At 45.2% G+C, this 1,153,433-nt stretch overlaps 3 protein-coding genes and 1 long non-coding RNA gene across 5 annotated transcripts; 3 read left to right on the forward strand and 1 right to left on the reverse strand.

Moving 5' to 3' along the window:
• Nucleotides 1-12,056: 12,056 nt before the first annotated feature.
• Nucleotides 12,057-628,235, reverse strand: CSMD2 (CUB and Sushi multiple domains 2). The gene is made up of 71 exons (XM_059136925.1): nt 627,913-628,235; nt 567,880-568,096; nt 522,492-522,604; nt 429,770-429,964; nt 409,246-409,453; nt 331,708-331,820; nt 316,501-316,578; nt 311,340-311,427; nt 310,510-310,634; nt 301,136-301,257; nt 283,859-283,962; nt 280,368-280,480; nt 265,366-265,548; nt 239,525-239,851; nt 235,543-235,737; nt 224,183-224,321; nt 222,945-223,132; nt 222,007-222,195; nt 221,662-221,778; nt 214,776-214,991; nt 213,168-213,356; nt 208,051-208,220; nt 198,197-198,353; nt 196,274-196,465; nt 191,185-191,311; nt 169,048-169,250; nt 163,967-164,158; nt 158,743-158,881; nt 154,898-155,085; nt 145,500-145,694; nt 144,486-144,602; nt 142,201-142,314; nt 135,762-135,857; nt 134,380-134,583; nt 133,899-134,023; nt 132,883-132,979; nt 131,432-131,536; nt 126,363-126,481; nt 125,774-125,843; nt 123,766-123,882; nt 120,706-120,915; nt 115,065-115,253; nt 112,418-112,595; nt 110,897-111,042; nt 103,533-103,613; nt 102,951-103,064; nt 96,387-96,575; nt 93,828-93,974; nt 91,250-91,438; nt 86,408-86,593; nt 85,241-85,435; nt 83,197-83,370; nt 81,794-81,967; nt 75,533-75,706; nt 72,684-72,872; nt 61,462-61,635; nt 57,227-57,409; nt 53,117-53,293; nt 51,790-51,969; nt 51,177-51,350; nt 44,588-44,761; nt 44,244-44,317; nt 41,523-41,634; nt 40,786-40,965; nt 23,810-23,872; nt 22,001-22,162; nt 19,979-20,091; nt 18,715-18,802; nt 17,141-17,279; nt 16,776-16,991; nt 12,057-14,498 (listed from the first exon to the last, which is right to left on the reverse strand). The coding sequence occupies exons 1-70, from the start codon at nt 628,100-628,102 to the stop codon at nt 16,832-16,834; spliced, it is 10,824 nt and encodes a 3,607-aa protein (XP_058992908.1). The 5' UTR covers nt 628,103-628,235; the 3' UTR covers nt 12,057-14,498; nt 16,776-16,831.
• On the forward strand, nt 357,388-358,123 carry HMGB4 (high mobility group box 4). The gene has a single exon (XM_059136924.1). It carries the CDS (start codon nt 357,515-357,517, stop codon nt 358,094-358,096), a length of 582 nt encoding a protein of 193 aa, XP_058992907.1. The 5' UTR covers nt 357,388-357,514; the 3' UTR covers nt 358,097-358,123.
• Nucleotides 628,236-628,627: 392 nt separating the features above from the next.
• LOC131810130 (uncharacterized) lies at nt 628,628-638,152 on the forward strand. The gene is made up of 4 exons (XR_009345427.1): nt 628,628-628,697; nt 636,001-636,098; nt 636,704-636,878; nt 637,762-638,152. It is a non-coding gene; the product is annotated as an uncharacterized LOC131810130 (long non-coding RNA).
• Nucleotides 638,153-640,119: 1,967 nt separating this feature from the next.
• On the forward strand, nt 640,120-680,306 carry C10H1orf94 (chromosome 10 C1orf94 homolog). Of its 2 annotated transcripts, XM_059136691.1 has the most exons (8): nt 640,120-641,277; nt 660,878-661,563; nt 664,523-664,783; nt 666,014-666,189; nt 670,310-670,387; nt 671,654-671,719; nt 673,619-673,815; nt 679,872-680,306. In XM_059136691.1, the coding sequence occupies exons 1-8, from the start codon at nt 640,949-640,951 to the stop codon at nt 679,945-679,947; spliced, it is 1,869 nt and encodes a 622-aa protein (XP_058992674.1). In that variant the 5' UTR covers nt 640,120-640,948; the 3' UTR covers nt 679,948-680,306. The 2 variants fall into 2 exon arrangements, with proteins under 2 accessions (XP_058992674.1, XP_058992675.1); XM_059136692.1 differs by lacking the exon at nt 671,654-671,719.
• The last annotated feature ends 473,127 nt before the right edge of the window (nt 680,307-1,153,433 follow it).

Below are 1,153,433 nucleotides of genomic sequence, written 5' to 3' on the forward strand. Positions count from 1 at the left end.
GTAGCCAGTATTTATTGAGCATTTGCTCTTTGGCAGGCTCTGTGCTAAGCATTTTGTACACATCCTCACACTCCTCATGGCAGCCTTGGGAGGAAGGTACTAATCTCCCCATTTCCCGGAGGAGAAACTGAGGCTTGGGAAAACTAAGTAACCTGCTTGGGTGGCATGGCTGAAGATGGCAGTGGCAGACTTTGTCCAGATCTATCTGTCTCTGGAGCCTGAGGTGCCCCTGACCATTGTACTGAGTTCCCTTCTGCCATAGCGCGGGTAACTCAGACCCCAAAGCACTTTGTGGGCCATGTTTCCTACTAAAATTCTTTTAGGAATTCTCCTTTTAGCAAATTCAGAAACCAGGAATCCCTAAACTTGGAAGGGTCTGGAATGGCCCGAATTGGCGATGCTTGGAGCAAGGCTGAGCTAGTATTTAAGTGCTTGATGTGGATTTCCTTTGGGAGAACAGGCCCATGTACCTCTTCCCATGGGATACAGCTTCCACGAAGAAAATGGGGTTTAAGAATTATCCCCTTTCTCAAGGAGTCTGTCCTCTTTGAGTTAGACTTGGCTGAGTTGAAAATGTTAAACCTTAAAGAAACCCAGGCCGGTGTTTTCGTCTCCCCAGCCCTTTTCCTCTTGGTGGTAGCTGAGCAGAGGGTAGGTAGGAAGAGTTGCTGTGCCTACTGAGAGGGCTTTGACCACTGCCCTGCATCTCAGGTGTGTGGCACAGTTTTATCCTGAGCGAGCTTGTGCCAGGCCTGCCCGGTGCTTCCTGAATGTTGGCCCTCCCACAAAGACCAGTCAGAAGGGCTCACCCACGATGGTTTTCTAATTTGCATACTTTGGCCTTCAGAGTTTCTCCTTAGGAGGGTTTAAAAATATTGACCATAGTCTTCCATTTCCAGAGGATTTTAAAAGAAAATCCTTGTCCTGACATCTCTGCTTGTGACATCGAGAAGCCATTATGCCCTGGGTATTTCACGGACTGGGGAAGTACCTAGCAGATGGTGGATATGATGTGAAGGGTGGAAGTTTCTATGCACACACGAGGGAGCCGTCGGACAGTTCTGCGCCCCACAGAGCGAGATCACTCCCAGCCCTTCCTCTGCTTCCTGAGAACCAGCTCACCTGGGGCCACTGCCTGGCAACTCCTTCCCTGTTTACCTCTCCTGGCTCACATGGTCTCTGAGGGGCAGGGTCGTGGGTGAGCCTTGGGTTGGCACCAGCAGGTATCTGCAGTAACAAGATGAGGCACAGGGAGCCGTGCGAGCTGCGGGGGAGGGAGTTCCGGGCAGGGGCATGGTGGTGTGACGGCACGATTCGGGTGTGGATGGGCGCCAGAGCAGCTTAGGACCAGCAGCGTGTAAAGTGAGAGGTGGGCAGTGGTGTGAGCTGAGATGGGAGGGTGCGGGGGCAGCTTCCTGGACCTCATGCCCGAGTGGAGCTTGGACATCGGGCCGAGGGTGACATGGGCGCGCGTGGTCTGAGTGGAGCTTGGCTGTGCCGCGGTAGGAACGCTACTGCAATATTCCAGCTAAACACGAGGATTTGAACTGGAGCAGTGGGTACCCGGAAGGGGAGCGGATGGATCTGAGCAGTTTCAGAGGCAGCGCTGGGGACACCAGAGGAGAGCTAGATGCCTTGGGTGATGGGTGGGGCATGTCACCAGAACTGGGAACACAAGAAGGAGATGCAGGAGGGCAGAAGATGACAGTTAGTTCGGGACATTTGAACTTCAGGTGCCTGAAGGATAGCTGAGGGGCACTGCAGCAGGCATTTGGATATGTGGCCTGAAGCTAGGGGACAGCTTAGGACCAGGGAGTCACCTGCGTGTGTGGGAGTTAAACCACAGATAAGAGAGAATGTTCAAGTCCTGGAAATACCGGGCCTAGGACAGAGCTTGGGAAGCACCAAAGGGAGAGCAAGACACTCCTCCAGGGAGCTCTAGACCGCTCTCCACTCCTACTCCCCCCACCCCTGCACACTCCTGTCGTCTTTTGAACGCTTTCCATTGTTGCTGATGCCTGAATTCTCAGTGTAGTCCCAAGTCTTCTGGAACCTTCACTGTGGAAGCCAAGCTGCGCCCTCTCCCTCGAGTGTCACCCGCGCCCCTGTTCTGGGAGGTGGGCTAGTGTCTCACGCTTCCAGTGAACGCTTGGATGTTCACTACGCCCCGGTCCTTTGGCGGACCAGAGGCTCATCCTGAGAGCACAGGCGGCGTGGGCCCTCCTCCCTGCATGACTGACATTTTGGAGGAAGTTCTTGTTCAGGTGGCTCCTGTGTCTGGGTCCTGCCCCCCACCCCCGCTTTGCTGAGGCACCCAGACCTCCTCCAACAGGTCTTTGCTGCTCCCTGAGCTTTGTTAACGCGAGTCTGCCCTTGAGAAGCAGATTCACTCTGCAACCTGGGCCTCAGGCTGTGTGCCCGCGGGACAGACCCTGGTGAAGGGAAACCGAGGCAGCGATTGCGACTGTGGCATGTGAGCTGCGCCTTCTTACTTGAGCTCTGCACCTTCCCTCAAGGAGGGCCGAGGCTCTTCTGAGGTGACAGACACTGAGAATCTTCAGGAGGCAGCAGACCCGAGGGTGAGGGCAGGGAATGGGGCTGAGGGTGCCTTTAGGTATCTGCTCTCTTTAGCCTTGACTCCAGCAGTGATCTCCTGGTCCTGGCTGCCTCAGCCTCATTGTCCCCCACAGCCTCTAGCCAGGAGGAGCAGAAGGCAGCTTGGGTCCTCACCTGCTGAGAAACGTAGTAGTCGGGACCTCGGGGAATCCTGGCCTCTCTGCCTCATCTGTTCCGGAGCCACACTGGGGACCTCGTTGCCCTGGAGCGCCTTTCCCTGGTCCCGGAAGGAACCCTAGGCGTAGCCTGTGCTCGGTGAGCCTGCCCTGGGCTGCCTGGAGGAAGAGGCAGAGTGCTAAGGAGGCCCCTGTTCTCAGTGTGGGTCTGTCCTCTCGCATCTCAAAGCAGAGAGCTGCTTTCGTCTGAGAGTCACCTAGTAAAGTCAGGAGCCTCAGAACGGTCAAGGGCAGGATCCAGTTAAACACCTTTGCCCAGACACACTGAACAGGCTGAATAAGGATTTTCTAATCCCAGCTTGGTGCAGGAATCTCTTGGGTTGTGCGGATGATTCTGATCCTGGCTGCCATCCGCCATCACATAACACTTTCTGAGGTCACATTTGTTTTTCACATTTTCATTGTTGGAAAATGCCCCATAATTGTGCCATCTAGAGGGTGAGGTCCCCACAAAGGAACAGTGAGAAAACACATGGACCTGCAAGGCTGGTTTGAGATCACGTGAACCTAAGCTGGAGAGGAGCCACGGGCAGCGGCTAACGGAGCCATTGTCTCTAGAATCTCTGGAGAGTCACCGGAGCTCAGAGAGCCCCACTGTGGTGCCAGGTGACAATTGGGACACACAGGGGAAAGGACTCCTCTTCTTCCTTCATTAGAACATGGCTTGGCTTCCGTGCTTTGGGGGATTCACAGGGCACAGAGGAGTTTCTGTATATTTAGAGGAGTGGAAATGAGCATGAAGGCCAAGGGCGGGGGCTGTGGTGGTGGTGGTGGTGGTGGTGGTGGTGGTGGTGGTGGTGGTCGTGACCTGCTGCTCTGAAACCCTCCTGGCACACTTCACTGGGAAGGCTGGCAGGCAGGGCAGGAAAAGGCCTACCCCCTCTAGACAGCATCTGGTAAGGAAAGGCTTGTTCCTGACCATACATGTGGTCCCCGACGCAACCCTATTCCTGAAGTGGCCGGGAAGGAGATGGAGATGGAGGAGGTGGGACTAGCCAGGCCGGGGGTCAGGCTAAGCCCCTCTGGCACAGCCTGCGCCTGCTCTCTCCAGGGACTCCTTTGAGCAACTAATAGCTTATGAAAACCAGGAGCTTGGGATCGATCTGAGCGACTCGGAAATAAAAATGGAATGAAGTTTGACCACCAGGAGGCTCAGAGGTTCAAGATCCAATTCTAAAAACCGAGCAGGCCTTTTTGGTTCACAGTTTGCTCATCAGTGCCTGACTTCACTCTGTCTGGCTTTGTTTTCACTTCCTTATCCTTTATTATTTTCATTTTGTTTCATTTTCATATTTTCCTTTTTTGGTGATTATTTCATGTTTTGGCTAGTTAAATCCTATTTTGGGATGAAGTGGCCTGATAAATTAATAAATTCTACTGATTAAACTGAAAGAAAAAACAAACTTGTTTTGGGCTCCTCTGGTATCTCTCTCGTGACCCTCAAAGCGTGGAGGACAGGGCGAGGGGGAATCAGGGGATCCACAATGAGCCTGCGTGATCTCACGGCCCTTGTGCTGGGCTGACATCTTTCTCTCACTGTTCACTGTTTCACACTTTGAATGCAAGGAAGGGAGAGCTGGAGGGTCTTTATGGGTATTCTTTCTCCTTTTTTCTCCACCCACCTCTTCTGGTAACGTCCAGGAGACGCTGTGGCTCAAGACTGAAGTTTCACTCTCTATTTTTATTGAGTGAGACATAGGCAACTTTTTTTCTTTTCAACTCTGCTGTCCTTGAATGCTGGTTGTAAACTGGTAGGGGCAGGGAGAGAGTGATACTTCAGATTTCTCCACGGCTTTGGTTGGAATCCACTGGAAACTGTTTCTTCCTGTAGGAGTCAGAATCTTGAGTGTTAGGTCATAGCAGCAGCTGGGAAGCCCTGATATTCTGCGTATCTTGGGACAAGATCTAAGGGAGAATTAGTCATTGTCGCCCTGGAAGAGAAGTTCTAGGTCTTGTGGACATGCTTTCATGTGACTTCTTTCTGGCAGTTGCTCCAACCGTGACCAGATCCACAGGGCTTGTCTTCTTGGAAGACAGGACAGAGGGTACAGACATCTTATTGTTGTGCTCTTGCTATTCGCATAGCCCAGAGGTCAGTTACAAATGTCAGTTGCAACCTGGGCTCAGGTTCATGACTCACCCCAGGCCACTCTGCTAGTTCCATAGGAAAGCCCAGATCCCAGCCCCACAGTCTGGCTCCAGGGCTTGCACTCTTGGCCATGCTCCACCAGCAGGTCCTTCAAAGGCCTGTTCCTGTTGTGCCTGAGCCATTCACCCATATCATCCCACAGCCCCTCCCTGCCTGCAACAGCCCCCACCTCCTGGGTGTGCCCCTGCAATCACGAGGACCTCTACCCCTGGCTGGCCGCAGTCCCGTTGTCTCCCCGGGGGGGGGGGGGGGCTCGGACGACCGCAAGATGGGCGTGCTGTCTTTGACCGCTCTAGCTCAGCCACGTTTGTCCTTGAACCCGCCACCTCTGATATCATGAATGCAACTAATCTCTCTTCGGAGCTCAGATCTGCACAACTAGTTACTTGGCATCTCCTCTGCGATCAGCAGGTCCACACTCATTCCCCCTGAACTTGCTGTAGCCTCTAGCCTCCTTTTCCATTGCAGTCAAGATGGCATCTTCCATGCAAGGTGCTCAAGTCGGACAAGGTTTGCAAGCATCTGCTGTGTGAGAGGCTCTGGAAGGGAGGCCTGGCGGGAGGGGGCCTGGCTGTAGGAGGACACGGCGGTGGGGCGTGCTGTTAGCAAGATAGGTAGTGAGAACTGGTGCAGTGCTGGTTCCCACAGGCGGTTGGGTGATTACGTTGTGGTGCAAGGGAGAGAAATGGTGTTCAACAGATCTTTTGTTCCGGGAGGAGTCAGGATCCCTGTCCCTCTGAGACACACTCTGCGATTCGTAATCAAATCTCTCTCTCCTATGTCCCAGGAGTTTTTCAAACCGCTGCTTCTATGCTGTATCTCTGTGCGCTGTTTGTGTGCAGTATCTTTAAGGGGAGGGACTCCGTTTCCCCTCACCCTCCTGGCTTTGCTAGAGATTTTTAAAGTTCGGGCGTTAAGTCCTGCTGATTATAAGAACTTGTGAAATTTGGCCCCCCTGGTTTTCAAAGCCAAGTGTTACGAGGATTCATCTTCCCTGCGTGTTCTCCGCGGTGGGATTGCCTGGTTCTTTCCCCTCGCCATGCCTGCAGGTCCCTACGTCCCCTGGACAGGCCCCGGGGTCTGGTTGGCTCCGGACTGCCTCTCCTCCCTTCCTGCCCTCTTCCCTGTGGCCTCTCCTCTGCATGCAGACGTCGAGAGTCTGCTCTGCCTGTCTTCGGGTCGTTGTCTGGGTTGTTTACACTGATGTGCTTTCTCGTGCCCACGGGATGAGAGGAGTCCAGGAGCCTCCTACCCCATCATCTTCCCTGGCAGTCCTCTCTCAGGTCTCAATTTAAAAACCGCAAACTCCCAGCCCACGCTCCCTCAGAACACGCACCCTGTCTTTTATTACAGGGTTATTTCTTAGTGTCTGTGGCGGACGCTGCGGGTTGCTTCCCTCCCTCGTAAGAGAACAGAGAGCGGCCGTCTTTGTCTAGGGAACTTTTCCTTTGAAAAGTTCAGGGCTTCCCCGGCTTCCCCGGCTTCGGGCTGCAGACGGGGCTTGCTTAGTGCGAGGATAATTCCATTCTCCCTGCCCTGTTCTCTGTCTGAGAACACAAGCAGCGACGCAGTGATGACATTCCTGTGGTAACAGGGGTTGGATGACCAGAAACGGGTGACCCAATTCGTGCCAGTGAAATAGAAGGTGGAGGGGCGGGACTAGAGAACTAGTTTTTGAACTCGACTGCCTCAAGAAGGCTGGCCTGGAGCCACAAGCCCAGAGCTGAGGGAATCCCAGAGAAATGGAGCTGGAGATACTAGTTAAGTCGTGGCCCACTCAGCTACTGGACTTTGTCACATGAGCCAATGCCTTTGGCAAATCCAGTTTGAGCTGGGTTCCCTCTTTCTGAGGTGGAGAGAAATGCACCCACGATCTTTCGTGTCCAGGCCCCCCTCTTCTCTCTGTCACCTCCTTCCCATCTTCATATCCCTTCCGACCCAGTTTGGCGCCATATTTGTAATTTCAACCACTCTTGCCAATAGCTTGGCACTCTTACTGCTGTCTCCTATTACATCTGCCTGGCATGACTTCAATCATTGAAGAACCCAACAATGCAACCTCTCTATTACCTGCATTCATGCTATTATCTTTTGCTGTAAGAAAATAAAAGCATTATCAATAAGAAAGATTGGTGCCACAGTGAGTTCATGGTCAGTTAGGTCCTAAACACTGTCCAGTAATCGTCCTATGAGGTTGTTCCTGGTAGCAATTGGATGACAAAACATTTTATAATCAATATAAGTGCCCAATAGAGGGGATTGGGGTACAAATGACATACCAGCAGGCAATAGAAAACTTAGCAGCCATTTAAGATGATGACAAAGGTACACACCCATAACTGTGTGTAAAAATGCCCACGATGAGCCATGAGCAACAATGTTACAAAAGTGGGTGTAGGCACAAGAACATTCCGAAAAGATCCATAGTAAAATGCTACCATGGTAATCTCAGGCTGCCGGAATTATAGACTTTTCTGGTGTTTTTGTTTGTGATTTTTATACAATGTTCAGTATTAATAAAATACCAGTGCTATTACCACCACAATTTTTGAAAATAGTTCATTTTCTTGCAGTTCTTTTTTCATAAAATTCATAAAAACTTCCCTATGATTATTTTGTTTAGGTCTTTTGCAACCTTCCTTTTTTTTTCTTTCGTTACCTCAATATACGGTGGCGTCAGGGGAGTGACTTCCAGCTCCTGTTACTGGTATGTTTCGACTTCTCTTTGCATCTCTTCTTTTCTGCTCTGTGAAAGTGGCTGCTTCTTATCGAGTGAGTAGTTAACATAGGCTACATCTTCTTCATGAGTCGTGTCCTTTAGCTTTGTAAAATGAGCTTCTATGAGCTCGTTCTGACTTGTCTGATGCCAAGACGTTCTTGTCATGGGTTCTTGTTTGCGGATGTCTGCTGTTCCTTTGGTTATCCCTTTGTTGTCCCCCGCCCCCTTCTCCCTTTGAAACACTAACAGTCAAAACTGTAGCAACTACATTTTTTTACTTTAGCTCTAAGCCCTGCATCCATGTACTTTAGGACTCCTGGTGTGGCTATGAGAGCTCCTTCCCCTCCCCGGCGCTACTATAGGTCCAGTTTACAGAATGTATAATTGTCTTGAACAATGCAGAAGACATGCTTATTCCTTTGGTTTTAGCTGTTTTGATTTATTTTATTTCGGATATGCCTCTTCTTATAGCACTGAGTTTTACTTGTGAACTAATCTGAAGCCATTTAACAAGTAAGTGCATTAAACCTAATTACATTTAGTGATACAATGGCTCTTTGTTTTCAGATCTGTCATAGTATATCATGTTGTATTTACTTTGTGTATTTATCATATTTTCTGGTTCTTTCAAAATGTGGTATTTTGGGGCCTTTTAAAATGTGTATTAATATTTAGCACATTTTGTATTTTTATTCTAATAATTTCCTTTAGACTGATACATTTATGGAATGCCCTTAGTCCTCTTTTTCACTACTGAGGTTCTTATTATTTTATTAGTTTTATATTAGTGGTTCTCAATGGAGGGGAGGGAAGGGGTGTGTGTGTGTGTGTGTGTGTGTGTGTGTGTGTTTGTGTGTGTTTGTGTGTTGTGTATCATTTTTCTTCCCAGAAGATACGTGGCAATATCTGAAAACATTTTTGTTGTCACTGCTGGAGGAGGAGTGCTACTGGCATCTAGTGGGGAGAAGTCAGGGATGTTTCTAAACGTTCTATAACGCACAGCATGGCCAATTGCTACAGCAAGAAGTATCCAGGCCCCAATGTCAATGGTGCCAAATTTGAGAAATCCTTCTTTAGGTGGTCTTTTGACTCCCACCAATTCTCTCTGTGGCCAGCAATGGGTTCATTTTACTTCCCCCTTTCCTCTCCTTTCTCTTCTCATTAAAAAACTTTTCTCTTCGTCAGACACATGACATTCACATACTATTCTTCCATCTTTGTCTTCCTCTTCATCTTCGATTTCAATAGAATCCGTTCTCAATACCAGTCTTTTTGCTGAAGTTCCCAATGGGTTGGATTGAACCTGTTGTTTTATCAGTAGTAGATATTTCAGGAGTGGCTCCCGAGTAAAATATTCCTGAGTTCGTCAATATTTAATCCTGTGTTTCATAGTCTTGATGCTTAACAATTACTGCATATGTAACGGTTGGCTTATATTTTCCCTTCAGTTTGTTGAAAATATTGCATCACTCTTGTTTGGCTTTGTGTGTTGCTATTAGGAAATCTGATGATTTCTTTTCTTGCAGTGGACTTGATTTTTAACTTAGAGGCCCAAAGAATGTTTTCTTTTTCTTTAAAATATAGTTTTACAGGGGTATGTCCCAGATTTGGCCATTCCAAGATAATTTTCCCAGGAACACAGAATTTCTTTTAGTTCTAGAAATTTTTCTGAAAGTATAACTTTAAATATTAATTCGATACCATTCATTTAGGTTTCCTTCTTCAGGGAATTTACTGCCCATTAATCAATTTATCTTTGCCTGTTCTGTGTCTCACTTTCTTATCCTTTTTACTCCTTTATTTGATTTTTGTTTCCTTAAATGTCTTTGTTTTCTTCCTACATGCCCTTGCAATATAATTTTTTCCTGAATCTGTTGTCCCCTGGATACTTTGCAGTTTGGTCTTAATTTCTAAGATATGTCTGTCCTTTTTTTTGAAAGCTCTCACTTCACATCTTCCTTTTGGATGTCAATTTGTATTCCATGTTTTGGAACCCCAATGTATGTTGTACTTTAATATTTACAGTTGCTTCTTTAATTGTATTTAGTTAATGTTTGAATGTTTTTTTAAAAATTAATTAAATTTAAATTTTATTTTATTTATTTATCTGACAGAGATCACAAGTAGGCAGAGAAGCAGGCAGAGAGAGAGGCAGAAGCAGGCTCCCCACTGAGCAGAGAGCCCGATGTGGGGCTTGATCCCAGGACCCTGAGATCATGACCTGAGCTGAAGGCAGAAGCTTAACCCACTGAGCCACCCAGGTGCCCCTTAATTTATTTTTTTGATTTGAGGCTAAATACTCAAGCTTGTTTGTTTGTTTGTTTATGTCATCTCTACACACATTGTGGAGCTTGAACTCACCACCCCAAGCTGAAGAGTCACGTGCTCTTCTGACTGAGCCAGCCAGGTGCTTAGTTTGGAATGCTTTTTAAAAAAATTTTCCTCTCCTTTGCTTATTTTTTTTGGGGGGGGTTGGTAGTATTTTCATTAGCTAAGTATTTTACTACTTATTTTCTGTTTTATTCTGTTTTCCTCCTAGTTTTATTGAGATATAATTAATGTATAACATTGTATTAATTTAAAGCATAGAACATTTGATAAATGTATATATTGTGACATATCACATAGGTTTAGTTAACATCTATTACCTCACATAATTACACTTTTTTTTTCTTGTGATGAGAACTTTTTTTTTTTTTAAAGATTTTATTTATTTACTTGACAGACAGAGATCTCAAGTGGGTGGAGAGGCAGGCAGAGAGAGAGGGGGAAGCAGGCTCCCTGATGAGCAGAGAGCCTGATGTGGGGCTCGATCCCAGGACCCTGGGGCCATGACCTGGGTGAAAGGCAGAGGCTTTAACCCCCTGAGCCACCCAAGTGCCCATGATGAGAACCTTTAAGATCTTTTCTTTTAGAAACTTTTAAAAAATGTGTATATAATACGGTATTGTGAATTATAGACACCATGCTGTGTGCTAAATCTCTAGAACTTATTTCTCTTACAACTTGATGTTTACATCTTTTGCCCACCTTTACCCACTTCTCTTGCCCATCACCCTTGCCTCTGGCAACCACCAATCTATTCTGTGTACCTGTGAGTTCTGTTTTGTAAGATTTCACATGTAAATGAGAACTCACAGTACTTGTCTTTCTCTGCGTGACTTATTTCACTTCATATAACGTCCTCAAAGGCCCATCCATGTTGTTGCAAATGTGAGGATTTCCTTCTCTCTCTCTCTCTCTCTGTGGCTCAATACTATTACCGTGTGTGTGTGTGTGTGTCTTTATCCAGTCATCCTTCGGTGGACACTTAGATTGCTTCCGTGTCTTGACTGTTACAAACAATGCTGCGATGAACATGCGGCCTCAGTTATCTCTTTAAAATAGTGATTTTGTTCCCTCTATGAATTTGACACCTTATATGAGTGGAATCGTACTGTATTTGTCCTGGAATGGGTTCGTTTCACTTAGCACAATGGTCTCAAGTTTCCTCTACGTGGCAGCATGTGGCAAGATTTCCTTTTAAGGCTACTACTCCACTGTACACATACAGCACACCTTGCGCACCCACTCACCTGTCAGTTGGCATTTGGGCTGTTCCCACCACCAGGCTGGTACCATATGCTGCTGTGAACACGCGTGTACATATATCTCTTTGTGACCTGCTCTCCATCCTTTTGCATATACACTCAGAAGAGGAGGAATGGCCAGATCATACAGCAGCCCGTTTCCCCGGGAACCTCCATGCTGTTTCCCACAGCGGCTGTACTATTTCACATACACAGACATTCCAGTTTCTCTGCATTCTCGCCAACACTTGGTATTTTCTGGGTTTTTCACTGAACCTATGCTAATGGTTGTGAGGTGGCATCTCACTGTGGTTTTGATTGTATGCTTGATTGGATGAGGGACGTTTTGCAACTTTTCATGTGCTTTTTGGCCACCTGTATGTCTTCTTTAGAGAACTGTTTGTTCAAGTCCTTTGACTGTTTTATTTTTTTTTTTTTTTAAGATTTTATTTATTTATTTGAGAGAGAGAGAGAGTGACAGAGAGCGTGAGAGGGGAGAAGGTCAGAGGGAGAAACAGACTCCCCATGGAGTTGGGAGCCCGATATGGGACTCGATCTAGGGACTCTGGATCATTACCTGAGCTGAAGGCAGTTGCCTAACCAACTGAGCCACCCAGGTGCCCCCTTTGACTGTTTTAAAATTAAGTTTTGAGGGGCGCCTGGGTGGCTCAGTCAACATGAGCTATATACTCCATTTTGTGTTAATTTTTGTCTATGGCAGATTTCCACATTTCCACTCTCGGCTTCTGGCCCCAAATATGTCTCTCCTCCCCATCCCCAAGAAACATTTGCCCTTAGCCATGAAAAAGGCCATTAAAATGTAAGAAACCAATGCAAAAATTTATATTTTATTTGAATTCAAAAAATTTAAAATTGCTTTCAAATTCAGGAAAGTACCATAATGCAGGACCCCAGGGGAAGCCTCATATACAGAGACAGATAAATTAAATGTATATACTGCAGACAAGCCAAGAAGGTGTGTAGATTACATATTTACAGTACTTGATGTTTTCTGAAAACCATATTTATACATTTTATTACATTTACAAAAAGGCTTCCACTACCGTTTACCTACAATAATGAAAAAAAAAATTTACACCTTTTTTTCTTTTATTTTTTTGGTACTGTACAAACTTTGTATAATAAAAATATATCTCTGTACAAAAGATTTTTTTTGTTTTTGTTTTACTTTTTTTTTTCCCCTCATGGGATGACGGTGGGTATATGGTGTGGACGGAGAGTGAAAGGCCTAGTTTGCCCCGGTTCCTTCCAAGCCTCTGGAGGTGGTGTGGAAATGCCAGAGGTGGGCACAGGTGATGCATGGCAGACTGGGCGCCCCACCGGCATAGGCTCCTTGGGTGTCTCCTGGGACCCCACAAGGGGACACAGGGGAGGCGACGGAGGCAGGGCTGCAGGAGGAGTCCACTGTGTGGTCTGAGAGGAGCAAAGGATGGGGGAGGGAAGCAGCCAGAGAGCTTCCTGCATTTGTTTCCAGGGAAAAAGAGATGCACATGTGAGTGTGTGCGTGTCTGGGTGGGTCCTCTCCCGCCAAACCCAGGGATGCGGTGACCCAGAGCAGAGGTGGGCGGCCGTGGGCTCCTGCCACTGGCGGTCCCAGTCCCATCTGCTGGAAACTGACCACCTGTCACTGTACTCTAGCCCCTCTTAACATCTGGCAGATCACTTCGTTTGCTTAAGAACCGGGTGTCCCTGCCACTCCACTCCCTTACGTTTCTATTCGTTATTTCACTTATGTGATATGACTATCTTAGGCCAGCATGTCACACGTGCACAGGTGCTTAAGCCCAGGGGGGCCTTCCCAAGGACAGAGAAAATGGCTCTAAATGCCACCGTTTGATCCCTAAACTTGTTAATGTCCCAACGATATGTATATGGAATTCAGTAATGACCCAAGCACGATGGAACTCAAAATGAATCGAGCCTACTTGCAAGCAACTGGAGAGCAGGTGACTTTCATTCTGTGCATTCTTTTGGTTCAGGAGCGCTCAGGTCCTCTGTCTGCTGCAGCGAGGGGCTTTGGGGGGCCAGGGGCCAGCACTGGCTCCAGGAGGCCTGGGTTCCGGTTCCTTTCCCTGATGCTGCCCAGCTGGAGGGAAGAGAGCCCAGCAAGGACACACAGGTCCCCTCCCTGGCCCACCAGCCCTGGCCACAGTTCTGCCACGGAGATGTACCTACTCCCCCTGTATCTGATGCCCTGTTAGACCTGGGCATCCCGCGGCTGGGGTCGTGGACTTTGGAGTCAGACCCACCTGGGCTGGCATCCTGACCGTCTGCTTACTGAGTGGCTTATGTCTCTTCAACCTTTCCAGGCTTCTGTTTTCTCATTTCTAAGACAAGAATAATAATCCTATATTTTGGGTGTTGTAAGGTCTAGAAATGATACACCGAAAGTGTCAGGCACAGAGAAGAAACTCGACACGTGGCAGCAGTTACATTTTTGGACATGGGGCTTGGCTTGCTCTCCTGTACCGGCCGGCCCCTTCCAGACGTCTGCAGACTTGGCTGCCTCCATCCAGGCCACTGACTTCCTTCTTTTCTCCTTGTCAGTCGACAGCCGACTTGACCTTGGAATCAAGGCCAGATTCCTGCCATCCCTCCCCCAACTCACCCTTCGTTCCCACTGCTGCCCTGGATCCAAACTGACTTTTAAACTCACTGGGATTAGAACTCAATAAAATTCTGTTGGAAAAAATAAGCTACTTTCTAATGTACTTCTTCAGATGTTTTTCTGCCCTTGGGGTCCCCCTTGCTGTCACGCTGCCGAGGAGAACGTCCATGGGCAGACAGCTGGTTTCTGCATGCTGGCCACCGGCTAACACCGTGACTGGGTCCTCACACACGGGGCAGGCAGGGTGTGTTGGTTTCGGTGTGGACGGAGCGTCCCCCCTGGACCTCTTCTCCATGTTTGTGGGGAGCAGGACATGGGGTATCTTTCATACACGTTTCTCTTTCTTAAGCTTCTGTGTTCTCTTCCATAGGACCCAAATGAAGGACAGGAGTGCGTGTTCGTGTGCGCTCAGGCCTGGACACACACGGGCACGCCCACAGGCCGCTTCGCTATTTTAAATCCGTAAGCTTCCTTCATCCGTCTGCAGCCCCCCTGTCGGGGCCCAGTGGGAGTCTGCTCCGGGGTGGCGGGTGCAGATGGTGGCGGGGCGAGGGCCCGAGTCCAGCAGTAGCAGACACAGGCAGAGAGACAGACGAAGATGGGCACCGGGCACTGTGCTCAGGGGGTGACTGCCTGTCCCCTGGAGAGTGGGGGACAGCCAGATCACACCCCAGATTGTAGACAGGAGAGGCAGGGAAGGGTGGGACAGGGAGCAGAAGCAAGTGACAGAAAAGAGACAAAGCAAAAAGGGATAAAGGGGAAAGAAGTAAATCAGCAGACTCGATCTCTGATCTTCCCGAGCTGAGGACAGGGTGTAGTGGGGAACATACACCGCAAGACACACATTCTCCCAATATTCTTTTTTTTCCTTGGCAGTATCGACTTCCGCATTAGGCACAAGAGACCCAGGGCTCAGGGGCCACCATGCTTTCAGGGGTGCAGGAAAATGGTTTAATTTTAATTTCTTTCAAAATCAGGAGGAAAAAATATGAATACAATAATAATGGGCATACAGTAATGTGTCCAGACTGGATTAGAATCATCTTTATAACAACACAGTTGTCAACCAGCATGTTTAATGTTATTATTATTTTTTTTAATGGAGGAAAAGGCCCATGAGAGCCATACCATGGACCTGCCCCCTGACTCCCTGACCCCACAGGTCTCCATGATTTTCCTACTTCGGGTTCAGCTGTTCTTGTTAGGCCTCATTTGAATTCATCACCTTATTATTCATTTTAAACGTGTGTGTGTGTTCAGGTGGTTCTTCACACATGCCCTCACGGAGCCAAGAAACACTTACTCTGTGTTTTCGCTTTGCTCCTGCTCTAGGCAGAGCACGGTGGGCCCTTCTACAGAAAAGCCGCGCTGGGGAGCTGAGGCATGGTTGGAATATTCCAGAGCCCTGATGAGGGACGACACTGGGAGCTACTTAGATTTGGAGCCACCAGCGACATGTGACCTGGAGCTGCTACATTGTGCACAGGTGTGGGGACCCACTGGAGCCTGAGATGGGGAGCGGGGGCTGGGGAGGGGGGTTTACACAGATCAGGGGACATTCTGATTTCTCTCTTACACTGTTCAGTAACTCAGGAACTCCAGGTTCAGAGTCATTATGGATCACCCGTAAAGCCTGATTTATGTCATCAGAAGGGATTATCATTTTTCCTTTTTGCTTTCTATTTGTAGGAGTTCTGAGTAGGAAAAAGTACAGAGGGCTCATAAAGATGGAAACCTCTGAACTAAGTATGGAATTCTGGAATAATTTCTCCTTCTTTAAATGTTTGTTTCAGATGGGTGTCAAAGGATGTAGGAAAACTCAGTAAGTTAATTATTTGTGTTCAGTGGTTGCCTTTGTATATTCTGAAAATAATTTTTATCTCTTTACGTATAATTTATCTTAATGCCTACAACTTTAAGCTCAGATTTAAGCCAGGGAAATAATTTAGAGGAGAAACTGGACTCAAAGAAGGGCAGGGAGAACTGGAAACAGGCAGGGGTTGTGTCAACCATCCATTATGCTCTAGGTGATGGCTAATTCAACATGTCAACTCAACAAGGCTTTGGTCAAACACTAGTTTTTTGGTCAAACACAGGTCTAGATGTTGTTGTGAAGGAATTTTTTAGGGGTGTTAACACTTAAGTCAGTAGATTTTGAGTAAAGCAGATTATCCTCCCCATAGAGGTGGGCCTCATCCAATCAGTTGAATGGATAAAAGATTGAGGTCCCTGAAGAGAAAGGAATTCTGCCTCCAGATGGCCTTTGGATCCAGAAAAAATCAACCCCTGATGGAATATCTAACTTGCAGGCCTGCCTTGTGGGCTAAAGACTTTCTAGCCCCACAATCATGTGAACCAATTCCTTAAACAAAATCTCTACCCCCACGCCTGTCTCTATGTATACATACAATACATACATACACATATGTGTCCATCTATGGATGGGTATATGCACATTTGCACACATCCTTCTGTGTGGATGTAGGTATGCAGACGTCTGTGTGGAGATGTCTATGTGTGTATCGTGTGTCTATGTGATGCATGTTTTGTGTATCCACACAGGCACCTCTCTCCAGCGAGCCCTGGCTGGCATGTTCTACTCGGGTATTTTGCCATGCCCAAAGGCTAAGAAGAGCACCGCCTCTGGAGTCAGCCTGCCTGGGACTGGGACTAGATTCCACCCCTGCTACTTACCAGCTGTGTGATCTTGGTCAGGTTCATTCCTTTTCCTATACCTCAGTTTTCCCATGAATGGGGACAACAGCAGGAGACGCCTTACAGGGGGGGCTGTCCCCAGCCTGGCATCTGGCACACAGCCCTATGGGTACTCGGCCCTGCTCCCCCACCCCTCACCCTCAGGTTGGTAGGCGAGGGTGTCCCTGTGCACATGTGTGTCTGCCACCCACACTCTCCTCACCGGCTGCCGGAGGCGGGGCTCTCGGTGGCGGTGGCGGTGGCAGCCAGGCCTGGAGGCTATACCGCGGTACACACTGTGCTGACTGTGAACTCCGCCTCAGTGGCCATGATGTCTGTGGGCTGGATGTTGCGGTCGTACATCGGGTTCTCGAAGGTGGCCCGAACGTTTGTGTTCTCATGGCCAGCATAGCCATTGAACGGAACTTTGGGTCTTCTCCTGGGAATGAGAGAGTGAGTGAACCAAGACAGACAGAGAGACAAAGTCAGGGTCTGAAGGGGGTTGAGCGGGGCCATGGGAGGTTGCGTCCTCCATGCAGAAGGCCCCAGGAAGGCTGTGGGCTGGGGGCCCCACCCTCCCTCAGGTACCTGTGCTTGTACAGATACAGAACGAAGCCCGCGATGATGAGCGCGATGAAAGGCACCAGGATTGCGGCTGCCACCGAACTGCTGTTGGAAGCAAAGTGGCGGCCAATGGACTCGGGGTCGGACTCCAGCAGCCTGAGGTCTGCAAAGTTGCAGAGTAGAAAGCTTACGTCACAGAGGCACAGATATGTGAGGGGACAGCCCCCAGGGCCAGTGTGGCAGTGGGTAGGGAGGTGGCAGTGGGTAGGGAGGTCATCCCCTGTGGCCCAGACACGCCGGCTGCCTCCCGGCACACGCTGCCTGTCCAGCAGAAGATGCCCCACACATGCTGGTCAGTTAACACGCAGAGGACCGTGTTCCGTCCCAGGGAGGCCAGTCCGTGGGAGAACCTAAAACCACGTCACAAGATAAAATCCTCAAAGGGTGCTGCCTTCACAAGTTTTGAAACTTATTTTGGCCACAGAAGCCTCTTGTTGGGTGAGACCTTACCAGAAAGCCAAAATACAGAACAGGCCGGGGGGTGGTGGGGTGGGCCTGCGTGGGTGGTATGGAGGAAGAGGTGGGAGCCACCTCGGGTGGGTCTCCCCCCTCTGCTGCAGCCCTCCTGGCACAAGGCTGGGGGTGTTCCGAGGGGCACAGGGACGAATGCGAAGTGGCCCCCCTCCCGGGGTGGAGGCTCCAAGAGGGGACAGTTGTGACCCGGGGGACAGGGAGTCAGTTGGGAAGCCAGAAGGAGAACTCCAGCTTCTGAGTTCTCGCTGGGGTGTCAGGCTGAGGGGCAGGGGAACTGTCTGCAGGAACTTGAAGGGCTGCTCTAGGGAAGAGATCTCACTCCTTGCTCCTCACAAGGGCGAGCTAAGAGCTCCCCTAGTGGAGGAGAGTGGGAATGACAGGGAAGCGGATTTCTGCTAAGACAAGGAGAAGCTTCCGGAAGGTCCGAGCTGCGAGGAAGTGCAGGCAGGGCCTGTGGGCATGGTGGTGTCAGCACCTGGGTACATAAAGCTGGCTCTTGAGCGCCCATGGCTGCCTCCTGTCTCCCCTCCCACCACCTCGGAGAAACCAGCCCCCCTCTCCCCCCCTCCCCACTAGGGTCTGAGGCTCTGGGTCAGGGGAATCTCTGAAAGAAGGAGACGAAATGTCAATGACGGTAGCAGACTGGGTAAAGATGCCAGGGGAGAACCAGCTTTCCAGACTGCGAGGGGAGGGAAGCCACTGTGAGTAAAGGCACCCCAGAGAACCCCACATCTGCATGCTTCCGGGTGTCTGGGTGGTGCCCAAGGGCTGGCTGGCTGGTGTTGCTGGGGGCTGTATTTGAGACCTAGTGTCCCTTAAGCTGGGGCTCTCAACTCCAGGCCTGGCCAGGAGACTGTGTGGCAAAGGTTGAGGCTATTATGCGTATGTGCTTGTTTCCAGGGACATACTCCACAGTATTTATCAGAATCTCAAGGGCGGCCACGACCCCCAAATGGTTAAGAACCCCTGGATTTGGCTGTTGAACTTCGCTCTTCTACCTAACTCCTCCCCCAACCCCAACCCAGGATACAAGTGTTTCCCTTCCTGGGGCAGATGCTAGTTACCAAGTCTTTGAAAGCCGAACTGCCCAAAGCCTTGGCCCTTGACTGAGCCTTGGTAGATGAACGTGCCTCCGGGGGACTCTGAGGAGACCTGCAAAGGTGAGAGCAGAGGCTGTGAGATGGGGGCACATCAGGCCGAGCTACATGTCCTCTTGGCATGCACTGTCAGACTCTGGTGTCGCCGGGACTGCAGTATGGAGGTGGGGTGGGTTTGTAGGAGGTAGGAAGAGGCTTCCTCAGCTACTGGTCCCATCACTTAATCCATGTGGGCCTCTCATTTGTCAGGCAGGAGTAACAACGGTGCCTGTGCACGGGGTGGCGGCGAGGCCTGCGCCCATTCACACACAGAAGGCACTTAGACCACTTCTGGGCCCAGAGAACTGCCTGCCGTTATCACTGTGATGAAAATGACTGCCAAGAGCCCCTGGAACCACTGAGCCATGTTTAAAGCATACCTGACAGACTTAACGAACTTTGGATGGTTCATCACAGTTCCAATAGCTACTAATTTCAGAAGGTAGCTGGGGATCTGAGTCTTCTCGGCTCATCTGTCTTGTCCCTGCAGATGCACCCTGACTTCTCAGCTCTCTGCTACTCTGGCCCCACAACCTCTCCTTCCTTCCTACCCTTCCATGTCCAGCATCAACAATCCGAGACTGGGAGCCACAGGTGTGACATGTGACATGATGCTGAAATCCATCTCCCCCCCATATGAGATTGGAAGATACTGGAAGAGTACATCATTGTAGATCTGCCTTCTGCCTTAAGAATGCCCTAGAATGCAGCAAGGCTTTCCTGCAAGGGAAGGCAAGAAAGCCACATCTCCTCCCCATGTTCTGGTCTCACAGCTGTGCTAAGTCGTCTGGAACCCACATCCTCCATTGTGAGTGGCTATTTGAAGTAGTCATCTGGGACGTTCTCCCATACCCCAGCACCACACCATTACTTCCTGCTTGCTTGAATTCACTCTTACACTGCTGTTCCGTTCCTTGCTTTCGGCTCAAACACCAGACCCTACTCCATATCACTCAGATGTGTTGGCCCTCTGGACACTCAGGCTCCTGGCCTCCTATCTTTTCCTTTATCTATTTCACTAGCAGATGAGGACTCCCTTGATTCCAGTCCTGGCCCCCAAAACACCCTCCCAAGTTTCCATGTTGATCCTACGCTTCTCCATCTCTCTCCTCGATTCCCCGCCAGTGATCTGGGACTCAGGGATGGAGCAAGGGGATGGGAAGGTCCAGGACTGAGATTCTGCAGCACTTACATGCCCATCTAAAGCCCAGTGATCATCTTTGAACTTGTTCACAAAGATTTCCACAGGCCCTGTAATCTGGTAAACCTGGAGCAGGAGATGGAAATCTTCTTTCTTGTAAATTCCTGGGAAAAGGAAATTCAGAGAGTACAGGAAAGATCTGGAAAAACACCCAAGTTCAAATCTGCGTGTACATGGGATTTCACGTGTTGATGTTGATGTAAACGTGGCATGCACAACCGCCAGGAGGTAAGTATAGTGTTGCCTGTGAGTTTGTTTGGGCTGATCGTGAGGGCACACAGAGTGTGCGCATGTGTGTTATCGACAACTGGATTGCTGACCTGGGTTTGTGACCCTACTAACACATGCACATGTCAGAATAAAGTGAATATGATTTTGCATGTTAATGTGTCCGTGAATGCAGGAATATGCCTTCCGATTTCATGCGTGCAGGATTGCATGAGGCAAGTATGTGGTCTTCTGTGAATGTCTTCACGACTCAGCCTTCCAGCAAATGAGTGAACCCGACTGTTCAGTGGTATGTGTGCACACGCTCACACGAATGCGTGGCTATGATTGTGTGTGGGCTGTGTGTTAATGTCCACATCCATTAACTCATGCATTCCTTTACCTGTCCATCTTTTCCAGAAATGTTTTTCTGAGAGATTTAGTTTTTCTGATTATAAAAAGATTGAAAATCAAAGAAATTGTGGAAAATGCAGAGATGCAGGGAGAAAAAACAGATCATTTCTGGTATCACTAAGAAATATTCCCTGTTAACCTTTTGGTGGGATTATTTCCAATTTTCTTTCTTTTTTTAAGATTTTATTTATATGAGAGGGAGAGAGCAAGAGAGAGTGCACATGTGGGAGATGCTGCAGAGGGAGAGGGAGAAGCAGACGCACCGCAGAGCAGGGTGCCAGTGGGATCTTGACCTGAGCGGAAGGCAGACACTTAACTGACTACCCAGGTGCCCCCGTGTTTTCTTTCTTATGAATACAATTTTTCCTTTAAAAACTGGAGTCATGGGGTATGTGTGCAGTGGTATGTGTGCACACGCTCACACGAATGCAACAGCAAGGTCAACGCTGGGTGGTTCAGAGGGTTAAAGCCTCTGCCTTCGGCTCAGGTCATGATCCCAAGGTCCTGGGATCGAGCCCCGCATCCGGCTCTCTGCTCAGCAGGGAGCCTGCTTCCCTTCCTCTCTCCCTGCCTGCCTCTCTGCCTACTTGTGATCTCTGTGTGTCAAATAAATAAATAAAGTCTTTAAAAATTTTTTTAAAAAAACTGGAGTCACATTATAAACGTGCCAGGGTAGGTCCATTTGCCCCCAAATTGGCACACTATTTTATCTATCAGATGTATTACAAGTAAATGTCCAGTTTGTTATTTTTGGACAATTTTCTCTTTGTGGTTTTTATGTAATACAGATAGCCCTTTAATGTGAACATCCTTTATTTAGGAATATTTGACTCTCTCCATAGCTATGTTTTATGATAAAAATTCTTAGAAAAATAATTAACAGGTTCGGTAATTTTCAAAGATCTTAACACAAACTGTATCAGTGTCTTTATTGGACCTTGACCAGCACTAATGTTTACCACTTAAAAAAAAAAATCTTAGTTGGATAAGTGGAAAATGACATTTTCTGTTTACTTTTAGGGTTTTTTTTTATTACTACTTAAAAATATTTTTTCTTTCATTTATTGACTGTATTTTGTTTTCTGGGAATTCTCTGTCCCTATTTTTGGTTCAGTTTCAGAGATTTTGGTCTCTTTTCTCTTAAGAGTCCTCTTCAAGTTATTAATGTTTGTCATCTAACTATTTCCTTTTAGTCCCTGGTGATTTTGTCATGCTGACAAAGATGAACAGACAGTTTCTCCTTCTCCTGCCCATCAGACTAGTCCCCCCAGGACATGAGGATGCAATGACAGTAGACTTGTCCTTGTAGAGAATGTGTGCCCCCCCTACCCACCACCCCTACCGCCCACCCCTGTAAAAGCAAGGATTTTACAGGGATGGCCTACTCCTTACCAGCCAAGTGCACCTCCACACCACTGTGGTCAATCATGGTAGCGTTGACCTTGCTGTTGACAACCTGGAAGCCAGTCACTCTGAGCATGGCTGGCTGCTTCTTCCCCTGGTACTCATAGGCCCCTTTCCATAGGGAGTTCTTGGCAAAAACATCCCCAGGAACTGGAGGAATTGAGAAACAGATGTGAGAGAGACTGAGGCCACCTGGTGGCTGATCCCAGTTCACTCACTGAGATTGTTTTCTCCAAAGCCTAACAGGGGAGAGGTTGGTGGAGTGCTCTGGTCCTCTTGTGATCCAGAATGGAACTTGAGCAGAGTATGATGCCAACTCTGGTTTCCTTCTTATATAACACACATGCTAATGTGGTAAGTAAAAGTATAAAATTCAAAAAAGTATGTCATACTCTAACTTCTCCAAAGAAGACATACAAATGGCTAACAGACACATGAAAAAATGTTCATCATTAGCCATCAGGGGAATTCAAATAAAACCCACATTGAGATACTAACTTACACTAGTTAGAATGGCCCAAATCAACAAGACAGTACACAACAGGTATTGGAGAGGATGTGGAAAAAGGGGAACCCTCTTATACTGTTGGTGGGGATGCAAGTTGGTGAAGCCACTTTGGAAAACAGTGTGGAGATTCCTCAAAAAATTAAAAATAGAGCTACCCTATGACCCTAAAATTACACTACTGGTAAATACTGGGTATTTACCCCAAAGATACAGATGTAGTGAAAAGAAGGGTCATCTGTACCCTAATAGCAGCAATGGCCACAATTGCCAAACTGTGGAAAGAGCCAAGATGCCCTTCAGCAGACGAATGGATAAAGAAGATATGGTCCATATATACAATGGAGTATTACGCCTCCATCAGAAAGGATGAATACCCAACTTTTGTATCAATGTGGATGGGACTGGAGGAGATTATGCTGAGTGAAATAAGTCAAGCAGAGAAAGTCAATTATCATATGGTTTCACTTACTTGTGGAGCATAAGGAATAACATGGAGGACTTTAGGAGAAGGAAAGGAAAAGTGAATTGGGAGAAATCGGAGGGGGAGATGAACCATGAGAGACTGGGGACTCCAGGAAACAAACTGAGGGTTTTGGCGGGAAGTGGAGGTGGGGGGATGAGTGAGCCTGGTGTTGGGTATTAAGGAGGGCACATATTGCATGGAGCACTGGGTGTGGTGCATAAACAATGAATCTTGGAACACTAAAAAAAAATAATAATAAAAAAAGAAAAATTGTGTATTGATACATGGTACAATGTGGATGAACTTTGAAAATATTCTGTTCAATAAAATAAGCCAGACCAAAAAAAAAAAAAAGATACGATAGTCTATAATAATTTTTCATTAGTCGGGCCACACCTATAGTTATGTGTCCAGTTCTGGACATCGCCCTTTGAAAGAAACAATACCTGTGTTAAAAAAGGAACCATTTCCAGGAAGTTCCCTGGGCAGGACTTGGATCTCTGTATCTGACTACATATGGGCCAGTCCTGTGTTGAGGTGGTGGGGGAGTGGTTTGTGGTAATCAATGGTTCCAGAGCTCAGAGCTCTGGTTGTGTTTCTGGAAGGCTTTGGCCTCTTCTGGATGAGGTTTCTGTTTCCTTCAGGCTCACTTCCTCCTGAAGTTTGTCAGGGGAGGGTAGTGGGTGGGGGAATCTGTTTGGCTCTGTAGACAGTTTTCACACCCTTTCACTGAGTACTCGGAAAGTCATATGCATGTTTCTGGGTGACTAGGTAAAGGAATCAACACCAGTTTCTTGTTCATCTGGAAGATCTGGACCATACCTACCGGAAGCCTGGGTGAGTGGTGGCTCCCGGGCAGTATTGATGGGTCTCCCACTAGGCCGGACCTCTGCTGGGAAAAGAGAATAGAACAACATGGGTTTAACCTCTGGTCTACACTCCACTGGAAAAATAATGGCCACCTCTCTGACACTAGGTCAGTGGGCTCTCTGAGATCTTGTTTTGCATTTATCCTGTTAGATGGGGGAGTAGATACTTTGATGGTCTGATAGATGCTATGGACCCCTTTAGGGAAAATAAAGCATAATGAGTTAAAAGGAAATCCATTTTATCAATTATAGTCATTGATATTTTAAACAAAGAATTAGAATGCAGGTAGATATGTGATCCTTTATCACTGCATTAAATAACAGAATATAGAAGCAGGTCCAGTCACTACCATATCCTTGAAGTAGTCAGAAATATAAGCAATATTTCATGTCAGAAACAACTGTAATATAATATGAAAATCTTTGCAATTTTTTACTGGTGATAAAGCCACAAGTATCATTAACACTACTATGGGTTTTGGTCTACATTTTAAATTAAAGCAAGTGTTAAATTTCATCAAGAGGTAAAGGGAAATAAAGCTATTTTGCTAACATTGTACCTAGATCTGCAGAATATCCTCTATTGATGACCCTAGGTTGAAAAGCTCTGTCCTGGACTCTGTTTTCCTCCCAGATGCCTGGCATGAAGGAGGACCTTCCACCAATCAAAAGCGAACTCTTTGAGGTCTGGTGGGGCTTTGAGTGGTATGCTCCCTTCCCTCGGTGTGATGATATTAAGACTGAAGCCCGAAACAATTGCTCTGTCTTGCACCATGAACCAGAATTCCCAGTGCTGCTTCTCTGGCCATCCACACCAGCATAGCTCCCAGCATAAGAGATGCTCAAGGAGGAGCACGAAGGGGCTGCACTTGGGGTGCCCCAGGGCTTGGCTCCTCTGGCGATCCCCACGATCAACACCCACAGCAAGACCTCCATGTCGGATCACATCACCCAGTCCCCGCTCAACACAGTCTGGGATTCCTTGCATTCGCCTAGTCTGTGAAGCCTAGGGAGCGAAGGTGGCAGGTGACATGACTGGGGCCCTGGCCTATGTCTCTGCCATGAAGAGCCTGAACATCTGGTCCCTGGCCTTGGGCCTCCTTCTAATCAGTACTTCCACCATTACTTTCACCCCTGGCTCACTGATAATTCTCTAAGCAATTTCTGAGATCATAAAAGGTTATGGAAACTACTAGTAGCTGCCCATGCCCGAGGCTGTCACCCCTTTCACAGCAGTTTCTATACGCATCAGTCTATAGCTGAATTCAGTAGTGCACTTGTATGTGGGGATCAAAAAAGATGAGAAGCCCTCACAGGCAAAGTCAGAGGCCCTGGGCCTGAGTCAGACACTGCAGGTTCGGGTCCCAGCAGCTACTTCATGATGTGTGACCTTGACTGGTCACTTTACCCCTCAGAGTCTCCATCTCCTCACTGGAAATGTGGGAAAATACTGAAACATACCTCACATGTCTACACTGAATAAATGAGGTTATGAACACGAAGGTCACAGTTAGCCAGTGTTAATGTCTTTTCTTCTTTAGCACAGAAACAACAGAAATATCTGCCTCAAGGAATGGCAGACTCTCCCTACTATCTCCTTGAGGAGGCTTGATTTTGAGCACAGTCCTTCTGACTCCACAGGGCAGCCACTATACAGAAGGCTGTGGAGAAATTTCCCACAGTGGCTCAAAGTACTTTTATGAAGTAAATGTCTTTATTGTCTTAGGTTTTATAACATAAAGGGAGTAGGACGGAGAAAGCTTACAGGCCAGAAGCTGTGCCAGGCCATGTTATTCACATTATTTCACTTACTTTTGCTCTCAAAACTGTGAGGTACAATCAACAGATGAATGGATCAAGAAGATGTGGTATATATACACAATGGAATACTATGCAGCCATCAAAAGAAATGAAATCTTGCCATTTGCAACAACGTGGATGGAACTAGAGCGTATCATGCTTAGCGAAATAAGTCAAGCAGAGAAAGACAACTATCATATGATCTCCCTGATATGAGGAAGTGGTGATGCAACATGGAGGCTTAAGTGGGTAGAAGAATAAATGAAACAAGATGGGATTGGGAGGGAGACAAACCATAAGTGACTCTTAATCTCACAAAACAAACTGAGGGTTGCCGGGGGGAGGGGGTTGGGGAGAAGGGGGTGGGATTATGGACATTGGGGAGGGTATGTGATTTGGTGAGTGCTGTGAAGTGTGTAAACCTGGTGATTCACAGACCTGGGGATAAAAATATATGTATATAAAAAATATATGATTATAAAAAATAAAAAATTTAAAAAAAAAAACCTGTGAGGTACAGAGTACTATCTCCATTTTATAGAAGAGAAACTCGTTAAGAGGCAGAGAAATGAAGAGGCTTGCCAAAGATCACACAGTAAGGGGTTGAATTGAAATTCAACTGCATCTAAAGCATTTTGTACTTTTATATACAGTTATATAATAGCATCGAAAACAATAAAATACTTAAGACTAAATGTAACCAAGGAAGCGCAAGACATGTATAATGAAAATGATAAACCATTGTTAGAAGGAATTAAAGATCTAAATAGATGGAAAGACATCCCATGCTCATGAATTGGAAGACTTAATACTGTTCAGATGGCAACACTCCCCAATCTGACCTACACATTTACCGCAATCCCTGTCAAAATCCCAGCTGTCTGTTTTGCAGAATTTCATAATCCAATCCTAAAATCCATATAGAATTAAAAGGGGATCAGAAGAGCCAAAACAATCTTGAAAAAGAAGAACAAAACTGAGGATGTACACTTCTCAACTTCAAAACTTATTACAAAGCTATTATAATCAGAATGGTGTGATGTCATAGAGGCAGTTATACAGATCAATGGATAAAACTGAGGATCCAGAAAAAGAGGGGGAGGAGTCAAGATGGCGGAGAAGTAGCAAGCTGAGACTGCTTCAGCTAGCCGGAGATCAGCTAGATAGCTTATCTAAAGATTGCAAACACCTGAAAATCCATCGGCAGATCGAAGAGAAGAAGAACAGCAATTCTGGAAACAGAAAAACAACCACTTTCTGAAAGGTAGGACCGGCGGAGAAGTGAATCCAAAGCGACGGGAAGATAGACCCCGGGGGGAGGGGCCGGCTCCCGGCAAGCGGCGGAGCAACCGCGCACAAAATCAGGACTTTTGAAAGTCTGTTCCGCTGAGGGACATCGCTCCAGAGGCTAAACCGGGGCGAAGCCCACGCGGGGTCAGCGTGGCCTCAGGTCCCGCAGGGTCACAGAAGGATCGGGGGTGTCTGAGTGTCGCAGAGCTTGCGGGTATTGGAACGGGAAAGCCGGCTGCAGAGACAGAGCTGACAGTAAGCTCGCAGCTCCGTGTTACCTTGAACCGGTCGCAGGCTCGGTGAGCTCGGAGCGCGGCCGGAGGTCAGGCAGACGGGAGTAACTGGGCGCGGTTCTCTGAGGGCGCACTGAGGAGTGGGGCCCTGGGCTCTCGGCTCCTCCGGGCCGGAGACCAGGAGGCCGCCATTTGTATTCCCGTCCTCTGGAACTCTACGGAAAGCGCTCAGGGAACAAAAGCTCCTGAAAGCAAACCTGAGCGGATTACTCACCCCGGCCCCGGGTAAGGGCGGTGTAATTCCGCCTGGGGCAAAGACACTTGAGAATCACTACAACAGGCCCCTCCCCCAGAAGATCAACAAGAAATCCAGCCGAGACCAAGTTCACCTACCAAGGAGTGCGGTTTCAATACCAAGGAGAGCAGCAGAATTCCAGAGGAGGAGAAAGCCAAGCACGGAACTCATGGCTTTTTTCCTGTGATTTTTTTTAGTCTTGCAGTTAATTTAATTTTTTCTTTTTCATTTTTTTTTTTTTCTCGCCTTCGGGTAAAATTTTTTTTTTAACTGTTACCTTTTTCTTTTTTAACGACTTTTTACTAGTTTATCTAATATATATATATATATTTTTACATTTTTCTTAGGTGTTTTCTTTTTTTAAAAATTCTTTTCTTTTCTTTTCTTTTTTTTTTTCTTTCTTCCTTTTTGAACCTCTTTTTATCCCCTTTCTCCCCACTCACGATTTTGGATCTCTTCTAATTTGGTTAAAGCATATTTTCCTGGGGTTGTTGCCACCCTTTTAGTATTTTACTTGCCCCTTCATTTACTCTTATCTGGACAAAATGACAAGACGTAAAAATTCAACACAAAAAAAAGAACAAGAGGCAGTACCGAAGGCTAGGGACCTAATCAATACAGACATCGGTAATATGTCAGATCTAGAGTTCAGAATGACAATTCTCAAGGTTCTAGCCGGGCTCGAAAAAGGCATGGAAGATATTAGAGAAACCCTCTCGAGAGATATAAAAGCCCTTTCTGGAGAAATAAAAGAACTAAAATCTAACCAAGGTGAAATCAAAAAAGCTATTAATGAGGTGCAATCAAAAATGGAGGCTCTAACTGCTAGGATAAATGAGGCAGAAGAAAGAATTAGTGATATAGAAGACCAAATGACAGAGAATAAAGAAGCTGAGCAAAAGAGGGACAAACAGCTACTGGACCACGAGGGGAGAATTCGAGAGATAAGTGACACCATAAGACGAAACAACATTAGAATAATTGGGATTCCAGAAGAAGAAGAAAGTGAGAGGGGAGCAGAAGGTATACTGGAGAGAATTATTGGGGAGAATTTCCCCAATATGGCAAAGGGAACGAGCATCAAAATTCAGGAGGTTCAGAGAATGCCCCTCAAAATCAATAAGAATAGGCCCACACCCCGTCACCTAATAGTAAAATTTACAAGTCTCAATGACAAAGAGAAAATCCTGAAAGCAGCCCGGGAAAAGAAGTCTGTAACATACAATGGTAAAAATATTAGATTGGCAGCTGACTTATCCACAGAGACCTGGCAGGCCAGAAAGAGCTGGCATGATATTTTCAGAGCACTAAACGAGAAAAACATGCAGCCAAGAATACTATATCCAGCTAGGCTATCATTGAAAATAGAAGGAGAGATTAAAAGCTTCCAGGACAAACAACAACTGAAAGAATTTGCAAATACCAAACCAGCTCTACAGGAAATCTTGAAAGGGGTCCTCTAAGCAAAGAGAGAGCCTACAAGTGGTAGATCAGAAAGGAACAGAGACCATATACAGTAACAGTCACCTTACAGGCAATACAATGGCACTAAATTCATATCTCTCAATAGTTACCCTGAATGTGAATGGGCTAAATGCCCCTGTCAAAAGACACAGGGTATCAGAATGGATAAAAAAACAAAACCCATCTATATGTTGCCTCCAAGAAACACATTTTAAGCCCGAAGACACCTCCAGATTTAAAGTGAGGGGGTGGAAAAGAATTTACCATGCTAATGGACATCAGAAGAAAGCAGGAGTGGCAATCCTTATATCAGATCAATTAGATTTTAAGCCAAAGACTATAATAAGAGATGAGGAAGGACACTATATCATACTCAAAGGGTCTGTCCAACAAGAAGATTTAACAATTTTAAATATCTATGCCCCCAATGTGGGAGCAGCCAACTATATAAACCAATTAATAACAAAATCAAAGAAACACATCAACAATAATACAATAATAGTAGGGGACTTTAACACTCCCCTCACTGAAATGGACAGGTCATCCAAGCAAAAGATCAGCAAGGAAATAAAGGCCTTAAACGACACACTGGACCAGATGGACATCACAGATATATTCAGAATATTTCATCCCAAAGCAACAGAATACACATTCTTCTCTAGTGCACATGGAACATTCTCCAGAATAGATCACATCCTCGGTCCTAAATCAGGACTCAACCGGTATCAAAAGATTGGGATCATTCCCTGCATATTTTCAGACCACAATGCTCTAAAGCTAGAACTCAACCACAAAAGGAAGTTTGGAAAGAACCCAAATACATGGAGACTAAACAGTGTCCTTCTAAAGAATGAATGGGTCAACCGGGAAATTAAAGAAGAATTGAAAAAAATCATGGAAACAAATGATAATGAAAATACAACGGTTCAAAATCTGCGGGACACAACAAAGGCAGTCCTGAGAGGAAAATATATAGCGGTACAAGCCTTTCTCAAGAAACAAGAAAGGTCTCAGGTACACAACCTAACCCTACACCTAAAGGAGCTGGAGAAAGAACAAGAAAGAAACCCTAAGCCCAGCAGGAGAAGAGAAATCATAAAGATCAGAGCAGAAATCAATGAAATAGAAACCAAAAAAACAATAGAACAAATCAACGAAACTAGGAGCTGGTTCTTTGAAAGAATTAATAAAATTGATAAACCCCTGGCCCGACTTATCAAAAAGAAAAGAGAAAGGACCCAAATAAATAAAATCATGAATGAAAGAGGAGAGATCACAACTAACACCAAAGAAATACAAACTATTATAAGAACATACTATGAGCAACTCTACGGCAATAAATTTGACAATCTGGAAGAAATGGATGCATTCCTAGAAACATATAAACTACCACAACTGAACCAGGAAGAAATAGAAAGCCTGAACAGACCCATAACCAGTAAGGAGATTGAAACAGTCATTAAAAATCTCCAAACAAACAAAAGCCCAGGGCCAGATGGCTTCCCGGGGGAATTCTACCAAAAAAATAGAAATGGAAGGAAAACTTCCAAACTCATTTTATGAGGCCAGCATCACCTTGATCCCAAAACCAGACAAGGATCTCACCAAAAAAGAGAGCTATAGACCGATATCCTTGATGAACACAGATGCGAAAATACTCAACAAAATACTAGCCAATAGGATTCAACAGTACATTAAAAAGATTATTCACCACGACCAAGTGGGATTTATTCCAGGGCTGCAAGGTTGGTTCAACATCCGCAAATCAGTCAATGTGATACAACACATCAATAAAAGAAAGAACAAGAACCATATGATACTCTCAATAGATGCTGAAAAAGCATTTGACAAAGTACAACATCCCTTCCTGATCAAAACTCTTCAAAGTGTAGGGATAGAGGGCACATACCTCAATATCATCAAAGCCATCTATGAAAAACCCACCGCAAATATCATTCTCAATGGAGAAAAACTGAAAGCTTTTCCGCTAAGGTCAGGAACACGGCAGGGATGTCCATTATCACCACTGCTATTCAACATCGTACTAGAGGTCCTAGCCTCAGCAATCAGACAACAAAAGGAAATTAAAGGCATCCAAATCGGCAAAGAAGAAGTCAAATTATCACTCTTCGCAGATGATATGATACTATATGTGGAAAACCCAAAAGACTCCACTCCAAAACTGCTAGAACTTATACAGGAATTCAGTAAAGTGTCAGGATATAAAATCAATGCACAGAAATCAGTTGCATTTCTCTACACCAACAGCAAGACAGAAGAAAGAGATATCAAGGAGTCAATCCCATTTACAATTGCATCCAAAACCATAAGATACCTAGGAATAAACCTAACCAAAGAGACACAGAATCTATACTCAGAAAACTATAAAGTACTCATGAAAGAAATTGAGGAAGACACAAAGAAATGGAAAAATGTTCCATGCTCCTGGATTGGAAGAATAAATATTGTGAAAATGTCTATGCTACCTAAAGCAATCTACACATTTAATGCAATTCCTATCAAAGTACCATCCATCTTTTTCAAAGAAATGGAACAAATAATTCTAAAATTTATATGGAACCAGAAAAGACCTCGAATAGCCAAAGGGATATTGAAAAAGAAAGCCAACGTTGGTGGCATCACAATTCCGGACTTCAAGCTCTATTACAAAGCTGTCATCATCAAGACAGCATGGTACTGGCACAAAAACAGACACATAGATCAATGGAGCAGAATAGAGAGCCCAGAAATAGACCCTCAAATCTATGGTCAACTAATCTTCGACAAAGCAGGAAAGAATGTCCAATGGAAAAAAGACAGCCTTTTCAATAAATGGTGCTGGGAAAATTGGACAGCCACATGCAGAAAAATGAAATTGGACCATTTCCTTACACCACACACAAAAATAGACTCAAAATGGATGAAGGACCTCAATGTACGAAAGGAATCCATCAAAATCCTTGAGGAGAACACGGGCAGCAACCTCTTCGACCTCTGCCGCAGCAACATCTTCCTAGGAACAACGCAAAAGGCAAGGGAAGCAAGGGAAAAAATGAACTACTGGGATTTCATCAAGATCAAAAGCTTTTGCACAGCAAAGGAAACAGTTAACAAAATCAAAAGACAACTGACAGAATGGGAGAAGATATTTGCAAACGACATATCAGATAAAGGACTAGTGTCCAGAATCTATAAAGAACTTAGCAAACTCAACACCCAAAGAACAAATAATCCAATCAAGAAATGGGCAGAAGACATGAACAGACATTTCTGCAAAGAAGACATCCAGATGGCCAACAGACACATGAAAAAGTGCTCCATATCACTCGGCATCAGGGAAATACAAATCAAAACCACAATGAGATATCACCTCACACCAGTCAGAATGGCTAAAATCAACAAGTCAGGAAATGACAGATGCTGGCGAGGATGCGGAGAAAGGGGAACCCTCCTACACTGTTGGTGGGAATGCAAGCTGGTGCAGCCACTCTGGAAAACAGCATGGAGGTTCCTCAAAATGTTGAAAATAGAACTGCCCTATGACCCAGCAATTGCACTATTGGGTATTTACCCTAAAGATACAAATGTAGTGATCCAAAGGGACACATGCACCCGAATGTTTATAGCAGCAATGTCCACAATAGCCAAACTATGGAAAGAACCTAGATGTCCATCAACAGATGAATGGATCAAGAAGATGTGGTATATATACACAATGGAGTACTATGCAGCCATCAAAAGAAATGAAATCTTGCCATTTGCAACAACATGGATGGAACTAGAGCGTATCATGCTTAGCGAAATAAGTCAAGCAGAGAAAGACAACTATCATATGATCTCCCTGATATGAGGAAGTGGTGATGCAACATGGAGGCTTAAGTGGGTAGAAGAAGAATAAATGAAACAAGATGGGATTGGGAGGGAGACAAACCATAAGTGACTCTTAATCTCACAAAACAAACTGAGGGTTGCCGGGGGGAGGGGGTTTGGGAGAAGGGGGTGGGATTATGGACATTGGGGAGGGTATGTGATTTAGTGAGTGCTGTGAAGTGTGTAAACCTGGTGATTCACAGACCTGTACCCCTGGGGATAAAAATATATGTTTATAAAAAATAAAAAATTAAAAAAAAAAAAACCACTGAGGATCCAGATATAAGCTCACATATTTATGGTCAAATGATCTTTGACAAGGGTGCCAAGACAATTCAAAGAAGAAGAGCGAAGAATAGTCTTTCCAACAAATGGAGCTGGGGCATGCAAAGGAATGAATTTGGATCCCAAACGACTACTCCCCCACCAACAAAAAACCCCACAAAATAAACAAAAGACCTAAATATAAGAGCTAAAACTATAAAACTCTTAGAAAAAAAAATAGACATGTTTTCATGACCTTGGATTTGGCAATGGTTTCTTAGGTATGATATGAAATCATGAACAAAGAAAATATAGATAAATTGGAGTTCATTAAAATTAAAGACATTTGTGCTTAAAAGGATACCAAAAGAAGGTGAAAAGATCCAAACTCATCAAGTTGTATATATAAAATATGTGCATTTTTATGTATTAATTATATCTCAATAAGGCTGTTAAAAAAAAAAACTCCATTTAAAAAAAAAAAAGAAAAAGAATTTAACACAGGGCTGTGTTAAAATGGAGCTTGAAATGTGACAGTCTAATTTCATTTCCAGTGATGAGTGAAGTAAAGGAGAAAGTACTTGTAAATTTTAAGAAAAGAAAGTGAAAGACAACTCATAAAATGGGAGAAAATATGTACAAATCTTGTATCTGATAAGAGTCTTATATTCTAGATATATAAAGGACTCTTGAAGAGACTCTGGACCAAGATGGTGAAATAGGAGGCTCCTAAATTCCCCTCCTGCTATGGACACACTGAATGTACAGCTACACATGGTTCAATGGCAGGAGTTCAAATAGAAGAAAGGATCTAAATATAAAAGCGTAGGAAACTATAAAACTCACTGATATAGATAAATAGATGGTTAAATTCAGAATACTCTAATATTGTAACTGTGGTGGGTGAATAAGTTATAACTCTAGTTTAAAGATTAAAAGACAAAAGTGTTAAAAATAACTACAACTGCAGGGGCACCTGTGTGGCTCAGTTGGTTAAACATCTGACTCTTGATCTCAGCTCAGGTCTTGATCTTAGGGTGATGAGTTCAAGCCTCAAATTGGGGTCCATGCTGGGTGTGAAGCTTACTTAAAAAAAATCCAAAAAACTCAAAACTAGAACTGTAATAATTTGTTAATGAATATATGTATAAAAAGATGTCCACTGTGATATCAAAAACAAAAAAATGTAGGAGGGGAGTCTAAAAATGTAGGGCTTTTGTATGTATTCAAATTAAATTGTTATTTGCTTTATTCGTTTGCTTATACATTTATTTAATTTACTTACTTTTAAATAAGCTCCATGTAAAGACCCCATCAAAAAGGAGAATTTCAGGGGCGCCTGGGTGGCTCAGTGGGTTAAAACCTCTGCCTTCAGCTCAGGTCATGATCCTGGGGTCCTGGGATCAAGCCCCACATTGGGCTCTCTGCTTCCCTTCCTCTCTCTCTCTGCCTACTTGTGATCTTTGTCTGTCAAATAAATAAATAAATAAAATCTAAAAAAAAAAAATTCAAGCATGCATTAAAAAAAAAAAAAAAAAAAGGAGAATTTCAGACCAATATCTGTGATGCATATGGATGACAAGATTCTCAACAAGATCCTAGCTAATAGGATCCAACAGTAGAATAAAAAGATTATCCACCATGAGCAGGTGGATTTATCCCTGGGATGTAAGTGTAGTTCAACATTCACAAATCAATCAATGTGACAGAACAAATCAATAAGAGAAGAGAGAAGAACCACATAGTGCTCTCAATTGATGCAGAAAAAGCATTTGACAAAACACAGCATCCGTTCCTGATTAAAACTCTTCAAAGTACAGGGATTGAGGGAACATTCCTCAACTTCATAAAATCTACCTATGAAAAACCCACATCAAATATCATTCTTAATGGGGAAAAGCTGACAGCCTTCCCTTTGAGATCAGGAACATGACAAGGATGCCCACTTTTGCCACTGTTGTTCAACATAGTACTTGAAGTCCTAGCAACAGCAATCAGAAAACAAAAGAAAATAAAAGGTATTCAAAGAAGAAGTCGAACTCTTTCCCTTTGCAGATGACATGATACTTTATATGGAAAACCCAAATGACCCTACTCCGAAACTACTGGAACTCATACAGCAATTCAGTAATGTGGCAGGAAAATCGAGGCACAGAAATCAGTTGCTTTCTTATACACTAACAATGAAAACATAGAAAGAGAAATTAGAGAATCCATTCCATCTATTATAGCACCAAGAACCAAAAGATACCTGGGAATAAACCTAACCAAAGAGGTAAAGGATCTGTACTCAAGGAACTATAGAACACTTATGAAAGAAATTGAAGAAGACACAAAAAGATGGAAAAGCATTCTATGCTCATGAATTAGAAGAAGAAACATTGTTAAAATGTCTATACTGCCCAGAGAAATCTATACTTTCAATGCCATCCCGATAAAAATTCCACTGGCGTTTTTCAAAGTGCTAGAACAAACAATCCTAGAATTTGTATGGAACCAGAAAAGACCCTGAATTGCTAAGGAAATACTGAAAAAGAAAAGCATCATGTTGCCTGATTTTAAGCTTTACAACAAAGCTGTGATCACCAAGACAGCATGGTACTGGTACAAAAACAAACACATAGACCAGTGGAACAGAGTAGAGTCCAGATATAGACCCTCAACTCTATGGTCAACTAATCTTTGACAAAACAGGAAAAAATATCCAGTGGAAAAAAGACAGTGTCGGGGCGCCTGGGTGGCTCAGTGGGTTAGAGCCTCTGCCTTCGGCTCAGGTCATGATCCCGGGGTCCTGGGATCGAGCCCCGCATCGGGCTCTCTGCTCAGCGGGGAGCCTGCTTCCTCCTCCCTCTCTCTCTGCCTACTTGTGATCTCTGTCTGTCAGATAAATAAAATCTTAAAAAAAAAAAAAAGACAGTGTCTTCAATAAATGGTGCTGGGAAAATTGAACAGCTGTGTATAGAAGAATGAAACTTGACCATTCTCTTATACCATACACAAAGACAAATTCAAAATGGATAAAAGACCTCAACTTGAGGCAGGAATCTATCAAAATCCTAGAAGAGAACATAGGCAGTAACCTCTTCGACATTGGCCACAGCAACTTATTTCAAGACATGTCTCCAAAGGCAAAGGAAACAAAAGTGAAAATGAACTTTTGGGACATCATCAAGATCAAAACTTCTGCACAGCAAAGGAAACAATCAACAAAACAAAGAGGCAATGCACAGAATGGGAGAAGATATTTGCAAATGACAGTACAGACAAAGGACTGATATCCAAGATCTATAAAGAACTTCTCAAACTCAACACACACAAAACAGATAATCATGTCAAAAAATGGGCAGAAGACATGACCAGACACTTCTCCAAAGAAGACATACAAATGACTAACAGACACATGAAAAAATGTTCATCATCATTAGCCATCAGGGAAATTCAAATCAAACCCATATTGAGATACCATCTTATACCAGTTAGAATGGCCAAAATTAACAGGACAGGAAACTACAAATGTTGGAGAGGATGTGGAGAAAGGGGAACCCTCTTACACTGTTGGTGGGAATGCAAGTTGGTGCAACCACTTTGAAGAACAGTGTCGAGATTCCTTAAGAAATTAAAAATAGAGCTACCCTATGACCCTGCAATTGCACTACTGGGTATTTACCCCAAAGATACAGATGTAGTGAAAAGAAGGGCCATCTGTACCCCAATGTTCATAGCAGCAATGACCACAATTGCCAAACTGTGGAAAGAGCCAAGATGCCCTTCAACAGATGAATGGATAAAGAAGATATGGTCCATATACAAAATGGAGTATGATGCCTCCATCAGAAAGGATGAATACCCAACTTTTGTATGAACATGGATGGGACTGGAGGAGATTATGCTGAGTGAAATAAGTCAAGCAGAGAAAGTCAATTATCATATGGTTTCACTTACTTGTGGAACATAAGGAATAACATGGAGGACATTAGGAGAAGGAAAGGAAAAGTGAATTGGGGGAAATTGTAAGGGGAGATGAATCATGAGAGACTTTGGATTCTGAGAAATAAACAGAGGGTTTTGGAGGGGAGAGGGGTGGGGAGTTAGGTGAGCCTGGTGTTGGGTATTAAGGAGGGCACGTATTGCATGGAGCACGGGGTGTGGTGCATAAACAATGAATCTTGGAACACTGAAAAAATAAAATAAAATTAAACAAACAAACATAAATAGGGTCCATGCCCAGTGCAGAGCCCTGTGTGGGGCTTGAACTCATGACTCTGAGATCGAGACCTGAGCCAAGATCTGAGCTGAGACTAAGAGTCAGATGCTTAACTGACTGACCTACCTAGGCCCCAAGTTGTTACTTGCTTTAAAAAGACTGTTGTAAGTATAAGATGTTTTAGGTAGGCCTCATGGTAAACACAAAACCTTTAGTGGATACACTAAAGGTAAAGAGAAAGGAATCAAAACAAACCACTACAGAAACTTGCCAAATTCCAAAGGAAGAGAATAAGGAAAGAAGAAAGGAACTAGGAACTACAAAGCAGCCAGAAAAAAAAAAAAATTAAGAAAATGGCAACAGGAAGTCCATACTTATAAAAAATTACTTTAAATGTAAATGGACTAAATTCTTTAATACAAACACAGAGAGTGGCTGAATGGACAAAAGAAAAAAAAAACCCCAAAAAACCAAGAAATAGCAACACAGTAACAGCAGGGGACTTTAATACTTTCCTATCAACCACAGATTGATCATCCAGGCAGCCAATAAATAAGGAAACACTGGGCCTAACTTACACAGTAGATCAGATGAATTCTACTCAAGTGCACATAGAACATTCTCCAGGACAGATCATATGTTAGGCTACAAAAAATTATTTTTTTTTCCAAGTAATCCCATTTTTTATTTCTCAAAATCATTTAAAATGCCAGTTAAGGAATAGATGCATGGCTATTTCTTCTGTTCTCTGTTTCTCTTTTTCATTTAAATATTCCTTTCTGTTCTGTAGACTGAATTAAGGAAGCCAAAAACTATTACTTATAAACAGTGTCAACAATTGCTTTATTTTATTTTATTTTTCAGTCTTTATTTTTTTATTTTATTTTTTAAAGGATATTGTGTATTTGTTTATTTATTTATTTTTAATTTATTTTCAGCATAACAGTATTCATTATTTTTGCACCACACCCAGTGCTCCATGCAATCTGTGCCCTCTATAATACCCACCACCTGGTACCCCAACCTCCCACTCCCTGCCCCTTCAAAACCCTCAGATTGTTTTTCAGAGTCCATAGTCTCTCATGGTTCATCTCCCCTTCCAATTTCCCCAAACCCCCTTCTCCTCTCTAACTCCCCATGTCCTCCATGCTATTTGTTATGCTCCACAAATAAGTGAAACCATATGAGAATTAACTCTCTCTGCTTGACATTCCTGAACTTCATCAAAACTATCTATGAAAGACCCACAGCAAATATCATCCTCAATGGGAAAAAGCTTGCAGCCTTCCCGTTGAGATCAGGAATACGACAAGGATGCCCACTCTCACCACTCTTGTTCAACATAGTATTAGAAGTCCTAGCAACAGCAATCAGACAACAAAGAGAAATAAAAGGTATCCAAATTGGCAATGAAGAAGTCAAACTCTCTCTCTTCGCAGATGACATGATTCTATATACGGAAAACCCAAAAGACTCCACCCCCAAACTACTAGAACTCATATAGCAATTCAGCAACGTGGCAGGATACAAAGTCAATGTAAGAAATCAGTGGCTTTCTTATACACTAACAATGAAAATACAGAAAGGGAAATTAGAGAATCAATTCTGATTCCATTTACTATAGCACCAAGAACCATAAGATACTTGGGAATAAACCTAACCAAAGAGGTAAAGGATCTGTATTTGAGGAACTACAGAACACTCGTGAAAGAAATTGAAGACACAAAAAGATCGAAGACCATTCCATGCTCTTGGATCGGAAGAATAAACATTGTTAAAATGTCTATACTGCCTAGAGCAATCTATACTTTTAATGCCATTCTGATCAAAATTCCACTGGTGTTTTTCAAACAGCTGGAGCAAATAATCTAAAAATTTGTATGGAATCAGAAGAGACCCCGAATCGCTAAGGAAATGTTGAAAAACAAAAATAAAACAGGGGGCATCACGCTACATGGTTTCAAGCTTTACTACAAAGCTGCGATCACCAAGACAGCATGGTGCTGGCATAAAAACAGACACATAGACCAGTGGAACAGAGTAGAGAGCCCAGATATGGGCCTCAACTCTATGGGCAAATAATCTTCGACAAAACGGGAAAAAATATACAGTAGAAAAAAGACAGTCTCTTCAATAAATGGTGCTGTGAAAACTGGGCAGCTATATGTAGAAGAATGAAACTCGACCATTCTCTTACACCATACACAAAGATAAACTCAAAATGGATAAAAGACCTCAACGTGAGACAGGAATCCATCAGAATCCTAAAGGAGAACATAGGCAGTAATCTCTTTGATATCAGCCACAGCAACTTCTTTTCAAGATATGTCTCCAAAGGCAAAGGAAACAAAAGCCAAAATAAACTTTTGGGACTTCATCAAAATCAAAAGCTTCTGCACAGCAAAGGAAACAGTCAAAAAAACAAAGAGGCAACCCATGGAATGGGAGAAGATATTTGCAAATGACAGTACAGACAAAAGGTTGATATCCAGGATCTATAATGAACTCCTCAAACTCAACACACACAAAACAGACAATCATATCAAAAAATGGGCAGAAGATATGAACAGGCACTTCTCCAATGAAGACATACAAATGACTATCAGACACATGAAAAAATGTTCATCATCACTAGCCCTCAGGGAGATTCAAATTAAAACCACATTGAGATATCACCTTACACCAGAGGATGGCCAAAATTAGCAAGACAGGAAACAACATGTGTTGGAGGGGATGTGGAGAATGGGGAACCCTCTTACACTGTTGGTGGGAATGTAAGTTGGTGCAGCCACTTTGGAGAACAGTGTGGAGATTCCTCAAGAAATGAAAAATAGAGCTTCCCTATGACCCTGCAATCGCACTACTGGGTATTTACCCCAAAGATACAGATGTAGTGAAAAGAAAGGCCATCTGTACCCCAATGTTTATAATAGCAATGGCCACGGTCGCCAAACTGGGGAAAGAACCAAGATGCCCTTCAACGGACGAATGGATAAGGAAGATGTGGTCCATATACACTATGGAGTATTATGCCTCCATCAGAAAGGACGAATATCCAACTTTTGTAGCACCATGGATGGGACTGGAAGAGATTATGCTGAGTGAAACAATTATTTTTTTAAGGTAAGTCTACCTTTTTTTTTTTTTTTTTTTTTTTTTTTAGAGAAAGAGAGAAAGAGATAGACTGTGCATTCACACGCACACACACACACACACACACACACTCTCTCTCTCTCTCTCTCTCAAATCAACCAACCAACCAACCAACCACCAACCAATCAATCTTTATACCCAGGCAGAAGGTAGCAAAATAAAACTTGTGATGGCCTCACTATGTGTCTCTCTTGACTGCTCTGGTTTCATCTCCTAGAGGTGTAATACCTCAGAAACTCAGAAGCAGGATCCAGCTCCTGGACATCATATTCCTTCCTTCTCTTTTGCTGACTTCCACTCAAGCTCAGCTGTCACCTTTGGCCTCCCACCCTGGAAAGGTTTGCCAGGGGGCACACTCACCCAGGCAGATAGGTGGTTTGCCTGTCCAGCTGCCGTCTGCTTTGCAGGTGCGGTGCTCAGAGCCACCCTTGAGGGAGAAACCCTCCTGGCAGGAATAGAGGAGTGTGTAGCCCATAGAGGGTAAGTCCAGGGCTCCAACATTGGCATGGGATGGCGTCTCTGGCTGCTTGCAGTGGTGGGCTGGGTGAGAGAAAAGACAGTGTTGGACCTGGGAGATTAGGGTCTTTAGGAAGCTTTTTGATTATTCCTGTTCCTACATGGAACATCCCCTTCCTTTCCCCTCTAGGCCCCTTTCATGTATCCCATCCCCTCCCCAAAACTACCCCCCAACCCCAGCCTTGAGGTCTAGACTTATGACCGGGATGGGGATGACATGGATTCTGGTTTAGTCATCCTTGGGGGGCCTGTAGCACTCTTCCTAGGGAAAGAACAGTAATTATGGTCAAAAGCCTGAAATCCTTAATGAGGGGCAACCTTGTAGCAGTGAGTTTTTGCTGCCACTGGAAAGTTCTTTCTTTTTTGCTAAGGCATAGGAATTGCCTTCAAATATCAGAAAGGCTTTTGTGTGGAAATGTCTTCCATGAGTCCCCAAGGGATAAGGACTACAAAGAAAGCAATATCGGTCCCAGTCATGAGCTCCCTGTCATTCAGAGCATTTGAGCATCTGGGTGCCCAGCTGGGGGAGGTAATGTGTTGCTGAGAGGAACTGTCAAGGTGCAGGGGAAGTCTGCACTCACGGACACAGTCGGGCGGGGTTCCGCTCCACGTGAGGTTGGGGAGGCAGGTCCTGGTGGTGGAACCCTGAAGCAGGTAACCTTTCTGACAACGGAAGAGCACTGTGCTTCCAACCTGTGGGGAGGATGGAAGCTTCCTTCATCCCCTCCTAGTGAGTGATGCTTCATACCCTGCCACTTGACTACTTAGTTTCCCATCACCCAGCTCCTGCCCACACCCTTGCCTCCACCTGAAACTTCCTTCCACTTCTCTGCCTGGTTAAATATTATTTACCCTTTGAGGCAGCTGTTGTACCTCTTCCACTGGCCCTTACCCAAGCCCCGAGCCAGAGCAGTGCTCTTCTCAGATGGAGCATGCTCTGCTGCAGCGGACAGATGCCTGACTCAGAATCAGAAGACCCTGGTATGACTTCTGGCTTTGATATTTGCTCATGGAATGACAAGTTGCTGGGAACTCAATGCCCAAGTCTTCCTGTGCAGAATGAGGGACTACTGGCCCCACCATGCATACAGCACAGTGTCATGACAGTCAAATGCAGTGTTGGATTTGAAAGCCTTTTATAAAATGGGACACACTTCCCAACACAGAATCATGACTTGTGTGTGTCTCTTCCATGAGTCTACACATTAAGGGAGACTTGTCTTCTTATAGAGAGCTTCCACAAAGATCCTGGCACTTGCTTAATGAGTATCTGTTGGGCAGATTCACCACCCTGCTACCATCTCTACCTCTGATCATTTGTCCCTTCCCCCAGACCCGCGTCCACCAGCCCTCATTGTCCCATATGACACCCCTGCAACCACCAGCTCCATCTCTCCCTCTGCCCTCTGCATGGCGGCTTCCTAAGCGGCAACTCTGATGTCCCAGTTTCCCAGCTGGAAATACTCGCATGTCCCTTTTACCTATGGGAGCAAAATTCCAATGCCAAGTGAAACACTTGACTTCCACTCCTTTCCTCCAGGCCCTTCCACTTCTGGAATGTCATCCTCTCTTTCAGCAATGGCCCCTCTGTCCATCCAGGTGTGCCGATCAAAACCTTCAAGGAAGTCTTGATTCCTGCCTTTACTTCGACCCCTCACTCCAATCCATCAGCATGTTGTCTTGGTTCTGCCTCTGTCTGTTGGTTCTGCCTCCACAGTCCATCCTGACCCCTTCATTTCTCTTTGTGTCACTGTCACTACCTCGCCCTTCTCCCAGAGCCACAGCAGCAATGCCCTACTTGTTCAGGTTCCTTTGTTCTAACCCATTATTCACTCTCTCTGCAGCATTCAAATGATGGATCACAGTCCCCTTCAAATGGTTTCCTGTGACATTTAGAATAAAATCCAAAATGTTTACCATGGCCTCAAGGGCCCTAGGTGACCTGACCTGTGGCTTTTTCTTTTATTAAAAATTATTACTTGCTATTTGATGCATGCAAAAGAATATATGGAATGTACATGGAAAGGAATTATTATAAAGAAATTGGACACATTAACATTAGCAACGCACTTGTTACTCTCTGCAACTTTCCCTGCCCCGTTGTTCCTCGCTCCTCGGCTCCCCATCATCAGTAAAGACTATCTTGAATTTTGTGTTTTTAATTTCCTTGCTTTGTTAGAAAATAATTCTATCACACACATGCACATATATCTCTAATCAGAGATATATGTAGTTTAAACTATATTCGTAGTTTTAATCTTTATAGAAATAGCATCATTCCACCTTATCTTCTGATACAATGTTTCTAAGATTCACCCATTTAGTGTAGATCTGTATTCATTGCAGGCATGTAGTCCTGCATTCCTTATCATCTGATCATCTGATCAATGTCATCTTATCATCTGATTCAATGTTTCTAAGATTCATCCATGTAGTGTAGATCTGTATTCAATGCAGGAATGTAGTCCTGCATTCATTGTCACTGTGGTGACTTCACAGTTTTTCTCAGATCTCGGTAATATACGCAAGGGTTTCTCTGGGGTTAGTTTCCAGGAATGGAGCTTCTGGGTTGCAGACTGTGTGACTATTTAACTTTAACAGACGGTGCCCAGTTGTTTTCAAACAGATAGAGATCACAAGTAGGCAGAGAGGCAGGCAGAGAGAGAGGGAGGAGGAAGCAGGCTCCCCGCCGAGCAGAGAGCCCAACGCGGGGCTTGATCCCAGTACCCCGGGATCATGACCTGAGCCCAAGGCAGAGACTTTAACCGACTGAGCCACCCAGGCGCCCCTAATTGTCCTGTCTTGAACACACCTTTCGGGCTTCCTGTTCTCTGTTCCAAGTGTCCCATCCCAGGCTGTCCAAATCCCTGCCTCCTCCTGAAGCTCTTTCTGAGATGTTCCCATGGAGCCTGCCTGCTGTGTGGCACTTGCTCCTTCCTACCACTCTGAGCCCTGTATCTGTAGGGAGTGTATTGGTGCCATGCAGACAGAAGGTTGTCTGTCTCACTCATTTCTGTCTTCCCACAACTGCCTGTGCCAACTGCAGGGGGCTGCTGGGAAGTGTTTGCATCACTATGTGAGAATCTCTTCTGTGTCTGTTTCTCGGATTGCTGTCAGTGCCTCTGTTTCTGCAGGCTGCTCCCACGTGGCATGGTTCAAAGACACAGAACACTTTCTGCCTCTAGCTTCCAAGGTCTTGTTTCCACCCATGCTGTTTCGGGGAAGATCCCTGAGCCCCTGAGGCTGACAATGATAGACAGGGGCAGGGGGCAGGAAGGCCAGATCCTGGCTGACTTCATTACCTGGTATCCCTGGGAATTGTTCTGTATCCCGAACTGCGGCACACCGGGGTCTGCACACATGGTCAGCGTTGGGTCTAGGTTGCAAAACAGAGAAACAGACCCCATGGTCAGTGAGGCTCTCATTGCGTCCACTCACTCTGAGACACAGGTGTAGGAGGGAAAAATGGAGCCACATCCTGCCTCCCACACCTGTTATGGCTCCTCCCGAGTCATACCCTTGCACCATCTATGTGATTCCTGGAAGCACACTCACTCTGGGTATTTTCAACTTCACTTTAAGAAGTTTTAAGAAGCTCAGGAGGACGCCCACCAGCTTGCCCACTCTTTCCCAGACCATCTCTCACCTATGCAGCTGGGCTGGGTGCCACTCCATGTCCCATCTGACTGGCAAAACCTCCGTGGAGAGCCCACCAGCACCAGAGGGGGCTGGCAGGAGAAGGAGACGGATGACCTGTAGGAGAAGCCTCGGTCCTCTCTCCTGCCACGGGCTGGGACGCCAGGATCTCCGCAGAACACAGCTGGGAAGACGAAGGGAGAAAGGCCGGTCCGAGATGCTTTCTAGAGCCCTGTCTGTCACCCTAGGCTGGCTCTCCTCCAAGTGCCAGTTGGACTCTGCCAACAGGGGCAGCCTCGAGTCAATAGTCACCGTTCCCTCACACACCTGCTGTTCTGTGCATCCTCTCCTTCCCATATTCAAGATGCTTGTTAATAATCACCCAAGAAATGAAGCAACATTATAGGAAGTTAAATTGAGAGGAAGTCAACTACAACTCATTTCCCACAACTTTTTCCCATTTTCATGCTCACTCCCTTCTAGTCTTCGCTGAGTCATATGTAAACTTGTGTGTGGCTGTGAACCCCACTTCCCAGTGGTGTGAACCTTGCTTTGTTCACTTACTAGCCTGTGAACAGTTTCCACATTTATGACACCATTATCACTTATTGGCTACATCATTTTGCCATGAGAGGTTGTGCCGTAATTGCTATTCATTGTAGCCGTTATATTAGGCATTTTCTATTACTATACCATTAGATGTGGCTCTTCTTTCCCTGCTAATGTTTTCTTGTGGGGATCCTCTAGAAGTGGACTTAGTATGTTTGAGTGAGTTTGCAGCTCCTGGTGTATAAGCCGAATGTCTTTCCAAAGGGTTTGCATTTACACTGCTGTGGGTATGCACGTGCCCATTTCACTGAGATCTGCAGAGAGATTGCCTAAAGAATGATCATGTGACAGCAAACAGAATAAACACAGGTCCCTCTTCTGTCCCTTCTGTTCAGCGTCTTATTTGCACATATGGTTTACTAAAAATGCTTAGTTCCTTAGGACACTGCAGAGACAGGCCTGTGTTCTAAAGGGGGCTGACAGCAAATGTGATTTTGATGCCTTGAAAATAAGCATCTATAAATAAATAAAGGGATTCTATCTGTGTTTTTATTCTTAGAAACAATATACTTTTCTACAGCTCTCAAGACCAGAGATGCCACATAACAAAGAGCCAGTGGTGTCTGGTGTGGCGGGAGCAGGCCATGGGACAACCAGTACGCTTGGGTTGTGCCAGTTGGAAAGCACAGGGAGTTTGCACTTCTTTCCCATAAACACTCCTGCAGCAGTTCTCGTAGCTGCCACGAGGAGTGGCCAGATGTGTCCCCCGCACTCTGTGAATGTGCTCTACTTAAAAGAAAGAGCCTTGTGCCGATTATATGTGGCTTTGGGGTTCCATTGACTGAAGCACTCTAAAATGCAAAATTAAATTTTATGTCTATCTTTTTTCCTGTTTTAAAAGTTCTCATGGTGATAATACAGGCTGTAAATTTGAGTAGAAATTTTAGAGAAAATTGTGTGGAGAAATGACTGTTTTCACACTAGACTTTGTCACTAACACACTAGGTCAGGTCCTTTTCCTAAGTCTTATCTTCCCCACTAGCCACCTGAGAAGGGACTTCTGCCTGCCTCTCAGGATATCTTGTTGTGAGAATCAGATGTGACCATGTGTGCAAACATCCCCTGAGGAGGCAGCACAAAGCCTGTGAAATGTAAAATGTTATCTCTGTGAATGGACTGACATGCTGTGACCTCTCAGTGGAGGAGTTCACATGTGGGTAATCAGAGCAAACCTAACAGCACAATGTAACTCCTCTTCCTCATCCCCATTTTGCCTTGAATTAAATTCACTTTCTTCTCTATTAATTTTCAAAGAGCATTTAACAAACCTCTTCAGGTCCTGATTTTCTGCTGCTTCTGGCACCAAATAAGTCTATAGATATGAGCCCTGCCTCTTGAGATCTTAGAATCTAAGCTGGTTAAACCAGGAGGGTATAAAAGGTGAAAGATACAGATAAATAACATGGCTTGAGCATCAATAAAATTTGTTGAAAGTACACAGGTGCATTAGGGACTCAGGGGAAGAAGTAGAAGTTGTACATTTGGAAATGGTGGGATCCAGGGAAGAAGTCAACTTGAAGCTGCTTTACTTAAGACAGGGGAGCTGTCCAGCCAAATGGGAGGTGGCATGGAAAGAGCTGAGTGGGTCTGGGGAAGCACGTAGGAAGTGGTGAGGCTGAAAATGAACTTGATCCTGATGTGTTACAGTATGGGGACAAAATCCCTGCCCACGTTTAGGGAGTTACATAAGACGAAAAAGTGATGTTATGAGGGATATGTTTGCAGCAATACAGCAAGAAAGTGACTAGGTCCAAAAGAAGATCTATGGAGGAAGAGATGCAGTCTGGAGGAGGGAAGTGAGAGTACCAAGCACTGCAGAAGGCCCAGTTGCAAAGTTGGGAAACAGTGATAAGAATTTGAAAGGTTACTGCACATCTCAATGGTCAGGCGCCTGGCCATAGAAAATATGTGTGGAGCACAGCAAGTTAGAAATAAATATATTGTTGGAGAGGATGTGGAGAAAGGGGAAGCCTCTTACACTGTTGGTGGGAATGCAAGTTGGTGCAACCACTTTGAAGAACAGTGTCGAGATTCCTTAAGAAATTAAAAATAGAGCTACCCTATGACCCTGTAATTGCACTACTGGGTATTTACCCTAAAGATACAGATGTAGTGAAAAGAAGGGCCATATGCACCCCAATGTTCATAGCAGCAATGGCCATAGTCACCAAACTGTGGAAAGAGCTAAGATGCCTTTCAACAGACAAATGGTTAAAGAAGATATGGTCCATATTTACAATGGAGTATTATGCCTCCATCAGAAAGAGTGATTACCCAACGTTTGTATGAACATGGATGGGACTGGAGGAGATTATGCTGAGTGAAATAAGTCAAGCAGAGAAAGTCAATTGTCATATGGTTTCACTTACTTGTGGAGCATAAGGAATAACATGGAGGACTTTAGGAGAAGGAAAGGAAAAGTGAATTGGGGGAAATTGGAGGGGGAGATGAACCATGAGAGACTGTGGATTCTGAGAAACAAACTGCGGGTTTTAGGGGGAGAGGGGTGGGGAGTTAGGTGAGCCTGGTGGTGGGTATTAAGGAGGGCATGTATTGCATGGAGCACGGGGTGTGGTGCATAAACAATGAATCTTGGAACACTGAAAAAATAAAATAAAATTAAAAATATATATATTTGACTTCTTTATAGCACACTACAAGAACACTGACTAGCAGAGTTACAGTTCCCCAAGACGTCACTTCAAGCGTGAAGAACAACCTTCATGCTATAATGTGAATGTATGTGTGTACACAGAGTCAAGAGGTTCATAATCATATACAAAATAAAATGGAAGCAGGCTAGTATCTAAAATCTTGAAAGAACTTATCAGATCAACACCCAAAAACAAAAAATCCCACCAAGAAATGGGCAGAAGACATGCACAAACATTTCTCCAAAGAACAGACATGTGAAAAAATGCTCAACATCACTCGACATCAGGGAAATACAAATCAAAAGCACAGTGAGAAACTACCTCACACCGGCCAGAATGCCTAAAATTAACATGGGGAAACAACAGATGTTGGCGAGGATGCGGAGAAAGGGGAACTCTCTTGGTGGGAATGCAAGCTGGTGCAGCCACTCTGGAAAACAGTATGGAGATTTTCCTCCAAAAATTAAAAGTAGAGCTACCCTACAGCCAGCCCTGCAATTGCACTACTAGGTATTTATCCAAAGGATACAAACACAGTGATTTGAAGGGACACTTGCACCTCAGTGTTTATGGCAGCAATGTCCACAATGGCCAAACTATGGAAAGAGCCCTGATGTCCATCAACAGATGAATGGATAAAGAAGATGTAGTATATATATACACACAATGGAATATTACTCAAGTCCCCCCTCCCACCCCCAAAATCTTGCCATTTGCAATGATGTGGATGGAACTAGAGGGTACTTGCTAAGAGAAATAAGTTAGTTGGAGAAAGACAAATACTATATGATTTCACTCATATGTGGAATTTATGAATTGAAACAGATGAACATAGGGGAAGGGAAGGAAAAATAAAATAGGATGAAAAGAGGGAGGCAAACCAAAAGAGACTCTTAATCACAGGAAACAAACTGGGGGTTGCTAGAGGGGAGGGAGATGGGAGAATGGGGTAACTGGGTGATGGACATTAAGGAGGGCATGTGATGTAATGAACACTGATGTAATGAACATCAGAAGGCTGATGAATCACTAAATTCTATGAAACTAGTAAAGAAGTACGAAAAAAAAAAAAAGATGCATTCTAGAAAAAAAAAAAGAAAACAGGACCAGCAGCCTATGCTAATAGAAGCCTCTATGAGAGCTGGGGAGTCTAGACTAACCAATCAGAAGTTAGTTAAAGACTGACTTGATAAGAAGTTACCAAATCTAGGAAGAGGCAGCTCAATGAATAAGAAGCACAAATAGATGACAAAGAAAAAGGAGCTCCGTCTTGCTGATAAGAAACTTGATACCACCAGGGAAATACAAATCAAAACCACAATGAGATACCACTTCACACCAGTCAGAATGGCTAAAATTAACAAGCCAGGAAACGACAGATGTTGGAGAGAATGCGGAAAAAGGGGAACCCTCCTACACTGTTGGTGGGAATGCAAGCTGGTGAGGTCACTCTGGAAAACAGTATGGAGTTTCCTCCAAAAGTTGAAAATAGAGCTACCCTATGATTCAGCAATCGCACTACTGGATATTTAACCTAAAGATGCAAATGTAGTGATCCAAAGGGGCACGTGCACCTGAAGGTTTATAGCACCAATGTCCACAATAGCCAAACTATGAAAAGAACCTAGATGTCCATCAACAGATGAATGGATCAAGAAGATGTGGTATATATACATGATGGAATACTATGCAGCCATCAAAAGAAATGAAATCTTGCCATTTGCAACGACATGGATGGAACTAAAGGATATTATGCTGAGCGAAATAAGTCAATCAGAGAAAGTCAATGATCATATGACTTCCCTGATATGAGGAATTTGAGAGGCAGAGTGGGGGATTTTGGGGGTAGGGAAGGAAAAAAATGAAACAAGATGGGATCGGGAGGAAGACAAACCATAAGGGACTCTTAATCTCACAAAACAAACTGAGGGGTGCTGGGGAGAGGTGGGGTGTGGAGAGGGTGGTGGGGTTATGGACATTTGGGAGGGTATGTGAAATGGTGAGTGCTGTGAAGTGTGTAAGCCTGACAATTCACAAACCTGTACCCCTGGGGCAAATAATACATTATATGTTAATAAAAGTAATTAATAAAAAAAGAAACATGATGCTAATGAAAACAATGAGATACCTTTTTAAACTTCTTGGGCTGGTAATTATTAAAAAATATTGTCAAAATTCATTGTTAATGAGGCTGTGAGTCAAGGAATATTTTCAGAAACTGCTGGTGGGAGAGTAGTTGGGACTCTTTTTCTAGAAGACAGTTTGGCAACATGTGTCAAGACATATTGAATGCAGCATTTTCTCTCTCCTAGGACTTTACCACAAGAGTAAAGAAAGGTTATCCTCAAGAACATTGGTGGCAGAACTGCTTCTCATGTGATTAAACTGGAGAGACCTAAATTTATGACCAGTAGGAGAAGATTAAACCACTTGTGGATTAAAAAAGGTGGTGATGGCCTATCCATGAAGGCAAGTCACAAACTAGCTTGCACAGCATGATTTAATACCATTTGCAGAAAACTGTACTGCTCTCTGTCCAAAGCATTGTGGTTGGGGTGGAAGCACAGTCAAGAACTCTTCGGGCATCCAGAGTTCACAGGACTGCTATGTTCTTCTTTGTATTTTCAGATACATTTACATTTTTTTTTTAATGATGACCATACTTCCTTGTTCAGAGGCAATTTAGCTTTTTCTCAAGAAGAAAAGCAGGGTTTCCGAGTCCAGACTCAACTCTGGGACTTGCTACCTTCCTAATGTTTCTCTGAAGGTGTACACTGGGCAACACACCCAGTGTTGCCTTTCCTGTGTCCACATTTGAACTACTGCTCCCAGTTCCTGCTGAAATTTCCCAAACTGAAGCAAATTTTCAGAAGTACCAATACAATGTCATGAGTATGTTGATAGTTTTCTACAGGATTAGATAAATGACTAGAAAAAAAAAAAACTCTTTCATCAAAAAATCATGTATGCTCCAGGAACCTTTTCTTTGCAGGCTATTTTTCATAAAGACAGGCACATTTCCAGCATGAGTGCCTTCCAGATCTTTGGGAACTATCCTATCCAGTAAACAACCTTTCATGTTAAGAAACACCACCCTTTTCTCTGGCTTAATTTCCTTTCATTGTGACTCCACATGGTGTCCAGGGCTCAGTGGGATATTCTCATTGTTTTCTTTTAAACTCCCTTTAAGAGTGTCTTTGGCAAAGCCGCTCCCTGATTTTGGTGGGGGGATAGTTATTACCTACTCTAGGCCTACCAATAGCAGAGCTCTGAGGAGGGAAGGGAAAGGAGCCAGCAGATAAGATGCACAAAGGCCCTGTTCATAAGCAAACTTACGGAAACACTGAGGCAACTCTCCAGTCCAGGATCCATTCCCTTCACAGGTGAGCACCGCAGGCAGGGACAGCTGGTACCCCTCCAGGCAGGCATATGTCACGCTTGAGCCCCACATGAAGTCAGATCCCACCACTTTCCCATTGGGGATGAGCTGAGGTGGCTTGCATATGATTGCTGGGGAGAGGGGGAAACCAAAGCACGCTGAGTTCCAGTGCTATCCTAGGGCAGGCCCTAGGCCCAACTCCCCAGCACCAATGTCACTGGCTACCTTGTACCTACTGAGAGTCTAGGCTAAGCAGGGAGAATCAGGAATGCTCCCTCTTAGTTTGGAAGCCAGGGGTTCTTTTGTATTTTACAATGCCCTCAAGTGTGACAACCCTCTCCTTTGTCTGCATAATCCTTCCCTTGATGTTCAGAGCCCAGGACTTACCTTGGTACCTCTGTTTCCCTCCTTGCAGATGTTCAGGGATTAGTCCTCACCTCACACCCCCCATGACAAGATGGTACTAGGGCTCTGCCTCCTCTGTTCCCACCCTGCTACATGTTCAAGGCCCATGTCTCACTTTTGTATCTTCTTTGGCCCTGTGTCCACATGAGCAGCCCTCAGACACACCTTTGCAGACTGGCTTGGTACCATTCCATGTCCGGTCCTTGGTGCAGCTCAGCACAGACACCCTATGTGACTCCATCATGTAGCCAGGGACGCACTGAAATGTCACGGTTTTGTTGTACCTGAAGTCATTGCCCAGCCGGAGGCCATTGGCTGGAATCCCAGGGTCACCACAGTTTATGACTAGGAGAAGGGAGATAAAGCGTGGTTTACTCTAGGTACAGACCTCATTTCTCCCCAGCATTCCAATGCCATCCCTAGTATTCCCTGCACAAGTCCAGGAGGGAAGAATCAGATCAGAGATGTCCTGACTTCCCAGGTTCCTGGCTGGGCGCTGCCCTTTCTAAAGTCCCTCTGGCCACATCTCTCTGCGAAGGCCCTCCCACATCCGTACTGTCCTCGCCCCCACCATCCTTCAGCACCCCAGCAACTTGGGCTATGAGGACCATCCTTATTCAAAGCCCACTCCTCTCAGAGGAAGTACCAGAGAGCCTAGTTCCCAAATGAGGCTGGGGCTCAGAGAGGAGGTTTTCAGATTGAAGAGCCTGTGTTATTGGACCTCGGCAGACAATTTGTCCACTGAGGGGCGCATGCTATTACCTGTTGTTCTGCCTAGGAGGCCTCTGTAGGGCCAGCAGCTTAGAAGCAGGGTCTTATAACCTTGCAATGGTCATATCTTTGCTATGGTATTGAGTGAGCTCTGGCCTCGAAACAGAAGTGAACTTAACATGGGATTTAGGGAGAGACCTGAAATCATAGGCTAGGGCTTAGAAAGGGCTGGTGTTCTCAGATACCTTTATCTTACTACTTCCCTCTGTCTGGGACCCACAGTGACTTACTTCCCAAGGAAAAAGTTCTGGGGCTGCCCCAGAGAAGAGCAGGGAATGGGACCTATGGGGCTATATGAGGCTTGAGAGCGAGGCGGGGGGATTGGTGGGGGATGGGTCCAAGGCTGAGAGAAACCCTCGAAGATGGTGGAAGGCAATAGCTGTAGGAGTTTGCCACAGAAGAGAACAAGGAAGCCTAAGGAACTATTGAGAGCCTGAGGAATAGCAGATACATACACCCTTCCCCTCCCTGAGCCTCAGTCATCTTATATGTCAAGTGGGCTGTGATGGGAACCAAATGACATGATGCAAATCAAATCAGACTCTTAGCTCAGTGGTGGTTACACAATATGTGCTCAGTAAATAGACCCCGTCATTTGGGAGTGAGACCCCACACTGTGGCCAGCCTTCCCAGTCTCCCACAGACAGCCTTCATTGGCATGGAGGAGCCCAATCGCCTTGGCCACCACTTGCCACGGAGCCCAGAGGGCCTGGGCTCTCACCTATGCACTCCGGGTCACTGCCTGTCCAGGTGCCATTGACCGAGCAGTGTCGGCTGAGCAGGCCTGTGGCGTAGTAGCCTTCCCGGCACTCGTAGACGATGGAGCTGGAGAAGCCCAGGCCGTCACTGAACAGGACGTGGGCATTGCTTGGAGTCCCGGGGTTCCCACAAGAGATCACTAGGAAGCCAGAGAAGTGCATTATTCACCAGAACCAGGGTGGGGGTCAGCCGGGGGGCTGAGAGCGGCCCAGATGGCATACATCAGGACACTGTGGATTGAAATGCCTCTCAGGCTGCTTTTGTGTCTGATCATCTCGCCCCCGTAGGGGAAGGAGAGATCTGAATTCTTCTTCTTCTTCTTCTTTTTTTTTTTTTTTGTTAATTTTCTGAGAAGTGAAAACTTTACCTGTTTTATTATCCCACCTAAAATTTTAGACAATTCTTTAATATCGCCAAATAGCCAACCGTGCCTAACTGACGGCAATTGTAATCTCTCCCGCCTTTTTTTTTTTTTTTTACAGTTGATTTGTTTGAATCATGATCCAATATGACTTTGAAAAGGCATGCATCCCAGCCTCTTTGAATTCCGAGATCCCTGTTCCCTCTCCCAGAATTTATCTGTAAATTCTCCAGTGCAATTTCCCATTTCCCAGATGTTGCTAAGTGCACCAGTGAGGTGCTCTTCCCCATGTAGCTCTGTCCCCTGCAGTTCCTTTGAGTCAAGTTCAGTTCTTAGCAAGGGTGTTTCATAGGTGGTCCTGTCTTTCCTACTGCACCTCATCAGGAGGCACAGGATGTCTGGCTGTTTCTTTGCTCGTGATGTTGAGGCTGATCTAATGGATTCAGGTAAGCCTGCCTCTCCTGGTGTTACAGAGTCCCCCTTTGTGGTTCACTCAATGGTTTAAGAAGCACTGATTGTTGACTAGATTTGTTATTTCATTAGGGGACAGAAAATGGTGATATCTAATTTGATAATTCTTTCTGCATTAGCTAGAGTATTTTTTTTAATATTTGAATTTCAGATAATCTTTTTTAAAGATTTTATTTTATTTTTTTGCTAGAGTTCTTTAATAAATAAATAGAGTTCTTTAATAAAGAACTTACCCATCATCAAACATTTGTTTTTCCTGAAATACAATTCATAAAGGAAGGCTGGATAGTGTTTGGTTTTCTTTCTTATCCGATGTTAGAATAATGATTTGGTTTCCTAGAGAGCTCCAAAGTAGTCATCTTTGACGTGGATTTAAACTGATTTTATTATGTTGCCATCCATTGCCACTATTCTTCTTTTTAAAAAAATTTATTTAAACCCAATTAGCCAAGGTATAGCCACAATTATTCTTTTTTTTCTTTTTGCCACAATTATTCTTATTGATGCTTAAATTATCCCATCTTTGGATAAGGGGAGCCTCTCCATGCTGGCTTCTGTGTTCCTCTGACACAATCCCACTTGTCTATGCTAGATTCCTTGATGGAGGGACAAGATGTTCCATGTTCATCTTGTATATTCTGCCCCAGTCCTGGAATCAGTCATTTCTCTAAAGAGTTCTGGTTTCTTTTAATGGAGAATGGATTTAAAAAATGTAATCTGAAAATTAAGGGTGCTCATTGATACTGAGCTGGTCATTGATACAGATTTCTAGAATGGATAGAGCTGGGAAAAAAACTTTTTAAGTTGAAAATCCATTATGAGTTTATGCTGATGTTACCAATCCAAATTTAGGATTATGAGTCTTCTTAACTTCTTTATTTTTATATCTCTTTAATGCTGAAAATCTTGGTTCTTAATGGCAGATAATTTTAATTTGTTTTCAAAAAGTTTCAGGATAGTAATGTCAATATTATTACTAATAATATGATTGCTGAAAAACAATTGAAGATTTTATTGTCATTCTCTTTGTCCTCAGGGCACATATGCCATGGTCAACTTCCACTTTTTTCAAGTCATTTGAAATAATTCTCTGGATTGTTAAGTGACTAGTTTGATAAGTAGTTAAGTTCATTTGTTTTCATTTTGATTTTGCTATTTAGAGATTGCTTGTTTCTAATCTTTGATTTAATTTTACTTTGCTTAGTGTATACAACATTTATGTTATGTGGTCCCAAAGTCAAATCTACAAATGATTCCTATATAATGAGCACAACAGGTAGTGTTTAACACCCACAGATTCAACAATATTTGTGCTGCCTAGGTGCTGGAAACATAATTAGGGAGTCATGTCCCCTGCCCTTCAGGAGCCTAGTCCATCTTAAGGACCTACTTATAAACAGTAGAATTAAAATATGATGTAATAATTGTTATTCATGAAGGGGAAAAAAAAACACTAAGAAGGGAGGAGCTTATTGGGGCTGAAGGTAGGAATCTGAGTAGTCCCTTAAAAGGTAAGTGGGAACTCACCAAGGAAAGTCATGAAGAATGTGTCCATATCATGCACACACTCATCTAACAAACATTCACTTCCAGGTCCATACTCTAAGCCACCCACTTTCTATTCCCGAACACTCCTGGCATGGTGACTGACTCCAGGCTGGGATACCTACTATAGTATTTGGCACGAAAGGGGACCCGAGTCACAGTGGATATTTGAGAATGCACTAAATTCTCCCCTTGCCAACATACTCTCCCACTACCATAGACCTCTTAACTATGCCTACAAAATCCTATGGAAACAGGGGTGCCTGGGGGGCTCAGTTAAGCGTCTGACTCTTGATCTCAGCTCAAGTATAGATCTCAGGGTCCTGAGTTCAGGCTCCTGCTGGGTGTGGAGCCTACTTGAAAAAAAGTCCCGTGGAAACTAACTTTGCCAAAGCACTCTCCACAAGGCAGGACTTCAGGCAGACAAGTGGGAGAGGGCACTGGCTCCATCTGTAGCCTTTCCTCCATCTGTAGCCCCCTGATCAGGGGCCAGAACATCTCCCCGCACTCTGTAGGACTTACACTGCAACCTTAATTTCAAGGTCCATTCCCTCACCACTGCCCCTTATCTCTTCAGCTCATACCCTCTGGGATTCATTCTCTGGGGATATTTTGGTTCCAGTGGCACTGATAATCCACGGATCCCACCACTTTTCATTGTCTTTTACTCCACTCATAAACCTGCTCCCTACTTACCCAGCATAAATCCATCGTAATCCCTCTCCCTTGCATATAACCTCTCCTCACTTGCTACTTACTGCCAGTGTCTTAGCTGCCTGATAAAACCCCCAACTGTACACCCACAGCTTCACCTACCCTATGTCTGCACCTCTGGAGCAAAATGCGGCTTGAACAAAAACACAGGCCAGTGCTGACTACTCTCACTTAGGGGAGCCCTTGGTGCTGTCTGGCAATGATACGGTTCCCTATTCGACTCCCAGGCCCCCCTTGCTAGGTGACTGTTTCATATGGTTTCCTTCCTCTTCCAGCACCTTCTCACACACCCTTATCTCAGCGGCTACACAGATTCCTCATTAAGAGAGTGCTATGCAGGCTGTATTTTAGAGAGAGATAGAGAGATCCTGGGAGCAGGTACAAAAAGTTGGACTCTGAATAAATAAAATCTTAAAAAAAAAAAAGTTGGACTCTGGGGAGAGAGGTTTTAAAATAAAGTTATTTTCAGAAATTCAAGATTGTGTGGAGAAATCTAATTTCTCCCCCTGGAGCTACCTCAGGAAACATCAGTAGGGAATTCTATTACCTTTAAAGGGTCTTTTAAAAATGAGATTTGTATTTCTTTGGCACCTTGGATATCTGTGTAACAGTCTCTTCCCTTAAACTAAACTCCAAGAGGGTGAGGTGGTCCGTCTCGGCACTACTGTGTCCCCAGCACCTAATACAGTATTTGGCACATGGTTGTTGTGCTGTATGGGAAATAAATGAATAAATGGGGCTAAACTTTGTTGCTTCTGGTTTCTTCCCCTCTTAGGTGAGGGTGGGGATTATGTTTATTTTTGGATTACTAGTGAGCATGACTGAGAACTCTCTGTTGACTACTATCCTCCAGGCCAAGGGTTCCAACGGGGCCGTGGATTTTGTCTGCGAGTGTGGGGGCAGGTGCTCAGGAGCAGGCAACTTGGGGGAAGAGCAGCTGGGGTGGGCAAAAGGGAAAAGCAGAATGGTCACATACATTACCTCCACACTCAGGCTGTGTGCCGCTCCATGAGCCGTTGGCTTGACAAGTCCGCTCAGACGATCCCCGGAGCATGTGGCCAGCTTCACAGCTGAAACGCATCAGACTGCCTGGGGCAAAGCTATCACCTAAACGGATGCCATGGGCTGGGATCCCTGGGTCACCACAGGTTCCCGTGCTGGTTCCTACGGATCAGAATCAAACAAACCCTCTTGTTTTAGCATGGAAGAGCTGGAAGTGGGGAACTGAGAAAGACCCTGGGCCAGTGCTAAGGGGAGGCATTGGGCCTCAGGAATAAGGGGGGTGAAAACTGACTGTCTTGCCCCAGTTAGTTGGACCTTACTTCCTGCCTTACTTCATGACTTACTACTCAGAGGTCAGAGAATACCAAGGTCTGAGCTCATGGGTAAGTCCCAGGGACCACATAGCAAAGGAAGAAAGCAGAGGGGAGGTTTTGTGGTGGAGATTGGCCTTTGCTCTCTGGCCAGTGACAGTGTGGAATGTCACTGGTCCAAGCTGGCCACATCACTTCCTTCTTCCTTTTACCTCTTCTCCACAATATCTGTGATTCTGCACCCTCTCTGTCCCCAGTTCCAGCATCTTAGCTTACCTGCCCAGCTATTGTGAGAGTCTCCTTATGTCCCCACCTCCTAAACTCTCCCTGTAACCCATTTTCCACTTTATCCTCAAACCTTGACAATGAACAATCACCAACCATCTGATCTTAATTCCTACTGAGACATCTCCACATGGGTTAAAGTCTAAACTCCTTAGTGTAGTTTTGTCTTCCCAACAGCTTGGCTTGAATCTGGGTCCTGGGGCATTCATTGAGGATTCCCTATTCACCAACTATGTAACACAGGTGAATTCTAGATGAAATGTTCTGGACTCTCACATTCCATTCTTTCTTTGCTCTTTGCCTCCTGCTACATTTCTGTATTCATCTGGGTCCTGGTATTGTACAGACCCACCCAAGAGGTGGAGGAGGGTAAAGAACAGGAGACAAAGCCACCAGGTTGAGGCTTGTGGGAACCAGCACCCCTCATTATACAGAGTTGTATAGGAGCCATCATAAGATCAGACTAGGCCATGGGAAGCATGAAGAAGGAAGAGGAAAATGAAGGAAAAAATGGCAACTTCATGAGAAGACAGAGTGCCATCTGATGTGGCATGTATCACCTCAGGAACCAACATGTACGGGCATCAAATGGTAATGTCTGAGTAAGCACGTTTAGTTTGTTGGAGTAAATAAATGTTTAAGTCATTTATACCCCACCATCTACCATTTATGTCTCTTCTTCTCGATCGTGGAATTATTTCCTTTTCTCATTCAGTTTCAGACAGTGAGAATACTCTATGATCCCATGTTGCTCTCTACCAAGGAAGGAGGATTCATTCAACCTTCAACTCAAACATTTGGGAAGAGAAGGCCCATCACATGTGGCTAGGTTTTCTTCTCTCTTGGGGTTTTCCAGAGTGCCGCTAAGGCAACAGGCTGCACAGAGTCCCCCTGAAGGCAGCTCTGATGATGAGAACACAAACTCCCACAATGGCTAGGTGACCTCAGCTGGAGCCTGAACAACAGGCCTGAGGGTGGAGGTCTCTGGTTCTGGGAGCTTATTCTGACAGAATAGTCCTCACCATAATGTTTGGGCTTTTTTGGTGACATAAGGGGGTCTGAGACAGAATATCGTACCATAGGGGCACATGGTAACTGTTGATCCTCTATGAGGTATATCAGTAAACAGTGACATTGCAGAGGTGGACAATGAACAACCTGAAGCATGTCTCAAATGCTAGAAATTTCTATATGTTCTGATAGCCCACACACTTATATTCTGTTATGCATCATCAATGCACAGGCCATACAGAATGAGGCTCAGAAATGTGACCTTGGATTTCTGAATACATATTTCTTAGGACTGGTGGGAGCTAGTGCTGCAAAAGATGATATCTGTAAGTTTCAGGAAGGGAGGAATTATATTCTACTCACAAGTGCACATCTAGTGTTACTTCCTAATCTTTTATTCTTCACACCTCTCAGTTTCTTATCTAAAGCATTTAAGATTCATTCATTTCTCAGCCTTAGCATTAATATAATCCCTTCTAATCCTGTGCTTAGAGGTCACCAGGAAAACTCTGCCCATGATTCTGGTCTCCGAAGTGTTTGTCATTCTTGATGGATACATGGGAGAAGTGACTGCAAAGTATTCTTCAGAATACTCATCATCAGCTATAAAACAGCTGAATGCAACATATGCCATAATGGGTGGGGTCCATGCCCTCTGAAGAGTCCTTTCTTGCTTTTTACTTTTTCATGTTCCCAGAGAGTCAGCTTGTTTCTAGTCTCCCTTGACCTTTGGGAGTGTGACTAAGGGAGTGTCCCTTTTTGCACATGCAGAACTGGTATTTAGGAAGTCACAAAATTAGGAAAGCTCGGGGTTATAAGGGTTTTGGAGGTTTTCTAGCTTAGTTCTCTGTCCCAGAATTGTTTCTGGGGCAGGTCATTTTTCAAGTAGGTCATTTTTCAGTATCTGTTAACACAACTCCAGAGAAGGGAAATTACATTGAGAAAAGATTTTGGATTCCATAACTTGGACCAGCAGAATGGCTGTGTGGTTGGGTTATATACGTTAATAAGAAAGAGAGGTTCAAGGCTTTCTTTCTGGCTTCTTTCTCCTGCACTTCCATTTCCCATGGAGAACAAAGATCCCCAAGATAGATAAAATAGGCTTTAAGAACACGATTGGCCCAATACCTTAGAGAAATGTCTAGAGGGAGAATCTACATAAAGGGACAATTCACAGAAGAGACTGGGGCATTTGCATTTGGATGGGAAATGAAAGTCTTTCCTCTTTGGAATCTCTTTTCCTCTTGGAACTTGCTCTGTGGATAATTCGGGAGACAGGACTCTGTCTTCTCCATTCCAACCTCCCCAAGTCACTTCCACCAAAAGTCCAAACAGAATGAAGTTAGGGGCCTGGTTCATAGGCTTTCCTCTAGTCCAGGCTAAAGGGTCTCCATGGCTAATACATAGTTCCACCCAATTCATGAAGTGAGTGATTTATGAGATTAATAAAGGTGAGGGGCTGAAGTCCTGGGTGGTAATATAGAGTGATGTATCTAGAACTGTCCTAGGCAGCCAGCAGCCCTTTGAAACAGTGGCCAGTACTTGAGGAATTTCTTCTTTCTGGGGAGACCCAATCAATATTTGATTCAATATTCTGGAAGTGTCCTGAATTTTGGGAGTCAGATAATCTGGGAACTCAGATTGCAGGAAAAGCTACATGTCTTGTGGGTGAGGTCCCAAGCCAAGGAGAAGGAGGTTGTCTGTAAGAGAAGGAGGTTGGGATTCTCACCTCTAGAGGGGGTCTGGCATGGGAAGGGATGGGGGTTAATATCAATGCCAAGGTGGACCCCTGAGGAACCTAACGTTACATAAGAAGTTGACTTCTTGGGGTTAACACACCTTATGGGATCCCTTCTGGGGCCAGGCAGGCTCATCTCAAAGGAGACCAAGTTCAAGGGTACTAATTTTGGGGTTAGTGATTTCTGTCATTGGTGGGATAATTCAATTTCAAATATTTTGTTCCGTTAAGACATTATAGATGAACTTCTGGTTTGTATAATATGGACGCAAGAGCTTTGTCACATTCTTAAATCTGCTCTTTGGATAACATCTGTCAGTATCCTCATAGAGATTAATACTAAAACAAATTTATTAATAGGAAAAGTCTGAGATTGATGTATAAGGGCAGTAGGGGAAACTAGGCAGCCTAGACACAAGACAAGTTGGGGAGGAGGCAGTGATAAGAAAGAAAGGGAAACAGGTTCGGGCCTTGGAGTTCCAAACAGGGAAGAAAGAACATGGGGGTGGATTTGGACCTGGGCCCAACAACAGGGAGGCTTGGACTCTTCTCAGAAACGTATGGAAACAAGTGTCTGGACAGGATTCTGACCACAGGGGACCTCACAAATTTTCATTCTTCCTAGTTTTGCTACACTGTGTTGTATGGGCTTGGCCAGAGCAGACCAAAGGGAAGAAGCTGGGCTCAGACCACCAAAGGCTGAAGTCCAATTGGGACCTCTGATAGCTGTGCTCTCTGCCTATGAGATGGGGATCTAAAAGGTTGGCTTCCCTCCTGCCCACCTGTCACACTCACATCTTGGGAGTTTGTCCACCTCCCCCAAGCCAAGGGTTCCACAGGACCCTGCCCCCTCATGCCAATCTCCATACCTGAGCAGTGGGGGAGGGAGCCAGTCCAGTGTCCATCCAGCCCACACATACGGGTGGCATTTCCGACCAGAGTCCTCTTGCCGGTGCAACTGTAACGCACGACTGCTCCCACGGTAAAGCTGTCCCCAGACATCTGGGCATGGGGTGGGGAACCCGGATGGCCACAGGACACCACTGTGGGAAGAACAAACATATCAGCAACTCTGCAAAGGGATGGCTTGTCATCACAGGACACGTGCTAGCTTGCCATAGTGACAGGTAGAGAAGAAAAGAAAGCCTGCATTATCTACTGAAGTTTGTTTCCTGTTGGCACAACTACCTGACATTAGCAGACAATGCCTACCCACCTTGCTGTACATTTTCAGTATCTGTGAAATGAAGAGTAATACCTGTTGTTTTAAGAGTTAAATGAGATAATACCTGGGAAACTGCTCAGCATGTAGCAGGTATGCAATAATACCTGTTTTCTTTCTTCTTTGCCTCTTGTGCACACCTCTCCCTATTTCTTCACTGCCTTAGGACATACCCAAGGTGTCTCTGGCAGAAAGGTGGTACACATAGCAAACATAACACAGAACAGACAACCTGTCATCCTAGGACTGTCTGCACTGGCTACAGGTTCCCAAATAAGGGCCAGTTCTAGTCTTTTCCCAGCTGCATCTTATTTATAGATGCCCACAGCAATTGTCCCCAACTTGTCCCCTTCAGTCTGCAAGTTCCCTCTTCTGAAACACCAAATTGTAACTGAACACCACTGATAAGATTAGAATGCCAGATTATCTTAAGAAAATGAAAGCCCTAGCTTGAAAAGAACCCTATGTTCACTGCAGCATTAGTTATAGTAGCCAAAACAAGGAAGCTACCTAAGTGCCCATTGCCAAATGAATGGATAAAGAAGATGTAGTGTATATATACAGTGGAATGTTACTCAGGCATAAAAGAATGAAATCTTGCCATTTGTGGTAACATAAATGGACCTCGAGGGCACTATACTAAGTGAAATAAGCCATTCAGAGAAAGACAAATGCTATGTGATCTCAATTATATGTGGGATCTTAAAAAAAAAAAACAACAACAACAACAAAAACCCAAACCCAAACAATGGAACCTTTAGATACAGAGAATAGATTTATGGTTGCCAGAGGCAGGGGATGGGAGGTGGGCTAAATGGGTGAAGGAGGTCAAAAGGAACAAACATTAATAAGTCAGAGAATGTAATGTACAGCACAGTGACTATGGTTCCTAAAACTGTGTTACTAATACTAATACTTTGAAAGTTCCAAAATGTGAGCCAAGATGCCCTTCAACAGATGAATGAATAAAGAAGATGTGGTCCATATACACAATGGAGTATTACATAGCCATCAGAAAGGATGACTACCCAACTTTTGCATCAACATGGATGGGACTGGAAGAGATTATGTTAAGTGAAATAAGTCAAACAGAGAAAGTTGGGGCACCTGGGTGGATCAGTGGTTTAAACCTCTGCCTTCAGCTCAGGTCATGGTCTCAGGGTCCTGAGATCAAGCCCCGCATTGGGCTTTCCGCTCGGTGGGGAGCCTGCTTCCCCCCTCTCTCTGCCTGCCTCTCTGCCTACTTGTGATCTCTCTCTCTCTCTGTCAAATAAATAAATAATCTTTTAAAAAAACCAGAGAAAGTCAATTATCATATGTTTTCACTTATTTGTGGAACATAAGGAATAGCATGGAGGACATTAGGAGAAGGAAAAAATGAAGGGGGAGAAATCAGAGTGGGAGACAAACCATGAGAGACTACGGACTCTAGGAAACAAAGAGAGGGTTTTAGAAGGGAGGGGGTTGGGGGAATGGGTGAGCCTGGTGATGGGTATTAAGGAGGACATGGATTGCATGGAGTATTGGGTATTATAAGCAAACAATGAATCATGGAACACTATATCAAAAACTGATGATGTACTGTACTAACATAATACAATAAAAATGTACATCAAAAATGTACATCAAAGCAAAAGTGTACATCAAAAACTAATGGTGCACTGTACTAACATAATACAATTAAAAAAAAGAAAGTTCCTAAGAGACTAGATCTTAAAAATTCTCAGAAATAAAATTCTAAAGCTGTGTATGGTGATGAATGTTAATTAGATTTATTGTGGTGAACATTTCACAATGCATACAAATACCAAATCATTATGTTGTATACCCAAAACTTATGTTGCATGTCAATTATATTTCAATTAAAAAAGGAAGATGAGAATACCAGAATTGAGATGTACAAGATAGAGCAGGGCAATGCTCAACGTCACTGGGTTTGCTTCACATTGTTTTTGTCATAGCTGATCCCAGTTTCTTTCATTTACTCAACACATATTTATTGAGTATCTGTTATATGTTAGGCACTGTTTTATATGTTTGGGAGGAGAATCTATGCTCTTATGGAAATTATACTCTAGTGGAGAAGAGAGACTATAAACAAAAAACGTAGGTAATTCTAAGGGGCGTTTTGAAGAAAAATAAAGCTCCATCAGGAAAAAGGTATTTAAGGGTGGGCTGTGAGTGCTATTTTTGAGTAGGGTGGTTAAGGAAGAGCTCTCTGAGGAGGTTTCATCTGACCAGTGACTTGAATGATCTAAAGAGACCAGTCATGTAAGCTTTACAAAAGAACATTCTGAGGGAAGGAAAGGCCCCAGAGGGACAATGCGCTTGGTGTGTTTGAGGAAGAACAAGAAGGCCAAGCCTGCTGGAATGAACTGAGCAAGGAAAGAATGGAGGAGGACATGGAAGGACAGGTTGCCTGGAACCAGATCATGGTATAGAATTAAGATTTTATTATGAGCACACCTACTGGAGTGAGGTGATTTGATTTATTCTTTAACAAGATCTTTCTGGCTACAGTATAGAGAATGTTCCAGAGGCAAGAAAGAGGGTGGACTCTGTTTTGCCTCCTCTTGAATATGGGCTGACTTTGTGACCTGCTTTGACTATTGGAATGTGGTGGAAATGACATTGGGTGGGTTTTGGATTAAGAGACCAAGCCTCTTAATCTTCTGCCCTCATTTTCTTGGAATACGACTGCTACCATGTACGCAAGTCTGTCTTAGACTACTGAAATTACATGGAGACAGGAGCCATGTGGAGAGTAATCATGATGTCCTGGGCAATAGCTGGGACCAAGTTCCCTGACATGTTAGTGAGACCATCTTGGATCTAGCTCTAGATATAAAATAAAGATATAAAAACTTATCTCTATACCTATACCTATTTCTGTATCTATACAATCTCCAATTGGCAATTGTTTCTTTGGAGAACTCAGATTAATACACCTGCTAAGCCTTGAATTCTAGACTTACATCATTGTTAGAGAATACAAACAGTTGCTATTTTAAGTTTTGAGATGTTTGTTACACAGCAATAGATAACTAACTGGCTTCCCCCAGAGTGACTGATCCAGGAGAGCAAGGTGGAGGAAATATGTTTTATGACCTACTTTGTAAGTCACACACCACCACTTGACATAGACCAACCCTGGTACAGTACAGGAGATACTACATGAAAGCATGAATACCAATAGGTGGGGTAATCGGGACTATCTTCAAGACTGACTGTCCTATCACTGTGTGAATATACCACATTTTTTCATCCATTTCCTGTTGAGGGATTTTTGGATTGTTTTCTGTTTTGGGCGCACTGGGTGGCTCAGTGGGTTAAGCCTCTGCCTTTGGCTCAGGTCATGATCTCAGGGTCCTGGGATCGAGTCCTGCATCGGGCTCTGCTCAGCAGGGAGCCTGCTTCTCCCTCTCTCTCTCTGCCTGACTCTCTGCCTACTTGTGATCTCACTCTCAAATAAACAAAGAAAATCTTTAAAGAAAATAAAATAAAATTTGTCTTTGGCTAGTTTGAGGACAGTGTTAAATTATGATATTGTCTAATGGTCTCTGAAAATGTATATGCAATGCCTGAAATTATTTATTTGTCACTGGTTTGATCTAGACCACTTGGGTATTTGTAAAATTAGCAGCCAGAGTATACTCTATTGTTGTATTCTTTTCCTGTGTTTTTTTTTTTTTTTTCTTTTAAAGGAGAAAAAAGTCAACAATAAAAATGTTTGTGAGAAAAGATAAAACAGTGTCAATACCTTTTGGCTGCTGTGGGTAAGGAACAACAAGAAAAGGATGTAAGAGAATAATAAAGAGGAACAACTTATATTCAGTGTGCATTTGCATACAAATCAGGGAGGTGATGAACACAGAGAAGGTGAAATTCTACTGCATTTCTCAATTTGTCAATATAAAAACATTTAAAAAATGTTTTTAATGTTCATGCCCACGTCCAAATGGGATCTCCAGATCCTGCAGTGGCTGTTTAGTTTCTAACTGTAAATTAGTTACTGCAAATAAATTTAAATATGTACATAAAAATAGGCAAGCTAGATATTTAGCACTGCAAGTAATAGCAGACTTTCTTGCCTTACACAGAATACATATATAACAGGGGATGGAGGAAAAAGTATAAAATTACAATTAAGCAAAAAACAATAACACAAATTAGAATTTATGGTTGGGTGTAGGCTATGCTGAGTCCCACAGTAAAAGGAAAAGAACCCCATGCTGGCTCCTAGACCCCAAATATGGAGACTTGTACCAATGGCTGGCCAGCCTCCAGGGCTTCCACTGTTTTCTAAAGCACTTTATCAGGGAAATAGCGTATGATATAGACCTGAGTCATGCATTTTCCTTGGTCCCTGCACATCTGTGCCAATTAAAACAGTTTGCTTTTACCTGGAAGGAACAGCTGATTTTCACTGACTGATTTGATCAGGGGATATGTAAAGTACTCTACAATTTTCTATAAGCCCATTCACAGGTATTTTTGCCTTCCAGAAGTAAAAATTCAAGTTAGCCTACACTAAAATAATGTCAAGATAATCATGAAACATCAGTGAAAATGGTTTTACTGAGAGTCACTTGGGATCTTATAGGCAGTGAAAGTTCCTCAGGGTCTTGTGTTTTTGAAATGTTCTCATCAAATCAAGGGAAAAACTTCTTTACTTTTCCCCCATCAACAAATGAATAATCTAATTGGGTCCTGGTGTTGGCATATCATCTTTCTGGAAGTCCTGCTGAAGCTCATATTCAGAGTGAGTAACAAACATTACTGTCCTGGGGAAATCTGCTCTAAAAAGAAGAGCAGATCTGCCTCTTAGTTTTGGTTTTTATGTCCCCAATAATGATAGAATGCAGTGGTCTCAGTAATTAGTGAAGGCAGAGTTTAGCACCTTGTAAGTCCCAAATGAGAAAAAGAAGTTATAATTGGTTTTTTGGAGCAAAAAGTATCAGCAACTACTGAGCATTAGTCTTTTTTAAAAAAAAAAAAATTTTTTTTTAAAGATTTTATTTATTTGACAGAGAGAGAGAGAGAAATCTCTGTCAAGTAGGCAGAGAGGCAGGCAGAGAGAGAGAGGGGAGGAAGCAGGCTCCCTGCGGAGCAGAGAGCCCAACGTGGGGCTAGATCCCAGGACCCTGGGATCATGACCTGAGCCGAAGGCAGAGGCTTTAACCCACTGAGCCACCCAGGCGCCCCCATTAGTCTTTTTTTTTTTTTTTTTTTTTAGAGATAATGGCTAGCTTGTTTCTAGGCTTTGGCTAGACTCAGACTTCTGCAAGACTGAAAGCCTAGTTCATGGCTCTGGCAGATTAAGATCAGTCCAATAAGAAATCACAATGGAAACATAATAAAACATATGAGAAATAAGTCATAGTAAGTGAAAATCAGCAGGAACAATGATAGCAGAATTAGTCATAAAGATGATGATATTGTAATGATCAGATATAGAAGGCATTATATGTATATTTAATATGTAAAAGACATAAAAAGACATGTTTATAGAAGAACAGTACACTATAAATAATCAAGCAAATTTAAACAACAAATAAAACATTTCAAATACAAAAGAAATAAGTGAAAATACAAACTCAATGAATGGTTAAACCTCACCTAAGACATAAGTAAAATGAATAATTAGCAAATGGTAGGACAGACAAGCTACTATGAACAATTTTTAAAGAACAAACTTATCTGTATAGCAAAATAATGAGAAGATTTGTAGGAAGAGGTGAAAAGCCCACCAAGCCTACTGATAGCTGATTATCTAGAACAGAATTTTAGTTCAACTTTAAATTAGGAGAAACAAACAGGGTTTTGGAGAGAAGGGGTGTTGGGATATGGGTGAGCCTGGTGGTGGGTATTAAGGAGGACACGGATTGCATGGAGCACTGGGTGTGGTGCATAAACAATGAATCTTGGGACACTAAAAAAATAAAATAAAATTTAAAAAACTTAGTTCAACCTAAAAGACTCCCAATAATATTAATGTAAATTACTAACAGGGAGAGAACCGGGGAAATCTATCAGAGATGGGAAATATGAATAAGAGTTTCAGACAGAGAATTGCAGAAGAAAGTCTAATGTTGGAGTCCCAGAAGTAGTGAAGGAAGAAAATAAGGAGGGACAATATTTATAGAAATACATAGCTGAGAATTCCCCAGATGTCAAAAAAGCCAGGAAGCTTAATGAATCCTAAGAAGGATACATAAAATATTTAAACACAATGTAAAAGAATTCAGAATGCCAACAAGAAAGAGAGGATTTTAAAGTCAGTGAAGTCAAAACAAAATAACCAAACTACCTAAAAGGTATAATGACTAGATTGAAAGCAGACTTCTCATTAATAATAAATGCCAGCAGAATCCACCAAATATGTCTACTTGGAATTCTGATCCAGCTAAATTATCACTTAATAACTACAGAAAATGCAGAAAACCAAAGACAGTGACAGACTTTATAAAGGAGTGAAAGACTGATAGCTGGCTTTTCCATAGCAATAAAAGAGGTGAGAAGATATTAAAAAGATTTCTTTAATGGGTTGAGAGAAAATAACTGTCCACCTGGATTTCTTAACCCCCCCCAAAATATCCTTAAAAAACGAGAGACAAATAAACATATCATAGCCAAACAAAAACTGAATGCTTGCCACCTGCAGATCTTCATTAAGTAGGATTCTAAAGGATGCCCTTCAAATAGCAGGAAAATGTTCCACGAGGAAGGACAAGGCATAAGAAGAAACAAAAAAACAAAGAAAGTGGCAAATATGTCAATAAATCTAAGCAAAAAATAATTGCATAAAACAACAGCAATAATATATTGTGAATTAAAAAATAAGGCAAAATTGAGATATAAGAAAACAATAATGTAAAAGTCAGAAAAGGGTAAATGAAGTTAAAGTGTTCTAATGTTCTTGTATGATAAAGGAGGAAGAAAGATTAACTCCAGATTTTGATAAGTGAAATGTTCCTGCTATAATTCCTAATGTAGCCATTAAAATGTAGAGCATATAACTTACTTATTGGTAGAGAAGAAAAAAATGAATTATAAAAATAGTTAAGCCAGTAAAAAAAGAGAAAAAAAGAAACTGAATGGGTAGAACAACAGAAAATACAAAATAGGATGGTAGACTTAAAATTTAAATATGTCAGTAGTTTGACATGTTTAAAGTGACCAAAAAAAAAAAAAAAAAAGACTTTTAACCAAGAATTCTATAGCTAGCAAAACTATCCTTCAAACATGAAGGGGAAAATATTAAGACATTCCCAGACAAATAAAGACTGAAAGAATGCACCATTAGCAAACGTAGAAAAAAATTCTAAATTATAAAGAAATTCTACAGGAAGTCTTTCAGGCTGAACTGAAAGGACTTGAAGGCACATGAAGAACTAAAAAACCCTGGTAAAGGTAACTACATAGGTAAATATAAACTACAGTATAAGTTTATTTTTTTTGTTTGTAATTTTTCTTCTCTTAGCTGAGAAATGGCCTGAAGCAGTAATTGGAAATCTGTGTTGGTCGGCCTGCAATGTCTAAAGATGTAATTGGTATAATAGTAACAGCACAAAGGACAGGGGAGGGAATGAAATTATGTAGGAGCAAAGCTTCTGTATACAACTGAAATTAAATTAGTATTAATACAAACCATGTTGTTATAAGTTAAAATGTTGATTGTAATTTTCAGAGTAACCACTATGAAAATAACTTAAAAATCCCACAGTGAAATAATAAAGAAATTAAAATGTTACATTAGAAAAGATCTATTTAATGAAAAATAAAACAGCAATAGGAGAATGGAGAACCAAAAAAACCTCACCAAGCCCAAAAACTAAAAAACACAAGGCCATAAAATACATAGAAAACAAATAGCAAAATGGCAGATGTAAAACCTACCTTATCAATAATTACATTAAATGTTGATTAAACACCATAAGACAGATATCACCAAAATAGAAAAAAAAAACATGATCCAACCGTATGCAGTCTAAAAGAGACACACTTTAGATTCAAAGATACAAATAGACTGAGAATAAGATATGGGAATAGATATACCATGTGTACAGCAACCCAACAGAGGCTGGCATGGCTATCCTAATATTAGACAGGATAGACTCTGAGAAACAAACTGAGGGTTGTAGAAAGGGAAATGGATTGGGGATTGGGGTAAAAGGTGATGGGCATTAAGGAGGTCAAGTGATGTAATGAGCACTGGGTATTATATGCAACTAATGAATCATTGAACAAGGCATCAAAAATAATGATGTACTATATGTTGGCTAATTGAGTTTAAAGAAAAAAATAGTCATTAAACACCAAAAGTATATTTTCTAGAGATTAGAAGGTTCGATCCATCAATAAGATATAAAATTATAAATATATATGTACCTAACAACAGAGATCCCAAATACATGAAACAAAAACTAACAGAATTGAAGGGAGAAATAGACAAATCAACAATAATAGTATGAGATTTCACTACCCCATAGAACAACATGACAAAAGACCTACAAGAAAATATAGTGACCATGCTATAAACCAGCTAGACCTCACAATCATCTGGAGAATACTCCACCCAATAATAGCAGAAAATACTCTCTTCTCAAGCACACATGGAATATTCCCTAGGATAGGCCATGTGTTAATTCCTAAAATAAGTCTCCATAAATTTAAAAAGATTGAAGTTATGAAAAGTATGTTCAACTACAATGCAATGAAATTAAATGTAACAGAGAAAAGTTTGAAAAATTTACAAATATTATAGAAATTAACCAACCACTCCTAAATAATCAATACATTAAAGAAGATATTGGAAGAATAATTAGAAAATACTTTGAAGTGAACAAAAATGAAAACAAAACATACCAAAACTAATGAGATGCAGCGAGAGCAGTGCTCAGAGAGAAATTTATAGCTGTAAATGTCTACATTAAAAAGAAGAAAGATCTCAAACCAACAGCCCAACATTTCCCCTTAATGAACTAGGGAAAAAAAGACCAAATTAAACCCAAAGCAAATAGAAGAAAGGAAATAACAAAGTTAATGGCAGAGATAAAGAGAAAAACAATAGAGAAGAGAAGCAAAACCAAAAATTGGTTCTTTTAAAATATCAGTAAAATTGACAGGGATGCCTGGGTGGCTCAGTGGGTTAAAGCCTCTGCCTTCAGCTCAGGTCATGATCCCAGGGTTCTGGGATTGAGCCCCGCATCAGGCTCTCTGCTCAGCAGGGAGCCTGCTTCCTCCTCTCTCTCTGCCCGCCTCTCTGTCTATTTGTGATCTCTCTCAAATAAGTAAATAAAATCTTTAAAAAAAGAAAAATCAACAAATGTGGGGTTGCCTGGTGGTTAAGTCAGCGAACTGTCCCACTCTTGATTATGGCTCAGGTCCTGATCTCAGAATTGTGAATAGTCCCGTTTTGGGCTCCATGCTCAGCAAGGAGCTGGCCAGAGAATCTTTCCCTCTTCCTCTGCCCTTACCCCAGCTCTCTCTTTTAAATAAATAGATAGATAGATAGATAATTTTTAGAGAGAAGAGAGAGGAGAGAGAATGATTCAAATTATTAAATAAAAAATGAAAATAGGGACATTACTACCAACAAAGCTTCTAGAAATAAAAAGGATTATTGAACATTATGAACATGAACAGTTATATACAAACAGATTAGATAATCCAGATGAAATGGACAAATTCTTAGATGTACACAGACTACCAAAACTTACTCAAGAAAAAGTGGACTATCTGAATAGAATTATAGCAAAAAAAAAAAAAATAGAATCAATCAATAATAAAAAAACTTTCAAAGAAAAGCCTAGAACTAGATGACTTCGCTGCTGAGTTCTATCCAGGTTTTAAAGAAGTAATACCAATCTTCCTATTCCTAAAAATAGAAGAGAAGAAGAGGGACATTTCCCAACTCATTTTAGGAAGGCAGCATCACCCTGACACTAGAGCCAAAGACATCACAAAGAAAGGAGACCACAGGCCAATATCCCTTACGAACATAGCTGCAGAAATCCGTAACAAAATACTAGCACATGAAGTCCAGCAGCAGATTAAAGGGATTATACCATGACCAAGTGTGATTTGTTCCCCGAGCACAAGAGTGGTTCAACAGAGGAACATCAATCAATGTAATACACCATATATTGACAGAATGAGTGGGGCACAGGGTCATTTCAATGGATGCAGAAAATGCATTTGACAAAATCCAATACCATTTCATGGTAAAAATGTTCAACAAACTAGAAATAGAAGGGAATTTTTTCCACTAGAAATAGAAGGGAAATTTCTAGTTAGGAAGGGAAATTACTCACTCATAAAGGAATTTACATAAACTTTCCAGCTAACATCATACTTAATGGTGAAAAATTGAAAGCTTTTCTCCAAAGACTAGGAACAAGAGATGGATGTCTGTTTTGCCACTTAAAAAAAATATTATTAAGTAGGCTCCATACCCAGCCTCCAGAGTCTGTGGCATTTCTGCCTCCATCCTTCAAAAGAAAGGGGGTCATGGGTTGTTTTTCTGGAAAAGCAAGGAAGGGGTAAGGTGGGAGAGAGTGTTGTGCCAGACAGCCTGTCGCAAAGGAAGGGACCCCTGAGAGCTGAAGAGGAGACTAACTACCAGAGAGGAAGGAGAATAGGCTTCTGGCCCAGAAGAAAGACAATACATGAACTGGTGTTGGAAGTAATCCTACAGGGCCCAAGGAACAGCCAGAGTGACTGCCATTGTGATCTCTCTCTCTCTCTCTCTCTCACATACACACACACACACACACACACACACACACTCAAGGAAGACTGTTCTTGGACATGGGCCACCCCATCAGTCTGCACGGGGGTCACTTAGAGTAGATGACCCCTACTTACAGAGGCACTGGGGGCGGGGACGATCCCACGTGCCATCACCCTGGCAGCTGAGCACAGGGGTACCCAGGAGGTAGAAGCCGTGGTTGCACTGGTAAGACACGGTGGTGCCATAGCTGAACCTGTGCGGGCCGCTGGCGTGGACTTGACGAACACTGTTTTCTTGGTGCCCAGGATCTGTGCAGTTGATGACTGTAACGGAATGGGACCATCAGACCCAGAAATACTTATGTGAAGATTTTCTTACGGTTTTAAATGAGAATTCCTAAGTCCCAACAGGCATGCATTCCCAGTAGGGCCATATTTCCAGATCGAAACTGGTAGCACAGAGCCGATCCCACCTGGGAAAACGAGCTGGTCCTCAGGCAGTTGTATGTTCTGATCACTGACCTTGATCACCTGGTTAAGGGATAGGTTTTTTCACATCTGGCTAAACTCCACCTCCCTGGAGAAGCCTTCCCACCTCCTCCCAGTCTGGTTAGCCTCTCCCTCCACAGTGCTCCCCTGCACAGACCTCTACTGCTAACTTTATCAGGCCTAATGAGGAGTTGTTGAATACAGGAGTCCCTGGATGGTGTGACTCCCTCATCTCTGGGCGCCCCATCCCTGACCCAGCAAAGCTCATCAGCTGAGAAACAGATACATCTGAGCTGACTCCAGCAGGGGCTGATCTTTTTCTGGAACATGTTTTAACCACTTTGAAGAGTATTTCAGGGAAAGATTGATATCCTGGGGATAAATTTGACTGCTACATGCTGAAGTGTTTCCAAAGCAGCTTAACTCAAAACCAGAGGGGTATTTTAGGATAATGACAGTACATTTATAACCCATGATGTGTGCTTTTGCTTTCAAAATGCTTACTGTGGTCTCCTACTCGTCATATAAGGTGGCGGGACAGGTATTTTTTTCTAAATTGGATAAGTTTTTAGAGTATAAGTTACTTTTACCTCTGATGAGCCTCTCTGAGGCTCAGAGAAGTTGGCATCACAAAATGAATACTTAGCATGTACTGACTGACACTCTTTACGGCCTGTGCTGTAAATCCAGTGCACCGAACACCAAGGGGTGTCCTGAGCAGTAAAGACACCCAGGAATTTTCAGGGGAGAGTAGGCTTTTCCCACCTTGGCACTATGCACATTTTGGCTGATAATTCTTTGTTGTTGGGGCAGTCCTGTGTATTACAGGATGTCTAACAGCACCCTTGGCCTCTACCCACTAGATGCCAAGAGATGCCCTCCACCTGTGACAATGAATAATGTCTCTAGACCTCTGTCCCCTGTTGGGGTGGGGAGATGGATAAAATCATTCCCATTTGGGAACTGCTGGTCTAGAGAGAAAGGACAAACCAGCAATTATTTTATTTAATAAGCACTCTGAAAGGTCTAGCAGAGAAGTTTCCAGAGGCACAAAGCTGTTTATCTTGCCCAGTGGAGGGGGGTGAAGCAGGAAGAGCTTCCAAGGCAAGGCCATGTTCAAGCTGGTTCTTGATTGTTGGGTAAAAGTCAAGAGGGACAGAGAAGAACCCATTCGACCGCCAGGGACTGCCCGGGGGTTATGCATGGTGTGGGAGAGGACACTGCAGAGGTTCAGTGCAGCCAGACCCCAGTACAGAGGTCAGGCCATGGCAAAGAACAGAACGGATGTGAGGGCAATGGTGAGTCTGGGAAGGTGTTTTAAACAGGGAACAATCCAATCAGATTTGCATTTGAGACAAGTCATTCTGTCAGCAGAAAAAATGGGCTGGCGGGAGCAGGACCAGAGGCCACAACTTCTAAGATTTTAGCCCATCCCTCGGATTCTGAGACCAGTTGCTGAGCTTGTTACTCTGGGAAGGGACCGTCACGGGTGGGAGCTGGAATTACAGGGGAATTTGCATCTCGTGTTGTGGAGATGGAGCACAGTTCTCGAGAAGGGGTGGGGGATAACGACACCCCCCAGCAGTCAAGTTCTAAACTCTTTCCTGCCTCAACACATGATCATAGGAAGGCACAACACCAGGTCATGGCAGTTGTTCCTGTGTTTTCTGGAATGCTCTTTCCCTCAAAATGGCATCTTCAAAGGTTACCAGACGGATGTTACTTTAGGGTTAGTTGTGATGCCTCTTGATTTATTTGAAAATCTGAGTCCTGTAACACCAGTTACAAATGACCTATGACACACTGCCAATCACCGTGCTCCTGCACATACTACAATGAGGAGCCATTGTCCCAGGGACTCTGTGTTCTCACAACAATAAAGACAATCCACCTCCAGGTCAGGGCTGGACTCATTCATGTTCTGCCCGAGTTGACGCTCCACTCAGACATCACTGAGTCTGCCAGGCCCTTCCTGGGATGAGGCAGCTCCATTCATCCCTACTGCTGTGACCAGCCTCGAAAATCTTTAGAGACTATTTCCTAAGTAGCCCAGATGGGGCCAGAATACCCTCTGCCCAGGGTCTTCCTTGGGTTCTGTTCTTCTTCCTGCTTCCTCTCAACCCCTATGCTCTCAGTTTTGTATTTTTCATTCTAACTTTCCTGCTTTTTTCTTTCTTCAGGAATGGGGCTTCATCGGATAATGATGAGTATTTGTCCTGTGCAATGTAAACAAGAAGACTGCTTCTCATTTCTATTTTGAAAGGCACACCCTGTTTGCTGTGCTTATGTAACCAGTGATGAAATCTTCACACAGATAGACATGGCTGTGTCTAGGGGTTGAGAAAATCCTCATTTATGACCCTTCTCTGCTCTCAGTCTTCCCCATCTGTGTCAAAATCACGCTAGGACTGAATCTGCTGGCTTTTGCTACTGGGTCACAGAGTCCCAAATGGCAGCAGTACTGGGGGCCAAGTGCAAGAAGAAGGGGGACTCACTTCTGCAGGTGGGCAGCATGTCGCTCCACTGCCCGCTGGCCAGGCACTGGGACCTAGCGGCCCCCTCAGCCACATACCCGGGATTGCAGACAAACTTGACCACATCGTTGAGGTTAAACTGGTTGCCCTGAGTGAGGCCGTTGACCGGGTTGCCTGGGTGTCCACAGGTAATTGCTGCAACCAAAACAGACAAGAGGTAAGTCCTCCTATTATTCTGAAGCCCCAGAAGCTCATCCTTTTCTCGCCTGGTATTTCTCATGAGCACAGGGGAAGTTCAGCCCTACGTCTAACTATGGTCTCTTTAGCAGAAAAACCTTTATCTCCTGAAATCAACATGTGGATACACCTTCTTCTGGGAAGGTGTATCTGTAGCTTGGACAACCCTAGAGAAATCCTTCTGTGACTCCCCATGGGGCCTCTGGCCTGGGTTGTAGGTCTGTTGTCTGGGTAGTCAGCCCTCCCTCCTTTTCTTGGTCTCTGTCCCCATGGCTCCCCCTCTCCACTCTCCATCCCGGATGTGATGGCCACCCCTTGGCTGGATTCAGACCCAGCCCATCTCCGGGCTGTGCTTGACAGAGCCAGAGTCGACACTCACCCAGCCTGAACAGAGGAACTGCTTCCCTGCCCGACCTGTGGGCTCCCCTTGCCCCACCCATGGTGCAGGCCAGCCTCGGGAAGCCGAAGCTGTTGTTGAGAGCACAACATTTCCCCTCTCCTCCTTCCAGATGAAGGAGTGATTTCTGGCCTTTCTCTGGGCTCTTTTGCTGATTCTGGCCTAGGTCATGTGGAGCAGCCGATCTGTGCTATTTGGGTAGAATGAATAGTCATGCTTGACCCGATTGGGCCCCTTCCTCTCAGGACCTAGTGCCCGTGGGCAGCAGTGCTCTCTGGTGCTCCTCTGAAGACGGCGCTCCCTCCTAACAATGGAGGGGTGCTGCCCCTGCAGTGTGTCTCTGATGGTGGCACTCCACCCCACCCTGGGTTTTTTCAGCAGACCCCACTGGGCTCTCATGTGAAGCTATGGCTTCTGACTTAAGCTTTATTAGTAATGATGGTAATATTTCAGCACCTATGCAGGATTTTTTAATTTCTTCAGCCATAGGCTGGGTGGCGACAGTGGCCCCAGTGCTGGCAGGCCTGGCCCCAGAGTGCTTGGGTTACCCTCTGTACCAGCTTTCTTCCTTCCTCCTCAAACTGGAGTTCATCCCTCCACCCAGGCACTGGTTTCTCTGAGGTTTCTCCAGTATAGGGGCCTGCCCCAGAGCCTTGGCCCCTGCTTTCCTCTCTGCCAGAACATCCTTTGGCTCCGGCCCTCATATCCTCAGATTTCCCCTCAAATGTCACCGAGTTAGTGAAGCTGTCCCTTATGACCCAACAAACAACCTCCCAGCACTGCCCAGGCCCTATGCCTTCTCCATTTTTCTCCACAGTAACTGACACACTCTACATGTAGTTCTCTGTCTGTTCATTCCTTATTTCCCTCCACCTGAGGGTAAGGTGCACGAGGGCAGGGTCTTTGGTTTGTTCCTCGCTACACACTTGGGGTCTGTACCAGAGCCTGACATGTAGGAAGAGCTTGAGCAATGTCTGCCGAGTGAAGGAACATGTGAGGTACAAACAGATGGATGACGGGCCTTCTGCTTTGCTCCTTAGTCCTTAGATCTCTCTAGAACTTGCTTGGTACCCAGTCTCTTTGGACTGAATTCTCAGGTAATGGTCTTGCCAGGACTTTCCCTTTGTTCTGGATCTTGAGGCTGAGAAACCTTGAGGAATGTTTTCTTACCCCAACAACTGGATCCACAAAGAACCTACCCCAAACCCAGCTCGTGTGAATGTGGATGGTGGGGCAAGAGCGGATAGAGCTGTTTCTGCTGTGGCCAACTCTGGCATCAGTCTGGGTCTATTCTCTTGTGTAAATCCCAAAAGTAGCATCTCTGACTCTAGCGGACAGAGCTGGGCAGAGCGGAACACACATGGCTAGCAGTCTGTGGGGTTTGAGTCTGCCTCATTAGCTAGGATGAGAAGGGGTTTTAGGGGCCAGCTGACCAGGATTCAGCACTCAGTGCTGCTCTTTCCTTCCTTCAGACAATTCTCTCTGGGTTCACTTTCTTTATCTTTAAAGTAAGGTTTTGGATTTCATAAGCAGAATTGCTTTGAAAATAGATTTGTGTATTTACTTCTCAATCTTGCTGAGTTTCTTCTCTGTGCTAGGTACCCTGCTCTGCCCTGATGCTACACAAGGAGGGATATGAGATGGTCTGTACCATCAGGGAGCTCACTTCCCAGTCCAGCGGAAGAGTGGTTGGGGAAGCAGACTGTTGCAGGACAGCGTGCTTGTGTGGGACAGGCACACACGCAGCAGTGACATCTATCCTCCACAGCGGAGAAAGAGGGTTGAGGAGGGTTCCCGGAGGAAAGAGCAGGCCATCTAAGCTGGGTCGCACAGATGGTGAGGACCCTGCCAGATCAGCAAGGCAGTGGGAGAGTGGAGATAAGCTTCATAGGGTCTGTGAACCCCCAGAAATGACATGCCAAATGCTGGCTGAAGGCAGAGGGCTCAGGAGAGGATCCGTTGCTCTTACAGATTCACAGAGGGTCATAAGCCCCTCCCCAAAGGCTAAAAACCACTGGTGTCCAGTGAGGGAAGTGTGCTGAGTAGAAAACCTTTGGGGGTGCTGCCTCTTAAAGGACAGGTCACCAAGGTGCCTGCAAGGGAAATGGAGGTATGGTCAGCGAGGCAGTAAAAGAAAATTCGATGGGGGTGGGGAGACGGGGGAGGTGTCCCCAAAGCCACAGGGAGAGCCTCAAGAAATGTCAGATACCCCAGGGAGCTCTGTTTCTCTGGGGACCCTCACTGGTACAAGCTGCAAAAAAGAGGTGGAGAACACCCCACCAGGAAGGAAAATCGAGGTCTTCGTGAAGCTTGTGTGCTTCCTCAGGGCTTGAAGGAAATTAACAGAAAGGAAAGGTAAGCAGTACAGAGGAGAAAGTTAAAAGCAGATTAGGGTCATTAAGGAAGTAGGAGGGAGGAGATCTGGAGATCAAGAGAGGGCATAGCCTTGGGCCTGGAGAGACTCTTCTACAGAGGTAGGAGGGAAGGGAGAAGGACAGATGAGTCGATGGGAAGCAGGAGCTAAAAGGAGTTACTGTCTGCTGGCTTCCTTCATCTCTGCAAAATAGAAAATGAGGTTATCTAATCAGCTAATCATTACTGGGGTCCATCTGCATTATTTCATTGCCTCGCCACCATCCTGTGAGGCAGGCACCACTGTCCTCCTCAGAGCCGGGAATCTCATGTGGGGACAGTTTCTCAGCGGTTCATCTGAGTCCTCAACCCAGCTTCTGTGTCTCCATGCTGCGTTCGCTACCTGCCTTAGCCCTTGCTGAGAAGGCAGGTGGAGGAGGTGGAGGAGGTGGAGGGCAGGTCTTCAGGAAAGCGGTGGAATCACGCAGGATGTGTGGGAACGGGCAGGAGAGCTACCGGGAGAGGTGGGATTGCCGGGGAGTTCTGAGGGTGATGGCTGCAGAAACCCTGGACTGACACGGGGTGACGGCTCACACAGCCCCGACCACAGAGTTGTCACTTATAAATGTTTCTTCTTTTCCTCCTGCCTTCCTCCTCCAGATGCCCCCCACAGCTCTGGGCTCTGGGACACAACAGGGATAGGTCCGAGAGGTCCTGGGTTCTGTCATGTGGCAGCGTCGACACCGCCACCGTCATAGCAACAGCAAGAGCTGGCTTCACGCCTCTCTTGGGTCCTGTTTGCACTGCTTTGGGTCCAAAAGAGCATTTATTTAATCCCCATTATACCCCGAAGTATCTGCTTTTTGGAGAGAAGGAAGCAGACTTAGCCAGGTCAATGAACCCATCTGAAGTCAGAGAGCCACAGGATAGGTGGTGGGAGGTCTGGGTATGCCCCAGGCAACCATGGTCAGGGGCCAAGTGTCCAGATGCTTTACTACCCTGCTTTTCTGTGCGTGCTGGTTTTAAAATCAAACATCTTTAGGCTTAGGCAGACATTCTCCACTTACTCTCAGACCCCAGCATTCCCTATTATTTATAACCTGAATCTCTACATGCATAGTCTGTGCCAATTACTTGGAGGCATCTGAATTTGCATCTTCTGGAGAAAACCAAATGTTTTGTTCAGGCCCATCTGGAAGAGTGACTGAATATAGATGGGTCTTGCTTTGTTTAAACCTAATACTGAAACAGCTATTAAAGCTAATTTTTCACGCATTGTTTATTCAGTGCGTCTCATTATTTTATTGCCCCATCTCATCTATGAAGAACCAGATGAAGTAGAAGAATTCCAAACAAAAACCTGCCTTAAAAAATTAAACAACAAAACTAGCCCTGCATGTTACATAAAGGCTCACTTTGGGGAACTTTAAAAAGTGAAGAATTTTCCAAATTATTTCTAGGCAACTGAGAATAATGGTGGTCATCTAAATTTAAAAAAAAAAATTGCAGATGAAGAAGAAGAACAAATAAAACTATAGAAAGCCCAGGCTTGCAACATAACCAAAACAGAGAATGCTATAAACTTTAAATTATGTGTAAATTGAAAACAAACATGACACCCGGGAAGAACTTGCTCACACTTCTATCGTGAGCCTTTGTGGAGAGCAAGACTGTACGGAAAAGGAAGAGCGGGGCAGGGAGCAGCCCAAATTGATCTGAAGTCACTGTTGCAAGAGAAAGTCCATCTTAAATGTGAACAAACTTAAAAAAAAAAATCCTAATAGGTCAGTGCAATGACTGTAGGAAAGGGGCATAAAACTCTACAAAATTTCCTAAATACCAATAGAAATGGGAAAAAAAATAGTAAGGAAAACATCATAAGGGGTGTCTGGGTTGCTCAGTTAGTTAAGCATCTGCCTTCAGCTCAGGTCATGATGGCTGGGTCTTGGGACTGAGTCCCTGGAGCTCCCTGCTCAGTGGGGAGTCTGCTTCTTCCTCTGCCCCCACCCTGCTCATGCCTCCCCCATTCCCCTCTGCTGCTCCCCATGCTTGTGCTCTCTGTTAAATAAATAAAATCTTAAAAAAAGAGAAAACATCGAAAACATCACACAGAGAAAGAAATAGCCGAGTATGATATCTTGCCCATAACAGTTACATAAAACAGGACATATGTAAGACCAAGCGTATGTCATAGAGATAAATGTAAATGAGTATAACTAACCTATTAAAAGAGAAATGTTTCAAATTGTCTCACAAGGCAAGGCCCAACTCTCTGTGGTACATAGGAGTTGGAAAGGGTAAAATATAGGGATAGGTCAAAGTATACCAGGCAAACATTAAAAGGATGAAAGTAGGGGTTATAAGCTTAATATCAGGCTGGGGGCCAGTCAAGTTACAAAATACTAAGAATGACAAAGAAGACATTTTAAAGGCTAAAATAACAATCTGCAATGTAGATATAATAGTTCTGAACAAGTATGTACCAAATAACACCAACTACCTTTATGTAGCAGAAACTAGAGGAAATGCAAGGAAAAATAGGTAGAAGAACACTAAGAATAGAAAGCTTTAGGACACACCTCTCAGGGCAAAACAGGTCAAGTGACAAAAGGTCAGTAAGATACAGAAGGCACAGAATACAATCAAGGCACATCTTAGGATTATACACCAAAATTTACACCCTACCCCCCTTTCTTCTCAAATGCCCATGGAACATTCAGAACGACTGATCAAATATGAGGTCAAGAGAGCATTGATAAATTCCATGGGATAGAAATATTACACACAGCGTGATAATATTAGAAATGAATAACAAAATAAAAGTAGAATGGCCCTTCTTGTCTGGAAATGAAAAGAACATAACTATTAAGAAACTTCTTGGTGAAAGAAGAAATTTATACCCATATTACAGAATTTCTAATAAACAATTAAGCATTAATTATTATCAACTTTGGGATCTGCTTAGAGCAGTTATTGGAAGACATTTCACAGCCTTAAGCTCTTATATCAGTAACAGTAAAAAAAAAAAAAAAATGAAAATAAATGAATTGGATTCCCAACTCAAAAGCTAGAAATGAACAAACAAGTTAACCAAAGGGAATACCAAGGAGGGTGATGGTGAAGGCAAAAACAGTAATGAAGGATGCCAAAAACTGAAAATGAGATGCAATGATGCGTCTTTCAAAAAAAAATTAATAAAGCGTTCAGAACATCCAGCAAACCTAATCAAGAGCACAAGGGAGCAAGTCCATGTTGAGTCTGAGCCCGTGACTAGGGAGAGTGGATAACATACTTACGCACACAGAAAGGGGTCTTGCCCGACCAGAGGTGATCCTGCTGGCAGATGCGCACGGACATGCCGATCAGGCGGAAGCCAGCGTCACACTGGTATACCACGCTGCCCCGGTAGCTGTAGTTCTCCCCATTGATGTGTCCATTGACGATGGGCTCAGGGGTTCCACAGTGCCCAGCTTTGGTGGGAGATGAGGAAAGAGTGTAAATCAAGGAGGAGCTTATAGAAGAGGAGTAGGAGCTTGGTTAGGGTGGGGGAGTCAGGGATGGTGAGGAAAAGGACCAAGGACCCAGCCACCCATCCAGGATAGCCATTCAGGAGTAGCCATCTAGGAATGGCTTTAGGGATCCTAGATGTGATGGAAGAGGCAAGCCCAAATCCCAGGGTTGAATTCCAAAAGGCTGTCCACCTCTGGACTATAGTTTCAGAAATGATCACTGTCACTTCCCTGCCTCTGGGATTGGCTCCCTCTTTTTTTTTTTTTTTCCATCAACCAGCATTGACCAAGCATCTACTGGAAGAAGGGCACCTTGGTCTACATTAAAGCCATCAAAGCCTAGTGGAATTGAAAATAACTGTGCACAAATAGGTGGTTTGGTTAAATCCATTCTTCCTCCTCCTTGAGTGGCAGGAGACACAGATAGTGTAACCTAGGTGTTATTTTATTGAATGGGGTTTGGGTAGAGTATATTCCTAGCATTTCCACTGGTATTCTTGGCTCTTTGTGGAAATAACTCATGACTGTATCCCTAACAGGGGCCTGGGACAATGGGAGGGCAGCGCTGTTCACTCTGGAGATCATCCTCCAATCTAGGTCTGTGTAGCTTGAGACCCTCCTTTGGACTTGAGGGATCTGAGAAAGAAGTGAAAAGAAAGAATACCTTAGAATCTAAGGTTTGGTAGAGAATGGATTGGCCATGGGGAAAATGAAAAATTTTGTCCTTTGTAAGCCAGGTTGTTTTTGTGTTTTTGTCATTTGCTTATTATATACATATATGTATGTGCACATATATACACATGTGCATACACACATGTAAATACATATGCACACACACGTATATACACATGTATGTATATATGTATATGGATGTATGTTTGTATTTATGTATTCCTTCTATACACATGTGTATCTATGTATGTACATATGTATAAGTATGTGTGTGTATATATTTATAAATAGAACTTTGTCTCATCAGACTTGAAGTTTTTCTCATCCTTTTGGGTGTCCCAAGAGAAGAAAGTTCAAGGTCTTAGTCATGGTGGATGTCCAAGAGCTGGTGTTTGGTTTAAGCACTTTATGCCATAGATAAAATGATACTGTTTGAAGACTGGGATCCAGCTTTAGAAAGCTCCAACTTGTCTTATGGAAGGAAACATGGGCAGGGTAGGTCTGGGGAGATCACTCACCAAGGCAGCGAACCTCGGAGCCACTCCAAAGTCCATTGGCCATGCACTCCCGCACCCTAGAGCCAACCAGCGTGTAGCCAGAATTGCAGGAGAAGATGGCTGTCGCCCCGTAGACGGACAGTGTTCCAATGCGGTGTCCGCTGGGCGGGATGGGGAGCTCTCCACAGGAGATGACTGAAATGGATCACAAAGTGCTCAGTGAAAAGTCAGCCCCATGAGGAGGGACCATGCTGCTTCTGAGTAGCAAGAATAATGACAAAAATAGGACCTGTTTAACTTTACTGGGTCTCATGAGCAGAATATGGGGGCACGAGAGTGACTTGCACAGTGTTAGCCTGGTGCAGTAATTCTCAACTGGAATTATTGCCAGAAGGAGCCAAGGAGCTTTCAAAATGCTCAGGCAGTATTCTGGACCTACGACTCACGATCTCTTGAGATAAGGCCCAGACATGTGCATATTTAAGAAAAGCTCATCAGGTGGTTCAGGTGGTACCCTGGTTAGGAACCACCACACTAGAGGTGGAGATTCTGTGGTGCCCTGGGTGTCCAGCGCAGACACTGCCCGTTGATTCCCTTGTCCTTTCTGCTGAGAGCAGTGGCCACCTCCCATTCCTTCCCAACAGAGCCCTGCATATAGCCAGTGGCTGGTGTGGGAGGTGAGGCCTGATGGTCAAGGCTGCACTCAAATGTGAGAGCCTCCATTGTGATGAAGCTGTTACATGCTCATGACTTCGGCTCTGCCACATACATGGTTACATTCCATGGTGGGGTCTAAACTTGGATGCATAAAGACAATAGTGACTTAAATCATGGGAGTAGGGAGGATATCACTTCTTCTCCCATTTAGTCTCAAACTTTCCACTCCTCACTGACATGTTATTCCCTTTTACCCCATTACAGACACCCACCATCTCTATCACATCCTTATTGATTAAGTAAATACCATGAGTATATCCCATTGTAGTGGGTGTTGTGATGGGCCACTCACACCCCCATTTAGGATGGGAGGACATTTATCCCCAGATGTTGGCAAATGACCCTCAGCTGCTTGCCCTCTTCAGACTGCTTTGGCTGAAGAGTCCTCCCATCTAGATCATGCTTCTTCCTGGGGTATTCTGTACTCAATGTTTGGTAAGTGTGCAGGTATAAAGGCCTTTAACCCCAACCTGTGGCAGTTCTGATGGACCATCCCAGCTTCAGAGCTCCCTGTGGGGTCAGTGGAAGGCCATCCTGATACTGCATCAGAGGTCATCTGTGCCATCTTCCCAATACTGCTTCCTCCCCTTCCCTTACATAAGATGGTGGAGAGCTTAAGGGTACTCCCTAATAAACCTCTGTCTCAGAGTTGCTTCCAAGGGACCCTGACCTTGGAAACTATCTTGAAAAACAAAAATAATTAATAATATAGAGGGAGAGGCAGACACTTAGGTGTCTAACCCCTTGTGCTGTACATGCTCCCATTACACACACCCCATTATCATTGCTTCCTTACTTGGTCTGCCTCTCCTGCAGATTATAAGATTCATTGGGGGCAGGAACCATAGCCTTTGATCTTCATACTCTATAATACCTGGCATGAATGTTGAACACATGGATGAGGGGATACTCACCTGGACAAAGGCAGTTTTTTTTTTTAAAGATTAATTAATTTATTTGACACAGAGAGAGAGAGAGACAGAACAGTAAGGGGAGCAGCAGAAGGAGAAAGAGAGAGAGAGAAGCAGACTCCCTGCTGAGCAGGGAGCCACATGTGGGGCTTTCATCCCAGGACACTGGGATCATGACCTGAGCTGAAGGCAGTTGCTTAACTGACTGAGCCATCCAGGTGCCCCCAAAAGCAACTTGTAAATAAGATGAAAAGATGCTGAAAAGTACTTCCTTGAAGGAGTAAGACATATCCACAACTCCTGATTCTAGGTGAATGTTCAAAAGGAGGAACATTGCCATCCCTGGTGATACCCCTCCTCTCTCCCTCCCCAGGTATGGAATAGCTCAGGTGGGAGGCACTGTGCCAAACTTTCCCGCCTTCCCCTCCTGGGCTTACTTTGGCAGGTGGGCATAGAGTTCCCGAGGCTCCACTTGCCGTTGGCCTGACAGCGGATGACCCTTTGCCCAGTGTAGTAGTAACCAGGGTCACAGATGAGCATCAGCTGGGCCTGGAATTGGTACTGAGTCTCAAAGATGAGCCTCCATCGGCCGTGCTCCACGCTGATGCTGCTGACGTCAGGACAGGTCACAGCTGGGGGGACAAGGAGCAGCGAGGAGGATTAATTAATTAATTAATTAATTATGGAGGACACTGGAGAGAATCCAGAGCTAGGGCCTGGGAGACTGTAATGCAGTAGTAAGAATCTTGAGTTGCCAGGTAGGTTTGTTAAATGAATGAAGTGGCTGGGGGCTGGTGGCATGAAGCAAACTGAAATGGCCAGATTCACAAAAAAAAAAAAAAAAAAGAAAAAAAAGAAAAAAAGAAAATAAAAGAAAAGAAAAAAGGAGAGGATTGTAATCAGTGCTGATTGTTAGAAGTGAACTTTGTAATTTCTCTTTGGTCAGATCTTTATTTTTCAAGGTGAGCTAGAAATATGGATTTTTATGTAAACTCTCACAATTTTAAAATGTTGGGAAGCAATTCAGAAATTTCATAAAGCACACCATAGGCCAAAGAAACAAACACACAAAAAACAAATCAAAAGTACAAAACTTCTATGTCTTTAGACTCAATATGGCCCCATAGGCTGCAAGTTTGTGATTCTGGCCTTAAAGTGAACTGTACCTCTGTCATTTTAGAGGTAGGCTTTTGTTTTTTTTCCAAACTAACACCCTTTTTTCTTTTAAATTCCATTAGCCAACATAAAGTACATCATCAGTTTCTGATGGAGAGTTCAGGAGTTCATCAGTTGCATATAAAACATTTTTGACTTTTGTGATCGAAGGACATTTGTGCAAATGTTCTGGTAGTTTTTCCTTCTAAAAGGAACTTATTCTTAAGTTCTGTGATGTTTTATTGAAACATCTCAGGGTGCAATGGTCTATTAATGCTTTGAGAGCAATTTCAAATAAAAGCCCAACTTGGTAGATGACACTCTCCACCTGTCTGTTTTCCGAATCCCCAACCTCCATGTACCCGCTTTTTAGCTCACTCCTTGCAAGAATCTTTTCAGCTGCATTCCCAGCCCCTCCTTATACCCATCTCCATTGCCCAAGGACTCACGGACACACTTCGGGGGGACATTGTGGTTGCTCCAAAGCCCTGTCTCCAGACACTCTGCTGTGGCCTCGGCACCTGCCTGGAGGTGGTAGCCTTCGCTGCAGCTGTACACAGCCTTGGTCCCCACTGTGTACTCTTTGCCAAACACCATTCCATTCTTAGGGGCTTCAGGAAGCCCACAGGAAAGAGCTAGCAAAGAGAAAAAAATATTATGGGCATGTTTGCTTCAAGATGGTATTCTGAGAACATTTTTTAATCTTTCTTCTCCCCCAAGGCCCTAATAAATTTATAGTAAAGACCAGTAAAGTAGAAATGCCTCATAACAATAAACAAAATGGGAGGATCAGCAGCAGCGGAGACTTCAAAAAACTTAGGGAGATGGAATGCAGATCGAAGTGTGTTGATAGATTAAGTGGCGCCGAGAAGCTGCATCTTAAAATATGAGGGAGCTATAGTGTGACACCAATTCTCCTCCATCTTTTCTTACAAATACAGTGTAGAGGTATCCAGGAATCTAGTCTCCAAATAAAATAGAGAGGGTTTTCTTTCCCACCTAAGAAAAAAAAAATAGAAATCCCTTGAGAGAATCAGGGTTGCTCAGGTGTGAGATGGCATCTCAAAGTAAAGCTGTTCTAATTCTAGGATTTAAGAGCTCTCGGCCTAAAGGCTGCCCCTCTGCCTGCTCATCTCTGCTACATACTCACAACTCAACTTCTTATTCACAAGGGAGACCTAGTGGGCAAAGATACCTGTATGTAATCACAATAAAGGTAACCCACATCTGCCACCTGGAAAAATCAGCTTTGCCTTTCCTTTAAAATAGGATTAACCAGGGATAACTGTACATATGAAGACAACCAGTAGCATGAGAGACATAAACAAAGATAAGATTAGAAAGAGAAACAAATAGAAATAAAATTCTCTTTTAGAAAACAGAGCTAACTCAGGAAATAGAAGATACATAAGCTTTAAGCTTTTGATTGGGAGGTATCTGAGAAAGTCAAGGTGACATATTGTATTCATAAAATGAGAACAAAGGGCTTTGAAAAAAGAACAATGACAACAGAACAAGGAAAAGCTCTTTTAAGTTAAAAATATGATTGCTAAAGTAAGTATTAAGATAGAAGGGCTGGAGATTAAAAGGAAAGGGAATTTCCCAGAATATAGACCAAAAAGACAGAAACCGAAAATGAGAAAAAAGGACTGAAAACATAGGAGGTCAACATCCAGGAGGTCCAACTTCCAACAGGTCGGATTTCCAGAGAGAACAGAGATCACAGATGAAAATTTCCTAGAGCTGGAAAGACACAAGTTTTCAGATTGCAAGGGAGCCAAATGGATGCAAAGAGAGCCATTCTTAGATATAGCATCATGGAATTTCAGAAGATGAAAGACAAGTTCCTACAAGTTCCCAGAGAGAGAAAAAAAATAGGACATCCCTGCAAAGGAATGAGAATCAGACTGGCATCACATTTCCCATCAGCAACAATGAATGTCTAAAGATAATGGAACAAATTACTTAAGGAAATGATCTGTAATCTAGAATTTTACCTGGTTAACCTACCAAGCACTTATGAGGGCAAAAGTAAAGACATTTTCAGACATTTAAAGACTCAGAGAATTTCCTTCTTGTGAACGCTTTATGAGGAATTTACTTAAGGCTATGCTCCATCAATAAGGAGGTAAAAACCAAGAAAGGTATGATATGGGATATAAAAATATTAAAAAGTGGTAGTGCTAACACAGGAGTACAAAGAAAAGGAATTTCAAGGTGACAGCTCAGGAAACACAGATATGCAGCACATGGTCGTGGTCATTATAAGGAGTAGGATCAACACTATGTTTATTGGAGGAACACATATTACTTAAGTAGGAGTAGCTTGGGTTGCCTTTGAAAGAAATCAACACAAATCATGTTTCCCCTTCGATAGTTCAGGAGCTAGTACAGATGGAGGGGAATTAATCAGGGTACCCACTGTTGTCCCTCAACTACCCCCTCCTCTATAAGTTGTCTAGAGCTCAGACCTCCCTCATTCAGAGCCAGCACAAGCAGAGGAAGTCCGCATGCACATTGGCGAACAGTGATCCTCAATGCTACTAGAATTCAGAAGAGACACAGGGCCAGGGCTTCATTATGATACAGGGAAGGATGGACTCTTCAAGGGGACAGGGATTGGGATATCAAGATGGAAGAAGGTTTCAAAGACTGGAAAACAGAAGGAATGAGTAAATAGGGAGGAACTGAAGAGAAAATGTGGAATGAAGAAATGAGAAGCATTTGAATAGGATGCTCTTTTAAAGTCTAAGTGGCAAGACTGTAAGCTCCTTTGGTGGTACTAGAGTAGTCAAACTGTGATCAATGAACAGCATTTGTTTCTTGAACTTTTCTGAAGAAATACTTAGGTTCGTACTGATATTTTGCATGAAGGGGTCAGTCAATCTGGAGATAGCAGATGAAGGAAGTTGACAGCAGTCACTTCTTACTGCTCTTGGCCCAGCTCTTCCCGTGCAGATAACTAAGAGGACAGAGGATACCTTCCCAGTCTGAGACACTAAAATCATGTCTCCTGATCTCCATGCCAAAACAGTCCCTACACCCTGAGGTATGAAGGGCACTTCTTGTGGGTAGGAGAGGAAGGGACAGAACCCAAGAGGAAGGGACAGAATTGAAGTAGGAGAGGAAGGGACAGAGGAAGCTTATGGTGGAATGAGATCTCTGAGGGAGAGAATATGTAGTGAAAGAATGGGTTGGGGAATGAGAGCAAAAGCACTAGAAGGCACAAGATCTCTAATGAGATATATTTGTTGGTGGAAAGTCATGGTTTGGAAGAAGCAATATGGAATTGGAAGAATGCTGGGCCTTTCCTGGCCCTGGGTTATGGGGACCCTTTACTTGAAAGGGCCCCAGCATTCATGTTCTTAGAGGAGAATCAGTCTTTGTGGAGGGAAGAAGTGAAGACAGCTTTCTGGATAGTGACCAAGGGTATATGCTGGTTGGCCAGGGAACTGGGATTCCAGAGAGCTCAGGAGGAATGGCTGAGTGCAATGGCATCAGTGGGAAGCTTGGGGCTGGGTCTGGGTACAAAATAGTATGGAGATGAGTACAAAAAAGCCTAGAGGGGCTTAGTTTTGGGAAGTTACAAAAGGAAACAGAGATGAGAGGCATGGTGGTTTTCAACTAGCGCTTCAGAAGAAAGACTTGTCTGTGTTGATACAGTTAGAGACACGGAGACCAAAGCCAAATGACATTTGCCATTTGTGATCAGTCTGTTCTCTGGGACCTTTTCTTAGGGCATCAAACAGAATGCTAATGACACATTGTTTGAGGAATCTCAGGCAGAGGCGAGAAGGTTGTGAGGGTCAGAGATGACAGATGTCACTAAAGAGTCTGTCACCACACTAGGAATCAAAAGAACAAGAAAGAGTGTCATTTCTTGTTTTGTCTGTGTCATTAGCAAAATTTTCCTTTCCTTTTTATTTATTTTTTTAATGCAGTACACAATGTTGTGAATGTGGGAGAAAAGAGGACTTTCCCGTGCTGGTAGAAGTTAGGTGAAGGCAAATGTCCTCGAGGGCAGTGAGTGTCAAAAGCTGTAGATTTTGCATAGATTATGGTTCAACGATCTCATTTCTGGGAACTTATTTTAAGAAATAAATGTGGATGTTCATAATGATGGAATTATGAAGATCTTAATAGCAGTGCTGTTTACAGTATCAAAAATTGAAAGATTCAAATGACCATTAGGATGATACTTAAATACATGACATTTTTCCGTACCACTATGCCACCACTGAAAATAGTGACAAGGAAGTATATTTAATTATGTGACAGATGTTAAGAAAATATTAAGAGCTTTGTACACCGAGGATGCCATTTTTATAAACAATACATAAAAGATCAAAGGAAATGTGCTGAAATGTTACACTGTGATCTCAGTTAATGGGATAATACGTCATTTTTCTTCTGCCAAGTTTTTATTCAAATTCTGGTTTGTTAACATACAGTGTAATATTAATTTCAGCTGTAGGATTTACCGATTCATCACTTACATGCAACACCTGGGACTCATCATAACATCTGCCCTCCTTAATCCCATCACCCATTTAACCCATTCAACCCATTCAACCCCCCCCACCCTGCCCACCTCCCCTCCAGCAGCCCTTTGCATTATCTATAGATTCCTTTCCCCCCCAGATCTCTCGTCTGAATTATATTACTTTAAGGGAAAACAAATCCCATCAATTATGAAAGGCAATGCATGCAAACACCTGGTACAGATCATGGGCTTGATTGTGGGTAATGATTATGGTGAGCCTCTGTTGCTTCCTGGTCACCTCTGCCCCTCACCTCTTCTGATCTAATGCTTCCGCCAGCCCAAGCTGCTCTGCATATCTTGTGATCTCTCTCCGGTTCGGGGTTCTGCAAATGCTCTTGCTGTTGCCTAGAATGTTACCTTGCCAATGCCTGGCCCCAAACACCCCACTTGCTCTATAAGCTCGAGCCCAGAAGAGGGGAGCCCTCCCTAGGGAGAAGTAGGTCCCATCTTACTTCTGGGCTCCCACAACACTGTCTGTATTCCTGATACAGCACTTCCTTCCTCTGCCATTTTGCATTTATGTGGCTACATATCCATCTCCCGCCTTGCTTTGAAAACATAGATACTGTTTTATGCATATGTATATCCCCAGGGCTTGAGATCTTACAGATCCTCAATATATGTTCATTGAAAGAATGAATTAATTATCAATGAGGACACCCACATTTGGAAGTGATGGTCCTGGGATGAGCCCAAGAGATGAGGAGGATCCAAGCCACGTGTCACCCTCTTTCCACATGCTCCTCACCTTGACAGAGAGGAATGGCCTCGCTCCACAGATAGTAGCCCTGGGGGTGCCGGGTACAAATGGCCATGCTGTGTCCCACCAAGCGGTAGCCGGCGTTGCAGCCGAAGTGGACGGAGCCTCCGGGCTGGGTGCTGGGCTGGCCCAGAAGGAAGCCATGGAGTGGAGCCCTGGGCAGGCTGCAGTAGGGAGCTGGACGACAAAATGAGGCTCAGGGGACCACACGCAAGCAGGAAGACGGATGTGTGCTTCCCTGCATGCCCCAGCTCCTTTTTCCCCCTCCCCGTCCCATTTCCTTGTCTTTGCTACTGCTGGGTCCTCTGGTATTTAGGGAGGTCTGAGCAGTTGATATTGAAAATGGTTGATCAGTGTAGTAAAAGCCAAAGAAAAGGAAAGAAGAGAAGAAGCCATGAAGCCCTGGATCTCTTTCGTGGCCCAGACGCAGTGCGGCCCATGCTGCTGAGCTCAGGCTCTTGAAACCCATCAGCTCCCGAAGAGGCGCGGGATCTAGATCCGGGCAGTGAGGGGCTGGCTCCACGACAGTGTGACTGGAGGGGTGTGGACTCTGGGGTCCTAGTTCTGACCTTTCCAGGTTTGTGACATGGGACACAGCCCTGAAGCTCATTGAGGTCTCCTCTCCTCCTCTGTGTATTGGGATGGGAAATGGCCACCTCCTAGGCTTTTGGACAATTTAAATGGGATTGTGTTTGTAAAGCCCCCGCCCTCGTGCAGGGCATCTGGTGCTCAGTAAGTGGCCCTTCTCCTTTCTGTTGTAGGGGGCCAGGGGAGAGGGAGCATGGCAATCCAGGACACACATCCACAGCCCTACTTCCTCCTTGGCACATGGCTTCAGCCAATTTAATTCGTTTATTCGACAAACGGATGTGGAGGGTTTATTACATGCCAGGAGATATTCTAAGTGCTGGGAGTACCACAGTAAAGAACACAGGCAAAAATCCCAGCCTCAAAAACAAAACAAAACAAAAAAATCCCAGCCTCAGGGGGCTGACCCTAAAGATTCCTGCCGAGGATCCCCAGGGGATGTTCTGTGAGGCCGGGAATGGGGGTGACTGGGGAACACTCTGACCACGTACTTCTGTTGGCTCGAAGACTCCCCGCCTCGGTCTGCCAGGCAGGCATGCAACAGGGGAGGATGAGACCCCAAGGTGAGGTCCTCTGGACTCTTATTTGGCGATCACATCGCTCTGCTGGTGAAATGGGGTTTGAAAGCCCTCCGTTCCAGGCCAGACGTGTTTCCTGGCTCCTGCTTTGCCACCTGCGTCGATCAACCTATGTGTTTACCTCAATCAGAACAGAGTCTCAGGTATAAAATATCCTGAGTCATGGCAACTGATGTGTGGGCAAAGTACGCAAGTCTACTGTATTTTCATTAAGTTCTAATGGTTTCACCATGTAGTGAATCAACTTTCTATGAACAGGTATTCCAGTTACGCCTGACACATTACCCCCAGATGTGATCAGTCTTTCAGAACATCAAGGAAAGGGCACCTCCTGGTCACTTTCAATTCTCCATGTAGTGACCATCACACTGTTGTATCTCCCCTGTGAGAGCTGCCAGGAACCCCTGGAAGCTGCCTGAATGTCCCTGACAGCTGCTGTAAGGTTTCTCTTTCATCCCAAGGACACTGAAGCCTGGAGAGGGTAAGTGACTTGTCTAATAATCATTTGGCTAGTTGGTGACACAGCTGATCACTTCCCTTGGGGCTCATGAAGCTACCCTTCCTTTAATGTGCATGGGGGAAAGGATTTCCGGTTCAGTTTGTAGAGAACATGGACTCTGAGGTAGAAAATGTCCTTCTCTTTCTAGGCGCCCCTCAGCCTCATCTCCCAGAATGCCTCGGGGTCTTTAGTTAATTCCTCTCTGCCTCCATGCTGGCGGAGCCCAGCCAGTTTATGGACACACTCCCCTTCAAAATGGGCACTGGGATGCTTATCAAGTTTTCTTTCCAACCACAGACAGTAAATGTCATTTCAGATAAATGTCATTTCTTCCCCCCATCTTCTTACATTTCCAGCGATCTTTCTGTGCTCCTTATAGACCATGGCGCTGGTCAGCCGCCTGCCTGGTGTGACCCTGGGTTTGCCTCTGCCCGACAGTTGTGGTGGACAGAGCAGAAGAGAGGCCCTTGGACTTAAAATATAGGCCATCTTTTGCTGCCTGGCTAACACTTCCCAGTTGGAGACCCATGTCTTAGGGTTCCTCAATTGTAAGGAACTTGTGTTAACATGTCAACAACGTTGGGCATGGGATCACCTTAGAGATATTATCAGATGATATGTAATAAACTTATCCAAAAGACCAATATAGGCTGTCCATAGGAGCAGAGGAGATGGAAGAGCTTATAGTGGGGAAAGGAGCAGAAGAGGGTAGGTGGAGACTGTTGGGGACACTTGTAGAGCTGTAGCGAGAGAGGTTCAGAGGAGAGAAGCTATTAGTTCCTGTGGAGGGCCTCTGTCATTGATGGGGATATGGCCCATGGCTTCCTTGGGTGTTTTGTGTAAGCAACTTCAGGGGATCAGGGGCTGTGGCTCTTCCTATGTGTCCTTATGTTTTACTCACCTGAATACCTAATCTTAAAGCCCTTCCGGTTGTAGGCGTGGTCAGATGACCAGCGCAGGTACACAGAGTTGCTTGAGCTGGTGACAATCAGGGGAGCTGAGTAATTCCCACTGAGGGCTTTCAGCAGAGGACTTTGTCCGGAAGGACCTGGGCAAGAGTACAGGACACAGGATGACAGACACGCACAGTTGCAAGTGAGTAGGTACCTTGATCCGATACCTCAAATGCAACCACCTCTTGTTTCTACTCCTCAAGAAATGAGACTAGGCTGAGACAGTCAGGGTCAGTGCAATGGTCTGTTCTTCTGTCCTTTCTTTGGATCCCCAGGTACTACGCTGGGTGGTCTCTTCTCCGGAGCCCTAAAGCAGTGCTCCAGGATGTCACTGCCAACCTACAGGAGTCGGCAGGTAAGATGAAATCTATTTGCCATCTTGGGACTTGCCAACATCAAGCAGCTGGTTAATGTAAGAACTGGTTTGCAAACTGGGAACTTCTACTTTGCCACCTACTTCTCACATGCACACTTAAAATAGCTCAGTGCTTGTCATAGAGAAAAGCTACAGTCAAACATCGTGTCTCAATGTCATACATAAAAGAGCTCCTCAATATTCCCTTCCAAGGTTCTTCCAGAAAGCCCTCCCTCTTCTTTTTTCCTACATTTAATGCCTGGGAGTGTGTCTTAAGGTGGCTAGTACAAGGAAGGCAGAGTGTAAAGCTCGATAATCCATAACAGGATTTATTGCCCTGGAAATAGCCCTGAGTGATGGTTCTGATATCTGCCAAGACAGCTTGTGGAAGCTTGGCAAAGATAATGGGACACATTAAACAAAATAGAGCCATCAGAGCCGCTGTGACAAACTGTGAAGGAAGGGGTCAGAAGGCTCAGAAAAGTGGCATGCCAGAATAGGTCTATCACATCAGACCAAAATGCCCACTAGCTGACCGTGTCCCTCAGAAGGACCTGGGGGAATACTCCAGTTCCTAAAGCAACGAGGAACACACTGATGGAGGGGGTGAGCACCAGCACCATCGACAACCTGAGTAACAGCTGTCCTCTATCACCTAAACTGATGGAAGGAGATGCTGTCACAGAATTGGGCTTCCTAGTATTAATGGGGATGAGAAGATTCTAGAATACAGGAGCCAGGCGGAGGCACTTAACAGTCTAAGTGAGGCTAGTGTAATTGCTAAAATGGGAAGCAAGGTTGGAATGGTAGTGGGGAGGGTCTAACCTGTAGGATCTATGGTGGTGTCTCACAGAACATGATATTCTTAAGGGCAAGATAGATGGAAAGCCCCCCGATATATGAATATATGAACAAAACATCATGAACATATAGTCAAAACAGTGAGGAAAGCTGACCCCAATGGAAAGTTGCAACCTGTCACTCAGTTTGGAGACCTGAGCCAGGTTCCATTTCATTCCAGAACACTTTGGCTGAAGGAGAAACTGGGTTCCCATGAAAAAGGACCCAACAAAATGGCATCAACTTATATAGTAGTGATTCTCTCAGTTTTTGCCCAAGAAAAACTTACTGCTATTTCCTCAGGCAACTGAATACTGGAGAAAAAGGAATGTTCAGGTATTCCAAAGATTTTGGATACAGAATGTGAACTGATGCTGATACCTGGGAACCCAAAACACTATCATGGCCCCTCTGTTAGAAGTGTCTGAGGGTTGGAGCTGGTAATGAATGGAGTCCTGGCCCAGGTCCATCTCACAGTACCAACTTAACCAAGTGGTAGTCCTCAATTGTAGTAGCTATGCCAGATGTTGTATCTTCATTAGAGCAGATTAACACTGCCTGGGTTGCATGAAATGCAGTTATTGATCTAACAAGACGCTCTTTCCAGACCCATCAGAAAGGAGGATCATAAGCAATTTGCATTCACAAGATAGACAACAGTATACATTCATGGTCTTGCCCCAGAGCTATGTTAATTCTCCTGCTCACTGTCAGAATATAGTATGAAAAGATGTGGACCATCTGGACATCCTGCAGGATATGACATATTGACTCTCTCTAGGAGGAGATCGTATTAATTGCCTCTGAGGAGCCAGAAGGGACAATTAGTGTAGATGCTTTTGTAAGACACAGGGCTCCAGAGGGTAAGAGATAAGTCCTACAAAGAGGCAGGTGAAATTTCCCCAGTGGTTTAAGGACACCTGAAACATTCTGTCCAAATTAAAGAGGAAGTGTGCCTTTTCCCTTCTACTACAAAGACAAAAGCATAATACTTGGTAGACCCCTTTGAGTTCAGAGGCGGCATACTCTTCATGTGGGAATACTGCTGTGATCCATTTATTGGGTGACATGCAAGGTGCTAATGTTGAGTAGGAAAGCATTCTGTAGCAGTACTAGGTGGCAACAAAGCATCCCTGCCCCATGGGCCATACAATCCACTGGAGCCCATGGTATTGGGGTTTCTGTGGTAGAGAAAGATGTTGCATGGGGCTTTAGGAAAGCTCTAATGGGGAGGTAATGGCACAGATCCCTAGGGTTCAGAAGCAAATCTGCCATCTGCAGCAGGCAACTATTCAACATTTGACTGACTTACCATCAAAGATCTCAAACTCATCATACTGCTTCTCACTGAGAAAGTACTCCACTGTGAGGGAGATGTTGTAGTCGGGTTGCACTCTCACCAGCCAGGAGCAGGTCTGGAACTGGGGATAGCTTCCTGGGTAGCTCTGACTCAGGATCACACCTGTGGAGTCTGTCAGAAGCTCATTTGTTGGGCAGTGTACTTGGAAGAAAGAAAGAGAAATATCAGGTATATGGGATGGAAAGGGAACCAGGGCCAACACATTTCCCTGGTACAAAAGACAACCACTGGAACACGAGTATTTGAGCACATTCAAACAAGACCCCAAGGCCCATCATTACACTGCTCCATGGCATGAAGTGACCTCAGATTCTGTGTCAATGTTACTATGTTGCCGGGGTTCAGGCCTGGTCAGTTGGTTGGCATTACTTCCTAGCTCAGATATGGTCTTTGGAGTAAAACTGACAATAATACAGACAGGCAGACAAGAGAAAGTGTCCCCAAATCCAAGAGTTATTCTATTAAATGGGACTTATGTGTACAAAAAGAGTATAGGGCAGATGTAAGTATATGGAGCTTTGAGTCAAACACATCTGGATTTATAGCCCACCTTGGTCTCTTACTAGCTGTGTGGTCTTGAACAAATTATTTCCTCTCTGTGCAATGGCATCTCTACCTCTGATGCAGAACGGTAACACCTGCCTTACAAGGCTATTGCATTATATAACATATTATACCATTGTAAATTAATATTATAATATCTATGATATTATAGGGAACAATATATCTATGGCATGCAACACAATGTCTTCATAAACTGTAGAGATGATAATGATAATGATGTAATTATACCAGGAACAGAAGGAACCAGCAGAGCTTGGCTGTGGCCTGATTAGTAGTATTAAGATAACTTAAGAAAACATGGCAGCCTAAGGAAGATAGTCAATGTAGAATTTGGGAAAGGAGTTGCTGGAGGGGCTAGATTGGATTTCCTGTGTCTGTCACCAGGGAGGTGAGAGAAGATGCTGGTTCTGAGGAGCCTTGCACACCCCGGCTGCCAGAGGGGTGCTCTCTCCTGCAGTACAGGGACCTGTCACTACTTCCTATGTGAAGCCAACTTCAGGATGATCTCCCTCCCTTTGTTCGGGCTGAGGACGTCACAGTTAAGTTCTGAGGACTGAATCATCTTCTTCAGGCATGAAAGAGGCATGGCCTGGGCAGCAGTGGCAAGTGTCCCAGTCACTACAAATGGAGAAATTGGGATTTTGCTGTGTATGTGCCTTTAACAGACTTCCTGAATGTACTGGATTCTAAGACACTGACAAAGGAGAGCGTCTGGAACTGCACAGCCAAGGGCAATCCTGAATCATAATCTGAGATGAGGCTGTTCTGGGGAGGAGATTGAGCCACTCAGTCTCCACCTGTCTCCACTGCTTCCTTCAAACCTTCTGCCTTCACAGAAACGGGACTTGCTAATCAGCACGGGGTCTGGGCTAACAGGCAAAAGTGCTTGCTGTGACCCCAAATTCACACAGCTCATCTGGGACACCTTTGAGTAGCTTTGCAACACACACACATTTTTTTTTTAAAGTACTCTCTATGCCCAACATGGGGTTCAAACTCATAACCCCGAGGTCAAGGGTCACATGCTCTACTGAGACAGTCAGGCACCCCACCCTCCCCGCCCCTTTTGAATAGCTTTGAAAGGTACTAACTAGCTTCTCCAGAGAGAACTTCCTTCTTATTTTGCAAATGGGGAAGAAAAACAAATGGAGGAAAACAGACTTGATTTTGAAATGCTCCTCATTTTACAAAACTGATACCTCCAGGTCGCTGAAGTGTGATGATGTTTACATCCCCCCAAGCTTCGTGGTACCCTCCAGCTGTTACCAGGGCTGCTCTTGTAGCTCTCCCCTAACTGAAACTCCCCCACTGAGGGGAAATAGGCATGATTTCTCAAATGAGATTGGTCCACAGGTTTGCCTTTTTGTGCGCAACTTTATCAGATCTGAGCATTAGTGTTGACAAGTTTTTCTTTCCCTGTATGCTCAAGATGTCTGGCCTTTGATGGTTTAGTAGTTTATTTAGAAGTTTATTCTTCCATGAAACCATCCAGTCTTGATGTCTTTGATGGGGTTTCCTCTGATAACATTCTCTATTTCTTTTAAAGAATTAGGAAAGTATAAACTTTCTATCCACTGAGCTCCATTTTATTAAATTACACCTTTCTAGAAAATATTTTGTATCAAATCATTAATTTATTGGCATAGGTTTGTACAAGGTGGTCTCATAATTTAAAATTTTCTCTTGCTTCAATGGTTATATTCCATTTTCCCTTTCTTATTTTTTGTATATTGCTGCTTTCTCCCATTGTTTAACTCACCTAATGGTTAGATTATTTTGCCACTCTTTGTTCCAGGTACTTCTTTTTATTGATCAGTAAGGATGTTTTTCTGTTTTATAACTCATTAACTTCTCTTTAAAGTTCAAAATTTTTGAGATATAATTTATGTACAATAAATGAACAGATTTTAGGTGTGCAGTAATCAGGATAGATTATTATCATCACTCCAGAATGTTCTCTCAGGCCCCTCTGTAATTAATTAGTATGATCTGCCCCAGCCTCCAGGAAATCACTGATACTATTTCTATAACAACAGATTAGTTTTGATTGTACTAGAATTTCATACAATTGGAATCAGACGTGTTATTTTTGTGTCTGGTTTCTTTTGCTAAACATAATGTTTCTAAGATTCAATCCATGGTGTTCCGTGTATTACTACTTCATTTATTTTTATTGCTCTGTAGCAATCACAGTATTCTGGTTTTTCATTCTTTCTATTTATTATTAATGAACATTTAGGCTGCTTCCAGTTTGGGATTATTATGGAATTCATATACAAGTCCTTTTGTGGATATGGGTTTTCATTTCTCTTGGGAAAATAACAAGGAGTGTAATTGCTGGGCAGTAGGGCAGGTGTATGTTTAACTTTGAGAGAAACTACCAGTCAGTCTTCCAAAGTAACTGTATAATTTTACATCCCAACCAGCAATGTATAAAAATTCTACTTCCTCCACATTCTTGTCAACACTTGGTATTTTCAGTCTTAAATTTGAGGTATTCTAGTGGGTGTGTAGTAGTAGTATTTCATTAGGGTTTTAATTTGCATTTTCCTGATGACTAACGATGTTTTAGCATTTTTTCGTATACTTATAAGCTATTCATATATCTTATTTTACAAAGTGTCTAGTCAAGTCTTTTGTCCATATTTTTTTAAAATTTATTTTTTGAATTTCTTTTCAGTGTTCCAGAATTCATTGTTTATGCATCACACCCAGTGCTCCATGCAATACATGTCCATATTTTTATTGTACTGTCTTATTATTGAGTTGTTAAATTTCTCAACATAGCCTAGATACAAGTCCTTTGAACAAATATATGTATGATGAATATCTTCTTTTATTCTGTAGTTTGCCTTTTCTTTTTCACATTTAATTCTGTCCATTTTTCCTTCATGTGTTTTGAAGCTCTTTTATCATCTCCATATAACATATATATCCTTCATAATGGAATTAACTCAATTGTCATTATAAAATCTATTTCTGATAATACTCCTTGCTTGCAATATTATCCAAAATTTCTTTATGTTTCTTATGTTTATTTGCATGATATATCTTTTTCTTTTCTTTTCTTGCAAGCTATCTGGTACTTATATTTAAACTGTGTCTTTTGTAGGAAATAAGTGGTTATTATTTAAAACCTCTAAATTTTGGCATGGTTTTTATGTAGCAAAAACTTACCAACTGACATAACTATATCATTCAAATATTATATGTACCTACTTATTTTTGGTGTGTCATTGGATGAGGTGTGTGAAAATCTCCAACTGTAATTATGAATTTATCCTCTTCTCCCTAAAATTCTGTCAATGTTCCTTATATATTTCAAACCTATATTATTAGGTACATAGAAGTTTATGACTGTTATTTATTTTTGATGGATTTTTGCGACCTTAGATTTTAGAGGTTCGTACTTGTTACTTTTTCAAAGTTTTTTTTCATACCAGGGATGAGTGACCCTTCTAGTTATGTCTTTAGGGAGGCAGATGAAGATATTCAAGTCTAAGTTTATGGAAAGCCTACAATTAAATTTTTTTACTTAACTAATCTGAAAATCTCTTTTTTTTGATTAGCAGTTTTACTGAGTTAACTTACTATGGTTACACATATATTTGCATTTGGTTTTTCTACCTTATTTTGTGTTTTCAGTTTACCATGATTTTTTCTCTTCTTTAATGTTTCTATTGGATTAATTTTAAGAGTTCTCTTTATCCTTATTTTTGATTATGGTTTTAGAACTTACGCATAGTAACTTGCATTCCCACAATCACCAAACTGGAAAAAGCCAAGATGCCTTTCAACAGACTAATGGATAAAGAAGATATGGTCCATATATACAATGTAATATTACGCCTCCATCAGAAAGGATGAATATTCAACCTTTGTATCAACACGGATGGGACTGGAGAAGATTATGCTGAGTGAAATCAGTCAAGCAGAGAAAGTCAATTATATGGTTTCACTTACTTGTGGAGTATAAGGAATAACATGGAGGACATTAAGAGAAGGAAAGGAAAAGTGAACTGGGGGAATTGGAGGGGGAGATGAAGCATGAGAGACTGTGGACTCTGAGAAACAAACTGAGGGTTTTGGAGGGGAAAGAGGTGGGGGGTTAGGTGAGCCTGGTGGTAGGTATTAAGGAGGGCACGTATTGGTGGGAGCACTGGGTGTGATGCATAAATAATGAATCTTGGAACACTTAAAACATAAAATAAAATAAAATTAGAAAAAGAACTTACACCTACTATGGCTATCCATAATTTTAAAAACTATCCATAAAATTAAGCTTTATTTTTAATTTATATATTTAACTAACATAGTGGGTTAATCAATATCAAACCTTCTCCTCAACAAGTGAGGGTCCTGAGCTTACTTACTCTTTTTTTCTTTCAGTGTCATTTATTTGTCCAGTTGTGTGTATATTTTTAAATCTACTATGGTCAGTATTGCTTACTTAGATTTACTACCCTATTTTACTGATTCCTTAGCTCATTGCTACTTTTTGCATCTGAACCCTTCTACCTGTATTCATCCTTTTTCTTAATGAATATGGTAGATATTTCCATTCTTTACCAATATTAGGTTTTATTTTTATTTCTTGAGCATACAAAAAAATTCTTGTGGTATTTTATTAACATGAAATATCCAGAATAGTCAATTTCATGAGACATGAACTAGATTGGTGGTTGTCTAGAATTCTTTGGGGAGGGGCAAGGGGGCTGGAAAGAAATGGAAGCTGACTGCTCATCAGTACAGTGTTTCATTTTGAGGTGACAAAAATCTAATAAATGGCTACAAAGCTCTGAATATACTAGAAATCACTGAAGTGATTTAAATGGATGAGTTGCATGGTACATGAAGTTTATCCCAATAAAGCTGATATTATAACAAAGCCAGTGAAGGGTCACATCTTGAGAAGCCAAGTATAACACCAAGTCCCAGAGGAAAGCATGAGGTTGAGGATAGGAGTAGAGCCAAGAAGGCTGGAGCCATGTAGACACAGAAACAAAGCCAGAGATGAGAAACTAAGGCTGGAACAAAGCAGGGAAGCTCTGGAGCAGGATCAAAGCTAAAGTCCACTTTTATAGGGGGGCTGGTTGTTTGGTGTATGGGTAGGTCAGCTCAACTTAGAGATAATGAATTTCTCAGTGTATTGGGGCAGCCCAATTCTAGGGCTGCGGCTTCTTTCTTTCTCACTAATGAACCATATTGTGGATTCTCTTCTCTTGCCTTATGAAAAGTGGTGGAAAAGCTGACATGTTTCTCCACACACTGCTGAATATTTGCTGGTAGCATTAGTACCAGAAGCAGTAATACTACTAATAACAATAATAATAACCCGCACTGGGCAGTGACTATGTGCCAGGCATAGTTCTAAAGTGTTTTACATTATTAACCCATTTAATTCCTCACAGTAAGTCCATGGCATAAATAATATCATAATCTTCATTTTATAGATGAGACAATTGAGGCACAGGACAGTTAAATATCTAGTCCTAGGTCAGAAGTCTTTTGAGTAGAGAGTTTGTTTTTGGTTTTAGTAAGGATCACTTGGTGAAGTTAATTCATTTTCTGTCAAGGCGTCACACTGGAGTGAAGTTCAGCACATAGGACCTTGAGTACATCTGCACTCCAATAGCGCTAGGTTGGTGTGCAAGCCCACCTCTCCCTGAGGTCCCAGAACTTCTTCCTTCCAATGATTAGTAGGCCATTTCCACAGAATGCCAGTTAGAAAAAAGGAAGACAGAGATAAAAGTGGTTATATGGCAATCTGTAGCCCCACTTAAGAGTAGGACCTAAGAATTTCTCTAGAGCAATCATTCATTCATATAAACAAACATTCACCAAATGCCCTCTTACTTTATGGGCAGGGACTGGGAAGATAAAGAGGAGTAAGATAAAGAATACATTTTGGAGGAACTTGAGACCCACAAAGGCATGGCTCTGTGCAATTACCTTCACATACTGGGGGTGGTCCTTCAAACTGTAGGTAAGTTCCAAGTCTGCAGGTCAGGATTTCACTCCCGACTAAGGTAAAGCCAGGGAGGCACCTGTAGCGGACAGTGTCACCTGCCAAAGAGAGACCCATGTGGGGATTTGCTGGCAAAGTCTGGGCGAGGCACCCCTTAGTACTTAAAAACCCACTTCCAGGCAGGTCAATCAGTAGTGGGTTGTGCTCTGCTCAGGTCAACTCCAATCAAATGACCCAGAAAAACTGCTACCTCCTTCTCACAGCTCAGCCTTGAGCTTCCACATTCCAGGAACTTTTTGTAGGGAGCTGCATGGATTCATTTCTCAAAACCATACTGACTTGAATCACAGAAGAAAACTGCCTTCCTGTCTCCTCTGCCTAGTGATGGCTAAAAGGAATTGTTTGTATTTTTGGAGCAGACTCAGTTGACAGAACATCAGCCATCTTGCACTTGGCCTACTGTTTCTCTCCACGGATGGGAGGGAGAGATGCACCTTGCTGGCCAGCCCCAACCCAACCCGGCGCCTCTTCGACTGCTCAGTCCTTGCTGGTTTGGGAGGGAGTACCTATGTTGAATTCTTCATTCTCTGTGACGACTTCGGCGTTGGGGAGGATGGTGGGAGGAGGGCATTTGGTGAGTGGATAAGCTGAAAAGACAGAAGTAGACAAATTGGTGTAAGAGCATCATTCTTGGGGCACGTTGTCATTCACTCGTTCAATTCTTCACCTTCTCATTCCTCATTCACCCACACAGATGCAAGTGACTTTTGATCTGTACACAGGGCAAGTTTAGCCAAGTACTATTTAGCAAATCTGCTGTCATTCTTTGTTTGTTTCTGATGCAAAAACCAGGAGCTATATAGTAACACCAACAATAAAGGAGAGGCTTAGTGACAGTCACCAGCACTGAAGGGAAGGGGAGAGAAGCATTTCCTGAGCACCTACTACATGAGACTCTTTCACGCATTGTCACCTTTAATTCTCATGGTGGCTGATCCCTCTGCGAGGTGTTCTTCCTCTCTTTATGAGAAAGCTGAGATTCAGAAAGCTTTGGTTACTTTGCCAAGGTCACACAGGAAGTGAGTGCCATAGGACTTGAATCTAGGTCTGGCTGCTCTCAAATCCCATATTCTTCCCACTGCTTGACATCCAAGTACCGAGTGTAGCTCATGTGAGTGCCCACTAAAGCCAGCTGGTTTCCCTTCGGACAATTGGCCAGACATCTTCGGCTACAGTGGGTTTTCTACACTGGACACCACCCTTCTGGACAGAGACTGGACTGTTTGTGGATGGTTTTGCTGAGACAAAGCTCAGCGTGGGCTCACGGCTTGCCTTCCCTTCGCTATGTGGCATGCAGTTGGTGCTATGTAAGTGAGAGCGGCTGTTGCCATTGCTACTGCTGTGATTATTTCCAAAGTCCCCCCAAACTCCATTATGCTTTTTCACAAAGAACATTATCTCAAAAAAATTACAAATGTAATACACTGTCCTGAGAGAAAATAGGAGATTTTCTATGACAACAGTAGGAAGAAAATTAAACTCATCCACAGTGCAGGAGGGTTTCCCTTTCCCTGTGTCCTTACCAACATCTGTGGTTTCCTGTGTTGCCTATTTTAGCCATTCTGACAGGTCTGAGGTGGTATCTTATTGTATTTTTGACTTGTATTTCCCTGATAATGAGTGATGTTGATCATCTTTTCATGTGTCTGCTGGTTAGCTGGATGTCTTCTTGAAAAATGTCTTTTCATGTCTTCCCATTTTTAAACAGGATTATTTGTTTTTTAGGTGTTGAGTTTTATAAGTTCTTTGCATATTTTTGGATCTAGAAAGTGCACTACCAGGTATTTACCCAAAGGATACAAAAATACTAATTTGAAAGGATATATGCACCCCAATGTTTATAGTAGCATTATCAACAATAGCCAAATTATGGATATGGCCCAAATATTCATCAACTGATGAATGGATAAAGAAGATGTGATATATTTTATGTATATATATGTATATACATACACACACATATATACACATATATATGTATATATTTTTATTTCATTTATATACACACATATATATGTGTATATATATATATATGTATATATATAATACTCTACTACAACCATATTACTAAGCCATTAAAAAGAATGAAATCTTGCCATTTGCAATGACATGGATGGAGGTAGAGAGTATTATGCTAAGCAAAATAAATCAGTAAGAGAAAGGCAAATACCATATGAATTCACTCATATATTGAATATAAGAAACAAGACAAACAAATATAGAGAAAAGGAAGAGTAAAACCAAGAAAAAGACTCTTAAGTGTAAAGAACAAACTGATGGTTACCAGAGGGGAGGTGGGGGGGTGTGGGTTAAACAGGTGATGGGGATTAAGGCTTGCACTTGTGATGAACACCAGGTGATATGTGGAAGTGTTGTATCACTAAATTCTACACTTGAAACTAATATTACACTGAAGGTCAACTAACTGGCATTTAAATAGAAATATGAAAAAAACCTAGAAATGATTAAATTGTATGACCTTTTAAAAGTATAAGCATCTCCTACTGAATGTCAGTGACCCACTATCAGAAATCAGATGTTCCGTGTAAAGATGCTAACTAGGAGCCTATTTACAACCACTTCAAGTGGGAAAAAATTACAGTGCATAATCCCAAACTCAGAAAGTGTTTAAAATAAGATGTGTGTGTGTGTGTGTGTGTGTGTGTGTGTGTGTGTATGCAAGAAACCATAATGCTGGAAGTTCAATACTTGAAACATTACTGCACAACCACCCAAGAATGACTAGTGTTGTAACAAAACAGCGGCTCTGTTCATTCTAGCACATACACTTTGCATACCATAGAGCACCACAAGAACCTTCCCAGCGGGACACATTGTGAAACCCTAGCCTGAAAACAAGGGTAATGTGGGTGCGTGTCCAGGATGGTGCTGTGGGTGGTACAGCACGGCTGTACATCAGTGAACATCACATCATCACAACCTCTCAGAACCAGCAGCAACACAGATACACATTCTAAATGTTTGCCTGGGATCCCAGTGTTTTACCAATTGCAATTGGAAAGTAACCTGAGACTTTTCCTATATATAGTTTTGTTGAAAATGTTGTATTATATTTTGATGATTTAAATAATTTTCTTTCTGTAGATATATTGGCTGAAAAATGTATTGAGAGACATAGAAGCTTTAGAAAATGTGAGTATTAAAACCAAGAGGCACTCGTGGGGTAACCACGAAGGTTTAACCATGACTTAACATAAACCAGGGAGGACCGTGCCTGTATTGGATGTATGCTTCCATTTTTCTCTCCAGGAAAATGGCTGTAACTGATATCAGCAACAGAGTGGCTGTTTCTCTGACACTGGATGCTACCATTCTTCCATCCGACTCATTTAATGATTGTGGAGGGCTTAGCCTGGGTCAGGCACTGTGTTAGGCACTGAAGATGCAAGAGTAAACAAAACAGACAGTCCTTGCCCTCATGGAACTCAGATAAACAAAAAGGTAGCATTTTTTTTTTAAATTGACATTTGATAACGAGTTAAACATTTTTTTCATAGATGAATAGACTAGGTTTTTCTTCTTAACATTCTGTTAGTCCTTTACTCCTATTTTTCTTACAAATTTGAAGAACCTGGTGCATATTTAAGATCGATTTCTGGGAGCACCTGGGTGGGTCAGTTGGTTAAGCATCTGATTTTTGATTTTGGCTCAGGTCCTGATCTCAGGGTTGTGAGGTAGGGCCTAGCACTGGACATGGAGCCTGCTTAAGGTTCTCCATCTCTCCCTTTGCCCCTGCCCCCTCCCTCTCTTAAAAAAAAAAAAAAAAGACTTACTTCTGCCTGTTAAATATTTTTTCAGTTTATCCTCTGCTTATATTTTTCTAGGACACTCTTTGAATTTGTAGATGCGTGAAGTTTCTGCTTATTCTGTTTAGCCAATTCTTTCTTTCTTTCTTTTTTTTTTTTTAAAGATTTTATTTATTTGTGTGTGAGAGAGAGAGAGAGAGAGCAAGCGAGCACGAGTTGGGGGAGGGGCAGAAGGAGAGCCTGACATAGGGCTCAATCCCAGGACCCCAGGATCATGACCTGAACTGAAGGCAGATGCATAACTGATTGAGCCACCAAGGAGTCCCCCTGCTTAACCAATTCTTAATATTTTCTTTTATAAAGCTTTTAAAAAAATTTGATATCTTTCAATCTCAGCCACATGCTTATCTTTAAAGTAGACTTTCTGGGTAGGGAATTGGATAAAGAGGATCAAAGTGTACAAACTTCTAGTTATGAGATGAATAAGTACTGGGGATATCATGTGTTACATGATGGTAACACTGCTGTTTGACATATTTGAATGTTGTTAATGGAGAGCAGATCCTAAGAGTTCTTATTTTTGGGTATCTATATGAGATGATAGCTATTAACTGAATTTATTGCCGTGATTATTTCACAATATACATAAGTCATGCCATTATGTTGTATGCCTAGACTTACACAGTGCCATATGCCAATTGTATCCCAATAAAACTGAAAAAAAAAAAGTCTCTCAAATTCTGAAAAAAATATTTTCTAACACATACTTAACTTCCAGGAAAAAAATCAGGAAAAAAAAATCAGTAAAAAGGGATCTGCACTTAAATACAGCCTGAGTTTTTAACATATAGTGGTTACTAGTTTGACTGCAGTAGATTAGTCATTATATTTTTAAAAAGTTATACCTTTCTGCTCAATGCAGAAAGCAGGTAGAATACTAAAAAACAAGACAATGAAAATCCCCCAAGTCACACCACCACCTAGGCACAACCACTGTCAGCCTTGGGTTTCTTATAGAAAAATCCCTCCCCTCCCAGAGCACATACTGCATCTACCATGTTATTGCCGAAGAACTCAAAAGACGGGAGGTGGGGGGGAAATTCAGGACTCCACCACTTCACCTTTGTCCCCACTCCCCTTGCTCCCCTTGGGGGTGAGGCTTAATCAGACTCCAGTACTGGTTAACACACTAACTGGTGGGCTGGGCTCCTTGTGTGCTGTCAAGCAGCAGCCAGCTTGGCATCAGCCATTATAGGCCACTGTTTCACTGTTTTATTCTGTGCTGTCTGCATTTTTGTTCCTATAGTTTCCTTTTCTTTAAGGAGTCCTGGTCCATTTTAGTGGAAGATGGCATTAGAAACTGGTATCTGGAGCTAGACGTCTTTATTGCTATCGAGGAGCCATTGCTTCCAAGTCCTCTTTGTGGAAAGAGGTAAGGAATACATGTATGTATACACACCCACATTTACACCCATTTCTCAGTCTACATCTAGGTGCACATACTGAAAACGATAGCTCAAACTCATATCACCAATTCCAATCCAATTCTCTGGGTATATACTAACTTTTGCTCTTGCCACATTTCTTTTTTAAAAATATTAATTTATTTATTTTCAGCATAACAGTATTCATTATTTTTTCACCGCACCCAGTGCTCTATGCAATCCGTGCCCTCTATAATACCCACCACCTGGTACCCCAACCTCCCATCCCCCGCCACTTCAAACCCCTCAGATTGTTTTTCTAACCCTCTTCTCTTATGGTGAGATACCTACCCTCTATTGTCCTTAATCTATTCACTTATTTGATCAGTCATCCATAGGGAACCATGTTCTCATCTCTACTGCCACTCCTCCCTTATGTGAATGCCCTGCTCTCCCATCTTGGAGTCTGATGGATCATCTGTGTGGATGCCCTCCCCACTCTTCTGGGGCTCCTACCCTACTCAGGTGTTTCCTCAGTTTGCTCAGAGCCTTGATACCCCATGCCAGCTCTCTCTGTACAGATGTTGCCTTCAGTGTGGACTCCCTCTTTATTCTTATGCTCACTTTGTTTTATCCAGTTTAACAGCTTCAGGACTGAATTGTTCAGGAAGGGAAGACATTCAGCTCTCCTTTTATTTATTTCTTATTTGGAGTCTGTGTAGTCTAGACTTTTTTTTTTTGTAGTCTAGACTTTTATCCTGGAAGCAGATGCTATCCAAAATTTATTTCTATTTCCTAAACTACATGTTTCCAAGGGCATTTTCCTCTGTAATTCAAATCTGATTATCTCATTAAAAAATACTGCAGAATCTTGTTCATAGCTCTTCTTAAGGTACTTTTCTACCTATTAGTCCTTAAATTTATTTAAAGATAATGTTTGCCTATAGAAAGGCGGACGTTCTTTCCCCCACACCAGTCCCACTCCCCAGTCTCTGCAAATGTACCTTCTTTTTCTTTAGTTCTTGTTACAAATATTGTCTTTTGACAGGTCTTCCACAATTATTCTACATGAAGCAGAGTTCCCCACCTTTTTTGTTTGCCATCTTATTTGTTTCCTTCATAGCAACTTATTACAAATTGCAAAGATTTCAGTTGCCTGTTTGTTTGCTATTTCTCTCTCCTCAGAAGAAGAAAGCTCTATGGGAAGCAGGCATTTCATAGAGCAGGAAAGCATGAATGGTCAATGAAGACATGAAAGGATGCTCACCTCATCATTAACATGGTAAGAGTGAGATGCTATTGCAGGGTTATAGGGTAGCTCTATTTTTAATTTAAGGAATCTCCATACTGTTTTCCAAAGTGCCTGTACCAACTTGCATTCCCACCAACACCCAAAGATACTGATGTAGTGAAAAGAAGTGCCATCTCTACCCCAATGTTCATAGCAGCAATGGCCACAGTCACCAAACTGTGGAAAGAGCCAAGATGCCTTTCAATGGACAAATGGATAAAGAAGATGTGGTTCATATATACTATGGAGTATTATGCCTCTGTCAGAAATGATGAATACCCAACTTTTGTATCAGCATGGACGGGACTGGAAGAGATTATGCTGAATGAAATAAGTCAAGCAGAGAGAGTCAATTATCATATGGTTTCGCTTATTTGTGGAGCATAAGGAATAACATGGAGGACATGGGGAGATGGAGAGGAGAAGGGAGTTGGGGGAAATTGGAGAGGGAGACAAACCATGAGAGACTGTGGACTCTGAGAAACAAACTGAGGGTTTTGGAGGGGAGGAGGGTAGGAGGTTGGGTGAGCCTGGTGGTGGGTATTAAGGAGGGCATGTATTGCATGGAGCCCTTTATGTGGTGCATAAACAGTTAATTTTGGAACACTGAAAAAAAAAAAAGAGTGAGATGCTATTTCGTATATCTACCATATTGGCAAAAATTTAAAAATGTGATAAAATCCAGTGTTTGTAAGATGGATCCAGGAATAAAGTCAAGCTTTCCCAATTCCAGCTCAAATATATGTAATGCTCTGCAAACTCTAATAGGAGGATTATTCTAAAGGTGAGCACAAGCTCACAGAGAACTTTAAGTTTTTCAATCCTGCTCCCACTATAACAAAAACGTAAAAGTATTCAGATCTGTAACTTTGGACTCTTAGAAGAAAATTAGTTGTTGATAAGGACAAATCTACCCTGAATTGTTCATGCTCCTCCTGCTTCAATTCTCCAAAAATTCACTTGGGCACAGTACTTCCTGTGAGGTCAACAGAGGTCCTGGATTCCTTTGGAGTGGGACAATCCTCTAGAATGTGCTACAGGACAAGCTAGAGAACCCAAGTAAGTGGGTAACCAGTGGGTTGATGTGAAAGAATAGAATGAGAAGCCTTATTCTCTTGCTTCTAAGCTTGGACTGGGCACCAAGGATCAGTGCCATGTGCCTCTCTTCCAGTGTGGAAGAGGAGGAAAATTTACATGTATGGAGGTTTGTGTTGGGGGATATTGCATAGGTTAACATATTTAACTCTTATAATTCTGAGGACACTGAGGCTGAGAAGCTATGTCACTCATTCAGAATCACACAACTGGGAATGGTAGAACCAGGGATCAAGCATGGCCCTGATTTGAGAGTACAGTGCTTCCCTCCCTTGCCAGGCTTCCATACTGACCAGAGAAGGCTATGGCGAAGATCCCACCCATGGCTGCATCACGGTGGAACTTGAGCAGAATCTGGTTGGATGAGCTGTGCAATGTTTTCTTGGCCAAGCTCCGGCTGAAGACTCCAAGCTGTGGAGCTGTCTGCTGTGCCCCATCCCTGCAGGTAGGAAAGAAGGTTCTGGTATGTCACAAGTCACCATAGCTGCCTGCTTTGACTTTACCATCAGTCATAAGTCACCATAGCTGCCTGCTTTGCCTCTACCAACAGGGGCCTTAACAAAGGCCTGGAGTGGGAGGCTGTGACTCTTCTTGTCCCAACACTGTCTTTCTCCAATGCCCTGTGCACCTCCCTCTGTTCTCTCCCAACTCAGTCTGCCAACAGAGCCAACAGAGTTGGCAAAGTACACACTGACTCCTCGTTCACCTGATTCTTCACCAGCTTCTGTAATGGGCTCCCGGGGGTAACAGTCTCAGCTGAGAAGCAGGAGCCACTGGGCAGGTTCTCTCAGTCTGAGCAGCAGTAGGATGGGGTGAGGAAGACGGGCAGGAAGCTCATGCTGCTATCCAGGCCAGCCCCACTTCCTTGTCTCCACACAGAGACATACCCAGGTTGCCTTTCTAGGCAAAGTCTTTCTTTCCTGGAGATGTATCTAGTCCCTTCTATCTGTTTTTAATTACAGTCTTGTAAAGGAAACTAGAAATTAACCCAGGATAGTCTGATTACACTTATTCAGCCCTTGTAGTTTTGGGAAAAGATGCCCACTATCCCCTGCTGATTCCTAGAACAGCAATAACCCTTAAACAAAAGAATCCTTTAATTATACATTTGTCCAAAGATTCAGTGGTTTGGGAGGAGCTGTTTAGGAGACTACACTTACTGACTCGTAATTCATACTCCCATTGTAAAGTCACCCAAGATACTCTATCACTCAGAGCAGAACTGTCAGCTGGTAACCACTAGGCCCCATGTGGCTCTTTACCTGAATTAAAATTAAATAAAGTTTAAAAACCAGTTCCTCAGTCCCTCCAGTCACATTTAAGTACTCAGTGGCCACTTGTAGCCACGGGCTACTGTACTGGACAGCAGTTTGTTTCCATTACTGCACAACATTGTGTTGGACAATACTGGTTCAGAATGAGATGACCAGTGGGACTTCACAGAATTCTACCCCAAAACTCTTTCATTAGTCTGGGTAGCATATCTTAGGTAACTGTAGAATTTTGGTTTGGACTCTTGAAAAAATGAGAAAAGTTTATATCTACAACCATTCCTATTCACATACCCACCCACTGGTGCTCTGACCCCTAGTAGCACTCCGGGTTGGACCACTGTCCTCCCATCCCTCTCCCTTCAAGGAGCCACAGAGGGTAATTGAAACTGAGCCTTCATTTACTATGTTTATTCAAAAGTCAGGAAGCTGACCACCATTTACAACCATTCAGCTCTTGGTTTTCTGACAAAAAACTGAATAACCCAGTTTAGAACCCAGCTAATGCCCCTAATTGGCTGTCGATGTGGCAGCTGGCCCTACCAGACGGTGATGAAGTCTCCAGAGGGCTCTGTCTGCAGCAGGCTGAGGTTGAGGCGGATGCCATGACCAATGGGCACGGTGATCAGCCAGACACAGTCCTGAGAGCTGGAGTATGGACTGGGGAAGCCAGGGGAGTACACAGTGCCATTGGAAGAGGTGATATTCCCGCCACAGGGGACTGCCAGGGAGGGGACACAAACACAGATGAGTGTGGGAGATCGACCCCCCCACCCCAGAAAAAATTCCCTTATGACTCCCTTATGAAGTGCCAGCGCCCAGGACAAATTACCCTGTCCGAGGAGGTCAGGCGGGATCGGGAGAGGCGATGGGGCTGACGACTGTTCATTAGTTTCCTGCACCAGACCCAGCACACTCCCCATCTGGCCCCTGATCTTCAGTGCAGGTGACTCTGTTGGCCAGCCTCAACCCCCTGGCCCCCCTATTCTTCCTGTGGATGAGACCTGCCCAGAAGGAAGGATGCACTAAAGCTCTCCTCTCACCCTTCCTAGGAATGGGGTGGAGGACAGATATCACAGTCAGGGCTGTAGTACTATTGCTGGGATAAGCTATGAAATTATGAAACTATTTCTTTCTCTCATTTTATTTGCTCTAAGATTCTTAGCGTGGTAATTTTTTTTTTAACTTTCTTTTTTTAAAAAGATTTTTAAGAAATTTTTTATTTATTTGACCAAGAACAAGAGCACACGAGAGAGAGCACACAAGCAGTGGGGAGGAGAGGGAGAGGGAGAGGGAGAAGCAGATTCCCCACTGAGCAGGGAGCCTGATGCGGGACTCGATCCCAAGACCTTGGGATCATGACCTGAGCTGAAGGCAGATGTTTAACCAACTGAGCCACCCAGGGCCCAGACTGGTACCTTTGGTATTAACCTAAGAGATAAGGATTCTGGTGATGAAGCTAAGGTTGGGTTCAAATCACGGCTAAATCATTTATTAACTAGATGACCTTAGACAAGAGTTTATTCTCTTCCTGCACCTGTAAAATGGAACTAAGAGCATCCCCCTTGAGAACTGTGGGGGGCCGTTAGGTGAACTGATGCATATAAAATGTCCAGCCTGGCATTTAGCTCACAAAGAAGGCATTTGTGGCCTAGATCTTATCCTCTCTCCCTATTTCTCTGTCCCCCAAAAGTGACACCCAATTTTAGGCTCACTCTGATCTAGGCTTTGGGTAAGGGGATGGAGAGGCCTTGAAGTCTCCATAATGTTACAATTTAGTCATCAGGGAGGGAAAAAAAAAGGACAAACAAATAAACAAACAAAAAACCAACTCCGGTCCAGAATAATGAGTGCATTTGGCGGGCACAGGCAACAAGCAGTCATCTGGATGGGTGGCAGACCAGAGTGAAGAGAAAGAATCCAAATGCCTCCAGGCAGAAGGTAGGGTTCCCACGAATGCATATGCATCCTGAGAGGGGTCTGCAGGGACACACCATCCCTCCTATAAATACTGAATATCCACTCTGTGTCAGGGTCAGGCACAGCCTGGGGAGACCAAGGGGAGCAAGGGTACCAAGGCACGTGGTTTTGTTCACATCCCACTCACTGGGATACAGGTAAGTCAACTGGCCTCCGTAGATGCCAGAGCAGGGGGGACATGTTGTCAACATGGAATGCCACAGGAGCGACGGGGGAGCCCCTCACCTGGTCTTTTGAGGGTAGGGAAGGATTCTTGGTGTTGGTCCCATTTAGACAAGGCTAAGTAGACAAGGCAAGAGAGAAGAGCGATGTTCCATAAGGGAGGGACAGTGTGTGCTAAGAACTAGACGCAAGAGAACATGGTGCCCTGGGACAGCTAAAGCACTTCAGCTTAGCTGGACCTAAAAATCTATGGAGTGGAGAATACCCGGAGGTATGCAGGCCTGGAGGGACATGGAGCGCTACACGAAGGGGTATGGAATTTGCCCCAAGGGAAATGGGGATGCCTTGCTGGCATCTGAGCAGGGGAGGGTCTGGAGTGTGTTGATGGCTTAAAGTCTCACACTGCCTACGCTGGGAAAAATGGATTGAGTAGCGCATGACCAAAGGCTGGGAGACCGGCGAGGAGCCTTGTCCAAGTGGTGGTGGGGATAAAGGCAGAGGCAGTGGATGGAGAGAAGTGGTTGCATCTGAAAGGTAATCAGGGTGTAGAATTATCAAGACTCGGTGAGTAAATCAGATAAACGAGAAGGAGGGGTGCCAAATAAGGGCCGAGTTACCAGGTGACTAGAGGTGCCCTTCACTAATGAGGACTTCCCATGCGCAAAGATGATGACTTTAATTTTGAGTATATTAGGATTTAGATGCCTCTGGATAAGTGAAGCTCTTTAGTAAGTATTGGATATACAGGTGCAGATCTCAGGAAAGAGATTAAGATTACAGCGTCTTCCCTTCTGATGGGTTGGCTCTTTCCAAGGGCTGAGTAGGTATTCCCTTGGCTGTGGCCAACTTCTCCTCCAGGTTCTCCCCAGCTTGGGCCCAGAGGTCTGTCCCCAGGACTCTTTCCCTGCATAGGGTGGGTCCCTTCCATATGAAAACAGGATGGACAAGGTTTGCCTAGACTCCCCGGCATGGGTGATTCCAGGGAGCATGGGAGTACTCTGAATCAGTCTCCTTAGGAAGAATCACCAGGGATGAGGGAGGGACATACCTTCACACCTGGGTAGAGGGTGGTCCCAGTTCCGGTTGGTGCCATGTTGACATGTGAGAACAGGGTGGCCAGTCAGTTGATATCCTGGGAGGCACTCAAAGGTCACTGATTGTCCAACATTATAGCCAGCTCCCCTCACAATGCCATTGGCAAAGGGCTCTGGGTCTGGGCACTCTTGAAGTTCATAGGCTGGAAGAGATCAGGAGAGAAGGTCACTTTATTCTCTCTGGACATTTTCTCCTCAATCAGACTAGAGAAGCATCAGAGTCCACATAGTGTGAAGCACCAAGACTTGGACTCAGATGGACCCTTGTTATTTACCAGTTGTTGGCTCTGGGCTAGACATTTAACATTTCTATGCCTCAGGTTTCTTATTTAGAAAATTGTTACTGGGAGAATTAAGTGGGCCAATATATGCATAGCTCTTTGCGGAATCCTGGCACACAGTAAGAGCTCAATAAATGTTCCCTGTTATTACTGTCTCCGTGGGAAAAGGAGGCTCAAGGAAGACAAGGCTACGTTGAACCCTTGTTCGCTGAGCACCTGCTTGGGGCTGGGCAGTGACCTCAGTTCTTTCACATGGATCATCTCATTTAACCATAACAACCAGGTTCTAGATCACAGACACAGAAAGCAGTCAGGGAAGAACCTGAGTGGGGTCTTTCTGACTCTGAGAAATGATAGCCTTTCAAGACAGAGGAACTTGGTGGGAGTAAGCCAAGCCTGTGGCTGGGAGAGAAACTTTCCAGAGGGAATCAATGGATGAAAAAGAATGTGTGTGCCTGTAAGACAAGGAAGCCTCTCTAAAGGGCAAGAAAGCTGTTTCCGTGAGAATAGGTGAGCCCAGCTCAAAAAGGAGACGCCTTCATTGAAGTACTTGACGTGTCTGACAGAGAGAGGTCACCGAGGGGTTTGCTGAGCACGTGTACAGAGCACAGACTCTGATTAATCGGATCCACAGAAAAAAGAACAGCTGTGTAGCCAGAGTCGGGCCCATCCTACACAGGAAATTGGCAGTGGGGTAGACGGAGCATTCCGAGAGTGGAAATTCTCAGTGGGAGTTGAGATCAAATGAACGCTCCATGGAAGTGGATGCATTCATTATGTGTAATAACAATATAAATAACAGTGATCACGAAGCCGACATTTCCCAAGCCCGCCCTCTGGGACTGTGCCTGTGACTGTGTTGTGTATTTCCATTCACTGTCTCACTGCGGGAGGCCTCAGCAGGAGGAACCAGGCAGGTATCACTGGGAAATCAACAAGGTCACTGGGTGTGTCAAAAAAATCAAGCAGCTATGGCGTGAGCGGGCAGGCTGGTTGGCCAACGGAGACACGTGGCCCTTTCAGCAGCAGCGGTTTAGGCAATCTGGCAAATTAAGGTCTTAGTAGAAAAGCAGGGAACTGCCCAGGGAGCTGACTGAATGGATGGCCTAGGCCTCTAATGAGAAGCCTGGGGTGGGGGAAGCTGCGGACCCAGTGATGGTGAGTAGCCAGGAAAGAGTGGCTGCACATCAGAAGCCAGGAGCAGCCTGATGGAGAGTCCCTTATAGGACCCGTCTCATACAGAAGGAGCTGAGCTTTTAAGAAAAAGAGACATTTAAGGGAGAGTACCTGGACTGTTTTCAAACTGAGAAAAATCTCAGAGCCTGTTTACCGGAAGAAGCTTCGAAGGGAAAAGGTGGGCCTATTGGCAGAGATGAACTCTAAAGGGCAGAATCCTAAAGAAGGGCTCCTGGGTTTGTCCCAGACGGAGATGCTATGGTGGGAACAGATACAATTTTTAACAAAGTGCCACAATTGCAAATATTAATATTATTAAAATTATTAAAATATTCATATTATTAAAATACGAAAAATGATGCCTAACATTTTGGAACAATTATGTGTCTCATTTTGCTAAAAGTTCTTTATAATCATGATCTGAAAAGTTTTTTTTTTTTTTAAGATTTTATTTATTTATTTGACAGAGAGAGATCACAAGTAGGCAGAGAGGCAGGCAGAGAGAGAGAGGGGGAAGCAGACTCCCTGCTGAGCAGAGAGCCCGATGCGGGACTCGATTCCAGGACCCTGAGATCATGACCTGAGCCGAAGGCAGCAGCTTAACACACTGAGCCACCCAGGCGCCCATGATCTGAAAAGTTTTAATGGTATAAAGTTAAGCCTATCCAACTGAGAGGCCCGGTAAGAGTGGCTTAAGCTGTTAGTAACAATTTTATGGGAATGTCTACCTGGGAAAAGAGAAGAGAACTCCATCCTAGGAAGTTCAGAGTGTCTAACGGAGGAATTCTGAGAAAAAGTAAGGAGTTGGATTTCCTCAGAGAAAGTTGTGGGACTGCATGGAGATGGGCCTGCTCAATAGAAATGTCTCAGTGGGGACAGGTGGCCCTTTTGGAAACAGGTCTTTTCATAAAGGAAAACCTGGGGTGAGTGGTCAGAGCTTGTGTACAAGGTACAGCTCCGTAGGGCTAAGGAGGGTGTAAGTAGGCAAGTTGGGCAGGGAGAACTATTTGGGTCTGTCATACATTAGGAGGCCTCTGTGGGAGGATCTGGGTCTCTCACATTAGAGACAACCCAGTCCCAGGGGCGGGGACCACCACAGACGGAGAAGCCTAATGGAAGTCCAGGTCAAGCCTGAAGGGGAGCAGCTGCCCTGACACCAAGTGTGGGCTGATAGGCATCATTATGTCTGTGGAGCTCCAGCAGGCACCGAGGGAGCAGCTGGGCCAGTGACCTGAGGGAAACCTCAAGGGGAACACCTACCAAGTCATGAAGGTAAAATGTGAGTGGAAGGAGGTGGGCCCACCATAGAGTAGACACCTCTGGGCCTATTATATAGTTGGACCAACTCCTAATGTAGGTGTTGGGCATCTAAAGGCATACCTAGAACTCTGCTGCCCTTGGGCCTAGCTTCCCCCATCAAGGGAACATCCTCAAAGGAGGAGTGGGCCTCTGAACATGTGAAGCTCCAGCGTGAGTAATGGGCATGTCACAGAGAGGATGGCTGGCCCATGGTGTTGGCCTGTGTCTTGGAAGCCTCAGTGAGTGTGAGAGGGGCTGAGCTCAAGACCAGGGCTCTGTGGAAGTAGGTAGGTCGCTTCTACAGGGAGAAGTCAGTGAAGTCCAAGGGACTCAGGGGGACAATTCTTATAGGGACAAGTTGGCATATCACATGGGAACACCATGAGTTTCTGTTCCCATCACATGGACTCAGGGGGCAGGGCTGTGCCCATCATAGAGGTGAGGGCACAGTGTATGTGGGTAGGCCCCCAAGAAGCTGCCTCTGCCACTATGGTGGTGTCATCAGTACTTGGATTTATCCAATAGGAGAAGCCATGGGGAGAGCATGTGGGCCTGTCAGAGGTGCTGTGAGTTGAATTGTGGCCCCTGCCCAAATTCATACGTTGAAGTCCTAACTCCTAGTACCTCAGAATGTGACCTTATTTAGAGAGAGGATCTTTGTCATTTCACCTTAATTTAAATGAGGTCATTAGGGAGGGCCTTAATCCAATTCGACTGGTGTCCTTATAAAAAGGGCAAACTTGGAGACATAACAAGGATTTGAAGCCAGAGATGGGGGTGATGTTTCTATAAGCCAAGGAAATCCAGACTGCCAGTAAACTGCCAGAAGTGAGAACAGACTCTCCCTCACAGCCCTCAGAAGGAGGTCAACCCTACTGACACCCTGATTTTGGGACTTCAGCCTCCAGAACGGTGAGAGAAGAAATGTGTGCTGTTTAAGCCCTCCAGTCCATGGTACTTGGTTACCACAGCCCTAGCAAACTAAGATACAGGAGAAGCCTGAGAGAGGCTTGCATCTGCCTCAGCAGGAAATGTTGACCACATATGTGGGCCTGAGTCTCTCCTGTGACAAAACATGGCCGTCTGACATATCATGATGCATCTGACAGCCCACACCACCCGCTGAAACTGTGTGTGCTTAATAGGCACGAACACTTTTGGTTAGGGCTGGCCTCTGTGACAAGCCCACAGACTGCATCACTGGGTGAGGCAGCTTTGTTACTATCAGGAAGGAGCCAGCACTCTCTGGTAAAAGCACTGCTTCTCCCTGCCGCTTCACTGGCGTGAGAGGCCCAGCTCCTCCTCCTGAGGTGACCCAGGTCAGGGCAAGCCCAGCCAGACCGGCCGAAGCTCCTTCTGAGGAGGCAGTGCCCGTGTAACTGGTCCAACGGTGCCTACCTCGTAGAATAACCCTTGAAGGCTTTCCCTAAATGACAAACCAAAATCCAGTATTCATCTCTGACAAGGGATGAAAAAGCCAAGTATCAGAGCATTATGTAAATAGAGCATTCTATAGATTTATATAGGAAACACAACCAAAAATTTCATGAAACATTATATATCCTCACAGATACCTATAACATATGTATATTAACATGTGGAAAAAGACCGGAAAGATCATGTTAAAGCAACAGTGTTTACTTCTGGGAAATAAGCCTGGTTTGGAAGCTGTAGACAGAGAAAGCTTGGCCTTACCTGTAATGCTTTGATTTCTTCCTTCCCTTTGTCCTTCCTCCCTCCTTCCCTCCCCCTCTCTCTTTCTTTTTAACAAGGTGAGTGTGTTTGTGAATATAATCAAAACTTCACTTTAAAAAAGAAAATTGCAAAAGCAGTATTTTTAGCATGATACAATTTTGGTTAACATATAATAATAGAGTTACATTAACATACATACAGAAAAAAATGGGGAAAACAAACTTAGAAGTTGGTCATCTCTGCATAAGGTGGGGTTGGAGATATGGGATTATGGGAAAATTTTGACTTTCTATGATGTACTCACAAAAACATCTATAATGATTTAATTTTTTATTAGCATGTATTAGATTGGAAAAAAGTCCAAAATTATGAAAAAAAAAGTTGGTGGAAGAATCTGGAAAAAGAGTTTAGCATAAATGGTTCAGTCAGTCACAGTAGGGAGGCATCCGAGGGAGTTGTTGGGCCTACCTAGGGCCACGGCATATAGTGGCACAGATCGGGAATAATCTGCATAGCCCCAGGTGATGGCCCATCACACAGGAGAAGGGAATGGATTGGGCTTGTTCCAGGGAAAGTGTGCCAGGAGGAGGGGGTCCTATCACAGGATTTCACCTCAGCAAGGCAGAGCCCCAGTGAGCATAGTCAGGAAACCCTGTGTGGGAGTTAATGGACTTATCTCATTGTGAAGGCTCAAGGGACACTCCTGGGTTGTTACCAGAATCCTCCATCATGAGATAAAAGGAGCTTTGCTGAGGATAATTTGGGCCTGACACTTAGAGGAGGATTCAGAGAGACTAAGTAAGCCTATCAAGGCTGAGGGGAAGTGGCCATCTGGCCACTCAGGGATGTCCTATGGGAACGTTCAGGGAAAATTGTTGGCAGCTGGATCTGGACAGAAGGCCAATGGTGCTGTCGGGCCTTAATCCTGGAAAAACCTTGTCAAGGGGGTTAGATATCTTCATGGGGCCGGAGAGATATGCCACCAAAGGGGAGCCTGCATCTATAGGCCTGCCCACCACCCCTCAGCCCTCCCTGTGTTCTCTCTCCCCCTAAGTAGAAGGCTGGGAATACGGTGGATGTGGGTAAGAGAAGGGGATGGGCAGGAGGGGATGTGCAGAAGGCTACGGGCACTCTAGGTCCTTACCCTGATACTCCAGCTTGAATCCTGGCCTGTTCTGGGAGTGGTCGCTGTGGAAATACAGAGTGGTCTCGTGGGATGTAGAGAGTAGGGAGCCTGGAAGCTCGCTACCACTGAATCTGCCCATCATGCGGCTGGTCTCGTAGGGGCCATTCCGGATCTCTATGAAGTCATGGTTGGGCTCGGTGGAGAAGTTCAGGAACTGGATGTGAGCCCCTGGGAGCAAGATAGAGGCAGACAGTGCCCAAAGCAATAGAGTCCTGCTTCAAACATGTGGCCTCATGGAAGCCTTTCCTGCCAGACCTCACGCATCCCTACTACTGGCTTCCCCCTCAACCGAGATTGCCAGAACATAGTTTGGGGAGACACCATCCAGTCCAGTCTTTTGTCTTGATGCAGGATTGAACTTAAAAATACATTATTCGCTCAGAATGAAGGGCATCGATCATTCCAGAGCTCTGTTCCGAGTCCATTTTATTTTACTGAAAACAAAGCTCAGGGCTAACAATTGATTTGTAGTTCCTAGCCCTACTAGCAATACAAAGATAACTTTGCTAAAATAAACTTTTTACTTAAAAATATCACCACTTAAAAATAACTATACCTAATCAAAAGACATGAACTTCAGTACTGGTATCTTCTAGAATACTTACGATAATTCAGAAATTAGAAAAATACATTGTCAGTGAAGTTTATGCTTTGGGATCTTACTGGATTAATCAAGATCTCCTAACAACCCAATAGGTTAAATGGATCTGATTAAGCCCTTAACTTACATAGTGATATACTCTGCAGAATGGAGATGGGAAGATTGATATTTGTTTATAGCTGAGATGTCCCTAAATTATATTGAGGAAATGTATTTATTGTGCATAGGAAAATATCCATTATGTTGATTGTGAAAACCTAGTTGCAAAGTAGTATGTACTATATAATTCTAATTTTGGTACTAAAAACCCAGAAGAATGTTCATTGATATGAATATCAGATTCACTAATAATATTTACTGAGGATTTGCCGTGCATCAGGGCTGTGATAGGCACTGCTCAGGGATGAACAATATCTATTAGGCCCTTGTCTTCACAAGGGGTTACATTTGATTGGTGACGACTAAGCTATAAGTATTATCTCTGCATAGTGGGGTTACAGATGGACTTTAACCTTTTAAACATTTATCACCTGTAGTTTCTAATTTACATAAATGGAGACATAGGTGTGATTTTTTTTGCATCTAATTAAATAAATTTTTATTTAAAATTATTAAAAATTAAAGATTTGATTTACAACGTTGAAGACCCTTCATATCTCCTGCTCTCTCCCATTTGAGGGTCACTCATGGATCGGGAAGATACCTTTCCAGTTCATGGTTTTAGATTCTTAAATATATGTTTGATTTGTTTGTCTCAAACATGTACATGCATGTTGTTATACTGCACAGGAGGTTTTATAAGCTTTTTTATTCAATATTGTGCTTTTCAAGGTCTATAATTTTATTTTATGAATTATCCAACCACACTATTCACTACCCTATTAATGAAAATGCAGATCACATTTCCAAATCACTGATAATTGTGCAGTGAACACTTTAGGACGTGCGGTCTACAGCCTACGCATCATCCCAGCACTGTGGGCAGCGTGTTCATCAAAGGGGCTCTTCCCGGATGCCAGATTTCTGAATTGAATGGGTGGGGAAAGGCGTGGGCTTCACTACTGCCATCTGGTGGTAACATCTTGTAAATGCAGAGGTTCTGTACACACTGAAACCAGGTGCCATGCTCAGGTCCTCACTGGAGTCCAACATTCACTTGAAAGCAAGGACTTCTGTGATTGCACCCTGCAGAGGGCTTGTTCTCCAGAGGCTGAATAAGCACACAGGCCTTAGAGTTAGAGAGCTCTGGTGGCTGAACATCAGGACTAACAAGAACAGTGATGTACCTCCCACTTAAACTTCTGATTTCCTTTGGATGTTGTGCTCCCTCCAACTCTCCATCTCTATCTGTCTCTCTCTATCTCTATTGCTCTATCATCTGATAATCTTGTGGTCCATGCCTGGGTGCAGGGCTATGGGGTCTCCTAGCTCCTCTTCCCTCAATCTCTAAAATCTGGAGTTCCCCAAGGCTGCCAAAGCGCTCATCATTTTGTACCCTGATTACGTACCCCCAGGTTCCTCCAGAAGATGGTACAAAGTATGAGACTCCATCCTCTGAAAGGTCACCAACTCCTCTCCTTCCCTCAGAACAGATTTAAAGCAGGCCAGTTCAGTCCCTTTCTCCTGAAAGCCCCTTCTCTATCAGAAGACCCAGTCTTGGTTGAATAGTTCAGAATAAAAAGAGGTGGTTTTCATTCCTGAGGTCATAGACTGGGAGACCACAGGCCTGTGCAGGAGCCATCCCCACAGGACGTTCTGTCCCTGGGAGCAGGGAGGTGACTCAGGCAAGATGACCCATCAGCTCCACATCACCACAGAGCTTTTATCTCTTCAACAGAGATGTTGGGGTTAAATTATATCCCCAGTCAGGAATGAATCATCAGCAATTAAATTTTGTACCCAGACTGATGTCCTCCACACCCCACCAACCCCCATGCCTGGCATACTCCATCTATACACACACACACACACACACACACACACACACACACACGCCAAAACTCCCACTCTTTAATACCAGCCAGAATGTGCATATAAAGAATGCAAAGTCTATATCATATTGACCTTGGCTATATAATTTAATTAGTATGAGAAATTGGATATTGAAGTTAAAAGCACAATTTGAGGTCCAGTCTCTGTTAAAGACTTTTTAAATTCTTTTTCAGCCACTCCTGAGTAATTTCTCATTCTGCAGTCCTGAATTTTAGCTCATTACTCAGATAATAATAATAATAATGGCAATCTTTCAGATTTTCCCTATATTTTATGTTCCCAAAGTGTTCATTCCTAGCATTCTTAACTGGTCTTCACAATTGTACCAGAGGTCAACAGATGAGGAAGTAGAGAGGTGGGGTGCTCTACTACCTTGGTCAAAGTCATAATGAAGGGTCACCAAGGGCCTGGGTGTGCAGACTTACCAAAGCCCACGGGGAGTGCTATCTTCCAGGAACAGTCCATGTTGCTGGGGTAGTTGCCGGGGAAGCCGGGGCTCAGGATCACCCCCTCCATCTCTTCCACTGTGCCCCCACACTGCGCTGTGACAATGAGACCAGACAGAGGGTTAGGACAGCATGGAGGAGGGTATGGGGTCATGCCAGTGTTTGGGTGCTCCCTTACAGCAGCAGTTTCTGATCCCTTCCCAAGTCATGAACCCCTCTGAGAATCCAAAGGAAGCAACAGTAATCTCCCCTAAATGACTACACACACAGGCAAGATTGAACAAATTTAAGTTCAGGAAGGCACTGCCCAGCCGGCCACAAACCCGGGTTAGGACTCTTGACCTAGAGCTGGCCCTCTGCAGGTCAGTCCCCTTAGTAAGGTCATGCAGCAGCACTGGTCTGCTCCAAGAGGAGTGTGACCATTCTTACGCTATGCCTCAAATCTCTATCACTGTCCAATCAATTCTTCCAAGACTCAAAAGAAAGGCTGAAGGGAGGGGACTGTCATGCACAGAGTCCCCACTTTGTGCCAGGCTCCATGCCGGGCTCTGTGCAAACACTCATCCCATAGGGTTGGTTGGCTCACAGATGAGCCTACCAGGGGCCCACACTTGCTCTCTGTTCGTCCTCAGCCAAAGTGACTGTGATTAGTGTTCCATGGGGAGCCAACCATGAGGGGTTAGGGCCACTGACACTCCAGCTGAGGTGATGTCAGAGTCACCTAAGATACAGGGCTAGAGCATGAATACAGCCTGGTCAGTGGACATCAATTATTTTTTTCTTTTGCAGGAAATGGTTGTGGGAGCTGCAAGGGATTAGCTAGTTAAGGAAACCAGAGAAGGAGGGGGAGGGGGGATCTGCAGGGTCCAAATGAAGGCCTCTAGGGAGAGGGCGACAAACAGAACCATGCCTGGGTTCAGAGTGGCGGGGGGAGGGTGCTCTGGCACTGACTGTCAAGGTCACCATCCCAACTCTTTCACTTCCTATGTGACTTTGGGCCAGTCTAAACCCCTCCAAACCTCAGTTTCCCCCACCTATAAAATGGAGCTGACCGCAGGACCTACATCATGGGGTGGTCCTTACATTACAGCAGAAGGGCCTTCAAGTCACTTAGAACAGGGGCTGATGCACACAGTAATTGGGTGACAGGCACTCTATTAGCGGTAGCTGCTGTTAACAGGAGTGGTTTCCTCCGCAAGAACTTCGTAATATGGAGTGGGAATGGGCGGAGTGCTTCAGTCTGCCCAGACACATTTCTGGCCACAGAGCAGGCAACCACACCTTGCCCAGTGGTGAGATCCCAGCAGGGAAATGCCATTATGACTAAGGGATGCTCCCTCCCCGCTCATTTTGCTTCTTATCCCAAGGTCAGTCTTGATTTGTACTTTACAGTTGGCGGGGCATCAGAGAAAAGTATGGTTCCATCCCCGATGGTGCCAATCACTTTTTAATCCTTAAAAGCCTTAGTTTTCCCATTTGCAAAAATGAGGGCAACGATACCTCCCCTGAAGAGCTGCTGTGAAGAAACAGGTAGGCCATCACTTGCATACAGTAGACACTCAATAAGTGTTATGTCCTCCCTCCCCAACCCAACCAAGCTAGGCCCTTGTTTCACCAGTAACCCGCCCCCTTTTCTCTAGTGGCAGATTTTATCCACCTGTCCCATGAAAAGCCACAGGGGAAGGCTTCAATTGCCCAGAGTTTCCATCGGGGCTTTGGTCAATTATCTGGAATCAGGATGGTCATCGTAATGTTTTCAAACAGGTAAGCCTCTTGTGATACCTCATTTGATGGGCGAAGGTCTGCAGAAGTCACGACCAGCTTGTGTGACAACCACAAGGCAGCCTACAACGACTCCCTTTCCAAGAGATCCGGGACACCAAACTGTCCTTTGATCTGAGCTTGATCTCCATGAGATGTCACTGAACCCAGATCTCTGGCAGGAACAGGTATTATGAATGGACTGAGAAGATTGGGGCTCTCTTACCAATACAGAGCGGCGGAGGGTAGTTCCAGCGGCGCACAGTTCCGGGCATGCAGGAGATGTGGGCGTGGCCCTGGAGGGATCAGGAACAGGGGTGGGCTCATTGCCCCCAGGGGCACAATTGCATGTAATGTGCAGAACAGGGGGTTTGTTCAGGGGCCTTGTGTTGAGCAACAAGATACACAAAGATCCACGAACCCTCTGTGGGGTGGGATGAGGCAGAGGGAGAGAGACTTTGGGGAAGGATGCTTATTAACAGCCATTACTAAGGAATTCTCATTACTAAAGTTTCCTTGTGAGACTTCTTTAATTACTAGATTCCCTCCTGGCCTTCAAAGAAAGATTTAATTTTCCTGGAGTCTAATCAAACTGAAACTTTGCAGGAGCCCATTCTGAGGCTGGCTGATGCAAACGCGCCCAAGTCAGCAAAGCTTGTCTTTTGCATGAACAGCTCTGGGAAAGGACAGTGGTCCCTGGGGAACCCGAGGGGCTGCTCCCTGTTCTTCAGTGACTGCAGCTCAACTGGCGAGTGGCTGGTCAAGCACATCTCAGGGGCCTCCTGCTTCCTGCCCGCGGTGTCGAGGGGAGGTACCTGGAGGGCATATCCTGGCTCGCACTGGAAAGAGACCACATCGTTCACCAGGTAGCGCTCGCCAGTCTTCACCCCGTTACTGGGCACAGCCGGTTCTGGACAGCTGCTCAGGCCCACCGCTAGATGAGACAGAGACAAAGAGAAAGGAGGAGGGACAAGCCCAGCAGGTCAGTGCACCAGTAGGCAGAGGATAATGCTGGCAGCGGGGAGGAGATGGGGCTCCAATCTGTACTTTCTTTGCCCTCTGCCTAGAGACCAGTGCTTCCTAATCCTCTTGCCCTCCGAGCACACAGAAAGTCAGAATATTTGTCCAGCACAGAGGATCAATAGACCAATGCTCCCTGGGGTGGGTGGCCATCAGGCAGGTCATGTACCTGCCCCCTGAGGTCAGCAGAAGGACTCTGGAGCTAGGGGGATGCCCAGCTCCAAACACCCAGACCTCTCTACTCAGCTTCTCCTGCACCATTCCCAGACCCTCAACTTCCCTTCATTTTCCTTGTCTTAAGAGGACAATTCTTGGGGGGCAAAGAAGCTGGGGGAGGGGAAGGAAAGGCAAGGAGGAAGGAGAGCAGTTATCAGAGAGAGGCCTCTCAGTGTCACTCAGAAGGCTCTGAGAGGCCCACTCTCGGGGACAGACTGTCCAGAAAAAAATTTGCCAGTGGGTGAGACTCTCTGCTGCCTTATTTCTCCTGTTCTGCTTTTAAGGTGAGGCCAGTTCCTTTCTAGGAGTACTACTGGGGGTTCCCCATGCCTAGCCCCCCACGGTCAACTCTGGTCCTTGCTCACTGCCGGACCTCTTACCACCTCCCTCTCTTTCCCTGCCCCCGGGCCATCCTGTGCTCAGAGGCAACTGACATTTCTGAATCTCTCTCCTTGAATCATGGACAGCCTTCCTCAGCAGTCCGAAGTGGGTCCCCATCAAGTGTTATTCAGAATCTCATCCTCTCACTGGATATTCTAGGACTGTCATGATCTTGGCCCAATCACTTTCCAAGATCACCTCTAAGGGCTCTCAAACACTCCTTCATGATCCTTTCTTGAGTTTCAAAGTTAATCTGTACTTATTCACTCCTTACTCTATAACCAGCATTGTACACCGTCTACGCTCGGACATCCATCCTAATCTTCCTCATCGGAGTCTTCCTGCTCTCTGCCCATCCACCATCATCACTGGAGGAGCACTTACTGAGACTTCCCACCAGCAAGGCTGGGGCAAAAGGGGCCCATGCATCATCTTCTGCTCTTCCCACCTCCCTTCCTGAAATCATCCTCATCCAGCTTTGAATTCCCTGTTGGTGGAAACTCACAGCAAGTGGGAGTGGAGCATCTCCTGACTGTGGGATGTGCCCCACAGCGGTCCCTCTGCAGCTGTGGGCACTTAAGGTGCACCAACTAAGATGAGATAAGGTGCACTAAAGAGATCTCTGTGTACTGAGGCATGAGACTGGCGGTGCCGTTTTCCAGGAACAAGGGTGGACAGACTTTATGGTTTGGTCTGATCCTAGGCACCTGCACAGCTCAGAGAGTTTGGGAGCAGGCATCCTCAGCCCTCCTGGTTGATTCCTGGTGGATACCTTCTGATAGCCCTCCTAGTAGATCCCAGATCCCTCGGGAGATACAGGCTCCCCGGGGAAGCCACATGTTATGTAGCAGAAAAGGGATGGGAAGGGCTGGCCAGCCTAGGACACCACCAGCCCCATCTCCTTGTGGAACTGGTGATATGTCCTTGTTCCACATTCAGAGCTGACAGTCGACATGCACATCAGATAACTACATGTGCTTTTTTCCTTCAAAGGAAAATTCACATATAACAAAATCGTAACAAAATACATACATCTTATGCGTACATTTACTGAGTTTTGACAAATGCCTGCATCTGTATAACTCCAACCCCTATCAAAACTACAGAAAATTGCTAACTCCAGAAAGTTCCTTTGTGCCCTTCCCAGGCAATTCCTGTCCTACATGTGCCTTTGTGTGTGTGTGTGTGTGTGTGTGTGTGTGTGTTTTAAAGAGAGAGAGAGAGAGAGAGAGAGAGAGAATATGCATGTGCAAGTGGGGGCAGGGAGGGGTAGAGGGAGAGAGAGAATCTGAAGCAGGCTCCATACTCAGCATGGAGCCAGAGGCAGGGCTCAATCTCAAGACGCTGAGATTATGACCTGAGCCAAAATCAAGAGTCAGACACTTAACCCCCTGCATGTGCTTTTAAGAAGTGAACATGATTCTTGCAAATGAAGGCTGTTTCGGCCTATGTCCAGCTGGGCAAAAGAACCCAAGGACAAGATTAAAATAATATCAAACTGAATTTGAAGTACTACACCTTGGCTGTCTTCTTGTCTCTTTCTCCCCACTCCTCCTGGCACTCTAAGTAAAATGTAACACAACTCAACTCGGTATTTAGTGGGGTGACCACAGCTTAGTGACTGAAACCTACTTAACCACTCGGCAGTGATAGGATAAGGAGAAGCAGAGAGAAAGAAAGGGAAAGGCAAGAGCAGAAAAAAAAAAAAAAAAAAAAAAAAGGAATGAGGAGAAAAGTGAAATCCAAGAGAGAAAGAAGGAGACAGAGAAAAGTCCATTCTAATTTCTCCTACAGTGCACAGCCCTGACTTTATTTAAGCCATATATGCAACAATGGTGGAATTATTTTTTATCATATGCAATTTATCGCTTTCAAAAGCATATTGTTCCATTTCCATTTCAATTAAATCAACATTAAGTGAGTCATAGCAGCAGCTATGACTTTTCAGTACCCTTCAAAACCATTTGCCTCTACAGTTAATTCTTCCCCTCTGCACCCTCTTTGTAGACTATCAAATATTAAGAGAACAGTAGCTTAACAAAACAAAAATGATTTTGGCTCCTACGAATTTCAGTCGCTTCTGTTTTCCCTCAGCCCTTTCCGCTGTAAGAGGACAGTGCTTGATAAACATCAGCTACAAAGAAAACTACCAGTTCCCTTGAACAACAACAACAACAAACTGAGGAGAGGTGAATTTTTTTCTGGGAATGAGACAGCAGAATGAAAAGATATTTATGAAGAAAGTGTATCTTTGGAAGAGGAAAGAAATGAAAATATTTAAGGGAACATTTAAGGACTCCTTAATGAAATGAAATGAAAATACTGGATAAGAAAACAAAATTGGCTAGAACAGAGCAATAGGATAAAAGGAAAAATGTGAACTTTTCAAGAAACCTAGCATACTTCAGTTTACCAGGAGAGTGAAGACTTTGAGGTCTGCAGGGGGAAGGTTGTTAGAGGTCCCTGTCCTATCCTCTGGCCCTCAGGGTCTTTGCTTCAAGATGTCCCAGGTCTTTCCTGCCAAGTGCACACTTCAGTTCTTTCAGGTTACAACCAACCCAGGATCCAACCAATCCTCTCCTAACCATCTGAATAAAGATCATGTGCTTGGAGACCAGTGGATCATCTGTAGAACATCCAATGCTGACCTTATCAGGCCTCTGGCACCAACTGGGGCTCTCATCTGGAAGGCCCATGCTGTCCAAGATGGTCAAGCCAACTCTGCCTTCCCGTATTCTCACTTCTCATTCCAGCTTAGCTCAGGCATCTGCTTCTGTAAGGTCTCACCTGGCCAGGTTTAGTTCCCCTCTTCTGTACTTCCTTAGCTGCTTCAGTTGCACTAAAATTATTGCTCTCTTGTCCCCCTATCTCCCTGGACTTCGTGTGTGTGAGGGCAGGAACCCATATATTATTTATCTTTGTTCTGTGGGTATCTAGCACAGGCTTGCCACATTGTGGACAGTCAGTGTTTCTTCACGACATTGACCTCTCCATCTGTCCCAGGGAGAAGTGACCATGCTTTTCTTTGAATTACTGCTCTACCATCTGGGGACATCCATGAGAGCACCTGGAATCCTGTAATGTGCTTCTCGGTCCCAGTGTCTGCCTCTCTTTAATTGACTTGGAGGGGACTTAATCATCTCGATCTCACCCAGTCCTAGCAACCCCCAGCACAGCACCTGGCATATTATAAACACTCAATAACTATTTGTTGGATGAATGAATAACAGATGCCTCTGCCTACCTATTCTTTTTTAAATTAATTTTTTAACTTTTTAAAAATAAACATATAATGTATTATTAGCCCCAGGGGTACAGGTCTATGAATTGCCAGGTTTACACACTTCACAGAACTTGCCATAGCACATATCCTCCCCAATGTCCATAGCCCCATCACCCTCTCCCAACCACCTCCCCCTGGTCCCCTTCAGTTTGTTTTGTGACATTAAGAGTCTCTTATGGTTTGTCTCCCTCCCGATCCCATCTTGTTTCATTTATTCTTGTCCTACCCCCCAAGCCCCCCACATTGCATCTCCATTTCCTCATATCAGGGAGATCATATGATAGTTGTCTTTCTCCGATTGACTTATTTCACTAAGTATAATACCTAATCACGAAGCATAATATTCTGCCTACCTATTCTTTCCTCTACCCAGAGGGGAAGGGAATGGCAGGATGTCCCTGGATGAAAACAGTCTCCCCAGTAACCTCTGTCTTTGTTGCCCCACCAGGCACATCCACAGCCTTATTTTTCTAAGAGTTTTTCACTGTGACTACTTCAAGATATTGGAAGCCAAGATGGAAGGTTCTGAGAATGGAGTGAGAAATCTGGTGCAAGAGGAGTGAAGTTTCTCATGAGGACAAGAACTTCAAAGACGGTTACATCATAGAAGCCAGGCTTGGAGAGGACAGGTTTCAGGAGCAGAGGAGAGCACCTGAATTTTCCCTACATCCCACATTCCATACAGGACCTAAGTCAATGATGGGGCTACCTTCCCATTCCTGGAGTGGACACTGGGGAAGTGCACAGGTGTCTGGGTAACAGATACTGGAGTGAGAGTCCTGGCTCCACTACTTACTGGCTGTGCAGTCTTAAGGAGTTACAGGCCTTCTCTAAGCTTTAGCATCTTCCTCTAGGTCTGTGGTAAGGTTTACACGGCATAGAGAATATACAGCCCCAGTGGGCCCCCTGCTCATTGTGTGGGTCCTTAATGCCTGTCAGTTCCCACCCCGAGCCCCGTACACAGCTGAAACTTTGGATCCTCACTTTTGTACTCCAAGTGGAAGCCGGCTGCTGACACGCTGATATCTGAGTAGAAATGAAGGTAGAGCTGGTTGGAGGTGCTGTTCAGAAGGGCAGGCACGGTTGTTCCTATGGCAAGGAAACAGGGACCATTCATGCTTAACCATCTCCAGCCCCCGAGCTCCTTCCCATTTCTCTTGCGTTTGCTACCTGCTGACATTCTGCTCCCAAGATCCTCAAAGGTCACCAGTTATTATACTTGCTACATGACAAATTAGCACTTCCCGCCCGCACCCCCCACCCCAGCCAGGAGTGCTGGGTCTTCTTCAGTGGCCGAGGGAGACAAGACCTCAAACTCTGTGTAAAGTGAGCAGTGGTAGAACCATATGCCAGCAGAAGGGGATGTTCCAAAGGTAGTCGAAGAATTTGGTCTCTTTCCCAGCCATCTTCAAAAAATCCTAAAAGCTATACTACTCTGGATATTCCAGGCAGTGTAGACCATATATATGGTGCATACAACCCTTTTTTGTATCTTGGCAACATGGAATTCTGAAGTCTGAAGGACACGGATGATTACCCGGGACATAGGACAAAAACACACACCACACTCAGTGAAGTCTGCCATTGGAATGGAAAACCGTGTAGCCATTTTGGAAAACAGTTTGTCAGTTCCTCAAAAAGTTTAAATATAGAGTTATCATATGACCTAGAAATTCCACTGTTAGGTATATACCCAGGAGAATTGAAATCATGTTCCACAGAAACTTCTCCAAGAATGTTGATAGTAGCATTATTCATAATGAGCCAACAAGTGGAAACAACCAAATGTCCATCAGCTGATGGATGGGTAAGTGAAATCTGGTCTATCCACATGGCAGAATGTTGGTGCATGTTACAACATGGTGAGACTTGAAAAAATGATGCTAAGTGAAAGAAGCCAGACCCAGAAGGCCACATATTGTAGGATTCCATTTATATGAAATTTCTAGAACAAGCAAATCTATAAAGATGGCAAGTAGGTTGCCAAGTTGTGGTTGCCAAGGGATGGGGGAGGGGGAACTATGGGGAGTGCATGCAAATGAGTTCCTCGTTTATTTTTGGCGTAATGCAAATGTTCTGGGATTAGAGAGCAGTGATAGTTTTAGAATCTTGTGAATATACTAAAAACCTCTGAATTGTATACTCTCTTTTCATTGTAGCATTATTACAGTTTTATTATTGAGCTACAATTGACATGTAACATTATATTAGTTTTGGGTGTGTGACATAGTGATTCAATATTTGTATATAGCATAACACGATCACCAAAATGAGTCTAGGTAACATCTGTGAACTGTACACTTTAAATTGGTGAATTTTATGGCATGTGAATTACATGTCAGAAATAATAATGATGGTGATGATGGTGATGATGATGACGATGATGAAGTCCACCCCTGCCCTCTGAGCTGAGGCCCCTGGAAGGCCCACCTCACCTGAGAAACTCCCCAGCATGGTTACAGTGTTGTCTGCACCATCAAACACCTCCAGAGAGTCCCAGTTTTGTTCTGTGACAAAACTGATGACTTGAATCTGGGAAGGCAGAGGGATTGAACTGTTGGTTAGGCAGCCTGTGTCCATCTGTGTCCCTCCCTCCTCTCTTCTCCATTCATGTAGTTAATTTCAGTACTTAGCACCCACTCTGGGGCTGACATTGTGCTAGGTGCTTCCAATAAAAATGAGATACTGTCCCTATCCGCCCCACCAGGACCTCATATGCCCAGTGGGGAAGACAGTTGTAAAATGAAGGGTCATAAGACAGTGGGGGTACTTTGTTAGGCAGATAATGGGGAAAGGGAATTTCAGGAAGTGAGACTACTTCAGTCTGAATGGACCCCTCCCCATCTCTCACATGTTCCTTGGGTTCCCCACCTTCCTGCCTGGATGACATCAGACATCCTGCAGCGAGAGTCCAGGAACCCACTCCTGGCCCTGCTTGCTGCCTCTCTCGTGGCCTTGCTGCCATAACCAGTTCCAGGGCCTTCTCCACTTGACTCTTACCACTGGGGGAACAGTTTGGCCCCCGCTATTCTCCTGTAACTTGGGCTTCAGGTGTGACACTGAGGTGTGTGCCTGGGGCTTCTCCATGCCTCATCTGCTCGCTTTCCCTCTCCTGCAATGTGCCCTTTTCTATCCCCCATCATCTTGAGAAAAGAACCCTTTAAGCAATCAGAAAAATACCTTCTATGACTCTTCTTCAGTCTCTGTATTTCTTTCAGTCCAGGCCCATTTCCTCTTCTGGCTTTTCGCGATGGCCTGAGCTGCTGCCACCCCTTCTCTTTCCTGAGGTACCTGGCTCTCTCTCTCCACACCCCCTAAAGCTTCTGGACCTCGAACTGCTTTGTTTCTCTGCTTGTGGACCTCACCTCCACATCTGGCCTGAGGGGCAGGGACAGGGCTGAAATGTTTCCTCCAGGCCACCTGCCACATTGAGGCCTCCCCTCACCCCTACCTGGATACCAGCACCTTCGGGGACCATGATCTTCCACACACAGTTGAGGCTGTTGAGGTAGGGCTCTGGGAAGCCAGGGGACAGGATGGTGCCCCTGCGCTCTGTGAGGTTGCCTCCACATGGCACTGGGAAGGAGGCAGTTCTGGTTAGAGGTTTCTCCAGCTTGTTTTTAGGTTTCCTAAGGGATCCTTCCCCCAACACTCCTCCCAGGGCCTCCCAGCCTCTCTTGCTGACTGTTGGCTTCTCCCACAGGCCCCCATTTGTGCTCCTTCCATGGCTCCTGTCCCTACAATCCTCCTTCCCATGCATCCAGTTCCCAGCCACCCCAGCTCCACCCCCTTGCTGTCTTTACGCCCAATCCCCAGGACTAGCAATTTGGCCTGAATAGGACACTCTACTTAAGTTATGCTGGTGGGCTGGGGCTGCTGTTGGGTCTCCCTGGCCACCCGCTCCCCAGAGTCTCGGTTGTCTAGGTACTCACCCACACAGGTGGGCGCTGATACATTCCACTGGGCCAAGGCCCCTGGTACAGGAAGGCACTCGATTTCTGGGGACCCCTGCAGGGCATAGCCGGAGTTGCAATCGAAGCGGACGATGGCCCCCACGGAGAAGTCACTGCCCAGCCTCTTGCCATAGCGGGGTTCCGGCACAGAGCTGCACTGTGTGGCACTGGTTCGGGGTACCGCTGCAGGGGACAAGGGCACTGAGGGGCAGGCCTCATCCCTCTGGAAACTGGCCCAGGGATGGACACACAATGGTACTAGAGCTGAGACCATCTGGATGAGACCCTGAGAGGCTCTGGGCACTTTCTCCCAGGACAGGGTAGGAGTTTTCCAGAACAAGGCCATTTTACTGAAATATATTTGCAGCACAGTTTCTGGAAACCATAGGAGGCAGACTTTAGACCCAGCTGTGTTTGGTGGCTCCTCCATGATGCCCTTTGACTATACTATCAGGGGCCCACGTCCCCTTACAGGGAGAATGGCCCTTCTTCTTCCCTTTGTCCTGCCTTTGGCCTCTTTCCCCAGGTGCCTTAAGACTCTGTCCAGGACTCTACTCTCATGGCCTGAATCTGAACCTCCCCTCACCCTGCCCACATGGCACAGAGTATGCTTTAACCCAGGCCCCAGATATGGCCTGCTCCTGTGGCAGGGGAATGCAGCTTCTCCTGGGTAGTGGGATGAATGGGACATGCCTAGAATGGGCCCTAAAGAAGCAGGCATGCTTCTGGACAAGCAGAGGTTGGGGTCTGCAATGAAAGCCAGGGCACTATAAGACTTTGCCTTTCAAGACCAGAGAGGAAGGGAACAGACATTGATCACCTGCCCAGTGCCAACTACTCGGAACTCTCTTAACTCATCAGTAAGGTAACATGCTTACCCTCATCTCATAGGTGAGCAAACTGGAGCTCTGAGGGGTGGAGAGGCTGGTGCCCAGTTAGAAAGTGGCAGAGCTGGGATTTAAAACCATGTCCACCTTGATTCCAAGTCTGTGTTTTCTCCACACTTTTACTATGCTTTGCAGAGAAAACCAAACTCCATGGGAGAAAGCCTAGGTATAAGCCAACGTCCCAATGCCAACAGGACTGTGCCAGACAATGGGGAAAGGAGAGGGCAGGAGTCAGCTTCCCATGTCTGATTTCTTCCTCATTTGACATGGAGTTTGGTCCAAAGCTTGTCTGTTGGGCAAATGGGTACCTAAATTCAACTGAATTTCAAGGAACTGCCTTAAAAATCAATAGCTGCCCTTCAGCACCCTAAGACTAAGGCCCAGACTAAGATCAAAAGTTCCCATTCCTTTGGTCAGGGAGTCACTAAACAACTGAGATTGCCTTCACACCTCTCACAGCTACTTCCTGCATACCTTGGTAGACAAAGTGGAAACCTCTGGCTGGTACTTGGCCTTTGGCACTGAACTTAATGAGAACTTGATTGGAGGTGGCCAGGGGCAGCGATTCTCCTGCCGAGATAAGGGGCGAGGAGGAGAGGAAGACGGTGAGTTCATTGGCCCAGTAGAGAAGATCCTGGCCAGGAACGAGGTGCTGGCCATACCCCCCACAGAATTTCTTTCCATATCCCAGGTTTTCCTGAAATATAACCTTCCATTTTTACTGTTCAAGATTTGCAGAAGGCTTTAGCATACATGGTCTTACCTTGATCCATGTTCATTGCGAGGTTGGCATGACAAAATTTCAGTGACCCATTTAATAGGTCAAGAGAGAGGATCAGAAAGATTAAATGACCTTCCCAGAAAGGAGAAAGCTTCTAGACATATGTTGACTTACAAGGATGGGAAGAATGGCCGTTACCAAACTGACTGGTGGTTTTACTTGGAAAACGGACATTAAAAAGAAAAATGACACCAGCTTCTGGGAAGGAGGGTGATGTGAATATGTGAGAGTAACTGACCTTTCCTAGATGCTGTAAAATGATAGATAACCACAGCAATTGTATAATTTAATGCTTATACTAGGACACTTGTGAGAGCCAATGGGTATGTTATTAATTGGGACAACCAAGTGAAAGCTGGGACTGTCACAAGCAAAGCAAGATGTATTGCCACCCAACTGAAAACACACAAATTGGGGAAAATCTGCATGGGTGTAGGATGCCTTTATATCAGAAGATAAAGTTTTAGCTTCTTGTTGATGTGGTACAGATGGACAGAAGTAAAGATAATACCAACTGGACCGACAGCTGTGAAGTGTTGTCCTGTTTAGTCACTCTCTTGAGATGGCTGCAGGACTATGGCTTGGCAGTGTAACAGCTGCTCTGTATGTGGCCCCATACAGCCTTAAGAATACCTGAGATAGCTCCTGCCCACTCCCCCACCCCCCACCATCAGAAGGGAAGCTGAGGTTGCAGACAGCCAGGCTAAGTCTCCACTGCCGTGAAGGTGGGAGCTGGGACCTTCCAAGGAGCAACTGGGAAACACATTTGGGGTCCAACCAGTGCTTCCAGAAAGCCCATGTGATGCTACCAGCCACAGAGAGCAGAAAATTTTATATAGCACGCTATTTACATGTGACCCAGATGGCTGAGCCTGGCTAGGAGTCATTGCCCCAGATAATTTCTGGATGCCAAAGCAAAAAGAAAACTCATGAAGCAAAAGCCTCTCTTTATTATCACCACTGTCCCTGGCTCTTTAACAGATGTGAGTAGAACAAAACTCAAATCTTTCATCCTCCCATCCTCTGGCCTGATATGTGGATTAGGACTCCTTTGATCTCTCACGAACCCATTCAACTTCCAACCCTGGATGTACACAGACCTCCCTCTTCATGGATAAGCACATAGTAAAATCCCTGTACAAAACATAAGCTACCAAAGGGTGAAGACCACCTAGAAATCAATGCAAATATTTTTATGTGAACTACAAAAAAGAACAGGGAAAGAAATCTCAGAAGATTTTCAATTGTGATTGTCATGAGATTAGATCTCATACTGCATCTGTAAAGTCATAGAGGACAGGTGTGCCAAAGAAAGTTCTGAGATCAATAAAGCCTGCAAAACTGAGAAGCACTAGTACATGGTGGCTGTATTCTGTAGAAATTGAACAAAGAAGTGGAGATTAAATTTGGGAAATTCTTCCAGAATGCACAGGAAAAGGATAAAGAAATGAAAATAATGATAGAAATCAAAAGTGATATGGAAGATATATCAAAGGAACTCCAATATGCATATATTAAGAATTCTAGAGAGAGAGAGAGAGAGAAGACAGGAGAAATGGAAGGAGAAGAAATGGTTTACATAAGAAGATAACTTTCCTAAGCTTAAAAAAGACTTGAGCCTCAGACTAAAATTGTTCTCAAAGTGCCAGATGTAATTAATGAAAAGAGATTTCCACTGCAACATATCCTAGTGGGCTTTTAAATTTTAAGTATAAAACACAAAAATATAAAAAGGCATCCAGAGAGAAAAGAATGGGTTACCTACAAGGATAAAGAATCAGATTGGAGTCCACTTTTGTGACATTAACTGTTGGAATGAAGTGGAACAGCAGCTGCGGTTTTGAAAGAAGCTTGTGACCCGTAATTTGGTTTACAATCAAGTTGTCATTTATATGATACATCAAAGGAAAGACATACTCATACATGCAAGGTGACAGAAAGAACTGCAGTGATGAGGCTGTTAAAAAATAAATGAATGGAAATAGGGAAATCAGAAACTTAGGGATAAAGCCAATGAAGAAAATATAGTTAAATCAAAATAATTATTGTCAATGAGAAAGCAAAACTAAATAAAAATGTAAACACTTGTTCTTGGGGAAGAAGTCCATAATTTACAAATAATTACTAATAACATTAATATGAAATATATATATATTTAGAAATATCTAAATATATATGAGAAAAACCTTGGAAGTTAGAGATGGGTCAGATATGAATGAAAAAGCAAGGAAGCAAAAGTAAAACAGAAGAAACAAAACCCCACAAAGAACAAAACCAGATGACAGGTATCAGACCAAATGTAAAATGAGTAAGTAAACATCCTCTTTAAAGAAAAGGACTCTCAGAGAAAATGAGGAAAGATCTATCAGGTGAGCACAGATACAAAAATGGTTGGAAACACAAGAAGACAACAAAATATCATAGTTGTAGTGGGATCTTTAAATGCACAGCATTCTCAATCACTGATATATCAAATAGAAAAACAAAATGAAAATTATTGAGTGGTGGTCCTCAAACTTCCCTTCCCCCACTCAATACCACTTAGGGACCGGGGCACACCACTCCCATCACCTCATCAGTGTTTCTTCGAACAAGGAATAACAGATGATTTGAGAATATTGATATTTATACCTATGGGTTCTCTCTACCTACCTATTCATCCATCCATCCATGATATCTATTTCTTTCTATCCATTGGTCTTTTACATCTGTATCTATACCTGTATCTATACCCACATTTATGTATACAGGTCCTAAATGTACCTCTCTCTCTCTGCCTATGTCTATATTTCTATAACTAAACTCATATCTCTATCTATCTTGAAAATCAAGAGATTTTGAAAAAGCATCCTACCCCAAGAGATCCTGACTTACATTCCTGGCTGGGTGTACATATGTGGGGTGTTAATATAAAAAACTCATTTCATTGAGAACCACTGATAGAATGGAATTGAATAATAAAATTGAGTAAGATTGGTCTAATGGCTATTACAAAGTTAATTTAATCCTAACAATAGCTCTAGGAGGCAGAAGTTTTCCTCTCAGCATTTTACACTGAGGGAACAGCAGCTAGAGTGGTCAAGGTCTGGCCCCTGCAGCCACCTAGCTGGCAGGGGGCAGGGCTGAGATTAGGGGCCAGGCAGTGAGTGCTGGGCCTGGGCTCCCAGTCTCTCTGTGGCTTCTCAGTCCTGCAGAGACCACAGTCTCTTCTGAGATACTTAAGGAATTTAAGAAAATGTCTTTGGCTACTGAGTGGACCTCATTTCATCCCCAGAGCAGAAATGGTTCAGGATATATTCTTTCACCATGTGGCAATAAAACAAGAAATTAACACAAATATTTAAATGTAACAAGAACAAAACCCAAGTTCCTGGAGAAAAAGAAGAGGCAAGCTTGAATGACTTGGGCAAAAGGAGCAAAACAGGATGACAGATTATCTAGAAAGTACAGAGGAAGACAATAATACATGTCAATACTCATAGCATGAAGCCTGAACTATGCTTAGAAGGGAGTGTACTGCTATCCATGTGCTCTTCATTACACAGGGAAAGTAACAAACAAAGCTCTTAGTTCAAGGAGTTAGCACAAGAAGAATAGCATAAACTGAAGAAAACAGGAGGAGAGACATTATGAAATAAACCCAGAAGTTAATTAATTAAAAAATAACAAAGTCCAAAGTAGAAGCAATAAAAAACACAATGATGGGCAAAGAGGGGCACTAAGAATATAGCCCTTGGTGCATAAAGGCAGGGGTTTATAACTGCGAACACAAAGGAGATCCAACAGCATCGGAGTCTATGATATAACCTATGCTGCTGAATTTAAAATAATTACAAAATGGGCTTTTTACTAAAATATAGAATATCCACATTGATATTGAGGTAATATACTTGAATAGTGCAATAACCATGGAAGAAAATAAAAAAGAAAAAACACTGAAAAGGAAGAGATAAAATAATGAGACAAATTTATTTGCACAAGATATTGCTTCTTGCCTTAAGGGCCCAGGAGAAATCAGTTGGCAGTGTTAGCATTATTACAGAGGGCTCATTGACTTTACAAAATGACTATACCAAAAATACCAGTCTTTTAATATAGTAGCAGAGCCCAGCTAGAAAATATAGCAGAAGGAAGAGAAGACCCATTCACAGCAGCAACAAAAACAAAAACAAAGCTGCCATGAAATATTTAGGAGTGAAGATAACAGAAAAGAAATATGGCTGAAGTGAAAATTAGAGCCCCTTCCCCAAGGTTATGAAAGATACATCAATGGAGAGACATGTCATGTTCTTGGAAGGGAAGAGGGGTAGCTGTCATAAAGATGTGAGTTCTACCTCAATGAATCAGTAGGTTTAATGGAAGTTCAATGGGAATTCTGATGTCAATTTTTTCAACTTGACAAGATATTTCTAGGAGTTATTTGGAGGCAAAAAGGAACAAGAACAGTCAATAAAAATTTCAAAAGAAAGTGAGTTTGGGGACTTATAGTATCCTATGTTTAAAATGATCATAATATTAAACGTTTTCATAATCTTACATTAAACTTTTGGGCACTGACACATAAATAAACAGACACTTAAAGACATGGATAAAAACTCTAGAAACATATCCTTAACTTCATAAAAATTTAATAGATGTAAATCTGGCATTTTGAAAGTTTTGTTAGGACAACTGATCAACTAAATTTGAAAGGATATGGTTAGATTCTTCATTACAAATAACAAATCAAAATAAATTCCAAAGGTATTAAAGCAAAACAAACTGTAAAGAAGCAAAAGAAAACACAGAATATTTACTTAATCAGCATAAAAGTAAAGGAGAAAACTGTAAAAGAGAATATTGATAGATCTGATATCATGGGAAATTTAAATGGTCTGACATTAAAACACACCCTGAAGAAAATTAAATAGCAAATGACAAACTGTAAGGGAAGGCTTTTTATAGCATATAATGCAGACATGAAGTTTTTATGGTATGTGATATGTATAGCTTGTAATAATATGGAGCTTTCCTAAGTCAATAAGAAGATAAATGCTAATAGAAAAACCAACAGCAATTTACAATTAAATTCACAGATAAAAAAATGCATGAGCCAATAATTACATTATAAAAAGGATAACCCAACTAGTAATAAAAAAGGCAAATTAAGAAACAAGATGCCATTTTCACTTTTCAAGCTGATGATGTTTTATTTCCTCAATTAGCTAGTTTTTGTGAGAATAAAACATGCCCTCTAATTCATTAGTGGTGAACAAAGTGGCAAGAACTTTCTAGAGGGATGTCTGACATTTTGGTATATCTCAAAATCTGGGATTTTTGAGAATTCCGTTGAAACAACTGATTGGCTAAATTTGAAAGAATATAGTTAGGGTCCCATAAAAAGCCTTAAAAATCACACATACCCTTTAACTTGACAATTCTACTTGTAGATAATCTAAGGTAATTGTCAGAAATGTATTTAAAGACATATGCATAATACAGAGTTACTACTATTCATGAGAGTGAAAAATTAGAAACAATCTCAATGTTCAATAACAGGGAATTCATTACATAAATTTTTTTACATAAATTTTAAGTAACTATATGATAGACTATTTTGCATAATTTAAAAATCCTGTTATAGAAGAAAATAATGACAAATGCTCACAATGAACATTTCAATAAAAATATGTATATTGTTTTATTCAATAAAATATGCAAAAGATTAAATCTCAGTAGATATAAAGGCTGGGGGGAAATACACTCCATCTTTCAGTGGTTCTTTGTGGGTGGTTTGTATTTTAATTCCCCATACAATAATTTTGTCTTGCCTCTAAGTTTTCTACATTGAAAATGCAGTATGTTTATGATTAGAGAAACATGATGGGTCAAGAATAAATCAACAGGGGAATACTAACCACTTGGGGGCAGCGGTGTAAACACAGCTCTGGGTGAGGGTAGCTTCTGAAGCTCCCTTCCATGTTTGGGCTCCTAGCAGCTGACTGTCATGTTGAAGAGATAGCACCAGCGCACAATAGAAACAAAGTTGTGTGGTTCCACCTGTGGCCAGGCTTACAGGGCCTGTTTCCCTTCAGTTGGCCCATGATGCCCTCAGCCCACCACCATCCCCAACGCCGGCTTAGCCCTGGGTACCTGTGTGGGAGCCCGAGAGGGAGCTGAGGAGCCGGGAGTGCTGGCTGTGGCCATCATGCACCTCCACCACGTCGTTGAGGGCTGTGTGGAAGAAGGCGAACTGTCCAAACACCACTGTGGAGGAGACATGGTGTGGAGACCTCAGCATGGAATACTGGCCGCCATGTTGGGGGCAAGGAACTGGAGGTGTGGGGGCTGCAGGCCAGGAGCAGGGAAGCCTTGGAGGAAGTTGTTGGCTCCTGGGGCTAACTGCTTGCTGAGGCTTTCTACTGGCTGATCAGCACACTGGCCAGATGCCAGCCACAGGGTTGTTTGGAAGTGGAGAGGGCCACCTGGCATTCTCCCTCATGGGTCAAGGTAACAGTGAAGACTGAACTCAATGGTCAGGGGTGGTGGAAATGGTGCTGAGCTAACCCTATTCCTTTCTCAGATGGCAGTGGGCAGCTACTCATGGACATGGAAGGGCTTTTGGCAATGCCCCCTCCCATTTTTCATATGATCTCAGGAACCCTGTATTTTCCTTTATTTTTTCTTCAGAAATCCAGCTGACCAGGGCAGCCCTCGATGCAAGATCCCCCCCAGTTAAGAGGAATAAGGGTGGTGACTAAGCAACTGCTCCTGGGGAAGGAGCAACTGTCTGAAGAATGGGCAAACATCTTTAGCTTATTTCCCTCTGGCCAAGCCAAGGGAAGAGGCAAAATGGCATTTATTAAGCACCTACTGTGTGCCAGGTACTCACTAGAATGCACACTCTGTGAAAGCAGGAATATTTATTATCCTGTTCACCTAACTCAGTACCCATTTTCAGGGCTCCAAAATGTGCTCTCCCTCTTGCTCCTCCCTCCAACCCCTATGACTCCTTCTCCTTTCTCTCCTCCCCTGGTTCTTGCCCTCAGATGCACCTGATGAACTGGGAGGCCAGTGCAGGTCTTACAGAGAGCTGAATTGGAGCTGTGCCTGCTATGGAGCCACTGACACAGCCCTTCTGGCAGTGACTGGAAGAAAGGAGGTAGCTGAGGAAAGCCCCTGTGATCACTGCCCTTCCTCCAACCAACTCTCTGCATGGAGGTTTCAGCCCAGTGAAACTAACCTGCCTTGAGGTTGGTTCTTTTAAAGGCCTCAGCTCTTTATCATGGGAGGAATCCAAGTACAAACACACCACTTATCGAGGATTTTCCTCTGTGTGATTGGACAACTTTTAGGACTTTACTACTGGTGAGCCTGCAGGTCAAAAGCTCCTACCACTTAAGTATATTGGGGAGCATGTACCCATGCACCTAACTGTACAGGTGCTGGGGTGGGAGTGGTCCATGATGGCTGGAGCTGTAGGTCAAGATGAGAGTGGGAGTTTATAGAGGGCAGGGAACATGTCTCGCTCATGTCTGTAGCAGAGTGCATGGACACTGAGAGATGCTTCACAAATGTTTGGTGACATCAGGCCTTGCCCTACACCCACGCCAGCCTATCTCAGGAATCAGTGCCAGCTCTCTGCAGGTTGCCCCATCCGTCCCTCTCCTAGATGGTCAGGATGGATCAATGTCCTTTATCCCACCCAACACCAGTCCTGCTTAGAAATAGTTGTTACTCTTCCTATGAAGAGGTGATCCAGGGAGAAAGCATCAAGGTGGGTCACCTGATTGATTGCCCAGGTACAACCAGGCTGGTTGTCCCTTAGAATTTCCTGAATCCTCCAGGGATAGCAGGACTCTTTGATGTCCCCACTGCCAGGTGGCAAGTCTGGCTTCTTTTTGCCTGTGTCTCTTGGAATCTCGAGGTTTTTCTGCTGTCTCAGGACACTGACCTGCTCCTCACTTTTCTTCTTGGCCCTACCCATAGTTGCTGGACCAGGTTCCCAGTCTCAGATGGAACACTGAAGCATGGTGGTTCCCAGCTCTGTCCCGCTCCTTCCTTCTTCCTGCCCTTTGGCCATCATCGCCTGGCTTCCCAATCAGCCTGGAACTGCAATCCGTCTATTGAGTCTTAGGCTGTGTTAGCCTCTGGTGTCCCTGCCTTCCCTCTGTCCTGGACAGTTCCTCCCTAGCCATATCCCCTGGTTCTGCTGGCCTCCCCAGGGCCCCTCCTCCCACGTGTGTCAGGAGTGTGCCTACAGTGTATCCTACTTCCACTTCATGGCATCTGCACCCACGTGACCTGCATAAGAGACTATTCTTTCCATTCCCATAATAGGAGTACAATTGAGAGTGGGATTGGGATATAACTGAGAAGGGCCAGAGACCTTGGAAGAGGTCCAAAAACATACAAACAGACATGCAACACCTCCATACCATAGTCCTTGGGCACGGTGACAAAATAGAGGCAGATCTGTCCACTGGTGTAGTTCTGGGGGTAGTTGGGAGACAAGACTACTCCATCTGAACCCACATACTGTCCCCCACAGGGGGCTGAAAGAGAAACAAGAGAGGGTCAGGTAACCTTGCAGACCTCTCATCAACAGTTGTCTTCTGTTCTGCCCACCCCTAGCCTGAGCCACTGGTCCTGGTGGGGCTGCCTGAGGGTTGCAGCCACTAGGGTGGAGGAAGGGAGTTCTGAAGACATCCCTGGCTGGCATATGGCTCAAAACCCACCCTGATGCCATCCAAGGCCCTCCAGGCCACAAGTTAGATCTTGCCCCTCTAACTAGTAATACTCTTATCAATCCCTAGAGGCACAGGGGCCTGGGATTGATCTTCTGTCCCTGGCTGAGGCTTCCCCCAGGCAGTTAGTGTCTCATGAGTAGACAGCTGAAGATCCCAGAGTAGCCCCACTGGGAGCAACATGCAACCCAGCCACCTTCTGTTCCCTTCCATGGTGCCCAGTTCCACAAGGGGTGGCCCTGAGTGTCAGCTCCTCTCCCCTGGGTAAAGGGGCCTCCTTGCTTTCCAACTTGGATGGCCACCAAGCTCCTGAAGTTCTGAGACTCTATCCCATGCCTCTTGCATGGGCCCCATGGCTGAGCCAGACCCCACTGGCCTTAGTTTTACACATCCAACCTCTCAGTGACTCTTCCTAGGCTCAGAAACATGTCCAGGTCACCTTTAAACTCCCATCTCCCTTATACGAGCTGGTGGCACGTCTGGGGGCCCCTGTAAGTGGGTGTGGGAACACTGTGATCTGAGAGTGAGGGCATGTTGATAGGGACTGTACAGCTGGTAAAATTACCAGCCTCTCTCATTCACAGTGAACACAAGGGGCCCACTCTGAGGGCCATTTCTCACCTCTCCCTCCCCCCAGCCAATAGCCCCTTCTGCCACTGGCATGCTCTCACTCCCTCCAACCCCTTCCCGTCCCCGCTCCGCCACCTGTGCACACTGGTCGGGGATTGTTCCATGCAGGCTTCCCATCAGGTCCCAGGACACAGCTGAGGGTAGAGGCACCCTCAACCTCATAACCCCCGTGGCAGTAGTAGGTGATGGAGGAGCCCAGCTTCAGGTCGGACCCCACTCGTGTGCCATTCTTGATGGAACCAGGATCAAAACATGACTCCCGTGGGTTTTCTAGAAAGAAGAAACACACACACACACACACACACACACACAGGACTCATTAGCGACCTAAGTCCATGGTGCACCCAAGAAAAGACTCTGACTCGAATTAGCCACAGAGCATATGGAGATTTGGGATTGGTGGTCCTTCCTTTAGGTGAAGAATTAAATTTTCCTTTTTCTCCCACATTCTTGCCCTGACCCACAAAGGAGCAAGTCACAGCCAAACACTGGGGGCCTTTTGTCATTCCTTGACTCACTCCTCTCCAAGAGAGGCTGCCTGCTCTCATACCCATACCTGGGAGGGACTTCTGAGAGCATGGGTACCAATACATAGATTTAGGAAGGAAGTAGGAAACCCCACTTCAAGCCCTCAGCTTTCTAGGGTTAAATAGTTTTCCAGGATTATGCACTGGGGTATTGGGTGCTTGCTACTTTATTAAAACAGTAGTGTTTTTCCACTTGATTTTCATTGCATATATGTCTTCCCAATTAAGCATTCTATGAGGTGCCTAACAGACCCCTTCTCTGCCCCTCTATGTTGGATGAGACTGAACTTGGTGCTGCCTGAGCAGTTGAGTGCACTAGTTGGGACCCCACATCTCTGGAGAAGGGTACTCTGCAGCCTCCCTCACCATTAGCTGGAGATCCTGAGCAGATCCTGGGAGCCAGTGTTCACATGCACCCATTGCTCCTTTTCCTCATCCAAAAGACCGCTCATCTAAATACCATCGGTGGTGTCATGGCTGGGCAACATCAGGACACAACTAAGGCTGGGCAGGGTGAGGGATATGCCCCTGGGTGTCAGGGCTCCATTTGGCTGCTGGAGGCTACCCTACAGGAAGGTCTAGAGATTGGGGCTCACAAAAAAGTGCCAGCAGCCCTTTCAGGAGGACTCAGAAGTTCAAATAGCAGATTTAAGAAGAAAGAGACAGAATAGAAAGGATCAGAGTTCAGAGATGAATAGCTGAAGAATTTTGCTGAGGCTGTCACTGTCACTTGGACATATTTTAGGCCACTTTTCTGAGGCAGCCACTGCTTGGGGGTGCTACTCAGCTGCTAGTCAGCTCACTGACTGATTGGATGGGGCTCTGAGAGTCCAGGGTCCTGCCAAGTCCGGCCGCTCTTGCACTGGAGCCCTTATGATGGTCCTGCTCTTTGTCTTTGATGATAGCTAAGGGTGCAGTGGTCCCAGATATACTACTGCATTTAAATTCGGCTGGGACCCAGAAAATGGTCCCTCGTCTAGCAGACGTTCCCTCAGTGGCTTCCTTATGCACCCTGTGCTGTGTCACCTTTAACCCCTCATCAAATCTGTCTTCTCTTGAAGCCTACTGGCTCTGGCCAGAATACAACTGGTCCATTCGTTGACCCATCTGAGAATCACAGAGACACAAGGAACTGTCACCATCTTCTATTTCATCTCTCCTTTTAACAAGTGATAGCAGGTCAAACCTAATTTGAAGTTCCAAGAAATTAGGTAACTTAGGACTAGGTTGACACAGCTTATAAGGGGATGATGACTAGCTGTGGCACCCAATATCCATTTCCCCTCTTTGTCCTTAAATAATAGAAACCAGATTTTGTCAGAGTATCAAGATACCAGCTAAAATCCATACATTCTGACCTCCAAGCAGCTACATCTGGCCAAAGAGACACAAACACAGTTAAGTCAGAGAGTTTCCTGTCCTACTCAGAGTATAAGCCCAAATCCTTACAGGCCTACAAGCCCTGCAACTTCTACTCCTAATCCTTACCCCTCTATGATCTTGATCTCAACTCCTATCATCCCTTTGATAACTTTGCTCCAACCACATTGGCCTCTGTGCATGGAATATTCCTCCATCCACATGCTCTCACTCTCTCTCATCTCTTTCAGGATTTAATACAGTGTCTTCTTCTCAGAGACACTTCCTTGACCAGCTACTTAAATTTTTGATATTCCTCTCCCCACCACTCTCGGTCACCTTTCTCTGTACTGGCATTAATACTATCTCATGTACTATATATTTACCCAGTTTTTTTCCTATCTCCCTACAAGAGAATGTAGGTTCCATGAAGCAGTTATCCAGTTTTTATCTACTGTTCTAGTCCAGTGCCTGGTACATGGTAGGCACTCAATAAATATTTCTTAAATGGATAAATTTGGGACATCAAGAAAGACTGCTTAAGAGAAAGTGACTCAGAAGAGAGAATGCTGGGCGCCTGGGTGGCTCAGTGGGTTGAGCCGCTGCCTTCGGCTCAGGTCATGATCTCAGGGTCCTGGGATCGAGTCCCGCATCGGGCTCTCTGCTCGGCAGGGAGCCTGCTTCCTCCTCTCTCTGCCTGCCTCTCTGCCTACTTGTGATCTCTCTCTGTCAAATAAATAAATAAAATCTTTAAAAAAAAAAAAAAAAAAAAAAAGAAGAGAGAATGCTCATTGGCCCTTTATTCCTTCTTTCCTCCTTCCCCCAGTCTGAACTCAGACATGATGGCTGAAACTCCAGTCACCATCTTAGATCCTGAGATAGCCATGAAAATGGGAGCCATGTCTCAGCATGGTAGGACAGAAAGACAAGAGCATTGGGGATGGGGGTCACCTCATCATCCCAGGATGACAATCTCTATATTTCTTTTATGGGAAGGAGAACAAACTTCTACCTCATAGAAGAAGCTGTGATTTTGGGTAACAGCTGGGCATGTCTGTCCCAGAACTTCACACCATCAGAAAGTCCTTTCTTCCCTTCTCTGTATGGCAAAAACTCCTATAATTTTTAATGCCGCTGTCTTTTGAACAAGTTTCCTGAACTTTGCCTTCTGTCTGGCAAAATTCTGTTTTTATTTCCTGAATTATAGCATGTGTGACATTAACTTGGTAGGTTGGTTAAGTGTATTTCTTTCCAGTGGATTCTGGACTCCTAAAGGACAGGACCATCACCTATTCTCTTCATAACCCTGGCAATTATCACAGTACTTGATATTAGAGCCTGCTCTGTTTGGCACATAATGGATGCTTAACAAATGAATGCTGAATTGATTGGCTGAACACCTCAGGACTTGGCAAATCCACAATCACATCAGCAATTCCAAATACAGACTGTATTTTATAGTTTCTCACATGTCAGAGCAAGAAGAGCTCATCATTCCAAACATTATCCCATTAATGAAAATGACAAGGATAATGATAATGATGATAGCCCCTTACAGAGGGATATCACGTTATAATTTTCAAAGTACCTTCCAATCTGTTATCTCATTTCTGCCTCACAAAGGCCTCTGAAGCAGACAGGGCCAGGTGTGTTCCTATTCAGGTTACAGATGAGAAATGTGGTGATCAGAGAGGCTAAATGAGTTTCCTAGGCCATTCAGCTGGGAAGAAGTAGAATTAAGACAAAAATCAGGTATTTAGTCAGCCAGACCAGAGCTCAGATGTGAATGATAAAACTATAATGACTGAAACATCATTGGGATAATAATAAATAAAAACCATGCCCTCTAAAACAAGAATAATAAAAGAACCAGCTTCTTTTTGTCTAATAGATAAGGAACATTTCTAAACACTGTAATAGCAAGACATTGAAAATAGCAATCCACACACCCAAGCAGTAAGGAACTGGTTAACAAGGCTGGATTACAGCCATCCACTGAAATACAAGCAGGCTTTAAAAAGAATTGCAAAAGTCTTTGAATACAAATATGGAAAGACGACCAAGATCGATCATTGGACAAAAACCAAAACAAAGTAAAAACAAACCCATGTGACATATTAGTACAGATGGTATGATCTCTATTCACATGGAACAGAGATCAGCAAACTACAGCCCACAGTCTCACTGACTGTTTTTTTTATAAAGTTTTAAAAAAGTTTTATTGGAACACAGCCATACCTATCTGTTTAAATACTGCCTATGGCTGTTATAGCATCACAAGAGCAGAGTTGAGCAGATGTAACAGAGAGCTCTGGCCTGCCCAGCTTAACTATTGTCTGGTCCCTTACAGAAAAAGTTTGCTAACCCTTGTTCTAGAATTCACGCTACCTTTTATTTACATAAAATATCTGGAATGAGATAAAAAATCATTAATAATGATACTTCAGGGAATGGTAGTAGTGGGAGGTGTTACATTTTTAGAGTACATCTTATGTGCTTCTATATTGCTTGAATTTTTCCAACAAACACATGCTACTTTTAAAATAGGCAACCATGAATATATTTCTAATTTCAATTTAAGGAAGAAAGACCCATGGAAGTGGTGGGTGGTGGTAGTGTGGTAGGGAAAGCAGGTGTGGAATTCTGGTTGTAACTCCTTGGCCCATAATGTTACATCCAAGGGTTTGAAAGAGAAAATAGGTACTGTTTAGTACCTTCTGTAGAAGCTGACCTGGGCCTTTCCTGAGTTATTTCAGATATTCTACCGTAGGTTTCAAACTCTTCTTCTGAACTTCTTCAAAATCCCTCTGTCTGCAACACTCCCCAGGCCTGTTCTCACATATTGGGGTTCTTCTCAACCTTGAGGTCTCTGTTTAAATATCACCCACTGGGCGAGGTCCTCACCTTCACCAACTGCCATTCTATGGTTGACTTCCCATTTCTCTTCCTCATAGCAGCTTTCTCTTTCCTAATATCTGCTTCTAACTCCTTGTTGGTCTACTTATGTACTGTCTATTTCCCTCACTCACCTTGAAGGTACCTTAGGGTGGGGGCCATGACCATTGTGCTCACCACTGCAGCCTCCATATTCAGGATAGGGCATGGCAGGAAGTGGGAGCTCAATAGCATTTGTTGAATGGATGAATGGTCTCTACACTCATGCATGGATGTCCTAGCCTGTCTCAGGAGGAGGAGGCCACCACACCTGATGGAAGATGACAAGAAAGTCTCCCCCCACCCACACACCCATTCTTCTGATGTTTTTGGCTTGGAGAAAGACACTAAGTCTCTCTGGGTCTCATTTTTAGTAATTATATAAAAAACCAGGATCCTTCTTATTTCCTATTTTTCCTTCCAGTAAAGGGTAAAGCTAACCAGGTAGCTGAATTCAGATGAGAATGCCTCAGAGCATGGTCCTATAGAAGTCCACAAATAACACGACTGCATTCAGAATCATCTAGAAGACCTATCTAGAATGACTTAGACAACACAACCTCCTTCCAGGTGCAACTGGACAGAGACACCTACAACCTTGCCCATCACTGTCTTCTAAGTAGGTGAATATCCAAGACTTATAGGTAACAGAAATGTCTATCCATCTGATTGTCCTGAGGATGTAAAGTCCATGGAGGCAGGAACTTTGTTTTTTTCCCCGCTTTGTTCTCAGCCCCTATATCAGTGTCTGGCATACAGAAGGTGCTAAGTAAATATTTATTGAGTGAACAAAAGAGTAAAACTGCATGACTTGCCCTTGGCCCTAATGAAAAAGCTTAATTCCATGGCACTGTTCAGTGGATGCTTGCCTGAATCCTGGTCAGTCTTAAGGTCCTTTGGGATTTGGAATTGCGACCTAGACTAGGAAGTGATTCAGGATCAAAAATGAGGCCACCATACTTGTCCTAGAAGAAGCAATGAACATGCATCTATAGAGAGAAGAGAATGTAGCAGATGCTCAGGAAAAAGCAGGGAGGAGACCAAGTGGTCCTGGAGATAGGAGGTAATCTCAGCCTTTGACTCTTCCTTCCTGATTCCAGTCCCTTGGATGTTTATGCTTCCTGCCCTTGAGCTCTTGTCCTTTAAAAATATGTTCCCTTTTTGTGTTAAGAGAAAGGGAGTTTTGTTATGTGTACTGTTAAGATATAGAACCTCTCTTATCTTAAATTATTTTGGCCATTAATTTTCTTATAAGACAGTTTTGTCTCAAGTTTGTTTGAACATGTTTTTTTTTTTTTTTTTTGCATTTTTATAATAAATTATGAGTGGATCTCGATTTGAAACTAAATGACCCCTGAGTCAGCTGCAACCACACTGTTTCTGATTCCCACTTGGGAATTTGGCAGGATGTGGGGAAAGGTCCTAGTCTATATATGTCTCCAGTCAGAGGAGGGGTTGACCTCAGACCGTGGTCTTCACTAGACTAAGCCCAGCAGAATCTGGCAACATCTCTCTACATCACTCCCCTCATCTCCCAAACCAGGACACTTGAAGCCACAGCTCCTGGGAGACCCAGATACTCAACATTCGAGGAGATTCAGGGCTCCTGGACAAAAGACAAGACAGCATTCTGCCTCTGAACACAGGATGGCATATACATGGATGAGGCCAATGCTTCTCTTCCTGAGGATCCAGACCTCCCTCAGTGTGCTGGTCCTGATGAGCTGCATCTCAGTGTATGGTGCTCTGTGGACTCACACAGCATATTTGCCATGGGTTGGAGACATATATAGGACGCACACACACACCATACATATTCATGCTATGAACATTTCACATTCAGGTGTGTGCAAAACATCATCTCATACTTTGTATCTTCAGTAAACAGAAAATGTACTGCATTTGACGGGGCTAGCCCCATGAGGAGGGTTCCAAACTCTTCTCTCTTCCAAACGAGAGCAGAACACATGAAATATCCATTTCTCAGGAAAGAAGGCAACAGATGGAGAATGTGGATCAATGTGTGCGCCAAGTAGCTCCTGGTGTTGGGCCCTGTGCTGGGGGTTGTGTCTGTTTCCTATCCCACACCAGCTCTTTCACCCAGTGCTCTGTCCTTCTTTGATGGGTGAGGCAGGGATGCTCAGAGAATGTAAAGGGCTTGCTTAACACAGTTCATAAGTGATGAAGGCCACCCCATAAAGATACTGAGTATGGCAGGGATATCACTGAGGCCATGGGATCCGGTAGCAGAGTGGGTCCATTCCAGGAATCCAGGGATCCTGCGATGGGGAGAAGACCACCGTGGGGGCAAGGCAGAGGGTCCCTGGGTCCCATAAAATGGGCTGCCTGACCAGAGGCTAGGGCCATAGCAGTGAGATGGCTGATATTAGGGAGTATGCTATCTGAGAAGGAAGGAAGGAAGGCTGCCTCAGGCCTCACCAGGCACCTCCCACCCCAGACAGGCACATTTGTCTTGGGGCTTGAACAACAGATGCCAACAAGGTGGCCGAGGGTGCATTGGCTGGCATCCCCTTTCCTCTTCCCTTGTAACTGGTCTCCTTCAGCCTCTTGGCTGGCTCAGATGGCTGCCTGGAAGGTCTTACTGAGGCTGTGTTTTAGAGCTGGGGACCCCTCCAGGTGCAGTCTTGGGCCAACAGCTGGAAGTGGGAAGGGCTTTGGGAAAGGGGGCCTGGAAGTGTGGCTCTAGCCTGTGTTTTCAGTGAAGGGGACTGGGGAAGAGGTGGCTGCAGCCAGGATGCCGTGAACCCATGAACTTATTGCATCCAGGGACAATGAGCTTAAGTCCTTTTGTGAAGAAGCTGGAAGGGGTGACTTCTGGGGTGACATTTTGGAATCTCCACCCAGGAGAAGTCCCCAGCTAGGACATGCTGGAGGTGGCTAAGGCCAGGGTTAAAAGCCATCACTTGTGGTGGATCCAAGTGCCATGCTTGTGTGACCCTTTCTGGTCATTCTCAGTCACTTGAGTGTGGGTGTGACATAGGGTGTTGTTTTGCAAGGCTGCAACAGAATGGCCAGGGGGCAGGGAGCTTAGGGTACTTCTGTGCGTGCAATGGAAGAAAAATGAAGATGATAATATAGCAGTGGGGATGGCAGTGGCAGAGTGATGGTCCTGGGCGGAGTCTAAGTCATGCCTCCCCTAGAATTCCACACTATGTAACCATATTTGTTCTGACACCAGTGCATGCAGAAGGGTTTGGGAACAGCAGGTTTACTGATAGACAGCCGGTGTCTGGAGGAAGAGAGGTTGGCAAAATATCCATTATCCAGGCCAGCCCCATGAGGAGAGAAGACCACGGCAAGACATTCTCTATTTTGTGCACTAAGTATCTTCTAGAACTTTATCTGACAAAAGAGCAGTGATTTCGAAGATCTCGATGTGTTGATGGATGTGAAGTACTTAGGACCGTGCTGGCAGTGGATGGATGCTAAGTTAGCTCTTGTTATGATTGGTATTATTTGTGAGTGTATGTGAGACATTCCCAGCAGTTGCCAGAAATATTTAATTAAGGAACCCTTTAAAAGGTTGCTGAGGTCCGACACTATGCAAGTGGGGGCCATGAGCCAGAAACTTTTTAATTTTAACGGGTAATATGACCCCATTTGTCCACACAGGCTGATGAGGCCCGGGTGAACTTGGGTTAGCGCACCAATAACAAAATCAATCATCTCTAGAGTATCTGTAGAGTGTTTAGCACCTACTGGGCATTGTACTCCTACATATAATATGTAGGTATAAAATATCTTTTAATTTTAACCTTCTGCAGCATAATTATTATTACCACCACTTTATAGATGTAGGGACGGGTTCCAAGAGATAATAATTTGCCAAGTGCACAAATCAAGCAAGAAGTGGGGCTAGGATTTGCATTATGGTGTCTGGGATAATTAGTGAAGAAGAAAAGGTCACCCAGAGAATAACAGGGTAGAAGCAGTCGGAGCAGCTGGGAGCCTGGAGCCTCTCTTATTCTTGCTGTTGGAAAATTACAGAGCACCTGCTATGTGCCAGGTGCCAGACCAAGGGCTCTGAAGCTCAGGGTCATGGATCCTCACGTGTCTGTGAGGCAGGGATCAGCCTACCAGCATTTTGTGATGAGAGAATGGAGGCTTTGAGAGGTTCAGGAACCTGCCCAAGGCCACATGGCTGCGAAGTAGAGAATGTGAGCCTGGGACGCAGTTCACTGGTCATCTAGACTGTGTGTGTCTAGAGGGAGATGTTTATGGGAGCGTGGCTGTACCCATTCCTTCACAGTCTGTCTTGGGCCACCTGAGTGCTGCAGTGGCAGCCCTGCGTGGTGGGGACAGAGGCCAGATGCCTCAGAAGCCTAAAATATGAAGAAACCCATGCTGATCCCTGCTTTGACTGCTTTGCTTCAGCTTGCGAGGACTGACCGTCACAGGAAAAGGACAGAAGAGGAGCAGGGATGTGGCAATAGAAATGAGGTGCAAGCAGAGTGCCGGGCCCGCTGTCTCCCCGGCCTGGGGCACATGGGAAGGAAAGACTAGGCCACCTGGAGGGCCACAGGGCTGGGAGGGGCTCTGCCGGTGACCCCGCCTTTGCCCTCCTCGAGGTCCCTCCCCTCCGCCAGGTCTGCCTGGCCCTGCCCTCCCTACGCTCGGGTGCCAGGGTCCTACCTGTGTAGTCGATAGCGAAGCCTGCGCTGCTCACGGATGCATCACTGCGGAAGGCCAGGAAGAGGCTGTTGCTGCTGCTTTCAATGCGGCCGGGAAGCTGAGAGCCATAGAAGCTTCCTATGAGAGGGCTGAGAGAGTCCCGTCCGTCGTAGATATGGAGGAAGTCATAGCCAGGCTCCAAGTTAAAGCTGGGGAACAAAAACATCCCGCCCCCACCCCACTAAGGTCAGAAAAGGCTCTTGTTGGGCCTTAGGCTCAACCGGGGGAGGGGGCCTCCCAGACAGCGAGCCCTCCACCCCATTGGTGCCTGGCTCCTGACTCTTCCTGGTGGGAGGGAGAGCCGGAAGCCCCGATGGTCTCCCAGTCAGGCAAGGACGTGGATAAGCCAGGCCTGGGGACAGAGAAGACTGGTCTTCTTCTGGGCACTAAAGCCAATGCCCAGAAAGCTAGAGCTGAAAACCCAACATCCCTCTTTCTGAAAAAAAGTATTTTTAATTGAGATACATTTGACATAGAATATTGTGTAGATTTAAGGTGTGCAACTTGTTGATCGGATACATTTTATCCTGTAATAGGATTGCTATAGTGGTGAAAAGTAGTCCCTCTATCACATCTCACATAGTTATCACTTCTTTATAGTGGTTGGAATAACTAAGATCTAGTCTCTTAGCAAGTTTGAAGATTGTAATGCAATACTGTTGTCTGAATTCACTGCACTCTGCACAAAAGGAAAAACGAGTTACCAATTCTATATACTGAAGAGTCGGTCAGAGCAGGTAAGCTCTCTTATCTGCTTGCACTGGTCTTTAGACTGTGTTAGTCTGCACCTCCTTTTCCAAGAGGGAAAGAGTCACCCAGGGGGCCATTCCCAGGTGGGGAGGGGTCTGTTTTCATGAAGAAGCTGGCTCTGTCCCCTCATCTCCGTGCCAGTTCCCAGCTCTTCTCAGATTCTGCTATCACCCCACTCCTGGCACCTACAGGTGTGCCTCTTTCTTAGTTATCTTGACGCTCATGTGAAAAAAAAACTGAATAAAGAAATTAGCAAATTGAGTAGTAGAGTCCTTGAATATCATCAATCCCACTGGTTTGGCTAGAGTGAAAATGATGGAAAATGCCAAGACTGGCAAGAATGTGGAGTCCCTGGAGCTCTCAGAGCCTGCTGGCAGGATGGTAAAGTTGCTTGGCCCCTTTGGAAAGCTGTTCACCTACTAGATCTGAACATATGCTGGCCCTATGAGGCAGCGACTCCATTCTTAGGTATACATCCAGCAAAGCCATGGATACTGGTCAAGGGTACAAACACGAAAACAATAGAATGTGAGCTGAGAACAGATCTGGGACGCTAACTTGTTCAGAGCTGAGCCATGCGCTGGCATCCTCAGATACTCCACCTGGACTAAGAATGGGACAGCAGTTCCACTCTTTAGCTGAGACACGTGGCAGAGAGAGGGGGCTGTGACATCTCTAGGACAAAGTGGGTAGGGCTGGCAGGGAGATGGGATGGGGATCTGGGGGAGGGATCTGGTAGGGGAGCCGGATATATACTGGTCTCCTTCCTCCATGGTACCCTCACAATAGGGTCACCTGCTGAGGCACTTCCTAACTGCCTTGTCTATCCCTGTCTTCCTTCAGTCATCACATTTTGTCTGAGTGTGCTCAATGTACCAGGTGCTTGCACGGTGCTCGGGACACAGGACTATGTCCGCCGTTACACCTTCAAGATGGCAATGGGGCTGAAGGCAGCGACGGGTATGACAACAGCAAAGCAAAGTACAAAGCCTGTGCGGGCACATGGGATCACAGCACAAAGTTCCTCGGGGAGGAGGAAATGAGACTTTCGTGGAGGCCAAGTTGGTGTCAAGTTTTGGGAAGTGCAGAGACCCCAGATGGTTGGACAAGGACGGAAAAGGAAGTCTCCATGAAGGGAGCAGCAGAGGCAAGATCACAAGGGCAAGGAATCGTCTTGAAGCTGTGAGCAGCTCAGGCTGGCTGGAGCTCAGGGGTTAGGATGGGGTCGGGGGGACTGGGTGGAGAGGGAGGCAGCAGCCAGATTGCTTGGACTGAAAAACCAAAGTTCTGAGTTTATAGGAAGAGGAAGCCACGACAGGACTTTAAAATAAGAGATCCATTTGTTTGTGTGTTTGTTTTCAAATAGAGGTATGACTTACACACCATGAAATGATCAGCTCATAAATGCATCACCTATGGGTTTTGACACATGCCTAGCAAAACCCAGGCCATTCCCACCATCCCCAAATTCTCCCCTTCCCAGTCAGTCTTCCCCAGAAGCCACTACTGAACAGATTTTTATCACCATGGATTCATTTAGCGAACTGAATCCCAAAATTTCATGTAAGTGGGATCCTACATAATGGGCTCTTTTGGGGCCATCTTCTTCCGCTCAGTGTGATATCTTTGAGAGTCAGCCGTGTTGCCTCTATCAGTTGTTCACCCCTTTTTGTGGCTGAGTAGCATGTTACTGCATGTTCCCATGGAAGCCGAGGTGGTTGTTTTAGCATTTTCACATGACAAGATCACCGCTACAGCTAACTCAAGAAGAGGCTGGCATGGGGGGGAAGATGGGGGCTGAGGAACCAGTCAGGAGACTATGGGAGTAGTTTGGAGGGTAAGTAGTGAGAGTTTCAACAGCACAGTAGCTCGGATGCTGGAGGAGAGAGGCAGATGTGAGGTTCCAGGCCTTGCTCACTAATGGAAGCAGCAGCTGCAGGAAGGTGGCACTCCCCGGGGGTCAGGAGAGAGCTCTTCTGGGGCGGGGGCAAGTCATAGGCTCAGTTTTGTACGTGCTGCATCAGAGGCACCGTCAGTCACCAGACCCCCAACAGCTGGACAGGAGAGCCCGCAGCTCAGAAGGCAGTCTGGGCTGTGGTAGCACGGAGTCCCCTGTTTCTAAGACTGAGGTGAAGCCATCGGAGCAGAGGAGCGGGCCCAGGAAGGGAGTGTGGATGCGAAGAGAAAAGGCTCCCGATAGAGCCTGGCCAAGGAAGGCAGGGCATAACAATGCAGCTGTGAAGTCACAGAAGAAGTTGGAGAACTGGAGGAGAATAACTTCATGGAAACCAAGGAGAAAAATCAGGGTAAGGATGGAGGGAGTGATCGAGAGGTACAGTGGGATAAAACATGGGAAGTGCCATTTTGTGTAGCAACCAGGAGTTTGCTGGGGTCTCTGGCGGAAGCCCGCAGGCAGAACCCAGGTATCCGTGGTCTGAGTGTGAACAGGAGGCAAGGAAGTAGACACAAGCAGAGATGATTCTTTTGAAGAGTTTGCCTCTAAAGGGATAAAGGAGGCAGTGTGGGAGGCAGGCCAGGAGCTGGATGGGGGAGGACCTGAGACAAACCCGAGCCTGTTTGCACACTAGGGAGTGTGAGGAAGGGAGCCAGGTGAGAGCAAAGGGGGAAACAGAGAGGAGTGGGGCGTGGAAAGGATCCAGCAAGGGCCTGCTTTCTGAATCTCAACATCTTCAGAGGAAAGAAGAAAGAAAGAAAGACAGGAAGGAAGGAGAAAGAAAGAAAGAAAGAAAGAAAAAAAGAAAGAAAGAAAGAACGAGAGAAAAAAGGAAAAGAAAAGAAAGAAAGAAAGAAAGAAAGAGGAAGGAAGGAAGAAAGAATAATAGTTACTTCAGTAATTATAAGGATAAAATAATAATGTATGAAGTCGATGAGCACAGCACAGGGCACACAGGAAACATCCAATAAATGCTAGTTTCCCTCCTTTGGATTCCCTCGTCTGCTCCTAGCAGACCTGTGTGCACTCACCTGGAGACCCTGGTCTAAACCCCCCAGCTGCTCTGAGCCCCTCATCTCCCACCTGGGGGAAAGGTACATACATGTTAAATACCAGGGCGATGACGTAGTCCGGAGAGACAGTCACTTTCCAGTCACACTCCTTGCCTGGTGGGTAAGGTTCTGGGTAATTTGGCGACAGAATGACTCCTGATGGTCCTGTCAGGTCTCCACCGCAGGGAGCTGGGGAGAGAGGAAGACAAGGGTCAGGTCTGGGGGCTGGGGAGGCAAAGTGGAGGAGGGACTGAGTCTGGCAGATCTGAGTGAAAACCGAGGAGAGGACGGGATGTAATGGGTGCAGGGTTTTACTTCCAAGTGATGGGAATGTTTTGGAACAGAGGTGGTGGTTGTGTAACATCAAGAATGTACCAAATGCCACTGAATCATTCATTTTAAAAAGTGAGTTTTATGTTATGTGAATTTCACCTCAAGAAATTATTAAAATCAAAACTGAACGACCTAGTTCTGCCACTTCCTGGCCATGAGGCCTTAGGGAATTACCCTAACCTCTGTGGACCTCAGCAACCTTTCCCTATTGCAGGAAGAGGTACTATTTCCCTCATGGATGGAGCTAAAGATGTTGGAGAGGTCTGTTAAAGCACCTGGAATACAGTAAATAATTCTTATTTGGAGGCAGTTGATACTCCTCTTTTAGACATTTGAAATACATGGTCTCCTGCCACTGCCTCCTGTCCAGTTTCCAGGTGAGCTTTGTGGGTGTTGATCCTAGATGTAGTGCGCTCGCCGTCAGAGGGGTGGAGAATACAGTCATGCTCACCTGCCAAGCATGGCTGGCCCCCTCCCTGTCAATGCTTTTGGCCTCTGCCTGGAGCTCCAGATACTTTCCAAGTTTCCTGAAGACCTTGTCTGAGAGTGGGGGCACCTCACTTGGATGGAGATACGACAGAGCTCCATACTTCCATGGTGGTTCCCCACCCCACCCCCCTGAGATGATGGGCCTTTTAACAGGCAGGGAGGGGGCAAGTGGCTGGTGAGGCAGCAAGCAGCTTACGTGGAGCCCACTGGGGCATTTCCCAGATCTGCAGTCAGGGTCTCCCCTAGATGGCTGTCTGAGTCACTGCCCTGAAGCAGTGGGGTCTGATAAGATGGGGGCTGGTAAGTGTATGGGGTCATCCAGGAAATATGGTAGAGACTATTAGTATGGTTTGGTCTGAGAAACCCCACAGGGTGCCACTGGAGGTTGACGTCAAGTACATCAGCTGGGAGCCCACAGGAGTAGGAAAGCCATTTAAGGAGAAGCCAGAAAGTCTGAGACTGGACACAGGAGGTGGGAGCCAAGGGTGTGTCCAAGACCCAGCTCAAGGGCAGCCACAGTCTTGTCGCTGAGCTGAGCTTTACAGATGCATGCTGTAGCTTTCGCTCAGGGCAAGCCTTCGAAGGCTCAGTCAATGACCACAGGGTCTTTTTTTAAAAAACAGTAGGCTTCAGGCTGGGCCATAAAAGCCCTAAGGTGGCTGAACAAAGAGCCTGAGTGATCCCAAGAGTAGTGGTTCCCCTCCACCCCTGTGGAGAATATATCCCAAATCCCAACTGGAACAAACACTCAAGGCGGCACTTACTCTACGTCTGACGTGACGCATAGCATTCTAGAAACCTCATCTCACTTCCCTCTCGCAACAACTCAGTGAGCTATGGATTCTTCTTTCTGGTTTAGAACCGAGAAGCCTGGGGCTCAGCAAGTTGAAAGACCTGCCCAGAGTCACTGAGACTCAACCTTCTGCCTCGAAAGGGCAACCCTTTCGCACTCTTCCTTTCTGCTCAGAATCTCCGGTGGCGGGGCAGGGGAGCAGCCCCTGCTGGGAGAGCTTCTCTGAGCAAGGATGGTTCCCTGCACCAGGCTTGCTTCTCTGCACCTCTGGCTTGCTTCTCCCCTGTGCCCTCTTGGAGAAGGTTACATGAATGCGACATGCCGGAGGCCTGTACGATCCAGATAAAACCCTGGACTTAGCACAGTAGGACCCATTGTCCCGTGCTCTGAGGGCCCAACCCTAGCAGCTGTCTGATGCAGCCTGGGTGGTCCCAGCTCCCTGGGGACCTTCCTAAAGGGGCACAGTGATGCCTCCATGAGGGAAAAGGCCACTGGGTGTGAGCTTCCTCTGTGGCTTGGGGGTCTCTTCCCCTCAGTTAGCCAGGGATGGGGGTGACCTGGCTGTTTCTGAAATTGCCCCCATGATTCTTCCGCCCACTCCCAAAGTGTTTGTGGTTTGTTTGGGTTCTAGGCCTCTGCCCTGGCGCAGTTCCCTTCCAGATGGCTCCCTGGCATTGGGCATTCAGACATCTGCTTCCCACTCAGGACCCCAGCCTGGGCATCATTGCCCTCTGCCATTTGTGCGTCAAGGCCTGGCCGCACTCCTAGCTGCTTGGCCAGCAGAAGTGTTCCCGCTGCTCACGGCTGGTGGAGAGGTACGCAGAGGAAGGAAGTCCCTTCCCTTTCTAGGCCTCAGAACTAACCAGCAGGTCAGTCGAGCTGCAGGAGACCAAATGAGGTCTTGGCAACATCCCAGCATCACCTGGTCCTTTCAGCAGGTATTCACAGGGGTGGGAAGCCAGGTGGGAACTAGAAGCCAGGTGTTGCTTCCATTCCAGGATGTTTGTCGCACACCCACGGTCACGCCCTGTCCCTCCCTACTGTGAGTCAGAAACAGAGGCTGGAGCCTATAAACCATGGAAGACCAGGAGGGGGTGGTAGTAGATAGCTGGTCACCCCAGATGCCCCAAAAGTGGGCAGGCAGTCCTGTGGGGTGAGAGGTGTGAGAAACACCGTCAAACTCAAAGTTACACAGTCATGGGTTCCAATTCTGACTGTGCCACTTACTAGCTATGAGTTTGGGCAAGATATCCCATCTCTTTGAGCCTCCACTTTCCCATATATAAAGTAAATAAAAATAACAAAAAGAGTAAGGACAATAATAACTTCTAAGGCACACTGGGTTCGCTGTGAGTCAGACGTGGTCTTATGGCTCTACAGCATGAGCTTCTTTCCTCCTCAGAACAGGGTGATGATCTAGGTCCTCCTAATGCTCCTATTTTACAGGGGAGGAAAATGAGGCCCAGGGAGAGTCAGAAATTTGCCCAAGGCCACACAGCTTATTGGGGTGAAGGCACCAGAGTCGGTCGATAGTTGAAATCCAGAACCTGAGCTCCAAACTTACCATCTGACGATTCCATTTGCAAGAATGCAGCTAAAACTTCTAGCCGAGTGCCTATCATGGGGATGGCGCTCAATAAATACTTGTTTTCTCCCTTTGCTTCCTCCCTATAATGAAGGGATATCAAGGCCAGCCAGACCAGTCATGGCAGACTGCCAAGGGAGCTGGAAATTAGGGGCTTGTCACTGGGATTTCCAGACTGTTTGAGAGAAGAGACAAAGACATTCATTTTGTTGCCCGAGGAACGTTTCCCCAAGCTGAGTACAGAAGAATGGGTAATGAAAGCTGAATTAACCTCTTTGCCCTGCTCGCTGCACATTTATTGCTCTCAACAGCTTAACACCGTGCAGCCCCCCCTCCCTTCTCCACCTGGGACAGTCTTGTCTCAGGACCTGCTTTTCTGTAAAAGAAGCTAAGGAATCACAGTCCCAGAGAATGCTAAATTTGGACGGGGCCTCAGAGTTCATCTAACTCGCTCTTGGGACTCACCAGAATTCCAATGCCCTGTTGGGATTCATGCTCAGGGAAGGGAGGTAATTCCAAAAACCCAAGAGACGAAAACAAAGAAGGGAATAATGGGAGGGAGGGAAGGAGAGAGGAAGGAAGAAGTGAGAAAAGGAAGGAGGGAAATCAGTATTTCTTGAGATTTGGGTTAGTTGTGTCCTTACTCCATGATGCCATGAAAGTGTATTTAGTCTCACTTTATAGAATAGGAAACTAAGGCTCAGAGAGATGGAGGAGTTCTTCCAAGGCCACTGAACTAGTTAATGGCAGAGCCAGGATCTGAACCCAGATCTGTCTACTTCAGTACTCCACAATCTTTTGCACATAATATTCCATGTAGCTGAGATCTGACCTGTTTTTGGAAGCCAGGAGTCAACCTCCTGTCTGCTATGTATTCATTCACCATGCTCCTACTGCATAACCCGGGTGACTCCTAATCTCCTTTGAGAGACAGGATTTAGTGTCTCACCTTCAGCACCAGGCCTCAGAGCTTGGCCTGCAAAGGCCAGTCCTCGGATGCCTGGACAGAGCCTCCCACTGAAACTGAGTGGAAAGCCATGTAGGGCATCGCCTGGGGCATCGGCTGCTGGGCTGTGTCTTGGGAAGTCCCTGGAACCCATCCCCAGCACAGGAGCTAGTGTGGGAAGTAGGAAATTGAAAGGCTCTCCTTTCAGACTGATGTGGGTGTGAATCTTGGCTCTGCCATGTCCCAGCTCTGTGATTTGGGCAAGATATCCAAGTTTATCTAAGTTTCAGTTCCTGAACTCTAAAGTGAGGGAATGGTGCTCATTTCAGAGAGCTGTAGGGAAAGTTAAGTGAGGTTGGGTAAGAAGATGTCCAGTGTGGGGCTAGCACACAGTAAGGGGACCTGGGGACTACTGCTTCTCTTCTAACACCCATCGTTGATCCGGGACATAAATGCATTCAGGACTTTGCCTGAGAAAAAGGGCCATGCAGCAATGAATACCTGGAATGTTTCTATTTCTTTCTTCCTTCAACTTCCTGCCTCCTCCCAGGCTCAAGGAGCTGGGGAGCAGTATTATTACCCTCTAACCCTTACAAGCTCTCTGACCATGGGCAAGTCGCAGAGCTTCCATTTCTGCATGGGCCAAAGGGGGAGATTTTTAAGAGTAAGAACAGATCAAGAGATCTAACACCCAGGTAACCAATAATTTCCTTGAGAAAAGAAAGGCAAGGTTCTTCCCTTTGCACCTGAGCCTGTGGATGCCTTTCTAGTGCTTTGGATATTAGAAAGGGCATTTTGGAACCTGCTGACCTTCCTCCCGAGCTGATCCATCATCCTCCTTTCCACCTAAATAGCCTGAGTCAGGGAGAAAAGAGGTAGACATGCCTGGCTTAGAAATTTTGGGGACCACTTTGGAGAGTGAAGACTTTGTCATATGTAGACAGTAACTGTGAGTGTGTGAATGTGAGGGGGCATTTGTGTGCACATATTCACACAAAGCAGCATAAACTTTGGGTTTTCCGATGCTACTGGCCAGCCTCTAGATGCAGCTGCCACTTGGGCCATGGGGTCTGGCACACACAAGCGGTGGGACCAGAGGGCAGGATTCAGCCTGTGGCTGCTTTGTACCGATGCACGTGGGCGGACTGGGCTGCCAGAAGAATCTGTTCTCGATCTTCACACAGCTGATCTCTGCGCTCCCCTGCAGCGCATAGCCAGGGTCACACTGGAACACTGTGGAGTCTCCAGCTTCCCAACTGTCGCCACTCCGGCTCCCGTTCTGTGGGACCCCAGGGTCGTTGCAGGACGTGGCTGTAGACACTGAGAGAACAGAAGAACAAGTGGGGTTGCCTAGAAGTCTGCCAGCCAATGAGGGTCTCAGCCCATCACCCTCGTTGTCATCACCGTGCCCACTGCCAGGGCCACAGCCACAATCTCTGTCACCTCCCACTATGTCACTGGCAATAGGGCCACCGTTTCATTTCTGTTCTCACCCTCATCTCTGTCACCACTGGGGACCACCATCAGAACCATTACCAGAACCTTCACCACCGCTGGCATCCACCTGTCACGAGGTACCATGAGTTAGGTGTGATTGCACAGCTATGATTGTAAAAGAAGTGAGCTAGGATCAATACCCGCCTTGTTGCAGAGATCAGCAGACAAGCAGGGTCTGCCAGTGGGTTGGGAGCTGGTCTCCCTGTAGGCCGAGCAGCGGGTGTTAACAAGCATAGGGAGAACTGCAGTCAGGTGAAGGCAAATGTCCAACACCACATCGGCCTAGAACCGGAGGAAAGTCAGAAGACTTTCACCTCCTCAGATAGGCCTCTATCTGAGGTGTGTAGCAAGGGGAAAAATAGAGTTCAAAGTAAACATTCATAGCTGAGATGTAGTCAACATTAAAAAACCTCAGGAATGTGGTCTGATACCTAACTTAGTGTCGGATAGACCACGTGCTTTAAAAGTGAATGTCAAATGATGGAGGGAAGGAGTAAATGAACAAAAGAATGAATGAGTAGATGCATCATGAGAAAAGGAAATGATAGAAGAGAACGTCCAGACAAAGAATCGGGACAGCTGCAACCAAGGTCATTCTCCAGATTCTGGGCGGCAGGCTCCAGGGATGGGAGCCCCTGGAGGCTACAGGATCTGTAATATTCATTGGCTTGGAGGGCCAGATTCCCCCACCCCCAAATTTTAGGGAAAAATAGCATGCACAAAACTAAATGAATTTATTGTGGAGTAGAATGTAAAAGTCATATGTGTTCTTCAGCAAAAACATGAAGCCTCAAAGAGACTGTAGCCTCCTACAGCTTTCAGATCAACAGATGGATAGACATTCACTCTCTTCTGCTTTGAGGAGGATGTCAGTGGAAAAACTCGAGAAGCCCGAGCCCAGGGCAACTGTACACACTAATATCACCAACTGTAAGATCTAGGATTGTGGGAACAAGTCTGGAGTTATAGCATCTGATACCTCATACCCAGTAACGATACATACGAGAAACTAGGGCTCATAGTCAGATCTGTTTCTATGCCTGCTCGTATAAATAAGTTTTATTAGAATATAGCCGTGCTCATCTGTTTATATATGCTATACTATACCCAGCTACATCTGTAAAATCTTCCAACGCAGCAAGCTCAGGTCCCTCGCTGCTTTTCCCACTCCCCAGGGCCTTTGCACCTGCTGGTCTTTCTACCTGAAGCGATGGTGCCGCAGACCTTCCTAAGTCAGCTCCATATTGTCATTCAGTTTTCAGCTCTTGAATCACCTCCTCAGACAGGCCTCTCTAACCACCTTCTTCTGGGCTCATCCCTTGACCCCTCCTGCTACTAATTTGGTCACATTCTCCTCTTTTGTTCTTTTCATTGCACAGTCTGTAATACTCTTGCTAATTCATTTGTCTCTTTATTGTAATATCACTTGTGCATCTCTGTGGGAACAGAGACCTCGGCTGTTTTGCTTCCAACTGTATCCCCGGGGCCTAGAACATTACCCAGCACACAGCCGTGCTCAGTAAATATTTGTTGAATGAATAAATAAATGAACAAATCATCACCATCTGACACTTACTGAATTTATTTATAACGTCAAAGAAGAATCAATCTTCTTCCTTCCCAATTAAAAACAGACTTAGCTTTCATCTCTAGCTTTACAGTGCACTGTACACATGTAAATGATTCCCTGAAAGAAAAATAGCTCCCTGCTCTGACCATACTCAGAAAGATTATTTATGTAGGAGGTGACAGAGTGCAATGATGAAGAGCCTGGGTCTGGGAATCAGACATGGGGGTTCTGATCCAGTCTCTGCTGCTTATTAACTAGATGACCTTGTATGAGAAACGTCCCTGGACCTCAGAGCCACGTCTGCAGCATGGATTAAATAATGGCCACCATACTCTAAGGCTTCTGTGAAAATTGCTAGCAGAGTGCTTAGGGTGGTGCCGGCTCAGCGGGTGGCAGTCCCTCTCCTTCAGTGTCCCCCTAACCCTCTTTGTTCCCACTTTCCCTCTTTAATGCTCCTGAATTTGAGCTGCTTGGCAAAGCCCCGGGAAAAGGCTAGATCCGCGTGGTTCAGACAGGATGTTAGATGTTACACAGTCATGTTTACTCAATAAAGCCAAGCCTGCACTAATCGTCTCTGGCATTTCTGTACAATCCTCCGTCAAACACACACTATAAAGTTAACCTGGGGCGAGCCACGCGGCCTTCCCTAGAGGAGTCCTGGTATTTGCTAACTGAGGACAGCAAAAGGGAAGGTGACCTTTCCTGAACCTCGGTTATACCCGGACCCTGGGCCAGGTCGTCTCGGCCTTTCTGGAGTCCAGGCTAGGTAGCTTTGCCCATGCCCCTCTCCACGGACCTAAGCGATGGTCAGGGCAGCTTGTGTCCGGGCATCCACGCATTAGAGAAAACCATGCGCTCATGTGCACACGTGTCCATGTGCCTGCTTTCCCAGTAAGCAGTGAGTAAGCTGCTGCTGCACGCATGGGCTGTGGAGGAGTCTGAGCGGCAGGACGGGGCAAGGGTCGGCTACCTCCAGCACAAGGCAGGGTGTCTGGGATTGACAACGCACTGAAGAAATCGAAGTAAAGTGCTCGCTGTGCCACAGGCCACAGCAATTTATTCTGAATGGGGAGGAAGTGGCATCTGACACGCACCCCGAAGGATGAATAGTCCTTCTATGGGCTGGACAACGCGTGAAGAAGCAGCCGGAGCTGCTGGGCGAAGGTGCGGCTCGTGACAGTGCCCAGGGATGCTGTCCCACGTGGCCAAGCTGACAGTGCACAGGAGGTCAGATAGCGCAAACCCACAGAGGAATTTGCCAGAGCAATTAAGAGGGTTTTTCTTTTTCTTTTCTTTCTTTCTTTCTTTTTTTTTTTTTAAAGCCATAACCATTAGCTTGGGCACAGTCAGAGAAAATACATGTCTGATTTAATTATTCATAACACTCCTTTCCCCAGAGAGTGGACTGAGCTGTCTCTTTAGCATTCCACTCTCCTCACTGCTTACAGATCCTTTATGGCTTATCCCAGCAGTCTCTGAAGTTTGTTCCATAAAATGCTAGTCTCTTGAGATGGTCTGGGAAAAAGTCCTCCATGGTCAAATATATTTGGGAACTGTGACCTACTAGATAGACACCTTCTGAATTCACCCGCTAAATTAGCATACCAAAAGTTCTCAGAGGTCCCAAGTTACCGATAGCCTCTTTAGGTTTGCCTTGACCTAAGACCGTGCAGCTTTCTTTCTCCAGCAACATCAGCCAAGAGTCTGTGGAACTCCAGGGAACAGATGTAGGGAAATGCTTATCTAAAAATGACTCCCTTGTTGCCCTGTGGACCTAATCTTAGATGAGCTCACCGTTACCCTGTGGTCCCCAGAGACTCTCCATGGGCAAACGGGTACCAGGATTCCATGGAAGAAGACTCCCAGTGAACCCTGCAAGGAGTTCTTCCTCACCAGGCTAGAAGCTTCTGTGAGTATTAATTGGGCAAGTTAATGGGTATAAAGGAATATAATCCTGGAGGCTTTCATCTGCCCTACAGACTACTGAATGCTCATCTCCACAGAGAAAACAGATGTGCACAAGAGCTAGAAGCAGGGTCTGTAGCCCCATTCCAGTCTACCTGGTACCAGAAATACATTCAACCACCCTTAGCTAATAAACCAGCAAGGGGAGACTGTGGAGGCAAAGCCGTGGCATGGGTGCCACATGGGCTCGCTTTGCAATCACCATGGCAACCCCCCCACACACTCTGGAGTAAGGACATGGTAATGAAGACAGCTGCTGTATAATAAACATAAGCATAAACCAAGGCAGAGTCACTTGTGCAGGGAGATGAGTGATGGAAGAGGCACTTCAGAGGAGATGAGATGATGCATCACAGGGAGAGGCAGGACCAACACATGAATTATCTAATACCGGGACTCAGATATGTGAACATTGCCCATTTTTGGTAGCTCTATGTCATGCTCCTCCATAATTGGCTACTAGAGTGCATAATTAATTGAATTTAGATCATTTGTATTTGGCTCCCGGTCCTTCCTGGGACCCGCACTAGACTAAGAACCAGAGTGTGCGGCATATCAGAGCGGCTGTTCCATAAAAGAGCCCCATACCACCATCCACAGGGGCCTGCGTGCCTTCTTCTGTGCTCCCTGTGTTTCAAATTGCACATTCTGGAACCTCTCATCCTGCCTCTGCACTTGTGCACATGCTCTTCACACCTAGGGTGCCCCTTTCTTTCTTTTTCTCTAACAGGGATCCACAGACTCCACCCCCACCCAAGTCCTACTATGTGGCCCTTCCCACCCCACGGAATCATCAGCTGCTCCCTGCTTGAAACACAGTCTTTCCCTCTGTTACTGCTGCTTCTCCTGCAGGTCTGAGTGTGGGCTCTGTGTTTTCTGGAATATCTTTTCTTCCTGGTGCTCCAAGGTGAGCACGGTAGTTTATATCCACCCCTGCCCCCCAGGTACTCATCAATCTGCATGTTAGTGTCTCTGAAGCTGCTTGTCTTTCCCTGCAGAGTAAGCCCAGCACAGATATTTGAACACAAGTGCTAACCAGGTGCCGGGCACACAGCCCCTGCTCAGTGGCTCTCTCTACAAGAGCGGAGGGCTGGAGGAAGGGAGGGCAAGGAGGGGTGGGGGCTGCTGTCATGCCCCAGGACAGATGGACAGAGGCAGGCAGGAAGTGAGCACAGACCTGAGAAGTGAATGGCAAATCCCTGCTTGCTGGTGAAGAAGTCGGTGCTGAACTGCAGAACGACCGAGTTGAAGGTGCTGTGCAGGTCCTTGGGCAGGGCCGCGCCGCTGAGCTCCTTCAGCAGGACCCCACTCTCCACAGGCCCATCCCAGATGCGCAGCACGTCGTGGACCTCCTCTGTGTCAAACACCAGGAAGTGGAGCCTGAACAGAGAGAAGAGGAAGGTGGTCATCCTGGGCTCAGCGCTTTCCTCCCAGGGGCTTCAGGTCAGAGGAGGTCGGAAACCCAAGAGACTTGCCAGAAGGAAGAGAGCAGCGTCTAGCGGCACCTTCTCTCATGGCTTCCAGCCGGCCTGCCCCTCCTACTGGGGGTTCCTAACAGCCGGGACAGGGGTGGGAGGGGGGTGTAGGTTTTGTGCACTTTGTTGATCATCCTGAGTTTTATGTTGTCACTGTTGAACCCCACCCATCTCTTCACTGTCCACCATGGTCCCCAGACTTCCTCCTGAGTCCACTATCATTCTAGATTGTGAGGGAGACGCCAAGAAGGCATACACCCAGGCAAAAATCCCAGAAAGCCATTTTGTGGCTATTGACAAACTGATTCCAAAGTTCATATGGAGGGGAGAAAGCCCCAGAACAGCTACATGATACAGAAGGAGGACAAGACTGGAGATTGATTGTACCCGATGTCAAGATGTAATGACAAAGCTGCAGTAACCAAGGTGGTGGGTATTGGCGAAAGAACAAAGAGATCCATGGAACAGGATAGAGAACACAGAGACAGACCCAAGAAATACAGTCAATTGATCTTTGACGAGGTAGCAAAGATGGTCTTTCCAACAAATGGCACTGAAGCTGCTGGACACACACATGCAAAAAATGAATCTAGCTGTAGACTGAGGTCCTTCATAAAAGTTAACTCCAACTGGGTCACAGACTTAAATGTAAACATAAAACTATAAACTCCTAGAAGACGTGGGAGAAACCCTACACGACCTTGGGTGTGGGAAGACATCTAGATACGCCAAAGGCATGATCCGTGAAAAAACCCTACTGATCAGCTGGGCTTTATTGAGATTAAAAATTTCAGTTCTGCAAAAGACCATGTCAAGAAAATGAGACAAGCCATGGACTGGGAGGAAATATTTTCAAAAGACATAATTTGATAATGGACTGTTACCCCAAATATACAAAGAATTCTTAAAACTCAACAATAGGAAAACAAGTAAGTCTGCTTAAAAAGTGGACCAAAGACCTTGCCAGACGCCTCATCAAAGATAGACAAATAGGGAATAATCACATGAAAAGACGCTCCACATCCTGTCATCGGGGAAATGCAAATGAAAGCAGCAATGAGATACCGCTACATGCCTATGAGAATGGCCAAAATCCAGAGCATTGACACTACCAAGTGCTGATGGGGAGGGAAACAGGAAGTCTCACACACTACTGGTGGGAATACAAAATGGTAAGGCCACTTTGGAAGACAGTTTGGCCATTTGTGGCCAAAGTAAATCTATAGAATGTATACCATCAGAGCAAACCCTGATGGAAATTATGGACTTTGAGCAATAGCGATGTGTCAGTGTAGGCTCACCACTTGTAACAAATGTCCCACCCTGGTGGGGGGTGTGGTTCTTGGGGAAGCTGTGCATGTGGCGGGGCAGGGGGCAAATGGGAAGGTTTTGCATCTTTGTCTCAATTTTACTCTGAACCTAAATTTGCTCTAAGAAACTCGGCCTTAGAAAAAGGGGCGTGGGGATAAAGGTAAGGGGTGTGTTGTGGGGTTTGAGAGGCTGATCCAGTTGTGGAGGGGGGTGGTGAGCCTACATCTTGGTTTCCAAGAACAGAACTTGGGACACTGGCTACACATAGGCTTGGCTTAGATAATCCTTGGGGATCTGAGGAGGCCAGGCAGGGTTTCCACATGAGCGGGCAGGCTGCCTGCAGGCCACAGACAGAGCTCTCAGGGCAAAGTAGCTGAGTAGGAATGCTGAATTCTCCCAGAGCAAAGAGGTTCTGGCTGCCAAAGCTATTTGACTACCAGCCTTTCTCTCCTAATCAAATTTTTATTTTGGAACAATTTTAGACTTACAGAAAAGTTGCAAAGTTAATATGGAGAATTCCCATAGACCCCTCACCATTTCTCCCACTGTTAATGTCTTATGTTTCCCAGGTGCATTTGTCACAACTGATGAACCAACTTGGATGCATGAACTCAGCGCCAGGCTTCATTTGAATCTCACCAGTTTTTCCACTGATACCCTTTTTCTGTTCCAGAAGCCAATCCATTTATCACTATCTCCTTTTAAAAATATCTTTTTAGGGGCACCTGAGCGGCTCAATCGGTTGAGCATCTAACTCTCGGTTTTAACTGAGGTTGTGCTCTCGGGTTCTGGGGTTGAGCCCCACAGTGGCTGGCTTGGTGTGCTCAGCGGGAGTGTGCTTCCCCTCTTCCTCGCCTTCTGCCCCTCCCCTCTCAAATAAATAAAATAAAATCCCTAAAAAGTATATTTTTAAATTATAAAAATAAGACACGCTCAAGGCAGAAAAAGACAAACAATATATAGATGTACTGAATTTTTTAAAAAGTCTCTTACACAAACCAATCTGTTCTCCAAAGCTTTTCACTTGATATTAGTCTTGCTGCATATCGTTCCAGACTTTCTTTCCGTGTGCACACAGTGTGCACTCCCCAAATGGGACCATATTTTACGTTACTTTTTTTGCTTAAGACTGTTAGGGACATAATACATATATTTCTTTTTTTTTTCCTACAAAAAATGGACACTGTTGTATTTCATTATCTCACATAAGACTGCAAGGAATATTCCCATCTTTACATAGCTTTGCCCATTTCTGTTAACATCTCAGTCGACTGTTGGAGGAATTCTGGAGGGGATGAGTATACACTTAAAAATCTTTTATAAATGCTGTTAAATTATTCTCTTAAGTGATTGCATCAATTTACATTCTCACTAAACAGTATCAGTGTGACTCCTCTCTCTAAACTTCACCTCATCAACATCAGGTATTTAAAATACTTGCCCATCTGCTAAACCAAAATGGAATCTCACTGGTGTTCTGGATAATTTAAGTTACGTGCATATTAAACGTGTATCTTTGTTATATTTTGTTATAAGCATATCTTTGCATATATTTATTGCCAACTTACATATCTTCATAACCTTTAGCCATCTTAACAGAGTTATTTGTCTTTTAAAATTCTATTTACAATTAACTATAATTTTTATTCATTATTTTTATATATTTTTATTTCTCTCTTAAATATTGCTAATATTTTCTCCTAGCAGCTGGTGTCTTTTTGCCCTTTAAATTTTGTATAGGGTGCCTATTTTGGTGTAGGACTTATTTATTTTTTTAAGACTTATTTATTTATTTATTTAAAAGATTTATTTATTATATTGAGAGAGAGTAAGTGGGAGGAGGGGCAGCAGGAGAAGAAGGAAAATCCTCAAGGAAGGAAAAAATCCTTTTCCTTGGTGAGTGCAGAGCCTGACAGGGGCTGGATCCCAGGCCCTGAGATCATGACCTGAGCCAAAATCAAGAGTTAGATGCTTAACCAACTGAGCCACCCAGGTGTGTCTGGACTTAAGTCATTTTATGTAACAAATCTGCTATTCTTTTCCCTTAAGGATACTGATGACAGGGCGCCTGGGTGGCTCAGTTGGTTAAGCATCTGTCTTCAGCTCAGGTCATGATCCCAGGGTCCTGAGATCGAGCCCCACATTGGGCTCCCTGCAGTGGGGAGCTGGCTTCTCCCTCCACTTGCTGCTCTCCCTGCTTGTGCTCTCTTTTTCAAATATATAAAATGTATTTTTTTTAAAAAAAGAGATAACTTAAAAAAAATAAAAGATACTGAGTGATGTGTTATGCTTGGGCAAACCCTCTTCTTCCCACAAGATTAAAAAGCCAAACTTGAGTATTTCCCCAGATCTTGTTAGTTCTATTTTTTGAGGTTTATAGGTTCATTATGTTTCCAGATGGACACTCAACTCTCCTACCACTGGTCTAAAATAGCCTTGTCCATGTTTTGACTATCAAAATGCTCTGTTTACTTCCTCCTGAGCATTTATTGCAGTCTATACTTACTCATTTGTTTACTACCTGTCTCCCCAACTAGAAGATAATTTTCATGAATGGGGGACCAGGGGCTATTCACTCTGGTGGCCTCAGAGCCTATGACGTGCCTGACACTTTGGATGGTGCCCACGAATGTCTGGGGAATGAAGACAGTTGTCACTGTATAATCCAGGCTCCCTTCATGGATATGAAACATCATTTTGGTCATGACTCTGATTCTAGACACCCTCCTTAGCTCCAGGACTCCCTCCTTGGTCTCTCCAGATGCTACTTATTGTACCACAAGCACACCTACCCAACTTACTTCTGTTTTCATATTTCATATTCTTCCATGGCAAATCCCCCTTCATTTTTCTCCCCCAAATTTCTTAGCTATTTTCCCAAATTTATCCTTTGAGATGAACTTTATAGTTATCAAGTTCCAAAAAAACCTCACTGATACTTTGATTGGAATTGCACACATGTATTGATTCATTTGGGCAAACTGATAGCTTTACGTTATTTTTCCCCAGCCAGGAACACTGTAGGTATCTTAATCTATTTAGGGCTTTGTTTGTGTGTCTTGGTAACATTTCATGGTTTTCTTCTTTGTTATGTTTTTCTTTGCATACTTCTTATTAATTTTTTATTCTATTATGAATGAGATCTAATTTTTATTTGTGTATTTGTTGTTGGGTATGTGTGCATGTTTTTTCTTTTCAGTTACCAGGTAGTTTTACTAGGATTCAAGTGAATCTCCTGGATTTGGTGAGTGCTGTGAAGTGTGGATTTCCCAAACAAACCCTTTTATAGATAGAGGTGCAGGTCCGCCACACCAGAAGCTGTGTGGGTGCTAGTTCCCCTGGCAGGCATCCCCTCCCGGGGGGTTCCGGCAGAGTAAAGACAGATGGGCTTCCCTTCCATGCATTCAGCAGGAAACAGACTGCAGTCTGGGGCCCCACACTTGATTGGAAAGAGGAAGTGGGAGCTTCCCAGGAAGCAGAGCCAACAGGCATACTCACTCTGTGCCAAACTGCACCCTTCCTTTTCTTTCTCTGAGATACTCAGTCGATGCAAAATTGGCCTTAACCACAGGAGCAGACCAGGAAGTAAGCTGTGTGGTGTGGCCAGATGTATTCTCAAAAAAGAGAGGCTCTCGGGGGCTGGACTTGTCAGGGAGGGAGGGAGGGAGGAGATGAGACTTGAAGTTTGCAGGTATGAAAGGGAATAGGTTTTCTTTGCATTAATAACATGAGACAAGGGGCACCTTGGTGGCTCAGTTGGTTAAGCATCTGCCTTTGGCTTGGGTCTGTGATCCCAGGGTCCTGGGATCGAACCCTGCATTGGGCTCCCTGATGAGCTTCTCGTTCTCTCCACCCCTGCTCATGCTCTCTGTCACTCTCTCTCTTTCTCTCTCTATGTCAGATGAATAAAAAAAATCTTAAAGAAAAATAACATGAGACAAGACCCAGAAATGGAGCAAGGTGAAGGGGCCAGGAAGAAATGTGATTCCCACACTGGAGTCCAAGTGGCGTCAGGAGGTCACAGACAGTAGAGCTGGGCTGAGAGTGGGAAGATGATGAGGCCCCAGAATTAGCTAGAGGAATCTGGGTTTTGTCCCCTTTTAGTTAAGAGACCCACTGAGATCCCAGAGGTTAAATAACTGAAGGAGTGAGTGAATGAATCCATGAATGAATGAATGAAATTCCAGGAGGAACATCTGATAGGAAGAGAGAATATGGAGATGGAGCAGGGATGAAACATATTTATATGACAACCACCAAGTACAAAGCACTTCCACGTGGTCTCACTTAGTCCCCGTGAGTATCTTTATTTTGTAAGTGGCATCCTTTCCGTCTTTAAAAATGAGAATACAGAGGTTCAGAGAGGTTGAATAACTTGCCCAAGGTCAAGGGCTGGTTTGAGAGCGAGCCAGAATTACATTATATAATTATAGTCTGGGTCCAACCTTGGTGCTCCCACTCTTTCCCCTGAGAATGCCGCCTGTGCCTCCAGAAGGAAGAGGCTGTGGCGGGGAGGCAGGTGTGTGCGGGGAGGCCCTATCAGTAATCAATAGCTTACATGAGAATCATAACAAGGTGAAAGGGCTGAACTTTGAGACCATGAATTAAAAATTCCAGCTCCTTGCATTCGGCTCCACTGATCTGATAATCAGACAAAAGTCAAAGGCTTGGCGTTGAACAGGTCTAGAGAATGGCAGGGGGAGAGGCAGAGGAGGGAGCCCTAGGTCCTCTGCAGGCAGAAACAATGCAGCTCAGCAGCCAGAAGGAATGAGGCTGAAGGGCCAGACCTCTTACTGCATTCATTTGTTTCAACACCTCCCTGCGCTGGGTGCAGAGAGATAATGGTGACAAGGACAGGGCGTCCTTTTCCAGTTGTTTCTGGACATGGGCAATATTCTCTTACACACAAATCCCTGTAAAGATGATCAGCTGTGGTGGCACTTGCGTGGAAGGAAGCAGGATGCTGAGACAGAGGACCCGCTTTCCAGAGAGCGCCCTGGCAGGGAGGCCCTCTGGAAGGAGGGGACAGGGAGGCAATGGGAGAGGCTCCCAGGTACCAGCCCAGAATGGAGCAAGAGGTAGGAGGGCACTTCCTGTGGTAGCGAGCAGCAGGTGCAAAGGCCTGCAAACAGAAAGGCTGTTGCAGGACTGAGATGGGCAGGTGGACGCCAGGTCAGGTGGGGGACCGAAGGTGCGGGTGCAGGGTTGGGGGAGGGGGAGTTTGGGTTTCATCGAGGAATCTTCTTGCTGAGGTCTGGCAGGATCCAATTTCCATTTTACAGTCACTCCTGCTGCCCAGATGGGAGTAGCGGCAGGGGCTGGAGTGGGTGCACGGCAGGTAGCTGGGGTGGGGGGACTGGCTGCAGGGAGGGGTGTGGTGACCCCTTGTATTAGAAATCCTTGAAGAGAGCCAGGGAAGACTTCCTTTGTCAAATGGACCACCCTGATTAAGACTCTTATTGAAGACTTGTTTTCATCTTTGAGAAATCAAAGTCTGTAAAATGCTAATCAGAGGTTCTGATCGATAGGGCTCATTCCAGGCCTGGCAGACAGCAGGCTTGCCTGAGCAGCTCTTCTGCAGGTGAGCATAAGTCTTCTTTGGCTTTTGAAAAACTGGGAGCAGTTTTGAGGACCCTGCTCCCCCCTGACCCCAGGTGGGGAGGCACTGAAGGGAGAGGAAGAGGTAAAAGGTACTGCTTCACAGAGAAGCCTTCCTCCCAAGGGTGTCTGCTTCTTTGGGCCACAGACATGACACAGGCCAGGGAAGAGGGCTGAAGTGTGTTGGGCGTCACACTCTGTCTCTGCCCTGGAGGCTGCTACTGCTGAGTGAAAAACACACAGTAATATGTGTGGGATCCCTGTGAAAACGCTTCGATTTGCAGGTTACTTTTGCCACTTGCTCATGGGGGGACTGAAGTCTCTGGGGTTTAACACAGACCCCTGCGGGGTGGGGAGTGGGGAGTGGATATCAAACAGCTAGTAAGGCTCAGGGCCAGCATTCAGTGCATGTCTCTCTAGTACCAAAGGTATTCCTTTCACATTGTCTTCTACCTGAGCGAAGCAAGGAAAATTCCAAGGAGGAGGTGTCTTTGCAGTAGTTTTGAAGACCGAAAAGAAAAGCAGGAGGGGACTGCATGGAGCACTGGGTGTGGTGAAAAAATAATGAATACTGTTTTTCTGAAAATAAATTAATTAATTTAAAAAAAAAAAAAAGAAAAGCAGGAGGAGATGGAGAGAGGAAGATCATAAGAGAGGGAACAGCACACACAGAGGCTTATAAAACGTGGGGCTAGCCTTCCTGAATCCAGACTCCCTCCCACCCTTTTGATTCACCTTCTCTGTGCGGGGTACAGGGTTTGTTCTGAACCACACTGTTCTTTCCTTCACCAAGTCCTTTAGGAGCCCCAGCTGCCATCCTCCAATCCTCTCTGTTCTAGCCGTTTCCTTCTTGTCTTCTTGCTTCAGGGACTTCTCTCTGCCTGGAACATTCCTACCCTCCCATACACTCCCGTACCTGCCACCTGCAGTGGGCTGAGTTCAACCCCTTCAGTGTCACCTTAACTGGAATCGTCAGTGTGCCCTTAATGGGAAATCAATGCATTGTTGCAGATGTAATCAAGTTCAGATGAGGTCATCCTGGGTTAGGGTGGTCCCTAAACCCAAAGGTTGATGTCTTCATCAGAGAAAGGAGAGGGAGACTGGGATACAGAGAAGCAGAGGGGTCAGCGGGGAACAGACCATGTGAACACAGAGGTAGAGACTGGAGGATGTATCTATGAGCCCAGGGTGGCTGGCAACTACCAGAAGCCAGAAGAAGGTCACAGATTTTTCCACAGAGTCTTCAGGGGGAGCACCGACACCTTGACTTTGAATTGTGAGAAAGTATATTTCTGTTCTCGTTTCAAGCTATTCTGTTTGTTACTGCAGCCCCACAAACTCATATACCACCTGACTAGCATGTACCAGCTGATACCCCACACTCAGTGGGGACTTTTCCCTGGGTGTCTCCATATTGTGCACTGCCTCCCCATCCCCCACCGACCCCATGAACCTCATCTGGACAGATGGTCCCTCCAAGTGCTCCCACAGCTTTGGACCCATCGGTGACATACCTATCTTACCAAGCTCCTTAACTGCTGTGTTTCTGACTGATTCATCTCTGTATCTTTGGTACCCAGCACCAGGCCTGGCCCATGCTAAGCTCTTGGTCTGGTTGAACTATGAATGAATGAACTGCTCACCACCTTGCAGGAATACCATAGTTCAGCCAAACTCACCTACTCTCCTTGTCAAGTATGTACCACATGGTGAGAGGAAATGAAATCCTTTGTGCTAAGGAAGATACGTCCTATTTTGCCAGAGGTTCTAACATCTCTCTTTATGGCCCACATCCAGCTCCTTGCATCTTCCCACTGAATTTTTGGTGCTCTATCACTACCAAAGAAATAGGAGCTAGTGGCACCGACCCCAAGCCAGAGCTAGCAGCCTCGTCCAAACCCAGGAGACATGGGGAGGATGCAGTCATGGTCGCACACTGGCTAAGCCCAGCCTGGTAGGTTCTTTGAGTCTAGATACAGATACCAAGAGTCACACATCCAATCAAGAGAGAACAGGTATTGGATGCAGACAGCACTGATGGGAATATGGCATGTCTCTGACACTAAGTGTGGTGTGATGGGTTCTATGGTCAAGGCATGCACAGAGCAGACCCCTACCTGGGTGGAGGGGGTGAGGCAGGCCCCCTGGAGGAGGTGACAACTGAGCTGAGAGTCTTGTCAGATGCACAGGCTGTGTGCAGATGAAGGGGGTGGATGAGGAACATGGGAAGAAGAGGGAATGCCAGGGAGAGAACAGAGACAGCATAAAGACATGGGTGGTCTAGAGAGAGAAAAGTTCCAGTTCTTTGGGAGGACACAAGCATGGGGTGCAGGTGGTGGATTTGGACAAGCATGTCCAATGAGTTTACAGCATGAAAGGCACATAAGGAAGGAAGTTTCTAGAGGATTCTGACTTTAGGGATGAATGGGGAAGGAGAAGCCCATGGAGACTAAGACTAAGAGGTAGAAGGAAAAGCAGGAGAAGGTACAGTCCTAGAAGCCAAGACGGGGGAGAGTCTCAGAGGGACAGCAATAATGCCCAAGCTGCTGTGGAGAAGGCAATAATCCTACATCCTATATCTATATATAGGTAATCTATATATAGGTATATCAATAATAGGATATATATATATATATATATATATATATATATATATATATATATCCTGTATCTATAATCCTAGTGACAGTGGTTTGTGCGGTGATGGGGCAGGGCTGGGGACAGGGGCGGAAGACCAGTGCCCACCAAACACCAAAGGAGGGGCTGGAGTTGGTTACACTGTCCTAAGTCTGGTGTCTGTTTTGCCTCGGATATAACATGGGTGCTCATGGGGACCAACAAATATACTGCTCAGCTCCTCAGCCCCACTGGTCTCTAGTTCTCTCTCTCTGGCTCCCTGGGGACTGTCCTGAGACTCTGCTCTCTCCAGGGCTGGGTCATCAAAGCTCAGCTGGTTGCCACCTGCTTCAACCTCAGGGCACCCTGGATGGTGGGGCTGACCCTGTTCCAGGATCTCCAGACACCTTGTTTTACAGTGTCTCTGTAGAGTCCCACCTTCTTCCACAATCTCCTGGCAGCAGGTGCCCCAGGGAGGGCACTCCCACCTGGCCCTTGCTCCTCTACCACCCCCTACCAGCCTGCCACGGAAACTCCGCCGGACTTTGCTGATAAGGGAGTAAGGCTCATGACACTCAGCTTCAAGGGCACGAAGAGATTTTTCACCAGAGTCTCAATCTAAAAAGCTAGGGGAACAGTGGATTCTCGCTGTAGGTGCCCGTACCTCTCAAGAGCTGTCCAGGCAAAACCTGCTTCTGAGATCTGGTCCTCAGTCCCCTCAGTCCCAAGGAAACTTGGACACCTTGGATGCTCTTTGGATTCTGCCAACCCCACTGCTTATAGGGAGCTCATCTGGATCCATTACATGTCAGACAGATACACAAAAGCAAGAAAAAAAAAAATCCACAGCATCTTGACATGTTGACTTCATTTGATTTCACTTGCGGCCCCCAAATGTGAAAGGGCCTTCGGTCCTCCAGGGCAACTGTTGCCACTCCATGAACCCAAAGGATGGTGCAGAGGCACAAGTCCTAATGGTGGATCTTTATATCAGGGGAAAATGGCCCGCGAACAGACAGTTGCTGCCGGGGGGAGAGGGTTGGAAATCACCCCTGCCCCCAAATGAGAAGGAAGCCCAAATTATCCTCAGTGACACTGGCAACTACAATAAGAAAATACTTGTTTTATAAAATGCCCCCTTCTGAGCCACGGAGCTGCAAACTGACAATTAAACCATGATCATAATAGCAGACAATAATAATTAAAGCATCCTGCCATCCAAAGAGCAAAAACGGAGAAGACAGACCAAAGCCCAAAGCAAGCATTGGCGTCTAGAGCAAAATGAGAGGCTCTTATTTCCTGGGGCCAGCTGGTATCTGACAGAAAAAAGATTCTTTTGTTACTTCCATGAGGGAAAAAATGAACCTGAGCTTGGGGTCACTGCAGTGGCTGCGGTGATGGCGTTGTGAGAGGCTGGGGCAGTGCACAAATGCAGGATTTAGGCTACTGCTGTGTCTTTCAGCTTTCCTCACCAGTGGCCTTGGACTGGTTTCCTTCTTGTCATGGGCACCTTGTATGTGAAGGCTGTGTGACCGCCTGTCATGGACCAGAACCTGTCCTGGAGGTGTCAGGGATTTTGTGAGGACAGGTGTGTCTTTATTCTTCCCAGAAGAAAATGTTGTCCATAAATGAAAGGTTCACGCCTCCTGAAGTGCATAATCCAGAGGGAAAAAAACAGTGGCTATGGAATCAAAGACACAGCTTCACATCTTGTTCTGGGATTGCTCATCAGGTGACCTTGTGGAGTCTTGGTTTACTTCTCTGTCGAATGGTGGTAACGGCCTCCATCCAGCAGTGTTGCTGGGAGGATTATTGTAAATGAAATCACATATAAAGTACCTGGCACCAAGCCTGATACATAGTGCAAAAATCAATAAATGGTAAAATCACCTAAAGCAAAGTCTATTTCTGTTCTCTTTATTTTTATTGAAGTGTAACTAATATACAGTGTTATATTCATTTCAGGTGTATGACTCTTTTTCCCCTTTTACTTGACTAAGAAAGATGTGTTAAGGTCCTTCTATGACTGTCAATTTCTTGTATTTATGACAGATTTAACTCTACATTTTCTTGGTCGGTTATTCGTTATGTAAAGATCCATGACTGTTAGCATTATCATAGCACAGGCACCTTTCCATGAAATAATTCCCTCTGTCCCTGTGGCTGTTGACTCTCCTTAGCTTGCTGCTGCATCACTCCAATCTCTGTATCTTGCCCTCTTGTGTATAAAATCTCCCTCTGCTTCCCTCTTACAAGGATTCATGTGGCTGCATTTAGGGCCCACCCAGAGAATCCAGGAAAATCTCCTCATCTCAAGAGCCTTGATTTAATCACTGCTGCAAAGATTGTTTTTCCAAATAAGCTAATGTTTACAGGCTCCGGTCATTAAAACCTGAAGTCTTTTGGGGCCATAACTCAGCCTACTACAATTTGCGAGTTTTTCAAGAAGCCCCAGTGGCAATTTTCTGTGGCTTTTGTGCACATTAGATCTTGGCTGAATCAATGATTCTTTGTTCTTACAGCACCACTGTTCTTGGCCAATGATGTGAAAGAGGGGAGATTTTAGGAGGATTGGGTTTGGTGTAGGGGTGGTTTCTCATAAATGACCATTTTATTTGAGGAGGACTGGTTGTGTGCTTACCTGTGTGAGTGTGTTTTGTGAAAAGCTTTCAAGAATCTTTTATTATCCTTGGAACTGATCCATTTTTCATCAAGTTCTATCTAATTCGTTTTGGCTGAAACTCAGTGAGTCTGTTCAATTCACCAAGGACACTTCAGTCCAGTCCCCTCCCTCTGTCCCTTCTCAGAGGAGTCTGCTCACAGTTTGTATTTTATTATTATACTCTTCTCCATCTGTGCTGCCTGGTTGGTCCTCTGTCTTCCACACTGGGTAACTTCTCTTTCATTATTTCCACATCCTTGCACTTTGTCTCTGCAGTCTCAGACAGACCCTCCAGATTGTCTCTTTCTTCAGTGCTTTTGTTTCTTACAAGGCAAGTGCTACTCTTGTAGATTTTAGCTTGTAGATTTTAGCTACTGTGTCATTAGCTTCTTTTCATTCTTTACTCGTGGTTATCAAGGTCACTCTTTCTCAGGATCTCCCCTCCCGCATTCCATTATCCATCCTTCTGCTACCGATCATCCCTATTTCTTATATTTAAATGAGAATAGCATACATCTATCCATTTAGATCTTCTTTTGTTTACTATAATACAATCTTTTCAGAAAATATCTTCTTATTTCTTTAGGGAAATGATTCCCTTTTTTAAAGAATGGTATGTGTTATGTGGTATCACAAAAGTTTCTTATATTTCTTTTTTGCTTGTTTACTTAGTCTTTTGAGAGGGTGAGCTCTCTCCTGGTCCAGTGTGGCCAGGAATGCAGGTACTCATTTCTTTTGTTGAATGAATGGAATCCCCCTCTAAGAAATACTGGAGTCCATTTTTGGCATGGTAAACTCAGAGTCAAGTTCACATCTGCTGGCCAATTCGACTATTAAGCGTAGCTCAGATGGGTTATTATTCTTGGATGATTTGAAGTAATTTGTGTTCTTTTTCTAGAGGTGATCCATGAAAACTAAATTGCTAGAGACCACCACCACTCTTACACTGACACCCAGGGAGTATCCATATCCTCTCCTTCAAAAAACTTCTGAGCTCCTTTTGACGATTTCCCAATTTGTTGAAATCTCAAGTCTGACAAAGGGACGCCCCGCCGTGTATATGCTTATCTGCTCAGTTCCTGCAGGAGGTCAGCTCTCGCAGTGCAAGTACATGGACCTTCTCTGTTTAAGGTTTAACTCACTGTCACTGCTCAAAAACAAACCTTCTGGAAGCTGCTAAACCTGCAGCCGGGATTCCTGGCAAGAGCTACAAACAGAAGCTTCACTTCTGGTGCCTTCTGCCTCCTCTGGGCCAGCTGCCCACTTGCTGTCTAAGGGAAGCAACGCTGACCGCAGTGGGGGATGGTGGCCCTATGATTGATGGGAAACTGCAGGTGGGGACTCTGGGTCTCAGGCGTAGCCAGATGTTTTGTCTGGTCCAGGCTCCTCCCAGGAAGACAACCTCCACTAGGCAGGGGTTCTGGTTCATCAAAACTACAGGCTGCTATCTCCCAGTAATCCTACAGCTGTGTGACCAACAACCAAGAAGGGAGCTTTCAGGTCACCCTTTGCATTAATCATTAAAGAGCATCCCTACAGTTAAAAATCGATAAACTAGGACCATAAGCCAAACATGAGCATTGGGAATGGAAATCAAAGCTTCCAGAACAAGTTTTCCCAGCCTCCATGGGCCCCAGATCTCCCTAGGAAAGGCACACCTGGAAGAGACCGTGTCTTCTCCCTTCGCCCCATTTCCCAGTCACATGAAGCTCTCCAGCCTAGTCAGATCTGTACTCAGAAACAAGCCTCAGTTCTTCTGAATATAACCAGGACCCCTCAGTTATCCTAGACTCCTTCCCTGGTTTCCCAGCCAATTTCTCTGCGTTGCCAACAATGATCTCCTTTTAGAAATGGAGATATCATTACATCACACCAGATGATGGGTTCTTCCAGAAAAAGCCCTTCCTCTCTTCCACATGCCTGCAAGGCTCTGACCTCCACCCAGCCTGGTAAGCTCCTACTGTGCTTTCAAATGTAGCTACCATAATCCCTCTTCTCCAGAACACCTTGCCCCTACCCCTGGCACCACCTGGAATTAGGAACCATCCTTGCACGTGCTCTTTGATTGTGTTTCACACGTAACTTCCACTATTGCATTTATCACATCATATTAGAATCTGTAGCAGGCCCTGTAGGATGGTCTGTCTGCACTCCATTTCCAAAAACTCTCATCTATCTCTACTACTGAAACTGTAAAAGCAAAACAAAATTGATTTCCCACTTTCCCAGCCAGGCATTCACGGCAAGTTCTGACTAATCAGATGTAGGAAGATGCCTGTAAAGATGGTGATTCTCACCGAATAAATACACAAACCCTCAGCATGGGGAAGCTCTGTGCCTTGGCTTCTCCCCTTTGAGACCGAAGTGCAGTGGGGTAAGCCAGAGGACAGCGTCCAGGGACAGCAGTGCAAGAAGAAAGATGCTATCCTCCTGAGTGGCTACCCTGGGTCTGGATGGGACCTTCGCATCCTTGTTCCAAGAGAAAAGTGAACCTCCATCTGTTGAAGCCAGCTTTAGTCAGTTTTTCAGCTTCTATTCCTAACTGATAAAATGTCTATCTATAAGACTGAGACTTTCAAGGGAAAAGACTGTTTCTTATTTATATTTATACCCTCAGTACCTGGCAGAACGCCTGGCACTGAGTAAATGCTCCAAGTATTTTAATTGAACTGAATGTGGTTACTGTCTTCAAAATATTCCAATGGCTCCTCATTATACTGAGAAATCCATCTTGAGTTCTCGTCTTGGCACACAGGGTCCTGCAGAGAGCCCTTGTTCCCCACGCAACCTCATCTTCCCCGCGCAGTCCTCAGCCACATCAAGGAAGCAAGCAGTCTTTCGTGGACAGACCCTACATTTTGCCCTCTGTTTGTCCCTTTGCTCTTTCCCCCTCATTTGGAATGTTTGCCTCGATGCCTGCAGGCAGGCCTTCTCTCTCTTCTCCATTACTGAACTTGGCTTACACTCACTTACAGTAACTACTTTGTCTTGGAGGGACCTGTTTGTTTGAATATTTTCCTCATAGAATGTGAGCCCCTGGAAGACAAAGACCGGCCTTAGTCCAATTCTTGTGTTTGCCACTGCACAGTCTCGGATACAGAGGAAGTGTTCAATGAGTGTTTTGTTAAATGGAACTACACTGGGGTCAGAATGACAGGCGAGAGAAAAGTCTGGAGCTAAATGGAATGGGTCTGAAGCCCACATCCCTGGGTAACTGGGAGACATTCCCCTTCTGAGCCTCACTGGTGTCATCTGTAAAATGGGGACAGTAATAACCGATCAAGAATGTGGTACACTGTATGTGTTTGATAAATGTTAGGTAGAGGGGAGGACCAAGAGCAGAAAGCTTTGCCTCCCTCTCATCTCCAGTTTTCCTCTGAGCTGGTCCACTGATTATAATAGGGAAAATGCTAGGCCAACATTGGAAACTGAGAAGAGGTCTCACCCAAAGGGGATCAAACGTCCATGTTCTACGTCCTGACCACAGAGGAAAGAGCGACATGGAGGGTGCAGCTCACGGTCTGCTTTCCTGCTATTAGCTGCCAGGACTGGATAGAGTTCACTGGCCAACCTGTCCCATTCCTGGCACTCAGGGGAAAAGCACCTGCCAAATGCTGCAGATACCCACCGTGTTCAAGGGCAGAATCTGACTGCCAGCCCAAGTTCGTCACACACACCCAAGAAGGGCCCATTTTCCTGCCTGCACCCCACCCAAGGCTGAGTGTGATCTCTGCAACTCCTCACCATCCCTCCTGGGCACGTTCGGCAAGGGATTATCCTTGCCTGGCTCGATGGGGTGAGGTTGACCACAGAGTCCTCTGATCACCTCCAGTGCTTGGCTGGGGTTGGGGGTGGTGGTGAGGAGAGACATCTGCAAGACTTGTCCTGTCTGTGCGCCTGGGAAGGGTCTCATGGAGGCCTGTGGACTTTCCCACATCTCATCCTATCTGGCACACCAAGGGGCATCTTGACACCTACTCCCACTACCTGTGATTTTCAGGGATGACTTACAGCCTGCTGTGCTTAGGGTATGCCCCATCTGGGTAAAATGAGCAACCACCAACCCAGCCCCAGGAAGGAGTTCTCATTACTTGGGAATTTCATGCCAGACACTGTTCTGAGTGTTTAGATAGGATAACTCACATCCTCATAACAACCTTAGATCGCAGGGACCACCTTAAATCACCATTTTACAGATAAGAGAATAGAGGCCCAGAGCACCTGTTTAAAGATCTTCCCAAGCTGCACAGCTCATCACAGTGGTTGGCAATCTGGTGCCAGAGTCCAACTCTGAGCTACAACTTGATCCTGAATGAACAAAACCCCTGGGATGGAAAGAGAAGCTGCCCCTCAGAGGAAATGAGCTGACAGATCAGACAAAATGGCCCAGCTGCAAAATGCAGTAAATGCAGGAAAAAACAGGCGACATTGTAAAACACAAAACATAAGCTCAAAACATAAATCGTATTCTCAGGGAGATGCAAGATGATAATACATTGAAAAAACAAAAGTAGGCTGTCAAGAACAATCTGAAAACAACAACAACAAAAATAGTTTCCTTGAAATAAAAATGAAAACAACAAGATTTCCAAAATAAAGGAGAACAAGATAAATGTTGTTGAAAACAGAATTAATGAAAACACAAGATCCCTGGCAGAGTTAAAAAAAAAGGATAAAAAATCCTCTCAGATTACTGGGGGTTAAACAAAGCTAATTAAATCAAATCAGCTAACAACAACAAGAGTTAAAAATGAAAGAAAGCAATAAAGAAGCATCGCCTGTTTCGGTTGAAAAAAGGCATAACACGTTCGATGAAAAAGAAATATACAAAACCCTGTGCTCTTTTCACTTTCTTCAAATATACACAGAACGTGAAGAAGACAAAAATTCCAAAGGTAAAAAGGGCACAGTGTGATAAAAATAACAAAGATCATGTGAAATATATATAGTCAATTAGTACATTAAAAAAATTTTAAATCTAAACTGAAACGAGAGACCATCTAAAATTCAACCTAGTTGAGCACTCTGTAAGGAAAAAAAAAACAAAAAACTCCCCCAAAGGAAAATATACTAAGAACTGAAAGCAGCAAAGACAATTAAATATCATTTTGTCCATCAAACTGATAGACACTGACAGGGTTGACAGCAGCTCATGATTCCGTGTGGGGAGCCAGGCTTTTGGTGGATGTATAAATTGCTGCAGTCACAAGAAGGAAATCGAGGTCATATATTAAAATTTGCCTTCTAAGAATATATTCTAAGGAAATAATTGGACAACAGTTCAAAGGTTCACGTATAAGGCTGTTCACTGGAGTGAGAAACTGAAAATATTTACTTTATTAATAGGGGAGTGGAAAAATAAATGATAGTTGCGCCTACAACAGAATCCTCTGTCACCATCGAACAGGATGAAGCTGATCTATATATTGACATCTTAATATGATGATAGAGGATTAAACAATACATCAAAAGCAGGCCACTAAGCCATGCATAGAGATGATCTTGTTTTAGAAACCGTGTTTACTGCAACAGCTTGATGTATATATCGCTACACAAAATATCTAGAAGAGCAAGTGGAACCAATGGTTATCTTCTGTGAGGTGTGCGGAGGAGACCAGAGTAAGATTAAGGGGGCTTATGATCTCTACAGATTTCTTTATTTTTTACATTTTGAGTTTTTAATTTTTTTTAAAGATTTTATTTATTTATTTGACAGACAGAGATCACAAGTCGGCAGAGAGGCAGGCTGAAAGAGAGGAGGAAGCAGGCTCCCTGCCAAGCAGAGAACTCAATGTGGGGCTCGATCCCAGGACCCTGAGACCATGACCTGAACCAAAGGCAGAGGCTTAACCCACTGAGCCACGCAGGCACCCCCATTTTGAGCTTTTTAAAACAGGTGTATTTTTTTAAAATATAGAAACGTTCTATAAAGATATTCCCAATTAAAAAATAATAATTACATCTTACTCTGAATAAGGACTCAAACATAAAAGGGGCTTTACGTGTTTGTCTTAATTAGGCCTAATCATGAATTCCCTTAACTTTGCTGCTGGTTATAAGAGCGAGGGGGGTGGGGGACCATAGGGGAGGAGGAGAGAGAGAAACAGGGAAGGAGGGAGAAGGAGGGAGAGAGAGGAGAGAGAACAGGCATGAGCACAGATGTGTGTGTGGACACTGCACACACTGTCCGGGAGCATCAGCTGGGCTGGGGGACTGAACAAGAAAGGGAAAGGATCCTGTGGCTCGTCTCCATCCCAGGAGTTCTGTTGTTCATTCAGGATCTTGTTGTAGCCCAGCGTAGCTGGAAGCGCCCTCTGCTCCCTTGGCATCAGCTCCCTGAGGCTGCGAGGCCGCCAGAGGGAGGGCGGAAGCTACCTTCACCTTCTCACTGCTGTTCCCTGTCGCGGAGGCCTTGCACACACATTCAGCCCCACTACTTTATTGTCCTCACTGTGTCACCCTGCAGAGGATAGCTGGTGACTCTGTCTCGATCTTCTCTTCCTGAGGGCCATGAAGAGGTCCTCCTGGCTCCCAACCGGCTCACCCCACGCTCACCATTCCCCTCAGTGACAGCGGTCCTCACCCCTGCCCAAAAATTCCATCACTGATTCCTTGTGCTCGCCTGTCAGCTGCTCCTACATCCCTCTGTGCTCCTCTGGTCCTTGTTCTAAACCTTCCCTCCTGGGGATGAGGCTGTCTCGGGAATGCTAACATCGCTCGGTCGTGGATGAGCAAATCTGCTTTAGAAAGTGCTTGCCCGAGGATTTACAACTGGAACACCATGAGGTCCACAATGGGCTCTTGAGTGATTCAGCAAAAAAGGATAGAAGAGAGAATGCATATATGGCGAAATATTCATAATGGTTGAGTCTAGGGGGCAGGTGTGCAGGTGCTCGTGTGCTGTTCTTTCAACTTTTCTGTGTATGTTACCTACTCTGTGCTATGCAGCAAAACCTAGGGAGACAGAAGAAACTACACTTTCCCTGTCCACTGAGGAGAGTGAGACCATCTATGATCTGGGCCTGGGGCCTGACCACACCCAGTCACTTCCCTTCCCAGCAGGCTTCCTCCCCTGCTACCCGCAACTTCCTCTCCATCCTTCAGCTCTTGTGTCCCCTTTTCCAGGACAGCATCTCTGGTCTCCTGGCTGCCTTTTGTTCCCCACCCCTCCCTACTGTATATGCACATGTCATCCCTTTGCCAGTCTGGGTGTCCGGGTCTTGATTGTGCATGTGACACCAGCACCTTGCTCAGCCAATACCATGTGTTAGACAGACAGGTGGTTGTTACAAGAATCAGTGAACAAGTGAGTAAGAGATGCTCCAAGGTAGGGAAGCAGGAAAGCCTCCTGATTTGCATATATGCACATTACCGTAAAAGAGTCATTATACCCCTGATTCCATCATTGCTCATTTAACACTTATTGAGGGACTATCATGGATCTGCTAGTCATATAACCTCCTTTTGGACCCAAGTCCTGCTTGCTTCAGTTATTCATTCATTCATTCATTCAATTCATCCATCACTGGACACTTTGTGGGGCCAGGTGCTAGGGGCACTGTGCTGAGAGCTGGGAGACTTGCAGAGATGAATCAGGCAGAGACCATGGCTCTGGCCGGGCAGATAAGACAGGAGCACAAAGAGAGGATGAAAGTGGTCAGTGTCATAAGGGAAATGCACATCATGGGCAAAGGGAGTTCAGAAGAGGGGGGCAGACTCCTAGGAGTCCAAGAGAGGGAACCAGAAGACTTCCTGGGTGAGCTGACACACACACTTGGCTTTGAGGGATGTGGAATTTCAGACATAAGCCTCTGAAGGGAGGAGAGTATTGCAGGGAAAGCAGAGTGGAAACAGAGGCACAGAGCGAGGCCACGAGCCTGGGTATGTACAGGAGCCACCAGCTGCTTGGCTTTGTTGGAGTGCCCCTGGAGAGAAGGGGTGGGAAATGAGGTTGGGCAGATAGGTTGAGGTCATGAGGACCTTGAAATCCAGGATATGTTTAGCTTCTGTGAGCTTGGGTGTCATGGAAGATTTCTAATTAGCAGGTGAGCTGGTCAGGTGTGCTTCCAGAAGCTTATTCCAACAGAAATGTGCAGGATGAATTTGTATATTTAACTTGTCCCCCTAACAGTGCACAACCCCTAAGAGTGCTGCTGACCTCATTTTGCACAGGGCTTAGTTCAAAAACGTGCACAGAGCAATCACTCAATGCATTTCTTTAACTGTAATTGAACTGAGTCTAAGGACCTGTGTACATCAGCAAATACACAAATGTCTATATCTCTTCCAGCAACATATCCATTCTGCCAATTCCTTTTAACTGAAATCTCTCTGGGGCATAATCTTCTCTAGCTACACTTCTTGCCTTGGCTCCCCACTATTGCAAATCCTCCACATTTCATTCCTGGGTCACTGCGGTAGACTCCTGACTGGTTTTTTTCACATGAGCTCTCTCCACTTTAAATGACCCTGATGGGAATGACCCTGCTCAAGAACTACCATGGCTCCCTCTTGTCTGCTGGCATTCACAGTCCCCCATGACCACACCGTACTTCACCCTCTCTACCTCCCTTTCCTTGTTCATATGCCTCCCCCTCTCTAGCCAGACTCTGTTTCCTCTCCAATTGCCTTTCGATCCTCCTTCAAGACCTCTGCTCATCCTGCCACCCAACCTAATCCTTTCCTCACAGCTCATCTGAACCACAGCTCAAGCAGGCCCAGCTTTGCCAACAGTGTGAATAATACGAAGATTCAGATAAACTCGCTTTATCTGTGGGACTCACTGTGCAAACTGAGACACACTATGCATTCCCTTGGGATCTCAGTGTTCTCATCTATTAAATGGGACTGAGAACAATGTCTATTTTTTATTAGGACTTACTATTAGTAAAGAACTGATAAGAGGATAGACATGCCAGGCTCTGGGATGGGTAAAATGGTGATGTTCCTTTCTTCTCTGACTTTTTGGAACTCCCGTAAATAATTCCTGCCGGTCAGACGCTTGTATGGAAGGAAGTTATATTTTGAGGGAGTATGTATGCAATATCAGACACTGCTGGGATTTTGTAATTACTCCCTCTGCAACTCTCAAACACTAGCATTTCTGCCCTCACTTTACAGATGAGGAAACTCAGACTGAGAAGAGGAAACAATCTGGGATCACACCACTCTGAGCTGACACTATTATATGAGAAATTACCACAGAAGTATTCCTAGATATTTACTGTGTTCCCAGTACGATGCTGGGCACCTTGCACTAACTGTCCCATTTAAGTCTTTCCCCCGAGATGCTGCTACTACAATAGCAAATAAGGGCTGTGCCCCAAGTCCTGCAAACAGCAGGTAGCAGGGTTGGGATTCCTGCTGGAGTCCATATGACCTCCAGCTCTGCTCTCAGCTACTCTGCCGTGACTGTGCCATTGAGGCCAGAGAGTTGTCTGAACTTGGACAGCAGTCCTGTGAGGCCGAGACTGGCCTCTCCAGGTTTTCCATGGGCCCCAACCTGAGCCTGGGGTCACAGCAACCACTGCTGATCACAAGGGCCTCCAGGAGAGGTGGGCAGGTCAGCCACTAGTGAGGGGCCCAGCAATGATGCTGGTGATGACTATCCTGAATGGCAAGCAACGGGGACTTTGCCAGCCGTGACACTTACCCGATGGTGCAACCAGCATCAGCCTCGATGGTCCAGATGCAGTTGAGATTGTGTTCGTAGGGAGCCGGATACCCGGGTGACAGCACCTGTCCCGCCACCTCTCCTTTCACTGTCCCTCCACACTCAGCTGAAAGAAATCCCAAAAAAGTGAGCTTTATGGGGTGGCCTGCATGGCCAGCAGGGACTCAGTGTCTCCTCCTGTCAGTATACCCAAGTTCCCTCCAGGTGACTGAGCACAGCACATAGAAAGGCCCCTGGATGCAACTTGTATTCACAATCTACAAAGAACCCCTACAACTTAATCATGAAAAGATAAACAGCCTGATTAAACAACGGGCAAAGCATCTGAACAGACATTTCTTCAAAGAAGGTATGCAAATGGTCAGCAAGCACATGAAAAGCTGCTCAACATCATTAGTCATCAGGGAAATGCAAATGAAAACCACAGTGAGATGTGCCTCACGTCCACAAGGGTGGCTGCGATCAAAAAGCCAGACAAGGGCAAGTGTCGGTAAGGATATGGGGGAACAAGAACCCGTACACATTTGCTGGTAGGAAGGCAACACAGGGCAGTTGCTTTGGGAAACTGTTTCATAGGTCCTTAAATGGTGGCATGTAGTCACCGTAGGACCCTGCAATTCCACCAGTAGGCACAGACCTAGGAGAATGAAAGCATTCGTTCACACAAAAATGCTCACAGCAGCCTGATGCATAACAGCCCAAAGATGGAAACAACTCAAATGTCCATCAGCCAATGGACGGATAGACAAATAGGCTGTAATCTGTATGATGGAATAGTATTTGATCATAATAAAGGATGAAGGACTGCTACCTGCTGTAACAGGAATAGACTTGAAAACATGATGCTAAGTTAAAGAAGCCAGGCTCCAAAGGCCACATAGTCTATGATTTGGTGTGTATAAAATGTCCAAAACAGAATAATCTGTAGAGACAGAAAGTACAGTGGAGGGTGCCAGGACCTGGAGGGGGTGGGCAGGTGGGAGGGACTGCTAATGGGTGCAGGGCTTCTTTTGGACAGAGGCGATGTTCAAAAATCTGATTGTGGTGACGGTTGCAAATAGACTGGGAATAGACTAAAAAGCACTAAATGGTATACTTTAAAAGGATATGAATTGTATCTCAATAAAGCCATTTCTAAAAAGGTCCCAGGGTAGAGGGCTGACCGCCTACTCTGCGTCTAAACTCCTTGAAGCCCCCCTGGCCATGTGCAGACACGTGCACCTGTGCTGTCAGCCCCGGGGCTTGGGCAGGGTGCCACGAATATGGAGGCAAGCAAGACGCGGCATCCTTCCTCCTGAGAGCTAATGTTCTAGGAGAGGAGATAGCCACTGTGGGCCCCAAAAGAGGCACATTGGTGGTAGATGACAGCTTAGAGAAGTGGCTACTTCCCCTCGCATGGGGCAGGGGGAGTCGTGAAGGAGGAACAGGAGTGGATTGCGCTGGCTGGGTGGCAGGGGTGGTGTTGGGGGCACAGCAGGAGAGAGGAGAAAGGGCAGATGTCCTGGCGGTTGGCAACAGCGTGGCAGATGGGGGCCAGGGGAGGAGATGGGGGTGGGAGACAGGGCTGTGATATTGGCCCAGCGACGGACAGGCAAGGGAGCAGTGCATGAGGCTAGTGTCTATGTACTCTGTTGGGGAAGAACTGGTCACCTTACATGCTAGTGAACTTTACATGCTAGGAAGTGCGCTCTGGGAGAAACCTAAAGGGCATGAGGAGTGGAACTGGAGGCAGGGGACCAGTGCAGAGATCTACACTCCCCACTGGAGCACCTAGTCACCCAGGTCAGAAGCTGGTGATCTGGCTTTCTTTCTCCTCACATCGGATCTGCCTCCGAGACCCAGCCCCTGAACCTCTGGGGCGTCTGTCACATCAGTGCCCTATGGCCCCACTGCTAGAGCCCTGTCCTAGGCCCTGGCCATCTCTGGGGTGGCACAATTGCCCACTCTCCCCCCAACGGTGCCACCAGATGGACCTTTCTAGAATACAAACTGAGTCATTGCTTGCTTCAAACCCTCCTTCCCAGAATGAAGTCCAAGCTCCTGAGGGGTTCCCTTTGCCCTCTTGAGTCCCCGTCTGACACCCTTCGGTCCAGTCAAGCCTCATGAATGCTATCGGCAGGAACACAAGGCCTCTTCATGCCTCCACAGGGCCTGACAGCCTGAAAACATCTTCCTTGGGGGACATTTTGTGGGCCCTCCCCTCCCAGGGGGAGTTGCCTGTGTCCTCCCTTTGTCTCCGTTTTAACACAGGCAAGTTTTTAATCACAACACGAGTACCGTGTTACAGTCATGTCTATCTCCTTCTCAAGACTCCAGACACCTTGGCAGTGGGGACCCTGTCCTATTCCTATTTGCACAACCGATGCTGCTGTAGTGCATCACACGTTACAGACATCTTAGTAAGTGTTTACAGAAGGGGGGATACATGGATGATCAGATGAACAAGCGGCACTTACTACTTCCTGGGGAAACTACTATAAGGACTTACGTCAAGGAAGCACGAGTGAAAATGAAGAGCAGGAGGTTTACTACAGTGTTTTTTAGGAGACGGGATGATTGAGCAAAATCCTAGAAGAAACTGAAGAAGATGGGATCACGGTCGCAGGTGGAAGATGGGCCTTCATCTTCCTTAAGCGTCTCAAGATCCTCATGGCCCCACAGAGGGGCACCATGGCAGTGTTAGGAAGGAGGCACTCTGTCAGTAGGCCTGCTCCTGAGACCGGATCCTTGGCTCGCGCTTGTTACCATAGGGTGCTGCTGGGCCAGGAGGTGCCTACAGGACGCAAGGCTGAGTAGGCCATGTTGGGGAGTTGGTGAGGGCAAGAGGACGGACTGTGAGCTGGGGAAAGGAAGTCTGTCTGGCCCCACAAAAGAGGAGGGTAGTGGAGAGGTGGCGGGACATTATCCATGCCCTGGGCCAGAGCTTCCTTCCCTATTCTAGGTGGAGAAGCCCCTCCTTCCCCCCTCAAGGTGAGTGTTTGGAGGCAGCAGCATGGAGGCGGGGGGCTCTTCCTTATAGACACTACTGCTCTTTTCCCCATGGTCCCAACATCTGGAGGCTGGCACGTGGGTGGGAGGAGTCCAGAGGCCAGCAAGCTGCAGATGTACTGATAAGACCAGAAGGCTCTCCTCTTTCTGCTCTTTGCCCTTCTTCCCATCCTTAGAGCTTTGGCTGCCTCCTTTGGGCTGAAGGGTCTAATCATCAATAAAGAAAGCCACAGTGGTCATTTCTGCTCGACTGTGATAGAGTCCACCACAGCATGACATATGTAAAACTATACACCCGCCACCCCAGATACACAGCTTCCCTCCTCTATGTAGGGTCTGTGGGAGTCTCAGTGGGGAAACCTCCGAGGTTCAAAATAAGTACCCTTACTAGCACCACTTGAATGGATCTGCTAAGTTCAGCCCAGCTGGCACAGCTGATATTCAAAAGAGCCTTACAGTGCATCCTTCCGGCAAAGCACGCCACTGTTTTGTACTGTGCATCATCTCCTTCCTATTTCACTTGCTCTGGCTTGCCTGTGATATTGTGCTGTCATCCGCTGACGCACATGTCCTCCTCGCTGGCCTGGGATCTGCCCTAGTCAAGGTTCCTTGTGCCCAGCATAGGGCCTGGCACGTGAATGAAAGCAGGGGACACAAACAGAGATGCGGGGAGAAAGGGACGGAGCGTGCCTGCTAGCTGGGGCGATCTTAAGCACAGAGGGAGGGGAAGACTCTCTAGGCTACTTAGAGGTCGCATGCTAGTCTGTCCACTGTCACGCTTAAAATCCTTTCCTTCAGGCCCTCTGTTGTGTAACAGTGTTGAGCATCCTGTTAACATGGAGCTGTCTAGGGAAAAGAATATTGGCCATTACCAACACTCACCATGCAGGTTCACCTCTCCAGCCCTCATGCAGGCTCAGGCTAGAAGCCCAGCCCCCATCCACCTCCTGCTGGTGAATTTTTACCCATCCTTTCAAGTCTGCAAAACTTCCCCGTATTTTCCCAACACTTTGTCCGTAACTCTTTGCATAGTGCTTATCTTGTATTATAATTATCTGTTTATGTGTCTATTTGCCTTGCTAGGCTATAGGCTCCCCCAAAGCAGGGGAAAATGCTTCATTCTCCTTTTTTAAATTTCTCTGCTTCTGTACATACCCAAACATACAACTGCATCAATTCTGTGGCACTTGGTAGGAACTTAAATGTTTTCCCAGTGGACGTTTTGTTCTTATAAGATTAGCCAGTGCTGTACAATAGACATGCTGAAGTTGTAGCACCAGGGGAAGGGGACAGAGGGAACAGCCTGGGGTCCAGGGATGGGGAAGCGGGACAAAGCAGTATGATGGGAACCTTGATCTGCAGGGAGGTAACAGTGAGGTGGGGAGGTGCAGTGAGGTGGGTGGCGACAGAGGAAGAGACCAACAGAATGACAGGTTCTGCCTACTTCATACTCCTGCCTTGGACCAGGCTTCTCTCATCCTATGACACATGGAGAAAGCTTAGAGAGAGCCTCTGCTGACATTCTGGAAGCAGCACAGGCTTAAGAAGGTGGCCACTCATTATTACATTCTTTCTCAAGAATGAGATAGACACTAGCTCATTATCTTACTCTTTCATCCGACTTCCCCCAGAAAAGGGAGCATAAGCCCCATTTTGCCTATGGGGAAACTGAGGCTCAGAGTGAGTGGGAGGCTTGCTTGAGTCTGGGTGTTGCAGGAACCCTTGGAACCCAGGACAGTGCTCCACCTCTTCCTACTTCACACTCCTCCCTTTCCTTTGTCGCCAGCATTATAGTTCTGAGGGCACGACTTGGCTGTGGTCCCACCTGGCTCAACGTGTGACACTGGCAAGCTCCCTGCCTGAGTGTGCTGCTGCACAGGGGGGAATGAGGTATGAAAGTGAGGGAACGGAGAAGGGGGACAGGGCGAGGGTTGGCTCCTGTGACAGCACTCAGTCCAATTAGGCAGCTCCAAGGCACTGGTATGCAGGGTCCAATGGGAGAGCCTTCACAAGACCAGAGCTGGGAACCTGGGACTCGGGGGGGCCCAAGTGGTCACTTGAAGAGCAAGAGGCCTCCTACCGACACAGGTGGGGAGAGGCCGGTCCCAGGTCCTGCGCTCCCCACTCAGACACAGCAGTTCCTCACTGCCCCGCAGGCTGTATCCTGGGTCACAGCTGAAGGACACAGAGCTTCCAGCAAAATGGCCTCCATCGTGAACCTTGTAGCCAAACTGGGGGGTTCCTGGATCCTCACACTTGATGAGTTCAAAACCTACCGAAGAGAGGAGAGAGAGAGAGTAAGCAAGACCTGCCATGGCAGAAGCTATATGCCCTTTCCTCCCTCAGTGTGAGGCCCATGTCCTCATGGAAGCCACCAGGCACCTGCCCCTGGCTTCCGCCAGCCTCACTGCTCAGGGGGCCCACACAGCTGTGCTCAGGAAAGGAGCTGCATGCAGGATTCACTCCTGGCTGCTGCGTGGAAATGGCTTTCTCCCAGGGCAGCTTTTAATAGTTTCCAGACATAGGGTCTGGGTTTTCTATTTCCTTTGTTTGACCCCCAGAGCATTTTGTTAGCAGGGCTGCTCTTTTCGTTTTGCTCGCTGGGACATTCTGATGGGATCATGTAATAGGGAAACATCACTACAAATGCATGTTTCAAAGTTCAAATTACGTCCTGTTTAAATAGTCTATTGAGAAGGGCTGCGGAAGGCTTATGCAGGATGTCTACAGAGCCTTGCTACATGGCGCTTCATGTTCCTTATCCACAGGGGTCTTGTCGGGAAGGGTAATGAGTGAGGACACTGGCCTTGTTCAGTGAATCCTTCCAAGTCACACATTCCCAGATGATGGAGATGGAATTCGCATGCAACTTTATTCAATCCTCTTCCCCCAGGCACGGACCCCTGGGCCAGATGGCCTGGGGCCCAGGCAAGAGGAATTGTGGGTGGATTCACTGGTTTTCTAACAGCTTTATTGAGATATAATTCACATAGTGAACACCCACCCATCTGAAGTGTTTGATGCAGTGTCTTTTAGTATATTTGTAAAGGTGTGCAACTATCATCACAATCAACCTCAGGGCCTTTTCATCACTTCTAGAAAAACCCTATATACATTACCCACCCTGCCCTTGGCAACCACCGATTTCCTCTCTTTCTCTATGAATTTGACTACTTCGGACAGTTCATATAAATAAATCATAGAAAGTGTGGCCTTTGTGACTGGCACCCTTCACTTAGCAGTGTTTTCAAGGTCCATCCATGGTGTAGTGTGGATTAGTGCTTACTTTCTTTTTGACAGCTGAATAACATTCCATTGTATGGATGGGTACATCATGCTTTGTTTATTCATTTATCAGCTGATGGATACTCACTGGATTTTAAAATAACCTAGAAAAGCAAATTTTTTTGGCATCTCCTGGGCGAGTACAGGAGCTTAAACCAATGAACACAGGGCCTCCAAGCCGCAGTGTGGAGATGTAATCCCAAATACCCCGGGGCCATGTACAAACCTGGTGCTTTCTGTTTTTGAAATCGCGGAAATAAAAGTCAAAGCTAAGAGCACGAAAGAGGGGAAGAATCAAGACTGAAGTCTTTAGGGAGTAGTGCAAAAGAACATAATCACACATCAGTGTTTGCATGTTTTATATGCATGTTTTACATCTGGCTGTAGCTGAACCTTATATTATAAATGCTGTGATTAGGAAAGGCTTTGTTTGGTTGCCTTAAATAAAAGTCTCGATGTTTGTATTTTGGAAGTATTAGTAACAGGTATGCCGTGACTCTCAGTTAACCATAGATGCAAACCTTAGAGCAGATGCTAAGTGGCTGCTTACCCAGAGCACAGGCACAAGGTTTCAGAGGAAACAGTCCACTCAGCATACGCCAGTCCAAGAAAACCAAACCTTCTAAATGAGGGGTGACGTCCCGGAGCCTGACCTCCCTGTTTGGGGGACCAGGGAAGGACTGAATTCATTGTCCACTCCAATGCAAGAGAGACTTACTGGAAAACTGCAGCTCAAAGCCCTTGCTGGTGTTCTCGGTGTCAGTGATGAAATCAAGCCACAGACTGCTAGATGTGCTGTTCAGAGTCACCCCCATCATCTCCGAACGGCTGAACACCCCCAGCAAACGGGCGGAGTTGTTGTTGCCGTCATAGACCTGGATGTACGAGAGACCCCCGACCCAATGTCAGTATGGCCTTATTTTGAACAACAGTTTCTCATCTCATAGCCTATATTTCCAGAGTTTAGCACCAGTGCTGACCGTTGGAGGGGCCATGAGCCTCAGATGCAGGGAAGATGGCACAGAGAGCTAGCAATGGAGCAAGTGATCTGCCCCTCATGTCTCTACTCCGTGCCCTTCTGTGCCCAGCCCGTCTCAGTGTGAATCCAGTCTCTAGGAACTCCTTGTTGTTCTAACCTTTCCAGTGGAGCTCTGCTCTGTCTCCCAACCCCCAGATGGCACCAGCTTACTCTTCAGCAGCCTGGGCAGGCCAGGATGGGGCCGCCTGAAGGCCCAAGCCATCTGTTTCTGCAGACAGGCACACTGAAAGCATTCGACAGCTCTGCATTGCTAAACAGTTCTGTCCTTCCAGATGAGACAACTGTCCTTCTGCCTAACCCTACCCCACTGGGGCAGTGGCCTATCTTGATGACCTATCTAGACATGGGCCATCATGATCCAGCAGCACAGAGTAAAAATGACCAGTGTGTTATCATGTCTTTCCTCTCCCCAAGCTCAGCCTCTGTCCCTGCCCTCCTAAAATGAGGGCTCCAGCAAGGGCCTGCTGGGCTTGCCAGGGGTGGAATTGTGCAGGCATCTGGCTTCCCCGACACCCATCTGTCCCCTGAACTTCTGAGCACTAGCAAAGACAACAGTCATCAGAATAATGAACTGGCTCCCCAGGTTCTGAGGTTGCTGCTCCTTTCCAGATAATTGTACAAATAACAACAGAAGTTGTGATTGAGTGAAGGACCCCCCTAGTGCTCTGGTAAATATCAAAGATGGGATCTATGGGTGGGTGATGAATATTTGTGCATGGCTCGGGATGTGGTGCCAGCTGCCAGCAAATTGGAACAATATTTCCATTCTACTATTTATGAAGCAAAGCCTTCTAAAAGAAGCCATCCTTCAAGCTAACAGTGCTATATATTATAGAGATTTGTTCAGACCCCTGGGAGCCTCAAGTCTGTTTCCAGATTCCATGTACAATATCACTGAGAGTTTGAGAGAATTCTGGACTTCCAACAGACAGAGAGATGACACCAGCTCAAAGAGTTTAGCCCACTGAGACATCCAAGTTGCTAAATAAAAATATTTATGGTGCATAAACAATGAATTTTAGAACTCTGAAAAAAAATAAAATTAAAAAACGTTTTAAAGTTTTTTCTAAATATAATATCTTTATCTATAAATGTCAATTTGAAAATGACTTTAGCTAATCTGCCCTGCTGTATGTGACTACAATGAATTTATTCACCTTTAAAAAAATATTTGTACCCATGAACACATACTGGAATTAATTGATCAAGTCATTAGTTATCAACACTTGCTGACATCACAATAGGAAAAACAGAAGAGAATCAACCATATATCATGTACACCACTATTTATGGAGTCATTATGCTAAAAAAAAAAAAAGAAAAAGAAAAAAAAATCAATCCTGAATTGTATCGAGTCACTGGATCCAATTTTAACTTATAGGAACTACAGAAGATGGAGGGATCTATGAAATGATACTCTGGGACTATGTTCGGCAAAACCCAGAATATGAAAAATTCCACTGGGCAAGTTACCTGACTTCCTCAACAAATAAATTACAAGGGATGGAGGAAAAAAAAAGATAGAGGCAAAAATCTATAGATTAAAAACCATATGAGACAACCAATGCAATGCATGGGTCTTATTTGGATCCTGATTCAAATAAAGTGTAAATTTAAAAAAATATTAGGACATTTATGAGATAATTGGAAACTTGAACATTCATTGGATATATGATGATGTTAAGAGAGTGTTGTTAATTAATAAAAGTATAATGGGAACAGGATTATTTCCTTAATTTCCAAGCATTATTCATTCTAACTCATTAAGGACAAAAATGTTCATAATGTGTCATTATGATAAAATATTCATTGCGGAAAACTTATAAAACAGAAGAACACATAGAAGATAAAAACAACTTTCATAGCATGGAGAGTAAGGAATAACATGGAAGACATTAGGAGAGGGAAATGAAAAGTGAATTGGGGTAAATTGGAAGGGGAGAGGAAGCATGAGACTGTGGACTCTGAGAAACAAACTGAGGGTTTTAGAGGGAAGGGGAAGGGGCATGGGTGAGCCTGGTGGTGGGTATTAAGGAGGGCACGTACTGCATGGAGCACTGCACATTTTGCATAAACAATGAATCTTGGAACATTGAAAACATAAAATTAAATTTTAAACAAAAAAAATTAAAAATGAAACAAAACAAAAAAACAACTTTCAGCACTCACAACATTTTGGTGACTATCTTTCCAGGCTTTGTTCTATGCATATTTTTCCTTATATTTATTTATTTATTTATTTTTTTATATAAAAACAAGATCCAACTATAGATACTATATGATGACCTGCTCTTTCACTTAATATAATGTGCATATTTTTTGAAGCATTAAATATTTTCCCCAACGGCATTTAAATAACTGCAGGAATTTCCATCATAAAATTAAACCAACCCACACTGTACTTATTCACACATCATTGTCCAGAATGTGTGCCCAGGCAGATAAGGGACATTCAATAAAAGTATGATAATTAAATAAGCCAACGTTTTCTTCTAGAGTACTTTTGTCTTTAAGTCCACCTGGAGTTTATTTAGGCATGATAGGAGATACAAGCCTACTTTTTTCTCCTTGGTTGACTAGCCATTTAACCAAACCCTATAAACATTCCATCCACTGCCAATATTAAATTGACTTTTATCACATATACAGTTATACATTTGGTTTTGTCTGTCAACTTTCTAGTCTATTCTATTTCTATTTGGTACCTATTTGTCTTTTCCTGTGTATGATCCATATCATTTAAGTTATTATGGCTTTATAATATACTTAAATATTTAGTAGGGCAAGTCCTCTTTCATTTGTCCATCTTTTAACTTAAAAAATTTTATTCCCCCTTGTTTATTTTTCTAGACAAACTCAAGATGAACTTTCTTAAACACACACACACACACACACACACACACATACACCTCTTGCTCCCCCCTTCCAAAAAAACCCCCCAAATAACTTGTATAATTCTGACTGATTAACATCATAGGTATGAGTTAGTAAGAGAAAAAGTCCATCTACATGATACTGAATCTTCTAACTCACATAATATCATCTGGCTCCATTTAATCAAGTTGTTTTGCAAGTCTCTTGGTAAAATTCTCTATTTATTTTTGGGTATTTTTTATTTATATTTTTGCAGTTGGAATTGAGCCTTTCTCTGTATTTACTTTAACAGAATACAGCTTGTCTATAAGAATACTTTGATGGTCCAGATGGGCCTTTGTCTACATTTATTTTCTAACAGAATATTGCTTGTCTATAAGAATGCTTTGATGGTCCAATTCTTCATTATATACTGGGGATGGTCTGGTTTCTGAGAAATCCAAGAGAATCCATACACATACGTTAACAACTAAACTTCTTCCTTTTTTTCTTTCTCTAGTAGATGTTTTTATTTTCTTCATCTTCATTGCAGTATAATTGACAAATAAAAATTGTATATAATTAAGGTGTACAGTTTGATATTTTGATGCACATGACCATTACATCTGATATGACAGTTCAGCAAGATGGCTGGCTTCAAAGTAACTACACTACAGGGACAGCTTTGTCCACACAGTTACAAACAAGCAACATTCCCATGGACACATGTCTGCTTGTACACATGCTTGAGTTACTTCAGGGCATATGCCTGGAATGGAGAAGCTGGTTGCTGGGAAGATCCATCCTTAGCTTTGTTAGATATTGCCAGATTGCTCTCCAAGAGTAATATAAATTTAATCTCTCACTGACACTGTATGACAGCTTTCATTGCTTTGTATCTTTGCCAACACTTGGTATTTTCAGACATCTTAATTTTTCCCAATTTGATGGCTGTGAAATGGTATCTTGTTTTAACCTGTATGTCTTTGATTATCACTGAGCTTAAGCATCTTTTCATGTGTTTATCCATACTTCTACTTTCCTCTTATGTGAATTTCTTGTTCATATCATTTGTTTATCCATGAATCTGAAACCTTCCTGCATTTCAGTTTCAAGTCCTTCATACTTTTCTCAGTAAAGATTATGCATGTTTTTAAGACTTATTCCTAGGTGTTTTATAGGTTTCTCTTCTATTATGAATGAGATCTTTTTTTCCCCCTGAGTATATTTTAGTTGGCTGCAGACACATCAGCCACTTTGCTGAATTGTCTTATTGGTTCTGATAGTTAATCTGTCAATTATTCTATATATTCTAAATAAAGACAATTTTATATATTCCTCTCTAATTTTTATAGTTTCTTTGTTCTTTCTCTGATCTTATTGTGATGGCTTGGATTTGCAGCACAATGTTAAATACTCCTGGAGATAGCACAACTCTGGTCTTGCTCCTGACTTTACTGGAAATCCTTAGGAAGTTCTATCATTAGAATAATGTTTGTTATAGGTGTTGGTAGGAACTTTTTTAAAAAAATAAGTTTAATACAGTTCTCTTCATAGTTTTGAGATATCTTAAAATCATGAATGAGTACTGAATTTCATCATGTGATTTTTCGGGGTGTACTGGGAGGATGATGTATTTTTGACTTCTAATGTTTATAGGATATTAGGTTAAATCACATGAAGTTGCCAATATGTGACCAGCTTTGACCTACAGGAATGTGTTTCATAGGGTTTGCCTACTATTGTAACACTGTGAGCTTTTCTAAGATTGACACGTCCTCACATACCTAGAATCAGTTCTGCTCGGTCATTTTTGCTTTCATACACAGCTAGATTCAATATGACACTGTATGTAAGGTGCTTAGATCTATGATCATATATGACTGATCTGATAGTTTGTTCTTCTATGTCTCTTATTCAGTCCACTATCAATATTTCTACTTGCTTCATTTAAATAAAACGATTGAGGAGATAGATGTCAATTTTTCTCTTTTCTGAGCCAGTTTAATCGTCACAGTATTAATTATTCCTTGAATTTTTTTTTTTTTTTTAGTTTACCTGTAAAATAGTCTATGTCTGGGTCCTTGAGACAGGATATGGGGGAGAAGTCAAAATTTTTAAGTTAACTATTGGTTTATTCACATTTTTATCTTTTCTTGATGTTAGTACTTCTTAATCTGTCAAAATGTCCATTTTACCTAAGCATTTAGATATCTTAGCTTACAGTTGTTCCTAAGTATTTTCTGATTGTTTCACAATCTTGAGATCATCTTTAACTATGTTCCTTTTTCCATTTCTAAAATTATATGTTGGTGGCTTCTTTATTCCTTGATCAGTCCTGCAAGGTTTGTATTTTTTATCTATTTTTTCAAGGAACCAGTTGGTTTTATTAACAGTAGCTATTGTTCTTTGGTTGTATTTTTTTTCAGTCATTTTTGACTTTACCTTTAAAAAAACCTCTTTCTCCTACTTCCTTCAGATTTATTGTTATATAATTCATGCTACCCAAGTCCTTATTTATTTTTAACCTAGGTGATGCATCAGAGACTAACAGAGGTATATTGAAAACTTCCACCATGACTGCAACTTTATTAAAAAAATTTTTTTATATTTCTAGCAGTTTTTATTTAATCTATTCATGCTATGTTATTTGGCACATAAAGTTTGTGGATTGATTGTACATTTTATTAACATAGAAGAATCCTCATTTTAATTTCCTTATGAGGTGTGAGAGAAGTTCTCAAAGTCATCTCATAATAAACTGATTTCATTTTTCTGTGCTTTACCCTCTTTCGTTCATTGCCTCCATCCCATTTTTTAATTGGGTGATCATGTTTCTCATCTTTATTTAATCCTTCCTCATCTTGGATCGCTCTATTTTCATTAATGCCTATTTTTGTGTTATATTTAAGATTCTCCCAAATCCTGTTAAGAATACAAAGTACCCCTGGGGATAAAAATATATGTTTATAAAAAATAAAAAAATTAAAAAAAAAAAAAGAATACAAAGTAGGAGCTGCTTTTAAAGTCTTTTTTCTTCATCGCTTACAGAGGGGCAATTAGCTCTCACTCTTCAGACAGGTTCCCTTATTCTGATCTATGGAATATTTACACACTTTCAGTTAATTTTCTTGTTAGCACACCACTGCAGAGGGAGCATAAAAGAAGGTAATGGAAATGCCCAGTGGTCTCTGGAGGGAAGCAGAGGGATTTCGTGAGAAAAGGCAAGAGGTTTCCCTGTTCCTGGTGCTGAAGTGTGTGTGTGTGTGTGTGTGTGTGTGTGTACCTCTTTTCTAATGCACCTGACCACTCTTGTTAGGCACCAACCAAGATGTTGCCCTACTTCATCTGGCTTGCCAACAAAAGCCACATGAAACCCAGAATGTTCCACCAAGAGGGAATGGTGGCTCTGTGTGGTCTCTCAGACTTAGTACTCTTGCAGAGGAGCCAATGGTGTGGACGTCTGGTCCCTGCCAACAGTGCCATGGCCTGTCCTCGGCTCCGGGCTCTGCTGCTGCTCTGAGCTAGGTGGCTGGAGATGCGTTTTTCCCTCTGGTTTCTGGCACTCCATCCACAGTCAGGATATCACTTCGCTTACGTGAATAAAAAGTTTGATTAGGACTCTTTTGATATTTTATTTGGTAAAAATTCCTTTAAGTGATACGTGAATGGTACCCTTGCCTAATTTTCAGTGCTGAGCCACAATCCTCTGTTCTTCTGTCCTTTTAAACATTCCGGCGGGGCCCCGCAGAGGATGCCATTATACATGTAGCCATATGCTTCATTTGCCATCTTGAGCTGGAAGTCGTCTTTCCATTCTATTGTAATTTAAAGGCCCTTCCTGTCTTGCTGATGACAGGTCAAAATTTTGGTAGGAGCCAAAATAAAAGCAATCAGTTCTGGGAGAGAAGCTGAAGTAGAGTAGGGGTATGATTTAAAGAATTTTCACTTATTAAAGGTAAGAAACAGATCAGGGGTCACAAATGTGAGCAGAGTTATCTTGTGGGTCAGAAGAACAAGACTACACAGACAGTGTGGAGAACTGGTCAGATACATGGAATATTACATCCTAGGCAATAAATAAGGTGTGGAGGAGGTGACAGGTCCTCCTTGGTTAGGAGCTCAGGTGTGCATTGGGGTTTCTCTGGAGAGACAAGAAAGTCCTCAGGATTAGGAATCCACCAGTGCTTTGGGTGAGTTCCAGTTGGGCAAGGGCGAGATATTCTGGGACCTGACTACCGCTCTGGGTAGCTCTTGCACACATTCCTGTCAAGGTAGACTAGAGTGACACGCTGGTCCAGCAGTGCCATGGCCGCTGATGTGGCTATAGGGCCATTCTGAATCCTATTTGGAAAACCATAACTGTGGGTGTGTCTTCATTCTGAAATAGTTCTGTACCTGTTCATGTTCCAGGTTCTCCACCCTGAGGAGAAGACTTAGAAGAGGAAGGGGTTCTAGGAAACAATCTCATCTCCCTGGGTGCTTTGCCCTCCCTTTCCCAGGCCTTGTTCTATAGAAGTTCTAGGGGTCCTGGGGTCCTACAAGTGGTCTTTCAGCCAGGTCAGAGATACAGCCTTCTGAGGAGGATACACCAGAGGCCTGGCCACAGGAGGAAGAGGGCATTCTTCAACAAGAAGGCAGAACCCACTATTAGGAAGGTGGGGGGTAGGGGAAGCTTGGCAGGAAAGTCTGGAACATCCCCCTAAAACACAGGCATACATCCCCCTCTCTCCACAACCCTGCAGGACTACCTGGGGTCCTGCCTCCTAAACAAGTCCTCCCTGATCTCTGACCTGGGTTTTACCGCCTAAGTCTCTCCCTTCTTACCCCAAATGCCTCAGAAAGTCTCGCTTCTGTCTGTTAAGCTGCTCACCTAATCCCTAACCCCTGCTCACCTGGATGGGGCAGTTGTGTGTTCTCACCTGTTAACTGCGTGTTAGCTGTGTCTCTGAATCTAGGCCACCGTGGGGAAGAGGCTCAGGCACCAGCCATTACTCCATGTGACCTCTGGCAGCCAAGGAGCCCCCTGGTCTCATCAGGCCAGACACATAGAACTGTGGCTATGTACTCCCTTCAAAACCTGGAACTTAGATGTCTCCAAAAATCCTTTCTCTGTAGGCCTGACAACAGCCTTCATGCAAGAAGGACTCTGCATTTCATCAACTCCATCTGCAGCCCCGGAGAGAGGAAGTCACTCTGGCCTTGCTGGGACCGACTATACCCTCTGAGGCTCTAGTGTGGACGATGAACTCATGGATGGAGAGAGGCGAGGTCTGGGGGCTGCCTGAAGACACAGCCCTTGGAAATTATAAAATCTTGTCTATTGTTCACTTAAAAGGAGATGCACTGCTTTTCTGTCTGGGGAGCTAAGAGGTTGCAAAGTAGAGCTTAAGAAGCCAAAAATTGGGCCCAAACCCCGCTTGACCACTTAGCATATTCTCTTCTATGTCAGGTGTATCTGGTCCCAACCAATCATCTCATGGGCCAAGGATAATTAGGTAAAAGTGAGAAACACTTTCCAAACGCTTACACACATGCATGCACGCGCGTGTGCATACACACACACACACACACACACACACACACACACACACACACATTCTTCATTGAACACATGCTCCAGAGAGTGAGTCAAGAATAGCATCTTTGCATAAAAAGCACAGTTCACTCATCATATCTAGAGAGAATCCTAAGGGATGGGATTATTTAATGCTTTCTCTTCGGGTTCTTCAGAGTAGTGACCTCTCATTGTTTTAATGTCAAGACTTCTTGGGCTGCAGGCAATAAAACTGTATTAGGATAAGCTGAAAAAGGCTTTGGAAAAAGTTTCTTGGCATAGGATGAAAATGGACACACTCTGTGAGATTTTCCTTATAATCCATTTCAATAAGGCAGCTCTTAGAGAAACTCTCCAGAGTCTACTCTTTGATTACACGCATACTCACACATCATATATGACTGGAGATACACACGGATCACATACATACAAGGACATGCAAATCATTATGTGTGCTCAGTGTTGTAACAATCCCTTTTCTATAATCAAGTCCCGACACCTCTTTGTCTGACATGTAGCTTGAATCCACTTTCTTTAACCCTGCTGCCACACATGGGCTGTCACCATGGCACAATGAATTACTAGTCTTCCAAAACATATACTCAAAAATGTCCTCAGGTGCACACACACATAAGATACAGTGAGACACGTATGCACACACACAGGTCCCTCAAACCAAGCTAGTACGTAGACTCAGATTCACATACATGCAGAGATGTACACATAAAAGGATTTCCATAAGCAAGTATCTACACAAATGCACATGCATATTCTATGAGCTCTTCACTGTCCAGCTTGATGGTCAGAGTTCATGATGAAAAACCTGACCCACTGGCCCCTCAAGCTGAATTTATGATTATTTATCATGCAGTCAGCCTGTTCTCTACCATATATGTATTTGAGAACAGTCAGCTCCGAAGCAAACTCGAAAGCCACATTCTTAGACTCTCACAGACCTTTCTCCTTTGAGTTCCCACTTTCTTCCAGATGAATGAGGACAATATCCTGGAACTCAGAAGGGAAGATGAAAGTGTGGGCCAATCCCACAGAAGTAAATGAGGAGGTGCTCAGCACACTGCTGCCTACTGCCACTTACATCTCCTATGAGATCTATTGGTTTTACCTTGAGGACATCTCCTTCTGACAGTTCGAATGTCCTGGCTTTAAGCTGAATGCCCTTTCCCGGCTGGGTCTGGATGGAGTAGATGCATTCGTGGTTGTTATTGTAGTTCACAGGAAAGTTGGGGGACAGCAATGTGCCCTGAGTGCCCGTGACTGAGTTCCCACACTCAGCTGCAAAGAGAATCACAATAATCACCAATTAACCCCCATCAGCTAAATCCAGAAAAGAACTCACAGTGCTGGAGGACCTTACAAGGATGACACATTGTTTGCCTTTCTGCCTGCCCAAATGCCTGGTTATCTGTCCATTTGCCTGCCTGTCTGGAGGACTGCTTATCAAAGTTTTTTTTTTTTTTTTTTTTTTTTAACATATCTGCCCACCTGTAGTTTTGCCCTGTTTCTTTATCTCTCTTGTTCTATGGGTCTGTCTCTCTTCTGCAGGAATAGAAATGAACCCACCAGGCATCCTTTACTTTCTTAGTGGCATGAGGCAGACCTTCTCCATACCTGTTCATCTAGTATCATAGCAACACAATGACTGAGGAGGATGTCAGTGGCAGTTGGGGGTGGTCAAGTGAGGAGAGATGAATCCTTTCAGTATCAGAGGCTTAGAAACTCAGAAGGGGTCAATGTTGAATAATTATTGCTAGCATCTTCCAAACTTCAGTATTAGTCACAAGGACCAATCCCATAAGGTAGGCATAATTATCATCCCTGTTTTATTTTTTTTTTATTTTTTTTTTTTTTTAGACTTACTGTGTTTTTTTTTTTTTTTTTTTTTAAAGATTTTATTTATTTATTTGTCAGAGAGAGAGAGAGTGAAAGCGAGCACAGGCAGACAGAGTGGAAGGCAGAGGCAGAGGGAGAAGCAGGCTCCCTGCGGAGCAAGGAGCCCGATGTGGGACTCGATCCCAGGACGCTGGGATCATGACCTGAGCCGAAGGTAGCTGCTTAACCAACTGAGCCACCCAGGCGTCCCATCATCCCTGTTTTAAAAGTCAAGAATCTGGTACTTAGAAGTTCAGATCAAGTCTCTCCATTTACCAAGAGGAGGGGGCTGAGAATTCAACCCTCCTGGTCCTGGACTTTAAGGCCACTGAAGCTTTGGAGAAAGTTTTAGCATAGACCCACTGAAACCCTGTTTCATTCAATAGCTAATGAATTCATAGCTTCCTCTCAACATCTTTTTCTCCTCCTCCAGAATTAGTCCTTCTTTCCCCATTGTTCCCGTACTTTTGTTTATAGCTGTCATCACATTTTATTTCCCCATTTGTAAACATTTCTGTTTCTTCCTGTTGATCCTTTGGGGCTGGGTCCTAGTTCTGTCTCTCTGCCTCCATTCAGTGCCTGGGCGGGGCGGGCATGAGAAGGTGAAAGGGGAGGGAGCTCAGTGGCAGGGCATGGTTGCAGAGCCCCTCAGCTGTCTCTCTAGGGTCTTTAATAGTTGTAAAGTCCTCCCTCCTCACACTTCCCTGGATCAGAGCATCTGTTGTATTGCACCCTGGCTGCTTGTTACTTGCCTAAAGCCCCCACTCGAAATGTAAGTTACTTGAGGACTAGGGTCATGCTTAATGAATCTAAACTTCCAAGGCTTAGCCCAGATTGTCTGTAAAATAAATATTTGTGAAATGAGTGAATGAATGAATATGGAGGACACAGACCTCAGAAGATGTACAGTCCTAAAAATAATTAGGTTCCAGAAGGATGAAAATACAAGTCCAGATGGCAGGCACATTACTTGTCTGGACATATGGGGAATTGGGAGCACATCTTGAATCTCTGAGGTTGATGGTAGCAAGTCTGCTTTCTTGAAACCATCCCTTGGTGTCCCTATTCTGGGCGCAGTCATTGGTAGAAGGTTGTCCCTGAGGTCAACCAATGGGCTATACAGTTAACCCTAATTGTCCTAAGTCTGATATATGCTAGGCCAAGGCAATATAGATGGAGATTGTGACACAGGGACATTCAGAGCTGAGCCTCTTGTGGTCTTGGTTACACCTATGTGTGTGTCCTCTTGTCTCCAAGGCTGTTCTTAGACCTCTGAAGACAGTGTCCGTGTCCCACAAGTCCTTACTTTTTCAGTGGGCCCTACTCCCTGAGCTCTGGCCAATTCAGGACAGCTTCACTTTCCTAGGAGTTTATATAAGCCATTCCCATGCACTGAATGTTTGTGGCCTCAGGCCAAATCCATACACTGAAGCCCTAATCTTCAGTGCGATGGTATCCCGAGGTGGGCCCTTCACAGGTGATTGGGGTTAGTGACCACATAAGCTGAGGAAATGACCAGAGCCCTCTCTCTGCCTTGTAAGGACAGCTGCTATCTGCAGGCTGGAAGAGGAACTCAACTAGACACAGAATCTGCTGGTACTTTGATCTTAGGCTGCTTGGGCTCTAGAAACATAAGAGGTATCTGGTGTTTAAGCCACCCATGATATTTTCCTAGAGGGGACTGATCATTTGTGTTAGAGACTGTCTGCAAAGTGTCCAAATGCACATAATGAATGTGGTGAGCTGGGGCATAAGACTAAAGTGATAGCTGTGGACAGGCACCATGCGGACATTTTCTGGGGGCCTGGAGATGAGGGTGGGGATTTGGGGAGTGGGTGCTGAGGACTGTGCCCCTGTATTACTCAGTCTTGTCACGTGGGCAGCACCCTGAAGCAGTTTTCCGTTATTTCTGGAGTCACACACTATTGCTACTCAGCAATCCCTCCAACTAGGGAGAGGCATGGGGAGCAGTGGGATAAGATGGACTTTGGAGACAGACAGCTGAGTTATATCAACACTCTGAACCTCAGTCTCTTCATCTCCTCATCTGGGCATTAATAGCATCTGTGTAAGACTACAGAGAATAAATGCATGAGATTTTATGATTAAACAAGTGAGCATGTGGGGACTGGTTAGCATACAGTAGGCTCCCAATAAGTGTGATTCCTCCTCTTTTTCCCCATTAATCCCAGGTGAAACTACTCGGCTTACCTGATTCAGAGCCCTAAGTGCCTGTGTTCTGGGGCAGGCAGAAAGCCCGAGAAGCTTCTTAGGAAGTGCGTTCACAGCATCCTCACTAGTCCTGATGCCTCTTGCCCTCTGCCTAGTTCTTAAATTTGGCTTCCCGTAAACATGGGCTTTGGCATGTTATTGGACACCTTCCCTGGCCTTGGCTTCCTGCACGATAGCTCTGGGGCTCCTGCTGCCCCAACATGCTCGTCTCCTCTCCCCCACAGCCCAACACCTTGATGAGGAGAGACACAGAGCTGATAGCTTCAGATGGGGCCAGTCCTTGGCCTATCACCAGGGCCGGACTCCCTGACAGGACCTTTGCCTCAGGCACCAGGGAAGGTACAGGAAGGTAGAGGGACATGACACTTGCTTCTGGGAGAGTTTCCAAAGTAACAGGGGAGGTGGGCAGATGCACTGAAAAGCTAAACACAGGCATCAGTGGAAACAAATAAATGTTCCGGAGAAACAAACAGTCATATGCACAGGAAAGTCCTGCCACTGACTGAGACATCTGTGACTTCTGTCATCCTCATCAGAAGAGGTCTCATTAAGGAAAGGGACTGTGCCTTATCCATCAGTCTGGGGCTCTGGAGGCAGAGGGTTCACTCTTCTCTATCATACCGGGACTCCCAAGGACAGGGCCATGTCTCCTGCTGCAGACCAGGACCCTTGGAGCAGGGCTGTCTCTTCCGCATGGAGTCCAGGGGCCCCTAAGGTCAAGGGCTGTGTCAACCCATCACACCATGAATTAGAGCCCAGGGCTGTTCATCTCCTTCGCAGCCAAGAATGTTTCCTGGTAACACTGTATGGGCTAAGTCATCCAATTTACACCCACAGTGCCTGTAGCAACTGGGAGCATCCCCAGGGTGGGCATTCCCATGAAATCTCCAGCCCGAGGCTCTGTTGCAGGGCTGGTGGTAATTAGAGGTGATTATAATTGCTGTGCATTATTAATAACACATGAAACAGAAGACAAATGTAATAATGAAAATGTTGTGAGGTGTCATGAACACACAGTAATTGGAATAATAAGTTAAAGAATGAGTTTATGTAATGAGATCAATGAGGCAAGAGTTTAAGGAGTGTGTGCATCTGTGGTCCCGGATAATCCCATTCAAGAAAATTTTCCCCCAGACCTACTTAGCTGAAGATGTTTTCCTGGAGAAGGAAAGAGCTGCTGGTGGCCAGACAGACACTGAACGTGGGGGAATGTGTAGGTCTGTATGTGTGTCTCAGTCAGGGTGGGTGGAGGCTCAGGGGTTGGTTATGGGAGAAAGGATAAACTTTGGGATGACTTAACTGGCCAAAATGGAAATCTGCATCTATTGTTTTAATGTTTGCCCTTTGGGACTGTAAAAGGTTATTGGTTATTGATAAATAACAATAAAAAGGTTATTGGGAAAATGGTGATAATTACATGGCCCCCCACTGGCTTATGCAAATTATGTCAACTACTCTGGAATGAAGCCTGTGAATTGCCTATTATTATCTCTGTTTTATAAGCCAGGAAGCTGTGGTGGAGGGGGTTTGGTGGCCTGCCCAAGATCTAACAGCTGGTAAGTGACTGAGCGGAGACCTGACCCTGGTGACTGTGCAGCCCCAGCCCTGTCCATCTTGCCAGCCTGTTTATGACTGTCCTTCGCTGAGCCCCAGGCTCCACAGAGAGGTCTCTGGCTGGGCTGACCTCACGGCCCCTGTTGCAATCAGCACACTGCAGCTTCTAGCTCTCTGGCATATTGGGGTTTTACGCAAGATTTCACTGTAATGCTAACGGTGAGCATTCATCCAGGCTGTGTTCCATCCGGCCCTGTGTGAAGTCCTTAGCGAGCAGAGCCATCAGCCTTACAAATGAGGACCAGCAACTGTCCCTGCTCCCTGGATATCACTCTACCTCCCCACCCCCCGGGGCCCGGAGCTCGGAAGAGTCTTCTTCAGAGCCTGGCAAGGAGGTTAGGCCTCCCATCCGAGGCCCCACTGCAAACAAGTGTGTGCTAAGGCAGTCCCCAAACCCAAGCCTGTTGGCCTCTGGGCCCGCGTGTGTTTCACCACCTCACAGCAATTGACTAACTTTTGGCCCACCCCATTAGTGAAGCAAAATGAAAGCACGTGACCACCTACCAACACACCTTGGCAGAGGCGAACTCCACAAGCGCCGTCTGCCCCCCAGGCACGTGATGCGGGCCGTGCCCTCCAGACGGTACCCGGGGAAGCAGGAGAAGATCAAGGTGTCGCCTACGCCAAACTGCAAGCCCTTCCGGATGCTGTAGGCTGGGACCTCAGGCTCCTCACAAGGCTCCAAGTCATATTCTGGAAAAGGAGCAGGAATGCTGGGGTCAGAGACAGAATATGGAAATATATAGACACAAACACCAGGGAGAAAAGGGCCAGAGATAATGACAGACAGAGGTCAGAATACATACACACTGGCCCACAAAAGGTAAAGAGAAAAAAAAATGATTATAAGAAGAATAGAGGCAGAGAGACACACAGTGAGGTAACACCATGCTTCTGGTACTGGGGATGGCTCCCCACTGCAAGCAAAGAGAGGACACCGAGTTTCCTGGAAGCATCCTTCCTGGAAGTATTTATGAGGGTCCCTGTGACTTGACCTTTCCCTCCTCTGACCCTTCATCCCCATATTAACTCCAAGCCTCAGGGCTCAAAGACTTTCCTGCCTCTCTCTCCCTAGGCATTGACCCAGATAAATTCAATCAGCTTGGTTCTAGAGGGTCAGAATGTATGACCCAGCCGAGGGCAACTTATATTGGGAGAAAGAATCCGAATGCTTCACTCAAACTCTGTCCCAGCAATGCTGGTGCTGGAGGCAGATGGCAAGCATGATGGAATGGCACTTATCACCCAGGGATCAGCCCAGTACCTCTAGTGAGGGCACAGAAGTGACAATTTCCATTGTCCCCAAAGGTATCTCCCTTCTGAGGCACAGTGCCCCAGGGCTCTATGTAGTAAAGAGAAGGAGGTTTCCTTAGATGAGGGGAGGCATAGTGGCTAGATATGTCCCTGGCCATGACCTGGCCAGGCCCATGGCAGATGGCTTCTGTTGGAGGGACAGCGTGGGGTTGAGCTGGGCCACATCCCAGTTCCTAGAGGCCAGATATCTCTTGCCCATCCTGGGAGATCCCATGGGATGAGTAGAGACACTCTGGGAAGCAGTGGGACAAGAGTGGTGGGGTACTTGGGACCAGAGCAGTGAAAGGGTCTGCTTTTCTTCCGGAATGCCAAATTAAAGAGCTTTCTGCATAGGATTCTTAAACACAGGGATAAATATTTTTTACTACTAAATAAGCATTGGTGAAGAAGTCCCCAAATAAGACTCTAATATGTTCATTTCAAATCCCTTTCTTCTTCTTCCTCTTCTTTTTTAATTGCTGGGGTCATGAAACAGTGGAAGTGAAATCAGCAGAAGAATTATGTATTCCTAGGACAGGAGGGGATGTCCTAGTCCAACCAGTTATACTGGTGATTTTCAGAGTGGATCTAAAACACCTTCAGGGAAGATTCCCCCAAACACCTGCTTCCCAGCCCATCACAGGGAGGCCTCATTGTATCTAACCCAACAATCTTTTGCTGCAGCAAAAGTGAGGTCATTCTCCCAGGGACTGGAAAGTGGATCAATGTCCATCTGCTGGGAAGACCAGAGGCTGGCAGCAGAGGGAGAGGCAGAATATTCTGCCATCTCCTCCCCCAGGGGACCCCAACGTGCTTTACCTGCGAAGGTGATGTTGAATCCTTCGTAGGACATGGAGAAATCAGAAATGAAGCGGACCTGGGCAGTGAAGTTGCCATAGAGTCCAGCGCTGATGGGGGCCGGCAACCGTGAGCCGGTCAGCTGTCTCAGGGGCTGCGAGAAGCTGCCGTTCTCGGTGATGAGGAGGTAGTCGTGGCCACTCTCCAGGTGGAAGGTGTGGAATGTAAAGAACACACCTGTCAAGAGACCGGAAGGGTCCGGGTGACAAACTGAGATGGCTGCAACAGCCGTAGTGCGAGACAGGATTGGCACAAATATTTCCAGTCCATGGACGTCTACCAGTGGGTTGGGGTATGAGCATGCACTGATAGTCACATACAGGGGAACCAGAATGAATGCGTCTGAATGATCCAGAATATGCCATTTGCCCACAGGTCAGGGAGAAGGACACCGCCTTATGGTTGTCAAATTTGAAAGATTTATGGCTAGGTCTGTGAGAATGCTTCATAGCCTTTCACTCATTCACAGATTCTCTCATTCATTTCTCAACAAGTATTTGTATATCTGACAAGTGCTTCCTCTGGGCTAGGATCCAGGGCCAGGGAGGAGCAAGGGGATATACAAGACATTCAACAAAGAGCTACAGTACAGAGTGACAAAAGCGCTATCAAACATCATTCAGAATGTTCCGGGGGCAGAATGGCAAGCACTAAACAAAAGCGATAATATTCACTAACATTTCGGCACTAAGTATCTGCGTGGCACTATGCTATGTGTTTTATTGCCCTGTAGTTGGCCCCTATCAATTGGAAGAGAAGATCTGAAAACCCAGTTAACCCCACCAATAACTCATCTCCATTTTACACCCAAGGAAACTGAGGCACAAAGAGGAAAGGCACGTGTCCAGGGTCACCCATCTAGCAGGTGGCAGAGCTGGGATCTGGGTGCAGTCTGATTACAGGGTTGCGTAAAACAGCTCCATGACACTGCTTCTCCCACTACAGAGAGAGAACAGGCAGGAGGGGTGGCCAGGTACTGAGATGGGTCTGGTGGTGAGAAAGATGGGGTGGTAGGATCTCAACACCCGAAGCAGCTCTTGGACCAGATCCAGATGGCCGTCTGTGTTTGGGTGGGCCTGTGTGTAAATGCATGCCCACTCACACATCAGCACGCCCATGGGAATGTATGCTGTGGGCGTGCTAAGGGCAGGTGCTTGGCTAGACTAGGGGGGCTGGATTCACTTGCTATTCAAAGTCCACGGACCAGCAGTATGGGCCTCGCCTGCAAGCTTGTTAGAAATGCAGAATCTCAGCCTCTGTCATAGACCTTCCAAATCAGAATCTGCATGCTAACAAGGTCCCTAGGAGATCTGTAGGAACATTAAAGTTTGAGGAATACTTCTCTAGATAATTAGCGACAAGTTTTTGATAAATCATGTTTGGGTCCAAGCTCTCAATGCTAAAATATTTAAAATGTTTTCATAGTCTTGCTTCTCTATGGATGGGACCTGGTAAGCCCAGAGTTTTGGGGATTCTATGGGTGGGGGCAGGGGAAAGAGAAGCCCATAGAGGTGGTGGAACTAGGCATGCAGCTTGTAAATGCCCTGTGCCCAAGCGACTATGTTACATCTATGGACCTATTTCCTCAAGGGAACAAATCCTAAGCACCTACTAAGTGCCAGGGCTGGGCTAAGCAGTGAGAAAGATCTCTCAGTTTAGTGGAGGAGACTGACACATCCATAGTGAGAGCCCAGAATGGCGGCACAGAATAAGAGTGCTAACTAAGCCCAGAGGGTTGGGAAGACTTCACGGGGTCACAGTCTTTGACAGGATGGGTATGAGCATTTTGGGGATGTACAGGTATGTGTGCCCACATGTATCCTATCCTCCTCCCAACACATCAACACAGGTGCACACGAGAAACTGTTCTCAGTCTACAGTGCTTGGGAAAAGGCTCGGTGGAAATGTCTTTCCCTCCTGGTAAAACAAGGGTTGGGTAGCGATTGGATCAGACACAGTACAGGGAATTGGAGCTGATGAAGCGCTAAGCCTCGCACTCTATTCTTCAGCGTGCAAACACAGTCCCTCCATAGGAGTAAACATTTGGCTGGCATTCTAGGGATGAGTAAACAACTGAGATGAAGCCCCTGGGTTTCCCAGCTGTGCTGATTGCTTGAGGCTCTTTTGGTCATTGTGAGAAAATGAAGACATTGTCACAGAGGCCCCATGTTGGAGTCTGAATCCAGATTTGGTGTGACAGATGCACACACAAACTGATACTTCACTGGCGTGATCATGTCGAATCCTATGAAGGATGAGTACCATGCCAGGCAGACATTCAGAGCTGTGGAAAAAGCGTGGGCTTTGGGAGGGGACCCAGACCTGGGTCAACGGCCCATCTACCAGCTGAAGGGTGTGGGCCGAAGTTGCTCAAGTGTGTCCTGAGTTCTAGTTTCTTCCACCATAACATGGGGATGATAGCATCTCCTCATAGGTAACATTTAATTATTGGAGTGAGGAACAATTAGCATAGCAGATGCAGAACCCACAGCATGGTGTCTGACACATAGTAGGTTTTCTTTTTGCTCAGCTTGTCTAACTCCTAGACAGCCTTATGGATTGAAAAAAATTTCACTTCTGGGGTCTCAGCAAGGGCCCATTCTTTGGACTCCTGAATTAGCCATTCCCTTTGGCTGGGAAGTTGAATAATTCTGAATTTCATAGAGTTCAAGTTTCTCCAGCTGTTCCTCTGCCTCCTGGGGATCAATCAGAGTCAGTAGCCTAATGGATTTGTTAACCTGAGATACTCTTACAGGCATTGCCCTCTGCAGAAGGGTCTGAGTTCAATTTAATTCTATTCATATAAATATTTCTTGAGTTCCTCATGTGTCAGGCATAGAGCCAGAACCTAGGGAAGCTGCAGGAAACAAGGCAGACATGTCTCCCAAAGGGCTTGGAGTCTGTGTGCGGGGAGCAGGAAGGCACAAAATCATGTGGGAGCCCACGGAGGGGAGCCCAGCTCACACCCAGGCCTCGGAAGAAAGGGTCCGGAAGGCTCATTATAGGAAGTGAGTTCAGAAGATGAAGAGCTGGCCACACAAGAGGGGTGGTGGAGATGGTGCAGGAGGGAAAGTGTTCCAGGGAGAAGAACAGCATCCCAAGACACAAAGCTCTAGAGGACAACAAAAGTCTGGGAAGTTCTAGGAACTGAGAGAGCTTCAATGTAGCTAGGACTTAGTATTTACAGAACTCAGAAGGAGGCTGAGAAAGGTGAGCAAGGGCTATAGGCTCACACCAGCTATTTTATAACTTCAAGCTTTATACTAAGGGTCTGGTAAAGCCTTTAAATGGTCCTAAGGAAGAAGTGACCGGGTCATACATCAGTGACCCTGTATCGATTCTCTGCCTGGAACACCTCTTGTCCTGGCTAATACTTGTTCATCCCTGAAGACTGGCCCAAGTTTCAACTTCAGGACACCACCTAACCAAGCCCTAGGGTGGTCACTGGATGTTTGCTACCCTTATCCACTCTTGGCCATGGTACGTTAGATGGACTCTAATCTTCCTGAAGGCAGGCAATGCCAAAGTGGTTCAATGCCAGGTTCATGCCACTGGGTTTTCCTAGCACCAAGTTTAAGTGCAAGTATGACATAAGCATTTGCTCAATATTTGAATCGCATTGACTTCTAGACAAAGACACATATAGAAAGGCATAGAGAAACATACCCTGCCCCCCCATGATTACAGATGCCAGACAGAAAGAAAATCATGACTACTGGGGGATGTTCCTTTAAGGATTATGAGGGGGCTACCTTTCTTGCCCTCTTGATGCCACAGAGGAGCTTCTGGCTCCCCTACTGGCCCACTCTGGCCAAGACTTGCTGGAAACAGCTCTGCAGGATGAACAAGGATGCTGCCCTAATCCCTCCTCTCCTCAAGGAGAAGGGGACAACCAGGCCTCACCCTGACTGCCTGCAGGGTCCTTTCTCCCCAAGAAGCTGCATGCCACCCTAATCCCAGTTAGGTCAGGCCTATTAGAGGCAAAAGTGAAGTCCTTAAGCACACGTGGGGAGACTTTGAGTGACTTTTCTTATAATTTTTTTTTTTTACACAAATACTATAGTTTACATGTAATATTTTTATTTCTCAAAATTAGAAAAAATGGAGAAGATAAAAATAAGAGAGTAGTGGCACTAATGTCTTGAGGTATAACTTTTCAGATAATTTTCTGTACACATATCCTGGTTTAGTTTTTATAAACTATGTTCTTTTGGCAAACATCTCTTTAGGCTTAACAATGTAATACAACTACACCTGTAGGTCTTTATTTTTTAAACTTTTTTTTATTTTTTATTTTTTTATTTTTTATTTTTTTTTTTTTTTAAAGATTTTATTTATTTATCAGAGAGAGAGAGAGGGGGAGAGAGCAAACACAGGCAGACAGAATGGCAGGCAGAGGCAGAGGGAGAAGCAGGCTCCCTGCTGAGCAAGGAGCCCGATGTGGGACTCGATCCCAGGACGCTGGGATCATGACCTGAGCCGAAGGCAGCTGCTTAACCAACTGAGCCACCCAGGCGTCCCGACTTTTTTTTATTTTTAAAAAATATTTTATTACTTTTATTTTAGAGAGAAAGAAAGAAAGAAAGAGAGGAACGTGGGCCAGTGGGAGAGGGAGAAAAGAATCTTAGGAAGATTCCATGCTCAGCACGGAACCCAACATGGCCCTTGATCCCCCAATCCTGAGATCATGACCTAAGTTCAAATCAAGGGTTGGTCACTTAACCAACTAGGCCACCCAGGCACCCCTACCCTGTAGGTTTTTAAATATTCTCTCACATTATGGCTTTTCATAGCTGCACAGTGTTGCATTATATATAGGTATCATATCTTTATTTAACATTTCTTCATTGATGGACAATTCAGTAGCTAACTAATCCTCCAATTAGTAAAGTATTTTAGGAAGCACCCTTGCAGCTAAATCTTGATGTACAGTTGTACATATTTTTTTCAGATATATTCCAAGGAGTGGAATTGTTGGGTCCAAAAGCACATATATTTTGAAAACTTTTGAATCATATCATGGAACCATCATCCAGAGAATTTCAACCATTTTATACAATGTCAGTGCTGAAGAAGAATATTCATGTCTGCACACTGTCTCCCATACTGTTATGATATTCTCTGCTGACTTGAAAAAAGAAATGGTATTTCATTACTGGTTAAATTTGCATGTCTTTAATTATGAGTGGGGTCAATGTCCTTTCATCTCTATTTCTTCTACTCTGAAGCATTTATAGCTTTGCTCATTTTACAGGCCTAGAGACCAGGTGCGTCTTTCTTTAGGATTTTTAAGAGCTCTCCATGCATCAGGTTGGTAATCTTTAGTTGATTATTTATGTTGAAAGTAATTTTGTCCACTTACTGTCTGAATTTTTTATGGCCCCCCCCTTTTTTTTTACGTAAATCCACTCAAAGTTTTATTTAATCAAATCTTAAAGTCTTTGCCTTTATGGATTCTGCTTTTAGTATTACTCTGTATAGTACATCCGCACCTGGGGTTAGATTTTTATGTTCTTCTAGTATTGGAATTTATGTGGTTAAATGTATGAGGTCTGTTTGGTTCTTTTCTTTTATTCCCAAGTGTTTAAGTCTAGTGTTTAAAAAGCATTTATTAAATAATCAATCCTCTCTTCAATGGATTGGAAATGACACTTTAATTATATACTACAAACTGTCTCTCTCACACACATACACAAGTGTGCATGTGTGTGCATGCACAGTCTCACACACATACACACACATAGGACTCTACGTCTGGACCTTCATATGCCTGCATTGGTTTGTGTGTCCATTCCAATACTCATACCACATTGTTAAAATTATTTTAGCCAAAAACATTTTACTATCTGAAAGAGTTACTCTTTTAAAAATTTTTCATGGCTTTTCTACATGTTAATTCTTCTAGATGAGAGGTTCTTATTCGAGGGCATGCATCAGATTTACTAGTGAAATCTTCAGAAATCAAAGATGCCTGTTTTCCATCTCCAACATGGAAAATCAAAACATCTACAGTGCAGTCTAAGCATTAACATATTTGCTACAGTGCAGAGGGGTTAAGAACTGTGACCCTGGATGAACTTCAGAATAAGCTTCTGAGGATAGAAGCCATATGTGCCTGGTTACTGTTTATTCCCAGCCCGAGTCTGCCACATGGGTGGCATTATTCAATTAATATTTGCTGAATCAAAGACTATATTATTTCCTGTTTATTTCTAACCAGCACTCTTCCTTTGAACTTGTGAGGGAAGATTATTCATGTGAGGGAAGTTGAGGTAACAGTCCAGACTGGTGAGGAATATGAAAACATGGCATCTGAGGAACAGCTGAGCTATGTAAGAAGAGGTTCACGGGTCCAGTGTCTGAAGGGTGAACATGAGGAGAGGGGGCAGATGGATCCTATTTTCCTCCAGCACACAGAACAAGGAAAAAAGTTTCAGAAACATCTAATAGGCTATTAGGAGGGGTCAGATCTATCAAAAAATGACACCAGGTGCCTATTTGCTGAATGTGTTGGCCACCTTCCCACTGCTGGGGCTGTTTAGGCAGGTGTGGTGCCATCTTGTCGGGAGCAATTAGAGAAGATTTCTGCATTATGTAGGGTTTCATAGCTGGTAATTTCTACAGTACCTTCTAGCATGAAGATTTTAGATTCTTAAAAATATTTGTGGAATGTATTCTGTGATTCAAAGAGATGGGAAGTTTATGGGAGTATTCCAGTTGAGAAAAATTCAGACCAAATGCTGAGGTCACTACATAGGGAGATCCCCACTGAGGCCACCTTGACCTGGAGAACATGGGGTTCTGACCATGTCACAGTCCAATACTTGCTCCAGGCCTAACCACTCACCCTTGCCATGGGATGTTTCAATAATCCAGGTACAGTTCAAGTTGTTGGGGTAGAAGTCAGGAAACCCTGGTGATAAGATAGTCCCACTGGAGCCTTGAATGAAGCCACCACAGAGTGCTACAGGAGTAAAGACAGTGTTGAAAGATTGGAGTGGCCCAGGGAGCTCCCTCACACCACCCTATATCCCCATCCCCAACCAATCCTCCTGGGAGCTGGGGAGCCATCTTCTCTCAACCCTCAACCCTCACTAATGGGTGGGAGAGTCAATGCCCCTTCTAGCTCCTGGTCTTCCACAGCAGGAAAGGAATCCACTACCTTAGCACTCCTTTGCAAGGTGTGTCTCACCTTCACAGCTGGGCAGGGCCCGGCTCCACTGGAAGTTAGGCTCACACTCCAGGGGCTCTCCGTCACTTAACGTGTAGCCTGAGTCACAGCTGAAGGTCACTAGAGCGCCCACATAGAAGTCATTTCCATGGCGCTGCCCATTTACAGGGATCCCTGGATCCAGACAGTGGTCTGACTGCAGTGTTATAGCTGGAAAAGAGAGCCCACAGCTGGAATAGACAGCTAACCATCACCACAGAAGGACCCTAGCTGGCCCACAAAGGGAGGGAGGAGAGAACCCTGATTTACAGAAAGCTGAGGTTGTCATTTACCCATGTGTCAAGTGTGGCTGTCGACATCTGCTAAGACATCTGAAGACCTGTTTCTCAAAGAAAATAAGCTGATTCTAGTATTTGTCCATCCGTCCATTCATTCAATTAACATAAGTTGAGTGTCCACTATGGTTTAGACACCATGCTAAGTCTTGGGGATACAGACATGATTAAGAACATGGGGCTGCCCTCATAGCGCTCTCGACCAGCACTTTCTCTACTGGTCTACAAAGAGTAGAAGGGACATCCATCTTGTTCAACTGAGGCAGCAGAGATGGATGCAGAAGGTGATGGGGGAGTGAGGGTGAGTGAGAGATGCTATCACATTTCAGCCTCACCATCCTCAAACACTGTCCCCAGATAGCCCAGCATGGTGGTTCCCAGTCACCTGCAGGTAGAAGAGGCTTTGTGGTATGTGGGTCATCAGACTTCACTCTTTCCAAAGGCTCCCCTCTGAGCTCCTATGGGCTCTGACAGATGCTGAGAGTAGGCGAGTGCCCCCCAGGAGCACAGGCTGAGGAAGCCCCTGGGATGGGGCCAAGTTGGGGACCCACTGCTGGAATAGTCCGTGGTCCCTGCACCCTCCTCCCAGCCCACCTTGTCATCTGCCTCCCTGCCAATACTCACTCTCATAGCGGAGCTGGAAGCCGATGTCTGAGTGACTCTTATCGGTCGAGAAGAGGAGGTAGAGGTAGTTGCTGGTGCTGATGAGGAACTGGGGGACCTGGGTCCCATGGTAAACCCCGATCAAGGGTGATGAGTATGTCCGCCCATCTCGAACTTCCAGAGTATCATAGTTGACCTCGGTTTTAAATCTGCCAAAGATGGGAATGTAGACTTCTTGAGAAACCTGAGGCTTATTAACTTGCAAATGAAAAAAGGCCCTATCTGGCCCAGGACTTCAGAACAACCAGATTTTGGCAGGCTGGGACATTTTAATATAATCTGCACACATTCATTAGTGATAGGAAAGGGCCTTCTCCACTACATTTAGCCTCTCCCCCACCTCCGATGGCTCAGCACTCTCTCAGTCCTCCCTGTGGCTTGAGCCAAGACACATCTTCAGACTTAAAGGCACGACTAGTCTCATGGCAGGGGGGGGGGGTCAGAATGTTCTAGGCCAGAATTCAGTAAACTATAGCCCAGGGCCAAATCTATTCTATAGCCTGTTTTTGTATGGCCTAAGAGCTAAGAATGGTTTTTAACATTTATAAAGGGGTATGTTTTAAAGAAAACAGAAAATATGCAACATATAACCACAGGTGGCTTACAAAACCTAGAATATTTACTATTGGACTCTCATGGAAAGGTTTGAGCACTGCTATTCTAGGCCATGGATGCTTTGTCTGGAAGAAGTTTCTGCTCATATTTGGGTGGCTACTTTCCCCACTGAAGGGGCATGCCTGGGGTGGGAACAGGAAATGCAGCATATGAGCAGGATTTGGGTCAAAGGTCAGGAAGCTGCCTTCGTATGCTGCCAATTTTAGAGTTATACTCCTCAGATGCCAATGCCTGCTTCAACATCTGATGGTGTCTATCTGCCCACTCTCTGTCACTGGGTGTGAGGGGGACAGAAGGGCTCTGATATCCCAAGTGATACCCTACCCACCCTTCTGTTCACTCCTCCAGTCATGAACAACACAAACCTCACTACTGAGGTGAAACCAAGGCCAAGCGCAAAGCCCATGTGGCCTGTCTCCACCCAGGGCAATTTGTTCCAAAGTTCTCTGACTTTGCTAACATTTCAGCGAGCATGCTGGTCCTCCGCCCTCAACCCCAGGCTCCCCTCCACCACCACTCCTAAGAAATCTACCACCCCACCCCACCCCTGGCTCTGTTCCCTCCAAGGCTGTGGTTGCAGGCACCTGTCGAAGGTGATTTTGATGGGGTAGCCTGGCTGGGCTTCAATCACCCAGGCACAGCTGAGGGCATCCTTGTAGAAGCCAGGCCAGCCCGGGGACAGGATGGTGCCACTGGGCGAAGTCAGATGACCACCACAGGGAGCTGGGGAACAGAAGGGAGAGAAACAACTTTCTTGTGTTGGGGGGGACAAATGAACAAACAAATAAAAACTCTCTCTATAAAATGTTATCTGCCAACAAGTATTGTTTTTGTTTTTATGGAAAATTACATAAACTATATAAACTGTGAGTTCTGTCTTTTGGGACCTTTATAGACATGCTCAGTTACATCATTTGAACTTTTATTAAAGGCCAGAGGGGAGAAATAAAAATAATCCTTTAGGGCACCTGGGTGGCTCAGTGGGTTAGGCCGCTGCCTTCAGCTCAGGTCATGATCTCAGGGTCCTGGGATCGAGTCCCGCATCGGGCTCTCTGCTCAGCAGGGAGTCTGCTTCCTTCTCTCTCTCTCTGCCTGCCTCTCTGCCTACTTGTGATCTCTCTCTGTCAAATAAATAAATAAAATCTTAAAAAAAAATAATAATCCTTTAAACAAAGTCTTCTGTCATTCTAGGAGGGCTGAAGTACAGCTAATATTTGGGTTGCACTGGTTTTTCCTTTCCTCTTTGCTCCTTGCATCAGGCTTGCGGCAAAAGCAGAGATCCCGCCACCTCTGGCACGGGCAGTGGGCAGATCCCCAAGCTCAGCTCGGAGCTCGGCTGTGACCTACTCCACTGTAAGTTCCTTGAGGGCAGGGGCCTTGTTCATGGTCTTTCCAAATTTGGAGTCCCCAGCATTTAGCCTAGAGCTTGGCACACAATCATCCCTTCATGGCAGGAATCAGTAATCATTGCTTGAATGAATGCATGAATGCATGGAAGGATGAATGAATGTGGTTCATGGCAGGTGATTCCACAAGACACTGGGTAGTGCAGACATGTTTCTGATCCTGCTCCGCCTGTCCTCTCAGTCCCTTGGTCGGTCGGTGTCACTCTTCCCATCCCTCAGCTTCCTTTTCCCACCAGCACCCTTCCTTCACCATCGCCTCCTCCTACAGCTGGACCCTTGGCCCTTGCGGTGCTCAGCAGAGGGAGCCCCGTCCTTCTTCTGGTAGGTGGTCAGATTTCACCGTGCATGCCTTTTAAGTTATCTTAGGTCACGTGACCACTTTGACCAATCACACGAGAGTGGTAGTGGCGCAGGTTCCGCCCATAGGAAAAGTTGAGGAGCTGGCGCCAGATTTGCCATTTTCTGCCTCGTTGATGGTGAGAGCAAGTGTCAGGATGGAAGTCCCCTCGGGCTGGGCCTTTGAGTGACAAAGGGGCAGGGCCCCTTGATGGCCAGTGTTAAACATGCAGCTCAGGCAGCCTATGTGAGTACCAATTCCTGCTTTTAAGCCACTGAGATTGGGGGCTTGTTTGTTAACGCACTCTAACCTTACCCACCTGGTACCTCCCCAGGACCGATGAGGAGGATGCCGGCACCAACCACCACCCACACTGTGGCCATCGTCGCCACCACGGCCATTCATGGACTCACAGGGACAGTTATGCTCACTCTTCACAGAACACAAATCCTGCAAGGGTGGTGCTATTAATCTCCCCCATTTTACAGCTAGGACAGGTTTATGGAGGTGCAGCAACCAGCTCTGCTTTAGTTGGTGATAGAGCCTGGACTCGGACCTAGGAAGACACCATAAATCCAGAGATCCAAAACTAAGCAGCCTTCCACTTTTCGAAGAACCCCTGTGTCCTTTGGAATTCCTTACTATGGAGCTATCAGATGCCAAAAATGTCCTAAACAAGACGAGGAAGAAAATGAAGAGCTACTCAGTAGCTGTTTTTTTCTGCAGGTTTTTTTTGTTTTGTTTTGTTTTTGTTTTTGTTTTTGCATGCTTCCCTAGTTAATCAGTTTCATAAAACAGGATCAAATATACTGCACCCTTCCTCTCTCAATTCTATGAACTTCTTGGAAAGACTGAAAATAATTGTCAACATTCTTTTTTAAAAGACTTATTTATTTATTTTAGAGAGCGAGGGGGGAGATTGCCGGGGGGGGGGGGAGGGAGAGAGAATCCCAAGCAGACTCCCACTGAGCACAGAGCCTGACAGTGGGCTAATCTCACCATACTGAGATCATGACCTGAGCTGAAATTAAGAATTAGAGGCTCAACTGACTAAACCACCAAGGTACTCTGATTGTCAAGCATTCTTAACAGAGTGTTACATTAGGAAGTTTAATTAACCTAAGAACAGTAATACAAATGATATGAGTAGAAACTCATATCAATGACTTACAATGCTACGTTATGTGTATTATTTCATTTAAAACCACATAACATTTATGCAGTTATTATGCCCATTTTATAGATGAGAAAACTTAGGCTAAGTAGGCTAAGAGACTAGATCAAGAAGTAATGAAGTGAGAGCTGGGATTTCACTTCAGGACCTCTGTCTCCAAATCCACCTGCAGTGCATAATGGTACTACAGCCACGGCTGGCAGCAATCAGCTCACTGGGATTGAGAGTTCACTGTGCATCAGGACTTGACGAGGATTATCTTTGTGACAACTGCAACACTAAAAGACAGGTACTATTGTTATTCTCGTTTTGTAGGTAGGGATTATCACCCCATTTTCAGTAAGTTAAGACATGGAGAAATTAAGTAATAACACAGCATTTATAAAAACATTGAGGGAGTAAATTGCACAAGGGTATTGTCACTTCCTGGGTAACCCCAGTTTTTAAGACCCATCTCTGCTCTCACTGAACCTGCTAGTACATTCCTCTCTTTGTCCAATGGACAGGTGAGACCTTGGAGGTGTGTGTTTGTAGGGGGCTACTACTCAGTCCTTGGATTCCCATGCATAGCCTCAGTAGGAAAAGGGACTCTCTCGGATTCAATTCAGCACAGGCCCAGCCTCTTGGATCATGGACTGTGATCTCCTTACTTACTTTCCAGAAAACTGTAGATCACATGGTCACTTTCTGTCTAGGCTACCCTCCATTCAGTGCACAAATCAATTTTGTATAGTTTATTTCAACTTAAATAAAATGTGAATTTTGTTATAAAAAAATAACAAAACCCTATCTAAAATCTCCAGATACGGAAACCCAAATCCTGCCTTTGGTCACCACTTTGCTTTTCTCTGGTGTATTGTTTTACTGCCTTGCTGGTTCTTCTTTTCTCCTGCTCATGTGCTGCTCAAACGACCACTCTATGCATTCAGTCCTTCATATTCTCTGGTTCATCTTCAAACGGTGACAGGTGTCAGGCCGGGAGGAGTAGGCAAGGATCCTAAATGCAATGTCTCCTTAACGATTGAAAAGATGCTCAACCTCATTCTAAGGGAATATATATATTAAAACTGCAATGAGAGAATACTTCTCATCCATCACATAGACAAAATCTGAGTTCAAGGACACATGAGACTCAGGGAAAGCAGGTATTCTAGCACCTTGCTGGTGGAAAATGTTCTGCAAAATGGCACAACTCCTGTGAAAAGAAATTTGGTAATATATAGCAAAATTCCTATGCATTCACTCTCTGACCCTGCTTCTAGAACTCTATCCCAAAGATATTCTTGCAAATCTATGAAAAGACATATATATGTACAAGGCTATACAAAGCGGCATGATTTATAGTAGCAAAAGAATGGAAAGAGCCCAAATGGGAGGCAGCAATAGGGAGCGGACTGAATGAACTGGAGTAATCAACAAGATGGATGGGCAGCTGTAAACAAAAATGAGGGATAGTCTATATAATGTCATGGAGTGGTCCCCAGAATATATTAGTAAGTGAATAGAATAAAAACCAAGGAAACGAGGTAAAAAATAATCCTATGATTTCATTTATTGTAGAGAGGGGTGGGAGACACACACACACACACACACATTGACTCATATTATAACAACTGATGAAAGAATGAGGCCCAAACTCAAGATTATCTATGGAAAGAAGGAGGGAACAGGGTGGAGAGTAAAGGAATAAAAGCTAGACTTTCTCAGAATATATCTTCTTTCAGAGGTTTAAATTTGGAACTATGTAAATATTTTTCACAACTAAAGAGAAAGATTTAAATTTGATAAGCAAGCTCTCAAAACTCAAAAGCAGAGTGAAATAAATGAATACAGTACTGTGTCAGTTGGTGGCATAATCGCACATGAAGAAACTAGCGAAAGAGATTTTAAAACACAGCCATCCCTAGTTGGGTCTAGGAATGAGAGGAATTGAAAGTAAAACAACTTAAACCATTTTCAGTAATCACACTGATGTTGTAGTGGCTGTGTCATTCTGTGAGTCTTGGGTGTGCAGTAGGGAATGGGAAATCATGCTGATGTTGTAGGGAACTGGAATTTTCAGCAGGAATGAAAACAGGTACAGATATGACATCAAGAAAGTAAAAAAGGAAGTATTCTTACATCTGAAATGAAATAAACCCATTATGCATTTTTATCTTAAAAAAAAAAAGAAAGATTCTTTAGCTCTGTTCATTGGAATGCCTTAGAGACAAGGGCCAACTCAATAGGAATAATTATCCCCAGCGCCCAGATTGTCAGTATCACTTTCCACCGAAAAGGGATTAGGGCTCCTTGGAGAAATGGCTGCTTCCAGGTCAGGGAAAGAAAATGTTCAAAATGAGGTTGGGCCACTTTCAGAAAGATACCCACTGGCCAATGGGACAGTTGGAATGTCGGTTAGAGTGATAACTGCAATGGATTTAATTATATAAAATATGTTTAAACACCCTGAACCATAATGGTATTTAAAAATGTTCAACTTTATGTCAGGGAATCAACTCATTGAATAAAAACCGGTAAATAAAGGAAAATAATTAAGTTTTTCTCTGCCTTTCCTTCATGAACTGTACCTCAGGGTAACCAAATAGTTGATGAGGGCGAGTTTTCTTTAAATACTCCAGCTTATAAAAGAAGATGAAATGATAGCATGTGGGCATTTTGCAATCCCATCGCTGGCTCCTAACATCCTCAAATGAGAGACAACCAGACATTATGCGTCTCTGATGGTGGCACAGAGCCCTGCCCGTAGAACATTCTGGTTGAAAAATGGAAACTAAATCTGATTAGGTTTTTAGATCCTACTTCCAATTAAAGGAAATATAAGAGAGAGAGTGGATCATGTTAAACAACCTCCCAGGGACATAATGGTCAAAATTCAGAGTGCAGGAGACACCTCAGAATAAACGACCTGGCTTCTTCCACAAAATATCAGAGGCGTGGGCACAGAGGTCCACAGGTTAAATGAGCTGACACATATGTGCTACCTGTAATGAGTGAACCTAAGCAGGATTCTGACTTTTTAAAAAAATCTTTAAAATAAAGTGTTAAACAATCATGGAAATTTGATTGTATTAAGTAACTCTTTTTACTTTTTTAGGATGATGGTATTGCTGTTATGTTATAAAGGGCTCTTTTTATCTGTTAGAGATACACACTAAAATGTTGTGGATGGGCTATTTTGCCTGAAATTTGCTTCCCAATAATCCTAGAGTGGGGGAGTGGCAGGGGCAGCAGGTAGGGGTATGAATGCAATGGAACAGGCTATGACTTTGTAACTGGTGAAACTGGGCGGTGGGCACATAGGTGCATCAATTGTTTGAAATTTTCCACTCAGAATGTGGGGCAAAAAAAGGAAATGCACACACTCACATTCAGACCTCTCAAACTCACACAGCATACACACTCACACGCACAATGAAAGAAAAGAGGGGGAGGTTTCCTGCCTTGACTAGAGATAAGAGTGCAGGGATAAGACAAAGGGACCCAGTGCTTGGCACACAGCAGGTGCTCCATAAATACTTTGTCAAAGGAATGAAACACTGGTTGAAAGGTAGAAGACCAGGTATTATGACTGAATTGTGTCCCCCCAAATTCACAGGTTGAAGCCTTAGCCCCAGTATGACTGTTTGGAAATAGGGCTCTTACAGAGGTAGGGATGAAGGTTAAATAAGATCATTAGGGTGTGACCCTGACAGGACTGGTATCCTTCTAAGAAGAGACACCAGGGATAAGCACACAGAGAAAAGGACATGTGAGGACACGGCGAGAAGTTGGCCATCTATAAGCCAAGGAAAAAGTGGCTTCAGGAGAAAGCAAACCTGCTGGCACTTTGACCTTGGATTTCCAGCTTCCAGAATGGAGAGAAAACAAATTTCTATTGTCCAAGCTACCCAGTCTGCAGTATTTTGTTACAATGGCACGAGATGACTAAAACACCAAGCTTCTCCATGACGGACACTAACATCATGCCAGGCCAGGAGCAACTGGGCACAGTGATGGAACACAAGAATATGAAGAACTAGTCTTCTTTGAGCCTTACGGGTGCCGGACACTGATTTATGTGCCCTTTTTCTTTTCCTGTATGTTCATCTTCACAACAACCATGAGGGGGGGTACTGGTATTAGCCTCATTTCAGAGAGGAGGAAACAGGAACAGAGAGCTAATGGGTCCAGAAACACACAGCTAGGAAGTGGCAGAGCCAGGATTTAAACCCAGCAGGCTGGCTCCAGAGCTTGTGTTGCTAGCCATTGTGGGTGTGGACATGGGAATGCCCAGCCGTCGGAGGGGTTTTAGGTGAGGACATGTCTAGCGTGAACAACCAGAACTCATGAAAGCCTTTTCTGGTGGCCTGCTACTCCACTGTTTGTGGCAGCATGAAAGGTGAGTGAACTTTGGAGTCAGACAGACCTCACTAGAGGATTCAAAGTGATGGTCTGGAATCAGAGTACTTGGATTGGAATCCTGACTCTCCCATTCATTTAGCTGTGTGACCTTGGGCAAGTTATGTAACTACTCTGTGTTTCAGTTTCCTCCTCTGTGAAATGAGGACAATACAGTACTTACCTCCAAGGTTGTCATGAGGATTCAGTAGGGCAACATATGCAAAGCACTTGGCCTCGTATTTAGCATGTAGTAAATGCTTAACTCTTATCAGCTGCGGGATCTCAGGCTGGTCAATTCACCTGGCTGGTTTGCAGCTTTCTTGTGCTTGGAGCCTAACAACATCTTTCTCCTGAGAGTGGCCAGAAGATTCAGTGAGATAATGTTAGAAACTCAATTAACTACCCTTACTTCTTCCTTGGAGGTCTAAATGAGCTACAACTATCACTTGGATTCCTCTTGTGGGAATGGGGAGAACTGGCCTTCTGTCTTTTTTATAGGACTTTTTAATTTTCTGATTATAAAAGTAACACATCTGGTATATACAGCAGAGAAAAACAATGTGGACATGTTTACACCAAACAGTCAAAACATTTTCCTCTAGGGAGCGGGATGGGGAAAATGAGAATTTTCACTTTGAACTTTATCTCACTTATGTATTGCTTAAATTTTTTGCAACTACCAAATATTACTATAAACATGAGAATACACACTCACTGTAGATAATTTATCTCCTTTCCCCCTCTGTGTATTTTTTCCCCTCTGTGTATTTCTTATATAAGCAGCATTTTTTTTTAAAACCCCGTTTGAGGTTCTTTGTCTTTTAATAGGGAGTTTAATTACCTTTACCGTCATAACTGATACGTTTGTTTTACTGCTGTCATTTTGTTTTATGCTGTCAATTTCTGATACTTCTCTGTCTTCTCTGTCTCTTCCAATAGGCACTATGTTTCATTTTGTTTTAATTTTCTTCTGGGATAGGAAAAGGTGAAACTTGCTTTTTATCCTACTTGTGCATACTTAGAAGTATTTCATAAACAGGGTTGAAATTATATTCTCTGTAGTGAAATAATCCCAGAAAAATACAGAAACAGTGTAGCCAAGAGTCTGGGTCTGAATTGTGGCTCCACTACTGACAAGCTGGGAGGACTGTGGGCAAGTGACTTAACCACTCTGGGCTCCAGTGGGGACTGCAACTATACCTGCTTCCTACCGGGTGGAGGCTAACATGAAAGGACACCTGTAAAATACTGATCCTAGTGTGGTATGCTTACATGGTTCTTTCTGGAAAAAAATAAAAATAAAAAAGAAGACGACGACGACAAGGAAGAGGTGGATGGGGGAGAGGGATAATCACGCGCACCTGTGTAGATGCCTTCACTGCCTGGCTTTTTAAAATATATTGCTGACTTTAAACATATGGATCCCCTATGTCCCTCTGTTCTCTAGACAAGATGTCAACAAACTACAGCTCGGGGGTCAAATCCAGCCCATCCACTTAAGTGGTGTCTATGGCTGTGTTTGCGTCACGGTACCAGAGTTGAGAACCACATGGCCCGGAAAGCCAAAGCTACCTCCCAGCTGGCCCTTTAAGGAAAAGTTTGCCGGCTTGTGCCTTAGAGCCACCAGATGATCATCCTTCTTTCTAAATTTAGGAGAAGATGCCATTCTCTCCCTTGTCCCATTATAGCCTCTCAAAAGCTAAGTGGCTCTTGGCATATATTAAAAGATTTTTTAAAAGACCATTAGCTTTTGCATTTAATTGTCCACAAGGTGGGGATACTTAATCAAAAACAAAACTAGAAAAATGGAAAAGACAAAAGATGCTGATTACAAAGCCGGGTTCTCCCGATGCTGGGATACAGGGGAAAGGAGCCACAGAGGGGCCAATCCCAGGGGCTTCTCTACCCCATCTACTCCACTGTTTTCAGTCTGGGTTTGGCCAGCCGAGGTAGGCTCTGACTTTGGCTCTTGGATATACAGCTTCCCAGATTCCTAAAAACCAGCTTGGCAGCAAATACCCACCCCTTTGAGGAAACTGAGCAGACTCTCCCCTGTGCCAAGTTCATGGTCTCTCCAATGGGTTGCTCCCTATGCCTGGTTGCCTGTGGTCCTCCAACCTCAGCGTTCCCATCCTCCCAAGGGAATGGATGGGATAGTTTTAGTTACAAAATTAGGACTTTGCCCATGTAACAGTGGATCTAATCCTCTCATGCACTTATACGTGGTCTCAAGTATCTCACTGCGCTGATGGAAGTAGGGTCTAGGGGTCCCTGATTCAGGAGGGCGGCCCATGCCAAGAAGTGGGGTCTGCAGTTACCAAGCCCTAGTGTCTCCCAGTGTCTCCTAGTGTCTCCACGTCCACTGGAACTGAGCCCCTACAGGCTTGGGGCACGGGGAGCCTGGGCTTCTGTCCTGGAAGAGAATCTTGGTGGGGAGACAGGACCAAAGGTCAGGGAACTGGTAAAGAAAAATGAAATGGTGGTGAGACCAAGCATCCAACAGCATGGTCCAGTAGCGGCCCCCGAAGAACAAAAGGAATTAGGAGAAGGGAGAGATCCAGAGAGCGAGAGACAGCAGGGAAGATGTCTTGGATGAGATGGACCAAGACAAGGACAACCAAAGAGGTCAAGGGAGAGAATAAGGGAGAATGAAGGGCAGCCTGAAGGATAAGTGGACAATCCTCCAGACCCTGGGCTCTGCACAGTGGCTTTGCAGGGTCATCGGCTTCACCCATAAATGATTCCATCACACATACATGATGACCCCACTGTTGTCAGCGATGGCATGATTTCACCTGCTAGTTCCATGGCTGAGAATGGCATTTCCAATAAAGCTCATTTCACTGGGGAAAATGGCTGTGATGTTGTGTGGACCTCATTGTGGGAACTTGGGAGGGCAGAAAATAGTCTGTTCATGACATGATTGGGGCAGGCGCCTGCAAGGATGGAAAGATACCACTTGAACCCCCCAAAGTGGAGTGATATTCATCTGATTGGCCTCATGAAGAAATGGTTAAAATCATGCTCACGGCCAACACTAATCGATCGTTCCCTCTCTGCCAGACATAGGTCCAAGGTCAGTGGGTGCTCACAACAACCTGTGAGGAGGTTGCTGTATATGGCACCGTATAGATGGGGTTACAGAGGCACGAAGGGGTCAAGTCATTTGCTCAGGGTGCCTCAGACTGTAAATTTCAGGATGAAGGCCAAGGGCAGTCTGGTGGGAGTCAGGCTCTGGAGGCCATTAGGGAGAGACTAACCTAATTAAAAGGACTTTCCTTCATTCATCCATTCAGTAATTTATCAACCAGTATTGGCTGAGCATCTAAGAGTCTAACAATTTGCCGGTTATGTGGCTGTGAGGCAAGGTAGATCTCCTAACCTCATGGAGCTTACAATCCAGGGACAGCAAAGCCAACCGTTTTGAGTACTTTACACCAGGAACTGCCCTATATAATGTACCTTGCTCTCATCCCCTCCCTTCTGTGTTCAGCTGGAAAATACAGAGGCGCAGAAGGAAAAGGTGACTTGCCAGGATTCCGTGGACTTGAAAGCCTACCTTAACTGCAGACCCTCTGCCATGTGCACTGAGCAGTCAGTGGTCTCTCCTCTCCCTTCCCCCACCGTCAGCTCTGGGGCAGTGCTTGCTCTAACGCTCCCCTCTTCTTCTCCCATCCTTCCCACCTGCTGGCTGGGGTGCACGGATTTGGGTTTGGGGACTGGGTATGGAGAGAGGTCATTTAGGTCTCCATCTCTGTCCATCACGTGAAAAGAGAGGAAGCAGATTTCTGGCTCCCCAAAGTGGAGAAGTACAAGCCCCTGCCTCCATGTCCATGGTCACTGCCTCCTAGGGGCTGGTGGATGCTCACCTTTCATCTGTCAGTCATAAATTTTACTGAGGACTTGCTCTGTGGCAGGCACAGTGCTTGGGATGCAGATGTGGCCTGATTCCTGGCCTCTAGAAGCTTTCATCTGTATTTTAAGTGCCTGCAGTTTGGGGGAGCAGATGGCTGGTCTCTAAGCCTGAATCAAACCTACTTTGTGTGGCCAGGCTGGACTAAGGAGACACCATAATAACCCTCATTTGCTTCAAGCTGTGTTTCTCACACAGAAACTGGTGTTTCTGTGTGAGACTGGTCTGCTTTCAGCCTCCTGAAGACTGACAGCAAGGATATGGAGGCAGCCTTTAATAGGAGCGTGAAGGCCAAGGCAGGGAGACGTCCCAGGGAACCGGGGAAAATGAGCACATGGAGAAGTGAGTGCCAGGTGGCCTGAAAGACTTCAAACCATGGCGCTGCCGAGGCTTTGGGCTCCTGGCGCTCCCCTGGGCAGGAGCTGGAAGAAGTGCTCCTAATGGCTTTGATACTGAGAGAGTTCTCAGTGGAAGCAAGAGGTGTTTTTGGTGCTTGACTATCTAAAACCAGCATTTCTCCAGGTTAATCTCTGGTTACAATTCAAATTTCTGTGCTATAGAAATTGTAAATTTTTGTCATCTTATAGAGCCCCTGCTGTCCCAGTGTGAGGGTGAGAGGGTGACCTGGGTCCTGGGAAAAGAGGAAGGACCACATGGATAAGTGTCACTTGGCCCCCTCCGCCTCCTCTCCAGCTGAAGGTCCCCAGTCCCCCGCCCTGGCAGGCACTTACCTTCACACCGCAGCACAGCGCTATTCCAGACCACGCTACCCTCCTTTAGGATGCAGGTGATGGTCTCCGAGCCCTGAGTCCCGAGGAAACCTTCGTCACAGAGGAAGGAGATAGAGCTTCCCAGCTGAAGGCTGTCACCAAACCGTTTGCCATTCACCGGAACGCCAGGATCTGGGCACTCGTTGTGTCGGAAGGCTGTGTGGATGGGGATCAAGGACAGGATTAGGCAGAGCTGGTGAGCAGATGGGGCCCCCCCACCGCAGAGAAAACAAGCTTCATTATGTTAGGCAATCCTAGACCCCCGTCGCTTCCACAAGAACCTGCCATGTTGGAGACCGAGCCAGATGCCCCAGAACCAGTGAGCCACAGTGGGCAGAAAGCAGGTGATTGTTAAACTTGATCTCCTGCCTTCCTGAGCACCTAATCCAATTTCGTGCTAATGAACATATATGAGTCAGGCAACGGACTAAGTATTTCTCATGTCAGCTCATTTCCATCATATAATGGTTCCACGAGGTAGACCTGGTTACCAAGGTTACAAATGAGGAAACTGAGGCCCAGCATGGCTTAGGAGCAGAGCTCCGTCCTACTGCCACAACCATTCCACACTTCCCTAACTTCAGACAGTTACGGGATCATTTATACTGCAGATGAGCTGGGCTCCAAGTCCTGTGACACTAATAGACACTAAGCATCATAAAGTAGGTGCCCTGGACTCAACCCTGTCTGAAGCCATCTCCCTCATTTCCTTGTGTATTGTCAGGCAGCCTCTCGCTCCGTCATCCAGGCAATGATAATGCAGTGGGAATGGGGCAGAGGAAAGAGAGTGCTTGCGGGTTTAATTGAGCTTTGCCTCTTGTTAGTTACATGGTTCTGGGCAACTTACGTAATCTTGCTGAGTCTCTGTTTCCTGACCTATAAAATGGAGACCATATTTCCCTGGCAGGGTCATTTCAGGATAGAAATAAAAGGAAAGTTGATATGAATTTGAAAGTGGAGATGTTTGGGACGCGCCTGACAGATGGCAAGTACTCCCTGAGTATGAGTCTGCTGCCTTCTTCCCATTCCTTCTCCGTCTCCCCGGAGCACGTTCCTAGCCTGCCTCCACCAGGGTGCCACAGTTCTGGAGCTCAAATCTCTGAGCCACACCCTCTCTGCAACCCTGCTATTGCGCGGATGGTGCTTTCCAGGAGGCCAGGCTCCCTGGCTATGTGGGTTTGTGCCACTTTAAATTAAGAACTCAATTTGCAACCCTCTGAAACACTTGTACAACCAGGAACAGAAGGATGGATCATGCTGGAGGCAAGAGACCTGCAAAACTGGGGATACTTCCTACCAAAGGCAAGTCATGGGAGCATCTGACGTGGGGATGATTGGGACGATCCCTTGTGGTGCCTCGGCAGACACCCCAACGCACTTCCCGCTGAAATGCAAAGCCCAGGTCATTCCAGACTTTAGGCTTCTCACCTTCCTTCATGAGGAATGATGACTATGAGGGTGCCCTGACATTTAGAAAGATGCCCTGGGAAGAAAAGTGGTGCTTGGGGCCCAGAAGTCCATACATGTCTCCTAAAAATCTCAGTTGCACATGCACGCATACAGGCAGGACTCCAAAGCTACTTCCAATGTCAGGGTGCAAAAGCTCTAAGTCAAGAGCCTTTTCAGACCTCAGTTTCCTGGCATGTGGAAGGGGTAGACAGAGCTTAGCTACTGATGTTTTTGCTGAGCACTGGCAGTGGGAAGCACAGAGGTGCTCAAACGGCAGGTGCCCTGGGGACAGCACCTGCCATCATCATTGGTCCAAGTGCCCCATGTGGAAGAAGGATTAGCTTTACTCTAAGGAGCACTAGGGGTGAAGCTGTCTGTGAGGTGAGCTCCTCACGCTGGGCAGGTGCAGGCTCATCCTAGATGATCACTGGCTGCATGTGACCGAGAAGCTTTGTGTCCCAGTTCCCGGACACTTGTTGGTGGGATAGTGCTGTACCAGCTACATCAGAATCACCTGTGAAGCCTGTAAACATGTAGATTACGGGGCCTTATCCCTTTAGGGATTACGATTTTGCAACAGGGCCCAAATATAAAACAATTAGGTCTACGTATCCCCCCAAATTATCTCTATAAGTGCATAGAGAAATATCTGATGTTTGCAGCAGTGTTCAGCAAAGGCTGGCAAGAATCATTTCTGGGTGGGGGATTCTGGGGTAGTAGTTAGTACTTCTTTGACCTGCTCTATTTTGTTGAGTATATATGTGTTGGCCGTGTGTCATTTTTATGGTGGTGGAGAAGCTTTGAAGAGGAATGTTAGGCAAAATCTGGATTCTCACTTAGGTCCGGCCCCTCCCTGCCTTTTGCCTTCCTTTTCCCCTCCCCACCAAGAACTCGGCACTTGCTGCTTTTTGGAACGTGGGCACTCCCTGGGATTTGGTTTTGCCAGGAGTCTCAGTAGCCGGTTTTGTCCCAGGCTTCCTATTGATATTCATACCTACACTGAACCTGCAGAGTTCCTAGCCCTGACCATCATGGAAGGGGGGCCTCCCTGGGATACCTCTCACCCCTCTTCCTACTCCCACCAGGGAGAAAAAGGGTATGAGTCACTCTTGGATCTTTCCATCCAATACTGATCCTTACCAGGTCCAGACTCTGTGCTGGGCAGAAGGGATAAGAAGATAAGCACACATACCCGTACCTTTCCAGAGCTCATGATCTCATGGTAAAGCAAGGATAGAGGTTGATCATCTAGAAGCTAGAGCGCTGTGCTAGACTGGGAAGACTAGGGAAGATGGACTGGGTTCTGCTTCCTCCTAACTGTGGATGGTGGGAATAGGTACACCCTGGAAGAGGCAGGCCTGAGAAGACCGATGGTTTCTAGCAAGTTTGCTGTCCTGAAGAAGGTGCTGAAGAGAGTGTTGGGAGAGAGCTTTAGCTTGGGTGGTTCCTTGGAATCTGAGGTCCCCAATAGTCCCAGCTCAGTTAGACTCCAGGGACAGGTGGGACAAGGAAGCAAGGCCTTTATGCCAAGGGAGTGGGGTGAGGGCTGGGAGGAGATCAGTTCTGTCAAAAAGAACCAGACTATGTGAGTGTCTGCATGCATGGGTGGGGCAGGAACCAGGGGCTTGCATTTCACAAGTAGCCCCTGGAAGAGGAACAGGCAGACCCAACTTCAGCCCCATTTGACTATTTGCCACTGGCTGAGTTCACTGGGTCTACAGCTTATTATGACCCAATAAGCTCTTCTTGCTACCTTTGGCAGCTTGCTATTTCTGGTCTCCAAGCTCTGCTCCCCTACCCCTCCTCACTATAGCCCCAGGAGACACAGAAATGCAGAGAACTACCACTTAGCTTCAGGCTGCTTCTAAAGAAGGGGCCCAGGGTTAAAACCAGAGGTGATAGATTTTAGATTGTGGCCCTGAGAGGGACAATGAGGAACTGCCCCAACAACAAGGCTATAAGCCTCAGATCCATGCAGAAACACTGCTCCGGACCTTTGTTTCTGATTCAGCTGCAGGGGTGGGAAGTAGGCAAAGTGAAGTGTGAAAGCCACTTGGGAGTACCTGAAGTCAACAGTTAGCAGGTGTTTGAGGACTGTGGGGGGAAGTGGGGGAGCACCTTGAGAGGGACGGGTAACAATGAGAGGATGACACAGGCTTGCTCTCTCAGGGGCCTTCCTGGTGCTCACTGGGCCTTCTAGGAGAGGGAGGGTGGGTAGGAGAAATAAGGTTCCAGGCTCCTCTTACGTTACATATTGCACTTCTAGGAAAGAAATGCTCAAGAGAGCAACTCCACTGAAAAGAGCACCCTGGCCAGCAGCCCAGACTTTCTGCTTTTCTGATCATGGTGGAGCCCCATGCTGAGGCCCTGCAACCCCACCAAGCCCTTGGAACTGGCCCACCCACATCAGTGCTCCTCTCTTCGGGCACCCCCCACAATACTCAGGGGCCAGCACTCTGAGGGATGGTCCTCTGGAGACAGAGTGGGGACTCACTGGTAAAGGTGATGTTGAAGCCCCTCTTTCCGGTGGAGTGGTCGGTCTGGAATTCGAGACGGGCCACGTGGCCACTGCTTGTGATGGAGGAAGGGAGCTGGTTTCCTGAAAAGGTGCCCAGGACGGGGGCCTCAGCCGTGGCCCCATCCTTGATGACCAGGAAGTCAAACTGAGGCTCCACATCGATGTCGTTGAAAGCCAGGTGGATGCGGCTCTCAGGCCGGGCCAGGATGAGCCAGACGCAGTGGAGGTGGTTGCCATAGTCCTCTGGGTAGTTGGGCGACAGGACGACCCCAGAGGGGCTGGTGAAGTTGAAAAAGCAGGAAACTGCAAGAGAAGAGCCACGGAGGTCAGGGTTGCGTCCTGGCGTTCTGCCTGGGCTACAGAGGGTTGGCACGGGGTGTATTTCCTTAGCCTAAAGAGCAATGGAAAGAAACGTAAAACCAGGGTTGGGTTGGACCTACTGGGCTCTGAGATCTTGGAGGGAAACATGCTGGGCTCCATGTTGGGCACGGTGCTGGGAAGGGTCCCTCTGGCAAACTACAGACATGGAGGAGTTGGTCCTCTTAACTGCTGTTGATCCCCTGGGTATTAACCAGGGTCAAGGCATGCCAAGTCCATTTCCCCTCTTTAATCATAGGTATGTCCTGAGGATTTGGGCAACCTCAAAGCTACAAAACTACGCTAAGGAGGTGCTGGTTAAACACTCTCTTGCAGAAACCAAAGCTTTGGAAGAATCCTAGGGAAGAGGTGATGGTGCCTTATCTCCATGCCCTATCTACTTCCTGCTCTCTCTCCTACTTTATCCTAAGGACACACTCTTCTGGAATTCCTTATTTTAAACACTTTTCATACCAGTGACTAACAGACCCTGGAACAAGGTTGAGGCAAGGGAAGTGCTATAAATGGAAAAACAAACAAATAAGCAAACACTAAACCAAAATTAAGAGGGAAAATAATAGAATGAAAAAAATTGTAACAAATATGCCAAAGGGTGAATATCAATATTAAATTAGAGCTTTTAATAACTACATAAGAATATCACCAAGATAAGCAAAGAGTATGCTCACAGGATTCACAGAAAGGAAAACTGAATTAATATGAAAACAGTCCATTTCACTAGTAAAAAAAATAAAGAAAAAATATACAGCCCAATATTGTTGAGGTGTCTTGGAAACTCATATGTATTTATTGCCGGTTGCACTGTAAAGTTGATATAATCCTTTTGGAAGGGAATATATGAATTCTTATCAACAACCACAAAACTACTCAAATATTCTGACTCACTAATCTCTAGGAATTAATTCAAAAGAAAAAGAGCTGCATGGACAAAGATGTTTATAGTGACATAATTTTATTACAGAGAAAAAAATGTGAACAACCTATATGCCAGCCTAATAATATGAGGTAAATTATAGCTTTTAATGTGATGCTGTTTGAACGAAATCATTAAAGTGATAAATATGACCCTGCAGAAAGAAGAACGTTAAGCATCATTTTAAGTAAAACAGTAGATCATAAAATTATATGTATATCTCTGATTATAGCTATTACATATTTACACGTGGATGAAGACCGGACATGAGCCCCTGAATAAAAATTGTTTTCGAGTAATAGGTTTGGGGGGTAATACTTTTTCAAAATGAAAACAATATTTAATTTTTCTGACTGCAAAAATGATATAGGCTCATAATAAACACTTTTAAATGTAAAAGTATAAAGAGGGTAGAAACTAATGTGGACAAACATTTAAATCCCTTTATAACATTTATATTGATGTTTGGTGTTAATAATATTGAAACTTAAGTTAGCATAATATCTGGCTTATTAATTATAATGAAGCTAAGGTAAAAAACAATAATGAAATCATGCTTGCAAAACAAACATACATACAAAACAAAGGAATTGGTGACTCTTTATGTTGAGCTTCTCCTTCCTTCCCCTGACTCTACCCATCCTTCCCTTTTCTACATTATGCATCTCTTTTCCAACCTGCTACTCAAAGCCCTCCCATCCAATTCCGCAAAGCGAACCATGCCCCTAAGACATATTCAGTCTTATCGCTGTAGTCTCTTGTGTTTTAGAGATATAGAAAGAGTCTGAGTCAAGGGGAGAGATGGACATGAAAAAGCTTTTGGGCAACACAATATAGAGTCAATAGTGATTATTATAACATATTAGTGGTGGTTACTAAGTGCAGGCACTATCTGAGCACTGTCATCCATTAGTCAATTTAGCTGTCCCAATAGTACAATTTGCTGGTAGCCCATTTTAAAGATGAAGACACTGAGGCACACAGAGATTAAGTAATATGCCAGGGTTGCTTGGTCAGTAAATGGTAACAGCAAGTTCAAATCCAACTGACTCCAGGGGCCAAGCTCTTAGCCACCCCTCAACATCCTCTTATGAGAACAGAACTGCCCACTGGGCCCAAAAGTGGAGTCCATGGGGGTGTCCTTAGAATTTGCTGAATATTGACCTCTCAACTCCTAACCATTATATTAGCATTAAAGTGGGACAGCCAGGCTGTCTTCAGCTGCAAGCCCTAACACAGATCATGAGGAATCCAAAGCCAACAGAGATAATAACCTTGAAGCCAAGGGTCAAAATCACAAGGTCTGCCTTCCAGTAGAACACACCAGGGCAGACCGAAGGCAAAAAGAAGTGCCATGATTTCAGAGGGAAGATCACCAGAAGCACTGTGAGCATGTGCACAAGTGCATTAGCAGCAGAGGAGAATTTAATTAACATCACCTGAGTCCCCACCCCTACTTCATGACTCTATCACATTATTCTTTTTTCTTTATACCCTTCGTAGTAGGTTGCCATCTTGCAAAGCTCCGGGGGCACCATTTTGAGCAGCTGTATATGGTAACTTTACTTATCACTCTCTAAAATTATCTTGTTCACTTGGTTGTTTATGATCTGTTCCTCTCTTGCCCCAAAACATACACATACGCTCCATGAGAGTAGAAATCTTGTCTGTTTTATTCCTCTCAGTCCCTAGTGGCTCCCACAATGCTTAGTGCATTCATTGTAGGTGCTCAATCAGAAAATCAATATTTGCTGAATGAATCAATGAGTATAGTCGACCCTTCAACAGCCAGGTTTGAACCACACATGCCCACTAACACATGAATTTTTTTTTTGATAAATATAGCACCGTACTGTAAATGCATTTTCTCTTCCTTATGGTTTTCCTAATAACATCATCTTTTCTCTAGCTTACTTTATTGTAAGAATACAATATATAATACTGATAACATACAAGATATCTGTTTATGTTATCAGTAAGGTTTTTGGTCAGCAGTGGGCTATTAGTAGTTCAGTTCTATGTGGATTTTTTGACTGAATAGGGTTTGGGGGGGAGAGGTTGGCACCGCTACTTCTGTGTTGTTCAAGGGTTAACTGTATTTAATGGTTGATACCATCTGAAAACATAGGGACGTGAATACATGTGCCTCACGTTCCCATCCTATTCCAACTCCCAAGCAACAGAATTGACCAAAGTTTGAAAAACAGGTGGATACCTGAATCAGCTCTGGAAAACTAGGAAAACATACTGGGCCATGACCTTCAATGCATTTCTCTTAGATATAGTACAGATCCATTCCTAATAATTTAGAGTAGAAAATAGAATGACCCAGCCAAGTTGCTAGACAATGAAATTGTTCCCAGTGTTAAAGAACCTTGAAAAATATATAATTCATATAACATTCATTAAAAAAAAAAAACACTCAAAGATGTTTTCTACCAAAACAAGAGATGAATCAAAATGAACTCAAATGTGGGAAAGTTACGTTTAATAAAACAAAACAAAAACAAAAACAAAAAGAAAACCAATGTGGAGATTCCTTAAGAAATTAAAATTAGAACTTCCCTATGACCTTGCAATTGCACTACTGGATATTTACCCCAAAGATACAGATGTAGTGAAAAGAAGGGGCATCTGTACCCCAATGTTCATATCAGCAATGGCCACAGTTGTCAAACTGTGGAAAGAACAAAGATGCCCTTCATTGAACGAATGGATAAAGAAGATGTGGTCCATATATACTATGGAATATTATACTTCTATCAGAAAGGATGAATACCTAACTTTTGTATCAGCATGGATGGGACTGAAAGAGATTATGCTGAGTGAAATAAGTCAAGCAGAGAGAGTCAATTATCTTATGGTTTCGCTTATTTGTGGAGCACAGGGAATGACATGGAGGACATGGGGAGATGGAGAGGAGAAGGGAGTTGGGGGAAATTGGAGGGGGAGATGAACCATGAGAGACTGTGGACTTTGAGAAACAAACTGAGGACTTTGGAGGGGTGGTGGGTAGGAGGTTGGGTGAGCCTGGTGGTGGGTATTATGGAAGGCACGGATTGCATGGAGCACTGGGTGTGGTGCATAAACAATTGGAACGCTGGATAGAAATTAAAAAAATAAATAAAAACTAAAAAAAAAAAAAGATTAGGAACAAGCAAATAAACGATAGAGTAAAGAATCTAAATAATTGCTGTAAACATAGCTATAAACCAGAATGCAAGCGTAACAAATATTCCTTCGAAGAGAGGATAAAAGATATCATTCCTGTCCAAACCCCAGGGTAAAACTCTGCAGATGACACTGATAGAAAGCATAAAGTTAGAGCAAGGAGATATGCTAATTTCCTCATCTTGCAAGAAATTCTGTTATATAGTTTCTGTGGTTAATTAGAGAAATATAGGTTAGAGCATGTTTTTAAAGATGTTTAGAGTAATTAGTAATAGACTATAAAGTAGCTTATCTTCAAAATTACCAAAGGGGAAAAAGGAAAGCAGTCAATTTAGCAAAAAATGGAATTCAAAGGACACAACAAGGAGGCATAAAGAGGGGAAATGGAAAGTAAATGCTAAAAAAATAAAAAAGACAAGAGACAAAACGTTATTTATGACAATACATGTATACGGGCTAACCTAGCTGAGTAAAGTATAACCCTCATTTTGGAACAAGACTTACACAACTTACATTAGTGACTTACACAAAGTAACTTGGAATAGTTAAAAACAAGGGAAGGGGCCAAGATAGCTCAGGCTTCACATTAGAAGAGTATTAAAGTTCACCAATGCCAAGGCTCCAGAGATTCCTATGTATATGGTGGAGTGGGTCCAGAGCATCCACAGGTTCTAAAAGCTTCTCCAGGTGATCCTAAATGTGCAATCAAGGTTTCCGAAGGACTGGTGGAAGCAAATGCAAACCACCCAAAAAGGGGGTTTTAATATTAATATCAGAACCTTGGATGTTACAATGTCACACCAGGCTCTTGGACAATCCTTGTTTTTGGTCAAGGGTCTTACAGACACTACCAACAGACATTTCTTCTTGAACTTGGAAAGAGAGGAAGCTCATAAACCGACACTCATAGAACAAGAGTGTGGTCCTACAGAGATCAGGCTAGCACCCTAAGAGACGACTTACACTTGTTGCAGGGGAAGGGAATATGCATTGTCTTACAGAGGTCCGATCTTTCTCACCCTGGAAAATTATGTTTGCATGGTACTTTGGAATGTTTCTGCTGGAGAGCAGAGTTTGCTTCTCAGTGTCCAAACAGAGGAAAACATCAAATGCTGTTATTGGATCTCATTATTATCCATCATCCAGGTTAAAAGAGGGATAGAAAGTGCCTAGCCCCTCTGGAAGTAGTTATACTTACAGATATCAACCTTGGATAAACCTTTAAATCAGAGGGCTCTGCCATTGCTCAGACTTTTGAAAACTGACAAAGGTGGGAAACTCATTAACAGGTGTGTGCATAATTACTGTCTGTAATATTAGATCATTATTTGATACAGTCTTGAGTAGGAAACACAAGGGGCTTGTTGGAAAACCCTCTCTTACTATCTTCTCTTTTGGCATTGTCCTTGATGGCTTCACTGCTTTCAAAATGATAATTCAATTATGGGAAGGCGGTCCTGACAAAGAAAACCAAAATCCAAAGATGATATTTAAATAATGGATGATGCATAGATTACAAAATGAAGATATGATGTTTATGATACTTTATGGCCCAAAGCATTGACACAGATCAAATAAACTATTTTTAAAAAGTACAAGAGTTGACTATGGACTCTGAAAAACAATCTGAGGGTTTTGAAGGGGCAGGGGGTGGGAGGCTGGGGTACCAGATGGTGGGTATTATAGAGGGCACGGATTGCATGGAGCACTGGGTGTGGTGCAAAAATAATGAATACTGTTATGCTGAAAATAAAAGAAAAGTACAAGAGTTGGAGAAAAATATACTAATCTGAAATCAGAAGCAATGAAGACATACAAATGGCTATCAGACACATGAAAAAATGTTCATCATCACGAACCATCAGGGAGATTCAAATTAAAACCACATTGAGATACCACCTTACACCAGTTAGAATGGCCAAAATTAGCAAAATAGGAAACAATGTGTGTTAGAGAGGATGTGGAGAAGGGGGAACCCTCTTACACTGTTGGTGGGAATGCAAGTTGGTGCAGCCACTTTGGAGAACAGTGTGGAGATTCCTCAAGAAATTAAAAATAGAACTTCCCTATGACCCTGCCATTGCACTACTGGATATTTACCCCAAAGATACAGATGTAGTAAAAAGAAGGGCCATCTGTACCCCAATTTTTATAGCAGCAATGGCCACGGTCGCCAAACTGTGGAAAGAACCAAGATGCCCTTCAATGGACAAATGGATAAGGAAGATGTGGTCCATATACACTATGAAGTATTAAGCCTCCATCAGAAAGGATGAATACCCAACCTTTGTATCAACATGGATGGGACTGGAAGAGATGATGCTGAGTGAAATAAGTCAAGCAGAGAGATTCAATTATCATATGGTTTCACTTATTTGTGAAGCATAAGAAATAACATGGATGACATGGGGAGATGGAGAGGAGAACGGAGTTGGGAGAAATTGGAGAGGGAGATGAACCATGAGAGACTATGGACTCTGAAAAATAATCTGAGAGTTTTGAAGGAGTGGGGAGTGGGAGGTTGGGGGAGCCTGGTGGTGGGTATTATGGAGGGCATGGATTGCATGGTGGTGCATAAACAATGAATTCTGTTACACTGAAAAGAAATTAAATTTAAAAAAGAGAAGTAAGTAAAGATTAAGAGGATCTATAAAATAATATGAGTGTATGTGTGTATGTGTTATATGAAACTATGTGGCCTTCAAATGGGAGCATCACCCTCTTTACAAACACCCATGGAATATTACAGAAATGGACTTTATCTTAGACTACAAGGAAATCTCCAAAAACCTCTCCACAAAGCAAAAACAGTGGGGTCATACTCTCTGTTCACAGTGCAAATGAACTAGAAATCAATACTAAAAGAATACAGGAAAATCCCTAAATCACTTGAAAATTCATAGAACACTTTCTTAAACAAGTTCTTGAGTTAAAAAAGGAAATGAAACCTGTCAATACAGACTAGTTATAATAATGAGGAAGATATCAGGTCAAAGCTATATTTCACAGAAAATTCATAGCCTTATTCATTATTAAATTGTTGAGAAATAAGTGAAATGAATGTTGAAACACAAAAGTTACAGAGAGAATAACTGAACAAGATGAAGGAGAGAAGGGAGAATAAACTTAGTGAAGATAAAAATAGAAAAAAATAATGGGAAAGACCCATAAATAAGAAACTTCTCGTGAAATAAAAAGAGAGAAGCCACATATACATAAATAAAGGATAGTAAAATTAAGGAGATATGTTAATTATTAGAGAATAGTATGTATAACATAATAATAAATTTGAAATCTTGACAAAACAGAATTTCCTAGGAAATTCTGAATTACCAAACTTGTGTAAAAATGCAAGAAAGCTGGAATGTACTTAAGGAGTAGGTGGTTTTGTGGCTAGAGCTTTAAAATTTTAAACACACCATAATAGCCATGCTGTTTAAATTAATTTTGATACAAATACTCCCATAAAACAGTATATATGATATACATACTCACACCCACCTACTCACATACCAACATACCCACAGTGTAAAAAGAAATCCCATATGCAAAGTGTTAGCAAATCAAATTCAGCCCTACAACAATGAACAAACACAGCTTATACAATGAAAACAACAAAACTTTACTGATAGGCAGAAAAGAAAATATAAAAATGAGAGACGCATTATTTTTCCGGATGACAGTTCATATTATTAAAATGACAATTGTCCTCAAATCATTGTATACATTGAACATAATTTCAGGCACAACCCACACAAATATTTTTTTTTTCTGAAACTTGAAACAATTGTAAGATCCATCTGTTGCAAGAAGGCGAAAAGAGCCAGTGTCTCCTAAAAGAGATGAGAGTAATACATATGGGATGCCCATCAGCAATCTCTTACAACAACCTTCTGAAGCGTATACTATTGTCCACATTTTATAGGTGCAGAAGTTGAGTCCAGGTAGTCAAGTAACCTGTCCCCAGTCATAATGCAAGGGGTGATGGGCTGGGATATGAACCCAGTCATATGGGTTCCAGAATCCGAGCTCTTAGCTATGACACCTACTTTTTCCCAGTAAGGAGGCCTTACCCACTCAGATATTGAAACATATTCTAAAGCTGTAATAGTAAAATCTGTATTGTATTAGCTCCAAATGAGAGAGAAATGGGGCCAAAAAAGAAAATTTCAGAAACAGACATGGACATCTAAAAATTTAGTATATGAAAATGTGGGCTTTTCACATTGGCAGGGCAGAAGTGGATGGATCAATAAAGAATGCTGGGACAAATGGCTAACCAGTTGTGGAAAAATTAGATTCATATCTCACTCAAGGCACCACAGAACTACTCGGGAAAAAAAAAAAAAAAAGCACTATTCATATAATCTCAGAGATGGAGAAGGACTTTCTCAGCATTACACCAAAGCAAGAAATCATATGGGAAATGGTATTTTTTAACTACAGAAATAAGAAACTTTTGGATTTTAAAAAGTCACCATAAACAAAACCTCAATACTGAGGAGCAAAGGGAGAGAGAAATATTTGCAGGTTACTACAGTTAAATATTTGCTATATATTTAATATTTAGTATATATATTCTAAATAAATTTACTATGCTTACCATATATGGAACAACAATTCAATAAAAAGGTAACACTCAAAATAGAAATATGGGCCAAGGAAATTAAGAGGCCACTAACAGAAGAATAAAGCTGGTCAACAGAGATGCAGGAAACGTACAATATTATTGGAAAACAGAAACGTCAAGCGACAGAGCTCTCAAGTTGGCAAAGGAAAAACAGACAGCATGGAACTTTGCAAGAGAATGGAGAAAAGCTGGCAAGGCAGATGGAGACCAAGCATCTGAGGGAGGAGGAAAAACAGGAGAGTGGTTTCTAGAAGGAGGGACACTCTGTTCTGAAACACAGCGGAGCATCTGAGGAGGACAGAAAGCCACCCTTTGGGTTTTAATGACAAGAGGTCGTTGGCAACTTTGGTGAGAGCAGTCTCTGGGTGTGGGGGACACAAAGGTCAGAAAGGGCAGGTGACAAGGGAGCGGGAGCCGAGGAATGGATGCAGCAGGGAGGACATCCTGTCAAGGAAGTCTGGGTGTAAAAAGGAGCATTAGAGAACGGGCAGAGTGGTGCAGGGTGTGAAGGAAGAGCTTTACTTCTAAGTTAAGAGAGACCAAGGGACATTTAAATGGTGACGGGCAGCACTCGGCAGATGGGGAGAGGCTGGAGAGACAGAACAAGGACAGATTCCACATAAGGCAAAAGATTCCTAAGAAAGTGGGAGGTGAGGAGGACTATAGCAAGATTTTTGAAACAGTCTATTAATTACTGGTTGTGAAAGTGATGTGGTGGGTACTGAGTTGTTGGATGCTAAGAGAAAAAAAAAAAGAGAGAAAAAAGGAAAAAAGGAAGAGAATGGAAATTATCTGAGCACACTGTAAGTAGTGAAGGTAAGTACTGTTTGTAAATCGTCTGCTTCACTTAGTGCAAGTGTGTATACAGCGTTGTATTTCTTACTGAGCTCAAAGGTGTTTGCATATCCCTGATTTAAAGCCTAAAGGGGATGTACAATCTACAGGGGGGACTGCTTTTTGATGGGAGAGAAAAGTGAACATCTCTGCTATAAAGCAGAGAAGGATGGGAAGGAGTCTCATCTATAGGCTGGGTGTCTTTGATATTTGCAATTTGAACATGGTTGTCTGCCTGCCATGTGGGAGGCAAGGTCACTCTCCAGTGCCAGGTGCAGGCAGGAGTTGCTCATGGGTTTGAGGGGAGCAGTGAGGGGACAGCTTCCATGGAGAAGAGAACAACAGGCTGCCTTGAGAAGCACAGATGGATGGGCTGATGCTGCTGCAGGCTCCAGCGAGCCGGGCACCCAGGGAATCTGCAGCAGCAACCACTGGCCTGGTTGGGCGATTTTCTCTAGCAGTGCTCAGCCAAGCAGGAGAAGCCCAATCAGGTTGTTCTTGCTTCATTGTGGATCTCTGGACTGGTGAACTAAGGCAGCTCTGCTGATGAATGCTTTAGCTGAGCTGGAAGCAGAGGCTTCACAAACCCACTCTTGAATGTCTTTGGCTTGCTCAGAAGCTCAGTGTGTTTGTGTTCATCAGAGTTATCTTAACATCATCTCTGGCACTGGAGCCTGGCGAAAGTTCTCATTGAACTTCACTGGGGCTGTGGAAGTGGTGAGAGGTTCTCAAAGTCACATGCTGGAGGGGTGAAACTACACCCTTGCATGGCTCACCCTTATCCTTAGGTTAAGGTGTTGTTCTCTTTGAGGACGTCTTGCAGAAACTCCCACATTCCAAAGGGAGCATTAGGATCAGTGGGCGATGCTGGCCACATGTTTCTGGTGCACACGGTATGTCCTCTTAAATTCATACTGGATTTAATTCCAACCATGAATAATTGTGCTCATGGTTTTCTGTTCCTTTTTTTTGTTTGTTTGTTTGGTCCCAGGCGAGCAAGATTGGGACGCTGGTGTCCTGAATTAGACAGGCAGGGTCTTCAACAGAGCTGATCTCCCCCTAATTCCTGAACCATGTCCATTCTGTCCTTCATCACATCCACTCACTTTTCCCACCTCTGGTTCTGGCGTCCCTTCACAGTCATCCACAAGCTTTCCTCCTCTACCTGACATTCACACTGTGGAACATGAAGGGATCGATTTCAGGGTCGTCTACCCCTAGCTCACATCCTCTCTAGGGCACCCCACCCCACACATGACCCCTCAATGTATGCCCCCTGGAAAGATAACCCTTCTGAGCCCCAGAGCTGTATATTCTGTGGTCTTGGCAATGTCTCCACCTCGCCCAAGGATCCCTGGAGTACCGGCCATGTGCCAAACACTGCTCCGGGTATGAGGGATATGGGTTGGCAACCAACAAAGCAGAGAAGCAAGCCCTCAGCTCTCGTGAGGTTGATACTGTAACAGAACGTAAGCCTGGGCGAAGGGAAAAAGTGAATGTAGTGGGAGTGACCTACTTCCAATGAGGAGGGGAGAGATGGCCTGTGTGAGCAAGGAGCCAGACATCGAACGGAAGGCCACTGCAGATGGGGGGAATGAGCTTGGTACATGTGAGGGACAGAAGGGGGAGCTCTGTGGCAGAAGCAAGGTGAACCCTGAAGTGACAAGGAACGGGAGATGACATGAAGAGGATGGCAAAGGACTTTCAGACCATGAGAAGGAGTTTGGATTATGTCACAGCAGATTAAACTAAATATTTCAATACTGAACTCTGAAGTCTTCTTTCCCAAAACTGGTTCTTCTGGATTCTAGGGTCTGGAATGTTCCCTGGTGTCAGCCAATGTTTCAGCCTTGTCATCACTCAGTGATTGGCTTTTTTCTTACCACCATCCAGCCACTCCTGCTTTATGCCACTGCTTCCCAAGTAAATTCCATTCGCTGGGGTCCTCCTGCACGTGGCAGACTGGGGAGGGAACCGTTTGACGTACAATCTCTACTGAGGATCCCACTGGGATCTCAAATGCATGTCCAAAATTGAATTCTTTATCTATTTTTCTAAGCCTCCCTCATTCCTTATCTCCATGAATGACAATACCCAGTTACCTAAGCAAAATATATCAACTCCTCCCTCATTCCCATATCTAATCAGTAACTAACTTCAGTTCATTCTATCTCTTCAATATCTCTTGTACTTGTCACATCCCCATCATGGCCCTATTAAGTTAAGGCCCTCTTCCTGCTGCAATAGTCTACCTGGTTTCCTGGCTTCAAAGCTCACTCCCTTTGAATCCATCCTCTGTAGTGGCTCCAGAGTGATTTTCATAAATCACAAATTCTCATGATGTTACATCCTTTCCTAGACCTCTTTAAATACTCCCTACTGCACAGAGGATAAACCCAAACTCCTCAAAAGGGCACAAAAGACCCTCAAAGACCTAAGATAAGACCCTCCCACTCCCCCACCCCATCCTACATCCCAGCTGTATTAGATGACTCACAGCCCTACAAATGTGCAAGGCTAACTCCATGTCTTGCCCAGGTCTTTTTTCCTTTCTAGAAAGTTCTCTCTTCCTGTCTACCTGGAAAGCTCTGTTAGGCATCATATCTCTTGAGTGGTGTGGGTGCCTCCCACCATTCATTTATTCTTCCTGGTTGCAGTCACAGAGTCTGTACACCAGGTTCAACTCACTCAGTGCCTGCGATGGCTTTGCCCTATCTGCTTGACTTTCTACCTTCTGCCACAAGAACAGAATGTTCTATGTATGGACTGGTCCTTCAGCCTAGATGGCAGAATGAGAGGCTATGTAGAACCTAGCCAAGCCCCACAGAGCTGTAACTGACCCACAGCCCTCATGGGATATGAATGAGAAATAAATGTCTGTTCTTACAGTCCACTGAGATTTTTGGACTGTTGATAACAGAGCAAAAGTCGACTAATACACTATAAAGAGGGATGTGAAGAACTCAGAAAGTGAAGGACTACCTTTTGGATAAGGCGGTTAGAGAAAGCTTCTCTAGGGAGGTGGCAGCTAACAGGTGATTAGAAGGACCCAGACACCCAATGAACATTCCAACATGGTAAACTGCAAAGTGCGAGGGCACCGGGGTAGGAAGGAGTTTAGAGACTCTGAAGATCTGAAAGAGGCCCAGCGAGTCTGGACAGAGTAAGCGAGGAGGCAAGTAGTATGGGATGAATGTAGAGGTAGGAAGGGGTCAGTCACATAGTGGTTCATAGGCCTTTGGCTCAGAGAATTCCCTCAGCATCCAAAATATTCAACTGAGGATCAAAACCTTTCTTGGCATAAAGTCTCTTGGGTCATGGTTAGGGTAGCCACATAATACATTGCCCAAATTGGGACACTTTTGAGAATACTAATAATTACTTTAGGACACAAGATACAAACTGGAATAGTCTCCCAAACAAATCTAAATGTATAGTCACCCCACCATGGTCCTTTTATTTCCCTTATACAAGAACATTCTCTCACTTGAGGGGGTAGCTTCTGCCTCAAGCTCCCCATTTACAATCCAATCCCCTTCGGGAGCTGGAATCTTAAACTGAAGCTCTTAAACTGTGGTTCTGATAAGTGCTAAAGTTCTTGCCTCCCACAACCAGAACCTGTTCCCTGTACCTCTTGAGAGGCTGGCTAAGTTCTTGGCCTAAACAGGCAGTGCCACTCCTGTTCAGCTTTTACAATGACCCGCCTGCAGCCATGATTGCTTCTTGCCCCACCTCTGGAATAATGCCTGCCCAAACCATTCCTGGTGCTTACACTAACCTTTAGACCCTATTCAAAGCCAGGCTCTGATCTGGGGTCTGATGTGCTCTTTAGCTGTTGGCTGAGGACTCCTGTCACCAGCTCTTATGGAACAAAGCCTGGCAGAGTCCCTGCTCTGCACTCATGGGAAGAGGCTGAGTTTATACTCTTGGGGCTCATCTTTTACCTTGAAAACAGACCATAAATTCTTTGAAAAATAGACATAGCCAAGCCAAGCCAGTATCCCCAAACTGGAAGAAATGAGAATCCTTAAAAATTTGGGTTTGCCTGATTTCTCTCTCTTACTAGTTATATGCCTTTTGGTGGGGGGGATGGGAGGCTACTTCTTCACTGACTTTATTTCCACATGCATAAAAAAATGGGACTAATAACTTCTAAATCACAACTCTGTGTGAAGATTCATTTTGATGATGCTTCTCAAGGTGTTGAGTGTACTACCTGGGCATGTAGAAGGTATAAAATCAATTTTTCTTGAATTTGAAATAAGGCATTTCCCCGCTCTGCTGCTGATGGTTGTTTCTCCACACATGCTCCTGGTTAGCCTATCTCTGAGTCTCAGCCAGCCCACTGAGGTGGCAGGAGAGGCATCTCCCCACTCCTCCCCTAGCATAGCCCATTGCTCAACTAAGCAAGACTCCAGACCAAGGTTTGCTCTTTGGTCCTTAGTCCCTCTTTTCCTCAATGGGTGAGTGAGAGGGTAACTCCAAATCCAGAAGATCCTGACAGAAGTCATTTGCAGGAATGGTTGAGGGCTTGGTCACTACCTTCTACGCTTGGTGTTACCTTCTATGGGAAGACCAACTTATAAAGGGAGACATAGTCTATCAGCTACAAGGGGGCACCTGGTGCTGAAGAGATCTATACCTAAGTAGTATACATGCTGTCAGTCTTGAGTTTTGTCTGGGACTCTGATGAGCTATGCCATGAGAGATGAAGAGTGGGTGCCTCAGTGACCCAGTCTTCCTTGAGGGCTAAGGAAACGTGCATCTCATTGTTGTGAGGTCCCTCAGCTGCCCATGCCCAGACCCTGGGATCCCTGAGTGATACTTATAGGATTCTTTCTTTGCCACAGGAGCAGATCTCAGTCAACTAAGGGATCAACTCCCGCAGGTTACTATCCTGGTGGTCAAATACAGGTATTAACTGCGGAAAAAAAATTGTGTTGGAGTGACACAGCCCAAGAGCCTAAGTCTTCCCTAATGGGGAAGGGGAATTCAAGAAATAGGTAGAATATATCTTCAATGGCTCAGAGGTGCTCCTGGGATTGTACTTTGGGGCGTGCAGCACCTGTCCTCTTCACCTGAGTCCTTTCAGAGAGCCTTACCATAATTTCTAAGGCTGTTCAATAAAGTATCTTCACACAGAGTATGGAACCAGCCATGGTCCTAGCCACTCAAAGCCCAGTCATACCTCAGACTATCACCCACTGAAGACTGAAACACCTGGTGGCTGTTTTCCATGATCATAAGGAAGTATGTTTGAATTTCCCTCCATAGGAATCCACAAGGATCCAGGGGACTTTACAGCTGACCTGAGAGAGCTGCCTTTAGGACTATGGGAGAGTCTTCCTAACTCCAAGGGCAAGATGGGAATTAATCAGCTTATGGTAGCAGCCCTGTTCTTGTCCCGCCTTCCCTGGGGTCATTAGAATACTGCTTTTGTACAAAATGACTGGAGGAAGACCTATAAATCCAAGAGGGGTAGTCCAAGACTCTCCTAGAAAGCCAAGCTCCAGAAGAAGTGAGTGGTAACTTCCCCACTAACCACAGAGCCCAGTGACACCCAGGGCCAATGGCAATGTAATTATGACCAAGTTAGATGACAAACTTGGCCAAAGGGTCACAGAATGGAGGAGGGATACAAGTAGAGAGAGCTTCAAGCCCCAAGTCTTGAGCCAGCAGCTATGAAAACAGACCCTCCTTGGTGAAACTGTTTCCTCCATAGTTCTCTTAGTCAAACATGGCAGAGCACAGTGGAGAAAGCATGGTCTGCGGTGAGAACACACTTAGGACACACATAACTTTGGAAATCTTACAGAGAAAAGAACCTATTAGCCACAATCCCACAGATGAAAACCGAGGTGAGAATGGCAGATAGATGCCATCCCCACTTACAAGCAGAGGTCGCAGTCCAGGATTAGACCCCTAAGGCTTGGTCAGTTTTCCCAGCCTTGTTTCACCCAGGTAGCTACGGTCCCAAGATACCTTGGACTAAGACTCCTAGTTGTAAGACCATAGCATTTGGACTGGGCCCTATACTCAGCTGTGTTTGCAGTTTGGTTCTAGACAGATTCCTGAATTGGGCTGAAATTTTGCCTGTGCTATGGTCCTCCAAGAAGTCTTCTGAGAATCTTTCGGTTGGGATAAATTCTTTTTCCTTTACATTCTGGGGGCACTTTGTGGCCACCTCTATTATTGTAATAATTCGAAGACTGCTTTATAACACAAGTAGTGCTCATCACATTCACTAGAGTATGAGCACTTAGAGGGCAAGAGCCATGCTAGAATCATCCCCATTCCTCTCCTAGTGCGAAGCACAACGCTCGGCGTGCAGTAGCTCCTCCCAATTCACATTTTGCTGTGTTCAAACGAAATGAGAGGCAGGCAACAACAGCACCAAGTAGTAATGTTCAGAGGACTGGACCTTGCAACCCTAGGGCATATCAACGTGGAGGTCAGTATTTCTTGGATGACAGGAGGTTACTGCCATCATGATGACTGGCATCATGGGTTATGGAAATCTTAGGTTGGTGAGACTCAAAACAACAACATATGGACGCATATGTCATAGCCTCCAGAGGCTGCTGTCTTGTTGGGACCAAACCCCTCAGCAAGGATGTAAAACTTCCCTGCAAACAACTGATACACACAGTGGGAGTTCCATATTAGTGGCCTACAGAGCTGACCTAGCATCTAGATCTCCTAGGAAGGTTTTAGAACCACAGTGTCTGGTATCCATCCCAGACCTGCTGAATCAAAATTTCTGGGGATGAAGATTCTGTATTTTAAAAACCCTTTGAGTAACTCTAATGATTAGCCACACTTGGGCCCATTTGAGAGTGGGCAGGGCCATGGAGGACACGTCATTTCCCCATAAAATATCTGCCTATTTAAAAACAAAGTGATAATAAGTGATGTTTATGGCCCCCACTGGCCTTTTAGGGAGTGTTGACTCTACTTCTTTGAACATGCTGGCAGCCTCCTCCAAAGAACATCCCTTAATCTTTGTTCAATCAGACCTTGCTCAGATCAGTTGACAACCTTCATTCCATGGGCTCAGTCCTTAGAGCCAGATCCTGGGCCCAGGCTCAGACATGCCTCACAGTCATGGGAAGGCCCATGCCCTCAAACTGATGGAGTGAGGTCTGAGCATGGCTCCAGAGTTGGCATCTGGTGGTTCGTGAGGAATCCAGCATGTCCATACACCCAGGAGTTTCAGGACTCTCCTCTGTCACTCCTGTCCCAATGTGTGCCCCTGCCCAGGGACTGGACTTCTGTTCTGGTTGTTATTTTCTTCTCTAATCCCTTCTATAAGGAAGGCCCTTTTTAGTACCATAGCCTCTGGCTGGGGACAGGGCTACCCTGCAGGGGTAGGCTGCCTTCTCAGTGAGGGCTTGATTCAGCCCAGAAGCTGCCTTCTTCCACTAACATCTACCTGTTTAGCAGTTTAAGGTAACAATTGATGTATGACCAAGTGACGACTCTACTTCCCAAGAAATGTTGGCAGCCACCTTTATGAGCCACGCCTTTGTCCAGGGTCAGTTCTCCCAGCCGTGGCTTACCCTCCCGAGCTTGACCCTGTGGTTCTAGAATGCTTCCCCACCCTGACTGCAGTGTCCCTTCCCCAGTGCAGGGGCAGACATAGATCCTCCCCACCTCCCACCACCACCAGGATGTTGTCCAAGGAAGACTCCTCTGGATTACCAGAGGCCCTTACACAGAACAGCTACCACCCTCTCCCCCATCACCGCCAAACCTCTGCATAGCACTAGGTCTTCAGTGTTTGTGTTCTTGAGGACTTGGTAACGAAGGGGGCCCCAGAATCCCTCACGCTGTTTTTCAACTTCTAGGAATTGGCCTGAAATACACATCTGGACCAAAGCAATCCCCAGGTTCCCTGCCCCTCTCCTGGGGCCACCTGTGGTCTAGTGAGGCCTTTAAGGAAGCCTAGAGAACTAAGCAGAACATGACATCAGCAGAGGATGCTCATACAGCCCTTGTTACAGCCCCTGGCCTCAGAACACAAGCAGCGCCCAGGAATATTATGTCTCACACTGAGGCTGATGCTTTCAAACCTCAGCTGATCCCAATTCTGGCTCCAAATATTTGAAAAAGGCAATTTCCAAAGAGTCTAGCTATTACAATCATATTTTCTGGGCCAAAGGAGAGGATGTTTGAAATTGTTCTTGTCCTGGAAAACCTGAGAGTATATATTTACAGGGAAAGTCAGGGCTCAGCTATACAGAAGAGGCAAAAAGGGACAGGCTTCACCTGTGCATGGGGCATTGGGGTCGAGGTAGGAGGGGAGTGAAAAAAGCACCTGCCTATTTAAAAATAAAGGTAGCAAGCAATGTATGTGACCTATATGAAGAAAACCACAAAGCTGTTATATTTAGAAAAATGAAAGTAGATGAACAAAAAGAGTGACATGCCATGTTTCTGGACGGGAAGCCTGTGTATTATAAAAATGCCTATTTTCCTCAAGTTAATTTACGGTTTAATAGGAGCGCACATACAAAATCCCAATAGGATTTTTTTTTTACTCTGACAAAATGATTCTAAAATTAATCTTGAACAACAAACAGATGAGAATAACAATGAACATTTCTGAAAGAGAAAATAATTAAGGGAGGAAGGAGTAGTTTCCAGCTCTGCCAGATATTAGAACATATTATAAAACAACAATTAAAATTATTCAATGCCGGTGCTAAGATAGAAATAGAGCAGCAGAACAAAGTGGTGTCTCAAGAAATAGACTTAACCGCATGTGAGGATTCAGTATGTGATAAAACAATTCATTTCCCTCAAATCAGAAGGGAAATGAATTGCTTAATACATTGTGTTGGAAAACTGCTTAATAGTTTGGACCATACATTCTACATTCATCTAAATAAACTCCAGATGGATTAACAAATTATATATTTTTTTAAAAATCAAATTACCCACAAATAACCAAAAATAGAACAAACTGCTTCTCAGATCTGTGACAGAATGATAACTCTGTCAGCATTGAAAAGAAATCACAAATATTGAAGGTTTGTCTACATTAAACAAGTGTACGATGCAAAATAATAAAAAAAAGTAGGGGGGATGAAGAGACTGGGAAAATATATACACCACGTATCATGAAGAGTTTCTCACCACAATGGAGAAAGAGTGCTTTCAAGTTGTAAAGGAAAATACCACACAATACTCCTGAAGCCACACTTCAGCGCAGGCAGTTGTCCCATGAGGATCACAAATAACAAATAACAGGACTGGACCTTGGCCGGCTAGTGAAAAGTCAGGACTGGAGTCTCTGTCTCGAATGCTGTGTTGGAAATCCCGACATCACTTTCATACCCCTTGGCCTGCCAGGGATGCGTCTCCAGTCTGGGGGTACCCAGTAGTCTCTCTCCAGTACCTGCTCCCACGGACCCCTCCACCTCCCTTCTTCCACTCACATACACTGGCAGTAGCCAAACCCTGTAGGAACTGCTGTGAACCAAGGACACAGATGGGTGATGTGTGCCTGTGTGCACAGGTGTGTGTGTACCAATGAATCCACTGAATACCCCCCTGTTGCAGAGGCCCAAACCCCACGGCTTCTCTCAGGACCCAGTGCTATCCTTTGGATGTCCCCATTCCAAAAGGAGCACGACTTTGTACTCCTTTCAGGCCCCACTGTTCCCATAGTGATGACTTTTCTATGCTTCATGAGAAGGGGGGGGCTGTTGATCCCCTGTTCAGCATCCACCATAGTATCTGCCCCATCGCAGGCATTCAGCAAATATTTGTTAAATAAAAGAATGACTTTTCATGGGATGGATCCTAAATACGCCCGTGTCACCAATGTTTTCTAGTTGAAAACTAAATTTTGAACCATAAGAGCACCCTTTAAGTTACATAATTACGTCTCTCTCTACATCAGAGTGAGAAGTTTGAGGTCAAAGGCTGTGTCCAACCCATCTCTGGAGTCACAGCCCTCATCACAACACGTGACAACTTACAGAAGGCGACAAGGGTGTGCTGATGGGGATGTATTCAACTTATACTTACGAAGTTAGCAATTTCATAAAAGGGGATGCAAATACTTGGGGTTTGGCAATGCAGATAATGGGTACAAGCAATATGTTATATAATCTATTGGAAGAAAACCACAAAGTTGTTACATTTAGAAAAGTGAACGTAGAGGAACATGAAAGAGAGATACACCATGTTTCTGCATGGGAAGACCGCATTGTATATGAATCATCTTCTTAATCATATAGTTTCTGTTATTGGCATTATGAACCGGCACAACATTTTTGGGGAGCAATATAAGAGTGTACACTGAGAGTCATAACAATGTTTATACTCTGGCCTGATGACCTCACTCCTGGAAACCTAGCCCAAAGAATTATAGTTCAAGAGAAGAAAGAAAAAAGCCACGTCCATGAGGATGTTCATTACAGCCTTATGTAAAACAAATGAACATGACAGTTTGACTAAGTCATGACTCCATCCAATAAACAGAACATTCCATAGATACTAAGAATGGGAAGTATTAAAGGCACATAGCAACATGGTAAGATACAAAATACAATGTGAACTTTGAAACACAGAACGTGAGTTGATATGTTCGCTTTGATTAAAACCACACGAAATATGTGTGCATAGGGGTAAGAGTAAAAAAAGAAGAGCCAAGATTGGAATTGGTTTTGGGTTAAAGAAGTGAAATTAAGAGTATTTTATTTGTTTAAACCTTTAGATTTAAACCCTTAAGACACTAGAATATACCAAGAGCCTGTGCTGAATTTTGACCTTTGAGCTCCAGATACTTCCTGAAAGAGTTCTAGCACATTATATAAGGTTAGGCACTAAGAGATTTCCCCTTCAAACCCATCCCCAGATGAGCAAGATCATCCTCAGAGGCCCTTCAGGTTAGGTTATGATTTGACAAGGAACAAGAATAGCCGTACCCTCTTATGTAGCTGAGATTGTATACAGTAGATGCTCAATAAATCAAAGATGGACGGATAAATGGGTGGGTAGAAGAAATGAGAAAAAATAAAGATTAGGGAAATGCTTGGGTGCTGATATATTGCACATTGGTGTAGAGCATTCATACAGTTCCAACAAAGATCATGGGTCCAGCTTTCATGACTTTGTTTAATGCTTGTCAATCTCTGATACTTCATGAGGGGAACTCAGCCAACGGCATGCCCATACTCTGAGCTAGCATTTTTGTCCTAAGGCTCCCTTGTTCCTCCTGCTGCAGATGAACCCTTGGATTCTGGAAATCTAGCACAGTGGAGAGAGTACAGGGTTTGAAGTAGGAACCTGCTCTGTCAATGAACACTTCAAATTCCAGCCCAATCCTTAGGGGTTTTATAACCTCTGAGTTAGCCCCCTCGTCTCCTTGAACTTTGTTTTCATTGGTAAAATGAGAGAAGAAAATATGCCATAAAGTTGTAGGAAAGATTCATTATCTTCCCAAATAACATAAAATGTTGAATAAATATCGCATCCTCCTTTACTCCAAGCTTTCTCACTGCTACAATCCTACAGACTTTAAGCAGAGCCTCACTTAACGCAAAAACACAGATTTCTTCGTCCTTAGGATTGGGAAGTCTACAGTACCCTTGATTGGTGGGTCACAATCTCAGGTGGTTTTTCTCTCTGGGGATGTCTTTGGCAATGTCCAATAGGGAGACATTTTGGTCATCACACTGGCAGCAAGAGGGGTGTGTGTGCCACTGGCTTCTAGTGGATACAGGACAGGAATGTGGCTCAAACAACGCACAGGACTGTCCCTCCTCCACCAAAAGAATTATCTGGTCCAAAATGTCAATAGTGCTGAGCTTGAGAATCTGGATGACCCTATGACTCCATGCACTCCTTTGCAGATATGTGTATGTGTGTGTGTGTGTGTGTGTGTGTGTGTAGGTGTGTGTGCTCGCACGCGCAAGTGTGTGTGTCCAGTGAAGGACAGGGTGCGGGGATTTCAGGGGAACTCGGAGGTAAAATACAGGAGGGTAGTAGGAGAGGACCATTTCCTGCAACATTCCTACCCAGAACACCCTCCTTTACCTGAAAACTCTTCAAGGCCCAGCTTAAGCCCTCTATTCTCTGTGACATTTTCTTGGGACACCCAGGGACCCACTTCTCCCTCCCTGGTCTCTCAAGGTTTGGCTGCTGATTCCCAACTTACACTGTAACCATCCCAGGGGGCCCTGCCTTCACATTTCACACCTATGCCCGTATACATTAGGAGCTGAGCAATTAGGGTTCACACCTTCTCCCAATGGTTTACAAAATGGTGAAGAAAGCCTGAGCTTGTGAAGTCTTGGCATATCTCTGGTGGAGCCTGTTTTGAAACTTCTTTGGAAAGTGGCTGCTAATGGACTGATAATTGGTTTCCTGGCTTTCTTATGAAGTGTGAAGCATTCCGTGAGCCTGTCAACAAAGCATCAAGTATCTGCACATCTCCAGAGTTGTTTGTCCCTTCCCTCCTCTTGTAGCTCTTGCGGTGGAGACTAACTGGACATAGTAGCATGGGAAGGGCCCTCTCTTCTTTGGCAAGGAATGGGATGAAATGGGCAGAGCTGGGAAAGGGAAGAAAACGCACAGCCTGGCTAGAGCATGCCTACCAGGAGACCAGGTTGAGCACATTTCCCAGGCAGAGATTGAATAGCTCTGAATCCAATACGTGGTGCTTAGTACAGGGTATACACTCGGTAAATATTGTTGGATGGATGGAAAGGAGTACTACTTCCAACTGATTTTGAGCAGCGGTCTCTGGAGATGTGAATTAACTAAGGAAGAAGACAGTGAAAGGCAAGGATCTGGCTCCATTTTTTCTTTCAAAATGCTTTTCACTGTGAGAAACATCCTCTTCTTTAAAACCTCGATGAAAAAAGAGCATCTATTGAACATTTACTACTGTGAGGGCAGCTCAAAAGCCAATGCAATGATTCTGAAGTCGGCTTGCTGCAGAAAATGTTTGGGAACATGAAGGAAAGAGTGTATTTGTGTAGTCTCGGCAGGGCAATTTCCGAGTAAAGAGCTGTTTTGAAGAAAATGTTTTGAGAGAAGAACAATGTGCCACTTTGCACTTCTTTTGGACAATTGTTCATAGAAATTTGAACCATTAAAATTTTCCAATCTACTTTTAAATCGTAGGAAGGAAAGAATAGTTTGTCTGCTAAATATTGTACTAATATTCATTGTGACTAACGTGTGGGAAAATTTAGGGCGTTTATGTTGACTCTTGCTAGAGGTGTTTTGTATGTACATTTATCTCTATAAAATACAGAGACTGTATTCTTTTATGTTTCTATAGATGTTTATAGATGTCGGCCCTTTCCTAGTGACTACCCGCTATCGATACGTATGATCTGGGGTCAGGGTCAGAACCCCAGTTTAACATATCCCTCAAGCAAAGTATATGACCTGCTCTGTCAATGACCCATTTTAGGAAATGGTTTCCAAGCATTTGCTGTGGGCAGTGAGGGCTGTTCATGCCGTAAGGACTGTTCATGTTCTATAAATATAATCATTGAGCCTTCGGGTTTGGGGAGCCAGAATAGCGTGCTACCCTACCGGATGATTAGTAAACCAAAATTCAGTGAGAGGATGCCCCAGCCATCATCATGATGCTGAGCCAGGACTGAAAAACAAGTCTTCAGAGTTTGAATCCAAAGTTATCTCTGTGCACCAGCATACCTGAATGCCATCTCTCACCCCCAGTTAGACTGTGAGGTCCCTGAGGATAAAGCCCAGGACCCACGGAAGCATCAGCTTAGGGGCTGGGTACTCAGTAGGGAGCTGACAGTTGGCACACCTTTGACTTCATGGAGTAGGAAGATGACCTTGCTGTGTGATGCAAAAGCATGGGGCCAGCTGGCTCTCTGGCCTCCTTCAGACTCAAGCTGTGTTTGGTTATACCCAAAAGACCAGAAGAAAAAAACAAACAAAAAAAAACCCACAAAAAAACAAAACAAACAAACAAAAAACCTGAGCAATGGGAGTGCCTGGGGGATGCCAGCCCCCTACAACCCAGAATCATCCAGAAGATGAAATGCTGTGCTGGCCCCCCAGAGTGCCTGCTTTGCAGTTCTCAATAAGCCTCCGGCTCCTCTTCCTTATTTTAAGCCACCGAGAGCACTGCTCCATACTTGTCAGGACAACTCTGTCTTTGTTTCTTCTCAGCTCTTTGTAAGCAGTCTCCAGCTCACTGGAGGCTGCCAGCCTCAATCCTGGAAACGAAGAGCCTGCTGAGCAGCACTTCATGGCCCTCTGTTCTTATAGGAGGTTCTAAAAGGATTTCCTAAAACCCTTCCTCAGGGGCAAAAGGTCAAGGAAATTCTTGGAGGACTCATAGAGAGCCCTCAGATAATACTTTGCTGCCTCCATCTCTCAGCTTGTGAGGCAGGCAACTTTATCCTGTCCTAAGAAGCCAGCTGGCTCTGCTACCCACTTCATTTCCACCAGCTCTCTGCCCTAGTGGCCGGACCCTCTCCCAGTTCTCCCTGCCTTGTTTTACCTAATGGATTTCCAAGATAAAGCCCCCATAATACCTGAGACTCCCACAGTCTATACTTTTGTCTTCTGAGGTCCTGCCTCCAATTTGCAGAGAAGAGCACTGTTCCTTCTACCACCTCAGGCCTTTGTTCCTGCTTGGCCTGGGCTGCTCTTTGCCAATGTCCCCTGCCTCTCCTGGCCCCAGTCCCCTTGGTTCCCAGTGTGCTACAAGGCTAACACTGTTGGGCACGATATTCTACCCACATTCAGCCACAGAAATGGGTAGATTTCATGCAATTTTATTTATTTTTTTTGCAACAAGGGTGTATATCTAAGCGTGATTTGATGTGTATCTAAGAACAATTTTTTCTTTAAATTTTTGCAAGGATCTTTGCATAAACTCACAAGTCATCATAAATTCTTTGTCAAAACAAAGTGATTTTTTGGTTTGAAAAGGTATGACCCAACTCACCAACTCATATGCTGAAGTCTTAGTCCTCATTGATGTTCCCTGGTAACCCCCAGACTATCCTCCCCCACTGCCCTGGGAGTCATTCTAGTTTGTAGCACCTGGAGACTCCAAGAAGCCCACTGCAGTGGGAGAAGTGATCAGAGGGTTGGGCTTCTGCCCTGCCCTGAGAGAAGTAGATGGAAAGAGATGGAGAAGGTGGGCGATGTTTGGGGGGAAGAGAAGCTGGAACCTTGACTTCTCAAGAGATCAAGTAGGCTCCTCCCTTTGCTGCACACAAGCCCCTCACACTTGCCAGTCTCACTGGGCCCAGAACTTAAAGAATTATTTTTGTCAGGAAGTATGGTCATCCCATCCCAGAGGAAGGAAGAAAGGCCTCCTTGATATTGCCATTGGATGGGCACTCCAGAGGATCAGTAATCCGAAGACAGCTTGATCCCCCATCCCTCCCTAACTCCAGTCCAAGAAGAAGCAATCTGAGGAAACTCCTCAGACCCTGGCAAGACTGTGGTTTCCCACCACACCTGGAGCCTGGTCCAGAGTCTATGATCTTACAAACCGGCCTGACCCTGGCTTGAATGTATGGTGTCACTGGTGGCAACAAGGACAAGGAACAAATGCCCAGGTCAGAGTCTCATGTACCAGGCCCTAGTGGCCTCTACCTTGCTCTCAAGGATCACCATGGATGGCAAGACATCATTGAAGAAGCCTTCCCTCCCCCCCGCCACAAAGTTAAAAGCAATCATTTCCAGTATACATTACTGCCAGAAACGAGGACCCAACCAGCAAGGTTGGGAAGAACAGAAGAAAACAAGGGAAGCTGTTGCCAAGCTGTTGCCTGTGAGGTTCCCAAGGTTGGGGCTCTGTAATTCAGAGCTAGACAACGGGGCCCCCTGCCTCTTGGTGAAGACCCCGAAAAGGCCTTTTCCCCACTCACTTACACACACAGCCTGGCTTCTTAGCCGACCACTGGTTATTCTTTTGGCACGTGATTGCCTTCTGCCCCACCAGCTCAAAGGCAGGCTGGCACTCAAACTTGAGTGTGTCACCGTGGCGGAACCGGGAGCCTTCCCTCCGGCCGTAGGCAGGGATGCCGGGATCGCCACAGCTGCCCTGCTCGATCTCTGGAAGACAGGAAGAAGAGAAAACAGAGACAAAATGTGACTTCCTACCTCTCTTAGAGCGGGAGGTCCATGTTACACGCTCTGCTGCCCCTCTGCCTCGACTCAGTGCCCAGAGTGATACAGGTAAGACCTTTTATGAGAAGTCCTGCCGTGTCCTGTTTAAAACCCCATCCCAGGATCAAGGGGCCTTCCGGCCAGTAATATCCCTAAGACTCTGGGTTCACACAAAGCCCTCAAGGGGCTTGGATATTTTCACTCCGTGCAGGTAGGTCTCCATACTCTGTGAGATACCTGTCCCAGGAGCTAAGGAATCTGTCGTGAGCTTGCTGAACTTGCCTCTGCATTCAGAACGACCAGACAGACCTTCGGCTCAGTCCATTCCTGAGTGGCAAAGACAAGCATGAAATGAGGCGGCTTTGCTGCCTGCCATTCCCCAAACCAGAGATTAAGTGAGAATCAATATTCGCTGCTTTCTGACATGGAAGCACTTTCACAAAGGTTTTTTTAAATTCAATTTGAGAAGGTACAGGTAAAATGAAACAAGTGGCTCACTGAGTATGCTTTTAAAGTTCGTTTGATTCAACCGTGTGAGTCACACATGGAGTGGGTTCCTGGAGACAACTCGCGGGTCCAGATGCCATGGGGCATGACAGGCTGGCAACCTCATGGGAGACGCAATGAGGGCTTGGAGGCTTCAGGAAAGGAGTCTATCCTGGCCAAGTCCCTGAAGTTTCCTTTGGAGTCACCTCCACTTCCAGCAGCCCTGTGCTTGGTGCTGTGAGAGATGAAGGGGAATGAGAGGCCGGAGAGGGCTACCTGGAAGGGAGGAAGGAGAAGAGGAGGGGGAGCAGTTCCTGGGGGAAAAGGACCTCCTGCGGGGAAGACAGGGCGTAATGGATTTAGTGGCAGATGGTGAAGGGAGGATGGTAGGGTCTTGTGACTGGGAAGGGAGGCAGCTGGAGTAATCAGGGAAGTTTGCTGGACATCTTCCTAGGTTTGTCAGGCCAAAGGGACCCCGCCTTTGGTGTAGACGCCATAATGAGCCAGGAGGAGGCACAGTCCCTGAAGTTGCCGTGTGTCATCCTAACAGGGATGATGTTGCAAAAACTTCCTAACAACCACAGCTGGTGAGGTTTCTGTGGGCTGCTCAGGCTAGCGCCATGCACTGCCTTTCATGGATATGCTCCTGAATTGTCCCATTCCTGTTACCTGAAAACCAGGGTCTCCAGATCTCTGCCGAGAGCTGGCAGAACAAGGCATTCTCTGACTGGGAGAGAGAGAGAGAGAGGGAGAGAGAGAGAGAGAGAGAGAGAGTGTGTGTGTGTGTGTGTGTGTGTGTGTAGGCACCCAGAAGGAGCACCTAACTCAAATTTGGAAGGTGAGGCTGTGGGCAATAAGACATTAAACTTCAACACAAAATTTTAAGGGTTAACAAAAACTTAGCAAACAAGCCAGTAATATCTTAATGCAATATTTTTTAGAAAATCAAAACTAATGCATATAAATCAAACCTACAAAGAAGAACAATATTAGAACTTAAAGGCCAGATCTGACCCAGCATTTGTGTGCCTCATTTCTCCGGTCTCACACTTGTCCTGGTCTTCTGAGCCTCTTGTTAATTAAAATGTTGATATTTTTATCATATATAATTTGCACTAATCTTGGTTTAAAAAAAATATTGCATTAAATTATTTAACTGAAATACTGAGCATTTCGTCAACTCCTTTACAATCTATGCCCAAGGCATGTGCCTCTCTCATCTCAGCCTAGTCCCAGACTTGGCAACAGGGAAGGCTTCTTGGAGGAGGTGATGTCTACACCGCAAGGCCTAAAGGCTATGCAAGAGCCAGCAGGTGAAAAGAACAAGTGGGATTCACGGCAGTATTATTTACAACAGCCAAGGCATGGGAACATCTAACTATCCATCAATGAATGGGTAAAGAAAATGTACACACACACACACACACACATACACACACACAGGAATATTATTCAGCCATAAAAAAAGAAGAAAATCCTGATATTTGCAACAACATGGAGGAACCTTGCTTGAGGGCATGATGCTAAGTGAGGTAAGTCAAGACAGAGAAAGACAAATACTCAATGATCTCACTTATATGTGGAAGCTAAAAAAACCAAACTCATAAAAACAGAGTGAGTTAGGAGAGACTGAAGAAGGGGGTCAAAAGGCACACAGTTCCAGTTATAAGAGGAACAGGTCTTGGAGTGTCACATATGGCATGGTGACTCTAGTTCAGTGTCATATCGCATCTTTGAAAGTTGCTAAGAGGGTAGATCTTAAAAGTCCTCAACACACACACACACACACACACACACACACACACACTGAGGTGGTGTGACAGACACGTTAACTAACCTGATTGTGGTAATCCTCTCCCAATACATCCATGTACCAAATCATCACTCTGTGCACTTTTACTGATGTCAATTATATTTCAGTAAAGCCGGTTTAAAAAAAAAAAAAAAAAAAAAAGAAAGGAAGGAGTAGGAGGGAAGGGAGGGGAAGGGAAGAGCCCATGCAAAGCGTCAGAGGTGACACCGTTTGTTGGGCAAGGAGAGCAGAGATCACAACTAACTCATTGTTATGGTAACTGAGTTTGCTGTAGGACTAATACACGGTGCTGATGTCCTGTTGGCAGCCATTCTGAGCATTTTAATATTTCATCCTTATAGTAATGTTAAGAGCAAGGTACTATTCGTCCTACTTACAAGGTGAGGAAACTGAGGTGCAGAGAGATCATGTAGCTGTCCCAGGTCATCTGAGTGACTTGAGATCAAGACATGGGCTGTACGGTCCCAGGGTCTTACTGCAGCACCACATTGCCCGTCTCTGAGTACAAGTATGGGGGTTTTCTGCAAGGTGGTCGGAGATGAGATTGCAAAAGGCTAAAGGCATTGTGCAATCTGCTAATGAGACTGGACTGTGGATGGGAAGCACTGGGGAGCCAACAAAAGGTTTCATTTGATTTAGCATTTCATATTATGTATTTTAAAGGATTACCCTGACTGTTGTCTGGAGAATGGTCTGGGGGCAGCAATTCTGGAGGCGGGGTGATTGTTCATTCATTCAAAAAACACATGGCTGTCTCCTCAGAGAACACCACCTTGCTGGGCCCTAGGGATACAGAACAAAGCAGACACAAGGCCTGCCCCATGAAGCTTTCATCTGGTGGGAGGCTCACAGTCATCTGGGAGATGTTTTGATGACATCCCAGACTGGGCAAGGTCAGAGGAGGTGGGGAGAGGCAGACAGACTTGGGAGGTGTAAAGTGAGCATGTCTGGGATAAAGGAGAGGCCAAGATCTACTGACGGATTGGCCTGGGTGCTTGGGTGCACTTTCACCGAGACAAGCATGCAGGAAGAGGACCAGTTCTGCACGATCACCGGTAAGATATGCTGAGTTTGAGCTCCAGGTGGACACATCTAGTGCAAAGTGGCTACATGGGTCTTAAAAGCCTAGCGTAGGAATACAGAATTTGAGATTCAGCTCACAGATGATAAAAGAAGCCATGAGAAGGATGCGGCCACCCATGGAGAATGAGAGAGGTCAGTTCTGGGCAGAACAGTTAGGAACATGGGATGGACCTGCAGAATGCTGGGTGAAAAATCCCAGGCAGTGCAGGGTCACAGATGCTTGAGGACTTTCAAGGAGGAGAACTCCAGCCTTGAATGCCATGGGGAAGTTTAGGTGGAGTGGACGAGCAGATTAGTGGAAGGAGGTCACTGCTCATACTGACTGGCAGGAGTAGCTGAGTGCAATGATGTGGCCACATGCTGTGGGAGAAGAGGAAGATGATATGGGAAGAGCAGATGACTTTTAAAGGAGGCATTTCTTGGAAGTGAAGAGAGAGAACTTAGGTGGCCACTCATGAGGAACATGGTCTTAAAGACAGCAGCTGAAAATGTTTTTAAGATCGAAGAAACTTAACCATATTTAAAATGAGGAAACAGACAGATACACAGAGTATATGTTAACTGAAGATCTGGAGAACAGATGGGGAGGAAAGCCCAAGGCCGTGGAGCAGGTAGGGCAGGGAAACAGGAGCACACTGGGAAGGTAGCTTGAGAGACCAGGGAGCTCCTTCCTGCATGGCAGGAGGGAGGAGATGAGGGCTCATTGAACTTTTAGGGGCAATGCAGGAGGATGAAGGAGGTCCTGCAATGGCATGGGCTCTACTTTTTAAATGGAAGAGGGGTCCACTGGTCTCATGGTCTTTGCTGAAGGACGGGGTCTGGTTGTGGGGAAAGAGATATGACATTGACAAGAATGTCTGAGACACTCCCCCTGGCGAAGAGGAATTCATGGCCACCTGAGGCTCACAGACGGGGGAGATGATACATGAACAGGGCACCCACAGCAGGGCTGCGGGACTTGTCCTTGAAGCCCTCAGTAGCTGGGCGCATGTGGAAGTGGAGAAAGAGGCTCCAGGACTGATTGAGGGGTGGGACTGGATTTACAGAAATGGAAGGCCACAGGGGCAATGGCAGAGGCATTATCCTTGGGGCTTAGCTAAAGGGAAAAAAGCAGGAGAGGATCACCTGGCCTAGGGTGGGTGATGCACGGGAGTAGAGTGGGAAGGAAGAGCAGAAGGGACAAAGGGCCAGTGCAGGCTAGGCAAGGTCAGAGGTGGCTTGGGAGGTCAGAGGTGCTGGAGGACAAGGTCTGGGACAGCCATGGTGCAGCACAGTAAGAGGAAGTGAAGGCAAGTGGCTGAAAGGCAAGGTGATGGAAAAGCTTGGAGTGGAGGGGAAAAGGCTGGTGACACTGATGGGAGGAGAGAAAGAGCCAGATATGGTAACAAAGTGAAGTCAAGGGATAAAGGGTGTACATGGCTGCAATGGCACTGGACACTGAACTCTGAACCAATCTCTCCAAGGGTGAAGTTCATAGGGTCTGGGGATATATGCTTCTGTCCCTGGAGAGGGCTACCAGGTAATGGGGGCCTCAAGGAGAAGTGAGGTTAACGGAGCACTTGGTGAAGAGGTCCAAGGCACTGGAGGGAGGTGATGCATGGGGCCAGGACCAGGACTGGGTGGAAGGGAAAAGAAGAGCAGGGAAGGTGGCTTTGTGAGTTTGCAGCTCCCCCCAGGAAGATGGAAGGCAGCTGGCTTGTGTTCCTCAGACACTCCCTGTCTTCATCTAGGCCTTCCCTCCAAGTCCAGGGCCAACCCCTGCTGGGAGCACAGACACCAAGGCTGCTTGACTTCCTGGAGAAGGCTCCATGTGCTCCACTGCCTGCCTGGAAGGCACTTGTCCTTGACCCTCGTGGTCAGGTGCTGACCAAGTTTGATGTCAGGGTCCAGAAAAACAAGTTGGTAAACCAAATTTTGACTTAGAGAAAATCAGGCATGCAATTCCCTGTTATCTGCTTACTCTAATTCTATTTTGTAAGTGTTTCTCTCACTCTCTCCTGCTTTCTCTCACTTTGTCTACAAAAGCCAGCCAGCAGACCAAAGAGAGTACTTGAGAGATGCCTGGAACTCCACTGTGATGGGCTTGGCACTCGGTGAATTTGCTTTTCCTTTGCTTGGAGGCTTTATCCCTATCATCTGTGATCAACCTCATTGTCTTCTCCTGGGTTCCTCAATTTCTAAAACCAAAGGAGCTGCATCATATATCTCTCTAAATTCACCATCTGAGGTGCTCCGAGAAGAGCAGTGCCACTTAGAGGAGGAAGGGGAATCCAGGCGTGTACTGTGCCTTGCTGCCTTTCCAAATGGGCGGGACTCCATGTGTCCCTCCGTCTACTCAGTGACCCCTAAGCCGGGGCTACTGCTTCCTCTCTTCCTCCATCACATGCCGACTCCTCACACTACGGGTCAGCTTAAGAGGCCACCTCCTCAGAGATGCTGCCCCGGACCATGCACTTCAGGGGGCTCCCATTCTCTTGCCTCTTTTGGCACCCCATTTTTTCCTTCATGGTGATGACTGCCCCTTGTAAAGATTTATTCATTTTATTAATTATTGTTCTAGACACTCGGGGTATAGCAGTGGGAAAGAAGTTAAGAATGTCTCCCCTCAAGATGCTTCCTGTCTGGGGTGTGAGGGACAAAATGATTTGCTAGCTCAGATTCCTGGCTCCTTGCTGGCTTCTAGGTTGGCCCTCCTGTTTTCTCACCCACTAGAATGTCAACTCTATGAAGGCAGATGTTGGAGATGCCTTATTGACTACTGTGTACCCAGCACTTAGCACAGAGCTTGGAACACAGAGAACGGTCTGTTCAGTGTGGGAGTCCAGCTTGGACTGCATTTACTGCATGGAAACCGTGCCAAATGCCAGGCTCGGCACTACAGATATAGAGTGGCCTGACCCACGGCTCCTGCCCTTGGAGAGTCCTAGTCAAGGGGGTATAGAAATAAGTAAAGGGAAATGAGGGCAAAGGAAGAGGTGTGCACCTGCCGAATGGCTTTTGGGATTGCAGAGGAGGAAGCTCTGGCCTCGGGTTGGGAGAGTTGGAGTCCCAGCCACCTGGGAGTCAGCCAGGATCCCACCTTCCGCTCCCCACCTGCAGCCTCACTAAATGCTTCAGGCCAGCTCTCCCCACTAGATATCCCAGCACCCTCTGGTCTCCAGCCCCTTCTCACTGTCTAGTCCACCCCCTACGGGGATAGGAGCATCTGACAAGAGTGGGTCCCCTGCCTCTTGCCTCTATTCTGTACTCTGCAAAGCAGGGTGAGATTGCTCAGAAAGAAAAATCCGATCATTGCTGTGCCCTGCCCACTGATTCTTTGATGGCTGCCTAAAACACAGATTTAAGTCTCTAAATGCTTGGCATGGCAGGACCTTGCCCATACCCTCCTGCTCCAGACTTATCTTTGGCCATCACCGACCTTGAGATTTAGATGCACCCCTCCCAACCCTGGTCAGCCTGTGGGGAGGCAAACCAGTGCAATAGCAATGAGCAAGGACCTAAATCCTGTCTCCAACATAGGTAGGAGACCTAAGGCACATTTTGGATTCTCCTGGAGCTCTAGTTTTGTCATCTGTAAAATGGAAATGGTAATCACACCTATCTTACAGGACTGTTGTGAGGATTTAATGAGCTTATGTATATAAGAAATTGTCAGAATGTCCAGCACGTGACACGTAAGCAGTAAGCAATAATGTTTTCCATCGTCATGATCACCGTGTGGCTGGTAGATCCCCACTGGCACTCACAGGGCTCTAACTTGGCCCCTGTGTCCTCTCTCCCTGAATGAACACCCCTGCTTGGCTGCCCAACAGAGAATCACTTTTAAGTGTCAACTCAAGCGCTTCCCAGTTGGGGATCCTCCCTCACACCATGGGGTAGACTAAGGGGATCTTTCCCTCCTCGCTCCCAGCCTTCCTGACAACTTTCTGTTATGGCACCATTACTGCAATTTGTGGCTTGTGTTTCTCCCTGTTAAATAGCAAGTTTCTTGAGGACAAAGACTGTTTTTGATATGTCTATCCTCCCAGCTTCTAGAAGGGTACAGGATGAAGAGGGGCAGGTAGAAGGAAGGATGGAAAGAAAGAAGCAGGAAGGAGGAAGGGAGAGTGTAGTATCTGGAGAACAGTTAGCAATTCACTGTGGGGGCACCTGGGTGGCTCAGTGGTTTAAAGCCTCTGCTTTTGGCTCAGGCCATGATCCCAGGGTCGTGGGATTGAGCTCCGCATTGAGCTCTCTGCTCCATGGAGTGCCTGCTTCCTCCTCTCTCTCTGCCTGCCTCTCTGCCTACTTGTGATCTCTGTCTGTCAAATAAATAAATAAAATCTTTAAAAAAAAAATTCACTGTGGCAGGACGTGACAGTGAAGAGAGAGGAGGCCACAGAGAGGGTCTCAGGGATATCATGAAGGCCTGGGTCAATGACTGACGAGTCATCTATGTGTTGTTTTGGAGGCTGTGAGCTGCTCAAAGCCAAGGGTCCCATCTCTTCTGCCCTTTGTAGCTCCAGAACCAAGAACAGCGTCTGAGGCATGCTGAGCTGCCCAACCTATTGTTCAATTAGCACAAATTCCTGAGAGTCTGAGACATCTTTGGTGTTTGAGACAACCCTAAGGCATGCCTGGATCTCATGGATTTGCTCAGAACAATCCCACTCCACTTTTCTGCTTCTGATGGGAAGGGAAGCCAGAGGCAAGGGACACAGCACCTCTGCCTCTAGGTGCATTTCGGTGTTTGTGCTTCTCCTCGCAAAGGCTGGCACAAATGGGACGCAGACAGGGGTGGATGAAGTGGGTGACGTGCTTCCCACTCCAACTCCTTCCTCCACAACACTATCATGGGGATGTCACAGCTGAAGGAGGTTAGGAACCAGGGGTGAACGTGGATGCGTAGAGCATCAGGCTTACCTCCAAGCTGTTTGCATTAGCCCCACACTGAAGCTTGCTATCAGCAGAAGCCCATGTATTTTGAGAGTATATCTCACGGACAAATTACTTCCTGCCAATTTTCTCTTCAGTATCATAATGCCAGTTTATTGCAGACTGCTGCTGCACTTGTCGCCTGCCAAATTTTAATGGTACAGCATCCTCTGCTGCTTGCCGCCCCCGCGGGCCAGGACAGACTTGGTTACGGCGTGGATCCCACTGGGCTTTCCTGAGAACAGGCAACTGCTGCCTGTCTCCAACAAAACCCCAGCTCCCAGTGCCTGAGAACGCTTTAAGGGTCTCAGGGAAACTCTGAGTGTCTTAGGAACATGCCTGGTGTTGTTTCTGACCAAAACTGAGAGATTTGGGCCCATTTGCTCATGGGGAGCAAATCAAAAGAAGAGGTGTCCTGAAAATAGTGAAATAATGGACTTGAGGTAGAAAATGGCCTCGTGCTTGAGGCAAGGCAGGGTCCAAAAAGGAGTGGAGCCAGTATTGCAGGTCTGTTGCCCTTGGTCTTCTTTCCAGCCCAGATCATGGCCATCACTTCCAGGAAGCTCACCTGGGCTCCCTGGCAGAGTTAAATTCCAGGGAAGGGGATGGTGGCATTGCCAGCAGCGGGCTAGTCTTGCTTGTGTTCTACCTACTTGCTCTCTCTCAGACTTTATGTTCAAACTCTCAGGGATATCTGACCAACTTCTTTTCCTCCTTTATGCAAGTCTTCGTTTCAGATACCTGCTCCTCCAGGGAGCCATCCCTGATGCCCTCAAGCAAGGTTAGTGGCCCCTCCTTGATATTTCCCCATCTTCTTGCACTTTCTCGACTCTACTGAACATTGCTATGGCTGAGGTGAAGGCACAGATTGTTTTCTTGTCTTCATGGTCCCCATGAACTGAACAGTGTCTGCAACACACAGTAGGGGCTTAGATAATGTTGAATACAAGATGACCTCATTTCCAAGGTGAGTCCCTGCTGTTGGGTGTCCTTTCTTCATAGTTTGTCATGCCCTGATTCTTGATGTCTCCAGGGTCAAGGTCTCGGCTCCTTCCTCCCCTGTGCCAGTCAAATCCCCAGATTTAGCATTAGGCTGCCAGATTCCAGGCTCTGAGTCAGGAAGCGAGGAGACTCCCAGATTGATGCTAAAACTTGTTAGCAAGTTGTATGTAATTTTATAATGTTTCTGGTAAGTGCTAATTGCCTGTTCCTTAAATATTTCTTGTTCTACTGGGAAGCAAAGCAATTGCAACTATGAATGCATTTCCTACAGCTGGCTGCCCCCATGGAGGGGGACTGAATTTTTAGGCTCCGAGTACTCAGATTTTAATGATGCCTGAGTCCTCTCCCCAGCCCTGACCTGCAATTGTGACAAGCAGAACTGGAAGAATTTCTAGAAAATAAGTCCCCCAATTTTCCCACCTAGGGGCTCACACTTTTAATGGGGGGGGGGTGGAGTGATACTGTAGTGCTACCTGTCTGTCCCAAGGAAGCTTCTCTTTACCTGAGCTGGGGCAGAGGGTATATTGATGATGATGGGGCCAGAAGTGCCCTGGAGCATTCTTTATCCACGGATGCCTCATGCTACCTACAGAACATCTATATCACAGTTACCTTCCTATCGCTGAGCCAGGATGTCTATCCTGTATGAGATTCCCCAGAATCTGAATAAAAGGAGGACTAGAATGTGGATGGAGGTCATTCTGAAGCTTTGGGTGCAGGTTGCAAGAGGGGCTACAAGCCTAAGGAAGCAGGGGAGAGAGCGGGATTTTAAATGAGTGTTTCCTAAATGCTGGCCCTATGTTGGGACGTTCATGACACCAAGCCCTCAGGAACCCCCCCCCCCCCCCCCCCCGCGCCGTGAGATCAGTGTTTATCAGTCCCTCTTCACAAGTGAGAGTACCCAGGCTCAAAGATGTGGAAGGACTGGCTAAGACCACACACAGCGCAATGGGGATTATAGATTAGGTCTGTCTGACCCCAAAGCAATGGGGACAGTGGAGAGTGCCTGGCTCCTGTATCTGAGTGCTAGGAAGTTGAGAGGGTGTGAAGGAAGGGTGCTTGATTGTGTTTGTGTAGAAGTCATCACAACTTAATCTGAGAGCTTTTCTAAGCACACTCTGTGTGCCAGGCACTGGGCTCAGCCCTGCAGGCCTGAAGAGATGGACATTCTATACTTCTGCCTAGAATGTGTTCTCAAGAGCCAGAATGTGGCTTAGAATTACTGTAAATGGAGATGGTGAGCTCAGTTTGGATGGAGTTATAGACTGAACGTTTGTGCCTCCCTCAAACTCGTATAGCATATGGAAAAGTTCTGACCTCAAAGGTTCTGGATTTGGAGGCAGGGCCTCTAAGGAAGTAATCAAGGCTAAATGAGGCCATCGGGGTGGGGCCCATATCCAAAAGGATGAGCGTCCTTATAAGAAGCGACACCAGCAAGCTCGCGCTCCCTCCCTCTCTCCCTGTGCGAGTACCAAGGAAAAGTCACGCGAGGACAGTGACAAGGCTGCCCAGACTAGAAATTGGATCAGCCAGAACTTTGACCTTGGATTTCTCGCCTTCAGAACTGTGACAAAATAAATTTCTGTTTCAGCTCCTGGTCTATGGTATTTTTGTTATGTCCACCCAAGAGCAGACTAGCACACATGCCTTGGGTTTGAGATGGCTGAGGAAGAAGTGTATAAAATGTGTCACAGAGAGACTGATATGCAAATGGGGAATAGATTTGGAAGTCGCCAGTGTTTAGATTGAGAGGGAAGCCATGGGAGTAGATGCAATCCACTGTGGAAGGTTCTAGAAAAAGAGGATGGAAAATAGGAGAGACCCTGGGGAAGTGCCTGCTCTGTGGGGGCCATGCAGGAGCTGTGAGGGAGCAGCCAGAGGGGTAGCAGACGAGCAGGAGGTTGCAGGTGGCAGAAGCCCAGAGAGGAAGATGGGTAATCACATTGGGATGCCAGGGGACTTAACCGACCCAGCTTTATTCATAGTAGAGGCTCCTCACCGTGAAGGCAAGAAATGGACAGCTTTTACCCTCCAATAAAAGGTCGAGGGTGGAAGGGACACGAAGGGGAAGGTACATTCCCTACATCCAAACTTTTAATTCCCTACATTTAAATCTCTACATTTAAACTTGCCCAAGTTCTTCTTCCCTGTGGACAAAGTGCAAACTCTTCATGAGGTCTCAAGGTTCTCAGTCACTTGGATCTTTCTCCTGCCACTTCTGCCTCCCTGCCCTCTGCTGCAGCTAGAGTGAACCATCTCATTTCTCAGGCAGTCTGGGGTGTGTAGTGCAGGTGGGAGGCAGGGACGTAGTGCCAGGCCACCTACAAGACAGTGAGGGAGCCAAGTGTTCCCTGGCAGAAGAGGACACACCCTGGAGTGGGAAACAGTGCTGATCACGGAGGCCTCACGTGCAGAGGAACCTCAGTGGTCCCAAGGGAAGACACTTCTCTGAGCCAGACACTGTGCAAGGAGCTCTCTGGGACTCTATTTCACTTTCTTCACAAGGCGTTAAGGTTGCCACTATTCTTTCCATTTTATAAGTAGGAAACTGAGGCTCCGACAGACCACAGGACTTGGCCAATCCCACAGCGGGGACCACGCTGGGATTCATCCGATCTGGTCCAATTTCGGAGTTTGTTTCATCTTCACCTGCCTCTGTGAGCAGGACACACGTAGACCCTTGGATTAATGATGTAAGGTAATGCCAGACTCTCTTCCTAATCTGTCACAAGTCTGAGCAGAGGTCCTGCTGACACCTAGTCTGTGACTAAAAGTCCCACCGCGGATATTTTCAGACTGCTTTAGTTTTCTGTTCTAGTCTGTGATGCTCCTGCTGAGGTTCCAGCACCCAGCGTCATGCTGGTCATGTGACAGGCTCATCATTACCTCTGGCCACGGTGGACACATGATGAACAAAACCCCAACTGGTTGTAATGAGGAGCCTGGGCTCATGCCATATGGCCCATGTAACTGGGGCACAGTGTTGGCTTCTAAGATTTTAAAAGGAATTGAAATTCTGTCACTTTGGAGACCCCTGGTAGAGGGGGGAAACATCATGGGCTTTGAAGCCAGTGAGACATGGAGTTGAATCTTGGCTCTTCCAGGTCCCAGACTTTGTGTGACCCCAGGCAGGACATTCCACCCTTGAGTTCCAAATTCCTCAGTTACAAAACAGCAGCCATCGGCTAGCTGTCACACTGGATAAGATGAAGCAGTTTCACAAACGTGTTTAGCTACAAATCCTTTCTTAAAAGAAGGCTTACAAGGAACAGAAGAGAAGAAAGGAGAAAGCATGGAGGCAGGATCAGAGCCTGCCCTGTTAGGCACACCCTACCTAAACTTGGTGATCCCTGAGGGTACCCCAAATGTATGCATGACAGTTTGAAAACCTTGAGAAAGTTAGCTTAAGTTTCCGGCACAAAACAGGCATTCAATGTTCTGTTCCTTTCTTTTCCGGTGAAACTATGCCAAACAAATCTAATTCCTCTTTCCTACATAACAGCCCTTCAAATATTTAGACGCAGCTCTCAGCTCTCCCCTGAGCCCACTCTTCTCCCAGATGCATTTTCAGGGGGCTCTTAACCTTTCTCACAGGGTTTGACTTCAGTTCTCTCCCAGCATGGTATCAAGGGTCCCCACAATTAGGTCCAATTCTCGATGCCTGGTCAGAACGAGAAACCAGCACCACTGACTCCCTGGGGTAAATTCTAGCTGCTAAGTTCTCAAACATTCACAGAGGACTTGCTATTTATTCTCACTTGCTCTCATCCTGGTGACTTAGCCAGGAGCTCTACCCAACTGAGGTCTTTCTGCACGTTGTTTGCTCACTGCTATACTGTCGTCCCCCTTTCCGGCTCATGCTATTTATGGCTTAACCACGCCATTGATAAAATATGGACAGAATAAGGGCAGGTGGGTGGCACATAGGATAATTCATCCCCACTTCTGGAAACATTCACTGCTGAACATCCAGAGAACTTCAGACATGAGGGAAACTTTTGAAACCCTGAGTCCGAATCCATTCCCATTTTCCAAGTAGCGAGTGTCAGAGCTTGGCCTGAATCCTGATTTCTCTCTGCCATCCCCCATCTGTGTGTGTGTAACTCTATGTACCCGAAGAACCATTTGCTTACCTACCTGTGTCCTCACTCATTAGTCACCCATAATTGCTGTGCAATTCTTAGTTTCACATCCTTGACCACACTTACTCTTCACAGAAGCCCTGGGCGTATTATCACCTCCATGTCCCAGGTGAAGAAACAGAGCCCCAGAGAGGCTCCCTGACCTGCCATGGGGCTAGAAAGGGACAGAACCAGGATGTGAACTCAGCACTTGTCCCCCCATTGGTGCTCTGGCTGCTGTTGTCTCCACTTGATATGTGCCTCCTGTTCTTAGAACAGGACCTCCACTGTCCTAGCCTCCTGAACTGGGAGAGAATAGAGTTCTGTTGTTTTAAGCTGCCCCTCAGTGTGTGGTCCTTTATCCAAGCAGCTGGGCAAAACTGAGAGAACTCCTGTGTACCTAGCTTGGAGACAGAGTACAGGTCTTGGTCCAGGTGGAACCCCAGACCCCTGGGGTGGGGGGGCTCACACTGAGCAGAGTAAGAGCCTTTTGGAGTTATTACCCCCAACTCATCTCATGTAGAATCATCAGGTCTCTGAACAGGGGTGGGGAAAAACCTTCTCTCCCTCATCCTCTGGCCCCTGTCTCTCTGAGTCATTTTCAAGACTCATGGCTCACTTTCTTGATAGAACCTTTCCGGATGTCACACACAGGATGACCGCCCCTTTCTCTGTGCTCCCACTAGCTGTTTGCCACAGATGTCTTGCTTTAATAATAGCGTATGTTTCCTCCTCTGTCTCACCACTGAAGTGCAGACCCTTGCAAGGTCTCAGATCTGATGTGTCTGTTTCCTGAGTGCTGGGCTAGGCTCTGCCACCTACCAAATCTGCTAACCAAATGCTTGGGGATGGCTTCTGCTCCCCTTTCTGCGGGGGTTGGCATTAGCAGTCATCACCAATGGGAAATCTGGAAGCACACAGTAGGTGGATGGTGGAAGTATCCTGGGCCCAGAGTTCACTGTTCCCTTGATGCTGGCTCCCAGTGAGATTCAGGGCACCCTCTTTTGTATCATCCTCGGGTCACCAATGGTGTGTATCTGTCCCTAGCCCTGTGTGCATCACTCAGCTCTATGACACCCAAGTATGGCAGCTTGGGAAGCTCCAGAAGTCTATGGGGTCTTTTAAAGGTCTACACAAGTGATTTATCCCAGATAATCCTCAAAACAATCCAGGAGAACCACTGGCCAAATCAAGTTGAGGCTCAGACAAGTCAAGTAATGTGCTTACGGAGAGGAAGTTAGCGTGGGACACAATCAGAATTCGAACCCAGAGCTTGCTGACGCACATCTGGACCCCAAATCTGACTCCAGAGTGAGTGGATCAGCCCCCCCTCCAGCTGCAGTTACCTTCATAAGAAGCCTTGAATCCCAGGGAGCTGCCGCTGCCATCAGTTTGGAAGAGGAGCCACATTTGATGGTTGGTGCTGACAATGAGATCTGGGACCGACGTACCTGTCAGGCTGTCAGGACAGCAAGATTTAGAGAAGTGCCCCCCACTCTGGCACCCCACAGAATGACTAGGAGCCCTGCCCTGTCAGGTGAATTTGGGCCCCACTCTGTTTAATACTGGAGCCCAATGACGGGTGCTCCAGTGGCTGAGAGACTCATCACCTCTCCCCTCCAGCCACGGGCAAGACTTGTGTTTACGGGTGACCCCCTAGCCCAGACCCCTGGGCTCTCGAGGAAGACCTGGGTCCTTGCTTTCTCAGGGGCCGGGGTTAGCTGTAGCCTGATCGACTGAAGGGGTATCTACACACCTGCCATCTCTGATCTCTCATGTGAACTACCAAAGAAAAGACAGAGACAGAAACCCATTTCCCCAGTCAAGCCCAGCCACTTTTTTTAATAAGACATCTCTTTCAGCTCTATATGGAAATATCAGCTTCCCTATATGAAGAAAGGCTTAAAGTGCAGCCTTCCCTCTGCGGCCACATACTTTCTGAAGAATAGAGTTTAGACATGGGGAGGATTGAGTTCACATTTACGGAATACCTATCCAAGCCAGATAATTTTCCCTCCGTTATCTTATTTAATGATCCCAGTAGCCCAGTGAGATAGGGGCTGTGTTACCCCCATGTTACAGATGAGAAGACAAGGGTGGAAAATGGGTGGTGGCTTTCCCAAGGTCAGCCTGATGGAGAGTGGCAGAGCCAGAGTCCACAGCAGAGGCTGGGCTTTCCAGAAGAAACCTGGTTTCTTCTTGCTGCTGAGACCAAACAGATCACTAGCACAGACCAGGGGGGTGGTGGTGGATGGTGTGATTGGATTAATGGATCTTAATCTCTACTCCATTCTGGGGTCTTAAAGGTTGTGGGGGGCACTGAGTTGGCTGTATGAGATGATAAGGCACAATGTGAGTGCTGTGGGTGTGGGGCTGGGGGAGACACCTGGGTACATTGGACTGGCCCATGTGACATTGCCAGACTAGGGTACTGGCATTCTGCAGGGAGTAAGGATTGCGGCCAAGCCAGGGCTGGCTCCTAACTCTAGGATGGCAGAGTCCATTTGACCCAATCATGACAACAAAGGAGGCCAACCATTCTGCATATGTTTCCCTGAAGTCTGAGATGGATGCTGGCCTATGGAGATCTAAGAGTTGGGGGGAGAGCCCTGGGCTGTTATAGGACTTATTGAGAGCTTTCTCTCTCTCTCTTTTTTTTTTTTTTTTAAAGATTTTATTTATTTATTTGACAGAGAGAAATCACAAGTAGGCAGAGAGGCAGGCAGAGAGAGAGAGAGGAGGAAGAAGGCTCCCTGCTGAGCAGAGAGTCCGATGCGGGACTCGATCCCAGGACCCTGAGATCATGACCTGAGCCGAAGGCAGCGGCTTAACTACTGAGCCACCCAGGCGCCCTTGAGAGCTTTCTCAAAACTTACAGAGACTTGGGTATAAACCCTGGATCAGTCATTCATTTGCCATGGGGCCATGGGCAAGGGACTGAGCCACTCTGGGATTTTTCATTTTGAGTTAAATGAGGGGAACGGGTTATAAGAATCTTTCTGGCTCTGCTCTTCTAAGGTTCTCTGACAGAGCATCCTGGGATTTTTGTCCTGAGAGGAGACAGAGCCAGGATCCTGGCCTTCTGAGCATACCAAGCTGAGGGACCATATAAGGCAGGTGAGAGATGGCAGATACACCAGAAGAGGAATTGAGTATGATGGCTAATTTTATATGTCATTTTGCCTGGGTCATGGGATACCCAGATATCTGGAAAAACATAATTCTGACTGTTTCTGTGAAGATGGCTCTGGATGACTTTAACATTTTAATTGGTAGACTGAGTAAAGCAGATTGCCCTACCCCATATAGATGGGTCTCATCTAATCAGATGAAGAAACATGGAACAAAAAGACTAACCCTCTCCCAAGTAAAAGAGAATTCTTTCTGCCTGCCTGACTTCCATCTGGGACATTGCTTTTTTTTTTTTTTTCCTTCCCTTTTTTCCTGCCTTTGACTTGAACAGAAACATCAGCTCTTCCAGGTCTAGAGCCTGCTGGCCTTTGCACTAAAACTACATCATCAGCTCTCCTAGGTCACAGCTTGCCGACTCACCCTGCAGATCCTGGGACTTGTCAGTGTACATTAGCACGTGAACTAATTCCTTATAATAAATTCCTGGCTTTCTGTGTATATCCTATTTGTTCTGTTTCTCTGGAGAACCCTGATTCATACAGTGGAGTGGGCCAGAAGGAGGATGTCCTCCAGGCTCACATCTCATTCCTTTCTCATAAGAAATTTCAAGTATCAGCCATGCCACCTGATTCCAAGGGTAACGTCGTGAGTCACTTAACTGCCCTGACAGAATTTCTCTGGCAGCTGTGGGGAAGATGTGGGAAGCATCCAGAACAGAACAGCTCCTGCACAAAGCAGCTAGGACTGAAGAGCCATTTCTCCTTCAGCATGAAAACTAAAGGGCACTGGCCTGGGGCTAGCCTGGTGGGGAAGAGCACTGGCACGGGATGCTGTCCTGGACTGAAATCAAAAGGCATGAACTCAAGTGCTGGTTCTGCCACCAACCAGCTTTGCAATGTTTAGGCCTTAGTTTCTCCACCTGTTAAATGGGGATAATGACACAACTAAATGAGATATCTGATGTGCAAGTTCCCTTCCTGGAGCCTGTGCAAGCAGTGGATGTTTGATGTGTGGGAAAGCTTCCCTGCTCCCAACCCCCCTATCTGGGCAAGGGAGATGAGCGAGATCAGGCCGTCTGAGCTGGACCACATGTACTGAACAGGAGTGTTCTCCTGTGTTTATGTCAGGCTGATGGTGGCAGGCAAAGGAAGATCCAACAGAACGGAATCCTAGGATAGCGCATTATCCTCTCCCTTGGTAGACCATGTGACACAAGCCTTTCCTGGCTCAGGAATTGTGGCCACTGTGTGCACAGGGTCCCAAATCCCTGAAACAGCTCATTTCCCAGAGAGTTCTGAGCACACAGGGAGGTCAGCAGCACACTTCTGGACCATCTCTGTCTGGAGTCAGACTTCCACAGATAGACATGGGCTTGAGGAGAAACTAGTGGGTGGCGGAGGAAGGAGCTGCATGAAGCAGCAGCTCACCACGTGGAATGCTCCAGGTGCACACCCAGAACCTCAAATCCCCATCCTCCCTGAGAAACAGTTCCTTCTGCCCACTTCTCCTGGAACTTCCTAGAGAGAATGTGGCCAGGGCTCTGTTTCCTTCCACCAGAGTAGAGGGGCTGTTTCCTTCCACCACACCCCTGGGCTTAATGTGGTGTGACCCTGGGGACCAGACAGGGTGCAGTGTACCATCCCACCACCCCTAGGCCAGGGCCATGTGCTCCCCACCCTCCGGACCAGAGCCCTGCTTCACTTACACGTAGAGAACAGTTTTCTGGTCCCCGTCCTGCCCGCCGTCCCCGACCGTCAGGGTGTCGTAGCCCCTCTCCAAGTCAAAGTCCTCAAAGGCCAGCTTGATCACCTGGGGAGGGATCACGGGGTTAGGGAGCAGGCAGGGGCTGCCGGGAGACACTCATACAGCTGTGAGGAGTTCCCTCCTTAGGTTCCGAAGCCCAGGGTCCCTGGGACACCACCCCACACAGCCTCTGATCCAAACGAAGCATTTCCACACCACCTTTTGGAGTGTGAACTTTCTCTCCAGGCCTTACAGCCTCTGGGGTCCCCTGATGTTTTCCAGAGATGTTCACAGCACATCTGGGAAATTCTGGGGGCTGCCATGACAACATCAGGCACATCTGGCTGCCTGTGAGAAGATTAGATTCTCTCTTCATGCTTTAATGCACAGAAGTCCCCCTGGACTTCGTGGCAATATTTTAGGTTACATGTGGAATCTCAGCCATCTTTTTTTTTTTTTTTTTTTTTTTAAAGATTTTATTTATTTGACAGACAGAGATCACAAGTAGCCAGAGAGGCAGGCAGAGAGAGAGGAGGAAGCAGGCTCCTTGCTGAGCAGAGAGCTCGACGCGGGGCTCGATCCCAGAATCCTGGGATCATGACCTGAGCCGAAGGCAGAGGCCTTAACCCAATGAGCCACCCAGGTGCCCCGAATCTCAGCCATCTTACCTGCCCCCAGGGACCTGCAGAAGTTTCTTTTAGCCCCTCCTCTGCCTGCCTTTCTCTATCCTTTTTTGTTTATTCATTGAATAAATGAATGGTCCAGGAAGGAGGTTTCAACAAAATTCTTCTCTCTTAATTCATTTTAGTTCTGCCTTCTACAATATTTCCTAAGCATCCATCACGTTTCAGGTCTCAACAGTGAGCACAGCCTCTGCCCTTGGTGAGCAGGGGAGACAGAACATACACTGAGAACCACCAAGCCTCTGCTGGGTGGCAGGTATTCCAAAGACGGCTGTAGGTGCACAGAGAAGCCGGGGGCTCATGGAGCCTGCGGTGGGGGCTGTCTGAGGGTTCTGAAGGCTTCGGAAGACGGTCAGGCCACAGGGGGTGCTGGCAGAGGGAAGGACCTGTCCTGAAGAGTCAGATGCATAGGGCCTGAGTTTGGGCAGAAATGGGACATTCCAGAACGAGTATTTGTTATCTGTTGGTGGAAGGTCTGCACAGTGAGCACAGCTGCTAGCTGTTTCATTCTGGGGGACAATGTGGCTGGGCCTCAGTGCAAGGAGGGGACACAGGAAGGTCCAGAACTTAAGAAATTTACTTGGAGCTAAGTCTGAAAGGTCTTAAAAATCTCCCGTGGCCCAAAGAGTTGAAGTTTATCTTGGCAGGGGCATTAAGAAAAGTTTCAAAAAGTGGGTGGCAGTGGCACATTAGTGTTTTAGAAAAATGTCAGTCTGGCTGCTGGTGTGGAAACCGGTGTGGCAGGAGGGAGGCCAGAGGCGGTAGGGAGAGCTCCGTCTAGGTGGGCAGTAGAGGAAGGCGGTGGGCATGGAAAACACCGACAGGTCCTGGCAGTGTTCAGGGCTTTGTGACTGTGTGGGTGTGGGGACCAAGGGACGGGGAGGGATTCAGGATGACCTGTGGGTCCCTGGAAGAGTGAGAGGTATTGCCATGCACAAAATGGGACACGGGGAGGCTCCACTCCTAATGGTTACTCTGGGCTTCTTTTTGCCTGTTCCGTTTTTTTTTTTTTTAAGTTTTTATTTAAATTCCAGTTAGTGAACATTCAGAGTAATATCAGTTTTAGGGATACAATACAGTGATACCACACTTCCATACAATACCCGGTGGTCAGCATAGCAAGGGTGCCCCTCAATCCCATACCCTATTCCCCCCCCCCCCCCCGGCTTCTGGTAACCATCAGGCTGTTCTCTAGAGTCTGTTTCTTGGTTTGCCTCTCTTTTTTCTCACCCTATGATTGTTTCGTGTCTTGAATTCCATGTATAAATGAAATCACATGGTATAGTCTTTCTCTGACTGACTTGTTTTGCTCAGTAGTATACTCTCTAGATCCACCTACGTCCTTACAAATGGCAAGATGACATTCTTTTTAAGGGGTGAGTAATACTCCACTGCAGACATTGTCCACATCTTCTCTATCCACTCATCTGCAGCTCCAGTGTGATGAAGAGCTTCCATCTCCAGTGGGAAGGCTGAAGATGTTACTCTGTGTTCTGTTGTACAGCTCAAGAAATAGAGAATTCTATGGATAGATGTTCCCTATTGTGAAGGCCTCCTCTATGGGAACCTACATACTGCTAGGGTGCTGGTACAGCCTCACCCCCAGTGCCCTCAGGGACCTCAGAAGCCACCGTCTGCTACACTGGTTCATCAGCCCAGCTGCCATGTCCGAGGCCCCTCCATACTGGGCATGGCGTTCTTATGAGCATCTCTGTATAAGAACACCTGCGAGCACAGAACAGGATAGCGGAGGAGATGAGTGGCACTGGTTGGAAGAAAGGTTAAAGGATGCTTTAAAGGAGAGCGATCTCTGGGCTGTGGCAGTCACATGGGGGAGTGGGGAGGTAGGCCTGCAGCAGGCAACAGCTGGGGTGTGTTAGGAAGGAGGAATGGCACAGAACAGTCAGCAGTGAGTGGGGATGCCTTTACCCCTGTGGTTGTCCCATTTTAGGCCAGCTCACCCCTCTCACTCCCTGATGGCCCACGGCATCACCACAGGACCATCTGCTCGGCCCGGAATCTCCTTCTCCTCTCACCCTCCCTGGTCCTGGTCCTGTCCTGACATCACCATCTCTAAGCCAGACACACACTGAGGGGCCCAGTGTATCTGCTCCCTGCGGCCCTCCCCATTGCAAGTCAGTGTGGCTCCCTGAGCTCCTGGGTACCCCCTTATACTGGCCAGTTCCAACTGTGGTTTGCACAGACCCCTCCTTCCCTGCTGGCTCTGCTAGCAACGTCTCTTCCCCCAGGCCCTGTCTTCACCAGGTGCTCCCATACCCCTCCCTCACCTCTGGGTCCGCATTTACCTACCGCTCTGGTACTAATCTGTTTACCCGCTCCTCCACTACACCGGGAACTTCTGGGGGGGTAGGGGGAGTAGGGACCAGTCTTCCTGCCTCTGATGCCCCTGCCTGTCACTGTACCAGCCACAGTCCAGGGACTTAGATAGTGCTGAACCAGAGAATGTTTTCCAAACCGTTTCTGGTTTTCCTGCATGGAACAATGGCTAGGCCCTCGGTCCCCCACCAGAGTTACTGTCTAGAACAAAGACTGGCAAACCATTTCTGTAAAGGCCCACAGAGTAATTATTTTGCCCTGTGCAGACACCTATGCTGCTGTAGCATGAATGTACCCATAGACAGCATGCACACAATTTAAAAAATCAAGCAATGAACTAGTTTGAGCCCAGAGGGGCAAGCCTGTTGACTCCCGGTCAACGAAATTCTTTGAGACACTTAATCATAGTTCTTGATCAAGTTCTCTTACAAGCATGGACCCTCTACCACATGCTCGACACTGTTTGGGGCAGTTAGGACACATCAGTTCAGGGAAACTCACAACAACCGCAACTACAAATACCTCCATTTTACAAATGGAAAAGCCCAGGCACAGAGATGTTATGCCACTTGCCTAAGATCACACAGCTGAGTGGTAGAACTGGGCCTCACCAGCAGCCAGAGGCCAGACTCTTTGTCACTCACTGCCTCACAGCAGCTCTAGCGAGGTCTCGGGTCCACCAGGTAGGGACCACAACTGACCCTCTCAAACCTTCCCTAAGCTCTTTTGCTGAATCCCAGCAGCCTGGCAAACACTTGATGCGTATAAAATAGTGCAAGGGTGCAGTGCCTTCTGCAGGAGGAGGGGCCTGGTCTCTGCAGGGAGTGATGGTCCTGGAGGCACCCTCTTGCCACCATGACCCCCTTGCAGCCAGCCTCGGGGCAGAGGATACTGGCTTAGCGAGCCACCTCCAAAAGAGGGAGTGTGGGATTATTATGTCTATGATGGGAAAATACTGCTTTGAAGGCCAGAACCCAGAGCCATAAAATGATTCACATCACTGGTCAGAGCAGCCATTGATGTGAACAATATTTTAGAGCCTCTGACCCTAACGCAGGGGCTAATTACACCAAGTAGACTGTACGACAGACATAACATTGCAGTGTTGGGACAGTCCCCCCGTGCACCATGTACTGATGCTTTCATTTTTTTTTTTTCTCCTCTCTTTGGCCTTTGTTTAAAGGCAGGAACCTATAATGACTCATTAACTGACATGCAGATCAATCAAACTCGCAAAGTGTCTTTCTGAGGCAAGGAGAGTGGCAGCACATGAAATAGGCGTGATCAAAGAGGCATATTTGTACATGGCTCAGATACCCAATTTACACCCATCAGATAAAAGGATAAATGAACCCATCATCTAGGATGTAATTACTGAGCATCTGCCATGTGCCAAGCACCGAGCCAGCTGTTCCCCAGAAGTTATCTCACTTGCCTAGCAATGTAGAACAGAATCCCAAAGCTGAGAGCATGGGGCAGGCGGTGAGTGCTGGGGATCACAAAGAAGGGGGAGACGAGAGGGGGTATGTGGAGGAGGTGGGTGCGCTGGGCCTCACAGGATGGAGAAGGGTGGGGGTTCCGTGCAGGAGATGTGGTGAGCGGTGAACTGGGAGCAAAAAGTAGGGCAGGCAGCTGGAGCAGGAGAGGGGTGGAGGGTGAGAACAGCCTGGCTGAGTCTGTAGTTGGCTTATACCTGGCGGGCCTGAATGGATGGGCTGGACTTGATGGTGAAGACGAGGGGAAGCTACACCTCAGCATGGAAGGGAGAACTGTTGGCAGGGAGACTTGCCGGGAGGCTACTCCCAGGCCTGGGAATGGCAGGAGGGCTTCGAGGGAGCCTGAGCTTGTGTTTGGTGCACAGTGTGGGGATGGGGGGGTGGGCCAGGGCCAGGGGTCTGGAGACCATAGCCTCAGCATATAGCTGCCTTCCTGGAACAGTGGGGGATGGGAGCAACAGCAAAGGGAGTGCCCTCCCTGGATCCTGGAGACAGCCCTTGCTTCCTGAACACTGCCTGAGATCACCCAAAGGACTGAGATCCTGGGCCTGCCAGCCTGTGCCCAATGTCTTGGGGAGGCTGCAGAGGATCTGACAGCTCACAGGCATTTTTTTTTTTTTTTTTTGAAGCTGGAGTCCAAAAGACCTAACCTGAGACAGTTTTGTCCAGAGACCGAATTTTTCTAAGAGCCTCCTTGTTGGGCTCCCAGTCTCTGCTGCCATCCTTCACTCTGTACCCAAACTCTGTGCCCCAGGATCCTTTAGAGCAGGGGTTGGAGAACCATGGCCCTTGGGCCACATCTGGTTTATGGACTGTTATTATATGGTCCCTTGAATTAGGAAGTGTTACATTTTTAAAGGTTTAAAAAAAACAAAGCACTACAAAGAAAAATGTGTAACAAAAACTTCACATGGTCTTCAAAGCCTAAAATATTTATTATCTGGCTCTTTACAGAAAAGGTTTGCTGACCTCTGGCATAGAGCGAGATTCAAACTGGGTTCCCAGGTACCCCAAAGTTACATAAAGTTACCTAAGCAGCCATGAACCAAGGGAGAGCAGGAGCCAGAGTCAGTACAGCCCTGCTCTTACCAAAGCAGTTCCTTCTGATCTATTTCATGTTTTGGGATTCTGTGACAGACATGGACAGTGGTTTTTTCAATGTCTCTCCCTTTTTTTTATCCATATTTAACAGAACTCTGAGTTTGGAGAGAGACAACATACTTAGCTAACCTCAGAGCTAAGGACAGCTAAGTAGTGGGTTCTGGGCAATGACACACAGCTGAAGAGCCCTCATGGGATTTTCCTACCTCTTTCTCCTTGCTTTCCTGGAATGCACATGTGAGGACTGAGCTGGAGCAGCCTTCTTGTGATCATGAGAAGAGAGAATGGCACACAGAGAATGGCAGAGGGAAAACCCGAAGGTGCTGGAGACACTGAAGGAACTGCTAAACCAGCCCTGGACTCCTCACCTCTGGACCTTTGGTATATGGGGAAATAAACTGTGTTTTGTTTCAGCTTCTGTGGAGGCATTTTCTGTAGTTCATAGCCAATCACAGCCTAAGAGCTACAGGTTCTGAAGAAAGACTTTTCATCTTTCCATCAGGATAAAGCTTAGCACCTTGGCAAGGACAACCTAGGCTGAAATGGCTTTCCTAGCTAGTTAGAGCTCCATTCTACAATGCTCTGCCCTAGTCTCATTTCCCCTTTTCCTCCTCAGAGCACTTCTCTGAGCCCCTGAGGGCTGACCTTGGCTGAACCAGCCTTGGCTTATGAATTCTGCTGTCAGTTTGACCATTAGCTCCATGAAAGGAAGGGAATATTCTTTTCTTGGGCACAGCCTGCATAATGATTTCTGGCTGGACCTTGCTGAGGTCCAGTGTGGGGAAGAGGGGAGGCCAGTGGGAAGCTGACCTTAACCTCAGGAGTTAAAACATGACAGTCTCCAGCACCCTTGAGGAGGCTGGGAAAGAAAGCTCAGGGCAGAGACGGAAAACTTTCAGATGTTCTGGAATTTTCAGGGGTTGGAGAACCATGGCCCTTGGGCCACATCTGGCTTATACACTGTTATTATATGGCCCCTTAAGTTAGGAGAGTAGTAAACCTGTTCATCCATTCATTGGCTCTTTACTCACTGACTGATGATTTCATTTATTCATGTAGTCATTCAATAGTTAAAATGCACTTGCCAGGTGCTGGGTTTTGGAGAGGCAACAATAGGCAAGTTAAACATGGCCACTGCTCTGAGAGATCCCACAGTCTAGAAGAGGAGATGCATGAGTCTATGGAAAACACCATAGAGTGTGATGGGTGCTGGAGTTGGGGAAGCAAACAGATGGAACAATATGAGGGCCACAGAAAGTCCTGGCTAGAGGAGGACCAGGGCTTGCCTTCAAGAACAGAAGAGGGGGTGTGAGGATACCAAGATCACAGCCAGGTGTGGGGAGAGAGGAATGCCCAGAGGTGATGTGAGGTGAGGACAATTGTGAGAGGAACAGAATCAGGTTGAGGACTTGGAGGAGGCCATTAAGGGGTGATGAGGAATGGGCTTGGGGGTACTTAGAGGAAAGTCCTCTGGTGGCCAGCTAGCATCTCATACAAGGCCCAGCACAGAGTGGGCACAAGTCAATGTTAGCTGAATGAATAACTGAGTGAGCAAATGGGCTAACAAATGTGTTCCTGGCATTTTCACTAGCAAGCAATCATTTGCCCAGAGAGGGATTTCCCAATTCTTCAGATGCACAAAGGGAAGAAGGACACTGGTTATCCCGGAGGAGGAAATAATAAAAAATAATCCTGTTATGGAGTATTATGCCTCCATCAGAAAGGACGAATACCCAACTTTTGTAGCAACATGGACGGGACTGGAAGAGATTATGCTGAGTGAAATAAGTCAAGCAGAGAGAGTCAATTATCATATGGTTTCACTTATTTGTGGAACATAACAAATAGCATGGAGGACATGGGGAGTTAGAGAGGAGAAGGGAGTTGGGGGAAATTGGAAGTGGAGGTGAATCATGAGAGACTATGGACTCTGAAAAACAATCTGAGGGGTCTGAAGTGGAGGGGGGGTGGGAGGTTGGGGTACCAGGTGTTGGGTATTATAGAGGGCACGGATTGCATGGAGCACTGGGTGTGGTGAAAAAATAATGATACTGTTATGCTGAAAATAAATAAATGAAAAAAAAAAACAACCCTGTTATCTTTGGCTTTGAAGTTCATGAAATGAGCTTTTCTTTCTCTCTCAGGTCCATGCCCTCCTCCCCTACTCTTCCTCGCCACCCCCCCCATCTGCCTTGCTTTTACTTCTTCTCTTGTATAGGTGGATAGACTTTCCTGCTCAAACCCAGCGAGGTTCACATACAAATCAGATTATATATAGGTCTCAAGTTCATACTGAGGAGCTGCAAAAGAAAGGCAGATGTGTGCAGGTAGGACACGAGTCTGGGCTTCAGTTCTGACTGCAGAAATTCCATCAGTGTGTCTTCTGGGAAGCCCAGGTGAGAGGTTCTGACAGGAGTCAGCCCAAGGGCCCCATGGGGGCAGGGCTACACCTGAGGAGCTATGTGACATGGGGACAGAGCTCCTCTGTCAATCATTAATGTATTCAAACATCTGCCATGTTCCTCCTGTGCCAAGCACTGTCCCTGCTTTCAGGGTGCTCTTGGGCTGTGCGGGAAGGAGAGTCTAAACCCAGTGTGACATGATATATACACAGACAAAAGGTGCTGATGCAATGCTGTAGGAATGGAGGAAGAACCAAGACCTGGTGAAATTAAGAGGGCTTCTCAGAAGAGGAGGTATTTGGACTGTGTGTCAAAGAGGGACAGAAACTTGCCTAGAGGGGAAGGGAAGGCACACTGGGACTGGTGTGTCCAGACAGAGGTCTGAAAGGACTGCATGTGTCTATGAATCAGGAGTTCAGCATGGTTGAAGCCAGGGCTGCCTGAGTGGGGGACTAGGAGGGGAGTCCCTCTGTGTGCTTTGCTGTGAGGCAAGGGGATTATTGTTTAGCACACAAGCTTGGCTGGTCACAGCCACCAGCATGCCCTTTCAAGGTATGGCTCCAGGCACCCATCCCAGATCCACAGAATCCTATCTTGGAGGAAAGAGTTCTGGAATTTGTGTCTTAAGTTCTCTCCAGGTATTTCTGAAGATTAGAAATAGTACTGTTTTTCAGAGTCCATAGTCTCTCATGATTCACCTCCCCTTCCAATTTCCCTCAACTCCCTTCTCCTCTCTAACTCCCCTTGTCCTCCATGCTATTTGTTATGCTCCACAAATAAGTGAAACCATATGATAATTGACTCTCTCTGCTTGACTTATTTCACTCGGCATCATCTCTTCCAGTCCCATCCATGTTGCTACAAAAGTTGGGTATTCATCCTTTCTGATGGAGGCATAATACTCCATAGTATACTTGGGCCACATCTTCCTTATTCATTCGTCCGTTGAAGGGCATCTTGGTTCTTTCCACAGTTTGGCGACCGTGGCCATTGCTGTTATAAACATTGGGGTACAGATGGCCCTTCTTTTCACGTCATCTGTATCTTTGGGGTAAATACCCAGTAGTGCAATTGCAGGGTCATAGGGAAGTTCTATTTTTAATTTCTTGAGGAATCTCCACACTGTTCTCCAAAGAGGCTGCACCAACTTGCATTCCCATCAACAGTGTAAGAGGGTTCCCCTTTCTCCACATCCTCTCCAACACATGTTGTTTCCTGTCTTGCTAATTCTGGCCATTCTAACTGGTGTAAGGTGGTATCTCAATGTGGTTTTAATTTGAATCTCCCTGATGGCTAGTGATGATGAACATTTTTTTCATGTGTCTGACAGCCATCTGAAAACAATCTGAGGGTTTTGAAGAGGTGGGGGGTGGAAGGTTGGGGGAACCAGGTGGTGGGTATTGGAGAGGCCATCGATTGCATGGAGCACTGGGTGTGGTACAAAAAACAATGAATACCGTTACGCTGAAAATAAATTTAAAAAATTTAAAAAAAGAAATAGTATTGTGAGTAGAATGACTCTAAGAACTAAGATAGCCCAAATGGCCAAGGTGGGGCTTACATTTTTCAAGGACATCTCAATCAAAGGGAGAATGTGGAGCCACTTGGAGTGGGCCAACTTCACTTGCTCTGAGCCTTCTTTCTTCTCCCTGAATCTGCCAAGGTTCCAAGAGGATGGCCTGGATATTTTTTAATTGCTTCATTCTTAGTTTACTGAGTAGAAACATAACCCTCACCTGCCACCCCATTAAGACTGTTAAGTTCTTATCCTCACAATGTGTTGCTGCGTGGTCCATATGTATTCAGTCAATGCTGGTATCTTGACATATTCTTGGCCATTTCTACACCAGAGAATTTCGTTTCTCTTTGGACATTCTTATAGCCCTTGGGGGGCCCTAGTTACTGGAACATTCACAGCTCCCTCTCAAGCTCAGCCCACAGGAGGTCCTACAAGGAGGATGGAATTCTAGCAAGAGTCCTCATGTCCACGGATATCCAGGTGCCTGGGATGAGTAATCATCTCAGGATCATAAGGAGGGGCAGACATTTGTCCTGCTGTGCATGCTTGCAGGCAAAACCCCAGCTTCTCCTCCTAGTACCATCCTTCTTCTCCTGTTCCATGCAAGATAGTCCCTGCATTCTCAGTCCCAAGTGACTCTCACTTACTTCAGATCCTCCTACAACCTCACCCTCTTCCTCTTCACCTGCTCTGCCCTTAGCCTGCAAACATACTCCAGTTTCCAACATTCTAAACAAACACTCTAAGTAGCCCTAAGCTTTCTGTCCACTTTACCTCCCTCTCATGCTCTTGCTCCTTCCTTCACATCACCTTGAAACTTGTCAGAGTGGCTGTCTGGACTCCTTACTCCTAGAGCCTCCTTTCCTGCCCATTCTCTCCTCATCTTGTGGCTGTTTCTGTCCTCAAAGCTTCACTGAAAGGTTCTCTTTCAAAGCCAAAGCCAATGGTTTCTTTTCTGTCCTTTTCCAGCAACAGTTGCTTCTTACCACCATTGTCAGGCATATTCTGGTTGGAAACTTTCTCCTTCTGTGGCATGATTCTCCTCCTACCTTACGCTGTACTTCCTCTGTGTCTTAGACTGGATTTCTTTTCTCTCTAAGGGTGGTGTTTCCAGATCCATTCGGAATCTTCCTCTTCTCTTTGCTTTCTTCAGGAAGTGTTGTCTACTCGTTAGGCTTCTATTCTCACCCAAGTGTTGAGAAGGTAACACTCAATCTCTCTATTAAACCCGGATTTACCCAGTTTCCAACTGGGTAACATCTAAATGTCACTGCATGAAACACAGCCACTTCAAATATACCATGTTTTCCTCTTGACCCTGTAAAGCATGTCTCTCCCTTTCCATTTCCTTTTAAAGCCTCCCATTGGTCCAAGTCAGAAAGTATTGCACATCATTCATTTGCTCACTGAATCAATGTTTTCCTTGTGTCCACTATGTGCCAGGCACTGTGCTGGTCACCTGGGATACAATGTTGGATAAGACCTTCCTCCTCCCTCCATCCTCATATCCAGTCAGTCACCAAGTTGCATTCCATTCCCTACAGTTCTCTTAAATATCTCTCCCCTCCATGTTTCCAAAACCTTGGTGATTGTCTCCATTTTTCTTACTTGGGTAACTGTTTCTGCCTCCTAACTGGTCTTGTTCCTTCCAGGATCCCTCTGAAATCCTCTCCACTGCTGCCAGAATCATTTCAAAAATTCAGACCTTCCTGATGTTGCTCTTGTTCAGAAGAAAGGATGACCCTCATCTTTTCCAAGGCTGATCTCAGTGCTGTCAGTCCCATGCCCTCCCATTTTTCCTGGGACCTTGTTCCATCCAGCAGCATAGTCCAACTGGTGAAAGCATGGGCAGTAGAACCACAAAGACTGGGTTTAAATCCTGGTGCTGTTACTTATTGGCTATGACAGTGGCTCAGTTTCCTACCCATTAATCTATCTATGATTCAGTTTCCTCATCTATCATGTGGGTTTCTTACCACCTAATTAATTGTGCTATGAAGAGAATGAAATAAAATCAGTTATAGAGAAGGCTTAGTTCAGCCTTCTCTACTGTATGGCATATGACATGCATACAGTAAGACATAACTATTGTTGTTACTACTAATAATTTAACATTCTGCTCTTAAAAATCTGTTTCAGGACAAAACCCAAGGCTCTATGCTGAGCATATAGGTTCCATATGATCTGGGTCCAGTGAACTTTCCATCCTCATCTTGACCCAGACATGTTGAATTCCTTTTAGTTCTGAGAGGTTGTTCTAAACCTCAGTGCCTTTGCACATGCATCCACTCAGATACGGATTTCCAAGCCTACTCATCCTTGCAGACCCTGCTCGAATGTGAAAAGTTCCCTGACATTCCAGTTAGTGGCCCCTTCCAATATTTTCTATGATAGCAAACTGGACACTCCTCCATCAGCATTTACCCATACTCTAGTTTTTTATTTAAGTGCCTGTCATCTTTCCTATGTACATGTTCCTCAAGGGCAGAGATCATATCTATAGTCAATGAATGAGTGAGTGCTCATCTCATAAGAAATACTGTGAACTTGGAGAGACTAGGCTTTTCACTGAGGAGCACATTACAAGGGTGATTGGACATGCAGTCCTCAGACACACCTGTATCTCGCCTGTGGGTCAGTGACTAGGATTAGGACCACATTATGCATCTTCCCTGATGTCTGCAGGAAGGAAGATATGATTCTTCAGTCTTGGTTCTTAAAACCTTAACCTCCAGTGTGATGGGATTTGGAGATGGGACCTTAACAGAGGTAATTAAAGTTAAATGAGGTCATAGGGTGGAGCCCTAATCCGATGGGATTGGTGTTCTTCTAAGAGGAGCAGAAGACACCAGAGAGTTTCTCTCTCTGGGTGCATACAGAGGAAAGGCCATGTCAGAAGGAGGCCATCTATAGGCTAGGAAGAGGCTTCACCAGAAAATAAATTTTCTGGCACCTTGATTGTGAACTTCTAGCTTCCAGAACTGTGAGAATATAAATGCCCCTTGTTAAGGTCACACTATTTTGTTTTGTTAAGACAGCCTGGGCAGACTAATAAAGTAAGAATACTCAGAGTCCAAATCCTGTGACTCAGAGCAGGAAGCTGGCCTTGGCTTTGAGTGCATTTTTAAAAACTGGTGAAGTAGAGCTCTGGCTTTCAGAGCCTTGTGGAGAAAAGGGAACAGTAGACAAGGGTCAGGACCCACAAAAGTGGGGACTGTAGTATGACTTCCCTGAATACAGTTGGGCTAATTAAAGCTGCACCCATAGTGTGAGGGTTAGTGAGAAGTAAGACTGCCTTCCTTCTCATCTGCCACTAACGCCCTCTGAGTGGATCTGGAGGGTGATTACTTATCTGAGACCTTGACACTGAGTGTACAGCAAACAGAAAACTTCCTCTGAGACCCTTTCATAATAAGTTTGCATTCACATGTTTGCACATTACTTGGGTGGGTTGAAACCTTCATACCGAGAATTTAGTATGAGAAGTTTCTGACTGATAATGCCCCCAGGCACTGGGAAGAAGCAAATGTAAACTCTCTCTGGGAGAAACCACCTCTACCCAGCTCTCAAAGAAGTCTCACAGAAAAAGCTTATGCCTCTAACCACATAGTCAAGAATTACAGACAGGACAAGGAAGGAAACATGGCTCTGGGGGGCAAGAAGTGAGAAACAACAGACAACAGAATCAAACTTGCAAAGACTTCAGATATTGGGATTAACAGATACAGAATATAAAATAAATACGTTTAACATAAAGAATTAAGGAACATATGAGTAGGAGGCAAAGTACTATAAAATATGATCAAGAACACTTTTTTAAAAAAACCAAATAGGGGACACCTGGGTGGCTCAGTTGGTTAAACAGCTGCCTTCGGCTCAGGTCATGATCCCAGTGTCCTCCTTGCTCGGCAGGGAGCCTGCTTCCCCCTCTGTCTCTGCCTGCCATTCTGTCTGCCTGTGCTCACTCTCTCTCTCTGACAAATAAATAAAATCTTTAAAAAAAAAACAAATAGGATCTCATAAAATATGAATGGTGCTATTTGAAATTAAGATAAATCTTCAGTGAATGAGTTCAACAGAGGTTAGATGTAGCTCAGATAAATAGTGAAAAGAATGAGAGAAAATTACATAAGTTAAGAAACACAGAAGATGAAGTGAGAAAGATTAACATGTCCTGTCAGGTGTTCAGGAGCAGAGAAGAATAAAGAAGAGAAAACAGTTGAAAAGACAATGGCTAAAAATTTCCCCAAACCGATGAAAGATATAATCTACAGATCCCAGAGCTTAATGAAGTCAATCAGGATGAATGCCAAGATACCCAGAACTAGACACTTGATTGTGAAACTGCAGAGCAATAAAGACAAGGAAAAGGCCATAAAAGCAGCCAGAAGAATATCATACAAAGGAATGACAATAAACTTACAGCAACAATAGGAGCTAGAAGACATTGGTATAACATTTCCATGTACAGAGAGAACACAATTATCAAACAAGAATCAAATACTTAGTGAATAGCAGTGTTCCTTCAATAACAAGGGAAGAACAAACATTTTAAAACAAACAAGAACTAAGAAAGTTTGTCATTAACATGAAAATAAATTCTAAAGCATGTATTTTGGACAGAAAGAAAGTAATTCCAAAGAGAAGGGCTAATATGCAAGAAGAAATAGTGAACAAAACAGTAAATGTGTGAGTAAATCTAAATGGACATTAGTTTTATTAAACAAGAGCAATAATTACTTGTGAGCAAGAGAAAGGCAACATGAAAATACACATACCATAGAGTATGAATTGGGAAGGAGTAATTAAAGTCAGTGTTCTAAGACCTCTGACTTTTTAGGGGAAACATAAAATTACTACTTACATTGGACTTTGCTAAGTATGCATATTAACACTAGACATATAGGGTAACCCTAAAAAATACAAATGATAGTATAATTTAAATGGTATAATTTTCCAGTTGAAGGATGAATTGTCAGAGGAGATTTTTAAAAATCCAGCTATACACAAGACATATATAAAGCATAAGAAATAGAAATGTTGAAAGCAAGAGAACACGAATGGTTTATTAAACCAAAACAAAAAACAAACAAACAAAAAAACCTGATGGAACAATTGGTAGTAAAAGCTTTAGGGCCAAAAACATTACTTCAGGTAAAAAGAGTCATTAAATAACTATTTTTGAAAAAGTTCAGTTCACCAGCAAGATATAAAATTCTCAACTTGCATGCTCTAATAACAGTCTCAAAATATATAAGGCAAAAATTGACAGAATTTCAAGGAATATTAGGCAAACCACCTAATTTTAATTTTAATATGGGAGATTTTAATATGCCCTCTCTTGATAAAGAAGGCAAAACAATGAAGATATAAAAGATATAAGCACAATTAGCAAGGTTGATACAATGAAGATATTAGAATACAAAAACTGCAAAGTACAACTTATTTTTCAGACACACAAGGAATATATGTGAAAAATGACATTCTTGATCCTAAAAACATTCCTGATCCTAAAAATCTTGACCAATTTCAAATGATTCAAATACAGACAATATTCTCTGACCACAAGCTTTAGATCAATAACAAAAAGAGAGCCAGAAAAATCCTCTATTTGGAAATTAATAAATATTAAAACAAACAAACAAACAAACAAAACCCACTGTTGAAAGATAAAGGAATAATGGAATTGGAAAATATTCAGAACTGAAGGATAAGAGAAATACTACCTGTAAAATTTGTGGGAATGTAGCCAAATATTTCTTAGAGGGAAATTTGTACCAAAGTAAAAAGTAAATATATCAAAAGAAATATTCACAAAACTAAAAATGGTTCTTTGCAAAGAATAACAAATGTGAAACTTCTGGCAATATTGATTAAAAGAGATACAAAATTACAAATAAAAGAGGGAATAAAATATATATAGCAAGAGATCGTATACACAACTTTATGCCAATAAATTTGAAAACTTGCTAAAATGGACTCAAGAGAAAAATAAGATAATCTAATAGTCCTTTATTCATTAAAAGTATTAAATCAATAGTTTGAAATCTTCCAACAAAGGAACACCAAATCCAAATAGTTCTGCTGAAAAGTTTCACCAAATTTCTAAGGTAAAAGTTATTCCAACCTCCACTACTAACCTCATAGGATAGATAGAGAAGATACACTTGCCAAATCATTTTATGAGGCTAACAATATCTTGTTGAAGAAAATCTGGCAAGGGTAATATGAAAAAAAAAAAAAGGCCAATCTCACTAACAAAATGGAAGCAAATCACTAAACAACATATTAGCAAATCAAATATAAGCATTTATAACACTTAGATGGTTATTTAAGCATCTAATACTAAATTGCCAAGTTGGGTTTATCCCAGGAATGAAAAGTTGGTTTAACATTAGAAAAATCAACCAATGTAATTCACCACATTAAGAAAATTAAGGAGCAAATCACAATGATATCAACAGATATAGAAAGGTGCTTGATAAAACTCTACATTTATTCACAATAAAAGCACTTAGAAAACTAGAGTCAGAAAGGAACCATAAGTAAAAAAAAAAAAAAAACAACACTTCAGCAAAGATCATACTTAATGATAAAAACATTCTATTTAACATCAAACAATGACAAGTGTGCCCACCATCATCACAATGATTGACATTATACTGGAGGGTCTAGCCAGAACATTAGGGTAAGAAAAAAATAAAGAGAAGGCATAAGGACTGGAAAGGAAGAAATAAAGTATCATTCTTTGTCCTTTATAGAAACCCCAAGTAATCCACAGATAAATTATTATGAGTTGCTGTATTAAGAAACCAGATAATAAAAATTAATTGCATCTCTAAATACTATCAAGAACTTGGGAGAAAATGAAGTTTTAAAAGATATCATTTATAACAGTAACAATAAATATAAGATACCTAAAAGAACATATATTAAGAAACAAACAAGATCTATAATAGAAAAAAATTAAACAAGTTTACTGACAGCCCTAAGGGAATAGATATACCATACTCATAGATGGGAAGACTCAGTATCCTAAAGGTATCAGTTCTTCTCTAATTGATCTATAGTTTTTGTATAATTAAAATAAAGATTCTAACAGGTTGTTTTGTGGATCTTGGCAAGATAAAATTTATGAGAGAACAAAAGGGCAGGAAAAAACTGAATGTAAAATAACGCGAAGAGACGTATATAACAGGGCAAAATACACACACCAACACAGACAAATCTTAGGGGCATAATTTTGAGTGAAGTTGATTAAGAATATATATGATATGAATATGTTTCTATGAAGTTCAAATACTGGATTACTAAACAATGTATTTTTAAGGATACACATTTTCACACAAACTATAAAGAAAAGCAGAGGAACAAAAAGTAACACAATCAAGGTACCTGAGGGATAGGAAATGGAATGGGGTTGCTGAGGGACATGTATCACTAAGGTAAATGTTTGTATTTTTTTTTTCCCTTAAGTTGGGAGATGACTATGAAATTGTTTGTTGTATTGATGTTCTTTATATTTTACATATTCTACAAATATGTTTTTAACTACCTGAAATTTAATAAAACACAATTTTTAAGAATAGCCTGCAGAGAATCTACCACCACCAAGTTCTGGGTTTGAAACCCCTTGGAAACCAACTGTTCCCAAGCCAGACCTGCCCACAGGATATTCCCCATCTTCCCCAGGAGCCTTACCTTGGCAGGGTTGAGTGCTGTGATGATCCACACACAGTGTGCATTGTTGTCATACTGAATAGGGAAATTGGGGGAGGTGATGATGCCCGAGGGGCCTCGAAGGTGGGCATCACACATGCGGGCTGCAGGGAGGAGATGAAAGGCAAGCATCTTAGTTTAGACTACATTCGGTTCCCATCCCCCCTCCTACTTCCAGCCAGAAGAGCCTGGAGTCTGTACAGTCCCATCCCAGATATTACTACTTCTTATTTCCTTCCCCAGTTCCCTGCAGCCTCAAAGGAAAGTCAAATTCCGGTAACACTGGTGGAGAGGCAGACCTACAAGTCCTCACCTGCTGCTCTGTAGGCAATGATGAACTTCCATGGTTAGGCTAAGCAAGACTCCCTATCCCGACTCCACAGTGATTGAGCAGCTCATCTCCCCCAGGATGGTGTGGGCCAGTAGTACTCATACAGACCTAAAGCTAGGAAGGTCCCAGGCACCTATGGGAGTACTGAGCTTCTCACCCCTTGTTCTTCTGACCTGTATGTTTCCCCCATTTGTTCTCAGCCTCCTGAAGTACAATCTCAGGATGTCCTTGTCAAAGCCACTCTAGGAGGTCTCAGAATGCCTGCACCCAAAGACACTGTCAAGGCCCCCAGCTCAGCCCTGATGCCAGGCACCCAGAGTGATTTCAGTGCCAATCAAGTACTTCCCAATTCCTTCTCCACCCTCAGCACAGGTCTGTAACAGGCTTTTGACTAGAAGCATAAAGATTCAAGGTGAATTAGAAGAAGTACTCTACTCAAGTAGATATAAAGTGTTATCAATCACAGCTTAATCTAATTAAGCTCTTTAAAATAGCTTCTAAACTAATTAGATTAAGTAGTGATTGATAACAGTTAAGGTACTACATTGTACCTAGGTGTTTGCCTTCTTTAAAAACGTGCTCTTTAGTTCTGGCCATATCATTCTTCAGTGTTAGCGCTCAGCTATTTTAATAAAGAGTTCTAGGAGTCTGTCCCGTTGCTGCCCACATGGCAATTTATCCTAATTGTAGGCAAAGTACCTAACAGTAAAGAAATAGTGAGCAAACCCAACAAGCTTAAGTATATAAAATGAAAGTGGTGTCAAACCTAGTTTCCTCTGATGGGGCAAAACATCCTAGGGCTCCTCTCCGCAGGTGGATAATGGCCACGATAAACCTTTCCGGGGAAAGCCTTCTTGGAGGAACTGGGAAGCAGATTCCACAGCCCCTGGCCATAATTAATCTGCTCATTTCCTACACTTGTTCCTACATATATTGAGTGACTGTTATGGGCCAGGAAGAATGTGGGGAGAGAAAAATATCTAGGACACAACCTCTCCTCTTGAAAGGGCCAGCGGGAAGGTGGGGAAGCAGGTGTGGAAACAGCCACAATGAAGCAGAGTAGCGTTCAGAGGGTTATTTGTAAGAGGCTGCTGGCTCCCAACTGCTCTTTCTCTACTGGGTCAACACTGTCAGCAAGGACGTTCCTTCTGGTGGCTGGCCCCAGTCTTACACCTGAAAGATCTTCTCCCTCAGGAGCTCCAATGGCAGTTGAGTCAAGTTTGAAAAAAGCCCTAGAGGAACCCTTTCCTCTGTTCCCTTCATGTACAACTGACTGTGCCTATAATTCTGTGCTGGGAAACTCGACTAAGATTCAGACTGTACTTGATACAGTCAAGTAGTCAAGTGGGCCTGAAGGCAGCTCACCATGGTAAGGAGAGCATAGGCTGTGGGGTTTACCAGCTCAGCCTTCTGTATTTGAAAGCCATTTGCTGGTTAAGCTGGAAAGCCTCTCTGATTTCACCGTCTGTAAAATGGGGGTAGTGACATTAGTATGCAAGTTAGAAAAAGACCGTCAAAACCAAAACCATGATCTCACCCACCTTTGCAAAGGGGACTTGTGGATTCAGAACCCTAGCCCTGCAGGGAATTCCTCCTAATATTCACAAGCACCATTTATACCTCTTCTGGAAGGTCAGGTTTTGCTGCCTTAAAGGTCCTCACCTCCAGAATCAATTCATCTCACACCTGTTTCTAAAAATTAGATGGTATTTGCATTGTCGAAACATGCTGAAGGTCATTAGAACAGGTCAAAAAGGCATTTACCACTTGAAGGGCTTTGAGGGGCATACATAAAATAGTACAGCGTGTATGCAGTTAACATGGGGCACCTTAAAATAGGTTTAAAAAGGAGCACCAGGGGTGCCTGGGTGGCTCAGTGGGTTAAAGCCTCTGCCTTCAGCTTAGGTCATTATCCTGGGGTCCTGGGGTCGAGCCCCACATCAGACTCTCTGCTCGGTGGGGAGCCTGTTTCCCCCTCCCCCTCTGCCTGCCTCTCTACTTGTGATCTCTGTCTGTCAAATAAATCAAATCTTAATAAATAAATAAATAAATAAAAACGGAGCACTGCTTTTTGCCTCTGCTGTCTGGGTAGGGTCAGGGGTTTCTGTGGACAGACAGACATCCCTTGAGCAGCCAGTCCCTGGGATCCTACTAGTGGATGGATAGCTCATCGATGTCACCCACACAGGCTAGCAAAATGGAAGGTGCTCAGACAACGTCTGAATAAATGACTAAACACATGCTTGTGTTTCTCTATTTGCCTTTTCCCAACAAATGTTCTTCTGGATAACTTCTAGGAGAGACTTTTCCAGTACCTTCCGTGCCTAAGCTCTGCAGACAGCAACCCAGGGGACCTTCAGGAGACACCACGGGGACCCACAGCCAGTTCTGGCATGGAAACAGCTTGGCACCAGAAAGCAAGCAGTTCCAGATGCAAGTGCCTCTGGTCTTCTCCCTCCTCCCCAAGTCTTATTCCCACCCTCTTCCATGCTGCCTTCCCTCGCCTCTCCTGCTCCTGACCTCCCTCCTTGCCCCTTCCCTAGGCCTCTTGAACCATGTCCCCATCACCAATTCTAAGACAGACAAACCCCAATTAGTAGCTGCAACATCTTTCAGAACCTCCCACTCCAACTCCTGCCTGGACTGAAGGCTGGCTCCTTCTCCCCACTCAAGCAAGTATGTTCCCTGCTGTCCTCAGCAGTGGAGGGTTTTCTCCTGCCTCCCAGTATCTCCTTCCACAAATGTTAGCTGAAAACCCCCAGAGGAACTCTCTTTTGATCTTCATTGAGACCTCACCCCACTGACACCAATGTTGTCTCTATAGCTGTAAGTTCCCCTTCCTCTCTTCTATACTTAATCCAACTTAGATCTCATAGCTAGTCCACCACTTTGATCATTTTCTTACAAATCTACCCAAGTCTCTTGCTCCCTTTTCCTTTCATCAGCCTGCGTGACAGCAATCATGGATGAACCCCTCAACCTACATTCTCCAGGCCTGCCCCCATAGAGTCAAGATTTGCTAGAAAAAAGTCACATGAGTAGAAAGAGTGACACCACTATAAATTCATGATTACCCACCTCAAAGAATCCTAGATATTACCCAGTGACTCTGCCATTTACCTCTATGCTCTGCTCAAAGACAAATACCCTCTCCATGCCCCCAGACCTCTTAACCCTTCCCCTTGCCTCTCCTCACTCTCAGTTGATGATCTTGCTTCAGTCCTGTGGATGACACAAAGGACATCTGGTGGGCACACCCTCTTTTCCACCTTCCAGATCTGAATTCCTATCTGCTTAAGTGCTCATCTACTCCTTCCCTTCTGGTTCCAACAGAGAGATGGCTCCTTCACCTTTCAGAGGCCAGCTCTCCTCATGAGATCTGGTACTCTTGCCCAAGGTCAACCATGTCCATGAGCATGGCGAGGGCTTGCTGTTCTGGGACTTATGAGAGTCCACCTATGAGATCTTAAACTCTGTTATCCTACTCTTTGCCCTTCTGCCTCTGTACCCAGCAGAGTGACTTGGTTTCAAGGTACCTGCTGTCCAAAACATAGGCTCCTCTAGCCCTCTGTCTCCCTCATTTCACCCTGCCTATTGATCTCTACCTGGCTCTTCCTTCACTACCCAGTCTGGACTTCAAGACCCTTACCAATACCCTATACCCTCAACACTCTTATGTTTGCCATTGATGAATTCTACCACATAGCTTCATAGTTTCCATAATAATTGAAGCTTCAGCTCAGGTCAGCCTTCTCCCTTGTCTTTATTCAGTTTCCTTGACAATTTCTTACAGAGGTAACTTCAAACATTTGCCACTCAGTTGAGCCACTTCACTTCTGTGGTTACTTTCTACTCTTTGCTGCACTTGAACTCTTTGGAGGACCTGATTCTACTGATCCTTCTCTGTGAAATTCACATTTGTTGGCTTCTATGGTGTCTCTTGGCTCTTCTTCTACTTCTCTGAATGATCCTTCTCAGCTTCCTTCTTGTTCATTAAGTCCTCAAAATTAGTTGTTTAAATCTGGGTAAAGAGTGTATAGTTCTTCGCACCTTTCCTGTAAATTGCGAGTTTACAATTAAACAAAAATAAAAGTTGCCAAAAAGTGCGGAAGAGGGTGTTGTTCTGTGTGGTTCAATCCAGTATATTAACTCCAAAGGCTGCCCAGGTGCCATTTTTGAGTAGGATAGACAGCCTTTGGAGTCAGAGTTTGAATTCCACCTCAACCCATGAGCTTTGTGCCCTTGGGCAAGAAGGCTGACCATTCCAAGCTTGAGCCAAACATAAAATGTGAATATTGCCGTTTTCCTTATAAAGAAATTATGGAAAATGCATACTGCAATGCTTTATACAAATAGTGTAAGAAATGGGAGCTTTATCATTAGTACAAATATATAGGTACAAGTCTTGGGGAACAATGAGGCATGTATTTTAGCTATCAGTATATTACCTAGGGGCAATAACTACAAAGGAGAAGAAAGGAAATTTGGGGTAGGAGTTAGGGGGAGTGGAGAGAGAGGGGAGGGGACAGGAGAGGAGGGATGAAAAAAGAACTCTGAACAACATTAGTACTTAAGGAGTGGGCTTGGGAAACTGATCCAGTGATAGCCACCAAGAAGAAAGACAACCACCTGTAAGTGTCATGCTGTTTCACTCCGCTGGTTGGTGCCACATTCTCCACATTTCACTCTGTCTTATGAGAATGAGGGAGATGATGCAGAGCATTTTGGTAATTTGCCCTGTGCCATATGGTATGTTAATAGCAAGGTTGGAACTTGAATTTAGGTCTCTGAGTCAGGTATTCTACCCACAAAAAGGCTTTTATTCCCCTTTTTAAATTACTAAATTACTTTATTTAATTTCAATTAATTAACATATAGTGCAATACTAGTTCCAAATGCAGAGCTCAGTCATTCACCCATTGCATATAATAACATAACATCATGTGCCCTCTTTAATGCCCGTCACCCCAGTTACCCCATCCCCCCACCTACCTCCCCTCCAACAAAACAGAGGATCATAGGAGAAGGGAGGGAAAAGGCTTTTATTCTATACAGATATACAAGTATGTGTCGATATATGTGTGTGTGTGCATATGTATGTGGTGGGAGTTGCATTTGCATTCCAATGACAGGGGGTTAGGAGGGGAGAAAAAGGAGGGAGAGAGAGCATTCTAACCTGTGCTGAGAAGCCCCTCTCTCTACACACATACATGCATGTGTATTTGTACAGCAAACAAGGGTGTTCTCCACAAAGGAGAGGGATAACGTGTGGTTTTCTGTTGAGTATCTACTTTATGGCTCCGATGAGATAGATCTAGGGCTGATACTCGGTTCCTATTCTCTGTCAACATCAATTTGTGGGCACAAGAAACCAGGCCTCCACGTCTCCTGGTTGTCAATTTGGTCCTCTCCATGCTATCAAGCGGTTTAGTGTTTAGTGTTCCCTGGAGCCTCAGGGTTCCTTGGACGTAGCTTGGGGGCTGTTGAAAGGGGTGAGGGAGGGGCAACCCTAAATCTCTTGCCCCTACTTCAAAGAAAGAAGCTCTATTTTATTATTTTTATCTAATATCTCTTTATTATTATTATCTGTGTTTTATTATTAGGCTTCTGCAAATGCTGATTTTTAAATATTGGGCTCCCTCTGTAAAATGATTCTGATGAGCTCTGTACTCTAGCACCCGCTCCTATCTAGAGTTGAAGAGGATTAGTAGGTTTCAAATTTCCCTCAGTCTACTTTGGATGATCAAACTTGTCCAGGACACATCAAATTCGAAACTCTTTTCTTTTTCTTTCTTTCTTTCTTTTTGGAACTTAATTCTTCGGTGGGATGGAAAGAGAAGAAAAACCTGTGAATACCTAATTTCAAATTCCAAAATGAAGGCACAGTCCCATATTGTTCACTCATTTCAATCACCGATCCATTCAGGTCATCCTCCAACATTTGTTGAGAACCTATTATTTGCCAGGTCCCATGTTTTAGCAGAATTAATTGTGTGGAAAATGAATATTTAAAATCAAATCATATTTTAAATGCATTAGAGGAAAAATAATACCACTGTTATTAGTGGTAAATCCTTTTTAGAATGAGATCTTTTGATAACCTGCTTATTAGTAGAGCTATCCTAGAATTCAAAGAGTTTTGTCCCTTTTTATTCTCAAAGTGGGGTTCACTTAGACTTCTATAAAAATTTACAATTATGATAATAATTCTAACTAATTAAAAACAAGAGATTATTAAAAGAAAAACTTTCAAAACTGCCACAATGAGAGGATCCTTGAATCTAATCTCTGTCTCTGCCCTTAGCCTTCAGGGAAGCTGAGGACAGGTCATCCAAGTCCAAACCTGGGAGGCTTTGCCTTGTCTCTTGCTCCCTTCCAATGACAGGGGGTTAGGAGGGGAGAAAAAGCAGGAGGGGGAGAGAGCATTCTAACCTGTGCTGAGAAGCCCCTCTCTATACCACAGTTGGCACTGGTTACCTTCTATAAAATGGCTTGTTTAAATGTCACCAGCATGAGGAAGGAGATGTTTCCTTTTCCTAGTTCATGAGGGCCCTGTGGCTCAAAATGAGGCAGGAACCCACCCAGGGCCAGCAAGCTAATATAGGCAGCAGAGTTGTGATCTAGATCAAAGTCTGTGTACCTCCCCTAACTGTGTGATTATGGTACGACTGGCCAAGACAGACAGGGAACTGGCATCTAAAACCCTGTAGCCCTGGAGGCTGAGGAGGGGGTACTCCCAGGCTCGGGGAGGTGCAGGGGGAGGCCATGTACAGATGGTGCCATGAGGGAGCCTTGCAGATGCTCCTGCATCATTTCTAAGTGAGCACTTTCAATCCACCACCTCCTCTAGGCCTCAAGGTAAAGCCAAGGAATAGTCATGTTCTAGAATCACTGCTTTTTAGCAGACAAAAAAGAGATTCAGAGAGGTGCAGGAACTGGCCCGAGGACACCCAGCTACAAAGTGGTGGGAGTTGCATTTGACTGCAGTTCTGTCTGGCTTTGTTTTCCACTATTTTCTTCTGCCTCCCAGAAGCAGAGGATGAGAGGAGAACAGATGCATAAAGCTTAGCCCAAAGCTCAGTTAACAGGGTGGCAGAGAATTTAGAGTCTAGTGTGTCAAAATCACTGGACAAAACCTGAATGGGCCACACAACACTTCTGGAGAAAAAGGTAAGCATGATAACTTGACTGTGAACTTCCTTCCAAAATGCCAGTTCTTCCCTGGGCATATTCACATAAACCACCACCCTTCCTAAAAGAAGAATCTTCTGCCAATAAAAAGGTTTTTGGGAAAGACTAGATTCCACTACTGTCCAAAGGCAATGTTACTCTGATTCCTCAAAAGAAATTTTGTTAAATAGATTGGCCCAGGGTCCTTTTTTTTCCTCAGACATGATAATTCCATGCCTTTCTACATAGCTCGTTTCTTGGCTCCCTGGAATTGGGAGTGTTTGCTCTGATTATTCATTCATTCAATTATTCATTCAACATCTGTTATTGAACACCTACTATGTGCCAGGCCCCATTCTAGGCATTCTTGCTCTATTGAGCCCATATTCTAGCGTGAGGCTACTCCTTTTCTTGTCAAACTCATTCTGATTCACAAGATGTTTCCATATTCATAACTCTCAAATTAATACAAGATGGTTAGGGGAGGTACCATTATATAAATGGTAAGAAAATAAGGCCAAGGAAAATAGATGATTTGCCAAACTGCCCATGGCTAGCTGGTGGCAAAGCTGAGAGTTATACCTAAGACTCGGTCTTTTGTTTGATTTTTTAAAAATATTAGTTAAGTGGAATCCTTGAAATAATATAGCTACAATCAGTAGGAACACAAAGTACATTACTAATTGTGGGTCATGGCCACCTCGAAGTTGAGTGAGAATGAATACATCCGAGGCTTCTTTCAAAGGTATTTTCATGACCTTCTTCAAGATTACTCAATAACACATTTTAAAAAAGGGAGTGGGTTTCAGCTCCAAATCTGTCCCTTCCTTAGTGTAATCATCATCCAAGTTCTTTCCCCTGGACCCCTCTCTGTGCATCAATTTCATCTTGGCACATAAGCCTGGAGAGAGGCAAAGCATCTCCTTCTTAAATTGAACATAAATTTATGGCGGGCAATGTACCTTCTCTTCCACAGGGGCCCTCAAAAGAGCAACTGTTGGCTTCGTTCACAATCTCCAGAGAGACTGCTCACTCTTGCACTCTTGCACCAAGAACTGAGCTCTGGTCATGTGCACAAACAGTGGAAAGGAGATGCACACAGAGCAGAGAAAATGAAAAGCCAGCTACCGCTGCCCTGAGGGATGAGGCCAGGGGCTTCTCTACCATAGAAGCAGCTGCTGTCCTGTCCCAGGGAAGGAAAACATTCAGGTCTACTATTTTAAGATGCGGGGACAGGGGCTCCAGCAGCCCAGCCTCGGGCCATATGATGGCTAGGGATGGGGGGGGTGGGTCTTTGAAAACAAGATGCCCAGGTGTGAGGTTAGAAGAATCCCATGGAGGAGCCTTCTGATATCATGGTCCATATGATTCTTGCCTAGCTAAGAACATTCTTCTCGAGGTGACAGGTCTGTGGATTACTGAGCATGTGGAAAGAAACAAAGGCATTGAGATGGAAGGTTTAGGGTATAAATGTGTTACAATGGAGGGAATCAAGGTAATGGTACACAAGGTGACTTCCCTTCCATGTGAGGTGTAGTTGAGATGTATTTGTGCCATAAGTTAGCAACCTGCTTCATATGTGCCTCCCCCACCTGATTGTAAGGTCCACGCAGGGCAGAGGCCATGTCTCTCATCCCCACCTCTGATCCTAGCACAGACCTTGATACAGAGAAGGTGCTAACCAAATGTAGTTTTAAGTTAGTCAATGAATGCAGAACCCAAGGCCTGGAACACAGCAAGAGTGAGGTGAGCCAGTCTGGACGCAAGCCTGTACCCTTAGGGACCAGGAGCTGGGCTCCATCCTCCCTGCCCATCCTGGTTTCTGGCCAGCTTCCTTCTCCCAGGGCGCCCTCACCTCGGCAGACTGGCCTGTGGTCGCTCCAGGCCGCAAACATGTCGCTCACTTTCATACAGGTGATCCGCTTGGACCCTTGCAGGTCATAGCCCTCGCTGCAGGTGAACTGGACGCTGGATCCTAACCTGGGAGACAAGGTGTTTCTGTGAGCTCAGCCCTGAGTCTGCGAGGCCCACCCAAGTCCTTCCCTGCTCCACACACAAGCACCACGCCAAACATTATTTTCCCTCTGGCCCTTCATCTCTACTCCACTGTTGTATCACTTAAAATCTCCACTGAGAGGAATGTCTGCTCTTCATCTTTTTTTTTTGGGGGGGGGGGGACCATTTAATGGTCTTAGGATTGAGTTAAAAGGTGACTTTGTGAACAAAAGAGCCATGCTCTGAGATAAGTACCAATTAGGACAGCTAAGAGTGGGTGGATGGTACCCATAAACTTTAATGAAAATGGAGGATTATGGGAAGATAGTTTGATTATTAGAAACACTGCAAGATGCGCCATCTTGGAGCCCTAGGATCTCCAGATCATGGAGATATAAGCTGCCGCTGGCACGTCGTTACTGGTGAGGGCAGTTCCTGTAGCCCAGGGATAGTTTTGCTGGGTAACACTAGCAGTCTGCTGCTCTCTCCTTCCCCTAAAGCCTACAGGCACCGGTCCCAGGACTGGCCCAGGAAAGAATGCCAGAGGCCACAGTTCTTTTCCAAAAAGTGTCTATTCTTAAACCCATACTGTCCTCTGCATTGTACCTCTAAGAAGGCCAGCCCTTGTCTTCCCCCCAACCAGGCAAGCCACCCTTCTTTGCAATTAGAAAGTTCCCGAACAGGTCTTACCTGAAATCCGAGCCTAGTCTTTTGCCCCTTTCAGGTATGCCAGGGTCTGGACACATATTATGCCCTTGGGACACACCAACCTGAGTTACTACAAGGCAAAAAACAGCACAAACAGAGATGGGTAATCACAGGAAGGCACATCCGGGGCAGTGGCTCAGGGTGGGGGGTGGACACAGAGACAGAATGAGGCCCTGCCCCGCGGGGCTGTGGGGTTGTGGGGTCTCCTGGTTCAGGCTTCATGAGTGTGCAAGGTGGGGAGCTGCTTTTGACAAATTCCTTTGTGAGCAAAGTCCAAGTGAAATTCATCAAGGGCATAGGGGTTCAAGGCAGGTACCCCAAACCAGCAACCACCCAATTCCCTCATCCCACGCCAGTGGCCAGAAGTGGACAGGCCTCAGCCCCCCAGTGACCTCCTCACCCTGTGCTTTGGAACCGGGGGTGGCGACTCTAGATGAGATGATCACCCCCAACCTCAGCCCCACATGGAGAAATGACTCAAAGGAAGTTAAATAAAAGGTGGATGTGTGATCAGGAACAGTAAAGAATGTAAGAGAAAGCTGCAGTCTGAAGTTCAAAGCAGGGCCGTTAGCTCAAATGTGGCTATTTCTGCCAAGAAGCCTCTTCCCATCGGACACGTTTCAAGCTGAGTAAGCAGGAAGCAGTGCATCCCCGATCCAACGCCACCGGCCAAGAGCACCACGCAGAGATGGCCCCCGTGGTGGTGCTGGCAGGTGGTGGGATGCTCTCACACTTGCCAACACCAGAGTGCTGTTTATACAACCATGTGCATGGTCCTCTCTTCCAAAGGAGAAGCCTGGTCAGGGGGTGGCAGATACACAGTTTTCTCCTGTCTCCAGTGAAGAAGATAGAAACCCTCTGGCCCCTGCTGGTTTACTGTTCTCGAGATGCTCATACTCATGAGGCTGAAGCTCTCTCCCACCTCTGGATTCCTGGCTTTCGGGATGACCAGGAGCTGGGGCCTGGCATACAGCTTGGCCAGAGGACTATCCATTCAAGGCCTCGCCCATCCCACAGTCCCAATTGCACCCTCAAGACAGAGATGACAGGGAGCATGGAACAACATTCTCTGAGTTACCCCATGTCCCTCCTACCCACTCAATGTCCCACAATATGAGCAACGGCTCCATTCCTCATTCATGCACCCACTCACTCATTCCCATACATTGGTACACATCAAGTATTAAGTGAGCGTCTACTATGTACAAGGCCCTATTTTTGGACTCCATAGAAATACAACTGTCAGATATCAGATGTGACCACTGTCTTCCAGGAGCTCCCATTCAAGTGAAGATATGAAACAAACAAACTGTAAAACCACAATAGGGAAGTGATGAAAGTCGCAGCTGTAGGGAGGCTGAGAGGGAAGACCTGTCTTATGTTGCTGAGAGAAGCATGGAAGCCTGCCTGGAGGACATGGCATTTAATATGAGTCGTCTGAGATCGTAGGATCTGAACACATGATGAAAGAGGAATGGCAGTTTAGGGAGACAGAGGAACATAGGAAGGTGAAGTGAAGATATGGAAATAGAACTGGGGGTTGCCCAGTGTGGCCAGAATAGAAGAGAGGGTACCAGTGTCATGAAGAGTGGAAGGTGAAGCTTTAGAGGTCAAAACTTTGAGGGGTTTAAGTCTGATCCTGAAAATGATGGGGAGCCACTGAAGAGTCCTGGGGTAGAAGGGGCCAGTAAGATGCTCGGTGGGGGTAGGGGGGCAGTGCCTGGGAGATCCGTTGGGAAGTTTTAGGATTGTCGAGGTGAAGGACAAGAGCCTGGCAGTGGGGACGGACATGAGGGCTTGGGAATGGATGTGGCAAAGAAAGAGTCCCCAGGGCTCCTGGAAGACTAAAATGTGGGGAGAGGGAAGAAGGGCATGTTTCACCTGGGGACCCCTGGAGTCCTATCTCAGACTCTTGGAGCTTGGAGCACATTTCTACAGTTAGAAGACTTGTGTAGACCCCATTCAAACCTCCAAGTATCCCAGAGGGTGGCTGGCCAAGGGAACCTGGGGATCTGGACAGATGCCACACAAGCCACACACCTGGTATCTTCTTGGTTGTGATGCATTGAGCTCAAGTCCTCTCAGGGAGCCTCTCCTTCTCCAACATTCCATATTGCCCTGTTAAAACCAGTCACTCGTGCCAGGCATGTCCCCCACTCCCATTCCTTTCCCATTGAACCCTCTCCTTCCAAGGCTTTCACATCCTAAACTTAGCAACAACACCATTCCTGCCAGTGCAGGACCCCCCCAGGCAGGGATAATGAGATGGACGTCCCACTTCCTGGAGCCTTTGTGTTCCATAAGCAACAGGAAGGCAGGCAGTAATGGGGTCTCCAGGATCCCCTGGGGTAGAAAGGCAAGAGAAGGCTCTGTTCTAAGATGAGGATGCCAGTTCTGTATGCCAGTACTTACTTCAGTAAGCCAGCCTCACCACGATCCAGCCCCCCTGACGACTTGTCAGCCAAGTGCTCACCTTCCTCCGGCCTGGCCTACTCACCCCTGCCCACTGACCACACCCCTCCCACAGTCCCCGGAGCCCACCGCATGGGAACCATGCCACCCCTGGTAGCGTGTTAACACAGTACAGCAGTTTCCCGCCCTCTTATCCAGTACTCACACCACCCAGGAAGCACGCAGAGCTAAAGGCTGTGGGAAGAGGATGTGGCTGGACCAAAGAAGAGAGCCCACGGCAGAACCCACCTACCCAACCCTAGCCCCGCACATGTGCAGCCCACCCTGCCACACCCCCTTTCATCAGGCTGCTAGAAGTAAGGCTCAGGCACCATCCTGGAAGTCACCAGCCCAGGGTAAGTACTCACAGTCCCCCAAGACCTGTCTTCCTGGGATGCCTGAGTGCAAGGACTTCCAGGCTCCCCGGGAAACAAGCAAAGATAAGTCCCCGTGAACTGAACACTTTATGTGTGAATGCTGGAGTCCAGAGGGCTTTCCCCTCTCTTTAATCCCAGCCTCTCCTGGCTATTCAAACCAGCTGCTTATGTTTGTAGTATTGGTTCGCGGTTGGCTACAGAGGGATGGGAGGAAAGGGGGAGTGGGCCTTACCCCAAGAAGCCGAAACACGCTCAGAAAGGCAGTGTCTTCCACCCAAGGTGAAGGAGATAGGGACGTGCGGGCAGTTGGGATTGATGGCCAGGAGTTGGTGGTACCCACGGACCACCCAGTGAAGGCAGTAAGTAGGGTTTGGGATAGGTCGGGGGGTCCACTCTTTCCCTGAAGTTCAGGACATCTGTCCACAGGGAGTGTGGGTAGGCCACCAAGGAAGGGCCAGACACCTGCAGACATTTGGTGGCCTGCCTTCCACACAGTGTAGCCATGAACCCATCTGTCTCTGAGGAAATCTCAGAGGGGAGACCCGTGTCTTATAGTAGAGTGATAAGTATCTTTTTCAGAGTTCCTGCATTATTTCACGAGAATAAGCTTTCTTCATCTTTCTGAGGGAGTTTCAGACACCTGAGTAGCTAATGAAACACATGCCTCCTCCCCGAAAGTGCACTCACAACATCACATGTAGTTTTTAGCCAGTTCACGGACCTCCTCAAGTCCTAGGTCAGGAAGGCCCATCCTAGATTCAACAGCACCCTTGGGAAGAAGGGAGGGTAAGGTTTTGCATCCATTTCACAGATTTGGAAACTGAGATACTAGTGCCTGGAGTAACAGAGTCACTTGAAAACACACTGGGATAAAAACTTGCGCTCTCAAATCTGGGCCATGTCCCTGAAGTCTGCAGGTGGCTCCAAGGAAAACTCTGAAACGAAATCACGCCAACCTCAGTTCATCTCCTCTTCTGTGGCTACAGAAGGAATGAGACTGTGAGGGCCAGAGCCGTGGCTCAAGCCTGCTCTGCAGACTCCTGGTTTAACCCTCAGTTCCCCTTGCTCCTTCCCCTGGCACCCTCATGCAGCCCAGAAGCAAGGCTCCTGGCCGCCCCTTTGCCATCAAGGGCAGAATGTCAGAAATGACAGTCCCCAGAGACTTGAAGAACCAGAGAAAAATCCCATAGCCAGCCTCAGTTCAGTCGGAGCCTCTCCCCCATCCAGTTCCCTGCCATACACGGACGGGCCTCTGGAACCACTGATGGCTGCTCTCCATCCCTCTCAGGAAATACTTCCAGACCCTCAAGAGAAGTGAGCATGTGGAGGTGAGATGAAAGGAGAGAGTCAGGGTGAAGGGGAGAAACTGAAGGAGCAGACAGCAGAGAGGGTGTGGAAGAAGGAGGGTGGGAAGATTGGGAGAGAGAGAAGCAGAAAGGCAAAGGAAGGGCAGGAGAAGGAAAAGCAGAGAGCTGGTCATCTGGGGGTCTCTAACCACAGAAGGCTCCCTACACTCAACTTCAGAACAAAACCTGAGGGGTTCTTGGGAAGATCTCCATTGCTTTCAAGTCCAGCCCTCCAGGGGTGGCCCAGAACCTTCCTGAACCCCTTCTTATACACTAGCCCAGAAGTCCCTTAGCACAGGCTCTAATCAGTTATTTCTAGGGTGACATTCCAGCCCATTCCCCAGCACCAGATGTTCCCCTTTTAATCATTCAAACACCAATAGCAGAAACATGTTCTCATAGACAAAATTGCCCCTTGCCCCAGCAGAGAGACCCCAGCACTGACTGAGGGGTTGAATGCAGGAGCCCACCCTCTAGCCCAGCCAGGTCCAGGGACCCTAGAACAGGATCTTGCTCTGGGATCTGCAATGGGGACCCTGCAGCCTCCAAGATCCCAGTTGGGGGTAACTGACTCCTAGACAAGGAGCAGAAAGAGGACTGTTTTAGCAGGTGGAAGTGATTCAAAAGGAAAAATAAAGAACGAAATGTAGCAGTAATGACTCCCTGGACTACAGTTACAATGGGAAGTGAGAGGGAAAGAGGAGGAGGGAGGGAAGTGCAGGGAAGAGGATGAGGATGAGGAGGAGGAGGAGAAAGAGGTGGAGGAGGAGGAGGAGGAGGCAAAGGTCAGACCCTGGGGCTGCTCACTGGCCACTAGGTCAGTGTGTCCATGTGCAGAACCCGAGACAGAAGGAGGCAGGATTGAAGGGAAATCACTCTAGCATCATCTGGCTTCCCTGCAGTCACAGCACCAGTGGGTCTGACCTCAAGCAAGAGGCCCGGCAGGCGAGCAGGCAGGCAGACACTTACACACAGATGTCTTCTGGCTGTTGTGTTTGCTGGGCATCAGCTTCACACCTCGAGACTTCAACTCAATTTGCTTCTTGACTAGAGAAGAAGTAAGAGGGAAAACCATTTTAGTTGTTATCGGTGACTAGGGATGTGGTCCTTCTAGAATAATCCCCACTCTTGGCTTGGGATATTCCAGGGTGGGTCAAAGCCAGAAACCCCTCTGGGCAAAAGGTGCACTTGATTGCAGCAATGCCCCCCAAACTGTCACCCTCCCTATATCCTCATACTTTGCAATGTGACTTTATAGTTCTTTCCATTAAAAAGGTGGGGCATATTCCCTCACCTGTTGACTTTGGGTTCAGCAACTGGAATTTTAGAGGTCTTGATGTGTCTGAAGGCTTGCAAAGTACTTGTCAGATTAGGCTTGTCCTCTCACATCCCGACCATCCCTGGGAGAGATCATGATTGGTCCCAGGAGGATGAGGAGCATATGTGGCAGAGCCAGTTGGCTAGCTGAGTGAGCCCAGCCTATGCTAGCTGACCTACTGTGGGCAGGGGAAGCAGAGTCCTGGAGGTCCCTGGGGGATGGTGCCTGGCTCAGGTGGTGCCCTGATGACTAAATTGGGTTCTGATCCCATCTCAGTCTAGACCACAGCTCATCAGGAGTTTGCTTAATAGCGCAGAAAAGGCATCAGAGCCAGGATGCCACTGTTCCAAAGACCAATCCTCTGAAGCCATCCACCTCCTTTCTGTCTGACTTCCCCAGGTCCCCAAGACATTTTGCTGGCCTCTAAGGGCTTCATCCGTTCTCTGGGTATACGGCTCGATGCATCTGTCCCAGATCCTCAAGCCTTCTCCCTGCTGGCCCAGGCTGGTGGCTCAGCCCTCTCAGATGAGTACCCAGCAGTGGTAGCAGCAACTGTGACCAGGCACTTCCTGTGTGCCAGGCCCTGGGCTAAATGACTTTCAAGTTCTTTTATTCAGGTCAGCATCCCTGACTTGTCTGTTTCCCTCACACCTACTATCCACACCAGATCCGTCAGGATCCCTCAAACCCTTCCAAGTAGATCCCAAGTGCAGTTTCCATGTCTGTCATGGAAATCTCGGTGATTCTCCCTGGTTGCCATGACCTCCCATCCTCCCTGCCCCATATAGCCTGTTCTAATACAAGGGCCAGAGGGATCCTTTTAAAACATAAGTCAGATCCGTACACCCCAAAGTTTACAGCAGCGATGTCCACATTAGTCAAACTATGGAAAGAGCCTAGATGTCCATCAACAGATGAATGGATAAAGAAGATGTGGTATACACACACACACACACACACACACACACACACACACACACACACAGTGGAATATTATGCAACCATCAAAACCCCCAAATCTTGCCATTTGCAATGGTGTGGATAGAACTAGAGGGTATTATGCTAATGAAATAAGTCAGTCAGAGAAAGACATTATCATATTATCTCACTAATATGAGGAATTTGAGAAACAAGACAGAGGATCATAGGGGAAAGGAGGGAAAAATGAAACAAGAGAAAACCAGAGAAGGAAACAAACCATACGAGACTCTTAATCTCAGGAAACAAACTGAGGGCTGTTGGAGAGGAGGGTGGTGGGAGGGATGGGGTGGCTAAGTGATGGACACTGGGGAGGGTATGTGCTATGGTGAGTGCTGTGAATTGTGTAAGACTGATGATTCACAGACCTGTACCCCTGAAACAAATAATACACTATATGTAAAAAAAATAAAAATAAATAAAACCCTAAGTCAGACCATATTATATCTCTGCTCAAAACCCTTCAGTGGCAACCTGCCTCTCCTAAAGTAAAAGCCCATCTTTCAAGTGGCCTTCACAGTCCCATCTGCCCTCCCAGCACCCCTCCGACCTTATCTTCAACCTTAATCACTCTTGTTCGGCCACATGGGCCTCCCTGGTGTTCCTAAAATATGCCAAGTGTGTTCCTGCTTCTACCTGCCAGCTCCCTAAAAGATTCTTCTCCAAAGGTATCTTCATGACTCCCTTTTTCCCTGGAAGCATCTGTGCAAATCCTGCTTTCCTGCAGAAACAAACGCCTTCTCTGACCACTGATTACAGTGACACCGCACCTCCTGCTCCGCAGCTCCCTTCCCTACTTTACCTCCCTAACTTTCTAACACACAGGATCATTGGTTTGTGTCCCCTCACATTGCAATATAAGCTCCAGGAAGGCAGGGGTTTTCATCTGTTTTGTTCATGCCTAGAATAGATCCTGGTACATGGTGGGCCCTCGATAATCATTTCATTTGCTCCTTACACATCCATCGACCTTGACTGGTGGTTACTATACCTATGTGATAGATAATCACATGGCAGTTCAGAGTGGTTTAAGTGATTTGCTATGGGTCGCACAGCCAGGAGGCAGCTGTGCTCTTGGCTGAACCTTAGCATCTTCTCTTGTGACCTGCCCCCAAAGCCATCACAGGGGCACTGTTGATCTTCTCCAGAATCTTTCCTTTGCCCCAGCTCAGTCCTGAAAAACTCGTACTTGCTCTGCACTTGCGGTAACATGCCAGTCCTGAAACTAAAGCCCACAGTGATCAGGCATGCAGGGGCCCATCTCCCAACCCCCTACAACCCCCAGATCTGCCTATATCAAAAAGCTCCCAAAGGGTTTGTTCCCTGGCAAGCTGCTAAACTGAATGCCTGATCAAATTCAGTTACTACTATGGAGTCACTGCTTCCCAACTTGCATTCAAAGTCTTTTTATAAATGTGCATTACTCTCCATGTGTATCCAGCAGGAAAATTTCCAATGAACACTAACGTGGACCCATTATCAAACAGAGGGTATTAGTAGGGAAACATGCATTATTCAAGCCTATCTAATACAGTGCAGCAGGAGGGAAATTCCTTGGATTCAGTCATCCCTAAGAGAACAGGACTAGTCCCAGTACTGTGGGGATAGCTCAAGTTCTTCTCCCTGATGCCCTGGCACTGGGGCTGGGGTGGGGAGAGGGGTCTCCATGACCCAGTGTGGTTCACTCTATGGGAGGTCTGTGCAGATGACTCTGGGCACCTGGCCAGGAAGAAGGAAGTAAGAGTATCCCCAGTTCCCTCGTTTCCTGTCCTAGTATTCTCTGGAAGAAGGGAGGTGAGGAGGGGCCGATGCACCACGAATGCCATTCCAGGGGTAAATGCTCCTTCAGTTTTCCCTGCAGCTGCTGAAGGGGGACAATGAGAGGCAGGTGGGCATGAGGGGATGGTTAAGAGGGAACCCTTCTTTCTCTCTTCTCAAGGTTGCACTCAGGAAGAGGCTCCAGAAGGAATCATTCTAATTTCTGTGTCCATCTACTTTACTCGGTCTTCCCCAAGAAGGGCTGTGTAACCCACAAGGTCAGTGCTTTATAACCCTTGGGCCACTGTTAGCGGTGGCTGACGTCATCATCCTCCCCAGCAGGAATGAACTCTGTCCTTCCTGTTACTTATTGCAGGATGGAACTTGCTAAAGCGGTAAGAAGTGAATGAGAAGGAACCTGAGAAGCCTCAGGGGGCTTCTTAATTTACATATAAACCTTGGACTATTTACTCCTCTGAGTTGGTCTCAGAAGTGCATGGCCTGTGCTGTCTGTGAGGTGCTGTCTGTGAGCACCACACAAAAGCCTGGGGAAGGCAGGGGTCCTGCTCTCCGGATGGTGGTTCCTCACCAACAACACAATCTCTAAAGGATGTATGTCAGGCCCAATTGGCCCAGGCCCAGGCTCTGGGGAGGGGAGCCCATACTGTGGACCCATACCATAGTGGGAGCTGATGAATGGATCAGGAAAGTGGTCTTGGCTTGGGGGGTAAGCTCTTGGCAAGATCCATATTAGCAGGGATGTGGACATCAAGAAATCGCCTCCATATATGCCAGGGACTCAGTTTTTGAGCAATTCCAGGGAAGCTGTCACACCCTGAATTATAGACAACCAATTTGTCTCTTAAACAGTCTGACCAAGTGGGCGGTGAGTGATCAAGGAAAAAGGAACACTGTGGGAAATCAGTCACAAAATGAGCTTAGTGAGAGCTAGCTCTACAGACCAGGGCAGGCCAGGTAAAAAGCATCAGAGAACAAGAAGGCTTCTGCCTCTAGATCTCCACAGTATGCCACTGCCAGACCCAATCAGAAAGGCAGGATAAAGTAGCAAGAACCTAGAGAATTTCTGGCATGTATCCATTTATTCATTTGTTCATTCATTCATTCATTCATTCAGGGAGCACCCACAGTGTAGTGCCAATGATATTACACCGAAGTTCTGGTCTTTAAAATGGATTTTGTAACCGTTGATGCACCTCAGATATAACGGAGCCTGGGGCCAGCTCCACAGTCCCGACCACACTTGTATGCACACCTCAATGCACATACATACTTGCCTGCACACAGATCCACACATGCATCTGTGTCTACAATCGGCACACCCACAACAAATTTGTGCCCTTGGGTATGCGTGGACCCAAACACTCACATACAAAATATAATTCCCTTTTGTACATATTTTTGCACCGTGAACAAAATCAGGACTCCCAGAGAAAAGTGCTGGCTTGAACTGGTTGATGGAAATCTTACTAGGTACATTCATCTCCTCCGAATGATAATGACTACAGGAGACTGCCAGGCTGCTCCATTCATCCTTTATATTCTGGTTAATTACAAGACATTTCCCCGCTGTTGTAAAGGTTAGCGGGACACATGGTACACATTTAGCTAGAAGAATCTGGCAATACAAATTCCTTTCTAGTCTGCAGCATGAGTTATTGGGCTGAGCTAGCAAGAGACAAGGACCTGTTGTTGGAGGAGGGGAGGTGCTAAACCTGTCCCCAAGGCTCTGGGAATCACAAAGTGGAGGGAACCTGCAGCTTCTCCTCCTTCCAAAGGAGTCAGACTTCCCTTCACAAGGCTGAGCCCCGGTGCTAATCCTGATCACTCCTTTTTCCCCACCACTTGGCTGTATGACTGGCTGGACTATACCTTCATCTCCCCACACCTGTTCCATCACCAAACCTAGTTCATTCAGCCTTAGAAAAAAAAATCATCCAATGTATATCTTTCTTTCAGGATTCTAAGCCACTCTTGCCCTAAACCCTTTTTTGCTTGGATTTCATTCACCAATTCACTCTCTCTAACTCACCCCAAAAAGTGTTGCAGAGGATGATCTTTTAAAAACTAGAATCTGATTTTTCAGCTATATGTAGAAGAATGAAACTCGACCATTCTCTTACACCGAACACAAAGATAAACTCAAAATGGATAAAAGACCTCAATGTGAGACAGGAATCCATCAGAATCCTAGAGGAGAACATAGGCAGTAATCTCTTCAATATCAGCCACAGCAACTTCTTTCAAGATATGTCTCCAAAGGCAAAAGAAACAAAAGCAAAAATAAACTTTTGGGACTTCATCAAAATCAAAAGCTTCTGCATAGCAAAGGAAACAGTCAAGAAAACAAAGAGGCAACCCACGGAATGGGAGAAGATATTTGCAAATGACAGTACAGACAAAAGGTTGATATCCAGGATCTATAATGAACTCCTCAAACTCAACACACACGAAACAGGCAAACATATCAAAAAATGGGCAGAAGATATGAACAGACACTTCTCCAATCAAGACATACAAACGGCTATCAGACACATGAAAAAATGTTCATCATCACTAGCCATCAGGGAGATTCAAATTAAAACCACCTTACACAAGATACACAAGATATCACCTTACACCAGTTAGAATGACCAAAATTAACAAAACAGGAAACAACATGTGTTGGAGAGGATGTGGAGAAAGGGGAACCCTCTTACACTGTTGGTGGGAATGCAAGTTGGTGCAGCCTATTTGGAGAACAGTGTGGAGATTCCTCAAGAAATGAAAAATAGAGCTTCCCTATGACCCTGCAATTGCACTCCTGGGTATTTACTCCAAGAACAGAGATGTCGTGAAAAGAAGGGCCATCTGTACCCCAATGTTTATAGCAGCAATGGCCATGGTCACCAAACTATGGAAAGAACCAAGATGCCCTTCAATGGACGAATGGATAAGGAAGATGTGGTCCATATACACTATGGAATATTATGCCTCCATCAGAAAGGATGAATACCCATCTTTTGTAGCAACATGGACGGGACTGGAAGAGATTATGCTGAGTGAAATAAGTCAAGCAGAGAGAGTCAATTATCATATGGTTTTACTTATTTGTGGAGCATAACAAATATCATGGAGGACAAGGGGTGTTAGAGAGGAGAAGGGAGTTGGGGTAAATTGGAAGGGGAGGTGAATCACGAGAGACTATGGACTCTGAAAAACAATCTGAGGGGTTTAAGTGGTGGGGGGATGGGAGGTTGGGGTAACAGGTGGTGGGTATTATAGAGGGCATGGATTGCATGGAGCACTGGGTGTGGTGAAAAAATAATGAATACTGTTTTTCTGAAAATAAATAAATCAATTTATTAAAAAAAAAAGAAAGAAAAGAAATAAAACTTGCCCCTGTCCCTCCCTTGTCACTGATGGCCTGCCTCTTGCTTGGCCACCAGCCCTGCACATATGCTTTCATTATTCACAGTTCTTTGCTAGACAAAGTCAATGTCTAGCACACTCGCTCCTTACCTCTCTCAGATTTATGCCAAAGATGGAAAATTTGCTGCAGATGCCCAAGATCTAATGCTTCAAGGTACAGACCTTCTAGCAGATGCTGAAACCCTTACTATGGAGAAGAACAGTGGAAAGAGCAGTGGTATGGAATAGAGCTGAGAAAGCCTCAATGTAACGGAAGATGGGGTTTCGGCTGCCAGGTCAGTGGACTTGGTGAGGGATAAATATAAGACGATTGTGCCACTGTTGATCAGGATTTTGCCAACACACAAATAAAGAGGCTGGGGTGGCATCACTTTTTCCACTGTACCGGCATGCGCCATGGCCATGGAAGGCTTTGAGAAGAGGAGCAAAGGTGTTAATCTAATGGAAATCAGGAAAGGCGTGATGTTGTGTGTTGATACTGCAATTCCTAAACTTACTAGGAGCCTAAAGCTGTGAGAACTTGTGAAGACATTGCTCAGTTTGCTACAGTTTCTGCAAATGGAGACAGACAAATCAGCAATATTGTTTCTGATGGAATCACAAAGGTTCAAAGAATATCCTTGCAATATGGGGCAGGAAAACACAGGAATCAAAGGCACAGAAGGAATCAAAGGCAGGAATCAAAGGCACAGAAGGTGCCAAAAATTACGTATCTCCCTACTTGAATAAGACATCAATAGTTCGGAAGTGGAAATTCTAGGATACTTAGGGTTTCCGGTGTCCAGTCCATGGTACTCAGTCTTGAAACCACCAATGTCCAATGAAAGTCTTGGGTTATGACTGCTGAAGATGCCCTCAGTACACTCACTTGGAATAGGGTAAATGTCAGCTTGTTGATTATAGCAACCCAAGCTTCAGGTTCTGGTCTCAGGGAAAGAACCAACAAAGCTTTTGCTACTGATGGTGTGATATTTGGAAAAGAGAGCCAGGCTCTGAATTTTCAAGATCATTTGCTTCATGATTTAGAAAAAGTTGGAAAGGTTATTGTAACGGAAGATGATGGCACATACTTGCAAGAGAGAAGTGACAAGATTCAAAAAGAGAAATATTCAGGTAATCACTACTAGTGACCATGGAAAAGAAAAGCTCCAGGGACATCTGGTGACACTTTAGATGGCAGAGCTGTGCTGAAGGTCACCAGGACAAGTGACATGGAAGAGAATGAAAGGAAGGAGTAACAGATACAGGGAATGCTCCAAGACCCGTTGCTGGAAAAGGCGCTGTCTGGGTGCCTTGCTTTGGTGCATTCCCACTTTAAATTCACTGCTCTAGCTAAAAAAAGAGCAAAAAACTGGTATAGCAACAATGGAAAGAGAACATTCAAAATGCCACCAACGACCATTGCCAAAAATCCAGGAGAGGAAGGATTGTCGATAGTTTAGAAAATAATGTCCAGCTCCTCAGAAGCTGGTTAAACACTATGCTGGGTGGCATTTTGAATATGGTGGAAAAAGAAATCATCAACCCAACTATGGGCAGTAAGATGTACAAAACAACTTATGTCTGTAAGAAGTACTTTGTTGGGTGCTGCTGGTGTGGCCTGTGGGTTAACCACAGCAAACCTTGTAGCCACTGGAATCCCTCAAGAAGACAAGGATCCTGGCAGGGTAGGTGGCGGGCAGTATGAGAGTGGAATGTTCCAATTTCTAGACTCGTGCTTTGCCATTGTTAACAGGTTGTGTGGTGGTCTTCACAAGCAACTTCTGACAAGTCAGAAAATGACCAGAAGAAAGATATTTAAGGGAATTCCTATGGCCATCAATTGTTGGTTTCATGGCCTGGGCAATACTTTTTGCTCTACCTGGCATGTCTTTTTCCCCTCTTCCCTGCTTGGCTACCTCTGGCTGGCGAAGGCCTGACTCAAAGGCTATCTCCTCTCTGTGGCTGTGGCTCCACCTCAGGGAGAAGTCACTGCCCTTACAAGATTTCATCCGGGCGTCTGTTGAAGCCCTTTTTCTACTGTGATGTCATGTCCTATTCTCCTAGCTATTTGTCCTCCAAGCTTACAGATCTGTGACCTGTGACTGACAGCCAAGCACACAGAAGTTTCCCTGAACTGTCCGATGACTGTGTGGATGAAGAAATGACCAACTGTTAGAAGAATATGCTGTTTTCAGTTCAGACTCACTTTTGATTGAGTTTAGAAGGCTGGCCTCAGGGGCACTGGGCTCTGGGCTCCTGAGCCTGAAAGCAGCAAGTCTGCGATTCATGGAGGACACCTGGATATCCAGAACATAACAATGAGGCTGGCAAGGGTTGAGCAGCTCAGCAGGTGGACGGGAATTGGAGAGAAGAATCTGAGCGTGGACATAGGCTGCCTGAGGCACTTTGGCTCAAACCCAAACAGAAGCTTGGGTTTGTTATTATAAAAAGCATCTTGATGCATGCAAATTGGTTTCAAATGTTTGAGTTTCTTCAGCAAACAACTGAGACTCAGTGTCTCAGACTTCCAGAAAGCAGAGGAGCTGATTCTCTCACTGTGGAGTATCTCCCAACTCCTGGTTCCCAGAGTTCACTTGACAACACAGACAGTGAGAGGAACAGCAGAGTGAGGCTAGGATTTGGCTGGAGGGAGGGTCGAGCACTGGACAATAACCATGATGTCGGAGTGACAAGCAGAGAGCCTATGGCTGAGGAGCCGGAGCCACCAGGTCTACCTGTCACTGCACAAGGGGTTCCCCCTATAATAGGGAGTAGATGTTACTGGTGCAGTCTGAGGCCTGCGGGTTCCAATTCCTGAGCATCTGTCACATGCCAGATATTTTAGCAGGACGTCCTTCAATTTCCACTAGCCCCATGGGGGTCAATACCATTCCCTCTCTAGGGACCAGCGGGGCAATAGTAAGCTGGGAGGTATGCTCTCTTCCTTGCCAGGAAAGACCCTCACCAGTTGTGAACATAAGCCTCTGGGGGCATTTAAAAAGGCTCTTCTCAATGTCATTCCTTGCAGGCTTGAAAAGAAAGCAAGAAAGCAATTAGCACTGCAAGGAGGACTGAAAATATTCCTTGCCTGGAGGCAGAAGGATTGATTATATAATCTCAGTGGTCTCCCAGAACTGGAGGAAATTTAAGGAATTTCCATTTCTGTGATTGCCAAACATTTCAGGTATAGGAACCTGAAGTTATACTTCTAGGTAAATGCCCACTACACAAAGCAAATCAAAGAGGAACTGCTCTTTGGTTTAAGTTGATGGTGTGGGGTGGAGATGAACCTAGAGCCCCGCCTGCTCAGTCCCTATCAAAACAGCTGTGGGGAGAAGCCCTCCAGGCTCCAAGGAACCCACTTTGAAAACCACTCTTCTGGGCTCCCTCCTCTCATGTTTTATACATTTGAAGAGGACTCCTGTTCTGAGAGGGGACCAGTGACCTCTGCCTCTACTTTGCCTTGAGTCTTCACATCTCTCTCTCCAGCCCAGATGCTTCTCTGAGCTACAGACTGACAGACCAGTCAGCTACCTACTAGATGGCCTCTAAGCCCCGATATGCCAATATCAATGTAGATCAACATGTTCCAAGCAAATCCACCCTCATGTGCCTCTGCCCCAGGCCACCTTGGTTAACAGTGTTATTTTTTCACCTTCTCCCTCAAGCTAGAAACCTAAAATTCACCTCTGAATGCCCTGCCTCCTTCCTCCACCCCTCTGACTCCCAGATCTAACAAGCCACGAGTCCAGGCAGGTGACCGTGGGGAGGCCTCTTCCAGTCTCTCTCTGCCTCTACCTAAAGTCTAGGTCCTTGGAGATTTCAGGTTCTCCGAGACTCTTAACTGTCCTCCCATTATCATCTGAGAGTAGTCAAAGATCTTCCTGAAATGAAAATATGATTATGTCTCCCTTGTTTTTTAAAAATTTTTTTAAAATAATTTTTTATAGATTTGTATTTATTTATTTGAGAGAGAGAGCATGAGCAGGGGAAGGGGCAGAGGGAGAGAGAGAAAAGCAGACTCCCTGCTGAGCACAGAGCCCAAGGTGGGACTCCATCTCAGGACCCTGGGATCATGACCTGAGCCGAAGGCAGACGCTTAACTGACCGAGTCACCCAGGTGCCCATATGTTAAACTTTTGTTAACTCCTGTAAAAGACCTCTGATCTCCTGTCTTCAGTGCAGCTTCTCAGTGTTATCCCTGTCTCCCTCTCTGGGCTCGGAGCTCGCTGCCTTGATCATTGCCCCGCACTCTGGATGGCGGGCTTTGAGCTGGGGCAGCAAATATTTTCAGGGAGAGGGGAGGCCTGAGAGTGCATGAGTTGGGCTGTGGGTCATGTCTCAGCTGTAGACTGCCCAGCTCTAGCCTGGTAGCACTCCGGAGGATCTCAACACTTCGTAAATGAATGAGCAAGGCTGTATTCCATAAACCTTTATTTACGGATGCAGAAACGTAATATTTCATATAGTTTTCATGTGTCACGAAACCTTCTGATTTTCTTTTTCAGTGTTTAAAAACGTAAAAGCCATTCTCAGCTTGAGGACCATATAGAAACAGTCAGAGAGCTGGGTCAGGCCTGCGGGCTGTAGTTGGCCCAGCTCCTCCCTGGACACGCAGGTTTCCGGGGCTCCTCAGATTTAGCCCTTTCTTGTCTTCCCTCTACCTGGAATGTTCCTCACTATCTGCGTGGCATCTTTCTGGAGCCCACACTGATGTTGCTGCCACCTTTTTCTTTTTATTTATTTATTTATTTATTTATTTAGGCTTCTTTAAGTGCTCCCTGTTAAACTAATTGCTCCTTTATCTCTAATCCTAGAACCCTTTCCCAGGCCTCAATTGTATCTCTTATCTGGCTGCATGCAATTTATAGATTTATGCCTGTTCCTCTCTTTAAGCTGTTCTCCTTGACAGCAGAGCCTGGGATAGCCGCCTTCCCCTTTCCGTGCTGTCACATGGCCGTGTCACACCAAGATGCTTAAAATTCAGCACGCTTGCCCACCGTCCAACAGCCAGCCAGACGCACACTCACACTGGAACTCTGGTCCCCTGATTTCCTGAGGTAGTACTGAACATCCTGTTTGGCCAAGAATACCCCTAAATTCTTGTTGGACTGAGATGGGAATGGAATATGGCATGTTGTAGGTTATTCATTTATTTGTTCAATGTATGATTTGGTATCTGGGGGCAAAACAAAACAAAACAAAAAAAAAACCACAACTGTTCATCAATCCATTTAGGGGTTTATAATGATTAGCCCTGAGGTGCCATAAATCACTTGAGACTAATCCCAGCAAGCTGAGGGCTGTGGAAACTGACCCCCTGCTGATGTGTCCCTCGGTCCAGTCCTCACACTTCTCTGTCCTGCCTTGAGCACTGCTAGAGCAAGGGGGCCCGCTGGTAAGGCTCCTAGCCTCCCAGAGTACACAGGGGGCCACAGCAGGGCCTCTGTTCCCGTTTCTCGCTCCTTTTGGGTTGGCAGATGGGAGGCACAGCAGACAGGAGGGAGAGAGAAGAGAGAGATCAGGTTACTGATTCTGGGCTCCTCCTCCTGCTCTGGTTACTGATTCCCAGGCCCCCTCCTCCTGCACTGAGGGTTGGCAGTGGTCAGGCTCCTCAGTTCAGCTAGGTGGCTTATCTTCTACTCCCTCTGCCCCGGCACCTACTCCACTACGGTGAAGGCCTCCCTGTTGCGTGGTCTCTGAGGACCTCACCATCCTTTTGGGGACCTTTAATCCCATCCTATCTTCTATAAAATGTCCCACCACTAAACCCTCCTCAGAAAGCTGGGCAAAATGTCTTCTATCTCCTGCTAGGCCCCCTGACTAAAAGCTATCTTTGCCAGGCTTTGGGGCTGTATTTGCAAGCCGCCAAGCAGATTATTTTAGTCATTTCCAAATCTCCTTGCCTTCAGAGCAGTGGTTCTCATGGGGGGTGATTCTGTATGTGGGGGTCATTTGGCCACGTGTGGAAGCTTCTTGGTTATCATGACTGTGTGTGTTGAGGGAGATGCTACTGGCATCTAGCATCTAGTGGATGGAGGCCAGGGATGCTGCTGAGCACCCCAAAATGCAGTGGACAGTCCCCTACAACAAAGAGCTCCCCATGCCACAATGTCAACAGTGCTGAGGCTCAGGAACCTTGCTCGAGTCACTAACCGAGTTACTAAATGATTATTGCATATGCTTGCACTATATGCCCCCGGTCTGGAAAACACTAGACAAAGAAGTTCCCAGGGAAAAATCATTTATTAGCACAGTATATATGCCACCATCTATAAGCATGAATACTGCTGGCGTGAAAATCCTGCTTCCCACACTCCATCGATGAGACCTTGGGTCAGTTACGTGGCTCTTGGAAACCCTCACCTGCAGAGCGGGCCTAAGAGGAGGCCCTCCTTCCCACAGCCACTGTTAGGACTGGGTGAAGTAGTAAATGCCAGAAGCCTGAAGTGAGAGAAAGCTCTCTGGAAACACTGGCCCACGGGAATGAGTAAAACCTGCTCAAGAGCTGTATTCGGGGAGACAGAAGAGGATAAGATAGGGCCTGCTTTTGAGAAGTTCATCACTAAAGCAGATTTTCAGACTGTGGGTTGTTAGCTGCTGTAGACTTGTGAAATTCACTTCGAGGCTGCAGTTAACATTAAAAATGGGAAATTTTCAGGGTGCATCATGCTTCGTAGGGGTAAATACCACTTGCTGACATTTTCTTTTTAGTTCTATAGATAGATGTGTGTACTGGGTTGTGTTGGAAAATGTACTTCTTTATGGTGGGATGAGATTAACAAATAAAGTTTAAAAGCTACCAGCTAAATAGGAAAGGTAAGACATTCGAGGCACCACTCAGAGAAGGCTCTCTGCTTTTGCAGAAAACTCACACGAGCCTGTGAATGAATTCAACTTCACCACTTACAACCTGTGTGATCTATGTGTGTTGGGCTTGTTACTAAACCTCTCTGAGCCTCAGCTTCTTCAGCTGCAATGTAGGAATTAAAAACACATTTTGCCACTGCGCTGTGTGGGGGCCCCAATAGGGCAGTGGGGGACATGGCCTCGTCCAGGCCTCCTGCACAGCAGGTATGCTCCTGCTGCAGCTCTTCTAGAGGCTGCCACACAGCTCGGTTCTTGTCCCCCATTGTCTGGCTTCAAACTGTAACCCACGACCATGCCAAACAGGCCCTCAGGCACCCGAAATAGTAGAAATCCTGGCACCTATTTAACCAGATAAAATGATAATATTCATCTCTGCTTTTCTATTTTGGAAAATACAAAAAAAAAAAAAAAAATCCAGGTGCTTCGCTTCCACAAAAGCCCACGGTCTGCAGTGGAAAAATGTTTTCAGGAAAGCTCTCAGAGTGAGGCTTTGTGAAGCTCATCAGACCAGGGTGGCTTTGGGGTTTGTTTTTTAAATATTTCAAAGGTGTCCTGCTACCCTGAGCTAAGGAAGTGAGGCTGTTTAGGAAAGGTCCCAGATTTTACAGGTAAGGCCTCTGCCTCCAGTGCCAGTTTTATCCTAGTTTCAGGCCAGAAAGCCTGGCCCTGGGGGTCTGGTGGCAGGGGCTGCCCCCTGCCCCCTCCAGGTGAGTGATGGGCCAACTGCTGTCCGGGCCCAGAGCCTCCAAGCCAGGGTTGGGAGGGACATGCTGCCTTGCTCTCCACCTAAGAATCTGCATTCCTCCCTGCCCCTACCCCCTGACCCCCGCACACCCCTGCCAGGAGGCACTTCTTACTTTTTATCAGCCTTACATGGTCCCATTCTCTGCACACCACTGGTTTTCCTCACTCGCTCACTCACACTGTGAGCCTACCCCACCTTTTATTCCCGAGGGCCTTCCAGGGCCTTCTGCTTAATAGGTGTGCAATACAAGTTCACTGTCGAATCAATCAGAACCAACATCAGCTTGTAATTGGTAGCAGTTAAGGGCTTAATGAGCAAGTTCTAAAGCCCACCCTTGGTGTTTATAAATTTTGTGTACTTCGAGCAAACTCAAGGTTGAAAGGAATGTTCTCATCTACTCCCATACATTCCGTGGACTTTGGATCTCCTCCAGGCCTGAGGAGCTCCCTGTCTTGGGGAGAGCCAGTTCTCCAGGATTGTAGCAGAATCCTGCTTACCTGCGATTTCTACCTGCCATTCCCAGTCTGGTTTCTGGCTGCCAAGCAGCCCTTCACAGACTAGAGCACTTGAGCTACAGCACTCCTAGAGCTCCCCTGCCCGCATGTGTAATACATTTGGGTGCTACATAACACAAAAGACGGTCTTCTGCTTTACACCAGGGGAGATGGAACACCGGTGATCGAGAGGATGGGCTCTGGATTCAATAGACAGGAGGAGTTCAGATAACCTTGGGAAACTGGCTTAATTGCTCTGGGCCTCATCTTCCTTGTCCATATAACGGGGATGGTGACACCACTTACTTCACAGTGGAATGATAAGGGTTAAATGAGATGATGCTTATCAAGTGCCCAGCACAGTGCCTGGCTCTTCAAAGGCACTTGGTGGAGCCTGGGAGGGACCTGGAGAAGGGCAGCTCAGGCCACAGGACCCCATTGCTGCCTGGGGTAGCAGGCCACCGTGGCAGATGCAGAGATGCTGATGTGGAGACCCTAGGTCTGCAAATAAGAACAGGATGATAAAGGCATGTCTGGGGACAGGATGAGCTGCTCCCAGGAGTCATTGCAACCCATGGAGGAAGCATGGCAGCCCCACCTACCTTGGTACTGGGCACTGAAACCACGCTGCCGGTGGTTGCCGTCCGAGGTAAAGTGCAGCCGCAGCCAGTTCTTGCTGCTGATGACCGGGGCTGGGAGGCTGGCTCCAGTGAACCTGTGGGAACACGACATCAGCTGGGTTAGGCGTGAGACAGGGGCAGGCGTTACCCATTTCCCATGGGAGCTAGGGCCTCAGTCCAGGCCTAGAGTGGGAAGGAAGGGTGGGGCCACCCTGGCTGCCCTCCTGTGACCTAGGGACTGAGCAGCTTCAGGTGGCTCTTTAGGGGCCCTTCCTACCACTGGGTTACCTTAAGAAACTGTGGAGAGGGTGGGTCCTTCAGGCTAGGAGCAGAGGCCCATCCCCTCCCCCGAGCCAGGAGTGTGGACAGGTGTCACTCCCTTGTGCCACAGACTGCAGTTGCAGGAACTTTCTCCTGCAGTCCTCCCAGCAGAGCCCACCCACCCCCATCTAAGATCCTGATTCCCCCAGCAAAAATCCAGCCTCTTTGGAGAACAATGTGGAGATTCTTCAAGAAATTAAAAATAGAACTTCCCTATGACCCTGCAATTGCACTCCTGGGTATTTACCCCACAGATACAGATGTGAAAAGAAGGGCCATCTGTACCCCAATGTTTATAGCAACAATGGCCACAGTCGCCAAACTGTGGAAAGAGCCAAGATGCCCTTGGATAAGGAAGATGTGGTCCATATACACTATGGAATATTATGCCTCCATCAGAAAGGACGAATACCCAACTTTTGTAGCAACATGGACGGGACTGGAAGAGATGATGCTGAGTGAAATAAGTCAAGCAGAGAGAGTCAATTATCATATGGTTTCACTTATTTGTGGAACATAACAAATAGCATGGAGGACATGGGGAGTTAGAGAGGAGAAGGGAGTTGGGGGAAATTGGAAGTGGAGGTGAATCATGAGAGACTATGGACTCTGAAAAACAATCTGAGGGGTCTGAAGGGGTGGGGGGTGGGAGGTTAGGGTACCAGGTGGTGGGTATTATAGACGGCACGGATTGCATGGAGCACTGGGTGTGGTGCAAAAATAATGAATACTGTTATGCTGAAAATAAATAAAAAAAAAAATCCAGCCAACAACCTCAGGGCCAAGGATCAGTTACCCCTATGAGGCCCCAGGGAGTCTGTGGAAAGGCCCAACACAGGCACTCTAGGCAGTGCAGCCCCTCAGTGGTGTGAGAGCCCATTCTGAGATCACTCAGTAGGCCCCAGGTTTCCTCTAGCTCTTCCCCTAGTGCTGCTGCCTCTGTAAGAAGCCTCCCCTTCCTGCTGGGTCCATCCCACCTTCCTTAGAATAGCCTCTTCTGGCTCCCAGCTAGTCCAGCCCAGAGAGAAGGGCACCGGCGTCTCTCCTGCTGTCACTGTTCAGTGCCCTAGCCTCTTGACAAATTGCCATCTTGGGCCAACTTCCAGGTCAACTAGATCCTTCCTCTTGGAGCACAGGAACCTTCAGGGGCTCCCTAGTGGCTACAAAAGACATGCTGCTTTTCAATATTCCCACCTGTCCCCTGCCGGAATGAGCCTCTACTCAGTGCTGGCCCTCTCCACCATACTCAGGCTAAGCTGTGATGTTCCCCCACCCCCTGCGTGCTCCCTGCACCCAGGAACCCCCTCCATCTTATCTTCCCTCGTCTAACTCACAGCCTCCCAGTTGGCCCATACATTGGTGTTCCCCCATCTTCCTCCTGACATAAGAATCAGGTACAAAGCTTCCCAATGCCTCCACTCTGGCAATATCACACCTCCCTCCTGCCTGCTTCCACCCCCGTGGGGACACCCCAACAACATCTCCCAAGCACGCACACTTTGTCCTTTCCTAGATCTTCACCTTTACTGCTGGAAACAGGTCCACCTGTAGCCCTCTCTCCTGCACCCCCATGTCACCTGAGATGACTTCGGGAAGCCCTCAAACATCGCGTCCTGAGAAAGCCTTTCCTCCTCTGCTTGGCTTTGAAGCTACGTGGATTTGGATTCTGAACCAGCTTCAGCACTTAGTAGCAGTGTGACCTAGGACTAGTTACTGAACCTTTCTGAGGATGAGAATATGAATAGCAGCCTGAAGACCTATGGGCAAAGAACATAGCCCAGTCCTGGCCACATAGGGGCTCGAGAAATCTCATTTTCCTTTTCCCTCTTCCATGATGCCACATCACTGCATTCGGATTATGATTCCCTATCTAGGTGTGTGTCTCCCTATGATACCTCCTCAAAGAGGGCACTGTAGCCTGGTGGTGAAGCTTGGGCCTACAGGGATCAGCTGTGTTATCTTAACAAAAATTACTTCTGCTCTCAGTAACTTTAACTTTAAAATGGGGAAAATGACAACCATTCCTTCAAAGAGTTGCAAGGATTAAATGAGGCAATACACAACAAAGACCTTAGCATGGTCCCTGGCAAACAGAGAGCTTTTGGTAAATGGTGGCTGCTCTTTTCTTCTTTTCCACTTGCATTTTTCATCTCTGAACCAAGCACTGAGCACAATGGTTGATACAAAGCAGGGACATCAGGATTCCAGTACAAAACAGGTGGTGCAGTCATCTGAGAATAATTCCAGGAGTTCCATGAATGGACTCTTTGTAAAGGGACAAACACCAGGGATGGGGCAGTATCCATACAGCTTATGGAGCTGTCTTGGGCCTGGAGAAGAAATGGTGTCCCTGAAAAAAAAGGATGTATGGAAAAGGCCACCATACAGGACCCAGATCTTCAGGAAGTTTGTGGAAGTCCCATCCAGAGGGAACATGGAATGGGTACCCAGAACTCACTTTCCTCTCTCCCCTCCTCCAGTCTCCTGCTGATGCTTCTGTTGATCTCTCCCAATTAGAAGCCAGAAAAAAAGGAGCATATTGATGTAGCCCCACCCACAGCTAAGTCCTCCTAGACAGGGAACCAAGTGGAGAAGGTTGGGGAGAGTATTTGGAGGGACAAGTGGAAGAGATCCAGCATGGTGGGTCCCTATAAATATGTAATAAGCAAAGGAATTAACCAAGTGGCTTCATACTCTGGCAAAACTGAGTTTTTACTATAATGAAAATGCTGACACACACCAAACTCCAGTAATATAACCTATATTGCCATGGTAAGAGCTATTCTAGAAACCAATTACCGTATTTTACCAGGTCCCATTTAAAATAGTTTATTATAGGCTGAGTCATTTAAGTTTTCTAAGGAGCCACAAACAGTATTGTGGTTCTCCCCGCCACCAGGCCAAATTCAATTCTATCTCAATGATAAAGCTTAGAGACTATTTACATAAGGGAAGTAGAAATAGGAAGAATTTACCTGAATAATTCAGAACCAAAGGCTGTTTATTGCAAAATAGAATGTGGGGAGGGTGCCAGGGTCCCAGGAGCAGGAGGAGAATAATGATCTGGATGGAAAGTGGAAGTAGGCGAGACTTCTCCAGCCCCAGTACCTGCTCTAACTCCAGCTGTCCAGTTTGGAGAAGCCCCAAGGGACATTTGTTTTCCATCTCTCCCACACCTTTACTCATCCCTAGGACTCCTGCTAACTGTTCCCTCCCAAGGCTTAAACTCTTAGGGCCCTGTGGTGCCTTCACACCTTTACTCTGTTCTGCTCCTGCCTCCTCACACATAAATGCACATTGGAGAGTTTTCTTGGCAACTATCCCAGGAACTGGGGGCTTCCGTGTTGTTGTCATCACATCAGACTCTGCCATTGAGATAGTGCCCTGTGTCACTGACAACTCTCCAACAAACCAATGACACACACAACGGCATGGATGACTCTCAGAAGTATTATACTGATAAAAGGGAACATACAGTACGGTTCCATTTATATGAAACTCTGGAAAAGACTAATCTATAGCAAAAGAAAGCAGATTACTCATTGCCAGAGCTGGGGGTGAGAGATATCAGCAGGGAGCCCCTGAAAGAGAGTTCAAGGGACCCTCCTTGGGTGATAGAAATGTTTTACATTGTGAAGGAGATGGTGGTTATATGGGATGTACACGTTGGTCAAAGCTTTAAAAACTGTACATTTAAATGGGTCACTTTATTTTTTGAAAAATTTACCCCAAATAGAGTTAATTAAAAACAGTCTTCAGTAGTTCCTGTCCTTGGTGTAAAAGACCTTTCTATGGCCTTAGGCTTAAAAAAAGTCAGAGTGTCCTCACCTCTCCTACCTCCTCCTCTCTCCACCTCATTCTTTCTGTTCTAGCCACATGGGTCTCCTTGCTGTTCAAAACTGGCCAGACTAACATAACATAATGAAAAAGAAAAAGAAAAAGAAAAACAAAAACAAAACAAAACAACAAAAAAACCTGGCCAGACCTCCTCTGGCCTCAGGGCCTTTGCACTTGCCATTCCCTCTGCCTGCTAGCTGGCTCTTCTCCCAGACATCCATGTGGCTCACCTCCTCACTTCATCTAAGGCTTTGATCAAATGTCGCCTTCTTGGTAAAGTCTTTCTGGTCTGACTCCTGCCTGCCTACCTTCCCTGAGCACACACGCACACATGCACACACAGACACACAAAAAAACCATCTCCAACCAAACAGAAGACCTTACTTGTACTTGAGCACACACTGCTTCTCTGCTTTTGCACTTGCTGCTTTTGGCCCTTTCCCATTGTATGAGCTGGCTGCACAGAGAGGTGAAGAAATTTATTCAAGGTCACACAGCTATTAAATGGGCAGAGGTGAGAGTCAAACTCAAATCACCCCACTTAAAGCCTATGTACTCAGCCTCTGCATTGTACTGCCACGTACACACAAGCATGAAAGAAGGCAGTGGAACAGTTCAGGCTGAATTCCATTCTGTTTCTTTTCCTCCCCTCCCTCATCCCCCCCCAAGATCCTCTTTAATTTTGCTCCCTCTTAGAATCATAATTAAAGGCGAGAAACTCGAAGAGAGATTCTCCCCTTCAAACCTTTCTGTCCACATTAACTTCACTCTGGGGGGCCTGGGGAACTCCAAGTTCGCCCAGGAAACTGCTATTGCAGTATAGCATAAAATGTATTTAAGCAATTACACTCAATTTTTTTTTTTCTTTTTGGTAAATTGACTTCCGTTAAATGGGGCTTCATTAATGGAATCTGGCTTGGGGAGAATAGAAAAACAACAACAACAAAACCCACAACCGCTCCCTTTAATGCTTGTAGTTGATTATGGGAAAAGTGGCTTTGAATTCCCCTACAGCAATCTCTAAGTTCTCATCTTGGTAATAAGAGAGCTCAGAGCAGATTTCACGGAAAGCATTTCTTCTTAAGAAGCTTCTCCTACAGTCAGGATGCTGGGAGTGCTGAGATGACAACCGAGTCTGCGAGGAATCGCTTCCTAGCTGTACGCAGAGGGGGAGGAGTATTAGGAGCTTCTGGTTTAAATTTCAGTATTCCTGAAAACTGACATGCTCAGCAGAACATTCACTCATTCATTTACTCATCGAGCACATATTGGATACAAGGCATGGCACTTGCCAGTGGGTGCCACCCCCACTGGTTCCCTGGATATGGGCAGTCCTTGCAAAGCCTGAACTCTAACATATTCATCTGCACAACCTCAACTCCTCGGTCAATAGCATATGGCTTCTGGGCTCCCAGAGCATCTCCTGCGGGCTTTATCTCTCAGCTAAGCTATGTGCACAGCCTGAATCTGACACAGGGTTAGAGAATCTCTGCATCCCAGGGGCAAGCAGAAACCATCCTTCCAACTCCAAAGCTGGCTGGAGAGAATACAAAATATAGGAGGTGTGTCCCACTTTATCCCCACTCCCACACCCACTTCCCTCCCCACCTGCCATCTGCTCTCCTCTTTGGGGGATGGAGAAGGCACCATGATGCAACCAGGAAAAACCCTTCTGGAAATGGCTTTGTGGTGGTGGGTAAAGGGCACCAAGGCCCTTGTTGGAGACCTAACTCCTGCTGCCACTGCCCCAGCCACCTCTTGTCAATAAAGTGAACATTTATTGACTCAGCTCTGATACTCATTCTCATCACCAATGATTTCTGTATCAGTTTTCCTTTAGCCAAATGCCTAGGATTCTTGCTAAGTCGAGATAAATGCTTTTCCCAGGACAAATCCATGATATCATCTATTTTCCTAGAACTGGGAAAAAGCTCGGGATGAATGCAGCTCTCTTTTGGATATGGACAGTTGGAGTCCCTGAACCTTAAGACCTATCTTTGGAAAGGCATCCCAATATCTGGTTCTCAGCAGTGCCTACCCAACCCAGTTAGTCATTCAGGCAGCTCTGAGCAGCTGAGCCACAGTATGAAAATTCAAATCCCAGCTACCCACCTGGAGGTTCTGGGACTTGTCTGGACAAACCCAAGCTTCTGCCAATCATTCTTCCTCCTCAGTGTTCTTTCTTCCCATAATCCACACCATCTTCCTAGTCACCCAAACCAGGCATCATCCTTAACTCCTCCCATTCCTGCTCTCCGTGACCAACTGCAGCCACATCTTCTCTGCCTTGTGACCTCATGATCCTCACCTGGACTACTAAGACAGCCTTCTGACCTGCCCTCTGCCCTCAATTCCTCTCTATATTCTGGGGGGAGATTTCCCCAAGTTCCTGCCTTGCTAGAAACCCAGCAGCAAACACCCACTGGTTCCAGTATTACCAAGTCTAGACTTTTTCATGTCTTCCCTCTCCAGTGACACCCATTCGAGCCCCAGCTTCTTTTGTCTCCATGCTTCTACATATGCTACTCCCTCTACCTGAATGTCCTTTCCTGTTGCCCTACCTGACTTCCTGGGAAATATCAGTGCTCCCATAAACCTAACCAAAATGTCTCCTTTTCTCCACCTCTCTCTTTCCCTGCCCCATGGGAGAAACATTTGCCTTCACTGTGGCCCCTCTGCACCATGCTCATGCCTCTGCCATCGTACTGGACACACCAAATCATAACCATCTCCCTGACTAGAAGCCAAGCTCTGTAAGAGCAGAGACAGGATTTTCTTTATCTCGCTATGTCCAGAAACACAGCACCGTGCCTGGCATGTGGAACAAGTCAATTCCTTAGAACAGGGGTTGGCAAACTGTAGTTTGCTGTCTGTTTTTATAAATAAAGTTTTATTGGATCACAACCGTGATCATTCATTTACGTATTGCCTCCTTTCAAGCTATGATGGCAGAATTGAGTAGTTGGGGCAGAAACTATAACTTGTAAAACACCAAATATTTGTCTTGCCCTTTACAGAAATAGTTTCTTGACACCTACCCTAAGCCTTGCAGACAGAGCTTGTTGGTAAAAAGTAATTTCCAAGTAAGGAATAATAAAAGAATACATACACAGCTAAAACATTTCCTGATAGTGTACAAATACTTCAATGTACATTTATGCATCAATCCATTTAATGTAGTACCAAGGTCTTTTCTTTGATCACAGTTTTGTTCTTCACACTCTCTCATATAAGCTCCATCTATAATGCATCGTTCACCATATCCGATTCAGCTACAGCTCATTCAGTCAATAAATATGTATCGTGCACCTGCCATGTGCCAGGCACTGTGTGGGGGCACTGGGGATGGAGCCGTGAGCAAGACAGTCCTGGTCCCTGCCCCGATGGAACTGAGCAATTGTCTCAGTCACTCACACCTAATATTTAGGAAGCAATTCTTTTTCAGAGATTCTCCTCCATGGAGTCTTTCCAAAGCACTCAATTTAGTTTCCATAGATGCAACTCTATTTCCTTTCACACTCATATTTCATCAGTTTATGTGATGTTTAATTTAAATCACATAATTACAATAACAAGTATGACTGGCACCAAGAGAGTTGGCAACAGACCCATCTGATTCTCAGAAAGTGCAAGACTCAGCTGGTGGGAGCATGGAGGGCATGGGCTTTGAGGGTGGGGGTGGGAGATGGCCAGCAGGCAGCTGGTGCTTAGAGTGCCACAGGGCATTGGTCAGGAAGTTCTAACAAGGCCATGGGAATTCCAGCTACCCCAGGAAGCTGCTCTGGTGGAGAGGACTAAGATTACTTCCGTTATACATGTCTTGTGAATGAATGAATCAGTGAATGAACGAATGGCAGTTTCCTGCTTTCAGCTGTGGGCATCTTTTCTAATCACATCCCCTTTGCTACTAGGAGAGTGGGATTCAGTTAATATTAAAATCCTAATTGATGAGGACTTCACAGGACTTCCAGGCCTAAGGGCCAGCTATGTATAGATCTCATCTACAGCCTTCCCAATAGATGGTCAGTTCAGCTCTGTTCTGAATGCTTCCCAAGACTGGTAAGTCAGCTTCTTGCCAAATCCTCCCTGTCTACTTTGATTTAGCCCCACCCTTTTCTTGATGCTTCCGGCTCATCCTTGAGCAGGCATCTTATAGCCACTGGCTCCAGAGAGTCTGGCTGACTTCTCCTGTGTACCTTGGGACTCCTGGCACTTCCTCTACCCTGGTGCTTGTCTCACCAAGAATCATCCAGGGGTCTGCCTCATCCTCCAAACTGTGCGCTCCTGAAGACAGGGGCTGTTTCTTTCTTCTTTAATTCTTTCATCAGTACCTTCCATGGAAACCTAACACGCCTCCATAAACACTGCTTACTAGAAGAAGGAACGCTTGAATGAGTCAATGAATGAATGAGATCCTGCTAGTGAAAGCAGAGGGCATATGAGGGGGAAAACAGACCAGCACGTGAGCCTGGAGACAGTGGTGAGAGCCTCCAAGGCCGTAATGGGTTTCATCCTGCTTTCCTATGAAGATGCGCCCCCACACCCTCTTGATGCCTCAGCACTCTTCCTATCCCCTACTCACTTGTCAGCTGCTGGTACCTTTCTGGGGGACTCTTCTCATCCTGACATAGCCCCAATGCACTAACCGTGAGGTCTCGTAATCAATGTGGGCAAATGTTCCTCCTTCCCCAGAAGGAACTCAATAAACTCAACAAATTACCAGGGCTCTTCCCTGCTCAGCTAATTGTTAGCCCCAGGGAACCCACACAAGCTACATCAGGTAAACGCTTTTCCTCCAGATGCACTGCTCCCTGGAGGGCGAGTATCTGAACCAGGAAGAGGGAAGGACAGGGCTCCCGGCAATGTCTGCGCCTGGGATGTGGGTGTCATCACCGCTGGGGGTCCTGGGGCTCATGCGTTGGGGATGGCACCTTGAGAAGGGCTTGGGGTGCTCATTTTTTGCACTCCCTGCAGGGCTGCTCACCCAGAAAGGCTGCTGGCTGAGGCGTCTCCTGACTGCGCAGAGGCCGTGCTCATGATGCTGCCAAGAGCAGACTGGCATCGTGTCTGCGAATGGAGCGGGGCCTGAAGTGCTGAGCTCGGGGTGAGGGGGCTCCTGGCGTGCCCTCAGCTACCTTCCAGGGCCCCCGCGCCTCCCTCATTTTCTGTCAGTCCCACTCCCCTCCGTGAGCTACAAGCGTCTGAAGAGCCTGAGCCCCGCCGACCCCACGTGACCCACAGGGCGCGCCTGATTGGCTCAGGCTGGCCACGTGACACCAGTGGGGCCAATGGGCCGATGGGAACGGGCCTCACCCGCGGGAGGGAGATTCCGGAAAGGGTGGCTCCACATCAGGTCTTCCACCTCTGACCCTGTACCTCCACCCCATCACTCTCACGGGATGTGGGGTGCCTCGTACATTGTCCTCCTCCATGGCGTGCTGCCGTCTGCCTGGGACAGAATCTAAGCACCCTCTCAGCCCTGCCCTGCTGCTGAATCCTTAGCTAGCCATTCTCTGCCCCCAGCCCGGGTCTGCATTGCTCCAGGTTAGGCCAGAGAGCTCGCCTGGAAAGCTGATGGCCCCATGAACTAAAATGTTAAAGCCTGCCCCATCAGGCCTGGCCCAGGAAGTGGGTGCCTTGGGAACGTGGTGGCCGAGGCACACTCACACTAAACCTGGACCCTATCGCCTTCCTGGCTCAGGAGTCTGCCTAGGTGGAGATGTCCCCTGTCTGGGTTATCACCTGTCTTGTTCCCCTACACAGAGGCAATAGGTTTGACCTCTGGAACCAACACAGCCTTGTATTTGAGTCTGGGCTCCACTATTTCCTAGTCGTGTAAGTATGGGGATGTGCCCAAAATTCTCTGAACCTGTTTCCTCATCTGTGCAATGGGAGTCCTATATAAGGTGTCTAGGATTGTGCCTGACACACAGCAGGTGCTTCACAAATGTGAACTATTCTCCCCCACCCTTGATTAGTTAGGTCTGAGAGGAGGAGAAGGGATGAGATCTTATCAGAGCCTTGAACCCTATCCTCCAGAGCATACAGGGTTTAAGTAGACCCTGGAGTAGCCTAGGTTTCCCTGGAGAAGTAAGGATGCCTGCATCCAGTCTGGTGACAGGACAGTACATGGGAGAAGAGACAGGGCACTCTGTGTCACCCAAGGTAGCCAGTCCATGTGGCAGCTACCTTCCCTTCTCCCTCAGCGGCTCTAGCCTGGCCTCCACCAGTTCCTGCTCTCTCAGTCTTGCCCATCTTCCACCTGTCACTAGCAGACATGAGTCAGAGAAGGGGCCTGTCCCCCTCCCAAGAAGGGTGGCAATGTATGCCTTGCAGAGGCCTCTGGGGATTATATTTGGATAATACTTCTCATCCTGAGGAAATGTTTGCAGATGGCTTACTGAGGAGCCTCCCACGCCAGCCTCTGCCTGCCACTCTTAGCTTGAGCAACATCAATGTCCCCCTCCCCCTCCAGGAGGAGGCAGCTAGCCAGCCCTGCGTGAGAGCCAGGCAGCTCTGAAGCCCTGGCTGAGGGCATGAGCCTCTAGTCAGCTGGAGAATGGATGGGCTAAAGCATCTTGGTGATGTGCAGGCCAGTGAACAAGGTGTCCTAGTCAGATGGAGCTGGACTTGGATCCTGCCTCCATATCCACTGGCTGTATGACCCTGGGAGATGGTGTCACCTCTCTGAGTCTCTCTATTCCAGTATATGTATCACAGTGCTTTGTGACAATTTGAGGTGCTATGGTGATGCTCATAAACTCCTGCTAAGCCTTCAAGACATAGCAGCCACATATTCTGGATCACGGCATGTCTCCAGAAAGCAAGGGAGAGTCATGGGCCAAGGGCTAACACTTACTGAATAGAAAGCAGTTTGGGGGGCACCTGGGTGGCTCAGTGGGTTAAGCCTCTGCCTTTGGCTCAAGTCACAGTCCTGGGGTCCTGGGATTGAGCCCCACATCAGGCTCTCTGCTTGGTGGGGAGACTGCTTACCACCACCCCCATCACCTGCCTCTCTGCCTATTCATGATCTCTGTCTGGCAAATAAATAAATAAAATCTTAAAAAAAAAAAAAAAGAAAAAAAAGGCAGTTTGGGGTGGAGATTAGGAGGAACATGGGCCCTGGAAGTTTCCTGCTTGGGTTCAAGTCTCATCTCTTGTCTAACTATTAGCTGTCTAACTATGGGCAAGTGGCTGACCTGCTTTGGGCCTCAGTTTCCCCTGTTATTTACTAGGGTAACACCAGCACCCACCTCATAGAGCTGACAGGAGGTCTAAGTGAGATAATGGGTACAAAAGCTCTTGGTAAGGAGGGGCAAGATGGCAGAGAAGTAGAACACCCTGTTTCAACCAGTCCCCTAAAGTGAGCTAAATATCTACCAGAACACTCTGAACACCCATGAAATCAGCCTGAGATGTAAGATTATACACTTCTGGATCACTACAGGGGCAGAAGACACCAGTGGAGAGGTAAAGCAGAGTGGGAACACTTGGACTGGTATCAGAGGATAAACAGAAGGGGGAGGGAGCCACCAGAAGTGACTCATTGGAAAGTAATATCTCAATATGAAAGTGCCCTGTGATTGGGGACCAGCATTAACTTGGAGTCTTGATAGAAGCACTGAAAAAAAGTAAAAAGATCTTAAGAGGCAACTAGTGGAATTGGGTGGTCACAGGCACGGGCCTAAGCCCATGGTCCCAGGACGGTCACCGCTGACAACCACCCATGCCAGAGAGAGTCCAGTAGGGGCTCAAGTCCATGGTCCGTGAGCCCATGGCTTTCCATTGCTTGCACCACTGCTTGGGCTGGGCCCACTCCTGCCCGTGCATGAGAGAGTCTGATGTGTGCACTGGCCCACGGTCTCTAGGCCCACTGCCTTCTCCATGTGTCCTGTGCTGCCGCTTGGTGTGAGTGCACGGGGTGAGGGTATGGACCTCAGACAGCAGTCCCAGGAATGGCAGTCACCTGGGATCGGGCTCACCAGGACCAATATCATTCATGGCTTTAGTGGCATGGGGGTGCGCACTGCCTGTGAAAGACTGCACTGTTCAGTGGAGTTTGCAGACAGGGAGTCTGTGTGTTCTGGACCACCCAGAGGGGAGCAGACTGAGGTTTCTCTCTGAGGCAGCGGTCTGGGTGCAGACGGTTTGCTTTCCACTAAACCTCTGAAAAGCCCTGCAAAAAGCCCCCAAAGAACAAAAACCTCCAGAGAACAAGAGCCGGAAAAACTGGTTTCCACAGAGCCAAGCTCCTTGATAGTGGGCAGGGCGACTCAGCCCAAGCAGGACAGACTGGAAACAACAATGACAACAACAAAACAAAACAAAACAAAACAAAACAAAAACCCCTCCCACAGAAGACAAGCCAAAAGAACGAGAGGACATTAATTACAGGGTCCCCCATAAAACTGTAAAACCCCAACATCAGGGGAAAACAACATATTAAGCTCCTGGTATTGTCCCAAAACCTATATATTTCATAGACAACTTTTTTTTTTTAAATTCATTCTCATAAATCTTGTTCTTTTAATTTTTTTAAACCTCCTTACCAGTAGAGGTTTAATACAACATATTGCATAACAACTTTTAAACTTGAATTTTTTTCATACATATACTTTTTCTTTTTTTATACATATAGATATAAGCTTCAAGGTTATCCTTTTTCCCTATTCAATACTACTCCTATATAGAAACCAGTTTTAATTTCCCTGTATGTCTGGAAATTTGAGTCCTTTAACAAAGATAACAACATTCACCCAGGAAGAACCGAAATAACCTTCCACATCCACATCAAGGATTTATAAACACCTTCCTATCTTATTCTTCTGTTAGTATTTGTTAATTTGTTTTTGTTTTTGTACTATTTAAATATTATTCTTGGGGTTCATTTTGGCTGGGTTTTTCTTTTTTTTTTTTTTTTTGTTTTGTTTTGTTTTGTTTTTTCCTTGTCTTTTACTATTGTCAGTCTTTTTGTTTGTTCATTTTTGTTTATGGACCTTATAAATCTTACTTTGGGGGTTCATTTTAGCTGGGTTTTCTTTTTTCTTTTTTTTTTCTATTTCTTTTTGGTGGTTGCTCCAAAAACTTTCCAGGGTGCACCTTGCCTGGATTGTGGTTGATATATTCAGCTATACACCCCCTTAACCACCTCTCACCAAAATGACTAGGAGGAGGAACACCCAACAGAGGAAAAATTCAGAGAATGTGCCCTCTGTCACAGAACTATTGGATATGGACATAAACAGTATGTCAGAAAGGGAATTCAGGGTAACAATTATCCAAGGAATGGCTAGGTTGGAGAAGACCATTAGTGGCAACACAGAAACTCTAAGGGTGGAAGTGAGGGCAGATCTGGCAGTACTAAAGAATGCTATCAGTGAGATCCAATCTAATATAAATACTCTAACAGCTAGAGTAATCAAGGCAGAAGATCAAATTAGTGATCTAGAAGAAAAACTGAAAGAAAAGAAGGATCAAGAGGAGGTCTGGAACAAATAGCTTACACGCCATGAAAACAGAATTAGGGAAATAAATGATGCCATGAAACATTCCAACATCAGAATTATTGGGATCCTTGAGGGGGTGGAGAAAGAGAGAAGACAAGAAGATATAGTTGAACAAATTCTGGATGAAAATTTTCCCAGTCTGGAGAATGAAACAAATGTTTGTGTCTTAGAGGCAGAAAGGCTACCCCAAGATCAACAAATCTAGAAAGACTTCCAGATGCTTAATTGTGAAATTCACAAATCATAATTGTAGACAAGAGGTTCTAAGGGCAGCTGGGGGAAGAGATTCCTTACGTACAGAGGAAGGTCCAACAGAATAACGTCAGACCTGTCCACAGAAATCTTGCAATCCATAAAGGGCTGGAAAGACATATTCAGGGCACTAAATGAGAAGAACATGCAGCCAAGAATACTTTATCCAGCAAGGCTGACATTCAAAATGGATGGAGAGATAAAGACCTTCTAAGACTGGCAAGGTTCAAAAGCGTATGTGGCCACCAAGCTGGTAGAATAAGAAATATTATGGGGAGGGTTCTATAAGAGAAGAAAGAATCAAAGAGTGACATAGAACAGAAATTCACACAGACAATTTATAGAAACAAGGACTTCTCAGGCAACATGATGTCAATAAAAACTTATCTTTCAATAATCACTTGCACAATGTGAATGGTCTAAATGCTCCCATAAAATGGCACAGGGTTGCAGACTGGATAAAACGACAAGACCTGTTCATATGCTGTCTATAAGAGACACATTTGGAACCTAAAGATACATCCAGACTGAAAGTGAAGGGATGGAGAACAATCTTTCATGCCAACGGGCCTCAAAAGAAAGCTGGGGTAGCAATTCTCATATCAGATAAATTAGACTTTAAGCTAAAGACTGTAGTCAGAGATAAAGAAGGGCACTACATCATTCATAAAGGATCTATCCACCAAGAAGATCTAACGGTTATATTTATGCCCCAAATATGGGAGCAGCCAACTACACAACTGTTAATCAGGATAAAGAGTCATATTGATATGAACACATTAATTGTAGGGGATCTTAACACGCCACTCTCAGCAATAGACAGATCATCTAAGCAGAAAATCAATAAATAAACAAGAGCTTTGAATTATACATTGGACCAGATGGGCCTCATGTATAGAACATTCGAATGTTTCATATATATAGAACATTAAAACAGCAAAAAACTCATTCTTCTTGAGTGCTCATGGAACTTTCTTGAAAATAGACCACATACGGGGTCACAAATCAGGGCTCAACTGATACCAAAAGATTGAGATTATTCCCTGCATATTCTCAGACTACAGTGCTTTGAAAACTGGAACTCAACCACATGAAAAAGTTTAGAAGGAATTCAAACACTTGGAAGCTAAAGATCACCGTGCTTAAGAATGTTTGGATCAACCAGGAAATCAAAGAACTTAAACAATTCATGGAAACCAATGAGAATGAAGACACATCAGTCCAAAACCTATGGGATATGGCAAAAGCAGTCTTAAGGAAAAAATGCATAGCCATCCAAGCCTCACTCAAAAGAACTGAAAAATCCCAAATACACCAGCTCTCTTTACACCTTAAAGAACTGGAAAATCAACAACAAATTATGCCAACCCTAAGAACAAGAAGGAAAATAATCAGGATTAGAGTGGAGATCAATGAGATAGAGACTAGAGATACAGTAGAACACATCAACAAAACTAGAAGCTGGTTCTTTGAAAGAATCAATATGATTGATAAACCACTGGCCAAACTAATCCAAAAGAAAGGAGGGCCCAAGTTAATAAATATGAATGAAAGGAGAGCGATAATAACTAACATCAAGGAAACAGAAACAATCATCAGAAATTATTATCAACAGCTATTTGCCAATAAGTTAAGCAAACTAAAAAAAAATGGTTGCATTCCTGGAAACCTATCAACTTCCAAGACTGAAACAGGAAGAAATTGACAACCTGAATAGACCAATATCTAGTAACAAGATTGAAGCAGTGATCAAAAACCTCCCAAGAAATAATACCTAATCTTCTGAAGCTGCTTCAAAAAATAGGAACAGAAGGAAAACTTCCAGACTCTTTCTATGAAGCCAGCATTATCTTGATTCCCAAACCAGGCAAAGACCCCAATCGAAATGGAAAATTTCAGACCAATATTCCTGATAATATGGATGCCAAGATTCTCAAAAAGAACCTAGCTAATATGATCCAACAGTACATTAAAAAGATTATCCACCATGACCAGGTGGGATTTACGCCTGGGATGTAAGGGTGGTTCAACATTCGTAAGTCAGTCAATGTGATAGAACAAATCAATAAGAGAAGACAGAAGAACCACATGGTCTTCTCAATTGATGCAGAAAAAGCATTTGACAAAATACAGTATCTGTTCTTGATTAAAACTCTTCAAAGTATAGGGATTGAGGGAACATTCCTCAACGTCATAAAATCTATAAAAAACCCCACAGTGAATATCATTCTCAATGGGGAAAGCTAACAGCATTCCCTTTGAGATCGGGACATGACAAGGAAGCCCACTCTCGCCACTGTTGTTCAACATACTACTAGAAGTCCTAGCAACAGCAATCAGACAACAAAAGGAAATAAAAGGTATTCAAATCAGCAAAGAAGAAGTCAAACTCTCTCTCTTTGCAGATGACATGAAACTTTATATGGAAAACCCAAATGACTCCACTCCCAAACTACTAGAACTAGTACAGCAATTCAGTAATGTGGCAGGATACAAAGTCAATGCACAGAAACCAGTTGCTTTCTTATACACTAACAGTGAAAACATAGAAAGGGAAATTAGAGAATCAGTTCCATTTATTATAGCACCGAGAACCATAAGATACCTGAGAATCAACCTGACCAAAGAGGTAAAGGATCTGTACTCAAGGAACTACCGAACACTTATGAAAGAAATTGAAGACGACACAAAAAGGTGGAAAAGCATTCCATGCTCAATGGATCAGAAGAATAAACATTGTTAAAATGTGTATACTGCCCAGAGAAATCTATACTTTCAATGCTATCCTAATCAAAATTCCACCAAAGTTTTTCAAAGTGCTAGAACAAACAATCCTAAAATTGGTATGGAACCAGAAAAGTCCCCGAATTGCTAAGGAAATATTGAAAAAGAAAAACAAAACTGGGGGCATCACGTTGCTTGATTTCAAGCTTTAGTACAAAGCTGTGATCACCAAGACAGCATGGTACTGGCACAAAAACAGACACAGACCAGTGGAACAGAGTAGAGAGTCTGGACATAGACCCTCAACTCTAGGGTCAACTAATCTTCAACAAAGCAGGAAAAAATATCCAGTGGAACAAAGTCTCTTCAATAAATGGTGCTGGGGAAATTGGACAGGTGTGTATGAAATGCAACCATTCTCTTACAACATATACAAAGATAAACTCCAAATGGATAAAAGACCTCAAAATGAGGCAGGAACCTATCAAAATCCTAGAGGAGAACATAGGCAGTAACCTCATCGACATCAGCCACCTCAACTTCTTTCATGATATGTCTCCAAAGGCAAAGGAAACAAAAGTGAAATGAAATTTTGGAACATCATCAAGATAAAAAGCTTCTGCACAGCAAAGGAAATAGTCAACAAAACAAAGAGGCAATGCACGGAATAGGAGAAGATATTCACAAATGACACTACAGAAAAAGGGATGATATCCAAGATCTACAAAGAACTCCTCAAACTCAACACCCAAAAAACAGATAATCATGTCAAAAAATGGGCAGAACATATGAACAGACACTTCTCCAAAGAAGACATACAAATGGCTAACAGACACATGAAAAAAATGTTCGTCAACATTAGCTATCAGGGAAATTAAAATCAAAACCACATTGAGATACCACTGTATACCAGTTAGAATGGCCAAAATTAACAAGACAAGAAACAAGTGTTGGAGAGGATATGGAGAAAGGGGAACCCTTTTACTGTTGGTGGGAATGCAAGTTGGTGCAGCCACTTTGGAAAACAGTCTAGAGATTATGACCCTGCAAATGCACTACTGGGTATTTACCCTAAAGATACAGATGCAGTGAAAAGAAGGGCCATATGTACATAGCAGCAATGGCCACAATCGCCAAACTGTGAAAAGAGCCAAGATGCTCTAGAGCAGAGGAATGGATAAAGAAGATATGGCCCATATATACAATGGAATACTACACCTTCATCATCAAGGATGGATACCCAACTTTTGTATCAACATGGATGGGTCTGAGGAGGTTATGGTGAGTGAAATAAGTCAAGCAGAGAAAGTAAATTATCATATGGTTTCATTTACTTGTGGAGCATAAGGAATAATATGGAGGACATTAGGAGAAGGAAAGGAAAAGTGAATTGGGGGAAATCAAAGGGGGAGATGAACCATGAGAGATTGTGGACTCTGAGAAACAAACAGGGTTTTCGAAGGGAGGTGGATGGGGGGATGGGTGAGCCTGGTGGTGGGTATTAAGGAGAGCACGTATTGCTGGGAGCACTGGGTATGGTACATAAACAATGAATCTTGGAACACTGAAAAAATAAAATTTAAAAAAAAAAAAAAGCTCTTGGTATAGTTCTCAGCACGTAGCAAGTGCTCAAAGACCATTTGCTGTTATTATTGAGGGCCAATAATGTCCCAGTGTTGTATATATACTTTCTGAATAACAAACCAGAGATCTAGTGGAGCAAAAGCAAGTAGAAGGGAGAGGAAGGAGATAAAAAGGAGAGAACGGACAAATAGGGAAAAGGAGAGTCTTCTCCTCCTGGCTTCTCATATTGCTCACCTGCATCACATCTGGGCTAATGCTCTTGGTTTCAGGTGGCAGAAATCCAGATCAAATCAGCCTGGAATAGAGAAGACATGACTGGCTGCTATAGTCAAGCCATAGCTGGCCCCAGGGATGACTAGACCCAGGGATCCAAATGCCACAAGGCCCCTCTCTCTGTGTCCTATTTCTGTTGTGCTCTGTCTGCTGGCTTCATTCTTTCCATGGCAAATGGCGATGCTCAAGGCTGGACCCATGGCCACCCTTAGCAGCTTTAATTTATCCTCACACCTCTTCCAGACAAAAGGCAAAAATCCCTTCCCTTAGTTCTAATTAGAAAAAGCTCACTAAAGGCCTCCAAGTAGTCCCGCTGGGGGGTGTGCCCACGCCTGGGGCCAAGGGCATAGGCCCCCGCTGGAACTATTTTGAGGACAGTTCTCCAAAAGAAGGGATGTGCTTAGAAGGAGGGAGTGGTCGGTGCTAGGCAGACCAAATGAAAGATGTTCATGTTGGTTGAAGGAGTCAGGGAGCTGGACAAAAAGATCAGGGACCACTCTTCCTACTCTGTGGCATACTAGAGTATTTTTGTCAAGGCCTGTGAGAGATATCTAGTTATACTTTGCTGTGGGCATTCTCTCCCCAAAATTGGTCTTATTCTAGAACTCATCCTCTCTTCCTTTGCTGTGTCCTACCAGAGGTAAGCAGGCATGCCTGGACCTTGCCATGCTCATCCCATGCTTGTGCTTGATCATCTGTTCCATTTCCTGTCCATTGTCCACTAAGCCTCTGGACTAGGCATGGACACTTCATTTCAGCTTTGACCAGCCTGTGTTCTAAACAGTAGACCCAGGTTCTGTTTGTACCTGCACATGCTGGTGTGGTTCTATAGGCTATCCACCTCAGTCTACCTGCTAGACTCAGGACATTCCATGACCTGGGGTAAACTGACTGGATCCATCTGGAACAAGAGATCCATCAACCCAAATCAGAAAAGTGTCCACTGAATCCCTCAAATGTTGAGATTTAGACACCTTCTTCTCCTTCCCCTTCCCTTTGCCCTTCTCCTTCTTCTTCTTCTTCCACCTGCCCTCCTACTGCAATACTTGGCCTTGTTCCCTGATGGCTTCCTTCTCTCCTTGGTCCTAGCCAATGGAGTTCCTAGACTCCCAGTAGCGGCAAAACACATGGACTTAAGAGTGAAACCAACTTGAGTCTGAGGCCTGGCTCTGCCACTCATTGCTGTGTGGCCCTGGAAAAATTAATCTCTCTCTCTCTCTAGGCTTTTCTGGAGATAATATACTTAAAACATTACCATCATTCTTATTAAAATATTATGGTCACATGAGATTGAGTAATAGTTCTTGGCATGAGGTTAGTGCCAAAAAGCCTAAGTCTACTGTTTATGACCCTGCCTTTCCCACCAGTCTGCCTTCCAGGAAATTTCAGATGCCTCTCTCTACCATCACCTCCTTTCCTAAGACATATCCATCCTTCAAATGCTGCTTATAAGTGGCCATCAAAGAATCAGTGACATTGCTCCACAACTCACAGCTATTTGTTGAGATGTGTGTGCATGTGCACATGTATATGAGTGGCGAATGAGTGAATGAACTGAAAGAATCTAAGAGTGAATTAATTGGTAAGCAAACGAGTGAATTAGTGACTTAATGAGTCAGCAAGCGCATGAAGAAGAGTGTGTAAAATTGAGCAGACCACGCTCCTTGGTCCCACAACTAATCTAATAAGGGGTGGCATAAATTTTTAATCTTTATTAACATAAGCATGGGTTAAGAACAGCACAGGAAACATTACAGACCACCAGCTGGATGAGAAAGATACTGTATTCCTTCCCCATTTCTGCTTTAACTAATTTTTACAAATTTCGTGGCCTGAAAGAACACACTTGTCTTAAAAGTTCTGGGTGGTGGGCGGAGGGAAAGGGCAGGAGCCCAAAATGGGTATCATGGAGCCAAGATCAAGGTGTCTGCAAGGCTCTGCTCTCTGGAGCTCTAGGGTGGGATCTGCTTGCTGGCCTTGCCCAGCCTCTAGTCGTTACCTTGTTTCTTGGCTTGTGGTCTCTTTCTCAACCTTCAAAGCTGGCCATACCACATCTTCAGATCTCTGACTCTGACTCTCTGCATCTGTCACTACATCTCCATCTCAGACTTCTACACTCCTGCCTTCCTCTTACAGGGACCCAGGTGATTACAGCAGGTCCACCCACGTAACCCAGGGTAATCCTCTCATCCCAAATCCTTAACATAATCACATCTGCAAAGTTCCTTTTGCCATGGAAGGTAACACAGTCATGGGTTTTGAGGTTTCAGATGTGGGTGTTCCTGTGGAGCCATTTTCTGCCTACTATGGATACTCCACTCAGAGGGCATGTGTAGGCAGATTCCCACCCCACAAGAAGAGGGGCAGGAGGGGGATGAAGGAAACATCAAAGCATTTATCAGATGCCCAAGCCAGGTACTTTTGCTCTTCTTCTTGTTTGAGCACTGGGATTTATTATCATTATTACTGTTATTTTAATTTAAATTCAACAATTAACGTATAATGTATTACTGGTTTCAGAGGTAGAAGTCAGGGATCCATCAGTCTTATATAATACCCTTGAGCACTGGGATTTTTGAAACATCCTCAGGTGGTTCCAGCATGCCCTGCAATTTGGGGAACATTGTGATGGAAGACATGCCAAGAGCACATGTTGCTACAGTTGAGGGTCAAATCTGCCCAGAGATTTCTGGAGGAAATGGATCAAGAGCAGGGTATCTCAACTGTGGGTACACATTACTGTCAGTGAGGGAGATTTCTGAAAGACTTTATTTTGAAATAAGAATAGAGTTGCAGGTTGCGGGGGGTGCGTGGGAGGCTCAGAGGGTTAAAGCCTCTGCCTTTGGCTCAGGTCATGAACCCAGGGTCCTGGGATCGAGGCCCACATCGGGCTTTCTGCTCGGCAGGGAGACTGCTTCCCCCACCCCGCCTCTGCCTGCCTCTCTGCCTACTTGTGATCTCTGTCTGACTTGTGATCTCCATCGGTGAAATAAATAAATAAAATCTTAAAAAAAAAAAAAAAGCATTGCAGGTTGCAAAGACAGTACAAAAATTTCCTATAGACCCATCACCCAGCTTCCTCTAACATTAGCGTCTTATATAACCATGGTAGACGTATCCACAAGTTGACATTAGCTCAGTGGAAGACGTCATTCAGATGTCCCCAGTCTTTCCACTAATGTGTTTTCTCTTGGTCCACCATCCAGTCCATCAATTCCCAGAGCCCTGAGACATTAAGTCTACTTGATTTCTAATCTGGCTCTGTTTCTCAGGCTTTCCTTGCTTTCTCAGGCCCTTGACACTTTTGAAGGGTACTAGTCAAATGTTTTGTAGAATACCCCTTAATTTGGGTTTGTCTAATATTTTCTCAGGATTAGACCAGGGTTATGCAATTGGGGGAAGAATATCATTATTGGTTAGGGTGGTATCTGCCAGCTTTCTCCACTGGAAAGGTATAATTTGTCCTTTTCCACACGCTATTCATTAGAAGTGAGTCCCTACGTCCAGCCCATTTGGTAAAGGGGTACTGGGTCCGTTGATAAGGTAGTAACAAGCAATACCCAGAACATAAGTAGCAAAGCTAGAATTTGAATTCATGTCTGCCCAGGCTCCCAAAGCCATGTTCTTTCCACTTCATGTTACCAACGCTAAATCAAGGGGATCTGATTGGATTTATGTTCAAGGTGAGAGCTCCCCCCTCAGCTTGCCTACGTAGTGTTTTTCAAATCAGTCCATGGACTGTAACCCATAGTGGGTCATGAGACCAATCTGTAGGTCTGTAGGCACTTCGAATAACAAAATAGACCATAACAGAATAGAATAGAAAATACTACTTCACACACATAGTAAGTATAATTTGTTATAATGTTTCTGTAAACTCTGTGTTTAGAGAACTTTATCTTTAAAATAGGGATAAAAATAGTGGCCCTGCCACCACCCCCAACCCCCGCCCAAGCCCCCTGCCCAGGGGCACCTGGTGGTGCAGTTGGTTAAGTATCCAACTCTTGGTTTCAGCTTAGGGAGTTATTTCAGGGACGTGAGATCAAGGCCAGCATCAGACTCTATGCTCAGCAGAGTCTGCTTGAGACTCTCTTCTTCTGCCCCTCCCTTGCCTCATGCTGGCTCTCTCTCTAAAATAAATAAATAAATCTTAAAAAAAAATAGCATCCCTAACACACACAGTTGTTATAAAGATTAAATGCTTTGATTAGGTAAAGTGCTTGGAATAGAGACAGGCACACACGACACATTACATCAATATTACGAAGTACAGACATGCACAAATGGGTCATGATGTAAATTGTAAATCTTATTGTAAGGCTGCAATGAACAAATTCAAAAACACTGAACTCACAGCTCTAGATTGGGATGGTAGCAGTTTACGATGTCCAGGCACCTGCCCGTTTTTGTGAAGTTACTGGGAGCACAGCCAGGCTTATCGATGTATGTATTGTCTGCGGCTACTTTGGAGCAACAATGGTAGAGTTGAGTACGTCCAATAAAAACCACAGGGCCCACAAAGCTGAAAATCTCTCTTATCTGGCTTTCCAGACCAGTGCCCCTGCCTAAAGGTCATCTTATAATATAAGGGATATTAGATGCCTCTATGGAAGCCATGTGGCCTTGTTCTGTTATTACCCTGGCAGGCACGCTTACCTCTGCAGAACATTCTAGGCTGTGAGACCACTGGGTCCTTGAGCCTGAAGAAGCTCAATAGCCTTTGACCCTGGACCTATGCCCATACTTGCTTTATTTATCCACCTCCATTGCTGCTCATGGTGGAAAGCCAGAAACATGGCACATTGGTCAGAGTCCCAGCAGGAACCAGATGGCCACTCAAATGAGCATAATTTGAGGAGTGTTTAATAAAGAGGCTATTTACAAAGGGAAGGGCAAGGTGTAGGAAAGCCACAAGGGACAGCAGAGTTAAAGCAGAGCTCTTACCACCTCTGGCAAGAGGAGACAAGGAAAGGGAGCAATTCCTAAACCTGGAAGGAGCCAGTCATTTAGAAAGGAAAACTTGATAGGAGCCAAGACCTTCAGTCCAGGGTCTGAGAGCCAGCTCCAGGTGACCTCTTGAGGGGGAAGCCAGGAGAATGAATGTCCTGGAATCACCTTTCTCTCCCCAATCTACTGTTGGGGTCCACAGTGACCAAACTGAAATGGAAGCCACAGGGCATGAGATCCATTGATGTGGTCCATCTGGGTCAGCCTCCCAGGGCACAGAAGATAGTGAAGAAGGTTGAAGTCTCAGCTACCAGAGCACATAGCATCGACTTAGAAAGCTAGCCATACTGACCCTCCCTAAGGTTCTCCAGACATTTCCCCCACTTCATCCCTCCAAGGTGAGATTGTGGCCCAAGCATCACAGGGTGGCCGTAGCTTTTACCTTCTACCACCTTGTCTTCCTAGACCTGCTAGGCTCTAGATGATTATCATAGAGTTAGTCCTTCTGGATCTTTTCATCATGAGAAGGGTAGAACATCATGAACGGAGGCACAAATGAACTGTGGGGTTTTTGTGAGACTGAGCAGAGTCAGATTCATGTCCATAGACATTGGCCAAATTCTTTCTCACAACCCGTCCTTCCATCTTGGAAAGGAGCTATGTCCTATTGACCTTGGCAGCCTAGCTCAAATCCAACAAATAGGTGAGCCAACACCTGGCTTTGGGAGAAAGAACCAGAGTGAAAAACAACTTAGCAAGCTGAGAAATGTTCTCAGAGTAATTTGTTACCCCTGCCAGACCTCTTGGTCCCATCACTAGCCCAAGCTTCCTCGGCTGGCATCTGAGATCTTGTAGGCCTCTAAATGCAGCCACAAAACTACAGCATGCCATCTGGAGGATTCTTCCCGGCTGGTCCAAAGCACCCATTTTACAGATATGAAATCAGAGGCTCATAGGAAGGAAGGAGCTAGCATCAGTAGCCCAGCTGCCTTGTGGCTCAAATTCAAGACTGGGGACCCTCATTAGTTTCCATCTTTCTTTTACAGAAGATGGAAGTTGCAGTCAGTCTCAGAGGCTTGGGAATGGATTGGGAGCCCTGGAAATGTGGTCTAGTCTTAGGCAAGTTTCCCTGTCAGGCTTAGTCGCTGAAGATACACACCAGAGTCATTGGCCCCCGAGGCACCACTTCTAAGGACTGAGAAAGAAACACAAGCTTGAGTCAAGCAAATCAGTCCAAATTCAGACTCCCACCTCTTAGGCTATTTTACCATAACTTTTCTGCTAATGAGGCTCCATTTTGTAGTCCTATAAATTTGGCACTATCATCAACCACTGAGTTATATGAACCCTGGTCCCATACAAGCAATGCTCTCAAAGTGTCCAAAGGTCACAAGATGACCCTTTTATTGTCTTTTCTTTTTCCTTCCATTGGAAGACTAGTGGAATACAGGCAATGGCTTTCACACAAAGTCAGAAGCTGACAAGTGTGAGTGTAGCTATTAGAGCTCTGTACTCTAAGCCCGAGAGCCAATGATCCCAGAGATGAGAGCAGGGAGGCCTCTGGACGGCCAAGGATTTGACCCCATTTTCACAGCCTCAAGTGTATTGAGTAAAACCCCTCAAGGTCTTCCTCCCTCTGCCCACCCCATCCCAGTTTCTTCAGAGAAATGAAGAGTTCAGATGTATATAGCCCAAGTGCTCAGGTTTTAAATTAGACAACTTTGTCCTGACAGGAACCGAGTCATGGCTGTCATACCTCATTATTTTTAGAGTTGCTACTAAACTCTTTGAACGGCATGAGCTGCCACCATTCAAGGCAAACAGAAAGACTTCACATTTTATCATGACAGCCCCGGAGCCATCCACCTCCTCACGTTCATTATATCCATCCTGACTTTGGGAGGGATCATGCAACGTCTTGACAATCTTACGGTGAGGAAGGCAGACCCCATGGCTCATTACTATATCCGAGGGACTGAAATCTCCCATAGTAGAGCAAAGCCCATGGCCTCCAGGACATCAAGGAGAAATATTCCAGGGGAAGTCGCTGCTTCCAAACCACCCCTGGGTGAACCACCATCTCACATGAGAAGCAGAAAAAAATGGACCCTCCAGTAGCCAACCAATAAGAGGAGCTGTAAGTTAATGCCACAGGCTGGTGAATGATGTCACAGTCCCCTCCTCTGATGCAATAATGCCACCACCACTGAAAAGGCTGAGCTGTGACCATAGCTCTTGCAGAGGGAAAAATTCACAAGCAGGGCACCTTCTAGATTGCTCCTGGAGTGTGGAGACAGAAGTCTCTGCTGTCCAAGTTACTGAATCCAGAAAAAAAAAATGACTTTATGAACATGGGAAAAGAAATCCAGATAAGGCCCAAGGCAAATGTTTCTTCTTACATCCACTTTTTGCTGAATTACAGGAACAAGTTCAAGGAGCAGCAGCCAAATACCTACCTTGGCTTTAAAGAGTTCTCTAGAAAGTGTTCGGAAAAATGGAGGTCCATCTCAAAGCACGAAAAGGCCAAATATGAAGCTCTGGCCAAGCTCGACAAAGCCCGGTATCAGGAAGAGATGATGAATTATGTTGGCAAGAAGAAGAAGCGGAGAAAACGGGACCCCCAAGCACCCAGACGCCCCCCATCATCCTTCTTGCTCTTCTGCCAAGACCACTTTGCCCGGCTGAAGAGGGAGAATCCAAGCTGGTCAGTAGTGCAGGTGGCAAGGGCCTCAGGAAAGATGTGGTCTGCGAAAACAGATGCTGAAAAGCAGCCATATGAGCAAAGAGCAGCTCTCCTGAGAGCCAAATACCAAGAGGAATTGGAAATCTACCGCAAACAATGTAATGCCAGGAAGGGCCTCCAAGGGTCAGCTAAGAACCAGCGCAGAAGGAAAACTGACTCAGACAAAGCTGATGGATCCAATTAGAAATAAATGCCATTCAACTATTGCCCATCGCTGGTCTCCTGTGTGACATTAGTGTGGCCACTGTTGCTGCTGCCTTAAGGAAGTGAGTGGGGTGGCGGTTGAGATTGGGACTTGGAAGCTGATCCTGGGGAGGGCTGGCTTTGAGAGAAGGGCAAAGAGGTCCAAGGCAATGTGTGAGGTCAGTAGGTACGGAGCTTGGCTTGGGCAGGTAGAATGGGAGTTTCTAGTGGAAGTCACAGAGGTAGGGCACCTTGGTTGCAAGTGGTTATCGAGGACAGAGGACTGACCCTCCTCTGGGTCGGGTGCATGGATGCCAGTCCTGCCATCATCCTTACCAGCAGGGCCAGAAGGCCTAGAGTTCAGGTCAGACTCCTAATTGAGGCCCCAACAGAGGTTGGGAAACTGGAGTTGAGGTGGGCTTTGGAGTACCTGGTTCCTCCAGTAATTACAGAACTACTCCTCCAGCTGAGCCTTAGGTATCATCAGCAGGCCAGGAGGAGACCTCAGGGTTGGTTCCTGCTCTGGTGGGGATGAAAACACAGGGCTGATTTTACAAATGTGGGGATCTGACTCCGCACAAGTCCCTAAACTAGAGAAAACCCTGGTTTTGGAGGGCACCCACCCAGTTGTCTGTGGTTAGAAGCACAGCACTCATGGAGTGGACATTTACTGCCTTTATGACCACCCAGCATCCATTCCTTCTCCTCTTGTTCACAGCACCCTCCTCTGAAGTCCCCTGGTCACGCTGATTGGTTCAGTTACAGGCATGTGACCCAGGGTGTTCAGTCAGAGGGGACCACAGGACTTGTGCCGGGAGTCCTAGGGAAGAGCCTAGTCCTGAGGCTACTGTAAGCCATCTGCCTTTTTCTTGGGCCAAAATGTTAGTCCCTTGGCAACAGAGTGTAATCTTGGACTTTTCATTGAAGATGAGCCCAAATGTTTTTTTTTTTTCTTTTTCCTTTCTTTTTTCTTTTTTTGTCTAAGATATTTTGAGTTAGGATTTTGCCATTTAAAATGAGACTAAAGTGGTCATTTGGCACAATAGGACTGTTCTGTGTCTGTGCTCTATTTTTCAGGCGACATATCATAAGCAATGCTTCATCTCAATCAATATAAGTTGGTATGAAATATTGTGAAATGGCTATTGACTTCTCGACACCAAAAAGACTGGGCCAAAAGACAAAATTGCTTTTTTGTCATTGCGTTATGCATGCAACAGACTTCCTTAATTCCACCTCCACTCCTGTTCCAGGATGGACTTAGACTTTGTCCTCTACCACTTTTTGAACTTTTACTCTCAAAACAAAAGTAAAAATACATACTTTGAAAAATCTTACAGAACTAGAGAGCCTTTAGGAAATAGAAGGTAATATAGTGGAGTGATTTAGAAGTTCAAGGTCTGGAGTCAGGCCATTTATGGAAGACTCACATATGCCAGATCCTGTGTTGGTTACTGCATAGTCTACTATGTGGTACTGCATAGTCTGTTGCATAGACTACTGTCAGGTTCCTGCCCTGAAAGAACTTTCTTTCTGGTAAGAAGGATGTGAGCATAAACTACAGCACTAAAAGGCATGATGAAAATGAAGGCAACTCAGAGTGTAGGGGGCCCTACCAAGGAGACCTTTGAAGTCTTCAGGGATGAAGCAGCTTTATCCTACTTGGCAAACTTGTACTGCTGCTGGCAAGATTCCTGTTTCCCATTCCCCATTCCCTACAGCTGTTGTTTCAACTTGGCTCTGCTTCCCCTCCATCCCAACCCCCACTCTCTCAGGAGATGCCCTCATTTTCTGTCTCATTGAGAAAACAGAGATCATCAAACATAAGCGTTCTCAGTGTTCTTGTTTCTCAACATGTCATCCACACCCATCCCTTCCTCCTGATCTCAAGTCTTAAAAGGAGCTAGAATACACTTGTTACCCCCCTTCCCCTGCCTCCCTCAGGCCCTTACTCCTCACTCTAAAGATGCAAATCCTTTAGTCCTCTAAGCTTGTGCAGGTTGGCTTGGTGCTATGATACAGATGGTTCTGATCTTAACGTTTGCAGGACCTTGGTCAAGTTCTTTCCTCTGTGTTGTCCCCTGTGCAATGGGGATGTTGCTCACCTTACAGGTTGTTTTAGTAAATAAATGATATAATACATGCAAAAGCATTTGGCATAGTCCTTGACACCTAATATGTACTGCGGCGGGCATCCTCTAGGATGGCTGTCTCATAATACCCCCTGCCGGTGTCCATACCCATGTATGTACAATATTTTCTTAAATACGGGCAGGACCTGTGACTTGCTCTTAACCAACTGAATGGAGAAAAAAGAGACGAGCTGTGACCTCTGTGATTATGTAATGATGTATAAAACTTCATCTTGCTACTTGATTTGCTCTAGAGACTTTGCTAGCATGATGAAGAGGCCAAGCTGGGGAAACTCACATGGCAAGGAACTGTGGTAAGTCTCTAGGAGCTGAGGGTGGCCTCAGACCAACAGTCAGCAAAAAATTAAAGCTCACAGTCCAGTCCTACAACCACAAGGAACTGAGTGTTTCAGCAATCACATAAGCTGGGAAGTGGGTCCTTCCCCAGTTGAGCGTTCAGATGAGAAGAGAGTCCTGGTTGACATCTTGACTGCAGCCTTGTGAGGTCTCACAGCTAAACCAAGCTATTACCAGATTCCTGACCCACAGAAACTGAGAGACAATGAATGTGTGTTGTTTTAAGCTGTTAAGTGTATAGTAATTTGTCTCATGGCAACAAATAACCAATAGAGTGCTCAATAAAAGCCAGCTTCCTTATAATTTTAGAAGAGACTGTCTTTAGCTTTATTTCTCCCTCTAGCTTCTACTTTATGTGTTTAATTTCCTTTTCTTGGTACCCTCTTGAAGGTGGAGGAGACCCCCCTCCCCATGGCGGATTAGAGCCTGACTTCTACTCCTCTGTAGAGGTTCTTGTTGAGTTTTCTTGCTTCCAGCCTGACCTGGGGTCTCTTGGTGGGCAGCAGCTGTGTGTTATACCACATTCCACTCTGAGAAGAGGGCCACCATATAGAGAGGCCCAGCACTCCTGCTGCCCCTTTCTGGTTTCTTGTGTGATTAATTATGTGAATGTGGGTGGCCAAGTCAGAGTTTTGACAACAGTCTGCATCACCCCTGCTGAAGACGAACTCCATTAACATTTCTTTATGAAAAAGTCGACAGGAGGGTGTGAATCTGCAGGCTTCTAATGACTGTGATGTAATAACAGTGAGGCGGAGGGAGGGGAAGAGGAGGAAGAGAAGGGGGAGCCAGGACTAAGACAGTGGGATAGAGAAGAAACAGGCAAGGAATCTGGTATGGTGCCAGCACTCCAGACCCATTCAGCTGGGCTCTGTGCCCCTGTCCTCGGGAAGAGGAAGGCAGAGTCTTTGGGTCTATCACTGTCTCGATGAATGAATCACTGCACTCTGATCCTCCTCTCCTAAAGCTTTTCCTATGTTCACTTATTCATTCATTTATTCATTTATTCAACAAATATTTATGTAAATCTTATGCCTGTAATATACCAAGAACTGTTCTGGTGCTAGGAATACAGCAAGGTCCCTGATCTCTTACATTCCAGGGAGTGGCAGACAGATAACAAGTCAACAAATAAATACACCAGATCATTTTTTTGATAGTGTCAAGTGCTCCAAAGACAATAAACAAGGGTAATGAGATAAACAATGACAAGTGAGGTTGAGGGCACTTTAAATCAGTGGTCAAAGATGACATTTGGGTTCAGATTTAAAGGACAAGGAACTAGGCATGCCAAGGTCTGAAGAAAGAATTCTTTAAGCTGCAGGACAGCTAGTGCAAAGGTCCTGAGGCAGAAGTGAGCTTGGCATATTAGAGGGAGAGTAGGGAGGCCTGACTGACATGGTGTGAGATGCAGCTGGAGTGAGGCAGGTATTAGAAAGGAGTTTATTTGAAATCTAAGTGCAATGGGGAGCCACAGAGTTTTCTGCAGGAAGAGCCACATGCTTCCACTTTGACTTCTGGTTATTGGTCATTCTAGCATTTTCAGAAACTATCAGTACCAAAAGGGGATGCTAGTCCCTCCAAGGTTTGCAAGATCAAGAGATAAGGCTAACAAATATCAAACCCATGACATTTTTCTTTTTTGGATGGGAAATAATCAGGAGTCTCTACTTGGTACTTGGAGAAGCTGTAAGCTGAAAATCAAATGTGGAAAGGATGAAATTTCTAGCCCTGTGATTAATTTTCCCAGGGACGGGGAAAAGGGTGGGCATGGGTGGCAGAACATTCCATAAAGACTCTTCTTCCCAGGTTTCATATTTGCATATGAACAGCTTCCGCTGGACCAGTGGCTCTCAACCTTGAGCCTACATTAGAATTACCTCAGAGCTTGTTAGCACACAGATTGCTAGGCCCCACTCCTAGAATTTGATTCAATTTTTCTGGGAGTTAGACCTAGAATTTGCATTTCTAAAAGTTCCCAGGTGACACTGATGCTACCAGTCCAAGGCCCCCTGGGGAATTCTTCTCCTCACTTGGAAGAGTAATAAGAAGTGAGATTTATCTGCCTAATGAGTTTGAGAAGAGGAGCTCACCATACCCTTCTTTCTCCACCCCCCACCACCTTAGCTGCAGAATGTGTTCAGGTCTGCACTTCAATTAGTTCATTGGTAATAGAGGTGACAGGCTGATCCTCATCTGTCTTTCTCCTGCACCTGCCACTGATTCCAAACCTGACAGGAATAAGCATATTTATTTATTGGATTTGCCTCAAATCCCAACAGAGAAGTTGATCCCAGTTGCAAAACAACTGATTACCATCTGGAACCCACAACTGTGTTGGGATCTTTTTAAAAAAATATTATTTATGTGTTTATTTGAAAGAGACAGAGCAAGAGCAGGAGGTTTGGGGGCAGAGGGACAGGGAGAAGCAGACCCCCTGCTGGGAGGGAAGCCCCATGCAGGGCTCAGTTCTGGGACTCTGGGATCATGGCCTAAGCCAAAGGCAGACACTTAACCAACTGAGCCACCCAGGCACCTGCTGTGTTGGGATCTTATAATTGATTTTACCTTCCACGAAATCATCAATTGTTTGAGGATCAAAAGATCCAATTTCTGGGCTGTTAAGCTCAAGGATTTGGTCCTTGGGCAGGGCATGGTTTTTGGGTGAAATCACCAAGGCAATGACACTCTCCTGTCCTCTAATCACACTCCCCAAAATTATACTTGTCTATAGGTATGCTGGAGAATAAATGATGTGTGTATCATTGTAAATGATGTCCAGTGTGTGGGAAGTATCTTGTGAATGAGGGTTCCTGCCCTGGACTCTAAAGAATGGTTTAAAGAAGGTGAGAACAACATATAAAAGGGCAGTTGAAGCAGGAGGAAACCTAGCCAGGAACCCAAAGGGGGACGTGTGATGTTCCAGGCTGGTTGGCCTTGATCTCTGGGTTGGTGGGATGCCATGAACATTCTCATGTGGCCATCCCCTTGTAAGTTTCCATGCACTAGCTCTCACTACCCATTGCTCCCTTTCCAATCCTTTCTCTGCTCTGGCTGCCTGATGGATGTTGTAAGACTTCCCCTTCAACAGTAAAACATTTCAGTGGTTGCCCATTGCCTGTGGGAGTCTGACGCAGCATAACCAAACCTTGCTGCCTCTGCACTGTTGCCAACACTCAGCTTCTCGAGTAGCTCCCAGAGATCCTCACCTCCTGGTATTCACACCCTTGTCTGATTCCTCCCTTTAAGTGTGGGCTGGACCTAGTGACTGACTTCTGATGAACGGAATAGGGCAAAAGTGATAAGACATCACTTCTCTGCTAGTGACTAAGCTACAAAACACAATCTCTATTGCTTGCTCAAAGCAAATGGATATGTTGAAAGTTGTCCTGTGGAGTGGCTCGTGTGGCAAGGAACTGAGGCTGGCTTGCCTGCTGGGAGGGAATCCCACAACCATGAAGTAGCTCAGAGGTTGACCACTCCTGGGCTCCCATGCACACCTTTCCTGCAGCTTTGTGACAGACCCGGATCAGCCACACCTGATTCCTGACTCACAGAGACCAGGCTGATAGATGTTGTTTTGTGCTACTACAGTTTAGGGGAATTTGTTATAAACTGAAAGAGAGAACAACACAAATTGTAGTATCAAAAGAGGCAGAGTATCATGAAAAACATCTCAAATGTAAGGTGGCTTTGGAACCAGAGCATGGGTAGAGGCAGGGAATATTTTGTGAAGCTTGTTAGAAAAATCTGGACTTTGAGGGTGCTGCCAGTGAAGGCTGAAAAGGCAATGAGGACACGATTTTGGAAACTGGAGAGAGGGGATCCTTGTAAAGTAGTGGCAGAAAGCTTAGCAACACTGTTGTCTACAGTTATGTGGAAAGCAAAACATATATCCACTCAGCAATCCAGCTAAGGAGATGTCCAAGCAAAGTGTCAAAGGCATGGCCAGTTTCTTCTTGCCACTTCGGTGAGAAGGGAGATAAACTGAGGGAAAGATTGTTAAAAAGGAGCAAGGACCTGATAGTTTTGAAAACTCTCAGACCCTCAAGACAGCAAAGGATGCTAAAATCAAACAGCTTTCCAGCACTGTCAGAGAAAGGTGGTCTGGAGATAAGTGAAGGTGTGACTATCCAGCTGTTGGGTGAAATGTCAGGAATATCAAAAGAGCATAGTGTTGACCCAACAATTACACTACTAGGTATTTACCCAAAGGATACAAATGTTGTGATGCGAAGGGGCACCTGTACCCCAGTATTCATAGCAGCAATGTCTACAATAGCCAAACTATGGAAAGAGCCTAGATGTCCACTGACAGATGAATGGACAAAGAAGATGTGGTATACATATACAGTGAAATATTATACAACCATCAATGAATTGAAATCTTACCATTTGCAATGATGTGGGCACAACTAGAGGGTATTATACTAAGTGAAGTAAGTCAATCAGAGAAAGACAATGATCTTACCATTCCACTCATATGTGGCATATAAGAAATAGGACAGAAGATCATAGGGGAAGGGAGGGAAAATTGAATGGGAAGAAATCAGAGACAGAGACAAACCATGAGAGACTCTTAACTCTAGGAAACAAACTGAGGGTTGCTGGAGGGAAGATGGGTGGGGGGATGGGGTAATTGGGTGACAGGCATTAAGGAGGGCACTTAATTTAATGAGCACTGGGTGTTATATGCAACTGATGAATTATTAAACCTTACATCTGAAACTAATGATGTACTATATGCTAACTAATTGAATTTAAATTAAAAAAAGAGCATAATGTCATTCAGACATAGAAGGCCCTTTAAAGAGATTAGGGTAGGTCTCACAGGTCCTCTAGATCAAAAAGCAGGGCCTTTGGGAAGCATCAGAGCATCATTCCTTGGTTGTTCTGGTAGAACCTCAAGACAGGGACAGCATGAAAAAAAGAGGTCAGTGGACTCCCCAAATTCTCAACATATGCTTTCTTCCATGAGAAAGACAAAAATGACTCAGAGGAAGGAAACAGGAGCTCAGAGTGTGGATTTGCAACTCATGGGGAATGATTGAGATTTTGAAAGTAATCAAGAAAGTTCTAATATTTTCCTGGATGGATTTCAGAATTGTTATGGACCAGAGGACTCCTTTATGCCTCACATTCCCCTCCCCCATTTTTGAGTAAGAATGTCTTTAAGCATGACCCTATGCCTGTTGAATCACTGTGTGTTGGGTACGTGGTGGCAGGCAATGCTTCTCTCTCTGGTTTTATAGAACTAGAACTACAGATCCAGAGTAGCAGTCTTCTAGAACCTGCCTTTGAGGAATGACACCCAGGAACCTTGTCCATACCTGAACATGATTTAGGTGATGATGTTCTGGACTCTGAGCTGATGCTATCATGGGATGAGACTCTGTGGGACCTGAGGAAGGGACAACTGCATTTTGCATGTGGAAGGAGGAGGAGTTGGGGACCAGAATACAGCCAGTAATAAGGCAGCTTCAGAAATGACCCCATGATCTTCCTCTCCAGGCATTTGTGCCCTTGGTCAATCTCCTCCCCTTTGTGTGGGCTGGACCTAGTGACCTGTTTCTAACAAGTAGGATACAGCTAAAGTGGTAGGCTATCACTTTTGAGATGAGGTTATAAAGGACCAGGCCTCCTGGTCTCATCCTCTCCTTCTTAGACTTGCTCTGATGAAGTAAGCAGCCATGTTGAAAGTCACCCAGTGGAAAGGCACTAAGGTGGTCTCCCTGATCAACAGCACTGGGGCACCCAATTCTTCAATCATGTGAACAAGCTTAGAAGCTTAGAAGCGACCTTCTTCCCCAAATAAGCTTTGAGAGGACTGCATCCCTGGCAGATACCTTCACTGCGGCTTTGTGAGAAACCCTAAGCTAGAGGACACAGCTAAGCCCCACCCAGATTCCTAATACACAGAACATGTGAGACAATAAACACTGCTTAAGACCTTAAGTTCTGGGGCAATTTGTTATGTACCAAAAGGTCTTTAATATTCCCACCCAGAGGCCCTGCTACATGATACCCTCACCTTCTCCTCAGGGCCTTTTCACATGCTACACTTGGCTGGAATCCTCCTCCTTACTGTTTAGGTCTAGTAAACTTCCAGCATCAGAGGAAAGTCAGGTCAGGTGTCCCTTCCTCCAGGAAGCCCTCTTTGACTCTCCCACCCTCCTCTGTACTCCCACAGCATATCACCATCCCACTGCAGATCACATTGTATTACCTGTTTGTCTCCCGGACTTGTGGGGAAGGGCAATGACCTTGCCTTATTCATCCCAGTACCCTTAAAAATATAACACAATGCCTGAAATGCATTCAAATAATAATAGTAAACATTTATTGCATTCCTATGCCATGCTGCTACTGTTTGAGGCGATTCGGATGTAATTATTTTATTTGATAATAAACCCAATGAGGCAAGAACTTTAAACATCCCTGTTTTGCAGGCGGGGGACTGAGAATCCCTGCTAGGTGCTCAGTGCATGCTGGCTGGAATCACGACAGCCACGTTGCTCCTCTTGTCCTGTGGCTGGCAGTGGTCGGTCCCCTCCTTGCAGGAGCTCTGCAAACAGCAGTGTTGGCCCAGAAGGCCTCCTGAGCACCAAGACACATACTCTGTGCTCGACTGGTTACATCATTTTGTATTTCCAGAGAAATACCTGGATCTATCTCTTGGCACCTCCAAGAAAGGGCTTGGCTGGCATCCAGAGGATTTATTGGGCACTAGAAACCACACCTCCAGCTCTCTGCTCACAGCTGTGCCTCTGGCCCAAAGGCAGAATAAGAATTTTCCTACCCCTCACACCCTGTCATTATAAACCACGTAAATTCCTCGATACTCATGTTGAAATGAACAGATGTGGCTCTGTATTTTTAATGCATTATCTGCAATTAGCAGCAGTGGGCATGGAAGAGCTCTGCCAGCCCTGGGGCTGCCCCTTGCAGATGCAGCTGTGAGTACATTTGTGCAGAGGACTCTGGCCAGACTCCTTTGGCGAGCGGGAGAGGGAACTTCCATCTGCACAGTGTCTCCTCTGCCAGGCAATGGAAAGAGGACCGCTGAAGCCCGATCGTCATTCCACTGCCCGCCTGGCCTCCCCTCCACCCACCTTGCTGTTGAAACACTCTGAGAGGCTGTCTTCCAAGAGGGGCCCCAGCAGGCAGATGGCAGTCCCAAAAGTCATGGGTGGTAAAAGTATTCACAGGCTTGTGGTCTGTCCAAAGAGGGACATTTTTGGCAATAAATACAATGCTACCAACTAGCCTGGTACTTTCTAGGTACCAGGCCCTGTTTCTAAATGCTCTTCAGGAATCATCATATTTAATTCCAGAAGCAGTGTGGAGACACACCCCACCTAAAAAACCACAGCCAAAGACCACCAGGAATCCACCTGTATTGAGCAAACTTGGCGTTATTGGCTTGTGGCAATGAAAGAGAATGTGCACCACTGGGAACCATGGCGGGGGGGTAGGGGTGGGGGGTCTCAGTATGAGGGTGTTGGAAAGAACCTACTGAGGATTTGGGCTTTTGTTAGGTGATCTGGGGAGGGCTCAAGAAAGTGGAGCTTTGCTCTGGATTAGGTGTTGTCAAGACATCGGTGTATTTCTATGACTGGGGACTTCGTAAATGTTCTCTAGAAGGCAGGAGGAATGAAGCAAGACTAAAGTTGCAATTGCTAAAGCACCAGTTGTCACATACGTTAGCCAAGATGCAAAGGGAGGGGAGCATTTGGTCATTTTTATGTTTTGGTAATATTCTTGCTTGTGTTGAAGTTCAGATGTGATTATGAAGTAGTCTTGTTTTTATCTTAATCCATCATGGTCATGAAGCGGCCTGTGTGATGCTGACATTTATGTTCAATGGACAACACCATGGTCTGGTGTGGGTGCCAGGCCAGTTCCCAGCAAAGGGGTAGCCTGATGATGCCAAGCCACTTTCCGGCCCTTAGGGGCTATTGCTCTCCTCCTCAGCAGGCACCGTGATTGTGCCAACTTAGAGAAATAGAGAAACTGAGGCTCAGAGAGTTGTCATAGCCAGGAAGTGGTGCTGTGATTCCAAGGTCACTGAAACTAACTTGGGTGGGTGCCAAGGGGCTCAGCAGAGGAAACTTGGTGGGGGGAGTGGGATGGTTATGGGAAGCAAGGCAGACCATGAAGGAGACTGGCCACAACAGAGAATAGAAAGAACATAGGGCTTAGAGTCAGAGATCTCCACTTTAGAAATTTATCCCTGCCCCTTACTAGCTAGGTGGTCCTAAGCAATTTATTGAACATCAGAGATTCCATTTCTTCTGCCTGTTGGGAATATAAAAATATGTTTTCCAGGGCTATTGGGAGTCTAAAATGAAAAGACACGGGATAGAGTACCTAGGCAACCCCTGGGAACAAGAGAGACCATTATGTGCTTTCCCTGTATGCCAGACACTGTTTTAAGTACCTCACATGTTTGACTCCTTTGATACAGCAACCCCATGAGGCAGATTCTATCCTAATCTATAGTTTGCAGGTGGGAAGATGGAATACAGAGAGGTTAAGCAATAGATCCAAGGTCACACAGCAATCAAGTAGCAGAACTCAGGCATTCTGGATCTAACATCCTCATTCTGCCTCCTCTCATGATAATTGTTGGATCACTGCTCCTTCCTTTCCCTGGCTGCAAGGGTTTCAAGACTCTAGTCAAATTTTGATGGCAATTTAATTCTCTGGAACTCCCCAGGTCCCAGACTTCTGCTTGTGGATGGATCAGAGCTGCTTGCTTGGCTCTGGTTCTGAACACACTCATTTCCTTTTAGAAGGTCAAAACAATCTTGGCATTACAGATGCTATAGATTCAGGTCACTGTGGTCGATAGATCAAATAAAACATAGCATTGCCTTTTGGCATTTCCGTTCCTTTTAGTAAATCCCAAAGTTGGGGAAAAACACTGGGAAATGAATAAAAACTAAAGGGGTTTGGGGAATGGCCCAATGCTGCAGCAGAAACCCTCTTGTGGCAAGACTGATAAGTGGGCAGAAGGCAAATGGCTGCCTGAGAGGAAATGGGCCAGATGTGGTGGACTCCCTGCGTCCCAGAACAGTAGAAAGCTGAACAGAACAGCACCACGGTCTGAGGGTGACTCCACACTGCCTGGTTCTAACCTGTTGAGAGGATTTATAGGTTGTGTCTCCAGTTCTGGGAGCCTGGGAGGCAGGGACTCCTGACTCTAGTGACCAAGTTCCTTCAGGCCACTTGCCATCCCCCACCCCTTCCCCTGGCTGTGTTCTGCCACCACAATGGGGCAATGGAATCCTGGACCCCCACCAACATCCTCTCTGCTCTCTCCTGCCACCCCCGATAATGGTCATCAATCTTTTTGAGGCTCATCTGTTCTTAATTATATCTCTAAATCCCAAAGCATCACAACCCTGAGCACTTGGGAAATTTAGCTTAGAGGACTCGTAATCATTAGAGTAATCCCCGGTATTTACAGAGCCTCATTCTGCAGAATGTGAAAGCCAGCCAGATAATATAATAGTGGTGGGGACACCCTGAAATGGCTTTCAAGTTCTCTTCATGGAGTGTTGGGCCCTCTGTTTTATTTTGTTTAGTTCAAGGAGGTAGATGAAAGAAATTTTCTTCATTTCTTTTTGAGAACAACCCAAGAGAAGAGGGAAAGGTTAGGCTAATGTGGAAGCCATGTCATGTTTTTAGTGCTTAGCCCATGCCCTCTTCTAATGGTTGCCCTGCTCCTCACCCACCCACTGCCACCACCACTGGAGGGGTGGGCTCCAGCAACCATTCTTGTCCCCGTTGAGTGTGCCTCTTCTTAGTGTCAACTGACTGAATGAGGAGTTAACACTCCATCAGCCAGCTGGACAAATCAGATTCTTTCTCTTGATAGCTTGAATCAAGAGATGCAGAAAACTAGAAGTCAGTCTGACCTAACATCTGGAGGGACCATTTGGGACTGTGTGTACTGATACACAAGGAGGAAGAGGGGAAGGGACCACATAGTACTAGAGAGAGCCGTTCTTCAGCACTCTTTGTCCTGTGCATTTGTTCAATAAACCCTCTGAATTCCTGAGCCAGGAGCCATTGCATGGGGCCGTTACTGCAGAGAGGTGAGGCACTGGAAGTAACCTAAAACTCTTGCTTTGCTTTCGCTGTCACCACATGCCTTCCCTTAGCTTGAGAGGAAGATGAGTCCTGGCACCATGGGCTCCATGTACATGTCACTTGATGGGAACACCTACACTTCCCATCTCATGGGGACAGAATAGATAGCACCACAGGTGAGTGGGAGACCAGCAAGCAGTCCTTTCCGGACACCCCCTACTGACCTTGATCGGAAGCCAACACGGGCCTCTCTGGAGTTGCTGAGGTGTGGGGCAAGGCTGCCCCTGACCTCCCAGCTTGAAGGAGAAGGGCTGAGAAAAGTCCCTACAAAGGAGTCGCTGTTATGACACAGCACAGCCCTCCAGTACACCTCATTGATCTGACAGCAGCAGCAGGAGCAGAAGGCAGCAGACACAGAGGCCCTGGGAGTACAATTCGATGAACAGCACACATTGATCCGTTTACCTGCCTGATGGCTGATGACTCTCTGTGTTTAAAAGACACCTATGGAAAGTCAGAGATGGAAGGGCACCTTAGGGAGGCCCCACGACAGCCCAGGATTGTCAAAAATGGGACAAGTAAGACTCAAAGACACTACTGAGATGTGACCTTTTCGGTTTCAATCAAAGGAGTCCAAAGCTCCCATTGTTTACTGAACAGCTTTGGGGGAGGGAGGAAGAAGGGGGGATGTTGTGCTTTGTAGCCTGATGTGTCCCACAGGGAGGAAAGCAAAGAGAATTTATATTTATGTGGAGCCTGTAGGTCTGGATCATAAGTTCTTAGACTAAAAGGAAAAGAACATTCTTACCATGGAGGTAGCAATGTGGTGTCACTAATTCAGAAGCCGCATCTCCCTGCTCCACAGGACACAGACCAGAACAATTGTAGATTTCTCTCAGCTGGAGGTTCCAAATGGAATGTGTGAGACAGTGGTTTCTGTGATGCCAGCCCTTGCCCAGCCTTTGCTTTGCCACATATTTGAGCTTAACGTGCCCTGTCTGGGTGCCAGTGAGTCTCCAGGAGGCAATTCATCACAAGCACCTTTCTCTCTCGTCAGATGGATTCTGGAAATAGTCTATTGCCCACCCCCCAAAATTCAACATGCCCTTTGGGATTTAACCTCTGCAGGCTTTGTAGTTAACCTCCATATCTAAATGTGGCCCATCTGCCTGACTGCTCTGCTCTGGTCTCTGGTCCCTATTCTTGCTCCCTTGTGGGCTGAGAGACTGGTAAGACTCTTTTTGGGATTTGGCCAGGAGAGTAGAGCCAAAACCCTAATCTCCTGTGGTTTGGGATTTATCCTTCTCATCTTTGTCAACCTGCAAGTATCCCTAATGTAAAATTCACAAAGGCACCTAGCTTGTGTGCCCACCCCAGTTCCTAAGAATTTGCCTTTCCCAAAGTGCCAGCCCAGATGAGGGTGGAGTTGGCTTTATTTCTTTAGTTGTTGTCAGGGACAATCAGTCTGTTTTCAAGTCCTGCTCTAGCCAGAATCACCATAATTATGAGCATTGACTTTAGAGTAAAAAGTGACAGCTATGTGCAGAAGAATGAAACTCGACCATTCTCTTATACCATACACAGAGATAAACTCAAAATGGATAAAAGACCTCAATGTGAGGCAGGAATCCATTAGAATCCTAGAGGAGAACATAGGCAGTAACCTCTTCGACATCGGCCACAGCAACTTCTTTCAAGATATGTCTCCAAAGGCAAAGGAAACAAAAGCAAAAATGAACTTCTGGGACTTCATCAAGATCAAAAACTTCTACACAGCAAAGGAAACAGTCAAGAAAACAAAGAGGCAACCCACAGAATTGGAGAAGATTCTCAAAAATGACAGTACAGATGAAGGGCTGATATCCAAGATCTATAAAGAACTCCTCAAACTCAACACACACAAAACAGATAATCATGTCAAAAAATGGGCAGAAGACATGAACAGACACTTCTCCAAAGAAGACATACAAATGGCTAACAGACACATGAAAAAATGTTCATCACCACTAGCCATCAGGCAGATTCAATTATCATATGACTTCCCTTACTTGTGGAGCATAAGGAATAATATAGAGGACATGGAGATACAGAGGAGAAGTGAGTTGGGGGAGACAAACCATAAGAGACTGTGGACTCTGAGAAGCATTTAAGGTTTTGGAGGGAAGGGGGGTGGCAGTTTGGGTGAGCCTGGTGGTGGGTATTATGGAGGGCACGTATTGCATGGAGCACTGAGTGTGGTGCATAAACAACGAATTCTGGAACACTGAAAAGAAATTTTAAAAAATAAATAAAATTGAAAAAAGAAGTGCTGGCTCTGAATTCTGCCCACACTACTGACCAACCATACGAACTTGGGTGAGATAATGAACCCCATTCTTTTGAGCCTCACTTTCCTAACCTGTGTAAAGGAGTCGTTAAAACCTATCCTATGTGGCTGGTGCAGAGTAAAGGATGGCATAAAAGGTAATGGGTATGAAGAACTTAGCATAATGAACCACATATGATCCTAACATGTAATGTTTACTGAGAGCTTACATGTTAAATTTTGTGCAGAGTGCTTTTTAAGTGTCACCTTAATTAATTTTCACAGTAATCTTGTGAGATCCTATTATCATGAATTTTTAAAGGAGAAATCCAAGGCTTGGAAAGTTTAAGTAAGTTGCCCAACAGCTGGTCAACAGCTGGTCAGTGGTTGAGTAAACACTGACTGTGATCTTGTAGAGATCAAAGATAATGATTTATCTCATTTAATATCCTAGTACAATGCTGAGTTTATAGTAGTCACTCAAAAAATTGTGTTGAATTAATGATTAATGCATTCATGCATTAATCCCAATTCAGTGCTCCTTTGTACAACGGGGTTAAGAGCTCAGTTCTATCAATTTATTGTATCTCTCTCTCTCCTTCCTTCCCTCCCTCACTCTCTCCTGCAGTGGGGTCACTAAGCTGTTAATTTTGTTTTATTTCTGTTGGCATTTGTCTTGTTATCACTAGTATGGCTATTACTAGATGTTTTGATAGATTCAAGCCTTCTATCTGCAAGGATACATCATTTCCATACCACCTACCCTTTAATCAGGGAGTACTCATAGATTCAGCACTTTGGACAGAGCTAGGCTTTTTGAGCTAATGTGTAGTCAGTATTGGATTTGCATTTAAAAACTATTTACATTAAATGTGTGACCCACATATGAGAAAATACTGCACTCCCCACTTCTAGCTCAGTGGTTCTGGCTTTTTCTTCCTTCTCATAGTCTATGAGATGAAAAAAGATTGCCATAAAGATTTTATGAGTCCAAGAGAAATATTACTCAAACAGAATTTATTTCCAAGGCATCATCCTGAAAACTGTGGCATGTTGTTTAAAGGGGAAGCAAAGCTCATCCTGGTGGAATTTTTATACTCAAATGAAGTCCAAATGTTACAGAAAATCCTCTTAATGCCTGCCAGGTGAGCAACTTCTTCAATTTGGTCCAAATCAGCAGACAATTTATAGAGTATTTCAGCATCTCTGAGCCTGTTCTTGAAACCAGTGATAAGAGGCAATAAGAATATGATGTTTTCCCCACTTGCACTAAGACAAGGAGAAAGGTAGTTCCTGGATTGGTACTTTTATGCTTTCATATGCCAGCACAAAAATATATTTATAATGCCCAGCATCTGTCAGGCACTGTGCTGCACATTGCAAGGAAAACAAGGCACATTTTCTGCCTCTGAGGGCCTATTGTCTGGTAGGGGACAGACAATTTCCCCATGCAAAACACTATGCAGTGAGATAAAAGTTATGATGGAAATAAGTACAAGAGTTTGCCACTGGGCATACTGAAAGCTTGTTCTAGGAATGTGTGGGATGTCTATTGTCCTTTGCCTACCTGACAAACTCCTATTCATTCTTTAAGAACCCAATCAAATTTCCTCTTCTCTGTGACTACTTTCCTGACTCTCCAAAATAGAGTTATTAGTCTTTTCTTCTTACAAAATCTTGAAGAAAGCAAAGAGTGGGGATGACAGAGACTAAAAAATGTAACTCTTACATATATATAAAAATTCTGCAGAAGTAAAAGAGCAAGAATTAGCTAACTGCCAAGGAGAGGGTAGAGATAGTTGAATTGCTCCTTGAAAAATGTAGAGGTCATTCCATATAGAGAACACAGGAAGGATACAAGCATGACAGTATGATGGTTACAATGTGTTTACAGAATGACAAGTGGCTCTGAGTGGTTAAGGCAAGGTACTTCGGCATGATGTAGGTTGCTGACAAGGATAGGCAGTGGCACAAGATGAAGCTGCTACGTTAGGGTGGGGTAGATTATGAAAATCCTCTGTTAGGAAGTTTGTTCTTGGGATGTCTGGGTGGCTCATTTGGTTAAGTGTCTGCCTTCGGCTCAGGTCATGATCCCAGGGTCCTGGAATGGAGTCCCACATCAGGCTCCTTGCTCAGCAGGGAACCTGCTTCTCCCTCTGCCTTTTCTGCCTGTTCTGCCTGTTCTGCCTGCAGCTCTCTGTGCTTCTGCTCTCTCTCTGACAAATAAATAAATAAAATCTTAAAAAATTAAGAAGTTTGTTCTTCACCTGGTAGATGGTGGGAACTATCAAAATATATTTTAACTTATGCTGATTTTTCTGTACCTAGAAAGAAATATAGTCTTTTGTAAAACTTTTGGAAAATATAAGAGAATATTGAAAAATATATTAATACCCCATTCACCTATTTTCCCTTTTTTATGACTTTTACATATGTATGCATGTAAGAAATTTAATTCATGCTACATATTCAGTTCTATATGTTAATTTTCACTTAATACCATGTATTACATTTTTTAAATTTCTTTGAAATGAATTGCTGCATGTTTTATCAGCCAAATGACCACAGTGTAGCTAACCATTGATATTGGGCATATATCGTTTCCCTTCCCCACTGTCATAAATAATACTGCAGTGGACATCCTTGTGTATGTCATTTTATCTCCTTGGAATAAATTCCTAAAACTGGTACGCACCTTTTGCCTTTCAATCACTACTGTCAAACCACCTTCTAGAAGGGTTGTGCCAGTTTACAATCCCAGCAAAGAGGTTCAATGACCTGCCTGAGGATTAAGGAGCTTGAGAGTGGGAGGTTGAGAGTTGAATGTGGGCACTGGTGTTCACAGGGCTATGGCAGAGCTTTGCTGGGGAGAGTGGCGAGAGGGGAATTGGGGGGGCCAGAGTCGATCAAATCTGGAGGGTTGAAACACACTCTGGTGAAGATGGATGGTCTAATAAAACAGCTTTGAAGGGGGTGCCTGGGTGGCTCAGTGGATTAAAGCCTCTGCCTTCAGCTCAGGTCATGATCCCAGGGTCCTGGGATCGAGCCCCGCATTGGGCTCTCTGCTCCATGGGGAGCCTGCTTCCTCCTCTCTCTCTCTGCCTGCCTCTCTGCCTACTTGTGATCTCTGTCTGTCAAATAAATAAATAAAATCTTAAAAAAAAAAACAGCTTTGAAGTACAGGTGGTTTGGCAGACAACACGAATTCCATCCTCTCTCTCTAAAGCTGCCTATGTCCCCACTTCCCACTTGAGTGTGTTCAGACCAAAGAGAATGAAACCTATCTACCTTTCTCTTGGTCGTGACTGCCTTGTTGACCCAGGCTTTGGGCTGGCATTAGCAGGAAAGGCACATATGAAAACTTGTCTGGTCATGTGAGATAGATTCAGGGAGGATTCCTCATGACTGTCTTTGGTTTACAGAACAACTCAACACGAGGCATGTCTTCTCAATTCTCTCATCATTAAGACATGACTCAGTGAGGGATAAAAGATTCAGGATCCACAGCTCTCAATCCTCATATGTTGAACTATGGGCTAACTTCTTTCCCCTCTCCCTCTTTTCCTCCCTTCACAGCCGCTGATGCAGTAAGTCTACAGCAAATGTGAGAACCCGACTCTGGGAGTCATCTCATCAAAATACCATCCGGTGGACATCACGTTTGACAATGACTCAATCACATTGCAGCCTACTCCACAAGTCCACACCGCCTCCAATGAGCATCTATCCAGCACCTACTTAACACTCCAGTGGTCACCCACAGGAAGCTATTCTATTGGATCATGAGCTGAGTCAAAGTTTGCCTCTTGCAATCACCCATTGTTTCTGTTTCTGCCAATTGCCAGATTTTCTTTCCTCTGTGGACATTTAACTACCTGAAAACAGGTGCCATTTCCTTCTCAGTAGGTGATGTGCTGGAGTATAAATGTCTTAGGCTTTGGAGTCAGACAGACCTGGGGTTTCAATTCTGACTCTGCTAACAAGCTGTGCACCTCTGGGCAAGTTGCTAAACATCTCAGATCATTCCTAGACCATACATAATGGATGTATTTACTTTACTGGGGAATAGTGAGTACTAAATGAAATATCAGTCACATGGGAAACGACCAGTGGTGGTTAGATGCTGGGTCCCCTAGGGATCATCTTCCACTGAATTCTGTTTCTCAAAGGTACTCTCTGGCCTCTTAAATCACAGTGGTCTAGGGTGAGTATTTGAAATGTAGATTTATAATCTACTGAGACACATTGAGTGAGAGTGGGATCTGGAAACTCCTGCCATTGTTTAATTCAGAGCAGTATCCATGGTGCCAAGAAGTTGGAAGGCATTGACACATACGGGAACACTTCAAAGCTATTCAGGGGTTCCACAATCAAGTGCCCATCTGATCCCCAGGTGAGATGCCCCAAAGAGGACACACGCCTCTGAACTGAGAACAAAAGCCCATTTTCAGGATGTCTTCCTCTGAGAGAGAGTAGAGATAGTTCTTTTTGTATTATAGGATTTAGAATGTGGAAGGGGGAGGAAAATAAAAAATGTGCTGCCAGGTAGATCAGGGCATTGATTATTTCTATAATTTTCATAGAGAAAAACTGCTCTTGGGAGGGAGAGAGGCAGGGCATGGCAGGGGCTCATGGGCCAGCCAAGCAGATGAACACTCAGGGCCCAGGCCAGGCCAGGCAAGGGAGCCGGAGGCTCACTGTGACCACAGAAGACACACAACACACTGCAGAATGTGCTGGACATCAGGGCAACCAAGCACAGAGTCATCCCCCGAAAGATCTGGGGCCCTGAAAGATCCGAGTCCTCACATCTATGAGTGTACTCACTCTCTTGCCTCTTCTCCTTCATGTGCCACTCTCTGTCCCTGCTGTCTCCTGGGTTAAGTTCTCTCCTTGCACCCAATTTTCTGCTGATGGCTCCCAAATGTCTATTTATAACCCAGAGCCCACCCAAATCCCAGCTCCTTAATCCATCCACCTTAGAAGTCCCATGGACCTCTGAAACCTCACCTGCCACCTCCTGCCCATCCACCAGCTGTTCAAGCCAAGAGCTGGGAGCTATTTCTCCTCCTCATCCTCCTCTGTCCCTAAGCTTCACTGGATCATCACGAGATGCTGCTGTGTTTCCGTTCTTCCTGTCCTCTAAACCCAACCCTCCACTCATGAATCTCTGCTCATTCAGGCCTCAACAGTTCTCACCTGGGCTACAGCAACAAGGAACAGTGGGTATCTGTGCCTGTGTTCATCCCTCTATCCTGTTCTCCAGCAGCAACCAGAGTGGTCTTTAAAAAATGCAAAGCTGATAGTGTTACTTCCCTGCTATAAACCTTTTGGTGGCTCCCTATTGACCCCGGAATTAAATGCAAATAAACTGGTCTCCGTCCACCTCTCCAGGCTCATCCTATCTTCATTTTTCACACCCGTCAGCTACTTTTCTAGGCATGAAACAGAGAGCTCCCCCTACGTACGTCCCAGACTCCAGGGCTGAGCAATCTCCCTGAAGACCATGCTTCTGATTACCTTCCTCTGCCCTTTCCTTACTGTCACTGTCTCCAATCCATGTAATTCGGCACAGACAGGAGAGACAGGAATAAAAGAACAGTTCTAACAATCCTTGTCAACACCCCTGAGCTCTTACTATGCCTTGTGCCTCTTTCCTTGCACGTAAAGCTTGATAGAGCTTTATATTCAATTTTTCTTTTTAATCCTTGCAATATCCTCATGAGACAGAGACAGATGAGGAACCAGAGGCTCAGAGAGGCTAAAAAACTTGCCCAAGGTCATACAGCTGGGCAAGAGGTACAGATGATTCTTAAGCCCAGATTGTGCCACTTCCGAGACATATCAGAGGACTGCATCAAAGAATACACCCAACTCAGATCTCTTTCCAGTGGTGTATGCTGAAAGAGCCACCCTGCCTGAACAGAAACCCCTTAAGATGTACTATCCTCAAACACCTAAGTGCTTAGCTTGGCTTATGGAGGAGGCAATGTTATCTACAACAAGATGATTAGGACAACAATGAACTTAAATCCCAGCCACTGCTGGGGAATATCTGCCTGAATTCAATTTGGTTCAATTCAATCCAATTTAATTCGGTGTGGTTATTGAATGGCCAGCATGCATCCTGTAAAGGCTGGTTATAGAAGGTCCAGAGAGGAAGGCAGACACACCTCTTGGGAAATCATAACTAACCTAGGTGTGGAGCACTAGAAGGAGGCAGGGACTGGGAAGCCAGGAACTGGAGTTCAAGGCAGGAATCTCATGGTCAGCCCTGGAGCACGTAGGCAGTGGGGAATTTGCCCCCGTCCCTGTGCTAGTTCCCGATCAGTGGCAGGTTTTGTCATTCTGCTAATTAGAACTGTGAAGTCTCTGCCCATATTCCTTTTTTTTTTTTTAATATTTTATTTATTTGACAGAGAGAGACAGTGAGAGAGGGAGCACAAGCAGGGGGAATAGGGAGGGAGAAGCAGGCTTCCTGTTGAGCAGGGAGCCCGATGTGGGGCTCAATCCTAGGACCCTGGGATCATGACTGAGCTGAAGGCAGATGCCCAATGACTGAGCCACCCAGGAGCCCCTCTTTTTGTTTTTTAATATTTATTTATTTGAGAGAGAGAGAGAGAGCATGAGCAGGGGTGAGTGGCAGAGGGAGAGGGACGAGCTGACTCCCCACTGAGCAGACAGCCCAATGCAGGGCTTGATCCCAGGATCCTGGAATCATGAACTGAGCCAAAGGCAGACGCTTAACCGACTAAGCCACCCAGGTGCTCCTCTGCTCATATTTATTACAAGATATGTATAGAGAGAGGATGCCACCATTCAGTCTAACAGGAAGTCTCAGGCTTAATACAGACAAAAGGAACGGGGATAGATGGGTGGCCGAGAGCATGGGCTCTGGTGCCAGAGGACTTGGCTCTGTTACTTCCCAGCAGAGCTGCCCCTGGCAGCCAGTGTTAACTTTCCAAGCCTCAGCGTCCTCACCTGTAAAGGGGAAATGGAAATCATACCTGCCTCACAGGGTTACTGAAAGGGTTTGGAGAGGTGGTGCATACAGAGTACTCGGCACAGTACCAAACACCTAAAAAGAGGGCAGGAAGCATGAAAGCCCATACGATTCTTGGTCTGGACTGGGCAGCTTGAAACACATCGCAGGTGTACCTCCGACACAGCCTGGCTCCGACATATAATAGATGTCTCTCGAATAGGACAAACGCATGCGTGGAACGTACAGCTGAGGAGTGACAGCCAGCTGGAGGACCCCGGATGCTAAGCTGAACCATGGAAGGTGTTCAGCAGTGAAATGGCAATGAGGCTGGACCCAGGCTTTTAGTAAAATCACAGGTGGCCAGAATAGAGGATGGATGGGAGGGACAAATACGGGAGGGTGGTGGAAGGCTGCTTCAGCCTTCCAGGCGTGTGACAGCCTGAATGACCATGGGGGTCCCGAGGTTGCAAGGAAAGGGACAAACTGCAAAGATATCACAGGGGTAGAACTGGTGAGATCTGGCAGCCAGGAAATGTGAGTGGATGATGAGTGCCCCTCTGTGCAATGTCCGTGAAGGAGAGAATCCAGTCAATGAGTTGGGAGAGAAGACATGGCTTCCTTGGAAGCCACCCGCCACAGTTTCCCCTGGGAACATGGGCCTCGCCGCTCTCTCCTGTCCCCATGCTTGTGAGGCTCATGAGTCGCCCGACCACAGAGCGGGGCCTGACAGGAAGCCCATAGGAGAGTCTTCCTTGGAACAGGTCTTGGAGCTCAGGGCTGGGACAAGTGGCCAGCAGCATTGGTGAAGGGCATCTCCCAAGGCAGACAGGCTTCAGCTAAGAGACAGAAGTCACTCCTCATTGCAGGAAACATGCTTGTCTGAGGAAGTCTCCGAAGGCGGTTAGGAAAGAAAAATCTCTGAAAATCATTCAAATAAAGGGAAGATGACACGTATTTTTTTTTTTTTTTTTTTTTTGTAGTTACTTTGTGCCAAGTGCCATCACCCATTTGTTCTCATTCAGCCTTGACCGTTAGCTGCAGAGTTGGGCTCACATTTTCCAGCTAGGGAGACAGACGCTCCAGAGAGATTTTTTTTTTTTTTTTTCAATCTGACCAGTTTCTCAGTGGAGGAACCAGGATCCAAAGCCCATCTTCTTTCCTCTACAACATATTTCATAATTTTAATTTTGAAAGTCCCCTTTCTTCAGGCATTCACATACTGCTCGTGGCAGGGTAAAATGATCGAATGATTTTAGAAAGCAATTTGGCAATAAGAATCAAGAGTCTTAAAAAATATTCATTCTGGGAATCGCTCCTAAAGAAATAATCATAAATTCAGAGAGGAGGAAAAAACAGACTTTACACACAACAATATTCTTCACAGCAATATTTATAACACGAACAACTGGAGATGATCTAACCGTGCACGGAAAAAGGAATGGTTAAGTAAGTTGTGATATCTCTACCTCATGGAATATTTTGGGCTGAGGGCTCATAATAACATGAAAAATGCCAAAGGTGTAAATACGGAATAATGAGGATCTGAAATGACGCAACGTATCATCTAATGACGGTACCACAGAATTTCCTGGGGTTGCATTTTTGGTCCTTGTCACTCTGATCTCCCCAAGCCCCTTCTAAATCCTTCGAGATTAAAAAAAAAAAAAAAAAAAAAAAAAAAAAAAAAAAAAGTAACATCACTTAATGTGGACACGACATGATTTCTCAGTCTTATATAAAGTGGGAATAAAATATCTTTAGAAACTGTGTGATTTTTATTACTCCATGACACAGAATTTAGTAAAAGCTGTGCTTGCTTGTAAGTCTCTCCTTTGCAAAAACCATGAGGGTGCCAAACCTTCATTTCTCTTTAATACAGTTCTGTGGGCACTAGTCATGTAAGAAACCCCAAAAGCCTCCCAAATCCCCCCCCCCCAAAAACAAAACAAAACAAAACAAAAAACCCAACCAGCATACATACTGGAAAGGAAGAAACAAAATTATATTACTTGCAGTTCATAGGATTGTCAGACTTAGAAAATCTAAAATAATCAACATGAAAACTACAAGATCCAATGAGAGAGTTCAATAAGATGGTCAGTTACAAAAGGAATGTACAAAATTCTATGGTTTTCTTAATTACCAGCAGTCAGCAATTAAAAAGTGCAATGGCGAAATGACACTATTCGCAATAATAAAAATTATAAAATTACCTAGAAATAAAACCTAACAAGAAATTTACTAGGCCTAAATGATGAAAACCATAAAGTTTTATTAAAGAACATAAACAAAGATCTGAAAAATGAGAGGCATACCATGGTCTTATATCGGAAGGTTCTCTATTGTAAAAATGTCAGTTCTCTCCAAATTAACCTACAAATCCTAAGCAAAATCACAATGGAATTTATTGAAGAAGTCCAAAAACCTTATTCTGAAACTTATCTGGAAAAGTAAATGCACAAGAATCGCCAACAAAATGTCTTAAAAATAATAATGGGGGAGGGCTAAAAAGCTATGGTCATTGAAAATATGTGATTCTGGCACAGAAAGAGAATAATGGTTAAATGAAATACAAGAAAAAAAAATCCAGATGCTGAACCATGGATAGATGTGAGCTCAGTTTATGACAAAAGGGCCATTTCAAATCAGAAAGGACAGGTTTGGGGACAACTCATTATTCATTTGGAACTCGAAGTTAGATCTATATCCCGCATCTGGCACAAAACATAATTCAGACAGCTTCCAGAGCAAACTGTAAAATAGGAAATCCTGAGAGTTCTACAAGGCATAGAGAAGACTATTTTTATAACCTCCATGGGAAGATTCCTAGCCAAGACACAAGATCCACTGGTTTGGTCACATACAAATAAAGTGTGTGCTGTGAGGAAGAAGGAAACAAGACAAGTTAGTGGTGATAGAAACTCTTCCAACATACAAGACAGACTACCATAGACTGAATGCTTGTGTCCCCCCTCCCCACTGCCCTCCAAATTCATATGTTGAGACCTGACCCCAAGGGGATGGTACAAAGAGATGGGGCTTTGGGCAGATGGTTAGGTCATGAGGGTAGAGCTCTTTTGATGGGATAAGTTATAAAAGGGGCCCCAGAGAGTTCCCGTCTGTCTTGACAACACAGCAAGGGTCTGCCAGCTCCGACCTAGGAAGTAGGTCCTTACTAGACCATGAGTCTGCTGACACTTTGACCTTAGAACTCTCACTCAGCCTCCAGAAGGATGAGAAGTAAATTTCTGTTGTTTATAAGCTACCCAGACTCTGGCATTTTTGTTATAGCATCCTGAAAGGACTAAGACTCAGACACAGTAGTGCTATTCAACATATGCAAGACCTCCTAGAAATTGATAGGAAAAAAACACAGACAATGCAACCAAAAAATGAGTCAAGGGTATAAATAGGTTAATTCATAAAATAAAATGAAAATGACCATAAACACATGAAAAGATGATCAACAACTAATAATTGGAGGAATGGCCATCAAATGGAGAATGAGGTGTTATTTTTCACTCATGGAGATGAGTAAAAATAGCAAAATTTGAATTTAGAAAGAATGTAGGAAAATAGCTGGTCTCCTATGTGATTGATAAAAACATTAAATTGGCACTACTTTTTTGGAATGTACTGTGGCAGAAACTGAATTTAAAAAAAAAAAAAAACTTGCACTCTGACCCAAAAATTGCACTTAAAAAAAAAAAAGATTTTATTTATTTATTTGACAGAGAGAGCTCACAAGTAGGCAGAGACAGGTGGGGTGGGAAAGTAGGCTCCCCGCTGAACAGAGAGCCCAATGTGGGGCTCGATCCCAGGACCCTGAGATCATGACCTGAGCTGAAGGCAGAGACTTAACCCACTGAGTCACTCAGGCGCTCTCAGAAATTGCACTTTAAGGAGGTATCCTATAAATGCTGTAACACCACATAAAGATAGATGCATAGGGATGTTCACTGTAACACTGTTTGATAGTGAAAAATACAACATGAAGGCAATTGTTAAAAAAACAATGAGGCAGATCTAGGCACTAACACAGAGAAATACCTAACATACACACCTAAGGGAATAGAAATGAGCTATAGAGCAGTATGTTTACATTTAACCCCTATCCTGTGCATGTGTGCGTGTGTGTGTGTGTGTGTGTGTAAACACATAGGGACACATCTAAAAAGCTACAAACCAACTTGTTAATAATGTTTGCCTGGGGGAGCAACAAGGGGTGGGGGGCGTGGAATTAGGGTAGGGGTTTGACAAACAGAAAGCTAACATTTTACTCTGTACTCTTGGGTATGTTTTGAATTTTGCACAACGAGCATGAATTGCTTTTGTAAATAATGAAAAGGATCTATCTAGCCACATAGATATAAACACACTGCAAGAACATGGCTCTTTAAATTAAGAACAAAACAAAGCCATGCCTAGAAAAAATGGAAGGCAGTTCGTCAAAATGTTCATGCATAAGAGTTTCTTTGTCTAGTTTTTCTGTTTCCTAAATTTTCTTTAATGACCATGTGTTACATCCATAATGGAAACAAAAAACCAAATACTCTCTATTCTTTTTAAATTGTTTCCTTTTTGCTAGAAACCAATACAGTAAAATCATTGTGCTTTCTGTCTTTTCCACAGAAGCTGGCTGGGTGATTCTGAAGCAGAAAATGGGGGCCCAGCATCTGCGGCCCCCAAGTGCAGACTCCATGGCTTTTGTAGGAGGTGAGTGACCGAACGAAGGTGGGAACAAGCAGATGGGCCTGGCGAGAGGCTCAGGTTGTCACCTTCAAAATGATCAATGGGAGTTTCCCCATGTAGTCTTAGGTATGTATTAAGTCAATGATGCTTTGTGATGGTTATGGCTGGACTATCACACCATATTTCCGGCCACTCCCCACATCAACAGAAGCATCTGGGTCACAACTCTCCTTGCTATAATCTGCATGGAGAGGGAGGGAGAGGAGGACTGAAATCTCCTAGTCACGAGGAGAACTCAAGTCACAAGAAAGGAAGGAAAGGAGCCCTCATTCAGGACCCGTGATGTTACACGTGTTTCTGGAGGGCCATGGTTGGCAATATTGCACCCACTTCACAGATGGGAGCATTGAAACTAGGCACTTGCCCAGTGCTGTCCTGTGGAACTTGATCTACCTGACTCCGGGTCCTGGGGTCTTCTTCCTGGCAGGACAGCTGGGGGGCGGGGGTAGGGGTGGGCAGAAAAGGGTGTGGGGGTGAAGCACAAAGGAGCTTTCAACCACAATCCTTAGAAGGAGGAGTAAATGGGTCAGGAATGTGTTTGAACTCTGAACATTTTTCCTTCTCCCCAGGCTGAATTCTGAAACTTCCCAAGGTGGTTCCAGAAAGTGATGAAGTGAGATCTGGGGTGTGTCTAAATAAAGCCCCCAGGTGGGCGTTGGTGCTTAACTATGCATGAGCTCTGGGTGACTTCACCCTGGAGCCTACAACTGGTAGAGGAAGCACGACTTCACTTAATGCACAGCCAGAAAAAAGCAAAACCTTCCAAAAATATTTGAATGTTGACAGCAGACTTTATATTCCAGTGAATAATTGGTCTTTGTAAGTGTATGTGTCTCTGTGTGTGTGTGACCTAAATCCACAGAATTTAACTGTTCTGTGACTACAAAAAAAGTTTCATGTTCCTGACCTTCTGAGTTTCAATGGCTAATTGCCAAACTAGCAGGGAGCCTAGTGTTTTCCAAGTCCCCTCGGGATGGTCGATGCTGGTCCCTGAAGGGGTCCTCTTGATGCTGGCTAAAACCTGCAGAGAAGGGTAAGAGATCCAAACACAACATGACATGGGGTCTCCCTCCTCCTGTTCTGGGAGGTCTCCTCCAGGCTGTTGTCAGACAGTGGTGTTAGGGGCAGGGGACTTAGAGTCACATAAATGAGGCTACCTGGATAGTGAAGTCCTGCTGTCCTCTATACCTGTTCACCAGAGCCAATGCCTCCCCACCCACCCCAGCTTTCTGCAGATTTGCCAAAGTCTCAGTAGCTCCTCAAGGCTTAAAGGAAGATGGTCCTTCCCCAAGGTTATGTCTAGTGAGCTGCCCGGGTCCCAAGAGTTACAGATCTTTTGATTTATTTCCACACTGTGTTTTTATACATTTAAATCTATCGCAGGTATGGTCAGTGTCCTCCTATAATTCTGGATCTTTCAGAGTGGAATAGCTGTCAACTGCCAGCCCTTGGACCCTGTGCCTGAAGGCATTTTCCCCACAGGAGAGCCACTTTGCCTGCAAGCACAGTAGGCTGGAAGGGCCCGGCACTACTAATTCCCCCGGAGAAGCTCTCATTCGGTGACTCGCAGAAGTTGGTGTATAAATACCTGGCTCCCTATTCCTTGCGTGGCATGACTCCAAGACCTGGGTTCTGCAGACCTGTGGTGGCTGGAGGGACCGCACACCCTGTGTCCACTTGCACTCCTTCCGCATAGCATGTCCTTCTCTACTGCTGTCACCTGCACCTCCCAATAAACTACTTGCCCTTGAATCCTTGTCTCAAGTCTGCTTTGGGGAAAACTGAAACTAGGAAAATATCCTGGTAGCACGAGCAAGAATTCTAGCATCAGACCCATGATGTGCCAGGAAGCAGCGCTCCCCTGCTAGGATGACTATCTTGCTGGGGTGTTCAGGCCACTGACAGGGTCCCTGTGTCCTGCAGGGCAGGTGTCCTCATGAGAATTCCCATCTTCTGCAGGAGCCCAGATCCTTTCACCCAAGAGGCTCCAGATTCTGCTGTGGAGAAGAGGTGCTGCCTCACTCCACCAAACCATATCTCAACCTCAACACCTTTGAGCTTCTGTTTCTAGATCGGGGAAATGGGGGTGCCTGCTCACCTCAGTCAGGGGTTATGAGGGTGAATGCCAATCACAGCTACATTACCAAGTGTCACCTACGTGCTAAACAAGCTGCTTAGTGCTGGGATGAAATTCATGGCAGCCTAACCCAGTATAAATTATTATTCCTGATGGCCCAAATTTTAAAGCTAAAGAAATAGAGGCTCAGAGAGGTGAAAACCTCGCCCAAATCCTGGACCTGAGGTCTGAACCCATGTCTGACTTTATGACCTTCTGGGCAAACAGCCACCCATGGGGTCAGGGGCCACAGCAGCTGATGGAAGATTCTGTGGCGTGTGTGCACCTGTGCCTGGGTTTGTGGGTCAGGGAGCAAGGAGGCTGAGAGAAGCAGGGGTGGCCCCGCCTGGGGGTATGAGGCAGCAGTCTGAATCCAAGGATGTGTGCACCAGAATTGGTCCAGTCTGGGCCGCAGCAGAATCTGGTGTTGGAGGGGTAGGGATGCCTGGTGGGTGAGGTGAAAGGGGATGGAGCAGGGGCTACGTCTGACATGGCAGGCATCTTAGACAGGACAGGAGGTGAGCAGTACCAGGGCCAGTCCCATGGTGGCTGTGGCTGGGGAAGGGAGGCCCAAAGCTGCTTGCTGAACTTGAGCCTGACCTCCGGAGAGGCATGGAGACAGGCTGCAGGGACCAAGCTTAGATGGTTGTGGCAGAAAGGTGGCTCGCACACTGGCTGGCCTTCCAGAAGGGCTCAGAAAGGGGCTGCTGCCTCTCTGCCAGGCTCCCAGACATGGGTGTGGTCTATTCCTAGCCCCTGCAAGCTTGGGAGGCTTTGAATGTTGAACAATTTCGCATCTAGGCCTTTCAGGTTATGTGACTGCCTGATCTCCCAGGGCCGGACTCCTTGCAGCCAGCATCCTCTCAGCTGTGGTGCAGGCCGAGCTACGTTACCATCCCCAGCACGGAGCCCACAGCATCTCCCACACTGCCCAGAACCCCACAGGCAGGGAGCCACGCAGGCTCCTGAAAGCAAGCTGGGTTTTCTCTTGTGAAGTCACAGGATAAAGCACTTTACATATTAATCAGGTTAGGAATCTGAGAGCACATATCAGGGGATTGAAATATGTAGATTTTGATGATGAATTCACGCTCATCAGAAAACCAATGAATCATCCTAACTTCATTATCAGGAATTATTTGATGGGGGAATTGGCAGGAAGGGGGGGGGGGGAGGAGGGTGAGGAGGGGAGTGCCAAGGGGGAGAGGATTTCTTGGTTCTCAGCCCAGACTGGGTTCTTTCCCAGCAACACATTTGTGCAGTCGGGCAATCTGTCTTCATGACGTGGGTGCCAACACGACCATGCCCAGGAAAAGTGAAGCCAGACCCCGAGGTCAGACTCACCCAGTAAAGCCAGACCCTGAGGCTCAGGGCAGACCAAGGAGATGGACACAACTAACCCAAGAGCATAACGGCCTTGGCGGCTCTTTTAACACAACTGGCACAGTCACTCCTGTGACACTAACCCCTGGCATGACCTTGGGAGGGCACATGCCACCTCTATGCCTCAGTTTACTGACCTGGAGAATGAAGGTGATGGGTGTGAAGCTCTGAACAGAGCTTCTGGGGATAGAACCAAGGAGAGGGGTTGGAACCCCCAAATTCCAGACTTCCTGTGTGCTAGATACTCTAAGATATGGGGATCCAGCTGAGAAAAAACAGGTGTAAGCGGACATTCTAAAGTGTGGGGAGACATGCTGGTCATTTTAAATAGGGGGTCAGGGAAATCTTACTGAGGGGATGCCCCGAAGGGTGACGCTGGAAAGAGATGAAAGAGTGAATCATGTGGACATCTGGGAGGAAGAGCATTCTGGGTGGAGGGGATGGCAAGTGCAAAGGTCCTGAGGTGGAAAGAATGGGCCTGGTGTTTGAGAACAGCAAGGAGGCCAGTGTGACTGCAGAGGTGGATGAGAAAGCTCGGAGGTCAGAGAGGTTATGGGGGAGGGAGCAGGGTTAGAGGCTTTAAAAGAGGACTGAAGCCAAAGCAATGTGAAGGAAGTGTGAGAAGAGGACCCAGAAGCTAAGGTGTCTCCTCTACCAGGTAAACTGAGGCACAAGCAATGGGGAATGGGTATCAGGACAGGCAGGCAGAAGAACACTGTGTGAAGGAGGCTTTGTGTGGATACGGATCTCGCAGAAGGCGACACAGCTGTGACTCTCTCATGAGAAGTCTGGCGAATGCTGGTGTGGCAGGGAGCCCAATAGCATGGAAGGTGGTGGAAACAGGTCTGGATGAGACTCGGAGAGCCTGGATTCTACCCTGGCTATGCCATGCACTTGCTGCACAATGCTGGGACTCATGTCCTTGTCCACGGGGTGAGGCAAGAGAACAACAACGTGCTTTGTACGGAACTTTCTGGAGGCCTCAGATTCTGTTATTCCTCCCATTCTTCTCTTCCTCAAGATAAACAAGCTATGGCTGCTCTCTTTAACAATTACAATAAAAATCTGTGGGGTTTACAGGGAGCGCCCATGTCCCATGGTCGGGTAGACTTTAGGCACAGGCCCCAGGCTGAGGGGAAAGCAGCACAGCCACTGAGGTTGAGAGGTGACCCCTCCCCACCCCTGCGCTGCCTCCTTTGGGAGCCATGGAGGCCACAGTGTCACTCAATGAGGTTCACCTAGATGAAATGGAGTGGGCTGTCTCAGCTACAGCTGTACTCTAGAATCACCCAGGGAGCTTAATACCCAGGCCCCAGACAGGGCAAATAAGTTCAGGTCTCTCAGGGTAGGGAGCAGGAACAACTGTCTCCAGGGAGCCCGACAGGGCTTCTCTGAGGGAAATACCAAATGGGTCCATTCCAGGTTTGACACACATGGATAAAATGCCTCCCACAGGCAACATGCTCTTACTTGCTCTTTTTGAACCCTTCCAGAGCCCTGGAAGAGGACGTGCCCTCCCATTTTGCAGAGGAGGAAACCAAGGCTCAGTCAGAATGGTTCACACCTGACCCTTGAACAAAACAGTGGTGTATGGGCTCTTCTCCTACATGAGTATCTTAGAGTTACAGGAGGGAAGATGAATTTTCTCTTAAGATTTTCTTAATAACATTCTCTTTTCTTTAACTTATTTTATTGTCAGAATACAGTATATAAGACATGTAACGTACAAAATATGTATTCATCAACTGTATTATCAGCAAGACTTGTGGTCAATGGTAGGCTACTGTAGTTAAGTGCTGGGGGGGGTCAAAAGTTCTGTACAGATTTGTGCACAGGATGTTGGCACCTCTAACCCTCCACATCAGTCAGGGTCAACTGTGTTTTGTAGTCATATGTATTACACACTGTATTCTTAAAATAAAGTAAGCTGGAGAAAAAAAAATGTTAAGAAAATCCTAAGGAAGTGAAAACACATTTATAGTACTGTGCTGTGTTTCTCGAAAAAATCTGTATATAACTGGAGCCACAGAGTTCAAATCCAGGTTGTTCAAGGGTCAACTATACTCTTGGTCCCCCACCTCTGCACTGGGAGATAGATTTAGAGAGGAGGAAAGTGAGGCTCAGAGAGGTTCAGCGCTTTGCCCAAAGTCACACAGACAGTACATGGCAGATTCAGCATTTCCTGCCAGCCCAGGCTGCTAAAAAGATGCAGTTTCTCTTGTAGTCATTCTCAGCAAACGTCCCACTCCCCAAATGCCCATCTGGGGCTGTGATTCTTGCTAAAGGGATATAGTGGAGTCATTACCAGACTCTGAAGAGATAAAACATTGCAAATTGAATGAGAAAATCTATTTTCATATCCTGATGAAGACATAACTGACATTGCATTGTTTTAGAGGAAAACACAGCCTCTGGTTTTCTCTTTTTTAAAACTTGGGAGTTATAGCTTTAGAAAAATAGGAGCAGCTGACTATCACAGATAAAAATGCCCTTTTGCCTAATGGGATCTTTAATAAGGAATCCTAATTAATTCTCCTGAATAGAGAACTTTTACACTGGTGTTATCTCAGCCCTGTGCTGATGGGCCTGGTTATTTCCAGATACAGAATAATGAATCTTTTCCAGCTGGGCTAGGAGTCGCCAGAGACTTGTCAACTTCCCTGGAAGGTAATTACTTGCCAAGGCACAGGGGGTGGGGAGGGGGTGGAGGAGGGTAATTATAAGCAGGGGGATTGGGGTATTTTGAAGGGAGCTGAGGGGGGCATTGATGGACAGGGGTTGGGAGGCGCAGTTGGGAAGGAGATGGCTGGTGGAAGCCATGTTAGCATCCAGAATGTCATCCCCCGCTCAGAACCAGGCCTAAGGGACACTTGCCTTTATGTGAAAAACGCCACTTGATGCAGCTTGACAGATTCAGATAATTGCAAGAGCTGAACGGGCAGCCAACAGAAGTCAGGAAGCAGGCCTGTCTGCATCTCTCCTTGGCTGGGGCAAAGGCTGGGCTGTCACTGCCTGGGGACCTTCGTGGCATCCTTAAAGACGATACTAAATGAACAAGGTTATCTGGACAACTCAGGCCGCAGACCAGTAACGAGAAGGATGTGGCTGAATGACATGGGCCATTTGTCTGCAGTGACAGGGCTCTTCTACCAGGGAAGGTGGCCAGCAGTCTGTCCTGGGTTCATGGCGTGTCTCCTAGGCAGCTGGTAGCACCTGGCCAGTGAGGCCTCCATGAGCCTGGCTGGTGGGAAGCTGGCCAGCGGCTCCAACCGAGCCCAGCCCAAAGGACAAAGGCAGCACGAAGGAGAGAACAGGAGCGGAGGCTGTGGGCCCCGGGAGGCCTTCCTGGAGGCCTTCTGCAACACCCAGCCTGGAATTCCCGCCCCAATCCTCTGGCTGCAACTTCCCAGCTCCCATGTGACCTTGGGCACATGACCTCATGGGAGTCTCAGTTTCTCCCAGTTACTTAAAGATGCAAAAGAAGGAATCGGTGCCAATGTCTGACATGCAGTTGGCACCTACAGAGTCCGTATCTTGCCTTCCTCAAATCCTCCAGGAAACAAGCTGTTGATTACTAAAGTCTGGATGGGGTGGGGGGTTGGGCAAAATAGCTGAAGGGGGTAAAAAGGTAAAAAGCTTCCAGGACTAAAGGAAATAAGTCATAGGGATGTAATGTACAGCCTAGGAAACAGAGTTGATAATACTACGATAACTTTGTATGGTGACAGATGGTAACTAGACTTATCATGGGGATCATTTCATAATGCATAAAAATATCCAATCGCTATGACATACACCTGAAACAGGATATTGTAGTCAAACAGACTTCCACTAAAACACATTAAAAATAAATTAATAATAAATAAGTAAATAATTGAGTACATACAACAACAACAACAACAACAACCAAACCCACCCAATTCCAGAAAAATGACCTTGCGAGGCGCGGATCCTGTTTTAAGGGAATCTGTGGTGTTGTGTTTATACAGGGGAACTTAAAAAGTCTTTGTGCACCAAGAGGCATATCCCCAGCAGGTGGAGGGGTGAGGAGGGGTGTGAAGGACCCACCACCTGCCTTAAAAAACTAGGGCAGGTCAGGTTCAGACACTGAAGACCTGGCTCAGAGGGAAGCATCAAAACCACATTGTTCCTCCATCTGCCCCCGAGGGTACTGCCAAAATGGTCCTGGGACCTCAGAGCTGCCTGGCCTAGACAAGGATGATAGTCTCTCGTCTTACTGGGGTCCAGACCCCAGCTGCCTCCCTGACGCACCAGCTGCAGGGAGTGAGCCCTCCAGGACCCGGGGACCACTGAAGGGGGCAGTGAACAGCCATGTGTCCGCTGGGGGGCTGCTGAAGCAGAGTGGGAGTAGCAGTATGGACAGGGGCAGGTTGGGGCAGCAGGTGAGGCAGGGGAGGCCCTTCCATGTGCAAGGTCAGAGAAAGGACACAAGCAGGATTTAAAAGCTGGGAAGCTGGGCCTGTTCAAAGGCTTCCACACCAAATGCTTCTCATGACTCTATGTCAGGCCCTGGGAGGGTAAGTAAGTTAATGAGATCATGTGGTTAGCTGGCAGCAGAGCTGGTACTGAACCCAGCACTGACTCCTAAATCCATGCTCTTTCCCTTACTCCATGCTGTGAGCCAGGAGTCCCAGGGATCTTTCCCAGGATGCTAAGGGGGAGATGTGGTTCCTTTCTGAAGACCTGGGCTTGGGAGCCAGAGCTGAAGGTATGGCAGGTCAAGTCCTGGCTAGCTCCCCACTTGGGCCAGGGACACCTGGAGTCATGGCATCATGCAGAAGGACAACAGGCATTCCAGTAGCAGGATCAAGGGCCCTCGGAACCCAGTACACACCTTGCTTGGGAGTTAGCCCACTTGGTCTGCTTCCCAACAGCCTCTCATTGGGCCTGTCATATACATCCTCCAAGGAGGTTTCCTATCTAGTTCCCAGTTTGTGATGTAGACCATCAGGAGAGAGACCCGGGGGGCAGGAGAAGCACTGCACAGGAACCATGTGACCCCCACCCCTATTCAGGTAACACTCTGCAAGGTTCAATGGCATGTCACAAGACCAGAGAAGACTCTAGCCTCGTTCAAGACACAACTGAATGCTTGATTCAAAGGCCAGGGGCTGGCTGCAGTTCCCACAATCCCGGGGACATGAGGAAGAGACAGAATCCTGGAGGCATTCTCAGAGCGGGGTGGGCAGGGTCTGCTCTCTGCGGGCTGGGACCCAGGATGGACACACCAAGGCTCATGCGGGGAAGGCAGAGAGGACATGTAACTTGAAAAGAGAAAAACGAAAAAGCTACATCATCAATGGGGTATGAACTGGAAAGGAATCAGAGCTCAGAGGGAAGTGAGAGGGCTGTGGGGGTAGACCAGGGACTAGAATCCAGAAAACAGGGGTCCAACTCCTGGACAAATGCTTGCTAGCTGTATGACTTTTGACAGGTTTCTTAACCTCCTAGAGTCAGCTTTTCTACCTGAAAAACAGGGAGGATGACACATCTCTTCACACGAGTTTTGTCGGGATTTAAATGAGATAATGCACATGACACCCTTAGTACAGGGCCTGATATGCAGTAGCTCTTAGAGATTATTACACCTGTCAAGGTAGGTTAAGGAAGGAGGGAGGCAGATAATTAGACTTGAAGAGGCCACACTGACCACACCAGCTCAAAGGGCAAGAGAGGACCCCGGGCACAGCTGGTCTAGGATCTCTAGAGGGAGGGGAATAGGAAGAACCCAACTGAAGAGAACAGTGTTCAGGAAAGGAGAAGTTGAAGCCTTCAAGACTCAGTTTCTTCATCTGCAAGGTGGGTGTGCAAATACCTAACCTGTAGCTGGTGCTGACAATTCAACAAGACGGGATGTGAGACGTCATTCGGCACAGGAACCAATGGGCTCATGGAGGCAATCGAGAGCCTCAAGCCTCAGCTCCATCTCCCCACCACAAAGAAAAGGCATATGGCACTTTGTCTCACCCCGCCTGGTCTCTTTGGTAAGAGAATAAATGTCAAGACAAATAAACAGGTAAATACTCTCTTGATTATTCAATGAACTGTCAGCAAATTTTTGCCTTGTCTGTTGCCAGGACTTAGGCTGAGCCCTGAGGATTGAGAGATGATGGGTAAGTTCATGCTTTTTCAGAGTTTCTATTGGAAGAAGGATGCCAGAGAAGCTAAGTGGTTTATGCCAGGGCAGCAGGAGACCAGCAAGGGGTTGGGGGGGGGTGCAGCAGAGAGGCCAGCATGTCTCAAGGTTTCAGAAAGGAGACATTGCATTGGCCCATCCCAGGTAGACCAGGATGTGAGGCTAGATTTCAAAGCCAAAGGGCTGAGACTTTCTAGTTGGGCAGCATAATCTCAGGAATTATCCCAGAGTATGACGCAGAGCAGGCAGGCAAAAGTCATTTGTTAAATAAATTAATAACAATATTAATAAAAAACAATATTTAAGAGTCAGTGTGTCTCATTTTATGTAAAAGATGTCTTTGCCCAAACTGGAACGGAAACCATAACCAGACGTATAAGTCAAATGTAACCTGGGGATTTCCATGCCAAGAAATTCGGTAACGGATCCATTCCCAATGGGCAAACGTCCCCCACCCTACATGGCTCCTCTGGAAAGACTGGTTCCGTTTAGGTCCAACATGGCTCTAAAAATGTGATCTGATTCCGAACACCTGGGAGAATGATTAGAAATACCAAATGTAGACCCACTCAGAAACTTCAGAGGTAGTAGCCCAGGGTAGGACCCAGGATTCAGCATTCTCAACACCTTCCAGGTAAGTCTGGGGAAGACAGTCAGCTTGGGAGAAGCCCATTTCCTATTTCCCTCTTTGATGTCCCTCATTACCTCCTTCCTAAAAGCCTAGCAGGCTCCATGAGTTCATGATGTTCCCCTCTGAGGCAGAGAGAGCCCACGGGGAGCTTTGAAAATACCCAGGCCTGGGTCCCACCCCTGGGCAGTCTGACTCAGTTGGTCTAGGGTGTTGTCTTGTCACCCCTGCTGGTTTGGACAAATGTCAGGGCTGCGTTAACTTCACTAAGTCCTCTACCCCTGCACCTTTTCTCAGGCCCAGAGATCAATGTTGACAGACCCCTCTGGCTTTCCCTGAGTCTCCCCATCAGCCATATCTCCAATGATCAGAAGGGGCATCTGGAAGAAATACGAAGACACAGGCAGGACCTGCCTTTCAGGATGGACGCCGCAGACTGAGGATTAAAAGTGTCCCCAGCGGTCACCGAGTTCACTCCTGGCAACAGGGAGTCCGTCCATCACCCTCTGATTGCCTTTTCTCCTGTCTCCCTGGGGTATGTAGGTAGGAGGCAAAGAGTACAAGAAGGCCTCCTGGTGGGACAGGTTGCTGGCAAATTGATTCTGCCCCAACCCCGGGGCCAGCAGTGAGCAGTGCCCATCAAATCTCTCACCTCCTTATTGCCAGGCCCAGCGTGCTGCTGCTCACAGGACAGGAAGGGGGTAGCGGGAACTGAGGGGGCTGCAGAAATTGACATCAGGTGCCAGACACCCATTTTCTTAACAAACTGGCTAATTTTAACCTCTGTCTCTCGGACCAAAACTCTTTTGAAGGGAAGAAACAAAAAAGAAAAAGTGGTATTTAACACATTTCTATTTCTGTGCTACTCAGTCTCTCTCTGAGGTTGCAAGTTGGGAGCCTAATTGATTTCTTCGTCAAAAGGAAAAAAAAAAAAGACGGAAAGGAAAAACAAACAAGCGAGAAACCTTACCTCACTCACATTGCAATCAAACCTCTCCAGTTCTGTCGACTGCTGAGCTTTTTATTTTTCAACACTGGCCAAGTGACTTGCATAATTTAAGATCCTTTCTAGCACTGATCAGCCTGCTCTGGCCAAGCAGTTTGCTGATTAATTATTAATCAGACTGAGTTTAGGATGAATAATCAGCAAGAGTCAGGGCTAATTTGCAAATGTCCCCCAGGAAGGTTATCACTTAAAAATACTTGGTGGAGAGGCTCGATGTTAACCTTTGCAATTAGCCACAGGACATTGGTACTGGTGAGACAGAAGCAGGTCTCTCCTCCTAACAAGCCAATCTTGGACACCTACTAAGTGCCAAGCACTGCCTTTGGGGCTTTTCAAGGTTCTGCAGGGAGTAGAGGGGCAGGGCAAGGGCAAAGAAAAGAGACACATACGTAAGTAAGCAAGAAAATATCCATTATCGGCAAATGCTTAAAATACAAGAAGATGCTGGGACAGTGAGCGAGGGTTACTTTAGATTGTGCCTAGGGAAGGCCTTTCTAAAGGGAGGATTTAAATTGAATTTTGCATTTCAAAAAATTTGGGTCTTTTTTTTTTTTTTAAGATTTTATTTATTTATTTGACAGGAAGAGAGATCACAAGTAGACACAGAGAAAGGCAGATGGGGAGGGGAAAGCAGGCCCCCCACTGAGCAGGGAGCCCAATGTGGGGCTCCGTCCCAGGACCCTGAGATCATGACCTGAGCCAAAGGTAGAGGCTTAACCCACAGAGCTACCCAGGTGCCCCAAAGCTGGGTCTTTAAAAAACAAACAAACAAACAAACAAAAGCACTGTGAAGGAAGAAAATCTTAAGCCCTTCGAAGAGCTAGTGCAGAAGCCCTAGGAGGATGCCTACTTACCCCACCAAGAGAGAGGAGGAAGGAGAGTGTAGCTGGGGCAGAGTGAGTTGCATGAGTGATAGGAGGAAAGTCAAGGAGGTGGGCAATAACCTAATAATGTAGAGTCTTGTTGTAGGATTTTATTCTAAGCGTGATGGGAAGTTGTTAGCAAGCCTTAAACAAGGGAGACATGATTTGATGTATATAAACATTAGTCACCCAAGTTGCTGCATGGAGAACGGGTTACCCATGGGTAGAAGCAGGGAGACAAGGCCACTGAATAGCCAGAGATGCTGGGGAACAGCAGAGAGAGGTGGAGAAGCCCGGGTAAAGGACGGGTTAGGGGTGAGGAGGGAATGAGAAGCCGATGTCCACAGACAGAAAAGCGGATAAACAAAAGGTGGTATATAATAGAATAGAGTATTATTCAGCCATAAAAGGGAATAGAATTCTGGAATGTGCTATAATACGGATGAAACTTGAGAACATTCTAAGTGAAATAAGCCAGCACTAAAGAACAAATACTGTATAATTCTGTCTATAGGAGGTCCCTGGACCAGTGAAATTCATAGAGACAGAGAAGTGGTTCTCAGAGGATGGGAGCAGATGGGGTGTTATTCAGTGGGGACAGAGAGCTTCAGTCCGGGAAGGTGACAAATGTTCTAGAGATGGAGAGAGATGTTGGTTGTATAACCATGTGAAAGTATTTATTGCCACTCATTTGTAAACTCAGAAATGGTTAAAATGGTAAATTTAATGTATATTTTGCCACAAAAAAAAGTCTGCTTGGAAGTGTTCATTTTGAGATTCCTGTTAAGATTTTGAAATTTGAAATATATATATATATATGGAGCTTAGAGGGTCCCTCCAGGCTGGACATTGAAATTGAGCATCACTGGCATATAATAAACAAATGATATTGAAGGCCAAAACGTGATTTGTTGATGTTACCTGGAAATGAGGGTAAAAAGAGAAGAGGAGGGTCCCAGGACCCTGTGGGCAGGCCACGTGTGAGTGATGGACAGAGGCTAGACCTTGAGGAGAGACACAAGGAGACAGAGCAGGGGTGAGCACAGGTAGCCAGCTGTGTGTCTCCATGACAGCCAAGAGAAGGGAGAGAAGTTCAAGAAGGACAGATGACTGATGTCGTGTGTTGCCAAGAGGCCAAGTCAGGTGACAAGGTAGAAGCAACACCAAATTTGACAATCTGGAGGTCACTGGAGATCTTATTAAGATCAGATTTCGTGGTAGGTGGGGCAGATATGGGAGAGGGTCCGTTTCCAATAACTGGCAGCAGCTAGCTGAATGGGAATGAGTAGTCGGATTCCGGGTGTGGTGCTTTTGGTTTAACTTTAGACAGTAGATAGTAGAACATGTCTCTATGCTGTGAGCCATGTCCAAGAGAGAAGAAAAAAATAGTGAATGTAAGAAAAAGAAGATGAATTTAGCATAGAAGTCTGGGGACCAGGAGGTCTAGAACATAGAGGGAGGGGCTGGCCTTTGACAAGAGCCTGGACATCTCATCTGCTGAAATATGTGGCACAGATACTGACTCACCAACTCTTTCATCTGCTCATGATGTTTGCAGGCTCCTTTGCAGCTAGGCTGGATCACGTGGCTATTTCTGGCCAATGAAATATGAGTTGAGTGATGTGCATGGGCCAGGGCCAGGGCAATGAAAAGTGCATGCTAGGTTCTCCACTCTTCTTCCCTGTCACGGCATTGGAGAAGGCCACACATTCCATCTATAAGACTTTGAAGCTTCCTTGAGCCTGGATACCCACCTGTATCACCATGTGGATCAGAGCCATGGACTGGCCCATGGCAGACAGGTTACATGAGCAAAAAAGAAACCTTTGCGGTAATATACCATTGAGTTTTAAGGTTAATAAAGCTCAAAGAAGGAAGTGGCAAGAGTTGAGGCCAGGGTAACAGGCAAGGGTTGGATTAAACAAGGCCTTATCAGTGGCTGGAATTTTATTCCACAGACAATGGAAAATGATTGAAAGCTTTTGCCTGGGGCTTAGCATGTCAGATCTGCATTTTAATTAAACCATTCTGGTAGCAGTGGGGAGGATGAATTGAAGAGTGCCAAGAAGCTGGGAGATCAGTCAGGAGGTTATTACAACCCACAAAGAACAAAAGATGAGGGGCTGAACTGGGGGGAGTGGCAGTAAAGATGAAAAATATGTTATAGGAGGTACATTGGGAGAACTCCAAGAGCAGGGAAGAGTCCCAGATTTTTGGAAGACTTAGTGGAAGGTGATACCATCAGCAAAGAAAGCAAACCAACTCTGACCGTTTTAGTAGCCCATGATGAGAGACGTTGGGACATGCTGACTTGGAGGCGTTGGTGGACATCAAGGTGGAGAATTCCCACAGCTGGTTGACTCTACAGTTTGGTGCTCAGCGGCAGGCCAGGCTGGGGAGCCAGCTTTGGGAGCTCTAAACAAACAAGTGGCACCTAAAACTGTGAGAGCAGATAAAAGTACCCCCACGAGATGTATGGGATGGGAATAGCAATAAGGTCAGAACAGAGTCTTTTGGGGACATCGAAGGAAACAGAAAAGCAATGGTCAGAGAGGTCCAAGAAGCATCAGAGAGAGAGAGAGCATCATAAAGCAAACAGAAAGTTCTAAAACAAGAGAATAACCAACAAGGTAAAGGAATGAAGAGGTGTCAGTAAGAGGGGACCTAAAGACTATCTCATGGATTGGGTACTGGAAGTGGTTAGTGTTGGGGTGAGGGGTGGTTCTCTGATGATGGTCCTAATGTGACTAGTTTCAGGGGAAGGTTGGGGATAGAAGCCATGGAGAAGTAAGTGAGGAATTAATGCGGAGAGAGGACTTCAAGGCAGATCGCTCAAACGAGACCTTGGATGAGAAGTTCTCAGAGGGGATCGGATTCTCCTTGAAGCCTCCTACTTTTCAAGCCAACCTGGCCCCTCACTCCCGAGATGAGGAAATCTGCTGAGCTCAACAGTGATCATTGGCCATTTCCTCAGATTGCCAAATGCTGGTTTTCTTTATGAGTCTCCTGCTTCCCTGGTGAGTTTGGGAGGGTCACCCCTTGGGCCCCCTAGACACCAAATGAGGACAAGCTGGGATGACGGAAGTATAAGCTCAGGGTTAGAATGAATGGCTTAGGTCAGGCTCTAGAAACCAGAAAAAGTTGTAGGAGCAAGAGACAGGCAAAATCAGGATGAACCATGAGATGAGTGAGGCCAAGAGTGAGTAGAACAAACTTTCATGGGCAAGCTTCATGAAAACAGAAATCAGGATTGGGGTCTTGAACATGCTGAATGAACTGACGCCATTCTGGAAAGTGGGGTTTGCTGGAACGAGAGGCCTTTGGAAGGGCCCGGAACAGTTCCTTCCATCTGTCTTAGTGGCACTATCAGGCATCTGGCAGCTCCCTGAGAGAGAGGTCGAAAAGAGCATCTCGTTATCTGGTGCCCTTCCCAGTCCTGGCACGGGCCCCTGAGCAGACAACATACTTAGTACAAACCTGTTGCAAGCAGTCAGACCCATGGGGGTGCAAGGCAGCTGCCTGACCCTTGTTTCCCATGCAAACAACTTGGCCAAATCACAAGCTCTCTAGCTGAGCCACTGTGCCAACAGTGGACAATCCCGGCTCACTTCCTGCTCCTTCCAGCTTCACCAAGGGAAGTGAGGAGGTCAAGTTGGTGCTCTGTGGAGAGCGCAGAAGGCTCAGCCTGGACTCGGCAGATGTGTTCTGCCAGCGGTGTGCTAGGACACTAATCCTTTCCTAAGGCTCAGTGGTGGGGCTGGGAGTGCTATTTCCAACTCAGAGAGATACGAGAGATGAGATTTTAAAGGGCTGGTTATTTATGGCCTGGCTCCTGATGGATACAACAGATGCAATTTCATGGGCTCCATCCGAAGAGAACAGCTTCTTGGGGTGGCAGAAAGCATTGTGATGTGGCAGGGAAGGAGGGGGAAGCAAGGGCCTCAGGGACCCACAGGAAGGCAAGAAGTGGCTCCAAGTGGCACTGGCTTCAGCAGCCTTGCTCAGGCACCATCTGAGCTGCTCTCTGAGCTTCTCTGCCAGCTCGAGACCTTGATCCTGTCTTGTTCTTGACATTCAAACAAGCCAAAATCCCAGAGGACAGGTATTAGGCCCTTGACACTCCCATGTATGAAGTTTAAGGACATATAGGGCGCTGTGATGATGGGCTTTCACAGATGCAATCCCCTCTGCCTGTTGATCCCTGAGTCCTTCTCAACAGTCAGGTCTCAGCTGAAATCTGACCCCCTCAGAGAGGCCTCCCTGACCACTTTATATTAATAAGGCCCACACTGTTCCTATCCCCCATCCTGTTCATTTCCTTCAGAACTCTCAACACAAGTTCATTTTACATTTATTTGGTGATTTTAATGTCAGTCTCTGCAAGGTAGACCAGAAGTCCCACAAAGGCAGAGGCTTTATCTGTCTCCTCCACTACTGTATTCCCATGCCAAACCCAATGTCCAGCAACGGAAGCCCTAAGTAGTCTGCTTGAATGAATAAATCATGGTGGAGGGTGTTGGTAATAAAGACAGAGTTGGTGAGGGTGACCAGGATGATGGAGACGCTGCTGAGGATGATGGTGTTGGTGCTGCTCCTGACAATGACTTCTCAAGGCCCTGCTACAACATTTAGCCCAACACCAAATTGGCCTAGCTATCGATTCCCCCTGACCATCTCCACTAGAGATCCTCAAAAGACTATATAGGTCAGCACTCAAGGGCTGCTGTGTCCCCGTTCCCAAGCCCTGATCCTTCTGCTGTGACCCTTGTCTTCTTGGTAGACAATCTTACCACAGTCTTCTGGGCAGGAACTTGGGTGTCAACCCAGACTCTCTCCTCTTTCCTTTCTAATGAACCCCCCAAAGCAGCTGATTCTGCATCTGAGATGTTTCTGGATGTCACCCCCTCCTCTCCACACCCTCACAGTTGCCCTAATTCAAGGCTGGAACATCTCCTGCCTGAGTAGTCACCAAAAAAGTTTTATAGCTGGTTTCTGAGCCTTCCAGTTAGACTCAATTAAAATTCAGAGAGATTGTGTTACTTCTCCACTTAGAACACTCCTATAGCCTTCTACAGTCTTTGAAATCCTCTCCTAGCTTCTGAACGTGGGACAAGATTCTTCTAGACCCAGGCTTTCCCTGCGCTCACCCTGAACCCACCTCCAGTGCCCCCAACACATCAAGGCCCTTTCCTGCTCCGTGACAATGGTAAACTCCCATGATTCGGTTGAATTCAAAAGTTACCCCCTCTGGGGCTCATTTATTGGAGTCATTCCAGCAGCCTCTCCCAACAGGACAGGAAGACTTCATCTTCCCTGTGACTCAGTTTGCCCTTCAGGAATCACCCTCCTCTACTCCTTGTCTGGAAGTTTGAGCAGGTCAGAGAGTCACGTGACCTGGGCCTGGCTGGCAAGCACACTCAAGGTACATCTTAGGGCTTTTGTGGGAACCATCAGGAAAGAGAAGATTCCTTTTTGCTGGGATTGCTAAGCCATTGGAAAGCACAGAGCCGACGGTGGTTGCCTTTGCTACCTCATGGGGAAAGCATGCCTGAAGAAGCCAACACATAAGAGAGCAAAGCTGTGGGAGGGAGAGAAATAGATTCTGATGATGATATTTGCATACCTTGATCCAGCAGTCCCTGATGCCAATCCCTCGACTTTTCAGTTACAGAAGCCAGCACATTCCCATTTTAGCTTGAGTCAGCTGGAGGTGGGTTTCTATTTCTTGAACCAAAAGAATACTAACTATTACATTTCACTTTTCAGTCTCCACGGGAGCTTCTTTATACCTTTTAGAAAAGCACCTAACATATGATATTGTCAAGCATTTAATTATATTCTTCCTCTTCGCCCTGACTGTGAGCTCCAGGGTCCAGCATGATGCATGGCTATTACATAAACATCAGTGGAGGAAATAAATAACTCCTTAGGGACAGGACTGTGTCTTTTTCTCCCCAGCACCTAGGAGTGCTTAGTTCATAGAAGGTTCTCCATAAATGATTACTGGAAATAAATAGGGGAAAAGTAACAAAGAACGTAAATGATCTAAACCAATGGTTTGATAAAGTACATGTGAATGAGTAAATAAGTGAATAGTTATTATTAACAAATCCCTGTTGGCATGCTGTTCTCATTCTAATTATATCTGAATCTAATGACTCCTGAATGAAATATCTAGTTAAAAGTCGCTGAGATCAAATGGTTCTAGTTGGCTCAAATTTCTTGTGTAAAATGCTTAATAATTAAAATAAAGTCTTTCAAAGAGGAAAAAGAATCTTGCTAGCAAAATTTTCAAACTGAATGTCTGTAAAGTAGACGGGAACTTTTGTATCTACACCCATCAAAAACAAAAGCAAAAAAGGAAGGGGAACAAAGGGAAGAAAAACCCTCAAAGCTTGATCCAGAGAGTAGGCTGAAGCTGCTCTCCAGGGAAATTCGCTTTCTGGAAACAACCCAAGTCTATGGGGCGGCCCTGGGGGGCAGGAGATCCAGACAGTCTAGCAGGTTCTTTTCTATTGTTCTCCAGAAGGAGGGGCTGCTGAGGCTCAGAGGCAGATGGTAGAGCCCAGGGTGGGAGCAAGTGGAGAGAGTCCTGGGACCACTTCCTGGCCCTTCCTCTCAAAGATCAGGGCAGCTCCCATGTCCGGTAGGATGCCCAGCAGTAGCCCTAGGATGATGCTCTCCCTGTCTCCTTCTCTCCCATATCCAAGTGGTACCCACTCTTCCAGGCTTGTCTCCAAAGCAGCCCCCCTCTTGAGGCCTTGGTCCTCCTATCTGAGGGCAGCATCCTCTTCTGAACTCTGCAGCGTGCCCTCCCTTCCTTCCCTACTTGAAAGGTTTGGCAGAGGCAAGTCTGTCACATAGAGGTCCATGGGGGCTTGGCTAGGGGTGGGGGGACATAGAGAATGGGCATGGAGATTGCAAATGATCCCAGTGAAACAAAGAACAGAAGTCTAAGTATACCAAAGGGGACAGGGAAGAGAGGCTGGGAATCACTGGCAGAGACTGACCACAGGAATGACAACCAAGAAGATGGTGGGGGTGGTTCTAGGGTCTGCACAGAAACACCACATGTGGGAAGGAGGTTTGAACTCCTTTTACCAGCCTCCCCATCACAAACACACCCCTGCAGGTGGCCCTTTGGCCAGGCCCCAGGAAAAGGGTAGCTTTAGTTCTGAGCACAGATCAGGCCTGCCTGCCATCCCTGCAACAGGAAGAAACTGACACCTGGGGAAGGAGAGAAGCAGAGAAAGAGAAGGAGCAGAGGAGAGAAGGCCCAGTTGAACTCTGCTGCATCATCCATCACAGCCAGTGAGATGGTGCCAGGCAGAGACCTGCTTCCCCTCTGGGTCTGGGATAGTGGTCTCTTGAATGTCTTCTCCAGACTCTCTGCCCCTTCTCCCCAACTCAGCAGGGCCCCTCGGGGCAGGTGCTGTGCCTGACCCTAGCCAAGTACCCCCTGCTCCCAGCCCTGCCCAGAACAGCCACTGTCACTACATTGATCCACTCCTCTCTTTTTCTTTTCTTTAAAGACTTATTTATTTATTTGAGTGAGTGAGTGAGTTATTTATTTGAGAATGAGGGATGGAGGGAAAGGGAGAGAGAATCCTCAAGCAGGCTCCCTGCTGAGCATGGAGGCCAATGCAGGGCTTGGTCCCATGGCCCTGAGATCATGACCTGGTCCAAAATCAAGAGTCGGGTGCTCAATCAACTGAGCCACCCAGGTGCCCTCTTGTGCTTTTCTAACAAGGCAGTTCATTGGCCAGCTGGAGCTGGGTCCAGCCAAGAAAAGGCGATCCTGCTTGCAATGTGCTCACAAAATGTGGCTCCGGGAGGACAGTTTCAACAAAACCAGCACCCTCTCTTCTGACCTTTGCAAGGGCACCCTCCAGTCTGACCCAGGGGGTCTCTGTCAGTACACCTTCCCTAGCTTTCCAGGCAATTCCCCTGGGAGCTGAGTCAGCTGGAGTGACCAGGCTGTGCATCTTTCTGCCCCGGGGAGATGTCACAGGGCTGGTGGGCTAGGAAGAACAGCCTCAGTGGGATCATCAAGAATGGGGCCACCAGGGCTCTGAGTTGCTGGAGATGCCCCATCTTTCTACTTTCAAAGGCTGAGCCCCTGACTATGGTCCCCATCTCAGGAGTATTGTGTCTATTATGAGCCTACTGTGTGCCTACATGTTCAGCCCTTCCAGCTTGCTTTTTAGGCTGGTATCATAAGCTCAGTTTTCCAGATGTGGAAGGAAACTGAGACTCAGGAGTAGGTAAATACGCTTTAGTAGGTATCAAAAGGTAGATCAGGGTTTTGAGCTCAAATCTGTCTGACTCCCAGGCTTTCTGTCTTCCCAGTTAGATACCAAGATACATAGACCTCTTTCCTATTCTTGAAGGGTAAATCTGGCTTCCTCTCCTTCCTTAGCCCAGAGGAAGAGCCTAGAGACTCAAATGGACAGTGTCAAGCATAAGGCAGATGGAGGAGGGGAGAGATTCTGGCTCCTGAGTCTTCCGAGTGGGCTTTTATTCACTGATTTTCTTCACAATGGAGAGGCTGACGGGGTACTGGGCTGGCGATCGCTTGTACTTGTTACAGCATGATTCTAATACCCTACAGGGACACAGAACCCAGGGTCTTAAACAACAGAGTTTTGAAACCCCAGCTCTGTCGGTGCTCAGTCCTAGCCATCAGAAAAAGTCCAGAGGCCTCATGAGGAACTTTAGTAATGGTAAGAATATTTTCCTAGAATTTGAGGGGAAGGAATGGGGCTCTGTGAAGGACACAGCCAACTGACCTGGTCAGAGCAAAGACCCACCATCCCCAAGAAGGATCAGTGAGAGATATCTGGCCCCTGAACTGAGTCCAGCGAACTAGAGACACAGGTATGTATTGTAACAGGGGTTCACTTGGTGATGCGTAAATGGTGGTGATTTGGCTCTGCATGTGCGTGTGCATGCACGTGTGTGTAGTGTAAGAGAACACCAAATACACTATGGATTGTAACTCTCAGTTCAAACCCAGCTTTTGTGCATGGACAATCACAAAATAATTTTTTTTTTAATAGCAATTAACTTTAGAGAGAGAACATCTAAAACACTTAGGAATCTCTTGACACGTCAGATGTTCAGGATTTGGCGCTCACCATAGGAACAGCCATTTCCTGTTCCAAGCACAGACTTCCGGGTTCTCAGTGGCCAGTCACGCACAGGGAAGCCGGAAGCCGGAAGCGGCTGGCCTGGGCCGATGTCCGCCTTGCGCGGGGTCTGCTGCTCTCGCCACGTGCCTCTACTTCTGTGCACTCCTCCTACCCCTTCTTTCCCTGTGCCAGTGCAAGGCTGCAAATTGGTTATATCCTGCCACAGTTTTGGGTTTGAATTGGCCTTTGTTTTATAAGATAATGGTCTGAGGAGTTGGCGCTTTTTTATCCCCCTAATGTCCTTGCCTAGCAAAATGAAAAATGATCAACCCTCTATTTCCCTAATTGTTTGGAAATTTTGATGTCCACAAAATCCAAACAACTGGAACCCCTAATGAAAACTCTCCTGCTTGTATCCCATGGCGGGGGTTGGGTAGCGAGAAGAGTGGGGAAACCGAGTCAGGAACATCCCATGCCCACCCATCCTGAATCAGTAGGAAGTAGTGGATTTTTTTTTTCCCTCTCTCAAAGCTGCCTCTGTTTTCTCAATAGGTGAAGGGATGCCCAGTTATTTACATTCATCTTTTCTAACAGGAGCTGCAGTCTTTCTATGACTTGGCACAGAACTCAAGAAAACATCCTAAAATCTTAATGCATGGCGATATAAAGCTCCCTCATAAACCAGCAGCATCACATTTTCACAGGAATCTAGGGATCCATAAAGGAGAGGGGCAGGCGAGAGCGTGGGTTCTTTGCACACACGTCCTGAGCCTCCAAGTTTGTTTATCCATAATTGCTATGCAAGTATAAATTAGAACAACAAATGCATCCTGCCTGGAAATGGTGACACCAACCCTGTAAATAATTATAATTTAATCTTATAGCAAAGGGTTCTGAATGACTCCCCTAACGATTTCCTCTGCTTAATTCCTTCCCCACTGAGTGACTTAATAGGAAAAGGAATAGTCTTTCAGATTTGTTTCACTCCAGAAGTTTGGACAACGTGTGGATTCACACCTGGGGAGGGGGCAGAAGCTGTGGGAGATCATTTGGCCCATGGATAAACAAGTGAGTCGAAGAGGCCTTGGGACTGGAAGAGACGGAACTGGCAGGCCTATTCATCTTGGCATCTGTTTACAGAAGTGAAAACTTTTGAGAACGGCCTCATAAGAGATCTGATGAGTAAACCCTGGTCAGTTTGATGAGGGAATGCCGCACAGCTGGGACAGCCCTTCGCAAATGTAAGGTGCATGACGTGTTGTTCTGTCATGGCTTACGGAGATGGCCTTTCATGTCCGACTACCCTGGGGTTGAATCCTGGCTCTGCTCCTTACTAGCTGTGTGGCTTCAAGCAAGGGACACAACCTCTCTGGACCTCATTTTCCTCATCTGGAAAAGGAGGAAAAGGATGTTCCCTTCTCCACAGAGTTTCTATAAGGAAGACATGAAATTATAGCCCAAAGAGCTTAGAACCAGCCTGAGACATATTGATAACAAATGCTCAATAAATTAGGCTATTACTGCACCGCTTGTGTTTTGGAGGCCTCTGCAATGATACAGGGAATATTTCCATTATATAACGCTAAGTTAAAAATATATAACCACAGATAGATTTTAAGATCTTAATTCTATAATATTAAAACATATATAAATAGCCAGCTAGCTTGATTCAAACAAAGCAAAAAGGCCAAAGGGAAATACATCAAACTCTTAATATTTCTTTTTTTTTTTTTTTAAAGATTTTATTTATTTGACAGATAGAGATCACAAGTAGGCATAGAAGCAGGCAGAGAGAGAGGAGGAAGCAGGTCCCTGCTGAGCAGAGAGCCCAATGCGGGGCTCCGTCCCAGGACCCTGAGATCATGACCTGAGCCAGAGGCAGAGGCTTTAACCCACTGAGCCACCCAGGCGCCCCAAACTCTTAATATTTCTTATTCATTTCTCCATACCTTTTGATGTTTTCTATACAAAGCAGATGTATTCTATTTACAGTGACAAAAATTGGTATTTTAACAAAAAGAGGCAGGAAGCCAGAGGGCCTCGGGCTGGCAGGGCACTGGGGTCCCAGTCCGGAAGAGGGGCGCCCAGGCTTTCATCCCCACTCCTAGCACATGTGTCCAGCTGCTGCCCCAGACCATTGACAGAACAGCAACCTGCCTATAGTGGTCAGTCTTTGACTCACATGTGTTTCCCTCAACTCCCCATCCAGGGGAGTGAATGATCTGGCCAAGTTCACTCAACAAGCTTATGGCACCAAGGTCTTTGGACTCTTGGGTCAGATCGACTTCCACTGTGCCAGGACATTTGAGTTCTCCAGGCTACACCGGCCCCCAGATCTCCTAGCCCACATTTGGGAGGAGTCAGTTCCAATTCTGTTCCCTGGAAATAGTCACACTTGGCTCCTGCTGTGGGTTTGTCTGGTTTTCTCACCCTCCAAGGACCCTTTCTTCCACAGCTGTTGTTTCTATCCTGTGACGTGACATCTGGTCTGAAAGAGGAGTTCAGTAAATGTGCCCCTGCCTCCTGTTTGCTTTCTCTCCTCCTCTTCCTCCCCACTAATACTGAATGCCACATCTCCTTCCCAGGCACTGTCCTTCCCTGACTCTCAGAGTCCTTGGGGACACCTTCTCTGTGCTTCCCCTATGCTGCAATGAAGCTTGCAAGACAGCCCCCATCTTATGGGAAGCAAGTCTTGACACCTTTCTGTGGGCACCTGATGGGCTGATACCATCCTCTTTGCCCTCCTCCCGATAACACAGCCACGAGGAGACGATGAGAGAACATTCTAAGCCCCACGCCACTACTCAAGGCTTATCACCCAAACCAGAAGCTAGACACTTCCCATCAGAAACCTTGCCCAGGAGAGGGCCCTAGGGACTAACCACCTAACAATTCTGTTCCCTTTGTCGGACACTATGACTACACCCTCCACAAAGGCAACTGTACTTCAAACACGTACACTGAGTCTCTGGCCTGAGAAAGAAAACATTTTTACTTTCAGGGCAAGTCACTCTGCCAAGGCCCATCATCTTCAGCAAGAGTACACATCAAATCAGATCCCAAAATCACTGTAAAAATGGACCCAGCTCTGAAAACACGCAGGGAGTTTTCATCACGATGAGAACCAGACTCATCAACTGTGGGTCCAGGATGTGGCAAAGGGACCTTGGAGTGCAGGCCCTGCCTTGGAGGAGACTGTGCCTCCGGATGGAGACTGGGAGGGGCTACTGCACTTACCACAGGGAGGAGCCTTCAGTGCCTGTGACTTCCAGAAAGTCGTAACCGTCCTCTAGCTGGAAGTCAATAAAGACCAGGGCGATGGTGTCTCCCAGCTCGGCCAGGATGGTCCACGTGCAGTCAGCGTTGTTGTGGTACTCCGACGGGAAGTGGGGGGTGGAGATGATGCCACTCTGGCCCCGCAGGGTTCCCCCGCAAGCATCGTCCGCTGTGGGCACACAGAGAAGAGGCTCAGGTGAGCTGCTCTAGTTCCCAGGCCCTGTTCTGAGAATCTCAGATCTGACTATTCTCCTTGAACGGATGAGGAAATTGAGGCACGGGGAAGTTATGTCACCTACCTAAGGTGACACAGCCCCTGAACTGTGACTGAACTCTGACATTCAGGACACCTTCAGGGTACCACACATATTGTTCTGCTGTGAGCAGGGAAGGACTTAGCTGTCACCTTTACTGCCATGGTCACCACTGTGGGGAATAGGATATTTCTTCCCACCTGAACTTAGGAAGCCTCCAATGTGGGAAACAAGACAAAAACTCAACACAGCTCCCTGGGGTGACACTCTGGCCAGACCACTGAGATCCTCCCTCCTGCCCTTGTTTTTGGGCCAGCTCTGTTCTCACGCCATGCACAGCCAGCCTTCTGCCCTGTGCTCACACTGTGGCCCCCTCTACCCAGGATGCCTTCTCTCCAGGGCAGCCCTTCTCCTGCTTTTAGGCCTGACTCCAATGCCACCTCCTGGGAGAGAGCCTCATGCCCGTAAGCGTTTGGTGGCTGCTCTCTCCTCTGGGCTCCCGCTGCAACGTGTCTGATGGTAGACATGTACGTGGCCCTGTCCAAGTGACCCATTCATCTGTCTGTCTGCCATGCAGGTTCTGAGCTCTGCTGGGAATCCCCAAGGGCAGGGACTGTGTTTCCCTCCTCCCACCACACAACCTGGCGGTCACACTGCTCCAGCCAAACCCCAGCTGAGACTTGATATTTAGAAAAAATTATCCGGGGAGCATGCTCTGACATAGACTAGTTAATAAGAGGTCTGGCTTCTGGATCATCGGAGGCTGCCGTCTTAATCCTTTTCCTGCGGCTCACTAGCTGGCTGGTGTCTAAGCTGTTGTCCTAGAACCTGTACCTAAGCAAGCGAGCGCAGTACACTTAGCATGTGTTGCTAGAGGCAGGATTATGTGGTGAAAGATGGAGAAATGCAGAAGCTGGCTCCCTATGTGTGCCAGAGGCCACCTGGTAACAATAACAAAAGCTCATATTTCTGGAGCACTTACACTATACCAGGAACCATTCTAATGATGCTACATCTTTCACGTAGTCCTTACTTTGACCCTGTGAAGTAATATGCCCATTTTGTAGGTGAGGAAACTAAGGCACACAGAGAGTCAGGCATTTGCTGCAGGTGACACAGCTCATAGTGACTGAAGGAGCTGGAATTCTAAGCCTGATTCCAGGAGCTGTGCCCTTAACCAATGCACTCTTCCATTTCCCAGGAGTATAGTTCATACTTGGAGGACATGGATAAAGCAGCAAATTACTTTGCTTGGGTGACTCAGTTTGGGAAAGGTTAACAGAGGAGATGCCCTTAGAGCTAGGTTTTGAAGGGTGAATAGGAGTTCTCTAGATAGAGAAGAAAGGGTATGGCATTTAAGAAAACAGGGAAACGAGTGTCTTAAGCACAGAAGCACAAAGGCAACAAGGCATGCCTAAGATAAGGGGCTCTCAATAGCTTATCACAGAGCGAACTAAGAGGAATGGTGGGTGATGGTACCGGCAATGGAGAAGGATCCGTGTGACAGAGAACACTGGGCCAAGAAGATTTGGAAGCAGTGGATTGTATTGGCAAGAAAATGGATTTGGGGGTCAGGAGGGCCTAGATTTGAATTCAGCCTCCACCATTTCCTAGCCATGTGACCCTAATTGGGAGATTATTTCTGGCAGCTTCATTTGGCTTCTCTGTATGATGGTTTGCTGGGATAGCTGGATGGGATCGTTAATGGTGCAGTGCCTAGCATTAGCCAGTGGTTGGCCCATGTAGACACCCAGCAGGTACTAAGTTCGACTTTTCCTTCCACTTCATCTTGGGAATCAAGCGTAGTGAAAAAATATCATTGAATTTGCATTTTAGAAAGATCACTGGAGCCATGGCACAGAGGAGGTCTGAGTGAGGGGAGTGGGCATGATGTTTTTGGTAGGACGTAGTCACCAAAGTCCAGGGGAGGCCAGATGAGATTGGAGCTGAAGTCATGGGGACTGCAGGAAGAGCACTGATTTCAGAGAGATTTTAGAAGCAGAATCTACAGGCTTTGGCAGTTGGGAGGGATGAGCTCCAGGTTTGGGGCATGAGAATCTGGATGAATGAAAGGTACTGCCTATAGCAAGAACCCAGGAGGGATGTGCCTTGTGGGGAAGGCAAGCAGGAGTTCAGTTTTGGATCCAAGGACTGAGTGTGCATGAGGGATGTCCTGGTGCAGAGACAGAGTTGACAGCTGGATATACAGAAGAAGTGTGGGGTGGAGGTCAAAGTGAGTTCATTTGGAGGTCCTGAACTATCCTCATTAATGTCATTCTACAGGGTCAAGGTCTAGTTCAAGAGAATGAGCCCATTTATAAATGCCAACTCTTAGCACGAAGAGGTTGTTCTACTCATCAAAGCCTCAATGAGGGGCAGTGGCAGTGGGAGAAAGAGAAGAAACAGAAGGATTCAGGAGCCAGGCAGGGGAGAAGTGAGAAGACACGGTCTCCACCTGGGAGTGGCCAGCGAAGGAGAGGAGGAGGGAAAGAGGAGGTGGATGTTTCTAACAGGGCAGCATTATGACGCTGTCTGGGTAAATGGGAGCCCCAGAAGAGAAGAAGCTCAGCAGGACAGTGATGGCCCTCGGCACTCCCATGCTGAGTCTGAGCTGCTGAGTAAACCGGTGGCAGTGCCCACAGAGACCATGAGCCCAGGGGGCCTCCGAGGCTGGGAGTCAGTGGGACAAAGAGAAACTGTGTCTGCACAGCAGTAAAGAAGGCCCGGGAAGAGCAACATTTAATGACCTGCAGGCAGAAGCAAAGACACCTGAAAGGAAGACCGGTCAGGGTCAGAGGGGGACTCCGAGTGGGGGGCTGGTGTGAGGAAGCAGTGTGAGGAGCATCAGCTGGCCATGGCCATGCCAGAGGGGAGCAGGTCAGGGGGGAAGACGGTGACTCTGCGGCCTCCATGTGATTCTGGTCTTAGAAACCCAACCAGATATCTTACGCTGTTCACTACCTCAACCCAACCAAGACCACCATCGCGCTCTCCTCCTACTGAACCTGACCTTCCGGCATTTCCTTCCCAGAGAGTGTCCGTGCTACCTACCTTATGCCAGATGGCTAGGGCCATCAGTGACCTCTCCCACATGCCACACCCAGCTGGAGACCAAATCCCGTTCCTCCCTGTAAGTAGCTCTTGACTGGGTTCCCCATCTGCCCTGCACCTGCTCCATGTGAAGCCATGTGATCATCCAAGTCCACAGCCATGAGGCATCCCTCTTGGTCTCCAAACACCCCTCCTGCTCCAGCCCATTATTCTTTACATGGAAGCCTGAGCCATCCTGGAAACACAGACCTAAGGATGCCCCTCGTCTCTGTAAGAACCTTTAGTAACTCCCAGTCACTCATGATATAGTATACCATTCTATGGCTTATAAAGGTGTACAGGGCCTTGCTTCATACCAGTATTTCCCGACTACCTCCCACTGCCACTCTGGCCTCCTCCCAGCTCTTCCAATGTACCAAGCATCTCCCTGCTCCAGGACCTGGAAAGTGATACTTACTCTTTCCAGAACCTTCTTCCCCACCTCTTGGGGACTGGATGGCCCCTCCTCAGCCTCTAGGTCCCAGTCTAAGTGTCACTTCCTCAAGGATCTTCCCAGATACAGAAAACCCTTCCCCCCATCTTATGCTTTCAGATGGCACACACTTTCCCATAATGAATCATTTTCCCAAATTCATTGATGGGTTATGTCATTTTTTTAATGTCTAGACTGTACACTCCACGAGGGCTGTGTCTGTGGGCAGCAAGGCTGGGCAGATGGTTGCTGGCTCACTGTGGCAGGGTGGTGTGCAGCCCCTCACCGCCCTGGCTCAGAGCCTTATGCCATGAGGCTGGGACTTTAGGAAGTTTGTCCTTGATGTGAGTTGTAAGTTTCACTCAGGTGAGTTGTAAGTTTCACTCAGAAGAAATGTCTTTTAGAACAACACACCTTTGCCTCTGGACCCAGAATTTCAGTAGCAAGACTCTCTTCTGGGAAGGAGAAAGGACTGTTGACATCCAGCAAGGGGTTTAATGGAGCTCAGTGGAATCTCAGGGCTACTCAGCTCTGAGGAAATGAATATGCCCCCAGCACTTATCACTTCTGGCATTTGGTAGACTCTCAGTAAATAGCTGTTGAACAATGAAATGAAACAGGATGCTCAGAGAGGTTAAGCAACTTCCCTAAGGTCACACAGTTGGGTGGCCAGTTAGGATTCCAGCTGAGTCTCTCTGGCACCAGGACTGTGGCCTCTGTCAAGATACCACACACCCGGGGGAGGAGTCAAGATGGCGGAGAAGTAGCAAGCTGAGACTGCTTCAGCTAGCCGGAGATCAGCTAGATAGCTTATCTAAAGATTGCAAACACCTGAAAATCCATCGGCAGATCGAAGAGAAGAAGAACAGCAATTCTGGAAACAGAAAAACAACCACTTTCTGAAAGGTAGGACCGGCGGAGAAGTGAATCCAAAGCGACGGGAAGATAGACCCCGGGGGGAGGGGCCGGCTCCCGGCAAGCGGCGGAGCAACCGCGCACAAAATCAGGACTTTTAAAAGTCTGTTCCGCGGAGGGACATCGCTCCAGAGGCTAAACCGGAGCGAAGCCCACGCGGGGTCAGCGTGGCCTCAGGTCCCGCAGGGTCACAGAAGGATCGGGGGTGTCTGAGTGTCGCAGAGCCTGCGGGTATTGGAACGGGAAAGCCGGCTACAGAGACAGAGCCGACAGTAAGCTCGCAGCTCCGTGTTACCTTGAACCGGTCGCAGGCTCGGTGAGCTCGGAGCGCGGCCGGAGGTCAGGCAGACGGGAGTAACTGGGCGCTGTTCTCTGAGGGCGCACTGAGGAGTGGGGCCCTGGGCTCTCGGCTCCTCCGGGCCGGAGACCAGGAGGCCGCCATTTGTATTCCCGTCCTCTGGAACTCTACGGAAAGCGCTCAGGGAACAAAAGCTCCTGAAAGCAAACCCGAGCGGATTACTCACCCCGGCCCCGGGTAAGGGCGGTGTAATTCCGCCTGGGGCAAAGACACTTGAAAATCACTACAACAGGCCCCTCCCCCAGAAGATCAACAAGAAATCCAGCCTAGACCAAGCTCACCTACCAAGGAGTGCGGTTTCAATACCAAGGAGAGCAGCAGAATTCCAGAGGAGGAGAAAGCCAAGCACGGAACTCATGGCTTTTTTCCTGTGATTTTTTTTAGTCTTGCAGTTAATTTAATTTTTTCTTTTTCATTTTTTTTTTTTTTCTCGCCTTCGGGTAAAATTTTTTTTTTTTTTTTTAACTGTTACCTTTTTCTTTTTTAACGATTTTTTACTAGTTTATCTAATATATATATATTTTTTTTTACATTTTTCTTAGGTGTTTTCTTTTTTAAAAAAAAAATTCTTTTCTTTTTTTTTTTTTTTTTTTTTTTTTCTTTCTTCCTTTTTGAACCTCTTTTTTTTTTTTTTTTTTTTTTTTTTTTATAAAGATTTTATTTATTTATTAATTTGACAGAGAGAAATCACAAGTAGATGGAGAGGCAGCCAGAGAGAGAGAGAGGGAAGCAGGCTCTCTGCTGAGCAGAGAGCCCGATGCGGGACTCGATCCCAGGACTCTGAGATCATGACCTGAGCCGAAGGCAGCGGCTTAACCCACTGAGCCACCCAGGCGCCCTTTGAACCTCTTTTTATCCCCTTTCTCCCCACTCACGATTTTGGATCTCTTCTAATTTGGCTAAAGCATATTTTCCTGGGGTTGTTGCCACCCTTTTAGTATTTTACTTGCCCCTTCATTTACTCTTATCTGGACAAAATGACAAGACGTAAAAATTCACCACAAAAAAAAGAACAAGAGGCAGTACCGAAGGCTAGGGACCTAATCAATACAGACATCGGTAATATGTCAGATCTAGAGTTCAGAATGACAATTCTCAAGGTTCTAGCCGGGCTCGAAAAAGGCATGGAAGATATTAGAGAAACCCTCTCGAGAGATATAAAAGCCCTTTCTGGAGAAATAAAAGAACTAAAATCTAACCAAGTTGAAATCAAAAAAGCTATTAATGAGGTGCAATCAAAAATGGAGGCTCTCACTGCTAGGATAAATGAGGCAGAAGAAAGAATTAGTGATATAGAAGACCAAATGACAGAGAATAAAGAAGCTGATCAAAAGAGGGACAAACAGCTACTGGACCACGAGGGGAGAATTCGAGAAATAAGTGACACCATAAGACGAAACAACATTAGAATAATTGGGATTCCAGAAGAAGAAGAAAGTGAGAGGGGAGCAGAAGGTATACTGGAGAGAATTATTGGGGAGAATTTCCCCAATATGGCAAAGGGAACAAGCATCAAAATTCAGGAGGTTCAGAGAATGCCCCTCAAAATAAATAAGAATAGGCCCACACCCCGTCACATAATAGTAAAATTTACAAGTCTCAATGACAAAGAGAAAATCCTGAAAGCAGCCCGGGAAAAGAAGTCTGTAACATACAATGGTAAAAATATTAGATTGGCAGCTGACTTATCCACAGAGACCTGGCAGGCCAGAAAGAGCTGGCATGATATTTTCAGAGCACTAAACGAGAAAAACATGCAGCCAAGAATACTATATCCAGCTAGGCTATCATTGAAAATAGAAGGAGAGATTAAAAGCTTCCAGGACAAACAACAACTGAAAGAATTTGCAAATACCAAACCAGCTCTACAGGAAATATTGAAAGGGGTCCTCTAAGCAAAGAGAGAGCCTACAAGTGGTAGATCAGAAAGGAACAGAGACCATATACAGTAACAGTCACCTTACAGGCAATACAATGGCACTAAATTCATATCTCTCAATAGTTACCCTGAATGTGAATGGGCTAAATGCCCCTGTCAAAAGACACAGGGTATCAGAATGGATAAAAAAACAAAACCCATCTATATGTTGCCTCCAAGAAACACATTTTAAGCCCGAAGACACCTCCAGATTTAAAGTGAGGGGGTGGAAAAGAATTTACCATGCTAATGGACATCAGAAGAAAGCAGGAGTGGCAATCCTTATATCAGATCAATTAGATTTTAAGCCAAAGACTGTAATAAGAGATGAGGAAGGACACTATATCATACTCAAAGGGTCTGTCCAACAAGAAGATTTAACAATTTTAAATATCTATGCCCCCAACGTGGGAGCAGCCAACTATATAAACCAATTAATAACAAAATCAAAGAAACACATAAACAACAATACAATAATAGTAGGGGACTTTAATATTCCCCTCACTGAAATGGACAGGTCATCCAAGCAAAAGATCAGCAAGGAAATAAAGGCCTTAAATGACACACTGGACCAGATGGACATCACAGATATATTCAGAATATTTCATCCCAAAGCAACAGAATACACATTCTTCTCTAGTGCACATGGTACATTCTCCAGAATAGATCACATCCTCGGTCCTAAATCAGGACTCAACCGGTATCAAAAGATTGGGATCATTCCCTGCATATTTTCAGACCACAATGCTCTAAAGCTAGAACTCAACCACAAAAGGAAGTTTGGAAAGAACCCAAATACATGGAGACTAAAGAGTATCCTTCTAAAGAATGAATGGGTCAACCGGGAAATTAAAGAAGAATTGAAAAAAATCATGGAAACAAATGATAATGAAAATACAACGGTTCAAAATCTGTGGGACACAACAAAGGCAGTCCTGAGAGGAAAATATATAGCGGTACAAGCCTTTCTCAAGAAACAAGAAAGGTCTCAGGTACACAACCTAACCCTACACCTAAAGGAGCTGGAGAAGGAACAAGAAAGAAACCCTAAGCCCAGCAGGAGAAGAGAAATCATAAAGATCAGAGCAGAAATCAATGAAATAGAAACCAAAAAAACAATAGAACAAATCAACGAAACTAGGAGCTGGTTCTTTGAAAGAATTAATAAAATTGATAAACCCCTGGCCCGACTTATCAAAAAGAAAAGAGAAAGGACCCAAATAAATAAAATCATGAATGAAAGAGGAGAGATCACAACTAACACCAAGGAAATACAAACTATTATAAGAACATACTATGAGCAACTCTACGGCAATAAATTTGACAATCTGGAAGAAATGGATGCATTCCTAGAAACATATAAACTACCACAACTGAACCATGAAGAAATAGAAAGCCTGAACAGACCCATAACCAGTAAGGAGATTGAAACAGTCATTAAAAATCTCCAAACAAACAAAAGCCCAGGGCCAGACGGCTTCCCGGGGGAATTCTACCAAACATTTAAAGAAGAACTAATTCCTATTCTCCTGAAACTGTTCCAAAAAATAGAAATGGAAGGAAAACTTCCAAACTCATTTTATGAGGCCAGCATCACCTTGATCCCAAAACCAGACAAGGATCCCACCAAAAAAGAGAGCTATAGACCGATATCCTTGATGAACACAGATGCGAAAATACTCAACAAAATACTAGCCAATCGGATTCAACAGTACATTAAAAAGATTATTCACCACGACCAAGTGGGATTTATTCCAGGGCTGCAAGGTTGGTTCAACATCCGCAAATCAGTCAATGTGATACAACACATCAATAAAAGTAAGAACAAGAACCATATGATACTCTCAATAGATGCTGAAAAAGCATTTGACAAAGTACAACATCCCTTCCTGATCAAAACTCTTCAAAGTGTAGGGATAGAGGGCACATACCTCAATATCATCAAAGCCATCTATGAAAAACCCACCGCAAATATCATTCTCAATGGAGAAAAACTGAAAGCTTTTCCGCTAAGGTCAGGAACACGGCAGGGATGTCCATTATCACCACTGCTATTCAACATCGTACTAGAGGTCCTAGCCTCAGCAATCAGACAACAAAAGGAAATTAAAGGCATCCAAATCGGCAAAGAAGAAGTCAAATTATCACTCTTCGCAGATGATATGATACTATATGTGGAAAACCCAAAAGACTCCACTCCAAAACTGCTAGAACTTATACAGGAATTCAGTAAAGTGTCAGGATATAAAATCAATGCACAGAAATCAGTTGCATTTCTCTACACCAACAGCAAGACAGAAGAAAGAGATATTAAGGAGTCAATCCCATTTACAATTGCATCCAAAACCATAAGATACCTAGGAATAAACCTAACCAAAGAGACACAGAATCTATACTCAGAAAACTATAAAGTACTCATGAAAGAAATTGAGGAAGACACAAAGAAATGGAAAAATGTTCCATGCTCCTGGATTGGAAGAATAAATATTGTGAAAATGTCTATGCTACCTAAAGCAATCTACACATTTAATGCAATTCCTATCAAAGTACCATCCATCTTTTTCAAAGAAATGGAACAAATAATTCTAAAATTTATATGGAACCAGAAAAGACCTCGAATAGCCAAAGGGATATTGAAAAAGAAAGCCAACGTTGGTGGCATCACAATTCCGGACTTCAAGCTCTATTACAAAGCTGTCATCATCAAGACAGCATGGTACTGGCACAAAAACAGACACATAGATCAATGGAACAGAATAGAGAGCCCAGAAATAGACCCTCAACTCTATGGTCAACTAATCTTCGACAAAGCAGGAAAGAATGTCCAATGGAAAAAAGACAGCCTTTTCAATAAATGGTGCTGGGAAAATTGGACAGCCACATGCAGAAAAATGAAATTGGACCATTTCCTTACACCACACACAAAAATAGACTCAAAATGGATGAAGGACCTCAATGTACGAAAGGAATCCATCAAAATCCTTGAGGAGAACACGGGCAGCAACCTCTTCGACCTCTGCCGCAGCAACATCTTCCTAGGAACAACGCAAAAGGCAAGGGAAGCAAGGGAAAAAATGAACTACTGGGATTTCATCAAGATCAAAAGCTTTTGCACAGCAAAGGAAACAGTTAACAAAATCAAAAGACAACTGACAGAATGGGAGAAGATATTTGCAAACGACATATCAGATAAAGGACTAGTGTCCAGAATCTATAAAGAACTTAGCAAACTCAACACCCAAAGAACAAATAATCCAATCAAGAAATGGGCAGAAGACATGAACAGACATTTCTGCAAAGAAGACATCCAGATGGCCAACAGACACATGAAAAAGTGCTCCATATCACTTGGCATCAGGGAAATACAAATCAAAACCACAATGAGATATCACCTCACACCAGTCAGAATGGCTAAAATCAACAAGTCAGGAAATGACAGATGCTGGCGAGGATGCGGAGAAAGGGGAACCCTCCTACACTGTTGGTGGGAATGCAAGCTGGTGCAGCCACTCTGGAAAACAGCATGGAGGTTCCTCAAAATGTTGAAAATAGAACTGCCCTATGACCCAGCAATTGCACTATTGGGTATTTACCCTAAAGATACAAATGTAGTGATCCAAAGGGACACATGCACCCGAATGTTTATAGCAGCAATGTCCACAATAGCCAAACTATGGAAAGAACCTAGATGTCCATCAACAGATGAATGGATCAAGAAGATGTGGTATATATACACAATGGAATACTATGCAGCCATCAAAAGAAATGAAATCTTGCCATTTGCAACAACATGGATGGAACTAGAGCGTATCATGCTTAGCGAAATAAGTCAAGCAGAGAAAGACAACTATCATATGATCTCCCTGATATGAGGAAGTGGTGATGCAACATGGAGGCTTAAGTGGGTAGAAGAATAAATGAAACAAGATGGGATTGGGAGGGAGACAAACCATAAGTGACTCTTAATCTCACAAAACAAACTGAGGGTTGCCGGGGGGAGGGGGTTGGGGAGAAGGGGGTGGGATTATGGACATTGGGGAGGGTATGTGATTTGGTGAGTGCTGTGAAGTGTGTAAACCTGGTGATTCACAGACCTGGGGATAAAAATATATGTATATAAAAAATATATGTTTATAAAAAATAAAAAATAAAAAAAAAAAAAAAAAAAAAAAAAAAGATACCACACACCCTGCTTGAAAGCAGTCTGGTAAGCCATCCTGAGATCTTCAAAGCTCCTAACCTTAGTCTGATTTCTAGACTGTGCTGGGACTGAACACTGGAGAGCTTGGGCCCTCTGCCCAGAGCTGCCAGTCCACTTTGAAGGTGGCCCCTTTCCCATTTGAGTGGGCCCTCCTTCTTGGGCTCCTCCAACCCCCTGGTTCCTGAACATCTGGCTTTGATTGAAGATGCTCTAGAAGTTGTTTGAAGATATCCTCTGCCTTGAAACAAGGCATCATATTTCATGTTTACAACTTCAGAGCCATAAAATATAACCTTCAGCTGACACCACAGTCCTAAAATATTAATTTACACTTCCTCCTTCTCTGGTAATGGGCATTCTGCTCTACCATTAAGTCCTGTATATTCCAAGGTACAGGTGTGTGATGCCGAGCGTTGCCCTTCCAAGTTTATGACTTTATTTATGATCGACCTAAAGCTCCACCGAAATTTCTTCAATTAACTATAATTTGAGAGAACTACCCCTGGCCCCCTTGGATGTCTGTTAACTCTCCAGTGACTCACAAATTTCAGGCAGGGACGGGGGAACCATCCTACTCCTCGCTTCCTTACATTTCAGGCCATTGCCAGTGCCAAATCCTGGACGCCTGCAAATTTGGGGACACTTAGCTCTGGGCTTCTATCCATGTCCTCATTCCCCAGGCTACTCTGTCTCTGAGGCAGCAAAAATCCCCGTCGGCCCTGGGGGAGAAGCTGCCACCTGACAACTCAAGTGTGAGGCAGAAGCCAGGGTGTGAATTCCCCAAAGCCTCGATGTCTCCCCTTTTCCTTGTGCTGTATGGCTCAGGGACCCCGGGGGCTCCAGGGACCTGCTCAGCCTCATCAGTCACCTCTTCTGGGGGTTCAGGGTTCTGCTCCTTTATCCTTGGCTTGATCAAAGATGCCCTTTCTTGAAATTAAGAAATTGCAGTTGCCTGAGAGCATTGGTATTTCTGCTCTTCCCCAATGCCAGATGCCATCCATGGATATGGTCCCCCAAGGCATCCTTCTGGGGAGAAGAATACAGGTGGGACACGGTATTCAGTTATGTAACTCTGTTGAGCTTCGAGTACAGGCCAGGCATTGTGCTAAATGCTCTGCTGATACTTTTTTGTTTAATCCTGAAACTGCTTGAAGAGATAGGTATAATATCATCTATGTTTTACAGATAGGGAAACTGAGGCTCAATGGTTTTTATTTATTTTTAAAAGATCTTATTTATTTATTTATTTGTTTGTTTGTTTGTTTTGACAGAGAGATCATGTGCCAGGGCATAGGGCATATGCAGGCAGTGGGAGAAGTCTCCCCACTGAGTAGGGGGCCCTTATGTGGGACTCAACATCACGACCCTGGGATCACAACCTGAGCTGACGGGAGACGCTTAACCAACTGAGCTACCCAGGTACCCTGACTCGGTGTTTTTTTTGTTTTGTTTTGTTTTGTTTTTAAGATTTATTCATTCATTTATTTGACAGAGAGAGAGAGAGAGAGAGAGAACAAGCAGGCAGAACTGCAGGTAGCAGGAGAGGGAGAGGGAGAAGCAGTATCCCTGAGAGCAGGGAGCCCCAGTGGGGCTCAATCCTGGGAGCCTGGGATTATGACCTGAGCCAAAGGCAGATGCCCAACAACTGAGCCACCGAGGTGCCCCAATAACTCCGTGGTTTTTGAAACTTGCCCACAGTCACATGGCTACTAACTGCTAGAGTCAGTCTTGAACCCAGATCACTCTGACTCCGGAGCCATGCCGTTAAGCACCTACTTCTAATGCTGCACCAGACACGGGCTAGAGGAGCCCCTGGAAGCAACAGGCCCTGGAGAGGGGTTTTTCCGAGTATGAGAAGCTCCTCCTGCTCCTCCTCCCCTCTGTCTGAGGGGCCCGAGGTGGGGGCTTTGAGCTGCCTACAAAGCGCAGTCCAGCTCCTGTACTCGGGTGGAGGTGGGTGAGTCTTGGGTCAAGCTTTCCCTAAAGAACAGAAGCAGCTCCCACAGATGCTGGCTCCTCCCGCCCCACACTGAAGCGACATCTGCCCAGCAGAACCACCTTGGGCCCCTTCCCTGAGGCTTCTCTACTGGAGCTCCTGAGACAGTCTAGAGAGGAAAGTCCCGAGGGAACACAGGAGACTGGGCAGTGCCTGGCTTAGTGGACCCATCAGGGGATGCCCCTGGGAGAGGATCAAGCTCTCAGGCCCTGAGCCACCAAGCTGGAGCTCTGAAAGCAACCGTGTTACCACGAGTCTCCTGCCAGGTGTCACAGGCCACTGTCCTTGTCTGCAGCCAACAGTGGAGGTCAAGATCATGGCTGGTAGATGCATGGCCTTGGCTAGAATCCTGGGTCCACTGCCCTCAAGCCATGAGACCGCAGACAAGGTGCCTCACCTCTCCGCACCTCAGTTCCCTCATGTGCACCAGGGGAGAGCAAGCTCTGACCTCCTGGTGCTCCTATGGGGATTCGCTGAAGCTTGCAGGAGGCAGAGCAGGGCCTGGAGGACAGGTGGAGCTCCCTGAACACCAGCCTGCAGTGTGGTGGCAGTTCGAATCACAGCAGCTCACTCTCCCTGGGTCAGCGCTATGAATAAGGCCCTCTGCTGCACACGCAGTGTTGATCAACTTGAACCCTGCTTCCCCCTTGTGATACGCACTGTTGTTGGTATTATTTACAGGTGAGCAAACCAAGGCACAGAGAGGTGGAGTAACTAGCCCAAGGTCGCTCAGCTAGTGGGTAGGCATGGCAAAGCCAGGATTTGAATCCAGGTGACTGGACTCTAGAACACATTCTGGGCGGTTCTACTATAGTAACAGTGATGGCAAAGGTGATTGGAGAAGGACTGGTGACCCTAATGGGAGGAGAAGAACCCTGTGGTTAGGAACAGTATCTGGAAGCCATGGTACATTCCAGAATCACTCAAGGTCCACACTGGTTGGCATATTTGGTACTTTCTGCATGTCGTGTAGTGTGATCAGGATAAAGGGGCCCAGCGTGCAGTTCTCAGACCCTCTCTGCCACCCATGGTGCCAACACAGGGTCTCGTATCCCTCCCCCCATCTCTTCCTAGCTCAGAACTTCCCCAACCACAGAGTTAAAATCCACCCCCCCCCAGATGTCTCATGGGCATCTCAGACTTTATCTGGATGAAATGAGCTCTCTTGATCCCCCTCAGGGCACATGCTTCCAACTCCCTGTGCTAGTCATTCCCATCTCGAGTATCGACACTCCCAGCCTGCCAGCTCTCGAGCTTAGGAGTCAGCCTTGACCCTCTCTCTGTTCCATCCGCACTACATGCAATCCATCTCTCCCATGGTCACCTGTGGCCCAAAGGCAGAGTCTGCAGCCTGCTTGCCTATGGTAGCTGCCTCCTGACTGGTCCTCCTGGCTGCACCTCTTGCCGGCTCTAGTCCCTCTCATTCTAGCTCTCAGGGTGAACTTTGGAAAAAAATAAGTTCAGCTGCACCACACCTGTGTTTAAAATTCTTCCCTGGCTTTTTTCTGAACTTAGAACCACACCCCAACTTCTTGTTCTACTTCATCACCGCAACTCCTCTCCCCCAACTCCTTTCCCCCATTCTACTTTGCCACACAGGCCTGGTTTCTCTTTCTGCAACATGTCAAACTCTCTCCTGCCTCGGGGCCTTTGCACCTGCTGTTCCTTTTGCTGTGAATGCCCTTCCCAGGGTCTTCACATAGTAATTCAGGTATCATCTGCTCAGAGGGGACCGCTCTTGAGGGCTCCATCTCGAGTAGCCTTCTTATCATGATCCACTTCATTTTCCTCATAATCTGAAATTTGTGTATTTGATTTTTATCTGTGTTCTGCCTCCCAGCTGCTAAAATCAGATAAATACTCCATGATCTCATGGCGCCTGGTCTGACTTTTCACCATGAGAATTCTCTGTATCTAGAATAACAAATGTCCAACAAAAATCGGCCGTCGATAGATAAGGATTTAGTTACTAACTATCTAGCACGCGATAGGCCCTCATGAAGTTGCTGAATGCAGAGTGAACGAATGAGTAAGCCACTAAGCCCACAGCTAGTGTTCACCACATGAAAATGAGAGGAGGCTTAGCAGCACTCCAGTGACCTGCAACTCTGAGCTGGCACGGGATGGCTAGGGCTGACTTGGACCCTTCTGACTCCATGCTCTTTCCATAGCACACTGCCTCTGTCTCGTCTTCCCCAGATCCCTCTCCCTGGGGCTAGAAAATCGGGAATGCAGCTGGACAACTGCAGCCCAAGCTTCCGCAGACCAATGCTCCCTTCCCCAAGTGAGGGGACAGCCGGCAGTGTTTGGCTCGAACCTCAGAGGCCAAGCATTACTTGCTCTAGATGTTTTCTCTCCACCTGTCCCCCAGCCCCCAGCACATCCGAACCCCATTCCTTCCCCAGGAGGCCTTCTTTACTCCAGGGCCCATGCCCATCCCGATTCAGAGGCCATCTGCCGAAACCGACATGGTCTTCCTTCTTGTGATTCAAAGAGGTTCCACAAAGCTCAGAGCCTCCCAGGGACCTCTGCCTTTGACAAGGTGCCCAGAGGGACACAAAGCAAAGGGAGGTCACAGGCCCTGCCTCTTTCCCTTTGCCAGCTAGACCAAGCCTCAGAGGGCCAGCAGCCTTGGGATGGGCCTCCTTGGAGGTCAACCTTGCACCTGTTCTGTCCCCTAATATCCTTGTGGGTCCTCACTCCCCCTTAGTTTGGGCTATGTCCCTAGGCTGAGTCTACCCTTCAGCCAGGCATGTGGCATTTCTGGCCCTCCAGCCTGCTCCAGGAAGCCTTGGCCTCAGACTCTGCATCACTCAGCACTGCTGGGCAGGTGGGTTAACCCAAGCCAGCAATTTGCCTTTCAGGCTTGTATGCCTACATGGTTCTGGTGGTGAATTAGACCCATCTAGCCATCCGCTCATTCAGCAAATATTCACGGACCACTGCCCAGTGGATGAGGTTTATCCACTCACAGATGCCAGCCCTTGAGAGTTCTACACAAGAGGAATAAAGGCCAAAGGCTTTAATCCTTCCTGAGTACGAACAGTTAGCTCTGGCGTGACCACGACTCCTGGCATCGTGGAACGCCTGATGAACCAACCCCCTCAGCTCCTGTACGGCGTGGCCTCTCGAGGAGGTGCAGCTTGGAAAATCACTGGTGTTATTGAGGACACGTCTCAGACTGTTCTTGCAGCTTATGGTGAACTAGGAACCAGAAATGGACCTGAAGCCCACAGAATGGGGGAGGCGCTGTGGCTCAGAGAGTGGGAGAGCCATCTGTCCTCCCCCAGTCATGAGTGGAGACACATCTCAGCCCCCGAAGACACCAAGGAGCCTCCAGGACTTGAAGCCTTTCTGGAAGCCACACTTGACATCCTTGGCTGGCTTCCCTGGTGTGTTCCAGAAGAGGACCTTCTCTGGTGTAGCAAAATTAGAAGCTACTGAGAAAAGACTTAGAAAGATCAGCCTAGGTAGGACTCTTTCTGGAAGGGCCTTGTCCATGCTAAGGAATCCAAACTTGACCCCATCAGGAAGGAAGAGCCACTGGCTGCCTTCTAAGTAACAAGTGATTCTGTCATATCTGTGGCTTAGAAGGTCACTCCAGCAGTGGAGAATGGATTGGGTCATGTTGGGGCGGGGTGGGGGATCTGGGAGGGCTGTTTTGCAGTGGTACTGGTGAGATGGGATGTGAGGCAGTCCGGACTGTCCCTAGCCAGAGCCCCTGGGCAGGGGCAGAGGCTTGGAGGTGAGGACAGGTGCAGAGAGATGCAACAGGACATGGTGGCTGATGGTGTCAGGGACAAGGAGGGCGAGGGCTGTAAGATGCCACTGGGGTGTCTGGCTTGGTCCCCCTGGATGGTGACACTTCACTGAGCTGCGGAAGGCACACAGACAGCAGGTTTGGGAAGACAAAAAGAATTAGATTTTGGATGTGCCCCATTTGAGGCACACACCCGGGAAAGGTTTGGTAGAGTCTGATACCCATGGGGGCCTGCAACGTGGGATAGAGAGTAGGCTTAGAGACAGACACTGAAGAGTCATCTCCAAGTGACAATTAGAAGGCATGTAGTGGATGAGAAATCCCAAGAGATGCAAGATGTCCCGAGAGGTGAGGCCATGCTAGGACCTTTGGGATTAAAGAAAAGGCTGGGGAGAGGTGGGGAAGATCGCCATCATCTGAGAGGCCAAAAGAGGAAGGAGAGAGGACAGGGAAAGAGTTGTGCCCCAGAAAGGGCCCCCCCTTGCCCATGAACCACTGTTGGGGTGTGAGTGCTGGGGAAGCACCATCACCCCAGCCCACGCCACCCCCGCGGCCCTGGTCCCATACCCGGACATACAGGCTCGAGACTGGGGGGCCATGAGCCCACCCAACCAAAGAAGACCTCCAGGGGACAGCCTTCAGCACTCCTCTTTTACTGGTGGATTAATAAAAAAGGCACTTTCACAGCCAGCCAAGTTTCTTGTGAGGTGGCTCTGTTCAGTACAACACCACCCTGGGAAGGGACCCGTTAGCCTGGAAGGAGACAGCAAAGCCAAGAGGCAATGGGGCTCTTGTGCCTAAGCGGTCAGTGCAATTCCCCCTGCAGGGCCAAAGTCAAGAGGAGCCAAGTGAAGGAGGATGGAGAAAGAAGAGAGGGTGTGATGCACAGCCCCAGGGGAGCCTGAGCCTGCCAAGACAGAAGCCAAGGACAAGCTTCCAGAGAACAGAGCAGAAAGCTTTGGAGGTTCCTGATGACTCAGACTGTCATTCTAGGCCATTCGCATTGTTGAGCCACAAACTCCCTCTGTTGCCATCAACACCTTCAACAAAGAGCTGCCCTGCATGTGTGCAAACACCTTTGTTAGTGGGTTTTGCTTTTTGTTTTGTTTTATTTTTCCCCTGGGGACAGGGAGAGACTGAAGATCAATGGGCCAAGTTCCTGACCTCAGCTCAAAGAGTAGAACCCAAGGAGACGGGGCATGTGAGATCCAGGTTCAGAGAAGGCTCAAGCTGATGACATCAGAGAAGAGGATTTCTACCCTATCGGGGTGGGTGCTGATGTGGATTATATGGCGCAGGACAGGGAGTGGGGACAGCCCGGCTGCCTCTCACACTTGGGCTGCCACTATTTTTTAGTTCCATCTTGAAAGAGCATGGCATTTAGAGTGCTGTAAGAGCAAGGAAAAGGGTGGGTCTTGTTTCATAACTTAAATACTTGATTTCACATATTACCTGGTTTCATATTCTAGTATCACGTCCCAACTCTGACACCCTTCCCGGGAAGGTCAGAGTGTTTAGCTGGGATATCCTCTAGGCCGGGGGTGGGTAGGGATTCTCTAAGAGGAGTGAAGACAACAGTTTGAGGCCTTGTTTGGTCCACAGAGTCACACACCTGTGTGGAGGGGCCAAGGTCTCCCCTGATGGGGTTGGTCATTCCTGATAGCAAGCACGTAACAAGAGGCACACCCCAAGTTAGAAATGGGGCCTGAGAGGAGCCCTTAGGAAGGTAAGGAGGGAGACTCTCGTTTTCTTGGGTTCCACCAAGAAGGACCAACATGGTCAAGGAATAAACAAACATGGGGTCAGGTGGCGACTCACACCGACTGGTTGTGGCTTGTCTGTTGGGGAGGAATTCATAGCCGTGTCTGGGCTCAAGAAAGGGTGCTGGGATCAATTAATTATGTCTTCCACTGGCGTGGGAACAAGGGAAGGGACATATCTGCCAAGGATTTTCCACCCGGTGTGGATAGTACAAAGGGTGTACGCATATGGCAGGAAAGGGGAGCCCGTCTCCCCAAGCTAGTCTTTGGACAGTATTTACAGAAAAGCTGCCTCCAAGAGAAAGGCAAAACTTGAACCCAAGGAGAGCTGTGTGTTCCAATCATTTCTCAACTCCTTGAAACCATCCTCCCCCCCAACCCCCCTTCAGACCTATAGTGGAGTGTTCTGGGATTTGTACAATTTAAAGATGAGAGTTTCAAGAAGAAAAGAGTGGTCAGTAGTGCAAAAGGCTATTGAGAGGTCAAGAAATATAAGGGCCCAAACAATTCCCATCTGATTTGACAACATGATGCAGAATATTGGGGCCAAAGGCCGGTCTGCCGAGGAGTAAGTGGGAAGTTGGTGGGGGTGGGGGTGGGCAGAGACAAGGCTGGATGGAGCTCTCGAGATGCCAGGTGGCCTGGGGAAACACTAGAGTACAATGTCACAGTCTTTAAGAGGTGCCTTAAAAAATCTACATGCACAATAATCTCAACTATACACATATTCATAATATATGCATAATGCAGTATGGATTAGAAGATAGGAAGGAAATACACGAAAATCATGGTTAAAATGAGTAAATTTTGTTTCTTCTTTATTCTTTCTCTGAATTCTCTAAGATCATTTAAAAATGATCATGTGCTATTTTTGTCATCCGATTAGAGGCATGGGAAATTAACTTAGAAGTAAACTCAGTTATTACGGACTGGAGGGACAATAAGAAATAGGCTGGGAAGAGGGTCAGCCATCATCCTGCTTTGCCTGGGGCTGAGGGTGTTTCCAGGATGAGAGAATTTCAGAGCTAGAAATGGGAAAATCCCAGGAAAACCAGGATAAGTTGGTGACCTTAGCTGGGAGGCTCAGGCAGCGGGTTTTGGGGGTGGGAGGGCTGTTGGGGTAAAGAGGTTTTGAGCATATTTGGAGGCTGAGAGGAGGACTTCATGGAACAGGGAGAGAGGCTGAATTTATAGGAAATTTATAGGCGAGGGAAAAGCAGAATGACCAGGGTGCTTGAAAGGAAGGGAAGCAGCTGGGGAAGACACTTGCACACAGATATTCCGTAACAAGAAGAAACCATGTTTCTTCTAGGCAGGAGGGCAGATTGGTTAAAAATAAGTTTGCTGGGCTGCCTGGGTGGCTCAGTCATTAAGCATCCGCCTTTGGCTTAGGTCATGATCCCAGGGTCCTGGGATGGAGTCCCACATTGGGCACCCAGCTCAGCAGGAAGCCTGCTTCTCCCTCCCCTCTCCCCCTGGCATGTATTCCCTTTCCTGCCATCTCTCTGTCAAATAAATAAAATCTTAAAAAAATAATAATGAGTTTGTTGATGTGGGGGAAAGGGATTGAGGAGAGGAACACCTGAGGGCTAGAAAGTCAGAGAGGCAGAGAGGCCTCTGGAATAGCTGGGTACCCTAGGACTCTCGGTGATCTCCAGACATGCGTTCCCCATAGCAGGCACCCCCAAGGTGGCTGGAGTGGACGGTGTAGCTTCCCCTCCCCCGCAAAGACCAGGTCCCACTAGAAGCTCCAGCATTCCCAGTTACTGTCCACTCCTCAGACCCTCTCTGGCCGCCTACCTCTGCAGGAGGGCAGGGGGAAGTCCCACGTGGCGCTGTTCTCGGAGCCAGCGTGGCAGGTGAGCACGGCGTGGCCCTCCAGGAAGAAGCCGGTGTTGCAGCTGTAGCGGACCTTGTCCCCGAGGTTGAAGGTTGAGCCCTGCTGGATGCCGTTGGGCAGCCGCCCGGGGTTCCCACATGTGTGACTGGGGAGCACTGTGAGAGAGGGAGACACGTCACCCGTGAGCGAGGCTTCAGCCACAAAGCCCATTTCCATGCAGTGCCTGCCCAGACAAGTCACCTCCCCAGGTCTCATTTCCCGGGTAGGTGGGCAGGCCATCTCGAGGCTGCCTAGTCTCTGAGTACTCCTGGTGGCCCAGCATTAAGGAGGAGCTGCACTTGCAGTTTATGACCGGACATCCAGGTTTCCTGCCTTTTCTCCCGCGCAACCATGGATATGGCTTACGACAGTCCCATCACTCGAGATTCTCCAGGGAAAAATTACTTTAATCTCTTGGGTTTGGTTGCCCTGATTTCATAGTCCACATGCCTCACAACCAGGGAAGGGGTGCAGAGCATGGCGTGGTGCTCATTAAACCCAGCATCCCTCCTTTCATGTGTGTCTGTCCTGGCCGCTGGAAGGGCCCTTTGGCCCAGCAGGTTAGGGAGAGTTGAAGGGGCTGTTAGTGTTGGAACAGGCAGTGAAGTGGGAAGACAAGAACCTGAGTTCAGATCCAAATGACCCACTTTAAGGGGGAGCTGGGGATTACAACGTACAGGGTGTGACCCAAGCCAAGCCATCACGGCCAGCTACCAGTGGGCTCTCATTATCCCGAGGAAATTGGGGAGCGTACCAGCCAATCTCCAGGGAGGGTGGGAGCAGCTCCTCTGCCTGGGTCACTTGTTCAACCCAATCCTGCTCTCCCAACCCTCTGCCTATCTCCCCAGAGTTAGAACTGCCTGTGCCCTGAAGGTCAGACCTCTTTCCCATTCAAGATGTCCCCATAGGGCAGTGACAAGGGCTCACGGACATGTCCAGAGCACCATCCAAGTATACATCCATCACCTAGTGATGGCTCACTGAGGCATCACTGAGAGGCTATAGAGCAGGGTGGTGGGGAGTACAGACACAAGAACTTGGGTATGCATCTTGAACAGATGGCTTACTACCTCTGGGACCCCAAGCAAGTCCCTTAAGTCCCCTGTGCCCAGCCTCCTCGTTTGCAACACAGGGATCACAACAGTACTTTCCTCCCTCAACGGGTATTTGGGAAAATTAAATTAGCAAAGATATGCGAAGTGCTTAGGAGAGAGCCCAGCAGACACATAAATATGACACACGTGAATCCGAGCACACTTCATGAGAGATGTGCACAATTAAAGGTATGTTAAATGTTCTGATAGGATAGAGACCAGGCAGGGGACCAAACCCAGTCTAGGGCAGTCCGAGAGGGCTTCCTGGAAGAGGTGACATCTATGCTGAATCCTGAGAGATTAGTAAGAATTAGCCAGGCTAAAGAGTGTCCCAGGAAAAGGAAATATCATGCACAAGTGGCCTGAGGCCAGAGACAACCTAGGGGCTCAAGAAGCCTGAAATAAGAGGGCCATGGTGGCCAGGATGAGGAGTAAGGATGAAGAAGTGGAGGTGGCCACCCTGAATCCTAGAGGGTTTCCCGGGCCCTTGCCATACCCTCTTCCTGACCATGCTGCCGTCCGTCTTCCAGGACCCTCTCTACCAACACTGATGATCTTAGAACCCTCAGAAAGAAGGCTTTCCCCTCCCTTTTCTGACTCTCCCCATCCAGGAAGAGAAAGCATGGTGTAGGGAGAAGTGGCAGACTTTGGAATCACCTTGATCTGGTTCTGCAACCAGGCACTGTTCTCTGTCTTATTCTGTGGCCTTGACTCATGTGACCTCTCTAAGCCTTGATTTCCTCAACTGAGAAAGGAGAATACTACCTACTGTGGAGGGGGTTACTGACAATAAATGATGACACAGTGCCCCGCACATAGTAGGTGCTCATAAAATGGTTGCTGCACGATTCCACTAAGTCCTAGGACCCCCAAGGGCAGGGGCCTGATCTGGCCCATAGGTATATCCCGGGAGCCCTAACACAATGCCTGGCACTTGCATGGATTTAATTCTGTGTTCATTAATTAGTTGTTTGGGGAAGTTACTCATTCATGTAGGCCCACAATAAATATGTATGACATGAAGGAATTAATTCATGTAATACAATTAATTCCTTCATGTCATACACATTTATCGTGGGCCTACTATGCTGGGAATTAGCGAACTAGACAAGGAGGGTCCCAGCCCTCGAGAGGCTGAAGTTTTTGTGAGTTATCTTAAAGACTGAAGAGCTCTCTGTGCATATGCTCTATCTCTAAGGGTGTGATGACTCAGATGAAGGGATTAACTCTATCACCCTGCCCACTGGCCCAGCTTAGCATTTCCCGTGATCTCACACTGCTGGCCACCTTGGAACTTCCCATGATCCCATGCTGCTGGCTACCTTAGTGTTTCCCATGACCCCACACTACTGTCTACCTCAGAATTTCCCATGATCCCACACTACTGACCATCTTGGAATTTCCCATGATCCCACGCTGCTGGCTATCTTGGCATTTCCTATGGTCCCACACTATTGGCTTCCTTGACGTTTCCCATGAGCTCACACTGCTGGCTTGCAGAGGAGGCAGTGACTGTGATGTGGGTGTGTTTGTGAGTGTCGGGAGGTGGAGGGGCAGGTCAGGTGAACATTTGGAGAAGAAAGCAAACTAAGGTGAGGGGAGGGCGCAAACCAGGGGAAATGGGCTGAGAACTGGTGTAGAACTAACGTTTCATTTTCCGCAACGAGATGCAAAGACCCAATTTAATTAAATTACTAATGTCAAATTTTTAATGAACCTGCTTCTGCTTTGGGCTTTCTTCCTTCGAAATTAATGACTGGAACGTCACTATAAATAAAAGTCGATTCTTTTTAAAAAGTCACTCTCAAACACTCACTGCTCTTTACTTAATGAGCTGTTCATAATCAGGCCACTCTGACCTGGCCCCTCGGCTGGGACTTGGGTGTGATGAATGGAAGCTCAGTCCCAATGCCACATCCTTTTTTTAATCTTAAGCTCTGCTCCTAAGAGACCTCATAGTGGCCAGAGATGGAGGCAGATGTTGGGCTCAGAGAGGTGTGGATTCCAGATCTCAGCGCAACCACTAGCTGAGTGATCTTAAGCTAGAATTGTCGCCTCTGGCCTTCAATTCTTCATCTGAAAATAAGGATACTGTTTCTTCCCATGGTAGGTATTGTATTAGTTTCCTAAGGCTGTAATAATGTACCACAAACTGGGTGGCTTAAAACAACAACAACAACAGATACTTATTGTCTCATAATATACAGGTTTAGAAGTCCAAAATTAAGGTGTAAGCAGGAACGCATCCTTTTGAAACTTGAAAACTTTTCTTGTCTCTTCCTAGCTTTTGGTGGCTTTCTGGCAATCTTTAGCATTCCTTGGCTTGAAGGCACACCACTCCCATCCCCTATCTTCAAGTGGCATTATTTCTCTGTGTCTCTGTCTGTAAATTTCACCTTTTTATAGAAACACTAATCATTTTGGATTGGGATTAAGACACACGCTAATGGGCTCATCTGAACTTCATCATCAGCAAAGATCCTACTTCCAGTAAGGTCAGATTCACAGCTACTGGGGGTTACAACTTCAGTATATCTTTTTGGGGACACCGTTCAACCTGTAGTAGCACTATTGTGCACATTAAGTAAAATTAGCTCTATAATATCCACTCTTGAGTAACGGATAGGTTTTAGGGCCCGGGCTACAAATTAATTTTACTTAATCCTAAAAACAACCCAGTGGGATACCTGTTATCCTCATTTTACAGAGGAAAAAACTGAGGCACAGAGAGTTTTGGCAACTTCCTCCAGGCTACAGAGCTAGAAAGCGGCAGAGCTAGGTTGTGAATCCCAGTCTTTCTGGCTCCATTGTTCAGCACTCTTAATTGGACTGTGATACTGGATCCAACAGAGACAGCACACAGTAGGTGCTTAATCAACCGAGTTCCCTCCCTCCCTCCATCATTGTAGGTGCTGCGACAAGATGAAGGGTGATTATCTGATTGTCCAGATTTAATGGTTTGTATGTTTTTCCCCCACCAGTCTGATTTACTAACCTTGTAATTTTTTTTTAAATAATGTCAAGGGCAACATTTAAAGCGAGGGCTTTTGTAATGTGTCTGATGTGCAACTTGCTGGACAGAGGAGATCGGAGAGAAGCCACAAAGCAAGCCTTTTGAGGTGGGGCATTCTTTGATTTTTTTGATTTTGCCCGTGTGTTTTTTGGCACAGCTATTTTAGCTGTTCATGCTCGCCCATCTATAAAACTTCCCTTTGATTGCTTACAAAATGAAGAGTGGGATATTTACATCCAACGTACCTCAGAACAATATTATTAAAGCTGTGCCTGACATTGAACAATTCCATTGTAGATTAGCTGTGGGGAGTTTTGTCCCTTCTTCAAAGCCTGGTTCTTGCCAATCAACATAATATTCTCAGTGATTGTATGACAATGAATCTCCTCTGTGGTTGGAGTGCAGCAAAAGCTACATCGTGCCTTCTTTTATTTTTAATTTGAGACTTTAGTTCCCATATTATAATGAAGAGTCATTTATGCTCTCTGGACAAGCACCCTCCGTATGTTTTGATTTCTTATCTTCCATCAAGCAACTTGTTTCATCTCCATGGCCAGACGGTGGATACTAAGTGGCAATATGGCTGGGAAAAAGGATTCAGAGGGAAGGATTACATTTCCCACAACATGGAAAGAGGAGATGGTGTTTGGGGTGTGTGTGTGTGTGTGTGTGTGTGTGTGACACTGAGGGGTAGTGGGCATGGTCAGGAGAGGGAGGAATAAAAACCTCTCTCTTCCAAGTAACTACTCCGAGCAAGGTATTTCTGCATCACACACATGACCTTTAATTTTATAAAGTTATTCTTTATAACTCCCTTACTTTTAGCTGTTTGGCCTTGTAAACATAATTTATTGCACACTTACTATGTGCTAGCCCCAGTGCCAAGTGCTTTGTATATATTTCCATCCCCAAAGAATTGTCTCCACTTGCTGCCTCCACTTCCACTCCTCTCATCTGACATATTATATATTTGATGCATTTGCTATTCTTCATCTCACCCTGCTACAATGTAAGCTCCACAAAGACAGATTTTAGTCTATTTTGTTCACTTTCGTGTACCAATTCCTAGAACATTCTACCTCGTATATAACAATACTTTGATAAAAGCTGATCAAATGACTTAATGATCTTTTTTTTTTTAAGATTTTATTTATTTATTTGACAGAGATCACAAGTAGGCAGAGAGGCCAGCAGAGAGAGAGGGGGAAACAGGCTCCCTGCTGAGCAGAGAACCCAATGTGGGGCTTGAACCCAGAACCCTGGGATCATGACCTGAGCCGAAGGCAGAGGCTTTAACCCACTGAGCCACCCAGGTGCCCCTAAATGACTTAATGATCTTATTTAATCCTTTCAACAATCCATTGCCAGAGAGGCCATTATCCTCCCTTGTTGAGAGGAGCATACCTACCAGAGAGGCTGGGATATTTACTCAAGGCCAGATGGCTCCTTGAGGGGTAAGGCTGGGTTTCCAAGGCAATGCCGGGCTCCTGAACCCCTACTTTGCAGCTGCACTAGGTTCTGCTTGTACTTGAGCACCCCACCTTGAGTCACTCCACCATGGGGTAGGGTGTGTATCTTGAACTCTCCTCGTAGGGTCTTTACCCTCATTTCCCCTGGGGGATGTCCTGGGGTGTCCACCAGGCAAGTCAGCCCCTCACTTGGCCCCATACATTTCCTGCTGCCTGTCAGTCAATCAAATACAGGGGGCACCAGGGCCACTGATGGGGTACACTGTCCTCCCCCAATCCCGGTTCACAGGGCTCTGTCCTGTCACACCTCTTCCCAACCAGTGCCGCACATAAACTCCCTATGGTGAGTGTGCTTGCTTGGCTCAGGTTTGCAGTTTTTGCCACTTTCCACATCAGGGGCATGTGGGGAGTTCCACAAAGCTACTAATGCTTGTCCCACAACTTCCTGACTCAGAATGTCAGAGGCAGAGCCTGGGCTCGTCCAGGGGTCTGCAAAGCAGAGCTGGGATTGACAACCACTCACGGCAACCTATTTCGTGCCAGCTACCCCATTAACCCCTTGGGGTTATATCTCTGATCTGTGAACTGTTCAATTCCTGGGGCCTCTCTTGTGACTGAACTTTGACTTCCGGGGGCAGCAAGCCTGACCTCTCCCTTGGACTGGGCTGCGCTCCATAAATCACACTTGCCCTCACCTTGCATCTCCTTTGATAGTTTCCCTCGCCTCTCCCCTGGACTTCCACACCCCACTCTGATCTCCTTGATGCTGGTGTCGCCCCTTCGAGGCACTGTCCCCACGGATGACAGAGTGAACTTTCTAGAAGGGCTCATTTACCCCAGCCCTGCCTCGTTCACCCCATCAGGCATGCACATGCCCAAAGCAGCTTCCCTGCCATCCAGGCATAGTGGTCCTTGCAGGTCCCCTGCTCTTTTGCATGATTAACAAAAGAATAAATAATGATTTGAAAAATTAATAAACATAAATAAAAGGAAAGAAGAAGAAAATCTGGAGAGCTTTCTCATCGCTGTTAGGATAAATCAAAGTTTACACTCATGTAGCCGCATCCTTCCATGAGGTGACCCCGGCTGACAACTTCCATTTTACCTCCTGCTCCCCCAATCTCATCCCCTCCACTAGGGCTGTTCTAAACCACAGGATCCCCAAGCATGGCTTACTCTTCTCTCAAATGTTCCATCTGGAAAACTCCTGCTCATCCTTCAAAGCCACACTTCAATGTCACTTTCTCTGTGACACCTTCCTTGATGCTCTTTGTGTCTGGTAGAAACTGGAAGATCCCCGGAGAACACATTGGGATAGAAGGTCAATTCACGCATAATGTCATTGGTGATCGGCCCCCAGATTTCTAGAAGTGCCCACCCGTGAACTTCACAGTCTCCTTTCATTATTTCCTCATTGTGTGACCTCTCCACCCACATTTTACCTGATTGGAGCTTTGGGGTCCCACTTACAGAATAACTTTGGAATTCTAGCTGCATATCAATTCCTGCACTTGTCACACAACACTGCAACTCATTCAGCCGTCCATTTAGGACGCCCTGCTTTCCAAATGGAGCTAAGCCTACTTCTTTAGGTGTTTGTGTTCATCGCTGGACTCCCCTGAGGGGCAAAAATGACTTATTCTGTATTTATCTTGTGTTTCACTTAATGTCTGGCAGGAAGAGGGTGCCTGATTGGAATGCATTGAATGAATTTTATGTATGTACATATATATAATGTATATTATATAAATATAAAAATATGCATTATATATTAATATATATATATATATATATATATATATATATATATATATATGGCAATAAACTAGTGCAGGGTTGGCAAACTGTGTTGTATAAAGGACCAGATAGCAAATATTTGGGGCCTTGCCTTATGGTCTCTGTCTCAGTGATTCAACTTTTCCACTGTAGTGCAGAAGCATCCACAGACAACACATGTTCCAATAAAACTTTACTGAGAACACAGGCAGCCAGTCCACGAGCCACCGTCTGGCAGCCCTGAACTACAGTCGATTCAGTTAGGCACTTAGCTCAGGTGTACAGTATTCTTTGCTGGGCATCAAATGGGCAGGGGCTGGGAGAAAAGTGAGCCAGGCAAGCAGGAGTCCTGGACAGAGGCAACCAGCAGGAAGTAGGCCAAACACAGGCAGTAAGCCCTCCAAGGACTGCGAGAGAAGTCTCATTTCCTTTCCCCTTCAGTTTGACCCTGAAAACAGGGGCTGCTGTGCTGGCTGTGGGGAAGGGCTTGCCTATGTTCAAACTCCACTTCTTCCTGTTGGGATGGTACTTCTCTTAGTCCTCACGCTCCTCATTAGATTGGCATTCGTGAGTCCCGCTATGGGGAAAGGAGTCAGAGGGTCAGTTGTAATGACAGTAACTTAGCATTTGGATGTCTAATCTGAGCCAGACCTTCCACTCAGCACTTTATCTGGGCTCCTCTACTTCATTTTCCCCTTACAGGTACCATGGAGGTCTCCTTTTGGGGGTTAACTCGGACCCAGTGTCACACTGCTGGCTGCGATCAGGGCTGGGCTTAAAAATCAAGCCACTTGACCACAGTGCTGTCTCCTTCATCAGGTGGTAACCTTGATCTCTCCGGCTTCAAGGCTGTTTTCCCAGCATGGGGGCAGTGCTCTGTGTCCCTGCACTGTCCTTCTCTCTGCCAGACCTAGGGCAACCCCCACCCACACCCAGGCGGAGCCTCGTTGGCCCTATCTCCCCACCCTAACGATCTGGGGCTGTGTAGGCATCCACTCTCCCATGAGCAGCCACGGTGGGGCTGTCAGTATAGAATTTTCCTTGACACTTTGCAACCACAAGACTCCATGCACTGAAGCAGCACTGAAGAGGCAACATCCTAGGTCTCTGAATAGAGTTGCTGGTTAAAACAAAGGATGCCCAGTTAAATTCGAATTTCAGAGAAACACAAATAGGGGTTTTAGCATAAGTATATCCCATGCAACATCTGGGATATACTTACACCAAAAAAAAAAAAAAAATGTTATTTTAGATTCAAATGTAACAGGGCACCTTGTATATTAACTTGTCCATTCTAGCCCAGAGGGGAGTCACCTCTGTATCAATGACTTCAGCTTCTTCAGACACAAGGGATCTTTCTGGGAAAAAGAGGAAGAAGAAAAGGAGAGGTAGCCCTGCTTTTAGGAAACACAGCACTGAACAAAAAGAGCAGCTGTGGAGGGGGAAGTTCAGAGCCTTCCAGGGTGGGGCTTTCATGAGTTTAAGGATCCTCTGCAGGATTACAGGGGAGCAATGGGCTGAGCCACCCACTCCTTCCCCCAGCCAATCCCTAACAAAAGCTCCAGCCCCTGTTCTTATGCACCAGCATGTCCCTTTCCTGTTTTAAGAGCCAGTGGCAAGCCTCAGCCCTTCTGATGAGTAGCTTTAGGTTGGCACAAGGTCCTCCATGAGGCAGCCTCTGTTGACCTCTGCAGCCCCAGACCCTGCTTCTCCCCACTTAGCCTCCCGGCACCCCTCCCCCCCCCAAGTCGAGCACAGGGATTCTCCAGCTTGTCTGAACAGAGAATGCATGGAGAATCATTGATGCCTTTTGGGGAAATGCTGCAAAAATACTGTTAGAACAGCTAAAAACACAATTTGGGGATAAATGTGATTAGCTGCAGAATGGAGCCTTGAAATGTTTCCCGATGTATGCTCCATACAAAAATGAGAAATACATTCCGTGAGAAAAGCATTCAGGGGTCAAGTAATTTTTAAAAATACTCCAGAAACTCCCTCTTCTAGCAGAAACCAATGTTCACGAGTTTACCCAAGAGGTTCTTCAGGCGAGAAACCTGTTGAACCTTACTTAAATCAGAATCTCCAAAAATTTAACTACAGGATCTTTCCTCCTCTCCCCCCTCCCCATTTTCTTCCCTCAGAATCACCAAGTAACTCCAGAATCGTTCTATGGAATATGCTTTGGGAATTGCTAGATCCTAGGATAAGGTAAACCTCAGTTGCTTGATTGACATTATTAACCATCACCGCCATAAGAGGAAAATAGTGGTGATAGTTGACAACTACATAGAACTTTTCCGGTTAACATGAATTAAAAAAAAAAAAAATTCCCCTTTGGCAAATTCCAACTTGTGTTTTTCTAGAAGCTGGGATGGCCTGAGGTTTCCCAGGCTCCACTGGTCAGGTCAGGAGCTTTAAGGAATGGGATCAATTCCTATCAAAGAAGTGAACTTATCACTTCCTGTTGAGCTTGGTATATGTTATAAAATGGCAAATGCATAGGATTTTTTCTTTCTTCTGATGCCTTCTATAGCAGGGTATGTTTTCTGTTTGGTTGGGGCAGAATGACCCTGGGCCCAGGGGGCTAGGACTTCCCAAGATTTCTGGCTAAGGCCAGTCATCCTGGGCCCTCACCCCTGCCCAGCGGCAGGCAGGAAGTCATGGATCCTGAACCAATCTTGGCAAAGGAGCTTAAAGAGGGGGAGGCCTGACCTGGCTTGGCAGGGTGTCTTGCCCTACGGCTGGGACTTGTAACCCTGGGTGAGGATGCCCATATGAGGATGCCCATTCATCCTTCCCTTGCTGGGGCTGTTCTACTTAGTCTTACTTTCCCCCAAGCTTTGCAAAACCTCCCTCCCCCAATGCTGGGTCTTAAGTCCCCAGGACCCTGCTGGCTAGCAGGGAAATGCTGTCTTTGAGCACAAGCACCCCTTGGGATGCCCATGGGAATCCGCCATGTGCCAGTGCCGGCCTGTGGACAGGGGAGCCCCAGGGTCCCCATTTCCTGCACTTGGCTTCCTGTCCAGGGCCTGGAAGCCCCAGCATGCCTCATGGCCATCTCTCTTCTTAAGGCAAGAGACACTTGGGCTCTAGACCATTGGCTGCCCTCTTTCTAAAAAGAATTTGACAGGGGCCCAAAGAGGAACAGAGAAGGGAGGTGTGCAGCCACTGTCATTCCCTTATTTCCCAGACCTTCTGCAGGTATGCAGGATGGTGGATATAGCAACTATAAGACGCAGAAACGCTGTGTGTGTGAGGCCCTACAGGAAGTCTGTGAGCCCTCTTCACTCCCTCTATCAGTAGCCCCGAGCTTTCTGACCGCTTCTGAGGTCTAACTTTACATGCATCCCAAAGTCCAAAGGCTTTGTGGAGCCCCCTGTACAAGTGGAGACCACCCACCTGGGCCCTCCAGGGTCAAGAGCCAGGTGGCAGAACCGTCTCTGCCCTGGACTACTTACTTGGGGAACCCACAGCTCTTACACATCACACAGGCACAAACCCATCACTCAAACGCTCTCCCTTACACGCACGCATACACACTCTATCATGCTCTCTCTCTCTCATACTCAAACATGCATATATAAAAACAGATCCATCCAGAAGGCACCTGTACATAGCTCTTGCATTTACATATATGACAGCAGGCACAACACATCTTCCCCCACACAGGATAAACAACCTATATTACGTCTCAAAATGACAATCCACTTCCGTACGCCTCTCCTGGGTGAATAACGCTTGCTGGCAGGTGTCTCTTTCAACAAGCAGAGCACGTCTTGGAAGCCAGTGTCACTATCCCCGCCCTCAAGGGACCTGCCTGGCTCCTGTGTTGACACTCTTAATCATCCGGGCCCAGACCCGGAGACAGGACTGGGTGGGGAGGTGGATCCAGCTGTGACCATGGGGCAGGCAGCTGCTGGCCTCGGCCACAGGCTCCGAGGCAGACAGTGAGGCTGCCAGGGTCAGGCAGGCACAGACCACCATGGCTCAGAGAATGGGACCAGTGTCCTACAGACCTGGGTTGGAATTCAGTCCCCACCCAACCCCTCCCCCTGCCGCTGGCCACGGGTTAGCAGTGAATAGAGAGCAGCAGGTAGCTGAGCGCCCTGGTGAGGAGAGTGTACCCTAGAGACGGATGGCCTGGGTTCAAATCCCAGCCTTGCTATTTCCTGAGCAAGGTACTTCACCTCCTGGCACCTCGGTGTTCTGGCCCATAAAATGGGAGATGTCACGGCACCCGGCTCAGAGAGCCGCTGCAAGGATTAAGTCAGATAAACCAGACGGAGTACTTATCTCAGTGTCTGGCACATAGTAATTGCTCAATAAATTGGGGATGTGATTCAATAGAAGTCCCAAGAGCTCCCCAGGAGAGGATGCCAGGGCAGTGTGGGTGAAGCCAGAGCTGAGAGAGAGAAGAGGTTAGAACAGTAGCTGCAGGGAGTAGATGGGGCCCAGGAGCTGGAACGTGAGAAGCCGGCCTCTGCCAGGCAGGTGGCAGCCCTTGGACCCGCAGCACTTCTATGGAGCCAAGCAGGGCCTGCTTCGCCTGCTTCTCGTCTTCTGCTGGTCCAAAAGGCCTCCCCCAGCCTAATCAGAACAGTTTCTGAGCAGTCTACTCAGCCCCAAAGTGGCTAGGGAAATGTAGACGACACAGGAGCTGGCAGGGGACAGACACAGGCCCAGGACCCTGCCCCACTTGGCCCCACTCGGCCCCTCTCCACCCCTCATCCTGGCTGCACTCGGCTTCCCCAGCCAGTGCCACACAGCCTCGGGGTTGATGGGAAGGAATAATTCGGAGAAGTTTCCTGGAAGAGGCATTAGGTACGGTCTTGGCAGCGAAGGAAGGACATTCCAGGTAGAGGCAGTGGCACATGGCCAGGAGCACGCAGCTGTCCCTTCTGTTGCTGACTCTTCACCTATCTGCAAAGTCCCAGGCAGCCAGTCCCACCTTCCTCCTGACTCCAGGCCCCAGGTCTCCCCGCCATCAGGCTTCTCCACGGGGAGGTCATACACATGCTTCCGGCTGCATGCGGACCAAAGGAACTCCTGCCCTTACCTCAAACCCACCTGTCCCCGGGGGCGGGCTCCCTCTAGCCACCCTCGCCAAAACCTCTCGCATCAGTCTCTAGTGTTGGCTTCCTTTCCTCTCTCCTCTCTGTCCCTCCTCCCTACCCCCCTGCTAATGCCTCAGGGCCACCCCCCACCCCCCAATCTGGCCTTCTTCTCAGGGACTTGGAGACAGTCCCATGCTCCCTGTTCTGTTTTTAGACTTGCCCCAGTCCAACCCATTCTCTAAAGAGCTAACAAGATCACACTGCTTCCCTCTGAAAGCCCTTTAGTGTCTTCCTATCTCTCATGTGCTGAGATCTGGCCCCACCCCTGCCTCCAACCTTAGCAGTCTCCACTCACATCCAATGGCCTAGCAACACAGAACTCCTTGTATTTCCTCCAGCACCGTGTGTGTGTAAGCAAGAACACCGTGTTTCTCTAGCGTATACAAGTGTGCTCGCGTGTGGTGTTTCAAGTGTGGACAGAACTGTAGACTGTAGATGTAGCTATCGAATTTGCATATGTATGTCACGTGTGGGTGTGTGCTGGGACACGGGAGGCATATGTGTGTCTACGTGGGAGAGCCTGCTGAGGCTGGGGACAGAGGGAGGCCGAGTGGAGAAGACCGGTGGATACACACAGCTGTGCCAGGTGGCTGCCAGCCCCCGGGAATGAGGGTCCGGGAGTCAGCTCTCCCCTCCCAAAAAGAAATGAAGAAGTCTCAGTCATCTCCTGACCTGGCCTATAGCTGTCCCGGAGCATAGGGCTTGTGCTCAGAGAAGGAGCCATATCCCTGTGTACTGTTCTCCCTCCCACTCAGGGAAGGAGGGGGGTGAGACGCCCCAGAGAGCCTGTACCCCTCTCTGTATCTCCAAAGAGCTAGAGTGACCCTATCACTCTATCACTGGGACTGTTTCCCAAAGACAGACAAGCTCTCCATTCTGGCTCCTGCCTGGGGTCACACCTCTTCCCAGAGCCTCGGGAGTTTTTCTGGACACCTGACCATTGAAAACTCTCCTTCTGGTTTGTCCTGTGTCTGAACTTGACCCACTGTGGTTCCTGCCTGTCGTGGGCTGGGTCTCTGGCCTCCCCAACCCTCATTTCCTTTGGCCTATCTGTTATCAGCATCTCCAGGGCTGGAGCAGGGTTCCAGAACAGGCCTGGTTCTCTCTGCCCCACCCCCAAAGCCATGTCACGGGGATATGTCACTCCACACAGTCCGTGGCTCAGGAGACATGCTGGCTTACAGGGGCTGCTGGTTCATTCCTTCCCTCATGCAACCAGTGGTGGTGCTGGGGCTCTATCGGGGAGCACCCTCCCTGCCCTCACGGGGTTTACACTCTGGGTAAACACTTTAGTTAAGAAACTAGCAGAGTGCCCACCCAAGGCCACAGCCCCACAAGGAGGTGAGGCACTCCCTCCCTCAGAGGCGGAGGGCCCACTCTGAGCCAGGCACTATGCGGGCACCTTACATTCCTGACTGTCAAGAAAACAGGATGTTCTCCCAGCCCTTCTCCTGCCTACCCACCCGGCCCCCACTGAAGCTGCCCTGCCTGCCCCCCTTTAGTCCTCCACTGTTTCCACTCTGGGAAGCTTGTACAAGTAGGAACCAACAGGCCAAGGGGGCTATGGGTGCCCCAGAGGATCTTGAGAATGACAGCATGGCCCACAGTGCATGGAATGTGGCTAAGAGCTGAAGCCAGGAAGGGAAGACACAGAGGCACTGAATTTGGTGGTCCCCCTGTAGAACCAGTGGAATTGAACAGAGGAAAAGTAAGGGAGCAAAGGGTCAAAGAGCAAAGAGCAAAAGAGGGAGCAAAAAGTAAGGGAGCAAAGAATCCTGAATTAGGATAACAGAGATGGTGGTTGATCCTTAAGTATATCAAGCTGTTTTCTGCCCCAGGGCCTTTGCACAACTTTCCCTGGCCCAGAAGTGCTCTGGCCTTTGCTCTTTGCATGGCTCATTCATGCTCATCCATCACATATCATTTCAAATGCCACCTCCTGGGAAAGAACTACCCTGACATCTAATCTGCCCTCAACTATTCTGTCCCGCCTCCTTTTATGTTATCTTTGGAGTATGAATCACCATATGTAATCATTTCATGTGTTCTTAATGTTTTCCTTGTTGTTTACTTCCCTCTTCCCACTAGTATGCAGGCCCCATGAGAAGACTCTGTCTGACATTTTCAGCTTAGTATCCTAGCACATCACACAGTGGCCAACACCCAGCAGACCCTCAAAACCATTTGTTGGGGATGCCTGTGTGACATGGCTCAGATCATGATTCCAGGGCCCTGAGACTGAGCCTCAAGACAGGTTCCCTGCTTAGTGGGGTGTCTACTTCTCCCTCTCCCTCTGCCCCTCCACACCCCTGCTCATGATCTCTCTCTCTCTAATAAATAAATAAATCTTAAAAAAACCAAACACACAACTATTTGTTGAATGAACGAGCAGATACATGCCAACCATCATGTACTTAGTTTTCTGTGAGGCTGTCCACTAAATACTTAGCATAAACCCCACTTTACTAAACTTACTTCAGGGGGCTTCTGTTCTTTAGACATTTTCTAAAGTGTTTGACATCAGAAATGTCAGATTGGCTGTACATGGCCCCCCCAAAAAAAAGAAAAAGAAAAAGCCAGTTGTCCACCAAAACTCATTCTTCCCCTTGGGCACACAGTTAGATGACATTTCCCAGACTCCCCTGCAGTTGGGCCCTCTTCAGTGATGGCCCAGGCCACTTCCAGTCCTGGCCCATAAGATCCCCCATGCAACTTTCTCCAAGTTCTTCCATCACGTCTGAAGGCAGCTAAGCAGACCCCAGGGGATGGTGGGTCTCCAACATGAATTACCACGTGCAGGAGAGCTGCCCCACCAAACTGAACATATGCTCAGAATGACACAAGAGCAGGAAATAAAGTGCTATTGGCTGAGCCATGGAAAGTCTGGTGCCTTCTGTTTACTGTGGCCTAGCCTAGTATTCCCAGTGGTCTGACCTCATCCCCCTTATTGCCAACAGCGGCTTTTCTCTTCTATGACCCCCTAGTTCTGGCTGGTTCTGTCTGTCCTACAGCACATATATCTGCTGACTCACCATGTGTCTATAGTGACTCCATCCCTACTGTCCCAGGAGCTGGCCCCTCTCTGAGCTTCAGCATAACACCATCTCTTATAGCCTGTGCCTCTCTCTGAGACCCATGGGGTTTAGAATCTAAGTGGGGTCTTCATTTGGGGGTCAGGGACCTTCTGAGAAATAATAAAATGTGTGGACCCTCTTTGCAGGAAGACAGCAACCACTGATCACCAAGGTCAGGCATGGATCCCAAGTGTCCTTGCCTAGCACAGCCGATCTGATCTGTTGGCCCAGTGGCAAGACCAGGATGTCCAGGTCAGACAAGGGCTTTGCCTGTTACAGCCAACTCTGCTTCCGCTTCCTCAAGTCTGGAGCCAGCTATGGCCATACCCAAAGTTCATCAGGTGGGTCCCCGTTTGCTGGGCAACTCTTGCAGACCATGTCCTATGCTAGATGTCTTCTATGCACGGTGGGTAAGACCACAGGCTGGGTACTCAGAACTTCAGCCTCACCACTGACTGGGGAGGGACCTCCAGCAAGACCTTCAGCTCCATGAGACTCAGTTTCCCCATCTACCAAGCAAGCAACTTACAGACAGAGCTTAGACTAGCTAAGGGCCTAAGCATGAGGGTCGTTGTGAGGGCCATGCCAAGAAATCTGTACCGAGCACCCAGTTTGATGCCCACCAGAGAACAAGGACATCATATTCCCTACAACCCCTCCCCTTAGCTGTGAAGCAGAATCTAGAATGACTGAGGTTCTACAGGAGAACAAACGAAAGACCAGTCATGAGTGCTGACCGCCTGCCTAAGGCCCCACACCTGGTAAGCAGACAGCCAGGACTCAAACCGCTACACAGGACTGCCTTGCCCAGCTGATTGGTATGGGGTTGCCATGGAAACCTGCAAGGCCTAGGATGAGATGTGGTGGGGAGGGGGTCTGTCAGGCACCAGGCAGGGTGGCCATCCTGGAGGTCAGCGGGATACACACTTCACCTGATCACCTGAATACACTGGTGATACACAGTCATGGTAACACCCAGGGTGGGGAAGGGGCATGCTCACAGCTGGATTAGCCAGAGCGGTCAAATCCTTCAAGACCGAAGTGGAATGGTGGTTGCTGGGAGCGGGGAGGAGGGAGGGGAAAGGTATTTCAGGAGCACAGTTTCAGTTTGGGAAGATGAGAAAGTTCTGGAGACAGACGGCGCGGAGGGTCACACAACAGGAATGTATTTAATGCTGGTGAAATGCACACTTGTACGTGAAGATGGTGAAGACGGTCAACTTTGTTATGTTGACTTTACCATGATTGAAAATAATAACTAAAGAGAGAGAGAGAGAGAGAAGGAGGCACAAGTGCCCGCTCGTCCCTGATGGGCCCTGCCTCACTGGCCAGCTGAGCGGCAGAGAGGAAGATCCCAAGTGGAAAGGTCTGGTGAGCCCGGGCTGCCCAAATCTCCACCTGCCTCCCTCCACCTCATTTCCAATTCCAGAATTATTTATCATCGAGGAGCTGCCGGAGATGAATGTGAATTAAGAGCTCAGCTGGATTTTGTTTTATCTTGTTCTCTCCCCCTCTGCCACCCACCCCCTCCAGGAGGTGCCTCCTGAGTGGGGCGGGGCGGGAATGTGCCAAGCCTTGTTGGGACTTGTCGCCAGGCAAAGGCGGTGTCAGCTTCCACGCGGGAGACTGAGTGTGGAGCATCCTGGGGCCTGTGCAGAAGATGCTCATTCCAGGAAATCATTACTCTGTGTCCCTTCAAGTTGGCCCAGAAAATAGAACACTGAGAAGCAGCACAGTTATCCCTTCGTAATTAGTCCCCTCATTTAACCTGGGCCATTACTAGAAAGGCATCTTGAGACAGGCAGGCCAAGCTTTGATTTTTTACTCCCATTTACAGGCGGCTGGTCCTGAGCAAGTCTCTTAATGGCATTTAGCCTCGGTCTTCTCATCGCAAGGATGGGGATCGTGGAACTCGCTACAGTGGAGGGTTATGGTGAGGACTGCTAAAATATTAGATGCCAGGGGTTTGGCCCACCCATATCCAGGTGTGGGAGCTGACATTTTCACCATTTTGCTTTCATTGTTGTGGTCAGCAGTAAGTACCACCGTTATCATCAGCATCAGCATCACTTCCTTGTATATATCAACATTGTTACAAAGTCCCAGGATTTGGTGGACTTCCTGTTGTCCCTTCCCATTCAAACGACCCATGGGCAGGGACCCACACCAGCCACACCCAGGGATGCTGTCCTCCCTTGGTGCCAGGGCTGTGGCTGAGATCCTGTGCGGCCTGGGTCCCGTGTTCCTGGGAACAAGGATGCAGCAGTTAAACATACCAACTCTGTTGTTCGCTGGGCCCAGATGAAAACCTGGCTTGACCTCTTAGTCACTGCGGGATCCTGGGCCGGTTCCATGTTTTTTAATTGGGGAAACATACACCTAACATAAAAATGACCATCGTAGCCATTGGTAAGTGCCTAGCTCAGTGGCATTAAGTTCACACCGGTGGTGCCACGGTCACTGCCCTCCAGCTCCAGAACTCTTGTCATCTTGCAAAACTGAAACTCCACACCTGTTAAACCCTGACTCCTCATCTCTCCTCCTCCCAGGCCCTGGCAACTGCCAGTCTCCTCTCTGTCGCTGTGAACCCAACAACTTATCGTCACTTAGCATAACGTCCTTAAGGTTCACCCGTGTAGCAGCACACGTCAGGCGTTTGTGCGCCTGCTTTCTAAGGTGTGAAACACAGATCACAATACAGCTTAATAATTTTTGCCGCAATGGAATCTCTATCTACCCGTTGCTCAAGACCAGGAACTTAGGAATAGTCCAGAATCCTTTTCTCCACCCTAATGTCCACCCTCTTGGCCAGCGTGGCTGGTCACACCTGAATCCATGTACTTCTTTCCAGCTGCCTTGCTCCCTCTGTGGCCCAAGCCACCAGAATCCTTCAAAGGCCTACCAATTGGCCTCCCTGATTCCAAGCCTGACCCCCATGCAGTCACTCTTCACACAGTAGGCAGAGTGATCTTCTGAAACATAAGTTATGGCCCATATCTCCCCTGCTTAGTACACCTAGGGCTTCTCATCTCTCATCCCAGAAAACCCACAGCTTACTTCCCATACTCCAGCCACTTTCTTGCTCTTCTTTCTTTCCTAAAAATCACCAAGCCAGGTCCTACCCCAGGACTTTTGCATCAACTGTACCTTTTCCCTGGCACAGCCTTTTATTGAGATGTCTGCTGAACTATCTGCTGAACTCTGGCCTCTTCAGGGAGCCTTCCACTCACCACACAGACCAAAGAAGTCTTCAGGCCCTCTCTGCAACCCTGTTCTATTTTAATTCTTTGCATGACACCACAATTCAATACTTTTCCCACTTTGTTTATTCTCTTTGTCCCCCACCCTGCACTAGAATACAAGCAGGATGCTATCTACCGCTTCACGGGTGAGACCCAGAACTTGGCACAGAGCGATGGCTCAATAAATATTTGTTGAATGAATTGACAAATGAGCAATTAAACTCAATTGCACAAAGCACTTCACGTGGGACCTGGCAAGAAGTCACACTAGACGGCAGTCATTGTGATCGCCACTGTCGTCATATTTAAAACCCTGGACCTAATCCTCATTGATATGCGAGGGTGGCCCTTATGTTAAGATTTAGGACAAGATCGTTAAGTGTCCAGGATGTTCTGTATCATGGTGGGAGCAGGAACTCATTGAAGGGGGTCAGAGAGGAGGTTGGGGACCTTCCTATGTCTGTTGTCCAGGCATACCTTCCACAAATTGCACACTGTCCTAACCCTTTCCCCGACTGGGCAGAGGTACCAAGATCCCCAGTGTGAGGAGGGCAGGAAAAGCAGGTCAGAGATGGGCCACGAGTGCAGGCTAGTGGGAGGAGAGGGCCAGCGACAGATACAGTCCCTCTGGACCCACAGTAAGTGAAAACTGACAGCATCACAGACCACAGGAACCCGAATGGTTCCCTGGATCTGGGTTTCTGGCAGCAGGGACAGTGACCAGACTCTAAAATTGCCAATGAGTGTGTTCCTTTATCAAGGGACCTCCGGGACCTCCCGCCACGTGCCCACTGCAAGACCTGTTAACCCCACCGTGGCGTGTGCTTGTGTTGGTGCTGCTGCTATGCGCCTGCAGAGGCCACCCAGAAAAATTAATCAAACAGCTCTTTCAGTGATGCTTCCTGCAGGGTTTCCATGGCAACGCTTGATGAAACAGTGATGGGAACTTTGGTGGGCTTGCCCCCTCCTCTTTCCCTGACTGGCACAGCCATCCTTGCTCCAACAGGCTGTGCTTTATCACAACATTGGCCCCTCCTAGCTGTGGGACTTTGGACATTCCTTACCTTCCCTCTGACTCAGTTGGCCCATTTGTGAAATGGGAATGATAACAGTATCTATCTCACAGGACTGATCTGAGAATTAGATGAGTTGGTGTGTGTAAAGCCCATCTTTTTTTTTTTTTTTTTTTAAAGATTTTATTTGTTTATTTGACAGAGAGAAATCACAAGTAGATGGAGAGGCAGGCAGAGAGAGAGAGGGGGAAGCAGGCTCCCTGCTGAGCAGAGAGCCCGATGCGGGACTCGATCCCAGGACCCTGAGATCATGACCTGAGCCGAAGGCAGCGGCTTAACCCACTGAGCCACCCAGGCGCCCTGTAAAGCCCATCTTACAGGCTGTTTCAGGATGCAGAGCTCTGAGATGGCCCCCAAGAGTCCCGCCCCTTCATCCCACACTCAGAACTCCCTTCTCTTGGGTATTGGTGGGACCCATGAATATCATGAGGTTTTACTCCCATGATTAGATGTTTGGCAAAGGTGAACAGATTTTTTGCAGATGTAATTAAAGCCAAATCAGCTGACTAGGAGTTCATCAAAAAGGAAATTATTCTGGGTGGTGGGCCTGACCAAATCAGGTGAGCCCGAGGATCAGAGACAGATTCTCTGCCAATCTTAAAGAAGCAAGTGGCATTGGTTCTACAGCTACAAGGAAATGAATTCTCCCAACAGTCACATGAGCTGGAGAGAGGACCCCAAGCCTCTGATAAGATCCCCACCTCAGCTGACACCCTGATTGTAGCTTTGTGTGACCCTGAATTGAGAACACAGGTGAGATGTGCCCAGAGCTTCTGACCCAAGGAAACTGTGAGATGATGAATGTGTTTTAAGCTGCTGTGTTTGGGGCATTTTGCTATGCAGCACTGAGAAGCTGATACGGGTAACATTTAGTGAATGTTCCGGATTGCTGGTGTGACACCACCCCACACACACAGCTCTGCCAGGCCCCCATGTGCTTCTCCTGGCCACCCCGGCCATCCTGTGACCTTCCCATTCAGGTGCGCAAAGTGAGCCAGCGTTCGCTTGCCAGGGTGACCTGGACCACAACACGGGATCAGATAACACGCCCTCCCCTCCCTGTCACGATGAGATGATGTCTGGAAACATCCTGCTGTTCTGGATGGAAAAGAAAGGCACCTGTCTGAAGACTACAGATGCTTCTCTTTGTTCGCCCTGAGCCTGGTCAGAAAATGCAAAAAAGCAGGCTTGTGGTGACAGTGTGCCACTGCTGGCTTAATGTCCAGTGCGAGAGGACACAAAAGCCCAAAACATCGAGGAGGCGGGAGCGTGCGCCTCACCCTGGCTCACTGTCCAGCACAGCGCCGCGCAGGGAGGAGGCTCTCAGAGTTACTTGTTCAATCAAACATGAGCCATTGTCTCCATTCCTATCAAATGTAGAATAAAACCCGCAGCCTCCAAGGCGAGCCTGCGTATTCCTGTCCCTGCCACATTCTGTTCTCCTGCCCTACCTCTAGGTGATCAACTTAGTCCCACTTTGCCTGGGATGTTTCCAGGTTTAACACAGAATGTCCCATGTCCTAGGAGACCCCGCAGGCAGGCTGCAGTGGCATGGTGGGTCCCCTCTCCCTTCTCTCCTGCTGTGTCCCTGACTCTGGCCACCTGGGCTGTGGGGCAGCTCCTCACACATGCCAAGCTGACAGCCACAGAGGCAGACATCATTTGCATCACTCAGGGGTCTGCTTAAGAGTCAGGTCCTCGGAGAAGCCCTCCGGGAGTCTGTCTTGTCCAAGATAACCCGGCTCCCTGCTCTCTTTCCCTGGCCCGCCTCTTGTCTCTGTGCACCATTTATCCCAACCCGAAATGAGACTGTTTACTTGTTGACTTGTCTCCATGCTAGAAGTCACCTTCATAAGGGTAGTGACTGCCTTGTTCACGGCTGGGTCCCAATGCCAAGGACGCATGCTGATGGAATAAATGAAGCCTAATCTTCTATCTGGACTTTCAGTTCCCCCAGGACAGCAGCACTCTGGATCCCAGGACTCGGAGTCGCCTGGTCCCTTCTGTCATCTCAGGAATGCCCAGCACTGCGCTGTCCTACCCACCGCCCTCTACCCGAAGCTGCGCCCCTCCCCCACTCCTTCTTCCTGCTGAGGTCGGCCTCCTGGGGATCTCCAGACCATGAACCCCCAGGGTGGGTCTCGACCCCATCTCCATCTCCTCTGTTTCAAAGTTCTCTTTCCTTTGTTGGGTTTGAGAAATCTCACATCTGCTCTGCCTCTGGCATACCTCACTCAATTATTCAACACACAAAGTCCACAGGAGCTGAATTCACTCACAGAGACATTATCAGACCGCTGACTTGGAACCTCGGTGCTCTCTGGCAGCCGGTTTTTCCTAATTATTCATTAATTTATTTTATAACTCTATGGATCAGCCTGTGCCAGGCTCGGGGACGGGGCATGGATCAGACTCAGACCTTGTCTTCAAAGGGCTCGTGGCCTTGCGGGAAGACAAATGTTTAAGGACATAATCACAGGGATGTGAGGGGGTGTTGGAGTGGAAGCCAGCATGGGGGCGGGGCAGGAGGGCAGGGACACCCTGGGGCCACGATCATTTCCTGTGGACACAGGAAACCCTCATTTGCTAGCATTTCAGAGCTCATCTGCAAAATGGGAGTTATGAGGAGTCAGGAGTGTTGAGATGATTGAACGAGAGATCATGCAAAGCACCTACTACCCATCCTGGCACATAGTAAGTGCTCAGTGAATGGCACAGGAGCTGCTTCAGCTGGCTGCAACGGAAGTCATTCTGGCAAATTCATCAGCTTGGCTTAGAGGCAGAGTGTTCAGGCTCCTTGGCTCTGGGGTTCTGACTGCAGGGCCCACGTGGCTCACTCTCCCTCCGACGTCACTCTCATAAGCTCCCTTCTCTCTCTGCAGCCTCATCCACCCAAGAGGGGAGCAGCACAGCCTGGATGCAGTCCCTGGGGAGGAAGAGCAGGCTCTGTAGGTAGACAGTGTTGCTATCTGCAGGGGTGGGTGGGGACGAGTGGGGAGCTTGCTCTCTCACTTTGAAAGGGCACATAGAGATTTCACTTGGAGAAAGCCTGTGCAGGGTGTCCACAAGCACACCTGCTCTGTGGGAACCAGCCAACTCCAAGCAAGAACCATTGGGTCAGCTGGGTTCTCACAGGGGATTTTAAACAGGATTCATTTGCCAAACATCTGATTTACAAACAACCCTGCAGGAATAGGTTGATTGTCCCTTCTCAGTTCAAATGCTCCAAGGGCTTCCCCTCTCACTCAGAGTTGCCCCACACAGATGGCACCTTCTCTGCCCTCTTCTCTACTGGTCTCTCTCCACTCACCCCTCCTGCCTCAGGGCCTTTGCACTTGCAGTTTCCTCAGCCTGGTACCATCTTGCTCCAAAAGATCAGCAAAGTTTACTCCTTCACCTCCTTCAGGTGTTTCCTCAAATGTCAGCTTCTCAGTAACACCATTCCTGCCTGCCCTGTTTAAAATCACAAGCCCCACCCCTAGCCCTGCCACTCCTAATCCCCATCCCTGGCTTTTGTTCTCTCAACAGCATTCATAAGCATCTGATATACTCTACCATTATTAATCATGCTGTTTATGTTGTCTAAAAGGTAAGCTCTGTGGGGAAAGGGGTTTCTTTTGTTTCATTCCTTCTTGTCCCTAAGAGCTGAGAGCAGGGCCTGGCCAGTGCCAGCCCTCTGGAGATGTACACTGAATGTGTCAGTGTAGCAAGGAACAAAGAGCAGGTACCCCCCACCCCCGCCCCACTACCCTCCTGCCCTGGAAAGCACAGACTGCCGTCAAAGTCTTGAGAGCCTAAATCTCACCTTCTTCAGCCTTCTTTACGTGGTTCCTAGAGTGGTCTCTTAAGCGTATCTCTGACCTTATCACTCTCCTTAAGTTCCTTTACTGAGACCCTTACCTATGTCAACCCCAACCTTCCCAGCAGGGAGAACCATGCCTGGGGAAGAGTAGTTTCAGCACTTGGTGGGCTTCTCCCTCATCCTCAAGGGGACCTTCAACAAAAAGGAAGATAAAGGCCAAGCTCATATGGCCTCTCTCCAGGAGCATGTGGGTGCTCTGTGCCTTAGGGCCCCAAGCTGCAGGCAACAGACCGCCCCTAGCCCTGGGGCTGCTCCTGCTTGCAGGCTGTCCTCCCCATCCTCTATACCTTTGACCTTGGTGCTGCCCATGCTGCCTGGACCACGCTCTCTTGCCTCCTCCACCCTGCCTGCCTGGAAAACTCCCGCTTAGCCTTCAAAACTGTTACCTCCTGCATGACTCAGCGGTCACCTGTCCGAGGCACTTCCCCTGCCCAGCTCTGAGCTGGGTTGGCAGCCCTGCTCAGAGCACCTCCCTCCCAGAACACCTCCCATCTCTCTGCATACCTGTCTCCACACTGCATCAGCACCTCTGCACCTTGGCAACCCCTTAGAATCTCTGGGGAGCTTTAAAAGCAGTAGTGTCTAGGGTCTATACCCAACAGCTGATTTATTTGTTCTGAGACAGGTTTGAGCAAGAGTTTTTTGTGTGCATTTTTTCCCCTCATAGCTTTGTTGAGGTATAATGGACACACAAGAAGCACACATATTGAAGGCTCTTGCTTGGACCAAGCTGAACCTACTATACTCCTCCTAAATTACCCTCCACAATGAGGGTAAGAAGGTTCCATGACTTTTGAGTTTCCCTAGGACTGGCGGTAATCTCTCTCACCCCACCCTGCCCTGAGACAACCACAGATCTGTCTTCCTTCACTCCAGACCATTTACAGCTTCTGGAATTTTATATAATCAGACTCCAGTAGCTGGTCTTTTTGGTTGGCTTCTTTCACCCAGGACAATTCATTTGAGAACCATCCATGCCCCTGTATCTCCTAGTAGCCCATTGTTTATTGCTGAGTAGTAGTCCATGAGCAGGATCTAGCAAAGTTTGTGTATCCATTCACCCGTTGGTGGGCAATTTGGATTATTCCCAGTTTCTGGTTCTTCCAAGTAAAGTTGGCTAAACCTTTGGGTACAAACATTTACGTGGACATGGGCTTTTTCTTTTTCTTGTCTGCTGGGAGGGGAACAACTGGGGTCCATGACCGGGCTGTAGTTAACTTTTTAAGAAACCATCAAACTTTCTCTCCAAGGTTGTTGTTCCACTGTGCATGTCCAGCCGCAGTGCAGGAGAGTTATGGGGAGCACGAGGGTTTCAAACTCTCCCACATGGTTCTGATCTGCACTCGGGGTTTGGAGCAACTGCTCTGAATAGCTCTAAGAGATCTTTGCATCGAAGCAGGGTAAGGAGTGACTGAGAGAAGGCTCCCGAGCAGGAGTGCGTGGGTTTAATTACATCTGCCTTCTGGAAATGGCTGCTGGAAAGGAGCAACTGGTGGAGGGCAATGACAGAGGTCCTAGAATCCTCAAGGTCTACGCATCCAGGCTCCTGATGCCCTCTGAGATCATTCTGGGCCTCACCCTTCCCTCTCCTTTCAAGACTTCTGCTTTTCTTTTTTATTCCCAAGGATAGGGACCTCAATCCTTTATTTTCCTCTGGTCCCATCCAGGAGAATGGGCAAATGGCTCGCCCCCCTCATCTGAAGCCCCTCCCCAGACCCTAAAGGCCACCTAGGGAGAGCAGAGGTTTCTGGCCTCATGTGGGGGGGTGGGCTATGGTGTGTGACCTTAGGAGATCAGGTTGCAGCCCCTGGTATCTCTGGGCTTACACCCTTGTTCTGTCCCTAGGTACCTGGATGACCGAGGATAGGACATGAGATTTTGCTGTGATCAGCTTCCTCAGTTATAAATGACAATCACAACACGTCCCTCACAGGATGGGGCAAGACTCAGTGGGAAGCGGTGGGTAAGGCACAAGTGGCACATGGGGGACACTCAGGAAAGGTTCATTGTCATCCTCTACACCTCCCAGGGACAGAGACAGGGGCTACAGTACCTGCAACAGCTCGGCCCACGCATGCGCCTCTACTCGGCACACTTCCCCTGAGTGACCTCATGCAGTCTGAACAAAGGCAACCTGGGATGGAGTTAGAACTCTTCTCACCCCTCATTCCCTTCCCCTGAGCCATAGGGCTAAGGGTCCCCACTTCCTGCCTCCTGCTTCCCACAGAAGGTCTCTTGGGCCTAGGCCTGCCTGATAAAGAGCTCTGGCTAATGGTGCTGTGTCCTACCTGATTTGTGAGGTCCATTCAGAGCCTGTCATCCCTGGCCTTCTCACTGTCTGGTTTTGAAATGATGCCAGAGGACGAATGCCTCCCATACTTTGTGCCATAAATGCACAGTCTTCAGGAGTGGGTCTAGGCTGCTGGTTGAAGGGTCCCTCTTGGATGCGGGTAAACTTTACCTGATTTTCAGTTTGCCCTGGCTGAGGCCAGGGGTTAAAGGTGATGGTAAAGGCTACAGTGCGTGAAGCCATGCAAGGGGCCCTTGGCACCCATGTGACGGCCGAGGCCATGTGTTCCAGAAGCTGGTCCTGAGTGTGAGAAGTTACATAAAGGGCATGTCCTCTCCTCAGAGTCTTGGAGCTTCGGAGCCTCAGAGTGACAGAAGGAAGGTCAGGCTAGGGGACAGGGAAGACAGCTCTCGCTTTCAGGAGTTCACAGTCCAGTCATGGATGCACAAGAGGAAAGGAGTCAGCAGGTAAGTACAGTACATAGTAATAGGTCCAGTGGCCGAGGCATGATGGGGAAAGCTATGATCTTTCTGGAAGGAGCTGACTTGCTGTACAGAGGCAAGGGGAAGGTCAGGAATGGCTTCCAGAATAAAAGTTGTAAGATCTGAATTTTAAGGAGAGGAAACCTACAGGGCTCCTGGAACTCCCAGGGAGTCCACTGGCCTGTGGAGCCTCTGATCTGGACCCCAGGTTCCAGCCAGTGCCTTCGCAGTGAATTTCAACAGAAGCTGAGGATGCTGGGCCAAAAGCTGGGTCCTGCCTGCACATCCCTGACCACGGCTGTGGGCACTTTCCACCCTAAGGGCTGCACATCCTTCCAGGCCCAGGCCACATAAAGTGAACTTTGGTCCAGGCTGCAGTTCCTAATTCAGCTGAGGCTGAGACACGGGTTGCAGATGCTGCGGGCTGGCCCATGAGGGAGATGCTCGGTAGCGGAGGAAACCTCGCTGAGCCCTCTGGTTTCGTGGGCTTCTGCACCAACGCCTCCAAAGTGATGAACATCTTTATTTTATTGTGAAAAATCATCTCCCAGAATACAGCCAACTGCCCGGGGTGGCAGTGGAAGTGCAAAGTGAGTGAGGGAGGCTCAGGAAGTAATGGTGTTGAGCTCGAAAACAGAAGCTGTGGGTGCTTTCGGGAGCGAATGTTGAAGTGGATGGGGCTCTGCTCCGCGAGTGTTTGGAAACAAGGGGAAGATGATGTATGAAATCATTTCAGCAAGTGCTTCAGCCAGGGCAGAAATTGCTCATTGAGTGGGAATGAATCCTTTGGTGACAACTACACAAGGCGGCTGAGGGTGTTGTGACAACGTGTCCAGGGAACCCACGACCGTCCCTGGAAATGTGCTTGGAATGCATCTGGGAGCCCACAAACATTTCCCTAAAGCACAGGTGGTTGATGCAAGAGCAAGGCAGCTGAGCTGACCTTTAAGCACAAGGGAAGGTTTGAACATTTGGCCCAGTGTTCTCCCTCAGTGCTGCTGAAGTTAACAGGGGTGGGGCACTGGTATCCACCCTGATCCCATCTCGGCTTGGAAGCTTTACTTAAACCCCATGGGAATGTCGGTAGGCTAAGGATGTGAGGCAACGGAGAAGGGGGTCCGTTTAGCAGAGAACCGATTTTCATATTTTATAAATGGCTTTGGTCTTACACTTAGTGAACATTAAAGGTCTGAAGAGGTCACCAAAATACTTTTTCTCAAGTACACACTTCACCGATTTTTTAATAGGAGAAATACCGATAAAGATATTCGAGGATTTGGGAATGTCAGGTTCTCAGGATATACCCTACATGGGATTTCAAGGATCTCCACACACAAGTACACACCCTCACCCCAGTGTGCATATACACAGGCATACTCTTGCTTAATTACCCGGCACACCTGCACTCACAGGTGCACTCACAGGTGTGCTCACAGGTGCACTCACAGGTGTACTTACAGAAGGGGAAACTGGTTTGAAGGGTGCATCCCCTAGGGTAACGGAAAATCAGAAGGACATCAAGACTTCCTTAGACAGGGGCGCCTGGGTGGCTCAGTGGGTTAAGCCGCTGCCTTCGGCTCAGGTCATGATCTCAATGTCCTGGGATCGAGTCCCGCATCGGGCTCTCTGCTCAGCAGGGAGCCTGCTTCCTCCTCTCTCTCTCTCTGCCTGCCTCTATGCCTACTTGTGATCTCTCTCTGTCAAATAAATAAATAAAATCTTAAAAAAAAAAAAAAAGACTTCCTTAGACAGTTTCCTGTGAGATGAAGGACCATCCCAGTTGAAGCACTCTTAGATAATAAAACCTGGGAACTGCCCACATCTATTATTTTTTCAATGATTGGCCAATTATAGAAAGCAATGTAAGTTTAAAACGTTTTTCATGAATCTCGTAGAGTTATATACAGTGTTCCGTGTTTCAGGTGCACAATATGATTATTTGGCAATTCTATACATTTCTCAGAGTTCATGACAGTAAGTGCACTCCTTAATTCCCCTTCTCCTAGTTCACCCATCTCCCCACCCACTTCCCCTCTGGTAACCATCAGTTTGTTCTCTATAGTTAAGAGTCTGTTTGGGGTTTGTCTTTTTCTGTGTTCATTTGTTTTGTTTCTTAAATTCCATATATTAATGAAATCACATTTGTCTTTCTCTTTCTCTGATTCTTTTGCGTAGCATAATAATCTCTAGATTATTATGTTGTTGCAAATGGCAAGGTATCTTTCTTTTTGATGGCTGAATAATGTTCCACTGTGTATACAGACCATGTATTCTTTATTAATTCATCTGTTGATGGACACTTGGGCTGATTCCACAGTCTGGCTATTATAAATAATGCTGCAATAGACATAGGGGTGCATATATCTTTGTGAATTAGTGTTTTCATATTCTTTGGATAAATATCCAGTCATGGAAGTACTAGATCACATAGTAGTTCTATTTTGAACTTTTGGAGAAACCTCTTTTCCATAATGGCTGTAGCAGTCTGCATCCCCACCAACAGTGCATGAGGGTACCTTTTTCTCTACATTCTTGCCAAAGCTCGTTGTTTCTTGTGCTTTTTATTCTAGCTGTTCTGAAAGGTGGGAGGTGATAACTCACTGTGGTTTTGATTTGCATTTCTCTGATGATGAGTGAAGTTGAGCACCATTTCATGTGCCTGTTGGCCATTTAGATGTCTTTGGAGAAACGTCTGCTCATGTCTTCTGCCCATTTTTAATTGCATTATTTGTTTTGGGGTGCTGATTTATATAAATTCTTCCATACATTTTGGATACTAACCCTTCATCAGCTATGTCATTTGCAAATATTCTCTCCCATTCAGCAGGCTGTGTTTTAGTTTTCTTGATTGTTTCCTTTGCTGTGCAGAAGCTTTTTATTTTGATGTAGTCCCAATAGTTTATTTTTGCTTCTGTTTTCCTTGCCTCAGGATATATACCTAAAAAAAAATGTTGCTACAGCTGATGTCAGAGAGATTACTGCCTGTGCTCTCTTCTAGGATTTTTATGGTTTCAGGTCCCACATTTAGTTCCTTAATTCATTTTGAGTTTATTTGTGTGTACGGTGTAAGAAAATGGTCCAGTTTCATTCTTCAGCATGTAGCTGTCCAGTTTTCCCAGCACCACTTGTTGAAGAAACTCTCTTCCCCTTGCATATTCTTGCTTCCTTTGTTAAAGATTAAGTGACTTTACAATTGTGGGTTTATTTCTAGACTCTCTATTCTCTTCCACTGATCTCTGCATTTATGTTTGTGCCAATACCATACTGTTTTGATTACTCCGGCTTTATAGTATGTCTTGAAATCTGGGATTGGGATACCTCCAGTCTTGTTCTTCTTTTCAAGATTGCTTTGGTCATTCCAGGTCCTTTCTGGTTCCATATATATTATAGGATTGTTTGTTTCAGCTCTGTGAAAAATGCTATTGGTATTCTGATAGGGATTGTATTACCTCTGTACCTTGCTTTGGGTAGTATGGACATCTTAACACTATTTGTTGTTGGAATGTCTTTCCATTTGTTTGTGTCATCTTCAATTTCTTTCATCAGTGTTTATTATAGTTTCCAGAGCACAGATCTTTCACTTCCTTGGTTAGCGTTATTCCTATGTGTTTTATTGGTTTGGGTGCAATTGTAAATGGGATTATTTTCTTAATTTCTGATGGGACATGTTCTCGGTGTACCTCCACTGGTTCCGCACCTGCATACTCCCCAGCTATTAAGTTAACAGTCCTTGCCAAACTTTCCATTAGGTTGCTGCCAAAAATCCAAACAGATGTGAGAGAGAGGTTGAACTGCTCTGCATTCTCTCCCCATTCTGCAGCCGCATAATAGAGAGCGGGAGGAGGACTAGACTAGGAACCGGAGAACTGAGATGCAAGGTCCAGCTGTGCAACTTGTCAGCAAGTTCACTTGCTTGCTCAGAGATTCAGCTTCCTCATCTCTTTTTTGTATTTTAAACATTTTATTTATTATTTGACAGAGATGGCACAAGCAGGGGGAGTGGGAGAGGAAGAGGCAGGCTTCCCACTGAGTGGGGAGCCCGAGGTGGGTCTCGATCCCAGGATTCTGGGATCATGACATGACCTGAAGGCAGATGCTTAACGACGGAGCCACCCAGGCATCCCAGATTCCTCATTTCTAAAATGGGCATTATCATGCCTGCTGACTGTTGTTGTTTTCAAGATGCAGTGGGTCACTGGACTTGAAAATGCTTCGGAGTCTATCAATTCCAGTGCACGTGCGAGAAGTTATTACCAGGCAGTGGGCCTGGTGTTTCCTCCTGCTTCAACAAAATCGTAAATTCCTTTTATGTTTGTTGAAGGCAGGTCCCTATCTCCCTTCCAAAGAGGAAAGAATATTCCTGCCTTCTTCTCCTACCCCCTTATTTTTTTCTCCTACAAAAAAAAAAAAAAAAAAAAGTGGAGAAGCATGGCTGATTATTGAGAAACTAAAATACACGGGGCCATATTTTAAACAGCAAAAGGGCTGACTCTTGCATTTTGCTTCAATTTAATCTGCCTTCTAGAGAGAAGCACACCATTCTCTCCCTCTGGCCTACCTTTTTTACTCATGGCCAGGTGGGTAAACCCTGTCAGACTTGCCCCATGGGCCTTGAAAGAAGATGGCCAGCCCCACCGTATTCTCTGACCTAGCCCTACTGAAGTCCCACTTTTTAGGGAGCCTGTCCAGATATAAAAAAAACTGGTTCCTGATTCCTATTTGGTGAGGTTTCTCTGCCTCTCCTTTCCTAGACTCAGAGCTCAAATAAGAAGAGGGTCTTAACTCCCCTGAACTTGTGTTCCTCATCTTTATAGTTTTTCACAAATCCCAGGTGGCAGATGGACCCCAAAACAATGCCCCACAAATTCCCTGCCTTCTGATGTTCATACCCTTGTTTAATATCATCCCCTTAAGTGTGGGTGTGCTTGTGACTTGCTTCTACCCAACAGAATATAGCAAAGGCAATGATATGTCATCTCATGATTATGCCACATTTTATAAGACCCTGTCTTATATTGGAGAGAGACTCTCACTGCAGGCTCCATGAACTAAGTGACCAAGTTGGAGAACCTCACATGACAAGGACCCAAAAGTCTCTAGGACCTAAGAGTTTCCTCCACAACTTGAGGTATCTAGCTGACATCTAGCAGAAATCTGGGAGCTCTCAATAATACGGCTGCAAGGAAACAAAGCCTTCTAGCACCAGAACAAGCGTGGAGGGGGGATCCCTCCTCTGTCAAGCCTCCAGATGAGAATGCAGTCCAATCAACATTTGATTTCAGCCTGTGAGGTCCTTGTTAAAGGATCCACTTAGCCTGTGCCCAGACTCCTGATCCATAAGATAAGTGTATTAAAGTTATTAATTGTGAAATAATACATGTATGCTATTTTAGGCTACTCAGTTTGTGATCATTGTATAATCATGATAATCTGTGATTGTGATCATTGATATCAGGATGATAACTATTACACCCAGCTTTGCTGGGACTTTACTACCCTGAAGCTCCTTTCTTAGGCCTCTGCTAATGCCCAGATTTCTTGGTGGAATGCCCTTCCTGACATTTTCTGTGTACATCCTGTCTGTTCCCTAGCTCCCTGAAGAAGGCCCCCTAAGACACTCCCCCGTCATCATGCACTTAGAGGCGATAATTGAAACTGTGGGAATCAGTGAGATCATAGGAGAAAGATCGTGTGGAGAGAATATCAGAACAAGGACCAAACCCTGGGGAACGCTCATATTTAGAGGTGGCTGGTCTGAACGGAGATGTGCTATAAGTGGAAAAATGTGCGCCCACTCTCAGGGACTTAATATGGAAGGAAAAGTGTAAAATATCTCAATAGGTTTTGCAAGGATTAGATGTTTAAAAGATGCGTTAGGCTAAATAAGATATATTACTAGAACAATTCACTTGTTTCTTTGTACTCTTTTAATATGGATACCAGAAATTTAAAATTTCATACATGTCAACTAATTAAAAAGAAAAAAAGAAAAAAAAATTACACCCATGGCTTGCATTTGAGATTTACATTATATTTCTACTAAACAGAGGACTAAATAGATATTTTGGAATCATGTATCAAGTATTTCCTGACACCAGGCATTATGTCATCTGATCCGCATTGTTACTCTGTAAATTAGATACTGTTACTTCCATTTTACAAATGAGAAAGTTGAGGTTTTGAGAGATTAAGTGATTATGTGATCTTCCCAAGATGGCACGAGAATTCCTAGAGAGTCAGAAATTCAAAGCCAGGTCCATGGGACTCAGCAGCTGGGGCTAGTATGAACGAGTGAGTGAAGGTATGTCTTTCTGATGGTGATGAAAGCTCCTGGCCCACCAGCCTCTCTAAGTGGGCCAGGCTGTAGAGATGGGACCCCTCCCACCCACCACTGCTGCCCAGTGAGGCTTCCACACACATTCCCTCTGGAATCCCTATGTGCAGGTACTGATCCGACCACCATACCAGATCTACCTCTGGCTTCCAGTCCCCGAAGAGAGGCCAGCCCGGCAGTATCACAAGGTGACATCAAATGGCATTAGAGATGGAGCTCAGGCTTGGCACCTGGCTGTGGGCAGTCCTAGAGAGGATCTCCTGGCACATTCCCACCTCCTACCCTGCCTACCAGCCCAAGCCTCCCTACGAGGAAGGGGGCCTCCCCAGAGACTTTTCCCTGCCTGCAGGGACTGAGCGCTGGGCTCTGAGGAGGCAGACCTGTGTGGGCCCACCTGCCCTCTCCTGCCTCCTGAGACTTGGAGCAGGGCTGTGTCTTGTAGGCCATGGAACTGGTAAGTGGCAAACTCTGGGTTCTAGTCCAGATCTGTTGAACTCCAAACCTGGTGCTCCTTTTTCCATAACTGCTTCCCTCTGGCAGCAGCCTTCTGCATCCCTACTTACCTCCCTGCACCTTAGTTTCCTCATCAGGAATATCAGGGTAATAAGAATTAGGCTTCTCGGAGGGTTAATTGGGATACAGCGGGAGAGGAGCTTAGCACGGCGCCTGGCGCAGCACAAATGCTCGGGAAAAGGAACGCAATTACCATTATCAGAATCATTAGCGTGATTCTAGACCCCACCGAGGTCACAGCAGCCTGACCTTTGGAGTCCCCAGGGCCCTGGGTGCACAGGTGAGCCAGCCCTGGCAGCCTCATGGACATGGGTGCTTGTACCCCATTTTCCTCCAGTTCTGGGAGGGCCTCTGGAAGCAGGGTACCCGTCTTGGGCCTTTATCCTGATTCCCCCGCTGCTTTAGCTGTTGTGCGATGCTAGGCATATTCTGATATCCTTCCTATGTGTGCACAGGCCAGAGTGGAGCCACCAGCCCCAAGAGGCTCTGGGAGACATGGCATGTGCAAAGGGAACTGGGCTGTGGTTTCCCATGGAGCCCAGTGGAGAGGAGGCTGACTGCTCCTTTGCCTTTTCTGGAAGCTCTGGGAAGGTCAAGAGGGATGTGACAGTAGCTTCCACAGGATGGGAGAGGGGTGTGGGGGCAGGGGTGGGTTGGCAGGGGGCCCAGCTCTGACTGTCCTCGGCAGCCCGGTCCCTGGGAGGACCCAGGGAGCCCTTCAGGTTCGTGGTAATACCTGTCACTGGAGGACTTCCAGTGAGGTGACTGTCTACTGTTCAGACAGACGCAGGACTTTTCTTCTGGAGGATGTGGGTGGATGAGAAAGAACCAGCACAACTGACCAAATAAATTACAGCCTGATAGTTCTTCAAGTTCTACCAGTTCTACCAGATAGTTCTACCAGTTCTGAGGCCTACAAGACAAATATTTATCTTTATATTTATGTCACTGGTCCTCCCAAGGGAAGCTGGTCTATATGGGCTCACTGGCTGCCTAGAAATTTCCCAAGTTCCCTCAGCCTCCCTTACAGTCTGGCGACACTGATGGCTGCTCTGGTCAGGAGCAGGGGCAGGGGGAGATGGGTGGAGGGTGGCTGTAGAAACGGACTCTCTGGGGACTTCTAGAGGGCAGGCAGGGCCATGAGAACTGACAGGGCTTGAGAAAAAGGGAGTAATGTGGCCCAGACCTCACTGTCCCCACCAGGCTAAGCCAAGTCCCCCTTACACCTCTCACAGCACAGTGTTTCTGTGGGGCATAGAGTTATCAGAGCTCAAAGTAATACATTTATTTGATGGTTTATTTGATGAATAGTTTACCATGATGCAGTAGGTCCCCTCCTTTACCCAAAGATGTCCATGTCCTAATTTCCAGAACCTGTGGATGTGTTAGATGACCTGGTAAAAGGACATGTGATTAAGTCAGGGTCTAGAGATGGGGAGGTTAACTTGATCCTCTGGGTAGGCACAACGAAATCCAAAGGACCTTCTAAGAGGGAAGCAGGAGGGCCAGTGTCAGTAGCAGGAGACAGAACCATGGAAGCAAGAGGCTGAAGTGAGATGAAGACAGGGCCATACATCCAGCAATATGGGTGGCCTCTAAGAGCAGAAAAAGGGAAAGAAATAAATTTTCCCCTAGAGCCTCCAAAAAGAAGCTGCCCTCCCGTTACCCTGACTTCAGCCCAGGGAGACTGATTTTGAACTCCTGGCTTCCAAAACCATACAAGAATAAATTTCTATTGTCTTTTTTTTTTTTTTCTGATATCCAGGATCTATAAAGAACTTCTCAAACTCAACACACACAAAACAGATAATCATGTCAAAAAATGGGCAGAAGACATGAACAGACACTTCTCCAATGAAGACATACAAATGGCTAAGAGACACATGAAAACATGTTCATCATCACTAGCCATCAGGGAGATTCAAATTAAAACCACATTGAGATACCAACTTACACCAGTTAGAATGGCCAAAACTAGCAAGACAGGAAACAATGTGTGTTGGAGAGGATGTGGAGAAAGGGGAACCCTCTTACACTGTTGGTGGGAATGCAAATTGGTGCAGCCAATTTGGAGAACAGTGTGGAGATTCCTTAAGAAATTAAAAGTAGAACTTCCCAAAATATACAGTGGAAAAAAGACAGTCTCTTCAATAAATGGTGCTGGGAAAATTGGACAGCTATATGTAGAAGAATGAAACTCGACCATTCTCTTACACCATACACAAAGATAAACTCAAAATGGATAAAAGACCACAACGTGAAACAGGAACCCATCAGAATCTTAGAGGAGAACATCGGCAGTAACCTCTTCGATATCAGCCACAGCAACTTCTTTCAAGATATGTTTCCAAAGGCAAAGGAAACAAAAGCAAAAATGAACTTTTGGGACTTCATCAAGATCAAAAGCTTCTGCACAGCAAAGGAAACAGTCAACAAAACAAAGAGGCAACCTATGCAATAGGAGAAGATATTTGCAGATGACAGTACAGACAAAAGGTTGATATCCAGGATCTATAAAGAACTTCTCAAACTCAACACACACAAAACAGAAAATCATGTCAAAGAATGGGCAGAAGACATGAACAGACATTTCTCCAAAGAAGACATACAAATGGCTATCAGACACATAAAAAATGTTCATCATCACTAGCCATCAGGGAGATTCAAATTAAAACCACATTGAGATACCAACTTGCACCGTTAGAATGGCCAAAATTAGCAAGACAGGAAACAACGTGTGTTGGAGAGGATGTGGAGAAAGGGGAACCCTTTTATACTGTTGGTGGGAATGCAAGTTGGTGCAGCCAATTTGGAGAACAGTGTGGAGATTCCTTAAGAAATTAAAATTAGAGCTTCCCTATGACCCTGCCATTGCACTACTGGGTATTTACCCCAAAGATACAGATGTAGTGAAAAGAAGGGCCATCTGTGCCCCAATGTTTATAACAGCAATGGCCACGGCTGCCAAACTGTGGAAAGAACCAAGATGCCCTTCAACGGACGAATGGATAAGGAAGATGTGGTCCATATACCCTATGGAGTATTATGCCTCCATCAGAAAGGATGAATACCCAACTTTTGTATCAGCATGGACAGGCCTGGAAGAGATGATGCTGAGTGAAATAAGTCAAGCAGAGAGAGTCAATTATCATATGGCTTCACTTATTTGTGGAGCATAAGAAATAACATGGAGGACATGGGGAGATGGAGAGGAGAAGGGAGTTGAGGGAAATTGGAAGGGGAGATGAACCAAGAGAGACTATGGACTCTGAAAAACAATCTGAGTGTTTTGAAGGGGCGGGGGCTGGGAGGTTGGAGGAGCCTGATGGTGGGTATTATGGAGGGCATGTATTGCATGGAGCAAAGGGTGTGGTGCATAAACAATGAATTCTGTTACACTGAAAAAAAAATTAAGTTAAAAAAATGTAGCATTTTTTAAAAAGATTTTATTTATGAATTTGACAGAAAGAGACCACAAGTAGGCAGAGAGGCAGATAGAGAAGGTGAGGGGGAGGGGGACAGGCTCCTCACTGAGCAGAGACAGAGAGTCCGATTCGGGGTTTGATCCCAGGACCCTGGGATCATGACCTAAGCTGAAGGCAGATGCTTTAACCCACTGAGCCACCCAGGTGCCCCAAATTTCTGTTGTCTTAAGCCACTAAATTTTTAGTAATTTGTCGCAGTGACAATAAGAAGCTGCTACATATACTATACTGGAAGGAAGCATATACATATACTGTACTAGCAGGAAGGCTGCTGACAGTCTACTGATGTCCCTGCAAGGCCCAGCATGAGGCTGGAGTGGGAGGACGAGCCCCACAGCTAGAAGACTAAATGTCTCCATTCAAGGCTTATCTCTTGCTATCAGAGAGAAAGCTGAGTTCAGAGAGGATAAGCCAGCCATCCAAGTTTGCACAGCTATATGCTAATCTTGGCTTCTAACCCCAGGTCCCAGCTCCCAGCCACCCATCCTAACCCAGGCACTATCTGTCTCTGCTCTTCCTTCAACCAGAGGCCAGGCCCTGCCCAGCTGGGACCCCAGCTACCCTGACTCCCTGAAGAAACTCTGGGCCTATTTCCTGGCACCTCAGCAAATCTTTGTAGCAAGGGCATCAGTGTGTCTGTGTATGACGAAGAAGAATTCTTGATGCCAGGCGGCAAACAGATCCAGAGAACAGAGCAGCCAGCCAGGAGAGGGCATTCCTTACCACTGGGAGGATGGCCGGAGGGGCTTCCTGGCAAAGGAGGTGGGGTCCAAGATGGCAGGGTCAGCAAGAAGGCTGACTGTGTGCCTCGTGATTCACTCCCTGAATTCCCCCCATTCTACAAGCCCTGACGTTCTGCGTTGAATGAGACAAGATTCCTGGGTCAGCTGAGAAGTGAGGTCCCCAGGCTGCCTGAAGTCACTTCCCCAGAGCTCACCCTCAGCCACAGCCCTGTTGTCTGGCCTGCCTGTTGCATTCAGGAAGGGAGCTGTTTGGGCTCAGGTCTCTAGAAGCGACCCTGCAACCTGCCCTTTCGGACTTAGGATCTTTCCGGGGAGATAGGACCCCTCCCTCATGGGAAAAGCCTGAGCCCCCATGGTGTCCAAGGAGGAGACAGACCCTCCAGGAAGGTGTACCCAGCCCAAGGTCCCCTCAAACTCCGAAAGTCGGCAGCAATGAGGCCAGACCTCAAGGAAAAGCCTGGCTCTTTTATAGGAAAAACTTAGACGAACTGAGAAAAGCAAGGGGAGTCCAGGGATGGCTCAGAATAATGGGCTGCTGTGGTTTCAGGGTAGACCTGCCCCCTGCTCATGCATGTGCACGTGGCCACGTGGCCGCCTCCCCCCCGCCCCCCACCAGAACTGACAGCCCTGAGCAAGGCTGGGACACGGTAAACACACATCATTCATTTGCCTACCTTAAGGGCGGCTTGTAAGTCTTTCTTTGTGTGTGTTTTCATCAAGAAGTAATCTTTACAACCACAAAAAAAAATGTCCAATAACATGTCTCTCCCTTGGCAAACATCCCACGTATATCAAAGGCTCAAGTACACGATACAGAGGCTCACAGGGACAGGTGCTGGTGAGAGCTCTGGAGCAGCCTGCAAGAGCTGTCTGAGGGGCACATGGGCTTGCACAAACCTCCCGTGACTCCCGAAACTGGTAACCCAGCACGCAGAAGAGATACTTCCTGCTGCTTGCTCATTCTGCCTTTCTTCTGGAACCTTGTCTCCAGCCCAGGCACCGGGCCAGGTCCCGGGGACTCAGACGTGAGCGCATCAGGTGACCTGTCCCCCAAGGAGCTAGCGCTACCACGTGCTATTCTGAGTGCTTTGTGTGTTTAAGCCTTGCAGGAGCTATCCTAACAATCCCCCATTTCACAGATGAGGAAACTGAAGCCTGGGGAAGAGGAAGGAACTTGCTCCAGGTCACAGGGCTGGTCAGAAACAGAGCCACTTTGCCTGCCTAGTTCCTCTGTTGGACTGAATGTCCCAAGGTCAGAGTTAAGCATCGCTCATCTCGGCCCAGGACTCAGCGCAAATCAGCCCTCAGGAAATTACTGGCAAGCATGTGAGTGTGAATTCGACGGGGAGAAGGGACCACGGGCCAAGTTCAGAACCCAACCCCTTCCACACGCACACCCTCCCCATTTGCACAGTGAAGCCCCCAAGTCCCAGAGAGCCGAAGGACTTTCTCAAGACGTGTTCTTCTTGGGACAAGGGCGTCCTGGCCCATCCACAGCGCATACTTGGATGTTTGCACACGTCTTAGCTGCGAGTGTCCCCAGGAAGCCAAAGCTATGAATGGAGCAACCATCAAGAGCCAGACACAAGCCAGGGCTTGATGTGTTTACCCAGCTCACCTCTTGAGGGAGGAGGCTGGACGTCCCCAACTCCAGGGACTCAAGCCACATGCTCCCCACTGCAGAGCTCCACTCCAACTGCCCCTGGCTAGATAAGCCCTCCTCTCCCCTAAAAAGCCTGGCACTGGGGTGGGTGCAAGGAGGGGCACGGGGTCACCGTGTCTTCCCAGAGTCCATCCCCATCACCAGAGGACCTGGCTTCCAAAGGCTCATACCCAGACCTGCTCTGTAAGGTGCAACAGATCCGCACACCAGAATCAGGCCTACTGTCTATACCAAGCGCTCCTGATGCTTTCAGTGTCGTGTACCCAACAGCACTATCATCCATCCCTCTCTCTTCTCCTTATCAATCTTTGCTCTTCGCGGCCCACGGAACCAGTAAACACAGTTCTCATGTGTTTGTTCACGTACTTCCTTTCTGTCCCCTGGATTGGAGTACAAACAGACTTTGTTTTTATTCACTTGCTATATTCCCAGGGCCTAGACCCGTGCTATGTATACAGTAATTGGTTAATGAGTTACTTTTTAAAAAATAAATAAAGGGACCCCTTTGAGAATCTGAAGAAATTAAAAAAAAAAAATCTACAGATCCTCCCAAGTGTACACACACACACACACACACACACACACACCTCCATAAATATCCAAGATCTGTGAGTTGGGGAATTCCATACAATGTCTGGTCATGCAGGTTCCTCCCCAGATAAAATTCCCTGTAGCCCAAATCTGGTTTGCTCTAAGCAGAGACAATGCCATGGGGGTGCTCTAAGGGAGCCTCCTGTTGGTCTCCCCTTGCCCCGCAGGCTGGGGACATTCTTTCTGAAGCCATGCCAGTTTCCTCCTGATGCTTTGCCATGAGCCCTGTGGACATCCCCTCTGTGCCTGGCTGTGGCCCTGCCTGGGGGCTGTCCAAGCGAATCCAGCTCTGCTTCCCTCTGATAGGGAGGAACCCAGCTGGTAGAACCCATTTATGCCCTACTCCCTGTGCTGCTGCCTCTAAGCATGGCTAATGAACAGGCCTGACCTCACGTGCTCACCCCAGCAACTCTGCAAATGTCACTCATGATCCCTCCTGACATCCAAATGCAGAGGGCACAGGATTTAAATTAAAAGTTATATCCTCACACATTTGGTTTCTCTACTCTTTCAAAAACAACCTGCTGAGAATTCCAGGCCCTTTGATGCTGAGCCAGGGGACCAGGGTCGCTTTCTCACCTGAGTCGAATGGACTGATTTAAATTTCGGAGGGAGCTCAGGGGGTGCATGGCTCGGGGTCTCCATCAGCAGCGGTGAGGTCCAGAACAAAAGCGTTCTGTACTGGCCAAGGGCTGTGATGGGGACAAGGAGACATGCACGGGGCAGGGGGCAGAGATGACTACAGAAATGGTGACATGGATCCAAACGGAGAGGCTGATGACAGGAGCCCACAGGGCCCACCAGGGGATCCCGTCATAAGGGACGGCCTTAACTCCTTGTGACAACTCCAGGGACATGGCTTCTGGCCTCCTCTGGCTCCAAAACCACCTTTGCAGCTCTGGCTGAGCCAGATGCCCAACCTGCCTGCCTGGGGCACCGTCAGGTGCAGGGGAGTGGAAGGAGTCAGACCTAGAGAAGGGCTGCTATTGGGCATCCTTGACTCAGGGCAGGAGGAATGGGGCTTCACCACTGGGATGTGATGTGCCAGGTGTGGGAAGGACTCCTTGCTCCTAAATCCCTCTCCCATTGTTCTACCCTGATGCCTGACATCTGCCATTACAGACCTTTATTTTAATCAGACCAGGGGTCTGGATCGACTACCATATGACACTGGGAAGCTCTGAACTCCTCTGACCTTCATTGGTAAGACAGACACTAATATTTACCTCCTTGGGTTGATTTCAAAATTAGATCAAATAATTCATATAAGGGACCTGGCATAGTTTTGGGCATACAAAGGTGTTCAATTGACATTGGTTCTTTTAGCCCATCCTTTTAGCTCTTCAAGTGTCGCTGAGTTCAGAGCTTTTCCAGCAAAGAAGTGTAAGATGATGGGATGGGGGAGAGCAGGCATGGGGAGGAGGAGAGAAATCCGTTCATGGCCCAAACCATTCTTTGAGGAGACAGAGAGAGAGGGAGGAAGGGAGATAAGGAAAGGCAGAGATAAAGAAAGGCGTTAGGAGTTAGAAGGAAAGGGGTTACACAAGAATGGAAGAAGGAAAGGAAGGGAACGCAACCAGGCTGGGCTAGGCCCTGTCCAGGGTGCTGAAGGAAAGGGACAGGCAGGATGGACCCCGTCCAGGCATGTGTCAGGCTGGTGGTGGTGGGAGGGGAGTGAGCAGACATGAAAATAAGCATGGTTACTGTGGGCCAGTGGGTGATGGGGAAGCAGGAGACACCCCTGTTCATCGCCCCACACAATCTCCTCTACGAATGTCTCCCTTCTTCATGTTAGATTCCACACTCTCTCCATGATGCACCATCACCCAGATCAAGCCCTCGCCGGCCCCTGAGCCTCCTCTCCCACTCCCTCTGGGGCAACCGGACCACTGAGCTGCTGCCAACGTTCCATGTATACTCTTTCCTATCTCTTCCACCCCAAATTACCCTTCCTCAACCCAACTCTTCAACACAGCTGACCCTACAGAGTAAGAGTTTGAGAAAGAGAATCCTACTAGTCAGTAGTGGGACTGAAGTCCCAACTAGGACACCTTCCTCTCAGACTGGGGGTTGGGGCTCCTCCCTCTGCTGTGCTCTCCCAGCAGCTGGATCATCGCCTTTTATCCTAAGTGGATACTTTTCTGGTCCATCTTTTCAGCCATGGCTCACCCCCCACTGCCCCTGCTGCATCTAGTTCAGGGCCAAGGGCAGCAGGGGATCAAGAAAAGTGTGTCCATAATGAACACTGGCCAGGCTTCAGGACAAGTAAAGCAGGCACAAGTTTGCCCACATGGGGCTTCTAGTTGAGTGGGAAGACAGATGTTAATTAAGTAATAATTATAAGTGATGATAAAATTGATGGAGAACATATGAACAGATTCTGGGAGCCTGGGGAGGGAACAACAGGGGGACTGTATCTAGTCTTGGGAGCCCTTTGGGGACATCCCAGGGATGTGACCTTTGAGGTCTGTAGGATGAGAGAAAAAGACAGGAGGGGGAAGCAGAGGAACAGTATTCCAGGTGAAGGGAACAGCACTGCCCAGGCTCTGAGGAGGCATGATGCATTGCTCAGGAACTTAAGGAAGGACAGTGTAGCCAGAGATGAACATGGACACAGTCAGCGGGACCTTGCAGCCCACATCTGGCATTTGGTCTGGATTCTGAGTCCTCACCTTTGTGGGCAAGGCCTTGAGGTATCCCAGGACCTTCATGGGAGCTGGAGCTGCCTTTGGATCTGACCTGGGGAGGCACTTACACCAGACTTGCGGGTGATGCGGGATAGGGGGGTCACCAGATGTGAAGCAAGCCCAGCTAGCAGCTGGAAGGATAGACAGCAGACCCAGCCCTGAGGAAAGGGGTTGGTAAAAGTCTACAGGATGTTAGGACTCAGATAAGCAGCCTGAAGTTTGGAGACTGTTAGCCCAAGCCAGAGACCAGAAGATGAATCGATTAGTCCAGAAATGGAGATTGAGATCACATGCAAGGAAGAGAGGTAGACTGAGCCCTACTACACACGTGAGCGCACGCGCGCGCGCACGCACACACACACACACACACGCGAACATCAGCATATGTTCATGGGGCTTCTGGCTGAGAGCAACCCGGCCAGTCCATGATCTGGTGGCTTGGAGCCTGCGTAGCTGGCCTGGGATGCCCCAGACAGGACTGTCCTGGGCCCAGATGGGACTAGGGACTGGGACGCATCAGAGGATGCCAGCCCATCCATCCAGCTGAGGACAGACAAGCCTCACCCTGCTGACCAAGGCTCAGATGTAAGACCACACCCTGCCCTAACAAAAATGGCCTTCATTTCTCCTTTGAACCTTATATTATTTTGTTTTGTTTTCGGTGAGGACATAAAACATTACCACCATCGAGTGAGGAAAAATCATAGCAACTTCCACAACCTATCAAAGCAGCCAATAGAAGAGAGAAGGGGCCAGGGCAGGATGAACACGATTCACAGTGTGGGCAGAATAGGCCTTGGGTTGAAGATCAAGGGCAAGATGGCCAAGCGTCACCCAGAGCTCAGTCTGGGCCAGCCCCGTTCTAAGTCATCGAAGTGTATCAGCCTGTTCACCTTCCCAATGGCCTTATCATTCCCACTGTATGGTTGAGAAGCTTGAGGAAGAAAAAGGTTAGATGACTTTCCCAAGGTCACGCAGCTACAAAGGAAGGAGACGGGATTAAAAGCCGGGAAGTCTGAGTCCAGGGCTCCTGAATGCACCAGTTTCAGTGTCTCTGTGAGGTGCTGAGACAGGTGTCAAAGGTGGTTTTCAAGAAACACTCAAGTTTAAGGAGACAAGATTCTAATATCCGACATGTGAGTACTACTTTAGTTTATGCTCAGAAAATTTATTTAACACCCACCGCAGGAATTAATCAGAAGGAGACCTGGGGAAGAGTGCACAGGAGAGAGAATAGCGTATTCAAGATGAAGACAGAGCAGCGCGTCCAAGGAGCTGAAGAAACTCTGGGTGGCTGGCAAGGATCATTGCCCCAGGCACAGTGCCCTCTAGCTCTCCTTCCCAGATGCGTCCTCCTCCTCCTCCTCCTCCTTCCACTAATCAGAGAGAGCATCGATTGCATGTTTAGGACACGCCAGGCACTGCATGAAGTTCCTTGCAAAGTTATTGCACTGACTCTTCTCAACGCCCCTAGGAGGTGAGTACTCCTGCCATCTCTAGTCTACGGAGAAGGAGCAGAAGCACAGAGTTAAGGCCTTGCCCAAAGCCACACAGCCTGCAGGCAGGGGAGTGAGAATCAACAGCAGCCATCCCACTCTTCTGTCTTCACTGTCTGTCCCACTGTCCCAGGTACACACCCTCTTCTAGGGAGTTCCTCAGCTTGGTTCCCACATGTGTGTGGCTATGTGCACCCCACTGTCTGCTCTCACCCCTCTGGATGATTTGCTCCGCCCTGCTCAGTTCCCCCCCTCCCCGGCACCCCACCCCACACCCCGTCCCCTGTAGGTGAGATGCCCAGGATGGCCATGCTGGGCAGGAGCCAAGGCCCCTCAGGACTGCCTGGCTTCCCCGTCCTCACTGTGTCCCATGCAGGGAAGGGGAGGGGCAGCTGGCAATGCAGAGCACAGGCTGGCCCATTTCGCTTTTTCCTTAACAGGTTTCCCATGGCATCTCTGAGTTAATGGGACAGAGATAAAAGAGGCATTTCGGTTGCCATCCAAAGCAGCTGTCATGCCAGGCCAGGGGCCCACTGAGAAACAGCTCTGTCCCCCTCCCGCCACCATGGGTACAGCATCCAAGGGAACTGCGAGGCTCGGGCCTTAAGGAACTTGTTTCCCACCACCCAGTGCGCCAGTCCGTCCAAGAGAGAAAGTGCTTGGGAATGAGAGACCCCTTCCCAGCTTTGTGCAGAGATCTTCGCCAGTAGAGCTGAAGCGTGCTTCAGGAGAGGAAAGTGGGAGAGGATAGGAGCCATTTTGTTGGTGTCCCTGAAACCGTCTGTGTGTACTTTGAGTGTGTGTGTGTGGTCATGCACGTCCACGCGTGTGTACTTTGGGGAGCCTATGGGTCTGTTGGTGAGTGTGTCTGAGTGTCTCAGGTCAGAAGCAGGGCTCTGGAGCCTCCCTGCCTCAGCCCAAAGCCCAGCCCTGTCACCTACTAGCTGTGTGACATTGGACAAGTTCCTCAACCTCTCTGAACTTCAGTTTAGAACATCGAGCCAATGCTTTGTTATTATTACTTGGGGTCTCTTGGAGTCTGAGCTGCCTGTGGTATTCTGGGTTCTGTGCCTGCTTTACGGAGCTGTGGGACTCCTGTAAGTCAGTCAGTGGATGCCACATGTTACTGGAGCCGGTGAGAGCCTTCACTCTGGACGCTTTCCTGGCCAGTGTAGCAGACATCAGTGGATAGACCCCGTGATGCTGGTCTGGGGGCTGACCCTTTTGGGAGGATGTGCCTAGCTCTGGAATGAAAATACATGTCCCAGACTCCAACTCAGTAGCCTCCAACTCAGACTATCACACCTGACATGGTCCTCGGGCATCGCCTAGGAGCCCTTTCTTAAAGATGGGGAAACTGAGGTCTGGGGTTGTCAGTTTCTTCCTTGCTGTGTTGGAAGCAGGCCACAGGAGCAGGTGGCTGTCAGTGTGAGTGCTGGCAGGCCTGCTTTGTTCCTCCTAACAGACTTCCTCACAGGCCAGCCCCCACGGGGAGGCACTGGCTGGGCCACGGGGTGCTGAGGCCTTCTGATGGACTCTGGAGAAACATAAAGCAGTTTACTCATGGGCATTCTGAGTACCAGCTAGAAAGGAACGACTTAGCCCAGGGCTGGATAGACGGCAGACACTCCATAAATGAGTTTTTATTTTCTTTACCCCAGAATTCAAGGACCTATGTGTTCCCAGTCAGCCACCGCCCCTGTGCCTCCATCCATCCTCACACCATCTCACATGTCTAAGCCCCTGCCGGGGGCCGGGCTCAGGGCCAGGTGAGTGAGGACCGTATCACGGCCTGGCTCTCTAGAAGCCATGGTCCAGTAGGGACGGTGGGGATTCGTCAGAAAACCCTGCGAGTATCTGCAAACAAAGGAAGAGCGACCCTTGTTCTCATTGCAGAGGAGGAAGTGAAGGAAGAAGGAGGAGAATCCGAGCCAGGCCTCCTGACAAAGTGCTGCAGGAACTCACACACGGAGGAAGGGGTGGGGACTCCCAGGAGGAGGGACCGGCCCCTGCCCAGGCCAGGTGGCCGGAGGCGGCACAGCCCGCTTGAGGAGCTGAGCGAGGGCAGCGTTCCTGGAGCACAGGGAGAGTGGAGACAAGTCACCGGGTGATCGGACACAGATGGTGGCCCATGAGAGACACACTTCGTTAGGAGCGAGGACCACCTGCCGGGGCCGCGGTGCTGCATGGGCAGATGGGGTCGGGGCTGATGGGGAGAGCAGGCTGTACCCACATACATGCGTGCCTGTCCTGGGCTGTTCCCCAGGTCTTTCTCCAGGCTGTTCGCAGCTCAGTCCTCCAGCTGCATGCAGCCCTACCCACTTCCGAGCGGGCCACATCCTCAGGACTGCGCTGTCCCCTCCCCAGCTGTTCGCAGTCCCCCTCCCAGCTGTTTACAGCTGCCACGCTCCACTCTCATCCCTCTCCAGCTGTCTGCAGCCACCATCCCAGTTACTTGGAATTTCCATCCCCCCTCTGGGCACCAGGTAAGGCTTGCTCAAGATTAATTCCAACAACGACAACAATGACCATGAGCCAATAATCAAGGGCCTGCCATAGGCTAGAGACCACGCCACGGGTTGTCCGGGCATTCTCTGATGTGATCTCACAGCCCCACCCTCACTCGTTCATCGTGTCTTCCTGGCCTGCCTTCTATCTGTCCGGTGCTACAGGTGCGGGGGGGACAGAGAGGCCCCGAGCACCCATGTCGCTCCTGTGCTGGTGTTCTCATCTCATCAAGGGGACAAGTGTCAATAAAGTAATGAATGATTCCACTAAATGGGTCATCTCGAGACAATTCCATGAAGACAGCCAAGATGTGCAAGCTGGACAGGTAATCCGAGGAGCGTCCCTGGGGGGAAGGAGCTGGAGCTGGCAGCTGAAGAAGGGGCACAATTTGATTTGGCTGCATGAGGCAGGGGGTGAAGGATGAGAGGAGCCTCTGGGCAGTGCTGACAAATGGCCAGGTGGTAGGAGCACAGACAGTGAGGGCAGCCCCTGAGGCCTGCGGGAGCCAGGCAACCTGCTCAGACTGGCCGCAGGGCTGTGGTTTCTTGGAAGAACAGACTGTAGGAGGGCAAGAGGGAACGAGGCAATGGCGATATGAAGAACTCTTGCAGTCACCCAGATGAGAGGCGAGGGTTCATAGGACCAGGAGGGGGCAGGGGACCAACGTGAGAGACTTTAGGAGGCAGACAGAGGATGCACGGAGCTGATGCATGGAGTAGAGCCCAGAAAATTTACAGCTTTCTGATCGGGCACCTGGGTGATCAATGTTTCTGTCCCCAGAATTGGGCGCATGGGAAGAAGACCAGGGCATGGAAGGGGAAGCAGGAGGAGCTGGATGGCACGGAGAAGGTCTCTGGCCTGTGAGTCCTTTCAGTTTGTTGACTGCATTTTCTACCCCAGGGTCTAGCTCAGTATATGGCGTATGGTAGCCCTGAGCTCTTAGTGTATAACTCAAGGAGGGATGGACCAGTGAGGGGGCTCCTGCCATGGGTGGATGCAGTGTATCCCCAGCAGAGGGAATGGCAGGTGCTCAGGCAGAGAGGTCTGGGCCGGCATGGCACCCTCAAGGCACTGGAGGTGATGTAGTCTTGGGAAAGCATCAGGTACACAGTGGGAGAAAGCCTCAGATGGGGGAGGTAGGCAGGGCCTAGGCCATAAGACCTTCTAAATCCTGTACTGGGAGCACAGCCTCAGGACTCAAAGCAAGGAAAGGCAGGGCCTGGAGGCCCTAAGAAGGATGTGATAAATCGGGGAGAGAGGTCTGGAGGCAGGGGTCCCATTAGCAGGTTCCTGCAAAAATCCAGGTGAGGCACGGTCTTCCATATATACGTATACATATGTATATACACATTTATACACACTGAGTGTTTGTGAGCACTTAGCAGATGCCAAGACGTTATTCAGGACCTCACCCTGAGGGAAGTGAAGAATTCGGCTGGTCTGATCACCTGTCTCTCCTCTCCCTGTCACCTCCCTCAGGACATCTCTGTCCTTGGGAACTTTTCCCTGTGGTTGGTCTGGCCAGGACAGAAAGGAGAGGAAAGAGTTGGTGTGAACCCCTTGCTGAGCGATCATGTAGAAGGTGATCTGCAAGTGTGCGGATCTGGTTTGGGACCACAGCTGCCTCCTCTTGGGCACAAGCCTGGTCCCCAGACTGTCCACTATTTCAGCCCTCCTCTCCATGGTCACGGCCAAAGGGAAAACTTGTGAAGCTGTGTGATCACAGGTGTGTTTTCCCCCTGGACTGAACATAGAAAGGCCGTCGCTCCTCCTAACACGACTGGGGCCCAGGGACCTTGCAGGAGACAAAGCGGTTGTCTAGAAAAGCCTGTTTCCGCGCATTGTCCACCAGCCTGCCTGCCCCCACCATCGCCTCAGGCAGAGCGCAGGCATTCCCATCACCTGGGTAGACGGACAGCCTGCCCCATTGCCAGGGGGCTACAAAGCGTGGATGTTACCTGGGCCCGCCGGGAGACCCGACTCAGAATCCCGCAGAGCAAGGCCAGTGACTCTGCATTTTACAAGCTCCCCCCAAGATTTGGACTTCTACTAAGGCCATGCTTCTCAAACAGCAGAGGAATCACCCGTGGGTCTTATAAGGCACAGGTTCTGATGCACTCGGTCTGGGGTGGGGCCCAAAACGCTGCACTTGAACCTGCTCCCAGGTGAGGCCCAGGCTCCTGGTCCGTAGATCACACTCTGAGCCGCAAGGCACTAAAGGCTGAAACTTCCAGTTTCCGAACCTTTTTTTCATTAAGGAAACAAACCGGTCTTGAAAGCAACTTCGCCCAGAACCCTGGTGTATGAAACAAGATGACATGAATATGAACATATGGTACACACACAAAAGTATAAGGCTTGCCTATTGTAAAACCGATCAGTGAAGACAAGGCAGCTTTGATAAAGGCTGACGTTCAAGATTTCTGGTGCCATTGTACATGGACCTCAGCGTCCATCAGATTCGAACCAAGAATGTCCAGTCAAGGCTGCGCCTGCTGGCGATGGGGGAGAGTCTGCTCTGGCTGCCACCCTCCGTGTGCAGACTACAAGCTCCGGACTGAGCCATTCTTCCCTTTCTCCGCCACACCCCTCCCTGCCAAGTAGCCGTAGCTAAATATAGCCGGCAGCCTGGCTTTGGAGGAGAGTCACGGGTGAGCGGGAAGCTGTGAGGAACCATCGCTCACACTCACTGGAGTCCACAACGCCGGCCCACTAATTAGTGGCTTGGCAGCTGGGGAGGACAGGAGGGACCGTGGTGGGCCAGGCCCTGCGGCTGCCTGGGCTCCTCTAGGGGAGGCAGGACCTAGTGTTTTCTGCAGGGCTTGGCAGAGACATGGGAGTGGCCCATCTGTTGGGAAGACACGGGGCTGGCAGGAGGGGGCATGTGGGAGACATCAGCCCAGTGGAGCCAGAAGGACCCCAGTACGAACCTTGACCTTGCCACTCCAGGTAAGTTATTGGACCCCTCTGGGCTTTTAGAAAACAGATTCTCTGTGCATAAGGGGGCATTAAGGGGATGACATTTGTGACAGCGGCAGCTCTCCAGGAGATCTCAGACCCTGTTCTTCCCAAGCGGGAGGTCGAGGTTCTCAGGGCGCTGCCCAGCTCAGTCCTGCAGATACAAAGCTGTGCTCTCTTTCCAGCATGCGGCCTATATAGCCTCTCTGCTTCCCTACCTTCAAGGAATGTGGGGGCCTCAGGTCACTCACCGGCTGCCAGGTCACAGCCATCGATGCGGAAGAAATCACTCGCTGAATGAGGTCTGTGTCCCTGGGCCACCCTCGATCATCCCCAAACAGCCCTGATGGAGATACCCCATGATGTGTCAAACAGTCCTGATGGAGATACCCCATGATGTGCCTGACTGTCCCCCCCTGCACTGGAAGCTCCAAGGGCACAGGTGTCACCTCATCCACTCGGCACCATGCAGGACTCAGAATGACAGTGGCCACTTCTTCCTTCCCTCTTCATGTGCATGTGCCCATTCCTCTCTCCTCCCAGAACTCTTGGCTCAGCTAATGCCCTGGCTTCAAGCCTCACACACCCAGGCAGCAATACCCTCCTTTCCCTGCTCAGCCAGGCCATGGCCTTCCTCGTCTCCCAAATGCTGCTTAAAGCTTGCCTTCCACAGGAAGTCTTCCCTTCCTGGGTGGCAGGGATAAGGGAAGGCCAGCAGCACCTGGAGTTCTCACAACCCAGGAAGGGAGGTAACTGTGTCACACCCATTTTGCAGTTAAGGAAATGGAGGCTCACGGCAGCAGGTCATCTGGTGACTGAACAGGTAAACAGATGTAGGCCTCCAGCCCAGGACTGCTCATTCTGAGGGCTCTCCCCAGGGCTGGCTGCCTCTCTGCTTCCCAGCTGGCCTGGGATCAGCCACCGCCCCCCCCCCCCCAACCCAGTTCCTGGCAGAACTGTTGGCCTCTCTCTGTTTTTCATTTGCTAATGTCCTCCAGTCCCTGTGAGTCTGCTCTCCTGGCTCCAATCCCTGGCCGCCATGCCTCCTCAGCCAGGGCTCCTCACTAGCCCCCTTCTCCAAAAGGGACACCTAGAGCACAACCCAGGGCCCTAGGTATGGTGAACCAGCACTGACCGAAGGCTTCTCTCTCCCTCTGCCCTGTGACAAAGAAGGGGACATTTGGCACCTGACTCAGACACAGCCCAGTTGGTATAAGAAGAATATCCTACCAGGAGATGACAAAGGTTGCCCAGGGCAGTGTGTGTGCATGTCCCAAGTGTGTGGACTGGGCCATCGCAGCTAAGGGTGCCCAGAGGCAGGGGGTTCCAGGAACTGGGGTGGTTAGGGAAGGCTTCCTGGGAGAGATGGGAGGATCCGATCCTGGAGTATCTGGAGGAGGGAAGAAAAGCAGGGTCCGACTCATGCATGCGTGAGGCCTGCAGGCCATCTGCTGGGTCCTCAGACTCCAGGCTGGGGCGGGAAAAAGCTAGCACTGGCTGATGACACAGTGGTGATGAGGGCTCAGCCTCATGTCATGAACCCTCTGCCCGGAGGGGCTGAGTTAGTCAAGAAGTCAATGAATGCTCAGGTCTCTTGCCACAGCAGCAGGAAGTCTCACATGCTAGACTCTGGGACATGCACACCTGGGTGGGTTCAAGTCCTGGTTCCATACTTCATGATTCCACGACCTTGGGCAGGGACCTGTCAGACCCTCAGTTCCCCTATCTATAAAATGGGTAATCCTGATCCCTTATCCCCTTCATAAGTGTGCTGAGAGAATTAAAGGACATCATAACTAACAAACATTTTCTGCTCGTGAATAACAGTGTTCTGAGTGCTTTGCAGGTTCTAAATAATTTAATCCTCACTGTATCTCCCAAAAGGCAAATATATTATTATCGAAGTATTATTATCACCATTTTATAGACGAAGAAGTGGGGGCATAGACAGGTGAGTGTCTAGTAAGTAGGAGCCCTGAGATTTGAACCCAGGGAGCTGAGCATTAGAACCTGGGGTTATGGGGCACCAGGGTGCTGCAGTCCGTTGAGTGTTTGACTCTTGATTTCAGCTCAGGTCATGATCTCAGGGTTAGGAGATCGAGCTCCGATCTGGGCTTGGTGCTGGGCATGGGATTGGTTTGAGATTCTCTCTCCCATTCCCTCTGCCCCTCCCCACTCCCATGCCCACACATGCTCTCTCTAAAACAAAACACAACAAAACAAAAACAAAACCAACCACAAATGAAAACAAACCCAAAACCCACAATGTCATAACCAGTATACTACACACTAAGCAAAAGGCTGGGAGCAAAGGGTGACACAGAGCAAGTATTTATTCAGAAACCTCCTGGGAGTATCTTCTCCACCTTGGGCCTGAACTGTGACTCACCGTGATGACTCCCGAGCTTGCCCTCCAGCCCAGACCTCCTCTGTGAGCTTCAGACCGTCAAGCACTATTAAGTCCCAGACATTTCTACCAGGCATACCTTACTCCCAACATGCCCCCAAACGAGACCGTCACCCCACCCACCCATTCTAAGCCTGCTCTTCCTCCCGTGACCTCTCAGGCCATCCACGGTACTACTAGCCCCTTTCCTTCAAGTCAGAAACCTGGAGTCACTGGAGAGTTTTTCTCCCACGCCCCCCACATCAGTCTCCACTGCTTTAAACCACACCTGTGGTGTGTCCTGCCTGGCTTCTTGCAATGTCTGCTGGGCTCAGCCCTCCCTGTCCCGCATCCTCCCAAATATAAAATCTTATATAGAGAATTTATCTATATAGAGCATATATAATGAAACATACATATATAATTCTATGGAGAATCTTATAGCTCCCCCCCAAAAATGAAACCCAAGCCGCACAACAGCAAGAAGTCATGGCCTCCACCATGACCCGGAGGGGCACGGAGCCCCCCTCCCTGCTAAGTACACACTCAGTGTACCAAGCCCACTTCAGACTCTTCTTGGGCTGGCTCCTGTTGATGCAGTCACTCGGGCCCATTCCTCAACCCTCCCCCCTTTACTGGTTTGTCTCTGTCTCCCCAGATGCAAGCCCAGTGTCCAGCACACTCCATGTGCCAAACTGCGGCCTTTGATCCAAGAAACGAATGAAGGAGGGAAATCTGCTGAGGTCACTGGCTGGGGACTTCCCTGCTGGAAGATGCACCTTGGTAAGTGGTGGCAGGAACCGCCAGGTGTAGAACTCTGACCTGACACCTGATGGGACACAGGATCCTGCAGAAGCACCCAGCCACAACCCTGACCCAAGGGCATTTCTGAGAAGCTGAGAAAGCAAGGAGGAAGGGGGGCTTTGACATGAGGCTTTTCCCTAAATGCCCATCTGGAGAGAGCTGAGTCTTGCCCCCTGCAGCCTTCCAGTTGGCTCAAAGGCTCAAGTGGCCTCATCAGAAATGCTGACACCCACCTCCTCCCTGCCCCAGTGCATCCTGCTGCTCTCTGGGTCCCAAGCCCAGCCTGGTTTTCCTTCTAGTACCTGGTGGACTGTCTGCTTCCTGCCGCTAGACCATGACTTCCAGGGAGCAGGCATTCATCCCCCTGCTGATGCCCTGCACTTAAACCAACGCATGATGTGTAGTGGAGACTCAGCAAATATTTGTTAATTGGGGAAAAAAAGGTGAAAAACAAAAAGGGCTGATAAAAAATCAATCATGTTGCATCTTAATAGAATTTAATGGTCTTTCAACCAGCAGTGCTAGAACAATTGCATATTCATATGGGGAGAAAATGAACCTTGACTCTCTCTATATATACATAAATATATATATATATATATGAATGTATAAATATATAGAGAGAGACGTAGAATTTACTAGCTCACCCTAAGAAGACAAAAACTCAATAACTCAATTTAAAAAATGAGCAGAAGTCTTGAACAGACAATAATAGCCAAATAGCCAGTAATTACTTGAAAAGATGTTTATCACCACTGGCCATCAGAGCAATGCAAATTAAAATCACAGTGAGATGCTACTACATACCTAGCAGAATGCTCAAAACTCAAAAGACTGAGGACACCAAGTTTTAGCAAGGGTGTGTCCATCACACGTTGCAGATGGGAATACAAAACGGCACCTCTTCAGAAAACAGTCAAGCAATGTGTTTATGATGTTTACTGCATACATGACCTAGCAATTTTGTCCCTAGGCATTTACCTGAGAGAAACAAAATCATATGCCCACACAAAGTCTTCTATATGCATGTTCATTCAGAGAGACTTTATTTGTGATGGCGCAAACACTTGAAATAAACCATATTTCCACCAACAGGGGAATGGCTTGACTAATTATGGCGGATCAATACCACTAGACATCATTCGGGAGTAAACATGAATGAACTTCTGACGCACATTACGACAGGCACGGGTCCCAAAATCATGATACGAGAGAAGTCAGGCACAAAAGAGTATAGCCATTGTCTGATGACACGGTATGACTTGATAATGGATAACTCATGGAAAGGCCAATGTGACAGAAGGCAGATCAGTTACCTAGAGTTGGGGGAGGGACCACTAAGAAGGGACTCAAAGGAACTTTCTGGGTTAAAGTGTTTGTGTCTTGATTGCTCTGTCCTTAGAGGGTTGCATAAACTTGTCAAAACTCATTCAACTGCACATTTAAGATTGGTGTATTTTATTGCATGTTAATTATATTTCAATAAAGGTGATTTTAAAGAAACACCATTAAGAACGGGTATCAAAAAAACAGTACTGGGTGTGTAGTAATGTAAGATTTGTAGTAATCAGAGGCCCAAGGATGCACGCATGGGCTGTGGGCCCCTGGAAATGGAGTTCGAGCCAATTAAATAGTTATTTAATTTGAATTAATGTGGATGCACTCCATTTAAGGTGATGAGAGTCTTGTAGAAAACACACATTACTCTCTCTCCCTACACTTCCCCTCCCCCTACACTTTCTCCATGTAGGAAGCCCTTTACAGGCCAACCTCCTCCGCCCCTCTGCTGCTCCCCAGCCCACAGAGAGACACGAAGACACATGGGAGACATTATAGAATCATCCCTTAGAAACATCTTGATCCAGATCCCAGCTCTGCCAAGTCCCTTGATCTCTTCGTACCTTAAATGTCTAAATCTAAAAAGCTAAGACATTTGAAAGTGTCACCCTTTGGTTGATATTGGGGGCTGGGGAAGGAACATGAGTCTGCTGAGTTGCTCTGACCTTTCCCACCTCCTTAGGTCAGGATTGCCAGACAGAATCATCCCAGTTAATTCTGATTTCAGTTAAACAGCAAATGATTTTTTTAGTACTAGTAAATATGGCATAGGGCGTTTAGCAATACTAACAAAGTATTTGTTGTTTATCTGAAATTCATACTTCACTGGGTGCCCAGTTATTTTGGCTTGTTAAGTCTAGCAACCCTGTTCCAGCTGGTCCTGGTATGCTATCCTCGAACCTTTAGGGCTCCAGATAATACCGCTTGAAACCTTCTTGTTTATAGCAGCAGGTCCTAAGCCAACATGAACTGTGGGTTAGTAAACCTTTGAAACTATTCCACAGGAATACAGAAAGGAGATGAAAGGGGCTGGAGCAGAGCTGAACAGGTGCCTCCAAAGTGGGTCTACCTTCCTCACCCAGCTCAGCAGCTTGATAAGACACTGGCTCCCTCCTAGTAGTGAGTCCAATTTTACCAATCCTCCTGGCTGGGAGCCAGAGGAGACACAGCCTCGCTGTTCTGCAAAGGAACAGTCAGTCTGGTGGAAAGAACACTACGAGTCAGAACATAGCTCTGGGCAAGTCATCTTAAATCTCTGTCTCTGACTCAGTTTCTTCATCTGTAAAATGGGCCTCAAGACAACATTAAAATACCAATTATGGAGAAGTAGTAGAAAAAAGTCACAACGTGTATAATAAACAGAACAGTGGGGTCCAGAATTTATTAAGCGCTCCAAATCAAGAGAGAGAAGAAAGAGATCCCACAGGGGAGAAAAAGGTCAGGGGATAGGAACAGATCACTCACTGAAAAACAAACAAGCAAGCAAATACATGGAGGATAAGCATATGAAAAGACAGACCTCATTAACAATCTAGAAAAATGCAAATGAAAATGAGAGCATTATTTGACAATCCCATTGGCAGAAATGTAAAGCATTGATAAAATCAAGGATTGGGAGGGAAATCAATCTACCTTGTTTGTGGGAATGCAAATTGCAAATTAGCATGGCTTTGGGGGAGGACAGCCAACAATATGAAAACTACAGCCCGCATACTCAGACCCCCCAATTCCACCTCTAGCTTTCCATCCCGTTAGCATTCTTTCGGAGAGATGCGCATGAACAATGACACTCAGGGCAACCTTGGCTTTTTTTTTTTTTTTTTTAATTAATTTATTTATTTTCAGAAAAACAGTATTCATTATTTTTTCACCGCATGGAGCAACCTTGGCTTTTGACAGAGATTCCTGGGAGCCACTTCAGTGTCTGTCCACAAAATAGACAACTCAGGGCACAGGAATCCTTGGAGCCACCAAAGAGAATGAATACAAATATATAAAGAGCTCTAAAGACATATGGCGTATTAAAAAAAAAAAAAAAGCAGTTTCCGAATAGTACATTTTGTATTATCACATTTATATAAAGAAGTAGAACTATATCGGTGTGTGTACGTGTGTGTGTCTGTCTGGGTCTATGCATATGCATACATCTCTAGCTTGGTGTGTGCACAGGGGTGTCCAATGTATAGGAAAGATCTAGATGGCACAGCAAACTCTGAGCCTGGAAAAATCTGAGAGGCAAATGGGGGAAGAGGGCCACGCAGGGGTACCCTTTTTACTTCGGAGCTTTCTATGCTGTTCACAGATTGACCGCGTTAAGAACGTGGTGTGCAGAGATGCCTGGGTGGCTTGGTGGGTTAAGCATCTAACTTTGGCTCAGGTCATGACTGCTCCGGGCTCAGGGGAGAGCCTGCTTGTCCTGCTCCCTCTGCCCCTCCCCCCACCCCTGCTCGCTAGTTCGCTCTTTTTCAAACAAATAAATAAAATCTTTAAAAAAAAAAAAAAAAAAAGAACTTGGTTTACAGAACAGGGATGGAGTCAGAGGGCTCCCTCCCTCCCCATGCTCCTACCCCTCTCACAGGGTCCCCTCTCCCCTGTAATGGGTGGACTCTGTTGCCTCCTCTCAGAAGGAGCCTCCCTCCCCCTGTCCAAGGTGAAGCTCTTAGAGGGAAGCCCTGACCCTACTCGGCCCTCCCCTGCCCCTTCTCCTTCCTCCGGGCCCTTCTCTATCAGCAAGTTGCTTTCCTCTCCCTCCTGCCCCTTCCCCACTTCTGTGTCCCCCAGGGTCCACCTTCCATCCCGTCTCCAGCTGACCCAGCCCCTTGAAAGAGGCCTCCGTCCCCTTCCCTGTGGCTGTCATGACTCACAATTCCAGCTATTTAATTCTTCTGTGCTTCTGCCAAAGTAAAGGAACACTGTTCTGAAAGTTCCTCTGAATGGCCGTCTCTCTAGCCTCACATCCCTGTGCCCCAAGACTCCCCACTGCTCCTTGGCTGCTTGCAATGCCCTCTTCACCCATCCCTTCTATCCGATTCCTATCCCTTCTGCCATGACAGAAGCCCAACTCCTTCTCCCTGGTAAGTCCCTATCCCCCTGGGCGTCTAGCGTCAAGTCACCCTCCAACAGTTAACCGAATAAGGAACATGTTCTGCAAAGAAGGTCTCTGCCAATGTATGAAGGCAAACCCCTGACACCAGGATGTGTGCCTTACTGAAGGGGGATGCTGGGACCAGTGAAGGGATCCTTAGGGGAATCAGAGAGAGAGGGGACAAGAGGCAGATACAGTGGGGGCCCTTGGAAAAGGGAGGGGAGGGTCAGATTCCAGGGATTTCTGGGAGGCAGACTAAACAGGATATGTGACCAACTGGAAACAGTAGGTAGGCTTTGGGTTAAGGGTGTGGAAGGGATGAGCAGGCTGACGGAGAGGGGATGAGTGATGGCAGGTGCACTTGCCCACGCTGGGAAAGCCCGCCCTGCTCCCTGGTGAACCCTTCCCTCTCCAGTTCAGGGCTCAGTGATCCCTGCACCCCCACCGACCAGTGGCTCTCCCCCGCTCCTGCTCACAGCACTGTGGGCTGAGCCTTAGGAGTCCTTCTCACAGTTGTCCTTTCCATGTGTTTGTGCGCTCCTTGATTAATGTCTTCCTTCAGATCCATGAAGAGAAGGAATGCACCTGTCTTTGTTTTTCATTGTACCTCCGGAGCCCAACCCATACACAACACACGGTAGATATATAAATATTCATAAAAAAAAACCAAAAAACAAGTTGTTAGTTAAAACTTCCTTTACCTTGCAATTTCCCCAAAGCCGCTTCCATTCCTCACACACCCATGTGCCCGGGAATCTCACCTCATTGTCCTGATACACTCAGCAGCTGGCTTATGGAACTACGGGTAACTTTGGTGAACTCCCAAACCCACCAGGTGCTTGGTGAATGTGTTTGTCAATGAAGAAGAGAAAGAGAAGAAATGTTGTCTAAGACTGTAAATTCTCACCATGGATCCAGGAAGACCACCCACCGGTTCCTACCAGGACTCCCTGTTTGCCTTGGCTTCTCACAGAACGACAACCCCAACTGTTTCAGGGCAGGGGGAGTCCTCTGGCTTTGCCCACGTTGGAATCACCCATTTGAAACTCCCACTGCCAGGCTGCGGCATGGTCACCATCTGAGGCTGCCCCGTGGTGGCCACAGGCAGGGTGGTGCTCTGTGACATCAGCCTCAGTCCCTCTGAACTCTACTGCTTAGCAGCCTGGCAATCTAGAAGCAAAAGCCATCGTCAGGACTCCTGCAAGGGATTCTGCATCTATAACTGGCCTCCGGATTAAGCCTTCGGGCCTCCGCAGATCCTTCACATTCCCCAGAGCCTGAGGTCAATCTTAGCTCTCAGGAAATAGAAAAGCATGGCAGCTATTTCACTAGCCCCCACTCCTGGAGTATTGGCCACCCATTTCGTTCATACTCAGTTCCCAGCTCCAGCAGGATGGCGAGAGCTCGTCATGCCTCTGCTCTCTTCACAAGCAACTGTAATTTCTTTGCAAGAAATGACTCATTGCAAATAAGAAAAGCAATGCTTTAAAAATGCCAAAGTCCGGTTGTGCTAATCGTTAGTAACCTGGAGCAGCAGTCCGTCAAGATTTTTCTGTTGATGCACACCAGACAGTTCTGATTCCCAGGTGTGAGTGACCCCAGCCATCCGTAATGGTGCCCCCCACCGCACCCTCTGCCCCCCAGCACGGGGCCTCGCTGAGGTCAGCTGGGGGGATGGATGAGGTGAAAAACCACAAGGAAGTAAGGATGAGCGGGCAGAGGACTGGAAGAAAATATGCACAACATGCATAACAAACAAAGGATGAATGCCCGGATATTATTAAGAGCGCCTGCAAATTACGTAAAAAGGAAAAAGAAATTCAAAGGAGCCCAGAAGACAGGCAAAAGATAGGCGGAGAAAATTCACGGGAAATGCAAATGGCTGATAATCCTGAAAAGATACTCAAGCTTGCGGATCATCAGAGCCAGACACATCGCCCATGCCCCCGGGCCACATCACCAGCCGCCCCTCCCTCCAGCTCCAACCCAGGGCCCTCACTGCCTGCCACAATCAGACTCAGCACAGAGGGATGGGAGAGCGTCCAAGGAGGATTGAGAAGCCACACTCTAGCAAGCTTTGAGTTCCTCTCTCCTTTCCACAAGAATCTCTGCCCACAGACACCAGCACAGGTGTGCATGCTCTGTACGTATTGGTTGTCAGACCACAAGATGCAGGGGGCAGACAGAATGCCCTGACAGCAGGTCTAAATTGTCCTGGGGCTCGTGAGACCTGGGTAGACAGGGGCGCTGAGTCACAGCCCCCAAGAAAGAAGACCGAGAAGCAGGGGAAGGCAGAAGGAAAGGGGCACCTGCCTGAAGGGCTACTCCAGGCACACAGCTGGAATTTTCGATGTGCGCCCCCTCTGGGTGGGATGGGTTTGTAGGTCTCTCCTGGAAGATCAAATTAGAGAAATCACAGAGTCAATTTTATGAATCCACTTAAGAGAAAACTAGGACTGATTCTGTGAACCGGGGAAGAAAAGAGGAAGGAAATCATAGCTCCATTTATTTTGTCTAGCACTACTTTGTGTGTATTATCTCTAATCCACAGAGCTAGCCTTGGCGGGAGCTACCAGCACCTGCAGGAATGGAAGCTCAAGAGTGATAAGGATCTGAACTTGCTCAAGGTCACGCCATGGGTCAGTGCTAGGGCCAGGTCATCAGTGCTCTGAACCCTCAGACCATACTGCATCTCTCTGGGGCCTGAGAACTGCAGATTTTCTGCTCCTCGGTGCCTTGGAAGCTGCGGGGCCCAACAGGAAGGATCTGAAGGTTGGCAAGACAGGGATCATCTGATGGATTTGGACCCGGCTGGATGGCTGGGTGAGAGAAGCCAGGATATGACCCATCGCCCAAAGACGATTTCCAGTCCAAGTCCGGTTCCTGCGTGTCCCTGTGGGTGCCTGTGTGTCCTTAGTAACGGCATTATTATTCTCCTCTTTCTGTGTCTGGTCTGATTAATCTAATTTGCACATGTGAACAAGAAGCTGCTCTGATCCATTTAATATGTTGGGAGCGCATCCCAGCCTATTTGCATGGTGGGTCTGGCCAACGGAGGTACCTCCTGGTCCCTGCCTCCCTTCCCTCCCTCCTCCCGCCCTCCCACCAGGCAAATTCTTGCTGAGCAAGCAAATGGTGATCCGTGCTGGTGCTTTTAAGTCTTAAAACCCATTAGGAGTGTATTAGCAGACGTGCTGAGAGCTCATTTGAGTAATAAAAATCTTTTCTTGTGCAGCTAATAAAACAGAAGACGGAAAAGAGAACGAGAGAGAAACGTGGACAGGGAGAGAGGGAAGCTGTCTTCTAGCCACGGTTCAGTGGGAGCGCTGAGATAGTCCACACAATTCTTAAAACCGGGCTCCTTCACTTTGCTGATATTGCTGGTGATGGGACAAAAATGGAGCGAAAACCTTTTGCAGCAGCCTCCAGCAGCTGACTGCAGTCCAGGAGGGCAGGAAGAGCATCTCATTTGCCTTTGAGGTGCAGCCCCGAGACCCCCAGTGGTGGCCTTTGCAGAGTGACCAGCTGTGGCTATGGGCTCGGAGGGCAGTCACCATGACCAGCGGTCCCTCTGTCTGCATGGCTGCTACTCTCACACCAGACGGCCTGGCCTGCAGCCTGCAGCATCTGAAGACTAGCAGCCTGACAGCTCGCAGACCCTGTTCTCTGCTTCTCCCTACGCTGGCCTCAGTGAGCCCAGGTGTAAGAGCTCAGTACGGTATCTGGCACACAAAGGAAGAGTTACATAATCAGCGTTCAGTGCAAAATGAAAATGCCGAGCCCTGCTCAAATATAATTAGGAATTTCAAGAGGGCAACAGCACGTCACTAAACCCAGCTTGGGTGCTTCCAGGTACAGAGCCCTGGGCAATGGACAGGTCTCACGTCTATGAAGCCAGGCCTGATTATCTGTTAGACCCTCAGAGATTTGTCATTTGCGTGTGAATGCCCCCCAAGAGTACAGATCCTCAGTTTAAAAAATTCCAAATATTTGGGTCGCACCAATAGCCCAGACTCCCAGAGTACGCTATTCAAGAGGACATTGAAGAAGAGGTTTGGAAAGGCCCTCCCCAGGCATGTACTAGCCTCCCCGATCCCTGTCTCTGCTTAGAGCTGGCCCCAGATGCTCCAGTTTCCCCTAATGGCCCATTAAGGCCCCATAAGCCAAGACTTATCTAAGTCCTTTTGTACAAATCCAGGAGAAAAGCTGCACAGAAATCCTCTTACAGTTAATCCCTCTGAGAACAGGGGCTAAGTCTACAAGAATGTAGAGCCAAAGGAGGCAGTCAAATTTGAGAAGATGGGTGGTGGGAAGGGTCTTTGCTAGGATGAATAGAGACATAGGTTTGGTGTGGCTGGACAGCTCTGAAACTCGGTCCTATCCCATATCCACTAGTAACTAGATGCTTTACCTTGGGCAAATCCCTTACCCTGTCTGAGGCTTTGCCTAGTTTTTCACAGTGTGGGTGAAGACAACTGGACAAATATCCAAGGACAGTCATCATAGCATTGTTTATCATCAAAAAGAGGAGGGAGAAGAAAAACAGAAATGCCCTTTACAGAGAATTTCCGTTCATTAAATGTTGCTCATTGGCACAGCAGGATTCTACACAACGATGACGCCACGAAAGTCTTCTTTCTAGAAATGTCACATTAGGGCATCTATGCTTATTCTTTCTTTTAAAAATCCAATGACGAGAAACAAAAAGAACAACAAGTAAAAAAGCTGCATCCTCGGTGTAACAAGGAAATGATCCCAAATACAAGTCACTTAGCACATCCACCAAATACAGCAGAATTTGGACCCAACCAAGGAAAGATACTGAGAGCATCCTCAGACCTTCAGCAAAATATGGTTTTCCCTAAAACAAGGTATCTCAGCAGACAAAAGGCTTCCGTGAACTTGTGATGAGACTGATAAGATGTTGGAATATGGGCCAGCCATGGGAGAATTGGCAGAAAGGCTGATACCCAGTCAGCACTGGAAGCAGGAAAGGAGGTGGGGAGGCTGAAGGATGGGCCACACTGCCTTTCACTCGAATGTTCTATGGCCCTGCCTCTGTCCTAAAGAGGTTCCAGAGTAAGGCAGTGGATGAGGGAGGCATCCATTCCAAACTGCCACACGGAGAAGCTTTTGACTCTGGGTAAACAGAAAAACTGGGTTGACTAAGACAGTATTTGAGCTACAAAACCTGACCTGCAATGCAGGACTGCTTGCTCACGATCCCTCGTTGCCCATGCCCCAGACTTCCCCATGCTATTCATCAAATATTTTGTCCAATACAATACAGAGTTAGTCTCTGACTAACCAGAGACCATTAGTAGGGAATTAGCCAGAAGTACAGGTTGAATTCACAAAATAAGTGAACAAAATAAGAAAGTAAGAAATGAATGAAGTAAAAGGCTATGGACAACATATATTGCAGAAAGAATTACCAAAGGAAAAAATATGAGTTCAGAAAAGCATGGTTGCCTAGTCTCAAAGAAATTCTAGATTAAAAAAAAAAAAAGGAAATTCAAAGGGTTTCAAGGATCTAAAAGGGGAACTAAGATAAACAAAAGACAGGAAGGCAAGTCTGCAGAGCAGGAGGAAGAAAAAGATTGATCACATTAAAGCAACTGAAGAAGGGGGTGGCAGAGGGGTCAGGGAGGCATGTTTGGAAACCCAAATTAGGCATGTGGTGGGCACATTTGTGAAAATTAAATAAACAAATGTAAAAGATCAAATATAGAAACATGATTATGGAGAAGATCACAGGTATGGAATATTGGCAAAAGAGATCCAATGTATCCATAGAGAAAAATATACAAAGATATAATCAATGAAAACATACTGGAATCAAGAAAACTCAATCTGAAGATCAAAAGGCATATGCTGTTGCCAAAACTTAAATGGACAGTAATCACCTCCAGGACATGCTGATGAATTTGCTAAATTTCAAGGGAAAAATATGAATTGTATGGGCTGAAAAACTAAGCTAAACAACAGAAAAATAAGTCTGCTTAGCCTTAGATCAATCTGATCAAGCTCTGATGAGAATTACAGCTTAAGAATCATATAACCAGTGAAACTGTCACTTAAGTATTCAGACAACAGGCAGACCCTCTTGAGCACGTAGGAATTCAGAGAATGCAACATCCATGAGTCCTTCCTGCAAAAAATATTTGAGATTGAACTCAGCAAACCAAGAGCTTAATCATAATACAGAACTCTGGAATATAAAACATGTGGTAAGAAGATTGGTGGCGAGTGTTAAATCCTTTTATAAATATGGGGCCAAGATAACACAACTGTGAAAATGACTGCACAGAAAGAATATAAATGTTATAAGTCCTGCTGGGCAAAAAGATGACACATTTTTTTTAATCAGGAAAAAGAGGATGAGGAAATGAAAAGAAATATAAATGCACTGACTTCCTCATCAGAGGGAGGTTAATAAATATTACAAAAAGGAGGAGGGGGAGGAGGAGAAGGGGAGAGGGAAGGTGGAGGAGGAGGAAGAGGAGGAGGAGAAAGGTGAAGAGGAGGAAATCTCCAACTTCAGTGAGTTGTTTAATCTTTGTCCTTAGCTTTCCATGGATATTTTAGAAACTAATGCCTATTTATCTCAAGTTTCACTAATTCCTTCCATTTCTCTTTAATTTGTTGTTCCATCTGTTAAATTCAAGTCAAATTTTCAAAAAGTAAAAATAAAACGGAGAGCATGCAGCAACCCCGTTTTTTCCCCCTAAAATTCATTCTGTCCTGCAGCCTCTTTAGCTTATTACCTCCCTAGCTAGCCAGATGCCTAGAAGTGATGGCCTCAACATGTTAACAATGGTTTACTTCTGCATTGGTGGAATTTTATACAATTACAAAACACTTTGTCATTATAACTTCACTGCATCTCCTTAATGTTTATGATAGATGTGAATCATTTAAGGAGAGTAAAATCACGATCCCTTTTTATATGCCCTTCCTTTCCTGTTTCCTGCTGATGTGGTGGGTCTATACGAGGCCCCGCCTCATGGTAGAGGCAGGCACCAGAGTCAGAGCATGTGAGCTCAACCTTCCCCCAGTCTATTAACATTGCTCAGTGTCTCAGTTTCCTAACCTAAAATAGGGATGACACCCCTAAAATAGGGATGACAGCACCTATGTTAGAGAACAGTTTGGAGGAGTTTAAGTGAGATAATACCCATAAAGTGCCAAGCAATGTAAGTGCTTAATAAATGGTATACTCAGAGTGGCCACTAAGTCTCACTGCATGCTAATAAGAAGTGATCTGTACATTTTCTTCTATTATCTACATAATTTTAAAACGTCCCTATAGTCTCTGGGAGAACGTGGCTGATTGCCGTGTTTAGGTCTTCAACTGTTGTTAGGCAGAGCTGTTATTAAACAAATAATTAGCAAAAAACCTAATATCATGCATGGGGACTTTGTGACCACTCAAAATTATTATATGAGTGCAGCCACAAAATTGTGTCCTGTGTCCTCTGTTAACTGAAAATATCAAATTGGAAGACATTTTTGTAAGTAGTTCTAAAATAGTATATGCCGCTAGATGGCAATGAGTAGAGGGCCATGGTTTTATAACAGGGTTCCTGATGGAGCCCTGAGCCAGGGGAGGCAAATGAAAGCAGCTGTGGCTGGGCAGGGGGAGGGGGAGGGATGGTCCGGCCTCCCCCAACCAGATCTGGAGAAACATCACTTCTGGTTCTCTGCCCTAAGCCAGTAAAGGTAGGGAATTTGGAGCCAAGGTCTAAGTGAGCTCCAAGGAGACCAGGCCCCAATCCCCTCTCTGGCTCCCATTCCCTCCAATACCTCCCTTTCCCACAACAGGTGCATGCCTGGGTCCTGGGTACTTAGGGACAGCCAGAGGAGAATTATCCTAAAAGCTGTGCTGAGATATGTGGGAATTACATCTCCTCCTTCCCCTTTAGGTCTTAACAGAGGAATTGGATTTAATCTTTGAGAACAAGTGCTCTTGTTTCCTAGTAGAAAAACAAAAGCTTTTGATTTCCACGAGATAAGATCCCTCTGTGGTAACACAGTTCTGTGCCTTTCTGTCATTGCTTTTTACAAGGTGACTAATAAATAATCCCCATTACACAAACACAGTCTGCATCCATCATGTCCAGACTGCAGGCGCTGAGGGATGATCTCTAATGGGTAATAATAATAGCTACTATTTATTGATTGGGCACTGGGTGCCAGGCACTGGGCTAAGCATCCCCATGCATTATCTTCACAGAGGATGCGGTCTCTCCTCTGTTTTTTCCTTTCTTGTCGGCACAGCTCAGGCTGCCCTAAGCCTCTCCAGCTATTTTGCTTTTTCTCTGTGGATTCATGTCCCCTCTGCGGGGAACGTGCCCAGAGACAGCACCCCCCCAACCCCCCACCGCTGGGAAGGATACCCTACACTGACCGGGCACTGGAGCAGTGCGATATTCTGTCCCTTCTTCTCCTTGTCCTCTGTCACTCCAATGGGCTATTCTGGATTGGCCTTTCCTTGAACAGAAGTAGTCAGAGTCAGAGTGGTCAGAGATTGAACTTGGAGCAGAAGAACTCTGGTTCTAAGTCCTTCAGACTGATCAAAGAATAGAGAGCTATTAGCTTTTATCTACCCAGCCTTTCTTTCTTCCCAGGAGAGAACTGCTCTGTGTATATCCCATATGGCCCTGTGCAGACTGTCCTTCAAACCACAACACCCTGCCTGCCTTCTAGCTGCCTTCTAGCTCATCCCCAGCCCACTGTGATTTCTCTCGTGAGGGTGGTACATGGCTCAACTATGGCCAATAACATTTCTTCTGTTCGGATTCCGTATGGATGTTGGAAGGAAGAGGATCTCTGTCTCCAGGATAATGGAAGACCAAAGCTCTCAGAAGCCATTTTGCTGCCACATGAAAGCAATAAAGCAGAGTTGAAAGATGAAGAGAGTCCTGGCAATGCTGGATCCAGCTGTTCCTGAAGGAATTCAGGCTTTGGACTTCCCTGGAACCTAAGCCAATAAATTTCCTTTCGTGTTCAAGTTCCCTTGAGTCGGCTTTCTCTTATGAACTGCTAAGAGAATCATGGAAGTAAGATGAACACATTTTCATTGGAATCCAGACAGCTCACGAGAGCATTTGGAACCGCTTTTATCTAGTCATCAAGGGTCCCTTCGCCAGCTTCATTCTTTGTATATATGCTATATTTCCGTGATTGAAATATGCCATCAGGAATGCCAGGCACCATCAATTTAAAAGATTTTTTCTTTTTCTTTTCTTCTTTTTTTTTTTTTTGGAAAAAGAAGAAATAAAAATACAGCATGAACTGCATTTGTTTATTGTTTTAATATTCACATTGATTTTAGAAGGGCTAAACTATTGGGTGGAGCACAGAGGGCAGGGTGTACATTGTAGAATCATGGAGATATGGGGCTTGTTACAGTGCCTCTCAGGAAGGAATGGTCTGAGGGATGGTCAGAGGGACCTACAGCAAAATAGCTGGAGAGGCTTAGGGCATGGTCAGAGGCTTAGGGAATCTGAGGGATGGTCAGATTCCCATGACCTTGGCAAATTCCTCTTAATTCCATTCTATTCTATTTTTCCAACTCTCTCCTACACCTGGGATCTTGATGTCATTCTGAGAGGGGGTACCCTGTTTGGTTCCAGTCTCTTCCCTCTTCCCCAGTAAATTCTTCTGCCCAATCCCTGATGGGCTAGGTTGGGCCCATGTCCTGCAGCTACTGGTCATCTGCCAACCACTACTGAAGGTGGGGACCCTGGAAAGGCTATAGCAGGGGCACATCTTCCCACCAATTGCCCCTGAGGGCTCTCCTACTGACTTGCTCAACCCACGAGCCAAGGCCCTGTTTCAGGAAAACAACCTCTCAACAGGGAAGATAATCAGATTTGCAACGGAGAAATCTTTCCAGAGAAACGCAAGGAGCCCAGACTGAAGAACTTCCAGCTATGAAGGCCCTCTCCGCCCTAGCCAGGAGGCAGAGTGAAGGTGAAAGATCTCCTTCCGGACAGAGATGGGTTATGGGTTCATTTATGGCCTGGGAAGTTCATGGGGCCTCCTCTGAGGGTGGAAATCCATGACATGTGAATGATTAGGTCATTCATCTAGCCCCTGTGGGTGTGATACTGCCTGGGTCCTGGTTTGGTCCTGAATAGGGCAGGGAGGCCATGAGAAGGTAGAGTCCAAATGAGCTGTGTGGCCCAACATCAGGAGCCAAGTGGAGCCCATAAGCGGAGACTTCCTCGCACTGGCTAGGCTGGCCTGGTATACATTCCCTGGGTTCCTGGTTCCTGCCTCTTATCCCTGACTGGTGCTGCAGCTCCCCTCAGACCGGAACATTAGCTGAATTTGGTCACAAAGGCTGGGACCCTGATGCTCTGCTCAGTTCAGTTTTTCTTCACAGATGACTCTTGCTCCTCTGACTGCCTCAGATTTATACTCCCGGGAGACTTATGCTTCCCAGAGACCATTGTAAATCAGGATCACCATCACGACCCTGTCCTCTCTGGCATTCAGCAAGATCGTCCGTCAATATCTTTTTGTCATCCCTGATGTCCAGAATCAGGGATGTCAAAAATAACATGCGTGCCCACACTCCTCTAATCCACTCCCGTGTAGACATCACCAACCGATCTCTGCACTCTTCTCAGTGAAGCACCATATAGCTTCAACACAGGGTTCTTGGCAGCCACAACCAATCAACTGATACTAGCATCAAGATGAGTGAGAGGCATTGGGCCCCTCTGCCAGATCCTTCTATCAGTCCATACCCGGCTCTCTGTGCTTTAGGTTCTAACCTATCTTGGTTCATCCCGAAGCCTGTCCTGATTCCCAGCCACATCAGATACCTTTGGGGCAGTCCTCCCAGACTTCACCTGATTCCCCTGGTCCCTAATTCAGAAGCTACTATCCTGCCTTAGGAGGGGGACACTGCATATTTCCACCCGGAAAAGTCTGTGGCCTCTAGCCCCTACCCACCCCTGCTCTTCTCATTCCAGGCCAGCTGTGCATATCCCACCTAGACCACCCCGGTTCCTATTCCCTGACTCTAGTTCACCATCCCATGCTGCTCCTGGAGGAATGTTTTCTAAAGTCCAAATAAGAGATGAAGACAAGAAAGTGAGCAGCTTGGGCTTCCAGAGTGTCTAGAAGAAAGTGTTCTCAGGCTTATGCCTCACCCCTGTGTTTGGGATTGCTGGTTTATGTAGACTTGTCTGTCTTATTTGACTGTGAGCTCCAAGAGGGCACCAAAGGACCCGGTCCTGTTCGTCTTCATTTCTGTCCTAATATCAGCACACTGCAAGGCAGGATGGCTAAGTGAGTGTGCCACCGTGCATTCTTGGGCCCTGACATGGATGTTTATGCTCTCTGCCTCCTCCTCTCCCACAGGCCTCCAGTCATGTCCAGGGCACGGGCATGAACAGGGCACTGTCTCAGGTTTGAGAAAGTAGGTGTGCCCAAGAGATAACAAGAAAGGACTGAAGAGAAGAAGGCTGAGCACCCCCTAGGGAGCCCGCTGGCCAGACTGCCATAAGCATGGACACTCTGAACACTCACTCAGCTAGCTCATTGCCTCCAGAAGTTGTGCATCTAGTCCAGAAAGGGACGGGTCCCATGAACAAACAGAGCATTCTGGATTGTGGGTAGAGCCCAAAAGAAGGTTCTAGAATCTGAGCCCAGAAGTACATCCAAGATGATATACAGGACACTGGTCTGCCTCTACCTGAAATGCATTCTTTCTCTTTCCCTCTCCCTCTCTTTTCCAGACTCAGATGCCCCTGGGCATCATTATCCTCAGGCCTGACCTCAGCCTCCTGGAGGTGCCCCACTCTGGGGAAAACATGCAGAGACACTTACTAGGTTCCCAGTGAGTGAGGGGCAGGCCAGGACATGGTGTATGGAACAACATGCTCCTGAGAAATTAGAGTTCTGCTGTAATCCTTGCAGTGGCTGGGATACAGGCAAACCCTCAGGACTGGCCAACTCTGACGGCGCCCTCTCCTTTTGAACCTGTCAAATTGGTGATCCATTGTTTAAAAATGTTAATAAATTTGTTGTTCGGGAGGGTGTGAGCAAATGTGTGTATGTTGCTGGCAAGAAGATAAATCTTTCTGGAAAGCAATTTGAAACCACCTACCATAAGCCTTTGAAATAGGCCATGCCCTTATGGATTTATTCTAAGGAAATAATCAGATGCATCCAATGATTTATGTATAGGGATTTTTCATTGCAGCATTATCATAGGGAAAAAGTGGAAACCATTCACATTTTAAACACAGGAGATTAGTTAAATAATTATAACAATATAAATATATAAAATTTCAATTTTATGTACACATTTACAAACCTACGCCCAGAAGGATAAACACCAATATATTAACAGTGGTGATATCTAAAGGGTTAGATCACAGCTAATTTTAAATTTCATTTTTGTGCTTCTGGGCACTCCACCCATCTTCTCCTGTGAACGTGTAATACTTTTATAATCTATAAAAGCAAGACATGTAGTCTTAAAAGACAAAAAAAAAAAAGACATGCATCCTGAAATTTGGCTGTCAGACTGCAAGTTTGAGTAGAAACTGTTTGACTTTTTGAAAAAGCCTAGCGATCTCATGTAAACCAACAAATGACTAAGCCTGACAAAGCATGCACAACCGAATCAGGTCCTGAAATGTGCTGCTGGTTCCCCGCACTCGTGGGGCAGTGACTCCGGCTCCCAGTGTGCACAGGTGCGAAGTAGAAACCACAAGCCCTCTATGTTGCCACCCAGCTCCCCCACATTCTCCCATCTAATCCTGCCAAGCACTGTGCCAAGAATGCATGGCACGTATCAGCATGGACCCCATTTTTATAAAGGAGGGAAGGCAAGCCCTGAAAGGTTAAACGTCCCACTCCAACTGTCCGTCTAGTGAGGAGCCAGGCAGACACCTTCATCCAGGTCTCCTACCTCCAGCTCCCAGAGTCTCCCAACTATGCTGGGTTGCCTCATGTCATTGGGAGCACGGAGGATAGGAGGAAGCTCCCATGATGGAAGAGGGAGAAATGCTAGGCATCAGTGCTGGGAAAATGACCTAGATTAAGGCAGCGGGATTTGTCCGTCTGGAGGGGTCTCTGGCAGTCTGCCACAGGGCTCTATCATTGTCCTGTCCTGTCCAACAGCAGAGGTAAAAAGATTTCAAAAAAGATTTCTCAGCTACACAGGACTTTGTCATCCCTTTCTCTCCCTTCCAGAAAGCACTTCTCAGTTTGTAAACACCTCGTCTCTCTTGCAGTAAAAACAAAGCCAAACACACCTAGGAGTTTGGCCTATCTCCTCTTATCACTCAAACATCTCTAAAAAGGTGTCTAGACACTCAACTCTCCCTCCTTGCTCCCTCCTGCTCATGCCTCAGCTCCCTGCACTGGGGATGATGGAGAGCTCTGTGGCTAACAGCCCCTGGGGCAGAATCCAGGAGACAGGGCAGACTCACTCTTCCTGGATGCTCAGCTGCCTTTACCACTGCCCTTTTGTCTTCTCCTGGAGGCCCCTGCCCCTTGGAATCTGGGCACCTGACTCACAGCTCTGCCTCTGTGAACTTCTCTTCCTCCACCTGCCCCAGGTGTCTCCCAGTGCACCCCGCTCTGTGACTGCTTCTCCCTGGTGACTCAGCCCCTCTCATCCCCAGGAGTGCTGGCTGCTCCAGTGTGATGACAGGTGATGGTAAGGGCCAACCTGACAGGCCACAGGGTGCCCCGACTAAACGCTTTTTCTGGGTGTGTCTGTGAGCATGTTCCTGGATGGGTTTAGCATTGCAATCCGTGAATTCAGCAGAGTGCCTTCCACAGTGTAGGTGGGTCTTGTCCAACCTATTGACATCCTGAACAGAACAAAAGCACAGAAGAAGGAGGATTGGCCCCTTTTTTCTGCCTCCCTGCTTGAGCTGGGACATCTCCCCTCATCTTCTCCTGCCCTTGGACCAGGAAGCACACCATCAGGTCCCCTGGTTCTCAGGCCTTCAGGCTCACGCTGAATCACACTGCTGGATTTCCTGGGCCCCCCTGCAGGGGGCAGATGGTGGGACCCCCTAGCCTCCATGATCCTACAAGCCAATGCCAATTCCCAGTTTTTATATCTTATATTTAAGTTATATATATGTACATATCTTATATATGGATCTCATCTTATATGTACATATGTGATCTTATACATTTGTGTGTATATATGTCTATTAAAGGTATTTTATATTTATATAAATTTTATTTATTATTTTTTCTTAAAGATTTTATTTATTTATTTGACAGAGAGACAGAGATCACAAGTAGGTGGCAAGGTAGGCAGAGAGAGAGAAGAGGAAGCAGGCTCTCCACTGAGCAGAGAGCCCGATGCGGGGCTCGATTCCAGGGTCCTGGGATCACGACCTGAGCTGAAGGCAGAGGCTTTAACCCACCAAGCCACCCAGGTGCACCTATATTTATATGAGTGTATATATTATTTTATTTTTACATTTATAATATGTAAAATATTTGTATACAATATATACAAATATATCTATTTGTGTATATATGTATATATAAAATATTTTATATTTATATATTTTTACCTTATATTTTATATATACATATGTAAATTAGGAGTATTTTTCCTAAAACTTCTTGACCTCCTGGATATTTCTTTTCTTTCCTAGCCTCCCCCCACCTCCTGGAGTTGAATCTAATATCAAGTCCTGCTGACTTCCCTCCTGAATAACCTCTTCCTGGCCTCCCTTTGCCATCCCCATCTCTGCTGCCAATTATCCCAGTTCAGGCCTCACATCTTGTACCTGGACCTACACCCTATTTTCCCAGGAGGGCCCCCCACTCCTTGTTTGAACCTTTGCAATCCGCTCTCTCCTCGGCAGCCACAGTGATCCTTCTAGATGCCCGATCATGCTACTCCCTTGTTTCTGAGAGCCCTTCCACGGCTCTTCATTGACCACAGGCAACCCTCAGATCCCCGACCTGCAAATGGACCTCTGATTCTAGACCCTGCCTGTTTTCATGGTGTCACCAAACCCCCTTCCCCACCTTCTGATTGTTATTAATTTCTTAAATTTTTTAAATTTTTTTTTTTAAATTTTTTATAAACATATATTTTTATCCCCAGGGGTACAGGTCTGTGAATCACCAGGTTTACACACTTATTAATTTCAATACTGATCCACCTGGAGCTCTTCCCACTCACCGTGCTAGCCTGGGCCTCCAAGTCTTGGCTCAGGACTTCCTGCCTGGAAGGCCCTTCCTCTCCACATCTTTGTTCCCTTGGCTCAGGGAACCAGTCTCCCTTTAAGGCTCAGCCAGGGTGGCAGCACCTCCAGGAAGCAGAGCCCAGGCCGGGAGTTATGATCCCTTACACTCTACACATTGGATTGCCATGATGACACATCTATCGAGCAGGCACTCACAATGGGCTCAATATTCCTGCATTCCCTAGTTCATTCTCAGTGTAATTCTAGAAGGTGCTTCTATCGTCATCCCATGTTATCTGTGAAGAAAGCAAGACATGGAGGTTCAGGGACGTCCCTAAAGTCACAAAGGCCACACCAATTCTCTTGATGGTTCGCTTATGGTATCCCTCTGCCTCAGAAAGGCCTGGTACCTCCTTCTCACCCTCCAGCTCTCTGCTTTCTCTAGGAGACTTTGTCTAACCTGCCCACCTCAAGTCTGGCTCAGACACCCACCTTCTGCATACCTGTGGCTCCCTCAACCCCCGTCAAAGCCCTGGTTACTGTGCCGGAACTACGAGCTTGCCCCCAGCAGGGCTCGGAGCTCCAAGGAGGGCCTGGGCAAAGCCTTCCAGATCACCAATGGGTCCCCACTGCTTTCACTATGCCAATAATTCCTCCTCAAATTACTGCATGCTTTGCTTCTTTTCCCACTGGAGGCTGAGCCCTGGTCTAATAACTCTGTCTAATAACTTCGAGATGGAAAGGTGGCTGGAAGTGGACTGAGGGGAAAACTGGCAAAAGCCCAGAAATCTGCCTGTTAAACTAGGCAACAGAAATCCGGACTTCCACTGGCTCTGGAGTGATGTTTTCAAAGGCTTCTCTCCAGATGGAAAGTCAAAACAGACAGTCTGTGAGCATCTTCTCATGAGAGCCCGCCCGTTCTCCACTCTGGTTCTCAGGGCCTCTCCATCAGTTTTGTTTATTTTTCCTTTCCAGTAGTGAGCGAAATGTCTATAAACATTTTTCTAAATGACTAAGTAAGTTGAATGAAAAGCAATGATCTGGATGTCAGGGGACCCGAGGGTTAGAACAAGGCTTGCTACTGACAGCAAGACTATGGACAAACTACTTTGCCTTGGCTAGGGTCGGATTCCTTATCTGAAACACCGGGACTGTAGGTGGAATGGCTCAGGGTTTTTTCCTAAATGGAAAACACTCTTATCAGGGCCTATGTCACCTGGTACTGTGACCTTTGATTCTGCCTCCTCTTCATCGAACCCCCACACACCCCCTCCAGCCACCCCTAACTCCTTGTCTTTCCATGAACATGTCAGACCCACCTCAGGGCCTTTGCACTTACTAGTCCTGCTGTCTGGAACACTCTTCTTCCAAAGAGACTCCTGGCTCACCCCTTCACCTCCTTCAGGTCTTCACACAAATGGCATCTCCTCAAGGAGGCCTCCCAGACTACCCAATCGAAAATTGCAACCTCCCCACCCCAGACCTGTCCTATCTTGCTCCTCTGCCTGTCAGTTTGCTTTGCACTCATCAGCAACTACATACATACATATATATTCTACTCATTTAGTTTGGTCTATTATCTGTTCTGTATGTTAGAATGCAAGCTTCAGAGGACATCAGTTTTGTTCCCTGCTGCAAGGCCAGGATTTCAAATTGTGCTTGGCACACAGTAAGTGCTCAGTCATATTTGCTGCATGAACGAATGATTCGCCATCAGAAGCACACAGTCCCATAAATGAAGGCAGTGAAATTGTTGCTGAATCCCAAACAGCTCTTTCCTTACAACTGTCAGGGCCAGAGAACAAAGGTGACACGCTTGCCTCGTCATGGGCTTGTCTGTGTGTCCCCATCACAGGACCAGCCCTTGCTTTGCGGGGGCCCCACCCCAAGGTTTCACTTTTGGGAACCAATGATTAGCCTATAGAAAGAAGCCCAACACCAAGCCCAAGCCACAGTCTTGCTAATTGCCCGTGTGTGAACCCTAGCAAGCTGGCTAACTAAGTGCTTACAGCCATCTCCAAAGGACAGCTACGAGGATGACGCGCAGACCTGCATTCCAGAAAGCACTGCTTTGAAAGCAGACGTCGCAGATTTCCTTTCAAGTATTATCACTCACTGTCATGCCGGTTATGGATTTTTCAATCCATAGCTCCCTAGGCAGTAGATGCCCGCCAGGCAGAGACGAGCTTCCTCTCCCCATGCTGCCGTAAGGGCTCCCCAGCACCCACAGGTGCACATGACAGACCTCACTGCTGCTCAGAGGGTGACTGCTCAGCCACAGAAGCTTCTCTGGTTTCTCTCTGGAGCTCAGGGTGGGACCCCGGAGCTTAGCCACCCTCCTGACACCCTGCCTCCCTCCATTGGAACAGCCCTGTCCAAGTTCCTGCGGGTGCTGGGCCCCTGCTTCAGAAAGATAGGAAAGGGAGCCAGAAGCCCCAGGGACAGCGCCTGCCTCTCCAGTGCCAACACTGGTGCTGACCTTGCTGGCTAGACCTCTGGAAGAAAGCAACGCCACGGCCACAGCGGGAACCGGGAAACAGACGTAACTGGGAGAACAGGGTAATGAGCCCTCTCTCAATACCTCAGACAAGCACAGCTCTGGGAGTAAAAATCAGCTCCCTTTTCAATGTCTGCTCCCTCTCAAAGTCAACCCATCTGACCTCCGGGTGTCAAATATTGTCTCCATTCTAAGAGAGAAGCCTCCAACGTACTGCAGACACGCTCTCTGCCCCCAGCTGCCTCCCCACCGGGTCCTCCTGAGGGCCAACAGACCCCCCTGATCTCCACACCGCCCAGTCAGTGCCCCCACCTGGGGCTGCTGTGTCTCAGTTAAAGACAGTCTGTGCTGTCAGTGCTCCAGCCAAAACCCTTGGAGCCATCCACGACTTCTCCCTAACCACCTGCACCCAATCTGGCAGCAGGTTCTGTTTGCTCCACCAGCAAAATCCATCAGAAACAGGCCCGCTTCTTGGTCCCTCTGCTACTGCTGCCCTTGTCCCAGTGCCACACCCACCCTGCAGCCCCGGTCTTGCACCCATATTGCAGTAGCAGGCTCCCACCAAGCTCCCAGCTCCTCCCTTGCCAGACCTTCTCGAGTGTACAATGCACACACACCATACAGGGTCACTCCTGGAAGGTCGGTTAGGTCAGGCCCTCTGATCTACCCACAGGTCCCATCACACTCACAGGAAAAGCCAACTCCTTCCCGTACTGTAAGGAGGTGTTGACTTGGTCCCTTCCTCCCTCTCTGACTTTATCACCTCCCACTAGTCTCCTACAGCTCACTCCTCTCTGGCTATACTGGCTCAACTCTGCCTTCAAATGTGCCAGGCAACTCCCACTTCAGGGGCTCTGTGATGCTGCTGACTCAGAGCCTGGGGTTCTCCAGGAGGTGGTGATATGAGACCCTAAATTCCATCCAAGAAGCTCTTCTCCTTGAGCCAAAGAAAGCGACCACTGTGCCCACACTTTCAAGCAGTTGCATCACAGATTGGGGTTTCTTATCCTTCTTTCCAACTAGATCATGATTGTCCAAGGTTAAGGATGGGATCTTGCCACCAATGTTTTCCTAGGTCCTGCTCAGAGTAGGTATTCAAGTCATGTTTATGGATGAATGGACGGATCAATGGATTGATGGACATATGGATGGATGGATGAACAAAAAAGTTAGGTTTTTATAACCTTCACAGTGTTTGGGACATTTTTTCCTATCCGTGCTTGACTGAACAGGAGAAACCAAGGAATATGTTCTGTGTCCCAAAAAGACTCACCAGAAGCCAACCAGCCCATGTGCTGTCTCCAAGTAGGGCCATGCTGTTCTCCAACACAGCTGAGTGCACAGCCCCAGAAAGAGAATATTCTTCCTGGCTTGTGAATGACAGAGCTGCTGAAACCACAGCCTTCTAGACATATTTTCCCAACTGAGGACAGAATCTTGTCCCATCTCAGCCTCCATTCAAGATGGACATGGAGGCTTTAGAAAAGTCCCACGTGGCCACAAGGCAAGAAAGGATCTGCAGGAGGAGGCAAACTCAGCCCCTCTGGGCATGGCTACTGATGAGCCTTCTGTTACTCTGGTGTGCTCAGGCATCAACCCCATTTTACAGCTGAGAAAACTGAGGCTAAGAAATATCACAGCATGTTTGCTAGATAATACACAGTGCACAGAAGATTAACCCAAGAACAATTTGGTTCCAAAAGACAAGCTCATCCCACTCTTCTGGTTGCTTCTTACTTTCCCCCCACCTCTAAAAGGGGGTGGGAGACTAGGGAGGCAAGAGAGGGTGCCATGTGGGCACTGGGTCTAGGTTTCCCTGTGCCCGAGGAAGGAAAATGTCCCAGGTGATATGCCTCCTCCATCTCTCTGCAGCTTCCTGGGTCACAAAGGCCCGTTTCCAAAGGATGCTGCCGGAACATGGGTCAGATAGCGGGCTGCCATGGGGGTGGAGGGGGGCACCGGCTGCATGCCTGTATTCCTGCCATCTCAGTGTTAATGGGGCTTGATTGGCAGGGATGGGCTAGGACTAGGGATTACAAAATGCTTTGGATCAAAGTCAATTGCATGAATGGATGGGGATGGCTGATTAAAGTAGTGAGTTCCAGAATCACAGAGCCATTGAATTAGCAACTCATAGATTCACCATGAATTATAGAAGGCATCTAGGGAAACTCCCTATCCAGCTCAGCCTATTTTCTCACATCAGAGAAATCCTCAGCAGGAAAAGAATGTGTGTACATGTACCCAGGACCCTAGGGGACAAGTTATTGTGGCTGGCCACCAGAAGGACATGGCTCTTAAGTATCCTGCCCTGCCTTTGAAAAAATGCCCATCTGCATTTGACTTGCCTTCTGTCCTTCTCCCTCTGCATGTATGTGTATATATAGATATATAGAGATAAAAATAATAATATAAGATACAAGCTTTAATACTGCTACCCCTGATAAAACCAGAAGTTATGACATGTTTAGCCTATAGATGAGGGCACTCAAAATATACCAAGTATCCTCCCTGGGACCATAGCGTATTTCACTGATTATTTTTTTCCACATTTAACATTTAAATAGCTCAGGAATTAGGAGGAGTTTTACAATCAAGAGCGTGTCATAGCTTAATTGGCAGTGTTTTTTCTCTCTTAGCAGTGCATGAAACAATGGTGCATCTTACAATCGATGGAATGTTAAATTGCTGAGATCCAAGACATACACCAATTTGAGAAGTATGCTAATGGCATCTCTGGTTGAGCTGATTGATCAAACCTTTGCTTGAGCATCTCAGAGATCGGAGCTCACTACCTTGATAATTAAAGCTATGAAAAATTTCTTCTTGATGCTTGGCTGAAATTCACCTATCTCTAACATCTATGCAATGGGCATTGTCCTGCTTTCTGGGACCATCCAGAATAAACATTTATTTGTCCTCAATGTGACAAATCCTCAAGTCACCCCCAAGTCCTCTCTTTAATTGCTCTTCAGAGATCATTACTTCTCTCATTCACTCTTCACAAACATTTATTCAGTGCTGAGTCTTATGCTGGAGATACAGTCCATTACCCTCAAAAACACCTTGTTACTAATCGTTGCTTTATTGTGTGTGTTTCCTTCCTCTGGACACATCCACCTCCCAAGATTAGAGTCTATACTTCGATTAATAGAGCCATATGAGGTTTGGCTCATCTTCTATTTATAGCCAACTGAAACCTCTGTATAGTTTTCACATGCCAGGACCTCACTGTTATTGATTTTATTCTATTTTATTTATATTCAATTAATAAACATAGAGTGTATTATTGGTTTCAGAGGTAGAGGTCAGTGATTCATCAGTTGTATATAACACTCAGTGCTCATCATATCATGTGCCTTCCTTAATGACCATCACCAGGTTACCCTCACCCCCCCATCTCCCTCCCACCAACAATCCTCAGTTTGTTTCCTATGGTTAAGAGACTGTTAGGGTTTGTCTCCCTCTCTGGTTACGTCTTGTTTTATTTTTCCCTTCCTTCCTGCTGTTGATTTTAGCTCACTCTTTGATTTTGGATTTTCTCCTATTTGCTTTTTATCACACAATCAACACTAGAACAGACATTAAGGAGTTAAAAAAAAATATCCCACAGTCTCACGGTCCTCCATAGCCATTGCTTCCTTTTTAGATTTTCATCTAGTCCCTGTCCATAGAAGACCTACTTTACACGCTTGTAATAAATATGGGGAAATAACTTTGTATTCTGCTTTTTCCACTGAAAATAATATCATAAACATCTTTCTATATTACTAAATAATGTTATTATAATTTTAAATGGTTGCATAAATCCATTAGGTAGATATACCATAATTTCCTCCATCATTCCCCCATTGTTGGACATTTTTACAGTTTCCAATTTTTCATCATTATAAATAATGCTGAAATCAACACTTTCACACATATAACTTTCTTCTGCTGGTGAATTATTTCTGTAGGATATGTTCCCAGGAGAGGAGTTACTGGGTCAAATGACATGAGCATTTTATGACTCTTGATACATGTTGTCAAATTGGATTCCGAAAGGATTAATTTACATTGCCACCAGCAGCGTGCCACGAGTGTGCCCGTTTCTCTGCATCTGTGCTGGCACTCTCTTTCCTGCTAAGGCTCTTAGAGTTAATTTACTAGGGTTAAAGTGCCATTTGATTGTTTTAATTGACTTACTTTGATTACTAGAAAGACGAAATAGCTTTCCTCTATATTCACGTGCTGACTCTATTTCCTCGGGTATGAACTCCAGATTTCTTACTGCCTTGAATGGGCTCATTATGTAATAGAAAGAATAATCCTTTCTTGGCATAATATGATTCAACAGTCAACTGTTTCCTTCCCGTTGGAGATGGTTTTTGTTACACAAACTTTTACATTTAAATATAGTCAGATGAGTACATTGTTTCCTTTCACTAGGTCCTTTAAAATACAAAGCTTGGCACTGCTCTGTCCTATAGCAACATATTTTATTTTGATTCAATGATCCCATCTGTGGGGAATTATTTTATTCTTTTTTTTGCCAGCTGACGTCAAACTGCCTGGGTCTGGACCCGCCTTCCCCCTCTTATTAGCTTTGTGACCTCAAGCACGTTATTTAACTTCTCTGTACTTCATCAGTAAAATGGGGATAATAATTGTGCCTACCTCATTGGAGAGTCATGAGGATGAAACGTTAAGACATAAGGTACTTTGACGAGGATCTGGCCCCTGGCCAGATCGGAAGCAAAGGGGGTTGTCCTTACAATCATCATTGTCCTGTGTTTTTGCTCTTCCACCCTGCTCGGAATCCCTGCAAAATTTCCAAGTGTGAACTCTAGTGCTTCAGCACTTAAAACTGGAGACTCTAGTGCTTGGACATTCATATAGCCATCTGGACTCTTAAGGTGAGCTTGTTTGATCCGTTATAGTCCCATCATGAATGAATGCAGACAGAAGTATCATCAGTATTTTTGTTTAAGCCATTGAGAAAGCCAAGTTGTTTCACATGTAGGGCATTTCCTCTGTTCTGGCACCTCAGATACCCATCCCCAGGGAATGTGGGAAGTGTTGCATGAGCCCTAGAACACGTGTCCTCTTGTCCTGGCACCCTCCCCAGCACTAATGAAGGTCTAGGCACATTCTGTTCTAGGCAGTGGCCCCCATCTGCAATGGCCCCCTTGCCTCCAATCTGCCCCCTGCCCTCCTCACCATCCCCACTGTGTCACTTCCCTGCCCAGCACTCTTTGATGATGGCCTCTTTCTGCAAATAAAGCCTAGATTCCTTCCCATAGCCTCCCAGGCCCTTCACGAGCTGGCCTTTGACCCTCATTGAACTCAGTTCCTACTACTCCTGCTTCTTACAGTCTACACTTCTGCCCTGCAAGATTTCTTGCAGGTGCTCAAATACATACGCTCTTTCTTTCTTCTGACCTTTGATTCCTTCCTTTCTTCCTTCCACCAAATATTTACTGAGTGCCTAATGCATCAGGACCTGTTGTTCTTGGAGCTGAGGACTCAGCAAAAAACAACAATTATAGTGCAAAAAAAAAAAAAAAAAAAAAAAAAAAGACAAAGTCCCTGGTCCCCCAAAACTCACATTCTACTAGGGGAGACAGACAAAAAGCAAATAAACAAATAATCGTTATCGTATGTGAAGGAGTAAGAGGAAGAAATGGGAGTGAGAGTGCTGTGTTATACAATATGGTCAAGGAAAGCCTCTCTGATGAGGGGCATTTCAGCAGAGACCTGAAGCAGAAACAAGGGAAGAAGCTGGGGCCTCCAGGGTAAAGCAGTGCAGGCCAAGGGAACAGAATGTATGGATGCCCTGAGGCTGAGATGTGCTTGGCTTGCCATTTCTCTGCCCCCTTCTACTTCACAAGACCCGTCCTGGTCATGTCATTCATTATCAAATGCAATCTGCATTATTCCTAAATAATTTCTGAATTCCTGGAATGCATTATGGAAAAAAGCCCCAGGAATATAGCTGGATAAAAGTCTCAAGGAAAGAGCAGGAATTGAAGAGCTGGAAGTAAAGATTGAAAAGCAGGGAAGCAAAGCTGTCATGCACAAAACAGGGTCTCTGGCAGCAACATTGTCCTCAGGAGGGTCAACCCTGGGCACTGCAGGCTCTGGGAAACATCCCAGCGTCCTGTGCTGATCCTGATTCTCTACCATAACTCCATTCTGTGGGGTCAGGAGAGGTGAAGAGATGGGTTTGGAGAACCAATCGGGACTTACTTTGGGAGGCAGCACAGAGTGGAGAAGGGCGCAGGACCCTGAGGTGCGGTATAACCTCAGACAAGCCATCTAACCTCTCTGGGCCTGGACATCCTTCTCCATGAAATGGGGATTCTAAGGAAGACCTTCCCATTGAGGTGGTGATGTCTAGTGTCTGCAAAGCTCCCACCGCATTGCTGGGCACATCAAAGGTTCTCAAGCATCGTTAGATCCTGGGTTTTCTTGCTCTCAGAGCCCCTGGGCATAGCTGCCGTGGCTCATGTGAGGACATGGGACTGTGAAGGAACCATTGTGCATCGGGATGGAAAGGAGGAGGGGAAAGTTGTAGTCCACCCACCCCCAAACTTCCAGATCCGAGTCTCCCACCTAACGTGGTGTTCTTTTCTCCTGCTGTTAAAATGAACCATCAGTGGATTCAAACTCTCAATTATCCACATTATTAAAAGGAAGAGCTGGAAATCATAATCCAAAACAGTGGCTGATCACCCCCAAATGGTCCAATAATGGGAAGAAATGAAATTGGAATATTCAATCTGATATTTCCATTTGCAGGGGTTATCTCCCCAGTGATGCTCAGCTCAGGGGTTGGGAGAAAAGTCCCCCCCGCAAAGAGGCAGAGAAAGACAAGCGTCCAGAGCGGGGGTCAGCAGAGGAAGCTCTGATGCTCTCACCTGACCCAGGCCTGCCGGAGGGAGATGGATGTGCATGTCTAGCTCTAGTCTCTGCCAGGACAGTGCTTAAAGGCTGGCCTTCCACCTCCCATCTCAATGGGAAAAATCACATTCATGCCCCCACCCAGTGCTGTTCTCCATGCCTTTGGGGTCACTATGGGAAGGGCTGGCTGTGGGCTGGTAGAGGCCCCAAGTGAGCCATGTTTGGGTTTAATGGGCTCGCCTGCATTGGGCACAGATAGGGAAGGGAGGGTCAAGACGGGGGCATTGTGCTGCCTCCCGTGAAAAGGGCGTTTATCAACTGAAGACCTGTGCTAATAGGTGTTAAATAGAGTTCAATGCAGAAAATTGAGAAGTAATGAGACTCAGAGCCAAGGAATAAATTAAGAGGTGATCACATGACCGAAAGAGCCACCACCTGAATGCTGAAAAGGAAGAGCTCAGACCATCTGAGAGTCCAGGGTCGGAGAAGAGGTTAAAAGGACGAGCCGGCTACAAACGAGGCTGGGGAGTGGCCAAAAGTAATTGAGGAATTACCATATTTCATCAGTTCGAGGGCACACATTTTTCCAGATCTTAGTATCTTTGAAACTGTAATGTGTCTTATAATCAATAGCATGTCATACTTTAATTGGCAACATGTTTTTCTTCCTCTGTGGTACATCTGATCGAGCTATATCTTAACAGACGGCATATCACATTCAATGGAATACAGTCCCAGGAACCTCGAGCCAATCTCTCTCCTTTCCAGAGTCTTTTTCACTGGGCACAGTGACCACTTATCAACTTCCCCTCATTAAATCATTGTTTACTGAGGGTCCACCATGTGTCAGATCCTGGGCTAGGCACAGCTGTCAACAGTGATCACGACAGTCCCCATGTCTGTTTCTTGAGCATGTTAGGAATCCCCAACATGGGTGGTCTCATTTGTTCCCAGTGAGAAGCGCACAGAAGAGGGCTTATCACCCTCCTCCTCTAACAGGGGAGGTCAAATGCCCATACCAGCTGCTTGCCGGCTAAGCTCGGAACCCAGTCCCCCTCCAGACCTGAGCTCCTGATCTCGGAGCTCTCCCACATGTCCCAGCCATCCCAAAGTACACATGGGTGTGGGGAAGGCAAAGTAGGAATGGGGAACGTATGAGCATGAAGGGGATGGGAGGAGAGAGACCCGGAGCTGAGAGGCGGCACTGGCACCATGGGCAGCCTGTGGATTTGGGTTAAGCAGAGACTGGAAGGAAAGCAAGAGGAAAAGCAGAGCAGTGGGTGGTGGAAGTGGGTAGAGGAGTCTGAGAAATGAGGGCGAGACAGAGACTGGACAAAGTCCAGTGCAGTCAGAAGAAGAGGGTGGAGGGGGCTAATGTCCCGGGCTTTCATGGCCTGGTAAGGTGTTTGTTCTCCATCCTGGAAACAGAGGGTTTAAGTGAAAGCTCCCTGAGATCCTTGTATCCAAGCATCTAATGATTCTCTAAATCTTTGGTTGGACAAAAAGTCACTCTTTGACTGTGGACTCCTAAAAGGAAGGCTCTGGAGCCAGGCTCCCATGTGCAGTTGTTCAGGTTGAGTACTGCAAAAAGGCGCCCAGACAAGAGGGTGATGAGAACTAAAACCCAGCCTACCCTCCACCCACTAAGCCATATGCTCACAGGGCTGTGTCCCCTCAAGGTGACCACTTGTGCTAATTTGCACAAAAGCCCTATATGGATTAGCAGGGATCCAGGTTAGCAGAGGCAAGGGCTAGCTACTACTGTGGCATCCCTGCTGTGTGCCAAGCCTGGGACTAGGTATCGTGGTGATAGGAGAAACAAACAAACAAACAAACAAACAAACAAAAGAATAGGTGGCATTCCTTGTTCTTAGAGACCCACAAGTCTTGACCAAAGGCTTTGTTGGGAAAAAAATTTTTTCACTCCCACGAAACACACCAGGCCATATTATAATAGCTTCCTTTTGCTGAATATCAACTGTGCACCAGATGTCATGTTAGGTACTTTCCAGACCTTTTCACTAATGCTCACACTACTCTTGAAAGGAAGAGTGGGTGATCACATTTCTACAGGAGGGAGCTGAGAGGTTTGGTGCCTTGCCTGAGGTCACACAGTGGGGACAAGGCAATGCTCAAATCGGTCTCCAGAGACCCAACCAGGCAGGAGAACAATTCTTTCCATGTGATAGAGAGCTGGTATTTATTGAATAGAGACTCTGTGCTAGGCATTTTGCACACATTAACTCTTTCAGTCCCCATTACAATCCCTTGATGTGGGCATTACACTTGCTCTTTTGCAAAAAATCAGCTCAGGGAGCTTGGGAAACTTAAGCTAGCCAGAGTTTGAACCCACCTCTCTGTGAGTCTGTTCCTCTGTTCTTACTCCTTCCATAAGTCTTAGGTCTCAGAGCTCCTTGAAGGCGGGGGCTGCTTCTTATTCACTCCTATTCCTTGAAGCCTACCTTGAGATCTGGCATAGAGCAAGGGTGCAGTAAATATTTGTTGAACGAATGAGGAATGAATGAGGGCAGGGAGGTAAAGTGGATGTACACCTTACGGGCAGGTAATGTGGCCACCTGAGAAGGGCCTTCCCCTTCCCCTCCCTGTCTTCTAGCACGCCGACATGAGGTGAGCCAGGGCGCTAGACTGTGGTATGATATCATCGTCCAATTATGTTAATACTCTTCTCCAAAGGGGGGAAATATCACTGTGCGTGATGAACTGTTTGTGGGATTATTGAGGACGTGCTATGAAATCCATCCTGATTCCCCACTTATTGAGAAGTGCTGCCCAATTTGTCTCAAATGTCACATCTCTATGTATTAATTTGCTACTCCACAGTACCGATTAAAAGGAATGTTCTCCAACTCCCAAGGCAGAGCCATCGGAAATGGGGCAGGTTCACTCAGGAAGCGCACACCATCCCTTCTGGGCAGAGGAAATGGACACTCATCGCCTCCCACCCTAGAGGAGGCCTTGCCAGCCCTGCCACTCTGGACCAGAGTGGCCTGAATGGTGCAAATTACATATTCAGTGCATATATATATATATATATAGTCAGAGAGCTTCCATTAGCCCAATTTTAAAATGTCTGCATAATGTCCCAGAATCGGGGAGCCCTTTCAGAATGAGGAAATTGTCTGAGAGGTAGAGACTGAGATGGGAATCAGCGGGCCTAATAACAGGAAAGAATAAAATCAGGAGGGGGTCCATTTCTGGACCCCAGTTTCCCTGTGTGCAGAGCGTCATGGTCACCTCCCACCCTGCTCTCACCTCCAAAAGCCATGAAAGCACACTCTGTCCCAGAGCTTGCTTCAAACCCACCTCTCCTGATCCAACGCCCACAGGGAGCGCCATCTTTGTCCTTTTGTCCCCCTACTTGTGTGTCTGCCTGACCCCCAGTAATGATGCTGCTGACCTTCCACCCGTAGCAGAAGGTCACCCTGGCATTTTCCACTATAGTGGGCAAGTCTTCTTCCTCTCCTGCCTGGTGGATGGGGCAAAGGGGGTGAGCTGTGGCTGTGAAGGTGGGGCTTGTCTGAAAAATCAGTAACTGCACACAGTAGGCACTCGAGAAATATTAGCTCAGTGAAGGAAAGAGTCTCTACCCTCAACTTCATGTGCGACGTCAGCCCCTCAGGGGACTAGTGGTTTGCGGGTGGGCTTCGGGGCATCTGAATTAGGTGAAGGGAAATACGGAAAAGGGATGTGAGCATGTATGTGCACGTGTACATGCATGTGTGTGTGCACGCATGTGTGAGAGTACATGCATGTATGTGTGTGTGTGCACACACAGGTGTGAGTGAACTGGAACGCAGAGACAGTCATGGCTTTCAAATCTGTGACTCCAGCCTCCAACTTCTAGGGCCTGCTGGACGTGCTGCTAGCACTTTGAGCTCTAAAGCCAATACCTCTGATGCAAAGAGCAGAAGCCACCAAAAGGCTAACTCCTGGTCATGATGGGCAGTTCTGGTCCACGAGGCGGCAGGGCCTGGAGCCTCATCCCTGTCCAGTGGATGTGTCCTCAGGCAGTGCTGGGGCTCATGGTCATGGACAACACTCTGCTCCTTCCCCACAGAGACCACGGTCTGTTTGTAGACCGGATACCCCATGAATACCGGGCTGAGCATCTGGGGCAAACTCAGGAACCAGGGGACTGAGGTGGAGCTGGGACTGTGACCTCTGGCAATGTCATGAGCTTTTCTCCCATCTCTGGAAATAATCCCAGGCAAGTAAGGCTAGTGTGAGCAGGACTTCCTGAATCTGCTAACATTTATGGAGCGGGGATGCTGGCCAGAGCCCTGTCCTGGGCACATTGTGTGACTTGTGTGTTCTCTTCTTTAGTCTTCCCAACTGTGGAAGCATATTCTTACCTGATTTCACATGGGGAGGTCAGAGAGGCAGAATTCCTTGCCTAAAGTCGCACAGCAAGTGAATGGCGGAAATGGGCTTTGATTCTAGATTTGTATGAACTCAGGACCTAGAGTCTTAACCATTATATGATGCCACCTCTCCCCTTAACAGTTACCAGGGAAGGGCACCTGGGTGGCTCAGAGGGTTAAGCCTCTGCCTTCGGCTCAGGTCATAGTCTCAGGGTCCTGGAATGGAGTCCTGCATTGGGCTCTCTGTTCGGCAGGGAGCCTGCTTCCTCCTCTCTCTCTCTCTACCTGCCTCTCTATCTACTTGCGATCTCTGTCTATCAAATAAATAAATAAAATATTAAAAAACAAAACAAATAAAAAAAAAAACCAGTTACCAGGGAATTTGCAAGAATAAGCATTCTTCATCCTTCTAGATTCTGTGCAGATACTATGTGAAATAGAACAGGCCTGATTTTTAAGGAAGCCTCCAGTATTTTGATAGTGAGATCCCAAGATAACAGTCAGAGTCAGCTAAGCAGAAATACCTATTTTCAGATCTGGATGATGAAAATAGATCTGATTGACTGAAACCTAGCACTCAGGGATGGGTCCTCCATCATGAAAGTGTCTGATGGACAACTCTGGATTAATGGTCCAAAAGTGCAAAGGTGAAGCCAGGATTGGGCATTTAAAACCTGCAGAGACTCTCATCTAATTGACATTTCTGATCTGCTTATAATAACTCCTGTTTACATGCCGATGGGTCTGGAATACACAGAGACAATCTCATAGCCTTTCAGATTGTGCGTGGAGAAGGCAAGAAGCCTGGCGGCTAGGCTTGGAGAAATAAGACCCAAAGACACATCAGGGAGAGTCACACTGCGGACAAACTGAGAAGTAAGGGAATCGCACACACTCAAAGATGGATAGGGCAGACCAGAGCACTCGAGAGCCAGAAACAGAAATAGTCCCTGAAACCAAGAAAAAACACAACCGAATTCCAATGGGATTTAAAAGTGAAATGTAAAAATAAAATTTCAAAAGAAAAATATGAACATTTAAATGAATATTTATCTGATGGTGACATGATAAAGGCCTTTCCAAACATGACACCAAAGGTAGATCATAAAAGTAAATTTTTTAAATATAAAATCAGTGGCATAAAGATTAAAACTCCCACATATCAAAATGAAACCCATAACTTGAATATCTTTAACATACAAAAGCCATTTATGAGTAAAGAGATTAAAAAAAATACTAACACCTCAAAAGGAAAATGGGCAGAGGCGTAACAGGCAATTTACAAAATGATCTACAAAAGGCCAGTAAGTGAAGACAGGTGCTCAACCTCCCCTGTCATCAGAGATGGAAATTATAACAACCAATGAGATGTCATTTTTTATCCATTTTAATCAATGAAACGGATTTAAAACTCACCAGCATGCAATGTAGATAAAGTAGGGGCAGAGGGCTCGGCCCTCATGTGCTATTGGTGGAGGTGGGTATCAGCATAACCTTTCCAGGAACACCGTGGAATTGCGCATTAAAATGTAAAATCTACCCACTCTCTGACCCCGCAATAGCACTTCCAAGAAATTATTCTAAGAAGATAATTAGATGAGGATTTAAGTTGTATGTACAAGAATGTTCTTCACCTAAGTGTTCACAGAAGACTACCGGTTAAATAATTGTGATACATGCAAACCACAATGGCTCCCTCACTGATATTCATTCAGAAGGACAAACAAAGCAGAGCTACTCTTATTAACAGAGAAAAACGCCGTCCTCATTACCAGAGTACAGAACTGAACATAGAGCATAACTCCAAAGGCATGTGGATCTCCATTCCCGTGCAGGTGGCCATGTGCTCATGTGGACCACTGGCTAAACGTATACTCCCCAGAATAGCAGAGGTGAGGCTGGACCCTGTGTAGTGATGGGCAGCCCTAGCTGGGCAGACCAGGGCAGGGGCAAGATCTGGAAGTGGGAGGGGGTGGGGGAGTGAATGGGGTGAGGACTCCTGGGGACTCAGTGCTGGGAATAGGGTTACCAGAGCCAGCAAATGAATCTACAGGACACTCGGTTAAAGTAGGATTTCAGATGGACCATGGACAAGTTTTTAGTATAAGTCTATCCCATGGAATATTTGGGATAGACTTATACTTTATTCAAAATTTTAATTTGAATAATTTAAAATTCAAATTAACTGGGCACCCAGTAGTTTATCTGGCAACCCTAGCGAGAAAGTTCTGGACACATCTCTTGTTGTCTCCCCAGCATGACCCACACCTGCTGGAAGGGGAGCAGAAGCCGAGGTGGACTTCCTGGGTCCTCCCATACCTCTGACTTAGCTCCAGCTGACCTGCCCATGAAATGGAGGTACCAATCTCTGCCCTCCTCCAGGAATTCTGCAGGGAGTGCAAGCTTTGGTGTCAGAGAAGCCACAGAAAAACTCCTGGTCATCAAGTAGCCTTAAGCTTGAACACAAAACTCTCAAGGCGCACGCAGCTCGTACATCTGTAAGATGGAGATAGCAATGTCTGTCCACGGGGCCGCCGTGGGGATTAAGTGAGATAATGTATGTAAAGTGCCTGGCATACAGTCAGCGCTTAATACAAGTTGATCCCCTTCCCTCTGATCAGAGGCCACAGCCCACGCTCTTGTCCCCGCAGATTACAAATCAAGCATCTCCTGCCATGTCAGGGTTAGACGACTGGCCTTTTTTGATCTTTTGCTTGAAGCACCAGCTGCCGTGGGCTGACACTCTTCACCTGACTTCACCTTTCTCCAAAGTCCCCGCAGCAGCTCAGCCCCTTATCTGTACTTTCCACTCTCCTGATGCAATGGAGGAGACAAACCTGCTTTGATAGCGGACTCTCAGGGACGTCGGCCAAGGCGAGCTACTAAGAGCAGGACCCAGGTGAACTAGAGAATGCAAGGGGGCTGTGGCAGCTGGGGGCAGCCCAGGCTGGCGGCACGGGGCGGGGGGTTCCTCTTCTGGACCCTGTCTGACTATGACTTGTCCAGTACAGTTGTCTAAGATGTACTCTGCAATGGAGCTGACCTCTTTCCCAGAAAGCCAAATATTCAGAGTCGTTCTGCCTACAGGATCCCCTCCCTCCCCTCCAGGGAGGCCCAGGTAGTTCCAAAAATTCTTCCCAAGGTCAGATAGTCAGTTACAGGCGTAAGAAGCTAGTGTTTATCAGTAAGTCCGCCAATACAGGATTATCTGGGGTCTTGTTCATAAGCCCGGTGACAGACAGGCCCTGGCCATCAGGTGCATGCAGCGAGCCTGTGCTTTATTCCCAGCAGTGCTGCCTGTACTGGTTGCTCCCACCTTCCCCACTACCCACTCTCCGCCCCTCCACTTGGGATGTTCCAGAAGTCAGTACAATTCATACTTTTCTAGATGCACACAACGTCCCACAGGCCAGGCCCAGGCTAGGTCAGTGGGGTCTGGTGAGTGCCCCAGCCTTGGCCTCTCTGTGCTTGGCTCCCTTGTTAGCATACCCATCTCTTAGCCTCTCTGCCAGGCTGCACAAAGACAGCAGCTGCAGAGACAAGAGTTGGCAGAAATCTGCCCAGGTGACTGCATGGGGACTCACTGAACCACAGCAACCTGTTCACATGGGCCCCGGGGTTTGCCTGGACCTTGCCTTCAAGGCTTTGTCCTCTTACCACCAAAAACACCATTACATGGCCGGGGTACGGCAGGCCCTTCCTCTGGCCCACTGGTCCTGCGGCAGAATGCTGTGCAACCTCACATCTGGGCTGCCTCCTCTGCCAAGCAGGTGGAAAGAGGGAGTCATCAGCCTATACTTGGCTGCACTATTCCATGACCTCTTTTGAACTGCTGACCCTTTGTGAAGTTGACGGAAGCTCTGGCTCAGCTCGTCCAGTAGCGTCCCCTGCTGTGATGGACAAGCTTTCCACCTGTGATGTCCAGTATCAGGGCCACATGTGGCTCCTGACCACTAGAGAGGAAGCTCATGTGACCAAGAAACTGCATTTTAAATGTTATTTAATTTTGAGTAATGTAACTATAAATATTTCCATGTGGCCAATGGCAACCACACAGGATAGCACAGCTCTAGACAAAGGGTCAATGAACTTCTTCTGTAAAGGACCAGAGAGTAAAGATCGTAGATCTTGCAGGCCATGCAGTCTCTGTGGCAGTAGCTTGACTCTGAAGTCGTAGCCCATGCCAGCCATCATAGACAGTGCAGCAACAAGTGGGCTTAGCTGCATTCTAATAAAACTTTATTTGCAAAAACAAGCATGGACTGAATTTAGCCAGGGGGCCATAGTTTGTTGATCTCTGTTCTACTCTTTTCTTAAAAAAAAAAAAAAAAAAAAAGAAAGAAAGAAAGAAATAAAAGAAAAGAAAACATACATATATCCATATACATTCAGAATGGGCTCAGCCAGTTAAGCATCTTACTCTTGATTTCAGCTCAGGTCATGGACTTAGGGTGGTGAGATCAAGTCCCGTGTCAGACTCTCCACTGGGCATGGAGTCTGCTTAAGATTCTCTCTCTCGTGACTCTTAATCTCACAAAACAAACTGAGGGTTGCCGGGGGGAGGGGGTTGGGGAGAAGGGGGTGGGATTATGGACATTGGGGAGGGTATGTGATTTGGTGAGTGCTGTGAAGTGTGTAAACCTGGTGATTCACAGACCTGGGGATAAAAATATATGTTTATAAAAAATATATGTTTATAAAAAATTAAAAATTAAAAAAAAAAAAAAAGATTCTCTCTCTCTCCCTCTCCCTCTGCCCACCCACCCTGCTAGCACTGTTCACTTGTTCTCTCTCAAAAAAAAAAAAAAAGAAAAACTTTTTTTTTAAATATCAGAATTTTGCCCCTAATTTCAAGGGGTTTATAGGACTTTAATGTCTAACTATAAGCCTTGCCATGAACCTCAAGCTACATACAACCTCTGATTTAAAAGGGATCAGTGAATATAACCTCAGATCTGCTCTGCCTGGTAAGAAAGTGCTCGGCCTTGCTTCCTAGAGGGGGCAACGTGGGCAGGGACCAACAGGACACTCATGCAAGTCCAGGCGTCCAACAAATCTCTATAAGGACGGTGAAATGAGGACGTCATAAGGGTCCAGCCAGGGCCCCCCATGCCAGTCCCTCCCAACATCTCTGCAGCCACCAACTGTGGTCTCCCTGAGTTATCCCCACCACCAGCCCCAAACACGCCCCATCTCCCTAAGGTCAACATGCTGTAAAAGGAACTTGTGACTAGAGATGCTGTAAGGGATTTCTGAAGAGGCCATTTGTAACTCAAATTTGGAGAGGGTTATTTTGGGTTCAGGGACAAAGGTTTGGGGTGAAGATATAGCCAGATGGACCAAGATCACAGATTGGCTATTGGGAGGATGTGATCATTTTTTTTTTCTAAAGAAATTGAGCTACCTCAAGAGACCTGTAGAGATCATTAGGTCTTTATCAAGAGCCCTCAGTTAAAGGCTAGAATTATGTCAGAAATTATCAGTTAAAGGCATGTAGAATTTTCTCTGGAGCCTTCTCAGAAACCTTTAGTTTAAAAATAATGGAGCCTTTCCTCAGGAGTCCTCAAACACTCAGGTTAAAGCATCAAACTCTATCCCCCACACCCCGACTACCAGGGATGGATTTTGCCAAAGGAGTAGGACTTGCTCTCTTTCTGTGGTACACTCCTAGCCGGGAAGAAGGTGGTATCTCTTTCTATGTTGCTATAGCTCCATTCCAAAAAGCATCACTTATTCTTTAAGTTCTTGGAGGTAAGAAAGCTTTCAAATAACTGGCATGCTTTACTAGGATATTATGTCATTACTGTTATTAATTATCATTAACAGTCTTAAAATATGCCTATTAATGATCTCAACACAAAATAGCAGTGTGAGTCTTAGCCAAGAGCAGCATAATTACCTATTAATGAGATGCAAATTTCCCAGGGAAATGACAGAGATCTAGAAGTAGCACCTTCTGAACTAATATAATAAAGTTAATAATAATAATAGTGTATAATCTGAAGATATTAGTGTTAATTTGAATGCCAACACCGTATTTAAACAAGCCGAGGGAAGTGGAAATTATTTGCATAACTCAAACCAAGAAAGCCTAATCCGTGCTACTAAGGAACAATGGACAGTTCTTCTCTGAATGACCTAACACAGGCTTTGCAGTCACTAGACTGAGCAGAAGTGTTTTTTCAGCTCCTTATTTTATTTCTTTTTACTTAGGCTTTCTACCTCTCTTATTTCCAAAACCAAGCAGAGACACCTTACACCATTAAGCCCAATAGAAAGCAGAATTAAAAACAAAACAAAACCAAACCAAAAAAAAAAAAAAAAAACCACAACCAAACACATTTAGGGGACAGAGAAGTAGGATGAGACCAGGCCCTCAGGATAAATAACTGCAGCCAAGCTCTGATTTTAATTTTCACTTTCCTGGGAACATGGCACGGACAATTTAGGCAACCAAGTTACAGGTTAGTAGGTAGCTTTGTTAGGATGGTGGGGGGAGCTTTGAATTTGAAGCACCCCTTCTCTGCAGCTGAGAACAGTGCAGCCCTACCCAGGGCCATCCCAACCTCACATGCCAGGCCCTGGTGGCCCAGCCCAGAGGCACCTACCTTCATAGCTGGCGTGGAAGCCCTGTGCACTGACCGCGTAGTCACTGATGAGACGCAGAGAGAGGGTGGCAGCAGCGCTGACGATGGTGGCTGGCAGCTGAAAGCCTGTGAGCCTGAAAGACAAAGAGGTGCCATTTAGGGAAAATGACCCCGTTGGGAAATGAGCATCCGTTAAGCATTTCCTGAGCACCTGCTGAATGCACAATGCTGACTTCAGCCCAGGGAGGGATATGAAAGCAGACTAACACTGGCCATGGGCAAGGTGTCCAAGGACAAAGAGGTGAGGGAGCAGAGGTGGTGGCAAGCGGCAGTCTCCTGTCACAGACAGGTGGAGGCCACTCCCCCAAAGTCACAGGCCATCTCCCGACCCAGAGACCTGCCGCCTCATCTAGGTCTCTTCTCCTTTCTCCTCTTTCGGTGTCTTCTCCCATCTCTTCCCTTACTAGATGAGGTCTTCTGTGTCTCTGGGTCGACTTCACCACAAACTAACAACTAATAATTGCCAACAGACAACATTCACTTGGATACTGAGGAAAACAGACCTAAGCGTTAAGTAGCAGGAGGTGGCTGCTTCTCATCACAGAATTTATTCTTTTGAAGGAATAAGTCTATGGCTTTTATAGAAATGATAAGTGCTTATTATTTTTAAAAGATGAAAGCAAAAAGTTAAAAAAAAAAAAAAAGAAAGAAAGAAAGAAAAAACCAATGCACTCTAGAAATAACCGTACTTGACAATTGACATACAAAGTGACGGAGGGATCAATAGATGGGATCATCATCAATGAAATAATTTCATACAAATGGGATCGTACAGTACATGTTTTTAAAATTAAAACGCTTAATTTTTTTCTGTGAGTTCGTGAAGGAAAAGAAACAAAAGTGAAATGGAAGAATTGTTGAACCTGAGATAATTCGTTTGCAGCACAAGAGAATCATTTGGAAAAGATTCTTCTAATGTTAAAAAGATAAAATAAAGAAGCTTTCACTTAACTCTTGGGAACATATTTTAGGAGAGCAGGTGTCCACAGCTGGGTCCCCCACAGGTGACCTGACTTTGCACAGAGGAGGTGGTGAGGGGGCCAGTCCCCTGTCTGCTTCTGTCCCTTATCTCCTCCCTGAGTCTCACCCTCCATTCCTGCACCCCCATCAAGGCTCTGGGAGGGAGTTCAAGGTTCACCGTTACTCTCATTTTCAAGTAGTCTGGGATATCCGTGGTGTTCCTGGATCCCGCTCTATTCCTTCCATTGTCAAATAATATCTGGATGTCCAGATGTCCCCTGGAGTCATGAACTCCGGGTTCAGACACATCGAATGAGATAGGTGTCAAAGCCCACCATGAAAAGCCCTGTGCTCGATGAAGTCCTTGCTCTTCCCACCATTCTAATCTTACAGGATTCGTGTTAACTCAAAATAAACTCAAGGAACAGAGAAGGAAAGTGATGGAGCTGTGAAACAGGTGACCAAAGAAGTTTCAAGTTCATGTTCTCTTCTGATACATCCAACAAGGATGCCTACATCACCCCATAATCTTTCCTCTACCTGCCCCTAATCTTCTGTCTTTGTCTCCCTCACTTTGTCATATGGTTCAGAAATTAAGATGTAAAATACTAAGATCATACATATTAGGAAAAAACTTTTTTTTTTTAATCATCTTATGTGGGGAAGATCTTTCTAAGAATGACATGTTTAAAGAACTCCTTTGGCTCCTACCTTCCACCATCATTCTTCTAAGGAGCTGTCACGCACAGAGTACCCCACCTGCCCACCTGTTACAGAACTGGGCAAATGACCAACCGTGGCATGTCCCTCATCTTTATGGACCAGTTCAAGGCATGGAGGAGGAGGAGGGCACTTAACACAAGCAGGGTCATTCTGAGTCCTTCCACGGGATATGATATACAGATTCTGAGAGTCTTTTAGTTCTGGATTCTAAATCACTAGGATGCAAGCTTGGGACTGCCAGCAGCCTTTTTATCAGTATCCAGAGCCTAGCTGTTCTATAAAATTATATTCTCCATGATACAGACAAAGCTGAAAGTGAGAGAATAGAGACAGAACCCTGATGATACATTGTTGAGATCCTCCAGCCAGCCATGCAGAGACATTCAACTCTCAGTGCCCTGTTACATGAGCCAACAATCCTTCTCTGTTTGCTTGCTTCCTTCCTTCCTTTTTTATTTTCTTCCTCAAGCTAATTTGATTTGAATTCTATTTCTTGCAATTGATTACTGGAGGAGACAGCATGAAATCCCAGAAGCATTAAAGGAAAGTATTTTTTTTTTTAAAGATTTTGTTTATTTATTTGACAGAGAGAGATCATGAGTAGGCAGAGAGAGAGAGAGGAGGAAGCAGGCTCCCTGCTGAGCAGAGAGCCCGATGTGGGACTCGATCCCAGGACCCTGAGATCATGACCTGAGCCGAAGGCAGCGGCTTAACCCACTGAGCCACCCAGGCGCCCTAAAGGAAAGTATTGATTGATTTAATTATGTGAAAATTAAAAGCATGTAGCAAAGCAAAAGAAACTGCAAAAAAAAAAAAAAAAAAACCCAAAAAACAAAAAAAGGAGGAAAAACACAAACGGAGAAGATTATAATATAGATGACAAGAAAAGAGTGAGCATTCATGATCTATATAGAACACTTACAAATTATGAAAAGGGTAAAGCAAGTGAAAAGGAAAAGGGCAAAGGACACAAACAAAAATAGAGAAATAATCCAGCTACTTAATATAAAAAGAAGTTGGAAACGAAATCCACAAGACTCATTTTTCACCTCTCACATTGGCAACTATCCAGACTTGGCAAAATTTACAAAAAACAGATCCTGCCGATATCAAAAAGATGATAAGAAATACTACAGATTATATACATGCACTTGACAAATTAGATGAAATGGACCTGCTCCTTGAAAAGTGCAACCTAATGTAAGCTCCCCAGTATGAAGGAGATCATTTGAAAAGCCTTATCATTATTAAGGAAATTGAACTAGTAATTTTAAAAATCCCAAAAAAGATACATACCAACCCAGATGGTTTCACTAGAGAATTCTACCAAGCATATAAAAGAGAATTAATACAAATGCTACATAATCTCTTCCAGAAAATAGAGAAAAGAAAGAATACTTCCAAACTCATTTATGGGATCAGTATTACCCTAATACCAAAACCAAAGACAGTCCAAATCAAGAGAACTAAAGACCCATATCCTACATGAATATAATCACAAAAATCCTTAAAAATTATTAACAAAGAGAATTCAGCAATATAATAAAATTATTATATACCATAAACAAGTGGGGTTTGTTCCAAAGACAAAAGGCTAGTTCAATGTTTGAAAATCAGTCAGTGTAATTTACCACATTACCAGGCCAAAAGTAGAAAAATCACACAACTATATAAACTGATGAAGGAAAAGCATCCGACAGAATTCAGCACTCATTCATGATGGTGGGGGAGGATAAAAGACTGTCAGAAAACTAGGGATAGAAGGAAATTTCCTGAACTTGATAAAGAACATCTACAAAAGTCCTACAGCTAACCTCCCACTTACTGGTAAAAGACTGCTTTTCCCTGAGGATTGACAATAAGTCAAGGATCCAATAAGCCAGTTGGAAAATCAGCAAAAGACACAAAGAGACATTTTACTAAAGAAGATACAAGAATGGCAAGCAAGCATATTAGAAATGCTCCATATCACTGGCCACTAGGGAAATGCAAAGTGAGAACATGTGGGAAGGTGGGCTACTTACTACGACATACCGTTAGAAAAGAGAAGATAAAAATCGGGACAACACTGAATGCTGACAATGATACGGAGCAAGTGGATTTCCCAGACATTGCTGGTAGGATGTAAAATGGAACAGACACTCTGGAAAGAGGCCATTTCATGAAAGAACGAAAAAGAAAGAAAGAAAGAAAGAAAGAAAGAAAGAAAGAAAGAAAGAAAGAAAGAAAGTCAGTCAGTCTACATATACAATGTAACAATCACACTCCTGGGCATTCATCCCAGAGAAATGAAAACTTGTGTCATCACAAAAACCTGTACACAGTTGTTCATAGCTTTTCTTTTTTGGTAATAATCAACAACTGGAAAGGACCCAAATGCCCTGCAAGTGAATGACGAACCCCGTTCCATATACCACAGCTCCTCCACACCATGGACTACTGCTCAGAGATAAAAAGGAATGGGCTATTTGTACGTACAACAATTTGAATGGATCTAAGGGCATTACGCTGAGATTTAAATAAAAAAAAAAAAGGAAAGAAAAGAAAAGATCATCTCAGAAGATGACACATCAGAGGCTCCTGGGTGGCTCAGTCCTGATTTCGACTCAGATTGTGATCTCAGGGTTGCCCCACACCAGGGTTGCTCCACCCTAAGCATGGAGCCTGCTTAAGATTCTCTCTCTACCCCTACCCCCCTCTCCCCACCACTGCTCCTGTGTGTATGCATGCACTCTCTCTCTCTCTCTCTCTCTAATAAAAAAGAAAAAAAGAAAAAAAAATGACATACCAGATTATTCCATTATATCAGGTTCCTGGAATGATATTAAAAAGATTAAAAACAGGGCATCTAGGGGGTTCAGTCAGTTAAGAGTCTGCCTTCAGCTCCGTTCATGATCCCAGGGTCCTGAGATCAAGCCCTGCTTTGGACTCCCTGCTCGGCGGGGAGCCTGCTTCTCCCTCTACCCTACCCCACTGCTTGTAATCTCTCTCTTTCTCTCTCTCTCAAAGGGGAATTTAAATCAATAATTTATTATTTTACACTCTCTCAAATAAATAAATAAAATCTTTTAAAAAGAGAGATGGAAAACAGATTTGTGGTGGCCAAAGGTAAGGGATAGGGAGAGGAAGGGAAGTGGGGTAACTATGAAGAAGGATCAAGGTAAAGGAAGGAGCTCTTTGTGGCAACGGACCAGGTCTGTATCCTGATGGCAGTGGCGGTGACATAAATGCACCCATGTGACAGAGTGACAAAGTCATAAACATATTCCCATGCCGTCAGTCTCCTGGTTTTGATATTTTACAACCGTTACATTCCATGTACCCATAGGGGGAAACTGGGAAAGGCACCTGGAACCTCTGTATTATCTTTCAACCTTCTACAAATCTGTAATGTCTTCTAAATTTAAAATTTTTTAAAAATTATACTTGTGGCTCACACTGTGTTTCTACTGGACAGTACCTGAGTCCTCCATTAGTTTTGACCTAAACTTGGTCTACCTAGATTGAGCCTTGAGCTCCTACTTGGTCGTTCCCAGGCCCCTCTTTCCAGCTGCTTCCTGTACATTCTAGCACCCAGCCCCCAAACACACACCCCTGCAGCATGGTTGGGTCCTTGCTGGAAGAGGACTGCCTACTGGAACCATACTCCAGCCACAAAGCCACCACTCACATGTCCCTTGGCTTCCTTCTGACATGCCCATGCACCAGATACCCTTCCCCCATACCCAGACACGCATGTCTGCAGATGAGAGATTGCTGCCCTCAGTGGCAGGCATTAAAATGTCGAATTGTCCCCACTAGGGTCAGACCTCTATCTGCAACTGCTCTCCAGGCCCCATCCCAACTGTCCCTAGGTGTCTCCAACCTCCAAATGGGCCCAAGTCACAGCAGGTGCAACTTGGCTCTACGCCCTTGGGTGTCCTTCCCATACGGTCTGGGGAGACTCTTCCTTCAACAACATACAGCTTCATGTGGGCCTCTCACATTTCACCAAGGCTGCTCCCATGATATTTCTGAGCTGCCGTTAAAGATTCCTAGACCCTAGTTTCTTGGTACTATATTGACACAAGCCGCGCATAGCTAATGTACATAGCTAATGTAATGTACAAACAATTACAGTTTTATCGCTTGCAATATATGGAATTGCAGCTTACAAGGCATTTTCTCTAATCAGATATTTACCATCCTGCTCTTTCTTTCCCAGCCTTGGTAGATAAATTCTAACATGGAGGATTCCTCAAAAGTGCTAACGCTGGAGGGGGTGTGAAAGCCTAGATCTCCCGTCTGGATACTTGAATCATCACTCCCTTCCCCCACCCCCGTGCCCGATCTTCCCTCACCCACTCTGGGTCCCCCAAATAAATCTGAAACAAGCTGATGACCTCACAGGAACAGTAACCATGCTGCGCTTTGGAATAAACAAATAAAACATTCCCACCGTTTATCTGATGAGTCTAAATACCATATTGAAAGGAGTTAGGCATGCTTCAAGAGTGGAATCTAGGCTTATCACAGACTCAGCTAAGAGGATGGCAAGATCAGCAAAAGCCCCTCCTGCTGGTGGCTCTCCCCCATTGACTCTGAAGTGAGCAGAGGAGAGCTTGGTGGCATGGCCCCAGATGTAAGAGAATGCTCCTCTTCAGCTTTCTCAAGTCTCCCTGTCTTTCCTGCTCCTCAAGAACCTTCTCTTTGCTTCTGCCTCCATGCCCAGAGTCACCCAGGATCTTGGACCCTGGTCATGTCCAAGACCCCAAACTTCTCACTCTCCCAGTGCTGAATTCACCAATGGCTTCCCATTGTTCTTAAGATTAAGGCCAGGACCTCTAGTGCCTTCCACAGAGCCTGGAAGACTCAGCCACTTCATCCCACCTGGCTCTGGCCGTCAGTCTTCCTAGGTCAAGGGCAGGGGCCACAGTTGGCCCCAAGTGCAGGCAATAAGTTGTGTGTTTCCTGTGGAGAATCTCAAAATGATAATAAAACAGAAGCTTCCCATGAAGTTGCTCTCCAAACACTGTCAGTGATAAAAGGTTCTTCCCTTCCCTTTCTCCCCACCCTCCTCCAGGCTTCAATTCCTTCAGTATGCAGCCCCCCGCCCCCCGGCCTTTGCACATGCCTTTTCCTTTTTAGAGCACTTTCTCACCTCCCCTCCAGCTCCTGGGCTAATAAACTCCTTCCCATCGTTCAAATCTTGTCACAAATGTCTCAACATTTCAGTGTTTCCGAAAGAGGCGTCCTTGACCTCCCAGAGCAGTCAATCTATTTGCATCCTCATGGGTCCCTTGGGCAGTCGCTGGTGCTCCTCAGCACGTACCCTTGGCTTTGCTTTCTTCCCAGATACCCAGTAGAATGGCATCTCCCCACCATGGCCAAGGGCAAGCCTGGCCGTGGCACTGGCTTTGCCAAGGCTATGCAGGTAGCCGCAGAGTGCGCTCTTTCTGGGAGGAAGGCTTGAAGAGACTGTGCACCTCTTGCCCCATTCCCCCGTTGCAGGGTTCCCCGGTTCCTGCTAGCCTGGGTCTCGGGGTGACTCCAGCCAGCAGAGAGCAGAGACCCTGCAAGCTGTTTTCGGATTTAACAGTTTGAGCAAGAAATAACCTTGGTGGGTTAAACCACTGAGATTTGAGGATTGGTTGTTACCACAGTGTTTTAAAATGTAGCTTTTATTATTATTCAGTGTGGTGAGGCCAGCAGATCAAGAGTGGACTGTCATCAAAATGATAGCTTGTTTATTCGTGGTTCCTGAGGGAAAGGGGCCCAGAGCAGCCTTCTGAGGACAGGGGCAAGAACACTGCATAAACACTGCTGTGACTTGAGCACACTCCTCAAGAGGAAGCAGAGATCTGTCTGCTCCCAGGGCTGACACAGACAGGATGTCCCCAGGGGGATGGGGCTCAAGGCTTTGTGCTTGCATTACTTTGCCTGCCTTTCTCTTGCTTCAGCTCACGACTCTCTACCCTCCACCCACACAGGGTTGTACACTTCTCTTGAATGTGCTGTGTTTCTTCATGCCCCAGGGCCTTTGCATCAGCTGCCCCTAGGGCTGCATGAGCTGCTGCCTCCCCTTAGCCATCCAAGCTGCCACCATCCCCCCTTCCCGTCCCCCACTAGCTTCTCAGGTCTCAGATTGAACATTACCTCCTCTGGGAAAGGGCATAGGGATCTCTGATCAATGTTCTCAGAGGACAGAGGACTTCTTCCTTTGCAATACTCATTCTGTCATAGCTTGATTTTCTTATTGAATTACCTGGGATGTATCTGTCTTTCCTTCTTATGATAAGTCTCTAAAAGGCAAGGACTAGATTTTTTTTTTATTAATTTTTTATTTTTTATAAACATATATTTTTATCCCCAGGGGTACAGGTCTGTGAATCACCAGGTTTACACACTTCACAACACTCACCAAAGCACATATAGAAGGCAAGGACTAGATTTAACTTTCTCTCTGCATCGCTAGTATACAGCACATACTAGAAAGTGAATCCGCCCCCCCCAAATTCTTATGTTGCAAGTCAACTCCCCCCATGTGTGATAATTAGGAGGTGGGGCCTTTGGGAGGTAATTAGGTTTAAAAAAGGTTGTGAGGGCAGAGCCCTCTTGCATGGGATACTTGAACGGGATCTCTGCTCTCTACCATGAGACGTACAAGCGGAAGATGGCAGCCAGCCTACAGCCCAGAATACAGCTCTCACCACATCCTCACGTGCTGCCCCTCTGACCGTGTGCTGTCAGTCTCCAGAGCAATGGAAATACATCTCTGTTGTTTACAAGCCACCCAGTCAGTCTACGGAACATTTGTTATAGCAGTCAAATGGATTAAGGCAAATGTAAAAGTCATGAATGAGTGGATATTCAACCATTAGGGAGCAGACAGAAAAGATTACTGTTGTTTGACAGCTAGCTTACAAGGTCGGTCTTTGGCTGATATTGAACCTGGATTTCAGGAGGGTCCCCACCTTTCCCAGAACTAGTAAGAGTCATCTAAACTATCTATGTGAACTTTACAGTTCACACTAAACACCTGCCTTCCTGCTGGGAGTCTGAAACTTTGGTACACACTGGGCAGACAGTGCTGATGTCGCTGCTCCCAGGAAAAAGTCTGGGCACTCAGTCTCCGGTGGGTCTCCATGGTGGCAGCATTTCACAAGTGTGTTCCTTGCCAGGGCGATTAAGCACGTTCTGTGTGAACCCACTGGAAAAGGACTCCTGGCAGCCTGTGCCAGGTTTCCCCCAGACTTCATCCCGTGCATGGTTTCCCATTGCCTTCACCGTGACAGATCATAGCCAGGAGGACAGCAATGGGCTACCTCCTATGAGTCCTCTGAGCATATCATGGAAGCTGTGGGTGGTTGCAGGGACACCCCCCCAGCAAAGAGGGCAACAAGTGACCACAACCCAATCCATCTGCAAAGTTCAAGTCAAGAACTAGACTGTTCTTTAGAGGATATCCTAGGGTGTCTATTGGTTAAATGGAATTGGAAAAAGTTAGGCAAGGAGTTTTCAGAGAAAACAAAACAAAACAAAAAAAACAGAAATAAAGTGTTTGTGGAGGCATTTAATGGGTGAATAGCAAACTTGCAAGACAGGAGTAGATGATGCCAAGAGCTCCCAACCCATTTGGGACCAGAGACCCTTTTATTCTTAGATTGTATGGCCTGGGGTTCTGTGGGACACCACCTAGGAAATCAGATGTCCAGAGAAGGCAGGTCACAATGTTCGAGGCTGCTGAGGTTCCTCATCTCAGAAGCCCTGAAACCCAGGATGACCAAAAGCCAGAGGGGATGGTCTCTGTGCTGTCCCAAGACCCAGGGGTCCTGGCAATAAACCCCTATTTCTGAGAATAATCCATGCATGTCATTTCTCTGAAATCTTAAAGAGCCCAGTTAATAGAGAATTATCCAGGAATAAGCATTAATATAGCAAATTGGGCCTTTATTGGATGGCTCTCATTTAAGGCTCTTAGCACATCAAACAGTAATATAAAAAAAGACATGTAAATTGACCTTGGGAATAAAAGAGTAAATGCAAGCAACATTTGTCACACTGACAGGCTTGGCAAACAGTGTTTTGATTTGCCAGCAGCCTTACTCCACACAGCAGCCACGAGTTAGATACATAAACCATTAAGCTAAAAACAGAACTATCATTACAGGCACTGTCTAGTCATTTGCAGGTAATTGATGGACATTAGTCATAATCACACACAATACACAGACACACACATACACCCCTACAGACATAGGTTCTCTCTGGTGATTCCCATTTGCATTGCATCAGGGGCTTCTAAAATTGGGGAACTTGCAGAAAAAGGGCTTTCTGTGCTTTTAAGTGTCTGTGTCCTGAGCTCTTTTCTTCTTAGAGGACCTGCAGGCTAGGGCACTGTGGAGCTCTCTCTGGGAGATGGGATGCTCAGAGAAGGCAGGTCACAGAGCTTCTGCTACTGCTAAACTGGCCATGAGATCACTGACACTCCTGGTCTCAGAAGCCCTGAAACCCACAGTAACCAAAAATCTGTAGAGCTGGGTCTTGTGCTGTCCCAAGATTGGGGATCCTTGGAATAACCCCCTCATTTCTGAGGATGACCTGGCATTAGCCACATATTGGCTAAAAAAAAATCCCAGCTTAAGTTCAAAGGATCTTCTCTAAAAGGTCTAGGTTTATCCAGAAAACATCTGCTGGCTTTAGAAACGTCTGCTTTCAGCTGCACACATACAAACATTTTGGGGAGGCCAGTATACCTGTCCAAAGTATGGCTTGGTGGCAGCGATGCTAGGCATCCAAATCTCCAGATACCCTGATGCATGCAGGCTTTTGAAGCAAGGTCTGGAGTCAGAGCAGGCCCACCTGCTGACAGCTAAAAATAAGGAAGCAGCACTGTATGCTTAGAATGCAAATGCTAAACCTGCTCACTCTGTCAATACCCAGGAGTGTTTCCCATAGAGCTGCAGCTTCAGATTCTGCAGGAAGGAGCCTCGGGTATACTCTCTCCATGCTGCATCCAGTGTGATGTTTGTAGATTTGCCTGAAAAACCTGCAAATAATTTTGGGAAGTGCTACATCCAAAGTAGCACCCTAGTTCTCAGAGGGTGTGCCGTGGTAGGCTAGAGTGCTGCAGGGAAATCGTAAGAGCAGTGTGGAATATTTTAAATTTCCAAAGGAATCCATGACACTCAGTATCTGTTGGCCACCCAAAGAATGAGCTCGAGGCAGTTCACAGTTTCAACGTGAAGTTACATTCCATGGCATGACATCATATCTTTGCCAACTGCAGGTTTAGGGGTTGGTGTGGTATATAACACAGGTGCTGGGTGAAAATCAGTGTGGAACAGGATAAGGGGGTGGCAGCATCAATCTGATTCCAAGGTTTGAGAAGCTGGGCATAGCCCAACAAGTACGCACAGCCCATTTGTAATTAATGGTGGTTATTTAAGGAAGAAATAAAAATTGGATTTTTTTCGTTCAATTTATATTTATTATTTGTTCAAACAGCTACAAAATGGTTAGGGTATAAATACTTATTTAGCCATTTGGACCTAACTATTTAGTAAGTAGAGCTGATAGGTATTTCTTTTACCCATGGAGCACCCGTTTTATCCATGGAAAAATAACTGAGGCACCTAATGGCACTTCAAGTTAAGAAATGTTGGGAATCTGCACATCAGTGTACTAAAGGCTCTGAGAAGTCCTGCAGCAAGAAAAATAGACAAACACAGTTGAAGCGAGCATGCCCCACACTTCTTGATCCAGCATACTCATGAATAGCCTTCTTAATGATAAAAGCTTGGAAAATCTAGGACTGTTACCCAGGATTTGCTCTATGATCTGACAGGTTCCAAAAAGAGACCAGAGGCTGACTTATTCCTATTATTAACATTTAAAAATTCTTTCTCATCAACCATGCATTCAACAAATATTATGTGCGTTATTAAATGTCATGTACTATGTTTGGTTCTGAGGATAGAAATGTGTAAGACGCGGAAATGTCCCTCAAGAGGTTCACACTCAAAAGTAGAAACTTCCATTAATTTATGCAGAAATTCAGCCTCATCTCATCACCTTCATTGTTCCCATCCTGGTTCACCCCACCTCCATCTCTTGCCTTGCTGATTACAATAATCTCCCAACTGTTCTCCCTACATCCCTCTTGCCCTCTCCAGACTACTGTCAATACAGCAGCCAGCAGGATCACTTTAAGTCAGATTAGGTCAGTTCCTTGCTTCTAACTCTTCTAAAGGTGTCCCACTTGATTTGGGATAAAGCCCAAGGCTTCATAATGACCCAAAGGCTCTGGGCCAACCTCTTGCCATCACCGCTCACTCTCATTCCCTCTCTCTCTATCACCTAATAGTCTCCCCTGCTCACTCACTCCACCTGCAATGGCCTGAACGCACCTGGCGAGTTTCTGTCTCAGAGCCTTCGTGCTTGCTGTTCTCTCAGCTTTTCCCAGCTATCCCACCTCCTTCCCTGCACGTGGCTGACTGGTTCCCCATCTTCTTCAGGAGTTTTTCTCACATATCACCTTTCCATCGAGGTCTTCGATGACCACTTTAGTTAAAATTGCAAACCTCTCGGGGCGCCTGGGTGGCTCAGTGGGTTAAGCCTCTGCTTTCAGCTCAGGTCATGATCTCAGGGTCCTGGAATTGAGCCCCGCATTGGGCTCTCTGCTCAGCAGGGAGCCTGCTTCCCCTTCTCTCTCTGTCTGCCTCTCTGCCTGCTTGTGATCTCTCTCTGTCAAATAAATAAATAAAATCTTAAAAAAAAAAATTGCGACCTTCTCCCCTTCCCCCACTTCTCATCTCCTTATCTCTTAGTTCCGCATTTCTTATCCCCATCTGACATACTATATATTTGATTCATCCTTATTTATTAAGTCCACCTTTCCCCATTATTCTGTGAATTCCATGAGGACAGCGATTTTGACCCATCTGGTCACCTGGTCTATGCCCAGCATTAGAGATCAGTGCCAGGCACACAGTAGGAGTTAATAATTAATTGTACTACTGCTGAAGACACAATGATAATGCAACACAGTAAGTTCAGTGACAGCGATGTACCCCAGGAATTCGACATCATCAGCCCGAGCTAATCTAAAGGATAGATTGTTAGCCAATCATCCAAAGGGCATGGAGGGTAGCAGGAGCACAGGAAGGTCATTTCAAGCAAAGGGGACAGCACGAGCAGAGGAAAGACAAAATCCAACTCCACGTGTAATTTATGAACTTGTTCTCCAACCAAAGACAGGAGAACAAATGGATACAACCAGCTGTTCATCCTCCATGTGTTTGCCATGACTGCTTAATTACTAGTCTCCCCAAGAGAGGGGATTTTTCTGGAGGCTGCTCAGCCTTCTAGCAGAGGCAGACTTTATCTGCTTTCACGGGATCCTGGAAAACCTTGACCCAGCTTGGCCTTTATGACAGGTGCAGTTAATAATAAAGAGCCCTTCCCTGTGCCCTCAGCTGGAGACCCGATAGGACCAAGCCACAGGGGCAATGAGATGGCTTGGTCACCTGGGAGTTTTTGCAAGGGGTCTGGGCAATCTCTTAGGCTCTTTGTCCCAGCATCTTTCTGAATCTCTAATTCTAGTCTGGCTTTTGGGATTTTTCAGGCCACCATATTGCACAATTCTTAGGGGTGTGATTCATATTATAGTCAACGACTCTGTGTTCAGACCTGTTGCCTTGTCCCTGGGTTTGGTCTCTTTGTCTGAAACCTCAGAAATAGACAACTGTCAGCTTCAATTTGGAACTGAGTTTCACTCCCTGGATGACATCTTCAATCATCTTTGGTGCAAAGCGGGGACCAAAGCAGACTGATGCAAAGCACAATCCCATGATCCTCAAGGTCTGGCCCATGTCTAAAGGTGGGGGAGGGTGGGGTTGAAATGACACAAAGAAAGACATGAAAGCCCCAGAGATAATGGCAATATTTGAGAGACTACCACATGAACGGATGGAGTATTGTGTTTACAGAGGGGTCCCACTGACCACGCCGTCTGATGCTGCCCAGTCTTCATGCTCTATTGTCACTCAGATTTACTGTCCTCCTATTCCAAACACTGAATATCTTATTTACAGGCACTTTTTGTTCATTGCTTATCCTCCTCTGCTTGAAAATAAGCTCCAATTAGAATAAGGACTCTGTCGTCTTGGTTACCTTTTTATGTTTAGTGCCTAGTACACAGTAGGGGCCCAATAAATACATGGGAAAGTGAATGGAAGAAGGAATGAAAGAGGAAAGATGGAAGGGAGGGAGGAAGGAAGGAGGAGTTTGTGGCGTCAGAGTAGCTGGGAAAAGAAAGCATTTCAAGAAGCACGAGGTCAGTGGTGGCAAACCCTTTTGAGGGAACTGGTACGGGAGGACTGGAGGGCCAATGGTTGCGGCCTTGGCATTGGCAGGTAGAACAGTAGTGACTTTCTCCAGAGCAGTCTAAGTGGAGTAAGGCTGAAAGTGGGTTGCAGTGGGTTAAGCTGCTCACAGGAAGGAAGGAAGTAGAGATACTGAGTCTAGACTGCTCCTCCAAGGCATGGTGTCGAAAGGAAGAGGGTCCATAGAAAGCTACTTTCAAACAAAAGCCTTTTTAGACCCCTAATCAGAAAGGCTCATTTCTACCTTTCTCTCCTGCCCGTCCCTTCCTGTGGCTTCTCTCAGAGCACAAACCGTTAATCATCTCTCATTACTTTATTTTTTAATAGAATAAGCAAGTTCCTAGGCATTTGTTTCAGTCTGATACACATTTTCTTGGCAGGATAATAATTGATACCTTAAGTGACCTCATTAATCAGCAGGGACAATTAGAACGAGGACAATTTGCCGTTGTCGCCTGTCTAAGAAAGACTGAAAGTTACTCACTATCTCTACGTCTTCCTATGGTGACCTCCATGGGTGACTGACTCCTCATTAGTCCACGAGTCCATTACTAGGTCTCTCCAAGCACAGTGGAGACAAGAAATTTCCAGAGAAGGTTAAAATTTAGTGGCACACATAGGGAGTCAATATGAGTCCATTTTCATTGCTGGGCTGCCATCCTTGAAGCCCTCTGCTTGTCTCTCCTCTGGGGAAAACAGGTCTGCACAACTCCAGGAATTTCCAAAGAGGCAAGCAAAAATATAACATTAGTAGAGGAATTTCTTAAAATGTAGGAAGCAAGCAGGCCTCTTCAAGGCAACTTCGGGTCAGTCTTTTGATCAAGTGGAATGTTCTCCACAAAGTACATTATCATCACCTGCATTCCTTTTTTTTTTTTTTTTTTTTTTTTTTTTGCCAGCGATTCCTTTTTTTATTTTTTAAATTTCTTTTCAGTGTACCAGAATTCACTGTTCATGCACACACCCAGTGCTCCATGCAATACATGCCCTCCATAATACCCACCACCAGGCTGACCCAACTTCCCAACCCCTGCCCCTTCAAAACCCTCAGACTGTTTTTCAGAGTCCATAGTCTCTCATCGTTCACCTCCCCTTCCAATTTCCCTCAACTCCCTTCTCCTCTCTAACTCTCCTTGTCCTCCATGCTATTTGTTATTCTCCACAAATAAGTGAAACCATTTGATAATTGACTCTCTCTGCTTGACTTATTTCACTCAGCATAATCTCTTCCAGTCCAGTCCATGTTGCTACAAAAGTTGGGTATTCATACAGGCAGTAACCTCTTCGATATCAGACACAGCAACTTCTTTCAAAATATGTCTCCAAAAGCAAAGGAAACAAAAGTGAAAATAAACTTTTGGGACTTCATCAAGATCAAAAGCTTCTGCACAGCAAAGAAAACAGTCAAGAAAACAAAGAGGCAACCCACGGAATGGGAGAAGATATTTGCAAATGACAGTACAGGCAAAAGGTTGATATCCAGGATCTATAAAGAACTCCTCAAACTCAACACACACAAAACAGACAATCATATCAAAAAATGGGCAGAAGACATGAACAGACACTTCTCCAATGAAGACATACAAATGGATATCAGACACATGAAAAAATGCTCATCATCACTAGCCCTCAGGGAAATTCAAATTAAAACCACATTGAGATACCACCTTACACCAGTTAGAATGGTCAAAATTAGCAAGACAGGAAACAACATGTGTTGAAGGGGATGTGGAGAAAGGGGAACCCTCTTACACTGTTGGTGGGAATGCAAGTTGGTGCAGCCACTTTGGAGAACAGTGTGGAGATTCCTTAAGAAATTAAAAATAGAGCTTCCCTATGACCCTGCAATTGCACTACTGGATATTTACCCCAAAGATACAGATGTAGTGAAAAGAAGGGCCATCTGTACCCCAATGTTTCTAGCAGCAATGGCCACGGTCACCAAACTGTGGAAAGAACCAAGATGCCCTTCAACGGACAAATGGATAAGGAAGATGTGGTCCATATACACTGCATTCCCTTTTGAAAAGAGTTACCAGGTGGGAAAGTCAGGAAAATGTGACAGGTATGGAATATTTAAGTTCCAACAAGGCATTTATACATGCACAAGAAGAGTAAGTTAAGCACACATGTCACCTGGGAACAGGGCTTTGTGACAGAGCCAATTCTCAGTCCTCCTCTGTCCACTCCAATTTTTACATGAATTCCTTAGCTTGGAATAATTTGCGATTTACAGAAAAGTTACAAAGATGATACAGAGAATTACCGTATACCTTTCACTCCATTTCTCCTGGTGTGAACAACTTCTGTAACCATGGTAGTTGGCCAAAATGGGAGAGATGAACACTGGCATTTTACTATTAACTAAACTATAGCCTTTCTGTCGCTTTCACCAGGTTTTCCGCAAATGTTCTTTTTCTGTTCTGTTCCGAGACACAATCTAGGATGCCACGTTGTACTGAATGCCATAATTTTTAATGTCTTGTACGGGAACTGGTCAACTTATGGCTCATGTGACCGAGACCCAAATCCAAAAGGTCATCCCCGACTTAATCCAGAGGACCTGCATTGAAGAATAAGCTGTGTCCTTGGATCCTAGATCCAAACTGTACAAGTCTTGATGCTCAACATTCCTAGAGCTCGAGGCTGACTCCCATTGTATGAGTTGGTGCCAAGAAAACTTAGAAGACTTTGGAGGGTGGGGTACCTTCCCAGGGCTAGTGTCCACAGGGACAAGATGATAATTCTGGTCTATCCGTGTGGGTCTGTTTACCTGATAACTGCTTTTATTTTCCTAAATCATTTTTAAAACCAAGAATCTTTCAGAAACACAAGAGCTAGAGAAGAATATAATGAGCACCTGTGTATTCAACTCCTGCCAGGAAACGAAGCATTGCAAACACGGTCAGATCCCCTGGGGAGCTCTCCCTTCCCTTGGCATGCTGACAAGACCCTTCACATCCTGGCCTCTGCCTCTCCACCCATCAGTCACCAGCGCCCACCCCACCCCAAACAACAATAACAATAAACAAACCGGCAAAAGGTGACTCACCCCAGGTCTCTAGCCACATAGAGCCTCCCCATAGTGCACATAATTCACCCCTTTACACCCACTATTCCCCCGCCTGGACCCTTCCTACCCCATTCATCTCATCATCTTCTAGTTCATTTCTTCTTTAAGACTTTTCCAAGAGACAACCCCTTACTAGAGTCTTCCCTGATTCCTACAGGTGCTCTGCCTCTAAACCCTCCTTGCTCTGAACACATCTCTCCAAACTGCATGGTCTTGTCTACTTCCTTCCTCTTTCTGTTCATCACCCCAAGCTTTCAAGGTCAGGATCCACATCCAGTTCATCTCTAGATCCCAAGGTCCAAGCATAAGGCCTGGAGTAAAGAGGTACTTGGGGAATATTTGAAAAGCCTGGAGCTTAGTATGATGATCACAAAAAAACAGTCTCTAAAGTTAGTGGTGCTTGGGTTTGGACCCTGGCCCTGCCAATTCCTAGCTGTGTGACCTTGCTCAGGTTCCTTAATATCTTTGTGCCTTCTTTTCCCCCTTTGTCAGATGGGAGATTTACAACGGTATCACCCTCATAGAGTGTTGAAATGATTCCATGAGTTATTAGAAGTATGCTTAGAATGGTGCTTGACACATAGTAAGCGCTCAATAGCCAATATTATTATAATTAATGCTATCAAAGTGTTTAGCACCTGGTAGCTATGGTCATCTGGGTTAAGGACCTGGATGCAAGTGAGTTTATTTGTTAAGTGATCCCTGGACCTACGGTGAGGGAGAGGGGCAGTGAGACAGGAATGGGGAGACCACCCACAAAGGGGTCCCAACTGCAGAAGGTGCCAGAATGAGTAAATGCTGCTGAAACCCAAAAGAGGCTCTGGCAGTGGGCATAGCACTTGTAACTCAGTTGTCTTACCATAACAGAGAGGTGGCTCAGGGTATTTATCCAGCAAACACTTTCTTTCCTTTGTTGGTTGTTGGGCTCCTGGGGGCATTAGCTCCTCCCAGTGAGCTATGGGTGGGGGGAGGCTACAGGGAGGGGCCCTCCACTCCTGTCTGGCAGGTGAGCCCATAATCTCCGGAGAGGGTGGGGGACAAATGCCCAGCAGGACTTCTGACTGTGTCCCTGGCAGCCTGGCTTCTGCTCTCCTCAAGTCCGAGGAGCGCCCCTGCTCCCCTACCCCATCTCTCTCCTTGAGTCCACCCGGATCCCAGCTTCCCAGGGGCCGCCATAGCAGAGATTGGGGAAACCAGCAGGGGCCACACCACCCTGACCACAAGGCTGAAGGCGGGCAGAAAGCCTCCCTTCTCCATCTCCCAGAGCCTCCCTCCTCAGGCCCATCCTGATACCAGTTCCTGCAACCGGGATAGCTGCACTCCCTCTTCCGGGCAGGACCCACAGCAGCACCCATGGCCAGGTAAGGCGCTGGTCAGGTCCACCCCGCCCCTCCAAGCGGGCACCTGGAGGCGGGACCAGAGCAAAGTGGGCGGAGTGAGGGCCCAGCCCCAGCTCCTGCCCTTGGTCTCCATGACCCCCCAACCCCCTCCTATAGTTGGGCTGCCTCCCTCCTTCTTCCCTGCCTCTCTCAACCCCCTTGCTTGTTTGTCCCCGGTGCCTGGTAATTAGGCTGTGTTTATTAAACCGCGGGCTCTGGCTCGGCTCACCCGATCTCTGCTTACTGTAGATTTTCCTGCGAGGACTGCAGAGATCGTAAAAACAACAACCCACCTTGTCTCTTTGGCTTATTTACTAACTTAGCCATAAATAATCAGGGCGATTTGCATATTACTACTGGGCTTTTTATAGCACCACACTTCCCAGCACCGGCAGGCAAAGGGGGGTGGGGGTGCTGGGGGGGAGGAGGTGAGCTGTGCATCAGGCTGGTGACAAGGGCCAGAGCAGCTTCTGACCTCCTCCTTGAACTCAAGAGTGCTGCCTGGCTTGGCTCCACTGGCCCCAGAGCAGAAGGAATCAGTGGGGGGCGGGGACAAGGGAGCAGCACAGCCACCTGCGGGGGTGGGCAGAGCCCCTCCCATATACTGGGCAGTGCCACCCCAACCCGTCCCTTTGAAAGGATGGACTGTGTGCTGGGAGCCGAGGAAGCCCCCCCAACCCCCGTCCAGGGCCTGCATCACACAGGAGCTGGTCCCACTCAGAAGGCAAGCTCATTTACTCCCTCTAGGATCTTAGCCACACTTCCCCACTCTGATCCTCCTTTCCTCTGGATGCTGGCACAGAGCAAGGGGTTAATATGATAATAATGATGATGATGATATAAAAACAAGTCTCTATGTTCCTATAGCTATCAAACAAAATTTCTGAAGAAAAAGATGTCAAGACCTCCTCTAAGGAAAAAGAAAGAATTTGCTGTGAGGCCACAGTCTTCAAAGCTGTGGGATCGGAATGCAAATATGTGGAAGGAACCACAGCAGCCCAGGGACACTACAGCCCCCGAGGCCCCACGTGGAGCCAACACGGCCTCCCGTGCCTGCAGTCTGCAGGCTCATGGGTGTCAGAGTGGGATCCGCCCTAAGGGGCCATATGAGCCCACGGGGCTGCCCTGCCTTGGTTCCCGAAATACACACGTGGCCTTCAGCCCTGTTCATCTCCTTGCGCTCTGGTCAGTCCCCTTCCCCAGAGGATGGGACCCCGCTCCCCACACTTCAGCCTTGAATGGCATGATCACCTCACCCCCTGAGGTGTTGCACTGTTACAGGAGGGGGTCCTGGATACTTGGATCTCAGTTTCCTTTCAACCTCGGTGGACCCTAGCCTGAACCAGCTTTAGGACCCCCTGCCTCTTGGGCACTTGTCAGTGAACCTCCTAAGCAATGAAACCCAGACCTGGGTCTCCCACCCCACCCCGCTTCCAAGTCCATCCCGTATTTGAGGTCCTTGCATGGGGCAGAAGCATGAAGGGTCACGCAGGACAGGAAGAAATGAGCAGTGACCATGGTCATGTATCTGAAAGGATACTCCTTGAGTCATGAGAGTTCAAGTACTCAGGGACATTTTGTGACACGAGACAAAGGACAGAGTTATCAATATCACCAGGAGTCCGGGCACTTCCAGCCACCAGTAAAGGCTACACCCAGCCAGCCGGCACCTGCAAGCAGAGACCTCCTTCAGTGCCTAGCAAAGGCCTCGCTTTCTGGCTCAGGGCCTTGTGCTGGGCGTGTCTCTGCCTGGCGCCCCCTCCAGGCCGGTCCACCCCCCCCTTCAGATACTGAGGGTCCATCTGTGAAGACTCACACCAGGCTCCCACCATCTCTCTTCTTGCCCCCTATTTATTTCCAGCGGACATCTTATCAAAAGCTATAATTGCTTTCTTTGTTTCTTCATTTATTTATTCATTTCTACTAGAGGCTAAATTGGGGAATGACTGGAATTGGTGTCTTTGTTCCCCCACTGCTCTCCCAATGCCTTATGGACCCCTGTAGGTGGCCCCACAGTAGAATTCACACAATATACGGTCACACTCAGTGCCCAGCTCAGATAGGTACTGGGATAGGTGCCAGGGGACTGTTTGGGGAGTGTGTGATGAAGGAGCGAGTGGAAGCAGGGAAGTGCTGTTTGTTGTGGTTACTGTAGCACACTCAGTTGGGGAGGGGGTGTCCCTCACTTTCCTAATCCCCCTGCCCCTGATCCCTGTGGCCTGAGTCTCCATCAGCCACCACCCTTTGGACTATCACCTGGCTGGTCCCTGCCCATCTCTGTGTTGGTTCCAACACCCACCTCCATACACACCCCCCCAACACACACCCCTCCACCCCATGCTGGACCACTGGCTGGTCATCATGGGGCTATTTCTGCCCAGGCTTCTAGAAGCCATAAGCATAGCCAGAATGGACCTCTTGGGTTTTGCCACATCCCTGGGGTAGAGAAGTGAGGGAAAGAAGAAAGGCAAGAAAACACGCTGGGAGTTGAGGATGAGGACCAGTACAGGACGGCCCCAGAGAGGTGATGCTCGGAGGGCAAGGAGGGTGAGCTAGGATCTGGATCTGCAGGCGGAGGCAGGGGATCAGAAACAAGACCTCCCAGAGATGACGCCAATGCCGACCAAGCAACAGAGATTTCTGGGGGAGCCCCACGAAGTGGAGGAGGAGAGGGTAGGGCCACTGGAAGGAGAGGCAAGTAGGTGTGCAAGGTAGGGATTTTTTTTTTTTTTTTTTTTTTTAATTTTGAAGAAGGCTAGTAACCCAGCCTAGGTGTGGGTTGGAGTGAAGGAGCAGAGAGAGGGTAAATGCAGGGTGCAGAGAGGGACAACATGTGGGGAAAACACCTGAGAGCCAGGGAGAAGGGTGGCCTCAGAGAAAGACAGACAGACAGAAACCTGGCAGGTCTGTGGGGCAGGAGGGCCTCGATGAAGCCCTTGGAAAAATGAGAGATGAGACCTTCTACTGAGTGTCGGGCCCCACCACATAATGTGTGGGGGCCCCCTACAAAACACAGAAGCCGGCCCCTCCTTCAAAAATGATTAGGAATTTGAAGATAATGACAGCAGAGCATTCAACCAGCATGGGCCCTTTTCAAGCACAGGATCCTGGGTGAAGGCCCGGATTGTACGCCCATGACATTGACCCTGACTGCGCGCAGAGAGGGGGAGGGTGGATGATGCCCGGGGAAGGGTGGATGATGCCCGGAGAAGGGAAGAGGTGTGGAGAGGGGAGCATGATCCTGGCTGCAGGAGAGATGATACCAGGGTAGTCTAGACCACAGAGGTGACCCAGGTGGCCAGTGCAGGACACCGAAACGGGGCTGCCCAGCTCACAGCTGTAGCTCCAAGGACCCCGGAGGCAGAGAGCAAGAAGTGTCCAGGAGCTACAAGGCTTTCCCTCCAGCCCACCCTCACCAGCCCCACCCCTGCCCAGATCCGTGCCTCCAGCACGATCCAGTTCCTCTGTAAGTAGCCTCAAATCCACCTTTCCAACCAACTGTTCATCGTCAATGTGGCCAGCAGGCCCGAGTGCTTGTTCTGTGTACGGTCTGAGCATCCCTTCCAAGATCCCCCCCAAATGCGCCTGGAATGGCTCCTCCCCCAGCCACTGTTCACGCTCTACCCCCTACCGGGAACATCCTCCCCTGTCCCTCCTTCCAGCCAAGTCTGATCGATTCTTCCAAAAACCCAGCTTGGCTCCTTCCAGGAAGTCTTTACAGATAAAGGCACTGCCCTGTGACAACCCTCAGGCCATCAGGGGTCTTGGGCCCCTTTCCAGGCTGTGAGCACATGAGCGGAGTCTGGGTGTTCCTGTCCTTCTGTCCGTCTGCCCCTGCAGTACTGAGTCCTGGGGAGGCTCATGCAGATGTTTCGTGGCTGACAGGAGGGACAGGGAGACCCCAGAAAAGTGGGATTCTTCCCATGGGTCCAGGACAAAGTAAGTGGGGAAAAAATGATGTACATACAAAACAGGATACACGGTATTTACAGTTCTGGTCAAGTCCATGACTAAGTGCACATGGGGTGTGTTATCAGTGGTTCTCTGGGGTGGCAACATCACAGATGATTTTGTAAAATTCTCCTTTATACTAGTCCAGATTTTCCAAGTTTTCTATATTAAGACTCTATTTCTATAATGGATGTGTATGTGTGGAAAGGAAAGGAAGAAGGACGGGGAAGCCGAGGATGGGGAGGCCCTGGGGGAGGAGAGGAGGGCTGCTGGCCTGGAGGGAGTTCTGCAGGGCGGCGCCCCCTCCCCCCTGGTCCTTAGAGGACCCCCCCGCCGCCCCAGGCAGCCTGGAATTCCTTCTCCTCTGAGGCCAGGCTGCTCAGTTCCCAGGCATCAAATGGAGGATCTGTACAAGTCATGGGGCTCCCTGTTTCTATTTTTTAATTCTCTCTTCCACTTTGTATTTTGTAAGAATTTAATTTTAAACTCTCCAGATGCCGTATTTTTTATCTGTTCAATTGATTCTTTGTGGAACCGTTGTAACAGAAATGCCATGCATCTCACTAATGGAGCAGGATAAAAAGGCCATGAAAAGTCCTGGAAGCCGGATGCTGTCGGGTCCCCACCACAGCCCAGCCTCACCTTCCCGTGCCCCACCCCGCCCCCACCCCAATTTCTGATTTCCACAAAGAAACTCAGAGGCACAGAGGCCCAACCCACCTGCCTTCCTAGGGGCCAGGAAAGCCAGCTTTTTGCAGCAATTGGAGGCAGCTAATCAATCACACAAGAGATGTTAACCTGTGGGTGAGGGAGAGACCTGGGGACAGGAGCAAAACTCCCATCTCTGGACTCCTACAGCAGTTGTCTTCAGGAGGGCGAAGCTGCCCCCCACCATGGACATTTGGCCATGTCTGAAGGCATTTTTTGGTTTCTGCAAAGGGGAGCGGCTGGCAGGCCAGAGATGCTAAATATCCTAGCTTGGGAGGAATTCCCCAGCCCCCAAGGGCAGCAGTGCCCCAGTGGAGAAAGCCCCCCTGACAGTCTGGCAGCAAGCCAGCCTCTGACTCTGACCTGTCCTTGGGGACCCACACACTCCTCAAGGCTCTCTTACAGCAGAAGACAAGGCCCTGGCTTCTCCTGGGCACTGAAGGGCACTGGCTTAGGTCTCTGCACATCTCATTCTCAGTCGTGGGGCTCAGAGACCCAACTGCCTGAATTCAAATCCCAACACCACAGACATGTGTCACTTATTCTCCCTGTGCCTCAGCTTCCTCCTCTGGAAAATGGGAACGCCTACTTCCTAGCATTGCTGTTTAAGACTTTAAAGAGTACATCTATGTTTAGCACTTAAAGCAGTGCCTGACAGGTAGTAAGGGCTCCATACCTGGTAGCCATTCTTGTTATCTAGGTGAAAGCAACAGATCAGTGGGCACCATCGCTCCCCGTGGCAGCGAGCATCCCCGCCAGCACACACCACACTCCAGCTCTGGTTCCCACAGTCCTCTTGAGCCCTGACAACCTGTTACTACTATTGCCAGTCACGTGCACAGGCCAAGAAGTCAGAAGTATCACTGCCATTGTCCCAAGGAGGAGACTGTTGGCTTGGCAGGAGGGGAGGAGACTTGCATCAAGTTTCTCCATATGGGCTCTGGGTATGGATGGGATCCACACAGTGGGGCACCAGGACAAGACAGGACCCCACCATGTGGAACTCACCAGCCCCACCCCCTCCAATAAGATGGATGTAGCTCTCAGCACCCACCACTACTGACCCTAGTGAATCTGCAATCCACCAGCATACCTTTTACCATGGCCTTGGATCTCGCTGGGCCCCGGGAGTGGGCAATGGCCCTGGACAAGACCCAGCAAGCACCCAGGCCCTCTGAGACCCTGCAGTGACATTTTGAGGCAGCAGCATATTTGGACCCAGCCTAAAAATAAACCCTTAAGCCTTCGGCTGTTTTGATTACCAAGTAGCATGTGTTGGTGGCATCTATCGTAGATGTCCATGACATACACACCTGGGAACAAAAGAGTGGCTGGTACATTCCGACACTGTCACTTTAATGTGGATGCTTTAAAATGGCCACCCTGGGAAGTCCTGTGGGGGCCACATTTCAGGACACATGCTCAAGATGGCCGTGTTAAAGATGGGGATGCAGAGGTCAGGGAAGGTGGGCAGGGGAGGACAACATGCAGAATAGACTCTGAGGGCCCATCCCAGAGGACAAGGCACCCAAGAGCAGCCTCTAATCTCTGCGTCTGGATGCAGCTCTGCTGGGGCCTGTCCTGCCTGAAGGTCCCCAACCCCATCCTTGCCTCTGCCAGGCTTTACAACCCTGTTCCCTGACCCCACAACCAACAGTCTCTGCAGAAGCAAAACGACCCACTGGCTGCAGAACCCAATGCCTGAATCTCACTCTGCAAGAACAGGCTCCTCAGGCTCCTCCCTCGGTCCCTCCTTTCCTCACACTGTTCTTTCCTCTGTGGGGGTCTTCTAGGTTTCCTGGAACAAATCTTCCTCCTTCTTCCCTGGCTGGCTCTGCCCTGGGCCCCCCAACCTGTCCTTTATTTTTGTCACGCTGTCCTCCTGCTCTCCAAGATGAAAGACTCTGCTGGGTGTGCACGGGTCACCCGTGTGCACAAGTGATGGCGAAGGAGACTCCAGCAGGCCTAGGTTGGGGGTGAGAATCTCCGAGAAGCACCCGCCAGAAATTGTTCCCCGAAGGGACGACGGTGCCATCAGCCTTCAGCAGGGATAGCTGCAGGCATACAGAGCACTGACATCAGAGCACGCAGACCAGACCTAGGTTTAAGTTCCTCTGTGGGGCTCACTAGCTGCTTGAGCTGGGGATAGTGAGTCGACTTCTCTAAACCTCTGCTTTCTCATCTGCATAATGGGGGTGAGAATTCCTCCTGAAACTGTTGGGAGGGGTAAACAAGGTAATTCACAGAAAGCCTTTAGCCCTGTGTCTAGAACATCGTAAATACTCGGCAAAGTATAAATCTCTATTGTTACTCTTACCGCCATCCATGGGCACCGCCTCCAAAGCAGGAGCCTTCAAACCTAAGGCACAAAGATGGGCCCCATGGGGTTTAGGCATCCACCCATCACAACTGAATGCACATGGTTAAATGATGGTGTGTCTACCTGGCGGGGAGGGGAGAGCCCATGGCTAACATCAGACATTCATGGGGGGCCCATGACCCCACTCTGCCCAAGGTGGAAACTTGGGACAGGATCACAGAGAGCTTAAGACTATAAGCTTTACCATTGTATGTTACAGACTTCTTTTCCCGGGCTGCTTTCAGGATTTTCTCTTTGTCACTGAGACTTGTAAATTTTACTATTAGGTGATGGGGTGTGGGCCTATTCTTATTGATTTTGAGGGGCGTTCTCTGAACCTCCTGAATTTTGATGCTCATTCCCTTTGCCATATTGGGGAAATTCTCCCCAATAATTTTTTCCAGTATACCTTCTGCTCCCCTCTCTCTTTCTTCTTCTTCTGGAATCCCAATTATCCTAATGTTGTTTCGTCTTATGGTGTCACTCATCTCTCGAATTCTCCCCTCGTGGTCCAGTAGCTGTTTGTCCCTCTTTTGCTCAGCTTCTTTATTCTCTGTCATTTGGTCTTCTATATCACTAATTCTTTCTTCTGCCTCATTTATCCTAGCAGTGAGAGCCTCCATTTTTGATTGCACCTCATTAATAGCTTTTTTGATTTCAACTTGGTTAGATTTTAGTTAGCTTTGAAGTCTGCCAGTCCAGGTCCAAATCCTGACTCTGCCATTTATCAGCTACGTGATCTCAGTAAGTCACTTTGTGACCGGCTTCAGTTTCCATGCATAAAGTGGAGATGTTAACACCTTCCTCCCGGGGTGTATATACAGCTGCATATATAGATAATGGCATTGTTCATTTTTATTGTCAGGAACTGCTGTCCCAAAGCCAGCGTTTGATTCATCCCACCCTCTTCCTTGCTTGTGCCTTCCTGCTCCCCACTCTCTGTCTTGGCATTACCCCTCCCTCAGCATCCCCTGCTCACTCGCATCATGAAACACCCTCGAAGCAGGCAGAGGGGAGAGGCAAGGGATGGAAGGGAGGGGGAAGGGCCGGTTGGGGTTCAGCCACCAGCCTGGTGGAGTGGGGACACAGGAGGCTCACCCGCCTGGAGATTGGCAGGGCCCTGGGGACCGTGTCTGACTTGCAACCTGGAAGCAGGGGCAGAGGCCAGCTGCTGCGAGAAGTGGGCTAAAGAAGTCAAGTGGCGTCCAAAGCCAGGCTAGAGGGCCTGGGCCTAGCTGGGGGGGGGGCCAGCATACCACCACACAACAGACACGTAAGAGTCCAGGGTGCTCAGAGCCTGGGCCCAGGAGGCCAAGGCCTGAGCTACCCTCTGGTAAGGATGGGGCCTCTCCACAGTCAGCCTGGGGTAAGATGGGGTGAAGGTCTGGGGGACGACGCGGCCTGCTGCTGAGCAGGAGTGGGGGCAGTGGAGAGCGATCCTGGATAATCAAACTGGAAACATCACAAATTCCTGGAAACAAGAGAGAAACTCAGTTCTGCACGGGCTGGTGATCACTGGTGTTGGCAGTTCCCTCAAGCCCATGGACATTCATCAGAGAGTCGCAAGGGGTTCCCTCAACCAGCAGGGAGGGCATGAGCAAGGACGAGCAGCCTCGCCCCTTCTAGGTCCTTAGCGGGCCGCCAGAGAAGACGGCCGGCACCGGACGGGCGCCAGACACCATCCTGGCTCCCTCACACTCGATGTCTTTCAATGACTCACGGTCCTGGGTAGTGATCGGAGGGAAGTATATTGAGAAATGTATGTTTACTCTACGTCTACGCTTGATCAGAATGAAACACACATCATTAGCCATGAAAGTAGGATTAAGACAACAGAGCATTATTTGCAAATGATCAACAGTCGCGAGCACAGATAGGAACATGTGCAGATGTGAATCTGAGCAATGAGTGCCGGGGTCTATCGTTGTTAAAACACAGTTCTCAAGTCGTGCCTGGATTCACTGGCACCTCGCTCTTCATTCTTATTTGGTTCCTCTTCATTTAACAGACTCTATAAAGGATGGGCCAAGTGCGGATACGTAAGCAACCAACATGCTGCCGTTCGAGGGAGCCAGGGCCCTAGGAGCCGCCAGAAAGGGCCTCAGAGGTGTTGCTGGGTGCTGGGTGGGCCGTGAACCCACACCAGCATCACCCAGAAGCTCTGGGGGAATTGTGGGATCTTGGGTCTATAAAACCTCCCCTCGGGCTCCTGTCTAGGCTAGTTACTGGGATGCCACTTCCCCAACTCCAGGGGTCATGGCTGAGTATAAAGGCAAGGTGGCCCAGAGAAGGGCAGGCCTGCAAGCCCCACTTTCTGCATGGATTCTTCCAGAAGCAGGAAGCAAGGAGTCTTGGTTCTAGAGGGATGCGAGTGTTGGCCACAACTTGAAGTCTGTGGTCCTGTCACGTCCATTTTGCAGCCTGAGTGTGGCCACCTGATGTCGGCTCTTGAGCCTTTTCCTGGGCCTTTGACAACAGCCATCACTTCCACTGCGAGCCCCCTTCTTCCAAGTAAACACCCCCAAAGTCCTTCAATTTCCCTCTTGCAACACAGACCCAATCTCCCTTCGTCCTGCTCACTCTCCTTTGGAAGAACTTCCATCTGTCCGTGTTCTACGGATAAGAGTGAGGAGTAACACATGGAGGCTTTTTGCTTTTCTTTTACATCTAACTTTACATCCACTGAAAATGCACTCTTATGGTCCAAATAACACGCTATGTGACAGAAACATCTTCAAATAAAGCAGAAAACAAAAATTACAATCCGGCTCCCCTAATACTGGTATTATTAGCACGCTGCTCTTCTCTGCCTCTAGTGTTTCTGGCCTGAGGAGACATTCTTCTGAGGTGATACACAGAATGTACTGGCAATTTACACAGCCTGCTTTGTTCTAACAACTCAAACATTGGTCTTCTGTGTGGCAACAGCCTTGACGCCCCCTTCCAGTGTATGACTGAAGAAGTCAACTTAGTTTCCATGCATGGTCTGACTAGTTCTGAAGAAAACAGAACAGCTTCTCCCACCAAGGCTTTCAAATGGCAGATCCCGCCGCCCCCTTCAGGCTGTGTCCAGTGGGGACCAGGACCCCACAGGCTTTTATGGATGGAGCCTCCTCTTTCCCCTATCCTGGTGTCACCTACTTTGGTGGGTGGGGGGCCCCTAAAGGCACAGGGTTTTCATTCACTTCTTCACCACAGGATAGATAGTTGCTAAGAACAGCCACGCACTAAGCTGTGGCTGTCGTCCGGGGGTAATTTTGTAATGGTGAGCAAGATGGCTCTGTTCTCCTGAGCTCACCAAGCTTCAGTTGTGGTAGTGGGGACTTTGGTGAGGTGACAGAGCCCAGGCCGGGGAAGAGACACATCCAGTGAGAACCCACAGCAGACCAGACACTAGATACCTAAATGTTAGCTCACTGAATCCTTTCCACAGCTCTCCTATCTGCGGCTCGGGAGAAAAAGAGAAAGTATTGCTCAAGGTCACAGAACTAGGATTCAAACCCAGAGCTTCCTGACTCCAAAATGCCATGAGTTCCCTAAATGCAGAGTTCAGGAGAGGTGGTCTTTCTCGCCTGAACCTCCACGGGCTCTAGAGATTTAAAAGAGGTCACTACACTTTTGTAGCAACATGGACGGGACTGGAAGAGATAATGCTGAGTGAAATAAGTCAAGCAGAGAGAGTCAATCATCATATGATTTCACTTATTTGTGGAGCATAACAAATAGCATGGAGGACATGGGGAGTTAGAGAGAAGAAGGGAGTTGGGGGAAATTGGGAAGGGGAGGTGAACCATGAGAGACTATGGATTCTGAAAAACAATCTGAGGGTTTTGAAGGGGCTAGGGGTGGAAGGTTGGGGAAACCAGGTGGTGGATATTGGAGAGGGCACGGATTGCATAGAGCACTGGGTGTGGTACAAAAACAATGAATACTGTTATGCTGAAAATAAATTTAAAAAAATTTTTTTAAAGTCCAAAAATAAATAAATAAATAAAAGAGGTCACTACGAGACACTCCCCACAATATGCTTCAATTATTCCCCCCCCCCCAAAAAGAAGACAAAAATAACAGAATAACGCCTGGTCTCAGGCACGTGATTACATTTGGAGCAAAGAGGTAAAAGGGAACCTTTCTATAGAAGCACATCAGCCAGGAGCACGCTTTAGACAAAAGTGTAATTTAAACACCTTATTTTTCATTTGGCCAACGAACAAACATTTGTGCAATTTAAGCCTTTGCAGAATCTACTCTGACAACCAAGTACCCAGGAGCTGACTCAGTCTGCTTCTTTATCGCCACCAGACTTCGCAAACGCCACCTCCCCCTTCGTAATTACTCCAGGCAATCAGCACCAACTGATCAATCAAACAAAGAAAATTGCAGGTTTGAAGCTTTAATTAAATCTATCCGGCACTATCTAATTAAAGAAAATCTTTACTCTTCTACATACTCCAAAATAGAAGGAACCCACTCCTTCAGGGTTCTACAAAGACTTTGCCACATCAAGGCCCTCACCTAGTTCAACACGGAAGGAGGAGCCCAGCAGGGGGAAAGCCAGTTAGCCCTTTCTGCTCTCCTTTTTGCCCAAGTGGAGGTAAATTCCAGTAGGGAGGAAGGGGTAGACTGTGGAAGAGAAATCCTATCTCTGCAAGGTTCCCTCTCATTCCTCCAGTCCTCTAGGACCGCTGGCTCTGTGTCCAGGTTGCCTCTCTCCTGCCCCTCACTGGACCCTACAGTCTATATGGCTGGAGGGCACTACCAGAGCAGATCAAAAACACTGAGGACTTGGCTGCCTTGTATTATCATCCACCATTTATGCATCCTTTAGAACCTCAGCTTTCTCCTCTGCCAGATGGGAGCAAAGGAAAGGCCCGTACTGGCTGACTAGGGAAAGCAAGTAACACGGCGGGTCTGGGAAGCTGAAGCCGTCGCACAGAGCAGGGAGGAGACCCAAGGAGCAGCCTTGCACCTGCCCTGGTCTGCAGGGACTCTTTCTGTTTTTGGCTCCCCCACCCACAAGGGCCCCGCTGGGGGGTAGGGCATTCATCTAGGGACCACGCGATGAATTCCTGCCATGACTGCAATGCAGCTGGAAAGGTATCAACTTCGCCCTTCACCTTGGAGGGTTTAGACAAGTCTAAGACCCACCCTGACTGTGATGGGTAGTTTGAGGATCCCCAAGAAGACAGAGGTTGGATGTGCCTCCTCTGATCAGCCAGGGCCCCACAAAGCCCCCAGATCACTAGTCGAGAGCCTCCGGGGACAAAATAATCAAATTGAGGAGGCAAAGCCGAATGTGCAGACTTCCTTCCCTGATGAGGTTGCTGCTGCCCAGTGAGAGCCGAAAGGGGCAAAAGTGGGCAGGGAAAGGCGGAACCAGGAGGGTTCGGTGAAAGACTTTGCTGGGTACAGGGGAGGGCACTGATAGAAACCTTGTGCAGACATTTTCTCCTTCAGGTGGGATGGCACGCCCTGCTTCGCCAGCCTCCACAATGCTTGGTGGCCTCATGAGTTCAGAAATCCCTTCTCTGACTTCATGGCTTTTCTCATCATCCCCAGGAAGCCGCAGTCCGCTGCAGTTCCTTGAGGACAGGTGCCCATAACATGGGCCTGAGTGTCTTTCATGTCCCCTGAAGTTACTGATAAACATGTTTCCTGTCCCTTAGTTTTCCTTAACAGACCTGCTGGGCCCTGAGATGGAAACGTACGTGAGACACACAACCCAACATGACAGGTGTCCCCTGGAGCCACCCTCAGATTGATGGAGACACCGAACTCACTTTGTTCCACTCTTTTAGACGAGTGGAACATGGGACATGGCTTCCTTGGCCACCCTATTAAGATCTCACCCCTTACATGTCACATCACTGCCCTGATGTGTATTTTCTCCAGTGTTTATCTTCAGGAACTTTTGAATCAAGTGAAATCTGGGAAACCAAAGGCAAAAGGAACAGAGCATAATGACCGTCCTCTAGTTGAAAAAGTCCTTTCCCATGGGAGCACGGGTTCCCAGTGCTGGTACCACCATACATGCAGCCTGTAATTGAACAATGAAGTAAATGCACAGCAGATGGGGGCAGCCAGGTGTCTCCCTGGCGGTGTGGGAGGTTCCAGATAAGTAAGGGAAGGAGGCAACAATGATCCAGGTGGTACTGGAGTAGAGCTGGAGATATCAGCATGAACTCATGTTTCGCTTAACAGAGACACAGATGGATGCACATAAAAATATTTATGGTTTTGTGTATATACACGGGTTGGTGTACACATAGAGAGTTCCTTGCTCCGGCAGCAAAGAGGGTCCAGAAGCAGTGATGCCCCGAAAGTCATGGGTACACGCAGAGCCAGATCTCGGGGTCTAATACCATTTTCTGATCAAGGGAACCCAAGCTCATTGCTCCCAAGAGTGTTGATGAAACAGCAGCACCACCAACATCCATAACACAGACTGATGATGGTGGGAAATGTCAGGAGACAGGAGGAGCCAACTACAGGAGTGCCAGGGGGCCAGGCTAGAACAATCTGAGCAACAACATAAATAAACCAGTATTGGATTAGAACCCAGAGTACAAAAATAAGGACCTATGAATCCATAGTGATATAAATGCATGAATGAATGGAAGAGAACAGACAGATCTCTCGTGCAGAAGAATTTCAAATAGTTCGTGCAGTTACTCTGCTCTCAAGTTACTAATGCTCTACCCTTGGGTGTGGCACTGTCCTTCCAAGAGGATAGCTGGAGAAAGGAGTCACCTTGAAGCGGGGCATACAGGCCCTCAGCCAGGCAATCAAGGTCAATATCCACAGGAACAAGTCATGTCGATTATCTGTACCCTTGGCGTGATATGATGAAAACACCGTCTTCCTTTCAAAACTACATGACTCCTTGGGGGGCCTGGGTGGTTCAGTCGGTTAAACATCCAACTCTTGATTTTGGCTCAGATCATGAGCTCAGGGTTGTGGGATTGAGCCCCGCATCAGGCTCTGTGCTCAGTGGGGAATCTGCTTGTCCCTCTCCCTCTGCCCCTTTCCCCAACTTGTGAGCCTGCTTTCTTTCTCTCTCTCTCTCTCTCTCAAATAAGTAAATAAATAAAATATTAAACAATAAAAAAGCAGGATTCCAGTCAAATCATGAGAAAAACATCAGACAAATCCCTTCTGAAGGACATTCTGCAAAAAAACCTGACCAGTACTCCTCAAAAGTATCCATCATCTAAAACAAGTAAAGTCTGAGAAACCGTCACAGCCAAAAGGAGCCTAAGGATCTAAGATACCCTGGGGGAGATTCTGGAACAGAAAAAGGACATTAGGTAAAAACTAAGGAAATCTGAATAGAATATATTCTTAGGTTAGTAACAATAAATCGGTATTGGTTTATTATCTGTGGCAAAGGTATCACACAGATGTGAGATGTTCATAATAAGGGAATCTGAGTGAGCCACATATGTACCATCTTTCCAACTTCTCTGTAAATCTCAAACTATTTCTTCCTATATGTTTCAATTCAAAGATTGTTCTTTTAAAAAAAGAGGGCTCCTGGGTGGCTCACTTGAGTGTCTGCCTTTGGTTCAGGTTGTGATCCCAAGATCCTGCGTGTTGGGCTCCCTGCTCAGCAGGAACCCTGCTTCTCTCTCTCCCTCTGCCCTTCCCCACCCTCTACCCATGCTCTATTTCTCTTGCTCATACTCTCTCTCAAATAAATAAATAAAATCTTAAAAAAAATTAAAAATGTAAAAATAAAAGATCCTTGAAACTCTGGTTTTAGGGATAAGACAGAAAACACCCAAGGCATAGCAGGGAAGAGGTGGGAGGCTGTTGTGATAACCACGGCAAGAGATAAATGGGGTGGGGACGGACCAAGGAGGTGGTAGCGGGGACCCGAGCTTCAGGGAGGACAGACAATAATGACAAGACAATAAGCATCTACTGAGGGCTTACCACGAGCCCAGCCACCTGCTATGTAGTTGGGTCTTGTAGGGTAGCTGAATATTCACAACTTTCCTACGAGATAGGTGCCACTAGAATCCCAACTTTATGGCAGTGACAATGAGACTTGGGGACAAGGGACTTCCTCAAAGTCACAGCCAGTAAGAGGCAGAGCAAGGCCGTGAATCCAGGCAGCCTGGCTCCAAAGCCTCTCTCTGAGCCACCACACCACGATGTGTTCTCAGCTGAAGCCCCAGGAGATGGAATGGGGACAGGGACTACAGCCAGAACCACACGAGGCCAAGAGGAATCCACCAGAAGTCGGGAGCACAAAAAACTCCTTTAAAGAATATCTCAACTCTGCATCAATGGCCTCAGTTTTAGGCACTAGGGCCAGATTGTCCAGGAGCTTCATCTCCCCCAAAAGCAAACAAGACCAAATGTCAATTCTGGAAAGCTCATGGATCCTGCCATCTAGAATCCTCACCTCCCTCTAGGTTCTGTAGTACCATCCTCAGTGGCTGGACTCAGAGCTCACAAAGGCTAAGAAAACACGGACTACAGCAACAGACAAACCCCGGGGCCCTCAGAGAGCAAAGCTTTTGTACAAAATTCAGCCAATCAGGAGCAGGTGGGTTTCAAATACAAATTACTTCAAAGAGTCATGCAAGCATCTGGGCCAGGCTGGGAGGGGTACACATGACTTCTATCCACCTTCTGTTGACCACTAAACCACACGGCAGCACCGGACGCAGGGGAGGCTGCTGCTTCTTACAGACCGTGGACATGACCAAGAATAATGGTGGGCAGTCAGCCTTCTCTGTCATGCTGCTGGACGGGCCCCTGGAAAACAAACCCCGATGCCAAAGACAAACGGTAGAATTATTCACAGAGCTGAGAGCAGTACACGAGGAGGATAGAAATAATCCAAGAAGATGCAGAGTATTTCATAGCCCTTCCCCATACGTTTCCAGCAAGACTCAATCCCATGATTTCAGAACTCCGAGAAGCTCTGGAGGCTTTCTGGACTCACACCCTCCACAAACAAGTCAGGAAGACACTGCTGAGTCTCCGAAGGGAAAGACCTGGTGAAGTCGGTCAGGAAGCAAGCTGGACATGAGCCAGGTCTCCTTGTCCCACGCCTGGCTCAGGGCACCACACCCTGCGGCAGCTCACACCCACCCCAGGAAGCAATAACTTGGCTCTTGGTTCGCTGAAAAGCTGACAGTTGGCTTCCTTTTACATTTATTTTAATTCCCAGGGAACAAGGAACTCGTACTTGGGGGGTGGTTTGTTTGGGTACCGTTTCTACTGATGAAGAGAGGGAAGACTAGAATGCCATGTCCAAGCTTGCCTCCACCCTGACGCCCATATCCTGGGTTACAGGGTTCTTGCACAGCAATTTCTGTGGCACTAAAGGTTCAGGGAATAAGCGCCGAGGATAAATGAGAGGGCGCTTTCCTATCTCAGCAATGCCCCTGTCAGCCACCACTTACAAGAAAGGGGCAGATGAAGGTCAAGGGGTGGCCCACTCCATTCTGGGGCAATGCTGCATCTTTAACCAACACCTGGTAAGACGGCGAGCAGAACCAGTCATGAGGAGGGATGAGCTAGCGCGGCCTTTTGGCCTGAGACTCGGGCTCCACGGGGCCTTAAATTTTGGCTGCTCTTAAGTAGCAGACTTGGCGAACAAGCTAGGTGAAGCTTTGCCACAAAGATTGACTTTGACCTTGAACCACAGGGTCCTACTGTGAGCGGAGAGATTGCTCAGGACCCCGACACTGCTGCCCACCTGGCTTTATGTAGCACCTGCTGCCAACCCCTCCCCCCACCACGTCCGCCCAAACCCACCCTTTGGCATTAGGTGATGGAGCACATGGCTGCCCCATGGGTCCCGGCAGTTAGTTTCCTGAGCCCCTGCTTCCTGCCCTTCCACTACCACCCCTTTCAGCCCTGGTGTCGTTGTGCAGACCTGTGTGAACCTGGCTGTTAGGCAGATTTCGGACTTTGAACACAGCCACCCGAGGCACGTAGCCTCTTTGAGACTCAGTTTCCCTAGCATTAAAAATGGAGACAATAATTCTTACCTCCGGGAAAACTTTGCAGATTCAATGAGCTATGGTACACAGAGCAGCTGGCACAGCAGGTAAATATTCATTCCTCCCCCCCACACCAGCTCTCCTCCAACTCCATCTAAGGAAACATAGTTCATAGTCCAAGGGGACAAATAGCATGTTCCCCCCAAAATCCTGCAGGGTTTCTTGGCCCAGCAGTACTCCCCAGATACTCTGGACCCACAAGAAGGATCAGTGAATTCACAGGGGACCTCAGGGGACCCGCTACCCCCTCCACCACCCCCAAAGCCAGCCTGGTGAGAGATCATGAACAGAGCTGACTCCAGGAACCCAGAGAGACAGGCTCTCCTGTCCCAGGCTGTCATCTCCAGCAACAACCAGCGGACCTCGGCTTCCACGCACTCCAGCTGACTCTTTATTAATCACAGATAACTTTCCTGATTAAACACAAAGCTCGTACCAACAGGTTTGCCTCTGGATGGCGAATCTGCCAGCATTTAGGGTGAATCAAACATATTTACTTTTCAGATGTTAGGGGTTTGATAAAATCCATAATGCCTTTGGCCTCAAGCCCTCTTCCTATTAATTATTAAGCCCTTGTGTGTTTCGAGGGTAATTGAATCCATGTTTCTAATTAGTTTACACTTAATTCATCAGAACAATTTTTAAAGGGCTGATGGATGTCCCAATAAGCCTCACGGGCAGTTTAATGAATCTTTATTTAAAAAGAAATTGGACACACACCAAACTGTTAACAGCAGTCACCTCCCGGGAGCGGGGCTGGGACAAGGGCCTGGGGAAGGAGGCGCTTCCGTCATTTTACTCCACGCTGCTGGACTGCCTGACTTTCCTACAGTAGTGAGTGCTTACTACTTTCACTATTTCAAAGAAGCTGCTTTAAAAGGAAAACGGAATGAATTTTTAAAAAGGAAATGAAATGAATGCAAATGAGTGTGGTAAGGAAGCATTTTGGTGTGGGGAAAAGAGCCTCGTTTCTGGCTCCAGGGGACCTGTGGCCCACCCCCCCCTTCCGCCCCTCGGCAGCTTAGAGACCTCAGACGTTTATCTGGCAATGAAATTAACGCTACTGATTTCATGACGGTGCTATTGAATGATTAGATAACACATACAGTGCCCATTTAAGACCTTCTGGTGCGTCCCCACTTTCATCAGAATACGTGACAAGTTCCCCAGCATGGTGTATAGGGCCCCTGGTGCTCTGCCGAGGCCACACCCCTACCTCTCCACTACAGCCCACCCCACGATGAACCCACTCTCATCCTATACTTCATCTTCTCTGCTTTACTGGACTGGTACACACACTATTCTCTTGGTTTGAAACACTGCTCTCATCCTTCCCTCCATGCCCTGCCAGGTGAGTGACCCTTCCTCCAGACAGCATTCATTCATTCATTCATTCATTTATTCATTCCCTGAATATCTGTTGAGCACCTACCATCAGCCAGGCCCTGGAGACACGACACAGAGTAAAATAGAAACAGTCTCCGTAGCCAAGGGGTTCGCGGTCCTGTGGGAGATGCACACAAATCACAGAATCACACACACACACACACGCACACATAAAGCCATGAAGGATGGAGGCATGGAGGAGGGTAATCGTAGGAGGGTCTGGCCAGGTGGAGAAGTGGGGGTTGCTCAGAGGAGTCCCTGAGTGAGAAATGACAAGTGAACTGAGGTACGAAGAATGAGTAAGATAGCTAAGCACAGGGGCAGATGGAGGAAGGACATCCCAGGCCCATAGATCAGCATCTCCAAAGAGCTCCCTCAAGGCCATCAGCTGCCCCAGCTGGAGCAGAGCGTGCAGCATCCTGGACTCCTGCTGCCTGCGTATTTATCTGTCCCCCCTAAAGAGACTGTAAGTTTCTTGAAAGCAGAGGCTGCCCTGTTAACTCCTGTATCCCCAGCACTTGGCACTCCTATAGGCATGCGGTGTTGAAGAAACGCCATGAATGACCGTGTCTCGCGCGGTAGCTGGACCCTCAGAGGCATCCAGGGCCACCATCTCTCCTTTCCCCTTTCCAGCGTCCTCTTGCCCCATTGCAGTCACAAAGAAAGCATGCCCCCTCACCCCCTCGGGCCCTCCCAGCCACCTCCTGCACACAGGAGCACACTCTCAAGGCACTCTGGGGAGAGAGAGGCCTCTTCGAGGATTGCCCCACTGATGTGCAAGGAACACTTTTTAAGGAATGCAAACAGACGGGTCCTTCAGGGGCCTCGGCTGTGATACAGATTTATAAGAAGACAGTAAATCTGGCAAATTGGTGCATTTTTTACAACTTCCAAACAGGTGCCTAACGCCAGTTGAGTGAAATCTGCAACCAGCTCCAAATGACTTAAACTTCATTCCACCTTAGGCAGACGACAGAATGCGTACTGCCGGTAATTGAGGGAACGAGCTGTAGTGTTTCCCATCACTTGCACCCAAATGTCTAAATTAAGGGATGCTTAGCTGTGCTTAACCAGTGTAGTCATCACCAGCGCCCTCTAAACCCTCCGATACACAGTGACGCTGTTTATTAGCGGCGTCTCCGTAGATTACGTGTTTCATTAGAAAACTTCATCCGACATTAAACGGCAATGCAACAGGACGTTTGCCAGCACGGAAAGGCCATCTAATTGTGCCAAAGCAGAGATGGGGGGATCGTTGTGGTAATTTATCCAGGCAGAGCTGACACTGCATTATCTGGAAGGCTCTTTGTTCTTTTCTTGCTAATTTCCAAACTCCTATAGGCTCTGAGGCTTTCAAGACCAGCTTCTGCTCTCGCTTCCCACCCTGATCCATTATGAGAAGAATCTGATCAGCTTCTATTGTAAATTTAATTTCAAGCAGCCAGACGCTGCCTTCTGGCACCCTGGGATGTTGCTGCTTGTGAATAGCTCTAGATGAAATGTGAGATGCTTTCAAGAAGATGGCTCTGAACTCCTGGTAGAGAAAGGGAGTCGCTGGGAGATGAATGGCATCTGCATAGAGAACGAGCCGAGCGCAGTGTCTCCTGGCACCTCTTCCTTGATGATGCCAGGTGCAGCTGTCAGCACAGAGCACCACCCAGAGTTCCCCATTTTGCAGGGGAGGAAACTGAGGCTCACGTGGGTTGACTCACTTGTCCGAGGTCACTGACCTAGAAATAGGATTAGAACCTAAGTATGTCCAATGCCAAAGGCTTTAACCCCTCCATCACCTTCATCAGGATTTCTCAACCTCAGCACTGCCAGCATGTGTCCTGGGGGCGGTCCTAGGCATGGCCAGATGTTTAGCATTCCTGGCCTTGACCCATTAGATGCCACAGTCCCCCCACCCCACCAGCTGTGACAACCAAAAATGTCTCTAGACCTTGGCAAATGTCCCCTGGGGTTTGAGAACCTTTGCTCTGCCACATGACTTATACATTTATTGGGGGGGGGGGTGTCTTTTTGCTTAATTGTGTTTTCTGATTTTCTTCTCCAAATGCACAAGTATTCCTTTTGTTTATACTTTATATAATTCAAGGTGATTTACACACATGATTTAATTTAATCCCACCAACCAACCTATGAAGCAGATGTTGATGTACCCAATTCATAGATGGGGATGCTGAGGCTGAGTTAAAGAGACCAATGGATGCCCAGCGGCTAAGGAACAGCTGGAAGTCAAGCTCACGTCATGCACTAGCAAGAGATATATTTCACTGCGGGGCTCTGCCACAGCAAAATGTGGTAGAAGGCCTGACTCTCAGTCTCAAGGAACTTAGATCCAACCAGTTAGCAAGCTTGTCACTCGTAACACAACCCATGAGCAAGCAGCTGGAGAAAGTAAGTTTAAGGGGGCTGGGGATTAAGGTGGAGAGGAGACCCTTCAGCGTTGTGCTGGAATGTATCCACCAAGTGGAAAAGATCAGTGTTGGAGTAAGAGAAGAAGAAAGGAGAAGCACATTCCAGCTGCACAGACAGCAGAACTGCAAAACTTGAGCCTGCGGAGTTGTAGACAATAAACACAGCAAGCCACGGGCTATCCAGGCACAGAGAAGCCTGTTGCAGACTTCCCGTTGCTCTCGCCTTACTACTAGGTGGTCAGGGGCTCAGTAATGCCACCTACAGTGAGTGACAACCCCAGGCCCATTCCTTCTCCAGCGCCCGTGCTCCACACCTGTGCTCCTGTGATCTAAGAAGTCTAGAGAAACAGTGTCAGGACAGACACCAAAGCCCTGTAGAACAGTCTGAGTTCCTAGGTCTGGGAACAGAGGGGCGGGGAAGGAAGCAAATACCGTTGCTGGAGCACGAAGAGATTTGTAGCCGGGGCTCCTATCTCTCACCCTGGAAGACGGGCAAAGATGGCCTCATCTCCGTTTTAGAGATGAGGCTCCGAGAAGCCAGACCTTGCACAGGTCACAACATTAATAAATGCGGAACCCACCTGGGTATAAATCCAGGCCTGCCGCCACTGTACTCCACTGTTTCACAGGAAGACAACATAAGAGCATGGTACCCTCCTGTTCCGCTCAGTGAATAAAGAAAAGGCGTCCGTACAGAAGAGACCCTGCTATGCCGTGAGAACACCTTTTCCGGGAGAACAGAATTCACCACACACGGATCTCCGCTTGTGTTCTGCTTTTAGGCCAGACACTGTGGAGTCACCCTCCACCTCCTTCTGTTTATTTTCACTCCACCGTCCCGACAAATTCACCGTTAACTTCAGGGACAATGTCTTTCCATTAACATCACACAAAGCCACGCCATCTTCTCTCTCCATTGGTCTAGCTCAGGCTACCACGGTCTCCTGCTTGGCCTGGCGGTCACCAGTCCAGCCCCCAACCCAGTGCCTTCTCCCCACTGCAGCCAGGCTATGCCAAAATCCTCTGCTTAAAACCTTCCTCCGAAGCGCCTCTAGCCGTCCTCTATAGCTAGCATCACACTTAATAGCGAAAGACTAAATGTTTTCAGGTCCGGAGCAAAATAAGGATGTCCAGCTTTACCACTTCTATTCAAGACTACACTAGAGATCATATCCAGTACAGTTAGGCAAAAAAAAAAAAAAAAAAAAATCTCAACCAAACAAACAAAAAAACCCTAAAAGATGCCTAGATTGGAAGGGAAAAACAAAAACATGTATTCACAGATTTAAAAAAAAAAAAATTAGGATTGTTCATAACAAGTTCTGCAAGGTCATGGGACATAAGACCTAATGCACAAAAACCAACTGTACTTCTATATATTAGCAGTGAATAATCCAAAAATAAAATAAAAATCAATTCTATTCACAATAGCATCAAAAGAATAAAAATTCCTAAGAGAAACTTCCAGTTGAAGATGGATAGCCAGGCCAACATGTTATACTCCCCTTCCACCTGAGCCCCTAAGTTCTCATGGAAATAATCGGAGGTGTATTAAAAAGAGTCAGTATAAACATTTGCTCTGGGAACTAGGAAAAAGAGAAAGACACCTATATGCTACTAACACTAAGGAATTTCTACAAGGTGCAATGCCGGTATGACCCAGTTAAGAAAAAGCCTAGCCAGACAAAATGTTGACAGAGAAATACACCTTAAAATGTTTTTTGGGGGCGCCTGGGTGGCTCGGTCTGTTAAGCATCTGCCTTCGGCTCAGGTCATCTCACAGTCTTGGGACCCAGCCCCGTGTCAGGCTCCCTGCTTCTCCCTCTCCCTCTGCCTGCTGCTCCCCCTGCTTGTGTGCTCTCTATGTCAAATAAATAAATAAAATCTTTTTAAAAAATGTGTTCTCACGAAGTAACTTAACCACTAGTAGAACCAAAATCACAGAAAAGGCAAAGAAAGTAGAGAAAAGGAAATAATAGTAAATAAGAATAAGGAAACTTAAGAACAGAAAGCATTAAGTATTACACTGGAACAAACATATATGTTGTCACCAAAAAATTGAGTAGATTAAGCTTTCCTATTAAGGAACAGACTCCCAGTGAAGGTTTAAAAATAAAAATCCAGGGGCATCTGGGTGGCTTAGGTCCTTAAGTGCCTGCCCTTGGCTCAGGTCATGATCCCAAGGTCCTGGGATAGAGCCCCGTGTCGGCTCTCTTCCCCCACCCCGTGGCTTGTGTTCTCTCTTGTATCTCTCTCTCTCCCTCTAAAATAAATAATATTTTTAATTCTTAAAAAAAAAGGTCCAATGATATGATGTCCTAAGAGACATAACTAAAACAATAGCAGAGATATTAAAAACAGACCAATTGGGAAAGAAGGGGACCCGATAGATACAAACCCCAAAGAAACGAAGGTGGTTATTATATTAGCATCAAAGTAGAATTTAAGACCAAAAAAAAAAAAAAAAAAAACAAAAAAAAAAACCTGGAGGACTAAAGATAACTTTTGTATTGAAAAAATACATAAAATTCACTCTTAATATCTAATGTTTAAACATACTTACGTGCTGAAGAGTACAGCACCAAAATATATAAAGTAAAAACTTAGAAATAAAAGGATAAATTGACAAGAACAAGAGTGCAAATGTGAAAACAATGCACCGCTTATCCTTGACAAACCTCATCAGGTGGTAAGAAATTAGAAAAACTGCATAATGTTAATAACACAAATTTTTTCACAAAAATTATTTCTTTCAAATGCTTATAGAACACTTACAAAAAAGCAATCTTATACTGTGGGGGGAAAAGTCAGCCAATTCTCCAAAGTAGAAATCATGATCTGATCATAATGCAATACAACTAGATAATAATGTTTTAAATATAAAAAAAATAACTGGAAAATCTGAGAAAAAAAAAACAACAACCCTAGAGTCTAGGAAGGCACAAAACCACAATTAGAGAGTCTTCCTAAAATAATGACTATCCATCAAAATTTATGGGATACGGTCAAAGTTACACTTGGGGGAAAATGTCTCTTAAGGTTTTTGTTTCCAAACAAGAAATAATGAAACTAATTCAATTCATGAAATCAGCAAAAGAGCAACATTGGCCCAAGGTAAGAGAGAGAAAAGGATGAATAAAGATAAAAGCAGAAATGAATCAGTTAGATAATAGAGAAAGAATAAAATTGATACCCCTACAGGTAGAATGCTAAAAAGACCAATAAAACACGCAAACTTGTGACAAGACTAATTGAGTAAAAAGAAACAAAACACAAACAAGTGGGAGCAAACGCCAGACAGAAAGTTTGCTCCCAGATCCCAGAGAGGTGGGGAAACTGTGTATGACTCTAGCCTGAGACCCTTGACCATCTCCATAAAACAGATGACAAACAGATGTTTCTAGACAAACATACATGTAGAAACTGATTCATGAGTAAGAAGAAAACCAGAAGAGACTAATAACCATGTAAAAACATGAAAACCATTCACAAGGACCCAGGAGTCCCCACCAAACACACACTTGCTGTCCGTCCCCTCTACTCTCGGAAGGAGCTCCATTCCACAACCTTCAAGGAACTCATGCATATCCCACTCCTTCCTACTATCTGGGCTGCCCTCTGGGGTCATCTCCCCACCCACGGCCCTCCAAGCTGGGAGTTCCTCTGGCTGCAGGGACCCCAAGAGGCACAGCCCTCTTTCCCCTCTGCCAAGCCTGTAGGCCCTTGGCTACTGAAATGAAAGGAAATGAACAGACTGGGAAGATCCCAGAAAGGGAGAACCCAAGCAGGGACCTAGTGAAGCCACAAACCCCGGGGCCCTCTTCCACACACACGCTGGCTGGCCAGCGTGGGCTGCGCTGGGGCCAGAAACACATCCAGGGCCTTCCCTCCCAGGACTGCCTCCCCACTCTTCCAGGCCAGACCAGTCCCCCTACTCCAATGGGTGTTCTGGATTTCACTCTCACAGTGAGCAAACCAAGCATCAGAAAGCAGAGGTCTGACCACGTCTGTGAGGCCCTTAAAGCAAGAAAGTTGGAACAGCTCCAGGACACAGAACCCAAGGCAGCCTCCAGCTGTCCACACCCGAGCGAAGCACCCCATTAGCCTTTCCATCTTTCAGCTTCATTCAGCGTCCATCAAAAGTCTACGCAGGGGCCCATGGTTGGTGTCGCCCGAGCTCAGCACCCAGTGGTGAGGATTTGCTCCCTTGAGACCTCATCCAGCCTCTCCAGCCCCAGTCCCATATTATCTCAAGCTCCGATGCCCTTGACCGCTCAGCTCACATATTCACATCCACACCCGCCACCCCCATGAGCAAGTAGCCCCTGTGAGGACAGTGGCTGTGTTGTGCTTGCTGCCACGTCCCCTGCACCCAGGCCAGTGTCTAGAACGTAAGGGGTGCTCGTGACTTAGTGGCGCAGTGAACAAGTGACAAGGACTGCAGTCCCTGTCCCCCCGCCAAGTGTCACTGAAGACCTACCGTGCGCCAAACCCACTGACTGTCCAGGAGGGATGGATAAGCCCAGCCTTGTCCAGGAGGAGCTATTAGTCAGAGGGGCCCCAGGTGCCCCTACCCCGTAGCAGGCTTGGCAGCTTCACCTCTGCCTTCACCTCTCCCTGAGAGGGCAGGGAGCGGGAGAGGAGACAGCTGGTGCTGACCTATAAATGCTGCTTGTGACCCTGCTCCAGAAGCTCACGAGCTAAGGGCACGGAGCATCTTGAACAAAGCCTCGAGAGTTAAAGCACTTGCCAGGGAATGGCTCATTACTGTTCTGCTCATTAGTACCCCGAGCTCCCCGGGGCTTGGCTGGGAAGCCACTAACCCTTTGGCTCCCTGGGGAGCCCAAAGCCTGACTGGCAGAACCAGGACGCCGTTGGCCAGGAGCACAGTCATGCACCAGGTCAACAAAAGCTGGAGAGCAAGAACTCTGGGGCCTGACCTCTGTCCCAGACACGTTTGGCCGTCTGCGCAGGCAGGAGCCTCCCTGCCTGTCTCCGTCTTCGAAGGGATCTCTCTCTCTCCCTTGGAAGACAGCTCAGCAGGACAGGAAAGCCCTCTCCAGAGTTTTCTCTTCCAGTGACCAGGCTGGGGTTTGAGAGTGGGAACTTTGCCCCAAACTCCTTTTTGAGGGGGTTGGTGGAGGGGTAGAGGGAGAGGGAGAATCACAAGCAGACTCTGCACTCAGCACTGAGTCGGATGCAGGGCTCAGTCTCACGAACCCGAGATCCTGACCTGAGCTGAAATCAAGAGTCAGACCTTAACCAACTGTGCCCCCCAGGCGCCCCTGTCCCCAAACTCTTGATTCTACACTGCCAGTCAAGCCCGTGTAAATGCAAGGCAAATTCCAACAGAGTATTGATAGTTTTCAAGAACGGGATGTAAGCCATGATCGCTATTAGCCTTCAACACGTATCTGCTGGGTCCAGGGGGAGGAAAAAGATCTCCATGCGTGCCAAGAATCCACACCAATAGTTACATACACATACACACAAATCCATACAAAATCTGTCTTAATAGAAAGACTTTGTTTTCTCTCTAACACTTTGTGTCTTCTATCTCATCTTCCCAAGTACACTATCCATCAGTCCTACCTACTGGGCACTTCTAAGCTGGAGAAAGGAATTTGGAAATGTAAAGAAAGCAGAGGAACTAGGGCGCCTGGGTGGCTCAATGTACTCAAAGGTAAGCCTCTACCTTACTCAAAGGTAAGCCTCTACCTTCAGCTCAGGTCATGATCTCAGGGTCCTGGGATTGAGCCCCGAGTCGGGCTCTCTGCTCAGCAGGGAGCCTGCTTCCCTCTCTCTCTCTGCCTGCCTCTCTGCCTATTTGTGATCTCTCTCTCTGTGTCAAATAAATAAATAAATCTTAAAAACAAAAACAAACAAACAAAAAAAGAAAGCAGAGGAACTGAGGGCAGAACCCATAGGAACAGAGGGCTTTGTTGGTAAGCAGGCTTGGCTCGGGACCCCGCTGTCGGCTGTGGGGAGGAGGGCGGACAGTACCTGGTTCGCAGGTTCTCTGGCTGGGGCGGGCCATCAAACACCGACAGGACATCAAAGTCCTCTTCCAGGGCAAAGGACTGGAACACGAGTTGGATCCTGTGCTGGTCCTCTGCGGTGATGGTCCACGTGCAGTTGGCGTAATTGGGGTAGCCATACGGAAACCCTGGGCTCTCAACTGTCCCGTTGGGACCTTGCAGTTGGAACGTGCAGTTTTGACCTGGGAGAGAGAAAGGGAGGAGGTCAGTGTGGCCAGAAGAATTCCTAGAAGCTTCCAGAGAAATGGGAACAATGTTCACCCGCTTTCCGATGGGTTTCCTTGGCTGTCCCTGGCTGGGCACAGAGGGAGAGAAGGATGGGTGACAGAGGGAGCCTAGGTTTGCTTGTGTCATGCACTGTGCAGAAGACAAAATGTGCATCATTGGAATCGAGCCTCAGAACAAGTGTGCAGTAAGAAAGTGAGGCTCAAAGAATTGGAACTAAAAGTCACCAGACGGGGCAGAACACAGGCTTCCTGTCTAGAACGTCATATGCCAGAATGATGATTTGCAACCATCTCCACTTCCAGGCTCTCCTGACTCTGCAGGCCCCTCCTCCAAGCTTCCTGTCTCTCCTCCCACCTGGCAGAGAAAACAAAGCCACAAGGGGGAATCCCTTGGTCCCGTGCCCCGCTTCCCATTCCTGCACCCGTCCTCCTTCTCCCAACAGAGGAAGCACCCCGGCTCCATCGTCCCACCTGCCCTTGGAATCAAATCCCCCCTCCCCACCAAGAACCTGACCCCTGTCTCTCTCCTGCATACACTACACATGTCAATCATTTCCTCTCCACCGGAGCCTTCCCATTCTTCCCATCCACTCCATAACCAAGAAAATAATTCCCAATGCACGCTTTCAAGTCTTGTCTCTCTCTTCCCTTTCACTGCCAAATTTCTAGAAAACACAATCTGGCCATACTTTCTGTCTCCATTTCCTTACTTCCCACTCACTCTCTAGACCTGTCACTTCTGCCTTCGGGCCCTACTGATCCACCCAAGCAGGTGGGCTATGGTCACTGATGGGTCGAGTGGCTATTTTTCAGTCTTCCCTTTAACGGACCTCTGTCTCTGCTGCCTCTAAGACTGTTGCTCACACACACCCTCCTTCTGGAAACACTCCTGTCAGGCCAGAGTATCTCGGACTTCACCATGCATGCACTCTGGGTGCCTGGTGAACTCTGACCTTCCGATGGACAGCATCCTGCTGGGGCCAAAAGCTGTTCCTCTTCACTGGATCCCTGGTGATGCAATGATACTGCTTCTTGGGGACCCCACTTAGAGCAGTGTGGTCTAAAGCTCTCTCCTACACCACTGCTTTCTCCTTTACACCCTCTGTTCTTCCTCTGGCCCCTTTCCAGGTTCCATGTTGGGGCCTCTCCTCCTCTCTGTCTAGACTGGAGGACTTCCCCATTTGCCCACTGACAACCCACAACTTCACAGTGCAGGCTGTACTTCCCTCTGAGCTCCAGCCCCAACATCTCCTCGGGGATGCTCAGGCTTGTGATGTCCCCCTCCCTCCCTCTCCTCTGACATCTTCCTCTCCATCACAACTTCCCAAGCAATCTACCATCCTGTCTCTGTCTCCACTCCCCACCTCCCCGTCCACACCAGTCTCTCTTGGACTGCCATAATAACCTCCTAACTGGTCAACCACCTTTACTCTGGTCCTTGCCAACACTGCAGCCAAGGCTATCTTTTTAAAACAGAAATCTGATTAGATTACTCCCCTCCCCACAACCTACATCAAACCTTCCATGACTCTTCATTGCTTTTCAGTAAGGAAGGAAATCACTTGTAAGCCAGGGAGGGTCTCTGCATGGTCTGACCCTTACTGACCTCTCAAACCCAGTGTCTGCTAGTATTCCAGTCAAACGCCACCCTCTCAACTTTTGTATGAGCCACACTATCTTCCTTGCACAACCACAGGACCTTTGCATATGTTTTTCTCTTTTCCTAAAAAACTCTTCCCTACCTCTGGGCATATCTATCTTTCAGATCTCAGTCCAGTGTCTCTCCCTGACTAGCTCAACACCCCTATTATAGGTTCTCATGACACCATAACCTCTTCTTGATAGCATTTATCATAGAAGCAAATTTCTATGCTTCCATGTCATTATTTCATAAGGATCTTCTTGTCACACTGTAAGCTCCATGAGAAGAGAGACTGTATGTGAGTTTTCCTATCTCTGAATCCACACCCCAAACTCAGTATCAGGCACACGGCAAATTTCTAATAATTTCTAATAAATTTCTAATAATTAATATATGGCTTGTATTTAGTGAGTGTTTTTGACACTCTTCGAAGAACTTTGTGTAGACTGAGTTGTTTAAACCTCACCAACAGCCCTTCAAGATGGATACTATCAATATCATGTCTACTTACAGACAAAAAACTAAGGCAAAGAGAAATTAAGGAATGGAGCCCAAACCACACTGCTATTCACAAAAGGGATTCACACGTGAGCAGTCACGTTGCACACCTCCCTCCTTAACTCTGATGCTGACAAGTGGACTCAACACTAAATTTTTTAAAGCCCATTTAGGGATTAACTGACAAAGGACAGTTAATCTCTGAAATGACTTTACCATTGAGAACTCTCTTAACACAAAGTATCCCATTAAATGAGAAAAAAAGTTAAAGTCTTCTGAATAAATGCTAAATGCGCATTTAGTAAAATTAGAGGGCTAACCCTGATTAAAATAAGCTTTTGCAATTAGGGAAAAGATTTCCTTACCATGATACAGCATCCATTTTAGAACAATAACCAACATCATAGTTACAGTGAAACACCTGATTAAGATCAGGAATGAGACAGAAATGTTACTGTCACCTGTGAGGGTTCCTGACTTATTGGAAGAGCTAACTCATGTTACACACTTACATAAACACCCACCAAAAAAAAAAAAAAAAGTGATTTGCAAATGATATTTTAATAAACCCAAAACCCAAAGAAATAAATTATAAAGCTGTTAGTACTGATAACAAAAAAAAAAAAAAAACCTCTGTAAAGTAGCCAAATGCAAAATAAGTTTACAAAATCAATACCATTTCCATATGCCAGTAACGGTTAAAAATATAGAAAAAAGTTCTTCTTTATGATAACTACAAAATGCATGCAAGACATAGAAATGACTTCAGTAAAAAATGAGTAGGCACTGTATGAAAATGCCTTTTAGAGAGCAATTTTTAAAAACTGAATAATTGAAGAGACGTAACGTCATCTTGAGCAGAAAGACGAACTACTGAAAGGTTAATTTAGAACATTAACCTTTTGAAAAGTTAATTTGTAAGCTAAATGCAATTCTGATCAAAAGCCCAATGACCTGTTTTAAATTTGGTAAAACGATACCTAAGTTTAAGTAGAAAAATAGATGGTCACAGACAATGCATATTTTTTGAAAAGGTAGTAAATGCAGGATCCTCCTTCCGCAAGATACTAACCAGAATCACCAAATGATGCTGATGAAAACAGCGGAATGGTGGTCTAAGAGAGGACTGGCAGAACATGAACTAGTATTGTGGGAACAATATTAACACACATAAAAACTGAAATACATACAAGGCAACATTAAAATAATCAATGAGAAAAGATATAAACATTTCTGCATGGTCACCAAATTAACTGGGAAAAGAACTGCTACCTCCTCAACTCATACCATCTACTAAAATAAATTCCAGATGGAGAAAAGAGTTAGATGTTAAAAGAAAATCAAAAAATTATTAGAAAAAATATATAAACAAATATTATTATCTGATCTATTTTTCTGAGCAGAAAAACTGGAAAATACTACAAGCCTGATAGTTTTGTGCAAGAAGTATGTATATGTCAAAAATAGAAACAGAAAAGGATACAAAAATGTTAGGCACAAAAGTAATTGCCTTAATATACAAAGAACCTGGCAAATCAATAGAAAACAACAAGCACTATAACTGAAAAATCAGACAGGGTCTTGAACAACTTAGTTTACAAAAGAAGACATAAGTGGCCCAGAAAACAGAAAAATATTTAGTCACAATAATGTAATAAATCTTCAAAGGAGCCCCATAATTCACTTCCCTAAACTTACCCTCATCGACACAGGCAGCAGATCTACTTGTTTTTAAAATCTGCCTGTTGATGTCACTGTATTATGTCATTCATTCATTCATTTGTTCATTCATTCATTCCCCTAGTTTAGACCCGGTGATGGGCCATGGGGCCCAGATCTTAGACCGGACATAAGCAAACACTCCAATGTGGGCACCAAGGGATACACAAGTGCATCTGAAGTGCAGAGCCCATGGGGGCCACACTGTAAAGGCCACTATCATCCATACACTGGACAACCAACAATACCAACATTTACCACCAGCATCCAGGGTTGCTGCCTTGGCTCAGAAAGGCACAGATCTGCCATTTCTGATTCAGAATCTGGATATAAACAGACTTCTACAGAAAAAGAAGTGAAGGGGCTCCCAACAGAGCCCCTGGGAACACTTTCCATGCATACGGACAAGAAAGGTGATGGAGTAGGGGGCAGAGAGGCAGGCAGAATGGCAGGAAGAAAACCAGAGGGCATTTCCATGCAGGAGAACTTGACTCAACCTGTTGAGCACCACAGACAGGCTAAGATGAGGGTCTGGGGTGAGGTCATTCGGTTTGATGTCTCAATGGTCTCTCTGGAAGTAGAATGTTGAGAGTGGGAGATTTGTCCTGGATCCTGCTGCATCCCCAATGCAAAGAATTCAATAAGTATGTGCTGAATGGATACATGAATTTCAGCAAAGGCAGGTGGCAGGAGGCAAGGCGGACAGAGGCTCTATCACAGTTAAGTAAAGGCAAGATGGACTGGTGGAAGGCAGTATATTTTAAATGATAATTTATCCATTGTGCTCATTGGATTTGGAAAATACAGGAAAGGATATAAAAGAGGAAACATTATAACTGCACTTTCCTTCCAGAGGCAACTGCTATTTATATTTTCTTTTTTTTTTTTATATTTTTCCAGATGCATTTCACACTGTGGAACTAATACTGTATATACAAATGTGTGTGCTCCTTCTTCAGTAAATTATTCTTGTCTTAAATTACAAAGGCAAGGTGCTTTTCTGATATATGTAGATATGCATAGATACAACACAAAGACATATTTTAAAAAAAACGATCTCCTATCTCTCTCCCTTCCATCCAATCCAAAGTGACCAGGCAGCTATGTGTCCCTCGCCAACCTTCTCCACTCTCATGCAAGCAAATGGACACATTCTGGGAGAATTTTTATTATTTTGTTTAAAAATGAGATCCTACATTAGCTCATTTCTCTGCAATGTGCTTTCTCACTTAACAGTACATCAGGGACACCTTCTAGGTCAGGAAATACATATCTAACTTATTTTTTATATAAAGTTGTAATATTCCACAGCATGGATGTATCTCAATGTGTTCAACCACTCCCCTGCTCATGGCCACACAGATCATTTCTCTGTTTTCTTTTGCAAGAATTCAGTAAACATTATAACACGAGCTTCTCCCCCAAGATATTGAATCTGTTATAAAAAGCCTTTTAAATGGATGCACAATATTCCGGTCTGTGGTTAAACTAAAATTTACACAGACATTCTCCCACTGTCAGACATTTAAATTGTTTCTGGATTTTTTTTTTTTTTCTGTTTTAAATAAGACCTGGATACTTTGTAAGTTCTGGTGACAGAATGAATGCTGGTCAGTGCAGTGGAAAATGTTCTTCCATGGCCAGAGTCCCAGAACAAATGTTCACTTAACACTGTAACCACATACAGCTTTGGGTTCAAGGTTGGGGGTGGTGATCTTGTCCATAGGAGGCTGGCTGATCTCTGTGGCAGGCACTGTTGGAGATAGATAGTGCTAGAAGCCTGACTCATTGGGAAGTCTCCCTGAAAATGTTTGTTAGTGAGTTGAAGAAGTTATAACCCAAAGAGAAGCCACTCCAGATTGAAAGGCTAATAGAGAGGGAATCCATGCCAAAGGGGCTAAATGTCCTTTCATGCCTATAAGATGCTGAATTTCTTCCAAGAAAAGGGCTACCTGTTCTTCATCCTCTTTTTTTTATTGTTATTATTCTTTAATTCCAGTAGTGTTAACATACAGTTCAGTTGTTTCAGGTGTGCTCTAGTGATTCAACAATTCTATATGTTACTCAGTGCTCATCATGGCAAGTGTCCTCTTAATCCCCTTCACCTATTTCCCCCATCCCACCATTTTGTTCTCTGCCTTTAAGAATCTCTTTTTGGTTGTCCCCTTTTTTGTTGGTTTTATTTCTTAAATACCACCTAAGTAAAATCACATGGCATTTTTCTTTCTCTGAATGACTTATCTCACTTAGCATCATAGATTCAAGTTCCATCCAGGTTGTTGCAAATGGCAAGCTGTCATCCTTTTTCATGGCTGAGTAATAGTCCATGCTTATATCCACCACATCGCCTTTATCCATTCATCTACCCATGGACATTTGAGCTGCTTCCATGTCTCAGCTATTGTAAGTAACACTGCAGTGAACACAGGGGTGCTTGTATCTTTTTAAATGAGTTTTTTCGTATTCTTTGTTCCTCGCTTCCAATGACTAGTATACTGCCCTGTAGATGGGAATGCTGCTATGCACTTTGATCCCAGGGCAACCTGCATATCTTTCTCTGTTCACAGGATGGGCTACCTTCACTTACCCATACTTCTCTCTAGTCAGTGCAGCTACCGGACATGGCTAAGACCCATTTCAGGCTCAAGAACAATCCTGGAGAATTAAATGCTTTGTGGTGTTGTTCATGCATTTTTTTTTTTTTGGATGATTTTCTAATGATAGACTTCCAAGAGTGCAACATACTGAGTCAAAGGGTATGAGCCTTTGTGACACTCTGGCTCTGGATCTTCCAAATACTTTCTAGAAAACATACCCATTCTCAACAGCCATGCCTATGAATGTCTATCTCAAGCCATCTTCACTCACATTGTGTGTTCTCTTATTGAAAAGATTTTTCCTACTTGACAGGTACCCCCCCAAAAAATTTTTTTTAAAAGCTATCTTGTTTTATTTAACATCTCTTTGTAACTTGGATTCAACAGTTTTTTCAACTTTCCCTGAAAATTTTAAATCCTCCCTTTGGGAATCACCTGATGAAATCTTTGGCTAAATTTTCCAATGCGGTGTTTATTTTTCCTTCTTGACTTACATATTTTCGTCCTTTAGGCCTCACAGGTACCTACAAACACATTTGTCACTGTTTTGGCCTTTTAATTTTATGATGTTTGACATACACAGGTTCCTAAATTATATGTACTTAAGTCTTCCATAGGTTCCTACAATTTTCTTATTTTCTTACCAACTTGTAATAACTCTTCATAGAATCTGATTTTACTCCTTTGTCATATTTGTTGCAAATGTCATTGTCTACATGGCTGTGTGCTTTTTGCATTGTTTTGATTTTTCTTGTAGACTAAAATGTTCAGTTTTTTAAGCAGTGACATTGACTTGTCTCTTTCTTGGTCATACTTTTAGAAAGACCACTCTACTGAAGATGGGCTGGCTTCTCATCTTCCTCAGCATAAAAACACAAGTCCTGGCCCTTCATAGCCCTCCCAGAATGGATACCCCTCTGCTTGATTTCCTCTCCTGTCTCTTGTTTCCTTATTCCCACAGTCAGCCATGCAGCCTCCAGGCCATTCCTTAATCCCATTACATGCCCAACTTGGGACACTTCCATCCAGACACCTCTTCCCTCAAGAGCCATGTGACCCACTACCTCACTTCCTTGAGCTCTGGAGTCAAATATCACCTCCTCAGAGCCCACCCTATCTAAAATCCAGGCCTCCCTGCTTTCAGACCAGGTGCTCTAGCTTCCTGCTTTATTTTTCTCCAAATCATTTAGCACCCACTGCCATAGATCTTTCTGTTTATTTTCTGCCCCTTCCCATTAGAATGCCATCTTCATGAGAGCAGAGTTGCTGTTTTGTTCTCTGCTCTATCTCCAGCTCCCAGACCCATACTGGCACAGAGCAGATGCTCCCAGAAGAGTTGCTGGTTGGATGAATGAATTCATAAATATTAATTGCCCACCCAACTCTCTGTGCTTGGGATGCTTGCACTCTGGTTTCTTCACCCAGCTGACTACAGTTACTTTGAGACTCCTTCCTTCCTGCAAGCAGCCATCTTGGAACCCTCTCCTCTACTTGCTAGCCGTCCACTGTGAATATCCTTGCCTTCACCGGTGGTGACATGATGACACACTCATGTGGCTTCTACATCAGCAGACTCTCTTAAAAACTATGCATATTTTTATCTCTACCACCTTATCAGTCCTTGCCCATTGTAGACATTCAGTACCCACTGTGGGGATGAACGGATGGGTGAAATGAATTAATCTTTTTATAACATTCAGATGACACCTTCCAACTTCATTTTTCTGTGTATTTAGAGTTTCCTGGGGAGGTGGCTTAGGCAAAGGTTAAAAGCATAAGTTTAGGAAGCAAAAATCTTGCATGCAAATTTCCATTTTGCCACTTAATACTTGATGGGAGCTTTATGTAAACCATTTAAACCTTAGTTTTGACATCTTTAAAATTAACACCTACTTCAAAGATGACTACATAGTTTAATGTGATAATACCTACTAAATTACTAAATGCTCAGATAGTATCTAATATATGATACATAATCAGTAAATACCAGCTCATCTTTCCAATAAAGATTTGTACTATTCTTTATATGAGGTCCCAGTCACATCTTGTTAAGGTTGTTCCCAGACATTTTATGCACTTTTTCTTGCTCTAGTGAATAACCTTTTCCCCCATTATTTTATTTTTCTAGCTGTTTTTTTTTACAGGTATACAGAAAAACCTATTGATTTTTATATATTCATCTCACATCCAACTGGGTTTCTGAACTCTTATTAATTCCAAAGATTTTCTCAGTTGATTCCCTTGGGTGTTTTAGGTACACAATCATGTTGTCTACAAATAATGATAATTTTGAGGAGATAACTCTTTTGAGAAGTTTGGCAGGAAAATTCAATTCAATTCTGCAAATATTTGTTGACTGATAAGGTCAATTTTGGACAAATTTAGTTGGAGAAGCCAGTGGGACATCCAGGCGGAGATGGCCAGAAGGCAATTAGGACTGTAGACTGGAATTTGGGAGTGCGCTCTGGGCTGAGATATGGATTCATCAAAGCCATGTAATTAATGAAGCTGCCCTAAGAGGAAATGCAGAGGAAAGCTCCAGATGTGAGCTGGACTATCGTGTCTACTGATGGTGTCTCACTTGCCACGTGGAGAGCCACCTGTGCCCCTGAGTCTATAGTGGGACTCTGGCCCAGCTGACATGCCTTCTGGCAAGGGCCGCATGTCTGGACAGATGGAGGGAGCAAGGGCCACACAGGATCTCTGGCCCTTGGTAATCACCCTACTGGAGCAGGTCAAAGATCACACTTGTGGAGATGCTGGCACTAAGCCTCATGTTCACACCTCTCCCCTACACACCAAGCATGGTTCAGGCCAAATAGTTCATCATCCACAAATACTCCGGGCCCTTTCAGGCCCACACAGTGCTTGGCCTGGAATGCCCTTCCCCTGCCTTCTACACCTAGCTAACCTTACTCTCTGTCCCAGATTCACTTCATGTAGCACCTCCTCTGAGGAGTCTTCCTAGGTTTCCTGGGCAGTTTCTCCATCCCCCTCTCCCTCCCTCCATCTGTCCTTTCCTCTCTTCCTCCCCAGCTCCTTTCCTGCTCCCTCCCCACCCCTCCCTCCATCCGTCTGTCCTTTCCTCTCTTCCTCTCTCTCTCCTTCCCCCTTGGAACGCTCTCTCCCTCCCTCCTTTAGTTTGTCCTTTCCTGTTTTTCTCCCTCTCTCCAAAAGCCATCCACCAAATTCGAGATCTCTTGGCTCTTCTTTTCCGGGTCTGTGTCTTTCAACAAAACAAAAAATGGCCTGCTACTCTTGCTTACACTCCTTCAATGGCTCCTCTGGATAAAGCTCTTAATCCTTAATATGGTCACAAGACATCCATTCCCTGCATGAGCCAGCCCCGGCTCCTGTCCAGTCTTCACCTCTCGAAACTCTTCCCCCTAAAGGACACTCCAGTCCAAGCCAGACTCCATTTCCTTCCTGTGATGCTTCATGTTCCTTGGCTAACTCTGAGTCTCAAACTGGTGGCTGCTCCTTCTGACTGAAGCATCCTTTCCCCATCCTCTGGCTGGATCTTTTAGGTCCCAGGTCAAAGCTCACCACCCCCAGGAAGACCTTATGGACCACTACCCTAAGGTGAGTCATCCTCAGCCCAACAGACACCCAAACACACACCCTGCCACGCAGCCTCACAGTACCCCACCTCTCCAATGTCACACGTGGCATACATGTCTCCCCAGAGAGGTGTGGATTCCGTGGGGATAAAGACCATGCTCTGTCACATTCACAAGGATCCTCAGCACCCAGCACATCAGCCTGGACAAGAGGCACCCAGTAGCGATGGGCATAGTGGCTGCACTTTGCATACCAGTCAGCTGGGTCACACATCCTGCTGAATGGCAGACAGAGCTCCTCCAGGGCCATACCTCCTCTTTCTGGAATCCTAGGGCCCAGCACCTGGTATACACAGCAGATGTGCATTAGGGCTGGACGAGAGAATTAGTGCAGGTGTTTCTAATGAAGTTTCACATTGATTATCTTTTTTCCTAGAGGTCTTAACAATCAGAGAAATTCCCACCAATGATGTGATAGTCTAGTCCAGAGTTTCTCAGCCTCAGAACCATCAGCATTCGGGCAGAAGGATTCTTTGTTGTGGAGGCTGTCCTCTGCATATAGCATACAGCTTGTTGAGCAGGGTCCCTGGCCTTACTAGTTGAATGCCAAGGGGCACCTCTCACTTGAACCAACCAAGAATATCTCCACACTTTGCCAAACGTCCCCTAGGTGGGAAAAATCACCCCTCGTAGAGACCTATTGATCTAATTCCTTGCCATTTTGGAGCTTCTAATGAAAGCTCGAAATACTCTCTAGAATAATAGACATAGAATGCTAACCTCCCACCTGTGTCATTTACGTCAAAGGATTCCCAAACCTTCTACACCGGACTTTCTCCACCTTTGTTGTGCCATGATCGTCTTTGGCAGCCTGAAGAGGCCTTCACAGATTATGTTTTTGAATAAAATAAGTGTTTTTAATGAAATAAATGTTTCAAATAAAACAAAATATATAAAATTACAAAGGAAACCAATTACACTGAAATACAGTTTTCAAAACATTTTGAAAATGTGTCATCTGGTAATACAGGCACTCCCCTATTAATGCATTATTAATAAGATCTAGCAGTGGGCCTGATAAATACTGTGGTCCAAACCATAAATGTTATTTCAGGCTGGCTACGACAACCGTATTTTCAGGTAATGAAAATACCTGTGATCTTATCAGTGACTAATTCACAAATACTGCTAATACAGCTGTACTTTGTTGCCTATACATACTCATCACTGGTAGAAACGCCAAGTCTCAAGAGGAAATCAGTGAAAATAAAGATGTAATTGTCTCCTATCCAAGTTAGGAAGCCCCTAGGTTCTATCAAGAACCCCAGAGATCCAACCAAATGCAATTTCTCATTCAGCAAATCTGGGGAAGGTTCCTTAGTCCCAGCCTGTATGTGTATGGGGGTAGGAAGATGGGAAGGATGAATTTTGTATAATGTGTTCCATGTCCCCAAGGAGTTCACAGCGAAATATAGAGATAGACACGCATGGGCCGTCTTAATAACTCTCCACTTAACGAGTAGTTCGGGGAGGCCTCATTGTTGGATCCCAGAGGTGCAGCAGACAGCATGTACAAACAAACCCAGAAGGACTTGTGCTTTTGCGTGGGTCTGGCTTCATAGGCTTTGCTACCATTATCTCCCTAACATTTGCAAAGACCCCTCAAAATGGTCCCATTTCCCATCCCTAACACTTTACGTGTGAAGAAACTGAAGCTCGTCAAGGATTAAGAACACGATCAAGGTCAAATAGGTAGCAGTGTAAGAGCTGAGAGTCAACCCCAGGTCTGCTGGAGAGCCAAGCTCAGGCTCCTCCCTCTGCCAGACTGCAAGGCTTCCACTTGCCATCAAGAGACACACTTCCTAAACTATGGTCCTTTTTCCACTTTGCACCCAGCACTGGGGGCAGAGCCTGGGATTTATTGAAAACAGATTAGCGCAGTTGCTGTGCCTCAGGGACGTGAAAACAAAACAGGGTCTCCCTCCTTTCGAGCTGGGGATGCATCCAGCAAAGGTATAAAACAATGCACAGCAGACAGGGTGAGGCAGCCAGCCTGCCCCTGTACCACATCCAATTGTTCCGGGGGAGTAATCCCATGCCGCTCAGCTTTCTAATTCTACCCCCAGGCTCTCTGATTCTCCCGGACATGCTTAACACAGAAGCCACCACTGTGTTCCAAATATGATTTTCCCTGCCTGGCAATACACAGGCAGCTCATTTGTCATCATTTTGAGCCAACACCAGCCAGGGGTTGTTTATAATGTTGACGGGGAATCCTGGAGCAGCAAAGGGATCTCTGCATTGCTGACGGTAGAGCCTCTCACCCATCAGGTTGTGCTATGTCCCCGCATCAGCACAGAGAGGAGGGGGCCAGCGGTATCTGGGGGCAGGCACCTCTCCCAGGCTGGTCCTATGCCTGGGCTGGATCTTTCAGAGCAAATACAGAGAGCATTGAGTTCTCCTGTACCGAGAAGACACTTGAGTTGTGATTTTGACCCAAGGTGGCTGAGCGCAGGGGCTGACACATAATAATTCAGGTCTTAGCAAATGCTCGAGTCATTCACTGACTCACTTAAGAGACAGTATTGAGGGGCATATGGGTGGCTCAGTTGGTTGGGCATCTGACTCTTAATTTCAGCTCAGGTCAAGATCTCAGGGTCATGAGACTGAACTCTGCATGGGACTCTGCATTCAGTCTGCTTGAGTTGGCTTGAGATTTGCTCCCTCTCTCTCTCTCCTGCACCCCCCTACCCATTCACACGCTTTCTCTAAAATAAATTAATTAATCTTTAAAAAACAGTATTGAGCACCTGCGGTATCCCAGGCACTAACCCTGGCCTTATGGAGCTCAGTCGAATAATAATGGATTATTACACATTCCTCCTGTGCCAAAATCTTTCTTATCGCTTTACAGCATTCCATCCCTGCAACTATACTGGATAGGTACTATTATGATTCCCATTTCATAGACACAGAAACTGAGGCTTAGGTAGGTTAAGTAATCTACCTAAGGTCAGACAGTTGATAAATGGTAGAAACAGGATTCAACTCCAGGCAATCTGGTACCAAATTCTGCCTTCTTTACCACTTCTCCCTGGATGGGTAGATGGATTGGGTTGGTGGGGGGGAGGCTAAAAATGTGGCTAGATGCTTATTTTGGCCAAAATGATCAGTCATACCTCTTTCTAGAGCAACCTCACAGGCAAAGAATCTTGCCTTAGAAGGGCCTTCACTCAAGAATCAATCACTTCAGCTCAAACTCTTAGGTTTCTGCTCCACTGCCTGCCTTTTTAAGGTTGAGCCCACTATAGTGAGGTATCAGAAGGGAGATCACATGAGGAATTCTGTGCACACTGGTCTTCCCAAAAGAAGAAAAAAAAGTAACCTGGGAAACAAGTGAATTATCAAAAGTATGTGAAGCCAAGCTTATGTCTCTGTCTTCCCCACCCACCTGTGCACCTCATGATGGCACATCTGATTCACTATTAAATCCCCAACATGGGTTTTGTCTTTTCATAGACACGCAGTTAATATTTATTGAGTGAATAGATTAATACATCCAGTTGTCATCTGTACCCTTTCTTTTCATTTGTTTCTCTATTCCTTAAAAGCTCATGGCTGCTGTTTTACATACACCCATAGGAGAACTGGCCTCATCCCTGAGGAACACAGGCAACTTAAGCTCTCTGCCCTTCTGTAACTCATATTTGGAAATTAACTGAAAAAAATTGGTGGTGGGGGGAGATTAACATGATGCAGTGGAAAGAATCAGAGAGTCTGGGTTCTTAATTCTGTTTTGCCCCTTACTAGGAAGGGATATGGCCAAGTCCCTTAGTCACATAAGCCCCTGCCATCTTAAAATGGGTCTCTCAAGGCCGTCTTCCCATAGATGCCGAGTCAGCTACCCAAGCGAATGGTTAGTGCTGCAGGAGCCTATGAGCTCTATCCATGGTCCTGAACCACTAATGTCCTCAGGGTTGTTGTTTCTACTGACCCCAGGCACTTGGGGATGCATGTCCAATTTCTCCCAGGATTTCTGTACCAGATAGTACCAGTTAGTAAGATGAAAAAGCAGAGAGAGGGGAAAAGGGTTAATGGAGCACAGATGAGGGCAGAGAGCTCTGGAGCTCCATTCAGGGTCCTGAGTGCTTAAGACCATGTCCATCAGCCCTAGGCCAGACAGAACCAGAGGCCACACCAGAGATGGTTTGCCTCAGAAGGTCTGGGGTGAGGGATGGATAGGGTCCCTTAAGAGTGTACCCTGAGATATTCCTGGCACTCAATCCTCAGAAGCCAAGGAAGAGGAGGGGGGCATGGGAAGGAGGAAGGGTGGAAAGACCTGAGATCCAGAATGAGACACAAAATCTGACATCCTAAGGGTCAAAGGGAGGACACAACATATGGTCACCAGCAGTTGGATGCAGTCTTTTCTTCCTCCATAGATGGCCTACCCTCTCATTCTTCCAGTACCTTTAGACTGGACAGCTGCTGGAAATCCAAATAGCTCACTCACAGAGACTTTTACAGCAGCTACAGGGAAAGCTCAATACAGACTTTTCTTTAAATTAGGCATTCAAAGGTCATCTGCAATTTCATTTTGTTTTTCCCACTCTTCAGCAGATGTGCTGCTCTTTTACATGCTAAGGAAAGAGCTTTGTATTTTGATGCCCCCAATTGCACATTTGAATTTTATATGAGCTCTGTCGGTGATTTGAACATTTTTCTTCTCAAAAAGGAAACCTTAAATCAGCCACTCTGTTCAAGCAATTAGTGATGAGGTCAGTCCTGGCCTGGCCCAGCTCAGGTCAGACCTAGACACCAGCAAAGATTCACTCCTTCAACCAATACTCAGTGTACATTTACCACCTGACAGGCACAGGACAGACACAGTCTCTGCCCTCATAGAGCTTCCCTCTTGCCCCTCTCTCCCCAGCCTCCTGCCTTTTCCTCCCACAAGGGTCCATGCTCTCATCTCAGGGCCTTTGCACTTGCTTTCCCCTCTTCTCATAAAGTCCTTTCTCCTCAGATAAAGCAAACTCCTTCTCCTCCTTTAAGTCTTTGCCCAATGTTCCCTTTGCAATGAGGTCTACCCTGACAACACTTAATAAAATCACAACCCTCCTCCACCTCCATCCCCAACACCTCCGATCTCCCTTACCTATTCAGTTTCCTTTCTCCCATAGCATGTATCACCCTATAGCATCCTATGTAGTTTATTTATGTGTGTTTATTGTTTGTTGTCTGTTTCCTTTTATTTGAACATTCATTTCACGAAACCAAGTTCTTTGTTTTATTCACTGTTCCATCCCAAATGCCTAGAACAGTGCCTGGTACATGGTAGGCACTCAGTAAATATTTGTTCAATGAATGAATAAACTACAATTTGGTGTACTCAAAAAAGCACGGCTCATGTGCACCCAACTCCCTAAAGGCCTAGGAAGCCAAACCAGCTGGTGTGGCTCTGTCTGAAAGCAGTTTGGAATGGGAGGGCCCACAGTTTCAGTCCACAGTAGAATTATAGCCAGGGAGGGACGCCCTGAGTAGCCATCTCCTTATCAGACTGACACCCTTAGGTCAGAAAACATTGTCTACCTTTTTCACCAACACATCCTTGAGGGCCAGCACAGGACTACTGAAGGAATCAAATGTCAGTAAGCCCAAGGATGAAGGAATTCCAGCCATCAATTACCCAGCACTGACTACATGCCCCACACAGTGCTCAGCATCTTATTCACATGATTTCTTTCAAGCCTCAAAACATCCAAAAGAGGTTGGTGTTATTTTTTACCCTGTTTAATGAGTGAGGTTTGAGCTAAATAACTTGCCCAAGTTCACACATATAATAATAGATGGCAAAGCTAAGGTTCAACACAGGTCTGTCTGACTCTTGAGACTGAGATCTGAAACTATATGTTCTACCACTGCACTGGGATGTAAGGGAAGGCGCGGGACAAGGAGGGAGAGAGACGCAGACAGAAGAGGGGAGGGACAGAGAGAGCAAGGGAGAGAGGGATGGTGGGAGAAAAGAAGGGAGGGAGGGAAGGGGGAAGAAGGAAAGATGGTGGGTAGGGCACATGCCAGATGTAACATGGAGGTCTAAAATTACTGACCAGAGCTAAGGAGATTTTCCTCTTGGGTGGACATGACTCTACTAGAGCTCTGTCCCCACTGCACTCCCTACCCTAAAGGAAGCACAGAGGTGGCACATCTTGTCCTAGAAGAGACTTTATATTAATTAATTCTTTGAAAACCTTCCTTTCAATTCCTCTCCCCTCCCTCCCTCTCCCTGTCTCAACTTGAATGAACTGAGGGAAAAATGTATCTGAGTAGGTGGATAATCTAAAAATTGTGTCAGGAAGTAATGGAGAAATATACTTCCTCTTAGAATCTCTATAAAAGGAAATCATCACAGCTCTCTTGTTGCCCTTCCCCCGTACACATGCAAGCCAACAACATGATGAGGCTGGGCATGTAGAAGCATCCGATTCAGAACCTGCCCCAGTGACCTCAGACTTTGGCTTAGAAGACATCCTTGTAGCCACTTCCCCAGATGCCCAGTGCTGGCCTTAATGGCTTTTGCCCACCCTCGGCTCCTCCAGTCTGGTCAGCTGCAGCCTCTGCCTAATCACCCACCTACTGTCCCAGGAGCCTCCTTGCTCCAGCTGAGAGCCCCATCCAGAGGCACTCAGTCACTCAAAGGCTTACCAGAGGGCTGCTTTGCAGAGTTCTACGGATGAGAGTCCTGGAGACCATTTAGGGCCTACAGAAATCCTGCCAATCCTAGCTTCCTTCTCTTGTGGACACACCAAAATGATGTCTCCATGCCAGAGACTGGGGCAAGAATTCCTAGGGTCTTCGGCTGGGTGGTCTTAAGAAAAATCAAAAGCAGATGCTAAATGAATGAGTGATTCAATGAATGAATGAATGAATGAGCGAACAAATGAATGAACCTTCTAATGGGAGAATCTATAAAAGACAAGTCCAGCAGGGGGCTTTCTAATCTAGTTGCTGGAGATTTTCAAGCCAGGAAACACACTAGCTTGGGGAGTAGCACAGGGCCAAGGAAAGAACATAATTCAAGAATTCAATGGGTATTCACTAGAGACTTCTACAAGACAATCTGAGCTTTCCTGACAATGCTCTTGGTTGAATGGCAGCTGGCAAGCAGGTGCATAACAGAGAAGGGCAAAGAATTTATTAAAAAGGAGAGAAAGAGGGACATTGAGGGAGAGGTGCAGGACAGCTTCATCCTCATTGCTGCAAGCTAAGCTCTGCCCTGGCTTGGCCACCTCTTGGCATAGATTTCTTATCATAAGCTGGATAATCTGTTCTACCCCTCCTTTCCTTGGACCCTCCTGGTGATACTTTCCATGTAGATTCCTAGGACCTCGAGGTACCCATCTCCTTTTGCCTCCCAAGAGGGAAATGGTGAGTCTGATCATGCATGACAAAAGAGAAACCAGAGGTGTCACATCTACTCGGCTCATGGAGCTGGTACCTAGGACCTCTGACTCAACAATTCCATGGGTGCAATGTCCTCTCAAAACACATCTATCCCTGAAATGGCATGGAGACCGTGCAGGCTGGACTTGGTCAAAGCAGAATGAACTTATATTCAACCATCACATATCCTGCTGAGCAGGAGAGAGTTTATTATGATCCAGCAAGGCCTTTACAGGTGTGAGGCCCAAATGATTCTCTCAACCCTTATAGTCCAGTAGTCTCTACTGGCAGACAGTGGGGAGGGTGTCTAGACGAGGTGTCATTAAAAAGGGGGCGAGGAGTTGAGTTACATCAGCAAGATGGCAAAATAAGAAAGCCCAGACTTTGTTTCACCAGAGTCACCAACTTTGGATCATAACAATGTATGACCCAAAGAGTCTTTAGGAGAACTCCAGAAACCAGTTAAAAAGTCACAGTACCCCAGGCAAGTTCAAAGCCACACAGTCCCAGTAAAACAGGTAAGAAAAGCCATTTCACAGCAACCATGATAGTCTTTCTCCCAAGCCAGCACAGCTCACTATGATTAGGAAGAATAGCCCAACTAGCACCTTCTCCCTTGGGAAGGAAAGAGAAGAGTAGAAGATAAGTCCAATGCTCCAGGTTTTTAGGGCACTGCCCAAGGGACTGGTTTCTGTCTCATCTGACTTAGAGTGCAAAGAAGGAACCAGCATACTCAGGATGCCTGGGAGTCACAGGGGACAAAAAGGAGCCCAGCATTTGCTGTAGCACCAGAGAATATGCAGTAACACAGAAAGACATGAGAGGGAGCAAGAAATGGCAAGACCCTAAGGAAAAAACTGTCATACCATTTCTCTAACTGAGAAACTACATGCATAAGCCCAGAGAAGACACATCCCTGGAAAAAGTTTAAGTGACCTCCAGATCCAGAAGTTCTAGCCAGGCTAACCAGAGAAGGTGTTTCACCATGAGGCCAGTCTGTAAAAATAAGGAGAGGTGGCTGTTTTATCAAATGCATAAAAAAAATAATAATAATAGCCAGGCACATGAAGAAACATAGAACTGTGATCCAATCAAAGGGACAGAATAAATCTCCAGAAACCAAAATTAAAGAAATGGAGAATAACAAAGAATTCAAAATAGTCATCTCAAAGTAGCTCAATGCACTCCAAAGAACACAGACAACTAAATTAAACCAATAAAAAAATACATGAATAAAATGAAAATATCAGCAAAGAGACAGGAATTATAAAAAAGAATCAAACAGGTATTTTGTAGCTAAAGAAGATAACTGGGGCGCCTGGGTGGCTCAGTGGGTTAAGCCGCTGTCTTTGGCTCAGGTCATGATCTCGGGGTCCTGGGATCGAGTCCCGCATCGGGCTCTCTGCTTAGCAGGGAGCCTGCTTCTCTCTCTCTCTCTGCCTGCCTCTCTGCCTACTTGTGATCTCTGTCTGTCAAATAAATAAATAAACTCTTTTTTTAAAAAAAGAAGATAACTGAATTGAAAATTTCACTATAGGGGTTCAATAGCAGATTTGATCAAGCAAAAGAAAGAATCACTAAACTCAAAGGTCATTTGAAATCATTGAGTCAGAGGAGTGAAAGACAAGAAAAGAATAAAGAAAGTGAAGAAAGCCTAAAGGACTTAAGGGACATCAATAAATGGACTAATATACACATCATAGGAATCCCAGAAGGAGAAGAGAGATAGGGGCAAAAAAACTTATCTGAAGAAATGTCTAAAAACTTCCCAAGTCTGTAGAAGGAAATGGACATCCAAATTCAAAAAGCTCAAGAGACTCTAACTAGAATGAACCCAAACTAAGACACATTATAATCAAACTGTCAAAAGTCAAGACAAAGAAAAAGAATCTTGAAAGCAACAAGAGAACAAGCAACTTGCCACATACAACAAAGCTCTCATAAGATTATGAAGGGATTTCTCAGCAGAAATCTTTCAGGCCAGAAGGAAGTAGGAAGATGTATTTGAAGTGCTGAATGGAAAACAGTGCAAACCAAGAATACTATATCCAGAAGAACTGTCCTTCAGAAAGGAAGGAGAAATAAGGACCCTCCCAGATAAACAAAACTGAAAGCATTAATCAACACGAGCCCTGCCTTATTAGAATTGTTAAAGGGAGTCCTTGAAGCTGAAATGAAAGGACATTACACAGCAACACAAAACATGAAAATATAAAGCTGTCTGATAAAGGTAAATATATAGAAAATAAAGAATCCTGTAAAACTGTAATCATATAAAATCACTTTTAATTCCGGTACAGAATTCAAAAGATAAATGCACAAAAACTGCTATAACTATAAAACTGTGTTAATGATTCAAAATGTAAATAGATGTAATTTGTGACATGGTTAACAAAGGCAGGTGTAGAAATGAAAAGAAGTAGAGTTTTTTTTTATGTGATTGATGTTAACTGTTTAAAATAGATTGTATTAAGTATAAGATATTTTATGCAATCCCAATGATAACTATCTATAGAAAATTCACAACAGGGGCACCCAGGTGACTCAGTTGGTTAAGCATCTGCCTTAGGCTCAGGTCATCATCTCAGGGTCCTGGCATTGAGTCCCACATCAGGCTCCTACTTCTTCCTCTCCCTCTGCCTACCACTATGTCTACTTGAAATCTCTCTCTCTGTGCCAAATAAATAAATGAAATCTTAAAACAAACAAACAAACAAAAAACAACTCACAAAAGGATGGGAAAGGAAACAAAGTATGTCACTACAAAGGAAAGAAATACAACATCAGGGAGAGAAGAAAAGAGGGGAAAATAACTACAAGAGGTACAGAAAACGATTAACAAAATGGTACCGGTTAAGTCCTTCTCTATCGGCAACTACTTGAAATGTAAACAGATTAAACTCTCCAGTCAAAAGATACCAAGTGACCGAATAGAGAAAACACTAAGATCCAAATGTATGTTGTTAAGGAGACTCACTTCGGATGTAAGGACATACATACAGTAAAAGTGAAATTACAGAAAAAGATATTCCTTGCAAATGGTAATCAAAAAGGAGCAAGGGTGGCCATACTTCTATAAGACAAAATAAACTTCAAGTCAAAAACTGTCATAAAAAAAAGGACATTAGGGGCACCTGGGTCCTCAGTGAGTTAAGCCTCTGCCTTCAGCTCAGATCATGGTCTCAGGGTCCTGGGATCAAGCCCCACATCAGGCTTCTGCTCAGCGGGAAGCCTGCTTCTCTCTCTCTCTCTCTCTGCCTGCCTCTCTGCCTACTTGTGATCTCTGACTGTCAAATAAATAAATAAAAATCTAAAAACAATTTTTTTAAAGAAATGGACATTATAATAATGATAAAATGATCAATTCACCAGAAATACAGAACAATTATAAATATAAATGCACCTAAGAACAGAGGACACAAATATGTAAAGCAAACATTTATAGAATTAAAGGGGAAAACAGACAATAATAGTGGGATATTTTAATACTTCACTCTTCACGTTCAAAAATGGATAGATCTACCAGACCGATGTTCCAAAAGGACACAGAGGACTTGAACAACACTGTGGATCTACTGGACCTAACAACCCTATACAGAACACTCTGCCCAACAAGAGGAGAATAAACACACATTCTTCTCAAGCACCCAGAGAATATTCTTCAGAACAGATCACATGTTAGGTCACAAAACAAGTCTCAGCAAATTTAAAAAAACAAAACAAACAAAACAAAACAAAAACCCTGAAATCATACCAAGTGTCTTTTCTGGCCACGGTGGTATGAAATGAAATCAGTAGCAAAATAAAAACAATGGAAAATTCACAGATGTGTGGAAATTAAAGCACATGCTATTGAATAACCAATGGGTCAAAGAAGAAATCACAAGGGAAGTTAGAAAATATCTTTAAACAAATGAAAAGGAAAACAGGACATCCCAAAACTATGTGATGCACAAAAGCAGTACCAAGCGGAAGGTTTATAGCAGCAAATGGCTACATGAAGAAAGAAAGTATCAAATCAACAATTTAAATTTATATCCCAAGAAAACAGAAAAACAACAACAAACTCAACATGAAAACTTACCAGAAGAAAAGAAATAATAAAGATTGGAACAGAAATAAAATAGAGAATGAAAAATAGTACCAAAAAAAATCCACAAAACTAAGAGTTGTTCTATTTTTTTTTTTTTTTTTGAAAAGGTCAATGAAAGGGAAAAATCTTCAACTAGGTTAAGAAAAAAGCATGGAGACTCAAAGACAAAACAAGAAATGAAGGAAGAGACAGAGCAACTGAGGCCACAGAAATAAAATGGATCACAAGAGACTACTCTTAATAATTATACACCACAGAAAGGATGACCTGGAAGAATCAACTTCTAGAACCATACAACTTCCAAGACTGAATCATGAAGAAATAAAAAATCTAAATAGATCTGTAACTCGAAAGGAGATTGAATCAGTAATCAAAAACCTCCCAATGAAGAAAAGCCCAGGCCCCAGTGGCTTCACTGGAGAATTCTACCAAACATTTCAAATAAGAAAAACACCAATCCTTCTCAAACTCATAAAAATCTGAAGAAGAAGCATTTCCAAACTTATTCTGAGACCAATAGTATGATTTTGACCAGATACCAAAATCAAAGATACTATAAAAAAAAATCATGGGTCCTGCTGAATATTGATGCTAAAATGCTCAACCAAATATTCCACAAAATTGAATTCAATAACATTAAAAGGATCATACACCATGACCAAATGGGATTTATCTCTAGAATGCAGCGCTTGTTGCTTATAGTGGCTGGTTCTCGACTTTGTGGCACATGGGAAGTTCTGTAAATTCCCAGTTCCCAGGCCCCTCATCCCAGACCAATTAAACTAGAACATCTGAGAGGGGCTGCCAACTCCCAGTGGAGGTAGAGCCACCCTCTTGGACCCTGCCGGCCTTCTCAGTCAGCCTCTGTGCCGTTCATCAACAGCCTCAGGGCCACTGAAATTTCACCACTGCTGCTCAGGGCAGGCTGAGAGCCCAAAGGCATTGATCTGCCACCTTGATCTGGGATGTGCAGGAGTGTTAACACTTAGGCAGCTGGAAGGAACTTTCCTGTTTTCTCCACCACCTGACTCCCACTCCTTACTCCTCTCTCCAACTGGTAAGGAGTTGTCATCCTCTCGCAGTGTAACAGAACAATGGTTGTCAACCAGGGGTGATTTTCTCTCTTACAGGGAACATCTGGCAATGTCTGGAGACATACTTGATTGCGTTTGATCCAGAATCCATCTCCTCTTGATTCTTAAGCCTCGGGACCCTGTCAGATCGCTGACTCACTCACAGTAGGATTTTCTCTCTGTTGTGCCCTTATCTTACCTACGATTTTCCTCCATTACACGGGTCTACAGGTATCGAAACCCCATCTGTGTTCTCAGTTCAAGTTCTTACTCATGAAACACCAAACTCCGTTGCAGCTAGGAGTGTGGCCAGTCATCCAAAACTTCCATGAGAGGGAAGGAGACATCATCCGACCAGGGGACAGAAGGGCTCCCTAGAGAGTGTGACTCCTGAGTCTTTGGATTTGAATCTAGGTTGTGACTCTGTCCAGTTACCCATCCAAATGCCCATGTCCTGGGCACTTGCTATATGCCAGTCTCTGGCTTATTTTTAATTTTTGTTATTTTAATTGAAGTAAGGTTAACATACCATGTTATATTAGTTTCAGGTGTACAACACAGTGATTCATTAAGTTTATATATTATGCGATGCTCATTGCAAGTGTCGCTGCCATCTGTCAGGCCCTGCTTTAAATGCTTTGTCTCATAAAATCCTCCCCAAAGCCCTGGGAGATAAGCACGACTGTTATCACTAGGCACAGAGACTAAGTAGGTTGCCCAAGGTCACACAGCTAGGAAACAGCTGAATGAGCATATGAACCTGAGCAGTTTGGGTCCAGAGCCCATAGGTTTAACCACTGCACCATATGTGGCCCCTCATCCTTTCACCTTGACAACAACCCAGGCAGGCTTGGATTCTGTTCTGGATATTATAGATGGAGACCAGCTCTTCAAAAGCAAAATAACCTTTCCAGATTACTCAGCTAGTGAGCAGTGGACCCAGGACTGAAATCTAAGACAGATTCAATTCTATGCTCAGGTCGTGGAAGGAAACTGAAGGCTACCGCAAACGACTCATTCACCCTTCATCTATTCATTCATTCATTCATTCATTCATTCATCATGCACTTGGCACACGAGCTGATGCTTCTTGAGGTCACATGTTGTGCATTAAGGATCTAGAGAGCAATCAGCTGTGACCCCTCTTTTCAAGCGCTTACGTAAGCATGGAGAGACGCTGCAGGCTGGTGGGTGGGCTGGGGAGGAAGGAAAGGGCACAGGAGCAGGGAGTCAGTTGAGGCTTGCCCTCTGGGGTACCAAGCAGCTGTGGGGAGCAGGTCTGGGGAACTGCAAGTGGGTCCTGTTCATGCCTTCGGATGGTCAAAGGGGTCAGGTGATCCAGGCAATCCCCTCTCCCTCAGCACAGGCACCCACACATACTCACACTGCCTTACTCTCTCCCCGTCTGTACCCCCGACCCCTGCCGGCTTGCGCAGAACTCCAAATCCATAAGCACAGAACGGAGAGAAAGCAAGAGGGGCCATGTGCTCCCCCAGCATATCAAAGCAAGGTTGGCATCCCAACACATCATCCTGAGGTCCCAGAGAGAAACCAAATTGTAACTGTCAGGGACACGACAGAACTGTCAAAAGCAGACAAAATCAGCCACATAAATTGTGAAACCGAAGTCACAGTTCTATTTGTTCTGCGAGAGTGAACATCTCACATTTTTTATCAAGATGGAAAATAAAGCCAAAGACAGACAAAGTAGGGGTCTTGCAAACATTCCATCTCTGTGGAGAAACCCACCACCACCAGTCTCAGCTTCCAGCAATGCCTACCCCTCATCATGAACCTCTTTCCACTTCCATTCAGTGAACAATGAGTTTACTATAGGAGTAGAAGGGTTATGACCCAGATCTTGATTTTAAGGAAATATGGCCTTATTGGCCAAAAGACAATCCTATATCCAGCTAACAAAATCAGGACATTGTGCCAGACCAGACAAAATAAGGCAGAACTCAGGGAGTGACTAATTCCACCATGGTAGAATCAGAGGTGGCTTCTTGGAAGAGGCAACATCTGCACAGGGCCTTGAAGGATGAATAAAATGTCACCTGGTAGGAAAAAAAAAAAAGGACAGAAACTCCAGAGACAGACGTACACTCCAGGGAAGGCAGATATAAATGCACAGAAGCCAGGGCAGGGTAAAGAAAGAAACACAGGATCAAGAGGTTTTTGGAAGTCAAGTCTCCACTGTGTGTGACCCATCAGGCTAGGAAGAGATCCCTGCCTGGGTTGCTGGATCATCAGGCACCCAGGAAAGGAGGGGTTGGAAAGGGGGGGTTGCCCTCCCATGTGCTCCTGGGCACAAGCGTGTAGGCTGTGCACAAATGGCCCATGCATGCTTCCCGTCGGCCCTTGTCAGGTACACACGTGTGTCCGCGTGTGTGCACGCAGGCAGCAATCCAGCGGGCCGCTCTGCAGAAGCCCGACAGCTCGGTTGCCGCTCCCCAAAATAGCATCAAGCAATTTAGGTCACGAAGTAAGGACTGTGTTATTATTACTAGTTACTGGTGAAGTTATTTAATAAGAATGTCACATCCAATTGAGACCATGGTGGGAATTGTCAGCAGGAAGAATGTAATTACACTAACTGGAGGCGCTCCAGGCCCCTGCCGTTTGCACACCTCCACAGATCCACACAGAGACAGACTCTCTCCCAACCCCACTGAGGCCTAGAGGGCATTTCCTGATGTGGGGCTGCCGAATCAGCCCCCCACCCCCACCCCAAACAGCCAGACCCACGCTGCTCCTTGCCCAGGCCTCTCGAGAGGCTCTCAAGGTAGGGGCATCAGGACCCACTGGGACCGCCTTAATCACACCACCTATGGCTGGACACCCCCATGAAAAGGACAAAGCTAGAAAGACCAGGACAGGGAAAACCCGGGGTCTGAAAAGAGAGACGGGCAGATAGAGGAGAGACACAACGGCACACATGGTGAGAGAGAAAAGGAAAAGAAAGACCAAATAGGGAGCAGACAAGGCAACAGTAACAAGAAGGATGGAGGGAGAGGGAGAAACACAAGGAACCACCAGCTCCCCGCGGCTTCCTGACGAAGGCCTTCCGCGGCACCCAACACACAGTCTCCCCAGCATGAGGCCGTGGAGAAGAAAGGGAGATGGAGCACAGACAACAGGGAACAGCTTCGCTTTAAGTGGAAGAACAGGGCAGTAGCCAGAGGAGTTCAGGACCCAAAGACAGCCCCCTTTTTATTATGAACATGTTTTAAATGTAAAGAGTCAAGCCGGTGGAGGAGAGAAACTAAAATGGAAAGGTGGAGGGAGACAAGGGATGGGGTCCAGAGGTCTGAGAACTGGGAATGGCAGCGGGGACCCCCACTGCTTTCTGGGGAGTAGGGGGGTGAGGGGGGCAAGAATGGCCACAGGTGCAGGTGCAGGCAGAAAGGGGACAGGATGTGGGAGAGGTCCACTCCTGATGCTGTGTGTGTTCTCAGTGAAGGGACCATGACTTAGTGTCTTGGAATGGCCACTCTGGGGATTAAGGCAGGAAGCTGACCAGCTAGCCAATCAAGAGAGAGCTAAGCTCTGCTGGGCTCAGAATGCACTGGCAGCCAGATTCACAGCCCAGAGTGGGGGGCGGGGCAGGGTGGCTCCTGGCAGCCAGAATTCAGAGGTACATGCCCATCAGCATCTCTAGACACAGGCAGGCAGCGAGCTGCATTGGGGCTGGGGGGGCGGCAGCAGAGGACTAAAGGTCAAAGGTTCCTGTGGAACAGTCGTTCACGGGGTTGTCCTGAAAGACAGGGGCTGAGGAAAGCTGCTTGCAGGAGGAAGTGGGGGGTGGGTGGGGGTTAAGGGGTCTTCAGGTTTCCAAGAGGCCTTGCATGGTTAGGCACAGCCATCATTCCACACACCTTCTCAGCTGTCCTCTGCCCAGTCACAGCCAGCTATGACCTCAATTTGCCCTTGGTTGTCGTTCTCAGTCCATCCACCTGGAGAAGCAGCATCACCCTCTACCCTCAGCTGTCAGCTTCCATTGTTCCCTGGTTCCATTTCTGCCCACACTAGGGCCAGGGACAGACCTTCTCCCACATTCTCTTTGGACTCTGAGCTCATCTAGACTAGTTTGGGGGCTTCTCTGCTCTAGACTCAGCACTGATGGCTCCAAGGCAATAAACAAAGCCCAGGCAGCACACCTCTGCCTGGCCCGCCCACCCTAGAAGTTCTAGAAGTTTCTAAGGCTCCGGCTCCTCAGAACACTTGAAGGGCTAAGTCTAAAGAGACAAAGGCAAGAAAACCTCTTGGGCTCACAGGAGCTTTACGGAATTACATGTCCTCGGAAGACTGGAACCACAGGCAGAGCCCTTTGCTTGGGTCTGAGGGCACATCTTCTCCCTTCCTCCTCCACCCAGAGATCACAGCACTGGCTCCAAGAAAGCAGGTTCTCAAAGAGGCAGAGACTCCCTTGAACAAGAAGTCGCAGGTGCTCAAGGAGGCCTGAAGGTCAGGCAAAAGCAGCAGGCCCACCGGCTGAACACCAAGCACCAGGCCGGCACCTCCCCAAAGCCCACTGTAGTCCGCAAGCTCTGCATAGCTGCTGGCCTGACCAGGCCCTGGCTGTTGCCAGGCATGGTTGCCAAGCACAGGCTCATATCCTGGGGTCATCAGAAAGCTGCCGGAAGAGAAGAAAGAGCTGACAAGTCTGCTCTGGGAGGGGCCCAGACCATAAACTCCACCAGCCCAGAAGGACAGTGAGTGGGGTCAGGGCCTTGAAGGTCAAGGCCTGACCCACCCGGGAGCTGGAAGTTGAGGCCATCCAGCTCCTGGCAGCCAGAATTCAGAGGTACATGCCCATCAGCATCTCTAGACACAAACATGCGTGCCTGCCCCCCTCAACACACACAACTTACACAGGGCTGCCATGTGCACAACCCATTCCCCCACACTTTTGCTCCACCATCGCAGAAGAAAGACCCCCCACCCTCCATCAGGACCCCAGCAGCCTTCTGGAAGAATCTGGGCAAAGCTCTGGGTGTGTCTTCCACCTGGGGCTGTGCTTGTGAGTAGCAGGGCAGTGTGTGAAACCGTACTTGTGATCACGTGTGAGTAGATGATTGTGTGTGCCCGGAAGATTGTGTGTGCCCATGTGCTTACGCTCAAAGGCTGCAATGCATGGAAGAATACACGTAAGCATAGGGGACTTGAAAAAGAGCCCACGGTAGCCACCTCCACTGCCCCACCCTCCGCTCCTGCAGACACACACACACACACACACACACACACACGTGCCAGGACAACAGCCGCTCCAGCGGGCTGGCGACTCTCAGCACAGCAGTGAGAACCAAGCTCAGCCTGTGGAGTCAGATAGCCCTGAATTCCCAGTCCCCCTCCACCATTGCTGGCTTGCTGTGTGACTGTGGGCACCCTGCTTACCTGCTCTGAGCCTCAGCGCCCTTAGGCAGGAGGGCTGGATAATAGCTCCCCCCAGGCATGCTGGGAAGATTCAATGACATTATGGATGTGAACCGCCAGGCACAGGGAACTCAATAAACATGAATTACCACCCATTCTTTCCCTTCTCCCACCCTTGAGTCTTTCATTCACTCAACGGATAAGTTTTTCTTGAGTGCTGTGTGTCAAGCCTGCTGGAGGCACTGGAGGTGCTGGGTCCCTATGGCTCCTCCCCACACAGCTTGTCTTCTGGTGGGGGAGGCAGAGATCAGCAAGTGACCGACAGGCAGACGGTATAAGAAGTGTCATCGAAGCTATGGGGGAGGGGCATGGGGGAGTGTCATCCGTGGTAGTCCACTCCGCAGGTGTCACTCTGGAAGCAGAGATCTGAGGGGAAGGAAGAGTGGGCCATGGAGGATCTGAGCGGGAGAATATTCCAGGCAGAGAAAAGGGCAGGTGTAAACGAACCAGCTTGTTTTCAAGGTAACAGCAGGAAGGCCAGCAACCCTGGGATGGAGCCCATGCAGGAGTGTGGGAGGTGAGATACAGCAGATGGGCAGTCAAGGCCGCCTCCCATCTGGAGGGTTTGAGCTCTGTGCAAGAGTAGGAAGAGGGGACCAGGTCTGATCCCTCCGTGTGAGGATCTGTCTCGCTGTTGGGTGCAGAATGAACGGAGGCGACAACATCAGAAAGCAGGCAGATCGGACAGGGAGCTATTGTCCCTGGGGAGAGACAAAGAGGGTTTGAAAGACTCATCCCGCACCCCCCTGACCCCCAACCCTGTCCCTGCCTCCTCCCCATCCTTGTTCTCCTCCCTCAGGATGCTGTCTCCGGTGACTCTGGGCTATACAGGCCACTCCTCAAATCTTTCTGAGTCTACTTTTCAAAGGCCACCTCCCCAGAAAACCCTCCCCATCCCCGACTATGCAGGTCCACAGCACTTGGTTTAAAGGACAAACCCATGCTATCTTATTTACAACTCAAGGACAGACATAGCATCGGATTCTCCTTCCTGTATCTACCCACCAGATCTAGCACATGGTAGGTGCTCAATAGATGCATATTTGAAATTTAGCCCCTGTCCTTTCCTGCCCAGGGTTTGGCACTCCTCCCCCAACCCCCTCCACGTCTTATCCCACCAACGGTTGCTTTGCTTTTTTAACGAACTTTATCTAGCACCTGCCATGTGCTGAGTGTCTTCAAGTACATGTTCTCGTTTTGCCTTCCCAGCTGTCCTTTGAGATAGGAGTTATTATAACCCCATTTTACAGATGAGAAAACTGAGGGGCAGAAAGGTTAAATAACCTTCCCCCAGGTGGCACAGACAGTGAGGAGCAGCAGTAGCAGATGAGGATCAAGTTATACTTGACCTAGAGTCAAAGTCTTGCACCTGGCTCCAGTGGAGTGGGTTTCGTGTCTTAATTTTTTAAATAAACAAATGGGTGACTCTTTCTTGCAAGTTATTTATCCAGACTGGCCTGGCCTAGAGATTTGTCCATCCCGCATTCTTCTAGGCACACGAGTGGGCTAGACTTAACTTCAGCATCCTGTACCCCTCCCTCAGCTCCACACTCAGCACCCAGTGTTGGGTTCTGCTCTAGGTCGTAGGACAGAATGATGGGTAAAACATGATCCCTGCTTGGTTCAATCTAGCACCTTCTATTAGCCCCTCTCTTTCCAAAAACATCACTGTTACCACATCCAGCTGTCTACTAATCTGCTAACACTGTGTCTGGTTAGGGATGTTGTCCTGGCACCTAGGATTTTGTCCCAGAACCCTGAGCAGGAAGTTGTCCGAATAATAGAAAAAGTATACCTTGCAAAATCATAAGGGTTCCATTAAATCAGTTTGTCCATAATTATTTGTGTATATATCGTTATGGGTCGTGCAAAAGGCCATGTTTCACAATTGCGCATGTGCTGGCCATGTTTTTTTCAGCGGTAAGCATTGCAGCTCAATGGGAGGGAACGTGCAATGGTCTGGGCAGTGTGCAAGAGAAACCCTAGGTGGAGGTCTCCAACAGCCAGACTGGTAGAAAGGGAGGGAGCTTTATTCGCTGTGCTGCCTTACCTTTGCAACCTCCTTGGCTCTTTTGTCTCCCTCACTTTAGAAATATCTGTTTGCTTGAAAACAGCCTTCAGATTTTGCCGTCAGACATCAAGATCTTTTTTTTTTTTTTTTTTTTTTTTTTTTTTTTTTTTTTTATAAACATATATTTTTTATATACATATATTTTTATCCCCAGGTCTGTGAATCACCAGGTTTACACACTTCACAGCACTCACCAAATCACATACCCTCCCCAATGTCCATAATCCCACCCCCTTCTCCCCAACCCCCTCCCCCCGGCAACCCTCAGTTTGTTTTGTGAGATTAAGAGTCACTTATGGTTTGTCTCCCTCCCAATCCCATCTTGTTTCATTTATTCTTCTACCCACTTAAGCCTCCATGTTGCATCACCACTTCCTCATATCAGGGAGATCATATGATAGTTGTCTTTCTCTGCTTGACTTATTTCGCTAAGCATGATACGCTCTAGTTCCATCCATGTTGTCACAAATGGCAAGATTTCATTTCTTTTGATGGCTGCATAGTATTCCATTGTGTATATATACCACATCTTCTTGATCCATTCATCTGTTGATGGACATCTAGGTTCTTTCCATAGTTTGGCTATTGTGGACATTGCTGCTATAAACATTCGGGTGCATGTGTCCCTTTGGATCACTACATTTGTATCTTTAGGGTAAATACCCAATAGTGCAATTGCTGGGTCATAGGGCAGTTCTATTTTCAACATTTTGAGGAACCTCCATGCTGTTTTCCAGAGTGGCTGCACCAGCTTGCATTCCCACCAACAGTGTAGGAGGGTTCCCCTTTCTCCGCATCCTCGCCAGCATCTCAACTCATCACAGCAATAGCCTGAAGAGAGGGAAACCAACAAGGGGAAGTTTCTTTTCTCTCTTATAGGCCCAAGGGATGAAGCAGCTGAAAAGATCTCATCAGGTTAATTCAGAAATATGAAGACTTCACATTTTCCATTAAGTGGTATGACACTGCTATAGTAACATTGCTGACCCATTTTATTTTTTCATTAAGTTGCCCAATTTTAGATTAGAAGTAAAAAATAAGCATTAACACACATTCACTGTGAATGTTTATACAATCTTAGAGTGAGACAGACCTTTCTCTAAGTATAAAACAAACAGGAAAGCCAAAATATTGACAAATTTAAGTGCAAAAAAATGAAGAAGGAAGGAAAGAAGGAAGGAAGGAAGGAAGGAAGGGGAGGAGGGAAAGGGAAAGAGGGAAGAAAAAAAAATAATCAAACCTAAAGACAAGCTCCAAACTGGATAAAGATTTGCCATACTGCTACAGATAAAGAGCCAATGCCCTTCATATGCAAAAAGTCCTTACAAATCAATAAAAGAAAATATGAACAATGTCATAGGAAATGAGCAAAGTACATGAACAGACAGTTTGCAGGAAAAGAGATAAAGATGACTAAGAAATATGAAAAGATGTTCAATTTCATTTATAATTAAAGAAATGCAATAGTGAGATGCTGGACACATACAAGATTGGCAATTTTTTAAAAGCTGTTGGAAAGGTGCAGAGCAATGGTTCCTGTACTAGCACATTGGCATCACCCAGGAACATGCTGGAAATGCAAATGCTCAATCTTACATGAGACCTATTCCACCTCAGATCTACTGAACAGAATTTCTTGGGCCCAGAAACTGTCACAAACCATCTAGCTAATTCTGATGTATTCTAAGTTGTAGAAAAACTAAGAATTCTCAAATACTATTGGTAATATTTAAATTAACGTCTTATGGTGTAAATGCATATGCCTGTCAAGGAAATAAATCCATTCTATAGACTATCCATTCAGGTTGAAATCACTCACACACACAACCAATTATTCTATTGTGGTATTATCTGGGGGTGGCCAAGAACTAGAAAAAGCCCAGATTATAAAGGACTGATTCAGTCATTGGTGGTAACTTATGAAATACCATGCAATCATTAACAAGAATGAGATGAATCAGTGTACAATAGCACACCCCCCACACCTTGTCCACAGGAGATATGTTTCAAGACCCCCAGTGGATGTCTGAAACCAGAGATAATACCAAACCTTTTATATACACTATGTTTTCTTCTATACATACATATCTATGATAAAGCTTGACTTAATACATTAGGCACAGTAAGAGATGAATAATAAGAAAATAGGTCATAACAGGGGCGCCTGGGTGGCTCAGTGAGTTAAGCCGCTGCCTTCGGCTCAGGTCATTATCCCAGGGTCCTGGGATCGAGCCCCACATCGGGCTCTCTGCTCAACGGGGAGCCTGCTTCCTCCCCTCTCTCTGCCTGCCTCTCTGCCTGCTTGTCATCTCTCTCTGTCAAATAAATAAATAAATAATCTTTAAAAAAAAAAAAAGAAAAGAAAATAGGTCATAACAATATGTGACAGTAAAAGTTTTGTGAATGTGGTCTCTCTCTCTCAAAATATCCTATTGGACACTACTCGCCCTTCCTCTTGTGATAATATGAGAGGATAAAATGCCTACATGATGAGATGGAATGAGGAGAATGATGTAGGCATGCTGACATAGTATTGCACTACTACTGACCTCTTGACCAGATGGACAGCAGATAATCTGCCTCCAGACCACGGCTGACCACAGGTAACTGACACCCTGGAAAGCAGAACCATGGCTAAGAAGGGGGGACTACCATGTGCCTACCCACCAAGACTTATGAGATGTTGCCAAGAGAAAAAAAAGAATGTTGCAGAATAGTATATTTGCTATATCTAGAAGGATCCTATTTGTGTGAGATATAAACCTTTCGGTGTGTTTTGAGGATTTCTAGAGCAATTTAGAAGAAGCTATTAGTATGTAGGACTGGGGATCTGCAGTGGGGAGGAGGTCTTTTTTCACCATATGCCCTTCTACATTGTTCTGATTTTTGCCCTAAGCATATATTTCTATTATAATTGAAAAGTAGTCATAACTCATTAACTTAAAAGAAAGAGAGAGAGCAAGCAAGAGAGAGAAGCATGGCTAGTGGAAGGGGGAAACGCAGTCATTTGGAAAACTGTATCCGGGAGACTATTCAGACCCAGCTGAGAACCTCAGAGGCCTCTTCTCTGCTCTATCTTCAGGTTGTTTTGATGAAGACCAAGTAACTGGTTTCACTAACTGGTGGCCTTCGAAACAAATACTTGTTTAACAAAAAGTAAAACCCTATCTCCATTAAACAAGGCAAGGGTGCCTGATTTTCCTCCCTGCTGTCCTATCCCACCCAGCTGGGTGTGCTGTGGATTGCTGGCCTCTGACCTCATCTGGTTTCCAGAAGAATACAAACAGGCAGTCTCCATCACAAATTACTGTGAGTGAAAATGCCAGTGTGGACATATCTCATATTTGCATGTCAGAGTCACAGGGGTATGGGCATGGTCTGTGTTGGTGTTTACATCAAGGGAATTGATGAGAGAATGATGAAAAGGAGTTCAGGTACCTATCCCCTCTAAGAAAGCCAGTATATTTTATTCTCTCATTCAGCTTGTATTTCCACTTTTGACCAGCCAGCAAGCAAATGGGTTTGCTTGAACATTAACTTATGAAAGCCCCGATCCATTCATTATCCAATCATCCTTCCATCTGTGCATCTTTGGATCATTTCTTTTATCCATTTATCTACCCAAATACTCTTAAATATACCGATCCAATGAATCTACTCATCGTCCATTCCCTCAATCCTTTCATTCAACCATCCCATGCCATCTGTGTAATCTATCAAGTCAATACGTCCGCCCATCCATTCATCCCTTCACCCATCTTTTCATTTATGCATCCAGTCCACTCACCCGGCCTATCTATCCCATCTGTCTTTCCATTTTACCAGCCTATCAACCCTGTCCTTCCATCCCAGCCACCATGCATGCATCCATCCCCCACATACAACAGCCTACCCATCTGTTCCTCCCTCCCACAACGCCACCCAACTCTCCCATCCACTCATCCACCCTTCCACCCTCTACTATCTCTCCACCCTCTCCATCCATCCATTTTCCCAGCCACACATCCGTTCATCGACTGTGCCTCTTCATCCCATCCCATAGCCTGGACCTGCGTATGACTCTGGCGGTGAAGAGACTGGGGCAGCCAACAGCCAATGACTTTACAAGAAGAAGGCAAAAAAAAAAAAAAAAAGTGATTGAAAAACCCTATTTTCCCAAGGCCTACTAAGCTTTTTTCACACAGGACATGCCTGAGCACTCTCAACAGCAAGTCTTATCCAAACTTCACATCCCTCCTCTTTCTTTCCTGCCCAGACTCCCCCACGGGTCTCTCAGCAACTGTGACTTCTAGATACCAGCAAAAGCAAAAACATCGGGTTCAAAACTTATCTATAGGGCGCCTGGGTGGCTCAGTGGGTTAAGCCGCTGCCTTCGGCTCAGGTCATGATCTCAGGGTCCTGGGATCGAGTCCCGCATCGGGCTCTCTGCTCAGCAGGGAGCCTGCTTCCCTCTCTCTCTCTCTCTGCCTGCCTCTCCATCTACTTGTGATTTCTCTCTGTCAAATAAATAAATAAAATCTTAAAAAAAAAAAAAAAAACTTATCTATAACTTCTAGCTCCATCCTGCGCCTAAGTGACCACAGGTACCTTCCCTTTGGGGCCCAGCTGCCACATTGAACTCTAGCCCAGGGTAAAGCTCCAACCATGATGTTTGTGCCTCTGGCCCAGTTTACATCCTGGTCTGGCCTGGTCCCCCATGGCCTGAAACCACTCCCAATCCAGTGCCACTCAGCAAGGCTTCAACTGAAGAATGTGGCTTCTAACTGGGAACATTTAATAAACACCTACTACAAGGCAGGAACTGTGCTAGGCATTTTCTCTTTGACACGTAATTTCATTTATACTGACATTCTCTGAGTTAGGCAGTCTCAAAGGAGGAGAATCGGAAGCTCAGCGAAGCGAAGTAATTTGTCTGAAGTCACACAGCTGCTAAGAGGCGATATCAGAATTCAAACCCAGATCTGACTCCGAAGATCTGGCTCTTTGATTCCCAGGAGCTGCCACTAAGAGGACAATTTCCAAGCTAACCCAGAGAGAACTCAGAACGATAAGCAAGAAGACCCATTTTCCTAAATGCTTCTGTACTAATTTAAAAAAAAATGATCACATAAAGGATAAGATATAGTATATGCTGAGTGTTCATTCTGTTAGGGGCTGGCTAAAAGCTTTCCACACATTATTTCATAAAGAAAGAAAGTGAAGTCACTTTGATGAGTTTCCTGGGGGTCCTTCCATACATTATGATTTAGCAGGTCCCACATCAAGGCTTCAAGGGTTTGGAGGATGAGCTACACCATTTCCTCCCAGAGAAGGACCTGAGTTGCTCACCCTGTTTGCAATCCCATCCATAAGGTAGGGATTCTTTAAAGATTTATTTATTTGAGAGAGGGAGACAGACAGAGAGTGGGAGAAAGGGGTGGCAGAAGTAGATGGAGAGAGAGAATCTCGAGCAGACTCCCTGCTGGGCGCGGAGACCAACAAAGGGCTCGATCTCACGACCCTGAGATCATGACCTGAGCAGAAATCAAGATGGACGCTTAACCGCTGGAGCCACCCAGGCGCCCAGGTAGGAATTTGTCTGTCCTGGCCAATCCACAGGGGTTCATATCCCGCTCACCACTTACTTGCTATGCAACTGGCCAACCTGCTTCACCTTCTCCAGCCTCTTCTCCCTTCATCTGGAAGATGGAGACGGGAAGAACGTTTCTGTCTGCTGGACAGCCGTGACCCTGCAACTACTGTAACTTATTTTGTGATGGAACAGTTTGCTTCACCGCTCCTTGCTGGCTATTTATTTCCATTTTCTCTCTGTGATAAATCACGCTATGCATCTTACCCAGAAATGTTTGACCACAACTCTGGTTATTTCTTCAGGGTAAGCTCTTTGAAGTGGAATACTGAGCCCGAATAGATGAACGTTTTTAAGGCTGTTGAGAATGTATTGCCAAGTTGCTTTCCAGAAAGTTCGTAACAGTTTACACCCCTGGAGGCAGTTTGAGAAAGGGCCCATTATGCCCCACCCTTGACGCCACAGAGACTTCTCCTCCGAAACAAAGTTTGTATTTCTTTTTACATACAAATCCATATATAATCTGGCATGAATACATAAGTATGATCTTATTATGCACATTGGGCTTTTAGTGCCATTTGGCTTGTTACTTTTCCTTTTCTCACTCACTTGGCCGTCTCTCTCGGTCCTACCCTTCCCTACCCACACCACCCACCAGCCAGCACACACCCCTCGCTCACCCACATCAGCAGTCTCGTTTGCCTCATTCCATATTTTTATTCTTGCTCATAAAACCATATACAAACATAAACTTACAAACTCCCAAATACACATTTACATATATAGTAGGGCTTTGACATTGTTTATCTTTTTTAAATTGGATCGTATTATACACACTTCTCAGCATCTTGCTTTTCTCACTCAATAATAATGACGTTTCAATTAAATGAAGTAATGTCTACAGAGTACTTAGCATAGCGACTGGGGCTCTGAGTATGTGTTAATTTATTATTGTTTTGGTTGTTGTTGTAAATTTAAAAAGAACTGGCATCCTTCCTAAGGCTGTGAGGTTCACAGGGAAGGGCCTCCCTCAGTCTTGTCAGCCTGGTTTGGGAAGGCCCAGGGGGAAGGCAAGGTCACTACAGCTGTGTGTGTAACTTTCACACATCCTGAGTCACTCTTCATATTGTCTGAGCATCTACTCTTAGCCGGGACTGTCCATGGTCCAAAGTGATGACAGGCAAAGACACCCACGGTCCCAGCACTCCTGAGGCTTACAGTCTATGAGGGAGGGCAATAATAAATGAATGACCCTGATCCATGTATAATTATCACCTGACATAAGCTATCCAAGAGCAAGGGGCACAATCTGTGAGAATGACCTGGACCAGGGGTCCAGGAGGAAGACATGAACCTTGGATCAAGAGGTGGCAGATGAATCTTTGTTAATGAAGTGAAAGGTGACAGGAATACTCCAGACAGATAAATCAGCACATGCAAAGGCCCAGAGGTGGAAGGGAGGGAGCATAGAGCTCTGAGGCCCTGAAGGAAGGAGCAAGCTGGAGGGCAAGGTCTCTGAGCAAAGGTGCAGGCCCTCGCAGGGGCGGGTGCCCAGGAAGTGTCTGGAGAGTGCCTGTGGCCCCACCTAGAGCTCAAAGAACAAGTCCCTCTCAATGTTCCTGATCCCCCTGGATCCAGCAGGCCTCTCGTTGCCTTGGCAACCATGACTGAGTACCAGGCCAGGCCTAGGTAAGTGCTTCATGGACACTATCTCACCGCATCATTACAAAGATTTTGTGAATTAGGGATTATTGTTCTCGCTGTAGAGATGGGAACCGAGGCCGAAAGAGATTATTCAGTCTCTTGCACAGGCTAGTACCCAGCAGGGCCGGGATTTAAGCCTACATCTCTCTGAGGCTTCACCTCGTGCTTCTGAGAATGTCCAAGGCTATTCTCTGAGGTCCGGAGGGATGATAAAACGGCCACCTCACAGAGTGACTGATGAGTCTTCCCTGCAGGCCAGGCTGGCTCCAGAGTCCAAGTTCACAATCACTTCCCAGGGAGCGGCCCCTCTCCCCCCAGCTGCTGGGGCCACCAGCCCTCCACCCCAGCTCGTTTCAGCAACCCCCCGCCACCAATAGCACACAGCCTACCACACAGAACTTCTCATGTGCTCCCATCAGCACAGATCCTCTGAGGCCTGGGGGTTCTGCCAAGGCTCCTGCCCCCTCCTAGCCTCCCTTGGAAACTGCATGCTCCCCGGCTACCTCCCACCTCCAGGCCACCCCCTCCGACAGGGACCCCGCCTGCACGCACTGGACACTGGATTCATCCTTTCCATCTCCTGGGCTTTCCTAAGCTCTACATCTCTATTCACTCAACGTGCCATCAACAGCCACAGAGCCCCTCCCTGCTGTGCGTAAGGCAGCACCCTGGGAGTTGGGCATACCACAGGGAGCAAAGCAGACAAGCCCCTGGACCTCAGGGGACTTCCTGGGGTGGGCAGACAGCAAACGGGGGAGAAATGCAGATGTAATATATCAAGCGGTGAAAAGGAACAGTGGAGAAACCTAAGGCAAAGCAAGGGAAGGTGACCTGACTTCCCTTGCCTTGTGAACAGGGACTCAGAGCCCCTCTCCGAGGAGGTGGCATCTGAGCCGGTCAACTGCACTCCATGGCCCTCTGGGGACACAGGGCGGAAGACTACTTGAGAACACAGTCGTCCAGTGTGTCTGTGGAGCGGCCGGGAGCCATGGGCTAGAGCTGAGTGAGGCGACCACGTCTCGGGGGAGAGGAAACCCCCTGAGGGAGGAAACCAGGGGCGAGAACGTGAAAGGGCCTTGACTTCCTTCAGAATGCAACAGGGGCTGCCAGACGCTTCCGGGCCGGGGAACGTGTGATGTGTCCCACACTGCTCAAAGCTCTCCAGCGGCTGGGCTGGCAGGAGGCAGGCATGGAGGGAAGGAAACCACAGAGGAGTATCTGCAGAAGTCCAGGCGGTGGAGCTGCTGGCTCGGACTCCAGGGCTGTGGCGAGGGGGGCAGGATATATTTTGAAGGTGGAGCCAAAAGGGTTTGCTCGCAGCTAGACATAGCAGGAGAGGAAAGGGGCAAAGGGCAGCGTCTGAGATGACGGCCACGTGTCTCGGCCCCACCTGCTCCGTGTGTGTGTCCACTTGTGCCTCCCCCACAGGAAGGCAAGCTCTACAGGGCAGGGAGAGGTGGCTGGCCCCCTCGGCCACGCCGTGTGGAGCCGGGCCAGTGAAGGTCTGTGGGGTATGTGAGTCATCGAATGTCCCTGAGCGGCCATGCTGTGCCTTCCTTTTGCCACATGGCCTTTGGGGGAAGAGGCAGCGTTGGTCCTGCCCTAGCCGCCCCCTCAGCCTCCAGAGAGGCTCTGATCCTTTCACATCTGATGGTCACGCACATCTAAAAGACGAGGGATTGGAACAACTGGCTCAGACACGTGGTCGCAGAAGCCGAGGCCCACGAGGGTGCCTCTCTGCCCTTCAGATACCTCCCAGCCCTTGGGAGACAGGAGCCCTGAGTTCAGCAGCAAATGCCTGCTCAGCCCGGTGAAGCCCGCTCCTGCGAGCCCCAGTGAGCCTGTCGCCCTCTCATGCCTGGTCAAGACAGGCAGTGATGAATGTCCCCTCTACACAGATGAGCAAACCGAGGCCCAGCAAGTGGAAGGGGCATGGGCAGGGCACTGGTGACACAAGATGAAAAGAGCCCCTTTTCCTTATTTTCTTGTGAAATTGCAGAGGAGATAAATAAGTAAATAACATTCTGTTCCCTGGATGAGCTTTGGGGTCATGCAGCCCTGGGTTCTCATTGAGCTCTCCCATGTACCAACTATGTGTGCCCTTGAGCCATTAGTTAACATTACCAAGGCTCACTTTGCCCATCTGCAAAGTGGGGATAATAATGCCATCTAGCTTACAAACCCATCGTAAGACTTAACAATAGACCATACTTGTAAATGCTTGATGCGCTGGCTCATAGTCGGAGCTCCATACGTGAAGATGATGTTTTTATGGCTACTATTATAGGAATGCTTTTTTTTTTTAAGATTTTATTTATTTATTTGACAGAGAGAGATCACAAGTAGGCAGAGGCACAGGCAGAGAGAGAGAGAGAGAGGGGAGCAGACTCCCCGTTGAGCAGAGAGCCCGATGCGGGACTTGATCTCAGGACCCTGAGATCGTGACCTGAGCCTAAGGCAGCGGCTCAACCCACTGAGCCACCCAGGCGCCCCTGGGAATGCTTTCTGATTAGGGTCACTGCTGGACTCATCTAGGGATCTTTGGTCTGTGCACTGCGGTGGAAACAACTGTAGAAATCCCACACAGGTGCTGTTACAGCGCTATCACTCACCTGCTGTGGGAACCCTGGGAAGTCGTTTCATTCCTTCAGACCTCGGCTTCCATTTCTATAAAATGGAAACAACTCAGTGGGGTCTTGTGGCACAGTGCCTGGGTACAGCTCAACACAGTCAGAATCAGAATAAGATAGCCCCCTCCCCCTGCCCAGGCAAGGCACGTCCACCTGAGGGAAATAGCTCCTGGCCATTACCAGCAACAGCTACCAGATAACGAAGCTCTGGTTTGTCCTTCTCTATCTTTCCCAGACTAAGTCCCTCTGGACCTGTAGGCTCTACCTTCAAAGAATATCCAGAAGTCCTCCCCGATTCCTCCTGGCTGGGTTCCTGCCCTTCCTGTCTGCACCCATAACCCCCGCCCCAGTTCTGGGCTAAACTCTGTGGTGACATTCACCAGTCTGCATTTAAAAGATCACTCCAGGGGTGCCTGGCGGCTCAACCAGGTAAGCATGCAACCCTTGATTTCAGCTCAGGTCATGATCTCCTTGTCGTGAGACTGAGCCCCACACATTGGGCTCCAAGCTTGAGAGTCTCTCTCTCTCCCTCTCCCTCTACCCTTCCCCTGCTCCCTCTCACTCTCTTTCTAAATAAATAAATAAAATCTTTATAAAAAAAATAAAAATAAAAGATCACCCAAAGGGGGAGGTATTAGAAAGAATGGAAGTTTAGGAGGTAGAAGTGGGGAGACAGATACCACGCATGCCTTCAGCCCTATATCCCAGAACCCCACACAGTGCCCGGCGCAAAGTGGGAACTCGGTACAACTTGGTTGGACAGATGCACGGATGGATGGTTGAGCACCTGGAAGGAAGAAAAGGAGGCGGGGGAGGGAGTAAGGAGAAGGAGGAAAGAAGGAAAAGGTCTTGGCACCTCTCACTGCTTTCCTCTGGCACCCTGCCCCCCACCACCTGCTCCTCTTCCACTCAATTCTGATCCTTCATCTGCAAAGCAAATGTATGGGGCCCGGCCCTAATCCCACATCAGTTCCTATCAAGGAGTTAACCAAGGAGAATCAGGTCTGACTCCAGAGTGCATGCATTTTCAACAGCAGTCCCATTTCCTAACAATTCACCTGGCTGAAGCTCATTCTCCATTTACTCTTCCAGGGGACAATGAAGAGAAAAGAAAAATGAACAATTTATTTTCTTATTTAAGTATGTCACTGAGATAAGCAGCCCAGATGATCAACGTCTTAGGAATGTCTCTCCATCTGGATAGGGGCTTTGAGAAAGTTCCAAGGCTGGCTGGCATCTCCAGCGGCGCCCAAGGAGCGTGGGACAGGTCCTGCCTGCGCCCACTGCCGCCTCCCTGCCCGCCCGCAGCCTCCAGCGAGGCTGACATTGGGGAAGCGGGTTGTCCACTACAGCAGGATCCTTGTGGAAGTCCCCATTCATGCCCCATTGGTCAAACTACTGCAAGTCTGCCGATTTTTTCCACAAGCAACTTGTCCAAATAATGAGACTGGGGGAAGAATTTGGCCCACTCAAATTTGCCACCCGCCTGGCACCTCCTTAACCTTATACAGCAGCCTTGGCCCATGTGAGGAAGGCAGGGGACGGTGAGGCAGAGGGGTGTTGTCTCCTAGTGCCTGCTAAAGTGTGGGTAAATCTCTCCCACTCAGGGGTGATGTAGTAACAAGCCGATTTGGCTACACAGCCAAAGCCGCCTTCTCCAATGAGCTTTATCGGTAATAAATGACTCCTCCTGTTTTTCACTCACTTTGGTCTGAACTTGAGAGGGAGGAAAGGTGTGCCAGGCAGGATGCAGAGGAGGAACCAGACCAGACCCGTGCTCCCTGCCTGGGGTTCCCAGACCCCTACAGGTCTTTAAAGGCAGTAATGAGAGTTTGTGAGCTATTTTCAGTATTTCAGAGAGCCTAACAGAAGCTGCGTTTGTCCGAGCTCAGAACGCGCACAGGCCACATAAACACTGAGTGTCTGCCTTGGGCTGGAAGGATTCCCAATCAGCAAGGTCACACTGCCCTTTGTCCATCCTGATTGGTGGGACAGAGACGTGGCCCTCCTGTGCCGTGTTCCCCCAAGGATAGGGAATGAAGGGATGTTGGTCTCCCCAGATGCCCTGCTTACTGCTTGAGAAACTGTAGCCCCTTGGCAGGGCTGTCTGTGGCATCAAAAGGGGAAAATGCAATGAGGTGCATTTGGAAGAAAAAATGGGGGGGGGGGTCTCAGCCTCAGATAAAGGGAATGAGAATGAGTTCCCAAGAAGATGCCTCTTCCCAGAGCCAAAGATCAGAACCACCTGTTAGGAAAGTGAACATTTTGTGGCCTTGACGCAAACCATATGGAGGGGTGGGGGAGAAGGCCACGGCCACCGGAAGCAGGGAAGGGGACCAGGCCTCTGGAATAGGAGAGCTGGAAGGTAGAAAGGGTCACACGTCTGTTTCCACGTGGCGGATGTGGTTTCGCCCTCCTCAGCCCAGGGACAGAGCCGAGGGAAGCCGAGAAGTCTAGTGAACTTGTCCAGGGCCCCCTGGCAGAGTCTCTTGGTAAGCTTTTCAGGGTGGGAAGATTTGGGAGAGTTGATCAGTGGCAACAGACCAGAAAACAATGGCAGTGACATATGTCCTTTAGGAATAAAAATGGAGAAAGGATCCATGCACCTCTTAATCAATGCAGTCTGGTGGAAACAGTGCCTTGAAACACAAGTTTCCTGGGAGGAACTCCAAGTCCCCAGTCATAACAAGGTTGGGCTATGCTGATGGAGGGGGAGACATTCAGGAATCCTGCTTCACCCCTACCTGCCAGCCCCTTACCCTGTGGCAGTATGAGCCGACAGAGGGGGACCCCCCTTTCCCCACTGCTAGGGAAGGCTCAGAAGGCAGTTTGGGCACTTGCCACCTCCCTCCTCACCCCTGGTTGGGCCGCGTTTTACCAGCAGGCAGGGCCACTGAGCTGGAAGGCAAAGTGTGTCCCGCAGCTGTCGCCTACCACCATCCAACCTAAAGCTGGAGGCAAAGCCAGCTCTTCATTCTTGTGGTTGAGGAAGGGACACAGAGGTTGTGCCACAGACCCCATCCCAGCCTAATTCTGCAGAGGCTCCCAAGAGTTCCCTCCGTTGCCAAGGTTCACACTCACAGTGGGAGATGGAAAGTAACCCCTGGGCTCAGGCTGAGCCACATTCTCCAACTTGATGTCCCCAAAGCCTGTGCTTTGACAGGTAGCAGGCACACACCCAGCTATTAATAAATGAATCAGTACTTTCTCTTCCATCCAACTAGCATTCTCTGTCCTTATACTCTATCCATCAGAACCCCGGAAGGGGTGGGGGGTGGTTAGGGACATATCAGCCTGAGCTCCTGCCAAGGCTCACGCTTATCCTGAGAGCTTCAGTCTCTGCCACAGGGTGCCCCTCCCTTGCATCCCAGAGAGCAACGCCTCCCCAGCTTCTCTCCGACCGAGGTGCCCATCGCCGATTGGAGGAAGGCAAGAAAGGATGTGCAAGTCCACACCATGGCCACTGCCATGGCCAGAGCACCGGGTCCCAAGTGTCCAGGAGCGAAGGGTGAGGCCCGAGTCACAGCAGCACTGGGGAGGATATGGGAGGGCTCGAGAGCTATTTGGGAAGCAGAATCCCTAAGATCTGATTAGCGACAAGCAGTACGTGAGGGTAGAACTCAAGAATGATTTCCAGATTTCCGGCTTAGGAAGATTTGACCGTAGTGTGGTCATTTCTGGGGGTGGGACACAAAAGAGCATGGGGTGGTGAGCATGCTGGGGGGGGGGGGTGCTGGACCATGCACGTGTGTGTGTGTGTGTGTGTGTGTGTTGCTGGATCTGGAGTTCTGGAGACCTAAATGTGGGAGGCAGGGATGATCAGCGTGTGGATAGCGGTGTTAAGCCCCAGGAAGGAAGGAAATGCAAATCAACAGAGAGGAAGGCTAAGGGCAAAGCCATGGAAGCATTGATAGGAACGCAAGTTCGAGTAGGGAAGGATGAAGGAGCAGTGTCAGGTGCTGAAGAGAGGAAGGGACAGACAGAAGGTCAAGAGCAGGCTGTGCCTGATGGAAAGGTCTAGAGGCCAAGAGAGACACTTAAGACTTGGGAAGGAGGAAGTCATGTGGCACCCTGGGGGATGCACTTTCCCTGGATTGGGGAGGGCGGGAGCCAGATGACAGGCTGACTGAGAAAGGAGCTGGCAGACACCCTCCCAGGAGCATGGCTAGGAAGGGAGGAAAACAGGGTGACAGCCAAAGGGGGTGAAGAGTCAAGGAAGGGGTGTTGTTCAGTGTGCTTTTTTAAAAAAGATTTTTTTTATTTATTTGACAGAGTTAGAGAGGGAGCACAAGTTGGGGGTGAGGGCTGCAAGGCAGAGGGAGAGGGAGAAACAGGCTCCCTCTGATGCGGGACTCAATTCCAGGACACTGGGATCTGACCTGGGCCGAAGGCAGATGCTTAACCAACTGAGCCATCCAGGTGCCCCTCGTGTACCTTTAAGATGAAAACCAAGTGTGTTTATTGGCTCATGAGGAGCAGGGATGCCAGTGACAGCAATGCCATTCCTGGGGAGCGCTTTCCTACCCAAATTCGGCAGGAAGGTTCATGCAGTTGTTTCCTTCAATGACAATTGTTCTGTGATGGAGGAAACAAGGTTGCTCAGGACAGCAAGTGGGCAAGGTTTCCCCGGCAATGAGAATGATCCCCGGATGGAGCCTATGGTTCAGAGGGGCACAGAGCTGGGGCTGGACATACCAGAGACTGCACTGAGGGGCAGAGGTCAACAGAGGCTGGTGAAAAGGAGGAAGAGGAGTAAGAATGGGTCAGGTGAACTTCTAGGTTCAAAGTCTGAGGCCTCAGCATGCTGAGTGGTTACTACCCTACCTGACCTTGATCTCTCTAGACTGATCAGTTCATTTTTTACTAAAGTGTGAAAGGCTAACACTTCTCAAAATAATTTAATTCTACCAACAACAACAACAAAATCTTCCTGCAACACAGGCTGACACAGACACGCCATCTCATTGCTCTGTATCAAAAGTTTGCCTTGAACAGAAAGGAAAGCCTTGGTGTGTCTTTGCTGCTCTAAAAACTAGCTTCCAGGGTGTTCCATTTTTCCTGACAACCACTCTCTACATATTCAGTCAACAAACATGGACTGAGCATGTACCGTGCCCCAGGCCCTGTCCTAGGCGCTGGGGACACGGTTGGGGTGAAAAAAGAACCCAGACCCTGTCAGTGGGGCAGGAGATCTGTGTGCTCAGAGCCAGGCCCTCACAAACAAAGACCTTTACAGGTGTAACTGCAAGGTCAGGCTTTTTGCCTCGTTCTACTTGCAACAGATGAGGCCCAGAAGAGAGCCAGGATTTGTGCTGGGTTGGACTTACTCTAAAGGTTACCCTGAGAAAGTGTGTCCCCTAGTGCTCCTCAGACTCTCGGGCACAGGAATCACCTGGGTCTCTTTAAAAACTGTTATGCTGAAAATTAAAAAAAAATAATAATTATTAAAAAAAAAAAAGTCATTCTGATTCAGCAGGTGAACTGTGAAGCCTAAGAGGCCACATTTCTAAGAAGCTTCCTGGCCATGCCTTGGACCACCCGTCATGGGACACCAAGGGCCTAGTGTTTCCCAAGCTCACCTGATCATGAAAGATTCTTCTCCCATGGCACTGATTTAATCGTCCCTACCTCACAAATGAAGGCCACCCCGGGCCTCACAGGATCTTTGTACTTTCTGCCTTAGCATCCCTATTCGTCTCAGTCTCCCTGCTGAGTCCCCGGTTCCTCATAGGGAAGGCAGACTCTGGAAGTCCCTCCACTGAGCTAGGGCCACTCCCCCTGGGGACTGGGTCCTATTTGAGCCAGGAAGCTAAGAAGACAAGGACCTGCATTCCTTGGCCCCACTCTAGGAGCTTCCTCCAGAAGCCTGCCTGGACTGCGCCCTAACCCCAGCCCCACCCCACCCTGACCCCACTGCACTGCCCTGCCACCCTCACCAATCGGCCCTTTGTTCAGTGGGTTAAGCAGTTTAGGAATGTAAAGGCCAGACTAACAGGCTACAGGGCTTCCTGTCTCCTCTGCCCCTCCCCACCCCCCAGGAATCTGACTGCACAAATCTGGTTACCTGTGAGCGGGGCTGGGAGTGGCCTTAGGAGTTAGTGGGACACGTAGGTAGTCAAGGCCAGGATCCCCCAACGAGAAAGCAGGGAGCCAGGTCAGCTAAGACCAAACCTCACTAGCGTTCTGTTTTGCAACTTCTGCGAAAGTAACTTTTGCAAAACATCCTGAGACAAAACAATTAACCATAAAACATGGGTCTCTCTTGGCACTGTAGACAGGCTAAGGGAGAGTCAGGCAGGTAGGCTCAGGGCCTGGTGAGGCTGGGATTACCGTGCGGTCAAGGCAGACTTCTGGAGGAAGCTCCCAAGTGGTGCCAAGGAATCCAGTTCCCAGCCTCTTACCTCCCTGGCTGGTACAGGACCACCCTCCCAGGGGAGCAGGGAGGGGGCGGGCAGCCTGAGCTCACTGGTGGGATTTTCAGAGTGACTTAGTCTCCAAATGTCAGCCCTAAAGACCATCAACACATGAACAATAACCCGACAGGTAGCTGGTGCATGATCAAAGCCGTGACTGGCACAATTCATGCCCCCCCCCCCACAGGATACTCAAGATAGTTTCACAAAACAGCTCATAAAAACCCCTACACTTAGAAACTCTAAGGGTAACTCTCTCAGGCCACCCCTCCCTCTCCAGGAGCTTTATAGGATTGCTCAGTAAACTTGGCTTTGTTGCCCACCACCCTTCATCTGGTCTCCCTCTTCATCCTTTGAAGAGGTATGACCTGACGGAGAACCTCAGGTACTAAGGGGACAAAGTTCCTGTAACAGTAAAGGAGGGGAGGGGGTGGCCTCCCCTCCCTGCTTTCTCTGCTGGGTCCTGGGGGCCCCCTCAAGACCAGGGCCATAGCAGGGTGAGCAGGAGCGGTGGTTGAAGGCCTATGACCTTGGTGTTCCCCCTTCGGAACTGGGAGCTGTTTGCCCGAGAGATTCCCAGACAGACCCCATGTGCACAGTAATAATAATACTAATAATAATACTAAGAGAAGCTTCTCAGGATGCAGACTGCACACCCCACTCCTAGATTCATACTCTGATTCAGAAGACCAGGGGCGGGAGGACCTGGGGCTCCCCATGTGTAACCAGAAACGTGGCTACAGTGACAGTCGTGTCTGTTGGGCCTGGATCAGACGAGCTTTCAATCCGGGCTCTCCTCTCCCCTGCAGTGTGGTCGGGGGTGAGGAACTTCATCGCCTTCAACTCCGCTTCCTCAACTGCCAACAGCCGACTTCTTAGGAGCTCCAGGCTTAAGGAGAGGAAAATACAGCTCTCAGCCAGCGGCCCAAGTATTCCCTGAAGGACAGCTCCGGGCTTCCAGGATGGAGACAGTGGTGCCGCTGGAGGGGAAGGCAGACCATAAGCCCATGTGCCTCTGGCAGCTGGCAGCCTTTGTGCAAGCCCACTTGCCCCTGGTCCTAGACCTCCTAGTGGGCATCCCCAGCATCCCAGGAACCTGTGTTCAGACCAGGAGGGCCTGCTTGCTGCCCTAGGAAACTTGCCCTGCCCGCTCCCCGCCTCCACTGTTCTCTTGGAGTTCCCTGGGTATCTGGGAGTTTATAACTGTCCTTGGCCAAAGGCCAAGGGGCTTTGAAGTAGTATTGACAGGCATGACCCCCCCGCGCAGGGCCACAGCAGACGGCCGACTGACTCTGTGCAGAGTGCCAAGGGCCTTAAACACCCTCCTTGTTAACAGAGCTGCTGGGCTAAAACCCGGCTAAAGGTAAGGCCAGGGACCTGGAGGGTCCCAGGTCAGGTGTGGGTGATGACAAAGAGATCAAAGGTCAGGAAGAGGGTCCAGCTGAAGATGAGACCCAGGGATGACAATGCCAGGGAGCTCACAGGGCTGGGGAAAAGGAGGGAGTCGAGACAAGCCACAGAGATGGAAGAGAAGCAGGCCACGGAGCGAAATGGTGAGGGGCACATGTGACTGGCTGGGGAGGAAGACCACGGGTCCCCCCGCCAGACAGTCTGCTGAGTCATCCCTGAGTAGGTACATTTCCTATTTTTATTCTTTAGGGAGGAAAGTGTGGTGCTGTTCTCACTGAGGGAGGATTAACGGCATGGTGATTTACAGCCCACAATTTATGTAGTGGGGCTCGTGGACTCCTGGCAGTTCTGTCTGACGCTTACACCCTCTGGGAAGGTGGGGAGCAGGGTGAGGGCACCCAGAAGGGAAAGGATCCCTGCACCCCCTGCCAGCCCCCCTCCCCCATGGCACCCTAAGCACCTTGCCAGACCCGCCTTTGCCCACAGGGCCCACACCCCACCGACCCCTCCTCCCTGCAGAGGTCTGCACCCTCCAACCCAGCCAGCCGAACTGCAGCCTGGCTCCGACCCTGCACATTCCTCCTTGAGGTTCTTGTGTTAGCACACCCGCGGGTCACGCAGAACTTCTAGACCCTCTGCACGCCTTGCTCCCGCTGACCAAGGGCTTGTGAGAGTGCATTTCCGTAGTGGGAACGCCTCCCCCGGGGGCCCTCTTCATCTGCCCTTTGCTACCTCTCCTGCACACCTCAGCCAGAGCCTGCCCTGCTCCAGGAGCCTTCCCAGAACCCCTGAGACTGTTTTTCTAATTATGGCAAAATTCATGTACCATCCATGGACCACATTAACCAGTTGTAAGGGGTACAGTTCAGTACGTCCATGTCCTTCGGCAACTGTCCCCACACTCCATCTCCAGAACTCTTCTTGTCTTGCAACACTGAAACTCCGTATCCGCTCAACACTAACTCTCCGTTCCCCTCTCCCCCTGCCCTACCCTCCCTACCACCCTTCTCCTTTCTGTCCCTATGGATTGAACTACACTGGCTTCCTCATCAAAGCAGAATCATACAGTATTGGTCCTTTTGTGACTGGCTTTTCTCACTTAGCAGAATGTCTCCAAGGATCCGCTATGTTGTAGCCTGTACAATTTCCTTCCTTTTCAAGGTTGAATAGTATTCCCCGGTGTAGGTAGAGACCACGTCTGGTTTAGCCACTCACCAGCTGATGGACATTTCAGTTGTTTCCACCTCTTGGAAACTGTGAATCAGGCGGCCATGAACACGTGTGTCAGACTTGTCTATGTCCCCAGTGTGTCCGAGAGCTCGGGCACAGCACAGACCCTCCGTAAATGCCTCGCTGAAGGACTGAGTGGTCCCTCATATTTTCCAAGTGTGGTACCCAGCAAGTCATTAATTTCTACTTTAGCTGGCAACTTCAGAAAACACTGGGCCTTAAGCCAGAAGAGAGACCTTTTGCAAGATTTAGGAGCCCCGTATGGATGGGAAGTCCGGAAATCCTCAAAGCCCTCCATACAGAGAGCCAGGCCTGTGAGAGGGTAGAGCCAGGTGGGCCTGGGAACCCGCCCTGCCCCTAGCATCTCAGCCGCCCCACATGACTCCATGTCTGCCTTTCATAGAACACTGAGAGATCTGACCACATAAAATGAAGTGTTTCTGTCCAGAGAAAAACGCCATAAACCAAACAGACAGATTGAAGATTCGGTGAAGTTATGTGTAACCTCTAATACTGACAGAGGATAATACCTGGGCTGTAGAAAGAACCTCTGCAAATTGACCGAAAATTTTCCGAAATTAGACAGGAAGCCCGGTTGAAAAGTACACAAGCAACATGAATAGACTATTTGCATAAAGGGAAGCTCAAACCACTAACAAGCATATAGGAGATATTTGAATATACTAGTAATCAGAGAAATGCCAGTTAAAACAAGGAGATGGCACTTTAAATTCATCAGAACAGCCGAAATTAGAAAGATGGATAATATCAGGTATTAGTGATGATATGGGGAGACAGAAACTCTTGTGCACTCTTCATGGAAATGAGCCCTGGCTGAGCCTTTCTGGAAAACACTCCAGCGGAACATAGGAAATTAACATATTAACTCAAGGATCCCAATTGCCCATTTATACAGCCTCCAGTATGCTCACACAGGGTCCCAAGAGAGCATGAATGAGGAAGTTCTTCTGAATTTCATGCGTGGCTGGGAGCTACAGCCAAGCCAGGGGTCTCTCCTCAGGCGAAAAGCATACACGGAATGTGATACAGAGCTCATAAAGTAACACAGCAATTAGAAGCCACAAACCAGACAAACACAGAAGCGAGGCTAGATATTTAAAATATAGTGTTGGGTAAAATAAGAAACAGCATGAAACGTGTAGCTCACTGCTATCTATGTAAATTAAAAACACACAAAACAGTCCTACATATATTACAAGGACCCATGCTTATTTCAAGACATCTATCAAATGTATCCGAGTGGGTACAGTTGTAGGAATGCAGTAATGCCTTGGGATTGACGATAAAGGGAGGAAAACATTTAAAATAAAAACAAGACAGGAACCTTGCATAGACAGATGATCTTAAAGCATTATGGTCTGAAGGTGGGATGAATTCAATGTTATGCACCTGAGCTCAAAACAAACAAAAAAGGCACAAAATAAAAAACACCTGTGCCTGCCACGTGACTCAGGAAAACTATCTCTGTAACATCGTCCTCTTTCTACGTTCCTGGGAACACAATATCATAAGAGATGTGAGTCCCGTGGCCCTGGAACATTAGGAATGTTCATCTTGCTCGAGTTAAAAGGCCTCAGCGCAAAGCTTTGTCCCCCGGATGAATGTGTTAGTGAAGGAGAAACCTGGGCAATCACCCCCCTCCCTCCCACGGAATGCACAGTGATGCTGTCCCGTGGCGGCCGGGTGGGTACGAGAAGGCTGAGCCCTATGTCTGATGGGCAAGTGCTTGGCCCCTCCATCCCAAGTTCCCCAGATCAGCCACACAGGCCGGCGGAGAGCTAAGAATGGATCGGATCAGGGCCAGGACGCCCAGCAAGTCGGCTCTTCTTTACTCGCTCCCTCTATGAAGCCGGTGGTCTGCAGAGCGAAGGGGTTCGGAATCCCTGGAAAGCCAAGCCAAGCCAAGCCAAGCCAGCCTGGCCACCAGACGGGATCTCCCACTGGGTGGTGCTTAGTCTAGTGGCTTACGGTCATATCCCCAGATCTGTTTAGTTTGGTTCATTAAAGAGCTTCCAAGTTCAGGATCACACAGGCACTGTGAGTAATATTATCCGCATTCTACAGCTGAGGAAACAGAGGCCCGCAAAGATGAAGTCATGGTCACGGAAGTCGTGAAGGCATGACGGAGACAGAACACCAGTTTCCTGACCCTCGTGCCAAATTTCAAGGCAGATATCAAACACACGAGACTACCTCCCTCCCAGCCTCGGATCTGCCGTGGCTCAGTCCTCCCGCAGCTACCCAGACGACAAGGGCCAAGAGGGCAGGGCCACACGGGTCCCCAGGAAGAGGGGGATGCCATCCCAGAAGTGGCTGTTTTCATGCTAGGAACTCTTTCAAGGGGATTGAAAATGAATCAGCACACTCTCACCTCCTTCTTCTTGCCAAGGAACGTGCCAGAAGCCCACACAAGTCTCACTCAGTCTCTCCGCCTCTCTCCATACTCAACCCTCTCCCCGGAAACAGCGAGGGAGGAGGCAGTGAGGGTCATCAGGTGGTAGGCGAGACAAGGGCGGCAACCAGCAGACGAAGTTCCCTCCCCGGGCTGAGTCCACCCTACCACACCTGTTCTTCCTAGAAGAGCCCGACTGAAACGCCAGGGCGTTCTCTCACAGGGACGCGGCCCTCAGATGATCTAAATTTCAAAGTCTCTGCTCTCTCCCTTTAAACTTGAAACCGTCACACGAGTTCGCTTCCATTCAATAAATAGATGTGTCTACTTCATAATGGAACTTAGGCGATTTCTGATCTGAAAACTCAGAAGATGGACACACCTTTTTTTTTTTTTTTTTCTGAGGTTTGGGGATTATAACTGCACTTAATTGAGTATAAATTAGAAACTGGAGGGAAGGAAGGCTATTTGGGCCGCAATACCAGCCCTTATGTTCTGTTCCAGACCACATGGGAGATTCTCAAATAAATTTCTGAGAGTTATCTCGGCGCTGTCAATAACTGAACCACATATTCCTTATTCCTAGCATCATAAAAGCTATATATGATGACTTTATAATGATGACTTTCAAGGATAGGATGGACATCCTCATAGAGATCAATTCTGTTTAAAACGTTCTGACATTTTACAGAAACAAGTAGATAGAAAGAAAAGGCAGTTTCCAGTGGGGAGACCCCCCCCCGCCCAAGAGAGGAGTGCCATTGCAGTGAAACCCTCCACCACTGAAAAGATGGCTTGCTATGGGTACAGCCACCCCAAGAGTTTAGGGAGGACACGGTGCCCTTGTCTGACGCTGGGCTGCATGGGGGTTTCCTGTCATGCTTCTGGCACAGTTCTCTGACATGGCTCGAGGTGGTGGCCACAGAAGACTCCCAATTGCTCCCTGAAGAATGACCTCTGACAGAAGGAGATTGGAGCCTCCAGCATTTTAGGATGCATGCCCGAGTGGAAGCAGGGCTGATGCGGACTTTCCATCTGCTGGAGATTTATTTCACAGTTCTGGTAACCAAAAACCTGAGGAGCTCTGGGGAGGAAGAAGAAGATGCTAAAAACATGGGAAGCAGGTTGTTTCTGGTGCCCTCACTCATTTCCATTTCTTTACAGAGCCCACTCAGTTGCCTATAAACCTCACATCTCCCAGTACCCCATCCCAACCACCCGAGTCAAGCTGTCCCAATATAGCCTGACTCATCCCCATATCACCGCATCCCACCAGGACACATTCACCTCCACTCCACCATATCCCAATTTGTCTCATTCCACCCCACCCAAACTCTACCCATCCCATCCTATCCCATTCCACCCCAATCCTTTACTGACCCATTCCTATCCTGCCCAATAGGATACCCAGTCAATCACCTGATTGCTCTACCTCCCACACTCTCAATACCACCCCAAACCATTGTATTTCACTCAACCCTCTTCTTTTCCATTCCACCACCCATCCCAATCCACCCCAATCCACTCCACCCCATCCCAACACCTCCCTGCGGCTCTTGATCCTACCGTCACTCACTCCTTCCTACTTGATCTCAGCCCATCTCAGATTATCCTATTTCTCCAATTCCAAGCCATGATATGCCATTATGTTCCCTCCCCTCTCACGCCCTGCTTTGTCAAAGCTCTCATCTATGATCATATACAGAGATGAGACTGTTTGTTCTTTGTGTTACAGGAAGCTACGTGAGAAAGTCAAAGGGTCTCACCCTCCCCCAAACATCTAACAGTTAAATGTGTATTGGGGTGGGAGAGGAGGGGGAAAAAAAAAAAAAGACAAAATCTCATCTTTAAAGAAGAGGTATGAAAAGATAACCCCGGGAACTGGGCTCTCGGGAGTCCAGAAAGAAAACAAATTGAGTTTCCTTTGTCTCTCTAAGCTTACGAGAGTCAGGAGAGAGCTCTAAGAACGTCACTATCATTTTCAAGTTGAGAAAACCCCACATTGCATAGTCTACCCTTTGCCTTCTGTGGGTCCAAGGGAGAGCCAAGCTCTGTTCAAAGCCAGTGAAGCCACAAAGACACAGTGTCTCTTTGAGGTAGAGAACTCTGCAACAACCCTCCAGTTTCAAGTTCACCCCAATGTACCCCTGTTGTGGAAGATCTCTGCGGCAGGCAGAGAGGAGGGGTTTGGGAGGCCATCTCCCGCCCTCAAGGACTGAAACCCCAGCACTGTATCAGGGACATTGTCCAGCTTCTAGGAGGAACTTGAGGACCCACCCCCATGACCCTTCTAGGAAGAGGCGGGACCAGCGTTAATGGGGTTGGGTGAGTTGGCCAGCTTCTTAAAGGTGTCCTTTCAGCGGGAGAAACGAAGAGAAAAGGTTCTTGTGATGCATCGAGCAGCATGTCAGAGGGGCACGTGTTAGACACCTGAGACCTCCAGTGGGCTCTCGGACCCCAAGCCCACCTAACAGGGGTTAGACCTGTTTCCCTCCCAATTCTGCGAGGCTGGTGCCCGAAGAAAGTAGATGGTAGCAGCAGCACGGGCAAGGGGGCAGTGGTGGCGGTGGGGACAGCATCTAGCAGGCACTGGGTGCTATCAGGGTGTCCAGCACCATGACAACTGCTTTCCCAGGATTAAGCGAGTGGCCCCTGGAGTCATGTAGCCCTGGGGGCTGATCCTGCTTCCTTTACCTATCTACTCTAAAACCTTGGCCAAAATGCTTAACTTGTGAGCCTTCGTCTCTTCAAATACGATAAAGTGCCTGGATGGTTATGTGAATTGAATAGTAATGTCTATGAAGCATTTAGCCATTTAGCCAGACTCCCCAAAGGAGAGCTACTAGCTGGGTGCTCCCCAGGAGGGCCTGGGCCACCTCCCACTTGGGGGGCGCTCCTTTGCCCCTTCCCACTCCTCCAAACCCTTTGCCTTGGGAATGTCCAAGAGGGCAGTGTGAGGGTAAGGAGGCCTTGAGTTCCAGAGAACCTGCCTTTCATCCTCTGACAGGTGCTCTTCGGGTGTCTGCTGGGGGCTGGGGGCTGAGCTACACCAGCCTGCATGGGTGCATGGGCCTTTAGGGAATATGGATAGGTGCCACCTCACTAACCAAGACATTCCAATATGTCCTGCTGAGCTTTATAGCAGGGGGAGCTTGGGGGCTGAGAGGCCCCTGGAGGTCTCAATCAAGATAGGGGTTTGGGAGCAGCAGACCAAGGATGCTTGTGCAGTCACAGCAGCTGTGGTGGATACGGATGGACCATGGCTGCCCCAGGGTTGAACGCCTGGGGTCCAAGCCTCAAGTGCCCAGCAGCACTTGGGGGGAAGCAGCCCTGGGGGAAAAAGCAGGGCAGAGGCAGCAGCCTGGGCAGAAGGATTCCAGGGGAATGGTGCCAGCCTGGACCCCTTAGAAGCTGGACAACAGTATGGTTATGAGTAAAGGATCTGGAGTTGGGCAAACTGGCTTCAAGCCCTAGCTTGGCCATTGACTATTGTGTGGCTAAGTTATGTAGTTCTCTGAACCTATTTCTTGCCATACAAAAAGGGGATAATAAGATTGCTGGCCTCACCAGGTTGCAGTGAGGCTTGAGTTCATCTGACCAAGTGGTTGGGATGGGGCCAGCTCATGATGGGGACTCAGGGACTACCAGCCATTAGTGTTATTCCTTTGGGTATCTCAGGGCACCTGGTGGGTGCTGAGGCCATGCTGAGGGCTCACACACTTCCTTGATGAGTCTTCTGCCTTCAGGGTCCCCACTTCAGCCCCAGCTTGCACTAAATGGGCACTCTGGATAAGGTAAGTACATGTTGGGTCTGGTGCATCTCTGACTTCTAGTGTTTCCCACAACACAGGAATGACATGCCACTTTTCCAAGTGGGACCCTGAGACTTGGAGAGGTCGACCAGTTCTCTACAAGGACCATCTGGCTCTGCGGGCCAATCAGAGGCCTTTAGTCCTGCTGGCATAAAAACCATGGTGAGGCAGGGGCAGGTCACACACCTGCAACCAGGTGGCACTGCCGAAGCCACCTGCTGGACCCTTGTGGACCAACAAACCCTGTAGTCCGAGAGCCCGCCATCTTGTTCTCCAGTCCCCTTACACACACTCCCAGTCTCACCTTCAACAAAGCCACACTCTCTCTAGCCAGAGACGTGCTCAACATTACCTGCTACAGTCAGCTTCTTTCTTGAAAACCAAAAACTTGGGTGCCTGGGTGGCTCAGTGGGTTAAAGCCCCTGCCTTCGGCTCAGGTCATGATCCCAGGGTCCTGGGATCGAGTCCCGCATCGGGCTCTCTGCTCAGCAGGGAGCCTGCTTCCCTTCCTCTCTCTCTGCCTGCCTCTCTGCCTCCTTGTGATCTTGCAAAAACTTGCAGTTCCATGGCAAACGAAAATTCAAATCCATACACTGGAAACTGAGTGGTTGAGTATCTTTCCTTTGGGGGAGTGGAGACAATGATAGCTAAGGACTTGTGCACCGGTTCTGAAATCTAAGGAACTATCTTACTAATCTGTGACATTTAGTTCTGGGGGACGGAAGCAACAGGGGACCAGGCATCATTGTCATCTCTCGCTGTCCTGGCTGCTGAAATTCTTGATTTAGCTTTATCAGTCCCTAGAAAACCATCCAAGGGTTAAAAAAAAGAAAAGTTTCAAAACCATCTGCTGATTTAACAACCATTTATCAGGCACTAATTTTAGGCAAAGTTCTGAGCTGGGTGCTGGGGATACCAAGAGAAAAAAGTACTATCCCTGTCTTTGGGAAGCTCACAGTTCAATATGTGAGACAAACAAACAAATACTTTGAGGACAACTCAATTAGTATTATAATCAAACACTTGGGTATGGTCAGTGCTCCAGTCCCCAAGACACCTCTGACAACAAGCACTTAGGGAATAAGTAAAACAGAATTAAAAAAATAATAATAATTTGGTATTTGATTTTTTTTTTAAGGCAATGAAGTGATTAGCACGGGGAAAATCAGAACTTTGGTGGAATTCCTTAAACTCACAGGTCAATGTTGCTTTTATTTTGAATTACTTAGTAAGCATATAGGAGACACAACAGCCTTGTCCATGCTCAGAGCCTCTGAATCCAGAGAAAAGTAGCTAGGGTTAGTCAAAGTTGAAGGTAGGCACTTGATGGCCACCTGATAGGGAAGGAGTTGAAGATGACATTAAGGTTTCTAGGCTGGGTAACTGGGAAGAACCACCAGCCTACACAGGGAATCCTGGAGGTTCAGGAAAGAAGCTAATGAATTTGTTCTAGAAGGGAAACATCTAGGTGAAGCTATCCAAGAGTCAGCTGGATACATGGGCTATGTAGACCCAGAGCTTCCATGGGCTAGGATACCAAAAGATACGTCAGGAGAAGCGTCTTGGCAGGAGACATCTGGAAGCTTCAGAGTGTGGTGGTGGAAGGGCGGGACCGGGTTGAGCTCACCCGCAAAGTAGGGAAAGGAAGTGAGGAAAGACACAAGGGCTAGAAGGCTGTAGGAAATGCTTACAGGAGGGGAAGAAGTGCTACCACCAGACACTGTGAAGGAATAGCCAAGAGGCAGGAGAGAAATCAGCATAGCACAGTATCCCAGAAGCCCAAAGAAGAAATGTTTAAAAAAGTGTAACCCAAAGTGTTCAAAGCCACAGAGAGGTAAAGGAAGACAAACACAGTACATTGCAATGGACATGACAATCAGAGTAGTCCCTGAAGATCTCTCCTGGAGACTTCCAATCCCAGGGACAGAAGGCAGATTGCAGAGAGTGAACAGTAGCCAAGAAAGTGATTTGAAGACCCCTTTGAAGACAAAGGGATGGTAGGGAGAAGGTCAACAGGGCCAAGAAGTCTGGTTAGCTTGTTTTAGGTTATAGAGCAAGCAGCTTGCAGGCCAAGGGGACATGGAAGAAGAGAGACAGACTGAGCCAGAGTTAACAGAGAACGTAAGTGGCGGGAGGTCTCTCTGGGGTTCAGAGCCAGCGGGAGTGTGAGACCGGCCTGACCCTGACAGAAGGGTTGAAGGTCTAAGGCAAAGGTGAGTGAGGAGGCTCCCCCTTCTCAAATCCTTATAATCATTGTATTCAGTCTTCACGGGTCCAAGCGAGGGAGACAGTTCAGTCCTGAGCGTCTTTCAAAGTCAACAGTGTACAGAGAACACAAAATGAATGTTCTTCCCCTTTGAAACTGAGAAAGCCTGCGATCATCCATCACCAAGTCCATTTCCAAACCTCTGCTGCTGGCAAGGCCAAACAGCACATCTGAATGCGGGAAAGGTTTAGAAAGAAATATACTGGAAGCACTGGAAGCCAGAGCCACTGGCCAGAGAGCAAATGCCTCCTCCTCCAAGCCATCAACACCGCCAACTGCTCTGCTGACCAAAGAGCTGGAAGCCAACGGATCTACAAGGCAGAATTCCAGCACCGCCCAGCACTGTGCAAGCTCCAGGGAGAAGGCCTTTTTCTTTCCCCAGGGGCATGACATGCCCAGGGGGCAGGGACGTATCTAGCCATAAAAACAGCTCCATGGCCTCAGGGCCAATCTAAGTCTGCAAAGCCACACCTGGACAAACGTCGGAGAGCCCCGACAGTCCCAGTCCCGAGCAGCGGTTCCTCCCACCGCCCATGTGGCAGGTCTGGGGGACCAGCGGCATCGTGGGGAACAGCGCAGCCACCCAGTGGGTGTGGGTGTGCGCGAGGCCAGAGCTTCTAGGCGAGCGCACCGCGGGCGCCCCTCTCTGGGTGTCGGCAGCTATGACTCCTAGAAAAACCAAGAAAGTCCGGTCAAGTCGGGATGGGAAAGCCAAAGCTCGGGGCGCCTTCCCAGAGCAGCTACCCTAACATTCCCGGCTAAGGGGCTGGCAACCGTCTGCAGGTTCCGGTTCACAAGACGCTGGAGCCCAGAGCGGGCCGCCAAGCTTGCCAGGGAAGGGGCGCACTTTCCAAGAAGGGGGCACGGGATGCTGGAGTGGCGGAGGCCAAGCCTTCAAAGGTTCAATCGGTGGTTTAAAAAAACAAACAAAAAACAAACAAAACCCCACGTATCCAGGCCGGAGGTGCCCGAGTCCTAGCCTAGGCAGCAGGTGTTAGGGGTTTTCTCTCCCAGTGAGTGTCAGCCTCCCGGGTAAATAAAAATCCGGCCCCAGGCGTCGCCCGTTTGGACCCGTCCCCACCCGGGAACGCGGAACTTTCTAGGCTGTGGCTAGCGCTGAGCCTCAGAGCAGTGCAAGAGATAAAGTGGAAGGGCACCAGTCGGGGCCACTGGTCCCCACTGGGGACTGGGTTCTCCCGAAGGTCCGCGAGCCTTCCCGGGACCGCAAGCTGCAGCCAGACACCCGTGAAGTTCCGGGATTCGTCGCACCCGCCTGGTCTGCCCCCCTCCCTGACTCGGTCGCCGGGAGCAGGTCCTGCCGCCCGCGCCGCCGCAGCCGCAGCCCCGCCGCTCGGCTGCAGCAGGGCGCGGGAAAGGGCACTTTGGCGCGGAGTGGGAACCGAGGGGAATGTGGCGGCGCGGAACCTGGCGGCGACACTCCCTCCTCCGCCCCCGGGCACAACCCCCGCCCCCGCCTCCCTGTGGCTCAGCACCCTCCAGCCCCCACCTGAGTCTTCCCGCAAGGCGTGCGCGGGACCCTGGCCCTGGGCGCGCGCCCACCTGACCGCCCCCCCTCTTCTAGCCCCGAGCGCCGGGGGGAGGGGGACACTTGGGGAGGGGGTGGTGGCCGCAGTCTCGAGACGGCTCTGGCTGGGGCACGGGCTTCATTCACGAGAAAATGGGCGGGGGCAGGAAGGGTAGACCCTGCAGACGCGGAAACGGGGAGGGGGCGCGCCATTCCTTTCCAGCCCCCAGGACCCGTGTGCCAACCGGAATCGGGAGGCGGCGGTGGGGGTAGGGCTCCAGGAAAGTTTATCGGGGGAAAGCCTGGCACCTGGGGGGGCTGGGAGGCTGGAGCAACTGAAACCACTGAAACTGAATCCGGGTGCCCCCCAGCCCCGGGCGGGGATGTCTGTCTCCCAGGCTCCCCACGCTGGCCGAAACCGGCCAAGTTGCGGCTGGGGTTGAGGGCAGCAAGGAGGGTGAGGGTGGAGGTGAGGACGCGGCTGACGGTGGGAGGAGGATGGGGGATCGACTGAAGCGAGGCTGAGCAGGAGGGTGGGCGACTGGGAGTGGGGAAGGTTAAGGGAGAGAGCGGGGAAAGAGACAGGGACCCTGCCAGGGAGGGGTGGGCGCGGGGCTCGGGTGGGGCGCGCGGCGGCCGCGGCTCCGAACCGCGCGACCCGACTTACCCGCGGCGGCCGAGGCGCCGAGCAGCCCCCAGCCCAGCAGCAGCAGCAGCGGCGGCGGCGTCGGCTGCGGCGGCGGGCGGCCCCAGCGGCTCCCGGCGCCCGAAACGAGCGCCGAAATCCCGGCTTCGCTGCGAGCCCTCCCCGCGGGGCAGCCGCAGCGTCCCTGCTCCCGTCCCCGCGAGCGCGGCATGGCGCGGCCGGCAGCGCCGAGGGAGAGGCTCCGCTCACCGCCGAGGAGAAAGGAGGTCAGGAGAGCTCTGGAGCTTTTTTTCTGCTCGGAAAAAAATCCCGGTACGCGGGAGCCCTGAGCTTCTGCGGCTGGAATGAACCAAGTGTCCGCCCGGCCGGGGAGAGGCGCGCTGCGCTCTCGGAAATGACTCGCTCCAATCCCGCTTCGCGGGGTTCGCGCCGGGGGGCGGGGGGGTGAATTATCCCCGGATTAATCACTCCGGAGCCGCTTCTCCGCCGCTCCAAATGCTGGGGGTGGAGGCGTAGCAAAGGAAAAAATATTGGAGGGTGGGGGTTCCTCTTCCGAGCCACCTCCACCTCCAGATAAACCCCAAATTACATCTAAAGGGTTGTTTATTCCTGTTTGTTTTACAATTGACCAGTTTCTTTTAAGTTCAGTCTTCTCGTTTCCATTTATAAGATCACCCATGAATACACCCCCCCCATACACACGCGCACACATACACACAGTGATAGCGACACACACGCGGACACACACACACACACACACACACGCCTCTTCCACGTTTGGAAACTGGAATACTGTCTGGGAAAAGGTAACCAAAAAAGGACGCGGTTCCCCAAGTCAGGGCTCTTAAGAGCTGATCATGGGTGGTGGCTTTGAACTTGCAATCTGGGGGTCGGGGCCGATGTTTATTTAGGAGGCCCATTCGCAATAGCCTCCTACCCCATCCCAGGAGAAGGGTGTGTGCGCTCACACCCGGGGTTAAGAATTGGGCGGGAGGTGGGGGCGACAGGTTATTTGGCTGGTGCGGTCCTACCCCTACCCTAAGACAAAATCAGGATGGAGGGAGGAGTGCATGTATGCGCTCGGGTGGAGGGGTGGAGGATTGGGGGGGGAGGTGCGTGGGGCAGGTGAGGCTGGTGGAAGGACGATGCAAGAGTTACTTGTACAATTTATCCTCAAAATTAAAAAACTGGACCCTGCTTCTCCCCGCTCACTCCCAGCCACGGCCCCCAAACGGGCGAATTTTTCCAAGTGGGTGAGCTGCTCCCCACCTCTACTCCGTCGCCGCTGCCACCTGCCCCCAAAGACCCCGCGTCGGGTTCTACCCCATCCCCCACCCCCAGTCGGTCGCTGTCTCAGTCTCATCTTCCTTAGGCTCCTCTGTCGATCACGATGGCTCCTTCGTTGTCTATGCCAAACTCTGGGCGAGAAGGAAGAGCCACTGCGGGGGGAGGGGGCGGGGGGACCGGGAGGGGCAAGGCTGGGGGTGGGGAAGGTCCCCGCTGGCTCGCCCAGCGGAGAGAGGCTAGTCGGTGAGCAACCCACCCCCTTTGCCTGAAGCACAAGAGAGAGGCTGAGCTCCGAGCTTAGGGGGTTTGGCCGAGCCTGAGCTCCCGTATCTGCGAGTCCCCTGGCCAGTGGCCGGCTATCGGCTGGGCCTGGGAATTTCCGGGAAACAGCCTGAAAAGGGCTACTGGATTGCCGATCTCCAATGGGGAGGGTGATGCGCAGGGCCGGAGGAGTGGATGCTTGTTCTTACTCCCCACGAAAAACTTGCTCCCCAGAGCCACGATCTCCCAGCTTTCTTGATGCCCATCCCCCACCCCCACCCCAAGTTGTTCCGGTTTTCCTGCATGAGCTCATCCCACAGCTGGGGAGCCTGCCCGGTGGCCCAGGGCCGGCTAGCATCCTCCGAATCGCCAAACCAACCCCACCCCCAACACACTTGTTTTCTCGCCCCTCCTGACGCCCTCTTGCCGGGTGCCAAGAACCAACCGAAGCAGCCAGAACTCCTCAGTGAAAGGCCTGCTTTATGTCCTCAGGGCAGTGGGGAGGGGGCTTTTTGCTTCCCATTGTCCAGGCCCAGCCCCTGAAAGAGAGAGCTTAGCCCGCCAAGACTGGCCAGGACCTTCCCACCAGCCCTGGGGAGGAGGGAGGGACTGGCTGTGCGGTGAGTGGATGGCAGCCTTGGGGGGCTGTTGGCTGGGGCCTTCCCTGGGGTGGGCTCCTGGCTTCTAAGCTTGGGCCTTCCCCCTCTCCTGCCTCCTGAGTTCCCCTCCAGAGAAGAGCTGGCAGATGCCCAGCCCTCCCCAGTAGCCCACAGCTGGGCAGAAGAGTCTGGGCTGCTCTATAATTCTGGGGCTCCAGGCCAGTGGACTGCCCCAGCCCCTTCTTAGCCCCAGAACTTTGCTCTGTGGCTGCAACCCACAGCTGAGGTTTGCCCCCCTAAACCTTCCCTGGCAATAGGAATGTTTGTTATCCTTCTCTTTGGGGGATGTGGAGGGCAGGGGCGTACTTTTCATCCTTATAAATGGCCCAGTTACTTCCTCCACCATTCATCCCTCTCTCTGATCTATTTGGGTCCACATACATTTACGGAGGCCCCCTGGGCTCTGGGCCATGTGCCAGCCTGTGCTGTGGGCAATGCAGAGATCCACAGTGTGCAGGCCAGCTTGGAAAAATGTGAGGCAGAGTTGGGCACCCTACACACAACCCCGACAGTCGGGCGATGGTGATCACCATGCCACAAGGGACCTGTTACAGAGACAAATCAAGACTAAGCTTATCTTGGACTTGGGGGAATGAAAGTCTCATTTAAGGAGGGAAGTAGGATTTTGGCTGGGCCCCGAGGCCTGGATAGAGATTTTGGCAAGATGAAGATTTACTCAACAAATATTTAGTGAGCATCATTACACGATGGACAGTGTACTAGATAATGAATACCCACCCAGGTGAACAGTCCCTGGCTTGGTGCAAGTAGGTAATAGATAAATTTAGATGACGTTACTAATTAAGGACACCACGAAGGAAAAGTTCATGGTGTTCTGAGAAAGACTAGGGTGGGGGAGCGGGATGTAACTTAAATAGGTGGTCTGGGCAGGCCTCTCAGAAGTGGTGACCTTGAAAGCAGGATCTAAATTAAGCAGCACAGGCCTGTAAAGAGGTGGGAAAGGGATTTTTGGTTCAGGGGCCATGGACAAGGCTCCAAAAAAGGACAAGAGTAAGAGACAGGGTGTAGGGCTGGATCAAGTGAGCAAGAGGGGACACCCAGCAGGTGAGGGTAGAGGTGGGGGCATTGGAACCAGATCGTGCAGAGGCAAAGGGGATGGGTGAAGAGTTTGGATTTTAGCCACAGACAGTGAGAGTAAGAGCTGTATTAGTTCACAAGGGCTGCCGTAAGAAAGAACCACAGAGTGCGTAGCTTAAACCACAGAAACTCATTTTCTCATAGTTCTGGAGGCTAGACGTCTGAGATCAAGGTGTCCACAGGGTTGGCGCCTTCTCAGTCCTCTCTCCTTGACTTGTAGATGGCCTTCTCCCTATCCCTTCATAGTGTCTCCCCCTGTACCTGTCTGTGTCCTGGTCACCTCTTCTTAGAAGGACATCAGCCACTGGATTAGGGCCCACCCTAATCTCATTTTAACAATTTCCTCTTCAAAACACTGTCTCCACATACAGTGCCATTCTGAGACACTGGGAGTTAGGACTTCAACATACGAATTTGGGGAAGGAGACACAATTCTACCCACAAGAGGAAAGCAGGTGGAGGGAGGAAAGGAAGCACAGGCATGATGGTGGGTATATATATTTAAAGAGAGATCTGTTAGGGCTGCGCGTAGCGTGATGGCTTTAGCAGGAGATACTCCAGAGAGGTGAATTTTTTATTTCTAGGAAGTAGAAGCCAAGGGGCACAGCCTGGCATGTACTCTGACTTCTCTATGGGGAACAGATGGGAAGGAAGGGGCAGAAAAAGGGAATGCACTTGGAAGGTGACTGCAGTAGTCTTTGCTGGAAGAGATGTGGGTATAGGCAGAGACAGGAGCCTTAGGAACACTCACAGAGCAAGGGAGAGGCAGGAGTCCAAGAGATGATAATGGCCTACCCTGCTGTAGCCTAGGAGAGGGTGTCTCTCAGCCCAGCCTCCAGGGCTGGCCCCCTACATGCCCCTTCCTTTCTCCCCAGAACAGTAGGCAGCCACAGGTCAGGATGTCTCCACAATATCACGTTGCAAAAAAGCCCAATGCAGTATAGTGACTCGCCAAGATAAGCCTAATATCCAGATAAGATCAGAGTTCGTTTTAGAAAGAAAACAAGACCTGATGCGCTGGAGAATTCAGCCTGATTTAAGGAGGGGCTGGAAACTTGATGCCCTACAATTTTCTTTCTGACCCAAGAAGAAAATGCAGGAGATTTCTGAAGCCATGGGGTGGGGGCAACAGCAAAAGTGTGTGTGGGGAGAGGGGCAGTCAGCAGGAGGGCAGAGAAAGACCACAGAGCAAAGGCAAAGGCTCCAAGGAGGAGCCTGGGGTCTGAGTAGAGGGCGGGGATTATAAATCACCAGTATGATCACACAGAAGCTCCTCTGTCCCAAGAGCAAGGCTGTCACTGGACATGACAGTGATCTGCTCCCCAGGAAGAGGTGACAGGGGTTTCAGGAAGAAAAAGCCCAGAACGAAGGGCAGTGAATCTGTGGGCCTCAGACGCCAGGAGGGAGAAGTGAGAAGGGCCCCTAGTTAGCCCTTTTTCCAAGGATACCAAATGGGGGGGGTCCCCCAAATTCTTATAGAAAAATCTATTTGTGATACAAGGAGAGGGACTCCCACTAGTGGCAAAAGAGGTCAGATTTCTCCTTGGCTTGTCAGATGCCACAATGCGATGATCTCTAGGGGCTATCCTAGACTATCCTAAATCTAGGGGCTAGCTCTAGATTGTCCCTCTAGGGGCTACCCTAGACTATCATCTCCACTTGGAAGCTCCAGTCAGCTATGCTGTCATGCCTCCGAGCCTTTACTCCCACCGTCTCCTCTAACAGTAGTACTTTTCCTCTCTTACCGTGCAGAGTAAATGGTCCTAACCATGGCCCAGCTCAAGTGGCATCTGTCCTAGGTGGCCCCGGTCCCTCCTGCTGGGCTCCCTTGCAGCTTGGCCAGCTAGCTGGATCTCAGAAGCCCTTGCTTCCCCTTCCATGGAATGTAGCAACTGTTCTCAATCAGGGGCAATACTGTCCCCCAGGGGACATTTGACAACATCTGCAACTGGAGGGTGCTATTGGCCTCTAGCAGGTAGAGGTCAGGGATGCTGGTGGACATCCTATAACCCCCTGGGGAAGCTCTCCTCCACCCTCTCCCAAATTATGCAGCCCAAGATATTGAGAAGTGCTGAAGTGTCCCTGAGTAGTGGCTACATGTCCCAGTCCCCTTCGGAATTGGGTAAAGTTACAAGACAGGGTCCCAGCCAAAGGAAAGTAAGCAGAAATGGTGGATACCACTTCAAGGCTGATCCCATAAAATCCTCTCATCCTTTCTCCTCCATCTGCCCGCTGGAGCAGAGGGTGTGTGTCCCTTGGCGATGGCAGAGCCACAAGCTGGAAGAAGCCTGGATCCAAAATCACGATGTGGAGGAAAATCACCACCAACCAGAAATACCAGCATCAGACTCTTGTATGAGACATGATCTTTCACAGCACTGAGCCACTGGAATACTGGGACATGTCCCAGCAGCTGGAAGTACCCTTGCGCACCCCTCCATGGTTTCTTCTGGAATATTCCATGTAGTCATGGGCTTATTCCTCACTTGTTCATTTGTGCATATTTCAAATGTTGCTCAGCAAACCAGGCTTTGCACTGGGTATGCAGGAAGCAGTGAGGAACACAGAAAGAAGAATAAGACCTTGCCAGTAGTCCCTGCCCTCAGGGAATTGATCACTTATAGGGGAGGGAGATAAACAGCAAAGCAGGATTCAATATAGCAGGGGGTAGAAAGGAGGAGGGCTCCTGGCTCAGCCTAGGGAAAGAGTTCGGGGAGAGGCAACCAGGCCCCGGAAGTAAGCAGTGTGGGCAAGGGCTGGAAGGGAGGTAGCCTGAGGCTTCCGCAGCATTTGTGCAGTCTGGGATGCCCATAGAAGGGCAGGAGGGGCTGGGGATCTCACTTCTGCACTCTCCAGGCTCTGTAATTGTCCCACTTCTCACTGCCCCCCCCCCCCCCCCCGCCGTGGACTGAGAGTTACCTCTGGCAGAAACCTCCTGAAGGTCTAGGTCCCTAGTGCCAGCAGGGGGTCTGGCATCCTATCCTCCTGGATGTCCCACGGGACACCACCCCCCATCCTGCTCACACCTGGACTCCCCGGCTTGTAAACTGTCTCTCTGCTCGGTGTCTCCACGTCCACAGGTTCCTGAGCCAGAAAGATGCAGGGTTCATCCTGGATGCTTTCCCTGTTTCCCCCAAGTCATCCAGGCACCACCCCCCAAGTCATCTAAATTCTGCCTCCTTAATATTCCCCAGGTCTTAGGGTCTTTCTTTTCAGTTTCTTACAACAGCCACATCCCAAGTGCCCCAGTTCTGCTTTTGCCTCATTCAGTGTAGCCTCCTCTTTGTCACCAGTTACTTTGCAAGCACTCCCCTGATTTGACAGCTCCCTCACATTCCGAGGACATTTCCCCATGACCTACGGAGTAAAATCCAAGCTCCCTGCTAGTTTCTTCCTACGGGGGCTTCCAGTAACCTGTGCCTATATGCTCCTCTAGCCCCCGTCTCCCGACTCACCGACACATGCTCTCTCCATTTGGAGCCCCTTATGCTCCTGAGATGGGCCTGCTTTCTCTCCTCCTTGTCTTGGGCCTTTATATGTGCTATTCCTTAGATCTGGAATGCTCTCTTCTTCCTGCTGTGTCTGGTGTCCTCCTGTTTGTCCTTCAGAACTCAGTCCAGGTGTCAGCTCTTGTAGTCTTTACCAGTGCCACTTAGAGTGCCTGGTACACGGTGGGTATTTGGTACAGCTCTGCTGGGTGGATGGATGGATGGATGGATGGATGCTTGACTAGGTGCTCAGTAATGGTTGTGGAATGGACCCAAAGGTGTCTCCCCTAGACTTCATTATCTGAGTTCCTTAAAGAAATGCCCCCTCTGAGTTATGATTTAATGTTACGCTTTATATCTTCAGAGAACCCTGATGTGAGAAACTGACCAACTTAATGGCATTTCTGTCTTTATGAAAACAGAATTGAATATATGGCCCACTATGTCACTCAGTGTCCTTTATACAAGGACTCATGATAAATTCATGCTTGAGGTTATTTCCAGGAAACATTTTGTCTCCACAGATGAAGATGTGTATTTTCTGCTGTCAGAAAATAAAAACTCTGCCTTCCGACGTGTTTCCATTTTTGCTTTAGCTGACAAATAGGGATACCCAGTTTTATTATCTCATTACCTCCGTGCATTCTGACCAATTCAGGTGCTTGAAAGTAGCAACTCTTTGTTTTCTTTAGATGAAGCCAGTTCTTGCTTTATTCTTCAAAGCTGTAATTTTTACGTTTTAATCTGAAAGCTGCCTCAGATCGTCTCAGCAGTCGGCTAGCATAAATCTTAAATGAATGCATACTGGTGACCAACCTCTTGGCATGGAAGTTATGGAAGGAAGGGCAGAACACCAAGCTTCTAGTTGAGAAGGATCCCACATACAGCCTCTCCAGAAATTCTCGGGGTGCCTGTCACAACGAGTCTGGCAGGAAAGCCAGAGCAGGAAGTGAAAGGCCAAATGCATTCTGACTTTTTTGCTACCTTACTGGGACACCCCTGCCAAGTCGTATTCTTTCCTTCCATCAACTATGGCCTTCCTTTTCCCTAACTTAAAAACGGACATCTCATAAGCTACCACTTTGACTTTACTAGCTGGTAATAACAATAATCAGGGATCTGTGCTGGGAACTTTGCATTTTCCTATCGGAACCTCTCCCCCTCTACACGTGTCTCTTGTTTCAACCCCTTTGCAGATGATGAAATGCCAGAGGAGTTAAGCATGTGTGAAGCCATCAGTAGTAAGTAGCAAAGTAGGAATTCAAATTCAAGTATATCAGCTACCACAGCCTCAACTCTTAACAATCTCCTCACAGGTGGGCAAGGAATGGGGGCAAGAATAAGAGATGAAATCCCCTGGGTGATGGCGAGGATTGCCGACGGTGTTGCCAGGAGAGAGAAGCCAGAGTCACAGGTTTGTTTCCAGAGCATTCTGGTGTCCTTTTCAAAGTCCTGGAAATGGCTGGCTGCTCTGTGGCTGGGTTCAGTTGCCAGGACAATATCAAGAAAGGCCTGTTCCTGTTCCTGTGACACATGGCTGCACCCTCCTTTTCCTCCAGTTCTGATGGTTTGTCCCTCAGGAAATTTACCTGGGATCTCCCTATGCATGCCCCTCCCAAATCTGGGTAGCCTGACCCATTAGGGCATCACTGGCCTGGGAATGAAGGGGATTTCTCTATGGGTTTTCGGGGGCATACAAAAAAGTCTGAGGCCTAAACATGTTTTTATTAGCTCCGCAACACAAAGTAGAAAACTGCAACCTTAAAATTAGTAAATATTTAATTAAATGCAACATGTAACATCATGTCAACTTCATTAATGGTTGAATTTAGTAGTCATAAACATTTCATTACATTTGATAACAGTCTGTAGGTTGGAGTTTCCTCACTGTGTAAGACATCCCAGGTAGGCACCAAGCGCAGTAAGAAATCACAGCTGACCGTAAATTAAATAAATTACTCATGGCCAAAAATTTTCAAAAGCAAAATGGCAAAAATCCTTTCCATTTTTCTTTTACAGCCAAAAAGTTATATTTGTGGTGAGAGGTGGGTGTGTTTCAAATATGTTCGATGAGGGATAGGGCCTGCAAGAGGAAGCTGCTTTCCAGCCTGTGAAGGTCTTCCTGGAGCACTGGCTATGCCCACCTGGAGGAGGGTTGCAACCTGGCCATGTTAGTGCCTGTGATGGAAGCCAGGTGAGTGGGGGCTGGGGAACAGGGAGGGACAGTTGCTTCTTCCTGAGCCTTTCTTGCTTCCAAAAAAGCAAGAACCTCAGAATCCTAAAAATGGTAGCTAATATTCACTGGGTCCCTGTCCTAAACTCCGCAACTGCGTAATCTCAGGTGTCGCAAAACCACTCTATGAAGTTGGTATTTTATTATCCCTGTTTCACCAGATGAACAAACTGAGGTATACAGAGGTTAAACAATCTGCCCAGCCTCGTAAGGGCAGTAACAGGTAATTTAAGAATGTGTCCAAACGGATTGAATCCCCTGTTCAAGGTGCCGAAGCCAGGCCTGGTCCCTGCCCTTTTTCAATGCTGGAAGTGAAGCATGCAGGAGCCACAGACACTATTTCACATGCTGGGCACATAGATACATAGGCGCTGGAGGAACCCACTACATATATTGAACAAGACTGGAATAAGTCCAGTTTCCCCCACATCTGCTGTTTACCAGACACTTGCTCCCTTCACTTGCCTGTAGCAATGTCTAAGCCAAAGGTTTTTATCATCTCCTCACCCTGTGCCTTGTACAATCTTGGCCCATGGCAGGTGCTCAAAAATGCACAAAACCCAGAAAGGCTTAGTGGATGATTTGAGTCTGTCCCTCCATCACAGACTAATTGCCCCAGGACAGCGAAAGTCCTCCCTCCCTCTACATAGCACAAAAGCTGTTATTTAGAAACTCCAGTAAGTCCACATTTCAGTGTAATCAACAAAGGAACTAATACACAGCACTTTTATGGATGTCTTACATGCCCCATTCTAACGACTTTTCATGCGTCAATTACCTAGTAATAGTATATCTACAACAATTTTACAAAGCAGGTGTTCTTTATTATCATTCTATTTTACAGATGAGACCAAGTGTTATGAGCTAAATGGTGTCCCTCCAAATTCATATGTTGAAGTTCTAATCCCCCAGGAAGTACCTCCAAATATGAGTGTAAGTAGAGACAGAACCTTTAAAGAGCGATTAAAGTAAAATGAGATCATTGATTGGGTCCTATTCCAATACGACTGATATCCTTATAAGAAGAGGACAGACACACGGAGGGAAGACCGTATGAAGACACAGGGAGAAGAAAGCCATCCATGAGCCCATGAGAGAGGCGTCAGAAGGAAACAACCCTGTGGACACCTTGATCTTGAACTTCTAGCCCCCAGAACTGTGAAGAAATAAATTTCTATTGTTTCAGCCACCCATTCTGTGGTACTTTGTTATGGCAGCCCTAGAGAACTAATATCCCCAGGCCAGACACATGAATTCAGAATTTGAATCCAGGTAGTCTGGTACTAGAGTCCATGTGTTTCATGACCATGAAAATATTCTGTGCAGTCCAAACTGGTAGCCACAAGCCACAAGGAGCACCTGAAATGTGGCTGATAGAACGAAGGAACTAAAATTTTAACTTAATTTATGTTAAAATAGAATTAAAATAGCCCCATGTGGTTTAGCAGCCAGCATATTGGACATAGCTTTTTTGAATTATTTCACTTACATTTTTTGAAGAATCTTCTAGAAATCTCAGTTGTGTACTCCAAGAAATATGCCTCTATCTTTATTCTGTATCCCTGCTGCATTTCCCCCCCCCCCACCCAATCCTTTCCAGTTTAGCCCCTGCTGCATAGTCTCCTGCTTTGGGGGGAGAAAGAAAACGAGCGAGTGAGCTGGCCAAGTTTCCAGAATCCTGTGGCCTGGGCAGGGCTGGGTTGTTGGCGTTGTGCTCTAAGCATAGGTGTTAGCCAACCAAATGCCAAGCAGCACAAACACTGAGTGACATTTTCAGAACTATTAATATTTCATCAGAAATGATCACTTCTCCTTTAAATACACTGTCTTAAAAGGTTTTCTACATTCTTAAGTATAATTTTATTCAGTCTAGGTCCTCAGAATTTTCCCCAAAGGAGCACATTTTCAATTTTATAATGAAAATCAAAGGGGAATGAAGCTTGGATTTCAAAATTGAGAGTCAACATTTCCAGGAACTCAGGCCTTTTCTAAAGAGCAAGGTTGTGTATTGGACACCTACTGTATGCCAGGTTATTTATAAATGATATACCATTAATTCATTCCAAGACATATTTATTGAGTGCCTACTATGTGCTGTAAATGTGGTTTTCTTAAGAATTTTTCAACACCATTTTATAGAAAAGGATTCCTTCTTCTCCTTCTGTCTCATGTTCTGTGTTAACTTAGCTCCTCAAAGAGGCCTACCAGGACATCCCTCTCATGTAGCCACCATTCCCCTCCCCCTCTCCCCTCAGAGCTCTTGTTTCATCTGTATTGAGTGCTTATTTACTTGCTTTGCTAGTTTGTGATCTGTCTCCTTGCTCTAGAATACAGGCTTCAGGAAATCAAGGACCGTGCTATCTCGTTCACCTGTGTGCTTCCTCAGAGCCCAGCAACTCACGTGGAGGTCCTCAGTTGATCCTGGGGAAGGAAAGAAGGAAGGAAGGAGCATGAGAGGGGTTTAAAAAGTGGTTGGGGTCCCACAGCTTGGAGATGGCCATGTCGGGATTCAACCTGGCTTGGGTCTGTTCCTTTCCAATCTTCTCCCCAGTCATTGGGCTCTCCCTTTTCTGGGAACCCTAGAGGAACGAGGACTGACTCTGACCAGGCAAAGGTGCTGTCAGTTCCAAGTTTAACGAAGCCCATCGAGTGAATGGGGGAGCCCACTGGGCCGCAAACTGCTAATTTAGCCCTTCTCTCTGCACCTGAGCCCTGACCCCACTCCCACCCCGAGGACCCCCTGCAAGCAGCTCAGGAGGGACAGGTGGATCTCTGTGTCTTGAAAGCACAGGATCAGGACCGATGTGGGGGGCGGGGCTAGGTTTGTTTCACAGCTCCCCTCTTCCTAGAGGGCCTTGGACATACCCCTTCCTGACTCAGGGCCTGGGTTTGCTCAAACGCAGAACAGTCATAAACAGTGGTACTAACCACATGAACTTGTTCCTTGAATATAACACAGAAAGCTCAGAGCTTGTCACAAGGTAAGCCCCATTACGATGGCAGTTTGGGGTAAAATCAGGCGATTCAGGGCCAGGGGCCCTTGGTGGGAGCTGGTTTCCCCACCGAGCAGCGGGGGCAAGGCGCCCTTGACTTCCAACAGGCGCAAGTGCTCTGGGGTCCTCCGGGTCCCCACCCCCACCCTGCCGGGGCGCCTTGGGCACCGAATCCAGGGCGGCCCGCGCACAGAGCCGTTGCGTTTGAAACCCACAGAGGAATTCCGGCGCTGGACGGGGAGGGTGTGGGAGCCACAGGCAAGCAAATCGGCCCAAGCCGCCACGCCCTGCGCCCTCCTCAGAGACAGAGCCCTGCTGAGGCTTGGGGCCCCCACCCAGGCCAAGCGCAGCCGGGTGCGGGGGACGCGGCAGGTGTCTGCTGGGAGCACCGGGCGGGCTACCGGGGTCCACACTCCCGGGGGGGGGGGGGTCTTCCTGCCCAGCCATCAAGGCAGAGCGGCGCTGGACAGGGGGACAGGGAGCGGGGAAGGGGCCGAGCAAGGCGGGGCTCTGCGGGCCGTTGGCCCTCGGAGTGCGCGGGGGTCCTTGGGAAGGCCTGACTGAGAACTTGATGGCCGGCCCCCGCCCCCACAGCGCCTAGCACAGTGCCCATCCACGTGGCTTGGCGAGGGAGAATGGGCTGAGCCGCAGTTGCCGCAAGGTGTCACGGGCACATCGCGACGGGGGGAGTGCCAGGGACTGTGGGGAGAGGCCGCCCTCCCCCTCCAGCTGTTCCCAGATGTCATTCTGCCCGCCCAGGCGCCTCGTTCCTGAGCTCAGGGGGATTCCACAGTTACTAAGCTACTGGTTTTTGTTGACTTTCAAATATTTTCTTCTAAGGGAGAGGGGGAGGGGGGCAAAAGTCAGGAAAGAACAAATAAAAACAAATCAAAATAAGCTCCCCCTCCCCAAAAGAAAGCTGTCCCCCATCCACCACTCACACACAAATCCTAGGCCTCTGCACATAGTCACCTTGCTGAAGCAACAGCCAGACAGAACTGACCTGCTTCTGCCCATCCTCATCTCCCTTTCTGGTGGATGAGGGGTGGTGGTGGATGGTCCCCCTGTCTGCGAGCCCTGGGTGGACAAAGGGGCTTCCGGAAAGAGAGGAGGAGGATGGCCAGTGGGAATGGGCTCCCCTCATCCTCTGCCCTGGTGGCCAAGCGCCCCTCCGCCCTGGGCCCATTCCCCAGACACACCTGGATCCACCAGGACACACCCCAAGACAGCTTAGACAAGACTTGCCATGAAATCTGGAAAAGAGTTCAAGGCCTGCCCGAGGCCTTGCAACCCAGGACCTTGAAGGAACAGCTCTCCACCCCTGTGGCTGGGACTTCAAGAGACAACCGACTCAGCTTCCAGGAAGAGTGAGTGTCCCCCTCTGTGGCTGGCATCAAGGGAAGTGGGAGGAGCTGAGGTCCAACCTTCTGAGGGAATGTTCTTGCCCCTTGTTCAGTCTAGTTAAACCCAAAAGGCTGTATGCTTTTCCTCCACCTGTCTTGGTCCTTTGTCCAATCTTTATAGGGGAGTTGGGAGGGGTCCTGAAGTTACCTGGGTGAAGTGCCACACCAGGGCTGTATTTCTGCTGTCTCTTTACCAGCCTGCTAAGGGGACACTTTTCCTTTTACTTACGCAACCCAGATGTAGATCTGAGGACCTTGAAAACCCACGCTGGCCTGGGCTGAGGGTCAGAGCCCATGGCTTTCTCTGGCGGCAACTCCGTGATACTTTCCCTTTCCCACCCCCAAAGGCTAGGCATTGGCAGAGATGAGTCTGGTAGTTTTAAACCACATCTGGAATTCCCTAATACAGGGAGCAGCTGTCCCATTCAGCCTCCACGGAAGCCTCTGCAAGAGCGCACATCAAAATATTTACTGGGAAGGCATTGACATATTCAGAGGGCACAATAGAAAATTAAAGTGCGGGAAGATGGCTGTAAATAGGCCTTTTCCTGGATGGGAAATCCTGTGTCTGGGAAACACAGAGTTTCATGTTGGGCAGATATTGTTGAGGATGGATATTCTCAAGAAGAGGAAGGAGAGAGCTCGTTAGGAAAAGCCTGTAAAGCACCTTGGTCATCAGTGCCACCTCTGAGCCCCCGTTCAATGTCGGGCATCCTCCGAGGGGGTTGCGAACATTAATTACTCCTCCCAGGGTCCCTATGAGCCAGGTATTAGTGTCCCCATTTTACAGATGGATTAAGTGTTAATAATTAAATGCTAATTAAAGACTAAGTGATAATTAAGTGTCGCCTGTTCTAACACATGCTCCAGTTCAGCTCAGAGATGCTAGAGTGGGGAGACCATGTAGGCAATTATCCATTGTGTCTGGTTTCAGGGATTTCCAAGAAAGAGCTAGGAAGAGAGGGGAAGCGGAACTGCTACCCAGGTGTACACTACCTGCTGTCCCCTCTTGGGCTGCGGACAAAGATGGAAGGCACTTTGGCTGTGATTGCTTATCCTGCCCTGTGCTCAGCATGACATGGCTGGGCTGGGAATAGCCTGTCTACCACCCAAATCCTGCTGTCCAACCCTCCAGTGGCACTGAGCCCCCCTCCCCTGCCTGTTGCCATCTGTTCTGGGACAGGGCCTTGGCAGGGGGCCCTTGGGGCTGTGCTCAGCTCTCAGTGGCCAAGAAGTTGATTGTCCACTTTGTAGACCAAGGGTCAGTGGCAATTTCCAGTAGATGGCACTCTCTCTGCCAGGTCACACTGAGTTAATGGAGATAGACTCTACTTCCAGTCTGCACTTGGCCCAGAAGTGAACTAGTGCACCTTTGGCCTTGATGTTTTTACTCTGCAAATTGAGGATGATATGGCCTGCTTGGTCCACCTCAGAGTCGATAAGGAGAATCACATGCAGACCCAGGACCCTCCCCCACCCCTGAAAGCTGCATTATGCAGAGGAGGCTGCCCTTTAATGGGATTCTCAGAGTTCAGGGGGTTTTTCTTGTTACTGCTGCTGGCTTCAATCGGGGGTTTTCATACTCTGCTCAAAGACCCGCAGGTGCTTCAAGGGGCCATCCTAGAATCAAGGGGCCTTGTTGCTGGGCCGCTATCCTGACTTCAGCCAGAAGGCTCTTTGGTGTTTTAAGGTGTTGCTTCCTGGAGTTCTCCATAAGCTACATTTGGGGAAAACAAACAAAATACCAATGGTTTTGCTGCTGAGAAGGGAGCCAGGGAAACACCCGGTAAGATGAGTAACTGGTGTCAAAACAGTGTAGACACCAACCAAATAGAACCCAAGAAGTTCTTCATGCAGTCAAGGCAGCTGCAATGGCAGAGTCCGATCCCTGGCTTTAGACCACGTGCCGCACTGCTCGGGCTGTGGGATCTGTTTAACTTCTATGAGCTTGAGTTTCCTCATCTGCCAAGGGAAGACAATTACCGCCTTCTCAGAAGGCTGTTGGGATGATTTAATGGGATATTTAAACATTCCTGGTAATAACGGTAATGACTAGGATTTGTACCGATTCCTTGTAATAATAATGATGGTGATGATCTCTTTAAGCCCTGCAATTATTCCATGAGGTTGGTACTATTTTAAACCCCCCCTCTTTTTGACTTTGTATTATGCAGATGTTCCCAGGCATAAAATAGAATAGGATGGTGAATGTCTGTCTGGGTGTCTGTCACCGAGGTTCAGGTTCATTGACTACAACACTTGTGCCATTCTTGGTTCAAGTCCTCCCTCCCTGGTTTTTAAATAGAATCCCTTTTTGCAGATGAGGTCACGGGTTGGAGGGGTCCATTTCTCTGCCCGAGGCCTGACAGGAAGTGGTGGAATTTCAGAAAGCAAACTCAGGTTCATCTCAGCTATTAGGTGATAGATAGTGTGGGCTATGTTCCCCTGGAAATGGAAGCATCTTTTTTGACCATTATAATATTGGGCAGCCCCATGTTCTGAATGGTCACACATAGACAATGGATTTCAAATCCTGTATGCTGTACGTACAGCGTGCCTGTGGGATGGCTTCAGGCCCATGAGATACCTCTCAGCTAATCTTCCCGCCGCTTCATCTGTAAACCTAGTTTGGGTGACATTTTCTGCTATTAGGGTGGCTAGATAAGTAAATTCTAAAGCTCTTTCTAGCCAGAATTTTTTTTTTCTTGACTCAATCCATTTATATCACAAAACCCCAGACATCTCGAGGCTGAAAGGGATCCTGGAGGCCACCTTCTGCTGTTTGAATCTCTTCCTCAAGATCCTTGCTAAGTGGTTACCCACTTTACACTTGCTTAGATGGAGAAGTGCACCACCTCCTAAGGTAGCCCCTTCCCTTGCTATGAATGCTAGCTGTCAAAAGACCATTTTCTTCCTATATTGAGTCTATCTCTGTCAAACTCATACCCATTGAGCTGGGTTCAAATCAGTGGATTTAGGGCTCCAAACTTAATCAATCCCCTCAGTCTTTCCATAGCCCTTTAGATATTAAAAGATGGTAAACTATGTTCTTCCTAGGATTTCTTATTTCTGTAGCTGATCATCTCTGGTTTTCTAAGATTCCTCTCACATTTTCTGGTCCCCTTGGCAGTGAGGTAGCCAGAACTAGTACAGGAAATCAGGTATGATCTAGTTCATGCAAACAGGATCTTCTCTGTTTTTATTTTGTATTCATGGTAATGGTGATTAATGCTGCATTCACTTTTCCCCATGAGCCAGCTTCATTCTGTGGGCACATTTGGAATTTATTCATCCATCCAACCATCCATCCATCCATTCATTTATTCATTCAGCAGATATTTAATAAGCATCAGCTATGTGCCTGGCACAGTGCTAAGAGAGATCAGGGTAGGGCTGTGACCTAGATAAGGATCTCCTTGGAGTTTACAGTCAAGGAGGGGACAGAAACAGAAAACAAGTAAATAAAAGACTGTGATAGTTTTAGAACATGAAAAAGACTGGTATTCTAGTTGGAGGAAACAAACATAACAATTAACCAGATAATTTCAGATCGCAATGAGCACTCTGATGGAAATAAAACCGTGTCAGGGCAAAGCAGCCTTCAGTAGAGGGTGGTCAAGGAAAGGGCTCTCCAAAGAGATGTGGTCATGTGATCTGAAACTAGGATCCCAAGAAGGAGCCGGTCAGGGGAAATCCAGGGAAGGGCATCCAGGCAGGGGGGGAGAGCGACCATGAAGGGCCCAACATAGGAATGAGCACGGAGAAGGACCTCGGGACCTCGGGGAGGGGGCAGAGGTGTGATGGCATGGGACAAGGTGATATCAGAGGCAGGCCAGTGAGGTGTAGGCAGCCTGGGGGGATCACTGTAGTTAGTGTGGATTTGATTCTCGGTGTGATGGGACACACTCGAAGGCTTGAAGGGAGAGTAGCATGAGCAGATTCACTGTTTTTTAAAGACCTCTCTAGCTGCCATGCAGACAGGGTGTGTCCGCCTGAGAGAGGAGGTAGGAAGACCTCTGGAAGATGCTCCAGTGGTCCAGCTGAGGCACCACGGCAGGGTGGCTGGATCCGTGCAACTGCAGGGAAACAGAAGAAACGGGAGAATCAGAGGCTATTCTGGGAGGAGCCAGCAGGCGTGCTAAAGTTTGGGGCCCACAAAAAAAGATAACAAGGCTCTGCTGAGGTTTTTTGCCTGAGCCACCACCAGCTGGACTGGGGGGCATTTCCTGAGGTGGGGAAGGAACTGGAGAAATGGGCTTTTGGGGAGAAAACACTAATTCTGTCTAGTATTCATTAAACTCCAGAATCGTACTCAGCTATCTTTCAAGTAGACTTAAATTAGGGCTCAGAGCATTGTGGCAAGCCTCCAGACTCACAGCCTAGAACCATGTGTTCCCTCATTACCCCTGTCACTGACCCTTTTAACAGCCTGAGAATCAGGTTTTGGATTTATGATTGACTCCTTTACCCTGACTGAGACGTGGCATCTGTTCATTCCTTTGTTTATAGATTCATTCAACAAACGCTCACGGTTGCCTTCTGGGTGCCAGACCCTATACTGGGCCCCAAGATCTACACTAGGTCCCTCAATACAAAGATAAGTAGGATAGGAGGCCTTCTCTCAAAGAACTCCACCTCTAGTGGCTGGGATGGACCCAGAAACAGCAATGACATTCAACAGTATTTATTGTGCACCTACTGCATGCCTGATAAAGTATGCAAACAAATACAATGGTGGGAAAGATGAGGACAGTCTCTGATCTTCACGAACTTTCTGTGTCTTGAGGAAGGCAGACAACAGCATATTACCATTACCATGCCGATGAAGTCGTGGTGCTGTGAGAGCTTACTGAGGGGGACACAGAGGCTGTCCTTGGGGCTCAGGGAAAGCTTGCTGGAGAAGGTGGTAGGAGGCAGTTTGGAAGGTCAAGAGAAAAGACCCCTGCACTGTACGTGTGATGAAGGGTACAGAGATGGCCCTTGGGAGCAGAAGATGGCAGGATTGTCACTGCAAAGGGGATCCATGGTTTTGTCTCCTGGGCTGGGTCTTGAGAAGAGAAAAGAGCCTACAGAAAGCATCCCTCAGGTGCACAGAAGGACAGGTAGCTCCCTGGAGATGGCATGTCATGCCTGGGGGTGGATGAGAGTGGAGAGGTGGCCTGGGGCTTGCTGGGTACCACTACCTTCGCTGGAGGCTTCTGGGTGCTCAAGCAGCACTAGAGAAACTTCCCACACCCCCAAGTCAGACAGAACTCTGTCTGCAGCATCAGAAGGCTTTGGTAGGTGTTACCCTGAGCCAGACCTAAGGAGGAAGATAACTCTACCCAAAGAAAGGAAATCCACTTGAGTTTTTAAAAAATGGAAATGATTTCCTGATTAACAGCCTTCTGAAGTATCTGTCTCAAGAAGGGAGAGGGCTGTTCTGCCCTTACTTTAGGAAATCCTTACTGTTTATGCCCACTGACCCATCCTCCACTCCCAGGGTGGGGCCCCTGGGACTTGAACCAAGGTGCTGCCTTACTGAAGCTGTTCTCCCAATAAACCAATCTTTTGTGCTATGGTTATTTGTACCTTTGAGTGAAAAGTTGCTTGAGAGATATGCTCGCTTTTATTTATTTATTTATTTATTTATTTATTTATTTATTTATTTAAGCTTGGACCCTAGTGATGGGTGTGATTAGGGTAAGACTCCCACATGGAAATGCAGACTGGTGTCCTAGAGCAGAAGCCAGCACCGAAGACCTTTGGAGTCTGATGCTCTAGGCTAGAGTTTTCTTCTCTCTAAGAGGTCAAATGTTTCAGAATCCGAGGAAAGGTGCTGTGCACTCTTTTGCTTAAAACACATCCTTCTATCCCTTCACATTTTGTAAATGGCAGAGACCTCCCCCACCCACTGGGCGGGGCTTCAGGTTGGAATCCATTTCTCCTAGACACTAAGTGTCTCCTTCCCTTATGCTTCCTGGGGGTGGGTCTCTGCCACTGCTGTGACCCCAGTCACGTTGATATCCCCCATCCTGGTTATCAGGTGAATTAGTACACAAAATGGCAGACAGAGGTTTAAGACCTCCCAATCTTTCTCTCCTCCACTCACCTTCAGGATGGTCTTGGATTCCTTGCCTCCCTGCCACTTTCTTTTCTGCCATTTTCAGAACATCTCATCCGGCTGTGTCTGGTTCCTTTCCTTCCTGGATGTGCTTTGCCCTTCACTTGCTTCATATTCCTGAATTATGTCAACAGTGCTGCTCAGGATTCTCCCATGGCTCCTTCATTGTCTTCTGAACCCCTTGATCTGGTCTACAAGGGTCTTTGTGTTGGCCTTGGCTATGTGCCCAGGAGTATCCTTGCTGCTCTTCTCCAAACTCTCTGTAAGCCGAGATGAACCACCAACAGGTGTCTGGCTCCTTGCTTTTGCTTGGGGTACTCCACTGCCAGGAATGCCTCTCTTCCATATCTGTGCCTATTGAAATCCTATCTATCCTTTAGAACATAGAATAAGTGTGTCATCCCTTGAATGTTTCATGTCTCTCCCGTTCAACATTTTTTTCTTCCTCCCTCTTCCATGTCCTTCCTTTTAATTTAAATACATAATTATAACTTTCTCTTTTTCCCAAGAGTTTCAAGGTGGCTCAGGAAACAATAAAATAAGGAGACAGGTGGATTAGAATCCCAACATGTGGGGCGCCTGGGTGGCTCAGTGGGTTAGGCCTCTGCCTTTGGCTCGGGTCGTGATCTCAGGGTCCTTGGATCATGCCCCGCATGGAGCTCTCTGCTCGGCGGGGAGCCTGCTCCCCCCGCCCCCGCCTCTCTGCCTACTTGTGGTCTCTGTCTGTCAAGTAAATAAATAAAATCTTAAAAAAAAAAAAAAAAAAGAATCCCAACACGCTTCCTAGCAATACCCAAACTGCTCAGACTTTCTGTGCCCCATTTTCCTCATCTGAAAAATGGAAAATATTGCAGTGACCAACCACCTTAAAGGATGATTGTGGAGGTTAATGAAAGAATGCACGCAGAGCTCACACAGCACCTGGCATAAGATAAGGACTCTAAGTTATTCTCCAGCATCATCATCACCATTATTGTTTTGATCAAGGATAAAATAACAGGGTTTGAGTCATCAAGAATCGAATGAGGGGAGGAAACTTATATTCCTGAAAACCTAAGTTAATGGAAACCACTCAACCAAGGCTAGCATTTTGCTTTGAGTTTCTTGGCAGGCAGGGCAAACAGTGGGGACAAAGCAGTTGGTTTCTATAACTTATATCATCAGGAGAGACCAGTGCTTCCATAGCTCTAAGGACTGTGAGATAGGGGTCTTTACATGAGGGTTACAGAATGGAAAAGTTGGTTCAAGTTCAACTCTCATGTTGACCGTTGGCCAAAGGGAAGGACACAGCATTCCATGGGATCTGTTGTTCTGGTTCAGGCACGAGATTTCTGATCATTAGGCACATATTGTACAGTGCCTTGTGGCCACAATCCTTCCTCCCCCACTTGACCATGGCTCCTTAAGGGCAAGGTCTGTGTCTTACTCATCTTTGTCTCCTGGTGCCCAGCTGAGTTCCTGGCACTTGGTGGCTGCTATGCAGTGTGTATGAATGAATGAGGAAGTGAATGATGGATGGACCATAAAAATGACACTGCAAGGAGGGTGAGGACCGGAGGTGGCCAGGATCCAAGAAAGGGGTCACAGTCATCAGAGGAAGCCTTGAGTGACCCAAGGACAGAATAACAATAAGGCAAGACATTGCAGGGTTTTTTCCTCCTTCTGTGTAAGCTGCAGAGAGGGGCACTAACATTTTCTTGTACATCTGATAAATGTCAGGCTCTACATTTTAATTTTCTGTTTATCTCATTGTCTTAGCAATCCTTCCTAGTAGATGGTCGATATTATTCCCATTTTACAGATGATGAAACCGAAGCTCAACCTCTAGGTAACTTGCCCAGAGTCCTTCTGCTAGGAGGGGCCAGAGCAGAGATAGGAGTCCCGTGAGGCTTCAAGGCCTGAGCTCCTTCCTGGACACCAGGAGCCCATCACAATAGCCCTTCTGTGTCTGCTTAGTACCAGGAGCCATGAGAGGCCGAGGGAAGATGAAGCATGATTAACGTCCCATGTCCCGTGTCCCCCTTTTTAATTTAATTTTATGGTTTCGGGAGCTGTGTCGCAGGTTGTGGGAGCCTGCAGAGATGGGCCACCGGTGGTTTGGTTTAATCCCCTTTTTAATATCTTTGTTGCAACGTTCTTTCCAATTCAGCTCCCAAGTCACATTAAAAAAAATACCTCTTCCTTAGGGTAAGCCTTCTCTTATTAAACAGATTCAAATGAAAAGTTTTCAAGATAATTTGAACAATACGAATCACACTGTAGCTCCTCGGATGCCGCGGAATCTCCTTTACTCTGTACTCACTCCTCAGCAGGTCTGGACTCAGTCTCCAGCTCCCTGAGTCCCCCACCCCCAAACCTGGCTGGTCTGGGGACCCAGCCCTCAGCAGCTTCCTGAGGGAAGCTCAGCTTCCCTCAGCTTCTCCTGAGGGACAAGGGTCAGGGAGGGGCTGGGGAAGGTGTCCCAATTCCCTGTGCTATTCTGCATTCTCTGTTCCACCTGCCCCGAGGGAAATTCCCACCTGGCTGGCTGTCTCCTGTGCATCAAAGGCATCATTTGTGTCAACACCCACGAGGGGGTGGAAGGAGGGCTACCTATTCAGAATGCAGATATCCAGGCCCTGTTCTTGACCAACGGAGTGGCCATCTCCTCAAGAGTGCCTGGGAATCTGCATTCAGAACCATTGCCCCACGTGACTCCTGTGCATTTGTATGAAAGTTCTCTGGGTACTTCGGGGGTCAAAGATGACAGAGCCTCAGGTTTAAAAGGGACACACAGCTTTGAGAAGGTGTTCCAAAGAAATGCAAGAATGAAGGAGACGGAGCTTTCTGGCTGTGTTTGCCAAGGATGGACACCGTAAAAAATGGGCTCTATCAGCGTGAAGGCCTTTGCTGAGAAGTGAGAGGAACGCCAAGTCCAGGCTTGGTGCTGGGGCAGCCGAGGCATTTTACGGGTTTACCTCCTTTAACCCCGAGTGGTGTCACTATGCCCACGGTGCAGGTGACAAGACTGAGGTTCCAAGACGTCTTCCCCCACCCTCACCCTCAGCCAGCTGGGCCCCAGGCAGCGGGGAGGGGGTCAGCAGCTCTCTCCTTGGAGCCGCTAACATTTGCATAGCGCTCCTTACAGTTTACCGAGTGTACGTTCCTGGTTTCACTTAATCCTCCCCAGCCTGCAGGGTGGAGGAGGGGCGGGAGGTCCAGCCTTCTAAAGGCCCCCCACCCCTCTGCCCCCCCCCCCCCCGAGATGTCCCTGCAGACAGAGGTCAGGGTCTCCTAGGTACCTTTGGGAGCCAGGTGTGCGGGGCCTGGGGTGGCGAGTGAATCTACCTATTCTCTCAAGTGCCCCCTCCCCTGGCCTGGGGTGGCGAGTGAATCTACCTATTCTCTCAAGTGCCCCCTCCCCCGTAAACTGAGCCCCTCAGAGCCTGGCCCCTCACCGCTGGGACAGGTGGAATCCACCCTTCTCATTCCTCTCCTTCCTGCTGGTTTTCCACAAGTCTGTGGTAGTGTGTGTGTCTGTCTGCGCTGGGTGTGTTGGGTGTATGTGTGTATGGCTGTGTGGGATGTGGGTGAGGTGTTTGCACAGTGTGCATGGCTGTGTGTATGTGTGTGCACCTGGGTGGGGGGTATGACTGCGGTACATGTGTGCATGGGTGTAGTGTGTGTGCGTGGGTGTGGCATGTGTGTGCATGGCTGTGGGGGGTGTGTGTGTGTGTGCATGGCTGTGGTATGTGTGTGCATGGGAGTGGCGTGTGTGTATGGGGAGGGAGACCCAGAGCGATTCAGTGAATCCCACATGTGGAGGAGAGGGAAGATAGAAGAGACAAGGTAGCTCTGACCAAGACGGCTGTGTCCTTTCCTTCCACACTGGGCAGGGCACCCTGGGTGCTGTGACTAATGCACCAGGGTTTCTGCTCCTCATGCAGACAGGAAGACCTAGAAATGTCCACTACTTTGGTCAAGCAGGGGTGGGCGCTGGACTGGACAGCAGAGCTGCTGCCTGCTTTTGGGGGTCTCCTCCCCACCCCCACTCATAACCATTCACCTGCCCACCAAGTTCTGTCTTTTGCCGCCTCCTCCTCGGTCCTGACTGGCTCCTTGACCTCTGGCCTCCTGCACCCAGGGTCAGAGAAAGGAAGTGAATTGCAGGTCACCTCGTCAGAAAGGTCAGAGCTGGGGTTTGAGTGCGGGCATCCCGACGGCGAAGACCCGGCTCCTTCTCCCACTTCTGCTGTTTGGGGCAATGTAGGGCAGGTTACAGGCAGAGGCTTGGAGCCGAGTGGCCTTGGATCCAACCCTGATCTTGGGTGAACTTGAAGTTACCTTTCAGACTTCCTGAGTCTCCATTTCTTCTTTCTAAATTGGGAATGAAGGTGCTGCTCACCCTTCCTAGTTGTTGGAAGGACAAGTGCTGAGCATATACCTGGCACCCAGTAGATACAGCACAGACGGTAGGTCAGGCCCCAGACCCCTCCTGTCACTCCTCTGGGCTGTTCCCTGGAGGGAAAATACCTAAGCCTGGCGCTTCCTTGCTGAAATCTCTCCACTGCTTCCCTGTGCCTTTGGAATCGAATCCTCTCTCATCACTCAGAGTCCTGGCACATACCACCTCCTGCTTTTATCTCTTTATAAATTCACCTGGCGTGACCCCACCCTTCATGTGCCCCACGCACTCCAGCAATAGTCATGCCAATGCACCAAGCCCTTTTCTGCCTCATGGCCTTCGTATATGCTATTCCCTGTGTCTGGAAAACTTTTCCTTGCATTCTTTACCTAAATACATGCTTCTTTCTTTTCTCCCCCAGCTTAAATGAAACTTCCTCAATGAGGCTTTTTTCACCCTCCTAACTTGGGTGTGTACACCTACTATTCTCCCACGCAACTTTTCACTTGGTGTTTGCAGAACAATGTGGTCCAGCATTTGGAAAAATGTAGCATGTGAACAAGATTGCCTCCACTCATTCCCACTGTTACTTCTCAATTCTGGGACCTTGGGAAAATTACTTAACTTCTCTGTCTCTTTGCTTCTCCATTTTTAAAAACTGGGAAAATCCTCTCTGTGTCAGTTATCTTTTGATCTATGACAAACCACCCCGAAGCTTGGTGACTCATAACCATCACTAACCACTTAGCTTCCCTTCCTGTGGGTCAGCAGTCTGGCCTGGGATCAGCAGAGTGGTTCTTCTTGGAGGGGCTGGGCCTGACTATATGGGGCTCCCCTTCACCCACGTCTGCAGTCAGCTGGGGGTGGCAATGGGTGGCCCGGGGGCCTTGGGGTTTCCCCTCCATGGGCTGTGTCATCCTCTGGTAGGCTCTCCTACTCCCGTGCCCATGGGCGTTGCTAAGTTCCAAGACAAACATGGGATGAGGTCCTAATGTCCAAGCACTTTGAGTCTCCGCTCATTGTTCTTTTCTGTATGAAATGTATTTTGTTTATAATTTGGATTCTATTTCTATTGAAATATAGTTGACATATTATATTATATTATATTAGTTTCAGGTGTACAACGTAGGGATTCAACATTTATATACATTACAAAAAGCTTACCATAAGTCTTGTCACCATCTGTCGCCAAGTGAAATTATTACAGTACAATGTTATTGACTATATTCCCTATGCTGTACTTTCCATCCCTGTGGCTCGTGTATTTTACAACAGGAAGTTTGTACCTCTTAATTCCTTTCACCTGTGTTGCCCATTCCATCTTCCCCCTCTGGCAACCACCGGTTTGTTCACGGTATTTATGAGTCTGTTTCCATTTTGTTTTGGTTGTTCATTTGTTTTCATTTTCAGATTTCCCGTGTAAGTGAAATCATACAGCATTGGTCTCTCTCCATCTGCCTTATTTGTCTTAGCAGAATACCCTTTAGGTCCATCTATGTTGTCACAAATGGCAAGATTTCATTCTTTTTGATGGCTGAGTAATATTCCCGCGTGTGTGTGTGCGCGCGCGTGCACGTGCACGTGCCACATCTTCTTTATTCTTCTCTTGATGGACACTTATGTTTCTTCCAGATCTTGGCTATTGTAAATAACACTGCAGTGAACATAGGGATGCTTATGTCTTTCCAAATTAGTGTTTTAATTTTATTTGGGAAAATACCCAGAAGCAGAATTGCTGGGCTAGATAATATTTTTATTTTTATTTCTTGAGGAGCCTCTATACTATTCTGCAGAGTGGCTGCACCAATTTACATTTCCAGTAACGGTGCCTGAGGGTCCCCTCTTCCCCATATCCTCGCCAATACTTGGTATTTTTTATCTGCTCGGTAGTGACCATTCTGACAGGTGTGTAGTGATACCTCATTATGGTTTTGGCTTGAGTTTCCCTACTAATGAGTGATGTTGAGCATCTTTTCATGTTTCAGTTGGCCATCTGTATTCTTCTTTGGAAAAGTGTCTATTAGGGTTTTGTTGTTGTTGTTGTTGTTATTGTTGTTGTTTCTTTCTTTCTTTTTTTTTTGGTGTTGAGTTTTATGAGTTCTTTATAGATTTTGGACATTAGCCCCTTATAAGGTACATATTTTCAAATACCTTCTCCCATTCTATAGATTGCCATTTTGTTCTGTTGGTTTCTTTCACTGAGTGAAAGCTTTTTCGTTTGAATGTAGTCCCAAAATGTTTATTTTTGCTTTTGTTGCCCTTGCCTGAGGAGAAAACCAAGAAAATATTGCCAAGACTGTTATCCAAGAGTCTACTGCCTGTTTTCTTTTAGGAGTTTTATGGTTTCAGGTCTTTAATTCATCTTGAATTTATTTTTGTAGATGGTGTAAGAATGTGGTCCCGTTTCGTCCTTTTGCATGTAGCTGTCCTGTTTTCCTACCAGCATTTATTGGAGAGGTTGTCTTTTCTCCACTGTGCACTCCTGCTTCCTTTATGCAGATTAAATGACCATACAATCATGAATTTATTTCTGGGCTCTCAGTTCCATTCCATTGATCTATGGGTCTACTTTTGTGCTGGTACCATATTGCTTTGATTACTATAGCTTTGTGTATTCTAGTTTGAAATCTGGGAGCATGATACCTTCAACTTTGTTCTTTTTTTTTTTTTTTTTTCCTCAAGATTGATCTGGCTGTTTGGGGCATTTTGTGGTTTCATATGAATTTTAGGATTATTTGCTTTAGCTATATAATAGCATTTTGTTAGGAATTACACTGAATCTGCAGATTGCTTTGGGTTAGATGGACATTTTAACAATATTAATTCTTCCAATCCATAAGCATGGTGTATCTTTCCATTCATTTGTGTTGTCTTCAATTTCTTTCAGCTGTGTCTTATAGTTTTCAGAGTACAGGTCTTTTACCTTCTTGGTTAAATTTATCCCTAGATATTTTTCCTTATTACTGAATCAAGATTGGTGGAAACTCCTGAAGGGCCTGGACATAGGAAGCCATGATAAAATGGGGCCTGTTACTGTGAGCAGTTGACCACACTACCCCACTGGGGCTGTTGAGGGATTTGATTCCACCCTCTTGAAAGGGCATGGAAACTGCCTAACACAGCACCTGGCCGGTTAGTTAGCTCTCCATAAGTGCTAAGCCTTCTTATTATTTTGTGACCTGGGACCTGAGCTTAAACATGTTAGCCAGCTTGCATAACGTTTGGCCTCTGTTAACCATCAGGGGTTTGAGTCCATTTCCAACTCTTTCCAGGGAGAGAGCTCTTGGCCACTACGCTTTGCTGCTCAGCTATGCGGACAGGTAGAGAAGTCAGAACCTCACCCATGGTCATGAGGTCAGTCCGTGGACAGACTGTCACTCAGGCCCAGGTCTGCATCAGTCCTGGGGTCCTTCACCTCCGTCAGCCATCACCAGCCATGTTACCCGGGTACTGGGCGTGGATACCATGTTTGTCGTTGGTCTGAAATGCCATGGTGGGAAGAAAATATTTGTTTTGGGTGTCCTCTTGTAGCACTAACAATTCTCTGCTTGTGTTTTTCTGTTGTCTGGCTTGGACGAATAGCAGTTTTCATCTTTGCTCTGTGTTATCATGTACACAGAACCGCTGTTGGGAGCTAACAGTGTGCTTGCTTAGTCATTATTCTGGGAAGGGGTGCCAACCAGTCAATAGCCTTTATTTTTATATGACTCTGAACACTGCAAATGCAGAAATCATGCATAGCGCTTACATCTAGAGCCGCTGGCAGACACTTGTCACTCCTGGAGGTGGGCAACGCAGAGGTGGTGGCGGCCACTGGAACCACAGCACCAATCCTGACTTCTTTCTTTGTCAGCACCTGGGAACTGGGTTAACCTTCCTGAATGATTCACTGTGATAGAGTCTGTGGCAGATTTGATGGTTTTTACCAACTCAAAGGAGAAAGCAAATAGCATGGGAGAGGTGCCAGGATCGGCAAAACTTCTCAGGAGGAGAAAAGAAAAGATAGATTCCAGGAAATACAGGGGAGCGGACTTGACATTGAACCCAGGAAAGTGGTGAGAAGAATGAAAAATCTTCCTGGGATCCCCAAGGTGCTTGCAAAGGTCAGGTAGGCTTTCTGTGGGGTCTGCCGTGGGACTGCTGTGTAGAGGTAGGGCATTCTTAGGACTGGGCTGAACAGGTGGCTTGTGTCATCTGACCAGCTTAGGGATGTCAGGCCAGATGTGGGGGCCAGAAAATGGAACCAAAGCCACAGAGTTTGCAACCTGTGGGGAGGAGCTGAGCAGTCTTTGGCAACAGAGCTTTCAATGTCAAGAGCTCCAAGAGATGGATACAGGTAAAACATAAGTTCATGAGCTAGTTTCCTCATTGATTTAGCAAACTCTCTCTGAGCTGGAGTCAGATGTCAGGCACTGCTCTAAACCCTGGAGCTCTGTGCTGAACAAGATATAATCCCTGCCCTCGGGGAGGTTATGTTGTTGTGGGGAGTAAAGACAAAAAGATGCTGTGGATGATAGTTAATACCATGAAGAAAATATGCAGATTGGTGGGGCAGAGAGTGCCTAGTTGGGGGGGGCACTTTAAAAATGGGCAGAAAAGGCTCCTTTGGGAGTAGGAAACATGAGCTGAGGCCTAAATGATGAGAAGCAGCAGTCAGGGGATGATCTAGCATTCCACAGGAAATGCAAAGGCCCTGGGGCCGGAATGAACTTGGCATGTCAAGGAATATTTTTAAGGCCAGAAGGGCTTGGGTGAAGGAGTCAAAGCAGTATCTGCCCTGAAGGCCAGGAAGGAGTTTAAATTTCATCCTATAAGTAATGAGATTCCACATGAGGGTTTAAGCAGAGAAATGGATTGATCTGAGTTCTGAGAACATCTTAACACTGTAGGCAGGCAGTTTTCTAGAATAAACAAGAACAAATGAATCTTGTTTTCTTGGGGGTTGGAGAGAAGGCAGGTAGGGACATCCTGGATCAGGGACTTGTAACTGTGTGATGAATCTTGATTGCAGAGAGGTGTTTGATAAAGGCTGTCTTGGAGAAGAAGAGATTGGATGATAGTGACTGGATTGATTTATTCCCCCAAAGTGTTGATGCAGGATTACTGTCAGGCTGTGGGGAGGGTCTCTGGCACTGTCTCCTAGGCTCAGCCCTGGACTCATTCCCTTCAACATTTCTATCTGTAAATTGGCGGAAGACCCAGGAGACACGCTCATCAGACATGCAGCTGACATGAACCTGTCAGGGACAGCTAATGCCATGGATGACAGACTCAGGACTCACCACGATGATCCTCCCCAGGCTGGAGTGATGGAATGAAACCAGCAATTGCACTCTGATTGGGGAACAGAGCTCAGCCATGAAGCAGGGAGTCCTTGCTGGATAGCTATCCCTGGAAAGGAAGCTGGATGGGGTAAGGGGAAGTCATGAAGGCAGCTGAACCTACCCACATTCCCACACTTTCTAGGTGACAAGGTCCTTGTCCTTGGCCAGGCTCATTTTTCCTCATCAGTAAAGTGGGGATGATGCTATCTCTTGCTCATGAGTGTGAAGAAGATTAAATTCAAGCATGTATAGGGATGCATGGCTTCCTGTCTGGCCTGTAGTGGATTTGTGACAGAAGCAAGGGAAGTAGGAGTTTGTGGAGACTGGCTCAAGGGAGGGCTGGGAGGTTGGCGGCAGCATTTCAGGGGTGCATGGAGGGCCCACAGCCAGAGTGGACCCTGTATCCTTGGTACTGCGCTGCCCCTGCTGGGAATGCCAACTTCCTAAGGGGCCCCTGATTGCTGTAATGTGCCAGAGAAGTTCATGAGAACGCCACAGGCGTTCATGAGATGCCCTTCAACAGACCAATGGATAAAGAGGATGTGGTCCATATATACAATGGAATATGACTCAGCCATCAGAAAGGATGAATACCCACCATTTGCATCAACATGGATAGAACTGGAGGGGATTATGCTAAGTGAAGTAAGTCAAGCAAAGAAAGACAATTATCATACGATTTCACTCATATGTGGAACATAAAGAATAGAGCAGAGAACCAGAGGGGAAGGGAGGGAAAACTGAGTGGGAAGAAATCAGAGAGGGAGACAAACCATGAGAGACTCTGGACTCTGGGAAACAAACTGAGGGTTACAGAAGGGAGGGAGCTGGGGAATGGGGTGACCACGTGAGGGGTATTAAGGAGGGCACAGGTTGGGATGAGTACTGGGTGTTACAGGCAACTAATGAATTGTTGAACGCTGTAACAAGAACTTAGGATGTACTCTATGTTGGCTAACTGAACAGAATGGAAAAAAAAAAAAAAAAGAACAGGGGTTCATCCTCAGCATCTGCCTGTGTCCCAGGTTGGGAAGGGGACACAAGGGTCCTCTTGAGTGCTGAGAAGGGACGGTCTGTGGGTGTTTTTGATACAGGCACTCCAGGGTCCTGAGGATCTTTTAGAATCTGCTTTGACTTCTCCTGGAGTTGGTACTTGAGAGGATTCAAGCGGTGAGACTTTTTCTGTGTGCATCTACTGTGCAACATTTTTATTTAAAAAAAAAAAAGAATCAGCCAGAAGCAGAATCAATAGTACATGATGAACCCATGTACTGATCAATCACACAGTTTTAGTGATGGTCAACCCATGGCCACCTTGTTTCATCTATGTCCCCCTCTTCCCTCTACCCTGCTAGATTAAGTTTAAAGCAAATCTTAGACATAATTTTATCTACCTCTAAGAGAAGAAGGACTCATTTTTTTGTTAAGTATAAACCACAATACCGTTATCACAATGTTTTAAAATTGACATAATTGTAGTAGGTCTTCCTAAAAAAAAAAAAGAAAAAAATCTATTGGTATATAGCTTGCTTTGTAAGGGTTTTTTTTTTTTTTTTTCTTCAAATGTCTGGTTTCTGTAACTCGAGATTCACCTGTTCCCTTTGAGGATGATGATGAAGAGGAAGAAGGGGGGTCTCTTTATTCTGATTGTTCGCAGGAACATAGCCATGAGAGTGGGTCCTATTTATAGCCAAAGTCTAGACATGGGACAGAGGAAAGGAAGGGAATGGGAGAGGGCAGGGGGGAGGGGGAAGGGGAAGAGGAGAGAATGAAAGGAACGAGAGAACCAGAGTGGAAGACAGCCCCGTGTCCCTGTAGCAATGCCGCCTTTGGGAGCTCCCAGAGGACGAGTGCCAAGCTCAAACCCGGGTTGCCTCCCCAGGTTCTTACCCCATCATCACAACCTTGGTTCAGGTGTCATGCCCAGGCTACAGAGGAGGCCCTGAGGTTCCAGGGTCTGACATGAAATAGGCATTAGTGCCCAATGGAGACCCAGGTCTGCTTGGCTGGAATCTGCTTTCTCCTGGTTCATCTCTGCTTCTAAGTCTGCTGAGGCCACCTGCGGGGCTGGTGATCAGTTGGCTAAGTGGTGACATGCTCTTACCTGTGTTTCCTGAGGGCTCTGGGCACCCAGCTCCTTTCCCAGGACCCCCTGGACCTCACGAGGACCCAGCAACTCAGGGGGTAATGCCTGGCGCAGCTGGGAGAACCTGGGACTGTCTACTATGCCCGTTCTGAGTGGTTGTCAAGTACAGTGACTTTTTCCCTTGCCCCGTGTTGTTTTGCACCAGTGCGTGTGTGTGCTCATCAAACACATCCACAAGTGTGCGCATCTGTTCTTGTGCACGGGTGAGGCACATGCTCACACATGAAGAGCATTACGAGGAAGGCACATCCTGGCCGGCAGGATTCATGGTCCCTGCTCAAGAGACTCAAACTGAGCCCTGGGGAGGAACCGTCAGGGTAGGGGTGCGCTCCTGGCCTCCCCCACGGCTAAGCTCTCCTCGTGGGCACTTTCATCTTCCTCCTGCTTCTTCACCACCCTCCCCCAGGGGGCACTGAGCGGTTTCCAGAATGCTCTTTGTAGACCACCTCAGCCACTTTTTTTTTTTTTTTTTTATTATTTTTTATTTTTTATAAACATATATTTTTTATATACATATATTTTTATCCCCAGGTCTGTGAATCACCAGGTTTACACACTTCACAGCACTCACCAAATCACATACCCTCCCCACTTTTTATGGAGCCCATCACATATGGAAAGCAGATGGTTTTAAGCTAGGTTGCCGCGGTCCTTCTGACCATGTCAGAGAGGAAGGTGCCCCCTAGCTAAAGACGCCAGGCTGGCATCTTTATTGCCACCCTGACAATTGACATTCTCTCTGCCATCTGGAAAGAGCCAGCAAGCAAGCACCTAGAGTCCCTGGGCCCCATCGGACCCATCAGGCTGGTGTTGACCATCAGGGGTCCAGCTGGGACCCAGTGTTTTAGGTGTGGGTAGAGGCTGGTATGGGAGTTCAGGGAGATGCCTGTGCATCCGTGCAGGGACCAGGTGACTCCTGTGCTCCCAAGAGGTGAGGCTTAATGCAGATGCCATGATCTGGTCAGAGGGCCATGCCAGCCTGCGGGGAGCCATAGGTCTCCACCCACAGGGACCACAGTGCGGTCTCCAGGATCCAACCAGGCTGACACAACTTGGGTCAGCCTTACCCTAGGCCATAGTGCTTTGCCATCTCTGATATTCTTGTTAACCAGATGAGGAGACAGGGCATGGAGATGCTGAGCGACCTGCCCAGGTCATAGCGGGGAAATGAGGGAGCTAGGGCACCGGTCCAGCCCTCTACTCCTGGGGCTCAGCCCCAGCACTCTGGCCTCTGTGCTCAGGGCTGTTGACTCATTCCCGACCCCAATGTGCCTCGTCTTTCATTGCTTCATGTCCCGGGCACAACTGAACAGGGAGGGAGGGACTGAAATTGAGACTCAGGTTACTCAGCAAGATGGAGCATCTGGAGAGGACCCCGATGTCCCGATTCCCAGAACTGTGCTCTTGGTGCCGGGGCCTGCTGGGGGCCTAGAAACATCTTGGGAATCTGAGGTTTGTGCATTTTCCCTCTTGAGAAAGCAAAGGGTTTCTCTTACCTGGAGATGTATTCTCTCTGTCCCCTTTCCCTGTGGCCTGGGGCCTGCTACAGGCACCCCCAGCCCCTGAGTGAGCTGACACTAAAGCAACTCTTTCTGACCTGTTTGCAGAGCCCTGGAGCTCAGCCGTGACAAAGATGAGATCTCCCTGTTGGTGGAGCAGGAATTCTTGAGCCTGACCAAAGAGCACCTCATCTTAGTCACAGAGACCTCTGGGGAGCTGGAGGTACCCGGCACTTCCCCTGAGGGGCCCAGACAGCCGGCTCCCTGCCTTCTTGCACCTCCCCCACTGGCAGACAGCAGTGAGTACCCAGGAGCCACCATCCTTGCCGCCGACTCCCTTCTGGATCCGAAGGTGGCTGTGTCCATGATCAGCAGCCGGCAGGACTGCGATTCTGTCATGTCTACAGTCACGGGCATTCTGCGTGCTGCCAAGGTCAAGAGTGTTAAGGGGACAGAAGATGGGGGCCACATCCTGGGCGCCTCCAACTCAGAAATCAACAAGCTCCTGGCGCAGTTCCCCCTGAGGTCCACAGAGACAGCTAAGGCTCCTGACAACAAGGTGGTGCTGGAGGAGACCAGGGCCATCAAAGACTTCCTGCAGAACAGCATGTTCCGTGGCCCGGGACCCAGGGAACCCACAGGGCTAGGCCCCTTCCTCCTGCTGCCGCCCCCAGCTCCTGCACCCCCTGACAAGCTTCCTGACCTCCCTGCTCAGAAGAAGCAGCTCCCGGTGTTTGCCAAGATCTGCTCCAAGCCTGAGGCTGAGTCCACTGTGGAGGGGCATCTCTTAATGGGTGAGTGTGGCTGGGGGCTGGGGGCTGGGCTAGTGAGTGGGCCTGCAGGGAGGAACCTGCCAGAGAGCCCATTAGGGCTGCAGCAGGTGCACGCAGCATCTTTGAATAGAGTTAGACACGGTGGTCTCTCTGATGCACACAGTCCCCAAGTGCAAGCGGTTTTCAGAACCCACAGGCCCCCTCTGCTGGATGCCCATGTATGGGGACACAGCTTGTGGAAGCAAACATAGTGGCCTTGATCCCAACACACTTTGAGAGGAGATAGAGGCACATGTGGTAACTGGCTCATTTTTTGAATCCAGGCATGCAGAATACATTGACAGAGGCATTTACCCCAGCTGAAACTGCAGCATAGGGACTTTAAGATGGATAGGAGGGAAGTGTGATTAGCAGCTGGGGTCATCTGGCTTCCGATGGAGGCACCTGTTCTGACCATGAGGACTGGTCCTCACTCTGGGGCCGGGATGGGGTGGGTGGGGACGTGCAAACTCTCCAGTGCCATCCAGACTGCCCCGAACTTGTTCCCTGGGACTCCTGAACCCTAGAACAATGTCTTTCCACCTGCTAACTGAGGAGTCCACACCCTTTCCTGAAAGCCCAGCCACCTTCCAAGTTCCCCCCACCCCACCTCCAGGTTCTGCATATTGCGATCCAGCCACTCAGACTGAATGGTTCCAAGGCAGACTGATGGCAGAGGCATTTGCTTACAGTCAGCAGTCTTTAGGAGAGTTGATCATATGTCAACCAAAAGAAAAATCACCCCCAGGCTGTAAGCATGGATTGATAACTGAGATGCTGTGTTGGGAGGGCCCAAATCCATCTCCTTAAGAGAAGAGGTGCATGTTCTGTGTTCTGGAACATTCTGGGAAGGCCAAGTAGTCAGAGCTGGGGACAGCAAGCTGGACTCTGGGGCCTGGGAAGGCCCTGGGATGCAGAGGGCTTTGTGCGAGTTCTGCGTGTGACAGTTGAGCCCTGCCCAGAGCGTGAGACTTTTCCTACTACCTCCTTCTCCAGGAAGGACACCTGGCTAGCTCTCTGTGGGATGGGGCTGCTGGCTTGGAGGTCGTCCTGTCCCACCCACCCTCCCCACTACGAGTGTGCATGTGTGTGTGTGTGTGTGTGTGTGTGTGTGTGTGTGTATCTATGTATAGATGTGTGAGCAAAGGTGTGCCAAAGGACGTTTTATAGATGTAGGTGTGTTAGAGAAAATGTGGGTGTCGGGACATCCGAGTGTGTCTCTGTGTGTGTATCTCTGTGTATCCATCTTGTGTGCATCATTGTGCACATGTAAGTGAGGCAGAGGAACAACAGGCAAGAATGTGTGTGTGTCTGTCTTCTGTCTGTGTACACAGACATTAAAAGAGGGAGCTTTGGAGTTGAGTGAGTGGCAGGCCTGTTCAAGGCAATGGGAGGTGTGTGAGAGACGGCAGGTGTGTGGGTCTCTGGGGAAAAGGCTATTATTAGTGGGTACTGTTATTTCAGCACACTGGCTGGGGGCTAAACTTGGCAACCACAGAAACTCTTGGAAGAGACTCCAGGGACATGTTTTGCTAAAAATGTCATTTTCTTCTAAATTGGCTCAGGCTAGAGCACTCTTTCCTTCGCTGGGATGGTGCTAGGAGGGCAGGCCCTGTCCTATCCAGACTTAGCCACAAGACCACTGGCCTGCAGTGGAGGCACGAGCTGGAGGGATCCAATCCATTTCCAACAGGTGACACCGGGCACAGGTCCTCTGATCCAGCTGCGCCGGGAACAATCTGAGGTCCTTGCTGGGTGTCCGGTGCTCTTTCCCAGCCAAGCTCCATGGAGACCTGCAAAGCCTTCAGGCTGGGAAAGGAGTGGAAAACACTACTTCAGCCAGACATTGCCTTAAAAACAAACAAACCCACATAAATACGATTTCGCCCATAGTTAATTTTGATTGAAGAATGAGTCCCTTTGCTCGAAAGGAAATCTAGGTGAAAAAAAATCACTGCTGTGGAGGGTCCTGGGATGGTCCAGCCAGCATCCCACACCAGGGGACCGCTCTGTCTGTCTGCAGAGGGACCTGGGCCTGGCCCCAACAGCACGCACCGTGTGGACATGCACTTGCTGTGTCTCTCTGATGCCTGCCCCTGCCATGCCATCTCCCTGTACTCCTGGATGGAAGGCCTCCTGGAAGGCCCACTTCCTTCTGGAAACCCTCTGACCCTCTCTCTCTGAGAGAAGCCGTCTCAGCCACCCTCAGCCACCCTCTTCTCCCACTGTGTCCCTCTGTCACCTCACAGTTCCCATCTGCCTTGTCCTGGAGCTATTTCTGGGTCTGTCTCTCTCTCTCTCCCTCCTTGTTGTGAGCTCCTGCAGGCCTGAGTCTGGCTCTGACTCATCGGTGTCCTCAGTACTCAGGTCAGGGCCTGGTGCTGACAAACGGGCTGGATCACCCGTGAGCACCAAAGCAGGAGTAGTCCACGGTGAGGGGCCGGACCTCAGCTAGGCCACGTGTTCTATAGAAGCTGCGCATCTTCCCTACGGAGCCAGGAGGCGGGGCTGAAGGCAGCTCCGTATCCCAAGCTTGACACTGTGGATGAATAGAGGGAAGGGGGAAACAAAAGAGGCAGAGAAGGAAGAAAAAAGGTAGGAAGGAGAGAAAGCAGAGAAAAGGGGAGGGAGGAGAGAGAGAGAGAGAAGAAAAGGGAGGTAATTGGAAGGATGGAAGTTTGGATGGAAGGAAGAGAGGATGGATGGATGGACAGATCCACGTTTGCACGCATGAGTGGGGAAGGCTGTGATGGGCAGCGGTCCATGAAGGCTTCAGGGAAGAGACTGTGACTGGCTTGGGCTGGAAGGGAGACCCCAGAACGGTTTGAGTCACAGGTGTGTGCTAGGGAGGACCTGTCACTTGGTCCACAAGAAAGTGCTCCCCGCGTCCAGCCCGTGGCCAACCAGATCCATTGACTCAGTTTCCCCTCCCCTGCCATAGAATGGAACTCTGGCATCAAGGAGCCGACCAAGGGTCGAGAGAGCCTCTTTCTCAGTCAGTGGCCCCAGAGCCGGAAGGACACCTGCGGTGAAGAGGGGTGCAGTGACCCAGTGGGCTCTGTGACCACGGCCCTACCAGCCAAGAAGCCTGCGTGGCCGGCTGAGAAGAACCTGCTCTATGAGTTTCTTGGGGCCACCAAAACCCCAAGCATGCAGCTAAAGCTTCGCAGCAAAGTGGAGGTGGACGGGCTGGAGTTGAAACGTAAGCTGGCCCTGCGCGGGGAGGGGCTGGAGAAGAAGGGGATTCCAGACACTCTTTTTTTTTTTTTTTTTTTTTTTTAAGATTTTATTTATTTATTTGACAGACAGAGATCACAAGTAGGCAGAGAGGCAGGCAGAGAGAGAGGAAGGGAAGCAGGCTCCCCGCTGAACAGAATGCCCGGTGCGGGGCTCGATCCCAGGACCCTGGGATCATGACCTGAGCCGAAGGCAGAGGCTTTAACCCACTGAGCCACCCCAGCGCCCCTTCCAGACACTCTCATAGCCCCGTGATGGCTCCGCCACCAAATGGCTGCCTCATCCAAGGGCCAGTCACTGGCTTTCTCTGGGCGTCTGTTTTTAAACTCATAGAATGGGAGAATGACTCTCTCCCATGTCCCTTATCAGTACTACCACTGCTAGAGGAATGCAGGTGAATTTTAGGGTCCCAGGGGGCCACCAGGGGTCAGTTTGAATACAGCCCTGAGCCCACATACCTCTATGCCCTCAAGTTGTTCAAGCCAAGGAAAAATCCATGCTTCAGATGATTCCTACACTGAGGTTATCCATATCCCTCCTTTCTCTCCCTACATCTGTCTCCGTCAAACCTCCTTTCCCCCAAAAGGTGTTCCTAAGGGGAAGTTGAGGCTCCATCTTTGACTCTAGAAGCCCACAGGACAGATGGGGAGAATCAAGGATTCATATCCTAGAACAACCCAACCAGATCTCATCCATCCAGACTAATCTGGGGTCATACCATGTCAGTTATCTATAACCTGGGTAAGGTCCTCAGTGTGGCCAAGTGTATGTCCTCAGGGGGTGCTACTTTAATAATTTGGTTAGTATGAATTCCAATGGCATAGCAATTGTTGGTATAAAACTGGATTTTTGTAAAGCACTGAGAAGCATTTGGTTTTCTACGTGGGTGAACTATGGCCCTAGCAACCTGGTGTATTGTTTTCTCTTGATAAACCACCTCCTTTACTAGCGAATGGTGGAGAAAGAGCTCTAAGCCAGACCATGCTGGGATTCGCACCTCTTCCAAATCGGCCAGGTGTGTGCGAATGACGTTTTCCCATAGTTGGAAAGTCCCCCACACTTTGAGGAACCCTCTTGGAGCTTAAAGGACCTGACATCTGAGAACGTGAACCCTGGGGTGGCTCTGGTGCTGCGGGTGTGTTGGCCTCCTCCTTCCGCAGTCCCTGAGACACTCTCCTTCTCCTGTGATTCACAGTTAACCCACCTGTGACGGTGGCCGACAAGAGCAACCTCAAGTACACAGGGAATGTTTTCACCCCACGCTTTGCTACCACCTTGACCTCAGCCACCCTGAACCAGCCACTCTGGCTCAACCTGAACTACCCGCCTCCTCCTGTGTTCACGAATCACTCTACCTTCCCACAGTATCAGGTGAGTATCAGGTGAGTGAGAGGGTCCCTCACCTCTGCTTTGCTAGTGTTAACCTGTGAAGTGCTTGGGCTCCCAGCACGGGATGAGGGCATAGTCCTTGTTTCCTATCCACCTGCTGTGACTTCCTTTAGAGTTGGATGATGTGTGTCCTAGAGTACTTGGGACAGTCCCAGCTTTGGTCTTTTGTCCCAACATAATTATTCTAATCACCCCCTTTTCACTCCCAAGTGTTCTGGGGTGGATGCCAATCTACATGACCACCTTATTTAAAGGACATCTGAGTAGTCTTAGCTTGTACCAGCTCCCGTGGCCTGGCACGCATTCACGGTCTGGGGCTCCTAGCCTAAAGGGAGTTCGTGACCAGACACAAAGGGACGGTGAAACGCAAGGAGCATGGCTTCTGGAAATTTTCCTCAGGGAACTTATTTATGCAGGAAAATGTAGTTTCTTTAATCTGTCTATTAAGTCAATCTCCCTTCAGAGCTGCCGCCCACTGGACAGAAGGAGGAAAAAAAATCAAATCAATGTCCACTCTGGTTTAAACCTTAGTTCAATTCAGCAGCTTCAACAGTCCCTTTAGGTTGTGCTCAGTTTCTCCAGGAAAGGTGCTCAGCATCTAAGATTTCTTGGTCTACTGGCTTCTGCCCCAGCCTCTCCAGAATGGCATGTAGGTGTATGTGCAGGATACACCAACTTGTACACTCAGATCCTTGGGGGCTTGCTGCCCTGGGCTGGCCCAGGAAAGCATGGAGAAGGCACAAAGAGAAGACAATACACTTGCAAATTATCTCACCCAGTCTCTGTGTCCCTTCCCTCACTCCTTGGATCCCTGTGTCATCTCCTTTACAACAGAGCGGCAAGCCTTGGGCTTAGGTGTCCCCTGTGCAGAAGGCAGATCTTCTCTACCCCACATAGAGCCTCTCTGAGCTGGACCACCAGACTCAGCCCCAGAAGCTTAAATAGAAGCTCACAGAGTTCAGCGAAGTGTCTGTCTTTCTCTCTGATATTTTGTTTTCAAGCCTGTTTGTTTGTTTGTTTGTTTGCTAAAGAGGACAAGTGCCCACCCCCTCCCCCTGCAGGATGGAGAACCTCAAGCTGGGGCTGCCATGAAGCGTGATGGAGGGGGAGGCTAGCGTGAGTCAGTCCTGTATCTGTCTCGTCCTTTCTTAGGTCTTGAGAAAACTGCCCTGTTCGTGCCCTCATCTGTCCTCAGACCTCTTCTCCAGTGCTCCCCAACCTGGCGTTTCTGTGTTTGCTCCTTCACTCTTCAGTCCTTTACTTACCTACTCAGCGACCTGTTCTTTTTTATTTATGTTTACTCGTTCATTGAAGTAATTTAAAAGCCTTGGCTCCACCCTAACCACCGGCTGGGCATCGGCCAGGCGAGGGCGTTCCTAGATGACTGAGATGCCCAGAGTCCAGCACAGGTCAGGCACAATTCGCAGACCAGCACTATGACTTGCCCCTCAACCCGGGAAGAGAAGCAACCGCATCATTTTATACATTGTAAACTAAGTGCACTTGAGGCTCAGCATATAAAGCAGGTGCACGCTGGCTCACGTTATAGAGCGGCTAAGAGCTCCTTGCTATGTCCATTGTCTCTGGCTTGGTTTTTTGGAGGGAGTGAGATTCGAATGTATTATCTGAGCATGAAGGCCCTTTGTTTTCAGAGATGCTGGTGTCTGCAGCTCATGGCTGCCTCTAAGGCTTCCTAGCCTTGGCTGGAGAAACTGACCCTCCCAGGTAGCGAGGGAGAGCAGGGCCATTTACCTTCTCACAGCTTCTCAGGATTTCATAATGCTGTCCAGCTTCAAGACGGCTCATCAAGGGGCCTGACATAATAAAAGGAAGGCAGGTTCTGGAACTGGAAGACTTGGCGTTTCAAGAAATCTGCTGTTTTCAAGCTGGGTGGCTCTGGGCAAGCTCAAGTTAGCTAAATGCTCTGAGCCTTGGTCTCCTCACTTGTGAAATGGGCTCGTAGCAATTAGCAGCAGCGATGGTGGCGGTGGCATGGACTCCGTTGTAAGGTTAATTGAGTCCACGGGTGAGAAAGGGCTTTGAAAAGTCTAAGGTATGATACAGATGTTGGTTTTTATTATTATTCAGCCCTGATTTTCGTAAGAAACAGGGAGCTCCACAGACCTTGAGGAGACAGAGAGGAGAAACAGGGAACGGTCTATCCTCGTCTCTTCTCCTGCGTGGTGTTAGGAATAAAGATGAGGTCCCAAATCCAATTTACTCAGAGCTCCACTGTGGAGCGATGCAGAGCCATGGAAGACTAAGTCCGCAGCACTAAGGAGCTCTGGAGGCTCCTACCCTGCTTCTTGGCATAAAGGAACTCTGTTCCCAGTTAAGGAGGGAAGGTAGAAAGGGGCCGTGACCTCAAGCAAAGAAGAATGAATGTTTATTTACCCTTGCTTGTGATTTTACAGAATTGCAGAATTGCAATTTGAACAACTAGAAATGTCCTGAAGGTCAGAGAGTGTGCCGCTCATACTGATGCGTGTGGTCCTGACTCCCGCAAACCCATCCAGGATGGAGCAGGGATGGGCAGCTCTTTGTCTTGCATGGGCCCCAGGGGCAGCCCAGCCCAGGTGTGGGGAGGACGGTGGCCCTGGGGAGTTGGCTGTGCACGCAGAGCCCAGGCTGACCAGGAGGGAGATGGGCACGTGGAACCTGGTCTCAGAGCTCGCCGTGCACCAGAACAGCTGCAGGAAACCTGCCTGTCTGTCTGACTATTCGGGTTTAAGCCCTGGTTGGGGGGGGCGGGGGGCGGGCGCAGAGACCAGGCTGTGGTCATGGTGGTGAGCAGGGTTGCCCCGGGGCCGCAGGGCTTGCAGAGAAGGGGAACTGGTGCTCTGGCCGCAGGTAAAGGGGCTGGTGGCAGTGGGAGCAGCCTGACCACGGCCTGTGTCAGTCACCTGGGAGCAGAGAGCCAGGGCAGTCTCTGAAGGTTGTGTACACTCGGGGACCTGGACGATGGGCCCCATGTCAGCTCATGGGTGCTGAAGAAGTCATCAAGGGCACAGTGTCAGCCATCAACACTTTGATAATTGGCACAAGCTGGCCCAGAATGTGGGCACCATCTTGGGGTTTGGAATCTTCTGGAAAGACATACTGGCCTGAGGGCTGCTTTGAGCTGTGTCTTAGGAGATAACTCTGAATTGTCAGGTAGAGGCAGTCTGAGCCTGGAGGGACTATGATCTGACCCCACCCACTATAGCCAACTCTGTGTGTGTGCGTGTGTGTGTGTGTGTGTGTGTGTGTGTACACATGGGCGCCCAGGGCCGCCCCAGATGAAGTTCTGAATAAAGGTTCTACTTCCCATTCGGCTGAACTGGCCCGACCGTCTCTTCAAGGTGGGGGAGCAGTGAGCGATGCTGAAAATACCGAACATTCACAGAACCCTTGCTATGCGCTGGGCACAGTTCTACGCTGTTGGAGGCACTAACTCATTTATCTTCCTGCCGGTCCTCGTCATAAGGAGCAGACACGGGTGAATGTGTGGGTGTGCAGACACACATCTGCAGAGACCCAGCCTAATATTCCCGAAACGCACAGCGGTGGACACGAGTGGAAGCACCCGTGTCGACGTGCCGAAACAAACATGGAGGCAAACCAGCACACGCACACACGCAGAGGCTCATTGATGCCTCACGTCTTGGGGCAGGACTGCAGTCTGGGGAAAGGCACTTAGAAAAAGGGTATAGATAACAACAGAGATAATTTGGCTACCTTCACAGGCTCTACCTGTTTGAACACGTGTAATTTTATGGACAAGTGAAAAGAGGCTCAGAGACGTGAAGTGACTTTCCCAAGGTTACACAGCCACCAAGGGGGCGGATCTGGGATTCAAGAGACCATCAGATCCCTCTCCCCTTAAACACTCCCCCGAAAGGCTATGAAGCCTGCTCAGCAGGGGCTTCCTGTGTGGTGTGAGCTGTGCCTGCTCAGCCTGGTGAGGGGTCGATGGAGGGGTCTGGCTAGCAGTGCGGTGGGTTGGACTCGAGCAAGCTGGCAATCCAGGCATTGTGAGCGGGAAGCTGGGCCAAGTGGCTGCCGCTCTCTGGTGGGGAGCCCTTTGCCCCCACTGCGCTGAGCCTCCCCCTTTTCCCCGCAGGGCCTGTACCCGCAGCGAGCAGCTAGGATGCCCTATCAGCAGACCCTGCCTCCCCAGCTGGGCTGTTACTCCCGACAGGTGAGCACACAACCTCCTCACCTCTTTCCCAGCGCCATGAAGACCTTCAGGTCAGAAGGACATCTGTTTCGTCGTCTTGGTCCAGCAGGTCACTAGCCAGATTTACTGGCCCGCCCTTGGCCCCCGAGAACAGACATGAAGGCCAGCGTGCACTTGGAAACAAGCCTGTGTCCCTAAGTGTTAGATGCTGGTGCTTCCAGGGCCCTCGCTGCATCCCAGCCCTTCTCCAAGGGGCTTTATCTGCATGAACTTCACAGCCACCCTGTGGAATAGGTTAGAGATGAGGAAACCGAGGCACAGAGAGATTAAGTAATGTGTGCAAGGTCATAAAGTTAACATAGTAGTTAGCTTTTGCTGTGGCTTCAGACAGCCCTGATACCCAGAGACTTTCAACAATAAATACTTATTTTTCCTTCACAGGTCTGTGGGTGGGTTGAGCTGGGCTGGGATTGGGTTCAAGCCCATTTCACGGGTCTCCCTTTGGGGACCAGGCTGAAGACAGAGTAGCTTTTGCTCCTGCCTCGGGTGGGTGACTGGAGAGCTGGAGAGGTGAGCAGCAACACCCACTGCTTCTGGAAGCATCAGCTTGGAGCTAGCACATGGCAGCGTGCACCTGCCTTCTGTTGGCCAAAGAAAACCACATGGTTTTGCCCAGCATCGTTGGGGCCAAGGACTCCTCTCCCTCTGGGTCAGTTTGTTAGTTAAAATAGAAGACATCCAGTTAAATGGTGAGTAAAGTTTTGGTATAAGGAAGCCCCCAATATTGTATGGGTCCTTGTTATATGGAAAAAATGATTTGCTGTTTATCTGAAATTCACACCTAACTGGATGTCTTTTCTGTTTGTTTGTTTGCTAAATCTGGCACCCCCCACTTCCACGGGTAAGCCAGGAGAGGATATCTGCTTGAAAATTACACGAGGACAGAATCGGGGTCTGACCTTGGGCAGCCTAACTTCAGAGTCCATGCTGCCAACGACCATGGCTTGTTGCCTCTTGTACACACATACACAAAAACACAGAATCAGAATAAAGCCGCAGAGACAGACACACACATACAGAGACACAAAGGAAGACGTAGGTCTATGCTTGCCACTAAGCGGCACACATGTGTATTCAGAGACAGTGAAAGTCTTGGGGCAGATATGGGGGTTGAGGGGAGAGGCTGACACTGCACTGCGTCTCCAGGCAGGTCTTGCCCCTGCTCACACACAGGTGAACAGAAGCCACGCTCAGACTCACACCCCTACGCCTCTTTTCTCCCCTCAGGGAGCAAACTGTACCTCTGACCTGAAGTATGTTGGAATGTTCCAGAGGGTAGAGAAGAGCCCACAGGTACAGGTTACTTTATTAAGTGAGCCGGAGCTACTTTTCTAATAGTAGGGGCTGTGTGGTGTCAAGAAAAATAGAGACGAGAGACAGCCTGGCTCCCAGGGTCTCCCCAGTTACCCCATTTCACAAACAACAATACGTCCCCCTAGCTCCAGAGGCAGCATATTGAGACAACCTTACATTTGTGAGTGTATCTGAAAAAAGTAATATAAGAACATGGTACAAAATTAAAAAATGAAAATTCTCAGAGGCAGCTGCTGTTGCTGGTTCCTTGACCAGCAGGAACAGGTCCTGTTGCTGTTGCGGTACCCTTCCAGGGACATCCGTTTATACCAACCTTTTGTACAGATGTGGCTTTCTGGGCACGCTATTCTGTCATTGCTTTTGCCAGCAAAGTATATCCCGGACATAGTTCCAGAGGGGCATTTTTTATGGTGTCTACCAGTTACACGGAGTTAAGGACACATCCCTCCAGAAGCCTTGTGCAAGCTCCAGGACCTGCTTCTCTTTCCTGTCAATCCCCTCCCAGACCCAGAACTCCGCCAGCCCCCCCATTTTCTGCCATTTCTGTGTCTGTCCTGGGAGGTACCTTCCTGGGTTCTCTCTGTGAGGTCTTGGCTCTTTTGGACCTTTAGCTCATCATCTTGGGGTTTGGGGGCCCACATCCAGCATCATCAGGTCCTACCTGTCCCCTGGGGGAGACATGAGGAGGGCCCAGAGGAAGGGACTTGGGCTTCTGAAGGGAACAGGTATTGAGGTGCAGTTCAGGGCACGGGTACCAGTCTCACATCTTGGGGGTTCCGACCGCAACTCAGACACTTGGAGCACGCACTATGCAAGGTCAACTTCTCTCAACCTCATTTCTTCATCTCTAGAGTGGAAAGACCTGTGGTCCTGCCTCACAAGCTATTTAGAGTTTAAATGAGAACATCCATAGGAAGGGACTGGTCTGCCCCGAGCCTTTGTGTTTTTTGGTTTTTGTTTTTTAATTAGATAAGAACATGCAGGGTGAGAGAAGGCTGTCAGTGTGCTGAATCCCTCAGAAGCTTGGACCCCAGACTCTGGCTTTTAAAGAGGAATCCCAGAACTTTCCCCAGTTTTGTTGGAAACTCCCTTCAGCATCCAGGAGGACGGATGTCAGCTCCATACACGAGAGGGTTTTCTGACATTTGGAGCTGTCAGTAGTAGAATACAGTGCCTGAGATGTAATGAGCTCTCCATCATTTAGGGTATGCCCTTTCTCCTAGACTCACACTGTACAATACTGCAACCACTAGCTACATGTGGCTATTTACATTTGAATCGAGTAAAATGTATAATTCAGTTCCTCTGGTTCACAGTAGCCACAGCTCAAGTGGTCAACCAGTAGACTTGTGGGCCTGGCGGCTGCCGTACCAGGCCGGGCAGACAGAATATTCCTATCACCTGGCACAGGCATTTCCACTGAGCTGGGCTGTCTTGGACTTGGAGTCTGTTGAGATCCTGAGGTAGAAGCCAGGGATATAGAAATCTCAACAGCCTTTTTTTTTTTATTATTATTTTTTTAAGATAGTAAAAGACTTAAAAATGCTATGCACCAGTTTGCACTTTGTTATGCACCAGTCTCTGCTTTTATCAACCGACTCAATCTCCATAGAGTGAAGGGAATGTTTGCCCATTCTATAGATGATGAAACTGAGGCCCAGACAAATTAAGCATCTTGCCATTCAGATAGGAATCTGAGTCTTGGGCTTTTGCCATCCCAACAGGGTGCCTTATAGACACCTACAGTGACTAAGGGGCACAGGGGCTGAGGCGGGGGGGGGGGTGCCAGGATTGGGGTTGGGGTTAGAGCCAGGAACTGGAGGTTTGGAAGCAGTGGGCTCTGCGGGACCCAGCCCCTCTCTCGTCTCTGACCTGCAGGTGACACCATACAATCCACAGCAGATGGGACAGCAGATTTTCCGCTCTTCCTACACTCCCCTGCTGAGCTACATTCCCTTCGTCCAGCCCAACTATCCGTACCCCCAGCGGACACCTCCGAAGCTGTCCACCAATCCCCGAGACCCTTCCCCCATGGCAGGAGATGGGCCGCAATACCTCGTCCCCCAGGCATACGGGTGAGTCCTCAGCTCACACTGTAAGTCCACCCTGGGCCCCGAAGTCTGCCGGGGAGGGCAGGGGAGAGGAGCATGCCGGGTGGGCCTCACGGGTGCGTTCTCTGTGCGTACGTTCTGTGGCTGAGGGGAGGGAGGAGACCTGTGCCGGTCAGAGGCTCTGTGGGTCCTGGAGAGACCTGGTATGGAGGTGAGGCTGGCCCAGGATTTGCTGGGCCCCTGGTGTAGGCCCACGATGGGGCCGGGGCCCCACAGACTGGCTGCAGAAACTAGGCACACTAGTTGGCCGTGGACAGCAGGTACACTCTCTAGCAGGTGGCAGGTGACGGAGCATGACCCATCTGCTTTTGCCCGTTTGATTGGTTTACAACAGGACACGGCTGAGTAATCTTCTTACAGCTCTCTCTCCCGGCCCCCCTTACTGCACCCTGAGCTCCTTCCCAAGCTAATCTCTCCAATATCCCATTGACTTTGTAACAGGCCCTGCGGAAGGGGCTTCCCGGGCTTATCACGGCTGCTCATGCTTTCCCACCAAAGGGCCCCAAACATAGTTTGGCTATTGTGGACATTGCTGCTATAAACATTCGGGTGCATGTGTCCCTTTGGATCACTACATTTGTATCTTTAGGCAGAGGACAGGGACTTCGCAGCAAGCAGCCAACACACACTCAGCATTTTAGCTGAAAATTCCACACAAATTTTACATGCTAGTCAGCCATAAATTAATGTTCCTTGTCTCGATAGAAGGGCACACAGTTGCTCATTCCCACCCACCCAATCTTCAACTCGTATTCAGGCTCCGAGAGGCAGGCCGCGTCCCTCCTGAAGACCTGAGCCTCACACACCCTGGGGAAGCTGTGCCCCAGTTTGAGGAACTGAGCTGATAGGGTGAGGGACAAATCCCCCAGCCTGACGTGGATTCCCTTCCTGTCCACCTCCCCGTCACAGACCCTCCGTGTGACGTCACCTAGGTCTCCCCAAACTCTCATCTTCTCAGTGTTTCCCCTGAATGCCTTGTAAGAGGATTACATGTTAGAAAAAGGTTTCCAGAGTCGGATCTGTTTGGGCAAAGCTGTGAGAAACAAAGATAAACAGGTTTCTTAACCATTGGCATTCTCAAGACTCTTGAATTTCTCAAGGTTCATAGAAGACGTTCACGGGGGTGGTCGATAGTGTTATTTGAACATGAAATCCATGACTCCTTTTCTTTCCTTTTTTTTTTTTTTTTTTTTCCTGTTCTTCGCTCCCCTCCTTCCTTCTTTCTTTTCTCCTTCCCCCTCTTTTCTTCCCTTTTCCTGTGCAGGTTATCAAGGTGCATTTCCTCCAACCCTCCCGGAAAGCTCTGTGTTAGTTCATGTGGTTAATATGAATGTAGCCTGAGGGCATCCACAGATGCTTAGGACACGGTCCTTCCCTTCAGAGACTGAGAGGGGATGAGACGTGGGCACAACCTTGTTCTGGGAGAAAGAATAGAGACGAGAGACAGCCTGGCTCCCAGGATCTCCCCTAGTCACCCCATCCCACAAACAGCAATACGTCCCCGTCTCCCTAGCTCCAGAGCGAGCATGGTCCAAGGACAGAGGGAGCACTCCTGCTGGGTGGTGTGCAGGGGCTTTGCATGGCGGGGAGGTTTCAGGGAGCAGCAGCTGGAGGAGGGTCCATCCCTCAGATGGGAAAGTGTGCAGCACGCTTAAGGCCTGGGGAACAAAGGCGTCTGCTTGAAGTATTCGATTTATCCCCAAAAAAGGTGGAAAATAGGATTAGAAAGGGAGGTTGGGCTTGGATATTAAAGACAGACTGGTAGGCCTGGGATCCCATGCAGATGGGTGCAGTCTGGAGTGCACGGATGGGCTGGAGGGGAGGAAATGGGAGGCAAGACAGGGTCTATAGTAGAGGTTCTCGCCTCCCTTGGGGGTGCGACTATACGAGACAGCAGTGGAATCAAGACCTGTCCCCAACAAGTTCCATTCCACACTATGACACCGGGCCCGAGGGAGGCGAGACTGCAGAAGCCAGAACTGGTTGTGCCGGGGAGGGGGTGTGGCCGCAAGTCTCAACTGTCAGCAAGTGCGAAGCACTGTTGGGGAGCTGAAGAGCGGAGGGTCCACACCTGTCTCTGGCTGCCTGCAGAGGGTCAGGGAGAGGAAAAACGTGGCAAGGGGCTGAGAAAGGAGCTGTCTGGGGAGTGGGAGAGAGCCTGGGGTCTGCCGGAGACCAAGTGGGCACAGGAGGTCAGTGACATATAGGAGAAGTGTTCAGCAGGATGGGTTAGTGGCCCAAGAGGTTGAGAAGGTCAGGAAATCAGAAAAGTGAGGCAAGGGGGTGGTTTTAGGTCCATGTCCCCCCAAAGGATGATTTGTTCTAGGCAGCTTTTCCTGGAGGGAAGGAACAAGGCAAAGAACTTCCTTCTCTCATTCCAGGGAAAGAAATACACAGTAAGGAAATAAACAACCACACACATGTCAGGTGTGGGGGGTAAGGGAGTGAGAGAATGAAGGGATGTCTCCTGAGCTGAGATATGAATGAAATGAGACGACAGATTTGGATGAGGAGCACTCTCGGCAGTGTCCCCAAGGTGTGGAATGTAGCCAGAGCACGGTGAGTAGGAGAGGGAGTGGGTGGAATTGAAATCAGAGAGGAAGCAGGGCCAAACTAGATAGGACCTGGTGGGCATGGTGAGGAGTTTTTTCTTTTAAGCACAGTGAGGAGCTATTATAGATTTTACACTGCTGAGGACATGTTCTAATTCTCTGTCTAAAGAAGGTGACGTTGGCCGATGTACAGAGCCTGGACCACAGGGCAAGAGCTGATGCAGGGACGCAGGATAGGAGCCCTGACAGCTATGGGATAAAGAGGTGCTGGTGGGGGCCCCCCGGGGGGGGACAATCAGTTGAGTATCCAACTCTTGGTTTCAGCTCAAGCCTCAGGTCCTGATCTCAGGGTGGTGGGATTGAGCCCTGTGTTGAGTTTTGCATTAGGCTCCCTGTTTGGTGCAGAGTCTGCTTGTCCCTCTCCCTCCCCCTTTGCCCCTCTCTTTCTGCTCCTCCCCCTACTTCTCCCTAAAATAAACAAGTAAATAAAGAGGTGCTGACGGTGTAGATGAGGGCAGAGACTGTGGGAAGGAGATAAGTGAAAAAATCTGGAGTATTTATTTTCTTGGTCAAATTGATAGGACTTGATGGCGGGAAAGAGAGAAAAGTCAAGCATGATTCTTCAGTGTTTTATTTGAACAAGTGGAAATGCCAAAATACTAAGGTCAAGGGCACCTAGGGACTCAGTTGGTTAAGAGTCTGCCTTCAGCTCAAGTCATGATCCTGGAGTCTAGGGTTTGAGGCCCGAGTCGGGCTCCCTGCTTGGTGCAGAGTCTGCTTCCCACTCTGCCTCTAATCCTGCTTGTGCTCGCTCCTGCTCACTCTCTCAAATAAATAAAATCTTTAAAATAAAAAAATAAACAAAATACTAAGGTCAAGATGACTAGCGAAGGGTCTGTTGATGGGGTTTGGTTTTAGATATGCGAAGTTGGAGATGCCCATTAAACATATGAGTGGGGTTGCTGCTAGGCAGGTGGATATGTGAGTCTGGGGCTCAGAGGAGAGGCTGGGGCTGGCAATGTACATTTGGGAGTCTTTAGCATATAGATGATATTTAAAGGCATGGGATGGAATGAGATGGCCCAGGGATCATGTGTGCATGGAGAACAAATGAGGACCAAAGACTGAGCCCTGGGGTTCCTACATGTAGGGAGCTTGGGGAAATGTGGGGGACCCAGCAGAGGATCCAAGAGGGAGTGTTAGTGAGGTGAGAGAAGAAATAGGCGACTGTGGGGAGGGATCACAGAGTGATGTGGGCACCGCTGGCTGGGACCTAGTGAGTATGGAGTATGGCAGTGGTGTCCAGGGTTCCCAGTTCTGTGGGTGGAAGAGGTCTAGCAGAAGCTGCACTGGGCAGGAAGCATGCAAGGGCACTGAGGGTGAGTGTAGCCTTGGAGACAAGAAGGATCAGGAGCAAAGAACAAACCAAGAAACTAAACTAAATGAAGAGGGAGAGGAAGGAGCCTGTGGCTGTCAGGGAAGGGGGTCCCAAGCCCTCCCCTCCCTCTGTCAAATCAATTGTGTACATTCATGGGGCAGGATAATCATGCAGTTTATCTTCCAAACAATGACAAGTTTGAGAGTGGAAAGGAGCACAAATAATAATCACCCCATAAATGCCAATGTAGAAACTGTTGCTGGCAAACCAGGACAGTTTGCCATGCTGAAGTGAGTTCCAGATTTTCCTCTTCCTCCAGGAAGCATTCCTTGATAACTCTAGTCCATGGAGTTGCCTCTCCTCCTGGCCTTCTAGTGGACATCCTGTCTAGACCATGCCCTTGGCAGGTGAACCCATCAGGAATTCCCAACCTGAATGGCCTAGATGCATGGGGCATGGCAATCAGATATGAGGTGTGTCCTGAGTTTTGGTAATAATTATCAAAAATTATTAAATGCTGAAGTATGGGTTCCGGTTTTTATTTTGTAAATCAGACCCGAATCCAGGGTATTCCTGTATTAACATGACTTTCAATCAGTTCTTTTCCAATATGAGTTCCAGAAGAGAAAAGAGATGGGATTATAGCCAGGATACTTGTTTACAAGGCACCTGCCTTGTGCCACATCCTGAGCTGGGCCCTGGGCATAAAGCGGCAAACAGTCCAGATAATGTTCCTGCTCTCCTGGAATTTATTTAATGAGAAGGGAATCAAACCAACCCAAAGCCTAGCTTTCCCATGCTACTTACAGTGAGCGACAGATACCATACCGGCTGAGGCATTCCAAATTAATGCGGTGGTTTCCCTCCCCCACCCCCTCCCGTTTTTGTTTCATTAATTCATGGGAGGGTGTGGTGAATGTGAAATCTTCTGTAATATGCATCTGCCCAGCTGAAAAGGGGCTGAGAATCCCTGGATTAGACGAAATCTAGCCATTTGCCCTGTTGCGATTTGTACTGAGCTCTGTTCCCATTCATTCAAAACATCCTAGCAGATGGGTGAAGAAATTGCCGTAGGATCCCAGAAGTGTGAGTAAATGATTCCATCTGGAGAGGTCAGGGAAGAGGTCACAGAGGAGATGGCTTTTGAACTCTCTTTTGAAGTATGAACAGCAGTGGTGTTAGGGGTAAAAAGCAGAAGTGTGCACATTTCTATGCTTAGAAGATGAGGCTCAAATGCTCTCAGCTTTTTGTTCCTTGAGGATCTAAGCAAAGTTCCAGTCATGCAGTGATGTCTCAATGCTTATTCCTTGCACTGGCATTCATTCATTCATTCATTCATTCATTTATTTATTTATTTATTTATTTATTTATTTATGATCTTATTTATTTACTTGACAGAGAGAGATCACAAGTAGGCAGAGAGGCAGGCAGAGAGAGAGAGGAGAGGCAGGCAGAGAGAGAGAGAGGAGAAAGCAGGTTCCCTGCGGAGCAGAGAGCCCGATGTGGGACTCGATCCCAGGACCCTGAGATCATGACCTGAGCCGAAGGCCGCGGCTTAACCCACTGAGCCACCCAGGCACCCTGCACTGGTATTTAAATGGGGAACCTGACTTAGCTGATAAGGGGAGAGGGAGCCCTGGAATTGTCTAAACTCTGGGATCTCACACTGGGACATGGCCCTGAGTTCTGTGATGTTGTGAAATTCCTGAAGGGCATACCTGGCCTTCCTGGGCAGGTAGAATGGCTTTAGGCCCATAAGTAAGGGGCTCAGATCCAGAGAGGCTCCCTGCTGTGTGGTCCTGGAGATGGAGAGAACACTGGGCCTGTAGAGGCAGTCCCTACAGGCTGCCAAGGGCTCCTTTTCCTAAGGAAGTGACAGAAGAAGCTCTTTATTGTCCTCCAATTGTATCATTTTAATATTTTATTTTTCCAGAACCAAATCTTTTTTTTATTATGCTAAAGCATTTAGCCTCCATGCCTGTCATGCTCTTTCTAGTTTGTGACAGCCACAAAATTAACATAGTACTTTCCCTAATATCTCTGCTAACATCAGGAGTTCCATCACAATGTCTGTCTTCTTTCTCTTCCAGGTTTGGCTCGACGGCTGGCGGGCCTGTGATGAACAGCCCATATTTTTCCTCCAGTGGGAATGGCATAAATTTTTAGATGATCTTCTCCCCTCCCTCCTCCTACCTTAGCCCTTGGGTGAGGGCTAAGTGCTCTGGAACTCTGGATTCTGTAATAACGTGGCCTGAGGTTTGGAAAGCCAAGGTTCCAACCAGGTCACAGGCAGAAAACAGCAAGACCAGACTCAACTATTGACCAACTCTCTCACACACACAGGCCCTCTCACATACACCACATGCTGCACACCTCACACGCACCTCCCTCATAGACATACTCACCTGCTCAACCACATATGCACCTGTAGTTAGCTGACATGAGTGATGTTTGTTTTTGTTGTTGTTGGTAAAGTAGAAGTAAGACACTTAATTTTAGAAAGTTTGTATTTTATGATAAAAGTGTGAGCTGCTTGAAATGGAGTGTGCCTGCTTATTTTTGTCATGCTCTGTGTCATCTTCACTGCTCATTTCCCCCATGCATGAGACACAACATTGTGTCTTATGTTGACGGGAGACAACAGGCTGTAGTCCTCAAGCACTGCTGCATAAATACGGGACCCTAGGGGTCATAAATGTAAGGGCTAACCTCTTTTTTGTGACCTGCTCACTTCTCAGCATTCCAGTTCCTATATCACAGGAGTGGACATAAAAGGAAAGCACCCTCCTTAGGAGGCTGCTTTATAGGGAAAAAATCTCTCTTGGACACAAGTTGGGAAAATGTGACCTGGGAATCAATTCCAAAAACAATCTGGAATGGGGTAGACTATATCCAAAGATTGTATATCAATGCCAAGCTCCAGGCCATTCTCAAAACTGTGAGTGAGAGCACTGCCCTTGGATCTATCTCAACCAACTTTTATCAGTGACTTGAATAAGGCTGTTGAAAGCATCCTGACCACATGTGTGGAGGACACAAATCTTGGGGGAAGAGATGGCCTCAACTGGTAATAGCATGTGGTAAGCTCTCTTACACCCATGGCAGGCATCAATAAGCTGCGGTTCCCTGAGCCTGTACAAAGCCATAGAATTGTTCTCTCCATGGTGGTCCAGACAGCCCCATGTGTCAGCCTTTGACATATTCTAACAAGATGAAACTAAACAGCAAGTTAATGTAAGACCTACTCTTGGGTCAAAAAAATAAGTTATGCACATAAAAGATGGACCAACAGTATCAGTTCTAAGTTGCTCTATTACCAATCCTATTAGTTATCTGAAAGCTCAACCCCACCCTGACTAGTCCAGTCCTGATACCAATGACAGCCTGGAGTCTAGAAATCACTGACGTCTCAGGACCTTTAGTCCTGGGCCCACAGGAGCATTTCTCCTGCCCTCACAGTATGACACCATTGGCCTCACTGACCTTTCCTTCTGGGAACCTGGAAATCAATTTCTCCTCTAAATTCTCTTAGGACTTAGGCCCTCTCTCTTTCTCTGTGGTCTGAGTCAGGGATTCTCCCCAAGTTCTTAAGCCCCTGCGCCCAAGGCTATACCCAATTTCTAGTATATTTTATTTATTTTTGATTTCCTTGGTCAAGAGTCTAGATTCTCCATAGTCTCTGAGAGAGACACTAATCACCTAGGAATTCTGACAAATTCAAGAGCCCTTTTCTTTCCTGAAAGTCTTCCTCATATTGTCTCTCCAGGTATTAACCACAGGCTGGACCACAGTTTACTACCCTCTCTTGATCTCAGACTGTTTGGAGGCAGGAGGGAGTAAAAGAAAAAGCATTGACTTGCCCTTAGCCAGACCTGGGTTCTAAGCCACTTTCTAATGTTGACCTTGAGCAGAGAACTCAATCTCGCTAAGCCTCAGCTTATTAATGACAATGTTAATAGTTGTGGGGATTAAAAGATAATGTAGACTTAATATAGATTTAATGTGTACTTAATTCAGACTTGTGGTTTTACAATGGTGAAGATGTTTCTGTCCCTTTTCTCTTGAAATTGCCCCCCAAATAGGAAAGAGAGCAAAAAAACCTATACAAACTCCATTCTCAGTGAAACCAGGAGAAGCCAGCAATCTCATCCACTATCTACAAAGTTGGAAATGGGATAGGGGAATGGTAAACACCTCAGTGGAGCAAGGGAAGATTGTGTTGAGATGCCTGCTGAAGGAGACAAGAAGCAAACAATTCCTCCTGCAGAATTCTGAAGGTCTCAGGAGGTGTTGGGTGCTGGACATCATGGAAGAAAGTGGGGCTGGAGAAGGATGAAAGTGAGGAGGTGATATAGGAGGTAGCTTCTATCCCAGCCTCACAAAGTCAGGGGCCATGGACAGTTCTATAGAAGACTGAGGTATTTTCTCCAGGAAAACTTGGAGACCATACGTAAGGATTGTGGAGCTGAGAGTCCAGATGGAAAATAGTTAATAGGAATGGACAATCTCCAAGAAAAAAATGAATCAAAACAAAGGTAAAGTGAAACCAAAAAAAGAGAGAGCATAATATTCTCAGGGAGATAAGATAGTACATTAAAAAAAAAAAGACAATATGCCATATACTTATTTTTAAAAATCAGAACAAGAAAGTGCTTTTGAAATTAAAACAGTGACAGTTGATGTTTTTCAGTGAAGAGAGTTGGAAGCTAACATCAGAAAGATCTCACGGAAAAAAGAACTAAAAAAAGACACAAGGATGGATTATAGGAGATAATACATGGAAAAACGAGAGAATCAGTCTAGGACACCAGATATCTGCCTAACGAGAGTTCTATGCAGAATAACAAAGATAGAGGGGAGGGTGGTACTAACAGAAAGACACAAGAAAATTTCCCAGATAAAATGGTCCAGACTGGCGCTGAGCAAAATGAATAAAAAAAGAACTATTCCAAGTCATATCACTGTAAAATCTCAGAATACCAGGGATAAAGGCAGGATTGTAATAATTTTAGAAAAGCCCAATCACATACACATGTACAAGAATCAGAATGGCATTGAATTCCTCAACAGTAGCATGGTGAACCTAGAAGATCCCAGGACAAAGTTGTCATCACTTTGATTGGAAATGATTTTTGGCCTAGAATTTTAAAACTCAGTTTTTATCATACAGATAGAAAGGAGTTGGTTTTAGACATGCAAAGTCTCAAAAATATTACCTCTTTCCACACTTGTCAATAAATTAAGGGAGGATGTGCTCCACTAAGACAAGTGGGTAAGCCAGAAAAGAGGATCCAGAATCTGGGAAGCAGGTAGCCAATGGAATGTGAGCAGGAGGGAGGCTAAGGAGGCATCTGAGGTGGTGAGAGAGGAAGGTCTCAGCTAAGAACCATGCAGTAGAGCCTGGGAAACCACCGCCACCTGTCCAGACAGCAGCAGAAAGCTGGAGACCTAAGAGAGGAGGTATGTCCATGAGGGGTCTGAGGAGCTGGGGAAAAAGAGAACACCAGATTATCCTGACAGAGTTGACCATGTGGAACATTATACTGAGAGTTGTTTTATAGCGGTTGGGGGGTGGGGTGGGGAGACTTAGCTGTAAAGTGAAAAATGAAACAATTTTAACTTGGGAGGGGACAATATTTATGTGGTCATAATAATAAATTATAGACTTCACCAAAAATTGTGTTATAACTATAGTGGAAGGATGGAGGGGAAAAGAGAGGTGTGAATAAAGCTAAAATCCTCACTTAACCACAAGAGGAAGTCACTATGTAATACCTAAAATGGATAATTCCAGAGAGTAGGATTCCCATAATTATCTAGAAATGTGGAGGAAAATCCCAAAATGAAGTCTCAGCCTTGAAACTCCAGGACTTCAGGTTCCCCAAAGCTCCCTCCTGGGGAAGGCACCCCATGGTGCATTTGTGTTATTCATTCCTCCGTGGACAGGATTTCCATTTGGCACCAACCCCACATCTCCCCCTTCTTCCTTAGTAATAGAATATCTCTTTTCAGATTAGCACATGGCCACCCAGAATATGTGACTTCGTTCTAGCCAAAAGAGATGTAGGCAAAGTGTTTTGTGTGATTTCTGGAGGTCAAAGCTATAGGATGAAGTGGGTAGGTAGAGCAAGAAGATGGAAGGAGAGAGTCTTTAATAGTGGAGGTTCCAGGCCAGTGCTGGCATGTCTGTTCCCAGACATGCCATGTGAGAGGAAAATGCTTATGTGAGAGGAAAATGAACACCTTTTAAAAACCACCGTTATTTAGGTTTCTTTCCTACATAGCCAAACCTAATACTAATTCACATACTCAAAAATGAAGTAACACCATTTCTTCAAAAGGGATTATTTTTGTTCTACTATTAAGTGTTTTTGAGTTCAGTTAATGTCAAACTTTCCACCCATCTACCCACCCATCTATTCCCCATCCATCCAACCATCCATCCATCCATCCATCCATCCATCCATCCATCTATCCATCCATTTACTCAGTCACCACTTAGAATTTATTGACTACCTCCCTAGTACATTGGGCATGATCCAGGTGCTCAGTTACGTAGTTGGACAATCATATTCTCTGCCATCACAGAGCTAGCTGACTATAAAGAAAGAAAAATTTCCATCAAGAAGGTTTTCCTTGTCACAGTCATACAACCTAGCAGTTCCCAGAAAGAGGAGAAAATTGACTTAGTGTGGTCAGTCTCATACATGAAATGTATTCACCAGTTGTTCCACTTTACAAGGAGAAAAGCAGGCCTAGAGAATGCAAAAGTAGTCAATGTACATTTTAGGGGATTGCATCTTTTTATCAAATGAATGAGACCAAGATTTCACCATTAAGTTAGGGCCCAGCCCAGACAGGAGACAGAGACACTTCAGTTATTTTTTTTTTTAAAGATTTTATTTATTTGACAGGCAGAGATCACAAGTAAGCAGAGAGGCAGGCAGAAAGAGAGAGAGGAGAAAGCAGGGTCCCTGCCAAACAGAGAGCCCGATGCAGGGCTCAATCCCAGGACCCCGGGACCATGACCTGAGCTGAAGGCAGAGGCTTTAACCCACTAAGCCGCCCAGGCGCCCCGACACTTCAGTTATTTTAATAGAACTTGATATAAGTAAATAATTATTAACTATTTAAAAAACTAAAAAAGAAGAAAAAAAAGATTGAAGGTTAACACAGAAATAGCAACTACAGAAAGCAGAGTGTGGAATTATTAAAACTTGGAAGCCCAGAGGAGGAGCCCTGGAGTTGAAATTCAGACATGTGGGTCTGGGGAGCAGGAACTGTTTGGCCAGCATTGGTGTCTGAGATCAGAGGAAGAGCTCCTTGAGGCAGAAATGCAGACATCGCAGGAGGAGGCATCAGCTTACTGGTATTGATGCTCTAAGAAGGCACAGCGAGGCTTGTTCTGTAAGTGGTTGGGAAAATGGCAACCTAAGTATGTGGTTGCTAATGGAAAACATTGTCATTGCTGGGTGATGCTGACCAGAATTGGAGCCAAACCAGAATGAACAGACCCTTCTACCTCCTCCAGTCTTGGGGGTCCCTCTATTACTCCTTCTAATAGAGTCCAAGAGGGGACTGGCATGCAAAGCAGCAAAGTGGTTTGCAGATCTTCAGGATCTTTTGGAATGTGTTTTGAAGCCAAGTAATGACTTAATAACTCAACACCCTGTTATGGACTAAATTTTTGTGACCCCCACAAATTCATATGTTGAAGCCCCAACCCCCAATGTGATGCTATTTACAAATGAAGCCTTAGGGAGGTACTTAGGGTTAGTTAGGTGAGGTCATGAAGGGGAGGCTGTCATGATGGGATTAGTGCCCGTGCTTGAAGAGACACCAAAGAACTTGCTCTCTTTCTCCACATGCACACAAAGAAGAGGTCATATGAGCCCACAGTGAGACTGCAGCTTCTAACCACCCAAAGGAAGAGCCCTCAGAATGAAACCCACCTTGATGGTACCATGAACTTAGGCTTTCCAGCCTCTGGATGTCTGAGGAATAGAGATCTGTCATTTAAGCCACCCAGTTTCTGGTGTTTTGTCATGGAAGCCTGAGCAGACTCAGACGTTCCCCAGTGATCTTGACATTGATGAAATGCTCTGAAGTGGTCAGATATATGAGTGACGACCTTAAGATTTAGCTTCTGGGACTCACCTCAACCAGCTCCCTAACACCCTGAGTCCTAGAGAAGGGCATATGGGTGTTCCAAGAGATTAAACTTCCTTGAACAAGACATTTTTGTACACCATTTCTCCAAATCTCCACTCCTCAGAAATCACCCGTTGTCCTTCAGGAATCACCCCAGGAGGCAAGGGGGGGTTGGGTGGGGGATGACCAGAAACTATTAATCAACAGACAAGTCGTCTTCTTGCTGCATCATAAAGTCTCAAGGCTTAGCTTCAGCAGTTTATTAAATTACCAGAACGCCAAGAAAAATAGCTTTAATAACACATTTCTGCCTATCTATTATTTTTTTATAACCCAGAGTGGAGAATTAAAAGGCTCCCTACCATTTAAAATAGCATTTTTAAAATTAAAATGAACATGTTAGAGGGCTCTCTCTCTCTCTTTTTTAAACTCAGAACAGAAGCCATTGATTCAGGATGTGATTACTCTAAACCGAAATTTTATGGCTAAGTCTTTGTTTGGTGTAAAGGAAGGAGGCGAAATGGTTTTTCTTGAGAGGTTTAAAACTGTATTAATAAGAATAGGTGGATGGGCAGGTCACTTTGTCCTTTTACGTGGTTTAGTATTACAAACAACAGTTTTGAGAATTATGGTGCTAAAGAAGGTGAGAGAGACACCATCTACAGGACCATCTGGCCACCCAGCTGGGGCCTCGTGAATGCCCACAGGTTAGGCTGAGCTTTTGAGCTTTGGAAATTCAAGAGCACTATGAGGGTCTTTAGATCTGCCCAGATTCATAGGTTGATGTATAAACCCAACTGCAATTTATTTCTAATAAGGGACTTCTCAATAATTTTTTAAACATAATAATGAGTATCTTTTTTTATTTTAGAAAAGAAAGGATATAATGGTTTCTTAATTTTATATATTAGGTTCTTCATGTACTTATATCACCATCAATTCCACCTCTGGCCTCATCTCACAGACTTTGGGTTGCCCATGGATACGTAGCACTCTGTGTACCAAGTCTTCCAGAATCCAACTTGGTTTTTTTAAATTAACATATAATGTATTATTTACTTCAGGGGTAAAGGTCAATGAATCATCAGTCAGTCTTACACAATTCACAGCATTCACCATAACACATACCCTCCTCAATGTCTATCACCAAGTCACCCTATCCCTCCACTCTATCCCCCAGCAACCCTCAGTTTGTTTCCTGAGATTAAGAATACTTTATGATTTGTCTTCTTCCCTGGTCCCATCTTGTCTCATTTTCTCCCTCCCTACCCCCCACAACCCCCTGCCCTGCCTCTCAAATTCCCCATATCAGAGATATCATATGAAAATTATCTTTCTCTCACTGACTTATTTTGCTTAGCATAATACCCTCTAGTTCCACCCATGTCATTGCAAATGGCAAGATTTTGTGGGTTTTTTTGATGGCTGAGATAGATAGATAGATATCTATCTCTATCTATCTATCTATCTATCTACCACTCTTCTTTATCCATTCATCTGTTAATGGACATCTAGGTCCTTTCCATAGTTTGGCTATTGTGGACATTGCTGCTATAAACATTTGGGTGCATGCGCCCCCTTCAGATCACTACGTTTGCATCTATAGGTTAAACACCCAATAGTGGGATCACTGTGTTGTAGGGTAGCTCTATTTTCAACTTTTTGAGGAACCTCCTTATTGTTTTCCAGGGTGGCTGCACCAGCTTGCATTCCCATCAAATGCAGGAGGGTTCCCCTTTTTCTGCATCCTCGCCAACATCTGTCATTTTTTGACTTGTTAATTTTAGCCATTCTGACTGGTGTGAGATGGTATCTCACTGTGGTTTTGATTTGTATTTCCCTGATGCTGAGTGATGTTGAGCACTTTTTTATGTGTCTGTTGGCCATTTGGATGTCTTCTTCACCGAAATATCTGTTCATGTCTTCTGCCCATTTCTTGATTGGATTCTTTGTTATTTGGGTGTTGAGTTTGATAAGTTCTTTACAGATTTTGGATACTAGCCATTTATCTTATGTGTCATTTGCAGATATCTCTTCTCCCATTCTGCCTGTTGTCTTTTAGTTTTGTTGACTGTTTCATTTGCTGTGCAAAAGCTTTTTTCTTGATGAAGTCCCAATAGTTCATTTTTGACCTTGTTTCCTTCGCCTTTGGTGATGCTTCTAGGAAGAAGTTGCTGCAGCTAAGGTCGAAGAGGTTGCTGCCTGTGCTCTCCTCAAGGATTTTGATGGATTCCTGTCTCACATTGAGGTCTTTCATCCATTTTGAGTCTATTTTTGTGTGTGGAAATGGTCCAGTTTCATTCTTCTGCATGTGTCTGTCCAATTTTCCCAACACCATTTGTTGAAGAGGCTGTCTTTTTTCCATTGGACATTCTTTCCTGCTTTGCTGAAGATCAGTTGACCATAGAGTTGAGGGTCCATTTCTGGGCTTTCTATTCTAGTCCATTGATCTATGTTTCTGTTTTTGTGCTAGTACCATACTGTCTTGATGATGAAAGCTTTGTAATAGAGCTTGAAGTCGGGAATTTTGATGCTGCCACCTTTATTTTTCTTTTTCAACATTTCTCTGGCTATCTGGGGCCTTTTCTGGTTCCATAAACATTTTTAGATTGTTTGTTACATTTTTTTGAAAAAAAATTGATGGTATTTTGATAGGGATTGCTTTAAATGTGTAGATTGCTTTAGGTAGCATTGACATTTTCACAATATTTGTTCTTCCAATCCATGAGCATGGAACATTTTTCCATTTCTTTGTGTCTTCTTCAATTTCTTTCATGGATACTTTATAGTTTTCTGAGTACAGATTCTTTGCCTCTTTGGTTAGGTGTATTCCTAGGTATCTTATGGATTTTGGTGCAGTTGTAAATGGGATTGACTCCTTAATTCCTTTCTTCTATCTTGCTCTTGGTATAGAGAAAAGCAACTGGTTTCTGTGCATTGATTTTATATCCTGACACTTTACTGAATTCCTGTACAAGTTCTAGAAGATTTGGAGTGGAATCTTTTGAGTTTTCCACATAAAGTATCATATCATGCAAAGAGGGAGAGTTTGACTTCTTCGTTGCCAATTCGGATGTCTTTTATTTCTTTTTGTTGTCTAAGTGCTGAAGCAAGGACTTCTAATACTATGTTGAACAGCAATGGTGATAGTAGACAGCTCTGCCATGTTCCTGACCTTAGGGGAAAAGCTCTCAGTTTTTACCCATTGAGAATGATATTTGCTGTGGGTTTTTCATAGATGGCTTTGTTAATATTGAGGTATGTACCCTCTATCCCCACACTGTGAAGAGTTTTGGTCAAGAAAGGATGCTGTACTTTGTCAAATGCCTTTTCAGCATCTGTTAATAGTATCATATGGTTCTTGTTCTTTCTTTTATTAATGTATTGTATCACATTGATTGATTTGCAGATGTTGATCCAAGCTCACAGCCCAGAAATAAATCCCAATTGGTCATGGTGAATACTCCTTTTAATGTACTTTTGGATCCTAATGGCTAGTATTTAGGTGAGAATTTTTGCATCTGTATTCATCAAGGATATTGGTCTGTAATTCTCCTTTTTGTTGGGATCTTTGTCTGGTTTTGGGATCAAGGTAATGCTGGCTTCATAAAATGAGTTTGGAAGTTTTTCTTCCATTTCTATTTTTTGGAACAGTTTCAGGTGAATAGGTATTAATTCTTCTTTAAATGTTTGGTAGAATTCCCCTGGGAAGCCATCTGGCCCTGGGCTCTTATTTATTGGGAGATTTTTGATGACTGCTTCAGTCTCCTTACTGGTTATGGGTCTGTTGAGGTTTTCTATTTATTCCTGGTTCAGTTTTGGTAGTTTATATGTCTCTAGGAATGCACCCATTTCTTCCAGATTGTCAGCTTTGCTGGTGTATAGTTGCTCATTCTATGTTCTTATAGTTGTTTGTATTTCTTTGGTGTTGGTTGTGATCTCTCCTCTTTCATTCACGATTTTATTAATTTGGGTCTTTTCTCTTTTCTTTTTGAGAAGTCTGGCCAGGATGTTTTCAATTTTATTAATTCTTTCAAAGAACCAGCTTCTAGTTTCATTGATTTATCCTACGTTCTCTTTGTCTCTATTTCATTGATTTCTGCTTTGATCTTTATTATTTCTCTTCTCCTGCTGGGTTTAGGCTTTCTCTGATATTTTTTCTCCAGCTCCTTTAAGCGTATGGTTAGGTTGTGTATTTGAAATCTTGTTTCTTGAGAAACGTTTGTATTGCTATATACTTTCCTCTCCGGTCTGCCTTTGCTGTGTCCCAAAGATTTTGAACAGTTGTGTTTTCATTTTCATTTGTTTCCATGAGTTTTTAAAATTCCTCTTTTAACCTCCTGGTTGATCATTCATTCTTTAGTGGGATGCTCTTTAGCCTCCGTGTATTTGAGTTCTTTCCTACTTTTCTCTTGTGGTTGAGTTCTAGTTTCAAAGCATTGTGATCTGTAAATATTCAGGGAATGATCCCAATCTTCTGGTACTGGTTGAGAGCTCGTTTTGACCCAGGATGTGATCTACTCTGGAGAAAGTTCTATGTGCACTAGAAAAAAATGTGTATTCTGTTGCTTTGGGATGGAATGTTCTGAATAGATCTGTGATGTCCATCTGGTCCAGTGTGTCATTTAAAGCCTTTATTTCCTTGTTGATCTTTTATTTAGATGATCTATCCATTTTTGTGAAGGGTGTGTTAAAATACCCTACTATTATTGTATTATTGTCAATGTGTTTCTTTGATTTTGTTATTAAGTGGTTTATATAATTTGCTGCTCCCATGTTAGGGGCATAGATACTTAAAATTGTTAGATGTTCTTGTTGGATAGACACTTTAAGTATGATATAGTGTCCTTCCTCATCTATTATTATAGTTTTGGGTTAAAATCTAACTTATCTGATATAAGCATTGCCACCCCAGCTTTCTTTTGATGTCCATTAGCATGGTATACTGTTTTACACCTCTTCACTTTAAGTCTGGAGGTGTCTTTGGGTCTAAAATGAATTTCATGAAAACAGCATATCCATGGCTCTTTTTTTTTAATCCATTCTGATACCCTGTGTCTTTTGATTGAGGCATTTAGCCCAATTACATTCAGGTTAACTATTGAAAGATATGAATTTAGTGCCATTGTATTGACTGTAAGGTGACTGTTACTGTATACTGTCTCTGTTACTTTCTGGTCTTACTTTTAGGCTCTCTCCTTGCTTAGAGGACCCCTTTCAATATTTCCTGTAGGGCTTGTTTGGTGTTTGCAAATTCTTTTAGTTTTTGTTTGTCCAGGAAGCTTTTAATCTCTCTTTCTATTTTCAATGACAGCTTAGATGGATATAATATTCCTGGCTACATATTTTTCTCATTTAGTATTCTGAATATAAAACACCAGTCATTTTTGGCCTGCCAAGTCTCTGTGGATAGATCTGCTCCCAATCTAATATTTCTACCATTGTATGTTATCGACCTCTTGTCCTGAGCTGCTTTCAGGATTTTCTCTTTGTCACTGAGACTTGTAAGTTTTACTCTTAGATGATAGGGTGTTGGCCTATTTTTATTGATTTTTGAGGGGGTTCTCTGTGCCTCCTGGATTTTCATGCTTGTTCCCATTGCTGAATTAGGGAAATTTTCTGCTATAATTTGCTCCAATATACCTTATTCTCCTATCTTTTTTCTTCTTCTGAGATCCCAACTACTTTAATATTATTTTGTCTTATGGCATCCACTTTTCTCTTGAATTGTTTTTGAATTGTTCCCATTGCTGAATTAGGGAAATTTTCTGCTATAATTTGCTCCAATATACCCTATTTTCCTATCTTTTTTCTTCTTCTTCTGATATCCCAACTACTTTAATGTTATTTTGTCTTATGGTATCACTTTTCTCTTGAATTCTCCCCTTGAGGTTCAGTAGTTGTTTATCTCCCTTTTTCTCAGCTTCTTTATTTGCCATGATTTGGCCTTCTATATCACTAATTCTCTCTTCTGTCTCATTTATCCTAGCAGTAAGAGCCTCCATTTTTTATTGCTCCTCATTAATAGCTTTTTTTTAATTTCAATTTGGTTAGATTGTGGTTGTTTTGTTTCCCCAGAAAGGGATTCTCTAGTATCTTCCATGCTTTTGCAAGCCCAGCTAGCACCTTGATAATCATCATTCTAAACTCTAGTTCTAACATCTTACTAATGTCTGTATTGATTAGGTCCCTAGCCATCAGTACTGCCTCTTGTTCTTTTTTTTTTTTTTGAGATAAGTTTTTCCACCTTGTCATTTTATGCAGATAAGAATAGATGAATGAGAGAACAAAATACTAAAAGGGTAGAAATGACTCCAGAAAAATGTACACTAACCAAATCAGAAGAGACCCAAAACTGGGGGGAGAAGAAAGTAGGAAAAAATTTATTAAATTTATTAAGTAATTTTATTTATAATAATTAATAAATTTATTATATTATATTAATATATTGATTATAATATATAATATATAATTATATTATAATATAATTATATATTAATTATAATAATTAATAAATTTATTAAATAAAATTTTATTAAATTAAATCTGTATCTATATTTTTATATATAGATATATATAGATATTGGACTGGTGAGTAGAGCAGAGCCACACACTTGACTTTGGGTGTATTTTGGTCTACTAAAAGAAACTGCCTCCCAAAATTTTAAAGGAAAATACTTATATATACAAAAATAAGGATAAACATGATAAAGGGATGGAATATGACTGTAAAGATGAAAATTAGAAAAGATTCTAAAAATCTTTGATAAAATAAGAAGTTGGCTGAAAAAAGAAAAAAAAAAAGAGGAAAGTGTGATCAGACTGGAGGCTAGAACAAAACCATTCACTAGATTTAGGGTATATTTTGATCTGTTGGAAGAAACTATATCCCAAAATTTTAAAGAAAGAAAAACCTACATGTATACAAAAAATAAAGTTAAATATAACGAAAGGACAGAATATGACTATTAACAATGAAAATCTAAAAAAGATTTTTTAAAAGGTATTGTTAAGATAAAATAATTTAAAAAATTAAAATAGGAAAGAGGAAAATTTTTTAAAAGTATAAAAAATAAATTAAAAAAATTTAACTTTTAAAGACTAAAGAATCATGAATTCTATGTGATATATTCCCATAGCTCTGAAGTTTTGCAGTTCTCATTGATTGGTGAACTTGGTCTTGGCTGGATGTTCTTGTTGATCTTATGGGGGATGGGCCCGTTGCAGTGATTCTCAAATGTCTTTGTCAGAGGCAGAATTGCACCACATTTGTCAGGGGCCAGGCTGAGTAGTCTGCACAGTTTTGATCTCAGTAGCTTTTGTTCCCTGAATGCTTTCTGTAGAGCTTTGGAAGAGAGGAATGAAGATGGTGACCTCCCAATCTCTCGCCAGAGAAGCTGAGAGCTTGGAGCCCCTTCCTCACTGTGCCCTCAGAGAAAAGCAGTCAATATCTCCCATCTTCCTGGTCTCTAGCCACACTCCATGCTCACCCAGCCTGTGACTGAGGATTTCTATCTCTGGCACACAGTTCGTTTGGAGTCTCTAAACCCAGCCAATTCCTGCTGTGTGCTCCTGCATCCCTCTTCTCAGAGAAGGAAGGTGAGTATCCCTGAATCTGACACTTGTGGGGAAACTGCTTAAAGAGCAGTGGCCCAACTGTGCCCCAGATCATGGTTTAAGGTAACCCCAAGCTGAGAGTCCCCTCCTTAGCTCCGTCTCTGCAGCTGGCTTCCCTGCTCTGATGCCTGGGAACTCTGCCACAGTCAGATACCCCTGGTCTTTCTGTGACCTCACGGGTCCTGAGACCACACTGTCCCTACCTTCCTTCCTCCTTTCTTTCCTTCTTTCTGAGAGAGAGAGAGAGAGAGAGAGAGAGAGAGATGCACAGAGTCCAACACAGGGCTCAATCTCACAACCCTGAGATCATGACCTGAGCCAAAATCAGGAGTCTGATGTTTAATGGACTGAGCCACCCAGAGGCTCCTGCTCCATCATTATTTTTTTTTTTTTAGGTTTTTCATTTAGTTTCTTTTTCTTTTTTTTTTTTTAAATTTTTTATTTTTTATAAACATATATTTTTATCCCCAGGGGTACAGGTCTGTGAATCACCAGGCTTACACACTTCACAGCACTCACCAAATCACATACCCTCCCCAATGTCCATAATCCCACCCCCTTCTCCCAAACCCCCTCCCCCCGGCAACCCTCAGTTTGTTTCGTGAGATTAAGAGTCACTTATGGTTTGTCTCCCTCCCAATCATTATTTTTTAAAATTTATTTCAAGAACCATTCAGAATAGTAAGTTGCAGATATGATGCCCCTTTACCTCTAACCACTTCAATATATAGTTTCTAAGAGCAAGAAAAATTTTTTTACAAGCTACAGTACAATGATCAAAATCAGGAAATTAACTTAATACTGTTATCTATTCCATAGGTCTTATTAAAAGTTTAACATTTGTAGCAATAATGTCCTTTAAACTAAAAAAAAAAAAAAAAAAAAAAGAAAAAAGAAAAAAAGAAAGAAAGAAAGAAAGAAAAGAAAAGAAGAAAACCAGGCTTCTCTTTTCTAGTCCAGGACCCAGTCCAGGATCACATGTCCCACTTAGTTGTCGTGTCTCTTTAATCTCCTTTAATCAAGAATAGATGCTCAGGTATTGTGGTCTTGACATTTTTGGAGAATACAGCCTAGTTAATTTGTAGTCCGATTCCTCAGTTTGGGCAAATCTGGCACAGAAGTAATTTGTTCTCAGTGCATCATATTAAGAGGCACAAGAGGTAGCTTTGTGCCATTACTGGTGATATTAACTCAATCATTTAGTTAAGGTGGTATTTGCCAGCTTTGTCCACCATAAAGTCACTAATTTTTCTTCTATTTTTTTTCTTTTTTCTTTTTTTAAAATTTCTTTTCAGCATAACAGAATTCATTGTTTATGCACCACACCCAGTGCTCCATGCAATAATGCCCTCTGTAATACTCACCACCTGGCTCCCCCAACATCCCACCCCCGCCCCTTCAAAACCCTCAGATTGTTTTTCAGAGTCCATAGTCTCTCATGGTTCATCCCCCCTTCCAATTTGCCTCAACTCCCTTCTCCTCTCCATCTCCCTATGTCCTCCTTGTTATTTGTTTGCTCCATAAATAAGTGAAACCATATGATAATTGGCTCTCTCTGCTTGACTTATTTCACTCAGCATAATCTCTTCCAGTCCATTCCATGATGATACAAAAGTTGGATATTCATCCTTTCTGATGTAGGCATAATACTCCATAGTGTATATGGACCACATCTTCCTTATCCATTCGTCCATTGAAGGGCATCTTGGTTCTTTCCACAGTTGGGCAACTGTGGCCATTGCTGCTCTAAACATTGGGGTACAGATGGCCCTTCTTTTCACGACATCTGTATCTTTGGGGTAAATACCCCAGTAAATACCCAATTGCAGGGTCATAGGGAAGCTCTATTTTTAATTTCTTTAAGGAATCTCCACACTGTTCTCCAATGTGGCTGCACCAGCTTGCATTCCCACCAACAGTACAAGAGGGTTCCCCTTTCTCCACATTCTCTCCAAAACACGTTATTTCCTGTCTTGCTAATTTTGGCCATTCTAACTCCTGTAAGTTGGTTTCTCAATGTGTGTGTGTTTTTTTTTTTTTTAAGAATTTAATTTATTTATTTGACAGAGAGAGATCACAAGTAGGCAGAGAGGCAGGCAGAGAGAGATGAAGGGAAGCAGGCCCCTGCTGAGCAGAAAGCCTGATGTGGGACTCGATATGTGGGACTCGATCCCAGGACTCTGAGATCATGACCTGAGCTGAAGGCAGTGGCTTAACCCACTGAGCCACACAGGCGCCCTCAATGTGGTTTTAATTTGAATCTCCCTGATGGCTAGTGATGATGAGCATTTTTTCATGTGTCTGATAGCCATTCATATGTCTTCACTGGAGAAGTGTTTGTTCACGTCTTCTGCCCATTTTTTGACATGATTATCTGTTTTGTGTGTGTTGAGTTTGAGGAGTTCTTTATAGATCTTGGATATCAGTCCTTCGTCTGTACTGTCATTTGCAAATATCTTCTCCCATTCTGTGGGTTGCCTCTTTGTTTTGTTGACTGTTTCCTTTGCTGTGCAGAAGCTTTTGATCTTGATGAAGTCCCAAAAGTTTATTTTTGCTTTTGTTTCCTTTTCCTTTGGAGATATATCTTGAAAGAAGTTGCTGTGGCTGATATCGAAGAGGTTACTGCTTATGTTCTCCTCTAGGATTCTGATAGATTCCTGTCTCACATTGAGGTCTTTTATCCATTTCAAATTTATCTTTGTATACAGTGAAAGGGAATGGTTGAGTTTCATTCTTCTACATATAGCTGTCCAATTTTCCCAGCACCATTTATTGAAGAGACTGTCTTTTTTCCACTCTATATTTTTTCCTGCTTTGTTGAAGATTTTTTGACCATATAGTTGAGGGTCCATATCTGGGCTTTCTACTCTGTTCCACTGGTCTATGTGTCTGTTTTTGTGCCAGTACCATGCTGTCTTGGTGATCACAGCTTTGTAGTAAAGCTTGAAATCAGGTAACGTGATGCCTCCGGTTTTGTTATTCTTTTTCAACATTTCCTTAGCAATTTGGGGGTCTCTTCTGATTCCATACAAATTTTAGGATTATTTGCTCCAGCTCTTTGAAAAATACTGGTGGAATTTTGATCGGAATGGCATTGAAAGTATAGGTTGCTTCTAGGCAATTTAGACTTTTTAACAAATTTTATTCTTTTCTTCTATAATTAATAAATATTTTGTGGGAAGATATCCTGAACCTATGGAACTATATTGCTCCTCATTGAGTTCTACTCACAAGTTTTAGCATCATTGATGATTCTTATCCAAATCAATCACTAATATGATGGTTGCTAAGTGGTAGTTTTCTCATTCCACCATTTCTTCTGCATTCATTAGTGATTATTCCACTGTGAACTGTTTTTAGATGGGGTAGGCTTCTCTGAGGAGGTGACATTTGAGTGGAGACCAGAAAGGAGTGAAGGAATGAACAGGAAGTTTATCTGGAAGATCTTAGACAGATGGAAACCTAAGTGCAAAGCATAAAAACAATGCCAACCTCAGACGGCTGTTGTGAAAAGCAAATACAACACTGAATGTAAAGTGTGGTGCACAGTTTTTAGCAATTACTCATTAAGAGGAAAATATTGTCATTTGACACCTAAGCTGAGACCTAACAGTAAGAGGGCTGGGGTAGCCAAGTTTAAAGGGGGTTGGGGAGAATGGGGACACCCACACATAATGGGCAGAATTCTAAGATGATCCCCAAGGATCCCCACCCTTGTGTAAACCTCTCTCTCTATCATGGTGGGAGGTACCTATGAATATGATGGGACACTACTTCCATGATTAGTTTATATTACACAGCATCCATGAGGAAGGAAGGGAGGTGACCCTTGATGAGCCTGACATATTCACCTGGGCCCTTAAAAGGCATGAGGCCCTTCATGGAGAAAGAGATCAAAGTATGAGGGGGATCTGATGTGGGACAAGTTCTCTACTACTGGCTTCGAAGATGGCTCACCTGACAAGGACAGGAGATAGGCCTCTCACCGCCAAACATGCACCCCAACCCCCCAGACAATCAGCAAGGATCTGAAATGTGCTAACAAAGCAAATGAACTTGGAAGAGGAGCCCTGAGGTCCCGATGAGCATGCAGTCTGCTGACTCCTTGATTATGGACTCATGAGAATCTAAGCAGAGAACCCAGGTATGGTGTGCCTAGATTTATGACCTGTGGAAATCACGAGATAATAAATAGGTGTTGTTCTAAGTTGCTGTGTTTGCAGTGAGTTGTTACACATCGACAAAAAACTAACTCACCCAGGAGGGGGTGATGTTAAGAGAACTCTTGAAGAGGTGGAGGAGGTGAGACATTGGTGAACTGCACCAGCTCAGAGCAGCTGAAGCTCAGTGGTGGATAAAGGGGTGTGGTTGTAGAGCTAGGTAGTGTGTTCACCCAGCAGAGGTTTTCCAATCACCCTAGTCAACATTTACTGAGAACCTGGGTGCCACACCTTGTACTGAAACAAGTTGGTGACCTGGAGACACAATTTCTGCTTCTCTAAAAGCTCACAGCACAGTGGAGACAATCAGCTCAGTAGGTCATCAAAGGCATGTAACTTGGCAGTCCATGAGAACAAGCAAGCCTCCTTCTTGGCTTTGTTCACTTCTGTATCCTGAGCACCTGGAACAGTGCCTCTCGCATATAACAGGTAATAATAGCTATTTGTTGAGTTGACTGGAATGGTGGTGATATTTGATCAAAGCCCATGATTTTCAAACAGGGGCAGTTTTACCTCCTGGGACAAGGTCTGCAGATGTTTTTGGTGACCACAACTGGAGAGGTGCTACCAGAATCTAGGAGGTAGAGGTGGATGATGCTGCTAAATGCTGTGCAACATACAGGACAGCACTTCACAACCAAGAGTCTTCTGGTTCAAAATAGCACCAAGGTTGAGAAAATGTGATGTAGACTGAGATCTGAGGAAGCCTTTGTTCTCCCAGCAGAAAAAAACAAGTCTCTGTGTGTCCTCTCACTTGGGCAGGATTGGATAAAGAGTGGAATTCCCCTTTGCAGCATCCTCTTGGGATTTGTGAAGTTCAACTTCCTTACATTGCCATGTCTTTCTGCAATAATATCAAGGTCATTGATTTAGACTCAATAACCTCTTGTGCTCATTCTTCTGCTTTGGTTTGGGAGATAACAAGCCATGTGCTGGTCAGTGTTCAATAACCAGCTCTCAAAAAGATATGGACATACTGTACATATACACATACATTTGCTTAAATTCTACTGACAAAGGATGTGTAGGGCACAATTTGCAAATAATACAATATGCAACACTATTTCTTGTAAATTCTCGTAGAATGCTTTCATCAGTTGTTGCTGAACAATTGTATCTACAGCCAGCCTAAGGAACAAACTGGTGAATGGTGACGTTGATATTGGCCCATATTTTCTTTCACGTTAACAAGGAAGATGGAAGTAAAACAGCAAGAGCATGAGGAACTCCATTTGTTCATCAGTGATGTGAGTGACTGCTTTGCTGAACCAGATAATAGTTTTCAAATATTGGATGAATATTTCCTCAATTTTTGTGCCATTCCCGATGTGACATTTACAGACACGGCAGTCTTTTAAGTTTTATCTGCATTATTAACTTTCTCCACATCACTTTCTTACATCTAGACAATCAACAAAACAATAAATAAAGTTGTAATTTGTAATATTTTCTGACTTCCATGATAAAAATACTCCCACTTTGGCCAATTTCAAGCCACCAGCATGATGTCACTAAACCCTGAGTGGGGAGGACACAGTAAGTACACCATGCTGAAGTATTTCCACCATACAGACATAATAGAAACAAATAACCTCAAGAGCACAGATAGTAGTAAAGTGTAAAACAATTAAGAAGTCAGAGTTCTGAGTATTTGTTATCTTTGTAATAAAATTTATTTAATTCAAAGGTGAGAGAATTTAATTTTTAACAATGTCTGTGCTTAACAACCAGTTTGCAAAATCCAGGAAATTTACCAATTGACATTTGAGAGTTGGTCTGATCTGGCTCCAATATACCTCTGGTTTACTTAGGGCCTTGTGCTAACAGTCAAATTCACCCGTGTTGACACTTCTAACAGATCTACTCACAAAGAGTGATCTTCTTTTCTTTTCTTTTAGTTTTTATTTTTTCAGTGTGCCAAGATTCATTGTTATGCACTATACCCATTGCTTCATGCAATACATGCCCTCCTTAATACCCACCACCAGGCTCATGCATCCCCCCACCCCTCCTCCCTCCAAAACCCTCAGTTTGTCTTGCAGAGTCCACAGTCTCTCATGCTTCATCTCCCCCTCCAATTTACCCCAGTTCACTTTTTCTTTCCTTCTCCTAATGCTCTCCATGTTATTCCTTATGCTCCACAAGTAAGTGAAACCATATGATAATTGACTTTCTATGCTTGACTTATTTCACTCAGCATAATCTCCTCCAGTCCTGTCCATGTTATACAAAAGTTGGGAGTGTGATCTTCTTTCTAAATTCTGAGGATTGTATGGTGACTACATACACACTGTTGATGTACTGACCACATCATCACAGCCCATCCTGTCTACACCTCATGTCCTATGGCCCTACTGGCCTTATCAGCATAATGGGAAGAAGATATTTGACTTTTAAAACCTGGTGGAGACCATTGAATTTTCCTTGCCCTGCTCCCTGTGGGGTTCCCTTCTAAGCAGCAGCAGTGGTGATTAGGACAGGGGTGAGGAGGGGGAATATGGTTGTACAAATCCATAGTTTCTTTTTTTTTAATTTATTTTTCAAATCCTTAATTTCTTTTTTTTAAAATTTATTTTCATCGTAACATTTTTCATTCTTTTTGCACCACACCCAGTGCTCTATGCAATCCGTGTCCTCTCCAATACCCACCACCTGGTTCCCCCAACCTCCCACCTCCACCCCTTCAAAACCCTCAGATTGTTTTTCAGAGTCCATAGTCTCTCATGGTTCACCTCCCCTTCCAATTTGCCTCAACTCCCTTCTCCTCTCCATCTCCCCTGTCCTCCATGCTATTTGTTATGCTCCACAAATAAGTGAAACCATATGATAATCCCTAATTTCTTAACACTGGCTGCCACAAGCTTGCAGGAGAGATGTGCGGCAAGGTAGCTTGCTCAAGACGTTCTCATGCACAGAACCTCAGTATGTTTTTTAAATTAATTACCCCTCAGTGTTGTCCCCTTATGATGCCATAATCCCTCCAAGCCCCTCTTATTTCTATCCAGTTCCTCTCTGAGGGGTAGCTAACTTGACTCCAAGTTGTACCACTGTATCTGTAGGGAATTTTCCATTTCTGGTGTAATTAGCAGGAGGAACAGAATAGGTCGAGTGCTGGCCACATAGATTGGTCTTTGTGAGGTCCTTTTTCCTGCTTATTTAGAATCTAGCCATGTCCATTCTCAGTTCACACCTGTGGTCTCAAGGAGGTGAACATTTAGCATCCTCTGAGTTGTCCTGCCTACTTTGTCCAATGTCTTAATGAGCTCTTCAGGTTTTCTTGAATTCCCCAACAGAACAGATTTTTAAAATTTTCCAGCTAAACATAAAACACAAATCATCCCTGAACATACTTAGCCACATAATTATACCTTATCCACTATCAAACCTCTTACCAAATACGTCCAATACCCTTAATTCTTAATCTACAAATTCCCCTCTTCTAACGCAATGCATTTCCCTCTTAGCCAATTTTAGACATTAAGGACATTATTTGCTTTATGGAAAGTATTTATTTATGCTTTTCAACAAACATGAATGAGTGCCAGGCTCTAGGCTAATGGTTGGGATATATCAGTGAATAAGAAAGATAAATATCTTCCCTCCTCTTAGGGAGCTTTTAGCCAGATGGAGGAGAATGACACTGAGCAAACACAGGCAAATATATATGGTTAAAGCAGTGAGAAGTGCCATACAGGCCAAGAATGGGGTCCTATGATACGGGATATATTTTGTGGAGGGGGGTGAAGGAAGGCATTCCTGAAGGATGAGAAGGATCAAGCCAGAAGAAGAGCTGGGGCACAGTGCAGGCACCGAGGACTGGGAGCCAACACACTGTTGGAAGGAGAATGGGGCCCCAGTGCAGAGGTGGGCTTTATGCTTTGTGGGTGCAGTGTGGTGAGGTATAAGACTGAGGCAGGGCCAGATGGCAGATGGCACAGTTGGGTAGTCCTAGCTATTGCTTTTATTCTAACCCCAATAAACTATTGAAGTCTTTTTTTTTTTTTTTTTTTTTTTTTTTTTTTAAGAGAGGGAAAGAGGAGAGAGGAAGAGGGAGAGAATCTTAAGCAGGTTCCATGCCCAGTACAGAACCTGACACTGGGCTCCATCTCACAACCCTGAGATCATGACCTGAGCCAAAATCAAGAGTCTGACACTCAACAAACTGAGCCACCGAGGAACCCCTAAATCATTTAAGTCTTAATGAAAGGCAGTGAGGGCTCCAATCCACTTGCTTAAAAAAATCACTCTGGATGATAGGTGGAAAATGGATCAAAGAATGAGGGCAAACAGGGAGGTAGAAGGATAAGGGGCACTGGCAGGTTCCCAGAGGGCAGATAATGGTCCTGTGAACTGTGGCTGTTGCAGCAGAGAGGGACAGAAATGGACAGATTTGAGAAAACCTTTAGACAATGGAAATGGTTGAATATGCCAGGGAAATTGTCATGTGAGGGGGATGAGAGAATAGTGGGTATTGAGGTTGGAGGTCAGGTCCCTGGCTGGGCATAAGGAGAGGTCAGTCACTGGAAAGACTGTGTAGACACCAGCCTGGAAGGACAGTGTGTGATACAGAGGAGGAGCAACTGGCCGGAAGTAAGGAGAGAAACAAAACAACCTAAACTAATTCCTCTCAAAGCTCATCAAAAAGTTCCAATTAGACAAAGAGGTAATTTCCTGTTGTTAAAATGTGCTCACTATTTTGCTTCCCACCCTCCCTGATAACCAACTAGTCCTCAGGTTCACCATCTTTGGTCATTCATTCAATAATTTTGACCAAGTTCAAATACTCCAAGACGGTGTTCCCTAAAGTGTCTGGCAGGTAGCCCTGGTGGGTACCCAGTGATTGCGAGTGGCGTGGAAAATGACTTTTCAATGCTGCATGGATACGGCATCACATCACATCGAATCACACAGTGAGAAAGTAATTTCCTTTTCAATTCTTTCTTAGGCCTTCTGATTACATCAGGGAGAAAGGCTCAGTTTGGTGTTAGTATGTCTTTACGCCTCTCTAACACTTGATAATCTCTCTTTTTAACAAAGAGAGAACAAGGCCACAATCCCAGAGCATTTTTAACCGGCCACTGTCTCCAGCTAGAATTTAATAACATTGTTTTGTTTTCACTGGAAAAAACTAGGTAAGATTACCTCTTCTTTATGGCAAGCAAGATTTTCTTTTCATGGACAGTGCTGATATAAATACATTTATTTTAAAATGAGACTCTAAGGACCAAAAAGGGGGTTGGAAAATGAAATAATAGGAATAAAGCAAGTATCACAGAGGGAGCACAGTGGTCACAGTCTGGAAAACACAGGACCACAGCAAAGTGGACATTTGTTATTTCTGCATCTGCTCGCCCGTCTTGGGGCAACATTTCCTGATGTGCCTTGGTGAATCACAGGTCCCTATTATAAGCCGGGTGTTCACAATAAAGTTGATTTCACTCCTGGATGCTGGGGGGCAGCCCTGGGTATCCTATCACCTTGGCCAGCACTTGGATTATTGATGGGCACCTGATCCAACCAGACCAGCTAGGCCCAGAGCTAAGATTTGAACCTAAATAGTTTGGCTAGAAGACCTGAAACCACTGCACTCCCCTTCCTCCCATATACTCTGGTTTCTGAGCTGAGTTCTGAGGATGAGTAGAAGAGTTCAGGTAGCGATCGAAGGAGAAGGGGATGATATAGTTAGGGACCAGACCACAGCCAGCCTTGTAGCTCGTGGCAAGAACTCCACTTTGAACTCCATCCTAAGAGCAGGGGGCAGCCCTTGAATGGTTTTTAGCAGGAAGATGGCAGGGTTTGATTTGTATTTTTAAAGGCTGCTGTAGTTTTGGTAAAGGACTTAGCATGGAGTCCAGTAGCTAGTAAAAGTGACTATTATACTTGAGAATGTCTAGTGTTTGCTGGGTACAAAACTGGGGTTCAGTAAATGTGCATCCCCACCCCCCACCCCCCTGCATTTTCCTGAGACTACTTCTATTAGACAGACCTCTGGGGAAAGTAGAGTCTTAAGTAGGACGTAGCCTTGCCCAAGGGCACCGAACTTTGATGGAGCCTGTTAGCAGCGGCCAAAGGCAGGAAGGAAAGGTAAGTGCTCCTGGTACTTTTTAAACTCGGATAGTCACTGAATTTCTACAATTGAAAAAAAAAAAAGTGGGATGTGGCAAATAGAATTTTTAAAAAAGAAAGAACGTATAGAACAAGTGAATACTGGTTAAGGAAGAAGGTCTGCCTTCACATAGGTTCCAAGACTCGGAAAAGCACTCCTTTTCTGGGTCAAGGCCAACAGGAAGACAACACGCTTGGCCTCCAGGAAACAAGGCTTTTCGGCTTGCCGTCACTGTTTGCACATGGGAATGAGTGCATGGCTGCTGGAGGAAGATGAGAGTGTAATTGGGAGATAGAAGTAGTCAAAGGAATTCAACTGAGAAATAACATCCTGGCACAAACTTAAGACATAAAAATAAAACCAATTCTATAAGATCCAGAAAGCCTGATTCTTGTGAAGTGTCCTCATAGAATCTCAACATAGTTCTGCCCCTCTACCACCCCACCCCAGTCTTCTAACCCCTCCCTGGACCACACCTATGCTTCAGTCTGGATGGAAACCTGCAGCCTTTCCATCTTTCGCCTGCCTTTGTCCAGAGTGGGCTGCAGCCACCCACCCTGCCACTGCTGGTCCCCTGGACCAGAGGCCCATACGGACCCACCTCACTGAGCAAAGATGTCTCCAGGTGACCCCCCACCCCCGCGCCCCACCCCACTCTTCCAGGCCTCACGGCCATAAACTTGGACTGGTTGAACCACCTCCCCTTACACCTGGACTCCCTCCTGTGTTAGGGCAGTGTGGCTCTCTAGTAAGCATAGAATCTCAGTTAGTCTCAAAGATGGACAGACAGACTCAGGGTGTTGAGTAGGGGTCAACCAAGCAAGCTTTGGTTCCAGATTGCTGGGATCTAATTCCTAGCTTCCTGCACTTACCACATGTGCTTTCTTGGACACTTATTTAACCTCTGTGGGCTTTAGTTTTCTCATTCTGGGAATTAATGAATGAATGGAAGAAATAAGAATAATATTACAATGCTGCGTCCCAGAACTAGGATGTTTATTCAAAGAATTCATGCATGTCGTGAGCTGAGGACAGTTCTTGACTGTTAGCGATCTGCAAGCGTTAGATATTATTTGAAACCTCTCTGCTTACCAGCTGTGAACCCGTGTGCACATGATTTAATGGAGGCCCGAGCTTCTGAAGTCCCCTCATCATCCTGCAGGCCTTGTCACCCTTCGGCCTCAGAATGTTTTTAGTTTTCTTGGCCATGACTCTGGCAATGACCACTCCCCTGTATATAGTGACTTGTGTCATTCGTTCTCTTTTCCCCTGTAGGGATCCATCAGTAGCTACACATTCTCACTTCACTTCTTTTGCCTCTTTACATCTTAATCAGATGGTCACGTTTCCACGCCTTCCTCCTCCTTCTCCACCCCTCCTCCTCCCCCATCCCCCTCCTCTTGCTCCTTCTTCCTCCTCCTCCCCTTCCTCCTCCTCCTGCTTCTTCTTCCTCTTCTGATTCTTGTGAAGTCTTCCTCAATACTGAGTTTAGTGTATTCTTCTTCTTCCAGACTGAGTTTAGTGTTTAGTGTAAACTTCTTCTTCCTCTTCTTCAATACCGAGTTTAGTGATTTCCGAATGCAAAGTCCAGGACATTTCAAGAATGGGGTTATGCATAGGATTACAGGAGATAGTCCAGATAGTCTTGAGAATGGCCTCGGTAAATGTCAGAGCTGGAAACCTGGAGCCCTCCTGGACTCCTTCCTCTGCTTTACTTCCGACATCCACTCGTTTTCTACCAATCCTGACATTTTTCTACTTATTGTTTTTTAAAGATTCAATTTTTAAAAGCACAACTTAGGTTTACAACACAATTGAGAGGACGATACAAAGGTTTTCTATATCCCTTCTGCCCCCCAACGTGTATTAGCCTCCCAACTATTGACATTCCCCTTCCCAAGTGGTATGTTTGCTACAATCGATGAACCTGCATTGATGCATGCTGATTACCCAAAGTCCATAGTTTACATGAGGGTTCACTTTGGGTTTTGTATGTTCTATGGGCTCAGATCAGTGCATAAGGACATGTATCCAGCACTCTAATATCATACAGAGTATTTTCAGTGCCCTAAAAATCCCTCTATGCTCTGCCTACTCATCCCTCCCCCACAATTCTGACTTTAAAGCCTCCTGAAATGCCTCTCTCTTCCATCTTCACCACATCTGTCTGGCTCAGATCACCTGGACTTCTCATTTCATCACTCCAAGATTCCCTGAACTGGTGACTCTGTCCCCAGTGGGGCTTCCCTTCCATAACACATCCTGCCTCCTCTTCCCCGGGGGGACAGCCTATGCAACCTTTCCAAACAGGAAACCTGACATGTCCTGCCCTTACTTAAAACTGTCCTATTTCTCCTCATTCCTTCAGAGAAGGCCCGGACCTCAGTTAAGACCATTCGTCCCCACTGTTAACATTGAAAATGTTCCTAGAGGCCTCCTTGCCCTCAGCCCATGACAGCAGTTGAACTAGCAGTAACTGTCATTTGGAAAAAATGCATAATGTGAAAAAATGCCATGACTTTCAAATATATCTGAATTTTTAAAAATCATTGTAAAATTTATTTCTATTTTAAAATCATAGCATGTATATTTACAGTATTTATTCATTCAATAGTCACAGGTCAGTGCACATAGGAATTTGAGGACTTCTTCCATATAACTTTGTAACCCAACATCTCTGGGGGCTCAGAGGTTGAAGATAAATGGCCTAGAAGTTAAGTTCCAAACTTCTTGCACCCTACAGCTCTCCTAAAGGACCTCTGTGCACCTTTTCTTCCTACACTTATCCAAGCTCCAGTCATGGGGGTCTCCTTTGTTTCTCCAGAGCCCACCAGAACCTCTCACCCTTTCTCAGAGGATCTCTGTACCTAACCGCCTTCTCTGGTGAATTCTTACTCCTTTTTCAAACCCTATATCAAATGTCACCTCCTCTGATAAGGCCACTGATTTGCTACACTTTCTTCTGTACAAAACTCAATTAGCACAAGCTTAATGTGTTGTAATTATATGTTGATATACTTTTCTCTCCCTTTATACGCTCCCTATGCAAAGATACCTTTTGTTGGCTTTATTATCTCTGTCCTATCCACTAAGACAGGTCTTGTGATTGGTTCCTGCTTAATAAGTGTTAGACCAGTGAAAGGATGGAGGAAAAGTCTCTGAAGAGATTTGAGCTCATCTGTGTCAATGGTTAATGGGAGAGGGCCAACAGGCTGCCCGAGGTAAAGGATGTGCATTTTAATGTAGTCTCAGGGGAACAGCAAATGATTGTACCACTCATGTAAACCAGGAGGGTGGGTGGTATATGGAGACCATCTTTTCTAGGGAGCCTCATAAGCTCTTCCTTTGTCAGAGGTGGTTGTCCTCTCTGCCTGTGGTTAGGGAAGGGAGATCAGTGGATTGCTTTTACCTTCTGGAGAGCTTGTCCCCATGATCCTAACTGCTTCAAGATGGAATGAACATCTGCTGGTGGCGAGCACCCTCATTGCCTATCACTTTTCATTAGGAAGGAGAAAATTCCCCTTGTGGTGGGGATCTGACCTGTACAAGATCTCATCTGCTATCCTAAGTCCTAGCACCTAGAGGAGATACTTGATGGAGAGAAGAGGCAGATAATATCAACTATATCCACAGGTGATGGAGAATAAGACAAAGGTTATCTTTCCAGCTGGCTGCTACACTGACTACCTCTCCCACAAAATTTAAATTCAACCTGGAAGCAGAGAGATAAGATCTACTTCTCCCTCCCTTGCTCAGGGTCCATAGAGTTAGGGAAATTGGGGTCAAGAGACTTGCATTCAATTCCCCATTCTGAAATTTGAAATGCTGTGCGATTTAAAAAAAAATTTTTAAAGATTTTATTTATTTATTTGACAGAGAGAGAGAGAGAGAGAGATCACAAGTAGGCATTGAGGCAAGCAGAGAGAGAGGGGGAAGCAGGCTCCCCGCTGAGCAGAGATCCTGATGCGGGGCTTGATCCCAGGACCCTGGGATCATGACCTGAGCTGAAGGCAGAGGCTTTAACCCACTGAGCTACCCAGGCACCCCGAGATTTTAAAAATTTAAACATAAATATTATATTACACAAAAGAATAATTATAATGTATGCTTATAAAGAAGAAAAGTCTGTGTTACCATCATTTAGCAGAGAACATTGCCAATACCTTTTTAATAAATGTTTTATTTAAATTCAATTTAGTTAACGTATAGTGTATTATTAGTTTCAGATGTAGAATTTAGTGATTTCTTAGCTTCATATAATATCCAGTGCTCATTATATCCTGCTTAATGCCCATCACCCAGTTATGCAATCCCCCAACCTGCCTCTCCTCCAGCAACCCCCAGTTTATTTTTATAGTTAAGAGTCTGTTTTTATCTTCTTTATCCTCTCTGTTTTTATCTTATTTTTCTTCCATTCCCCTATATTCATCTGTTTTGTTGCTTAACTTCCACATATGAGTGAAATCTTATGGTATTTGTCTTTCTCTGACTGACTCATTTCACTTAGCATAATACCCTCTTGCTCCATGCACATCATTGCAAATGGCAAGATTTCATTCTTTTTGATGGCTGAGTAATATTTCATTATATATATATCATATATGTGTATGGTATATATATATCATCATATAAGATGTGATATATGTATATCACATCTTCTTTATCCATTTATCTGTCAATGGACATCTGGGCTCTTTCCATAGTTGGCTACTGTGGACATTGCTGCTATAAACATTGCAGTGCAAGAACATTGCCAATACTTTTGAATTTTTCTTCATGCCTTGCTATAAACCCATATCCTTCCGAACCCTTCCAGAGGTAACCACCATGTTGCATTTTATGTTTATCTTTCCCTGATTTTTAAAAATAATTCTTCCACATACATAAGCATAGAGATGATATACATTTTTATGCATTATGTATGGACTCCATTCTGTATGTATTCTTCTGTGACTTTTTTTACAAATCAACATTGTGCTTAATAGATGTTAACTCATTTTCACTGCTGTGTTACATCCCACTGTATGAATATATTATGATTTTCCTGAAGGTGGATCTATGAACTGTTTCTAATTAATGGCTATTACAAAAATGCAATGAACATTGAGTGCAGATCTTTTTATGGACAAATGTATTCATTTAAGTAAATAGCTAGAAGTGGAATTGCTGGGTTGTATGGTAAGTACACGTTTAACATCAGAAACTTCCAAAATGGGTCACCTGGGTGGCTCAGTCAGTTAAGTGTCTGCCTCAGTTCGTGTCATGTTCTCAGGATCCTGGGATCAAGCCCCGCATTAGACTCTCTGCTCAGTGAGGAGTCTGCTTCTCTCTCTATCCCTCTGCCTCTCCCCTCCACTCGTGTTCTCTTTCAAATAAATAAATAACATTAAAAAAAAAAAGAAGAAAAGAAACTTCCAAAGTAGTTGAACTATTTTATAGTCCCAACATGGAATTTGAGAGTTCAAATTGAACAAAATTCTTTTAATGCCTAGCATTATCAGTCTTGCTAGTTTTTTGCTCACTGTGATTTTCATTTTCCTGAATACTAATGATGTCCAACATCTTTTCATGTACTAATTTTCTATTATATATCTTTTTTGGAGACACATCTGTTCAAAACTTTTGCCCATGTTTTAAATTGAGGTTTTTGTCTTCCTGTTATTGAATTGTAAGAATTCTTTATATACTCTGTATACAAATTTCTTTGTCAGATATACACATGTGAATATTTTCTCCTGGCCTGATACTTGCTTTTGACTTTTCAACAGCACCTTTTAAAGTCAAAAATTTTTAATTTTGTTGCAATACAATTAGCCAAGTTTTCTTTTGTAGTTTGTGTCCTTTCTGTCCTAAGAAATCTTTGCCCTCTTTTTGATCATGAAGATTTTCTTCTAGAAGTGTTTTAGCTCTCATTTTTATGTTTAGATAGATGATCTTTTTCAAGATAATTTTGTGGGTGAGGTTAGGTTATTATCAGATTTTTTTTTCCACATGGATATCCAGTTGTACCAGCACCAGATGTTGAAAAGATTACCCTTTCCCCGTGGACTTACTTTGGCATCCGTATGTGGTGGGCAGAACAATGGCCTATAATGCCCATGTTCTAACCTAACAGGTAAATTCTAGGTAACATGGCAAAGGGTAATTAAGGTTACAGGAGTGACCCTAAAATAGAGAGATTATTCCTGGTTGTCTGGGTTGGTTTGATGTAGTCAGAAAGATCCTTAACAATGGAAAAAGGAAATAGAATAGAAGTTAGAGTGAGGCAGTGTGAAAAGTTCTGGACCCAACGCTGCTGAATTTGAAGATGCAAGAAGGGGATCATAGCCAAGGATTAAAGGTGTCTTCTAAAATGTGGAGAAGACAAGGAAATAGATTCTTCCCTAGAACTTCTAAAAGGTGCATAGCTTTGCTGACATCTTGACTTCAACTCTGTGAGCTCAACATTGGACTTCTAATTTACAGAACCATAAAAGAAATTTGTTTTGTTCTAAACCACTAAGTTGATGGTAATTTGTTATAGCAGTAATGGAAAACTAACATGGCACCATCAATTGACCATATATATGTGGATCTATTTCCTTATTGTTCCATTGATCTAGAAGTCTCCCCTTATACCCTTTCACAGTGCCACCTTTCCTTGCTTAGAATAATTTTGTATTTAGTTTTATGGTAAAGCTTAAAAGTAAATGGTGTAAATTCTTTATTTGTTCTTCTTTTAAAAAATAGTCTTTGTTATTCTAGCTCCTTTGCATGTCCATATAAACTTTAGAATCATCTTTTCAATTTTTATATAAAAGCCCCCTTGAGTTTTGATTGAGATTGCACTGAATCTACAGACAGTTTGGGGAAAATTGACAAACATCACAATATTGAGTCCTGATCCATCAACATGATTTTTTTTCTATTAGTCAGTCTTCTTCACTTTCTATCTTTATTTTGTAGTTTTTAGTATATAGGTGTGAGCATTATTATATTTATACTTAAGGGTTTCATGTTTTTTGATGTTACTATAAATGACATTGTTTTCTTATTCCAGTTTCCAACTGAATGCTAGTAATTTATATAAGCACATTCTATTTTGTATATTGACCTTGTTAAACTCACTTATTAGTATTGGTGGAGTATTTTTATACATTGCTAAGAATATTCTACTTAGAGCTTTTGTTATCTACCTATTTTATATTTTGTTTTAAACTGCCTAGGACCACCAGCTCAATGTTGGATAGAAGCAGTGAGAGAAGACATCTTTGCTTTGTTCCCAATTCAGGAGGTAATGCATTTAATCTTTCAATATTAAATATGATGCTAGTTGTAGAGTTTTTTATAGCTGTCCTTTATCAGGTTGAGAAAGTTCTTTTTTATTCCTGGTTTGCTGAGAGATTGTGTCATGATTAGGCCTTGAAGTTTTCAAATGCTTTTTTCTCCATCTATTGAGGTGATAATAAGGTTTTTCTCTTTTATTCTGTTAATATGCTGAATTACATTGATTTTTTTTTTAATGTTAACCAATATTGCCTTCCTGGAATAAACCCCAATTAGTCAAGATGTATTATCTTTTTGTACCTCGTGCAATTGAATTTGCTGGTATTTTGCTAAGGATTTTGTGTCTATGCTCACAAGTGAGATTAGCCTATGGTTTGCTTTTCTTGTAATATCTTTGTCTAGTTTGGTTCACGGTTATTCTGGACTCATAAATTATTTGGGAATTGTTCCTTTTCATTCCATTTTCTAAAAGATCTTGTATAAAACCGGTATTATTTTTCCCCTTAAATATTTTATAGAATTCACCAACAAAACCATATGACCATGTGTTTTCTTTGTGGGAAGGCTTTAAATTCAGAAATCAATTTCCTTAATAGATAAGACTATTCAGATTCATACTTCTTTTTAAGTGAGCTATAGTATATTCTGTCTTTCAAAGAATTTGCCCATTTCTTCTCAAGTGTTGAATTTGGTAGCATAAAGTTAGTATTTCTTGCAGGATTTGTAGCGATAGCCCATCTTTATTCCTGATAGTCGTAGTTTGTATCTTCTTCCTTTATTTCTCGATCAAGCTCACTACAGTTTTATCAACAACTATATTAATTTTTCTTATTAAATTTAAATTCGATTAGCCAACTTAAAGTATATCATTAGTTTCATCATAATATAGTACATTAGATGTATTGTTCAATATATTAATTTTCTTCAAAAACCATATTTTGATTTTATTAATTTTCTGAATTTTTACTCTATATTCTATTTCATTAATCTATGCTCTTTATTATTTCTTTTCTTATACTTGCTTTGGTCTTAATATGTTCTTCCTTTTATATTTTCTTAAGATGGAAGCTTAGATAAGTGATTTGAGACCTTTATTCTTTTTCTAATACAGGCATATAAAGCCATACATTTTTCTTAAAGCACTCTTTTAGATCATCTCACAAATGTTGCTATGTTTTGCTTTTGTTTTCATTCAGTTCAAAATGCTTTTTAATTTATCTTGTGATTTTCCTTTTTGATATAGATCAGTTAGAAAAGTTTGCTTTAATATCCAAATATCCATGGATTTTTCCAGATATATATGTATATATTTTTTATTTTTTTAAAAACACTTTTTTTTAAATTTTTTATAAACATATATTTTTATCCCCAGGGGTACAGGTCTGTGAATCACCAGGTTTACACACTTCACAGATATATTTTTATTAGTAATTTCTCATTTAAGTTCCTTGTATTCAGAGAATATACTCTATATTATTTCTTTCTTTCTTTTTTTTTTGATTGAGATACTATTTTTTTTTTCATTTATTTATTTTCAGCATAACAGTATCATTATTTTTTCACCACACCCAGTGCTCCATGCAATCCGTGCCCTCTATAATACCCACCACCTGGTACCCCGACCTCCCACCCCCCCACTCTGTTTTATTTCAATTCTTTTAAATTTGTTATTTGTGGTTTATGTTGGTGAATACTCCATGTAAACTTAAAAAGAATATGTGCTCTGAGGTTGTTGCAAAGATTGTTCTATAAATACCAATTACTTCCAGTTTTTTGATAGCATTATTCATGTATTCAATATCCTTACTGATATTTTATCTATTCTATTTACTGAAAAAAGCAGTTGAAATCTCCAGCTGTAATTGTGGATTCTTCTATTTCTCCTTTCTCTTCTGTAATTTTTCTTTTATGTATTTTGAAGCTCTTTTATTGTGTGTTGTTTAATTTCCATGCATTTATGAGTTTTCTTTTTGTAATTCCATTTTATAATTCCATTCTATTTTCCTTTTGTAATTCAGTTGTGATTGGGAAATATACATGAAATTCTTTGCAATCTTCCTAAATTTGTTAAGATATTTTTTGTGAACTAGCATGTGATCTATCCTGGAGAATTTTCTGTGAACACTTGAGAAAAATGTGTGTTCTGGTGCTGTTGGGTTGAATGTTCTGTTTAGGTCCATTTGGTCTATAGTGTTTTCAAATCTGCTGTTGCCTTGTTGATTTTCTGTTTAGGTGACCTATCCATTATTGAGAGTGGGGTATCAAAGTCTCCTATTTCCGTTGTATTGCTGTCTATTTCTCCCTTCAGCTCTCTCTCTCTCAATGTTTACTTTATACATTTAGGCCCTCTGATGTTAGATACATAAATATTTATAATAATTATATCTTCCTGTTCAATTGACTCTTTTATCATTATGTAATGACCTTATTTGTCGCTTGTGACAGTTTTTGACATAAAGCTTATTTTGCCTGATAATAAGTATAGCCACCCTGCTCTCTTTTGGTTACTAGTTGCATATAATATCTTTTCTCATCCCTTCACTTTCAGCTATATGTGTCCTTTTTTTTTTTTTTAAAAGATTTTTTATTTATTTATTTGACAGAGAGAGATCACAGGTAGACGGAGAGGCAGGCAGAGAGAGAGAGAGGGAAGCAGGCTCTCTGCTGAGCAGAGAGCCCGATGTGGGACTTGATCCCAGGACCCTGAGATCATGACCTGAGCTGAAGGCAGCGGCTTAACCCACTGAGCCACCCAGGCGCCCCATATGTGTCCTTTTTTAAAATTAATTTTTATTTTCAGCATAACAGTATTCATTATTTTTGCACCACACCCAGTGCTCCATGCAATCCGTGCCCTCTATAATACCCACCACTTGGTACCCCAACCTCCCACCCCCCGCCCCTTCAAAACCCCAGATTGTTTTTCAGAGTCCATAGTCTCTCACGGTTCACCTCCCCTTCCAATTTCCCCCTGCTCCCTTCTCCTCTCTAACTCCCCATGTCCTCCATGCTATTTGTTATGCTCCACAAATAAGTGAAACCATATGATAATTGACTCTCTCTGCTTGACTTATTTCACTCAGCATCATTTCTTCCAGTCCCATCCATGTTGCTACAAAAGTTGGGTATTGGTCCTTTCTGATGGAGGCATAATACTCCATAGTGTATATGGACCATATCTTCTTTATCCATTCGTCCGTTGAAGGGCATCTTGGTTCTTTCCACAGTTTGGCGACCATGGCCATTGCTGCTATAAACATTGGGGTACAGATGGCCCTTCTTTCACTACATCTGTATCTTTGGGGTAAATACCCAGGAGTGCAATGGCAGGGTCATAGGGAAGTTCTATTTTTAATTTCTTGAGGAATCTCCACACTGTTCTCCAAAGATGCTGCACCAACTTGCATTCCCACCAACAATGTAAGAGGGTTCCCCTTTTTCCACATTCCCTCCAACACATGTTGTTTCCTGTCTTGTTAATTTTGGCCATTCTAACTCCTGTAAGGTGGTTTCTCAATGTGGTTTTAATTTGAATCTCCCTGATGGCTAGTGATGATGAACATTTTTTCATGTATCTGATACCCATTTATATGTCTTCATTGGAGAAGTGTCTGTCCATATCTTCTTCCCATTTTTTGATATGATTGTCTGTTTTGTGTGTGTTGAGTTTGAAGAGTTCATTATAGATCCTGGATATCAACCTTTTGTCTGTACTGTCATTTGCAAATATCTTCTCCCATTCTGTGGGCTGCCTCTTTGTTTTGTTGACTGCTTCCTTTGCTGTGCAGAAGCTTTTGATTTTGATGAAGTCCCAAAAGTTTATTTTCACTTTTGTTTCCTTTTCCTTTGGAGACATATCTTGAGAGAAGTTGCTGTGGCTGATATCAAAGAGATTACTGCCTATGTTCTCCTCTAGGATTCTGATGAATTCTTGTCTCACGTTGAGGTCTTTTATCCATTTTGAGTTTATCTTTGTGTATGGTGTAAGAGAATGGTCGAGTTTCATTCTTCTACATATAGCTGTCCAGTTTTCCCAGCACCATTTATTGAAGAGACTGTCTTTTTTCCACTGTATATTTTTTCCTGTTTTGTCGAAGATTATTTGACCATAGAGTTGAGGGTCCATATCTGGGCTCTTTACTCTGTTCCACTGGTCTATGTTATTCTTAATATTTCTGTCTTTTAGCTTTTGAACTTGGGTCAAAAGTGATTTATACACCAACATTATAGTATTACATTATCCTGTATTTGTCTATGTATTTACCCTTACTAATGAGATATATAGTTTTGTTTTGTTTAGCTTTATTTCATTTCAACTTGAAAGATTCAAGATTGTACTGGCGACAAATTCCCTCAGTTTTTTTTTTGTTTATCTGGGAAAGTCTTTATCTCTTACATTTTTAAAGGACAGTTTTGCTGGGTGTAATATTTTTAGTTTGCAATTCTTTTAGCACTTTGACTATATCATTCCATCCCCTCCTGGCTCCAAGGTTTCTGCTAAGAAATATTCTAATTGTCTTATAAAGGTTCTTTGTATGTAATAAGTTGCTTTTTTTTTCCTTTCTGCATTCAAAAAATTCTTTCTTTATCTTTATTGACAGTTCAGTTGTAATGTGTCTTGGTGTAGATCTCTTTAGATGAAACTTATCTGGAGACTTTTGCGCTTCATAAGGGTCTGGATATCCATGTCCATCCCCAGATTTGTGACATTTTAAGTCATTATTTCTTTAAATTAGTTTTCTATTTCTTTCTCTTCTCCTTCTGGGACTCCCATAATGCATATGTTGATTTTTCTTTTTCTTTTCTTTTTTTTTTTTTTTTTTTGATGATGTACTATAAGTCCCATAGACTTTTTTCACTCTTTTTCATTGTTTTTTTTTTTTCTTCTTCTTTTTATTCCTTTGACTGGATAATTTCAAATGACTTGTCTTTGAGTTTGCTGATTCTTTTTTCTACTTGATTGAGTCTGTTTTTGAAGCTCTCTATACAGTTGGGTTTTTTTTTTTTTTTTTGGTTTAAGATTTATTTACTTATTTTGGAGAGGTGGGGGAGGCACACACACACAGAGAATCTCAAGCAGACTCTCCACTAAGCATGGAACTTGATATGGAGCTTGATCTCATTACCCAGATGTCATGACCTGAGCCAAAAACCAAGAGTCAGACACTGAACTGACTGAGCCACCCAAGCACTGCTCTATTAAATTTTTTAGCTTAGTCATAGTATTCTTCCACTCTCAAAGTTTCTCTTTGACTCTTTCTAATGTTTTCTATCACATTGAACTTCTCATTTTGCTCATGCATTGTTTTCCTGGCTTCATTAAGTTATCTGTATTCTCTTGAAGCTCATTAAGCTTCTTTATTTTATTTTTTTAAAGATTTTTATTTATTTATTTGATAGAGAGAGATCACAAGTAGACAGAGAGGCAGGCAGAGAGAGAGAGAGGGAAGCAGGCTCCCTGCTGAGCAGAGAGCCCGATGCGGGCCTTGATCCCAGGACCCTGAGATCATGACCTGAGCCGATGGCAGTGGCTTAATCCACTGAGCCACCCAGGCACCCCTCATTAAGCTTCTTTAAAATGAATATTTTTTAAATGCTTTTTCAGTCGGTTACTAGATCTTTATTTCTTTAGGGTCAGCTATAGGATCAGATTTATTTTGACCCTTCAGTGGTGTTATGCTTCCTGAATCTTCATGATTCTTATAGTTGTCTGTTGGCGTCTGAGCATTTGAGGTCGTAGTCCCCTTTCCCACTCTTTACGGAATGGCTTTAGTAAGAAAGGCCCTAGTCATCACTCAGCCTAGTCAGAGATTCTGGGTAGGCCATGTGGCAGAATCCATGGCAGTGGTGGGGGCTGCAGGCCTGGTGTTGGGGTCCACAGGTGGACAGAACTGTGCCATAGTCCACAGGCAGGCTTGTTCTCTCTTTCCTTTGTGGGATACCTTGAGCCAAGGAGATATCTCTTGGTGCACCTTTGTATTGGGTTATGGGAGTGTTGATGTGCATGAATAAAAACTTCTTACACATCGCAATTCATCTTATTGCATTTTTGTGGTCTGGTGGGGGTGTTATAATTTCTCACCCAGATTCCAGAGCTTTCAGAAAGGTATTTTTATCCATGGATGGCTATTAAATTAATGTTTTTGTGGGGAGAAAAGAGCTTGAACTTCTATACCTTCATCTTTCTGATGTCACTTCAAACTTTGTTTTTTAAATCCAGTCTGACAATCTATGTCTTACAGTTGGAGTGCATAGACTATTTATGCATAATGTAATTATCAGTATGGTTGGATTTAAATTTGCCATCTTGCAATTTTTTTCTATTTGTCCCATCTGCTCTTTATTTCTTTTTCTTTTTCTTACCTTCTTTCATATTGAGTTCTCTCTCTTATATTTTAGTGTTCCATTTCATTTCCACTTTGGCTTATTAACTATACTTCAGTGTTTTAAAACTTTTTAGTGAATACCCTGTGATTTATAATATGTTTCTTTAACTTATTAAGTCTGATTTAAGTAATGTATAATGTATTACCCTTTCAACATTGTTGTGGGTTGAATTAGAGCTTACATTGCCTTGAAGAGACTTTTGGTAAAAATATAGATGTTAAAGAAGATTCTGGTGAGAGCTCAGAAAGGAAAGATTTTTGTTGTCTTAGAGAACATGTGTATCATCATGAATAGAATTTTGCTAAAAATATGAATGTTAAAGATGCTTTTGGTTAGTTATCGTACAAAAATGAGAGACATGATTTTGGAAACTGAAGGAAAGGCAATCCTTGTTATAACATTGCAAAGAATTTGGCTGAATTGTGTTTTCTTTGGATCGAGAACAGAACTTATATGTGATGAATCTGGATATTTAGCTAAGGAGATTTCTAAGCAAAGTGTTGAAGTTTCAGCATGGTGTCCCTTTATATGAGAGGAAAGAAATAAATTGAAGAAGGAACTGCTAAGCAAAAAGAATACAGCATTTGATTGAAGGAATATCAATTTATTCAAATAGCATGCTCTGGAAATGAGGCTAAAAGTGTGGCTGGACAACCATTTGCTAAAGAGACCAAGAATGTAAGTGATGGACACAGTGAACCATTTAAGCATAATCTAAAAATAAAGATAGTGTTATTTAGGAAAGATATGTAGAGGAGGTCTCATAGCTTGCTCTCCCATTAATTGCACCGAAGGCCAACAATAATTTTGAGAATTTTATACCAACAGAAACACTGCCAACCTAGACTGTTCTTGTTTTATTTATTTTGATAAAGCAATATCATGTGCATGCAAGTTTAGAATTATTTAATTTTTTGAGTGAATTAAAATTTTATCAGTACAAAATGACTCTTATCTCAGTAATGCTTTTCACTTTAAAATCTATTTAATCAGATCATACTGATATAGCTATGTCAGCTTTCTTCTGTTTAGTATTTAAATTATGTACATTTTTGCATTTCTATGCTTTAATATTTCTCTTTACTTCTATTTGCTTTTTGTCTTGTATCCAGTATAAAAGCAAATTGCTTTTATTCTGGTAACCTTTTTATTTTAACTGGGAAATGTAGTCACTTTATATTTATTGGAATCACTTATAGGGTTGGACTTCATTATATCATTTTATTTTGTGCTTCCTATTATTCTTGCCCTTTTCTCTAATCTTGTTCCACTCTATTCTACTTTTAGATTAATTAGATCTTCTTTTAGATTGATTCTCTACTAAACTTATCCACCATCTCTCAAGTAATGTGGAAGGTACACTCCTATATTTGTTCCTTTAGTGCTACTTTAGACATTTTATTATGCATATTTAACAGATTAGGCAAAATATATATGTTTTCCATCCCACAAATTCAAGGACTCTAGTTATAATTACTCTCCTTCTGTCTCAAGTTCAATGTTTTCCAATATTTTTACTATCCCAAATTAGACATTATGCTTATGATTATTATTTATACAGTCAATATATACTTGCATATACCCACACATTAATATATTCCTTTTCCAATTCTGGAAAATTCCAAGTTAATATAACTTAGATTATTGCCTCTGCTCTATTCTATTATGAAAAATGGCCAGAGGGGAGGAAAAACTCATGGATATGGGCATAATATCCAAAGTAGGGTCCTCCTCCTGACATCTTATTTCCAGCAGCAGGGCAAGAAATTTAGACTCCAGGATTGAGGCTCAATCTTGGGGTATAGGAAACTGGTAAACTAAAAGGACATGGGATAAAGGTAGGACTGCTGGTCATATTGGAACAACTGCAAGCTGAATAGTCAGAGTAAAAATATGAGAGACAATATGAGGCTGCAGAGAGAAAAAACATGGTTTTCTGACTTGCCAGTTTCTGTCCCTGACAGTCACAGCTATGTTCTAGTGCCAGTCCCCATATGTTCATTAGCTAGCCCAAGTAGATTTTGACTTTGCAACCAAGAGCCTGACTAGAACACTGGAGCCTTACTTTCTGTATCTGTAATATAGGACAATGTCTGTCCAACCAACTTCATAAAACAGAGTGTACTGATCAGAATCAACGCAAACAAATAACACAAACAAATGAGTAAGAAAACAAATAATGCAAACAAATAAGTAAGAAACCACCTTCACAGCCCAAACAGATCTAGCTCATCCACAGGAAGCTACATAATAGGACAAGGTGTTTATGGGTAATAGTGCATTCCTTTCCTAAAACAGAGGGACCTACCAAGTTTTTCATTATTCCCTTGCAAGAATACTCCCACTCATGTCTGTTAGCTAACTTTCTCTATATATAATTATTACATATGTCAGGTATTCATATTTTGTGAGGCTGTAAGTGGATGGGATTTTTGAAGGGAGCTAACATTTACTGAATACTTTATAATGCAAAGTCTGCTTCTTACATACATGATCTCATTTATTCCATCCTCATAGCATGCCAACAAGATTGAATTAATATGCCTATTTTACAAATAGGAAATATCAGGCTCAGAGAATTTATATGATTTGGAGTTGAAACTTGAGTTTAGGTCAATTTGACCAAAAACCTTATTCTTTCAACTATGAGAGTTAGCTTGGGTGTAGTATTTAGGGAATGTTCCAGAGCTGAAAGACATCAATGACCTAAACAAGACCATGTACTGGGTCTTAGGCATATCAATCACCTTGGCCCAAAAGTCATTACATGACCCTCTCAGCAGAACACTGAATTTAATAGGAATTATTGAAAGGAAGGGCCAGTCTTTTCCTGATCATGGGGAAGGTCACTGAAAAAAGAGACTAGGTAGCTTCTAGAACAGATGCCTTCAATACAGTAGGCATCTAATAAATAAGGAGTTTAAAACTATAGATACCCACAGAGACCAGGCAAGTACTATAAATGAGTGAGGCAGGCTAAAATGTTAGATAGATGCACATTTGACGTTGGGAGATGGTTATGTCCATCTGGAGACCAGAGCTCCTGTCCCAGTTAAAAGGGACAACCATCATACAGTCACACCATTACTCAACTCTAGCCAACTATTGCCATGTGGGAAAGCAAGCTAACTTTGCTTCATTTTCCAATTTTTCTAGGGTCCAGAAATCTTGATTTTTGAGTAACATCTCCAGATTTTTTTTCACATTTCCTGGCACTAGTTGGAGTCTGGTTTGCAAATAGGCATTAGTCCTTCTCTGATTTTTGTCTTCTTCCCAGCTCTTTGGGGAGTCAAAATGATACCAGATGCTACATGCACTACAAGCAAGAAGGACATTGAGGGAAGAGGGAAAGTCAGGCCCATGTTCCTGAGGATATATGTCACCTCTCAGTTGGGGGGTATTATTGTGATATTGGCTTCCATTGCAGGTACCAGTTCAGTACAGTTCTTTCTCGCATCACCTGTTATTTTGGGGCTCAGAAATGTAGACTAGGGAAGAGCTTGTGTTGTATGTGTTTCTTGTGATTATTTCTATAAGCATTGTATTTTGAGGACATGGTTCCTGGAGGAGAAAGGACATTTATGATTCCTTGAAAACATGACATGACCGCCAAAATTGCATGAAATCAGTTACAGGAGATGTGAAACTTAAGTCATAGTTCTATTTGTGCAGGAACGGTGCAAACATTGTAAATTCTTCAGCAAGATGGAAGATAAACATAGTTTTTTCAGAAACGTATTCCAGTTGTTCTTCAATACCAGCCTCCCTCTCTACATCTGGATCCCTAGGCTTGAGTCTAAAGGAGAGAGATTCTAAACTAAAAGATACAAGGAAAAATGGGCCACTTTGGAGTCATTCTGTCCTGGTGTGGCAGACTATTTCATTTTACTTAAATATTATCCAAAGGAGGAGTATAACTCCCCACCCCCACTGACTTTGGGATCTGTCATGTTACTTGCTTTGGCCAATGTAATATGAGTGAACCCAACATATACTATGAGCAGAAGTTTTAAATATGTGGTTCATGTCAGCTTCTTGCTCTTCCCCTCTTCCCTGAGAATATGTATATCCCAAACAGGGGATACTTTTTCCACTAGTGTTCCGAATAAGAAATGCACAGAGCAAAGTAGAACCACAGCTGTCCTGCAGCTGCCAACACGCAACATAAACACAACGTAAAAGTATGTTGTTTGAAGCCTTGAGATAAGGGGATGTTTGTTATACATCAAAGCTGACAAATATATCAGGCTTTGCTACTTCTGTTGTGTAATCTTTGGAAAGTTGCTTTATTTATTCAAACCCAACAGATTCACTGATGCCTACCACAATTCATTGAGGCCTACTATGCAATAGTTCCTGTTTTAGACTGTTAATCAAAGAGGAATAAGACAAGATCCTCCCCTATACCATGCTCTCAGTGTAGGGGAGGAGAAGTGAGTTAAGCGCTGTGTTAGGGGCCAATGCAAGGATTGGGAGAAGGACCCCTGACTGATTAAAATCATGGAAAACTTCCTGGAAGTAGGCATGCTAAATCTTGAAGGATAAGTAAGTTCCCCCTCCAAAAAAAAGGAGGGAAAGAGCTTTTCTTGCAGAAGCATTCCAGGTAGAGACTCATGATATTTGCAAACTGAGGACATGTTAGGATGGGGCTGGGAGCAGATGGCTTCTGGGATCCTCCTCCCTCCTTCGCCAATTTCATCTGTACACTGAACCTTACTAAGAAAGCTCAGACTCAAGTCCCAACCCAGTAATAGTCCCTGGTTTGTGCCTCAGGCTATGTTTAGACATCCAAATGTCTACCGTGAATTGCTTCACTTTGGAAACTAACCTACAAGGACAGTAGCAGCTCTCAGGACTGAATGACCTTGGAGTAACCCTGCTACCATCAGCCTCAGGCACCAGACTAGGAAATGGTAAGGCTAAAATCCAAAGTGCTACTCTCACCGCAGTTGACAAAGAGTGACTGATTGTGAGTGAATAATTTACTTGCATTTCCGCATTGATCAGACCAAATGAAGAGTTCCCTCATCGGAACAGAACGGATTGCCCGCCCAGAGTCTGTCTGGTGGAAGTGAAGCATGATAGAAAAGTAATATGGAAGGCTTGCTGCTGGGAAATATATTGAGTCCAAACAGGAGAGAGATGAGGGAAGGGTAGAGTAACAGTCCAGCAGAAGAAGATTTCAGTGTGCTAAATCCTGTAGTTAACTCCTCAACAAGCTCAAGATATTTCATTACAGTTCTGACCACATTCGGTTATACTCTTTTATTCTTTCCTTCCTTCCTCCTCCCTCCCCACACTCTTCCTTCCTCCCTTCCTCCATCCCTCTCTCCCTCCTTCTTACCTTCCTGCTTTTCTTTCTCTTCACTCTCTCTCCCTTCCCAGTCACTTCCCTTCCATTCCCTTCCCTTCCCTTCTCTCCTTTTTAATTAAAACTAAGAGGAGAAGGGGGTGGGGTTATGGACATTGGGGAGGGTATGTGCTTTGGTGAGTGCTGTGAAGTGTGTAAACCTGGTGATTCACAGACCTGTACCCCTGGGGATAAAAATATATGTTTATAAAAAGTTAAAAATTAAAAAAAAAAAAAAAACAACTAAGAGGAGAGGATTTGAGCCGTGTTTATCCAAACTAATTTTTCTGATTCTGGTCTGTCATTCTTCTTGGCTAACAACAAGTAGGAACACTTTGTAGTCACTGATAAATTCACCTTGAATCTTGAGTGCATGCTACATGCCAGGTACTGCTATAGGCACTGGGCAGACAACAGAAACAAAACCAAATATCTGCTCATGAAGTTTGTATTCTTCTTGAGAGGCTTTTGGTGTGGAGACTCCTCCAAAGTGACATTGGTTAACATGCCTGCCAAGGTAGTACCCTACAACCCTAGCCCCACCCTAAGTATTTGGAGTTTCTCTGCACCAAATTAGCTTCATGTGTGTTCTCTCACTAGATCCTGATGGTATTCTGTGAGGTAGCTGTTATTGACTACATCTCAGAGCAAGGATGCTGAAACTTAAAGTCAAAGGATTTCTTCAGAGTAAAGGATACAGAAGGCCAAAGGGGAATTCACTGCTGCTCCAGGGTCTTGTACTTTACATGTCCTCACTTGTCTGATTCCTCCTGCTCTTGGCTGTGAGGCAAAGCCTATGTGGGCTCCCCAGCACAACTGAAAAAGAGTGTCTTCTTAAACCCCACCGTATATGACAATGTGGATAATCTTGAAAACATTTTGCTATGTGAAATAAGCCAGTTACAGAAAGACAAACACTGGATGATTCCACTTATTTGAAGTATCCAAAATAGTCAAAGTCATAAAAGCAGAAAGTTGTGAGGGCTTGAGGGGAAGGAGAAATAGGGATTGCCATTCAACAGGTATAAAGTGTCAGTTATTCAAGATAAGTTCTAGAGATCTTCTGCAGAACATCGTGTTCATAGTTAGCAATACTGCACTGTACACTTAAAAATGTGTTAAGAGGTAAATCTCATGTTCATTGTTCCTAACAAACACATACACGCACACACATACACAGTCCCTTCTTTCCTTCTATGAGTTGGAAATTTGAGCCAAGTAATTAAGACCAAAACCCTGATTGGTTAGGGAGAAGGAAATGGAGAGAAGATCCACTGGCTTCCCCCCACCCCATCCCATATGTTGTGGGGTGAGGTTACTCATTCAACCAGCCAGAATTATTTACCGATCCTTCTATGCCAGGTACTCACAGGGAGATCAGCAGAGCAGACTGACAAGATTTCTTTCTTCCTGGAGATTGGACTCTGCTAGAGAAGGCAACAATAGACAATCACACAAACATTCAAAATGATCCTTTTGGACAAAGATAAGGGCTGTGAAGGAAATGGGTGGGGGTGTGTGGCTGGGTTTTAAATATGGAGGGCTCCATGAGCTGGTTGCATGTGAACTGAGACTTGAAGGGTAACAATAGACCAATTATGCCCAGAACTGGACCAAAGGCGATGCAGGCAGGCAGGGGGTGGAAAACGGCAAGTAGGAGGCTAAGAGAGCTTGCTGGATTTAAGGAAAAGAAAGGAGACCAGAGTAGAAGGAGCACTATGAACAGGGAGAGCGTTATTATAGGAGAGGGATTTTCACAGATTTTTTTTTTTTTTCCTGCACATCTCTGCATACCTTAAGACGCTGTGTTGTTGTTGTTGTTTTCCAGAAGGCAGAAGAGTTTTTAGGAGAGTCAGGGCCCTCTGTTACCTCTCTATCTCCTCATTATCAGCCTGTCCCTGCAATCCAGGAACTGTAAAATAGTTACAGGGCCACGAAGTGGAAGAAGGTGACATTAGCTAGAGACTAATGCATTCCTCCCCTGAACTAATCCCACCACTACCACTGTCAGCTGTTTGTATAGAGGAAAGGCATTCAATGAGCTTGGGCAAATGGTCCTCAAGATGCGTGTGGACATATTACTGTCAGGTGGGGGAACCTGATGGCCCAACCCAGGGGTCAATAAACTACAGCCCACAGGCCAACTCTAGCCAACTGGTTGTTTTTATAAGTTAAGCTTTATTGGCACATGTTTATTTACAGATTTTCTGTGACTCATTTCAAGCCACAACAGCAGAGATGAGTCATTGTAATAGAGTCTATTTGGCCCCCAAAGCTGAAATATTTACTCTATGGCCCTTTCAGAAGTTTGCTGACTCCTGATTCAACAAATTAGTACCGGAAGCTTACCTGAAGTGCTTGGTGGTCACTTCCCTCTATTGTTGCTTTGGCATTTTTGTCCTAGACCAGCTCCCTGAGCAAAGCTTCTTGTCCCTCAGCAGACTCTGGAGTCTGGTGGTTATAGGAACCACCCTAGGAAACATCCCCAAACAAGATATCCTAGGACCAGCTTCACAGTCTCATGACTCAGGATTAGAAGATAGTGTAGGAACTGGAAAATCCTCCGGGATCCAGCACTAATTAACAACACCAGGTCATTTAGTATGGCTCATTTTCCCCCAAAGCGAGAGTATGTCCAGTGCTCTGCTGTGATGATGACTGGAGCACGTTCTTATCTCAGCTTCTTCCTGTGTTTCTGCCCACTTCCATTGCTGTTATCTATTGCCCAATCTCCTTCTGTTGTTACTACCCCCATTAGAGAGATTTCGACTGGTCTTGTGAGAGGACATTGTTCTTTGAATAGAGCTTTCTGGAGTTAGACTAAGTCAAGCCTGTAGCTTATCTTCCCCTTGGTTCAGGAGCTCTCCTGTGGTTGCATCAGCTGGGGTGTTCGTGAAGATGAGCATGCAGCATGAGCAGGACAGCTTTTGTGGAAGCCTCTATTATAAGAGAATGATGGGCATTCCTGTTTGGAGACTGCATCTGCACTGTCTTTTGATGAATATTGACCCAAGTATCATTCCCTCTGGGGGTGAGAGAGGGGTGAAGCAGTCTTCAGAGCTCCCATAATCAGTGCTAGGGGTCTGTAGGACACTGTCACCAGCTAAATGCTCACTCCCCAGTGACCATGTTTCTCATTAGGACCTGAGGCAGAGGTGGCTGAACAGAGAAACATCTTTCATTTGATTTGCCCGGGAGACTCTCTGCTTCCTCCTATACTTTTTCGCAATGGGGGCATTGCTATCCACAGCATTTCTACCTTAGTCAGTTTCTCCATGAAGGTCACCAGCTACGCAGAGAGCTCTGTTCTCCCCACTCTCCAAAATCTTCAGGGAAGCATGAAAAATTCAGTCATTTGCTCATTCAGACTTTCCAGATGTCTGACATTGGGCAAGAGATACATGATGCTGACGTATGGCACTTTCTACCTTCTACCCACGTGTTTGACATTGTGCAGATGTAGACATTTGAAAAAGATTGATTTGTTTTATTAATGAAACAGTGATGAGATAGCACTGGAGAGACTTTTGACAAGTCACACATAATTCCATTGTTCAAAAATAACAACCATTTCCACTTTTGCATATTTTCTTCCTGGCTTGGTTCATCTCAAATATATATATATTTGAGCTGGAACAAACAATCGTAAAATTTGTGTGGAACCAGAAGAGACCCTGAATTGATAAGGAAATGTTAAAAAGAAAAACAAAACTGGGGGCATCACATTTCCTGATTTTAAGCTTTACTACAAAGCTGTGATCACCAAGACAGCAAGGTACTGGCACAAAAACAGACACATAGAATAGAGAGCCCAGATATGGACCCTCAACTATATGGTCAAATAATCTTCGACAAAGCAGGAAAAAATATACAGTGGAAAAAAGAGAGTCTCTTTCTTTGTTTTCTTTTCTTTTTTTTCTTTTTTTAGAGATTTTACTTATTTGTTTATTAGAGAGAGAGATAGAGAATGAGATATAGGGAGCATGAAAGGAGGAAGGTCAGAGGGAGAAGTAGACTCCCTGCTGAGCAGGGAGCCCGATATTGGACTCAATCCCTGGACTCCAGGATCATAACCTGAGCCGAAGGCAGTCACTTAACCAACTGAGCCATCCAGGCCTCCTAATTTGCTTATTTCATCTCTTATTTCACCATATGTATTCTTTCTCTGTTTCCATATTATTTTTTAATTATTGATCTTAATGATTTCATAATAGTCCTTTGGAGTAAATATACCATTTCCTTAGTGAAGTGATTAAGAACATGGCCTTAACTATGAAGCCTCAGCTTCTACATCTACAAAATGGAATCAATATTAATCACTCAGGAATGTTGTTAAAATGACATAATATTTTATATTGTAAGTATGTTATAATATATACATCAGTCAACATAGGCTATTATTTTGTGGTAATAAGCAAACCCCAAGTCTCAGTTAAATAAAGCAAATTTTATCCTTTCCTCATGTTACATATGCATCATGAATTAACTGGTGATGGGAAAAGGTTGGTGTTACTATGGTTCTGTTCATGGCAGTTACTTAGGGACTCAAACTGATGAAGAACTATCTTAACAGAATAACCTGGCCTCACCCCCCAACAATAGAGAGCAGAGGTAAATCTTACCTTGCATCTTAGGATCAACTAGAAAACTTTGATTGTTCTCACAACATATGATTAAAATGGAATGACACATGTAAAGTTCTTAACACAGTGTCCCAGGAACATCACAGCACTCAGTAAGGGCAGAAACTACCATTATTATTATTAATTTTCTGTTATTGTGTTTTTTAAATTTTTTTTTTTTTTTTTTTGCAATTATAGGTAGTGTTTCAATGAACATCTTTAGGCAGAAGTTTGTTCTCTAAGATTAATCCTCAAGAGCAATATTGAGTGCCTGAGCTTTGGGATCAGGTGACGGAGGAGTCAGCTTCCAGCACTGAAATTTACTCATTGGGGAGCCAAAGCCAGAAGGTGTATGAAACCAGCGAAGAGGAAATCACTGTTTTGGTTTTGCTTCCTAATCTGATTTCGATTTCTCACCTGTAACACTGTATCTCCCATTTGTGGTGCTTAAAGATTTCTAATTTATATTCTTAGGAACTAGTCAGACATGATGAATTTTTCATGTTTCAAATAGTATACCACCCCCTCTAGATCTACAGTTTAATTTCCATCTTGAGTTGTTAGTGTAGACAAATGACTCTGACTGGTGTGTGGTCTGGACCTTGCTGAGTCCTCACTGACTGGGTGGATGGGAGGTCTGTCAGCCGGTGATGTCCTTCACCGGAGCTGAGGAACTGTTGTGGTTGAGAGGGAAGTGGTGCATGCCTTTGACCCTGCCTGTGGTCTGGTCTAGCCAGAGAGGCCCTGGGTTGCGACATGGCCCGTTTGCCTTATGGGGGATTTGCTTCTGACTTTGGCCAAGCTACTTAACAAATACATGCCTTCTTTATGCCTTGGTAAAATGGACACAGTACCATCTTGGTATCCAGTAGATGCTCACAAACTTGATTTCCTTGCCTGAAGGCAAACTGTCTTTGTAGCTTTTACCAAGCATAGTTGCATTAAAAAAGAGGATGATTGTAGATTGCCTATTAAATATTTAGATCAATGGTTCACAGCCCTCAACATAGATCAGAATCACCTGGAGGAACCTAAAAACACTGATGTTTGAATCCCACCCTGAAGGACTCTCATTTAATTGGGCTGGAGGGTGGCCTGGCCGCTGGGATTTTTAAAAGCTCCCTAGGTGATTCTAATATTCAGCCAAGTTGGAGAACTGTTGACTAGACCAGGGGTTCTCAAACTTGAACGTGCTGCAGAATTCCCTGGAGGGCTTGTTAAAACCCAGATTGCAGGGATCCACCTCCAGAGTCTCTGATTCAGTGTTTCACAGATGTGGGGTAGAGCCCTGGAATTTGGATTTCTAACAAGTGCCCAGGTGGTGCTGATGCTGCTGGTCTAGGCTCCCACCCGGAGATCCGCTGTTGGATGCTACCACGTGCTCTCTGTGTATTCCCCTGCTGTGAGGGGCTCTGAGGGGGTAAACTAGGGGAGACATTTCAGAGGCAGGAGAATGGACAGAAGGTCTGAGACCTGAGAGTTGCATGACTCCTTCCTGAAATGCAGTTGTTATAGGCAGCCTGGTCCACAGCCTTTTCCTTTGAGAAGTTAGCAGCTGGCTGGAGGGCTATGGCCGGGCTTGGCTCAGCGAGTTCATGCCACCAGCCCCCCCCCCCCCCCCCCGAGGAAACTGAAGACATCAGTCTCCCTCCTTCCATTACCTCCATTAGCACGGTTATTTGTGTCAATTCCTCTTCCTGGCTGCTCAGGATATAAAGTGCTGACTGTGGAGCCACACTTGATGTCTGCAACTTCCAGGGCAGAAAGGAGGGATATGATGGTCTGTGACCCAGGGGACCAGAGCGGCACGTGGCAGAGATGGGGGTGGTGGTGCAGGGCAGAAGAAGAATCTGGCCAGAGTCAATCACTCTGGGCCAAAGTATCCCCAAATGAACTGGCCTTGAGATACCTGAGCAATTTGAGAACAGAGCAGCGGACTTATTTCTCTATTATTATCCAGACAAATGTAGTGATACAGGGGTGGTGTATGTGGTGGTGGGTAGGGTGAGGTGGGGAGAAATGGCAGAGAACGATAGGGATAGAAATGTAATATTTTTGCATATTATCTGAGTGGTGTGTATATTCTGTGGCATAGCTGGGGATAATTTAATCATCTTGAATTTACGGAGGGAAAATGCTCAGTCCTATAGACCTTCTGCTTTGGCAGACAAAAGCATCTCAGAATGAATAGTAATAGCTAACACTTACACAGCACTGACTCCGTGCCAGGCGCTGTGCTAAGCGCCTCACACAGATTCACTCATTTCATCCTCTCATCAACCTGTGGAGGTGGGACTATTATTACTCCTGTTGTATGGGTAAGGAAACTGAGGCATGGCAAAGTCAAGTGACTTGCTCAAGGTCAGTCAGCTAATGGGGACTGGAAGCCAGTCACTTTGGTCCTAGAGTCCATGTGCTTAGTCCTGGAGGGGCTGTTGTGCGGGGTCCTGGCACTAGCTCAGGACATGCATTCTGAGTTCTCTTGAAGTCTGTGGTCAGGTTCTGAGGGCTAAGAGCAGAGACGTGGCTCCCTCGTGTCCCAGCCATTATAAGATCACATGTGTTGCCTAAATCTTCCTCCCTCCTCGGACTCTTTTTTCTTGAAGTTCCTCATGTAAAGTGACACCTGGTCTGTTTTGGACAAGGGAGCAGAAGTTTGGCACAAGAAGACAGAGTTAACTTCATTGTGTCCCCTTTCCTGTGCCCAGTCCCTCCACCCACTGGGTGTTAATGATGCCTGAAGCCCCCATCCTCATGCCTCCCCCGATGTGCCTCGCTCATCCCTTCCCAAAGCAGCTTCTCCTCTCGGTCCCAGACACCCCACCACACCCTCAAATAAATTCAATGGATGCATTGCTAAAGGGAGACAACAGTACCTTCATTTTTTCCCCAAGCTTCCGACCACCTCGAGTACAAATCCACTCTCCTTCCACCTATTATGTTCACTTTCTCCTTCCGTCCTGCAGTCATTTCAACTTGGAGGACACAGAACGGACCAGGTGCATGGGTCCAGCTCTGACATTGACCCTGAAACTGTTGACAAATCACACAGTATTGTTAGTGTTATGAGCAATGACTGTGATGTCAGGCAGACCCGGGTTCAAATCCTGACTCTGCCATTTTGGAATATGGGGCAAGTGACTAAATCTCTCCACATCTCTTGTCCCTGTTCTATACAATGGGGACAATAATTCTTATCTTGCAGGGTTACTAGGAGGATAGAGTGGCCATATGCTTGTGAAGTGGTCAGTACTGCGCCTGGCACAGAGGACAAGCTTTCAATTATGGTAATTATGATAGCTTTTATTGTGATTACTCTCCTCCCTGGCCTTGGTTTCCTCGGAGTTGGACTGCTTTCTTTCCCATGGCCCTCCCAGCTCTGACATCCTCTGACTCATTGGCATCCTTCTTGTTTCAGGTTTTTTATTAGATTTCTACGATTGGTTCATCTCTCTCCATCTCTCTCCCTTATCACCACCCTCCATGAAAAATGAAACTTCCTTTCCTTTGTACTCAGGCCATTGCCCCATCATCTCTTCCCAGGGCTGGGGGGGGGCGAAGGGGGTCGAATAACCCAAGCCATCCAGCCCCTCTGAGTACCACCACCGCTTTGAGTCAGATTCCGTTGTATTTATAAGGCACCGGAGGAGTAGGTAGTTGATATGAATAACCATTACATTGGGGAGGGCTTTTTCTTCTCCCTCTGACTGATGACAGCTAAATTACTGCTAAATATAGGCCCTGAATTTGCATGAATCTGCAGCTTGCTACAGCCAGGCTGGGGGTTTTATTGACAGCCAAGGCACTGGAGGCAGGGAGGCACCTGCTGCAATACACCTCTTCCAGAGGAAGCTCAGAGTCAGGCAGAGCACACTCTTCCCTCACCTCCTCTCCAAGGCAGGCACCTTTCTCTCCAAGCCTCCAGGCTTATAGGTTCTAAGGGAAGAGCCCGGGCTTTGGGTTAAAATCCCAGATCTGCCATCTAGCTGATCCTGAGCAAATTACTTCACCACTCCCCAGCCCTCCCCCTGCCTGTTTCCTCATTGGTCCAGTGGGATAATAATAGCATCATCGTGATGAGCATAACATAACATAGACCTGTTGAATCACCACGTTGTGTGCCTGAAATTAATGTAACGCTGTGTGTCAACTGTACTCAAAAAATTTTAAGAATCTCCTAGTACAGCTAATTATCTCAAAGAAAGAGAAATTTGGAAATTGGCTGTTCCACGTTTTGATCTTGCCATGCCAGCATGTTTGCTTTTTAGTCTTGAGGTTATGGATTCAATAACCAAGATGGCAGCTCCAGGCATCAAATCATATCACGATCAAATTCAAGGCAGAAAGAAGGGGGCAGTCTTTTTTATCACCTTTCTTTTTATCAAGGAGCATAATCTTACGTAGAAGTATTCAGGATACTTCCCCATTGCAGCTCATGGGAACAGCAACAATAATAATAATAGTGACTTTTGTGGAGTATTTAGTTTATAACAGGCACCTTCTAAATACCTACATGGGGAGGGGGGTGCCTGGGTGGCTCAGTCAGTTAAGTAAGCATCTGCCTTCTGCTCAGGTCATGATCCTGGAGTCCTGGGAGGGAGCCCCATGTTGGGCTCCCTGTTCAGCAGAGTGTCTGCTTCTCCTTCTCCCTCTGTCCCTCCCCTGCTTGTGTTCTCTCTCTCTCTCAAATAAATAAATAAAATCTTCTAAATAAGTAAATAATACCTACATGGGCTAGCTTAATACACATAATAATCCCAATAAATAGATGTTTAAGGTGCAAAAGGCATTAAAAAAATGCCCAAAGCTATGCAACAGATAGTCGCCAGAGGTAAAATGTGAACCCAGGAAATTTGTCTGTAGAGTCCAGGCTCTATAACTAGACTTAAATGAAGGCCATGTTCACTTGTTCAGACTTAGACTGGTGAAATTTGAGAAGTTGGAGCTGGGGAAGGGACTTAGTCTCCCATATGTATTAGAATCGTCTAGTACACAAGCCAAATTGGGGTTTTATAAACTATGGATGAAGAGGATTTGGCTTGAGATAGGAACCAGAGATGCCTACCCTGATACCTCATACAGTTGTTAGACAGGTAGAAGATCGAATGCCCCTGTCTTAATCTGCTTGGAATGCCATAATAAAGTACCATAGACCTGGAGGCTTCCACAATGGATAGTTATTTCCCACACGTCTGGGGGTGTGGAAATCCAAGGTCAAAGTGACAGCAAGGTAGGTTTCATTTTGAGGGCTCTTCTCTTAGGTGCTGAGGAGCTGCCATCATTGTGTGTGCTCACCTGACTTCTCCCTGTGTACATGTGAGAGAGAGAGACAGAGGGAGAGGGAAAGAGAAGTGGTGGGATCGGAGAGGTGGAGGGGGAGAACAGCTCTGGTGTCTCTTCAAACATGGGCACTAATGCCATCATGGAGGGCCCACCCTCATGACCTCACCTAACCCTAATAACCTCCCAAAGGCCTTATCTCCAAACACCTTCACACTGGGGTTTAGGGCTTCAGCATAGGGCTTTGGAGGAGGAAACTATTCAGTTCATAGAAGCCCCTTAGTACCTTTTCCAAAGTAGGTATCCAGTAAATGAGAGTTCCCCTCTCCCCCTCATCCAATCATTGATTTAATTAGCTATTTTGAACATATACTATGAGACTAACATTAAGACACTATAATCTAGGTGAGGAGAGAAGATGAAACAGTTAAGTAATGACTCACAATGGCATTTGTTTAAGGGCCAAATGCCTGGGCTTGTTCAGAAATGTGTCAGATGGAGCAGTGTGTCCATCTCCTCCTATGGATCCTGGTGGTCAATATGCTGTACTTCCAGATCTACCCTGGACTGAGATGCAACAGAGCAGACCTCACTTAACTTAGAGACAGACTTTTGGACATCCTGGACTAGACCATTTGAGGATAGAAAATCTCAGCTGGCAGGACCAGTTTTGGAAAAAAGATGATCCACTAAATGTGGATGATGCTCAGGATTAAAGCCTGTGACATCATCAGAGGATATTTAGGGAGGGATTACTGTGAGGGGGAGACAAAGTGGATGGCATCAGGTCCAGCCGGCCAGCCTCCAGTGTCTCAGCTGGCAGAGTTGTAGGTGGGCTGATAATCAAGTGAGGATTAGGAAGAGCAACAGCACTGTTGTAAAGTTTGGAAAAAATATTACCAAAAGAAGAACATTGGCATTAAGAATTGGTGGCATGAGGTGTCAGTTGCCATGTGGAGGAAGCCAAGAGTGGGGGTAGAAATGGAGATGGGCCAGACGCCTAGAGCTCATGTTGCCATCTGAGGGAGAAAGCCAGAGAGATGACCAACGAGAAGCTGAGTCCAGATCCTCACCAAGACAGAGTATGGTTGTTGTGGTCATCAAAAGCCATGAATCAAGGTGCTCCAGTGGCATCACTGAAGGAGTCAGGTCCCAGCAAGTGACAAGGGGGCAATGTTGCCCAGGCAGCTGCCAGGCTGACTGGCTCTGAGTCCCAGCTCTACTCTTACTAACTTATGATCTTAGACAATTACTGAAGCTCTCCCCATCTCAGCTCCCCACCCCCCACACCTGGCTAATAAAGACAATAATAGTCATTGAGAATTGTAGGAAATGTGTGAGCAAAGTGTCCAGAAGTGTCTGGCATAGAGTAAGAGGAAGATCGTGGGTTCTGTGTTTTGAAAGTTGCTGGTGAGATAGATGGAGATAGACCACCACTGTGCTATGGGCTTTCCTGCTGATGAGCGCAGCTACCCCGGGCTTTCATGATGAAAGACCAATGCTGGAAACAACGTCACCCTGACAGAAGCTCTTTGAATCTCTTCTTGTTGGAAGATGAATTGATGGTCAGCTTCATGTCTGAGGCAGGTCCTCTAATCCTAACTTTTATCTAGTTTTCTGCTGTCTCTAAGGAGAGGTCCTGGGCCCTCCATTCTCCAGGGCAGCCCCTGAGAAGGCCGCTTAGAGACCCTGGCTCACCCCCATGACCTGGACTGACCCTGGGCTTGGAATCTTGTGGCATTTCTGCGGGTTCTTGGCAGAAATCACCCATTCAAGTTCTACCCCTCTGGGCACGCCTGGTCTGTGGCCAGTCTTCTCCACCCACTGAGCCCAATGGAAAGAAATTTTGTCCTGGAAACAGCAGTGAAGTAGAAATAGTTTTGACTGCTCTCTGCAGAGAAAAAGCAGAGAAATCCCTGTGGGAGATTGGACTAGCTGCCTGGTCTTCTTTGTCCAGACCTCTCTAACTAATCCTTCAAAAGGCTGAAGGAGCCCTGAATTTTGTCTGGGATTTCAACTCCCATTGCCCCAGAATGAGCTTAGTTTGGTTTTCCTCCTGAAATTCCAGGGAATACTTGGCTTTGAGTGTCTCTCCTCTAGTCCATACCCTGCACTTCAGAAACATCCTTCCCTGCTCATCCTACTAGAAACATTAATTTCTCTTGGACTTCAGACTAATGGAATAAGTCTGTCCATGCCCTCTTTGACCTTGGATTCTGTCACCATGACTGACATCCCTTGAAACTAGTTTAGTCCACAGTTGCCCTGCATCACTTCTAGCCTCTTACTCTTGTGCCTGGACTTGTCTGCCATCTTCCCAGCATGGCCGGCCACAAGGCAGTCCCTGCTCAGCTGTGCAGACATAGGAGCTAATAGATTGGAAACATGGGCTCTAGGACACCATCTTTCATTCCTTTGTGGACTTCAAATTGGGATATAAAATACTGCGTAGGTATGCATGTCCAAAGCTTTCTTCAAGTGAGTACATGACTCACCAACAAGTTACAACTCAGTAACTGAGAGTCCTTCTTAACACCACTAATACCACAATATACATTTGTGGTGAGAGGTAGGACTGAACCTTCTTCATCTTTATATAAATTGTCCTTAGCCCAGTATCTGGCACAAAGTAGATGCTCATTAAATATTCACTGGGTGAGTAAATGGTTAGTAAATGAATGAACAAAAATATAGTGCACTCTAAACCCACTGGGGGAAGGAAAGAACTTTCTCTCCAAGGCCTCTGTAGATGAACATGTGTCTCTGCATGATCATCTCTGCATGATAATCTCTGTGTGATAATTTCAGCAATGGAGAGCTCCCTCTTTCATAAGATAACTCATTACACTGATATTCCTGTTCAGAGCTGAGTTCTGTCCTTCTTCATCTTCTACATTCTGCTCACATGTTTACCTGGGAGATGCCTAGAATCATTGGGCCCTTTGAGGGGCCACTCACATCAGAGGTGCAAACATCACCTTCTTGACATCTTCCAATGATAGAGATTTGCCATACCCCGCCAGGCTCCTCCCAAGACAAATAGAGGGATAGCCTCTATCCTCTGGGAATTGTCAGCTTCAGATGGATCAATCCATGACAAATCTCTGTCTCCAGAATAGACCATAATTCTCTTGCCATAAAAGAGTGGAAGAACAAAAGAGAACCAATCACCTTAATTCATAAACAAGAGAACTAATGCTTAGAGAGCAGAAATGATGCTCTATGGGTCACACATCTAGAACCAGAACCTAGTTCCACAGATCCCCAGTCCCTTTCTCTGGAGTCTGCTCCCTGCAGATTTTACTGCAAAACAAGGGGGTGACCAGAGTCCTGCACCTCCTGACGAGTTCCAAATACATGATCCTGTTAGATTGTTTTCCTGGATTTCTCAGGCTCTGGTCTTCTTGCTTTGATGAAGTATAAGAGGTCCTGCGGAATTAACCTGAACTCTCTGGGGATGCACTCTAGGTTGCTAACTTCAGACGCAGTTGGGGGTAGTGTTTAAAACATGACCCTAGACTGCCTGGGGTTGTCTTGCTTCTGTCACTTCCTAGCTGTGTGATCTTGTAGATTACTTGTTTGTGTCTCAGCTTCATCATCTATAAAATGAGATTCAATATATATAATTCGTAGGGCTTCTTGAAGTTTAAATGAGGAAAAAGTGTTTAACTCAGTGCTGTGTAAATGCTAACTGGTATGAGTCCTGACTCCTATCTTGATTTCCCTGCACTCACTGAAACCAGCTCATTGATACCAAGAACTACCCTTTCAGTAACCTCACCCAGGTAACCTTCTGTGCTGCAAGAAAGGAGTGGCATACCAGAAGGGATATTCTGCACACTGTTTCTCTCCGAAGAAACCTGGTGTCTAGACATGCTTCTAACAAAGAAGCCTGAGTAGGCTTCTTTGCTGGGCTATATAGCACAGTGGTTAGAGTCGAAATGGATGCTAGGACCAACTCCCTTGTTTCTCATGTCAGCCCCACCATTTCCTAGACATCAGACCTTGGACAAGTTACTTTGCTTCTTTGTGACTCAATTTTCTAATCAACAAAGGGGAATGATAATACCTGCCTCTGAGCACTGTGCGAACCTCTAGTAATATGGTGTATGTGAAGGACAGTGTCTGACAGGCAGCATACCATTTTGAGTAGTGACATTAGCTAACATTCATTGAGCACTCAGTGTGTGATGGCATCATTTTAAGTGCTTTTCAATATGTTAATCCATTTAATCTTCACAACAACCCTATGAAATAGATATGAGTTTCACCTTTTTTTTTTTTTTTTTTTTTTTTTTTGCCAGGGGGAAAAAAAAACCAAGGTATGAAGAAGTTAAGCAATTTGCTGTAACTACAAATCGCAGCCAGCTGCTCCAGCTTTGGTGCTCATATGCTGAGTTATGACTGGACACCATGAGGTGTGTCACATGTGATAGTCATGGCTACAGAACTTTTTGGTTGATATTACAATCTGCAGTGTATCTCAAGCAGGCATGAGACTGCCTGGAGCCATCTTTCTCTAGAAAGCCTGGGTCAGCAAAGGGGATAAAGATCAGCATGGGAAAGGAGTGGGAGAGAAAGTGACCCCCGGCAGAGACTAACTACTAAATTTACCACGTATTAAGTATTGACCATGTGCCCAGGTTGGCAGCCCAGAGGCAAGCCAGCTGCTGATCCCACCTACCAGGGAGCACCTGGCAAAATCCGCAATCATGATTTGAGTGGTTTAATTATAACTCTAGCTTGAATTGTTGCTGGGGGAAGGAATGGGCAATGCAGAGGCCAAGACAAGAGAATGACAGGGTCTTGGGTACTATGGCATAGCCTGGACCCCCTCTGGTCTAGCCTCTGACCCATAAGACATGCATGGGTTTCCCTGATCCACCCTGAGACTAACTTGGCAAATCTTGGGCTCCAATCTATCAACATTCACAACCAATCTGAGATCTTCTGGCCTCTCCTGAAATGAAGTCAATCCATCTTTCTAGTCCTCAGCTTTCTGGGATCTCGGCCAGCCAAGATCTGTATCCCGGCTGCTAAACTCACTCTGAGCAACTCAGAAAACTGCCAGACCACCCTGCATGCATTTAAGCAAGACCTGGGACAAGGAAGTGGGTCCCATCTTCTCTCATTGCTACCAATCCTGTGGGACTTCCACATGCTGTGTGCGCAGCACACAGTAAGTGTCCAATAAATATGTGACTGTTGTGGGGTGGAGCTATCCTGGGGAAGATGCTGAAGAACAGGTCAGATGGCAGGAAGAAAAAACTTGGTCTGCAACAGTGGCTATTCACGATGAAGTGGTGGTGCTGGGTAGAGGTTCTTTCCAGTCTTCCAGGTACAATGATCCTGTCTCTAAGAGATAGCACTTGAAACTCTTAGTGTACTCAACCCCATGGCCCATGCATGTAGTGTTCAGCAACTCGGGGGCCCTCCTCAGGTCCCCAGTAGCAAGGGTTCAAGACTGAAGTGTTCTGAACTCCAGGCAAATGGTGCTCTGTGCTCCAGCCAGTCAGCCATCAGAAGTCAAGGCAGAGCACTCAGGACCCCAGCGAACAGCACTGAGGACTACAGGCAGTGTTTGTCAGGCTGTTGACTCTAGCAGGTAGTATCTGGTTTTCCTGAGGGCAGAGCTCAGCACTCTAGGAAATGCTGCCTGTTACTCCAGAGTCAGTTGTAAATACTTCAAGGGACAGCATTCATACAGGAGGTTTGACTTAGGAGTCCAGGAGATGGTGCTGGGTATTCCCTGCAGACTACACATGTCAAGGGCATCTGGTAATGGAGACATGTGTCCCAGGAATGGGTTTCTGCCCCCAGGTTATATGTCTGGGGTCTGGCTAGAGCAAAGCAGCCCCACCCTCTCCTTGCTGGGATTCCAGTTGCTGAAGCACATTTTGGATGATGAACCTAAACAGGAGCCCAATTTTATGCTCTAGACTGTTGGGTTGAGAGAATAGGCATATCTGAAGACATACCTCACTTTTCAGGGGATAGATCTCCCTTCCCTTAGAGTTAGGGTGGGGTTGGCCTGCAGTGAAGCAGGATGGGCCTTTTTATTGTATACTTTTCATACTGACAAAGGGGTACGAGATTCCTTTACGGAAGGAAGAGGGGAAATGTTCAAAGAAAACATGGTGGATGTTTTGGTACAGCTTACAGAAAGTTAAAGGTGACCCAGCAATGCAGACACATTGCACTGGGAAGCCATCCCTATGGCTGTAAGGAAGCCTGAGGCTTATCTCCCCTGTCACTGTCTCTCAGGATGTGCTTGTCGAAAAGATACTGTACCATGCCAGACTCCTGGGCCACCTCTTGTGGGAGTTAGTTCTGTGGTGGAGAAGTTGGTTCAATGGTCACCCCTCTCTTTGATGGATCACATCTATTCAGAGAATTCACAAAGTGGGCATCATTTGGTCAACAGCCAAGTTGTGCAATTTCTGTTAACAACAAATTCACACTTTTGTTCAAGTGTAAATGCACATTGTGCAGCATTCTTGTTGGCTATAGACTCCTTTCTTGGTGCTCTGAAGAAAGTTCAGCCACATTGCAGTCCCTGTGATTTCTCAGTGTGTTCCCTCTCTTAACAGGATCTGAGAAGAAAAGTTATGGCAGAATCCTCCAAAGCCACTCTACTTCCAGTGGGGGTGGAGTGGGGAGGATGTTGAGACAAGGACAGTCAATGCAGAAGGCACAGCACCCCAGTTTGGTCTGGACTAGAGGGAGGTCTCTGATGCTGATGGTAGTTGAGGGGTATGTGGATCCTAGCAGGTGACAGAGGAGAGGTGGCCTTGGGACATCACAGTTGCTGGCCAGGGTTCATCCAAGCACAGCTGAAGCAGGAATCTCTACCCATTGAGCATCTAGCTCACCCTTTTCGTTTTGAAAAATGTCGCCAAATTCCCCAGCAAAGAGCCTGCACGGATTTATGTTCCACCAACAGGACTTATGGTACCTATTTCCCTATCCTCGTTGCCACTGTGTCTTACCACATATTTGAAGTGTGCTCACCTGATAGATTAAAAAAAAAAAATCTTCTCATTTCAAATGTGCATTTCTTTAATTATACAAGATGCCATAAATATCTTTATATTATTAGCCATCTGCAAGTCTTTTTCTCTGAGCTGTCTGTGTCTTTTGTTTTGGTTTGGATTTTGTCCATTTCTTTTTCCCATCAGGTTATTTGTCATTTTCTTATCGATCCATAAGAGCTTTTGATATATTAAGTAAACCAGGCCTTTGACAGATATTTTTCACTAGTTTGTCAGTTGACTTCTGAGTTTACTTTAGTACTTTTCAAAGTTCTTAAAATTTCAGTTTTTCTACTCAAATGAATCAATTCTTTACTTTTTCAGTTAAGAGGTTGTGTCTTGCTTAGAAAGGCTGTCTCTACTCTATAGTCACAAAAAAAGTTTTCCATGTTCCTTTCTCGTATTTTTATGGGTTTATTTTTTATGCTGGAATTTTTGCTCCATCTGGAATTTGCTTTGACATGAGAAGTGAAGACAAGATCCAGCTTTACTTTTCTCCAGATGGCAAGTTGGTTGTCTTCACACTCCTCAGTGAAGAATCCTTTTGCCTCATTTGAAACACCATATTCATTATACACTAAATTCCTGTGTGTTCTTGGATTTCTGTCTGGTAGATTCTATTTTCCTTTGGTTGACTGGCTTGTCTTGTACCAAACAGTTTTAAGTAATATAGATTTCTATTATGTCCTAATATCTGGCAAGACTTGGCATTTTTATTTATTCTTTCTTTCAAATTTCAGAATGTTCCTGGCTAGTATCATATTTGTTTTTCCCTACAGACTTTAAATTCCCTTGCCTGTTCCTTCTCACCCTGCAAATCCCTTACGTCTTATCGTTGGATTTCACTGACTTATGACTGCATTTCTTTCCCAACGAGAGAGCAGATTCTCCTTGGGTCAAGGCATCCTTTGGATGGAGAGGTTTGCGCTCATGCCTGCCTCAGGGGAAATCAGTGTCATCAACCCAACTTACTGGCAGAAACCCACCTCTCCCCAAATCTAATGTTCTCAGGTGCTATAGGGAGATGGGTTTAATGGTTAAATAAGTTTGGAAAACCTTAGGTTAAGTGAAGTTAAACAATTTGTTCTTGATCATCCCTTTAACAGATATTAATGGACACATACCTTGTACCAAGTGTTGGGCCCAGAACAAGGAGCACCATGGAGAAGAAACTGGACACAGTCCTATTTCTAATGGAACTTGTGGAATGGTTGGGGAAGAAGACATCAGATAAAAACAAGCTCCAAATATGTGTTTACTCAAGCTTGTGATTGTAAGTGCAAAGAAGAGAAGCCCAGCAAAGGTACTATGAGAAGGAATAGCCAGAGTGAGGTCCTAACCTTCTGTAGCATGAGGCAAGGTCTTCCTGAGGAAGTGACAGGTCAGCAGGTTTCTGAGAGCTTTTACCATGCTCATTAGCAGAGAGAAATTTCAGAACAAAATGGTTCCGAACTCTTTGACTATGGAAGTGTGTTCAGGTGACCTTTCTGGACTCATTTTTTCAGGTGTTGCTCTACTCCAAAGTCTGTAACCCAGAAAGATCCTGCTGGAGCCAGGAATCTTTAGAACTGTTGCTTACCCTCTCTGAGCCTTGTTTTTCTCATCTATGAAGTGATACAGTGATATAATATGGCTGCTATATAAATGACCACAATCCTACTTATTCCTTTTTCATCCTAGAGGCCAGAAATATGAAATCAAGATATGAGCATGGCTGTAATCCACCTGAAGCCTCTAGGAGAGGATCCTCCTTTCTTCTGACAGTTTTTGGAGGCCCCAGTTCCTCGACTTGTGGCTGCATTTCTTTAACATCTGCCATCTTTGTATGGCCTTCCCCACTGTGTTGGTGTCTTCTGCCCTTTCTCTTATAGGGACACATGACACTGGATTTAGGGCCCTCACCTCACAATCCAGGATGATCTCATCGCAAGATCCTTAACTTAATTCCATATGTAAGGACCCTTTTCTAAATAACATCACAAGGACATATTTTGGGGGGTCGGGCATAATTCAATAAATTATAGATGGGAACCATAGGACTTGTTTCAGAGGATTATGGTAAGGGTTTGGCAAGACAAGATCTGCGAAGCTGCTTCCTCAGAGTGGGGTGGATGTATAATGCTGGTTTTCTCCCCACTTCTTCTCCAGGTATCTCTGTTCTCAAGAGGGGCTAATTCATAATGAAGTGGTAGGGGCTAAGGGATTTCTTCTCTCTCCCCCTACCATTTCCACTGGAGGGAATTTCCTTTTCAATGAGAGTGAGAGGAGGAAGATCATAATATTTTCTCTCAGAACTTCACTTTCTGAGTTCTGGACCCTCACAGAAGTCATTTACTATCTCTCCTCTTTAGGAAGGTCCTTGCCAGCTGCTCCTATGCAGTCCTGATCATCTCCAACCTGGACCAGTCCTTATCCAGACTTCCATACTCACCAGGCCCTCTCCCCTTGTCCATCATCAGTGCAGGTATTTCTGGGAGCTGAGGATGGGGGAGCCTGCAAACTCTGCCTGAGCCATTTCCCGCTCCTCTGACTGCTCCCAGGGGACTCTCATCTTCAGAGTGCCTCGATGCTTTTCCTCCTCATCTCCTGGGTTTTCATTGCAAAACAAAGACGACTTCTCCGACCTCTTCCCTTTTCTGTCTTGCTTTGTTGAAATGTGCTTGTCAAGCAGATGTTGAGGGGCATGAGCCAGATACTGATCGGGGGAAAGAAACAAGTACACCAAGAAATAGCTTAAAGTCTCTTGTGCCTCTAGGGTGTGTTAATAGCCTTGTCCAGCATTTTGGCACTTCCAGGGACACTGACTTCTCCAAGTTCCCTGCCTCCACAAATGCAGTCCCTGTGTTTCTCAACCGCTGGGTCCTTCTGTCCCTGGCTCTCATCTCCATGCCCTTCCTCCCACAGCTCCCATACCCCGTCGTGATGACAAATCAATGGTAATTGCTTAAGTGCAGCTGTTCAATCCTTGGACTGTTGAGAGAGAACTTAATGTCCAAGAAGTCCCCAAGGAACCACATGCTGCTTGAATTATGTAAAGGTGAGCAGAGAAGGGTGAATTTCATATTCAGAAATCCTTTTTGGCATTAAAGTTTCATGGGAAAAACTGAACCCTTGGGCTCATACTTTTGGTCAAAGCTTATCTCCTTTCATTCAGCACACACTTATTGGACTCTTATTATGTATAAGGCCATAGTCCAGGTGCTGTAGGAGAAAAAGATTAATCAGTCTTAGATCTTTCCTGCAGACTTCCTTACTTCACAGGCTTACACTTCGGAGCCAACAAGCTAGTCTTAGAAAAACTGTACCTTAGTGGGCATCATAGCTTCTGTCCATCCATCCATCCATCCACCCCCCCCCACCCACAACTCAGCAAGTATTTATTGAGCACTATGGGCCAGATTCCGTGATAAGTACTGGAAACACTGCTACAAAGTGAAACACCTGTTGGAAGGCAGAAGTGATGAAGAATTTTTAAGGATGGTCCTATAAAGGAGATGACTTTTTTAAGCTAGATTTTGAAGGACAAGCACAACTTGGCAAAATGCTTGTGTGCATGTATGCAAATACAAGCAATGTCAAGCTTCCTGTCCCAGTTCCTTTTCTTCCCAGAATTTATGTGCATTCCCAAAGTTTATGTCCACACCCAAGGTCAATTCCAGATCCTTCAAAAAGCTCAACCCCACACACTTTTTCTTATATTAACCCAAACATGGTATCAACCTCTTGTTCTAGATTTACACAAGTGTCACATGTAAAACGTTTGTGTATAGGTAGTAGGGTATCTCTCAGCAGTTTCTGGCTTGTCCCACCCCTAACACAATTTGAAAATCTAAAGAGAGGGAGGCTCTGTTAAACAGTGTCATTTCACCCTCCTCCCCATGTAGATCTCCTTGGGAAGAGAGTAGTATGGTCATTCATGTCCCATTGATATAATCCAGGAATCTCACTACTGGATATTACCCAAAGAAAACAAAATACTAATTTGAAGATAAATGCACACCTATGTTTATAGCAGCATTATTTACAATAGCTAAGATACAGAGGCAAATGAAGTGTCCATCAATAGATGAATGGATAAAGAAAATGTGGTACATACATACAATGAACTATTACTCAGCCATAAAATAGGAGGTTTTGCGCTTTACAACATGGATGGACCTAGAGAGTATTATGCTAAGTAAAATAAGTCAGACAGAGAAAAATAAATACCATATGATTTCACTTATATATGGAATCTAAAACCCGAACAAGTAAGCAAAGAAATAAACAAACGAAAAAACCCAGACTCTTAAATACAGAGAAGAAACTGGTATTGCTGGTGAGAAGTGGGTGGGTGAAATAGATAAAGGGGATTAAGAGGTACTAACTTCCAGTTATAAAACAAGTAAGTCATGGAGATGAAAAAGTACAGCATAGGGAATATTACAGCATAGTAATAATGTTTGGGGACAGACAATGACTACATTTATCAAGGTGAGCACTGAGTAATGTATAGAATTGTTGAATCAATATGTTGTATGCCTGAAAGTACCATCACAAACTAATATATCATTATATGTTAATTATATCTAAATTTAAAAAAAAATGTAAGCCTCACCAGACCAGGGAGCTTGCCTATCTAGCTCACTGCTAATATTCCCAGGACCTAGAGTGGGGCCTGAGAAAGTGCCTGGTACATGGTAGGGACTCAAGATAAGTATATTGAATGTGTTAAATGAATTATTTCACAGTCCAAACTCCTTAAAACATTTAAACTGGAGAGCAGTTTATGCAGGGGGCATAACTATAACAACAACAATGGTCATGGCACAGAGCTCTTAAATGTTATCCCATTGTGTTTAGAAACCCAAAGTTCTCCCCATGACCCAAATGCTCCTGTTGATGCACCAGAGCTTCCAGCACACTGGCCTTCTTGCAGCTTTGCTGACCATGCCAAGCACACAGCTGCTCTAGGATCTGTTGCAGAGACTGTCCCTCTGGCCAAACTGTACTTCCCCACCATCACCGCATAAGGCTCAATCCCTCACCTCCTGGTTTCTGTTCAAATATCACTGTGCCTTATTTTCCTCACTATGCATATGATTGCCTGCCATTATCTCAAACATTATTTGATTGTCTCTTCCCTTTAGAAATGTTAACTCCAGAAAGGTAGGGGCTTTGCCGGTTTTTCTTCACTACTATATTCTCAGTGCTTGGAACCATGACTGGCACACAGAGGATGACCCATAAATATTTACTGATGAACAAGTGAAGGGTAATGAATGAACATGGACCCCACCACAAAACTATTGATGGGACTCGAACTTAGTATACTGAGGCCTGGAAGAGGAGTCAAAGAGGTCATTATCAGAATGAGAAGAAGACAGTGTAAATGTAAACAAGAAGCCTGGCAACCAGATTAAGCCTTATAAAAGCAGATAATTAGACCATAGGCTATATAAAGCCTCCACTGGTCTGCATGGTGCTCTTGTGTAAATAAAGGAAATGATGCTCCTTCCTCTGTGTAGACGTAGCCTTCTGCAGGGGCTGCTGCATGGTGACTGGAATGTGGGCTGGATTTCAGCTGACACCCACCCTCCCATGGGTGCAGAGCACACCTTGCATAACCCTATGTGACAGTCTGAGGCCCATGGTTGATTGAGATCTTCTTCAGGACTAATTTGAGTGCCCACCATGGCACTTCTCTGTTGCTGAGCTTGGGGGAAAAAAGAACAACCACCCTGAGTTTCAGCTTGGTGAAGAGACTTGCCTGAAGTCACAGGCAGCTAAAGGGCAGAACTGGGAATTGAGCTCTTTCCAGTCGGATGATTCAGTGTGTGGACTTACATCATCCTCCTGCTATGCAAAGTGTGGCCTGAGGACCAGCTGTATTGACATCACCCGAGAGTTTTAAAGAAATGAAGAATTTCAGTCTCTTCCCAGACCTATGGACCCAGAATCTGCATTTTGACAGGATTCCCAGCTGATCTTTGTAAACATTGAAGTCTCGGAAATACTACATTCTACTGCTCCTGGGTTTCATGCTCTTTCTTCCCCTGATTACTTTTTCATTCACCTTGAGGCTGGGCCACCTCTACTTTGTCTATCTGGCCTGTCGCCAAATGTTGTTCACAGGGCCAGCCAGTTTGGGGTTTTAGAAACAGCACTGGACATCCAGTTGTGTTTCAGTGGCTGTGTGATGTTGGAAAAACTCTTTTTTTCTTAGAGTATAGACTTACAAATATGGGTAAAATAGAAGGAATTATGACCCAGCACTTTTGTGGGCCTCAAAAAAACGATGGATATGAAAGTGCGTGTCAGTTGTAAAGTTCTGTCTAAATGCAAAAGATTATTGCTCCTACATAGTGTAACATGAAGGAATCTGACAGAGACCACTTATCTCTGGAATGCTACTTCAACAAATTAGAAGGAGGGAGAAAATGAATGGTCTGGGGTCAGTGGACTCCAATTAGCAGACTGGAATAGACACCAGAATCTACAGGTTCATTTAGCCTACAGGGGTAATTAGCTGTAACACTGGGGTTTCAAAACAGGGCTCAATCCAGTCTAGGGAAATTTTAAAGGAGAAAGGCAGATAAAGGTTAGGTGGAGCATTACCAGAGAGATCTATTGGGGTACAAGGTGTGGTGCCTTAGGGAGGAGAGGAAGGCTCCTGCTGCTTTCCTCCTTGCTCCCCCCACAGCTGGGAATGCCTTGTTGCTTCCAGGTCCAGCCACAACTTGGCTATCAAACTTTGCATGTTGTGTCTAGGTGTTCTGTGCCATATACAAGTGGTTAGTAGTGCTGAAGCCATTTCACTGGCCATAAGCTTGGCGAATGCCATTCATTAACAAAAAGTGCCTCAGACCACAGTGGTGTTCCTGGGAATTCAGCAGATATCTCGGAGAGAGAAGATTGGCTGTGCTCCACTGACATCAATGCCCACCACTGTCAAAAGACTGGATACAGTAACTGTTCAATAAATTTTGAATAAATGAATAAGTGAATGAATGAATGAATGGGAAACTTTTCCTTTAGGGAGCTTTCTCTGTCACAATAAGACCTATCCTAACCATCCTGTTCTAAATTTAAGCTCACCCATCTCTTTGGTTCTCAATCCCCTTTATCCTGCTCCACATTTTTATTTTGATCCAAACACTCAGTATTTCTTCACGTATTTATAATTTACTTATCTATTGCTTACTCTTGCTCCTACATAGTGTAACATGGTTCCAATCACCCAGAACGGATTATCTCTTTTAATCCACTGGCACATCCCTAAAACAGTGCTTGGCGCATAATAAATGCTCAGCAAATATTTGCTGGATCACACTGAATCAAATGAATTGAGAAAGTGACTGTCAGACTTAAGTGTTTGTCTGGCTCTGCCACTAAATCATTGTATGGCCACGGGGTATGCCTTTGCCTTTTGGTATCTCAGTTTCCCAATCTGTACCATGAAGAGGTTGGAGCTATTTCTAAGGGCACTTTCAGCTCTAATTCTGTGACTCTGCCTCTGTGATAGTTGTCTCTTAGGTTGGCTTTGGGAGACTATTTGATGAAGTAGTGAAGAGAGTCCTACAGAGGAAATGAACAGACCTGGGTGGGCATCCTCACCCTGATACTCCTTAAGTCCTGAGACTCGGGGTGAGATTTTGACTTCTATTCCATATATGACATTCCTAGCACAGTTCCTGGCATGTCTTGGGAACTGACTAAATGTTAGCGTCTTCCTTGTTCTTCCCATCTGGATCTGGATGCCTTGCTGCCAAATGAGCCTCAGCCCACGCAATCACATAGCAAAGGGCTGAAAGAACTTTGCAAACTGTAAAGTGTTCCTCTAATGTAAAGGGTTATTATGGTTATGCACATACCCAATCCCTGGCTTCCCTCCACACAGAAGAGATTGAAACCATAGCTGCTATTTATACCAAAACCATCTCATGATTCACTGGCCTCACTGCACATCAAAAATGTTGCACCTGACAAGACCAAATACACATTGGGTTTATCAAAGTCTAATTAAAACTTGATCAACGTGTCTAACATGTTGCCTTATTATTTTGGTTTAATGAGGGTGATGAGAGGAGGCTGAAAGCAGCAATTCCAGCCGTACCATGATACAACATCTGGAGAGGAATGAGGCTTAGCCAGATGAGCAATTAAGTTGAACTATACACATAGGGAAGATCCTTGCATCTGACAGCTGTCTGGTCAACCCCTCCTCGATGCAGAGTTTATGGAAGCCAAACCAAAGTGCTCTTCTCCACCTTCCAAAGTATCAGGAACTGGCCCCACACTTTAGACAGCTTGGTGGCAAAGCCACCAATGTGAGGAAAATCTTGCTGTCATGGTTTTTAGTCACTGGATGTAGGGAAGAGGGAGCATCTAACAGTGAGAAGAAACTAATTCTCCATTTGGTCTTGCATTTGGTCAACTGTGGTATGATGCTGCTATTAATCATGCCAAGAAAACTCAGGCCTCTTTGAAATGTCATCATGTATCTCTTCAGTTATCAATAACCTGAAATTGTGTATTTCTGCTTCTGATCCCAGGAATAGGCAGGATGCAGGGGGTAAAATGTTCAAACGATCTTCAAAACTCTCACTAATACCAAAGTTGTAAATTACTCCATTAGGCTTCATGTAACAGTTAGTATAGGCTAGCTGCTGTAACAAGTAGGCCCTGTAATAAGAAGCCTCTGAAATAGCACCTAACGAACCTTATGTTCTGGCTTGCATACTTTTGTGTAATTCCCTCCCTTTGAGTGTGTGCCAGACCTAGTGACCTGCTCCTAATGAGTAGAATGCAGCAAAAAAGATGGGATGTCACTTCTGAGGTTAGTTTATAAAATATCACTGATTTCTGTCTTGCTCACTCACTCTGGCACTTCTTGTTTGCTTGCTGTGATGAAGCAAGCTGCCATATTGTGAGCTGCACGATGGAGAGGTCCACATAGTCAGGAACTGAGAGCTGCCTCTGGCCAACAGCCCATGAGGAAATAAATCCTGCCAACAATCACATGGGTGAGTTTGAAAGCAGGTTCTTTCTTCCCCAGTCAAGGCTGAGATGACTATAACCCCAGCTGACATCTCTTTTTCTTTGAAGTAGAGGACACAGCTAAGCTGCATCTAGATTCATGACCCACAGAAACTGTGAGATAATAAATGGTGCTTGTTTTGAGCCACTATAATTTGGGGCAATTTTTCACACAGCAATAGATGATTAATACAGACCCAGATATGTTTAATAGTTCAAATACAATAGGAACTTATTTCTAGTTCTTGTAACCATGCTTATACAGACTGTCATTTTCAATATTTTCAGTGGCTTCCAAGATTGTCCTGAAGTTGTCTCCATTTCAGCCAGTTGAAAGGAAGAGAATGATTGAGCATGCATGGGAATTTTTTAAAAAATTTATTAAAAATTTTTTAAGTTGCAGTAAAACATACATAATATAAACCTGACCACCCTAACCATTTTTAAGTATACAGTACAGTGGTATTAAATACATTCACATCACTGTACAGCCATCACTAATCATTCTCCAGTTATGTACAACACATCTACATGTCAAAATAAGGGAAACTGGAAGGGGAACCATGAGAGACTATGGACTCTGAAAAACAATCTGAGGGTTTTGAAGGGGCAGAGGGTGAGAGGTTGGGGGAGCCAGGTGGTGGGTATTATGGAGGGCACGTATGACATGGAGCACTGGGTGTGGTGCATAAACAATGAATTCTGTTATGCTGAAAAGAAATTAATAAAAAATTATATAAAAAATAATACCAAGCCATTATTATACTGCAAACACCACTAACTCCAGGACAAACTAACCCAAAGCTCCACATGATTATACTGGCTCCATAGTTCATCATGGGTGTGTGTGTAATTTTAGAATCCAGGACTTTTAAGAGAAAGCTCTAAAAAGCTAAATGGTTCAAAAGGTAGTTGCTTCTCTGAGAAACTTTGCAAAATATATTCTAGACATGTTACATCATCATATAAGTTTTTTCACCCTTCATACTTTGAAATGTTTTTTTTTTTTAATTACTTAAGACATTTGCTGGAACCTAGGATTCTGTTCTCTAAAGATTCTTCTCTCTTGAAAGCAGCTTTTTTCATCACTGTCTCATCACATCAAAGATGCCTGAAGTGGAATTGATGGCCCTATACTATATGGCATCTTCTCTCCCAGCTTGATGACAGAAATTTCTGAGACAGGAGTCTCTGGAGAAGACCCAGTCACCATAGAGAGGGTTTACTCTTTTTTAAAAAATTTAATTTAATTTTTTTAGTGTTCCAAGATTCATTGTTTATCCACCATACCAAGTGCTCCATGCAATACATGTTCTCCATAATACCCACAACCAGGCTTGCCCAGCCCCCCACCGCCCACCCCTCCAAACCCCTCAGTTTGTTTCTCAGAGTCCACAATCTCTCATGGTTCATTTCCCCCTACAATTTCCCCCAACTCCCTTCTCCTCTCCTTCCCCCAATGTCCTCCGTGTTATTCCTTATGCTCCACAAGTAAGTGAAACTATATGATAATTGACTTTCTCTGCTTGACTTATTTCACTCAGCATAATCTCCTCCAGTCCCATCTATGTTGATGCAAAAATTGGATATTCATTCTTTCTTATGGAGGCACAATATTCCATTGTATATATGGACCACATCTTCTCTATCCATTCATCTGTTGAAGGGCATCTTGGCTCTTTCCCCAGTTTGGCAATTGTGACCATTGCTGCTATGAACATTGGGGTACAGATGGCCCTTCTTTTCACTACATCTGTATCTTTGGGGTAAATACCCAGTAGTGCAATTGCTAGGTCATAGGGTAGCTCGATTTTAATTTTTTGAGGAATCTCTACACTGTTTTCCAAAGTGCTGCACAAACTTGCATTCTCACCAACAGTGTAAGAGGGTTCCCCTTTCTCCACATCCTCTCCAACTTTTGAAGTTTCCTGTCCTGTTAATTTTAGCCATTCTATCTGATATACAGTAGTATCTCAATGTGGGTTTGATTTTAATTTCCCTGATGGCTAATGATGAGGAACATTTTTTCATGTGTCTGTTAGCCATTTGTATGTCTTCTTTGGAGAAGTGTCTGTTATGTCTTCTGCCCATTTTTTGACATGATTATCTGTTTTGTGTATGTTCAGTTTGAGGAGTTCTTTATAGATCCCAGATATCAGTCCATTGTATGTATTGTCATTTGTGAGTATCTTCTCCCATTCCGTGGGTTGCCTCTTTGTTTTGTTGACTGTTTCCTTTGCTGTGCAGAAGATTTTGATCTTGGTGAAGTCACCAAAATTCATTTCCACTTTTGTTTCCTTTTCCTTTGGAGACATATCTTGAAAGAAGTTGCTGTGGCTGATGTCGAAGAGGTTACTGCCTATGTTCTCCTTTAGGATTCTGATGGGTTCCTGCCTCACATTGAGGTCTTTTATCCATTTCGAGTTTATCTTTGTATATGGTGTAAGAGAATGGTTGAGTTTCATTCTTCTACACATAGCTGTCCAATTTTCCCAGCACCATTTATTGAAGAGACTATCTTTTCTCCATTGGATATTTTTTCCTGCTTTGTTGAAGATTATTTGACCATAGAGTTGATGGTCCATATCTGGGCTCTCTACTCTCTTCTAGTGGTCTGTGTGTTTGTTTTTGTGCCAATATCATGCTGTCCTGGTGATCACAGCTTTGTAATAAAGCTCGAAATCAGGCAACAATATGCCCCCTGCTTTGTTTTTCTTTTTTAACATTTCCTTAGCATTTTGGGGTGTTTTCTGGTTCTATACAAATTTTAGGGTTGTTTGTTCCAGGACTTTGAAAAATGCTGGTGGACTTTTGATCAGGATCGCATTGAAAGTATAGATTGCTCTAGGCAGTATAGACATTTTAACAATGTTTATTCTTCCAATCCATGACCATGGAGTGTTTGCTCTTATTGTCAAAAGCAAAGTGCCCTTTTGGAGTCATCTGATTCTTGCATTGCCTGAGATATGGCCAGCGTGACTTGTTCCATTCCTTAAATCACTCATTTCCAGCACCTTCTAGACTGTGCTTTCATGGGAAAGTGTCTACTGATGGAAGAAAGAAGAGCAGGAACTTTATAATCGTCTTGCAGTTTGTTTAAGCCATGTATTAGAGTTTGGGGTGAGTGGCTTTGCAAATTCTCTGACTGTGAAAAGTTCATTCTAAGATCCACTGTCTCAGAAATTGTCAAATGGACTGCAATTTCCATTTCTATATGAATAGCTGGCATTTGAAGCTCTTTTAGGTATTCTAGTTCTACTTATCTGACTCTGGGCTGTGCCAAGGTGATATCTGAACAACTATTCTTTTAGAATATATTCGACCATGGTGCCTGGCTGGGTGAAATGAATCTGATGCCCACTGGATCCCTTCCTAGGGCAAGAATCCCTGTCCTCAATGGTTTCACAATCTAGGGAGAGAGACACAACTTCAATATGACACCATGAGAGCAGGTAGAGGTATGCAGGGGGTGCTATGTTGGCCGAGAAAGGAGTCACCTGATCCATTCATGCCAGAGAAGTTAGCTAATAAGAGCATAAGGGTAAATCAGGAACAGCAGAAGGGTAAAACACCTACAGAAGAACAGTCGACATGCGTAAAATGAGAGATATGAGAATGTTTGTAAGTCCTTAGAATGCAAGAAATGGGAAGGCAATACAGTGGAGGCAATTATCAGTTTTGGAATATGACAGAGCTCTGTGCAAATTCTAGACCTACCAAATTATGCTGTAAGATAATGCACATGATATTAATTTCCCTTTGCTTCCATATTTTTCTTCTGTAAGATGAGGTAATGAGCAAAATCCACCAAATGGTGGGTTGAGATGAAGAGAAATGTGTGCAGCATTGCATTGTATCCAGGCCCATATAAAATTTTATATACACATATATATATATATTTATATATAAATTTATATATATATATTTATAAATTTATAAATATATATTTATATATATATAAAATTTTATATGGGCCTGGATACAATGCAATGCTGCACACATTTCTCTTCATATATATATAAATATATATATGTATATATATATTTATATACCCCCACCACTATATAAATATTGAAATATAAATTTTATAAATTTTGAAAAGACCATTCTGGCTGCAGTGTGGAGAACAGAGAGGAGGCAAGAGTAACCACAGTTAGATCAGCTACAAGTACATTAAAATATCCATGCAAGAGTTAATGACAGTTTGTACTAGCTGGTTTTGGAAATGGAGAAAAGCAAATGGCTTTGAGAGACACTTTAGGAAATAAAATGAAAGGTTTGGAGATATATATATATATATATATATATATATATATATATACATATATATATATATATATATATATATATATATGGCTAGATAAATGCTTTTATCTATTAGGTAAGTATAAATGTGAATTTGGACTTAGGAAAGTAGATTTGTGTTAGAGACATAGTCTATGAAATTACCAACATAAAGATGACCACTGAGGCATAAAAGGGAGTGAAACTATATCAATTAGCTTTTGCTACATAGCAAATCACCCCAAAGTTTAGTAGCTTAAAACAACCATGTGAAACTGTTCATGAGTTTATAAGCTCCGTGATCTGGGCCAGGCTCAGCTGATCTTAGATGGGCTTGTTCATGTGTTTGTGGTCAGCTGGCAGAATGGCTGAGGCTGACTGGTGTCAGATGGCTTCACTTACCAGCTGCTTGTCTGGTTATTGGCTGAGGAGACTGGGTCATGAGATTCTCATTGTCCAGGAAGGCAACCCACGTCTGCTCACATGGAAGTGGGAAGTGAGACCCAGGCTTGGAAGCAGCACAGTATTGGTTTTCCATATTCTCTTTTTTTGAATTTAATTTTATTTTTTCAGTGTCCCAAGATTCATTGTTTACCCACCATACCCAACGCTCCATGCAATATGCCCCCTCCTTAATACCCACCACCAGGCTCACCCAAACCCCCACCCTCCTCCTCTCCAAAACCATCAGTTTATTTCTCAGAGTCCACAGTCTCTCATGCTTCATCTCCCCCTCCAATTTCTCCCAACTCCCTTCTCCTCTCCTTCTCCCAATGTCCTCCGTGTTATTCCTTATGCTCCACAAGTAAGTGAAACCATCTTTACTTATTTCACTCAGCATAATCTCCTCCAGTCCCATCTATGTTGATACAAAAGTTGGATATTCATCCTTTCTGATGGAGGCATAATACTCTATAGTGTATATGGACCATATCTTCTTCATATCCATTCATCTGTTGAAGGGCATCTTGGCTCTTTCCACAGTTTGGAAACTGTGGCCATTGCTGCTATGAACATTGGGGTACAAATGGCCATATTCTTTTCTTTTTTTTAATTTTTTTTTACTTTTTAAGTGTTCCAAGATGCATTGTTTATGCATTGCACCCACTGCTCCATGCAATATGTGCCCTCCTTAATACCACAACCAGGCTCACTTAACACCCAACTCCCATTCCCTCCAAAACGCTCAGTTTGTTTCTCAGAGTCCATAGCCTCTCATGCTTTGTCTCTCCCTCTGATTTCCCCCAATTCACTGTTCCTTTCCTTCTCCTAATGTCCATATTGTTCTATTCAAATAAGCCAAGGCCTGTCTAGGTTCAAGAAGTAGAGAAATAGACTCTATCTCTTCACAGAAGGAGTTGTAAGTTACATAACAAAGAGTATAGATATAAGGAGGGATAGAAAATTGGTATCATTTTTTTGCAAATAATCTACTACAGAATACATCCAAGATTAAGGTACAAAAGAAAAAGAGAGGAAAGTCCAGCACATAACTCTGTGATTCAAGGTCAAGAAGAGGAAGACTGAACAATAGCCTAAGAGGTCACAGGAAAACCAGGGAAGTGTGGCTCATAGAAACCAAGGCGGAAGGGAGATTTCTAGATGGGAGATGTGGTGAACAATATTGAGGCTGCTGAGATTCCAAGGAACATAGTGATCAGAAGATGATCACATTAGATGATCACATTAGGATTCAAAAGGGAGATTGTTTATGACAATGATGAAGATAGGTTCATGGTGAAGGCAAGACTTCCATGGTTTGTGAAGAGAGCGGGCTATAAGAATTGGAGACAAAACCAGTGTTGACAATATTTTCAGAAAGTTTTAATGAGAAGAAAGAAGAGAAACCTGGTAGTAAGGAATAGAGAGAACAATAGATTCTTAAAAAAAAATTTTTTTTTTAAAGATAGGGGAGCCCTGAACAAGTTTCAATGCCATTGAGAAGGAGCTGGTAAAGGAATGGTTGAACAATATAGGGAACAGTAGGGATAAATAAAGAAGATTCCTAAAAAGTAAGAGGGAATGAGAGCCAGCTGAAGTATTACTTTTAGATTCAGGAAGAGACATGTAACTGGAAAGGGATAAGAAAGGATAGTTTTAGACTCAAGTAAGAATATAGGTTGATGGGGGAAGCATGAGGCAGTTGTTCATTCTGGAGACTTGTATATTTTCTGTGAAGTAGGAATGGCTTCATCTGATCAGAGAGAAGGGGAAGTAGGGTTTAAGAAATGGTTAAAATCTGAAATAGCCACTGTGGAGAATGAGAGAAAGCTGACAAGGGAAATAGATAAGGATTGCCAGGAAGCACTGAGGGTCCATTTGGAGTTGGAGACCATAAATTCAGAGCAGCACTGGTGATTTACAGTGACACCAATCTGTGTGGATTTCCAGCAGTGCTTAGCAACCAGAGATGGGCAATAATTGGATTCATCCAAGTTGTATTTTGCCAGAAGTTGAATTGGGAAAACAGTGGGGCAAGGGTATTTGGTAAGAGAGAGGTTGAAGTGACACAAAATGGGATCTAGGCTGGATAGGGAAGGAAGGAAAGATGGGGAAGTTAGTATGCAGAGAGAAATGAATGCTGGTGTCATGGGTTAGCAAAGTAATATCTCAAGTTCATCTCTAAAGAATGAATTTCACAATGCCTTTCAGTTTGCTAATCAAGCACTCCAACCCCCAATTACCCTAACAACTCACAACCCAAAAAGAAAAGGAAGGAGAAGGTGCTTGGTAGAGGTGGGACAGTGAGCCTCCATACCTGTTTCTTACATAGGCTCTCAGTAAATGAAACCAGCACCCACTCAGTTGCTCAAACCAAACTCTTAGGAATTACCTTTAAAAATCCCATTTCCCTCACTCTCTGTCACTGAATCCATCACCAAATTCTACTGGTTCCAGTTCCCAATATATCTTTTTTTTAATATAATTTTTTATTTTTTATAAACATATATTTTTATCCCCAGGGGTACAGGTCTGTGAATCACCAGGTTTACACACTTCACAGCACTCACCAAAACACATACCCTCCCCAATGTCCATAATACCACCCCCTTCTCCCAAACCCCCTCCCCCCAGCAACCCTCAGTTTGTTTTGTGAGATTAAGAGTCACTTATGGTTTGTCTCCCTCCCAATCCCATCTTCTTTCATTTATTCTTCTCGTACCCACTTAAGCCCCCATGTTGCATCACCACTTCCTCATATCAGGGAGATCATATGATAGTTGTCTTTCTCCGCTTGACTTATTTCGCTAAGCATGATACGCTCTAGTTCCATCCATGTTGTCGCAAATGGCAAGATTTCATTTCTTTTGATGGCTGCATAGTATTCCATTGTGTATATATACCACATCTTCTTGATCCATTCATCTGTTGATGGACATCTAGGTTCTTTCCATAGTTTGGCTATTGTGGACATTGCTGCTATAAACATGCAACCTCTCTGGAAAACAGCATGGAGGTTCCTCAAAATGTTGAAAATAGAACTGCCCTATGACCCAGCAATTGCACTATTGGGTATTTATCCTAAAGATACAAACGTAGTGATCCAAAGGGGCACGTGTACTCGAATGTTTATACCAGTTCCCAATATATCTTAATTCTGTTTACTTTTCTCCATTTATACTGCCAGCATTTAAGTCCAAGCCACCATGATTTCTCCTCAGAAATTTTGAAAAGACCATTCTGGCTGCAGTGTGGAGAACAGACAGGAGGTAAGAGTGACCACAGTTAGATCAGCTACAGTTTGTACTAGCTGGTTTTGGAAGTGGAGAAAAGCAAATGACTTTGAGAGACACTTCAGGAGATAAAATGAAAGGTTTGGAATACCCATCCTACCCCCTGCTCCTCAGCTTGAAGGCTAATGACTACTTATTTTTTCCTGAGGTAAATTTCTACCTTCTTAGAGAGTCTTTTCCTGATATTCCAGATGAGGTTATACACAATCCCAATAAATGTCCATGGAACTAATATGATAAAAAATATTCTTGTAAAGATAAAGAGACTTGAGCATGAATATGGGTAAAAGAACGCTCTGGTAAGAAGAGAGTGAAGATATCAAATTGAAGAGGTAACCAACAGAGTGAGAGTCCTAAGGAGAGGGACAAGGAATCTGGAACCCAAGTGGGTGATCAGTCTTAAATCAGAAGAAGCATCTAGTCTTGCACTCCCACTGAACTGAGATTACACTGGAAACAGAGGTCCCATGCTGGTGATGAGACTGGTTCTTAGCTCTTCCTTAATTGAAGCCTCTCTTTGAACTTCAAAATATTTCCTGTTCTTCCAGATGTAGCTATACTTTTAATATCCTTTGATCAAAACCTACGTAATGGTAAGAAACCCATGAATTTGGAAAAGCTTTTCTTTTTGTTAGTCACAGCTTTATCCACTCACCTTTAAAGGAGCATATGTATGTGTGAAATATTTTTTTTCCCCTAGAAAATGCCTGGTGCAGTAAAACTTTGCAAGTCAAGATGATCTCTGCCCCAGGACTCTGTCTACAGGTTGGAAATCAGGATCTATTCTAAACCATTGACAAATGCCAATTCATACCATCTGTAACTGTCTTCCCTCTAGACTGGGAAATCCTCAGGCAGAGAAATTGTGCCCCAGCACCTAGTATAGGACAGAAGACAAAATGGTTTTTAAAAATTCTGGTTGAATGAATGAAAATAGAATTATTTACATGATGATTTTATTATTATTTAAAGAGAGATGCCCAGATACCCATATATTCTCACATATTCCCATTTTTATTTTTTTAAAAAGGCCTGATTTTTTTCTCCTCCTAGTGATTAAGATAATTCAAATTCAGCCCATTTCCTTAAGGTCCTCATTTTGGATTCCTGTCTATTTAAGCCAAGCCTGTCCTGGCTCAGGTTCATTTTTCTGTTTCTAGACAGTTTTCAGCAATGCATCATCTTAGTAAAGTGCCTGGCTCATTCCACGGAGTAAAATGTACTAAACGTGCAGGCACATCCTGTCCTTCAGATGTTCCAGCTCAAAACTCAAATTTCTGCATTTGCACATGCTTATTTGGCTAAATGTATCTTGTAGGATTAGTTTAAGCCACTGCATGCAGCTGACTTCTTATTTTGAACATTAATATACAAATCTGAAGGGAGGAATCACCTGGCCTTACATCAATGAAATAAAAAAGCATTTCAGCCCTTGGCACTTTAATTGGATCCTTTTGATGGGAGAGGCCAATGGAGACACCAAATCCCAGGATGTGATTCTTTAACTTCAAGCTGTCCTTGGAATAATGGAGAGAGAGCTGACTGTGTGAGCTCTTGGGGGGACTACTCACCAGGAACAAATTGACAAATGGATTTGAAAGTACAATTGGAGAGTCAGCTGCCATTTCGCAGGTGGCCCAATGTTACAATTTAGTAAGTGTGGTTCTTGCAGTCACCAGTTTGCAGTGGTGAAAATGTCCCACATAGGCAGTAGACAATAAGAATTATTGCTTTGGAGATGGAAAAGGCTGATTGGTGGTCTTGAAATAGATGGAATGTACGTACACACACACACACACACACACACACACACACGTGTGTGGACACTGTAGGCTGGGACCCAAATGCCGCTAATGTAAACTCCTGCTCTGATTGGCTAACTCCCCTGTATTCTCAGCCCCTTCTCCCAACATCCTGTCCACACCTTGCCTTTGTAAAAACATGACTGTTGCCTGAGGATGTCACTGCTCATGTAGCCCTCTCAGGTGGAGACTGTATTTTCAGGTCTGTATTTCCAAATGCCTCAGAATGAGGGAGGTAATCCAGATTATTCTCCTTGACTCTTTGGCTACTTCCAGCCACTTCTGTCCCTCTTTTCAAAAGCCAACTCTCCTTTGAGACTCATGCATAAAAATATAAACTGCTCCCCTCAAACACTCACATATACTGCTGCCAGTGCTGGCCTGGTCACCGCCCCCACCCCACCCCATTCACTGAGGACTTAGCACCTGGTTCTTTATGTTCCTCTATGTCCTAGTTACTATGTAGCATAAGGTCCACATAAATGACTCACCTAATACCCTGTTGTTAGGACTAAACTGTGTTTCCCCTCCAAGTCCTAAGTCCCAGTACCTCAGAATGTGACTGTATTTAGAGATATTTTTAAAATACTATTTACTTACTTACTTACTTATTTACTTATTTGAGAGACAGAGAGCATGTGAGCAGGGAGAGGAGCAGGAAGGAAAGAAGAGGGATGGGGAAATAATCTCTGGTAGACACTGAGCACAGAACCTGATAACATCAATCGATCTCACAACACTAAGATCATGGCTTGAGCCAAAACCAAGAGTCAGACACTTAACTGACTGAGCCACCCTGGCACCCTTATTTGGAGATTTTTAAAGAAAAAGAAATATATTCTTTTTTTTTTTAATTTTTTATTTTTGATAAACATATATTTTTATCCCCAGGGGTACAGGTCTGTGAATCACCAGGTTTACACACTTCACAGCACTCACCAAATCACATACCCTCCCCAATGTCCATAATCCCACCCCCTTCTCCCAAACCCCCTGCCCCCGGCAACCCTCAGTTTGTTTTGTGAGATTAAGAGTCACTTATGGTTTGTCTCCCTCCCAATCCCATCTTGTTTCATTTATTCTTCTTCTACCCACTTAAGCCTCCATGTTGTATGGAAAGAACCTAGATGTCCATCAACAGATGAATGGATCAAGAAGATGTGGTATATATACACAATGGAATACTATGCAGCCATCAAAAGAAATGAAATCTTGCCATTTGCAACAACGTGGATGGAACTAGAGTGTATCATGCTTAGCGAAATAAGTCAAGCAGAGAAAGACAACTATCATATGATCTCCCTGATATGAGGAAAAAGAAATATATTCTTGTGTGTGTGTGTGTGTGCGTGTGCATGCACACGTGCACTTTTTTATTGTTATTATATTGTTACCTTAGTCACTACACAATACATCATTAATTTTTGATGTAGTATTCCAAGATTGATTGTTTATGTGTAACACCCAGTGCTCCATGCGATACATTCCCTCCTTAATACCCACCGCCAGGCTCACCCATCCCTCCACTCCTCTAAAACCCTCAATTTGTTTCTTGGAGTCCACAGTCTCTCATGGTTCATTTCCCCCTCCAATTCCCTTTCCCTCTCCTAATGGAGAAAGAAGAACCCTCTTACACTGTTGGTGGGAATGCAAGTTGGTGCATCCACTTTGGAAAACAGTGTGGAGATTCCTCAAAAATTAATTTGGGGTATTGTCTCCAAAGATACAGAAGTAGTGATAAGAAGGGCCATATGTAATCCAATTTTCATAGCAGCAGTGTCTACAATATCAAACTGTGGTAATAGACAAGATACCCTTCAACAGAAAAATTGATGAATAAGATGTGGTCCATATATACAATGGAATATTACTCAGCCATCAGAAAGGATGAATATCCAACTTTTTCATCAACATGGATGGGAATAGAGGAAATTATGCTGAGTGAAATAAGTGAATCTCAGAAAGGCAATTGTTATATGGTTTCACTTACTTGTGGAACATAAGGAATAACATGGAAAAAATATATATTCTTGATACTTGTTGGAGAACATTAAGGCAGACTGTTTTCAGGAGGACTATCTCAATAGGTGTAGGGATTGCCACACTGGGGTTTTGTAGTAGAGGAGAGAGATCAGGCTCAATTCCTAATACAAGAAAGACAAGTGAAGATTCTACAGCCAAGGAGCTGGGGTATGGGTGGTCTGTGGATAGGAAGTTACTAAGGTGAAACCACAGGATAAAGGGTGGGATTTGGATAAAGGACATAATGAAATTCTCACTGGAGGAAGGCCAGTATAATCAGATATCACCTGGGGATGATGGAGGATGAGGAATCAGATTAGATATTAAGGGTGATCAGACATTGATGGTGGGGCATTCTGGTTAAAGTGACTTAGCAGTATCCTTACTAAAATTGGACAATGCAGAGATGAGCATGCAAGCCCCAAAGTAAAGACCTTTTTGAGAAGAGAGCTTGGAAGAGTGGAGTTTGGATAAAGGAGAGAATCTTTGTCAAGATAGGGTCTTTAACAATGTAAACAAGGTAAAGTAAGTTATATGGATTGGCCCCAGTTTATTATGCTTGGTGTCCTTACAAGAAGAGGAGATCAGGGCACACATAAACCCAGTGGCTGGGGGATAATTGTATGAGGACACAGTGAATAGCTATCTGCAAGCCAAGAAGAGGCTTTAGAAGAAACCAAACCTGTCAACACCTTGATCTTGAACTTCTAACCTCTAGAATCTCCATAATTCTAAGAAAATAAATTACAGTGAAGAAAATAAATTCCAGACTTCCAGTCTGTAGTGTTATGTGATGGCAGCCCTAGCAAACTAATACAGTAATCTTTTGGGTTTTTGTACCTTCTTATCCTCCAATGGCACTTGATTGTACCCCAAAACTGATGCTCAAGGCTTCCCCCTGGACTCTAAAATAGCCAGTCAAAATACTACTGCTACCTCTAAAATTATCATTCCAGCACCCTTCCCTCTGACAGCCTCCTGTCCCTATTTTTATTTTCTCAAGTGCTCCCACTGTTCATTCTGAAACTCAGTGATTGATTCTCATCACCTCTAACACATGTGTACTTTCCCTTTGTCCAATAGTTCCCTTTGGTCAACAGTTGCCTTCTTTTATCACTGAGACTTTGTGGTCCATTGGTATAACCACCCCCTTGTAAATAGCCTCACCTTCTTGCTCATCTCTTCATTTAACATACTCTTCTGAAAAACACCAACTACAGGTAAACTCAATCATTTTGTTCTCCATGCCTGCATCCAAACACACATCCATGCTGACAAGGTTATCTTTGTCTCATTTTTAAATTTACCCCTTTCTTTGCTGAGACCTACACTAAGAAATATCCTACTAATCCCATAGGAAGATCAGCCTGTCTTTAGGATGAACTTCAGTAGTGGCCAGCAAGCCTATGGATTTTCCTGGAACCTCAGTTTCCACTCACTAAGAAGCCTACTTGCTGTTCTCCCTCTTGCAAACCTCCTGTGCCTGTTCTCTTGGCTTCTTCATAGCAAAGGTTCTAGAAAGAAATGACTGCATTTACTTTATATTTGCTTGACTCCTGTTAGTTATTCTTTTACTCAGTGTAGTCAATACAGCTACCACAACTTCAAGTTTAATTGATTTGGGCAGGGTTACCAGCAACCTCCTTGTTATTAAATCCTGCACTTAAATGCTTCTTTTTACTCTTGACCTCTTGGCTTCATTTAACACAGTTGATTATTCCCTCCTCAGCACACATTTCCATGACATCACTCTCTTCCTTTTCCCTGCTCTGACGACTTCTCAGATTTCCTCTCCTGTATCCAATTGCTGCATACTCGACTTCTGGGTGGTCTTTTCATGCTCTCCAGGACTCACCTTGGGACCTTTGTTTTCTCTTCCCACTCTCATCCATTTCTACAGCTTTCAGTGGCATCCCAGGCTGGCAACTCCCTAATTCATACCCCTACAGCATAGCCTTATACATACATAGCAGACAATCTTGGAATTAACATGTCCCCACATCTGACTCTTCCCTATTGAGAAGAAGATGCTGCCATCTTCTTCTCAATCTCTCGGTGGGAACCTGGATGCTGGCCTTGCTCCTCCCTCTCTTTCCATCCTTTCTCCCACATCCAATCCATTAAGTCCAATTCTTTCCATTTCCTAAACACAGATGGAAACAATGGACTTTACTTCTCTGCTATGGCTGCCTTTTAGTCCAGCGACTTTTAAATTTCTTACATAGACAACTGCACCAGCCTCTTCTGGTGTCCCTGGTTTGGCTCTCAGCTTCTTTGATTTATTCTTCACCCAACAGTGAGTATAGTCTTTTTTTTTTTTTCCTTTCAGTGTTCCAGAAGTCATTGTTTATGCACCATACCCAGTGCTCAATGCAATACGTGCTCTCCATAATACCCATCACCAGACTCATCCAACCTCCCACCCTCGCCCCTCCAAAACCCTCAAATTGTTTTTCAGAGGCCATAGTCTCTCATGCTTCATCTCCCCTTCCAATTTCTCACAACTACCTTCTCCCCTCCATCTTCCCATGACCTCCATGTCATTCCTTATGCTCCACCATGTGATAAGCAAAACCATGTGATAATTGACTCTCTCTGCTTGACTTATTTCACTCAGCATATGATTGCCTGTTTTGTGTGTGTTGAGTTTGAGGAGTTCATTATAGATCCTGGATATCAACCTTTTGTCTGTACTGTCATTTGCAAATATCTTCTCCCATTCCGTGGGTTGCCTCTTTGTTTTGTTGACTGCTTCCTTTGCTGTGCAGAAGCTTTTGATCTTGAAGTCCCCAAAATTCATTTCCGCTTTTGTTTACTTTACTTTTGGAGACATATCTTGAAAGAAGTTGCTGTGGTTGATGTCGAAGAGGTTACTGCCTATGTTCTCCTCTAGGATTCTGATGGGTTCCTACCTCACATTGAGGTCTTTTAACCATTTCGAGTTCATCTTTGTGTATGGTGTAAGAGAATGGTCAAGTTTCATTCTTCTACACATAGCTGTCCAATTTTCCCAGCACCAATTATTGAAGAGACTGGCTTTTTTTCCACTGTATATTTTTTCCTGCTTTGTTGAAGATTATTTGACCATAGAACTGAGGGTCCATATCTGGGCTCTCTAACATTCTCAACAAGATCCTAGCTAATAGGATCCAATAGTACATTAAAAAGATTATCCACCATGGGTTGCCTCTTTGTTTTTTTGACCGTTTCCTTTGCTGTGCAGAAGATTTGATTTTGATGAAGTCCCCAAAGTTTATTTTCGCTTTTGTTTCCTTTGCCTTTGGAGACATATCTTGAAAGAAGTTGCTGTGGCTGATACTTTATCAAAATCAAAAGCTTCTGCACAGCAAAGGAAACAGTCAAAAAAAACAAAGAGGCAACCCATGGAATGGGAGAAGATATTTGCAAATGACAGTACAGACAAAAGGTTGATATCCAGGATCTATAATGAACTCCTCAAACTCAACACACACAAAACAGGCAATCATATAAAAAAAAATGGGCAGAAGATATGACCAGAAACTTCTCCAATGAAGACATACAAATGGCTAACAGACACATGAAAAAATGTTCATCATCACTAGCCCTCAGGGAGATTCAAATTAAAACCACATTGAGATACCACCTTACACCAGTTAGAATGGCCAAAATTAGCAAGACAGGAAACAACATGTGTTGGAGGGGATGTGGAGAAAGGGGAACCCTCTTACATTGTTGGTGGGAATGCAAGTTGGTGCAGCCACTTTGGAGAACAGTGTAGAGATTCCTCAAGAAATTAAAAATAGAACTTCCCTATAACCCTGCCATTGCACTCCTGGGTATTTACCCCAAAGATACAGATGTAGTGAAAAGAAGGGCCATCTGTACCCCAATGTTTATAGCAGCAATGGCCACAGTCGCCAAACTGTGGAAAGATCCAAGATGCCCTTCAACGAACGAATGGATAAGGAAGATGTGGTCCATATACACTATGGAGTATTATGGCTCCATCAGAAAGGACCAATACCCAACTTTTGTAGCAACATGGACGGGACTGGAAGAGATGATGCTGAGTGAAATAAGTCAAGCAGAGAGAGTCAATTATCATATGGTTTTACTTATTTGTGGAGCATAACAAATAGCATGGAGGACATGGGGAGATAGAGAGGAGAAGGGAGTTGGGGGAAATTGGAAGGGGAGGTGAACCATGAAAGACTATGGACACTGAAAAACAATCTGAGGATTTTGAAGGGGCGGGGGGTGGGAGGTCGGGGTACCAAGTGGTCGGTATTATAAAGGGCATGGATTGCATGGAGCACTGGGTGTGGTGCAAAAATAATGAATACTGTTATGCTGAAAATAAAAAATACATTAAAAAAAAGATTATCCACCATGACCAGTGGAATTTATCCCTGGGTCACAAGAGTGCCTCAACATTTGCAAATCAATCAATGTGATAGAAAAATCAATAAGGGAAGAGAGAAGAACCACATGGTCCTCTCAATTGATGCAGACAAAGCATTTGACAAAATCCAGCATCCATTCCTGATTAAAATGCTTCAAAGTATAGGGATAAAGGGAACATTCCTCAGCTTCATAAAATCTATCTATGGAAAATTCACAGCAAATATTATCCTCAATGGGAAAAAGCTGACAGCCTTCCCTTTGAGATCAGGAGCACGACAGGGATGCCCACTCTCACGAATCTTGTACAATATAGTTTTAGAAGGTCCTAACGACAGCAATCAGGCAACAAAGAGAAATAAAAGGTATTCAAGTTGGCAGTGAAGAAGTCAAACTCTCTCTCTTTACAATTGACATGATACTTCATATGGAAAACCAAATGACTCCACTCCCAAACTACTAGAATTCATTCAGCAATTCAGTAATATGGCAGCATACAAAATCAATGTACAGAAATCAGTTGCTTTCTTATACACCGACAATGAAAAAACCGAAAGAGAAATTAGACAATTTATTCCATTTACTATAACACCAAGAACCATAAGATACCTGGGAATAAACCTAACCAAAGAGGTAAAGGATCTGTACTCGAGGAACTACAGAACACTCATGAAAAAAACTGAAGAAGACACAAAAAGATGGAAGACCATTCCATGCTCATGGATTGGAGAAATAAACATTGTTAAAATGTCTATACTGCCTAGAGTAATCTACACTTTCAATGCCATCCCGATCAAAACTCCACCAGCATTTTTCAAAGCCTGGAGCAAATAATCCTAAAATTTGTATGGAATCAGAAGAGACCCCGAATTGCTGAGGGTAGCTTTAAAAAACACACTGGACCATGGTGTTTCCCTGTTTAAACTTCCAGTGCTTCCCATTTGGCTTTAGAGTAAAGGAACATTCCTTATTCTGGCTAACAGGCTGAGGCGATGTGCACTGTGTCCACGTCAATGGTGTTTTCATTCCATTCTTTTCCTATCAGCTCTATTCCATCCCCCCACTGACTTACCACCTTCTCAAACACAACAAACATCTTGTTACAGTCAGGCTTTACAGATACTCTTCTATCTACCTTTGATATTCTTCTGCCCCACAATGCATGGTTTCTTCTGATTTCATGTCTTATTTAGTAATTTCAAAAAAATAGTTCTTATTTGTAAAATAAACTGTTACCATTATTGAAATAAATACAAGCTATGTAGTTTTGACAAATGGATATATTTGTGTGACCCACATCCCTATCAAGAAGTTTCCCTCCTATCTTCTCCCAGTTAATTCCCACCCCTAACCCAGAGGCAAACCCCTTTCCTGATTTTTTTCATCATTGGCTTTTTCTGTTTTAAAACTTCATATACATGGGCTAATATAATGAGAAAATTTTGTTTCTGGCTTCTATTGCTTACTATAGTAACTGTAATATTTATCTATGTTGTTTGTATCAGTGGCATGCTTTTATATTGTTGGTTAGTATTCCACTATATGAATATACCACAATTTTTAAAGCCCATTCTCATACTGATGTCCATTTGTGTTGTTTTGGGTTTTGATTATTAGGGATAAAGTTGCCAGTGACAGCTCTTTGATTGGACATTTGCTTTTATTTCTGTTGGATAAATACTCAGAACTGGAATTAGTGGGTCGTATAATAGTTTTAGGCAGGTTTTCTTTTTTTTTTTAAATTTATAAGAAACTGCCAGTACTTCTTCCAAAGTAGATGAACTATTTTGTATCTGCATTAGCCATATATGAGAGATCTGGTAGCTCCCTGTCCTTTATAATATTTTTCTATCAATATTTTGAATTTTTGCTCTTCTGGTGTGTTCCAGCATGTATCATATATTAGACATTCTGGTTCTGTCCTACAGGGTCTCTGAGGCTCTGTTCATTGCTTTAAAAAAATTATTTCTTCCTATTGTTTGGATTAGATAATCTCTGTTGATACGTTCTCAAATTCCTTCTTTCATTTGTCATCTCCATTCGGTTATCAAGCCCAGACATTGATTTTTTTCATTTTAGTTATTTGTGTTTTTCAGGTCAAAATATCTTTGCTGAATTTTTTTTATTATTATTTTTCCATTTGTTTCAAGAGTGTTTACAATGCTTGTTGGAGAATTTTTATACGAGCTACTTTTAAGTCTGTTGGATAATTCCAGTATTTGTGCTATCTTGATGTTGGCAGCTGTTGATTGTCTTTTACCATCAGAATTGAGATTTTCCTGTTTCTTTGCACAGTGAGTAATTTTTGGATAGTGTTTCAGAAAGTTTGAATATTAGAGTATGAGTGTTTGAGTCTTATTTAAATCCTATACCAATGTTGATATTATTGTTTTAGCAGCAAAATCAACCTGGTTAGCATCAGGTTTCAAGTTCAGGCTTCCTGTGGACTGTTGTTCCAATGTCAGTTCACCTTTAAAAGCATTCATAGTGCTGTTTTACTCTTTCCCCCATATGTGCCACCTCCAGGCTAGTCCTGGACCTGGCTATTAGTCTATGTGTTTGTCTAATCCTCAAAGTCGTTGATATGCTGATTAGGATTGGATTCACACATGTTTACCTAGAGGAGGAGCCCAAGAGTTCAAAACAATTTTATGGCATTTCTTTCTTGAGCTCCTCCTTCTCTGCAATTTGGGGCACTACTTTTTGGTTCTCTGGGAGGCCAGCTGGAGCTTTAGTTACCCCCCTTTGCCACATGCTTCTGTAACTACACCAATATTCAAGACCAAGCTACATGAAGAGATAAAGAGATGATAGACAGATGATAGATAGCAAGTAAGAAAGTGTTGAGATTTTGCCCACCATCCTGAGACTAAACCAGGACTACCTATGCTCACTCTGAGTATTAGAAGTTTCTCTTTCCACTCTTTGAGCCAGAACTAGAGTGATTCTCTTGGAGCTCTCCTTTCCTGCACCCCCATGCTCACTTCAGAGTTTTGAGATGGTATTGAGATTAGGTCAGAGGATACTGGAAGAGAAAAAAATTTAATCAACTCACCATCATTTCACTTGTACTTTGCATTCTTGTATTTCTTCCCCAATATGCTCACTACTGCTTTCAGTCTTCAAATAGCTGCTCCACATTTTCTCTCTGGGTTTTTTATCCACATTCAGTGAGAGAGGCAGGGTACAGGTGCTAAGTCCATCTTATCCCAAACTCATACTTTTGGAGAGCTTTTAAAGGTATAAGTTCAGATAATTGATTTTTGACCTTTTAAATTTAAGCACCTAAGGCTATAGATTTCCTTCTAAGCATCTGCTCTAGATGCACTCTACAAATTGTGATGCGCTATTTTTTCATTATTATTCATTATGATCCAGTTTTTGTTTTTCTGTGATTTCTTCTTGGACATTTGGGTAATTTTGAGATGCATTATTTAATTTAGAAATAGTTATGGCTTTCTAGATATCTTATTGTTAGTTATCTCTAATTTTGATTAGAGAATTTTTTGTAAGATTTCAAGATTTCAAAATTTTATGGAGACCTTTTTATGGCCCAAAGTATTTTTTTCAACATCTTAATTTAATTTTATTTTTTTCAGTGTTCCAAGATTCATTATTTATGCACTACACCTAGTGTTCCATGAAATAAATGCCCTTCTTAATGCCCACCACCACACTCACCCATCCCTCTACCCTCTCCCTTCCAAAACCCTCAATTTGTTTCTCAGAGTCCACAGGCTTTCATGGTTCATCTCCCCCTCTGATTTCTCCCAATTCATTTTTCCTTTCCTTCTCCTAATGTCCTCCATATTATTCCTTATGTTCCACAAGTAAGTTAAACCATATGATAATTGATTTTCTCATGGCTTATTTCACTCAGCATAATCTCCTCCAGTCCCGTCCATGTTGATACTACTATTCATCACAAATATACAGATGTAGTGAAAAGAAGGGCCATAGGTACCCCAATGTTCATAGCAGCAATGTCCACAATTGCCAAACTGTGGAAAGAGCTGAGATGCCCTTCAACAGATGAATGGATAGAGAAGATATGGTCCATATATACAATGGAATATTATGCCTCCATCAGAAAGGATGAATACCCAACTTTTGTATCAACATGGCCCAACATATTATCTGTCTTGGTGAACATTGTATTTGTCCTGAAAATCATGTGTTTTCTATCACATTAGGTCATAATGTTTGGCAGTATCATCTAGTTCCTTTAAAACTTAACACATACTATATGTATAAAATATTATAAATAATATATACATAGTAACTATATATATATATATATATATATATATATATATATATATAGTTTTTCTATAAATTCCTAAGAGAACTATGATTATGTATTTTCCCATTTCTCCCCTTAATTTTATCTATCTTTGTTTCCTGTATTTTTAAGCTTTATTATCAGGTGCATATATTTCATTTTTCTTATGTTGTCCTAAAATAGTGATGCTTCACTCCTATGAAATGTATCTCTGGTAATATTCTTTGTCTTAAAGTCTATTATGTCTGATGTTTATAATGTCATTTCACCTTTTAAATATATGTTTATGCTTGGGAAATTGTTTTCCTTTAAAAAAATATTGACATCCTTGTACTTATTTTTTAAAGGTTTATTTATTTATTTTTAGAGAGAGAGAGAGAGAGCATGAGCAGGAGGGGCAAAGGGAGAGAGAGAGAGAGAGAGAGGGAAAATCAAGCTGACCCTGCACTGAGTGTGGAGCCTAAGGTTGGGCTTGATCTCATGACCCTGAGATCAGGGCCTAAGCTGAAACCAAGAGTTGGATGCTTAACTGACTGCACCACCCAGACACCCTCATATCCTTGTATTTAAAGTGTATATTTTATAGACAGCACAGAGCTAGGCCATGATTCTTGTGATCCATTTTGAAAATATCTGCCTTTTAACTGAAATGTTTAGTCCATGTATATTTAACATAATTATTAATAAAGTTGAATTTAGGTCTACTGTTTGCCAATTGATTTTCTAATATACATTTTTATTGAGATAATTCTAGATTCATGTGTAGTTGTAAGAAATAATACAGGGAGATCTCTTGCACTTTTTGCTCAGTTTGCTTCAGTAGTAGTAATAGTTTGCAAAATAATAGTATAATATCACAACCAGGATAAAGACATTGATACAATCCATCAGACTTATTCAGGTTTCCCTAGTTTTGCTTGTGTGCATATGTGTATGTGTGCAGTATGTATTAAATTCCATATATCTTTATCATCTGTATAAGTTCCTGTATTCAAAATCATGGTCAAAATACTGAACGATTCCAACACCACAAAGTCTCTCATCTTGCCCTTTTATAACCATACCCACTTCCCCACCCTACCCCCATCGCTGCACCCCCCCTTCCTAACCTCTGGCCACCACAAATTTGTATTCCATTTCTAAAATTTGGTCATTTCAAAATGTTATATGTATAGAATCATATAGTATGCAAAACTTTATGATTGGCTTTCTTCATTCAGCATAATTCCCTGCAGATTCATCCACATATGTATTACTAGTTTGTTCCTTTTTATTGCTGAGTAGAATTGCATGGTATGAATGTAATACAGTTGTTTAAGCTTTCATGTGTTGAAGTTCTGGGCTAATTCCAGTTTCTGGCTATTACAACTAAAGGTGCTATGAACATTCATGTGTATGTTTTTATCTGAGCATAAAATTTCTTTTTACTGGGATAAATGCCCAAGATTCCAATTGTTAGGTTTTATGTTAATTGCATGTTTAGTTTTTAAAGAAACTGCCAGACTTTTCCAAAATGGCTGTACCATTTTACATTCTCCTAGCAATGCATGATGATTCTGTCTCTGCTTCCTTGACAGCACTTGATGTTGCCACTATCTTGTATGTATGTATGTATGTATGTATGTATGTATGTATTTAATTTTTGATGCCGATCTTAAATAGTTTTATTTAAGGCATTGCATTTGCTTATAAAGTGCAATGTTATTTCCTTTCCCTGTGAACATAGTCCATATTCAACTATCAAGAATGTCTAGTTTATTTACTATAGCAGATTTGACATCAAAACTGCCATGGAATTTGGTAAAAGTTTGGGTTCATTGATTAATTTTCATCAAAGAGGTTGATTAAGCTAACCTGAGAATAGGTCTAACATTGTTCTACACAAAGTATTTTTTATTTTTTAAGATATTATTTTAAGTAATCTCTACACCCAACACGGGGCTCAAACTTACAACTCTAAGATCAAGAGTCACATGCTCTACTGACTGAGCCAACCAGGCATCCCACCCACTATTTTTAATTTTAGCTATTGTGATAGATGCATAGTGATCTTTCATGTGGTTTTCTTGGTTGCATTTGCCTGATGGCTGGTGACATTCAACATCTTTTTACATGTTTATTTCCCTCCAAGCATTCTTAAACAAGGTGGTCTTTAGCTTCCAGGTGTTTGAGTTCCTTCCGAAATTTTCCTTGTGATTGAGCTCCAGTTTCAAAGCATTGTGATCTGAGAATATGCAAGGAATAATCTCTTTTGGTATCGGTTGAGTCCTGATTTGTGACCCAGTATGTGGTCTATTCTTGAGAAGGTTCCATGTGCACTTGAGAAGAATGAGTATTCTGTTGTTTTAGGGTGGAATGTTCTGTATATATCTATGAGGTCCATCTGGTCCAATGTGTCATTCAATGCTCTTGTTTATTGATTTTCTGCTTCGATGATCTGTCTATTTCTGAGAGAGGTGTGTTAAGATCTCCTACTATTAATGTATTCATATCAATATGACTCTTTATCTTGATTAACAGTTCTCTTATGTAATTGGCTGCTCTTATATTGGGGGTATAGATATTTACAATTGTTAGATCATCTTGGTGGATATTCCCTTTAAGAATTATGTAGTGTCCTTCTGTATCTCTGACTACAGTCTTTAGTTTAAAATCTAATTTGTCTGATATGAGAATTGCTACCCCGGCCTTCTTTTGCGGCCCATTGGCATGAAAGATGATTCTCCATCCCTTCACTTTCAGTCTTTTAGGTTCAAAATGGGTCTCTTGTAGACAATATATGTATGGGTCCTGTCATTTTATCCAATCTGCAACTCTGTGCCATTTTATGGGTGCATTTAGGCCATTCACATTGAGAGTGATTATTGATAGATATGTTTTTATTGACATCGTGTTACCTTTGAAGTCTTTCTTTCTGTAGATTGTCTCTATATTTCTGTTCAATGCTATTCTTAGGATTTTTCCTCTTTTATAGAACCCCCCTTAATATTTTCTGCAGTGTTGGCTTGGTGGTTGCATAGTCTTTTAAGCCTTGCCGGTCTTGGAAACTCTTTATCTCTCCATCCATTTTGAATGTCAGTCTTGCTGGATACAGTATTCTTGGCTGCATATTCTTCTCATTTAGTGCCCTGAATACATCTTGCCAGCCCTTTCTGGCTTGCCAGGTCTCTGTGGACAGGTCTGATGTTATTTTGATGGGCTTTCCTCTGTAAGTAAGGAGCCTCTTTGTCCTAGTGGCTTTCAAGAGATTTTATCCACAATTATGATTCCTCAATTTGAATATCAGGTGCCTTGATGTTTTTTTTTTGGAATCTATAATCTTGGGTGGAGACCTTTCAGCCTCTAGTACATGAACGCTGGTTTCATTCACGAGATTGGGAAAATTTTCATGAAGAACTTGTTCCATATCTTCTAGATGTCTTTCTTTCTCCTCCCCTTCAGGGATTCCAATAATTCTGACGTTAGAACGTTTCATGGCATCATTTATTTCCCTGATTCTGTTTTCGTGGCTTCTAGGCTGTTTGTTCCAGGCTTCCTCCTGATCCTTTCTCTCTAACTGTTTGTCCTCCAGATCACTAATTCTATCTTCTGTCTCAGTTACCCTAGCTTTGAGAGAATTTAGATTAGACTGGAACTCATTGAGAGCATTGTGAACCTCATCCCTGGTAGCTTTCAGGGATGTGAACATCATCTCTGGTTGCTTTCAGTTCAGCCCTAATCAATTCCATTTGGTCAGCCATGGCTTTCTCCAACCTAGCTATTGCCTGGATAATTGTTAGCCTGAATTCTCTTTCCTACCTATTGTCTATGTTGATAGCCATTAGCTCTGTTGCAGAAGGTCCACCCTCTGTATTTTTCTTCTGCTGGGCATTCCTCCTCCTAGTCATTTTTGTGAAAGATGACTGAAGGGATGTAGCTGGATGTATTGACCATGGTGAAGTCAAGATGCACCCTGGAACACTTCTGAGCAATCAAGATTCCCCACCCAAATGAGAGAAAAAAGAAAAGAAAAAGAAAAAAAAAGAGAAAGAGACAGGAAAGAGAGGGAAGATAAAAGAGAAGGTTCAGCCCAAATGGGCCCCAAGGTAAGATTTATGAAGTATACAAACAAGAACAGACAAACAAAAAGGCTGATAAAAGTATATGGTTTCACTTATTTGTGGAGCATAACAAATAGCATGGAGGACATGGGGAGTTAGAGAGGAGAAGGGAGTTGGGAGAAATTGGAAGGGGAGATGAACCATGAGAGACTATGGACTCTGAAAAACAATCTGAGGAGTTTGAAGTGGCGGGGGGGTGGGTGGGAGGTTGAGGTATCAGGTGGTGGTTATTATAAAGGGCACAGATTGCATGGAGCACTGGGTGTGGTGCAAAAATAATGAATACTGTTATGCTGAAAATTAAAAAGAAATTAGAAATTAAAGAAAATCACATTAAGCCAATACCATGATTAAATTTAATGTGTCCAAATTATTATTATTATTATTTTAAAGATTTTATTTATTTATTTGACAGAGATCACGAGAAGGCAGAGAGGAAGGCAGAGAAAGAGGTGGGTAAGCAGGCTCCCTGCTGAGCAGAGAGCCAGATGTGGGGCTCAATCCCAGGACACTGAGATCGTGATGTGAGCTGAAGGCAGAAGCTTAACCCACTGAGCCACCCAGGTGCCCCGAATTATTATTATTATTATCTTTTTTTTTTTTTTTTGAGGAGGAGACAACTTCTAAGAAATCTCAAGTTACACAGGTTTTCAGGAACAAATAGCCACAGGCCCTCAGAATGATATAATATCTGTGAAATAATATAAAAGCATATTTTACTGGTACTAGTTTATGACATTCAAGAAGCGAAAGACTGGGGGGCCTGGATGGCACAGTCAGCTAGGTGTCTGACTCTTGGTTTCAGCTCATGTTATGATCTCAGGGTCCTGGGATCAAGCTCCAGGGTGGGATCCACACTCAGTGGAAAGCCTGCTTGAGATTCTATCTCTCCCTCTCCCACTGCCCCTCTGCTTGCTCTTTCCCTCTCTAAAATAAATAAAATCTTAAAAAAAAAACAGAAAAGAGAAAGACTGTTGAAATAAAATTATCTCTGCAATGAAAAAAAAGTATATGACAAGAGAAAAAAAATATATATATAAGCAAATAAAGGAATAACCTCGTCAAAAGAACCCCAAGTGTAAGATTTATATACTATCAGGACAAACACAAAAACACAGAAACACTGGTGGAAGAAAAAGATGGGAGAGTGGTCATAAATTCTCAGTGTGGGTGATTCTTCCTGGATGTATCCTGATTTCTTTGTTAAAGGACTCAATTTTCCTAAGATAAAGGGAGATTAAAAATTGGTTTACCTATAGGGGTAGTATTGATTGGGGAAAAGGGATTACTTTGAAGTTTAACTCTATATGAATATTAGAAAATAAAAATAAAAAAGGAATAAACTAGACTAAACTAAGCTAAAATTAAAAAAAAAAGAAATTTAAAAAATAGAAATGCAAAAGAAAAACACAGGTGTATGTATCAAAAAGTTCAGGTTAGAAGGTTATTATGGAATTTGATGTACTGGACATCTCACTGTGATGGTAAATAGGTTAAAAAATGATCTGTATAAAAAAATGAGCCAGAATAGTAGGAACAAATTAAAAATAGAAGTAGTCCTATGAAGTAGTGGTGGTTGTTCTCTTGTAGTCTTTTTTTTTTTTTTTTTTCTTTCCTGATTGGTTTTTCTGGGGGAGGGGCCTGCCACGTGAGTTTTCAGTCAATGACGTTCCCTGAGTTAAGTCCTCCCGCCCCCCTCAAGGGGTATGGGCTCTGAGGAAACCGGTTTTTTCAGGCTTTTGTTCTCTGGAGGTTTTTATGTTTGTTCACTTTTTTTTTTTCTCTCACCTTGACCGCTTTTGATGGTTTTTGTAGGTTTAGAGGAAAGCAAACTGCACCCTGACCTCCCTCTCAGAGAGAAGCCTCAGTTTGCTCTCCTGTGGATGCTGCAGAGCCCATATAAATTCCCCCTTGGCCACTGGCAGAGCAGGTTCCGAGTCACAGTCCCTGAGGATGCAGGATCTTCTGCTTGTACCCAAAACCACAGCAGCGGTGGCTGTCTGGGCAGCTCCAGACTGCCAGAGAGCTTCCAAGCAGCTATAGCACACTGAGATTTTTCCCGCTGGCCTGGACTGGGATTGCCTGGTCTTTCTGGGTCTAAAAGCGCCGGGCTTGCTTGCACCTCTCTCAGGGGAGGCTGTGGGTCATGTGTGCATCTCAGGCTCTGGGAGTTGGGCGCAGGTCTGAGAGCACCTCTCTCAGGGGAGAATTTGGGGTGCATGTGTGTCTCAGGCTCTGAAACAATGGCGCGGGTCTAAGAGCGCCTCTCTCAGGGGAGGGTGAGGGCCTCAGGCTCTGTAGCACAGCTCAGTGTTCTGCCATCTGGCAAGGCTCCCAGCCCCTCACAGGAGCTGGACCCCACACAATCTTGGGCGCACAGGCAGCTCAGGGACCAAGACCTGGTTTCTCTGCTGCACTCTCTCTGGCTCAGCAACAGGGGAGGCTGTCCTGGGTCCCGGGACTTAAGGCCCTGTCCCTAGCCGCTCCGATTCCCACAATCCCCCCCCCCCCCCCCAAGGATCCTTTGCTTTTTTTGAGTGCTTTCAACCAGTCTCCAAGTCAATGCTCGTCCCCAGATGCAGGGCACTCTCATATTAGGGGTATTACTTTCCAATCGGTCGCCTCTGGTGGCTCCCTCCCCATTTTGTTTATCTTCCGATATTAGTCCAACATCCCCACTCTGCTTTACCTGCTCACTGGCGTCTTCTGCACCTGTAGAGATCCAGATGTGTATAATTCTGATCTCAGGCTGATTTCATGGGTGAGCGGAGTTCTTTGGTAGGTAATCAGCTCACTTTAGGGTACAGGTTGAAAAGGCGCCTCCTCCTACTTCCCTGCCATCTTGTTTCCCCCCCTTTATTTTCTTTTTAAAAGGTATTGTGTTTTAAAATTTGATGTTGGCATGTTCATAGGTGTGTATGTTGATATGTATAATACAATTGTTTTTTTTTAATTTGCTATTTCTAGTTCACAACCAGAGATACTCTTTAATTTTTTTAATTTTTAATTTTTTATTAACATATAATGTATTATAAGCCCCAGGGGTATAGGTCTGTAAATGGCCAGGTCTACACACTTCACAGCACTCACCATAGCACATACCTTCCCCAATGTCCATAACCCAGTTACCCTCTCCCTACCCCCCTCCCCCTAGCAACCCTCAGTCTGTTTTGTGAGATTAAGAGTCTTTTATGGTTTATCTCCCTCATGATCCCATCTTGTTTCATCTATGCCTTCCCTACCCCTCAAACCCCCAATTTGCCTCTCAAATTTCTCATATCAGGGAGATCATATGATAATTGTCTTTCTCTAACTGACTTATTTCACTCAGCATAATACCCTCTAGTTCCATCCACATCATTGCAAATGGCAATATTTCATTTCTTTTGATGACTGCATAGTATTCCATTGTAGATATATACACATCTTCTTTATCCATTCATCTGTTGATGGACATCTAGGTTCTTTCCATAGTTTGGCTATAGTGGACATTGCTGCTATAAACATTCTGGTGCACATGCACCTTCGGATCATTAAATTTGTATCTTTAGGGTAAATACCCAGTAGTGCAATTGCTGGGTCATAGGGTAGCTCTATTTTAAACTTTTTGAGGAATCTCCATACTTTTTTAGAATGGTTGCACCAGCTTGCATTCCCACCAAAGTGTAGGAGGGTTCCCCTTTCTCCACATCCTCGCCAGCATCTGTCATTTCCTGACTTGTTAATTTTAACCATTATTACTGGTTTGAGATGGTATCTCATTGTGGTTTTGATTTGTATTTCCCTGATGTCAAGTGATTTGGAGCACTTTTTATGTGTCTATTGGCCATTTGTGTGTCTTCTTTGCAGAAATGTCTGTTCATGTCCTCTGCCCATTTCTTGATTGGATTAATTGTTCTTTGGGTGTTGGGTTTGATAAGTTCTTTATAGGTTTTGGGTGCAGTTGTAAATGAGATTGACTCCTTAACTTCTCTTTCTTCTCTCTCTCTTTTTAAAATTTTTTATTTCTTTTCAGTGTAACAGTATTCATTGTTTTTGCACCACACCCAGTGCTCCATGCAATATGAGCCATCCTTAATACCCACCACCTGGTTCCCCCAATCTCCCACCCCACCCCTTCAAAACCCTCAGATTGTTTTTCAGAGTCCATAGTCTCTCATGGTTCACCTCCCCTTCCAATTTCCCTCAACACACTTCTCTCCATCTCCCCTTGTCCTCCATGTTATTTGTTATGCTCCACAAATAAGTGAAACCATATGATAATTGACTCTCTCTTCTTGACTTACTTCACTCAGCATAATCTCTTCCATTCCCGTCCATGTTGCTACAAAAGTTGGGTATTCGTCCTTTCTGATGGAGGCATAATACTCCATAGTGTATATGGACCACATCTTCCTTATCCATTCGTCTGTTGAAGGGCATCTTGGTTCCTTCCACAGTTTGGTGACCGTGGCCATTGCTGCTATAAACATTGGGGTACAAATGGCCCTTCTTTTCACTACATCTGTATCTTTGGGGTAAATACCCAGGAGTGCAATTTCAGGGTCATAGGGAAGCTCTATTTTTAATTTCTTAAGGAATCTCCACACTGTTCTCCAAAGTGGTTGCACCAACTCGCATGCCCACCAACAGTATAAGAGGGTTTCCCTTTCTCCACATCCTCTCCAACACATGTTGTTTCCTGTCTTGCTAATTTTGGCCATTCTGACTGGTGTAAGGTGGTATCTCAATGTGGTTTTAATTTGAATCTCCCTGACGACAAGGATGCCCACTCTCACAACTCTTGTTCAACATAGTATTAGAGGTCCTAGCAACAGCAATCAGACAACAAAGAGAAATAAAAGGTATCCAAATTGGCAATGAAGAAGTCAAATTCTCTCTCTTTGCAGATGACATGATTCTTTATATGGAAAGCTCAAGACTCCACCCCCAAACTACTAGAGCTCATAAAACAATTCAGCAACATGGCAGGATACAAAGTCAATGTACAGAAATCAGTGGCTTTCTTATACACTAACAATGAAAATACAGAAAGGGAAATTAGAGAATTGATTCCATTTACTATAGCACCAAGAACCATAAGATACCTGGGAATAAACTTAACCAAAGAGGTAAAGGATCTGTACTTGAGGAACTACAGAGCACTCATGAAAGAAATTGAAGAAGACACAAAAAGATAGAAGACCATTCCATGCTCTTGGATCAGAAGAATAAACATTATTAAAATGTCTATGCTGCCTAGAGCAATCTATACTTTTAATGCCATTTCAATAAAAATTCCACAGGTATTCTTCAAAGAGCTGCAGCAAATAATCCTAAAATTTGTATGGAATCAGAAGAGACCCCGAATGGCTAAGGAAATGTTGAAAAACAAAAATAAAACTGGGGGCAACATGTTACCTGATTTCAAGCTTTACTACAAATCTGTGATCACCAGACAGCATGGTACTGGCATCAAAACAGACACATAGAGCAGTGGTACAGAGTAGAGAGTCCAGATATGGACCCTCAACTCTATGGTCAAATAATCTTTGACAAAACAGGAAAAAATATACAGTGGAAAAAAGACAGTCTTCAATAAATGGTGCTGGGAAAACTGGGCAGCTATATGTAGAAGAATGAAACTCGACCATTCTCTTACACCATACACAAAGATAAACTCAAAATGGATAAAAGACCTCAATGTGAGATAGGAATCCATCAGAATCCTAGAAGAGGTTTTCTATTTCTTTATGGTTCAGTTGTGGTAGTTTATATGTCTCTAGGAATACATTCATTTTTTCCAGATTGTCATATTTGCTGACATATAGATGCTCATAATATGTTCTTATAATTGTTTTTATTTCTTTGGCATTGGTTGTGATCTCTCCTCTTTCATTCATGGTTTTATTTATTTGGGTCCTTTCTCTTTTCTTTTTGATAAGTCTGGCCAGGGGGTTATCAATCCTATTAATTCTTTCAAAGAACAAGCTCCTAGTTTCCTTGATTTGTTTTTTGTTTGTTTGTTTGTTTGTTCCTATTTCATTGATTTCTGCTCTGATCATTATTATTTCTCCCCCTACCGGGTTTAGGCTTTCTTTTTTGTTCTTTCTCCAGCTCCTTTAGGTTTGGGGTTAGGTTGTTTATTTGAGACCTTGTTTATTGATAAAGGCTTGTATCACTATATATTTTCCTCTCAGTACTGTGTCCCACAGATTTTGAACCATTTTGTTTCATTATCATTTGTTTCCATGAATTTTTCAATTCTTCTTTAATTTCCTGGTGGACCCATTCATTCTTTAGAAGGATGCTCTTTAGCTTCCATGTATTTAGGTTATTTCCAAATTTCCTATTGTGATTGAGTTCTAGCTTCAGAGCATTGTGGTCTGAAAATATGCAGGGAATGATCCCAATATTTTGGTACCGGTTGAGACCTGATTTGTGGCCCAGGATGTGATCTATTCTGGAAAATTTTCCATGTGCACTAGAGAAGAATGTGTGTTCTGTTGCTCTGGAATGGAATGTTCTGAATATATCTGTGATATCCATCTGGTCCTGTGTGTCATTTAAGGCTTTTATTTCCTTGTTGATCTTTTGCTTGGATGATCTGTCCATTTCAGTGAGGGGGGTGTTAAATTCCCCTACTATTATTGTATTATGGTCAATGTGTGTTTTTTTTTTTAAATTTTTTATTTTTTATAAACATATATTTTTATCCCCAGGGGTACAGGTCTGTGAATCACCAGGTTTGATTTAGTTATTAATTGGTTTATATAGTTGGTCTCCCATGTTAGGGGCATAGATATTTAAAATTGTTAGATCTTCTTGTTGGACAGACCCTTTGATTTCCTCATGTCTTATTATAGTCTTTGGCTTAAAATCTAGTTTATCTGATATAAGGATTGCCATCCCAACTTTCTTTTGATGTCCATTAGCATGGAAAATTGTTTTCCACCCGCTGACTTTAAATATGGAGGTGATTTGGGGTCTAAAACAAGTTTCTTGTCGATGGCATATTGATGGGTTTTATTTTTTAATCCATTCTGATACTCTGTGTCTTTTGATTGGGGGGCATTTAGCGCATTTACATTCAGGTTAACTATTAAATTTAGTGCCATGGTATTTCCTGGAAGGTCACTGTTACTGTATATTGTCTCTATTCCTTTCTGGTCTGTTACTTTTAGGCTCTCTCTTTGCTTTGAAGACCCCTTTCAATATTTCCTGTAGAACTGGTTTGGTGTTTACAAATTGTTTTCGTTTTTGTTTGTCCTGGAAAATTTTATCTCTACTTCTATTTTCAATGATAGCCTAGCTGGATATAGTATTCTTGGCTGCATTACAATTGCTTTTTATATACTGATCTTAGATCCTGCAACCTATTGAACTCACTAGTTAGCTTTAGAAGGGTTTTTTGTATGAAGACTTTTTGGGAGTTACTTTGTATTCAATCATGTCATCAGCAAATAGAGATTATTTATAGCAAATAGAAATTATTTCATGTATTCCTTTTCCTTGCCTGTATTCCATTTATTTATTTATTTATTTATTTATTTATTTATTTATTTATTTTTTGCGTTATTGCAATAGCTAGAACTTCCAGCTTTGTTTGGTAAGAGTATTGAGAATGGAAATTCATATCTGGCTCCCAGTCCTAGGGAGAAAAGATTTAAGCTTTTACCAATAAGTGCCAGTATTAACCTTAGGTTTTCTGAAGATGCTTTATATCAAGTTGGAATAATTTCCCTCTATTCCTATTTTTCTGAGAGTTTTTGTCATAAATGCATGTTGAATTTGTCAAAAGTTTTTTCTGCATCAGTTCTTTCAATCATATGATTTTTCCTTTTTTAGCTTATATAATAGGTTACACTGAGCTTTGAATATTGAACCAACCTAACATACCTAGAATAAGTCTCATTTGATCATGGCATGTATTGGTAATATACAATACATGTATTGGCATGTAATTATTTTTATACATTGTGGGATACATTTTACTAAAATTTTCAGATTTTGGTGTCTAAATTCATAAGAGTTTTTGCCCGGTTTTCTTTTTTTGTACTGTGTTTGTTTAGTTTTGATGACTTTATAAAATGACCTGAGAAATGTTTTCTCTCCATGTTAGTTTTCTGTTCATATTAGTCTCCAGTGCTACTGTAACACATCAACACAAGTAATACAAGAAGCTTATTATTATTGTTTTGGAAGTCAGAAGTCTGAAGGGAGGTTCACTGGTCTAAACTGAAGATGTTGGCTCATGGCCTCTCCTTTCGTCTTCAAAGCCAACAGCATAGTGTCCTCAAATATCTCTGAATCTGACCCTATTACCACCCTCTTTCACTTGTAAGGTCACCTGTGGTTATGTCTGGCCTATCTGGATAACCCAAGATAATCTCTCCCATCCTAGCATTTTTAATAAAGTCCTTTTTGCCCTATAAAGTAACATTAACAGGTTCCAGCATCATTATCCTGCTTATCAGCATCCTATTTTCTGAAGAGATTGTGTAAAATTGGGGTTAATTCTTTAGATGTTTGCTAAAATTCTCCAGTGAAACTATCTGGGCCTGGATATTTCTTTTTTCCTGAACCTTTGTACTTATGAATTCAATTTCTTTGCTAGCTTCAAGACTTACTCAGATTGCCTATTCATTTTGGCCAATTTTTGGTAATTTATTGCTTTGGGGGAATTGGTTAATTTCTTCTATGTTGTCAAATTTATGAGTACTAAAGTATAACATTCTTCTATTATCTTTTTAATGTCTGAAGGATCTGTAATAATAGCTTTTATTTTATTTCTACTATTGATAATTCATGTGTCTTTTCTGTTTTTATTTTTCTAGTTCTTGCTAGAAGTTTATCAATTTTGTTGATTTTTTTAAGAATGAGTTTTTGCTTCATATATACATATAATGTATGTATATGTGTATATATGTATATAGAAATATATGTTACATAATACATATTTTGTATTATATGTATGTATAATGGGATATTATTCAGCTATGAGGAAGAAGGTATGTGTCTAGATTCATTTTTTGTGTGGATGTCCAGTTGTTCCAGCACCATTTGTTAAAGAGACTATTCCTTTCTTCATTTTATTGCCTTTGCTTCTTTATCAAAGATCAATATTTGTGTAATTCTATTTCTGGTCTCTGTTCTGTTCCATTGATTTATTTGCCTGTTTCTTATCAATACTGTCTTGTTTTTTTTTTTTTTTTTTTTTTTTTGTTTTTTTTTTTTTAAATACCTTTTTATTTTTTTTTTTTTATTTTTTTTTTTTTTTTAGTTTTATTTTTTATTTTTTATAAACATATATTTTTTATATACATATATTTTTATCCCCAGGTCTGTGAATCACCAGGTTTACACACTTCACAGCACTCACCAAATCACATACCCTCCCCAATGTCCATAATCCCACCCCCTTCTCCCCAACCCCCTCCCCCCGGCAACCCTCAGTTTGTTTTGTGAGATTAAGAGTCACTTATGGTTTGTCTCCCTCCCAATCCCATCTTGTTTCATTTATTCTTCTACCCACTTAAGCCTCCATGTTGCATCACCACTTCCTCATATCAGGGAGATCATATGATAGTTGTCTTTCTCTGCTTGACTTATTTCGCTAAGCATGATACGCTCTAGTTCCATCCATGTTGTTGCAAATGGCAAGATTTCATTTCTTTTGATGGCTGCATAGTATTCCATTGTGTATATATACCACATCTTCTTGATCCATTCATCTGTTGATGGACATCTAGGTTCTTTCCATAGTTTGGCTATTGTGGACATTGCTGCTATAAACATTCGGGTGCATGTGTCCCTTTGGATCACTACATTTGTATCTTTAGGGTAAATACCCAATAGTGCAATTGCTGGGTCATAGGGCAGTTCTATTTTCAACATTTTGAGGAACCTCCATGCTGTTTTCCAGAGTGGCTGCACCAGCTTGCATTCCCACCAACAGTGTAGGAGGGTTCCCCTTTCTCCGCATCCTCGCCAGCATCTGTCATTTCCTGACTTGTTGATTTTAGCCATTCTGACTGGTGTGAGGTGATATCTCATTGTGGTTTTGATTTGTATTTCCCTGATGCCAAGTGATATGGAGCACTTTTTCATGTGTCTGTTGGCCATCTGGATGTCTTCTTTGCAGAAATGTCTGTTCATGTCTTCTGCCCATTTCTTGATTGGATTATTTGTTCTTTGGGTGTTGAGTTTGCTAAGTCCCACAACCTGATGCATAGATCCAATGCAATGCCAATCAAAATCCCAGCAAGTTTTTTTGTGCATATAGATAAATTGTTTCTGAAGTTTTGCATAAACAATAAATTTTGGAACACTGAAAAAAATTAAAGTAAATAAAAAAATAAAGTTTATATGGAGAAGCAAATTACCTAGAATAGCTAACACAATATTAAGAAGACCAAAATAAGAGAACTGACACTACCCAACTTTAAGACTTGGTATAAAGCTGTAAAAAAACAAGACAGTATTGATATTTGCAAACGACATATCAATACTGTCTTGTTTTTTTACAGCTTTATACCAAGTCTTAAAGTTGGGTAGTGTCAGTTCTCTTATTTTGGTCTTCTTAATATTGTGTTAGCTATTCTAGGTAATTTGCTTCTCCATATAAACTTTATTTTTTTATTTACTTTAATTTTTTTCAGTGTTCCAAAATTTATTGTTTATGCAAAACTTCAGAAACAATTTATCTATATGCACAAAAAAACTTGCTGGGATTTTGATTGGCATTGCATTGGATCTATGCATCAGGTTGTGGGAAACTGACATCTTGCCAATATGGAATCTTCCTACCCATGTGCATGTCATATCTCTACATTTGTTTAGATCTTCTTTTGTTTCTTTTACTTTTTTAATTTTCCTCATGTAGATTTTGTATATATCCTGCTAGATTTAATTTTTGTGCTAATGTAAATGATATTGTGTTTTAAATGTCAAATTCCAATTTTTCATTCCTTGTCTATACAAAAGCAATTGATTTTTAATGTTAACCTTGTAACCTGAAACCTTGACATAATCACATATTTGTTCCAGTTTTTTGTTGTTAATAAGGTCTCTGAGATGGTCTACATAGACAATCATGTCATCTACAAAGAAAGTTTTATATCTTCCTTCCCAGTCTGTATAAATTTTTTTTCTCCTGTTTTATTGCATTAGACAGGACTTCCAGTATAAAGTTGAAAATCAGTGGTAAAAGGGGACATCCTTGCCTTGTTCCGAATCTTAGGAAAAAAGCATGTAGTTGTTGTAATTGAAGATATTTTTGTAGGTGTTCTATACTGAGTTGGGGAGATTCCCCTCTATTCATAGTCTTATTTTGCTTATTTTTCTAAATAGTCTTATTTTCGTATTAATTATTATGAAGTGGCATTGGATTTTGTCAAATGCTTTTCCTGCATCTGTTGATCTTATATGATTTTTCTTCTTTAAGTAGCTGATGTGATGGATTACATTAATTATTTTCCAGTTTTTAATAGCACTTATCACTAGTTATGTATGCACACACACAATCTTTATTTTTTCATTCTCTACTAAACTGTAAACTCAAGTACCTACTATATTATGTACTCAATAAATATTAGTTAAATGAATAAACCATCACCCACTTATATTTATTTGTATATACTAAGAAGCTATGGGAAGAGGACAACAGTTTATTGTAGTCCAGGTGCAGAATAGAGATGAAAGGAACAGAGGGGAGAGATGCCACAATATTTATTCCTCCCTAGTTTTTCCAGATGCTAGGTTTAAGCATCACTGGCTAGAGGGCTAAAGCCAACAGCTGATTGAGTTGTTTTGTTGAGAGTTATTGTGGATTCAGGGGATAAGCAAAACTTCTTTGGGTTTAGGTGACAGAGGGTAAGGGAGTTGTAGTGAAAACTATGATCCTGTTTCATAAATGTTGTAATCCAGCAGGTAGGAGCTTGGAGCTATGGTAATTTGAGCTTTAAAGGTGACCTCCTTTGCATCTGCAGGCTGCATTTGGGGTATACACAATGAAAAAAAAAAAAAAAAGAATCAGAGCTCTTCTTGATATGCCTTAAAATATGATCTTTTTTTTTTTTTTTTTTTTTAAAGTCAAACATGTTTCCTTTCAAAGAAGCTTATTTTTACTCTGAGTCCTAGTGCCTGGAAACATCAGTTCCATTTGACTGGTTTTATAGTTTCAGATATATTGTCTTACAGTATCCAACCTGGGCCGAGAGACCCTATTCTGGATACCACATCCAGGAAATCTGAAGTCTTATAACCCTAGAGCCCTCGAATCCAGAAGGTGCTCTCCAGGAAGCCTGTTTCCTTAATCTCTAGCCATGATCTGTCTTATTTTATTAATGGTATTCATCTAGATCCTTACCTGCTTGCAACAAATTTTACTCTTTTTTTTTTTTTCCAGAAAATCTTTGACTTTCAGGCTGGAATGTTTTAGATTCTGTTCCATATTTCTATCCATACCTGCTGTCATGGATGTCTGTGGGTCTAAATTTCCTTTAGGGAACTATTCTTTGTCTTGTCTAGGTTCCTGTGGTTTGGTTGGGGTTGTCCCCTGACAGGTACCAGGGTAGGCCCTAATCAGCCTATGCCAATCCGAGCATGACATAATTTAGGCACTGGGATGATACAAGTATGATCATGTGGCCTAATTGTACCAACAAGTGTCAGACCCAGAATTTGGTACACTCTGTTGAGAGAGATACTCTCCCTCTCTGCCCAGTACAGATCATAGAGGATGAAAGATCTAGCGCAGTTGTACCCTCATTGTGCTCATAAAGTAGGAACCTGTCAATGACTACATACTGGGGAGAGCAGAGTCAAACAGAGAGACAGAGAAAACTGGGTCCTGGTTATGTTATTTCAATGCCTGCATGAAGCCATGCCTGAAAATAGTCTTTTTCTTGACCTTTACAGTTTTGTGATCCACTAAATTCTTTCAGATTAAGTCATTTGGGGTTAGATTTTCTGTGATATGTAGCCAAGAAAAAAATGTGAACAAGGCATTCTTCATCATGTCTTTAAACACTGCCAGCGCAAGTTTCCCTACTTGCTTTATCCACTGTTGTGTGCCGGCATTGGCTGCCCATATTTGCATGGTCTTGACTGGCTGGTTGCTCTCTGCTGGGCTTGATTTTTGTGTTCTTTCAAGGAATGCCTGTTCCTGTCCTACAACCCCACTATCTGCCTGCCATGCTATCTCTTTAGTCACTGACACTGCCCTGAGCCAGACTCCAGCTTTTGGTGTTTATGGCACTCCCTAAATATGAATTCTGGAACCAATTTTCAGTCAAATTATAAGAGCTCATTTGGAAGTTTCCACAGGAATAATTTTACCCCACTCAACATTTATACCTATCTAAGTATGATCAGAAGCAAGCAAAGAGCTCCAAGCAACCTTCTCTTCCAATTATGGTGTGCATATGTTTTTACCTGTCCAGGATCTCCTTGGGCCTGGAAAATCAATCTCACCTCACAAATAAAGTTTTATTAACCCACAGTGGGAACCCAGGAGAAAAGAAGGGGGAACAGAATGCATATTTCTATAAGATGCTTACACTTCTTTTAGGAGATGTGGTGGAGACCGCCTGGGGATCACATTCATCAGTTCCATTTCAGCTTCTAATATTAGCTGAAAATCTGTGTGTTCACATATGTTGATAAAACCTAGTGAATTATCACAAAGCCAGAATTTCAGGGTGTCTGTTCCTGCTGCATAGACTCTCAAATTCTTGAAAGTGTCTGGAAGCAGAGGTGCCACTAAGGAAATAACACTTCATCGTTTTGGATTATCCTGCAAGACAGAAAGAATTGTGAATTATCTTTTCTTGGTTTACAGATAAAAGCAGAGACTGAGAATCATGGGACCACAGAATGTGTGTCAGAGCCTGGAGGCCTAAAATAAGCTAAACTTGCTCTTTCAATTTATAAAGGACTCAAGATGATGTCAAGTGACTTGCCCAAGGTCACATAGTCAGTTATTGACAGAGTCAGGATGAAGATTTAAATCTCCTTGCTTCCAAAGCAGTGCTCTTTGACCACATCCCATTGGGGCTTTATCATCAGTAGCAGAATTGCTTTAGGGCCCTACAGAGACATCTTACTGGTAAGGACATATTAGTTTCAGGAATAGTTCAGATTCTGTCCTTCATGTAACGAAGTATACCTGGTTCTGTTTTAAAGTAACAAACTACCTCAACCTTTGTGACTTTAGACAACAAATTATTATTACTCATAAGTCCACCAATTGGCTTAGACAACTCTTCTGGTCTGAGCTGGGCCAGGCCATTTACAGCAGTACTTACTCACGTGTCTGCTGTCTGATGGGGACTGACTTATCCAGAATGGGCTCAGCTAGGACAGCTCATCTCTGCCCTATGTAGTTTTTCATCCTCTAGCAGGAATGCCTCAACTTGTTCAGCAGTTGGTCAGGTTTCCAAGAAGGACAGTGGGACATTTCAAAGCCCCTTGGGATGTAAGCTTGAAACTGGTGCAATCTCACTTCTCTCACTTCCTGTTGGCTAAAGCAATTCATAAATAAGCCCAGACTCAGAGGTTGAGGAAATAGATTCTCCTTCTAGAGGGGAAAAGTGAAAACTCACATTTTATCCAGCAGGGATGGAGGGAAATAACTGCAGATTTGCAAATAATCTACCTCAGGAGATATGATGACCCTTTGTTTTTAAGAAGGGCCTAGTTCATCCTAGGTTTTGGCATAAATATTTGGTCCATATATACTATGGAGTATTATGCCTCCATCAGAAAGGAGGAATACCCAGCTTTTGTATCAACATGTATGGGACTGGAAGAGATTATGCTGAGTGAAATAAGTCAAGCAGAGAGAAGCAATTATCATATGGTTTCACTTATTTGTGGAGTATAAGAAATAACACAGAGGACATGGAGAGATGGAAAGGAGAAGGGAGTTGGGGGAAATGGGAGAGGGAGATGAACCATGAGAGACTATGGACTCTGAAAAACAATCTGAGGGTTTTGAAGGAGTGGGGGTGGGAGGTTGGGTGAGCCTGGTGGTGAGTATTATGGAGGGCACGTATTGCATTGAACACTGAGTGTGGTACATAAACAATGAATTCTGGTACACTGAAAAGAAATTTTAAAAATAATAATAAATAAAAATTTTTTTAAAAGGGCTTAGATCATCCTAGTTTTTGGCATAAATACTGCAGAAGCTTAATGCATACATATCAAATGAGTTTTGCTATCTCACTATTCATGAGAGTGCATGTGGATAACTTTGTGATGTATTTGTGTCTATAGGGTTGTGCTTGTGTGTGCACATATACACATGTGAATTTGTGTTCTTTTATGTATTTTGAGATGTTTGTTTCTGTGAGGACACAATGTAAAGTCGGAACATTTCAGGACCAAGGAGAGCAGTCTAACCTGCCTGGGCTGGTAATCTCAGGCCCCCACCAGAACTCATTTCAAGTGGCAGACTATAAATTACACTCTGTTCCTGGTAGCAATCACACATTGAGTAACACAGTTTTCATTGTCTGACATCAGTAAATGCTCTAATTTATCTGCACAGAAAAATTCCACAGATTTTGTGGAAAATCATCTCAAAGGAAACACACTAAAAGGAGATTGGTCTCATGCACAGCCACCTTCCAAAGGTCTTCACCCTTAGGAACAAAAACACTTCAGCCCCTCAATCCCACAGGTTCTTACATGAACAGTGGTGGCCACCATCACTTCTAACACTCTAGTACATTCTAACCTATCCTAGTTTTGTGGCTGCAGAGTGAACAAAGTCCACACCCCTTAGCCAGCCACATTGAGGTTACAGACTTTCTCATAACTAATAGTCACCAAATAGCTGCTGAGTACCAGGCTTTTGACTGGGTGCTAGGATTATAGAGTGAAAATAAGTCATCACCCTTCCCACATACAGCTCACAGTCTGGCATAAAGGAGGCACTAAACAAGAAAATGGTCCAGTACATAAATACATAAAATTGTAATACATGATATGAAGGGAAACAATGTTACAGCTGAGGTCTAAAGGATGAAAGGGGCTAGTTGTGTAAAGAGGAGGAGGAAGAGCCATCCTAAGTAGAGGAAGTAGCAGGCACAAAGGTCCTGAGGTGAGGAAGAGTTTAAAGCTGAAGCATCTCAAAGAAGCTCAATGGAACTGAAATCTAGTAAGTAGAAGAGAGAAGTTCAAGAAGAGAGTATTTACCCTAAAGATACAAACGTAGTGATCCAAAGGGGCACGTGCACCCGAATGTTTATAGCAGCAATGTCCACAATAGCCAAACTATGGAAAGAACCTAGATGTCCATCAACAGATGAATGGATCAAGAAGATGTGGTATATATACACAATGGAATACTATGCAGCCATCAAAAGAAATGAAATCTTGCCATTTGCGACAACATGGATGGAACTAGAGCGTGTCATGCTTAGCGAAATAAGTCAAGCAGAGAAAGACAACTATCATATGATCTCCCTGATATGAGGAAGTGGTAATGCAACATGGGGGCTTAAGTGGGTAGGAGAAGAATCAATGAAACAAGATGGGATTGGGAGGGAGACAAACCATAAGTGACTCTTAATCTCACAAAACAAACTGAGGGTTGCTGGGGGGAGGGGGTTTGGGAGAAGGGGGTGGGATTATGAACATGGGGAGGGTATGTGCTTTGGTGAGTGCTGTGAAGTGTGTAAACCTGGTGATTCACAGACCTGTACCCCTGGGGATAAAAATATATGTTTATAAAAAATAAAAAATTTAATAAAAAAAAAAAAAAAGAAGAGAGTGTAGAACTAGCAGAGGCCAAATGATTCTTGTAGGCCATGCTATGGAGTTTGGACTTTATTTAAAAAAAAAAAAGGCAATAATAAAACAGTGAAGTGTTTTCTCAGATCTTCTCAGGAAATTCAGTTATGTTGAGAGTTCCTAGGTTAACACATGTTTTAGGAAACTAGAAGGCAGGCACCTCCAGTCTATCCCCTTAACCCCTGAAGTGAACACATTTACAGGCCAACTTCTTTGCCATTGAGGACCAGCCCAGACATAAGCCTATGAACCAAGCTAGGCAGCTGCAAATTGCATGTTGGACTCCCTTCCAGGCCTAGTCAACTATTTTTCCCTTCTAGATTTGTCTTCTCTTCTCACATACTGTGAGTCTGGGATGTGCTTTTCCCACTCACCCCAGCCTGTCAATCCTGCTCTTGTTTTCATCTCTTCCTGCCTGGTTCCCAGATTACACCTCCCTTGACCAAGACGTCAAGCCCTTCAGCCAATGTAAACCTGATACCCACTGCTTTACTTTCCCTTTTATCTTCCCTTGGGCCATTGGTTATCTAAATGGTCAAGACTCTGCCTCCTGGGGAAATCTTTCCTTGCCATTGCTTTGAAGCAATTTTAGTCTTTCTTCAACCCTTCCCCCTATTCTGTTATGTTGAAAGACATCTCGCAAGCATTTGTCATCTACTAACAATAGCTAACCTTTATGAGCACTTTCTATATGCCAAGCACTGTCTTAAGTACCTTCCACACAGCCTCTTATTTAATCTGTGTACAATTCCCTAATACAAGGCTGGCAGATGATATTTTCCAAAGGTGGCCACAATACCTCTTGTTTTTCCTGCTTTTCAAAATCCTTACCACTCCCCCAATAAGAGGCAGAGTTTAATTCTCTGCATTTGAACCTGGGTGCCCAGTGACTCATTGTAATCAATAGAATGCAGTGGAAATGACTGTGGATTTCTGAGGCTTGGGCATACAAAGGGCTGTGGCTTCCCCTTGTTAGAGGAGACTCCCTTTCGAAGTTCTGAGTTGCCATGTAAGGAGTCCAACCCTGAGGCTGTCAAGCTGGAGAGGCCATATGTAAGTACTCCAGGGAGCAACCCACCTGTGCCTGAAGTCCACAGCCAGCACTAACTGCCAGCTGTGGATGTCCAGCTCAGTCAAGCCTTCACATGTCCGCAACCCCAGATGACATGTGACTGCAATCAAACGAGAGTTTCTAAGCAGATTGGCCCATCCTCGTCTTTCCCCAGTTCCTGACCCACAAAGTTACAAGTGGCTGTTCAAAACCAGTAAATTTTAGGATTGTTTGTTACAAATCAATGGTAACCAGAACAATGGGTGTTGTTATTGGCCCTGTTTTACAGTAAAGGAATCTTAGAACAAAACCATGTAAATCCCTTGTCCAAGGTCAAAGAGCTAATAAGTGGTAGGACTGGAATCTTAGGTCTTTCACATCTCAGGCCTATGCTATTAGCCTGGAAGTGATCACAGTCCGTCCACCTGTTAAGCAAGGGTCTGTGAAGCCCAGTGTGGGATGATACAGAGTTCTTAGCTTGTGGATCCCTACTCAGGGATGAAAACCAAAATTGAGAACTCTTGTTCTAGGCTCATATCAGAGATTAATTAAACTCAGGAATTGCCCTCCGGACTGCAAGGTGAAGCCACATGTCCCAGGCAGTCTATGTTCCATGCCCACCCTGTTGTATAATTAACAGGGGCATTCTCTTCTCTTTCAGAAGGCAGCAAAAACTGCCAGTTAAGAACATGGACTGGGCTCTGCCATTGAGTGTCTGGCTGTATAACCTTGGAGCAAGTGATTACTCCACTTCTCTGAGCCTCAGGTGTCTCTGTTAGAAAATGGGATGATGATAACAGACCTCAGTTCATAAGGTTGCTTCGTGGAATTAAGTGAAATAATGTATGTAAAGCACTTACCACATTTCTTGGCAGTTCCAGTTAAATGTTCCTTCAAGCTAGAGGCAGATACACATTCAGACTATGAAAGAAACACACCATTTTCCCCATTCTTGCTACTTCAGGAAGCCCTTCAACAATACTTAATTTACCTGGCTGTCCTCACAGAAGCAGTGATTCTAGGTAGAATACTTTCCAGAATTGGTGAGAGAATGTGCCCAGAGTGAAAGGAGTCTGTCCTAACACAGGGTTTATGTCCTCATTTCTCCATCTGAAAGCAGGATTGCCATAACAGAATGATTAAGAATTTGGGTACCTAACTTTGCTGGCTCTCAGTCTCCTTGTATGAGAAATGGAAATGATATTGATTGCCTCACAGTAGATGTGAGCAGTCGATGAGATGATGAATGTCTGGCACCTGGAACACAGAGCTCAAAGAATAATGGCTCTTACCTCCCTCTCTACTATTCTTTGGGCCATTCCCTAAAATGTGGTTAAGTATCCTATCTCTCCCTTCTCCCAAGATAGCCAGGCTTGTAGCAAGGGCTTTCAAGGATTTGAATTTTTGAAAATTTGGATTTGCAGAGACTCAAGCAAAACTGGGGGCACTCTCCTGCTCCATCCTTTCCTTGGTACTTACAAGTCCCTGTACCAACCCTGGGAGACAGTAAGATCATGGTTTGGAGCTTCAGTGGGCCTCAGTGCTGTCATATGAAGTTAGGACTTTGGCAAGCCTGCAAGGAAGAAAAAGATGGTACCAAATGGGCAGAAGATATGAACAGACACTTCTCCAATGAAGACATACAAATGGCTATCAAACACATGAAAAAATGTTCATCATCACTAGCCATCAGGGAGATTCAAATTAAAACCACATTGAGATATCACCTTACACCAGTTAGAATGGCCAAAATTAACAAGGCAGTAAACAACATGTGTTGCAGAGCATGTAGAGAAAGGAGAACCCTCTTACACTGTTGGTGGAATTGCGAGTTGGTGCAGCCACTTTGGAGAACAGTGTGGAGATTCCTTAAGAAATTAAAAATAGAGCTTCCCTGTGACCCTGCAATTGAACTCCTGGGTATTTACCCCACAGATACAGATGTAGTGAAAAGAAGAGCCATCTGTACCCCAATGTTTATAGCAGCAATGGCCACGGTCACCAAACTGTGGAAAGAGCCAAGATGCCCTTCAATGGACGAATGGATAAGGAAGATGTGGTCCATATACACTATAGAGTATTATGCCTCCATCAGAAAGGATGAATACCCAACTTTTGTAGCACCATGGATGGGACTGGAAGAGATGATGCTGAGTGAAATAAGTCAAGCAGAGAGAGTCAATTATCATATGGTTTCACTTATTTGTGGAGCATAACAAATAGCATGGAGGACATAGGGAGATGGAGAGGGGAAGTGAGTTGAGGAAAATTGGAAGGAGAGCTAAACCAAGAGAGACTATAGACTCTGAAAAACAACCTGAGGGTTTTGAAGGGGCGGGAGTTGGGAGGTTGGGGGAACCAGGTGGTGGGTATCAAGGAGGGCACGTATTGCATGGAGCACTGGGTGTGGTGCAAAAACAATGAATTCTGTTATGCTGAAAAGAATTAAAAAAAGATAGTAACAAATAGGGGTCATGGAAAGAGTACTGGATTTGGGAGTCAGAAGACCTGAATATCAGACTCATGGATCTTTCCTTTTCAGCCACCTCTTCTGGCCAGTGGCATTGAGCATCATTTGTTTATCTGTAAAAGGGGAACAATAGATTCCCTGCTTCACTAGTATTGCAAGCATATTGTGAGGCTTGAAGAAGACAAGTAGGCATGATGGTTTCTGTTGATGTTCATTATTACTGCTAGTCTCAGGCAGGGGTCTAGCTACTTATGCAAAACTAAGACACCATTAGAAGTTCTCAGAGAGAAGCAAAGGGCAGAAGCTTAGTTTTATACACTGGGTACCACTTCCATTCTCCTGGAAGGGAATAAACTTATTGCAATATTCTCGTATTTCTCACCTCTGGGAATGGCAGCAGCCTGACTAGCTCTGTAGAAGCAAGTCTAGACTTCTAGACTCACACTGTACTCATTGTCCACATGTAATCTTCATCAGGTCTAATGGAGTAAATGAGAATAATCAGTGTACAGGGGTGGTTCAAGTGCTTTATTTGGACCATTTCATTTCATTCATGGAACGATTATGATGAGGTAATTGCTTTTATTATTCCTAGTTTATAGATGAAGAAAGTCAGATACAGAAAGGTTAAGTAATTCATCCAAGATCATACAGCTGGTAAGCAAGGGATCCAGGCAGGTTTTGAGTCCCCAAGATTGCCTCTAGAGCTTTTGCCCAAAACCAGTGCAGTACTACTCTCCTGCTGGATCTGCCTCCATCATCTTTGCCAAGATTCCCGCAGCATCTCCTAAAGGGTATAACCGTCCCTGGTCTTACCCTTCTCTAGACCATCCCCCCACAGAGTTACCAGAGAACTCCTTCTAAAAGACAGTTCTGATCACCTCACTCTCGCTCAAAACCTTTCAAGGGCTTCCCATTTCTCAGCATTTTGAAGTCTAGGCTTCTTCAGTGGGCCCACAAATCTCTGTGGTCTGGCTCTTACTTGCCACACTTCAGCCTGCTTCTCACTGAATTCTGATCATCTTACACTTGACCACTGCTGTGTTCTGTGCTTTTTCATTCTGCTATATCTTAGTGTGTTCAATTCCTTATTCCTCTCTAAATATCTCTTCATCACCCCAAAACTCCTACTGACCAACTCAAATATGAAACCTGCACTGACTTTCCCTAGTCACCTCATCTCTGTTCCCTGAGCATCTTGGGCTTGTTTCCATTACATTGGAATGTGATAATTTATCTTCAGAACTATGTGCCCCACAGGCCATGAGGTCCTGGAGGCAGGATCCTCCCCATCTCCCCAACACCTCTCACCAGGCCACTACAATATACCATTAACAAACAAGTGTTAAAAAATACTTCCAGGTGTGCAAAACATTGTTGCAGTTATTACTGATGGCACAATATCAGATGACTCCAACCTCTAGGTTGGACCTCTAGATTGGACCCTAGGACTCCAACCTCTCACCTTGGCTTCCTACAAGAATGCAGCCCAGCAACTCTACCCTTGTCCCTGCTATCTTCTTAGATGACACCAAAACCTCAAAGTGCTTCAGTTTCAGCATCTGGACCCACACCCCTTCATTCATCTTTCTTTTCTCACTCTCCCAGGCCTCCAGGCTCCAACAGATGCTGGAGAAGAGCACTAACTAATTCCATCACCAATTCAGAGTACACAGGATCTATTTTCTTGGTCCACCTTTTGGACCACCTGCTTTCCAATGTAGGTTTACTTAAGAAAAGGCACAGAATTTTCAAGATATGCATTTACCACTAGGTTGTGAAGTTCTCTAGGGCATCTTACACCCCTTGAGAGTGTTTGTGGAATGACTGAATGAATGATCGAACAAATGATTTTGAGTCCCATGTTTTGGGAGATTATTTGACTCAATTCTTTCATCAGGATGCTGCTAAGAGCAGCCCTGCTAGGTCACGTGTGTAAGGGTTACTGAAAACACTGCACTACATATCTTGTCAGAGGGTACAGGAAAGTTCTTCCTTTAGGACTTCCCAGGGCACAGGGTGCCTCAAGGCCAAGCCTCCATCAGGTGTCAGGTCAGTGGGAGGAGATGCAGGAGAAGGAGCAACATTTATCCACTTGAAAGGGGAACCATCATCCAATTTATCTCTGCCCCAGCCCTCAGGCACACCTGAGAGGCTCCTAGGGAATCTGCCAGGTGGTGTTTTTGTTGTTGTTGTTGTTGTTTTTGGGTTTTGGGGGGTTTTTTTGTTTGTTTGTTTGTTTGTTTTGCATTGGTGTGTAAATGACATCTAGCTGCCTTTCCAGCCTCAGGGAAGTTTCTATTTAATACAGGCTCTGGAGACACATCTCTGTCAACCTGCAGCCTTAGTGGTGAGGTTTATCTGATTGTGCATGCAGGCCCACCTCCCTGTTCTGCTTCAGGAGGCTTTGCTATTTATTGCACACCCTGCATCTCACAAGCTGTCACCTCTTCTCTGAAGCTGTCCCAGCCACGTGGCTCCCAACCCCCACCCAAGCCCTCCTCTCGGGACTGTGTCACCCACATGAACAGAACCAGGTACCCATCAGCTTTTGCTTCCTGACAATCACCCCACAACTTGTGAGCTTAGAGCAATAAGCATTGTGAGCTCACAATTGAGTGGGCGGCTGTGCGACTCTTGTTTGGGTATCTTCCTGCATCCTGTCACCTGTCAGTTAACTAATCTCTGTGGACAAGGACATTCCATTGGCCCCATTCTACTGGTTAAAGCAAATCACAAAGGCTGGTGCTGATTCTAGAGTCAGAGAAACAGGCTCCACTCTGAAAGAGAGATGCTTGAAGCTCACAGTGCAAAAAGACATGCATATATGGAAGGAACCACAAATATTCTGTGACTGCCGGTCTATTAATCCAATCTGAACCTGATAGAGAGTGGGTCTGAGGCTAAAAATCCAGGAATACAGTTCCAAGTAACTGTCAAAAGTGTTTGGCCTACAGTTTGTCCCTTGGAACCCTCAGACCTAGGCTTGAATCCTGTCTTTACCACATACTCTCTGTGTAAACCTTGGGCAAGTCACTTGCTCCTTTGAGCTTTCATTTCCTCTCCTGCAAAATAGAAATGTTAATAATCCCAACCTCACATAGTTGTAAGGATTAAATGACAGATGTATAGGTGTGAAGTCCTTGGTATGGTGTCTGGCGCAAAGTTAATGCTCAATGAAAGTGACTTTATTATCAGTGTTATCATTAAAAACCACACTCACTATTTCACTTGCTATAAACTCAAGCAATGGAAGCCCCCTCCCAAATCCTTCTACCGTGAGTTCCTCAAGGGCACAAACCATATGTCCAACAATATTCACTACAGTGAATATAGTAGGGAAAAAATTGAAAGCAGCATAAATATCCAACAATAGGGGGTTAGTTAAATGAATTTTAGTATACCTACCCAAAGAATTGCAGTGTAGTCATTTAAAATGATGTAAAGTGACATGTGCAGACATTGAAAATATCGTCCAGTGAAAAAGAAGGTTACAAAATAGTACATACAGTGCAAAGCCATCTGTGTACAACATATTCATGTGTAGATGTGCACACAGATGCCTTGGTGGAAAGATATGAAAGTATGAATATGTCTGTTTATGTGTTGAGGTTATAGGGGTTTTTTTTTTGCCTTTTATCTTAGTTTTTCTAATTTCTTTACAATGAACTGAACTACCTCCCTACATTTTAAAAAAAATGCAATAGGAGAGCTACTCTAGGTCACCGTGAAGGCAGGTGTCAGAACCACGGCTATGTGTTAGGTCTTGAACTTGGTCTTAAACTTGGCAGTAAGAGTTTTTGAGACTGCTACTATCCCATTCAGTGCAGGGTGCCTAGTCCCATGAAGTTGGCTCCTCCATGAGGCTCTGGGGTATACCCCTGGAGCTCCTCAGAGGCTCCAGAGTTCACTCCCAACCCCACTGTGTGGCTTCTTTTCCCTGGATGTATCTAAAGCTGCATCTGTCTCCCCTCTCTGTGCTTTCCACAATATTCCCACAGTTCCCATGAAGCTGGTATTGCAGGGAAAGGTGGGGTGGCTATTCTCAGGGACTGTCCCATTCCCAACCATTTAGGATTCCAGTTTCCTGTCCTGCATTCACTGACTGGGCCCAAGGGAGGGTGCCAATCAGTGCCATTTCCACTAGGAAGACAGAACCCTACTGGGAACCGAGGCAACTCTCACCACCTCATTTAAAAATCAAAAATGTCCAGTAGCCATAATTTCACCCAGCAGACCCCTGGGGAGTTGGTGAAAATAAATGGTCCACTCCGGGCAGCCCTCTCTCTCCCATCTCACCTAAATCTCCAGCTGACTTCACTCTGGGGTTCTGTACTCTTTCGTGGGCCCTGAAGCATCTCCATTATGTCCTTCCCTTCCTAACTGACCTACTTCTTCCTATAGGAGTCTTGTAGGTCAGTTTATCCTCTTAAGAGTGCTGAAAGCAAAATTAACAATTCTAACCACTTACAAAAGAGGTGATTTGATGCTTTTTACCAAAAAGAGATTTGTCACACTGGGAACAGACATGTATGGGTAAAGGCAGGCTACCTTCGTGAAGCAGCAATGGCTGGATCCCAGCAGCTGGAAAAGATTTGGAAGTAGCTGCTAAAATGGCAAGATGATTGGTGGTGCAAAGGGCATGAGAACCAGGGAATTAAGAACATCCAAGAAAATAGTATTTAGGGGAATAATACACTGTTCGTAAGATATTTAGCTGAGGCATTTCCTTAATATCTCTGAGTGGTTAGAGAAGGTCATTTCCCTGGCTACTCAAAAAGAAGCATGGTGGATATGGCATCTGCCGTTGGAAAGCTAAAATACAAACGTTTGTGGGTGTGTGTGGATGTGATGTTGAGTCACAATATTGTTAATCATGAGGAAGTTTAGGAATCGAGGCAAACTTTCTCCCACCTCCCATTTGCTGACAATTACGGCAGGCTGGATGTGAATTACCAGCCATCTTTCCTTTCTTTTCCAACTTTTGTAATTGGGGTAGAATGCCTCTGTTAAACAAGCATGCCTCCAGAACTTGAGCTAAGTTAAAGCCCTTTATAAATTAGGCAATAAATCGGAATATGTTTCCCCATCTGGTATCCAAATTTAGGAAATCTGTGATTTTGCATGAGCCACGAAGATACACAGCAAAGCCTGGGGTTCTGTGGTATTTACGGGTGCTTGGGAGGTGTGTGGTAGTGGTGGATCCTCTGTGCTTTCTAGTAACTTCTGGGATGCCTGTGTAGCCTTGGACAAGTATCTTAACCTCTCTGTGTGTCTCAGTATTTTCATCAGCAAAATGGAACTAATAAGAGCACCTGCCTCATAAGGTTGTCAAGAAGTTTAATAAGATAATCTGGGTAAAGTGCTTAGAATGCCATCTGGAAGAGAGGGACTCAGCAAACATTAACAACCTCAACTACTGTGACTGAAGTTCATAAAATTCCAAGAGCATGAAGCCATCCTAGTACAAGAGACCTTTTGGAACAACACAAAGCAAATGTAGCATCAATGAGCTTTCTCTCAGACAAGGTGGCTTCCCCTACTGCAATTGTCCACCATTTCCCAGTTTAGGTTAAACCCACCTCCCTGCCTAGCATCACACACCTTTACAACTGGATATGGCTGGATGAAAACCACAAACCATGCTGACTGCTCTCCCTCTGTTTATGTCCCCAACTTCAAACAGGCTCTTTGTGCAACCTGGTAACTATCCTATATGCTCCTGGCTCATATTCTCTCCTCTGTCCTAGAAAACCATTTCACACTTCCTTCCTTCTTCTTCTCCTCACCCTCAGCTATAGCCTTGCTTCCCAGCTCCTTGAGAAAATGGAGACACTTGGAAGGTAGCTTTCACAGATTCCGAATGCCTTGGCTAACATCCTGATTGATACTTGCCTCTTTGCTGGTAAGTGCTACCCTGTTCCTGCTTCTCTCTTAAGCTAGCCTCCCACCACTGGGGCATTGGTTCTCATCCCTTCTGGCCTCAGGAGGGTAGCTGTCAACTGAAAATATTTCTTCTGTTTCCCTCACATCAGTTTTTTTTTTTTTCTTTTTGACCATTCTCAAAAGCATTCAATGATTGATTAGAAAGAGAAAAAAAAAACCCTCTTGATTATACCTCCCTCACCCTGGACAGTGCCCCCTTTTTCCACTCCCTTTTATTGGAAAGCTTTCCAAAAACGTTGCCTGTACTTGCTCTATCTATGTCTTCTCCCATTCCCCTAGACCTCACTGGACCAGCTTCCATTCTTGCAGTTCCACCAAATAGCTCCTGTTGTGGTCTCCAGCAACTTCATGGTACCCAATCCATGGTGGACTCTCAGCCTCTCAGCAGTGGTTCTAAGAGCTGATCATTCCCTCCTTCTTCCCTTCCCTTTCTGCTCTTAGTTTCTGATCCTCTTCTAGCCTTATTGGACAAGAAGTCTTCTCAGCCTACTTTGCTACTCCTCATCTCTCTTGCCTTTCAACACAGAAGGGCAGTCTCAAGCTTCTCTTCTCCATCTGAACTAGGTTGTCTTATCTGGTCTTGCGGCTTAAAATACCACATCTAGGCTAATGACTCCCAAGGGTTGTCTTCAACCAAGACATTATGTATTGAACATCTAATGGATGTCTCTAACCTAAAGTATCCAAAATTGAACTCCTGTTTGCTCTCCCCACACTAGCTCCTCTTGGAGTCTTTCCTATTTCAGAAAATGGCAACTTGATTCTTCCAGCTGTTCAAGCCCCACATCTTAGAATGATCTCAACTCCTCCTTATATCCCCCATATCAAATGGATATATTTGTCAGCAAATCCTGATGGCTTTCCTTTCAGAATCAAGCCAGAATAAGACTATTTCTGACCACCACTGATGCTGCCATGCTGGCCAAAGACATTATCATCTCCTACCTGGATTATTTCCATAGTCTTTGCTATAGGCTGAATATTTGTGTCCCTGCAAAATGCATATGTTAAAAAATGACCTCCAGTGTGATGATAACAGGGAGTGGGATGTTTGGGAGGTGTTGGAGGGTCATGAGGATGGAATCCTAATGAATGGGATTAGTGCCTTTATAAGAGGGAGCTCCCTTCCTCCTTCCACCAGGTAAAGATATAACACGAAGACAGCTGTGTATGAACCAGAAAGTGGGCCCTCACCCATCACCCAATCTGCTGATGTCTTGACTTTGGACTTCCCAGCTTTCGGAATTGTAAAAAATAAATTTTTGTTGATTATAAGGAATCTAGTTTATGGCATTTTTGTAATAGCATCCCAAACTGACTAAGACAACTTTTTAAAAATTAATCAATTAATTAATTATTGAAGTATAATGTTATATTAATTTCAAGTATACAACAGATTGATTGAATAATTCTATACTTAATACTCACCACAATAAGTGTAGTCACCATATGATGTTACTGCAATCTTATTGGTTATATTCCCTATGCTATACTTTTCATCTCTGTAACTTATTTCTTTAACTGGAAGTTTATACTTCTTAATACTCTTTATCTATTACATCTATTTCCCCTCCCCTCTCTCTGGCAACCAGTTGTTCTTTGTATTTGAATCTGTTTGATTTCTGTTTGTTTGTTTGTTTGTTTGTTTGTTTTTCAGACTGCACATATAAGTAAAATCATATGGTATTGGTTTTTATTCTGACTGACTTCTTTCAGTGACCCTCTAGGCCCATCCATGTTGCTGCAAATGACAAGATCTCATTCCTTTCTATGGCTGAGTAATATTCCATTGTGTATGTCTCTCTGAGTGTGTATGTGTGTGTGTATATGTATCTCACATCTTCTTAATCCATTCATGTATTGATGGATACTTAGATTGCTTCTATATCTTGGCCATTATAAATAATGCTGCAATAAACATAGGGGAGCATACCTTTCTGAATTAGTGTTTTTATTTTCTTTGGGTTTATACCTAGTAGTAGAATTACTGGATCATATCAGGTTTCTATTTGTTAACTTTTTTAGGAACCTCCGTTCTGTTTTCCACAGTGGTTGTACCAATTTACGTTTCCACCAACAGTGCATGAGGGTCCCCAAAAGGAAATGGTTTCAATGAATAGTAGTTTAGTAGCTTCCACAAAAAAGAAACTGGGGGTCAACATAAGCCTACTCCAAGCCATATAATGACAAATTCGGTTTTTTGGGTAACCTTGGATAAGTTAAAATCAGTATACGTTAGTTTTTGCTCTCTAAAACATTCTCACCCCAATTCCTTTTTCTCCCAATTCTAATACACCCTTCAAAAAGGTGAAGAGTTTAAGATTTATTGGCCCAAGTTCACCAGTATTTCACTTTTTCTACTGAATTCTACTCACTGGCCTACCCTGCAACCCATGCTAATACCTGAGATCTGCTGCACAGGGGTTTAGAGGAAATATCCATCTTGTTACACAATTATTATCATAATTGAGAGTGATGTTGTTCCTCTGGGACTTACTCCAGACAGCCAGGGGTCACTATGATGGCCAGAATGTCCACCAGGTCAAGCCCTCCAGAAACAAAAAAATCTCTGTATGGTCAAGGGAATCTCTAGTTGCCTATCTGTTGGCCTTTCATTCTAACCAACCTGCAACAAAAAGATACTCCAACAGGACAAAGGGATTCTGACAACTTGTAGAGTTCATTGTGACAGAGCTGTGAGCCCAGTGGAGCAGGTTTTCTGCTGAGATCTCTCTGCAGTATTCACCTACACACAGAAAAGGAATAAGGTTTAACTCTTCATGGAGCCTGTCTCCAATTTAGCTCTAATTATTCAGGCAGAGGCAACAGCATATCCAAAGGCCTTGGGGCAGAAAAGAGCCCAGGGTGGCTAAGAGAATCTATGGCCTTCAGACTCTCTGTGAGGGCTCTGGTTTTAGGCTGTCTGGGTTAGCCTTTCAAGTCCACCACTGACCCATTGTGTAGGGTTAGACAAGTCACGTAATGTCCAGGGCTGTTTTCATTTTTGTATAATAGAGGCATTGATCTCTAAGTACATTGTGAGGATTTAATGTGATAACACATCAAGAGCACTCAGAACTGTGTCTGGCATGTTTGCTGTTATGATTGTTATTAAATCACCACTATTTTATCATAATTATCAACCATCCTTTGCCTAGGTCCTTAGTTCAGAGAACTTATCCTTCCAGGCCGTTTCTACTTTTCTAATCCAGTGCCCAAATGGCACAACTACAGCCCCCTGGGGCAGATTGCATTTTTCTTATAGACGCTATAGCTCAATAGAAGTCCAACTGTTGGCCTTGTGGCTCAGCTTTTCAGTTAGCGTGTATTCTGAGTGCTTGAACTTTGATCATCATCAGATTCATCTCTCCACTCTTGCCCTGCTTTTTCATAATTGCACTTGCTTTGTGCAACTTGGGTCAGAGTTATATTCATTGGCCCAGTCGTTCTGGAATTCTTACTTTGCCAGGTGCCTCATGTTCACCCATGATGCAATTGTCTTTAAATCTCAGCCCAGAGTCAGACCCAGGAGTCTTTCTGAAGACTTCCAGAATCAAATCTTTGTGAACAAGAAAAGGTTGGCTAGATTCTCTGATGTTCCCTGTCAGTTCTCCTTCCCCAGACAGAGAGTATCCTTCCTTGTTCCTCTGGGACTTACTCCAGACAGCCAGGGGTCAATAAGATGGCCAGAATGTCAACCAGGTCAAGCCCTCCAGAAACAAAAAAATCTCTGTATGGTCAAGGGAATCTCTAGTTGCCTATCTGTTGGCCTTTCATTCCAACCAACCTGCAACAAAAAGATACTCCAACAGGACAAAGGGATTCTGACAACTTGTAGAGTTCATTGTGGCAGAGCTGTGAGCCCAGTGGAGCAGGTTTTTTTTCTGCTGAGATCTCTCTGCAGTATTCACCTACATACAGAAAAAGAATAAGGTTTAACTCTTCATGGAGCCTGTCTCCAATTTAGTTTTAATTATTCATTCATTTAATCAGTTAATCAAGAAGAATTTAATAAATACTTATTATGTTGCAAGCACTAAGATCAGCATTAGGGACACCAGGATAAATAAATTCGCTTCTTTCCTTGAGGAATCAACGTGTTTTAATACACAACAGATTACATAACAATATACAAAATGCTGCAGCACAGGTGAGCATCAAGTATTATGGGAACATGGAAGAGGAAGGAGCCAAATTTTGCCTGCCAGAGGATGGTGAGCCAGAGATGGCTTCATGGAAAGAGGGACAAAGCAGTGTTGAAGGAATAGAGAATTCAGAGTGTGTTAATAACGTTATTTTAGTTGCAAATAGACTGCTTAGTTTAAATAAAAGAGAGTTATTGTAAGACTCCTGGTTGTTTCAAGGAATCCAAGGGAGAGATGAACAAGTATATCTCAAGAATGACACGATCTCAGAAGTTTGGGACCTTGGAGGCAGGAATCTATGATTTTCTTTTCTAGAGAGCATACTTGGACAAAATTCTCCTCAACCAACATCTCTTCCCTGGGCGTCTCAGTCCAAAATTCCAGGTTCTTAGAAGAATCTGATCAGCATACCTGGAGTCGAGATCCATTCCTGGTTTATTTTTAGGCAGACCTAAAGATGCAGCTTAGTGAGTTCAGACCCAGCCACTGACTTAGGGCAGTTCCCAAAGAAAAGGAGTCATCAGGATGCCAGGGTGGCTCAGTTGGTTAAGCAGCTGCCTTCGGCTCAGGTCATGATCCCAGTGTCCTGGGATCGAGTCCCACATCGGGCTCCTTGCTCAGCGGGGAGCCTGCTTCTCCCTCTGCCTCTGCCTGCCATCCTGTCTGCCTGTGCTCGCTCTCTCCCCCTCTCTCTCTCTGATAAATAAATAAAATCTTAAAAAAAAGGAAAAGAAAAGAAAAGGAGTCATCATGAGCTTAATGTCCACCCCAAGAGATGGCTACAGCAAAGAGACAGGGTGTTTGGCTGGAGGACAATGTGATAGCAAACGCAGTGAGACATGGAAGCAAAAAGGTGCATGGTGTGGTTGTGGCAAAACAAGCTTGGGGTGAGTTTCTTTTGTGCAATCTCTGACATTATATATACAATAAGTGTCCATTTATCATGTCATATTTGTATGCATGAAGGGAGCCTGTTATTTATAATCTTTTAGTTAAAGTTTGGGTATCATAAACAAAAAAGGATTTGTTAGAAACCTAGGAGGGGTGATGAGGGTCACCAACTGAAAGAGACATAAAGAAGAAATTACATTTGGAATTGGCAGGACTTGGACACCTGTGGGAAATCTTGGTAGCTGATACCTCTCTGCCTTCCTCTGGTCACCACTACTGAAATGAATGGAGTTGAACAGTGTACAGTATATGTAATAAGGTTTCTAACAAATTGGTGAACCAATGGCTTGCCATAACTTAGAGGATGAATATTAAAGAATGAGCCATATGTCTCCTTGTGCATTTGACATGTCTGTTTGTCTGTCTCCCTCTTTTTGTTGCCCAGTGATCTGGGAATCTTCCTTTTCTAACATCTTCTCAATTTCCTTTTGGAGAATTATCTCCTTCTGGTGGATACTTTTGCTCAGTGCCTTGTTGGGTAAAAAATAAACCCATGAAAAAAGCTCAACTTTGAGGCGCCTGGGTGGCTCAGTGGGTTAGGCCGCTGCCTTCAGCTCAGGTCATGATCTCAGGGTCCTCGCATCGAGTCCCGCATCGGGCTCTCTGCTCAGCAGGGAGCCTGCTTCCCTCTCTCTCTCTCTCTCTGCCTGCCTCTCCATCTACTTGTGATTTCTCTCTGTCAAATAAATAAAATCTTTAAAAAAAAAAAAAAAAAAGCTCAACTTTTCAGACTCTGTCTCCCTAAACTTTGAATCCCGAACAAGGGCATCGGGTGAAACACACTGTTCTCAGTGAGAAATTTAATCCAGATGTTGACTTCCCAGTACAGAAGCTGAAGGAGTCCCCAGGGGATGCTCCTATAGCTGATCTTCCCCTCACTGCTCTGGTTCAGACAAGGGCATACATAAGACTGAGAAGCAGTGATTCAGATCCCCACCTCTGCATCTTCATTGGAGGTTTATATTAGGGGAAAAGGAAGGTAGAAAATCACTCTCACTCAGGAAAGGGGTTCTCTGACCTTATTGACTATGATAAAGAAGTTAAAGCATTTTGGAGTTTCTACAGCAAGAAGCAAAACAAAATTGCTTTAGGGTTCATGCTAGTTGGTCACCATTTATAAAATTACCATAAGAGTTATAGAGAGAACACCTGGGTGTTCCTTTGTAGGTCAATTCAAGTGGACCAACAGAGTTAGGAAGCAGAGGTTAGCAAGATTCTCTGAGGAATGGACAGGAAGAAATCCTTTTATGCGGTATTTATTTTAAGGCCTTTAGGCAAAGAGAGAACCAGCATAGCCACTCCAGAACTATGTAAATAATACTGATTTTAAGATACTGAACAGTGAATCAGCTCTGATTGATCAGTGCAACATGCTGGTTGGTTGGCACTAGTGCCATCTTAGTTGTTAAACATTTTGGTTCTTACCTATACACATACACCATATATAAAGCACTCTGCCAAGTGCTTTAAAGAAATCATCTCAACTGATCTTCACAGATGTCATTAAATTTTTGATAGGAATGGGTCTTATTTTATAGATTTTATTTATCCTCCCTTCATAGATGGGGTATAGGGGGTCAGAGGGGCTGGTTCACTATCACTTAGTAGTATGACTAGTAAATGCTGGACTCAGGATTTGAACCCACACACTTCACTGCTTGGTTTTCATACCTCAATTGCCCAAGATAATTCATTTGTACAGAATAGTCTTCACTCCGAATTTATGGCTCTTTGAACCATGGCTTGCAGTGTTATTTTTATCTTAACTCTGACTTATCAGGTTGATAAATTCAGGGAACACAGGTGCAGGTAGAATTTGAGTGTCCTGGAGAAACTAGCTTGTCTAGAGATTCAACCAAGCTGTTGAACTACAATGATGATTTTCAACCTTCCTTCTTTTGTTCAATGCAATCATATATGGAAGCTCTGTGCTGAGAGCACAGGAGCTCTGGGGTCGCAGTATAAAGACTGCTCCTGGCTGTGATACTCTTCTAAATGAGGTGAGCTGGGGTGGCATGAGTCAGCACTCTCCTATAGCCTGGTTCAGGCTGTGCAGGGCTGCGGCATGCTGTCTATGATACCAGATACAAGTGCTCAGCAAGAACTCTGGACTTGCATCTGGTATCATAGACTTAGCATGCCCCAGCCCTGCACAGCCTGAACCAGGCTATAAGGTCACTGGCCCTCAGTGCCTGGGAGGTGTGGCCTGGGATTCATTCCTATGATGCTGTTCCCATTCCTCTACTCAAGCTTCTGTTTCTACTCCCTCCTTTCCCCCACAGCTACCACTGAGCTGGGAGACTTGTCCTAAATCCTAACCTCCTAAGCTAGACACCAACACACTTCTAGGACCTTTCCAGGACCCTGTCCACCTCTTTCCTCTCCCTGTACCCCTGCTCCTCTGAACAGACCACTTGAATAATAGCACTGCCACAAGATGTGACGTTGGGTGCCCCAAAAGCAGACCCTGAATACCCATGTGAAAAGGATTTGTTACAAAGGGTTTCTAGGAAAATCTAGCAGGGGAGTGGGGGAAGAGAGACAAATGAAGGAAAAAGCCAGGCAAGGTATGATCTCAAGCAGAATCCTATGTAGGGTAACTTGAACTTAATTCTGTAAGGGAGCTCTGAAGATAGCCCATGTCACATGTCAGAGCTGCCCCAGTCAGGGGCAAGGGAGTTCATGTTTATTCCCTTCTGGATGTCTGTGTGCACAGGCAAAATGAACTCCTGTGTCCTATGACAATGCTTCAACAAAGAGATAAAGGAGCTGGAGGGGAACAAAAGCACCCTGAGAACTGGGTGCTCAAAAATGGCTCAGGGATCTGGGGATTTAGGGCAGAGTTGTAAAGGCATGTGCCCCCACCTACCCCACACACTCTAGGTGTGGTCCCTCACTAGCTAAAGCTTCTCTACTGCAATCTACATTCTTAGTGATTGACTTTCTAAGGTGTGAAGGTGGGAAGACTCTGTTTACTGTCTACTCAATATCCATTCCTTCCTTCTTTCTTGCCCATTGAACCCTGTTGTTTTGTTCAGAACAACAATGTGTCCCATCCTTGGAGATGAGTCATAATTAGTCTCTAATCCAAATGTGACATTTCTAGTCCTGGATTTCCTGGCAATTAATGCTGGCCTTTGAACTTATTTGGGTTGTGAAATAATAAGGAACAAATATATACTGGTCTCTGTCCCTGGTTCCTGGCACAGAGCTCCTAAATCCCTTGGAATTTCCTGGGTGGTAGGAATCCCTTTTGTTCAAATAAGGTGACTCTTGGTGGGCTCCTGCATGAGGACTGGTCACCAGAAAGACCATGCCATGATTAGAAGTTTGAGACTTTCAGACGCACCCTAATCTTCAGGGAAAGAGAGAGGAGCTGGGGATTACCATGATGATTGATCATGTTTAAATGATGAAGCCTCCATAAAATCCCCAAAAGTATGGGGTTTGGAGATCTTCCAGGTTGGGAACAATTCATGTGCTAGGAGAGTAGTGTTCCCTATAGAGACAGAAGCTCCTGCACTCAGGAACCTTCTGGACCTTGCCATATGTATTTCTTCATCTGGCTATTCACCTGTATCTTTATCATATCCTTTATTTTATAATAATCTGGTAAATGTGAGTAAGTGTGTCCCTAAGTTCTGAAAGCCATTCTAGCAAATTGTCAAATTAAAGGAGGGAGTCATGGGGACCCTGACTTACAATTAGTTGGTCAGAAGTACAGATGACAACCTGAGACTTGCAACTGGTGTCTGAAGTGGTGGGGAGGAGTTTTGTGGGACTGAGCCCTTAACCTGTGGGATCTGACACTAACTCCATGTAGACAGTGTTAGAAGTGAGTTAAATTGTAGACACTAGTGTTGGGGAATTGTTTGATGTGTAGAGAGAGCCCTTGGGCATTTGATAAGCAAGAGTGAAGTGTGGTAGTAGTGTGACAGTATAGGGAAAAAATAGGAGTGAGTTTTTCTTGTACATAGGCCAATTGGACCTGCATGGAAGTCTTTCAAGTGGTTCTGGGAAGATTTCTACCTCTTGATAAAAGGTAAGGGGTAACTGGGTGGCTCAGTGCATTGGGCCTCTGCCTGTGGCTCAGGTCATGATCTCAGGGTCCTGGAATCGAGCCCCGCATCGGGCTCTCTGTTCAGTGGGGAGCCTGCATCCCCCCTCTCTCTGCCTGCCTATCTGCCTACCTGTAATCTCTCTCTGTATGTCAAATGAATAAATAAATAATTTTTTTTAAGTTGAAAGGCAAGGTTAGTGTAGTCTCTCCCTTTTTTCCCCTTCCTCCTTCTTCCTGATTTGAGCATGGGTGCCATGTCCAGAGCTATAAACACCTTATAACCATGAAGCAAAATGCAGAAATAAAGGCCAAGAGCATTTCAAAGGCCAAGAGCCCTTCTGGCATGATCCAGCTGCCAAACCATTTCCAGAAGTTTCCCACCTGTATGCTCCTTGTGGTGTGAGAAAAACAAACTAGCTCCTAATTGTTTAAACTACTTTTAACCAGTTTTTTTGTTGCTTGCAGCTGAATGCATTCCTAGGCAACACAGGAGCCTGTGAGAGTCCAGCTTGACTTCTCCATGCCCATATGAGTAGTATATATAAGATGGATGGCAACCTTTCTGGGATGCCAGCTCCAGAGCACAGCCATGTGCTCAATCCTGGTCCTGTCTGGTCTTATCTGTTCTGGGTGAACCATAAAAACACAAATCTCCTGTGATCAGTCATGAATGAGGCACAGACAAAGTGGACCAACAGAGTTAGGAAGCAGAGGTTAGCAAGATTCTCTGAGGAATGGACAGGAAGAAATCCTTTTATGCGGTATTTATTTTAAGGCCTTTAGGCAAAGAGAGAACCAGCATAGCCACTCCAGAACTATGTAAATAATACTGATTTTAAGATACAACTATAAATCCAACTGCTGTTTATTGAGTATCTACTATATACTTGATGTTTTATACTCGTTATCTCCTTTGCACAACCACTTGGTAATTTTTATGATTACCATTTCACCCTTATTTCAGATGAGGATACTGAAACTCAGAGAGGTAAGGTAACTCACCTAAGCTCACTCAGTTAGAAAGGGGCCAAATCTGAAGACATCCCCAGCCTGTGTAATTTCAGTGCCCATGATGGGAATAAGGCATCAGTAGGTATAAGATGATTTAGTGAGGTAAAATGGGGTAAGGGAATAAGAAAGAGGGTGTCTAACCTTGATCTTGTCTACATTTCACTGTACAACATCCACGTCCCACTGGACATCCTTCTACAGCCCTGGAAATGTGGCCAGTGTTGATGGCTGTGTCAACACCAGGCTTTATGTCCTATGTCAATACCAGAACTCCCACTGTTCACAAAACAAGTGTTCCTCTAAAGTGTGCCTAAGCCAGACCTTGACAAGCCATTCACCTGAGAAAGCCTAAGTCCTCCCACCCAGTAACATTCTTGCTGTCCTGCTGTGGGGCAAGGTTCCTGGGAATGAGTGAACATCTATGTCAAGGTTATATGTCTCTGGAGACATTCTCATTAGATTACTCCAGTTGTCTCTTGAGGGAAAAGTCAGTTTGGACTTCCTAAGACCAGGACTCTGAAGAGTCCCTTCTGGCTGGTAGCACTTTCAGATATCCCAGATCCATTTACCTGTTCATGCATTTCTCCCTGAGCTGCTGCAAGTGCTATAGCTAATGGCTTGTAACTGTGATCTTCTCTGCATGTCATATGTGGCTAATGAGAATCTCCTGGCCTAGAGAAGCCTGGGATGTTACACTCCCTCCTCTAGGGGTGTCCAATGATTTAATTGGCTGACATGAGGGCACAAACTCCTGGCCCCTTCATCTCACTGAATGATTACTCCACGGTGTGACACTCCAGAGCACCCTGTAGGTCGGATAAGGTTAAACTTTACTTGAGGCCATAGACTTTATTGGCTCTTTCCCCTTCCCTCCTTGCTTTACAAGATTTACTAAGGAGAACTCCTTTGTACAAATCATATGCACCCAAATCTCTCGGGCTCTGCTTCTAGAGAATCATACCTAAGACAGACAGTGAGCTAAGACCGTGTTTTACAAAAGTCATTAAGCTTTGGGTACCATTCAGGGACTAGGACTTGAGATTTATTTGAATCTGATAGCCAGACAATCTTCCAGCCTCACAGCATTGTCATCTGTGGCTATTCACCTTATAGATGGTAGACCCTTTCTCCCCTCCAGTCTCTTATCTTTCCCACCCCTCACTTCCCCACATGGCTCTCTGCTCCTTTACCCTTAGTCCAGCCTTACAGCTTCCACCCTCCCAGTCCTGCCCAGTTTGTTTCCTAGACAGACTTCCCTGCATATTTGGACTGTTTCCAGAATACTCCTTGCACCCCCCACCGTAACAGAGAATAAAATGTCCCCAGAGTACACTGCTGCCTTCTTGGTCTTCTCAAGTCGAGGCTGCTCATTCTGCTAAAGTACAAAAACTCAGGTCAGCATTCTCCTCTCTCTTCGTGACCACTTCCAAGCAGTTATGTCTGCATCCTCATGTTAGAATGTGTCTCCATTGCTTCTCATGCCATCTGGCTATAACATTAAAACTGGCCAATTGCCTATCCTTTGATATAGCAATTCTCCTCCATACAAAAATATTAGTGCAAGATGAAAGGGATATATGTATGAACATTTGTAATGGCACTGTTTGCAACAGTAAAAAAAAGGGGAAATTGGAAATAATCTAAATGCCCATCAACAAGAAGCTGACAAAAAAAAATTGTAGTGTTTTTGTACAAAGGGTCACCATACCCCTATTAGAAAGAAGCACAGGATTTTTGTACTGATGTGGAGAGACGTGCATGACATGTAACAGGATGTTGAGCAGAAAAACTGTAGGCAAACACAGTACAATCTCATTTTGATAAAGGAAAAATAGATAGACATTTTTAAGATTAGAAGTATTATTAGGCTGAATGACCCTTAGTTAGCAATGTCCCTGCAGCTGTGGCTATGGTCAGAAGGCTATGTTCAGAAGAGCCACACAATTTTCAAAGTCATAAAATGAGAGCAGAGCAGAAACCATCTAGCTCTTGGTATGATATACTGATGCCTGCTTTGTTCTCCTAGCTGGGGTTTGATAGGTGGTAGTGAGATTCAAAGACTCTGAAAGCCCCCTTCAAAAGCTTTTTAAAATATACCCCTCAAAGTTGCATATATGATGGAGTCCCCATTTCATCACTCCAGATGGGAGAGATCCAGATGGGACATCTACCCTGAGTGCCTAAAGGTGGTCATGAAATTCAATCTTCACTTCCTTCTTTTCCTATATCAACACCCCCTCCACAAATACTAATCCAATCTGTCTAGCGTCATCTCTTCCCTTCCTATTTCTTGTCAGTAGGGCACTGGTGGAAGTGTGTGGGGATAAGGACACCACAGAAGGAAAAATGTGAAAATAAGGGGCTGGGGAGGAGATTTTGATTTCACACTGATTGCTTGTGTAATGTTCAGATTTGCTGCTGGAGTAGGTATTATCTTTGTAATAACAAATAATGATTAAAAATTAATGAAAGAAGTACTACTTGACCTGTTATGTCCATAGTACACTTAACTGAAGAGAAAGCCCTGATGAACATGGTCCCATCAAATGTAGTAGTTAAGAATGGGGATTCAAGAACTTCATTTCCTAGGTTCTCAGCCCACTTATTAGAATTGTGACCTCAGCTAAGTTACTGCAGAATGACTGCACACTTTGTGCCCTGCACAACTCCAGGAGGTACCATTCACAAGGGCCACAATGAGAATGACACTTGGATTTGTGTGACACAGTGGCATAAGAAAGCCCTGTTTCTCTGTGTATTCCACTACATCATCTGTGAAATGAGAATAATGATAGTACCCATCTTCTAGGCTTATTCTGCGCATTTGGTGAATAATCCATGTGAAGTGCATGAAATGGTGGCACTGGAACATTGTAAATATACAGTGAATGTTAGCTATATTTACTATTAGCATCTCCATCATGGTCATCATCAAGATAAGTCCGAGAAGAGAGTCAATGTCCTTAAGTTGCAATTTGATCTCTTGAGCACAACCTCCAAGGAAAACTCTAACTCTGTCCAGAGGAATGAGCTTTACCTTCTCCCAGGAATGAAGTCCTGGCTGTCTAATATCTGTGCTAGAGAACTCTTCACCAGAGAGGCTGATAGCCTGAAAGCAACGGTGTCTACAGAAGATGGAGCTGATCTGGAAAGCTCCCTGAAATTGCTACAAGCCAGGAAGGAACTCCTCATGATCTTGGCCTTATGAAGTCCATGCTGACTATTGTCTCTACCTTTCAGCATTCTGACTATTGGCTTTGCTACAGGCAACTTCATCAAGATCACCTTTTGAAGACTTTACCTGAACTCTGATATCATGTTACCCTTACTAGAAATATTTATACTTTAAAGGGTTCTTAATCTAAATTAAAATTAAATATCTGTAATGGTGGAATTTATAGAACTTTTACAGACAAAGGGGAGAATTTTGGATTGAGGGACCTTCCAAAAATCCACCCTACAGGTGGCTATTTCCAGCTAACCCTGAGAAGCACGTGTCCCTGTTATTCTTGCAAAAGTCTTCGTTGTGGTCCTGTAAACATATCACCTTGAGTTGCATGTTCAGGAGCAGAGAACATATAGCAGAACCTATGAAAAGCTGATAATACCAGATCACACTCCAGAGTGCAGCTAACGGGAACGAGCTGCAGAACCTTAGTCTTATACCCTGAAATGATGCGGAGGGAGGGACTGGTAGGTTGTGGGGAAACTTGGAAATGCCCCACCCATTGACTTTCCCATCTAGTTGGTTACAAAGGAGACTGAGGGGAAACACAAGAAGTCAAAGTTGTAGGCAGTCCTTAGATCTCAGGCTAGGAGCTGGATGTGACCTTTGGATTATCCTGACCTAACCCTGGAGGGCTGGGAGAAAGCTGTCAGACTCCTGGGCCACCAACCATCCCTCTCATTCACTTTCCTAGTACAGGCAGCAACTATGTAGACACATTTCAGTGACTGGAGACTCCATCATCTTCTGTACCATCACTGTGCCTGGAATTATTCCATGTATTGTATAAGTGCTGTGCCTAATCTTCATAGCAGGTCAGTGAAATTTCTTGTTAAGACTAGAGGAATTGAGGCTTAATTCTCTTCATCTATAAAATGGGAAATATAAGACCCATTTTGTTTGATTGTTGTGAGGTCTGGAGATAATATTAGTGATGTGCACAATACAAGGCAAGGTGTTTCACAAACCTTGTCTTTGTACCATATCCAACTCTCATTCTGGAACAGTACATTTCTTAGTCTTAAACTCACTTTATTTAAGGGAATTTTTGCTTTAGAATAGTGTCCCCTAATAAGCTGTGGGAGGAGATCAACAATTCATAGAATAAGTCTCCTTAGATAACTTCCTTGTGATGGTATCCTGGATTAACATGCCAACTTATTGGGATAGAATGAGAATCATAATTATCATCATGATAATAATTATTATTTATTGAGCATCAGCTATCAATTATAAACCTGGGATTGTGCTGTGCATTTTACAAGATAGTGATATTTAACTCAAGCAATATTGGAACCAGCCCATTTTAAAGTTTGCAGAATAGAGAAAGCAGGTTACACAGGCATACCCCTAACCTATTTGTTATATTCAGCAATTTATTGTCCCCTATCTACAGACCCCATTACTCTTGAGGTACATGCCTGAAATATCTTCACTATCCTGGCTTTCTTGGCAGCTTATTGCCCAACAACTTATTTGGAAGCTGCAGTAAAATCAGATCTTCAAGTGTTTCTTCTTTCTTTCCCCTCCTTTCCCAGAATCTCTAGCATTGAGTCTGAAACACACTATCAAACCCTTAATTAGCTATTGACTTCTAGAAATCTATGATAATACTAATAGCAATTACTGCTTATTGAGCCCTTACTAACTACATTAGCTCATTTGACATTACAACCACCCTGAGTCAGTACTATTGCAATTCCCATTTTACAGAGGTACAAGTTGAAGATTAAGTCATTTCATTAAGGGTCACCCAAATGATAAATGGCAGAGTTGACAGTTGAACTCATGCATGCCTCACTTCATAAACTCTTTTTTAAAAGTAATTAATTTATTTTTTAATTTTCAGCATAACAGTATTCATTATTTTTGCACCACACCCAGTGTTCTATGCAATCCGTGCCCTCTATAATACCCACCACCTGGTACCCCAACCTCCCACCCCCTGCCCCTTAAAAACCCTCAGATTGTTTTTCAGAGACCTTAGTCTCTCATGGTTCATCTCCCCTTCCAATTTCCCCCAACTCCCTTCTCCTCTCTAACTCCCCATGTCCTCCATGCTATTTGTTATGCTCCACAAATAAGTGAAATTATATGATGATTGACTCTCTCTGCTTGACTTATTTCACTCAGCATCATCTCTTCCAGTCCTGTCCATGTTGCTACAAAAGTTGGGTATTCATCCTTTCTGATGGACGCATAATACTCCATAGTGTATATGGACCACATCTTCCTTATCCATTCGTCCATTGAAGGGCATCTTGGTTCTTTCCACAGTTTGGCAACTGTGGCCATTGCTGTTATAAATATTGGAGTACAGATGGCCCTTCTTTTCACTACATCTGTATCTTTGGGGTAAATACCCAGGAGTGCAATGGCAGGGTCATAGGGAAGTTCTATTTTTAATTTCTTGAGGAATCTCCACACTGCTCTCCAAAGAGGCTGCACCAACTTGCATTCCCACCAACAGTGGAAGAGGGTTCCCCTTTCTCCACAACCCCTCCAATACATGTTGTTTCCTGTCTTGCTAGTTTTGGCCATTCTACCTGGTGTAAGGGGATATCTCAATGTGGTTTTTTTTTTTTTTTTTTTTTTTTGGTTTTTTGGGTTTTTTTTTTAAATTTTTTATTTTTTTATAAACATGTATTTTTATCCCCAGGGGTACAGGTCTGTGAATCACCAGGTTTACACACTTCGCAGCACTCACCAAAGCACATACCCTCCCCAATGTCCATAACCCCACCCCCCCTTCTCCCAACCCCCCTCCCCCCAGCAATCCTCAGTTTGTTTTGTAAGATTAAGAGTCACTTATGGTTTGTCTCCCTCCCAATCTTCCATTGATTCTTCTCCTACCCACTTAAGCCACCATATTGCATCACCACTACCTCATATCAGGGAGATCATATGATAGTTGTCTTTCTCTGCTTGACTTATTTCGCTAAGCATGATACGCTCTAGTTCCATCTATGTTGTCGCAAATGGCAAGATTTCATTTCTTTTGATGGCTGCATAGTATTCCATTGTGTATATATACCACATCTTCTTGATCCATTCATCTGTTGATGGACATCTAGGTTCTTTCCATAGTTTGGCTATTGTGGACATTGCTGCTATAAACATTCGGGTGCACATGCCCCTTTGGATCACTACGTTTGTATCTTCAGGGTAAATACCCAGTAGTGCAATTGCTGGGTCATAGTGCAGTTCTATTTTCAACATTTTGAGGAACCTCCATGCTGTTTTCCAGAGTGGCTGCACCAGCTTGCATTCCCACCAACAGTGTAGGAGGGTTCCCCTTTCTCCACATCCTCGCCAGCATCTGTCATTTCCTGACTTGTTGATTTATAAGTGACTCTTAATCTCACAAAACAAACTGAGGGTTGCTGGGAGGAGGGGGGTTGGGATAAGGGGGGTGGGGTTGGACATTGGGGAGGGTATGTGCTTTGGGGAGTGCTGTGAAGTGTGTAAACCTGGCGATTCACAGACCTGTACCCCTGGGGATAAAAATATATGTTTATAAAAAATAAAAAAAAATTTAAAAAAAAGATAGTCATGAGCTTGAAACATAGCCCACCAGTTATTGGCTATGAAGTATGTCTAGAGAAGACAGATAAGGACTGAGAATTAAGGTTGCATTAAAGAAATAAGGATTAGATATAAGTTGGGCTATGATGGGTTGGGGCTCCTGATAAGAATGTCTGTAAGTAAACCCTTTGTTCAGAGGCTGGAACAATTGTACTCAACATTACTAGAACTTATACATATCTGATTATTTTCTTCTTCCTAGGAAACTTTGAAGTTAGGTGCTTCCATGTGACTAATTCTGGTCAAGATTGTGAGCAGAAATAATATGTGTCACTTTGGAAAATGCAAATGACTCTGGCCCTCTCTCCTGCCATGGCAAACATGTATTAAGATGCCAGAGTCACAAGGTGGAAGACCGTCAGATTCTGAATCACTGCTGGGAGGAATGGCCCCCTAGAGCCCCTGAATCTGCCGCAGACTTTGCATGAGTAAAAAACAAATCTTCGTCATGTTGAGCCACTAATATTTTGGGGTTATTTGTTTCTGCAGCATAGCCTAGTTTATCCTGACTAATGTCACTGTATAGCTCATACACTCAACTGTCCTGATCATTAAATTGTTGATGGAAGAAGGCCTGGTCAAGGCCAATCACTGGCAATGGGTGGAAAGGAAAGATAAGTTGTGGTCAGATTTCAAGAATAGGGACTGAATCTCAAACCCTCTTGAGCATAGAAAGAACAGTCAGGAATGAGCACCAAGAGAAAGTGACATTTACCCAAAGGGCCAAAGCTACTCACAAATCACAAAGAAAGAGAATTGAATTTTGCATGCACTCCACCTTCCACCCAAGGTCCTATACAAGCAGGTGCAATTGCCCCAGCATCTGGCTCCTCTGTAATATAGTGAGCTCCTGGGTGAAAGGCACCAATTCTTGTTCAGATTGAAGATCCCCTCAGCTTTTTGCTGTCTTCATGGTGTATCCTGAGTTGAATGGAATTTAAAAACTTCCTGAGTTATAAAAGGGAAAAATGAATCTTGCTTGGATTAATTCTGATTTCCTCCCTGAGTTTCCTTCCTGTGGTTCTTGAGGTTGACCTAGACATTTTCTATAGCACAAATTATTTATTGATGATATTATTTGACTGATTTCTATCCACCTATCTCACATTTAACCACATGATGGCAGGTTCTATGTTGGGAAGATTTCTGGATCCTACCATGTGGTCTGGCCCATGGTAGGTGCTCCATCACGGTGCTGAATGAATGAGTAGACAACTGATGTGTGAATTTGAGGTGGGATATTTCTGCTTCCTGCCAACTCAGTGTGTCTCCTGAGCCTCTCTTTTCTAGCCTTGCTCTTTGCTACATCATCAAAAGAGGTCACCCCATTCTGACCTTCTCTGTCCCTAAGTCCACTGACCTCTCTAACTCCTGAAGAAAGCTCTTCATTTGAAATGTCTTTGGCTTTTCAGGACAGGAGCAGAGAAAAATGGGGCCTTCATTTAGCTGATTGAACCAACAAAGGAGAAGTTTGAGACAGAAAATGAATATAGATCCAGCTGCAGCAATTAGAGGGGAAATCGATAGAACATCATCAAGAGCATCAGACACGTGTAAGTCGGTGTCTCCAGGGATGGGTTGGTAGAGCAGTGTTCATTTCATTTTTGTTTTCCTAACTTAATCCCCAGCAAGTGAAAAGGAATAGGTGTGGTGGATGGGGCGGGGGTGGGAGGTGCAGGGGAGGGGGAAAGATGAGCAGGACCGATGAATGAGGATCAGGGATCCCTTCTCTTCCTACACCACCCCTGTCTATGGTGTGCAAGTCCACAATAACAAACCAAATCTCTCACTGTCCCATGTTGAGATTCAGGCAGGTCTTGGTTTGAATCTCTGACCACCGTCTACTAGCAGCAAGTTGTTTCATGGACAGGTTACTGAGCCTCCATGAGCCACAGATGAGTACATCTGCAAAATGTAGTTTCAGAGGTCTGTTGCACATGGCGGTCATGAGGAATAAATGGAAAATGTACACAAAGACCTGCTAGCAGGGTGCTGCCGGTGCAAAGCAGATGCTGATTTCTCTAATACTCCCTTGCTCAGCACTTTGACCCAGTCAAGGTTCTTTGACACCTTTTCAGTTTGTGTGAGGCTCTTCGCCTTTGTTGGGTCACACTCATCTTTGAGTCTTTAATAATAAAATGTAGAGGCTAAAGTTATGCATTTGAGGTTCAGAAAGATCTGGGTTCAGATATTCTTTCACTTCTTGATGGCTGTGTGATCTCGAGTATGTTACATACCCTCTTTGTGCCTTAGGTTCTTCATGAATAAAATGAGAACAACAACAGTACCCACCTTGTAGGATGTGGCGAGGATTACATCAGTAAATGAGTTAGAGCTTCAAAAGAGTCCCTGGCTCATAGTAAGTTTGAGTAATTGTTTGTTGTCTTTAATAAAAGTGATGGAAACCCCTCTAGTAAAATACACACAAACACACACATGCGTGGGCAATCTTGTGAATCCAATTCTCAGTTCCAGTTTAGGGATTCTTGAAGGCCAGGGTCTAGCCAGGCATTTACCCCTGGCCCCTGGTCTACAGAATCTGAGCTGTATGTTCCGGATGCCTCACCTGCTCCTCTGTAAGAGGCCACCTCCCAACTCTCCTACTGGAAATCAATGTCACAACTTTTAGCTCTGTCCACTTCAAAGACCTGAAGAGAGCTCTTCTGCAGCAATGTAAGGCAGACTCTATTCAGGCTTGAGAGAGGGCCCAGCAGTCCAAACCCAACATTCAAGAAGCCCAGTGAACTTTGTCTGACCTGGGCTGATGTTGACACCCAAAGCATTGGCCCCAGAATAGGAATAAGGCAGGCGTAGGTGGTCCTGATCATGTGAGGCTGAAAATGTACTATTTGGGTCTGTGGGACCCACACAGTGGCTGGAAGCAAAGGGTTTCAGTCCCACCTAGAGACAGGAATGGAGGAGGCATCTTGGTGGAGGGGAGGCAAGGCCCCAGCCATCAGAGCTGCCATGGTTCAGGACTTAGAAGCAGGAGGAGAAACCAGGGGCTAGGTCAGAAGACTCTCAGTAGGGGCCAAGCATACACGCAGGACAAAGAGGCTGTGGCTTGGGATTGTGAGACTTCTCTCTGGCCCATGTGGCAAGCATGACTTTCTCTCACGAGCCTCTGACCCCTAAGGGCTCTGCCCCACTAGTGGAACCAACCCCACAAGCCTGACCCATCTTCTCCAGAAGCCCATGGAAATGCTACTCAGGGCTACTGCTCCTCTAAGCCAGAGATACTTTGGAAAACCTGTGATGGCCTGTGAAGTCAGGAGGACTCACAGTACAGAGCTGTCTCTCAGATGTAGCTGTGCAATTGGCAGACGATCAAGGGAAATCTGGTTTGGCCAGATGGAACTGCCATTCTCCTCCCAACAGGCCGGCAAACCAACTGCTGGGGTGGACTATCCATGGGGAACTTGAGCTTGTATTTGTTCTATCTAGACGTGCAACGGAGAAGCAGGCAATGTCAACATTATCTGGGAGGTCTTACCCTACAGGGGATATCCAGTGATACAGTTCCTACATGAAGCAGTGTTGTATACCTCATTAACCACAGAGTCCAGTGTTTTTCCTTGGACATCGTGGAATGAAAAAGGAAAAAACATAAGGGTCCCTTAGGTCTGGGTTTGAGTCCAAACTCTGCCACTTGTTAGCTGTGTGACTTTGGACAAGGGCCTTTCTTCTCTGGTCCTCAGGGTTTTTTTAACTGTAAAATGGAGAAGAATCATACCAGTTCTAACAAGATCTCATTTTGAGCCTGAATGAAATTCAGATACATGGAGAATGAGCTTACCGGAAGCTAGTAGTCTTAAGAATTTATGTAACATTAATGTAACATCCATCCATCCATCCACCCACCCAAGCTAACTACAGTTTCATCCTCTGTTCTAGTAGTTAAGCTGAATCAATACAGTCTGTATCTGAGGCCTCAGGAGTTTCATGTGGCTGTGGCTGTAGTCCAAAATTAATACAAAATGTCTTTGTGTAGAGCAGCCAACTCTCTCTACTGTGCAACTAACCTGAAGTCCCTAGAGAGAGACTCAGGCAAGAGTGGGAGGGAAGGACAGTCACAGGGAAGAGAACCAAGGTGGAAGGTGGCCTCCATAGGGCTACAACCTCTGCTCACAATCAGGTTGCCCTGGTGACAAGGACATCCTGCTGGTTCCTGGAGGAGCAAGGATGGGGCTCACCCTCTTAGATGCAGTCAACTTCATATGAGAGGAAAGGGGTAGAAGATAGGGTTGATAACTATGCCACTCACTCTCACCTTCATTCAATTCACTGTCAGTCCTGTTCAGGTCACAGTGATACGTGGGACTCATCCCTGCCCTCAAAGCTCTGATGGTCTTATACTACCAATCACGTCATGCTGGGCATCTTCCGTGGAGCTCTGGTGAGGTTCTCTCTGGCTGTCAGTCCTCAACTTCAAACATGAGACAGGTACCAATCTGATTCACTTTGGAATTAGAGGTCCATTTCCGATACTCAATACTAACAATTATGTTATTTTTGCTAATTCTACTAAATCTAATTGTTTTGTTATGAGATTTTATTGTCTAAATACAAAAGTAGTTCTTGGTTAATTCAGAAAATTTGGACAACACACAGAAAAACACAAGGGAAATAAAAATAAGTAATCTGCCACCAAGTGAAAAATAAATATTTGGAAAATACATCTTTCTAGGTACACACACACACACACACACACACACACCATTTATGGTGTTATCTGTATCGTTCTTATAGTCTGCTTTTTTACTCAGCAATATGTTGCAAACATGTCAGTAAGTATTATTCTATAACTTCATGGCTCCATAGCATTCCATAGTATGGATATTCCATAATGTGTTTAATAAACTGCCTGTGGTTGGATATGCAGATAACTTCCAAGTTTCATTAACATAAATAATTCTTTATCAAATATACTTACACATAAATTGTTGCACATATATTTGCATTGATCATTTAGATGAATTCACAGAAAGAAAATTGCTGAGTTTAAGATCCGTATGCATATTTTTAAGGCTTTTGATAGATATTGTCAAATTGCCCTCTGAAAAGGTTGCATCAAATCACACTCCCTCCAGCAGGCCACAAGAATGCCCAATTTCCCACACTCATTGTTGATTTAATTTGCATATCTTTTGTTTCCAGTGAGGCTGAATGTTTTCTCGTATGTTTATTGTCGATTTGTAATTTTTCTTTAGTGAATTGCCTACTTATGTCAATTACCCATTTTTATTGGGGTACTTATCTATCCCTTTTTGACTTCTGAGAGTGCAACCTATAGATCAACCTTTTGTCTATAATATATGTTTATTATATTTTTCCCCAGTGTGCCATTTCCTTTTAATTTTGCTTATGGTGTTTTTTGACCCAATGAAGATTTTATATTTAAGTAATCAAATTTATCAATCTTTTCCTTTATTGTTTTTGCTTATAAATGCTTGAATGCTTGGTAATACTTAGAAAGGCCCAACCACCCTAAGTTTATAAAAACATTCCTCTAGAATTTTTCTCTAATTCTTTCATGGTTTCAATTATTTTATATTTACCTCTTTAACCACTGAATTTTATTCTGTTGTATGTTATGCAAATGCCATAGCTTTACTTTGTTTCCCAAATAGCTAACAGTCCCTCCCAGAGCCAGGTCATCCTTCCTTCCCTAATTTGAAACCCATCTATGCAATTTAAACAATATTTAATGGCTCTACAGGTCACAATGATTCCTCTGAAGGGAGTAACAGATGGAAGAGAGGATGCAGACATGATGCTTTTGTCTTTGCCCCAGTTGGGTCCTGCGTGTCCATCACTACTTATCCGAGAATATTTGCAAACCTACAATGTGCATTCTGGAAGGTCTTGGGAGTAGAGGGGGAGTAAGAGCATTTCTGCTCAGTGATTTCCAATGTCTACATCAAATGTGTAGTGGAAGTTATGGTGTGCCACCCAAAGGCCGCTGCAGGATCAAGTCACTTACTCCCCAAGTGGTCAGGACTGTTGGCAGCTGATGGCTCTCAAATCCCTTCCTGGGAGTTGTCCTTCCCTCAAAGGGTACTGCCTCACCCGAGGTGAAATGCCTTCTCCAGCGATAGCCCATATCCCATAACTGATCTATGAGTAAAGTCAAAGGCCAGCCCCCTTGTCTTCATTAAGGCTAACTTTGAAGGATCACTCCAGTTCCAGAGGGTCCAGTAGGATCTGCTGAGATCTCAGTCACAATTACTATGCCCCAACTCAACCCCTTACCCTCTGCCCAATCCTTTCCCCCTCATTCATCCCCTTCAGGAGTTCTACGAGCATAGCCTCTCATACCTCCACTCTTCCATGATAGACTTCCTGTGTGCACGTCTCTGTCTCCTGAGATGGGTGTAATGTCCTGATTTTGCTTGGCTGAAGATGATGGATGGATGCAAGGTGGTTCTTGGAGCTGCAGCATGCTGGTATGAGTGAGGTTCTACACAGCAGGCTTGGTGCCATCTTCTTTACCTTTCTCTCTAGAGCTTTATAGTCAGACAGTGTATATCTCCTAGATTATATGATGAGCTCTGAGAAAGAGAAGGACTTTTTGCATCAAAAGGATGAGTTTTAGCTTTAGCAACAGAATTATGGCTTCCAAGTCCTCTCCTAGACAGACTTTCACCAATTAGGCCCAAGCTCAAGGATAAGATACTAATAAATGCCACAGTTTAATTGGCTTGTTCTCACTCAATTCCACCTGGTGGTGCATCAATTCCCTGATATGAACAAAACTGGGTTCTTGTATTTCCAGACTTTAAGCATAACTAGCTTCTTCTCTCAAGAATATTTACATAATTGCTTCCATTTCTTGGTCGATTTTGGACATGTGCCTCTGCGCAAATGTCTATAAAGTGTGTGTGTGTGTGTGTGTGTGTGTGTGTGTGTGTGTGTTTATGGGAGGCATAAACTTGACACTGAGGGCTGGATTTCTCTTCAGATCAGTCACCACAAAGGAGACAGATGCACAGGAGTTCCTCCTGAGATGTCTATATCTAATCACATTTTGCTTTTTCACTTTTGGCTTCAGCAAACTCAACTCAACAGCTCCAGACAATGAGAAGATTTATTATCTAATATTACAACAGTCCAGAGGTAGGGCAGCTCCCGGGTTGATTAATTCAGTGGCCCATAGATGTCATCAAGGACCCAGGCTCCTTTTATACTTTCTGTCTGCTATCCAAAATATCTTTGCTTTGTCCTAAGTCTGGTTCTCCCCAAAGCTGCAGCCATTTCCCGGCATCCTATCTGGGCCTGCTGACACTGGGAAAAAAGACAATGCCTTCTTTTCCATGGGCCTGGCTTCAAGAGCAAGTGAATGTCTCCCAGAAGTTCCCTTGCAGACTCCCTTTTCATTTTATTGTCTAAAACTACTGCCCATCAGGAGGACAGTAAAATGAAAACTCCTGCAAGAGTGGAAATAGTCAAGACTAGTTTAGACTCCTTAGGATGCAAGGCCAAAGCTGTGTTCCCTTCTCCTGAGGGACAAGGCAACATGGGGAAAGTAGGTTTAGAACAAAACAAGGAGTCCATTGGGAGGGAATAAGGCAGAGGTAGGAATGGATCTTGGGGGTAAGCAATCACCATGCCCTCCATGCTTACCAATCATGTCAGAAAGGGGGAGCAGGGATGTTTTGCTTCAAGGCAAAGCATGGAAGAGGTGCAGGTCAGGGCAGAACCTAAGAGGAGAGGATGAGCTTCACACTCACAGGTGTGTGGAGAACTGCATTCCCTTGTGCTCAACAAGTAGCCCTCCCTGTTGCTCTGCTCCAGGTCCTGGTCTGTTTGACATCAAACTTTGAGCACATTGCCCTCTCCCTCCATTTTCAAAGATTCTCCTCTAGTTGAGTAATTGCAGGATAAGGATCTGGCAAGGAAGAAGAATAAAGAAAGCCCTAAACAGGGGGGCTCTCTCTGAGCTGCCCACAGATCTTCGAAAGCCTTGAGGCAATCACACACTGCCCCAATCCTTTGGACAGATCTTTAGCATAATCTTTAGACTGTAAAGGTTAGAGCAAATATTAGTAGGGATAAAAGACATCCGAAAGAGGAAGAAGAGGTCACTACAATCAAACACTGAGCTACTATGTTTGTCCCTTGCTTCTTGGCCCAGACAAATGACGTGCTAAGGCATTTAAAAACACTTGCAAAGGCGATTGCCCATCCGTGGTTTGTTGATCTTTGAGGAATCATGCAAGTCTGGTAGCAGCTGTGAGCCTGGAAACAGGCAAATGTCATTCATATTTTCAAAGCCTTGGAAAGGATGAGTTCTCTAAGCCATTGTCCGCACCCAGGAAAGTATATCTAGTGCCTCTAGGGGCTGGATATTGAGTGCCCAGACAAGGACTCAAGGTTCACTGTCAAGCTGCACAGGCACATTTAGAACAAGTCATGTCATACTGACCTGATTTCTTTCTTTGTCAGGGACACTTGAGAATGAGAGCAAGGACATGTGGTAGACACAAGGTCAGGCCCTGGCTGCCTTAGCTCAGCCCAGCTACACAAAACAGAAAGTCTTGAGTCTCTCAAGACAATCTCACTCAATCTCAGTGGTAAATTAGGTGCTTCAGAAGTGTCTATCTGCTTCACCATTTACCTCCTGCTGGGACATCCCAGCACTATTCGCTGAGGACCCTCACACAAGCCAACAGAGCTCCAGAGCCCAGCAGTCATGCATTCACTCCTTCCTCTCTTCAATTACTCTCTCCTCCATCCCTCTGGCAGACATTTATGTGTGCTCACTAAGTGAGAGGAATGATGCCAAATGCCAGGGATATAGTGGGAAGAAGACAGACACAGTCCCTTCCTGCATGGCACTTACAGTCTTGTGGGACCACGTAGGAGGGCCACGGAATCCTCTGCTTTGCATTGGACAAGAAGAGAAGAGTCTTTTCCAAACTTTGAAGTACATCTTCTTAAAATGCAGATTCTGGTTGAGTGGATCTGGTATGGACCTGAGATTCTGTATAGTGGATAGACTTATAGGGGAAGCTCATGCTGTTCATTATCAGACACACTTTGAGTAGCAAAAAACTAGAACACCGCATGTGGCAGCATACTACTTCTCTGTCCGAAGAAGATAAAACCCCAGCCATCTGGGCAACAGTCTTAGAGCAGACGAGCTCCACTCTCCTCCAAGTCCAGTACTTCTTCCTATTCCCGACCTCATTCCAGTCAACATAAGGCTGTCTCCTGGAGGTTCCTTTGTATTCCTATAGAATCACTGACCTCCAAAGAAAATGGAGGAAAAGGATCCAGATATAACCAATTCTACCAATTCCCACCTCTCTTCCTTTCCTGAAGCTGCTCATTACCATCATCATCTTTGTTATCTTTGATTATTACCATAATCAATTGTGCTCATCACAGCAAACGCTGACACAATCCTTACTATAGATGAGGCACTGTTCTTAACATGTTATGCATTTAAATCTCACCAACAAGCCTGTGAGGCAGGTCCTGCTAGTAGGTAGGTACCTGTTAAAACTCCTGTTTTCCTGACTGCAGAGTCTAGGCACAGAGTGGTTTAGTAGCTTGCTCAAGTTCAGAGAACAAGCATAAAAACCAGGCTTCCTGGCTCCGGGATGCCCACTCTCAGCTGCCTTGCACTTCATTTTATCAGAAAGGCTGAAGGCTCTGTATCCCTCCATTGGGAACTTCAGAGTAAAGTGCCAAAGCCCAGTGGGGGAGAGTCTCTGATCGCTCTGGCAGGTCTCTGCTATGGTGCAGTTTGGGAGGAGATGGGAGAAAAGATGCTGAGGACAGGCAGAGAAAGGCAGAGTTAGAATTCACTAATGGGATGGCCTTAAAATCTTGGAGAGATTAGATCTGCCTATTAAATTGCCTGTAACTTGTGGGTGGATTTGGGGAGCAGAGGGGAGGCAGAGGTTTGGAGGGAGGATGTGGCTGTTCTTGCATAAAGAACAGGCACCAAAGACCATTTTTCTGCCTCTTAAAACAGAAGTTGGAAAGTGATACAGTCTGGGCGTGCAGTCTGTGAGTACCCCGAATCCAAATGGGGAGTTCCCTTCTCGCTCAGTGCACAAACCACTCCCACAGGGTGCCCTGTGGCTGTTCTGCCTGGAAAGGCACCCCAGGGAAAGCAGCCACACATCACTTTATTCTCTACTCCATTTTCTCACTCCTATCCTTTCTTCAAATTAAGAATGATGATGCCCTGAAGGTGGAGGGGACACAGGAGATGAAAACCCCATGAAAAATGAAATAAAGTCATTTAAAATGTATTAAAGAGGCAGCTTATTTACATTATCGTTGTCCCCAAACAATTTCATAAACTTAAACTCACTTTTAAATTTAGCCTTGGGTTTCCCAAACCCACCTTGATCCATTGGAGTACTTGACAATTACATGGAAACAAACTTCACTCTACATGCACTACCCTTAGCTAAAGCCTCAGGAAGACCAGACCGATAAGACTCATTCTATCAACCAGGCCTCAGCCTGGTGCTGGGTAACAAGTGAGCACAGTGGGGTGGGCCATCTGAGCCCTGGGCTGTTACTGCTTTGCATGATTTGGAGTGAGCCCAGCACAACCCCCTCCCCCATGAGCGTGTGGCTCTCGCTTATTCTATGTCAGGAAGGAAGATAATTCCAGGGTTAAAAGAGCCATGATTTTTCCCTCTTCTTAAAATTTTCCATGTAACCCAAAGTTTGTGATCTTATTATTCTGGAACTCCCTTGTTCACTTACTTCTGCAAAATGGAGGATGAAATTGACCTTGGAGTAATGTGAAAAGAGTCTTGAATCGTCAAGAACACCTAGGTTCTCTTAGTTAAGCTATTCTGCACTAAGTGAACTTGAGTCAGTAATGTCCACTCTCTGGACCCTTGTTTTCTAATCCATAATATAAGGGAGTTGGGCTAAACAGTCTTCAAAAACACTCACCTTCAGTGAATTGGTGAGTACTTTGGGTGACAAGAACTTAGGAGGAGTTGGAAGGATTAGGGCCTGGAGAGGTAGCCAGGAGTCAAATGGTGATGGTGTCTGGGCCACGGGATATGAACTATGCAGCCATACTGGAGGGACATGTAGTGGGACCTCATCAACTAAGGAAGCAACCCCACCTTTTCCCTGAGAAATTCTCAGACCAGTCCACAGGGGATATGCACAGGAATGCACATAGCAGCACAGCTGTAGGAGAGGAGTCGGAGGTCAGCTAGGTGTTCTCAGAGGTCAGCGGGGTGTTCAAAAGAGCAGCAGAGGCAATGAAACCAGGTACACCCATGACTGAATGGATAGAAGTTGACACAGTGCTGAATGGAAAGACAGGAAATATGACAAGATCGTTAACATGGTACCTCTTCTGTAGATTAAGACAATCTTTATTTTCCAAGGTAACCTAGGAATTCGAGAGTACACATAAAATATATTCATGTGGCCACCTTTAATAAGGAGAGGATTAGTGAGAGAGGAGCACGCATAAATACATTAAATCAGAGTGGGTGTCTATGGATCTTGACATTAGCATCCCACAGAGCAAGGAGTGTTGTGGTAATCTGACCCTTTGTACCTGTGATCCAAACAAAAAGAAACAAAAACCCCACTCTAACAGTGAAAAGTATTCCTCACTTTATCTTGCAGGTGATAGGAAACAAAATGTTTTTTGTTTCTTGTTCTATGTTTTTGGTTTTTTAAGCGGGATGGGGTTGGGGAGAGTCCAATTTTATTTACGTTTTATAACAATTTCTCAGGTGGCTCTAGGGAGAATGGATTGAGAGAGAGAATGTCTGGGGCCCGGGGAGACCAGTGAGGAGGCTGCAGCCAAGTCTGGGAGTAAATGGTAAGACTGGAATGAAGGTCATGGCTGGGTGGGGTCAAAGTTGGGGGGCGGGGCAGGTGAGCCTTCGAAGAAGGGATGAGTTTGTGGGCTGGTGGGTCACCAGGTGGGTCACAGAGGAGGCTAGCTCTGGTGTAAAGAACAATATAGGTCCATTCAGAATCAGGGGCAAAGGGGGAATAAAGGTAAAAGCCCCAGTATCCCAGACTCTCTGGAAGAACTCACTGGGAAGCCCAGAGGGAATTTCCCAGAGGCAGTGTTAAGAGATGGTCTCAAACAGGGCACCTGGGGCAGGGAAATAGGGCTAAGTATAGCATGGAGAAAGAGGACATGTGTGGTCCCATGGATTCGCACTGGCTCCGGAATTCTGCAAGCCACTGACAGCTTGAAATTTGTCATTGTGGGAGCATTCACACCTTAAACACCAGCAAATGCTTACCAACCAGAGTTCTTTCTTTTTCCCCAGAGAGCTGATTAACCAGCGCCCCACTGGGGGCTGGTGAGAGAGAAGCTGACCTCAGACTCATTCCGGCAGCACCCTTCACCCACACGTGGAAACCAAGGCTTGTGTGTGGGGAGATGGGAGAGGCGTGAGAAGAGCTCTCCAGAGTGTGAGACCCTGGCACTGGCAGGCAAGTGGGACAAAGCCTTGCCTTCCTGATGGAGCTGCCATGGGGCTGGAAGAGGAGCAGAAGCAGCTTGCCTGTTGCTCACCAGGAAGTCCCAGACCTGAAAACTTAGCCGAGTAACTTTCATGGGCCAATTAAAAATATTGGCGTAGGGGCAGTGGCACCAATCAAGTGGGCATAGATGCAACTTTTATTTTGTCATGTGATGGATAGTTATTAGTATTTCATTGTTGCAGAATATATAGAACCATAACTTCTGCTTTGCAATTTCCATAGCATGTTTCCTGTACTCCAGGCAATTTGTATCACATTTCTAACACTTAAAAATGACTCCCTTGTTTTAGAAGAAATGGATGCATTCCTAGAAACATATCAACTACCACAACTGAACCAGGAAGAAATAGAAAGCCTGAACAGACCCATAACCAGTAAGGAGATTGAAACAGTCATTAAAAATCTCCAAACAAACAAAAGCCCAGGGCCAGACGGCTTCCCGGGGGAATTCTACCAAACATTTAAAGAAGAACTAATTCCTATTCTCCTGAAACTGTTCCAAAAAATAGAAATGGAAGGAAAACTTCCAAACTCGTTTTATGAGGCCAGCATCACCTTGATCCCAAAACCAGACAAGGATCCCACCAAAAAAGAGAGCTATAGACCGATATCCTTGATGAACACAGATGCGAAAATACTCAACAAAATACTAGCCAATAGGATTCAACAGTACATTAAAAAGATTATTCACCACGACCAAGTGGGATTTATTCCAGGGCTGCAAGGTTGGTTCAACATCCGCAAATCAGTCAATGTGATACAACACATCAATAAAAGAAAGAACAAGAACCATATGATACTCTCAATAGATGCTGAAAAAGCATTTGACAAAGTACAACATCCCTTCCTGATCAAAACTCTTCAAAGTGTAGGGATAGAGGGCACATACCTCAATATCATCAAAGCCATCTATGAAAAACCCACCGCAAATATCATTCTCAATGGAGAAAAACTGAAAGCTTTTCCGCTAAGGTCAGGAACATGGCAGGGATGTCCATTATCACCACTGCTATTCAACATCATACTAGAGGTCCTAGCCTCAGCAATCAGACAACAAATGGAAATTAAAGGCATCCAAATCGGCAAAGAAGAAGTCAAATTATCACTCTTCGCAGATGATATGATACTATATGTGGAAAACCCAAAAGACTCCACTCCAAAACTGCTAGAACTTATACAGGAATTCAGTAAAGTGTCAGGATATAAAATCAATGCACAGAAATCAGTTGCATTTCTCTACACCAACAGCAAGACAGAAGAAAGAGATATTAAGGAGTCAATCCCATTTACAATTGCATCCAAAACCATAAGATACCTAGGAATAAACCTAACCAAAGAGACACAGAATCTATACTCAGAAAACTATAAAGTACTCATGAAAGAAATTGAGGAAGACACAAAGAAATGGAAAAATGTTCCATGCTCCTGGATTGGAAGAATAAATATTGTGAAAATGTCTATGCTACCTAAAGCAATCTACACATTTAATGCAATTCCTATCAAAGTACCATCCATCTTTTTCAAAGAAATGGAACAAATAATGCTAAAATTTATATGGAACCAGAAAAGACCTCGAAGAGCCAAAGGGATATTGAAAAAGAAAGCCAACGTTGGTGGCATCACAATTCCGGACTTCAAGCTCTATTACAAAGCTGTCATCATCAAGACAGCATGGTACTGGCACAAAAACAGACACATAGATCAATGGAACAGAATAGAGAGCCCAGAAATAGACCCTCAAATCTATGGTCAACTAATCTTCGACAAAGCAGGAAAGAATGTCCAATGGAAAAAAGACAGCCTCTTCAATAAATGGTGCTGGGAAAATTGGACAGCCACATGCAGAAAAATGAAATTGGACCATTTCCTTACACCACACACAAAAATAGACTCAAAATGGATGAAGGACCTCAATGTACGAAAGGAATCCATCAAAATCCTTGAGGAGAACACAGGCAGCAACCTCTTCGACCTCTGCCGCAGCAACATCTTCCTAGGAACAACGCAAAAGGCAAGGGAAGCAAGGGAAAAAATGAACTATTGGGATTTCATCAAGATCAAAAGCTTTTGCACAGCAAAGGAAACAGTTAACAAAATCAAAAGACAACTGACAGAATGGGAGAAGATATTTGCAAACGACATATCAGATAAAGGACTAGTGTCCAGAATCTATAAAGAACTTAGCAAACTCAACACCCAAAGAACAAATAATCCAATCAAGAAATGGGCAGAGGACATGAACAGACATTTCTGCAAAGAAGACATCCAGATGGCGAACAGACACATGAAAAAGTGCTCCATATCACTCGGCATCAGGGAAATACAAATCAAAACCACTATGAGATATCACCTCACACCAGTCAGAATGGCTAAAATCAACAAGTCAGGAAATGACAGATGCTGGCGAGGATGCAGAGAAAGGGGAACCCTCCTACACTGTTGGTGGGAATGCAAGCTGGTGCAGCCACTCTGGAAAACAGCATGGAGGTTCCTCAAAATGTTGAAAATAGAACTGCCCTATGACACAGCAATTGCACTATTGGGTATTTACCCTAAAGATACAAATGTAGTGATCCAAAGGGGCACATGCACCCGAATGTTTATAGCAGCAATGTCCACAATAGCCAAACTATGGAAAGAACCTAGATGTCCATCAACAGATGAATGGATCAAGAAGATGTGGTATATATACACAATGGCATACTATGCAACCATCAAAAGAAATGAAATCTTGCCATTTGCAACAACATGGATGGAACTAGAGCGTATCATGCTTAGCGAAATAAGTCAAGCAGAGAAAGACAACTATCATATGATCTCCCTGATATGAGGAAGTGGTGATGCAACATGGAGGCTTAAGTGGGTAGAAGAAGAATAAATGAAACAAGATGGGATTGGGAGGGAGACAAACCATAAGTGACTCTTAATCTCACAAAACAAACTGAGGGTTGCCGGGGGGAGGGGGTTTGGGAGAAGGGGGTGGGATTATGGACATTGGGGAGGGTATGTGATTTGGTGAGTGCTGTGAAGTGTGTAAACCTGGTGATTCACAGACCTGTACCCCTGGGGATAAAAATATATGTTTATAAAAAATTAAAAAAAAATGACTCCCTTGTAGAAGAATGAAACTCAACCATTCTCTTACACTGTACACAAAGATAAATTCAAAATGGAAAAAAGACGTCAACATGAGACAGGAATCCATCAGAATCCTAGAGGAGAAGGAAAGGCAAAGGAAACAAAAGCGAAAATAAACTTTTGGGACTTCATCAAAATCAAAAGCTTCTGCATAGCAAAGGAAACAGTCAACAAAACAAAGAGGCAACCCACGGAATGGGGGAAGATATTTGCAAGTGACAGTACAGACAAAAGGTTGATATCCAGGATCTATAATGAACTCCTCAAACTCAACACACACAAAACAAACAATCGTATCAAAAAATGGGCAGAAGATATGAACAGACACTTCCCCAATGAAGACATACAAATGGCTATCAGACACATGAAAAAATGTTCATCATCACTAGCCCTCAGGGAGAGTCAAATTAAAACCACATTGAGATATCACCTTACACCAGTTAGAATGGTCAAAATTAGCAAGACAGGAAACAACATGTGTTGGAGGGGATGTGGAGAAAGGGGAACCCTCTTCCACTGTTGGTGGGAATGCAAGTTGGTGCAGCCACTTTGGAGAACAGTGTGGAGATTCCTCAAGAAATTAAAAATAGAACTTCCCTATGACCCTGCCATTGCACTCCTGGGTATTTACCCCAAAGATACAGATGTAGTGAAAAGAAGGGCCATCTGTACCCCAATGTTTATAGCAGCAATGGCCATGGTCACCAAACTGTGGAAAGAACCAAGATGCCCTTCAACGGACGAATGGATAAGGAAGATGTGGTCCATATACACTATGGAGTATTATGCCTCCATCAGAAAGGATGAATACCCAACTTTTGTAGCAACATGGACGGGACTGGAAGAGATTATGCTGAGTGAAATAAGTCAAGCAGAGAGAGTCAATCATCATATGGTTTCACTTATTTGTGGAGCATAACAAATAGCATGGAGGACAAGGGGAGTTAGAGAGGAGAGGGGAGTTGGGGGAAATTGGAAGGGGAGGTGAACCATGAAAGACTATGGATTCTGAAAAACAATCTGAGGGGTTTGAAGTGGTGGCGGGGGTGGGAGGTTGGGGTACCAGGTGGTGGGTATTATAGAGGGCACAGATTGCATGGAGCACTGGGTGTGGCGCAAAATAATGAATACTGTTATGCTGAAAATAAATAAAAAATAAATTTAAAAAAAAGTGACTCCCTTGTGGGAACTTGGGAGTAAAGGCAACATAGGCCCCTTTCTCCATCTCAAGTATTGTTTATAATGATATTGGTAACAATGACATTTTATAAATGGTTCCCATGTACCAGGTACCATGCCAAATACTTCACGTGCATTTTGCCCTGTGATAATTACTATTTTTTTTTTTACTGATATATCATCTTTTTCTTGGTGTCAATGCACACATATGCATATTTCAGTGGATGGAGATAAAGTAGATTTCATTCACATTTGGCATGTATATAAAATTGTGTATTTTAAACTCTATTTTAAGATTTTATTTAATTTTTTTTAGTTTTCTTTCTTTCTTTCTTTCTTTCTTTCTTTCTTTCTTTCTTTCTTTTTCAGCATAACAGTATTCATTGTTTTTGCACCACACCCAGTGCTCCATGCAATCCGTGCCCTCTATAATACCCACCACCTGGTTCCCCCAACCTCCCACCCCCCACCACTCCAAACCCCTCAGATTGTTTTTCAGAATCCATAGTCTTTCATGGTTCACCTCCCCTTCCAATTTCCCCCAACTCCCCTCTCCTCTCTAACTCCCCTTGTCCTCCATGCTATTTGTTATGCTCCACAAATAAGTGAAACCATATGATGATTGACTCTCTCTGCTTGACTTATTTCACTCAGCATAATCTCTTCCAGTCCCGTCCATGTTGCTACAAAAGTTGGGTATTCATCCTTTCTGATGGAGGCATAATACTCCATAGTGTATATGGACCACATCTTCCTTATCCATTCGTCCGTTGAAGGGCATCTTGGTTCTTTCCACAGTTTGGTGACCGTGGCCATTGCTGCTATAAACATTGGGGTACAGATGGCCCTTCTTTTCACTACATCTGTATCTTTGGGGTAAATACCCAGTAGTGCAATGGCAGGGTCACAGGGAAGCTCTATTATTTTTTAAACTGTGTTTAATTTGAATATACCATAACATGATCATTAGAAATGAGCTCATCATTCCAATGAGATGCCAATACCTCAAAATATAAAACAGTAGTTGTATCTGGGTAGTGAAAAAGGGTGGGTTTTGTTTTTCTCCCCCTCCCCCAACAATCTTGGCTTTATTTAGAAATAATTAACACTTATCACTGTATGAGTTTAAATGCTATGCCATGATGGTTTGAACATCATTTACATTTATATTGTAAAAGGGTGAACACAATGGGCTCAGTTAACATGCATCTTCTTATATAGACACAATAAAAAGAAAATAAGAAAAAAACCTTTTTGCTTGTGATGAGAAAATACTATTTCTCCCAATTCATAAACATGAAATACCTTTCTATTTATTTATGTCTTCTTCATTCCTTCCTTCATCCATGTCTTGTAATTTTCAGGAGTAGAGATCTTTCACCTCATTCGTTAAATTTATCCCTAAGTATTTATTGGTTTTGATGCTATTTGGAATTTTCCTTTTCAGAAAATTCATTGTTACTGTAGAGAAATACTACTGATTTTTTATGGTAATTTTGTACTCTGAAATTTTATTGAATTCATTGACTGAACAGTTTTTCTGGTTGGGTCTTGAAGATTTTTCTCTGTATAAAATCATGTCACCCACAAATAGAGATAATCTTACTTCTTCCTTTCCAATCCTGATAGCTTTTAATTCTTTGTCTTGTCTCATTGTTCTAGCTAGGACCTCCAGTACTACGTTAAATAGGAGTGGTAAAAGTGGGCACCCTTGTTCTGGATCTTAGAGGAAAATGTTTTGACTCACCATTAAGTATATTGTTAGCTGTGGGTTCATCATATATGGAACATATTATGTTGAAATATATTCTTCTATGCCTGATTTGTTAAGAGTTCTTATCATAAGTGGATGTTGAATTTTGTCAAATGCTTTTTTTGCATCTACTGACATGATCACAGTTCTTTTCTTTCATTTTGTTAATGCAATGTATCTCATTGTTTGACCTGTGTATGTTGAACCATCCTTGCATGCAAAGGATAAACTTCACTTGATCATGGTGAATAATACTTTTTATGTGCTGCTAAATTCAGTTTCTAGTATTTCATTGAGAACTTTTACAGTTATATTCATCAGAGATATTGGCCTATAGCTTTTTTTCCTCATTGCACCCTTTTCTGGTTTGGGTGTCAGGGTAATTCTGGACTCATAAAATGAGTTTGGGAGCATTCCCTTTTCTTCAATTTTTTTTTTGAAAGAATTTACAAATAATCAGTGTTAGTTCTTCTTTAAATGCTGGGTAAAATTGATGGGGGAAGTCCTCTAGTCCTGGGCTTTTCTTTGCTGGGAGATATTTGGTTACTGATTCAATATTTTTCTTAGTAATTGTCCTATTCAGATTTTCTATTTCTTCCTAATTCAGTCTTGTTAAGTTGCATGTTTCTAAGATTTTCCCCATTTCCTCTACATTTTTCAGTTTGTTGGTATATAGTTGCTCATAGTAGCCTCTTATGATTTAATTTCTATGATATCTGTTGTAATTTTTTTTTCATTTCAAAAAATGGGCAGAAGATATGAACAGACACTTCTCTGATGAAGACGTACAAATGGCTATCAGACACATGAAAAAATGTTCATCATCACTAACCCTCAGGGAGATTCAAATTAAAACCACATTGAGATACCACATTACAATATTGTGGCCAAAATTAGTAATACAGGAAACAACATGTGTTGGAGAAGATGTGGAGAAAGGGGAACCCTCTTCCACTGTTGGTGGGAATGCAAGTTGGTGCAGCCACTTTGGAGAACAGTGTGGAGATTCCTCAAGAAATTAAAAATAGAGCTTCCCTATGACCCTGCAATTGCACTACTTGGTATTTACCTCATTTAAAATTTTGTTGATTTAGGTCCTTTTTCTTTTTTCCTTGGTTGGTCTGGCTAGGGGTTTTTCAATTCTGTTTATCTTTTCAAAGGACCAATTCTTTATTTGGTTAATTTTTTCTATTGTTTTTCTGTCTCTATTTCATCTATTTCTGCTCTAATCTTTATTATTTCCTTTCTTCTGCTAGCTTGGGGCTCAATTTGTTCTTTTTCTAGTCCTTTCAGGTGTAGAGTTAGGTTGTTTTTTAAGGTCTTTCTTGACTCTTAATGTAGGCATTTATTACTATGAACTTCCCTCTTAGAGATGTTTTTGCTGCATTTCACAAGCTCTGAGATATTGTGTTTCCATTTTTTTTGTCTCAAGAAACCACTCTATTTCCCCTTTAATTGTTTCTTTGAACCACTGGTTGTCCAGGATTATGTTGTTTAATTTATATGTGTTGGTACATTTTCCAGTTTTCATCTTGCTATTTATGCCTCATTTCATGCCATTGTGTTTTGAGAAGATGCTAGGTATGATTTTAATCTTTTTGAGTTTACTAAGACTTTTTTTTTGTCACCTAACATGTGGTCTATCCTAGAAAATGTTTCATGTTTACTTGAGAAGAATATGTATTCTGCTATTGTTGGATAGAGTGTTTTGTATATGTCTGTTAGATCCTTTTGGTATATAGTGTTCACATTTGCTACTTTCTTATTGATTCTCTGTCTGGGTGATGTATCCATTGTTGAGAGTTAGGTATTATAGTCCCCAGCTATTATTATATTACTGTTTATTTCTCCTTTTAGCTCTGTTAGTGTTTGCTTTATATATTTAGGTGTTCCACTGTTGGGCACATAAATATTTATAATTGTTATAACTTCTTGATATATTGCCCCTTTATCATTATATAATGACCTTCTTTGTCTCTTTTTACCATCTCCAGTTTAAAGTTGAAGTTCTAAGGACAGGGATGGGGATGTTTGCCACTTACTGAGAATGGTTGGATAGGACTGCTGGCTTGGCTCCCAACCAAGTGAGGCTGTAGGATGGGCTCCAAGGTTGTCAAGATTCTCCAGTCAGGTCACTTACTAGATGGTTGGGGCTGCGGATTATATTCTGTCCTAAATGGGGCTCTAAGTTAATTTTCCTACACTGGCAGAGAAGCAGGATAGAATTCAGGGCCATGATTTGGGGACCTGAATCAGGCCAGAGTGTGCATTGAATTTCCTGGTCAGGTGAAGCCACTGATTTGCTCTGCAGATGAAATAAGACATGGGCTATGTGCTCTGTTCAAATGCCACTGTACATGGCATTGTCAAATGGGCTATGGAGTTTCCTGTGTGCTGTGGGTAGATTCCCTATGGGTAGATTCCCTGGTAGAACAGGAATGAGTGGGGCTTTGAATCACATTCCCTGCCTGGGCACAGTGGGAGAAGCAGCTTTAAGGCTTGTAAAGCTCTTAGTTGGTCATCTTAACTCAAGTTGACCCACACCCTAAGTTCTCTGACTGAACAGGGCCACTGGCTTTGCTCTGCATACTATCATACCTGACTGCCCAACTCTAGGCTCAAGTTCCAGCTGGGCCACACAGATTCCAGGAGTTGTCACCAGCCCTTCTGGTCAGAAGGGGCCAGAAGATACTCTTCACAGTGGGTGGGGTTATATCACAGCTCCCCCAACTGGGTGGGAAGGGGCTGCTCCAGGCTCCCCTCGATTTCCCAAACAGGATCTCTGGATGGGAGGGGTCAGGAGCTACGTTTAGTCCTGGCTATGAATTAATTCCCCTGCCTGTGCATAGCCCAGGAATGCTCCCCTTTGTACTGGGGCAATCAGCTCTGCCTGCCTGCCTCTCTACTCGAAAGCTGATGGGCCACGCTGCTTCTAGGAGTTGTCACCAGCCCTTCTGGTCAAATGGGGCCAGAAGATACTCTTTACAATGGCTGGGGCTGTGGCTTAGCACCTTGACTGACATGGGTGCACCAGGCCCAATGGCCTGCAAAAATCCTCATTTGAGGATCTGAATCAGGCAGATCTGCTCTCTGCCATGTTCTCTGGTCAGAGTGAACCTCTGACCTGGTTGTGCAGATGAGCAAAGGCTATGGTTTGGATTACTACTTGGTCACTGTAGGTATGAACTTGGTCTGCCAAAATCCATGGCTGGTTGTTCCAAGCCCCCCCTCCCTTCTCCATCACAATCAGATTTCTAGTGGTTGAGCCCCACAGATTCCTCTGCAGTGCCAGTTGTGTAGGATCAGAGTATGTACTCCTACAAAGAGACCCACAACGTTGGAGGGATGCTGGTTGTCCCTCCTGGATCTCCCACTGGAGAATCAGGGGAGACCTCTTGACATGATGTTGTGGTGACATTGAGGAAGTGCAATGGGGTCATTGTATAACCACCTCTCTTATCCTTTTAATGTAGTCTGTCTTATTCTCTGTGGTTCAGAGAGTGCTTCAGTCTCATCCCCATGATCTAGGGTGTCTTGTTCTTGAATAGTTGTTTAGTTATTCTTCTTGTGAGGGGAAGGAAAGTCAGGAACAATCAATATAGTCACATTGGTGATGTCACTCTGTGAGAATTATTATTCTCACTCTCTATTATTCTTATTTTCTAGGAAATGAAGTTGAGACTCAGAGAGGTTAAGTAACAGCCTAGGGTCACACAGCAAGGAGAGGGAAGAATTGAACTAACCCTGAGTCAGATTGCTCTTAATTTTTAAAATCCTATTTTCCTCTTTCCCCATGTACTCCTCACTTCGGGAGCAAGTTAGGAAGTTTTTGTCAGACCAAGATACATATTTCTATCTCTTCTACAATTCCTTCTTCCCAGCCCTGAAATTCTCCTTTTTCCTATTCCTCTGATTTGGGCAACAAAATCCAAGCTGCAGTGTTCTGAAGCCTTTTGGCAAAAGACAGTGTTGCCTGAGCAGGACAGGAAGTCTTGAGTCTGGTCTCACCCACAAACATTTATGCATCTAATCTGGGGACTGGCAAACATTTTCTGTAAAGGGCCAGATAATAAATACTTAGGCTTTGGAGGCCATATGGTCTTTGTTGTAATGACTCAGCTCTGCTGTTGTAGTGTGAAAACAGCCAAAGACAGTATGTTAATGAAAGGGCACAGCTGTGTTTCAATAAAACTTTATTTGCAAAAACAGACAGTAGGTCAGATTTGGCCCACAGGTCCTAGTTATCTCAGGAAATCAGAGAAAGAGGCCAATACTGTTGAAGGGGCTGCTGGTGGCAAAGGCTTTAGCTTGGGTTGCTGCCTGGGGCAAGTCAGTCCTGGCCACACTTGTCAAAGGAGCTCAAGGTAGCCAGGAGTCCAGCAGAGAACCCCAGTATCTGAGACAGGAAAGATAAACTTCAGTTTGATTTTTCGGTCCTTTCCCTGCCTGACTTATATTTTTATTCTTACTCAGAGCCTTTAACAAGCCTTATGTGACAGAACTTCCCACCCATTACTTTATGTGATCCTCATCCAATCTTTGTAAGGTTAAAGTCACATTGGTCAACCTTGACCCTAGGCCTTTAAGCCAGATTTGCCCATTTCAACCAGGGACAGGTAAACTCGGGCTTTGGGCACTCCAGACACTCTATCACGTGCCTTCCCCATCTCCCAGCAAACATGGACTTTTTTTTTTACCTTTCCCATTCCTTTCTCACTCTATACCTACCTCCACCCGCCTCTACATTGCTTGCTCCTCGAACTCTGCCTTGGGAAACATTGGCTTTCTTGTGCTGACTTTGAGTGTCCCAAGGACACATTATCTGGCTTATCCCTATCCCATCTACTTACCCCTACTCTTCAAGACCCCACACTGTTGTCCCCTGGAGTTTATCCAATATTAGTCAGTCAGATAGGTGAATCTGCTCACCAAAGCCAGACAACCAGGCAGCTGGGTTGAATTCAGGTACTCCAAGCTCAGTACTCTAGACATCATCATGTTACAGGGGAAGAGTGAGGGATGGCCCCAAATCAGTCTACGGATTTCCAGGGACTGGTGTTTCCTCCCTGCCCAGGCCCCAGGAGCCACTGGAAACAGAGCTAGAGGAAATGACTTTGTGCAGCAGATGAACCTCAAAGTTGATTTCCCAGGAGGAATCCAACAAGGCCCTTGAAACGTGGACATCAAGGAGGAAAATCAATCATCTTTTAACTCTTCACCTTGATGATTGAACCGCTGCTGCCAGACTCTTTTTTCTCTCTCTCAAGTCCCTAGACGTGGTCTCTCTCTCACGTCCACATTTCCCCCCTCTCATCTTTAAAGTGTGGGCTTTCTGGGTTCTGATCTGAAACCGAAATTCATTGCTTTAAATACATTACCGGGTGTCAGTCACCTGCTTCCAAACTTTATATTTCCTCCGAAGGAAAGCAGCCCTGTCTAGCTCACAGGGAGAGAGAAAAACAAAACTAGCATTTGCTGAGTATCTGCTGTGCACAGGGTCCTCTCAGCAGCATCACTAGGGTTGATCACCCCCCAGCCCCAGTCAAGTCTGCCCATGTGGATTTACTGGCCTCACATCTCAGATGAGGACACTGGATTCAGGGCACAGAAGTAACTTTCCTGATATCAAACCTGGTTTGCCAGTGGTGACAAAGAACCAAATTAGGAGCTCTGCTATTCTGCCTCCTTTCTACAAGGACTAGGAATGAGCACCCCAAGTGGAATGGACACCCCAAATGGGCAGCATGAGATTCTCTCTTGACCTTGACCACTAAGGGATTGAATTATCAAGGAAACCAGCTCATGAATAATCTAGGGACCACAGAATGCCATTTCTTCATTCAGGATGTGCTGAGTGCTGCCGTCTATGCTGAGTGTTGTGCTTGGTACCAGGTGTCAATATGTGAGCAACACAGACACAATCCCTTCCTCTCTGGAAGTTGCAGTCTGGAACAGAAACAGAATCTACTTATACTACTTAAAGTACTTATAACTATCAAGAAATTGTAACACAGGGGCATAAGAGTTGTAATAGGGTAAATGGAGGGTTCTTGGAGGCATATACCCCCAATCTTGTCAAAAGTGTGGTTGGAGAAAGCTTTTTTTATTTTTATTTATTTATTTGGGTGAGAGACAGAAAGAACACAAGCAGGGGGAGGGGAAGAGGGAGAAGCAGACTCCTGCTGAGCAGGGACCCCGATGTGAGACTGGATCCCAGGACCCTGGGACCATGATCTGAGCCAAAGGCAGAGGTTTAACTGATTGAGTCACCCAGGCACGTTCAGAGAAAGCTTCTTAAGAGGAGACTGATGATCTGAGATCACCAGCATGCTCTAAGACGGGAGTTAGCCTGGCAACATAGAGCAATGAGGTAAGGTGGGAATGCCCAATGAGGTATGTACTAACAGCAAAACTTCAGTATCTCCTACAATGGGCTGAACACAACAGGGACAGTTCTAAGTACTTTGTAGGTCTTAATCCATTTGCTATTCACAGGAGCAAATACAGAAGAAAAAAGGGGGGCACTGAAGGGGTTTCACAGGGCTAGGGCAGAGGCTGATTGAGAGTGGAGAATCCAGAGGAAGGCAGGACCATAGGATGTGCAAACAGGATCGCTAAGTAAAATTCAAGACACTGTTTGAATTTCAGATAAACAAGTTTGTTTTTAGTATATGTCTCAAATATTGCATGGGACATAATTATACCAAAATTACTTACAGCTTATCTGAAATTCAAGTTAACTGGGTGTCCTATTTGATTTGCTAAATATAACAATCCCCCCTTGGTGGACACAAGGGAGGGTTCACACTCTAACCTCGGAGTAATGGGGACTTTTGGAAGGTTGTAAGAAGGGGAGTGACATGGCCAGTTCTGCGCTATAGAAAATTGTTTGGTTGCATTTGGGAGATGAGCCCAGAGGCAGGGAGGCCACTAAAGGGGCACACCTCCAAGTCCATGGCAGATCTCTGTCATCCAGGTGGCACCTATCAACCAGTTGGGCTGCTGCCTTTCCCACCCCAACACAACAGTACAGTTGCTCATCAGCTAGGCGTTGAGTACCTTCAATGTGTCAGGTGATGTCTGGGGAATATAAAAGCGCATGACAGATCAACTGTCTTCCCCAAGCTCCCAAACTGGCTCTCTGACCTCTACAGACCATTGGTATAATAATGCATCAGTTCCCTTAGCTGCCCAGGGCTAGGGCAACGGGTAGCAAACAGACCCAGGAAGGCTGAGGGGTAAGGCTTGAGCTGAATCTGAAGGATGCATCAGGAATTTGGGTCTATCTGTGACAATAATTAAACTAGACCCTAACTACTGCCCCCTTTTGGACTGGGCCTGCTGCTGTATCCCCTGCTCTGTGTAGTTAGCTGTTTCCTGTATTTTATATTAAAGAAAGTCATTCCCTTTTCCTGTGACTATTAGCATCTTTCCATCAATCATATCACTGTCACCTTGAGATAGTCACACCCCAGGAAATGAGGGGAAGGCATGCAAGCCGTGGAAAGTGTGTGCATTGGTAAGGGGCAGCAGGATGCCTTTGGGAGCTACTGGTCTTCTCTGAAGTTGGAGGGGTAAGGGTGGCACCGACTGGCAGACCGGAAGGAAAAAGCAAGAATATGAAGGGCCTTGTCCTTTCAGCTAAGGAATGGGAGCTTTCATTATTTATAAAGAGTTGCTGCAGGATTGTAAACATAGGGCTGACAGGATCAGTTAAGCTGTTCTGAAGAGCCACTGAGAGGGCAGATCTGGCTATGTTTTGGAGGGTGTTTTGAAAAGAATCTACTGCTTATGAAAGCACATGGGGGTGGTGGGTCTTGGAAGGAGCCAGCAACAAATCAGATGGAGGAGGCCCTCCTCCAGGGATGTGCTGGGGTCCATACCTTTTATCTTTCAGGATAGAGAGAAATCACAAGTTAGAGCACTCCAGAGAGTGTGGCTCCAGTCTGTCCACATTCACAGGTCTGAATTCACACTAGTGGATTCAAAGGGTCTTTTTCTACCCAGAGACTTGAAAGATATCGTAAGGCACAAGAGGGGATTTTTAACATACTGTATTGGCTAGGCTTTTACTGAAATAATGCTACTTTAAAAAAAATAATAGCCTCCAAATCTAGGAACTTAAAAAGTACTGTTTATTTTCAAATCTGCAGGACCCTCGGTCAGCTGGGGTGCCCCTGCTTCAGACCATAGGTTAGTTGGAGAAGCGCTACTCCAGTTGTATCTTTCTAGAGTCCAGGATATTGTTCTCACAATGTAAGTGGGACATTCCCAAAGGGACAACCAGAAGCATGGGATGCTTCTGAAAGCAAGTTATCTTAAGACTTGGACCTCACCTGTCATCCCTTCTACACACTTTCTGTTGGACAAAGCAAGTCACACAGCAAAGCTCAACATGAGAGAGACTCTACTCCTCTTGTGAAGGTGGAGGGACCAGTGAGAAATTACCTGTGGAGCAAATATCTAACTAACACAGTTACTAACAAGGAACACTCACTGACCCAGGGGCTAATTCGTCTGGTCATAACAGGGGAAAGTACCCCCCACACAGTTGTGCTCTTTGCTGGGTTATGAGATTCCAGCTGGAGAAGCCCAGTGTGACTACAAGAAACTACTGTCTCTCAACTTTTCAAAGAGGCCACCTTGAAGGAAGGTCAGGTATGAAGCAGGGAGCACATGCATTTTATAGGAGAAAGACTATAGGAGGACTCATAGTTTTATCATGAACTGTATCCACCCTGGGACTGAAGCAGAGCCAGCGAATGGTTGGGGCTGGCCCACCAGTGGTCTATTTTGATGGAGGGCAGAGGATTCTATAAGGAGGTGAGTCACCCCAGAAGGGACAGGATGGAGGTGTATGATGATGTGGTGAGGTGTCGGCAGTGAGGTAAGAGAATGCCTCACCTATTACTCAGTGTCACGTAGCCTCCCTGAGCTCCTGTCTGGGTACAGGGTCAAAAGACTTCCATGGACAGTGAGAAAAATCTAAAGGAACATTTTCTGTATGGTTTCCAGAAGCTTTAGGACTAGAACTTTCTATAACAACCGCTGTGTATAAGCTAGCATACAGTTTGACTACATAAAACACAGAGACCCAGTGAAATAACTCAGATAAAGGTAGATAGTGTCTGATCTGAACTTATATTTATTTGGACTCTGAGAGAGAGAGAGAGAGAGAGAGAGAGAGAAGAAAAGGAAAGGAAAGGAAAAGAAAGGAAAAGAAAAGAAAAGAAAAGAAAAGAAAAGGAAAAGAAAAAACCTGAACTCATGGATACAGAGAACAGACTGATGGTTGCCAGAGGTGGAGGAGGGAAGGGTGAAATGGATGAAGGTGGTTAAAAGGTACAAAACTCCAGTCATAAGATAAATAAGTCCCAGAAATATAATGGACAGCATGGGGACTCTAGTTAACAATACCAATATTGTAGATTTGAAAGTTACGTAGAGAACAGATCTTAAACATTCTCATCACAAGAAAAAAATTATAACTATGTGAAGTGACTGGTGTTAACTAGACTTATTGCGGTGACTATTACGTTGTATAAACAAATATCAAGTCATTATGTTGTATACCTGAAACCAATACAATGTTGTTTGCCAGTTATATCTTGATTTAAAAAAAAAAAAAAACGAAGATGATGTTGCAGATAATGGGTATAAGACCCATTTGTGTTTTCTAGGAACCGATTTAATAACTATATAGAAAATGGCTTTGGTTTCTAAGTGATTGAATGAATGAATACCCAAAATGAAAGTGGCTTGGACAAGCTGGTGTGGTGGCTTCGTGGCATCATTAGGGAACAAGACTCTGTTATCCTCAGCACCTGGCTTCCATCCTTAAGGTCATCCTGGGGTCTGAGGTGGTGGATAGAGCTCCACCCATCACATCTGCTGCTTTCTGGGCAAAAGGAAGAGGAAAGGAAGGGGAAGTGGGAGGGTTGTTTTCATACCCTCACCATCTTGAGAGGTTCTGAAGTCTTTCACAACATTTCTGCTTCAGAACTTACTTTTCCAGTTACATGTAGCCACAAGAGAGCCAGGATATACAGTCTTCTTGCTGGATGGCAATATGTCTAGCTAAAACTTGGAGTTCTTTTACTAAGAATAAAGGATATACGTAGGTATTGGGGGGCCACAAGCATTCTCTTGCACAAGGAGAAAACACCAAGGTAGACCCCTTCAATACTGGGCCACATCAGTCTTGATCTGGAATCAGCAGCTACTCTGGCAGCAGGTACAATATTGATGTCTTAAACATGGCTATAAGAGAGGATGCGTTTGCTATTGTTGGTGGCAGAAGTCACTTCCACAGTGACCTAGAGTGGACAGGTGGAAGATGATGGCCAAGAAGAATAATATATAGCACACACATAGACCCAGGCAAAAGTCTTCCAGAGAGTCTATCAAGACCAAACTAGGAAAATAACTGTATGTGCCTGACATTGTGAGCTCTTTCCTATCCCAGGTGGGATAACCCAAGAGACAGGATTATACATCTTTGTCTTGTCTCATTGATTCTTTTCTTGGTCACATAGCATTCCATGCCTTTGGCCTTCCTCCCTTCCCAATGGCTCTGCCCAGCTTCTTGGCTGCCTGTGTTACTGAGCTATGAAAATTGTGTTCTGATCCGCGGGGACATCTTAAAGCTAAGAGCTGCTTGTGGGACCTGAAATTGTCCTCACAGTGATTTCATTCAAAGTAATAACAGCATCTGATGCTATAGAAATCTCATCCTCATGATCATAAGCATTTATAATAGCCCATCATCTAGCAAGTGCTTACATTGGAGAGGAATTTCCATGGAGAAAGTCAATCTTTTCAAAAATGTTAATTTTTTTTTGTGTGAGGAAATCAAGTGAGATGCCAAATTGTCTTTGTCATTATGTTGCCCGTCCCTCCTGAGCACTTACTGCTCTGATCAGTATGACATTTTTACATGTAGCAATGCAGATAGGGACATTTACCTCCTGATGGAGATCCTGCATTTACCCATCCATTGCCAGTTCTGGCTTTACAGTAGGCAGAGCACAAAATTAGAGACCCCCAGGCCTTGAAGCGTTGGTCACCCCTTGGGAGGGAAATGAGGGAGACCCTCCCCATTACAATAAATAAAATAAGACTCTCAGAGATAATATTGGAATATGGGCATGAGGAATTTGGGGGCACACAATTCCTAACTAGTCTCACTCCCTTCCTAAAAGGCCAGCCTCAAGTTATCTTCCTTGATTCTTTAGCTATGTCTCTGGTTCATCTTTATGACGCATTCCATTTCATAGGCTGCTCTGTTGCCTCAGACCTTGGGAAATAACCATTTGGGACCCCTGTGAGGTTCCTGCCCCAGCACACTTCAGCTCTCCTGCCCTCTCACCTTGTGAGCAAGTCCAGCCAGCAACCAAGAGGTACTGGAAACAGTGCTGTTTTCCCCCTGAGGTACTCTACTCATTGTCTCTAGGAAATGCTATATTCTCAAAAAAGCTCCCAGCAAAACAAGAGGTCTGACAAAGACAACAACTGGTTTCCAAATACAAGAAGAAAGCAGCAAAACAAAAATTAACAAATGTTTATTTAAACATCTGTGAAGAGCAGCATTAGGTCACATTCATTGATTATTAAATTTAATATCCATAAAAATGTCATCACAGTTAACAAACTATTTGCAGGTTAGATTTTCTGAAACTGTAGTCAGCCATAAATTAAATAAGTTACTGGGAGCCAAATTATTTCAAAAGCAAAATCATAAAAATCCTTTCAGTTTTTACAACAAAAATTTATATTTGATGTGGAATGTGGGTATACTTAAATGAATACTCAGGGTTTATATGAGGCACAAAATGCCCATGAATGCATGGTCCTGGGAGAATGTGATTAAAAACTGAAGAATCTGTTCTATTGTACACCAATCTATATTAATGCCATTGTGGCAGAGGTTTGTGTGAGTTATGGCACAGTGGACTATGATGCAACTATTCAAAAGAACAAAGTGTATTTCTGTATACTAACAGGAGAAGGTCTCCAGGATATAACAGGAACAAACCAAGATGGTGAGCAATTCGTTGTATGTCAAAATACTTGGTGTGTGTGCATGCAAGTGTGTTTGTGTACGCATACATCAGGGTGGGGGAGAGCTTCTACTTTCATGTTACTATACTTCCCTGAATTGCAAGGAAAATATCCAGTAGGTACAGACATTAATTTACAGTTTTGAAAAACATCAACAGCAGTGCAGAAAAGAGTGGTGTGCAGGCGGACTGGAAAGTGAGACTTCGCATACCAGCAATTGGCAATGGGAATCCAGCCCTGTCCAGGACGGAGCCCCTCTGAGCATGGGGACCCAAACATCTGTTGCTACAAGGTGGGCAAGCGGAGTGTCCAGGGACGGCTCCACAAACTCCCCATGGCCTGGAAGAGACTGCCCTCCAGATGTTTGTCCTTCCTCCCCCATTTGTCAGACAACTTTGCAATTCAATGTAATATCATGATTCAACCAGTATTTATTGGGCACCAATTGTATCAGTTTTCTATGGCTACCATAAAAAAAAAACACTATAAACTTAGTGGTTTGAAACAATACACATATTACCTTCCAGTAGTTCAGAATAGATCAGAAGACCCAACTGGCTTCCATTGGGCTAAAATCAAAGTATCAACAGGACTGTGTTTCTTCCTGGAGGCCTGAGGGGAAGAATCCATTTTCTTGCCTTTTCCAGCTCCTGCAAGCTGCCCTCATTTCTTGGTTTTGGGCTCTTTCCATCTCCAAAACCAGCAGGGCTGCCCCTTCAAATCCCTCTCAGACTTTGATCTTCTGCCTCCCTCTTCTACCTATGGGGACCCTTATGACTATGTTGTACCCATGCTCAAAGTCCAGTAAGTGACCCCTTCTCGAGATCTGATTAGCAACCTTAAGTCCCTTTGCCACTTATCCTACCATATTTATGTATTCTTTGGATTGAGACGTGTACATTTGGGGGGAGCTATTATTCTGCCTACTCTATCAATTAAGTGTCAAATGCTGAATTGTCAAATGCTCTTAATTAAAGAGCTGAGAAGACAGTGTGTGTAGACACAAATCTTGTCCTCAGGAACATTCAGTTCGGAAAGGAGGCAGATGACTGCCCACACAGAGCATACATGTGGGAAGGAGTGGGAAAAACCAGTTTGGAGATCTTGGCTCATTATTTAGGTCAAGGGCATGAAGGGTCCAGTTTGAAATGTTGCAGGGTGAGAACTGGAGTGATTCATGGAAGAGAGTTGTCTGAGCACTGTGCATTCACCGCCACGTGGGGCTGGGAGGAATATCCTTCTTGCCTTAAGCCAAGTGGGGAAGGGGACCTTGAGGAGACCTCTTGGAAAGCCTGATACGTGTTCCCTAGAAATAAGGGGAGACAATGGCCTGGTGTCGGACAGTCATCTGAAGAATCTAAAGCGAGCAGTTGAGTCTTGGCTGATGGGGTGAAGGAGAAAGAGAGAGGCCAGTTTGCACTGAAGACTCGCTACCCTTCCGCCCACACAGCAGAGGGAAGTGGAGACCAGCTTCCCCACAGGTCCCAAGGACAGGGGGAGCACTGCTCTGAAGTCACCTTCAAAAGAAATTGACCCAAGAAGGGTCCTTGAGTGGGCACTGACATGGGTCAATCCCAGAGAGAATCCATACTGATCCCAGCAAGACTGGGAAGGCCTTGCTCCCCTTTCTCTCCCGTTTCCTGCTTCTTCCCTGGACGAGTCAGAGACAGCCCACTGGGCATGGATGAGTAGAGGGGATGTGTGAGCAGAGTGAGGGGACGGCCCCCCACTGCCGGCTCCTGCACTGGGGGATGTGGGGGAGGAAAAGCCACTTTAAGGAAAGCTTTGGGTTTTACTAGAATACCGCACTGGGCACCTTAGTGATGATAAACAGGCTAATTTGGGTGCCAGAAAGTGCCCAGAGGCCTTGATGGTGAAGGAGCGTGAGGCCCAGATCAGGAGATCACCCCAGAGGTAGGAAAGCAGAGATTAAAAGGACAGATGTGAAAGAAAAGTTGTTTTCCGCTTTCACCCTGGCATCCTGCTCATTCAGGACATCATCACAGGGCTTTACCCACCCACTGAGACAGACAGATGTCCGTGGAGAACTCCGCCTGGCTGGGGTCACTTCTCACCAGGGCCTCCCTCTGAGCTTCAGACCCACAGCTGGGATTCCCTCCTAGGGGGTAGGTGTGGCTGCTGTGGTCCTCACCCTCTGTTTGGCCTCTGTTGGGTCTCACCTCTACCCTGTCTTGTCATTCCCAGGGCTCCTTCCGGGCCAGCTCTCCCCACAAGGCAGGGAGGTCCTAACCCCAACCACCATCTCGCCTTCTGCCTCCAGGCAACCCTGCAGACTCATGGGAGTTCGTCTAGTTTGCACAAAGTTGTGCATTCTCCTCCAGACCCTCGGGATGGTTGCGGCATTGGTGGCTGATGTGGTCATCTTTGGAGTTTAGCCGGAGCCTGCCAGATGGTCAGAGCAGGGGTCAAACCCTGGGCTCTGGCTCTGAAGAGGCTTCTGTTCAGTGGGCCCAGGGCACAGGCAGGTACTAGCCCTCCCGTCACTGCTCCTCTGGCCTTCTGCTCCGGAGCAGTCTCAGCAGAAGAACAGGAAGGGGAATCCTGGCTGGTCTGCCACTCCCGGTCCAGTTCTGGTTCCTGAACACTTGTCCACCAGCAGCCTCTCTGAATCTACGATGGGTAGCCCTTCAAAGAGAACCACGATAACAGCAACAGCAGTAATAGTAATAGCAACTACTTCTAGTGCTGACCATGTCCTCCCTGCCAGACACTCTGAGGAGATTTTTCTGTAATATTAACTTTAAAATTTTCCACTCCCATCCTATGAAGTCAGTACAGTTATTACTATCTTTAAAAATAAATAAATAATGAAGAAATAGAGGCTCAGAGAAGTTAAGTAACAGGCCCAGAGTCACACAGCTAGTGGTGGCAGTCGGGTTCCAACCTTAGCAGTCTGGCTTTAGAGTTTTCCCACTCAATCACTCAGCTCTTTTGTTTCTGGAACACCATAAGGACCTTTCTGCCTCCTTGCTTTGCTTCTGCTTTCCCTGCCCATTACCTCGAAATCCCTTCCTCTCCCCATTTGCTCAAAATTCTCCTCGGTCTTCAAGGTCCAGCTCTCGTGTTTCCTTCTAGCTCTGATCCCCCTGACTGCCTGCCCCACTCCCCAGCAGGAGGACTTGTGCCCATCTGGGGTATCTGCGCACTTGCTAACACTTCTGTGAGAGGCTTGTTTCTCTGAGGTCTGTCTTCTCCAACAGACTGTAGATCCCAGCAGTACAGACAGCGTGTCTGCTCCTGCAGACTTAAGGCAGAGCTGGCAGTGAGCTGAACTGAATTCTCCCTGGGTCTCACACCTACCGCTGCACCCTAGCTCCCTGACTTGGGCAAAGCAACTGCAAAGATGTGAGCTGTGGGCCTCTTTGACATGCTGGTGCTCTGAGAAGGGTTCCCATCTGGGTCAAGCTCTGAGGCGAGGCCAGTGTTTCAGGCTGAAGGACCGTGTGGATGGTCTCCACTATTTCTGTCTCCTCAGTGGGCTACTGTGAGCTTCAATTTGCTTTGTCTTCATGAACCTAGCTGAAGCCTGCCTGGCCCCACAGGCTCAGGGGCTGTCCGGTGCTGATCCTTCTCTGCCTGGCCTCCCCCACCTCTCTCAGTACTGCCCCCAGGACTCAGACTCCTAGAGGATGGGGCCATCACCTGAAAGGCCAACTCTTTGCTGAGATTCCAGCTGTAGAAAAACCCGAGTCCGGGCTGACTAGGTGGATGAGATGGGAGAGAGTTAACGGTAGGGAATTTTAGCAAGCTCTTTGTGAAGATCCCCTCCAGGCACTCCTGGGCACCTTCTTGGGCCCCCCGCTTGTGTGCCAGAGAATCCCTGCCCCCATTCCTTTCTTTCATGAGCTTCTGAACTCCAAGCAGCCTTCAGGCAGGGCAGCACTCTGCTGCGACCTGGCCTGCTGGCAAGGTCGTGCTGCTAAGGTTCCCCGATGGCCATCTCCTCAATGGAACACCTTTCAAAATCCTCTCTGAAGGCCTGCACTAGCCAGTCTCTGCCTACTTCTCCAAACTTGCTCTCTGGTCACCCATTGCACCTCACTGCGCTCCAGCCATGGACCTCTCTTCATTCCTTGTGCTTCTGTGTTTCCCCCACCCCCACATGCAGTGTACCCCCAACCCTCTCCAGGCCAACCCCATCTGTCAGAGAGTCTCCCTTCTAATGGCGTTTTTTTTTTTTTTTAAATATTTTTATTTGTTTATTTGACAGACAGAGATCACAAGTAGGCAGAGAGGCAGGCAGAGAGAGAGGAGGAAGCAGGCTCCCTGCTGAGCAGAGGGCCCGACTCGGAACTTGATCCCAGGACCCTGGGATCATGACCTGAGCCGAAGGCAGAGGCTTTAACCTACTGAGCCACCCAGGCATCCCTCTAACGGCCTTTTTAAAGAAACTAACCTAAAAGTGAATGAATGAATGAATGAATCAGTCAGTGAAGCGGGAGACCAATCAGTCAATGGAGCAGTTTCTTTAAAAAGGCCGTTAGAAACTGCTCCATTGACTGATTGGTCTCCCGCTTCACTGACTGATTCATTCATTCATTCATTCACTTTTAGGTTAGTCTACACTTGGGTCTGAGATCTGTGCCTGGGATTACGATTGGCCCAACACCTGGGGAGAGAGAAGATAATACTTGGATCAGGAATTTAATGGATCCTGCTAGGGCCAAGATGCAGATGAACTCCCAAAGACCAATCCAGGGCTGGAAGCCCAAGGAGCAGCGTAGCCCAGTGGTCAAGGGCATGACCTCTAGAGTCAGAATGCCTACATTTCAGTGCCTCTTCCATTACTGTGGGTATGAATTTGTCCAAATTGCTTTTCTCAGCTCCACCATAGCTTTCCTATTGATAAAATGGGAAGAGTTAGAGTATCTGTTCATTAAATCAGATACAGCCATGCAAACCAGGGTTTGGTACATAGGACTGCATAATAGTTTGCTATGACATAATGGTTTGCTATGACAATATGGGAGAAATTTTGTATCTCACAAATACTGTTTTTATTTAAAAGCTATAAAAAGAATATGAGGAAAACTTTTCTCAACTACTCTAACCTACAAGTTCTTTTCCATGAATTCTCCACGTCTACGTTCATATGTGTCCTTCCAGAGATCTTCTCTGCACCTGTAAACATGTGTAGGTACGTCTCTGTCATCTATCTACCCATCATCTATTATCCAACTACTTGTACCAAATTATAACCTTCCATATACTCACCTGATGACGGACTTTACTTTTATTCAGTCAAAGATACAATTCAAAAAGGGCTCCAGTCAGCACTTAGAGGTCTCTGTTCTTCCTTAAGAAAGGTTGGAAATGTATAAGGAAGATACAAGGAGCAGTGACCCACCACCCGGTGACCCATGGTGTCTCTCCTAGTCCAGTCCCTCACTTCATGGAGCTCTTTGCTCTGGAAATTTAATGTGACTAAGGCAGTGGTTCCCACCTTTTTGTGTCTGTAGGAACCACTGAGAGGTTCTCAATCAATCAGATTCCAGGGACTGACTCCCTAGAGACTCTGATTTGGTATGTCCAAAGCAGGCTGAGGAGCACACAGGTGACCAGTGCAGACAGTTTGCAGAAACCAACCTGGAAAACTGCCATGAGGAGAATTTCATGGGCAGAGAGAGATACATGTTTGAGGTTTGTAGGATCCATGCCTTACTCAGTGCATGGCCCTGAGGCCCAGCACACAGGCCCAGCCCTTGCAAACTCCCAGTCCAGTTGGGGTGGCAAAACTCACTTATGGAAGGTATGGGCAAGAAGAGGGCGGGGAGCAGGGCAGGTAGCCTATGCTGTGCTTTTAGAGAGAGGTTACTGTGGGCTCAAGTGCCAGAAAAACTTCCTGGAAGAAGAAGGATTTTAGAATGACCTTGAAGGTTGCAGAAGGCATAGGTGGTTGAAGAAATATAGACTGACTCATAATACAGAGATACGCTGGGAAAGATCTCACTGTAGGGAAGACCTGGGGCCTAGCAAGTTGAAGGGCACATTTGTGCAAATTAGAAAAAGCTACCTGCTCTGGCAAATTCAACCTGTAGTACAGGGCTGGGTAAAAAGAAAGGCACCACTTCCTTTGGGGGAATCCATCTTCGTGCCAGATTGATTGGATTACTGAGATTACGGTTTAGGTTTCAGTTCCATTCATCTCCCTTGGCATTCGTGCTGTGCACAACCTGCCCAACCACACTGTAGATCCTGCCAGAGACCGACCTTTAAAGAATTAAACACTGAGATATCACTGAAACAGGAAACAGAGGAAGAGGATTGGGCTTGGGAAGGGGGAAGGTAATGAATTCAGTTCTAGTTGTATAGAGCACGAGGCATTGGGGTGAGTCAGGTAAATCCACTCAGTGAGCAGCTGTGTGAGGGAATCCAGACCAATGCCTGGGAAGAACTCAGACCCCTCAACTGTAGACTGACCAGTAGGATGCACCCCCAGCTTACCCCCTCTTTGACCACGTGGCTTAGTGGAAGGGCAGGACATATGCATGCATTGTGGTACCCATGCATGCACAGCCACCCACGCACATCCCTGGGAGAATGGCTTGATGGTTTGTATGGCACAGTCTGGGTGCTCTGGGAGGAAGGCAACAACATGGCCAAAACCTCCAGTTTTTTCCGGGAGGAGATGGGCATAGTGGACAGGCATGGCCGAGCTAGAAGAAATAAGGAGACCTCCTGCTCTTTGGGTGGCTGGCTTCTCCTACTCGCTGGTCACATGGCATGGCTTTCCATGGCCATCTAGAACATGACCCCCAGCCCCTTTCAGTTAGGTACCCTATTTTATTTTCTTCTGAGCACTTACCTTTATTTGAAATTATCGCATTATTTGCTTACTGGCTTATTTGTCTACATGTCTACATGTGTACATGTTTAGTGCATATCTAATTCTACCAGGCTATAAACTTCCAGTAAGGCAGGAATTTCATCTCTGTGTGTTCATCTTTATGTCTCCGGTGCCTGGCACAATTCAAGTCTTCAATAGATGTTTTTTAAATGAATGAATGAATGAGTAAGTGAATGAAAAGATCAAATAGAATCATACACTGCCAGCATGGGGACTTTTGGTATTCCTCTGTCTTATTTGAAGGAGAGGCAGGCTTTTACTTCTCTGACCTGATGACCATCCCCTATAAGATCTCTGATGCTCTGTCCTTCAGGGAGGAGCCCTCCACGTTGTGGGCTTTGGCCTTAGGCATACTGTGACCCACCCACTGGTGGTCATCATTGTGGTTGCTTTCCCCAAGCTAGCCAGGCTTGACCTAACACCCCCTCTCTCTGCAATGACCACTCACTCACCTTGCTACAATGACCCAATCAGGACATCTTGTTTTTATTTTTGTTTTTGTTTTCCCCTATTAATGAAAACCTTAGCTTGTGAAAGTTCAGGAGATTATCAGTGGGATTTGTTACTCCATCTAGGCCAGGATGAATCAGGAAGCATTCAGACATATCAGTATGCAACATCAAGATAGATATATAGATATATATATATGTGTGTGTATAAACACACGTATATATATTTAGCTGGAAAATGCACAGGGTTTCAGCCTCAGAACAAAACCCTTAGCCAGAGGGAGGACTTAGTGATCTAAGGAATGTCTTTTAAGCCAGTCTCTCTGGACTGAAGGGTAGACTTATTCGAAGGTAAATAAATCAGCCCTGTTCTTCTTCTAAGATCAGGTAGCTCTGAGAACTTTAGTGACCCAGCAACCCTGGATAAACCATTAGGGCTCAGCTGTAACTCTGAAAATAATCCCTTTTCTCTATAAAAAAGACCTTTGAAAATGACATCAATTATCTGCCCCCCCTTAAATAAAATTCTATTTTATTTGAAAAGTGCATGTTCATTGAAGAAAATTTGAAGACGATGGATAATAAAAAGAAGAAAATTGATATGATCAGCTTTCTATAGCCTAGAGAGAGAAAACCAGTGTTAACAGCTTTCTCTGCCCCACATCCCCTCTTCTCTCTCCCTTTCCCCGCCTCCCTCTCTGCTTCCTTTCACTGAATCTATCCTTGTTCCCAGGGAGATACATATGTTCTATATATATTTTTCCCTGAAGTCATGGCCACATGTTCGGTACCTGTGCTCGCTCTCTCTCTCTCTCTCTCTCTCACACACACACACACACGTACCATGAGCCTTTAGTGAGGTCCCTTTATATTCTCTGAGAAATATTGTTTTGCATGGCTATACTACATTCATATTAATTTTGTTCCATGTGTACCCGTCCTCTTCTACTGGTCATTTGAGTTGTTTTAACCCTCTATCTTCTCATCTGCAAAATAGAGGTAATGATGGGAGGACCTTACATGGCTTTTTGAGGATAAAATGAGATAATGTGTATGGAGGGTTTGGCAGAGCGCCTGGTCATTTCATGTGCTCAATAAAGAGATATTACATATCTTATATCAATTTTGACCAGCCTCTAGAAGGCTGAAAAAATCATCCTTGCAGGTAAATCTTAGTGTAAATTCTTGAATGTTTAGCTAGAATAAATTCCTAAGAATGAGATACCTATACCCAAGATGATGAACATTTTTAAGGATTTTGATATATATTGCTAAGACCTCCACCCATGGGTATAGGAGTGCCTGTTTCTTGGAGTCTCTCCAGCTCACAGTAATTGTATACATTTTAATCTTTTTCAATTTGATAGGCATGTTGTTTGAATTTGAATATCTTTCTTTACTAATGAGGTTGATATTGGTTGATTTTCATGTTGATTGGCCAATTGCATTTCATTATTTATAATTGATCAGGCTATGTATTTTGCCCACTTTTTCCTGTTTGGTGCTTAGTTTTTTTTCTAATTAATATTAACTTCTATATAGTCAGGATATGAACCGTGTGTGTGTATGTGTGTGAGAGTGTGTGTGTGTGTGTGTGTAGACAACAGTTTTTAGTTTTGCTTACTCTCCTTTAGCTTCATTTATGTGCTTTTTCAAAAAGAAAGGTAGTTATGATTGTGATAATGTTTATATAATATAGTGAGGTCCTACTTTTTCTTCTATTATTTTTTCCTTCCTTTGTTTTTTGGGTCTACAAATCCTTGTTTTGCCCAGAGATGAAGCAAACATTTATCCTTGTTTTACATTTATTTTATTTTAGTTGTTTTATGGTTATATCTTTATATTTATTTTTTTAATCTATTGGTCTTCAGATAGGTAAGTGCTTTGATGTGGTGATCTAATTTTATTAATCTGCAAAAAATTAGCAATATATTTCACTACTGTGTATTAAATAACATATTCTTCACCCAATTGCATAAATGCTACCTTATTTATGTGGGTCTGTTCTGGGGGTTTCTAGGATATTGCAGTGATATCTTCATTTTTATATCTTTACTACATTCTTTGAATTAATGCACCTCTAAAATAGGTTTCAATATAATAAATATAAGTGTTTCCTTCAGTCTACTGCTTTCATTTTTATTTTGTTTTTTTTTATTTTTTATTTTGATTTCTCCCAAGTGTATTCTTCAAGAATAACTTAAAAACAATTTTGCCAAGTTCCAAAAAATTCTTTTTGAATGTTTGTTAGAATTATATTTTATTTATGAATTAATTAGAAATAAATAGAATCTTTAAAATGTTAAGATTGCTTATCCAGGAACATGGCATATTTTGTCACTAATTCACTTCTACATCCTGGAGCAGGGTTTTAAATTTCCTACGATGTAAATGGGATGGATTTCAAGTCATCATTTAACTGAGGACTTTTTCATTTTAAAAAAGGACCTTAGTTCATTCATAGCTGTTACCGCAATTTTTAAAAAAATGGTTGTTTTATTTATAATATTTTAAGTTTTTGTTTTTATGCTTATGTATTATTTCCTTTGTTCTGCTTTTGTTGTTCCTCTTTGGAAAAGCTATTTTTGTTGTTGTTCTTCTTGTCTGATGAAATTTATACCATTTTTGTCCTGAAAAGTTGTTATCAAATGTAAAAATGACCAACTTCTCCCTACTTTGTGTCAAAAGAGAAAACTTTATCAAGACTTGCTTGTTGAAAAGAGGAAAAACCTAATAAATTTTCGCTTCTTTCTTATCACCCCCATTTCTCCGTTAAAAAAGAAAAAAAAAGCCCATTAGATTGATTATTATCAAAAAGTCAAGAAATAACAAGTATTAGTGAGAATGTGAAGAAATAAGAACCCTTGTGCACTGTTGGTGGGAACGCAAGCTGGGGTAGCCACTCTGGAAAACAGCATGGAGTTTCCTCAGAAAGTTAAAACTGGAACGCCCATATGATCCAGCAATTCCACTTCTGGGAATTTATTCAAAGAAAACCAAGACACCAAAGTGAAGAGATATATGCACCCCCATGTTCACCACAGTATTATTTACCGTAACCAAGACATGGAAGCAACCTAAGTGTCTATTGATGGATGAATGGACAATGAGGATGTGGCATATATATCAATAGACTATCATTCAGCCATAAAAAGGAAGGAAATCTTGCCATTTCCAACAACATGGATGGACCTTGAGGGGACTATGTTAAATGAAATAAATACAAATTTCATATGAGCTCATTTATATGTGGAATCTAAAACAAAACCAAACTTACAAGGAACAGATTGGTATTTGCCAGAGGCAGAGGTGAAGAGTCTTGTGCAAAATGGGTGAAGAGGGTCAAAGGTACAAACTTCCAATTATAAAATAAATAAGTCATGAGGATGTATTAGGTCACATAGTGACTATAGTTAATAATATTGTATTGTATATTTGAAAGTTGCTAAGAGAGTAGATCTTGAAAATTCTCAGCACAAGACAAAAATGGTTGTAGCTATATGTGGTGATAGATAGTAACTAGACCTATTGTGGTGATCATTTCACAATGTACACGGATATCGGATCATTATGCTGTACCGCTGAAACTAACATAATGTTATACATCAATTGTACCTCAATAAAATTTTTTCAAAAAGAAATGCAGGCTTTTTTTCTCTTTTTGATCAAAATAACCTTTTAATATTATTTTTAATTTGAGTAGAATTAACATACAGTGTTATATTAGTGTACGGTATAGTGATTTGACAATTCTATACATCATTCAGTGCTCATCATGGTAAATTTGTTCTTAACCCCTTCATCTACTTCACCCATCCTCCACCCACCTCCTCTAGCCACCACTAGTTTGTTCTCTATATTTGAGAGTCTGGATTTTTTTATTCTCTCTTTTTTTCTTTGCTTTGTTTCTGAAATTCCACATATGAGTGAGATCATATGGTATTTGTCTTTCTCTGACTGACTTATTTCACTTGGCATAATACACTCTAGTTCCATCCACATCGTTGTAAATGACAAGCTCTCATTCCTTTTTATTGCTGAGTAATATTCCATTGTAGATATTTACCACATCATTATCCACTCATCAATGGACACTTGGGTTTCTTCCATATCTGGGCTATTTTAAGTATGTCTCCTAAGACAAGGAAAGCAAAAGCAAAAATAAACTGTCAGGACTACATCAAAATAAAAGCTTTCACACAGCAACGGAAACAACCAACAAAACAAAAAGACAACATACTGAATGGGAGAAGACATTTGCAAATAATGCATGCGATAATGGCTTAATTCCCACATATACAAAGAACTTACACTACTCAACACCAAACCAAACCAAACAAAAAAATAATTCAATTAAAAAACACATTTTTCCAAAGAAGACACACAGATGAAACAGACACATGAAAAGATGCACAACATCATCAACCAAGGCTCAACAATCAGAGAAATGCAAAAGAAAAAATTCAGGGTTTCAAATCTGAGTTAGTATTAACTTACTTTCAGGTTTATTTTTTTATATTTGCATATCATGAAACCCCATTAAAGATAATCATTTAGCTCTAATCCATCTCATAGATTATTTCCCTTTTCTTCAAATGATGTCTTCTGCAGTCTGAAATTCTATATTTAATTCATTTTCCTAAGCATTAGGCCATATCATCAAGTGATTTTTTTCATCCTAGTCCCACAGGAGGTATACTTCTGAGGCCTTTCATGTATGAGCAACCCTTTCTGCTGCCCTCACAGGAATGGTAATCTGAGATGACAATCAGAATTTTCCATCATGCATTTCCTCTTATGTTGCCTCTCGTCTGCTGTTTGGTTTTGTGGAGAGATCTAAAGCAAGCCCGATTTTCTTTCTTTGTAATAAACCTTTTTTATTTTCTCTGACACTCACCAAACCTTTTTCCTCTGCTCTGTGATTCCAGATTTCCACGAGGATGCTTCCAGTGGGTCTGTTTTCCTTGCCTGTTGCTCAGGTGGTTCTTTCAATTTGCAGAAATAGCAGAAAATGGTTTCCTATTTTATAAAAATAATTAAACCAGATTTAGTTGCTCTTTCTTCTCCTGCTTAACTTCCTCTCTCTGTCTTGAATGTACTGTCCCTGGGATCGAAGACTCTTTAAAAAAAAAAAAAAGAACTTTATTATTTTCATTTCTTATTAGTTTCTTTTGAAATCAGGGAAGAGTCTCCAAACATGATTTCTACTTTGCTCTTCGTTTTCTGAAGAATCTAACCTGCTGTCCTTTTGTCTTCAGTGTGGTACATATAGTAGGCAGTCACATCCCAGGTTCATGTACTTTCTCAAGAGGAAGAATGTGTGTTGGGTGCTTCTTTTTTTTTTTTAAGATTTTATTTATTTATTGGACAGACAGAGATCACAAGTAGGCAGAGAGGCAGGCAGAGAGAGAGGAGGAAGCAGGCTCCCTGCTGAGCAAAGAGTCCGATGTGGGGCTCGATCCCAAGACCCTGGGATCATGACCTGAGCCGAAGGCAGAGGCTTTAACCCACTGAGCCACCCAGGTGCCCCATGGGTGCTTCTTGATGGCCTGGCATTATGCTAAGAACTGGTTGTACGGTGGTATGTGGTTTAAGCTGTGCAACTCTCTAGGAAGAAGGACTATTTTAAGTTCTCTTCTTACAGGAAATTGATGAGCTCTAGGACGCACCCAGAACCGCAGAGCCTGAGAGTGTGGAGCTGTAATTCAGGAGAGGACCCCCCGACACCTTGCGTGGTCGTCTAGCCCCGTTTGTCCTAATTTGTCCCCACTTCATACTTTCATGGCTAAGCTTCTGTTTTAGATTCATAGATGCGATGACATTTTGAATCTCGTTGAGAGGAATATTAAAAGTTGTCTAAAATTATCTCCCGCTTCTGCCCCGTAATGTTGTCCGATGTCTCAGACAGACTCCTTCTTTTGAACTTTAGTATCTTTCTCTGTGTCTGGTTATTTTCTGCCCTTTGTCCTTCCAGGGGCAAGTTTGGTTCACTCAGTATTAAGAGGTGAGATCAGTTCTGGCTGAGACGGTCAAGGTGGGCCCCTGTTCTAATATGGATGGAGAGGAGAAGAGGGAAGAACAGGTTTACTGTAAATGTGATAGGTCATCAGAGACCCCATAGTTTAGGGGAGGAGGAAGAGAAGGAAGGAGAGAGGCAGGTGCTTCTGGACTCTTTAGCTAAACTCCCAAGGGTGGTCTGGCTATTTCTGGTAAAGTGTCCCAAAGCAACGGGGCTCTGGCTTTTGCTTCCTCAGGCCCAGTCCGGGGAACAGGGATCACCTGTGACTCCTGGCACAGTGAGACTCCTGTGACCCTGGCATGATTCCCGAGTCCCTGACATGCCCACAGCCCACCCTCACCTTCAGGCCTTCCCTTTGAGATCAGGCAGGACTACTTCCAGGGTCTCTTGCTATAATTTAGGAAGGCACCAAATTCATTGCCCATAGATTGGATGCATTGCAAAAGATATAAACCAGCTTATTTATTCTGCTTAACCCTTCAATGTCTCACCATCCCTCTTAACATCAAATCCAGATTTCTCACCATGGCCTGGTTGCCTACTTGGCCCTCTTTTGAGCTACTCCACCCCTCACTGCCCACACCCCAGGCACTCCCCCCCTTCTCCTTCTCCCTCCAGCAATCAGGCTGCTTCTGCCTCCAAAACCACGGGGAATATTCCCCCTTGTCCTCAGCATGACTGGCTCCTTCTCATCTATCAAGTCTTCACCCAAAGCTCCTGTCCCCTGAAAGGCTTTACTCACCACATGGAGAGCGAACCTGCGGGCCCTTCTGGCCCCTGCACTCCCCCCGACCCCACTAGATATCACGGAGCTTCTTCCTCTGAAATCCCCTGTTTATGTCTCTGTTTATTAGTTTTCTGTCCGTCTCCCCCAAACGGAACGTTATCCTCATGAGAACAGAGAATGTGTCTTTCCTGTTCTCACCTGCATCCCCGTCCCTAGAGCAGTGGCTGGGACACAGTAAGGGGCTGTGGAATGGGTGAAGGGATGTAGCCCATTCCTTTGCAGACACCGGCAGCCCTCCTTCCATTGGGCCAGCTTGCCTTCTATTTTTCAGAAGTCCCTTACATTTCCATCAGCTTTGCCTACTTTATAGCACTGGTGTGTGTTCTCCCCTGTTTTTACATTCCACTGATAATTCCAACCTGACCAGCAGTGGAGGGAGGGAGGGAGAGCAGGTGGAATCGCTAATGAGAACTCTGGCTTCCCCGCAAGTTCAAACTGAATCTAAATCAAACCCTTTCTCTCTTTACCTGACCTCAAAGGTCATGTTCAAGAAGTTGTCAAGATCTTTGGGGAACTGGGTGAGGCACAGTTCTGCCTGGAGTGACACCTGGTGGATCAGGTGACTTGTAGGAGGGCCCTCCACACCGGGGCTCCCTGTCACTGTTGCCAATCAGGAAGGTCCCATTGGCTGCTGCAGGGGAGTCCCTAGGTTGTCTTGAGAAAACCAGCTGTCGACATCGTGGGTCATTCTGTCAGAAGTACCTGGTGTGTAAGCCACCGCTGAGAATTTGATGTGCCCCTCTACTTGGTACGCTCCCCAAATGAGAGCCCCCCATCCATTCCCTGAAGTCACCTGAGACACTGTCTTTTTGAGCAAAGACTCCAAGTAAGCTCGAATACAGATGCAAGGTCTCTGCTCTGCCCAGAGGGGAAAGAGTGGAGCTGTGCATGTATCAGTGTTGCCTGAATTCCAGATTCACAGATTAATAAACTCTGAGCTGAAAGGAATGTGCCCATCTTGCTCAAGCTCCTCATTTTATGGAAGCAGCAGCTCCAGCCAAGGGAAGGGAACACTCCCTACCATGGTCAGCAAATGGCAGAACCCCCACTTCATCCCTAGTCTCTTGATCCAAGTCCAGAACATTCTCATTCAATAGTACCTCAATTTCGCTCAGGGTTGCAGGATTCTGGGCTAGGAAGAAAGGTGGAAAGCAGCAAGTGCCTGCTGCTGGGCCCCTCTGGTCTGACCAGCCAAAGAATTCATTCTCCTGGAAGCAGGTGAGCAGCACTAACCTCGATCTGTTCTGCTAAGGGCGGCCGAGAGCTCTTGCAAGGAAAGGAAGGAACCTGCTTAGCGGCCTCAGAATGCAGTGAGGAGGGGCACTAGTCAAAGTCTCCAAAGGGGCAGCCTCTGTTCCTGCTTTAAGCCTGCTGTTCCTGAGTGGCCTCGCCTGGCCTGCTAATGGGAGGGCTGACTCACAGAGGCGGGGAGCTCTGGACTCTACTCCGGGCAGAGCACAATTAGCTCAGTGTTCTGACTCATGCAGTGATGTCAGGACAATTCCAGGGCACATAATCAGGCACTCTGGAGAAGAAAAATGACTGTCATTACCAATTGGAGAGGAATATTTCAAACACCTTAAATCGATAAGGCTTAAATTTGGGGGCTGTTACTCCTTCTTTCTCAAGGCAGAAACTGTCATGGAAAACCCCAGTGCTATAAAGTGTATCCTTTTCTTAGAGGGGTAAGTCTAGTTGGATTGTGGGAGATGAGCCCTGGGAAGAGCTCCACATTAGAAGCTCTGAATTCTAAGTGGGGTCTGACTTCTCAACCCACCATCAACAGGGCCCATCCAAGGAGAGCAAGCTCCCCGTTAGTCTCCATCACAACATTGCATTTGAGGGGGTGCTGAAGAAAACCACCTGATTGGCAAAGAGTAAACTCACTTAATAGGCTCTCTCCCTGCCAGACAGAGATTAAAAGTGATTTTTTTTTTTTTTTGCCTAAATTACATTTTATTTTCTCACCAGCTGCTAACTCTCTGAGACAGATTGGGAGATAAATTATCACAGCAGTGAATGAATCTAATTTTTCAATATAATTCACGGTAATTCTATATTTTCCACACAAGATGGAAATAGCACTGGCTCTTTGCCAAGAGTCAAACTTAAAAAAAAACAGTATCTTGGACTCCCAGAAGTCTATGAGTTTGGAAGGTAGAGACCAAGGGGCTGACGGAAAGGAATTCCGTAGGCTTGGGCATGGGAGGGGTATGGGGACAAGTGTGGGTTGGGTGGGGTGGGGTTGGAGGAGGAAGAAGAGGAAGGCAGAGAGGAGGACAGCATAGAGCTAGATGGTTCCACCCCTCCCCCAGCCCAGGACAGCCCAGCCCCCAGGTCTCTCTCTTCATCCCCCACATTCCTGCTTTGTCTCTTCTTTCCAGAATGTTCTTCCCCAGGTTCACCCATGACTACTCGATAGGATAAGATCTCCCCTGACCAGTCACCCCTCTCTGTCACACCAGCCCACTCTTCTCTCTGCAGACTTTCCCGCTGTCTGAGGTGGCAAATTTGTTTTTCTTCATCTAGGTCTGTTTCTCTCCATAGAACATAAGTATCCCAGCGGAGGGCTCTTCCCACCCTGGCTGCTCTGTATCCGGCCCAGGGTGGGCACTCCATAAATATTTGTGGATTCTCTGATCTATGAACAAGAAAGGAAAGGAGAGGAGTCAGGTTTCCTGCAAACACCTCATCAAGTGCTTGGCCCCAACTGCACGGTGAGGATGTCATGTAGCAATTTGTCATTGTTAGTGGGTTATTGATGGGAATTGGGGAGAGGGAATGGACAGAGCAGCCTTTGATAAGGCAACCTGGCATGGCTGCGAGCATGGCTGCACCTTGGGTCCGTGAATAATCTCTCGAGGTCCATTTTTCTCCTGCAGCCTTCTCCTGATGATATTTCAGGAGAAATTTAAAACGGTAACTATTAGAAAGGTTGTTGACTAACAAGTCTATCCCAATCAGAATCAGACTGAACATAGCTGGGGCCAGCCTGGTGCTGCCTCACCTGCCTTCCTGGCACCCCCAGTGATCCAAGGCAGCAGCCGAATGCCTGTCTGGGTGGCTGGGCCCTGGCATGGAGTCCAAATGAGCTTAAATTATTGAAAAAAGCAGCATCGGCCATAGGGGAGGAAAGTGGCAGAGCTGTTTGCTTTAAAGAGGCTGAGACCAGATCTGGCTTGGATCTGTAGGGAATATAAATGATGCAATTAATTCCCTGTAATTTACAAGTCATCATTTGCACAGAGCTCTGTGAGAAAGGGTTCGGAAAGCATATATTGAATGCTGGGGGCTCTGGGGTGTCATCATCGTTCTCTTTACCTATGGAAAACCGGCTCCATCCAAGTGCTGTGCCGGCAGAGCCTTCTAGAGCTTTCCCCTCTCCCCCACTTTATCTGGTCTCCCTGGGTCATTTCACCTGCATTTAGATCTCACTTCAGTTTCCCTTTGAGTTATGGCTGTTTGTGTCTGCCTCTTTCAGTGAAAACTCACTGAGGGGTAAGACCATGTCTAAGACATCTTGATGTCTCTTCCTCCTTTCTTTCCAGAATGGTGGTTATTTCTCTGCCTGTTCTAAGTCATCAATAAATATGTACTACAGAGCAGTGCACTGGAGACAAGGCTGGTTAGCCACTCTGTTCATGCCCAGCCAAGGGTTATACGTATTAGAAAAAGAGTCCTTGATGAATTCCAAAATCCTGAGGGGGTAGAGAGAGAAAAGTGTTATTTACTTCCTTTGTGGTAGAAGTTTCCCCTTTTTTGTCCCAAAGTGATAACAGTACCTCAATGTCCAGTTGAGACTCCCCACTTTCCTCTTCTCTGCCCATTTCAGATGAGGTTGTCTCTACCCCTAGTCACAGAAGAAGAACACATGCCCCAGATCCAAAGCAATGAGAGCCCCACAGTTCCTCAGGCTTGGCTTAGGATTGGCAGCTCGGCCCTAAGAATCAATGGGATGCCTGGGTACTCTTTCAGGGGTAGAGGTAACTGTTTTGGGGGCAGGGACAGGTGTTCTTGCCACTGTGCTCAATGCTGAGAGGGTAAGCTCTGTGGTGGTTGCCCCACAGAGGTACCGTAAGGAGCCTGAGACCAAAAAACAACACAGTAGAAAACAGAACTAAAACGACAGTGACAAATGAAGCCCAGAAAACATCCTTTGAGCCCTGAATCCAATTAGACCTGAATATGGCTTTTCTACCCTTGGACTTTTCGATTATGTTAGTTGGGTTGTTTGTCACTTGCAATAGAAATGCCCCACCCCCCACCTCATCTATCCTTCATGCCAGCACAGGTGAACTGTGACCGGAGTAATGACTAAGGAAGAGTCAATCGATGTAGTCAAGGAAATGTTCACCCTCACTTAAAATCAAAGAATAGCCAATTAAAGAAATGAGATAACATTGTTTGCCTAGAAACTTGGCAAAGATTAAATGCAACGATAATACTCTATGGTAAGTAGATAGATAACGCTTAATAAGGGTACTACAGAAAGGGTATTCATAAACTGCTGATCGGAGGATAATTTAGAGGGTATTTAATAAATTTATATTAACTTGCAAGCCTTATGTCTGCATCTAAGAAAGTACCCTAAAGAAATAAGTAGGAATGCATGCATTTAACCAACAGAATAAATATATGTGATAGGTGTTTATAAGAGCAAAAAATTGAACGTAACCTGAGTGTCTCACAATGGAAGACAAGCAGAGTAAATTTGGGTGCATCCCATAATCAAATCATATGCATTCATTAAAGTATTATTTTATTTTTTATTTACAAAATTCCATTTTTTAAAAGATTTTAATTATTTGAGAGAGAGAGAGAGAGACCAAGAGCATGAGTAGGGGGGCAGGGCAGAGGAGAGGGAGAAATAGACTCCTTGCTGAGCAGGGAGCCTGATAGCTGGACTGGATCCCGGGACCCTGGGATCATAACCTGAGCTGAAGGCAGATGCTTAACCAACTGAGCCACCCAGATGCCCAAAATTGCTCTGGAATGGATGACTGTGACATCTTCTAACTGGTATTTTGGCTTCCCCTGATGCTCCTTCAGTATGCCGAAGAGTAAACAACACATTTCTTTAAGTTTATTTATTTAATCTCTGCACCCCAATATAGGGCTCAAACTCATAACCCCAAGATCAAGAGTAGTATGTTCTGACTGAGCCAAAAATGTACCCTGACAATATGGTTTTAAATAACACATGGGTCAAAAAACGAAATCTTAAGAGAAAATTTTAACTATGAACTAAATGAAACTGAAAATATAACATCAAAACTTGTAGAATGGAGCAAAATCCATGCTTAGCAGATGATTTCTAGCAATGTATGCAAAAATTAGACAAGAATAACTACCTAAAATCAATCATCTAATCCTCCACCTTAGGATACTAGAAAAGAAGAGCAAAACAAACCTCATGCAAGTATAAAAAATAAATAATAGAAATTAGAACAGATATCAATGTAAGTAAAAGCAGGAAAACAATGGGGAAAAATTTAACAAAACCCAAACCTTTTTCCCTAAAAAGTGTAATAAAACTGATAGAATAAAACCTCTAACCAGGCTAAGAAAAAAAAATGAGAAGGCATAAATTACTAATATTAGACATGAAAGAAGGAGCAACAGTACTGATCCCATGAACATTAAAAGAAGAAAAAAGGAATATTAGGAAAAAATCTATGCCCACAAATTTGCTAACTTATATAAAATGGGCTAATTCCTTGAAAGACAGTATCTACTAAAGCTCACACAAGAAGAAATAGATCATTTTAATGTGCCAACATCTATTAAAGACATTGGGTGATGGGGCGCCTGGGTGGCTCAGTGGATTAAGCCGCTGCCTTGGGCTCAGGTCATGATCTCAGGGTTCTGGGATCAAGCCCCACATCGGGCTCTCTGCTCAGCAAGAAGCCTGCTTCCCTTCTCTCTCTGCCTGCCTCTCTGCCTACTTGTGACCTCTCTCTGTCAAATAAATAATTAAAATCTTAAAAAAAAAAAAAAGACATTGGGTGAATCCTTTATAACCTTCAAAATAGAAAGCATCAGGTCTGGATGGTTCCACTGGTGAATTCTACCAAGAATATAAGGAAGAGAAGATACCAATCTTCTACAGTCTCTTCTAGAAAATGCAAGCAGAGGGTACTTCCTGACTCATTCTATGAGGCCAGCATTATACTAAAACTAAAATCAGATCAAGAAAACTACAGACCAATAAGATGCAAAAATCCTCAACAAAACACTAGCAAATTGAATCCAGCAATATATGTATAAAGAGTAACACACCATGACCAACTGAGATTTATTCCAGGTATGCAAGGCTAGTTCAGCATTTGCAAATCAATTAATGTAATCTGTCACACCAGCAACAGGCTAAAAAAAAAAATTGTTTGATCACATAGCGAGATGCAGAAAAAAACATTTGACAAGATCCGATGTTCATTCATGATAAAAATCCTTAGAAAACTAGGAATAAACTGGAGTTTTTTCAACTTGATAAATAACATGCACAAAAAACCCTACCGCTAATGCCATACTTAACGGTGAGATTCTAGATGATGTCTCCCAGATCAGAAACAAGGCAAGAATTTCCCCCTACTCTCTCTTTTTTAATATTTTATTTACTTATTTGAGAAATAGGGGGCACAAGGGAAGTAAGAGGCAGAGGGAGAAGCAGACTCTCTGCTGAGCAGGGAGCCTGATGCAGGGCTAGATGCAGGGCTTGATCTTGCAACTCTGAGATCATGACCTGAATCAAAGGTAAATGCTTAATCTACTGAGCCACCCAGGTAATCCAAGAATTTCCCCTGTCACCAATCTATTCAACCTCATACTTGAAGTCCTGGCTAATGAAATAAAACAATACAAGGAAATAAAATGTATGCAGAATATTTATTCCTTTGGGAAGAAAGAAACAAAATTGTCACTATTCACAGATGACATGATTGTCTATGTAGAAGATCCCAAAGATCCAACAAAAACTCAAACTAGCAAGTACTTATGGAAAGGTTGCAAGATACAAGGTTACTGTATCTAAGTCAATTGCTTTCATACTTGTAAGCAAGGAACAATCAGAATTTAAATCTAAAATACAGTATCATTTACATTAGCACCCCTCCCAAAATGAAATATTTAAGATTAAATTAACTAAATAGGTACAAAACTATATGAAGAAAACTACAAAACTCTGATAAAAGAAGTCAAGAAGATCTAAAAAAGTGGAGAGATACTCCACCTCCATGGATGGGAAGACTCAATATTGTTAAGATGTATCCTCAGACCCTTGAACAGGGACAGGTATGTGGTAAGTCCCACACAAACAATTATTAAAAATAATGGAAGAACGAAGTTACCTGCATCAATCATCTTTGTTCTACCAGTGCCTGGGAAAGACAGGTCAGAACCAGTTAAGAGAACAGATGCAGTCAACAATAACAAGTGTTGTGACCCTATTTCCTCCAAGTCTGGTGGCCAGGTAAACAATGCTCTATTAGTAATATAAGTTGGAACAGACAAAACATTTTTCAAGCTTGCAAGAGAAAAAATCCTTTTGCAAAATTGTATTAAGGTCAGATAATTGCAAATGTGGAAATCAATGAAAATAAAAACACTATATATAAAAACCTCTGTAGTACAGCAAATTCAGACTCAGAGAAAATTAACTGTTCATTTTTTAGTATCATATAATTACGTTTATCTGATTATAAAATAATGTACTCTTATGGTTTGCAGAAAATAGGAAAGAACAAACAAGAAAATAAAAACTGTGGATAGCCACCGATAACATTTTTTTTTCCTATGTAGATTTAGATATATATTCACAGAGGCACTAATAAGATTTTTGCTTAATTTGATGTAATTCAAAGAGAATAAGAGAAAGTGAGATGAGAATCTTGTATCCTACCTATTTGGAAGAAACTTAAGACAATCATTATGAGAAGAAACTCTCCTGTATGGGCTGCTAGGCATATGGGAAAATGGACAAGGCAGAGATTATCAAAGAATCATGGAGTATGAATGCTTCTGAATAATTAGTGTGAAAAATGGTGAATTTGCCTTTTAATTTAAAAATTCTTCTATTATTAAAAACATCAAGTAAGTCAAATAAGCATTAAGTTTAAAAGCATAAGAAGATCTTAAGATGTGTTTAGTTGCATGAAACAGTAATTCTAGCTTAAGGACAAAATGGAATTATGTAAAAATGGAGATCTTTGTGGAAATTCATGGTGAGGAATAAAGAGAGGCTCCAAGCAGCTGGAAGAACAAAAGAACTGCTAGATTCTCTTCTTCATGTCCTTGGGGTTACATGGTCCTAATCTCTGTTTTATTTTTTATTTTAATTTTTTTTTCATTTATTTATTTTCAGCATAACAGTATCATTATTTTTTTCACCACACCCAGTGCTCCATGCAATCCGTGCCCTCTATAATACCCACCACCTGGTACCCCGACCTCCTACCCCCCCGCTGCCACTTCAAACCCCTCAGATTGTTTTTCAGAGTCCATTGTCTCTCATGATTCACCTCCCCTTCCAATTTACCCCAACCCCCTTCTCTCTAACTCCCCATGTCCTCCATGCTTTTTGTTATGCTCCACAAATAAGTGAAACCATATGATAATTGACTCTCTCTGCTTGACTTATTTCACTCAGCATAATCTCTTCCAGTCCTGTCCATGTTGCTACAAAAGTTGAGTATTCATCCTTTCTGATGGAGGCATAATACTCCATAGTGTATATGGACCACATCTTCCTTATCCATTCGTCCGTTGAAGGGCATCTTGGTTCTTTCCACAGTTTGGCGACCGTGGCCATTGCTGCTATAAACATTGGGGTACAGATGGCCCTTCTTTTCACTACATCTGTATCTTTGGGGTAAATACCCAGGAGTGCAATGGCTAATCTCTGTTTTAGACTGCCCATCTATGTCCTTCTCCCTACCAACTTCCACACCTCAGACTGGTATCCTCTGTCCCTTAATTTCAGTTTGCATGTGATTTCGCTGGGGTCAATATTGGTTTGTACATACTCTGATGTTGTAGCTTGACTACTACAGCAGCAATCACAGCCTTTGGGTCTCTTGATTGTTTTTCTAGTGTAAGAACATAATGATTGATACTACATCTTGGAAGACTCGTGTTTGCATCAGCCAGATATCAGCGGCTAAGGAAAGGAGGTAGGGTCATATGGGTAAGAGGACTATTGGGAAGGGTAATAACAACTGAACCCCAAGGGAAGAAAGAAAAGAAAAAATAAGTAAATGACAAAGTAAAGAAACCTAAACTAGCAAAGCTAATCAAAAACAAATTCAGATTACTTTTATTGATGTGTTGTATCACATTGACTGATTTGCGGATGTTGAACCAACCTTGCAGCCCTGGAATAAATCCCACTTGGTCGTGGTGAATAATCTTTTTAATGTACTGTTGAATCCGATTGGCTAGTATTTTGTTGAGTATTTTCGCATCTGTGTTCATCAAGGATATCGGTCTATAGCTCTCTTTTTTGGTGGGATCCTTGTCTGGTTTTGGGATCAAGGTGATGCTGGCCTCATAAAATGAGTTTGGAAGTTTTCCTTCCATTTCTATTTTTTGGAACAGTTTCAGGAGAATAGGAATTAGTTCTTCTTTAAATGTTTGGTAGAATTCCCCCGGGAAGCCGTCTGGCCCTGGGCTTTTGTTTGTTTGGAGATTTTTAATGACTGTTTCAATCTCCTTACTGGTTATGGGTCTGTTCAGGCTTTCTATTTCTTCATGGTTCAGTTGTGGTAGTTTATATGTTTCTAGGAATGCATCCATTTCTTCCAGATTGTCAAATTTATTGCCGTAGAGTTGCTCATAGTATGTTCTTATAATAGTTTGTATTTCCTTGGTGTTAGTTGTGATCTCTCCTCTTTCATTCATGATTTTATTTATTTGGGTCTTTTCTCTTTTCTTTTTGATAAGTCGGGCCAGGGGTTTATCAATTTTATTAATTCTTTCAAAGAACCAGCTCCTAGTTTCGTTGATTTGTTCTATTGTTTTTTTGGTTTCTATTTCATTGATTTCTGCTCTGATCTTTATGATTTCTCTTCTCCTGCTGGGCTTAGGGTTTCTTTCTTGTTCTTTCTCCAGCTCCTTTAGGTGTAGGGTTAGGTTGTGTACCTGAGACCTTTCTTGTTTCTTGAGAAAGGCTTGTACCGCTATATATTTTCCTCTCAGGACTGCCTTTGTTGTGTCCCACAGATTTTGAACCGTTGTATTTTCATTATCATTTGTTTCCATGATTTTTTTCAATTCTTCTTTAATTTCCCGGTTGACCCATTCATTCTTTAGAAGGATACTGTTTAGTCTCCATGTATTTGGGTTCTTTCCAAACTTCCTTTTGTGGTTGAGTTCTAGCTTTAGAGCATTGTGGTCTGAAAATATTCAGGGAATGATCCCAATCTTTTGATACCGGTTGAGTCCTGATTTAGGACCGAGGATGTGATCTATTCTGGAGAATGTTCCATGTGCACTAGAGAAGAATGTGTATTCTGTTGCTTTGGGATGAAATATTCTGAATATATCTGTGATGTCCATCTGGTCCAGTGTGTCATTTAAGGCCTTTATTTCCTTGCTGATCTTTTGCTTGGATGACCTGTCCATTTCAGTGAGGGGAATGTTAAAGTCCCCTACTATTATTGTATTGTTGTTTATGTGTTTCTTTGATTTTGTTATTAATTGGTTTATATAGTTGGCTGCTCCCACGTTGGGGGCATAGATATTTAAAATTGTTAAATCTTCTTGTTGGACAGACCCTTTGAGTATGATATAGTGTCCTTCCTCATCTCTTATTACAGTCTTTGGCTTAAAATCTAATTGATCTGATATAAGGATTGCCACTCCTGCTTTCTTCTGATGTCCATTAGCATGGTAAATTCTTTTCCACCCCCTCACTTTAAATCTGGAGGTGTCTTCGGGCTTAACAACATGGATGGAACTAGAGCGTATCATGCTTAGCGAAATAAGTCAAGCAGAGAAAGACAACTATCATATGATCTCCCTGATATGAGGAAGTGGTGATGCAACATGGAGGCTTAAGTGGGTAGAAGAATAAATGAAACAAGATGGGATTGGGAGGGAGACAAACCATAAGTGACTCTTAATCTCACAAAACAAACTGAGGGTTGCCGGGGGGAGGGGGTTGGGGAGAAGGGGGTGGGATTATGGACATTGGGGAGGGTATGTGATTTGGTGAGTGCTGTGAAGTGTGTAAACCTGGTGATTCACAGACCTGGGGATAAAAATATATGTATATAAAAAATATATGTTTATAAAAAATAAAAAATTAAAAAAAAAAAATAAAAAAAAATAATAAAAATTAAAAAAAAATAATAAATAAAAAAAAAATAAAAAAAAAACAAATTCAGATTAACAACATTAAAACCAGAAAGCTAATGTAACAACAAATATTAAATAATTTTTTTAATTATACAGACATATTAAGTCAAATTATTAGACAATTCAAAACCTTAGTAAAATAGGGGGAGAAAACAGTCTTTAAAAACATGGCATTCCAAACGTGATCCAAGAAAAAAATTTTAAAAAGTCATTAGGCTTAAATAGAAGATTATTTTCAAGGGTCATAGAGATGTGCTGCAAATTATTCCTAATGCAAGTGATTTCTGTGTGCTATAAACTGTTCCAAAACAAAGAAAAGAACTGCAGAGTGTCCATATTGATCTATGAGGTCAGAATGATACAAGGCCTGAAATCTGATAAAGATATTATAACAAAATAAAATCTATGCCAACACAATATCTAAATGCAGATAAAAGTGTTGAAATAAAGTATCAATAAATCAGCCCTACATTGAGAGAATAATATACCAGACGCATGTGTAATTTGTTGCAGCAAAATAAAGGTGATTTTATAATGAGGAAATCTATTCCTATTGGCCATAGTTGGCATAACATATGCTGTTCTAGAAGATCTTAATAGTTATTAATATTACCTCCTTTATTATTTATGCACATATTCAACTGTAAACACAATTAATAATCATGTTCCTACCAGATATAAGACTTAATGAATCCTGGAAAAATATTCTTGAGTCACACAATCTTGCCTATGAGTAAATACAGATCCCCAAGAGTATAAGGAAATTCTGCCAATGCCCATTCTTGTAATAGTCACAGAACCACATAGAACAAATTTTTTAAAATTCAAAATAGATGAAATATTTAACATTATATACTGCAAAAAGGCTAAAGTTTATTTTCAAATATTAAGTAAATAAGCCCTCAAAATATATTAAATTCTTTTAACTAGTCACCTCATTGCTAGTCATCTGTGAAGTCAGTGTTTAAAAGTTAATAGAAGTGGTTTTCCTGTGACCTCACTTGGCCATTATGAACTTTCATGTCACCTCACTTGGCCCTTGTAAACTTTCTCACCACTTAATATATGTATAGAGACTATATGCAGAAACAGGAAAAGGACAACAAAAACAAAAACCCAAAGAACATCAAAGAGGGGGAGTAATAAATAAACTATATGATAAAGAAACCTAACCCAGTACACTTAACTAAAAACAAATGCTCATCCCTTCAATAGGTAAGCAAGAAACAGCACGACTGTTTCAATAGGTGATACAAAGCCTTTGAAACAATCAAACAGCTGTTCCTTATGTTAAGAATTCTAACAGGGGCACTTGGGTGGCTCAGTGGTTAAAGTCTCTGCCTTCAGCTCAGGTCATGATCCCAGTGTCCTGGGATTGAGCCCTGCATTGGGCTCTCTGCTCAACGGGGAGCCTGCTTCCTCCTCTCTCTCTCTGCCTTCCTCTCTGCCTACTTGTGATCTCTGTCAAATAAATAAAAAAGAAAAAAAAAAGAATTCTAACAAAAAGAACAGAAATATCACTTTTATATAAAAAGGGACATATTCATTGTACACAAAATCCCCACTGTATGCTTAATGATAACTTAAAAACATATCAACTTTAAGCAAAAGAACAGTTATGCCAAACTTTTAATAGTTTAATATTATTGTGTGAGTTTTAGATAAAGCAATAAGACATGAAATTGAATTACTTGAAAGGATTGGTTCTCAAGCTTTGGCAAAGACAGAGTATGTTGGATGGAAATAAAACTGATGACAATAAAAAGACAACAATTAACACATATAGTCCTTATTTATTGAATTCTCTTGACAAACCTGTAATCTAAAATTACTATTGTTCCCATTTCATAGCCAAGGATACTGGCACAGAAAGGTTAAGTAACTTCTGAAGGTCCTCACAGCTAGTAGAGGTGAAGCTGGAATTCCAAGCCAGGAAGGGTCCCAAAACTATACTCTCCACTAATCCTGTGATATACCAGATGCTGGGCTAAGCACCACATGTAATCCTTTCAACCACTCTGAGAAGTGGCTTGTTCTCTCCATTACAGGCTGTGGCAGCTGCACAATAAAATACAGTACATAAATTCAATAGACTTTTGTGAAACTCTTAGAACTGTAATTACAAAGATGTAGCTACGTAGAAAGATTTTGGCAATAAATTTTGAAATAAAAAGGTCAGATATCAAACATTATGTCTGATATAATTACAAGTAGAGAAAAATATATCCATTTGGACAAAGGCTGAGAGCAATTGAACTAAAACAAAGGTAGGTGTTGAAGCAGATGGGAGTGTGGGTGATATTTTTTTTTCTTTACCAATTATCCATAATGAACATCTAATAAACAAGCTGAGGCTGCAAAAATGATGTGTAAATGATGAAAATAGAAAGTACTGTGATGATTTATGTTGAAATGTCTATTAATGCGTTGAGTCAGAGCAGAGAGATTTCTAATTGTGGCATTCCAAGTGTAAATCAGACTACAGTTAGGATAGATGTTGGAGAGGATGGAAAAAAAAAGAGAAATAATTACCCATGCAAGAAACTGCTTCCTCTGCCACTCCAGGAGCTGCCTGTCTTTGCTCAAAGCAATCTCATTAAGTCACTGTGTCCAGCTCCCTAACCCAAGGCAGAACTGCACCAGAAGCAAACCAGATGGATTGGGAGCTCTCCGGCCTCCAGATTTCAGAGTCCCCTTCATTCCTGGCAGCCAAGCTGTTGGCCACCCGTGTTTATACTGAATTGCTTCATACACACACTAAACTTAGGTGCATTTAAGTCTACTCACCAGAGAGAAAGAAAAAAATTAAGCATATTAAAAAATATGAGTAAGATTTTTTCATACAATAAGATCCGTAAATGTGAGTCTTCATTGAATTTAACCAAAGACATCCACATTTCAAAGCTGGAAGAAAAACACTGCTGCATTGCACATATTAAGAGTACTAAAGTATATTTTGAATAGTAATCATTTTTATCTTGTGCTCTAACTTTGGAATTCAACCCCGGTTTAGGATGTAATTGTATCATATAGACAAGAATAAAGTAGAGATGGAGGAATGATCCAATTTGTAATCCAGGCAGCCAAAAATCAAGGCTTATTCCCTCAAATAATTTTTTTTCAGGTTTTTATTTATTTTTTAAATTTCTTTTCAGTGTAACAGTATTCATTGTTTTTGCACTCCCTCAAATAATTTTAATCCTTCCCGCAAGTGTAATGCCTGGGTCATCACTCTTTTGGTTCTGTGTATAGTGTAGATGTTAAGGTGAACCACTCAGCTTCTATAACAAAAACTCTCCAAGTCAAGGTGGCTTAAATACAGTAGAAGTTTATTTCCCACTTATATAACTATCCAGACAGTCTTTGCTGATGGGCACCTGTGCACAATGAAGTCAGTCAGGATCCCAGACCCCTGCCATCTTGTTGCTCTTGCTGTAGGACCTTCTCCCTATTTGCACTGTGGAAGCAGGATTCACTGGCACATAAGCATTCAGATTTCAAGAAGGGAAAAAATAGAACCACATCCAGGAAAGATAGCCTATCTTCTTTGGAGATGACTCAGAAGTGATACATATCACTTCTGCTCACATTCCGTTGCTTTGTACTTAGTCATGTGATTACAACTACCTGCAAGAGAAGTTGGGGAAATAGCTTCTGAGTATGTGTGCGCTTAGGAAGGAGAGAACAAATTTGGGGGAGGGAACAATGGAATTTAGGGAGAGAGGACAGTAGATTTGGAGAACATAACTAAAAATCTGCTTCTTTTCTGGAAACTGAATTGCCATTTAAACCCATTTTCTGTCTGATCAGAGATGACCAGAGGATTTTCCTGGCCCACATTACTGCCATGGCCAAGAAGCTCTATAGCCAGTAGAGCTTCCCCTTTCACTCACAGCCTCACTTCTCCATTCACTCACAGTCTGCAAGCTTCATCAACATATCAAAGGCTGCAGTGATCTCCATGTTTGAAACCTCTGGCCTTGAACCCTTTGTATGCAAAGTTCACACAGGAGTCATGCAGTTATTTATATATGTGCACACACACACACACACACACAAACATGTTGATGGCAACATAACAGAATTTGCTTTCAGATACCCTGTGCTAGTTTCTTCTGATTGGAGAGGAGGAAACCAGAAGGTTATCATCAATAGATGAAAGAAGAAACGTTTGCTGGGGAATTGGAACTGGGGAAGAGTCATTACATCTTCTGAAGTCACTACTGTATTTGTCTGGGAGTGTCCTGTCAACATGCTTTAGTAAGAGCAGAAACATATTCCTCTTTCAGCAAATATAACCAATGGCCACAGAACACATTTATCTCTTGGATTTGAGGAGTGGAGACTCCTGATGGACATGTGGCATTTACAGGAGGAAGACTGGAGCTGAGTCCTATGAAGGAAAACGTTCATGGCTGTTTTCTCAGGGAGTTGTCATAAAAGAAGCAGAGACTCTGAGATCATATGAATCTGGGTTACAAACCCTTGCTCTGTGTCTCAGTCAAGTCACTTAGCCTTCCTTAATTTCCTCCTCAGCAAAAAAAAAAAAAAAAAAAAAAAAAAAAGGAAAAGAAAAAAAGTGGGGGGGACCATGCCCAGCTGTATGGTTAAACTGACTCTTTGGAGCCTGGAACCTCAGGTCTCAATAGTAAGTAGTTGTTGCTGTTATTATATTATTATTATTATTACATCCTTGTGAAGCTTAAATGAGATACCATGTGAAAGCACCTTGGTCAGCACCTGACATGTAATAAGTAAGATTCTCCTGGGTTACAGCTCCTAATGTTCTCCTAGGTGTCCTCACATTAGAACCTGAATCAGGAAGTTGCCCCTTGTTAGAACCTGAACATAAGCCTGAAGGGCCAGCAATGGGGTTGTATTGAAAATGTGGAAAAGAGAATAGGGAAGGCATTTGTTAAACATCTGCTCTAAGTCAGGCACAATAATGAGTGTGCAGAGTCACTAACCAATTTTGACTTCTGAATTTTATTCCGAGTTGCCCTTGCTTATTGGTTTCTTATGGCTGCTATCACAAATCACCACTGACATGGTGGCTTGAAACAACACAAATGCATCATCTTACAGTTCCTGAGATTCGAGGTATAAAATAGGTCAGCAGGGTCATGTTCCTTCTGAAAGCTCCAGGGATTATCTGTTCTTTGCCTTTTCCAGCCCCTAGAGACCATCCACCTTCTTTGACTAACAGCCCCTCCTTCCACCACTCCCTTCTCTGACTCTGACCCCTCTGCCTCTTTCTTATAAGGATCCTTGTGATTACACTGGACCCACCTGGACAATCCAAGATAATGTTCCTATCTCAAGATCCTTAATTTAGTATCTGCAAATATCCTCTTGCCATGTAAGGTAACATATTCACAAGTTCCAGAAACTAGAATGTGGACATCTTTGAGAGACCATTATTCTTTCTACCACACCTATTCATACAGTCTTTGTACACAAAGACCCCATGAATCCCAGGAGTGATCAAGATGGATGAAGACCAAAAACAATATCTGTGTCATCCAACACAGCTCTACAACATATACATCAAAATTGAGTAAAAATCAGAGACCAACAGTGAGTAGAGCTGAAGACTCACATATCTTATACCTCAACAGTTCTATCCCAGATCTCCTGGAAGCTCTTGCACATGTGCTTCAGGACATGGGCTCATGAATCTTTTGCACAGCATCCTTTCTGCTTGTGAAAAATTGGGAGGTATTTTTCATGCAGATGGATTTAGAAATTCCCACCATGGAGCACCATGCAGACCTGGAAGACCCAAAGCTATCTAAAAGCCTAGGAGCCTAGAGGATTCTGAAAAACATAACAAAGAACACAAGCCACAAGAGAACACATACAATATAATATCATTTTGTATAAGTGCACATAAAAGACTCAGTGAAATATTCAGTATTGCTTTGGAATACATAAATGGATGCTACAGAGCAAAAACTACGCATGAGAAGGTAAGTCTCAAATTTAGGATATTAGTTTCTCTTGGGGAAAGGGAGGAAGGTGCTAGTGAGGAAGGGGACACAGTAAGCTGGAAAATGAGCACAAGAAAGTGTTTATTATGTCACTCATTTTGTAGGGCTAAAATAGTTCATAATAAAAAATTTTAAATAACCTTGAAATTTTTCAGCAAAATTGTAAATGCCTTCATCTTTAAGCCTCAGGGAGATGGGATTTTTGACTGGGGCTCAGAGATAGACAAGGCGTTACTTCTGAAAACGGCCCAAAAAGGAGGTAGAAGAAGTCACTATGTCAACGTACCCAAGAGGAAATCCACAAAGCTGAGGAGAGAGTTTGGGGAGGAAAGAAGAGGTGGCATTGTTTTTGAAAACTATAAGCTAAGATTCTTTCTATTTAAAAAAAAATCATAAGAAAACCAACTCAAACTGATTCAAAAATAAAGGAAACACATTGGCTCATATAATGAAAAAGTCCAGATATAGCTCTGGCTTTAGACCAGGCTTTCTCAATAGAGTACTGACAAGCACCAGTGACGTTTGGGGCCAGATGACTCTTCATTGTGAGGGCCCGACCTATGTATTTCAGGAGGGTTACCAGCATCATAGCCTCTACCCCTAGAGGCAGTTAGTAACCTCCAAGTTGTGGCAACCAAAAAGGCCTCCAGACATTGCCAAGTGTCCTTTGGGGGAGGGCAGAAAAATTGCCACCGGTATCCCCTCATTGAGGACCTGTGGTGTTAGGGAACGTTGACCTAGTGATTAAATGACATCACCAGGACCTGGTTTCTCACCATCAAGGCACATGCTTTCTAGTCTTGGCTTCATCCTAGGGTCCACGTGGTGGTCCCCAGCAGCCCCACACGCTCACCTTTTGTAGCAGAATGGCTGTCATCTTGTCCAGACCTCACTGCTTCACACCTCGCTATCTGGGCAGAGAGGTTGTTGATTTGGGTCACTGTACAGAGCAGAGACCACACACAAAATCCCAGCTCGTGTCTCCTCTCCCTACTCTGCTCAGACTGGCGAGGTGCCCAGAGCTTAGCCAGTCCCCATGGTGAGAGGTACAGAGAAAGCTGATTGGTCTAAGCCCACAGAACTCACAGCTGGGGCTGGGATAAAGTCAGTTCCTACGAAGACACATGGGTAAGGAGGCAGGTAGGGCGACCCCACCAAAATGTCTGTACATCACTCCACAAGCAGAGTGTGCAGGTCTGGTGCTGTCCAAATTCTGCCAAGGGTGCATCTAGATATCTAGATCCAGACAATGGGGTTCCAGTGAGGTGATGTTGTGGGAAAGAGATGCTTCAACACCAGAAGCTAAAGGGTCTGCATGAGAAAGAACTGCCTCTGCCTGAAAACCTGTGCCCTCTCCCTATCCTGCCTGCCCCGAACCAGACTCGGAAAGGGTCAGAAACCTCAGCAACTCCCAGTTCTGTTGGAAAAGGAGGAAACATGGAGCTCGAAGCTGGACAGAGACCCTGCCACTTCTCTGCGGCAAAGGACCTCGGTCATGGGCCAAGCTGGGAGGGGCGAGGGAGAAGCTGGCATTAAAGCAAGTTCAGAATTTTTATTATCTAGAACTAGACCATTTTAATTACTGAACTGAGACTGTATTTGTGGTTTAAAGTGACCAGAGATCCTTTTATTACCGAACAGCCAGGAGAAAATTATGGGTCCTGCCTGAGATAGAGATTTCATCCTCAGGCAAGAAATGGTCCTCACTGCATGCATTTTAAGGGGAGAATGGGAGCAAAAATAAAACCACGCTTCAGCTCTGTCTGTGGGCTGTGCTGGATCCACGTGCAGCTGCCGTGTCCTTCAATGGAGCCCAGGGAAGAGGCTCCAGCAGGACAGGAGGCAGGCAGTCCCCATCTCCCGCCCCCGCCAGGGAATTTGTTCTGCCCAAGATCTACAAAACCTGCAAGGAGAGGCTACAGCAGCAAGGATTTGAGAAGCACTGGCTTGGGCAGCAAGGCCCAGTGGCAACCTCAAGGTCAGGTAGAGGCAGACAAATGTTGTATAGCAGATAGCAGTGGCCCTAGCAGAAACCACCACCCTGGGATCTGCCAGAGAACTGTGATTTCCCAACCCCTGGGACCTCATCAAGATGACCAAGCTAACACTGTTGTTACTGACCATCTGCCCTGATTTTTCTTGCCTTCTCCCCCAGAGCTGTGACCCAGAAAGCAAAGGTTACCCAAAGTGCTTGAGCCAGGGGGCTGAAGCATCCTGGGCTGGTGCCTTTAGTTCCCCCTTGCTGCAAGCAGAGAGGCACATGCAGGCACTTACTTCCTCTCTCTCCTCCATGAAGTAGCTCAAGGGTCATGCCAAGCTGCTCATAAATGCTCCCCACTGGCTTCCTGTTTCTTGTACTGGTTTGGCCATTAATGGGGCAGGATGCAAATGCAATCGCAGGAATCAGCCCCAGTCTTACATGGGGCTCACAATATCGGCTCCCATTCTGACAAGTGTATGCTAATTGCATTCTGTCTCCTTGCAAATTACAGCTATTCCTCTGGTTTTAAAAAATTTGACATTTCATTTTGATTGCAGCCTCTTCTTGTTTCCTCCAGCACAGGGAAAGGGAGGGGAGTGGAGCTTTGAGGGCAGACACTGACCTCATGGCCCAGGGACACAGGCTGCTGGAAGGGGCAAGCCACCGAGTAGAGTAGCAACAAGAAGCTGGGACCTCAACGGCACATGGGGTCTTTCTGCTTCTGGCAGATTTACACAAAGGGGGTCCAAGCTCCCAAACTGCACAGCTCACATGGATCCAGGGCCTTCCCTGTGCTTTCTGCAAATTCCTGCCCATTCTTCTTCCTGTGTCCCTCTGGTTTTGCTCCTCTGGCTGGGTGAGCCCTCCTGAGTTGTCTGCACCTCTATGGACACCCCTAGCCTAAGAAATCCAATGGTGATTCTGCTGTGTGGCACCTTAGAGTCTTGTCTGGGAGCTGGAGGAATTACAGTAGGCATTCTATCAAATACAGCATCCAGTGTGTAGGTCAGAGGATCTCAAAGTGGAGTCCAGGGACCCTTGGAGGACCTGAGACCTTTCCAGGGTATCCATGAGTTCAAAACTCTTCAGGGTCACCTGGGTGGCTCAGTTGGTGAAGCATCTGCCTTTGGCTCAGGTCATGATCGTAGGGTCCTGGGATCGAAACTCACATCAGGCTCATGGCTTAGCAGGGAGCCTGCTTCCTCCTTTGCCCATACCCCACAATTCTGCTCTCTCCCTCTCTCTCTCTCTCTCAAATAAATAAGTAAATCTTAGAAAAACAAAAAGACCTCTTCATGACCATGCTAAGATGCTGTTTGCCTTTCCCTCCGAAATGTACAGCAGAGTTCTCCAGCACCTACGGAATGTTTGATGATGTCACCACTCCGAGAGCGGAGGGGGTATGTGCCTGTGTATTCTGGTGTCCTAAAATGCTCTCAACTTTAATTTCTGACACAGTAAATGTAATAAACGTAATGCACATAACAAAGCCCTTTAGGATTCTCAATAATCTTTAAGACACCAAACGGCATCCCCTTGAGACTTGTGGTCATTCAGAGCTGCTCCTCCGGCTGAGAGACCCTTACCCTTACATGCAGCCCCTAGGACTTGGGGTCCTATGAGTCCTGTGCCCATCACTCCCAAAGCAAGAGCCATGTAACGCTGATGGACCTTCCACAGCCCCCCCAGAAGTCTGGTGAGTGACTCTCTATCTGTGCAAAGCTCTCTCACATCCAGCAAAAGACATAAGATTCGTGGCCTTCTTGGGAGGGAGGGAGGCGTTGAGGAACCACCACATCCTTGAGATCATACCTGAGTCCTCCACGTCAGCGTTTAGAATGGGGCAAGATGTTTTACGGCCTGTTGTACAGAAGGCAAAACTGAGACTCTGGAGACAGATGGTGGAGATGAGATTAGCATCCACTCACGTGTGATTGTCGGTTTCAACCGCTTCTTGAAGGCTGCTTTGAACCACTCCCTTCCTCGCCTCCCCTGTTTCTGCTTTCTGCCCCATCGTCTCCTCTCACCCTTCTTTCTCCTTCCCTCTTGTGCCCTCTCCTTCCTTCCTTTCATTCTCCTTTCCACACTCCCTTCCTCCAAGCTATCTTGGGTGGCTCTGTTGGCATTTTTAAATCATTCTTTCCTGAGAGATAGCAGTGAATTTCAATAAATGAGAATGGCAGAGAAATCAGACGGTGATACCTGAGCAAAAGTGGGAGTGCCGTCAACCACGTCTCATCGTACCCCTGACTGGCAGAGCAGGGGTCCTAGGGTGAGTTCTTTGGGCCCCCAAGTGCCTCCAGCTCCCAGTGGGGTGGCGGACTCTGCTGTCCAGCTCTACCCAGCCAGCAGGTATGGGCACCTCCAGCCCCCTCAGGTCCCCCTTCACCTTTTCCGTCAGTTTTTTTTTTTCCCCACCCTGTACCAAAGAAGGGGTTGCTGCCAGTTGACTCACTCTGTCGTTCCTTCCTCTGAGTCAGGATCTGAGGAGAGAAATGTGGAGATGCACTCTCTTCCCTAAACGAGTTCACAGGTCAGTGAAGAGACGGAGAAACAATCAGATAAAGACAGTACAGTGAAGTGAAAGGGAGAATAGAAGCCTGGGCCAATGTCATGGGCGCGTGAGGAATCTCTGGGATGCTGTGGCTCCTGGAGGGCTGATGCGGGGTGGGAGGTGCAGCTAAGCGAGGAGAGCAGGAGGGGCCCAGATCACCAGGTCTGGGCCACCCCAAACTCCAAACTAACAGCAATATCTTAGGGGCTGGAATGGCTTGTGTATGTGCGTGTGTGTGTGCATGCACACATGTGTATGTTTGTGTGGGGGAGTGGCAGAGACTGATATAGAAACAGGAATTTCTAAACTGTTTTAATGGAGGCAATACAAGGTAGTGCTTAAGGACACCAGCTGTGGCATTAGATGAACTTGACTATTGCTCACTTTGGGCAAGAACTTTAAGCTCAATTTTGCCACCTATTCAATGGAATGATAATAGTACCCATCTGTAGATTTATTATGAAGGTGACATAAATGTGGCAAGTTTTAAGAAAGTTACCTGAAATATAGATCAGTAGTGTGTAGATCAGTATATAAATGTCAGTTGCTGTTAGTATTGTGTGAAAGAACAAAAGAAATAAAACCCCACGTGAAGTATTCAATCCAGTGCCTAAAATATGGTACACCAGCCACCGGGGGTGGTCTTGACATTACCCTGCATACCAGGACTCCATTCCTCAGGGATGACAGACATCAGGCATGGTGGGAATAGGTTTCCAGACACTCTCATCAAAAGAAGTGGGATTCAAAATACGCTGGCACGTGGGAACATGGGTGTTGGATGCGCATGAAGGTGAGCGGGAGGTGGAGGCAGCCGAGGCAGGCAGCGAGGAGTCGAGTCTGTGTTTGGACGCCCATCAGCAGTGGTCATCCTCGGATGAAGCCCAGAACCAGGCCTGGGGAGATGAGGACAAACCCTCACCAAGGAGGTGACATTTCAGTTAGACGTGAGAAGATAAGTGGGCGTTTTCCCAGATTATGTACAAAACGAGTCACATAAATGTCATTTCTACCACACTTCTTGAAATAGCTTCACATAACTTTCTAGAATACCGGTCCGTGCTTTTTAAAGCTAAGCTTTGTTATTATGTTGTTGGACTCTAGCATAGATTACAGCTACAGATGTCTGATAATAGATGAGAACCACCAGTCTGACCGGGAAAGACATTGAGAACTGGTGCCTGGTCCTTAGGAATTATTTTCTCATCTGTATGAACATGAAGCTGGTACATCCCTGTGGCACGTGACCACTTACAAGTCACTGCCGGCTTATTGAATCCTCAGAAACATCTTCTGAAGTATGTATCAGGATCCCCGTGTTACACCTGAAGCAATGTGGGCCCTCAGTTCTTCAGAGCTTTTGCCTGGAGGCAATGTAGCTCCTTCTTTCGGACCTCTGGGTAGACTCCTAACTCACCATTCATGATGCCGCAGCCAGGCTCCCCCTTACTTAGCTGGCACTGGATGAAAACTCATTGTGGAACCTGTGGCCACCGACAAGCAAAGCCAAAGGATGTCCAGACCTCTCCCGTGAATGTTCTGAAATATCAGCCTCTGGTATAAGAAATATAGATAAAGCCCTTTGAGATAATCAGTCGTATGTGTTAGTTTGGCTAGGATTAAAATCCCCAGTTCTCCAACCAGATGGTAGTGGAGGTGTTGCTGTGAAGGTAATTTGTGGACGTGATTCAAGTCTATAATCAGTTGACTAGACGTAAGAGAGATCAGCCCAGTGAACCTGGGTGAGCCTGACTTAATCAGTTGAAAGGGCTTCAGAGCAGCTAGGGCTTCCCTGAGGAAGGGGAAATTCTACCTGTGGGTGGCAGCTTCACACATGTCATGCCAGAAAGGACACAGTTACGAGGGAGCACAATGATGCAAGAAAGAGAGAAACTGGGAGATTTTTCTCCAATACTTACTCATCTCCAGGATCTGGAAGGAAATCTTCTCCTCTCTGGGCAAGCACAGGACAGGGAGGGTGATAAGGGCTCCCCCACAGGGGCGCCATCTGTGAATGTACTTTCCTCTCAGCACAAGGCTCAAACGTGTCTCTAGGCACTCAACTTAACAAAGGTATTTTAGGCTCAGCCCTTCCTGCATCGCAACTTTTTTCAAAATTCCCTCCCATCCAGCTCCTGCCTTGATGGTGACAGGGGAATTATCTAGAGAAAGGGGAGGCAGCAACTTGAAAATGCAGCTGTATATCCTCTCCAGAGATGTTCGTCCTCAGGAGTCTGACCACAGACTCGTACTGCTCACTCTTGCCTTGTGGTGACTTGTGATATAGAGCTCTAGCTGGAAACGACCTCTGGTAAGCCAGGAGCTCCCACCCAAGCTCTTGGCATCTGTGCGATCACTCATATGTGTTGTCTCCAAAGTACAACAAAAACCACAATTCCATTCACCCTGAGGATCCCAGCTCAGACAGTCTAACTGCACCCCAGTCCAAACAGCAGGTTTTAAAAATCTTATAATAAAAGTGAGTGTTGGATATTACAGAGTTATAAAAAGCATTATCCAGGGAAACAAAGACAATGAAGGCTGAGGCCAGCTGACTGCAGGCCCCTGCCTGGGAAACTCAGTGCCCAATATAGCTCTCCCCAAATCCTCCCGGGTATTTCCCTTTTAAGCATCCCAGCACTGGGCTGCCGAACGATGCCTGCTGCCTGCACATTGCTGGAGGATAAACGCCTAATCCCCAAGCAAGACTCACAGGAAGCTTCATACTGAGGCCCCCTCACCTTCATCTCCCTCCACCACCCACCACCGCAGGCTCCAGTTTCACTGTGTCCCCAGGGTTCCTGGAGCACACTTCACAGTTTTACATCTCCGTGAAGCCTAGCAGCCTGGAATGCCCGTCCCTAGTCTCTGCCTCGTTGTCTACTTCTCTAAGCCCTATCTCAAGTGCCTCCTCCTCTGTGAAGTAGTTCCAACATTCCGTGGCAATCGTGAGTGGTGTTCATCAGCTATGCCATTGTTCCTACATGCCAGAACACAGTAGGATTGAATTTTAAGACTTCTTGTCCTTGAGGCCCTGTGACAAATTCTGGACAGTGGGTCTTGAGCAGGATGACATGTGTCCCTTCTGGGCCTGAGCACCTGCTTGCCATATAACACTTTCTAGGAACTATCTCTCCCTGTGACATGGCAAGTAGCAACATTCCAGATAGTGGCTTCTCTGATAACCTGGGTCCCAGAGTAGAAAAGATCATGGGTACCAAAGAGCCCCACCAACCCACTGTGGAGAAGAGACCTTTGCTCGAAACCACCAACATATGGGGGTTGTTTGTTACCGCAACATAACCTGGCTTGTGCTGACAGGTATACACTCTCTGATTGAGCTGACTGCTCTTGTCTCACCTAGGCTCAAACAGCACTCTGCCTTTTCTCCCCCGCTGGCATGTTTTATTTATGTGTTTATGTGTGCCCCTTCAATGTCAACTAGACCAGGACAAGTTCAGGGACCACCCCTCATGCACTTTCATATCCCGTTACTCAGCGCAAGATCTGCTACATAGTGGACATCAATACACAATCATTGTGTTGTTATTGGCTCGTTTTTTCTCCTCTTCCCTGTTGTGCGGGTGAGAAAATGACCTTGACAGTTTCCCGTTATTCTTGCCGGCTTTCTCCTGCTGCTCAGGTTACCAGAATTGATTTCACTTCTTCTGTTGCCAGTTCAATGGGGGGTCAGGGAGTCAAACTTGTTCTGGGTCATACATCCTCATCACCTATAAACGTCCCAAGGATCTGGCTACTGAGCAGTTGTTGTAAGTGAGGGATAAGGCCCCTGGGACCACCAATAACTCTGAAGCAGCATTAGCAGGCAGCTGGGGCAGCCCAGACTGCTCCCATCTTCCTAGAAGGTGGAGGAAGGGAGAGAAAGCTCTTGCCTAAATTTCTAAGTTTCTGGTTATTGCTTCTATTGTACCTACATGTGCTAGGCCCATTGAAGTACAATGACAAAACTATACACACACACACACACACACACACACACACACACACACACATTTGAAGGCTTCATCCCATAGCCCTGTACCAATAGGAGCTCTGTCTGAAAGGAACTTCCCTGGGTTTGGGAATCATCAACTGCCCCATTTCTTAAGCCTGGGCAGGTAAATCTTCAGGCATCCATGGAAACATGGAGCCAGAGCCTTTCTCACTGCTTTATCCTTTGGCGGGACTGCCCTCTATCACTGGTGTGGTCCCTGGCTCTTACCCCAGTTCTCTCTCAGTCTTGGGCCTTAAACTGACTTGCAACCTTATCAGATGGATTCTGACCCCTGGGCCTAATTTCACACCAGGCCCTCTTCCTTCCTTGAGACAAACATGCTCTTGGAAGCCTCATGCTGGCCCAGAGACACCTCTCAGTCTGACACTCCACCTGATGCTTAGAACCACCTTGCCCGGAAGCCCTGCCCCTGTGTCCACCATACCCCACCTCTGTAGACAATCTCACCAAAAGCAGCCCTGCGAGGAGGAGTTGAGTCTACCAGCCTCCTCTGGTAGAGTGGGGACTTGGGCAAGTTGCCAGAGACAGCCCTGATTTCTTGATCTTCTCTTCCTATCTGGTTAACTCCTTTAGTTTCTCCTCTTCAGGAGTCTAATGTGTCTTCTGGTCCCATGCCCTCAGCCATAAGAAAGATGCAAAGAGAAGTCAAACTAGTCACCTAAGCTATATCCTGACACCCCACCTTGACTGGGATTTGTTTGGCTGTCAGGGAGAAAAGCCCTGCTCATGAACTAAACTACAGGAAGTACAAGTAGCTCTTGCAGGAACTGGAAGTTTGCAGGGAAGAGTGCACTGATGACCCCAAATCTTCACCTTTCCCTTATTGCATGCCCTTTGCCATGTGACTTGCTTTGGCCAATGAAATCAGGACAAGCACTGTGTGCCTGAAGCTTCCCCAAGCATGATTGGACTTGCTGTCTTGTGTTTTGCCACAGTCATGAAAACAACATGCCTGGGCCAGCCCCTTAGTCCCAGGGGGGAAATGAGGGACATAGGAAGGTGAGCCAGTATCAACTGAGCCCACCCTAGATCTGCCCATCCCAGCTGACCGAAAGAGCTACAGGAATACTCGGCCCATGACAGAGAGACTTTGTGGTTGTTTGTTACACAGTGTCTGGGAGCAAATATAGATATATATATAAACATAAATATAAACTCCTATATTAACCAATATAGGAGTCAAGCAGGACCCTTCTCATTTCTATTTTTGCTCTCAGATTCCTGACGGTCTTTGGTCTCTGCTTCTCCCTGCTCTTCTGCTTCATCTGTTCTTTTCCTAAAGGTCAGCTTCTTTGGTTTCTCTTCCTCTTCCACATGATTCCCATGTAGATTCCTGAGCTGGTTCTCAAGAATCTACCATTGGCCCTAGAAAGTCTCTCAGGCTCAGGCCATGTCTGTTATCAAATCTGAGACACGGAGGACTTACCCACTTCTCCACTCGTCAGTGGGACTTCATGGCCAACCAGGAATAAACATAACCTGAGAAACACAAGGGAGTGTTCTATGCTTCCCAGGGTAAAGGAGAACTATTCCTTTCTCTGAGTCTCCTCCAGGGAAATGTCTTTGCACAGCAGATAAAAGCTAAAATCATGTCCCTTAGCAGGTCATTCTGTTACTTATGCAAATAATCACCTGTCATAGGGAGGAGAGTGTGCTAGGATTGCTCCCTAGGTATGTTGGTGGTGGTGGTGTTGGAGGGAATAAGTAGCTGAGATCAAGAGGGCTAGGGAAACTGAGGCAGCAGTAAGTCTGGCCTTGAAGGACTGGCACTAGAAATGAGGAGTCTAGTTACATTGGCAGCCAACTTAGTGAGGGCCAGGAAGAGGACCAATATGGTGGGCATATCCCCAGACACAAGAACACCAGACCACACCCCCAGTTCCGAGTTCCACCCAGTCTGATGGTGGCTCTTGTTAAACAAGGCAAGGTAACTCAGGACATTCACAGATGCCACAGGGCAGGCAGTGGCAGGCCAGTGCATGGACACTTCTAGAGGCCAGCAGCCCATCCTGAGGTAGGCAACTGGCTGAGTCCTGTGGTCTTGTGATCCCTTCCCTTGGTTGCCAGCCAGTCTCAAGGGAGATACACATTTAGAAAGGTGGATGAAACCAAGGGTTAGAGAAAACTTAGAGAGCTGGAACCCTTGTTAGTGACCACAATCTCAAAGGAGTTACACATTCAGAAAGGCAAATGAAACCAAGGGTAAGAGAAAAGATAGGGAGCTAGAACCCTTGTTAGTGACCGCATAAATTTGTAGAGACATACTGGAAAGTGTTATGGAAATATTCACCAAAACTAAGTCGTGTAAAGTCTATAACCCACCAGTCCTCTCCTGGGTTTAGAGCCTGAGATGCTCCTGACCAGATCCATGAGACACGTGTACCAGAATGAGCATCCTGGCGCTGCTTCTGGTCAGCTGAAGCCTGGCAGGATGGACAAGAGAAAGGGGGTGGATGTACCTGAAGCAGGGAGCTAGCTATATAAAGAGCAACAGGAATAGATCTTTAGAACGCAGTGCAGAATGAAAAAAAAGTAAGAAACAGAATAAGATTTATGGCACAATACCATTAGTGTAAATTAAAAACACATACACACCACAAAGCAACGTTATATTTTAACAAGGATCCATGAGTCTGTTAGGCCATATATCAAAACACACAGGAGTGAATACCAAGGGGAGGAGAAGGGATTGAGGACTGAGGATAAAGTGGGAAAAAGCCCATAAAACAAGGGAAGGCCTGGCACAGACTTCTTATGGTAATGAATGTAATAAACATAATTTCCATATCTGAGATCTGTTGTTTGTTTGTTTTTCATCTCCAGTGAGTCTACAGGGAGGTGGTTTGGGGGTGGGACCATCCTACTTAGGATAGGGGGGATCATGGAGGACAAGGGCCACAAAGATCCTTGCGGGAGGGGCCACAGTCAGGTGCAGGGAGGCAGGGAATGGAGAGGTGGGGGGCCCAGGCTTCAGAATCAGACAGTCCTGGGTTTCAGTCTTGACTTTGCCACAAACTAATTGTGTGACCTTGGACAAGTCATGTGGCTGTTGGAAGGTCACTTCACTCTCCAAACCTCCATCCATCTCTTCATCTGTCAAATGGAAATAACAATACTTTGGTCTGGAGATTAAATGAGACTATGTTTGCAAAGGGTTCAGCACAGTGCTTGGCTTCATAAACAGCAGATTTTCTCCAGTTCTCCGAATGGAAAATGAAGCTTCATTTCCATGTTTCTTGGTCAGCTTTCTGTTGGGAGAGGTCCTGGATCAGCAGCTGCTAGGGCCACCAGTGGGACCACAGTGAGTTCTTGGGACAAGGTTGGGAGGCCTGCTGACAGCTTCCCAGGAGCCGTACAGGCCTACACACTGCAATCCAGGAACAGCCAGCTCAGGCCATTGGTGGGGGTCATAAAAATCATCATCAATCCAGAAAATGGGGTGGAGGAGAGCAGAGGAGATAGAAGGATGTTATGAACTCAAGAGACCAGAGAAAGGTCAGATGGAATGGAGACCCAGAGCCCCTTCTTACTATTCCTTACCTGCCCATTCAGAGTCCCCGTCCTGCCCTTGTCTTAAAGGCAGTACACTGCACTGGACCATTCCCCTTTGAAGCTTTCTTCCTCCAAATAAGATCACAATTTATGCTTTCTCCATGTTGGTAGAAACCTGACTACAGTTTTCTTTGAAGGCAGACAGGACCCTTGCCCTCTGGGCATTTTGCTCCACACTGTGTAAATGCTGTGTGCGTTTTACATCAAAGCCTAATACATCTATGTGCATTTTTTATGTGGAGGTCCCCCTCCTTCTTGGCATCAGCTCCCCTGGGAAGTATGATCTAGCCTCTCTGGAAGTCTCCTGGGCTAGAGGCCTGCCTGAAATCCTTGTTTGGCTTTCTCTTTCATTCCCTCTCATGCCTTGCATCATACAGTCTTGTTGTAAATACCTCCCCATGCTATCCGTTTCTCTTTATTTCCTGTGTCCAGGCCATAGTCCAAGTCAATGTCTTCATTACCTCGGACTTTCTCCCTGCCCCTTGTCCCCTCCCCCAGGCTACCCCTCTCCCCTCAATTCCCCATGCAGCCCCAAGAGTGATGACTTTTTAATGTAAATATGACCATGTCAGTCTCTTGCATAACTTTTCAGTGACTTCCCATTTACCTGAGGACAGGATCCAAACCCTTAACCTGTGCCATAGGTTCCTGCATCAGACAGCCCTTGTCGATGTCCATCCAGGTGACTCCAACTTCCCCAGCCAAATGGCATGTCCTCTACAGCTTTAGTGCTCCAAACCCTCTCCTGACCCTGGATTTCACATAGGTTTGTCCCTCCTCCTTCTTTACCTGGCTAAGTCCTACTTGCTTTCAAAGACGAATTTCACTTCCTCCAGGAAGCCTGCCCTGATGTTCCAAGTCCATATTAAGGGTCCTGTCATGAGTCGAGTTGTGTCCCCTACAGTATGTTCAAAATCCTAAAATCCCCAGCACCCTTGAATGTGACCTTATTTGGAAAGAGTCTTTGTAGATATAGTCAAGTTAAGATGAGGTTACACTAGAGTGGGATGGACCCTAACCGGATGCGTGGTGTCCTTCTAAGAAAAGGGAAATGTGGACAGAGATGCAGAAGGAGGAGGCCATGTGGTGACAGAGGGAGGGGGCAGCTGGGAGCCAGGGAATACCAGGGATGGCCAGCCACCACCAGACACTAAGAAGACACAAAAGGAGCCTCTCCTAGAGCCTTCCCAGGGAACGTAGCCTGGCCAACAGCCTAATTTCGAACTTCTGGCCTCCAGAACAATGAGAGACTGCATTGCTGCTCTTCTGTCCCAAATTGTGATAATTTGTTACAGCAGCCCTAAGAAACAAAGACAGGCCCCAGCCAGGTGCTCCTGGAGCCCCTGTGCTCTGTCACCAGAGTCCTTGTCCTTTATGCTTTCGGGGATGAATTGTCTGCTCCAAATGGGTCAGCAAGCTCCATAAGGAAGGGACCTTGTCTGACTTGTTCATTGCTGTGGCCCCACTGCATCGTTAGAATGTATGAACCACATTTGTTGGATGAATGAATAATGAATGAAGCTTCAGGAGTGCAAAAAAGGCTGGGGCGACAAAAAGTGGACATGGTGGGAGGCGGTGGACAGGGCCGGAAGTCTTCATTCCTCTCCTGGGAGTTCTGGAGCCAGACGCCGCCTGCAGGAAGCAGCAGAGTGTCTGAGCTCTGTGCAGAGAGGAGGCAGGATCACCTCTGGGCGTTTCAGGGCCCTCCCACCAGATCCATGGTGTGATCCTTGATGTGGAAGAAAAAGGCCATCCTACAGGCCTGCAGAGGTATCTCCCACTAATATCTTTGAGAAGCAAAAGCTCAGGCCAAGGGAGTTGGCAGCAACACTGTGTTTTGGTATTGTACAGGGCTTCTAAAGAGGAAGGGAAGAGAGAGCCCCTCTTGGAATGAAGGAGCTGAGCTGTGACTGCTGGGCCCAACCTCACTCCTCGAGTCCTAGCCCCGCTGCCTCCTGGAGTAAACTCCCCGACACCCAGATGACAGTGAACCTTGCTCAGCCCACTACCACATCTCTTCTCTGTGCCCCCTGCCCTACCCACATGCACCTACTCCAGTTGCAGGCACAGCCCTTCTGAGGCTGCTCCCACCATCCACTTGACCTTCTTTCCTTCCTGGTGCATTTCCCTGCAGTATGGTTGCTCTATAGACCCACCCTGAGGGTTCATTTGGCCCATTCTCTCTCTCGGCCCTGAACCCTTCCCCCTAATCTGCACATCCTCATTCCTGGCTTGCCCTAACCTCTGCCCCAATGAAGCAAAGGCTTCATTGTTGGGGACAGTTTGGCATAGAGAAGGAGACTCCTGAGTTTTGACTCCCCTTCCTGACGGGCATGTGTGACAGCCCTAGCAGGGAGCAGGTGGGGGTCAGCAGGGGCTTGTGCAGTGGGACAGAGGCACTGAGGGAGGTCCTGCACAGCCTAGGGCAACCATCTGAGACAGCAGGAGGGAATCTTCGAGGACAGTAGAGAAATGGCTGTGATCCTTGGAATTGTATGTCTGGGGGTATGGGAGAAGCTCAAGTTCAGCCAAAGGATTCTAGTCCAAAGAGGATGGGATGAGAAGGGGTGAAGGGTAGCCTCCAGAGTTTGGATGCATTGCATGTACTGAGAGATATAGGAAAGACCTAAAAACACAATCTAGCACCAGCGGAAGGGCCACTGGAATCTGGAAGAAGTCCAGCATTACAGTAGGTCCAAAAACTACTTTCCCAGATTGCCCAGAAAGGACCCTTTTCCTTGAAAGAGAAGGCTGGTCCCTACTCTTGTTACCCAAATGGGGAGAGTTCTCTCCCATGGTCAGCTACGGCTAATGTCTTTTGTGAATTTTAGCATCTCTTGGAGAGTCAGAGTTGCTCCAGTTCCCCTGAGTCCTGAAGCTTATCCTGAAGGGCAGTGAGAGAATCTGGAGTGAAGGAAACCATCCCTGTACCCAGGCTATGAAATGGGGGAGGGGAAGCAGGAGAGTTAGAGCATCATTTAGTTAGAGAATCATTTCCTGCGCCTGGGAGCCCGCCCTGCCAGTGGGGCTTTAGGGCACCTACGGCATCTCTGGGGTCTCAGGTCTGGCAGGTGTCATTTTAAAAGCTGCCTCAATCTGGATGGGCTGAGCAAAGCCCAGGCAGAGTCGAGAATGACAGGAAAAGGTATGCTGCACGCATCAGATGTGTGTTTGTTTCTATATTTCATGAAGCCCTCAAGCCCATTTCCATCAGGAAGCAAATTGAACTCTGCAGCTTTCTTTGCCTAGGGCCAGAGGGCAGGCAGCCTAGGGATGAGATTTTGGATAATAAACCCCTGATAAAAGAAGCAGCATCAGAAATTCACTGCTGGTCAAATCTGGTGCATTGTAGGTACCCAGTAAATGGTACTGAAATGCATGACGCTCCTCATACACAGACAATTGACACCTCCAGCATCTTGGCCTCGAGTTGACCCCTGTGGGTAGTGGGTATTAGAATAAATGTTGGAGACAAGGGTAACGAACTTGTTTTTGCATTTGGCAAACAGTCCAATCCCAAAACTGCCCTAATCTGCTCTGTGATGCATACTCCTTGTTAGACACCCATCTGGTAGATGATTGTCGGAGTAACTTGCAAACAACAGATGGGACGTGACTCCCGCAGGAGAGCTGAGAACACAGAGCAGGAGACCCGGGAACTTGGGCAGAGTCTGGTGAGTTCCCCCTGGAGCCATACTTCCTCTCCCCTTCCTCATCAACTGTGGTTTGTTAGGCCCAGAAATATAAAGAGACACACCTTTCTTAAAATGTGAGAAGTATCTATGACCTCTTTTTGCTGTACTCTGTCCATGAATTAGTGATTCTGAAGGGGGGCCCAGAGAAGGAGAATTTACAGGGACCAAGAGATCCACCTTTTTTCACAATGGCCTTGTACTGTTGGCTCATTTGTCCCAAAAACCATGCCGACTTTAACCAGACCTTGTCTGGCTGATCCGCATACCCAACCTGGGGGCTATACAGAGGAGTGGGCAGAATAAAGGTTTGGTTGTTCAAAACATTGGAAGCATAGCTACACCATTTACTTACTGAGTAAGATCTGAAGCTCTCTGAGCTTCAGTTTCCTTATCTGTAAAATGGGTCCTATTGTACCCATGCTCTTCAGGGTTCTGATGAACACTAACTGAAGAAAAGTCTGGAACATTCCCAGCACAGCTCCTGGCACTGGATAGAAGCTCAGTATATCGTGGCTACAATTGCTATCATTTCTAGATGCAAAATCAAAACTTAATGAGTGGCTTCCTCTTAGCCAGAACCCTTTTGATCATAGGTGATAGAAACTAACTCAAACTAGCTTTAGTGAAATTGAGAATTTCTTGGCTTTACAGATCTGGAAGTCTGGGGACTCCAGGTCTCAACAAATGATGACTTTGTCATCACTGTTTTCATTTTCCTCTTTATCTTGACCATTCTCTCACCAGCTCCCTCCAAACCCTTTCTCTCTATCCTACTATTTTCTGAAAATTTGCTTCACTGTTGCCTTAGGCAAATGAGCTTCTATGATGGATGGCTTCGAGGTGCACTCTGGCTGCAGGTAACTTCAGGCTTACATCATCCCAGTGACCCAACCCCACAGTAAAAAGGGAACCTTGTCTCTTCTGTTGTTCATATATTAGATCCCAAAGAAGTGTGGGTGACTCAACTTGGTTCACATGCCCATTCTTGAGCCAACCATCATGGCAGAGCTCATAGGGATGGACGTATGGACAGGGAGTTTTGACTGTCTAGACCTGGATCAGTTGTCCATTCTTATGGCTAGGGGGCTAGACCTCTGATAGCTAGACCTCTGACTGGCAGCCCCACCATGCAGTTTTCCAAATGAAGGTGTGGTAGACAGAAGGCTCCAAACTTCTTTGGCTTGCCTGCAATTGAGAGATAGAGATTATTTTTCCTCCCCATGAATTCTAACTGGTTTTGACGCGTTTTGGCTGATAAAATGTAGCAGACATGGTGCTGTTTTACTACAAGGCTGGGCTTAAGAGACTTGCAACTTCTGCTTTCAGGCACTGGGATGCTCCCACCTGGAACTCAGGCATCGTGCTATGAGGAGCCTACACCACCTAGATGGGCCTTGTGGATGACAGCCCGGTGCTAGGCTGCCCAGCCCCCATGAGTGTGCAGCCCCCAGCCAGGGCCAGCTATGGGCATGTCAGTGAGCACCTGGGACCTCCCAGCCAGATCAAGCTTCAGGTCACTGAAGCCCAGACAATACCAGGCATACCAGAGCCACCCCATTGAGCCCAGTCAACCCACAGAATCATGAGATGTTACAAGACATGGTTGGCAAAAGCAGTAGGTGTCCATTATTTCTGGTAAAGAAAACCAAGAATCCATCCTTCCCAATCCCCTTACCCACTAGGGTGAAACCCTGACAGCAGAACAGCAGGGTCATCTGTTTAGGCATAGCATTTCTTAATGCCCATGGGGGCAGAGTACTGTGCCCCCATCCCTAAGGTGATAAGGAGGCACAGTCTTGCTTCAAAGTCATGCTCATTCAACTCCCGTGTCTGTGCTCTCTCTGCCATTCCAATGGCCCAGAAGGGCCATAGACAGAGAGAGGCTCTGAGTAGTTCTTATCGTGTGGTGAATGTAAGAGGAGAATGGGGTGTCTTACCTGAGACCTGAGGACATCAAGACCAAAGACTGTACAAAGCTGAGAACCAAGCCAAAGCTGAATCCTGAAACACACACTCACACACCCAGATGGGAGGAACCACCCAGCTGCAGGGCTCAGAGCAGGTGTGAGTGTCAGAGGCTAGAGACCAGGGTCTGAGAGCCAAAGGCTGAAAGCATGAGAGAGTTGGTTCCAGCCAGCACAATGTCTAGGCTGTGGACCAGTCCCCATGTTGCTAGGCTGACATGGTGTTCTCTTCCTGTTTGTACCCTGCTGGCCATGCCAGTGCGGAGGTCACACGGGCATTAGGGGCACGTGCCCAGGCTCAACACCTAACTCCAAAGACACGACGTGCTTTCAAACGAATTCTTTATGAGACCTTGTAGATTACAAATAGGAAATGCTTGCATCAAGCTGGTGATTGTCATATTGAGTTAAATTTGATCATGCTAGTAAAAGGATTTGTATTTTTGTACCAGCAAATGGACACCTCCAGAATTAGCAAACAAAAAGATGACTGGAAATAAATTCAACCAACGCAGTCTGTCGAGCTATAAGCAGGAGGGAATCTGGGATGACTCCTTCGTGTCATGAGGGTATGACATGAAGTAAGTGTTGGCAAAGGCTGTCATGGGAAGAGTGGCTGACACTGGCTCACGTCCTGACTATGATCCACGGGATCACACTTGTATAATCGGCCGGCAGCCTGCTGTCTGTTCCTTCCTGCCCACCGCCTTCCTATTTCTCTTTAGACTCAGATAACCCAGCAGGCTTTGCCCACTCAGGCCCTGAGCCCACCCCACCCCAACCCAGCCTGGGTGAGAAGCCCACAGGCAAGTGGATGCCGGCTTAGTCATGCTGCCATCAGCCCAGGATCCTATGTGCCTAGGATGGATTTCGAAGCCCAGCACTCTTGCTACCTGCTTGGAATGTAATGATCACCCCCTTACTGGGGCTTGACAGGGACACAGAGCAGTCGTCTATTCATGTATGCCCCTCCATCATCCAAAAAAGAAAATCAGTCCGTGCTGAACATTTGTCTAGATGCCCTGGGGCACACAAAAGACATTACAGAGACCCAAGGCAGAGGCCAGTGTGCAGGCCAGGCACACAGGGGGAAGAGAAGGAAGGCATGGCTGCATGGACACAGGAGGCCCAGAAAAACAGCCTGAGCCCACGCCTCACTGGCTGGGGGCACTCACCCAGGACCAGGGAAGTGGGGAGGTCAGCATGGGCTCAGGGCAGTGTGGATATTGCTGAGGATGGGTCAGTCTGCTGCTCCTCAGGGAAGAGAGGAACAGGGATCAGCGGGAACATCTGCTCATGGAGGGGTGAGCCGAGGTCCCCAGGAGGCCCTCGGCACTTGCCACCGCACCTCTCCTCCAGGTGTTGGCTGGCACTCCTTCACTGTCCTAGCAGAAACTCCTTCCCCCCGGAATGGATTGATTGGGTTTTGTATCCAGTAATCCTTTTTCCTGTGCTCTCTTGGGTGTTCTTTATTGTGTAGGACAAAGATGGAAGTCTATTTACTAATCTGTTCAATTTTAACTCAATGCTGCAATCATCCTGGGAGGGGTGGGGAAGGCTGCGGCCCGTGTGTAATTCTGCGGGGAGCACAGTGAGAGCCCAGCAGAGTCAAACTCCAGAGTAACTTCAACCCAATAGGTCTGGGGGTTTCGGTTTTTGTTTTTTGTATTTCAAAAAGCAACTGAAACAGAGGAGGTAGGATTTCTGAAGGGAAGGTGCCACTATCATTTTCCCTGTCTCAGCAGCTGCAGTGTGGGACTTCTGCCTGAATAATCTGGCTAATTGCTTCAGTTCTCGGCTTTGCTCAGGCTGGGTGAGCAGGGGGCCTCCTGCTGGGTCATTGAAGGGCCAAAGGAGGGGAAGGCATCTTCTCTTGTCAGAGCTACAATCAGTAGACAAGTGATGAGTCTACCAACAGCTACCCCCTTACACATCTCTAACCAGAGATTTCCCCCAAACCACCAGCTGTGTGGGTGTCAAAGTCTGTCGGAACACACTGCCTGGCCGCCAGCTGGTGTGACACGTTGGTCATCTGGGTTCAGGCACTGGCAGACTGAGACTGGAAAGCAAGACGTGGGCTGAGGGTGAGGCGCCCCGGGAGCTGGAACCTAGCCGCTGCCAACCAGCCCCAGAGCAGCCCCAAGCTCCCTTCGGCCTCCAGGTCTTCACCAGCGCCCAGGACTCAGCCTAACTGTGCACGTTGATTGATCAGGTCTTTAACCCCCTGTCATCCCCTCGGCCGGGGCCCTGCAAGCAACTTGACTTCCAGTCTGCATTCTGGCCTCTGCCAGGAAGAGTCTAGGGACCTCTCCCTCGCCCTGTGTGGCTGCCATGCCCATTCTGACCCAAGGCCAGGTCCATGGCCAGACCTTTGCTGCACCTGGTGCCCAGGGTAGACAGGAGCTGACAATGGGTACTTCCCATGTCCAAGTGCAGAGCGCCCTCTGGAACTTGCAACTGACGCCGACCTCCAACACACTTGATAATGTCTCATTCTGGACACCTGTCTTTGGCCTTGGCCCTCTGTCCCAGGGACACCATTCTGGCTCTGGCGCCCAAGCTCCAAAGCTATGCATAAGAGCCCCTCCTCCTTTCCAGTCTGATCAAAGGATTTACTGGCTGGGCCTATTTCCATGTGCTTCCTCATTAAGAAAGAGGGCATGAGTTTCTTTCCAAAGAAACTGTCCCTTAACCAACTCCTGGTTGACCGATCTATATTTTGCATCAAGACAATGAAGGCTACTGCCTAGGCTGGGAGTCCCACTGGCACCAGCCCCATTACCCTTTCTGATAGCTGAAGAAATCACTAGGGGTTTTCTCCTTGAGGAATGCCTTTGAAGGTACAGAGCTCCCTATTCATTGACAGCATCAGGCTGTCATCTTAAGTGTGGTGGAGGCAGCGGAGATGGGAAGGTGCTTGGCTCCTTGAGGAGGGGTGGAAGGGCCCACCTGGTGCTAAAGTGCCAATGAGGTTTGCACAGAGGTACACACAAGCCACAGGTGCGTGTACCCAGCCCTGCCTCCATTCCTAGGACTCATGGATGCCCTGTACGGGAACGCTCCTAATTTCAATCACAGATCACATCCACACCAGATAAAACCAGCTTGCTAAATTGGGTTCCTTGCTCCATCCTGATGTGTGCCCTGGCATATAAAATCAGTCGCTTAAAGGCAAATCAATGAGCCAGATGAGGTCTCCGGTCTCAGGAATTAGGCTCCGTGCCTCCGCCTCAATTTTTCAGCTTCCAATTTAGCTAACATTTATTGAGCAACTATATTTGCCAGGCAGTGAGCTCAGTGATTCCACATATGCTATTTTATGAGCAGTTGTAAAGGCTCTGCAAGGGAGTAATATTATGGCCCCGCTAAAAAGGAGGATAAGTGACAGCCTCAAGGTTACGCAGCTGTCAGCAGCAGAGCCGTGCTTGGAGCCTATCGCTACCCAAGACCAGCTCACGGGATGGGGTGCGGGCTTCTCATTAGGGCCTGTGGCTTCTGCTGACACAGCAGCTCCGGAGGGAAAAGCGCATAACAGCTCAGCCCCCCAGGCCAACCTATCCTGGACAGGTGTCCAGGTGGCAGAGTGTGCCCCTGGAGGTGACCACTAGAAGACACTGGCTCCTTTGGTGACAGACACAGCTACTATACCAAAGGGGCCTCTGCTCCTGGGGCCTCCACCTCTCCCAGTTCCAGTTTTCTCACCCTTGAGGACGGAGGCCTTCTACCCCTCACACCAGGGCTGTCAGAGGATCATGTGAACTGCAGGAGAGCAGAGCATTTGCCGAGGACAGTGCTGGCCACGTAGTAGTAGGTGCTCATAAAATAAATACTATTGGCAGGACTGAATGCCACAATGTTGGCTCCCTTCCAGGATCCTTCCCACTGTGATAGGCACATTCTAGGACCATGTAGAACGTCCCCTGTGCCCAAGACGCAGGGGGCTCGGCTCAAGGCTTCACCGAGGTTTATACTCACTACTGAAAACAGCTTTTGGCTCACGGCCACCTGTGACAGCCCCATCTCCTTTCCTTCACTGTCACTCCCCACATGACCCTGCAGAAGCCCCAGGCCGTCCATCCTCTACATCAGAGTTTTAAAGACTGGGACTTACTTTTTTTTTTTTTTTTTTAAATTTTGGCAAACAAGAGTAATGTTTAAAAATCTGTGACTGCTGTCATTTCACAGACACTTTAACAGCAAAACCAAGAGGACATATTATCAGAACAAACAGCAGTCCTTTCTAAGAACAAACAGCTGGCAAACTTAGATTAATATACCCCCCCTCAAAAAAGGTTGGACTTTAATTTTTTTTTTTTGACTACAGAAAAGTGATATGTGGAATTTTATTTTTCAGTGTCGCTTGGCAATTTTTTGTCTTTGATACACATTTGTCAATGGGAGGATCTATCTTCAAAGCACAGTGACCACAATGGCAATGGAAAACATTCAGGGAGTACTAGCTGGGGGCCAGAGGTTCAGTGAATTTCCTTAAGACACAACCCGCGGGGTGGAGAGACTGGCCTCATTGTCCAGATGGGGAAACTGAGGGTCTTGCTTTCTCCCTAATGGAGGCTGTGACCTCAAGAGGACTGCAAGAAGGGGCTCTCCCCAGGTCACTCCCAGCGCAATGCATCCTGGAGCCCAGATTCAACCACCCTGCACGGGCAGGAATGGATGAGAGAAGCAAGCCACGGCCGGGTGAGACGCCATCCCAGCCTGCTCAGAATCTACAGATGGCTCCTGGGCCCCGTGGGTTTAAATCATCTTCCACCCGCAAAGCAAGAAAAGTGACAGGTCTTTTCAGGATCTTCATGATATGATACCTCAAGGCCCAAGTCCCTCACAACGTCGAACTATCACTCTGAGGTATCCTGAGGTAAAAGCTAATATTTATTAAAGGAAAGCTGATCTAATCTCTAGCAAAGGTATCACAATGGGCCTATTGATTTTTTTTTTTTAAAGAAAAGTTACATTTTAAAAAGAAAAATGCCAATTTCACAAGCAACCTCCAGCCAGATTCCAGGCCCCTGGGATAGCCTGTAGCAATTCTGGTTTAAAAAAAAAAAAAAAGAAAGAAAGAAAGAAAGAAAAAATCTTGAGAAAAAGGCTTTTCATACAGACATATAAGAAAGTAAATAAAATCGATTGAAAATACTAACCGAGAACGATTCATTTTGTTAAGTGATATAAAAATGTCAAAAGTGCATCCTCTTCCCAAGTTCTAGGGCTTAGATGCTCTTTTCTGAAAATTGACATCTGTAGGGAAGGAAATACAAATAAAGAGAAAAATGATAAGCACCATTTTTTTTTTAAAGTCAATCCAAGTGATCACTGACTGGTGAAGACATAATCTCATTAACTATATAGTCAGGGTCTCATTATCTCACTGTTACAGGATTTGTGTCCCTGTAGTGCCCACAGTTCTTGGTTAAGCCACTTGGAAAGACAAAGAGGTAGACCAGATGAAGAGTGGTGGGCAGCAAAGCAAAGTTTATTGAGCAATCCTGTAAAACTTCCAGAGAGGAAAGGGGCCCAAGTGGGTTGCCCCTGGAGTTTCTAAGTTTAGGGGGTTTTATAAGCTCTTCTGTGGAACTATCTTAAGCAGCAAGGGTTTGCTGAGTCGTGCCAATCAGGGCTTTGGTCATGTATCTGTCCACCTTTTAGGTTAAGGTCCACGAGCTGATGGTCCTTTTTTTTTTTTTTTTCCTGACATCTGGGGGCTTATGTCTTAACTGTCCCTGGCCCTTGATATTGACGAATGCTTTTGTAGTTAATTATCTTATTTTAGGACTTTTTGCAGAAGTCATTCCTGCAAAGGCTGCAAAGCAAAATGTTAGTGTGATCCGGTTTAAGCTGCAGAACAATGTGTCAGTGCTGTCTGATTTTAGCTGTCCCGCCTCCATATTTTCTTGTTGGGAGCCCTGCCCCTGACTACCTGACTGTCCAACTAACTCCTAACATTAGCATCTCAGGTGCTGGGTGCAGGACTTGTGAGCGTTTTGTAGAGAATCTTCTGGAAGAAACCATGCCCTCACTGGGACCCAAATTTGTATCCTGTGACTAAGATTCTCAATTAGTCAAAATGCCTGGGCTCTGTGTACCTGTTGGGGTCCCAGCAGAAAATAGGTGGCATGCTCAGCCTGGGTAAGTGAGGAGAGTTTACAAGGGGGGGGGGGGCAAGGTGTAGGGACACCATGAAAAATGGTTCAGGATTCCAGGTCTGAAGGAATGAGGGGAGGAGTCAGGTACAGGAGTCTGGAGACCAAAAGAACTATGGTTTCCTTTCACAGTGTCAGCTAGATCATCATGACACCACAAAGAGAGAAGTAGGGGGAAGCAGTACCCTCCTTGCTTTCCTCCTTCCCTGGGATCGCCTACTGGTGTTCCCCATTGCCCAAACCCATCTGGAAGTCAGAAGACAAAAACCCTCTTGATTCATACAAGCACAGAACTGGGAATCTTGGGACCAAGTATCTTCATTCACTGGGACTTTGATTTATATAGGAGTTCAAAGGGTCAGATATGAAGTAGATCTGGAAATACCCATCTGCCCATGGATGTGTTGTTTTTATTTAAATAGAAAGGTATTTAAAATGTAGCTCTATCTGGATAAATTTTGAGGGAATATTTTCCATTAGGTGGGGTACCACAGAGTGTCCTCAAACCCAGTCCTGGATAAAACTTCCCCAAGTTCCTCAAAAAAAGGACCAATCAGACCTTTGAGTTTAAGTCCAGTAGACATTTTGGAACATAAGGGGCCCTGGCACCATTGAGAATGAGATGGGCATTCATAGAGCAGTCAGAGGCAATGAGCATGGGAGCCTGGTGACTGGGGTCATGATGAGGCTAGTTTCCCTTAAACCCCAGAGCTGTAGTGGGAGAAACTCCACAGCCATTGAGGAGAATGTATGGGCTACCAGGATTCCCCGGGATCTGGGACAGGAGGGATAGGGCAAATGTTAAATTTAATAAGGGAAACCTCACTAAAGTGGACCCAGGAGGTAAGAAGGGGAGGCTGGAAGGGAGACCCTTACCGCTTAATGTCAGGTATAGGAAAAATTGTCATTACAGACCCTAACAGAAGAATCTCAGCAGGAAAGAATCATCAAAGACAGGCCCAACAGAGAAAGCTGTACATTGTATCTCCTGTAAGAACTTGATTACCCTCATAATTCAGCCAATGAGAAACCCTCATCACCCTAAACTTGCTTTTCTCCCATGGACTTTTGTTCAAAACAACCCCTCTCAACTTCCTCCTTCTCCATAAAGTAATGTTCCTCTCCTTTGTATGTTGTACTTACCTATGGTTTTGCCTTAGCTTGCTTGTCCAGAATTGTAATTCCTTGCTGTTCCCAAATGAACCCATCTTTTGATGGTCAAACAACTGGCAGCTTTATTTTTTTTTAATTTGTTTATTTATTTGAGGGAGAGTGTGTGCGTGCATACGCACATGTGTGCATGAGTGGAGGAAGAGGCAGGGGGAGGGGGAGAGAGAATCTCAAGCAGACTCCCAGCTGAGCACGGAGCCCAACATGGGGTTCAATCTCATGAGCCTGAGATCATGACTTGAGCTGAAACCAAGAGTCAGACGCTCAACCAACTGAGCCACCCAAGGGCCCCTGGCAGCTTTATTTCTAAGGTTAACTGTTTAGTGAACCAGACAATCCCTTGGTGGGAGTTCAGGGCCAGGCTTGTGCTCCATCACCCCACCACTTGCACACACTCACACACATGCACATTCACACACACTCGAACACTCTTGCGCTGATGCTACACTATCCGTCTGACTTTGCAAGCAGCTGACATATGAGCCATCTACAGGTGACTTGACCACATGTCCTGCCATCACTTACTTCGGGGAGATCTAACAGCGGTCACGGAGCTTTTCAATACCACTGGTTCCAACTTCAGAGCCTTCCTCTCTCACCCCTCAAACCCATCCAATGGCACCCCGCCCTGACCTCCCATGGAGACCTCCCAAATAACCTGGCAGCCTTGTTGAACCATCTCAGAAAGAACCAAACACACATCCTGGGGGCCACGTGCTCTCAGGTTTGCATCAACAAGGCTCTAAGTACATCATTATTTCCCTATTTAAAGTGAGAACGCTGAGGCTCTGAGTAACTGAGCAGATCTGATTCCTACCACAAGTCCGTCTTTGTTATTTGCAAGCTCCTATTAAGATCAGAAAAGGAAGACTGACTCCAATTCCTTTGGGATTTGTCGTCCCAAGCTCCGGGTCAAATTAGGTGCAGTAGAGAGGTGGCACGTGGTTCCCAAATTGCCAAACGGCAAAGCAGAGTTTTACCCCCTCTTCCTTACACATCTTGCACAGACTGCCTCGATCAGATGTGAACTGGTATTTCTAAGAGACAAGTAATGAAGGTTATGCTTCTGCACCTGCCTTTTGAGGAGTAAAGCGACAGCTCCCTCTGACAGCACATGGTTCTATTGTTCCTTTCGACTCAGGGACGGAGCTGACAGGTCCCCAGAAACTGTGCCTCTACCAGCCTCCTCCACCTCCTGAGAACGCACCTGGAAAGAAAGACGCCAAGTTCAATGAATGGGGCCTAAGAAGTCCTAAATCTCAGGCATGATGAAGAGCAGGTGAAGGGGGCTGGGTCCCCCAGAACCAGACTCTGGGACAAGGATTTGGGAGCAAGCTGTTTACATAGGACATGATTCTGGGTGAAGAATGGGGAGTAACGTAGGGAAGGAAAGGAAGCCAACACCCTTTCTGGGGTGGGCAACTGGGCCTCAGCCCCTCGGGGAGCCTCTGGGAGACTATGTAGAACGTGCCTTAGAGCTCTCACACCTGAGGGTGAAGAAAGTAGGCATTCAGCTACTCATCCTTTCCAGGGGCTGGCCAAGGATGGTTCCCAGGGGTATTAACTCCCCGGCAGTCCTGCCCTCTGGCCAAACATGCTGCGGCAGGAGAAGGCCCTCAGTGGCGCTTGCAGTGAAAAACTGTTACCAGGGAGGAGAACGAATGGTCCCTGCAAGGGGACAGGGGTGAGGCAGCTCTGTTCCCCTATCTTTAGTTCCAGGTTGGGGGAAGTGAGGACAGAGGAAGATGCAGAGAACATGTGTGGAGCTCTCAGAACAGGGTCTGGCACAGAGTAAGTGCTCAGTAAATGGCTCAGCTCAGCCTAGTCCACAGGGCTGAGGATACACGGGAAGCCCCATTCCTACCCATTCCCACCCATTCCACCACCCAGTTGGACAGACCTGAAGCCCTGGGACAGGCCACACCTTCTAGATGCTTCCTGGTCCCTTGCCTTCCCATAACCATCAACCCCATAGAGCAGTCTCTAGGATGAGCTTCTGCCTTGATGTTCTGCCCAGGGTTTATAGACCTTACCTGAGGAACCTTGCCCTGCACCCCTGCCTTTGGCCCAGCAGGCAGCCCCTCTCCTGGAGGGGGTGTGCGATGAACCTTGAATCCCACTCTCCAGCTCTGCTGGGGTCCTGCTCCAGGAGATAGCTACCCTCTCATCTACCCTTTGTTGGAGTGATACCTCAAGGGGTCAGGTTACTGAGACACCCATGACAGTGCCAGAGTATACTTTCCTGAGCCACCCCCAACCAATGGAGCTGGGAGCAGGAGCCCAGAGAGAGCCTCTGAACACCATTAGCCTTGTCCTCTGATCTCACAACTCAAGCCCCCACCTACAGAGTTAGGGAATCACAGAGTTCCCAGACTCTGTTTCTGATGCCCTAGATCCTAAAGACCCTTTGGCAGCTCCAGGGGTTTCCTCCAGCCTCCTTTGAGTCACACCTGATGAGGCCCAGTTCTGTTCCTGACACCGGGCCACCTCTGCTTTGCCTCCTACGTTGTCATAGCCCTGAGCCTTAGGGTCTGTGGCTACAAGTAGTGGCTCTTCCCAGGCTGGGGTGGAGGGGAGGCACACCTGGAGCACCACCACAGAAGACTGCTTCCTTATTAGTGGTCCTTTTCCTACTTGGATTCTAGAATAGAGGTTGGCTGATGCTAGTCTTCTTTGAAAATGCAGTCACCTTTGCTGGGACACGGTAACGGACAGAAATTCCCATGAAGCTGACTGGTGGGGAAATGTAAGAGTGACGGATTCTCTTAGGAGCGCATGTGTCCAGAATCAGTGAGTTTAGCATCTTTATTAAGGATCTGGTTGAAGGAACATGAACAGTGTGGTTCATCATTTTTTAAACTTGGAAAACATTTCACAAATAATACACGTTTATTATAGAAAAAGCAGATGGGCCAAAGGAAAATTAAGAAAAATGACTCTCCGTCCCTCTATTCTGAAACAACCTCCCTGTGTCACGTTTTTGTGTGAATCTGCCGTAGCTACTACATGCACGTATATAAATAAATGCCTGGCTGAAATTCTGGACCTAAGGCTTTTTTAAAACCTTGATGGTTAAAGCTTTAATACAAACAGTTTTTGTCCAGAAAGAGATAGAAACTAGTATTGACCTTAAGAGTAAACTGTTTATTTGGGGAAAACCCTTTGAACAAAACATTAAGCAAACACCTCCCTCCTGCGGCTCTGGGGGAATGAACTGATATTGAACTATTGTACTCAATGCCGTTGTCCACTTGGAGGTCATTAGACAGGGCCCGCCCAGTTCACTGAAGGAGAAATGAGCATTTGTGCCATCAGCCAGGAGAGAACAATCCTGAAACAGAACGCAAGCTAGGGCCTTACAGGTGAGCCTCACAGGGGAAGAGGTACACCTGCCTCCCTCTCCCCAGGTCCTAGGGCAACCAGACACACCTCACAGTGGGCACAGGGAGGGCCTCCAGCTTGGTTGAGGTGGCAACAAGGCAATCTGTGTCCCTAGGGAGCTCAAAGACTGGCCTGGGCTAGGAGACCAAAAGTTCTCATTTCTGGAGGGTCTTGTCTGTTTTTGCTCTAAGGGGTGGTTCCTTTTGGGACTAAATTCCCCAAATCTATTGAAAAGGCAGAGACTAGTCTAGCTGTGCTGTGTAACGAAGGCCAGGGCTCTTCTGGGCCAGAGTTAGAATGGTAAAGAGAAGGGCAGTGGCGGCCTCCTGAAGGCCAGCCTGGAGGGACCGCAGGGGCCAGCGGAAGGTCAGCAGTCCCAGATAGCGGACCCTGGGCCTGCATCCTAGCACTTACAGGGAAGTGGAGGCTGGACAAGATGGGCAGGTCGTGCCCTGGAGGACTCTCCAAAATGGCCAGATGGCCCTTTGAGAGAGGCTCTGTCCCTGAGATCAAGCAAAACCAAGATTTGGAGCCTCTGTAGTTTACGGCATTAGTTGAAATGTGTTTTCCCAGGCTGGTCAAGTCTGAGACATCTGGCAACAAATAGCCATTTGACAGAAGTAGGCACATACTCTACCTGTTGTTCTATAATCTATTCCCTAACCCAGCCCCTCAACAAGATACTGCGTGAAATTTTCCATATCAGTGGATAGGGACATTGTCACTTTAACAGATGACTCATGCTCCTCTTTATACACATATAACTATAATTTATTTAAGCATTCCCTTTTGTTAAAGCTACTTCAAAGGACAAAGCAGAGTGGGTTTGAGATAAGCAAGGCAGGGATGTGGAGGAAGGTGAGCCCTGGTCTTTCAGTGCAGCGGTCTGGGGTTCCTGGGGCAGAGTCCACTGGGCTTGTTCTTAGAGTCACACCCCTGGTCTCAAGGTACCTGCCCTCAGCCATGTCCCTCCCTCGCTCTGATGCTGCCACTGCTGGTGTGTGGTCAGATTGCATACCACTCTTGCATTCCTCTGAGGGAAGAAAGAGATCAGGAAAAAGTGGTGTGGCATAGTGTTCCCTCTCAATCCCATCTGTGGTGAAGTCTTTCAGTTGAAGATCGTGGATTGGATTGAACACCATCTCCTCTACTTCTCCAGGGTCTGCTGAAATAATTACGATAAAATCTTTTCAAGGACAAAGAGAACAGGGAGAAAAACAGCAACAAGTAAGAGATTTCATTTATGACAAGTTTTAGAGGATATAAAGCAAAAGGAGGTGCGGTAGGGATTTCATCAGGGAGGGGGAAGCTATGCTTGCAAAGCCTTCCAGAGCTGGTTACCTATGGGAACAGAGAGAACACAGCTCATGTGCTCTCCCTGAAGGCCCCTGAAGGCCCCTGGACAGATCAAGGCTTGGAAGCATGCGGTACCCTTGAGAGCAGAGGCGGAGCTCAGAGCTGCACACAGAGATCCAAGAGGATACACTTGGCAACCAGACTCTCCAGGGGGATGTGAGGAGTCTGCTCACTTTTCCATCTCCTCCTTCCCACCAGAGCCCTGCCTGGTTAGACCAACCCTCTTCCACATAGCATGTGCTTCAAGGGGAGACCCTATCCCAGGTCTAGCGGATGAAACTTGATTAGTCTCCACCAGTCAACACAAGACAGGTCACATGGGCTCCAGGGGTGGGCTCATGACACAAGCTGACCTAACACAATAGAAGAAAAACACTGGAGAGAGATTTTCTCTCACTTTCTTCAGTTGGATATGGACATGTATAACTGAGGACTTCTTAAACTTTCATGTGCATGATGAATCATGTGGGGATCTTATTAAAATGCAGATTCTGATTTTTAGGCTGGAACAGGGCTTTGGATTCTACATTTATGACAAGCTTTGGAGTGACACTGATGTCACTAGTCCAAGGACCATGCTTTGAGTAGTAAAGGCATAGCTCATTTCTTTTGGCATGACTTTATGGTCATGAAGGGAAACCAATTCATCTGAATGAGATGTTGAAGAGAGCAAAGCAAAGAATCTGAAAAACACTAAATCCTACATGGCACCATTGAACTACTGATCCATAGTGTATCCTGAACTCTCCCTACTTTTGAACTTCTAGTTATACAGAATAATGTTTTTGCTTAAGCCATTAAAAGTCAAAGCTCCTTCCATTACAGCTCTACCCTAGAGGTGGTGAGATAATTTGCTGGAGAAGGAAAATGGGAAAGGACAGGATTCAGGGTCATTGGATGTAGGGGAAGGGGAGGCTGGGAGCCAGGTACATACTGAAAACAGGAATTAATTAACAATCTGTATATGTATGAAGCATGAAAGAACTTTCAGAGTGGTAGAAATAAAAAATTCATTTAATATACAATTAAGATTTTTATACTTTACTATGCATAAATTATACCTCAATATCTGTGAACCTGGTGATTCACAGACCTGGGGATAAAAATATATGTATATAAAAAATATATGTTTATAAAAAATAAAAAATAAAAAAAAAAAAAAGTCCTTTCAAAAAAAAAAAAAAAAAATATTTTTTTAAAGCTGCACATGGAAAGGTGATATCCCTGGCCCCTCCCCCATGTCCCATGCTCAACCTTTTAGAAGCCAGGACTATGCCAACCAGGCAAGAGATTGAAAAAGTGCTTTTCTGGGTAAGTAGAATAACCCCAAAGAGAAGATCCATACATTATCATTTGAGACTTTCCAAAAGAATCAGTCAATTTGGCATCTGATCATCCTATGGTGAAAACTTAACAGTTGTTAATGATCCTGCCCCAGCCCTGCACACAGAGATTTCAGTCATCTATTTAGTACCAATTTCATGAATGAGCACAAAGGATTACTAAACACTTGAAAAAAATGTACCAACATATCACAGAAAGAATTTTAAAAATTAAAAAAAAAATTCTGATGTCAAAATGGGAGGGGGAAATAACTGAAGAAAATAGAGATAATACAAGACTCAGAAGAAAACTTTAAAATAACATAGAATTAGTACCCTCAGAGCCATAAGAGAAGATACTCCTTTCATTAAAGAAGAATAGGGTTTATTAAGAAAGAGACAGGGAACTGGAAAGAACTGTTAGAAATTAAGAACAGAAGAGAAAAATATGACAATTCTATAAAAGCTTTGGAGGATAAAGATAATGAAATTGATTAGAAAGCAGAACAAAAAGAGATGGAAAATATGAAAGAAAATGCAAGAGCTTTAGATGACCAATCAGCAAATCCAATATCTGACAAAGAGAAAAATTGGAATGAGAGGAAAAAGAAGAAATTGTCAAAGAACTGAGTTAAGAATACTTCCTGGAACTAGACTGCATTTTCTACCTCAGGGATTATACAAACTTTCAGGACATCAGAGATAAGAAATAGATCCTAAAAGATTCCAAAGAGTAACAAATTACATGCAAAAGACAGATCATCAGAATGGTCTTTAACTCCCCAAGCATAAAACTGAAAGCTAGAAGATAATGAAACAATTAATGCAATAACATTTTGAAATAAATATTTTCAGCCTGGAATTTTATATTCAGCCAAACTAGAAATTGTGTGAGGACAAAATAAAAATATTTTCAAACATAAAACTTGGGAAAAAATACTTCTCACACACCCTCTTTTAAGAAAGTCCTGGAGGGTATGCTCCAGCAAAATTAAGGAGTAAGCCAAGAAAGAGGAATATGGACAACTAAGAAATGGTAGAGCCAACCCAAGACAAGAGTAAAAGAAGTCCCTGGAGGGGGACTGTCCAGGAGGCCTACAAATTAACCAACACAACTGGAATCAAGCAGAAAGAATTCCTTACAGTGGAGGTCTCAAGGAATAAAAAAGGTGGAGGGAATGAAAAAATATGTGATATGATGGAATTTTTGTAAAAGCTAATGATATGTGGATGACTGATTGATGACAGATCTGATTGATTTTTTTCTTAATTTTTTATTTTTTATAAACATATATTTTTATCCCCAGGGGTACAGGTCTGTGAATCACCAGGTTTACACACTTCACAGCACTCACCAAAGCACATACCCTCCCCAATGTCCATAACCCCACCCCCCTCTCCCAACCCCCCTCCCCCCAGCAACCCTCAGTTTGTTTTGTGAGATTAAGAGTCACTTTTATGGTGTGTCTCCCTCCCAATTCCATCTTGTTTCATGGATTCTTCTTCTGAAGATTGTTTTTTTTAACTTTAAAGATATATATGTAGAGAAAGATGCAAGGAAAACACTAGGCAATTATAAACTCTAAGAAAGGGGCGCCTGGGTGGCTCCGTGGGTTAAAGCCTCTGCCCTTGGCTCAGGTCATGATCTCAGGGTCCTGGGATAGAGCCCCACATCGGGCTCTCTGCTCTGCAGGGAGCCTGCTTCCTCCTCTCTGCATGCCTCTCTGCCTACTTGTGATCTCTGTCTGTCAAATAAATAAATAAATATTTTAAATAAATAATAAAAAATAAATAAATAAACTCTAAGAAAAAGCAAAAATTTCAAGAAGGAAAATACAATTGCAATAAACTCTGATCACTTATCTAAGTAAAAATGATGAGAGGACTAAATGGTTTGATGAGGTTGGGGAGGAGGTTGAAGATGGTGAGAACTGCTGTAAGAAAGCTACATTCTCCCAACCCACAAATCACAAAATAGAAGTAAATGTAAAAATACATAAATGTTTATAGCAGCAATGGCCACGGTCACCAAACTGTGGAAAGAAGCAAGATGCCCTTCAACGGACGAATGGATAAGGAAGATGTGGTCCATATACACTATGGAGTATTATGCCTGCATCAGAAAGGACCAATACCCAACTTTTGTAGCAACATGGACGGGACTGGAAGAGATTATGCTGAGTGAAATAAGTCAAGCAGAGAGAGTCAATTATCATATGGTTTCACTTATTTGTGGAGCATAACAAATAGCATGGAGGACATGGGGAGTTAGAGAGGAGAAGGGAGTTGGGGGAAATTGGAAGGGGAGGTGAATCATGAGAGACTATGGACTCTGAAAAACAATCTGAGGGTTTTGAAAGGGCAGGGGGTGGGAGGTTGGGGGAACCAGGTGGTGGGTATTAGAGAGGGCACAAATTGCATGGAGCACTGGGTGTGGTGCAAAATAATGAATACTGTTATGCTGAGAATAAATAAAAATTAAAAAATAAAAAATAAAAATAAAAATTGATATTTCTGCATCAAAAAAATACATAAATGTAGAAATACAGATTTAAAGTTAAATCAAAAAAATATGTGAAAGAGTTTTAAAGGCTGTCCTCTAGGGAGATTGTGACAGGACCATTCTTATTTATTATAAGCCTTGTGTTATTTGATTTATTTTTAAACATATGCATGTATTGTTTTAAAAAAAATTTTAGGGGCACCTGGGTGGCTCAGTGGGTTAAGCCTCTGCCTTTGGCTCAGGTCATGATCTCAGAGTCCAGCGATCAAGGCCCAAATCTGGCTTTCTGCTCAGCGGGGAGCCTGCTTCCACCTCTCTCTCTTCTTACCTACTTTGATATCTCTCCCTCTCTCTCTGTCAAATAAATAAATAAAATCTTCAAAAAAAATTTTAGAAGTTAGAAAATATGTTTTTAATTGATGAATGAATGAATCAGAAGGTCACCAGTCATGTGTCAGAGATCGGGGTTCTGTTCTGTTCTTTCCACTAACCAACTGAGGGGCCGTCAACAAGGCATTAAATCTCTAGAGTTCAGTGCAAGGCAAAAACTCTCTAAACTTTTCTCCGGGTCTCAATGACCTGAAGGTCCACAAGAATTAGACAAGTCTGTACCCCAGACTAGGTACCATCTCTGGGTCACTTTGAACAAATGACCTTTCTTCCCATCTCTCAGCCTCTGCTTCTGCAAAATGGTGGTAATGATATGACCTTCAAAGAAGGCATCAAGGGAGTCACATGGGGCTGTGCCCATCACAGAGCCTCTAGGTGCTCATTAGATATCAAAGACTTGAAACATGTAGGCTAAAGTGAGATCAGATCAAAACAGGCAAGATAGGGTCAGGGAAGCTGTGATGCCAGGAAAGACCAGTAAGGTGTTTGCTACTTATGATATCTGTAATGGTTCCTCCTCCTTCCCTTCTGGGTCTTCTCTCGAGACTGTGACCATGCCTAAGAATCTTTCACTAAGGGATCAGAGCAGGGCAGGGGCCTGCTAACATAGTGTTCCTTGGCTATGTGCCCCAAAACTGCTTAAACTCGAGAAATTTTCCCCCACCCCTTTCATTCTTATAATCAGCATTTGCTTAACATGGGCAAAAGGATTTTTCTTTCTGAAAGTTTATTCTGTGATTTCCATGCCCCCAGTGGCCTCTGGGATCCTTTTCTGCTAAGGCAAGAGTGCTCTTTTCAAGCTGTCAGTAGGGGAAAGATGACAAGACTTTAATGAAGTCAAGTCATCATTTTTTCATGGCACATGAGGCTGTAGGCTCGGCTGGGGAGGGAATGTGGAGACGGTTTCTTTTGCCTGGTCTCCTCTGTGACCCTCCCCCACTACATATTGTCCCCAGCACTGCTCTGGGAGCCACTTCGCATAAACAAGTCCAATGCTGCAGGGTTCCCTGAGGCCACTAGCTGGACTGCTAAAGAGGGCACTGAGGTCTGATGCCATTAATTACCCAGAAGCACACTTGCGGATTCTTGGCTCAGCTGGGAGCTCCCTCTCCTCCCTGCCCCCAGGAGAATGAATCTGTCGATTTTCTCCCTGTGATCCAACCAGCAGCTAATATTAACAGGGCTTAAATCATCAAGACTCCCAGAAGTCAGGTTTTCACTGGTTTTCCTACAAATGAGTCACCAAATTTAACCAGAAATGCTTTCTATTTAAATAAAGACTACGCATCCATTTGGAAAAAATATATTTCAAGGTCTTGTTCATATCTGATCCCCTGAACTCCTCCCACAGTCCTGTATAATTCAAAAGCCCCAGTGAAAGGAGATACTCATCTCCTGATACGAATTCACATCCCTGAAAGAGGGAAAAAAGGTTCCTTTCATACAGAGGATTGCTTTGGATACAACTGTGAACATCTTTGAAAAACCTGCCACTTGTGTGGCATGGGGAGAAAATGAAAAGGATTAGGCTATGACCCCAGTCTTCCTAGGGGAACCCAACGATATCCTAGTTGGTGCTCTAGGCCAGGGTTCCTAAATTTCAACCTATGTCAGAATCCCTGGAGGGCTTGTTAAAACACATATTGCTGGACCCCAACTCCAAAGTTTCTGATTCAGAAGGCATGGGCAACCCTAGGAATCCACATTTTTAACAAATTCCCAAGTGATGTTGATGCTACTTATCTGGAGACACACTTGAAAGGCAGTGTCCTCGAACTTATGGACCTTTCTGAATGGTCACGCCAGGAGTTATCTCTGAAGGGATTCTGTTGCCAGTCTGTCTCCTCTCCATCCTCCCCCTACCCACTCAGTTGTGGAAGTCTCCTTGAGCTGGTCCTGAGCAGAGCTGGTTATCAATGAAGAATCTCAGCTCCAGCCTCTCCTTTGCAGTCTGAGCTTGTACTGAAATTGGCCCAGGGCTGGGGGAGTCTGGTGGCCTTAGATGAGTCCTGAGCACCGGCCTGCCCTATGAGACACAGCTTTCCCAGCCTCTGCAGTGTAGGTTCAGCCCAAAGAGCTCGGTTCAACCTTGGTTTGCTGGCCCAGCACCTTGGTCCCCTTGGAGCCCTGGAGCCTGTTTCCAATCCCATAACACTCGACCAAGGTCCACGCCCTTGCCCACTACTCCCCTTACCAAGGATTTGGAACTGGTGTCTTGCTTCCCTCTCCCCTCATGTGGAGGCTGAGCAATGCCCCCTTTTGGGTGAGAAAAACTGTGCCTCTGTCACTTGAAGGGCTGCAGTCACACACACATCCAAACCCAACCTGAAGTAGGCCCTCCCAGGAACTAACAACTTTAACACTGGCTTGGTCATAACTGAGAAGCCCACTGAGATTCTGATGCCTGGTACCCTTTGGAGGGGTAGCAAACTCCAGATCAGCACCTCTACCCCAGCCTCACTCTACCTGGCATCCTAACTACCTCTGCTTCCCCACAGTTGATTCCCACCCACCTCTCCCCAGGCAACCCCTTGCAACATCTTGATTATGACATTCATAACTGCTCCTTCTCCTTCCTTTCTGGAGGCTTCTGTCATGACAGTAACCACATGCAAGAACCCTCAACAAAGTAGCCTCAGTTACAACTCCATGATTTCTTAGCACAGCCTGGCAGTGACTGCCTGATTGCCTAGCCAGCTTTTCCATGGCTGGTACTGCATTAGTTTCCAACCACTGTCGTAACTAACTACCCAGATTTAGTGTACGAAAACAGAAATGCATTCTCAGATAATCCTGGAGGCCCAGCACCTAAAGAGTCTTACCAGGCTCATGTCAAGGGACCAGCAAGGTTGGTTCCTTCTGGAGGCTAGAGGGGAGAATCCATTCCTTACCACTTGCAGCTTCTGGTGGCTGCTGGCATTCCTTGGCTTGTGACTGCATCACTCTGGTCTCTGCTTCTGTTGTCACATCTCCTTTTCTGAACTGACTCTCCTTCTGCCTTCCTACACTACATTTAGGGCTCACTCAGGCAATCCAGGACAATCTCCCCATTTCACAATCCCTAATTCAGTCACATCTGCAAAGTCCCTTTGTATCAAAGATGACATTAACAGGTTCCAAGGGTTAGGACCTGGAAATTATGGGAAACCATTATTCAGCTGTCTGCAGGTGCTAGACAGAATGCCTGGAATATAGAAGCTCCATAAATTACTGCTGCTTTTCATTTTCCTGCTATTATTACCATTAGGATGTCTGTTTGTCCCCTAATTCTGCCCCAGCACAATTCCTCAGATTGCCACCCAGTCAGCACAAGGTTGGGTGTCTGTAGGTCCAAAGAGCACAACTATGCGAGACTTGAATAATGCTCAGAATGTTTAGTCATATATACCATCTATAAAACATTCCCTATAATGTGCATCTAGAAAGAGGTAGGAATTCTCAATGGAGTACAAGAAAGCCATCCTCAACCATGAACTTTCAACTAACAACTTCTCAGAGCAAGATGATGCTCTAACGAGTCCCCTGAACTCTCTGGATGCATCCCTGAGCAAAGCTTCCTCTGGCCATTGCATCCGAGATTCCTTTCAAAGATGAATCTGAGTGCTGCTCTCCTTCCAGCTGGCAAGAGCTGAGAAAGGAACCCACCTCAGGCTTTTATCCTAAGGCATAGCTGTGAAAAAAAGGCTGCTGTCCTCACATCTATCCACATCTGTCCATAAGTCTGCATCTTACTGGACCAAGCTTGACCTGAGCCCTCCTCTTAGAGCCTTGCAGCTTGTTGTCTGTTTGGACACTGGACAATGATGGCTGTGAGTCTCAAGCATGGGGAGCATACAGAGCCACGATATTCCCAGGCTGTGGAGTGGCCAATTCTGAACCAAGTTCTATTCATGATTCCAGAAATAGAGCCATGGAGCAGCCAAGACCAATAAGAGGAAATCATCAAGGAGAGAGACAGAGAGACCAAGAGGTACACTAGTCAAGGCCAGTAGCCAAGACTGACCCCTGGAGAAAGAGCCAAGGAAGAGAGAGACTGGTGGAACATAGGAGGAGGGGCTGTGGTCATCTGACTAATTCTGGACCTTTCTTACAGGATCTCTTCTGAGGGCTCAGCTCTTGCTCCCAAGGGTTTAAAAACCATGAATACTTAGCATTGGAAAGCCTATATCCAGGCAGTTCCCAGAAGCTGGAGATAACCAGTGGTCAATTGTGCCAAGATAAACATCTACCATTAGTGCCCCAAGGGCACATTCTTGGTTGGGGATACTGTCCCTCCAGAACTAACCATCTCTTGTATTCCATGGGATCTTGTCATAGCAGCTTGGGCTGCTATTAGAAATACCACAGACTGGGTAGCTTAAACAATAAATATTTGTTTCTTACAATTTTGAAGCCTAGAAGTTCAAAATCAAGGTTTCAGGATGGTTGGGTTCTGATGAGTGTCCTCTTCCTGCTTTCAGACTTCTAAATTGTCATTATATCTTCACATAGAGAGAATAATCATGCCTGGCATGTCTTCTTCTATGGGCAGCAATCCCATTCAAGAGGGCTCCGTACTCATGATCCAGTCACCTTCCAAAGGCCCCCCTCTAAATGCTACCACATTGGGAATTAGAACATCAGCATAGGAGTTTGGGTGAGGAGTGGACACTCATTCAGTTCATTGCAGGCATGTTCTCCATGCACAGTCCCTTTCATCCATCAGATGTTCCCAAAGCTAACATTGGGCCCACCAGCTCTTGGAGTTTCAGAGTTGGTACCACATGATCTCCAGCACTGAGCACCCAGCTCAGGCCCAAGGCTGAGCTCTCTGCTGAGGGCATTTCAAGCTGAGATAATCAAGACAATTTCCACTGGGTCTGCCTTGCCACCTGCTCTTTGATCCCGGAGCCAAGCCCCGACTCTGGCTCTCTTGAAGCCTTACCACCTCCCTTCCCCTTTAGCCTACCTCCCAACCCTACCCCATTTCCAAGAGACTCCCCCACCTTGACCTTCAAGAAAACATGGAGGCCATGAGGTGGGACTTTCCCCACCTTTGCTCCCATCTTCCTTCACAGCATGCACTGAGGGAAAGGGGCAGTGAGAGGAACGTGAGTCAAGTGCTGGGCTCTGGAGTCTGTCCATCAGCGCGTCAAGAGTAGGTGCTGCCTCTTACCAGGCTATTCTCTTTATGTGCAAAACAGGATAGCAGCCGCACCTCCACTTCATAGAGCTGCTAAGGAGGAAGTGAGGAGTAAGCATACATAAAACAGTGCCTAGCACAGGGTATGAACTGAATAATGTAAGCAGTGATCTTTATTTTCATAAGAAGCACAATATGTAACCAGAGATAAAGCAGTGTTGCTAATGTGAACTCTGAAGTCCCAGCTGTGTTCATTTTTAGTTCTGGGACTTTGAGGAAGTCACTTAGCCTCCTTGACCTTCAGATTTTTCATTTGGACAATGAGGACGTGACAGTGCCTGTCTGAGGTGTGAAAGGGCACGATCCGTGTGAAGTTCTCAGAGTGAAGTCTGGGGCACAGTGAGCCCTCCATAAATAGTGCTTCCTCTTCAAGTGGTGGCCTTCTTCGTGTCCCCTTTCCAGGGCTGGCCCCCAGCACATGCACCCAGGGCCCACCCCTGTCCTAAGGGAACTCATCCACTGATTACCGCCCACCCCCGCTCATGTGCCTTCAATACCCCCTCTCCTCTGGGCCGTGCCCCTCAGGCTCCCCCTAGAAAGAAGACCTGCTTTCAATCTGTTATTAAGCGTCCACCTTATTCTCCTCCTCTTTCCACCAGGAGCTTATGTAAAGGGCGGTCTACCCTTGACTGCAGGCTGCATTTGCTCACAATGGGACCGTCTCAGGCTTTCACTGTTTCCCTCCAGATATCTGGGGTCTCTTAGGGACATCTCAGGATAATGAAGTCTTGAGTGTTTGTGAGTTCTCTGTTGAGACATTTGTCTTCTGTCTACTGAGTTTATTTGGCAGTGGAACATCTCATACCTTCTCTACAAGCCGAGGTAGCGATGTACTGTTGGTGGTTAGGACTGCTTTGTGGGGGGACAGTAATCAGCCCCAAGGTAGAGTGAGCCCTCCAGGCCTCTCCTGGAAGCCCTCTGGGGATGATCCTGGGGTGGGGGGCGCTGTGGGGGTTGCCAGAAGGGGGCTGACTGGGAAAGGCAGAAGGCAAAGGCAAACTCTGCGAAGGGATAGGACCGAAAACATGAACAAAATGGAAAAGCAAACAGTAGTCATAGCATTTCCACTAAATTCTGGGCGGGAGGTGCAGGGGGAATCTACAAGACCCCAAGCTTCAACAAAGGTGATGAGAAGCAGATTAAAGAAAGCCCTTTCTTGGTGAGAGCAGGGAGAAGTGCGGCTGTGTCCCTCTTTCCTTTCCCTCTTCCCTCTCGAAGAAAACCTTCGAGAGGAAATAAGCCCCATCCTGGGGCAGCCAAGACCCCCATGCCATGTCCACTGACCCAGGAGGCTCTATCCATGAACTCCCTCTGGCACCACCAAGATCTTGGACAGATTATCTCCACAGGCTCTTGCCAGTCAAGTTACCCTGTTTCTTGGGGCACCATGACATACTGTGAGGTCTGTGAATCCTGGAGTCGTGGGGAACAGTGCCTCATGTGTCCCCAGGTGAGAGGTGCTTTCCTCTCCAGCCTGGTCTCCTGTCACAGACGCCAGGGACTCCTCATCTTCACGACTGCCTCAAGAAGAAAATACAACTGATATTGCCCAACATAGAGCAGCCCGTCTGCATCCCTCTGGGAGGACCAGTGTGCCTGCCCCCATCCACCTTGCTCATACATACCCATATCCTCTTGCATGGTTTGGGCCTGGGGCTGCTACCTTTCATACTGGGAGCTCCAGAGGTGTCTCCTTTATCTTTGATTGCTTTGTAGAACCTGACGCATACTAAGTTCTTAATAACTACATCTTGAATAAATGGATGAACAAACAGCTCTTTGGCCACCATCAGTGTGTATAATGCAATAGCTAACATTTACAGAGTGTTTATTATGTAATAGATCTTTTTTATAATATTTACATACATTAGCTCATTTTATTCTCACAAAAGGGATCATTATTTCTCACAAAAGGGATCTCACAGCAGGGATCATTATTATCCCCATTTTACAGATGGGGAAACCTATCCCCAGAGAGGTTCATTACCTTGCCTTAGGATATAAACTAGAAAAGGACAGAGCCAGGATTTGAATCCTAGCAATCTGACACCAGAAGCTGGGCTGTTAACTAATACATTAACTGCTCCTTAAAATATTTAAGCAAGTTTTCTCACTGGGATCAACAAAGACACCTGTGAGCAGATTAGAAGGATACATTAGATGTTGAGAAGATCGGATTCTTGTCTGAAATGGCTTATTGCTAGGGGAGGCCAGGGGAGTCTGGTCGGAAGCAACCATAAGGAGGAGAATGGGATGGGGGGAATAGCTGACAGCCTCAGAATGATAAGGGGCTGGGGGGAAGCAGAAGGCTTGGCCCAGAGTGAGTAGAAAGAGGGAAGGAGACATTTATCAGACCCTCCCAGGCCCAAAGGGAGACTCGGGAAAAAGAAAAGTTGAGAAAAGGAGGTATCCTGACCTGGGCAGGCCCAGGGAGGCTAATGCTTCAGTGACTCACTGAGGAAAGGGGAGAAGAAGCTGGACCACGTGGGGCTGGCCTCTCAAGTGCCTAACTTGGCAGACCAAGGGCAGTGACTCATGGTCAGTGCCAGTTCTGGGATCTGAAGGAGTGTGACAGATTCAGGCTAGAGGTGCTATGATGAGTTCATCCAACGTGGTGCATAGATGGAAGTGTTAGGAGCCCAGGGGCATTGGGATACCAGAGACCCAGCCTACAGCTGGAATTATGGGAGCCCTAAGTGAGGAGGGGGGTGCTGGAAAGAGCCGGGCAGGATGGTAGGGTCTTAGAAAGACAGGCGGAGATTCAAGGCAAATTTCAGTCCATACAGGGAAGTGACAGAAAAATGGAAACTGAGGCAGGGATGTACTCCCCCAGAGAGGGGGGGCCACAGTGGAAAAGGAGGGGAGTAGCAACTCTAGGTTGATGAGGACTCAGAACCATCCACCCCTCCCCCTCCAGAAACCACACTGAGAGCAACGGAGCTCACCCCAGATCTTCCTGCTGCTGTAACTGGGTCCTCAGGTGCAGCCTGACAGAGACAGAGGCTCAGTCTGTAAGGTGGACCTCATTAGTGTCCATAGGTAAGCAGGCCTAGGCCAGTTGGGCCAGGCAGAGGGCAGGGAATATCTCACTCATTCCCTCACCCATCCAACCATCCATCCCTCCAACATTTACTGAAATCTAAGTGTCAGGCACTCTGCTGGGTAGCGCAGAAATTAAGAATATTAAGATCCATTCAGGGCCTTCATGGAGCCCCCAAGCAGCAGACGTCTGACACTGAGTTAAAATGACAACCCCAGTAAGCTGAGGACACGTATCGATCAATGATGGGGAGTCAGACAGTGGCTGTGATGATGGCACATGTAGCCAATAGGGGACAGTTTAGCACACCATCCGCATGGGTATTTAATACGAGTTGTATAAAGATCAGGCTGATGGCTGCTTTCTAAAATAAGCTTCATGTCGGGCCCCCTCACCTGCTCACCCTGTGAATGAGTTCAGTGAAATAGCTCAATAAACCATTTCTCTCTACACAGTGAGTATCAGATGATCTTTGCCCAGACTGAGCTGTACCACCATGACTCGGGCTGCAGCTTAGCAAAAGACTAAGGACCCCTTCCTCTGGAGGGAACTGAGCGGCTCTCTGAGGGGGGTGGATTTGTTTTGGGGATTGGGGTGATCGCAGCTAATCCCAACGGTGGGCCTGCTTCTAAGAACCACAGGCTCCTACCCACCGGCCTCAGCTGGGAGCGTGGAGGGAGTGTAGAGGACCACACTGTTGCCCCCTCCCCACCAGAAGCCCTTCCCCAAACCCTGACTACACACTGAGTCAGGACCTCCCTCACTGTGGACCACAAAGGAACAGCTGACCAAAATCTGATGCATTTTTTAATCCACTAGCTATGTTTTCTCTTTTCCTCTTGAATTAAAGCCCATGAAAGCAGCCGTCTTCTCTGCCTTATTCCTTGCTGTATCATTAGGACTTAGAACAGCATCAGAAGATCCTTAATATATTTTTGTTAAATTTATTTATTATGTATAAGTGGGCAAATGAATGAATGGGTATTTTAAAGCCATGATTGGCTTGGGTTCTGGTCCTAGCTGAACCACTTAGTAACTCCACATTATGCTATCTGGAATTGGCCACCTAACCTCAGTTTCCCTGCGGGTAAAACAGAAGAATAGGAGTTGGTAGTTGGGAAGATTTGGGAAGATAATGCATGTAAAGCTTCAGCACAGTGTCTGGCTCATAGTAGAGGGTCATTAAGGAGAAGCTTGATCATGATCAACACTGTAGCTGAAGTGACTTAAGGGCCCCCTCTGTGGCCTGAATCCTCACATGCCAGGAGAAACAAAAACAACAAGCTAACTCAAGAGTGGAGGAGAAACAGTATAGAGCAGTGGTTCTCAGCATCACCTGGGAATTTGTCAGAAATGCAAATTCTCAGGCATGCCCCAGACCCACTGAATCAGGGACTCTGAAAGTGAGGCCTAGCAATCTGTATTTTAACAAGGCTTCCAGGTGATTCTGATGCACACCAATGTGAGAATTCTGGGCCTAGAGCAAGGGGCAGATGGAGAAGGCCACATTCCTGGTTGAGATGCCAATGGCTTCTTCTGATGCATAGAGAAAGGCAGAGAAGGAATCCAGGCAGCTTTAAGTGCAGTGCCAGGGAAGCTCTCTATTCTGGAGCCACCATCCTGGCCTTGCCCTCTCTGTTGCTGGCAGAGAAATTTGGCGTCCATCCACTGCAAGGAAAGTGCTATTGGCTGTGGGAAGAGCAGCCTTCCCACTGTCATTGGGACCACTCTCTGCTCAGCATCCCAGGCACCTGCACCACTAGGGCTCTGGGACAGAGCTACAATGAAAAGCAGGACTGGAGCAAGACACATAACACCATGAGACCAAATTTTCCCAAGCATTCATGTATGCTGGAGACAGTGTTGGGAAGAGTGGGGAGAAGGTCCTCCTGTCTATCAGAAGAGTCACAAGACTTGAAATGACATTAGCCACAGGCCCTTGCAATTTTGTAAACAACCCTCAGCTGCTACTTAATCTCCAGGATGTCTATGGGAATGAAATTTGGAGCTGCACCTGGAAGCAGGTGATTCCAGGAAGAAAGATTAGGATATGGGGACCACTAAGATTCCCCATAGAGGCAAAACTCTGTGTGAGCCTTTGAGCACTAGGAGGTGGGGCTGCTGCCCGTTGGAATCACAGAACTTTTAAAATTACCACTGCTCAGGCCCTCATCCAGCGGATTCTGATTCAGTTTGTCTGGGGTTAACATGCATTTGTTAATCTTCCAGTTGATTCTAATGCCTATCTAAGGTTAAGAACTGCTATCATAACCATGAAGGTACTATCTCATCTATGTGCCCATGCTTGTGTCTTTGAATACCTGTCCATGTCTGTTTTTTTCCATCAGTGGAAATGTCTAGTGTTGGAACCAGGGAATCCTGATTTTGAAACCAACTGAGAAATAAGACCGATGAGACAGAAGATGGAAATCAGAATTTCAACTCAATAAAGTCAAGTCAAGGGGAAGATGTGGCTTCAGATTTGTAGCCAATGGGTATGCAAATCCTTTGCCACTGAGCTAAATAGACTTAGATGTTTAGTGCTGGTCACACCAGACAACTCCCCAGAAGGGTGAAGCCAAACCTGGGAGACTACACAGTACCAGAGAACTGACAAGAATGCTATTAGCTCTCTGCAAGTAACCAGGGCAGAAGACAGAGAAGCCCTGGGAAGAGTTAAACTGAGCATGCTCAGTTCTTCTCCCAAACTTACCAACCAAATAAGTAACTTCTCTGGGGAAAATAGTTAAGAGATGGACAAAAGCATGAAGACTTTCTTCCATAATTTACTTTCCTGGATAGTGCAATAAAAATGTCTTCCCCTTCTTGGAAACATGAGTTGTGGTGTATAAATGTTCCTCCCTCATATTTGGACATTTAGCTGCACGTTTTTGTCTTTCTTTCTGAATATCTAAAGGTGTATGTCTTTCTGTAGGTATGTCTATAAGCATGGCTGTGTGCCCGGGAGTATATTTGTGTTAATAAAAGTGTCTGTGCACCTCTGCTTCTGTCTGATTCTTTGGGTGTCTGTGTGGTAAAGCTTGAATCTGCACACTTCTTGCACCCACTCTCTCAAAACTCAGCTGCTTCACCTGCCTCCTGAAGGCCTCCTGTGTTTGCTGTTCATACAACCTGAGAGATCTCATTGATGTTCCCAGAAGTCACCGCACTCAAAGAACATGCTGTCCCAAGTGGTTATGACCGCTCTTTAATCAGCTAATATGATTTATCATCATTGTCAGTACCATGACAAGATGGCAATGAAAATGGTCTCTGCCCAGATGGGACTTCTCTGGGTGGGGCTTAACTGAGATATTGTATTCATGAACTGCTGGAGGCAATGAGAGAAGGCAAGGAGAGACCAGAGCTCCATCCCTTGGTCCACACAGTCTTACAAACCCTTGGAACAGACTCAGCCATGCATCAGTTCTCTGTGTCCTTAGCCCCTAAGTCTGGGTACAGGAGTTAGTCCTTCTAAAGGGCTGGCCATAGCTCTTCCCGGTCCAGGTATAGGCTCTCTGCAACCTTAGGGGATTATCCTCTCCAGGGTTTCCCATGCAAATCTGCCTTCTCTTCAATAAATTTGGTAGGGACTTCATGAGCTAGATCTTTCAAATAGTAATGCTTTGTGAACATTGACTTTGGAAAGAGATAGAACAAGGGTGGGTGCCCTATTCTACTACATATTCACTGTGAAACTCTGGGCACATCCCCTCTCTCTAAGCCTCATTGTTCTCATCTGTGAAATGAAACTATTAATAATAAAGACAGTTAACACTTCTTGAGGACTTACTATACACTAAGCACAGCTCTAAGAATTGTATATGTGTTATATTAGTCACCCATTTTTGTCTAACAAATTACAAAACAATTAAAAAATTGTCTAACAATTTACAAAATTAAAGCCACGAACATATTATTTCAATCTCTGTGTATCAGGAACATGGACATGACTTAGTTAGGTCCTGTGCTTTAGGGTCTTATGCAGACCACACTTAACTATTGGGGGAAGGGGACTGTAGTCATTTCAATGCTCAAGAAAGAGAATCTTGAGCCAACCTCACTCACTTGGCTGTTGGCAGGATTCAGTTTCTCACTGGCTGTTGAACTGAGAGCCTGGTTCCTAGCTGGCTTTTGACCAGAGGCTGCCTCAGGTGGTTCCCAGATGAGCTTCTCCGTGGGGAACTCACACATGCAGTGGCTTCCTTTGGAACAAGCTAGAAAATGAGAGAAGGCATGCAAGATGAAAGTCACAGTCTCTTGTACCTTAATCTCAATGCAACACCCTATCAGTTTTGCCATACTCTCTTATTTGAAGCAAGTCACTAGGTCCATCTGACATTCCCCTTGTGGGGACTCCACAAGGATGTGAATACCTAGAGGCAGGGATCACTGGTGCTATCTTAAAGGTTGACCACCACGTGCATTCAGTCACAGTAAAACCATGCGGGAAGTATTTTAATATCCTCTTTTATTACCATTTTTCAGATGAAGAAACTGGGATACACTTTCTTAAGGTCTTATAACTGTTATATGAAAAAGCCTGGAAGCTACTCCAGAGGCTGTGCTTTTAATCACTCAACCTGAGTTGTTGGGACCATCGGATATAACACTGTAAATACTGACATCATTATCCTCATAAATGCAAGATCCTCTCCTAGGGATCTCCCTCCAGATCTACCTCACCCAGTGTCTTGCCCCAGAAGAAAGAGTCCAAGCCCCCATCCAAGTGTGTGGCTTTTCATAAACTTGGGAAGTTTACTCTCAGCCTAACCATACCTTCTCTACTCTCTGAACAGTCATCATGCTTTATTCTAACTTCTGATTATCTGTATAACAAAGTAGAATCTAAGATAAGAGGGGAGAGTCTAAGAAGAGCATTTGGTTTAACCAACAAATTCAAATCTCTTGACCAGTATGGGCTCCATCCCTGAAGGTGTCAAGCATATTCAGATGAACTCATCAGACACAGATGGCTTTGTTCGGTTCAAATGGGGGAAGACTGGGGTTATGATGTGGGATGGAAGTAGAATGTTGCCCACCTGAACTTCGCAGAAGAGAGAGCTGCTACAGGAATGCCAGACATGGGACAATGGCTCATCTACAGCAAGTGGCATTGAAAGGCCTGTATTTTCTGACTCAATGGTGGCCTTTTCTGTATAAAATCAGCCTCATTTTATGGGTCATTAGAGCCATGCTTCCTTTCTCCCCAACTCTTGCTGTTCCATGCAACAGAAATGGCTTCCTTCTCAGAGGAGGTACGGGGGAAGGGAAATGGTTTCACTTTTCCTTCTCCCACTTCGCACACTCCTTAATGTGGGTGAAGGAGAGATTGGCATGATTTTCAAGATGACAAGAGGCTGACACCCATTTCTCTAATGTATAAACAACCTTTCCAGGGGTAGCCTCTCTCTTCTGGCCACAATTCCCTATGTATCTAGCTAATAATCTGTTATGAAAGCCCATAACTACCCTGAGATGGGTTTCAGAGTCCAAATGTAGAGGAAGGTATCAAGAAAACCAATTCAGCTTTAGACCTAAACTGTTTTTGAATTCGGCTTTGTCAGTTATAAAAGTGAATATTCTCATCCCCATCAAACTAGCATGTATAATTCTAAATTAGTTCAGAACTTTGAGAAGAGAGGGCTGTGATTAATTATGACTCATAAACTCCAACACAAAGAGACCATAAAGGGCTTCCTAGGGTCCCCTGCACACAGCAGAGCCAGGAGGCGTGGCTATGTCTGCCAGACTGTCTATGCACTTTACATCTCATTACAGCCTTCCTTTAGTACTGCTGTGGGAAACAGAAGGCACCACAGAGGTGTTGGAGGAAACCTCAACTTTTCAAGACTCAGCTCCAATGTTATTGTTTCTGATAGACACAGAAACACAATTCCTAAGGGTACACAGTTATCTAACCAAGTACCTAAGTCAGGGACATAACTACAAACCCTCTCTAGTGTATCATGTGTCATTCATCAAATATTGGATCCTTTCCCCTTGACTTCCACGCACTTGACCTCCAATATACTTCCTTATCCCACAGAACTTGGGCTTGGCCATGAAACTTGCCTTAGCCAGTGGAGCATGGGTGGAAGTAACAATGCATGAATCAAAACCTAGGCTGTAAGAGGAATTCTAAAGAACATTCCTAAGGTAGCATCCTGGCACCAGAAGAATGAGACACATGGGAAGTCGATCTCAACCAAACCCACAGCCTGCAGCAAAGCCCAGCCTAGATCAGCCAATCCCCAGCCAACCTGTAGACATGAGATGCTACAGGTCAAATATCTTTATTGTGATTTGCCACTGGGTTGTTTTTGTGGGTGAGAGGTAGGGGGAGAGTGGTTATATAGCAGATTGTGATCAGAACTAACCAATACACTCTCCAAGATGACATAGAAAAGTGATTCCTATGTGGTCAGAGAAGACTTCACAGAGAAGACACTGCAGTGAGTCCTAAGGGGTGGACTGGACTTTGAGGTAAGGGACTTTAAAATGGACCTCTGGCAGCCCCACTTGTGGGTATGTTGTGGTACATGCATAGACACGCATGTGCTAAAGAACACGGCACACAGATTCCCATGTCAGTGTGGAGTGAAGACTACAGAAATCTCAAGCCAATTCTTAAAAGTCGACTTCCTCTTAAGCTGAGGCCATCTTCCCCTCCATTTTTCCCCAAAGAATTAATCTTTTTGTATTAGTATTATTACGTTAGGTTTATCTTGAGGAAAACGTGGGTGTGAATTTTATCTGTGGCTTAAGACATAATTGTGGGATGAAAATTTCAAACACCCAAGAAAAACATTGCTATCAGCACCACCTTGCTGGAGGCGCCCACGTGCAGCCAGACACACTGCTCTTCCTCCGGCGCCTTCTTCCCCCCGGGAGCTTATCACCTCGGCCATTTGGATGAGGTTATTTGCCCAATTTAGGAAATCATTACAAATTGGCCAAGTGGGACTTCTCTGTCACAGAGCTCCACAGCATGCTCTCTTGACCACAGGGCAGAAAGGAGCTTTGCAGCCAACCTTCCCCAGCAGAGTTTAGTGGAATAGTAGTTCTGTGGAAGGTAAAAAAAAAAAAAAAAAAAAAAAAAAAAAAAAAAAAAAAATGTTCCTTGAAACACAGGTTCATGAGTCCAATAAACATGGGAAACACTGGGTTCCAGAAAGTCAATCATTCCTCTCTCAGGAGGTCTCTGGCTATTTAAGGGGTGACGGTGCCTCATGAATCTTCAAGAAGAAATATTGGATGCAGCTTCTCAAACCATTTGATATCAGAATTCTACCTCTCCCATACTGCTTTTTCCCCCAGAGATATGATAGGTCTGGAGTTCCCTGGAACACAATTTTTTAAAGTTATTCAATAGCATGCATTGATTGTGTTGTGGCTCCTCTTTCATTATCGATAAGTTCTCACGATGAGTTAACATCCACCTGCTGGAGGCTCCTCCCACTTATTGGAGCTCCGCCACAGGACCGCTCCTTTTCCTCAACGATCAAGGGACTTTCAGGCATTTCAAAGAGAGAGTCTTCTCTCACGCGCCCAGTCACCTGGATTGTCAGTTCTAGTCTACAGTTTATATACTATCAGTAGTGGAGGAAATAAAAGAAATAGAAAAAAGCATGCATGTATTTGGCTCCAACATGTATTGAGCTGTGAGTTGTTTAATCTTGAGCTAGTTACTTAACTTCTCTGAGTTTCCTCATCTGTAATGTGGGGATGACAGATAATGCATGTTACGGGCCTCGCTCAGAGGCTGGCAAACTCTTATTGTCATTACTCGGGAATCCCTCTCTTCCAGTCCATGCCCCTCAATTTAACCCATAGGGGCTTCCAAGAAGTGTCTCCTCTTTGCAGGGCTGCAGATCCTTGGCTAAATTCAATTCAGTTTGGCCTTTACTGACACCTACTCTGTGTTACACCCTCTCCAGAGCTGCAGTAACACAGTGATGAATCACATAGGATAATGACCTCAAAGTTCTACAACCAGGTAAAGGATACAGCAAGGAAACCTCTGCTCAAATTTCTTGGGGGAAAGCAGGTCCAAAGTCACCACTGTCTCATGCTAAGAGGAACAGAGGTGTCCAAGCTCACAAGAATGATTCAAGAGCATAGATACGGATGCAGCCCACTGTCAGATGCTTTCACTATCTCTCAGCAGCCAGTGTTTTTGTCAGGAAATGGTGTACTTCCAACATTCTCTACCATTTCTAACATGCTGTGTGCTATTCCCTGGTGGCTGAGCTGCCTGGGAGGGCACAGAATCAGAAACCTACATTTCCAATTACTTCAAGAAGGGGACACGGAAGTAGAAGCTGAGGACTCGCTATAGACATCCTCTTATTTCCCTCCTCCAGCCAGTTGGTCCTGGGTGAAAAAAGACAAAATTTTGAAAGTATAGTATCTTGTTCAAGAGCAAGAGGATGCTTTCAAGCTGGGTCAAAGCTTTGCCCCCTGCCTTTTCCTTAAATATAAATGAGCAGCATTTGTTTTTCCTGGATCTTACTTACTTGGCTTAAAAGGGATGCCTCCCTAAACCATAATCACCATATTTTTTTAAAGTGCTGTTTTTTCCTTGACCTGGCCCTGAAGACCAAAGCCAGTGTGGTCTTGCACATTCAGTAGGTTATTTTTCAGAGGACACAGAGAGCCTGCTCCCAATCGCTCATCCTCCCCAGGGAATTCAAGTCACACAACAGAAGCAGAGTTCAATGTCCAATATCTGAAAGAGCTTTGCCAATGTCAGGGTGTGAAACACATTAATGTGCACCCAGCTGAGATCCCTCATTCAGTCAGTCAATGTTTATTGAGTGTCTACTGTGTGCCCGGGACTGGGCTTGGCACTAGAGTGTATGATTACAGCAGCAACAATAGAAAGAGCTAACGCTTACCGAATGCCTAATGCCTGCCACTCATTCAGTCTTCTACTTTTCACCACAAACCTGGGAGATCATTATTTTCCCACTTTTTATGCATAAAGAAACTCACTCATGGTCACACAGCTCTTAAGTGACAGAGATGGGACAGGGACCCCAAAATCCAGGTCCAAAGCATCTCTCAGGGGTGATTGAGGCTGATTTGGCTCCACGTGGGCCACAGGCTAACAGAGGAGACAGTCAAGGAGCCTGGCAATGGTAACAGGGAGAGACAGAGGCTACACGGAAGGCACAAGGGGCTCAGAGGAGGGCAACCCCTTAGAGGAAGTGCCAGGAACCTGTCTGATCCATCCTTCAGAGATGCTTTAGTTCAGTGCTTCCCGAGATTTAAAATCCACACCATCACCCGGGGACCTTGTTAAAATGCAGATTTGATTCAGTAGAGCTGGAGTGAGCCTGAGAATCTGCATTTCTTTAAAAAGACCCATTTCTAGCAGTCAGTGATGTAAGGCTCTGGGGCAGGGGCGGCAAACTTTTTTTGCTACTAGAACACTATAATGAGGACAGCTGGCCTCTCCCTTCCTGATGCCAAGCTTGGATAATAATATCTTAGACAATGATGTCATGGTTGCTGTTGTACCCACCACATATCCCGCCACACCACGCATGAAGTCAGGAGATTACTAAATCGGCGAAACTCAGAGCTTATGAGGAGCCAGCCCCTATTCTAAGACCCTGACAGAGGTCGAGCCCTCAGAGGGACGGGAGGAGAACACCCAGGCCTAAGGATTACGTGACTTAGTGACTCGCCCAAGGTCACACTACCAGGAACTGGCAGAGCAGGGATGAGAATGCTGCCAGCCTTTGAAGCATGGATGCACCGGGCCCTTCTGGCAGCTTGCCTCCTGGATCTCATGTAACCTCCCATTTCCCTAACAAAGAGGCTCGGGGTCAGGGAAGTTGAATTATTTGGGCAAGGCCACTCAGCTCATGAGGGTCAGAGCCAGAGTTCAGATCCAGGGGGTCCTGACCCCAAGTTCATTCTTTTAACGGTTCTACAGCAAAATAGGAATTTGAATTTCTGCTCAGACCCCAAGTGCTCATTTTCGGGCTGTAACCAGAATAAGGGATCCATTTATGACCATGAAATAATAGAGCTATTAAGGATTTGGGCTGCAATCTGGGTCCCCAGCTCCTGACGGGGTAAGGCTATGTCCCGTTCACCCTTTAGCTTTTCCTTCTCAAATATGTGAACGGGATTTTGCTGTCTCTGATCAGAGTGGGTCCGTTCTCCTTCCTCCATCCTAGGGAAAGAGAACAAGGAATCATTCTAGAAACACCACCCTGCTGCAGACATTGGAGGAAACAGTCCCCACTGAGACCATGCCAGCCTAAGACTCAGAGACCTGGGAAGGGGGTGGATACTGAGGCAGTCTCCCACAGCCGCACCCCACTCACCAGGACGCTGTCCAGCTTCCCAAGTGAGCAGCCCTGCAGGCCTTGGATCTCTTCGGGCTCATGGAATGGAACAAATTTCCGCACTTTTCTGCCCCTGCCGCCTCCTCTTCACTCAGCTAGCTCACCCTCTGTGGGCGAGCTACCCCTCCCACTCACTGCAGGCCCCTCCCACTCTCAGTTGGCTCCTCCCACTTCTCTTGGCCCTTCCCACTCCAAGCCGACCCTCCCATTCTCCACCGCCTCCTCCTACTCACTGCTGCAAGCCCAGTGCCTTCAGCGCTGCTGTCAAAGCACTGATTGCTAATAAAAGCGGTGCAACTGTTGATTGGGAATAAGAAATAAAAATAAAGCACTCGAGCTGACCAGCCACTACATTAGGTCATCTTTCAAGACTGTCATCTTGAAGCCAGGGGAACAGAAAAAATTGATGTCAGCTCAGGCCTACTCCTACACCACCCACCCCTGCTCCCCAAACCAGCATCTATCACCTTTCCAAAAGTATTTCTTCTTCCTGCGGTAGCCCCCTGTTCTCCTCAACTAGAGATGCTCGGACCCCACCCCCATCTCCGTGCATCTGAGACAGCTTATACCTACCACCTCATGTAAACCTTTTTGTTTATCCACAGTGAGATCCCACAGGGCTCGAGGTGAGGTGGGGGAGTCTGGAACCACAGGTGATGGGATGCAGAGGTGGGGGAGGGGAGAGAACACAACAATTCAGAGCCCAGCCATCAGTCATGGTGCAAGCATAGGAGTGTCCCAGAAGCCCTGGATTGGGATTTGCTGACATTCAATCAGACATCCACCCTCAGGGAGCTCTGTGCACGTGTAGCAAACACTGGGCACAGTTCTGGATCGGGGCCTCAGGCATGGCCAGGCTTTAAACCTCTCAGGATCTGGGGAACCAGGAAAACTCCTGGAAACTTATTTCAAAGGAGCTCCAAACTGAAGCCTAGTTGTGTGTTGTAGTGGTGAGGACCGTATGAACCATGGCAGGGACCTTGGGGGCTCCAGAGGAAATGACCTGTGGCTCCGGTAACATCTAAGGGGCTCTGGATGAGCTCTGGGTCCCCGAGTCAAACTATCAGGTGGCCTAAGAGTGATTAATCATTGTTCCCCTCCCCAACCTCACACCTCCCAGGACTGAGGAGGAGCCAGGCTTCTTAAATGTTTCCTGCCTGGGCTCAGACTGACCTGGGTTCTTTGGGAGACATGAGGACTGCACTTATGAGTGGGAGGACTGGTGGGATCAGCTGTCCGGAGGGCCAAGGGGCAGAGGCAGACACACAAAAAGAGAAGGGAAAAGACCCCCTAATCATGTTTTCCTACTCCATTTGCAAGATCCATATTATTTCCTCATGGGTTCATCGTCTTCCATTTGAGTAGAAATGTTTTCCAGCTCTTTCCTTTAGAGATTTTATTATATACCTGGTGACAGATAATATTCATACCATTACAAGTATGGGACTTTGAACGAAATCCTGGGATTTTCTCTGATTAGACCAATTTGGGTCACATGCCCAACCCTGAATGAATCACTAGAAGGATACGACGTGCCAGTGTCAATGAGATGCAACCAATCAGGGCCCACTCTTGAGCAGAAAGTGCCTTAAATCCACCTCGCTGGACAAATGGTAGATGTGGGATCCTTTAAGAAGAGGGAAGGGGAAAATACGTTCCCCAGGAGGTGGCTAGAAAAGGCCTCGAAAGTTGCCAGGTACGGAGGACTGGCTCTGGGTCAAGGACTCTGCTTTGTGCAAACTGCCTCATTGAATTACCAGCTTTAAAATTATTTTAGAGATAAGTGAGTCCAAAGATTCTCACCAAGTCTGCACTCCACTTTAGGGGCACACACAAGAATCTCTGGGGGCAGTGTAAGCGTCCCATGTCGAATAAAAAGGGGCAAAGGGCTTTTAAAGATTATGAAGTACTGCCCAATTCCATCAGGAGCAGCCTTCCAAAATTTTGACCCACCAGTCTGGCATAGCGTCGAAAAGGATGAGGAGAGAACAACTTGAGCCTCTTGTGTTACTTGCATTACTTACTGGCTTTCTGGCTGCTGTGGACTGAATTTTTGGATTCCCCCAGAATACATATGCAAAGGCCTAAGTCCCAGTAAGATGGTGTTTGGAGGTGGGGCCTTTGGGAGGTGATTCCTTCAGAGGAATGACTGGAATTCATGGGCCTAGGAAGGAGGCAGGAGAGAGGTAATCACTCTGCACCATGGGAGAATACAGTGAAAGGTCGGCAGTCTGCAAACCAGGAAGAGAGCTCTCACCAGATGCTGGAACTGTCCCTGCCTTGATCTGGAATTTCCAGCCTCCAGAACAAAGAGAAATAAATGTTTGTTGTTTAAGCTGTCTAGTCTCTGGTGTTCTGGTACAGCAGCCCAGACTGATGAGACACGGCCCTTGTGCTATTTAATTTCCCAAAGTCTCAAGCTTCTCATCTGTAAAATGGAGATGAAAGCAGAACCTCTCTATGAAGGTTGTCGTGATCACTAAATGAGATAAAGTGCAAAGCAAGCTCGGTATTTGCCAGGATCAAAGGCAATGTTCACCCGTTGGGTAGGTCTCTATCATTACATGAGTGTTGACAACTTATTGCCATGTGCCGCGGGGAAGAAAAGGAAGGAAGCCACCAACAGTCCAACACCTCAGTCTTTTTTTTTTTTTTAATTTAAGCCAACATATAGTACATCATAAGTTTTTGATATGGTGTTCAATGATTCACTATTTGCATATAATACCCAGTGTTCATCAGATCATGTGCCCTCCTTAATGCCTCACCTCCACCCACCTCCCCTTCCACAATCCTCGGTTTGTTTCCTAGAGACAAGAGTCTGTCGTGGTTTGTCATCCTCTCTGATTTCTTCCCATTCAGTGTTTCCTCCCTTCTCCTGTGATCTTCTGTACTATTTCTTACATTCCACGTATGACTGAAACCATATGATAATTGTCTTTCTCTGATTGACTTATTCCATTTATTGTAATCCCCTCCAGTTCCATCCATGTTGATGCAAATGGTGAGTGTTGATCCTCTCTGGTGGTTGAGTTGTAGTCCATTGTATGTATGAACCATGTCTTCTTTATCCAACACCTCATTTTAGAGATGAGACCACTGCCGGTTGAGAGAATGATCCCATAGGCCTCATGGCGGATGGGGATGGAGCCAGGACAAGAGCAGATTCCAGCTCAAGGCAGTCTCCTGGTCTTTTGTCCAGGGCTCACACCTCACATGAGACCACGTCCTGATCTTCAGTCATGCCCATCCCCCTTCTCCCTACCACGATCTGAGTGTTTTATCTGTCACATAACAGAAGTCTGCTACTGCTCAGGATTATCTGCATGGTTGGAGGCAGGGAGACAGATCTCGTTTACTTACCAAAGATCCTTCCAGGAAAAGCATTTCCAAGAATTCGGCATCAACCTCTGACCACCTTCTGTCCATCCTCCTCAGCCAGGTTCTATTGCCTGCTGTCATTAATTGCCTTGGGCAGAAGGAAAACTGTTGGACATATCATTTTGCTTCTGAAAGTGGCCGCTGCTGCTGCAGCAGCCGCAGCAGCAGCAGCAGCAGCAGCAGCAGCAGCAGCAGCAGCAGCAGCAGACAAAACCCAGCTCTCTAGCGGTAGCTAAGGGACTTTAACTGGATAATCCTGTTACTGGGAGATAGGACTCCCTTAATCAGGGTCCGTCTATAGGTACTTTCTTTTCTTTTCTTTTCTTTTCTTTTCTTTTCTTTTCTTTTCTTTTCTTTTCTTTTCTTTTTAAGATTTTATTTATTTATTTGACAGAGAGACCTTAAGCAGGGCAAGCAGCAGAAGAAGAGGAAGAAGGCTCCCCACTGAGCAGGGAGCCCAGTGCAGGGCTAGATCATGACCTGAGCTGAAGGCAGATGCTTAACTGCCTGAGCCACTCAGGTGCCCCTGTAGGTACCCTTCTGATTGGGTTTTCAGACATGTGGCAAATGCACCTTTAAAGACCTCTGCATCCATCCTTGCCTCTCCACTGCACGCACACATAGAAGCAAACCCACACACGGACACACACACCTACCTTCCCTGCATTCGTCCTTTCAAAGGATTCTGACAACCTGGGAGGTAGACAGTCCTTCCGTGCTGTGCCACCGCCAGTCCTAGATGGTGCTCACGTACGCACGTTCCTGCCAGGCTGACCCACAGACACCTGTCTGCCTCACTTGAGACCCTCCTGGCCTCACCTGCTTCTGATCCCTCACCTTGACCATGCAACCAGGTGGGCACAGGCTTTGGTCAGCTTTATGCAGGTGCACAATTATCACACTTGGATTGGGCATACCATGCATCTCTCGCCTGCTTCCCTTGTGCTCCTCTGTGACACCTAGGTGTGGGATACTGCAGGAAACTTGCTCAGCACCTCACATATGCACAACCTGGTGGTGCAGGGGAATCAATCCCCCTCGAGGCAAACCTTTGACACCCTTTCTGAGTGATAGAAAGCAGTAGATAAATGCCTCCCTTCTATCCATTGCTACACTGTCCAGGACAGTCCAGAGGGCTTTTCGGATGGTCTTGTGAGATTGAGCAACCAGCTGCTCATGGCTGTAGCTGAGGTAATGCATCCTTGTATTGGCTCACTCTCCCCCCGCTTCACCCTCTACTTCTGCTCCCTGGGGTCAGTCACCCACAAAATACTTGTAGGTAAGTTTTAATCTCAGGCTTTGTTTTTGAGAGTTCTGAGCTAAGATGGTTGTTTCCCATTGTGGCTCTGAATGCTAACCCTCAGGATAGAATTTGAGTGCAGGATCACTCACCAGTCACGTGGCAGTCAGGACCCTTGTGCTAGCACTAAGTAGAGGGGTGATGACCCCTGGCACTCAGTGGTGTCACAGTAGCTATGACTTCCACATGAAGTTGCTGATAGAAATAAGAAGCCAGTTGGAAGGTGAGCATGAGTTATGATGGCTGTCGCACTGGAATATCTAGAGACAATATTAACTATAAGGATTATAGAATGATAGGTAACCTTTTGTTAGTCACACTGAACATCTTGAAATAAGACAGTAAAATGCTCACCTTATCCCATTGCAGATTTGAGCCAGAAGGTCTCTATGAAAGCTTTGAAGAAGACTTTCAATTTCCTGTGGCCATGAGACACACGGGGCCAAAATCCTAGCCAGCATTATTTGAAAGGGTGGCAGTGTTGCAAAGAACTTTGAAGGCACAGCCTTAATAGGTCTCCTCTGTCAAAGTTGTGGCCCTGATGGAAATGGAATGGACACTCGAGATGGGATGGGGCCATTTGAACAGACAACCTGAGAATCTTCCCTAGATTCCCATGAGCCCTGTACACTGGCAGAAGTATCCCTTTCCCTTTGTCTCAGGACAACAGCCTCCCAGTCTGGAGAAGCTGCAATAACTTTACCCAATGCAAGTGCTTGCACCATAGAGCTCACCCTTCTCAAGACCTGCCCCTATACTTCTCACCGCCTCCAGACCAATAACTGTGGTCAGGTCTCAGCATAGCTTCTGCGAGCACTTCAGTCCCTGCTCCTGGAGGAAGTGTTAATGTTCAGATTATATGCAGAAGCAGAAATTTGAGAACACATGTGGAACTGGATATGGAAGATGTTAGAGAGGAGAGAACTTGGGTTATAAGGTGAAATAGGGGAGGCTTTATTGACATGGGGGAAGTCACCCGTGACTTGGGGTTTAATATTCTGGAAGGAAACATGAAACCTATCCTAATACTCTACTGGAGTGACTCCTTGAAGGTTGGACCTGACTATGGCCTACAATAAACGAGATACAGATTCTGGACTTGGCTTGATGTATCAGAGAAGGGACCAGAATGCTCATAAAGTTGGGAATTTTAAAATAATGTGTCAAATAAGAACCTACTACTGGCCCTAGGGTGAGCCAGAAAGTACTCTTTCCTTTTTTATTATTATTGTGTTCAGTCAGCCAACATATAGTACATCATTAGTTTGTGATGTTGTGATCAATGATTCATTAGTTGCATATAACCCCCAGTGCTCATTACAACACATGCCCTCCTTAGTACCCATCTTTCCAATAGAACAATGAGAAATGCTTGGGGCAAGGGTAGCATCATCATCTTGGAGACACTGTGCTCTTCCTCTTCAGGCCTTGGTGGAAGACAATGCCACAGAACTTGGATCTTCAGGGTCAGTAGGGATCATGAGATCCCAGCATATCAGAAGCCAAGTGTCAACACTTAACTATCATAGGCAAGATGAATATAATTCCATTAGGAGCAGCAAGACTATAAGGGCAATTAGTGTGCCTTGATCCACAGGGATCTGTGCTGATGCCTAATGTCTCAGAATGTTTTTAAGGGCAAACAGATAGACAGACAACTAATATATGCCTTTATTTATATGATTCAAGACTTTATGAACAGAAGCCTGATACTAGCCACTGCCACAGAGACCTATCAATTGAAGGAGAGAGGTCAAGTTCCCTTGAGGAAGGATAGTACAATGCTTTTACACATACATACAGGAAACATATCTCTGATCATTTCCCAAAGGATTTATGGCTATTTGTTAGGGCAACTGCACACTGAGGAAAAAGGAAATAGACCTTTAGATGACTATTTGGGAATGGGGACTGAGATGATCTGAACACATGATCTGAAACACTATTATGGCTCGCCAGTTCAAACAGAGAACATCAGAAGGCAGGTGATCAATGGAATTCTGGTCTAGGTCTTTCTCATAGAAGATCCAATGAGTCCTGGATTCTGGTCCCACCATGTAATGTTTTCTACAAACCCCAAGTTTATAATGGGAACAGATACACATGTTAGCTGAAATATCCCCCACACTGGCCCTATAGCCTATAAACTGACTGTCACTATGGTAAGAAGGATTAAGTGGAAGGCCCTAAAACTGCTACCCTATTCTTGAAGTTACAATGGTAAATGAGATGCTGTCTTGCCTCCCTGAAAAAAATTGCAGAGATCAGTGCCAACACAAAAGACATAAAGGTGTTTCCCTCTGCAACTCTACTTTGTGGCCTATACAAAAATAAAACGGATTCTGGCAGATGAAATTAAGTTCCATAAACTTAACCAGGAGGTTGCCCTAACTTAGCTGTCATGTGGTATCTTTACTGAGCATATCAGTATGTTATCTGGCATTTGTATATGATCACTGATATATCAAATGAATTGTCCTGGATATTTATCAGTGAGGATGTTCAAAAGCAGTTTACCTGTATGTGGGAAAGGCAAGAAAATGCATCCACTTGTTCTAGGACTATGTTGACTACCACAGTCAGCCACAGAGACATCCATGGAAGAAATCCTAATTGTCTTGAAACCCCCACCCCTAACCAGCTTTAAAGAGTGCCATATCTCAGGCCCACACCATGTACTATTTGCCTTACATCTGGGGGTTCTCTTTTGATGCTACATGGTGGGATATTACAGAAACATGCTCAGTATTTAGGCCTGTGTAATCCAGAAGCGTGGCAAAGTTAATGACCTCTGGGGCCAACTTTTGACCAGTGGATGACAAGAAGATGATATATAAATACTTTCTTCTTTCTATCCCTGGACACATGGTCTTAAGATGCATTTCATATAGTTTGTTGGTAATCCTGAAGGATCAACCAACTAGTCAACCACAGTGATGATATCCTTAATTAACTTAATAATGTAACCTTATATTGACCCTCTCTCCTTCTCTGTCTCCTTCCCCTGTCCCTCATTTCCCCTCTCTGAGATTGTATTCCTCAAGAAAGTTCTCATGGACATAAGCCTGTGTGTCAAGTACTGCTTTCTGGAAAATTCAGGCCAGGTCAATGACTTCTCCGTAACAGAGAATGATGAAGGAGTCTTCTATTCCCCGACCTTTAGTTCTCTTATTTTAGGATAGAAGCCAGAGAATCCTGGAGTTGAGTGATCCATACTACTGGAGGTTTCAAAAAGTGGCCAGCTCACTTAGAAAAGGAAAGAATTTAGATAAGATATCTCTCTTTAGGAAGGAGGAAACAATTTTTACCTTGGAAGTTCCATGAGAAGCAAGAACAGTTACAAATAACAAGGAGTATGTATCAGCAGATCTGTCTGATTCACGAGTGATCTCTGTAGGGCAATTTTAGGGGTGAGAGGTCCCAGTTAATAGTCTTCTTTCTTGGATCAAGCATTGCCACTTTTAAAATGTATATCTCCTTAAGGAGGGCATGAATTGCCTGGAGCACTGGGTGTGGTGCATCAACAATGAATCTTGGAACACTGAAAAATAAAACGCAATTTAAAAATAAATTAAATAAATGCAGCAAACTTAAAAAAAAATACATGCACATCTCTTTAAAGCAGATATTACCAACAAAAATGCCCAATGGGACCAGACAAGTAACTCAGATGAATGGAGTACATGCCCCAGCCATGTGGCTCAGCCACTCACCAATCTAGTTGATGCTGCCAAATAGGGATATGGATGGACACAGTTGCCTGCTCTTCTAATTTTTTAAAAGAAGTTGGAAGTCAGGACATTCACATAAAATCTCCAAATTTTTAGTAGTATCAGCTAATTAAAAATTTTTGAGAACATCCGGGAGGCAAAGAGAAAATATTAACAGACCTAATAGAAGTGGTTTTGAAGGATTTCATCTCAGAACTTCCCAACCTCTCTTCAGTTCCGGACATCCAAGCAATCCCATCAAATTTTGCATTGTTCATTCAGGACTATGGATAGAGTATCTCCTACGAGTCAGAAACAAAATTCAGGAACCAGCTCTCTGCCTTCCAGTGGCTGTCAATAGTGGGTGGAGTAACACAGAGAAAACTGAAGAGACAGATTGCAGAACAGTGTGAGAAGAGCTATGCTATGAAAAGGACAGGTACTACGGGAGCACAGAAGAGAAGTACTCAAGCCAGTCCAGGGAGGTCAGGGAAGGCTTCCTGGAGTAATTGCCCTTCTCCCTTCCCAGTTTCTTGGACTGATTTCAGACCTTCCTCACCTTGCACTAAAGTTATCTAAGCAGCCTTCTCCACGGCCTCTCTGATTCCAGTCATTCTCCACCCTGCTGCCAAACTCACGTCTCTAAAACACAGAGGTCTCCATGTCGGTATCATATGTCAATTCCCCGTAAGATGTCCCCGCTGCCTATAAAGTATTTCATGAGCAAATTTCATGAGCAACACACCATCAGTGAGAACTTTTTGAGAATGGTACTTCACCATAAATGTATTTGCTTGTTTATTTATTTATTTATCTATCTATTTACAAATTATACACCTTGTGGTATACTACTGTATTGTGGACATTTTGTACAACCAGCAGAAAATTTTTAAGGGTAAACTATAGGAAGTTGAAAGTTATAAAATATTTTACATATAAAAAATTTTGTACCATTAAGTACACAAGGAACCATGTAGCTTGTTCATTGTAAATGCTTAGCTACTTTTAAAAAAATCTTAGTTTAACACTTTTTGATGTCATCATTTTAAGGTCAAGTGGAGAGAATGTTTATTTTGTACATAGTTTTAGTGACCTGATAGGCGGAAATAGAGGCATCCTGAGGACAGAGATCAAAATGAGAAAAGTACATTATTGGCTACACTTTCTACATATTCTACTCTTCCTTCCAATCTCAGGTACCAATTATTACAGAAGATGTGAGCATTTGTCTGGTAGGTTCATATTCCATATGTCGATCAGCTGTTTTTGCAAACTAATCAAATGTGATGTTTTTACATTTTGAACAAATGTGTTCAAAATCTTCTGGAATTTTTCATTTGGGAGATTTTTGAACACTTAAAAAAAAATCCTGTTTCCAAGTTTTTACCAAGTGTAGATGTGACAAGTTTTGCACATGACATGCTGACAATATTATAGGCAATAAGATCACATAATGGTGGAAACACTTCAAACATCAATTTTTACATGTTCTTCCTTTCGTGTAAACCTCTTTCAAAAAACAGTTTCTTTCTCACTTTTATCTTGAAAGGGCACATTACAGATGTTTACTTTTTGAAAATATCTAATAGCAAGAGCTACCTGTCATCACCAAAAGGTCAGAAAGTTTGGAAAACTTGTCTTTTTGTCCAGGAAAATTATATCTCTCATCATTAAGCTCAACAAGCTAGCAAGAGACTCTCTGAGTTGCACATTATCACTCCTCTTCTCATTACAAACTATTGAAAGATTCTACCACTTAAAATATACTCTTCCAGCCCATGTCAATTGCTATGTGACTCATCAGGCTGAAGGTGAAGGGGTGGGTGCAGACTTCAGCAGACTTCAGCATGAGGGAACTCCCATTCTTTCCTCAGGAGACCTCATACACCCTAGGAGACATACAACTGTCTGATGAATGGACAGGTAAGTGTAACCATGCTACTCCAATAAGTAAGTACTTGTAATGGCTAAATTCTCTGTCATTTTCAAAATGAGAACTTAAAAAAAAAAAAAGGTTTTTTTTTTCTTCCCACAACCTAGTGGACCTCTGGTTCTTTGGAGCCCACTGGTCACAAAGATTGAGTCTACTAGCTGACCTTCCTCACTTTCTCTTCCTTCTCTCCCACTTAATGGTCCATTCATGATAATAATAATTAACATTTAATGAACATTTACTATGTGCCAGGCACTAATTCACACCCTTGACATGGATTGATTCATTCAATCTCCACCACCAATCTATGAATAAATCTTATTGGTATCCCTTTCCACGGGTGAGGAAACTGAGACACAAAGCATTGAACAACTACCCAAGGTTTCAAGGTTAGAAGGTGGTTGAGGTAGAATCCAGACCCAGGCAGTTTGACTTCAGAGGCTATACTCTCAAGTACTGTGCTAGGGTGGCCCATCTGACAAAGAGGTACATGAAGGTCTACACATCTACCATGATCTTTAATTCTCCCAGGATTTTGCACATACTATTCCTTTTGCCTGGCCCAGTCCTCCAAGGTTTAATGTGAATGGAATAACCTCCAACAGCCTTCTCTGAGCCTGCAGAAAACATTAGTTACTACCATGGTTGTCTTCCTCACAATGATGGCCCTTTCTCTGGAAACTGCTCCAATATGCAGGGGACAAAACCTGAGCCAAGCTAGACCAGTCAGATCTCTTCTCCTGGGATTTGGAAGTTTAACTGAATGACACAGAAACTGGGTGGAGTTGGGCTGCCAGGTGGGAGGTGTCCTTGGAAGAGAATCCACTTTCTAGACAGGATGGGAGTCCATGAACCCATTTTGTTGAGTTGCCCAGCACCATTCTGTCCTGTGAGCTTAGCAATCAAGATCTTTCTTGACTTCCAGAAGATATCTCAGTGTCTTTCACTGACTCCACCCAGAACCCATTTTCATTTCCTTCAGTGAATAAAGCCAATGTAACCAATCCACTGAACTCCTGTGGCACTTTTCCCACTCTTCCATCAATGCTTTTATCAGCTTGCACTGTGGTCTTTTATTTGTTTGCAGGTCTAATTGCCCTGGGCAGATTGTGGGTAACTTGAATGCACAGGCTGCTTCCACCTCTCCAGATTTCCAGTGCCTTGTACCTCACATGACCCAGAGAAATATCAGCAAATGCTTGCCGAGTGGCTATTAGGTTGGGTGTGTTTCCCCAGGATGAGACAGACACATTCGGGTGCCTCTCTTGGTTGTGATCCATTCTCTGCTGATATTCACAGCCAGAGCCTTAAAAATACTATCTCTGGAAAGAAAATCCAGGCTAGAATCATTAAAAGCATTAAAAAATGACCTTTACCTGCTATAGGCATAATCCATTAATAATGTACCTTGTACTAGAGAGATAATGGGAGTCTCCCACAGGGGGATTACAGAATGACGGGAATTTAAGGGTTGATACTCCTTCTCCAAAATTGCTTTATCCACCCCAGGTGCAAGCAGCAGGGGACACACCAGCCCTCCTGAGGCTGAGGCTGAGGCCGGGAGAAGGAGCACCAGACAAGAGAGAAGGACTTCAAGCTGGAAAGAGGCCCCACCCTAGCCATTTCACTTGCCACCTTCCATATGACAGCCCTGCAGGAGGCTCCGGTCTGTCCCACTTCACTCTACTCAGGAGTCAGGAATTGTCTGGTCTCTGACTATGGCCAGGAGTGGGGCAACGCCGACTCTAGAGTTTTGGGGCTTTGTGCCGATGCAAGACATGGCTAGTACCCAAGCTTCAGATGCCACTAAGTCCTCAGTCTCCGTAGGACTAAAGGAGGCTCTGTCGTTCCTGATTCATGGAGTCACTGAGTCCCCAAGTTGGAAAGACCTTAAAGGTCATCTTATGCTTGAACACCTTTTGTGACAGGAGATTTACTACCTCCCGAGGCAGGCCAATCCATCTCACAGAGCCCTGACAGTTGGAACGCTCTTCCTCCCACTGAGTCCAGCTTTTCATGGGGCCCTCTAATCAGAACCTATGAGGAACTGGGTGCGTCGGAGGGACGGGTGCCCAGGGGCACACAGTAAGAGGGAACCAAGTCTACAGAAAATGCAAAAACAATAATGAAACCAACTAAAAGTCGCTCTGTCTTTTCTTATCGGCATCACTGGCAATTCTGAACATCAGTAGTAAAATACTCCTCCTTGACAAAAGCTTTTGTTGGTCAAGTTCTAAGCAATTGTTATGGTTACTGCTGAGTTTTAATAATAATGATTTATACATAATAAGCATCCATTTAGCACATTCTGATTGCTTATCCTTTGATAAACATTGTGTTCTACATGGGCACTAAAATCTTGGTGAAATTCCAGTAATACAATTGGCCAACACATACAAACTCAGCTACCTGTGTTCATTTCAAGAATAAATTCTTGAGGTTTGCACTCATTCCAGCTCACTTCATGATCCCAGCCCGTGTCTCCAACCCCTGAGGTACTACATTTCCCTGTGTTTAAATGGTACATTTTTAGAAATAAGCACAATAATGGTAGAGACCAAAAAAAACAGAAAGTGAGCTACTTCAATTCTGACATTCTATATGACCACTTGAAGTTTTATTTGCATTTAAAATTTAAAACAGTGAAACAGAACGAAAACTGCAAGGTGCAGTATTTTTTTGTTTTGTAAGTGCAATTTTTAGTTCACCTGCATTGAATTTGAATAATATCTTTAAAATGGAAATTCATCCTCTTTTAATTGTTAACTGTTTTTAAACTAAAGAATTAATCAGGAAAATAAAACTGGAATGTTATTATTTCTTACTGCAACATATTGCATATATATGTTGCCCCTTTTCTCAAAAGCTACACCAACATAATAAAAAATATTAATCCATTGCTTTCTTCCTTTTTTATTCTATAATATTTGCAGTTTTTTTACTGTTATGATTATGTATCTATGAAGTTTAATAAAAGAAAACTTTCAGTCTTCTCATCCTTTGTGATCATTGTTATTGTTTGTTTCTTTTTACAGTCATCACTGAGAATAATCTTGTTGTACAGAGAAAAGGGTGTTAAAAAGTGACCCTTTCTGAATGACAACTACACCAGGCACTCTACTGACCCTAAACCCTGTCACCAAGGCAGCACTAGTATTTAAAAATTCCCATCATGTTTACCCGAAACTTTTCTAGGTTGATCATCCAGTGCTCTGGAACATTTCTGATAAAAATGGTTTTGAGTCTTTCTGCCATCCCCACTAAATGGCTATCATTTATCAAACACTTACTGAGTGCCAGATAATGTATACGATCTCATTCAATCCTCCCTGCAACCCTGTGAAGCAAATATTCTTCTTTCCATTTTATGGCTGAGAACATTGAGGCTCAAAGAGATAAATGAACTTGTCCAAGATCACACAGTTGTTGTGCCACAGAGCTGAGACAGAAGGTTGAGTACATGCGGCAGCCAAGCCCATCCACATGAAGGTTCAGCATAGAGTCACCTCCTTCATTCTGGAAGTTGTACGTGTGCTAATGCTGCCTATGAGCTCATTGGTTTTGTGGGCATCTGCAGCTCACAGAACAGGTGCTAGGAGGATGTTGACTTGAGCCGCAAGGGTCTGGCATGTCATGTCTAGACTCCATCAGTCCTGGGGTGGGTGGGGGAGTGGAAAGCTAATGCTGAAATAGAAGAGGGTTTCATCTGTGCTATTCCCCAAAGTGCCCAAGCCCCAAGGAAAGAGTAGTACACATGCCTTCAACTGAAGACAAGCTCAGTGTCTGAAGAACCCTAATCCAGGGACACCTGGGTGGCTCATTTGGTTAAGCATCTGCCTTTGGCTCAGGTCATGATCCAAGGGTTGGGGGACAAGCCGCACGTAGAGCCCTGCATTGGACTCCCAGTTTAGTGGGGAGTCTGGTTCTCCCTCTTCCTCTGCCCCTCCCCCACCCCATCCATGCTCTCTTGTGCTCACTCTCTCTCTCTCTCAAATAAATAAATAATTTTTTTAAAAAAAATCTCTGATCCAGAGCAGAACCTCAGGGCAGAGCAGGGGTGACAAGCAAGCCAGGATAAAGAGCCCTGCTTCTGCAGCAAAGCTCTATGAATTAAGGAAGGCCTAGAAAAATGCTGGGTGGCCCTGGGAGAACAGATAGATCCCTTTTAGGCTAGGAACAATGGTTGGGCTTCCACCATGAGGTCAGAAGACTCAGCTGAAGGAGGACTCCAGATGCTCATGCCACCCCCTCTACCAGACCCTTTGGAGAGGCTCAGGAAGATGCTACCTTCAGGCCCCTCTATACAAAACAGTTGGAAGTGACTTCCCAAGGCCAATTGCTAGAGGACAGAAAGCTTTGGACAGTCTGCTAGGTGGATTCTTCTCCCATTATCCCTGACATGAGGTAGGCAGAGCCTGAAGCTTGTGGATCCATTCCAAGCAGCTGGATAGACTCAGGTCTGAATCAGCTTGTTCCTTCATGCTGGGCTTGGGTTGACCTCCAATCCTACCTTTGTCTTTGGTTTCTGAGTCATCTCAATTTAATCATGAGGATTTGGCCTCAGTGCAAGACATCACATGAATTCTTGCTCAAGGTCACTTCATTCATTTCAGCCATGGAACCAGGTTGTTGAGGCATTTAAGGCTCCAAATAAGTTTGCATAGTCAATGGGGTACTGAGAATCAGTTGGCTTCTCCATCTTCGGGCAATGCCAAAATGTGGACAGATACAGCCCTTTCAGAGCAGAACTCCATCCTATGGCCAAGTGTGGGAAACTAGCCCATCCCCCAAGGGAAGGAACAAGCAGGACCAGGTAGGAAGAGGGACCTGACAACCAGACTGGGAGTCAGGGACTTGTAGGGGCTCCAGCCCTTCCAGAGGATTCAAACACTGGCCAAGTCTCTGCACAGAAGCCAGTTCTACATCTGCTTCAGTAAGGTAGGGATAAGGAGGAGAGTTCATGGACAGGTAGTCACTTGGTGATTTGTGGATACCCAGGTCCCAGTCTGGGCAATGGGACTAGACTAGATATTCTAGTGGAGACTGGCCTTGGAACAAACTTGGGCAGGGTGTGGGGTTGCTGAGCTTGGGAGTGAGCACCCTTGGGGATTCTAGCACAGTAAGGAGAAGAAGGGATTGAGAGGGATGATGACACTCCTAAGCAACCCTTGATTCAAGAAATTAGCAACCATTCTCTGGTGTCCAGCTTAATGGGTCAGCCTAACTTGGAGTTCCCCAGCTTGACATTACGTCTTGCTGGAGATGTCCCTGCCATTTCCTTTAGATTAAGTGTAGAGAAATGAGAGCATGATGATAAACACTGATTAACCACAGCCCTCGCAGGGGAGATAAGTTTCTCTTTCCAATCTCACTCTTGCTCCCTCCCTTCCTCTCTCCTCTCAATTTCTCTCTCTCTTTCTGAAGAAGCACTGCTCTTTGTCCTAACCTATGGAACGGTGGGTTAATTGGCTTATAGAGCTGCTGAATATGGAACAGAGCCCTAATGGAGATTTAATCAAAGGAGACAGTTGTGTCGAGTGAGGTGTAAAAGCCATTGAAGATGAATGGAGACGGATACAATTTTCCCCCCAGAGTTATTCAGAGCAATTTTAATAAAGTGCAAGTTTAACTATGGAATGGATTGTGTGACTAAGTGTCATTTTGCTGTAGGGCACAGCAGGGCAAGCAAGTGAAGGAAAACTTAGAAAGTCACTTCAAGAAGATGGAGCCTTTCTCTGACTCAAACAATGGGCATGGGACTAAAGTTCAACGCTCCCATCCAAGTCTACCTGTTGCTCAGTGGCCCAAATATGGGACTTATATCACTGAAGTTTTCTGCATCTTCTGAGGCTTGTGACCAGTGGGCTTAGTGGTCAGAGCAGAAGACTTGGTCACAGCTATGATTTGAGCCCCACAGTCCCAACCACTTGCCAGATACCTCTACTTGAATCTCTGCATCTTCCCCCACCAACCCCTCTTCTCCTTCTGTTGAAGAAAGAGTAGTTATCACTCTGTTTGGGAAGACTTCCTGGGTCTCTTAGACATCCCTCCCTGCATTTCTCTAACAACCTTTATATACCATGCAATTGCATAATTGCCTTTTTTGTCTTTTGTGCGTCCATCAGCCCCCCACCCCCAGACTGTGAGCTCCCTGAAGAATGAATAAATGAATGAATGAATGAATATATATATATATATATATATATATATATATATATGAAATCCATTTACTGGGATTATCTTAGACAAGCTATTGTGCAAATTGCTTCTGTACTCAGCAGTATGTCATGGATATCTTTCCATATCAATGCATGTGACTCTATAACAAGCTCTTTAACAGCTGCACCATATTCCTTTGTATGGATGTCACATAAATTATTTAACAAATCCCATATCTTTTTCTGCTATCAGGAACATCATTGAAAGAGTGTTCTCTTACATATATGTTTTTGAAAAGCCATCCAATTAATTCCCTTATAATTTCCTAGAAGGCAAATTGTTGAGGTCAAAATTTTTTTGTTCTTGTTATTAACCTCATTTTTTTTTAATTTTTTATTTTTTATAAACATATATTTTTATCCCCAGGGGTACAGGTCTGTGAATCACCAGGTTTACGTACTTCACAGCACTCACCAAAGCACATACCCTCCCCAATGTCCATAATCCCACCCCCTTCCCCCAAACCCCCTCCCCCCAGCAATAAGAGGTCAAAATTTTGATACATATTTTCAAGCCACCCTCCCAAAAAGGGAAGAATGTGTGTTAATGTATACTCTAAGGAACGCTGAGAGTATCTGTTTCCTTACACCCTTTTTAAACATTGTCAGTCATGTTCATTTTGGCCAATCTGATGGTTAAAATCTGATGTCTCGTTTTTGTTAAATTTGACAATATAATAATCCAAGAAAGGCCCCGTCTAAGGAAATGATACAATTCTGTATCTTGGCAGAACCATGAGGAATCCCAAAAGCCCAAGCTGGGGGAGAAAAGCTTGCAAAGACTTTTCTTGGATAACCTACCCAGGACAAGAGAGCTGGCTGCCTGAAGGAAGAGGCTAGCAACCCAAACCACTTATTCCAGGAGGTATGGTCAGATATAGTCTGATTGATGGCATATCATACCCAAGGAGTCTGGGTGATTTTTTAGGTGGCAGCACTTTCTGACATCTGACTGGCACCTAAGTCATAGATCTGAGAGGATCACCCGAGTGCATGTGAGATCCAGCAGAAACAATGCATGGGTCAGAAAGATGGTACATATAGTAAGTAAGATGTAAAGTATGAAAGGAGTGATATAAAGGGCTTGAACAACCAGCCCCAAGGTAAAATCAGAAACAGGGAGCTGGACAGAAGGCACTTAGACTCACGTGAAGGCTGGGGAGCCTGGAGTCTGATGCTTCCCTGAGCATACAATGGGCTAAACACCTCCATGCCCTGGACATACAAGATCGAAGGGCAACTGATGACTGGAACCCCTACTGATTGTTGGGCAAGGGGCTCCTGATGCTGTTCCAGTCTGGGTCCTCACTGGTTCAAGGGCTGGGTAGATGGTGGAGCAGGAGGAGATAAGGTCTCTACTCTTGACAACTGGGTCTACCCAGCAAGGAGTAAGGAGATACCTAGCCTAGAAAACATGCAGATGATTCCTTCTAACCAAGTCCTTTCCCAGTTTAGAGGTGAGGTGAAGGTGGTCACGGCAGTGCTCTCCTCACAGATCGGAGATGGGGAGTCTGGATTCCGAAAGGAATGAATTTGAGCTAATACTATTCCCCCAATGATTGATATCAAGTCCAGGAATTGTTCACCACAGGAGACCTTGGTGTCATCCAAGGAAGGTGCCTGACTCAGAGTAGAGCAATTTTTGTCCTGCAAGGGGATGAGGCCAGCCCAAGGGTGTTGGCCAAGCAGGCTGATGCCTGGAATTGGATTCAGAAGGTAGTTCCAAAACCACAACCATGAATCTATTCAAATAATGCCCAAGCAGCCCTTACACTTAAGAGGTGAATGTGGGATTTGGGTCTTGAAGTCAAAAAGTCAGGGACTGAGGAAGCAAAGATATAAGCCAAGAAGCAAGAATCAATTAGTGAGTTGATGCCAATGGGTTAAGAATTTTGCTATCAACAAGACTCGGGTGACCAGAGCACCTTCATAAATGTCCCATGGGGTATGGGAGTGTGGCCTAGCCTAAGATAAATACCCAGACTGAGATAGATGTTTGTTGCCTTTCTTCTGAGTGCCTGGGGCTGCAAGTTAGTGGCCAGGTTTTGGCATGATGGGACAAGGGATGAATAAATCCACTGGCTTCAGTATCACCTGCAGAATCATCTGCTTTCCCCTTTGCTATAGATGTTGAAGCCACCATGGGTCACTTGGGCTGTCAGTGCTCTCAGCTGCACTGGAAAAGCAGAGTGAGGATGCTTCCCAGAGAAGTTTCCATCCTACTGCCTTTGCATAAAGTGGCCAGAATAACCACAGTCTTGCCAGACATTGGAATCTCAGAGACCTGCTTTCCAAAGGACAGCTGCTCTAGCTGGAGAACAAGGCCAGGGCCTCCTGAACGGAAGAGTCATCCCCTACCCTAGGAAGTCCCCTTCACCTCCTGCTGGGATCAGGCTCCACTTGAACTGAGTAGGGGTTGTCCCACAGATTCTGCATCTTGCTCTTGCCTCTGGTATATCCTTTATTTTATGTCCAAATAGATATTGAATCCAAGTCATTTCCCAAATTTTCTCTCAACCCAATGAATTAGACTTAGTATCCCATCCATGGCCACACATCTTTTTATGACTCTGACTATCCACTGGCTACCAGGTGAGCTAAGAGACAGCATGGCACAATAGTTAAGAGCATGTGCTGTCAGCTGAGCTGCTTGGTTTCGAGTCCAGGCTCTGCTACTAGCAAACCACAAGATCATAAACAAGCCATCTCTCTAGCCTCCCTCCATGTGCTTCTGTGCTATCACCCAAAAGCTGTGGATAATAGTAGAAATATTTCCTGGGTTTGTAAAAATTGAATTAGCAGAGCTGAAATGCTTTAGAAAGTATAACTGGTTGCATTGGCTATTATCACCTCTCTCTAATGGCACCCAGCCAAGGACTGTGACCTAGATTGTGTAACTAGGAAAAAGACAGAAACATCTGGATGTATTTCAGTTATTTATTCTGATGAGAGTTAATTTATTTACTTTTAATATTTGCAGTATTAATAATGGTACCGGCTGTGATCTGCTGAGCATCTGGCATGTGCCAAGCACTGTATGGTCTCACTTAATCCCCGCAACAACCATGTGAAACCATGTTATTATCCCCACTTGACAGATGCAGAAACTGAGGCTCAGAGAGATTAGCCAACTGGCCTTCCATAGCAATAAGCAGAGGAAAACAGATTTCTGTACATGTCTGTTTGACTCCCAGCCTGTACATATTCTTTGTTCTCTCAGTTCTTTTGTTCAAAGTAAAATAAGAAGAATCCAAGAAAAAGATTAACTGCAGTCTGGGATTGTTAAGATATCGTAGTGGCCTCTGTTCTTGGCTTGTGTTTGTTCCCTCCCTGTCCTTGTCACACTTCCCTGTGGGCAGCTCTACTTCCTGCCCCTTTGACTTGAGCCATGGGACTTGCTTTGCCCACTGGTGTGCCAGCAGATCTGATTTACCCCACATCTGAGCAGAACCTTTCAATGGGCTTGCTGGTTGACCTCTTTCTCCCTTAAGCTTCTGTCTTCTGCCTTGAGGACAGCCCACTGCAGTCAAGATCTGCCTCTTCTGTCAGGGTCCCAGAGTAAGAGGAGCCCTATGGAACTAAGCCAAGCCCAGCAGAGCCCAGAAGAACCCAGCTTAGCTACTGCTGACCAGCACCCCTCATATAATGTGAGCAGGAAATAAATGTTTGCTCTTGTAAACCACTAGGATTTGGCAGGAGGGAGCGGAGGGTGTTGCCACAGCAAATGCTGGCTAATACAGACATGATCCTGGGGGCTGGGGGATGTACCAGGCAAGCTCCACTCCCATGCAATAGGGAAAGGAGAGGCCAGTCCAAGTTCCCTGCTTTGCAAAATAGTAACCCATTTTGTTTTAAAGATGGCCTTTGTACCAACCCACTGCATTTTGGCACATAGTGGTGATTGAAATGTGTTCTCTAAAATCAAAACAACGAAGCCACAGAGGACTCAGGAGTGTGAGGGATGAAGGAGAAAGTGGCCAAGGTCTTTTGAATTTCCCTTCCATGGTGAGAAAGTTGGTGGGTGGCTGCAGCAGATGCAGAGAACAAGCCCAAGTTGAAACTGTTTTCTCTGGAGAAGAGCAAATCTACAGAAAGGGTTTCCTGCCAGGAGATGAGGGAGAAGACAGCAGAACCCACATGACCCATGGATTGGGCTCCCACCCTGCCCTGGAGGCCCATGAGCTCACTGGGACCTCTCCCCGTGACAGATACAAACTGAATTTCTCAGTTCCCCAGCAGGAGTGGGCATCATGCACAGATCTTCTAACTTGACACTTAGCTGAAGACAAGCACAAGTCAGCTTTAAGGAGACCTCTGTGCACAGCTGGGTACTAGAGGTCTTTCTTTCTTCACTGTATCGTGCCCAGAGATGCTTCCTAGTCTTTTGAGGGCGGGGCTGATGGTCTTAGTGAAGGTCACTGTTGCCAGATCCAGGATCCAGATTCGTGCCCAAGACTGCCGTTGAGCTCCCGCTAACCCTTTGTGTTTCTGCCCCTAGCACTTCCAGGGACAGCTGGCTCCGGGCCTTAGGAGATGACCAGGGGTTTCTGGGGGCTCTGTGGGAAGGAAAAGAAGGAAGTGTGGGGCCACTCCAACAAGCCTCTCTTATTGGTCCTAGGCCAGCTGAGAGCCAGGAAAAGGCTGCAGCAGCCGCTGAGGGTTTCCATGGCAACAGCAGGCGGCTCTGCTCTCTGGGCCTGGAGTTAGTGGAGGAGGAGGTGGGGGATGGAAGGAAGAGGAAAAGTCAGAGGAAGGGAAGAAGTCAGAGGAAGCTCAGAAGGGAAGGGAAAGGGGAAGAAGAAAAGAAAACGGGGGAGGAGTGATGGGAGGCTCATGGAGGGAAAATGAGGGACCAGAGGCAGAGGGGAGGAGAAGGAACAAAAGAACCTAAATGACTTGTGTCCCTCCTGCAGGCCCTGAGGCGAGGGTGCCCATCACCTGGGACACGATGAACCCTGCCCCTCACGCCCCTGCTCTCCCCCTGCCACAAGGGACTGAACACAGGCCAGGCTGTGCCCTCTAGGAGCTGTCCACTGGGAGACCAAGAAGTTTCAAGACCAAATTCCAGCATCCTAGAGACCTTGCCCCTGGCCACTCGAGCTGCAGCAAACGCCTTAAGTTCTCTGAACTTCGGTTTTTGAATCTAAAAAGAAAAACATAGAGACAATAACGGCCTCAGTGAAGTTGTGAAAATGAAATAAGATAAGGCCCATCGGGATCTCAGCACAGGGCCTGGCACATGGTAAGCACTTCATAAATACATTTTATTATTGCTTGGTGTGACTTGGTCATCATGTAACTTCTCTGTGCCTCCTTCTCCTCATCTGTAACAGAGGAATAATCCCCACCTCGGAGGGTTTTTTAAGTGTATGATTGTAAGTGCTCAATAAATGTTAGCTATTAAAATTATCTTCTTAATAACAAGAGTAAACATTATGTAACATGTGGTCCTTTCCAAAGCACATTCCCCACCGCCGCCTCATAGAAACAACTGTGTGCAGCAGACAGGGCCGTCTTCTTTTCCTGATTGTACCTGTACTTCAGCTGTAGTTCTGTGACGATGGCATGACACCTATCAGCTCATCGAATTCTAAAAACGACTCTTCAACATAAGTATCATCTCATTTGACAGCTGAGAAAGCCAAGGCACCAAAGGGTAAAGGAATTTGCCTGCCACTTGCTAGTAGGTGTTGAAACTTGGACTTGAATGCAGAATGGCAGGCAGAAGTAACACTACTAATTTGATATAATTCATTTAACTCTGCATTTTTCCCCCAAACAAACACTGGTGATTTGTGCTGTGACTCTGCAGAGCAGAGTGGAGGTAAGGAGCTCTGGGTCTTTAGGGGGTCTCATCCTCACTGCACAAGTCCTGGGACATACCCAGTAGACCCTGGTCACTGGTTGGGCTCCCTAGAGACCTCCAACAGCTTGTTCTAGAGCCTGGAATGGAGCAAGCAGTCCTTAAAAAACAAACAAACAGACAAACAACAACCAAAAAAAAAAAAGAAACATACACTGGAGATTGCCCATCAAAGTCAGACAAGGAACGAACAAGGCTTCCTTGTCTGCGGGTCCTCAGAGGACCTCATCCAAGCCATGGAAGGAGGAATAAAGGAAGAAGAAGGAAGCAAGGTAATTTAGATGTTTTCCCCTCATTTTTAATTTAATTTTATTTTATTTTATTTTATTTTTTTTTTTTTGAGGAAGGGGGCAAGTTGAAGATTTTTCACTTTCCTTCTGATAATATTTAAAATACCTTTGTGCTTGTTTTAAGAAAGTGTGTGTGTGTGTGTGTGTGTGTGTGTGTGTGTGTGTGTTTTGATGTCTGTATTTCAATTCAGAGAGAAGAGAACAGAAGAGGAGAGGAGGAAGGAAGGATTAGGAGAGAAGGGGAGGACAGGAAGGGGAGGGATGGTAAAAAAAAAAAAAAAGAGAGAGAGAGAGAGAAACTGGGGAAGAGAGGGAAGCAGAAGGAAGAGAATGAACACCAGTAGAGAGACAAATAAGCCACAGAAAGAGATGGAAAGACAGATGCCAAAAGACATGAGAGGGGGGAAGATTGATGCCAGAGAAAGAGAAAGAGAGAGCAGCAGAAAAGGAGTGGCAGGCAGATAAACAGACTGTGACAGAAAAGGATCCAAAAGAGATGGGCAGATGGGCAGGGAAGCAGAGACACACAGAGGTAAAAAGGCAGACACCAAAGGAAAGAGAACACGCCAGAGAAGAAGCCCTTCTTTCTTTCTTGTCAAAAGAGAAACACATGTGCTCCATGAGTGAAGACATGCAAAAGGTTATGAACGTTCATTAGTGTTCCCAAAGCTGGGGAAAAGAAATCTCTCACCCCCTTTCCCTCTCTGTGTCTCTTCTTCTCCCCCACCCCTCACTTACCTACTCCTCTTCAGGAGGGAGGGCTGATTCAGCTCTCTACATTCTAAAAAGCTATGCTCAGCCAGAATTTGTGATAAAGGTGTTTTAAATCAGAGCAAAAATTTGGCAGCACAAATGTTCTAGAAATTCTCATCTCATTTTGAAAATAAAGATACCTTAATTTTGTATTTGGGGGATTAGGATCATCCTATCTCATCTCTCAAAGAAATAGGCTTTTTATTGTCACAAATCATTCCTATTGCCACTAGCCTTTTAAAACACTCGTGTATTTTTACTGTGATGTTCCTGTTTCTGATATTTACTCAGTTGGGGTGGATTCAGTGTTTGTTCAATAGCAGTTATTTTTTTAATTTAATTTTTTTCAGTGTTCTGAGATCCATTGTTTATGCATCACACCCAGTGCTCCATGCAATACATGCCCTCCTTAATACCTACCACCAGGATCACCCATCCCCCTACCTCTCTCCCCTCCAAAACCCTCAGTTTGTTTCTCAGAGTCCAAAGTCTCTCATGATTTGTTTCCCCCTCCAATTTACCCCAATTCACTTTCCCTTTCCCTCTCCTAATGAAAGAAAGGGGAAAGATCACAACTAACACCAAGGAAATAGAAACAATCATCAGAAATTATTATCGGGGCACCTATGTGGCTCAGTGCATTAAGCCTCTGCCTTTGGCTCAGGTAATGATCCCAGGGTCCTGAGATTGAGCCCTGCATGGGGCTCTCTGCTCAGAAGGGAGCCTGCTTCCTCCTCTCTCTCTGCCTGCCTCTCTGCCTGCTTTTGATCTCTCTATCAAATAAATAAATAAAATCTTTAAAAAAGAGAAATTATTATAAACAGTTATATAACAATAAGTTAAGCAACCTAGAAGAAATGGATGCATTCTTGGAAACCTATAAACTTCCAAGACTGAAATAGGAAGAAATTGACAACCTGAATAGACCAATATCTAGTAACAAGATTAAAGAAGTGATCAAAAAATAAGAGTCCAGGACCTGACAGATTCCCTGGGGAACTCTACCAACCATTCAAAGAAAAAATAATACCTATTCTCCTGAAGCTGTTTCAAAAACAGAAATAGAAGGAAAACCTCCAGACTCTTTCTATGAAGCCAGAATTTCCTTGATCCCCAAACCAGGCAAAAGCCCCATCAAAAAGGAGAACTTTAGACCAATATCCCTGATGAATATGGATGTCAAGATTCTCAACAAGATCCTACTTAACAGGATCCAATAGTACATTTAAAAGATTATCCACCATGACCAGGTGGGATTTATCTCTGGCATGCAAGGGTAGTTCAACATTCGCAAATCAATCATTGTGATAGAACAAATCAATAAGAAAAGAGAGGAGAACCACATGGTCCTCTCAATTGATGCAGAAAAAGCATTTAACAAAATATAGTATCTGTTTCTGATTAAAACTCTTCAAAGTACATGAATAGAGGGAACATTCCTCAAGTTCAATAAGCAGTTATGCACCTACTAGTTTCAAGTCCTGGACTGAGCTGGGTTGGGTGCTCTGGGTAAACAGTAGGACTTGTCTTAGTCATAGTTTAATGTATTCGTATCCTAGGCAGGGTTGGATCAATACCCACTGCTTCCAGATAACCACACTAAGGTGACTATGCTTAGGCTCCCTAAATGTCCCCAAAATAAACCTGGAAGGTGGCCCTCCCCAGAGTAGGAGGAAGCTTGGACTCATGGACACCATTCTCACTGTCCCTCTGTCCTGATGCCTTTGGTCAATGGTAAAGGTAGGCATACTCTGAAGCCCTGGCATTAGCTCCCTAACTGTGCTATGTGCTATGTTCTGCTGGAGCCAGTGAAGTTACGGGAGATGATAGAGGGCAGAACTTCTGGAAGTAACTTTAATATGCATTTGTATTGCACAGAGAGCATTCCCTATGCAGTGGTCACTAAAGGCACCCCACCCACCCCAGAGATCACCTGAAGACAAATCCCTTACACACAGCTCCTGGCTTCATACACCTCTCAACCTGAGGCTGTTTTCTGGAGACCAGGGAGCAAATGCCTGGCAGGTGAAGCTCCAAGAGTGGTGCTCAAACAGTGAAGCTCAGGAAGCAGTGAATAAATAACCCAGTTGGAAAATTCCAATGTATGTTCTACATAGTTTCTCAGAGAGTCGCCAGCAGGACTAAGCCCCATTTCCCCACAGTGAGAATGCATTCATAAACTCACCCTTGATTGGTTTTACTCTCCCCATTATCTCACTCTTCCACCTCTTCACTGTCCTCATTGGGATCTACAACCAAATAAACTTTTTGTATCTAAATCCTTGTTTCATGGAGGTCCAAACTAAGGTGCCTTTCTATTAGCTTCATCAGCCCTCACAACAGCACTGCAGAGGCAAGCATCATTATTCTCAGTGTTAGAATCTGTTCTTTGAACACGTACTCTTGGCCAAGGAATCTGTTAGGTACTGGGTGTACATACATGGTCCGGCCCTCAGGAAGCTTGTGTTCTAGACTGAAAGACGATGCTGAACAAATAATCACAGAAATAAATTAAATGCATTATTGTGCCAAGTGCTACAAGTGAGAGGTGTCTGGGTTCTAAGAATGTAAACGAGGCATAACTGAATTAGTAAAGGAGGTCAGAGAAGTCCTCCCTATAGAAGTCACTCTTCAGTTGAGATCAGAAAGAGGAGTAGAATCTAACTAGGGAAGATAGAAAGGAAAAATATTTAGAACAATAAGAATAACTTGAATGAATAATGAAACTGAGGCAAACAGAAGTTAAGATTTCACACATATACAGTTTTGGAAGAGGATTTGATTTCAGGCCCATCTGACTGCAGTGTCCCAGTTCATTATGCTACACTCAACAGCTGGAATGGAGATGGGTGTCTAGGAGTGGAAGGTGACTTGTTACTCTCATTATTCATATTACAAAAGGATTAACTACAAGCTTCCTTTGAATAAAAAAATTCCCACAAGGCATTTAACAATTAACTCAATCACAAAAGAGAAAATTACAAATTTACCTAAATGTATCTTTGGGTACAAAAGGGAAGTATCTGAAAGTGTCCATAGTTGGTGCTCTGAAATCACTGAGAGCTAGACATCTTCCCAAACTTATCTCATAACATCTAGCACAAGGTAGCTGCCGCCTTTGCAGGAAGACCAGGGGAGGAGAGTGAGGTTTTCCTGAGTGGCTGATAGATAACAAGGACACCTTTGGGTATCCAGGGTCCTAGGCCTCCCTTCAAAGCAGATATCCAAAAAGTGTTCTGCCAAGGGAAAATAATACTCTGGAATGGGGGGATAATGCATTCTTATTTCTGCTTAGTATGTAAATGTATGTAAAAGAACTGTAACTTCCATGATAACAACAAGGAAAAAACAAAGAAAGAAAGAAAAAAATAAACTATGGAACTATCAAAGAGCAGTAGATATGAGGAAGCCTTGGTAAGTTGAATTCCAGAAAGGAATGAGACCTTCATAGATGAGTGCATAATAATGGTGCTTCCATACCTGAAGGCAAGAATTCTGGGGATCTGGGAAGAGTCCCAAACATAAACATCAATCGCTTGTCCTGTTTAAGAATTTTGCTGAAAGGGGCGCCTGGATGGCTCAGTGGGTTAAAGCCTCTGCCTTCAGCTCAGGTCATGATCCCAGGATGTTGGGATGGAGCCCCATATTGGGCTCTCTGCCCGGCAGGGAGCCTGCTTCCCTTCCTCTCTCTATCCCTCTCTCTCTCTCTCTCTTTCTCTCTCTGCCTGCCTCTCTGCCTACTTGTGTCCTCTGTCAAATAAATGAAATCTTTAAAAAAAAAAAAAGGGGGGGGAATTTTACTGAGAGCAGTAAATGTAGTTGTAAAAATGTAGAGGAAATGTAGTTGAAAAGTAGAGAAATTTGTGCAGCCTTGTTTCTTGGACTTCAAGGCTTTGCTGGCATTTAATCCAAAATTGATCCAAATCTATTTGAACCTGCAGCCAAACTCCCACTCCTGTAAAATTCTAAAATTTCAAGGAGATCAGTTCCTTGGTCAAGGTCAAGGCCAAGGACTCAGATGAAAGGCAAAAAGATGTATCTTTGGTCTCATTTGATATAAATGGCAAACTTAATCTAATTAAAGCTGTATCCCGGTCCCAGTTCAGTTCAATTCTTAGTAAAATCTGAATTTTGCCTGACAGAGAAAAAGTCTTGTGATGTCTGAAGTAACAAACAAGTACATTTATACATACAAAAATCATACCTTAGTGTCGTCCACTGTTTTTTATATACAATATTCTGACACAAAATAACATAATTACAAGGTATGGGAAAAGCAGAAAAATCAAGAGAAAAATAGTCAGTAGAAGTAGACTCACAGAGGATTTTATTTTATTTTTTTAAGATTTTATTTATTTATTTGACAGACAGAGATCACAAGTAGGCAGAGAGGCAGGCAGAGAGAGGAGGAAGCAGGCTCCCTGCAGAGCAAAGAGCCTGATGTGGGGCTCGATCCCAGGACCCCAGGATCATGACCTGAGCCGAAGGCAGAGGCTTTAACCCACTGAGCCACCCAAGTGTCCCTCACAGAGGATTTTAAAATAACTCTTATGAAAACATACTAGAGAATTTACAGGAAAAAATTGATAAAACACATGAAGAAATTGTAGATTTGAAAATTTATTTATTTGAAATTAAAAGTTAATCTTATGGACTTAACAGCAGATTGGGTACAACAGAAGTAATGAACAGTACACTTAAAATCAAGTCAGTAAAAATTACCCAAATTGAAACACAGAGAGAAAAGGCTAAATAGATCATGAGTCACATGTAAGCTAACATAAAATGATCTCATATACATGTAAATGGAGTCCCAGAAGGAGAGGAAAGAGATAAAAGATATTTTTAAAACATGTGAATACATAATTATAATTATTTTCAAATTCCACTTTAAAAAATTAACCCAGAGATCCAAGAAGCTCAGAAAACCCTAAACATAATGAATATGAGGAAAACCACACCTAAGTATGTTATAGTGAAGCAAAGAGACAAAGAAAATCTTTAAGCATTTATAACACGGATGGAGCTAGAGAGTATAATGTTAAGCAAAATAAGTCATTTTAAGAAAGACAAATACCGTGTGATTTCAATCATATGTGGAATTTAAGAAACAAACAAACAAACAAAAACAAAGGGGGGAGAGAGAGACAAACAAAGAAATAGACACTTAACAATGGAGAACAAACTGATGGTTAGTACCAGAGGGAAGGTGGGTGGGGGATGGGGGAAACAGGTGGTGGGGACAAAGGAGAAAAGGAGACATTTGCCCTGATGAGCCCTGTGTGTCATGTGGAAGTGAGGCATCACTATCTTATACACCTACAATATATATGTTAATTACCTGGAATTTAAGTTAAAACTTTTTTTTAAATGAAGCAGTACCTGGCCAAAGTAAGTGTTCAATGTCAGCTATTAATATTGTTGTTTTTTTCTTCTATATTAAGTCATTTTTTAACAAAATGCATTTTTTAACAAAATGGCTTAATATAGGATGGTGTATAGCAACCTATGTAAACTGCAGAGATTCTATCCACCTTGTTTAGTTCAATATAAACTATTGTCTTAAAACATAAAAAGAATTTTCACATATAAGAAAAAAATAAACAAAAATTTTAAAGTGAAAGAAATATTTTCTGGTAGAGCTCTCAGTAAAACTGGGTACTAGCTTGTAATAAAGAGGAAAACAAGTGCAGAAAGAAAAAAAAGAAAGAAAATCTTTAAGGTAACCAGAGGAAAGACAGACAGACACACACACTTGCATACACTCTTATAGGACTTTCACTCTAGCCAGATTGAAATATTTAAAATTATCTATCTGTGCCAGCTTCCCCAGGCCACCAGGCCTTTGAATATTCTGCATTTTATGTTTAGCATGCTAGATCAAAATCTTGTAGGTCTGACAGTATTCTATACTTCCGGCAGCCCATCCAAAGGGTTACACTGTAAGGGATATGTCATTATTTGGATGGACTAGACCTTTGAACAACTTTCTTATGTTTGGAGAGTTACCCATCTTCCAAATCCCCTAACAGAAGCCATATTTTTCTCTGCTTCTCCTGCAGCTAGGACACAGAGATGTGACCTGGGCTTCACCAATCAGACACTTTGCACTGGGCTTTGAACAAGAAGCTCGAGACTTCTGGAATCAGGTACTATGTGGAGTCTAGTGGTGGCAGCAGCAGGAGTCTGATGAGAACATCCAATGCCTGGCATTCGGAGAGTGGGTAATGGGCTCCTGTGACCATGCTCAGGGCAGCATCTGGGAGTCTCTACTGAGCCAGTTCTCCTGTGTCATTTTGGGTGTCGTTCATGAATGCATAACCTCTAGAAGTTCCCCAAGCTCTCTAACATCCTCTCTTAAATCTCTTTGCTGTTCAATGAGCCAGGATGGGTTCATCTGTTGCAGGTAAGAGCTCTAACTGACGCAGCTTCTTCCCCTGAAATCTCCAGAACTCCCTTTTCTGCTACCTCTCACTGACCATGACCTCTATACACACACATGCAGAAAATTCATCACTCATTCCTGACTCCCACAGTACCCTGTGCTGCCTCCTTTCCCAGGAACATTACTCTCAGTCTCCCATAGTTTTTCATCTATGTGTGTCTCCCCCACTGGACTGTGACCTACTTGTGGGCCAGATCACTGCCTCATCCATTGCCACCTCTTCACTGAGTGCTTAACAGAGCCTGGGCCGGCCAAACAGAGATGCTCAAAGGGAGTTGATTGATTACACGTTCAGCAAAGGCAATGTCACCATGTACCCACAGGAGAGAAAATGTAGTGCCACTTTTTCTTAAAATCCACATAAGAAAAATTACAACAGGACAGTGTCTTCTCTCTTGTTAACAGGGTCTTGAAGCTGATTCAAAAAGGAGCATGTAAACAGTTGTGTCTGTAAATCATTGAGGCATGTGGTAAGGTCACTGGTGCTAGCCCAGGAGTAGGCTGGACAAGGAGGATACATCTGTAAGCAGCTGGGTGAGGGTCAGGATCTTCATAATGAGCTCAGGGCACAGCTCTGTCTCACGCAACACTGCTAAATGGGTCCAAAAGATGGGACCAAGTTCATTGACCCAAGACAGAAATGAGGACTATTTTATGGATCACTCTGAGTAGTGGCATCCTGGTAAATGTTTAACAACTGCCTTTTCAGGAGGAAGAAAAGCCCACATTTGTGGCATTTGCCAATTTTCATGGTATAACTATTCCCACCACAACTCCCACCAGGGTAACGGTTTCCAACACGGAATTGGGAAGAGATACACAATAGCACAAGATCATAGGGTAAAATAGACTATATATTATGTTAAATGTAATTAAAAAGCACATAAATCATTAGAAATATTTATTAGAAATAATTAGAAATTGGTGAGTTTTTAGTATTTATTATCTTCATTTAGAAATAGAGTTAAGCATCAGTTTATATAATTTGTTTTTTTTAAGGGCTGCATTTCATAATCAGTTTATAGGATTCCTGAAAATTTAACAACAGTCTCCTATGAGCCAGGATGATCTGGCTTGGCATGCCAGGGACTCCATACCACCTCCAGGGATATCATCCAGTCTTTTCTACCTGGCTCATCTGTTAGGACAAGTGAAAGGAATCCAGAGGCTCCAAGTAGATGCAGACTTGTCCAAGATCATCCTGCTAACTTCTGACAGCACTAAAACAAATCAAAATAATGGCTAAAGTTTAGAGAGGCCAACCACACACACCAGGCGCTGTGATAACCATTCCACATAAATCATTTCATCTTCACCATGAGCCTATGACATAGGTTCTAAAAGGATTCCCCCTCTTTAGATTAAAATAACAATGATGATAGTAATAATAGTAAACCACAGAGGAGTTAAGGGATTTCCAAGAACACAGAACCAGAAAGTCCTGGAGTCATCATCTAAACCCAGGCCACCCGACCCCAAGGGTCATGCTGCTTCCCATCATCTCTAGCGCCTTCGGCTTTCTGATTTTGCAACACGCTCTCAACCTTCATTTTGAACTCAGACAGAAGTACCTGCTTACTTCCATAGGGTTTATCGGCATCCTGTACATATTGGATCATTCTATGCCTTTTGCTAAAAATCCCACTAAGAACTAGGTTTTTTGAGTTTCCCAGTGGGAAGGAGATATTTGCCCAAGCCACCATGATCCCTTAGCAACCAAACACCTCTGCTTTCAAAGATATCACAAATGGGATCTGGAATGGAATCCAGAGCCATAAGAAAATTTCCTTGCTTCGTGGAACTGGACTCGGTAACACATGGTATCTATTCATTATCTGATATCCTCAATCTATTTATTCGTTCATTAAGTATTTATGAAGAACCCACTGGGTGCCAGGCATGGTGTGAAGTTTATATGGCTGTGCAATCTATTAGCCACTATCAAAGCAGTTTTCAGGACCCAAGAGCCTGTCAAGGGTTCCTGGAAATATTTGAGACCTGAAAATAATTAATATCATCTCCATAATACAAAGACTGCAAAATTAAATCAACAAGCATCTACTTGAAAGTCTACAAAGAATAACCTTATGTCAATGTGTCAATTGCTTTTCAGCACAACTCTTATATGGTTATATAAAAATTATATTTAATGTGGCAGTGGCCTTATAATATGTTTGATTTTAAATAAGGCAGGTCTCCAAAACTAATAGTCCCTTAATTCTATGAAGGTCGTGAAACAACCTAGAGGTGCCAGGGAAACAAAAATACCTAAGACCTAATCTCCGGCTTCAAGGGAGCCTAATCTTGGTTTTGTTTATTTACTTGTCTATTTTTATGTTATAATCATGAGTTCCCAGAAGGCAAGGATTTTGCCCTCTGCGCTCTTGTTAAACTTCACATTCCCTGGGTCTAGAGGTTGGCTGCATTTACAATAGGACCAAACATGTTGGCTAGACAAACACAATGAGGTTCTAGAGAGAGTGTAGAGAGTATAGAGAGATCTATACTCTAAATCTATAGATCTATATACTCTAAATCTATAAATCTATTTAGAGATCTATACTCTAAATTCTGACAATCCACAAGGACTCAGAAGTCATGTTCTTTCTCCTCTTGCACAGATGTGGAAACACACACACCCACACACACACACAGGTTCATCCCCTACCCACTAAACTCCACCAGGGATGAAAGGAAGGGAAATGAACACTGGTGAGTAGCTACAAAACGTCAGCTACTGTGCTGGATACTTTTCACACATCAAATATGCAACCTGTAAATATCCCCCATGCCTGCCACATTGTAGTGGGCACTGCAGATAACTAGGAATTTGGAGCCATTTGTTCCTGAACTGCCTATGCTTTTTCGAACTTCTGTTTGTAATGCCTTTTGCATATCCTCTCGCATGCCAAGTGCAAGATGCATGATTGTAAAAGGGAGTGACAATTTCAGGCAGATTATAAAACAAGGAGGAAAGAGTCCCCAGAAGAGGGGCTAAATTTCTTGAGATTCATCCTGCTGCTCATTTAAATGAAATGTTTATCTCTCTCGCACTTATCATCATTTCATTCGGATTCCTGGACCAATCTTGTCACTTCAGGCAGCTTTAATGACTTTCATTTATGCGAGCTCAAGGCTGCCACTTCTGAACCGGCTGTCCACCATCAGGCCCCCTTAACTTTCCTCATTCTCACAGAGCCAAAACATTTCCGTGGTCCAGAGAAATCGCACTGTGGGGAGCTGTGTTACTCCCATGTCAGCATTCCATGTACTGAAGGTGATTATTTCAGAGGGATGGACTTAAAGCTGCCCAAAGCTCAGGAGAAGATAAAGAGGAATATGAAGGTCCCAGGGACATGGGAAAGTGGTTTAAGGCATAAAGTTCATCTGCTCTGTTTCAGATTTGATCCACACCTCACAACAGGATTAGTTTGAGGAATGTGGTTTTAAGAAACAGTTGCTTAGTGTTATATAAATATGAATTTACATGTACGATTGAGGGCTTTTGCTTCCCTGACTTGAAGGTTAATTTTTTAAATTTAGCATTCGTTGCACTAATTATGTTGCCATGCACGGTGCTAAGAGATTTCTGTTCATTATCTCGACTGAGCCCATCAGCAAACCTATGCAGTAGGTGTGAATATTTGCATTTACAAATTGGAAACTGAGGCTCAAGAAAGGGAGGTGACTTGCTCAAAGTCATGTATCTTGTCAATATCTTGAGCTGCCTGATCTGCTTTTAAGATTTAACACATATTATTGAGCCCCTTAGTCGGGCTAAAGGGAATGACAGACATGTAAATTTATAAGTTCCAGATAACATGTAAACTCCTATAGAAGAGACAGAACAGAGTTAGAACAGATAGAACAGATAAACAGGGTTCTTTGGGAGAATGAAGTAAGGAAGGGACAGTGGAGGGAAGAAACAGAGGGGCTTCACAGAGGAGGTGGCCATTGAGCTGGGCTTAATGCTGAAGCCCGAGTTTGCCTGATGGAGAGAAAAAGGAATGGCATTGGAAGGAGAGGAAAGCTCAGGAGTAGTTGGGGTGAATGTGGCAAAGGGACCTGGGAAGTCCAGGAAATGGGTGAGGATGTATGACAATGGCTGGGATCCAGGGCCAGTGAGCTCTCATAAGGCAGCAAGCTGGAGAGGCAAATCAGCATCAGAGTTTGGAAATCGTGGCTATTTAACATGAGCAGAGAAGACACTGTGGGCCCATAAGGAGGTACTTGGAAGAGTCAGTGGAGAAACAGTGGGTCTTGAACCAAGGCAGCTACTGTGGACATGAAAAGGACAAACAATGTTGGGAAGATGTTCTTGAATGTCAACATACATTTCTTTAAAAAAAATCACCTGGGAGATGATCCAAAATTGCATATTTCATGACCCAGTCCAAGATAATAAAATTCCCTTCATCTGGAGTAAGACCCTAGAATCTGCACATCAACAAGCACCCCCAAGAGGTTCTGAATCAGGTGCCGTGCAGATAACTCCTTGTGAGATATTTCTAGGACAGGAGAGCTTGGTGATAGATTGAGTGTGAAAGTGAAGGAGAAGGAGGAGTTGAGTTTGTGTTCCCCTTCCTTGACACTGTCCCCCATTTCTTCTGATAACTGCCTGATTTTCTTGGGTTTTTTTTTTCCCCTCTTCCTTTGGCTCATTCTCAACCCATGTGGTTTCTGTAGAGCCCCATGTGACCAGGCCTAAGTGAATCAGGTCTCCACTCCTTACTCATTCAGGGATGGACAAATGACTCAGCCAGAGCCAATTCTAAGACTGCTGAGGGGGAGAAAAAAGCAAGTAATCTTCCTTGTTGGCCTTGAACCTGGCAGGATAAGATGCTGCAGCTGCTTCACCCACGGTAGAGCCTGAGAACAAAGCCAAGAGAAGATAGTTGTGAGAGATGTGAAAAAAACAAAATCTTAGTGTCATTGTTTGGGTCCTGAATCCAGACATGTCTAAAGCCAGTATAACCCTAAACTTCTCATGACGGGTGCCTATAATTTGTTCACTGTTGTTGTTTTTTGCTTTTCTATCACTGCCTTTCTATCACTGACAAAGAAAAATTCTGCTGATCACTTTAAGAAAATCTGATATATAAAAATCTTACCTTACAAATCAGATAAATGAAGAGTTGATTACTTCTATTAAAAAGGGATTCACTCACAGCTTCCCTTGAAGAGTGAGCTTCCCCAAGGTATGAAGTGTAGAATTTGATTTATTAAATTTGATTTACACATGACCTTTTCAGGAGGACAATCTTAAATGCAAAGTGAGAGCTGCTTTACCAGGATAATTGCTCTCTGAGCCACGTCAGTGTAGTCAGGGGCCAGCCAGGGTGGCTCCCCCAAACATCGGCTTCGTGCCCTAACTTATGGGGTCTAAATTTGATTTCACAGCTTCCATGGCCCCATCTACCTTCAGCAGGATTCTGATCTTGCTGGTATTCAAGTCTGATCTGATGTACAAGTTGTTCCCAACCACAAGTTGATGGTATTTGTGTTGCTCTTAATAGAAAACAGCTCAGTATGTGATTCCTTAGTGTTTTAATTAACATAGTCATTGCTTTTTACCAGTAACCTAGATGGAAAGACTTGCTCTTAAAGCATGTATTTCTCTGGGTTGACATGAATGAGTCACTGTGCTTCTCATTCTATAGGTAGATGATCTCCTGGTGTCAAGGCTACAAGAAATTCAACACAACCCCAGCTCAGTGTTCAGGGCAAAGCAAAGAATGCTTTTTGGCATCTATATGGGCCCTATCTGAAGCTAGGGATTGGCCTTACTTTTACATTCCCTGTTCTGGGAATGGTAAATGTCCCTTACATGGATCTTCATTGGATGATTCAGTGATTAGGTCACTATCTGGGAAAGTCTGAAAAGGAGACCCTGATCATGGGGTTAGTGTATCCAGTCTTCTGGAAACTCCTTTGTTCTAAAAGTCAGAGTGTTAGGAGTAGCAGAACCCAACCACTCCTCACCTGGGCAACATCAATATCACTGAGTCTCCCACTTAAAGCTCCCTTCCAGGTCTCGAGATGCAATTTCTCAGCTCCAATATTTAAATTTCTCTCCTTCTACATCAAGGTTTTTGTAAATGCCTTTATTTCCAACCTAGAAAGCCTCTTTCATATCCTCCCCCAATTCATTGTGGGGAGCAATAAAGCAGGTTCCTGGTTCTTTTTCTTGGTTCTCTCTAGCTTCTCCTGCTCCTGCCTGTGAACAGACAGCTTGCTTCCCTCTCTCATTCAATCATTCTGCCTTTGGAAGAAGCAGAGGGCTAAGCTAATCATACTCCTTGGTTCATAGCCCATACCATCAGCATCTGCCTGTTTAAGGTTCTGCTTTCACTAGATTTTGCTTCATTATTTGCCCCTCTGTCTGCTCTCTCCAGTCTTATTTCCCATAAGCACTTACTATAGTGTGTTTGGTACATGCCCTTGAATATGAAATGTCACCATGAAAAATATGTAATATTGCTTTGTGAATGAATTTTAAATGTGCATAAGTAGCATGTGCTACAGATTTCATGCTTTTTCCTGTTTTCTTTCATCACTATCTTATAGTTCTATTCATGTTGCTGTGTATATACCCATTTTGTTGTTCTAACTGCTATAATGTAGTTCATAAATGTATCCTCTACATTTTGTTTATTATTTAATGACAGATATCTTGATTGCCTAAAGCTCCGTGCCATCACCAGCAGTTCTGGTGGTGTCCATGTTCCAGAATACAAGAAGTTTTTGCACCTGAAGTTTTCACAAGAGTGAAATTGCTGGGTCACAGGGCATGTGCATAATTAATATCACTAAGTGAGATTGAGAAAGGCTGCACCAAAATTGAAATCCTTTCTTTTGTTTCCATAGACTCTTACCCCATATTGTAATGCTAAATATTTTCACTTGCAATTCTCAATGTTCACATTACTTTGTTTAATTCTTGTAACAAAATGTTTGACATAAATAGGGCAGCTCGTATCTCCACTCTACATTTGGGGAAGATGAGGTTACAATGCCAGGCTTGGCTTTGTCTATGCTGAAAAGCAATAAGCTAATACTTGGGTTCATTCTATGTCCCAACAGAGTTATGAGTAGGAAGTTGCAATGAAATCTGGTGGGGTCTTAAGGGATACAGAAGTTGATCTCTAGATCAGTGATGGTTCTCAACCTTGGCTGCACATTAAGCTTAATGGGCGAGTATTCAAGAAGTATTTAACAAATACTGTGCCCACATCTCACCTAAGACCAATTAAATCACATTCTCTGGAGTGGGGTCTTGCATAGGTATTTTAAGAGCTCGTGAGGTGATTTTAATATGCAGTCAGGGTTGAGAATATTACCTTGGACTAAGGGCCAGACTTAGAAGGAGGAGCATCTGGCATTTATCACTGAGCACATCAGTGTGACGGGCTAGGCACCTGATAGCAAGAAGGAAGTCCTGGAGGTAAAATACATGGAGAAATTATGAGAAAGCTGACTGCAACTATGATTACCCACCATTCACTAGAAGGATGACGTGACAGGAACCCAGCACCACTAGTTCAAGGCCTGGAGGGAACTGAATTACAGAGGATATTTTAATTTGTGCCTAATAATTAGAAACTCAAAACTTCCAAATGATTGAATAATTACAGAAATATGTGAAACCCTAAGGCCATTAACAAGACTGCCATGGATCATTACCCAGACCTAGTGAGTGCCCAGCTGACAAACCTGGTACTCTGATGCCCTGTCCAAGGTGCCCAACATACTTATTGCTGCGTCCCCTCTGCTAGCAGGAAGCAGATTCCCAGTAGCACCCAGTACAGAACCTGCTGGCCCCCTGCAAGTCAATTTCTCTCTGTAGTCTGTAGGTAAATCCCTTACCACACTGATGTCTCAAGCCACAGAGAAAGTTTAATCTCCAAATTGGTGGCAGTGGGGCTGACTGAAAATAACTCTCTCCTTTCAAGCCTGCCTTTGTTTTTCTTCCTGTTATATTTCAACATAATCATAATAACCAGCAGTAAAGTGCCTCTATTACAGGGTGGGGGAAGGATATTAGAAGGGAGGAAATTAACATTAATTGAGCATCTACTATGAGCCAGGCAAGGTGCCAAGCAGCTTACACTCTTTATTTTGCTTAAACTTTACAAAAAGCCCCGATAATCCCTTTTTTATGTATATAATATCAGAATCTCAAAGAGCTTAAGTGACTTTTCCAAAGCAAATTATCTAAAAAAAAAAGAGGCAGAAAAAAATTATTCAAACCATGTTCTCTCTGAGTCTAAAATTTGAACTGATAGTCTACATTGAGTAAAATCTAACTTGTTTCCAATTCTTGCCCAGACAAAAGATACCATAACTTCTCTTGTGTCCCCCTGAGTGCATTTTAAGTTCTCATTATAGGTAGATTCTTCTTGGTACCTAATCTATATCCTTCCCAGGATAATCGCAACACCCTGGGAAGATGTAGATGATCGATGACTGTTACATCTATAAGCTAGTCCCCTCAGTTGAGAATGGGAACTTTAGTCTATAAAAGATGGACCATAACCTCAAGTTCCCGTGGTTTGGGCTATAAAAACCTATCCTCTGAAGACACCCCCCCACCACCGGCCCAGGAAAAATGTCTGGAAATATGCCAACATGCAACCTTGGGTCCTGCTATGGACAAATATGTGGTTATTCTTAGATGGCACTCCTGGGCCCCATGCTACTGCCTGCATCTCATTAGTGAATAAAGTTCAGGAGAAGACCCACATGTGATTCCTTATAAGAGTGGTTCTTTGAGTGTCTCTGGACCAGCAGCATCAGTATCACCTAGGAATTTGTTCATTGTACAAATTCCCTGGCCCCATGTCAGAACGACTGAACCAAAACTCTGGGGGAAGATCTCATTAATCTGTGTTTTAACAGATTACACACACACATGCGCGTGCACACGCATATGCACATGCACACACACAGAGGTTGAAAAAACCTACTTTGAAAGCATCCACTGCTCAATAAAGAAATGCCAAGTGTCAAACTGTACATCTATTTGGCTGTGGGAATCCAGGAAGGTCTCCTGGTCTGATCAGAACCATCTAAAGACAAGTAGAGAACATGCCATCATTGCAACACACACCTCTTCTTAAAATCTTCAAGTGGTTGCCCACTACCTGCTGTTTGTAACCAGAATGCCTTGGCTGTGTTCTCAAGGCCACTTCTGTCTGGCAGCACACCAGCCAGCCAGCTTTAACCCCTTCTCCTTCTCCTCAGGCACCATGTGCTCTAGATTGAGATGTGGATATATGGGTAGGGAGGGGGTTGACAGAGAGGAAATGAAACCAAAATATTATTTTTCTGAAGAGTTTTTGTTTGTCATTTCCCCCCAATTTTTTGCTCCTTTACAAGCTCTTACATCCCTAAACATACAAAGCATGATCATTTTCTGAGCAGACCAAGTCATACATAATGCATTTTTATTGGCACCTTGAATAAAGATATGGCAGACATGAATATCAAGTGTGCAGATGAAAAAGCTAAGAGGAGCACTCACAATGGGTGAACAGAGAGCAGGAGAGCACCTGGCTGCTCTTGCAAAGCCAAAAAATATTCTGCTGGAGGAATTGCACCCCACAGTCCTGGGAAGACTCGCAGATGCAGTCACGAAACCAGTTTTCTATGAGGTATCAAGGAGAATGGGTGGGATGCCAATGGCTGCAAATAGAGGAAGAAAGTTAATTTAGAAAAGGAAGAATAAGGATCTTTCATCAAACTACAGGCTAGTGAGAAGTTTTGTGAATGCTTTGGAGACACAGCAAGAAACCTGGGAATCAGTGTGGATTTACTAAACACAGAGCTTTATTTAAGGAAGCAGAGATGTTCGGCTTGAAAGGGACTTTTTATATATGTAGGTCTTTCTATATCTATAGATCTGTTAAAAGAAGGATAATGTTATGCTAGGTGGCTATCCCGGATGGAAGGTATTGAAGATACAGTGACCTTGCACATCAACCTGTCTTTCCCTTCACTCACAGGTAGGCATCAAAGCCGAGAGAGGTAATGTGGCTTCAAAGCTAAGATTAGCACTCCTGATTCCCGGTCCTTTTTCATCATACTGAGCAACTCATAAAGAAAAGGTCATGAAAGATGAAACTCATTTCCTATTTTGCCAGGATCCCTAAACCGGCAGGAAACTCTATAACCTGTAAAGTTCTATACAGATAGAAGTTGTTACTGTTATCATTCATAATATCAGGTTCAGTTCTTGACCCTTACCCACTCAACATATTTATGAAATGTCTGGAGAAGGGCATTGATTTTCTGATAACGAGCGGTTGGGGGCAGACAGCGAGTGTATTTGGATGGCTTGAAAAATGAGACAAATCTAACATGATGAAATCTAATCAGACCAATGTTAAGTCAGGCACTTAATGCACAATGCCAATGAACTTGTGAGCAAATCCCATGAGTGAGTGGATTAAGTTGCTGTCTGAAAGGTTTATCTGAGTCCAGAACTGCCAGAGCGTTAGTCTTCAGTTGTATTATTACAAAATTAATGCCTATAGAACAAGTAAGGCGATGGACCCTCTGCTCTGGCTAGTGCCAACCATATTTCACTGTGGTATTATGTTCTGTTCTACTCATTACCTGCCACCTAATGGGCCTTCCCACTCTAATGAGAAGCAGTTGAAGAAACTAAAACCACTTGGCTTGAATAAGAGAAGTTTACAAAGAGCCTTTTCTGTTAGCTGAGATGTACTAGACTGCTAGAGCTACCACAGCAAAATACTACAGAATGGGTGGCTTATCCAATAAAAATTTATTTTCTCACAGTTCTGGAGGCTATAAGTCCAAGGTCAAGATGCTGGCAGGTTTGGTTTCTCAGGAGGCGTGTCTCGCCTGTCTCTTTGGTTTGCAAGTAGGCACCTCCTTGCTGTGTGCTCACATGACCTTTTTCTCTGTGCATATTCATTCCCGGTGTCTCTTTCTCTTCTTCTAAGGACACCAATCCTATCTGGTTAGGGGCCCACCCTTATGATCTTGCTTAACCTTAATAACCTCATTAAAGGCCTTACCTCCAAATACATGTACACTGGGACCAAGGTTTCAACATTTGATTGTTCTGATTTTGGGAAGGGGATGTAATTCAGCCCATTACTGACTGGCTGTCACGGAGGAAAGAGTTTTAGGCTCACTCTGTGATGCTCCAGAGAGCAAAACACGAACCATGAAACAGCCAGTTCAGGGTAATTTGTGCTCAGTATAAGGAACATATTTCTAATAGCCAGTCTTCTAAAGTTTAAATGGTTTTCCTTGTGTGAGAGTGAGTTCTCTAGTATTTCAGAAACTACCTTTGAGTCCAAGGTAGACTAGAGCATTCCTGCCCAGACTAAGAAGGTTAATGAATGGGATAATAATAATAATTTTTTAGAGGCTATTAAAGAAGCCAAGTGTTGCACATGGCTCAATTCTACTCCACAACCCCAAATCCTATCCCCAAAGCTTTTAAATACTGAACAATCTGAGGGTTTTGGATGGGGAGGGGAGTGGGAGGTTGGGTGAGCCTGGTGGTGGGTATTATGGAGGGCATTTATTGCATGGAGCACTGGCTGTGGTGCATGAACAATGAACTCTGAAACACTGAAAAGAAATTTTAAAAAAATAAATAAAAATCAAAAATTTTAAAAATTGATTCAGTGTTTCCAAGTATTTCAGAAGTCTTCTCACTCTCCCACAGAAAAACTCTGCTTTTCCCATTACCACACCTTTGTCAGCACCCTCCCCTCTTGCAACCATCTATCTTAATTCTACCATGTCCCAGCTACAGTCCATGAAAACTGCAATCCAAGCTAATATTTTCCTTCTCTGATTATCCACTGCACTTCAACACTGAATACAGCCTATTCTAACAGAGGTGAGTAGTGTCAGGAGGTAGTCAGGGTAAGTGTAATGACAACAAACCAGGATCTTTAAACCTTGCTGATTATGTCAGAAATTCATTGAAATGAGGCCCCAAAACTAGGCATGTAGTGCTGCCATAGGTTGGTGAAGAAGGCAAACCAAGGTCAGAGATCACCAAAATCATGGTCTTTATTAATGGCTCTGGATCTTATTATGATCTTATGGTAAATTCAGCTGGACCAAGGAGCCTATGAAAAGCTCTTCTGCCAAGTTAGGGGCAGACTTAGACAATCCGTCCTAAAACAAATAAGTGGTCCAATTTCATTAATACACTCAGCAAGCACTTACTGTGCCATGAGTGATTCTAAGCACTGAAGTTATAGCAGTGAACAAGGGAGATAATGTCCCTACTCTCAAACTTACAGCCTAGTGGGAAGAAAAAGGGAGACAGAAAAAAAATAGCAAGATCAGTATCAGATAGTAAAAAGATGTTATGTATAGAAAGGTAAAATAGAGTGATGGGATAAAAACCAGATGGCTAATTTAAATTTAGTGGATCTTCCTAAGTTGCTGACATTTAGACTAAGGTAAGGAAAGAAGATGGAATCTGTCATGGTAAGACTGGGGGGAAATAGGTCTAAATGGAGGAAACAGCTAGCGCTAATGCCCCAGAGTGGGACCCAGTTTGGCAAGTTTGAGTAACAGAGATCAAACCAGTATGGCAAGAGCACAGTAGAAGAAAGAAGAAGAAAGTGATGGAGGGTGCACTCCAATAGGTAAACAGGGTTCATAGCACATGAAATTTAGAAAACCAAGATAAAATGTCAAAAGTTGTTCTCATGTTATGGGGAGAAGTAGAGGGAAGTTTAAAGAGGGCCAGACATGATCAAATTTGTGATTTACAGATCTCGTTCTGGCTACCAAGAGGACCAGTTATGAGACCACGGCAGTATTCAGGTGCGAAAGGAAAGAAGCTTGAGCTAGGGGAGATATTGGAGATGGAAAGAGATAGGTAGATGGTAGAGTCTGCACAACTTCCTTATTAGTTGGATAGTTGGATTTGGGGAGTAAAAGAAAGGAGTTAAGGATAACACCTCAATTTTGGACACGTTTCCAGTTTTCTGATGTGAGGAAGAAGGAGGATTTGAGGGACAAAACAAGAGTTTTATGTTGGACCACTTTTAGTTTGAAAAGACTTTATCGGATATGCATTTTGATATTTAAACAGTCAGATATAGGTGTTTGAAGTTCCATGGGAAGGATAGAACTACAAATGAATATCCATCAGTATATAGGTACAGTTTAAATCTATGGAACTGGATGAGGTCATCCACAGAGACTATGTAATTATAGAAATGAGAAAGCATAACTCTGTGATGTTCCAATATTTAAAGGCAAGATAGAGAAAGAGGAACCAATCAAGGAGATTATGGTATCATGGAAGACAGCAAAAGAAAGTGATTCAAGCAGGAGAGAGAATCAACTGCCTCAAATGTGCTTAGAGGACAAATTAGGAAAAAAAAATGGTGACCAAATATTTTTTTATTTTTTTAATTTCTTTGCAGTGTACCAGAATTCATTGTTTATGTACTACCCCCAGTGCTCCATGCAATATGTGCCCTCCATAATACCCACCACCAGGCTCACCCAACTTTCCACCTCCCACCCCCCTCCAAAACCCTCAGATTTTTCAGAGTCCATAGTCTCTCATGGTTCATCCCCCCCCTCCAATTTCCCTCAACTCCCTTCTCTTCTCCATCTCCCCATGTTCTCGGTATTATTTCTTATGCTCCACAAATAAGTGAAACCATGATAATTGACTCTCTCTACTTGACTTATTTCACTCAGCATAATCTCTTCCAGTCCTGTCCATATTGATACAAAATCTGGGTATTCATCCTTTCTAATGGAGGCATAATACTCCATAGTGTATATGGACCAGTCTTCCTTACCCATTCATCCGTTGAAGGGTATCTTGGTTCTTTCCACAGTTGGCGACCGTGGCCATTGCTGCTATGAACATTGGGGTACAGATGGCCCTTCTTTACACTACATCTGTATCTTTGGAGTAAATACCCAGTAGTGTGATTGCAGGGTCATAGAAAAGCTCTATTTTTAATTTCTTAAGGAAGCTTCACACTGTTCTCCAAAGTGGCTGCACCAATTTGCATTACACTGGTGACTACTGAATTTTATTGATGACTTTGACGAGAGTCATTGGGTGGTAGGGGCAGAATGCTGGTGGGTCTTGTTTCAAAGGAAGGGAAAATGAAGATAAGAAGGCAGTAATCAGAATCAGTCCTCCAGGGACACCTGGGTGGCTCAGTCAGTTAAGCCGCTGCCTTTGGCTCAGATCATGACCCCAGCATCCTGGGATCCAGTCCTGCATCTGGCTCCTTGCTCAGCAGGGAGCCTGCTTCTCTCTCCACCTCTGCCTGCCACTCTGCCTGCTTGCATAATTGCTCTCTCTCTCTCTCTCTGACAAATAAATAAATAAATAAAATCTTTGAAACTAAGAATCAATCTTTCAAGAAGTTTGCTATACAAGGAAGCAAATAATTGGAATACTAATTGGGGAAGATTGGGGTCAAAGGATGGTTTTGAAAATAGATATGAGATAGAAAGAAATTGATCATTCAAGGAAAGGACATACTCTGAAAATAACCTTACATTCCATATTGGACACTAATTCTGACTGTGATCTCATAGTCTTACCACTCAACTCAACCTAACAAATAGAAAGCTTTCTTCTGAAGTCCTGGAGCATGAGTCTTTCCTAAGATGGGCACGTCTTTCAAAGAGGAGATAGTTCCAGGCCCATTTTAGTGCACCAACTCCACAGGAGATAATTACTCCTAGGGCAAACCAAAGAGAAATCATAATCATAATCTCAGAGGATATGTTATATGGATACAATGACTTTTTTTATTTTTTAATTTTATAAACATATATTTTTATCCCCAGGGGTACAGGTCTGTGAATCACCAGGTTTACACACTTCACAGCACTCACCAAAGCACATACCCTCCCCAATGTCCATAACCCCACCCCCCTTCTCACAACCCCCCTCCCCCCAGCAACCCTCAGTTTGTTTTGTGAGATTAAGAGTCACTTATGGTGTGTCTCCCTCCCAATTCCATCTTGTTTCATTGATTCTTCTCCTACCCACTTAAGCCCCCATGTTGCATCACCACTTCCTCATATCAGGGAGATCATATGATAGTTGTCTTTTTCTGCTTGACTTATTTCGCTAAGCATGATACGCTCTAGTTCCATCCATGTTGTCGCAAATGGCAAGATTTTATTTCTTTTGATGGCTGCATAGTATTCCATTGTGTATATATACCACATCTTCTTGATCCATTCATCTGTTGATGGACATCTAGGTTCTTTCCATAGTTTGGCTATTGTGGACATTGCTGCTATAAACATTCGGGTGCACGTGCCCCTTTGGATCACTACGTTTGTATCTTTAGGGTAAATACCCAGTAGTGCAATTGCTGGGTCATAGGGCAGTTCTATTTTCAACATTTTGAGAAACCTCCATGCTGTTTTCCAGAGTGGTTGCACCAGCTTGCATTCCCACCAACAGTGTAGGAGGGTTCCCCTTTCTCCGCATCCTTGCCAGCATCTGTCATTTCCTGACTTGTTGATTTTAGCCATTCTGACTGGTGTGAGGTGATATCTCATTGTGGTTTTGATTTGTATTTCCCTGATGCTGAATGATATGGAGCACTTTTTCATGTGTACAATGACTTTTTTTTAAAAAGATTTTATTTATTTATTTGACACACAGAGAGAGAGAGACAAGTAGGCAGAGAGACAGATGGGGGGGGGAGGTGGGGAAGCAGGCTCCTTGCTGAGCAGAGAGCCCAATGCAGGGCTCAATCCCAGGACCCTGAGATCATGATCTGAGCCAAAGGTGAGGTTTGACCCACTGAGCCACCCAGACACCCCTGGATACAACTACTTTTAATTTTTATCTAGTCCATAAGAAGCCACCCCCTTCCTACAGGGCCCCAAGCATCCTGACCTGGCAAATATTTGCACATTTTATCCTATCTTTTATCAGGGTGAAGTACAGGGACTGTACCTTGAATTATCCCTAGATGTCAAACAATGATATGTCATCTTATATAGTTAACATTTATTCACTTAAACACTTCTTTAAAACTCAATAAATGCCAGTTATTGTGCAATGGGCTGGCAATACAGCTGTGAATAAGAAAAACAGCAACTTTCTGAGCATCCCATGCATCTTTCTCTCTATTGGGGATTACAACCTGGAAACAAATGATTATGCAAATGAATATTTATTACAATCGAGATAAACTGTAGGAACAAGTACCAGATGTTATAAGAGTGTATAATAGGTGAAGAAAACAAACTGAACTTGGGGATTAGAAAAAGATTGATAAATAAAATTCACGGTTGTCTGTACTAGACATTAAATAAGGCTTTCTCATTCATAAAATCACCAAACCAAAGAACCAGAGAGATGAATAATAACACATCCCAATTTTGCAGATAGGAAAACTAGGTTTCAGATGAGATTGGCACATTCAGGATGGTAGGGCCATAGACAGGAACACTAAGTTTCAAAAAGGTTAAGTAAAAATTAAATGTCTCCTTATTTTATGAACATTTGCTTCCTTCTGTCTATTGACTAATTCTATCAGCCAGGACTCTAAATTACAAGGGACAAATACTCAAACACAAACTGGTGCACATAAATGAAAAGGCCAGGAGTAACAACAACATGCAGTTCCCTCTTCCTCCATAACAATGCAATTTTAGCTGGGCACATGGCCACTCAGACAGAATTCATTACCCGGCCATCATTATAACTAGGCACTGCAGGATAACTAAGTTCTGACAATCAAATATTAATACAAGTTAGATAGGCAACTTCAGAGTCTTGCCCTTTAAAGTTTTTCCTCTGTAAGACCTTTGCTTCTTTTGTAAATAAATTGTCTTCTCACCACAAACAACTAGAAAAACAGACAAAATATAAAAGACAACCTTTACAAGATACTGGACAACAGACACAACAAGACTGTGATCCCTGAGAGAAGCAACATGAGCAAGGTTAGTCCATGGGAGCACTTGCTTACTGTCTGGAGGCAGTTTCCAGGATTTGGTATATGGAGGAGTTCAGTGGTCTTCCTGAGTTGAGGAGACAGGAAAGAGATTGGGAAAGCTGAACAAATGACCTAGATTTTGTGGGACAGAATGTCAGAAAAGAGGAAGCTACACTCAGAAAGAGCCCCAGACATCTGCAAAAAGTTCCTTTTAAATTTTCAGCTGAGTACTAATCTGTGAGTCCATAGATTAAGACTCCTCAAAACTAGAAAAAGAACCACTCATAACTAGTAGGCCAAAAATGGTCAAAGTTCACATAGGGCTGAGAATAGTTTACATTCCCAAAATCTGGAGTTGAGAGATCATGAGTAGAATCCTCAGAAAGTTCAAGACTACAATGTGCAGTTAAATTAATCTTAAAATAAAAGTTTCCCTATACTTTCATGAAAAATTTTTAGAAGAAAGCCTCAAAAGGATAAATTGATCCTTAGTAATTTAAATGTACAATAGAAAATTTCAAAACTCTAAAAAAAAAAAAACTAGCACTCAAAAGTATCATATACCCAACTTCCAGAATTGAATAAAAAATTATCAGGCTTTGAAATAAAAATCAAATATAACTCATAATCAGTAGAAAAATAAATCAATTGAAAAAGGCTCAGAAATGACAAGATATCCTGGATTTTGGGGAAGAAGGGTTTTAAAATAACTGTTATAAGTTTTATAAGTATGCTCAGAAATGAAAAAGGAAAATTCACACACACACACACACACACACACACACACACACAAAGAAATAGGGGCACCTGGGTGGTTCAGCGGGTTAAAGCCTCTGCCTTCAGCTCAGGCCATGGTCTCAGGGTCCTGGGATGGAGCCCCACATAGGGCTCTCTGCTCAGCAGGGAGCCTGCTTCCTTCTCTCTCCCTGTCTGCCTCTCTGACTACTTGTAATCTCTGTCTATCAAACGAATAATAAAATCTTTTTTTAAAATATTTTATTTATTTATTTGACACAGAGAGATCACAAGTAGTCAGAGAGGCAGGCAGAGAGAGGAGGAAGCAGGACCCCGTTGAGCAGAGAGCCCGACGGGACCCAATCCCAGGACCCCAAGATCACGACCCAAGCCCAAGGCAGAGGTCCAACCCACTGAGCCACCCAGTTGCCCCCACTAAATAAAATCTTTTTTTTTTTTTTTAAGTTCATTTAAAAAAAAAAGAAATGAAGATGTTTAAAAAGACTCACATGAAACTTCTACCCAAGAAAAGCCAGTCCTGGAAATGGAATAAAAAGTAGATTGGATAGGATCAACAACAAATTAGACTTCAGAAGAAAAAAATCAGTGAACTTGAAGATATAACAATAAAATCTATCTCAAATGCAGCACAGGAAGAAAACAAAAACTTTTAAAAGACAAAAGCAAAAGAGCTTGGTGATCAGTGAGACAGTAGCAAGCAGTCTAACATTCTGGAGCTGCCTAAATAAATAAATAAATACAGGTGGCGAGTTGTAGGGGAATGTATGAAAATAAATGAAGAACAATAGATGAAGAAATAATAGCTGATTTTTTTTCTAAATTTGAAGAAAAACCATAGATCAAGAATCTCAATGAATACCAAGATATATGAAGAAAACTACACCAAAGTGCTTAATAATCAAATGGCCTAAAACCAGTGAGAAAAAGAAAATCTTAAAATCAGTTATAGAACAGGGAGGAAGGAAGGCATTATGTACAAAGAAACGAAGATTGAGGATGATAGCAGACTTCAGTAGAAAAATGCAAGCTATAAGATGCTGGAACTTCATCTTTAACATACTGAAATAACATCACTATACCAGTGAACGAAACTTTCAAAAATGAAGGTAAGGGGTACCTGGGTGACTCAGTCAGCTAAGCATCTGCCTTCAGCTCAGGTCATGATCCTGGCCAGGGTCCTAGTATCAAGATTGCAGCAGACTCCTTGCTCTGCAAAGGGTCTGCTTCTCTCTCTGCCTCTCCCACTCTCCCTGATTGTGGTCACTCTCTCTCTCTGTCAAATAAATAAATAAAAGCCTTTTTTTAAATGAAGGTAAAATAAAGTCTTTTTCAGGCATATAACAGCATAAAAACGTAATTACCAACTAATGAGCACTTCAGGCAGAAGGAAAATAACAGAAGTAAATCTGGATTTACACAAAGGAATAAAGATCCCCAGAAATGGTAAATAGGTAAATATTAAATATTTTTACTACTTACTATTTATTTATTTTGTTATATTAAAGATAAGTTTAAAAGATAATTGACTTTTTATTTTTTTAATTTTTTCAATCTATTTATTTTCAGAAAAACAGTATTCATTTTTTTTCACCACACCTAGTGCTCCATGCAATCCGTACCCTCTATAATACCACCTGGTACCCCAACCTCCCACACCCCCGCCACTTCAAACCCCTCAGATTGTTTTTCAGAGTCCATAGTCTCTCATGATTCACCTCCCCTTCCAATTTACCCCAACTCCCTTCTCCTCTCTAACACCCCTTGTCCTCCATGCTATTTGTTATGCTCCACAAATAAGTGAAAACATATGATAATTGACTCTCTCTGCTTCACTTATTTCACTCAGCATAATCTCTTCCAGTCCCATCCGTGTTGCTACAACAGGAAAAAATATACAGTGCAAAAAAGACAGTCTCTTCAATAAATGGTGCTGGGAAAACTGGACAGCTATATGTAGAAGAATGAAACTTGGCCATTCTCTTACACCGTACACAAAGATAAACTCAAAATGGATAAAAGACCTCAACGTGAGACAGGAATCCATCAGACTCCTGGAGGAGAACATAGGCAGTAATCTCTTCGATAATTGACTTTTTAAAGCAAAAACAATGAAAATGAATTTTTGATCCATATAAAAATAAATATATAAAAGTAAAATGTGTAACAACTATAGTACAAAGACTAAGAGTTCTTACATTATATGTGAAGTAATGCAATATTACTTAAAAGTAGCCTGTGATAGGTAAATATATGACCTCCTAAAATAATAAGCAAATTTTTAAAAAAATATATGTACTAACAAGCAAAGATAATAAATAAAATGGAATTATAATAAAATATTTGATCTAAAAACAGCCAGGAAAAGAACAAAAGTGAATAAAGAACAAAAAGGCATATAGAAAACAAATTAACAAAATGGCAGATTTAAATCTAACTATATTGACAAGTTTATTAAATTCAAATGACTAAACACTCCATTTAGAAGGCAGAAATTATCAACCTAAATAAAAAAGCAACACCTAATGTTATGTTGCCTAAAACAAACTTATTTTAGTTGTAAAGACATAGATAGGTTTGAAATCAAAAGATGGACAAAGTTAGACCACAAAGATTTTAATTGAGAAAAGTTTGGGTGGCTATATAAACATCAGATAAAGAATATTTCAGAACAATGAATATTCCAGGGGCCAAAAACTAACAATTAACTGTGATAAAGAGACCAATTCACTAGGACAATAGAACAATAAGGAGTGTTCATGCACCTATTGTCACAGCTTCAAAATACATGAAGGAAAATGGATATAACTGAAAGGAGCAAAAGACAAATCCATAGATATAGTTGGAGATTTCCATACACCAATCTGAGTAACTCAAAGAATAAGTAGACCACAAAAAAAGCAGTAAGATTTTGACTTCACTTACAAATTTAATTTAGTTGACCTTTACTGAACTTTCCATTCAATTGCAACATATGAACATTTACAAATATTGATCATATTCTGTGTTACAAAACTATCCATAATAAATTTAAAAGGGCTGATCACACTGAAATTGGACTAAAAATGAGCAACAGGAAGATGTATGTAAAACATCAACTACTTGGAAATTAAACAACACATCTGAATAACACACATGTCAATGAATTAATTACAAGGATGTTAGAAATTATTTTCAAGATCCATTTCTGGTTTCTCTTTTCTGTTCCATTTATCTATGAGTCTGTTTTTGTATCAGTACCATACTCTCTTGATTATTATAGCTTTGTAACATAGCTTGACATCCAAAATTGTGATGTCACCAGCTTTGGTTTTCTTTTTCAGTATTCTTCTGGCTATTTGGGGTCTTTTATGATTTCATACAAATTTTAGGGTTATTTGTTCCAGCTCTATAAAAAGTGTTGATGGTATTTTGAGAGGGATTGCATTGAATGTGTAGATTGCTGTGGATAGCATAGACATTTTCACAGTATTTGTTCTCTTAGTCCATGAACATGGAATGTTTTTCCATTTCTTTGTGTCTTCCTCAATTTCTTTCATAAATGTTCTGTAGTGTTTTTTTGTTGTTTTTTTTTTTTTTTAGTAGAGATCTTTTATCTTTTTAGTTAGGCTTATTCCTAGGTATCTCACAGTTTTTGATGCAATTGTAAATGGCATCCATTCCTGAATATCTCTTTCTTCTGTCTTGCAGTTATTGTATAGATATGTAATTGATTTCTGTGCATTGATTTTATATCCTCCCACATTGCTGAATTCCTGTATGAGTTCTAACAATTTTGGGGTGGAGTCTTTTGGGCTTTCCACATACAGTACCACATCATCTGTGAAGAATGAGAATTTGACTTCTTCTTTGACAATTTGAATGCCTTTTATCTCCTTTTATTGTCTGATTGTTGAGGCTAGGACTTCTACTACTTCTACTACTGTGCTGAACAACAGTGGTAAGAGTGAACTTCATCAAGATAAAAAGCTTTTGCACAACAAAGGAAACAGTCACCAAAACTAAAATGCAAACTATGGAATGAGAGAAGGTATTCGTAAATGATGTATCAGATAAAGGGTTAGCTAGTATCCATGATCCAGAAAGAACTTATCAAACTCAACACACAAAAAACCAAATAATCTAGTCAAGAAATGGGAAGAAGACATAAACAGACATTTCTCCATAAAAGACATACAATTGACCAACAGGTGAAAAAATGTTCAACATCACTTGGCATCAGGGAACTAAAAGTCAAAACCTCACACCAGTCAGAATGGCTAAAATTAACAAGTTAGGAAACAAGTGTTTTCAAGGATGTGGAGAAAGGGAGCCATCTTACACTGTTTGGGAATGCAAGCTGGTGCAGCCACTCTGGAAAACAGCATGGAGGTTGCTCAAGAATTTAAAAATAGAGCTACCTCAGGACCCAGCAATTGCACTACTAGGTATTACAACAAAGATACAAATGTAGCGACCTGAAGGGGCACTTGCATCCTAATGTTTATAGCAGCAATGTCCCTAGTAGCCAAACTATGGAAAGAGCCCAGATGTTCATCAAAAGATCAAAGGATATCTTTGGATAAAAAAGGATAAAAGTTATGCTATACAGTGGAATATTACTCGGTCATCAAAAGGGATGAAATCTTATCATTTACATTGACATGGATGGAACTGGGGGGTATTATACTGACTGATATAAGTCAATAAGAGAAAGACAATTATCATATGGTTTCACTCATATGTGGAATATAAGGAACAAAGCAGAAGATCACACAGGAATGGAGGGAAAACTAAAAAGGAAGAAATCAGAGAGAGAGAGAGAGACAAACCATGAAAGACTCTTAGCCATAACAAAAACAACTGAGGATACCTGGAGCAGAGGTGGGTGGAGTGTTGAATAACTGGTGATGAGCATTAAGGAGGGTATGTGATGTGATGAGCACTGGGTGCTATATGCAACTGATGAATAACTGAACTCTACATCTGAAACTAATGATGTATATGTATATGTTGACTAATTGAATATAAATTTTTTTAAAAAATTTCAAAAAAGAAATTATTTTGAACTTAATTGAAGTAAAAATCACAATGTATCAAAACCTGTAGGATGCAGATAAAGTAGTGCATAGAGAAAAATTTACATTAAAATAGTTATTAAGGGACACCAGGGTGGCTCAGTGGGTTAAAGCCACTGCCTTCAGCTCTGTCATGATCTCAGGGTCCTGGAATCGAGCCCCCCATCGGACTCTCTGCTCAGCAGGGAGTCTGCTTCCTCCTCCTCACTCTCTCTCTGCCTGCCTCTCTGCCTACTTGTGATCTCTGTCTGTCAAAAAATAAATAAATAAATAATCTTTTTTCGGAGATTAAATAAATAAATAAATTGAAATGAAATAGTTATTAAAAGCAGAAAGGTCTAAAATCAACAGTATAAGTTTCCACCTCAAGATACTAGAAAAATAACAAAAAAGATAGGAACCAAAACCAATGAAAAATAAAATTTTAAAAAATATAGAAAATCATTAAAATTAAAAGAGTAATAAAATTAATAATCTTTGGTTACAATGATGAAGAAAATATAATGGGTACATAAATACCAATATAAAAAATAAGAGGGCATTACTACAGATACTAGAGACATTAAGAGGATAAGAGGATATTAAGAACAAATTTATAGCAATAGATCAACAACTTAGATGAAATGGACAAATTCTTTGAAAAACACACACTATAAAGCCCACTCAAAAGAAAGCACTTGTCCTGAAAAGCCCTATGTTTATTAAAGAATTTTACTTTGTAGTTTAAAACTTAACCACAAAGAAAATTCCAAGTTCAAATGACTTAACAGCTGATTCCACTACACATTTAATTCTAAAAATAATAATAATAATTCTATACTGACTCCTTCAGAAAATACCAAAGAAGACAAATACTTCCTAACTTACTTTGAGATCAACATTATCCTAATATCAAAATCTGAAAAAGATATTATGGATGAAAAAAGATAGGAGAATAACCTTCATAACAACAAATGCAAAAATCCTTAATAATGCATTAGCAAGTTTAATCGGTTAACATATAAAAGGATAACATTTTATGATCAAGTGACATTTTCCCAGAAATGCAAGATTAGTCTAATAGTCAATCATATAATTCATCATATCAACAGACTAAAGAAGAAGTACTATAATCATCTCAATAGATTCAGAAAAACATTTGACAAAACTCAACATCATTCCTGATAAAAAAATGTTCAGGGACACCTGGGTGGCTCAGCATCTGACTCCTGATTATCGGATCACATCATGATCTCAGGGTCACAAAATGGAGCCTCTTTTGGGGCTCTAAGCTCAGCAAGGAGTCTGCTTGAGATTTTCACCTTCTCCCTCTCACCTCCCCCAACTCTCAATCTCTTTCTCTCTCTAAAATAAATAAATAAATCTTCTTTTTTTAAAATATTCAATAAGGTAGGAATTAAAGGAAACTTCCTCAACTGTTAAGGGTACTACAAAAAAAAAAAAAACTAACATGCTCAATATTGAAGGATTAAATGTTTTGCCTCTCAAATTAGAGGCAAGCAAGGCAAAGATTTCCATTCTCACAATTTCTAGTCAGTACAGTAAAGCAAAAAAAAAAAAAAAAGGCTATTAACACAATAAACAAGTTTATCAAGGTCATAAGATATAAGGAAAATATGCAAAAATCATATTTCTAAACATTAGTAGTTATGATATAAATTATATTTTAAACTATCATTTACAATAGCACCATAATATCTAAGATATTTAAATATAAATCTAACAAAATATGCACAAAATTTACCTGCTGAAAATTATTAAAGATTAGCGGAAAAAAACCAAGGTAGAACTAAAAATGGGGAGATATACCATATACATGGATTAGAAGTTTCAATATTATTAAGATTTTAATTCTCCCAAATTGATCAGCAGAGTCAATACAACTTCAGTTACAATTCCAACATAATTTCTATAGAAACCCACAAGCTATTTCTAAAATTTACATAAGAAATCAGGAGAAATATAATAGCTAAAATAATATTGAAAAGAAAGAATAAAGTGGGAGGATTCACACTACCTGATTTCAAGACTTACTATAAAGTTACATTAATGAAAAGCTGTGGTATGTAAATAGATAGACACATAGATGCATGGAACACAAGGGAGTCCAGAAATAGGCCCTGCATAGATGGTCAATTTATTTTCAACAAAAGTGCCAAGGAAATCCAACAGAGGCAGGACAGTCTTTTCAACAGATGGTGCTGGAACAACTGAAAATCTATACGATCCATTTTGAGTTCATTGTTACATATGGTGGGAGGTATGGATGAGGCTTTATTTTTAGTATATAGCAAAAAGATTTGAACACCAGAGACATGGACAGCAAATGAGAACATGAAAAGATGTTCAAGATAGTTCGTTTTAGGGAAATTAAAGTTACAATTATAATGAGACACTACTACATAACTATTAGAATGGCCAAAGATAGTTTGCAAAAACTGAAAATATCAAATGTGGAGCAACTGAAACACTCATATACTGATTATGGAGATACAAAATTGTGCAGCCATTTTGGCAAAAAGTAAGGCAGGAGCCTACAGAGTTCAACATCCACTCAACTTAAAATAAATCAATTCCATTTTGAGATATTTACTCAGAAGAAATGAAAGCCAATATCCATACAAGGACTTCTACTCAAGTGTTTACAGCACCTTTATTTATAAGAGACTGAAACTAGAAATTACCACATGATCACCAACCAGTGACTGGAAAAGTAACTTACTATATATAGATCCATACAATGGACTATTTCTCAGCAATAAAAAGAGACAAGCCAAAAAGGACACAGGCAACAATATGGCTGAATCTCGAAAGCCTTGTGCTAAGTCAAAGAAGTGAGATGAAAAGGATTCGCATTGCAATGCCTTCACTTATATGAAATTCTGGAAAAGGCATAACTATAGTTACAGATAATAGGTTGGTATTTCTTGGGGCTGGGGTTTGGTGCAGGGGGGAGGCAGGTAGGGGGCTGACAGTAAAGGATGGAGATGTTCTGACTGTAGTGGTGGTTACATAACTATGCATTTTGTCAAAAATCATGGGATGGGATGGCTAAAATAAGCTGATTATATCAGCTATAAATTGTAGCTCAACCAGTTGATTAAAAATAAAAATAATACTTTCCCTTTCTCCTCTTCTCCTTCCAACCAAGAAGACAAGCACTGAGACAGCTGCCTTGGACCTAAAGATAGAAGCTATGACTTGAGGATGCAGGACCATCCTGTTGTCCCAAACCACTAATCACTGGGCTGTTTACTGGGCTGAGAGGGAAATGGGTTTGGTTTACTCTGCATCTGTCAGTCTCTTCATCACAACACTTAGTCTACACACTAATTAATAGGCCACCTTCAGATTTAGCATAACTGGTCTCAGAGGCTCAGACAATGCCATGAGAACTTGAGCTCTGTCTCCAGCTATACTCCTGTCCTCTCTAGGCAGTGGTTCCTTTCTCGAGCTCCATCTGGAGGCCGAATGCTCAAGCAGCCTCAGCCTCCCCATGCAGCCCCGCCTCCCAGATCCTCTGCCAGTTTGCTTCCCGCTCTGATGGGCCCTGCCGAGCTCCCTTACACCTCATTGGCTCCACCTGGGTCACATGCCCATCCTTGAGCCAGTCACCGTGGCCTGGTGAGCACAATGCTGTGACTAGTCCAGTGTGAGTCTCAGGCTCTACCCAGACTGCAGGGCCTAAAGGACCATGGAGAGCGCCCAGTGGGGAAGAAAGAGTGAGTCCCCCATGAAAAGCTGGGGTGGAGCGGTGCTGCTCCAGAGCCAAAGTCACAGATGGCCCTGTCAAGGAGAGTAAATGAACAAATGACTTACCTACTGTCACCCAGCAAGACGGTGACGGGTGTTTGAGGCTTGCCTCCTGCCGCAGATGGTAAACAAAGGCCATTATTTCTTTCCTCTGAATGATCACCTATCATACCTGGCTTAGAGCACATGCACCGCAGCTATCCCCGCAATAGCTCCTGACAACTTTTGTCTTGATTTGGGGGCTCAGCAGAGATCATCCCCAAAAAACCCATATGATAGAAGAAAAAGCCCAGGGATTGAGTCTGGATGTGCCTGTGGAGGGAGAGCTTGGCACCATTAACAAGCCACCAATGACTTTTTACAAGTTGCCTAAGGTGGGGACCTAACTCAGAACATGTTTAATGTCAAAGCGGAGTCCTGTTCTCCCCAATTCAGGTCCCAGTCCAGCAGTTTACAGCTGTGTGACTTGGGCAAGTCACTTAACCTCTCTGAGTCTTGGATTTGTCACCTATAAAGCACAAATAATGCTGCTCCCCAGGATTGTGGTGACTATGAAGTTCAATGCTGTATGTGAAAGCACTTTAAAAACTAAAGACCCTGCGGGATCTCTGCCTGCCTGATCCTCTGGGCACAGAGCATTTGTTCCTTGCCATCACTTTCTTCCAGCCCACACTCTGCCTGAGGTCTCTCAGACTCACCGCAGTTTCAACCTCCAACACTCCATTAGATCTACTGGAGAAAATGCCTTCATTTGGAAAACATGTAACCTGTTTGCTGTTCTCAGCCTATTTGCAAAAAGCTAAAATGGGACACAAGTTTCCAAGTCAAAGCCTTCCCCTCCCCCAAGCAGCCTTATGATCCTTTCTGATCTTTTCCTCTCCAGTTGAAGGAACCTGGGATATACCATTTTAGTATATCGCAAGAAGTTGCAGAGCCAGACAGCAGTGATGGAGGGATGGAACCCCAGGCCCAGCCTCTGATGACCGAGTCCAGAGAGAATTTATAAAGATTGTGTTCCTTTGCTTGCTAGGAAGCAGCAGCTGAGAGGCACAGCCTTCGTTGATCTGGTGTGCACAGCATTTTCCCAGGCCACAAGGCCCCCTGGGAGGACCACTGAGAGCACTTTTGGTAAAAGAAGGATCTAAATTCAGCTGTGCGACCCTGGGGCTGGGAGGTAAGAAACTTGTGGTCCATCTGTCAGGATCTCTCACCGAAAGGCCTTGTTGTTTGGGCATCATTGAAACTGTGCCCAGGAGGCACTGCCATAAAACACCAGGCTCTGCAAACAGGAGCTGGAGAGGCAACCTTGAGTCTGTTTAGTCAAGAGCATTCAGTGAGATGCAAAAGAATAGAGGTGCAGAGCACTTACACACTCATTCTCACCATCACGCACACACATGTGAGCCCACACACAAGCATTCATGGTCACGCAGCCCCTCTCATAGTTCACACAGAGGTTCTTGCTCCCAGATGCACCTGTCTTTACTCTATCCTACTATTCACACATGACACGGTCCCTTGCATTCATGAAAATATGCTCCGGACACTCATTTATACACACTTATACATAGCCATGCACACACTCTGAAACCATGAACCCACGCAGAGGTTCACAATAGCCCTTGGACTTCCCATCTCTCAATACACAAAGATTCATGCAATTCACACATTCAGATATAGTCCAACATACACCGTCAAGCCTGCATCTCACACACCTAGACACACACACACACACACACACACACACACACACACACACACAGGAAGTTCTACATTTGAAGGCTAAGGGCTCTTCTGTGCATATCCCAGTCTTCATTTCTTTGCTGAATTATGCTTCCACTCAAAATTTTGGTTCAAAATGGGTCCCCACTGAGCATGCTATCTGAGGGTTCCCAGCCATATGCTTACTACAAAAATTCTGCCCATGTGTCAGATTCTGGCATGAATGAAATGCAGCCCACACACGTGTATACATTACAACAAGAGCCAGAATGTAGTTCTCACTGTGGGATGGATGGGAACCTCAGGGGGAGCGCTGGCACCTGGCCAGGAAGGGCATTCTGGTTGGGCATAGCTTCCAGACAGCTCTCCCGAGGCCGGCCTCCGCGCTCACTTCGTGGCTTAAAACAACGCATTTATCCCTCGCACTTCTGTAGGTCTGAGGTATGGAATGAGTTTTACATGACTAAAATCAAGTTGGGGGGCAGGGCCAACTCCTCTGAAGGCTCCAGGGGAGAATTCATTCCTTTCCTCCTCCAGATGCTAGAGGCTGCTCGCGTTCCTTGCCTCATGGACACATCGCCTCAATCTCTGTTTCTGTACTTACATTACTTTCTCCTTTCTTTGATCTTCCTGCCTTCTTCTTATAAGGAATTCTGTGATTAAATGGGGCCCACCCAGATAATTTCTGCACATCAATATCCTTAAAAGTCCATCTCACTTTATCAGGCAACATATTCACAAGTTCTGGAGATTGGGGGATCTTTGGAGGAAGGGAGAGCGTTATTCAGCCTACCACAGTGTTCAGTAAACATTCTTAATGGTTATAAACCACACACACACCCCAGGTACCTTGCCCAAAGTTACACAAATAGTAGGTAGCAGGGTGGTGAGCCCACATCTCCCTGACCCCAAAGCTCTTTTCCTTTCCACTAAGCCAGTGGCTGCAAACTTATCAATATCAGATTCTCGCAGAAGCCTTGTTAAAGCAGTGGTTGTTAGACCTACCCTCGAGGTTCCTGATTCTGATTCTAGGGTAGAGCTCAAAGATTTGCATTTCTAACAAGGTTGCAGGTGATGCTGAAGCTGGTTTTGTGGGTACCATACTTTGAGAACCATTGCACTACAACATGCTGGCCACTGGAAGGAGTGAGTTCCCCTATCTTTGAAAGTGTTCAAGCAGGGGTCACAGAGTTGTTAGAAGGACGGGTTCAACTAAACACTCTTTACCATGCTTTCCCACCAAGAAGGTCCCAGAGCCTGGGCACTGCGGGTAGGGTGGAGGCTGCCTGGGATCTTACTGCTGGGCCAGGTGGACTCAGCTCAGCTCACTAGCTGAATGTCTACTAGAGCTCAGGTCTCTTCACCTCCTTTGAAAGCAACATGGTGACATAAAAGGATCACGGCCTCAGGGGTCTGACTGCCCTGGGTTACAGACCCCTCACTCATTCAAAGCAAATCACTTACTCTTCCAGAACCCAAGATGGTTTCTCTGTGAGATTGAGAGCTTAATGCCTACTTACTAGGACTGTGTTATGGATTAGAAAAATAATGCTGTAATGTGGCTTATACAGTATCTAGCACATGGTATGAGTTCAAACAATTTTAGGTCCCCTTGAAAGAAAGAAGTGGTGTGTCCAGTCACATCACAGTGAGCATGGTCCCATGCACAGTAGAGCAGGGGATGTAGGACACAAGAGAAAGACAGATGTACTAAGGCTGACAAATGGATGCAGAACGTACAAGCCCAAGAACTGGTAGGCAGAGAGCGCTGGGTGAGGAGACCTGGGCAGGCAAAAGCAGAGGAAATGGAGTTTGGAGGGGAGGGATCCCACTAGCCTTTGGTGGTTCCTTCACAGCCCTTCCAGTGGGCACGTTCAGAGGGCCAGCTCTAATCCAACCGCTTCCCCTTGGGTTTCTCCTCATTCCTCTCTTTAAAAAAAAGTATCATGGGTTCCATCCTCAGCCTTGGGATGGGAGAAAAGATGTGGAGCTAGTATTAATGGAGGGCCTACTATGGGCCAGGCTCTGTGCTAGAAGCTTTACCTATTCTAGAAGCCACGAACTGTGAAGCAAATGTGCTCATTCCATTATGGGGATGGAGAAACCAAGGCTCAGAGAGCCTCATCTCCTTTCCCTTCCTTTTCCAGGTACACTCGCTCATCCCAGCAGCTACATTAGCCTTTCAGTTGCAGGACCCCTGGACAAGCCTCCTCAGCTTCCTTCCCGTCTACTAGTCTCGCTGTGTGCTGCATTTTTCCTGGGATTCTTACAGGGCTGCAGGGAAGCTTGGATGGGGGGAGGGTTGGGTGGGGGGAGTACAGAGGGGGTGGGGATGTGTTACTTAGTCTATAGCCATTTATCAACCACCTTCAAAGAGCTGTCTCCCCTTTTACTGCTTATTATTATGATTATTTTCAGGCCGCATTGCCCACAATGGTTATTGCTTCCAGCTCCTGAGGGCCACATCAGCTGCCACTGACTTTTATTCCCGCAAATAAAAATGTAAGCTTCACAACGAGGAGGAGACCGTGGGCTAAAGAGACAAAGCCCATAAACCTGAATTTTAAATGTGCAAAGATGATACCAGAGATTCTGTGGGTGTGGTCTCCCGCATTTCCTCTGCACCCATTGCACCGTGCACAACTCTTGTTCAGAAAGAGTCCCTCCAGGCTCAGAAAACCACCAAGTAGGTGAGTGGGAAGGTGACAAATCAGGAAGAATTAGGATGAGCCTGCAGTAGTTTGCGCAACCCCTCCCCCAACCAATATATACAGACTTCAGTAAATCTCCCTCTGGTACAAAAAAAGGGGGGGGGGGGAGGAAAATAAAATCCATTATGCTCTTTGGATATTAAGTCTTAGAGTGTTTTCTGCGTGTATAGACATTTTCAAGGAATCTCCTATTTATTGGCCTCAGTGGGGAGTCTGGTACCTTCCTGGAGCAGGCTGAGATCCCTGCTGGAGGCTGGGTTGTGGGCTCAGGCAGAAGTGTCCTGCAGGCAGGCAGTGCCTCCCTGAACACTCTTCCTAGGGAGCCTCTCAGTGCCTGCCTGATCCCATTCTAGCTCCTCCCATCACTCAAGTGTATTTCCATAGCATTTATCACTGTGAATGTGTCTTTGCCTGCTACTGCCTGTCTCCTTCGCTAAAATGTAAGCTCCATCAGGACCCAGACTTCGTGTGACCCATTTACCTTGATGATCTCAGCATGCAGTAGCCACTATAAGTGCTGTTGCTGTTGTTACACACACCTTGTCACTAGCTCCTAGAATACGGCTCAGCCAATAGTAGGTCCTGAATAAATACTACGGGGACATTGAACAGAGGAGAGAGTCCCCCTGAGGTTTGGCGGAGGATGTGGTTGAGCACAGGCATCTCTCCAAGGCCACTGAATGACCAGATCACCTAGGGGAGGAGTGACTCGTGAACACCACTGTTCAGCCATAGAGGACCCAGGCCTCTTTCAAAAGCTCATCCCTAAGCCAGAGAGGCCTGACGATTTTAGAAATTGGAAGGGCTTGTAAGTATCAGGGAGTCAAAGCCCCCACCCAGCATGACACCCCTCCGGTGTGTCCTGAATGATGGCTGCCCAGTCTCCTCTTGCATGTTTCCAGGACGGAGAGGGGGATTTCTCTCTCCGACAGAACAACCCAGTCTTCTGTTCAAGGCCATCATCCCAGTGCTAAAGCCTGGGCTGGGACACAGCGCTGAAACCAGACATCCTGTTATTTCTGGCATTGCTCTAAGACCCACCCCCTTCTCTCCACTGGAATGAAGCACTCTCTAGAAGCAGCCTCTGAAACTCAAAAGTGTTTCTTCCATCCACGTTAAATATTTCTATGCCTATGTTTTATCCCCGTATGTCCCAGTATTAAGTCTCTTGCTATCCCCGTTATGACCTTGAGCATGTACTAATTTTTTAATGCTCCATTACAAATATGCTTCCTTGAACTGAGAATAAATGTTACCATCAGTGGGGTCTGTCCACAGAGCAGGAATATCCCCTCGCTTTCCCTGTACACTCGACATCTATTTACGTAGCTCTGAGACCAACTGAAATCACCAGAGAAGGGTGGCACGATGAAGAAGAGGAAAGGGCAGCACTTGGGGGAAACCCTATCATTATGGGATGGGCTCAAGAAGAGGGGCCAAAGAAGGAGTGGTCGGGAAGGGGGTGAAGAGCAGGAGAGCGCACTTTCCCAGATACAAGGAGGATGGGGGAGCGTCCCAAAGCTGCAGTCAGTTAATAAATATGCAGACTCTGCAGGGAGGCCAAGGAAATGAGACAAGATAGTGGATATCATCTAATGATCCAGCTGTCATTACCTTCAAGGGAGATATTCCATGAGGTGGAAGGACCAGAAGTGAGAGTGCAAGGTGCAGAGGGGGAAATGAGGAGTGAGGAAGCGGAGGCAGGAGAATAGACACGCTTTGTTGCTGGGAGATGGGGTGGGCCAGGGACTAAGGCCAGAAATCGGGTGCTGTGATGGACATCATGGTTTGCACGTCCAGCCACTGCTTTCTTCTGGAAACCACATACCACTTCTTTTGGGGTCATATTCCTCCCCCAACCAAACCAGTCATTTGGTTTTTGTGGGACCGGGATCCAGAAGAGGCCATGAGTCAATGCTAGCCCCCATCAGAGCTCTTCCCTGGGATTTCAAATTAGAGCCAAGGAAATAGACTATGTTTCTCTCTAGTGATGGAAACTGGGATTTGTGAGTCCAGGAGTAGCCAATGGCTTGGTACCCCCAGCCTGCTGGAGAAAGCCCATGTGGGAGAATCCAGCTGACATGCAGAGAAACAGAAGTCATGCCCTAACAACATTTGAGTGTGTGACACTCAATTCTGCCCTGCCTGGCCTGAGATTTGGAAACTCAAGTCAATAGAGCCCCTTGGAGCATAAACTGTATCAAATTGGGTTTCTGGCACTTTCAACCTAAAGAATTTAAGTATCAGAACAGTAGACTGAAGGGTGAGTTCACAGTGAGTCTGGTACCCAAGATGGTTGATGCTAAATCCACTCACAAGTGGAAACAGAGCCCGCCTCAGGGACCTCTTGTCCATCCTGAACCTGACGTCCCCAGTCTGGCAACCAGTGTGGTTGCGCCCAGCATCGGCCACTGCTGTGATAACGGAGCTGGGCTCACTGCCTTATGGAGAAGGTTATTTATTTGCTTCATAAGCAGGAGGGCCCGAGGCACATCATGGCAGGGCCCAAGCTTGCCTTCCTTTCCTATTTCATATTATATTTCACCCTGGCAAGAGTGATTCTTCTTGGCTGGGAAATTGATTTTAAATCACCCTTCTTGCTGCTGACAGCCCCCCACCACCCCCCCTTCCTGGGGCCTTTGCCCTCTCTCTCTCGAAAGCTCTCCTCCCACTCCTACCTTCCAGCACCCTTGCTAGACAGACAGACAGACAGACACACACACACACACACACACACACACACAGCTCTTCTCCATGCTGGGGATTTTATCTTTTGCCAATTCCATGTATTGATGCACTTTGATAACCAGCTCCATCTGTGGCACCGAAACCAGTCTGGAGTGGGACCCTGGGAAAGGAAGCCGTCTGGAGGAAATGTGGACATGAATTCTTGGTACCTGCTTGCGGGGGAGTGAGCTGGCACTAGACAAGAGGAGGCTGACCAGTTGTTCCAGGAAGAACTTAGTACGGGGATGGAGATCAGCCGCCTAGCCCATGAGTTCTATAGACCAACAGCCTCAGCTAAGAAACCAGACACCTAGTGCCAAGGATAAAACACAGGTGGGCAGGGAAGAAGGATCTGTGCAGGTGACAGAGCCCCTCCTACAGCCCTTACTGCCCTTTTTCATGCTATGTTGCCATTGTACCTTACCCATTCCTGCACCTGGCTGCAGGGGAGAAGCCTTGGAAATCCGTGCACAGGTTCCAAAGCCGGAGAGGTTGTCATCCCCACCCCAGCACTGCTGCTTACTAGCTGTTTGGCATTGTCTGATGGGGATCTGCCAGTCTTTTCTTAAAGGGCCAGATGGTTAATATTTAGGCTTTGCGGACCATAATGCCTTCCCCCACCACTCAGGTCTGCCACTGTGGAACCAGAGCAGTCAGAAACAATATGTAAATGAACGAGCATGGCTATGTCCCAGTAATACTATTTTCAAAAACAGGCAGCCCTCCCTCAAGGCATAATTGGCCCCCTCCATACCTTTATCCTCCCAGTTCAGGGGCAACTCTCAACCCTGACCACAGCTGCTGGAGCTCAGCCCAGCTGCTCAAATGAAAACTGCAAAACTGTGAGAAAAGCAAGACTCCCTGCCAGTCACTTAGTGCCCGTGGCACAGCCAAGGGGTCAAGAACGTGAGCTGGGTTCAAGCCTCCCTTTGTCACTTACAAGCTCTGTAATCTTGGGAAGTTTATGTAACTGCTCTGGGTCTCGGCAGCATCATCTGTAGAAGAAGGTGCTAAACAGAGGGCAAGTCTCAGGATTTGAACAGGGAGCTCATGTGTCAGAACATCTGTGCTCGTCCAGCAGCTACTAGTCTCATTATTCGTGAGTCCGGCAAGGTGACTAATAGAAGGAGGTTTCCGTGTGCTGGCAGGGGGAACGCCTCTAAATCCAGCCTCAGGAGGGCTTCCCAGAGGAGGCAACACTGGAACTGAGGCTTGGACAACAAATTGGAGTCCTCCCGGGGAAGAGAATGGAAACATTTTGAAACATGACTTATTGAAGGCAAGAAATAGCAAGTCTTTTGTAAGGGGCTCACAAGGAGTTTCCATATTCCCAGGTGTGGTGCAAAGCAACAAGGGAAAGACCAGACTGGAGAGACAAGCAGGGGCCAGGTCATGTAAGACTCTGTGCACTGTGCAGTAGAATGTGGATTTTATCCTTATGAAGACGGGGGCCCTGGGAAGGCTTTAATTGGAGGAGATATGTACCTAGATGTGTGCTTACCCTGGCAGTGGTCTAGAGAATGGATTAGAGAGGACATGAGTGGAGGCTGGGGTACCACCAGGAAACCCTTGCATAGATTAGGACAGGGAAAAACAAACTGCCCTAAAGCAGTGGCCCTGGGAAGAAAGGAGAGGCACACACAGAAGATGTTAAAGAGATGGAAGCACCAAGACGTGAAATCCTATGGGACATAGGGAAGGGGAAAGAGGGAAGAGCCAAGAGTGACCACCAGGTTTTTGCCCAGCTGGGCAGAAGCAACTGACATCATCACTTCCCCTTCCAAGTCTAAAACAACAGAGCTTTATCCCAGACTTCTTTGGAGCTGGAAATCAAAAACGTTATGCAGATATCTCCTCAAGATCCTGATTTCAATTCTTTTGGACATTAACCCAGAAGGGGGATTGCTGGATCACATAGTGGTTCTATTTTTAATTTTTTGAGGAATTTCCTTACCATTTTCCACAGCTGCTGCCCCATTTTGCATTCCCACGAACAGCGCACAAGGGTTCCAATTTCCCCATAGCCTCACGAACACTTGTTATATTTTAAATTGTTTCCATTTTTAAAATAATAGCCATCCTAACAAAAGTGACACAATATCTTATTGTGGTTTTGATTTACATTTCTCTGACCAGTGTGATGTTCAGCACCCTCACATATGTCTGTTGTTCATTTATAGGTCTTCTCTGCATTACGATGCCTTTTTTTTTTTTAAGATTTTATTTATTTATTTAATTGACAGAGAGCGACAGTAAGGGAAGGAACACAAGCAGGGGGAGTGGGAGAGGGAGGAGCAGGCTTCCCAAAGAGCAAGGAGCCTGATGCTGGGCTCCCCCAGGACCCTGGGACCATGACCTGAGGCAAGGGCAGACTCTTAACAGCTGAGCCACCCAGGAGCCCCCGTTACGATGCTTATTGCAGCATTATGCATCCTAGCCAAGATGTAGAAACAGCCCAATTGTCCATCAACAGGTGAATGGATAAACAAAATGTGGTAGATGTGGTATTCATTTATAATATAATATTACTTAGCTTTAAAAAAGAAGGAAAGCCTATCATTTATGACAACGTGAATCGACCTGGAAGACATTATGCTAGGAGATACAAATCAATCACAGAAAGACAAATATTGCATGATTCCACTTGCATAAGGAATCTAAGATAGTCAAACATATAGAAGCTGAAGGTAAATTGATAGTTGATGGGTAGTGGGGTGGGAGAGGGAGAAAGGGGAAGTTATTCAGTGAATATAAAGTTTCATTTATCCAAGATGAACAAGTTCTAAAGAGCTGCTGTACAACATAGTGTCTATAGTCAACGACATAGTGTCGAGCACTTAAAAAATTAAGAGGATAGATCTTATGTTCAGTGTTCTTACCACACAATACCCAAAAAACACAAAGGGACACAAGAAAGTTCTGGAGGTGATGAGTATGTTTGTTACCTTGACTGTGGTTATAATATCACAGGCATATGTGTATGTTGGCATATCAAATTATATTAACATATACAGTTTTCATGTATCAATTATACCTCAATAAAGCTATAAAAAATAATGAATACTGTTATGCTGAAAATAAATAAATTTAGTTAAAAAATAAAATAATAATAAAATGTAAAAACAAAGAAAAAAAAGAGGTGCATAGCCTACCTGGAGACAGTTTCTAAACATCGTGGGTGTGCCTGGGAATCAAGTGGGAGGTCCTCAGAGAGGAAAGAATTTGCACACATTGTTTCCTGTGTAATAACTACATTAGCAGCCAGCAAGTTCTGGCACTTAATCTGTGTTAGGTCCTTCTTGTGAATGACTTTATATCAGCCTTCCAGATTCTATAATGAGCTGGTAAACTACGGCCCATTGCTTCTTTTTGTAAATAAAGTTTTATTAGAACACACACACACACACACAAATTATCATGCAGTCTTAACCTGTGTCAGGAAAGAGCCTGCCAGCGGTCATTTCATCCACACCCTTGCCTCTGGACTTGTAAGCATGTAACCCTCTAAAAATCCAGCTGTGGGCGCAGTGAAGGACAAATGTTTTTTACAGTGCACAAGAAGGAAGCTGCCCAATGTGGAGGTGAAGGTTTCCAGGCTCTGGAGATTCAGAGCTTTTAGCTGTTAAGTAAACTGGATCCTTTCTTCCTTTTTTTCTTTTTAAAATTAGCCAACAGGGTCAGTTTCCTTGCTGTAGGGAGAAGGGAGAGGGGGGCTGGCAGATAGCCACCCCAACCACATCACAGCTAAAGCTCCACGGCCCCAGCCACGACAGATGTAATTTATCTACAGCCAAGGGAAAGAGGCAAAGAAATGCCTTTTCTTTCCTTCCTTGCTGTTTGAGGCCATTCATCACCTTCGTTATTTTTATAGCAATGTGGCGTGCTGAGCTCTCTCTGCCACTCCTCCCAAGGAAATGTTAACAAATGAGGAATTTGGAGCCCAAGCTATCAAGGAGGCCATCGAAGCACAGAGAAGTGATTAAGAATGGGACGTCACATTTCCACCCTTCTGCCCTCCTTACTTCTTATTTTAACTCTCTCTTGTGCCCCAGAATTCCCCAGATAGGACCCGAGACTTTATCTGAGTTGTGCACCAGAACGGAAGACTTGCTCTTAAACACATGGAAGCATCTTTAGACTTCAGAAAGGGAGATCATTGTAATGCTCATTCCGGTGATCTCTGATTTAAGCCAGCAGAGTGAACAAAACAGAGAACTCTGTGAGAAAGTCAGTGAGAGGCCTGCAGGACCTAATGTTTTGCTGAAACGATGGAAGGGTGGAGGGAAAAAAATAACCCACTCTCATTAGGGTGAGAGCTTTTGTGTTGCTCAACTCAAAGTAGAAGCAAGAATTTCAATGCATTGAGTGATGCTATTTGCCTCCCTACAATGGGAAAGGTGTGTTGTATAGTGGAGTTTGGGTATTATAGGAACTTGAATTTGCATCTTCACTCCTCCATGACCTCAAGAACTTATAAACTGGAGATAGTTTCTAATCCACTTCATAGGGTTGTTGTGAAATTTTTTAAATTATTATATATATTTCTGGTTCTCTGATTTTATTTTTTTCCATGTTTAAATTTATTTATTTATTTACATCTATTTTTAAAATTTTTTAAATTTCTTTTCAGTATTCCAGAATTCATTGTTTATGCACTACATCCAGTGCTCCATGCAATACATACCCTCCATAGTACCCACCACCAGGCTCACCCAACCTCCCACCCCCCTCCCCTCTGAAACCCTCAGTTTGTTTCTCAGAGTCCATAGTCCCTCATGGTTCATCTCCCCTCCAATTTCCCCCAACTCACTTCTCTTCTCCATCTCCCCATGTCTTCCATGTTATTCCTTATGCTCCACAAATAAATGAAACCATATGATAATTGACTCGCTCTACTTGATTCCCTGCTTTTAAATCTAGTATGAGCATTAATTTTTTGCACCTCAAATTATTCCAGCTTTTACCATTAGAGGCTCCAGTAGGTTGGCTCCAGACTTATTTCATTAAGCGTCCAGATGTTCCAAGCTCATTTTAAATGTACCATTCCTTACCCCTGGCATCAACCACTTCTTTTAGGAATGTCAGTTCCTTTTAATGGAGAATGGTGCTTAGAGGCCAAGAACTGAGTACTACATGTGCTCGTTGTTACTGAGGTGTCGCTGCTTCTAGGCCCTATCATCAGATGGAGTGAGGAAATGTAGGTGCGTGCACCAACTCATGCAAACATGGACATCTATATTTCTGTATCTATATGTCATACTGTGGCTTTGCATGATAAAAAACAAGGTGAGAAATAAAAAAGAAATGTTTTATTTCTGCAACTTTTTTGTTAGCTCAAAATTATAAGGTTTTTAAGTGTATAAAGAATCTAGAATATATCAGGTGTGCAATAGCTGCATATTCCTTTTCCATCCCCCTAATTCCTAGGGAATTTCTCTATCTACCTTGAGAATTTATAAGTGGAAAAATAATATCTACCCCATCATGTTGTTGCAAAATACACTGGATATATTTCAGGATATAAACCTTCAGAAAGGTGCCCTATAGCAGCAAATTGGTGAAAAGAACCACTCTGGCCAAACTCTTTGAGCAATTAGCTAATTCTATCTTATAATATAAAAGAGGGGGCTAAGTCATGTTTCCCTAGAAGTAGACCCTGAGACAGGATTCAAGTTCTAATAATTTATGGAGGGAGGACCAAAAATACTATGGGGGAGTGGGAAGTGATCCATAGAAAGAAAGGCAGCCAAAATGTGTATGGTAATAAGCCAGCTCCCCCAGTGAGGGACTGCTATATAATCCCAAGAGGAAACTCTGGGAAATTTTGTAAAACACATGCCTCAAAACTATCCACACACACCGCAGCAAAGTAGCTGGGGGACTTTATACACAAGGTCCCATCAATCATTAGTTGAGGGTTGCCCCCAGGGGTAGTTACTCTCCCAGCACATGCAGAGTGGCCTCCTATGGTTCTGGGGAAAGCCCTAGGATCAGAGCTGCAGATACTGTAGGTGGGTCTCAGTACTTCACCCCAGATATCAGTGTCCATGCCACACCTGGCTTCTTTTCCTGGGCTTCTCCAGCTCTCCTGAGCTTCCTTAAGAGGACCATACAATGAGAAGAGAATTATGGCATTTCCTGAGCTTGTGGCTTAGGAGGAGAAAATTTGTCAAGGAAGAGCTAGTTTCATCTAACCAAATATTCATTAATCTGTGACAAAGTAGTCAGGTCTACAAATTTCCTCAAAGTGATATTAAAATGTATTTATATAGAGAGCTAGGTGGCATTTCTCTATATATGAATATGTAAATTTCTGGGTTTGTAAGTATCTGTGGTTGAGAATGAGAATGAGACAGGGAGTACAGAGCCATGAATTCATAAAATGTTTTAAAGGAGCTCTCTCCAACCTTTTGGTGTGTTATGTTATTAAGGTACAGTAGATTTGCAAAGTATGTTGTAAATCTAAAAGTTTAACGCATCATTTGCAGAAGTTTTCCACTGAGTTTGCTCTAAGAAGAGCAAATGAAGAGAAAGAGATGTCATCTCAACCTTTCCCCTTGAGAAGAGTTGCATGGTTGGTTTCCCTGCCAGAGCTGGCATCCTACCCTGCATCCTGAAGATCCAGAGCTTCTTGAATAGTTAGGGCCATCATGCAGAGATGCAGGTTATACCCAGTACAAATGTCCCCAGCCTAGCAATGAGGGAATACTGGAATCTCACCTATGGAATCTTCACCAAGTCAAGAACCTAATGCAGGACTGCAACTGCCTGGAAGAAGGGCATCTGTTCTTAATTTGCATAAAAGCACCGCATGGTTTAGCAGCATCCATATGTGCAACACACATTATGTGCAAGCACCCAAGACAAGGAGTTGTCCTTATTTTAAGCATTGCAAGATGAGGACACAGAAGGGAGAAAGACTTCTCCTGAGTGCATTCATTTGTTAGGGCTTCCATAAGAAAGTATGACAGACAGGGTGACTTCAACTACAGTAGTTCTGGAGGCTAGAAATCTGAGTCCAAGGTGATCAGCAGATGAAGGTGGTTGGTTTACAGATGGCTACCTTCTCTCTGTGTCCTCACTTGCTTTTTGTTGTTGTCCCTCTGTGCCTGTTGGGTTACTAATCTTCTCTCCTTATAAGGACACCAGTTATATTGGATTCAGGTCACACCCTAATGACCTCTCTTCAATGTAATTACCTCCTTAAGGACCCTATCTCCAAACACAGTCTTGTTCTCGGGTACCAGGGTTAGGACTTCAACATATGAATTTGGGGGCTGCAGGGATAAGATTCAACCCATAACATAGAGCAACACAGAAAGTCATTGATGATTCCAGAAATAGAACTTGATATATTCTGACTTCCCATCTATGAAACTCTGGGGCTTATTCCAAAGTCATCGTGTCCCTGTCAACCCTTGTTTTTGACAGAGGTGTAAATGGAATTGCAGACGCTAAGTAAAAAAGCAGTTCTGCCTCACTGCTGTTCCTGCTTAGCAAGTCATGTCACCATCCCCAAATGGAGCCAGAATCTCCTGTGACTCCCACATAATACCCACCTCCACTAGTTCCCTTAGTAGAAGGGAGTGTCATACCACAGCCAAGAGCTCACACATGCCAGTTAGACCCTCCTCACTGGGAAGCCACCTCCCACCTAATCTACACAGAGAGCGGGTTTGCTCAAACCCACTTTCCAGAGACATCTGGGTCATTTCTGCATGATTAAGAGTTCACTACAGTGAGGCCCCTTCCATGTCAAACTTCTGCAGAGAAGAGGCTGTGCTCGCCTCCACTGAGGGCTCTGATTGGTCCATGTAAACAGTACCTAATAAAGTAATGCAGTGCACAACGAGCATCGCTCTATGAGATAGCACTGCCCCAGCATCCACACTGCTTACTCCATAAGTTCTTTCTTTTACCCTCCTCCTCACGCCTTTCCCTTTCCCAGTCCTTTGCTATATTAAAACTGCTTCTCCCTTACAGCCAATCAACTGACAGGCAGTATGGTAGCCAGTCTCCCAGACTGCCCCCGGCGTCTGCTACCTCCTGGCATTCACACCCTTGTATAGTCACCTCCCACATTGTACACGGTGATAGAACACTGTGGAAACGATGGTATGTGACTTCCAAGATCAAGTTGCAAAGGCATCGTGGCTTCTGTCTTTGTCGGTTTCTCTCTCTCTCTTGAATCACTTGCTCTGGAGGAAGCCATGTCATGAGAAACCCTATGATAAGCCCCACCTAGCAGGGAACTGAATCTTCCTGCCAAGAGACAAGTCAGTGAGCTCAGAAACAGACCTTCCAGATCCAGGCAATCTTCAGATGACTGTAGCCCCGGCTGACCCACAGCTAAGCTGCTCCTGGATTTCTCCCTCATGGAAACTATGAAATAATAAATGTCTGTTGTCTTAAACCAGTAAGTATGGGGTCACTTGTTATACAACAGAAAACTAATGCAGACAAACTCAGATCAGGGTCAGATCAGGTCAGCCCCTCACCTCCATGTGCTATGTTTGGATACTCCACCCCAACTTTTATCAGAGACAGTTACAAGAAAAAGCCATGTAAAATGTGCCACCAGTCTTGCCATACACCTGCTATTACCCATATTGCTTACTGCCTCACTAAATTTGTAATTCTCTTTGTAAGGAGCTATGTGAGAAGCACTTTGAGTTTAGTAGGAAGTTTGCCTTTATTTGAGTATTCAATACCTGAATGCTTAAAGTTACAAGTTTACCAGAGAAGCAAGTCTCCACTTACAATATTAGCCCTCCCTCCTTCCCATTCCTCCCATATTCACACTAGGGTTTATTCTTTCCCATCCCATAGACATCTTTGTTGCTCTACCTCTCACTGGTAGACAGATGATCAATACACTGGGAATACAATGCAAACTGATTGCAAAGCATAATTGCAAATATTGCAGTGAAAGGGGGCAGAATTTCATAAAGTCCATGAGAGAGAAGTTGAAGAACTGCTACATGATGTGCAAAGGTTGTGACAAATACATATTAGGGAGCATTAGAGCAGTTAACAGCTGAAGAGGGGAAAACAGCAAGGATGATGATACCACAAAGACTTTGAAAAAGATCGGTTTGAATATCAAAAGAATAAGAGAGGCTCTTGAGAAAATTGATAAAGGGCTCAAAGAGTTTTTTGCAAAAAAAAAAAAAAAATAACCCTTTTGATGATCATGCTGCAGAAGTCAAATATGAATTTGAGAGTGATATTTCATTCTATCATATACTTTTATATTCCACTAAAAATTCAGCCCATGCTTCACTCTGTCCATTCAAAGAGCAGGTGGGCAGTTGAACGTGCAATTTCAATTGTGTTACGTGTACAGTAAAATAGACTTATTTTAATACATTTTTTCCACTTTTCAAGATGCTGTCTAGAAAAGCTCTTTCATAAATAAATATTCACTGTGAAATTTCTGTCTTGTCTTTAAGGACACTTTAAACTAGTCTTTTTCTACTTTCAAGTATACCAAGATATCAAAGACCAATGCTAGCTGAGGAAAGTGAGGAGAAAAAAAAAAAAAAAACACCCTGGGGAACTGTCCTATGGCCTCCTTTCTGATTATCTGAACTTTGTAACTCCCATATTTGACTCTTTGCCTGAACTTCCAGGAATTTAATTACAATTCTGCTCACAACTCCAGTATGGGTTTTTCTCAACACTACCAAGCAATTCTCAAACACCAACTGGGTGTCCCATAATTCAACTCAATTCTGACACTATCTCCCTGAAGATAACTTCAGATCCCACAGGTTAAGGGCTTGATCCTATATAACTGCCCCCTGCTTCAGAAGCCAATTGGAAATCCAGGTTATTACTTGTGCTTCTGACTGACCAGCTATACACTGGAGGTTCCAAAGACCCCTCCCTGGGTTCAATTAATTTGCTAAAATGGCTCACGGAACTCAGAGAAACATTTACCTTCTAGGTTACCTTCTAGGTTATTATAAAAGGATATAACTCAGGAACTGCCAGACGGAAGTGACGCACAGGAGGAGCATGTGGAGCTTTCATGTCCTCTCGGGGTATGCCATTCTCCCACCATCTCCACATGTTCACCAACCTGGAAGGTCTCCAAACCCACTTCTTTGGGCCTTTTATTAGAGGCTCCATTTCATAGACATGATTGATTAAATCATTGGCCACTGGTAATTAATTCGACCTCCAGCGCCTCCTCACTCCCCTAGATGTCAGTGGGGATGGGACAAAAACTTCCAACCTTCTAATGACATGGTTAGTTCTCCTGAACCAGCCCCCTCCTCAGGTGCAGTCCCAAAGTCACCTCATTCACAGAGCAAAAGTCACCCTTGTCCAGGAAACATGTCTAATCACTGGATCTGAGAACTCCCCAGCCTACATCAGTTCACCACAAACTAGATTCTCTTCTGACAAGAGACACTCAGTTTGGGAATATACTTATTTACTTCTACCAACCTCCACTTTCCCTTTTAACTACTTAATTAGATTTTTTTTAAATCTATGGCCTCTTGCTAATCAGCCTCCTGCTTTGGCATTTCCCCACAGAATATATAAGCAATCCAAAGCACTGGGCTAGGTTAGGTCCTCACACAAATGCTATTGCACTTTTATTGCTGCCATAATTTTGAGCTGAGTGATGAGATTGATTTCTCAGAGAAGCGAAAGGCAAATATGTGGCCACTCAGCAGCCAACTCTTATTTCTTTATAATTTGGTGCTGCCAAGGATTATGTTTTGTTTTTTTCTTCATTTCTGGTCATGGCAACCTCAACAGCTAAGAATTTCTGGGTGGCATTCAACCCCAGCAAGCTACACTTAGTCCTGTTTACTCTTTTAAGATTTTACATGAAAGGGCAGGACTTCCTGAAAGGTGTAGAAAGAGCTTGGCAGACTGTATGTCTAGCAAAATCACTCTTTAATTGGTGAAAAATATTTTTTTTAATTACTTAAAGTCTAAAGCCTCTCTGAGGGCATACAGCAAAGGAAGAAACATTCTTTTAAGAAAATCTACTAAATCTCAGGAAGAACAGTGAGAGTCTGTTGCATTTGAGCCATAACCCCCTTCTTTGTCCCCTACCTCCAGTTCCATATTATAGGAGTTCTACTCCAGGTCAGTGTGGCTGAGAAGAAGGCTTCCTCTCCCCCTGAGCTCCCAAGTCTGGAGCTACTGTTTCATCTTGGCAGGTGTAGGTTCTCAGGTATTTCCCAGTCCCAAGCTGCAGAAGTTCAATTTTGGCTAATGCTGAAGAGAGGACCAGTCTCCCTTCCTTCACTCTGCCTTCACTCATAGTGCAGAAGCTCTGCTCTGGGCACTCAGGCCAAGACCACTGGATGCCCAACTGCTCTATTTCAGTTCTCTTGTAGAGAAGAGGTTCCACGATACTAGAGGTAATAAGGCATATTTTATAATTTAAAAAAAAACCTCAACCTATGAGAAAGATAAAACAATTACAAATATACATGCATCTAAAACAAAGACACAAACTACATGAAGCAAAAACTGAGACAACTGAAGGGAAAAATAGACAATTCAATAATAATAAGTGGAGACCTAAATACTTTTCTTTCAATAATGGCTAGAACAACTAGGAAGAAGCTCAATTTAAAAAGAAGAAGAAAAAGGAGAAGGAGAAGACTACTTGAGCAACACTATAAACCAGCCAGACCTAAAAGACATTGATGGGACATTCCACATAATGACAGTAGAATATACATTCTTCTCATGCACATGCAAAACCTTCTCTAGGACAGCCCTTCTGCTGAACCACAAAACAAGCCTCCATAAGGAATTAAATTAGAAACCAATAACAGAAAAAAAATTGGGAATTTTACAAATATATGAAATTAAACAACACATTAGTAAATAATCAACAGGGTAAAGAAGAAATCACATGGAAAATTAGAAAATACTTTGAGATGAAGAAAAACGAATATACAACACACCAAGATGCACAGAATATGGCTAAAGTAGAGCTCAGAGGGAAATTTATAGCTGTAAAAATCTATCTATATTCAAAATTATAAGAAAGAACTCAAATAAATAACCTAGTCTTCCACTTTAAGAACAGAAAAATAAGAGTAAACTAAAATCCAAAGCAAGCAGAAGGAAAGAAATAATAAAGGCTAAGTATAAAAAATAAAATAGAGAATAGAAAAAAAAATAAAGAAGAGGAAAAACAAAATTTTGGTTCTTTGAAAAGCGTACCAAGATTGACAAACCTTTATCTAGAGTGATCAAGAAAAAAAAAAAGAGAGAAGACTTGATATAAAATCAGGAATGAAAGCGGGATATCACTACTGACCTTACAAAAATAAAAACAATTCTAGAGGAATCCTATAAATAATAGAATGCCAACAAATCAGATGAATTAGAAGAAATTGGAAATCCCTAGAAAGATACCAAGAAGAAATAGAAACTCTGAATATGTCTGTAACAAGAGACTGAATTAGTAATTTTAAAATTCCCCACAAAGAAAAGCCCATGCCCAGATGGCTCCACTGCAACTCTACCAAACACCCAAAGGAGAATCAAAACCAATCCTTCATGAAATCTCCAAAAGTAGAAGAAAACTTCTCATCTCATTTTATAAGGCCAGTATTATCCTGCTACCAAAACAAAACAAAGACTTCATGAGGGGAAAAAAAAAAAAAACACCCTATAGGCCAATACCCCTTATGAATACACTTGAACAAATATTGAACCAAATACTAGCAAGCTGATTCCAGCAACATATGAAAAAGATTATACACCATGACTAAGTGAAATTTGCCTCAGGAATGTACATTGTTTTAATACCTGAAAAATCAATTTGTGTAATACACCACATTAATAGAATAAAGAACAAAATATTATTTCCAAAAATGCAAAAAAAAGTATTTGACAGAGTCCAATATCCTTTCATAATAAAAACACTCAAGAAATTGTAGATAAAAGAAACCCCTTCCACTTGATAAACCATCTAAGAAAACCACACAGTTAGCACACACTTAATGTTAAACATCTGACTACCTTTCTCCTAATATCAGGATTAAGACAAGACTGTCCCCTCTCGCCACTTCGATTCATTATTACACTGGGGGTTCTGAGGTCTTAGCCATTATAATTAGGCAAGAAAGGGAAATAAAAGTCATCCACATTGAAAAGAAAAAGGTCAAACTATCTCTGTTTTAGATGACATGGTTTTATATCTAGAAAACCCCGAAGAATCCTCTAAAAAATACTTGTAGAGTTGATAAGTGAGTTCAGCAAGGAAGAAAGATGCAGGATCAATTTACAAAAATAACTTGTATTTATACACAATGGCAATAAACAGTTTGAAAATATGAATTTAAGGAAATAATTCCATTTACAACAGCAAAAAAATGATAAAGAACAAATATAACATTATAGATCCCTGGATATCAACCTTTTGTCTGTACTGTCATTTGCAAATATCTTCTCCCATTCCGTGGGTTGCATCTTGTTTTTTTGACTGTTTCCTTTGCTGTGCAGAAGCTTTTGATTTTGATGAAGTCCCAAAAGTTCCTTTTTGCTTTTGTTTCCTTTGCCTTTGGAGACATATCTTGAAAGAAGTTGCTGTGGCTGATATCGAAGAGATTACTGCTTATGTTCTCCTCTAGGATTCTGATGGATTCCTGTCTCACATTGAGATCTTTTATCCATTTTGAGTTTATCTTTGTGTAAGAGAATGGTCCAGTTTCATTCTTCTACATATAGCTGCCCAGTTTTCCCAGCACCATTTATTGAAGAGACTGTCTTTTTTCCACTGTATATTTTTTCCTGTTTTGTCAAAGATTATTTGCCATAGAGTTGAGGGTCCATATCTGGGCTCTCTACTCTGTTCCACTGGTGTATGTGTCTGTTTTTATGTCAGTACCATGCTGTCTTGGTGATCACAGCTTTGTAGTAAAGCTTGAAATCAGGTAACGTGATGTCCCCCATTTTATTTTTGTTTTTCAACATTTCCTTAGTGATTCGGTGTCTCTTCTGATTCCATACAAATTTTTGGATTATTTGCTCCAGCTCTTTGAATAATACTGGTGGAATTTTGATCAGAATAGCATTAAAAGTATAGATTGCTCTAGACAGTACAGACATTTTAACAATGTTTATTCTTCCGATTCAAGAACTTGGAATGATGAACTCCTCAAACTCAGCACACACAAAACAGGCAATCATATCAAAAAATGGGCAGAAGATATGAACAGACACTTCTCCAATCAAGACATACAAATGGCTATCAGACACATGAAAAAATGTTCATCATCACTAGCCCTCAGGGAGATTCAAATTTAAACCACATTGAGATATCACCTTACACCAGTTAGAATGGCCAGAATTAGCAAGACAGGAAACAACATGTGTTGGAGGGGATGTGGAGAAAGGGGAACCCTCTTCTACTGTTGGTGGGAATGCAAGTTGGTGCAGCCTCTTTGGAGAGCAGTGTGGAGATTCCTCAAGAAATTAAAAATAGAACTTCCCTATGACCCTGCCATTGCACTCCTGGGTATTTACGCCAAAGATACAGATGTAGTGAAAAGAAGGGCCATCTGTACCCCAATGTTTATAGCAGCAATGGCCACAGTTGCCAAACTATGGAAAGAACCAAGATGCCCTTCAACAGACGAATGGATAAGGAAAATGTGGTTCCTATACACTATGGAGTATTATGCTTCCATCAGAAAGGACCAATACCCTACTTTTGTAGCAACATGGACGGGACTGGAAGAGATGATGCTGAGTGAAATAAGTCAAGCAGAGAGAGTCAATCATCATATGGTTTCACTTATTTGTGGAGCATAACAAATAGCATGGAGGACAAGGGGTGTTAGAGAGGAGAAGGGAGTTGGGGTAAATTGGAAGGGGAGGTGAATCATGAGAGACTATGGACTCTGAAAAATAATCTGAGGGGTTTGAAGGGGCCGGTGGGGGAGGTTGGGGTACCGGGTGGTGGGTATTGTAGAGGGCACGGATTGCACTGGGTGTGGTGAAAAAATAATGAATACTGTTATGCTGAAAATAAATAAATTAATTTTAAGAAATAGAACAAATATAACAAAAGCAGAAGACTTACACATTGAAACTATAGCATATTGTTGCAAAAAATTTATAAAGATCTAAATAAATGGAAAGACATCCCATGTTAATGGATTGGAAGTCTTAAAATTGTTGAGATGACAATATTTGCCAAATCGTCTACAGATTTAACACAATTCCTATCAATTCCCAGCTTCCTTGTTTGCAGAAATGGAAAAACTGATTTTCAAATTTATGTACACATCCAAGGAATTCAGAATAGCTGAAACAATCTTGAAAAAGAATAAAATTGGAAGAATTCATACTTCTCAATTTCAAAACTTGCTACAAAATTACACTGTAATCAAGACAGTGTGGTACTGGCAAAAGGACAGCAATATAGCTCAATGGAATTGAACTGCTAGTCTAGAAACAAGCCCTTACATTTATGATCAATTGACTGTCAATAAAAATGCCATGATAATTCAATGTAGAAAGAAAAATCTTTCAACAAATAGAGCTATAACAACAGGATATCCACATGCAAATAATGAATTTGGACCCCTACCTCAGTTATACACAAAAATTATTTCAAACTGGATTATAGTGCTAAATTATAAGTGCTAAATTATAAAACTCTTAGACAAAAGCATAGGAGTAACTCTGTGACTTTGAGTTAAGTAATAGTTTCTAAATCCTATACCAAAAGCATGAGCAACAAAAGAATAAAAAGATAAATTAGACTATATCAATATTAAAAACTTTTGTGCTACAAGTGATATCACCAAGAAAGTTAAAAGATAACTGACAGTATACTACTTCACACGCACTAGGATGACCATAATCAAAAATGCAAGCATAACAAACGTTGGCAAGGATGTGGGGAAATTGGAACCTTCATAACATTGCTAGTGGGATTTTAAAATGGTGCTGCCACTTTGGAAAACAGTTTGGCAGCTCCTGATATGTTAAATATAAAGTTTCTAAGTTACTCAGCAATTCCACTCTTAGACATACACCCAAGAGAAATGAAAACATACATCCACACAAACATTTTCACAGAAGTGTTCATGGCAGCATTAGTCATAATAAGCAAAAAGTAGAAACAATCAAAATGTCCATCAACTGATGAATGGGTAAATAAAATCTGATATATCTATACAATGAATTATTATTCCACAATAAGAACAAGTAATGTACTGATAAATGCTACCACATGTATAAGTCTTGAAAACGTTATGCTAAGTGAAAGAATCCAGGTCACAGACACCACATATTATATTTATGAGAAATATCCATTTATGTAAAATGTCCAGAATAGGAAAATCTGTATTTAAAGAAAGTATATTAATGCTAGCCCAGGGCTGGAGTCAGGGGTGGGAGGAAAATGGTAGTGCTGTTAAAGGACATTAAGTTTATTTGAGGAACACAAAAAATTTCTAAAATTAAATAGTGGTAGGGTGCCTGGGTGGTTCAGTCAGTTAAGCATCTACCTTTGGCTCAGATCATGATCTCAGGGTCCTGGGATTGAGGCCCAAGTCGGGATCCTTGCTCAGCAAGGTGTCTACTTCTTTTACTCCATCTACCCCTCCCCTCTTCTTCTTTCTCTCTCTCTCTCTCTCAAATAAATAAATACATTATTTTTTTCTTCTTTATTTACTTATTTATTTTTGTTATGACAAATAAAATAAACATGATCTTTAAAAAGAAGATAAAACTGGTAGTGGTGATGGTTACACAAACTTTCAATGTACTAAAAAATCATTGAAGCAGAGAAAGACAACTATCATATGATCTCCCTGATATGAGGAAGTGGTGATGCAACATGGAGGCTTAAGTGGGTAGAAGAAGAATAAATGAAACAAGATGGGATTGGGAGGGAGACAAACCATAAGTGACTCTTAATCTCACAAAACAAACTGAGGGTTGCCGGGGGGAGGGGGTTTGGGAGAAGGGGGTGGGATTATGGACATTGGGGAGGGTATGTGATTTGGTGAGTGCTGTGAAGTGTGTAAACCTGGTGATTCACAGACCTGTACCCCTGGGGATAAAAATATATGTTTATAAAAAATAAAAAATTTTAAAAAAATCATTGAATTCTACACTTTAAATGAGTTAATTGCATGATGTGTGAATTATGACTCAATTAAAGCTGTTTTAAAATTATCATGGTTCATGGTTAAGAAGACCCAATATTCTTAAGATGTCAGTTCTTCCTACCTTGACCTATAGATTTTACACAATCCCCATCAAAATCCAAGCAAGTTACTTTGTACATTTCAACAAACTGATTATGAAGATTCTATGAAAAAGTAAAAGGCCAACGATAGACAACACAGTATTGAAGGAGAACAAAGTCAGAGGATGACACTACCTGAGTTAAAGACTTACTACATAAAGCTACAGTAATCAAAATTATGTGGCATTCATGAGACAACAGACAATAAGACTAATAAAATAAAATAGAGAGCCTGAAATAGATCCTTACAGAAATAGCCAACTGATCTTTTTTTTTTTTAAGATTTTATTTATTTATTTGACAGAGAGAAATCACAAGTAGATGGAGAGGCAGGCAAAGAGAGAGATAGAGGGAAGCAGGCTCCCTACCAAGCAGAGAGCCCGATGCGGGACTCGATCCCAGGACCCTGAGATCATGACCCGAGCTGAAGGCAGCGGCTTAACCCACTGAGCCACCCAGGTGCCCCGAACTGATCTTTGAAAAAGAAGCAAAGGCAATTCATTAGAAAAAAGATAGTCTTCTTAACAAATCGTACTGGAAAAACTGGATATCTGCATGCAAAATAAACGAAGCAAAGAAAAAAGGGAGAGAGAGAGAGAAGGAGAGAGGGAGGAAGGAAGAAAGGAAAGAAGGAAGGGAGGAAGAAAGGAGTAAGGGAGAAAGGAAGGGAGGAAGGAAAAAGAAGTTAGACACAGACTTCAATATTTTACAAAAAATGACTCAAAAATGGATCAAAGACATAAAATTAAAGCACAAAACCATAAAAAATTCTAGAAGATAACAGGAGAAAACACAGGTGACCTTGGGCTTGGAGATGATCTTTTAGATATAACACCAAAAGCACAGTACATAAAAGGAAAAAAATGATTAGGTTAGACTTGATTAAAATTAAAGATTTCTGCTCTACAAAATACACTGTTAAGAGAATGAAAACACAAGCCACAATTTGCAAAACATATACTGGGATAAATGATTTGTATCTGAAATATTCAAAGAACTCTTAAAACTCAAGAATAAGTAAACAAACTAACCAATTTAAAATGGGCAAAAGACCTGGATAAACAGCTCACCAAAGAAGATACACAAATGGCAGATTAGAACACAAGAAGATGCTTTCATTGGAGAAGTGTCTGTTCAGGGGCGCCTGGGTGGCTCAGTGGGTTAAAGCCTCTGCCTTCAACTCAGGTCATGATCCCAGGGTCCCAGGACCAAGCCCTGCCTTGGGCTCCCTGCTGAGCAGGGAGCCTTCTTCCTCCTCTCTCTCTGCCTGCTTCTCTGCCAGCTTGTGATCTCTGTCTGTCAAATAAATAAAATCTTCTAAAAAAAAAAGTGTCTGTTCATATCTTCTGCCCATTTTTTGATATGATTGTCTGTTTTGTGTGTGTTGAGTTTGAGGAGTTCTTTATAGATCCTGGATATCAACATTTTGTCTGTTCTGTCATTTGCAAATATCTTCTCCCATTCCGTGGGTTGCTTCTTTGTTTTCTTGACTATTTCCTTTGAACCAGGTGGTGGGTATTAGAGAGGGTACAGATTGCATGGAGCACTGGGTGTGGTGCAAAAACAATGAATACTGTTATTCTGAAAATAAATTTAAAAATTTTTTAAAAAAAGAATACAAGAAGATGCTCACCATCACATGTAATTAGGGAATTGCAAATTGAAAAGATACCAGTGCACACTTAAGATACCAGTGCACACTTATGAGAATGGGGAAAATCCAAAACACTGAAAACACCAAACATTGGCAAGGATGTAGAACGACAGAAACATTCATTGATGGTGGGAACGCAAAATGGTACAGCCACTTTGCAACAGGGTTTAGTAGATTCCTACAAAACTAAACACACCCTTAATGTATATCCAACAACTGTACTCCTTAGTGTTTGCCCAAATGAGCCAAGAATGTATGTGCACACAAATGCTTACAGCATCTTTATTGATAACTTCCCAAAAAAACAAAGATGTCTTTCAATAGGTGAATGGATAAATAAACTGTGGTATAGCCAAGCAATCGAATATTATTCAGTGATCAAAACAAAATGAGATATCAGGACATGAAAAGACTTGGGTGGACTTTAAATGCATACTGCTAAGTCAAAGAAACCAGTCTTAAAGAGTCCACATACTACATGGCTCCAACTAATGATATTCTGGAAAAGGAAAAACTATGGAGACAGTAAAAAGTCAGTGGTTGCCAGGAATTTGATAAGAGGGAGGGATGAATAGGCAGAACACAGAGGATTTTTAGAGCAGTGAAAATATTCTACATGATACTATAATGGTGGATACATGCCACTATACATTTGCCGAGATCTGTAAACTGAACAAGACAAAATGTGGGTCCTGATGTGAACTATGAATAACGAATAAATATTGGTTAATGAAATAAAATAATGAATAAATACTGGGTCATCAATTATATGTATCACACTAATATAATATATTAATAATAGGGGAAACTGGAGATGGAAAAGGGGGGTGTATGGGAACTCTTTGTATTTTCTGCTCAATTTTTCTATAAACAAAACAGTTCTAAAAAATAAATACTAATTTTTTAAAAAGCTCCCTGGTTACTTCTTATGAGCAGTCCTGTTGCATGTCACCAAGCACACAAAGATTCTTTATTCTTCAGAGTTGTCAACTGCTCTTGTTGCTTTCCATAAGAAAGTAAGTGAATATAGAATTTAAAAATAAATAAATTGCAGTGTGAATTTGGTGCATCCAAAAAAATACATGTAACCAACATGTGAGTTGTATACCAGGATAATCATGGGACTACCCACTTAAAAATTAGAGTATCATCAGTACTGTTTCACCTACCATGTGAAATCTCCTTCCCTTGAGTGAGGACTGGACTTAAATGACTCACTTCTCTTCTGAAGAGAATATAACAACCGTGATGGAATATCATTCCGATATTAGGTTTGCAGAAAGAGTCTAGCAGCCATCATGCCTACTCTTTCTCGCTTTTTCTCTTCCTTGCCCAGATAGAAGGCAAGAGCCAGGTTTTGAGCTGTCTTCATGGATAGGAAAGAGACCCTCAGTCCAATAAGTCCAAGGACCTGAGTCCTGCCACCAGCCACAGGAATGAGTTTGAGCCTTGAGCTGACTTGCAGTATTGGTAGACACCCTGACGGCCGCCCTGTGACAAGCTCTGAGCCAGAGGACCCAGGCAAACCACACCTAGATTTCTGACCCAGAGAACATATGAGATAAATTTTTTTTGCCTGAAGCTGCTAAATTCAGGAGTCATTTGTTATGCAATAGGTAAATTATATGGGCACCATCTTAGCTATGTGATCTTGGGCAAACAACTTACAGTTTCTGTGCCTGTTTCACAGCTATGAAATATGGATAATAATAATATATCCTCATGATATCCAGAGAGAATAAAATAATACATAAAGGATTAAAATAGTAAGCTCAGTAAATGTTAGCATTCTCTTTTTGTTACATAATATATGTATAGATTCTTCATCAAATATGCATCTAAGAACCACCTTTTCCTCACAGGAGCACAAGTACACACTGTTGATGTTTAATACTGGAAAAGGGGCTATGCATCCACATTACTATGCCTGTTTATAGGAATTCTCTCTCTCTCTCTCTCTCTCTCTGTCTGTCTTTGTCTCTTTTTTGAGGTAAAGGGACTGGTTTTAGGAACTGATTCTTCACTGTGTCTAAACTGTCTAAACTGCGTTCAATGTTCAAGGGGCTCCCTTGTCAAGATCTTAGTAAGTCTACTAAGAAGACATTTATGTTTCAAAGAGAGAAACCATATTCCTACTCAACCTCTTGTTTTCTTGAATGAAAAACATAGGTCATTGTAACTTTTTATTGTAATTTTTCCAGTCCCGTCCATGTTGCTACAAAAGTTAGGTATTCATCCTTTCTGATGGAGGCATAATACTCCATAGTGTATATGGATCACATCTTCCTTATCCATTCGTCTGTTGAAGGGTATCTTGGTTCTTTCCACAGTTTGGTGATCGTGGCCATTGCTGCTATGAACATTGCGGTACAGATGGCCCTTCTTTTCACTACATCTGTATCTTTGGGGTAAATACCCAGGAGTGCAATGGCAGCGTCATAGGGAAGTTCTATTTTTAATTTCTTGAGGAATCTCCACACTGTTCTCCAAAGAGGCTGCACCAACTTGCATTCCCACCAACAGTGGAAGAGGGTTCCCCCTCCAACACATGTTGTTTCCTGTATTGCTAATTTTGGCCATTCTAACTGGTGTAAGGTGATATCTCAATGTGGTTTTAATTTGAATCTCCCTGAGGGCTAGTGATGATGAACATTTTTTCATGTGTCTGATAGCCATTTGTATGTCTTCATTGGAGAAGTGTCTGTTCATATCTTCTGCCCATTTTTTGTTAAAATGTCTATACTGCCTAGAGCAATATATACTTTTAAAGCTATTCCAATCAAAATTCCACCAGTATTCTTCAAAGAGCTGGAGAAAATAATCCAAAAATTTGTATGGAATCAGAAGAGACACCGAATCGCTAAGGAAATGTTGAAAAACAAAAATAAAATGGGGGACATCATGTTACCTGATTTCAAGCTTTACTACAAAGCTGTGATCACCAAGACAGCATGGTACTGACATAAAAACAGACACATACACCAGTGGAACAGAGTAGAGAGCCCAGATATGGACCCTCAACTCTATGGCAAATAATCTTTGACAAAACAGGAAAAAATATACAGTGGAAAAAAGACAGTCTCTTCAATTAAATGGTGCTGGGAAAACTGGGCAGCTATATGTAGAAGAATGAAACTCAACCATTCTCTTACACCATACACAAAGATAAACTCAAAATGTATAAAAGACCTCAACGTGAGACAGGAATCCATCAGAATCCTAGAGGAGAACATAAGCAGTAATCTCTTCGATATCAGCCACAGCAACTTCTTTCAAGATATGTCTCCAAAGGCAAAGGAAACAAAAGCAAAAAGGAACTTTTGGGACTTCATCAAAATCAAAAGCTTCTGCACAGCAAAGGAAACAGTCAAGAAAACAAAGAGGCAACCCACGGAATGGAAGAAGATATTTGCAAATGACAGTACAGACAAAATGTTGATATCCAGGATCTATAAAGAACTCCTCAAACTCAACACACACAGACAATCATATTAAAAAATGGGCAGAAAAGATTATACTTTCTTATGAGAGAGAGAGAGGTGGGAAAAGCAAGGGAGAGGAAGAAGCAGACTCCATGCTGAGCACCAAGTCAGATGCGGGGCTTGATCTCAGGAATCTGAGATCACAACCTGAGCTGAAGCCAAGCGTCGAATGCTCAACCTACTGAGTCACCCAGGAGCCCCCAGAATCCATTTTTAACAAGCACCTCCAGGTAATTCTTATCATCAGTGAAGTTTGGGAAACACTGTCTAAGAACATTTTACTTTCATCTTTCCCCTGGTTCTGGGACTGGTGAATAACTGCCCATGGCAGACATCTCTAATTGATCACAGGGACTCTTTCATACTGAACCTGGCTAAGGCCTCAGAACCCTTAACAAGCACTTCAGGCAGCCACCCTTCATCAGGTGGAATTACACTGGAAATGAAATGTAATTGCTGGCCCTGTCCTAGTTTACATGTATTCATATGATGTTGACATTTTCCTGAGCTGTGGATGATAGATATGCAAGAAATGCAGGTGTAGAGACTATAGGAGAACCCAACTCCATCTGAGTCTTTATGCTCATGGTTGATTGATACCTCCACAGACAGTTGTCTTCAAAGAGAAGCCAGGTCCTTACGGTGAGCATTTTCCTCCTGTCTCTCTAGATAATAAGTCTGCCCTGGACAGAAGGTGTGATAGACAAATGATGATGTGAGTATATCTACTTGGTATCATGACAGGAGACTAAGAAAATGTGGAGTGGAGGTAGGCTTTTAAAAACTGTATAAGTCTTGATCAAAATGTAGCCCTTTGAATTGTGTTTAGCTGCCTATGATGGTAGCAGTTCCATAAAAATCTCTCTGATTTCTGGAAATCAGTGTCTCTATTTTCTCTGTATTACCCTAAGGAGGACAAGGTGTCACGGTTGCTAAAGGAACTGGCCAGACCAGTAAAGCTTCTACTCTCAAAAGGCTTTGAGGTTAGTGGAGAGGAAACACACAAACAGGAAATCATAGTGTTGCAGAGTGGGATGCCCATTAAGAGCCACAGGGAACCATGAGGACAGATAACACAAAGAGGCTAACTCTTTCCTGGGGTAAGGAGCAGGGCAAAGACAAAAGAAGTGTGGAGATGAAAGAAGTGATTCTAACAGACTCTATTGGAGAAGTAAGAACTTGCCCCATAGAGGAGTTGGGGGGCGAGAAAATGAATTCCAGTGAATATACACACAGAGCCCTGTAAACCATTCATTCCTGGGTTAGTAGGGAATAGCAGTATGGCTGCAGGACCATGTGTCCTTGGGTGGTGGAAGGGGTAGGAAGAACTGGGTATAGTGAGTCATAGGGCAAGAATGGGCAGCAACTGATCTATCCAAGAGAAGAGACTTTATGGTATCGGCATTTATGGGTTCCTACTTGAACACCCACATCCTGCCAAGTCATGCTAGAGGAGATCACCAGTGCTTGAAGCTCACACATGGAACTTCCACTGAGCATTTCAGTGCCTCCCTCTTAAATATGAAGGGCATCAACTTTCACCAGATATTTGAAGAACCACTCTATTGTGAGAGGGAAGACTAACATAAGCAAACAGGAAAAAATACTATAGAGATAGCAACAATGTAGAAAGGGAAAAATACAACCATATAGCTGATATATTTAGGGGTATATGAGGAAATATTGTATCCTCAAACAAGAATATATAGTTATTTAAAGAAGAAATAATAGAAAGAGCTCTTAAAATTAAAATATAGGGGCACTTAGGTGGCTCAGTCAATTAAGCATCTGACTCTTGATTTTGGCTCAGGTCATGATCTCAGGGTCATGAGATCAAACCCCATGTCAGACTCTACATTCAGCACAGAGTCTGCTTGAGATTTTTTCTCTCCCTCTCCCTCTTCCCCTCCCCTCTGCTCAAACTCTAAATAAATAATGAAAATATGAGGAAAATAAATAATTTAATGGAATGGTTGTAAGAATAAATCAAGGGAACCTCCAAAGACAAGCAGAGAACTCCAAAAAGATGGAAAATAGGAGAAAGTATAAGAAGATTATAACACCTATGAGGAGAGCTAATATTTGAACAGCAGAAGTTCCAGAAAGAAAGAAACCAAAAGGGGAAAGTACTGAAGCAATAAATCCAGACATGAGCTTCCAGATTGAGGGGGCCACCAAGTGTCAGAACAAGGGATGGAAAACATCCCTCACTCACTGATATTCAAACAATCAGGAAGAAAAACAACATTAAGTCTTCTCAACATCAGCACTGTGAGCTAGAAACATTAGTGAAACACTTTCAAAATCCTGAGGGGGTACAGAGATGGATGATTTCTTTTATATATATATTTTTTTATTTACTTATTTGACAGAGAGAGAGATCACAAGTAGGCAGAGAGGCAGGCAGAGAAGTGGGGGGGGGGGGGAGTAGGCTCCCGTCGAGCAGAGAGCCCGATATGGGGCTCAATCCCAGGACCCTGAGATCATGACCTGAGCTGAAGGAGGAGGCTTAGCCCACTGAGCCACCCAGGTGCCCTGGATGATTTTTATTCTACAAGTTTATATTCAGCCCAACTATTAATCAAGTATGAGGGTACAATATAAAATCATCTCACACATACAAGATCTCAAAGCTATTGCCTGCCCATGAACCCTTACTCAGAAAGCTACTGAAGGATGTTCTCCACAGAGACAAGGGAGTAAATCAAGAAAGATGAAGACCAGGATCCAGGAAATAAAGAATTAATATAGGAGAAAGGTAAGAAAGTTCCCAATTCAATGATGAAGAGAAGTTCCAGAATAATGGATGAATGACAGAACAAGTTAGAGCAAGAACACTAAGAAAGGAATTAAACCAATACATAATTTTATATATGTCAACATATTTAAAAGAAAACTATAATTCTGCCAGACAGCTCAAGAATGAAATAGTGATAGGTACATAGAAAACCAAGTAAATGACAAATTAGGGCAATTATAACCCAAGAAAAGTTGTGTGAGAAAGAAAATATAATAATGGTACACCATGTACCTCAAGCTGAGAATAAAATCATAATAAAATAAATACTGAATACTAATATTACCCAAAAATGATGATATAATCATTTGGGGAGGATGGGAGGAAATGTGTTTGAGAGAGATAAGAGAGTTAAATCTTCTTACATACAAAGAAGTTAATAAATGGTAAGTAAATTTAAAAAAACAGTACACTAAGCATGTTATTTAGAATTATGGAGTTAATACTGAAAGGAAACAGCTAAAAGAGTTGCCTGGTGTGAGAAAGAATCCAAAGAAAGGAAGAGTACTGGCTTCCCTTCAAAGCCTTATATAGATATTTATTCTTTTAAACTAAGTCTATGTAATTTAAATATGGATTGTATGTGAAATGATAGTGCTGAATTAATGTGAAATCTCTTTTTTGTTATGATAAAATTATTATGTTTATATAAGAGAACACCTTTAGTTCTCAGAAGATACATAATGAAGTATTTAAAGGTAAAGCAGTACATCTGTGATAATTTTTTAATCATTCAGAAAAAAATAATAGATGAAAAAGTAAAGAAATGTGACAAAATGTAATTAGTGAATCTAGATTAAAGGTATATAGATGTTTATTTCTGAAAATCTGTGACATTTCTATCATTTAAAAACTTTTTTCAAATTAAAATGTTTTCAGGGGGAAACCAGGTATCTATGTTCTTGCTCTTTACCACGAAGTCTATAACAGCTTCTGATAAAAATTAAAAATTGAAAACAACACTTTGCCCAATGCCTGACACATTTAGGCACAGTAGCTGTCATTACTATCCTATCATCATCATTATTTCTCACTACATGATACAGTTTAGTAGGAAAGCTAGTGATAGACCACGGATTGTTACACCTGGATAATAATAAGAAAAAAATACTGAGTAAAGACAATTTTCACTCAACATTTCTATCCACCCAGCTACCCAGGGTCTGGGCCCATTGCATATAGCCCTGGAAACATAATCAAATATGTTTCTCCCTCTTATATATTGCTCACGGGCCACACCGAGGGGATAGCACTGGTCACCTCCAGTTTGAGATGGTACAGAGAGTGGCCAATGGCCTAGTTAAAGAAACAGAAAGGAAGTAGAATCACACATCTTAAAAGGAAAGGTAGTTTAGGGTGCCTCTCAGGTGTGCAACTTGGGGGATCTGGGTGAGTGATGGGGTGTTGCCTAGACCAAGACTGGCCTCCTTGACCTTCACAGCACATCACACTACAGTTAAGGGTCTCCACCAACCTCCCATCCCAGGGCCATCCCAAGGCCTAGAACTTGTTGTTTTATAACTATTCATTTCCAAATGTTCAAAATTCATACCTGGTCCTGCTTCCTGGTTCTCTTTTCTACCCACTTGAGAAGAGCTGAAGGTCTTCCCAGAGCCTAGCCTAATAACTTTACAACTCAACTCCTACTAAGCTCCATAGAACTGAAGATTTAGAAACCTGCCTGTGCATGTCCCCACACTGGGTCACCCACAGATGTTGAAAGAAACACCTTACAGGGACAATCTTAGAGGAACTCCTCTTTTCACATCTCTGAAGTACCAGATCATTCCTAATCTGTGTTTTCTGCCTCTAGGCTGTGTCCTTAGGCTTAGAGTAACATATCACTGTGTGTGTGTATATGTACACAGATAAACATGCAAGTGTATACACAGTATACCCTCATTACTCACAGATTCCATGTGTGTGAGTTTGCCTGCTTCATAAAATTTATCCATGACCCCCAAAGTCCACTCACAATGTGCATGTTCTCAGCTGAGGCGCAGTCAGACCACTGTCTGCCTTCTTAGTTCAGCTTTCATACTATAAATAAGGTCCTTTTCAGTCTGTTTTGTGTCACCCCTTTTTTTTTTTGGCATCCATATGCTTTTTATCCATGATTTTTCTATTTCAACTGGCCCCCAAGCATAGCACTGAAGAGCTTTCTAGTTCTTAAGTGCAGAGAGGCTGTGGTGAGCCTCAGGGAAAAAACACACATTAGATGAGCTCCATTCTGGTGTGAGTTATGGTGCATTGGCCATGAGTTCAATGTTTGTGAATCAACAATATATATTAGATAGGGTGTCTTTAAACAGAAACACGCATAAAACAAGGTTATGTATTGATCAGTTGACAGAAATGTTGTGACCTGAGACTCGCAGGAAACTAACCCTGCATTTGCCCTAGAAGCAATGATTCAATTTTCACTAATTCAACATTGATGACAACTCTGTAGAACACAACGACCATAAATAAGGAGAATCAAATGCACGTGTGTGTTTGTGTGTGTCTCTTTGGGTATGTATCTGTCTTTGAAATGGCTTTTTGAAAAGCTATATTAACAGGTCCTCCTTTGTTGATTTGTTTTTTCAAGACAATCATCAAATTCACTTCCCCCAAGGCAACATGGTAAAATCCTAGGGTATGGCTGAAAAGGGGCAGAAATGGTGTGGAACAAAGGTGGAAGTACTCAATGCTGGCTGACTGGATGAAGCATGTTCAGATCTCCTCAGCTGTGAGCTGCACATCCATGAACCCACAGCTCCAGCCCCCAGGGGCAGCACATTACCGTGATCCTTTGTGGCTGCTGCGAAGTGACCCAGCTCTGGAGGCAGGGCCCCTATAGACTGAGGATGAAGATTTCTTCCTATGAGAAGACAGGATGAAAGTGAGAGCCTTCCCAGCCCTTCTGGCCTCAGCCACAGAGGACTCATAGAATGTACAAACAAGTAACTCCAGGGACTTCATCTTGACCCCTGATCACTGCTGTTTAGTATGATTATTTGTACCATGTCTGGTACATGGTAAGCAGTCAACAAATATGACCGAATAATAATCTTAACCTAAATAGTCTTTTTTTCCCTTGAATACATGATTCTGAAAAATCTGGCCCATTTCTAATGATGGTTTCATTATTCTTAAGAACATTTTCTTTGCTTTGCTTCAGAGAAACATATCTTCAATTCTGCAAGAAAGATGATTTGATTCAGTGACCTTGATTTATTGAAATTGCTTAGGAGGACATCAGTACCATAAACAGAAGCATGTGCAGTGAGCAGTTGAGCTGGGCTCTGGTCTCAACTAGATTCATTCTGGCACTCCTATTCTCATGACTGACACCCCAGTCTACACAATGAGCTCGCACCCCTCTCCACACAGCTAGAACAAGGTTTGCACAGCTGGTTGGCAATCCAGTTCCCACTGCTAGAACCCACTCTGCACACTTGTCTGGCACCCCAATGCACACAGCTGGATGGCACTTCAATCCTCACAGCTGACTGGTAATATAGTCCACACCACTGGCACCCAGTCTCCACACCTGGCTGGCACCCTAATATACACAGCTGGCGCTCAGGGCCACACAACTGGCTGGCACTTTAATCTTCACAGCTGACTCATAATATAGTCCACACAGCTGGCACACAGTCCCCACACCTGGCTGGCACCCCAATGTATACATCTGGCACTCAGGTCCATACAACTGGCTGGCACTTGAATCCTCACAGCTGACTGGTAATATAGTCCACACAGCTGGAACCCCAGCCCAAACAGATGGCAAAACAGTCCACATAGCTGGCTGGAGGCCAGGTCTTCAGAGCTGACACCAACTGGTGCTCTAGAATGGCTGCTGCACCCACTGGGAAGCTTCTTACTGTTCCTTGCTCTTTACCATTGAGTCTATAACAGCTTCTGAACATAACTAAAATGACTATTCTGTTCTAAGTAAAATCCGTTTCAATTAGACTGAAAGGGAGTTGGATAAGATACCTAGTAGAACTTCCCAGGCAGAAGAGTTCAAGATATGACCACAAGGAACTTCTTTCTTTGAAGGTTCCCAAGGAAGCACATATATGCTTCCCAGATAGTAATCCTACTCAGTGGCTAGATTGGGACCTCTTTGATCTGGGCTGGGAAGGTGGTGGCTTCCTTCGAGATGTCAGCGCTAATCCAGAACAACAGAGTCAGAAGCATTTTCCAAAACTGAATCAAGAACAAAGGCTCTGTGAAGTCAAGTTCTGACCCTGATGAGGATACAGTGACAGTAGTGTGGGGACTCCATGTTGTCCAAAAACCCACTAAGCAAGCCTAGCAAAGAATATTGGAGTCAGATTGCAGGTAGGGAGGAGCATCGTGGGAATCCAGGACACTGGACCAGACAGTGCACAGTAGACTCAACAGAATGTCATTAACAGAGTTTTTCTGGGAGAGAACATACTTTGAGGGACACACATAGACCCATACCTAACCCTTTATGATCTTAAGTTTGATGATTTTGGAAGAGACACCTAAATGCAACACCCCTCACACCCAGGGAGAAAGACTCAGCAAGTGCATTCCTAAGCCCAAGCCAGAATGTCCCTAAGAGAATCTCCAGGGAGAGTAGCTCACTTGAGCTCATAGTTCTTAGTAATTTATGGCACAATGGTACTTCCACTCATTATCTGTGTTGGGCAACCATCTTTCCCTTGGTTTGTTCATCTTGAAAATGGGGATGATGATGCTTCTCTCCCAGAAGTTCCTTCTACTGTTGTCTCAGCCTGAGCTACCCCAATTCTGTCCTCTCTTGGGCATCTGAAAGTGAGATTGGGAGCCCACGTTAGTTTCCCATGGATATTTTCCATTTCTCCTCTGGGTCCACTCTCCATCCTTCTCTGTCCTGTTCCATGTCTGGAGGGCCAACCTCTATCTGTGGATCATATTAACTGGCCTCACTGACCTCCTGTATTCCAATCCTACTTGGTCAATAGGAAGCATAGCAGGAGAAGGAAAGAGAAGTCGGGGAATCTATTCCCACAGCTCCTTCCCTTTCAGGCTATGTTCTGTCAGTGGCTGAATTTTTCTGCCAAAGCCATGACCCCTGTCAGGAAACCTTTCTCCCATTGCTAAGCCTTTCCAGGTTCAGTAACACCACTCCCTCTCCCTACTTGTTCTCATCTATCAGAGGAAATGGTTTCCTACATTACCAGCCCCCAGATGCTTCAACGTCTCTTGTTGGTTTACATTGAACTTTGTCCTAGTAAACAATCTCCTCCTTAAACTTTCTTTGACAACCCCCTTTTTTATTAACATATAACGCATTATTAGCCCCAGGGGTACAGGTCTGTGAATCGTCAGGCTTACATACTTCACAGCACTCACCATAGCACATACCCTCCCCAATGTCCATAACCCAACCACCCTCTCTCTACCTCCCTCCCCTGAGCTACCCTCAGTTTATTTTGTGAGATTAAGAGTCTCTTTTGGTTGTCTCCATCCTGATCCCATCTTGTTTCATTTTTTCCTTCCCTATCCCCCCAAACCCCCAATTTGCCTCTCAAATTCCTCATATCAGGGAGATCATACTATAATTATCTTTCTCTGATTGACTTATTTTGCCCAGCATAATACCCTCTAGTTCCATCCATGTCATTGCAAATGGCAAGATTTCATTTCTTTTGATGGCTGCATAGTATTCCATTGTATATATATACCACATCATCTTTATCCATTCATCTGTTGATGGACATCTAGGTTCTTTCAATAGTTTGGCTATTGTGGACATCAGCATACCATTTGGCTGAATACACACCAGAGTCATGTATCCCACACAAGAGCCTATGAGTTCCCTTGGCTGAGCTCATCTGAGTGGATTTCTGATTCTTGTGTGCATTGACCCCAATTGAAACATGGTCCTATCCTTATCCCCTTCCAGAAGAAATCCTGCTGGTAAAATCATCTCTCAGTCCTTAGATATCAAGTGCCTGAGTGCCCAGGCATGTTCTCTTTCTGGTCTCAAGCACACTACTTGCTCTGTACCCAGCCTAGTATCTGGGCACTCAATACATCATATTTAATGAATCAAAAAAAATAATCTCAAACAAATGTATTTGTTTGGTTGCACAGGCATAAGATCATTAAAGAGAAGATGCTCTTTTAAGAAGAACTGCTAGACATTTTGCTAATTGGCTGAATATACACCAGAGTCACTTTTCTCTTCCATCCAAAGATTTCCACTGCCTTTAATTTATCAATGCTTCAGAAGCCCGCTGCCCATGGCTGACCAGGAATTCCTTTTCAGCCTCAAAGGGGCACTAGAGGAGAAGGAACTTGCCTCTGGGTACATAAAATCTGAGCATTTTGCTTTCCGGTTCCAAATACAAAGAGCAACAATAAAAGGTAAAAAAAAAAAAAAATGGCTAAATGTAGAGAATAAAATTTTCCTAGAACTATAGCTTCTCAGGATTGGAAGGACTGTTCAAGGTCTAATCTCCCACAAAAGGTAAAACAGTCCTCTGGAAACCCCTCTTGGCCAGCTTGAAGAGGTTCTGTACCTCCTCAGAGGTCTCTCTTTCCTACAAAAGACCTAGAAGACACCAAGACATAGAAGTTTCAGGGACAATGTCAGGGTGGGCAATCATGGTCATGCTCTTTTATGGCTGCATGAGCATGGGATCTCAAGGGCAGGGCTTCAACCAAGCAGGCCCAGTCATGGGTGCCAGCCCACAGCAGTGTCCTCCTCACAGAACCCAAGTAAACATTGTCACATCTGTGTCTCTTGGCTTGCAGTCAGTGGGTACAACCTCTGGAACGTAGTCTGGAGCTACTGCTGCCAAGAACATACCACCTCCATTAGCATGGCCACCAGGACTAAGCCTAGAGTGCCAGGCATATCATACAGAAGGCCCACTACAGCTGAGAACTGCTCTTTCAGGAGTGTGGGTTACTTCATATTACACTACATTACTCCCATTTTACAGATAAGGAAACTGAAACCCCTGAGGGGTTAAGTCATCTGTTCATGGCCAGAAAAGGGGAAACAAAGATGTGAATCCCAGTTGGCTCAAAAGCACATGATATTTCAAGAATGACAAGGATTAGGGGCAACTGGGTGGCTCAGTCGTTAAGCATCTGCCTTTGGCACAGGTCATGATCCTAGAGTCCTGGGATTGAACCCTGCATCGGGCTCCCTTCTCAGTGGGGAGTCTGCTTCTCCTTCTGCCTCTCTCTGCTCATTATCTCTCTCTCTCTCTCTCTCTCTCTCTCAAATAAATAACAAAAATCTTTTTTAAAAAATAAAGAGAGAGAGAGAGAGAGGGTGGGGAGCAGGTGGAGGGAGAGACCACATCTGCCTAGAGGACAAGAGAGACTTTCAGGGAAACATGGGCTGAGCCTTCAAGTTCAGGCAGAGGTTCTCCTGGTGTCAGGCAAAGGGCATTCTAGTCAGGGGCACAAGAGATGCCAGCTCTCCTGCTGAGTTGGAGACACTGAAGTTACTCAGTGAAGACTGGTCCTACTATGGCAACCCCCACTCTGTCCGGGACCCCGGGCCAGGCACTCTCAATTCATTGAACAAATGTGTCTTGAGCACCTGCTAGTGCCAGACACTGTTCTAGGAGGTGGATATACAGTCTTCAACAAGATAGACAAAACTCCCTGTCCTGAAAGAGCTTACACCTGGTGAAAAAGGCAAATAATAATACTTTATTCTGTACTGTGTTCAGTGACAAAAACTGTGCAGAAAAATAAAGCAAGGAAAGGAAATTAAGCATGGAGTTCTGGAAGAAGATAGGGAAGGCTTCATAAGAAGGATATTTGAGGAAAGACTTGAAGGAGTGAGAGAGAGGGAGCCATTTAGTTATGCAGGTGGAAGAGCTTTCCAGGCAAAGGAAGCAGCATGTGCAATGGCCCTGAGGTAGACATTCTGGTGTCTGAGGAATATCAAAGAGCCAGTGAAGAGAGTGGGAAGAAGGTAATGGCATTGAATGGACTCCAGTCACCTTACTAGGGACCTTTTTGTACCTCCGTCTATTCATCTGTATAAGGGGCACACCTTCCCCCCAGGCACCCAGTGACCAGAATGCTCCATGCCTAAAATTTCTACTGCTCTCTCCCTTAGGGTATGAATCTTGTTCTGTCTCAATAAAGGGGATCTGAAGTAAAAGCCGAGGGGCAGTTGGCTGGAAAGCCAGAACACTGTGATTCGCTGTCTATATAGATACTCCCAACAGTAATAAAGTTGAAATTTTGTTTCTTTGTTATCACCAGATATTGACAGCCCTAAACACTGAAGTAATAAAATACTCTTCCCTGAAAAATTCTGGTTGGTAAAATGCTAATAATTATCATAGCTGCTGTTGAGTTTTAATATATGTGTATAATATATATACAGTATACATTCAAATGAGCTCTTTTTTATTGCTTATCCTTTAATGGACATTATATTCTTCATGGACATTAATCCCGAGTCCCTCCCTCCGGTCACACAGGTGGTCCCTGAGAGTGAGCTTCATGCTGGTTTCCAGAGTGTTCCGTGGTTCAGGATCCCTCAAGCTCCCTTCAGGCGCACTTTATGTCTCTCCTTCCCATGATACTATATATCCCTGTATTTAAACAGAAGCTTCTAAGTAAACAATCACAGGGCAGTGATGGTAAAAACACTGAAAAACAAAGAAACTGAACTAGAGTTACTTCCATTCTGTCCTTCTATGCACCCACTTGGAATTTTTATTTGTGTATAAATTTTTAAAACAGTGAAACAGAATCCAAACTGCAATGTGTACTATCTTTTGTTTGGAAAGTGCAAATTTTAGCTCGCATGCAAACTATCTTGCTGAGTTTGGATGCTATCTTTAACATTGAGAAACAGAAATTGTTATGTTATCATTTGTTACTGGGACAGACCAATAAGTAGATATAAGCTTTCCCCCCCCTTTTTTTTTCAAAACATAGGTTAATATAATTAAAAAGCATTAATCTATTAATTTCTAAAACTTTTGTACGGTCATGTTTTATTAATCTTTACTTTTTATTGGCGGGATGATCTATACGAAGTTCAATACCAGACAAAATTTTACTGAGTATCTTGTCTAGCTATTATTATTATTGGTCCCACTTCAGGATTAGTACTGAAAATAATTTTATTGAATAACAGAGGAGAGTGTTTCAAGATTGATCTACGCCAGATGTCAAAATGCACTGTTGTCCCTGACCAAATTTCAGTGGTTTAGACCGCCCTTCCTTGCACACGCCACTCTCATGTCCTCTCCTCGGCCCAAGTGCCCCCTCCACTTCCTGGGAGATCTGAGACCATCTCTGCTGCAGGTCTCATTCCCTTAAGCTCCAGGGTAGAGGAAGGGGAGAACAGGAGAAGCTCTCCACCATGCTCACCGGGGTTACCATCTCAAATGAGAATGCCTTTTGGGGGCTCAGCACTCTGCCGCTCCACCCCTGGTCTCAAAGCCACACCTCCACCTCCCTGAGGACTCCGGCCCTGGATCCAGGTCTTCCACTCTGCTCTGCCTCATCCATGTGAGTTCAACAATCCCTGTGACTTTCCAGCAACTTGACAATCAGGAATCTTGGGAAAGTCTGTATTCCATGAGATGCAACTCAGTGAATGGAAACCCTATTTACCCAGATGCTTGAGACAAAACCCACATTCTCTTCCATGGCTGATCCAGCAGCAAGGCCTGGGAGTTCTACCTTCAAATGCACCCCAAAGTCAGCCCACCCATCCCACACCCATCAACCTGGTCACCACTCCCCAATTCCAGGATTTCCTCCCCACTGAACTCCTGTCTTACACTCTTACGCCTTCCAATCTACTCCCCACATGGAAGGGTGACCTTTAAAAACATGTATCAGGAAAAAAAAAAAAAATGTACCAGAGGGGCACCTGTGTGACTCTGTCGATTAAGCATCTACCTCCAGCTTGAGTCATGATCCCAGGATCCTGGGACCAATCCCCTCATCAGGCTCCCTGCTCAGCGGGGAGTCTGCTTCTCCCTCTCCTTCTGCCTGCCTCTCTCCCTGTTTGTGCTGTGTGTGTGTGTGTGTGTGTGTGTGTCAAATAAACAAATAAAATCTTAAAAACACACATGCATTTACCAGGTGAGATCACTCCCCTGCTTAAAACCCATCAATGGTTTCTCACAACACTTAGAATGATTTCTAAGTTCCAAACATTGACCAACAAGGGCCAACCTGACCTCTCTGCCTATTTTCCTCTAAACTTTCTTCTCCCTTTATCTCTGCCAGTCACTCTGTCTCTGCCATGCTGGTCTTCTTGCTTTCTCTTAAACACACCAAACTTTTACCTTCTTCGGGTCTTTGCACTCCCCATTTCCCCTACCTGTAATGTTCTTTCCACAGATAATTGCATTGTCTCATCTTACAGGTCTCCGTTCACATGTTACTTCCAGACCTTTCCTGGCCATTCTGCCTAAATATACGCCATTCCTCCTTCCAATCTTTATCCCTTTACTTTGCTTTGTCCTTTTGCATACCATCTGAAATTACAGATTTTTTTAAATCTATACAATAATTTAATCTGACTTCCCTAGTTGAAAGCAAGGATTTTGTTTTATAGGCTAGGCCCATATTCGCATAACAGTACCTGAAATATAGTAGATATTCAGTAAATATCCTTTGAGTGAATTCACCCACCAAATTGCAAGGCTATCCCTGAACTTGGCCATCTCCTAGAATTGTCCAATCTTTTTTTTAAGATTTTATTTATTTATTTATTTGAGAGAGAGAGAATATGAAGCAGACAGCACACTGCTCACAGCCAGACAAGGGGCTCAATCCCAGCACAGCAAGATCATGACCTGAGCCAAACCATGAGTCAATGCTTAACCAACGGAGCCACCCAGGCCAATATCTTGAAATCTTAAATTCCAGCATCTCAGGATCTGATCATAGTTTTTGATTTTCCAACTCCCTCCTATGCTCTTCCATCCTTATACGCATTCCTTCTCCAAAGCTCTATCTTCAGCCAATAGGCCACCATTCAGTAGTTACAAAAGTCAGAAACCTGGGACTGATACTTGATCTCTCCCCACCTCTCACCCTCTACTTCCAAATCTTTTTCTATATCTGCCAATTCTACTTCATCCACATCATTTGAATTCATCTGCTTCTCCATGTCCATTTTACCACCCGGGTTCAAGGCAGCACTATCTCCAGGCTGGTCTCCATCCTTCCATGTCCCTACCCTAAAAAGCTTTCCACAGATTCCAGGAAGAATTTATAAAGTGGAAATTTCATCACAGTATCCCACTCTAAAATATTCAGTGACTTTCCATAGCTCACAGGATGGAGATGAAACTCTTTTTATATTTTTTAAGATTTTATTTATTTATTTGACAGAGAGAGAGAGATCACAAGTAGGCAAAGAGTCAGGCAGAGAGAGAGAGAAGCAGGCTCCCTGATGAGCAAAGAGCCCGATGCGGGGCCCAATCCCAGGACCCTGAGATCATGACCTGAGCCGAAGGCAGTGGCTTAATCCACTGAGCCACCCAGGTGCCTGAGATGAAACTCTTGAAAGAAGTCTATACTGCCCTTTAGTGCCCTGGCCTCCACCCTACCTGTCTCACCTTTCCTCTTGCCATCCTCCCTTTTTCACACGGAAGTCCAGCCACACCAGCCTCCCTTCCATTCCTAGATGTACCTTGCTTCTTTTAATTTAATCATTTAATATAGATTTGTTGAGGCAAACCTATATACTAGATACTGGATGGATATACAGTAGTGAACAAAAGAGACAAAATCATTGTCCTCATGGAGCTTATGTTGTAGTGAGGGAAGACACACCATGAACAAATCACTGTATAAAAGCAAAGGGGAACAGTGCTATGAAGAAGCATGAAGTAGGGAAAGGAGATAACAAAGTCCCCGGGTGCTATGCTGGCCAGAATGCCAGGGAAGTCCTCTCTGAAGAAATCATCTTTGAGCAAAGAGTGAGCCAACCATGTTATCTGGAGAAAGAGCTTTCTAGGCAGAGAGAAGAGCACAGGCAAAAACCAGAGCCAGGAAAATTCCGAATGTATATAAAGAGCAGAAAGAAACCCAGAGCATTTGCAAGGGTCGGGAATACTTTTCCTATCCCCAGCTTCTCCTATTTCAATTCCCAAATGCCCTTCAGATGTCCAATCAAAGGTCATTTCCTCAAGCAGCTTTTCTGACCCCATAGCCTAGATCAAATCCACTGATCTAAACATTCATTGTTCCTTGTTCTCTTCCTTAACAGCCTGGAGCACCATTTTGCTTGAACATGTGAAGAATTATCTAATTAATGTCTATCTACTGTCTGGCTCACACTTAACATCTTGCTACCCTGTGCATTAGCCTTCCTTTCCTGGCCAGAGCAGAAGATATGCTGCCATCCCTTGCTATTGATTGACCAATTGCTATCTCCTCCCCACTGGTTAAAACATACTATTTTCAAACATGGTTCAATATAATTGATCTGACTATAACTCTCTTCACCGTAATCACATGTTCCTGAGAACTCTGCCTCATTCCCTTGATTAGACTTGGATGTTTTGTCATCACTCAAGATGGGTCTCTACCTTCTCAAGATGCTGATTTATTCTGTCACATGTTGAGTCTTCATAGTTTCACTCTCAGAGATTGCTTTGAATTTAGCAGTCTCCTTATTTGCTCTTATCTGGAATTACTTCCAGAATTCTGCTGGCTGCCTTCCATGTTTTATCTTACCAGACCATTTTTTTTGACCTTCCTTATTTGAGGGGATTGAAGCGTGGACACCTGATCAAAGGCCTGAACCACTTTAGATCCAGAAGCAGCCACTGGTACCAAGCCTCAAGCAGCCCAGCCCACTCTTCCTCTCATCCTTGGATTGCCTAGAGAGTTTCCATCTCTCTCTCTTTATTCTTAAAATCCATGGGCAAGCCAGAAACTGTGTGGTCTGTCTTTTTAAAAAAACTGAATCAATTCAATCCCCTTTCTTGAGACTATTACACATGAAAAACAGTTTACCAATAAGTAGCTAAGAGAAAATTTGAAAAAAAAATACATTGAGTGGAACAATGGCAAACCAAGGCCAAATGCAATGGGAAATTATAAGGAAAGAGAGGAATCAGACACTGTGTGGAGTAGCTGATATATATTAGTGGCAGAGCAGAAGGTTTCTGCAGCTAGGGGGAGAAACCAGATCCATCTTAGATCCAAAAGCAGCCACTATGTCCCATCCTTCTGGAGCCCAGCCCAGCTACTTCTGTTCTTGGATTGTCTTGAGAGTTCCATCACTTCATGTCTTAAAATAACCACCTCTGCTTGAACCAGCTGAAGGCAGTCCTTGTTCATTCATTCAATGATATTTGTCAAACATCTACTATACATAAGACATTGTTTTAGGGAATAGGGACGTAGCAATGAACAAACCAGCCAAAATTTCTGTTCTCATGGGGCATGCATTTTAGTGCAGAAAGACACAGCATAAACAAATAAGCAAACAAATATGTAATATGTTACATGTTTCTTAAGTGCTATAAGGAAAATAAAACTGGGTAAGTAAAGGGTCAAGATAGTAAAGATGCTTTCACTTCTGAAACTGTGACCAATGAGAGACACTGGAAGGATCTTCTACTTGAAAACCATTGTATGCTGCACAACACACAGATTTTGCCACATTACTGAGCTCTCAGAGTTGGGATGAATCTCCAAAGGGTTGTAAGAGAAAGGCCAAGAGCTATAAACAATAGTGAGGTGTGGGATTACAGTAAAATATGTAATCTAGGGACTGAGCCTTGAGCCAGTGGCATGGTAGGAGAGCTGAACCCAAAACTCAGATTTAGCCAAGAATCTTGAAAGAGGTTAAAAATAATAGTGGTTAATTTTACCTTCTGGTGTTTGGCACAAGTAAATATAAATCTTCTCTGGAAGAAAATATCCTCAATTTATTGATTTATTAAGATCAACCACATGTAAACTCACATTCAAAGAACACCAAATACACAAGGAAACAAAGGACTATGAGTAAGAGCAGAATCAACAAACTACAGATTTAACCCCTCCTGGCAATGAATGGAGTACAGATGGGATAGGTAACTTGTGAGATATGCTGTGAAAACAAGCAGGAAAATGTGTTGGAAACTACAAGGAGATGTGAAGGTCGAGGTCAGCTTCTGGCAATCGCAAAGTGACTTAACTTAAGTAGAAGGTAATTGATATCCAAACCAAGAGGTTCCCCAACTTGACAGCCTGCATGCTGACTTCAGAGCTCTTAACCAACTTGTTGACAACTCAGGTGGAGTGTGAACACCAGGAACTTGCAAGCTCCTCCATCTCCCTCTGTTACCATGGCTGGTTGGGCTCTGAGAACCTCAGTGTTACTAAAGTGACTTGAAAATATAACTGGAAGCATGGAGTTACCTCAAAAAGTTGAAAATAGAGCTACCCTATGACCCAGCAATTGCACTACTGGGTATTTACCCTAAAGATACAAATGTAATGATCCAAAAGGGCATATGCACCCAAATGTTTATAGCAGCAATGTCCACACACAATAGCCAAACCATGGAAAGAACCTAGATGTCCATCAATAGATGAATGGATAACGAAGATGTGGTATATATATATACAATGGAATACTATGCAGCCATCAAAAGAAGTGAAATCTTGCCATTTACGATGACATGGATGGAACTAGAGGGTATTATGGTCAGCGAAATAAGTCAATCAGAGAAAGACAATTATCATATGATCTCCCTGATATGAGGAAGTTGAGATGCGACATGGGGGGCTTGGGGGGTAGGAAAAGAATAAATGAAACAAGATGGGATTGGGAGGGAGACAAACCATAAGAGACTCTTAATCTCACAAAACAAACTGGAGGGTTGCCGGGGGGAGAGGGATAGGGAAAGGACGGTGGGGTTATGGACACTGGGGAAGGTATGTGCTATGGTAAGTGCTGTGAAGTGTGTAAACCTGGTGATTCTCAAACCTATACCCGTGGGGCTAATAATACATTATATGTTAATTAAAAAAAAACAAAAAAGAAGAAAATATAACTCGAGTGAGGCTGTGCCATTGAAATTACAGCCAGAGCAGGTTTCACCCTCCTCCTTATCCTTTGTGATGGGGCCAGGGAGCACTCAGTTCAAAAGACTGGTGTAACTGATAAAGTGATATAATGTGGGGGGACTGCTATCTGGGGAGAGGAATCATTTTATTATTTCACGGCTCTACCAGCAGCTCAGCGTGAAGGCAGAGACAGGGAGTGAAACAGCAAACACAATATAAGCTACTCCCTGAAGGACTGACAAAGCAAAGGACCAGCCTCGAAATTTTCAGCAAATATTTGCAGTCGATAAAAACATCTGGCACTTGCTTTTACGCAGACTGAGGGAAAGGGAAATGGAAGCAGACCCCGGGTTGAGCACCCTGTATATACGGGGCTGTGGGGCCATCCCTAGACTGGATCCTCTGCACACATTTTGTCATTTAATTCCCACCACCTTGCCCTGAAATCTATGCCAAGGATGGCATTACCCTCATCCTGCAGATGTGGCTCATAAATAAGGTGTTGTCAATAACAGAGAACTTAAACCATGTGGGTACTGGGCTCATGCACTGGGTAATTTTGTTAATCCACACAGCAATTCTGCCAGGTAAAGGGCTATTATCCCCATTTTACAGATAAGGAAACTAGGGCACAAAGTGGCTTGCCTGCAGTCACATAGGGATAGAGTGACACAGGGGGACTGGAATAGTACAAAGATTTCACAGCTCCTAAAGAGCAGAGCTTCGATCTAAACCCAGAGAGTTCAGACTCTGAAAGCCATGCCCTTTCCCCTCCACTGCCGCTTCCTGCCATTTGTCCCTGCCCAACTGTGTTTTCCCACAAACTGCCTCCCAAGAGGGCCAACACATGGAATGACTGAATATGCAATCCAATGCACATTAGAGCTGTGGATCCCTGCATCTTGCAACCCTGAATTCCATCTCCTGTGGAGCTATAGGAGGGCAAGGGAGACTGTGCCATCCCCAAGGAGATAGAGAGAGCTCACCCTCCTGGGGCCAAGCAAAAGGGTGCCTTGAGCCTCTGTAGTTGCCTTGTCTTAGCTTCACTGTGTCCCCCAAGGAGCACCCAGGACCCAGGATGACTCTCTTAGGCAAGAGAAAATTTTCTCAGTTTTCGGGAAATGACCTAGCAGAGTGAACCTGACTTGCAGTCCCGTAAGGGCAAGGGGTTGGAGGGTCTTGGAATCCCAGTTGCAACACTCTCTTAGTGTTCTTAGATAAACTTATCTTAGAAGCTTCACCTCCCAGGCTCGCTTCCTTATCTTTAATGAGGCTAACAGTCCCCATCTCCCAGATGTTCAGGTGGGATTACATATGCCAGCCCCAAGTTCTTTACCTGGAGTGTAGAAGGCACTCACACGCCAGTTCCTCTCTCCATTCACCTCTAAAATGAGACTTGTTCTGGGGCGCCTGGGTGGCTCAGTTGGCTAAAATGAGACTTGTTCTTCACACACCTCAGAAGGCTGCTGCAGATATGACGTGACATAATCCACTCTGGCAAACTGTGGGCACTCACTCAGTAAATGTTCATTAAAATCAAACACCCTAACATGATTGACTTCATTTTGCCCACCTTGAGATGTCAGCCTGTGGGCAGTGAGACGGAGTGACTGGAAAGAGAGGCTGGCCTATCCTGTGCAGACAGGCCTCACCCAGGCCTGGCCTCTTGAGTCCTGACTGGGCTTTGCTTTTTCATTCCAGAGGCTCTGAAAGAGAAGGACTCGCCTGCACACGGAAGCCAGAGTGATCTTTCTAGAAGGCAAAGCTAAGCATGCTCCTCCTCCAAGCTAAGAACTCTTGACTGGCTCACTGGGGCCTTCAAATCCTTGAACATATTTTACAAGTCTTTGTGATCTGACCTAGGTCCATTTCCAGCCTCACCTCTGTTACTCTCTCCCTCCTCAGCAACTTCAAACAGGTCCTCAAGGGCTGCAGTCTTCCCTTTCTCAGACACCCCCTAGAGCATCCCAAGTGTCTCTTTCATGACACCCATCACATGTACCAAGCTTGTTTTCTGTCGGTCTGCATCATAAGATCCTAGGCTGCATGAGGGCAGAAGAGTCCAGTCCATGCCTGATTTGCCCATTGTTATATTCCCAGTGCCCAGTATAGAGCATGGCACTGGGTAATGATTGAGCATATTACCTTTGCAAGCAGAAAAATATTATCCTTTTGATGTTATAAGTGAGTGAGAAACATCACTTTCTGTATGTACCCCTGACATCCTGCTCCATCTAAGCCATGGCAGAGCTCTGAGCCTTACTTCTGCAGACATAGTCCGGTCTCCTAGCATAGAGGGCAGACAAAGGGAGAGGGGTAAATGCAGGCTGTTTCCATAAGGCTTAGACAGCAGCTGTGTCTGGTGCCAGGGAGCATGTGTGTTTGTGTGTGCACACACACACGAATTCACGTACAGGCATCCAGATAACTCCACGCCTGTGTGTGAGAGTGCACACAGCTCAATGTAACATCTCTAAAACGAGGATACATCTCTGTGTACGCGTGCTTATCTGAGCAGCGCAACTGCTTTATTTAAGTCCCTCTTTAAGGTTTTCATCCCTTCCCCAAAGTCTCTTCTCTATTGGGCCACCACTTGGCTCTTTCTTCTCTCCACTAACCCCATTAACATCCAGAATAATCAGAATAATCAGCTCTGTTCCCAGACTCAGTCGCCCCACTCCATCTCTTTCCCGAGCAAGACAAAAGTCCTGGAGTTCATCGGACCCACCCTCTTCAGAGGGCAGTTTAGCTCTAATCTATTTTACCAAATGATAATCCCAGAGGTCTCACCCAATCCCCAACCCAAGCCATTTATCAAAGCAGCTCGACCAACCACAGCTATTCTGTGCTCCAAGAACCTTTCATTCCAGCTGTTCAGAGGATCACATGAAATGTAAGACCTCCTCTTTAGAGTTACAAACGCATACATAAAATCAAGGTGGGGTTCTCTCTCACCCAGCAGTACTGCAGGTAATGAGGATCACGTGGGTCTGGGCAGGAAATTCACGCTGGGTGAGCCCCTGTGTTTGCCCTGCCAATTCCCTCACGATTTATGACACTACCTAATTTCATCCTCACATTATTTCTAGGCTTAGATAAAGACAGGGGTCAGAAAAGACAAGTAACTTGTCCAAGATCCAACAAGTGAAGGGCAGGACCAGGGCTAGGTCTGGCTGACTCCCCACTCCATACTTTTTCCACTGTACACCAGGGTGCTTCCTCTCAGAACGTGGAAACACACTGTGGTCAACATTGTGATCAGGGGTCTTGTGCCGGTGCACAAGTCATATTCAGAGAGGTAAAGAGGTGTACGGTCTTAGGTTTGATCACTAAGGAAGCACAGATCACAACCTGTAGAAGCTAGGCAGGAACTCGGGTTATCATGTCTAATCACCCCAGTTTACAGATAGGGAAAGGGAGGTGTAGAGAAGAAGCATGTGCCCATGGCCACACAGTAAACTAGTGCCAAGTTAGACTAGGTCTCAGGCCAGACAACAGCTTGACCAAGGTTTTGGTTTTATCCCCCGGTATTCTGCAAGTAATTTACATCTTATTCTGATGCCGACTTGCATAAAAGTCTTCAGCATCTTCCAGAGCTTGAGATCAAAACTTTGTCCCGTCCAGGAAAAACTGTTGAAAGAGCTCTTCCCTGGCAGTCCCCACATTTTCCGACTCCTGAGCACATTACTCAAGGACTGAATGCCCCACCTGAAAAGCCACATCCACTGTAGTCTTTGGATGGGCCAGCCGCTGAGGGTCATGGCTGATGCTACAGATGCTGTCTTGGTCAGCATCCTGTCTAAGATGTGGGTATCACTCTTGACTTTCCAGGGGGAAAGGCTGGAACATTTCCTGTCCCCAAAGGCAAATCTATTCTACCTTCGTGGGGGCAGATCTAAGGCTGCCCATGGGAGGGTTGGTGTGGGTTGGAGGTTTCTAATCCTGCAGACCCAACTTTGGAACCAGCCCAGACCTCTCCATCTCTGGTGCAGTGCGGCACCCCTGAAAACCCCAGACAGAGTGCAGAAAGATATGCCTTTGGCTCAATATGTAAAAACTCTCCAGCAATAAATTTAAGCAATTCCATTTGGGGCTCTCACAATTTCCTCCACTCAGGCAAACTGCTTTTTATTTCAAACATTCCTGAAGGAAATTGGCCAATTGCTTACTTCAACTGTCGATGCCATTATGTTGACCCTGATGGCAAGACATACATGCAACTTGGGGATTTCTCTACACTGGATCTTCACAGAACTGGCCACTGAACCAGGGGTCCGGCCCAGGGGGGTCATGGATATGGACCTTCCAGGAGCTCGGAGGAGCTCCCACAGAAGAGAACAAGGTGGCTGGGGCCAGGGCAGGGCTCTGGAGAGCTAGGCGGAAGGAAGCATACCATTCATCCTGGTCCTTTAGATTAACAATAATGTCTTCGATCCTAGGGGCAAGGTCACCTCCAGCCAGTCTTGGTCAGCATTGGTGGTCAAGGATTCTGACTGGAGGAGCTAGGAGGTAGCATTAGAACCCAAGGAGTCTGATAGAACAACAGTCATTCCATTTATCGAGCGCTTTCTTATGCCAGCTGCTGGGCTAGGCATTTTATGTGCACAACCACAGTAAATCCAGAGTCCTTACCCTGTTCCCTGGAACCGTGCCTGGTACCGGTAAATACTTCCACAAGTGTTAGCAAATGCTGTGGTTGTTAACAAGGGGCTCCGAACAAACCCCACAGCCTACCCTCCCTGGCATGGGAGAGGCAAGCTGATTCTACAACTTCCTAAGTCACTTCAGCCTCAGAGGTGGAACTGAGGGGAGGTACTGATCATTTGAACTGTCCCCAGTTTGGGCAAGGACCCGCTTGGTCAGCAGTATGGCCCCTGGCTTCCTCACTCTGACGATCGACACAGTCTGAGCCTGAGTCTCTCCAGGAGCACCCTCCCAGGCTGGCTCCGACATGGTGCTTGTAGGGCTAGTCACCTGCACCCATTGGGGTGCTTCCTCCACTCTCTCCCCACAGCAGGGAAGATTTCAGTATCTGACACTAAGAAAAAGGAAGGAGGCATTTACTTCTTACAGTCAAAGCGGAGTTGTGGTAAGCGACTCCTGCTTCCAGCATTGCCATGACAACACCTGGGAGACATCCCGGCTGAGAGCTGAGGTCTGTGAAGCTGAGTGGCTGTCTCAGGTTAACAAGGTCTGGAAAGACTTCTCCAGGCCAGGAAAAAGGAGCAACCAAGGGCTTCATAAGTTAGTCACTCCCCTCCACCAGGTGGGCCTGGGGACATGGAAACAGGCCCCCTGGTGACCAATCCTTTTTGAAACGTGCCATATACAGGGTTTCTGAGCTCCACTCCCCACCCCCAGCCCAGAGGGCACCTGTGGATCCCTTTTCTCTATAGCTTTCCAGGCTTCAGATTGGGTCTTGGGCTCCCCCAATGCCAACATGGGTCCCCCAATACCAAAGCTGGTTCAAAGTCATAAGAACACATTGAGCATCTACTATTTTCTGGCACTAGGCCACATAACTAGGGATACAGTGACAAAAAAGCAAAAGGGTCCACCTGGGTTCTCTAGGAAGCAGGGCTTAAGGCCAAAACAAATACCAGAGACTTCCATGGAGGTGAACTTCCAAGGAGAGGGTAGAGAACATGAAAAGGAGGTGGGTCAGTCAAATCTGGGCCAAAGCAGGAGAGACGCAGAGACACAGGTGGGTACTCAATGATAATGGAGAAAACCATATTCACAGAATACCTCTCAGGAAGAATACTCTGTGCTCGAAGATTTTTATTGTTTTCATGCCATGGAATGGCATGGGATAGAACCTCAAGGCACGTGCTTAAGATAAAATAGGTGCCTTAATATCTTTGAAGGATGCTGAGTCTGGTTAGCTGAGGCATTTGGGTGATGCTGAGTGGGGCCGCGCTGCTCAAGACAGGAGGGAGCAGAGCCATTCCTCCCCTGTCCACACCCCTGCCTTCTTAGAGATGCCCAACAAACCTGGGAAGAATGTTGATTTGAAGCGTGCCAAATTTTCATCCCATCTCGGCTACCCACAGCCTGACTCCATTGTCAGGAGCCCCACCAACACAAGGAGACAGAGTGGCCATAAGGCAGATGTCTGAAGGGTGGCCAGCTGTCCATCTTACCATGCCCTGAGGAGTGAGGTGGCCTGGAGGTGCTCAGATGGGCCACATGGCCCGCAATGCTTCAGACTTTAGAGGAGGCCTCGTGCAGGGTCTGCCCTGGGCCAAGGAGGCACCAATGAGTGACCAGAATTGATGGACTTCCCAGCAAGGTGGCCTATGGTTCAGCTCACAAAACAGATACACTGGCCTCTCCTCCGGGGCACTGAGTGTGTAAAGTAAGGACTCCTCTGCCCTTGGGTTGCTCAGAATGACAGGGGGACATAGCTGTGCAAACAGAGAATTAACACAGGCATTGAGAGCTTGGCTCCTGTCATACTTGGTGCTGCTGGAGCCCAGAGAAGCCCTTTGTGGAAGGCTAGAAAGAGTCAAGACTGTGGTGCAGGAATGGGGACAGGGAGTGAAGGAAGGAGTGGAGGAGTGAGGGCAAGACAGTCCCAAACAGAAGGAAGGGGATGAGCAAGGAACGAAGGCATGAAATATAATACATACAAAGAACACGTCCTTCAGGAGGTTAGAACATCGAGCCCATGCCAGTGAGTGATGGAAGAGGATTCTGCCCAGACAGGAAAGAAGGAGCAAGATTGGGAAGGGTCTTGGATGCCATATGTTATCTGGGCTTCCATCTTGGAAGAGGATGGAGGCCATTGAAGGATTTTCAACTTGGAAATGGCCTAGTCCTATTTCTAAATTTCTTGATACTAATGCCCTGGTTTGGTTTTGTTTTATTTTGTTTTTCTTTCCACCTGCCTGCACCCTGGCTCTTCTTCAGGGCTTCCCTGAAACCCCACCTCCCTCAGCAAGTTCTCAGGACTTACACGGGAAGCTCACTGCTTTCATTTGACATTTATCCCAGCCACAGTCAACCCATTTCTGGACCTGGGCCCCTCACCAAGCCATAAGATCCTAAAAACCAGGCTTGGTCACCATCATTCCCGCATTCCAGTTCCTTATGCCACTGGGAGAAGGCACTTTGAAGTGCAAAGCACTGCATGTGTGTCTCCTGCTGCCATCACTATGAAGACAGCTATTGTTCCAATCAGCTTTATTTGCATTATTGGAGTTCTTTAAATACTGAGTAATCCCTCAGCTATAAGGGTGTCATCTGTGCCTGGGAACTTTCATGAAAATTGACTAACCTAAATGAAAAAAGTTTAGGATATGTATATGCTGAGGAGGTAAATTAAAATCCTGGTTCTACCACCAACCCCAACTCTTGAAAGAGAACAGAGGGTTAAGAAGGTCCTGGGGGTCAGATTCCCCAGAGCAACACTTGGTAAAACCTGGCTCCTCCTTCCTGCTGGCCAAGAGGATGCTCACACATCAGAGGCATTTGGGGCAGCCAGTCCCCAACCCCAGCCCAGTGGGACAGACTCTACCCCAAGCACCTTACAATGGAAGCTGGGGGTCTGCCCCAGGACATCCCTTTAGTAGCCTCCAATCACGTAAAATGAATGCTAAGACAGCCTAGCCATGAGTTCTCGGAGACTGGGCTAAGATACATCAGGTCAGAAGAGTCCACAAGATCAAGAGAAGCCCAGACGTCAAGGGATCCCTGTGACCTGTGTCTTCTTCCATCCCCCAGAGATTGAGCACGGTTGGGGGCCGGGGGGACCACGACAGTGTGAGCCAGCAGGAGGTGTAGGCTTGCCAGTCTGTCCTGCCTGCAGCTCCTAGTCATCACCATGGGGATGACCCACCTGCAGGGAGCTTGTGGATGGAAACAGTCAACAAACACCAACACAGTCATATGAAGGGGCATCTGGCCACAGTCTGTGTCCTCCTCCATTGATCATCAAAGTGGACACAGCTGAGCTGGCTGACCCACCAGTGGCCTGTCCTCGAACTCCCTTCCAAAGCTGCTGACCCATCAGAATCTGACGCTTACTCTGGTAGAAGAGGGTGCCCATTACCCCATTAAGATAAAAACAAGCACATGCAATATGGACTGAGCAGAAGGAAGCATAGTGAGAGGCAGAGGAGTGATGGCCATTCACATGACCTGGGGCCACTAGGAAAATACCTCTTCCTGGCTCTCATGCCACTTCTCCACCATCTCCAGGACTCCTTAAGGAACACTTGCTCAATCACAAGGGGCCTTACTAACCTGCCTATGAATTTGAGTACCATTCGCATTTAATCTTGGTGTTGTGTTTTAGGTGAAGGGTCTCAGGAAAAGTGAAATTCTTTTTCTGAATTGCAGCGGCCCCGTTTTGGTGCCTGATTCTCACACCTTCCCTGGTCTGGTACATATTTGGGAGCTCAAGGCTGGCACAAGGACCCAACTACAAAGGAACTTGATGAATGGATCAGTGCCAGCCTGGAGGGGGAGAGATTATAGGCCAGTACAGGAACATCTTTCTAAGCCTCAGAAGTGCCCAAAGCAAGAGCATGCCGACCTCTCAGGTAGTGAGCTCCCTGTCACTGGAAAGGTTCAAGCAGATGCTGAAATAACTACCTGATGGAGAAGCTGCAGAGGAAAGGCATGAATCTTTAAAGGTCTCTCCCAGTCCTGAGCCCATGATTCTGTGTCTTTTATAGCCTCTGCACTTAAGAAGGTCTTCTTCTGCTCAAGTTGTGTGCCCTTGCCACTTTGAGGAGCTAGTTCTTTGGCAGAAAAAAAAACTGTGCCAAATGGCAGTATAAGCCTGCTTTCTCTGTTTTCTTGTGTGCAGTGCCTCCCCAGAGGCAGGCAACACCTACTTTGTTCTTCCTATTCTAAACCACAACTAGGGTTTAGTCCAAGGAAGGCAGTTGTTTTTTGGTTTTTTTTTTTTTTTTTTTTTTGTTTTTTTTTTTTTTTTGAGGGCTTGTTATCCTCCCAGAAATAAATAAAGATGATGTGAGTAAGCAGAAGAGGCAGGGATCCAGACAATCTGCAGCTGTCCCCCAGGATTTTATTTCCTGGTGAGCTACTCAGTGGGATTACCCTAGGCTTTCCCTGAAGATGCAGTGATTAGCTCATAGGAGGACACATGACCAAGATGGGCCAATCCAGTTTCCATTCAAAAATCTGACCTGGGGGACAGAACTGCAAGTTGAGAGCTGAGTCAAGCTAATGGCAGTGCTCTTGGACCAATCAGGGGTGGCATCCCCTAGGAACGAAAGGCAAATTCTTATAGGCAGTTGGATCCAGCGAGTCCACCAGGTGATTCTTCTGTCTAAAGTTAGAGAAGCTTTGCCTTGGAGGAAAGGAAGCCCATGAAGTCAACTAGATTGTTCCATGTTTCTCTGAATTCTGTGAGACACTGGAATATATTCCCAGTAAATCAAATACATCTTTCCTCACACTACTTCAAATTGGTTTCTATCGCTTGTAACCAAGAGAACCTTAACTAATGCAGCTGGTTGAGCCTGGGATAACAGAAGCAGACATCCATCCCCCAAATCCTCACCACCACCTCCCAACACTGGCCCACAAAAGAAGGTGTCCCATTCCCGCCCACTTCCTGCTCCCCCAGTGCGAATCCCCTTAATGCCATCTCCCACCTGAAGTTCTTTGGGTTTGCTCTTTCATTAACTTATTTTCAGCTCACTTTCCCCCTGATCCTTTATTTACCATCTCAACTTAGAATCTAATGTGTTACCATATACCTTGAATTTCCCTCCTTTAGTCAATGCTATGAAGGCTCCATCCAGGTTGTCCCTCTGTTCTCCAAAGCAGAGGCATCCCCCACTTTGTCCCAGAAATGCATTTCTTTCAGGAAGTTGGAAGCTTCTCACAGTCCCCAGGGTCATACAACTATAAGGGACATATTCAGACACCAAACCAAGTCTGCCTGACAGCAAAACTCATGTTCATTCCACTGTATCACTGCTTTCCATCTGCCAACTGTCTCCTTAATCCTCCTTCCTTCCCGAGTGAGGAGTAGTAGCTGAGCTGAGAGACTCCCTTCCCCCCTCCAACCTAAAGACTGTGCTCTCCAAAGCAACAGATTCTGCTTTTTATTTCCCTACCCTCCTTTATTTGCTCAAGCCCACACATATGTATACAAGTACAGGTGTATATATGTGCTAACAGTAAGTTCAGTTCCAAACAGCTGGTTGAAAGCCCATTTGTTTGCAAGTCCAAAGAACCTAGTGAAGGTTAAGCTTATAATCCCCAGGTGCATTTTGCACCAAATAGAAGAGTGAGTTGGCGCTTCGTATAATCTTCTGTTTTGCTCTGATAGGTGTTCTTTTTCCAAAATACCCCTGGTTTTCCCACTTTGAAAATCCCCTGAGGGAGGCCAAGCCCTCCTTCCAAATCTCTGTGAGCGAAGTCCTTAGCAGCCACGGCACCAACATCACTTTGACCTTGTGTAGATGATAGGGACCCTGAGGGGCATTTTCGTGGCTCACAAGATCTATAGCACTTCTGCTGTGGCCACATTCTCGGACCCCTCAGGCATCTCCTGGGCTCATGTCAGGCTAGTGAGCCTCCATTGATGCTGCTCCTCTCTGGCCCTATACACAGTAGTTTTCCTACTTCTCTGATATTTCAATTGCTTCTCATCCTATTTTACTGATTATTGTCAATGGCATGGGCACAGCATTGTTTACATGTTTCCTGATTCACTCTTGGCGCTTTACAATCACGCCATTATGCCATTGTCGAAAGGTGTATCCCATTTTCACTTGCAATATCCATTTTCTCACCACTTCCAATTTCTGAAATTATTATGCCACTTTGGTTTCCATCGTAACCATATGTCTCTTCTAACTAGCATTTTCAACACGCGCCCTCGCTGCTTCTCCACTTATTGGCCATGATGATAACGATGTTTATAAAACACCATCAGTCTAAGCAGGAACTCAGTAAACATTCCCTAATAAATCAAGGGACAACCGTGCCAACCACTGTTGCCACCTCTTGGTGGCAGGAAGAGTTGACATGCTTTTGCTGTGGAGAAGGGCGCAGCAAGCTTTATTTATAAATAAAGTTTTATTGGAACACAAACATGTATATTGTATATGTCAGCTCTCAATTTAAAAATGGCAGCATTGAATAGTTGTAAGAGATATCGTGCGGTCCTCAAAGCCTGGAGTATTTATGATCCGGCCCTTTGCAGAAAAAGTTTGCCAATCTCTGCTCTGAAGCATTATGGAAACCAATAACTTTAAAGTTTGTAAGTGGAGGAATATACAGCTTGAGACCCTGAGTGATTCAGATAAATGACCCTCGGGAAGCCCATTTATATGAGAACCTTTGAAAGAATTCATCCTAAGGAGAGTAGGGACTAAATTCAAATGGCCTGACCCAGTCAGAAAGTTTTAGCCAATGCACAGAAGAAAATTTCTCATTACTACATAGTGGCTCTAACTCCAACCCATCCTTAGCCCATTTCCATGGATACATGTCTGGATCTTAGAGGAAAGAGGGCTTATCTCAGTCAGCTATAACCTAAATAATTCTGCATAACAAACTATCTCAATACTCAGTCACACACAGCCATAAGGATTCATTCCTCTCTCTAGCATCTACAGGTTGAGAAAGGAGGTTCTGCATCAAGCCACAGGTCTGCTGTGTCTGGTGCTATCCCCCATATCTCTCCTTCTTCCAGGACAGTATACTATCCAGGAAGGCATATTCTTCTCCTGTCAGTGGCCAAACCCCAAGAAGGCAAGTCCAACTGCATGAGCATATTTCAAGCCTTTGCTTGTTTGACATCTGCTACTATCCCATTAGATGAAGCAAATCACAGGGCTAAGCCCAACATTAATGGCTAGGAAATACACTCTTTTCGTATAGGTTTGGGAGAAGGAAATGAATATTTGCTGAATGATAAGATACTTCAGTAAAGACTGGAAAGACTGTTTCATCAAGCTCTACAGAACTTAGGGATGTCTCCAAGACAGTGCCATATAAAGTGAGAAAACTTTTCTCTTTTTCTTTCCACCTTCCCAGCAGACCTAACTCTGCTTTGGCACTCAGGACCGACCCTTAAGAGATGCAGCAGTTAGCCAGTGAAGCAGCAGTGAGGCAAGGGTGGGCCTGGTGGACACCCCTAGGCAAAGCAGAAGAGCAGGGGAGCTCAGTAGGTTACCCAGGAGTGCCCAGCAGAAGAGCACCTGAAGATTCCAACACCTGCAGAGAGGCAGAAGTGCCGACAGGGGTCAGCCATGCCCGTGGAGTGGCAGCACCCCCTAGAGGAGAACATGGTACTCAGTGAAAAAGCAGCAGGAAATCCTGAGATTTTGCGCAGGAGGCTAACTAAGCTGGGGCTGCCTGGCAGTGAAACCTGAATCAGCTCGTTGATACCCACAGATTGATGGATCCTGGATAAATTTAGATTTTACAAATTGGAATCCCTGACCCCAAGTACCAGGCTCATCAGAGATTTTCTTAAACACACATACATGCCCACATGTGTAAACACACACACACACACAGCACAAACACCCTTAGGTCCCACCCATTAGACGGAAGCAGAACATTAGACTCTCATAACATTTTCTTCCTTCCTTCCTTCAATAGACTCATCAAACATAGATTCCTACCAATGCTAACCAAGACAGGCCAGTGAACTGTATAATCCTATACCCAGGGACAAAGCAGCCTCAAGTCTGGAGCCTCTGGAGAAGCGCATTGAAATGCATCTTTGCAGGGGAAGCTCCTCCCTGCTCTCCATCTGTCCAGCCCCACCAAGCCTTGTAGCTGATGATCATTAAGCAGTAAGCAGTCTTAATGTTGGGTAATGGTGGGCTTAAGTACTCATTACTTGAAGGAACTCCTGGGGTTGGCTCACTTACATGTATTGAGTGGTCCTGCAGACCCACGGAACCGCTTCTCCTAATGAGATCGACCAAACACTGAATTAGACTCCAGGAAATAGCTGGGGAGGAGAGGGGAGTCCTGCCAAGGCCCTTTGTCCAAGCCCAATGTGAGAGTACAGTCTCCTTTGCTATTTCCTCTGGAGGCCCCATTGCAAAGGCCACACTATAGGCGCTCTTAATAGTTGATAGTTAAGGCTGCCTCGACCTCCACCTTCTCCTCTGTTCCACCTCAGTCATCATTCCCATGACAACACCCTACAGTTTGTGCTCACCCAGAACCGTCTTGCCTCAGAAATCCATTCTGCTCAGACTACTGGCCCCCCAGCTCTCACACACCTGTCTCCCAACTCCCTGCCTTTCCTCTGACATTCTCTATCCCAGTCATGACCACATGTTTCTCCCTAATATTCAAGCCAGACACCTAGGTATCATTTGCAATACCTTCCTCTCCCTGGATCTCTCATATCATCAATCCGTTCCAAGTCCTACTGACTCTTCCTCTTAAACATCTCTTTAATCTGCCCATTCCTCCCCACCTTCTTCGTCTGACTTTCCATCGTCTCTTGCTTGGACCATTTCAGGAGACCACAATGGCAGGGATCCCGTTGCATCCATCTTGGTGTCTCAAATATTGCACCTATGTCTGCCCAAGATAAGAACTCACAAAATTCTGGCTAAATGAATGAGTGAGTGAGTGAATGAATGAATGAATGAATGAATAGATAAAAGGGCCAGAACATATTTAAGAGAAATTGTTCTGCTGTTTCCTCTCCTTAATACTGGTTGAATGTACTTGGACTAGTCCCTTCTCTACTTTGAGCCTATTCCCCCACCTGTTAAACAGAGATAAGGCCATCACAGTTAGGGTTGTTATAAAGATGAAAGGAAGTACTGCTAAAAGAATTGTGTTCTGCTCCTAATAATACTCAGAGTAACAATGATCTAAGCCAAGTGGAATTTTTCTTTCTTCACTGTTAAGAAGCCAGGAAGACGCTGTTGCTAGCATTGGCCCAGAAGAAGACATTTATGATATTCTTGGCCTTTTCCTTATGATTAAGTCACATTTACAGAAGAGCAGTCGTACCTCCAACATCAGCTCACATTCCAAGTACAAACAGGTGGAAATGCCAAGGACAAAGAACAGAAGGGGTAGATGTCAACTGAGGTGGCTCCTTCTAGACAGCTCCACACACTTACAATTTGGTTAAAAAGCAAAGCTTTGGACCAGATACCAAACATCTGCTTGAATGACTACCAGTCAAGGTTCTTCATTGCTAGCATTGGAAACATCTCTGGCCATATTTATTTTTTTTAAAGAATTTCTTGGGATGATATTGAAGGCTCAGAAAATTATTAGGAGACTAGGGGCCAGGGTTAGAAAATAAGCAAGAACCAAGGGCTCCCCCAAGGGCCAAGCACAGGAAATGATCTCTCCAGGATACTCTGGCCACTACAGCAGGAAACCACTGACACTATCCATAGCCGCTGCTACCAGTAGGCACCACACAGCTACCACAAAGGAATTCCCAACCATGGTTCCCACCTCACTTCTTCCTTCTTTCCTTTCTTTCTTCCTCCCTTCCTTCCAGCTTCCTGTCTTTCTGCCTTTCTTTCCTCCTTTCTTTCTTTTTTTCACTATTTTCTCCAGAGTCAAAGTCCTGGGCAGAGCCCTGTGCATCAGTAAGGATCTTGGCAGGGTTTGGCTGCCAAGCAGACAATAAATCAAGGAGCTATTTCTAAAGGAATGGGAAAGGTGTAGGGAAAACACAAGAAGGGTCAGCATTCTGGGGTTCAAAACAGCAAGGTGCTATGATTGACCTGAAGAGGCAAGAAGGGGGTTGGTTACTGAAAGCCAGAATGTCCCATTCTCTTAGGTCATTAGGTCCAGCTTTCCCAACCAGTATACCAGTACTTCTCAAATGTGATCCCCGGACCAGCACAAGCAGCAGCATCTGTGAACTTGTTAGAAATGTAAATGCTTGGGCCCTACCCCAGAGGTGCTGATTCAGAAACTTTGGGGGTGGGATCAAGCCATCTGTGCCCTCTAAATGATTTTGATCCTCAAGTTTGAGAAACACTTTAGTACACCAAAGTTTGGCAAACTTTGTCAGTGAAGAGCCAGATTGTAAATATTTTAGGCTTTGAAGGCCATACAGTCTCTGTCTCAATGACTCAGCTCTGCCTCTGTAGGGTAAAAGCAGCTCTAGACAGCACATAATGTAAGCACAGCTGTGTTCCAATAAAATTTTACTTACATCAACAGCGATTTGAATTTCATATAGTTTTAATGCATCACCAAATATTACTCTTCTTCTCAATTTTTTCAACTATTAAAAAGATAAAAAACAACCTTAGCACCCTGGTTACACACAAACACACAGTGAGCTGGATGTGACCCACAGGGGCAGTTTGTCGACCCCTGGAGTTGATTGCTAATACCACCCACGGAGTTTGATCTGGAATGTTCTATCGTGAATCCTAGGGGAACACATCCACAGCAATGAATTGGAAGAAAATATACAAACTTTATTCTCCTCCTTCCCTCTATCTTCTGTCAGTGGTCCCCAGGGGCTAAACTGCTTCCTGAGATGCAAAGCAAGGCAGAGAAGGCTGGGGAATTGATCTGCGGATCTGGGGGTGGCATATGGAAGATTTCATCACTCCCCAGTCAGAGACTAGAGGAGGGAGACGTCCTCCTTCAGTTCCCTGGAGGGGATGCTGGTTCCCAAAAGAAGGGGCAGGGTGTAGCCAAAAGGGAACATAACAATCCACAACAATTGTACATTTTCATCAAGCTTAAGTCAGTTGTCTTAGAGTCCTGTTGATACAGCCCAAATGTCACTCAGACTAGATGTAGAAAAGTCACAGCCACCACTGAGTTAAATAGAAAGATAGCCCTCCCCCACCTCCCGTGTGCCCAGGAAGTGTTCCCAGAATACCTCTGGCTAGATGGACTTTAGGCCCCTTCAAAACATGGGTGTGCATGCGTCCATCTGTACACATTGTCCAACTTCAGCCGCAGGAGCAGACCAGGACTCAGCACAAGCAACTGGGCATTGTTTTTTTTCATTTTTTCATTTTTTCCCAGACACTCAGCACTGAAATCAATGACAGTGTTTCACGCCCGAGGGGGATCCTTCTCAGCAGTTCACTTGGGACATTAACCAGCCCTCAAGGCTCCTGTTAGGCCAAGGCCACCATGGGGACCATAGCTGTAAACAATCTTGTGTATACACATACATCACACTCAGTACACAATCACCATAATCACGCCTGCACGTCTGAAAGATTCCCCCAGACAGCTCAGCATAAGCAATGCTACACACACTCATACACAAATACAGACATGTGTATCTTTTTTTCCAAGAGAAATGTGCTTCAGAAAACACTATAAGCTATCTACTTAAAAGCCCAGAGGCCCTGTGTGGGAGGCAGGTCAGGGACTTGGTGAGAGGAGGAAGCTTGAAACCAGACATAAATGGAGTGGAGGCAGTCAAGTTTATCCTAAAGTTGTTTTATGTCTCAAACAATAGCCATTGACATCTCAGAAGCTAGGGAACGGGGAAGCAAGAATCTGACACTATCCACTTAGCGGAATGGCTATCTGGAAATGAGTTCTGGGAGAAAAAGAGGGACTAAGAAGGATCTATCTGTAACAAAGACAGCCTCAATGCTACAGACACCCAGATCTGAGTTCCTACTGCACAGATTAACTGTGTGACCTTGGGTAAGCTACCTCACCAGGCTTATAATCAGGTCTACTGTTCAGCAAGATGTCCAATAGGAAGTACTTGGCATGGAGTAGGCATTCAACAAAATGCCATTTCTCTTTTCTCCTCCTTCCTATGGAGGGAAAGAAAGGGACCCGAAACCCCTTCTCCAGGAAACACTGAGCCTTATCTCACACACTCAAGTTATCACATCCTGGCCATTCTACCATAATTTCATTTCTGTTCCTAACTTGATCCATCCTGGGATGTTGGAACTGCTTTTGCTCCTGCTGTTTTAGGTCTCTGTCTACTTTTTAGCTCTAGTAGTGGAATTCTACTTTCTGTCTGCAAGCCCTGAAGTCCATCCTGCCTCATGTTCATCCTCCCTTTTCCCTGTTTGTTTGTTTCTCCCTCCCTCTTTCATTCCTTCCAACCTCCTCTTCTTCCTCTTTTTCTTCCCTCTCTCGTCTCTAAGATAGCTAAAGAGTATCTGCAGTCCATCCTGTGCCAAGCTTGCAGCTTAAAGCGCTGTCCCAGAAACAAGACAAATGTGGTCCCTGATCTCAAGGGCCTTCAGTCAAGTAGGAAAGACAGACAATGAACAAATATATAACAGGATGTTTAAATGAAAGTGTTAGCCAGGGCACCAAGAGACAATAGCTCCCATATTTCAAAGAAGTTGCTAGACCATATGTAGAATTTACAAAGGAGGTTGTCAAAGGCAGTATCACATCAAGTGTACATGCAGGTCAAAAGTTGGATTTGGGGGAAATATTTTAGCCAAGAATTTCTTGGTAAGAGCTATGCTGTACAGCCCACCCTCTCCCAGGGAGAGGAGTGGGGAATGGTGGTAATCACAGCTACTGTTCATCAGTGTTGGGTTTCCTCTACTTCTGGGCACCAGAGATATCATATCCCGTCTGCCTACCTTGGAGTTAGAGATGATGGCATAATTTGCTTTGGCCAACAAATTTCATGGCAGAGTACAGCCCCCCATCCCCCTCTTCCCTTACTGTAGCAACTGTAGAAGCATTTTTTCTTATTATTTAATTCTACCGAAGCTCTTCAACTCATCAATATGTATGCCAAGTGCTTAAAAGAGAAAATATTGACAATATCTGAATGAATACCTAACATCTAGTAAAGATACAATCATTTTCTCACATGAAGCAAAAGTGAAGTTCACTAAAAATACTTTTTCCCCCCGTGTCACATTTTTTTAAATTGTGGTAAAATATATATAACATGAAATTTACCATTTGAGCCATTTGTACGTCTATAGTTCAGTGACATATATCCACCCCGTCGCGCAGCCACTGTGGATGGGTGATGATCACCATCATCCCTCTCCAGAATGTTTTCTGTAGATGCATTTTTGATATGGAGATGCCCTAGACCGAAGCAGCCTGGAATGCCAAGTGAATACTTGGAAGACAACGGCCCATAAGCGTTTCTGGAGCCACAGGGGTTTCTGGAGCCACTGAGAGCCAGTTTCTGGAGCCACTGAGAGCCAGAAATGAACTTATGTGGTATTAAACACTTTGGTTGGATGCTATTAATTCAGCAAAACCTAGCCTGGTCTGATGAATACAGAGATGCTACCTTCTAACCCCAGGGTGACGGAAGAGTGGCTTTGAGAGACCACTTGGAAAACTTAAATGGGATCCCTGTAGTCTCACTTGAGAAATCCAAATGTCAAGAGGCTGGCTGCAGCAGCCTGTAGTGCAGAAGAGAGGGCTACAGTTTGGGAAGAAACTTGCTTCCAGAGTGTATCAGAGCACAAGAATGACAAAGGTTTAACCAGACTCCGAAAGAAGTTAAGTGGGAGAGTGAGCTCATTTTAAGTCCTATCCAAATGGGAAAACAGTCACTGATGGGTATCCAGGAGAAAGCAAATAGCCAAAATAAAGATGCATGTGTTCTAGACTGGTATCTGCTCGTGAAAGCTCCCCAAGTGACGAGCTGGGTGTCTCCAACACCCCCACAAAAGCACCCATCTGAGAAAGAGTTCACCTGCACTATCTGCCAAGTTCAGAGAGTGTTGAAGCTTGTCACCTCCATGAAAACAGTTGAGTGAGACTTCTCTGCTTCCCTTATCTCTCCTGGTGCTCCTTTCCTGGCACTCTCCTGGCACTCCTCTGTCCCATGACTGGCAAGGGAGGGAGGAGTAGAAGTACCAGGTGAACACAGGAGAATACACCAATCCTATACATCTCCCTTCCCCGCCGCTTGCAGCCTGCAACAGGCCCCAGTGGAGAAGACGGTGTCCCTTTAAGAAAGATGGCGGTCGGTGCTGCAGATTCTAATTACTAAGTTAGAAATAGAGTCGGAACTTAAAGAATGCATAGAACTTTGTACAGCTTAATAACAGCCATAGCTATCAGGGGCCCAGCTGAGTTTTCATCCAGAGGCAAGTGAACGAGCCCCCACAGAATGGATTTAAACTGGGACAGCGGAGGACGAAAATAAAGTTGCTTTATGATTCCATTCCACAAGTCATGCTTATTCAACATAATGATACAAATAAATCTACAAATATTTTCCAAGATCAGCAAAGTCAGGTAAAATATTTGATGGGAGTTGTTATGGCTAAAGACACTATTTGTGAATAAAAATAAGAACTGGTCAGCCACAATCACCGAACAGGAGGAAAACTCCTGGCATGACCGTGCCACTCAGGTCACTGTGTTCCATGGCCTTGATCCTTTCATTTCCAGGGGCATATTTGTGGCAAAGGCAGAAGCTGATTCTTCAGGATGTCTTAGCTCTGCACAATTCAGCTTTCAAATCACATAATTCAATCCTATTATTAGAATTGCACATGTGCCAGGTGTGATGGAAATGGTCCATTGGCTTTCTGCATCCATTCTTCTGGGCATACCGGAAAGGCTGGAAATATTTTTTTTTAAAAAAACTAAATTTCCCAGACTCCCTTGAAGGTTGGGTTCTGGGTAAGAAATAGGTTTCACCAATCAGATGCACTTAAAGGAGATATTTGCAGTTAACAGTAAAGCAGACACCATCTTCCTGCTGGTGAGCAAAGAGGTAAAGACACCAGTAGGCCTTTGTCAGACTATGTATTAGTGTCCAGAGAACAGTGGTGATATCAGAGGCAGATACAGCAAACACCAAGTCATAGGTCATATAGCTGTGCACTCTTGGACTTAGTGATTTCAGAGTCAACTGCCTGAGCTCCCATAATCTAGATTTATCAAACGTAACAGCTCTTCTGATAGATCCCTGCTATTGGAAGTCATACCTAGAGGCCCAGCTTAGAGTCTCTCCTCCAACTCTTCTAACAATTTGAGAATCACCTAATTCTTCATAATAAATAAAGCTCTTTCTTTTTAAAACATCCAGAGTTTCTGTTCCGAGCACTGAACCCTCACTTGGGCATGAAGCACATTCTGACTGTAATCTAACTTCTCATTTTGCATGGCTCCAAAGAGAGAAGGCTCTTGTCAGAACACAAAAGTAACCATTCCCCTGAGAAGTAATATTTCTCAATGATGTCTAATGTCATACATTAGACAGGGGTGAATTCCCCCCAAGGAACATTCTCCTTTGTAAGGCCTTGGGGAAACAGGACATTTAGCTTTCTGCTGGCACCTCAACTTTGCACATACCTCAACATTCAAATGTCCCTTAAGTCCTTGGTTCCTTCCTCATCTCCATATTGCTACTCCACTTCTGGTAAGAACAGCCCTAACAGGCTCTGCTGCCTTTGTAGCAGATCTGGACAACCTGACCATGACCTCCATCCTTCATCTGCTTCCTCCTCCTGCTGCTGCTTCCTGCTATGACAAAATCACCACACAGCCCAATGGCCAAGTTAGTGGCCCATCAGGAAACTCTGTCACTTTGGCTGGAAAAGCCTAGTGCTCAGGCATTTCCACCCAGGCATAACACACCCAAGAAACAAAGCATGTTGTGGGTCCCTCAACCACAGCAAGGATTCATGTATCAAAGTCAGGAGAGACCACCCCGACAATTCTCTCTTAACCATTCCTTTGCAGTTTTCTATGTGAGCTCCTAGAACAGTAGGTGATTTTAAAGATGGACACTGTCCTATTTGTCTTTACATTCCCAACACCTAGCTCTGGACCATGCAGAGAGTAAATGTTTAGTGATGGTTTGTTGAATGAATGAATGAATGAATGACACTCTTATTTCTCTTCCTCTTTTCTTTCCACTCTCCCCTTTGCACTTTACACACCAGCCACACAGGATGGCTTTCACTCCCTGCTCTCTCCCACCTTCTCCTCACATATCCTGTTCCCCCCATATACTACATACATCTCCACCTTCAAGTCACTGCTTACACCTCCCCTTCTCCAGGAAACTCCCCTGGATTCTTAGAACTAGTTTCTCTCATTAGACATTCTCGTAGTTGCCTGTACTTCCTTCCTCATAGCACTCCTCATCCTTGAATGTAACTACTTGTCCAAGTATCTGTCTTCCACCACTATAGGTAAGCTGAAAGAAGGCAGTGGACCAGACACTGTAAATACTTGCAGAATGGATAATAAATTTCTCTTTCAAATGCATGCTTTAAGAGTTCAGACCTTTCTCCCAAGTACTCTCAGCCAGATTCTCTAACCACAGAGTACAGAAAGAAACACCAGTCTATATCTTTGTCCTCCTAGAGGACAGCCCACCTTGTCCCTCGTCTGCTACCAGGTCGGTCATGCTGAACTCACCCATCAGGTACCATTGGTCTCTTGGGGATTGATATTTGTATTATCTTTTATGCTGTGTTTAGGACAATAGTTTGCTTTGACTTTTTCTCTATTTTCCTTTTATTATGCCATTTTTAGCCTATTTCATTCCTTTTTATTGTGTTTTTCTCCGTTTTCCTGTTTTCTTTATTACTATTTAAGAGGAAGTTCCACTGTAAGAAGGTATAGCTCTAAGCAGCTGACTTGTCCTAAATCATGAATGCTAAAAATGACACTCCTCTTCTCCTCCCTTCCCTCCCCACCAGCTGGAATTACAGAACCATTTCCTGTGTCCAAAGGAAACTTTCTGGTCCAGTCCTAAGAGAGTCCCTGGACAGTAAAGACTTCTCAATGGGATAGTGAAAACTTTCCCACCACATGTCACTACATATGATCACAGAGGAGGACAAAAGGCCAGGATTCCCTGGCCCCAGAATGCAAATAAGTGCAGCCTCCAACGACTACCCTATTGTCTGTGCAGCCATCTGTGTTTCCCCAGAGCCAGGCTCAGGAGACTTCATCTCTGAAGAGTCAGAAAATCTCTCTAAGTAGTGGATAAATTAACAAAATTAAAGAATGAGCAAATGAATGAGAGAATGAATAGATAGATGGGTGGATGGTAGGTGGATGAACTAATGAACAATTGAATAAATAAAAGAAACGAGTCAACCAATGAATAAATAAAATGAAGAATAAATGGAGGAGATGGGCAGAGATATGGATGAATCAATGAGTGAACGAGAAAGTGAATAAGTGAATTAGCTGATCAGTGGTTAAATGAATGAGCAAGTGAATGAAGATAAATGAGTAAATGATAAATGAGTCTGACTGAGCCCTATAACTCAAGCATAAACCAGGAATGAATTCCTAGCAGGAACCGTAAACCACGCAGTTCCAGAAAATGGAACCAGATACTAAAAATACAATAAAGAAATTAAAAACAAAAGCTGTCATCAATACAGAGTTCATTGATCAGTGTCCAGAATCAATATGCACCTAAATTAGTCTCCCACATGGCCTCTTGGCCCCCCCGCATTGACCATCACTAGAGCTGTGGACATTTCCTGAAAAAAAAGACTGAGAGATAGTGTGTGAGTGTTGAGAGGTTGTTTACCTTAGTTGTTCTTGAGAGTCACAACTAGGAGCTTTCAAAAAGTGATAATGCCTGATTCCCACCCCCAAAGATTCTGATTGACCTGGATTGGGGACAGAGGGAAAAGGGAGGCAGACTGCTTTGTTAGTTTCTTTTTTAATCTCCAACAGGATTCTAATGTGTAGCCAGAGTTGAACCCCTGGTTCCATGGTAAATGGAATATTGATGTGAGTCCTTAAACAAACTCATTTAGATGCCGGTGACATCCTCATGTCAAACAAAACATTAGCCTTTATGCTGTTGTTGTTGTTGTTGTTGTTTTAACCAAGCAATATGTGAAACTTATACCCTTACTCTGCAAGGTTTCCTTCATTGCCTACCCAACCCACACCCGCTGGGAGGAGCAGATTCACTGCATGAGCTTTCCTTCTTCATTTTACACTTTGATTTTACAGGGTTGGACAATTGGCCCAGGGTCAGAGTTCCAGAGTAGAGATCAGTTGGAATAAGACTCAGGAATGGAGCATAATTCTAGAAAGGAGGGAGACACAGGGGAAGAGAGGCTCAAAGACTTCTAAAAGTCATACTGCCTGCTCATTAACAATATATTTTTACATTTTGATATAGCTATTTTGACACGGTAACATGATGATCAACACAAAATGTCCAAATGTCTTGTTTAGGAGAAATACATGGCAGATGAGCTTTCTCCATGCAAGGAAACAGCAAGATCCCTGGTAACCACCTGGCCAAAGAACCGGCAGGAAATTAGGTGGAGAATAAGTCAACCACTCAGAATTTAAACACATGGTTCTTGGTACCTGTGAACCAGAGGCCTAGGGAGGTGCTTCCCTGCTTCAAAGAAGGGGCTTATGCTTGAGCCATTGGACAATTTCCACACTGTATTTTCTCTTCTTTCTTGTCTGGGTTGCCTTCATTTTTAGGACAGTCATTTTCTTGAAAGGCCATTCTACTATTTCCACCATGCCAAAGAAATGAAAGGAAAAGTATGGAGAAAAATGAAAACAAAGAAAAATCTCAAGATCCCTTGGGATGCCCGGTAAGATAGATGAGAGGTAGGGGTGAAGCATTAGGAAATTGCTCACCTAGCCCCAGGTACTAGTTCCATAAAGGAGTGGGGAGGAGAGGAATCTTAGAACTTGAAATCTGCAAGAGGTAAATTCAGGATCAATAAAAGGAAGTGCTCTGGGGCGCCTGGGTGGCTCAGTGGCTTAAAGCCTCTGCCTTTGGCTCAGGTCATGATCCCAGGGTCCTGGGATCAAGCCCTGCATCAGGCTTTCTGCTCAGCAGGGAGCCTGCTTCCCCTCCTCTCTCTGCCTGCCTCTCTGCCTACTTGTGATCTCTGTCTGTCAAATAAATAAATAAAGTCCTAAAAAAAAAAAAAAAAAAAAAAGGAAGTGCTTCTTCACACAACAGGAAAGAAGCTTACAGAACTCATCATCCCAAGAGGCGATACAGCTGGAAAAATGAATAGAATCCCCCAACTTGCAGATGTATATTGAAATTATTGAAAAAGGGTGACATTGACATCCAGGGAAACAATCCTTCTCTTCCTTAATCTGCTTTTTAGCATCTTGGACTAAGACAAGATTCTGGACTGTAGGCACCATGAAAATGACCTGGTGTGGTGAACCAATGATTTCATGTCCAGGGTTAGCAATCGCCTAGGAAACTAACTTCCTTTTTTCCTGCTTCCTCCTGAAAAGTGTCCGTGACAGATTCCATCTGTTAAACACCTATTTTCCTGAAATTATTACTTTACATCCACTGTTTAAATTTAAATCAAGCACCCAAAAGCACATACTGAGTACTTTTTTGTGCTCACCACTCTATGAGGTACCATGGGTGGTAGAAAATTAAAAGAATGCATCTAGATCTTTAAGGAGTCTATGATCCATGTGAGGAGACAGGATGACTATGCATAATTTATTAAACAATTGACAGAGATACAAAACCATTGCAATGACTGATAGATACAGGAAACCACTACGTGTTTGAGGTGAGTCAAATAAGGGGACGGTGAGGGCAGAGGACTTAGCTATTCTGTGTTTAATAGAGTCATAACAAAGTGGTTCAGAATAAGACCCTGGCTCTAGGCTGCCTGACTTCAAATCCCAGCCATCCCATTTATTGGCTGTGGAACGTGACTGAGTTGCTCAGCATCTCTGAACCTCGTTTCTTTATCTGTGAAATGCAGATAACAATACCTTCCTCAAATCAGTCAAAGGGTTAAATGAATAAATACCCAAAGCCCATACAACAATGCCTGGAACGTAGTAGATGCTCAGTAAATGTTTGATATTGCTGTTTTTATCTCTAGTAACGGCCACCATGGGGAAAGTGGTGACAGAAGTCAGGCCAAGGGCTTCCTCAGCTATCAGCTCCAGTGAAGACAAAGTTCAGATTCCTTGAACAGCCTGCAGAATGCCAGATGCACTGCCCCCAGTGTACTCCCACATCTCACCTCATGCCCTCTCCCCTCCTCCCCATGCCCTAGACATACTGCCCTTCTCACCTCTGTTCCTTGAGTCCAACCACAAGCTCTTTCCCACCTCCCAGTTTCACACATGACTCCTTTCAGCCAGAAGCCTCACTGCCCCCCCCCCCCCCCCCCGTTCCTCACATGGCTGGCTCCCGTCATCCCACAAGTCTAGCTTAAATGTCACTTCCTCAGAAAGGCTTTCTGTTGCCATCTGTATCTGTCAGGGTGCTGGCGGGAAACAATGGCACACTTGCATGAGGATAATTCAAGGAGGTTTGATAAAAGGACTATTTATAAAGGCATGGAGCAAGACAAAGGGAGACCAGAAGGGACAGAGCAGAAACAACCCTAGGCTGGAAGGATGAATGAGCAGGACAATGGCTGCAGCCAGCCCAGGGTGATCCTGCATAGAAAAGCTAGGAGAGGAATTACTCCAACCTCATCCCCCTCTCTGTCTCTTGCTAGAGATGCCATTGGCTAAACCTGTTAGAATACCTACCAGATACTGGGCACACCATCCAACCTGAAGCAGGTTCCCCCTGTTGCGCTCAAAGTCAGAACCTTAATCTTTTTCTTAATCACAGTTAGAACAATTTATATTTATTATTTTAATATTTTTCCTCTCAATTTAGAAGAGCAAAATTGAAGAGGCTCAATTTTGCCCCAGAAATCCAATCCCACCCCTTTGTATCTAGATGAAGTCTGCATGATATGGACATAGGAGGAGATATGATCTCTTTCTCTCCAAATGCCCTCGGAATTTACCCTCTTGACTGCCTTTCTTCTCCCTTTTTCCTCTCACATAGTCCTGGCAAATTATCTCAGAAAAATTGTGATTAGGAATTGGGTGGGCCATTGGCAAGTTACAAGGTCACATTATGTAAGAACATGAGCAAAGGTCTCAATTTATATTTATTTAAGATCCATCTCTCATAATTGTCATGAGTTCTAGAGCTAAGTTGGCTTTGCTTACCATTGGGTATCCATTTAGAGACATCACTGGGAACATAGTGTATAACTGACAAATGTTTGAGATGAATGGGTGAATAAAATTGCTGCTACTCAAGAAGCGATAGCAAAAGGTCCAAACTGTATTGTCCAAAGGTATACAGTGATCCCAAGCTTGATCCAGACCAGTAGACAAGAATATCTGTATGCAAAAGACCCAAACAACTGGACAGGGCTCCCATATAGGTAGAGAATTAACCTGGACTGGCAGAATCCTAGTTCCAGGATGGGGGCTTGGTAAGAACTAGACAAGGCAGCAGGACCCCAGCTGTGGGGATCAAACCCAACAGGGAACTGGGATACTTATACAAAAAAGCAATTCAGACTCTCTATCATAGCAATTGAAAAACCAGCCATCCTCCATTTTCCATACCAGAGCCAGTGTGATTTTTCTAAATTATAAATCTGAGCATGCCATTCCCCCACTGGAACACTCCCACTCACTTTCTTAACAAACATTTATTGCATGCCTCTGATGTGCAAGCCCAACGTTCTTAAGACAGTATATATGTTCTTGCATATCTTGGCCTTTGCCTGCCTCTCCAGCCTCATCTCACACTTCCACCTATAATATGTGTGTGCACATGCACATACACACACACACATGCACACATGAACACACACCCCTCTTTCTCTCCACTCAGCATTCTCATACACCAGTCCCTCTTTTCCTTCAGTATCTTTTCACATATAATTCCCTCAACTGGAACACTCTTCATTTGTAGTACCCTTTCACCTGGCTAAATTTTGCTTATTCTTTGAGTCTCAGTTTAGACTTTGCTTCCTCTGGGAATTCATCCCTGATCTTCCAAGATGGAGTTAAGAGCTTCTTCTTTGGGTTTTTAGGTTATCTCAGCACCTGGACCTTCTTCATCAGAACACTTGCCACTCTGTCATAACTGTCTCTGTAAGTTCATCTCCTACCTAGACCATGACTTTGTGAAAGTGGGGCAGAGTTGATCCAACATGGTACACCCAGCATCTAGCACAGTGTCCAGCATAAAAGAGGCATTCAAAAGCATGGCTGAATAATTGAGTGAATGGATGGATGGATGGATGGATGGATGAATGGTTGGATGCATGCATAGATGGGTGTGTTAGGTGGGTAGATGGCATGTGGGTGACGTTCAGAGAAAGCTTGATTCAGCCAGTTTGGCAGAAACTCATCGAAGCCTACTAAATAATGCACCAAAGAGGAACAGAAACACTTGTCACTCCATGCCCAGCCATGGAGTCAAATACTCCAACAGGAGTCTGCTGAGATCCGCTTGTGGTTGATAAGGTTTTATCACCTGTGAGTGAGGAGGGCTAGGGAAGATGAGGTCAATGTTACTCAGGAAAGACTTTTTGAAAGAAGTGAATAGTGGCACTCAAAGGAAGTGATGCACAGGAGTAATAATACTGTCACAGCCTGCATTATGAATCACTTATTTTAAGTCTGCTCTATGTTAAGAGCTTTATATATTTTATTTCATGTAAGTGACAGAGACAGGATGTGAACCAGAGTGTAATTCGAGGGCTACACACTTAAACAATATACTACAAAGCTTGGGTGGAGAGGAAACAGGAAGATATCCCAAGCAGGGATAGCCAACAAAGACAAAGATGGCAGTAAATAAGTCTTTGACAAGATCTGGCAGAGTGTCAGCCCTCAGAGGTACAGAGAAGCAGAGGGGAGAGGACAAGAGAAACACTGACAAATAAGACTGAATATCAGACTAAGAGGACCTTAGGGCTGAGCCCACAGGCAACAAGATGTCAGTTGGAATCATGATTACGTGGTGCTTGGGAACTAACTTTTGTATGTGTGATAGTGATAGGCGGTAGGCTGCCCCATTCAGCCCTGTGATTTTGTTTTCGCTCTCAATGCAAACTAAAGCACTGACTCGGTCCTGGCTCCTGCCCCAGACCTAAAATCTGCTTCTGTTTCCATTTGTCAACTTAAGTGGAACAAAACTCACCAACATTTGGTTAACTGCCTTGCTGCTATGTGGAGGGGTCCATGGATCTCACAGTCATTGGCCAGGTTGGCTTTCAGAGTCACTGACCTCCAGTCTCTCCAAGATACTGAAGGGGAACCTTAATTTAATTGACCTGATTAAAAAAAACAATTTCTGTGATGACTTGCATGGAAATAGGCCACTAGCAGAGAGATCTTGGTGACAAATAAAAATTCAAATGCCTGAAGAGCCTCGATAAACAACAGGTCTACCACAGGGAGCCTGATTTTCCTCTGCAGTTTGGCTCACAACTAAGAGTGCCAACTTTCCTCCCAACTGTGCCCCCTGGCCAACTGGGAACAGCCCACAAGTAAAGGGCAGAGCTTCACAGAGGTATATGGGAACGTGAAAGAGAACAACCAAACCTTCCCCGAGCTCTGTGTCAGAGTGGAGGGAACCAGCACTTTCTCCAGCACACATGCCAGAAACTTGGGACTCCTCCCTCTTCCTCATTCATCACACCCATCAATCACCAAGCTCTGTCTATTCTAGCTCTTTATCATCTCTCAGAGAACCCACTCTTTTCCATCTGTACTATCATCCCTCCATTGCTTACTATGAAACAGCTTCCTACCCATAGAATCTAAGATTGTATGCTTAAGCCACTGCGTGTGGCTTTCATGTGCCTCTCTTTATGCTCCATCATTGCAACAGGGATAGGAGATCAATGTGCATTGGGCACCCCAACAATGGAGGCAGATGGAGCAGTGATAGAAGTCAGTGACCTCACACTTAACTTCAATGCCTTGCATTCATTTTCTAGGGCTACTGTAACAAATTACCACACACTTTGTAGCTTAAAACAATAGGAATTTATTTATAATGATAAATAATATGATAATAGAAATTTATATCACTGTTCTGGAGACCAGAAGTCCCAAATCAAGGTGGTAGCAGGACCACAGGTAGGTAGCTGACCTCCAAGCCTGGAGGACAGAGGCCTTCCTTACCCTTCCAGCCTTAGGTGGCTGTCACCTTTCCCTGGCTTGTGGCTGCATCATCCCCTCTGTCTCAGTCTTCCCATGCCTTCTCTTCTCTGTCTGTGTCTTCTCTTCTTTCCCTCATAAGGACATTTGTCATTGGACTTATGGCCCACTCAGATAATTAAAATGATCTCCTCTCAAGACCCTTAGCTTAATTACATCTGCGAAGACACTTTTTCCAAATAAGTTTCATTCACAGGTTCCAGGATCAGAACATGAGGATATCTTTGGGGGACCTGACCAAGAAAGGTGTGATGGTGGTAACTCTAGCGCAGAAGAATGGCTGTAGACTGAATGCCTGTGTCACCTCAAAATGTTGAAACTTAATTCCCAATGTGATGGTATTTGGACTTAGGGTTTTCTGGAAGTGATTGAGTCATGAGGTAGAATCCTCATGAATGGGATTGGAGCCCTTATAAAAGCAACCCCAGAGAGTTTCCTCACCCTGTCTGCCATTTGAGGGCACAGTGAGAATACCGCCATGAACCAGGAAGCAGGTTCTAACCAGACACCAAATCTGGTGGTGCCTTTATTGTGGACTTCCCAGCCTCCAGAACCATGGGAAATAAATTTCTGTTGATAATAAGCCACCCAATCTAGAGAAGTTGGTTATAGCACCCCAAATGGATAAGAGATAAGGACCTTTCTGGAAATAGATGATGAGATATGGCAGTATAATACAGGAAGGTGACAGGAGAGGCAAGGGTGTCAGCCAATTTGTCCTTTAAAATGTACCCCAGTTTTGCACTGAAGCCCTGACCCTCCCCCCCCCAGAAGCCCTGGAAGGGACCAGAGTAGACCAGAGGCTGCGGCCGGAGCCTGTCCCTACTTCCTCTGGATCTGGGATCCTGTCACACTACCCACCAGTCATCAGCCCTCATCCTAAGAGCTCTGAGGCCCAAGGTCCTTCAGCCTATTTTATGAGCTTAAGGAAAGGAACTGACAGAAAGGAAACACCATAAACTTGAGAGTCTGCAGACTGGATTTCAATCCTGTCTCAGCCATTTCCTAGTTGCTTTGGCTTCCTTTGCCACTGGAAAGGATAGTGACAGTGACTTCTCCAGGATGATAGGGCACATGAAGTATGAGCACTATGCCTAGCACATAATGGGGGCCCTAAAACTGGTTAGTCTCCCTATCACCTTCAAAGGTAACCCATTCCTTCTGTTGTTATCCAAGAAAGATGGTTACACACACTGCCAACCTGCAGGTGTCCCATCTGATAGTGAGACTAAAAAAGATAGATAATCGATGAGAAAAGGGAGCTATAATAGACTCTCCTTTTAAGCAGCACCAAGAAAGCTTGAGCAAAAACTTCTCCTTTGTTCTTTAGGACCAGGCAATGCTTCAGCCCCTGCCATCCTGCATTAAGCAATGTTTCAACTCTCTGTCCTTCTTTATCTAATAAATGGGGCCACTGGGTGAAAGCATGCACTCCCCTGGTACCTTAGCATGCTTTTCATCTCCCTCCTGGTTGTTATAAAGGATATGATTTCATTCACCTAATTTGCTGTTGCTGGACAAAGACAGAACTATTCAGGTCATACTCCTGGTGTTAAAAAAGTCAAGCAAAAGCTTATATTCTTGGGATATGACCAGTACCAAAGATCCTAAGATCCCATAAGATACTTGTGAGTTCAGAGACAGAAGAGAACCAGTGAGAAAAAAATATCACCAAACTAGGGATGCAGTCATCTGGCATCCCACCACCACAACCTTACCAGCCCCATTCACTGCTGTGCACTGGGAAATGTCACAGCATGGGAAGATAGTTGACATTAGAAGAGAGTGTGCAATGCTTGGCAGTGACTATGAGATGTTGCCCAGGAAAGGGTTTCCAGCATTCTGTATAAGTTTTGGTCTAGATGGTATAATGCACTTTTATTGAGGAACAGTCTAGTCTGAAGCCATGGTTCTCAAGTGGAGGGAATTTTGATGACGTCTGTAGACAGTTATGGTTTTCACAACAGGAGAGGTGCTTCTGGTATCTAATGGGTAGAGTACAGGGATGCTGCTAAACCACCTACAACATGCAGGGCAGTCCCCCACCAACCCAATGTCTGTAGCCTGAGACTGTAGACTAGACCCTTCATCCAGAACAATGCAGAAATGCTTCTTTGAGTCAGACCCAATGCTCTCCAACCGCATGGGTCCTGCCCTGGCAAGGCAAGCTTGTTGGGTAAGCTAGTTTCCCTACCAGCACTGGGCCCACCCCACTCTCCCCAACCCCTGCAGCCCCACCCCCTCAGGGACAGCACTCATGTGGCTCAGATGAAAGACTGGTGCCGCAGGCCCCCATGCCAGCTCGCCACTTGATTGCTTTTAATTAATTCTGCTTGATTACAGCACATGGGAGTCGCATCGGAGAGATAAGACAGGCTCTTTATATTCTGTCTTCATTAAAAAGTTTGGATCTGGAAGCTTTTTCAAAGAGCTATGTGTCTCCTTTACTTTTGTGTCATTTTTAATTGAGGAGGGCACAGGGAGATAGTAGAGCTGTGCTGAGCAGAGACTTTGTAAATGAAAGAGGAAATGTCTGTGACCCCTTTGGGGGAAAAACAGCTAGGATTGGGATCAGGGTGACACAGCCAGGACAGAGGAAGTCTACTGTGGCTGAGAGAGGTGTGGGGAGAGAAGTATCCCCAGTGGTGCATTAGCCCAGATCTATGAAACAACATGGCTCAGATTCTCTGCAAGGTGCAATGGACTCTAGGGGAGAAGTTGGGAGATTAGAAACAAGACAGAAGGAATAGGGAGGCTGGCTCACCCAATTATCTGTACTCATTTTCTCTAGAGAGAGATCCATCCCCTTCCCAGGGAAACCATGCAATCTACACTCCTACAATATACCCTCATCTCTCCAGAAAAGCATCATGTTGTATTAGTTACTTATTTCTGAGTAACAAATCACTCCAAAATTTAGTGACTTAAATGGGAAACATTTGTTATCTCACAATTTCTGTGCATCAGGAATCTGTTCATGGTTTAGCTCCATGCATCTGGTTCAGAGTACCTTGGGATGCTGTAATCAAAAGGAGTAGGATCCATTTCCAAGTTCACTCACACGACCTGTTGGTAAGCCCCAGAAGACCCACTTCTAAGCTCATTTATGTGACTGTTGACAGGCCTCAGGTCCTCACTGGCTATTGGCTGGAGATCTTAAGTCCTTGTTATGTGAGCCTATCCAGAGAGGAGCTCACAACATGGTAGCAAGCTTCATTTAGAGCAAGTGAGTAAGAGAATAAGAGGGGGTAACCCAAGATGGAACAAGAGCCTTTTTGTAACCAGATCACATATTCCACCACTTTTCCTATATTTACTAAAAGTGAGTCACTAGGTCCTGCCCACACATAAGGAGAAGGAAGTACATCTGAGCATGAATACCAGACAGCAGGAGCCAATGGAGGTCATCTTAGAGGCTGTCTACCACACCTATGGCACTGTAATGATCTTCTAGAGCAATTGTTCCTTGAAGCTACTTACCTCTGAGTCTCCAACAACTCACCCAGTGTCTGGGACATGCTAGGCACCCATAAGGTATTTGGTAGAATGAACAAACATAAATGCACACACACATGAATGAATGCACAAATAAATGAAATAATGGTTTCTTAAACCTTATTTACATGCATCAAACCAGTCCTTGGCAAAGAAAACGTGTTTATCTCCAAAACTACTGTAGCAGCAGCAGATTTATCTAGGTCATCTAAAATCCGGGTTAACTTATTTAAACATAAATTTGAAATAACAGAGTGCAATCATATTTTCTTCCATGTAACACGGAGCCATTACTATCTTCTCCTGTTATGGTTTAGGCTGAGCTCACTCTTAAATATTTTCTCTTTGGGAACTAATGACTGATCGTAAATCAATAATGCTGAAAAAACAGAGCTTTTCATTATTTTAAGCTGCTATCTTGGTGACACTAAACAGTACAGCAATGATCAGGAGGGAAACAGCTGTGTCCAGACCTAGTTAGTTTTCATGCAAAATCAATAAGCAGAGGAACTAGAAACTCAGAAGCAGAAGTTTGAGTGTGACCAGGAGAGGCTGCAGCCCGAAGAGCCAGCACACCAGCTGGGATGAGGCCAGGGCTTGAAGATAAGCCCAGCTAAGCTGAGTGAAATAAGTCAATCCATGCCAGTGTGGTCCAGGATCTAGAGAAGGGCTAGCAGGTATTCTACAGATAAACAGTTGTCCAAGCAAGTTCAACTGCAAGAAGATTTAGGAGACAGTGTGCTTTAAAAGAAAGTGGATTAGGGGTGCCTGGGTGACTTAGTCACTTATGCATCTCTGACTTGGTTTTGGCTCAGGTCATGATCTCAGGGTCAAGGAATCCAACCCCATGTCAAGCTCTGTGCTCAGTGTGGAGTCTGCTTGAGAGTCTCTCTCTCTCTCTCTCCCTCTCCCTCTGCTTGCTCTCTATCTCTTTCTCTCTCTCTTTCTCAGATGAATTAATTAATTTTTTTTAAAAAAAAAAAGTGAGTGGAACAGAAAAATGCAAAGAAACCAGCAAGGAATAAAGAAGCTCAATGTCCCAGGCCTTGGGCTCAGAAACAGAAAGTCTCACACCCATAAGGAAGGTCTGAGCCTGGTTAGGCCCTAGTGTTAGTAGAGCTAGGATAAAAGGCCAGAATATAAGGTGGGGAAATGGGACATGTAAATCAGCCCCAGCTACCAGGGGGTACAAAGCAGGGTTTTAGTTTCAGGTTTTAGTTTTAGTTTCAGTCCAATCTCCAAGATTGGACTGAGTCCTTGAGATATGGAATCCTAAATAAGAACTCCTTAAATTCCTCCTTCTCTGGAACTGAATTGGGCCCAGGAGCTGGAGGTGGTAGGAAGAGAGATACTGGGCTCTAGGGAGGATCAAAGAACCTGTACCTTTCCGTACACCTGGTTCCCTCACCTTCTGGAAGAGGGGTGCTGCTCTGCAGTGCTCAAATTCAGGACCAGCATATTGGGCCATAGTCCCACTGAATGGGGCCCTCAACAGGGTCAAGCAGCAGGGTCAAGCAAGAATATCCATATTATGGATATTCTCTCTTCTTCCACAAGATTGGGGAAGCGGTACCATAAGGGAATATCCTTGGGGTAGGGGAAAGACGTAGTCTGTGATTTAGGTGAACTCAGCTCTAAGAATTGAGGTAAATCCTCTCAGTCCATCTTCTGATTTCACTCACTGACACTGAAGCTTTAGACTAATCTTTCCTCCCACTGAAATGGTAAGAACTGAGACTTGGGTCCAAGTTTTAGGGTAGAAGAAGATGAACCAGACCAGACATTTTAGAACTTTAGTATAGCTAAGATGAAAGTAGCTTCTCATGGCCAAGGTTAGCTGAATCCTGTACCCCACTGGATTTGGAGCCAAGGTCCCCAGTGATGCATCATTTCTGTGCATAGAACACCCTTGGGTTGTCCTGGGCTCCCAGACCACCACCATCACACCAGCTTATCTCGGTCACAATGGACTATTACTTTCAGGAGTCAATGAGCCCAAACCTCATGCCCAGGAATCAAGTTGGGAGACAAGGAGGGGCCCCAGGTGGGAAGTCGAGCCAGCCATTATAGTTCAAGGTGGAGAGACCCGCACAAACAGATTGTGGAGAAGACTAATGGTGTAAAACCTGGATTGGCCATATTTAGTGTAGAAAAAGGCAAAGGCTTTTAAAAGATGGGAGAAACTGCATATTGAATCCATCCTGCGGGAACTACTTACGAGGAGTTAATTAGGATAAATCGTTCAGTGCTGGTTATTTATTTATTTATTTAACAACCCTTTATTGATGCCTGCCTGCGATGCAGCAGGCACTGTGGGGAATACAAACATGCTCCAGGTATGGTCTCTGGCCTCAAAGGAGCTTGTAATCTGGCGGGGAGACAGATGCCTACACAGTTAACTCCAAGGAGGACGAAGTAGGAGAAGGGGGTAAGCCACTCATCAGCCTCCCAATTCCAATTAGAACCCTTGGGCTCCGATTCCAGGGACTAATTTAGAATTCCAACTCAGTGACAGAGTTGATGAGACAAAGCTCTCCCAGGTCTGGAGGTAGGGGAACACCCTGATTTACAAAGAGCTTGAAGGCAAAGTGTCATGTGGTCCCAGTCTGGATCTGATTGTTCCTGGTAGATTTCTAAGTCGTGTTGTCTGGTTTTGTGTAGCGTGGCAAGGTCTCACCTCAGGCAAGAGATCCTGTGGGTGAATTTAATTATAGAGCTGCCTTAAACACTGGGTGTGGGATAGGCATGCAGGAAGAGAGAGCAAGGAAAAGACTATTCATTTATTCATTCAAAAATTATTTCTTGTTTTGTGATAGGAAAGTGAGTCCTGGACACAGGTGGTGGTGATGGTCACATGACAGTGTAAATACAGGCAATACCCCTGAGCTGGACACTTAAAACTCGGTTACATCAGCAAATTTTATGTTGTGTGAATTTTACTATAATTTTTAAAATTGAAAAAAAATCAAAACAAATAATAATAATTAATAAATGCCAAGCATTATGTTATATGCTGACCCTGCCAAAAATATGAATGATGTAGAATCCCTCCCCTTAAGAAACTCACAGAGAGGGAAAGGCAAGAAATAGGTAAATCTCAGCTCAGACATCACCTTTGCCAGGTGCCTTCCTTGACGCTCCCACCCTGGGTTAGGACTGATTCAGGTTCTCCCTCAGTAGTCTGTGCTGGTTTGTTTCATAATTATCTTCATTTATTCGGCAAACCTTTATTAACTAGGCATTAGGGATATAAAACCAAATGAGGCTTTCAATGTAAAGGAAGAAACAAACATGCAGATGAATTTATGCAAAAAATAAATAAATAAAAAGCCACACACACACACATACAAATCATTACTGCTCTTTTCTAACCTGTAGACCGAGTTTCTGATGGTAGTACTCAATAAATATATACTGGATGGATGGATAGATGGTTGAGTGGATGGATGGGTGGGTGGGTGGATGGATGGATGGATGAATATCTGTGGTATGGAAGAGTGAGTGACAAACTACATGCCTGGTAATATGAATAAGGATCATTTAAACTGGGTTTCAAAAGATGAATAGGAGTCCTCAAGGAGAAAGAGAGGAAAGGCACCCAGATAAGAGCATGGATGTGGGAAAAGCTCACAAATAATGGGAAACAGTGGAGAATTTGGTGCTGGGGGTCTGGAGGAGAAGCAAAGGGACTCTCTTCAGGAAGGCCCACATATCTAAGGAGTTTGTAGTTTGTTGTGATGATAATTGAAGACGATGAGAGGTTTTTAAGCAGAAGAATGTGACCTAACATTCTTTATTTCAGCTTGCTCACTCTGCTGTGGGCTGGAGAAAATGAGAGTGAGTGAGGCTATAGATGGAGGTACAAGGGACAGGTAAGGAATTATCTTTATCTACATGGTAAAGATAGAGACAGATCGAAAAAGGCTGCTGAAATTAACACATGTTGAGGGAAGTATGGTAGATGAATTTGCCAACAAATTGGACCAGAAGGTTTATTCACTTATTCAACAAGTATTGACAAAACATCTACTGTGTAGTAGGCACTATTCTAGACACTGGGAATTTAACACTGGTCCAGACAGCCAATGTCTAACCCCCATGAAACCTATATTTTGGTGGGGTGAAAAAATAATAATAAAGAAACAAGCAAAAGTAAAGATAATAGAGAAGTATAAACTTGGTCAAGACCCTTAATTTTTCCATGCTTCAGTTTCTTCATCTGCAAAATGAGGGTCACCAATCTATCGACCTCATAGTGTAGTTGTGAGCATATAATGGGTTAATATCTGTACAGGTCTTAGAACTGAGCCTCATCCATAGTGAGCACTATGTAAGTATTAGTTATCATACTTAAGAAAAATTATACAGGGAAATGCATTAGAGAGGGATGTTTAAAGTAGAAGTAGGGAAGGACCACTTTGGTTAGCAGGTTAAGGAAGACTTCTCTGTGTTGCTTACTCTTGAGCAGAGACCTTAAAGAATGATTAAAGGAGTCAAAATTGCTAATTATCTGGAAGAGTGCTCCAGACAGAGGGAAAAGAGCTGAGTCTGGAATTAGCTAGGAACATCTAAGAATTAGAGAGAGGGGGCACCTGGGTGGCTCAGTTGGTTAAGTGTCTGCCTTCAGCTCAGGTCATGATGCCAGAGTCCCAGGAGGAGTCCTGCATCTGTCTCCTTGCTCAGCAGGGAGTCTGCTTCTCCCTCTGACTCTCTCCCCTTCATGCCCTTCATGCCCTCTCTCTCTCTCACTCTGTCTCTCTCTAATAAGCAAACAAAGTCTTTAAGGAAGGAAGGAAGGAAAGAAGGAAGGCAGGAAAGGGCCAGTACAGCAAGAGCATGGTAAAGGATAGAGGCGGGTAGGGGTGAGGGATAAAATTAAGGAGGTTGGCAGGAGGCCAGATCATGAAGGACCTACAGGGCCATGGATTTGTATTTCAATCACAGCAGGAAGAAAGCCATCAGAGGGTTTTATAAGGAGAGAGATGTCCTCTGATTCTTAATTTCAAAATATCACTCTGCTTATAATATATGATGCAAAATATGGCTACCACTCCCTCCAATCCCCATATGCACAACCTCAGCAGCGTGATACTGCCACTCCCTCATCAAGAGAAGAAGTCTGTTCCTCCACCCACTGGTATGTGAGCTGGCCTCAGGACCTACTCTGATCAAGAGAAGGCAGTGAAAATGATGTTTGGGGGTTTCCAAGCTAAGCCTCAACATAGACACCATATAGCTTTCACATCTACTCTCTTGCTACCCTGTATATTGATCACCTTTTATATAATTTGGGGGCAACTCTGGGAGGCCTTGCTGGCTTTGGAAAGACTGCCCCTCCCAGAGCTAGTTAACCCCCAGAGATAATAAACAACTCAGTGGGCCTGCCTCTCCAAAATAAACCAACCCATCCCCACCCCATGCCCCCAGCTGTCTCTTTTGTCTCTCACCTGCCAGGCCCATGTTTCTACCGCTCTTGATCAAGCAGGCCAATGTCCCAAACAACTAGGGACAGCCCCTATACCTCAAAGGCCTCTAGAACTATTCAAACTAGCTAATCCTAAACTGTTTTCCCTGCCCTGCCCTGCCTTGCTTCCCATGGAAACCCCAGTGAAGACTATGGCTTTTTCCTTCCCCTCATTCCTTCCTGCCTCCTGACTGATAGGGATGCTTCCCCCTGTGGCCCTGCATGGAGCTCTGTGTATAATACTACATTTCCTTTCCATGTGGCCACCCAAGCATCTTTACAAATTAAGACCCAGGCACAAATCTGCCTGCCATGTCAAGATACCGAGGGTAGCCTCCTGGAAGATGAGAGCGAGGAGAACAGAGACAAGCCCTCCCTCTACTGAGGGTTCCTATACCAACCAGCCCAGATGATCTTCCAGCTGATTGCAACAGAATGAGTGACCCCAGGCACCACCCAGCTGAGTTGGGCCCAAATTGCTGGAATTGTGAGTGAATAACATGGTCATGGCTTTATACCACTCAGGTGGGGGTGACATGTTACACAGCAGTAGGTAGGGATACAATGATCTATGGAGGAAGGCCTCCCGGCAGGGCTACGAGTAGAAGCCACTCTTGGAAGGCATTGGTCCAGGCAATAACTGCCATGACTTGGCCTCAAATGGTAGCAGTGAGATGGACAGAAGTGGCTGGAATCAAGATACAGTAGGGAGGCAACCGGCAACACTTGCTGCCTCTGAGTGGGTGTGAGAAGAGGAGAAGACTCGAGAAAGAAACCACATTTTTAGCCCGGGGAATTGGGCAAACAACACTGGCATTTACTAGATGTGAAAAACCGGAGGAGGAGTAGATCTGGGTTAGATGTGGAGGGAGATCAACGGTGGACTCCTGGACGGGTTTAGGGGCAAGTGTCTATAGGCTATCCCGGTGGGAATGCTGAGTTCCAAGTTGGACATGCATACCAGAACTCAAGAGAGAGGTTTACCCTCGAGATACAAATGTGTGAGTCACTCAGCTTGTAGAAAATACCTACAGCCGTGGTGTTTAAAGCCGAGTCTTGTGAGATCACCTGAAAAGACTATAGAAGGAGGGCGCAGACTCCCCAGGGTTTCAGTTTGAGGAGGAGAGAGCAGGGCAGAATGAGGAGGAGCAGCAGGTAGGTAGGAGGAGGGCTGGGCTGGCATAGGGGAACAAGGGGGTTTCAAGGAGAAAGAGGTCAACCATATTATATGCTGCTGGAGGTTGGGTAAGATGAGAGAAGAGAAAGAAGCATTGTTTGGATGGCGTGTAGGTTGTTGATGGTGATAAGAGCCATTTCAGTGGCAGAATGAGGATGGAAGCCAAGTGCAAGTATGCAGAGGAGAGAAGGGAGGGGTGTGTATGTGCAAGTGAGGACAGTGAATTCAAATAACTCCTTTGGTAAGTTTTGTCATGAAGGACAGTAGAAAATGGGCAACACAGGGATGGGCTGTGGGGTCAAGGGGAGGAACTTTTGTTTTACTTTTTTGTTATTGTGAAATGTATCAGACATCCAAGAGAATAAGACAGCATGTATGTTTTGTTTGAAGGGACTTTGCTTTTCTGTTTTTTTTTTTTTTAAGATGAGAGGTACTACAGCATTTTGTATGCTAATGGGACTGATCCAGTGGAGAAACTGATGATGCAGGAAAGAGAGGATATTTACAAGAACAAAGTCCTTGAGAAGGTGAGAAAGAATGCGATCCAGAGCCGATTGGTGGGGTGGGCCTCTGTTAAGAGTAGGGACACGTCTTCCATTATAGCGGGAGGAGGTTTGTCAATTTCGTGGTGGGAAGACACAGGGGTTCTTGTGTGACTGTTTCTCTGTCTCGGTAAAGTATAAGGCAAGGTCATTAGCCAACAGTGAGAAAGGGAGGTGGAGGGCTGGGGGGTGGAGGAGAGAGAGGCTGCTGTTTCAGAGTGGAGAAGGGAACAGAGCGTGTCACTGCTGGGCAGTACCCAGTGCCCATCTGAGATTTGTGGTTATGTATGAGCTTAAAACAAGACTGGTCACTAAGTTTATGCAGGTTTCTTCAGGTTAGGTGCTGATTCAGGTAGGACCAAGGAGCGAGGTTAGCCAGGATGGGAGTTTTGCCAGGATGAAGATTTTGCTAGGAAGTCCATTAAGGACTGTTATGATAAAATGATTATAACACATCTTGGGCAGGCTAAGGAGAGGGGTGAGGGAGAAAGAGGACAACTCACAGGTTTCTGCACCTTCCCATCTAGGAGGAAGCATGGGTTTGGGGAAGGAATGACTCTGAGAGGACATGTAGATAGTTGTATCTGCAGGGATACAGGTGAACAAGATACCTCCTTGACTTCGCTGGCTCCTCCGCCTGCCTTTGGCCTCTGGCTGGGAAGATGGAAAGCCAGCTTGGTGGCCCCAGCGCCTACTTCCCTGCCTAGCCTGCTCCAGCTTCCCTCCTTCTTTAAGAACCTGTCAGGGCCTGTTTGCTGGTCTTTTCAGTTTAATACATTTTAATCAGAAAATTAATCAGGAAACACCAGTTCAGCAGATAATTGAACAATGAGAAGACACGATAATTGCTGTTTAGTCTAATTAACTTTGTTAAGTCTTTATTGGTAACAGAGACTTCCTGTGTGAAACTTATTAAATGTCCTTCCCTGGAAAATGATTCCTATTCAAAGGAAAAGTTGTATGCTCTGCCTTTGTCCGCTTTATTTCCAAAAGAAGATCATGGGTCCTGCAGCAGTCCTGTGGGCAGAGAAGACCATAAATCTCTCCTCAGGCTGTGCCCAGCTTCCTTCTTGCTGGAGCCAAGAGCCTCCCGGATCACAGGGGTGGGGCTCACTCCTCTGCCAGTTCCGGGAACCACATTCTGGGCCATGGGCTCCCTCCCAACCATGTGGCCTGCAGACTATTAGTCCTGCTTTCTGAGGCTTATACTTTGGACATCTTGAATAGGGCCACCCAGAGGCATGGGGAGAGCACCAGACCCCCTCCAGAGCCAGGGACCACCCATGCAACCACCTATAGGTATAAGCTGCATACTTTATGCACTAACAGGTGCCTGGCTCCACATTGTGCAAATGCAAGATATTGACCTGATTTTCCAGATCAAGGGCTGCTTGATCCCAGCAGCCCCTTTGTGAAGGAAGTGGTACTTCAAGGCCTCTAAAGGTGTGCATGTGAGGTGGTTGGTTTCCGCACTAAATGTTTTTCTCCTTAGGGGTCTCTTCTCACTTTCCTCTTCGATCATTTCTTTTGTAGGAACCCTCAGAGGGGATTTGCTTCTAATCTGCTGCCCCACCAGACACAGCTCGTTCCCACCAGAGATCAGTCCCCATTTTCCCTGTGGAGGATGAGTCCGGCACCAGCTCCAATGGACAGAGTTGGGCCTCTGGCTCACAGAAGCCCCAGAGATTTTATGGGAAGTCCCACGGAGGGAGCTAGAGAACAGGTGTACTCTGCCAAGTTCCTGAGGGGCCAGTCTTGCTTTGGTACAAGAGAAAGAGCCTTTCTCTCCCACTGCAGCTCTGTACCATCACCTTCAGTGACCAGCCCATCACCACCATGACAATTTCCAGAAGGGCCACCTGCCATTGTGACCAGGGCCCTGACTTCAGGGATGCTTGTCCTGAGAGGTCCCCTCCTCTTGCCTCCTCATGAGCTCTTGGCATCTGTGACCTGCCAAACCTGTTTATAAGTAGGGAAGGGTTTGGGTTGTTCTGGATAGTCTGTCCCAGTGGTATTATTTTAGGGCTTTCTGTCATCTCCCACATCAATAGGCCAAACAGATATTAAATTTGCTTAGATCCTACAAGTCAGCCAGGGGAACAGTGGCAGTGAACTAACTATTCCAAGACAAACAGAACTGCAGATCATTACCAGATCGGTTTTTTTTTTTTTTTAACAGGTGCAGAAATGAAGGGTGACAATTGGCTGGTTTCACCTAATCTGGGGGAACATTACCTAACTTCTGGAAATTAACCCTGTTCTCCAGCTCTTTCTGAGGTACGGCCTGGGATGCTGCAGAACGAGCAGACACTGTGGTCTCCAGTGAGGTCATGAGGCTGCAGAGCCCAGATGACTTCTCCTCATGCCACCAGATGTCCACTTCTGATGCCCTGGCTTGGGATGTGGCTGTCCCTTCTGTACCGTGGGTCACCTCCCACCCAAGTCTGCCACCTTTGAGTGCCTACATCACTGCTGCACACAGACTAGAACTTTAGCAAGATTTTACTGAAGATTTGGGGCTAATGAAAAGAAGTATAGCATGAAGCATAATTTGAAGCTACTGCTGCGAGGGGCCACTCTTGGAACATCCACACCCAAACCCAACCTCCAAACTTTTTACCGGACTGGTTCCCTGCTGGCTGCCGGCCAGCCTTCTCTCTCAAAACACAAATCTGCCTCAAAGTCCTCAAATCATATCCCAAAATGATGGACAGGGTGGACCCCCACTGAAACTGACCTGCACCCTCCCACAGGGGCACAGTCTGGCACCTGATCCCCAGCAAGACACCTGTAAGAATCTCACAGCACATTTCCCCAAATCTGGGTCTCCCCCAGTCCAGCCCCTGTTCCCATGCTACCCTCAGCAGTGACCAGAAGATCAGCAATCACTGGGTGTCCCTCCTGTGCTCTCCACCTTGCCAGCGCCCACTACCCTTCCAACAACAGCTAGAAGAAAAATACCTCACCATCTTGGTACAAATGCAACAATTTACAAACATGGGGCAGTGTGAGTCCAGAATTAGAAAGGAAACATTTTTGTAAAGGAAACATCATTTGCACAGGAATGGTTCCACTAAAATACCCTCCTGATTTACATTACTGAGCAGCTCACCTAGCTAGCATCTCAGTATGAAATGACTGCATTTAGGTCCTCTCCCAGATCCAGGGAGAGCAAGGCTGGCTTCTCATTTACATAACTACAAGGGCCCATTCAAGAGGTTCTGCCAAGAACAAAGGGACAGTCTGCCCTAAAGGTAAATTCCAGTCTCCACCCTTAAAGACAGAAACTGCACATAATTTTTTTTTAAATAAGTTTTTCAGCTTCAAAAATTGTAAGGTCTAATCTTCCAGGCACCCCGTTATATAAGAAGCAGGAGGAGGAGGAGGAATTTGAAGACAGGGATGGTGTCATGTTTATCTCTAGACAAGTTAATGCCCTGCTCAAGACTCTCTGCACACGTAATAGGTTCTCATTAAGTAAGAGTCAAGTGGGATGGAGGAGACAGGGACAGGTTGGAGAGCCAGGCTCCAAACGGCCTGGAGATGAAGACTGGAGAAACATGCACACCTATCTATGCAAACCACAAGCAGCCAGAAGAGGTCTTCTCTGGTAGAAAGATGCTGTAGGTTTAGTTCCTCCATCAAAGCTGAGCTCTTGGGCCTCAGGGCCTGACCACGCCTTCAACTTAGAGCACATGACTCATGACTCTGGGTCCACGGAGTTTGGCTGTGGCTTGTATGTTAATACTAATGGCCACATAATAATAATACTAATAACCAACGTAGGATCACATGAATCAGCTCATTTAATAATCGCAACAACCCTATTGCAATAGGAAAAAGCTACCATGAGGCACACATCATTAACATTTCCAATTAATAAATGGGAAAGCAAGACACAGAGAAGTTAAGATATTTGCCCGTTTTGTAGCAGAGTGGACAGTAAATGTTTGCAATTTTTCAGGCCAAATGGTCTCAGTTATAATTTCGCAACTCTACATTTGTAGAGCAAAAGCAGCCATAAACGATATGTAAATGAATGAGTGGGACTGTGTCCCAATAAAAATTTATTTACAAAATCAGGCAGCAAGCCAGATATGGCCCACAGGCTATAGTTTGCCAATCCTTGAGCTAGGAGGTAGTTAGACATTAGAGACCAAGCTCTTAACCATTACCCACATCCTTCTCTAGAAGCTGAGGTGACCCAGAGTATAGACCACCAAGGATACAGGAGACAGACTTCACTTATCAGCCTAGATCTGCAGTCCGTACACCTGACCATCCCAACCTTTGTCACACCATTCACTAATGATCCTTTTCTGTCTTGGGGATGACAACTGAATCACTGGTCAGGAAGAACAGGAGGTAGAGGTTAGGGTGGGAATTAATAGGATAGGGAGCATTAGGGAACAGGCTGGTTATTGAGGCTGAAACATAGAATGAGATGGGGCTGATTTCCAGCATGCTCACTTTGTGCCCAGTCTAAATGTTTTGCATGCAATATCTACTTCATGAGTTGAATTGTGTGCCCCACCCCCAAAATTCATAAGCTGAAGTCCTAACCCACAGTACCTCAGAATGTGGACCTTAATTGGAAAGCAGGTCTTTGCTTATCTTCACCTAACTTAAAATGAGGTCATTAGGGTGGACTTTTATCCAATATGACTAGTGTCCTTATAAAAGAGAAATTTAGGGACACCTGGGTGGCTCAGTTGTTTAAGCAGCTACCTTCAGCTCAGGTCATGATCCCAGCGTGCTGGGATCAAGTCCCACATTGGGCTCCTTGCTCGGCAGGGAGCCTGCTTCTCCCTCTGCCTCTGCCTGCCACTCTGTCTGCCTGTGCTTGCTCTCTTGCTCTCTGACAAATAAATAAATAAAATCTTTTTTTAAAAAAGAGAGAGAGAAATTTAGAAACAGACACACATACATGGAACATGAACCTGAAGGCAAATGTGGACATCTGAGACACTGGGACAGGCCTCCCTCATGGCCCTCAAAAGGAACCTACCCTGCCCACACCTTGATCTCAGACCTCCAGCCTCCAGAGCTGTGAGACAATCCATTTCTCTGGTCTAAGGAGCCCAAGTTGTGGTTAAAATCTCTCAGCCATAGCTACCACTCTGGGAGCTCTTGTCTGTCATTGTCTCTGTTTTACATAAACTAAACTTCACAGGGGTTGAGTGACCTGCAGCACACAGATAGGAAAAAGTGGAGTTAAAATCTGAATGAAGCAACTTTGGCAGATTCCAAATAGATAAATGTTCCAAACAGAATGTGTCATCCAGAATGTCCCTCTTTGGCCTAAGGGTTATTTACATCTGAAGGCAATTGAGAAGAAGTAGATACAAGATAAGCTCCCTCTCCTTTGCTTAAAAGCAGGATACAAATTTACAAAGGTGCCTCTCCTCCCCTCTCTACCAGGAAGGACACAGGTCAATCCCCAGAAACATCTTTAGACCCTTACCAGTGAAGAGGGCACCAACTTAACTCTCTGTAACAAACCATACTCTTGTTTAACATGCTTTTCCTGGTCACCACTCCCTTGCCCCATAACTGACCTCTCACACCTTTCTTTCTTTTGCCTTAATCTGAAGAAGGTATTTAAGCCTGAGTTCCAAACCATCTCTCTGAGTTACTCATTTCCCCTGGGGATCTCTGATGCAGACATGAGATATACATGTTAGTAAACTTCTTTTTGTTTTTCTCTTGTTGATCTGCCTTTTATTACAGGGCTCTCAGCCAAGAACTCAGAATAGCAGAGTGAAAATTATTTTGCCTCCCCTGTACATATTTTAACTACTAATCTATTCCACATTGTATGGGCTGATAGAGTTGGGGAGAGAGTGGAATGGCTCTTATCACCTCTTACATATATCTGCTCCCTAAACCCCCAACGCTTGAAGATAGACTTTGACCTTCCAAACCTCCTGAAGATCCCCCATTTGCCACCTCCCACACACTACCCATGCTCTGTCTTGGACAAAGACTCTGCTCTGAACTTGGTCAAGTTGGTTCCAGAGTGTAGGGGGCTTGGTGACTATGCAGTGTGCAATGTCCCCATAGGAGGAAAGTAATTTCCCCGCCAGCACCAAGGGATCAATGGGGTTGTCAGCCTGCCCAGGAAAGAATCTGCCAGTCCTCACAGACACTGCCACCTTCCCAGCCAGCAGACACTATGGTTGGTCTGTCTCTTCTCATTAGGCCTGAGAGCACAGGAGGCAGCTTGGCCAGTGGCTTTCTGTAGCAGCTTCTGCCTGGAGACCAGAACTCCATTGTGGAGACACTGTGGCTGCCAGCCCCAAGTCACCTTGTCTGCTCTGAGAGCTTTGGTCTCCCTGGCTAATTAGCCCAGGATTAGTGCTGTCCAGAGGCCTTCTGTACAGAGACAGCCACACACTTGGCCTTTCACAGACAGGAGGGGCCTATTGAGGCTGCTTTAAGAAAACAGGATTGTCAGAGTCCAACAGATAATTAGTATTTAAGAGGCACAAGTTAGCAAGGTTAAAAGCTGAAAAATAAACACAACACACACACACATACTACTTACACATACAATTTCAAACAATTCTTAAAGAATAAACAGGAATATGTGTCTGAGAAATCATTAATAGAAGATAGGATTTCACACCAAAGAAGACCAGGGCCTTTCAGGCACCACTGCCTGGGACAGCTCAGCAAGTCATCCTTGTGCCATAGAGTCCTCATCTTCCCCTAAAACCTGTTCCTCCTCCACCCTCCTTACTTCTGCCAGTGGCTCCACCATCCTTAGCACACAAACGACATCCTGAGAATCTCCACTCCATTGTGCACTCAGCCCCAATATTGCAGGGATTTACCCACAGCAGTGCAACTCATATCTTGTCCCCAACACCAAGTCTGTGGACTCTGCCCTCACTCTGGCCCCATCCCTGGCCTGGACTACTGTGACTTCTATCTGTGATAGAAGATAAAGAATGTGATCATGTTATCCTTCCGCTTTAATCCTTTCATGGCACCCCACTGCCAAGATGTCCCATGGGATAGTAATTAGTATTTAGAGGCACAAGTTATCAAGATTTGCCCTTGATCTTCAGCACTGGGTTTGAACTGAAGCTCCACCTAACATCCATGTGGCCATGGGCAAATATCTTCAACTTGGGGCTTCCCCACCTATAAAATGGGCATAATCTTACTGACCTCAAAGTTCAAACCACTGCCCTCAAATGTCAAATGACCATGAAGGGTTAAATAGATCAGCACCTTGAAGATGTTAATGACTCAGTAAATTGTGGCTTTTACAATTATCAACCCAGGAAAGAGAAGGGGCTTGTCCAGTGTTACCTGGTCAATCAGCAGCAAATCCAAGTATTCCAGTCCTCATGATACTACAAGCTCTCAACAGCTGTTTGTTGAGTGAATGATCATCAACCAGTCAATCTCAGCCTCATGTGCTACTCCTCCAGGCATTAAGTCCATTGTCTATTAACTTTACTAAATCTATTTAAATCCATGCAAGACAAAGGTAAGGAAACCCAACTTCCTTTTTCTGCCCAAGATAATCTTTCTCAAGACTCAAGTGAGCCCCCTGGTGCTCCTATCTGGGATTGTGTGAACAAACCCAAAATGGCTCAGACTTCCTAAATCCTGTCCTGGCTTAGCTGGGCTTTTGTGACCTCTGTTTCCACAGTCCTTTGCTGCTTGGGCCAGAAACCTGGGCATCTTTCTTGACACCTTCCTCAAAACCAACACTAACATCCCCTAAATCCTGTCTGTCCTATCTCCCAAATTTGTCCATTTCTCTCCAACACCACTGTCACCAGCCTTTTCTGAGCCAGTCTGGCTTCTCTCCTGGACTGTTGCACTTGCCTCCTTCCTGTTGTCCCTGCTTCCAGTCTCTCCCCTTCCTACTAACCAAAACAATCATTCGGAAACCCAATTCCTACCTCAGCACTCTCTTAAATCCTATGTGAAGTCCATTCTTATTGGGAGAAAGTCCAAAATCCTTAACCGGCCTGGCAACATCTTAACCTTCTATTCTTTGAGGCCATCTGACCAGAACCTTGCTATGCCTGCTTTGAGAGTGTCAGATTTCTTCTCTGCTCCAGGCCTCACCACGTGTTATTCTCCCTGCCTAAAAACCTTTGCTCCTCTTCTTCCCTTCCCGAATTTATTCAGTGAGTGACTATAGAGTGCCAGGCATGTGTCAGGCACTGTCCTCATGAGGTTCAGAGTCTCATGGAGGAGTTATAGACTAATCAAAGAACCACACAGGTATATAATTTAAAATTGAGATCAATGCAATGGAGGAGAATGACACAGAGACCTAACCTTTTAATCTGGGAGGACTTCCCTAAAGAAGGGATCTTATAGCTGAGAGGTGCATAGTTGTTCAGGAACTGGAGAGTTGGGAGGTTGGGGTTGTGAGTGCTATGTGGGAAGAGCCCACCTGCAGTGAGAGTAAAGGAAGTAAGCAAGTGAAAAGAAAAGAGGGCCCTAAAGTTCCACTGTGCCCCTGGTTCCTGGCCTAAGGCTCCTGAAGTTTCTGTCTCTATTTTCATAGGCAACCCGTCTTTCTTTCACAGACTAATAATGAACAAACCCTGCACAATAAAATGATGAGGCTCCCAGCAGGTGTTGGCCAGGCCTTTGAAATCACAGAGACTTGGGCTAGAATCCTGGAGCCTCTGCTCTGCATCATATCCCTGGGACAGTTACTTTCCTGTAGGAGTTTTAGTCACCTTAGCTATAAAATGGGACAATATTGTTCCCTTAACAGAGTTTTCTTGGGGATGAGATAAGATGGAAGGCATGTCCCTTCTATAATGAGCTGCAGAAGGATTGACAAGCTTGTGCAATTTGCGATCTGAGTGAGGGTAAAAGAGTAAGGGGGTCTTTTGTACTCTGGGCTGGAATCCAGACATGAAACCTGGGTGGGCTCAAAGAGGCAAAACCAGAGAGCTTGAATTTCTCATCAGGGAGAGAAGCCGGCAACACCATTTAAATTGTTGATGTTTTCCATTAAAATTGACTAACTTTCTGGTGGAGAAAAGTGTAATTGAATCCCTGGACCACTCAATATTAAACAGGTTTCCCAGATTCCGTTTCCCTACCCCCAACCCTCCAACTTATGAAGGAAAAACAGGCTGTATATAAATGTCTGCTACTTAGCACTTGACCATTCCGCCAAACTGATAATCACTTGGCTCTGGTCCAGCAAGCAGAGAAATGGAGGATGATTGATAAGGCCAAGTACAATCTGGTCCCTTCCCTTAGAGCCCAGTCAGTGACACCCCTCTCTTATCCTACCTGAATTTATAAACTTAGGGAGTCCAGAGAACATGCTGTTGGGGACTGTGCTCAGGTGGCAACAGTGGGCTCCCTAATTATATCTCAGCAGGGAGCAACCTCACACAGCCAGTCACACGGAGCAGTAGAATCCTAAAGGAGACAAAAGGGGTGGTTGAACCTAATATGCTCAGCCTATTTTCCCAAACTCACAAAATCACTTGTCTTCTCTGAGAGGAGAAAGGAAAGGGGCAAAGAGAAGTCGGGAAGTACCAGGAGTAGAAAATAAGGACATGCCCCTAATATCATTACCCCCATTCTATACCTTGTTTTCAATGGCCTTCCTTTTGGCTCTGCAAAAACGTCATGCTTCTTTCCACCTCAGGACTTTTGCACATACTTGCTTTTAGCACTGAGCAATACTTGGGAAACTACTTTCTTTTCTCCCTTTGTCTGATGGCCCCTTACTCATGTTTTAGATTTTAGTTTAAACATCACTTCCTAGGAAACTCTTCATGATTTCCCACGCAAGGTCACATGCCCCTGTTTTATGCTCTCCTGGCTTCTGGACTTCCTCTTTGCAGCATTTGTCGTGATTTTAAGTACATAATTATTTATATGATAACTGACTAATGTCTGCTTTCTTGACAAGACTATGTGCACTGAGGGCAGAAGCTATGAGGGGGTCTCCTGTATCGCTAGCCACGGTTCCAGCACTGGCATATGGTAGGGGCTCAAAATATTGGTTTTTTACTACGTATTTATTTTGTTGATATACTTTCATTTGATATACTTTCATTTTGTTTGAATTTTATTTCTTTTCTAACAGCTTTATTAGGGTATCAATAAACAAAAATTCACATAATTGGGGCACGTGGGTGGCTCAGTCATTTAAGTATCTGTCTTCAGCTCAGGTCATGAACTCGGGGACTTGGGATGGAGCCCCACATAGAGCCTGATTCTCCTTCTGCCCCTCCCCAGGACCTCCCCCCACCCACGGACACTCGCACTGTATCTCCAATAGGTAGAATCTTTAAAATTAAAAAGCTCGTACATTTAAGGTATACAATTGGATGACTTTGGACATAGGCATATACCCATGAAAGCATCACCACAATCAACATGATAAACACATGCATCACCTCTAAAAATTTTCCCCATGTTCCCTGGGTTTAGGAGTTTTTATTAGGCTTTTCTGCTTTTGTTTTTGTGTTAAGAACACTTTACATGAATTCTACATTCTTAAATGTTTAAGCACACAATACTATATTGTTATCTACAAGCGCTATGTTATCTAGCAAATCTCTATAACTTTGTCATCTCGCTATCTGAAATACTACACCCACTGAACAGCAAAGCCTCATTCCTTACTCTCCAGTTCCTGCAACCCCCTCTCTACTCTCTACTTCCATGAATTTGACTATTTTGGACACCTCACATGAGTGGAATCAAGCAGTATTTGCTCTTCTGTGACTGGCTTATTTCCCTTGGGAAAATGTCCTCTGGCTTCATAGGTGTTGTAGCATATGGCAAGATTTCTTTCTTTTTTAGGGCTGAGTACTATTCCACTGTAAGTATACACCACATTTTCTTTATCCATTCCTCCATCAATGGATACTTAAGTTGTTTCCATTATTTGCACTATTGTGAATGATGCTGCATTGAACTTGGGAGTGTGGGTATCTCTGTGAGATCCTGATTTCAATTCTTTTGCATAAATACCCAGCAGTGGGATAGGAAGATCATAGGGTGGCGCTATTTTTCTTTCTTTGAGGAACCTCCATACTGTTTTCCATAGCAGCTGCACCATGTTACATCCTGTGGGGCTTAAAAGATTAATGAAAGAAGTAATAGTAGTTAACTCACAAAGTCATTTTAAGTACTTTACACACATTAACTCCTGTAAGGTTTATAAACACGCTGAGGGGGATACTTCCAGTTCCTCCATTTTACAAGGGGGAAAGCCAAGGCACAGAAAGGTCAGAAACCGTGCTCAAGGTCACACGGCCAACAGGGGAGCTGGGATCAGAAGGCAGGCAGGCAAAATCAGGGGCAGTGTTGACAATGCAGTGCCACCTCTTGAGGAAGGGGAAAGCTTCCCAGGACCAAGGATGTGGGGGGAGGGCCGTGGGGCAGAGAACAGCCAGAGGGAAACAGACTGGCAGAAAAGTCAGAAAAGAACATCCCAGGCACTACATTGAAGTGCTGAGCCAGGGGTCACCTGTGATGGGGGGAGGGGTGCAATGCAGGGACACAGAGGGCCCCAGAACTCTCCTCTGCCTCTGGAATCCTAAGCCCAGCCATCAGCTTCCATCCTGGGAGTAGGCACATGGACGTGCCTCCATGTGATCCAGCTATGGGCGCCTCTGTCTCCCTGGGGTTCTGGACACACCTGAGGACAGCCCCTGCCTCGTACCAGGTATCAGGAGACAATAGGCACAAAACATTCAGCCCAGCCCCGGATACAGTAAACATTTGATAAATGTCTTTAAAACCTTTCAGAAGGGCCCTCATGTGTGCCAGAACCCTTACCAAGGCCCAACAGGTGCCAGGGGGTGCCTCTCCCTGGAGAGGATCTCCCAGGGCCTGACCGTGAATTAACTCCACCACCGAAGTCCTATGGAGGTGGAACGGGGCCACCTCCACAGGCCGCACCTGCATGGTCAGCAGCTGGCAGGCTCATTGTTTTAAGTGATGAGCAATTGTCATTTTCTGTCGCCTGCATGATAAATCACTTTAAGAACTCCCTTCTCTCGACAGCATAAGTAATTACAGCCCTGGTGTCTGGGGCCCTGGCACCGATTAGGAGGGAAGCAAACAATGTTCGAGCTCATGCGGACGCATTTTTCTTTTCCATGAGGGCCTGGAGGCCACAGGGTCAGACCTGCCAGCTGGTCCCTTTCTGGGTTGGAAGATGCACCCCCTCACACTCCTTAGCACCTCCAGATCTGCAGACAGCCTGGAGACAGTCCTGCAATAGCCACCCTGAAAATCCCCTCACCCCCTTCTCCCCCCCTGCCTTGGAGATGTGATTCCCAAATGGACCAGTGATTAGGAGGAAAATGTATTATATTATAATAGGGAGAAATAATTTGGCTAGATAATAAAGAAGGGAAGAGTACCTTCTAAGAGGTTCTGTGTGCGGTGACGCGTCCTTGGGAAGAGCCTATCTATTGTGTTTTCTTGGTAGATATGAGATGTGTTGCTTTAGTGGAATTAGTCAACACCTTGGTCAGTAAGCATCTCAGTGACCCAGGAATGACAATGAGGATAAGACTGAATGGTCCTGATATTCTTGGAACCTGAGATGGAAATCCCAGAAAAGACCTTGGGAGCCATTGGTGCACAGGCTAGAGAATTAAAGCACATGGGGATAAGCTTGGATGGCGTAAATGATGTATGAGACCAAAATGCTCAAGAAGGTCTGGGGCACGGTCCCTGCTAGCATTTCTTCCACCACCACAGTGCTACAGGCGTAAATAATCCCAGCAATCCCACGCCATGCACCTGCGTGTCTACTGCGGGCCAAGAGTTGCAGAAGGTCTTTCTCCTGGCAGCCTCTGTGATTCCACTTGGAGGCTGTCCTGACAGCCTCCTGTCTTGACTTATCCTGGCCCCTTATCAATAGCCAGAGAGACGTGATCTTCTACAGGAGTGATTAGCTCAAGAGTCGGCCAACAGTCCTGGGCAATGATACCAAAAATAAAAGGCTGGAGAGGTGTACATGATTAAATAAATTTGGGAAATGCTGCATACCAGTAACTTTCTCTAGGAAAGTCGCAATACGTTAGCATTTTAAAAGCTCTGAGAAGTCCTGCAGTAAATAACCTGTTTAGTTTTTTTAACCCACTATTTCCCAAGCTGCCTTTGGTTAAGGGACCTGTCTCATGGATACCTAAGAACATTGTGCAGAATCCTCTTTGAGAAAATGTTTCTTGGCACAGCTAAGACTTTTGACCGTGACCACGAGTAAGACAGGAGAACTAGATTCTGATTCCATCCAGGAACTTAGCGAGCTGGTCAGAGAGGAGATGCTGAAGCCGACTTTGTTCACCTGAGTAGCTCACACTTGCTGGGCACTTACTTTGAGCTCATGCAGAAACTGAGGCATAGAGGAATCAAAGTAATGTGTGCAGTGATATACGTAAACAGGAAGTGGTCAAGCAGGGACTGGACGTTGGCCTTCCTGACGCATATGTCACATAAACCCTCTGGGCTTTAATTTCCTTATTTATAATATGAGGGAAATGACCATTGTGTCTACCCTTATAAAGTTGAGATGGGGATTAAATGAGGTAATAAAGGGCTTAATGCAGGGCTTAGCACATAGTACCCTCTTAAGAAGTGTTTTCAACACAACAGATCCCATACAAGGCTGTACCTACCCTCTCTGGGACTAGGACCTCATTAACTTACAAAGCTCTTGACACTCTCGGGCAGTTCTAGGTATTAGAAGAGCTAACTGCCACTGAGCCAAAACCTATCTCCCCCTCCCCTACATCCTGACTCTGCCCTGGAAGCAGCATCCACCCTCCTACCTTTGCAGCTCAGAGACCACAGACCAGAATGGCATCCCTGAGTCCACTCACCTTCCCTCTCCCATCCCCACCCCCAGTACACTGAGCTTGGATGACAAGGCGCTTTGCCATCAGGTTAGGACCTCTGAGTTTTTCTCCTTCCCCCCTCCTTTGGGCAAGGTGCCTGCTTTCTTTATCCAGAAAGGCCAGCCTCTGCCACAGACCACTTGCCCCTGCCGGCCAGGCCAACCCACCTGGGCGATCAGGACAGGGATTGGGTCAGCCTCACGCCTCACTCGGCTGCCCAAAGAGAACCAAGAGCAGGAGAAAAGATGCTGGCAAGGCCTCACTGTGCACTTCATTTCAGGCTGACTAAGACCAACTAACCACTGTGGAGGACACCAGGGAAGGTCCAGCCTGCCTGCTGGACCCAGAGCCGGTGGGCACAGGCTCAGGGAGGGTGAGGGCAGGACACAATGCCCATTCCCAACAGCATCCTGAAGGTGAGGCGGCCCTGGGAGGCACGGAGGGCAGCCTTGTGAGGCACACAACAGCCCTGTTCTACATGCTTTATGAACCTATTAACTCATTTGTCCTCCCAAGACCCTATCTGCTCCCATTTGAGAGATGAGCCAACCAGGCCAAAGAAAGGTTAAGTAACTTGCCCAAGACCACACAGCAAAGAAGCAACACCACTCGTGTTTGAAGCCAGGTTCTAGAGCCTGTGCCCTTGATCTCTGAATGCCACCGCCTTCCCAACACTGTACATCTGGAACAGTCTAGGGAAGAAACAGAGGATGGGGGGTTAGAACAGAGACTAGAAGGCTGTAGAGAATTCAAAAATGTAGAGACAGAGACAGGGGGACAGCAGGGGGATGATAGGGGGACAGGCAGGCATAAGCAGCAGCTAGACGGGGTAACAGCTGGCCAAAGCAGAGGTCATGAGTGGGGAAGGGTGATTTCACCCTCCCAGCGGAGACAAAACAGGGGGGATGGGAGGCAGTGTCCTCACCACCCCAAGCAGCCCAGTCTTGTAAGCAAAGGCCACTGCGGAGGCCAAAGCGATAGGACTGGCTCGAGAGGGTCTCTCCACAGGCCTAGCATCTCCCCAGGAAGGGAGTCTGCTCGCTGCTCAGCTCACATCAATAAAGCAAGTCAGACTCCAGTGGGAAAGCTTCTGGAGTCCCATTAGCGCGGAAACGGCCCAATGCCGCCCCCCTCCACCCTCACAATGAATTAAATCCACGGCAGAGATGGAGGAGATGCCCAAGTCCCCCCTCGTCTTCCCTAACCTTGGGACAAATTAAATCAAATTCCACTGCACGGCCCGAAGGCATAAACTTCGTTAGCTGCACCAATATATCCTGCCAGGCGGGCAGGCTCCCAGGTACTAATTACTTTATTCAGCAAGTTAAACAAATGATATGATATCTAAATTCAAAAGAGAGGCACCCAAGAGTTATGGAGCACACACCACTGGGACTTGCCAATGAACAAAGCAAAACAGAATTGCTAAACCGAAGGCTCAAAGTATTTGACTGTGTATCCTTCAAGGTTGAGTTCAAGGCTTCCGTTCACCCCTCCTTATGGAGGCCATCTCCAGGAGGCTTTCGTCCCCAGGAGACTCTGTGGCCTGCTGGTTTGAGCACAGCCCTAGTTTCGGGTGGAGGGGTTCTCCGGTAGACTAGCTGTGAGACTCGGCTCACCCACGTCGCTCTAAGTTTCCAGGTCCTTAACTGTAACGCAGGGATGCCAATAGCTCCTGCCTCCTAAGGTCGTTGCCAGGGTTTCTGGGTAATCTGTACAAGGATGTTAGCACAAAGCACAGTCTCCAGAGATGGGAGCTATTTCTGTTTTTATCCTCATTGTTGTTACGGGATATTTATGTCATTAATAGCCATCGCAACGTGGGGTCTTCAAGGGGTCCCCAGTAGGTAGCTGTGCTCTTGGGCCTAGTCCTGAAAATCATTTTTAGATAAAGCAAATAGATGGAGATCAAAATATTGACATTACTGACAAAGGCTGAGTTGGAACATGAAGCTTCACATGCGAGAGGACAGGCCAGACAGGGAGTGAATCCTGGCTTGTGAGTCACAGCCATGCTGACCAGAGCAGATTCTGTGCCCGAGGTGGCCCCAGCAAGATGTGCAGCAGAGCAGAGCCCTGCCCAGGGTCTCCTCTGGGCCAGATCCCTCCCAGGAAAGAGGAAGTACCCCCACTATTCTTCCTAAATTTACCAATTGGGAAGATTAGCATTACCATCTCCCCAGGGTAGCAAAATTAAACAGGGTGGAAAGGAATCCGGAGCTACACTAATTGAACTCCCTTTACAGGAAGAACCTTCTAGAATTAGGAGAAAGCCTTTCCCAATACACATAGGGGACAATGAGAGTTGGTGGGTCTGGAGTTCAACAGGATGGATTTGAATCCATTCTTCCCTCACTTATATGTTATGTGATTTGCAAAAAGAACCTTGATCTCTTTGATTGAGGCCCCAATAAAATCTGGCTTTTGTAGCAAACAAATCATTGAAAAGACATTTTCTGTATTTCCCCGAACTTGATAAAACTTGGTCCTTTATTCCCAGAATCCAGACCTATGACTCCTGAGGCCGGGCATTGCCTTGGGACTTTAGATTCTGTTCTTCCTTCACTCATGCCCTCATTTCTGATTCTGCTGTCCTCTTCCAGAGCCTCTAGAACAGAGATAAAGCTCACACGTACCCAGGCAGAGCCACGACAGACCCGGCCATCCCACCTATACGAATATCTTTCATGGTTGACCATGGAAGTGTTAATAGTAAGAAGTGACTTCAACCTCCTGGTTATGCTTGATTGGATAGCAGTGAGCACATGACTCAACCTGAGCCAATCAGGTGCTCCTCCCAGTAATGGGCGGGATTCATAATTCACACTGCCAGGGAAGTTGGAAAACCGTGGGACAACCATCTGAGGCCATGTGTCAGTAGCGAGGGAGAGACAGAAGGAGTGAGAGAAGTTGAAAAGGGAAGGACGGTCCCAGAGAAATGCAAAGATGAAAGATTCTCTGGCTCCAGAGAGAGCAAAACACGTAGACAAGGTGGGTCCTATGGTTCTCAGTGGCTTCCCGGTTTATGACCTCTGCATTACTGGAAAAAAAAAAAAAAAAAAAAAATCATCATTTTTGTTTAAGGCAAGCTGGTCTCTGATACTTGCAAATTAACAAATATTAATTAAAATACTCAGAATGGTCAAGAATCGAGCCAATGGGCCAAGATTGCATACTAAACCCCTCTAACTGCATAATTGCTCTCTTGGCTAGCTATGGGAAGGGTTCTAGAGGGACCTGGGCTCTTCCCCAGAGGGAAGAACTAAATCTGAAAGTGCAGTTGGTGAGGAGATGTGCTGACTCAAAGCCTACTCCCCAGGTCCCAGGCCTATTAGAATCTGGAATCCCCAATCAGGGGACAATCCCAATTCCAGGACTCCTATTATAGTGGCTCCTATTATGGTGGCTTTCCACGAGGGAAGATGGTGATTCTCAGCTCTACAGGGGGATTTTCTCCTAACTAGTTTTGTTTGATTTTTACCACTAGAGACATGATTCCGACAGTCTGGCACTCTTACTTACCCACACTGTTGGCTCTGAAGACCTTCTCATTAATGTACCAGAAAAAGAGAAATTCGCCTTTCCCTTGATTGAATTTGACATCAACCCCGTGGTAGTCTGGGTGCTTCCAATGAGAAGGCAATGGGGCCGCTGGGTCATCTGCCCCCCAGGTATGTACACCAAGGGGTGGATGTGGTCTGGAGGAAGTACTCAGTGTTATTTGTCGGGGGCATGTCAGAGGCCATGGGAGGGTTCTGCACCCCGGCAAGGGACCCAGGAATCCTGATCAGGCCCTGACTGTTGTTTCTCAGTTAATGTTTGATCAATACGTTAATCTGGTCAATCACTCCAGTATCATCCCCCATCAGCCCAGTCCCACCCACACTCCCTCCCTCACTGTCCTCCAGATGTTGTCTTTCCACCATCCGACCTGTCACTGCTCTTGATGAGATAGATCCTGAATCCTGAATCCTTCTACCAGAAACCAGCAAAAATAACTCTCTGGACTCCCTGATGCCCTCTCTCTCTCTCTCTCTATGCCCTGATCTAGCTTTCCCAAGAGGGGCACCCCACTGGTCTTCCTCAAAGAGCCCTAACACACTCCAGATTACAGGAGTTCCCACCAAGGACCCACAGGACCTGGCCCTGCCTAGCTCTGAAGCCACATCGCTCATCTCCCCACTTGCACTGGAGGGGATTTGAACAGCTGACCTCACGAGAGCACCAGTTGGAGCGCCAATCCTCCACTCTACCCTTTGCCAATCCGGCTGCAAACTCCTATGTCACCTTTGCCACTCACCCCCTGCACTCCTCTGACCTCGCTCCCCTGTTCCCACCCATGGTTCTCTCTCCAGCACTGCTCACCTCCTAAGGAAACTGACAGTTCACTTGCCTGTGTCCACCCCACAGCTCTGAGCACCCGGAGGGTAAAGATGCAACCTATGTCTCTTTGGTACCAAGAAGAAACGATGATTGCTATTCACAATAAGAACTGACTGTAGCTGCTTCTGCATCCTAGAGGAACAGCAAAATTCCGATCAGAGGAGATGGCTTTTTATTTAGGAAAATACATGGAGGCACCTGTTTGGAGTTTAAAGTGAGACTCCCCAAGGCATGGTCTAGAAGGAGAAAGTACATCAAAGTGGGAGGTGAATTGCATAACAAAGTAAAGAAACTCCAGTTCCAGGGACTGTCCAGGAGAAAAGGCAGGCTGCTCTTGGGAAAACAGAGGGAAGGGGTATGGGGGATGGGAGCCCTGTGGGGCGCCTGGACCGGATGGGGGGCCACCGAATGTGGGCCGCTCTGATTGCATAGAGGCCGGCAGTGTGGATGGTAATAGGATCCTCTCAAGGCAGATCAGAGAACCTGGGGGGTTATGAATATACCACCAGGGAGCAGCGGGCAGGACAGCAGCGGAAAGACAGACACAAGGCCGGAGAGAGGGGCCATAGTTACAGAGCAGAGTGAAGGAGCCTGGGACGTGTGGAATTCCCCTGCCCCTTATTTTTTAATATTTATTTATTTATTCCAGAGAGAGAGAGAGAGAGAGAGAGCAGGAGTGGGAAGGGCAGAGAGAGGGAGAGAAAATCTCAGACCGACTCCACCCAAGATCACAGCCTGAGCCAAAATCAAGAAGTCCGTCGCTTAAGGACTGCACCCCCCAGGTACCCCATAGAATTTTCGCTTTTTTGGTAATCTTAGGAACTGTGCCTGGTTGTCATTGGTCAATTAGGGATTTTGGTTATTTTGAGGTGGGTCGCTTCATGAGCCTGCTTGTGTTCCGCTCAGTGATTGCTCTGGGCCCTTGAACCTTGCTCAAGTTTGCCTGACGCAAGCCCGTACCGGCCCCTGCAAGTAGGCTGAGGGCCTGAAGAGGAGAGATGGACAGTGACCATCTCTCAGGCCCTGGGGGCTAACACACTTGGAGACACAAATGTGGAATATTGAGGTTTTAAGTCTTTGTGACACTCTGCTGTCCTGTGCTGTCACCACCCACCCCCTATTATTCTACACCTTCAGGAAAAGTCCAACGGAGGAAAGCACCTGTAGTGATGGTGTTTTGAGACGGGGAAGGGAAAGAGACCTTGTCCAGCTGTGGGGAGAGGCCAGGCACAGAGGGGCAGGGATGGGGGTGGGTGGGGAGCAGTGCGGGGGATGGGTGGAGGTGGGGGCGCCACTGGCGAGTGCATGACTCGGGGTGACAGGAAGCACCAGGTCAGAATTAAAAGGTAAGCTTGAGAAGAAAAGCCACCTCTGGAGTTTGCGGAAAGCTTAGGAAAAGCATTCAAAGAGAGGGCTTGCCATTTTCTTTGGATTAAAGGTTTACCGCTCAGCGCCCATCCAATGAAATGAAACTCTGGCCATTCTGGGGGCCTGTGAGACTGGCCTGGGGGCACTCGGGGTCACTCTCTTCCATAACACATGGGAGAGAAGGGGAACGTCCAAAATGCTTAGTCGAGGCTGTTTTCCACGTTGTAACAGGAGTGGAAGAGGGGGGAGGCTTTTGAGAGAGCTGATCGCTGACAGGGTTTTCCCTGAAAGGGCTGGTGGGAACAGCTGAGGAGACACGAATAGCTGAGGAGACACGATCTTCCGATGCCTAAGCAAGAGGGAACCTTAGGGAACGTGTGGTCCTCAGTTGGTTAACGGAGGCCAATGTAAGTGACGACTCTGAGGGACTGGTAGTGGCTGTCAAGAGCACTGCCTTAGGAAGAATTCGAAAGCTCTGTCTGCAGGCAGCAAGAAAAAATTCAGTGCATACTGTCTGCCACAGGTACAGGAAGGGGAATGATCGCAGGTGTGCCATCTCTAACCCAGCCCAACTTCTTATAGATGGAAACAAAGAGAAACTTCCCCAAAGGCATATAGTGACTAGAGTCAAGTGTGTGTTGAATTCTGGACACTTCTCTGCACAGCACTGAGACAGGGAAGCTGAAGGGACCCCATGAAGAATGCTTTTTGCTCCTTCTCCTGCTTCTGTTCTTGCTGGGACCTGCACCCCACCCTACACACTTTATGGACAATGTATGTCCTCCTTATAAAGGTCAAGGAGAGAGTGATTTCTCTGGCAGCTTCTAGCACAATCATTAACATCTAAGGAGTGATCAGGTGGGATCATCATGCATATTTTCCAGACTTCTGACTCACCAGGACCCCTGACTCCAGGGCATAAGGGATTTAAGGAAGACACCTGAACACCTGTCTTTGATTTAACCATTTCCTGGATGCCTGAGAAGACACATACACTAGAAAAACCCCAGACCCCAAATGATGGTGAGCCTTAGTCTCCTTTCCTTCCCAAGTCTCCTGGACACGCTGTCTGTGTCTGCCTCTCTCTCTCTGTCTTCAGTAAATTCTGCTCTCACCTCCTCTCTGCGCACATTTCATTTCTACCCTGCACGAAGCCAGGGACCTTCTTGGCTGGTCCTGCAGGACCCTCTCTGGATCCCTGCGCTCAGCCAGTCTGCATCAGTACTACCTTCCCATACACGTAAGATTAATATCTTCCGCTATCTGGTCAATCTCCCCAGTGTAGGAACAAGACTGTGCCAGAGGAAGGTAGAGTGGGAAACTGTATTTGATTGCTCTCAAGAACAGGTCTGGGCCCAATCTCTGTTCCCTTTGAAGACATACAGCCGCAGGGTGCATCAGAAAACCTACCCTTTGGGTTAAATAGCTGTGTGACCAGGACTCGAGCTCAAGGTATAGGGCTAGAAATCCTGGTGACAGGAAAGAAGACAGCTTGACCAAGGTCATTCTAGGCATTATCTTCTTTGGAGTCTTTATTCATTTATTCAACAAACTCTTTTTTGAGCACTTGGAGCAAATTAGTAACCTGGGATCCAGGGCTGCAGTTCTTAGGGCATTTGCATCAAGGAGAGGGCGGAGATAAGCATGCAACAGCTCATTATGCAATTAGTTATTTAATTATAAATGGAGATGAATGCCAAGAAGAGGTGCAGGGAGCTCTGACAGCAAACAACCCAGGGGTCTGATGTAATCTGGGGAAGGAGGGAAAGCTTTCCTCAAGAAGTGACATTTCAACAGTGACTGGAAGGATTAAACCCGGACTTCATGATGGATGGGGGTAGAGAGAGGCAGCAGACGGAGACAGACAGAAGACAGCGCAGAGGGAAGAACCTGTTCAAAGGGCCTGCGGAGTGAAGAAACATGACATGTTTGAGGAATTGAAAGACCAAGAGGCCAGAAGGGCTGAAACGCAGGATATGTGTGGGGTTTTTTTTGTTTTTTGTTTGGGTTTTGTTTGTTTTTGTTTTTGTTTTGTTTTGTTTTGTTTTGGTTTGGTTTGGTTTGGTTTGGTTTGGTTTGGTTTGGTTTGGTTAGGTTAGGAACCAACAAAGATAGAAGCTGTGACAATAGGACTTAGCAGAAATGGCAACCCCTCCGCGGACCCCTCCACCTCTCCCATGCCACCCCCTATCCCCACTCCAATAGCGGCCTTGGAGTGAGTTTTTAGAAGGCACCCCTTCTGGACCAACAGCTCCGGTGCACAGCTGGGCAAATGGAGCCCAGGCTGGCTTCTAGCCGCCACCAGTGCCCTCATCCGGGCACCTTTGTGCAGTGCACAATGTGTACAACCAAATTGCAGTGCGGGCCCACCTCCCTTGTCCAAGCCTGCTGTAAGTAGACTAGAGGAACTGCTCCAAGGAATCATCTGTTAAAATGCAGATTCCAATTTCATAGCCTAGGGCCTGAGGTTTTGTGGCTGTGGCTGGTGATCTGCACACCACAATTCAAATAGGAAAGAACTGGCAGGTAGGCTGCAGACCACCAGGCCTTGACATCCAAAGGTAAATTGGGGAGAAAAACATACCCACGGGAAGTGATTCTGTTTGATTAAATGAAATCCTTTTGGATTATTTCCCACTGTGTGCCAGTCCTTTTCTTGTTGAAGACAGACATGGTGCAGCCCTTGTCCACAGTAGAAGGCTCCCAGAACCTGATGGGATAGAAGAGCAAACCAGCCACACCAGGGCAAGGACTAAATACTTTCCGAAAGAGCCTGGGAGCCCAGAAGGAATGACCGACCTAATTAAGCAAATCAGGGAGGACTTCTTGGTAGAAGAGACATTTGTGGAATGAACAGTATTTCAACAGAAAAGCTAAGCAAAAGAACCAAGCGATACTTCAACTGGTCAACCACTGCATATGTACACAGATGGACATTTTAAAGATGAAAAGAATAAGAAGAACCAAAATGTGAAAGGGCATGAAGATCCCAAGCATACGGACCATAAGATTCATGAAGAGGGTGGGTGAATGGGAGGCAGAGCAAGAAAATTCATCAAGCATTAGATTACTCTGGGCCTTGAATGCCAGGCTTAGAGAAGAGAAATTTACCAAAAACGATAGAGCGAAACCTCATCAGGCAATCAGAGGCCAATCTCGTGAGCCCTAGGTGCCCATGACCTGACCAGCACCACGAGCCCCACGAAGCTTGTGGAGCCTGGGAAGGATCAGTACAGAACAGCTTTCCCATGTCTGGGCTGGTGTCATCTACCTGTGAAGGTCAGGACAACAATGCAGGAGGGCAAACCTCTACCTCCCGCTGTTGGGAAAGCTGCGGGGAAGCCCTGGAGAGGAAAGGTATTCAGCCACAGAAAAGGAGACCTGTGAAAAGGCCTTACTGAGAAGATATGAAAGATAAAGCAGGAGCCCCTCAAAAAGAAACCAGTCACGTTGCCTTTGCCAGATTAAAGCCCACTGAAGAGAAATGGTGGTTGGAGACGGAGGAGCCTTAAAACCCTGCAGGAAACAAGTGAGCTAGCCGGGAGCCGAACTCCCTCCCCAAGCTCCCTGCACCCCAGAACTGCCCCCTCACCGCAGCTTTTGGCCAGAGCTGAGGTCACGTGGCCCACACTTGCATGCCAGCCAGACCCGGACCCCAAGTTGCAGTCCCGCCCCAACTCTGGCCTGGTGCCCCCTTCTGCCAATGGCCTCAGTCTTACCCCAGAGATGAAATCTCTACCTTGGGGTCTAGATGGCTAGAACTGAGTCCAGCATGACAGCTTGTCCAGGTCTTCCCAGGCTGTGAGCCCCCACTGAGATCTCCTTCCCTCAGGGAGTCCTCACCCCAAACCACTGGGCTCCCCTTACCTATGGTTCTTCCCTTCTGCCCGATGAGTGACCAGAATGACCTGAGCCATGTGAACAATCCTTCCTGAGTCCAAATCCTGCGGAGAGCCAAGGACTTGTTCTAAAGGCCCCAAGAAATCAACCGGACTCAGAACTAGAGCCATCAAAATGCCATCTGCCTGGCTTTTCCTTCCTGCCCACATCCTTGGATGTCTCTTGTGCTGTTCCATTCTACAGATGTGCACTTCAAATCCGCCTTTAAGCTGGAGGGTTCAGAGGGGTGCAGGAGTGGTCCTGAAAAAAAAATTCCTATGAATATGAACATCACAGTCTCCCTGGTTCTCGACGCCAGGCATATCCTTCCTTGCCTTCTGGCTGGCACCCAGAGGCACAGGAGCACTCTCTTCCAGAGTTGCAGCCAGGATGGCTCCTGGTGAGTGGCAGTGCCAGCCCTGGGGCCTGCCCCACAGTGAGGCTGCAGTGGGAAGCGACAAGGCAGAGCCAGTGAGTAGACGAGTGGACAGCAGGCTACAGTCAGCTCTGTGCTGGAGACTATTTGAATGCTTCCTCCAACCCACTCCGACTGTGGAGTCTTAAACAATGCCATATGTCTTAAAGAATCCCCTGATTGGTGAGATGTCACCCAGCTTCTTGGGCATCCCCAGCGGCAACAGACCCCACTCCCAGACCACTTGCCCCTGAGTCAAAGGCAGTGTCAGGCCCAGGAGTCTGACCTCAGGACTGGCTTGCAGACATCACATGGTGTTCTTGCAGACTCCCAGGGCAGCTGCAAAGTTCCCCATGCCTTCCCCAGCTGCACTCATTTCTAGCAGCTGCAGCTGCGTTCCCTATAGTCTCGATCCAGGCAGGATGGAGGGCACCTCTTGTCCTGGCACACGCCGTGATGTGGCCAGTTTATAGCATGACTGCTAATATGCTGGGGATGGGAAGGAAGGGCGCTGGAATGAACCCTGACATGCTGGAGGTATCAGGGTGATCCCAGGGTTTGCGGTATACAGATAAATAGAAATAGGAGGATAGAGTGCATGGATATCTCTACATGCAAGTATCTGTATCTAAAAACACCTCAAACCCATCACTGTCCGCTGAGAGAGCCTGGAAGCCAAGAAACCCCCAAAGCAAATAGCACACAAGTAGATCTTGGTTCCTAAATACCACTTTGCACCCAAAGAAACCAAAGTTATTTTTTTTAAATGGCCATCCCGAGGCACCTGGATGGCTCAGTTGGTTAAGCATCTGCCTTTCGCTCAGGTCATGATCTCAGGGTCCTGAGAATAAGCCCTGAGTCGGGCTCACTTGCTCAGAGGAGTCTGCTTCTCCTTCTGCCTTCCCCAGTGTGTGTGCTTGCTTTCTCTCTCCCTCTCTCTCTCAAATAAATAAATAGGATCTTTAAAAAAAAAAAAAAAAAAAAAAACTATCTTAAAAAAAAAAAAAAAAAATGGCCCTCCCAGGCCTGGGCAGGAAAAACACAAACTGAGTCTGAAACACCTTGTCTTTCCCCTGGCTGTTGCCTCTTCCTGGTTGTCCTCCCTACCCTCCTGCAATGCCCCATCAGATAAATAGTGCACACCATCTGTCAGTGCTCAATCTTATGTTGCTGATCAGGGACATGGCAAAGTACCAGGAGCCAGCGCGCCCCCTTGGAAAATCCAGTTGCCCTCGCGCAAAGCCAAGCCAGGCTCTGTCTGCAGTAACTGACATAACCTCTCTGAGCCTCAGCTGCTTCAATGAGGGTACTAATACCTGCCTCACATGGTGATCCAAGCTGAGCCCCTAGGCCGAGCTCTCACCCAGCAAACACTAAATGTCAGTATTTGATTCTCAGTGACAGTGTTCACCTGCCCTGGGAGACCCTGAGCTCCACCTCATCTGTTCTTTCCACCCCCCCAACACCTAGCACCGTGCCTGGAACCCCCAAGAGGGATCTGGGTGCCCTGGGTTGTTTAATTGAATTGCTTGCTGATATTTACTGATGGAACCTTCATTAATGGGAATGATCAGACTAGGGCCATCCCACTGACACTCAGCGTGAATCTATGCTTACCGACCGAGCTTTCCCTACCAACGCCCACTGACTGACACCTCCCTGGGCCCCTCACACCCTCATAGCCTCATACCCTCGTAGCCTCCACCAGGACCTCCAACCTCCTGCACGAAAGGAAGAAAAGCTCACTGCTTGCCTCTTTTTCACGTTCTCCCTGACACTCCCGTTTCTCCGCATCTCCATCCCACCTCATTCTCTGCCCTGTTCCTCGTCAGCATCACCACGTCAGGATTTCTCTATGTCTCTGTGGCCCTGTTCTATCGCTGGGTCTCTGCCTGCCTTTGTGGGCCCTGCCCTGTAGCTTTTCTCCCTGCCCCCATCTTCCCCTCCCCCAAGAAGGATCCTCTCCTCCCACCCCCAAGGTGACAACCCTCATTGTCCAGACTCAAGGACGCGGCACACAAGAGTACAGATGCATATTTATTGTTACATCTTTATTGTTCGCTTGGTGACAGACCATCTTTTCTTCTCTGTTCTTGGGGGATTAGCTCCAGATGGTTTTCTTTATCTGCTCCATCTGGGACGCCTGCTCTCCCCATCCCGTCTACTTCCCCCCATCTTAGAACCCCCAGCAGAGGCATCATCTAGAAATGTCAGAAGCAGGCTGAGGATCCCCCAGCCAGCACACGTGGGAAGGGGAGGATGTGGTCTCTTGCGACACACACACACATACACACACACACACACACACAGGAAGACGTGCTCAGTGAGGAGAAACACATGATCGGAAACCAAAGTTATCATAGATGGTTCATACATCATGTGTCCAGGACACTTATTTGAGGGCTCAATGGGCCCAGACTGTCCAGGGCAAATACTGGTGCTGGATGTGTTGGAGGACATGGTGTTTAAGGGTGTAAATGTGGACGTTGGGGCGCAAGGGGCATAGCCTAGAATTCGGTCCTTTGCTCTGATGAAACCATGGGACATCTGCCACACCCAAACAAAAGCTTCTAGTGCGATCACATCGCTCTACCTTTGCTCTTTTCCGCTGCGCTGAGAACCACAAGCCCGAGACAGGGGCTTCTCCCTCAGCCCTGCTGCCAGAATGAAGAAGACAGACTGAGCAGAGACATGACCCCTGAGCCACCAGTGTTAGGTAAAGGGAGGGGAACAGAAATGCATGTTGTTTACGAACCACTGAAGTATAAGGGCTGTTTGTTACTGCAGCACAACCTAAAACAAGCTGAGGGGAACATCTCCTAGAGTCCTATGGCATTAAGTATTTTTCATACACTAGGGGCTCCTATCTGTCCATCAGCAAGCACGCCCTCTTCTCTGAGCTTCAGGATGATAAATCTAACTGCACATGCTAGTCTCTGCTGGGGTATCTAACAGGCATATCAAACATAAGATCCACAAGGTAACTAAACAAAAATTTGGGAACACCTACTCTTCTGCGTGTTGCCCGACCCATCAAGCCCTGTGCCTTCTACTTAAAATGTGCTGTGTGGCCTTACAGATATCTGTTGTCAATTCGGAATCACCCCCACATATATCACGACATAGGCAGTTATACCAAAGTGGACCTATCTTTTCATTTTATTTTTAGGCTTTTTCTAGGATGCTCTTCAAATTACAAAAGTAATACACTAAACAATTGAAATGTACCATGGAGCGGTTGAAATGTACAACAGAAAGGTTACAAGTTACAGCTTTCCCAGTCCCCACCTCACAACCATTCTTCTAATGTAACCAATGTTAACAGCGCACATCGTAACCTTCAAGTAGACGTTTATTATGAACAACCTCGGCTGTCCCTAGGATCATTAATGCAAAAATCTGCCCTCTAGAATGGTAGTCGGTATGAGCAAGGCAAAGTATGAAAATGCGTTCCTTGTTTTCATCCACAAACTAATGAATCTCCAGATGTTGCCTGGGTCTCCAACAAGGGAGAGCACCAGAGCCAGCTGGTGCCATGCATTTTAAGTGGACCAGAGAATGGCAGACTCTGCTTCTGAGAGGGACATCCACAGTTAATGTGGGCTTTAGAGTCACAGGACGAAGCAAGCTTTGCCTGTCGGAGGTTATGAGCAGGTATCAAGTAACTTGATGTCCAGGTAATGTTCAGAAATGGTGGAGTCTGGCGATCAATATCATGCATCAGGCAGACCTGGGTCTAAAACCACTCGGGCATTTTCTCTGTGGATTGAGCAATTCACCTCTGTGAACAGAAATAAGCATAATACTTATGTATTAGTCAGGGTCCAATCAAAAACTCAGAAGCCACTCTGTGTATTCCAATAATGAAGGGAATTAGAAGCTCCCACAGTTGATAGAAGGGCTCAGTAAACAACAGCTGGGGAAAGCACATTGAGGATGGGAGCTGCAACCCTCCAACAGCTCCTTCCCTGGGCAGTTCCCAGTGACCTTCTCAGGATGCAGGAATGAAGCACGTGAATTTCAGTACCTTGTGTGAAAGATGCTTCAAATCTCATGTCTGTATATCTGCCTGCAACTACTTGGCCATCTTCTTTACTTCCCGAATCTCCCATGAGCATCTATCTCGGCCAACTGGAACCAGACACCATATGGGGAAGGCCTCTGTAGGAGCTGTTGATCCCAGCTTCCCCTCTGCAGTGCAAAAGACACCTAATGACAGGCGGTGGTAATGCCAGGTGGACGAGAGACAACCCAGCACAATCTGCCACCTAACATTCTTAGGCGATTAAATGAAATAATGCAGAAAAATTCTTAGTATAGTGCTTGGTACGTGGTTAATGCACAATTAAGTTGCAATTATTATAATTGTTCTTATAATTTTGATCTTGGAACTGGTGGCTTTCCACCCGGCCCAGCACACCCACTCCATTTCACGTTATGGAAAACCCTAGGCATTTGGGTTCCTGTCAAAAGATACATTCCCCATCGCCTCACATCACTCAGCAGGTTCTATTATTCCTTTTTCAGATCCGATTATAGTGGCAACATTTGTAAATTGCTGATCCTTTAATTCCCCATAAGCACACATTCTGGCTAAATGTATTCAAATCAATTATACTGAGAGACATGAACTAAATTCTCTACTTCTGTGTCTCCCGGTTTTGTATTCCACGGCAATTGTACCCAAAAATCACTACCAAAAAAAAAGAATTTTTTGCTACAGGTGTGTCTTCTCTATCATCCATCCATCAAGGCCTGAAAATATCCAATAATAACCGCATTTATAAGCAAGCAGTTCTAGCTGCACAATTGCTATCACCAAACAAATACATTTCATAATAATGAAATGTTTCCAATCAAAATTAATTTTAAAAACCCAAACTGCATGCAGACTTACTTCCATGAAACTTAAATTCAGACCATTCTGTGGGTAACAAAATTATACTTATAAAGAACTCAGAATGATTGGATCTCAAAATTCAAAATTCAATTGTAGAAAATAAAATCTGTTATAAACCGCAAGGGCTTTTGCCAAGCCATCCCCTGCTCTGAAGCACAATCCAAACATCACATGGTCACAGGTCAGTGATTCCTGCAAAGAAATCCATTTTACAAACAAACCTAGGGTAATAGCACCCAGATCTGTAATGCCTTTTCCTGATTAATGATGGGCCCACACACTGTCATGTCCACGGTGACCAAGAACAAAGCTAACATTCTTAGGAACAGCATTACCCTTAAAATTGCAATAATCTCCAGGGAAAATGACCCAATTTAAACTTATTCTCTCTTTAGCTCGGATTTGCTTAGCTCTTTCAAACTTGTTCTATGCTGTCACCTGTGTCCTTCAAAGACATACCCCTTTTTATTCTCCATAACTCCTCCCTTCAATTACATGTCTCCAGTGATTTTTTAAAGTTTATAATTATTACTATTATTATTATTATTATTATTATTATTACTTCAGTAATCTCTACACCTAACATGGGGCTTGAACTCACAACCCTGAGATCAAGAGTCACGTGCTCTCCTGACAGAACCAGCCAGGCACCTTAGAAGTCTCTAATGATTTTAAAAGCAATTTATCCCCCAGTTTACTATGACACCATTAAAGGGCAAATTCAGTGACACAGGCTAATGAATCTCAAGAATTCAACTTTCAACTGGATTTTTTTTAAGCTCTAAACTCAGAAGCACAAATATCCATTTAGTCTGTCAATTGATGTCTGGGTGCTGGGTTGAATGAGTCAGGAAAAGTCCCTGACCTCAGGGAGCTCACCTACATTCTAATCAGGAGAGACAGATAAATGAGTAAACAAACAGGATTACTTCAGAATGTGTAAGTACAGATCTGAAAGTCTCTTCGCTTCACCTGTCTGGGCTAAAACTGAAAACAAATCTATGGAGAGCCAGGGAAAGACAGCTTTTGGCAGTGGTTATAACAAGTGCAAAGGGCCTGTGGTTGGGAAGAGTTTGCCAGGCTTGGTAGCTAGAAATACACAGCCAAACAGAAACACACAGGTAGCACATACACCAATACACACCAAATACATTCTAAAATGTCTTATCAAACTGAGTTGTTACAAAAAATATTCATAAAATATTCCTACCATATAAAGAATAACAATAAAAGGATCACTCACGTATGCCACTATCCAATTTAAGTTATGAAACATGACCATTGCATTTGAAAGCCCATTCTCTTTTCACTTACCCAGAGGAACCTTAATCTGAATAATGTGTTTATTTCTCTCATGTTCTTTTCTTTATGAGTTTACTATTCCAAATATTCCAACAATATGTTAATACATTTTTGATCTTTAAAACTAGAATCATGCAGTTATTTACGTTTCTATGGCTTCCATTTTCTTTTTAACCAAGTCAAAACTATAATAAGCTTTATTTTTACATTTTTAATTGAAATTTTTATTGAAACAACTGTAAATTCACATACAGTTGTAAGAAAGAACACAGATTCTGTGTACCCATACTTTATCCAGTTTCTCCTGGTGGTAATAGTTTCAAAACTGTAATGCAGGGCGCCTGGGTGGCTCAGTGGGTTAAGCCGCTGCCTTCGGCTCAGGTCATGATCTCAGGGTCCTGGGATCGAGTCCCACATCGGGCTCTCTGCTCAGCAGGGAGCCGGCTTCCTCCTCTCTCTCTCTCTGCCTGCCTCTCTGCCTACTTGTGATCTCTCTCTGTCAAATAAATAAATAAAATCTTTAAAAAAAAAAAACAAACTGTAATGCATTATCCCATGCAGGATATCTACGTGATACAATGCACCAATCTTGTTTAGACTTCCCTAGTCAAACTGAACTCATCTGTGGGTGGATATTTAATTCTGCAATTTTCTCACATTTGTAGGCCTGTGAATGCAGCACCTCTGTCAAGATCCTGGACAATTTTCATTACCACAAGGACCACTTGTTGCTCTTTTATAACCACATCACTCTTTAATAAATAAATAAATAAATACATAACCGCACCAGTCTTCCTCCTATCTCACCCCATCCCTAATCCCCGATAACCACTAATCTTCTCTCCATTTCTAATATCTTGTCTATGTCAGAAATGTTCCATACATGGAACCATATATTATGTAATCTATTGACTTTTTTCACTCATAATAATCCACTAAAGATCTAAGCTGCATGTCCCCCTAGCTTGTTCCTTTTCATTGCTGGGTAGTAGTCCACAGATTGGGTACACTGTTTTATTTAAGCATTCACTTGCTGAAGGGCATCTGGGCTGAATCGGGTCTTCGAATGCTATTATAAATTAAGCTGCTCTGAATATCTGCTTATTACAAATAGAGCTTCCCAGGCTTTGATGTGGACATAAGTTTTTATTTCTCTGGGATAAATGCCTGAGAGTATAATTGCAAAGTCATATGCATGCTTAGTGTGATAAGACCCTTCTAGACTAGTTCCAACATTTTATATCCCATCAGGATTTTATGAGTAAGCCACTTTCGCCACATCTTTGCCAATAGTTGTCACTTTTTTTTTTATTTTAGCAATTTTTTTAGATTTTATTTATTTATTTAACAGACAGAGATTATAAGAGGGCAGAGAGGCAGGCAGAGAGAGAGGGGGAAGCAGGCTCCCCACTGGGCAAAGAGCCCAATGTGGGCTCCATGCCAGGACTCTGGGATCATGACCTGAGCTGAAGGCAGAGGCTTTAACCCACTGAGCCACCCAGGTGCCCCTATTTTAGCAATTCTGATCAATGTAGTAAAATATCATCATGATTTAAATCTGCATTTTTCTAATGGCTAATGGTGTTGAACATATTTTCAGTCTGCTGATTTGCCATCCAAATAGCCTTATCAGCAAAATACCAGTTCATGTCTTTGCCCCTTGTCTGGGTATTTACCATTGTTTTAAGACGTACTTGTACTAGTTCTTGGTCAGATTTGTGGTTTGAAAATATTTTCTCTCACTCTGTCACTTATGTTATGGCCTGCTTTTTTACTCAGAATTATCGTCCTCAGCTTCATCCATGCTGATGGATTTTTATTTTTTGTTGCTGTATAATATTTCACTGGGTTAGTTGCATCAAATGTATTCATTCATTCTACTGTTGATGAACGTTGTTCACTCTTTTGCTTTCACAGGCGGTGTTACTGCAGGCATTTCTTAAGGTGTCTCCTGGTGCACCTGTGCAAATTTCTCTCAGGGACAGACCGTGAAGTGAACTGTCTGGATCATTGGAGATGTGCATTATTAACTTTACAAGACAATGCTAAATGTATTCCAAAGTGACTCTATCACCTTACACTCCCACCACCTGTTTAGAACTTCTTGCTCCTCCATGCCTTGACAATGCTTAATGTTATCAGGATTTTGTTTCGTTTTGTTTTGTTTTTTTCCATTTTTGGCCATCTGATAGATGTGTATTATCTTGTTTTATTTGCATGTCTTTGATCACAAGTGAGACTCAGCATTCAGTCTGGACATTCAGTTTTCATTTTTTATTAAATGCCTATTTAATTTCTTTTGCCCATTTTTCTTTTGGGTGGTTTGTCATTTTCTTATTGATTTGTAGGGGTATTTTTCATATATTCTCAATACTAACCTTTTGCCACATATGTGTGTTGCAGATCATTTCTTCTAGTTTGCAGCTTTTTTTTTTTTTTTTTTTTTTTTGCTTCTGCTGTGCTGTCTTTTGAGAAGCAAATTTCTTAATTTTAATGTTATCAAGTTTTTAAACCTTTTTGTTATGGTGGCAAATTTAGGGTTTTAAGAAATCCTTCCCTACCCTGAAGTCATAAAGATAATTCCAATACTGCCTATGTAGTTACAGTATTTAAACACAAGGAGATTCAGGCCAAGCTGCCTTAGTTTAAATCCTAGTAAGGAAACCCTGAGCAAATTCTTTAATCTCTTTGTGCCTCAATATACTCATCTGAAAAATGGAAATGTTCTTAGTATCTACATCACGTAGTCCTTCTATGGACTAAATAAGTTAATATTCATAAAGCAGTTAGAACAGTGTCTGACACATGATAAGTATTATGTGCCAACCAGCTATCATTACCATCATCATTATCATCACCACCATCATCAGCAGCATTATCATCACCACCATCGTCACCATCATCAGCATTATCACCATTGTCACCATCATCATCATCATCATCATTATCATCACCATCATCACCATCACCATCATCACCACCATCATCACCATCACCATCATCACCACCATCATCACCATCATCACCATCACCATCACCATCATCATCACCATCATCAGTCACCATCATCAATCACCATCATCTCCATCATCACCATCACCATCACCACCACCATCATCACCACCATCATCATCACCATCATCACCATCATCATCAATCACCATCATCTCCATCATCACCATTACCATCACCATCACCAAAAAGTTTTATAATATTGCCTTTAACATTTAAATCTATAATCAACCTGAAATTTTTATATATATATTGTGAAGTATCAGTCCAACTCTTTTATATGAATAATCAATTTACCCAGCAAAAATTTTTAATTGCCTCTTTCCTTATTGAACTGTCATATCGATGTTGTCAAAAAACCAAGTTTCCATTTGTGTGTGAGGTCTGTTCTGAGTTTTCTATTGTCTTCCATTGCTCTGTCTGTTCCTAACCTAGTACCACTGTGTATTAATTACCATGATGTTATAATGATATTTGATAAGTCTACTCCTCCACCTTATTCTTCTTTGGAAGTATTTTGACTATTCTTGAGCCTTCTATACACTTTAGAATCAGTTCATTAGAATCCTTAAAAAGAAACCTTCTGGATTTTTTTTCCTACTGGATTTTTATTGAAATTGCATTGAGTCTATAGATCAATTTGAGAGAAATTATATTTTTACCTTTTTGTTTCCCAATCCAAAAACTCGCACTCTCTCAGTCTCAAAAAAAAAAAAAAAGTGAAATATCTTAAGCATTGACCTTAAGATAGAAAAGAAGATAAGAGTGCCTGCTATCACCACATCTCTTCAGTAACATACCAAAGGCCCTAGCCAATGAAACAAGGCAAAAAATGATTTAAAAATAATAACAATAAGACATAAAGATTGGGAAAAAATCATGCTGTTATTATCATAAGATGATATAATTATAGACTTAGAAACCCCCAAAGAATATGCAGATACATTATTAGAATAAATAAAAGAGTTTCTCAAGGTCACTGGATATAAAAGTAGTGCAAAAAGTTAATTGCATTTTCTGTATCAACAATAAACAGTAAATATTGGGGAAGTCAGGGGAGAGGTAGAGAATCTTAAGCAGACTCTGTGATGAGTGGGGAACCTGACACGGGGCTCAATCTAGAGACCCTGAGATTGCAACCTGAGCCAAAATCAAGAGCCAGATGCTTAACAGACTGAGCAACCCAGGCACCCCATCAATGTTTCACCTTTAAATATGATATTTGGTGCAGGTTTTCTGTAGGTTCCCTGTATCAAGTGAGGACATTTCATTCTATCTCTGGTTTGCAAAGACTTTTTTTTAATCATGAATGGATGTTGAATTTTATTAAATTTTCACATCTATTAAAATGATTATCCTAGTTTTCTTCTTTATTTTGTAAATATAGGGAATCACATTAATTTTTTATGCTTTAACGTTTACCCAATTTTACATACCTTGAGTAAACTAGGTCATGGTATATTATCATTTTCCTATGTTGCAGGATTTACTTACCAATATTTGGTTTTGGGAATTCTGTATCTGTGCTCTTGAGTGAGATTAGTCTATAATTTTTTTTCTCATACAGCCTTTGTCAAGATGTAGTATAGTATCAAGATTATGCTAACCTTGGGGCACCTGGGTGGCTCAGTGGGTAAAAGCCTCTGCCTTCAGCTCAGGTCATGATCCCAGGGTCCTGGGATGGAGCCCCTCATCGAGCTCTCTGCTCAGCAGGGAGCCTGCTTCCTCCTCTCTCTCCCTGCCTGCCTCTCTACCTACTTGAGATCTCTGTCTGTCAAATAAATAAATAAATAATCTTTTTTAAAAAAAGAAGAAGAAAGATTATGCTAACCTTATAAAATGGGTTGGGTATGTTTCCTTTTTTTCTATGTTATGGGATAGTCTGTATATGATTAGAAATATCTATTTCTTGAATGTTTGGTAGAACTCAACAGTAAGGGGCGCCTGGGTGGCTCAGTGGTTTAAAGCCTCTGCCTTCGGCTCAGGTCATGGTCCCAGGATCCTGGGATCGGGCCCCACATCAGGCTCTCTGCTCAGTGAGGAGCCTGCTTCCTCCTCTCTCTCTCTGCCTGCCTCTCTGCCTACTTGTGATCTCTGTCTGTCAAATAAATAAATAAAATGTTTTTTTAAAAATTTTTTTAAAAGAACTCAACAGTAAAACCATTGGGGGAGATTCTAGTGTTTCCTTTAAGGTATATTTTTAAACTAATAATTCAGTTCATTTAATAATTATAGTGCTGTTTAAGCTTTACAATTTTTCTTGAGTTAGTTCTTACACTTTATATTTCTCTAGAAATGTTGTCATTTCTTCAAAGTTTTCCAAAGTATTAGCATAAATTTGCTCATTACACCTTCTCATCTTTTACATCTCTGCTACATCAGTAAATACATTCCCTTCTTCACTCCTTCCATTGTTTTGTCTGTCTTCTCTCTTTTTTCTTTGGTCCATCTCACCAGAGATTTTTCAATTTTATTGGTTTTCTCAAAGAAAACTTTTGGCTGAGTTGGGCCGTTCTACTATACATTTCATCTCCATTTCATAAATGCTTGCTCTTGTTATTAATATCTCCTTTCTTCTACTTTTTTTGGATAATTTTTGTATTATTTACTTTTTTTAATTTTAGAGAGAGAAAGAGAGAGCATGAGCAGAGGGAGAGGCAGAGGGAGAGAGAGAATCTCAAACAGACTCCACACCCAGCATGGAGCCCAATGTAGGGTTTGATCTTATAATCATGACCTGAATAAAAATCAAGAGTCAGACACTCAAATGACTGAGCCACCCAGGCACCCCTATTATTTACTTCTAAGTTCCTAGGTTGGATATTTTGTTCAGGACTTCTCAACCAGGGAAAATTTTGCCCCATAGGGGACATTTGACAATATCTGGAGGCTTCTCTTGGTTATGACAACTTGAGGGAACACAGTATTGACTTCTAGAAGTTAACATCCAGAGATGCTGCTAAACATCTTACAATGCACGGAGTATCTCACCAACAACAAATTTCCAGCTCCAAATGTCAATACTGATGAGGTTGAAAAAACCTGTTCTAGCCCATTAATCTTCAGATTTTCTTCCTATCTAATAAGAGCACTTAATGCTTAAAAATTTCCTGCTGGGTATGGCATTAGCTGGGTCACATTAATTTTTTTTAGTCTCAATACAGTGAAATTGACTTTCTTTCCAGCATACAGCTCTATGAGCTTCAACATGTGTATAGACTTGTTAATGACCTCCACAATCAGGAAACAAGACAATCAGAAAGTGCCTTCCCACAGCCCCTTCATAGTTCAGCTCCCCTCCTACCATTGGCAACCACTGACCCACTTCTGTAGGTGTAGTTTTCCAGAATGTCATATAAGCAGAAGCATACAATATATAGCTTTCTGAAAATGGCTTCTTTCACGGAGCATAATGTCTTTGAGATCCATCCATCCTGTTGCATGAATCAGTAGTTCCTTCATGTTTATTGCTGAGTAGTATTCTATTCTATTGTATGGATGTACTACAATCTCGTTATCCATTCACATGTTAAAGAATTTTTGTGTTGTTTCCATTCTTTTGACAATAATGAATACAGCTGCTATTTGCATGCAGATTTTTGCATGAACATAAGTTTTCCTTCCTCTAAATAGCCAAGAATGGGATAGCTGGATCATATAGTAAATATGTTTAATTTTATAAGAAAGAGTCAAATGGACTTCTGTGGTTGGCTATACCATTTTCATCCCGATCATCAATGTATGAGAATTCGTTGCTCCACGCACTCCTTCACATTTGGTGGTGTCAGATTTCGTGTTTTGGTTTTGTTTTAGCCATTCTAATAGGTCTGTAGTAATTTTGGTTTTGATCTACATTTCTTTAGGGGCTAATGATGTTGAGTGTCTTTTCTTGCGTTTATAAACCTTTTATTATATAGCTTCTATAGTGAGCCGTCCATTCGAATCTTTGTCCATCTTTTTATTAAACATTTTGATTCCCTGCTGTTGAGTTTTTCAGCAATTTTATTGAGGTCTCACTAACATACACTAAATTACAGATATTTAAAATGTACAGTTTGGTAAGTTTTGGACCTCCAATCCCCAGGAAACCACTGATACACTGTCACCACAGATAAGCTTTCATTCTCTTGAAATCAATAAAAATGAATTCCTGTGGTATGTTCTCTTTTTCTTTGATTTCCCTCATTTAGCAAAACTATTTCTGACATTCGTCCAGGTAGTGTGTAGAGTTCAATCCCTTTTATTGATTAGTATTATCAATTAGTTGATAGTTGATTAGTTTAATTACCCCTTCACCAGTTGATGGACATTTGGGTCTTTTTAGCTTGGGACTATTATTTAAAAACAAAAACTGCTAGCTAGAACGAACATTCATGTACAAATATTAGTATGAAGATATACTTTCTTTTCTCTTTTGGTAAATACCTAGAAGTAAAATGCAAGATCATATGTTAGATTCATACTTAATGTTAAGAAACTGCCAAACTGTTTTCCAACATGGTTTACCATTTTACATTGCCACGCAACATCTATGACATTCCAGTTCCTTCACATCCTTGCCACATGTGGTATGGTGGGTCTTTTTCATTTTAGAAGCCATATCTCATTGTGGTTTGAATTTATATTTTCCTAATGATTAATGATCTTGTGTACCATTCATGTGTTTATTTGCATTCCATTTATCTTCTTTGGTGAAGTGTCTGTTTAAATCTTTAGCCCATTTTTAATTGGGTTATTTATGTTTTCTTATTATTGGGTTTTGAGAGTTCTTTATATTTTCTGGCTACTGCTGTACAAACATTTTTTCCCAGTTTGTGACTTGCCTTCTCATTCACTCAACAGAGTCTCTTCAAGATCAGAAGTTTTTAATTTTGATGAGTCCAATTTATCAATTTGTTCTTTTATAGATATGCTTTTGATGTTTTCTCTAGATATCTTTGCCTAATCCAAGGTCACAAAAATTTTCTCTTGTTTTCTTCCAGAAATTCTATAAGTTGGGGGATTTTACATTTACTTTAATGATCAATCTTGAATAAAATTTTTATATGGTGTGAGATATGGATCAAAGTTGTTTTGTTTGCAGACAGATGATTGAAGAATAACCTTTCTCCATTTGATGTGTAACGTTCTTGCCTGTAAAATGACTCTGAATACTTGTTTCTTCCTACTTCACATGGTTTGGATGAGGATAAAATGTTGTCATGGTGGTCACAAAATCTCTCTAGGGGAACATCTGAGACATACTTCCCAGCAGATAGATTTGTGAACCCTTGAGTGGGTCAGACCTGGTTTCAGTTCTGACTTCAGAGTCACATAGCCTGAGTCTTTATCTTACTCCACCATTGGCTCATACTGTTTAATTGTATTCACAGATCTTAGGGAAGCTCTTACATCTTCCTGTACCTCAGGTTCTTCATCTAAATATGGGTCTAATAGATCCTTCTTAGTAGGAGTTGCTGGAAGACAGAATGTGATACGTGCAAACTATAAATAATAACATCCACTTTATTCACTGCTGTACCCTCAGTGCCTAACATAGTGCTTGGTAAGTATGATTTAAATAATAAAAAGATCTATGAAAGTATTTGTAACATGTAACACCACCCTCCCCATCCAAAACCTCCCCCTCCAAAGCCAGTTGTTATTGCTGTTTCTGTTGCTGCATTTACACAATAAGCTCTCCCATGACCCTCACCACACCTGTGCTCCCACGTTCATGGTATTTGTCATCTGTCCTGTGCTAATCTATTTATAATCCCTCTTCTCCCTATAGTATGAACTCTTTTCTTTTTTATATATATTTCATTTATTTATTTTAGAGAGAGAGAGAGAGCACAAGCAGGGTGGGAAGCAGAAAGAGAAGCAGACTCCCCACTGAGCAGGGAGCCAGGTGCAGGACTCCATCCTAGAACCCCAGGGCCATGACTTGAGCCAAAGGCAGATGCTTAACAGACTGAGCCAGCCAGGTGCCCAGTATGAACACTGTAAGGGAAAGGTCATGTTGTGCCTTGCTCATCTCTGTATCCTCTACCTCCAGCACAATTCCTGACACACAGTAGCCCTCAAAACACGTTGAAATGAAGGAATAAGTCTGGGAGGAAGGAGTGGGAGAAAGGATTCTAACTTTATGCCAAATGCCAAGGCAAATGTAAAGCAATTTTCCAAGGCCAGGCCAAGTGAAACACAGAAAATTTTAAAGCCCTAATCATTCCATGAGGTCTAATTTTTACCTCCATTCTTTGGTTCACATTTATCTGCAGAGCGTCCTTGCCAGGTGAGGCACACAGCGGTGCTCCTGAGTGACAAGTCTCTGCCAACCTTTGAGCCTGACACCTAGTGGCTAAAAGAGGGAATGCAGGCTCTTTTTTTTTTTTAAGTAATTTATTTATTTTCAGCATAACAGTATTCATTATTTTTTCGCCACACCCAGTGCTCCATGCAATCCGTGCCCTCTATAATACCCACCACCTGGTACCCCAACCTCCCATCCCCCCCGCCACTTCAAACCCCTCAGATTGGTTTTCAGAGTCCATAGTCTGTCATGATTCACCTCCCCTTCCAATTTACCCCAACTCCCTTCTCCTCTCTAAATCCCCATGTCCTCCATGCTTTTTGTTATGCTCCACAAATAAGTGAAACCATATGATAATTGACTCTCTCTGCTTCTCTTATTTCACTCAGCATCATCTCTTCCAGTCCCGTCCATGTTGCTACAAAAGTTGGGTATTCATCCTTTCTGATGGAGGCATAATACTCCATAGTGTATATGGACCACATTTTTCTTATCCAGCTCTCCAAGGCGGGCGCCTGGGTGGCTCATCAGTTAAGCATCTGCCTTCTGCTCAAGTCATCATCCCAGGATACTGTGATCCAGCCCCACATTGGGTTCCCTGCTCAGCAGGGAGTCTGCTTCCCCTCTGTCCCTGCCCCTGCCTGTGCTCTCTCTTTCTCGCAAAAATAAATACAAATCTTTAAAAGCTCTCCAAGGCAAAGGGTCTCAAAATATCTTCTCATACACTTTTACCTGAGGCACTAACGTCCCTACCTGTTACCGCTTTCCAGAGGGGGAAGGGAGTCTGGGAAGCCCTAGGATATCAAAAAACTGGAGAAATATAATGTTTTGTGATATGTGTGAATATACTAAAAACCATTGCACAGCACATTTCAGGTGGGTAAACTGTGTGGTTTGTGGATTATATCTCAATAAAGCTTTTAATTTTTTTTTTTTTAAGTTAAAGGACCAAGAAGGTTCTTGGTCCATTACCAAGGGACTCTTGGTCCATCACCAAGGGCTCCATCACCTAATAAATAAGTAAATAAATAAATAATTGTGTTAACATAATGATTTGGTAGACTTTAATAACTCCCTCAGTAAGTAAAGCTTAATGCTATACAAAAACAGAAGTCTGTAGGCTATTGCACAGTAATCGCCTCTGTTTTATTTTTTTTAAGATTTTATTTATTAATTTGATAGACAGAGATCACAAGTAGGCAGAGAGGCAGGCAGAAGGCAGAGGGAGAGAGGAAGAAGCAGGCTCCCCACCAAGCAGAGAGCCTGATGCGGTACTCGATCCCAGGACCCCGAGATCATGACCTGAGCCAAAGGCAGAGGCTCAACCCACTGGGCCATGCATTTGCCCTCGCCTCTGTTTTTAAAAAGGCAAAATAAAACACAAAACAAGGTGTTCTCTTTCTAGAGCAGTCTGCAGCTTCTCAGGGACCACACCTGGAGAACTTGCAGTCCAAACCCCTGGAAAGATTCTAAGAGTCTCTAAGTGCATAGAAAGAGCTTGAACGTCACAGGGCAAAGCATGAACTCAGATCTAGCTTCTCCTCTAGAGAGGATGGTTCCGAGAAAATAAGAAGAGTCATTTTTAATTGTTACTTAATGTCTCCTACTGGTCAGGAAGGACAAGGAAAGGACTCAGCTTATTCTCAGACACCATCCTATCCCGGACATTACTATTATTTGCTCTGTTCCGACAAGGCAATGGAGGCTCTGAGAAGTTTCTGGGCCCAGAGGCATGCAGCCCGTGGTGGCACAAAGTGGGATGTGACCCTTCTTGGCCCATTCTGCCTCCCAGCACATCCATTTTATACCCAGTCAGTGGTGTATTTGAGGGTTTTTTGCTTCACTCACACTTTATTGGATGTGAGGGTCTGGTGTATAATTAATGGACGCGTGCTCCTTTTCTAGAACTCAGCACTTGTCTTCTTGCTTTTCAATGATTGTGGAAGTTTATGGTTATAGCTGCTTTACTTTATGTTCCGGGGTGGGTTATATCTGTGATTATCCAATGGTCCCGCGGAGGAGATGGCTTCTCTTTAAAGAGAGCTCGTGGCAGCGGCAGCTTCAGCTACTGAGAATAAGCATCAGGGAAGGGGATGAGCATCCTGGACTTGGCCAGGGCAGGAGGGACACTTGAGGGAGCCAGCATTTGGAACAACAGGAACACAGCCAGGAGGGTGGGGCCGGAACCGGATCGGAGAGGGAAGGCTTTCTGTCGCCCGCCCAGGAATCCGTACTTTACAGACGAAGGTGTTTTCACATAGGGGACTGCCATCATCAGAGCTGTATTTTTAAAGCCCCCATTTTGTTCTGGACAGGCCAGGAGCTACCCTGGGGAGGAGCCCCTCTGGGTGCTGGAGGTCTGCCAGGATAAAATATGGCTATAGTCAGGCTTTAATGTGGCCAAGGAAAGTGCCTCTGGCCTAGCACTGTCCAGGGTCACCTCCTTCCTGCTCCTGACCTGCTTCTCCAGCTGATCATCCTGGGCATGAATTCTGACTGTGATGCTCTCCAGCTGTGCACCTGTGGTCCAGTTTCTTCAGTGCCTCAATTTCCCCATCCACACAAGGGGATAGCAATAGAACTCACCTCGTATGACCATCGTGAGGATGAGAATGAGCAAACATACATGAAGCCCTTAGAAGGGAGGCAGGCACAAAGTTTCACATAAGCTTTTGCTCTGATCCCTATGGCTCAGACAGAACAGCCTTGAATCAGGCCTGATACAAATTCTCAGGCTCTCTACCAACTCTTGATCAAAGGTTGGACTTTCAGAGGAAGTCTGCACCGTGGTATTTCTGTAGCCCTATCTCCTTTCTTCTTCCCACTACTGAGAGGTGTTCATGTAAATGGGCTTCTGCTCAGAATTCCACGCTTGAATCTGCACGGCTGTCTGGAAACTCTTGGGGGTACCTTTATCTGACTCCTTCTCTCTTTATGCGGCAGAGGAGAGGACTTGGAAGACTTCTCAGCTCTTAGTGGAGAGAGAACAACTTTCTTTCTAACCAAAGGGCTTGTCAGAAGCCAGCCATTCTTGACTGTTTCCCTGGGATCTATAATCCTTCCCAAGATCGTGGCAGGTTGGTAAAAAGAAGGGAAAAGACTGTCCCTCATAGCTTCACTGGGTGGCTGCTTTTTAACTGTTTCCTGACCACTCATGGGTGAGTCACACAGGTCTTCCGAGTGCCTGGGCTCCTTCCAATAGGAAGGCAGTTGCCAAGGGAACCACAGGTACTCGTCTCCCGCCACCACCCTCCCCCCCCCCCAATCAAGGCCTAATCTATGTTGAAAAAAATTTCCATTCCAGAGCTCAGCAGATTTCAACATTTTACAACCTGCTTAAACTATTGGTGGCTGTCACTTCTTCCTTAAAGGGGCCGGCCTGCCTCTACGGTAGTTAAAGCCCGTTCTCTTGCCTGAAATGTTCATGGTGCTCCTGAGATTTGCTTAGAGGATTAATTTGGTTAAGTGATCTCTACTGAGATGTGAGCGATACCGGAGAAAGACAATAAGCCAGTCGGCAGAGTTGTTGCACAGACTGAATGAGGTCTTGCAGGGAAAATGGCTGGCGCGGCGGAGGAACTCCAAAAAAAAAAAAAAAAGCTGTTCTCAGGGTGAATGACCATAGCTCTTTGAAGGTACAGCTAGTGTGGGGAAGAGGGAGGGAAGCAGAGGAGGCGTTTGGGAACTCTGCCTGGGGATGCCTCTCAGAGCGCACCACCCGGAGGCCTCCCTGTAAGAGGGGTCCTCCAATGCCCGAACCCTACCGCAGAGGTTGGGCTGTCTGCAATTAACTGGCCCAGATTCCGGGAAACAGAACCAGTCACCTAATTGCAGATGCCTTTTTAGAACTCTCAACCAGGCATGATGTGGTGTCTAATCTGTAAGTGGATTCAACAAGGCTTTCAAAGAGGGTCCCCTGTGTTACCGACCACCCCAGGTTGTTTCCTCGCTCCTGTACCCCTGAGCTATAGAGATCCAAGGCCTCCTCTACACCCCAAAACCACAGGAAATGGGGCAGTCATACTCTCCTGAGCGGTGACTGAAGGCTTCATGAGCAGGTGTCACCCCAAGCCAGGCAGAAGCTTCATCACCTTCTGTGGTGTAGAGGTTGCCTCTACATCAGGCTTGAGCGATGGTAACATGAGTAAGGTAGACGTGTTCACAGCGCCCCCCCAGGGCTGAGTGCAGACAGGCCCATTTGGTGACCCACCTCAAAATAGCATAGGTCCTAGCTGACCAACGGGTTATGCACAACTGGGCACGGGTACTAGAAAAGGGACAATTCCACAGGTTCCCATACCTCTGCACTCCCCCACCACTGCCTCCTGGCACAGTCTCTTCTCTACTGACCTGCCCGCTGTTCCCTTTCCAAGTATTCGATAAGCTTCTACTTCCTTGGCTCTGCCTTGGGTGAATTCTATCACCAACCACCAGCCTCCACCCAGTTGGGTCGCCCCACACACGGCTTAGACTCAGAAGTCCCACAGTGTCGCTTCCACTAACCTCTACTTGTCCGAACTGTCACAGAAACTATCCAGTCTCAAGGGCAGGGGACACAGACCACGCTTTAAGTGACAGAGTTGTAAAGGAAAGCTATATTCATTTCCCAGAGGGTTCTGTAACAAAATACCTCAGACGGGGTAGCTCGAAGAGCAGGATTGTATGGCCTTCCAACGTAGAAGCTGAAGTCCAAGATCAAGGGTTCACCGGGGTTGGTTGGTTCTGGGGTTGGGGAGGGAGAATCTGCCCCATGCCTCTTTCCCAGCTTCCGGGGTAAACAGCTGCCATCCTTCAGCTTCATAGCAGCACTGCCCAGTCTCTACATTTCTCTTTACATGGTGTTCTCTTTCTGTGTCCAAATTTCCCCTTTTATAAGGACATCCGTCATACTGGAATAGTGGACCACCCCGCCCCAGTATGGCCTCAGCTCAACAGATTGTATCTGCAATGACACTATTTCCAAATAAGGTCACATTCTGAGGTACTGGCGATTATGTCTTCAATATAGCAATTTGGGGACACAATGAAAACCATACCAGTGATGTTATACGAAGACCACATGGGATGGGAGATACGGTTGCCATTTTGGGAAATACAACATGCCACAGTCATCTGCCCCAAAGGCCAGTGAATTTCTATTCTACACCTCAAAGGAAATTTCTAATTACACAGAGAAGTCATTGCAAATGGTAGAAGTTTCCCGACAGCTTTCCTACAATCTTAAGATTCTCTTTAATTACACGGAGCTGTCAGGACCTCTCTCATTCTCAGATCTGCCCAGTCTGCACCATCAGCATGTTAATTTGAGATACATTTGAGTGGGTATGCTTATAGGCATTTTTAAAATAAAGAAATGAAATCCAAATCAGTCATTTGCAGAACTCCCAGGGCACCTGCTAAATGACTTGTACGCTGCTGATCTGCTCTGCTAGGATACACAGAAACACCTGTGCAACCACACGGTCATTGGTAAGGAGCAAATGCCAAGCCTCGTCTCCAGAGAGCCCCTGGGCCCAGCCCCACCCAAATTCCCCACCACCCCATCTTCTGTTCTGGAAACAATGGGCTTCCTTCTTACAAAGCAGTCACCACAGTCCCATCTCCTCTCATTCCTCCTACCAAAAAGTGGGGTTAAAAACTGGGGTATTGTAGGGGCGCCTGGGTGGCTCAGTGGGTTGCCCAACCCACTGCCTTCAGCTCAGGTCATGGGGCCCTGGGATCAAGCCCCACATCTGGCTCTCTGCTTAGCATGGAGTTAAGTTCCAGAAACAGATCATGGTGTTGGCTGTACAACATTTTGAATGGACTCAATGCCACTGAATTGTACACTTAAGAGAGGTTTGAGATGAAAGATTCCATATTATGTATATTTCCCCACAATTTCTTAAGTAGATCTCATTGAGAATGGGTGGTGATCTATGACATTCCAAGACAAGCAATCAAAATTTTTAGGATCCATCATTGACCAATGCACTTTTGTATCCCTTCACTTATAGAATCTTTTTTTAAAGCTCTAGAAATTAGGTGGAAATGTTGCCATCCTACAGATGAGAAAATAGAGGTCCAGTGAGGTGAACTGCTCAAGATCATCACAGGCTGAGTTAATGGCAAGACCAGGTCTGTTTCTAAAAAGCAGGCAGAGTCGTCTCTCTGGGTGGCTGGCCCTTTAAGGAATGGGACAGCAGAACTGGAGGGACTCAGACTTCTTGTTTAACTCCTGGAGAGGAGAAGAAATCTGAAGGCCTTAGACCCTGGCCAGAGACCTACATATGAAGGTCTATGACCTTCTCCCGTGTCCCACCCACATGACCTTGAGTATGTCACTTAACTCCTCCATACCACATCTACTCAATGGGCACAAAAAGGACCTGCCTGAAGAGGACTGACAAATGGGAGAATTCAGTCACGTAAAGTATCCCGCAGAGAATAGGCTGTTAATCCCCCCTGGGACAGACACAGAACCAGTGCTGCTCTCTAACGCACAGCTGCAAAGATAGGTAAGTAAATGCCAACTCTGAGACAAACTGCAGGTGGGGTTTTTATTATTATTATTATTATTATTATTAACAGCTTTAGTGAGGCATAATTGACATATATAAAAACCACACCTTTGTAGTGTATCATTGATAAATGCGGGCATATGTCTGCACCTTTGAAACCACCGCCACAGTTAAGATGATGAACATCTCCACCCCCTGCAGTATTTCCTTGTGTCCCTTGTAATCCCCCCTCCAGGTCCTCCCCAATCCCCATCCCCCCATCTCCAGGCAACCACTGATCTGATTCCTGTCACTGTAGATTAGCTTGTATTTTCCAGAATTTCATATAAATGGAATCATAGAGTACACATCCTTTTATATCTGGCTTCTTTCACTCAGCATAATTGTTCTGAGATACATCTGTGTGGCTGCACATATCAATGGTTCATTTCTTTCTATTGCTTTGTATTATTCCATTGTATGGGTTTGCCGGTATTTGTTATCAATTCACCTGTTGATTGACATTTCGGTTATTTCCAGCTATTACAAAGACAGCAGCTACGAGCATTCATGGACAAGTGTTTGTGTGGATGTACGCTTTCTTTTCTCTTGGGCAAAGACCTAGGAGGGGAATGGCAGTTCCTATGATAGGTGTATATTTAACTTTTTAAGAAACTGCCCAATTGTTTTTAGAGTGGTTGCCTCATTTTACGTTCCCGGAGAGTTCCAGTCCCTCTCTATCCTTGCCGACCGTTGCCATGATCAGCTCTTTCCATGTTAGCCATCCCGGTGGGTGTGCTTTATCCCATAGTGTGCTTATCTCCTAGACACTTTTGATTTGCATTTCCCTGATGACGAATAACACCAAGGATTTTTTCCTGTGTGACTTTGCCATCCGTATCTTCTTCGGTGACACGTCTGTTCAAATCTCACCCACGCCACTTACTAACTGCATAACTTTGAGCAAGCGACTTACTTCTCTGATTCTGTAAAAGAGAAGATAGTGACAATCTGTGCCTCATGGGGTGGTTGTGAGACTCTCCCCAGCCCCCTGCCCCATCTGTCTGTTCCCCACCCATACTCCAGGGATCCTCACACCAGGCAGAGAGTTCTACCTCTGCTCCCTACTTCCTCCCTTACCAAAGGCATCTCTCTCACCCTCTGCACACACTTACACTTTGTATAGTTCTGCCCCCCTTCCGGCTGTAGAGACAAGAGACAGACATCAGGAGCAGAAGCATATTGGTCTGGGTATCCAAGGACTGCATTTGACAGTCTGTCTCTCGGGCCCTTGAAATCACTACCCAAAGACACTTGATATATTAAAATGTTTTTCTCCCTGCTTGGAATTCCAACCTGTCTGTCTCCCAGGTAAAGGCTGTCTATGCAAGGCAGGGGGAGCAGAGGAACCACTGAGCTGCTGCCAAGGCCATCTGAATCCCTGAGTCGGTGTACCCCAGAGCCCCAAGGCTCCACACCAGCACTTAGAAGGAGGGAACAGGTGAAGCCAATGTCCTCCATCCCTTCCGGCTGCAGGGCCCTGCTTCCCTCTCTCTCCAGCCCCTCAGGTCAACAGCACTATTGTAGCTCAAGTCACAGACCATGTAAATCTTCCCACAAAAGAGGGGAGAGTGCCTGGACCAGATCAAGGCAGACCCAGACAGGGCTGGGGAGCTGACCAGGATGACAAGACCAGCCATCTAGAAGGCAATCTGAGATGATGACAAATCAAGTCCTAGTAGCCTGGAGGTCTGGCTGCAGAAGGACCACACAGCAGAGCACACCATGTGATCTGAGGACAACAGCCAGTTTATCTAGCCACTTAGATCAGCCTAGCACAGTGCTTCTCAACTGTGGTCCTCAGAGCAGCTACCCTGCTATCAGAACACTAGTGAGAAATGCAAATTCCCGGGCTCCACCTGGAAACCCTGGCTGTGAGGCCCCTCAGTCTGCCCTAACAACGCTCCAGGTGATTGATGCAGCTCAAGTGTAAGATTGTCGGCCTTGCAAAAGGGGCTTCTCGGCCAAAAGATGGGTCTAAGAACTCATCAGTCTTGCTAAGGACAAAGGAAGAAACCACTATGGTCACAAGTGGAGCAGGGACCTGGGAGACAGATTAACCCTTTTTTCACATCAGCTCTGCCATTTCCCAGACGTACATCCTTGAGCCTTTCTAAGACTGGCTGTCCTCCATAAAGAAGACACAAGGCTAACTTTATAGGGTTGTTTGAGGATTTATAGAGGTGATATGCACAAAAGGCGGGACATGCATTAAGTACTCAAACAAGAGCAGCTGTAGAGGTGTGTCCCGAGCCCAGATGGTGGCTCTGCGCATGCTAGACCAAGCAATCCCTTCCCCATGCATCTTTACTAAGGCTGTGCGCAGGCAGGGAATCATACTACCTTATCCAGTCTAGGAGACCAGCTTTGAGAAGAGTACCTATCTGCATGAAGCCTGCCCTGGAGATGTGCAAAATATAACCCGAAGTGGCCTCTCTCATGATTATTATTACAAAGGGCACACCCTTAAGGTGCAGAAGTGGGGTGCACAGCCTAGGCAGGACAGGACACAGCACCACAGGCAGTTCCCAGGAGGGTAATGCATGATGTCTTCTGGAATATTCTTTCCTCTCTTGTCCAAACACTAACCTCTGCCTCCATCCCAGACATCTGGGGGAAGAGCAGGCTTCTCTCCAATAATTCCTACCATTTTCAGTGGTGCTTTTGCTCCCCTGGTCACTTCTTGCTCCCCTGCTCTCCACTCAGTCCTCGAGCTGTAACCAGAGCACAAGGCCATGAGCATCTGGGCCCTGGGATTTCCAAACAGACCAGGTTTGTCCACTTACCACAAACCCAGAGGCAAAGAGGGCAGTGGTAGTAAAAGCGGAAAGAAATCCATTTCAGCAAGGTCAGCACCAGGAAGAGAGCAGACTAGTGTCTTGAAGCCTGTCTCCAAAGTGCTGAATGTACTTCTAGGTTTAGATAAAGAAAATGTGGGACAGAGGTTGGTGGAGATGGGCAGGTGCCTGGTGAAGCTCAGGTAGATCATTGTCCTGGGATCGATCATGGGGGCAGGGAGGGATGGTGGTTCTCGCTGGCTTTGGGACCGTCCCTATGGCTTGAGCAGGTAGTTTCTATTCCCGTTGGGATGCTTTGCCCACCGGTCTTTTGCCCGAGTTAAGAAATAAGCTGAAAAGAAGAACTTAATCAGAAACCACCATCTGAGGTCAAAACGGAGGTATTTAAGGTAACAACTGGGTCCTCTGTCTTTTTTTAAATTTTATTTTATTTACATTCAATTCATTAGCATAGAGTGTATTATTAGTTTCAGATGTAGAGATCTGTGATCCATCAGTTGTATATAACACTCAGAGCTCATTACATCATGTGCCCTCCTTAATGCCCATCCCCCAGTTACCCCATCCCCTCACACCCCTGCCCTCCAGCAACCCTCAGTTTGCTTCCTATGGAAGAAGCACCGAGATCAAATATATTTTATATTATACCACCCGTTGCATGGTGGCGATTTTCAGGAAAGCAGAGGAAGCATGACAGCAGAACTAACCATGCCCTTATTTCTCCATTTTGCACGTGAGGAAACTGAGGCACAGAGTGGTTAGGGGACGCCCCCAGCAAATTCTTTCCTATGGAAGAAGAGCCTCTTCTGGTTTGTCTCCCTCTCTGATTTCATCTTGTTTTCTTTTTCCCTCCCGTCCCCTATTTTTTTTTAATTTTATTTATTTATTTAACAGAGAGAGATCACAAGTAGGCAGAGAGGCAGGCAGAGAGAGAGGGAAAGCAGGCTCCCTGCTGAGCAGAGAGCCCTATGCGGGGCTTGATCCCAGGACCCTGGGATCATGACCTGAGCTGAAAGCAGAGGCTTTAACCCACTGAGCCACCCAGGCGCCCCTCCTTTCCCCTATTTCAAAGCTCTTCCCACCTCCCACTTCCCAGCCCCGCCGTCTGGCTCCCACCACTCTTCAGGAAGCCGGTCCCTCTACCTTCATGCCCTAAGGCAAATCTAACCTGAGCCTGTGGGCTTTCCTGAGAGTGAGAGATGTTACGGAAAAGCACACTGGAAACATTCTAAATGGAGTCTTGATCTTCTCAGAGTCTCTCAAGCAGCCCAGTGCGGGGAACTTGTCAATACCCTTCTGGGGCCAGAGCCTGCTGCCACCTTTGACCATACTAATTGCCCCACCATCAATTTTCTTTAATCTTCCCTTTTCCCTGGGTCCTACAAGGTGTTAAAAACTCCCTGCCTTGCAAACTGCCCACCAGCGGACAGTTTCAGACTCCTACTAGTTTGCATTGCAGAGCGATCTCAGACTCGCCAGAGCCCCCTCCTTCCGGACTATGCAGGATGGGGGGAGCAAGGGAGCCTTCCTTTGAATAATCGAAAAACCTATTTATAGTGTTTTCTTAAATAAAAATCCAGCCTTCCTTCTGTCAGGCACCCCCTCACCCCCACCTGGAGTGTAAAAGCGGCTGTAGGCATTTCTGGTTTTAAATAGCAAATTTTTTTCCCTGGCCGTTACTCGGAAGCAATGCACAGAAACCCCTGGAAATTCCTCAAGTTTTTATTAAAAATTCCAGATGGCGCAGCAGAGATTTCAAACACTATAGCTTCTGTTAACAACAGGAAATTAATAACTAAAGTGACTTACGGTTATCATCATGTTGATTGGCGACACTACGTGAAACAAAAGGGAGCAGGGCAACACAGCATTTGGCACAAATTGTGCAGTTGGTGAGGCCTGGGGGTGAACCATGGATCTCCCACTTATCACCTGGAAATTTGCTGGGGGCGTCCCCTAACCACTCTGTGCCTCAGTTTCCTCACGTGCAAAATGGAGAAATAAGGGTATGGTCAGTTCTGCTGTCGTGCTCCCTCTGCTTTCCTGAAAATTGCCACCATGCAACGGGTGGTATAATATAAAATATATTTGATCTCGGTGCTAGAAAGCTCCTTAAAACTCCTGAAATTTGCTGAGTGAGAAGAGCATCTTTTATTATTCATAAGAAGCCCCTTGCAATCACATCTAGACTTATGCTAATGAGATGACTTAGGATGGGTCCCTAGATCCTCCCTGGGAGGAGGGGTGGTCACTAGAAAGACCACGTGATTAGAGGGTTGGAACTTTCAGCCCCTCCACGAACCTCAGGGGAAGAGAAGGGAGCTGGAGATGAAGCTTCAGAAAAATTCTTGAACAACAACATTGGAGGAGCTCCCAGTCTAGTGAACAGCCAAATGCCTGCAGAGGGGGGCTCCGGGAGAACACAATAGCTCCATGCCCCCACCCCAACCTCTACCCCATCCTGTATCTGCCCTGTGTCCCTCTTCCATTTGGCTCTTCCTAAGCTGCACCCTTCCCATCAAACAGGCAAGGGTAAGTAAAGTACCATCCTGAGTTCTGTGAGCCAATCCAGCAAATTATCTAACCTTGAGAAGGGGCCCTGGGCACCTGCAATTCATAGCTGAGCCAGTCAGAAGTATGGGAAGCCTTGGACTTGAAACTGACATCTGCAGGCTTGTGGGACTGAGCCCTTAAGCACTGAATTGAATTGTTGACCACCCGTATGGTGTGCAGAGAATCCGAGAACGGGTTGCTAGTGTTGGAAAACACTCCAGACTGGATAATCAAAGTACAGTGTAAACATACAACAGGATATCATGCAGCCTTAAAAAGGAAGGAAATTCTGACGCAGGCTACCGCATGGGTGAACCTGGAGCACATTCTGCTAAGTGAAGTAAGCCAGTCACAAAAGAACAAACACTGTTTGATCCCACTCCTACAAGATACCTGGAGCAGCCAAATTCCTAGAGACAAAAAGTAGAACAGTGGTTGCCAAGGACTGGGGAGAGGAGGGATTGGGCATTTCCGTTTATTGGGTACACAGTGTGCCTATGCAAGACAGAAGGAGTCCTTTGGATAGAGGGTGGTGATGGCAGAAAGGAAAACTGAAGGGACCCCATGAAAATCAGCTTTTTTCACTCCTTTTCTTGATTCTGTTTTTGCTAGGACCTGTACCCTTGCCTTACCCCTGTCTTATCGTAGGGAAAATGTACATCCTCCTTACAAAGGCCAGGGAGCTAATGATTTCTTTGGAGCCTTCCTGCACAATAGGTCACCACTAAGGAGTGACCAGGAAGGGTCATCATGAATGTCTTCTAAGACCACTCACTCATCACCACCCCTGGCTCCAGGGCATAAGGGACTTACAAGGACACCTAAACACTCTTTGTTTTAACCAGTTCCTGGATGCCTAAAAAGATGTGTGGACTGGACCACAACCTCAGTAAAAAAATTCCAAGCCACAGGCAAAAATATGACTCTATCTTCTTCCCTTTCCAAGTCTCCCAGATGCTCTCTGTCTGTGTCTGACCTCTCTGTCTTCAGTAGACTCTGCTCTTACCTCCTCCCTGCTCATGTTTGATTGCTATCCTACGTGAGAAGGACCCCCTGCTTCTCAGAGGCTGGTCCTGCAGGACCCCTTAGGGTCTCCAGCCCCCACCAGCATGCATAAGTAGCACAACAACGTGAATACACGTAATCCAGAGAACTGGACAGTAACAAATGATTACAATGATAAGTTTTATGGAAAGTGTGTTTTATCACAATTTTTTTTCATTTTTAATTTCTAGTCTTTGCTTAAATTATTTTTGTTTTTCTTTATTGCAGTGAAATGTCACAAATAAAAATCCAGAGAATTTATTACAATTTTAATATGGTGGAAGGTAGAGCAAACATGGTGAAAAAAATCCAAGAGGAATATTAATAATTAAATAATGAAAAGGTTAAATTAACTTGAAAATGTCCTTGAACTTAGACAAAAACATGTACTACAGATACGGGTCTGGATCCCCTTTGATACTTACTTCTGGGTATCCCAAGTAATAAAAGGAGCATATTAAGAAGGAAACCTTAGAATAGCACTGGATTGAAAGTTAATAGAATCTAAGTCTTTTTTTTAAATTTTTTATTTTTTATAAACATATATTTTTATCCCCAGGGGTACAGGTCTGTGAATCGCCAGGTTTACACACTTCACAGCACTCACCAAAGCACATACCCTCCCCAATGTCCATAATCCCACCCCCCTTCTCCCAATCCCCCTCCCCCCAGCAACCCTCAGTTTGTTTTGTGAGATTAAGAGTCACTTATGGTTTGTCTCCCTCCCAATCAAGATGGGATTGGGATTATCACAATTTTTTAAATTAAATATGAAATAAATCACCACTTGGCAAAACCCACAGGGCCGATGGAACAGCGGAGTTAAGACAGAGCACTCAAGGACTTCATCAGAGACATATTAAAAAAGAGAAAACAACGTAATCAAACAGTAGCACAGTTTAACACATATGCAGTGGTTAAGACATACTTAGATCCTACAAAAAGCATGACGCTTTACCTTCAAGAACATTTTTCGTTTGCTTGTGGAAGTGGATATGGGAAGGGGGATAGCTTGAGTTACTGCGACATGGGGTAAAGAGAGCTATTTGAAATCAGAAAAACTCACAACACCAGATGTGTGGCTCAGCACACACACCACACAGGGAACTGAGCAAGCTCCAGATGGTTGAGGTGCATGTGTACCTGTGGCTTCTTCCTACGTGGCTCGGTTCAGCCACAGGGGGCAGTAGTGGGCTCACTAGTGTTTCTCACATGAGATTGCACATAAACAAGTGCAAAGTTAACGTTATGTTCAAATCATCCCCTAATACATCTCTGGCATTGCAACACATTTGCTTTTTAAAGCCAGCACAGCTGAAGAAGTAATTGTACATAGCTGATGGAATTTATCACAAGGATTATGTGACAAATGTGTATGGAGCTTTCAATAGTGCCTAACATCTAGTAACTGCTCAAAAGTACAGTAGGTGATTGTGGTCGTTGGGATAATGGCACTGGTCATTGGGATGCCATGATTATTGTTCATACTGTTACTACAAAGAGAGTCACCCAGAGGGGGACCAACGGAGGCTATGTGACCATTTTATAGAACGCAGGATGAGGCACAAAGAATCTGAGAAATCTGTCAAGATCACACAAAAATCTGGTACAATATGGTTAATTTCATATATATATATATGAAAATTGTATCCCATGTACCTGGTGGTTAATGACTCTGTCCAGGTCAACAGAGCTGTGAGGAAATGCTCTCCACTTTCAGGGAATTGCTCTCCCTTTCTAAAAAAGCAAAGGAAATGGGTAAAACTTTCAGTTCTGTCTGAAAAAGCAAGACTAATTTTTCTAGTGGTTCCTATTGACTTGGAAAGAGAAGATCTGCCCATCAAATGGCATTTTACCAGCTGATCAATTTGGTGTCATTCTCATTGAATTAAATCAAATTGAAATGTAATTCCCTTCCCGGAACAAATCCCCTTGCAGGGACTCGCTGTGCAGAAGTGTTTGACCTTGTGCTGGTTGCCTAGAGGGCTTTCCAGAAAGCTAGGGGCACAAGCAGGCCTGCAGAGCTCACACCTTGCCAGGTATCACCTTCTTGACTGACCCTGGGCTTGACCACTACATGCTCCAAGGTCAACAGAAATGCCCAGATAGCTTCTTTTGACCCCTGCTATGGCCAAGGACCTGAATGTAGGCTGGCATGCATATAAAGGAGCAAGGAACAGTTACACTGGAGAGCTTCTAGCATATAGGGAAACTTTGTATAAACTAAGAGAAGAGTCCTGCTCCTAATGGTGGAATTACAAATGGTGGTCCTAATGGTAGAATTACAAAGCAATATTCCCTAATGGTAGGGAGAAGTTGCTCCTTGCTCCAGACTATCACAGCCACAACCCAAGGTGCAAGGGTGAGTGAACGATAAGTAGGCTGAACTTCAGTCTCTTTCATCCCCAGACTTGATTTACCCAACCACAGTCAGCCATGATAGTCAACTCCCCACTGGAGCCACCAAAGAAGGCTCAGTTCTGAGAGATCCTTGGAACAGAGGCTCAGCTCTGGCAGATCATAGGTACTGCTAAAAAATATCCAGTGCTATTGGCTGAACCAGTTACACAGCCCCCACCAAGTCCTGGGAGGCCCTAGGAACAAACCTGCAAAGCGTTCTCTCCCTGGAGCTCCCCATGGAACCAGAGACTATTCTTGACCCATGACCCTCCTGCCCTTTATCCACACTCCCACTCCCTGCCTTGGGAACCAGAAGACCAGGCATGAAATCTTGGCTCTACTGACTACATGACCGTGGGCCAGAGACTTAATCTCTCTGAGCTTCAGCAAACCAGTAAGAATATTTGTTAGCAGCACATGGAGGTGATTATGGAACCTGGGAACAAGGGTATCCTCTGAGAGTTGGGCTAGTAAATCCACACAGAAGGAAGAGGTATGCCATCTGTTGGCATGAACCAAGTGGTGGCCTGAAGATGTGACTGAAGAGTTCAGGAAGACCCCCAGATGCCAATCATGGTGGCCTGGGTATGGTCACAAGGAGACAAGACTAAGGAGGGATGGCAATTGAGCAAGCAGGAAGCCAATTAGCTAAACCAGCTGGCAAAAGACTGTGTGAGCAGAGAAAGCATGCCTGCCTAGAGCAGAGACAGAGGAGCCCGAGGAGCCAAAAGCTGGCCATATTTATTCTATGATAAATTCACATAGTTGGTGCCAGGTTCAGAGACGCCCCCACAACTAACCCCTCAGCCTTCTCAGAGACATCCGACCTCTCATCAACCCTTTTCAAGTCACAACAATCCTTAGTCTCAGGGTTGTTATCAGGGCGAAAGAGGAAAGTGCCCAGCACGTAGCAGGTGGCAAATAAACTAACACCCCCTCTCACTCTGTTCCCTTTTTTTCTGCAATAATAACCGATGTCGAGTCTTCCCCGCTATGCAGCATTCTAGATCTTCCTGGCGTTCCTGCTCTTCCTTCCTCTAGTGTAACTGTCCTCCCCGTGGGTATACATCCATCATATTCCTTTCCTCTGTACCCAATGGAGTGCCATTTTTGTTGTCAAGAATGGCTCTCTGTTCTGAACCTAGCGGGGAAGGCAACATTAATAAAAAAGTAACCACACAAATATCAACTTGTAACCTCCAAGCACTATGAAGGAAAGGTGACAAAACACGTAGAGGCTGCTGTGGTGTGTCCTCCAGTCCCCCCTTCAGGACTGATGCCCTGATCCTCCCAACTGCCCCGAGTGCTGGATGCAGAAGCAATCACCTGAGTCTTCCCCAGAAATTTCCCTCTGCCTTCAAGAGCCATCCTGGCAGAGGTCACACCCCTTTCCTGGGGACAAGCCACCTCAGTGACTCCAGGAACCCACTAACACAACAGATCAAAAGTCTAGTTAGGCGGGTGGTGGCAACGAGTGGGGCTGTGAGGTCGCAGAAAGCTTTCTTAACAAAGATGCAATCGAGCCCAAGTCTGGAAAGAATGTTCTAAGCCATGGAAACAGAATGTGCAAAGACCCTGAGGAAAGAAGGAAGTTTAAGGCCAGTGGGGTTGAGATACTGAGAGTATGAAATATCAGGGAAAGAACAGAAGTTAGCATGGAAATGCAGGGCAGGGCCAGGTCAAGCAGGACCTTCTAGACTAAGTTAGATTAAGGTCTAACCCAAAAGAAAACTTCCTGACCCACGGTTGCATTACTTCTCTAATGGCACCATAGCGAAATAGCACAGCATGCCATAGGCTGGGTTTAAACAGTAGAATTTATTGTCCCCAAGTACTGGGGGCTGGAGGTCCAAGTTCACGGTGTCTGCAGGGTTGGTTTCCTCTGAGGCCTCTCTCCTTGGTTTGCAGATGGCCCCCTTCTTGCTGCCTCTTTACATGGCTGTCCCTCTGTGCGCAGGAGACCCAGTGTCTCTCCTTTTTGTCCAGATTTCCTTTTCTTATCAGGATACTCATCAGCCTGGATTAGGGCCCACCCTAATGTCATTCTAAATTAATCACATCTTTAAAAGCCCCTTCTTCCAATACAGTTGCATTCTGAGGTTAGGAGGAGACGAGAGTTAGTTAGGACGTCAACATACGGATTTGGGAAGGACACAACTCAGTCCATAACAGTGATGTTTCCTGTATGCAAGGTCCTATGAATGTACAAACTCGAAGTCTCAATAAATAAATAATTTAAGTAGCAACCTTTGTCAAAAATAAAAAACAGGATTATAATGGACCAGCCCCAGAAAAAGCAAACTATTGGAATATATATGTGTATGTATGTGTATGTTTATGTAAGTCATTTCCAGCACATCCTTACCGGCACCCTCTGCTGTCCCTGGTCCCCACTTGTGCTTCATGGGTCCTTCATTCCTCTCTGCTCCCTCCCAGGCCAGCTGTCTGCTAAGTACTGCTGGAGAACACCAAGTAACAGTACTGCTCCATTACAAATTCCCTGTCTCGGGGTTCTCCAAGACTGTCGCTGCCCTGCCTTCCTCCTGCTCACCTCCGGCTGCTCCGCAGCTGTGACATCCCTTCCTATCCTCCACTGCTGGTCCTCTCAGCTTACCCTGACCCCTCACTCTCAGGACCCTCTCGGCCCTACCCCCAGGCTGTTGTCCTGTTTCGTTCCTTACTTCCTCCAATCTTTCCAGAGCAAACTAGAGGAAGGCATAGGCTGGGTAAGAAAGAAAAGGAGGTCTGGCTCCAGACAGAGATTTCCCGCACAGAAGACCTTTCTTCTTGGGCAAGTTAACTTTACCTCCCACCTTTATCTGTGGGAGAATGGTCCTCATTTCAAGATGGCATCTTGTCCCACGCTGGATGAAAGCCAAACTCCTCACCATGACCCGACGTGACCTGGCCCCGTGACTCTGACCCCATCTGCTATCCCTCTCTCCCTGGTTGAGCTGCTCCAGCCACACTGACTTTGGCTATTCCCAGGACACAAACTGATCCCCACCTCAGGGCCTTTGCACAGTTGTTCTTTCTGCAGGAGCTTAGCATGACTCATGCCCCTACAGGCAGTTCTCCTCAGAAAGGCCTTACCCAATTACCCCCATCTAAACTAGCACCTACCCCTGTCTTTTCTAATTTCTTTATTTTTCTTTGTTTTGCTTATCACTTAACACTCCCCCAAATTATAGGCCTTTGCTTACTTGTTTATTGTCTCTCTCCCTGACAAAACTGCAAGCTCCAGAAGGGCAGGGACTATGTTTTTGGTCATAGTCACTCACAGCAGTAAGACAATGCCTGGCATGTAGCTGGAGTTCATCAAATTTTGTTAAATGAATAAGAGAAAAAAATCTATGATGGCTAGCTAACGACCTTTCTCTGCTACTAACGCCACCACCACTCCTCTGAGACACAATTACACTCGCCCTCCCATCTCAGTTCTGACATTTGGTGAAACAGAAGCTGCCAGCCCCTTCCAACATGACCACTCCCTTGGCCATAATGATGGATCAGGAATTAGGAACATGCCTTGATGTGAACCAATCAGAGTCTTTCACTGGGATATTCCAAACTACAATCAGGAAAAGGGCAAATTTTCCCCAGAGAGACAAAATGGTGAGGCCAGAAGCAGCTGGTGGATTTTTCCCACAAGGCACGAGAAAGAGAAGTCTAATGCTGTCAACACAGCCCTTCCTAGAACGTGGACACCTGAGCCAATAAGCATCACTTTGTCTAAGCCAGCTTGCATTATGACTCTGTTGCTTGCCACCAGAAGAATTCTGTTGTCCTGACAAATGAATGGACAGATGCCAATGCCAGGAACAGTGCCAGGGTCAAAGCTAGCATGTGATCATTGTTAGGTCCCTTCGTAGGAAGCTCCTATAATTCCAACCTTCTTTGTTTCCCCCCCTTCCCATCTCAGAAGAGGGTGTCCCTCCTCCTGGGCAAGGACCCCTCCACCCCTCCCTATGCAGAACCCTGCTCCTTCCCCTTCCTCAGTCAGAGAAGGCAGAAGTGGTACTCACCTTGCAGGGAAAGAGGAGCTCCTGCAAGACAAGGCAGTGCTGTCCCATCTCTCCCCCTTCGGTGCCCAGCAGCGGTGTGTGCCCAAAATACCTGTCTCAGTGGCAGAGCTAGAGCTGAACAGAATGAAGCCTCAGGCTCCTGATAAACTGAAGAGGGCTCCAGAAAATGTATAAAAAGGGAAGGGCTGTCTGTATGTAAGGGATTGTGATTGCGGTTTTATTAGCCAAATAGATAACTCTCATCATGAAAGGAGGCTTTCTGGAGTGATGGATGGCTCCGAGGCCCCAGAGGGACATGGGTATTTCTCAAGGCCGCCAGTCAAACACATTAACTGCATAACATTTCTCTCTCCATGGCAACCGGCCGGGCCTCAGCACCAGGCCCAGCACCTGTGTCTGAAAGCCCCTCAGCCCTCATGGCTGCTGCCTCCAGAACCCCACCATCCACTGGGCACCCTCATGTGCTCCCCTCCCCCCCCAACCCCATCCACAGGAGAAAAAAGAACCAGTTTGAGGAGGGACATGTGCCATAATCTGGGTCCAGAGATGGGCCAGGCCATGGGCCACTGCCACCTGGGCCTTGGAACCCCTGCAGCATTCTTATTGGCACCGCCTAGCCTCTGTCACCTGCTAGCAGCCCCCAGTGAGACCGATGTGGGGGTCGGGAGCCTCCTGGGTACCCTTTCATGGTCACAAAGACCCAGAAGCAGGACATCTCTTTCTGTTGTGAAGCTGAGAAAAACAAGAGGGTCGATCAGGTGAAGGGACCAAGGTAAGATCACAATTTAGCAAGTAGCAGGGTCTCCCCAACATGCCTGATGTCCCAGCCCGCACTCTTTCCTCTTTGTGGTCCTGCTTTCTTCCTGGCTCCCCATATCATCAGTGAGCATAGTGCGGTGTGGGGCTGGGCTCTCTGAAGGGAAGGAGGGGTCTCAGCAGCACCCCCCACGGCCCCCCTACCACTCACAATCTTCATCTGGAGAGTGGCCATCAGTGCCTGGGAAAACAAATGCCCTCACCCCCTTGCGTGTCAACACAGGCATGCATGAGTGTAGACAAATCCTTCAAGAAACTCCTTCATCTGGCAGTGAAAGAAGAGAGGGGGTGTTGTGTAGGATAGAGGCAAGTGGCCTGGACCAGAAAGAAAGTCCATGAAGATGGCTAGGTGGAAGACATCGAGAGAGAGAGAGAGAGAATGCACACATTCATACCATGAGTTCTTGAGGGTGACGATGGGCAGGAAGGCATGGGATCCAGACCAGGGATCAGCAAAAGTCTCCTGCAAAAAAAGTCAGAGAGTGAATCTTTTCAGCTCTGTGGGCTATACAGTCTCTGTCACAACTTCTCAACACCATGGTGGTGAAAAAGCTGCACAATGTGTGTTCCACGCTGTGTTCCATTTGTTGTGTTCCAATAAAACTTTATTTACAAAGACAGATGGCAGGCCAGATTTGGCCCTGGGCCAGGGTTTACCAACTGCTGATCTGGGGTACAGGGTGCAGCTGGTGCTGTGGGAGAAGCAACCGTGGTGGCATGCTTGGAGAGAGGGGAGAGCTGTCGGCACAGTGCCATCCACATGGCAGCACACAGTAGGTACTCACTGCGCGTTGACATGAAACACTGGACGCTGCCACAGGAAGAGATCATTGGGTAAATTCACAGAGATGTGGTGAGATGGGGAGCTCAAGTGTGATAGTCTTCACCCTCTAAAGAGAAAAAAGAGAAGAAATCAGGGGGTATAGACTCAGTGGCTTCATGAAAGAGAGAAAGGCTAGCAGAGCAGGTGGACATCAAGTTCCAGCAGCTCTGATAGCTGTGCTCAGTGGGATCCATCAAAGGCCACTCTGGAGAGAGAGCCTCTAGCAGGGACTGGAACACAGAGCAGGGAGGCAGCTGGGAAATCTACTGATAACACAGCCAACAGTGATTAGGTACAAACTAGTACAACAGGCTGGAGATCTGGGCCAACAGACAGAGGCCAGCTGGTTCATGAGCCCAACACTTTCAAATCACTGAACAGGCAGAAGCGATGACTGAGCACGTGCTGCCGCCAAGGGAGCACACACAGGGCAGCTCTGTGTGTGCCAGCAAGCGTGCAGCCTCGAAGTTTCCAAGCTGCTGCCCACCTGTGGCCTGGTGAGGCTGCACGCTTTTCTTGGCTCTTCTGAGGTCCACAGAGGGATAGCTCTGGTCTCTCAAAAAATCCACATCCTGGATCCCCTAAAACACTGAAGAGACAGTGGGAGAGACACAACCCAAAGGGATCCTTGGAGAGAAGAGGACCAAGGAGTTTGAAGGTCACAGGAATGCAGGGACGGTATCTCCTACCTGTGTGTCCATATCTATGGTGATACTGTCCCTTCGAATGATATCTGTGCCCCTGTGATTGAAGATGCAGCTCTGAGACCGTTGCTGTGGACTGCTTCTTTGCACTTTGGATCTCCCTCTGCTCCCACCAGCTCTTCTGGCAGAGGCCATGACAGGTGGCCACGCAGGCCACACAGCTCCATCGGGCACCAACTGAGAGCTACAACAGACACAAGCTTCCTACCAACCCGAAGCCTGCCTGCCAGATGCAAGAGGAGTGCCAGGTGCCAAGAGGTCCCACAAGAGCTCAGCACACATCACACCCGGGTGGTGAGCTCCACTGCCCACCACACCTGGCCTGGGAAGGAAGCCCATCCGGATGTCCATCCGGGACAGAATCACTAGCGGTCAACCCCATCGCTGCCACATGCAGAAAGCTAGGAAGGGGGCCCTCACCCTGCCAGATCTTCCAACTTTTTGAGACAAACAGGGTCCCAAGTTTTAAGTGAAATCTCCTGATTTGGGGGAACTTTCCCAAATTTTTTAAAATATACTATGGGGCAAAAAACCAGTCCATGGGTCACCAGTCTGCTCTCCACTGCCCCCACTGTACTCTATCTGCTGTGTCAACTTTATCTCTATGCTCACAGGCTGAGCCCCAACCAGGTAAGCACAAGTCATTCTCTTTGAATGAACAAGGACACGGAAACTCAGGGAAGGGACACAGCTGATGAGCACCACAACTGGAGTCTGTGCTTTCTCAATTACTCCCTCTAGACCTGAAAGCCTGGTGTGAGGGGTTCCCCTAGCCACAGTGTCTCACTCACTGCTCATGTGGGGTGAGGGCTGATGCTCTGGTCCAGCTCCCAGAGGGGCTGCCCCCCAGCGGGGTCCCTTCTGCATCAGATTTCCCTCCTGCTTGGGCTCAGCTGGGGTTGTCAGCCATTTCCCCTGGGTCTTCCCTGATGGAGCAGGGAGACAGCAACCCCAAACTGCCCTCGGCCTGGGTCACACTGAGAAAGCGGGGAGGAGACCAGGTGGCCAAGGGCCCCAATTAAAACAGAAACAATGGGAGCCCAATTCTCCATCCAGAACCTGGGCTTCTGCTTCTAGGATGGTTCCCCTTGACTGGGTCTGGATGTTGAGACCATCTGGCCCAACTTTGTTTTATGATCGTTGTTATAGGGATGGAACTTTATGATACAGGAGCATGCAAGCTGAATGTTGTTTCCATTAGGGGAATCAGTAACTTGCTTGCCCCCATGAACCACTGCACAAGCCTGGAAGAAGGTCTCTGGTGGCCAGCCAAGGAACTCTGGCCTCAACTTTGACCTGCACGACATTTTTATTAATGACTTAGCTGAAAATATACAAAACCTATTTACAAAATTTGTAGTTGATTTAAAAAAAAAAAAAAAAGAATGAGCAGATTGCGGAAACGTCAACAGGATCCAGATGGCTCTAGACAGGCTGGACTGATGGACTGAATCTAATAAGATAAAATAAAACAGAGGTAAATGTCAGGTCCTGAACTTGGCTTCAAAAAAATCACTGCTCAAGGACAAGATTGAGGTGGGCGGGACAGTAATGGGATTTCGCAGCAGCAAGTTTTAATGAAAGCTGGAGCTTTAGTCAACACAGCGTAGCTAGGATGCTAACAGAACAACCCAGGATGTTCAGCACTGCAGTGTTTACAACGGCATAAGGCGGGAAACTCTCTTTGTCTGACGGAGACAGTTTCTCTTCATCTGCACAACTGACAGCTATATGGCATAAGAAATATATTAATGACTTATTCTTATAAAAATAGTGTTAAATAAAAAACAGCAGGTTACAAAGTAATATGTGCAGTTTGAACCAATTTTTTTTTTTTTTTTTTTTTTTAGTGAGGAAAAACCTGCAGAAAGATACCATAGAGCAAACTTGGCAAAGCCAGCTGTTATCAGGGGCAACTCAGGTGTGGGGGCAGGGTTAGGTCTTAGTAAGCGTCTAAAGTATGTCAAGGTTTTAGGAAGTTAATGCAATCCTCACACATGTAGAATTCTAGTGTCTAAAAAGTTGGAGGGACACATGGGTGGCTCAGCTGGTTAAGCTTCTGGCTTCGGCTCAGGTCATGATCCCAGGATCTCAAGATCGAGTCCCACATCAGACTCCCTGCTCAGCGGGAAATCTGCTTCTCCCTCTGCCTGCTGCTCCCCTGCTTGTGCACTCTCTCTCTCCGTCTCTTTCTCTCTCTGACAAATAAATAAATAAATCTTTAAAAAGTTGGAGAACAAAGTTCTGCTGGCCTTTGGCACAACTGAACCTGGGGTATCCAAGGGTCTTTCCAGGTGCCTCCCTTTAACAAAAGACACCTTGGTGAGTGATAGCCCGTGAGAGCGATTTGTGCTGTGCTGACAATGCGACTGGACGTGTGTGAAGTTCTTGTAATCAATTATCCTATTCAGTGGTTTTGATGAAGTTCTAGAACCTAGGTGAGGTTCGGTGGGCTGAGGTCCGGAGCCAATGACCAAGAAAGAATTCTTGAGACATCTTTGGTGCAAAATGGTGGTTTATTAAAGAACAGGGACAGGACCCATGGGCAGGAAGAACTGCTGCCCCGGGTTGTGAGGGATGGCAGGTTATATACCTTGCGATTGGTGGGGGGGGGGGGGGGGGGGGTGAAGGGATGGGAGATTCTTGGTGGGGTGTTATGATCCTGCTATCATTTACATTCCCTTCTACCTCAGCCTCCTCCAGTTTATGGTGGGGAGGGAGACATGAGGGCTTCAGGAACTGAGAGTTATTTGCCTCTGGAAATTTGTGCTGTTGATAAGGTAACCTCCCTGTTTGTAGATCTCTAGGACATCTGTAGAGCAAGGGAGATTCCTGTTCTGCAGGATTGTGATCTCTGCAAGTTAACTACTTATCGTTTTATGGCGGTCAGGGGTGCCTGAGGAATGCTACACATATTACGGAGGGGAGCGGGTGGAGAGGGGGTGCAAGGCACCAGCTTTTGCTCTGTCCTCAGCCAGCCTCCTGCTCCCTCATCAGTTTCACCCATGCTTTCTTCATTTTGTGAACAAGGTTCAGAGAGGCCAAGGAACTTGCCCGACATCACACAGTTAATGACCAGCAGCACCAGGATTTGCATTTCGAAAGAGGAATTACAAAGAAACAGACCACTTCCCTGCAAACGTTACACGTGCTTCCAAGCCCAAGGCTTTACCCATAAAGACAGCCCAGGAATCCTCAGTGTCAGGACTGGCCCCCCCGGGGTTCTAAATGACTCCAGGTCCGCCCACCTCAAAAGATACTGGGAAGATGCCATGGGGACTGACTGTTGGAGCCCTCCAGACTGAATTTCAGAACCCCGGACTCTGTCATTAAGACGCTGTCTCACAGAAAGTGAAGAAATTTCAACTGTCAGATTTGGGGGAAATTAAAGAACATAGAATTTGGCTTGTGGGGAAAACTAGGAAAGTTAAAACAGGGTGATGTAAAAAATTAGTCACATTCTCCCACCTCAACCCAGTCCAGCCTCTAGGATTCAGTTTCAGCTCCTTCTCGTCAAGAACTGAACAGCCTAGAAGATCTGTAATTCTTGGGGTGCCAGCCAAAGGGTCTCTCCTACCTCGGGGAAATTTCCCTTCAGGGAAGGAAACCCATGGCAGTGGGCCTGGAGAACTGATCAGCAGAGCAAATACATGTGGGAGAAGGGCGGCAGCTCTCTCTGGGCACACCTTGTGGGTTCAGAGCTTTTAGCTCCCCCCTCCCATCTTGGAAACAGGGGGACTCATCTGGAGGAGGGAGAGACTCGTGGCGTGGCGTGTGAAGTTGGAGGGAAGAGCCAGTTTTACAAGGAAGAGTGAGAGCAGCACATTCCAGCTCCCCGCCAGTGCTGTCCTGCCCTGGGGTAGCACTGACCTCCCAAGCGGGGGGGGGTCTCCTGGTGGGCAGGCATTCAGCAGATGCTGGACGGTCACTGGTAATCAGACACAGGAGGGAGGAGATTGGTGCCCTCCACGTTGAAGATCGTGAGGGTCAGGACTTTGGGCTGTTCCACATTATTTCCCCAGGTCCTTAGCACATAATCTCGATGATAGTAGATGCTCAAAAAAAATTATCTGTTGAGTTAACTAATTAATTAGTGTGAGGAAGGGTTAGAACAGGTTACCACCAAGGATCCTTCTGGAACTCTGACTCTATGACCCCGTGGAATTTTAAATCTATGTCCCTAAAGTCCTGATTGTGTTCATCAAGACTCATTTCTTCCGCTGTCTGTGCCCTTGCTTGCCATGAACAGCTTTGTTCAGACCATGCATGTCAGCCTCGCTGCTTCACACGGAAGCCCCACATTACACACTGTGATGCCACCACGTCGCAAGGCCACCCACTGAGGCCCAGAAGCCGCACACTGACTGACTTGCAGTATTTTACATTTATAACATAGGCAGCTACGAGCACGGGGCTGCAAACAAACCCTTGTTTGTTTGCCTTCTCGGTTATTTCTTTGGATTCTACTTTGCAAAAGGGAAGTGTTGGATGTTGTCACCCAATGGGTGACTGCTTTTCTGGCAGATTTGGAGCCTTAAACTCGAGTTTAATGCAGCTGCTCTGCATTGTAGTGATTTCCCAGTCCCACAGCAGGCAGACAATAGGACCAAGAAACTTCTCACTCAGACACTTGTTGTACAGATCGTCCCAGACAACTGAAGAGCCGGAGGACTGTTCTTCTATTTATTCCTACTCCTCTCTGAGTTACAGAAGCCAGGATCAATGTCCTCCCCCTTTGCACACCCTTTCCCGAAGCTCTTCCAATACAATAGCACAGTCTGGGAGCTGGGTCCCGGGAGGATGTCTCCTGGCACAAAATGGTTCTCCTGAAATTCATTGTTTATTTCCTTTCTTCTTATAGCTGGGGGCAGGGCAGGCTGGGACAGGACTGCAGAACAAGACACACAGGCATATGTCCCTCTGTGAGAGTTCTCACTTCAGATGGTAAGGTTTATAGGCCTCAGACATGTCGTCTTGAAAGGGAAGCAGAAAGTCATGTCTGGGATTCCTAATCCAGTGCAAATGACCATAGCCGACTCTTGCTCAGCAGAGTCAAATGGCCAAAAATTTAAATGGTTTCTGGCATGTAGGAGCTGTCCTGCCACCCAGGCCAGATTCCAGGACCACCAGCAGAGTCCAAATGTGTGCACATCCTTCCCCACCACCCCAAAGTCAGCTCTTAGCATGGCCATCCGTCCATGCTAGTGTAACGGCCACATAACGGGACCCACAAGCTGCTGGAATGTTCTGTGCAGGCGGCGGTATATTGACGGATTGTGTGCCCTTCCCAGCAGATGGAATCGTTACAGAGGGGGACTAAATCCCCCCACGATGAGGCGGTGAGCTCAGGGTGCTGCCCGTCCCCCTGTGTTCCCTGTTAGGATCCCTTCCCCGGGTGTTTGCTTCATTACAATCTGTCGTGCAAAGGTTTTTCTTGCAGTGTATTCCGGGCTAATTTTAGAAATTTGTTTTCACCTTCCGACATTGATTCCTGGGGCAGCTTGCAAGCTGCCTGGAACGAAAAATCAATGGTGACAGCAGCGAAGTGGGCTCGGGTTCCTCATTAACCTGGAGCCCTGAGCAGCCCCAGCCCCATCTCCTCCCTCAGGGCTAGCTCAGGGCTAAAATAGGCAACCGGGAAGTTTTTCTTTGGTGCCCTTGGCCTTTCTGTTCTGAGCCTTTTCAGTCTGCTCACTCCCCACTTATTTCCCAAAGCTCACTCTCCACCAAGCATGAAGAATGGGATGCGGGAGAAAAAGCGAGATCCGCTGAGCGCCTACGCATATGCCAGACCTAGGCTAGGCTGTTTACCTGCATCATCCCGTTGAAGCCTGCCAATAATTCTCAGAGGTTGGCATACACCCCCATTTCACAGAATAGAAAACTGAGGCACGAAGAGATCCAGAAACAAGCCCCGTGTCACAAAGTTAGTAAGGTGGGAACTAGATAATGCCTCTCTGACTCTGTAATGGCCTGAGCTCTCGCCATTACACTCCATTACACTGATAACCACCACTCTGCAGAAACTTAGGAGCAGGTGTCTGGGAGAGCAGCATCCCCCAGGGACACAGAAAGCATGCTTTCGCCCTGCACCCAGCCGCCCCCACACTGCTGAGTTCTACACCCAGGGACTGGCCCTAATGAAGTCTTTGGGGACATCGCGCTGTGCTCCTAAGTCTGGGCTCCACCCACGAGAGGCAGTGGAAGGGGCCAAGGAGGTTCTAATTGAGAATTCACAGATCCCCACAGCAGAATGACAGCCCTCTGGCCTGAGGTCATCTGAAAGATTGTGCAGAACAGAAAGTGGATACTGGAGGTCTCTGAAACGAGTTAAAGAAAGAAGGGAGTGAGGCAGTGAATTCCAGAACGGAGAAGGAGGTGGTGCGGGAGAAAGTTAAGGTCAGCCTTATTCAGTAATTTAACTAACGTTAAATTTTAGCCACATTTTTAAAAGGAAGAAGGAACAGGTGAAATTAGTATTGATGAGGTGTTTAACTCAGGGTATCTCAAACGTTATTTCAACCTATAATCAATATAAAAACTTGTTAATGAGACTTTACATTTCTTGTATGAAGTCTTTGAAGTCCCATGTGTATTTAACACTATATACAGTGCATCTCAGGTCAGAGGGGCTGATTTCAGGTGCTCAGTACCCCCACCCCCGCCCCGTGCTTAGTAGCTACCACACTGTGCAGGACAGGGCAAGATCCATGATTTTTAAATTATGTCCCATGGAACCTCGCCCTCCTCAGGAGTGTTCCAGGGATTCCAGAAATGCTTGGCTTTATTTTCACTTTTAATGGATTTAAACGCTTTAAATTAGCAATGTTTAAAAATTCACATGTAGAGATGCCCCGTCCCAGATTTTAACACATTGGAGACAATCAATAGAAAACATATTCATACTTGAGAGGAAAAATTAATTCATCCTCTTGCAGAAGAAGTCATTACTGTAAAACATCTCTTAATCTGTTTTAAAAATGAGTAACTTATATTAGATTTCAGTTAAGTGCTAACCATATGACCAACACACACCCCACATTCGGCCATGTGCTTCATGGGCATCACCTCAAATCCTCACGACAAATCTTTGGGGTGGGTAGCATTGTTCTCTTCATTTGCAGACGAAGATGCTGAGACTGGTCTTTTCAACAAATTGCCCAAGGTGGTAGACAAGCAACAATGTCAGACTTCAAACCCAGCCCTGGCTGTCTACCTTCTAAAACCAAGCCCTACAAGCACCAGACTCCAATTGAAAACAGAGTCACCCACCATGCCAGTCTAAATTCTGAATCCTCCCAAACTCCAGTACCTTGTGTTGACTTCTCCCTTATACCCAGGGCTAGGTCAGGACTCACTCATGGGGTCCTTCCACACATACATACACACCACACAGCATTCTGTCTAGTTCGACCAATGCTTATTGGCACCACACTGTGTTGGTATTAGCTGTGTTCCCTTTGTAGCTGAGATGAAGCTTCTCTATCCTGCTTAGCGCCCAACCATCTGGGAAGAGGTTGGATCTTATCCTGTAAATGATACGAAGCATTTTATTGCTTTAGCCACTTTGAGTTGGAATTTCTGCTATGCACAGCCTCAAGCTTCCTAACAGATATGGAGTTGGGCAACACAACATGTCCAGGGTGACCTACAGGACACAAAAGAAGTGGTGCCCTTCAGGCAGATAGATAACTCTTCAGTCTGAAGCTCAGAGAAGAAGTCAAACTGAAGGTACATTTCTGGTATCATCAGATGGGATGTAAACTTAGAGAAAGTCACCAAGACAGACCAAGGAAAGCATATATAGTATGTTAAGAGGGGAGAAGGGCAGGGTCAGGGGCAGAATCCTGGAAATCACTGACTCTCTCCTTTTCTAAAGAAAACAAAGGAGTAGAAGGAAGGGAAGGAGAAGTTCTCAGTGTGGGGAGGAGACTGAAAGAGAATGACCATAGAAGTGGGGAGAGGAGAAAAGTAGAAAGAAATGAGGGCAGGGATGGGATAACTGCTGAATGAAGAACACTTTGGAAAGAGACAGACACAGAAGGGGAACACTAATTAAGATACAGGTCAAGCTGCTGTAACAACGAGACTCATAAATAAAGCAGCTTAAATAAAATAGGAGTTCATTTCTCTCCCACATGACAATCCAGAGGGAGAGAAGGTCCAGAGCAGTAATCAGTTCTTTTCCACAAGGTCTCAAGGGTCCCAGGTTCCTCTGACTTGTTGCTGAGCCATCCACAGGGTCTTGCCTTTGTTCATGTTGATCACTGGTACTTTCCAACTTCCAGCCCATGAAAAAAAGGTTTCCCTTTCCATGTTCAGTGCAAACAGCTTCCACAGAAGGATGCGATCTGGACAGAAGTTGCAAGAACATCCTTTTGGCAAGCACTGAGCCCTTGGCCACACCTAACTGCAAGGAAGATTGGGAGAGAATGGACATTTGGGGACACTTAGCAAGCTCTGGCACTGGGTTCTAGAAGGTTGTCGTAGGTGCTATACAGGCAACAGCCCCCTCTACTCTTTAAGTTTATCATCTAGGCTTACCTGCATCAATACCTTAATGCAATCTTACCAGTACGATCTTACGAGTAAGTCTGAGAATCTAACGTATGGCATGGTGACTATAGTTGATAAAACTGTATTGTGTAACTGAAATTTGCTGACGGTAGATCTTAGACCTTCTCACCAAAAAAAGGGAAGAGGAGGTAACTATGTGAGGTAATGGTTGTGTTAATTAACTTGCCTTTGGTAACCCTTTCACAATGTGTATGTATATCAAATCAGCACATTGCACACTTCAAATATATTACCACTTTATTTGTCAATTACTCCTCAGTAAAGCTGGGGGAAAACACTTAGAAGGGATAAGAAGAAAATATCTAAAAACATGAACACATGGAAGGAAATGGATAATCTTAGGAAACCCTGAAGAATTTGAGGCTCTCCAATCCCATTTCAGCTGCCACCCCCTTGCCCACTCCGGAGATGGCCTTGCAGCCCAGTTAATGCTGCATGACCTGCTGGTGGTGTCCAAGCACTCTTGGCCCTGCCTTCTGGCCCATCAACTCAGCTCTGGGAATGCACACCACAACCAGGCAGAAAGAGGAAAGCATCACATTCAGGTGCTTCGCACTATGTAGGTCATGATTCTTTTTTCTGCTTTTAATCTCCTCCTAACCACTGACTCTCTCCTTAAAACTCCTCTCCCTGGCCTGGCTACTGCTTAAAGCTATCCCTTTATTTCAGTCCTTCTCTTCACCATCACAACCACCACCTTACTCCCAAACCCCCTGCAATCTGGCATCTGTCCCATCACTTGACTGAAACTGTTGCCTGGGTCATTAAATTTAATGGTCTTTCCTTGGCCTTCTTCCTGCTCCACCTGTCTGGGTCTTGTGAGACACAATTGGCCATCCCTTCCTTGAAACTCTACCTGTGTTGGTTGCTGTGATGTGCCACTCCACACTCCTGCCCTCCCTCTTCATCTCCTAGTCTTCCCTATGCCTTGTCTTTGGACTCCTCAAAAGACACACAGAGAGGGCGCCTGGGTGGCTCAGTGGGTTAAAGCCTCTGCCTTCAGCTCAGGTCATGATCCCAGGGTCCTGGGATGGAGCCCCGCATCGGGCTCTCTGCTCAGCGGGGAGCCTGCTTCCTCCTTCTCTCTCTACCTGCCTCTCAGCCTACTTGTGATCTCTGCCTGTCAAATAAATAAATAAAATCTTAAAAAAAAAAAAAAAGACACACAGGGGCTGATGCAACTTCTATATGGGGCAGTCATCCTGCTAGAGTGAAAAAGATATTTCCCCTGTTTGCTGTATAATCTTGACCCATTATCTAGCACCTCTGAGTCCATTTCCTTCCTGGGAAAACAGGGATGCAAATACCCCTCTCTCAGGCTTTGTATTATTAGGCAAGGCAAATGCTTAAAAAACAACCCAAAACTTGAGGGGCTTAACAATAATGTTACAGTTCAATGAATGAGGAGAGGCTAAGGGATACTACAGAAGATTACACAGGAATTGGACCCAGTGGCTCCGACCCTAGGGCTCAGCGTCCACCACTGGCTTTTCTGTTTCAGGCGATGACATGAGAAAAGACTGAGCATGCATGTATAAGATTGTGCATGATATTTTTAGGGGACAGACGGAGAGGTAACATAATATTACTCCTACTCACACTCCATGGGCCAGAACTCAATCACATGACTTGATCTATTAACAAGGGGTGCTGGGAAATATAGTTCCAGCAGGAAAAAGAGAGGCTCTAAAGAACACATAGTATCCATCTATCTATGGGTTGCTGTGAAGATGGAAATCACAGAAGTGAATCCTGTGACCTTTCTGGAACATAGTAGATGTTATATGAACAGTAGCCATTAGTAGTCATTTTTTTTACTGTTTGCCAACTTTCCCCAGTGTTTAAAGTCTGTACAGACAAAGACTGAGATAAATAAGGAGACTGAGGGAGCAGACAGAGACTAAAGGGGAAACAACTCTTGTGGACAGAAATGCAAGTGCAGGCCAGGTTTGGGGTGCAGGTAAAAGCCGAGCAGGCAGTGTGGGTAGGGAGCTCATGGGGAACAGAGAGCCCAATGGCACTGAGCACAATCTTTGATTTTCCCACTAGCCCTGGCTCCCACCTGAGCCAGAGGGGTTTAGAAAGATCGGAGTTTCCTTGGAAACCATTTCTCTGGCCCTCTCTGCACGTTATCAGCCAAGTTGGTTGTAATCAAACCCCCACGGGGCAGAGAATGAGCTCTCAAACTGCCATCCTGGGGTTCTATCCAAATTACTTGCATTCCCTATTTAAATTGGTAATTTCCCCACAAGTGCTCTCCCTGCCCATCCTCAAGATTTGCTGGGAAGGGGGAGCTCTAGGCATGCACCCAGATACAACCTAGGGTCCTTGGGAGTACCTCCAGGCAGCCACAGCAGGCCAGGACCTTTATCCTGAGACCCCTCCGGCCCACAGAGGGAAGATCCCAGACCTAAGCAGTAAAGGAGAAGGACCTATATGGTCTGTACCCTGTGAGTGACTCGAGAATGATGAGCTCCATTATCTAGACTGGATTTCAGGGGTATTGTCTGATTTACCTTTTGCAGGTACACACTTTGGGAAGGGATAGAGCCTGGGCCAGGACACCAGATAATCTTAAAGTACTCAGAGCCAAGGCCACAGCACTAGGGGACATCTGTGGAAGTTCCAGAGTGTCAGGCAGAGAGATTTCAGGAGCTTCTGAGGCCACCCAGCTCTATTCCTTAGTCACAAGCCAGCCCCATCACCAGTGGGATTATAGAAAGTGAGAGTGGACCTCACCCCTTTTCTTCCAGAATGGGTAGAAGGCCCATCTAAAACAAGGACAAATACCCACAGACCCATGCTTAGATAGCCATATAAATGTATGTGTGTACATGTGAGTACATACATATTGGAGAGCCATATTGGTGTACAGATAGACACATACCCATGTGCCGAGACGTCATGCATACTGACCCCCTTCGCCAGCCACACCAGGTGTGTTCGTGTTCCTGCTGGACCCAGGGTCAGGCTGCAGCACACGGCACACAGACACACACACCAGCCTCAGTGTACATCCATGTTCATGCCCCAGTCCCACCGCACGATCCATGACTGACATGTGGACTCGGACACCAAGGAAGGGAGAGCTGGGCCAGGAGGGAAACCCTACTTCACAAGTGGCTAAGCTGGGGACAGTCTGGATTCCACATCACTAGACAGATCCAAGGAGCTGTGGCAAATTGAGTCTCATAACAGGGAAACCTGGGAGTCCAGTCTGAACCTGAATGCAGAGGTGGGTCGTGGAGCAGCTGGGAGCTGGGGGCGGAGGGGGTTCCTTCCTGAGTGAAACAGGTTCCCAGACTTCCTGGAGAACTGCAGGGACCAGGTACCGCCACCCATCTCCCCGCCAAGGCCTTACTCCCAAAGCTGAAGCTGGATGTTAGGGCCTTATTCCAGAGAAGAATAGGTAAAAACCAGGAACCTGCCATTGCCTGAACACCTGCAGTGAGGGGAGAAACTGGGCTGGTGGCTTCGAGTGCCTGGGGTCCCCCAGCTCTTAGATCCTGCATCCAGGAAGCATAGTTGGTACCAGGCACACCCACTGCCACGTTGGGCTCCGCACCCAGAGCCAGACTGGGTCAGGGTAAGCTCAGGGTGTTGGCAGGCCAGGCCTGTGGACTCTAACGGTATCTGCAGTTGAGAAGACTAGGGGAAGACAGACTACCCCCAGCTTCTGAGCCAGCCAGACCCTGAACGCTCTATTCCCTTTGCCATGAAGAAGACAACTGGATGACTCACTCTCCATCCCAGGAACCTGCCCTTGGGGCCCCTCCTCCCCCTCAGCTCTGAGGATCTTGGTCATGCATGCTCCCTGGTGTCTCTTCTCACTGTGAGGAAGCAGGGAGCCAAGCCACACACCTGAGAGGGATGGGGAGCAGGTGTTGGATTCAACTCTCAGAGTCCCTACCATTTCTCCCCCAGCCCCAGCACGGAAGAGAATCCCACAGAGCACCAGAGCCTGCCTGCTCCTTTCGGAACAGACAGGTGTGAGAGAAGAGATGAGAATTCCAGCAGGGAGAGCACAAGCAGCTGTTTACAGCTGGGACTCTCCGCATCTTCTGGCAGTCTGCTATGGGGAGGAGAGACAGGCAGGTGAAATTTCTGAACACTCAGTGTCTCCTTGCTACCCAGATTGACTCTCTCTCTCCCTCTCTCTGCCTTTATATATGTTACTGCTTAGAATATTCTTCCACCTCCCTATCTCCTGGAAAACTCTTATTTAACCTTCAAAACCCTGTTCAGGTCTCTCCTCTGCTATGAAATCTTTCCCTACCCTAGCATTCACCCTGCCTAATGAGTTATTCATTCCCTCCTCCAGGCTACCATATATTCCTTTGAGGATATCTGTCTTCCCCACTTGACTGCAAGCTCTGGAGAGGGAAGGAGAAGTGTGGAATTCATCTCCGAATGCCAGCACCAATGCAGGCTCTGCCAGTATATGTCCAGGAGAAGCAGTGACACCCAGCAGCTGAGACAGTGAGCTCTGGAATAAACCCAACTTGAGTCCAAGTCCTAACTCTGTGTCTTCTCCTTATGGGACTCGGCCAAGTTGTTTCAACTCTCTAAGCTTCAACTGCCATAATGAAACAGAAAGAATAAAATGAGAAGTAAAAGAGAAAATTAAAATGCAGAGGTTAGCCCAGAACTGGGCACATTAATTACTTTTGTGATTGTCCTATGAACATCTACACTGTCAATTCTTTGCTGGAAAGTTCTAATGACCCCCACACAGTCCTTTTCCCAAGAAATCTCACCAGTAAATGATACAATGAAGTATGGTGAGTCCCATATCAGCCCAGAGAAGGAACCGTTTACTTTAGCCGTGGCGTGTTCTAGTGGTCACATTCATTGTCTTGGGGGTTAGAAAGTCCCAAGTTCAAATCCCAACTCTGACATTAACTAGCTGTGAACTCAGGGAAGTTATTAAAACACTCAGAAACTCTGAAATATATTGGAAAATTAACAATACAAATAATGATAAGCATGTACAAATAATACAATATAAAACATGTGGGATGCCTGGGTTGCTCAGTGGGTTAAGCATCTGTCTTCAGCTCGGGTCATGACCCCCAGTTCCTAAAATAAAGTCCTGCTTCGGGCTCCTTGCTCAGCAGGGAGCCTGCTTCTCCCTATGCCTGCTGCTTGCCCTGCTTGTGCGCTCTCTCTCTCTCTCTCTCTCTCTCTCTCTCTAACAAATAAATAAATTCTTTAAAAAAAAAAAAAAAAAAACTTGTTAGGGAGTAAGCAAAGAAGATTCCCAGAGAAGGCAACATCTGGCTTTCACAAATGAGTAGTTTTCCAGGGAGAGAGGGGAAGCGAGGGTATTTCCAGCAAAAGGAACAACAGGTTAAACAGCTGGTGAATCCAAAGGACAATGACAAGCGTGGTGATTCCGAATCACGGTGTGTGAAGGGGAAATGGCAGAAGAGGACCCAGAAAAAAAGGCAAGGGCCAACCACACTTATGCTAAGTGGTTCCAGGCACACACTTCTGATGACAACAGACCCTTTTCTGGAATGTGCCTGGTACCTATTTTAGAGGCTCAATAAGTATTTGTGGGAAAAACAAATAAATGGCCCAGACAGCCTGACCCACAACCCTTTTTCTCTGCTGGAATTCCAATTCTTCCATGAATTAGCTCCCCGGGCCTGGGCATGTCATATAATCTCTCTGGGCCCTGTTTCTTCCTCTGAACTTAGAAAGAGGCTGGACAGAGTCACCATGCCTTCTGCGGGAGCTGTCTGAGGGGAAGATGAGAACATGCCACTGTGAGTTACCCTCACTGTCTCTGAGAGTGACCCTTTTGAAAGCAATGACATAGTCCATTACAAACATCTTCACACCAAACTCCGTTCTAGGTACATTACCTCATTCGGTCTCCATTAGGAAGACTTTACCATCTCATTTTACAGATAATGCACTCAGAGAGCGTGCCCATGTCACACAGCCAGTCAGAGTCTGACCCAAGACCCAAACCCCCATCTTCCTCACTCCAAAGTCTTGCCACTACTTTGATGATTATTTTAAAGCAATAAAAATTCTTCCATTAAAAAAAAAAAAAGAAGATGTTATCCATTTATTTGAGGGAAAAAGAGAGTGGGGGGAGGGGCAGAGGGAGGAGGAGAAGCAGACTCCCCACCAAGCAGGGAGCCCAATGCAGGGCCAGATCCCAGGACCCCAAAATCATGACCTGAGCCGAAGTCAAACGTTTAACCAACTGAGCCACCCAGGTGCCCCAACTCCTTTTTTTTAATGAAATATGACTTTGGTGGGAACCCCAATCTATAAAACAATTACAAGCAGTGCTTCTCCTGTGGAAGCAGGAGTAGAGGGAGGGGAACCCCCTGCTCACTCCTCCTTGCCCTCACTCACCCACCCAACCAGCCCCTTCCCCAACCCCTGGGCTCCAAGGACCACAGACCCACTGCACATCTCTCCCTTCCAGCCAAATTCCATGGCCCAGAAACTTGAACAGAAGTTAGACCCACCAATGGGCCTCACATCAGAAGAGCAATTCCTGTGCCCTGCAGCTCACAGAATAAAAATGTTTTCCTTCTGATCCCTATCCAGTCTCCTGATAAGCCAGCCCTGCCATGTCTTAATATTCTTCCTGCTAAGGTGCCTGAAGGTCCCTCAGATGTCTGGTTCCAGCCTGCTAGTCTTTGAACTTGAGACATACTAAGCACCCAGTAGTTGACTTAATAATTCGGGAGACTTGAAAGGCAGTCCGGGCAGCGGTCAGCCAGCTGTCCTCCACAGAAAATCTGGATAGGCTGGACGCTGTCCCTAAGGGCTCCACTCCAGGGATGGCTGATTGAATCAAATAGTTAGGGATCATGGCAAATTTGTTTGCAGACACAATAGTTTCATGTTAGCAGGCTGTCCTGAGGAGGGGGGAGGGGAGCAGGTCACCTACATCTCTATCAGAGGCCACGTCCTTGGACATGTAATAATCAGCTCTGCTTGGCTTAGCATCATCAGAGCCTGGAACTGTGCTCTATCTCAAGGCCCCATGGCCTTAAAACCATGTCAGACACAGGCAATTCCCTTGCCCTGTGGCTGAGGACAAACCACTGCCTTCAAGCTTCAGTGAGTCTCTACTGACCCTGAATCCTTTCCTGAAAAGATGAAGGTGCCACAGGAGGGCATACCTTCTGTTGTCTTGACAATGTCACACATCTATCACCCCATCTCAGAGGGAGAAGGCTCCCTTCTTCTGTCCAAGAACAGTCTTGCCATCAAGTTTGCAACTCCACACACCTCCCCTGTACCTAAAACCCTTCCCTTGCCCTTTGACAACAGCCTCAAGGACCACACCCACCCTTGTGCTAAAGGTGGCCTTCCCAGGATGGCCCTAGCCCTGGATGCACAGATCTGGATTCAAGTTCAGGTTCTGTCACTTACCAGCTGCTTGACCTTGAGCCCGTCCTTCTGTCTCTACATCTCACTTCCCACATCTGCAAAGTGGAAAGTGGAAATAACAGCTCTCATCTCAGAGAAAGGACTGCTGATAAATGAGATGGTGCGCTTGGAAGGGCTCAGCACAATGCTTGTCCTTTCCTTACTCAAGGAAGCTTGTTAGAAATGCAAGACCCCAGCTCCCCTTAAGGTATGCAAAATCGGAATCTACATTAATACTTTTAAAAAGCCACTCAAGTCTTTCTTATGTGTAGGCAGAACCACAGCACCATTTGAACCTCTAGATTTTATCTCATCTTCCTTCGGGAGAGAAATAATTGACACAAATGTGTGAGTTCCCCTGCATCTCCCCTTTCCTTCCCCTCACCTTCGCAAGGAGACCAACACCCACAGGGTGACCTCTGGTGTCCTCCCCAGTTGTAACTTACTTTATCCACCCAGCCAGTTCCCTCCACTCATTCTGCCTGGCAATGGGCACTGCTGGTGCCAAATCCTTTTGAAAGACATGTTGCAAGTTTATTGGGGGATTGGAAAGGAAATACGTAATAAGCCTTAAAGAATATCTGACACGTGGAAGATACTAGGTGTTATTATTACCAACTGTGTGACCTTGATATCCCTGAGCACACCAGAGCCTCAGTTTTATCACCAGCACCCAACACACAGCACTAGGTAAAGTAAAGTGGGTCTTACGGTGTGAGTTCAGTCTGACTCTCAATTCAGAAGAGATTCTCAACTCAAGAGAGATGGCCAAATCTAGGATCAGCCATTGAAGAAGAGAGAGTACAGATGGAGATGAGCCCAGCTATAAGAGCAGGTAGACCCAAGGCATGTGTAAGGAATAAGGAGGAGACTGGCTTGGCAGGAACAGGAGAACATGCCAAGGAGAAACAGGTGAGACAGACAGGAGGGTGGTGACTAGCAGAGGACCTGGAAGATCAAAGTAAGAAGTTTGGGTTTATACCAGAGGCACTAGGGAACCACTGGGGGCTGCAGATCAGGAGGTAGAGTAGCACAGAGTGCAGAGGGTGACCGAACTAGGCGGGCTGTAGTGGTAAAGAGGGGGAATGGCTCCAAGAGATACTGCTGGAGTAGAATGTATAGGACTTGTTGACCAGTTGGAGGCAAGGAGGAGGAGGATGGAGAACGTGTCCGAACAGTCCGACAACAATGCTGATGACATCAGTGATAGACCAGGCAGCATGCAGACATGGAACTATTTTCAAGTGGAAAGTGATGGGTTTGGTTTCAGAACTTCATCCAATCAGAATTCTAAGCTCTGTGTGGGGTTCTGAGTATATCATGGTGTGCCAAACAGTTTCTGCCCTCCTGAGAGGTGCAGCCTGTTGATAGGATGATGCCAAGGTGCCTATGGGACCCCCAGCTAGAGATGTCCAGGGGAAAATTCAGAGAGATGTGAGGGCTGGAGAAGGTTTTGGTGTCATTTTCCCAACTGCCCTGGACATACATTTTGAAAAGCACAATGAGTTAGAGAAGTCATTGGAGCTCTTTTCGAGGCCAAGACTTCACCCCTGCATTTCTCTCAATACCCAGCC

This window comes from Mustela lutreola, chromosome 10 (genome assembly GCF_030435805.1).
Source record: "Mustela lutreola isolate mMusLut2 chromosome 10, mMusLut2.pri, whole genome shotgun sequence".
Lineage (NCBI taxonomy): Eukaryota > Metazoa > Chordata > Mammalia > Carnivora > Mustelidae > Mustela > Mustela lutreola.

What these genes read in the sequence shown, in the direction of transcription:
- HMGB4 (XM_059136924.1), top strand. Translation starts at nt 357,515, where the DNA reads ATGAACATGGGAAAAGAAATCCAGATAAGGCCCAAGGCAAATGTTTCT.
- CSMD2 (XM_059136925.1), bottom strand. Translation starts at nt 628,102, where the DNA reads ATGCCGCGCTCGCGGGGACGGGAGCAGGGACGCTGCGGCTGCCCCGCG. An exon ending in CAGCCAGAAGACATCTGTGT is followed by an intron (nt 311,428 to 316,500) that starts GTAAGTGTCTGC and finishes TTTGCCTTGTAG; the next exon opens with TAACTCAGGTTGGTGTGTCC. An exon ending in ATTCAAGCTGGAGTATCAGG is followed by an intron (nt 115,254 to 120,705) that starts GTAAGGACCTAG and finishes GATCTCTTCCAG; the next exon opens with CCTATGAACTTCAAGAGTGC.
- C10H1orf94 (XM_059136691.1), top strand. Translation starts at nt 640,949, where the DNA reads ATGAGGGGTGGTGGTGGATGGTCCCCCTGTCTGCGAGCCCTGGGTGGA. An exon ending in GGAGGGGCATCTCTTAATGG is followed by an intron (nt 661,564 to 664,522) that starts GTGAGTGTGGCT and finishes CCCCTGCCATAG; the next exon opens with AATGGAACTCTGGCATCAAG. An exon ending in GGGTAGAGAAGAGCCCACAG is followed by an intron (nt 671,720 to 673,618) that starts GTACAGGTTACT and finishes TCTGACCTGCAG; the next exon opens with GTGACACCATACAATCCACA.